Here is a 1,153,433-nt window from a genome sequence, read left to right on the forward strand (position 1 = left end):
TCTTCTATTCTCTGAAAGAGATTGTACAAAATTGGTGCTAATTCTTCTCAAAATGTTTCTAGCATTCTCCAGAAATCATTTGGATCTGGAGATTTCTTTTTTCAGAGTATTTCAATCACAAGTTTAATTTCTTTGGTGGTTATAGGACTATTCCATTTCATCTTGTTTGAGCATAGTATTTTGTGGTTTTCAAGAATTGGTCCATTTCTTTTAAAGTTGTTGAATTTATAAGTGCAAATGTGTCCATGTTATTCCCTTAGTATACTGTTAATGGCTGTGAGAACTGTAACAATACCCTGTTTTATAACTGATACTGGTAATTTCTGTCTTCTCTCTTTTTATTTGGTCAGGCTTGTTAGAGGTTTATCAACCAGCTTTTTATTCCATTGTTTTTCCCTATTGTTTTCCTTTTTAATTTCATTGAGTTCTGCTTTTATCTTTATGATTTACTTCCTTCTGCTTGTTTTGAGTTTATTTTGCTCTTCATTTTTCTAGTTTCTTGAGGTAGAAACTTAGATTACTAACTTGAGAACTCCTCTAAGGTAATGTTTTCCTCTTTTCTAGCATATCCATTTAGTGTTGCAAATTCCACTCTCAGCACTGCTTTAGCCTTGTCCCACAAATTTTGATATATTGTATTTACATTTTTATTCAGTACTGTGTATTTTTAAAAAATTTCTTTTGAGACTTCCTCTTTGACCAGGTATTAATTAGAAGTGTGTTGTTTAATTTTCAAGTGTTTAGAGATTTTCCTGTTGCCTTTCTGTCATTGATTGCTAATTCAATTCCATTATATTCAGAGAACATATTCTGCATGGTTTGTTTTCTGGCCCAGGATGTGGTCTATCATAAGTGCTTGAGAAAAAAAGCTTGAGAAAGAAAACAGCATTCTACTGTTTGGAGTGCTCTATTACTGTCAATTAGATCCTATTGGTTGATTGTGTTCTTCAGGTCTTCTACATCTCTGCTGATTTTCTAACTAGTAGTTCTATTAATTACTAAGAGAAGAAAGCTGAAATACCCAAATGTAATTGCAGAGATTTTTGTTTTATAAGACATTAAATTTATAATCCCTGATTAAGAAAAAAAATACAAAATTTTAATACAAATTTAGGTAAGAAAGTGAATATTTCTTTAGAATAAGAAAATAAATCACAACAAATTATAAATTTTAGAATGTTGACACAAGATCCACAAGCATCACAAAATCTAGAAAAATGACATAATACCTGCATTATTTTACTGCCTGACACACTTCTGTACTTTTGTCCTACACTTTTTTGTCTGGGTGCTCTTTCTATGGCTCTTCATATGACAGTGACTTTGTTTTATCATATTTTAATAGATTGAGTAGAAAAATAATTCAGTCTTTCTTCTAACAGGGTTGATCAAAAATATTTATATTATTGATAGTTTAGATTTTTTTTTTCCAGCTTGACAACTTATTAGTAATGGCTTGTGATTGTTTGAAGATTGTAGTCTCATTTAGGGAAACTTCTACCAGGTTTCTTTCTGTATGAGCTAGAAAATTTGGAATATTTTTCTACAAACCACCTTCTGGCTCTGTCCATACTTCTGGTTCAGGTGCCATAGGACACGTTCCTATTACAACACAACCTTTTGCTCTGCACCTTTGTGTTAATAGTAGGAGAGTCAAATAATGGGCTGTTGGAGTCTTCCTGGAAGTGTTACTCCACCAGGATGATTAGCAATAAGATACTATATACAGAAGTGACTGTGAATAACATAAATACCCTCCAACTAAATTCAAACAAATTGTATGCTAAACTCAACTCTTGCTTAGCTGGATCCCCAAATCACTGCAACCACTCTAATACCACCTGACACAAAGAGAACTGTGACAAAGGGTAAGTCAGAGTAGAAAGACAGAATGCCCTTAACCATCTGTGGTTGAGATATACTACTTTTGCAGATGTTACAAAAACTGAGGAACATGTGCACATATCACTAAGACATCTTCTAGGACCTTAGAAAGGGCCTATGCAGGTAAGGATCCTTAAAGCTTAACATTCATTAGTTCACCTGCTACTGACATTTTAGTGGGATATACAGAGAGAAGGGAAGTAAACACTTGTACTTAGTCCATCATCTTAAAGCTGGAGTTTCTTAGTCATCTTTTTTTTTAACTTTTTATTATGAAAAATTTCAAGCATACACAAAAGTCATAAGAATATTATAATGAATACTCAATTACTCATCATCTAAAATTATCAAATTTTGCTAATCTTGTTTGTTTGGATGCTTTCAGCTCAAGACATTTTGGGAGATAGATACAAAGATAAATAAGACATGGTCTCTGCCCTCGGGTATGTATCTAGTGAAGAAGACAAGGCATGAGCCCAACAAACAACAATGTCATCCTGCCCAAAGAACAACTATAGGATGTGAGAGGAGAAATGACCTCTAGCCAGGGATGACATGTAAGAGCTTCAGAGAAGAAATGGGCTTAGGAAACAAGTACACATTTTAATTTGTCCAAGCTAAGGCAGAATTGAGATATCTGAAGTACATATTTTCTGGGTTTTTACCCTAGATTTCCTCTTGGCTTTTGGGACATAGTCTGACCTCCTTGCTGTTTATCTAGACCTCTAGCCAAATATTCAGATTTAAGTAACATTTAGTGAATGCTTGCCAAGTGTGATGGTTAATTTTGTGGTGAACTTGACTAGGCTAAGAGATGCTCAGATAACTGGTAAAACATTATTTCTGGGTGTTTCTGTGAGGGTGTCTTCAGAAAAGATTAGCATTTGAATTGGCAGACTAAGAAGATCACTCTCACCACTGCGGATGGGCATCTTCTCCTACTCTTGGACATCAGCACTCCTGGTTTTTCAGGCTTTCAGACTCAGACCAGACCATCAGCCCCCGGATTCTCAGTCCTTTGAACTTGGACTGAATTACACCACCAACTCCCCTGGCTCTCCAGCTTATAGACAGCAGATCATGAGACTTCTCAGCCTCCATAACTACATAAGCCACTTCCTATACTAAATGTCTTCTTATATAAGAAGACATTTTATATATATATATACACACATTTATATATACATACATATTTGTGTGTGTGTGTGTGTCCTATTGGTTCTGTTTCTCTGGAGAACCCTAACTAATACACCAGGTGCTAAGCACTTTCACATGCACTATTTCATTTAATTCTTATAACAAGCCTGAAATAGATATGATCACCCCCATTACTGAAGATGAGAAGAGGAATCCAAAGAGGTAACTTGCACAGATAGAAAACATAACTAAAGTCCAAGACTTCTAATTCCAGTTCAAGTATTCTTAAAATCAGCAGTGGCTAGTGGTGGCTTCTTGAGATCTGTTCTAGGCATAATGTTGAGTGTTGCTCCTGAAGATCCTGTAGGTATCCAATACCCCTCTAAAAATTCCTTTTCTGCTAAGGCTGTTAATGAAGTCTCCCTCTCCATCCCAGTCCTCCTTTCAGCACCAATAATGAACAAGATCCAAAACATACACTTAGCACTTGGCCTGTGCTAGTTATCTTATCATAGGAAAATGCCCTTCCTTCTCAGCCATGCTGTAAAATTCCCAGTGTCAGTAACTCTATCTTTTACATAATTGTTTCTTAGTATATGTCAGACCCTCTTGCTCCAGCATCACTGGAAGAATACTTGTTAGTTATCACTGCAGATCTCTGAGGTTGGCAGGGCACCTATCATTACCCCTGTTTGTACAGATGAGTAAACTATTACTCAGTGACCAGCCTGAGGTTTTGCAGGTGATTTGCTACCAAGTTGGAACAGCAGCCCAGCCTTCCTTGCTGCCTGCTCTCATCTCTTTCCTCTCTTTCAGGCTCTGCCATATACATAAAATGGTATATTAATTTCAAATGGCTGCTGTAACAAAGAGCCACAGATTAGATAGGCTGAAAACAATGGAAATCTATTGACTCACAGTTCTGAAGGCTGTAAGTCTGAAATCAAGGTGTTGGCAGGGCCATGTTCCCTTTGAAACATGTAAAGAAATCTTGCTTGCCTCTTGTTAGCTTCTGATGGTCTGCCAGCAATCTTCGGCATTCCTTGGCTTGTAGCTGCATAACTCCAGTCTCTGCCTTTGTCCTCACATGGCTTTCTCTCTTTCTGTCTCTGTCTTCTCGTGGTCATCTTCTTATAAGGACAACAATCACAGTGGGTTACATTACCCTACTGAGTATGACCTCATTTTAAACTTAATTTTATCTGCAATGACTCTATTTCCAAGTAAAGTCACATTCTTTAGTACTGGAGGTTATAACTTCAACATGTCTTTTTTGGGGTAAAACAATTCAACCCATTAAGGAAGGTAATCGTAACAGAAGAGAAAACCATAGAAACCAAAGACATTGTCCTATTTCCAGGATTTATTCCAAAGATTGCATTATAGTGGGTTAGAAGGTTAGGGAGTCTTTTCAGGTCTGTATTCCCATGTACTATTTGGTTTGCATATGGATGATTGGATTTCGCAGATGAGCAGGTGTCATCATGAGTTTAGTATATCTCTTCCCTTATATAAGGACTTAATGGCCCCCACAAATAAGATAGCTGCTCCATCCTTTCTAGCAGGTCTCCCTCTGCCATTTTGAGGCAGCTATCCTGTTTACAGGGAAATAATGGTGTGTAATTCTACGTCCATGAAAGAAGTGATTGTTGCCAAACTCTTTGCCAGAGGACTGTCATTGGGGTCTAAGGTATCAACTTGGAGCAAGATGGGAGAACTAGTCATATAGCAAAGAAGCCTAACCAAGGGATGCAGCTAGCATTTAGGAGACGGATCTTTGCTGGAATTTCTTATTTTACTTTAATGAAAAGTTAGTAATAGAATTATAAAACTGAAAAAATTAAAAGAAAATGGTAAAATGAGCTGTGTTCCAGTCCAAAACAAAAGAACGGCAGCAGTTTCCAATCAGGCCCCTTGTTGAGGTCCTATACAAGAATAGCAATATGATTGGGATTCTTAAATGGCAGTGGCTGAAACCGCTAATGAAAGTCTGCTGACAGAGCCAGCTCAACAGATAAGCCTGTCTCCAAATCCAAATTCTCTAGATGAGAAGGGCTTGAACTTTAGGGTCAGCACTATCCCTTACTGTGTGATCTCAGGTAAGTGACTTAATCTCTCTGAATTTGCCCATGTATAAGAACTACCTAGCAGAACTGTGGTAAGGATTAAGTAGCTAGCATAGTGCACACATAGTACATAGGTGATCCATTAACTTAAAGCCTTCCTTCTCCCAGTCCTGCAAATATGTGCAATACAATCTCTGCCCACTGACCCACCATCACCCACCCTTCTCCATCCCATTTCCCCCATCTGTCATGGTTCCTGTGTATAATCTAGGTTAGGAGACATATAAATAGGAAGTAACTTGCATTTAATTTTAAAAACCAAGAAGTAAAAACCAATGTAATGCACCACTAACTACTTAGATGCTGACAAACCTCCACGTTCATTAATTCAACAGACATTTATTGAGTGACCAACCATACCAGGTATCGTGCTAGCCATTGGGTATTCATTGGTGAACAAAACACCTTCCCTTTCTAACAGAGTTCACTGTTCAGTGGGGAGACAGTGAAGAAACAATGAATAGATAATTTAACAATATATTGTGTGCCATGGAAGAAATGGTAAGGTGCAATAATGGAGAATAATGGGGAGGGAAGGAGCGAGATTTACTTAAAAAGGATGGCCTTTCTGAGGTGACATTTAAACAGAAACCTGAAAGACAACAAGAAGTTAGACACGTAAAGAACAAGAAGGGTTTTCCAGGTAGTCAGATCAGCAGCATGTACAAAGCAGTGAGGCAGTCAGGAGCTAGAAGTATTTGAAGAAGAGTAGTTGGGGGCACTTGTCAGAAAGTGAGAGGGGCCACTTGGAATAAAATCCAACTTATGGTGGCCTCGAGACCCCTACCTGATTTGGCCCCTGACTCCCCCTGACCACATCTCTTCACATGTCCATGCCGCCTATTCTTTCTGTCACTCTTACAAGCCAGACTCATTCCTACCTCAGGCCTCGGTTTTGCTGTTCCCTCTTTGAAAGGCCCTACCCCCAGATCTTCCCATTGCTCCTGGCCCCCTGTGGTCAGTCAGGCCTCAGATCAAACGTCAGCTTTGGAGAGAGATCGCTCATCACTGCCACTCAGTCTCCATCTTTCTGTGGTTTGCTCTCTTCCTATCCCTTATCACCATCAAACATTATTTTATTGATTTATTTCAGTCTTTCATTGTCTATTCTTTCACACCAGAATGTAAGTTCCATGAGTTTATATTCCTTATTGCTGTAAACCTAGAGCCTGGAACAGTATCTAGTACATAACAGAAACCCAAGTGGTATTGTTTGTTGAATTAATGTTGAATCAAATTAAGTTGGAGAGGTAATGCAAGGTAAAGAACTGATCAAACTGTGTAAGACAATCACGGAGGACTTCCTGGAAAAGATGTTTTGAATTAAAATTCGAGTGGGATGGGGCGGAGGGACCGTCACTACAAAATAAGAACTCGTTGGTCTCCGTCTTCTCCACTAGATTATGAGCTCCGTTAAGGCTGGAGCCAAGTTTTAATTCATCTATCATCAGCGCCTAGCCCGGGGCCTGGCACGGAGTGGGCGCTCGATAGATATTTGCAGAATAAGAAACTGTAGTGTGTGCAGAAGGGTCTAGTAATAATTCGGATGCAGTATAGTACACGAAAGGAGAGGAGGCTTGGCTTCCCACGTAGCAATGGCGCACAGGTCACGGCCGCGAGGAAGGACCCAGCAGCCAGAGCGCAGGAGCCAATGCGCCTGCGCACTACAGTCCTCTTGTCCTCTGGTAGTGGGACGCCAGCACCTCCACTCACGCGTGCGCACTGTATTCTTTCCGCCTCCAACAAGATGGCGGAAGCCAAGTAGTGAGGAGGCGGAGTGTGGCCGCCGGAAACCCGGCTGCTGCTGGGGGGGAGCTGCGGGCCAAGGCCCGGGAGCAGCGGGCCGGGGTTGGCGCGATGCTGTTCCCGGGAAGGGTTGTTGACTACTGGTGAGGAAGGTGAAGCACGGAGTTGCCTTTCTGGGCCCCCGGCGCTCCCTATGTACACCTCCCTGGGCTCAGGTCCGGTCGCCGCTTTGCCTGCTTTTCAGTACTACCCTCAACCTCTCGGGTCCTGGGGCTCCGGCAGCGGCAGGGGCTGTGTCCGGCAGGAGAGGAAGCGCACAGGCGGCGCCCGTGCTTCTGGCCGCGGGGCGAGGATCTAGCAGGTGAGTGAGGCTGCGAGTACTGGCGTCTCCTCCCCCGGCAAAAGCTCGTCTTTGCCCCGCCGCTGCTCGGGACCCTTTGAAGCCCGTCCAGACTCTCTGGCTCTCTTGTCTCCACGTCCCACCCCCTCCCCGCCCCGCGCCCCCTTTCAGGCCTCTAGTTGGCCCCCAGCTCTGCAGGTCTTCCATTCTCACACAGTGGTGGGGGGTCGCGACGCCCGCCTCCCTCCGCACCTCCCCGGGCTCCTGTTGAAGCTTCACCCCTGCAAGCGGTGCCCCTATTCGCGTTAGGTGGGTGGGTCTTCCGTCCCTTCTATTTTAGTCGCTTCCTCATCTTCCTCGTTTCGACCCTCTTGCTTCCTTTAAAAGTTTTTAACTCTGGGAAGATTACCCTATAGCCTGGCATGTGGAATTACAAAGAAAATGCTTGTTATCCAGAGGCCAGTGAATTTTGTTCACGTCGGTGAGGGAATCAAGTTCCTAGGGCATTGCTGGGATGGTGCTGGAGAGTCTGACTCCTTGACCCATTGAACTCAGAGTAGAGGAATGGTGTTTGGAATGGCAAATGATTATTCATCTAAATCATTAATCTCTTCGGACTGCAGTAAATCTTTGGTCTCTGAACTTTTGAGGCAGGGGCGTGAGTATTCTAGATCTAGTAAAAACATTGGAAAGTGTTATTTCGTTTTAAAAAGACTTTATATGTAAGATATCATGTAATGTCGTAAGAAAGGATAAGTGATTTATTCTTTTACTCAGTGTTAGCTTAAGTTGCCCACTGAAGCTTTAGAATCCTGATTGTACAAGCGCTGTGTTTTATTTAGAAAGGACTAAAATGGAGAAAAGCTTTTTAAACTTAGAACTTTTCAAATTTCTTGTATTCTCGATTGTTGCTGCTGCTTAACAATTTTTGTAGTACTTGATATTTTCTATAAAAGTTAGGTTTGTGCCAGTCTCAGCTCTCCCTCCTTTGTTACTGAGACAAAGGTAGTCAGAATTATTAGTATAAGAAAATTTCCTAAATAACATGGTACCTTGCCAGAGTTCATAAGTGCAAACTGCAGGATCAAAGTGATAGCGGAGGAAGTGGCCAAGGCTGATTCTTCCATTTTCCATGTAGTTGGATAATGTGTCAAGAGCCCCTAAATTGTAGAAGTGGGATTAAAAATATAAATAACTTGCCCTTTGAGACCTAAAATGGGTGAGTCTTTTTTAATTAACATTAAGTTGAGCAATATCATCTTCTTGAAGCTATGGTAGGTGCTCTCTAAAGTTATTAAGCAGAAATTACTCTTGCTCTGTTAGAATTATGTACTAAAGATCTTAATATGTGGGTTATAATTGGCCCGACAGATTTGTTTACTTTTCATCTTACCTCATGACACATAATCTGTTTTTCCCTTTGCTGTAGACTTCTGACCTCTTAATGAATTTTTAAATTTTAGTGATAGAATTGTTTGGTTTAAAAGAAGGAGGAATGTTTTCATGTTTGATTCTTGAATGAGCTAGTTCATTTGTTTGTCGCTAGTCTACTTTTCTACAACCAAAGGCTGCATGTTTTTAGAGCTGGTTGTCTCTCAACTTTGTGCTTTATGTTTGAAGAGACAGTAGGAATGTAGGGGCTGCTGAGCCCCAATCAGTGACTCATTGCTTTTGGCAAAATGATTTGAAGCTCTGTGTCAAAAAAAAATCTCTGACCACAATCTCTTCTTAAAACTTGTCACTCTTCCACTGTTACAGACCTTGTTCTCTCTCTATGTATGTCACTCTCTGTGAACCTTCCTTATCTCTCTAGTCATCCAGCTCTTTAGCCTACTACTTATTTCATTTGCTTCCCTAAATAACCAGGATGCCATGGTCATCCATTTTTAATAAGCTCTTATTGATGGCCTAGAATGCTTCACTTTCTGTGGATTTTATCCCCAATCCTAAATAAGACTCATCACTAGCTTTGTCATTTTGACTCCTGCAATCCTGAGGGATTCCAGAGACTGTTATGTAAGGGTATTGGTTTGTTTTCATACCAATTAGTGCTCTCTGCAGGGTCTTTAGTGTTGTGTTTCTTTTTGTCTCATTTCCCAGAGGTTTTTATAGCAAATAACTTGATTTTGTCCTTTACTGAGAAAAATCTCAACTATTTGAGATATACTCTACCTCCCTCTCTTCAGGTCAGTATTATCTCCTTATTTACTCATATCTCAGAGGAAGAAATGTCCTTCCTTCTTTTCAAGAGTAACCCCCTCCAGTTATGTCCACGATCATCCCTTACCATCTCTCTTTCTCCAGAACTGTCTATTATCACTTGCCTTCAGTTTTCAATCTCTGCCTCTCTAGCCTACATACATGCTGCCAAATACAAGTGCTGTGTGCTGCTCAGCCCTAGGAGGCCATTCTGAATCCTGAGTCTACTGCGCTATAGTATTTTTATTCTTTTCCTTAAAGACTCATTCTTTCAACCCAGGTGACTGGTATAGAACATTGGCTTTTGAGCAGGTACATTTTTTGATATTGGGTTTGAAGTCTTAGTAGTTATGTGGCTGTGGGCATGTTACTACTCAGGATTTATTCTGTATTTATAATGTAGGATATTATACTTCACAGGGTGGTAATTAAAGGAATTAGTTATCACATGTGCCCATCCAAGTGTTCAGTGCATTGTGGAATTCTTAATAAATTTTTCTGTCCTTTGCACTGTGACTTCCTTTACCATTTCACCACTGAAATTGCTGTTTTAGAGTCACCTGTGACCTCCTAATCACCAAATCCAATGGCCTTTCCTCTGTCATCCTTGGTTTCCTTAGACCATTTGTGAAATGTACATTACTCTATTTTGTAGTAATAAAATGATTTAATTTCTTGGTTCTCTTGCATTGTACTTCCTGATTTCCTATTTCTCTTAAAGTTTCTTCACATTTTCTAGTCTTGACTTTGTTCTTGCCCCTAAACATAGCTGTTCCCTGCATCAGTTAGGATCTGCAAATGAGATTCAAAAACAAAAAGAATATATTGGCTCAATTAATTGGCAAGTGCATAGATAGAATTGGCTTGAAGAGTGGTTTGTTCAGAGGTCATCAGGGCAGAGGTCCCATTTCTTGGCTATTCTTTGAGCATTGTCCTCCTGTTTGGGCTTTATGCTCAGGCTGGCTTCCCTCTTAATAAAAAGATACCAGCAATGCTCATGGTACAGCCTCCTTTATTTACTTCCAGAGGGAGAGAGAAGACTTCTCTTCTCCTAGATTTTTCCCAAAAGTTCTATGCTCTACTCTGATTGAATAAACGTAGAAGATTGTGCCTCCAACTCTATAACAATATTTAACAATATTAATTATAACAATTAATTTAACAAAATTAATTCATCCAGAGGTATCAAATTATTCTAATTGGCCTAGCCAGTAGAGTAAATCCCATCTAAAGATAGGGACTGCAGCATAATGTAGAGGAGGTGGAATGGATCCTGGGGAGGTAACCAGTGTCCTCGGAGTTCTGTATGCTTTTCACTTTGTTCTCTTGGTGATCGTATCTTTTTTTTTATGATATAAATCAGTATTTCTGTGTGGACGTTTCTCAGTTGTGTAACTCCAGTTCCACTTTAACCGCTTGCTAATTATCTCTGCCTTAGATGTACTGGCATAAGTTTAACTCATACCAAACTAAATCTCTCTTTTCACCTCCTCTCACCTAGTGTGTTTATACATGGATGTGTATATTTGTATTCCTCTTCCTCCTGATTTCTCTTTTCTAACCACCTTTCTCTCGGCCCTCCAGTCTTAAAACCTTGCCATCATATTGGTTCTTCTCTCACTGTCAGTTGTCAGATCTTGAAGTCATCTTGTATTAGTTAGGCCCCAGGTTACATAATACCCACCCAACAGTGATTTAAACAGTGTCTCACATAAAATGAAATCCATAGTTGGAGGATTTCATGTTAGTCACCTTAGCTGTACAACCATCAAGGATCCAGGTGCTTTCTATCTTATGCTTGGCTATCCTTGGTGTGCTGACCTTTGGGCTCAGACTTGTCCTATCATGGTTGCAAATGGCTTTTTCTGCTCCAGGCATCACATTCTCACACAGCTACCAAAGACAGTGGAAATTTACCCTCTTATCTCTTGATTAGTCAAGTAAACCTTTCACAGAAGTCCTGTATCAGATGTTCATCCTGGCATGCTCATGCCCTAATTGCCAGGAAGCCGGGAAAACCAATATGTGGCATTTCAGTCTAGGAAGAGGATAGGCAAATGGCTGAAGAGAAGGTAACTGACAGTGTCAGTGACATACCTATGTAGTATTGTATGGAGAAGTAAGTTTAAATATATAAGAATTTTCAGACAGTAGTAGCAGACTTAAAGCACTGTTGATGCCAAGAGTTGTTGTAAGCTATTCATAGGATTTTAGCCAAACATGTAGATAGTCATAGATGACTGGTTAAAAATGGATTAGTATGTAAAATTAGAATATTTGAGTGGTATATCTCAGTTCTTTTAAGATTGCTGTTAAATACATTTAAGCATCCGTGTTAGAGCCATGTGAGAAACAGGTCTCTATAACAACTATTATGAGATGGAATTGTGGTTCCCGGGGACGGGGGGACATTTGGAAATAAATGGGGACATTTTGGTTGTCATAGTGACTGTGAGGTCCTACTGACAATTAATGGGTAGAGGCAAGATATGCTAAGCATCCTGTGATGTTTGGGGTGGTCCCACAAAACAAAGAATTGTCCCTTCAAAAATGCCAACAGTGCCCCTACACACCCACACAGTGAAATAGGTGAATGGTTCACCTTTTGCAAGAATTTACTGAGATTTGTCTGTATTCTGTATATAGCAAGTGACAGAAAACCAAAATTCAAGCTGGCTTAAACAAAAAAGGAATGATTAGATCTTACAGTTAAACTTCAGCTGAGGCTTCACTTAGTAGCTGACATGAAATCATCAAGGACTTGGCTCAATTTCTCTGATTCGTCTGCTGTCCTTTTCCTTGTTTTGGTTTCATTCTTGGGCTAGTTTATCTCATGGTAGCAAATTACTGAAGCACTTTCAGACTTTATACCCTCATTTCACAATAAAGTAAAATGAAGAATATCATTGATAATTGATTTTGCAATTTTTTGAAAATCATCACTGCTGATGCCCTAAACACCCACCCCTAAAAAGTTTATCAGCTCCTCTATCATACTACAACTTTACAATCTATACACCTCTATTATAAAGACAATTATCATTCATTCAACAAATAATTTTGAGGGCCTGCTGTGTGCAAATAGTGTGGTAACAATAGTGAACGACAGAGCTTGTGTGCTCTCTTTGAGCTTAAATTTTAGTGGAGTACATAGTCACTAAACATAGAAGTATACTCAAACACAATTAGTATCAGGTGGTATACAGACTTTGAAATAAAATAGGTTCAGGGGATAAAGAGTAACAAGAGATGAATGCTATTTTATAGATAGGTTGTTGAGGGAAGGGCATTTTGAGCTGAGAGACCTAAATGAAGGAAGTGATGCAGTAGGCCGTGATATTGTTCATGAGTGAGATGGCCAGTACAGTCTTTGTCAGGATTTGAAATCAATTTTATACTAGCCTTATAAAATGAGCTGACCTTCATTTTTTGTTCCGGAAGAGTTTGTGTATGGTTGGAATGATTTCTTCCTTAAGTGTTTGTTATAATCCAACAGAGAAACCATTTGGGCTGGGAGTTTTCTTTGTGGAAAAGTTTTTAATTACTAATTCGATTTCTCGTTTTTAAGATAAATCAGGTTTTCTGTCTTGTGATTATTTTGATAATTTTTCTCCTAAGAATTTGTCTTTTTATCTTAACTTTTTCATTTACTGGCATGAAGTTGTTTATAATAAACATTCTATTATTCTTTTAATGGCTGCAGGAAGGGATTCCCTTTCATGTCCAACATGAGTTATTTGTACTTTCTCTTTTTGCTTTACCTTAGACTCACCAGAGATTTAGTAGTCTTTCTAAAGGACCAAATTTTGAATTTTGCTGATCGCTTCTATTGTATGTTTGTTTTCTGTTGCATTTATTTTTGCTCTTTATTTCCTTCCTTCTACTTTTGTGAGGTTCACTTTGTTGTTCTTTTGCTAGTTTCTTGTAGTTCTACCTTTCTGCATTTTTTCACTTTAAATGTATTCGGTTTTGGCTAAGCATTTCCCTCTGAGCACCAGTTTAGCTAGTTTTGGTATGTAGTATTTTTGTATGCAGTATTTTTTGGTATGTAGTGTTTTTGTAATTCACTTATAATGTTTCCTAATTTTCATTATGATTTCTACTTTGAATTTTGGATTATTAGGAAGTATTATATTCTCAATTTCTAAACATGGAGACTCTCTAGTTATTTTTTAATTTGTTTTTAATTTCTAACATTATTATAGTGTAATCCAAAACACACTGTGTGTTTCAAAAGCGAGTTATTTCAGACATTTAAAATCTGAGATCTGGGGCTGGCCAGTTAGCTTCCCACACTGGCCAGCCGCCAAAAATTAAAAAAATAAAATAAAATAAATAAGTAAGATTTGAAATCTGCATTATGGCCTAGTATATCATATTTTTTTCCTCTGCAGTTATTGAGTGCGGTGTTCTATATTTTTTCATTGGTTCATGTTTATTAACCTTGTATTTCAAATCTTAAGTGTCATTAGTGATCATTTGTTTACTTGTATCAGTTCCTGAAAAGGGTGTGTAAGATATTCCATTATGAATGTAGCTTTGATTGTTTCCCCTTGTAGTTCTCCCAACTTTTCCTTTATATATTTAAGGCTATGCTATTAGATGCATAGAAATAAATAATAGTTATATCTTCTCAGTAACTTAACATTGTGAAGTGTACCCCTTTTATTCTGGTATTACTTTTTTTTCTTTTTTCTTTTTTCTTTTCTTTTTTTTTTTTTTTTGGCAGCTGGCTGATATGGGGATCCAAATCCTAACTGGCCAAGCCCCTCTGGTAGTACTTTTTGTATTAGGGTCTAGTTTGGGATTAATACAATAACATCAGCCTTCTTTTTTATTATTGTTTGCATGGTATATCTTTTTCCATTCTTTTTCCTCCAACCTTTCTATTTTCTTGTTTTAAATGTGTCTCTTATATAACATGGTTGGATTTAAATCTCCCATCTTACTACATACTTTACTTTTCCACTCTGTTATTTATTCTGTTTTCTTTCTCACCATTTAGATTAATTGGCTATTTTACCATTCAGATTTTTGCTGTCATTATTTGGAGGTTATGGCCTCTTTTCTTTTGGGAGTCTCCATGAGTGTGTTAAGACCTCCTTATTCTATCTCTTACCCACTTTTCTGGTTTTTTCTTTCTTTTTGTCCACGAGGCTACATTCTAAATCGTTTCTTCTGACCCATCTTCAAAGTTCACATTTTTTTCACCTATGTCTAATCTGTTGTTAACTCATTCAGTAAGTACTTAATTTAGGCTATTTTATTTTTAAGTACTAGAATTTTGATTCTTTTTCAAATCTGTGTCACTCCTTAAAGTTTTCAGTTCCTGGCAAAAATATTTAAGTTTGACTTTATCACCTTGAATGTAATAAGCATAGTTATTTTCAGTCTGTGTTTGGAAATTCCAATGTTGCCAAGTCTCTCTGGATCTGATTCAGATGTCTTTTGTAGAAATAATTTGATGTATAAAATGAAGTTAATTTTTCTCTAAAGAAGATTTTCGTTCGCTATTGCCAAGTGCCTGGGGGTATGAGACCATCTTAAACAAATTTCAAATCTTTAACTTTTCTGGGCCACCTAGATGACTTGAAATTGGTCGTAGTCCATGGTCTCCTTTTGGTTCCTTCTTACTCCTAGGGAATAGCCCTTTAGAGTCTCAACCCAAAGCCAAGGGTATTTTCACTACAGTCCTCACCCTTGGTGGGTTCTAGACTCTTGCTTTGATCCCCCAGTCCTGCAGTGAAGACAACAAACAACAAAGCACAGCCAAGCTAAGATCACCTTTCTGGGCTCTTGATTTCTAGTGGATTTGAGCTGGTTATTCATTGCTTACTATGTTGGTAGTTATTTGATCCTTTTAGGAAGATTTTAATATCTAGCTTTTAAAATTATCTTCAGAAGGATAATTGGTCTGAATTGTCTGGTCTCCTGTTTCTACAAGTGGAAATCTAAATATTTCTTTGACTAACTTGTCCAAGGAAGACTTGACATTTCTACATGAGTCATTCCTCTGTGTTAAGGCCCCTTTTATGGTATAAATGAGATACCTGGGGAAGATAAACATTAAGCTGTGGTTGCCTTTTAATTCTTCAACATGTGTTATTTATCAGATTAGTTCCTATTACTTTGCAATAGTCCCAAGGAGAGGAGGTAGAGGATATTTTATTTGACTGAAGACATCAGAAACACATGTAGCATGTGGGTAGTACATTGTGGTAGGAATTGTACTTCATGAAAGCAAGCAGAACTTAATGGGAACATTTTTGAAATGGGGTTGTGTGGGGAGGGAGAGAGAATGCACTGGGCTGATAAGGTATTGCAAACAGATTTGTCCTTTAGTATTCTCATTGGAAGTCAGTGTTTATTTTCAGTAATTAACATGGCAACTCTCTATAGGCCATGTAGATGTGATTTTTATTTATTTTATTTTTTTTACATCTCAGGGAAAAAATATTTTTCAGTCTTACCCACATCTATTTAAAATACTTTACATTTGCATTTGGATTCTGAGATTAAATTTATTAAATGTGGAGGTCAAACACACAGCTTAGAAATTCTGCTAGGCAAACTATGTTATAGTAGTCTTTGTATAAATTGACATTCTTCTCTGGTGGGGGATGTTGAAAATTTAGTATAACATACTAATATATTTTTATTTTATAGGTATTTAACTTGATGTTAGTTACAGCTGTTAGCATGAAATGTCTTCCATCTTTTTATGGTTAAATTGATGCATGAACAAAATACAAAGCCAGCTCTCTTATAAGGAAACCTAGAATTCTTATACAGTCATGTCCTATGTAATGACGTTTTGGTCAAACAACAGACTGCATATATGATGGTGGTCCCATAAGATTATAATGGCTATACCGTATAGCCTAGGTGTGTAGTAGGCTATACCATCTAAGTACACTCTCTGATGTTTGCATAATGACTAAATCGCCTAACATATTTCTCAGACTGTATCCCTGTCATTAAGCAACACATGACTGTATTTGTTTACTTGATTCCTTCTCTTTTCTCTATGCTAGAAGAAAATACCAAGTTGAAGATTCATGTTAATTGTAGTTCTTTCACTTCCCCACTATGTTAGATTTAAGTAGCTCTTTGTATTAGATTTGCTCACTTGCCTTCAAAAAAACTGAAGGATGAAATGAGATGGACAAAATTTTAGAACTGGAAGAGACTCTACATATGATTAAGTCTCTCATGTGCCCTTCCATCTTATCCATCTTCTGTTTTAAACATGTGAAAACAGAAGTCCCAGGGAAGATATTTGACTTGGCTTACCTAAAGTTATACGGGACTCAAATTCAGATCTTTTTCTCTTCACAGTCTCTTGAGGTTTTTTTCAGCCCTGTGATACCATGAACTATACCAGGCATAGCTAAGATGATGATTTATCAATAACTAATAAGTTCTGATAAATTATTACAGCATCTTGATTATTCATAACAAATACAGTTAGTTTTATACAGTATTCCCCCCCCGTATTTGCAGTAAATATGTGCTAGGACCCCCAGTAGATGCCCGAAACCGTGGATAGTACTGAACCTGATTGCTGTCAGTTGGAACATGTTTCTGTTCATGTCTTCCACCCACAAATTTAGTGCCTTTTCCATCTTAACTAAGCACTTATCGCAAACCATGGCCATAACTTTTGCAGTTTGAGGTGCGACAGCAAAACTAGCATGAATTTCTTTTTCACTCTTCACAATTTCATGGATAGAAGACTCATTCTTACTGTAGGTCTTAGCAACCGCAGTATACGATCTTATTAAGTAGTGAATTTTCAGCTTTTCACTGAAAGGAGGCACTTTACGGCTTCTCTTTGGCATTTTTGAATTGCCAGCTCTTGGGCCATCGTTCAGTAAAATAAAGGATACTTGAAACACAAGCTCTGCATACCACAACCATCAAACTGATAACTGAGAGGGCTGCTAAGGGACTAACAAGCAGAGAGCTTCTACAGCGTGGGTACACTGGACAAAGATATTTCACATCCTGGGTGGGACAGAGTGGGATGGGGAGATTTCATCACGCTATTCAGAATGGTGCACAATTGGAAACTTACAAATTGTTGATTTCTGGAACTTTCCATTTAATTTTTTCTGACCACAGTTGGCCATGGATAACTGAAACCATGGAAAGTAAAACTGTGGATAAGGGAGGACTCCTATACTCCCTAAATTCAATTTGAGAGTCTGATATTTTATTTCTTAAAGTTTACTGTCTGTAAATAAATTCAGATGTGAATCAATCTCAGCATTCATCTCAGCACTTGTTAAAGTCTACGCTGTTGCTGCATTGGACTCATATATTTTCTGAAGATTTTTAATTCACTAATTTCCCCTGTAAAGCAGCAATTATGTTAGATTAAGTACCTTAGATAGTAGATGAATGATACTATTCTACTGTAATAACATTTAATATATTAGTCAGTGTTCTAACTCTTGTTTCCAAAATCTTGTCATGCTTGCCTCACAACTGTAACACATTTTCCCTATTGTATTCTTCCATGTTCATAGGAGCTTAATTTTAGTACCCTTATTTATTTAGTCCTGTGGCATTGTACCTGTCTCATTCTGGTCATTCTTTTCATTTCTTCTGTCATCTTTGTCTTTGCTGTAGTTTCATTTCAGAGACTCTGATATCTTTTCTAATATTCAATAGCATTTCTTCAATGGTTTCTTATTTTCAACACACGAGTTTTTCCTTTGCCTTTTCTAACAAACATTAATTTACACATTAACAGAATTTAAAGATATGTTAGCTGTCAGTTAAAGCAAACCTGCGGGTTGGAAAAAGTCACACTGGACAAGTCTGTTTTCATTATTTTCTCATTTGGTTGAATACTCACTGATATCACATATTCTAACCAACTATTGAATTGGGTCTCAGTTGAAATTAAGTTACGAATTTTCATAGAAATTTAATGCTTACTCAAAAACCAAATCATATGGGAGAAAAATTATTACTGTTGTACCAATATAAATTATGTCAGTATTAAAATTCAGTTATTTCACTTTTATAGAAGAATTTACACACTTTTTTAAAAAATTACATATTAGTAGAATCTTTTCCCACAACTTAATGATATTTATGATGAGTTACCATGTTATGATTTCATTTTAGTTTATATTGGGTTAATGAAATTATTGATTTAGCGTAGAATTAGGTCTTTGACAAAAGGTCTGCATCTCAATTCAAATGACAGCCTGCTAATTAAATATTATTGTTAGGACCTTGATGACTCAACTTGAACCATGAAAATTGTGCAGTCAGAATGTTAAATGTGAGGAATTGAATAGCTGAATGGGAAAAGGAGTCCTTTTTACCTTTTGTAACCAGTGTTTGGTGTACTGTTTTATATGCCTGAAAAAGCAGATTTTGTATGTGATTTTTTGTTGTTGTTGTTCTTTTCCTAGTCTATCTCAGTTTTACTGACTTGCAAATTAAAATCTTTTATTTGGCTGTTAATTGGTTCTTAATGAAATTGTTGAAGGCGCTCTGTAAGTCTAGTAGTGGAGGCATCTGGTTTATTACTTAACATTACCTATTGTTATCATTTACTTTAATTAGGGTATTTTATATGATTTCCTTCATACTTAGTACACATATCCTTATTATATTTGTCCAGGATAGATAGTTTTTATTGAAATTAAGGACCAACCACAGGTATAGGAAGAAATCTCTCTGGTAACAGTAAATATATTCAGATTACTATATCAGAAATAGTTGACTTTGGCTCAGTAGAAATAGACACCTGGATTCAAGTACTTGGCTCTGCCTTTAACTAGATCAGGACAAATCACTTAACCTTCTTGTGATATAGCTTTTATGTCTACAAAATGAGGATATACTGTGTATTAATTATGCTTTTTTCCCAAATGTTTTCTGAAGTGATAGAAGAGCCACTTATTGCTGATAACTTTTCTAGAACTAGTCTATACACAAAATTTTAAAAATCGTATTTCACTTTTATATTACCAAAGCCAGCAGGTTGTTTCTTGTCATAACATCTTGGTTGTTTCCAGAGTTGCAACACTTAAATTGCTTCTTGGCCTTAAACTTAAGTGTAGGCACTAGGATGATACCAAGATTATCTCTTATTATTTGGTAGGCTAAAAAAAGTAAGGAGCATGGTTTCAGATATGCACTAAAGTTGTTTTACATCACTCCTATTTTAAGCATAAAAAATGCAGCTTTGTCAGGAAAACAGACTTAAAAATGTTTTATCTTTAAGCAGATATTACCTGCATGTAGTACACATTTCAAAAAGTACTAGAGAATATGTGTGAAGTGAAAATAAACCTACTACACCTGTCCCTCAGTCACCCACAGAGGCAATCACTGTTACCAGTTTCTTGTTTATCCTTTCAAACTGCAGTTCGCAGAAACCCAAAATTTCACAGACATAGCTGTAAATATTTATACTACTATGGTAGAGTCTAATTTCTGTTTTCATCAAATATTAGCATTCTGGAACATGACACACTTAAGGATTTTAAATCATAATGATAACCCCCATTCAAGCTCCAGAACAGCTTGTCCTTTCAAAAACTAAAAAGCAGATAGGAGAAGAGGATAAACAACTTTCTGTTTAAGTCTGATCATCTAATATTTCAGTGTGGAAATCTTACTGGTTGGAGTTTAACAAAAGTGGTCCCATGAATCAAACGTAATTTGGAAAAATCTAGCTAAAATAGCTCATTTGCTAACCACACAAGCATATGTCTATGAGGAATTTCCATTGTGGATTGAATGGCGCCCCAACATCACTGAAGCTTAATCCCCACTGTAACAGTTGAGGGTGGGAAATCCTATTATGGTAATTGAAAGGTGGTGCCTTGAAGAGGTGATTAAATTGTAGGACCATGCTGTAGTAAATGGATTAAAAATGGTGGTCATTGGTGTGGTTTGGAGGGCTTTAAAAGGAGAATGAATGAGGAAGTTGCTCTCTTGCTCTCTCTCTGCTCCATTTTCACAATGTGATATCCTGATATCACTGCAGTCACTGCCAGAGAAAGCCTTCACCAGATGTTTCCCCTGGACTTTGGGCTTCCTAGTCTCTGAAACTGTAAGCAATAAATTTCGTTTTCTGGGCCGGCCTGCGGCTCACTTGGGAACAGTGTGGAGCTGATAACACCAAGACCATGGGTTTGGATCCCTATATAGGGATGGCCGGTTGCTCACTTTGGAGAGCGTGGTACTGACAACACCAAGTCAAGGGTTAAGATCCCCTTACCAGTCATCTTTTAAAAAAAAATATCATTTTCTGTATAAAATTCTCAGTTCCATGTATTTTGTTATAAGCACAGAAATGGACTATACAGGAGGCATGATTCAAATACTAGAAATTTGGTTATTGAGATTTTGGGGTAAAATTTGGAGTTGGTGTAGTTATTGACGATGTCAAAGCCCTAAATGGATCACAGAAGATGGTATTTGGAGGTGAAGAAATTAAGAAACTAAAGAGCTGGGATAGTATATGGGTAATCTACCTAGACTTTGAAGTCACTGAGAGTGATGATGGGAGTAAGAGTGGAGAAGTATGTTGGGGGCAATAGAGGATACATAGCTGAGTAGCATGTCAAAAACTCTTGGGTGTTAAGCAAGTAGGAGAAATGGTTTAGACGTGGTAATTGGGTGAAAGGAGCACATCTTTTGCTTCTCTTGACTCCTTCACACCCCATCATTCTTATCTCCTGGCCTTAAAGGACATGGGATGCGAGAAGAAAAAAAGTCTCCTTGAGAAAGCTGCAAAGATAGTGGTGTCATCAGGGTTCAACTAAAGTAAATGGGTGAAGAGGATATTCACTGAAGAATTTGAAGTTATAGAGGAGTTGAGTAATTTATTGGTAGTCTGTTTTTAGTACAGTAGTATTAAAGTATACTGTTTGATTTTGTGAGTTACATAAATTTCTATGCTATTGTAGTAAAATATATTAAACACTATGTCATATCTATTGTGGTGAAATTCAGATTTTCTTATGTGAGAGGGGAAAACGTAAAGAAAGTAATGATAGTTAAGAAGTCCAAACATCTGATGGTCACATAGGAATAATGTTGACTAATGATTATGTCCTCAGACCTGCCCACAAAGACCATCAAATTCATATGCAGTATGAAGTGCCATAACTGCAGTGAATAACACCATTTCTAGAAGCAATGAATAACACTATTTCTAGAGGAAAATGTGTTCAGCTTTTGAATTTGGAATGTCAGAAACATTTCATCTCTTCTTGTTGCTCTGGAGTAAGAGTTTCCCTCTTTACCTTATCATTACTGCCCCTACCCTGTTCTTCGCCAGGGAATTAAAGTGGTACTTCCCTGCTTCTAGCTACTGGGAAGGCTCTAGTTTTGTGGTGGTCAAAGGTTTAATGGTTAGAAATAAGAATAGAATTTAGATGAAAAAGAGCAGGGTTTCAGGAAGTCAGGGGATAAGGAACTGTCTGGGGAATAGTTTGATCTTTTAATGGCTCCCTATCCCTAATCCTAAAGCAAGCACAAAATGTTTTTAGAGCTTTATGGTCTCTTATTATTAGTAAAGATGGAAAAATAAATAAGAAATGAGCTTGCTATCCTATGCTTGTTCTTTTTTCACTTTTATTTTTTAAGGGATAATCTTCATTCACTCAGATATTTAATTTCTACTAGATAACCAGAACAGTATTTGCATACTTATGAAGATGAAGACAGGCTCCTTGTTCAGAAGCTCACAGTCTAATGGGTGTGAGGGAATAGATATTAGTTGAGTTGATAATTGATGTAAGTATTATGAGAGCATAGAAGGGAAAGCACCTGACTGCTTGGGATAGTTAGAGACAGCTTCACAAAATTGGGTCTTGACATATGAGAGGTAGTTTATTCATAATCCACGAATATTTGAGTACCTGCTTTCGACCAGGCAAAATACAAGAATACTGTTGAGAATACAATGATGACTTACCAAGACAAGAGTCTTGTCCTCAAACAGCTTAGTGAGAAAGACCAATAGATAGGTAAATCCCAAGTATGTGGTAAATGAGATGGCTGGTGAACACAGGGACTTCTGGAAGTATAGTGGGGTAGGGGTAGGGGAAGAGCTAACGCTGGCCAGGGGAGTTAGGGAAGGCTTTTGGGAGATGCCATCTAAACTGGGTCCTAAAAAATGGGTCAGCATTAGCTAGGTGGAAAAGCAGGGCTAAGAACCTTCCAGTAGACGAAATAGTAAGTATAGTAGTTGGTGAGTGCACAGCAATCCAAGTGATTGGAGTGTAGCTGGAGTAGTTGGGTGGCCATGGGCAGAGATGAAGAGGCAGGCGTGAAGGGCCCAGATCATAAAGGACCTTAGATATAGTGCTAATGAGCTTGGAAATTTATTTTGTCACCATGTGAATGCTATAAAAGGTAGAAAATACTAATCTTGAAGGGTCTTTCTAGCAGCTGGCAATTATGGGTTATTTTTTGATATGTATAACTTTGAGCTGTTTTTTTGTTAATTTAAAACTAGTATAGGCAACTGTTAAAAACTTAAAAAGCAAAAAGTGCCACTCAATTCTACTCCCCAGAGGAAACCACTGTTAAGTTTCTTGAGAATTTTAAAAAACATTTCGAGTAGCATATTGTTCTTAATACCAGAATAGTGTTAGAAAAAATTATTTCAATAGAAGGAGGAAAAATGAGCCCTCCTAGCTTCAAGGCCAATAAGATTTTATATAGACTGTTCCTGTAAGATAAATGGTTGACAAATCCAGTCAAGTTGTCTTATTGCTGTATAGGAGACTTTTTTTTTTTCTTTTAAGGAACTTTGTGTTCTCTTTTATAAAAGGACATGTATCAAAAGCATCCCTTTTCTATGGAAGTCCCAAGTGTTTTATTGGGCAAATCTAACTATTTATTGGTTAAATAACAGATCTTCTTTGGGAGAACATTGGGGAAAAGCTTTTATCATATTGTATGAGGTACAATCTGGTGTGGGATGAGGATACTTAATGGTAGCTGGTATCTGTTGAGGAAGATGAAATTTACTCCAATTCTTAAAGCTTACTTTTTGCTTCTACAAAAGCCGTATGTCACTTCAACCTTGGAATACAAGGGCACTTCAAAAAGTTAGTGGAAAAATAGAATTATAAGATAATACAAATATTTCCATGAACTTTTTGCAGATTCCTCATACTGGCAAACTAAGTTTAAAAAGACTTATAAAGTAAATATGAAATTTTAACAGTACTAATCTATATTGAAAGAAGGAATTACATTTATTAGGTTGATTTGATTTACCTTTCTCACTTCCCTCTTACGGTGTAGTATTAAATACTCATTATGAACTCTTATTAGTCAGTTAGTCTGCTAATCCTTAAAATGAATCTATATATTAGGTACTATTAGGGGTGGTCCAAATGACCCAGAGGTTTCTGATTTGATTGACACAGTTCAGTAATAGTGGGTAGATTTTTTTTTTAAATTAATAGTAAGTTTGGACTATTTAGCCTATAATATCTTCAGACATTCGAAAGTGAAATAATTTTACAGTCTACACTTTGCCTCATATGTTTAAAATTCAGCATAAAGCTGAATAAGAAGGGAAGAGTTAAAAATAAAAAGAAAAACTAAAAAGGAAAAGAAAATATTATAGTATTAGGTAATGCTATCTGCAGTTGGTATATAGGGTGTTGAAAAAGTGTTTATATATTTTCATTTAAGGTAGGAATTCAGGGATATTAGCATGAGAATAAAAGTCTTTTGACCCAAAAATTTGGTTTAAAGTTCTAATAAATAAACACCATTATAAGGCTCTATATTTATTCTTTTATGTGCACCAAATTTTTTTAATATCAATTAAAATTGGTGTTTTCCTTATCAATTCTGACTTATTTCAAGGGCTAATCCATGTTTTATAAACTGATGAATGACTCATCAAGTAATCTCGGCATTATATGATATTTTAAATATTAAACTAATGATCATTTTTAATCCTGTTTTCATGGGAGAAAGGTTTTTTCAAAGACTCATTCTATGTGCTCCTCTTTGAATTGACAGTGATATCATAAACATTTGGTGCTGTCTTAATGGCCTTAAGTCACTGAGCTCTTCAGTGTTAAAATGATATCTTTATAAATGCAGTTTATAAGTTTGGATGTAAAACTATATGTTTAGGAGCAATCTTGTAACTGTTTTAGATTTTAAGTAAATATCAAAATTAAAAAATATTCTACGAGACTTTTTAAAAAAAAACAGGCAAGCATAAAATCTTGTTTTAAACATTTCATTAAAAAGAATCAGAATTATTATTATTATTTTGCAAAGGGAAGGTTAGTTTAAAACATTGCATGCCCAGAAACTGGAGGTTTACTAGATTAGAATGTGTTAAGAATTTAGGAAAAAATTTTCCTTACTTATTCACAAATATTTGAATATTTTATTTAATTGTGTAAAATGGTTGCCAAAGGTGGTTTGTTTTTTGTTTTATTAACAACATAGAACTAATAAATAACTGTGTTGTCAAAATTTCCAGAATGACACCAAATAAAATAAAATTCCTTGTAGAGTATATAATTTATTGTTTTTTTTCTACAAGCATATTTTCCAGTTGAAAAAGTTTGGGGCCATTAAATTTAGCCATAAATGAGTAATAGTATGCAAGTAATTCTGTTAATTTTTGTGGATCTTGCTGTAATTATGTGTTCCTTCTTATTTGAAACACTTCTCTTTTTTCATTGCCTATGGGTTGAAGTCTAAATTTTTTAACCTAACAGGTAAGGTTGGAATCTCCTCTCTGAAAAATTGCTAAATATCCTTCAAAGGTAGTTCTGTTGCTGCTTTCTCTCTGAAGTATTTCTTGATTACCTAGCCAGAAACAATCCAATCTGCCATCTAACAGTGCATTACCTTGTATTAAAACTTGTCATAAATGTCTTAGTCTCTTACCAGATTATAAATCGATGTCTTATTCATTGTTATATCATCTACATTCACACATTGAACAGAAAGCACCAAGCAGTATTCTAGATGACAGGGAAACAGCAGTGCAGGAGAATCTAGGTTCCTGTCCTCATGGAATTTATATTTCAATTTGGGAAGCAGAAAATTAAATAAATACAGGCATACCTCATTTTAAAGATCCTTGCTTTATTGTGTTTTGCAGTTATTGTATTTTTTACAAATTGAAGGTTTATGGGAACCCTTCCTTGAGCAAGTCTGTAAGCACTGTTTTTTCAACAGCATGTGTTCACTTCATGTCTCTGTGTAACATTTTGGTAATCTTTCAGTATTTTAAACTTTTTCATTATTAGTATCTCATGGTGATCTGTGATGAGTGATCTTTGATGTTACTAGTGTTAATTGTTTTGGGACAGCATGAACTGCATCCATATAAGATGGTGAACTTAAACAATAAATGTTATGTGTGTTCTGACTGCTCCACAGACTGGCCATTCCCCCATCACTCTTCCTCTCCTCATGCCTCCTTATTCCCTGAGACACAACAATATTGAAATTAGATCAATTAACCCTACAGTGGCCTCTAAGTGGTCAAATGAAAGGAAGTCACATGTCTGTCACTTTAAATCAAAGCTAGAAATGATTAAGCTTAGTAAGAAAGGCATGTCAAAAGCTGAAATAGGCTGAAAGCTAGGCCTCTTGCACCAAGCAGTTAGCCAGCTTGTGAATGAGAAGAAAAAGTTCTTGAAGGAAATTAAAAGTGCTATTCCAATGAACAGGCGATTGATAAGAATGTAAAACAGCTTTATTGCTGATACGGAGAAAGTTTTAGTGGTCTTAATAGAAGAGCAAACCAGCCAGGACAGACATTCCCTTAGGCCAAAGCGTAATCCATACAGAGCAAGGCCATAACTCTCTTGAATTCTATGAAGGCTGAGCGAAGTGAGGAAGCTCCAGAAGAAAAGTTTGAAGCTAGAGGGGGTGGTTCATGAGGTTTAAGGAAAGAAGCCATCTCCATAACATACAGATGCAAGGTGTAGCATCAAGTGCTGGTGTAGAAGCTGTAGCACGTTATACAGAAAGAAGATCTATCAGATCGTTGATGAATAAGCCTACCACTAAACCACAGATTTTCTTTCTTTTCTTTCTTTCTTTTTCTTTTTTTTTTTTTTTTCCTTCATGGCTGGCCAGTACAGGGATCTGAACTCATGACCTTGGTATTATAAGCAGATTTTCAGTGTAGATGAAACAGCCTCTATTGGAAGATGCTGTCTAGGACTTTCAGAGCTAGAGAGAATTTAATGCGTGGCATCAAAGCTTCAAAGGGCAGGCTGATTCTTTTGTTAGGGGCTAGTGTAGCTGGTGATTTTAAGTTGAAACCAATGCTAATTTACCATTTTGAAAATCCAGGGCCCTTAAGAATTATGCTAAATCTACTCTGCTGGTGCTCTGTAAATGGAACAACAAAGCCTGGATGACAGCACATTTGTTTAAAGCATGGTTTTCTAAATATTTTGAGCCCACTGCTGAGACCTGCTCCTCAGGAAGAAAAGATTCCTTCAATATATTACTGCTCATTGACAGTGTACTTGGTCATCCAAGAGCTCTGATGGAGATGAACAGGGAGATGAATGATGTTTTCATGCCTGCTACCACAACACACATTCTGCATCCCATGGATCAAGGAGTCATTTTCAACTTTCAAGTCTTATTATTTGAGAAATACATTTTGTAAGGTTACAGCTGCTGTAGATAGTGATTCCTCTGTTAGATGTGGGCAGAGTAAATTGAAAACCTTCTGGAAAGGATTCACCATTCTAGATTCTATTAAGAATGTTTGTGATTCATGAGAGGAGGTCAAAATATCAACATTAACAATAGTTTGGAAGAAGTTTGATTCCAACCCTCATGGATGACTTTGAGAGGTTCAAGACTAGTAGAAGAAGTAACTGCAGATGTGGCAGAAATAGCAAGAGAACTAGAATTAGAAGTGGAGCCTGAAAATGTGACTGAATTGCTGCACTCTCATGATAAAACTTTAATGGATGAAGAGTTGCTTCTTATGGTTAAGCAAAGAAAGTGATTTCTTGAGATAGAATCTACTCCTGGTGAAGATGCTGTGAGCATTGTTGAAATGACAACAAAGGACTTGGAGTATTACATAAACTAGTTGATAAAGCAGTGGCAGGGTTTGAGAGGATTGACTCCAATTTTGAAAGCATTTTACCCACAGTAGAACTTATTTCAAACAGCAGCACATGCTACAAAGAAATCTTTTGCAAATGGAAGAGTCAATCGATGCAGCAAAACTTCATTGTTGTCTTATTTTAAGAAAGTGCCACAGCCACTCCAACCTTCAGGAACCACCATCCTGATCAGTCAGCAGCAGTCAACATCGAGGTAAAACCCTCCACCAGCAAAAAGGTTACAGCTCACTGAAGGCTCAGATGTTCATTAGGTTTTTTTTAGCAATAAAGTATTTTTTAAATTAAGGTATGTACTTTTTTTATATAGACATAATGCTGTTGCGCACTTAATACACTACAGTGTAGTGTAAACATGACTTTTATATGCACTGGGAAACCAAAAAAATTCTTGTGACTTGTTTTATTCCAGTGGTCTGGAACCAAACCCGCAAATATCTCTGAGGTATGCCTGTTACGTAGATGCACAGAACTTTTCAGACCTCAGATGCTTTGAATACTACACATCATAATGTGTTAGAAAGTTTGAGGATGGTACCAGCATTGATAAGGTGATAGTCAAAGGTCTCTTTGAAGATGTGACATTTATTCTGAGACCTGAAGGAACAGGTCTTCATTTGAAGATTTGGGAACAGAGTTTTTGAGACTGAAGGAAAGGCAGTGATAAGCCATAAAAGATAGGGGAGGGGAAGGGGAACGGGGAGGTGGTGAGAGCGGGAGCTAGATTATGCAGAGTTGTAAACCAAGGTAAGGAATTTGAAAGTTATTCTGATTTCATTGGGAAGCCAGTGAATGGTTTTAAGTTTTTAAGGGTTCATGTAGGTTCCCCCCAGGATAATCTCTCTGTTTTAAGGTTGGCTAATTAATAATTTTAGTTACCTCTGCCAAGTTCCTTTTACCATGTAATGCAGTATATTTACTAGAGTAACACCAGTGAGCAAGTCATGGGGGGCCAAAATACTGCCTAATTTTGCATAAATTGCTTTTATTTAACCTAATACCTAGTTAAATACTCTACAAGGGCAGTGAAGCAGAATTAACTCAGACAAGGTGGCCATTGTTGAGTCATCACAGTTTTTCTGATTTCTTTTGCCTTTACTGATGTGCTATCTACCGGATATTACCTTGTATTTTCCACACCGCCATAATATAACTCCAAACTCTGTTTCTCTTTAGTCATTTAACTAAACTAACACAAAGGTGTCTCTTGCATTTAAAGAAATTTTGTTCTAGATATCTTCCTAGAGAGCTCTGTGATTACTCACCAATAAAAATATGTGGGTAAAGGGGATTCATTGTGCATTCCAATGGATATTTTCAAAGCTGCTTCAGATTTGTCATTTTCCCTTACTCTGATTATTTTTAAAAAATGAATTCAATAAATATTTATTGAGTACCTACTACTACAGAGCCAGGTAGTGCAGTGAGCATCAGGATGATAACTGAACAAGTAACTTTTTATGAAGGATTAAATTATGAAAGAGAAGTACAGGCTACTCTAGGTGGTAACTATAGGTGAATCTAATTTTGTGTAGGGAAGTGCTCACAAGGCCTGGAGAGACAGGCAATATAATCATCATTGGCATGGGAGTCTGACTGCCACTTCATTGTGTGTAGACTTGGATAAGTTTTTAAATTTCTTTGAGCCTCAGTTCTCTATGTGTGTGAATAGTGATATTTTTATCTCTGCAGAAGTTTTGTTAGAATTAGATGAGATTGTATATATAAGAACGCCAAACATAATGTCTGCCTCTGATTTCAAAGCAGATTTATCATGAAACTAATGAAGCCTAGTGAACCTAATTGCATAGCCCTTTCCAATGCCTTTGCAACAGCCTTAGCAATTTTTAATTAATTTGTATTTTTCTTAAGGAATCTCCCCCACCACCCTCATTTGTATATGCTCCTGGCCTCCACAAAATCTGAATCTACCTTTGGCCTCAGGTTAAGTGAGAAATATATGTTAATTTATCTCTCCTTCAAATGCCATGACTTCAGTTCCAACCTAGAAGTACTGAACTTTTGGGGGGGTGGGGGGGAACTATAGAAATTATGTCTATTAGGTTGTGGGAATTTTATAAAATTCAGAAAAACTAAAATTCTCTTAATTCCGTGCCCAGAGATGAACACTTGATATTTGGTTATCTCTTTCTGGCCTTCTCTGTTACATATATAATTTGTTTTAAAAAAAAAAAAAAAAAAAAAAAAACTAGTTGGTATCATATTAGTATCATATTGGACATACAATATTCTGCATTTTCACCTAATATCACATGAGTTATGTAATATAGTTGTATATTATATAGTTATCATCTACAACATAATTTTAATTATCTTGCAAATGTGCCAAAAGTAATTAAAAGCTGCTGTTAGCAATCATTGAGGTCCTTTCTAACATTTCAGTAGTGTAAGTAATGCTCCATATCTTTGAATTATAAGTCTTTGTGCATGTATCTGATTGTACATTGGGTGATTTCTTTTAACTGAGCTTGCTTGGGTATAAGCATTTTAAACATTTTAAAGATTTTTGAAAGATAGTACCTATTTTCATGTATTCTCACTGACCCTACAATTTTATTTTAGCGTATCATTTCCTATTTAATAGGTGAAAATGGTACTCTTATTTCGATATCTATTTCTTTGATTCCTTAATGTGGTAAAACATTTTTTCTGTGTATTTATTAGTCGAACATATTTTTTCTCCTGTCACTGCCAATACACCTAGAAGATGCCTACAAAGCTTTTTGACAGGAAGAAGTTTTTTCCTCCTGTAAGCAGGGTCTGAGGCTGTATAGCCCTCTAAATTAAAAGGCATTTCAAAATGTTCTCCCTATTGTAGTGTACTGGGAGCTTTGACAGCAGAATCTAGAACATTGCTTGGTCCTTCTTGTCCCTGGCAGAACATACTGATGTTAAAGAGCCACAAAAAAAGATTACATTGTGTGATGATAAATATAGTAATTATCCTGATTTGAGGATCAGGTATTGCACACAGGTATTGATATTCAACACTGTACCCCATAGATATGTATAATCAATTATGTTTCAATTAAAAATAAATGAGTAAGTCTCCCCCAAAATAGTCATTTTAAAAATTAAAAAGAAAAAAAAAAAAGATTCTCCCTTAGAATCTCCAGAAAGGAGTGCAGCCCTGCAGAAACTTGATGCTTAGCCCAGTGAGACCCATTTTGGACTTTTGAACTACAGAACTATAAGATATTAAATTTGTGTTGTTTTAAGCCACTAAATTTGTGATGATTTGTTGTGGCAGCCGTAGGAAACTTAATATACCTAGGAAGCGTTTTAGTTTAGTAAGACTAATTAACATGCCCTTCAGTGTACTCCATGACTAAAGTCCAAACTATCTCAGTTCCACTGTCAGCAATAGAAAGCTGTAGAATCTTCTTGAGCAGAAGCATAAATAACTATTTTGATGTTTACTGATTAGAGAGGAGAGAAATTGGAGGGAGAAAAATGAATTAAGATTCTGTTATTGGTGCTAGGAATAGCACCACTTCTTTTGAGACTTTAGCCTCTTAAGGTAACACAGGACACACAGATATGTGTGGCTTGTAGAAGACTGTGATTGTATCTTCCACTTAATTTCACTAAAACTATCACTAAAAGTATCATTGCCATTGCAACATTTCACCTCCTTCCCATATCTCATGAAAAATATGGAAAAGTCTTCACAACCAGTTTGACCTTGGAAAACTAACATTTTATTATCTTCTTAAGCTTTCCCATTATACCATAACCAAGTATAAATCCAAAGATTAGAAAGGTTCCTAAATTAATTTGAGCTTTACTTGATGACTTAGCACCTGTAGAAGTTAAATTTACGCTAGCAACTGCTTTTTCAGTGCATAATTATTATTTTTAAAGAAGAAAAACTTGTTGAACTCTTTATGGAAATAAATCTGTGTCTGAGGTCTTCAGTAAAGAGAAAGAGTTAAGTTTATTTATAAAGCACAAAAGTCAATTAAGGCAACTGAAAGCACTATTTTTAACTCATTTTACAGTAGTTAATATTGTTGCCAATGTTCTTATTTTTTTAAACCACAAGTCTAAAATTAGGCCAAATGTGTCTATGTAAAAATGGAACACAAGATTTAACACATTAAGAATCCTTTTCCAATTTGGTTATTCTTTTTTTTCTTCTTTAGCTGCAGAAGGTTCAGAAGGGTTTTTGTTTTTGTTTTTGTTTTAAAGGTGAATTATGTGTTCACGTATATAACATTCACTTATGAAACCATTTACTAGAAACAGTGAAGCTGGTCATAATGGACACTGATATTTGAAATCAGGGTTATGTTTGTCAGTGCAGTCTTCAGACAGCCTTATACAATTTATTTCTGTATTTCATTTTGATCAGAAAATATATTTAGTGCATATATATGTGCGTGTTGTAAATGATAACATATTTGATTAAATAAGGATGGCACAAGCTTTATTCTGAGATATGTTCAAATCTGGTTACAAGTTAATGCTTCAGTGATCTCCATGGTTTCAAATTTGGCCCAATATATTCTGATCATATATATTTTTAATTATAGCTTTTAAAGTAGATAAATATATTTTAAAAATAAAATTCACATCAAATTTTTATAGAATCCCTGAGGAAACTGCTTTGAAACATCTTACTGAATTTAATTGGCAACATGGTACATAAAATGTAAACCTTTCAGATTGGCTTGCTGTTAGATTTGAAGCATAGTGATTTTGAATATGTTCGTAGCTTTCTTTAAAATCTTGTCATTTGAGTCTGACTAATTTCTACAATACGTGTAGTAAAAATTTAGACAAATACTTTGGCTACAAACTGGTTTACTAAATAATGGCTTGAATCACAGTCTGAGTCAAGAGTGTAGACTGACAATTGTTTCTTAGAGTACTAAGAAGTTATTTTGAGAAGCTTTTAAAATGTATTCTTTGTTTTGAAAGATACTTTTTCTGGAAGTTCTAGGCCTTATGAGAAATTATTCTGAATTTGACACAATCAGTGACTATATAAATAATTAAGTCCTGTGCAATGAATCATGCACTTTTCAGTAAGATGATCTTGAAAGATTGGTTCATGTGTTTCCTTTACTTCAAATATGAGGAGAAGTTGTTTCTAGATATATTTAAACTTTATATATATATTTTTTTTTTTTTTTTAATTACAGTAATATGTGATCAGTGTGGAAGTCATTCATTTGTTCATTCAAGAGATATTTAGGGCATATTTGCTGTATATCAGGCATTATAACACAGAGGCTAATAAAGCGGGAAAAAATCCAAAAGCACAAAAAGAAAAAAGGAGAAATCACCCCATAGTCTCACCTTCCAAGGATAACCTCTATGAACATTTGGTGTGTCTATTATTTTTCTAATATATACAATTTTTAGTAGTATGGAATTACCTCCAATATGCTATTTATTAGTTTGCTTCTTTTCATATTATTAATTTGAAATATTAAGAAAAGATTACAGTTAATATACTCTATTTAAAAAACTGAATCTCAGTGTCCTTTTAAATAGGTAATGGAAACTGTTTTCCCCCATGTAAACCAGAGCTTAAATCTAACTTTAAATTCTTGGCAATTTGGATTTTTGTGCTTCTAACCCATAAAAGTGGTTATTTAAGCTTCACTTAGTTATATTTAAATGGAACATAGAATTTGCGTTAAAATATGACATTCAAGCCTCAGATTAGTAGTAGCTAGCAGTACGTAGTATGTGTCAGGGACTGCTGTAAATACTTCTTGTATATTCACATCTCTATTCTAAACTTCTGTTCCCATATCATAGAGGAGGAAATTGAAGTACTGAGAGATTAAACGCCTGGAGATACACAGCTAGAGTGGCCAGAAGCAAAGATTCTACCCAGGCCATGAAACTCCAGGGCTCTGATCTCAACCACTATGTTGTGCTGCCATCATAGCTTTTCTGATAACTGAATTTTTAATTCAGACGTAATTCGAGTGTTTTACCTAACAAGTCAGTGATTTGTAGTGTAAAATTATTTGTTGTAATACATTTAATAGAATTGTTTCTCTTTGCTGCAAACGTGTAAATCATAGCGAATGATATATAATTTATTACTACTCTTCCTACTTCCAGCATCTCATGCTAATCTCTCCACCCTGTGGACCTCCCCCACTCCAGCCTATCATGCAGGTCAGCTACCATCAGCTTCCATGCGTGCCTTATAGGGGCAGTGAGGTCGTACCCTTGAGGCTCGGTGCGGGGCTAGGTCTCAGTCAGTCTGTGTGGCGGGGCGGGGTGGGGCTCTGTGCCCTGCTGCAGAGTGCGGGTCAGGAAGCAGAGCGGGAAGCAGCTGTGTAATCCGCTGGATGCGGACCAGGGCGCTCCCGGTTCCCGTCGGTAACCAGCCCATTGGCTGGGCGCAGGCACACGTGACCGACATGTGGCTGTATTGGCGCAGCCTGCCGGGGTGTCACTGGAGACGGAATGGAGCTGCTGCTGGGCTCGGAAATGGGGTAGGTGTCGGAGCCACTGTAGCCAGGCTTGCTGCGGGGGAAGGGGGAGACGATTTTTTCCTCACACTGTCTGAAACCAGTGGCCTTTCCTTGGCATGGGGTCCACTGCCACTGCCACATGCCAAGCGAGGCAGGGGCGTCGACCCCCCTCCCCCCACCACTGCAGCTCAGGAGATGGATTTCCTGTGCTTCTGATCCATGGTTTTTGACAGAAGAGGAAGAAGGGGGAGGGGTAGAAGTGTTAAGGGGAGACTGCTGAGAAAGAGCTGTTTTCGAAGCTGGAAGGGGGTTTCGTTTTTATAATGCCTATTGTCAGAGTAGAGTGGAATAACAGTATCTAAGGAAACGGGTAGAGGACAACAAAGAATGGAGCATATTCATGTCGGGGAGAAAAAGCTTTAGCCCATTGAAAGGCTTCTTTTCTCTTGGCCACAAGGACACATGCAGTGGTAGCCAAGAGAGAGAGGATACAAAGCTGCTGATGATGGCTGATGTGAATCTAGTGCAAAGGAGGAAGAGGAGGAGGCAGGTACTGCAGAGCTTGAGCCCTGTTTTTGGTTGACTGTGAGTATTGGTCACCAGTAGTGTGCCTGCTTTTGTAAAACACCCAGATGAAGTCCCGGTGAATAGGGTGGCAAAAGGATACCAGTGTCTTTGTTACAAAACGCAGTGGTAGTGGCTTTTTGTGGATGACTGCAGCAGTGCTTTTCTCCCTGTTAGGCTGAAAAGACAACTGCAGAGGAATAAGAAATCTTGCAGCAAATGCTGTGGGTAAGAAGTCCATTTATAAAAAGCCATAATATGTAATTGCAGCCTGAAGAGGAGAAAAAAAATTCTTTTTTAAAGTAGGAAAAATATCAGGCTATGAATGTTTTGACAGTGGAATGTATCAGACACTTGGATTCTGCATCACAAAAGAGATGTTCACATTCTTTGATTTAACATATACCCTGTAGGAAATCTTTTTTTTCCCCTCCAAAAACTCACATCTTTAACTTTTATTTTTTATTATTACAATATTTGTTATTACAAATCGTGATTTTCTTTATGCCCTTTACCTGACATATCACTCCCCAAACCCCCTCGCTTACTCCCCCTCATCTCTATATCCTTAGGTTTGTTCTCTTCTTCTGAAAGTTCAGTATATTGTTGTGGTCTTTTCCCTATAAGAAATCATAATAACTTATGTATGAAACAGTTGATCTTTTCCTTTGTTAGTGTAACTTTTATGCTATGCTAACATTAATTAGGTCATTCAAGAGCAAATCACTTTGTATTGTAAATTACTTCATGCAAAATTGTGATAAAATTTTCATAAGCCTAATATTTAAGATCTATATTAAGTAATTTGATATTCTTCTTTGATCAATTTTAGATATCATTGAATAAAGTCTATAGACAAATATTTTAAATTAAAGCACGTTGGCTTTTATTTTAGATGTATTTCTGTTTAGTGAATGAATACTCATGAGATGTGCACTTCATATAATATGTTTTACATTGCACTTATTTTTTTCTTTTACTTAAATGTCTAAAAATGTATGTTTTCAGATTGAATATAGTTTTAAATGACTTATCTTTGTGCATATTTATGGTACTAGCCTGCCACACCTCTCCACTCTCTGAATGATGATTGTAGTGGCTTTGTAAAGACCTCCAAGATCAGTGACAGTGCCTCTTAAAATAGTGTTAATGTAACAGAAAGTCTTAAGAGAACTTATCATTTTGTTTCAGTAATTTTATCAAGATTATAAGGAATTGGACTTGAATAAATAAGACTATATAAATTGTTCATTGACAAGTTAAAACAATTTTATTCTTTAAAAATTACTTCTGTTTTAAAAATTACTTGATCATGGATAGCTGGGTTAGTAGTACTTAGGGTCTGGTTTTTAAATCCGATGAAAACTGTAGCTAGAGTTAAAGATGCTACATTAAAATTCCAAAGGAAATTTAATAGCTAATATTATTCAATTCTTTGAATCCCAGGTAGTATATAGTCCCTGAGAGTTTATAAATTTTTTATTTTTACATAAATTATTTCATTTTGCTGTTTAAACAGCTAAGTGTAGCATTATTTTCATTGTAAAGTTTAAAGTACTCCTAATGTTGTGACTTTATCCAAGGTCATGTATTGTGTAAGGATGTAAGGAACTTAGATCTTCTATTTTGTTCTAATACTATAAAACTATTTTATAGTGTCTTTTATTACATAACATATAACATAATATATAAGAAATGATCTGAAAAGCAATATAAGTTACCGACATAGCATTCATCAAATGAAAAAAATCCTACATTGTTTTGGGTTTCTAACTACAATATAAGAATGCTTTTTAAATATCTGGTAGCTAAGAAATGGAGAGGCAGCAGCTTTCATAATGATATTCATAAGCATACGTTTTCTAGATCATCTTATTAATCATATGAACACTTCTAAATAGAACAGTGTTAGATTTGAGATATTCTTCCAAATTAAATAAGAAATAAAAAACTAAGTTAAGAAAAGTTGATTTCATTCCTCTTATAGTATAAAATATCTAATATTTGACTGAACTATTGGCTGTAGCAGTCTTTGAAATTTTTCATTGTTAATTAATATGCCCAGAATTGTGCTATTAAGGAATTCAAAAATTAAATATTCATAAGTATGCTGTATGAACTGAGTCAAAGCTATTGATGTTTTTATTTGCATTAATTGCTCTGTAGATTTATATTTAGCCATTTTTCTCTGTTTTGTACTAATTTCACATAATTTAACCAGTCTCCTATACTTTTATAAGCTTAAGTGTGCTCTTCAATTTTGATCCTCCCCCCACCTTTTTTGTGTTAGAATCTGAGTGAAACCTATCTACACAGCTTATAAGATGGGATAGAGCATTATGATTCAGAAAAGACAAGTAATACTGGAGGACATACATTTACTACATATTTATTAGAGTACCTACTAAATGCCAGACCAATGAAACATGCTAAAGAGTCAAATAAGACATGGAAGCTAACCTCTAAGAAACTCATAATAGAACTATGTGAAATCTTATTGTAAATTAAACACTGATTGCTTTGGCTACTTCTAGGATCTTTAAAGGTTTATGTAATCTAAAATATCTTCCAATTTAGATGAATGTGGTGGGTTGCTCTTTGAAACACTGCTTTTTCATAAAATTTGCTTGGAGTCACAGATAATTTTGAAAAGTAAATTATGTTTGAAGTACTAAGCATCTTGAATGCACCATGAGAAGGTACGGTGAAGTTATTTCTAGATCTTTTAGTTCCAGTAGTCAATAACATGTGGTTCTTGATCTCTGTAGGATTAACTGTTAAAAGGAAAGGTATACCAAACTCTTGTTTTGGTACAGGTAATATCATGTTATGTAATACATATGTTCTCAAAAATCGTTTTTGTAAATCAAATCAAGACATCATCAATCCATGCAAAGCATGCTTTCTCCCTTTATTCCCACACTCTACTCCCCCTCCTTTTGTAGGTGCTCATTCACATGTGTTCTTAAATATGAATGGATTCTTGTGAAATATTTGGCATCATTTTGTGTCTTTTTTTTTATAGTTAATGAAGCTTAAATTTTTATTGTGATAAAATACACAACATAAAATGTATCATCTTAACCATTTTTAAATATACAGTTTTGTGGGATTAAGTACTTTCACCTTGTTGTGCAGCCATCACCACCATCCATCTCCCGAACTTTTTAATCTTCACCAATTGAAACTCTGTATGCACTAAGTACTAACTCCTATTTCTCCCTCCTCCCAGCCCCAGGCAACCACCATTTCACTTTCTGTCTCTATCAATTTGACTACTCTAGGAATCTCATATAAGAAGAATTATATAATATTTGTCCTTTTGTGACTGACCTATTTCACTTATTATCAGGTCTTCAAGGTTCATCCATGTTATATCATGTGTCAGAATTTCCTTCCCATTTAAGGCTGAATAATATTTCGTTTCATGTGTCTGCCACATTTTGTTCATCCACTCATCTGTCGATGGACACTTAGGTTGCTTCTACCTTTTGCCTACTGTGAATAATGCTGCTATGAAAATGGTATAATGGGTATAAAAATATCTGCTTGAGTCCCTGCTTTCACTTCTTTTGTGTATATACCCAAATCAGTGTTTTTAATTTACATAATTTTTGAACCCTTTTAACTAAATTACTGTTCTTAAGATCTATTCATTTTTCTTTATATCCATCTAGTTTGTGATGCTATCTCTGCTGTATAGCGTTCTATAGTATCTGTCACTCTTCCTCCTGTGAAGGCTCTAAGTTTTTTCCAAGTCTATTTTACCACAAACAGTGCTATAGTGTACATCCTTGTACATGATTCCTTATAGACTATGTTAGGTACTTGTCACTATATAACAAATTACTCCAAAACTTACTGGCTTAAACAACAAACATTTATTATTTCAGAGTTTCTAGGGGCAGAGATTCAGGAGTATCTTAGTAGTGAGGTCTGATTCAGGATCTCTCATGAAGTTGTAGTCAAGATATCAGTCAGGGCTGTAGTCATCTGAAGGGCTTGACTAGACCCCTTCCAAGATAGCTCACTCACAGTCTCAGTTTCTCACTGGCTGTTGGCAAGAGACCTCAGTTCCTTGTCATGTAGACCTCTCTTTATGACATGGCAGCTGGCTCCCCCCAGTGATCCCAGCAAGAAACAGCAAGAAGGAAATCATTTATGACCTAGTCTCAGAAGCCACACACCATCACTTCTACCATATTCTTTTTATTATAAGTGAGTCACTAAGTCCAGCCCACATAAGGGAGGAATTAGGCTTTACCTCTCAAAGGAGTATGGTCAAAGAATTTCTGGACACTGCATATTTTAAGATCAAAACATGGACCAGAGAGGAAATTTCACTGGAATTAATCTGTAGGAGAGAGATCACTGGATCATAGGGCATTGTTTCCTATTGCTCTTGTAACAAATTACCTCAAACTTAGTGGTTTAAAACAACACAAATTTATTATCTTACAGTCCTGGAGGTCAGAAGTCCTAAATGGTTTTCACTAGATCGAAATGAAGATGTCAGCAGCACTGCATTTTTTCCTGAGGCTCTAAGGAAGACTACATTTCATTGCTTTTTTTTTTTTTCATCTTCTGGAAGCCACCTGCATTCCTTGGCTCATGGCCCCTTTCTCCATCTTCAGGGCCACCAGCATACTAAATCTGCATCTCTGAGTCTGACCTCTGCTTCTGTTGTCACATATCCTTCTCTGGCTGACCCTTCTGTCTCCTCTTTATAAGAACCCTTGTGATTACATTGGGTCCAGTCAGATAATCCAGGAAAGTCTGCCTCAAGATACTTAACTTAAGTCCCTGTAGCCATGTAAGCTAGAATGTGGACATCTTTGTGGGGCCATTATTCTGTCTACAATAGACATACAGTTCTTTATTTTTTTAAGCTGAAGCACTTTTTTAAAAATTTTATTTATAATTTCATGAGTGAATGTTGGGCTTTTTTGGTTGGTTTGTTTGGGGGTTTTTTGGTAAATTCAGATTTTTATTTACCAGATTTGTTTAAAGTGTAGTATGAGGGAGGGGTCTTCAAAAAGTTAATGGGAAGATTCATAGTATTTTTTAATTCCATTTTTTCCACAAACTTTTTGAAGTACTCTCACATAATATGTAATGATCACTAAGATGGTAAGCAGGTATTCATTGAACAGTATTGAAATATATTTTTCACTAGCTATCTTTAATTTGGGAGTTTTACCACCTAATTTATGTCAGTGTATGAGCTGCTTCTGATATAGTCTATAATAGAAACTGAGAAACAAACGTTATGTTTCCCTTTGTACAACATTGTTTCTGTGAATGCTGTATTCCAACGTCAGCTTCCTTACACTGTGAAGATACCTAGCCACAAGGTTGTTCCAGTCCATATTTATGCTCCTACCTTCCTCTTTTCCCTGATTTTTCCACACTGTATTTCAGCTAAATGCGACAACTATCTATTCCCCCAAATATAGATCATTTTTCCAACCTCTGAACTTTGGGCATGTTGTACCTTCTCCTGGAATACTTTCCTCTCACATTTATGTTTGTGACAATCATGCCATCTCTCATATCCCTCCTAAAATGGCTTTTACATTCTGAACACTTTCCTCCATTTTCTTAGCAAGGTGTGACTCCCATAGCACTGTTTTAATGCTTTTGAACCCAAAATTGCCCTTGAATTCTAGGCAATTTGTATCTTAGCCTGGGTCCCCTGTCAAGGTCCTGAGACAAAGCCTTGTGTGAAATACTTCACTTTGGGAAGTGATACAGGGAATAGAAATATAGTCCTACAAAGAGTGAAACAGGAAAAGAGACAGCTTGTATAAACATGTATTCTTAAGTTGGTCACCACTTTGGACTACTGTGGCTTGATCTGCTGGGACTTTCTTAGAAACCATTATGGAATATGCCTCGGAATTGTCCACCTAAAGTGAAGAATTATATAGTAGCTCCCTTTCCCCTTTGGTCAATGATTGTCCCATCAAGTGTTTACTGTCTTATAGATTGTACATGCATGAGTGTTGGGAACCCACACTGGAGTGTAGAGATGCCCTAAAAAAGCAAAAGATACCTCGTGCAGCTGATGCGTCTTCAGTTTACATCTACAATGAGCTGATTGATGCAAAGATGAGTAGAGTTAACTGAGCCAAGAGAATACGATATTTTGTATACTGATCCTGTTTACTCTTTTTTTAAAAAATTTTATTTTGTCGATATACATTGTGGCTGATTATTGTTGCCCATCACCAAAACCTCCCTCCCTCCTCCCTCCCCCGCTCCCCGCCACCAATGTCCCCTCTGTTTGCTTGTCATATCAACTTCAAGTAATTGTGGTTGTTATATCTTCTTCCCCCCTCAGCCCGGTTTTTTTTTTTTTTTGTGTGTGTGTGTGTGTGTGTGTGTGTGAATTTATATATTAATTTTTATCTCCCACCAGTAAGTGAGAACATGTGGTATTTCTCTTTCTGTGCCTGACTTGTTTCACTTAATATAATTCTCTCAAGGTCCATCCATGTTGTTGCAAATGGCAGTATTTCATTTGTTTTTATAGCTGAGTAGTATTCCATTGTGTAGATATACCACATTTTCCGTATCCACTCATCTGATGATGGACATTTGGGCTGGTTCCAACTCTTGGCTATTGTAAAGAGTGCTGCGATGAACATTGGGGAACAGGTATACCTTCGACTTGATGATTTCCATTCCTCTGGGTATATTCCCAGCAGTGGGATAGCTGGGTCGTATGGTAGATCTATCTGCAATTGTTTGAGGAACCTCCATACCATTTTCCATAGAGGCTGCACCATTTTGCAGTCCCACCAATAATGTCTGAGAGTTCCTTTTTCTCTGCAACCTCGCCAGCATTTATCGTTCAGAGTCTTTTGGATTTTAGCCATCCTAACTGGGGTTAGATGGTATCTCAGTGTGGTTTTGATTCGCATTTCCCGGATGCTGAGTGATGTTGAGCATTTTTTCATATGTCTGTTGGCCATTTGGATATCTTCCTTAGAGAAATGCCTACTTAGCTCTTTTCCCCATTTTTTAATTGGGTTGCTTGTTTTTTTCTTGTAAAGTTGTTTGAGTTCCTTATATATTCTGGATATTAATCCTTTGTCAGATGTATATTTTGCAAATATTTTCTCCTACTCTGTTGGTTGTCTTTTAACTCTGTTAATTGTTTCTTTTGCTGTGCAGAAGCTTTTTAGTTTGATATAATCCCATTTGTTTATTTTTCCTTTGGTTGCCCGTGCTTTTGGGGTCATATTCATGAAGTCTGTGCCCAGTCCTATTTCCTGAAGTGTTTCTCCTATGTTTTCTTTAAGAAGTTTTATTGTTTCAGGGTGTATATTTAAATCCTTAATCCATTTTGAGTTGATTTTAGTATATGGTGAGAGGTATGGGTCTAGTTTCATTCTCCTGCATATGGATATCCAGTTATCCCAGCACCATTTGCTGAAGAGGCAGTCCCTTCTCCAGTGAATAGGCTTGGTGCCTTTGTCAAAGATCAGATGGCAGTAAGTGTGTGGGTTGATTTCTGGATTCTCTATTCTATTCCATTGGTCAGTGTGTCTGTTTTTATGCCAGTACCATACTGTTTTGGTTATTATAGCTTTGTAGTATAGCTTAAAGTCAGGTAGTGTTATGCCTCCAGCTTTATTTTTTTTGCTCAGCATTGCTTTGGCTATGCGTGGTCTTTTATTATTCCATATAAATGTCTGGATAGTTCTTTCCATTTCTGAGAAAAATGTCTTTGGAATTTTGATGGGGATTGCATTGAATTTGTATATCACTTTGGGTAGTATGGACATTTTCACTATGTTGATTCTTCCAATCCAAGAGCATGGGATATCTTTCCATCTTCTTGTATCCTCTCTAATTTCTCTCAGCAGTGGTTTGTAGTTCTCATTATAGAGATTTTTCACCTCCTTGGTTAACTCAATTCCTAAGTATTTAATTTTTTTGGTGGCTATTGTAAATGGGCAGGCTTTCTTGATTTCTCCTTCTGCATGTTCACTATTGGAGAAAAGAAATGCTACTGATTTTTGTGTGTTGATTTTTGTATCCTGCTACTGTGCTGAAATCATTTATCAATTCCAAGAGTTTTTTTGTAGAGGTTTTAGGCTGTTCCATATATAGGATCATGTCATCTGCAAACAGGGACAGTTTGACTTCATCTTTTCCAATCTGGATGCCCTTTATTTCCTTCTCTTCTCTGATTGCTCTGTCTAGTACTTCCAACACTATGTTGAATAGGAGTGGTGAGAGTGGGTATCCTTGTCTAGTTCCTGTTCTTAAAGGAAAGGCTTTCAGCTTTTCCCCATTCAGGATGATATTGGCAGTGGGTTTGTCATATATGGCTTTAATTATGTTGAGATACTTTCCCTCTATACCTAACTTATAGAGGGTCTTTGTCATGAATGAGTGCTGAACTTTATCAAATGCTTTTTCAGCATCTATAGAGATGATCATATGGTCCTTGTGTTTGACTCTATTAATATGGTGTATCACATTTATTGATTTGCATATGTTGAACCAACCTTGCATCCCTGGGATGAATCCCACTTGATCGTGGTGAATAATTTTACGTATGTGTTGCTGTATTCTGTTTGCTAGTATTTTAGTGAGGATTTTTGCATCTATATTCATCAAGGATATCGGCCTGTAGTTTTCTTTTTTGATTATATCTTTACTTGGTTTTGGTATCAGGATGATGTTTGCTTCATAGAATGAGTTTGGGAGATTTGCGTCCGTTTCAATCTTTTGGAATAGTTTGTAAAGAATCGGTGTCAATTCCTCTTTGAATGTTTGGTAAAATTCTGCTGTGAATCCATCTGGTCCTTGGCTTTTCTTTGTTGGGAGCCTTCTGATAACAGCTTTAATCTCCTTTATTGTTATTGGTCTGTTCAAATTTTCTACATCTTCATGGTTCAGTTTTGGGAGCTTGTGTGTGTCTAGAAATTTATCCATTTCCTCCAGATTTTCAAATTTGTTGGCGTATAGTTGTTTATAGTAGTCTCGAATGATTCCTTGTATTTCAGATGAATCAGTTGTAATATTGCCTTTTTCATTTCTAATTTTTGTTATTTGAGTCTTCTCTCTTCTTTTTTTTGTTAGCTATGCTAATGGTTTGTCAATTTTATTTATCTTTTCAAAAAACCAACTTTTTGATTCATTGATCTTTCGTATTGTTTTTTTGGTTTCAATTTCATTCAGTTCCGCTCTGATCTTAATGATTTCTTTTCGTCTGCTAACTTTAGATTTGGATTGTTCTCGTTTTTCTAGTTCTTTAAGGTGAAGTGTTAGGTTGTTCACTTGCCATCTTTCCATTCTTCTGAGGTGAGCATTTAATGCAATAAATTTTCCCCTTAATACTGCTTTTGCAGTATCCCACAGGTTTTGGTATGATGTATCATTTTCATTAGTTTCAATAAATTTTTTGATTTTCTGCTTGATTTCTTCTTGGACCCATATGTCATTAAGTAGAATGCTGTTTAATTTCCATGTGTTGTATAGTTTCCAGAGTTTCGTTTGTTATTAATTTCTAGTTTTAATCCATTGTGGTCTGAGAAAATACATGGGATAATTCCAATTTTTTTGAATTTATTGAGACTTGATTTGTGACCTAGTATGTGATCTATCCTGGAGAATGATCTATGTGCTGATGAGAAGAATGAATATTCTGAGGTTGTTGGATGGAATGTTCTGTAGATATCTGCCAATTCCAATTGGTCTAGAGTCTTGTTTAGATCTTGTGTTTCTCTACTGATTCTTTGCCTAGATGATCTGTCTAATATTGACAGTGGGGTGTTCAGGTCCCCTGCTATTATGGTATAGTGTCTATTTCCTTCTTTAGGTCTAATAGAGTTTGTTTTATAAATCTGGCTGCTCCGACACTGGATGCGTACATATTTATGATTGTTATGTCTTCTGGATGGATCAGTCCTTTTATCGTTAAGTAGTGTCCCTCATTGTCTCTTTTTATGGTTTTTAGTTTAAAGTCTATTTTGTCAGCTATAAGAATAGCTACTCCAGCTCGTTTTTCTTTTCTGTTTGCATGGTAAATCTTTTTCCATCCTTTCACTCTTAGGCTGTGTGAATCTTTATGGGTGAGGTGGGTCTCTTGTAGGCAGCATATAGTTGGGTCCTCCTTTTTGATCCAGTCAGCCAGTCTGTGTCTTTTGATTGGGGAATTTAAGCCTTTTACATGAAGAGTTGTTATTGAAAGGTGTTGATTTATTCCTAGCATTTTATTGGTTGTTTGGTTGTCTTAGGTGTCTTTTGTTCCTTGCTTTCTGATTTACTGTTTGGTTTCTGTGTTTGTTGGTTCCTTAGGTTGTAGATAGTGTTTTTGTTAGCTTGTTTTCTCTTCATGAATGCCATTTTTATTATACTAGCGGGTTTAGATTTTTCTTGGGTTTTTATGGCAGTGGTAGCTATTTTTCAGGAAGCAAACCCAGTACTCCCTTGAGGATTTCTTGTAAGGGTGGTCGTGTGGTAGTGAACTCCCGCAGTTTTTGTTTGTCTGAGAAATATACTATTTGCCCTTTATTTCGGAAGGATAGCCTTGCAGGGTAGAGTATTCTTGGCTGGCAATCTTTGTCTTTTAGTATTTTGAATATATCATCCCATTCCTTTCTAGCTTTTAGGGTTTGTGATGAAAAGTCTGTTGTTAGCCTGATTGGGGCTCTCTTATAGGTGATTTGACGCTTCTCTCTTGCAGCTTTTAAGATTCTCTCTTTGTCTCTGAGTTTTGCCAATTTGACTATGACATGTCTTGGAGAAGGCCTTTTTGAGTTGAATACATTTGGAGATCGTTGAGCTTCCTGGATCTGAAGATCTGTGATTTTTCCTATACCTGGGAAGTTTTCTGCCACTATTTTGTTGAATATGTTTTGAATGCAATCTCCGTTTTCCTCCCCTTCTGGAATACCCATGACTCGGATATTTGAGTGCTTAAGGTTGTCTGATATCTCTCTCAGATTTTCTTCAATGTCTTTGATTCTTTTTTCTTTCTTTTTGTCTGCTTGTGTTATTTCAAACAGCCCATCTTCAAGTTCAGAGGTTCTCTCTTCAACTTCGACAAGCCTGCTGGTTAAACTCTCCGTTGTGTTTTTTATTTCGCTGAATAACTTCTTCAGTTCAGCAAGTTCTGCTACATTTTTTTTCAGGACATCGATTTCCTTGTACATTTCCTCTTTCGGGTCCTGTATACTTTTCCTCATTTCATCATGATGTCTAGCTGAGTTTTCTTGTATCTCATTCAGTTTCCTTAGAATTATCACTCGAAATTCCTTGTCAGTCATTTCAAGGGCTTCTTGTTCTATAGGATCTAGAGTTTGAGATTTATTAACTTTTGGTGGTGTACTTTCTTGATTTTTTGTATTACTGGTATCTTTTTTTTGATGTTTATTCATTGTGGCAGGGGGTTTCACAGTCCACCGGTTTGAGACGATTGACTGACTAAGATGTTGCTGTGGTTGCCAATTTGGTATGGCTCCCTCCGTGACTGCTCAGTTGGCCTCTAGTGCCTTGTGTGTATGGTTGCCTCGGGTCTTGAGCCCTCTCCGAGGAGTCACCTCTCTGGTCAGCTTGAACTCTGCTGGGCTGCTGGATCACGGGGCGGTAATATAATTAATCATTTTTAAAGAAGATTCCTTCTTCCCTGCTGGCAAAAAAACTTGTGTTCATTCCAACATTCCTGGTTTGCAGTTAGGTGTAAGTGCAGCTCTGTGGGCGTGGGAGAAAGTTAGGGACTCTGCGGCCATCCAGTATCTCACGCGAACTTTGCTTGCTCCAGAAATGCCTATTTACTCTTTCTATTGGAATAATTTCCCTTTGCCAGGTTAATTAGTTACTTGAGAACAAGGAATATGTCAACTTATCTTTTCCCCCTGTATTATTTTCCCAGAGCTACTATAACAGATTACCACAGACTGGTGGCTTAAAACAATAGAAATTTATTCTCTTATGGTTCTGGAGGCTAGCAGCCTGAAATCAATATGTTGGCAAGGTTAGTTCCTTCTGGAGAGTCAGAGGGACAATCTGTTCCACACATCTTTCCTAGCTTTTGATGGTTGCTGGCAATCCTTGGCATTCCTTGGCTTACAGCTGCCTCTCTCCAATTTCTGCCTCCATTGTCACATGGTTTTCCCCCATGTGTCTCTGTGTCCCTCTTTCTTCACATGGCCTTCTGAGAAGCATGCTAGTCATTGAATTTAGGGCCCACTCCAATCCAGTATGACTTCGTCTTAACTTGATTACTTCTGCAAAGACCCTGTCTCCAAATAAGGTACCCAGGACTCAACGTATCTTTGGGGGAACACAATTCAATCCATAACACTCACTCATAATATTTGCATGGTGTCTTGTGGATAAGTTCTCAAATATTTGTTGATTTGAATTGTATAGCCACAGAGAGGAATCTGTTGTCTTATCCTTTTAATGGAAAAGTCATCTTGGACGTTCATAGAATTTGTACTCTCTTTTCCTGTTGTTTGCCCTTTGTGGGTGATAATGCATTGTTTCTGTTTATTCCATTCTTGCATGTATTTGTCTTTTATGTTGCTGTCACTGAGTAAAGCATTTTGGGAATTACAAAAGCTAAGTATTAGATATAGACTTTGTCTTAAAGATGTTTATGTTCTAGCTGGGGAGACAAAACACCCCCAAGAGCTTTTTTTTTTTTTGGACCAGTAAGGGGATTGCAATCCTTGGCAGGGTGTGGTCTGCACCACTCTCAGCCAGTGAGCACACCGGTCATCCCTATATAGGATTCGACCCTGCGGCCTCAGCACTACCAGCACCGCACTCTCCCGAGTGAGCCATGGGGCCGGCCCCCCAAGAGCTTTTATCTGTACTAACAGTGTTTGGTATGAGGTGGTAGTGTTTCATCCACAGCAACTCACACAGCAAAAAACCCAGGAATAAATTTGATATAAAAGGTATATAACTTTTTCTTGGAAAAAAGAAAACTGGAAAATTTGATTGAAAGACCTGAATTACCCATGAGACAGAGTAAAATTTAGTGTCATAGAAATATGAATCTGTCTTAATATAAATGTAAAGCAGTTACAGTTCTAATATATATGAGAATTTAGGCTTTGATAAGAGATACATGTCTGTTCGTAGAAAAGAAATGGTTTGTTTAGTGAATAGTGCTGATGTAATTGACAGTAAAGTTAGACCACTACACTCATACCATATACAAAAATAAAAGTTCTGTATGAATTAAGGATTTTAATGTAAAAACAGAATTTAATTCAATCTAGTGAATTAATCATCCACATTTATCACCTCTTTCTCCTGAGACTCTGTTAAAGTGATAGTAAACAAATAAAAATGTGTGAGTTTACAATGCCTTAAAGAGTAAGAGGCAGCCAAATTGAGATTGTAACAAATTTCTGGATGAAGATGAAGAAATTTTGGGAATTTAAAATGATTACTGAAAAAATTTAAGAACCTTATGGATTCCTAGTTCTTGTTCTTTTCAACATAGCAGTACCTTCATTTATTTAAAAGTAAAATAGTGATATTTTAGGAATTTCTCAATAGCCTTTGAAATTTGGTGGCTACCTTGGAGCATTTGAAAACCAGAATTGGGAATCTATGCTGTAGGTCAGGGTTTGGCAAATTGCCACCTGTTCTTTTAAATTAATTTTTATTAGAACACAGTCATGCTCATCCACTTATGTATTGTCTGGGGCTGCTTTTGTGCTACAGCTACAAAGTCAAGCAGTTGCAACAGAAATCATATGGCCCACCAGCCTTATAATATTTATTATTTGGCCTTTATAGAAAATTTTTGCCAACCACTGCTTCTGGTAACTGTGATGGCCATCTTGGAGCTTGCCCACACCTAGGTTTGGATGGGCCTAGTTAATGTATGTAGCCATTTACAGAATGTAAGGAAAAGAAGAGGTGGGGAAATGTACTGTACTAATTCGGACTACCAGAATTGTGTTGAATAAAAGTGGTAATAGTAGACATCTCATCCTGTTCCTGATTTTAAAGAGAATGCTTCTGACATTTCACTACTAAGAATGATGTTTACTATAGATTTTGGCAGCTTTCCTCCTATTTCCAGTTTATTAAGAATTTTATCATGAACAGATACTGACCTTTATCAAATGTTTTTTCTTCATTTATTTAAATGAACACATGGTTTTACTTCTTTAATATTTTAATGTAGTGAGCAATTTAATATTAAACTATCCTTGCAATCCTGGAATAAACTCAGCTTGATTCTGCTGTAGTTTCTTCACAGTGTACTACTATATTCTGTTTTCTGATATTTTGCTTAGGACTTTTGAATCAATATTTGTGAATGATATTAGCCTATGATTATTCTTTTCCCACAGTCTTTGACTTTTATATCATGGTTAGATTGGCCTCACAGAATGCATTGTAGAATATTTTCTGTTTTTCTATTCTTGAAAGAGTTTGTATAAGATTGAAATGATTTGTTTCCTAAAAGTTTGGTGGAAGGTGTCTGTAAAACCATTTGAATCTAGTATTTGAGGTGGTTGGGAGGAAGAGGGAGAAATGTTTAACTACTGCTTCAATTTTTTAATAGTTATAGAACTATTAAGGTTTTCTATTTCTTCTTGAATCAGTTTCCCCTACCTAGAATTTTATTAATTTTGTATGTTTAGGCTCTTTTCTCCCTCTAATCGTAATTAATCTTTTCAAAGAATGAACTTTTTGATTTGCTCTTCAAACTCTATAAAAGGGTATGCAGTAAAAAAGAAGGCTTGTCACCAGAGCTCAGACCTTCTTTCTGGAGATCTTCTTTCTTTATTTTTGTATATTCTTCCAGTGATGTCTTTTATTCTTATACTATTGTTTAATCTTTACTACAGCAGGATGGACCATATAAGACATTAGTGATTGGCAGCCTCTTTTTTTGTTGTTGCTTCCTTTTTTTTTTTTTTTTTTTTTTAACATCAACCTCATTCTTTTTAATGCCAATGAAGTGTTCCATTTTCTGGGTGCTTCTTATTTTTTTTAAAGTAGTTGTACTTCTACACCATTTGTTTAAAGTACCCTAATAACCTGAGTCTAGTAACAGACATCATGACCTCAGAGAACTCCAATTGGCCCTCTACCTGCCTTACACCTGTTAACTAATTAAAATTAAAGTATTCCATGCCACCATAACACCCTCCTTGGAAGAGGGTATATGCCATTTAAATATGTTTAGTCATAAAACAAAACTCTGTTTTAAAATGCCATGAAATGTTTTTAAAACATTGAAATCTCTGTTCCTTTTGCAATTTATGAGGAATAGATGCAATTTTTTTTTCCCCTTCATGGCTGTTGTATTTCCCAGCACCACTTATTTAAAGTCCATCTTTTCACAAGTATTTGAGATGCTACCTTTATCGTACACTAAATTTATACTCATAAATTTACTTCTAAATTTTAAAAATTGTTTTAGTGGTTGATGTATTCATATGCCAATATTACAGCTTTTGTTAAAAAACTTTGTATTTTCAAACAACTTTGGACTTACAGAAGAGTTGGAAACATAGTACAGAGAGTTCCCATATACCCTTCTCCCTGCTTTGCCTGATGTTAACATGTTACATATCTTTACTATAATGATCAAAACTCATAAATTAACCTATTGGTACAATACAGGTAACTACGTACTGTTTTAATTATAAAGGCTTTGTACAATATTTTAGTATGTGGTAGATCTACTCCATGCTCTTCTTTTTTCATATTTTTCTATTTTTGTTTGCTTGTTTTTTTCAAATGCTTGGCTGCAGAAAACAAAACAAAAACTAACCTTATATATTATTTTTACTGAGACCATAAAATCTATAAATTAGGGAGAAGTAGCATCTTTATGATGCTAAATCTTTGTATACAAGATTAAGATACATTCTTTACATTTGCTCAAGTCTACTTTTCTTTCTTTCAGAAGTGATTTATAGTTTTCCTCGTATATGTTTTGGACACTTTTTGTTCAGTTTATGCCTAGATACTTCATTTTTTTGTTGTAAATGGGATCTTCCATTTCATCTTCTATTTGCTTTCTCTTTGCACATTATTATAAAGGAAAGATTTCTGTATATTTTGTACTACATTATATTACTAAATTATCTCATAATAATATTTAGTTGATTGTTTTGGATATTCCAGGTATGTAATTATATCATCTGCCAGTAGTATTCCTTTCTGATTTTTTCATTCTAATTCCATTTGTTAATTTCATTGTGTTGATTAATATTATGAGTAATAGAATGTAAAAATGGACCATCTCTGACTTTGCGACTATCTCTTGTTTCTGCCTTAAGTATGCTGCTGGCTTTGGGGCTGATATATATTATGTTAAAGAAGTGTTCTTTTTTATTCAGTATTTTCAACAAGAATGGGTATTGAATTGGTAAAATGTCTTATCTTTGGCATGATTATATGATTTTTTTTCTGTGTAGCTCTGTTAATATGTTTAATGAGGGCCAAGCCCGTGGCGCACTCGGGAGAGTGCGGCGCTGGGAGCGTGGCGACGCTCCTGCCGCGGGTTCGGATCCTATATAGGAATGGCCGGTGCCCTCACTGGCTGAGTGCCGGTCGCGAAAAAGACAAAAATATATATATATATGTTTAATGATATTATAGTTGATTTTCTAATACTAGCAGCTTTTTAATTGTAACTTTCATTAGATTTTCTGTGTTTTGGGGGTTAGCTTTGAAAAATTGTATATTTTCTAGTAAGTTATTTCATTCACGTTTTTAAATTTGCATAGAATTGAGCAAAGTGGTGTTTTATGATTTTGGTTCCTGACTTCCTATTGATATTTTCCTCTTATTTCATTACCCTCTGAAAGTGTTGACAGATATATATTTGTTTTTTCATTAAAGCAAAACAAGAAAAGTTGCTCCATTAATTTAAAAAAATGATCCCAAACTTTTTAAATTGGTAATAATGAATCCTCCACATTTAATTATAATTGAGTATCTTTCGCCTGTCTGAAACTTTTCTGTCTCCTTGCATTTTTTTTTTTTTTTAAGAGATGACTGGTAAGGGGATCTTAACCCTTGACTTAGTGTTGTCAGCACCATGCTCTCCCAATTGAGTCAACTGGCCATCCCTATATAGGGATCTGAACCAGTGGCCTTGGTGCTATCAGCACTACACTCCCGAGTCAGCCACGGGCCAGCCCTCTTGCATTAATTTTTAATGATACTTGTAAATTTGCTTTTCAGTGAACATTTGGACAAAAGTCTAGATAATGGTTCTTTTCCTTTCTTCTCCCCTAACCCACACTTATAGGGTGGAGGATCTCTTTAGTGGGCCTCTTAACAACAGAAAACCAAATTGGGATGTTTTCATGTTCTCAGTAAAGTGAAAGATTCAGAAGTTTTCCCCATTGCACAAGACATGGCAGCCACAATGTGATCACACAAGTTTCAAATTTTTAAAAAACTGTTGAGTGACTTTTGCAGTTAGGATATACTTGATAGGAAATTCTTGTGATTGCATAAAAGGCATTCTGAAATAAATTTAGGATTTCACAAATTTTGCATAAAAGCAATTTTGGATTAGGGAAGGGTGGCTACAACATCCTAAAAGAATATAAGGTATGGTATTCCTCCATGAAACATCTTATTTTTTTTGATAAAATTAGATGAAACACCTGTGAGAGCAGAAAGGACTTTGATGATTGAGATTCTGAAGGACTGGATTTTTTTTTTCCCTCTAATAAAGATCACTTTTAGTAGTCTCTGCTCATCTTGCCCGTCTGGCTCTTTGTGATTGTATAAGGTTATAACCTCTATGTCTCAACATGTCCGTGTGTGCCTGTTTTTTCCTCTGTATTACCTTTTATTTTGTTTTATTATTTTAGTGTAAAATTACCTGTTAATTTTATTTGAAATAATTTTAAGGTTTATATTATCAGAATTCTGTCAGATACTCACCTTTGTCATATGGTTTTTAATTTGCTTTGTATTTCCAGACTTGCTTATTAATGGTATGATGCAGAACAGAAAAATGACCACTCCTATGAATTTCTCTCTTATTTTTGAGATGTCTCCTCTGCCATTTTTCATGAGGCTGAATCACTTTTTTATCTCTTGTCCATTGGTCAGGGGAGGTGGGTTTTAACCGTAGATCAACATTAAGTCTTAGTTATGTTTCATGTGTACTTTCATAATATAAAATATTTAGATAGCACCTTTATTTTTCAGCCTATCTTTTCTTACTTAATCCTAACAGTATCCCTATAAGTTATGTTAAAGTAGGTAGTAAATGTCCATTTACAAATTGTGAAATGAATTAAAAACAAGAGGCAAAGGTTAAACCATGACTAAGCCTGAAATTAAGTCCCAAGTCTCCAAATACAAGTCCAGTTCTCATTCTTTTCGACCATAGACTTTTGTCGGTGATCCCTACAGCCAGGACTCCCCTTCCTCCTCAGGTGTCATTGTATTGTACCAGGTTTATCCTCGACTCTAGCAACTGTAGAATTGGCTTGATCTGAGTCTCTTGATTTCTCTCGTTATGGCCCTCCAGTTGCTGAACTCCAATATTGTCGTGACTGGCCTGTTTATCAGCTGTCTGCCTTATTCTATATAGAGTAGATTTCATGTTACAGAAGCATTTTTTATGTCAAGATCTTTAAGTATTGCTTAAGTACAATCTATGTAATACTTCTTAGCTATTAAATAATTAAGATAGGCAGAATTTTACTTATTCCAAAGTAAGTTTGGCATTAAACTGAAAAGAGAATCTGGGTCTCCTAAGTCTTACTTAGTTACTACGTCTCCAAGCATTCTATAATTCTTCATACCGAGGACTTCTTACTACCTGGCTATCTTCTGAATCTTCCTTGTGCCCTGTCTTCTTTCACAGTCATGTAATTAACTGTCTTACTGTGCTTCACTTCTTTTTGATAGTCGGTACTCCTAGGATCATTCATTTTTTTTAAGCGTCTTTTGGCCTCAACTTGAACTCAGTGGGTCCCAAGGTCACATATGCCATGGGATGGCCTATTATATTGATCTTTTTGAATAAATGTAACAAAACTTTATATTAGTAATTCTTATAATCTTCCAGTCAAAAAGATTTAAAGCCTCAATCTAATGCTCTCCCTTGCGTTTATTTTGTTAAATGACTACCTTTTAATGAGATCTTCTTAGAACTTCAGAACACTTCACCATGGATGATATTTAAGACTAGCTTTTTATCAAATGAAAAGTGATGGATTGGAATATGTAATCTCATTAATTCATTCTGCCTCTAAAATTCTGTGACTATCAGACAAAATCCAGAAATGAATTAATTTTACTAATATAAATGAACTTTTTATCAATGATTACATTCCCTAAGTTTTGTAAGACAGGGTAAAATATTAAACCTTGAAAAAATTCTTACCCAATAGAAATATTATCCAGTAATGAAGTTCTCTCTTCTGTTTTGTCTTCAACCAAGATCCCAATGTGTCATCCTCTTAGAAAGATAATGCTATTCGAACAAATGTTGTTTTGAGACCAAAACTAGCATACTGACAATTCTTTTTATAAAATGTCTCAAAAGTTTTATTTCCTTTATCCCTTTCTTTTAAGACAAGCAGCCACTATATTTTTTAGTAGTGAATTTCAAAATCCTTTTTAACTTTATAGGTCCAAGGGTAGCCAAGGATGGCTGCAGCTTCATATGATCAGTTGTTAAAGCAAGTTGAGGCACTGAAGATGGAGAACTCAAATCTTCGACAAGAGCTAGAAGATAATTCCAATCATCTTACAAAACTGGAAACTGAGGCATCTAATATGAAGGTATCAAGACTGTGACTTTTAACTGTAGTTTATCCACTTTTATTCAGTATTTCTTCTTCTAAACTTGGGGTAAGACACTTTACTTACTTAGAAGTATATTTTAAATTAAGCACTAATATGTAAATTTTTTCTTGCAAAAGTTAGCATTTATATTTTTAAATAAGATGTACTGAATCCAGCCAGTGAGTCATATAAAAAAAAAAAAAAATGTAAAAGCCCAGTGACTAGTCATTTCTTGTTTTTAAGTTGAAAAATAAGAGACCAACTTTAGCATCACTGTACTGAGACAAGGTTTTCTGTGTAGTTTGTAGAAACCAGCCTCACAATTTTAGACTATATCTCAAATATTAAATAAAGCCTTTCTCCCCAATTCCTTCAGATCTTAAGTGCTGCAATGATAGGTGATCAAGAAAATCAGGATGCCCTAAGTGAGCCAAGCACTTAACTGAAAGTCAGTATCTGGCCTATTCCCGGCTTTTCCACAAACTGAGCTACATGACCTCTGGTTACCCTTCAGGACTTCTTGTCTTACTGGAAAATATGGGCATCCACTAGCCTAGATGATTTCCATGGCACTGTCAAGCCCTAACATCGATTTGCCAAATAGCATTGAAAAACTGTGATAACCTCCAAGAAAAATTATAAAATATTTCGTCTGTAGTGGGAAAATATGTTCTAGTTTCAAAATAATCAGGGTTAAAACTAGCTGTTTTAATTCCCAGTTACTTAGGCAGATTCTCTTCTCACTGAATTTAATCAGTTTATAGAATTGGAGATCATCAACAAAAAGGTTACTTCTTTCCCTTTTAAAAACTTCTTCCTGCTTTGCATTCTTTCTGCCCCTTGGCTATTTTAACATGTCAGTTCCTGATTCTGTTCTTTCTGTCCACTCACTACTCTTATTCCTTAATCATTTCCTGTTCTGTCCTAGATCTTCTTTTCTATGCATTTCAAGGCCAGGCTTTTGTGTATCACTGAAGTAAATATTTTTGCTCTTTGTATTATATTATATTATATTATAACTCTTCTGCCCTTTATATTCAGTATCATAACAGTTCAAACTTTTGCTCATGTGTACCATTCTTTCTATCTTTCTATCAATCTTTTCTACTCTGATTGCCTATTTCTATGGTAAAACTGTACCCAGCAATAACGGATCTCCAAGATACTTCAAATCCTTTTGGAAATAAGGTAGACTATAAATATAAACATACATTTTTTTTCTTGCCATAAACTATGAGTGACTTTAAAAACACCTGAATCAGTTACCAAATAGGTTAAAAAAGAGTAGTTTGGTATTTTAACACTTATCAGCACAATACATCTCAAATTGTTATACGTGGCATGTGTTTTTAAAAGTTTAAAGATACAGAGTTAAAATATTCTTTTATCTGCTACTTTGGTGTGTTGTATTTTACAGAGAACTGCTCCTGGCAGGCCTATCTGAGAACTCTGTAGTTTCTTTAAGTTTTTGTTTAACTACATAAGCAAATTCAAAATTAATTTTGGGGAGACATTTTAACCTACCCTTAGATCCGACTCCATGCTGAAGTGGAATGTCCCTCAGGTAACAATACAAGTCACACCCTAAAAATTTCTGCAATGGAATGTCAGGTTGACCATTTATCTGTGTGGTGTTATATATGTCAGGAATATTGGCACTTCAGATATTCAGAGTTCAAGTGAATTCAACGGTGTATTGACTGATACTCAGCACATTCTTCTGCAGACATCCATGTATTTCTTTAGGATTGGGCATATGGTATCATAGCAATTACAGCCTTATAATGCAATTATTTATGTTTCTCTTCCTTAATAGGTTTTATGCAGTTAAAGAGCATGAACTGTGACCTGTTCATTTTGTCTTTGAATATTGACTTATGAAAAGTAACTTTTGGAACCATCAGCACTTGCTACATTAAAGTTAACTTAACATAATGGTCGTTCCCCCCAGAATCACTTATTAGACTTTGGAATGCATTATATAATCATGAGTCATGTTTCCTGATTTTTAACCTATTTACCCCAAAGAAAGGCAAGGGATATCTCCTCTTACCAGATTATTTAAACTATGGAAGTCTAAAATGTATGCAGTAGTACCATCTAGTGGCAAAAGAGGATACAGCTTTGCTGTTGCTTATGTGGCATTGATACAAAATGTAAAAATATTTTGTGTGAGTGTGAGCCAGGGAAATACATGTACAAGAGTTAGGGAAATGTGAACACTATATATTTGAGGACATTAAGGAAATATTTATTTTTTAGGTATAATGATGGCATTTTGGTTGTGTTTAGAAAGATTCCCTGTTTAAGTATACATATTGAAATATTTACAGAAGAAATGATATATCTGAGATTTGTTTTCAAAACAAATCTAGAGTAGAGGAGTGGAAATGGCAGAAGTGGGTATGGGTGTAGACGAAACAAAGTTGACCATGAATTGGTAATTACTGAAGCGAGTGTGAATATACATGGGGATTTGTCATAGTATTCTTCATACTTATGTATATGTTTGAAATTTTCTGTAATAAAAATACAATAAAATAAAGTAGTGATTGCATGGGATTTAGATGACCAGGAATCAGATAAATGCAAAATTATAGCTAAGCTTTAAAAAAAAATGTACTATATTTTTCACTCCATGGCTAGAACTCAGCCTGATTGGCTTTTAAACAAGGTAAACATGATCACATAGAGATGTGAAGCATTTAAACTGAGAGTTGTCGTGGTGCAGGAAGAATATTTGTAGGCATATTAGTAATGAAGCACATATCTTTGTTGTATTTTGACAAAATGAAATATTTATAAATTATTCTATAAACTGTAAAACCTTATACGTGTATTTTTTCAGAGTGTAATAAAAAATAAAAATTGAGATTGACACATTTCATAATTTATTTCAAAGATTTAATTATAAAGTGTACTTGTATCTGGTAACGAAAAGAATTTATAACTATGATGAACTAAAAAAAACAAGTAGGAACTCCCCTGAAATGATACAGCTGTTCATTAATAAATATTACTGAGGGGACCACAGCATATTTTATCTCCAGTGAATAATTCTCTAATGTTTCTAATATCTTAAAATGTTTTTTAAAATGCATGAATATATAATGTGATTAACTACTTTTTTTAACCAAGCTTCCAAAACTAATAAAGAATATTTTTGTCCTTCAAAATTACATGTGTATTTTAAAAGCTGCCATTTATCAAAGTACTTTTTGAAGCATTTTATTTGTGTTGCATTTTTCTTTTAAAAGCTTTTTGAAATTGAGGACCTCTTCTAGGTTGTATACAGTTTGTAGCCCAAGGCAACCAGTACCACTCTACAATAAGAAGAAACTGGATAAAATACAAAAATCATACTTTTAAAGACACTGGAGAACTGTATTAACTATAACTCCAAAGAGGAAAAGAGCCCTTTCTTGATGACCTGAGATTACTGTTGATTTTCTTCCCTGGAGATGTTGATCCTGAGTACAGACTAAGGTTCATCATTGGCACAGGTAGAAGGATTCCACTGGGGGAAAGAAACTGTTGGAGGTCATGACAAAAGTGGGGGCAGATGTGATGTAGTAGCATTCAGAGGAGCTCCAAATGCATGGCTAATTTTTACCATGGGACATTGGCTGAGTCTTGTGGTGAAGGGAACTGGGGATGTACTGGAAAGGCAGAATGTTAAGAGAAAAAGTCATGCTAGAGGGAGAAACACATTACTTTTACACAGCACATCTGTCAAAGACATTTGCCAGGTTTTGAACTTTGTGGAGCAAGATGTTAAAGACCTAAGCTCACAATCTCCAAGGGACAGAATTTTTAGGGCTAAAGAGGTAAGTGCCACCTGAGAATAAGACAGAGCTAGAAAGGTAGAGTGAAATATACCATATTCTTGCATTGCTTTAGAGACATGCTAGAGGAAGACCGACCTACTGTATCAAACAAGGCTGGTTTTATGTTCAAGACAAATGTCAGATTTTGAGCCCATGTAGGGTAGGAAGTTAAGGGTTGAGGTGATAGAGATCTGTCATATTTCCAATCTAAATATAGAGGGATCCACTCAAAGAACTGGGAAAACCAAACCAGATGTGAATTTAACTTAAAACTGCAACTAGGTCTCAACCCATTTTCAGTTCCTGATTGGAGTCCATTCCTGATTGGATTGAGAAAAATCAGGCCCCAACAGTGGAAAGGGCAAACTCTGAGAGAAAACACTATCATCTTATGTCTCTCTTGTTCTTGTATAGGTGATGGGCATATAATCAAAAGTTATAAGAAATGCAAAGAAACAGGAAAATGATAGCCAGGACAACAAATAGGTAATAGAAGTAAACCCAGAGATGACCTAGATGTTGAAGTTCCTTCCAATAGTCCCCCCTTATCCACGGTTTCATTTTCCAAGGTTTCAGTTACTTAAGGTCAATATTTCATGGTCCGAAAATATTACAAGGAAACTTTCAGAAATAAACAATTTGTATGTTTTAAATTGCACACTATTCTGAGTAGCATGATAATATCTCGCGCCGTACTGCTCTGTCCAGCCTGGGAGGTGAATCATCCCTTTGTCAGGCATATCCACCCATTAGTTAATTAGCCATCTCAGTTATCAGATTGACTCTCATGGTATCACAGTACTTGTGTTCAAGTCACCCTTATTTTGCTGAATAATGGCCCCAAAGCAGAAGAGTAGTGATGCTGACAATTCAGATAAGCCAAAGATAAGCCATAAAGTGCTTCCTTTAAATGAAAAGGTGAAAGTTCTCTATTTAATGAGGAAAGAAAAAGATCATATGCTGAGGTTGCTAAGATTTATAGTAAGAATGAATCTTCTATCCATGAAATTGTGAAGAAGGAAAAAGAAATTCATGCTAGTTTTGTTGTCGCACCTCAAACTGCAAAAATTATGGCCACAGAGCATGTAGGGTTTGGTACTGTCTGTGGTTTCAGGCATCCACTGGGATCTTGGAACATATCCCCAGAGCAGAAGGGGAGAATTACTGTAGTAGTCAAGGATTTTAACATAAGTATTACAAATGTCTTAGAAAAAGAAAAATGGATAAAATCGAGGAAAAGATGAAAAATTTTGACAGCATTGAAATCTATAATAAAAAAGAATCAAATAGATATTCTAGAACTGAAAAACACATTTGATATTAACTTATTGGATGGGCTTGACAGCAGGTTGAACACAGAATTAGTGAACTAGTGAGAAGACAGAATTAGTGAACTTGAAAAAAGGTTAATAGAAAATATCCAAACAGAAGCACAGAGAAAAAATGGAAACAAAAAACAGTATGTGAGAGTTATGAGGAATACAGGCAAATAGATGCAGGAAGATGTAATTTAAGTCTCGGGGGAGAGAGATGGTGGCTGAGAATTAATGTAAGTTGATGCCAGATTATTAAGACAATGTGGTAATTAGATTAGACTAACAGAGAAATAGAGTTCAGAAAAATATTGACATATATTTGGTCACCTGATTTATGACCAAGGCATCCTTGCACATCAGTGGGGAAAGGTGGTCTTTACAATAAATGGCTCAGGGGCAATTGGATATCTGGATGGAAGAAAAGAACCCACAGCCCTATCTCATGTCATATGCAAAAATCAATTTAAGATGGATTAAAAACCTAAATGTTACAGACAAAACAGTGCCTTCTAGAAGAAAACATAGGAATAGCTTCATGTCCTTGAAGTAGGCAAAGATTTCTTAAACAGAATGCCAAAGCACTAACTAACCATAAAAGGGAACAAAAATTGATAAATTGGACTTTATTAAAACTAAGAACTTTTGTTCATCAAGAGACTCCATTATATTTCTAGAAGAAGACATAGAGTAATGTCTTTGTGGCCTTGGGGTAGGCAAGATTTCTTAGGACACAAAGCACTAAACATAAAAGAAAAAATTTATAAAATGCACTTCATCAAAATCAAAAACCTATGTTTTTCAAAAGATTTAATTAACAAAGTGAAAAGGCAAACCATAGACTAGGAAAAAATATTTGCAATACATATATTTTACAAAGGACTTAGTTCAGAATATATAAAGAATTCCTATAAACTCGTAATAAAAAGACAATCCAGTTTTTAAAATATAGCCAAAGACTTGAAAAGACAATTCAAAAAGGAATATAAATGGCCAGTAAGCACATGAAAAGGGATTCAACATCATCTGTCATCAGGGAAATGCAAAAACCATTTCACTCCTACTCAAATGACTAAAGATTGAAAGAGTCATCATGCCAAATGTGGCGCTTTGGGAATGCTCAGACATTGCTGGTAGGAGTGTAAAAACCATTTCAGCAGTTTCTTTTAAAGTTAAACCCTGTGACTCAGCATTTGAACTCCCAGAAATGTGCTCAAGTTAGTGCATATGTCCACTCAAAGATATATGTAAGAATGTTCACAGTAGCATTCTACATAATAGCCTCCAAACTGGAACAACCCAAATGCCCCATGAAGAGGAGAAAGGATAAATAAATTGGGGTATATTCATTTAGTGTTCTACTACACAGCATTAAAAAATAATTGATACATGTAACAGCATTGATGAATCTTACCAATACTATGTTGCACGAAAAACATAAGACACACAACAGACTGTATACTGTATGGTTCCATTTATATGAAGTTCAAGAGCATGCCAAACTTCTCTGATAAAGAAGTCAGAATATAGCTACCTCCACTATTTTGGGAATGAAGACTGATTGGTAAGGAGCTCAAAGGGAACCCTCCCAGATGCTGAAAATGTTCTGTATCTTCACCTGGGCAGTGATTACATGGGCGTAAAAATTCATTGGATACTTAAGGTTAGTGTACTTTACATATGTATTTATGTAATAAAACAAAAAATAACAGAAAAAAATTACTTGAGGTTAATTTTCATTATGGAATAGCCATAAACTATTAGCAGCAGACTAATGAGTAATGTAGGTCATACTGGATAATATCCTCTTACCTAAGGCAAAGTAACTGGATATGACTGTAAATTAACATGTCCAGTTTTTGTTGGTGAGCTTCATAACTCAGAGCACTTACAAAAATAATTTAAGGGACACATCACTGGAATAAGTTAGTAGCTTTCCAAGGCGGCTACTTTGAAAATCTTTTTAAACATTTTTTTAACCTTGATTTTGAGTAATTTTATTTGCTTCTATGCTTATAGCTTTTATCAATAGATTTCTAACAATATGTGTGGAAACTTTTTTAAAAATAAATCACACATTTAAAAAAAAAATTTATAATTCCATCACCTGAGGTAGAAGTTTGATATTGTGTATATTTTTCTCTCTTTGTACCTACCATGCAAACATGCATTTGATGGGAACATATTTTACAGCATACTTTATCCCTACATAATATGTTGTCATCTTTCCATGTTGTTAAACATTTTATATTTTTTGTAGTTCCATAAGTATTCCATTGTATCGCTAATGCCATCGTTTATTTAATCCTTATTGTTGCCCATCCAAGCTTTCAAGGCCTTTTAATTTCTTTTTTGAATGTTACTTAATTTTTTTTATTTACTTTTCTTTTTTTAAACATGTTTTTGGGGGGGTTTTGGGTCTTTTTGTGTGTGTGTGAATGGCCATTACAGGTATCGAACCCTGGACCTGGGTGTTATCAATGCCATGCTCTAGCCAACTGACTAAAGAGCCAGCCCTAAACATGTTTTTTTAAAGACCATTAATATGCCACTCGTTTTGAACAATTAGGTATATGTCCAATGACATGTCAGGAAATTTTTTATTGTAGTTTTAAAATTTTTAAGTCATTGTACCTTTTCTAAGAACAATTAACATTTTTTGCAATACGTATTTAAAATTTAGAAAACAACAAGCAACAAAAGAAATTGCTTATGATCTCAGCCTCCATAGAGTAATGCTGTTAACATCTCAGTGATTCTGTTTTCAGCATCAGCATCACCTAGGAATTTGTTCAAAGTGCAGATTCTCAGCCTCTAGAGACTTACTGAATCAGCTTTTTTAAGCTTTTCAGGTGATTCTGGTCCATGCTGAAGCTTGAGAACCACCACTGTAGGCTTTGCAGAAAAATTTTGCAAAGAGAGATTTAATTAGATCTGTGCTTTGAAAGGGTTACTCTGACAGCTCTGTGTTGGACTATTTATGGCATTCTTTTAATAGTTTAGGTAGGGTTAATGCCAGGATAATGACAGTAAGAATGCAAAAGAGATGACTAAGAGAGATAATAGAGGTGGAATCAACAGATTTTGATAACTGATTGGGGGTGTAAAGGAGGAGGTGCTAAGGATTTGAGCTGGAGTAGAAAGAGAAGTCTTAATGCCATTTAACTGAGAGAATACAAGGCAAAGAACATGTTTTGGTGGTACAAAATTTCAACTCAGTTCTGGACAAATAGATGTGAGGTACAGATGTAAGGCATCTGTCAGTCAGTTGGGAAGGTGAGTCTGAAGTTTGCAAGTGAGATCAGGATTAGAGACATATACTGTAATTGGAAGTCACCTGCACAAAAGTAGTAGTTGAATTGTGAGACTGGGGAGCATAAGAAGTAGGCGCAAGATTAAAGGATCATTAAAGGACTATAAGCAGTAGCAGTGTATGGAAGGAGAATTGGGATCCTTGAAAATCACAGGTAGCCTACAGTGATCAAACTTTATGGAAGAGAAGGTGTCCTGAAATTTATAGTAGGCATTTTGGGTGTATTTCACATTCATTGGAGGGAGGTATCCCTGTGCAAATTTCTTTTCTATCCCACAGATGTGATATACTCTTGACATAATATTTTGAACATGAATTCCAGTCACGTTCATGTTCCCACATCTACTTACCCAGGCCTTTCAGACTTCAACATGGTCTGTTATTTCAAGGTCAGATCCTAAGGTCACAGGCTATTTTTTATTAACATAGGGATTCTATTTTTAATGCTTACAATGTCACTGTCAAGGTAAACTAGTGAAGTTGTCTTTGCTGCATTCACTCACTTTTTGACAAGATCTTTTCAATGCATTTGTGGATCACTTTTCATATAGGGGAACACTGTCCTTATTTACAAGGTTGTAAAAGTTCAAATACATTGTCTTGCACTTGGTAAACCTAATTAGCCAAACAGCTGACTGTGCTAGGACCTAGAATGGAATACCTCCGTATATGAAAAATATAAATATAAATTATTATTAACAAATATGTACTAAAAGCCACTGTTCACAAATATAAGGGCAGAAAAACTGGTAGAAAATGAGTTTCCAATATTCTTTGAAAAAAATTTATCAAGAAAGGATTTACATGGGGAAGGAAATAATGGCATCAGAAGTTGGGAGGCAGTGAGCATACAGTAATTTGAATACCTGCTACATGTAAGTCATTGTACTACTAGTAGTATATACTTAAATGTGGAATATACTTAAATATGAATATTAAGTTGTTAAACAGCAGAGTATAAAGTGTTAATTTGTCTGGTGTTTTTCGTGGTCATGTTAGTGCAAATTTAAGAAACATAGAATATAAATGCATAACTAGTTTTTATGGCTTGGGCAAGTCTCTGGGTCTCAGTTCGTTTATCTGAAAAATGGAAATAATTTACCCTGTTGTATTATTTAAAAATTAGAGATAATAAATGTGTCTTAAGTATGCCATATAGTATCTTGCATGGAGACTCCCCATACCACCATTATTCACAAAATATCACTATTATTGTTGTTAGGGTATGATTTATTATTTGTAACGAATAATAAGTGATATGTCTAAAGTGCTCAACAACTTATAACATGTTTTCAGAGTGATCTGAAAGAGCTTTTTTCCTCAGCATGCATAAATGCCAAGTGACACAGAATCATGTCTTCAAGAAGTTACTTAGGAGTTCATTTTAATATATTGTGGGTTTTCTTTTTTTTTTTTTTATAGGAAGTACTTAAACAACTACAAGGAAGTATTGAAGATGAAGCTATGGCTTCTTCTGGACAAATTGATTTATTAGAGCGTCTTAAAGGTAGATTTTAAAAAGATGTTTTAAATTAATTCTTTAAGCTGAAATTATCAACTTTAGGTGTGTAGATCCAAATACAGCCTCTCTTGGTTTGGATGTTCATATCTGTTTTTTTTACACATTAGGATGTAGTTGTTAAAGTACACATATATAAAAAATCTATTTTTTTTTTCAATTTCTTCAGTTAAACATTTAACTGCCTTTGAATAAACTATTGTAGATCTCTTCCTTGATAATTTTCAGTTCTTTTTAACGCTCATTTCTCTTCTGCTGATCACTAAATAGGACTTCATATGCTGTATACCACATACTGAGCCCACTGTCTTCTCTGAAGAAGTATTGTCTTTTTCTCTTCCATCCAGCATAGAAATGCTTTATTTTCTCATGTATATAAGCTGATTATAAGCCATTTTAGCAAAATTTTAAAAGAATGTCTTTCTCATTTTCATGCTTGAAAATTCCAATGTCAAAACAGGGAAAGTCCTTAATAATACTTGAAGTGAGGTAGAGAAATTGCTTTCAGGTTCTAAAATATTATCTAGAAGGAATCTAAAGAAGGACATTTTATCTAATTTTCCTTTAACACACCCCTTATTTTCCCCCTGACCTAAACTGACTTTGAAGGGAAAGTTTAGCTCTTCTGGTTCTAAAACAATTATTTATTCAGTCATGTATATTTGTGGCTAAAATGTGAACATAAGATTTCACTTTTAAAATAATATATAGCATCAGGAGTATTTTAGACCACTTAAAGCAATTGTTACATAAAAATTTATCTCTGTTTTATTTAGAACTTAACTTAGATAGTAATTTCCCTGGAGTGAAACTACGATCAAAAATGTCCCTCCGTTCTTATGGAAGCCGAGAAGGATCTGTATCAAGTCGTTCAGGAGAGTGCAGTCCTGTTCCTATGGGCTCATTTCCGAGAAGAGGGTTTGCAAATGGAAGCAGAGAAAGTAGTGGATATTTAGAAGAACTTGAGAAAGAGAGGTAACTTTTGTTCATTATATAATAAACATTGACTTGTACACTCCAGTTTATTGCTGTTTTGTAATATAAGATATAAAGTATGAAATTATGGTAGATGAATAACACTTATAGAACATTTTGCATTTTTTAACTTAAAGATAGCATGTTACTGACTGTACTTATCTTAAATCTAAAAAATGTAAAGAAGATAGTTTCTTGGGATTCTAAGATTTCTTTCTACTTTGTCACTTAAATACTTCAAATGCTCTGAGTATTGAGTAATACATATGATCACAATATTTATATCTGGTTAAAATATGTAACTGAATTTTAACTGAATTTCTAGTTATCTTTTGAACTAAATCCAATAACTACTAGATCAAGTATAAGATTACTTCCATTATGGAATGCCTATTACAAATGGCCACAAATGAAACATTTCTTAATTTGTCAGTTTCAGTGTCTAAAAAACATTGTTTGACATATGAAATGAGTTCTGGTTCCTCATAGCTAATGTACTAATTCTTTTCTTCCTGGAGTTAAAATGATTTCACTACAAATATCAGAATATTGATTATTTTCAAGAATTTTATCAAGTATTATATGTCCCCTAAAAGATTCCTTAATGCATGAATTGTACCTTACCTTCATATTTTTGAAAGTTCTATTAGACAGTCAAGAAGTGGTAAAGTATATAAATGTTACATATTAGTTCTGTGACTTTGGTCAAGTCATTAAATTTTGTGTGTTGTCTTCTTTTGTAAACTAGGGATATAGTTCTACTTTGGAGTTATGAAAATTGGATACTAATGTATGGAAAATACTCAGCATATCTCACTGAGAGACAAAAGGCCTTTTATTTCTTTCTCTCTGGTTTTAGGTGTGCCCATTTATAAAAATAGGGGTAATCATCTAGATCAGAAGTGATGTTAAGCTTTTTTCCATCTATTAAGATTACATGAGTCTCTATTTCATACCTTGAACCTAGACTAATGAAACACTACCCTGAAAAACTAGGAGTGAACCAGGGTCCATAATCTTCCATTTCTTTGTCTCCTTTGAGCTTTATTAAGAGGCAAAGGACATGTGAACATACCAACTTTCCTAGGAACTTACTTTGTTTCAGGAAGGTTAAGTCCTGATTTTATTAGCAGAGAGAGTTTTGGAGAAAGAGATTAATTTTTTAAATAGGCTTTGAAATAGTTTTATTGCAAGTACTAGTTAACCTAACAAATGCAGCAACAAGTACTAAGGAATACTTAAAATAAAAATGTTCTTGTTTTCTGTCTTGACATTTATTTCTTGCCAGTCTTCCAGAGTTCTTTAAATTTAAATCCATGAGAAGCTTATTTCTCTTTTCAAAGCAGTGATCTTGATATGTTTTATTTATTATAAAATAGCACTCTAAATAATTTTAAGCTAGTATTCTGACTATTAACTTCAAGTGGAGAATGCATTTCTTTCTAAAATATTTAAAGATGCTTTATCTCTTTCTAATGTTGTTATAGAAAGGATTTCTTCTTTTTTGTTTTTCTCCCAGAATATTGCCCAACTTCTAATTCAGGCATTATTGCACACTATAAAAAGTTGCTTTATCTGGAAAGAAGGAGGTATCGGCATGGGTTGTTCAAATGTTCTCAGCCTTCTCTAATGATTAGCATCACGGGGTTAGCCTTAAAAAGCATCATAATAAAAATCATCAGTATCCCACTCCACACTTTCCTATCCCCAGTCTTGCATCTCATGAGATAGTTACTTTCATAACTCTAATATGTTTATATTACTACTTTTTGATTTACTAACTTTGAACATGACTTATTGACTCACCACTTTGAAAGATGAAGACTTGTTAAACACACTGTTAACCTACCCAATTTTCAATTCTCTACCAATTTTTTGTATACATATACACATAAGTGAATATACTTACATATAGTATTTGTTCTTACATTTGTTACTTTTGAAAACTTAGGTAACATTCTTCTTTGTTTCTTGTTCTATCCTGTTGCCAACTGTGTCTGCTGAAGCCCCAGTATATATGATGATGCAATATATATTTACTTTCATTTTGTTGAGACTGATAATGGTTACATTATGCAGTATATATTTGAGTCTTTATGTTTTTTCTCTAAGTTAATTATAGACCTTGAAATCAAATAAGTGTTTTTGTTATGGCTCTGTTGTTGTTTGTCACTGTGGAGTCAAGTAGTATGCTAGGATTAATTTTTCCTCCCTGTTGGTAGAATATCACACCCTCTGTGTTGCTTGAAGGAAGATGGTCCTATTTGGACATTGTCTTTCTCATGTAGTTCTTTGTTTTTTTCTAGAGTTTCTAATTTCCTTTCTTTTATGTTGTTGGGAACATAAACTTGTGCCTTTACCATAATACTAGGATCTTCTGGTTTTGTTTTCTTCTTAAAATAAATTTTTATTGGAGCCCATTAACTTTTCTATTCTGATTTGGACCATTTGCTTCCTAAGCCTTGGATGGTCTAGGTTGAAACTCATTTTTTTCTTCATTATTAAGGTTGCTGATACATTTCATACCCATCTGATTCTCATTCCTTTGTAAGTGACCATTTTTTCTCTTTTGAAGCTTTTTGAATGCCTTGTTATGCATGTTTTCTTCATTCATCATGTTAGATATTTACTATGCCCTTTTTGATCTGGAAATTTGTTTTCCTCAGCTTTTGAAAATTCTGTGTTACTTTGATTTTCTCCCCTCTGTTTTTTGTTTGTTTGTTTGTTTGTTTGTTTTGTCTTGTTTTGTTTCTGTTCTTTTCCTTCCTTAAGTCATAGATTAACTCTGTCTCTTTTTTCTCACTTTCTGTATTGCCCAAGATAAGTGCTAGAGGTGTAAGCCAGCCATAAATCCAGATCATAGTTTTATAGCTTTTTTGAACCTTGGCTTTCCAGTCCATAGAGTGAGCCTAAGAATACCTCAAAGGATGTTGCGAGGATTAAATTAGGTTTTTTTAAAAAGCCCTTAGAGGGCCGAGCCCATGGCGCACTCGGGAGAGTGCGGCGCTGGGAGCGCAGCGATGCTCCTGCCGCGGGTTCGGATATCACTGGCTGAGTGCCGGTCACGAAAAAGACCCAAAAAATAAATAAATAAATAAAATAAAAAATAAAAAGCCCTTAGCCCTGTGCCTGGTACATAGAGCATTCAATAAATGCTAGCTATTGGCATTGTCATGTTCATTATTAATCAATTGCACAAATATTTATTGAATGCCTAATACATATGTGCCATGCTCTTCTAGGTGACCCTGAGTTAGCTAGAGAACTAAGAAGACGTGAGATTAACATGCAGAAACATTTTTAATACTTGTTGGCAATCACAAAACAGGCCTTTACTACCCTAAACCCTAAAGACCTTACCTGCTCTGGGTCTAGCCCTAATTTCAGTTCTGAGCCTTAAGAACCGTTGTGTGAGTCACTAGGTCAACTACTATCATTTACCCACTTGTTATGATTTTGGCTGAAGATGCTGTAACATTGGCTTCCCCAGAGCATTTTGTCACAATTTAATCTTAAATTTGATAATAACAGCTTTTCCTTAGTATCCCTAATCTCCCCCTCACTCCACCACCACCACTGCCATTGGCTGTCAATTTAAGTAACATGTTTAACACCCAGCTCTTATTTCATAAAGCCACTTACTGGAGAACAATCAGAGGAAATAGTAGCATCACCGTCTATCCCACTCTCCCTCACCTCAGAACTGATAGGTCCTGCAGGTCACTAGGGAAAGCTGAAAAATAAAATCAGATCTCATCTTTATGCTAGTTGTGGTACCCACCTGTAAAAGGGGTTCAGGCATTTAACAGTGCTTTATCCTGTTCTTGTCAGAAATGGGAGAGAAGGGGCAGCTTCTCATTGGTCTGCACTTCTCTGAGGTTGCTACATTTTAAGCAGGGGCTAACTTCCTTCCCGTGTGTTCCCTCACTAGCGAGGTTGCCACATCAAGAATGAAGGCTTATTTCTTGTTTTTATAATTGCTTCTCAGGAAAGGAAAGGAAATTTTAGCAAGAACAGAACCTTCCACATACTCATATTTATACTCACTACTAAGTTCCATTAAATAGAACTTTTAAAGTAACAATAATATCAGAGTGGGGAACATCTCTCTGTATGACCAAACTTCAGAAGGCATAGTAGAAAATATCCACAAATCTGACTACATGCAAACCAAAATTTTCTACATATCAAAAACATAATAAACAAAATTAAAAGACAAGTGATAAACTGAGAAATTATGTATGTAACACAGTAACTGATAAAGGGCTACCATTTTAATATAGAAGACATTTTATTAATGAGTAAGAAAAAGTCACAGAAAAGGGAATACAAAATTTTTTAAAGATATAAATTAATTTATTAAAAAGGATATTACGTTTTTTAAGAGGGATAATTAACGGGTGGAGGGAAAGGTCAAGACAATTCAGTTAAGAATGTAATTGGCACAATCATTTAAGTGTGCATTCCTATAGATTAAGAGATCTGCTAGCCCACAGATTCTGGTTCTCTGGTTCCTAGTTCAGTCTACCATTGGGCAAGTACAAGAATGGTGTGTATTCATTGTTGAAAGCAACCCTCCCTCCCCTTCTTTCAGAATCTGAGCCCTTTCAAATGTAAGTCACAGTGGCTGAGCCTGTTGCCAGCTTCAGCACATTTCTATTGTCATCTTTGGTAGCTCAATGGTAACCACTGGAATAACATGAAAGTTTAAGAGTTAAGAATATATTGGGAATATGGCAGTATCCCTATAGGGTGGGAGAACTCTAGGCTATACTCTTGCCTAAATCAGCCGCATGTTAGTCAGAAGGGCTCCAATATAATTCCCTCTAATGAAAACAGTCAGTACTCCCCTTACACCCCAAACGTTTCCTGTCCTGTCAGTTGTGGGCAGACTAGGTCTCACTCATCATGCCCCGGATCTCCTCCCTTCCTCTTCCTCCCTCAAATCTCACTGCAGAATTTTCTTAAATATAAATTAAAGAATCAGTTTACATACATGGTAGGGACTGGCTGCCTGGAAGTTTTTGTAGGACTGGCAGGCAGGGTGGAAATCCAGGAAATCTAATCGATGTTGCAGAGTCCAGAATCCACAGGGTGAGCCGCAGGCTGTCTTGAGGCAGGATGGCTAGAAATTCCTCAGTTCATCAGAGAATGGAAACAGGTTCCTGGGATGCCTTCCTCAAATAGTGACAAATGGTTTTTAAACTTGAAAAATGCTTAACCTCACTCATATTAAGAAATCAAATTAAAACCGTTATGATAAAGAAAACCCTAGATATGCAAAAATTAAAAAGTTGGATTAAACATGTTGGTGAAGGTAGTAGTAGGAGCATAAATTGGTACATATAACAAGGACAATAAGTTAAAAATTTGTATACCCTAAGAGTTTATCTTGTATACAGGCTTGCACATCTGTGAATTGAGGATTAAATAAGGCTATTCAGCAACATTAGAAAGATTAGAAAGGGCCCAAGTGCCCACCAGTGAAGAACTGATTATAGTGTACCTTTTCATGGATGCTTGAGTACTGTGGAATACATGGAATATTATGCAACTAGCAAAAAATATGTAATAACTCCTTATGTTCTGATATGGAATGATCTCCAAGATAGATTTTTAAGTGGAAACAAAGTTATAGGACAACATATACAATGCTACTATTTATGTTCAAAATGTACATGTAAGTATGTACATATATCCTTGCATTTATAGAGAAATATACACAAGAAAGCTGTAAGTGGTTGCTTTGGGAAAGAGCCACATGAAAGGAGATAGACCATATACTTTGTGTACCTACTATGTTTTCTTATATTGTGCATTTATATTTATAATGATCAGGTATATAGTATCTTAATATAGATTGCTAATGAGGACATCATCAGTTGTATTGTTCAGGAATTACATAACAGATTCATATCCAAATAAGTTTCTCTCTCTCAGAGTAACTTTTTCTTATTACAAAGTGACAATATATTTTTTATTATTTTGGCTACTGAGAAACTGAAAGCCATCCTTGTGTCTGTCTATACTCTAGGTTTGTTTTTTCTGACATAATTTTTGCTTTACTTAACTCCTTTATTATTCTTTTTATTCTTGTACTAATTTTAGATTTTGTTATATCTGTACCTGTTACCTGTCATTATATTCTTAGACTAAAATAAATGTGAAGAAAGTCTTTCGTTATATTTATTTTTTGTAACTTACACATTGTAATTATACATACTTAAAGGGTACAATCTAATGTTTTGATACATACATATGTTGTATAATAATTGGGTCATGGTAGTTAATGTATCAGTCACCTCATGCATTTATCATTTCTTTGTGGCAAAATATTCAAAAGCCTCTCCTCTAGCTATTATGTAATATACAAAACTTAAGTGTTAACCATAATCACCCTACTGTGCTATAGAACATCAGAACTTATTCCTGCTTTCTAATTGTAATTTTGTACCTGTTGGCCCGCCTCTCCCTGTTTTCCCTCCACTTCCCTCCCCAGTCTCTGATAACCACTGTTCTATTCTCTGCCTCTGTAATATCTTTTTTTTTTCTTAGATTCCACGTATGAGTGAAGTCATGTGTTATTTGTCTTTCTGTACCTGGCTTACTTCACTTAACATCATGTTCTCCAGGTTCATCCATGTTGCCACAAATGACAGGATTTCATTTCTTTTTTATGGCTGAGTAGTATGCCAATGTGTATGTATAACATGCTTTTTTAATTCATTCATCTGTTGTTAGATACTTAGGTTAATTCCATATCTTGGCTCTTGCAAATTGTGCTGCAGTAAACATGGGAGTGCAGCTATCTCTTCAACATACTGACTTTATTTCCTTTGGGTATGTACCCAGTAGTGGGATTGCTGGATCAAATGGTAGTTGTATTTTTAACTTTTTGAGGAATCTCCATTACTGTTTTCCATAATGGCTATACAAATTTACACTGCCACCAACAGTGTTCAAGTATTGCCTTTTCTCCACATCCTCACCAACACTTTTTTTCTTTTGTCTTTTTGATAATAGTTATTCAAACAGGAATGAGGTGGAATCTCACTGTTGTTTTGATTTGCATTTCCCTGATGATTAGTGATGTTGAGCATTTTCTCATATGCCTTTTGGCCATTTGTATGTCTTCTTCTGAAAAGTGTCTATTATTACCCTTTGCCCGTTTCTCAGTTGGGTTTTTTGTTTTGTTGCTGTTGGGTAGTTTAAGTTCCTTACATATTCTTGATCTTAATACCTTGTCAAATGTATAGTTTGCAAATTTTTTCTCCCATTCTGTAGGTTGTCTCTTCACTCTGTTAAACAGTTTCCTTTGATGTGCAAAAGCTTTTTAGTTTGATGTAATCCCATTTATTTATTTTTCTGGGCTTTTGAAGTCTTATTTGAAGTCTTATTACTAGCCCCATGTTGTAGATTGTTTCCCCCTTGTTTTTTTCTAATAGTTTCATAGTTTCAAGTTCCACATTTAAATCTTTAATCTGTTTGGAGTTGTTTTTGTATATGGTGACGGGTACGGGGCTAGTCTCATTCTTCTGCACGTGGATATTCAGTTTTCCCAGTACCATTTACTGAAATTGTCTTTCCCACAATATGTATTCTTTGTACCTTCATTAAAGATCAGTTGCTGTAGGTTTGGTTGAGTATTCTAAATAAGTATTGTAGTAAGAATGATTCTAGTAAGTATTCTAGTAACGACGATTACCAACTTACTTAGGAAAAAAAGTAAAAACTTTTTAGTATTCAAATTTTAATGATTATAATGTTCTAAATTCTACCTTCAAAAATCCAAATCAATAAGTTTTTCATTTATTTATTATTAATACTTTAGTTTAAATAGAGAACTTTACAATGACAGCTGGTAAGGATTCTTTCTTACTTGTGGTCTGTATTAGCATTGTGTAAACTTACCTTTTTTTAAAAAATAGATCATTACTTCTTGCTGATCTTGACAAAGAAGAAAAGGAAAAAGACTGGTATTATGCTCAACTTCAGAATCTCACTAAAAGAATAGACAGTCTGCCTTTAACTGAAAATGTAAGTAACTTGGCAATACAACTTATTTTAGACTTTAATAACTTGATCTTTAAAAATACCTAGGCTATCCATTGAAAATTCAGGATAACTGAATTTATAGTTATTTGTAAACTGTAATGTTTTATCCAACTTTAAATCTGAATGTATAATAGTTAATGGATTTTTGTTTATAAAGATGAGAAAACTTCATTGTACTCAAACAAATATTTATTGTAAACCTCTAGTTGAGAAAATCTATTGTTTGAATCCTAAAGGACTCAAGAGTTAAACTAGGCAACTGGTTTTTTATTCCATGTATTGAATTGCCAAACAAATTGTCTAGAAATATTTATCAGCATCTGCCTATTTTTTGTACTGTATTACAGGAAACATGCCAGATAGTTTTTGCAATAAAAATACCTTTGAAGATAATTCGAATCCTATTCCAGGCATAAATGATAATAGCTATAGGTGTGGTTGTTAGTATTTTTACAAGTACTAACGTCTGTTTGTTTTTCAAATATGTAAAAAAAGTTGTAATCCTATCAGCCTGTCCTTCTCCACTCAACCTCTCCTTGTCAACTATTTTATTCATGGAATGTCACATATAAGAATATTTTTAAAATACATTAATTTTCTCAGACAAGACTGTATATTGCAGATGTTGTCCATAAATATTTTATATATTTTTTAAAAAGAGAAAGTAGGCTAATTAAAATATAAATTATTCTCTTAGCTTAGATTTTTTATTTTCTAGTGGCACTTTTGAGAGAACATAATAGACAAAAAAATAAAAATAGAAAGAAGGAAAATTTTTTTCAAAACATGTAGTTAGCCAGATTTCCCGTGTGGGCGTTGGCTGGCAGTAGCTAGAACCGTAGCTGAGGTGCTCACTCTCCTAGAACAATCATCCTGAGTTTTCAGAGGGAGAGAAAGTATCTCTGACAGTGTCCTTAAAAATCTTCCTGGGAATTAAGGAGACATAAGTAGTGAAGGAATGGTTATTGGAAAGTTGTTAACAGATGAGGATTAGGGAACTCAGAAGGGTTTGGCAGCATTTTGACTTTTATAAACTAAAATGACAAAGCATAGTTTTGGTCCCCATTCACTTTGGTAATTAGAAAACATACAAAATCCATAGTTTCATTGTCTGCATGCAGTTAGGTTCAGGAAAGGATTTAGGTGTATATGAACAACTCAAGGACAGTTATTTAAGATTTGAAACAAAAATGAGTTGTCAAACAAGTTAATTATTCCATGTTAATTTATTAAATAATCAATCATGTTTATTTAATAGTATATATAAGACATTATTATGAACCATCGGCAATGTTAACAAATTTATACAGCTTGTACTTTATACCTTAATTTTAAATTTCACAAATTTTGTTTTTATATTAGGAAGCCAAGTTAATGAACACTTTCATATGGGAATATTTATCTGCTTGTCAAGATATTAGACATTACTTAGAACATCAATTCTAAACCACATTATTACAACATACTGTGTCATGTTTAACATTCTTTTGCAAGGGGGTTTGGGAAGTGGAAGACAAAAGAGTGGAGTACATCTGGCTCAGTGGGAGTAAGAAATAACATGCAGACTTTTTAATCTATATTGCAACCCATAATTTGGGTATGCCTATAGGAATACATTTTGCATATGAATGTCATCTGTATATTGCAAGGGAAAAGGGTGAGAACTACTCTAACCTAATCTGACAATGTAATTTGGAGTTCTTGGACCAGAGTACTATTCCAAGTCAGATGTGTCAGATGTAGTTTTCTTTGTGTACATAGAACATGAAAAAATCTATAACATTTCCTTATTCCCTTCATGGCCCATTGTAACTCTGTTAACTATCATTTTATCTAATCATATTTGTAGCCTTTATTACCTCTTAGGGCATGTGTTTATAAGTTTAATTACCTTGTCCTTTTCATCCTTCTGTATACCTGGCAGTTATCAGAGGGCCTGGAATTTTAATTAGAGGGTTAATACATTTTTGAATGCGTTAACACCCACTCTGTGAAGAAGTACTTCTTTTTATTCATTTCAACCCTGACTCACTTTTGGATTTTTACCAAAGCCTGTGTTGACTTTGTCTGCTTTATATATGATTATCTATCTATCTATCTATTACATAAAGGCTTTTTCTTATCCCATTTTCTTCATTTTACAAATGAAAAAGTTCCGGCCGAGCCCGTGGCGCACTTGGTAGAGTGCGGTGCTGGGAGCGCTGCGACGCTCCCGCCGCGGGTTCGGATCCTATATAGAACTGGCCGATGCACTCACTGGCTGAGTGCCGGTCATGAAAAGGACAAAAAAAAAAAAAAAAAAAAAGTTCTCTCTGTTTAGTCTATATGTGTATGGTAATCCTTACCTTAAATTGAAGGATAAACATAAGGATGATGGACCTATTTCTTGGTTTTTCTATGCTGTCCACATTAATATGCTAGTTTTTAATAATTAAAAGTAGTGCCTCTTCAGTGAAGAAGAAGCATAAGGGAACTGAAGTTAGTCTTATCCTAACTGAACCAAGTATATTTTAAATGAAGTAGTCCAGTTTACTTAAAGCCATTTGGGACTTTGGGACAATAAGTGTTTCAATTCTGTTATCACATTCAGTGACCCAGACTGAGCCTAGCACCTGTAATCAAATTTTAGGACTCCTTGGAATAAAACATAACTCTCATGCACCATGAACATTTGCTTATTAATTTTCTTTATTGGTATTTGTGTGCTTTTTTGCTTTTATTGATAAACACACAAACACAATGAGATATTAATATTTTTATATTATTTGTGGTTTTAGTTTTCCTTACAAACAGATATGACCAGAAGGCAACTGGAATATGAAGCAAGGCAAATCAGAGTTGCAATGGAAGAACAACTAGGTACTTGCCAAGATATGGAAAAACGAGCACAGGTAATTTCTTTGTTTTTAAACTGTAAAACAGTATCAGCCAGAGAAGAGCTATTAGGAATGTAGTGAATTACAGCTGTTAACACTGATTAAATTTTGTTGTTAAAGATATTTGTCTGTCTTTACTTTGGCACTATTTCAAAGTAAGAATAATTTATTGTGGCTGTTGGGCAGCATACCCAATATTCACATAATTCTGCCTCCACCATATTCATTTCCCCTGGTACTGTTTTGTTGTGCCTTGAAATTCTAAGGGGGAGAAAGTTAGTTGCTGGTCTTCTGGTAGCTGATAGCTAGCTTCAGTTCTCTTTTGAGATTTTTACTTCTTCTACCTAAGTGTGTATAATAACGTTCAGAATTTGTCACTGCTATTCAAGTTGTGCACTTAAAAAGGAAGCCTTCATTCAAGGATAGTAGGAAGGAAACAGAACATTAGGAAAGATTAAATAAGTTGAGTAGAAAACATTCCCATATTTCTACCCTCAACTAATGTCAATAAAGAATATTAACTGACTTTGCTATTCATCAAGGATTTTTATATATTATTGAATATAATTTTATATTGACACAAGTGTATGACTGACTAATGTTTTTAGACCCTGAATAGGCTTTGCCAATTGTGTTGGCTGTTTCAAAACAAGCATGCACAATTAAAAAAAAAAAAAAAAAAAATTGGGGGACAAATTGTAAGGAAAACATTTGAAAATTTTTTTTAGGTAAATAGGAAAGAAAAAGAAGGACCTACATTTGTATGTATGGTATAAATACATTTTTTTGGTAAAGTTTTTTCATAGTTTTAAAATCACTAATATAGGACATTTTACATTTCCCAAAGTACAGTCTTTATCTTTTATGGGGTAGCTTGCTAAAAGAATATATTCATATATTCTGTTTATGTAGGAATACAGTGGTAGACTAAGATGATACTTAAACGCCAGTGCCATGGTGCATTTCATAGTTCATACCTGTTAGTTTTACGATGAGGCTTGGGGCTTAACGTTTGTGTGTATGTGTGCACATGGGTGCATATGTGTGTGTTAGTTATCATATTATAATATCTGTGTATAATGTATTCTTTCTTATTCTACTTTTGCCCCCATCCCATTTGGGTAGATTAATGACTTAAATGTCAAAAGTAAAACTTTAAGCCTTGCAGTAGAAAATATACATAAATATGTTTCTGATATTGTAATAGAGGATTTCTTAAGACATAAAATACTAATTCTAAAATAAAAGACTGATAAACTTTGCTGTATTAAAATTAAGACTTTATTTTCATCCTGTACCTTAAAGAAATTGAAAAGATAAGTTAAAAATTGGGAGAAGATATTTATCACCATATAACTAAGAATTAAAATCAAGAATATATAAACAACTTCCAAAAATATAGTCCATTTTAGAGTTAAATTTGAGATTTTCATGGATTTTTTTAAATGTCAAACATGTTTGTTTCTGGAAAAACTGTGAGAATTATTAGTTTGGTTTATATGAATTTGCATTTTTAGAATGTGAGTATTTGGAATACCGTATACAGTATTCTGTATCTGTTAATGTGTTTGTTTTTAGAGATCCTCGAAGAATAAGGTGAGATGGTAGATGTGAAAATTCTTCTACTATACAAATTTAAATAGGTGTATTACAGACAATTTAATCTATATGCTGGAAGAGAAATTAACTTGAGTTCTTGTCCATTTTGTTCAGATATGTGTTGATACAGTCATTTTTATTTTATTTTGGAATAGTGTTTTCATTTTGGTAGTTAATATCCTGAGGAAATTTTATCGCATGTTTTCAGAAACACAAGAATTCATTTTATTCTGTAAATAACCATATGAAGTTTAGGGTTAAAGAAATATTGTAAACAAGGTAAAAAAGGCAAATAATGGAAATGTAGGTAGCACATGTAAGAGAATTAATATCCGTACTATACAAGGAGTACCTACAAATCAGTTGAAAACAAGATAACCATACAGCAAGATAGTCAAAAGATACAAATAGTCCCTTCACAAAATAAGTTAAAGTGGCTAATAAAGAATTGTGAAAAGATACCTAAACATCATATTAAACATAGATAGTCATCAGGGAGGTGTAACACAAAATAAGGTACCATTTTTTTTTGCTTATCAAGCTGGCAAAACGTTACAATTTTATGGCATGCAATATTTTTAAGGGTGTGGGAGTGAGAAGCACTGTCTACCCTGTTGTAAGAATAACTTGATACGTTTGTAGAGTACAGTTTGGCATTATCTGTCAAAACTAAAATGCCTATGCCCTCTATATTTAGTTAGATAAATATTTTATGCTATTCCTTGTAGCACTATATGTAAGAGATTTTAAAATGAGAACTTAAATGTCCATTATTTGGGGAATTATTAAATGAATTATTACATCAGTAGTGTGCACTGTTCAAAAATAATAAGACAGTGGGAATAGTGGAAATACAGTAGCCAGAGCAGTCCTTTCCATCCTAACTCCCTGCTTGTGTGACTCAGCAAGTGAAAGAATGGCCCTGGAAAGAGATCTCAGGAGGGCCAAAGGCTGTGAGAAAAAAATGTGGGATGTCATTTGTAAGATGGAGTGGATAGGAATTCCAAATAAAATAACAACAGAGTGAAAGTTTTCAAACCTAAGTATTTACCAGAAACCAGAAGCAAACCTTATATTAATTTAAGAAAACAGAGAACTAATGAGGTTATCATCATTACAGTCCTTAGGGTGCTTGCTGTCATCACTATTATTTCACTTTGTTTTGGAGGCTCCACTAATAAAAGGAGAAAAATACATATGTGGTATAATACTACACTTATTTTCCAACTAGAAAGGAAGAGACAAAATAATTATTTGTAAATGATATGGTTGTTTGCCTAGAAAAGCCATGGAGAATGAACAACAACAACAACAAAATTTAAACTAATAAGAGAATTTAGTAAGGTGGTTGGAGTTAAGAAACATACAGAAATCAGTAGCTTTTCTCTAGAAGCCATAAATACCAGTTAAAAATGGAAATGGGGGTAGGAGGACCTGTTCACAATAACAGGAAACTTTAAAATACCTAGGAAAGACCACATGAAGAAAAATGTAAAATTGCTGAAGGACATAAATACTGCCTTTAAGGAAGGAAGTGAGGGGGAGAAAAAAAAAATACTACTTTTAAAATGGAGAAGCCTGGATGAGAAGACTTTAATATCCTTAAAATGTCTATATTTCTTAAATTAATATATAAATGTATAACTGTAAGCATAATCTTAATATTTTTTGGAACTTGGAAAAATGATTCTAGAGTTTATAATGTAAAAATTTTCAAACATTTAGGGAAGAAAGCATAATGAATGAAGATTTACCTTAACATTTAAAACTTACTGTAAGGATGTTGGAATAATTGCAGTATAATGATAGCACAGAAATAGACATGGGCAAATGGTGCAGAATAGAGACTAGAAAAAGATGCAGGAGTCTTTGGAATCTTTAAATAACAAAAGTTACATTATAAGTTTAAAGAGGAAGGGTAAATTAATAAATGATATAGGTACAACTAGGGACCTATTTGAAAGATGAGAAAGTAAATCAGACCCCTACTTCACATCTTAAATAAGAAAAATTACAGATGGACTAAATATCTAAATGTGAAAAATAAGCCTAAAATTAATAGATGGAAATATAAGACAAAGCCTTTCTTAAATGAGAAAGGAAACTCAAAAGCAAAAAAAGAGGGAAAGAGTTGGGAATTATTACATAAAATTTTAACGCATTCATCCCACAAAAGATAAGCTAAGGGAAAATATTTATAACACATAAAGGGAAAAATGTTAATATCCCTAAAGTATAAAAATTCCCACAAATTATGAAAAAGACAAGCCTGTGTTTTTAAATGGGCTGAGAATCAGGCAATTCATTAAAAAATAAAATAAAAAATAACCAGTAAAGCACCTACAAATGGTAAATAATTTGGGGAAACTCAAAACAAAATTCACTCTTGCTCATGCCTATGTGAGATTATTAGTCTCTAGCTACCTTTGTTAACAGTTTGGTTATTTATTTACTCTTTTATTTGTTCAATACATATTTGGTCACCTAGTATGGTGGTGCCTACTTCTACAGGCATGTAAGCAAAGGTTGGAAAAACGTACATCAAGTTGTATTCTGGAGTGTGGGGATTGATGAGGTGAAGGTTACTTACACTTTGGTATTGCCATAATTTTTTACAATTATGTGGATAATAGTTTAATATAGTTTATCTGTTTTCCCTAGTTGATGGGCATGTAGGTTGTTTATGATTTTTCAATTAAAAACAATTCTGATAAACATATTTAAGTCTTATAAACAAGCATGTGCAAGAGTTTCTTTAGGTTGGGAGTCAGCGATCTTAAAGGGCCACACGGTAAATATTTTGGGCTTTGTGGACCACATGGTCTCTTGTAGCTACTCAACTCTGCCTTTGTAACAGGAAAGCACCCACAGACAAGATATGAACAAATGGGCATGGCTGTGTTTTAATAAAATTTAATTTACAAAAACAGTTGTCTATCAGGCCCGAGTTTGCAGACCTCTGCTCTAGGCTGTATACCTAAAAGCATAATTGCTAGTCATAAAGTATGAGTGTTTTGAACTAGTGTTAGCCAAATTGCTCTCAAAGTGATCTTATCAGTTTACATTTCTGCTAGTAGTATGCAAGAATTCCTGTCTCTGCATGTTTTCTCCAGAACTTGTGAGTCAGATTTTATGATCAACAACCCAGCAATGAAACATTTTGTCATTTTAGTTTACATTTCCCTAAATACTACTGAAATTGAATATCTAATATACATATTTATTAGACTTTGGGTTTTCTTTCTGTTAAGTTACTTGTTCATATCCTTTACCTATTTTCTATTGTATTAATCATGATAACAAAAATAAGCTTTTTTATAAAGCTAAATTAATCATATTGCCAGGTGCTTTCTGTGACCTATTTGTACATCTTTCCTATTCTGAAGGAAAACTGGGTGATTTGTAAGAAAATGAAATTTATTGCTTACAGTTTCAGAGGCTGGGAAGTCTAAAGCCCAGGGCACACATCTGGTGAGAGTCTTCTTTGGTGTGACACAGGGTATCACATTGCAAGAAAGGCAGGAGCAGAGAGAGACTCACATGCCCTCCTTTTAAAGCCCTCAGAACCACACCATAACCACCTTCATTAATCCATTAGCTGGGACATGGTCCTCACGATCTAATCACCTCTTCAAGGTCCCACCTTTCAATTATCATAATAGGATTTCCCATCCTCAACAGTTACAGTGGGTATTAAGCTTCAGTGACATTGGGGGGCCATTCAATCCACTGCAAATAGTTTTACAGTTTTATTTTTACAATTAGGTCTTTAATTCATCTTGAATTTGCTATTGTGTATGTTGTGGAGGTAAGGATCTAACTTTTTATACACACACATTTGATTTTATAAGTGTGTGTATGTATACAGTTATGTATACACATACATATGCACACATATATTTATGTTTTTAACTAAATTTCTTTTTATCACTTATTGGATACTGTAATATTTCCCCATTGATTAGTAATGCCATCTCTGTCTTATACTAAGTTTATATATGCTGTATATTTCTGGACTCTATTCCATTTGTCTATTTTAGTTTCTCTGTGCCTGCACTGATTCCATATTTATTTGCTGTAGTTTTTTTAAATCTTGGTACCTGGTGGGGTGAGTCCTTCTTATTTTTGTTTTTAAAAATGTAGCTGTATTCTGCCTCATTACTCTTCCATTTGAAATTTAGTATCACCTTGTCTAATTAAAAAAAAAGCATTATGGACTTTTGATTAGAATTACATTGAATTTATAGATTAAGGAGAAGGCATATTTGTACAGTATTGAGCCTTCTTGGTTTGTTTACAATACTGAGCCACCTTAGTTGAAAGGATGGACTCTGGAGCCAGATCTCCTAGGTTCAAATCCCAGACCTGCCACTTAACAGCACTGTGGTCTTGAGCAAACTCTTTGCCTCAGTTTTCTCATCAGTAGAATACAGATAATGGTAAACTGTAAAATGTGAAGATTAAATGAGTTAGCACATATGAAAGCATTTAGAACCTGGCATATAATAAGAACTAATATTTACTATCAGTACTGATATTAATTTCATATCTCTCTATTCATTTAGGTCTTATTTTATGTTCTTCAGTAAAGTTTTGTAATACTTTCCATAAAGGTCTTACACATTTTTTAAAGGTTTAGTCCCAGATAAGTTATAGTTTGGTTGTTATTGTAAATGGGATTTTCTTTAATAACATTACTAATTTACATTTAAGTAATAAGTATCCAGCAATCTTCCTTAACTCTTTTTATTGATTATCTCGGTAGTTTAAGATTCTCTTGAATTTCCTGTATATACTGTCATATTGTTTGTAAATAAGGACAATTTTTATTTATCCTTTCCAGTTATTATAGCTTTTTGTTGCTGTTGTATTGTTAGGAATTCTAATACATCTTTAAATGGAAACAATAATGGTGGTCTTTTGTCTTGCCTTGACTTTAAAGGGAATATTTCTAAAATTTTACAATTAAGTATGTTGTTTACTCAAGGTTTTTCACAGAAAACTTTATCAAGTTAAGGAATTTTCCTTCTATTCTAATTTGTTGAGAGTTATCTTGAATCTGTATATCTGTTACAGTTTTTTAAAATCACTTTTTCTAAAGTCATACCAACTCCACACTTTTGAACAATTTAGTATTTGTTATTAAACATAATTTCATAAATATTCAAGATTGTCATATAGTAAAAGGAAAGAAACAGTTTACCACTGGCTTCTTCCATTTTCATATTGAGAAACAGAAGCACAAGGTTGTCATGTCAGAAATCACCCACCTCAGTGGACATCAAGACATAGACATGACTTCAGGATTTAGTGAGATGTTGACAATAAAGTAATGTAATGTCATTGAGAGGAATATTAGATATAATTTCCTATTTTCATCCTCCAAACATTAAAATTTTTGATTTAGGACTTTATGGGTGGAGGAGTGTTGATTATATACAGAAAGGGAGTAGACAATAAAATTTAGAAAGCCAGTAATTGTGTGTAGATTGGTGGTTTTTCCAAAGCCAGGAAATATGGGGGTACTTCAGAAATTTCACGGAAAAATAGAATTAAAAGATAGCGAATCTTTCCGTGAACTTTTTGTTGAAGTACTCTTGTATTTACCATCTGGTTGTAAGTGATCCCTCGTCTTTGCAGTATCCTTAGAAAGCTGCCAAAAGTACAGGCATTTCTTCTTCAGCCTGTTTTTGTGATGTGAATTGGACATGGTATGATTTCAGAATCATGATAAGAGAATCTACATTTTGTACTGTTACAAAGGAAGGAAGGAAGATAGATTGATTGGGGGGACAGTGAGCACAACTTCTTTGAGTTTTTCTGTGCTTTGTTATAACATTGGATAGCAGCATTAAGCATTTTTAATGTGGTTGTAACAAAAGCATGAAGACATTGTATTTAAGCAAATTGAGATGTGATCAAAGAGTAAGTTTTGTATATATAGAAGGGGTCTTCAGAAAGTTCATGGAAAGATTGGTATTATCTTTTAATTCTGTTTTTCCACAAATTTTTTGAAGTACTCTCATACTTAAAGCTAATTGTTATATAACTTTTATTATTTATCTGTTAGGGGTTGTATGCTCAGAAATCTTTTATTAATGGAGTGTGTGACCAGTATAGTTTGGAACTACTCCATCTAGCTTCTAACACTTTTTCCTCCCATTAAAACAATTATTTTTATAATACAATTTTTGATATGTCAGTATTATAGAATGTCAACTATAGAATTATTGCAGAAAGTGGTACAACATTGTCAGTACTTGTTTTTAAAACTAATTTTTAAAAATAATTTCAATTTGCAAGGAGTTTATAATAAAGATAAGTAGTTTGGTTTGTTTCTCTTCCACTAGCATTTATAAAAATTAAAACAAAATCTCATTCCTTTGAAAAAACACTTTTTCCACATTGTTTTAATTTCATGTAGTTCGATCTATAGTTACTACTTTGTGGCCATTTAACGGTCTCAGTATAGTAGGAAAGCAAAAGCTCTTCCATCTTTGTGATTCTAGTGCTGGAATTAAAAATAATGCTTAGCTGCTGTAGGTATTTGGAAAGGCTGAAAAATACTACTGACTTGTAACAGTAGTAACTTTGAGCAGGGTTGGTCCTATTGTTTAAACCCTGATGCTTATTAAAACAAATTGGGTATTCTTTCCCTTTACAGGTATACTATGCTTTATGTAAATCCATTATATTAATGTCTGGATTAATATAAAAGATTAAATTCAGGTGTAATTTTATCTTTGTTGAAATAGTTTTTTGAGAATAACTTGGGGAGGGGGGAGGGACACTGCTGGCTGGTACAGAGATTGAACCCTGGACCTTGGTTTTATCTGCACCACGTTGTAACCAGCTGAGCTAACTGGCCAGCCTTAGAGTAACTTTAAAACATCAATTTTCACAATATGTGCAACATACAATTTGATATATGATTAGCATTTGTACAATTTTACTAAACAGATGTAGAGATCTGTTGCATAAGATTAGATATATAAAAAGATTGAACAGACTCTAATTTGTCATTAATGTGTGAATGCATATACATATATGTATATATGTGAGTATGTATGTATATATATATAACGTCTTAAGAATGGTTTGGCTTAACTCTGAGCTTTTAAGTGGTAGTCATAGTATGATTATTTACACTAATATTTTAATAAAAACATATTTAAATTTTATTTTATTTTAGCGAAGAATAGCCAGAATTCAACAAATAGAGAAGGACATACTTCGTATACGACAGCTTTTACAGTCCCAAGCAACAGAAGCTGAGGTTAGTAAATTACTTTTCTTGTTTGCGGGTATAAATATAGGTAGTTATTCTAAGGAAAGTAAATATGTATAGTAAATGTGGCATTGTTGAAATATAGATGTTCTAGAGAATTGAGATGCTTTATAACTTTTTCTTGAAATTATCAAAAACCTTGACTATTCTGATTTCTTTATAACATTTAGGCAGTTAAAATTTAAAGAGCCATAAGATACCTTACTTCAGCAGTCAGTTTACATATAATTAGGCAAATAACTTAATTTGGCTGTTGTCAAGCAGTAAGTAAGCTTTTTCCTTATATGTAATCTATAGTTAGAATTCATCATACACATTTGCCTGTACTTAATCCACAAACTCCATTAAAATTATGGCAAAAGGATAAAATGAAGAAGGCACAAAGACCAGGGTAGGTAATAACAATAAAATTTGGGGAGCTGTGAAGCAAGTAAACAAATGGTAACTATTCCAGCATATTATAGACTCCTCAGTCAGCAACAGGAAAAGTCATGAAGCAACCCAGTGTACACTATGGAGTCTCAGAAGGTCCCAGAACTGGCTACATTAGGTACCTTTGGGTATGAGGATAAAAAAAGGATAAAAGGGGCTGGCTAGTTGCTCATTTGGTTAGAGTGTGGTGTTATAAAGGGTTTGGATCCCCATACTGGCTAGCTGCCAAAAAAGAGGTGGGTGGAAAAAGCAGGAGAATGATTGAAAATCTAAGAAGCAGGTGGAGACTCTAGAACCTCTCTGCACCTCTGCACAGCTAGGTGACTGCTCCTTTTCAATCGCAGCAAAAGATGAGAGATATTTTCCTCTGGAAAGGGTAAAACTAAGGGTCTTTGGATAGGGGTAAGCTTAGTGTAATTGAAGATGAGGATACTATACTAAAAAATGAATTAAGTGAAAATTTACTTACTGAATGCTGAAACCTCCACTGGCATCCAGGCTTATAATCTCCAGGCAAGTTTCTAAAGGAACTTCTATAAGAAATGTGACTAACCCAAGAGAAGAGACCTAAAGATACTTAAATTGGAAGATTCACCAACAAAACAGCCCAGCTAGACCACCAAGTTTCTAAGAAGAAAGATTATGGAAATATATAATTTCTTCTTGCAGGAAGAAGAAAACTTCAGAAAATAAAACTAACATTAATATTCTCAGTAAGAAAAGATTAGGTATCCATAAAGCAAGAAAAGGATGGTATACAAAAGGACATTTAGAGAATTTTAAAAAGAGTTCTTAGGAATTAATTTTGTGACAGCAGAAATGAAAAATTCAATAGAAAGTTTAGGAGATAAGTTTCTCAGAAAATAGAACAAAAAGACAGTGAGATGGAAAATAGAAAGGAGAATCATTCTAGGAGGGTTTGGTATCTAAATGAAAGGAGTTCCAGAAAGAGAATGGAGAAACTAGAGAGAAGAAATTATCATAGAAATCATCATAGAAATAAATTAAAATTTCCCAGAACCAAGGGGCATAGTTTTCCAAATAAAATGATCTCTCTAGTATCCAAGACCACAGTTGAAAACATTTATTTTTATGTTATTAATATTTATTTCATATTATTATTTATTTTCATAATAATAAAAGTTATGAAAATAATCCCTCACTAAGGCACATTTTGATGAAATTTCAGATCACTGATGATAAGAAAATTCTAAAACCTAGAGAAGGAAGGGAAAACAAATTTCACACAAAAGAACAGGAATACAAATGCCTTTAGATTTATATACAGAAACACTGGCAGCTGGAAAGTAGGATAGCAGTTTCTTAAAACTTTTGAAAGAAAATTACTTCCAGCTATGTTTTGACACCACTGAGTGTCCTTCAGTTCAGTTCAATTCTGATCCTAAATGCCCGGGGTTAGTATAGACATCACAAGTAAAGGACAGAGTCATTCGCAAGACTGTTCCCACTACAATTGCCAACCACAAATTTCATGTGTCTCCAAGCGACCCATGCTGCTGCCTTGCTGACTATAAATTCCACCCCAAGTGGGTATACTACAGTACAATTCTATTCTGACACTACTACGCAAAGTTAGCAGAGACTCCTGTAGGTTAAGGGCAAGGTCTTTCACAAGACTGCCCCTACCTCAGATGCCAGCCACAAATTTTGAGTGTCCCCAAGCCACCCACACTTCCACTGAGTGGGTTATAAATTTGGGGCTTCCCACAATGCCCTCAGGTTCAGTAATTAACTGCAGTGATTCACAGAACTCACTGAAAGCTCTATATTACAATTACAGTTTTATTGTAAGGATACAGATCAAGAACAGACAAATGAGGAGTTACATGGGGCAAGGTCATGGGAAGGGGGTGGAGTGGGGGTGCAGAGATTCCATACACTCTTTTCGTGGAATCTGGGCATGTCACTTTCCCAGCAAATCAGTGTATTCACCAACCAGGAAGCTCCATTGAGCTTCAGTATCCAGAGTTTTTATTGCAGTTGTATGATTGATTAAATAATTGGCCACATAACTGAACTCAATTTCCATTCCTCTTCCCTCTCTGGAGGTCAGTCTGGCCCAAAGTTCCAACTCTAATCACGTGGTGGTGGTGAGCTCCCATCCCTATCACTCAAGAGTTTTTGAAGCTCTGTGACAGGTACAAAGGGACAAACCAGATATATTTTTTATTATACCACACTAGCCTATAGATTTATCTCTAGTCAAACTGTCTATTAAATATGAGAGTAGAATAAAAATATTTTCAGATAGGCAAAGTCTCAGAAATGTGTTTTTCTCATGCACTGTTTTCTGGAAGCCATTAAAGGATATACTCAAACAAAATGAAATGTGAAGCAAGAAAAATGAAGATTTGGGATCCATGACACAGGGGATACAATACAATACAAGAGAAAGAAAGAGATAAAAGAATCACCAGAATGAAGATGAAGGGAGATCCTGAGGTAAATGGTAGAGAATGCAACCAGTCCATATTAGAACTATTGAGAAAATTTCAGGAGAGATAAGCCCAAGAAGATGAAATCAGAATACTTGCTGTTTCTAAGTGTATTGAAAGGAAAGGAAATCACTCAGTGGTGGAGAAACTGAGGATAAGTTGTAAGTACACAGAAAACCAAATAAACAAAACCAAAAAGATGACCTTTAACTCTATGTACAACAAGACGTTGTAAAGGAAAATAATCATAGTATACCACCTGCCAGCCATGATTAGAATGTAATAGTCAAAGTGACATAAATAGTAAAAATTTTATCTAGCAATAAAGTGATATTAGAATGATAGAGAAACGGTGTGAATGTGGTGTTGAGGTTGGGGGAATAGTAAAAGAGAACTCAGTCTTCTTACATAATAGGAAATCAATAATGATGCATTAAACTGAAAAATGCAGAACTGGCAATACAAACAGATTTGAGATAGGGAAGTAAGTACTTCCCCCCCCCCAAAAAAAAAATCATCTGAAAGAGATTAAAAAGAAAGAGTTCATTTTAAGAATGTTTTCATCCATGCCTGGCTTTTTAAATATCATAGAAACTTTGGTTTTAGCACATCTCAATCTAAAATATGTTGAAATACGTATTTGCTAAGCAGGCGATTAAAGTACAGCATGGTAGCATAATCCTAAAAGCTTTTAACATGGCTGTCTTAAGACAACATAAATGAATTATTTGTAATATAAGAAATAGATTTCCATATTATAATCTTGACTTAATATTAAGGACTGAAAAAGAACAGTATCTTCTTGCTTCTTTTTTAGTTTTGTTGGCATTGTTGTATGCAGCACTCCACTTGTTATGTCCCCTTGGACTTTCTAGTGTAGTTTATCTGTATGGTATTTTTTCCTTGACCAGACTTGCTATAATTTATTTTAAAAATTAATTTCAAATAGGCTACATTTTGTTTTTTATTGAGCAGTACTACATTTTATATTTTCCTTTTTGATATTTTCTGCTTTGTGTTTCACTGCTATTGTATTTCTAGCTTCTCTAGTTATAATCTTTTTTCCCTGTCTTTCTTATATTTTGATTATTACTGTTTTGCTGCATCTTACAAATTTTAATATTTGTAAATCAATATTCACATTTATGTTTTCTAGTTGATTGAATCTATTATTTGTGTGAAATATCCTTCTATTCCATTTAATGTTTTCATCTTGAACTTCATTTTCTTCACTATTAATATTGCTACACTGGCTTTTTGTTGCCATTTGCCCAGGGCATCATTTTTTCTGCCTTTGTTTTCGAATTTTTCCAACTTTCTGGCCTGTGGAAATTACTAAAAAATTATCACTTGTTAATAGTAATCCTCATTTTCCAGCACTGTTACAAGTTTATTTCAGGTTGGGAACTTGTTTGTGTTTTTTGTATTTGTTCAAATCTTTTTATTCATATCACTGGATTTAGAGCAGACTGCTTATCTCTTCTTGCTTCCTTTTGTTATGAAAATAGTTCCATCAGTCATACCCTAAAATGGTTATATTTAGTCTGATAGTTTAGTAAATGTAAACCAAAGGAAGGTGCAATGTCACATTTAAGAATGAAGCAAAATGCTTTTTTTATTTTGCTGTTTGGAGTTTCTTAACTTCATTATTGTCATTCTTCTAAATAGAATAGAGGGAGAAGCTAGAAGATGGAGAAAACTGGGGAGTGGACACTCATAAGTTAGTTCAAAAGTAGTAGAGACAAGAATAGAAAAGGTTTCTGCCAAATAATTTCTCCATCATGAAGCATATTGCTTATAGTGTTTGTCCTACCTGCTAACAATTCTGATTTAGGTCTAGATGTTGGACATGATTCAAGTGTTGTAATTATGGCACATAAGTCAAAACTCAGAAGTTAAAGAAGGGTATGTGAGGCAACTAGTGCTACTCCTTTCTTGTGTATCCTTCCAGACATAGTTCGTTTATTGACAAGTAAATACATTGGGGTGGGGAGATAGGAGCTGTGAGGCCAATGTAGCATGGCTTACAAATATCCAGAAAATAGGTGGTGAGAAATTCTTATTAGTGTCCTATGCACAGTACTCTTACAACTCATTAATAAGGAGACAAACACCCCAATTAAAACATGGGCAAAGGATTCGAATAGGCTTTTCACCAGAGAAGATATAGGAATGGCCAATAAGCACATGAAAATATATTCAAAATCCTTAGTCATTAGGGAAACGCAAATCAAAACCACAGTGAGATCCTGTTTCGTACACATTATGATGACTATAATCGTAAAAACAGTAATAAGCACTGATGAAGATGTAGAAGCAGGAGCCCTCACATGTTGCTGGCGTGAATGTAAAACGGTGCAGCCACTTGAAAAACAGTTTGGCACTTCCTCAGAATGTTAAACATATAGTTACCATGTGACCCAGCAATTCCACTCCTATATATCTATTCAAGAGAAATGAAAACATCTGTCCACACAAAGACTTTAACTTTTATGTTCATCACAGTGTATTCATAATAGCCCAAAAGTAGAAACGGTGCAAATGTGTAGTAGCTGGTGAATGAAGAAACAAGATGTGGTATATCCTTACAGTGGAATACTATTGAGCAATAAAAAGTAGCAAATTACTGATAATACTATAACATGGATGAACCTCAAAAACATGCTAAGTAAAACAAACCAGATAATAAGTCCGTTTATATGAAGTGTTCAGAAAAAGCAAATTTATGAAAACAAAAAGCAGATTAGTAGTTTCCTGGGGCTGTTAGTAGGAATGAGGATTAACTGTAAATGGGCAAGAGGGATCTTATTAGAATAATGGAAATTTTTTAAAGTGGATTATGGTGATGCTTGGTAAATATACTAAAAATCATTGTATACTTTAAGTGGGTAGATTTTGTTGCATGTAAATACTTAAACAAAAAAAAATTGTTTTCAGTTCTGTTGCCTCGGGTAGAAAACCTGGAGGAAGTTGTTCAGCAGCTATGGAAATGAGCAAAATAGGATAATTCTTTTACAGGAATCAGCAATAGCCTCTTTTGTCTTCAACATTAGTAGTAATATTGAACAGTGGTCAAAAGGGTCAATGAAAGAATAAAGAGAAGTAATTAAGGAAAGAGGAAGGAGGAAAGAAAATTAAGGTAGTGTTAAATAGTAGTTTGGGCTCTGGAGTCAGATTTCCTGGGTTGTAATTCCCACTCTAGCTCTGTGAAAGCTGGCTGCTTTTATGTTCTCTGTGCCTCAGTTTCTTTATATGTAAAATGGGGACAATAATAGTACTTACTTCATAGGGTTAGTATGAGGATTAAATAAATCAATAGGTGCCCAGTGATTAGTACATAGTAAACATTAATTTTTTTTTTTTAACTTTTTTATACTCATCACCATCACCGTCATCATTCTTGGTTTCTTCCCACCTCTGTGGCCTTTATAGTCTCATCTTCCCTTATCTGGGCATTAATTGTAGATAATCCATAAAGCTTATTTCTCTTTTTTCTGTATTCTCTCTCCATAAGACCATCTCATTTATGCTTAGGGCTTCAGTTACTATTTATATGCTATTGGCTCTCAAATTTATTGTTATAACCCTGAGCTCCAGACTCCTAAATCTGTGTGCCCACTCTACATCCCCACTTAGATGTGTCAAAAGCACTTTAAATCCAACATACCTAAAACATAGTTAATGATCTACTCCTTCTAAGCCCTCCTTACCACCCTACCTCCCTCTAAAAAAATTCTCATCCTCTTTCAGTATTAACTATCTCTGTGAATAGCACCATCATTACTGAGTTGTGTGAACCAAGGAACATGGGAGTAATACTTGACACCAGACTTCTTCCTCCACTCACCATATCCAGTCTATCGCCAAACCCTGTCAGATTTACCGATGTGTCTTCACTTCTTTTTCTCAATCACTGCTTCACTAGTGCAAAGTACTATCATCTCACATTTATGTTAATACATTAGCCTCTTAACTGGTCTCCTCTATGTTTTCTGCATGCTTAAAGCGTTTAAAATTTGACTTAAAAAATTAATTTACATACATCTTTTCCCATTAATATATTAGTATTATGTGGGGGAATAGTAATGTGGCCTCACTATAACTTAGAAATGGCAAGAGTGCCATCTAAAAATCACACTAAAATTCAATAAAATCAAGTAAGATTTTTTTTTACCACCTTCTTTTTGTTCTACTTTCCCCCTTGTTTTTGGTGTTTCAGCCATACCATGATTTGTTGACATACTGGAACAAGCCACACTCCCTACCACCCCAGGTCCTTTGTATGTGAGCTGTTTACCTAGACCGCTCATTCTCTAATTAGCCTCCTGGTTTTCCTAGTTAACTCCTATTTATTCTTCAAGTCTGCATTGAAACAGGACTTTCTAGGAGAGCTCTTCTCTAAACCCCAGACCATATCACATCTCTCTTATAAATTCTCATCGTACCTTGTATCCTTCTTTCATAGCACTTGTCAAAGTTTTAACTTTATTGTTATTTCTTTCATTATTTGATAGTGTCCCTGACTAGACTGTAAGCTCTGAGACTGCATAGAACATTGATTGGTTTTGCTAACACTGTATCCCCCAGCACTTAGTATAAGTAACTAACGTAGCAGATGTGCAGTAATTTTTTTTTCTTTAAATATATTGACATCTTATGTTTCAAATCTTCGTGGTCTTTAGTGGTCTTTGATTCATTTTGTCTCTAGGTTGACTGTAGATTTCTAGTCTTGTTGATTTTGTTGAATTTTATAGTGTAATTGTCAGGTGGTACTATTTTTTCTTCTATTTCTGAATTATTGGGTGCTACCTCACTTTTGCCTACATATAACTAATACTAGTTTATTGATGGAAATGTCACATGTAAATTAATTTTTTAAGTCACATTTTAAAATGGTTTAGGAAAGCTTGATATTTAAAGAAATTCCAGTGGGAGCCATTTTAGAATATAATTTTTATTTTAGTATATCATTTTCCTAGATCAAGCATATAGCTGTTCCTATAAAAGATAGTGAGAAATTATTTTATTTCTCTGATTCTGCTATGATATTTTTACAAAGGACTGCTTTGAACTGTATATAATCTATCCTGAAATGACTGCTTTTAATGGATTAATCTGTCATTTTTATTTTGTAAAACAGATGGTGGTTGCATTAGAAAAGGTTTTAGGTTTTATTCATATCAGAATCTAAGAGCTTATCGTTTGGTTTTACATGACTTGTATTAGCAGAAGATGTATATATATTCTTTGTATAAATACACCTACACAGCTATTTGTAAGCTTAGATGATAGTTTAACTGTTGTATTTGCAGCTCCATTAAATGCCAGAATCATGTGACCTTGGGGAAAAAGCAGTTATTTGTTCTAGTTGGGTTATATTCCTGATAGTGATGTGAGCACAGCTGGTGGAGGATGGTGTTTCTGTGCGTCTCAGAAAATCCTTTGTCTTGTGCAGCCCTAATGCTTAAGGGATGCACTTCACTTTCCTCTTAAATATAGTCAATTGCTAACTGTGCTGAAGGTTATGGAGTGTAATCTTCACTTCTGTGTTTTTGTCAGCCTGTATAACTGATGCATTCAAAGCTTTAAAACAAAAAAGACAAAAAGCTGTGGGCTAAGAAAGCATACACCATTTTTGCATGTAATAATATTAACTCCATATTAGCAGAGGTCATCTCAGAGCAAGCATGAAGCCGGCTCACATGAAGCGGAGCGGCAGAATGAAGGTCAAGGAGTGGCAGAAATCAACATGGCAACTTCTGGTAGTGGTCAGGTAAATAACTTATTTTATCATATTTTTTTTAATGAACTATATATAAATATTCAGAAAGGAATATGGATTGTGTTGGTTCTCAGAATGGTCTGTAAATCTTATCTATTTCCTTAGTCCTGAACAGATATTTAGAAGCATTCAGTACCAAAATGCTGTCATTTTTCTTTATCACATCTAAAAATAATGCTGTCTTTAAAATTTCTAAATGTCTTTTTAGAGCTCTAGATTGTTTCTATATTAGACTAAAATGATTAGTATGAGGTTTTTTTAAAAAAAACAAATTTAAGCTGCATTTTGGTTATATTTGTGATTTGACCTAGTTATTATTTGCTTGCAATGAATAGGTCTGGTCTGTTCTTTCTCTAAGGCATTCTGTGCAGAGACATTTTTATGGTTTTTTAAATTATCATAAGGACTTTGTTATAGTTTTTTATTTTCTGTTGTACTTCAAGATTACATAAGTCTGGAAATCCAAATCTTATTTGAAAAAGATGATTCTGAGATGATGCTTATAAAAAATAAAGAGACATAGCCTAATCATGTTTAAATACTGCCACATTATTTTGGAAGACGATTTGATTTTTTTTAAATGTAGAACCATTATCTTTTTATGCTGTCATCAGTTTTCTATTAGATTTTTTTGAAATGCAGCCTAGTATGACAAAATTTTTCTTTGGGGTGTTCAGTATTCTCCAAATTTTCTTCAGTGAATATTTTTATGTTGTAAATGGGTGATTTTTTAAAAGTAGAATTTCACTAAGTTGACCTTAAGATAATTTTCCTACTATTGATAATAGGCTGATTTTGATAGTACTGTTTATAAAAAAGAGTATGCTTCTACTGGGTTATTAAAATTTAAAGCTTAAAATGTCTCACACTTAAGTATTTAAATTTATTTTACTGAGTTAAAACAGAGATACTTCGTCAGTATCACTAGGTAGCATTACACTGGAAAACTCTTAAATGGTAAATTAGAACAAAAACAATTATATTTAAATAGCACATTTGAGTTATTTCTCTGTTATTTAGGGAATTATTCGGAAAGTTTACATGTTCCAGCACAAATGTAGAAGGAAGAAATGTTCAGTCTAATTTGACAGAAAAAAAAGTTATTTGCTTAGGATTAGACCTACTCTTAGTGCTTTAAGTCAGGTGCCAATAATTACATACTTTGAAAACTACCTATTCAGTAAACTGGCTATGATAATTGAATCCATATCACACATAATACATCAAAATAAATTCTGAGTATATTAGATTTAATGTAAAAAATGAAAACTATTTAAAATATTTGAAAAGTAGAAGAAAATGTGGGTAGAATTTTTATAATCATGAGTTGGATGGGAAAATAATAAAGAAAGCATCAGTAAGTTTCACACAAAAATGTAAAACTTTAGTATGCCAGAAAATCATAACAAGATTACAAGACAAACAGAAGGCAAGATCACATTATATACTAATATTGATGGCAAGCAAAAAGTTAAAATTCAAAACATATCAGTTATTTAAAGACTATTTTGAAATGGGCAAAGGACATGAACAGGAAATAAAAGGAAGAATTAAAATGACTTGTAAACATAAGGAAAGATGATCAAATTTATTAATAATTGTATATAAATATAAATTTCAACCAAAATGAGATTTTGGTGGAGGAATTGGGTTAACAGAGATCATCAACACTCAGTACTAGTAATGGTAAGTAAACATGTATTCTCATGTTTTGCTTTTAGCTGTATGAAATGGAAAAGTCTTTCTGGAGAGCAATTTTGTAAAATGTACCTAAGTTTGTGATGTACCTGCTGTCTGGTTCCATCATTGCAACATCTGAATATCACTTCTTTAAAAATAAATAAATTTTATGCTTATGAGGTAATCAATGCAGAATGGTCAGGCATGTTTGAAGAGATTCATAATATTATTTTTAATAGCAAAAAAATTAGAAATAACCAAAATGCACATTATCAATAAGTAATCTGTTAAATTAACAGTCAGCTGTGGATAAGTGGTTATTTAAGTGGCTTTGGAGTCAGCAAACATGGGAATTCCCACTCCCCCCACTAACTAGCTTAGACCTTGTAACTAACTATCTGAGCTTTAGTGTTTCCTCAGTAGTAAAATTAGATGATAATAACATCTACCTCATAGAATAGTTGTGAGAATTAAATGCAGTATGCACTTAACACAGTCCCTGGCATATAGTAAGTGCTCAATAAGAGGTAACAGCTATTATCATTGTTAACTACTATTAATAATTACTTAAAAATTAACAAATATTTATTATGTGCCAGATACTGTGTTGGACTCTGGAGATTGAGAATTGAAGAGGACAGACAGTCCCTGGCCTCATGGAACCTACATGGTACATCCATGCAAATGTTTAAAATGATAAGTTATGTCTCTGTTTATGTAGATATCTAACTTTTGTTTCAGCCTTCGGCCTTGCTTTTGTTATATATCCTCCACATTGTAATCAGATAACTCTGATACCACTTCCTTGTTTAAACCTTTCAGTGGCTACCCACTGCCCATAGAATACAATCCAGATTCTTTATATTGCTTGCTCTTCCAGCAGTCTCTCTCACTATTTGCCCCATTTCTCACTACTCCTCAACTTCAGCTTCTTCAGTTCCTTGAGTATATCCAGGCCTTTCACGTGATGTTCTCTTTGCCTAAAAACCTCTTCTCCTTCAGTTCACTTGTATTTGTTTTACTCATCCTTCACCTCAGTTTAAATATTGCTTCTTTAAAAATAAATAGATAAATAAATATCACTTCTTCTTGAACTTTTTTTCTTGTCCCTGCCTTCCTGGAACAGTGTGCTCTCAGATACTCTATACTTGTGCTCTCATGGCACTTGGCACAATTTATTGTTGGTTTAAACTATATTGCTCTTGCTCACCATTATACCCAACTAGTATGGTACCTGGCAGAGCAAGTGTTTAACAAATGCTTGTTGAATATTAATAAATATTATTAACTTAGAAAAATAATTATAACTTTTTTAGTTTTAAAAAAAGCATGTATGTATGATCTCTCATTATATACATCTATATATGTATATGCATAGAGAAATGTCTGGGAGAATGTTCTTTAAATGATACCAGTAGTTATCTCTAAGTGTTGAGAATTTTGTGGCTTTTACTCTCTTGTTTATGCTTTTATGTATTGCTTTAATTTTTTTTTATAATAAGCATGTGTTATTTTTATAATTTATAATAACTATAAAACTATTTTCATTTTGGGAAATTAGAAGTATGGCCTTAATTTTTATTGCTTGATAGTGTAGGTTATCCCTCTCCAGAGTCCTATCATGATATATCATGTTATTTATTTAAATCTAAGGATGACAGAGGAGATCTGTTGAAAATAGTAAATGGGGGTCCAATATTAATTCATCCTTCAAACGATGAATAAAATGATGATAGTGCTATGGATTTCAGTAGTAAACATAATAAGCATGTTTGTTTGGCACTATCAATCACAGAGTTGCCCACCAAATCAGTGTTTATATGGCACTAACACTGCTAATACTGTTTATTTGGTTACTTTCAATCACTGTTTTAAAAACAACACTACAGTCACTCCCAGATCCTAATGTAGATGAGTGATCTATATGTATGGGACTGTGATTTGTTATGCCAGCAAGATTCCTTTAACCTATCTTAGTAAGGTCTGTATACATGACAACCTCTTGGGGTTTATTAGTTTGTTTAGTCTTATTATTTGCTCCAGAGACAAAAGCCATTGACACTAATTGAGAATGAAAATCAATCTCTTTGGCTTTTTCAGGATCACACTAGCATGCTCCACAGAACAGAACTGAGGTTACCAGAGGTGGGGAAGCGGGGGAGGGTGAGAGGGAGTAAGGGAGGAGTTGGTAAAGGGCCACAAAAAATGATTACATTGCATAATGTTGAATATACTAAGTATTCTGATTTGAGCATGTATATCGCACACAGGTAAGGATATTCAACTCTATACCCTTGTGCAAATATGTACAATCAACTATGTTACAATTAAAAAAAAAAAGTAGCATGCTGCACCAAAGCTTCTGTCCTGGTGCACGTATCTCTTTCACCATGTGGAATTTCATTCTGTCCCCTCTCTTATCTGGTTTCCTGCCCATATCCACTCTGACTTATGAAGAGTAAATCACCCTCCTTATAAAATCCTTTATTGGCTTCCCTTGATTCTTATAATAAGGATGACTTTTTATTGTGACCTATATAATCTGGCTTCTACCTATCTTGTCAGCTTTATGTTACATCTTGCTCCCACCACTTCAGCCACACTGGCCTTATTTCAGTACCTCATTTTTACTGGGCTTCCTCCCTCTACACATCTGTATTTGCTCATTTAAAGGGGTAGAGAAAACAGATCACTGGAATCATCTGTGGTTGCCGTATTTCCAGGCAGGTAGGATGGAATAACTGTGGGGCAAAGTTACTGAAAATTAGCAGGAGCTAGCTGTGATTCATCCCTTCCAAGCTGGAGTATGTAGAAAGATCCATGCACTATATATTCTAGCTATTTTAAAGAAGCAATGTCTTAGGGAAAGTTGAAGTCCAGGAAGTAAAAGGAGTATTAACTGAAAAGTTGAGGATTTATGGGTATTAATGAAGTATGGAATGTGGATTCCCCAAGGAAGGTTGCATAGGAAGAACAGTGGGAAATAGGGTCTCACACAGTTTAAAGCTGAGAGTTGGGAATGATACAGCAAGTACTTACGTTTTAGTGAGCAAGGCTGATTTAAGGGATGTACAGCATGACTGATTTAGCAGATCTTGAGGTTGTGAGAAAGTTAATCATACTCACATTTCTTCAGAATTCAGTCATGAGTTGGGTGGGAAATAGTTCTTAGGAAGTTACCATTTCTTGTGGCTAGAGATTCTAGTGCCTCTGGAAGAAGTTAGCTCAGGTCTAACCTTCTTAATAAAAGGCCCAAGAAAGATTCTTAAGGCTTAAGTTCTAAGCTCACAGGGAGTGTGAGTATGGAAAAGTCCTCTTGGTATCACATGATAGTAAATGCATCCAGGTTTCTAGCTAGATAGATCAGGGGAGTAGGGAGTGTCTCATAATCAAAGAGCTATATGGGAAGATACTAAGAATGAAACTTAAGGATTTGGTGTCTACACTGAAATGAATGTCAGGAACATGTTTTATTGTAGAAATAGGTTTTCCTTTGTTTCATAATTTAACCCCCTGTTTTTCTTTTGTTTCAAATAATGCATTAATTACCTATTGCTGCATAACAGATTACCCCGAAACTTATCTTCATTCGGCACTTATTATTGTTTCTATGGATGAGAAATTCTAGTGCAGCTGAACTGAGTGTCTCTGGTACAGGATCTCTCATGAGGCTGCTGTCAAAGTATTGGCTGGGGTTGCACTCATCTCAGGGCTTATCCAGGGGAGGATCTGCTTCTAAGCTCACTCATATGGTTATTGGCAGGCCTCAGGTTCTCACTGGCTGTTGGCCAGAGACATCAGTTCTTGCCACATGGGCCTCTCCACTGGACAATTCACAATGTAGTAGCTGGCTTCCCTCGGAGCAAGAGAGAGTGCTCAAAATGGAAGCTACAATCTTTGTAACATCTTAGAAGTGCTTCCCTACCACCTCTATAGTGTTCTGTTCATGAGAAGCATGTCACTAATTCTAGCCCAGACTCAAGGGGAGAGGATTACATAAGGGTGTGAATACCAGGCAGCAGGGATCACTGGGAGCTATCTTAGAGGCCACCTACAAACAATAAAAATATTTAAATATCCTCAAAGATGGTATGTTTGCTTCAGGATAAGGAGTAATTCCCCTTCTACAGTAGACCATGAAAGGCCCCTTACCTAGATTTTTTTAAAAAACCCTGTGAGGTAGGCTGACTTCAGAACCCATTTTTGATTGCTGTATGATCAACTCTGGAAACTTACTTTTATATTACTGTTATGTAGGGATGACAGGACACCTCTGGATTAAGCTTCAGTTCTTTTAAAAAGGTCTATCTTAAAGATAAGTATTGACTCAAGTTTTAGAGGAACTAAGGTGACCTTGATGGACAGTGGAAGGAATCACAACATGTGAAATTTGCTGAATAAAAATTTATTGACTTTTAGATAATTTTCCCTAATGTTACAGACATACACACCCTTTACACTCCAAAAAAAAAAAAAAAAAAAAAAGCTCCTGACTATTCTCTTTACCCTGAGTCTTGGTCTCTCAAATATGTCCTCCTTATTAAGAGAGTTTGCTTATTATACCTCTGCCTCTGTCTAGGCTACCCTGTGGCTAATCTCTCTCATTCTTTTTGTTAGTTAAATGCCTCCTCATAATTCAAGTCCAAAATCAGATGCCACTTTTTCCAGGAAGCCTTTCCTGTACTCCAAAGACTGAGTTATGTACTTTCCTGGGTGTTCACACAGCCTCTGTCAAAGCACTTAAGTACTGTATATTTACATGTTAGGCTCCCCATATAGATTCTATGTGTATTGAGGGTGGGAATGTCTTATTCAGTTATTCCCTAGTGATTAGAATACTACCTAGAAAGTAGCAGGAGTTCAGGCAATGTTTGTTGTTTGGTTGCATGTGGGTTGAACGACCATGCTGGAAGAAATGACCATTCTAGAAGCTCTCAGTAGCTGGTGACAGTGGAAAGAGATGCCAAATGAGTCGTTCCTTGCTGCCTCTTCTCCCTTCCCTGAGGGGTGCTAACTAGCTATTCAAATTGAGAGGTATTCCTGAAGGACTAATCAGCATGAGGAATCCAGACCCACAAAGGGAATAGAGACAAGAAAGGGGAGCCACTCTGGACTCTTTACTAGTATGCTTAATCCAACCCTGGATTTCCCTATATGGGTGTGAATAAGTGGATTTTTTAAATGCTTTTATAAAGGGAGATATTTTTAAAACCTCTCAAGTTAGGATTTTTAAAAATCAACACTATTGAGGAAAGATTAGCATGCAGTAAAATGCACCCATTTTAAGTGGACAGTTGAATGAGTTTGACAAATTTAATTTTCTCTTAAAAACACTTGTAAATGATCTAAAATATGCTCTTGTGGACTAGTCAGGAAAACTTAACGTTGGCCTATCATGTGACTTCTATGGAAGGTCCAAGTAGGCCTCTTATAAATGAGTACTACCCATTTAAGGACTTTTTATAACAAATTCAGAAATTTCTGTGTGAGCATTTAATAATTACCTATTAGAATTTGGACTAATCACTGAGGAATGCATTGTTAATATTTTTCTTTGTTGTCCACCTAAGTGGAGGTTAGCTTGCAAACAGTTATGGTTGTTAGCTAACAGGGAAGTTTCTAATATGTCACCAAAAGTGAACTTTATGCACAAAAGGAAATGATAAGTCTTTTGATTCCAAAATTAAGGGATATGTGGTAAATTCAGAGATATTGATTCATTCTACCCCTTGAACACTCCAGAGTAGGAGATACCAGGTCACAGTCTTCAAAACTATTTCTCCCATGGTGTTTTTCTCTTTGCCACATCCCCTTCTCCAATTAGCGAGAGCATATATATCTGAAAGATAATTAGAACCGGAAATGGTGTCTTCTGTCCTTACTTATTCATAATTCAACAAATATTTTGTGGATACCTATTAGGCCTAAGACTCCCCTCGGAGAATACAGCAGGGAACAGAATAAAGTTTCTGTTATATTCTAGCTTTTCAAAGAAGTTATATTCTAGCTTTTCATCTTGAAAGATTGAGAACTACAAGAGAGTGCCTGTGAATATTGCTTTCTGATTGAATGCTATTCTTATCATTATTCTTAATTATTAATGAATGGCTTTAGCTATGGCATATATCTTGATAGGTCCCAGATATTTATCTGCACTCTCCACTCCTGTGCAGGGTTGCATCCTATGTTTTCAGATGCCCATTGAATATTCTTACTGGATATCAGTATGTTCAAAGGTGAGCTCACTACCCACAATGAAAGCCATCATCTATGAGATCACATAGTCTTGACAAAGAACAGGGAGTGCACAAAGGGCAAAAGTCCTAAATACACTTATGCAGAACCTAAGTGCTGAAAACAGCCAATAGTTTCTGCTAGATTAGATAATTAAGGTTATTTCTTATCCAGCTTCACTCCCGTTCCCTTTTTTCTCAAGGTGTTTTCCAGCGATTGCCCCATATCCAATTTCTTTTCATTCCTTTGATAAATGAGTAAGTTGTTTTTTCTCTTGTATTTCCTTGTCTTTATAATAAAAGCTGAAGCAAATACCGACTCAGTGCTGCACCTTGTTTTTCCCTTCTTGAGGGAGTTTTCTTGGTGCAGTCCCTTTGGGCTTCTCATTGCTCTTAATATTTGGGCTCTGAGTTATCTTTGCAATTCTGTCACACAGTGAGAGAAGTGACAATCGTATCTTTCTGGGTTTCCTGAGTCCATCAGTGGCACCATTATTTACTCATTTATTCAAGCTCAGCACCTCCAAGTTGTCATTGACTCCTAACCTCTGTTTACTCACATCCAATCAGTTACCATGCCAGTTGATTTTATCCACTAAATACCCTCCAAGGACATCTCTACTTCCCTATTCTCACTGCCTTAGTTTGTGCCCTCAGAGTGGCTCAACTATTGAAAATACCCTCTCCCTAATTTCCCACCTGTGATTTCTCCATCCTGCTGTCCATACTTTTAAGACAATTCTGGTTGTGCCATTCTCCTGCCTAAAGTTCAGTGACTCCACAGCATCCATAGCTTGAGAGAAGCATCTTTAAAATGACACATGAAATACTTAATGATTTAACCCAACCTTTATCTCCCATCATACACCTTGTGTTCTATCTACATTAAACTGGAACACTCCATGCTCTCCATATTTATACTTTTGCACAGACTGTTCCATCAGTCTCCTACCCCCAAAATTCAAGGCCTACCTTAAATGTTACTTATTTTATGCTGTCTTTAATAGTTCCTACACAGGTAGTTGCTTCTTCCTGTTTTCCCTCAGTATTTTATACATTCTTCTGCTTGTGGTGCTTATATCACACTGCAATTATTTATTTTTTTCATGTCTTTCTCCAGTAGAAATTTCAAACAGCCCTCTTTTAACTGTGAGATCTTGGGGAACTTGGACTATACTGAATTCATATTTAATTTTCTGACTATTTGGAGCATTTCAGAATTTTAACATTTCTTCATTGCTTTCCATCAGCCAGCTTATATTTAACTGTGGTTTTATTCCTTTCAATCTGTGAAAATATATTACTATAGAATTTCTTCAGTGTTTGGTTATTTTCACTTGTAGTTTAACTCTCTTGCAAGAAATCTCCTTTTCAGTTTGTCTGTAAAATATTCTTAGTAAGTTTATGGGTAAAAATATTCAGTTTGAGCAGTAAAGGTCATACTTTTAATGGTATATTTAGTTGTTTACCCTAAAGAGTTCAATTGGTGTACCTTAATATGAAGTTATCTATATTTATCTCAAAATTATACTATCTATAATTTGCTTAATTTTTAGGGTTCATCTACACGAATGGACCATGAAACGGCCAGTGTTTTGAGTTCTAGTAGCACACACTCTGCTCCTCGAAGGCTGACAAGTCATCTGGGAACCAAGGTAACAGAAGATTACAAATCCTGACTACTAATACTATGAATGCTTTGCTAAGATATTCTTCATGTGCATTTTCTAGAGGAGAATTCAGATGAACAGACTCTTAAGAAGTGACATCTTTTTATACAAAGAAGCATAAACAAAGAGAAAATGAGGATTATAAAAAGTGCCAAATTAGCTAGTTTTTAATTCTTTTTCAGCCTTATCATCCACTTCTCTGCCAGTATCCTTAACTCTAGCCAAACTGTCTTACTTGCTCTTCCTGAGCACTCCCTGTGACTTTCTGCCTCCATGCCTTGCCTGCAGTGGTACATACCACTTTTTACCCCACCACAAATGGCTGTCAGAGTCCTAGCCAGCCTTCAAAACTCTTCTTGGCTTTGCTTCTTTTGAAAACGTTTTCTGATTCCCAAGGTCCTCTTACCTCCTTTTGCTATCCAACTTCCTCCTTTGAATCACTAACAATTTCCATGAAACACTTTTTTGGAAAACAGGGACTTGTTTTTATGTATCTTTTGCAGCATCAGGCACAGTGCCTGCACATAATGAGTATTTAATAAACACTTATTGAAATGGATGGAAAAATTACTGAAGATAAATATTATCCAGTGCTGATAACTGAGCTTTAATAAGGTATCTCAGATGTTAACAAATATTTTAGGATTGGGTATAATGTTTGCAAGGAAAGTATTTTATTACTGTTTTAAAGCTAGAGGCTTTAATATTATATTAACTAAGATGAAATTCTAATACTACGAAAAGTATATTTTCAGTTAAGTCTAAATAATTTCAGTAATTGTTTTCACAGTAAAATATATATACTCTTTCTTTACTCTAAATAATCTGATGTCTCTTAGGAAATGCATTACTGAAATAACTAATGTAAGGAAAGAATTTTAGAGTAATAAATGATATTGTCAGTGTGAGACTTAATCCTTTTTATAGTTCACAATAGTTAACTATTTAGGGCCCCTTGTATGCCAGTAACTGTGCTAGGAGTTGTATATAGTACATTATCTCTAATCCTCTCAAAAAGATAAGTATTCAAATACACTTATCCCTCAAAATGAGAAAACTGAAGCAAAAAAAAAAGGTTCATGTATCTCTTATGTAATTAAACTCAAATTCAAGTCCAGTTCTTTCTAACAGCAACATGTAGTTTCTATATAAAGAAAATCTCTAATATTCAACAGTACTGTTGTGTGAAAACCAGCAGTTAGAATTCCTTTTGAAGCAATTTTTGCATGATAAGACCTTACCACATATTCTGAATGGTAGCTACTATCCTATACATGTATTATTTCATTTAATCTTCACAAAGAAAACTCTGTTAGTTAGGTCAGTTCCTCCATTTTGCAACTCAAAGAACTGAGGCTCAGAAAAATCAAATAACCTAACTAGCATCACACAGCTTGCTTATAAGTGGTAGAGCCAAAATTTGAACCTAAGTCTGATGAAAGCCCATTTATCCACAGTCCTTACTGCCTTTCTGAAACTTTTATATCTAAAAGTGTGAGTTTACACATTTAGAATAGCATTTATCAACCTTGTCACTATTGGCTGGATAATTCTTTTTTGCTTTGTAGGATGTTTAGCAGCATTCCTGGTCTCTACCCAGTAGATGCTCCTAACATTCCTGTCCCACAATTGTGACAACCGAAAATGTCTCTGAGATGTTGCCAAATGTGTCCTGATGGGGGCAAAATCAACCCCCTACCCCCACTGAGAACCACTGATTTATAGAGATGATGCATTCTTTATATAATATTCTCTACTTTTATATAATAGCTTCTAACTTTGAAATGAGACTGATTATGGTTCAGGATAACTGGGTGTTGTTTTCCTTTTTCTAATCTGCTTCTGAGTAAACCCTTAGAATTTTTTGTCAGAGAGTAATTAATGCTTACCAGTTATTTTTAAAAAGTATTGTTACAGATTCTGGCTTTATTACTCCTTATATGATCATGACATTTTCCTTTTCATGACAGACTTATTTTTACGTGTGTAAGGGAGAAACCGTATAATTTCAAGAATGTTATAATCTGATGAGAATTAATGATTGCTGAGAATTAATACTTAGTAAATTATAATAGTTGAAAAAATGTTTATTTATTGATTGTAGTTGTGGATTAAAAGAAATAAAATAAAACTTGAGTAAATAATTTAGATAAACCACATTCCTCATTGTGTGTGTGAGAGAGAAGTCAGTTGGTTTTCACTCATTATAATCAATGGATTACTACCAACTGATCCGTACAAACAGCAATTTAAATATACCAAGAACCTACTTTTTCTTTCAGCACTGTATACTACCACTCCTATTATTTATTCACATAAACAAATTATGGATTTTTGAAATAACACTCATTACTTCATCCTGGAAAGGTTTTTTTTAAAAGAGTTATAAAAGAGTTATAATAAATATCCCATTCATCACTTCATTGATTTTGGCTTTTGGATATTAAAGTCATAATTTTGTTTCTAAACTCATTTGGCCCACAGGTGGAAATGGTGTATTCATTGTTGTCAATGCTTGGTACTCATGATAAGGATGATATGTCACGAACTTTGCTAGCTATGTCTAGCTCCCAAGACAGCTGTATATCCATGCGACAGTCTGGATGTCTTCCTCTCCTCATCCAGCTTTTACATGGCAATGACAAAGACTCTGTATTGTTGGGAAATTCCCGGGGCAGTAAAGAGGCTCGGGCCAGGGCCAGTGCAGCACTCCACAACATCATTCACTCACAGCCTGATGACAAGAGAGGCAGGCGTGAAATCCGAGTCCTTCATCTTTTGGAACAGATACGAGCTTACTGTGAAACCTGTTGGGAGTGGCAGGAAGCCCATGAACAAGGCATGGACCAGGACAAAAATCCAAGTATGTTCTGTATCTTGTACAGCATAGTGCATGTTTTAAAGCAAATGTAAAAGTTTCAGAATAGAAACTTTTTAAATTTGTTGTCTTTATGAATAGGAGGGGGAAATTCTATTAGCCGTTTGTGCTACTAACGTATTTTAAAACTTAAGTCTATATTTCTCTAGAAAAATTTAGCAAAGGCAAATGTTATATGCAGTAAAATGCAACCACAAAAGAACAGCAAATCAAGAGAGATTTATAAAGTCATAGCATAGAAGAACTAGAAAGAACCTGAGCACTTATATTGCCCATCTCTTTCATTTCATAGATAAGCTCAGGAAGGTGACTTTACTAAGTTATTTCAGCTATTAGTGACCAAGCCGTAGTCTTTTACATTTGCATTTCAGTTTATTCAGTGGACACAGAGCTGTGTTATATCTGTTGTCATCTGATCCTCACAACAACCTTGTGAAATAGGAAGGGAAGGTATTATCATTTTCATTTTACAGATGAAGAAACTGAGTGGCCTCACAGCTAGTAAGTGGTAGAGTAAAGAAAAGAGACCAGTTGTCCTGTCTCTCAGCTCAGTGCTCTTCCTATTTTACCATCCTGCTCCAGGCAATGGGCCCCAGTTGCTGGGGGAGATAAGCCACCTAGCTCTTTGCTCAGGGAGAGACCCTTGGCCACCAGCCCCTCTCCCTCAAGATAGATAATATGGGAGTTGTGACCCTTGGGGACATAGTTTACTTTGTTTCTGTTGCCAAGAACCAAAAGCAGTAAGTATATCAGGTAAGGCCTTCCTTTCACCTAAGAAGGTTCTGTTCTCTTTCTCTCTCTCTCAGACACAGACACACACACACACACACACACACACACACACACACACACACACACAGGATAAGTAGACAGTTCTATTTTATCAAACTGTTCATTTGGGGAGCAGGAGGAGTGATGGCAAGAATGTGACTTATGAAGCTATAGCAGATTTTTACTTAAAATTAAACATTTTTCAAGAATAAAAAAGCAGAGATGGTACGTTATATCTGTTTGTTCTAGGGATGAAGAGAACTAATAAGATACTTTATTGGGAGAACATTACCTATCTGGATTGTCACAATTATATAATGACCTACATTTTGTACTTTTGATACATGTTCTCAAAAACTTAGAGTAAATTAATATTACTTCTGAAAAATTAATTTTTTTAAATTATTTATGTCAAATAATGAGTTTTAAAGCCTTATAGACAGTATTAAATGTGAAGGTACATTTTCTTGAACATCTGTTTTATATAGTAAACTTTCTCTACTAGGTATCACATTTGTACACAGCCATGTGCTTTTAAGCTGCGCTCATGACAATAGTTTAAATAGAAATTATAAACAAAATTAAAGTTTTATACCAAAATGTTTTTATTCTTTCATGTAGTCAACATAATTTTGAATTATTAGTTATCTGACTTATATGAGCCTACAAATGACTTGTTCTAACAGACTTGGTCAAGGGCAGATGAGTAGTAAAAATTTTTATGGAACCAAGAAAAGCCCTTTACTCATATTTTCTGTCCCACATTTATAGTATTTATTCATCATTTAGCAAATATTTGTTAATCCACTAAACTTCTATGTGTAGGGAATATATTAGTGATCCCCATGTATTTTTAAAGTATAATAAACATCATTGCTTTTGAAATGACAAAGGATTATGATTTATGTCAATTTTATTTTTCAGTGCCAGCTCCTGTTGAACATCAAATCTGTCCTGCTGTGTGTGTTCTGATGAAACTTTCATTTGACGAAGAGCATAGACATGCAATGAATGAACTTGGTAAGACAAAAATGTTTCTTAAAGCCATAAACAAATACTAGTGGGTTTTTGAATCATGATGAAATTCAGTATAGTAAATGAAGATTTTTAATCATTGATGAGTTGGGGTACAAGGCCACTGACTTCTATTACCAGCTGCTTTCTCCTTATAGCAAAAAAATTGTACTATGATTTCAGGGGAGAAAGGTTGCTGAATCACAGAAACTGCTACCCAGTTATAAACTAACTTGGATGTTCAGAATGTTAGCCAAAGATTTAAAAAATTACTCCAAGGGTTACTCCTTGTCTCTATTGCCAAGATAGACCCTGTGTGACAGTTGATAGATAGGGTAATTTGAATTATTTTGAAATGTAAAGCTACTTCATTGTTCTTGAACTCTGTCAGTCACTTTTGATATGCACCAGGAGGAATTTATTATTAAGATTGTCATTTATCTTCATGGTTATTAGTAGTTCACTGAATTTTCATCATAAGCAACACAGTATCTTTGAAACTGGCTAATATAGAAAAACATTACACCCTAATTTAAGTTAGAAACATTTCATTAGATTTGGAACAATTATTCCTTTACGTACGCTCTAAAACTGACATAACCTGCATTTATGCACCCCATTTTTCATGTAACGGTTTTTCTTTGATTTCTAGGTTCATTTTGCACATGTGGTATTTATAAATTGCATCATGCTGAGCCATCTCAGGTGAACTGGATCTCTCTAGGTGTACCACAAGCAAGAACCATACACTGAGTTCCCATGTTAGTGTAGCCATGCCCTTGCTTTTTGTGCTGTTTGTTACATTACATTCCAGCCCCTGCTTTGTATTCCGCCACCCTCATCATTGTCATTCATCATTTATCTTAGAAGTGATAAAATCATGAGACTCTTAAACACAGAGAAACTGAACAGCCAAAAATGAGTGCTGTCTCCTTCAGAGTCATCAATTTGGGAGGCTCTGTACTTTGAGATTTCAGGCCTGCACTCCAGCTGTGCTTTTCTTCCCACAGGCCCTAGCAATTGGTCCACCTGATTCTCTTTTCTCTCCCCCTCCCTACCCCCACCTTCAGCTTCCTGTGGAATCTCAGTTCTCAGTACAATCTCAGCATTTGTGAAAATTTTAAGTTTTTTTTATGCTAATAATAATGGGAAGGGGATAAAAATAATGAATATATAGGAAAATTAATCCAATTTTAATATACTGCAAAGGTTGTCTATATATGTTCCTATGTTCCAATGGACTATAGACTAGGACTGACACATTAATCATCTGAATTTCAAAATAAAACCTAGACTCAGTATTTGTTCCTCTTCCTTCTTCAGGTAGGAAGGCTACCCGGGGCATTTCATCACAGGAGCTAGGTCAGGGGCTTTCAGGTGAGGAGCAGGATGGGGCCTCTGGGGGTGTGACTGCTGGGGACATAGCCACAGGGGATTTCCTTCTTACTCCTAGCCTCCAAATTTGCACTGGGGCAAAAGGAGGATCAAGGTTTATGGACTGAGGGGAGATAGTATAAGACAGCACAGGTATCTTGCAGTAAGGAATAAGGAGGAAAGAAGTCCCAAGAAGATGAAGGGCAATTCACAAACCCAGTCAGCTGCAATTGTTGTTTGTATATATACAAAGAGTCTACAGCTCTCAGGATCATTTAAGTTTACACGTATTAGAGTTGGAAGTTTTAGATTATATCAGTGATGTATGTTTATTATTAATTCCCGAATCTATCCCAGAAACTGTGGTAGGCACTAGACTTTTACATTGATTAAGACATGGTCCTGGCTTTCAAGGAACTCATGGTTTATTTGCATTAGTATTGCACAGAATTTCTAGATCATAACGATTACCAGAGGCACATGTCAAATCATATAGATTCTCTGGCCCTGTAGCAAGCAAAATCTCCAGGGGAGAGGCTGAAGAATCATAGTCAATAAGTGGCCCGGGTGATTCTTATGATCGGGAAACTTTGTGAAACTCTGAAGTATAGAGTATTGATGTTGGGCCTCTAATATTTATTTTAGAATGAGGCATTTCATGCTAATGGTGACTATTTAAATCAACTAAAACAAAAATACTTTTAAAAATTAAGTGTCATTTCTCTATCATCTTTTTTAAATAAGAATCCTATTAAGGATTCTGTTGAATGTCACCTAAGACAGTTGGTTGTCCACTGTCTGTAAGGTTATGAAGATAATTTGGTTCGTCTAGACCACTGTTTTCTAACACAAACACCAAGAAAAATGTGAAAGGACATGCTCATCATCTTTGCATTACCTCAAGACATCCTAATTTTTCTTAGGGCGACCAATTTTTGTATCAGTCATGAATTTGTATGGTATTTTAGTGAATTCATTTACAGTTTTAATGTCTGAATTATATTCTTTGCTTCAAAATTTACTGGAATCTTTTATTTGCCTGAAGTCATAAAGGGCTCTCTCTTTTATCTGATATTCCAAATTTTATTGAATGTTCTTTTTTCATTAGTCATGCTCTTCATGGTTTTGTTGACATCCACCATATCCTATTTTAATCTTTGTTCTCAGAATCAGGTTCTAAAATTTTTAGTTTTTCTATACAAGAGTACTTAACTCTTTGATCATTTAGTGCCTCCTTAGGACCTTCTTTAGATGCTTTTATTTTTCTTAAGACAGTATGCCTTTTTAAGGCATATTGCTACACCAGCCAGGATTATATGTGGACAGAAAACATAGTTTGTTTTGTTTTGGTATTTATACTCTGCTTTATAATACTGACATTTTGGGGATCTCATCAGTATACTGGGCCACAGTCTTCAGGTCTACAGTGACTCCTATGTCAATTTCCTGGGTCAACATTCAGTTCTTTTACTGGCTCCCTCTCCTTTATTCAAGCATAGAATGGTGGAATTCCTTGAAGCTCTTCCCTAGGTTCTCTTCCTCTCTTGCCACACAGTATGATCCACTCCTACAGCCTCAGTTATTATATTAGCGTTAGTGTTCAGCTAGTGTTTTTTGAATTTACATTTCAATCCAACTTCTTTCTCCTGAGTTTCAGACACATTATCGAACTGCTTATCTGACAGTCTCTTCCTTTTTCTCAGAAATTGGCATCCTGATCAACCCAGTTGCTCAAGCCAAGATATTGGAAGTCTTTCATGGCTTCATTCTTATCCTGTACATGTTGTAACTGAGTTCTTTAATTCTGCTTTTTAAATATATCTCAAATCACTGCTCCTTTTCATCCCTAGTTCAAGCACCATTGTCTCCCTTGCTCTGCAATACTTTGTTTTACTTATCTCACCACTTCCAATCATAGTCCATTCTGCACACTGCAACCACAATAGTTTATTTAGAATGTACATCTAATTATTCCTTCCTCTGCCTAAAATCTTTAATGTGGCAAATAAAGTCCTACATCTCTACATCTGCCATCTCTACCCATTTTTGTAGCCTTATCTTTTGGTTCTCTCCTTGTTGCTATGTATTTCAGGCCCAGGGACCCTTGCAAATGCTGTTTCCTGTACATAGAATGCTTCTCTCCAGTTCCTGCTCTACCCTTGTTAGATACTCTTTCATCCTTTAAATCTCAACTTAAACATTATTTCCTTAGCCTTTTTCTTGGGACCACCCCCCTCTACTCCCACCGCCCATGTTAAGTCCACCTGTTGTCTTACCCTGTGCTTCTAACAATCCATCACACTTAAATTAATTGTTCAATGTCTATCTTTGCTGTAAGCTGTGAGCTCCATAAATACAGTGACTGTTTTTTGTTCACTGACTATTTTTCCACTGTCATAGGTGGGTGGAGGAAAATCTTCCTAAATACAGTTTGAGTTTTCTTTACACAAATTAATTTGTACCTATCTACATTCAAGTTCATCTGTCATTTCTTCTAGTTATAAAGATTTGCATGAATCTTCCTACAGTTAAATCTTTTGCCCTGGAATTCCTGACCCAAGATAGAACTTTGTTTTGTGAACTTGCAGATTCTTCTGTATGCTGATCCTTCCAGATCATTTGTAAAAGTATTTATGTACTGGTTCTCTTTCAGATTTATGACTTATAGTATTCAAGAATTGCCTGTTCATATTCATCTTTATTTTTTCTGCCTGAGCTATTCCTCTGTGACAAAACAATATCCCAAGTCCCATGATGATTAATATTTGATGATGAGTAATATTTTGAATAGCCTCCATATGCATTTTATCTTTCTTTTGTTCACTCCGTCACCATTTTGCTTTGCCCCTTTTTTTTTTTAACTCCTTCCCTTATGTCTTTCCCTTTCCTTTCCCTTTGTTTTCCTCCTTACCTTCCTAACGCTGACCACTGTGGGCATCATTGAGCATACCCAGTGGTGAGAATCATGGGGAAAGAAAATACTAAATCCTAGTATAGTTGGTACTTGGTAATATTAAAGAAAAGTATAATATTTTTTTAAAAACAAATAAGTAGTTTTATAGAATTTAGTAATAAGTTGAACAGATGATTACTTTTCACAAAAAAATAAGCTTTGCTTCATGCACAGTTTATTTTAAAAGGTTTAGTATTCCTAAAAGAAATTATTTTGCAGATAAAAAAAAATATTAATTAGGCCACAGTATGTGACACTGAAGAATGTTTATAAAGTCCTAATAATAAATATGTTATCTTTTTCTTCTTGTGTTCGGGAAGACCTAGTAGTGTTAGTAAATAGCCTTCTTCATAGTTGGCAGAGAGTAGTGTATATGCAGTAAATAGAAAATGATACTCATTTCACTCAATAAGGCAAGGGGCTGGAGGGTGGAGAAAATGGCAGAAAATAGAATAGTTGTCAGTTGTACTTTATAAATATATTACACAAAAGTCCTTTATAACAGTTTTGTGGCTTGTAATTCTAAGGGCAAATTTAAACGATGCTTTCTCAATCTTTGAGGGTTTTCTTTTTAATATTTAAGTTACCGACTTGGTACCAATTTGTTTTATTTTAGATTATTGTCTTTTTCCTCTTGCCCTTTTTAAATTAGGGGGACTACAGGCCATTGCAGAATTATTGCAAGTGGACTGTGAAATGTATGGGCTTACTAATGATCACTACAGTATTACATTAAGACGATATGCTGGAATGGCTTTGACAAACTTGACTTTCGGAGATGTAGCCAACAAGGTATGTTTTTATAAGATCTGTTTCTTAAGATAGCTCAGGTATGATTTAATTTACTTTCATACAAACTACTTTTCACTGATTTTCTTTTTTGTCAGTCTTCTTATTAAGCAATGACTAATAAAAACCTGTACTTCACACCTACTGCATATCCTTACTCATTTGGTTACTTTATGCCTCAACAAGGGCAAAAGCACATTTACAGATGGAACACAGTAGTGGATTTATGTAATTGTATTAAAATCACTGTTTCTAAGAACGAGAACAAAAATCTGAAAATCCTGCTGACCAAGGCAAGTGTTACACACATACTAACTATCCAAATAAGAGACCTTACTTTAAAACCTTAGCTTATCATTTCTTATCATTTATTCACTTTAACAGTTTGGCAAGGGAAAAACAAAGAGCAAAGAATTAAGAGGATATCTGTCTTTCACTTAGGTAATCTTGTTCTAGATCTTTTATGGGTAAAATATCAGTTGTGATTAAAATGAGATAACTGGGTTTGAAGTTTAATAGCCAGAAATAAAGCACAGTTTCAGGTTGCCTCATTGATGACCCTCTGTTCCTTATTTAATTTCACAGGCTACACTATGCTCTATGAAAGGCTGCATGAGAGCACTTGTGGCCCAACTAAAATCTGAAAGTGAAGACTTACAGCAGGTATACTTAGAATTTCAAATGTTTTTTCTTGGATATTAGCAGGAGCAGGTTAATGTCCTGATTTAGATTAAGCTATGGTTCAGTATTTAGTATCTCATGTTTAAGGTATGGTTTCATTAACCTAGAATAAAGGAAAATGATTTCATTGTAGGAATTCCTATTCGCACCCTAGTAGTACTTAGGAGGAATTTTTAATAACCTCTAGCATTTTATTTATTTATTTGTTTGTTTATTTATTTATTTATTACCTTACCTCTAGCATTAAAAACAAAAAGCAACTAGTATAAATCACTTTATATACAAATTACAGTAAAATTGATTCTTTTGCAGGTTATTGCAAGTGTTTTAAGGAATTTGTCTTGGCGAGCTGATGTAAATAGTAAAAAGACATTACGGGAAGTTGGAAGTGTGAAAGCGTTGATGGAATGTGCTTTGGAAGTTAAAAAGGTACCTTTAAAAACATTCATTACTGTAATATGAATTCCATGTTTGCCTACTTCTTTTGTTGCCTTTTCCTGCCAACGAGATTCCCTAATTTCTGAACCTGTTTATCTTAACAGTCCATAGTTTTAGAGTACTCCAGATTCCTAAAGTATCAATGTGAAAAATATTATACAAGATGGCTTAGTATTAAGTCAAGGTTTCTCAGCCTCAATGCTATAGACATTTTGGACCAAGTAATTCTTCGTTGTTGGAGTTGACCTGTGCATTGTAGGGGCCTTTGCCCACTAGCTGCCAGTACACCTTCCCCCCCAGTTGTGACAATCAAAAATGTCTCCAAGTATTACCAGATGTGCCCCAGGAGAGAAGAAGGACAAAATCACCGTGGATTAAGAATCACTGGTATAAATGTTACCTCTGTGCTTTCTAAATCTCAGTCCACCAAAGTCCTCAATTTTTTTTTTTTTTTTTTTTTTGACCGGTAAGGGGATCGCAACCCTTGGCTTGGTGTTGTCCGCACCACGCTCAGCCAGTGAGTGCACTGGCCATCCCTATATAGGCTCCGAACCCATGGCGTCAGTGCTATCAGCACCGCACCCTCCCTAGTGAGCCATGGGGCCAGCCCAAAGTCCTCAAATTTTGATGGTTAGCTTATCAAGAGGTGATCAGACCCAAGGGAGAGGAATCCCCAAATGATAATTGGTTTGCAGAAGGAAATAAATATCTCCAGGTAGGATATCTGCCTCAGAAACTAAGCTAATTTTTTTTTTTTTTAAGGAAACTTGAAATCTGAAAGGAACCAAGCAAATTGTCTTAGCTAATCTGGGCTTTCTTTCACCCAACCAGTTCTGTACCCACAGCCTACATTTTCTTCTTTAAAACTTTCCTCTTCAGGGAGGGAGGTTGCAGTAATGGGCCACAATAATCAACCATATTGTATATTGACAAAATAAAATAAAATTTAAAAAAAAAAAAAAAAAACTTTCATTTTCAGAGAAGCCAAAGAGTTTTGTTTTTTATTGTTTGTTCTGTTATATATTTTTGGTAAAGTATATTATTTTATAACCCTTGAAAATGTATTAGAAGAAAAGAATTCAACTAAATTATGTTATAAAGATAATAATTAAATGTACTTAGGGTCTGTATGAAGATACCTTTAAAATACTGAATGGGCAGAAGACTTGTACTGACACTTCAGAAAAGAAGGTATATGCATAGCCAATAAGTACTTGAAAAGATACTCAACATCATTAGTCATCAAGGAAATGCAAATTAAAACTGCATTACACATATCATGGTGGTTAAAATTTAAAAGACTGATCAAGTATCAAGGTGGTTGAGCAGCTGGAAATCTTATGCACTGCTGGTGAGAATGTAAAATGGTATATAACCACTTTGGAGAACATTTGGCAGTGTTTTCAAGGTAAACATACACCTATCCTACAACCCAGTCATTCCATTCCTAAGTTTCCAAAAGGAACAAAAACTTATGTTCGCACAAAGACTTACACACAGATATTCACAGCAATTTATTTGTGATAGCCAAAAACTAAAAATAGCTCTAATGTCTTTCAGCAAGTGAATGGTAAACAAATTGTGGATATCTGTTTAATGGAATACCACTTGGCTATAAAAAAGAATGAACTCTTGATACATTTGTAGTGACAGAAAACAGATCAGTGATTTCCTGGGGTTAGGGTTATAAGGGGAGGGGTTGGATTATGAGGAGGTACTAGGAAACTTTTGGGGTGATATGTTTCTCACCTTGATCATGGTGATGGTTTCGTGGGTGTATAGATACATCAAAAGTGATCAAACTGTATACATTAAATATGTACAGTTTATTGTTCTTAATTACACCTTAATAAAGTACAAAAAAATTAGTATCACGCACACTTCAAAATTCTTAATCTAGTTAGCCCTGTATATTTTCAGAAAGGTTTATTGTGTTTGTGTGTATTATGAGAACATGTACTGCTGTTGACTAGTTCATGACTTTATTCTCTGTTAAGGACCTAAAAGATCTACATAGAAACTAATTGCTACAAACTGGGAAGGCTAGTTTAAAAGACTCATCCTACCAAGAAACACAAAAGAAGACCACGATAAATAGACATGCCCTGTTCTTGAAAAACAGAAATAGTATTTTAAAAACAATTTCTCCCGGGCCGGCCCGTGGCTCACTCGGGAGAGTGCGGTGCTGATAACACCAAGGCCCCAGGTTCGGATCCCATATACGGATGGCCGGTTCGCTCACTGGCTGAGCGTGGTGCTGCCAACACCAAGTCAAGGGTTAAGATCCCCTTACCGGTCATCTTTTAAAAAAAAAAAAAAAAACAATTTCTCCTTAAATTCATCTATAAGTTTTTAATGCAAGGCCAGTCTTGGAAAAACTAGCCTACCAGGAATTTATAATACCCAATTCTGATCTGGGCCTGCTTCTGGTTAGCAGTTTGTTATTTGTTCCCTCTTTTCCTACATTCAGCACAGCAGTCATTATGAACATTCTTTCTCTTTTTAATTCGTCATCTATTCCCTCTCAACTTCATTTACTACTTAATGACCTAGAGTGTCAGAGTTACCTCCATCTCCCCCATTTGCACCGCCTCACTTTAACTCCATTCGGCTACTTCTTAACTCTTCCATACAGTAGAGTCCATCCTTCAGCCACGCTCTGTGCCCCAGACTTTGCTGTTTTCTCAAGCTGTTAAGTCCCTTTCTCCTGTCCTCTGTATCTTCTCTAATGAATTCTTCTTTTTTGTTTACTTTCATTTTCAAATGAAAGTAAAAAGTCTCTGTGGCTCCTTCTAACTGTTGCAGTGTTTCTCTTTTTCTAGAATAACAAAAGCCCTGAAAACGTCATTTGCTTCATTTAACTAGCCATACCATCTTCAGTCTCTCCCCATTTTGCTTCTAACACAAACCTCTCCTATGTCATAAAATCTAGATTCATAGATTTACTTAGGTTTTTCTTTTCTACCTTCACCTGTATTTTTTACTTTTTGATCACTCACCTTATTGAAACCCCTCCCTTTGCCTTTGCTGTCTGTATTTTCAACCTATAATCATTTCCTGTTTCCTCTCATTTGAACTATGAAACTTCTTTGAAACAAAAGCCTTCATCCTTGAAGTGTACTCACCAACAGTAACTTGTATTTCTCTATCTTCAGTTCTCACCTTTGGGCCAGTTGCAGTTTAAAGATCATTCCTCTGAATTCTTGCTGTTTTTCTTGTTTTCAGGATACTTGGAATCCCCACCTTTACCTCAACCCAATATAGTAAAAATTGAGCTCTTATTCTTCTCGCATATTGATTGTTGAAAGCACTTTCTCCCTTCCTCCTACCATTTCTCTGACAAATAGTGTCTAAACCAGCTCCTAGATTGTTTCATTCATTTAATTTCTTGGTGAAGAGAATAAAGTGGCTAGCATTTATTGGTTAGGCCAAAATGTCTGCTGTGGCAATAAGGCCTGCCTTCTGCCTCTGAACTTACTTTCCACTGTTCCCTGCATGGACTTTGATCTCCTTGTGTCATCTTCCTGTTCATCCGTCCTCCCTTACTGACTCCCACTTCCATGCCTTTCCTCATTCTGCTTCGTCTGCCAGGAACAACTGTCTTCTCTTCTCTCTGAAAGTACAGGTCATATCTTCCTGCAGAGCTGTTCTCCTCCATGAAATAGTTTATTTATTTGATTAAATTCAGGCTGCAGTAGTCTTTCCTTTACAGCACTTTGTTTCATGTATGTTTTGTGCCTTTTTTTCCCCAAAGTAAGTTGTTAGCACCTTCAAAGCAGGTACCAGTTTGCTCTGTTTGTATCCTCTGGAGTACCACCAAGTATGATAGGCAAAGAGTAGATTTCTAATGAATTGTAGTAAGAAAAAGACTGACATCAGGATCATGGCAATTTTTGACCAAATATCTTTAATAGTATGTCAGAGTGTTTCTATGGCAATTACAATTTGGCAGTTTTTTATGATATTGTATGTTAGAGAGTTCTGGTTTTTTATAATTACTTTGTTTCTTTGGGAATCAACTACATATAGATAAATGTGTATGTTTTTGTTTTTTTTTAAGAAAAGTGCAGTTTTCCAATACTCTTTCTTTTTGTTACATTGTTACTTTTGAATCAACCACACATAGATAGATGTGTATGTTTTTTATACAAACAAAATATTGTACATACTGCTCTGAACTTGCTCTTGTCATTTAATGATACTTCTTAGATATCTTTCAATATCTATATATGGTATGTAGAGGTTTTTAAAATTCAGTTTCAATTATCCTGAAAATGTTATCTTTTCATAATGCGTATCAGTTCTGTTTAATATTCTAATATAGGTTCTTTTAATATATGTGTGTACCAGGTAAACACTTAGAATGAAGTTCATAAAGGTCATTAGTTTAATATTGTATTGTGCTTATTGTATAGGGCTGTCATTGACTTAAATTCCATTAGGAATTTTATGAGTTTTTCTAAATGGAAAATTCCTAATAACTTACTAGTGAGGGGTGTGCAGTACGGGAAATTTTTTTAAAATAACTTTTATTCAATAGAAGTAAACTTAGAAGTTATGAGAGACAAATTTCAACTCTAATTAGATGACACATGTTCCATTTCTTAACAGGAATCAACCCTCAAAAGCGTATTGAGTGCCTTATGGAATTTGTCAGCGCATTGCACTGAGAATAAAGCTGATATATGTGCCGTAGATGGAGCACTCGCATTTTTGGTTGGCACTCTCACTTATCGGAGCCAGACAAATACTTTAGCCATTATTGAAAGTGGAGGTGGGATATTACGAAATGTGTCCAGCTTGATAGCTACAAATGAGGACCACAGGTATATGTAGAGTTTTATATTACTTTTAACTGAATTAGTGTAGAATTTGTACCCTCAAAAAGGGTACAAATTGTAAGCAACGTTTTGAGTAATTATGAAAATTTTAAGCCAAAATACTGTATAATTATTACAGTGAGAAGATACCTGTTAACTCCCAAGATTAACTCAGTGTATTTATTCTAATAAAAGTTCACAGTATCATAAAGGAGTCTAGAAGGAAACAAATGATACTTGAGACATAGCCCATATGTGAAGGAAAAAAATAAAAGTCGCAAATATTAGGACAAACTCCTTCCTGTGTATTAGTATGGCATAAAGGAATATGACACTTATTTTTAAAAACAAAACAAAAACTATGATCATAATCCAGAGAGTAAAGAGGTTCACATTTTTCTAGTAGTGTGTTTTTGTTTTTATAACAAAACACACCACTGGCCAGTACAGGGATCCAAACCCTTGACCTTGGTGTTATCAACACCTTCTAACGGCATTTTAGCATCAATAATCATAATATTTGTTAGCCACCACCAGCCATTCATCCCATCTACTAGAGCTGTGAAACCTAAGAGAACACCTCAGATACAGGGTACACATTTTCAGAACTTGGGCTCTGTATTATGTCAACAAAAATATAGGTATCTTTCACAGCTTATTCATTTTTTTTTTTATTTATTCAGTATTTTCCTTTGTCATTTTCAAAAAGATTATGAGGTTCTTTTAGTAAAGAACTTAAAGAAAAGATGTTTATATTAGTAAAAGAAACTGTAAGAGTATAAATAAATATAAAAGATATAAATACCTTTTCTTTAAGTTTTTGATGCACAAACTACAAGCCTTATATCCCTTTCTGCTATGCAAAGAGGATTCCTTAAAGTAAGTAATTAGTTCACTATTGGAATTGCTGAGAGAAGACCACCATGGTAAAGTTCCTTGTGCACACTTGCTGGTCAATTTTCAAGTAAAGCTGAATATGCTGTCATTAAACTTCAGTTTGCTATGCATCAAACAAGCTGTAGCTCTTTCAAGTCCCGGAGTTTATTATGCTGATTCTCAGCCCTTGTTTTCATATGCTGTAAATGTTTGGGAAACCTTTAATTCACCTTATTTCTTAAAATAATGGCTACGCACACATTCTGCCAGAGAGCACTTATAAGTGGGGTGGCAGTATCACAAAATCAAGCAGAGACATAAGATTACTGTAAAGAGTAAGTTTGCTGATTTCGGAGTTACAGTGTGTTCCCTGACTGCATAAAGATCTTTCATCATTTCTATCTACCTCTTCCAGGATGTCTCAGTAGTCAACATTGTGGTACCCATCCACAGATTCAGTTACCACACAGTCCCAGTTCAGCATAAGATTTCATGATATATTTATAGTCCTTAAATTGGGAAACTGTTACCATGTGAATACAGTAAATGTATCTGCTCCAAGAAAAATTTTTTAAGCTCTTGGGGTCAGAATAGGAAATGTAGAAGAGATTAAAAAAATAACACTTTTACTTCCTTTGGTCTGACAGATGAGTACTATAAAACAAAAAACATTAAATGAAGAAAGAAAGAATAAGAGGAGATGTGGAATGTTTAGAATTTATAGGATACTTGGTATAACCTTATTATACCTATTGTTAATAAGTTTTAGTAGTTATCTTTTGACTTAAATTTGTTTTCTGTTTTATTTGTTGTTAGTACACACAGATTTTGACCTTAGTTTTGTGATTTCTTGTTTTTATTTTAGGCAAATCCTAAGAGAAAACAACTGTCTACAAACCTTATTACAACACTTGAAATCTCACAGTTTAACAATAGTCAGTAATGCATGCGGAACATTATGGAATCTCTCAGCAAGAAATCCTAAAGACCAGGAAGCATTATGGGACATGGGGGCAGTAAGCATGCTCAAAAACCTCATTCATTCAAAGCACAAAATGATTGCTATGGGAAGTGCTGCAGCTTTAAGGAATCTCATGGCAAATAGACCTGCAAAGTATAAGGATGCCAATATTATGTCTCCTGGTTCAAGCTTGCCATCTCTTCATGTTAGGAAACAAAAAGCCCTAGAAGCAGAATTAGATGCTCAGCATTTATCAGAAACTTTCGACAATATTGACAATTTAAGTCCCAAGGCATCTCATCGTAGTAAGCAGAGACACAAGCAAAATCTCTATGGTGACTATGTTTTTGACACCAATCGTCATGATGATAATAGGTCAGATAATTTTAATACTGGAAACATGACTGTCCTTTCACCATATTTGAATACTACAGTATTGCCCAGCTCCTCTTCATCAAGGGGAAGTTTAGATAGTTCTCGTTCTGAAAAAGATAGAAGTTTGGAGAGAGAACGAGGAATTGGCCTAGGCAACTACCATTCAGCAACAGAAAATCCAGGAACCTCTTCAAAGCGAGTTTTACAGATTTCCGGCACTGCAGCCCAGATTGCCAAAGTCATGGAAGAAGTATCAGCCATTCATACCTCCCAGGAAGACAGAAGTTCTGGGTCTACCACCGAATTGCATTGTGTGACAGATGACAGGAATGCACTAAGAAGAAGCTCTGCTTCCCACACACATTCGAACACTTACAATTTCACTAAGTCGGAAAATTCAAATAGAACATGTTCTATGCCTTATGCCAAACTGGAATATAAGAGATCTTCAAATGATAGTTTAAATAGTGTCAGTAGTAGTGATGGTTATGGTAAAAGAGGTCAAATGAAACCCTCAATTGAATCCTATTCTGAAGATGATGAAAGTAAATTTTGCAGTTATGGTCAATATCCAGCTGACCTAGCCCATAAAATACATAGTGCAAATCATATGGATGATAATGATGGAGAACTAGATACACCAATAAATTATAGTCTTAAGTATTCAGATGAGCAGTTGAACTCTGGAAGGCAAAGTCCTTCACAGAATGAAAGATGGGCAAGACCCAAACACATAATAGAAGATGAAATAAAACAGAATGAGCAAAGACAATCAAGGAGCCAAAACACAACTTATCCCATATATACTGAGAACACTGATGATAAACACCACAAGTTCCAACCACATTTTGGGCAGCAGGAATGTGTTTCCCCATATCGGTCAAGGGGGGCCAGTGGTTCAGAAACAAATCGAGTGGTTTCTAATCATGGAATTAATCAGAATGTAAACCAGTCTTTATGTCAGGAAGATGACTATGAAGATGATAAGCCAACCAACTATAGTGAACGTTACTCTGAGGAAGAACAACATGAAGAAGAAGAAAGACCAACAAATTATAGCATAAAATATAATGAAGAAAAACATCATGTGGACCAGCCTATTGATTATAGTTTAAAATATGCCACAGACATTTCATCCTCACAGAAACCGTCATTTTCATTCTCAAAGAGTTCATCTGGACAAAGCACTAAAACTGAACACATCTCTTCAAGCAGTGAGAATACATCTACGCCTTCATCTAATGCCAAAAGGCAGAGTCAGCTCCATCCAAATTCAGCACAAAGTAGAAGTGGTCAGACTCAAAAAGCTACCTCTTGCAAAGTTCCCTCTATCAACCAAGAAACAATACAGACTTACTGTGTAGAAGATACCCCAATATGCTTTTCAAGGTGTAGTTCATTGTCATCTCTGTCATCAGCTGAAGATGAAATAGGATGCGATCAGACAACACAGGAAGCAGACTCTGCTAATACTCTGCAAATAGCAGAAATAAAAGAGAACAGTGGAACTAGATCAACTGAAGACCCTGTGAGTGAAGTTCCAACAGTGTCACAGCACATTAGAACCAAATCCAGCAGGCTGCAGTCTTCTGGCTTATCTTCAGAATCAACCAGGCACAAAGCTGTTGAATTTTCTTCAGGGGCCAAATCTCCCTCCAAAAGTGGTGCTCAGACACCCAAAAGTCCACCAGAGCACTATGTTCAGGAGACTCCACTCATGTTTAGCAGATGTACTTCTGTCAGCTCACTTGATAGTTTTGAGAGTCGTTCGATTGCCAGCTCTGTTCAGAGTGAACCATGCAGTGGAATGGTAAGTGGTATTATAAGCCCCAGTGACCTTCCAGATAGCCCTGGACAAACCATGCCACCAAGCAGAAGTAAAACTCCTCCACCTCCTCCTCAAACAGTTCAGACCAAGCGAGAGGTACCTAAAAGTAAAGGACCTACTGCTGAAAAGAGAGAGAGTGTACCTAAGCAAGCTGCTGTAAATGCTGCAGTTCAGAGGGTTCAAGTTCATCCAGATGCTGATACTTTATTACATTTCGCCACAGAAAGTACTCCAGATGGATTTTCTTGTTCATCTAGCCTGAGTGCTCTGAGCCTTGATGAGCCATTTATACAGAAAGATGTGGAATTAAGAATAATGCCTGCAGTTCAGGAAAATGACAATGGTAATGAAACAGAATCTGAGCAGCCTGAGGAATCAAATGAAAACCAGGAAAAAGAGGCAGAAAAACCTATTGATTCTGAAAAAGATCTTCTAGATGATTCAGATGATGATGATATTGAAATACTAGAAGAATGTATTATTTCTGCCATGCCAACAAAGTCATCACGTAAGGCCAAAAAGCCAGCTCAGACTGCTTCGAAATTACCTCCACCTGTGGCAAGGAAACCAAGTCAGCTGCCTGTGTACAAACTTCTGCCATCACAGAACAGGTTACAAGCACAAAAGCATGTTAGTTTTACACCAGGAGATGATATACCACGGGTTTATTGTGTGGAAGGGACACCTATAAACTTTTCCACGGCTACATCTCTAAGTGATCTAACAATAGAATCCCCTCCGAATGAGTTAGCTGCTGGAGAAGGGGTTAGAGCAGGGGCACAGTCAGGTGAATTTGAAAAGCGAGATACCATTCCTACAGAAGGCAGAAGTACAGATGAGGCTCCAAGAGGAAAAACCTCATCTGTAACTATACCTGAATTGGATGACAATAAAACAGAGGAAGGTGATATTCTTGCAGAATGCATTAATTCCGCTATGCCCAAAGGGAAAAGTCACAAGCCTTTCCGTGTGAAAAAAATAATGGACCAGGTCCAACAAGCATCTGTGTCTTCATCTGGAACTGACAAAAATCAATTAGATGGTAAGAAAAAGAAACCGACTTCACCAGTAAAACCTATGCCACAAAGTACTGAATATAGGACCCGTGTAAGAAAAAATACAGACTCAAAAAATAATTTAAATGCTGAAAGAACTTTCTCAGACAACAAAGATTCAAAGAAACAGAATTTGAAAAATAATTCCAAGGATTTCAGTGATAAGCTACCAAATAATGAAGATCGAGTCAGAGGAAGTTTTACTTTTGATTCACCTCATCATTACACGCCTATTGAAGGAACTCCGTACTGTTTTTCACGAAATGATTCTTTGAGTTCTCTAGATTTTGATGATGATGATGTTGACCTTTCCAGGGAAAAGGCTGAATTAAGAAAGGGGAAAGAAAATAAGGAATCAGAAACTAAAGTTACCAGCCACACAGAACTAACCTCAAACCAACAATTGGCTAATAAGACTCAAGCTATTATAAAGCATCCAGTAAATCGAGGTCATTCTAAAGCTGTACTGCAGAAGCAATCCACTTTTCCCCAGTCATCCAAAGACACACCAGACAGAGGGGCAGCAACTGATGAAAAATTACAGAATTTTGCTATTGAAAATACTCCTGTCTGCTTTTCTCGCAATTCCTCTCTGAGTTCTCTCAGTGACATTGACCAAGAAAACAATAACAACAAAGAAAATGAACCTATCAAAGAGACCGAGCCCTCTGATTCACAGGGAGAACCAAGTAAACCTCAGGTGTCGGGATACGCTCCTAAATCATTTCATGTTGAAGATACCCCCGTTTGTTTCTCAAGAAACAGTTCTCTCAGTTCTCTCAGTATTGATTCTGAAGATGACCTGTTGCAGGAGTGTATAAGTTCTGCAATGCCAAAGAAGAAAAAGCCCTCACGACTCAAGGGCGATAATGAAAAGCATAGTCCCAGAAGTATGGGTGGCATATTAGCTGAAGATTTGACACTTGATTTGAAAGATATACAGAGACCAGATTCAGAACATGGTCTGTCCCCTGATTCGGAAAATTTTGATTGGAAAGCTATTCAGGAAGGTGCAAATTCCATAGTGAGTAGTTTACATCAAGCTGCTGCTGCTGCATGTTTATCTAGACAAGCTTCATCTGATTCAGATTCCATCCTTTCCCTGAAATCAGGAATCTCTCTGGGATCACCATTTCATCTTACACCTGATCAAGAGGAAAAACCCTTTACAAGTAATAAAGGCCCACGAATTCTAAAACCTGGAGAGAAAAGTACATTGGAAACTAAAAAGATAGACTCTGAAAATAAAGGAATCAAAGGAGGAAAAAAAGTTTATAAAAGTTTGATTACTGGAAAAGTTCGATCTAATTCAGAAGTTTCAAGCCAAATGAAACATCCCCTTCAAACAAACATGCCTTCAATATCTCGAGGTAGGACAATGATCCATATTCCAGGAGTTCGAAATAGCTCTTCAAGTACAAGTCCCGTTTCTAAAAAAGGCCCTCCCCTTAAGACCCCAGCCTCCAAAAGCCCTAGTGAAGGTCAGACAGCCACCACTTCTCCTAGAGGATCCAAGCCATCAGTGAAATCAGAACTAAGCCCTGTTACCAGGCAGACATCCCAAACAGGTGGGTCAAATAAAGGGCCTTCTAGATCAGGATCTAGAGATTCCACTCCTTCAAGACCTGTCCAGCAACCATTAAGTAGACCTATGCAGTCTCCAGGGCGAAACTCAATTTCTCCTGGTAGAAATGGAATAAGTCCACCTAACAAATTATCTCAACTGCCAAGGACATCATCCCCTAGTACTGCTTCAACTAAGTCCTCAGGTTCAGGAAAAATGTCATATACATCCCCAGGCAGACAGATAAGCCAACAGAACCTTACCAAACAAACAGGTTTATCCAAGAATGCAAGTAGTATCCCAAGAAGTGAGTCTGCCTCCAAAGGACTAAATCAGATGACTAATAGCAGTGGATCTAATAAAAAGGTAGAGCTTTCTAGAATGTCTTCAACTAAGTCAAGTGGAAGTGAATCTGATAGATCAGAGAGACCCGTATTGGTACGCCAGTCAACTTTCATTAAAGAAGCTCCAAGCCCAACCCTAAGGAGAAAATTGGAGGAATCTGCTTCATTTGAATCTCTTTCTCCATCTTCTAGACCAGATTCTCCCACTAGGTCCCAGGCACAAACTCCAGTTTTAAGTCCTTCTCTTCCTGATATGTCTCTATCCACACATTCGTCTGTTCAAGCTGGTGGATGGCGAAAACTCCCACCTAATCTTAGTCCCACATTGGAGTATAATGATGGAAGGCCAGCAAAGCGTCATGATATAGCACGCTCCCATTCTGAAAGTCCTTCCAGACTTCCAATCAATAGATCAGGAACCTGGAAACGTGAGCACAGCAAACATTCATCATCCCTTCCTCGAGTAAGCACTTGGAGAAGAACTGGAAGTTCATCTTCAATTCTCTCTGCTTCATCAGAATCCAGTGAAAAAGCAAAAAGTGAGGATGAAAAACATGTGAACTCCATTTCAGGAACCAAACAAACTAAAGAAAACCAAGTGTCCACAAAAGGAACATGGAGAAAAATAAAAGAAAGTGAAATTTCTCCCACGAATAGTATGTCTCAGACTACTTCCTCAGGTGCTACAAATGGTGCTGAATCAAAGACTCTAATTTATCAAATGGCACCTGCTGTTTCTAAAACAGAAGATGTTTGGGTGAGAATTGAGGACTGTCCCATTAATAACCCTAGATCTGGAAGATCTCCGACAGGTAATACTCCCCCCGTGATTGACAGTGTTTCAGAAAAGGGAAATCCAAATGTTAAAGATCCAAAAGATAATCAGGGAAAACAAAATGTAGCTAATGGCAGTGCTCCCATGCGCACCATGGGTTTGGAAAACCACCTGAACTCCTTTATTCACGTAGATGTCCCAGAACAAAAAGGAACTGAGACAAAACCGGGACAATGTAATCCCATCCCTGCATCAGAGACCAATGAAAGTTCTATAGCAGAGCGTACCCCATTCACTTCTAGCAGCTCAAGCAAACACAGTTCACCTAGTGGGACTGTTGCTGCCAGAGTGACTCCTTTTAATTACAACCCAAGCCCTAGGAAAAGCAGTGCAGATAGCACTTCAGCCCGGCCGTCTCAGATCCCAACACCAGTGAATAACAACACAAAGAAACGAGATTCAAAAACTGACAACACAGAATCCAGTGGAAGTCAAAGTCCTAAGCGCCATTCTGGGTCTTACCTTGTGACATCTGTTTAAAAGAGCTGAAACGAGGACACTAAGAAAATTATGTGTTAATTACAACTGCTATATAGAAATTTTGTTTCAAATGAACTTTAAAAGACTAAATTTGTAAATAGGTTTGATTCTTGTTAGAGGGTTTTTGTTCTGGAAGCCATATCTGATAGTGTACTTTGTCTTCACTGGTCATATTTTGGGAGGCACTCTTCATAGTTAGGAAGAAAGTGGTAAAGCCAAGTATATTTGTACAGTATGTTTTACATGTATTTAAGTAGCATCCCATCCCATCATCCTTTAATTATTGCTCGTCTTAAAATAATGAACACTACAGATAGAAAATATATATTGCTATTATCAATCATTTCTAGATTATAAACTGACTAAACTTACATCAGGGAGAAATTGGTATTTATGCAAAAAACATGTTTTAGTTCTTGTGAGTCCATCTAATGTCATAATTAATCATGTGGCTGTGAAATTCACAGTAATATGGTTGCCGATGAACAAGTTTACCCAGCCTGCTTTGCTTTACTGCATGAATGAAACTGATGGTTCAATTTCAGAAGTAATGATTAACAGTTCTGTGGTCACATGCTGTGCATAGAGATAGCTACAGTGTAACAATTTACACTATTTTGTGCTCAAGACAAAAAAAATGTGTAACTGTAAAACATTGAATGAAACTATTTTACCTGAACTAGATTTTATCTGAGAGTAGGTAGAATTTTTGCTATGCTGTAACTTGTTGTATATTCTGGTATTTGAGGTGAGATGGCTGCTCTTTTATTAATGAGACATGAATCGTGTCTCGACAGAAACTAAATGAACATTTCAGAATAAATTATTGCTGTCTGTAAACTTATTGAAATTGGTATTTGTTTGAAGGGTCTTATTTCACATTTGTATTAACAATTGCCAAAAGGGCCTCTTTTAAAAACTTATGTAAAAATTTTCCTTCAGCTTCTATGCATTGAGTAAAATTCCTCTTACTATAATAAAAACAATTGAAGAAAACTTTTGGCACTTAACCATTCCATGCATTGGAACTTAACCATTCCTGAAATTTATTTTTTTTATGTGATTAACACTTCCTGATGTTAATATTTTTTCACTTATGTCTTCTTACTCCGGTGGAATTCGGTTCAAACAAATTCATAGTAGCAGTGTAAACTGCCTAGCACAGAACTAGGCATTGAACATAATAGGCCCACGTAGAATGTTTTATTTTTCTTAATAGAATTCTATACTTGAAAATTAGTTGATTATTCTTAGATACAAGTAGTATCTTCCAAGCTTTACAATGTAACTGTCTTGTCCCTTTCATTCTCCCTGTTGCTGTTGGGTCCAAAATGAACATCTTTTATCACCCTATATGTTAGGGCAAAGTTTCAGCAGCCAGGTAGAATCAGCACTTTGCCAAGCTCACAAAATACAAATCACATGGAACTTCAAAGGTAGATTTAATACCACTAAGATATTCAAAAGAACATTTAAAAATCCCTGTATGTTAAGGAAAACTTTGTTTTTGATGGTACAGTTGTGGGATATGTTGTGTTCCTTTGCTTATTTGGGGGAGGGGAATCCTTCATGAAGGAAAATAAACTGATCAACTTGCTAACAAAGATAATTTACTTAATATAATTTCCCTGAATTTGTTCTAAAAGATCAGAGGCTGACTGTGATGATAAATGCTCACGTATTTGTTGAATAAATGAAAATTTATTTTTAATGATAAAATTCATACATTGTATTTGGGGAAGGGAAAAGATTTTTAGGCATGGTGGGGCACTGGTAAGAGGAGGTGAGGGAAGAGTCAGCACACCTACATGGTGCCCTTGTAGTTAATTATCCACCCCTTACCTGTGTTTATAACTTGGAGGTAATGAGGCTGATTTTTTTAAAGCTGAAAGGCCAGTAAATAAAGTGCTGTGATTTGAACTAAGGCATTTGACTCCAAAGCCCATATCTCCCCACTGCACCACTTTGTAAACACTTCAATGTACTTATCTTTGGGAAATATCTACGTTTAAAGTTTTGTCAAATTTTCAATGAATATGCTAATATACAACAAATTTTAAAAAAACATGAACAATAAAAAAACTAATTTAAAAAATTAAAGTTTTGTCAAATTTTATCTGAAATTATGAATAATATGAATTCTGTTTATACTCTTCTCCAAGGCTGCCATAAACAACAGGGATACATGCCTATGGGTCATATTTGTTTCCTTTTAGTCCTGATTTTCTATTTTTCTGAATTATTGCGTGCCAATTTTTATAACCACTACATGTGGTTTTACGGAAAGAGAAGGGATGTTAGCCCATTAAAATTAAATTGCCTTTTAATTCAAGTAAGGGGGAGGAAACATGAATGCTGGAAATGAAAGAAGACTTCATTTCACATGCCAGAAAACTCTGGAATTCCTGTAGGCAACACTACTGGGAGGCAGGGCCAATTGGTCTATACGCCTGTTGAGGAAAAGGTTGCTGCATGAGACCCTCTAGTTAGAGATAATAATAGCTCTGAATTAGTAAAGGGGCAAATCTCAATTCTACTTTCGGAAGTTCACAGAGTGCTGCTGTAACTGATAGCAGACCAAATATTCCCAGTTTATGCTTGTTACAAATGGCATACTAAGCCTAGTGTTGGGGATTAGTTAAGAGTTGTGATGCCTGTTTGCGGGGAGAGGAGGAAGAGCGGTACCATATCTAGCTTTGGACTGCAGCAAACTAAGAAATCTTAAGGCAGTGGTTTTCAAACTAGAGTGCATTTGAATCACCAGAAGTACTTATTAGGACACAGCCAGGCCACACACCCCCACAGTTTCTAAGTCAGTAGGTTTGGAGAGGGGTCCAAGAATTTGGGTTTCTAACAAGTTTGAAGATGATGACACTTTGAGAATTAGTCCCCTAAGTTATTGCGCTTAACAATTGGACATTTAATCTGACAAAGTATACCAATAAATAAACTCTCCTTCCTCTGGGCATTAGACTTGAATATTAAGCTATCCAATCTGATATAGCCCATCTCAACTCCCAATAGCAGGCAAACTTACCAGACATAAATGAATGAGTAATTCTAAAGGCAATGACTGTATCTGAAGGATCAGCTAATGCTCCCTTTGAAACAGTTATTGTAAAAGGCAATAACTTCAGCAAATATCTAATTTGGATTTGCAATAAAATTAGAAGAAAATATGAAAAGGGAACTTGTAATAAAGAAATTTTACTAGCATAAGTCCAGCTGTTTGTCTTTCCTTTTTTTTCCATAACCCTGTTTTTTAATAATGAATCTTTTCAATCTTGAATTTTCAGCTCAGCAAATGTTCTTATGTTATCTCTTTTATTATTGCTGCCTCCTCCTCCACATCCTTTCTCTCACTTTGCAGTATTGGAAATCAAGCCATAATACAGAGTATAGAGTGGATGCTGAGTTCAAATCCACCATATCCACCAAAGTGGTCTTCTCCATCAGACACCAGCCAGAATCTTGGTAGTGCCTAAGTGGAGACGGTATTGTCAGGAGTTCTTAATGTCCAGAAATTGTACTCTGTTCCTCTAGAAATGGAAAGAACACCTGTCCTCCACTTTGGTATTAACTGGTGCCAATCATAATCTTGAAAGACACAGTCCCAAACCCCATAATCCCAAATGTTGAAATCCTGAAAGATCCAAATCCCTAAAGTCTAAAATCCCCAAAATCACGATTCCCAAAAATCAATATCCCTAAAATAAGATTCTAGAAAAAAAAATAATAAATTATTTAAAAGACATTTACTTACATTTTTAAAAGAGGATTTAAGAGATGTATAAAAACATGACAGAATACTTCCTAGGCCATTTTACACAATAAAATAGGCAAGAATAACATACATGTTTTTGTAAGCATAAACAGGCATACTAATGACAGTCAAATGGGTATAACATTTATGAGCAGACAAACTGTATTCATAAAGAAATAGGCCCAAAAGCAAAATGTATAAATGCATATCACTATGGTTGATAAGTGTGTACACCCAGCTTTATAACTGCAGTCAACTTAAATACATGAGGGACAGCTTAAGTCTTTTGATGAGATCAATCAAAAACCATGATGGTGAGTTGGCCGGTTAGCTCAGTTGGTTAGAGTGCCGTGTCGTAACACCAAACTTCTGGTGGAAAACATGGTCAGATCCCCATACCGGCCAGCCACCAAAAACAAAACAAACCAACCAACAAAAAAATATGATGGGCCATCACAACATATGCAGTCGCCCAGAGAGCTGAGGTCTCAAGAGATTTTATCTTTCACAAGTGCAGATGTACAAAAAAGACATCTCTTCATTTACTGAGGAAGTTTCAACATTTTTACTTACATGCACAATGCTTACACACAGTCAACGTTACAATAATGCACTTTTGTGGAGTCAAGTTTACAAAAAAAAATGCATAAAACAAATGAGAACTCTCTAAAAGTCTTTACACAATTTATACATCCAGTGTTGGAAATGATGCAAAAATGAAATACAGAGCACAGTAAATTGTAAAAAATAATGCTGACAATTTGAAATAGTAGGACAAAAACTAATATAATAAAAAAATTTTAATTTAAAAGACTAAAAAGAAAATTCGACATATGAAAAAGTGTATTACCAGGATAGATTATGAGCAATTGCACGAAGGTAGTCCATAAGAGCTAACCAGCTTTCATGATCATTATATTTTGAAGCCTTGTATCACGATGAATAGCTGCTTTTTTTCTGTTAGGACGTAGCTCTCTTTGGAGAATATATTCACATTTCATTTTTCAATATTAGGGATTTTTAATTTTCAGGATTTTAGACATTAGGAATATTAGACTTTAGGATTTTGATCTTAAGGGATTTCAACATTTCAGGTTAGGCATTTGGGATTGCCTCTTTGGGCATTATAGCCCAAAACCAGTATTAACATTTTTCCCATGACAGCACCAAAGCAGTACTGCTTATGTTCAAATGCCTTAAAGGATTTTTTAATGAAACAGTTTCATTAAAACAGGTTTTACTAATGGTATATGCTTGCACCTCACGATATAGATATGAATCCCACAGGGGCTGAATATGGGACAAATAGACAAATCTTAGACAAATCTTAGCGAAAAACACTGTGCTATGCTCTGAATTTTCCCCCTGACAGGGAAAGCTTTCTCATTAGGTCAAGTTGCTCTACCTAACTCTTCCTTATTCTAGGATAAATTCTCAGTGTTCTGTAGAATTTGGCTTCTGACAAACTGGTAGATCATATTTCCAAAGATGGCACAATATCTCCCATCCCACATGCTTTGTTGCAATGTGAGTCTGTTGCCCCTCCTTTGAATCTGAGCTGGTCCTGTGACTACTTTTACCAATAGTGTGTGGAAGAAGTGCTGTTCTGGGATTTCCAAAACCAAGCATTAAGAAGGCCTAGGAATTTCTACTTTGTCATCTTCAGGAAACTTATTAAAATGTTAAGGAATACTTTATTCAAGACTTGCAATAGGGGTAGTGCAGTAAGGGAGAGAGATTGGGCTCAACTCTGAATGTGTCAAAGACAGTGGGGGATTTATAGCTAAAAAGAAGAGTGAGGGGAGTCAGTGGATAGAATATTACTAAAAAGGAACATCAATGATAAGGAGATTCTTGCTAACCTGACTTAACAGGATTCTTGCTGTAGACAGGCCAAGGGCTTACCCATCAAATGTGGGGGATCAGGAATTTGATCTGATATCAGGGTGGGAAAACTCTCACTAAGCTTAGCAGGATTCTTGCTAAAACTGGGTTAGACAGGCCAAAGACAGGACTGGGGTCAAGGTTGAGGCCTAGTTGAGAAGAGGGCTTACAGAAACTTGTCTAAAGTTTGGTCAAGGGTAGAGTCTTTGTCAAAGCCCAACCTAGCCATATGGAGATGCCACACCACGTGGAAACAGAGATGCTCAGCCAGCCTTTAGCTCTTCTAGCCACCCACCTGAGGCAGAGACATAGGAGTAAAGTCATTTTGGACTTTCTAGCTCCAAAAGATGCTGCATAGAACACAGAGAAGCTGTTCCTGCTTATCTACCCTATCCAAACTGCAGTTTCATGATCAAATAAATTATTGTTTTAAAGCTCTAAGTTTTAGAGTGTTTTATTATCTAGCAATAGACAAGTGAAACAGGCAGCCAATCCCATTAGCTAGCCAACTATGCCCAGGCACACCTGAATTCCATGATGGACTCAGCTCAGGCTGAGGCTGGGATGGTTTTGGTTAGTTTTGTTTTGTTAATTTTTATTTTCATCTGTAAAAAAGAATGCCTGTCTTATCTTGCTTGGTTTTTGAAAAATGCCTTTGTAGGTTTGGGATAAACAACCAGTATTAAAAATAGGTATGAAGTTGTGTTTAATTGAGGGAAAATGCTGAAATAGTACTTCGCAATCAACTCAAGGCATGTAAAAATGTGAATTTTAGAATAGAAGGTGTCCTTCAGAAGTTTAAAAAGTACAGTCAGGTTTCTAACATTTATACAGTACATTTGAAACACAGTGTCAATAATTTCTGCTAGTTCCACCACTATAAAAATCCGCTTTTGCCAGGTTGAAAGCAAGATGCAGAGCCCAAAGGCGGATAAAAATTAAACACAAAGGGCATTTCTTTGCCTGCTCTCACATGTATTTGGCTTCAAACTACACAGATTCCCCCGATGCACAGCCCTCGCCCATGGGAGAGCGTGCTTAGCACCACCCAAACTCGGTGTAAAATTAGAAATGAGGCAGCGTAAAAAATTATGCCGTTTTTCGCCTAAAGCGCCCTAGTGGGCGAGATCTGGGAAGGAATGGAAACAGCAGCTTTCGGGATCCTCTCGCGAGAGAAGAGGCCTACAACGTCACGTCAGAGTCTACGGACCGGCCGCCGAGCGACGGGTGCTGGAACAAACAGGCGGCAGGAAGCTGCGAAGCGGAGCCGTTTCGGGGGGCAGGACTTCCGCCGGAAAAGCGGGCGGCCTCGGACTTCTCAGATCCGTACTCCGGCTGATTTTCTCCCTGAGAGTCCTGGGCTGGCGCTGTGTGGACCTTCGGCAAGATGGCTTGTGCTGCCGCGCGGTCCCCTGCTGACCAGGACAGGTGGGTCCTGGGGAAGAAAGGGGCTTGCTGCGAAGCCACCCTCCAGCCTTGAGAACGGCCTCGCCGATTGAGCCCGGCCGAGCCGCGGGCTCTGCGCGCCTGCTTGGGCCGCTCGTCCCTCCGGGAATCCTGCAGCGCCAGCTCCTCGGGGCTCCCGAAGTTCCCCCCTTAGGGACCTCAGGGTCTACTTATTGTATGGAGGCAAAAGACTTTGGGTGCTACGAGGACATGATATTAAGTAACAGAATCACAAAGTGAGAGAGGTGTTCTTTTAATGATCGGTACGTTCAGAAAGGCTCATGTAGGCTCTTTAAAGATTTTAATACCCCCGACACCTTACTTTTTATAGAAGGGCGGGCCCCACCCTCCCGACCTTTTGCTAGGCAGCTGGGTCCTACTTGACAGTTACCGCATTGTTTTGTTGCTGTTGTTTTTTCACCGTGTCTTCCGTGCCAAGGTAGTGAATAAAGTTTCCTTTTTAAGTAAGGAGGTAATTTAAAGAAAAACTATTAAATAATAGTATAGGTGTACCAGCGATGATGATAACTGAAGGAATGTATTTTTGGAAATAACTGCTGTAGTGATACCAGATGTGCTTTTTCTGTGGCAGGTTTATTTGTATCTATCCTGCTTATTTAAATAATAAGAAGACCATCGCGGAGGGGAGGCGGATCCCCATAAGTAAGGTGAGCGGGTTGCTGGCACCTCGGCCCTTGAGGGGTTTGGGGAGGTTGTCCTTTTAGGGCCACAAGGGCTTCTTTTACTTCACTGCGTTTCTTTAGGGCCTGAGGAGAAACAGCAGCTAAGGATTGGGGTGCTTTCCTTAATATTGTTGAAACAGAAAGGTATTAATGTGTAGCCGATGGGATTTTTAAAAATGGTTCTTAATGAGCCTGTGTTTGTAAGGAAGTGAGTGGAGACGGGGATGTGTAGCGTTTACACTTTTTTTAAACCAAGGTTATGACAATCTTTCCCTTAATAGAGGAGATCAGAATTACGACATTGTACAATATAATGTTCATAATGTAGTTGTGTTTTTTAAAAAATATATGTGAGGGCTGGCCAGTTGGCTCTTTTGTAACACTAACGTCAAGGGATCGATCTCGGTACCGGCCAGCCACCAAAAAAAAAAAAAAAAGTGCAAAAGACTTGAGTTTTATCTTCATTATCTTTTTTTTTTTTTTTTTTTTTGAGAGGGATAAAGTTACTTTAAAATTAATACTGTTTCAAAGTAGGATGTTACAGTTTTTAAAGATACAAGGGTACTTCAGAAAGTTCATGGATGGAAAGATTCATATGATCTTTTAATTCTGTTTTTCCACTGACTTTTTGAAATATCCGCAAATGATTTCTCCCTTGGGCTTTTTCGGTAGGAAAACCCTAAGTTTTTAGTTGGTCTGATGGCTTAAGTTTGGAAAATACCTAATGCCAAGTGAAGACTTTCATAGAAGCTTTTTATTTTTAAAATGTATGTCATGCTTTATTTTTAAAAGAGTCATTTACATTGTGTAATATAATGATAGATTTAAAGCACCTTGATCTGAAGCAATGAATTAGCTATTCTTATATTATTAAATATCTCTCATTTTGCTGCTTATATGTGTAAAGTCTACTTTGCTGCCTCGGGGGAAAAGAAAGATGCCAACGCACTTGTTCGAATAATGCCTGACATTAAGCCACTGTGACAGAGGCCTCTGGTAACAAGACTTCAGATTAATTTGGTGAACAATTGAATTTTTAAAAAATTTTATTGGTGTGTAGCATACATACAGAAACATACATAAATCTTGAATGTATAGCTTAATTTTCAAAAAGTGACTATACCAGGTATCCAGCACCCAAATTAAAAAAGAAAACGTTACCAGCATCCAGGAAGATTGTTTTATGTCCTTTGCCAGTCACTGTCCCCTCCACATGTAAGAATAACTACTGTTCTAACTTCCAACACCATATATTACTTTTGCTTGTTTTTGAATTTTATATAAATGGAATTATACACTAATGTACTTTGGTGTCTTCTTTTTTCCCCCAGAAGTTTAAGCTTATGAGATTTATCCACGTTTTTAGTGTAGTTTAATTCTATTGCTCTGTAGCAGGGTTTCTCAACAGCAGCACCATTGACATTTTGAGCCAGATAATTCTTTGTGGTAGGGAGCTGTCCTGTGCTTTTTAAAATGTTTAGCATTATCCCTGTCTTCTACCCACTAGATCACAGGTCATCCCCTTCTTACCCCTTCTCCCCAAGTTGAGACAATCAAAAACCTCTCCATGTATTACCAAATGTCCCTGGGAAGGGGGTGGGGGGTAAAATTCTCCTGCTGAAAACACTGCTCTGTAGTATTGCTTTGTGTGAAAGTGGTTGTACGTGTAATTGTGTGACCAGTCAGTATTTACTGAGCACCTACTATATTCAGAGTACCATGCAGTAGGGGCTAGCTGATTAGCTCAGTTGGTTAGAGTTTGGTGTTATAAATCAAGGTCAAGGGTTTGGGTCCCCTTACCAGCTGGCTGCCAAAAACAAAATACCATGCGAGGTGCTGGGTAATATGCTGGTGAACAAAAGAAAGTGGTTGCCCTCATGAAAATTATGATCTGTTGGAAGGGAGGCAGACGCACAGTTATGCATCAGTGTTATTCCCAAGAATTCTTAAAATTATAATTGGAACAACTGTACCTAGTAAAGAAACCTAGTGTTTTGGTACGTGCTTTGATCATAGTATTTGAAATGGTTTACACAACACTACAGCAGTATCCACTTAAAACTAAGCTGTTTAGTGTTTTTGTTTTTAACTGTTCAGGCTGTTGAAAATCCTACAGCTACAGAGATTCAAGATGTATGTGCAGCAGTTGGACTTAATGTATTTCTGGAGGTATGATGTAGTTCTTTCTTCACTGTCTTCCATACTCATCCCATTTATGTAATAACTTTCTTAAAGCTATTTTTTTTCCCCCTAATGTTAGAAAAATAAAATGTACTCTAGAGAATGGAATCGTGATGTTCAATACAGAGGCAGAGTCCGGGTCCAGCTCAAACAGGAAGATGGCAGCCTTTGTCTTGTGCAATTCCCATCACGTAAGCTTTTTTTAATGAATTCAAGGGATATTCCTCCATAAAACAAAAAAGGTTCTAAAACTGATCTTTTGAAAGGTAAAGATCAGAATTTGCATTCTACATATTAGTTCAGAGAAAGGACTCCTGCTGATGCAGACAGGTAAACGGTGGTTCTAACTTCTTTTAGGTTAAGCTCTTTTTTGAGAATGTGATGAAACCTACTAATCATTTTTCAAAAATAGTCTTGTGAACATTTTATAAACTTCTGGAAGTATATCATTGCTCCCAGTTTGAGTATAAAATTATTAAGTGGTTGGATATTAATTGCCATTTCAGATCCTAGAGACCTTGAGGTCTGTTAATAATAATTTCTGTCATTAATAAACCTAAAAGCAATGTTGAGTGAAGAAAGCAAGAGATATGCATGCATAGTATGGACCACTTTGGTAAATTTAAATAAGAAATATTACTGCTTATTGATAGATGTATATGTAATGTTTATTGATGTGAATGCTTTTGAAATGGATTGGAAGGAAAAAACACTCACTCTTAAGACCTAATGGTGAGCAGGGAGCGGGGAGTGGAGATAAGGGGGCTGATGTTCAGAAAAGAGTATATCATCATCTGTAATATATTATTGAAAAATAAACAAAACTAGACATCAATATAACAAAATGTTAGTTCTGAGTATTGGGAAGATAAGAGTTTGTGTACGTTTAGTTTTCTGAACTCTTTGTTTCTAAAAAATGTATTTTAATTTTTAAAAAATGGAGCTCTTAATTTTTTTCCTTTGGTTTAATTAAACTTCCATTTAATTCAACTAAAAGCCATTAAAATGTCATACAAACTGCCAACCTAATTGTTTTTAGTCAAATTAAAATGGATTGGTTTTTATATACCCGAATCTGTCAGGATTCATAGGTATTGCTAGAAACTTATGATTCTGTTAGAAGTTGTCATTCCTTTCCCCGCCAACTTGTTATATTTAGGTATATTCTCCTTTGATCTTTAAGACAATTACAAGGATCAAGACCAGAATTTTTGTTTCAAACTTAGTGTCTTACATTTTGATTTTGTTAATTTAAATATTTTCAGCATTGTTCTCACTCTCAGTACATTCTCTCCTGCTCTTGAGCAACTCGCTGTCTTCAGTTATTTGATTTTTTTTTTAATTCCATTTTCTTGATTTAATAGTTTCTTGGACTTTATGATAGTCAAGTTAATGACCTTTTATGTCTTATTTCTCAGATTATACACTAAGCCTAACTTCTGGTTCCTAGGTAAGTCAGTCATGTTGTATGCAGCAGAAATGATACCTAAACTAAAAACAAGGACACAAAAACCTGGAGTTGGTGACCCAAGTCTTCAGCAAGGAGAGGGAAGTAAAAAAGGGAAAGGAAAGAAGAAGAAGTGACCTGGTATGAGCATCAAGTGTGTGGTATAAATAGAGGCTTCTAATTTGTATCTGAGGGAAACAGAAGCTTTTTGTTTGCATCATGTAACTGAACTATGAACATTTGTGCCTCTCATCTTCATCACTGGAGTTGACAATGAAATAAATTTACATCAGAAGTTTGCACATAGCTTTTATGCAGTATTAAGGAAAGAATTTTTTTTGTCTTTCAATACAGAGTTTTTGTGGAAAAAAAATATTTTTAAATGGACAGTGTAGTGTACCATAAATTGCTTGAAATCCTATATCTGTTTGTCCTCTGTAAACAAATGTTTCAGTTAAGTAAGTTTAAGATTTGAAATACACATTTTGTTCACCTTTTAAGTCAATGAAATAAAATTTGAAACTGACTTATAGCTTTTACTTTTAAACTAATTAATGACAGTAGAGGAGCTAATTAAAGAGAATGAAATAGGTAGTGGAAGATTGGACAGTGTGAGCCTAAAACTAGAAGAAAGTGGTAAGTCCTCTGTGGCATCTATGAACAGCCAGTCTGTAGATCATAGTCTTTTAGTCTGTTATCAAATTGCTCAATTGCTAGTTTTTTGCCGTATGGAAAGTCCTGAATTTTAAGCTTTAAATTTGCTTGCTTTATAGGTTTAAGACCATTATTTTCATTGGAGTTCTAAAATTACCTATGTGGGGCTGGCCAGTTAGCTCAGTTGGTTAGAGCATGGCCTTATAACACCAAGGTCAAGGGTTCAGTTTCCCAGAGGGCCAGCCGCCCAAAAAAAAAAAAAAATTACCTATGCTTTAGCACCACAAGGTACACTTTCTTTCAAGAAACTAAATTGGATTGGTGCATATGAATTTATTACTTTAAAGCACTATTTCTGAAAATGGTGATTTTGAGCTATCCTGATTGCTGTTGTTCCTGAGGCCTGGTATTGGTGTTTCTTCACGTTGTTGAAATCATTGCAGAATTGAGCTTTTGCTAATCAGTAAGTGAAAAATAGGATCTTTTCTAGTAAGCAAATTTGAGCATTTATTTATATGTTGAAAGACTATTTATATTCACTTCAGTGAACCATGTTCACATCCTTTGTCCACTCTTAAGGACTTTGTTGTTACCAAAATTATACTTGTATATAATTTAAAGAGCCAGTTAGTTTTAATAAGAGTTTGTTTCAGCTTTAGGCATTAACTTCCATCTGTAGAAGAGAATTTAGTTTTCCTTCCTCCCTTCTGCCCCACTGTACGCTTGCATGCTTCCAATCTTCCCATCCTACCAATATCTTTCATAATTTTAATTACTGTTCAGAGTTTACACTATTATCATACATTGCATTCATAGCTACTCAAAAGCGTGATCTAGGGACCAGCAGCTCCCCTGTGAGCTTGTGAAAAATGCAATATCTCTGCATTAGTATCACAGCCCCAAACTTAAATGCATTTAAAAAGATCTTCAGGTGATACTTATGCACATTAAAGTTTGAGGAACACTGAAGTATGCTGTGGTTATTTTAGTTTTCTGGAGTTCTTGTTTTCTATGGAACTAATTATTCTGTTCTTTCATTTGCTTAGTTTTCCAAATATATATCACTAATTCAACCACAAATTATCAGTTGTTAACATATCCTTTAAGAAAGTTTGTTTACATCAGGTAGTTTATTTATTTCACCTTTTTTAAGAAGTCTTTTCTGGAGACTTTTGCCTGACTTTAATCTCTTACTCTTTAGGCCCAGTGCACAGCTTCAGTCTGGATTCTTTCTCCACCAGTGTCTAGAGTGTGACTCATTTCACTGCCTTGCTGTTTTGGAGATCCTGTATTACTGTATCCCATGTATTCCTCTTTCTTGTGTTACTCCTCTGTTTTGTGTATCTCATCTTCAGGATCTTCCTGAAAAAAGTGTGAGGGAAGTACATGTTCTCAGAGCTTGTACATCTGAAAATGTCATTCTACCCTTACTCTGTTTGCACATAGAATTGGAAGTCAGCTTATTTTAGAAGTTCAAGGGAACTGCTTCATGGTCTTCTGACATATGTTGCAGCTGAAGGGAAGTTCAAGCCATTCTAATTCATAATCTTTTGTGACTCACATTTTTTTTATTGAAACTCACAACTTCTGGTTCTCAATATTCTGAAATACCACAATAGTGTGCTTTCTGTGGATCTTTTTTTGCCCATTGTACTGGGTACTTAGTGGGCTTTCAATCTAGAAACTTGTGTTCTTTAGTTCTGGGAAATTTTCTTGAAAATTTCTTTGATGATTTTTCTTCCCTTTCTGACCTTTCTTGGAACTCCTTATTTATTAGTCCTGCTGGACTGGTCCTCACTTTTCTCATCTTTTCTTCTTATTATTTCCATTTCTTTGCCTTTATATTCTACTTCCTAGATTTCCTCAGCTTTACCTTCCAACCTTTCTATTGAATTTTTCATTTATTTTTTCAGCTTCTCTAAGCTGTCTTGTCATCTGCATGTTTCCTTTTTCCAGTATCTTCTTATTTCATGTATGTAATTTCTTCTCAGAAGGTATGATTTATAGACTTGTTTCCAATTTCATTTTCTTCTATTTTTATTTCTGTCATGTTAAGTGGCTTTCCTATTATTGTTTTTCTAAGAGTGAAAGACCAAAAAGCTGATTGGAAGTTCTGAGCACATAAGAAGGGGTTTGTAGCCAATGAGCTTCACTAAAGGGATATATGGCTGGGACACCTTTGGGAGAATTTCCAACATCAGAGGTGATTACCTTCCCCAGGAGGAGTCTAACTATTGTAGGGGGATAAAAGTCTGCTTGTCAGCGTTCTGGGAGCCTAGTGGGAGAAGGCTAGGTGGGTGAAGTCAGTCTCAGCATTTAGTCACTCAGTCTTGTTTTTAATACAATATCCCTCTCTTGACTCTGTGTCTCCCATTCCAGAGATCCTCTTACTATCTCCAGAGGATAAACTCAGTCTTTTACCTGGATAGGGTAGTGTTTTCTCCAGTCCCCCTTTAGCTCCCTTCCAATATTAAGATTGCTCTTTGCAGTTATTTTCTGACAACTCTGTGTACCCAAAGAGAGACCAGGTGTAGTAGGCAAAATAATCCCCCCCACAAACAGATGTCCACATCCTAATCCCCAGAACCTATGAATGTTACCTTACAGGGCAAAAGGGCTTTGCAGGTGTGATTAGTAATTTTGAGTTGAAGGGATTGTCCAGATGGGCCCAGTGTAATCATGAGGGGCCTTATAAGAGGAAGGCAAGTCAGACTTAGGAGCTGTGATGAAAGAAGCAGAGGTCAGAGTAACAAGGCCACAAGTCAAGGAATGCAGGCAGCCTCTAGAAGTGGAAAACGCAAGGAAATGCATCCTCCTCCAGCAACCCATTTTGGATGTTCGACCTTCAGAACTGTAGGAATATATTTATGGTAATTTGTTACAGCAGCAATAGGAAGCTGACACACCAGATGAACTAGCTAGCTAAGACAAATTCTCCAGACCTTGGGATTCCTGGCATCATTACTGGTCTCTACCAGTGGTTCTCAGCCCTGGCTACATCAGAATCACCTGAAGAGTTTAAAGTATACTGGCATCTGGGTACCACGGTAAACAAATCAAAATTCTTTTGTGGAGGCAGATATCAGTATTTTTGGAAAGGTCCTCTAGTGATTCTGTATGCAGCCAAGTCTGAAAACCTGTGTACTAAGTGTAGAAATAGCATTTACCTAACCCAGTGATTTTACCTCAAAGTGCAGGTTCTAGACCATCATCACCTGCGATTTGAAAATGCAAAATTTTCAGCCCACACCAGAACTACTGTATCAGAAACTTTGAGCATAAGACCCGGCAATCTGTTTTAATAACAGCCCCCATGGCCCAGAAATTCTGATGTGTGCTGAAGTTTGAAAACCACTGATCTAACCAAAGACACTCCTTATTGCTCTTAGTTCTTTGAGATATGTTATAAAAGATTTGAATAGTTAATATTAAAGAGCCAGAAAAACTTTTAATATCATTCTCAAATATATTTACTTTCCTGCCACACTATATAGAAGTATAATATTTGATGGCTAAGGATCTAAATTGTACCTGTGTTATTCTAAATACCATGATTCTAGAATAATGTAATATGCACGTTTTAAAAAGCAGTGCCTTTGGTTTCCTTTAAATCTGATACTACTTGGTAGAAACTTTTTTTGGTTGCTATATTTAGGGAATGTCTTTTCCTCTGGCACACAGTAACTACGAAGGGAAAACTACAAGCCACATGAAGAATGGAATTTAATAAAGTGTTTTAGGTTCGTTTTTATGTGTTTACTAAAAATTGTGTTTAAATAGTTCTGGGTTAGGGAAAAAAAGCCCAACAATATAAAATGAAATGTAACAGTTAAATGAGAACCAAATTTTATTTACATCCATTTCCATTCAATATATCACATCTTCAGGATAGGTGATAACTTATTTAAAGGCTATGCTCATTCTCTTCAGGCTGTGGGTAGAAGACCTCCCCAGAGCAGTAGTAACTTTGTTGATCTGAATGATTGAAGTTTTCATGTAAGGTAAACAAATCAATTTTGAAGACTTTAACATGTGTAGTAGGAATTCTGTAACTTTACATACCCTTAAAATGTCATTCACATAAAAATAATACTTGCCTTCTAGCGAGGCACAGGCTCAACTGGCTTTCAAATATTCTAGCCATGGCAGTATTTTATTTGGGAAATCTAAACTGAGACAGAAGGGCTCAAGTCTAACTTCTGCTGATAACATGTACACTTTGCCTGCCCAAAACAGTAACTTAAATTTCTTGCAGAATGCACTTGTAGGAGAAAGCTATGATATCAAGAGGATAAAAAAATTTGCATTCAGAATATATTTTACTATGGTAGTTTTTAAACTTATATTAGCTTCTAAGTAATTATTAGCAATAGTAACTCATGCCTCCCCATCTTGTTGGATAATATATTCTGTATACTATCTGATTAGATATCCTATATGCTAAAAGTTGCTAATGTTCATTCTTCTGTCAATCACCAAGAAAAGTGTCATTTATATATTATGGGAAAAGGATTTAAATACTCCTAGAGATACCTTTTTTTTTTTTTTAAGCTAAGGCTTGATTTTTCTCTGAATAATAATTGTTTGCTTTCCAGTTTTCTTTTTTTAAGTTTAACTAGTAAGATACCTAATAGTCACTTTTCCCAGAAACACTATCTGCTCTGATCCATATTATTATAATATTTGGGTGACACTGTCCCTTATTTTTGAAATTTTTACTATTTTTTTTACATCATGATACATCATTGTGATCTTGCCTGATTGTTATCTAAAAGACACTAATCATCTTTATTTGCCTTCAAAATATTTTACTGGCTGGATATTTAACGTTGTTAGTTTTGTATATACTTGTTTTAGTCCAGTTTAATATAAATCAAAAGGATCCTAACAGTATGATGTAAAGCTCAGATTTTCTAATCCAAGCAAGTTATCAAGATCTCAATAAGCTATTGGTTGATCAGGGTGGAGGTATTTTTACTTTTTTGTCTGTTCTCAGACCATGTAGTCATATGCAGTTTATCAAAACAAAGGATAAAGATGAAGGCATTTCAGTAGACTACAAATGATTCTGACTTGTAAATGAGGGAGGACTTTTGTGTTTGACCTTAAAGTACAGAGGAAAAAAAAGGTGAAGGCAGTTTGACTTAACCACTGCAAATCAGATTATAGGTTATATCACACTTGCTTTCATTCTCCCAGAATTGCCTTTCCAGCTTGGTGTCATCATTAGCACGTTGTTGCTAATGATACAAAGAAGAACATTTATGTAATCAGAGATGGGAAGTCTTTGGAGCTTCCTTAAACTGGCTTTAAAAAGACCAGGAAAGAAATAAGACTAAACGAACGTGTTACTCAGCTTTGAAGGAAAAACCAGGAATGGTTTCGATTTTAGCATCTTAAAAACGGGCAAATCTAAAGCTTATAAGCAGATAAGACACAATTAGTAGTTCTACAGAGAACTAACAGGTATGTTACTGGTGCGTGGAAATTTCGCCATTTATCACTAGAGTGACTAACTGCTTTACAAAGCTCTAATGGTATTCAGGTGCTATGATATTAGGAAAACAACGAGGCCCACCTCCATTCAACCTCACTTCTCACTTTGTTCATTTGAATATTACCATTTGTATTTTCTTAAGGATTATTTAGTACATCACAGTAGCACAATGGTACCTTCCAGATTTTGGCAGGTGGTTATAAATGGCATATACAGCTTTTTCCTGCCCCCTTCCCTGTGAGCATTATGCATGTTATAGTCAGACAGTAACCTTTCCCTATATAGATGCACAAATACATTAAAAACATTTAAGAATTATATAAAATTGTACATTGCATGAAGTAGAACCACAAAGGTTATCCTAAATTTAAGTACAGAGAAAATGCATGCAAAGTGAGCCAGTGAAGTACAGAGCCTGTGGGATATATAATTTTAAGTTTACATTTCCCGCAGGATAGTAACATAATATTTCCTACCCAGAGGCAAAATATATTTTCCAAAATTTTGGACAGTACCCACTGCATTAAGTTTAAATTAAAATGCTCCCTCTATGTATACAGACAGCAAAAGTAAGCAAAAAAACTTACAACACATTCCATTTTTTAATATATCAAAAATGTTTTCAAGGCAACATTATTAAGATGATACCACAGTCCCTAATATAACATCAAGCTCTAATAGGAAGGTACAGAGAGGGCAGAAAGGTTTCATCCAGTCAATGATTTAGGTGCTCTTCTTTTCTTCACCCAGTAAATTCACGGTAGCTTTCTTGGCTGTTAGGAGGGAAAAAAAATTATATCAAAGCTCTTTGTAATACAAGCTCTGTGCCTAATGTAGCAATTAGATAACAAAACCTTGATGACTCATGTTCAGATAACAGCATACTGAGGTTTGTAGTCAGGGCTGAGAGTTTCCAGGAAATGGACAAAGTACCTTTTCAGAGCAAAAATCCCGAATACTTGAGCAAAATTTTTGAAAGTCACCTAAGCCTAGCCTCTTGGCGTGACAGTATCACCTAAACTATCTGCACTCTGTCCTCCTTTAAGCATCAAAAGCAATAGAGATTCATTAGGAATAGTGTTCCTTTGTACAATCAAATTCTTGTTTGTATCTGGATGTTTGTAAGGTTTTGCTACATACCAATCTGATGACAACTAGGTTATCATATCTATCCCATGCTGACAAAATCATGAAGTCCTCATTCCCAGCACTAGAAATACTTTATCTCACTGTATTTGAACTCTCACATTCCCTTCTATGATAGGAAGAGTCTGCTGCAAGTCTTCAAGTTCCTGTCAAGATACTACGTTCATCAAGAAGATATCTGTGGGAGACTAAGATATTTCCTTTTCTAATTACCAAGTGGCTTGCACTGTGCTATAAGAACCAGAGTGATACGTGAGATGGAAGGGGGGAAAGGGTTGTCTGGAAGCCTTTAGAGCCTCCTGTGAGAGTCTACAAACTGCAGCTGTTTTTGATGGAGCCTGTAGTCCCTTGTCCACCAGCTGCCCAACAGCTGCTCTCTCTTAATTCAATTCAAATTGTTGAACAAAGTTAACAAAGAAGAAATCATAGCCTCTCTCTTAACTAGCCCTTTGTAAAAATTCCTAGAGAATCCAGAAGCTTTGAGAAAAGTCTAAAATGTGTCAGCATGTAAGTTCCTCCTAACTTATTTTAATTCTAACACCCCTGTTTAGGAATGTTATCACATCAAAGTAAAATTGCTCTTTAGAGTATTGATATCTAAGAGGACCAGGAAGCTAATAAATGTGGGTGAACTGAAATGACATCACCAGAGGCTGTGGCTAGGCTAGGGCAGAGAACAGAAAAGCAAGCTCTTAAAAAGAAATGGGAGGACCACAAGTTAGAAAACACTTAAAGTTGTAGAAAAACATATTGAAGTACACTAGAATTGTATGCCCAAAGAGTCCAAAGGAGAGAGAGGTCTGTGAGGGAGAAATGAGGGAACGCATCAACTCTAAGGCATCATGCTGTCGGAGAGCTATCTTGGAGGGATTTTACTTCCCCAGTGGTCAGGCCACCTCTTATCTCCACACTGTAACTACCACAGAACTCTGAAAGAATTCCCTTCTTCCATGTCTGTTGCCTACCTTTCTCCAATTCCTAAAATTCTTGAGTCCCTCTGAAACTCAAGACCCATCATCAGCAAAACCTCTATCCTCACCCACTCCTCCAAATGTTTCCTTTACCTTATTTCTTAGAGAAATCTGTCCCTTGAGGACCCTGCTTTCTCAAGTGATAGCTGGTATTTTTCTCCCATGACCCAAGTACCACTGGGACTGGAGGTGTGGTAAGTGTTGTCTTTGTTTTCATTGCCACTTTCAGAATCTCATGTCATCAGATTATATCACCAATTATATCTCAGTCATCTCTGACTTGGGCTATTCTGCCTCATTTCTTGAAGTTTAACTTCTAATTTAATATCCCTTTCCAACACTATTCCTATTTTAATTACTGGTAATTTTAATATCCATATAGATATACATGATCCTCCTGATAACCTGACCTCTTAGTTCCTCCTCTCCAATAACCTTTATGTTCCATCCTACCTACGGCACTCAACACCTGTGTCACTACGAATAACTGCGATCCCTCCATAACCTTGTGTCAGGCATCCCACTCTCCCACCATCACCTCTTATCTTTGTAGCTCACTCCCTCTGTTATACTGAGTCGGAGTCCTTCCCCCACCACTTCCCTCCTTATCCAGCTTAGACGGCATGGTCAAAGAGTAACTACTCCATAGTTCTGCTCTCACTTCATAATTCTCAAAATCACAACCTTAATACAACTCTCGACCTACTCTTCAGCTGTACCCATGTTAATGTGGCTGGAGAAAAACAAACATGAACTGGTCTCACTTTAAATTCATGAACACAGATTTCAAGTGCGCCTTTAATGGTATCTGGCAATCACATGACACTGTCCCAGTCCATTAACTCTCCCACTTTCCTAGAGGTGTCAGCAAAGTATAGCCATGCTCATTTACATAGTGTCTGTGGCTGCTTCGCTCTACAATGACAGAGTTGAGTAGCTGATTGATACACAACCCTGACGGCCCACAAAACCTAAAATATTTATCATCTGTCACTTTACAGAAAAAGTTTGCCATTCCCTGTCTTAGATAACTATCCCATACTTTCTGCTCTTTCCATCATCTTCCCCATCCTCTCTGTTGGCCTTCTTTCTCCCTACTTTACTGAGATATCTGGAACAATCAATTACTTCTCTAAGTTTCCACAGTTGCATATACTCAACTAACAGCATCTCTACACATAAACCTTGATTTCTCTCCTGTTATAAACTGTTCGAGCTCCTCTGAGCAATCCGTCTATTTGTACACTAGATAACTATCTCTGGCCTACTCAAGGACAAAGCTCCAGCAAATCACCCTCTCACTCTTATTTTTTGTTCACTTGGATCATTCCCATTAATGTCCAAACATGCTTTGTTTCACCTACCTTAAGAAAAAGTTTTAAAATTCTCAGTACCCTAGTTCCTTCTTCCAGTTATAGCCTCATTCTTCTGCTCCCCTTTGCAGGAAATTTCTCAAAAGAGTTGTCTATATTCTTTCATGCCTTTTCTCCCATCAAATCCACTCCAGTCAGGAGTTCTATCCCACCACTCCACAAAATCTGTTTTGTCAAGATCACTAGTGCCTTGCTATTGCTAAATCCAATGGTCAATTCTCAGTCCTTATCTTACTTGACCTGTCTACACCATGTGACACAATGGATCACTTCCTCCTCTTTCACACACTTTCATGAAAGGGCCCACATCCGCATGGTTTTCTTGCTACCTCAATTGGCCACTCCTGATCAGTCTACTTTGCTGGTTGTTTCTCATCTCCCTGGTCTCTAAACATTAGAGGCCTGAGGACTCAGTCATCACACCTCCTTTTTCCTAACTACACTTCACTCCCTTGGTGATCTCACTAGTGTCATGCTTAATATTCTATTTATAAGCTGATGACCCCCAAATTTATATCTGCAGTCCAGACCTGTTTCCTGAACTCTTGATGTTTGTATCCAACTGGCTGTTTGACTACTCCATGTAGGTATCTAATATGCACCTCAAACTTATGTCCAAAATTGAATTCCATATCCTGCCCCACCACCCCAACCACCAACCTGTTCTATCCAGCTTTTCCCAACACAGTGGCACTTCTGTCCTTCCATTTGTTCAAGCTAAAAAGCTTGATCTCGTCCTTGAATCTCCTCTCAGACTCCATGCTTGAACCACAAGGAAATCCTACTGAGTCTACCTTTGAAATACATCAAGAATCCAATACTACTTAATCCCTACTGCTACTACTGCAAACCAAGCCACCATCATTACCTCCAGCCAGATCACTGCAGTAACCTTTTAACTGGTCTCCCAATTTCCTCTCGTCCGCCTTCAGTCTATTCTTAATACAGGGAATGTAGCCATCTTGTCAAAATACAGGACAGATCATGTTGCTCCTCTGCTCAAAATTCTCCAATAGCAGCACTTCATCTCACACAGAGAAAAGCCAAAGCCTTTACAATGGCCTATAAGGCATTATGTGATCTGTCTTCCAGCCTCCACCCCAACTTCTCTGACCTTGTCTCCTCCTGCTATCTCTCTTGATCACTTCCTGTATTACTCCCACCTCAGTGCTTTTGCATCTGCAGATCCTTTTGGAGCATTCTTCCCCATGGTTCCTTTACTACTTTCAAGTCTGATTCAGTACAGCGTTCTTGGTGAAGACTTCCTAACTTTCTCTATTTTAATTGTAACCATCCTTCCAGTCCCTGGCACTCCCTATCTTTCTACCTGCTTTATTTTTCTCTATGTCATCTGCTAAATATATCACTTTAAAATTTTATTGTCTATCTCCAACTAGACTGTAAGCTTCATGAGTTCAAGAAGTATGGTCTCTTTGGTCCACTGGCACATATTAAACACCTCAATAAATAAAGATTTGTTAAATGAATGAATTAGGGGAGCTGAGAGAGAGGGCATTCTTTTGGACCTGTAACAGAAACAGTTTGAACAGCATATTAAACTGGTCAACCTGAACTCTGAAGTAAAGAGATTATACTTGTATATAGAGATAATTCTCTAAAATCTCTGCCTACCACAGGGAAATCATTTTTTTCCTAATATGCTGACTGAATGCTGCATTAAAGGTGGCATGGAGAAAGAATCTTGGGAAAAGTAAAGGGCAACAGGCAAAGCCTTTGTACAGAAAATTCCAGAGTAGCCTTGGCATTTGGCAGAGGAAAGCTAAGACAAGGCCAGGAAGCCTGGTATTTAAGCCAGTGTATCCCATCTCCTTCACATGGTGAATCAAGCTGTCCCTGCATCTTACCTTCTTTAGTGATGGCATCTGCAGTTTCTTTGGCTTTGTCTTTCAGGTCCTTCACCACACTGTCTACCTGGGACTCATGCTTCAGGAAGAAAGGACGGATGATGCGCTTATAGAGCAGTTCAGCCCCATTAGAAGGGCTTGGGGCCATGCACCACAACAGGAAGCCACACTGCACAGAATAAAAGCCAGCATTGGTAACAGGGTAGTGGGGGGCATCCTGAGAATACATACTGCCCAGCTCTACTCTGGGGATGCGTACTATCTCTGAAATCTCCAGTGGTATTTCTAGTGTTATCTACAGGCAAAAGGTGGGCTTTTCTTAGATGGAAAAAACATAGCAAATAATGAGCTGATAAGGAAAGCTTAGACTGAAAAAGAAGGTTAAAACATACCAGGTCCAGCAGCTTAACTACCTTCCTACTTGAACTATTTTTTAGTTTATAGCTGTAAGAGGCTTTTATTAATTATAACTCTTAAAAATCAATTTAAGAAAATATAGAACTTATTGCATGTGTAAAGCCCTATACAGATAAGCTTGTTCTCAGTAGGCTTGCCTGGTAAGTTTGTCACATTTATTCATCCTATTATAGAAAAATTCCCTGCACATTCTTGAATTCTTCCCTTTGTGGTACCTCAATTTTTGGTAGATCTTTAGCCTTCAATGAATCTTTATAGTCAGCTGCTCATCATCTTTTATCTTGCATGTAGATATTATTCCTAACATTTTTTTCTTTATGGCTCTACTTTGCCATTGAGATTAAAAAAAAAAAAAAAATGACAAGAATTCTGTCCTAATAACTTAAAAAATAAAATGGTCACATTCTTTATGGCAAAAAAATTTATTCTGTATTCAAATAATAAATACCGACTCAGATCTTCAAGTCACCCAAGCAATTTATTCCTCCATAAGATAAAGAGCAAAAAAGGGAATATTCAGAGTGATTTGCTTATTCCCCTAGAAAGTTTAATAAACAACATATTGGGTTATGCTGTTCTGGAATTTGGGATTCCAAATCTGTATTTTTTTACAACTTCTCCTTAAAGTAAAACCTCTTAACTTCTTATGCTTTAAATTTAACTCTACAGCTTAGCCCTTGTTATTCTAAATTTAGGAATATATTCAAATAATCAAAAAGCTACAATGTCTTTCTAAAACTGTCTTACATTTGCTCTAGAGATACAAAGCTGATAAGGGGCTAGCACTAATGACAGAGTTTAAGCTTAAAATGCACAAATAGCTCACTCCATCAGCACAACATTGGCTCTGAGAAATTTGTGTTACATTTTGGACTTAAAATACACTCAAAATACAAAGCAAAACTCAGTTTCTCAACAGATTAATCTCTGGATTATCTCAACTTCAGGATTCTGGAAAAGTAACATTCATGAATTAAAATATGTTACAGATGCATAAGAGCTTTTAAAAACAGACTCAGATTTAATTTTAAAAAACAAAACTTTTAACTATATGCTTCTCCTAAGAAACACACCTAAAACAAAATCAATTAGGAGCACTGAAAACAAAGGTATGAAAAAGATGTGCCAGACACACACTAACTCCCCAAATAGCTCATATGGTAATATTAATACATAAAGATTACTTAAGGCAAAATAAGGAAATGGACTGATAAAGGAGGAAAACAATTCACCAAGAAAATTAAAATTCCTGAATCTGTATATTATCTTTGAAATATGGAAATTACATAAAATTTTGTATACATATTTGTAATTTGAGTTATATTTTTATAATTATATATAGCTATATTAGCTTTCAAATATAGCTTTAAAATATGTAAATTTAGAAGCCAGAATTATTTAGATAAATGGATAGAATCCACAATCATAGATTTTTAAACACTTCCATCAAAAATTGCCATATGAAATTAGTAAGAACACAGAAGAACACACAATTAAAAATCTTGATCTAAAGATATATACACATCTCTCCACCCAACAAACAGGGATTCTAAGAGGACAGTATGTGGAGGGTAAGTGGAGGGGCTCGCAGAATGAGTTGTAATCCTGGTACTGCCACTTACTATCCGGGCAAACCTTATACAAGTTACTTAATGGATTAAGTCTGTTTTTTCCTCTACAAAATAGGAATTAACTAAAATTTCAGAAAATCTACCTCTTACAGTTTTATAAGAAAATAAAAAGCATTTGGAGTACTTAGCATAGTAGGGGCTTTGTATCTGTCCCAAGAATACTGTGTCTTCTACCAATATCTATAAAACAGTAACTGGCTAATTTATTAGCTTTCAGCAGTAAAAGAGAATCCCAGAACCAACAATATTTAAACAACTGTTGTGACTCCTTTTACTACCTGAAATGAAATTTAGAGAAGTGATATACTTAACACAGTTAAAAAAAAAGAAAAACAAAAAACATAGTACTAACTGCAATATAAAGGAGAAATAAAATGAAAGTAATTTGTAATAAAATATATGTATTTCAGTACGTAAAATGTGCAAACAAAACTATGCTAGAAAACACCAGAAAATACTCATAAGTAGAATCAGTCACTGTAACAGCTACAGACAAAATCCTCCATATATTCCCAGAAGGTTGAGAATCTCTAGACTAGAGGAACTACATCGTCTGCTTCCATACCAGAGCACTCAACTGGATAGTTCACTGCCGTACTCTCCAAGTTATGATTGTAACCCAGCCTTCTCTTCACCTTTCCCACCCGTCATGTCCGACAGACTCCACAGCTCATTTACTGAGCACAGATCCCAAAAACAGGATGTTCAGAGTTAGGAAAACACAGCCATAAGAGAGGGAAAGGTAAAGACTCTCGCTAGCCATCTAGTCATCTTAGTATACGTGCACAATAATGCTATGTATGCGAATGTGCAACCACCCAAAACTCCAACCAGCCCTCACACACACACACCGGCAGACTAAGATCTGCACTCCACTCAGGCCAGTGCTGTGAGACACCCTCAATATGAGGCTACTTCAAAAGGTTCATGGAAAAACAGAATTAATTAAACAATAATACCATTCTTTCTATGAACTTTTTGAAGTACCCTTGTATGTGTAGGTAGTTCATGTTTACTGTGAGTTTTCCCAGTGACTGCTGTAGCATCCCCTGGGCTTGGCCAGCAGCAGACCTCAGTGAATTATAAGAAGACATTGCCAGAGAGAACCTTGGTTTTCTGAGCTACACATATGTATTAATCCAAAACGGAGAACTAAGTGACTATTTTTCATTGGCTTTAGCTTTCATTTCCTCTGCTTAGTGCCACTTAATTGCAGGCAGACCCTACAGACCATCTCTCTACAGTTAACATTTCCCTGTGGAATTCTTTTGGTTTTTAATATCCCAACTTCATAGAGTATGTTTCCCCAAGGTTGCTTATATAGGAAAGGCTAATACATACATACCCCAAACTCAGTACAATATTTTAAACAAAATGATGTGCAAGAAAAGTCTTGAGTTAACATTTTTTGGCAACATCAAAATTCCTTGTGGACACTTTACAGAGTAGGCAGAGTGTCAAAGGGGACGTGCCATGTAGTACTGCACACAGTTTCTACCACCTATGTTAAGTTTTTGGACAGCATGAAGTGTTTTTGTCATTTAACATCCTGATATATCTGTTACTTATATATAGGTATTTTGCTGTGTTTTATTGATATTTAGGAAACTGGTTGGGAGTTTTAGATTGGCATGTAATACATTTTAATTTTTTTCGATTTTAAAATATTGGAAAACAGGATCCTGGCTGGTATTCATACAAAGAATGTCTGAATTTCAGGAATGGATTATTGATGGAGAAACAGATGCCCGTATTATAACCATAGGCATCAAGGTGAAGTAGAAATGACTCACTGGCTTAAGAATCAGGACAGGTAGGGTCTGTTTTACAGCTTTAGGAAAGTCAATCTCTCTAAGACTCAATTTTCTCTTCTGTAGGATTTTAGGAAAGTCACAAATAATGTACTTGAAGAAAGTATACAAGATAGTAGTAGTATTACCAAGTCCTAAAATTCTTACTGTTGTTGAAAATCTCTGAAATATCTGCCTTTGTAGATAACAACTCTTCAGCAATCCAGAAAAGGTGATTTTCTTTTCTGAATGAATTTAGGCAAGATATGATACAGGACCAGAGTCAAGTGTCTACATTTTTGTACCTCTTCAATGTGATTACTTTGTAGGCTACACTGCAGACTGTTAATTTAATACTTTCCAGTACCCGCTAGCTATTGTCTTGAGACAGTAAAATAATTACTTCTCCCTACCTACATCCTTAGCATTTTCCAGTTCTCAAACGAAATCATTTTCTTGTCTTAAAAATAAAGTTAATTACTGTTCAACTCTCAAGGTGATATTCAGCTGCCAGCTTTTATGACTCCCTCTTCTTATCTATGTTACTATTCTACAGCCCAGGAATATTCTGAATTTATTAAAGTTACCCACACAGATCTGGCCATCCTTTTAATCAAGCTGCCCTCAAAGTGCCAGCTGATGACACTCCCAAAGGCAACCACAAGCCCAGTCTTACCTGTAATTTAGATAAAGTATCCACGCTATTTTAACTAGACTCGGCACTATTAGCACTGATACATTGAACCCTTAAATTGCAAATTATAACAGGCCAGATAATTCTGTCTGTGACACCAATTTTCTGTCACCATCCAATCTTCCCCCAGAAGAGCTATTTCCAAGATAGGGATATGCTTAACGTGCAGTTAGAGAACTAGTCTGGGTAGAAGTGAGAGTTAATGTCAGAAAAAATTTATTTCAACACTGACTTCCTGATATGTTGCAATGAGCTGATCAGAAACATAAGTCTTACAAAGCCTTTGCAATGTAGCCACAAGAATAGTCATGGATTAAACTTAAAACAGATTGCTCAGCATGCACAAATAAAAGCAAAAAAAAAAAAAGAGGCTGGCCAGTTAACTCAGTTAGAGCATGGTGCTGATAACACCAAGGTCCAGTGTTCGATCCCTGCACTGGCCAGCTGCCCTCTGCCCACCAAAAAAAATTTTCAAAAGAACACGTTAAAGGAAAGATTTCCCTATCTTTTCGGACCCCTACAAAGATTGAGAAATGTTATAGTCTCTGTCAATGGGTGAAACAGCACATGTGAGCATCTGGATCAGGACTTAAACCTGCCAGAATTTACTCAACTTTGTTCTAAAAATAAATCTAGGAAATAATTTAAATGAGAGTAAACATGAGGTACAAAGATATTCATTGCAGCATTATTTATAGTAGCAAGACAAATGTCTTAATGTCTCTCAATTGGGAAATGAGTAAATTACTATCTATAATAAGAGAATATTGAATAACATGAAAAAATACTCATTGTGTTAAATGAAGAAAAGATACAGAATCACGTATGTGTTCTCAACCATACATATATGATTAAGACTGTAATACACACACACACACACACACACAGTTCTGTGTGTATTCATATGCATAGACCAATATGTTTGCACGTTAAAAAAAAGAGGAAGACTACCCCAAGATGTTAACAGTGGTAGGATTACAAATGTTATTTTTCCCCTATCTAAAACACACCCCAATGCACAAACACACATACACACAAATGTAAACAGTATGATAGCAAGGACTTTGTTTTATTCACCAAAATATCCCACAAATTTAGAACAGAATCTGGCACATAGGGATTCTAAATAAATATCTGTTGAATAAAAAACTGAGCATACACAAATTTCATGATCAGAAAAAAAAGACTTTTACATTTATTTTTAAACCCTCCTGCTCAAGGACAGACCTCAGAGTAAAGCTAGGAACATGCGTAATCCAGTTTTTAGCTAAATACATTGTATATTACCGTCTCAACTAACTGTCGATGCCTACCAAATTCCTCTTACTTCCCCCCAATTTTATAGGCTGTTTTAGAAAAATGAAAAAAAAAAAAAAAAATGCCAACAATATTAATTCTGCAAAAGATAAAGTACTAAACATGGCCTTATTTGCAGGTCTCTTTTTCATACTCCCATACAGTCACCACATGATTGTTGTAATGGCATAGATAAGATCTATGCTAGTCCTTAAAAACTTCTACAGACTCTGAAATTCAGAGGCTTTTTCTCAGTCTGTTCACTGAAACCACTCAGAATATGCCACTAATACAGGAAGAAAGCACTTTGACAGCATCATCAATTTTTAATCATCTCAAGCACATTATCTATTTGGAACATATGCAGTAAATTCACTGTCATCGACACCATGATGTCACACAGCAGGAAACTACTTATGGATGCACATTCATTTTACTATTAGGGAAGAAAATTTGCTACAAAGCAATTTTTAAAATGTACTCCTAAAAAACAAATATAAATGATTCAGTGATTATCTCTTATTTTGGTTTCTCTCTGTACTCTGGCCTCCATTAGCAGAGGTGACCAGGAGCAGGCTGGAAGTCAGACTTGCTCATGTTCCGGAAGTTTGAGGTCACATATTGGTGCAAGTGGTTCTGCTGACAAGATACTATTCAATGCAGCAAGCAAGAAGGCCCAAGGCAAAAGCCAAGTTTCTTTCCATTAGAGACTGCATTGTGAGGTCACTATCATTAGCTGGATCATGTCACATCCAAATTAAAGATTATATAAAGATATTTTTATAAATGCTAAGTGTCTTTGAATAACAAAAACATACAAAAATCTTAAATTTTCCTACAAACTAATTTTCTTCTGTTTTGAAAGGAAAATTCTTCAATTGTCTTACAAGGTATTCTGTGGTGATGTCATTCAAAATTAAAAGAATCTATACTAAGCATGTTCTCATTTAAATTTTTTAAATTTATCTTTTTTTTTTTTTTAACCATAAATGATGTCATACTGTATGTAATGTTCTATAACTTTTTTTTTTGGTGGCTGGCCAGTAAAGGGATCCAAACCCTTGACCCTGGTGTTATAACACCACACTAACCAACTGAGCTAATGGCTGGTTCCTATAACTTTTTATAATTAATGAATTATGCAGAAATTTTTATATCTATACATATGGATCTTTTTCATTGCATTTAACCGTATGGATGTACTATTAATTCATTTAATCACTTACCGATTGATGAATTCTTCAGTTTTTAATTTTTAGTTATAACAAAAATGCCACAATGAATATATTTATTACACACAGTGAATATTTCCTTAGGGTAGATATTTAGAAATAGAATTGCCAGGGCATCATTTTTTAATTCAACAAGAAACTGTCAAAGTGTCCCTTAAAAAGGCTGTTGCGGGCTGGCCCCGTGGCTCACTCAGGAGAGTGCGGCGCTGGTAGTGCCGAGGCCGCGGGTTCAGATCCTATATAGGGATGGCCGGTGCGCTCACTGGCTGAGCGTGGTGTGAACAACACCAAGCCTAGGGTTGCCATCCCCTTACGGGTCAGGAAAAAAAAAAAAAAAAAGGCTGTTGCAATTTATATCACTACCTGTTACCACTACCACTACTACCTCACATCTGTTTCTCTATACTTTCACCAATACCAGATATTTTCATTCTTTAAAATATCTGCCAATTTAGTGAACAAAATATGAGATTTCACTATTTTAACTTACATTTCCCAGATCACTACTGAGAGGTTTACCGGCCACTCATATTTCTTCTCTTCTGTGAAATATCTATTTCGAACCTTTGCCCATCTTCCTCTTTCTTTTTACTTGTGGAAATTTTTATATATTCTGAATTTTTTTTTTTTTTTTTGGTGGCTGGCTGGTACGGGGATCCAAACCCTTGATCTTGGTGTTACCAGCAAGCACCATGCTCTCTCAAGTGGCCAACCCTATTCTGGATATTAATTCCTTATTTGGTGTAAACGTTGTAAATATATCCTCCTAGTCTATTAGTATTTTAACTTTGCTTATGCTGTCCATTGTCATACAGAAATGTAATTTTTAAGAATTTTATTTAGTTGAACTTATCACATCTTTTTCTTTGTGACTTTTGTATTTTGTCTTGTTTCCACACCTCCAAGTTAAAAAACATTCTCCTCTACTTTTTTCTAAAATAGAGATTTTGGCATAAAAGTTCGGTGCTTGTGAGGCACTGAAGAAAACAGATTGAGACTAACTAGCCAAAGACAGTTACTTCCCTCCCCTCCTACTTTAACCCCTAAAACTGTGAATCACAACCTAGGAGCACCTCTTTCTAATGATGCTTCCGGGAAGGTGGAGGAGGTAAAGCCTCGACCTGAGGAGCTATTTTGTGGTGAATAGGGATTAACTTTGGTTCCTTTGCTGCCTGGGGCTCCCACCCTAAGACTCATCCACTCCCTACCCAGAGCTTACTAGGACTGGCCTGGACTGGTGTGTGGCCTTCCTCCATTTCAGTGCCTGACAAAGTAGCTGATACCCCAGAAGAAAATTAATTCACAGGCCAAAATAATGTTACTTAGGGGTACAACCATTCCAAAAGGAAAACAACAAAATCAACTACAAATTCTGTGGTTACACTAGATTGCTAACTAGATTGCATACTAAAATAAACAAGAGAAAATATTAGCAATATGAAACAAAAACAAGAAAACATAGAAAAGAGTCAAGCAAAAACATTAGGTACAAAAAGTAAAATAGCTGAAATAAACAATACAATATATGGCATTAATAGGAGAATGGATATAATATAACCATGGAACAAACTCAAATTATAAGGTTGGCTTGAAAAGTCTCCCAGGAAGAAGAAGAAAAGTACAAATAAGTAGACTTTTTAAAAATGCCTAACACCAAGGTTAAGGGTTCAGATCCTAGTACCGGTCAGCTGCCAAAAAATAAAAAAATTAAAATAAAAACCAAAGACTGAAGAAAAAGAAGTATCCATAGTTATCCATAATTAAAAATCAAGACATATCAATGTAATGGTGGTTAGGGTGAGGGAGACTAAAGAATGAGAGATTTCCCTTACCTAATTTCCCATATTTAAATTTCTTTAGATAAAAATTTTAAAAAGAAAATACACAGAAATATAGGATAAGTAGAACAAACTGAAATAAACACTTCATGTACACTATATGGTCCAAATGAATAGCATTTTCAGTCAAATATTGTAAGTGGTGAGTGTTTAACCCAACGTATGATGTACAGTCATCAGGATGGGGACATGGGAAGGCTGTATGTATATGGCAAGGATGAGGGAGTAAAGAGAGCCAAGTCCTTACCTCCAGTGGGAATCAAGAACTTAAATAGAAAAATTAAAAGGTGACTAAATAAGCATATTATTTAGAGACATATAGGTAAACAACAAAATAAACTGCCATAAATGAAATGATAGTGGTTGCTTTTAAGGAAGGCAATATGGGGGGCAAGGTGCAGAACTGCTGTTTTTCTTCAAAAATCTTATAGAACTATTTGAACCATTAAACTTTGACATGGGTAGCTTTTATTATAATGAATACTAATAAGAAGTAAGAAGGGAAAGAAGAGAGTGCACAATTCCTAGGGACGGACACACCGCTCTCTGCAGCTTGTCCAGCTCGCAAGTCTGGCTCTGTGAACTGTAGGCATAAATTACATCATATCAGCTAACTGGAAGCAGGGCCTCTTCCGTGGATGACACTTGAGGAATCAACAGAAGACAGCCTGTCCTATTTTAATAAAAAAGAACCACTTTGAAAAAGTTGTGAACTAGGGCTGGCCCGTGGCTCACTAGGGAGAGTGTGGTGCTGATAACACCCAGGCCACGGGTTCAGATCCCTATATAGGGATGGCTGGTTAGCTCACTGGTTGAGCGTGGTGCAGACAACACCAAGCCAAGGGTTAAGATCCCTTTACTGGTCATCTTTAAAATAAAAAAAATATATATGAAAAAGTTGTGAACTTTTTCATTGTCACTCACCTCTAGTGCAAGTCAGGAGTTCACAGAGGTCCCATTAGGAAGGAGTTTCAACTTCCTATTCCTTTTCCTCACATTTTGGCAACTAAGACTAGTCCTCTGCCAGACACAAAGTTTGGCATGGCTGAACATTGACTACTGCACCTGCCAAAGTCATTAAAGTGACTTCCTCAGAGAGCCCACTGCACATCTTCTTTCTCCAGACCTATATAAAAAACAAGTATTTTTTCTTCCAGAAACAATGACTCCTGCTCACCACCATGGATAATCAATGACCTGCTGAAATGTGCAATGCTTCCACATCAAATATAGACAACACTGAATGAAGAAAGGATTTTAGCAAACTAAAAGCAATGCTTGTGCTAGGTCATAGTACTTCGTCCTTTATTGTTATCACACACAATTGCTTTGGCTATTTCCAAGACAGTGTACGAAGTTACACATGTCGAATCCTGCCTCCTTTATAATGAGACAGAGCTTCAGATGCACAACCTTGAAGCATTTGTTCCTATTCCTTGTATACCGGTCCTGAGATGGAGTTTTAGTGTTAGAGAGCAAAACAAATACACATGTGGAAGGAAATGGAGCAGTTCAGAAGCCCACGTACCTTCAGCATGTAGTAGAAGGGGAACCATGACAGGAAGAGATCAGAGAAGAACTCGGCAATGCTGAACACACCGTACACTACCCAGTAGGTCAGCCACTGGGTATCATCTTCTTTGTTAGGACTCTCAATGGCTTTAATTCTAAAAGGTAGTACAAAAGAAAGCATTTCATTTAGTATGATCCCAAACATTTTAAAACATTATACTTTCCCAGCCTATCCTCCAACACCACTGAGAAATTTAGGCAAAGGTAAGCACTGTGTAACTAGATGCGAGAAAACAACATAAAGACAGGAAGCAATGTGGAGATGTCAGGACAAGCTGTTAAAACCACTTGTTCCCAGTCCTCTGGTCACCAGAGAAACCAGCACCAGCTGTCACTACTCCTGGATCTCCACCCCAGGCCTTAGGAGGTACCACCAGTGACTGGGAACTAGAGCAATCCCTACTCCCAAGCGGGGTCCTGCCATCAGGGATATATCAGTAAGAATTTTCTCATGATAACTAGGTTTTTTCGCACTTTTAAATCATTGAGGAGCATCATGGGCGAGTGGGAATTTCCCATAAAGGACTTCTGAAACATATAGTCAGGCACTGCTCAAAGTACATAATATACTTTATAACAAAGAAGGGAAAATAAATATTATGGTGTCCATTTAGTTCAGACTATCATTATGTGATCCTCAGGCTGTGGACTTTCCTCCTCTCATCAGTTAATAATGTGACTTTCCCAACCCTAAGTGCTGCTTAAACAAAATTCACTCTGCAAATGGATGGAAATACATTTTAAATAATCTCCTCTTACTTCCGAATCACAGAAGTTTCCTCTAGTCCTGATTCAGTTCTAAACCTGAAGCTCCACAGTTTCTTACCCTATTTAACAAATATCTGGATATTCCTCATAACTGAGCTGGATTGAAACAGAAAACTGGAAATCTGAATTTAACTACTGAAAAATTACTGAAGATGCAACTACTGAAAATGCATTGGTTACTCTGTAAAATCAGCTCCCCAAAGAGACAGGCTGCTGAATCAGGCTGAGTCATTTACTTAGAAAGCCCTTGTAAAGTTAATTATAAGCAGCTATTTATGTGCGTGTGCTTGTGTGTGCATGCATGTTTTAAGAAAATAACAACAGGGAGAAAGTTACAGCTAAATGAGATGATTGCTAACAATGTATGGGAAAGATAGGCAGAAGGGATGAAGTAAATGCTGCTTTGAACTTCAAGACTGGGCAAGAATTTTTCACTTTTAAGAACAAGAATCATAAATAATTTAAGAGAACACATTATAAAATAATGGCTCGTAACATGTGGACAAAGTCTGTTTTAGCTTTCCTCAGAAAGAAACTAGCTAATAGTATAGAAAGCCAAAGAAAAACTGTAGGCAAGCACGTTAACCAAAGAACTAACACAGTACCCCCTTTATACCTAAGATTCTTTTCCCTCTGTGCTTTACTCAGTCTATCTGTTTATATTTAAGTTGAGTTTTTTAGTTATTAGCATAATAAAAATTTGTCTCTTCTACATTTGTCCTGGGCAGAGGGGATACATAGTTACATTTCACTTAAGGTCTTTGCTTTGTGGACCAAAGCAGTTCATGACTAAACTACCTACTATGTACTTCCAAAGAAGGAACTCTGAGAACATGCCTAGGAAATTGAAAAGTCTTCTTAGACTATGATGTGAAAACCTCAAAAAGTGATGAGACTGTCATTATTACTTAATCCAAGGACTTTTAAATTCTTTTGACCACAACTCTTAGTGAACATACTTTTTACATCTTGACCCCAGTAAACATACATATCCATATATAAATATAAACTGAAATAAATGTTTCATGAAACCATTCTGATATTTTTAATTCCATTCTATTTGGTTATTTTTAAAATGTTAGTCAAGATCCACAGATTCAAAAACAGAAAAACTACCTTAGCAGCTCTTTGAGGAAGAAAGAATTGTTAGTTCTTTGTTTTATCAATGATATGAATTGAAAAGTTTCCATGTTAATACATTGGAACGCTACATAGTAACATTAAAAGTAAAAATAAAACACACACATTGATCACAGCTTTGTAGAAAATCAAGGCACATGAAAGACAGGAAAAGACCACAGAGTCTTATTTCGCTAGCGATTTTTTATAGAACTTCTTGTATTACTGAAGCATTTAACTATTATTTTAATTTCAAATAGCACAATGTTCATTTTTTAAAAATGTGTCTACATGTCATAACATCATAAGCTACTGAAAACAAGAAAGAACATAAGAAATAGTTTAGCCTATCAAGGAACCTGAGACTCAAAAAGTAAAGAGCTCCAATTTTGTCATGGTGAGAGAACAAAAGAGCTTAACACTAAGGTTTCCTAAATGCTATTTAATTATATAGCTTCTGAATAGACTTCCTTGTCCAAGTGAGTGGATACAGGTGACTCTTCAGAAATACACTCTACTGCCTTATACATAAACTGAATCAAATTCTAACTAAGGAGGTTTCGGTCAAGATGGCAGAATAGACAGTCCCCAGCATCACTCTCTCCCACAAATCAACCAATTTACAACTATAAAAAAGTAAGGACAGCCAAGCTGGGGCCACTACAGCTCAGGGGAAGAGGAGGAGAGACCATGGAGTCCATGAAAGTGGGAGAAGCCACGATGAGAGAAAGAACGAACCGCTCCGATCAATCAATCGTTTCAAATCTCAGCCACTTCCAAGGCAGGAGCTGGCAAAAGCACTGCTGTGCCCTTCGGATGAAGCTGCTTGGAGGCAGTGGGGGAAAACAGAGCCTTGGTGGCCCCTAGGCCAGTAAGACCACTAATAGGGTTCCCATGGACCTACATAGGAGTGAGGAGCCACAACAACTGAAAAAAAAGGAGCCACTCAGAGGCCAGTGAGTCATTGCAAGGAACTGGAGCATGACCCATCCTGTGGGAAGTGTCTGGAGCATGGGTGGTGGCTGGGGGAAAACTGAGGCACAGCAAGGACAGCCAATTTGCCCCCTAATCAGCGTAAGACCACTCAGAGGAGACTGGTCAGGAACATAGAATTGCATGGGGTGCCGATTGATAAAAAGACTCAGGCCCACACCAGAGTTTCTACACAACCCAGGTGTACTTGATCTCACTAGACCTGGAATTTCCTATAAAGTCAACCATGAAAACCCAAGCTCCACAAAAAGCCTTCCCTAGGGAATCAGCATCAAAACAGCAAGTTAGCTCAACCACAGGGCTCAAATACTGGTCCCCACAGGAAGTTCCCCCATTTTAGAAGTAAGCAAAGAACAACAAATTAGTTCCAGCACAGAGTTTAATTTGTGGGTACAACAAATAATCCAACACAGAACTGGAGGAAAAACCAAAGTACCCACAACCAGAGACAAAGTTTGATATTAACTAGTAAAGGTGTCTTTCACCAAAGAACACCTATAACACCTAGAACCAGAAGTCCCCTGGGCTACCAAGCCAGAAAGGTGGGAAGGCTGGGTGCCTCAGCCATGCACCCCCAACACCTGCAACCAGTCCCGAGGGTGGGGGCCAAGGCCCTCAGCCATACCCCCCAACATGCACAACCACCACAGTGATGACCACCAAGCTGCCACAGGAAGCACCCCAGGCTCTCCCAAGCCACAGTGGTGGGGGGCCTCGGGCCTTGTCCACACCCTCCTAACAGGTACAACCAGCCCAGCAACAACCACCAAGCTGCAGCAAGAAGGGCCCTGGGTTCCCGAGATGGGGAGGTGGGAGGCGAAGGCTTTTGCCACATCATCCTGACATCTGCACCCAGCCTGGCAATGACCAAGCCACCACTGGAAGCCCCCCAGTCTCCCCTGTGGGAATGAGGGGGGTGCCGCAGGCCTCAGTCCTGCCCCTCCTCCATCTTGTTTCTTCCATCCCATTTCCTTCCCTTGTCTCCTCTCCCCCTCCCTCCCAACTGCTCCATAACAATATCACAGAATGTAAAAAAGATAATAATATTAATAAAAAATAAAAGTAAGCTACTAGAATGAAATGGGAAAAAAAACAAATTCTAACTCTGTGTACAGAATGAGGATGTAGCAACATAGGGGATTCAAGATATCATACGATACAGTCTATGCCCTTAGGTTATTTACAGTCAAGCCAAAATGGCAAAGTTAAAAAGTAGGAGGGGTGGAAACCTAATAATTATGTAATTTAACCTTCTTAATAGCCCAATGAAATAGGTATTATTGTTCCTATTTTTGAAATGAAGAAACTGAGGCTTAAAGAAGAGAAATAACATGCAGGGCACCCAGCTACAAGCAACAGAGAGAGGATTTATGCCTAAGATCACCTCCAAAGCCTGTGCTTGTTACACTATCCCGTGCTGTTTTCCTAATTAGGAGAACAAATCAGCACCAGGCTGGGCAGCACTTAGCAAAATGTCTGGTACATAGTGGACATTTAATATATATTGAATTAATATAAATACAACGGGAGTTTACAACCTTACTTTTGCAAGGGACCCCAGAGATCTAGTCCTATGCTGGAGGAAACCAAAGCTCAGAAAGGTTAAATTGGTCACAGAGCAGAAAAATAGAAGGAAAGGTCACAGTCTCAAGGTCCAGATCCCTGCAGGACCATTCCACCCCCCACCTACTTGGGTGCAGAGGGGGGACCATTTGAAGTGAACAGGACGTGCCCTGAGTTGGTGCCGAGCCCCCTGGTTCTCAAATGAAGATGATCATCCACATCCACCTAGGGACCTTATTAAAAATACATAGGCCTGGGCCTTCTCCAGAACTAGTTATTCAAAACGTGACAGATAGAGCAAAGTTGTATGTTCTTACAAAGCTGTGCAGGTGACTGTAATGCAGAACCAAGTTTAAGAACCACCAGCTCAAAGTTCGTCTTAGCAGCACCTCCCCTACTTGTTTCTAGGAAAGAAAATCCAAATGACCAATTTGGGTCCAATCAGCTATCATCAGAGGGCAGGCTATCCCTTTCCAATGAGTGAGAAGCCAAGAGAGAAGAACAGTTGGACACAGAAGGCAAATTGAACAATGTCTCTACTACAATTAGAGTAAGTCAACCCTAATATGATCTAGAACTCTCACCGGAACATTCTCAAATTTGTAGAAAAATTCAAGATAAAAACATCTAAACAAAACTGTTCACTAAGACTTCAGGAACTGTATCTAAAAGCCCTGTATTTGTTTAGCTGAAACATCAACCTCCCCAGGTCCTTTCAATCCCTCACACACCAGTGGAGTTCTGGAACTGTCCCATTCACAGATGGCAACACTGCCAATCACTGTCTCCACAGCCTGGGCCACTGTCTTGCAGGCTCCTCTTTCTCTAGTGCCACCTCATCCTCAAGTGGTAGATGCTGATCCTGGGCTCAGAACTCCCAGGGGAATACATCCACATATTGCTTCCATGGACAGACACCATGGTCTTAAAAGTTCATTGCTCTCTGCAGACCCTTACTGCCATATCTCCCACTGACCCAAAGCCTGGACACCTAGGCTCAGCACTGTGGCTTCCTCTTCTCTCTCCTGAGCCACTTACCATGTTCTAGGGGCAGGGCTCTGCTTCCCCCAAGCAGACAAGAGAGAAGGTACGGCTGGGTGAGCAGCAGAGACAGGACCAGGGTGCAGGAGATGGATAACAGCACTGTGGGAGCAGCTACCAGTTCTCTTAAGTAATTGAGCAGTATGAAGAATCATAGAATGTTGAGTTAGAAGACATCTCAGAGATGAACAGTTCAAATTATACATTTTATAGACAAAGAAAATGAGGTTCAAAGAGGAATGATATTTAAATGAATTTTAACTCATTAAGCTAAATGATTATAGAAGTATGTGTTTACACATTTTTTAAAGGGCAATGGATTGTTTAAATACATTTTGATGTATCGATATGATGAAATATTCTGAAGCCTTTAAAAAGGACATTAACAGGTAAAGATGTCCAAAATACAGCATTGAGTATAAAAAGAATATCCTAATTTTGTGCTAAACAACAATGAAAAAAGTCACACATGCATCTTTGCGTGTTTACGGACCGAGAATGGTATCCAGGAATATATATTTCAAATTGTGTAATGTTAATCTTGCATACTGAGATGACAGAATTTTACTTTTTTAAGGTCTTTGCAATGAGCACATACATTTTTTTATAATTAAAGGGAGGCGGGGGGATTCTGTTTGAAAAAAAATGGGCACCAGACTTTCTATAACTACTTCCTCCTATGAGACTAGTTCTCTCTTTAGGACTTAGTTCAAAACAAACATTAGAATAAACATCAGACACATTCATTTAATTTCTCTCTTAAGAAAACAGATAATGATTTTCTTGCAAACAAACTTCTCTAATGATGGTCAGACACAAAATTCATTTTGTTTTAGAACATTAAAAGGCCTTCAATACATACACATACAGATAAGAGACATGGAGCCGGCCCGTGGCTCACTCGGGAGAGTGTGGTGCTGATTAACACCAAGGCCATGGGTTCGGATCCCGTATAGGGATGGCTGGTTAGCTCATTGGGTGAGCGTGGTGCTGACAACACCAAGTCAAGGGTTCAGATCCCCTTACCAGTCATCTTTAAAAAAAAAAAAAAATACAGATAAGAGACAGCGAGAGAAAAGGGCCATATAGCCCAGCAAGTGAAACTGACTCAATTGAACTTTCTATTTAAACAAAATAAACTACCCCCAAAATTACTAATTACACTGAACTATGGTACAGGCAGGCCTTTCCCTTCATTTCTTCTTAATGCTTGCCTGGCTCTGCATCATTTCACCACCCTTAGCTTATAGCCTTGTATCCTGCCTCTACCACTAACTAGGAATATAACCCTGGGCAAGTTATTCAGTCCCTCTGAGCCTTAGATTGCTCATCTGTCAAGTAGGGATGAAAAGCCTTATTGTGTTTTTGTGAAGATTAACGTAGTTAATACATGTAAAGTACTTAGAAACAACTAATGGCACAAAGTAAGCACTCAGTAAATATTCCTTTAATAGGTAATAATTATAGTATGGTAATAATTTATTATTATCATAGGTAGGTAAGAGATTAAAAAGAAAAGAGAGATAAGAAGACTCCAGCTCCTCTGGCTAAGCAGAGCTGAGGGTTTATATTAGTTAAAAAAGGCTAAAAGTAGATTAGAGAATTACCCAGCTGTACCCCACTTTCCAAATCCCAGGTGCTACAGACACCAAAGAATTAAAATCCCCAAAATCCTGTTTGCAGGTCAGTGGGAAGAAATTCAGACGCTGCTGAAAACATTTTTCAGACCCACCCTGCAAAGGCAGACTAGCAAAAATTATTCACATTGGTATTGGACTGGCACTGATATCAACATAACTCACTGGCCAGCCCACGGGTCCCAATAATTGGTACCGGCTATGTCCATCCTTGTTGGCACATCTACTTGATCATACCTTGGCTGCTGTTTTCTGAAAGCAAGGACAAGAAGCAAGGATGGCCAAAGGACAGCATTAAACACCTGGCAGGAAAACAAAGGTTAAGCAGAGATGGTCCTGGGCTACCAATATTCTCTCCCTCCCAAATTAAGAGTCATTATTCAGAGAACCTAAGATATTCCTTGACCCACAGACACAACTAAGCTGCTGCAAATCCTCTAGACTTTGGGTGATAATTATGTGTCAATGTAGGTTCATCAGTTATAACAAATGTACCACTCTGGTGGGGGATGTTGATAGTAGGGGATGCTATGATAGCAGGGGGGCAGGAAGTATATGGGAAATCTCTGTACCTTCTGCTTAATTTTAGTGTGAACCTAAAATTGCTCTAAAAAATAAAGTCTATTTAAAACAAAAAGCAAAAAAGAGGGGGAAAAAACCTTCACATACCAACTATGCATTCTATAATACCAGACTGTTTTATTCTTATATTACTATCATGCCATTTTGATCAAGAGGGGGTTTATCTGTTCCCATAAATCTAGATATGTGTATACCATTAACGTCCAAATTTGTATCTGCAGTTCAGATCTCTCCTTTGCACACTGCCTGGCACATAGGAGCTCAGTCAAGTATTCACTACTGAATGATGATCACCACCGTCATCAGATTTCCATAACACTGCTGCTTCAGAAATCCTAATATAGCAACAGGTCACTATCATTGCCCAGTGAAGACTCACCCCGTAGGAGTAGCAGACACTGTTCATTGCCTATCACCTAGCCATTCCTTCTTCTTACTTCTCAGCCACAGAACCCTAATTTAGTGTACATGTACCTGGCAGAGATGCCTTGACTGAGGGAAGGTAGGCTCTTGCCCCAGATGAATCAAGGTCAGTCTAAACCCATCAAGGTAATGCCATTGCCTTTTGCTAGATACTAACTTTCTTAGCCCCCTTGTAGTTAGGGGTGTCAATGTGACAAAGTTGTGACCAGTGAAATAAAGGAAATGTACTGGAAGTTTTGGGGACAAATTTTTTCCCTGTTGATAAAATAAGAGAGCCTAACAAGTAAAAGATCTTTTTGGGGCTGGGCCTTCCACCTTCTGGCTCTTGAAAACCTTGGAGCTATAGAGCAGCAATCTTGCTATATGTTGAGGAAACAGACATAGAGAGTTGATATGGATCGAATTGTGTCCCCAAAGTTTAATGTATTAGAAGCTTGATCCCCACTGTGACTGTTAAGAGTATGGGAAATCCTATTACGGTAATTGAAAGGTGGGGCCTTGAAGAGGTGATTAGATTGTGAGGACCATGCCATAGTGAATGGATGAATAATGGCAGTCATGGGCGTGGTTCTGAGGGCTTTAAAAGGAAAGCACGTGAGAGTGTCTCTCTCTCTCTCTCTGCTCTGCCATTTTCTGCCATGGGAAACTCCTGAATTGCTGTAAAGCCACCACCAAAGAAGACCCTCAGCAGTTGTGTTCCCTAGACTTTTGACTTCCCACCCTCCAAAACTGTAAGCAATACATTTCATTTTCTTACAAATTACCCAGTTCCAGGTATTTTGTTATAAGCAACAGAAACAGACATATACAGCAGGAAAGCCTGCATTCCAAGGTCACTGGAAAAGAGCCTGGATCTCTGGTGCACCAGCCCTCAAATATCAACCTACAGACTTCTTACATTAGATAATTCAATTCTTTATTCCTTAGGTCACTGTTAATGGCTGCAGCTTACTGAATCCTGATATAAAAGGTGTGTAGCATCACTGAAAACTTTCTAAACTAAGCTTAACTTAGATATCTAGATTTCAGCCAGAAAACAAAATGTTTACAGCTAATGCTCACTTGGGGGTCAGAAAAGAGACAATCCTCCATACTATTTTAAAAATTATTTCAGACACAATACATCCATTTGGGAAAACAGCCACTTTTACATGCTCTTAAGTTAGATCTATTTTTTTCCCTAGTAAGCAAAATAGATAAAAATGCTTTTTTATATGTGAACAGTACAACCTATTTATATTTCTGTTTTGGGTTCTTATCTTTTTTAGGACACAGTCCATGTTTCTTATGAGTAACAAAACACCATTCAAAAGTTTAAGTAATTTACAAATAAATAATATGTCAAATAATAGACTACTAACTTTTACCTAATACTTTCGACTAAATATTCTATTTACATCATTAAGAAATTAAAACTAGCAAATAGGAAAAGCATACATGGGAAGAAAAAGCCATATTTTCTGTTTTTTAGATATTTCTGTCATAGTTTGAATTACTGAGATTTCCTTTTTCCATCAATGACAATTTCAGTTAAGTTGTATTACTGGGATGGGTGTTACATTCTCTTACCTAAATGTAGCTATAAATTAAGTACTTCTGAAACTGCATTTACTTTCACTCAAAGGCTATTCCTGTTTAATGAGCATTTCACACCAAGGTCAAGGGTCCGGATGCCTGTACCAGCCAGCCACCAAAAAAAAGGTATCTCAACCCCTTCCCTCATGTCATTAAATTGGAAAATGTCAATTTCCTACATTAGAATGGAGTGTATATGTGTGTATATATATTATATTGATGTATTACACACATTGATAAAAGGTAAGCATAATATAGATGACAAATCAAAAAACTTCATTTAAGTTTTGCAAGTATGTATTCATTCCTACATCCTATATTCCAAATATAAGATTCCAAAAACTTTAAAGATAGTTCCTAACAGGAAATAAGACTACCTGGCTTAATCTTCTTTACTTTGTTATAATTTTTCTTAAGATAAAAAGGAAACGAGGGCTGGCTGGTTAGCTTAGCTGGTTAGAGTGTGGTGCTGATAACACCAATGTCCAGGATTCAATCTCTGAACCATCTAGATGTCAAAAAAATCCCCCAAAACCAAAAAACAGAAACTGAATTACAAAAAGGAAATGAAAAAAGTGAATACTGTCAGCTCAAACAAAAAAGCTGAGTGACTTTACTTTTCTCTAAATTCTTAGTGATGGGGATATCACGAAATGGTTTAGCGGTAGTCTCCTAGACAGTAACCCAGCACAGAATATCAATGATAGTATATATCCAACACTTACAATGCACCTGACACTGTACTTAAGCCCTAAGGTTAAAACAATGATTCTAAAGTACCTAAAGTCAACAATCAAAAAATAGTTCCTTTCCTAATTAACCAGCAATGTGCGTTGGTGATGGGGGTCCTGTGAAAGAGAGTCATGGAAGTGGAGATATGGAAAACTAGAAATCTCAATGGAAACAAAACTAAGTAAAAATGTATTTAATATTTAAAAATTGTTAGTTCAAATTATTTCCAGTGCCTACGAACAGGTATGCCACCGAACCAAACAGAAGAAAACCACTATCCATACCACATATTTACAACTTGGAAGAACAAAACTTTATTGTGTTTTACTATATTTCTTTGAATAATGATGGCCTTCAAGGGTTCAGATCCCCATACTGGCCAGCCACCAAAAAAAATAATAATAATGCCTTAAGCTGATGATTTAAGTACAGGGAAAAAATGATAAGACAAGGAACAGAAAAACAAGACTAAATGAAAAAATAAATGAAAGAAAATTCTATGTGGGAGGTTTTTCCTTAATCATTTAAAAGCTCAATGACATTAAGTTAGAGAACCATGACTATGATTGTCAGTTTCCTTTTAGTATATTAATAAAAGTAACCACCCTTAATTAAGCACTTAGAGAATGCTTGATTCTGTGCTTAGTGTTTGACATACATTATCCTCCCCCTTTTTTACATATGAGAAAATTTTTATAAAAGTTAAGCTGTTTGCCCAAGGACTAATACAGCTAGTAATTAGCTCCATATACATATGCTTCTGATTATTCATGCCCAACATACAAGTATATATTACATGTATTGTTCACGGTTCGAAAGTAACTCAGTCACTACAAACCAGCCAAATGACATAAAATTAAGTAACGATATGTCTTCAAAGTGTTGGCTTTACTATTAAACCAGTTGTGCCCATTGCTATTGTCTGAATGTTTGTCCCCTCCAAAGCTCACGTGGAAGCTTAATACCCAATGTGGCAATATTGAAAGGTGGGGCCTTTGGGAGGTGATTGGACTGGGAGGGTTATGCCACATTAACAGATTAACCGATTCACGGATTAATGGATTAATGGGTGAGTAGGTTATCATGGGAGTGGCTCTGGTGGCTTTATAAAGAGAGTAAGTGAGCCATTATCATGCTCTCACTCTTACCACTCTTGCCATGTGATACCCTGTACTACCTCAGGACTCTGTAGAGTTCCCACCAAGAAGGCAGCCCTCACCAGATGTGCCCCTGGATCTTGGACTTCCCAGCCTCCAAAACTGTAAAAGAATAAATGTTATTTCTTTATAAATTACCCAGTTTCAGGTATTCTGTTATAAGCAAGAAAAAACTAACATACCCATCAATGAGGATTTTAATTTTAACAAGTCGATTATATTACCAGAGACTGACAATGTATCCAAAAAAGCAGTTCATTTAAAAAAAAAAAAAAAGAATAAAAAGCTTTAAGATGTGCTATGGGTAAAGAACAGAAAGGAATATGCTTTTGGTCCATCTGCTTTATGTTTTATTTCTAATGTAATAAGTTGTTTAATAGCGAATATTTCAGAGTTCAAGGTAGATTCTTTGAAGCTTCAATATGAAGAATATGAGCCATAGTGTTTATAATCCTTTTTGTTACAGCAGACATTTAACACGACCATCTACCATGCCCACCACGCACAGGATTGCTTTTGGCTATAGTTATCAGAGAATATGATACAGGAATTCCTGATCTCAAAATGGTTTTCCTATTATCAGGAAAAAAAATCACATATTTTAAGACATAAACACTATCTATGTTTGTTTCCATGCCAATAAGGAAAAGATTTTTCTTCTTCATAAAAAGAAAGAAGGTAGGAAACTATGGGTGATCAGAGTACATGTGTTTTCAAAGCAAAAGAGATGGCCAACAGAAAAAGAAAGACTAATGAAATAACACAAAACGTAGGGTAAAACTAATTTGCTTATTTACTGTTTATGCTACGCCCCCTCACCAAAAAAAATATATGAGACAGCTAGCTGTAAATATGCTTCTTAAGGATGTAGAAACTATCTTCTAAGATAACTATACAGAAACAATAAAAAAAAAATACCATGCTCCTTTACTCTTTAATGTAGTGTTCTCCTACAGTGTAAAATGACCAACTTAATGAAACGCATACTACACAACAAGCTAAATTCACAGGTGAGTCTATAAAACACCTCTAATGGAGATCGAAGCATAAAGAAAAAAAAGCCTTCAGTGTTCAAACCTTTTGGTTTTTAATTACCATAGTCTTATTTACCACTGCTCATCACTTTGTTTTTTTAATGCAAAATGGAAGAGTTAGTCACAGTCAAATATACTGATGTGGAATATTGACAGTGAACAGGTCAGGGCAATCAGGCACCCCTATACCTAGGCCTGGCTTTGTCCCGACAGACTTATGAGCCAAGTCAATTAACTTCAGTTTGTGGCCTTGGTTTCCAAATCTGTTAAAGGTGATTATAAACCCAGCAGCTTGACCTTTAAGACCCCTTCTAGCTAACATTTTATAACTCAAAACTGAACACATAAAACTATTTGATTAAAAAAAAAAAAAAAAAAAAACTATTGGACATATAGATTAGAAAAAAAGAGATTATTGCCCAAAGCAATAGAAGGGCAGATGCAAATCCTACTAGGACAACCATTAGTCAATAAAATTGATGGTTCTATAAATAAAATGTCTATGTCAAGTGTGAGATCATAAAGGTTAACTTGAGCTCAGGTACCCTCACAGCTTTGATGGGGAAAAACCTAAACTGACCTTTCCTAGATAAAAGAGGGCCACATCAAGATGCAGACAGCAGTCTAGAGTTACCTCTGACATGTAAGTGATCCCTTAACTAGATCACTGGGCCTAACTATCAGAAGTTGCAGGATATATATATAGTGGCCACATGACTGAGAGGGGCTGATGATAAGCTCTACCCCCAGGAATTGGAAGAGTGAGCAAGTGATAAAATGAAGTCAGGCTTGGTTTCTACAGCCCCCACTTATACGGTCATAACTGCTACAAAAAGTAATTTCACTAGCAATTTTGAAATTGATTTTAAACTTATGCTATATAATTCATTATTCCTCAAAATTAATTGTTAATGATACTGATAGCCACTAATACCTTAAAATGTTACATTTGTATTTATACTTGTCTAAACACTGTATGAAGAGATTAAGTTGAAAACTGAGTTTTCATTCAAAGTCAGTCCTGAAAAAGGGAAGAACTCCAGGGCAGAGGGGAGATGAGGGCAGCTATGACAGAAAGGACAAATGGACCAAACCTCTAGGTCCCTCATAAAGAGGAAAAAAAGTTCATAAATGTAGGGAACATTCCAGAACAGAATATTTCTTTTCTTTATGACACAGGCAAGGGGGAATTTAAAAAACTTAACCAAAATGCTGGCTGTAATTAATCTACAAAAACGATCACAAGTTATTATAAGGATATTTTATTACTTTTTAGTTTTTCCACAACATCTTCATCTTAAAATTGTTCAGCAACATTAGCAGTAATACTATGTGGAAATAGAGACAGTAAAAAACTGACAAAAAAAACCATTTAAGAGTGCAGTGTTGCTTCAGGCACAATTTGCAGAACGCCAGTTATATTTCTGATCCAAGTACACAGTCGACCAGAAGGCCACATTTGCTTGTGCTTTGTACTACTGAGAGGAGGGAAAGTGCAGGCATGCATTACTCTGCTCTTAAGCACTTTAACAAAGAACATACAGATGCAAAGAGAAAAGTTAGTGTAATGGGAATATAAGCAGTTTATTAGAAAATATATCTGCTCCCAAGTTCTCATGAGTAAAAAAACAAGAAAACGTAAAATAATTACAAGTTCTCAAAAAACCACAAGAAAACAAACACACCTCTTACTAATGAGTACAAGAAGAGAGCTACAGATACAATCCTCTAGTACTGTGAAGGAAGCTTAGCTCTGCTTCAGATGACTGGCTGCAAAACAGGAAACATTTGGTTCACAACTGTCGGTCACCTCATGGCAACTGTCTCAAACTCTCCTCTGGGTAAGGAACCTCTCTAGTAGTCTGTGATGGCAAACCTTAAACAAGCAGATCGCTACTCTTTTTAACCTGTGTTCCCTAAAATGCATTCTCACTTTACCTATTAGGCATCATTAGCTTTTACTTATAGTTAACTGTCTTATAAGTCTTGCAGATATTCTGACAGTGTTTCACTCAAACTTACCCCCTCACAACCCCTTTGTGATCTGACCTCAAAGGGGTCAAACACTGCCCCTTGAGGTTTGTTGTTCATGTCTGAGATCCAGACACAGAACTCAAGGCAAGGCTGCATTCCCTCAGGAAATGCAATTCAGTCTGCCATCTTCCAATGGGCTTGCCCCTGTAAAACACAGCAAGTCTCTGCAAATAATTACATATATTGCCATTGTCATAAATCAAAGGTATTTAACAGATAACAAGAGAAAGGCATTGTTGGTAATATATTCACAGAACACAGCAAATGCCTATGTGTGTAGACATATGACTTGAGATGGCAGGCAGTACCTTATTTGAGAGAAGAAAAATACACCACATGAACGTAATGTATTAACAAGGTCAAGTTGATAAAAGAAAAAGTTAACATCAGCAGCTCAATTTTCTTCCCTATGTAAGGTTATAGCATGTAACTGTGAGACACTCAAAGAGCCACACAGGAAGCAATATAACGTAAAAATTAAAAACATGGACTTTGGAGCCAGACTCCTTGGGTTCAAATGTCAGTTTCACCACCTATTTGTTGTGAAACCTTGATTAATTTACTTACTCTCTGTTTTAGACCATTTTGTGTTGCTATAACAGAATACCTGAGACTGGGTAATTTATAAAGGAAAGAGGTTTATTTGGCTTATGATTCTGGGACAGCTGCATCTGGCACGGGCCTCAGGCTTCTTCTACTCATGGTGGAAAGTGGCAGGCAGTTGGCAGGTACAAGCAGGTCACATGGCGAGAGGAAGCAAGAGAGAGGCAGAGAGGAGATGCGAGGGTCCTATAAACAACAAGCTCTGGTGGGAACTAATAGAGCGAGAACTCACTCACTACCCCTCCTCCCCCAGGGAGAGCATTAATCCTTTCATGAGGGATCCACCCCCATGACTCAATCAGTTTCCAACACTGCCACATTGGAGATCAAATTTCCACATGAGTTTTTTTTTTGGTTTGTTTGTTTGTTTTGTTTGTTTGTTTTTAAAAAGATGACCGGTAAGGGGGATCTTAACCCTTGACTTGGTGTTGTCAGCACCATGCTCACCCAGTGAGCTAACCAGCCATCCCTACATGGGACCCGAACTCGTGGCCTTGGTGTTATCAGCACCACACTCTCCCAAGTGAGCCACGGGCCAGCCCCTCCACATGAGTTTTGGAGGGGACAACACATCCAAACTCCATCACCCTCTCCTCCATTTCCTCATCTGTAAAAATGGGAATAATCATAGCATTTACATTATAGAGTTGTTATGAGGATTAAATGAGCTATATTTGTAGAGCACTTACAAGGGTCTATTAAATAAAATGGTGCACAGGTGTTCAGCAGCCATGCAAAAAGTTAAAAGCAATAAAACTCTTGCTCTGGTGGCAAAAGTTTAAAATGGGCTGGTGAGGACACACAGAAAATAAAGTGACACATCACTGAAGTGGATGTGAAATTTCAAAAGTCTTGTCAAACATTAAATTAAATACAGACACCAAAGTGCTGGACTCTAAAACATATTTAATCTTTCCAAGATTAGTACTAAAATATGCCTCAATGTGCTTTCACATTCCTGTGTCGCAACTGAGGATTCGTGACCGAGTCTGGCCTGTGTGACCTTGGGAAACATTCTCCCTCTGCCTGTCCCTGAATTGTCATTTCAAAACTAATGGACTATATGTTTGATCTCTAAGGCCGAATTCTGACAGTCCCTAGAAGATAGCAGCCTGATTCATTAAGAAAAATATGAAATAAAAAGAGGAAAAGTAATTGACATTTTTATAGAGTTTTATACAAAAAGATTGTTGGGTAGGACAGAAAGCAAACCCTCCCCCTTTCCTCTCTGCAGAACAAATGTGAAAACAGAAAATAAAGTCATTAGACTTTGCCTCATTTGTACAAAGAAGCAGGGACAGGACCAGTGCCCCTGGCTCATAGCACCCCACTTGAGGACCACTGGGAGCGGGGTACATTAGTCTCAGGCAATGGACTTTGCAAATGAAGGTGCAGCACAGAGCACATTCTCCAGAGGTCTCACACAAGGACTCTTATTTGTACAATGCCATTAAAAGCAGGGCTGCACCAGACACAAACTGTATGATTCCATTTATATGAATGTCCAGAATAAGCAAATCTACAAAGACAGAAAGTATATTAGTGGATGCCAGGAGCTGGGGTAGGAGAAATGGGGAGTGACTGCTAATGGTTTCCTTTAGAGTCATGAAAATGTTTTGAAATTACATAGCGGTGATGTTTGCACAACTTTGTGAACATATTAGCCACTGAAGTGTACGCTTTTAAAGGGTGGTATGCAAATTATAACTCAGCAAAGTTGGGGGGAGGGTAGGTCTACCTTTATAGTAGAAGTTTCTATTCTTATCCAGTAGTCTGCCTTCTCCTATCAGTAACAGAGGGAAGTAAGGAGATTAAGGTAATTCTGTCAACAGTTCTTGATAAAAAGCAGGCTGGAATTAGATTTCAAGTTGCCTATACAGGGTGGCTGAAAGTCTGAAAACACAGAGGTCAGGGATTAAAGGTGCTATTCTCAAAGAGCTCAAAGGGAAATTATGTACATAGAAAATAAGAATAACCAGTAGAAAGGGAACGTGATATGGTACTGGTTCCCCTTCACTGAGCACTGGCCAAACCTTCAGCTATCTACATGCTCCAACACATGGTAAGGCCTGACCTGGAGCCAGGTGCACCTGAGCCTCACCCACAGATTTCCCAAGGGGGTGAGTCATAAGAAAAACTGGGACACCAAATGAGCTTTTCCCATTTCATTCCTGCACCCTGCAGTCTCTATGCCCAACACTGACCATCACACACAGTCTGTGTCCTTCCCTGTGATGGCTAGAGGAGAGGAAATAGCAAGAGCAAAAGCAGAAGAGCGAGAAAGGAAGGAAATAAATTTCTGGCAATAGTTTGGCAGGATCTCCAATTCCTTCCAGAGGCCGCAGCAGCCAGAGTAACCTTAAAATGAAAATTGTTTCATGTCACCCTCTACTTAAAACCCATCTGAGGCAATCAGAAAAAATGCAAACTCCCTCCAACCATCTGGAATGAAATGTACACTCTGTTCATTGGTCATTGGCCCTGCTTGAGGGCACCTGACCTCTGCAGTCCCTCCCTCACCACTCTTCCCTCTCACAGAGCTAAGCTGCCTGGCGCACTCTCCTCCCTCTGCTTGGCTCTGCCCCTTCTCGTTCCTCAGGTCTTAATTCAAATAGTGTCTCAGATAAATATCTAAGGAGGATCTTCCCTGTTATTCTCTACCACAGCTCCCTGTTTATTTTCTTTAGAGGGCTTACCACACTCTGTCACTACTTTACCTATTTCTTGCCTGCTTACCTGTGCAGACTGTTCATTCAAAGAGGATAGAGAGCATGTCTACCTTCTTCCCTGTTATATCTAAAATGCTACCACCGTGCCGGCTGGCATTTGATTTTTGCTAAATAGAGAAACCTGTGTTTTTTAAAATAACTCTGGCTGGGGAGCATAGGGAGAATTACGAGAGGTATAGAGAATAATTAAAGTGAAGGTGATTGCTATGGTCTGAATGTTGGTGTCTCCCACAATTCATATGTTGGAACCTAATATACAATGTGATAGTATTAACAGGTGGGGCCTTTGGGAGGTGATGAGGTCATGAGGGTTCTGCCCTCATGAATGGGTAGTGCCCTTATAAAAGAGGCTTGAGGGAGCTTTTTTGCCCCTCCCACCATGTGAGGACGCAGTAAGAAGGTGCCATCTTTTTTTTAAATTAATTCATTTATTTATTTATTTAAAAAAATTTTTTTAAAGCAGTTGTGCTGACAATGAGCCCTGCATGGTTGGTACACACGGAAATGCACTGCCTGCATAACCAGATCGTCTTTGAAGCAGAGAGCAAGCCCTCACCAGATACCAGATTTGCTGCCACATTGATCTTGGACTTCTCAGCCTCTAGAACTGTGAGCAATTAATTTCTGTTGTTTATTAATTATCCAGCCTAAGGCATTTTGTTATAGCAGCCCAAATGGACTAAGACAGTGATCACAGATCTGTGTGCTACTAACAACCACCATTTTCAAGGACTTTCTTTTAGACAAGTATACAATCCCACTGATTAAGCAATGAACAGACTTGATTAGACTAATGGAACACCAATTGCCTAAATGTTTACTAACTGGGGTCTGTATAATTTATACTGTGTACGCAATCCCATTTTTTCTTGAACCTCATCCACAAAGCAGAGCCCAGGTAGGCCTCTGGACTATCCCAGGGTCACAGGCCATTTTTCCCTCCCTTTTGCCCCATCTTCAAGTGCAAAAAACACAGGTTATTGCTGCCCCTCTACACCAGGGACTGTCAACACTGACTGCACATCAGAATCCTTTAAAGTTTACAAAGGATTGAGGAGGCTTTAAAAATACCAAAACACAAGCCACACCACAGACTATTAACATCAGAATCTCCAGGTGTGGGACCAAAGCAGGCATCAGTATTTTTTAAAGCTCTTCAAATAATTCCAATGGACAGACAAGACTGAGAACCACTGTTTAAGGGAAACGTCAAAGTACCTACAGAGACTAATCTTCACTTAATTCCCCTATGTTTATAGAATCCTGTACTGATTTTTAGAGATAAAAAGAGTTGATCCTACTAAAAGGAAGCATCCTATGAATAAATACCAATCTAGAGATACTCATTAAATTACTATTATTTTTTTTGGTGGCTGGCTGGTACAGGGATCCAAACCCTTGACCTTGATGTTATCAACACCATGCTCTGACCAACTTAGCTAACTGTCCAGCCCTATCATTAAATGTTATTTCCTGAATTTTTATTTAAATCATTAAATTCCCTTTATTAGATCTTCAATATTTTTCTAATTCTTATGGTGTACTACAAATGTCACTTTGCCTCAGAATATTCAAATTGAAAAGAAAATAGAATGCATAAACTTTATAAATAGAATAATTCTAAAGTACGTAAAACCCACCTACCTGCACTACTCAGAAATATGAACATCTCTACCATTTCACAGAATTTCTAACAAGAGACAAAAATATTTAGTTTCTTGTAGCCAATAATATTCAATTCATTACGTAGAAAATGAATGTAAGTATGACTACAGATGAAATTGGTGGGCTTAAAACCATTTAAAAATATGACTAAAAAATGACCCTTGCTAGAATTAATTCACTTGAGGTCAAGGAGAAACACACTCTAGTTCTATCCCCATCTCCAGTCACAAGCACTTCCACACATACATGGACCTACATATACAACTAGAAACAGATTTTTAACTTTTCTAAAGCTCACACAGATAATCTAATCACACTAACAGAGAAGCCTGTGTCTCTCACATGATTATGTACCAAATGGCACTGATGTACAAAAAAAGGTTTTTATGCTGATATTTTTAAAAATCCATATTCCTTGCTGGTTCAATATCAAGCAGCTAGGCAGTTACTAAACTATCACCCAAGATTTATCTTAATGTGATCAATAAAATCTAAAGCACAAACCTGAAAAATGCCTCAAAATATTTCTTTTTAAAATAACTGCAAATAAAATACACAAAGAAGAAAAGTAAAGGTGTGTACTGCTGGGTTATTTTGTTATCACAGATACAGTGATGTGCAAGAAATTTTGAATCAAGGTTGCCTACAAATTTTCTATACAGCATCTATCAGTACATTAAATTTAATGGAAAACTGCTATTCTTATACTTTTCTCATTTGTCTGAAAGCCAAACCAGTTTTCCTACTCTGTCTTTGGGATCTTTTGGTATACACATAAAACCTGGATGGTGCTTTAGCAGGGGATGCTGGAGAGGGGAAAAGCTCTTCTCAACTTGAAGACTGAGGATCTCCAATTTCATAAGCAAGCAGTGTCCTATATGTAGATAGACTTTCTGGAGTATGACTAAGTGTCTGTACCAGACTAACACAGTAACGACTACTTGTGTAATTGCAATTTAATTGTTCAAATCAGAACTTTCCCTAAAACGAGTTTCCTCCCTTCTAGTCATATATTAAATTCTAGCCTGACCAGTGATACCTGAGGTGTAATAATGTGGTATCCGTGTTATTAGCCGACCAGCTGAAAACTTTTCCTTCTTTTATTTTTATCCCTATAGTTGAGGAAAGTTGCAGAGACCAACAGAATGAAAGCAAAACCCATTGCCTTTCTAGGGAAGAGCTGTAGAGTGAAACAAAATTCATTTGTGAAGAGGAATAATGCCTATTTGAACAAACAGAAAAATAAAATTATAGAATATTTTAAAAATAAGCACACTAGAATAAAAACCTCAACTAGTAATAAATTCGGATTCTAATCTTATAAGATTCATTTTAAATGTAGTTTAATTATATAAATGAATCATTTACATAACCAACGAGCTATATTACCGATGCATTTTATAAGGCTTGTTTTTGTTTCTATACCAGGGTAAGCATTTCCCAAGTTTTCCTGTAATAATTGGCCTTTTTGAAAATCAAGACAAAATTCTCCCATGTCTGAATTAACATAATTCTGAATTAAAGAAGTCCTAATAAATGGGGTTTCACTGCCTACATACATAAACATATGGTGAAATACCCATTAAAATAATTACTAGGGAGACAATCAGCTCCCTGTACATGTTGAGATTTCCCCACTCATAAAGGAGTGGTCACTTTCCCATTTGTGCATCCATGAAAAATACCTTTCCACCAGTCGTCAGGAGATCAGGGATCACGTTAAGGCTCCAAAATGAGTAATCCTAAGCAGTCAGTACTACGTCTGGTGCTTACTTCTCTCCCAGGAAGTGGGGATACACTGTAGCATACTACAGCAGCCCTGGATGGGAAGAGGGGAACGAAGGGCAAGGGACCGTTGCAGGTTGAGCCACTTACGAGACGTAGGCTGGGTAGCCAAATCCTATCAGGTTGCAGAGGAGAGACGCTCCATAACCGAACACCAGGTACAAGGCCACCAGCCCGATGACACCTGCAGACACGAGAGGTGGGTCGGGTGATCCCAGAGGCGCTCAAGCGGGACAGCCCCCGCCCACACCGCGAGGCCGGGCCTGTTCTCGGCTTTTTCCTCCCGACTCGATTAAAGGAGCGAGAAAAACGAACCACACGAAGGTTGGGCCTGGGCCTGCGCCTCCGCGGGGCTCTGCCTCGGGCCTGGGGTTAACGCGTAGCCCCCACCTTTGGGCCTTTCCTCGCTCCCGCTGGGGTCCCGCCAGGTCGCGCGCCAGCCGGGGAAGGGGCTGGAGGGGCCCGGATTCCCGCACCTGTCCTTTCTCCGAGGCCCACCAAGGGTCTCGGTAGAACCGGGTACCTCCGCCACCGCGCCCACACCCCCTCCGGCAGGGTCCCCCGCCGCTCCGCGCCAACCCTGCGCCGCCCACCGGGACACGGCGCCCGGTCCCGGGGCAGACACGTCGGCGCTGGCAGTCCGCCCCCCGCGCCCGGGCGCAGCCGCCGCCGCCCCGAGATCCCCCAGCCCGAGCCGCCCCGGCGGGGTCTCCGATCCCCGGACTTTCCGGGCGGCCGGCTCAGTCTCGGAGGATGCTGCTCGCCAGTCTGTCACCGACACCGCCTTCCTCGAGCCCCCTCCCCCCGTCCTTCCCCAGCAGCTGGTGCAGCGGCGGCGACTCCCAGTGGGCCGCGGCCACCCACCGAGCGCGATGAAGCTCCGGTTCACGCCGGTCTTGGCCTCGAGCTTGGCCAGGAGGTCGGTCATGCAGTTCTTCTCGTGCAGGAACCGGTCGAACTTCTCCCTCATGGCCGCAGACATGGCGGGGACCGTCGCGCCAGCGCCCGGGGCTGCTCCGAGTGCCGGCGGACGCAGAGCGGGGCTGGCTGGGGCGGGGGCGCTGCGGCGGGCGGGGACCGCGGCACGTCTACGCGTCCCTGCGGCGCAGGCCCTCAGCCCGCCCCGCCCGGCCTGCCCGGCGCCCGCCCTTCCCCCGCGCGGGGCCGGCGAGCGCCACACCCGGGCGCCTCGTGCTGTTAACCGCCTGGTCCGCTGGGCCTACGAAGGGGCTGGCGGGGGACGCGTGTGCTGTGTCTCCTGCGGGCTCCTCTCTCTAAAGGGACCAGTGCCGCAAGCCGGCGGAAAGGAGGAGGCAGGCGTCCCTGTTGCTCCTGCCAGCAATTTAGTGGGACTCGTTTGGGTACCTACACTGCTGTGCTAAACCTGCTAAATTATTTTTAAATCAAAAATTGGAATGTATGAGCATCCTGAAAGAACTCCTGGATGCAGGCCTACTCTCTCCCTTATTTGACAGAATTCGGCATAGTTTTTTTCATCTGCAGATGATACACCTTGAAGAAACCTAACACACCCTTCTCTGGGGTGCTCCTTTTCCGAGAGTGTACTACACTTTTCAACCTTTTCCCGGTGGGCTTGTGTGGGCTTGATGTTTGATACCGTGGAAACGTTTCCACACCCCCCACCCCCAGTGGAGACAAGTCTGCACTGCCCTACAAACAAAATTGCTCCAAGAAGGCCCAAGCCTTAGTGCAGGACCTCACGGTTCTTCATTGAGAATGTCGTGCCCATGCCCTACGCCCGCCACCAACCTAGGCTCTTGTTCTCTCACCCATATTATTTCAGCACACTCCTTTAGAAATTGCTCTTCCTGACTTCTATTCTGCACCCTGCTGCCGAACTTGTCATTGCTTAAGCTTAAACGCTCCCTGTTCCTCAGAGCTCCGATTCCTTAGTAGAGGGGGAGGCCCTGCACACAAATTGGCCACGACATTTTCTTTTCGGCCTGCACACCCCCCTGCGCTTTCCAATGAACTTAATTGCCGTACTGCCTTCCACTTCTCCAAAAAGTATCTTGCCCACTGCTAGCTTTTTCCTTTTATGCTAATTCTCCTTCCTCTTTTTTTCCCCAGAGCCTCTTAGCTCAACTTTCTCAGTTGCCCATCCCCCCACAATCCAGCTGATTTAGTGAATGATTTAAACCAAATAAAAAATTAATGGTATTATTATGACAGCTTCCAAACCCAGCTGTCCACTTCTGTATTTTTACCTATAGTTAATTCTCAATGTGACAGCCAGTGAAATCTTTTTAAAATGTGCCAAGTTGTGCTATGTTTTTGCTCTTAACCATTCAGTGACTTCCCATCTGCCCAAAGAATGGCCTCAAGGTTATAGGTGATGTGATTCATCCCTCTCCTTTTTTATCCCTGTCTGCCTCCTTGCTGTGCCCAGAATCAGCTAAGCCCACTCCTGCCTCTGGACTTCCACTTTTCTTCTTTCTCAGTGGTTCTCAATCAAGAGCAATTTGCCCTTGCCTTGGATTGAATGTCCCCCCAAAACTTAATCCCCACTGTGACTGTTGAGGGTGGGAAATCCTATTGTGGTAATTGAAAGGTGGGGCCTTGAAGAGGTGATTAAGTTGACAGTTTAATGGTGGTCCTGGGCTGGTTTTGAGGGACTTAAAAGAGCATGTGGAGCTCTCCCTCTCCCTTTCCCATCTCCCATCTCCATCTTCATCTGGCAATGTGATACCTTGTGTTGCTGAAGCCACCACCAAGGAAGACCTTCACGTGTTCCCTGGACTTTGGACTGCTCGACCTTAGAAACTGTAAGCAATAAATTTCGTTTTCTTACAAATTACCCAGTTCCCTGTATTTTGTTATAAGCTGACTAATAGAGCCCTCCAGGGGATATATAGCAATGTCTAGAGATATTTTGGTTGTCAGATAGATTGTCACAGCTGGGGGGTAAGGAGGGGAGAGCTCCTAGCATCTAGTGGATAGAGTTCAGGGATGCTACTAAATATCCTGTAATGCACAGGACAGCACCCCACAACAAAGAATCATCCTGCCCTAAATGTCAGTAGTGCTGAGGTACAGAAACCCCCCTCTGTCTAAAAATCTTTCCCCAGATAGCCACTTAATTGTCTCCTCCCATTGTTCAGGTCTTTACTCAAATGGCACCCTTACTCCCAAATTGCAATCCCAAATGGTCTCTAGCCTCTGTCTTGCTTGATTTTTCTTCATGACATTTATTACTATCTGACATTCTATATGTTCTACATTTTTAATTGTTTCACTTTCCCCACTAGATTATGAGCTCCATGAAGGTAGGGATTTTTGCCTATGTTGTTTGCTTCTGTATTTAAGGCACCCCAAACAATGCTTGGCACTTATAATGTCTGTATCCCAGGAGCTCCAAACCTGAAAGGGCACTCACATAGTGTTTGCCTATTCCAAAAAAACTCATCCAGTTCAATAGGTAAAGACATTAGTTTTTAGACTTATGGGAGTCACTGATGGTGACTGGTCAGCAGGAAATCCGCCCTGCCACAGGGTACATAAAACAGTTATTGTAGTGAACAGATCAAAGTAGAGGTGTAAATCATTTGCGTGCTTATGTGTAGACTTTCACCCAGCTCACATAACTCAGAGCACACGGGAGATCTGGCTGAATAGATAAATTAATCTACTCGCTACTCTCCTGGTGCCAGAGTACTTTAGCACCAGATAATTTACTTAGGGTCCCTGCTTCCTCCAGTCTTCTGTTTGTCTTAAAGGGAACATGACTTTCCTTTGGGCAACTACCTTGGCCAGGAGTAGTTTCCCAGGGGGGAAGGGGAGTAAGTCTATGTCTAGCATTTACCCTACAATGTCAATGACTATTTGTTGAATGAATGAATATCTAACATGTATTGTACCACCCAGTATTCTACGTGTTACATGGACTAATGAATTAAATTTTCACACCAGCATGAGAAAGATACTACCTGTCTTATCCTCATTTAAGGGAAGGAAATGAGGTACAGTGAGGTCTTACAATTAATAACTGGCAGAGCTAGAATTCATACCCAGGCTCTTACCCCTATATTACACTACCAATATGGGTTGAATTGTATCCCCCCCCAAAAAGAAGATATTTTGGAGTCCTAGCCCCCAGTACCTTAGAATGTGATCTTATTGGAGATAAGGTCTTCGCAGAGATAATATAAATTAAAATGAGGTCATTAGGATGGGCCTCAATCCAATATGACTGGTGTCCTCATCAAAAGGGGAGATTTGGACGCAGAGACAGACACACATAGAGGGAAGGTGATATGAAGAGACACAGGGAGACGTGGTCATATACAAGACAAGGCAAAGGCCTGGGACAGATCCTTCCCTCACAGCCCTCAAAAGGAAGCAATGCTGCTCATACCTTGGTCTTGGACTTCCAGCCTCCAGAACTGTGAGACAATAAATTTCTGCTTTTTAAGCCACCCAGTTTGAGGTACTTTGTTACACCTGCCCTAGCGAACTAATACAATTGCCTAACGAAATAACTTTTACTCAGTTGTGAGTTTGTATAATTTCCTCCGAAGTGAATACAGTACGTATTTACATCTGGAAGGTGGGGGTTGTTTCCAAGTACTTAAAGTGATTCACAACGTGATAGTTTTATTTTATTTTATTTTTTAGCCAAGGAGCAAAATCCTTTTAAGTTAGGTATTCAGATCAGCCTTGGTTTTTATCACTACATTTTATACAGTGGCAACATTGGTCCTGCATCAACTATTCATGGAGTATCTGGAAACATAGTATTCATTTGGATTTCTTTTGTATAAATATTGCTCCCTTCTCAATTTTCTCTTGACTTAGATTCCAAATTTCTTCTTTCCTCCATCATTCAACCAAACACTGATAAGGGGAGGCAGCCTAGTGTGTGGAGCACTGTCTCTGCATCCAGTCTGTATGGGCTAAATCCCAGCTCCACCATTTAGCTGTGTGACTTTGTGCAAATTACATAAGCTCCCTGTGCCTCTGTTCCCTCATCTATAAAACAAGGATAACAATAGTTCATATTTCCTAGGGTTGTCACAATGATTAAATGAGTTTCTTTTTGTAAAGGTTTTAGAAGAGTGCCTGACACAAAATAAGTATTTGTTATATAATGTAAGAAAGAAAAGAAAAAAAAAAAAAAAAAAAAGACCACAGTTCGGTGCTAAAATTGAGATAGAGAAATATTATTTAACTTTTGTCTATCAGATTGGGGAAGTGTAGGACCATAATTTATCCAGTTGTCACTAGAAACCTTAGACTCCTTCGTAGGTGAGAAAAGAGATGCAGAAGATAAGAACCCTGCCTTAGGTCTCCAACTATTCACTCACTCATATTTATTGAGTATATCCTATGTGCCAGATGTTGTTAGACCTGGGAACCAGACAGACCTGTATCTGCGGCCATGGAGAATGCTGGTGTGGAGAAGGTTGACTTTGGCAGTTGCTAAGAAGGAAGTTGAACCAACTTGGGATGATGCAAATACTATTACTATACCTTCCATCAGCTAGAGAAGAAAATTCTGCCGGAGACCTGGGATCAGGTCACTTTTGTTCTGCTCAAGCTCTTTCTTCAGGGTAAGATAATTTTTCAACATCTTGAAATCATAACACACTTTTGTTTGAACTCTCATATGTTAGAAAGAAGAGGTACAGTATAATTTGACAGGTAAGTAAACAAAACCTGAGACACAGACTTGCCAGACGATGGGAGAAAAATGTAGAGGCTGAATGTAATTTAAGACAGAGTATTAAAAGTGTATCTACATAATGGAATACTACTGTGCTATAAAAAAAAAAAATGAAATACTACCATTCACAGCAACATGGATGGACTTAGAGAAAATTATATTAAGTGAAATAAGCCAGGCACAGAAAGAGAAATACCGCATGTTCTCACTTATTTGTGGGAACTAATAAAAATAAATAAATATACAAACAAATAAGCAGGGGGACAGAAAGAAGACACAGCAATAACAACAACCTTGAACTTCTTAAGACAAGTGGACAGATATGATGTTGATTGGGGGGTAGGGAGAAGGAGAGGGGAAAAGGAGGAACTGGTAAAGGAACAGGAAAATCAACTGCAGTGTATATTGATAAATTTTTTTTAAAAAGAAAGAAAACATGAAAATCACCATGCTTCATTAAATACATTTAAATTATATTTTGTTTGCCTCACTTGTTTTAAACATTTTCTACTTAAAATATGGAAAAAGCATTATATTTCTATATTTATCAAAGAGGAAGTTGAATTTTAGAAAATTACTGCTCACATTAGCTCAGTGGGTTAGAGTACAGTGTTATAACACCAGGTTCAAGGATTCTGATCCCTGTACAGGCCAGCCACAACTCCCCCCCCCCAAAAAAAGGAAAATGACTGCTCACTATCGAAAATCAATCCATCTAGGATTATCCATTAGTTTAGCAAAGTATTTTTATTCTGAAATTAAATATAATGTGTCATTGCTATTACACATTAATGTAGAGGTTTTCACCAGGTATAACAGTGCCCTGTATTTCACCCTTTCATTTCTCTAATAGCACCTGCACAGGCGACAAATAGTAGAAAATAAGTCACTAACAGGTTGTCTATGTTAAGACCAGTTAGGACTAACCCTGGGGTTTAGATTCCATACTGGAGTGTTTCTGTGTTCACTGTCCCTGGGGTATGGGTCCAACCACAGAGAACAATCCAGATTTGCCTCGTAGCCCATAGGGGGCTGCAGTTTTGCTTCTCTTCCCATGTGAGAGGAGGGCCAGAGCACTTCCCTCTATGACTAGCCATCAGGAAAATTCAGTTATCTTGAATAAAGAGATGGTATTTGTTATAAAGGAACCAGTTGTATTTGTTTTCTATTGCTACTATGACAAATTACCACAAACTTGATGGCTTAAAATGCACAAACTTATTATCTTACAGTTTTCTGTGTCAGAAGTCTGACTCAAGTCTCACTGGGCTAAAATTAAGGTGTTGTCAAGGCTTCTTTCATTCCTTGTTGGAGGCTCAAGGAAAGACCCTTCTTTTTTTTTTTCTCATTTGGGTTGTTGGCAGAATTTGGTTCCTTGTGGTTTTAAGACTAAGGTGCCCATTTCCTTCCTCTTCTTCAAAGCCAGCAGTGGCTGGTTGAATCCCTCTCATACTTCAACCCTCTCTTCCTTTGTCTTCCTTCTACTCGCTCTGACTCATCTACCTTCCACTTCCACTTTTAAAGATCCATGTGATTAGATCGGGCCTGCCTAGCTAATCCAGGATAATCTCCCCAGTCTTAAAATCTGTAGCCTTAATCACATCAGCAAAGTCCCTTTTGTCATGTCGAGTAACATATTCACGGGTTCTGGATGTTAGGGCTTGGACATCTTTGGGTGTGGGTGAGGAGGTCATTATTGTGCCTACCACACCAGCCTTACAAGGGGGACCCATAACCAGCCTCAGGGGCCCTAGAAAGAACAAGCATATTGACATCAGACAGCTGGTATAGCCCTTTTGCTCACACCAAGGGCCAACCCAGGACACAGCACAGGGGTAAGGTACAGGCCCCGAAGCAGATGCCCTGGCTCTGTTACTTACTAGCTATGTGCTCTTGGGAAAGTTCTCAACCTCCAAAATCCCCACTTTCCTCCCCCTATAAAACAAGGATAATATTAGTATCTACCTCATTTGGTTGTTGGAATAGATGAGATATTCTTTGTAAACACTTGGTGGAATGCCTAGCTTCGTGGAGTGCTGAAGATGTTCTCGCTAATCCAAAAAACTCATACACAAATAAAGTGGACAGTCACAAGAGTGGAAGCCTAAAATTCCACTATCTTTTCTCATTCCTTGATTCTAAGATTTGGTATCTGTGAAAATCAAAATACTCTAGGAGAAATAAGAGCACATTTTCACCAGTAATCTGACTACAGGAAAGAGGGAGAAAAATGAAAATGTATGCTGAACACCTGTTTTGTTAAGCAATTTGTGGGTATGAAGGATCTGAGAGCGTATTTTGATGGGCTGGAGGACTGGGGGCACCAGGTTCCTGAGGATTAAAGGAATAGGCTTTCCCAAGGTACAAAGTGGTGACACAAAATTGCTTATATCCTAGTTTTTTCAAGGACCCTTGGACTTACCTGTGGCCAAAAGAAATGGACCCTCCAGGCCTGCACAGATATGGACGAGGGACTGACCTAAAAACACAAGTCAGGTCAAAGTCAAGCTGTTCTCTGGCATGCAGCAAGCTGATTTATGCAGCTCTTTATCACTTAGTGGTTTTTAAATGCTTCCTGTCTCTCCTCAGTCTCTGACTTTCAGCCTTTTTTAGATGAGTTTTGGCCCATGCTCCTCCACTTTCTGGACATCAATCACACCATGACCATATTGGTTGACTCAAGGACATGCTCTTCCTTTGAATACATAAAGAACTTTTGCTTATGCTGAGTTCTGCCATGGAGTAGGATACAATGATTTGACCTCATAGCCTCTTGGTTTTTACCCAGGATAGTCTCTCTAAAATCAATGCTGATAGAGACTTATAACTAGCTCATTTGGGGGCATTGGGAATAAGGTTTAGGGGGATAAGCTTGATTTTTTTTTTCCACTCCTTTGTTTCTAACAGCTCTTTATCTGCCCACCACCATAACAAAAACACCCTGCTAAAAGTGAGAATTCATTGGTCTAAAAATATGATGTATGCTGTCCCCAAACAGCATCAATTGTGTGTGTATCACTGTAACCAGCTTTATCAAATTTACTGAATGTCACACTCGGTGTTGTCAGCACCATGCTCTCCCAAGTGAGCTAACCAACCATCCCTATATAGGGATCTGAACCCATGGCCTTGGATATTATCAGCACCACACTCTCCCAAGTGAGCCACTGGTTGGCCCTAATTTGATACTTTAGATGATCATTCTTATACAAAGAGTTTAGACTTGGAAACATCAATATTTATAACTGTAACTTTTAATTTTATACAATAGTAGCTAATTGACGTTTAACACAACATATGCAATTTATATTGTATATTTGGTATGTTTATAATCCAACACACTGGCATGTGAAATGTATTTAAAAAGGAGTCTCCATTTCCAGATTCTGTGGGAATATGATTACTTATAACTTGTGTCTTTAACATGAAGGAAGACCTTTATACTTAGATTATTTGATATCCAGTTCCTAAGTTTTATTTAATATTAAGCAATGCCAGGATTTGGACTAAATGCAAATATCCTAAATAAGTTATGAAAAGCTTAAGTGCAAAAATCTGTGGTGGGTAGGCAATTATCTTGATAAATTTAAACAGAAAACAACATTGGCTCAATTTCAGAGTAATCTTTTTGAAAGAAATCATTTTTTATAGTTACCTCAAATCACTTTTCCAGTTTGTATTTATTAAGAGGAAAGTTTTTAAAAAGTCACCTTGGACTAAAGTTTATACAGTGTGATTTCTTTTTATTTGCCTTTGATTACATCTACACTGGAAAAGGAAAAGTGAAAGAGTTAAGCAATTATCTTAGGATTTTACTAGTAAAAATTATATTGATAATTACTTGGTATAGACAGCCCAGGCTATGTCCTCTAACAAAGGACAACTGGACTTGGGTAGTTTTTTCAGGGTGACTTAGTTTGACACCAGGGAATAGGTAGTGCTGTTTTTGTCAAGTATAAAACAGATTGCAGAATGCACTCTTTTATCCTTGAAGTGCTTTCTCATTAAAATTGGACCTAATTATTTAGATTTAATTTGTTAAAGGTTTTACACTTATTTAAAGAAGGCTAATGAATTACCAATGTTTAAAATTCATTCATTCATTCATTTGACAGCTATTTACTATCTGCTAGGCACTGAAGATACACCAGGAAACAAGACAGATCAGGTCTATCCTTTATGGTTCTCACAGTAGATAATAAGCATAGCAACATTTGATACCTATCATTGAGAGTTTGAAACAAACTTTAGTGTTTTTTTTTTCAGCTCAAAAGTCCAAAGTTCCAAGTCCCATCTGTGAAATCAATACAAGTTATCTACTCTCAAGATACAATGGCGGGACAAACTTAGGGTATATGTTCCTGTTCCAAAAGGGAGAAATAGGCCAAAAGAAAGGAGAAACAGGTCCCAAACAAATCCAGAACTCAGCAGGGCAGGCATTAAGTCTCAAAGCTGGTGAATCTTGTAACTTGACTCCATGTTCAATGTCCTCTCGTTGTTGGTGTAGGGGTCGGGTCCCCAAGTCTTCTGGCAGCTTCGCGTATGGCTTTCCTGGTCTCAGGTGATGCTTTAGCTCTCTCAGGCTGGTGTTCCACTCTGGTAGCTCCACAATTCTGGGGCCTCCATGGTGGTCCCACTCTCACAGCTCCACTAGGCATGGCACTGATGGGGTTTCTCTGCTGCAACTCTGACCCCATGTTTCCACTCTGCATTGCTCTAGCGAAGGTTGTCTGCAGTGACTCTGCCCCTGTGACAGATCTCTTCCTGGGCCCCCAGACTTTTCCATACATCCTCTGAAATCGGGGTGGAGGTTCCCAAGTCTTCACAGCTCCAGCATTCTGTGAGTCTGCAGACCTTAACACCATGTGGACACCACCAATGCTTCTGGCTTGTATTTTCCAAAGCTACACATCCAGCCACACCTAGGGCCAATTTAGCCACAGCTGGGGTACTGGTGCTGGAGGCAATGTCCCAAGGTGGCCCTGGGCAGCAAGCCTGTGGAGAGCACCTCGGACCTCTTCCCCAAGGCCATTCTATCTCCCTAGGCCTTTGTGCCTGAAATGGAAGGGTTGGATCCAGAGGTTTCTGCAATGCCTTCAGGGCCTATTCCCCCTTCTCTTGATAATCCGTTTCCTTTGTACTAATCTTAGATAAGGATCACTGGGTGGCACCACTGCATGCTCTCTGCTTCTCTACCACATGGCCATGCTGCAAATTTTCCAAATCTTTCCGCTCTGCTTCCCTTTTAAATTCTGGCTTTATGTCATGCCTTTGCCACCATAACTCAGCATAGTCTGTTACAAGAAGCCATGCAGCTTCCTTAACATTTTGCTGCTTAGAAATTTCTTCTGCCAGATACTCTGGTTCACAACTCTTAAGTTCCAACTTCCACAAAGTCCCAGGGCATGGGCACAATGAAGCCAAGTTCTTTGCCAGTCCCCAGTTTCTAGTAAGTCCCTTCTCATTTACATCTGAGACCTCATTAGAAGGGTCTTTACAGTCCCTATTTCTATCAGCATTCTGCTCGCCACCACATAACCAGTCTCTAAAACATTCCAAACTTTCCCTCATCTCTTCATCTTCTTCTGAGTCCTCCAAAGTCATCCAACCTTTGCCCAACACCCAGTTCCAAAGCTGCTTCCACATTTTCAAGTATTTGTTATAAGCAACACTCCACTTCTCTGGTACCAGTTTTCTGTATTAGTCCATTTTTGTTGCTTATAACAAAATACCTGGAACTGGGTAATTTATAAAGAAAAATGAAATTTATTTGCTTACAGTTTCTGAGGCTGGGAAGTCCAAAGTCCATCTGGTGGTGGAAACAGTAACCCAGAGGTCTCACATTGCAAGCTGGTGGAAGCAGAGAGAGCAGAGAGAGAGAGAGAGAGAGAGAGACAGTCTCCTCTTCTTTTAAAGCCCTCAGAACTGCGCCCCTGACCACCATTTTTAATCCATTCACTAGAGCATGGTCCTACAATCCAATCACCTCTTCAAGGCTCCACCTTTCAATTACCATAATAGGATTTCCCACCCTCTTAACAGTGACAGTGGGGCTAAGTTTTTAATACATAAAACTTGGGGGATACAATTCAAGCTTCAATAAGATTTGGGGGGACATAATTCAATCCACTACACAAGTCATCCTTTACTCTGTTAGCAGCAAATCCTTTTCAGCTCCATGAGCTTTTCTCTCTCCTTTTCCCCATATCCAGTAGGAGTTGGGGGAGCAGTGGCTTCATGGTTGTGTCCTTATTTTGCTACGTTATGTAACATACTCATCAATACTAACAGTGGAAAAATTAAATAATAGGGAAAAAATTCACTGTTTATCCCTCATCTTCTAATCCCCCAGTACTTCCCAGTGGCGTCAATTGTGAAATGGTCAGACCCATGAGGAGTGGAAGAGAGCTAATCGATGACCTGACCAAGCAGCTGATGATGATAATCTTTTTTTGTTCTATAGGGAGATACTTAAAACTGTATAAACATTTTGTTGTTTTACTTTCATGCAAAATGTGTTAGTAGTTAGCAATTGTCTGTTATAACAGTGGTTTAACATCTGTTAACAATGAGATTCTGGCATACCATTGCTCATGAGTAATTCTGAGGAAGGGAGCCAGAGTAGCAGGATAGGTGGTCACCCCCAAATAACCCTGGGACTGCAGCTTTGGGCAGAGCAACCCCTAGTCAAAGCCATGAAGTGAGCAGGGCTGTTTATCTATTAACTCAGCTGTTTTGCACACATTTTTATAGGTGTCTGTGATGTGCCAAGTGTTATGCTTGAACATAAACAAGGTGGACTTCCTACCCCAAAAATGTATACACTTTAGCTTCCTTCTCCTGAAATTTTTTACTTCTACACACCCCATATGTCTAGTATCCTAGGACTCCTTGTTCTTTACTCTCTTGCTCTTCTCTTATCAAAAACTCTTCTTAATTAGCTACAAGTTGGGGAAAAAGTGACAGTTAATCCATAGTAAGCTATAAAACACTATTATGGCTTCATTCATAGTATTCTACTATCTTTCTCAGGGGTGTTTGCATTTTTAGAGAAAGAAATCCCTTGATCTGAAGCAATGAAACTAATGGTAGAACTCCAGGTATTAGTGAAACAATAGCAGAGATTTTTTCCTCTCAGTATATATGTGTATATAATTTCCCAAGATCTACCATGCATGGATTAGGCAGGCCTGATTTTGAGTCCTGAATGTTCAGTTTACTTTTAGATATGAGCTCTAGAAAACTAAGCTGACTATATATTTTTTTTCCTTTAGTATAATTAGACCCAAATCTTTTAAGCATTAGGGCACATTTCTTTTATAGTCTATAAAAATTAAAGAACTTCCCAGCCTCCAGAACTGTGAGAAAATAATTTCTGTTCCTTATAAATTACCCAGTCTCAGGTATCTTGTTATAGCAGCACAAATGAACTAAGATAGCATGTGGGAAAAATGGAGGAGAATGGCAAAAAATAAAGCAAACCAAACAAATCAAATCTAAAGGTCATTAGAGTGCAACCTTATAACTCCCAGGCCATGGGTTTGGATCCCTGTACTAGCCAGGTGCCAAAAAAAAAAAAAGAAAAAGAAAAAAATCTAAAAGTCAAAAAGCCAACCTGGAAAAATACTTCATACATATATCAGGCAGCAATAATAATTTTATATATCAGCAGATATCTAATAAAAATGTGAATATTCCAAGAAAAGTGGACAAAGTACATGAACAGAATAACTCACAAAATAGGAAAAACAAATAGACAAGCAGGGCAAACATGTTCAGTCTCACTGACATGTTCAAAAACTGCTGACTAAAACAATGAATACTATTTTTGACTGGTGGGTGAAAAAATAGTAAAATTGATAATACTCAGGGTTAATGAGAGATGCAGAAAACATATGCAAGGATATCCCATAAACACTGTTTAAAATTCCAAAAGATTGGAAACAGCCTAAAAGCCTTACACAATTTAATCAATTGTCTAAAAGTAGACAATTAGTTAAATGCTACAATATAGTCAAGTGGGATAGTATAGAACAATTAAAAATGATGACAATAATATTAATTGATACAAAAAGCTGTTTGTTATATCTACTTTTATTAATTTCTAAAGCAGTACATGCATTTTTTAGAATAGATAATGCAGATACATATAAAGTAAAAATTTAAAGTTTCCTTTACTTAAACCCCCCACCCAGCCTTCCATCTCATTCTCTGTTGTTAGAAATTTGGTTTGTATCCTGCCAGATCATTTTCTGCACAAATAAAATCATAAAGCTATGTTTCTAGATATGGATTTTTATTGTTATTTACATATAAACATAGAATTTTTAAACAAAACATGGGTCACACTATGTACCTATGTATTACTCACTAACTTCCTTTTTCATTCTACAACATATCAAAAATATCTATGATATATTAAGTAAAAAAGTAAGGAAATAAGGTTATTAAAACAACATGTTAGAGTGATCCCTTGTGTGCGTGTTTGTGTGTGTGTGTGTGTGTGTGTGTGTGTGTGTGTGTGTGTGTGTGTGTGTGTGTGTGTGTAGACAAAGAAAAGTCTGGCAAATAGATTCCTTAGTGGAGGGAGTACAGATGATTCTTATTTTTTTATGTGCATATTCTTGTTGTTCAACTTTTTAAATAATGAACGTTTATTACTTTTTAATAGTGTGTTATTATTAAATGTATTTAATACATATTTAATGTATTACTTTTACAACCAGAATAAAATCTGTTTTCATTTACAAAGAGAAAAAAAAAAGTGGTATTACTGGAAAACATGTAAGGTAGCATCTGGCTGAGGTCTTACTGACAAATAGTGTATTATTGCTCCTAAGACTTCCTTTCTCCTCCTAGTCTGCAAGTTAATATTAATATCATATATTTTTGTAAGTCAAAATATGAGCTATATAAACTATGATTTAAAGTGAATTGTGTGAGAAATGTTTTTTTAAAAAGTGAATTGTGACTACATTTAAGATTTCTAGATGACATGGTGCTTAAATTTTTGTGGTTTTACCGACTTGGATAGTTGTTTCTAATACATCCAACAGTAACAGGACAAACTGAAGCTGCCATAAGGGGAAGAAATTAAAAACCAGTTTTCAATGTTTTGCCATTTTCATTTTTGCTATAGGTGGTAATCTTGATTTTCTTTGTGCATCCAGAGAAGTAAGCTATAAAAGAGCCTTCCAAGGTGAACAGTGGAAGAGCGCCTCTCATGTGACCTCGGCCTTCTCTGGCATCTGTTTTGTTAGCTGTGGGGCAGCAAGGAAAAGGGACTGCTTGGCATGTAGATCCAGTCCTGGATAAATTGGGGCATTTGCTTAGATACCGCCACAGCTCCTCCATGCCCTATTCCCTGATGGACAGGAGTACTCTTCTACTCTCACCCTTATTTTCTTTATAAGATCTGCTTTCAGAAAAGGGTCTGAAATGTACTAATAAAGTGTCATCTCGGCCCGGGGTGTTTGTATCTAACTAGAGAACACACCTTAAGGCAAAGTTGGGGCTGGAATGACAAAGTCTGAGATAGTCTCCGGACCTCGACTAAATATCTGAAGAGGAAAGCTCAAAGAGAATAACCCCTATATCTACTTCATCTCTATAGAGTCATGAATTTGTAGCTCTTGTGAAAGTGGACTGTGCAAATTGGGTCATTCTCAGCATACCCAAACTAAAATTAGAGTCAAAGGGTCAGGAGGAAAAAGTACTTGGGTATATAGCACTTACTCCAAGAAGCATTTTCTACACACCCAGCTGTTGGAACAGCCTGCTGTAGCCCTAAGACTGATTTTATCTAGTACACACCCAGCTGCTGACAACAACCTGCCATGACTCTAAGACTAATTTTTACTTGCTGCTATCACTCACTAATCAGAGCCTACCAACTCCCCAAACCTTTGCTAGTGCCAATGAGGATTCTTTCAAAACAATATGTAGCATTCCTCTCTCAAATACAACTCCCAGACTTTTCTTTGTTCTTCAGACATACTGGAGACCACCTCGGTATGTGGATGTATCCCAGATTGCAATCCTGTTTTCTCAAACAAAACATTCTCTTAGAGACTCATCTCTGTTTTTTTTTTTTTTTAAACTTTAACACTGTAATAAAAGTTTTTTTCTCCATAAAATTCTGGCCCTGTGGCTGCAGGTGTTCTTTTTTGCCTTTGTAGGTGTCTCCTCTAAGTATGGCCTTCCTTTTGTGCCTCTATTTCTTTTCCTCTCTTGATTTCTTTCCTTTTCTCTTTATTTTTTCTCTTAATTGGTCATAATATATATTTTTAAATGTGTTACTTATTGACTTTAAGTAATTATGCTTTCTGTATATTTTATCTTGCGTGAAACTTAGCTGTCATTTATTTTGAGATTTGTGATGAATTATATTTTATATTTCTTGGTAGCACTTATCACTAACTGACATTGTATTATTCATTTATTGGTTGATGTATCCAACTCCCCAAGGGCTGGGTCTTGGTCTCATTCTCTGCTGTATCCCAATTGAGTCCACTCTCCACCCATCCCAGTGGTCCTTCATTTACCCTATCCCAATCTTAATCTTTTTGAGAGAGAAGACCCAAATAACAAAAATTAGAAATGAAAAGGGAGACATTTCAACTGATACCACAGAAATACAAAGAATCATTAGAGACCATTATAAACAACTGTATGACCACAAATTTGAAAATTTGGATGATATGGATAAGTTTCTAGACACATATAAATTACCAAGACTGAACCAAGAAGAGATAGAAAACCTGAACAGACCAATAACAAGCAAGGAGATTGAAGTGGTAATTAGCAATCTTCCAACAAAAAAAAAAGTCTGGGTCTGAATGGCTTTACAGCTGAATTCTACCAAACTTTTAAAGGGGAGTTAATACCAATTCTCCTCAAACTATTCCAAACAATTGAAAGACTCTACTCTCCCAAACTCATTCCATGAGGCCAACATAACCCTGATACAAAAACCAGATAAAGACACACACAAAAAAGAAAATTATAGGCCAATATCCCTGATGAACCTAGATGTAAAACTCCTCAACAAAATATTAGCAATCAGAATACAGCAACATATTAAAAAAATTATGCACTATGATCAAGTGGATTCACCCCAGGGATGCAAGGATGGTTCAACATACAAAAGTCAATAAATGTGATACATCACATCAACAAGCTCAAGGACAAAGACCATATGGTTATCTCAATAGATGCAGAAAAAGCATTTGACAAAATTTAACATTTCTTCATGATAAAGACTCTCAACAAATTAGGTATAGAAGGAAAATATCTTAACACAATAAAAGCCATTTATGACAAGCCCACTGCCAGTATCATTTCGAATGGGGAAAAATTGAGGGCCTTCCCCTTAAGGACAGGAACAAGATGAGGATGCCCACTCTCACCACTTCTATTCAACATAGTACTGGAGGTACTAGCTAGAGCAATCAGGCAAGAGAAGGAAATAAAGGGAATCCAGATTGGAAAAGATGAAGTCAAACTTTCCCTGTTTGCAGATGACATGATACTATATATATAGAAAAACCTAAAGACTCTATCAAAAAACTCCTAGAGCTGTTTAATAACTTCAGTAACGTTGCAGGATACAAAATAAATGCCCCCAAATCAGTAGCATTTATATACTCAAATAATGAATTAACAGAAAGAGATATAGAGAAAGTAAGCCCATTTACCATTGTCACCAAAATCATATGACAGCTAGGGATCAATTTAACCAAGAGTGAAAGACCTGTACGGTGAGAATTACAAACCACTTCTGAAAGAAATTAAGACACAAAAAGATGGAAAGATATTCCATGCTCTTGGATTGGAAGAATTAACATTGTGAAAATGTCTATACTACCCAAAGTGATCTACAGATTCAATGCAATCTCCATCAAAATACCAATGACATTCTTCACAGAAATGGAATAAACAATTTCACCTTTCATATGGAAAAACAAAAGACCCCGAATAGCCAAAGCAATCCTGAGCAAAAAAAAAAAAAACAAAACAAAACCAGAGGCATAACTCTGCCTGACTTCAAATTATACTACAAAGCTGTTGTAACCAAAACAGCACAGTACTGGTATAAAAATAGACTTCAGACCAGTGGAGTAGAATAGAGAACTCAGAAATCACTTCTCAGGTTTATAGCCATCTGATATTAGACAAAGGCAACAAAAATCTACTTTGGGGAAAAGATTGCCTCCTCAATAAGTGGTGCTGGGAAAACTGGATATCCATATGCAGAAGAATGAAACTAGGTATGCATCTCTTACCATACCCTAAAATCAACTCAAAATGGATTAAAGACATAGGTATAAGACCCAAAACTGTAAAATTACTAAGGGAAAATATAGGTGAAACACTTCAGCAGTTAGGTCAGGGCACAGGCTTTATGAACATGAGCCCGAAAGCACAAGCAGCAAAAGAAAAAATAAACAAATGGGACTATATCAAACTAAAAAGTTTTTTCACAGCAAAAGAAACAATCAACAGAGTGAAAAGACAACCTACAGAGTGGGAGAAAATTTTTGCCAACTATGCATCCAACAAGGGACTAATATCCAGAATATACATAGAACTCAAGCAGTTATACAGTAAAAAAAAATGACCTAATTTAAATAATGGGCAAAGGAGCTGAATAGACATTTTTCAAAGGAAGACATACAAATGGCCAACAGATACATGAAAAAATGCTCAACATCACTAGTTATCAGGGAAATGCAAATTAAAACCACCTTGAGATACCACCTCACTCCAGTTAGACTGGCTATAATCAAATGGACGGTGAATAACAAATGCTGGCGAGGGTGTGGAGAGAAGAGAACACTACTGCACTGTTGGTGGGAATGTAAATTAATAGAACAACTCTGGAAAACAATTTGGAGGTTTCTCAAACAATGACAGATGATCCAGCAATCCCTATTCTGGGTATATATCCAGAGGAATGGAAATCATCATGTCAAAGAGATACCTGCACTCCCATGTTTATTGATATCTGTTTACAATAGCCAAGATATGGAACTAACCTAAATGTCCATCAATATCATTGGATAAGGAAACTGTGGTATATATACACCATGGAATACTACTGTGCCATAAAAAAGAATGAAATACTCCCATTTGCAACAACATGGATGAACCTGGAGAAAGTTATGTTGAGTGAAACAAGCAAAGCACAGAGGGATAAATACTACATGTGCTCACTCATATGTGGGAGCTAAGAGAGAAAGGAAAGAAGGAAAGAAAGACCACTGTAGTACTGTGATCCAACAGAGGGAGGGAACATTCCTAGGGCTACAAAATTGGAGTGGAGGGGAGAGGGGGAGGGAGATAATTGGAAGGGGACAAAAGGTACAAAAGTAATTTCTGGCAATGGGTATGCCCCCAGTATGAATCTGGCCCTCACATCATGGGCAGGAGGGAGGACAATTAGCTTTGCATCTCATGAATATTCTTAATAATAAAAAAAAAATCTTAATCCTTTCCTTTTCCCCTAAAGTAACCACATCTTGACTTTTATGGTCTTCACTTCCTTGCTTTCTTTATAGTTCTGTCACCCATGACACATCTCTAAACGCTGAAGCTTAATTTGCATTTTTTAAAAAATTTTTTAAAAATTAAACTTATTTTTTCGTAACTGACAGATTAAAATTGCATACATTTAGGGGGTACAATGTGTTACTTGTGTACATGCATACAATGTTCAATGATCAAATCAGGATAATGAGCATATCCATCACCTCAAACATTTGTAATTTCTTTGTGTCAGGAACATTCAAAATCCTCTCTACTAGCTATAGTTAACAACAATATATTATATAATTTCTTATAACTTATAGTTTATTGTTATAATTGTTCTATTTTATTTTTAGTTATTGTTAGTCTCTTAAGGTGCTTAATTTATAAATTAAGCTTCCTCAAAGGTATGTACGTATAGGAAAAAACATAGTATATATATATGGTTCAGTACTATCCATGGTTTCAGACATCTGCTGGGGGTCATGGAACACAGAACTGTTATATTCACTCTTAGAGTTCTTTCAGTTAACATAAGAGACAACGTGGTCTCTCCGCATAATGATGGTAAATAAAGGGGAAATAAAGCTAAAAGAAAGGCAAGAACCAAATTATGAAGGATACTGAAGGTGACTGTAAGGAGTTTGGATTCATAGGAATATATGTTTTAAGTCTCTTCTAATGTACCCTTTTATTTTCCCCTTGTCCCACCTTTTTCTGCATGACTTAGTTCTGGAAGAAACTGGATGGTCTGATTTGACTTATAGAGTTTCCCACATCTGTATTTTGCTGATCACATTCTCATGTAATTTACCCTGTTCTTCTGTCTTCTGTATTTTCTACAACTTGGTGGGGGAATTGTGGGCTTGCTCAGATTCAGGTACAATTTTAGGGCAAAACTCCTTTGTAGGTAGTATGCAGGAGACATGTAATATCTGATTATCTTTCTCTGTGTGGTGCTCACAGCTATTGATATGCTAATTCGTTAGGAGTTGCCATTTGATTAAAAAGCAAGCAAACAAAACTATATGTAGTTCAAGAGGCACACTTAAAACCATCCAGAAATTTGAAAATAAAAGTAAAGAAAAATATTACAATCCAAAAACAAATGAAAAGAAAGGGTATGCATAAATGTTAATAGCATTTAATGAAATTAATAGCAAATAAGTGGAATTTAAGAACAAAAGCATCATTTATGATTAAAAAGTAAAACTCTTTAATGATAAAAAGAATAATTTACCATAAGAGATATCAATGAAGAGCCATAGTTCCAAAATAAATAAAGGAATTAGGGTGATGAACCAAATCTTAATCAAGGGGGAAAATCTTAACACTCCTTTGACTAATAGATCAAGCTGGCCAAAAGAAATAAAATTAATAAGCTTGATTGAATTGATACAAAACAAATAGAGCAGAGCTTCCCACCTGGTGGGCCACAAGATATTGATCCCCATAAGTCATACAGTGGGCAGGGCAGGGTCTGGGTTGCTGAAGACTCTACACTGTGACAGATTATATTAACAATCAAGCAAGGACGTGGGAGAAAGAGGAACTCTTGTGTGTTACTGGTAGGAGTCTAAATTATTACAACCATTTTGGAGAGCTATTTGGTGTTATCAAAGTTGAAGATATGCATTGCAGTGGATTGAATTGTGTCCCCCCAAAGTTTAATGTATTGGGCTCTTGGTCTCCATTGTGACAGTGTTAAGAGGGTGGGAAATCCTATTATGGTAGTTGAAAGATGGGTTGATGAAGAGTTGATTAAGTTGATGGTTTAATAGTGGTCATGGCCATGGCTCTGAGGGCTTTCCAAGGAGAGGGCATGAGGAGCTATCTCTCTCTCTCTGCTCTGCCATTTTCTGCCACATGAGACCCTTGCATTGCTGTAAAGCCACTGCCAAGAAGACCCTCACCAGATGTGTTTCCTGGACTTTGGACTTCTTGGTCTCTGAAACTGTAAGCAATAAATTTCATTTTCTTACAAATTACCCAGATCCCTGTATTTTGTTATAATTAACAAAAAAAGAATAATACACGCATACCTAGCAATTCCACTTGTATGTAGATACTGAAGAGAAACTCTTGTGTGTATGTATAAACAGATATGAATGAGAACATTCCTTGCAGCATTTTTTTTGAACTTGGGAAAAGCTGGAAGTAACTTAAATGTGCATCAATAGGAAATGAATTTGCTAAAATGAAATTATAGATATATATGAGTAGCAGTTAAAATAAATGACCTAGAGTACAGTAAAAATACAGTACAGTATAAATCACAAATACATACTGTGAAGAGAAAAAAGGGAGATTGCCTAAGTAGAATATGTTAACATTTAACATTTTAAAAACTGTACAACAATAGTATATATTATTTATGGATACATACTAATATGGTAAAAATATGAAAAAATGCATGGGAATGATATACAATAATGTTTATAAGATGATTAACCAAGAAAGGGAGAGGCTTCCAAATGCTTTAAAATAAATATACTTTTAGAGTGAGTACTTATAGAATGAGTATTATATTCTATAAATAAAGGATGTGAGTAGGTTTACTAAGGCCAAATTTATACAAGTGTAAGAAAATAGTTTTTAGTCACTGGAATGGCACATATAGGTGTCTGCTATCAGTTTTCAATATTGCTGCAGTTATATCAACAAGGCAGTAATCTGGATTCCTTGGTAAATCTGGTAAATGGGAACCACATGCTGGTTTTAGCTGAGTCTTCCTTCTATTTTGTCATTTATAAATACACTCAAGTTAAGTTGGCTTGCATGACTTAGGTAGAATTAATCAGCTAACAACAGTTGCACCTTTATTGAATGTCATCTCTGCAAGGTACTGCAGGAAATTAAAAATAAGTATTAAATATTTTACCTACTCTCAAAGAACTTAAAATCTAGGTCTAGAGATAAGACCAACAGAGAGCAATAAAACCAAGTATGGACTAACTTGTATGACACATGTTATAATAATTAGAAAAGCTAGAGATCAGGGTGGGCTCTGGTAGCAGTTGGTGAAGCTTCATGAAATAAGTGGAATCTGAGCTGGATTTTTTTAATGAGAAGAATTTACTCTGATGCAGAGATGGAATTTAAAAGCAAGACTTTCCTGTGTTCTAGATCCAGATCTAAGAAAGATGCATTTCCATCAACCATTGGCACTGGATTTAAAAGCAGATCAACTCATAAAACAATGGTGCAGTGGGGAAACGTGGGGTTGGATAGCTCAGTGCTCAGCTCTTTCCCTGACCCAACTCTTTACTAGTTTGCAAACCAAAATGAGAGTAAGGATCATGCCATCCCTCTTTCTGCCCCTCAGAGTCTGGTATAACTTATGACAAGGAGCAGAAACCCACTCAAATGTGCAAAAGTAAAAATAAGAGCTTACCTGAGGTTCAGAAGATATAAACAGTCAGGATTCAAAGGGCCTGTGAGTTAGAAAGTCAGGCTTGAAATCTACTCTTTGCCTTTCCCATCTTTTTCTTCCCTTTGTTTTTCTGAATCTGTCTCAGGTCTTTGTTGTCTGGCTTCTGTTCACACATCCTGCACATAACGAAAATATCAGCCTTGATCTCTCAAAACTTTAAATGCACATTCCGTTTGCTTTTTCAAATCCATTTCTCAGAATTTATACTGTAGATGTACTCACACAAATGTGCAAAAAATTAATTTATAAAGACCTTTGGGGAAAAAAGCAGAAGCAACATAAATGTTCATCATAAGAGACTGCTTAAATTATGGTATACTAATTCAATTGATATATGTGGAAGACATTACTAGTGCTCACCAATAGCTTCTCCTTGATAGCTTCTCCTTTTGAGTACATGGGAGGAATACACATTCCTCAAAGGAATGCCCCTTTGAGTTTTGGCATGCTGATGTCATTTGCTTTGGCGCCTGTAACTTGAGAAGTGTTTTAAGAGCCCACTGAGATTCTCCATGCTTTTTCTGCTACATCAATTGTAGAAACACATATTGAGATGGAGGGTGATGGAGTTTGGATGTGTTGTCCCCTCCAAAACTCATGTGGAAATCTGATTCCCAATGTGGCAGTGTTGGAAACTGATTGAGTCATGGGGGCAGATCCCTCATGAATGGATTAATGCTCTCCCTGGGAGAGTGGGGGTTAATGAGTGAGTTCTTGCTCTATTAGCTCCCACGAGAACTGGTTGTTTAATAGACCATGGCACTTCCTCTCTCTCTCTTGCTTCCTCTCACCATGTGATCTGCTTGTATCTGCCGCTTTCTGCCATGAGTAGAAGTAGCCTGAGGCCCGTGCCAGATGCAGCTGTCCCAGAATCTTAAGCCAAATACACCTCTGTTCTTTACAAATTACCCAGTCTCAGGTAATTCTGTTATAGCAACACGAAAAGGACTAATACAGAGGGTCATGAGATGGAAGCAGCCCAGACCTCTGAGTTGTCACAGAGAAGACAGCAGACTTCACATGCACAAGAAATAAACTTCTGGTAAGCCACTGAGATTTTGGTGGTGTTTGTTATTATAGCATAACCTAGATCTTCCTGACTGATACAGTATACTGTGCAGCCAGTAAAACAAATTAGATATATATATATATATACTGACAAGGAAAATTCCAAGCTATATTAAGTAAAAAAAAAAAAAAAGGAACATAACTATTTGTAGAATTATTCTATTTGTGATTTTTAAAAAAGGTATCTATAGACAAAGAATAAGGAACTCTTCCAGATTAAAGGAAACCAAAGAGGCATGACAGGCTGGCCAGATAGCTCAGTTGGTCAGAGCACAGCCTTGTAACAAAGTTGCAGATTCAGATCCCTGCCAAAAAAACCCCCCCAAAACAAAACAAAACAACAAAAAAACAACAACAGAGGCATGACAACAAAATGTACTATAGATCATGGATTATATTCTGGACCAGAAAAAAATCCTTTGTCTTTTGCTCTAAAAGACATCAGTGGGGTAATTAGTGAAATTTGAATAAGGTTTATAGATTAGATTATAATATTCCATTGGTATCAATTTCTTGATTTTTATAATTGTACTATGGTTATAAGGGAAAATGTCTTTATATTTTGGAAACACACACTGATGTATTTTGTGGTAAAGTGACATCATATTTGCAGTCTAATCTCAAATTGTTCAGAAAAAAATAGAGGATAAAGCAAATATGGTAAAATATTAATATTTGAGTAGTCTAGGTGAAGGGTACATGTTTTTGTGCTATTTTTGTGATTTTTCTGTAAGTCTGAAGTTATTTCCAAACAATAGGCCAAAAATATCTCTACATAAGTATATATGCTTGTAGATGCTTAGAAAAAATTTTAAACTATAGAATACAGTTATCTCTCAGTAGGTGGATAGGTAGACAGAATTCGAATTCTGGGGTAAAAGGGAAACTTTTACTTTTCTTTGAATACCCTTTTATTTCATTTGAATTCACCAAAGATAATAAATATTTCTTGTTTTCAGACACAAAGTTTTGAGGTAATTTGTTTTGCATGGATAGATAACTAACTCACCAGGTGACTCCCACTGAAATCGAAACTGCTGTAGGAGAAAGATGACAATCTGAACCATAACCAGAAAAAGTAAGAAATTATCAAGATTCAATTACAAAATGAAAGAGGATTTCTGGAAACATTAGGCATAATTTTCTAATTTTAAAATTTAGTAGATAAATTTAAATAAAGGGTGATATAGGTGAAACTGAATTAGTGGCCTGGAAAATTGGGTGGGAGAAAGATTTCAAAATACAAAGGGGACTAAAGCAATAGAAATGGTGAAAAAATATAAAAGACTCAGAGGACAGATGCTGGAGATGCAATATGTAAATGAGATTATCAAAAGGAAAGAGAACAAATGGAGAAGAGGCAATAATTGAGCAAAAAATAGAAGAAAGTGTATCTGAGCTAAAGAACAATTTGAATTTGAAGATTAAAGGTCTGAGTTGCAGTCAGATTGATTAGAAAATAACAATAAACAATGACAAAAAAGAAACGTACTTACACACAGTCATATTCTGTGTGTAAAATTCTGGATCTCCACAAATCAAAAGTAATAATATTAGAATCTGTTGGATATAAAGAAAAAGTTATTTAAAAAGGGAAAATATCAGCCTAGTAACACATTTCTCACTAAAAACCTGAAGCTAGACAGTGCAAAATAAATCCACAGAATACTGAGAGAGGAAAAAACCCCAAACAACTCTCCCCAAGAATCTTCACCCAGTTGAGATATTGTTCATCTGTAAGGGTGAAATAAAGTTCTGTGTGTATCTACAAAGATTTAGAGAACATGTGAGAGAAGATGATGATACAGTCAACTGAATCAGAGCTGGGGTAAAAAAGGCCAGCACACTTACTTACTGTTAGGTAAAAAAAATCTGACTCTGATACCACAGTCAAGGGTTTGGATCCCCTTACCAGCCAGCTGCAGGGGGGGAAAAAAAAGAAACCCGACTTCTGACTTTGATCCAGAACTCCTCATGTGCTCATTCTAGATAAAATTAGTAAAGATTAATATAGAGAAAATGAATTAATAAAGACAAATAAAATTAATTGATAAAGATGAATTAAAAAGATAAAAACCCAACAATCACTTTTACCAAGATGCAATAATTGAAAAGTTAGTAACTCCTATGCCTAGTGGCAATAGGGGTGACTGCAGAAGTGGGCACACTCATACATTACGTTTGGATCTATGAATTCAATACAGTCCATTGGGAACACAATCTGGCAGTACCTATTAAAATTAAAAATGTGTATACCTTTGCCTCAGCAATATCACTCCTGCTAGTTCTTAGAAAGAAAAGCACCGGTTCATAAGAACATGCATATAAGGACTTTTATTATGGCATTTTTTGTAAGGACAATAGACTGGAAATAAAGTGGATGTCCATAAATAAGGAATGGTTGACTAAATTGTGGTATATCTACCTCATAGAATATAAAGCAACACAGAATATTAGATACTTAAAAGAATGAGTGAACTCTATCAATTGACTTGGAGAGATTTTCACCATGTATTTTTACTAAGAAAAGGAAATGCAGAGAAATATATAGCCATTTGTTTCATAAAACAGTGGCAAGACAGCTGAAAGAGTAGAGAGAAGGTATGCCAGGATGCACCTTAGGTTGTTCATGTTTCTAGGAATAGGTGAGCAGAGTTAGAAGGGTAGGGGAAGAGAGGAGAGGTAAGCAAGACTGGGGACATATGTAGGATGGAGAAGGGAGCTGTAATTCAGTATTCATTATCAGCGTAGCACCTGTATAGAGTGGGCTGATGCTTTGCAAATAAAATCTTAAATCTGAGAAAACTACCATATGTTTTTATATATCTCTTATGATTGTTTCCTAATTATAGAGCTCTGGCAGAGTGGATGTTTTACTTAAATTAGGAATGCATGTTGTATTATCCAAGTTTAGCAATGCAAATTCCCTTCCATAGAAAATTAAATGAACAGAAGATTTTAACGTATGTACTAAAACAAGGCGAAACCAGCAGTTCTTTTGAAACCTGGCAGTCTGTCTGTTGGTCATTTTACCATTCTTTCCCAAACAATTATCTCTTAAGAAATGGCATTCAGAAACCAGAGGTAGATAATCTTTAAGATTTATATAATTTTGGAAACTGTAAATTTATGATTCACATAACCCCACTGTCATGAAAACAATGGTATATATGGGCAAATGTATGGAAATGAACAGTCCACTTTTGCATATTGATGATATAATGGTTTGGACCTTTTGAGCACAAAAATTGCCTACATTATTTATTCCCGGAGTAAGTCCATTCATTGATTTGTATTAATCTTTCATATTGAAAGTTAGGAAAATTAACATTTAAAAAGTCACTTAGTACTAAAAACAACAAAGCTCTTTTAAGTAGTAAAAAAGGAATTTCTTCATAAGAATGCCTACATGAGTGATGAAGTTTAATGTCTTAACTCTTTTTATGACGTTTGCATTTTTAGAGGGAAAAAAATCTTTAGGACAAAGGGATAATTCTAAAATGCTATTTCTGACATTAATGAAAATAAGCATTTGGTCCCTAAAAAGCAGGGAGCCTTCTACCAGGGAAATAACTAGAAGTGGGCTCTGTTCCTATCCACGTGGCTCCCTGCCCTTAAACCAAGTTCATCCCTCAGAGCCCACTAGCCAACAGAGGCCAGATGCAGACCCTCCCAGTTTTATTAGAACAGTTACCAAAATCTCACTCATTTTCAACCTGATTTTTTATTACTCTGACTCTGATGTGGAAAGTATAGTCTCTTCACCCAACATCCCTGTACCAATTCAATACTCCTTCCTCAAATTCCAGTTCTACTTAGGACAATCTAGACCTGGTGTTTGAACTTGGCCTCCTGGGTGGTTTGGTTTTCCACTCTCTCAAATGGTTTTGAGCTGGACTTTTGCCTCTCCTTTTCAGGGCCCTTAATAGTGCTGACAGAAAGCAAAATTGGATGTAGAATTGTACTCTCAGGGTTGCTTGAAGAGTGCTGAATTGAAATGGAGCCTAAGTTGAGTGATTTTAAAGTTTAAAGACTCTATTAGAGGCATTACCTCAAAATACTGTGAAGCAGATGGTCAAGTTGGCTACTCAGTGTGTCTCCAGTCTATGGGAATTGGAAAGGCAGTGCCAAGTCCTGCATCTGAGATCTTTCATGCTTTCCCTCTGGGCCTCGTTGACTCATTGTTTTTTTAGACATGTGAATAATGTTAGCCAGCTGTCCAGTTCAGCTCTTCTCACTTAAGCCTATGAGACAGTTTTCTGCAGATATCAAATTTCATTCATGATATTGATTTTATTATTGTTAGAGGGTAAATAAAATCAACGTCAATTTGTGCTCAGCCCACCATGTTGATTCCTGCTTAACTTTATTCATTTGTTTCACTGACCAGTTATACATCAACCTTAAGCTGTAAAAGGAACATAGATTTCAGGGAGTGAATGATTTATTACAGCAGGTGGCATCAGTGGTTTGAGCACTAACATCACAAGACCCCCTGCCTCATGAATCACAAGACACTTGGTGAATGATGTTATCAACTTACTTTTCATAACATGTTTCCTTGAAGTTATTATTAGTAACAGGGGCTTGTGCTATATAAACATTGTCTAACCTCAGAGAGCTGGAGCTCCCATCTGCTGTAGATGTCCAATTCTTCATTGCATGTGACTGTCCTGTATGTAAGTCACCCCCATTAATAAATATCTCTGATTACTCTATGGACCTGCCCACTTCCTTCTTTGGTCTCAAAGGATGTTCTCAGTTTGGAGAGCATTGTACTTTAATCCCCTCTTCACACAATTATCGTAATCAGAGTGTTCCCAAGTTCTCCAAGTTTTGGCAGACATTCTTGTGTAGTGCCAAATTAAGGGGATCTAAGCTCCTATCTCCATTTCCAAGGTTGCCCTCTTGTTTTGGACTGCTGCTCTACTCCTGCCAATCATCTCTTGCTCTCATCACTTTTTAAATGCTGTTTTGCTTTCCTAATAACCATATATCCCAAGTATAGATAAAGAGCTCTCCTTTAATTCCCCCAAACACAGTAAGACCAGACTTAGTGTGTTAGGACTCAGACAGAGATTCTATTCAAACTGGTTTTAAAGAGCAACAATAACAAAGACAGAAAAGGGACTGTGTTGGCTAGTTATTGAAAAATCCAGGGAATACATGTCATTCAAGGTTCAGTTGGGTTCCAGGCCTCAAACAATATGATCAGAAATTGTGTTTTCTTCATCTCTTTCCCCTGCTTTCCTCTGTTTTGGCTTCATTCTCATGCAGGCTCTCCTGAATGGTAGCAGAGAAGGCACCAGAATCTCAGGCTTATGTTCCTAACACTTTAGCAATCCCAGCAGAAAGAAGAAGTTTTTCTGTCCCATCAGTCCAGAGAGCATCCCAGTATTGGGTCTTTGGCAGCCTGGCTTGGGTTTCTTGCTTACCCTTAAATAATCACTGTGACAAATGGTCTTGGAGATTGAGAATAGTGGAGGGGTTGGAGGTGAGGAATCAAACCTACTCAAAATACATGAATAAAGGGGGAGGACTTTCTTCTGAAGGAAAACAGTTTCATGTTACCAGAGGGAAAATGAATGCTGAGAAGTTAAAAGAAAAATGGCAGATGCTCATTATACTTGCACACTAGCATGGAAAATTACTGTGCAGAAAAGAAAAAAATCCACCTGAAAATTATGCATATTAATGTCCTGGCTTCTATATCCTTTTCCACAGAAGACTATTCCTCTGGCTGTCACTCTCCATTGGCACCTGGTGACAGGAACATCTTTGAAATAATAGATGATAAATGGGGGAATTCCTGACTTTGAACCCTACCCAGGGTGCAGGCCAGCTATATGTGACTAGATGTGGCTTGATCCCATTTTGCTTCAACCCCTGGAGTTCCAGGATGCCTCTTATTACTCTGGGTACTACTTTCAATCTCTTATTTGAGACGATTTTTGCTTGTGTATCCTAGCATTTAGTGGCTTCTAAAATGCAGTCAGGGGGCTGGCTGGTTAGCTCAGTTGATTAGAGCATAGAGCATCAACACCAAGGTCCAGGGTTTGATCCCTGTACTGGCCAGCTGCCCAGAAAAAAAAAAAATGTGGTTAATACGATTTTAGGATTGTATCAGACAGTGTATTCAGGTAGTATGTTTGACAGCTCTGAAAAATACGTGTTGGTAATTTCAAATAGTTGCTAATAGTTCCTAACCAAAGCTAAGAGGAAGACCCTAAAAAGTCATAAAAAAGTCTTCATCTGGAATATATCATAAAGTTTTGACACCCAGACAGAAAATGTTGGCTATAAAAGGGCATCATGAAGGATCTTTGTGGTGATGAAAATGTTCTGTGTCTTATCATTATCAATATCCTTGTTGTGATATTGCAAGGTGTTATCATTGTGGGAAACTGGGTAAAGGGTATACCAGGTCTGTCTTTCTACAACTGGATGAATCTTAAAATTCTCTTCAAATAGAAAGTTTAATTTTATAGTCAACAGCATTTTATTGTATGTGAATTATATCTTAATAAAAAGTTTTTTAAAGTCGATTGCATTTTGATTTGGTGTATTTAATAATGACATCTTGGTATGTGGTTTCAGCTATTTTTATCAGTTATTTTCCTCGCAAATACTAAAGAAATTAGTGTTGGGTCTTACTGAATTCTCAATAAAAAGGACTGATTTTTTAAAAAAGTTTTTATTATGAGCATTTGAAAATGTATACAAAAGAAAAGAGTGTAATAAGAAACACTTACCACCCTTTTGCCCACCTTATTCTATCTATTTGCCCTGAAATTCCCACCCCCTGCCCCCACTGCCCAATGGATTATTTTAAAGCAAATCCCAGACATGCTATTATTTTACCCATAAATAAGGACTATTTTTATTTATTTATTTATTTATTATTTTTTTTGGTCTTTTTCGTGACCAGTACTCAGCCAGTGAGTGCACCGGCCATTCCTATATAGGATCCGAACCCGCGGCGGGAGCGTCGCCACGCTCCCAGTGCTGCACTCTCCCGAGTGCGCCACAGGGTCGGCCCAGGACTATTTTTAAACTGGGTGATTTCATGCAAGATGAACAAAAAAGGAAAAAACTTCATAATATCGACTTAATAAAACTGGCAATTTTCAAACACCGTAAAAATATATATGTCACTGATTCCTGGAAACAAGGAAGTGAGGAGATAGGTAGACATCGAGAAGGGCTATGAAGCAAGGATATAGAGAGAGTGGGATAGGCAGAATAATGCCCTCCAAAGATGTCCTTGTCCCAATCCCTGGAATCTCTGAATATCTTATGTTATTACCAAAGGGGAATTAAAGTTACAGATGGAATGAAAGTTGCTAATCAGCTGGTTTAAAATACAGAGATTATACTGAATTATCCAGGTGGGTGCAATGTAATCACAAGGGTCCTTAAAAGTGGAAGAGGAAAGAAAGGAGTGAGTCAGAGGGAGGTGGAACAATGAAAGAAGGTTAGAGTGATTGGATGTAAGAAGGAATCACCTGTCAGTCATAATCATGAATCAAGGAATGGAGATGGCCTCTAGAAGCTGGACAAGGCAAGGACACTGATTTTCTCCTAGAGCTGCGAATAGGCAGCACAGCTTTGCCGGCCCCTTGATTTTAGCCCGGTGAGATCTGTGTTGGGCTTCTAACCTACAGAACTGTAAGATAATAAATTCATATTGTTTAAGCCACTAAGTCTGTAGCAATCTGTTATAGTGGTAATAGCAAACTGATATGTAGTGTGAGATTGTATCACCATTTGGTGGTGCTGCCATTGAGACAGAATAGGGCTAGGCCTGTGAATGAAACTGATTCCATTTTCCCTGCAGAAGACACTTTGTTTTCTACTCTTGGGCGCTTGATTGCCCTGTGCCCTGCCCTGATAAAATAAACTGAGATAAGCAGGGAACAGATATTCACTGAGTTGCGTAAACCTCTTCCCCAAGGCTTGTTAAAATATAACTGTTGGCTTTATTTAAAACTTATTATCTACCCATATTAGTCTGTTTTTGGTGCTCATAACAAAACACTTGAAACTGGGTGATCTATAAAGAAAACAAAATTCATTGCTTACAGTTTCTTAGTTTATTGCTTAAAGTTCATCTGGTGGTGACAGTGACCCAGGGGTCTCACATTGCAAGATGGTGGGAGCAGAGAGAGACAGCCTCTCCTTTCTCTTCTTTAAAAGCCCTGAGAACCATGCCTCTGACCACCATTTTAATACATTCAGTCTGGCATGGTCCTGCAATCTAATCACCTCTTCAAGACTCCACCTTTCAATTACCATAATAGGATTTCCCACCCTCTTAACAGTTACCATGAGGACCAAGATTCTAATACGTAAAACTTGGGGGACACAACTTAAGCTTCAGTGAGTTTGGGGCGTACATAATTCAATCCACTACACTCCCATTCTTTCTTTTCCTATAATTGTAAAAATTGCGTTACAGATCACCCTTAAGACCCGTTTGGGAGTTGCACGCAGGATGTTCCTGGAACTGATCCCTGCCTCCCACAACCACTGTAAAGATATCAGAAATCATCAAGGAAAGATGCTGACAACAACTGAGGAACTGCTTGCCTTTAAAAACCTTTCCCCAACTTCTCTCAGGGAGACAGCTTTTCTATTGACTTCCTTATGCATAATCTCTTTTTAATAAAGCGTTGCTTGCCTTAAATTTCGCTGGGTACCTTGTTCATTTCAATGACATTGAGACCCAAGAGCCTAATTCGGTAACACAATGCCTACCTGAGTCATTCAACTAGCAAATAATGTAATTTCCCTAACTCCTTAGAGGTAAAGTCCTATGTATGTGTAGGGGCCAAAGGAAAACTTCACCCCTAAAGGTTCATTAATAAAAATCACTGACAAATTTAGGTCAATAGGAAGAAAAGGCATAACAAATTTTATTATTTAACGTGCTGGTAGAAGGAAAAGCACAGGGGAATCACAAGAGAGTAATGTCCCATTCCAACGGGAGTAACAAAGCATATATAGCAGTGCTCAAGAGAGACAGAAGGTGGGGGGGAGGTAGAGGCCCCAGAACAATGGCCTGAGACCAGGTTTCTCTGAAGTTGTTGGGGGAGGTGTTGTCACAGGTAAAAGAAGGAAGTCAGAAATTAAAGTTAGGGCTGGCTGGTTAGCTCAGTTGGTTAGAGCTCAGCATTATAACATCAAGGTCACAGGTTTGGATCTGTGCAAAACAAACAAAAAAGTTAAGTAGAGACACCTACTATGCAAATGAAAATACTAAAGGTAGACTCACAGCTGCCCTCAAAGAATAGAGGGAAGACTAGCTGTTTGCATTTACAGATGTAAATTTATTTTCACGAAGAAATAGTCTTCTAATCTTGTTTGTCAGTCTCTCTGAATTAGCCACCTTGAAATATGTCAAAGAAATATACTTTGTGGCTGAAATATTTTGCTTTCCCACATATGGCAAATTCCTCATTTTTAAAGTCCTGCTCTTGTTCTGAAAACGTGAGTCAGCAGTATGATGTAAAACTTAGAAGTGGAAGAAAGAAATGGGCACCCTCTGCCGGTAGCAGATAAAACAGACTTTTGGTGTTTCAGATTCTGGTTTCCTCAAATATTCCGGAAATGGTTAGGTCTACCCGGGTGGAACTTTTTCCCTGGGCATCACTTAATAGTGAGATGATCCCCAATCCCCACATCTGCGCTAATTCACCTGACGCTAGACTGGTGCGCAGTTTCACGGGGAAAACGGAACAGGGGCGGTCAGCACTTTCTCTCGTTTTAGACTCTTGATCATATCGTCACAGTGAGTGATTAAACTCTCTCATTTTTGGTTTGTTGCTCTAATTGGCTATTCTGACACCTGACAACTCAGTGCTGTTTCTCCTAGCTCAGGTGAGCTCCTGACAGTTCAGGCTCCGTTTCCCTACACGTCTTTCAGCTTTGCCACGTGTTGGCTTTATCGTCAAGACGATAGGGAGATGGCCATAGTAGTTCCAGACATCATATCTTAACCTGATGACATCCAATAAGAGACTTTTTCATATTAAGGTTTTTAGCAAGAGTTCTAAGATTCTACACTGATTGGACTGTGTAGGTTATTCCAGAGAATGGGTACCTGTCCAGGGAATGCAACCAGGGAATGGAATGAGGTTATTGACTTACCAACCAGATCCCACCCCTGGAACCAGGAGTGTGCCTAGCTTCCCCAGAGTCACATATGCTGCATGGGGAAAGACAAGGATACATGTGTGAATCAGGGTTCTGTTAGGAAAGAGTAAGGGGTGAATTCAGGGCCTGCTAAATAATTTGCCGAGCCCAGTGCCCCTTTTGAAAATATGAAGCTCCTCATTAAAAAGTGTTGGGAAAATAGAATAATCAGGCCCCCTTGCCTCGGGTCTGGTTGGGTGTGGTGCAGCACATTCTTTGTAAACAAATTGTGCGTGTGGGTGGAGTTGGTGCACGAGCACGCCAATGTATCTTTTTAGTTTTGTTGCTATTGTGTGTTCTGGAGAGTGTGTAGAGCAGTGGCCCTGAACTGCTGGTCAGCAGAGAACTTGCGTCTAAAAAGAGAGCATGTTTACTTTGCTGGCAGCTGCTCAGTTTTTCTTTGGACTTTGCCGGTAGCAGTTGAGTTTTGGAGATTCTCTTTGAACTGCCTAGCTCTGAGATGTGTGTGTGCAGAAATAAGTACTACTCTTTCTTCGACCAAGGCTCCAAGGACCTTTCATCTGGTTAACCTAGCTTGTAGACCTGTGTGTGAAGGGTTTGTGACCCAGTCTGGGTAACCGGCTTGAAGAGTCTGTGAGCTCCAGCCCTAGCCTTAGCTTGACAATTGGCATAGTCGTTGTAGGATTACGGGCAGGTAAAAGAGCTGTACAAAAAGGTAGGAAAAAAATGTCATTAAAGGTACTAAAATATAAAGCCTTTTCCTTTCTTCCCCAGTCTCTGTCTTGACTTGTGGTGTTTTTGATATTAAATGTCATTCTAAGTGAAGAAAAATTAAACTTTTAAATTATTACAATGAGTTTTACCATTCATCTTTATATCATGCAATGTCAATTTTATTTAATTAATTTATTTTTGGTGGCTGGCTGGTTCGGGGATCTGAAACAATGCTAGTTTTAAATGCAAATATAAGAACATTTAACTTGTGTATGGAATCACCGAAATTACACAATTCATATCTCACACTTTGTACATGCATTATTAATTTCATTCTTACCAGAATGATGGAAATGTTGCACAAAACTAAGTCAACTGTTTTTAATGTCACTTCTTCATATGCACATATCTACCACACTCTACCTTTGACTCACTGATGAGTGAGGGAAGACTGAAATGGAAAGGAATTATGGGTTGCCCTATCTTTCCCTTTCCTTCTATGTCATCATTTTCAGCATAAATGGTTGGCTAATACAGGAAAGGATATGATAGAGTTCCTTGGTTCTCTGTGTTTTTTAGACTGCCTTTGTCTTGTTTTTGCATTTGAAGCAAGTTCTGATTCACAGGAAGCTTGGCTTCTCAGGGCTGACAGTGACCCCACTTAGTTGCAACAAGTTTATCTTGTTCACCCTTTGAGTCTTGCTGAAATTCCACGCACTGTGAGTTCACTGAAACTTTATTTTCACAGGACATTGCAAATGCTATATAAAAATGGTGTGGTAAGGAGTGAGTTGAGTGATATTGCATGTATTACTTTTGTTCATATGCATGCTCCATTGTCCCATCTAATTTCACTTACAAAACACAAGTTCAAAAATAAAATTATTGCTGGCTGGTTAGCTCAGTTGGTTAGAGCATGGTGCTGATAACACCAAGATCTGGGGTTTGATCCCTGTATCAGCCAGTAAAAAATAAAATAAAAAAATAAAAATTATGAATTTCATGACAGTGATAGAGCATTAAGCCAAACACAAGGCCTTTCTGAGTAAAGGGCCCTGTGCAACTGCGTGCCTCACATTCGTAAATGGGTGGCCCTGGGTGAATGGGTGCTAGGTAGGCAAATAAGAATGTCCACTACAAGATGCATTTACTGAAACGGGGAAATATGGTTATGGAGAACAGTATGTGTGTAAAAGATCAAGATGCTTCATGTAGCAAAAGTTTATTTCTTGCTCACGCAGAATTTGGAGTAAATGCTCTAGGGTAGCTCTCCTCCAAGCACTAAACTCAGGGATCTGTACTCTTTTACACAGTGTGGCTCCACCATCTCAAGAGTCCTTTGCTTCTAGCTGGGAAGAGAAGGAAAGAAAGAACATAAGAATTACACGGGGCAGGAGGACTTCCGGTCAAGATGGCGGTATGAATGGTCCCTGGCATCACTCTCTCCCACAGATCAACCAATTTACAACTATAAAAAAGCAACAACAGCCAAGCTGGGGCCTCTAGAGCTCAAGGGAAGAGGAGAGACCTGCAGAGTGCATGAAGGTGGGAGAAGCCATGGTGAGAGAAAGGAAAAACCACTCCAACCATTTTGAATCCTGGCCACTTCCAGGCCAGAGCTGCTAAGAGCATGGAGCAGGAGCTGGAAAAAGCCACATCTATGCCCTTCAGATGAAATTGCTTGGAGGTGGCAGGGGAGAAGAGGGCTTTGGTGGCCCCCAGGCCAGCAAGACCACTAATAGGGTTCCTGTGGACCCACATAGGAGCAAGGGGCCACAACAACTGAAAATTAGGAGCCACTCAGAGGACAGTGAGTCATCACAAGGGACTGCAGCATGGCCTGTCCAATGGGAAGTTTGGAGCATGGGTGGTAGGGGAGATGGGCCCACTGGGGGAACACTGGGGCACAGCAAGGACAGCTGCTCTGCCCCCCAATCAGTGTAGGACCACTCAGAGGAGACTAGTAAGGAATATAGAACTCCAGGGGATGCAGTTTGATGAAAAGACTCAGGCCCAGACCAGTGTTTCTACACAACCCAAGTGCACCGGATCTCCTGAGAGCTGGAAGCACCTATAAAGTGAACCATTAAAATGTGAGCTGCACAAAAAAGCCTTTCCTAGAGAATCAGCAGCATAGCAGCAATTTAGCTCAACCACAGAGCTCAAGTACTGGTCCCCACAGGAAGATCCCCCATCTCAGAATTAAGCAAAGGACAACAAATTAGTTCCAGCACAGAGTTTAAGTTGTGAGAACAGCAAATAATCCAAAACAGAACTGAAAGAGAAAACAAAGTACCCACCTACCGGAGACAAAGTTTGATATTAACTAGTAAAGGTCTCATTTCACCAAAGAACACCTATAACACCTAGAAGGACTAGAAGTCTTCCAGGCTACCAAGCCAGAAAAGGGGGAAGGCTGGAGCCTCAGCCATGCCCCCCAACACCTGCAACCAGCACAACCAGCCCAGTGACAATCAGCCCAGTGAGAACCACTGAGCTGCTGCAGAAATCACCCCGGATTCTCCCGTGCCGGAGTGGTGGGAGGCTGAGAGCCTCGGCCACTCCCCGCTGATGCCTGCAACCAGCCCAGCGATAACCACTGAGCAACAGCAAGAAGCGCCCTGGGTTCCCTAGCTGGGGTGGTGGGGGGCAAGGGCCTTTGCCACACCACCCTGACATCTGCACCCAGCCCAGCAATGACCAAGCTACCACTGGAAGCCCCCTGGTCTCCCCTGTGGGAATGAGGGGGGTGCCACAAGCCTAAATCCTGCCCTTCCTCCTTCTTCCTTCTTCCATCCCATTTCTTTCCCCTTTCCCATCTCCCCCTCCATCCCAACTGCTCTGTAACAACTTCATAGAATGTAAAGAAATAATTAAAAAAAAAAAAGGAATTATATGGGTCATTTCAGGAGCCATGCTGGGAACCAGGGAATATCACTTAAATCCTCATTCCATTGGCAAGAACTCAATTCCTGGTTTCTATCTAAATGCAAGGGGGCCTGTGAATCCAGCAAGAGGATATGGGACCGGTCAGCATTTAGTAAGTGACAGAGATCAAGGGAGGTTTTTGTTTTTTGGTAGATGTCACTAAAGCATTTTATATGGTATGGGAGATGATCTTGTAGAAAGAGAGAATGGGGCTAACAGAAGGGGAAAACATGTGTTGCTCTAAAAGCTTTGAGATGAACCATAAGAACTTTGCAGGGGTGTGAAAAAACTTAAGCAGATTTAATTTGATCTTGCCCAGTTTAAAAGGAGGCCAATAAAGAAGTTAATTTTTCTTTTTTAGGATTTGGTGACAGCTTGTTTTGTTGTGAGGATTATCATATTTGAAAATAATTTTATACCATATTATGCTGTACAGGCATTAATTACTATGTCATTCTCCCTAAAGCAGTACTCCTGCTGTGGGTTTAGAAGAAATGAATTCAGGCCGAGCCCGTGGCGCACTTGGGAGAGTGCGGCGCTGGGAGCGCGGCGACGCTCCCGCCGTGGGTTCGGATCCTATATAGGAATAGCCGGTGCACTCACTGGCTGAGTGCCGGTCACGAAAAAGACAAAAAAAAAAAAAAAAATAGAAGAAATGAATTCTAGTCCTGGCTCCATTACATACTGTCATTTAATCTTTATAAGTAATTTATTATTTATTAGCTTCGTTAACTTCGATGCCTCATGCCTATCCTATGTAGTGATAAAAACTAAATGAGGTAGCATATTTTAAAACTATAAATGTATTGATCAACACAATTATTTAAAAATTGAATCAGTATTACAATTTAAGAACCTTAGCATCTTCCTTTCCCTTAACTCCAAACTCCAATTTATTTGCCCTTCTCAAGCTAAAGGCTGCTGGGGCCTGTGGACGGTTAGATGGGAATGAGACCTTGGGTTCTTTGGAAGTCATGGCTCAGAGGAATGCTATAAGGGTTGCTCTAATATGCACTAGTCCAGCTCCTGGAGATCTGTGTGTGTGGTGGGCTAGGGAAGTAATGGGGAGTGGGCAGGAAAGTAGGTTGGAAGATGCTTGACTAGAGACACCTCTTGAACTCTTAATGGGGAAGATTGGTTTAGCACTGTATGAGAGTTGGGGGACTTCCTGACCCCTAAGAGCCAAAAAGGAGGTATATAGCTGCCCCTGACCTGGGGGACTATAAAGGTGGTAGGAAGACACCCTCTAGGTGATGTAGCAGATAAGCTGCTCATTTCTATACCATTGGCCCATGGGGGTAAGCACCACTTGGCCTTGTTCCATTGTTTCACTGCCATCGTTTAGAGTACTCTAAAAATTAGACTTGAACTCTAAGTGGGGCAACTGAGAATAACCCCCAGAGAAAAGACATTCAGTCAGAACAGATAGAACATACACCCAGCAAAACAGTACTGAAAGGGCTCACCCTTACCCTTACCAATCCATACGCTATACTGATTAGACTTTCAGCTGCTAACACCTGCATTTCTTTGCTTGAAGGCTTTTTCTAGCCACTAGAGCCTGTTTTGCTGCCCATGTGGTAGGCTAGGGTGCAGACCCCAGGAGCAGCCTCAACCAATGATTGATGACGGATGTTGGTATATAAATCCCTATCTCCTTCACCCCTTGAGTGGGATAACTCTGAGATACGTGCTTCACACTGGCCTCCAGTGTTCTCCAGTGGGATTAATCTCCAGTTACCCACAGTGCTAACTTCCTTGATATAAATACTTTATTGGCTTTCTTCCCTTCCTTGACTCACTTCTCTGCTCTGCTACCAGTGTTTCCTAGGATCACTTCTCTCAAAGACTACTTGCACTCAAATCCTTGCCTCTTAGGAAATCTAAACTAGACCTGACTATGTCAGAGGGGGTTGAATAAAGCAATAAAGCACTCCAGCCTGTGCTTCCCTACTTGAATCCCAGAATACTTCCAGCTGGGCCTGGAAGCATTTTCTCTTCAGGGAGTTTGACCAGCCAGAAAGAACAACCTACAGATACTGATGCCATGTGTTTCCAACCAACAACAACCCAACAAGATCATCCTACAGTGAAGCTCCCAGGAAACAAGTCCCACCCACCTGTTGAGAGCTTACAATCAGCTTTTATGGCATTTGACTCCAGGTTTTTCAGGCCTTACTCTTAAGTGCGAATAAATAGTCAAGGATCACATAAAATTTCCATTAAAATAGATGGGGACCAATTTTACAGCAAAAAGCAGCTGAGAGGAATAAGACTACTCGGGGAGAAGAAAACTTCAAAAATGTGTTATTAATATTCTCATAGGGATAAGAGAAAATATATCTATGAAGCAAGTATATGACGCCACAAGAGAGGGACATTTGAAGAACAAAAGAGAACACTAGAAAAGTGAAAACTCTAGATGGCTGGAAGATAAATTTGAAGAATTCACCAAGAAAGAGCACAAAGACAAAGATGGAAAATAGGAAAGTAAAACAGATGGTGATAAGCCTCTCATATCGTACTAATGGAGTTTGGACTTGATCATACATCAGAAGCTGATAGGGGGCTATTAGAAGCTGAAAAGATAGTAACCTGTTCACATATGAATGAAACGTAAGAAGTTGCACAGGCCAAGAATGGAGACAGAGGCACTGGTTAGACCACTCTCGCGGTGGTGTCGAGAAATTACGTAAACCTCAAGTAAAAAGAGTGACATTTGGACAGAAATTAAGAGAAAAGACGAGAGATTAGAAGGTAGAACTGACCAAACTCGTTGATGGAGCAGGTGTGTGTGTGTGTGTGCGCGCGCGCGTGTGTATGTATGCCTGTGGGTCTGATGTAAGAGGAACAAGGAGAACAAATGGACCCGGTTTCTCGAAGGATCCCGAATGGATTGGACTCCATGAAGCAAGATGAGGAATGAATGAGGACAACCAGGTTGGAGTGCTGTGAATGCGTGTAGGGGGTGTAATGGGTTCAGGTTAAATCAGTATTTTCTGAGATCTCACTAGGTGCCACATAGTAAGTCCTTGTCTTCATAGACTTAGGTGTCGAGGAGGGATGGAGGTGAGCCACCTCAAAAGTGGCATACCCTCATGGGGTTTGTAATGAAAGGAGGCACAACCGATGGCCTGGAGGTGGTGGGAACGGCGGTGACTGTGTGTGCAGAATGTCTGGTGACAGGAATGGTGAGTATACGCTTGTGCTTAAGGGGTCCTCAGGGTCTGCCCCCTGCAGATGTACGAGCGCCCGTTCAGTCACCCAGGGACCATGCCAAAGTCCCGATGTTGGTCTCAGGGTTTGCAGGGAAGGAAGCGCTGACTGAGCACGTTAAACTTCCTAGTAGTACTAAGACGACGTGGTGCGCACGCGCACACCCACCCCAGCGCTCAAATGCGGCGGGAAGTTGGTTTTTTGAGCAGCAACTGAGCAGCTTGAAGACGGATTGGAGACGACAGACCAATAAACAAATGTCTCATTGGCTTGGCCTGCTTACGCTCCCAATTCGCCCGCTTCCCATTGGGCCTTTCAAGCAGAGCAAGGGCTTGGCTCCTGGGGCTCCGCCCCGCGCCTTGGCCCAGTCTCGGGGTCCAGGGCTGAGGAAGTGGGAAGGAAGTGAGCGGGTCCCACCCCTTCCCCTTCTCCGCTGGGTTGGAGTCGCCGCGTCCGTCGCTGCCTTGGCTGCCCGCTCTTCGGCAAGCCGGAGTCTCCGTGCAGTACCCTCGGTCCCCGGCCGCGCGGAGCCGGGATGCACTGCTTCTGCTGTGGGTCCTCATCATGGAGACCAAACGGGTGGAGATTCCCGGCAGCGTCCTGGACGATCTCTGCAGGTACGACGCTGCCCCGCGCTGCCCGACCCCCTTCCGCCGCCTCCCGGTTTCCTCTGACTCGCCGACCCCCTGAGGCCTCCGGTCTCCTTCCCCCGCCCACAGCCAGGTCCTGGCTTTCAGCTCCCGCCGCCGCTCGCTTTCCACCGACGACCGTTCCCTCCTACGACACCGCCCCTCTTTCCGCCGCAGTCCCCGGTGTCACACGGCCCTCCATCCTTCCCCGCAGGGCACCCGCTATTTCCGCATTTCCTTAGTTCCCCAACTATTTCGCTTTCGCGCCGGCGGAGCCGCTTCGACCGAGCCTGGGTGACCCGCGGTTTTCCGCCGCCCCCTCCCCCTCCTATTGTTTTTTTCTGCCGCTCTGACTTTCACACGCCGTTGCCCCTTCCTCCCTCTGCCCCGGTTCCGTAGGACGACCCGGTGTGTTAGTTTTCAGTCTTAGGATCCCAGGTGCCCGGACCCACGCAAGTTTCACACTTGCCCTTTCTCCTGCGTATTCTTATACGTCCGTGGAATTCCTAAGAGAAATACTCTATTTTCGATCCCAAGATTTATCTTTGGGAATGGGAAAAAGCCAAGAGCTGCTTTTCTTTTTTTTTCTTTCTTTCTTTTTTTTTTAAATGACCGGTAAGGGGATCTTAACCCTTGACTTGGTGTTGTGAGCACCACGCTCAGCCAGTGAGCGAACCGGCCATCCCTATATGGGATCCGAACCCGGGGCCTTGGTGTTATCAGCACCGTACTCTCCCGAGTGAGCCACGGGCCGACCCAAGAGCTGCTTTTCTTTCCATTTCATAATTATCCTACTTGAAAGGAAATTCTCATCCGCAGGGTTTTAATTCGTGGTGTGCTTTCACAAGAGAAATTTTCTGCATTCTTCCCTCTTGTCAGCTATGATTTCAGGTAGCCAAACACCGGTAAAGTGCTCTAAATATTTCTTCTCCAGAAGTAAAATTTTCGGTGGAGTGATGCCCTGAGTTTGTCGCCGAGTGTATGTGGGTTGTGAAATAATTTAGATTACAAGTGAGTAAAAGCTCCGATTAAAATAATGCCTTTTCACTTAGTTACTGTATTTGTTTAAAAGTCAGACTTTAGTAGTTGTGTCGTATTCACGCCTTTTTTTTTTTAATGGAAAGTAAAGAACTAATATCTGTATACTTTCTACTCTGTGCCAGACATTGGGTGCTCCCTTTACATATTTCATTTTATTTAATCCTTGAAACAATCTTATTTGGTAGGTGTAGTTATTTCCCTTTTCATCTGAGCAAACAAATTCAGTGATTTTTAATATTACGCAAGTTCACTTTCATCCTAATTTAGAAAATCAGGATTTGAAACCTAGGCCTTTTCTTTTTCCTTTTTCAAAATTAGTACCTGTGCTTTTTTTCTTACACCAGGTGGATGTAATAGAATGTCAGGTCTAACATTTTAAACCTCACAAAAGAAATGTGTGAAGAAGTAAAATAGACTAATTTTGCAACTAATAAGAATTAATGTCATTTTACTTCTTTGGTGATGGTAGAATTAAAATTTTTGTAATATGAGGGATGGAAATGAACCACTTAAGTGTTAAAAGGCACTTATTTTCTATGATCCCAAGTTTGGTAAGAAAGAAAAGAGAATTTGATATGTGTATGTCTGTGGATAAATGACTTAAGTGGGATTATGGGATTGTGACCCTTCTTTTCTTCATGTTTCCAAGATTTTTAGAAGGATGTGCATTTCATAGTTAGAAAAAAATTAGAGGTGGATGTTTGGAAAGGTGAGCAATAATTATGTATGGGTTAATAGGGTAGGAGTTGATTCAGTAAAAGATCAGGTAATCTTCCACATTTTACAAGCATCTAAAGTAGTCTTCTGCTATTGTTGGGGTTAATTTGTATATTACAGGAGTACATTATTTAAAGAACTGGTATCAGTCATAGTGATTTTATGTGTGCAACTTGTTTATTCACAAAATAATGTGTTTTGTAAACAATATGTTGAGCATCTGTTGTGTTAAAGATACTTGGTTTTCCAGTGAATGATTTAAGCTATTTTCTTATACAAATCTTTTGGAACAGAGTAAGTTTTTTTTTTTCCTTTAAGCCCCCCCCCCCTTTCAGTTACTGTGTTTGTGTAAGGATGTGAAACATTTAGAAGTTAGGGCTAGCTACTTGATAAGCTAATAATTAAACCAAATAACCATTTCTTAAAACTCCAAGTTTTAAAAGTAATGCCATCTTCAAGTTAATATTTATAATATCTGTGGTTAATTTAGAGATTTTTAATGTTAAGCTTTTGATTGTGGGTTTAAAAATTTTTATACATAGAATTTGTTTAATTTCTATAAAAATAAATCTTAAATTGAAGTTAATTAAATTGAGGTTAATTTTTCTGGACTTTTTTGCTCTCTTCAGTGTCTCTTGATTTATGAATTTGGTCTAGACTCTTGTTTTTACTCCCTTTATTTTCCCCCCCAATTCTATTGCTTATTATTAGTATATTTAGGAGTTTTTTTGTTCTGTGTTTTTTTTTTTTGTTTGTTTGTTTTTTGTTTTTTAAAAGATTACTGGTTAGGGGATCTTAACGCTTGACTTGGTGGTGTCAGCACCATGCTCTCCCAAGTGAGCTAACCAGCCCTCCCTATAAAGGGATCTGAACCCGTGGCCTTGGTTACTTTGTTTTTTTTTTTTTTTTTTTTTTGGTTACTTTGTTTTTTTGATAAACCACATATTCCTGCAAATCTTGCCTGCTTCAGTCTTTACCATATATTAATAAGTTTTGGAGAAATGTAAAACTTTGAAGCTGATTTCGTTGTGAAAAATTAGAGCAGGCAATTTAAATTTTCAAAATGTGGCTTTGTAATCATTAGACTGCGTATAATCTAAGACATGGGAAGTTATTTTTCAGATGCTTTAACATGTAACATTTGATTCACTGGAAACTGTACAACCATTAGAAAATTTTAAGCCAATTAGCAAATGGTAAACTGAAGGAAATTTTTTTTGTAGAAAAGATGTATACAATATACTACTGAGTATAATACTTAATCACCTGATACCTTTTATTAAAACAAGTTTCAGTGCATGTGTATATATTTGTGTATGCACGAGAAAAAGTCAGAAAGAATATACTCAAACTGATAACACTGGCTACTTTCTGAGTGGAGTAGAATTAGAAGAGAGGAAGACTCTTAAAATGTTACAGTGAACAAAAATTGTGTTTCAATTTAAAATGTATGTATCTGAAAAAGTAAGTCAGCAGCATTTTATGGTGATACTTACCTTTGCACCATGATTTTTTGACTTTAAAGTCAAATACAGTTTTTCAATAGTATTAAATAGCTTATTAGAGAATTGAAATGCATGTTCTTAAAATAGAAACTGAAAAATTCAGTTTGGTGAGTTGTTTCTTTTTCAAAGTAATGTGTGGAATTTTTAAAAAGTCCCCTTAAGAATTAGATGTTAAGGCCATTCTAGTGTTAAAAGGAGAAAAGTATTTTCTGACAACTAATGTTGCTATTTTGGTGATAGCATAGGTTAAGTAATTGTGCCCATCTTCAGCAGGCCATTTTAGTGTTGAATTCTGCTGAAACATTTTTGTACTGATTGCAATCTTTGTGCTAATGTTCTATAGGTAGGAACATTGAAAAGATAACGTTTTGTGAGGTAGAGAGGTTTTCCCATAACAAATTATTGTGGAAGGCCTTTTATTTCAGTTACTACTATACACATATTATGTATCCACACACACACTTTTGAATCTTTTGAATCACACACATTTTTGTTTTGGTGGCGGGCCTGTACAGGAATCCAAACCCTTGATCTTGTTATCAGGACTGCACTCTAACCAAGTGAGCTAACTGGCCAGTTGTTAAATGTTTAAAACAGATCAGAAGCATTCGCAGAATGAATGCATTAAATCTGTGTAATTTTCATGTATCCAAATTTCCTTTTTCCTGTAGACTTTCTTAAAGTTAGCTTTCAGCTATTGAAAAGATGTAATCATGTGTATGGTTTTAAAAAATCAGAGTGCAGATGCATTTATAAATGAAAAGCGACCCTCTATTGCCCTACCCCTTTCTGTTCCTGTTCTGATTTCCAGGGACATTGACTTTTCCTTATTTTGTGTTGAATTCTTCTGGTGGATACTTCAGTATTTTAAAATATACTTGCACCAATTTCTTGTTTTATCAACTTTAGATAATAAGTTGGAGATTTAGTTTAACTTGGTAGATATTAGGTGAGAGTTTAGTTTACCACACCCACTGTTGCCCTCGTCCTACTTCCAGTGTATTTATATAGCTATTTTAAATTATTTTTTTTACCTTTGTGACTTTAATAGACATAAAATTATGTTTGTTTTATGAACTTACAGACAGTATCTCTTGAGTCTCTATTTGATAAGGTGAGGCAATAAGTGCCCCATCTTTTCTTCCATTTCTTTTTATTTTTTACTTGTTTTCAGTGGCCGTACAGGGATACAAACCCTTCACCTTGATGTTACAAGGTGGTATTCTACCCACCTGAGATAACTGGCTGGCTCTTTTTCTTCCATTTTATTCTTACCTCTTCTGTATGCTTCTATCCAGATGAACTTTAAAAAAAAATTAGGATTGATAATATTTACATTCCATTTTGTAATCTTATGAAGTCTTTTATACTTTTTACTACTTGTTGATTGTAAAAGCTGAAAAATAATAATAGCATTTGTTATACAGTATAACAAGGTAGTTACATTTTTACAAAAGTGGCTAGGATTTTTTTTTTCCCTTTGTAAAGGTCTTGAAGGAGAATGTCCAACCGAATTCTTTTTTTCATCTCTATTCCCTGATTCCTTCTAGTTATTCTTGAAATTCATTTTTTTTGGAGTAGCTTTCTGTTCTTATTTTGGTTTTTTGTGTGTCATGTTTGTACTGATTCTCTTGTACATCTATTCCTTCCCTTAATACATCCAAAGTCTCTAACTGCCTTTTTTCCTCCTCATCTGCTTCTTTATTATATACTCAGTCATACCCTCATTCATGCTATCTACTCTACAGAATTTTTTTCCCAGTAGAATGCTCTCTACCCTCCTAGTCCAATTCAGACTGGTTGCTCTTTAGACTTGCCAAACTACTGGCATACTGGAATTTGCTTTCACAGCTCTCCCAGGCTGTACTCTTGAATCTCATGTTTTATTCTTTCCTACTTTTCATTCATGTTTTGTTGGTGTACATTTTATAGGGATTTATTGTGAGTGGGTCATTAGGAAGTAAACTTTGAGTCATTATTTGACTAAATGTCTGTTTTTCTTCTCACATTTTTGCTCCCAGGGGGTCCAGAGTTCACACTTTGAATAGCAAGGTTCTAGGAGATATCCTCAACACTGTCTTCTGATGCTTATGTTGAATTTGTTATTGAAATGGTAGTTTTCACTTCTAAGGGTTTATTCAGTGATTATGCATTAAAAAAAGAAAAAGAAAAGATACAGTTATTCTGAAAAGGAAAAGTATCTTTTAAAATCTCGTTGAGGACAATTATTCCACCTTTCAACCATCACCCCTGTTTTCTTCTGGTTCCTGAATTATATTTCTTCAGGATCAATTTTTTAGTTTATTTAATTTTTTCTTTGTCATGCTCCAGATTTTCCTTACGTGTCGGGTGATTCTTGATTGCCTTTTAATATTCAAGTTGAGACACTAGAGAGGCATGTTTATTTATTTAAAAAATCTTTTAAAAGCCACAGCACCTAGTATTTTCAGGCAGTTTCCTATCCAAGTACTAAGGAGGCCTGACCCTGCTTAGCTTCCAAGATCAGAGGAGGTTGTGCTTGTTCAGGGTTGTATGGCCGTAGACAGGGGCTTATTTATTTATAGGCTTCTCTTTTTTGTGAGTAGATAAGGAGCTGGCTTTTACACTTGGAGGCCCTTCAAAAATGAATGTATGGGAGCTTTGCCCTGGGGTGCCAACACTCAAACCTAACTGGTAAGATTATAGAAGAGCCCTCAGGTGTTGTTGCCCTTCTCCCCCACTCTTTTGTAGGGGAAATTCCTGACTGTCAAAGGAGTGAAACATTCTTCTGTTGCATAAACAGGCTGTTTTCATCCTTTTTTGTGTTGCTATAGCAGAATACCTGAAACTGGGTTAATTAATTAATTAATTAATTTATTTAGCCAGTGGCTGGCCTGTATGGGAATCCAAACCCATAACCTGTTATAACACCACACTCTAACCAACTGAGCTAACCAGCCAGCCCCAAACTGGGTAATTTATAAAGAAAAGGGGGTTATTTGGCTCATGATTCTGGGACTGCTGCATCAGTGTGGGCCTCATGCTGTTTCCACTCATGGTGGGCAGCCAGTGGGTTCAGGGAGATCACAAGGTGAGAGGAAGCAAGAGAGCAAGAAGGGGGTGGTGCCACGGTCCTTTAAAACAATGAGCTCTCATGGGAACTAATAGGATGAGAATTTACTACCCCCTGCCCCCTCAGGGAGGGCATTAATCTATTCATAAGGTATCTGTCCCCCATGACAACAGCTCCCAACACTGCCACATTGGGGATCAGATTTCATCATGAGCTTTGCAGGGGACAGACATATCCAAACTGTGTCATAGGCCTTGCTATTTCCCTTGTTTTTAGCCCTATTTCTTATTCCTATCCTCCAGTTTACCTTTCTTCACTTGGGGCTTTTCTGGTTGGGTTGGGGTATAATTGGCTTTCTCCTTGTCCTAGGCATTTTTCTTATGACATTGTAGGTTGTCGCAAGTGTCTTCTAGAAATTTGTTTAAATGGGAATTTCTAGTTAAAGATGGTAGATTGAATACAACACATTCTCCTCTAAAAGCAAAGTTTTTTTTTTTTTGCATAAACCTACAAGGAAGGGAATAATTGGTGAAGAGGTAGGCAACAAAATTTAGAAATTATACAGCAGAATAAAAAGTGGTATGTAACTGTGAGGATATAGGAAAAATAAACTGTTTCTCCTGCTGTATTCTTACAACACAACACTTCTGTGACCAGATATGTGGGAATTTTGCCCACACATGAATCAGTTCTGCAGTGGACACCAGCTGGGTGTTCTGTAATTCAGTTCAGTTCTGACACTATCTACCTGGAGGTAGCATCAGATCCCACAGGTTGAGAGGTCAGTCCCATACAACTGCCCCCCACTTCAGATTCCAGTCACGATTCTGGGCCCTTGGAATGTCTGACTGACCAGCTCTAAATCAGGGTTCCCATGACCTCCTCCCCAAGATTTGATTAATTTGCTAGAGTGGCTCACAGAACTCGGGAAACATCTACTTATATTTACTGGTTTATTATAAAGGATATTACAAAGGATATAGCCGAAGAGACGTATAGGGTGAAGTTATGTAGGAAGGGGTGCAAAGCTTCCATTCCCTCCCTGGATGTGCCACCCTCCAGGAATCTCTATGTGTTCAGTTATCTGGAAGTTTCTCCTTCCTTCCAACCAGTCCTTTTGGGTTTTTATAGAGTCTTCCTTACTTAGGCATGATTGATTACATCATTGGCCACTGGTGATGGACTCAATCTTCAGCCCCTCTTCCCTCCCTGGAGGTTGTTCCAACACTCTAATCATTTCGTTAGTTCCCCTGGCAACCAGCCTCCATCTAGATGGTATCCAGGAACCCCCTGCCATCAGTCAACTCATTAGCACACAAAGACACATAACACCTTTTCCCAAGGATTTAAGGAGTTCTATGCCAGGAAACTGGATCAAGATCAAATGTATACAGGTATTTCACAATATCACAGTGACTTAGCAGACCTGAAAGACCAGAATGAGAAACTACTGTAGTAGTGTCAATTTACTCTAGAATAAGAAAATACTGAAAAATTGGAAAAGTGAGTTTATGCTTCCTGTATGCTGAAAACCCACAGCCCTCTATCCTACTCAGCTTCCAGAATATGGCAGCCTGGCCTTTACCCTCCAGGTAGGAGATTGGGAGATTCTTCTCTAGCCAATCTGACTACCCCAAGAGGAGAGACCTAAAGATACTGACACTGGAGGTTCCCCAATTAAATGGCTTAGCCTGATCACCTTAAATTGTGCCTCATAATTTGGCAACCCTCTTAAATAACTTTGTGGTCTGTCACACTTAAATAAAAACGTCTAAAAATAGGCCTCTTAACATGAAAAGTAGAGTTTAAAACAAACAGAAAAAAAGCTGTTGGGAAGAATCAGACTATGCAGATAGAAGAAAACTTAAACAAAACTTCATTGATCTCCTTACAGAGGTGGACTTTTACAACCATGAAATAAGAACAGGATACTCTAGGGCTGGCCTGTGGCTCACTTGGGAAAGTGCGGTGCTGATAACACCAAGGCCACAGGTTCGGATCCTATATAGGGATGGCTGGTTCTCTCACTGGCTGAACGTGGTGCTGACAACACCAAGACAAGGGTTAAGATCCCCTTACCGGTCATCCTTTAAAAAAAACAAACAAACAAAAAAAACAGGATACTCTATAAAACCATACTTTCAAGAACCAAAAAGAGCTTTTGGAAATAAAAAATAGAGCAGAGACAAAAATTTCAATAAATGGCTTGCAAGATAAAGTTAAGGTAGTTTCCCAGAAGAACAAGGGGGTAGTAAATAGCAGAGAAAAGGAAAGAATCATGAGGATTGGTCCATGAAGTCTTTCAGCACAGAAGGATATGAGTTTCCAAATAGATAAGGTCCATTGAATGACAGTACAGTGAATTAAAAAAAAGACACTGGAAAATTTTAGAACACTGGGGACAGAAAGAAGCTCATAGAAGCATCCAGACTGGGGAAAAAAAGGTCATATGCAAAAGATTAAGAATCTGAATGGCTTGGGCCAAGCGGGTGCGGCGCTGGGAGCGCAGCGACGCTCCCGCCGCAGGTTCGGATCCTATATAGGAATGGCCAGTGCACTCACTGGCTGAGTGCCGGTCACGAAAAAAGATGAAAACAAAACAAAAACAAAAAGAATCTGAATGGCTTTGGTATTTTCGACATCAGAATTGGAAGTTGGAAGGAAAGAACACTGTCTTCAAAATTCTGAAATAAGGGCCGGCCTGTGGCTCACTCGGTAGAGTGCGGTGCTGATAACACCAAGGCCACGGGTTCGGATCCTTTGGAAAAAAAAAAAAAATTCTGAAATAAAATGATTTTCAACCTAGAATTCTTAACCCAAATTATCAAGTATGAGCATAAAGATATTTTCATATGTACAGTGTCTCAAAATTTACCTCCCCTGCATCTTTCCTCCAGGAGCTGTGGGAGAGTGTACTTCATGAAAACAAGGAAGTAAGTTGAGGAAGACAGGATAAAAGAAACATGAGCTTTAATACAGGATAAAGGCATAGGGAACCATAGAAAGCTAATGAAAGGACAGCATAGGATGATGATGTGTACCAGGTGTAGAGAACAGGTGCAGATTGGAATGGATCAGAATACTCAAGGACAGTCTTCAAAGTGAAACTGATACATCTGAATTAACATCTTGGGAAAATTTAGGAAACTAGTGGAAGGGTGAATTAGTGACAAGCACAGAGAAAATGAAGTAAGGACAATGATAATGATTAATTATAGAGAGAACAAAGGATTGTTCAGGAAACAAAAAAATCACAGTTTACCACATAGCTTAGTTGGGAATTGCATTTATGAAGTCATAATACTGTAAAGGATGAATACTCATCTAACCCAGTAATTTATCAACTGGGAGTGATTTTCCTCCCCTCAGGCAACATTTGACAGTATCTGGAGGTATTTTTGGTTGTCACAGCTTGGCAGCTAGTGCTGTTGACATCTAATGGTTAGAGGCTAGGGGTGCTTCTGAAAATCCTACAGTGCATGGGACAACATCTCTTAACATAGAATTATCTGCTCCAAAATGTCAATAGTGCCAACATTGAGAAACCAACCAAAACTATGATATAATTTTGCTGGGAGAATGGAAAGATGAGAAAGATATGTATAATGGGAGTGGAAGAGTTAATTCTTCATCTGCCATAGTAGAAGTCTATAGAAAATTAGGGGCCGGCCTGTGGCTCACTCGGGAGAGTGTGGTGCTGATAACATAAAGGCCACGGGTTCGGATCCCATATAGGGATGGCCGGCTAGCTCACTGGGTGAGTGTGGTGCTGACAACACCAAGTCAAGGGTTAAGATCCCCTTACCGGTCATCTTTAAAAAAAAAAAGAAAAAAGAAAATGCCCCAGACTGAGAAAATAAATAGTAGACTGGGTTTTTTTGAGACGCGGAGGGAAGTTATATAAAATTAGACAAAAGAAGACTAGTTTTTGCAGTGCTATTTGTGCTGTGTGCGCCACCCAGTGGCCAATCTGGGACTTGGGCTGTAGTCTATTTTGTAGTTCTTAAAGACTAATATGCTGTTTGTAGTCTAATGCAAGAATTTGCAGCTCAGGGTTGAGCTCCAGAGTTCATAAACAGTTTTATTGGGCCATTTTCCTGAGCTGTATTCCCTGTTATCTCCCCTTTACTTGCTAGTCCCCTGGGGCTCCCCTTTTTGGTCCTACAGCCAGAAAATCACTCTTCACACACTTCATGGAATGTTACATTAATTTTATCATTTGAGAGTTTTTTTGAGATTTGATTTGAAACTTGGGAACAGCCAAGAATCATGTAGCACTGTAGCTTGTGAATAATGTGTGTGATGAAACTGAGTGATACTATTTTTAATTTCAAAAATCGCTCTAAAAACCAGCCAACTTGGTTTATGTAGTTGAATCTGTCTTTAACGGTTGCTGGAAATAAGGATTACTAGAAATGCTTAGCAGTGGAAGAAGTATGATGGTACTTCAGGAAGTTCTTGGAAAGATTTGTATTATCTTTTAGTTCTATTTTTCCACGGACTTTTTGAAGTATTGGTAGTTGCTTAATGACTGCTGTAAAGCATATTCATTTAGATTTATAAATTATAACTTGTATATTTCACAGAAAAAGGAGATTTATTAATCTTGATCGTGTACATATGTCCATATAATATAGTATATATTTATATTATATAGTCATCCCTCGGTATCCTCGGGATTGGTTCCAGGATCCCCCCCTTCCCCATGGATACCAAAACCTGTGGATGCTCAAGTCCGTGATATAAAATGGTATATAGTATTTGCTTGTAACCTACATACATTCTCCTGTATGCTTTAAATCATACCTAGTTTACTTATAATACCTAATACAATGTAAATGCTGTGTAAATATAGTCATCCTTTGGTATCCGAGGAGGATTGGTTCAAGGATATCCCCTGGATACCCATATCAGCGGATGCTCAAGTCCAGTGGCCAGTCATGTATAACTTGCAGATACAGAATGTTGGCCCTCAGTCTTTATTTTTCGATTCTGCATCTTGTGAATACTGTACTTTCTATCCATGGATGTGGAACCCCTGAATACGGAGGGCCAACTATGTTTATTGAAAAAAATCCCCTCGCATAGTTCAAACCCATGTTGTTTGAGTCAACTATAGTTGTTATACTATATTGTTTTTCTATTTGTATTATTTTTATTGCTGTATTTTTTTTCCCTTTAATATTTCTGTTCTATCAGTGGTTGAATCTGCAGATCCTACTATATGTATATAATGAATGTCTTTCCTGCCTTTCCCCAATGTACTTGGAAAAGACAATTTAGGATTTAAAAAAATGATTACAATTGGCCCTCCATATCCATAGGTTTAGCATCCATAGATCAAAAAATATTTTTAAAAAAATAGCAATAATACAACAATAAAAATACAAATTAAAAAACAATACTGTGTAACAGCTATTTATGTAGCATTTACACTGTATTAGGAATTATAAGTAATATAGAAATGATTTAAAGCATACAGGAAGATGTGCATAGATTATATACAAATATGGCACCATTTTTTATAAGGAACTCAAGCATCCACAGAATTTGGTATCCATGGGGTGGGGAAGTCCTGGAACCAGTCCCTCCCAGGATACCTAATGATGACTATATATTCGAAAGTTTGAACTGAGGCTCTGCAGATAAGGCTTTTTAGAAAATCTAGTGAATTAGTGAGCAACAGAGTATTCATTTCTTTCTTTTACAATATTCCTTTAATATTTTACATGTAGAGATTAAGCTGATATCAAACATTTTTTATTTGATTGTATGAATATATTTGCAATATTGAAGATGTTACTAGACATGGGAGGAAATCCTAGTGAAGATTGTTTTCTTGCTCACTTTTGATTTATTGTTAGTGAGCTCTTAAGTTTATCTCTGTACTTGTGAGCAGAGGGTACACACTCTTTAAAAAATTCTTAGTGAGTTACATGTGATATCGTCTCTCTCTCTCTTTTTTTAAATAGACTTGTCTTCCCTATAGTAATTTCCCCCAAATGTTGATTGCTTCCTTGATCAGGACTGCTCTTGGTCCTTTTTTTAAGTTGGTGGGTCAGGGGTAAAGCAATTAAATAGGTTAAAATAAATCTTCATAGTATGTAAATCTAATTTTTGTATGTGTTTTGTTTTTGACAGCCGATTTATTTTGCATATTCCCAGCGAGGAAAGAGACAATGCAATCCGAGTGTGTTTTCAGATTGAACTTGCCCATTGGTTTTACTTGGATTTCTACATACAGAACACACCAGGATTACCTCAGTGTGGGATAAGAGACTTTGCTAAAGCCGATATCCTTTTTGTTACCATAACAAATGTCTTTCATTCTTGTTAATAAACTATTTTAGCACAAATTTCCTGTTGCTTGTCTCTGAGGTTTTTAAGCTATTAGGTAGAACATACTTGGTTTCTAAAAATTGTTAATATTAATAGTAGATACAGTTTAATAGTATTCTTATTTTTAAGAAATGTGCACTGATGATTAGAATTAAATTTGATTTTCTTTTTTTGGAAATAGCCTGTTTCTAGAACCGATCTGTTTTTTCCTTTACTCTTGCTGCTCCATATAACCAGATGATCTTTAATCCGGTTACTACCTTTCTAATTTATTTAGAAATTTCTTAAATAATTATTGGATATTTACTGTGTTCAAAGCAGTGTTTCTAGTCCTGCGGCAAATACAAAAAGTCCTTGCCTTCAAAGAAGCTTTTTTTATGGAAGCTTGTCATAATTTATTAGTTATAAAAGATTCACATGAATATTTAAGATTATAAAAGAAGCTGTCACAAGTCAAAAAATTGAGGAATTGCTAATGGTCTTGATATTAAATGTTTTTAGAATTCAGAAAAAGGATGAAAAGATTTTACGCAAAGATATATTTTTAAAGGAGTATAGGATTTTCTAAATAGAAGTGGGGAATATGTTCAGGTAAAGAAGAGGGATTGAGTGAAATTGGAGAGTTGGAAAAGTTTTAAGGGATATCTCAGGAAATAAATTAGTTTGTATTGAGCAGAGGGTTCTTATGGGGCCATAGTAGGAGATGTAGAGGTCTTCAGCTATAGCAGCAGGACTACGAAGAAAACGCTGATGGGGGACAGATTTCGAAGGAAGAAATGAATCCCATGAAATACAGAAACCCCTAGGGCTGTAGAAAATGGATGAAACACTTTGTTGTTAACTTAAGCATAGCAAGTTTTAAACCAGGGTAAAGAATATTACTCAGATCATTTAAAAATGGTATTCAAGAAGATTTATTTGGCAGGATAGATTGAATCATAATTGGGTCTGTTACATCACTTGAGACATGGAGCGATAAGGTGTTTAGCCACAGTAGAGGGACTACAAAGAAAACACTGATATGTGACAGATTTCAGAGGGGAAAATGATCAAACCATTTGCCTGATTAAATGTGTAGCAGCCAATGAGGATTTAAAGGGGAATAGAAGTATATTGAGCACCATCTTTGTTAGAGGCTCGTGATAGTTTCTATGGAGAAATTATAGAAGACTTTAGTTTTAAGGAGTTATAATCTAGTTATAAAAACAGGATTAAAACAACCAAATCCTTTTTTTTGTTTAGGTTTTTTTATAGACTTATGGTTCTACCAGAGCAGCTTTACATACTTTGGGGTTCTGAATAAGAGTTTGTATGTCCACATGAGTTTGATACTTTCCTTGCTATTAAAAAATAAGCAACAAAAACCTCTGTTTTAGTTATGTTTCTTTTAATTTAGTTATATGGACAAGAAACCTTTTATTGCTAATGTGGTAGACTTCATTAAATAACTGAGTGGCTACTTCATGCCAGGTATTATGCTGTGAACAAGGTAGACTCAGGATCTTCAAGAAGATGAGTGAGAGAAACAGGAAGGGAAATTATTATAGTGCAGTATAGTAAGATATATATAATAGGGTAGTACAGGGTTCAGTGGGAACAGAGAAAGATATCCAATCAAGATTTGGGAGCTATTAGTTTGACTCCCAACTTGTCCACTGAAAGATCTTGGGAAAGTTATTTAATTTCTCTTGATCCCAGTTTCTTTATCTAAAACATAAGGTTAATAACAGTGCCTAATTCAAAGGGTAAGTTTGAGAATCAGGCTGATTCTTACGTGTAAATTGTTTACAACAGTGCCTGCCATAATTAGTAATAAATGTTAACTATTACTCCTCCAAAAAGAAAAAAAAAAGATTTGAGGGCTTGATACAAGCCTTTAGAGAAAGTGGTCTATGTGAGAAAGATCTGTATGAGGAAGTAAAAAAAGGTAAATATGATTATATCTTAAAATAAGTGGGGAGGGACAAGAGATGATGCCAGAGAGTAATTCAGGAACTAAAACATGTAAGGGTCTTGTAGGCCATACTTGTTTGAAAAAGAATAATAGATTATAGGAGATTCTTTTAAAAAATTAGACTTTTTGTATTGGGGAAAAAGCTTCAACTTACAGGGAAAGTAAAGGACTATTACAGTGAACTGCCATCATACCCTTCATCTGTATTGATCCATTGTTAATGTTTTGCCACAATGGCTTTATTTGTCCCTATATTTGAAAGACCGCTCTGGAATAGTATGGACAGTGGATTGGAGGAAGGCAAGACTGGAGACTGAACCTAGTTGAGATGCTGTTTCATTAATTTATGAATGAGATAATGAAAACCAGTGATTGTAGAAATGAATAGAAGAGGTCAAATTTGAAACATGTTTAGGAGGTAAATAAGTCATAACTTGGATATCTTAGGAAAGGTAGAAGAAAGGATGGTACCCAGATTTCTGATTTGAGCAATTGAGTGGATGAATGTGTCATTCCATTCATAGGAAAATAAGGAGAAATTTTATGGGATGGGCTCAGTTATGAATAAGTTGAGTTTGTGGTACCCATGCAATATTGGAGTGGAGAGACTGGGTACTATAGAAGTTCTGGAAGCCACATTCTTTGGGTTAGCATCCTAACTCTGCCATTTACTAGCTGTGCATTCTTGGGTAAATTGTGGGAGCTTTCTATGCCTCTGTTTTCTCTTTTGTAAATTGTGCAGTTTTGTGATTTTTAGTATGTGGCAATGTGGATACAGACATGCGTATCTTGGATTTGCTAGTGGGCAATGGAACTGCATTTCAGAGACTAGTGGGGCAAAGAAATTGATATTATTAAGAGATTGAAAGTGGTAGACCATATCGTTTAGAGAAAAATATAAAAGCAGGAGGGTGTTAATAGGGAGAGAGGAAAACAAAGACTGATAGAGAATAATGATGTGGTGGGAGTAATTAAAAGAAAGTCTAGTGGGTTATGGTCACGGTGTTTTATTTTAATAACTACAGTAGTAGTTTTAGTGAAGGCAAGGTCCAGAATGTTGCTGTGGGAATGGATATGAAGGACAAGGAAATCAAAGAACTGAAGCTAGAACTTGAGATGAATTGTCCATGGAGGAAATTGATTTCATTTAAGATAATGGTGGGATTTTGGATGGAGATTACTGTCCGATTGTTTATACCTAGAGCAGGTTTTTTCATGTTTTTGCAAAAATGTTAGAATAAAAAGAGAATCTGTGTAATGTAAGTGGACATGTGCTTAGAATTCTTAAGGAACTGAGACAGTCATGAAGTCAGAATCTAAAAGAACTTAGAAATGATAGTTAACAATTATTCAGTGCATGGCGTAGGCTTTTTCAAATTAAATGTATTATCTCATTAAATAAAAATGGTATTTAAAAAAATTTCCACTTCCACAGTTGAGTTGAATTACTTTTATGTACTATCAAGCATGAAGGAGGATAGAAGAGTTGTCAGTGGGGAGATTGATATTTTGTCACTAGCAAATTGTGTGGACTTGGGCACTTCAAAGACTATAGGCTTTTCTCAATGTTAATTGCAAGTGTGTTTTGAACAGTGGTTGATTGGTTTAGTCAACTTGTTCAGGTTAGATTGTGGTGATTTTGGGATAGAAAAAAATGGATAAATGAAGCATGTAGTTTCCAGACAAGTCAGTTGGTTTGATTTCTCTCACTGAACCTTTTCTTTTTTACAGGTTTCTCTGTGGTTGGTTTTTTAATGGGAAAAACAAATCCATTTAAAAAAAAATGTATACTTTGCTTAGATTAAAAAAAAATTTGTGGTGACTTTACAACAAAAGGGATTTTACTAAACATGTAAAACTATACTTTTATTGGTAAATAAATACCTTTCAGAATCTTAGGAAGTCTCTATAGAACCATAGGACTTCATGAAATGGTTAATATTGTATCTAAACTTTTTTCCCTCCCTCCCCAAATGAAGGCGTGGAATAATTACACTGATATTAACCTCCTGCTTGTTTTTTAATTATGATGTCATAGGTGGTTGACTTCTTTGGACTCTGAGGGCCTTTTTAGTTCTTACTACAACTATAAAACCAAAACAGATTTTAAAATACAAAATTGTAGAACTCATAAAATTCACATTAATAAAATGAATTTAATCTAATGTTCTTGTTTAAACCAAGCTTCTCATCACAACGTGAATATAGTGCTGACTTCCTTTAGGACATTTTGAGCTTAACGTACTTGTACTACCCGTTCTACCACCATCTTCTTTTGTTCCATCTGCTGTGAAACCTTCCTTTCTATACTCATATTTTGAATTTTGAGGGGTATGCCCTGTTTCTTTTGAAACTGGCTATACTTTCCTTAATACCCGGATTTACCTCTCTCTACAATCCTTAGTAAATCCTGATCTTAAAAATGTTTTTCATTATAAAAGCAATACATCTACATGGTGAAGAAAGTCAACAGTATGGAATGATATGCCTCATCCCTAGTCCTACTTCCCAGAGTTAACCACTTTAACTTTTTTGTTCTTCTGATGGTTTCTTCCTCTTAGTGATGTATATGTATGTACTTCCGTTTCTTGCTGTCGGTTTCTGTATCAGTTGATTCCCTGATATGATGAATTTGACTTCCTTAATGAGAAGTGTTTAAGGTGTTTATATGGTTCTGAAGTCATTTTTGTTAACTCAGTGCTCCAGGACCATGAGTACCCAAAACTTATTGATTTGTGTCTAGACTAAATGCAGAAGTTAACAGTGACTCGTGCAAGAGAAAACAAATGTGGAAGAAACCAAAAATTTTAAACTTAGGTGAGGTGAAAATTTGAGTAATTTCATATAAAATACACAGTTGATTTAAGTAGGTCTCTTTATGTATATAATTTCTCAAGATGTATTAAGGGAGAAATGAGCCTCCTTGACACTATTTATACTCTTCAGTCATTGTCCATTTTTGCTGCCTCAAGGTGAAGATGTGGAAAAAGTTTTGGATGAATGGAAGGAATATAAAATGGGAGTACCAACATATGGTGCAATTATTCTTGATGAGACACTTGAAAATGTGAGTGTAATAAAAGATTTTTAGTGAAATGGTGATCTGTTGATTTTTAGCATATTAACAAAATTTGTTATTTATGTAGTGTTCTGAATCGAGGTTTTAAAATATTCTTAGATATATAGTGCTAACAGGCCAAGTTCTGCATGTTTTGTCTGCATTTTGGGTCTTACGATTTTATACTTGTTGCAGTTATGGCTTAGTTCAAAAAGAGTCACTTCATTGTTAAAGAAATATTTTTTAGGTGGGGAGAATGCCTTTGTTCACACTAATAGAAGTGTATTCAGACACGTGGAAGATATTTAGACCAATTGCTGTATAAAATTATTGTTGATAACATTTACCTGAAGGAGAAAAACACATTTGATTTTAGAAAGGAGCACGGGAAAGGAGGGCAAGTTTGATTTTTATCTCTGCTTGTTTTGTAGGTACTACTGGTTCAGGGGTACCTAGCAAAATCAGGCTGGGGATTTCCAAAAGGAAAAGTAAATAAAGAAGAAGCTCCTCATGATTGTGCTGCTAGGGAGGTAAGTTGTTGGAGTTCGAAGCATAGTAAACTTGCCTGTTAGGCTTCAAGTATGGTTTTTTAGTTGTATACACTTGTTTGGACAATCTAATTCTCTTTCCAGAATTTGAGTGCATGAAATAACTTAAATTTTATAACATAACTGTTGGTTCTTTTGTCCACATCTCTCATTTATTCTTCTGTTCCCATTTTCATTTGTTATTCATTTTTTATTTCTTTTGCTCCTTTCTCTATGATGGTATCTTTTCCACCTTTTCTTTTAGAATTGGATTTGTAATTAGTGAAACGTTTTGGCTATTATAATCCTTGTTTTACATTTATATAGTCTTGACTTCTCAACAACTGCACAATTCGGGTTTTTCTAAGAAACTAACGTTTGTTGCTGAAAACACATTCCAGCCTCTCAGTGCCTATAGGATAAAGTTTAATTCTTTAAGTGCAGTAAACAACGGACTGCATATACAGTGATATCCCATAAGATTATAATGGAGTTGAAAAATTCCTGTAACGGTGCATTACTCATAGGAACAATAGCCTAAACCATATATTGTAGGTATGTAGTAGGCTATGTCATTTAGGTTTGTGTAAGTTCGTACAATGACAAAATCGTCTAAGAGACATGTCCCCATCATTAAGTGACCCATGACTGTGTTTAAACTTGGTTGTCTCCCTCCAACACAAACTTAGCCATTTCTGAATTTATTATATTAAAAGTCAAAAAGATTTATTCTCTGTTTTTTGACTCATTTGTTTCAGCCTGTAAAAAAAACTTCGCTAATATTTTCTTACCTGGAATGTCCTCTTTTCTTCCTGCCTCTCTAGGTATGTTTCTAAACCCAGCTCAAATAATCCTTTTTCCTGCAGGTTGCCACCAAATAGCTCTATACTAGAGCTAGTTTCTTATGTATAGAGCCTGAGTTTCTTATCTGTAAAATGAAGTTTAGAATGGATAATTTCTGAAGTTCTTTTTTTTTTTTTTTTTTTTTTTTGGTGGCTGGCTGGTGCAGGGATCTGAACCCTTGACTTTGGTGTTACAAGGTGGTATTCTAACTAATTGAGCTAACCGGCCAGCTTGTGAAGTTTACTCTTACAGTTCTGATTTAAAATCTTACCAATCAACTCTAGCTCATAGTAAGTCTCTGAACATTAATAATAATTATTGTCTTTATTATTCACTTGGCATTAATTAAATGGTAACTTGTGATGGATTGTGTACTGTATTCTTATTTATTTCTTATCCTTTATTGCATTATGCTTTATTTTTGAGATGTGAAAAGTAGAGCTCTATAGGAAGGATAAATGGAAAGAAGACTGGCCTAGGAAATGAAAGATATTTGTTTTGGTGTAGCCTCTGTGACTCAGTAGCCTAGAGACTTTGGACAAGTCACTTAATCTCTATAAGTTATAAATTTGTTAAGGAGAGTCACTCAAAGGCTTCATAATAGTTAGAAGTAATATCCTTAAGGAAAAAAATCTAGGTGGTAGTGATTCGAATTTACAATTTTTTTTGAGATGGTAATATGGATTTTGTGGCATATTATATTAGAATCCATTGTCTAAAGTGTTATTTGATGCATTGTTTTCCTGTAGCAGTGTTTACTGCCTAGTTTATTTGTAACTGTTAGTGAGGGATAATAGTTAAAATTCTTATAAGTCACTAGTGGTTATTTGCCATAGAAAAATCATTAGTGGTTATTTATTTTTGAGTGGGACTGAAAATGCTGTATTTTAAATTCAGTATGGAACAGGTTATCCAAGACAGTATTTGCAACAACTTATAGACAAAGCCGTTGTAAACAAGTAAATGAAGGTTTATGTACATCCCTTAAAATTGAAAACTGTTTGGGGAGAAGGTGAGGAATTGCCACATCCCTAAGACCTGTTCCTTTTCTTTCTATAGATGGCAGAAGATAAGATGGAGCAGTAGTAAAAGTCTTCACTTTTATGTTCTCAAACTTCATAGTTCTCTTGCTCTTTAGGAAGGACAGAATAGGAACCATAGTATCCTTCTTAGAGGAATTGATCTGTAGTCCTGTACATGGAGTTAGACGAGTCTTAACAGCAACAAGGTAATTGTCCAGGTCCAGAAAGGCCATTAAGTTAACTGGAATAACAGAAATTTAGTTTAAATTGGGTGGGATCAGCTTTGTCTATAATTGGATCTTCAGGGGGTAAATCAAATGCCTGTACTTGCAAGACTGAAGTACCTCAGACTCATGGGATCTACCTGCATCTACCACTAGAAGCCTCCATCTGAGGAGTTCTATATACTGTATTTCAAAGAGTCAGAATGATGCAGAAATAGAATATTTATAGAAGGAGGCAGTTAACCTGTGAACTGAGGCACCTAGTTTTTGGTTTTTATCTTATTTATTTTCTGCTCTATGATACTGAGATAAAAGGTGCTAATTTTAGTAATGACTATAACTCACCATAAATTATAGCCAAGTAAATAACATGTATTCTTAGGGCATGGGAAATGGGAGAATGGAGTGTAGATGACAGAATCTAAAGGAAGTCTTTTGGGGAGGGATTCCACTATTATGGGAGGGGTTGTCTCCACTTTATAGGTGAGAGAACTGAAACAGCAGTTTAGTAGCAAGCGTTAAATCTGACATCAGAGTAAGCAGCAGAACAGGGATGTAAACCCTGGTAGTCTGGCTCTGGAGTCCATGTAATAGACTATTGCAATTTAGGCACTCAAGCAATATTTGTACATAAATAGATGAGTGATTCTAAACGCACCCACAAAAATCAGAAGGAATTTACGATTTTTAAGTATATCTTAATTTTTATTAACATTTACCTTTCTGAATTGGATCAATATGGTTTGTTTGTTTCTTTTCTCCCTGTTTTAGAGTTTTGTCTTGTTCTGAGGGAAGTATGGACATTCTGAGGAACCATAGTTCCTTAATTTCAGGGAAAACATTTTCCCTTTGATAATAGGATTTAACTTCTAAACCGTCTTTTTCATCTTGGTGTTACAGCTGTCAAGGAACTTGGCAGAAAATACTTGGCTTTAATTTTTATAGTTTTTGTATTAGAAATTTTAAAAGCAAATCCTGACTTTTTTTTTTTTTTTTGACCGGTAAGGGGATCGCAACTCTTGGCGCAGTGTGGTCTGCACCACGCTCAGCCAGTGAGTGCATCGGCTATCCCTATATAGGATCCAAACCTGTGGCCTTGGCGCTATCAGCACTGCACTATCCCGAGTGAGCCACGGGGCCGGCCCAGCAAATTCTTTTATTCCTGATTTTTAAATGACTACCTTTGACATAAAGAAGTTTGGAGATTAAGGTTGAGTGTTGCTCTTTTAGTTACCTTGGGCTTCCATAAGAAAATATCAGATTGAGTGGCTTAAACAACAGAAATTTATTTTCCAACAGTTCTGGAGGCTGGGAAGTCCAAGATCAAGGTATTAGCTGCTTCAGTTTTTGGTGAAGGCTCTCTTCTTGGCTTGTAGACAATTGCCTTCTTGCCGGGTGCTCACATGACTTTTCTTGGGTATATGCAGAGAGAGCTCTGGAGTCTCTTCCTTTCCTTATAAAAGGTACCAGCCCTATCTCCAAATATGGTCACTTAGGATAGGCTTACCAGCCCTATCTCCAAATATAGTCACTTAGGTTAGGCTAGGGCTTCAACATATGAATTTGGAGAGGTGGAGGACACAATTCAGTTCATATCAGTTGCCACTTTTGAATGATGAAGATGAAAATATTCAACTAGCAGTCCTAGAATTGCAGTATGTCCTTCTGCCACTTGGTGGTACTGCAGTATAATAGAAGCAGCACTGTTTGAAAGCAGTTAAAAACCATGTCATTATTAACCCTTATTTTAAGTTGCTAATAACATTATTATTTGGTTTATTATAGCATTCCTACAGCTATATATACATATTTTTTGACCGACACATAATTATACATATTTATGGGGTGCAGGGTGATATTTTCATACAGGTATACATTACAGTTATTATATTAATGTTATTATTTCATTATATATGGCAGTCCATAAGTGTTTTGTCAGGCTGTAGCAGAATTTGACATGTCCCGTAACAGGGCTGTGTTTGTGAGCTGAGCCTAAAGAAGCAGTGGCAAACACACTTCTCAGGGAGAAGATATGAATAATTGTGAATAATTGTCAATAGAAAGCTAAGGACAATCGTAATTAGTGATTTCCAATCTTCTATTTGACCTTTTGGTTCACCTTTGCTAATTGGATTATTTCTGAACAATTTTATTCAGTGATGTAGACATAGAACAAAGATGTGAAAAAAGTTTTCTAGATATTGTTGAAGGAGGCATAATAAATAATCTCAGTGTATTTTTGTCATTTGTGGTGAAACCAACTGTTCTTGAGAACAAGCAAATGATACTTGGCAGTTCACTTGTGGTTTCAAGATTACATATTGTTGCTTATTATTTGGCAAAACAATATGTTTTATTCTAATAAAGCTGACTTTAATATGCATTCATATGGTTTAATTGATAGAATTTGTACAGAGGAACTCTTGGTTGGTTTATTCTACCTCTTCCTGTAGACTTTTAGGACAAAGAGGATTTCATTGTCTTTCTGTACTGGTGTTCTTTGGGCAAAACTTTTTTTTTTTTTAGTCTTACATGGGGATTTTTTTTTTTTTTTTTTGTGGCTTGTACAGGAATCTGAACTTCACCTTGGTGTATAATACATGCTCTAACCAACTAAGCTAACAGGACAGCCCTATTACGTGAGGATTTTTATCAGATAGCATTGGAGAAGTTAATGCTGTTCCATGTGCCAAGAAAATTAACTCAGTATTGTAATACAGGAATGAATTTAATTCACAGAAAGTGTAATATTAAAATTTTTGTCTTTAGTGTCTGTACACATGAGACAGCTATTAAAACATTTTCCTAGTAAATATTTGATAAAAATGAATGCCTAGTTTTAGAGGCAAATCTATCTTTATCACTTTCAGAATTGAGAGGTTATGTCTGTTGTTTTTATTGTGTTCTCAGTTTGGTTGTACAGGATTTGAAGCTGCCTATGTTAGTGCTAAATGGCCCTTTTCATTTTGCCTCATATTGTATCACTTTCTTCCATGTAATTCTTTACCTATAGCCCTTCCCAGGTATCTGGATGGAACGCCTTTTTCTTCTTATTTATCTGGCAAACTCCTATTCATCTTTATGTTCTAGCTCCTGTGTATCAAACAGAATAGCATGCTGTTCATGACAGCCTTCCAGGATTCTCAAACACATCTATCCAAGGCTGAGTTAGGCACCTTCCTCCTACCTTTTAGGACTTAAATCATGTTAAAATTAATTTCTTTTTTAGACCGAACTCCTTAAAGGGGAGAGTGCTTGCTTTATTCATTTCTGAATTCAGTACCTAAGACAGTAACTGTCACTTATTAAGCACACAGTACATATTAGAATAGATGCAGTGAAAATAACTACATATTTTGGTTACAATGTGACTCCATAAAAATTGTATCAATAGTAAGATAATTTTAAATATAGAAAAAATTTTAAGAGTAATATAAAGAACAGACCCCAGTTAATGTTTTGCCATATTTGCTTTATTGGTTTTATATATATGTGTGTATATATGGTTCTTATTATTGCTGAATTATTTGAGTAAATTGCAGACATAATGCCTCTTTACTCCTAACTACTTCTGCATGTATCTTTTAAGAACAAGGAATTCTATTAGGGTAATCACAGTGTAATTATCAAATTCAGGAATATAACATTGATGTGGTGCTATGATGTAATGGACAGTTTATATTTAAATTCACTAATTATCCATTATGATTTTTTAAGCAGTTCCACCCTTTCATCCATCCTGGATCCTATCCAGGCTCATTTATTGTATTTGCACATAATCGGCATGTCTTTTCAGTTTCTTTTAACCTGAAACAGTTCCTCAGTCCTTCTCCAATATTATTTTATTAAGCATGTATTCAGTTAGATACTATTTGTAACACAAAGATAACAGGCTCTGCTCCCAAGGAATTTAGATTATACAATTTACTTTTAGCGTAATTTCTCATTATTATACAGATTTACTTAACTAGCTATGTATACTTACTTGTGATAATGAGATATTATTCAAAAAAGGGAGCTAAGGAGAGTGACTGTAAAACATAGAATTAAGAACCATATATAAGCTATTTTTTATTTATTTTATTTTTTATTTTTATTTTTATTTATTTATTTATTTTTTTTTAAAGATGACCGGTAAGGGGATCTTAACCCTTGACTTGGTGTTGTCAGCACCACGCTCACCCAATGAGCCAACCGGTCATCCCTATATGGAATCTGAACCCGTGGCCTTGGTGTTATCAGCACCGCACTCTCCCGAGTGAGCCACAGGCGGGCCCCTATAAGTTATTTTTTAAACTTTTTATGTTGAAGCTAAAATACATAAGGTACCTTAATCTTAACAGCTTATTCACTTTTATGTGTATATACCCTGAAACCACTACCCATATCAAGATTCTAGGGCCGGCCCGTGGCTCAGAGTGCAGTGCTGATAACACCAAGGCCATGGGTTTGGATCCTCTATGGGGATGGCTGGTTTGCTTAGTGGCTGAGCGTGGTTTTGACAACACCAAGCCAAGGGTTAAGAGCCCCTTACCGTCATCTTTAAAAAAAAAAAAGAAGATTCTATTCAACATTTTTAGCACCTTAGAAGAGTCATTCCTGCTCCTTCCCAAACAGCACTCACTTTTTTCTACACTTTACTGAAAAGACTCACTGTTTTGAATTCTATCAACTATTGATTAATTGGCTTGTTCTTAAACTCCATGTAAATAGAATTTTGCAGTAGATAACTCTTTTCGTTTGGCTTCATTGGCACATTATAATGTCTGTCAGATTCATCTATGTTGTTGCATGTATCAGTAGTTTGTTCTTCTTGTTATTCTATGTAGTATTCCAATGTATAAATATGCCACAATTCTTTGTCCATTCTCTTACACTTTGGATTGTATCCAATTTTTCCTATTAGAGTAAATCTGCTGTGAATATTCTTGTACATGTTCCTTGAGGGAAATAGGCCCTTGTTTCTCCAAAAGTATACTTGCTGAGTTGTAGGGAGGGTACGACCAATAGTTTTCCAAGTGGTTGAACCAATTTACGTTCCTAACAGCAGTGTATGAGAATTCTAGTTGTGCTGCATCTAGCTTACACATCAAATTATCAAATTAAAAATTGTTTAACTTCTGGTGGGAATGTTATGGATATCATTGTGGTTTTAATTTGCATTTTCCTGAAATTTAATGATCTTGATTACCTTGTCATGTTCTTATTGGCCATTTGAATATTCCCTTTTATTAAGTACCTATTTACATGTTTCTCATTTTTTAAAAGTCAGGTTACTTATTGACACACACACACATACACAGACACATGAGTTTTAAATATATTCTGGATATAAATGTATTGAGTGTCTTCAGATTTATATTTCTTCCCTTTTGACTTAATTGTTTCTTTGATGAAGATAAACAATTTCACATATCATTGATATGTAAACTTTCAGGTAAACTAGTCTTCATTGTTATAAATCTCATCTGTTAAGATTGATTTATTATTAATCAGAAACATTTTAAAGCTCTGTCTCAAGCAGTAGATAAGACCTGAGTTTCAAAGAAAATGAAAAGCAAAGAATCTGGACTTTTGCTCTAATGGGAATGCTCAGACACCATGCATGGGTCTTGAAATAAATCCACAGGATTGATGGTTTAATTACATTGTCTTCTGTATATAAATGTTAAGATTTGGGGAAGTGGTAAACTGGGACAGCTCTATCACTAAGCCTTCAGAAATTTATCCTGGGAAAGGTATATAGTTGGTAAGTTTGAATGTTATTGATCAGCTCTACAGTGGGCTGTTCCTGTGGATATAGAGAAACATAGGACATAAGAACTTTGTGTTTTTTTTCAATATCACACATGTACTCCTTTATCTAGTCTATCCATTTCCAGAAGTAGTAAATACAAATAAAGCCTCCCCTTTTCTGAATTTTTGTCTTTGAAGTAAACACATTTTAATGAACTGGAAGTCTAACAGCTAAAAGTGAAAATTTCATCCAAATTTATTTCCAGGTCTTTGAAGAAACTGGTTTTGATATCAAAGACTATATTTGTAAGGATGATTACATTGAACTTCGAATCAATGACCAGCTTGCTCGTTTGTACATCATTCCAGGAATTCCAAAAGACACAAAATTTAACCCGAAAACCAGAAGAGAAATTCGGGTATGTAATAAGTGAAGAGTATTTTCAGGTTGCTGGACAGTATCCCAAATGAATGAAGTGGGAATTCCTTTTAGAAAGCCCTTGATAATAATTAACCAAATGAATTATTTTCTTTCATGTTTCAGAACATTGAGTGGTTCTCCATTGAGAAATTGCCCTGTCATAGAAATGATATGACTCCAAAATCCAAACTTGGTTTGGCACCTAACAAGTTTTTTATGGCCATTCCCTTTATCAGGTATGTTCGTATTTCTTGAAATATAAAACTAACCTTCATGATTCTGATAGTTTCTTTCTGTAGCCAGATTTTAAAAGTGTATTCTTACTCTTTCCATAGACCATTAAGGGACTGGCTTTCTCGAAGATTTGGAGATTCTTCAGACAGTGACAATGGATTTTCCTCGGTTGGTAGCACACCAGCTAAACCCACTGTGGAAAAATTGAGGTAAAGAAATATATTCATTGAATTCTGATTTTCTGATGGTTTTTAATAACAGTAGCAGTTCGCTTCCAAACTTTGCAGAGGTGTAAGATTCCTTCTTATAGGTACCATTTTGTTATTGGTCTCACAGATGATACACTTTTTTTAAAAGGGTTTTTGACGAGATGAAAACGGTTAATTGGAGTTGGAAAGAAACTTCAGGCACATTTTAAAATATGCACTCAAGAGGATACTAACTTTTTAGATGGATAGATAAGACACTAGGAAAAGAAATAATGTGTGTGTGTTCATAGTGTTACTTGTCTGTTCTCATATCTTACTTTATAGGTAACTGAGTTTCTGAAGGTGTTTGGAGGGGATATATTGAGGTCTGTTTTTGCGTAAGGAAGATGAGGGATGCTGATGTATAATTTGTTAAAGTCAGAGACAAAACTGTGAAGACTTGGGCTTGCTTTTTTCCTTTATTTCTCCTAGCATAGACTGTATTTTATAAAGAGTGACTGTATCATGGACATGAATCATACAGAACATTTTGTTCTTTGGAACATAATTGCATACAAATCACACTTATAGAGTAGGCTGGGTCAGTAACTTTGCTAAATAAACGTATATTTTTGTAATCAGCTTGCTAGAACTTTGCTTATGTTAGGTTTAGAGAGAGTTGATTTACATTTTCTCTAATTTGGATGTTCTGTTTTTATTGTAGAACTTCAAAAATTAATAGAAGTAAACTATCACATCTATAGTCAATATCTTTTAAACAGGTAGCATTCCATTTTAGTTGAGTTTTATGAGGACAGGAGCTTGGACTAAATGCCTTGAAAGTCATTTCTGCTTTTCAGAATCTATGGTTATAATCACCAAGTTATGTACTACTCGACATAAGTGAAACAGTGTAGTAGAAAAAGTAAGGTAGACAGAAATGCAGCCAAGATGAAAAAAGAAATAAGGACACTACCAAAAAGTTATGAAATAGTGACAGTGTTTGAAAAACAATATGTATGAACCTGTTTGTAAGAATCTATCTACCATAGTGTGTGGTATGATTCCTCTACGTTTTAGTCTAGTCTAGTTTGTGCTCTTGTTGAGTGAATAAGGAGATGATAAAGCAATCTCTCTAACCAAATTTCAGGTTTCTTATAGAGGATCGTGTGTATTTTTAGTATATAGACTAACGTGTGATGATGTATTGGAGGAGAAATGTCTGAATTTTGTTGAAAGAAAGGGTAGAAAGAGTGAAATTTTATTACAGTTCTTAAATGGGAAAGGAGAAGAATTCTGAAGTATTCTGAAACAATCTTACTATAATGTGGTTCTTGGGAGCATTGACTCTGGACTTATATATGTAAGTGCTATTGTATAATGAGATTACTTACATTACAAACTACTGCATGAGTATCACCTTTTAGAATCAGATTCTTTTGCATAAGAATTTGAGACTGGATCTTTAATTTGCTCATCCATTGTCTTGTGTCCCTTAAGTTTTTGATTTAGAATATAGCTTAATTTCTTATATTCTTTTCCAGCATGGATGGTGTCCATAAGTGATCTGTGTAGGATCAGATTCCATACTTTCAACATCCTAGTAAGAATATGAGTTGTCTGTCTTATTAAGAAGGAAAATTCACTTACATTCGTTTTAACTAAATTTAGAAAGAATTATTCCCCTTAGATTTTTAAGAGTATAATCACTTATAGGAAGAAGATGGTATGGATAATTTTTTAAAGTATGTGATGACAATATAGGGTATTTATTCATTCAAGAAATACTTATTGAATGCACTTTGCTAGGCGCTGGGTATAAAGCAGTAGACAAAGTAGAGAAGAATCTGCCCTCATGGAACTTACATTCCAGTTGGGGGAGATAGACAATAAAGGAGAAAGTAAGGTATGTAGTTTGTAAGTTAAGCTATCAAGTGTGACAATTTTCTGATCTGATTTTTCTTTTTGTGATTTTTGTTTTTTTAATCTTGGTATAGTCGAACCAAATTTCGCCACAGTCAGCAGTTATTTCCTGAAGGTTCTCCTGGTGACCAGTGGGTAAAGCACAGGCAAACACTACAGCAAAAGCCATATAATAATCATTCTGAAATGTCCGACCTTTTAAAAACAAAGGTGAGTGAGATGCATTTGAAATTTTCAGAAATTTACGTCATTTGGCTTTGAAATCATTCTCACTTGAGGAATTGCATCTTAATAGTAATAAAGCTCTGAATTGTTAATCAAAGTCTCCTGTGTTCCTGACTTGTGATTTGAAGCAGGGCTAAGTCTCCTTAACCTTGGGCGGACCCCGTGGCTCACTCAGGAGAGTGCGGCGCTGGGGGTGCCGAGGCCACGGGTTTGGATCCTATATAGGGATGGCCTGTACGCTCACTGGTTGAGCGTGGTGCGGACAATACCATGCTGAGGGTTGCGATCACCTTACTGGTTAAAAAAAAAAAAAAAAAAAAAAAATCCTTAACCTTTACAGCTTTGGTTTAAGTCTAGTGTAGTAAGGTGGGTACTTCAAAAAGTTGTGGAAAATCGAATTAAAAGGTAATACAAATCTTTCCATGAACTTTCTGAAGTACTCTTGTAAGTAATAGGAATTAACATTTGACTTTGGCAGCGAAAGGTTCGTTTTTTTTTTTTCTTTTTTCTTTTTTAAAAGATGACCGGTAAGGGGATCTTAACCCTTGGCTTGGTGTTTTCAGCACCACGCTCACCCAGTGAGCGAACCGGCCATCCCTATATAGGATCCAAACCCATGGCCTTGGTGTTATCAGCACCACACTCTCCCGAGTGAGCCACAGGCTGGCCCTGAAAGGTTCATTTAAAAATGAAAGTCATAAGATATGCTCCAAATTAAGATAAATTGGGTGTATTGGCTTTTGTTCAGGAAAAGTAGGGTATTGTAAAATTTTATTTTTGTTAATTTAGGGTATGATTATACCACAATTTATTCATTACACTCTTAAAGGACATTTTGGTTGTTTTTGTTTGGGGGCTTTTGTAACACAGTGCTGCTATGAACATTGTTATACATGTCTTTTGATGAACATTTATGAGTACAGTTCTTTTGGGTATATGACTAAAAGTAGAATTTGACAAAGAGGATTGATGGATCACTGGATATGCCTGTGTTCTTGAGTACATACTTGGAAGCAATTTTCTCAAGTAATTTATATCCCCAGAAAAATATATGAGAGTTCTAGTTGTTCTACATTCTTACTGATACTTGGTATTATCTTTTTTATTTCAGCCATCCATTTGGGTGCCATTCTTATTTTTATTTTCATTTTTCTTCTTAAAAATATGCCCAGTGCTATGGGTCAAATGTGTCCCCCAAAAGTTCATGTGTTGGAAACTTGATCTTTGTTGTAATACTGTTAAAAGGGTAGGAAATCCTATTATAGTATTTGAAAGGGTGGGACCTTTGAGAGCTGACTAGATTATGAGGACTCTACCCTCATGAATGGATTAATTCATTCATGGAGTAATAGGTGTGGTTCTGATGGCTTTATAAGGATAGCAAGTGAGAAAGTTAGCTTACTCTTGCTCAGGCTGTTCGCCATGTGATACCCTGCATTGCTGTAGAGAGTCACCATCACAAGAAGGCCCTCATCAAATGTATTCCCTGGACTTTGGACTTTCCAAGTCTCCAAAACTGTAAGAAATAAGTTTTGTTTCTTTATAAATTACCCAGTTTCAGTTATTCTGTTATAAGCAACAGAAACGGACCAGTATACTAGGTTTGTCAAAATGAAAAACTTTTGTGCTTCAGAGAATGCTGTCAAAAATGTGAAAAGACAACCCACAAAATGGGAGAAAATATTTGCAAATCATATATATGATAAGGGATTAATGACCTGAATATATGAAGAACACCTACAACTCAGCAACAGCAAAAAACCCAATTAAAAAATGGGCAAATGGTGGAATAAACATTTCTCCAAAGAAAATATACAAATGGCCAATAAGTACACAAAGAGATGCTCAACATTATTAGTCTTTAGGGAAATACAAATGAAAACCACAATGTGATACCACTTCTTATCCATTAGGATGGCTATAACCACCACCACCACCAACAACATGGAAAATAACAAGGTTTAGTGAGATGTGGAGAACTTGGAGCCTTTATGTATTGCTGGTGGGAATGTCAAATGGTGCAGCCATCATGAAAAACAGTCTGGTGGTTCCTCAAAAAGATAAAAGAGGAGTAACATAGGATCCAGCAATTCTCCTAGGTATATATTCAAAAGGATTGAAAGCAGGGACTTGAACAGATAACTTGTGTAATAATGTTCACAGCAGCATTATTTACAGTAGCCAAAAAAAAGTGGAATCAGTGCACAACAAATGGATGGATAAACAATGTATTTATATACAATGGAATATTATTCAGCTTTAAAGGAATAAAATTAAGGATTGAAGTTCTGATACATGCTATGGTATGGATGAACCTTAAGGATATGCTAAATGAAATAAGTCAGACACAAAGGACAAGTATTATGTGATTTCAATTATAGGAGGTACCCAGAATGGGCAAACTCATGGAGATACAAAGCAGACTGGAGATTATCAGGAGCTGGAGGGAGGGGAGAATAGGGAGTTATTGTTTATTGGGTACAAAGTTTCTGTTTGGGATGATGAAAAAATGTGGGAAGTGGATAGTGGTGGTGGTTGCACAGCACTGTGGCTATACTTAAGGCCAATGAACTATACACTTAAAGTGGCTGAAGTGGTAAATTTTATGAAGATGAACCATGATTTAAAAAACAAAACAAAACTGGGAAGAGCAGAATGAAGTTGAATTAATAGTGTGTGGTAATATGAGTTTCTTTTTTTTAAAAAAAGATGACCAATAAGGGGATCCTAACCCTTGATTTGGTGTTGTCAGCACCACACTCTCCCAAGTGAGCTACAGGCCAGCCTGATATGAGTTTCTGATAGCCATATTTCCCTGCTATCATTTATTTAAGTTAGGTTATTGTTTTCCAGCTATTTTAGCAACTGCTTAATTTTTTCTGTAGGTAGATGAAATATAAATGTCTATTTATATATTTAAATATTATATAAAGTTATTTTATTCACAGCATTTTAGCCAGTTTTCTTAAATAGCTATCCTTTCAAGCTCTCTTAAGACAAATTAACATTTAAAAAGTTTGTCTAAGTTAAAATTAGAATTTTTTTGTGGGAAAATTAACTCATGTTAAAGCAGTATAATATAGATTTAAACTACTACACGTTCAGATTTTATGTCTAAATTTAATAACGACCCCAATTTTTTTTTTTTTTTTTTGGTGGCTGGCCAGTACAGGGATTAGAACCCTTGACCTTGATATTATCTGCACCATACTCTAACCAAATGAGCTAACCAGCCATCCCTGACCCTGACCTTAAAAACACCAATCTTCACTATCATTTTGTAAGAAGAGATTATTCATTTAATAATAATTACTTGTTTATTAACAATTTAAAGCCGGTTTCCAAGGTAACAGTTGATCATACATGCTGCCTAGTTCCTGCTCTAACAACTGCGGCCAGTGTGCCTCCACATTCCCTCACAGAAAGGCTCCTTTTAACAGTCATGTAAGGTTTTCAAAACTTGTTTCTCTTCCTCTTCCCCCTAGTTTATTTTCTTCATTTTTTTCTTTTTAACATCATGCACATTTGTTCCATTTATGCATTATAAACAAAATCTGTAAGCAGAAATGGGATAAGGCAGGAGGTATGGAAAAATTCCTCGGGACCATGGTATTTGCTATTTTATACCTTTAGAGGAATCTTGCTTTGTGAAGCACTGTCTTCTATAAGAAAATATATTGATATGATTTATGAAAATTTTGGGGGTTTTTACTGAACTCTTGATTCAACCAGCTAAGCATATTCATAGGGGCATGTTCTTTTATACTATTACATTGTACTATAGGTTTACATTTTATTTCTTCTTATTGGAAAAATAGAATCAAAGTATGAGGGGAAATGGCAGAAAACAGTATCAAGACTCACCTAATCAAAAGAAAAGAACAAACGGGGTCCACAGTCAGCCAGTAAAGCAGCAAAATCCCTTGATGGTAAGAATTAACAGCTTTCATGCTAAGTAGGCAGTTTACCCTTTTTGAGAGTGGAGTGAGGGCATTGTCAAGGCACATTAATGTTATTTATTTTGTTCAAATTTTAATTGATATATTCATAGGATTTTTATGGAGCTAAATTGTACAGTTACATTTCACACTAAAAATTAAAAATCTCTCTTTGGCCACTCTTAATTACAAGTTTTTAACATTGATTCATTTGTACATCGAATCTTTGCTTTTTATGTGGTTATTTACATTTATTTTAATGCCATGAAAACAATGTGTAGTCAAACCTGTTCTCTAGAGCATTTCCTTAGCTATTATTCTGTCTATATTTTTCTAAATTGTATTATTTTAGTAAAGTTTAAAATTGGATAATTTCACAAAATATTTTTTTTCCTGCAAGTTGATAGAGTTTAGAAAATTAAAAATAAAACGGTCATAGCTATTGCCATTGTCATTAGACTAGGCCTGAAGACAAATAATTGTAAACATTTTAAGGCATCTTCTTGCATTCTTTTATTCAGTCTGTGCTCCTGAAGGTAATTCATAACTAATGGTCTTCTTGCTTATCTTTTCTGTAAATCCTGATATTTGATGTTGGATTTTCTTATTGTAGCTTCACCTATTTTTTATTTCTTTAACAGTGGATGGTAAAAGTAATTTCATATATTTAGTAAAAATATTTTACCTGAATTCCCTGGGTGCTGTTTACTTAACTTGGGGTGTAATGACTGCACCAGTACATATATGTTAAAGATTGATTTGCTGTCAGACTACTTGCCCTTTACTATTATTTCACTTTTACTCTGATAGAAGTAGTGACAAAACAAAGGAGGCAATCTTAACAGATGATCAGAAGGCTTTTAATAAACTTCAGCATCTGTTTAACAAAATTTGGACAGATACTTAATGATAATACTGTACAAATGTTAATATTCCTTAAAATAATGTATAAATTTAACTCGGTACCAGGCAAATCCTTGTGGAATTTTTGAGGGAACTTCACAGATGACTCTCAAATCTGTCTAAAATGTCTAAAAGAACTTGACTAGATTAAAAAAAGGTTTTTGAAAAAGAAAGTTAATGATGGAGAGCAAGTATACTAGGGTACTTCAAAAAGTTCATGGAAAAATAAAATTAAAAGATAATGCGAATCTTTCTATGAACTTTTTGAAGTACCCTCATGTGGATAGTTTATAAGAGAAGAAATAAAAGTGACTGAACATATAAAAATTGTTAGATCAAATGTATGGTGAAAGAGTGTAAATTAAAATGAGATATGACATTTGTCCATCAGATTGGCAAAGATGAAAAGATTGATAGTACCCAGTTGTGTATTATTGAGTGTACTGGCAACTCATAAAAATTACTAATTGGTAGAGCCTTGTAGAGAGGAAAACTCCAGCCATGTCAAAAGCCGGAAAAAGTGCTTGCTTCGTTTCCCTAAAAGGGGAATTTAAAGAGTATTCACCCCTTTACTCTTCATAATGATGAAACATTGAAACAAACTAAATATCCAAGAAGATGATATTAAATGCATATTGTAGATCTATGTAGTAGACTACTGTGAAGTCAGTAAAAATGATGTAGATTTGTATTTATTGAAAAGGGAATTTGTTCACAATATATTACATTTAAAAAGGTTATAGAACAGTAATATGTATCATAATCCTTTTTAAAAGTTACACAATTATATGAAAATATATGCACACATATCTTCATAGAGAAAAAGCTGGAAAGATATACACTGCAATCTGAATAGTAATTAGCTCTGGGTTGAGAGATGTAATGAATAATTTTTTTCTTTTTTCTGGTGTCTCTACGATGTACATGTAATCCAAAACTGAAAAAAAGTTTTAGGCTTAAAAAATAATACAAAGAACAGGAAATAAAAATTCCATTGAGAGAATGGGATTATGTTTATGGTTTAATTGTCTACCTGAGAAATTTGATAATATATCTTCTGACTTTTAATAAACAAAATAACTGGAGACTGCTGTGTTATATGTACTTTTTTTTTTTTTTAAATAGAAATGTGAAAAGAAACTTCATCCACGAAAACTTCAGGATAATTTTGAAACAGGCAAGACATTTTCTGTCTTTTTAAAAAATCTCTGCATTATGGGATTTGGTTTGGTTTTACCTAACTTTGATTCTAGTAGAGTTTGTGATAGTTAAGCCAGAAGAGTTGCATTATGTTCTGTAGAGAGAGTTCATATATGTGGAGTTCTCTAAATGTGAAACTGGCTAAAACAAATTTATTTAAACAATCAAGGTGAAATTTGCCCTTTGTGCTATTTCTTTTGTGAATGTCAAGCTTTGGTGCTGAGTGTGAATATTGTAAATAAATAATTGCTTCGTGGTTAGAGAGTAGAAAGAATCAAGTATTGATAGTTTTTATTAGAATGATGCTGGCAATTTCTTCATCCTCAGTTATGAAAAGTAGGTGTGTTGTATGATTTGGAAAGTAATCCTAATGAATGCAGAGGCTCTTTGGTAATACTGATTTAATAGATATCATTTGGAAGTGCAGTAAATATTTTTTTCTTAGGTGCTATTTTGAATTGCATGAAATTCCCTGTGCAGTAGATACCCATTTATTCATCATATAAGTTTAAGGCTTTTGAGTTGGACATTTAGCTCAGCCGCTTAGAGCATGTTGCTGATAACACTAAGGTCCAGAGTTTGATCTCTGTGCCAGCCAGCAAAAGAAAAAAAGAAAAGAAAAGAAAAAAAAAAGCATTTAAGGCTTTCATATAGAGATGTCTAAGAAATGAAAAGGATTATAATATTTCTTATCTGCAATACTGTCTATGATATAAGCACGATAAAAGCTATTTTATTTTAAACCCTATTGTGGAAATTTAAGGTTAACTGTGAAGAAGTAGGAACTATCATTAGAGTTTATTTTGATGTAGTCCCACTTGTTTATTATTTTTGCTTTTGTTACCTGTGCTTTTGGTGTTCTAGCCAAAAAAATTATTGCCAAAACCAGTGTCAGGGAGCTTTTCCCTCTATATCTTCCTTTAGGACTGCTGCAGTTTCAGGTTTTAAACATTTAAGTCTTTAATCCACTCTGAGTTCATTTTTGTGGATGTTTTAAGGTAAGGGTCCATTTTCTTTTGCATGTGGATATCCACTTTTCCCAGCATCATTTATTGAAGTGTCTATCCTTTTCCTTTATTGGAGTTTAGTATGAAGAAATTATGGGAGTAGCAGTCCTCTTAATAGGACTTTTTCTGGCCACCTTGGGTGGTGGGGACATGATAGGCTGATAGTTAAATGTAGTCAACTTACATTCAGAAATTGGTTATCTCACAGAATCTTTTAAAAGCTATATATATGTTCAGGAACATTAAAGAAGGCACACTATAACAGTATAGCCAGCTTAGTTGAGTATTATATGGATATGTAAAACTTTGAGTTGTCTTGAGAAAGAAGTGTAAAAGGATTCTTGTCCTTAGAAACCTCACTTCACACTTTCTTTCTGCCTTAGCCTCTTGATGTTTGTTTCAAACCTACTTTTCTGGTCAGGTCCCTACCTATTTAAAAAAACCAAAAAACAAAAAACAAAAAACCCCCAGGTAAATTGGAATTTTGTTCTACTCTGATTTTGAAAATTGGATTTTTCTTTAGGTTGATAGATCCTTGGAAGACTTGATAAACTCCAGCTTTGTTTTTCTAGAATTGTAATTTTTACAGTTCTTACAGGGTAACTGTAATTTTTACATTGTTTTCCTTTTGATCTTTGTCAAGAAGCTCTTAATATGTTGGCACAAAATACAAATATAGGAGGTAGACAAAGTTTTGCCCATTTTGAAAACAAGGGAATGAATGTCAAGTGTCTTAAAATAAAGGCTGAGAATAAGATTTTGAATGTTTGTGTGGAAATAAGTAATAATAGGTTAGAAATTCAATTGAATACCAGTTTAGGAAAAGGAAAATATCTTGGTGGTTCTACTTAAATTTAGAATGGAAGATAAACATGTACTCTACATGAATTTCTGTATAGCAAAAGGTAAAGGGCAGTATTTGATTTCTTACTAAGGTTACTGAACTTATTTTGTTTTTTAAACAGATGCTGTGTGTGATTTACCTTGCTCCGGTGAAGACCAGTTACTAGAACATGCCGAGGGACAGTCTGTGGCATGTAATGGACATTGCAAGTTTCCGTTTTCATCCAGAGCCTTTTTGAGTTTCAAGTTTGATCATAATGCTATAATGAAAATCTTGGACCTTTGATAATAGCAGATGTGTTGTAGAAGTCCCAAGATCAGAGACTTGTTGCATTTGAGTGGGTGTCTCCTCAAGCCTTACCTTTCTCAGGAGTTTTAAAGAAATGCAGGGAGGCAATGTTTCTGAAGAGATTTTCTGTGCAAAAGAGACAGTAGAAGGAAACATGAGTTTGCACTGAAAATGCAGTTACAACCTTTTATCAGATTTACCTTTTCAGTGTTTGGTACGAGTTTAAGTTGCTTTTTTTGAGGGCATTTATTCTGTGTGACTGGGTTTTATTTTGTATTTTGGTCAAGAAAATAGTGTTTTGAGTTATCATCAAGTAGCCAAGTTAATGATAATGCTCCCATCTACCCGTTACTGTGATTGTAATAATAGTTTACTTATAAAAAAGAAACTTTAAAAATACTCAATTATTAAGTGAACATAAGAGCTGAACTGTCACAGACATGAAGATTACAGGTCATCTGCTTTGGTGGCATTTTGCTCATTTCTCTGCTTCTAACCACTGAGACTCTCTAATCCTTCTCTGTGTAGAGTTTGAGAACGTTAATTTAGAGCCAGCATCTGCAATGTAATGTTCATGTTCAAAATGAACTCTTAGCACTTCATAAGGACAAAGTCTACAGCCTGGAGAGGGATTGAATTGGTGGGAAGTTGATGCTGTTATTTTGAGTTGTGCTGCATGCAGTCAGTAAACCTGTGAAAATGCTGGAGAGAGGGTAGCAGAGAACATGAAGGCCGGGACCTGGCAATTACTTTGGGCCATGTCTTTACCATCCTGCCTCCAACCCTTTAGTATTGTACAATGGTTTTGTTCTTCTGGAAATTTCCTCTATATTCCAGTTGGTGTAAATATGTAGGAAACTGACATTATTAGGTTTTACATTGCATCTCAGTGTTGACCTATGGAAACTGATGTTGTATTAGGTTCCAATTTGCAGTAATAGCAGAGACTGACTTGCTTTTATTGGCATGCTGAAGCCCCTGGATGATGGAGTGAGAAGGGAAGGGTATGCCGTTTGCCCAGGTACAAGTAAAGCATTTCACTAGGGGAGGATCAGAACATGAAAGTAACATTACATAACTCACTCTTAGGAATGTATTTTGCTCTTTTAGGATTCTTAAATCCACATAAGGATGGCAGGGCCCATTTTAAGAAGGATTTCAGCTATAATTGAGGACAATCACCAGGGCTTTTAGGGGGCTTAGTGTATTGGCTGCATCTGACCTCATTGAAGGTATTTCGGGGGTGGGGAGGGATGTCTGAGTGTATGTTTTGTGTGCGTGTGTATCTGTCATGTGGGTTTTTAAAATCTTTTTTTACAAGTGGTATCCACAAAATATATTTTAGCTTGTAAATATTATTGTAGAGATTTTTATTCTTTGCAGGTAGCCTATTTAATAGGGGCTCTGCTTAACCCTGTGGGACTTTTAAAAGGGCTATTGTAAGGAATTCACTTGGTATGCTTTGCTTTAGCTTTTAAATGGCTTGATTTTAAGGGAGAAATTCTATTTATTAATGAAAGTGTCACCCTCTTGGTGCTAAGCAGGAGAATCACAATTATAGAGTATGTTCAGATTTATGTTATCCAGAATCCTGCATCTTTTAAAGTGACAAATTTGTGAATCCTTCTGTGATCTTTACTTTTTAATGCTTATATGATTGCATTTGGAAGCTCTTACTGTTCTTTTCAGTAATACAGCTGCTTTGCTTGGGTCTCCTTGAGCCATATTTATAGTTAGTTGGTCCCAGTATTCCAGATTTCTGTTAAATTGTTAAGGGAGTGAAAACTTAGTTTGCCTGGCAGATGAATAATTTTCACTCATTTACAATAATCTGGAAACCATTTGATTTTTAGTTTTTTTTGCATGCATGTTTTTTTCTTTTTAAGTGAGTACTTTGGTCGGTTTTTCTGGTGCCTATAGAGTTAGATTTTTCAGCTCTCAATACTAAAGCAAAAGAATTTGAGTTAGTTACCAGAAGTATGGTCTCTAATAGCGTTGAGCCTTTTCAAGAAACAACAAATTGTCCTTTTGATTATAGTAGTTTAACTATGGTTAAATGTTATTACTGTTGTGCTGCTTCATTTAATGCACTGTGGAACAAAATAAAGGTCTTGTTGGGAGGCGATTATGATAACTTGAGGCTTTTGCTCTCAACGGTTTTAGGTTTTAAAAAAGTTAAAAGATGTGAGTTAAAGTTTATGTGTGATATGACTTAACTATGCAGAAAATGTTTAAGTTGGATGTACCTGTTTTATGTACATCTGCTGTATTTATTCCTTGAACCTGTGTTTTACTTTCTCAGTGTTCACCATGAGAAAGGCCATGCTTAGCACAGAACTGATTTCTCCTTTGAGAAATTTTAGCATGGCTTGAGGAAAGCAAGTGATAAAGGAGTATGCTGAATATGCAATAATTTACTTCTCCTGAGTGCTGCATTTTAAGAAGCTAGATGAGAGGACTAGTTGTTTTGGCTTCATTATATTTTGTGTGTTTGAGAGAGATACTAGGTATTTGAATTTACTTTTTTTTTTAAAAAAGATGACCGGTAAGGGGATCTTAACCCTTGACTTGGTGTTGTCAGCACCACGCTCACCCAGTGAGCAACCGGCCATCCCTATATGGGATCTGAACCCGTGGCCTTGGTGTTATCAGCACCACACTCTCCCGAGTGAGCCACGGGCCAGCCCCTTGAATTTACTTTTTAAATGTTCTTATGTTCCAACCTTATATGTTCCAAGGTGCAGTGCACTGTGAATCTTTTATTTTTAAAAAATTATAGGTGCTTTTATGTCCATCTTTAATGATTTACAAGATGTTCAATGAATTGTTTTTTGTACTTAACCATTGTAATCCAAAAGATAAGGGTATGGTTTACATGCTTTTCATAAGTTGTTTTTAAAGAAATAACAAATGAATGGTTATAGGATTTAAAGTAGCGATGCCCTCCTGAGACATGAGCATTTGGAGAGGTCTAACTGAACTCTTTTAGCATGGGTGAAATTTGATTAAAAATATTGGAAAATTGGGCTGGCCGGTTAGCTCATTTGGTTAGAGTGTACCTTATAATCTCAAGGTCCAGGGCTCAGATCCCCTTACCTGCCAGCCGCCAAACAAACAACAACAACAAAAAGTTGGAAAATTAAATTGGATTTTTGTATTAATATATAGAGAAGTTTCCTGATGCTGTCAAAAGAATTGTGGTCACTACTTGCTATTTTAAGCTTTGAATATCCTTATTTTTCTATTAAATATCAATTACTAAATGCATATAATGAAGACATATAGCAAAATTAATTTTATGCTGTAAGATTGGGTTAGTACGTTTTTTTTTTTGAAGGATTTACTAATTTGTGTGTAATGTCAAATAAAAAGAACTCAAATCTAAATGAATAACATCCTTCCACTGTAGGAATTAAATTCTTCTATAAAACTCAACATATTTGTGTTCTCTAGAAAAGTTAAGGTCTGAGTGCATGTGTGCATTGAAAACATTTCATTACCTGTTCCCTTCAGTTACCTATTTTGTTTTCCTTTTTCTTTTTTTGGTCTCTAGCAGTTACTTAAACAGTAAGGAAAGCAAAGTTGATTATAAAAATACAACTTTTTGCCAAGTTATTTTTCTTACTCTGATACCCTCTCTTGGCCTTTTATCTTTATTTTGTACCAGAGGACCTCCCTACTCAGATTTCGTTTTGATTGGCATCTATTATGTCTCTGTTTTCTGAGGCAGTATTTCCTTTGTATATTAATCATAGTTATAATAAAGTCCGATTCATTAACATTTTTCTTCCTGGTAATTTTGACTTGTATTATTTTCTAGCCTGAGGAAGGGACTCATGTATTGTTGTAACTTTAGATTAATGATAAGCAAGACAAACCATTGTTTTGTCTGAAGGTATCTTTTACCTTTATGAACAGTCTCTAGGTAAATAAGTGTTAGTAAAACAACAATTTATTCCTGACAGCTTGGTAAAGCGTAGCTAGAGTTTCTCACTTTGTATTATGTCCTGAGATTTTAAAGTACATCTATATAGTTGCCAAAAATTCTAAAAATGAGATTATGATGGGCTTTTTCAGCATCTTTTTTCTTCCTAGAGTTGAGTTGCTCTTGAAGTCTGTACTCCTGTGTTGAAAAGGTGGCAGACTGCAAATGGGTATTACAGGTTTTGTCCCATATTTTCAAAGTAGAGTTCTGGATTACAATTTCAGAAAATGTCATAGATTATTATTATAGAACAAAAGTGCCCTGAAGGGAGAAGATAGCTATAAGTGCTGGGCAAAAAGACTATAAGGAAATTTTAGAAGGTATATATCATTATTTGAGTGCTATATGATGCACTGTGCTGGAAATGTGATCATTGACTGGCCTAAGCATAGTCTAATATATACAGGGCCATTATCAAGTGTTTTCTAGCCCTGGATAAAGTTAATTTTTTTTTTTTTTTTTTTCTCAGTATGATTGCCAAGCAATCCAGTAAATCTAAAGTAATTCTTCTCACTTTAAAGACCAGTGTTTGGGAGCCTGGTCCTTCCTGTGCTGATACCTTAGAATTCCAGCCACTCTGAAGTGCACTGCTTTCTTATAGGAAGGCAACCCAGAGCGCACAGAGCCATAATCAACCGTGTGTGTCACAGTCACTTTACGGTGGTTTCTATACATTTGTCCTGAATAGTGATTTGTTCCTTTCCATCCAGTTTCCATGTGACAAATAGCATTTACTATTGAAATAGTAATCTATAGCTAGGGAAAAGAGTGAAGCTAACTTTTGTGCTTTGGGAGTGGACTTGAAGGATTGGTTTCCAGCAGCTGAGTTGCTCAGACTTTAACATAAAGTACAAAGAAGTATAAAGAAAAAAAAAAAACAAACTATGATTAAGTATGAAAGTATTGGTTGAAAAATGTTCAAAATGGAATCTTTAATCTGGCTCCCCAGATTAAGGAAATCACCAGTAAAGATATTCCATTTTTCTTGGGTCTTCTGTGGTTAGCAGAGGGTATGGTCTAGCTGTATTAGCAGCTTGAAAGCACAATCTAAAAGGAATTAACCTTCACAAGGTGCTTGCATTTGCTGTGTAGTGTTGGTCAAGTGTACTCTGGGGAGAGATTGAATGCAGAAATCAATTGCCTGTGTTTGTGACTTGGTTCAACATGAACTCTCCTTTTAGTAGACTTCAGTCCTTTAGTTCAGTAGAAGAGTAAAGCCTTGAATATGTATTTTCTTCCTTTTGGTGGAAGGGTTCTTACAGGTAGTGGTTGGGTGTTTTGAGTTTTTTTGGCTACTGTCTGTTGAGTGCCATTTGAAGACCTGTTGTTTCTTCCTTCTTGCTATGACTCGCCAGGAAGAAGCCATTGAGTTCCTTTTTTTTTTTTTTTTTTTTGTTTCCCCTCCCTCTTGGTGTCTTGCCCTGACTGTACAATAATCTTGTGCTACAAGAAAATCTTTTTTGTGCTACATACCTATGGTGAATCTGTCACTGAGAGTTTACAAGCAGTGATTATATGTTGCCTTCCAGAGATCTCACTTTGATCCTTGGGCCACAAGCTATGGACACTTATGCTCTTTTGAGACTCAGTGCATGAGGCTGTCAAATTGGTTTGGGAACAAAGAAAACTTCTGTGTGGTTCTAGGGTGAAATGGGCAGTGTTCTGTTGGTCCTCAGACTTTGAGAGATCTTAGTTAACATTTTTAGGGTAGTGGATTTTGTGAGGTAGAATGTACCAATTTAATCTACTTTTAATTCGTTGAATCTGAAGTTCTAAAACAATCTATAGCTATAAACTGGTGTGAAGCATTTTGGGCACAAGTCTGCATTGTCATTTCTTAAGCTTTAAGAAATTAGCATATGCTTTTGTGATACTTAGGAATAGACTGTGGATGGCAGCAGATGAAAGCAAAGTAAAGGTTCTCAACTGTGAAATTGAGAAAGGAGATAACTATTCCTCAGTTTGGTTGGTTAGATGTGTTAATGCTTTTGGAACATGAGTAGCAGTGGACTTGCACTCTTCATGCACTATATATATGATAAATGCACTGATAGAAAAGCACGAAAGACATACCTACAAGAGTTTTTTGTGCATTTCACTACTGTTCTAGGGCACACTGCTGTCTCTGGTTCTTCTTAGGTTTGGGTGTTGCACAAATAACCATTTAATTTCAAATGCAAGTGTCCAAAGAAATGAGTTTTTAAATTTACTTCTTTGTTCATATTTCATTTCGAAGTTAGGACACGAGACAGCTAACGTGACTTGGATTTTGTAAATATAACAAATTCCTTTTCTTCAGTAACAAATACAGAAGAAAAATAAAACCATGAGCTATTTTGCCTTATATGTTTCCTCCTTATAATTGTCCTTGACATTGCTTATTAGCTTAGTATCTCATAGAGCTTTTTAAAAATCATCTTGGGTAAGTATTGACTCATCTGAGATCCATGTACAATTCAGACTTTTAATTTTATTTGTTGGCTTTAATGAAAATTTAAAACAATCTTATTTCAGAATAAAGTGATTAATCCAATAAAATTACAGTTCATGCATTAGCTTACTTAAGTGAAATTCTTTTAAGTAAGATAGTCTTTCCTCTAACCAAAATAGGTTATACCGTTTAGTTTCAGTGGGAAAGGTAATAAAAATTGATTTCTTTTTATACCGTGCCTATTTCCAAAACAAAATTTGAAGTGGCTTTTCACATTATGCTATGAAGGTAATGTTCCTGGAAGATATATATACAAGGGTACTTCAAAAAGTTCATGGAAAAACAGAATTAAAATATGAATCTTTCCATGAACTTTTTGAAGACCCCTCGTATAGTCTTTAAACAATTTGCTTGGGAGTAAGTTTTAGTCTGAAAAAGGTGAAGATATTTATGCTGAGTTCATGTTAATCAAATTATTTGGGACCCACAAAAGCTGGTAGGCAAAAATTGATGAAATGGTTTCATTAAATGATCAATGAAAAACTGGACTTTAGTGTCAATGTGTTAACTAAATCAGTCTGTGAACTTTATTTCTTTAGTAATTTTTGTCTTATGTGACATGATTTAACATTTAATTTTTGCCTAAATTATAGCAGTGTTTTATTAACTTTACCTTATAGGGCATTTTAATGTTTAGAGAAAGACTGTGTATGTAAACTCTTTAAGTGATTCTGTCAATGGTAGTGTAAAGTTATTTTATAAAGTGTTTTTGGTTAATTGTCAAACAGTTAGTGAGAGCAGAAAAGAAACCCAAAAATACCTGTGTTGAGTTCACCTTTTAAAGAACTGAAACATTTAGAGCAGATTTATTATGTCTCTGGATTTATTACACTGTGATCAAACAGTATCTTTGTCGTTGTCTTCCCCTCAGTGTTAAAGGATAAGGACTGATTTTCACTTATACTGGGTGTGACTATCATAAATAAAGGATTTCCAGTGACTCATGTTTGTGAATTGGAGTTGAAATGTTTGCAAGATAACTAGAATGTCAATTGTCCTCTCCACTGAGAAAATGAACAGTCCTATGTCTTAACAGTTACTATGCTCTAACTTTTTGAAGTAATTAACACGTGTTTAGAAGTTTGAAAAGCCTTTTATCTTACAAAATGCAATTTGAGTGATAGAAGGTTGTTCAAATATTGGCTTTCTGTAAAAATATTGAATGTAGACTGTTTATAATGAAATATCAATAAAATTGGCTGCTTGGGCAGTTTTCATTACTACCTTAACATGGTTTCTGCTGCTGTTACTTGTTATTGTAGTTTCCAAGTTATTCGTCTTTTGGTTGCCATCTCTTTGGACCAATAAAAAATGGCAAGTATGAGATACACAAATATAAGATAAAGTTATGTTTACGTAAGAGGAAGAAATATTAAAAGGTAGTGTATGCTTGCAAAAATGGAAATAACATATATATTCTTTAAACAATTAAGTTTGATTGTTGCTTTAAAACAAGATTATAGTGGAGGGCTTGAGATGTGAAGTAATTACATTTGTAAAATTTAGCAGTTCTTAAATTTGTGCTATAACCAGGCTTTACAATAGAATGCTTCACTGTCCTTGGATCTCAGGGAAGAAAGAAGTGCATTCTTCTCCACTAGAGACCTCAGCTATATGACAGACAGTAATTTTTATTTAAAAAATTTAAAAAGGGGGATGGCCAAGGTGTTTTGTATTCTTGTTGTCAAAGGTACTTTGCTTCCATAGTGAAAACTTGACTGACAACATTGTAATATTTCTCTAACAGACATGTTGCAAAACTGCTTGCCATCTTTTCTTGTAATAATTTATGAATTTATTGTTTCAGTAATGTTTAAAAGGGGGAAAAGATCTTTCAATAGATAACTTCCCATTTATGCCAAATTTGAAAAAGTAGCCAAATAAAAATTGGCAATAAGTGAGATTTCTTTGGCTGTTTTGATCTGTCTTGCTTCTAGACCCCTGCTTTGACTAGGGCTCCACATTTAACGTAAGCATCACAGGTTTGGTATTTATGTATGACAAATTGTTTTACAGAAGGATAGCCTTACTATTTAATGAATGGTTAAAATACACCATGGAATTAGAAATATTTATTCAGAATATAAGAATGTTTGTAAAATATTATAAATGTCTCTGTATAAATAAATGGAGTTCTTTTTAAACAATTCTATATCAAATAACACAAAGTAGCCATTTTACAGCAGCTAAAACTAAAGGCATCCGGAAACATTGAAAGCATACAAGAATCTAGAAAATTACAAGATATAGTACAGTGTTAAGTAGCAACTTTAAAATGAGATTTTTCAATACAAACAGTAGAACAATACTGACAGATGCAAACTTAGTCACATGTGCTTTACTAACTGACAGTACATTCAAGCAGGTTTTTCTAATATTCAAGTGGTATAAAAGTAGCACATTTTCAAATAGGAAACTTAAATCTCATGCAAAGTAAATAAATTTTGACAAGATGTCTAAAAACTGATTAGAAATAGAAAAGAAGTGAACAAGTTCCATTATCTTTGCATTAGGTTCAAACAAAAGCGGATTATCAGGGGCTCTCACTCACTTGGCAGTCCTGACATGAGCACTATAAGTGAATACTATGAGTTCTACAAACAGAACATTTTCCACATGAACTTGATTTGCAAAAAGTGCAAAAGTGAATGGTAGAGAAAAACTAAGCAGGGTGTCAGTGTGAATGTTACATATAACTTGCTGTGTTTTGCTGAGCTATTTCATATTTCCTATGGAAAGATAAAAGTACTACTAGTCATGGATATGGTTATCCAGAAGCAGTTGCTGTTAGTGAATGATTTTTGGCTTGGTCACATGCAAAAATCTCACTCAAATGCAAAGTGATAGAGAATTTATCCAGCATAACTGAGCCAAAAATGTAATGGTTGTCTACATTTACTATCTTCCTCTACACAGGTATTAGCAAAACAAGAATACATGAACAGCTGCTATTCAACTTTTGTACTCTTTTCACTTGTTTAACAGCCACTGAGTGCTCACTGATACTCTGGTGACAGCAGCCAGTGCTACATTAATTGATAATTCTGGTTCCAATTCTAAAGTTAGTCCTTGCCAACAAACACCTCTCTCTCTCTCTCTCTAACATTTGTATTCAGTAACTTCAAGTGTGTGAAACAGGAGGTACCTCAGAAGGCCACAGGTTCAGAGCTGACTTTAACCTGACATATAAATACAAGGTTTCAAAAATGTCAGGAACTGTCCGTCTTTGTAGCAAAGGCATACTTTTTGTTTGCAACAAGTTACACTTTTCCACAAACTAGAGTTTGCAAACCTTAGTCAAAAGTGGTGATTGTATCATTCTTTGTCAAATAGGCCATTCCACTGGATAAGTAAAAATATAAAGGCTGGCTGGTTAGCTCAGTTGGTTAGAGCAGTCTTGTAACACCAAGATCATGGATCCCAGTGCCAGCCACCCCCTAAAAATTGCTATGATTTTTTTCCCCAAGTTTTTAATATTCTACAAAGCTGTCACCTACTGTAGAAGAAACAAATGTTATTTGTGCTCCCTCCCCATCTCTTTTTCCAAAAATTTCAACCATTAAGAGAATTCTCTTCCTGTTTGGGCTCTAAAAACTTTCTAACTATAGTTTGTTGTATCTAGAAGTAGGTGAAGTTGAAAATTGTTCATAGAATAAATGGGGCATACTCCCAGTTATACATTTGCAAGTGGCTTAAAGCTTCATGGAAGACAGGAGGGACACTTTCAGAAGTCATTAATAAATGTTTGGGTGTTTTTCTGTATGGATTTTTTTCTCTTCATTTAAAACATAAGTATGACACCCCAGACTCTTGAGAACTTTCAGTTAAGGTCATTGATAGAATTTAGAAACAGGCTGGCCAGTTAGCTCAGTTGGTTAGAGTACAGTTGTTACAACACCAAGGTCAAGGGTTTGGACCCCTACACTAGCCAACTGCTGCAAAAACATAATTGCAGGATAATTTCTGTGGGCCATAGAAACACCTATGGAAGGGAGCAAGCAGCTATGGAGGTTCTTAATTCATGGCAGTAACAGGCAGTCCAGCCTTGATCAGGTAACGGGCATTTTTTTCATTTAGAATATGTAATCTGTATGCAGCTAGGAACTAGAAGACTTCCAAATTTTCCTTAGGATGAGGGTAGTAAGAATTTTACCACTCTAATAGTTTTTAAGAAAAAGCCTAAAGGCTCTTAGACTGCCTTTTCTGGAGTAGGATGTCAAGGCCCTAATTTAGAGTTCTCTGAGGTCCCTGTAAAATACTTCTGCAGGCTCAGAAGAAGACTTAGAACTGCATGCATCTGAGAGGAGAATTAAGCAATTTTGTTTAACTGGCACTTAATTTTTATTAACCTAACATTCCAGTTTCAGGCAGGATGGATGTTAATTTCAGAAACCTGATGTGCTAGCAGATGAGGGTGAATATGAAAGTTAATTACCTCCACTGGCAATGATGAAATGTCTAGTGTACATCTGGGGCTAGAGCATGAGAGGCAGGGACAGTGTGAGGTATCTCAACTATCTGCTCCCATAATAATATTTAATCATAAATAGCTTTTGATGTAAGTCTCAAAAAGGAATCTTCCTGCCTGCAATCCATGGAGGTTTTGGTAGCTGGCACACATGGGGTTTGGCAGAACATCACAACCAGCTGGTAGGCTCACATGGATGGCACTCCAGCTATGGAGAGAAGTTTCTCTTGTGATTTCTACCCTAGTGGGTTTTGTTTGCCTGAATTTAGTAACGGAACATATATTCCAAGAGAACTGAAATGGGTCCTCTTGTTCCAAGCCTGTTTCTCCAAAAGCCAAAGACTGAACTCTGAACAGAGAGAAGTTGACAATCTACAAGGGGTAACCACTGAGGAAACTGGAGAAAACAATTAAAAATATGAACATTCTGATGGTTTTTAACCTCATACAAGTTAAAATCAGGATCATTGTTTACCCCCGTTGGACATATTAATGTACACCAGCTCCTATGTAGAGAAAAATTCAGGTAGAGCCAGGTTATACAAAAAGGAAAATCACCTGTAATCGTTGTTTAATAAGTGCAGTTCAGTGGTTCCCACAGTCAGCATAACCAAGTGCCTGCTAGTTCACCTTCAACAAGGATTCTTAGGATGTGAAAAATACAAGGAAAGGAAATCCACTATTTTGTAGCTTTTTTTATTCTACATATTTATAAAAGTAACACTTTTGCCTGGGAAATAGTTTTCACCCAATCACCACATATTTACTCAAACTAAGGTCTGGTATTATGAGTAATACTGGGGCCCGTAATGGAGGAGCAGAAGCCTCTTCTGTCTAGAGAAATTACAGGACCTGAAAGGGTGGGTTCTCTGATTTTACCTGGAGCAACAATGAAGGCAGAGGTCAGTAGGCAGGATTTATTCCTGCTTCAGCCACGTTATTCACTGTTAAGGAAACTGTCCATTTTGATGCTTGTTCAGTTACAAAAGAGAAAGCCATGCATATCAGTTTGCTCAGGGGAGGACATTTTCCTAGGCAAGCCAGAAAAATGGTGAAAACCATGATTTCATTTACTACACATTTTTTTTTTTTTTTTTTTGCATATACTTTTCAGCCAAAACATTTCCTTATGACAAAATGCAACTGAAAGTTAATTTTTTAAAAAATCACTTACAGGAACTAGCTTTGACCAAATGATAAATAGAAATAGAAGCCAGTGGGCATTTTCACAGTGATCAAATTACCTAAATGCTGGTTCTTCCAGACTGATGGTAGGTTTTTTTGTTTTTGTCTTTTGGGAGATAGGCAGCCTCACTGCTGGCCTGAGAAAGAAGGGTGGTTGCCTTTAGGACAGAACTGTCTGCCCTCCCAGGTGGTGGCTGGAGTAACCTTCCCCATTGCACAATAAGCTGAAGAACTTGTATGTGATCTGTTCTCTAAAAATAGACCCACCCATAACTCATGGACACAAGGACTCCACTGCGGTGACCTGGTCAAAGCAAAAAACTTTAAATTTGTAGTTAACTGTGGCATTGGAACATATTTCCCATAGGGAACTTTGGGTGGATTCTTGGGTGCTACAGAAAAAATGGCAAGTGGTCCTTCAGGTGTATCAGTAAAGAACTCAAAGAGAAGGGGTAAAACAGTGAAGGTTACAGTAGAAGAGGAATAATGAATTTAAGATGGTACAACTTCCTAAAAGAATTCAGATACTTTGGTCCTGTCTAGCCATGTCAGCATTTTGCTTGAAATTTAACCTTTTAAGCACCATATGCTAATCATCACCTTGTATCTGGTTGGGGTGGAGGCCTTAACAACTCTTCCCTCAGCCCCTGGGACTTCATGACAGCAGGAGCTAAGTCTTGAACCTGGGGGGATTCCATAGCACTCAAATGGATGGGATCAGTTTTGCAAAACGTTCCTTCCTATCTGACGATACAGCCTTTTGCCATTAGAGAAAAAGAGACAGTTCCAGAGCCACAAATGTACTAATGTGAATGAGTTTTGATTCAGAAGAGCAATTATGTAGTGCCCTGGGGCAGGGAGGGGTGGGAGGAGGGGTGGGAAGAAAGTGCTAATGCTTCTCTGCTCTTGAAGAAACCCCCTGACAAAATTTTAGTTCCACACAATATGTGTCAACAGGATTATCAGCTCTTAAGTTCTGGCTATTAATAAGGCTCCACTATGAGAGAAAAATCCCAAAATCAAAATGAAGAGGTGAAGGAAGTTTTTATTCCCGGAGTACAAAATTTTTCAGGCATAATCTGTTGTTGCTCTACTTGTGACTTCAGTGTACCTGGGACTGTAAGTAACACCTGCGTTCCATCTTCCTGTGGTCTGTAACTCCCAGAGAGGACCTCAGTGACAGCCTGTATCTTAAGAATTGATACGTGAGAATTGAAAACCAAAGGCTTGGAGCAGTAAGCAAATCAGTGGTCCTTCTAGATTCTGGTGACACACACAGAACCCTGTGTGCATCAGGGTTTTTCCCTGGAGAAGGAAGAAACAGGAGAAACTGGGGATGCCAGAAGATAAGCCTACTGTCTACCAAAAGAGAAGGCTAGAATGGAAAATCTTATAAAAACAGATGCCCTGGGATCCCGCTGATGCCTAGCCTTCAGGACAGAAAAGGTGGGAGAGCGGAGAGCCAGCACTGAAAGCAGAGGCAAGTGCTGCTGAGCAGAGCACGTAGCATGTGTTCAAATGCTGTTCGGGCCTGGAGGGGAGGAGCAGGATCCTCTGGATAGAGTCTGCACAGTGTCACCAGCGCCACTCACCCCAAGGGCTGAGTCCGTGGCACTCCGTTGTCCAGTGCTGACCTACCTGCCAACCTTCCCTTTCCTCATTCTCTCAACAGGTAGTCTCTCCCCTGGGGCCCTTCTCTCCTCAGTGGCCTGCTGTAGCGTAGCTCACGGTAGAACTGTGGCGCCTGAGTGCCCATTAGAGTGACGTTTCATTGGTGTGTGGCCTGGAGTTCTCCTCCTCCAGCAGCGCTATTCTTTGCTTGAGCATTCTCACTTGGGTCTCGTGTCGCTCTACCATGGCCATCATCTGAGACTCCAATTTCTTCAGCTTGTTTTGATGCTTCTTCTTTGCTTTCTCATAGGCAGCCACCAGGTTGCTATGTGGGAATGGAGGGAAATAAGAATGAAGCTTCATCCTAAGTAGCACTAAGACCCACACTGCCCCGTCCAGTGGGTAACCAGGTCTCGTGAGCACTGCTCTGAAGAGAGATCATTCAGCATCATCAGTAAGAATCTGAAATCAAGTGGTTAAAAGAGGTGTAGAACCAGGATTTCAACACTCATAGCCAGTTGTCTACTGGCACCACTTCGATTAATCCAGCCTGTCTGCTGGAAACTTGTCACTCTATCATGTTAGGAGGGGTTCTAAGAGTCAAACCAACAATCCAAACTGGCCAAGTCCAAAACAGATAAGTAGAAAAGGAGCTGAGTTCCTGGGTCCTGGTCTATCTGTTGCTCCACGGTTACTTGAAACAGATGGTCAAGTTTACGTTACAGGAAAGTGTTCCTGCAGCAATACAATCTAAGTGACCTCCCCTAGGATGAGGGCAGAGAGGCTCCTCTTCCTCCCAGTTCCCTTTACGCTTTGGGCTGGTGGGATTCAGAGCACTCAGGCCTAAGCTAATGCTGACAGCCAAATGCAGAAGACAGGCCTCTGTGAACTGTCCCCCCAGAGCTTGATGGGGCGAGAGCAAGGAGTGAGCCCAGGTAAGTCCAGATACCCTGTCTGGTCCAAAACAGCACCCCAAATCCCTTCCATGTAGTCACTACCCCTACAGCTGCAGTTCTCAAAGTATGGTCTGAGAATGGACCCCTGGGGATTCCTAAAACCTGTTCAAGGGGTCTGTGAGGTCTTGATCTTTTATTTCCAATCACAGAGCTGCATGAAACCAGGTGTTCTTGATATAATTCCAAATAATATGTTGACTGCAGAAGCAGTTGTGAGAATCCAGCTGTCTTCTATTAAGCCAGATATTAAGGGGATTTGCAAAATGGTAAAAATAGCACCACTCTTCTAATTATTTTCTGGAAAATACTTATTTTCTTCAGAAAAATACCATTTCTATTTTATCTAGTGAATTTGTCTTTTGTAAATGAATAACTTTAAAAAGTTTGTCTCAGTTTTAGTTTCTAATATGAGAAATATCAATACATTTATAGAAACAAAAGCTCTTTGAAGTTTTTTTTTTTTTTTTTTAACAAATATAACAGGATCCTGAGCCCCAAAACGACTTGAGACTGCTGTCTTAGAACAGTGTTTCTTAAAGTGTTCCGTTGGATCTTAAGTGTTGCTCAAGTAAAGCATGCACAGCCAGTTTTGTCTGGAAAACATTGGCTTGAACACAAGTAATAGATTTTGTACTGCAAGCCTTCTCAGAAACTTTACTATGTGAAACATCAAGAAGAGACCACATGCTGCGTTTCCCAAATACCTTTGGTGAAAGGCGCCATCTGCATTTCTTCGGTTTCTATGGAACACCTTGGGAGATGCTGCTGTAAGGATGACCAGGCTCTAAGAGGGGTAGGTGAGGACTTGCCACTGTCTAGAGTTGGTTCCCAGGGGCTAGGGAAATGTGCTCCCTGATGCTGTGTCTACATTGTGCCTACACATACCGTGGGGGCTGTTCAGGGAGATCTTTACCTGTTGGCCCGCTTTAGGTCATTCACAAACTCTGCTGATTGCTGGTGTCGGATTTCACTGCTTTTGGTGAGTCTTTCCAAGGCACTCACAAGCTCTTGAACTCTGGTCTTCAACTTCTTTTCTCTACATCAAGGAGAGATGAAACATGCCATGAATTCCTTGAGATGATAGTAGAGGTGGCTGCTACCTTGGAAGTGGAGGCAGAAAGGGGGAGGAAGGTTTAGCTTGCCAAATCAAAAGGCAAGGGTACAAAAAGGAAGATACTAAAGGGCTCAAGGGTGAGCCGGAATGAATACCTCCTCCCCACTCCATTCTCAAAGACTGATTTGATCCTATTTATTTAAGATAAGGGCCTTTTAGAGAACTTATGTGTCACAAAGGAACAATCAGGAATTTCTGGTTTTAGTCTTCCAGATAGAGAAACTAAGCCAATCTGAATTTCCTACTGTCAGCATACCAGATCCTTCCAACCACAAACCTCATTCTCCACACCTTCTTTTTCCAAGTGTCCTAAGCATCTCCCAAACCACTCAGGGATTCATGAACAGAAATCCCTGTCTGGCCTGGGCTGCCTACCTTCAACAAATCCTTACTCACTGAAACCAATATGATCCTACCTTGCAAAAAACAAAAATGGTGGTTGTGGTACAGGGAATATTATTGATCATTCTTTTCATTCTAAAGGTCCTTGTTTCCCATTAAATACTTAAATTATACATGCACTTTAATTTGACTACTCCCATTCCACAGCTGAAGAAGCTTCAAGTTCTTCGAGCCCTTCACAAGTTTAGTAACTCTAATTGACTTAGAGGAGTCAGGGGAAGTTTCTAGTGCCCAGTCAGCTTACTGCCTTCCTCTGATTCCCACAAGAGCACCAGACCCAAGCAGGAAAACATCAATCAGTGCCTCCCTTCCGACGTACCTCTGTCACATGCACAGTGCTACTCTGCCTGGTACCATGCTTAGCACAGTCTGTCGTGGTCTGCATTATGCGTTGGGGCTCATCAGGCCCCCTACTAGCACGTAGGCTCTAGGGTGGCAAGGACCTTACTTGGTTTGGTTTCCCAATGTATCCCCAGTGCCCAACACCATGCCTGGGTGACAGCTTGTAGTGATTGATATAACAGCTTCAGAACACACTTTAGGTATTTGAGTCCTTGGAACATATTGAGACACGAGGATTTAGGGAAGGAGTTCCTCTAAAAAGGATTCACTGTTGAGCACGAGGAATGTAAATTAGCATGCTTAGTTCATAAAGCACCTGGCAGTATCTAGCAAAATAAAAAATGAACACATCCCTTGTCTAAGCAACTTAAGTTCTAGGAATTTACCTCAGAGATAGTATGAGCACAGGTTCCTAAAGATACATCAGTTATAGCTGGGTTCACTTCAGCATGGGTTACTGTAATTAAGAACAGGAAACAACCAGGTATATCCATGCTATTGAAATGCTCTGCTTAAAAAGCCTTTAAAAACATGCAGATGGATGTGCACTGGCATGGAAGGGTTTCTGATAGTTTAAGTGGGACGGGTGAGTTCTGTGGGATATCATTTTTGTAAAAAACTAAAAATCTGAGTGTGAATATCTGATACACCATAATAGACTAGAAGGCTAAACGCCAAACCCAACAATGGTTAACTCACTGGAGGTTACTCACATACTTGGCAAAAAACACAAAACTAAAAATTTCAAGCAATGTAAAAGTGAGGAAAGTAGAAAATGAAAGCTACTTTTCTCACTTTTGCATTGCTTGAAATTTTTAGTTTTGTGTTTTTTGCAAAGTATGTGAGTGAGGGTCTCAGTTGTTATGCTCCCTGGAGGAGGGGCATGGGAAGGTGACCTCAGGGTGGAAAATTCCTTTCAGGTGCCCATATGGTCAGACCCTGGTTCTCCCTCCCTGGCCTTTCAAATAACTAATCTGTTATATTTCTGTCTCTAGCTACCATGACAGCAAGGCAGGCTCTCCAAACCTATTAATGAAGAAGGGTACTGCAACACGATAATCCAGGCCCGCTTTGGTGAAAGAGGATGGAAGGGGAAAGATCTTTAAAGGAGGCTGGCAAGCAGCCTGCAGTCCGATGACTCATTCTTCAGAGTCCTCCCACCCGCCTCCACTAGGCAGGAAGGCCTGAGGGCAAGCAAGATCCTTCCAGCAAATCTCCTGCTTGCTGAGGGAACGTGTGTTTCTCCTGGGCCCCAGCAGCCGCCAGGAAATCTCCTCAGGTCTGGTTGCATTTCCTCCTGGAATCAGAGAGTGGCAGCATTTCCTACCAGAAGGGAGGATGGTGTCGCGGGTGGATGTCCCCCTCTGTCCCCAGCAGCCCTGCGCCAGCCAAGGGGAGGTTCGCAGAGCCCCAGGGATGCTCACCCCCGCTAAAAAGATTAGGGAAGGGCTATCCGTCCTATGTTTTGTTACTATTTTGATTCCTTTATCTTTCATTCTAGGTTGATAAATAGTGCAAAGAAAAAAAGAAAACTGTTGAGAGAATTACAAATATAACCATGAACTCAATAAGAAATTCAAGACAAAAAATTTTACCCAGAGCAATACCATCCCCTACCTCTCCCAATCACATCCACACTAGGCAGGCAGAATATGGAAATCCAAGCCCTACCACAAAGCAAAGGGCTTCCTTCTCCAGCACCCAGGCCCTTATGGGGCTGGAGGGAACTTTCCAGACCTGGCAGGCTCCAGAGGAGGACAGGAGCCCAGGAAGGGAGGAGAGGCTGTCACAGACCCTGCCCAACCTCGGTTCGGGGGATGGGAGTAGCCATTACAGGGGGCTTAGAACTGCCCAAGCCTCAGAAAGTGGGAGGGGAGGGAACTGCTGGTACAAACTCCAGGAAAGAACTGTGGTGCTGATTTATGTAAAGATAAAAAGAGGAGACCAAACCGCAAACTTAAACCTAAAATTCAGATTACTTTACCTGTTTTCATTTGAGTGAGGCAGATGTCTGCAATAAAAGCACTCATCTGGACCTAAACAAACGCTAACTCATGGCAAAGGCAAAGTGACAGCTCCTCTAGACCTGTGTCCAATACAGCAGCCACTAGCCATGGGTGGCTATTTGAGCACTTGAAATGTGGCTGGTCTGCACTGAGATGTGCTGCAAGTGGAAAATGCACAGTGGAATCTGAAGCCTCATGCACGTGTGGGAGGATACTTCAAAAAGTTCATGGAAAGATTTATATTATCTTCTAATTCCATTTTTGAAGTACTCCCGTATATTTGATTAACAATTTTTAAAATATTGATTACACGTGCAGATATTCTGGCTATATTGAGTTAATTTCATGTTTTTACATTTTTTAATGTGGCTACTAGAAAATTTTAAATTACAAATGTGACTTGCATTTGTGGATTGTATTACATTAGGCAGTGGTAGCACTGCTCTGGAGAGCAGTTGTTTAGAGTAATATTACCAGGTTATTTTCCTGGATTCTGATTCAGTAAATCTGGGTTGAGTCCCAGGAATTGTAGTTTAAGAAGTGCTCCAGCTGATCCTTATTATCAGGCAAACTTGTGAAACTGGTTTCTCACCTGGGCCTGAGAATGAGCTTCATGTGCTCCTGGAAGTCCCTGAATTTATTTGCAAAATTACATACATGGGCCTACTTCCCTAAAGTGTACAGCTTTCCTCAGATTCTCAAAGGATGACTCGGAAATGCTAAGAACCATAGCCTGTTAATCTAAGTCACTTTAAAACCTCAACCATTCATGTCCTGTTTCTTCTCGTTTCCAATTCAAATTTCCTTGGCCTTCAGTTAAGAAAGAATTTATATGCTTTATGTACCTAAGCTAGTAAAGCCAAAATGAACCCTTTCACAGGCTTCACGCAGATGAGAAGGTAAAAATTAACACTACACGTTCCATTTGCCCCCTGAACAGTAATGCATCTGGACAATGTTTTCTGGGATGCCCAGAACTGCTAGTCCCTTGTTTGTTCTTTTATTCCTAGTATGGGCACTTATGAATACATGCCTATGTCATCAAGTAAGAACAACACTGGATTATAATATGATTGCGAAAACCCAAATCACCCAGTACACACAGGGATTTCAGTTACCTGTCTTCCCACTCAAGTATTTGTGCTCTCACCAAAAATGAGGATTATTTCTGGTCATGAAAGGTCCTGTAATCTTACTCCAACCAGTCAGGGAGGTGTTTTTTCCCCTTTTTTCTTTTTCCTTTTTTTGTGACTGGCTGGTAAGGGGATGTGGACCCTTGACCCTGGTGTTATAACACCATGCTCTAACCAACTGAGAATGCCAGCCATCCCCCCGCCGCTCCTTTTTAATTGAAACATAATTTTAAGCAGTGAAATGCGCACAGGGAATCTGACAGGCAGACTCACGGTGGGACTTTTTCGAGGTAGTAAGAAAAGCCACGGTGGCTTGCCAGTAGGCTGTCAGGAGACGGTGCTAAGCAAGCCTCTGCAGTAGTCCTTGTTAGTGCACCCACACAGCCTGGAAGCATGTCTTGTGAACAATCAGGAAAGAGGCTGGATTCTCCCTAAAATAAAAGGCCAGCAGCAGTGCTTTGCCATCAGACAAAGTTCAGATGAGGAGCTGCGGGAGTCACGAGGTGAGAGCCCAGCCCTGCCAAGGTGGTGAGTGGCTTTGCAGCCAGCCAGGAAACCTTTCAGAGGAGCTGTAATCAGCCCAGACCGCAGGGAGGCACAGCCATGCAGCCACAGGCCTGGAATTTCTTAGTAATCACTAATTACATGGGATCAGTCATAGAGAATTGTCTGCATCTGTGGTTCCTTGTTCCTCCCCTTCCACTTACTCTTTAACACCAAGCAGACTCTGCCTCCACCGAATCGGCTCACTAAGGTCACCGTGATCTACGTATTGCTACATCTAGTGGTCACTCTGTCCCTTTCTTACCAGCACTGCCTGCACGGCTGGCCACTCCGTCTCCTGTGGCCATCTCTTTACCTGTGTCGCTGGCTGTCCCCCAGTCTTCTTCATCGACTCCTCTCTCTACTCCCATATTTTATATCTTACCCTTTCTCTTATTGATTCTCTCCATTCCCATTTATTTTCCTAAAAACTATCTATATGCCAAAAACGTCCAGATCTTTATCTCCAGGCCTTTCCTCCGATCTCTGGACATGTCTATTTGACATCTCCCTTTAACAGGCATCCTCAATTTAACATGCCCAGAGCATAACTTTTGAAATTACCTCCCAAGTTCCGCTTCTTCCCATGTCAGCAGATGGCAGCACCGCTCACCTGGTTATTTACTGCTGATCTGGAGTCATCCTTAACCCTCTCTTCCTCTCATCCTCTACATCCGTTCAACAGCAAACCCCATCTACCAAATCCCACCTTTTTGCCATTTCTGCCACCACCAGCCAGGTCTGAGCCGCCTCATTTCTCATCTGGGTAACCACAACGGCCTGGTTTCTCTGCTTCTGCCTCTGCGCCTGTCTGATCTAGTTTTCACACAGCAGCTGGGGTAATTTCTTAACTTGACAGATCAGATCTGTCACTGCCCTTCGGTGCCTTCCACCTGCACTTGGGAAAAGCTTGTGGTCTTACCTCAACCTGTAAGGCCCTCTCACCAGGCCTGTGGCCTCCCTTCCCCCTTGCTTTTTTAGCCTTCCATTGTGCTGAATCCTGTCAGTCCCTTAGCATAGCCCTGTGCAGCTGGGTCCCTCTGCCGGGGATGTACTTCTGCCACTCTCCTCCGCCTCCTCCTCCTGGCCTAAATGTCACCTCTTCAGAGAGGCCCACCCTGACCACCCATCTACACAAATGTCCGAGAGTTATGGCATTACAGCACCTTGTCATTTCCTTCATGTTATTCATTGCAAACTATATATATTTACTTTATTGAAAAAAAAAAATCTCCACATTGACTATATCACATCACCCTATTTCCTTCATGGTAATCATCACCACTTCTAACTACTTATCTTTTAGAGTATCCAGGCAGCAGATACAGCTATCTCTAAGTGCTTTACAAGAATAAAGTCACTTAATTTTCACAGCCACCTTTGAGGTCAGTAGTACTGTTATTCTAATTTTATGGATGAGGAATGTGAGGCACAGTTAAGAGATCTGCCCACAGCTAGTCACCGGCAGAGTTGGGATTCACACCCAGGAGTCTGTCTGCAGAGCCTGTGTTCTTAAGCATCAGGTATCTTGTGATTCACAAAAGGAATACAGTAGAGCCCGAGATCAACTAGATCTCTGGTTAAGAGCGCAGGCCTGTGGAACTAAGGATTAAGTGTCCCCAGACAATGATGTTCTATAGAGGTTATGTCTGAGTGAGTAGCAGCAAGAGGATGATAGCAGTCTAACTTTTTTTCGACAGGCTTTCCTATGAACAGGTTTCTTGTCTAGGGCATGCATCTGGAGTTTTCTTTTTCTTTTTTTTTAAGATTAGTCAGCTGCAGTAGTGAGAAGGGGGGAGTAGAATAAGGAGTTCGATCTGTAATTGACTGTGAACAATCGATTGAGATAACTCACTGCCTCTGGACCAGCCTCGTCTGCAGTTTTCACATGCACGCCTCTGCCTGCAGCTGCGGGATGCTCTTGCAAGGTGCTCTGCCACTCCCCACCACTCCGTCTTTAGGAGACCCCCAGTGCCACCTTCTGAGCTTTTGGAACATGGAGGGAGATGACAGAAAGTCAAAGAAATTTCAGCTACTCAAGCAACACCCACCTCAATCCCTTGGGTGAGCATCAGTCTTTACCTATGCCCTTCTAGGCACCCTGGCTCTGGAACTCAGCAATTTATTTAGGTGCTAATGAACCCACAGGTGCCCTCTGTATTCCGTTAACATCTTGCAGACCTATGTGCATTTATGGAATTCCAAGTACAACTTCCCTTGCTTGGCTGCTATTATAAATCAGCCAAATATGAAAAACCAGCAAGCGCAAGCTTAATAAAATAGCATCTTTTAAAATAATGGTCCACGTAATAAAACAGTGAAGGTTCTTCTGCTTTTTTGCTCAGTAGGGGCTCCCTTTTTAAAGGCATCCCACCCAGTTCCTTTTACATTTCATCTGTTTGCATGGCTCAGGAACAGTATTCATCAACAGCTGCTGGAGACAGATCAATGGGTATCATCTTTTTACCCTTCAAGGGCAAATGTTGGTTCCTACAAGTCTGGAAGGTTTCTAGAGCTGGACAGATGTTTCTGGAACTTGGACATGGATTTTAACTCTGAGGAGTCTTGCTGGTTTTGTTCTATGGCACTGCTAACAGCCAAGTGCTCCATGGGCCACTGATAGGTGGAGTAGTCAGGACCTTGGGGGGCTCAGAAAAGAGCAGGAAGACACATGGTGGAGGTGACCGATGGAAGCTTCCGGAAGGTGGGCATGCTGATGGAGGAGGGGCCAGCAGGTGAGAGAGGGATAAAGTGAAGGGCATGCTCTCAGAAAGATGAATTGTCCAGAGTGGCCAGACTACAGACTATGTATGGGGAAACATTTGAAATATGAGCTAGGAAGGTAAGTTAGAGACCTGTGGACAATCTTGAATGCAAAGCCACCAAAGGTGTTTATGCAAAGTGACCTGAGTAGAAGTGTGCTTTGAGGTATTTTGGTGGCAGAACCATTTGGCCAAATGCCAGAACGATCCATTAGGATACTGCTCTGGGAGTTCTGAGGAGATGAGGGCCAAACTCAGGATAAGGCAATGCAAATGGAAAGGAATGGATGGGATTTTACAGGAAGAAACTATATGATCTGCTAAGAGGTAGAGAGGGGAGACTTCCAAGGTGTAATCCTGGATCATTAGGAGTATAGAATTCTTAATCTAAATAGGAATTCTTCAAAGGGCCAGAGGGATCAGATTAGAATTCTGTTTAGGACATGCTGTGTTTTGAGGCTGTAGCATAATATTTGGGTGGAGACATCCAGTGGGCATGAGGCTGAGCGAATTTAGGGAGAATTTAGAAGGAACGGTCAGGGCCGGCCCATGGCTCACTCGGGAGAGTGTGGTTCTGATAACACCAAGGCCATGGGTTCGGATCCCATATAGGGAAGGCTGGTTCGCTCACTTCAGAGAGAATGGTGCTGACAACACCAAGTCAAGGGTTAAGATCCCCTTACCAGTCAGCATTAAAAAAAAAAAAAAAAAAAAAAAGGAGCGGTCAAAGTCATCAGAGTTGAAGTCACGTACTAGGGGGAGGCGGAGAGATGGGGATAGAAACAGACACATTAAGAAAAAAGAGCAATGAGATGTTCTATGATAGAAGGGAATTCAGGGCACACAGAAACCAAAAAAGGAAGGGGTGGTGGAGGAAAGGACTATCTGGATACATTTTGCAGACAGGCTGAACTCACACTGATGCGAGTGCTTAGGGCATGGGGTTGGCTGGGGCGAGGGCAGAAGCAGCTGCAGGAGTAAAGGCACAAAAGGGCACAGGCGGTCTGCTGTGGCTCAGGGTGCCAGCGTGTGATAGGAGGGGAAGGTGGAGATGCAGGCAGGGCAGATCACACACTTGCTAAGGAGTTTGGACACACACTTGAGAGCCACTAGAAGGTTTTAAGAAATGGGTAAACGGTAGGCAGAGATTTTCTGCCCCGTAGTGAACACATACATTCTCCTAGTTACTGAATCAAACTCTAATCTAGGTGCTGCTTGAAGGAGTTTTGCAGATGTCAAGTGCCCAAACAGCTGACCTTAAGATTACTCTGGGTTGACCTGACCCAATTAGGTGAGCCCTTACAAGGGACTGGGCTCCTCCTGGAAAGGGATTGGAAGCCTGAGAGGGATGGGATGCCAGGGAGATTCTCACTGCTGGCTTTCAGGATGGAAGGGGCCATGCACTAGAGGCCTCCAGGAGCTGAGTTACCCCCAGCAGACAACCAGCCCTATAGCCACACGGAACTGAGTCCCGCCAACGAGGAGGATGAGCTTGGAGGCAGGTTCTTCCCCAGAGCCCTTAGGTGAGAATGCAACCCTGGCTGACAACCTGATTGCAGCCTTTCAAGACCCCAAGCGAGAAGCCAGGCATGCTGTGCCCAGACTTCTGATGCATGGCACCTGTGAGCTAACACATGGGTGTTATTTTAATCCACAGTTGTGATAATTTGTTACACTGCAGTAGAAAACTATTACAGGGATAACCATCAGATTTGCACCTTATAAGGTTACTCCTTGAAAGATTCCCCCCTTTTATTGGATCATTCTTAGGAGCACACAAATGTGCTCTAGTGTCTCCCTTCTTAAAAACAAGTTCGTTGATAGTGCTGCTGCCTGCACAGCAAAGCTTCTCAAACCAGCTGCCTTCAGTTCTTGCCTCTCCCCTTCTTAACCCACTCCAATTTGAGGTGACTGGCCTCCCTACTTCAAAGCACTTCCTTTCTTTGGCTCTTGTGCCTCCCCTGCTGGCAGATGCCTCAAGGTCTGCCATCTGGAGTTCCTGCCATTATGAGCAACTAGCACAGTGGGGGGCCAGGGAGGACTTGGGGGAATTCCCACTCTGTGTCTTTGAACTCAGAGACTCTGCCTCCTATGCCTGTCCCTTCCTTTGTGGCCACCCCCCATCCTCTCCTGATCAGGGTCACGTCCAAGCCCTCCAGATCTGGTCTCTTATGACCACGCTGATCAAACAGTGCCCACCTGCCTCTGGAGGCCTCCTCACAGGAATCTGACATGCAGGCCTCTCTCCAAGCAGCGGTGGCTTGCCTGCCTGCTACTCAGAGAGAAAAAAGGAGGTGTATGTGCCCCCCCGCTCTGGTGGATGAGTCAGGCACATCCTGTCCCTGGACAGAGTGGCCACTGCAATTTGTTGATTGCTTTAACTTAGCATTTTACAGACCCATCTGGCACACATGCAGACACAGGTGGCACACTCCAGTTCCCTGAAGGGCTTAGGAGAGCCCCTGGTGGGTCTGTGACTAAATGATTGCAGCCTCCCACGGGAGCATGTGGAGCTGGGACCGGGTCCTGTTCTCCCACGAGCCAGGCACGTCCCTGCTCCAGGGCCAAGTGAAAGGGTAATTTGTGTGTGGCAGCACTGCATGCCACAAGCCCCTTTCCTGTCTGCTCCCTGTTGTGCAGCACTGAGGAAGCACAGCTTCCTTCCTTGGGTTGGCATATGGCATTGCTTCACAACTCTGTGCATTTGGGCAAAGCTGCCACCCTCCCCACCCTGCCAGCACTGGGGACAGACACATGGTTGGGGACAGACCAAGAGCACAGTGGTTCCCATCTGCCCAGGCCAGTGCACACTGCAGTGGGTAGAGCCTTTGGATGAGCCCGTGGGAGTGGGCTTGGCTCATACTCATCTGCAAGCAAACCTGATTCTGCCAGCATGTATGGGTGGCATGGGGGTCCTGCAGAGAAGGCAGAAGCATGTGATTGCCCCACTGCCTCACTGTGTGACCTTGGGAAATCACTCAGTCTTACTGTGCCAGCCCCCTGGCCACATGGAGAACAGCACCTGCTCCCAGCTGCCTCCCAAGACCATGATGGAGATGAAATGGGCTGCTCCTCTCAGCTGTGCTCAGGTCCCGAGGGCAGGCTGCATAAACACCATCTAAGTACAAAGAACAGTCACCCCTAAAAATTCCCTTTATTTAACTGCCTTTTTATAGTTTATGTCTTTGGTGGAAAGAACTTTTCAGTTAGATTTTACTAGGACCAAAGGCCAGAGAGGGATCTGAGACAGAGAAGGGTTTTGTAACACACAGCCTGTGCAGACAAGAGCAAAACCAAGAAACCAAGATCCCCTGACAGGAGAACACCTCATGTGCGAGACTGAAAACCTGGTCATCCAGATGGGGTTTTATGGCAATACCAGAGCCAATAAACCACAATAAATGTTCACGGAAGTGGAGGAAAAGAAATCCGACCAGACAGGAGTTACAGAGTCAGTGTAGGATAGTATGGAGCCCTGGTTTTGTTCCAAACAGAAGAAAGTTAGTAGAAGACACACCAGAGAGCCAGGGTAGGATGACAAAGGCCCAACGGAGACTGAAGCCAGGACAGGCAAGGGAGGCTGGGTTGGGATGGGGCAGTAACCAAGAGCCAGTGACTCAAGTGCCACAGGCACCTTCCAGGGGTGGCTGGTTCTGCTCAAAGAATGGCCATTCCTTGGTCTCACCCCTGCCCATCCCTGCTCTTTCAGTCTGGTGCCTGCGCCCACAGTTCCGCTGTCTGGAACCATCCTTTTTCAAGAGAGTAATACTTCTGAGAATGCTGGTAAGATTCCCCCAGCTGACCTCAGCCACTAGCTTGGCAGTCATTTAATACCTTCAAAAAAGGTGTTAGCTTCCATTTGATTTTTAAAAATAAATACATCCTCAAGCCTTAGCTCTCAGGTGTCTGTATTATATACCTTCATGAAATGATTATTCCAGTTGATATGCTATATTTACAGTGTAACTATGTTATTTTCCTTTTTCCATTAGCCCTGTGGGTTCATTCTTGGTTGCACACATCTGGGTCTTGATTAGAAATCCATGCTAACCAACTTAAGGCTGCTTATTGAAAATCCATTGCGACTGACGGAACAAATGAAATCTGTTTAGTCAGCACAACCTGCATCCTACTTGTGCCAGCAAAAGCCTCTGAGGTTTGGGGAATTTGAAGAATTTAGGGGCTTAGCTTACAGATACAATATCCAAATGGCTCCCAGTTGGAACCAGGGAGGGGATTTTCATCCTGTGTTTCTGGCACAATCAAGTCATCAGGATTTTTTGAGGGCATTTTTCTGTGCTGCTTTTCTCTTCCAGCCCCAAGCAGAGCAGTTACAATTTAACCACATGGCCAAAGACACTGGCCAAGTGAAAACAGAGCTATTACAACTTGGAAGGAAAGACAAAAAGTAACAGTAAGTAAATCAGGAAGGCAGTGAAGTTCCCCACAAGGCAGTCTTCAAGCCACACTATCAAATAAACAGCCCGGGCTGGATCAAGTTAGCAACTAGGAGTACACTGTAGCCTTCCCCTTCTGCCCCAATTACCCAGAAATGATGGGAAAGATATTTTTAAAAAATTCCCGAACGTCTTAGAAAGCAAGGAGTACTCTTTGTATACCAGGGACCATGACGATAGTGGCTACATTTTCTGGGGTAGGCAGTTACAGTATTCACAAGCAGTTACAGTATTCACAAACAGGCTCTCTAGAGATCTACAATGCAAAGATGACACACAAACAAGAAGCACAAAATATTTAAGGGAAGCCAACACCGAGAAAGAGTTACAAAACTCAAGTATAAAAAAGAATTTACACGTGAGGAAACAGAGTTAACACAGCAGACAAAACAGATTTAAGAATTTAAGTGTAATAAATATCCTTAAGGAGATGCAAGAGGATACCATATCACTAAAAGAGAGATGATAGGGCTGGCCGGTTCGCTCAGTTGGTCAGAGTGCGGTGTCATAACCCCAAGGTCAAGGGTTTGGATCCCTGTACTGGCCAGCTGCCAAAAAATTAAAATAAAAAGAAGATGATAGATTTCATCACCAAAATAAAAAACCCAACAAGTATGACAAGTACCACAATGGGTATAAGTAAACAATAAATTAGTGAGCTAGAAAACTGAGCAGAAGAATCGATCTCTGTAGAAAGCAACTATCTGATAGGGTAGCCACTAGCCACACGTGGCTACTGAGCACTTGAAATGCTAACTGGTCCAAATCTGAGATGTGATGTAGGAGTAAAATATATACCAGGTTTTGAAAACTTAGACAATAAATGAACAAATAAATAAAATACCTCATAAATAGTTTTTAAAAAATGATGATATGTTGAAATATTTTGGTATACTGGGTTAAGTAAAATATGTTGTTAAAATTACTTTCATCTGTTTCTTTTTACTTTTTCCATATGGCTACTAGAAATTTTAAAATTACATATGTGCTTCACATTATGTTTCTACCGGACAGTGTTGCTCTAGGACCCAGAGCAGAAGGAGTGATAGAAAGTATGAAAAGTTAAGATATAGAGGATAGATCTAGATGAACCAGTATGTTTCTCCTTGAAGAAGAGAGAGAAAATGGGGGGGGGGGAACACACTAAAATAGCAGAGGAATAAATACACGAGGACTTCTTGTTGAGAAGGGCCACCAGTGCTGAAGGAATGCATTGCCACTGACATTGGAAACAAGGTAAGGGTGCCTGTTTTCACCATCACCATTTAACATCATCCTGAAGGTTCCAGCCAGTGCAACAACATACCAAAAAAGGAACGGAAGAGACATTTTCTTATTTGCAGATGAAATGCCTACCTATATGCTTTCCCCTCACTTTCCTTTCGAAAGGCCTGGCACAAACAGGCCTTGCCAATTTCTGGCCCCCAAGGCATGGCCAAAAGCAGAACACAGCAGCACCTTCTCCTTCCCAGACAGGCCTGCAGTGATCCATGAAGAGCTGATGTGAGCGGCCCTGAGAACTCAGAGCAAAGACCTCGTGCCCGGAGAAGCCACAGGTTGGGCGTGGGCAGGGTGCTTACCGACGGATGGCGTTGGCGAACTCCACGGCCAGCTCACTCTCGCTGCACGTCGTCCTTAGCTCGGCTAGTGACAGAGCTGGAGAGGCAGCATCAGCACACTCCTGAGAACAGCAAACACGTTCTTGTTAGACCCGAAGCTAAGCCTGCGAGCACCCTGGAGACTCACATCCACTTTGCAGCAGAGCATGTCAGGTGAACAGCACAGTGACAGGGCCGGGCAGTGCCCTCAGATCATGCTCAGGGGAAAGCCTGGCAGCAAACCAAACACAGCCCCTCTGCTCTCTGTGATTTTGCAGGCTGGCGGGTGATGCCGACACCCAGTGTGCTCTGAGCACTCACTGGGTGCTGGGCACTAGTCCAAGTGCACCATAGGTGTTCATGCATTCAGTCATCAGGAGGTCCCTCTGAAGCAGGTACTATCATGATCCCCATTTTAACAAGGAGGACACCGGGGTACAAAGAAGTACACTGCCCAGCCACCAGCTAGAAAATGGTAGAACCAGGATGCAGACCCAGGCCTCCAGTTCAGTCTTTTCACCACTAGGTTAAGCCTCTGGTATCATAAAAGTCAAGGGAGAAATGCACGTGAATATCCTTGTTGCCCCATCCCATCTCTCCTTGGGATAAAACCAATCTTCTCTAGATTTAGGAGCTTTCCTGGGTTTGGTGTAACCATGGAGGAATCCTTGGAAAGAAGGAGGAAAACAGAGGTGCATCTCCTGCCCCACGTGTTAGCATCACACAGGGACCTCGACATCGAAAGCAAATCCTCCCATTCTACAGATGAGAAGTGTGACAGCCAGAGCTCCTAAGTCCTAAACAGAGTTAAGATTCAATGCACAAAGCAGCGATGGTACCTGTGTGAGTGCCCTGCTTTCTCTGCATGTAGACAGCAGCAGTGATACTACACGATGAAGTGGCCAGGGGGTCGGAACCCATCGATGATTTGCTCAATAGACACAAGGGCCTACCCTGCACCAGACCAGAGAATTAAAAGCTTGCGATCTGTTGCTGATGGAGGTAAACAGAAAATGACATCCTGATGGGAGGAAAGCTACAGAGAAGTGTGACTCCGGTGCTAGAGGTCTGGACGACAGGAGGCTCATGCCTCCCTCAGCCCACTCTGATCAAGAAACACTGCTCTACCCAGGGAGTACCTCGACAGCAGCACTGCCAGCACCTGAACACCGATCCTCTGCCGTACCCTCCGCCTGGACTGCTCCCCCCATCTACCTGTCCTCATAGACGCAAGTCCCCATCTAGCAGCCATGGCATCTGCCAAGTCCCACAACCCCCTCACTTTTGGTATATCCACTCTCATTTTATAACACTTCACGAGGCTCCTTAAAGACAGGGCCTGCCTTGCCTCACTCCCAGTGCCTCTCACTGAGCGTACCTGGTAATATCGGCTGCATACAGACAACAACTGCAAAAGCCTAATGCTGCTTGCACAAGATTTGGGAGCCAGCTGCGTTGGCTTTTTAAATAAGAACAAAAACCCACCCAGTGGAGCAAGAATAGATGTTCTAAACCTGGATTTGGCCTATTTGTTTTTGTACGTTCCACAGGCTAAGGCATGACCACTAGGCTAAGAATAGTTTTACTATTTTTAAAAAAAGTCAAAAGAAGAATATTTTGTGAGAGATAGAAATGACATGAAATTCAAATTTCAGTGTCCTTAAAGTGTTGTTAGAACACTCCAATGCCCACTGGCCTCCCCATGGTCTCTGCTTTCACACTGTATTCCTACTACAGCAAAGTTCAGTAGTTTCAGCAGAGTCCGTGTGTCCCACAAACCCCTAAAATATACACTATACAGACCTTTACAGAAAAATTTGCTGACCTCTGCTCTAGGCCATCTACCAACAAATAAGACCAAATAAATAACCCAGAGGGGAGATGTAATATTTGAAATAGGATCCAGTTTTTGAAAGACAAGATAATCAGGTCACTCTAATGCAATGACCTGAACACACAGGGTACTCTTCTAAAGCTCCTTACTGTAGTGTCAAAAAAAAAATATCTGGCCTTTTCCATCAGAAAAAATTATGTACTTTGAACCCATTCCACAAACACAGTGCCTCCCCAGTCAAAATAAATACCAAGAACTAGGGGAAAATGTGCAGTTCATGGGCCTTCTGGCAAGAACTGGGCAGTCCATTTCCACCACGTCCTCAGATCACACACACAAACACTAGTGCTCTGTCTCTCAGGCCCTGACCCAAACTGACTGCTAACCAAATCAAAAGGCTCTAAAAAGATTTTGAGGGTGTTTTATGGAACAGAAAACACTATCTCCTGGGCCCCAGAGACCACCATAGGAGATAGTACCGTGTGGGCTGCTGCCTACCCCATGCCCCACTCAACCCACCAAGCACCGGGCAGATAGTTTTACAGTGCAATTGCCATCGTGACTTGCCTAAAACCTGAAGCCTGTCACATTGTGCCCTGCTAAAGACCCTTCCACAATTCCTGTCTTCAGGATAACATGGCTGGGGGATGTCTCCAGCTAGTGCATCAATTCCTCTTTTCTCTGGGTCTCTGCATGTGCTCTCCCTTCACCTAGAGTGTGCCTTCTTCTGTCCCTGGTCCTCTGTCCCACCCCTCTTAAGCAGACTAGCTCCCACTCTCCACTGGGTCTCAGTTCATAAAGTCATTTCTCCCAGAAAACCTGTCCTGAATCTCCAAATCTGGATTCTGTGCCCGTCTCGTGGCCTCCCATGGACTAGGAATTGATGCTCACACTTGGGACATTCTGTCACTTCACTGTGATCATCTAATTGACCATCAGTCTCCTCCCATAATGTAAATTCCTGTAGGAAAGACTTTGTGCCAGATCACATTTATCAACAAAATGGATGAATGAAAGGCAGCCAGGGACTTGGGAGAGCTGGCCCAGCTGGGTGCCATGGCTGTGTCCTCCCTGGGCTCCTCAGTGGGTGGGAGGTTGGGAAGGCTGTTGCTGCGGCCATTTGTGAAGCATGCTTTAGAGTTCTTAGCTATTTGGGGAGTGACAATTCACTGCCACACAGCATCAGCACTGTTCTTTCCTTCTCAGGTACACGACTCTCCTGGAGATACCCCTGCACTTGTGCTATGAGAAGCCACCTATTAGACCAGCAAGTCAGCGTATGCCCACACGTCCTGGGTGTGAAACAGACTGGGGTCAGCAGCTTGCATTCATCAGAAACAGAAGGCACAGTGCACAGAATATACAGTGCCCTGGGATGAAGGATATAATTCTTTACAGTCCAGAGCTTTTTCTTCCAGTACAGTATTGGGAATAATTCTGAGACACAGGAAGACAGAATGAGCTTGAATTCTAGAAAAAAGACCTGGGGGCTGATGGAAATGTGAGTTTACAAAATTTTATCACCAGACAACCCACTCTGTGACAACAGACACCTCGTAATCCCAGCTCATCCGTCTCCTCTGCCTTTAGGCTGCTTCCCACATACACCTCACTGTGGCAGAAAAGCCGACAGAGGTCGACAGCAACGCAGATGAGAGGAAGAGACCCGTTAGCCAAATCTGGGTTAAATCCTGACTCTGCCATTTACTAGCTACGAGACCCCTCAGTGCTTTTGAGCCCCATTTCCTCAAGTACATGGGGGTAACTATTCTTTACTCAGGGATGTGAGACTGGGGCAGGGGGATAATAAATGCAGTGATTGCTGTGGAAGTCCCAACAAATCAGTAAATGATGGCCACAGTGTGAAGGGGGATTAGACCCCCAGAGAGATGCATGGATCACTGCTCTGATAAGACCATGACATTATGAAAATGCTTTAACCATTACAAAAAGTAAGATTTGGGCTATTTTTTAAAGGTAAATTTGATGTCTTTATACTCAAGATATCACCTTTTTCTTAGATATCTAGGAATGCAAATAAAGGACAGAGGCAGCGGGGCGTGCCGGTGGTGGCTGGGCGGGAAGGCCAGAGCTGCTTCTGCGCTACCTTGCCGGCCTTGTCCTTGCCACCGCTGCTGCTGGAGCTGAGGGACCGCATGCGCTGCTCCTTCTGCTCCTCCACCTCGGACTTCAGGTGCTCAATGTGCACCAGGTAGGCCTGCTCCTGGGCCTCCCGCGTGCTCAGCTTCAGCTCCAGGGCCTTCTTCTCTTTCTCCAGGAGGTAGAGCTGGGCCTTCAGCTCGGCCATCTCCTCCTACAGAGCAGAGAGCAAAGAGCACGTGAGGCGCCCGGATCTGAGAGCAGGGTGGGCCAGCGCCCGGCGGCCAACTGAGAGGGGGGCCCTGGCTATAACCCAAGGACCTATGGTAGAGTTAACGCTTTGAAGCTGGAAATAAACTGAATGGGAGGAGATATGATATCTGTGTCCACTGACATGTGGACACAGCCATGTGCTGTCTTTCTATGGATTAGAACCGAGATAGATGGGTAGAAGTTACGGGCAAGCAGATTTTGGTTTGATATAAGGAAAATCTTTGTGACAATTAGACTGCCTCCCCCTGCCCCCCCAACAGACACACTTGCCTTGCTGGAAACCAGTTCTCTGGCATGTGGAGGCTGAGCTACATCAGCCAGAGGTTGCAAAGGAGTCAGCCATGCATGGAAGGCTGGGTCTGATAGTTCCCTTCCAATTCCTATTTCAGTTTCCATGGCACAACCACACACTTACCCACCCCTCATGGCACCCTTGCCACCCTGCAGCTGGGCCAGGCAGGTGGGAATGCCCACAGCAATATCATTCTCTACTTCTGAGGTCCCAAATGATGTCAACAGAAACAGAGTCCTTCACAGGTGACTACTCATGAGATAACTTCTAGGAGTAGCATGAAGTACTCAAATGAGAGTTTTCCGTGGAGAATAAGAAGTGAATCCAAAATGGGACAGTGCTATCCTGGGATGAGCCAGATAACAGTGACAACCACCAGCCTCTACTGAGCATGCAACTGCTCTAATCTTCCCAATCTGAGGTATGTACTATAGGTATTTCCATTTGTAGATGGGAAACTGAGGCTTACAGAGGGAAAGCCACCTGCCCATGGCCACTGGGTAAGTTGTGGAGCCAGACTTTGAGCCCAGGCTGTCTGGCTCAGAGCCCAGGCCCATAACCACTAAGCATATTGCCTCCCTCCCTTTCAAGGTGAGCCCACGCATGACTCTTGTCCCCTCACTTCTGCTGGAGGGCAAGTCATGGGCCACATGACCACCAGGTCCCGCCTCCCCAGTGATTGCTATAGTCCCTTACATAAAAGGATTCTTCATAACGCTGAATCACTACCTGAGATGGACTCATCAGGGTCACTGGTTCTGACCACCCCTGAGGTGGCCCTTCTCTGGGGTAATAAGCACAGGCCTGGTTTGTTCTCCTGGGTAAGGCAGACCCAGGGATAGATGTTTTCACTCTCCAATGTGGGAAATAGCTAGAGGGCACCCACCAAGGCTAGACAGCATTAGTCAATGTGCTCAGTGACTGTTCAGAAGAACATTCCAAACCTTTTTTTCTCTTAAACACCAGACATCAAAACCAGAATGAAGGTTTTTCCATACCCAGAAGCCTTTTCTTCTTTTGCCAGTAGAAGCAGGATTCTGCAGCTTCTGGCAACACTGCATACTGAGCTAATGTGGATGGATACTCCCAGAACAAGCACATAAATGCAAGCTTGAAAAAAGGAAAAATAAATCCATGGGTACCAGAAATAAAGAGGAAATGCCTCCAGAGGGGGATGGCAAGGCAGACAGAGTGCTGGCCAGCAAAGGTATCAGACCAGTCTGCAGGCCCTGCGACCTGGGATCTGACTGTCTACCCAGGGCAGGGCCTTGGTCTCTGTGAGGCAGAGCCAGAACTGAGACCCCTGCGTGAGCTGAGACTCTCAATGTACTACCTAGAATGAGAGACTAGAAAGCTTTATTTCTGGAGATGTGGCAAGGAAACCTGTCATCTCTCAGGCTCTGGGTGGGAAAAGGAAGAAAAATCTCTTTTGAGGAATCAAACCTCAAACTTGTGTCTTGTGTGGGTATGGTACAGGACTCCTATGCCAAGAACATAACAAACACTAGTCCTAAACCTCTGCAACCCACAGGTTCCAACAGAGCTACACACGGAACCACTCTGTAGGGACATCTGTACCCACGGACAACACCGTCTCCAATGAAGATGTGCTGGGATGTGCGTTCCCTCCCCCACCCAGAGGGAATGAAAGTGAACAGCGTGGAGCAGATGCGGAAGTGAGAATCAGCACTCGTCAGAAGCAGAAATAACAATGTGAAAAACCGGAAAATAAATCTTCAAAATAGTTAAAGAGATAAAGGAAGAGGAGTCATAATGAAAGGATAGGACATCCAAGAAAGAAGAGTGGATCTGCAAAGGAACCAAGTAGATCATCTAGAAATGAAAAGGTATTTACTAAAGATCAGGTATGAGAAGTAAAAAAACCCCGAGAAACGTGAGTTTCTCAGCAGTTATATCCTAGAACAAAATAGTGAAATCCAACATAATCTGCTGGATAATGGATTTGGCGTGGGTGAGCACAAGTCCCTGAACACACTGGGAGGGACTCGGGAAAAGGAGATGACTCTGATGTTTAGCCTGAGAAATTCACAGGAAGGGAACAGGTCAGAATGCTAGCAGTGGCTGTCCCTGGATCATGATATTATGTTTATTTCCCTCCCAGCTTTTTCTAATTTTTACTCCTTTAGAAAATTTCTAAGATGAGTCCATATTCTATTTTCAAGTAGCAAAGGGACTATTAGGAGCTTTTATTCCAACATAAATGTCTTCCTTGGCTGAATACCACTAAATTTATCACACAATATATTGGCCAGAATATAAAGAGAAATTCCTTAGTCTTTAGTCAAAGAAAACACAATGTTTGGAATAAATATTGGAAGAGCAGCCTCATGGCTTATGTCACACAGGGTGCAAGGGTCCACAAAGAGGGTTCCCTATTGGAGAAAAAGTGACTGTGATTACAGACACAAGGCTGGCTTGTGGGCACTGAGAGGAGAGATCAGCCACGGTGGAGTAAGGACTGTCCAGAGAGAGGAGCAGTCAGGATCCTGAGCCCAGTGGGTGAACAGAGATAAGCACATTTGCAAACAAAGGGTTGGGGTCCTACATCTGTCACCACTGCTTGGAGTCTCCCCAGGCTTCACCCAGACTCCAGTTTGAGCAGCCACTGAGGCAGAAATGTGCTGAGCAGGTTACCGGGATGACTGTTGCTGATGGCTCCTCTCCCCTGTCCAGTGGTGGTGTAACCAGAGGGTTTTTTTCTGAGGCCAGCACTGATCCCAATAGGAGACAGTGGTTATGAGCTGTTTACTCAGCACTGCTGCAACCCACTCCAGCCTGCTGCACTTGCCTCCGGTTCCTGATTGTGACCTGGCTTTTCTCCTAGAGTGCCCCCTCAAGTCTCGACTCCTGGGAGCCAGGAACACGGCAGAATCCAAGGCTGTATACATCAGGGCTCTGCTCACAGGAGAGTGGAGCTTGGATGTGGGTCCCAGCCCTGACTCTCTCACGTCACCAGTGCCTGGCAGCGGAGTCCTGCGCTGGCCCAGCACCTGCAGAGCAGCCCCTGCAAGACCTCACCTCTGCTGTGGGTCTGCCCAAGATGCAGGTTGCAGTGACACGAGATCACATTCCTGGGGGGCTGTTATTCTGTCCCACCCCAAATGTGTGTGCTGTAGTACAACTCTCACACTAACTATTAGATTTAGCATCAACCCCACAGGTTCAGGGCAAAGTCTTCCACAAACTGACCTCGCTTCAGATGCCAGCCACAAATCTCAAGGGGGGGACTCCAGGCCGCCTGTACTTCTGATTGCCTACAAGTTTGGGGTTTCCCATGACCCTTGCAAGATCAATAACTTGTTGGAACGACTTGTAGAACCAAGGAAAGCACTATACTTGTAGTTTTATTACAATGGGTACACATGGGGTAAAGGCTGAGAGTCCTGAGCACAGATCTCCTGTGCCCTTTCCCACTGAGCCAGGGTGTGTCACCTGCTGGCACATCAATGTGCTCACCAACTAGGAAGTTTCCCTGAGCTTCAGTGTCCAGTTTTTATTAGTGTTTCATTACACAGGCATGACTGATTACATCACTGGCCACATGATGGAACTCAATCTCAGCTCACTTCCTTGCCCTGAGGCCAGGTGGCTAAAGTCCCACGTCCTCCTCAGGACCAGCTTCCATCTGTCTAAGGGCCCACCCTGAGTCACACTGTTAGCATAACAAAGACACTCCTATCATGCAGGAAATTCCAAATGTTTTTGAAGCTCTGTGCTGGAAGCAGGGACAAACATCAGATATATTCTTGATCATACCACAGGGACCTTCTGAGAACTGGCAGCAAGTGAAGGGCCAGCCACAAGCACGCAGAGTGTGTCCTGCTGAAGGCACGGTAGTTTGACCACTTCCAGTGAGGGGTACTGGCTTTCTAAGAAAGCTCCCCCTGCTTGAGAAAGGTCAGCAGATAACTCCACCAATGGGTGAACAGCCCAAGATTTCATCAGGAAACACCTGAACAGCACTACAATGTGTAGTGTACTAACATTAATAAAGCAAATGTATTTCACAGAGCCTAGCTTCCAAGGCCCTGTAGTTTCAGGTATAACCCAACTTTTAAAAATTACATATAGAAATGTTAAGCCTGTAAAAGACAGGAAACTTTCCCCAGGCTAAAGTCTCTGTTGTAGATAAAGAATCATAACACAGCAAAATTGCTGGCTCAAGGTGAGATGCCCTCGGTGCAGGTTAACCTACTGGTTGATATGTTAAGAAGATTGCTTTACTATTGTGCAAAAATACTAAGGAAATTGCTGTACGAAAAGACAGTGTTTGCTAAGAACAAGCTTTTGTTGGTGGATTGACTTAACCTTTTACAAATTGCATTATGGAATGTCACTTTGTTTATTTTACTGATGTTACTAGTTTACATTTGTTAAAACTATGCTTAGCCATAATCTTGCCCATATCCTTGTGTTCTTGTAATGATTAAATCGACTGAATTTTCTTGTGAAATTTCCCTGTCTTTACAATAAAAGGGAGAGGCTAACTTTGAATCAGTGCTGTCATATTCAGTTTTCTCCTCCTAATGGGGAAATTACTGAAGTGCAGTCCTTCTGGGCCTCTCAATGCATACACAGTACTTCGAATAATCGTGTAATTCTTTTTTTTTTGTCTCTGTTACACAGGGGGAAGTATAACACTACAACCCTTCGCTGGAGGGCACTATGGTCTAAGCAGGCTCAACACTGTACCAGAGGGGCCAGGGAGTCAGGGAACCAGGGCTTACCCCACCCTGCAGAGGTCCGATCTACACCTGGAGGCATCCTCTAGAGTTCAACTCACCCCTCCAGGAACATCCAGCCCAAATGGCCCCCAGACATACTGAAACCATCCCCTACAAATGAGGGTCTACAAATGAGGCTCTGGCTGTCCTCCAAGCAGATGAGACTGAGCACTGATGGGGTTGACTTCTCAGCACTGCCTGGATCTGCTTTCAGGGGCCTTTTAGATTTCCTTCTGATGACAGTCTCACGAACAGGACCCATCCCCAACTATACCTTCATGGCCATCAACTCCTGCATCAGCACGGCATTTTCGAGATCCAGCCTCTGGCTGTCTCCCCGGGGCTTGACGTCGTAGCTGAGCGGGTCGATGTGGATGCTTTCCAGCTCTAGCATGGTCAGCTTGACTGCGGCCCTGTCATTCTTGAGCTGCTGGATGTAATCCTTCAGCCTCTGCTCATCTTCCTTCGTGAACTCGGTATCACAGCTACTGGCCGTGGAACTGGTTGTGCTGAGAAGACAAAAAGCCCACCACACCCCGTTTCCAAGTCATCACTAACAGTCTTTTCTCCTCACCCTTCCCCACACACCCGCTCCCCACCATTACTTAGATGTTAGTCCACACTCATGGAACAGGAATTAACTATAAAGAATACTAGAGATATTTACACTCTTTGACACAATGTTGTGGACCCTAGATATGAATTTCTAGGGAAATAATTCCACAGAAGCAAAAAGATACACACTTACAAAGATGTTTCATGAAATCAAATCTAATCTAAATATAATTTAAAATAGTTTACTGAGGGCCGGCCCGTGGCTCACTCAGAGTGTGGTGCTGACAACACCAAGTCAAGTGTTAAGATCCCCTTACCGGTCATCTTTAAAACAAAAAAAATAATAAAAATAAATAAATAAAAGTTTACTGTATTATTATACGTATCAAAAGGACAGAAGTCATGTGTATATTATAGGGATAATTACAACAGTGGTGGAGACAGTTTAAGTGAGGAAATAGAATGAAATATAACATGTAATAAAAATAGGTGCACTTGTGGACAGGACTTAAAAAAGGGATATATTAAGGGAGTAAAGAAGTTGCAGAACAAAATACCTATGGCACGATTTATGCACATGTGTGCATGTGTCCCAGACGGTGGCAGCAGTCCCCTCGGGGGCGGGGGACGGAAGGAGTGGCAATGAAGGGGGCTGTTCTGCTGGGATTACCTGTGGTGCTTGCATATCGCAGTGAGAAAAACACAGGTGTGTGTAATATGGCAACAACAATTTTGAAAGTGGGATGTCCCAAGCCTCCACAGCACATTCTGAGTGTAGTGTCCACTACAGGGACTCAGGCCGATGCCAGGGCCCTTGGTGGCCCATGCTTAGTGGCGACCAGGCAGCGGCTGCCAGACATGAGGAGCACTCGTTGAAGCCTGGGCCTGTGGTGGCCCGGGAAAGTTTGAAGGGACCAAACCACTACGAAAAAGGAAGTACCCCAGGAAAACTGAGGCCACATGTCTTGAGAGGGTCTGGCCTTTTCCAGCGGTGGGCAGGCTGCCCCCAGCGAGAGCCCCCCGGCTGGTCAGTCCTCGCAGACACTGAGGCCAGTGTGGACGTGCAGCAGTTTCTTGGCACTTGTGCTGGGCCAACCTATGCTCGGCTCACTCCTCACGGGGCTGGTTTTGGAAAGAAGGCAGCAGAACAAGCAGGAGCCCACTGAACTCTCACAAAAGCAGGCCAGGTGGGCATTATCATTTCTGTCGTTACAGATTTGGAAGCCAAAGTCAGGGATGTTAAGTGGCTTTCCAAATCACATGCCTGGAAAGTGGCGCAACTACACGTGGACTGCAGCCTTGTTACTCTTCCCAAAGCTCCTGTAGCCAGAGCTATGCCAGGAATGAGGATAGTTACCATGAGCTGTGGGCCACCACCAATCCAGGCCTGCCCCGCTCTCCTCGGCAGATACATCGTCCCCTCCCCACAGCCGAGGTGTGATCAAGGGCAATTCCACTCTTGGACATGACACATTGGTAAGAAGAGAGATGGTGGGCTGGAGCTCTGCTGCTTTGCTGGCCTCCACCTGAGGAAGAGACCGCCCTGGTGCTTGGGGTGCTCTTCAACTTAGAGAACTCTTTCTAGGATGGGAAACTCCTGAGCACCAGAAGCCCTTTGGGGATGCCCCTCACTCCCTTTGTCCCATGAGGATGGGGAGGAAAAGTGAGCAAAATCAGCCTGACCATCAAATGCTACCACTTCAGAGGTTGTGATGGTTAATTTATGTGTCAGGCAGCGTGGCCATCAATAGATGGTAAGTAAATGCCATTAGTCTCCAGTGTGTGTGAGCCTTATCCCATCAGTTGAAGGCCTTAAAAGACTGAGCTCCCTCAATAAGGAAGAAATTCTGCCTCCAGATAGCCTGCAGACTCAAGACTGCATTATATTTACATCTAAATATAAATACAGATCCCTCTATATAGAGATATCTCCTATTGCTTTTCTGCAGAACCCTGACTGATACCAAAGTGCTACCTTTACTAGTGACCCAAGCATCTTACACACTTTGTAGATCCCCTATTTCCTCATCTGTAAAATGAAGGTATTAACAGTACATGCTTCATAAAGTAACAGTAAGAATGAAATGAGGTAAAACGTAAAGTGTTTAGAATAGTGCCCAGCACGTGGTAAGCACTCAGTAAATGTAGCTATCATTTTTTTATTCAAGAAATATTGGAGTGCCTACTGTGGGGCATGCTTCCGGGCCCCGCAAAACTCCCTGCCCTCATGGAACTCATATTCTAATAGGGGAGATGAGCAAGTGAAACATACGGTACATCAGACAGTAAAGACCCATGGACAATGATGAAGCAGGAAAGAGGCATGGGGAGTGCACAGTGGGGACTGGGTTTTATTTGACATAGAGCTGCAGGAAAGGCCTGCATGATAAAAGTCACATTTGAGTAGACCTAAAGGAGGTGAGAAAGGGAGCTACGTGGATATTTGGAGACAGAGTGATCCAGACAGAGGATGCAGCAAGTGCAAAGGCCCTGAGGCAGCGAGCTTGGCCAACAAGAATGGGGCTGAGGCAGAGTTGGGGGAGAGGAAATAGGAGAACTGGTCAGACAGGGTGTGTGTGGGAGGGGCAGGGTGCCAGGTCATGCAGGACTTTATAAGCATTGTGTCTTTTTCTCTAGACTTAGAATGGAAGGCCTTGCAGGGTTTGTAACAGAGGAGTGACATGACTGTTCTGCCTTACATTTGAATGGAATCCTTCCGGCTGCTATGCTAGAGATGTGGGGAGGCCAGGGCAGAGGTGGGGAGAGCCCTTAGGTGGCTAATGCAACAATTCTGGGGAGAGATGGTGGAAGCCTGGAGCAGGGTGGGGGCAGGGAGAAGGATAAACACTGTTAATCATCATTATGTTTTCTCAAGCTGAATTTTTAAAAGGATGAGAAGGGAGCAGCAGTACCCCCCAGCTGAAGCATGTCAGGTACTACTCCAGAAGGAAATGAAGTTGACCAAAGAAAGCACGACAGAGCAAACTGCACCCACAGCAAGGGCACGGGGGAGCTGGCGGTGCGTTTGAGGACGAGAGCTGCTGAAATGGAGCGACATATCCCAGCAAGAAAACAAGAGCACCTCAGTAAAGGCCTGTCAGCTCTGAGGTAGGCACGCCATGTACAAAACCCTTCGAGGAGGACTCAGGGGCTCACCTTCACTGACTGCCAGCAATGACGTGGAGGGACAGACCTGTCACAAGTGCACGGACAACACAACTAAAGCAAGCTCAAGGGGGGTGCCCGGCGCGCGTTCCTCAGGGCTGAGCGTGGCGCTGTGCTCAGCGCGTGGCAGGTTCGCAGCAGCGTGGCGCTGGGGAACAGCACCGCTGCTCTTCCAGCGAGATGGCGGCAGCTTCAGGAATGAAACCCTTCCCCCTGAAGCCGGGATCAGGGCCTGAGGCTAACTGACAACTCTCGTCTTTGCTTTCATTCAAAACTATTTCGAAAAATTCCGAACATATAGAAAAACACAGAATAACCAACAGTCATGTGCCCACTACCCACAACATTTTGTTATACTTTCTTTAGACTACTTTTTTAGAAATATAACATTTATACTTGAAATACCCTTTGTTGACTTTCATTTAAAATAGAAATTGCGAAATTCAAACAGCATGAAATGTATTCTGCAGGAACTTAATGATAATATTTTGGCAGATTTTCCATTCAGCAGCAATGGTCAAACCCAGCAGGTCTCAAAGACGGGGGCCTGGGCTGGCCTCCTGGGCATCACCCAAGAACTTGTTAGACGTGTACACCCCAATTCCCAGTCCCAGAGCCTACAGTCAGGAACCCTGGGAGTGGGGTCCAGCGATCTGGGTTTTAATTTGCCCTCCAGGTGATCCTGATGTGTGCTCAGGGTTGAGAACCACTGGTCTATCCCACAGGATAAGTGGCTTTTGGCTTAGCAAAATAATTCTGCCGTAGTACCTGTGAGGTACTACTGGATGCTCCCAGATTTTGTAGGTAGAGACCACTCTGATGCTCCCGGGCTGCTCTGGTGGATGCCAGCGATTATGAGCAGGTCTCTGACCAGATCAGTTAGACCTGAGTAAACATTCTTCCTCTGCCACTTCCTAGCTTTATGGCCCAGAGTAAGTTACCCAAACTTTCTGGGCCATGGTAAATAGGAATACTAATGGTTCCTAGCCCAGCGGGCTGTGGAAGGGATACGTCGGGTCCTGAGGCAGGCAGGACTAGCTAGTGCTGCCACACAGCGCTTGCTTTGGGGGAGGAGGAGGGATGGGCAGCCACGTTCCTGACAGCTGTACCAACAGCTCTGCAACACCCAACACCAGACTCAGGGATACCCCAGGGTGTCAGCCGTCTGCAGGTCATCCAGAAAACCTCCACCCCAGGAAGAAGAAAAGAAGACAGTGATTGGACAGACTTGAGAAACTGCCTAGAACCATCCAGAAGAACATGTACATCAGTGGGCAGAGACTGACAAGCTCTGCCACCCTCTAGGGCCCGGAGCCTGATCCCTAGCCGGGCAGGGAAGGCTTTTGTTACATCCTCTTTGTTATGAGTGCAGTTTACAGAAAGAAAGAAAAAAAAAGAAAAGATCTTAGTCCACTGATCCTACCCTGTTGGAAGCTCAGAGCTTTGAAATGCTTTTACCAGAAAAAAAGTTTCATTTCAAGATAAGCACTACAGCCCCACACCCGCTCTGGCTTCCCTCTCCCGCTTCCAGGACACCAGCCGGGAACAGATCAGATGAGGTTAATTACGATTCTGCTTTATGCTCTTAACGTTCCACTGTGGAATATGATTATGGCAATGGTAAAAGGAGGGGAAGCCTTGGCCTTTTCCCTGGCTTCCCGCAGACAAAGGCGCTGGCGGTCTCCCGAGGCCTGGCTGTCGGCTGCTGGGCGAGGGTTAAGTCATCCATTAACCCTCCCAGCTTGGAATGCCGGATGATCTCAGTCGTCAGGGGGAATAAATCACTTTCTGCAGGCTGGATGGCTCCTCCTCTCCAGGATGTGTTTGGAGAGGGTCTGGGAGAGAGGATGACTGCAGATGAAGAAAACCCCAGTCCACCCCAGCTGCATGTTTAAGTGGCTTGGACAGGACACCTGGGTTTCTCCCTTGGGTGATGCTCTGATGGAGCTCCCATCACGTGGCTGTGTTCTGTGCGCATCGACGGCCAGCGATCTTCGGGCACACCACATGGGTGGCAGCCTGCAGCCCGGTGCAAACGCACGGCTGGTGGCTCTGCCCACCCTGTCCACTGTAGGACGGGCTGTTCAAACCGGCCATGTGTGTCAAATATCTTCTTCTGTCCCTCTCCACCACATCCCACCCTGTCCTCAAGATAACTCTCATCCTGCTCATGAGAAGAAAAAGTCACTTTTCTTCAGTTTCTCAGCTTGCCTTGGCAGAAAGTTAGAGAGCATTTTGTTTCTTTGCCTCAAAAATCGTTAATGAAGTTTTCCTGAAGTCTTTAACACCATCTTACCCGGCTCTGGTGAGATGTGATTTCCATCAAGGAGCAGCTCATTTTTAGAAGGAAAGTGTCACGGGGCTGGGTGTCTGTTTTGTTGATTATTTGGCATTTATTTGGAGGAGGGGGATGGTTCAGGTGATGTGTGGCACTCAAGTCACTCCTAAGTGGCCCCATTCCTCCAAGCAGAAGGTTGGGCCTTGTCAACGGCCTATCTTTTCGTGCTGTGCTTTGGGTATCCCTCCATCCCCTCTTTTTTGGACAAAGAAAGGGATTCGAAGCAAAGGACTAAAAACACTAAAAAACTCCAAATCTCTCAGATTTGTACATTTTTGAATAATTATCAGAATTCTCTTGGAGGAGAAATTGAGGTTAAATGAGGGTAAATTATCTAACAAACTGTCTAACAAAATATGGGTGTGGGAAAATCTGCTGTCAGATAACAAAAGTCCTCAAAAACTCTCCGAGTCCAGAAAGTTCCTAACAACTAAGCTGACAGCGGAAGTCAAAATAAGAAACAGATGTTTAGGTGATAAATTCTATTTATGAAGCCATTTTTAAAGGTGTCATCATAACGATATTGGAAACCAGCATTTCTAAGACAAATATTAACCCATTCCTGTCTGGTCACCAATAACAAAGACAGACACCATCTAGGCCCGACAGCCACAGGTAGCCAAACTGAAAAAATGTGATTACCCAGTTTTGCAAGGGTGTGGAGAGGCGGCCCTCTCATACACTGGCTGTAGGAGAATAATTGGATTACATACAGAGGGCTATTTGACATGGTTTTTAACCAGCAAATTCTACTTCTCAGACTTGGTCCCACAGAAATTGCACAAGAGGGACAGGTCTAAGGACAAGGATGGTGGCTGCACCAATGTTACCATAGTGGAAAACTGAATGCAAACATCCAACATGAGGAAACTGTTTGAATACATGATAGTATTGCCATCCTATGGAAAACGACGCAACTGGTGAAAAGAATAACACGTGTGAAGATGTGTAAGAATACAATGCCAAGGGGAAAAAGGACATTCGAAGAGAGTCCACATAATAGGACCCTCATTAGTCAGAATTAGATGTACTCACATTTTTATAGATATCCTGTTTTGAAAGATGCCATGTCTTGGTGTGCTGAGTACTTGCCTTCTAAGCTCTTCTGCTGTAACTTACCCTTCTTTTCTCCATCCACATGGCTCCTGTGGGAACTGCCATGGCCCTACTCTGCCATGGTCACAGATGACCAGCGTAGGCACCTGAGCCCAGCTGGTCCTTTACCCAGGATTTTCTTACTGGGCACCACCCTGAAACCAGTCAGCCCTGTGTACAAGTGTAGGTGGTACACTGGTTCTCTGTCATAGAGGAAAGGCTGCTTGCAGCAGAAGCCACTCAGGCTTGACATGGGCCTAGCCTGACTATGCTCAGGTGCCCATTTCCATGCTGCTCAGGCTTACTGTAGGCCTCTGCCCCCTGCCTTCAGCCTGGGCATGCAGCTCATGCATGCAAGACCTGACAGGCTTCCAATAAGAACCCCTTTTGTTTAAGCTATTTGAGCATGTTTGAGTCCTTTGCAGCCAAGGGTCTTAACTAATAAAAACTGCAGTTAAATCTGTGGGAATATACCTCAAACTGTTCCCAGTGTCCTTTCCAGTGAGGGTCCTAGCATAAAGAAATTTTTACCTTGTGTACTACGCATCTTGTAATACTCAGATTTTAATTACTTCTACAATGAGCATACAGGTCTTTTGGAATCAGGAAGTTAGGTCTTAAATGGGAAAAAAAAAAAAAAAGCATAAGAAGCATTTCATGTCTCCACCTTGTTCTCATGGATCCTAAATGAGAAGTGAAAAGGACATAAGCAGGAGGGCTGATCACCAGGCTGTCCTGTTGAGTGGTGTGTCTGAGCTGTACCTTAGAGCTAACTTAACACTAATAAGTGTTAATTCCAAGGACTTTGGATGGACTTTCTTGAAACTTGGATGACAAAGCACTTCTCTTTTTCATGAAAGATTACTATTAGAACAGCCAGATCTAGTCCAACTGCATTCCCTGAAGCTTGCCGATGCTGGTGGCACGGGCCTGTCCCTACTGGATGGCAGTTTCAATCCAGTCACCCTTTCAATAAACATGATTCCACTGTCCTCAACCTTTTGCCCCAATGAAACTTTATGGTCATCCAGACTGGCTTAGAGGGTGAGGGCCAGCATGTCTGGAGCTCTGCTGCCTTCCATTCCAATTTGGGGATCAAGCCCAGTGTGAGTGGCCAGCCGGGCAGTATTCTGGCTACCTGGAGGCACGCGGAGGCTCGCGGCAAGGATGCAGTCACCTTTCTCACACGGCTAACCCTGACCCTCTTCTGATGTTGAGACAAAAGGGACTCGATCCAGTCTCCGAGAGAGAAAACATGCTGTGGTTTATTCTGTCTTGGCCACACGTGCTTTCGTGGATTTAGATGGATGACTGCACTTCCACACAATGAGCTGGAATTGTGATGCTTGACACACAGGGTGGGTTTGGTGAAGAATTCCCATTTCCTCTTCCCAAAGATTTAGTCCATTTGCCTCTTTGTTGTGATATGCTGATAAAGTGATCCGGGCAGTCAACATTACCTAGTTGCTCCATCCATTAATATGATTACACTTTCTGATGATCTTGTGGCTATATGTTTCAAAAGTGAAATAGCAACGTCCCTGGGCTCCTGCCAGCAGAATCAGCTGAAGGTTGGCTATCATTTTTATTCTCCTTACTGGTTTACTTCTCCTCTGCTGCTACTTTCTAAAACCATTATCCCTCCTGTCAACAGGCGCTGCTCATGTGCTGCCAGAAATGCCTCCAGAGGCCTGATACTCAGCATTCCTTTCCCGAGACCTTGAGGAACAGTTATCTGATGCTCTGATTGGAATCCTCCATGCCAGGGGGTTACAGTGGAGGAAAGGGATTTACTGGGCCGCATAAAGTTCCAACTCAGAAAGTGCCTTTTCTTTTCTTTTTTTTTTTTTTTTTTAATAAACTTGACATGTGGGAATGTCTGAGCCAGGATGGCCAATTTACAAACAAAATTACTGTAATTATTATAATTATGAAGGACCTGATGGTATGGGACTTTAGTCTGAACCCGCGTTTCACATAAAGTAGTCTAATTGTATCAGCTTCTAAGAACATGGAGCGTCACAGGCATGCCCGTGTGTGGTTCTTCTGTACCCGCTCTGAGCTGCTTTGATTTGGGCAGGAGGGTGAAAGTGAATTTTTAAGGAGAACTGACTATAGTCAGAGCTAAAGGCCTCTGTACTTTGAAGGGAAGACCAATTTGAGACTGAAATTAGTTCAAGGGCCATTCTTTAATGAGGCCATCCTTGAAAATAGGAACTCTGTATTCTCAATTTATCTCAACCTGCAGAAATACAATAGAAAAAATTAGGTTTTTCTAAGAAACTGGTTTCAAAATCAAGGCTCACCTATATGTTAAAGCATTTTAAACAAATATTCAAAAGCAGGATCTCCACTAAATAGATGGTGAGAATATTATTCTCACTCCTGACAGACTCCAAATTTGTCTGATTGAGATAAAAACGACAAAATTATTTTTTGGAGTGGAGAGGTATGAGCAAATGATCTGTGACACAGACTTCATAAGTTACTGAAACAGCACATGCTTCCTGTCAACCCGATTCTTGCATTCGCTAATTCAACAGAACATTTTCTGACAACATGAGAACTTCATTTCTACACTAAATGAATGAGGAAATTATAGATTACACACATCTGGAAAAGTCATTAAAAGGAGCATCTGCTTTCTGTATTTAAACAGAAGAATCTGGTTTTAAGGAAAAAAATTATAATCTGTGCTTCACTGAATAAGGTAATTGTTTCTGGAGTCAAGAAGAAATAGGTCCCTTTGTCTGTGGGCACCTGGCCAAGTGTGGCACTGGGAATGTCCCTTCTCCTGGGACACTATTTTGGTAAATGGATGTGCTGAGCCAGCTGGCTGGATCCTGCCAGTGGCAAAAAGAGGTGGGAACATTAAATTGCTTTCAGGCACCAAAAAAATCAGGATTTCTCTGCTGGCTCTTGAAAGTCAATCTACCCTTATGAGGTTCTGGTCACTTAATCTGCAAGTTGACACTGTTTTGTAATGTCATGAGATCCCATGTGGTGTAGTGGGAAGGAAGATATCTCTGAGCCAAGGTTTTCTCACCTGTGAAAATGGGTAAGTTACCCTTCCCTGTCTTTCATGATTGGGTAATCTCATAAGTATCTCTAACAAAGTAACTTCTAGACTGAGAACTGGTACATAAAGGGAAGTCATTCATGTTTTTAGGGCTTCAGTGGCAAGAAATGAGAATGCTAGAAGAAGCTTCATTCTGGCTCCCTATCCCCATCCAAAAGAATCAAAGGCTGCAGCAGGTTATGCTCAGCAAGATCTTCATTGCTCTCCTCCTAATCTTTTTCAAGTACTCACTTTAGTTTTCTACATTCACAGCCCATGAACTTGACCTCAGGTCATGATTAAGTGCCTGCTAAGCACAGCTATGAATGTAGCACTACTCCATGAGGCAAGAGAGGTGGGAGAAGAGGCTCTGGCCTGGAGGAGCTCACCGAGGACAGAGGCCCAGGAGGATGGGGGCGTGTCACCTGGAACTAGGACCTGTGGACTGGACCTTGGGTGCTGAGGGACTGTTTGCAGCAAATGGGGTCTTAGCTACCCCATATGCTTCCTGGAAATCAGGAATCATAAAGAAACGGAGAACAATAATATAGGAGAAAGAGCACAAGACAGAAAAGTAGGTTCACGTTCCATCTCTACAACTTTCTAGACTGCAGTTTTCATGTTGGAAAAATGAGATGGCCACTTTCTAGCTCTGACTCCTTCTTGGGTAAAGCAGGCTGCAAGCCTGAAGCAAATTCTGGCCTTACCCAGGCCACACAGTCCCCAAGAGCTGGGTTACTGCATGCCACGCCCACTGAGCAGATGACACATGGACACACGTCCATGTCAGGGCAGAAAGGCTGGGCATTACCTGGTGTGGCTGTTGGAGGAGAGGCTCTCCCAGGGCTGCACGCTGCAGCCGGCCACGGCAAAGGCTCCCCCACAGCTGCCGTCCAGTTTCATGAGCAGGGCTTTGGCGGCATTCTCGGCCGTCTTCCGGCAGTCGTGAGCTCGCTTGAGCATCTGAGTGATGTTTTCATCCCCTGACTGGTCTCCTACATTGCAGAGAAGCCAATGGATTAATCAACACAGGTCTGGAGAAGGCAAGCCTGGGAATGAGTTTGCATAATCAATTCTCAGTTACTCAGGACAAAGGTGGCATGGGGGAGAGGAACCAGCAGTGGCCTGTCAGCGAAGAGATCAGCATCCTAAGAATGGCTCGTCACAGGGCAGTTCTATGTGAGAAGGCATCTCTCTGCTCTGAGCGCCACTGTCCTCATGGACAAATGGAGGGGTTGGCAAATGTGACCTCCAAGGTCTGTTTCCAGCTCTAAGATTTTATGATTTTCTAACGTTCAGCCTCCTGGCTTCTCCTCCCACTCAGTAACAAGTCTATTGTTTGGCCACTCTTCTGTGCACTGGCACTTCTTTAAGAATAAAGGCAGGGAGAAACTGAGGCAAAATTGTGCCACATCTCCACATGTCTACGGCTTTGGTTAGAGCTTTGTGTGAGGGCCAAGAGAGACAAAACTAGTGGTTCGGATAAGGTTGGCTCTGTATTTTCTGCACTGATGCTATCCCTGACCCTTCTCTCAGCTTGGTAATGGTGGCCAATTCAAATGCCTCCAGGAGCCAGGAAACTGGGCCGGAGCAGAACATTAGGGCATGGTAGGCGCCAGCACAGAGCCAGGCAGTGAAGTCCCTGCCCAAGATATTCCACTTCTTGTTGTATTTTAAAAACTGTACTGGAAAAGGCAAAACTATGGAGTAAAAAGATCAGTGGTTGCCAGGGGTTTGGCAGGGTGATGAGGGAGAAATGAATACTGGAGCACAGAGGATTTTCAGAGCAGTGATACTACAATGGTAGATACACGTCATTATATATATATCCAAACCCACAGAACATACAACACTAAGAGTGAACTGTAATATAAACTATGGACTTTGGGTAATAGTGATGTGTCAATGCAGGTTCATCAGTTGTAACAAATGTACCATTCTGGTGTGAGATGTGGACAATGGGGGAGGCCGTGCATGTGCATGGGCAGGAGGTATATGGGAAATCTTTATACCTTCCTTTCAATTTTGCTATTGCTCCCAAAACATAAAGTCTTGAAAAAATAAAACAAAACAAAAACTGTGCTAGCCAGACAAGTCACTAGTTTGCTATCTGTACAGATCCATGCTCTTTCAAATATTTTCAAGTGAAATCTTATGCTGAAGGACACAAAATGGTAATGCTAACATACAAAAAATGGTAAATGCAGGACTGGATGAAGTAGGCAGGGGTGTATGTGGGGAGATACGCTCAGCTTCCCCATCCTCCACTGTTGAGGCCCAAAGATATTCCTCCAGCTTCCCAGGTCACAGTTTGAAAACCACTGGCCTAAATCATCTAGAATGAACATAATGAATGCCTGGGATATCAACAAGAAATGAAGGAAAAATCACAGTAATTGATACATACCATGGGTAGATTTCACAAACTAGTTCTTGCTTTGCTGTGCAACAAATATGTGGCACGCTGGGACAGAGTGACAGGTCTTCTGCTGTTGTCAGCAGAATAGAAGAGTGAGATTTAATGGGGGCTGCTAAAAATTAAGCCAATCCTCAGCCCTATGGAGTGGGCAGGAAATTGGAGTGGGCATGTCCTGCAAGCTAAGACCCCCTGGACCTCCCTTTGGCCATTTCTCTGACAACCTTTGTGCCTTTCTTCTTTCTACAAATAAAATATTTTACATACAACTCACCACCCGATTGCTATTTGAATTCTGTTCTGAAGCGAGCATGATATTATTGACTGGCTCATCTTATAAATATATACATGAACTACCCAGTATTAGGTAAATATAAAGCATTTCATTATTGATTTTAAACATTTTAAATGCAAGTTTGTTTAAGCCTTTTCAGCTCCTACCAAGTTAACTGCACTGAGTAGGTACAAGCCTAATAAAAGGTACCTTTTGAGGATGGAACAGGTTAAGACATTCTTATGATACAAACTGAAAATAAGATGATTGATTGTTTTCTTTTAATTAGTCATTTTTCTTAATATATGTATATATTTAAGGACAAAAAACCTGACAGTAAGCCAAGATCATTTTAGGATCTGTTTCATATGAGGAATAAAGTTTTATGATTCAGTTAAAAGACTCTGAAAAATGAAGTTTCTAATGGAAATGCTGGCAGACCTTCTAATTCTGGGCTGGGATGGTAATACTATTTAAAAAAAAAAAAAGCCCAGGAGGAGGAGTAGAGGATGGCCACCCATACTAATGAAGGCTTGTTTCCTTGTTGGATAGCTTGGATATGAAGCAGGAAATTAATACCCAGGTTACTTCCCTTCCTTTAGATTTGCTTCATATTCCTGTGCATGTCAAAACTGAAAAAGGAAAAACGCATGAGTGTTCAGAATTTAGTGCAAAAGAAAACCCCAGGCAAGGAGAGAGGTGCTGGCGGGGACAGGAGGAAGCATTTAGATGACGACCTTCTTTGTAAGGGGTACCCTGGAAGGACAAGCCCTAACAGAAGCTCACAGCTCAAAGCCAGTCCATGACAAATGACTGGTCACCCTGGATGGGGACACCTGGCCTGCCCATGCCACCCACCTTCAGCTCTGGAGTGATCTGGTCACTTCAACTTTCTGTTTACTTGCCTTTGCTTCTCCAGTGCAGCCACTGTGATAACGCACAGCCTAAGGCAGCGTCTGGGGCTCAGTGCTGCATGCAGAGATGGTAGCCTTTTCCCCTGGCTCTGTCTTCTCAAGCACTATTTCTATTGCAGTCTTCCTCATGTCACTGCAGGGCTCAGAGCCGCAACCACTGGCCGCATTTTAGGACTTATACCATTTTCAATAAAGTACCCCTTCCACTGACTCAGAACTGAAGGATAGAGTAGGGAGTGGGGGAGGGCAGTGTGATCTCAATGTGCAAATCAGGCCAACAGGGGCTGGCTGGTTAGCTCAGCTGGTTAGAGCACGGCATTATAACACCAAGGTCAAGAGTTTGCATCCCTGTGTCAGCCAGGTGCAGAAAAAAAGAAAAAAAGAAAAATCAGGCCATGACCCCACGGATGGGGGAAAGGGAAGGTGGCAGAGGTCAGCAGATAACCTGCTTCACCGGAGCTGACCAGGTCGGGGTGTGAAACTCCTCCTTCTTTATTCGTAAGACACCTGGAGATGAGGAGCTTCAAAATGACTCACAGGAACAAACCTGGAGAACAGGCACAGCCAATGAAGCAACGAGACAAGGCAAAGGCCACGTGGCAGCAGAGGGACCCTCAGCAGCCAGCACCACAGGGAGAGGCTGTGGAAAAGTTGGCCCCTTAGTCGCCAGCGTGGGCCTCCCGTTCCATCTGGTCCTACTGTCAGCCCAGGAGAATATGTTTCCTAAGAGGCCCTGTTTGTTTTAACTTGTCTGTTTCCACTCCAGTTCTTACTGCATTCAACATAAACAATTTACCCACTCAGTCATGAGGAAAAACAAAAAACACACTTGACAGGCAAATTGCACATTGTTGGGAGATGATTCAATGCCAGCAGCTGAGACGGGGGTAGTGGAGCAAGAGGCAGGGAGAGGAGACAAGGAAGCTGGACGCAGGGACTCAGGAGACACTTACCAGGGGAGGATCCCACGCCCGCCGCTCGGAACTGCCCCAGGATGAGGCTCTGCTCGCTCTCGGCCAGCGCCAGGAGGAGCTCGTAGGCTTCGATGCACTGCTCGCTGAAACACAAGCACACGCGTCCTCAGTTCTGGCATCTTCCATGCAGCACCACACCTCCTGGGGAGAAGGCAGTGCGGGATCTGCCTCAGCCTCCCTATCCACATAAGCAAGGAACCACACAGCCAGTGGCTTGCTCTCTTCTCCTACATTGGTCTTTTTTTTTTTTTTTTTAAAAACTTTAAACTAGAGTCTAGAAAAATACAAGGGAAGCAATAATAGTGGGAGAGGTAAGTTTGTTGTCTCTCTGATGAGCAGCTAAAAAGGAAATGGGATACACCTAAGCTAGCTGGCCTCCAAGGTGGCCCCACGGAGCCCCACATCCTGGTACCCAAACCCTAGTGCCGCCCCCTTGCACATTGTGCCAGGGTTGGTCTGTGCGACTAATACAATATGGCAGAAGTGATGGTAAGTCACTTCCAAGATCAGGTTATTAAAAAACACTGTGACTGTAATCTTGGTCAGTCTCTGTCACTTCACTTTCTCTCTGATCATTCTCTCTAGAGACCAGTTAGTACGTCTTGAAGACTCTCAAGCAGCCCTTGAGAGAGGCACATGTGGTAAGAACTAAAGCTTCCAGCCAATAGCCAGGGAAGAACTGAGGTCTCCAGCCAATGGCCACATGAGTGAACCTTCTCAGAAGCAGATTCTCCAGCCCCAGTTAAGGTTTCAATGACATAGCCCTAGCTGAGAGCTTGACAAGAGCCTCATAAGACACGGTGAGCCAGAACCACCGAGGTAAACCACTCCCAGATTCCTCACCCATGAATCTGTGACACAATAAATAGTAATATAGTAGGTAACTAATACCCATAAGGAGATGATTTTGACCTAGACTTGCACTATTCATTCAATACCATAGCTACTAGCTACATGTAGCTATTTAAATTAAATATTTTTAAGTCAAATAAAATGAAAAGTTCAGTTCCTCCACTGCGGGAGCCATAGTTCATAAGTTCAATAGCTACACATGGCTAGTGGTTACCAAACTGGACAGCACAGACAGACAACAGTTCCATCATCACAGAAAATTCTGCAGGAAGCTTGTAAAACTGTCTCATGAAACACTCTTAGGCCATCACAAAATGTCTGGCAAGAGTTTGAGTTTTGATTTCTAAGAAGATGAAAAATAGTCACTCTTTGTGCCCGTCATCTATCGAGCAAACAAGGTGAAAGATCAGAGGATGGTCCTTTTCCTACAGCCTGAGACCCACATGGACACTTGTGCATATGGGAGGAAGAGCGTGTGTGTGGCACCTGTGTGCTCCCAGACAGGACACTGAGGTAGCAAAACGTCCTCCTCAAGCCAACAGCCAAAGAGCCTCTCCATGCCAAGCAGGGGATATGTTGCTTTAGCCAACATTTAGTCAGGAGACCATCTGTTTCTGATTGTCTTTACTTTCATCATCCTTTGCTAAGAGCTATAGAAAGGGGCCACATCACCAGCTCTAGGTGCTGGCAGCTCTTTTCAAGGGCACCCACGTTGCAGGTTAGAGATGCGAGGTCATTTCTTCATCCATGAGATGTGCTCATGTGAAGAAAGACCTTTCTGATCAAAGACAGACTATGGACAGAGAAGAGCCTGCTTCGAGAGCTATCTGGGCTGGATCACCTGCTTGCTTTGGTGCATCTGTAAACTAGGATGCTTGTTCTCTAGCTTTGAACTCACGTATTTTGGTTTCTGTTTTTTGAAGAAATAAAGTTTCTTAAAACAATATTGAACTTTTTAGAAAATGCTAACCGTAAGATACAGTCAACCACTCTGAGATCTTGGCAAATAAGTTTAAGTGGTGACACTAGTGAAATAAATCTTTTAAGACAACAATAAAGCATAGTTTTGTAGCTTTAAACAAGAAGCAGTTTAAAAACAGATAAATATCAAAGCTGATGAGGCAGAATAAAAGTGGTACTTTCATATATCACTTGCTTATCAATGAATGAACAGTAGTCATTTGAACTAGCTTGTTTTTATGGAAAAAAAAATTGGCAGCATGTCTGAAGAGCCACGAAAATATTCTTTTCTTTTGACCTATAACTTCTGCTTCAGAGATTTTATCCCAAGGAAAATATTCAAGAATGAAGATCTTACCTGCACTAAATTATTCACCATAGAATTATTTTCAATATCAAAAGTCTAAATGTCTTTTAGATAAATGAATAAATGAAATAATAATATATAAATGATGCAGGGGATATAGCCATTCAAAATAAATGGAGACTATTAAGCAATATTGAAAGAATGCACTACAGATTTACAATAACGTAAAATATATATGAATATGAAAAAGACCAGAGAGAAAAAATGAATATGTATTACAAAAACTGATATCTTGACTGATATTACAGTAAAATAATACTTAAGTTGAATATGCTAGTAGAAACATACCTGTTTACTAATACCATATTCATTACCCTTATTTTCTTAATTGCTCCAAGGGCACTAATTGATTTTTTATATTGTATCACTAATATTTGCTGGTCTAACCCCCTAGTAATGCCTTCTGAAAGCCTGTTTTCTACTTTCACGCAGGTTACTCTGATGCATTTCTAAATCAAAGTGGCTACAGACATCCGACTGTGTGTCCCCCATCCCACTGCTGGTTCCCACCTGTATTGCAAGGCCAGCCTCAGTGCCGTGGCGTTGGACTCGTATTTCCCCACCAGCATGCTCATCCTCTCAGCGTTGCTTTTACATTCCTCTAAGGTTATGGTCAGGAGGTCATTTTGGGATTTGAGGTGTTCAATACGGCTACAAAGGAAAAATAAATCAGTTTCACACTAGGGTTATAATTAATTTGTCAATATTTCAGTTGTCTCATTTATATTCAGTTCAGAAATGCATGTTAGGATGAGGGCTTGTCAGATGTTTTAACAAATGTAACTGGCACAAAATAATCAAGGAGGCAACTCTAAATAAAACAATCATCAAATTCTGTGTGAATTAGAAATAAAAAATAAGCCCCCTGGTTACTTGCTACCCATCCATGGACATACTCATTCCACATCTGCATGTGCCAGGTCCCTTGTTAGGCCCTGGGGATGTGTCAAGGAAAGGAGACAGCCGTGTGACCTCAAGGCCCTGTGTGCTTCAGTAATTTGCCCTCCACAAGGACAAGTGAAAAGCAGCATCGTAGTAATAGCTATTGCTCAATAGTCCCCCAGTAGCCCTCTGAACTAAGTGTTATTATCCCCATTTCTCAGATGAAAAAATGGAGGCACAGAAAGATTAAGTACCTTGCTCTGGGACATGAACCAGGCAGTTTAACCCCAGGTCCTCGACTCTTAACCAACTGCTACAGAGCAGAAGCAAAAGATGAATCAGCGAGTAAACAGGAAACTGCCCCTAAGGGTCTCTAAGTGGGAAATGGACCAGGAATGGAGGAGCACGTTCAAAGCTCCTTCCAGGTTATACAGCCTAGCAGCTCTAATTACCAGTAAGATAAGCAGTGGGAACTTTAACTTTTATAGGATTCAGAACTGTATATTCACGGCAAATGAGTCTGTGGCAAAGTCAGAACACAAATCAGAAACATAAATCTTCAGCTTCTCCATTTTCTCCTAAGACCTGGATGCTCTAGAGGAGATGATGCATTTTACATGGGACACGCCCAGGTGTAGGACTCTGAGCACCAAGTATTAAAAAGACATAGAGTTTTACATGCATAACGCAAGCGACTCTTGAAATGAAATGGCTTGGAAGCCATCCACCCCAAGGATAAATCACAGAATCACATATCTTAGAGCAGAATATGGAGACACTCGCCAACATGTGAGCTGTAGTACCGTGGGTGTAGACCAAGACCCCTGCTAGGTTCTGGCAACTCCAAGGTCAATTTGAGGTAAAGTGTTACCAGAGTACGTTCCTGCCCCTGTTGTCTCTCATTTACTTCTCGGCTTGCTCCAGTATACTTTTGGTCCCCACTAATCAGATGAAGCTTTTACCCAACTCACAGTCCTCCATGTGGCCAAACCCATCTTATGGCCCTTCCCAGGCAACACCCCACTGATTAGCTCCTCCTTCCTTCTTAAAATGCTCCCTGGACATAGGTCATGATGGGTCTTTCTGGATTTCTTCCTGCCTTAAGGGCCATTTCTTCTCAGTCTCACTTGCTGGCTCCTCATTCTCTGCACAATCTGTAAGGGTCGGCATTCCCTAGGGTGCAGCCTTGGGTCCCCTCCTCTATTACCACTCTCACCTTCGTGGCGATTTTGTCCAGGGCCATGACTTTATAAGGCTTTTATGTTCCCATAGTTCCCAGATTTCTCCAGCCCAGACCTCTCTTCTGATGGCCAGCCCCACACATCCAGCTGCCTTCCTGGCATTTCCATTCAGGTGTCCCACTGCCGTCTCCAAGTGAACATTCCGGAACGGGACTTTTGATTTTCCCCAAGCCTTGTCCTCCCACATCTTCTCCATCTCAGTAAATGCTAGCACCATCCACCTCACCGTATGAGTGAGACAGCTGAGAATCTTCTTGGAGACCATCCCTTTCTCCTACATCTACATCTAACCCCGCTGCAGTTTCCATTGATTTTACCACTGCACACGTCCTGAAGGCAGCCCCAGCCGTGGTCCCACTGCAGCGCCTGGTCCACTGCACTCATCGCTCTGCTTCCTCTCTTGTTCCAGCCTTTCCCTTCCTCACACCTGAGTGATCTTTCAAAATGTAAATCAGATCTTGTTCTTCCCCTGTTCAAAGCCCTGCAACAACTTCCAACTATACTTAATAATGAGCAAAATTTGTTCATGGCCTCAAAACCCACACCCAAGCCAGCTCCTCCCTCTTGGCCACAGCGTCTTGACCAACTCCTCCTTCTGCCTGCCCTGTTTCAGTTCCACTGGCCTTTGGACACTTCCTGCTTTCTAGCTCGAGGCTGGTAAGCTGGCCCACATGGCTCTTCTTAGTTTGTCACATGGCTGCTCCTCTTTTCCTTAAAATCTCAGCCGTAAGCATCCCCTCTTCAGAGACATCTTCCCTGATGACCTACTGGAAATCAGTCCTCCCTGGAATTCTGACAGTGTCTTATATATCCCCCTCTTGGAGCTTTCTTATACGCTTACTTGTTTGAGTTTTGTCTATCTCCTCTAACAGAATATAAAGCTCCATGACAGCAGTGCCTTCTCTGTTTCACTTTGTTTTGCCAAATAGCCCAGGACACAGTAGGTGCTTAACACAGATGTGTCAAATGAGGAAACACACTTTTGAGTAGGTATGACACCCCCTACCTTGCCTCTGGCAACCACAAAGTTAAAGATTAAAGTTTTTTGAGAGTAGCAGGTCTCCAACTTTGAGATAAGCAGTTAAACAACAGATAGAAGGACATACTGGTAGATTATTTCTAAGAACCAACCCCCCAGGTTCCAGCCGCAGCTATGATCATGGGAGGATGATGGAAGTGAGGTCAAAGGGTAGGGGCTGGAATTCTGCCTCAGCTATTTAACAGCTCTGGACTTAAGTCACTCAACTTCCAACCTCAAAGCCTGTTTTCTCATTTGCAAGGTGGGACTACTCTACCCTCACAAGTTGAGGATTAAATGGTTGTCTGTGACAGCCTTTGTAAGCTGTTAAACAGCATAGTAATGTGATCTACAAGCACCAAATATTTTCCCCTTTTCTGGTCTCTCTTGGGTGCATATAACTAAGCAGAAAGAAACTTCCCCCAAGTTCAGCCACAAGCAGGCTTGTTAAATCCCAGAATCGATCGAGAGAAGATCCTCACCAAACTGAGGGTCCCTAAAGGTATCTAACCTTGTTAAATTGCAAAGGACATATCTGATTCAATTTTTTAAGCACTCCCAGGCCAGTGACACTGAGAAGACTGCTGCTTCTTTACTGCTATGAGGTAATCATCAGGATTGTCACTCTTAAGTATTTTGGATTTAATAAGGAAACCATTAAATTTCAAGATTTAAAATGACCTAGATTGCCTCATTTCCTTAGTTCTTAAGAGCTATATTAAACAGCTTCAAAGCAGGGAGAACTAACATGATAATTCAATTTATTCAGGTTTGCCATACACAAGAGGAATGGAATTAAGCAATGGTGGATGGGGAATGACATCCACATTTCTTCTTGGTTAGCTCATCAGACTTTCAAATTCTTACTATGCTCTCCCACTAAAGACTGGTAGGTCAAGGCAGCCACACCACACTTGGATGTGATTCGATGGTCCATTCTGCCACTGTGGGACCAATTCTGAGGCAGAGTGGTTACCAAGGTTTGGCCCCACTCCTTCTCCTTTGCTTTTTTTAGCAATTCCCTCAACACTGGGATGACACAGAAGCCAGTCTCTGCCAACAGGCAGGACTGTAAACCCAAACTACCACTGTCAGGAGACTTGGGAAGAATCCATAAAACTGGGTATATGGTAAAATTATTCTAAGTAGGACAGTTAGGACAGGATGTAGGGACTCAGGATTGTGCACAAGTGCAAGGAGCATAAATAAAGTTAGGCAACCGTCAGGGAGAGCAGGGAGGTTAGAGCAGCATGCCTGGTCGGTGCCAGGAACGTCTGGACCAGATTGCTTTTGCTGGTTCCTGGGGCTCCAGGCGCCCCTGGGATGCTGACTCAACATTCCAGAACGATCCCTCCGTGGTTCTCTGCAGCACAGGCCTGCGTGCTTGGCAGCCAACTGTGACCTACTTGCCATTCCATATGGACTGCTCCCAGGACTTGCTTTGCAACTTGCAGGGTCCAGTACAAAACAAAAAAGCAGGGACTCTTGTTTAAAAATTATTAAGACTTTAAAGCAGTGACAGCAGAGCAGCAAAGCAAGTGTGGAATCCAAGTGGGAGACTCCATGAGAACGCACTTCCCAAGCTCATGAAGCTGCTCTGACTGCTGCAAACACTCCTACTATAGCCAAGATGCTGGAGGCTCCCAACCCCACCAGCCTGACACATCACTTCATGTCACAATACACTAGCCAACTAGCATTGAGCTTTGGAAAGGGAAGGGAGGAGCAGCTCCTCTCTGCCCTCCGATCAAATATATAGCATTTCTCCTTACCTATTCAAACGTTCTGTTTCCACCTCAAATTCTCTAATCTTGCTTTCAGAGATGGCAGATCCGTGTGAGTAGAGTGTTTGGAAAATCTCTTGGATGTTGGAGCAATCCTGAAGTGAATGGGCCAGGTGTTCCGCCACACTGCTGGACACCTATAAAGATGAGCATTAATTCCCCTCTGGTCAGTGTCACTTCAGGGACATGCTTTGCATACAAAACAATTTAAAGCTGATATTGCTTGAGAATAAGCACCAGGAGATGGTTACCCTGATGGTTCTCAGTTTGTATAATCCTCCTATCAAAAGCTAACTATTATGAAAGCAGTATGTAAAACAGAATCAAGATTCAGCTGCATCCCCCAAGCACCTGCTGCTGGTCTGCAAGGATGGGAGTGGGGGTGGGGGGGTCATGCCTCTTTAGAGTCCCTGAAATGTTGGATGTTAAACAGAGTCAGCGCTTCCTTACCACGTTCTGAAACCCCGCCACTCCAGGCCATTATCTCTAGTTACTGTAGCCAGGAGAGGGGTTGGCTCTTTTATTGCCACAATTTGGCTTTAGCATGGAATCTGAATGCATACAATTTTTGCTCAGTGCAAAATTCGAAACTAAGGCCTTAAAAGTGCTATTTGGGCTCTCTCCACCCTTGAGGATCAAGTAGCTGGCTCTCCCAGCCTCATCCCCAATCCTAGAATATATCCCTTAAGGAACTGAAACTGCTCCCTTTTCACCATCCTTCAGCTCTTACAGCCCCAGGGTGTTCGCAGACTCTACAAATGAAAACTCTGGTACTAAACTGGAAGGTTCCAGTTCTTCGGTCTTTCATAGCATTGGGCTACACTTCAAAGGCCACATTCATCCTCACTGAAAAGCACATTCCCTTTCAAGAGGACTGTGCAAAAGGCAGGGTTCTTTTAGAGCTCCATGACTCCTCTGGTCTCTGGGGTAGCAGAGTGATATAAAACAGATACTTAAAGACTTTCATCTACATCACCAGAAAGCAGACCTAAATCATTTCTTTCTGAATGGTTTCAAGTAGAGGGGGAAAAAAAAAAAAAAATCTCCCTTAAAATTGAAAAAGTAATTTACATGTGGAAGGAAATCACAATACATTTTAATTTGATCCTTTGGAAAGAAATCGGGTATGATTTATTATTACAATTAACTGGTTTATTGGAGGTGAACTTTGGAAATTCCACCATCTCTAAGCTATTGTCTGTGCAGCTCTACTGGGTTCTTTCTTGCCTCACCTCTCATGGACACTTACCCCTATGCTACTGATTTCTGAGCCCAGGACTGGCCGATCAGACGATGAGGATTCAGACCTTGTCTTTGATAGCTTCACCCTCTCAGCAATCTTAAAAAACAGAACAAAAACTGTTGAGGCTATGTTTATGTAGGGCTACTGGTTAGCCATGTCAACTAAATTGATTAATTTCTTATGAACAACTCATTTGCCTAATTTTTCTACCATCAGCCTAACTCAGGGTCTCTTGACCTCAGCACACACTGTTGACATTTGGGCTGGGTAACTCTGTTGTGGGAGCTGTTCTGTGCACACAGACTATTTAGCAGCATCGCTGGCCTCTAGCCACAAGATGCCAGTAGCACTCCAATTGTGACCATCAAAAATGTCTCCAGACATTGCCAAATGTCCCCTGGGGGACAAAATCACTTCTGGTTGAGAAACACTGGTTTAACCTAACTTGCTAAACTTCACCATTGAGAACCAACTGTATTGTGGAGACTAGCAGGGGGTACCAGAAAGGAAGACACATATCATTTTAACGGTCTCTCTGTGTGGGACCCCGCACATGAGCTGGGGGGCTGTGGCAGACAATGGGTGGGGCTACTTCTCACAACTGCTGTAGTCTGCCCATCAGAATCTATTGTTCTGCTGGCAGAACCGTCGGTCTTGTGAGTGGGGAGATCATTGGTTCATTACTCAGGGTCCCCCATTGGGCTGAACCTCAGTCCTTGAGAGCAACTCTCTGTCCACCATGAAGCATTATAGCTTCTCACTCTTCACAATGACTTGTCAGCTGTGACATTCTCCAGCTGGATGATTAATGACTGTTGGCGTCCAGGTTGCTGCCGAGAGAGACTTAAAACTATGAGCAGGTTATCTCTCCCTGCAGCTCCAGTGTAGGAGGCCTGCACAAGGTCCTTAGGGAAGCCCCTCAGGCCTTCTGAGCTAAGGGCATGCCTGCACAGTTGAGTGCTAGGCAGCGGCTGGTGCTTCCAGATAACAGGAGGTATTCCCGCCCATCCTTCCCACCCCCAGGAGCTCACCTTGGCAATGGGAATGTCATTGCTGCTGCTGCTCGTGCTCAGTTCTCCAGTGCTGGGGTTAATTGGGCGATTGGTGGAAGTGAGGCGGCCAGGGCTGGAGGGACCTGTGGCCTGCACGCTCTGTAGTCGGGTTTGAAGTTCTCGAACCTGAAACCATAATGCCTTTAGATACAGTTGGAGGTTTCCCAGACCAAAGAGCAAAAGAGCCAGCTGGGCAGATGGTGGGGCTTTCATTTACATTAAGAGATCAGCCCCTCTGGAAAGCTAAATCAGTTCAGTCCACATACAAGTCACTGTATTCTTAACTGGACCTGCCAGTGACTGTCATCTGTTCTTCACGAGCACAAGGTGAACATGTTATCTAAGGTACTAGAAGCTTCTAGCAGGGGAGGGATCACCACCTTAAAGGAATGTTTATTCACTCAGTCCCAAGTGCCTGACTCTGTGCTGAGAGAAGACCCAGAGTGAAATTTCTACTATCATGGAACCCAGAGCCTAGAGGAAGAGTGATGAATGATTTCACAACCATTTATCATTTACAGCAACACAAGTGCACTTGAGTGCTGTAAATATCTATCTCGAGTGATATAGGAAGCAGAAAAGGGGAAAAATGTAACTCCACCTGAAGTCATCCAGAGAAAGCTTAACGAGGGCAGCGGCACTTCAGCAGAGTCGAAGGTGAGGAAGTGGGGGGCCAGCTCTGATGATGGTATGGGGGGTGGGGAGTGGGAGAGAACCGCTTGCACAAGCGCACTGGCATTGGGATGACACGCTGTGTGTGAAGTCGCAAGTCATTCAACGTGCATGGTTTGGAAGAGAGTCTGCATTGTGAGGGGTTAGGCTAAGATGACAAGATAGTGACAACAGCAGCAGCTTTCCCCCAAGTGACTTCAAGAGAGGACTATCCCTGGGGCAGCAGGAAGGACTATCCACACAGACCTCCTGTATAAGAAACACACACAGGGGCCTCTGAATGACATTTAAAACACACATTTCCCTGCCCAGAATTTAAATGTCCACATCATGCTTCTCTGTGGTTATGGCTCTGACTTCCAAAGAGAGAAGTGCTCCAAGTAAGTGAAGATGGTTGCTGGAAACTGGTCTTTCTGATAACCTTGTTCACAGTTTTATCATCAAGGTACAATGTCTATCTTAAAGGGCAAAGTGACTACAGCACCCACGGGGCCTTATGAATGGGTACCCCACCCCCAGGAACTCTGATGTAGTAGGTCTGGATGAAGCCCAGGAATCTGCCAACTGACAAGCTCCCAGGAGATGCTGATGCTGCCAGTCCGGGCATCACACCTGCAGCAGCACTGCCCTAAGAGACTCTCAAGGCCATGGAGCACTTTAGTCCCACAGACAGAGTGAAACCGTAACCCTGTGCCAGCCCTGCTGCCAAAACCCTTCTAGGCAAGGATGGAGAACAGGCACATGGCCTCTTCTCTAAAAGCCACTGGAAAGCTTTGCATATTAAATATCTACCATGTCTCCATCTTGCTAATTTGGGAACCAAAAGTACTTGAAATTTCAATGATTCATCCACATATTAAAAACCAAAATACGAAAATTCCCTTGGAGCACATTGCATTCCGTAGTGAAATAGCTCAAAGGCGCCTTATGCTCTGCTGTGGCTTCCAGGAGCTGTGGGCTGATGGAAATGGGTGCCGTCTCATAACAGGCCAGATGCAGGCTGACCTGGAAACAGCTTAAAGACTAGAAAAACACATGCCTGTTGAAGCCAAATGGTATTGCTGGTGAGAGATTACAGGGCTCATTCTGGAATGGTCCCCAACAGACTGAGAGCAGGTGTCAGTGTAGCTGCCTCACTTTGCCACAAGGCTAAGGGAGAGGGCCTGTTTTCCATCAGGCATGGGGGAAACCTCCCTAGCAGACACCATGGGTTTCAGTTTCTACTGCAACGAAAGTCTGACCATTTCCTGAATAATTAACAATGTTAACACCACTCCAAAACCTAAATAGTGTCTGAACTGTACACAAACAATCAGTGGTCTGTTCCTAAGAATCCCAAGTGGCCTACTATCTTGCCTTTTAAATGATACAAACGGTCCTAGGCAAATTATAAAAACTTCATTAAAACTATCCACATTTAAAAAATGTTTCTTCTATTCACAAAAGTAAAACACGTTCATCATGGAAAATTTAGATGGCACTGATAAATAAAAACAGGAAAAGTACTTATGTTTTTTCTTACTATACACAGACAATTATTTCTGGTCATTTTCCATGTTGTGTGTATGCATACATGCACTTAAAATAATTTCTAAATCTAAATACCCATTTTCATTTAAAAATAATTTCTAAATCTAAATATCCATTTTCATTTTAAAAGCTCTGGACAAGAGAATGTCTCTGAAAACTAAAGGATGATAAATGTGTTTATTTTGGGCTATGCTTTATTATTTAATGATAATTGCTAGCCAGGGGGAAAAAAATCCAGCTCAAGGGAGTGTAGTGAGCCTGTCATGGAAAGAAAGACAGCTGGTTGAGTTAAATGGCCTACTCCCCACTCTTGATTTGGAGGTGGGGCTCTTAATTAATTTAAATGAATACATGCACAGAAATGAAGGCTACAACCAATCTGCTGGTTCAGCTCAGGCAAGGCTTGGGAGAGGGGCAGAGACATAGCTATCAGTGTCCTCACTTCTATTCTCACCCACTGTCGTGGGTTGGATTGTGTCCCTGCAAAAGATATGTCCAAATTCTATCCCCCAGTACCTGTGAATGTAACCTAATTTCAAAACTGGGTTTTTACGGATATAATAAGTTAAGGATCTTGAGATAAGATCATCTTGGATTTAGGATGGGCTCTATATCCAATGACTGGTGTCCTTATAAGAGAAAAAAGAGGGAGATTCAAGCCACAGATGCAGAGACACAGGGAAGCAGGTCCTGTGAAGACGGCCGGCTATGAGTCGAAGAACACCAGGAGCTACCAAAAGTGGAAAGAGGCAAGGAAGGATTCTCCTCTAGAGCCTTTGGAGAGAGTGTGGCCCTGGCAACACCTTGATTTCGGACTCCTGGACTCTGGAACTGTGAGAGAATAAGTTTCTGTTATTTTAAGCCACCAAGTTTGTGGTAATTAATACGCCCATCTTTCACTGAAGATATTTTTATTAAAGGAAATATGTTTCTCTCTGAAAAATGTGTTTGGGGCCGACCCTGTGGCGCACTCGGGAGAGTGCGGCGCTTGGGAGCGCAGTGACGCTTCCGCCGTGGGTTCGGATCCTATGTAGGAATGGCCGGTGCACTCACTGGCTGAGTGCGGTGCGGACGACAAAAAAAAAAAAAAAAAATGTGTTTGGGAGTCAAGATAGCTGAGAATCAAGGCTGACTGAGGTGGGATTAGCACTTGAGGGAAGGTCGTTCGTCACCCTTTGTAGCCTTTCTCAATCAGGGCTCCTCAACAACAGAACATGATCTGGGTGGCCATTTTCTCATTTACTGTAAAGTTTCCACATAGCTAGCACCCACCCAGATGTACAAAAGAGAAGTTGGTCTGTTACGTACGTGGGAACCCTGGTAGACTGGGAAGGCATGATTCCTGTCTCCCAGTGGCTCAGAGTCTAGTGAAACATTACTGGGAAATGTGCTCTGAAAAAGAGGTACCAAAAAGAAGTGTCCAAGTACAGAGGAAGAAACATTGCCTCTGCCATGCCAGAGTAGGCAACCCTGGAGTTCATTCTTGAAGGCTGAGAAGTCATTCAACAAGCACAGAAAGAAGAAAAGATAGGGGGACATCCGAAGCATTCAGGTAGGGAAATGACATTAAAAGGCCAGACCTCTGCTTCTCTATATTTCTTTAAGGGTTTCATAGAGATCATTTGATGAGTGAAGAAAATGGACTGGGGTGAGGAAGAAGATGCTGGTGAGTCAGAGCTACACTGATGGCCCAGGTGAGAAATGGTGAGGGCTCAGATGGTCAGTGAAGCGGGAACAAAGGGCAAAAAACGCCCCAGACCAGCAGGTCTGACGGAACTTCCTGCACGGGCGGAAGCGTCCTGTGGCACTAGCCACACGTGGCCACTGAGCACTTGCAGTGTGCCCAGCGTACCCGAGCAACTGCATTATTAATTGTATTTGATTTTAATTAATTTAAATTAAAATTTAAATAGTTGTACGTGGCTAGTGGCTACTGTATTATCAGTACAGTCCTAGATATATTCAAGGAGATTAAAAAAAAAAAAAAAGAACCACATCCAAGCTTGCGGCTAGGGTGACTTAGCAGATAATGGTGCTACTCAGCACAACGGGAGAGACATAAGGAGCTGATTTTTTCAGAGAGAAATAAAGACGTCAGTGTTGGCCATGTTGAATTTGAGGAAACCATTGAGCACAGTAGTGAAGATTCTCAGTCAACAATTAGAAACATGAGTCTGAAGGAAGGAAATCAGAACTGCATATACAGATTTAGGGATATTGGGTGTGGATAAGGTCCAGGGGTATGGCAGTGGGGTGGGGGCAGAGAGCCTGTGCACAGCCAGCAGGAGCAGGGGGCAACGAGGACAGGCAGAGGGGGCACCTTTTTCTCTGGGAAGTGATGAAAAGAGGTGAGATAGGCAATGAGAAGGGGCAGTCTGCAGTCTGAAGAGGAAGGATGAGAAACAGAGGGATCCCCATCTGATGGCTTCTATTTTCTCTGCTGCGCAGGAGGGAGGAATTAGCAGACATCACAAATGAGACAAGAGGCTGACCTAGCACCAAAAAAGAAAAGGCAAGCTTACACAGCAACACTGAGCTCAGCGGAGCTTTCATTCAAGAGGGTAGACTGAGTAAATGCACTTTTCTCTTTAAACTCTGGAGACCTTGTTAAAATAGGAAATACAAAAGGATTAAAACCATACCAGGGAAAAGAATGCTTGGGGCAAGATTTGGGTGAAGTGGAAGGAGGAGTACTGATGAAAGAAACGGAATAAAAACTATAATGTATACAAAGGCAGGTGGCCAACCTACCCAGAAGGAGGATGGCAGGGTTTGGATTCAGCTTTGGCAGACACCACAAAGGACAGGAACGAGAAGAGGGCTGAAAACAGGTTTTCAGAGGTTAACAGAGGTTGCATTTCTGTAACTGTATACAGAACTGAAAATTTCCAGCATATGACAGCCTCAGCTAAAGTCAACAGGCACTCCTATTAAAAATGCATAGAAATGCTGCTTTAAAAAGGAACAATGAGAAAGAAACTCATTGTCAAGGTTAAAAGAAAGACAGTAAAATCTCTAGGTGCCAGAAAAAAAAGTGCAGCTAGAGACGTGGGGTAGGGGGTGGGGGCTGCTGCCTCAAGCCATGGGGATTGAGAGGGGCAGGGAATGTTAATGCGGGAGGGGCAGGACAGGGGGCATGGGCCAGCAAGTCAGGCAGGGAGCTGATCCTTCAATCCTTTGCCTGAAGACTGCAGCCTTCTTGCCACACCCACTTGTGAAAAACTGACAGACAGTGCTGCCCAGGAAGCCAGAAGGAAGCTCTGGGCTGTGGAGAGGGGTCAACCCTAAGATATCAAACCCCCTGACCTGTGGCACATAAGGGTTGGAGTCCAAATTTATACTATCTGCATATTGCAGGACCCCAAACTTATACAGTAACACTGAAAACTGGTCTGAATTTTGCCAGGCCACCCACTGCCTCAGAAACCTAATTTAAGTCACCCAATGTCAGTAGGGGACAGGAGACTTAAGCTTCGTTGACTGACTGGGAACCCAGGACTGTGAAGCTGCCAGCCAGACATGGTTGGGGGCCACGTGCGGAAAGAAGATAAAACAAGAGAGCCAGAAATCTAAATTGGGAAATGAGTTCACCCTAGAAAAGAAGAAAATAAAGCAAACAGTAAAGTATATCATAATAGGTACGTTTAGGACCCTTAAAGAGATAAAAGGAAAGATTTCCATGCAGAATAAGAAATGATGAAACAAAAACAGGCAGATATTAGATCTTAAAAGCTGTCTGGTGGTGGGAGAGAGACACCTGAGGCTTTGAGGGCAGGGGTATTGGTCTGTTTCATTCACTACTGCACTGCCAGCACCTTCAACAGTGACCATCACAGTTAGTCTCAATAAAATCTGTTGAATGTTGCTAAAAAACTGTCACCCTAAAATCTAACACCTCGCTAGACTACTGTGGTAGGCTGAATAATGGTCCTCAGAGATGCCCACATCCTAATACCCAAGACCTGTGAATATGTTATCATATATGGCAAAAGGGAATTGAGATGGGACAATTATTCTGCCTTACCTGGGTGGACTCAGTAGCCACAAGGACCCTTGTACGGGGGAAGTGGGAGTGTCAGAAAGAGTTCTGAAGATGCTGTGCTGCTGGCTTGGAAGACGAAGAAGGGGCAGAATCAAAGGATGCAGGTGGCCTCTAGATACTGGAAAAGGCGAGGAAACAGATTCTGCCCCGAAGCCTCCAGAAGGAATGCTGCCTGCCAACACTTTGATTTTAGTGAATGAGACGTATTTTGGACTTCTGACCTCCAGAACTGGAAAACGATAAATCTGTGTTCTAAGCCACTAAAGTTTGTGTGTGATAAATTGTTAAAGCAGCCATAGGAAACTATACAACTATTATCAAGAGCGTAGGCATAAATAAAGACACTCTCAAAGATTAAGAATTTATCACCCATAGATCTCAGCTGAAAGAACCTCCTAAGGATCGTGCTTCTCAGCGACAAGAAAATTAAACCCAGAAAAACAATGGGATGAAAGAAACAATGGTACGTACAGGAACTGGCAGGAGAAACGCTCTTGTACTGTGGCTCAGTGGATGGGCTGGCAAGCCATTCCAGAAAGCCACCCTGCGGTTCTTGGTCAGAGCAAGAACACACACACTCTAGGACTCAGCAATCTTACTCCTGGATGTGTAGTTCAGAGAAATTCCCACAGGACCCAAAGGGACAAGGGACTATGCCCTGGAGTGTTGTTTGTGGTTCTGGGAAGTAGGAAACAATCTGGTTAATGGTCACAGTAAATGTGATGGGTGGTCACTACAGAACACTAGATGACCCTAGACACATCAGACTAGATGTATACACAGCAATATGGACAGACTGAGGACAAAAAATAGCCTATAGTGCAATTACATTTATGTAAACTAAAAACACACAAAATGCTGGTATCTTACAAGGACACACACAAAATGTGGGAAAGTGAATGGGATATAAAAGGAAAAATAAATTAAAAAGGGACCTTGCACTGAGTGTGCCTTTAACTGGAGAATACAATTAGCTTACCTCTCTGCCCCCGAGGGCCAAATTAAAACAAATAAACAAAAGAAACTAAATACAAAGATGAGAGCCAGGAGCACAAGAGGTTAGGCAGAGCTGGAAAGTGAGATGTGGGGGATTAGGAATTGGGGGCTGGAGCTGTCAAAGATAAACATCCGGTGGGGTGTAGACAGAAGTGGGTTTCTGAAATGGAGGCAAGTCCCCTGAAAATGACAGGCTAGGCATGTGTAAGACAGGTCAGCTCTGCGGTTGCTTCAATCTCCCAGCGTGACTATAGGAGCCCAGGCAAGATGACAGTCAGGTGATGAAGTCATCTGTGAATGTGGCTCGCAGACGAGTGACAGGCAGAAATGAGAGGTGGCACCGGAGTCCTCAGTAGGGTTAGACACGTTATTAACAGCCATGAAAGAACAAGCCTGTTCTGCTGATGATCTGCAGCAGTGCTCACTGGGTAGTTGTAATTTCATGATTTCCTTGTGTAATGGAGCTGGTTGAGAGGAGGTGATGTCTACACCACAGAAGGGTGAGAAGCAGTAGGCTGGCAAAGCCCCGATTAATGTGCTGAGGCAGTTAGTCCCTGTGTGGTTCTCGGAAAGCTGCCTCCTGGAAGTCCAGGTGTGTGGGTGTTTTGCAGAGAACCACTCTCCTCTTGGAGATTTTATAAGACTTTTCTTAGAGCCCCCAAATAAATGAGAAATCAGAAAAAAAAAAAAGATATATTTACTCCTATAAATCTAATTTACATGGTGTTTTAGGAAAGCAGTATTTTACAGTGACTGGCAATCCTGGCTGAGACAGAGAGAGGTCACCAAAAAGGAAAAGAAATGCAACAGCTCTGCCATCTCTGCAGGTCTGAGAGGTGTGCAGATTCCTCTTTTCTTCTGTAGCTCACTCACTAAAGCACCCAGATCTGATTAGCAAAATGATTGCATCAGGGAAAGGTCCACATTCTGGCTGTCTTCCTAATTTCTTACAAGCTTTCCAACAACGGAGTCAGCTACTTTCTTTACAGCCAAGAGTGAGCCTTTAAGCAGCCTGACCTCCTCACGGGTGCAGTGGGGTTGGGGATGGGTAAGGAAACGCTGGTGTGGACAACTGAAAAAGCTGCCTTATGATTTTCAAGGTGCAAGTGTGTGGACAGCCCTCTTAGAGTAACTGTGCCCAAAGAAGAGGTAAAAGAACCACAGCTCTAAGGGTTCTCTGCCTTGGATCCCATTTAAAACCTCCTCAACCTACAGAGAGGGAGGGGATACTCTGTTGGACTCAGATCAAGAAGGATACATGAGCAGCTTCTCTCTGAAACAAGCTCATTTTGCTTTCACTTAGTATGGTCTTGGAATGCCAGGAAAGTGGATCTGTGCAACTCTAAGGCACTTGGCAACCATGTTACTGGAACAGAGGATGTTTTACTCCCTGCTGGTCTGTGTGTTAAGTAGGGGATAGAAAAGCCATCCAAACAATGGGACAAGAACTGCATCCCATAACAATGCTACGAGAGCCTAAATTTTGGTACAAAGAGTTAACATCAGTGTAGACTTATATCAGATTGTTAAAGTTTCTGTGGGCCTCAGTTTTCCCATCTCTAAAAAGTTCATAATAGGACTAACAGGTAGGATTCTGGTGCAGATTACATAAAATGTGCACAAATCATTGCCCATCACAAGTAAGCACTCGAAATATGTTTGGTGTTATTATTATAATTTAGGCTTTGAGTAAGTCCTGCTTTGCCCTTAGAGATGTCTGATTTTAGTTTGAGAAGTGTATGTTCAAGTCTGAAAATGTTCAAAGAATGTTAATGCTATCAGTATTATTAACAGAGCCTTAACACAGCGCCTACAGAGCTTGTGTTGCTGAGAGGCTCCCTGTGGAGTTGCTTTTCTTCGCTGTGCGTGCATGGGGGGGTCTGCAGCTGCCAGGCAATGCCCCCCTGCCTTCGGAGTCCCAAGGTGCCTGTGCCCCGCCGGGCTCCCCCTCCTCTAGCTCAGGTGACCCTGGTGAATGGAGAGTGCAAGGAAGGCTCTACACCACAGGCAGTTTCCCTCTCAGACATGGGGCTCATCACTGCCACACTGCGGGCTCCAGGAGTGGGCCAGGCGTGACTAGAAAGCCACAGAAGGGCTGTGGACTGTGGTTCTCTTTCAGCACACCCATGGAGGGAGCGGTGGAGGATGCCTGGAGAGGCTCTTGGCCCACATCCAGTGGGTGACCGAAGGACACTGCCTCTCCCTTCCGTCTCCAAGTGCTCTCTCGGATCACAGTGGGGGAGTGTGCTGGGGCCCTACAACTTTTGAAAGTGCTTCTTGATGATTCTGACACACGTGTAGAGTCATCAAAAGATGGATGAGTGAAACTGCTAGTTTTTGTCACTCTGATTCATGTCCAAGCCTATCTGGTATCACAATTGTAGTGGATTGAATTATGTTCCCCCCAAAACTCCTTGAAGCTTGAATTGTGTCCCTCAAGTTTTATGTATTAGAAACTTAGTCCCCACTGTGACTGTTAAGAGGGTGGGAAATCCTATTACGATAATTGAAAGGTGGAGCCTTAGAGAGGTGATTGGATTGTAGGACTGTGCAGTAGTGAATGGATTAAAAATGGTGGTCAGGGGTGTGGTTCTGAGAGCTTTAAAAGAAGAGGAGAGTCTCTCTGCTTCCACCACCTTGCAATGTGAGACCCCTGGGTCACTGTCGCCACCACCAGATGGACTTTGGACTTCCCAGCCTGAAACTGTAAGCAATAAATTTCATTTTCTTTATAAATCAGCCCATTCCATGTATTTTGTTACAAGCAGCAAAAATGGACTAATACAACAATCAAATCAAATAAGTCAGTGTGTCAGAAGCATTTACTGCTCACAGTACCCATATGCCCCTCCTTGTTTCTCAGCCCCTTTACAGGTAGGTGCAGCCACCTGTCCAGTTCTGGCCAAAGGGTGATGAGCAGAAACATTGAAGTGCCGGGATGAGACCTTCCGAGTGAGGTTTCAGGTGGCGGGTGGCCAACAGCCTGGGTTTCTGAGTAAATGTGTGGAGCAGAGGCGTGCACCTGTCACCAGACCTGCACTGGACATAAGGTACGAGCAAGAAATGATGTGCCATGCCACTGAGATTTGGGGGATTAATCTGTTAGTGCAAAATAACCTAGCCTTATCCTGCCTAACATACAAGCTATTCAAAGAAGAGCCCCCTGACTCTCCCAGGCTGGAGCTGGAAGGGGAGGAGGGAGCCAGGTTCCAACTCCTCACAGCTCCCTCCCACATCGCTAGACTAGGGCTGGGAGGGACAGTGTCGAGACAGGGCTTGTTCTTACAAATCTTTTATGAACTTGACTTTAGCTAATATTGACAAGCTCTTCCTTATCCTATGAAGAAATTCCTAAGAAGAAACGGAACCATTAAGAAGTGAACAAGGTTCCATACGGACAAAAGAGAAGACTCTACTTGTACATGGACATCAGACTTAAAGGTGGAAGATACAGATTATTCACCATGACTCATACTTTATTTCTTCTTTGCCTCATTTGAAAATTAAAGGAGCACAAAGAAGAGAAAAAGCAATCAAATATCTCACTGCCTAGATTTAGCCTCTGTTAACATTTTGGCACGTCAGTGTCCTCTCTATGTATATACTTCTGCATATTAAAAATTATGCTATATATAATATTTTCATATTTTATATAAAAAGTATATAAGTATATGAATACAGTCATTTTAAAAGCAAATCAGCACATTATAGAAAAGTTCAACTTCCCTGTGACCTATACCCCTAGGTATGCCCCCCCCCACATTACTATTATTATAATATTGGTTTTTGTTGTCCTGGTCTACTTTAAATATTTTTACACACACATATAAGTATATAGTAAATATAAATTCATACATACATAAATTCATACTAAATGTAAAGCACTGTTTTGCAGTCCTGCATTCTCTGTATAGAGCTGTGGTCAAGAACAGCATCCTGGAGGGAGCACAGTGGGGAGAGCACAGATGGGGCCCAGGGCCAGTTAAGGCTAAAAGAGATGTGAAGGCAAAACACAGAGGAATCTTTATGTATCCTACATAAGGTCACACCCGTTTCACTTCCAGAAATATCTCCACTGTGACTGATTTTTAGTTAAAAATATCACAGAGATACTGACTCAGCATATAACAGGAGACAAACTGGACAAAGTGAACACACCACACTTGGGTCACGTCAGTATGACACTGTGATATTCCCAGTCAGGGTGGGCTATATACGTTATAAATGACTAGGAGGAAAAAGCACATAATAAAGTCTACAACCAACCTTTTAGGTGATTACTCTAAGCAGGTCCTTGGGTTTAATTTGGAGTCCCTTTTGCCAATTCCTTTAAGCATGACCACTAAATACTGAAGATGCATTAGATGTGCTGTTTAGATCCAGTTAAGTATTTAGAAACTGGCACCGATGGGTTCAGAACCAGTGGCTCTGGGAGGACCCTGGCATACATGAGGATACTCTGTGACCAGCCTCAGTGGGTGAAGTCATGGGACAAAGGCTTGGCTATTATGCTGCACAGCTGGCTCAGCAGAGCAGTGTGGACACCCCTCCCTGCCCCCACATCTCTGCTGCATGAGAATGACTGTGGGCAGATGCAGGGCAGCTCCACCTTGCTGGTCACAATCACACACTTAAAAGTGGCCCAGTGGAAGATAGGACAGGGTGGTTACTTTGTAAAGCCTGTGGAGTAAATGGGTCCTCAGAGACTGACAACGCATGAAGGAAAATTCTCCCTTCTCGCAGGCATCCTTCTTTTCATGCCTCCTTTCCCAGCCCATGCCCCAGAAAGAGGCCATTACCAAGAATTTGGTGCTACTTTCTGTTAGGCAGGACGAGGTGAGAGGGAAGGAAAAGGGCTCTGAAGCACTATGGAATTTTACATGCCCCTTTCTTGGCCATGGAGCCAAATGGCAGCCATTTAAAAAGGTGGAGTTTAGAGTCCTTTTTTATACTTTAAAAGACTTTGGCTGGACCAGGTGATTCCACCCTTACAATGTGGGTCCCATGAACACAGAACAATGAAATCTTTCATAAATGTAACGTTGCTTTTAGGAATCGAGAGTAACTGGCTTGGGAAAGGCAGACACATGCATCTTCTTATCTCTGGTGGAAGCACTGGCCTCCCCACTCCCAACCAAGATCTTTGGAGAGCCAAGTTAATGTAACTAACATGAAGGTTTTTAAAGAGATTTTGAGGGGAAGTGGGGAAAATAGGAGGAAACTTCAGATTCGGGTGACATTTATTTGGTTCAAAAAGGCGCATCTACCAGTTTCTTGAATTTACTGTGGTGATGACCAGAGACTCAGAGCAGAAGCCAGACCCCAAGGATGAAAGAAGCCCAGGAGACGCAGATGGAAACTCATTTTCAGACATGATGAAAATACCCCGGTAGGGCACAGAGTATAAGGAAGAACCAGTTACCACCTTATGCTGTGAACACATAGCACTTCTCAGGAGGAACTTGTGTAGCCTATTTATCCAAGTCCATAGACTTGGGGACTCAGACTCCTGTGCCTGTGTGGTTGCATCGAGTTTGCTTTGGCAAACAAATTGGAGAAAGTCTTGATCATTTTTGCAACACGGTGGTTGACCCAAACAACTTAGGTAAAAAACGCCATGTGGAGAGGCTGGACCCCGCCACTATAACTCTCCTCTGAGCCTCCAGGGCACCCTCTGTGTTCACCCGCCCCTACCACTTGACATACACCATTGCAATGACCTGTTTGCCTGTCTCCCCAACATCCTTGAAGCAAGGGACTGTGTCCTGTTCATCAGTGTAACCCCTGTGCCTGGCACAGAGATGACCAATCATGTTTATGAAGTGAATGAATGAATGAATGAAGAACAAAGTGCCTCCTCTCTAGAGTAATTAATTCTACCTTGCCTAGACTAAGCCTACTTTTTTAAATGTAAGATAATTAGTGGTTACATTACAGAGCACACAGAAATAAATGATTATCTCATTTAATAATGAACTGTTACCAATAATAAAATTTGTCTGCCTGTTGTTCCTTAGTTACTGCTCTGTCAAGTAGCCCAATTTGTTGTTAACTGACTACATTAAAGATCTAATTTAATTAAATCTTGAACAAGGCTCAGAAGACCTACAGAGAGCACTTTGTTTAATTACAGGCAGGGGGCAAGCACCAATCCTATTGATCTGGTCAGTTAAAATTCTATACAATGAAAATGAACAGAGAAAAAAAAGTGGCCCCAATTGCTTTTCAGGCAATTTTGGCGAACTGTGGATTCAGAGCTGCTCTAATGTCAGCAAAGGCAAACCAGCCAAGCATCATGGGGATGAAAATGAAATTGTACCTGTCGCTTTGCAGAGCTACACATTGTGAAAAGCAGAGATGCCAATCACAAAAAGCAAATCCCTTTGTGGGGAAATGAAATATATTGGGTGGGTGGAAGTCTTCCAGCATTCAAAGTCTAGTGCACTAGTGTCTATGATATCTAGTAAATGCTTTGAGATCCACAATTATCTTGAAATGAAAAGAAATATATCCAATGTGGGTATGTATACAGATTCCTGAGGACATTTCCAGTTGAGGAAGAGATACAAGTTCCTCAACATTTTATTACTTGGAGGTAATTAAAATACAAATTATATAAATTCACATAAAGCCATATTAACAACACAAAAAGGTAATAAATGTAATCAGAAGAAGAGTTTTGATTAAAATGTGTGTGTACAGTCATCACCCCAAGAAGAAATCTCATACCTACTAGCAGTCATTAAACAAAAGTATTTTAAAATCAATTTCCTACGTAATCTCTTAGCTGTGGTATAAGAATTCCTTGCAGAAAGCTTTCTTTTGAAGATTTGAAGGAGATTCTTTGACAAGCCCAAGCTGCAGGGTAAAGGGAAAGCTACTCTGCCTGATAAGGAGGGATTCTCTAGAGCCTGCAGGCTGAGAGCAGTAGGTGAAGTCACGCAAAAGGCAGGGGAGAGGACCATTCTGGGATACAAATTTGGTATTGTTCACTGATGTATCCCAAATGTCTAGAACAGTGCCTAACAGATAGCATGTGATCATTAAATATTTGCTGAATGATTTAGTTCTATATTTGTTGCACACAGGATTCTATTTATATCAGTAACTATTAGATTGGGTTCTGTTGCGTCTCTTTGGACATTAAAGAAAACATATTTATATTACGGAATGGAATCCAATGTTTGCATGAAATCCTTAGTTAATATCTCCAACACGGCCAAAATTCCAGGTATAGGAAAGGCCTCTCTGCATTGTTGCTGCTCCTCCACTTATTTTGTTGTGGTTGCCACATGTTTATGGTGTACAATTTGTTGTTTCAGTACATGCATATATTGTACAATGATCTAACCAGTATAGTTAACATATCTATCACCTAAATATTTATCATTTCCTCTTGAATGTTAACCAACTCATTATTACTCTTAAATTTGTATATAAATTAGAAGTGTGACGGGTGTTGATTCTTTATACTGGCAACAAGATGAACATTGAACATTAGAATTACAAAAAGTTTTATTTACATAAATCATTTAAAACATTTCATTAAAGTTTCAAAAAATTAAAAATAAATAAATAAATAAATAAAATGTGTGTGTGTATGTATAACTATACAATGTCCATGTCAGAGTTCTTCAAACATCTAAGGATTCTTAAGAAAAAAATGATGGTATGGTGCTAAACTTTCCACACCACTCAATAAGTAACTTTGGATTTTACCCCAAACACCTCTTACTAATGTTTTGAGCATTTACTATGTGCCAGGCATTGCCTAACTACTTTATGAGCATTACCTTATTTTCCTGCATTGGGTACTATTATCACCCCCACTTCATAGCAGAGTAAACTGAGGCAGAGAGAGGTTAGGTAACATGTCAAAGCCTCACTGTGACTTGGCAGGTAACACTATGAGCTCAGGCAGCCTGATGAAATTTACTTACCAGAGCCCTGGTATGTAGCATAGAACCGCCACACTATGCAGTTAATATTGTCCTCCGGGCCGGCCCCGTGGCTCACTCGGGAGAGTGCGGTGCTGGGAGCACCGAGGCCACGGGTTCGGATCCTATATAGGGATGGCTGGTGCACTCACTGGCTGAGCGTGGTGCGGACCACACTGTGCCGTGGGTTGCGATCCCCTTACCAGTCAAAAAATAAATAAATAAATAAATAATGTACTCCAGAGTTGGAGGAATCAATGAAAGAAGGAGGGCCGGTGGTTGGCTGTTTATTTTTTGCTCTTGTGCTTTAGTAACTCAAGTTAGAGGAGGAAATTTATACTAAACCACAATATGTAATTATACCTAAGACCAACATTTCCTTTGCAAAACATGCGCTATCAGGATGCACACGCTAACAGCAAGCAGATACCTAATTAGGGCATTAGTCATAACAATCAGGGAGTGTAACCTAGGAAATTATAGGTGGTGCGGGCCTTAATGCTAAGTAAATTTCATCAGGTTGCCCAGATAAAGCCTTTGCTGACTAGGATAATTTACACCTGTTGATTCAAGGATGGAGAATGGTATCCGATATGGCTGGGGACTGAAAACATTGCTTATGGGAGTTAAGACAAGATGATATTCAGATAAGAGAGGTAGTAGTGCTGGTCTTTTAATTATGACATTAGCCACAAGTGAGGAAGAGAGTTTACAACGTTCAAAAACAGTAATTTCTTCCATATTCATACATAATTCTTAGTTAAGAATACTTGAATGTGGATTAAAACCTGAATGATTTATACATGCTGACCTTATTGGGACAGTTACTTACAGGTAATGGAGAAAGAGCAATGATGGATGATGAGATCTACGAGATATATTTTTTCCCCTGTAATCCAATTTACTGTGTAAAATTACCAGAGTACCACCAGAAAGCAAGCTTGTAATATTGCCAAGATTGAGAAAGAAAGCAAAGGAGGTCTAGTGATTCAAAGTGGAGTTCAGAGAGAACTGTTTTTGTTGAAGAATCCATTGCTTCACCCCTAATCCAATCGCAGATCAAATTCACAGCCAAACAATGAAGTACTTGTGGGTTCCTGGTGAAAAACTTTATCTTTGGAAAACTGAGTGCTATAATAATTCTACCAAACATTTCTATCCTGAAACGCCAGCTCCTTCAGTAATGGACATACAAGTATGTCTTAAACAAAATGGCTCTCACACGAGTTTAGGCCCTGGGGTGAATACCGGGAATCACACACACACAGACTCACGCACACACATGTACACATATAGATACAAACATGCATGATTACAGCCACACATATACATATGCACACACACTGACATATGAGGGGTCTTTAAAAAGTCCTCTCATATTATCTTTTAATTCCATTTTTCCACAAACTTTTTGAAGTACATGTATGATTTACTTTAATAAGTCTGCACTAGAAGAGATGACATTTCACATCAGATTCTGTATAGATAAGTGACAACTGATACTATAAAGTTAAAAACATTTACAGAACAAAAGATTATTAGTTTATCTTAAAGAACATTTTAATTGAGCTTGGGGAAGAGGTGCATGCCCTGGAGAGTAATTTGAGGATCACTCTGCCCGGATATAATTTTACCATTCACTTAGATTTGAGATTCCGGAGAAGAGTGTTTTTATAAATCTTACCTCCACAGCTCCGAACTTTCAAGATACTTTCCCTTCAAGAACGACAGCGGGAAAGTGACTGGCAAGACTCTAAAGAGCACGAAATTCTTGGGGCTGCACCTGACACCACATGCCAGCTTCTCTGAGCCCCCACCTTCCCGGGAACAGCTTGGCCACCCTAGACGGCAAGCTCACCCTCCTCCGGAGCCGGTCCCGCTCCTCGCGGACGGCGTTCATGGTGGCCTTGGTCCGGTTCAGCTCCTCCTCTTTGCTGCACAGCATGGCAGTCAGGCTCTCGTTCTCTTCCCTCAGCCCAGCCAGCTCCTTCTCCCATCGAGACCGTTCTTCAGCCAGGTTGGGGTATAGGTCCCGGCCAAGCACCCCCTCGATCTCCTCGACTGTCTGCAATACAGAGCCATAAGGAAAAGCCAAGTAAACTACCTTGGGGAAAGGTGGTGGAAAGAAAACAGGCTGGACAGGAGCAGGTGCACACAGAGGAGAGGGTTCTAGAGCCACTTCACTGCAAACAGCAATCCTGACTAGCGAAACGCCCAACATCACCCTCTCCCCAATTTCAGATTGGGGAGACTCTGTCAGTTGCCTGGGTTACAGTATGTTACCCAGTGGTCTCCAGAGCAAGAAAAACTCAGGCCCTTCGTGGTGTTTGAGTCTATCTGTGCTGTTAACTGCCATGTTCACACAAATGTTTATGTTATTCACTCGAGTTCCAGACTGGGTGAATACACAAAACCAGGCAGCAGGCCAGTTAGTGATCCTGATAATGCAATGACAAACTTGACATTGCAAACTGCAAACAAAACCTAACTCGAAGTTTCCTAAATTATAGGCCTCCCACGTGCCAACTCAGCAATAAGATAGGTGACATCACCATTTCCAGCTTTTACTGTCACATCAGAACTTAGAAGGTGTGAATGAGGTTCAGTCCCAAGATGTGAAGGACAAAAATAGACCTGAGTGACACAGAAAAAAGGAAGCTCATTGTGGAGGTTTCTAAGACAACAGGGATTTAATTAATTAATAAGACTGCTATGAGCTAAAATGAAAAGAATCTTAATAGTACTTAGAGAGTTTGAAAAATTCATTTGAAACAGTATTAATGCATAAAATTTTTTTAAAAAGGAAAAACACATTCTGCTTGCTCTCAGAAACTGTTCATTCACATTTACTGTCGTTTGGAAAAGGAAGCGTAAGCTGATATTGAAACAGGAGGGAGAATTGCCATGCAGGGACAGAAAGCAGTGAAGAGATGTGACGAGAAACAGGAGTTTGTCACCCTCAGATGCTCGCATTGGTTCTCAAATCCTCTGCCACTCTCCCCATGTTGTGCTTTGCCCCTTGCTGGCTGGCAGGAGTCCTTGGCCTCCTCCTTCCCTCTCAATGCTCGGCTAGTACCCAAGTTGGCCTTACGATCAACTATAGGGCCTGGGAGACTCCAGAGAAAGAAACACCAACAGCTGCTTCTCCCCATCCCACACCACATCGACTATATGTTTGCAAATGGGAAGCATAAAGATGGAAAACCAGCTGTGTTATAAACATGTATCATGGTTTACCCTGAGACAATTTACCACAGTTCTTTTGTGAAATTCAGGATTCCTACAGATAGAAACTTGGGTGTAGATTTTCCCTTCGCATAGGCTTCTCCCAGATTTCTGAGTTCGAATTGCTGTGCCTAGGTCACTACTACCATTGCTCTGGTGAAGAAGTAATACACAGATACCAGAGACCCATTATCAATAGGACCTGACTGTCCCATTGTGCACGCAGATGTAGCATATTCCTCTCACCTGGTCCTCCTTAAGCAGTAAGATGAAAGTATGTAAGAGGCTTGGCTGAGACCCAGCTCCAGTGTGCTGGGGACAGAGGACTCACCCGGATCCTGAACCTTCCCCCTGGTTAGCTCCATGAATTGATAACTCCTGAAACAATCCTCTAGAGGTCTTATAGCTTCCAAGTCGAACTTACAATTTAAGAGTGCTATACGATGAACCACACTAAAATGATGTGGTTCAATACTAGTAGTCCGATAGTTTCCAAGTAAATTGTCCTTTTTGCTGCAAAGCCAGTGATTCTAACTGTTGATACAATGATTTTTTTCTATAATTCACCCCAACAAAAATTTATAGGGCTCTTGCTTATACCTGGTGGTCCAATCTACAGTATGGCTTTCATAGAAGCATTCATCCCTCAAGAGAGGGATCTGATCATTTCCCTCATATAATCTAAAGGAGCCAGCTGGAGGGGGAGGGGTACCTTAATAGCCAAGTCGCAGTGCTCGCTGGCGGTGGTGAGCTGCTCGATGTGCCTGTCCACCTCGGCCACAGAGAGGCTACAGCTGCTCTTCTTCCTGCCGCAGACGACATTCTCCAGCCCCGTGAGCACCCTCTGCAGTTCTGAGTTCAGGTCACTGCAGTTATCTGTGAGTGAATGAGGAGAAGGTGTGTTAAGCAGACAGGTGGGCAATGAACGCTCTCAGTTTTGCTTGCCATGGGGGACCCACTCAGGCAAAATGGAATAGCAATGGAGCTTGGCATTTCAAAGTTCAACATCATCCAGCCTAATCTCACAGGCACTGCCTCCGACGCCTGGAGCCAATGTAAGCTCTTTATTAAGGAGTTGCAGACCACGGTCATTTTCTAGACAGCTGAGCCATCCTGAATTCCCTTGTTTTTTACTCGAAAGCAGCCACATCTTGAGCTTTGTTAGTAAGAATGAAGAAGTGCTCCAGAAAGGACTGTTGGCACTTTGGAAGCCTTCTGATCAACCTTTCTGCTCCGCCATCAGACAAGCACTGACTCCAAAAGAGTTTCAGCTAAGAAGATCCCGTAACTTTACTAAACAAACATAACAAAAAGCCTCAGGATGACCAGAGATACTAGACATTTTAAAAAATAGAAACTGTGTAAGATACACAGTCCTTACCCTCAATGAGCTTAAAATTAGGACTTTTTCCTAATATAACCATTCAATATGCTCCACCCTTGCAATTTAACCCATGTTCTTCCATCAGGGGAAAACAAAAACTATTCTAACAAATTCCATACTGTTCTCCATGTAACTGTCTTTATCCAGTTCTAATAATTTGATTTTGACTTAAATCTGGGTTACTTTTAACTGCTGGACAGATTATAAGTTAATTATAATCATAAAGTCAGCTAGATATACCTTAGAAGATAACATTGTTGGAAAAAAAATCCCCTTAAGGCCCAAGGCATGGAGAAGGGGTCCGAACCTCCCTCCCACAACCAAGCACACCTCACCAGTGCCTCAGGTCCTGCTCAGGGACCTGGGGAATGGAGAAGGGGACTGGACCCACCTCCCACAACCAGGCACCCCACGCCAGCACCTCAGGGCCCATCCAGGGTACGGAGCCAGGGACTGGACCCCCTCCCACAACCAGGCACACCATGCCAGCACCTCAGGGCCCATGCTGGGAACTGGGGTATGGAGAAGGGGACCGGATCCCCCTCCCAAAACCAGGCACACTGTGCCAGCAGCTCGGGGCCTGCCCTAGGACCCGGGGTATGGAGAAGGGGACCGGATCCCCCTCCTACCACCAGGCACACCACACCAGTGCCTTGGGGCCTGCTGTGGACCAGAGGCATGGAGAAGGGGACCGAAACCCCCTCTCACGATCAGGCACACTGCACCAGTGCCTCGGGGCATGCCTAGGGTCCTACTCAGGGACCCGGGGCATGGAACCGGGGATTGGACACTCTCCACAACCAGGCACACTGCCAGCACCATGGAGCAGGCCAAAAACGTCTCCTCCATGTGGGTGGCCCACCACAGCTACCACAATAACCATGGCTGCCATGAAGGCGGCTAGGTGCCACAACCACCACGCAGATGGTCCACCAGCCACTGGAGTGAGTTGACACAAGGAGAGTCACCAGCAGAGATAAAGGAGGACAACGTCTGTCTTCACAGAGCCCATTTCATAGTGACGGAAGAGACATCTGCTCTATGATTGTATTGGGGGACCTGATCATGCCTCTTAGCATTGGAAAGATCATTTGGGCAGCAAATCAACAGAGTGACCATTATTCTTTCAGAAGGAGAGAAGAAATCTAGGGTGATTAGAGGGGGGAGGGGGAGACGAAGGGAGATGGGTTGGGACTGGACAAGGAGCATAAAAAATAATTACAATTTGTAACAATATATATGCTAGTAATACTGATTTGATCAACATATCTCAATGTTGAACCCCCAAAATATGTATAATCAATTTTGACTCAATAAAAATTAAAAAAAAAAAATTAAAATTGGAAGAATGAAGGGGAAAAAAAAAAAAACCCTTAAAGTCAAGTACAAATTTCTTTTTCTTTTGCACTTAGCCCATAAGGGGATCTGAACTTGTGACCTTGATGTTGTAAAGCTGTGCTCTAACCAACTGAGCTAACCAGCCAGCCCCAATACTAACTTCTTAACTTGCTATTTTGGATTGTGTACACCACCATGCCATTCAATTAATACAGCAAGACAGATGCTAACCATAAGCAATCTCTCAAAGTACATCTTTCCCCTACATCCAACCTTATTCCTGCATAAAAGCTGCTCCATGTCTTCGGCCTTCTTCTCTCCTCCTCCCTTCTCATCACTGGTTCCATGCATGAAAACGGCCAACTGAGTCTGGAGCTTTCCTTTGCAAGACTTCAAGAAAACTCTTAGCACCATAGAAACAATATTTCTCAGAATATTTCAGTCAACCTCATTGAACTGCCACTATCTGTAAGTTTACTAAATCTAGAGAGAACAGTCTGAGGCTTTTACTCCAACCAGTGCACACAATTATTCCACCTACTTCTCAAACCTGTTCCTCCTTGATCTATCCCATCTCAGTGAACGGCACCACTATACACCCAGTTACTGAGGTCAACACTGAAGCAACCTTGATTTCCTTTTGCCTCATGTGCTAAATCCAGTCCATCTTGGGACCAAAACTTATTCCAAAACTGACTTATTCTTACCATCTCCACCAACCACCCTGGTCCAAGCCACCATAATTTCTCAACTGGACCACTGTAACAACCTCATACCTTCACTCCCCACATGGAAGCCAAAGTGAGCCTCATAAAGATGTAAATCAGATCATGTCACTTTCCCAGCCCAAACTGTCTAGTGGCCTCCCACCACCATTCAGCTAAAGTTGAACCAAACTTCTTACCAGAGTCTGTAAAACTCTGCATCATCAAGACTGATGTTCTCAATCCAGGCTGCAATGTGGAATAAACTCCCTGGAAATTTATAAAATACCAACGTTCAGGCCCCACCCCAGACCAATTAAATCATAATCTCTGGAGGTGGGGCCTGGACACTGGAAACTTTATGTTCTTCATATAATTCTAACATGCAGTCAGGGTGAGAACTACTCCTGGGGACCTTGCCTCCCTTGTCCACCCTCTCCTCTGTGCACTAAACTCTGTTCATACTCCTAGACTTGTCTCATCCCTGGAACGTGCCAAACTCCTGCCTGCCCCAGGGGTCCCTTTTCCTCTGCTGATTGCTCTGCCTTGACTGATTTCCATCCAAATTTCCATTTGTCATCCAGCTCTCAGCTCACATGCCACCTCCTCACTAAGATCTTCCCCGTCTAAAGCATGGGGTTCCATCTTCTCCCCCTGCCCAGTCCTTATCCCATTATTCTATTTTTTTCATGGCAATTGTCACTATCTGATCTGACTTATGTGCTTGTTATCTCTCCCCTACTAACAGGTAAGCTCCATGAAAGAGACTTTGATCTTTCTCACCACTGTATCTCCAACACAGAATAGTGTAGGCGATAAAATATTATTTTTAAATGAGCAAATATAAGCACCACATCACCATTTATTTAAGAGACAGCAAGACTAGAAACACAAACTGTCAATAAGCAGCGTGTTTTACGTTGACCTTATGCTTTTTCTTTCTCATTATGAATCATGTCTGAGCTGCGGAGAAGTGGGGACACTCATCCCTGCAGAAGGCCTTCTGGAGATGGGGGGCAGGTGCACAGCACCAATGTGAGGCAAGGGGGTCTGGCAGACACACACACCGATCTTGGAATGACCCTTCACCCTCAGATGTGGGTTTCCTGGTACCCAAATTTAGAGTGAACACACATTCTTGAATTATTTGCATTCTTGAGTGCTTATGAGCAGGATGAGGAAGAAAGTTCCTTCTATGTATCATCCAGTACTGATTTCCCTAGCACAGCCCCACCTGATGCAATAATCACATTGGACATGTGTGCTGAGGGGCTCTGATCTCAGCAGGACTGGAGGTGGCAACCAGGCTGCTTCCTGAGGATCTTGGGTTGCAGGGAACAGGAAGAGGGGCTAGGGAACTGACCAGCATTACTTTCTCATTCTTTAATCAAACAGCTGCTGAGCCCTGGCCTCCGGTTAGAAGCAGAGTACAAAGATGAGCAAGAGACTGTCCTCAACTCTGAAAGGCTCACAGATGTACAAGGTGAATACCATCCCCACTTCCCTGGGGAAAGGAGCTGCAGAGAACATGGTGCAAGCACAGGATGGAGAGTCAGGAGGACGTGAGGAGACTGTAGTGAGGACACACAGACTGTAAAGAGCTAAGGAGCATCTACTCTTCAAACCAAAGAGGACTACGAATGCTTTCTTTGGTCTTAGGACATCGAATGTTTAAAAACATGGTGGGTGATGAACCTACATGCTGCAGTCTGTTATCCGCAGAGCTCTGCACTGTGGCTTCACACAAGCCCCACTGATGGCCTGCTGACACTTGGCTGTCTTTTGCCATCGTTCCCCATTTTCAGCCTTACATGAGGACAAGGTAGCTGGCTGGTAGGAGCTGATACTCTGGGTCCTCTGTCAGAGTTCATAGGTACCAGTTACTCACCATCTTTCATTCCCAGCATCAACACTGCTCCATACAAGGTGGAATTGTTTTTCAGAGTCTGTGGCATATCTTCTAAATATGCATTCAGAATAAACTCCAAACTCTTTCCCTTGGCCTACAGTATCCTCCACAATCTGGCCCCTGCCAGAGACTGGACCTTCAATATCAAAGGCTAAGGCAGTTGGAGTCTCTACGAAAGAGATGTAACATTAAGGGACCAGAGGGAACAAGATAAGCCAAGACAAGGGACCAAATGCTCCAGATGGTGCAAAAAGTGCCTCAGTAAGGTGGCATTCACAGTGACTTAGGATCCTGAGAAAGGATAATAGTTCCTTTGGTTTGAAAAGCACCCTGGACGGTTTAGAAAGGGCTCACATGCACATCAGCACATTCTATCCCATTATGCAGGCACGTAAGCCTGGCTCCACACAGGAGATATCCAAGGCTTAGAGATATCTGGTTACCCATCCAAGGCTGCACGGTGGGTGGGCAGCAGACCTGGAACTACATGTAGCGCGGCTTTCTATAATCAGGGCTATTTTCAGCACACCACTCCAACCCAGAATAAGGAGCTCTGGGAATACGAGCCCAGCCAGCTTACCCAAGCATATGCGCATACCTATGCACAGCCGCTGTTTCTCCAAAGAGCCAACAGAGGGAAAGAAATCAAAATTAAATGAGGAATATTAACTCTGAGCTGACTCTAAAAAGGTAAGAATATATATTTATATTATAATTCCTAGAATAACCACTAAAAAAGGCTAAGAGTAGTTAAAAGCCAATAGATAAATTAAAATTCTAAAAAAAAAAATTTTAGTTAACTCAAAAGAAGGAAGAAAACAGGAACAGAAGAACAAAAAAATCAGGAAGAACAAGTAGAAAACAAATAGTAATTTTGAAGACCCACACTCAACCATATTATTAATTACATTAAATGTTAATGAACTAAATAACTCCCCCCAAAAGAGATATTATCAAAATGAATTTTAAAAGATCCATGCAACAATTAGGACGTCTATTACAAAAAATACCACAACACAGAAAACAACATAAGTATTGGCGAGGCTGTGGAGAAATTGGAACCCTTCTGCATTGCTGATGAGAATGTAAAATGGTGTAGTCATGTGGAAAACAGTTTGACATTCCTGAAAAAGTTAAAAATAGAATTACCATATGATCAAGCAATTCTATTCCTAGTCATATACCCAAAAATTGAAAGCAGGGACTCCAATAGCTACTTTTACACCAGTATTCATAGCTGCATTATTCTTATTAGCCAAAAGGTGGAAAAAACCCAAATGTTCACTGACAAATGAATGGGTAAACAAAAGGTGGTATATACATACAATGAAATATTAGTCTTTAAAAAGAATGAAATTCTATTACACGCTGCAATATGAATGAACCTTGAAAACATTATGCAAATGAAATAAGTCAGACATAGAAGGACGAATATTGTATAATTCTACTTACATGAGGTATATGGAACAGGCAAATGCATAGAAACAGAAAATAGAACAGAGGTCACCGGGGTGGGGGGCGGAGAACGGGGAGTTATTGTTTAATGGGTACAGAGTTTATGTTAGGGAGGATGAAGAAGTTCTGCAAGTGAAGAACAGTGACAGTCACAAAACTCTGTGAATGTACTTAAATGCCACCGAACACTTAAAAATGGTTAGCATGGTAAATTTTGTTATGTGTATTTTACCTCAATAAAAATAAAACAATAGATGTATTTCAGTGAGCCAAATGGGAAGATTAACACAAACAGGCACAAAACAAACAGCAAACAGCAGCCTTCAAGAATGGCAGTACAGTCAGAAAGAATTTGAGGTACTGTAGTTTAATTATTTTATTTTATCACGGATGAGAGTGCAGGAGAAAGAAGAGATGTGGGAAATCTCAAGGACTAGTGGGAGTAACAGATGCTTTAAAGCTCTGGCCTTCCTGTGGCAGATGCCAGGAGAGGGCGGCACCAAGGCAGACGCGCCTGCTCCACCTCAGGCTATGCTGAAAGGCACAGGCTCTGCATCCACGAGACAGAGAGGGGACTTTTGTACCAAATACACATTCCTCTGACAGAGCTTTTTTATATTGTGCCTCTTTCCAAAGAAGTACTTGAGACAGCTCATCATGAACAACCACAAATAAGGGGAAAACACAGTGACTGGGACCAGGGAAAGGCTGCAGAAGGCAAAGGAGGCCAACACAGCTGCCAGGGCTGACTCTCCTGACTAGCCCTGAGCTTCCTGGCAGACAGAGCAAAAGCGAGTTATCTTGTGTCAGAAAGGAGGAAGCATTCCAGTTTGACAAGGGAGACAATGTGTTTTTGGCAATAGACATTGCAAGAATTTAGGTACACAGTACTTCATATGTGGTGTGAAGTGACGTGACTGCCACAGTTTCACACATATATATGGATTTCACATGGTTTTTTCTTACACTAACCTTCAATTAAAATTAAAGCTATAGACCGTTAAATTGCAATATAAAGGGAATTCTTGGCATTCAGCCTTCTAGTTGCCTAGTTTGTTGTAAAGACAGAAAAAGATACAGAAGAACGGAATGAAGCTCTCCCTCTGACCAGAGGATGCAGAGCGGCCACCTGCAGCCAAAGACCTGTCTGCACATCTGGCAGGGTTGTGGTGTCTGGCATGGCCTTTCTTATTTTTATTTTTTAAAAATGTCTTTGAATTAATTGTCAACCTTTAAAAATCATTAGGATTTATGGATATCTTCGTAAAATTAGAAGGTTGCTGGTGATGCTGGGCCCGGCTTCTCACACCACAGAAATCCACTAGTGGTCCACGGCTCTGCCCACCTCTGTCAGAGTCTGCAGCTCTTCCTGCCTTTCACTGTAACTTTTCTCAACGTAACTTTTCTCAGACTTCTGATAGGAGCTGGAGAATAGACAGCTTAGGGTATATTTTTCTAATGAATACTCAGGTCCATAGGTTTTATGTTGCTGTTTGAGGGCAGACTTGTGTACTTCAAAAATCTGGAAAGGAGGTAAGAGGATGTTCACAGCTATGAAAATTAAAAAACCTAACCAGCATTCTTGCCTAAACACATACTAGTAGGCAAAGCTGGTTTTCTTCTTTCTCCCTCAGGATCAACTATGTCTATGCCCAGAGCCGACACTATAAACTATACCAGGGTTGGTTGATTTTGAATTAGGTGTTAATGGTTGCTTTTTTTTTTTAAAGCCCCTATAAATATCCTAACCCAAATAAAAATCCAGCTAAATGAGCCAGATGTTAGAAACACTCCACTGGTCCACCTGATTCTGAGCAGTCCAGTCTTTACCAAAATGAATCTGCTCCAAAATACTTATATGATCTCAGCTTCACAAAGTATATACTCCTGGGAATTGGTATTTGCTTCACAGTTAGTGGCTGATATTTGTCTAATTGGGAAGCCCCTCATTCTGCTCCTCATATGGGTCTTTTCAAAGCTTTGCCTTGAAATCTCATTTTCCAGGAAGCCTTCCCAGATTACCTATAGTCTCTTACTCACTTCTTTCTTTGAGGCATCACACTCCCCACAATCACCTATTACTTTGACACTTTGACCCTGGGAGCAATGACTTCATTCACTTCAGAGACTCACAATGCTGGGCACAGAGCAGGCACTCGCTAAACACTAGGTGAGTTGAAAGAGTAAAAGAAATGAAAGACTTTTTATAGGCCAACTTTTAAAAGTACCAAGTTTTTGTTAGCCTACTTGTTAATCAAGTATCACCAAATTTAAGACATTTAAAATGACATATCACACCCTGTTAAAAAGGCAGAAAGCTTTCAATTAAGATCCCCAAGGTAGAAAGCTTCCTGTGAAGTTAGAGATATGAGCCACAGTGAATTTTAGCCAGGCTCATAAACAGAAGCAGTTGTAGGCTTGCTCCGACGTGGGTTGTGCTGGACAGGCCAATAACCATACTCCGGTGTCTACCAAGGGCTGACACACGTCACCCACCTCTGTTCTGACAGGGCACATGTCATGCCTGGGAAAGCAATTCCAAGTGGAGGAAGGAGCTACAGAGTCTTTTAGCATCAACACAGCATTCCTGCAGAGAGGCAAGATGTTATTTTCTAGCGATACAACAGTCCAGATCCTGTTGTAGCTCTGAGGCTGGAACCAGGAGGGCGGTTGCTTTCTTTTTGGCAGTCCTCTGTGCTCGGTATGCAGCAAGGTCCTTTCTCATTCCATTGAGGAATAAGCGGAAAACAGAACAAAATAACTTAGAAAATGATAGAATAGTTAACCAACAGGTCTGAGTGCCAAGGTGAAGACTGAAGGGCTGAGAGGAAAGGAGAAAGAGGGTTTCCGTAGAGGCTACCCCCTGCTTAATATCCCACAAGATTTATAAGAATGATGTCACTATAGTTTAAAATACCTCAATATCACCAATGACGGACAAGCTGACATTAGGAAGCTCTTTACTGCATCATGGTAATGGGGACACTGTATCACCCATGTATGTTCTTGCAAAAAAAGTGCTAATTTCAAATCTAATAAGAAAACAATCAGAACATTCAGATTGAGGGGCTATGATACGACTAACCTGGCCTTCCCCAAAATGTCAGTATCACGAAACACAAAATGGGCAGGGGGGAACCTCTTCTAGATTAAAGGAGAGTAAAGAGACACGATAACTAAAGATAATGTGTGAGCCTTGATTGCATCTTAGATCAAACAAAAATAAAAAAGACATGAATGCAACAATTGGGGAAATTTGAATATGGACTTGTATTAATGTTCCATCAGTGTTAAAATTCTCAGGTGTGTAGGAGAAGGGTCTTGTTCTTTAGAGGTTTATGCTGATATATTTAGGGGTGAAGCATCATGATCTCTGCAACTAACTTCCGAATGGCTCAAAAAAAAAAAAATTATACAGAAATGCATTATGAGAGAGAGAGGAGAAAAATCAATGTGACAAACTGTTAACCATTGGTTAATCTAGACAAATGGTTTAGGGGTTCATTTTACCTTTTCCGTAAATTTGAAGTTTTTCAAAAATAAAAGTTGGTGGGGGGGACAAATACCTCAACATTGTAGACAAGAAGGTCTGACATGTATGGACATGCTTAAATCTAGATTTAACGTGCTGACCATTACAGTGATGGATTTCCCAGTGCAGCTCCCAGAACAGGAACGCTGTCCTGCAAGTGTGTCTACCACGTGAAAATGATCACCCGGGAACATAGGCACGCAGGCCTGAGTCAGGGCGAGGGTCCCAAGAAGAGCAGACTGCCATCCCCCCCTGTTCTGACTTCACAGACTTCAGTGTTTCTTTTCTCAAAGAAAATAAGGCTGCATTTTCAGGACTCCTATTTTAGCAAAATCTTACCAGCCTGAGATTTGTTTTCATTTTTGCTGTTGTCACTTTGGATTTTTGACAGTTTGTTTCCGTGAAACAGCAAACTTGGTCATAAATATGAAGGCATAAGGAAGATAAGCTAACATCAACTGCCATAAAGCTGTCCTCCAGGGACTGCAGCCCCCAGCCGCCTGTGGCACCCCTGCTAGGACACCTCCCTCTGACCTGCTGAGGCGCTTCACATATTCCTAGCTATTTACCCAGCCTCTGTGGTATAAAAGTTCTCACTCCGATAACATGTACGTGAAATAACATCCATATTCACACAGAATCATTTTATTTATTTGACTACTGATCACCTGAATTGGCACAGCTTAAAGTAAGACAGTACCCAGCGCTGCAGAGGATGGGAGGAAAGCTTTGGGGTGGAGAGGGGGTGGTAGTTTGGCAATATGCAAGAAAAGCCTTATACATCATTCTGTACCTCTGAGAGGTGATCCTGGAAAAATAGAGGTGTATTTAGAGGATAAATTTCAACCCCTCACTGTGTCCAGTGTCCTTTGTCAGTCATTGGCACCTGCTCAGCTCTCATGCTTCACCTCTGACCACTCTGCCCCAAGCTCACAAACCTCCAGTCCCAATGGCCCTTTCTATGTGCAGCTCAAAAGCCCCTGCGCACACAGGCTGTCCTCTAGCCCTCGAGAGCACAGTGCCAGCACATGGTGGGTCACTGTCAGCGCTTATCCCGGACCCTGTGGCTCTCGCTGTAACAGGAGTGGGGGAATTTCCAGGGCCAGGAGAAGGGGGAAGATGTGCTTCTGGCATCCAAGTGTGATCTACTAAATGTCTTTTCATAGCAACAATGTTCACAGTGATGGCTGGAGTTGAAATAACCCTAGCAGGTCCCACGCTTTATTTCCATTTCCATTACAGATTAAATAGGCTTTCCAAGGCTTTTCTCAGAAGCGAACACTCCTTTATAATGCTGGTTTTAAGGAAAAATATGTCATGAGTTCCAAACAACCAAAAAGCAAATCAACCATAGGAGACATAGTCTGTTTACAAAGTAAACTGTTCGTATTAGAGGAGTTCATGAATCCCAACAATTATGGGAGCTCATTTTGAGTAAATGTGGTAGATCAATGGCTTTCATTTCCACTGTAGACCCCAAATCTCTTTTGGGGGCTGAAAATTATTGAACAGTAGAATTTGAGGGAAATATTCCGAAGTCACAAACTGAAGTAGAGCAATAACCTCGCCTGCTCTCAACCACAGTTAATCTGAGGAAAGCTCTGGAATGACTTTTGGTGGCCACCTCAGTCACTCTGCCCTAACATTCACTAACTGATCTTGTTTGACCAGGCTCAGGTCTCTGGGAGAAAATACACAGGCCCCTCAGAGAGCACCCCAGTGAATTAATGTTCAAAATGTCTATGTCTTGCCCTGGGCTCGGTTCCCAGGGATGAGCCACACCGTGAACCTCTTGGGAGAAATTAAGTTGCCCAAATAAATTAAGGAAGGGAAAAAAAAAAAAAAAAAGCCACAAAGGGCTCAGCTTGTTGCGTCAACTAGTCAGGGTGCAATTTTCAGTCTGGTCTAACTTTTCCAACCTTGGACTGGTTCCCCGCAGTTTCCAAATCAGGTTATAAATATGATTCTCTTTTTAAAACTCTTTGCTGGAGGATAACTGACTATCTAGCCACCTCATTCCTAGCAAAAAGCGAGTATTCTCTAGACAGACTGCTTCTCCTTTGTAAACACTTCTCTATAAGTCTGCAGAAATTGTTTTTGGAAGAGGCAGAGCTGACTTTCCCTGGCCCAACCTCCTCTCCCCTCTTTAAGTGGCTGCTTGACACTTTTAAACATTTTTCCTCAGGCCATTAAGCCTCATCAGCCACTAAGCCAGGACAATCTGGCTTTAACGTTAAACATACTTCATATCCACAGCTGTGCCAAACAGCCAGGTTTCATGTGTAAATTCTTCCTTGGTTGTTCTCCAAAAACTACTCATACCTAGGAAAAATCTATCTAAATGATCACACCAGCAAGCAAGGTAGCCTATGCTTCCTTTCAATCCCGAGGGTATAGGGTATAACAGTTTAACAGTGCTAAATTCTAGAAGAAAAATTTCTCACCAAAAATCAGATAAGATCTCAAAATACCAGAGCAGAACCCCTCATTGGCTGTGCAAATGTCCATCTGATCAAGGACTTTGTTTTACAAACAATTGCTCCAGAAAAGCTTTGCTTTTACATTTTTTGTTTTTGTCTTTGTTTTTTTTGGTCGGGCTAGTACAGGGATCCCATTCTGGACCTTGGTGTTATCTGTACCATGCTCTAACCACCTGAGCTAACTGGCCAGCCCTGCTTTTTAACATTAACAGAGTTGAGAAAACAGCCTGCTAGAGAGGACATGAAACACACTCTAGCATGCATGATGCAATGAGCCTGTGTACACCCATCTGTGCTCTGCTCTGTTACGACACCAGAATCATTTGGTCTACGAGAGTTGCTTCTAATAGAGAGATCTGCAAAATCTCATTTAATTACAAACACTCCTCTATTAAGCCAGGTGCTTGTGATCACAATAAATTCGCCCATTAGCACTAGAGACCTCAACGGATTGCAGTCAGCGTACCACATCAACCACAGGCATGTTTTACTGTTTAAACGGAGAAGTGTAAAGGCAAAAGCATCTGTAGAAACCTGGGCGGCAACAACAAAGACAACTTCTTAGCTGGGCAGCCTTGGGCAAGTGACTTACCCTCTCTGAACCTTGCTATCCTAATTTCACAGGTGAGGAGACTTCCAGAGCCTCCTTCAAGGTTGGGGATTAAACGTAAGGGACACATGGAAATGCCTGACACAGAGTAAAGAGCAAGGCATGTAAGCTGTTATATCCAGTCTCTCTTTTATCTGCAACTCTTTGACAGATTGAGGAAATAAAAATTCTAAGACATGATTCCCATCTTGGCTTTGTCCATTTAATTACCTTTATTTTTCAAACAATTGTGTGACAAGGTTTGAAAGAAGGTAATATAATTTATTTTAAGATGCAATGTGACAGAGACTGGGGACCTTTCTTCTTTACTCGACTGCTTAAGTAAGTCAAAGCACTTTCTAAATTGCTGGTTTACTCCTCCAGGCCCAGAGGAGTGTCCAGGAGCCAGCTTAGTAAAGGGGCAGACAGGCTGACGGGTGGGATTTGAAAACAGGAGATAAATGCCTTTTGATTAAGTGAACAGGTGGACTTCCTCCTGGTATCTTTGAAGGTCAGCAAATATACTGCAGCAAACTGTGCATAAAATCCAGCTCAAGAAAACCTCTGGGTTGCTAATGCAGGTTTGCAAATACAGCAACCATAATGAAACGGCTGCTTTTTAATGATTTCCTATAACAGTGTTTATATATGGAAGCTTTTCTCCCCACTGAAACGATTTAACTGGTAAATGGCAAAGGAGTAAGAAGAGGCAGGCCGTCAGCTCTAATTAACAAGCACACCATACTCTGTGCTGCAGCCTTAATGAACTCTCCTTGTGGTCCCCAAGTGCCTGTCCTCTTGGGGACCTGGCAGATTTGCCTCTGCCCAGACCACCACCCTCCTGGCCCCACCTTTCCTCACTGTATTGCTCCCACTTAGCCCTTCGACTTCTGCTCAGCTGTGACTTCTGTGTCCCACCTGACGTTATCATTAGGGGCTCCCCCTAAGCCTCTTGCACGGTCCTGACCCCACTGTGGGTCTTTCCTATTGACATCTCCATATCCTCGAAAGAACTGTGAGCTCCAAGTATCTGAGTGCCTCCTATGCACGGCACTGTTAGGCTGGTACACAAGGTAGCCAAAGCCCCTGCCTGCATGCAGCCTGCATTCTAGCGTGGGAGAGATACCAGTAACACATTAGGAAATAAATACAAACCCAATGTATCCTCAGGTTGTGCTAAGAACTATGAAGGAAAATAAAGCAGGGAAAGGGGAGAGAGGACTGTGAGAGAGTGAGAGATGCTGCATGACTCTGGCGAGGGGGTCGGCGGCCTTCCATGACTTATGTCCCCAGTACCTAGAACACAGCACTGGGTACGTTTGTTGAATTAATGAATAAAGGCTTCTATGTGTGGGCAGAGAACATCTGGGCAAAGGAGGTCACTCCCATCCAGGAGCTCAGTCTTGTCAGGAAAGATACTACCACTGGTTACAATCAATACATATTTATTTTAAATGAGGGACAAGATGGAAAGAAATGATTTGAGATGAATGATTCAGGAAAGCAAAGATACCCTGTATTGTGGACAGGCAGATACTGGCTCCTTTGGGGGAAGCTGCCGCTAACCACGCTGTCTCATGTCAGGAGCTCCGAGAAGTCCCCCAGGAAAAATGCCCTTGTCAGTGGGTTTATCTCTGCATTTCCCAAACTTACTTAATTATGAAACTTTGTTGGGAGTATGGGTCACTTATCACTTGCATAAAATACAATTTTGAGAGAAACAATTAGAGGGATGAGTGTAGGGCTGAGGGCTGATCCTTTGCAGTGGTTGGGAACTTCTTGGCTGCCACTTGCCATGTAGGACTCTGGCCCAAGTCGCAGTGGATTGTATATGTTGTAACATAAAGCCGGGGGTCTGGGTTTAGGTTAGTTTAACGGAGGCAGTTTTGGCCTGAAGCCAAACTAACTTGAACCCAGACCATGGGCTTTATGTTACAACTACTGGAGCCTGAGGAGGTGTCTTCCTCCTCAACACATTTCCATCTGGCTTACGCTGGTATCAGCATACTGCTCTCAGCGACTTAGATGCAGCTACACCATCTTATCTGGCTCAGCAGCACTCCACACTGCTGACCGCTTTTCCTTACCGGAGCCTTCTCCGCCCCACTGGCTTTCAGGACAGCACTGTCCTCATTTTCTTCTTATATCTCTGGCCGATTGGTTGATTGCTTCATTCATGCATTCCAACAAGTATCTTTGTTTTTTTTTTTAAAAAGATGACCAGTAAGAGGATCTTAACCCTTGACTTGGTGTTGTCAGCACCACGCTCAGCCAGTGAGCGAACCGGCCATCCCTATACGGGATCTGAACCCGGGGCCTTGGTGTTATCAGCACCGCACTCTCCCGAGTGAGCAACGGGCCGGCCCCCAACCAACAAGTATCTTTGAACACCTGCCATGTGCCAGGCCTGGTGACAGGCTCTGGAGATACACTAAGAGATGAAACAAGTATGCTCTCCCTAATGGAGTTTTAGTGGGAGAGTTGGTCAAGCAAATAAATACAAATACATAATTTAAAATTTAAATGTGATATAAGAAGGAAACAAATGGGGCATTTACAGAGACTGGAGCTCCTGAGAAAGCTTTCTGAGGAGGCACATCCCTGTCTCAAGCTCTGGGGGCCCCCAAGGCTTAGTCGCAGGCTCTCTCCACGGCTCACTGTCTGTGCATCACTTCCACTGCTTCAGTTACCATCTGTGAACAACCTGGCATCTCCCACTGCTGTTCTTCAGCCCAGACCTCTCTCCTCTTGGCTTCTCATCTGAATACCCACTGCCTTCTGAAGCATCTCCACTTAGCTATCTCAAGACACCTCAAACTCATGTCCAAACAAAACACACGATCTCCATGTTCTTCCCAACCCAAGCAAAACAAAATTCAAAGCAAAACCACCTGGCCCTTATTTCTGTGCTCCCATACTGGTAAGCGGCCCCACAGTTCATCTACTGTGCAAACCACACCCTTATGGGATTCACACACACACACGCATACACACACACACACATGCATACACACACACGCATACACACACATGCATACACACACACGCATACACACACACACATACACACACACGCATACACACACACACGCACACACACACGCACACACACCTACACTCTTCGCCTTCACCCTCTGTGTCCAACCCTTCAGCAAATCTTGCCAGTTTTATATACCTTTTCTACACCCACCTTCTTTTCTATATCTCATTGCCACCACCCTAATCCTACCAACAATTTTGCCTAGATAAACTTTTGCAATGGTTTTCTAGCTAGCCTATCCACACTGCAGAGTGATGGATTCAAATGCAACTCTGATCATCTTGTGCCCCCTCCTCCACTATTAAAATATTTCAGTAGCTCCTAGTGGGTCACTCTCTAACATGATCTACAAGACTGTGTGATCTGCCCGGCTTACCTCTCCAGCCTCCCTTTCAACCTCTGTGCCCCCCATTCACCATGATCTTCCACCTCTTCAAATGCATTCCCCACCTCACTGGATGCCAGCCATCTCCTCCTTTACCTACTCAAATGTCACTTCTTAGAGGAAGCCTTCCCGGAACCCTAGACTGAATTAAATTACCCTGGCACACTATCATGGTGCTATGTTCCATAATGTTACAGCATTTATATAGGTTTATAATTAAACATAAATGTGTAATATTTGATTAAAATCTCTGTCCCCAATTAAATTTAAGTTCTGTGAAACCTCACTATACTTACTCTTCAGTCTTCTGGTTCTTTTCCCATCTCTCCCCCTAATGGGAACATTTTGTAAGATATAGAGCTCCTCCTTCTTTTGATTCTATACCTTTCAACCACAGGGATCACCTTAGCTCATATAACTTCAAAGCCTCTATCCACAACCTCAGTCTCTCTCCAAACATCCAGGCAGGCATTTCCAAGTAGACCAGTGGTTTTGCAACATTTTGACTGCAACCTACAGTTAGAACATTTCATTTGGCAATTTACTACCCACACACATGCAACAAACAAGCTTCAAAAAACAATACTGTCACTCTATTGTTTCCCTATTCGCTTTCATTTTTAAAATACTTTATTTTTCATACAATTGCAAGACCCAATAGTAAGTTCAATACATTGTACCTGATATTTCCACATGGATATTTCTCTACAACCTCAAACATCATATGACTATTTCCCAAGTCATTTCTCAACCAAACTTCTTCACTAAAGAATATGATCAGTCTTTTAGTCACTTAGGATCAACATGTTGGAGTAATTTTGGATTCCTCCTTCTTATCCAATAGTTGTTAAACCTATTGGGTTCTTCCACTGCAATGTGTTACCACCGTTTCAACCCTTCCACTCCCACCATCGTAGTTCAGATATCACTACAACTTGGAACACAGCAATAGCCTTTTTAACTGGTTCCCAGCTTCCAGAATTTTTAAGCAGAGTGACATATGTTTGAATCGCAATCATGTCAGGGCAGAAAGCTAATTCAGCACTTCAGTTCCATTTCAACCAACAAAGTAGTGTGTAAGGGACTGAAATAGATGCCCCTTCATCCACTCAAACTCCTTGAATAATTAATTAGATTATAATTCAGGCTGTCTCATGTTTCTAAAATTCCTTTTACAATCCAGACACCAAACTCTGAGCAAGGGCAGGCAGACTCACCCATGTCGGCAGTGACCATGGTAGACTGGTTTTCGGGGATAGAGACAGAGGTCTGGTCCTGGTCCATGCTTCGAGAGTCCTCGTTGACCTCCTGTTGACTCTGGCTGAGTTCTGATCGCAGCTCAGAGTACTCATCTTCCTCCCTGAGAAAAAAGGAGAGTCAACCACCACTGACAGAAGATGTCGGGCAGATCCCTAGAGAATGTCTTTTAAGGACAAGAAAAAGACATTCAGAGAAAAAAAAGACATCTCTGTCCCAGGCCACACAAATCAAGATTCCTTTCTGGCCAAATAGTGCGTGAAACTGAAAGGCTGCTTCTGTGCCCACACACATACCCATGTACTGAACAAGATCACCTAGCAGCCTATAAAAACTTTTCCCCTCCGAAGATTTCCTGAAGAAATCACATTTCTTCATTCCCTCAAATTCTGAGGTGAAGAAGGACTAAGACTAACACCGAGGCGACAGTAAGAGTCTGAACAGCAATAGCACCCCCATCACCTGGACGGTCCCACTGGGGGGCTTTCTTCTTAGAAAAGGATGCAGGGAGGTGCTGGGGTTGGAGCTGCTAGGAAACCAGCATCTCATGTGTGCAGATCAAACTGGACCCTGTGAGAGGTACGTGGATCAGCGCGGCTAGAGAAGACCAGGCTTACTTTCCCCAGAGAAAGCAGAGTCAGGGGGTGGGAAAGAGGATGGGGTGAGGAGAAGAATGGAAACAGTGGCTAAGAATGCCAGTCAAAGGTCCACTTCCTTCAGTTTGCATTTGCTAACAGGAAGATGACATTTAAACACAGCCATGTGTCATCTGCTCACGCACTCCCACCTCTTCTCAGTCCTTCATGGATCCCTCGACCTTTGGTCTCTGAACTATACTATTAGCAAGCTAAGAAAACCTAGAGTTGTAGTATATATTTCAAAGCACATGTACTGCCCTTCCCCACACCTCCACCATCACCACATGCACGCTGGACACAGGCATGCAGAATGCCAAATTAACCCTCACAAAGGCCTCTATTTTGCAAGTGAGCCAGAAGAGAAAATCTTAGGGAGTGGGAAGTTCAGCCTCAGGGGGAGGGTGTCTGTGAAGAAGGTAGGAAGAAATCTTCCCAGCATTCATTCTAATCATTCATTTTAAGTTGTTGACAACCAGGGGGCAGGAGGTCTACAGTCTTGGGTTTGGAGTAGACCAAGATGGTGAGTGGTGATCACCGGGGTTTGGGGAAGAGGCAACCGGAAAGAGGCATCTATAAGGGAAATGTGACAACCTCTCCACAGTGCTTGGCACTCTCAAGAAATCAACATTTTCCCCAGGGAGGGATTCAGCTGAGCCTCTGCTTTATAAGGCTTTTTTTAAAAATAAAAAAGCCACCCAGAAAACTGGGAAGACTTTAAACAGATATAAAGCCCCTATCCACTCAAAATACGAATTAGTATGGAAGTGGTGAAGGCAAAAAATATAGGTTAATGTTCTGTGAATAAGTTAATTATTAGACATCTGCAAAAGTCACTAATAATTAGGTTTAGGAAAGAAAACAATTAAAAAATACTCTCAAGAGTGGCCTTTTTGGTCTAGAGGGTAATTGTGCACTGACACATTGGCTCTCCTTTCAGTCAAGACTTAAAATTCTGATTTTAGTTAATGGGAGACTTTGTGTATGATGAATAAATTACCTTTGTTGCATGGCCAATGTAATTAGCTTCAGCGTGGCTGAGACTGTTTCACAGCCAAGAAACTGAGTGATGCTGCTGCTGCTGCTTCTCTGCTATAAATGGCATTTGCAAATCTTTAATAACCACCTTAAACCCTCCTGGCTTGGCAGGTTCCAAAACCTACAGTTCTGCCAAATCTCCTGCTTTGTACTGAATTACTTCTAGGGATTACTAGGATGAACTTTATAAAGGAGAGAGTAGGGAAGGTGTGTAGAAATATTCCCTACTGAGGTCAGAACACAGTCTGAAGGAGAATGATACCGCAGTAGCAATGTCATCTATGGCACAAGGTTTCTGGTGTCATGAAAAACAAAGGATTCAACATATCTGAGCACCGAAACAAGGAAAGGAAAGCGAAGACTGGATGGATTCTGTCTTCCAAGAGTCGAGTATGTTCACGACAAATTCCAACCTAAGAAGGAGGCTGTGTGTGGACACAGGAGGATCATATGGGGCTGCTGGTGGGTAGTGACCAGGGAAGACTTCCTGCATGGAGCAGCCTGAAGAGGAGCAAGTGTTTCAGGGGAGCTAAGACCGCAGGATGGGGCACAGGATGGAGATGGGAGGCTGGAGAGGCATGCAGGCTACTTGTTGACTGGGCAGTTTTGATCAAAAGGAGAACAGTACTGGAAGGAGCAAATAATCAGGGTTAGATGTAGAAATAAAAAATACAACATGGTAAGTCCAGGAATTCAGGGGAAGGAGTAAATGTTACCAAGATGTTGTGTGGAAAGACATAAAATGAGGAGGAAGAAAGTGCAGCATGTGTGTGTCCTTGGCCCTGCAGGAGTTACACACACCTGATCCCGGGTTAAAGTTCCATCCAAGGTAATCATAAGGTGTATTCTAGAACAAAAATGACACATGCAAATAAAGTCAATAGTAATTAGAGGTGGAAAGCTACACTGGGAGTAGATCAGGGAAGGTTTTGTACCACAAAGAAAAGGTATAAAAAGGTTAAGCTGAGCGTAAATATTAGAAAGCCTGTGTAGTCCTGTTGTTTCTCCCACTGACTTTAGTAAAAATTCATGGAGTTGCATATCCTTATCATCTCCCATCAGCATCATTCCTGAAAGGATGTTGGAACCTGGGCCTGGGAAATGTCAAAAGCGAACTCTCTCAGGGCCCTTTGCAAATCAACAGTCAATCCGTGATTGCAGTCTACATAGCGGACCGCTGACTGGGGGTCTTCTCCATCATTCAGGAGCACTGGCCCATCAACAGCGAAGGAATAAGTCGAAAACACTCTCCTGGGCCATGGCAACTCTACAGAGACAACATTGTGAGTTGTGCCTTCAAGGCTGCTCTGCACAACCCTGAGTCACCCACCTAGCGAAGGTGTCTAGCTAGCGACACAGCGTCATCACCTCAAAATGACTTTATGGTCCACTTCCTTTTGGTGCACATAGAGTATCTACTGTCAAGTGATAACTTATTACCTCAGGAAAAGAAATGCCTCCCAAAAGAACACCAACTGCTAATGCTGGTGATGAAAGAGAGGAAAATGTTACGTCCAAATAATGACTATCTTAAACCAGAAAAACAGAAGCTTTGATAAACTGATAAATTTTGATAATTATACTTTGTAGTAGTAGTCTCATAAATAATAAAGTTACAAAGTTCTCAGGTGTTTGTCTTTGGAACACAAAGGATCACCTCACAGGATCCTAAATGTACATTATTTCATTCACTTAGAAGCATTGTGAAGCGCTGCCAAGTTGCTTTATTTTGCGTAGCAATGATTAATGCTTGCTACTAGCCTAAACAACAAAACAGAACAAATGCCCCCTTTAGGGCATTTGGATTGTACATTCGGTTGTACACAGGCCTATGCAATGACCAGCAGTGGCAGAAAAGTCACAAATTGGCAGACTGGAAAGGACCTTAAAGACCATCTAAGCTGGGATCAATACCTGTATTTTATAAATAAGGTGAAGTAATTTACCCAAGATTATGCAAATAGTAGCACAGCCTAATTCTGAAATTTAGTACCAATGAAACACCACTATATGTCATGGCCTAAGGGAAAGATTTGTTTTTGCTTTTTAATTTTAAAGATTCTTTGTTATTATTGGCTAAGGTAAAACAGTCTAATCAGAAAAGGGAAGTCAATGAAAGTATAATTTTTCATGCTTTCCAGACTTCAAGCTGGAGCACTGTGGAGTCAGCAGCATTTGATAAAATATTGCATCATCCACTATCCCCATATCCATTTGATTCAGTGGTGAACATTCATGCTTTGTCACTGGATTGGAAAGATTTGTGAAGAAGACCCAGATGGTCATCCTCCTGCCTTCGCAGCTGTCAGTCAATTGTGGCCAGCTATCCCAGCCTACCTGACCTTGTGTTTTTTTGTTGAACCACATTCTTTTTTTTTTTTACAGTTAAAGGTAGACTTGCCCTGAGATGGCTGGCAATCTTTTAAAAAACAAAGATTTTTAAATGTAGGGAGGAAATGTATTCCTTTCAGTTTTCTTAAAGAATCTACTGCAGGAAATAAATAATGAGTAAGTCCTGCTTCTTCCTTCAATTCTACTTCCTCTTACTTTTCCATATTGCACAGAGGAAGGTCAGACTCATCTACGAATCTTTCAGCGAATAACTGAACAAACGGGATTTTGAATGGATATAATAACCCATCCTTATCTTAACAAGATCAGATGTAAGATTCATATATAAAACTTTCCAAATATTGAACAAAGGCTTGATACATACCACATAGGAAGATAGGGAGAGAGCGATATATCTCATCTTTCTTGATTTTATTTTTATTTCATTTATTTTACTTTTTAGGCAATAACTTATCAGAACTACATGTTTTGCTGGGAAATAGAGGTTTTGAGATGCAGCACACAGGTGGAAGTGAGGGCACAAAGATCGGGAGAAAGATCAAGCTCATGGTTTAGGCCTGAAATCCTAGGAGTCAGATTATGTTACAGTGGACAGAGACTTTGGATATCACCTCTGGCCCCAAATGATGGGGATTTTGCAGATGAGGAAGCAGAAAGGTTAAGTGCCAATGCTGAGATCACAGACAGGAGGGGTTGGTGCCTTGGGGCTGCTGCCATGCAGGTGAAAGGTGTGGGGGAGAGAGCCCAATTAAGAGCCTAGGCTGAGGATGGATCCCAGGGAAAGAAAAGAAGATCCAGGATCTGCCATGTCCTAGAGTTTTAAGAACAGCATATCAGGAAGGACTAACTTAGAAAAGGTAGAAAGGTTCGTTACTAGTAGAAAAGAACCAGTAACAAGAAAAAAAAAAATCACTGGATTTTTGGTTAAGAAATCATTGGTGATTTTCAATAAAGGTGTGTTAGCTCAGGATACTATAATAAATACCTTAGACTTGAGTGGATCAAACAACAGAAATTTGTTTTCTCACAGCACCGGAGGTTAGGTTCTCTATTATGAGGGTACCAGCATGGCTGGTTTCTGGTGAGGGCTCTCTTCCTGGCTGGCAGATGGCTGCCTTCTCCCTGTGTCCTCGCATGGTGGGGGGGGTGGGGGGATGGAGAGAGAGAGGAGAGAATATATGGGCAGAAAAAGAACGTGTCTCTTCTTAGAAGGGCAGTATCTCATGGTGAGGGCCTCACCTTGATAGCCTCACCTAACCCTAATCACCTCCCAAAGGCCTCATCTCCAAATACCCTCAACATTGGCAATTAGGGCTTCAACATATGAATTTGGCAGGGGGCGGGGTGGACACGATTCAGTCCATAGCAAAAGGAGTTTTAGTAAACTGTTGGGGTCAGAAGCCAGATTACAGTATACTAACAAGCAAATGGGAAATCAAGCACAGTACACGGACTACTCATGAGAGTTGGCAGTGAAAGGTTGACGTTAAGAAAGTAGCTTACGAGAAACGAAAATAACCTCCTTGGGAAATGCAATATCTCACATTTAATTTGCTTAGACATCATTTTTTTTCCTTTTCAGATCCAAAGTGAGCTACTGATGTATTTTTCCATTTTATATAATCTACTCAAGATGAACATGAAAAAAAAGCCACTCATAACACAGTTAAGTGAAAAAGCACAAATTACAAAACAATGTATGTTGTATGATCCAATTTGTTTAAACTATTCATGAATACAATTTTTTAGAAGGCCATATTATAAAATGTTCAGTGTTTATTGCTAGGACATGGGATTTATGATGCATTAGGTAAGGTTTAGTTCGGAAAACAAACTGCACTGGATGTTTCGAGTAGAAAGGATTTAATGTAGGCAGTTCTGTGTTTGCAAAACGATTGGAAGGGCGGGAGAAGAGTAGGGTGAGTGAAGGCCGCCAGGAACTGTCAGATTTGCCATCACAGCTGTGGTCCCCTCAGAGATCAGGAAACCACTGCTGCCTTTACACCTGCTCACAGCTCCAGGGTCTGGCCAGTCAAGGCAGGACTTCGTTCCCACCAAAGCATGTACATCAGCTGCCACCGCGGCCTGAGGGAGAATGGCTCCCACATCCCTTCTGCCTTCTAAGCCCATGTGAGTGCATCTTTCTGGCAGAGCCAAAATCTATCCAGAACCCAGTTGGTAAAAGGGTCCGGGAAGTAGTCCTCAGGGTACAGGCCCCCTTTGATTCTGGGGAGAACACAGAGAGGGGTGGGAATGGTACCAAGTGCCAGACAATATCCATTGCAGCCTACCCTCTTTGGTTACTCAGTGACTGACCATACACACCTTCTCAAATTCAGTAGTAATAACAGCAACCTTCTCTAAACATCCTTTAAATCAATTTAAATGAGCTCACCTTCTTCTCACAATGAGAGACCCAGAGTACCTTGAGTTACTGTATATGTAAGGTGACCTTCACCCCTCTTCTAGTTCAATGCCAAACCCACTTAAATATCAAGGAACCTAAGTACTAAATTATAAGTTTCACCAATACTAACTCACCCTATGTAAAATAATAGTGGAAAATAGGAAATGCATATATTCATAAATAAGAAAGAAAATATGCATAGCCTAGCCATCTTTTCTGCAACTGGTCATGAGGCTATAGTTGTTATTTACAACTTCCTTCTACTAAGAAATTCATTTTTCCTTTGTGTTTGTCCAGCATCTGAGCTGGTTAGAATTAGTTCTTTTCCTAGTGAAGTGATTCAAAATCTTTATTCCTGAACGGCCTAGCCCTTAGTGGTCTGACCTGTAGTGGGTTGCTCTAATCTACTATGACCACTGGGCAATTTCTAAGAGGTATCCTGAAGAATCCTATGTGTTTCGGAAATAGTCCTCACTACCCCACAGTAGGGCAACAACCCAATTTCCCCTTGGTACTCACCCCAGCTAGTACAGTAACCCCCTTGTTTGCTTGTTGGTTCAGTGTCATGAGGTGCCCCAAAGGGCCAGATGACAGTCAATGGAACCATTTTTACATTCTCTGGTGGAAGCATTGTCCCCTTGAGAAGTAAGACTTATGAAGTATCAGAGGTCAAAGTTGCAAGAATGAGTAACAGTACTGAAAGTGGGGTTTAGATGTATGAGTAAGGAGAGATGCTCCTACTTCCCCTCGTGGTCTCTGGATCCAAGAAGAGCAGCACCACATACTGTTGCTAGTTAGGAGCATTTACCACGTCTCCAGGGCACTGAAAAAGGTTACTCAGATGGTGCCCTAACTAGGTCCACTGTGAGATGGATTCAGGCCATAGTGACCCTTGACACCTGACTTCCTGTTATGGACTGAATTGTGTCCTCCTCGAATTCCTAAGTTGAAGCCTAACCCCTAATGTGACGGAATTTGGAGATGGGCCCTTGGAGGTAATTAGGTGAGGTCAAAAGGGTGGGGTCCTCGTAATTAGTGCAGTCACCAGATAGCTTGCTTCCTCATTCTCTCTTCTCCCATGTGAGGACACAGTGAGAAGGAGGCCATCTGCAAAGTCAGTAAGACACCCTCACTGTAGAACTGAATTAGCTGGAATCTTGATTGTGGACTTATCAGACTCCAGAACTGTGAGAAATAAACTTCTGCTGTTTAAGCCACCTAGTCTATGATATTTTGTTAAGGGAGCCCGAGAGGACTAAAATACCTTCTGAAGTCCCCACTCTGACTGGTAGACTACTGGCATTTTGGATGTCCAGGCACTATCATTAGCTCAGAGCCAGTGTCCAGTAACTACTCAAGAATACTTTTCTCTTTTCCCCACTGTGCAGCCCCCCTTAAAAGTGTTTAGAGTTATGTTTGGAAGGGGTAGAAGGAAGATTTACTGTACCTACTAGTGGAAGGATTGTATATATCTTCACCTTCATTCAAGAGGCTCTGGCTCTGTGAACTGGATCAGGTAAGGGAATTGGACAACAGGCCATGATTCTCCACTGTGAATGTAAGTCAAATCTCTGTTCACCAGATCATAGTTTTTTTTGATTACAAAGACCAAGTAAAACTTTTGTAGGCTGTCCATTTATATCAGTTTTAGAGAAACCATGATCAATTCAGCAACTATCAAAGATCCATACAGGTCAAATCCTTTTTTTTTTTTTTTTTTTTTTTTTTCCGGTGACCGGCGCTCAGCCAGGGAGTGCACTGATCATCCTTATATAGGATCTGAACCCGCGGCGGCGGGAGCGTCGCCGCGCTGCTAGCGCAGCACGCTACCGAGTGCACCACGGGCTCAGCCCTGGGTCAAATCCTTTTGATTAATACTACAGTGCTGTTGACCAATGACCAAGCCCACAGTGACTCCAGTAGTCCAGTGGCACCAAAGACTGCATGTTAAATATGTCATTTTCCACCCAACATTTCTGACTCCCTAGGCTCTGGACTCCTTTTACATTATGCTAGGGAAGTTCTGGCAGTTCCATGTCACTTGATATAATCCTCCATTGAGCCTAGTTTTCAGTTAATCAAACTTAATCCAAAATCTCTGGCAAGAACAGTCATATCAACAAAGTCATCATCAATCCAACACTACATTCCTCCCTCCCTGGTTACAACTCTTTGGTCCTAATCCCACGTATATCCCCCCAATATTCTGTGAATATAAATTAACATAATCTTACAAATCTTCTGGTGTTTTAGCTATATACTCCCAGGATGGATTTTCTATTTAGCTCCCTGAGGCATGACGGAACTTGACTACTTTTAGGCCTAAAGATAAAGAGAAATGGAATAAGAATGGGACATGAATGTATTTGCCATCCCATACCTGGGATGAGCTCATTAGAGTCTCCAAGCAAGGTAGGACTAGTTTTATCAGATGGGGAAGGAAAGGAAAGGAAGCTCATTTACAGTTTCTGCAGGAAGGGAAGCTCAGTGGGGTTTACAGTCTCAAGGTATTTGGATTCCTTTGAATCTACTTAAATGCCCCCATTTGAACTCTCACCATCTCATGTTTTCCTATTAATGCTTAATTTTCACCTATGAGATCTGATGTGGCTGCAAATTTGACTTACATTGGAATTCAGCAACCTGAGGTATCTGATTCCTGGCTACATTAGCCCCGTGGCTATAAGAGATAGGAGAATCTTGTAGGGCAGTCACAGAAGGTCCCTGGTTCTCTGATTGTGATGTGACACAAAAATTTTAAACTATGAGATTGTTATTTTATTTCTTTAAGCAACTCAGTGTTGCTTAAGTGTGGATATTCCATAGCTTACTTAAACTATTCCATTATTAATAGTTTTTCAGATTATTTAATAAATTCCTAATTCAGGCCCTGACTGAAGTGACAACAAAGTGTAGATGGTACTAGCCTTGTACCTGACTAATTATGATGATCATTTCTCTAGAGCCTGGGTATGCTGGGGCAGTTAGAATTCATCCAAGGTGCCTGGTTCCTATAGCACTGGGCCTATCACAGCATTTTGGGAGCTGAGACCAAACCAATTTCCTGGAGTGCTCAGGGCTAGGGAGATGCCTTAGCCTCAGGAGCTCAGAGGACAAGAAGAGCCTTGTTTCACTGGCCCATATGTTACATGTCTTCCAGTCTTGCAGAGAGTCTCCTTAAGGAGGGGCCAGCTCATTTACATAATGAGAACAGGCAGAATTTAATATGATCTCTGCACAGATGCAATCTTCTTTTAAATAAAAGGCACTGATAAAGCTTATGGTCAAGAAGCTCACTGTATTTTAACATGAAGCAGTTCGGCCATTATATTCAATTTTAACATCCTGAAATTGAGTTTTCCAGGTGATGTGTGGTATACTTTTTTCACAACTCACTGAGCCCATTTGCTTTCACCTTTTCAAGTGTTTAAAAGTGCAACATGTTTTAATGGAAATTACAAATTAGTCAATGTCCTCTGACAGGCTCCTTTAAATCTGCTATAATCATTTCTTTGGACCGAAGGTTCTTCTCTGCTCATGCATGGCTAACCTACAATCACTGTGATGACCAGGATACAATTTAAAAGCCTTGAGGTTTTAAACTGGAATATGAAATTTATTGTGTGGCTCTAGCTCAGTGCAAATTTTCCACAATTTGACCCAGAAAACAGATGCCCATCAGTACCCTCATCAAGAAGCCCCATCATTGCTGTAACTCTCAGAGTTGGAACAAAATGCATCCAAAGTTTCCTTTAACCCAGGACTTCTAGAGGGAGAGTTTAAAGGAGCTGCCTCTAAAATGGCTTTAATTGTAGTTTGTATAAGTACTCAGCAAACAAAGCTCACTTTCTCCAAAAAGGTAGGGGCCGACCATTTGCTTTTCTCCAGGCTGTTCCCTGAGCACCTCCAGGAAGATAAAAGTTCTCATCCTTGGCTCAGTAAGTCACTTACAGCAAGCCCCTCCTCTGAACAGCAGAGCAGACACAACCAACCTGTGTAGGAGACTTAGGGGCCAACTGATTGGTGAGCAAAGGAAAGCAGAATCGTTGACAGTCACTTTTATGGAAAGAAAATTAAGGGAGAAATATTCTAGGTGTTAATTCCACCTCTCCCTGTGCTAAGTGTAACTTCAAGGCAATTACTACATTTAAGCCTCAGCTTTTTTACCAGTAAAATGATGGTTCAAATCTTGCCATGGCCCCAATTAGGAGTCTGGCAAGAGGATAAGTCAGAGTTGATAAAGCAACTTGAAGTAAGCTTAAAACATTATTAGATCATCTAGAAGCCTACCTAACGCTTAGTCAAAAGCCACATTCATGAATTTCTCAGAATCTCCAAAGGAGGCACACAATTTACACACCTAGAGCAGACTCGGTGAGTAAAAGGGGTGGAAGGGATGCTGGTGTCTAAGACAGAAGGTCTCCATTTAGAACTTGTTAATAAAGTATTTCATTCAACTTCTGATTCTATACCCTTATCAATAAACAGGATCACAACTCCCACCCTGTCTAACTTGCAGGGTTATTGTGAAGATCAAAATCAAAACAGAATAACAGAAGTGAAAAAGCACATGGCTAATAAAGCAAAGAGAAAGTACTTTATAGACTTAGTTACAAAGAAAACACTTGTAATTCATAGGTGCTACTTCAACTCCAAGACCCAGGTTACAGCACAGAGGGGCAGAGAAAAAGCACAGGCTAGAGCCCACGTACCTGATGGTGGTGCCTTGCAAACGGTCTATCTTCTTATTGAGCTCAGCAATGATGCTGTGGAGTTCCGTGATACGCTCCTCATACCGAAGGGTCGTCCGCTCCTGGACATCCTCATGCTCTCTCATGAGGTGGGACTGCTCACACTAGAATCAAGAGAAAGGGACAGAGGGACAGGTGAGTTGATATACCTGGAGATGAGTGATTCTAAGTATTATGGCCTCAAACCATCACAACCTCAACACTGAATATGCCCAAAATACGTAAAACATACGACCAGTCACTGGCTGGCCACGGCCCTGAGGGACACCTGAGTCTTTGCCTTTCTAGCACTCATTCTCTCTTTGGGAATGTTCCCTCAGCCACCGCACAGAGTCCACAGTCTTCGTTTGACTACACAAGTACCCTGCTTTCCTCTAGCCAAGGAAGCAAGTGGCCCAAGCTGGATCCATCAGACACCTTCTTCTGGGGATCTGAATCTTGAGTGAGTGCACCATAGGTTGCATGGAGTCAATGCACTGACTAACCTGAAGAGATTGTCTCTTAATTCCTGCTTCTTATATCTCCAGAGTTTCCCTCCCAAGTTCCTTTCTGGCTGTTTGGTTTTTCCTTTTACCAACTCCCTCCGTTTTCGCTGAAGTTTGCCAGGGTACTGGTTTCAGTTATTTTTCAACCAAATAATTCTAAACAGTATAACACAATGTCTTCTCTGGCTGGATTATCTGGGAATTTGGTGCTTCCCAATATCCTTTCCTCCTGGACTGTAGTCCTAGAAGGCAGAGACCAGGTGTTTTTATTATTTAGCCTGGCACCAGCATACGGCCTGGTACATTGTGGGTGATCTAGAAGTGTTAAGGAATGAATAGATCAGCATTGTCACACTTTCATGAAGGCTACTTTGCAGAAATAACGACAAAGGAAGCTGAGGAGTTTCCCTTGCTCAGTGTTTCATGGACTAAGAGGCAGCAGATGTTATAGAAACGTTTTTGTAGGCAGAGTTAAAATTCTAAGGAATCTGTTCATCTCCTTCACTTTCCACCCTCCTCAACCCCCACTAGTCACTGAGCACCTAATCTCATTTGCATAACAATAAAACACTCGTCAGTGATAGAACAAGTGGTCTAGTTTGTGTCCCTGTCTACTACATTCAGCCTTGATTAATTTCCTGTCAGCAGAAGAATTTTAATTTCATTTTCAACAAGGTTTTCTTAATGCCAAGAGCCTTATGTACTTGCCAGCTTTGCAGGTTTGCACTGTCAGGCCTGGAGGCAGGTGGGGAAAGGGTAAGACTTCTCACCCACTACCTCCAATGTCCTCCCCTCCCCCCTACATCTGCTACGTTTCCAATGGTGTAAACCAGGGCAGAAACAAAAGCTTTCAAAGACAAGCAGAAAGAATACTACACTAGCCTAACTTAGTCCTGAAACAGAAGTCTGACACACATTGATATAAATCATGGCAGAGACCAAATCTCAACAACAGCTTGATCAGTATTAACGCACTTTCAGAGCTCCAGAAACCAGCTTGGAGGCAACAAGGTTGTTGAATGCTGTTATTGTAGACCTTCGTGGGATAATTGCTTTCAGAAAAATACTGGTATTTTTCTGTAAACTATTGTTCTTACTGACAACCTGAAACATCAAATCACCTCCACTCAAGGTCAAGCACACAGGAAATAAATGGGAACAGAGGCAAAGATTAAAGCCAAGTGAAAGCCACATCTACACGGAAGCTTTCCTAAACATAGTGATACTGTAACAGGCCACAAATACTCTTTCCATGAATTTAGGCCTTTTTTATCCACGAGCCATCACACTTTAAAAGGAACAAGAGAAGTCCACAAAAAGATAGTACCTGAAAGAGAACTTCTGTCAATAAATGAAAAAGCTTCTTATTTCTCTGGAACAAAGCAACAGCAGAATATTGTTCCTCTCCATACCTGTAGACTATGAGCGCTTGCTATTGGTCTTTATTCCCATCCTCAGATTGTGTGTGTGTGTTTGTGTACAAGTGCATATATAGTGGACAGTCTCATAAAAGTCACCAGTTCTAGATCTTAAAATGACTATAGAAAAATGCCCAGTCTCTGACCTGGATCTTGTCTATGCCACGACTGCTTCTACATTGCCATGCTGCTGGCTCCTCCTTTTTAGTTTTCCATATTCACTTCTCTAGGGCTACAAATTACTGTGAAATGCTCTCACTTATAACTCAGTGAGCTCTCCCTCTCCCTTAATGTCTCACTCACTCTTCCTTCTTTGCAGTCTTTACAGGTCCACAGGCCCCTACCACCAAGTACCCCATGCTTGTTCTACCACTATATTTTGGAGGTAGACAACTTGTTTTGATTTCACAGATGACACTTTGGACTTTTAAATTGGTGCTGGAACAAGTTAAGACTTTGGGACTATGGGGATGGATTGAATGTATTCATATGTGAGAATGACAGGAGCTTTGCGGAGCCAAAGGCAGAATGCTATAGTCTGAATGTTTGTTTCCTCCAAAACTCATGGGAAGCTTCATCCTCTATTTGAGTGTTAAGAGGTAGGTGATTGGATTGTGAGGGTTACACCCTCATGAATGGATTAATCCATTCATGGATTAATGGGTTATCATGGGAGTCTCACTCATGGTTTTATAAGGAAAGAAGCATGTTAGTTTGCTCTTGCTCAGCTCATACCATGTGATGCCCTGCATTGCCAAGGGACTCTGTGGAGAGTCCCCACCAAGAAGAAGGCCCTCACCAGATGCTCTTCCTTGACCAGGGACATCCCAGCCACCAAAATTGTAAGAAATAAAATCCGTTTCTTCATAAATTACCCAGTTTCAGGTATTCTTTCATAAGCAACAGAAAACAGACTGCTACATATTACTTAGGCTGACAAGAAACTGGAAAATCCAATGAACAACGAACATGTGCTAGTGTTTATATAAGAAAAAGGTACATGATCAATTCACAACCACAAAAAGACCACCTTTGGGTATCTCTGTTGACTGTTATGAGAGATAATTAAAAGGTAAGATGCTGTGGGGTTGCCCAGATTGCAGAGATATCAGATGGAGAACAAGAATATGAGGTCTGGTATTGCACCATCTTTGCCCCTGCCTCTAACTGGACATCTGTCTGAAGGGTATGTGTAGGAACAAGAGAAAACAGGAAGCCTGATGATTCAGTCAGATTGAACAGCGCTTGTAGCTAAAAAGAGAAAAAAAGACTTATAATGTATATTTGGAATTCCAGGGTTCATTCGAGAGAAGTGACAAAAATATATTGAGGGAAAAAAATTCTCTTAGCTGAGAGCAAAGCTGTTTGGTTTACGTTTCTATATTTCTCCATAACTATGTTTTTTAAAATAGCCGGAAGCCTCTATAACTGAATACTTCCTCTATAAATATCAGACATTTATTGATTTCTCATAGTGCATAAGAGACTGTGCTGGGTGCCATGGAGGAGGTGATTATGACATAGACTTTAAAGGGAACTGTGGTTGTCGCTTCCAGGTGGACTGAAAGAATCCCAGACTTTCTTCTGGAGAATAAGAAACATGGATAGAAATAGGGTATGTGGAGAAGAAGAGATGGTGGAATGGTACTCTGGGGATTCTTTTCCCAGTGAAAATACTGTAAAATAATGATCAGAACAAACTCCTAGCCCCTAGATGTATGAATGGCTGATAAGACATTGCTCTAATTTCATCTGTACAAATCAACATCCTCTTATTAAACACACCTCACTCATTGTGCACTCTCATTGTACCCTCTCATTGTACCCAGCCAACAAAAAGCTGAAGCACTGATCTCAAGACTTAATGAAAATCCTGAGTGTTTCCAAGCTGTGGTGCAGGGAGAAGTGGAGTGATTCCCTCAAGGGTGACAGTGTAGAAGGAAACAAGCCATCACCTGCAGGAGCCTAAAGAACCCAATCAAACGACTTGTTAAACAGTTCCCGTTAAACTGCACAAGAGTCACCCCCAGGAATGTGACACTTTAGTGCCAGAAAAGTGGAAGGTGAGTGGCCTTTCCTGTCCTGGTGGCCTGTTAAAGTGAGGCCTGATGGTGTATCAGTACTGACCCAGTACCTCTCACCACCCTGAGTTTCCACAAACTGGAAGAGCATTTGTTAACCTGAAAGGGTGTATAATTTGGGGTGTTCTGTTCCAAAAGGACACAGGCAAAGCAGCTCAGTACTGCACCTGCATTGAAGAGTCATCTATGAGCATGTAATAGCTCATGTGTCCCAGTAAAGCCTCATTCAGGAAGGTAATACAATGATGACAACCAAACTGGAAAAAGGGGCATTATTTCTATGATTACTACTAAACATTTGCATACATTTTTCAATTTTTAAGTTACAAATTTAAGTACATTATAAATATTTTTTTTAAATGATAAGACATCATTTTTTCCATAAGTACCACTTTTTCAAGTGGTGTTCATTTCTCTCTGGTATTTTCTTATGTAGATGGGGCTCCACCAGGACCACCACCTGGGGTGTGCATCACATGAGCATCAGCACCCCCAGCAGGGGCCTTCACTGAGACTCTGGTTTGCCTCTCTCCATGCACATGGTGGGAGTATACTTCTCCTCCTGCATGATACTAAATATGGCCATGTGACTTATTTTGGCCAGTGAGATATGGGTGAACATACATCATTTTGTTTGGAAGCCTTTAAGAGCTCCTGTGGGATTTGCCACACTCCCTTGCCCAGGCCATGGCTGCTGCAACATTGCAGATGGTAGAGGCTCATCAGCTTGGGAGCCTGGGTGAGGACAACATAGCAGAGTCCCTCGCTGACCCCAGTGCGCTCCTAGTAAGAAACAAGAAATAAACCTTTGAGGGCTGACCCCGTGGTGCACTTGGGAGAGTACGGCGCTGGGAGCACAGCGATGCTCCCGCTGCGGGTTTGGATCCTATATAGGACTGGCCGGTGCGCTCACTGGCTGAGTACTGGTCACGAAAAGGACAAAAAAAAAAAAAAAAAAGAAAAAGAAATAAACCTTTGATATTTTACACCACTGAAAATTTGGGGTTATTTGTTATCACTGCATATCCTGACTGATACAATCATTTTGTAGATGAGAAAAAAGACTAAATACGAAGTCACCAGTTTATTTATTGTAACCCTCTGAGAAATCCGCTGATTGCTCTTTATGTCATCAAGTAGTTGCAGTTGCAGCTGCTGTGGCCACAGCCTTCCCCTCTACTACTACCTCTCCCAGCTCCCTGATCTGTGGGCTCATCTCCCCCTTACCATTACCCAAGGATCTTGAGTGGCACCTTGGTCTGTCTCCTGAAACACCTCCTACGAACTCCTGGAAACATGAATACTATGCCATACAACACCAAAGACAGCTGGGAAAACCCAAACAGCTCTCTCCTCAATCCTCTGGGAGGATGGAAACAAAAAAAGAGACACAAGGGGGTGTAGAACTGGGGAATTCAAAGTCTCTCCAGCTTTCACTAAGCCAGCTTTAGCTGCCAAAGTCAATTATTCACCAACACCTTACTTAGCAGCCTCCGGGACCAAAGGCGGCAGCTTCTAGCAAAACTTACACGTTAGGGATTATCTTCTCTCTACTGTACAGAAACACCCCATACAATTTCAGCTGAACAAAATAAGAAATGGTCTCAAGCAACATGCTACAGCTTTTTTTCTATTATTACAGATAATTGCATCCAGGGTTCTCCCTCCTTCCACCCTATATTGAATTTTTGACTGATCCTACAGTGCAACAAAGCCAGAAAGCCTGTGGTTGCAGTGTCTGGCCTGCCATGAATTTCTGGAGGTCATTATCATTAGGAGTCTACATTTCTCCCACAACTACAGACTTTCAGTTTGAAACAAAAAAAAGGTTGAGGTTGAATATGATGAAATTTTGTTTTTCCTGGATTTCATCTGGCCCTTAATATACACCCTGAGCTTTTTCTCAAGATCTTAGTTTTCCTGTCATGATGATGAAGCAATTAAAAATCCACATAGATACTTGCATGTAGCCACATAAATAGGTGAAATTGCCTATATGCATAAATGTTTAATAAAAGCAAGCAACATCATCATGTCAGCCACTGAGAATAAAACCCTTTAGGCTGCTATTGGTGCAATTCGGGGATAAAGCCATGAGTCAGCCTTGAGACAGACTGGCCTGAGAATGTGAGCCCTTGTTGGAAAAACCCTGTGCAATGTGGCGGTGCTAAGGAGCTTTATGGTTTTGTTAATGTACTTCATGGGGTTTTATCTTACTCCACAGAGGCCGCTGGTCTTTAACCATTGCATTCGTTTCAGCTGTCAAACCTAAGAGCATTATGAACAGGATTCTTGAAAACTGCAATGCCACCATTAATTTGTTAGCCCTCTCAACCATCCTGTGAAGGGATCAGTACCACTCCCTTTAAAGTATGCTAAGAAGAGATGTTACTTCCTCAGGGTGATGGTGGATTGGTCACAACTAACACCACTCAGGGTATTTCCATCCTCACTCTAAGCTCTTGCCCAGGTTCCCCTAAGGGGACAATGGGGGAAACGAAGCCAGCAAAACAAAGATACCAGCACAAATGGAAATGCCATTAAGGAGCAAAGCAGATAGAGTTACCAAAGAAGAGTCTAAACAAATAGGAAAGGATTGGGGAGGGTGGAGGGAGACCCTAACAATGAAAATACAAGCAAACTACATCTTTAAGTATCTCAGAAAACAAGAGAAAGATAAAAGAAAACTCTCTCCAGTTTATTTAATAAAAATGGTGTATGTTCTCTTCCTGAACGCCAAGAGGTAGAAAATTCAGGAGACTTGCTTCCTAAAGATAGAGAGCTAAGAAATAGAAAGGGTGCTGTGTTACTACTGACCGATTTCAAAGGGGATCATAAGCTTCGTTAATGTTTCTCTTTCTGCAGTACTTAAAAAAAGTAGTAATTTAATTTAATTGCTGGTGCTAAATAAATAGCAAATATTCTGAAGGCATCAAATCAGAACTATATATGATCTTAGCTTCCCACGAGGCCAGTCTTGCGGGGGCTGTTGAACGTTGGTGCAAATGCATGTCTGTGCACCCATTCAGTTTGGGAGGGTGGGGACATGTTTTCAGCCAGTAAGTTTGTGGCAATTTGTTACACAGCAATAGAAAACTAATACGAATAAGCACTTTGTCTTCCCCGTCACATTGATATCAGACTCCCTTATCCAGCTCTTCCCTTCCTATCACTGTTCTCAAAACTCTACCTACATGTTGATTTCGTGACCATATATAATGAAATTTCTTTTATTCAACCAGTTCCAGAGTCACTATTAATAATTACTCAACAGATGCTGAAGATCTTTTGATGATGTCTGATGAACATAACAACCACTTACATTTTACATTTTAGATTAATCATGGCACTATAATATTTAGAGAGCTGGTAAGACTTAGTACAGCCACAGAGCATAAATTTACACATAAATTTGCTCTTCCACAATCTAGCAAAGCCTCAAACATGAATCATCTACCAAGGCATATAACATAGAAAGCATGGCACAGTCATTTCATTGTTCTTTTTTTCTTGCATAAATCTCATCTGCATAAAAGGTGTAGGATGGCAAATCTGACATTTTTTTATGATCTCTTTCCTGTGTCCCAGTATCTGTACTGGGAAGCTATTTCCAGTGAAAGGAGCAGAGAGTAATTTTTAAGTCTATTTAGTGGAAGAATGCAATAGAGAGTCAATTAATGGTGCTATGATGTGACCATTGTCATCAGGGATAAAATCAGTCATCAAGAGCTATTACATGAGAATGGTTGGCCACAAGTAAGTCAAAAAGGAGCTGAATCAATCCTTGACATAGCAGAGAAAAGGTTTTCCATTATCCCCTTATCATCTGCACAAACTGCTCTGTTTTTGTGGGCTTAAATTTTAATAAATAACTTCCTGGTTACCTTTTAAAATCCAACACTGTGGTACATGCCAGCTTTCAGTTCAAAGCATTCATAATTTTCCTTCTTTTAAAAAAAATCTTCACCAACAAGAACTATTAACTAACAATGGTTGGCTTTGGATGGGTGTAAATTAGAAAACACAGTCACTTCATACCATTTTTTAAATTTTTTTTCACACAAAAATAACTACTTTCTCTTTAAAAAACTTATAAAACAAAGAAAAGCATTTCAAGAGTTTTTTAGTTCACCAGTGATCACCACTGAAACATTCTAATGTTGTTTTCCCTATTTTTTTCTATCACTATTTTATTACTTTTATAATCAGAAGGAAAATATTTTAAGTAAAAATTCACCTAAGTAAAATCTGGTAATTTTGTCCTGTGTAACATCCTGTAGTGAGAAAAGAGCACCTGTGGCCAAGCTATTCATTTGACCTTGGGTAAGCAAGATAATCTCCCTCTGTTGCCTGTCAAATATGGAAGTAGATGATCTTCAATACAAAGGGTATTTCCCCTCCCCACTCAAATAGTCTATGAGTATGAGACATGAGAGTTTTCAAAAATTTTCCATAGGTCATTCTGGAAAGATGTCTGTAGCAGTCTGGTTTTTAAAATCATTCTGAATTCCCACATAAAATTAAACGGAACACCTATACTGTGAAACCAAAAGTTTGGAGACAAGGTATGCCACTGCACACCAAAATGCAAGCTGGTAAAGACATACCAGCACTATCCATAAGATCTGAGGGGCATCTTTGTGGGCAGAATCAGAGGGAAATAACAAGGTAATGAATCTAAGAACTGGAAACCCCCCCAAAACCCAATAGGTATTCACAGGAAAGTGGGGATGGCCAATTAGAGGACAGCAGATAAAACTAGGAGGGGTTTTGCCTGATCCAAGAGTGAGTGTGTTCAGTAAGATCTGAGGAGGCGGAAGCAGTCTAGTTCCTGCAAACATTCAAGACTGGCCTCCAAGCTCCTTTCCAGGAGGAGGAATGGCTGGGAATAGGATCAAAATTGAACAGGACTGGGATAATAAAGACAAAGGAAATAAAAGATGCAGCTAAAAGTAGGTGGAAGGTGCAGAGCCAGGAAGTGTCAGAAAGCAGATTGCCATACTTTTGACTGTGAAGAAAAACAACAGAAAGCTAGGCTCTATGAACTTAAAAAAAGCCATATTAAAATTCTGCCTCCTAAAAGTTCAAGGTAACTATTTTTTTCATGAGAAAATGAAAAACAGAAAAATACTGAGGTGAAATCCCAAGCAATACCATAAGAAAAAAATTAAATAGAATAACATCCATATAAATGATGAAAGGATGCCACAAAATAGACAACAACAAAAATCCCAAACAATAGCCCACTATTTCAGAATAAATGAAAAGACTTTAGGAAAATGACATGAGACATAAAAAAACAATTCAGAATTAGAAAAATTCAGAAGGTAACAGTACACAGAAAAAAATTAGAAATAAAATAAAAATGTATTTCAGAAATGAAGACTACACTAGAAGGCACAAAAGAAGGAATAGTAACAACATATATTACCCCAAGAGAAACAAAAGATAGAAAACAGAAAAAAATTTAAAAAGAGAAAAATATAAAGGATTTGAGATAGCAACAGATATTAAAGACAGGCAAAGATGATCTAACATACAAATAATGGGAGTCCTAGAAAATCAAAGCAAGGGAACAAAGCTAATATTAAACCATGTGATTTTTTAAAAAACTTCCCTGAAATAAAAAAAAAGATTTCAAAATATAATCAGAAGAATGCACAGCAAACCTGAGAAAATCAAGCTAGAATGATTAAGATGAGGACTGACTCTAGTAAAATTACTAGACAGATGGATGGATGGACGGAAGGAAGGAAGGAAAGAATGAAGGAACGAAGGAAGGAATCCATCCTTTGGATATCTAGAGTAAGCAAGTGTCTTTTTTCTTTTTTCCCCTTTTTTTGTGACCGGGAAAGGAATCGAAACCCTTGGCTTGGTGTTGCCCGCACTGCGCTCAGCCAGTGAGCGCACTGGCCATCCCTATATAGGATCCGAACCCACAGCGAGAGCGCCGCTGCACTTCCAGCCCCACACTCTCCCAAGTGAGCCACGGGGTCAGCCCACAAGTGTCTTTTAATGGAAAGAGAGATTATCATCAGACTTTGACAGCAAAGAAAATAAAGCAGTATATTCAAGGAAAGAAAAGATGAGCCAACCATTTTATATACAGCAAAATGCCTTTCAAATATGAGGGCAGAAATACACTGTTGTCAACATGCAAGAACTTTGGGGAAATTATTCTCATAAGTCCACACTGAGGAATCTACTAGATAATAAGCTTCAGAAAAAGTAATTAATTAAAAACAAAGGGATACTGACATAAGAACTATGGTGGAAATTAAACATATTAAACATATAGCTACTTGTAGAAGACTAAAACAATGACTGAAAGGGAGAGTATAAGATGCCATGGCCATAGGGTCAGGCAGCATTGATATAGAACAAATGCAAAAATCTGCAGAAATTAGGAGAGCATAATGGGGAAAAAAATTTAAACTCTTTTCAGTAACTATATTGGTTACAGTAGCATTAATACTATTTCTCTGAGACTGGTTGTATATAATGTGGGATAAAGCAAATGAGTAATTATGGAATATTCTAATTCTATGATTCCCTGCAACCTTAAGAACTGGGATATTTAGTGTGAAAGAAAGAAAATACAGATAAAAATACAGAAGTTAAGTAAAAATACCCTGTAGTAAGAATTTGAATTGGAGGCATCAATATAAATTTCTAAGGTATTTTATCTAAAATTTTATACATACATACATACATATGTATATAAGTAAATAAATAATTTCCTGGTTCTGTCCGCAAAAGATGCCTAAAAACAATGAACCTGGAAGCATACTAAAATCCAAATATGTTTAAATTCATAATAACATTTCTGAAAAATAAGTGGGTACATTCAGAGGATCATAGGGAATCAATTCATCATCTTGAAAAATGTTAAATAAATGGAAAAAAATCAAGTGTTTTTTTCTGATTTTCTCCTTTGAAATATACCATTGTTTCAACAAATAGCAGATCATGGAAAATGTCTCTAAAAAGCATTCCAATTAATAGCTGAGAAATGATAGAACTATAACATCATGATTTTATAAGTCCTAAAGAAATAACGAACCTAGGCACTGAATATCAACAGTTATTAACATCACAGTAAGAAATAACCAGGCATTATGTACCTCCTGGTGGAAAAACAAACACCGTTTATGGTCTTGCCCAAGGGACAGGACAAGAATCTGACGGAACCTCTGGATGCAGCTGTCAATTTGCAGGAAATACAGGGAACAGAGGAACATGTTTAACTGTACCATAGTGTGCAATCGGCAACATCTAGACAGTGGGAAACTACAGGTCAAATAGCCAAGTTTAGCAGATAAAAAGCAAACAAAGAATGAAGGAAAACCTGTAGATTAAGAAATTTAATGGAAACATTTTTAAAACGGGCAAGACTAAAACTGTATTGCCTAGGGATGCGAATGAGTAATAAAACAAGCAGGAAACACTACTATAAAAGTCTTGGTAGTGGTTACCTTTGTGGGAGGAGAAAGTGTAGAGATTGGGAACAGACACAAGTGGGGGCTTCTGGCATGACGGAGCAAATTCTATTTCTTGACTTGACCAGTGATTATAAGAGTGTGCTATGGACTGCATATTTGTGTCCCTCCCTCCCCCAAATTCATAGGTTGAAGGCTAAATCCCCACCCAATGTGATGGTATTTGGGGGTGGGGTCTTTAGGAGGTAATTAGGTCATAAAGGTAATTAGGCCATAAATCCCAATCATGAATGGGATTAAAGCCCTAAGAAGAGAGAGGAGAGATGATCCTGCTCTCTTTGCCACTTGAAGACACAATGAGAAGGGCCATTTGCAAACCAGGAAGAGAGCCCTCAACAGGAACCAAATCAGCATGCACCTTAATCTTGGACTTCCAGCCTCCAAAACTAATGTTTGCTGTTTAAGCCACCCAGTCTATGATATCTGTTAGAGTAGCCAGAGCAGACCAAGACAGAATGTTTGCTCATTAAGTTGTAATTTGTTTTGTGGGAATTTCTATATCTGTTTTATCTTAAAACAAAAAAGTTAAGAAAAACAAAACCTTTCTGGATCCCTTACCTGTGCCTTGGCCAATTTCTTTTCCAGGAGGTCACGTTCACGTTCTGTTTGCTGCAGACGTTTATTAAGCTCGACTATATCTCCCTTCAGCGAAGCCAGGGCTGCTAAATGAAGCTGTGGCGACAGAAGGGAGCACAAGGTTAAACTGCTTCAGCAGAAACTCATTTCCTTCCCTTCATTCCCTGTAATTAGTATAACTACATAAAAATGTATCATCCAAAAAGGGACACTTTTAAGAATGAAAGTCAGTGCTATTAATCTCAGGGGACAAGGAACATTAATCAGGTGTGTTACAGGCAAGCTGGGTTATACGGTCGCCCTAAATATAACAGGCAGAAAACTGTCAAGTGTGGGCAGTGGGACCTAATTTTGGAACGGTTCAATCAGGCTAGAGAGGCAAAACTCCTCATTCCCTGAGTTACTCAGTAAGGATGATGTTAAGAGCTGGTGGCAGCTGCCTGACTCCCAACATAAGAGGCAAGGAAATGTCAGAACCAAATTAACTTTTACTTTTGGAAAATATGAAAGTTGAATGGGGCAATTCAGTTTTCTGCAAGTCAATCACCCAAATTGTTGCATATACAACAGATATGTCATATACAACAGACATTGGCTGAGAATTAAGAAAAAAAGTGGGGAGAGCTCATTTTTTCAGATGGTCTCCTCTTAAAGTTGGCTTATATATTTTCTTGCCAGTTCCTCTTCTTCACTGCCCCCCCCAGACAGACTGCACTGATCAGACCGACACTTCTTCTGTACCAGCAGGCCCTCTCTCAGGACCAGAACCAGAACTCTGATAAATTACGCTGTGAGAAGACACATCAAGAATCTATCCAGTATCTTTCCCCCAGCCAATATCCTCAGGTTAATCAGAGGGAGAAAGAATGTTCTTCAACAGATTAACAAGGGCACCATGCACTTTCAGGACCTCAAGCTGTTCAGTTTTCAAGTTCTGAAGACCAAGCTGTAGCTGCATACGCACCTACCACACACGTGCCTTCTGTGGCTTTTCATGGGACTAGTTTTAAGACGAGTTCAACACACCGATCCCAGAGCAACACCGTGAAACCTCCCTTGCCCTCCCCTCCCCTCTCATCTGCCTTCACTGCCCATTCTAGACGGAGCTCAGACATTCCCTCGCTGAATTCCATATTACATTTGGGTGAGCGACTAGAATCAAAACACACCCTCCCCCTTTATGGGGTTTGTGTAGCTTTTGCCAAGAAGGATTTAATTAAAGTAAGAAGTGAGCAAATAAGTTTGATCTTTAAAGATGGACACCGTATACTGGTACACAATTTGACTCTGATGATTTTCATTTTGTGTTTAGAAAATTCCTCTTTCCTGCAACCTGCCCCTCCACACTGCGTGTCGGCTGACATGCTGGGTGGGGGTGGGGGTGGAGCGATGAGTAGGGGAGAAGGAGATACAGGGCAGGGAGTGGGGTTTCATAGCAGTTGTTGTTAGACTCTTAGACTCAACAGTAGTGAATGTGACTTCACTTAATTGCATCAGGGCTGCAAAGCAACAGATCAATAGCCGATCTGAAATCAGGAATGCTTGAAATTTATAAAAGGAAATGTCAGGCTATCTGGCAGTGTTTGCCTTCTCATGTGGGGCTAGGGCTGCTCAGAAAACGTCATTTCGGGTTTCAAATACAAGGTTTTGTGTGATGATTTCTCAGCACAAATGCCACAGTGTTCCTGCTGTACAATCCTTTTGAGACTGCTTTGTTTCAAGCATGGTGGAGAGGGACACAACTTCACTCCCTTCAACAGCTGGGTTGCCTCCTCAGCCTCTGAACTGTCAATCTGAGGATTTTCCTTCAGCATCAGACACTGGGACATATTACACTATTATATCAAGTCTTGGGAGAAAATTCACCACGTCACCTCTGGCAAGAAGGATAAAATACACTGAGAGCTAAAATGTTCTTTAAGAAATACAGGAGTGGGCTCTTCTGGGAATGGTATCTAGAGGCACTCAGAGTGGTTCAGCATCTGACACACCGTTGTAGGCTTTCCTACAATCCAGCCTCTAACAAAACTAGGCTGTCCCAAACCCCTGGTAATAAAATCCTTTACCTTTGTACCTAGAAGGTTGGGAAAGCACCAAAATCTGCATGAGGCGTGTGCCGTGGCACACTTTGAGGGGTTCGTGCTGTGAGACCTAAAGTTCTCATGTCAGCAGGGACTATGGTGGTTCCACGTGTGTTCAATGTGTCTGTGATGGTATCAAGTGTGCTTTCCTTATTGAGGAGCAGAAAGTCATTGTGAGAGTGTTGAAGGCACAAGCACAGAGTCAGAGAGCTAAATGAAAAAGGAACCTTTGAGTACTAAAAAAAAAAATCAAAAGGAGATAAAAGAAAAACATACACCAACTATGTAACCCTAGACTAGCTTCCTTCCTCGTAACATCTCCCTTCCTACTTTTGGGAGAAAAGGCTGCTGAAGGGGCTGGGTAGGATTAGGGGGAAAAGTGGATAGAGAACGCTGCATACTCCCCTGCTGACTTCATGGCCTGGGCCAGATGGGGAGACACACTGAGTAGTTATTTCCATCATAGACATGGCAGAGGGGTTTGTGATAGGTCACCACCATGGGCTTGGTGCTGATCTTACCATCTGGTCCACCAGCTCTCCAGATCACCAGGGACAGCCACAGGACGTGCCCTGGGAACAGGTCCCTTCACTTCCCTGGGTGGAAGATGTCTATCAACAATATCAGAATAGACCAGTTCTTACCCTCTTCGGGTCACAGATTCCTTAAGAACCTCATGAATGCAATGGACCCTTCTTTTCCCAGAGAAGAGTATGAATTTAAGGTAGATGCACATTTCCATCCAATTATGCTAATGACACACTCTGAAATCTACCTATGAGCCATCAAATTAAGAAACATCTGGGTTAGATGTCAGCTCTGTGACCACCTGTAAGTTCTGCAGACTGTCTCATGTGTCAGTCATAAATGTCTGGATGGAGAAAGGGCCCTTGGTGACTGATGTTCCCACTTGTACCCTTGCAGGGAGGCATCCGAAGCCCAGAGACTGACTCTCCTACTCAAGGTCCCATGGACAGCGCAGCCACCACAACCAAGGCCACAGCACCCTTTTCTGACTGTTGCGATGTTGTACATGACAGTAATTTTCAGTTTTTCACATGGATGAAAACTTTACTTAAAATTTTTTGTCTGATTATAAAAGTAGTGAAAATGTGACAAGAAAAATAACCTGGAAAGAGCATTCTAATGTTTTAGTGGTGGGATCTGAGTGGTTTTAAACTTTTGGGGGGATACTTTTTGTTTAATACATTTTTCCGTAAGAGAAAGAGGAGGTTATTTTTATATTAAAGAAACAACAAAATAGAGTTAAGTGACTGTGTTTTCCGCACACGTAGGCTGTAGCATAAAAGTTGTAAAGGGTTATTTTCCTTCCTTGCTACGTTGTCTTTCTCTGTCCAACAGCTCTTCTGATAGAAGGTAAAACTTGAAAAATGAGGCAGAGTAAAATATGTTCCTTAATGTCACTGACAACTCCTCAGCAGAGGCTACAACTATAGAGGAGGGAGACGGAGCGGAGGTAGAAGTTGCCAACAAGCTGTAGGCCCTGCTGCTGAGAATCTGGTTGGCAGACCACTCCCTGACTCCTGAGGACTGCACAGGAGATGAGTTGAGATCCCACCATGAGACTGAGTGCTGGACATAATCCCTGTGAATTTGAATTCAGCAGCTCTTCTGGTCTCACCTTATCTCTTACTCAGTAATCAAAAGCTAACTTGACCTCCCTTGTTTTGGGGTTTCACCCCCCTCACTCTGGCAGAGCTGGCAGTATCCCTGCAAATTCAACATCTAGTGCATTCACAAGTGATGCCCCGTGTAGTGTGAAGGAGCATGAAAAAATACGATGTATAGAGGTTATTTTGGGTAATTTTTTAAGGGACTGACAGTATTTTTAAATTCTGAAAAGATAAATTTACCAAAGCAACCAAAACTCAAATATCTATAAATAGGAAATTACATTTATACCAATTTGGGAGATCCCTTTGATCATATTCTGGTTTCTGAAATGGCCTCTAACTTGGATCAGAGCTTCAGAACGTATGAAGTATGAAGTGTGATTATAAGAAGATGTTTTATGAACCGAAGAGAAAAAAAAATATATGATGTTTGGAGTCTGTGCTAGTATCTTCCTCAACACATATTTCCCTTCACACCCAGGAGTAAAATCCTGATTTTTAGCTGGTCATATTGCTGCTCAGCTAAAATTTCCCAGGTCCCAGGCTCCCATGCAGTTGAAGCCAGGTGCACATGTGATGATGTTCGGGCCAATGATACGTAAGCAGAAATATTGCATGGGAGGTATGGGAACATCTTTTTGAGAGATGTCATACCCTTTTTCTCTTTCTCCATCCTTGTTGTTTGGTACCTTATGTGACAGATGGAGCTTGTAAAGTAAGGCAAATCATAACTAAAGCCAAAATGTTTCATTATTTTAGTTATACTAAGTTTTCATTTATGTTGTCAGGGCTAGGGCTCAGACCCTCCAAACCCATTGTACAGATTGGGTCACCAGATTCCTCACATGCCAAGCTGGGTCCCTAGACCCCTCATATGCAGGTCCATGCTAGGTAATTGGGAAAGATTCCAGGAGCTGTTGGCAGATAACATGAGCTCAGTCCTCCGCTTCCTCAGCGGCAGCAGTTTACAGGTCCAGCAGTGGCAGTTGCCTTGCAGAGGGCCCTGGGGCACTAGCAGCAGCAGCCTCCAGCAGCAGTAGTGTCCTCCCCATGTCCCCCCATGGGGGGGGGCATCCTAGGACTAGGATGCGCTGTGGATCAGAGCCACTCATCCTTATACTTAAGTCCATAACCCAGGACACCTGGGTGCACATGCACAATTACACTAGACGATAACCAAGAACACCTGAGCGCACATGCCTGTTTACATCAAATGCTCCGCAAGATTCTGAACATCTGAGGGGCCCTGACCATTTTTCCTGTATTTTCCCAACAAAGCTCTAGAAGCCATCTTGCACCATAAAGATGGGATCCACACCCCAGGGAGCTGAAAAATGCCCGAGTCCTTAACAACTGTGTGGAGCCACCCCACCAGCTTTGGACTGCCGAGCCCCACACTTCAGTTATAGAATAGCAAGAAACAGACCTCTATTGTATAAAGCACTCTATATTCGGATCTTTTGGCAAATCAAGCTCATCTAATCCTAATTCACACAGAATCAGATAAACCTGCGTTCAAATCTCATTTATGACACCTGTTGGTGGATTGTCTTTGGACAATTTATTTAATCCCTTTGTTATAGGGTTATTGTAAAGATAAAATGAGATAGCATCCATAAATTGACCAGGATGGTGTCTGGAACCAGGTAAGCCTCAAAAATGTGCATTTGCTCTTTAGCAGCCAAGTTTTAAGTCAGGAATAACTGACCCCCTTCTCAGACTAAGCCCCATCACAGGTGCTGAGAGGGACACTCAGAAGAGCACAACAGTCCTGTCCTGGAGAACCTTCTTGCCTGGATATCAGCACAGGACTAAGATGCCAGTATGTGATTTGCCTGATTCTGCTGAAGTTCTAAGGCTTATCTTAAGGGGCTGACTGCCAAGGCTCTTAATTCTCTGTGAAATTCTAACATGAGGCCTAAGCAAGGTTGGAATGCGACCTTAACACATCCTATACAAATTTGGGTCTAGTGCATGAAGGATATAAATCCCCACATACTTCACATTTCTGGAGATACAAAAAAAACCCCCAACAAACCCTAAGCAGTTTTGAGCCCTGCTTCAAGTTCATTTTACAGTGTGTATCCATATGAAACAAAACCACCTGGACATTTGGCTGCAAGCTAACTGTCAAAATGGTTATTTTTGGATGCAACATTACTTGAGTAAAATTTCACTGTTCAACTGGCATTAAGGACAGGCCCGCTTAGCCTCTGAAAGATAAAGTGTCCAGCCCTCAAGGCCCAGGTGACAAGTGAGCAGTGCCCTCGTGAGAGCCTCTCCCAGTGGTTTCTCCGGTGCTAAGTGGATAGATGTCTATCCTGTTACCTATCTGCCATGAGACAAAAGGCTTCACACTTCATAAGATGCCCTTGGAACCCAGCAGCCCAACAACTCTGATGAGAGCTGCTCAGCAGCATCACTGTGTATTTACAGTTATAAGGTACCTCTCCATTTGCTACTACTGGCAATAAAACTAGCAAGCACATGTGGACTACCTGCTGGACACAGCATTCTCCTGTGCATCATCTCATTTGATCATCACCATCACACCCTAGCACTGTGGACTAAAGGGAAGCTATGATTCCTGAGAGAATCATCCCCAGAGTCTCTACCCAGACCCAGGTACTAGCGGGCATCTCATGGTACCCACGGCCGAGCCAGTCTTCCCTGCTTTGCTGGGAGGTGAGCTTATCCAGGATAAACTGTGCTCGTTCTCTTTCTTTCTTCTCACTTGATCTGGCTATCTGAAGGGCTAGTGTACGTGGGGCCATTCATTGCCAGGGTACCTGTATTTCCCTCCCACTAAGTGATGATAGGGATTACTATTCTGCCCTTCTAGCGGAGCTACTTGCCCTCCACATAAAATGAACTCACAATTTCTGCTTATGTGATGACAACATGTACTGGCAGCTTCTCTCACCCAGTGACCTCTTTGTTGAGGGAGAAGAAGCGCAGTTAAACTTCACTGAATGCGCACTCTTAGCAGGTTCTACACCCTGTGTTCCACATGCTTTACCTAATTCCATCAGCTGCAGAGTCTTGCAGAGGAAAGGCAAGGTCAAATCCCAGTGCCAACCTCTGGGAATAGTCTGAGAATTCCAGGCAAGTGGATAGTAACAACAGAAGTAATAATACTAACAGTTACCATTTGCTGAATGCTTATGGGTAGCAGGTGTTTGGGCTAAGCACATACATGCAGTATCAGTTAATCCTCCTTCACCACAATGCTGAGAGATGGATACTATTACCTCCTTCTGACAAACGAGGAAGCCAAGGCACAGAGGAGAGGAAGGAAATCAGCCCAAGGGTAGGAAACAAATTAATAGTAGAAGAGATATTAACACACAGGCACTCCATGTGTGAACCTTCTCTGCCACGTGCCTTGCTAGAACTTCCAACTCAACAGCCACTGCTCGCCCTTGCCTGTGGGATGCGGAAGCACCAGTGTGTTCGTGTACGTGTACAGTAGTCCCCCTGGAGGACATGTCCCAAGACCCCCTTGTGGATGCCTGAAACTGTGGATAATACCAAAGGCTACATACACTATGTTTTTTTCTATACATACATATCTATTACAAAGTTTAATCTATAAAAAAGGCAAGTAAGAGATTAAAACTAACTAAAAATAAAATAGAATAATCATAACAACACACTTCACATTTTCACAGATAGAAGATTCATTCTTAGCGTAGAGCTTAGCAACAACATACAATTTTTTTCCCTTTCCTGTTAAGTCGAGAACTTTTACCTTCTTACTTATAAGAAGCACTTTATGGCTCTTCTTTTGGCATGTCTGAATTGCCAGCATCCCTGCTCTTGCGCTTTGGGGCCATGATGAAGTAAAATAAGAGTGACTTGGACACAAGCACAGGTACACCGTGACAGTTGATCTGATAACCAAGATGGCTACTAAGTGAGTAACAGGCGAGAAGTGTCTACCTCATGGATACACTGGACAAAGGGATGATTCATGTCCTCGGAGGGACAGAGCGGAAAGGTAAGATTTCACCAAGCTACTCAGAACAGCATGCAATCTAAAACTTACGAACTGTTTATTTCTGGGACTTCCCATTTAGTACTCTCAGACTGCAGGTAACTGAAACCACAGAAAGTGAGTACACAAATAGGGGGGGACTACTATATGTGGGCGGATGGGAGAGTGTGGGGTGGAAGCAAGGGGTGTGAGCTGGCAGGGGTGGGATGTGTGGAGAAGCGGGGTCAGGATCCTGGAGGGCAGCACGCATGTGATCTCAGGTGGGAGCAGGGGAGGTGGCAGGACAAGCCCCCCAGTAGCAGGGATGAAGCTTCAGGCTTGCTTGGTGTGAATTTGGGTGACTCTTTACTTAACTGTGCTATTTTCATCCTTTGTAGAAGGCTTTGTGCCAGATTGTCTCTAAGACTCCTCCAATTCTAAACCTGTAAGTGTGTACACCTGGCATGCTCAACTACCCGGGCCCCACCCTGGGTTCTGCATACTTTATTTTACCCACTGGTCCCAGAAAAGATTGCTGAAGCTCATCCATTCAAGGAAGCTTCACTATATATAGAACTGATCAGCAAAGATCTCTCTAGAAATGGAAAGAACACTTGGAATCATACATAATCTTAGCATTGACAAGGGAATTTGAGAATAGAGGCTGGTTAATGAACGCAAGATTACAGCTAGATAGAAAAAATAAGTTCTACTGGTGTACATTCGACCCAAGAATCTATAATTAACAATGATTTACTACATGTTACCAAACGACTAGAAGAGAGATCAAATGTTCACATCACAAAGAAATGATTAAGTTTTGCAATGATGAATACGCTAATTACCCTGATCAGATCATCACACATTGTATACATGTATTGAAATATAACTCTGAACCCTAAATATATGTAGAATGTTTCAATAAAAAGTTAATTTTTAAAAAAGTCATGAAACTGAGACCCAGTGAAAAAAGGCTCATCAAATTCAGATTTCCTGGTTTCCTGTCCAGAGGCTTCCTACTCTCCCAAATGGCAATCCAAGAGCTGTGGGCAGTGAATGAATGCATAAGTCCCAGCTGTACTTGGAGACAGCGGGAGACATCTGCACACGAGAGCAGCTTCATTCAGCTTTCCCTCCAAGACTCTCCATACCCGGGTGCTCTAATTCAGATACATAAAGAACAAAATCCCTGGCAAAAGGGTAAAGTTTCCTGCCAGATGGACACAATCAGGCCTGTTCAGTGGTTTCCAGGACTGGAACGTTCCTGTTTACTGCTAGAATTCCAGCCAGGGGCACCTGCTGTGTCATATTTCAAGAAATGCTACTTATAGTCTTGAAACTTAAAACTCATTAAATATTATCTACAAGATTTCTCACTGCATGCAAATCACTTTTTTGCTGCCCTAGATCAACTTAGAAAGCAGAAGCTTTTTGTCTTTCATTCTACCTGATAATTTATTTGTGAGGTCAGTGGCCTGACTTATTTTTTAAACCTCAGCTGAGGGCTGGCCAGTTAGTTCAGTTGGTTAGAGTGCAGCCTTCTAACACCAAGGTCATGGGTTCGGAGCCTCAAATCAGCCAGAGAGAGAGAGAGAGAGAGAGAGAGAGAGAGAGAGAGAGAGAGAGAGACACACACACACACACACACACGAATGAATTGAAGATTGATTCAGTTGGTTAACAGTATTCTAAGGCACCATCTACCCAAGAAAAATTAACCCCATCTAAGAGTGCCTGACATAGGTGATGGTGCCAAATCACAAAGCAGGGCCCAGGTACTGTGACAGCAGCCACACCACCATCCCCATGGCCTACCCAAAGCCACTCTGCCCTTGCCTCAAGTAAATGGTTGGAGAGATGGCTCTCAAGGAGGGGAGGTGTCCAAAACTGACCATCTATCAGCTTTGAAGATGACCCTCAATCCCACTCCATCTGCAAACATGCTCCTCTAAAAATAAGTGCCATCATAATTTTTACTAGCAATAATATTAGCTATCATGTGAGTGCTTACCATGTGCTGTAACATGCAGTTTCTCAGTTATTCTTCCATAGCCTTATGAGATGGGTACTGTTGTTATCCCCAAATTAAAAGGTAGGAATTGAGGCTTAGAGCTTTATTTGTCAAACTAAGTGTCAGACCTAACTAGGATGAAAGCCCAGGTCTATCTAACTCCAGGGTCTGGTTCATAACGCCCCCCCCCCCCCCGCCCTGCCCTCTGCAACAGAATATCACAGTACAGCTGTTCCTTGGAATCCATGAGGGAATGACTCCAGGACCTCCGTAGGATACCAAAATATGTGGATGCTCAAGTTCCTGCTATAAAATGATGCAGTATTTGTATATAGCCTATGCATATCCTCCCCTATACTTTAAATCATCTTTAGATTACTTACTGTATCAGTCCATGTTTGTGTTGCTACAACAGAATACCTGAGACTGGGTAATTTATAAAGAAAAGACGTTTATTTGGCTCACAGTTCTGGGACAGCTGAGTATGGTGTGGGCCTCAGGCTGCTTCTACTCAAGAAGGAAAGCAGCAGGCAGCTGCAGGGTGCAATGAGATCATGAGATCATGAGATCACGTGGTGAGAGGAAGCAAGAGAGGGAGAGAGGGAGGCAGGTGCCAGGCTCTTTTTAAAACAATCAGCTCTCCTGGAAACAGAGTGAGAACTCACTCGTGACCCTCCCCCAACCCCCAGGGAGGGTATTAATCTATTCATGAGGGATCTGACCCCATGACCCAAACACCTCTCACTAGGTCCCATCTCCTGACACTACCACATTAGGGATCAGATTTCAACATGAGCTTTGGGGGGCCAATCGTATTCAAATTATATCACTTATCATATCTAATACAATGTAAATGATATGTAAATAGTCGTTATACTGTATTGTTTAGAGAATAATGACGAGAAAAAAAGTCTGTACACGTTTAGTGTAGACAGTTCTTTTCCAAATATTTTTGATCCACGACTGGTGGAACACACGGATACTGAGAGCCAACTGTACTTCTGAGATTCCTGCAAAAACCCATGAAACTCTTGAGAAGATAAGCTCTCACAGAGGGTTATTTTTATAAAAGGAGAAATCAGAATTGCAAAATTAGCAAGGGGAAAAAAGCAATTAATTCTTTACAACTTGCAATATTTTGAGAAATAGAAGATGATTCAGCTGGTATCAGATCTGAGGGAGAACCAGAAAAATTAATTGCCAGCTATTTCCATACTCTGTGAGGGAATGTTAAAGAAGAAAATATTGTAGTATGGGCAAAAAAGCCCTTAAAAAATCTTACTTCTGTTACTGAAACAGTGCATGGAAGAAAGGTTACTTTAACTGTCAGATTTTTAAAAATTAAAAATTAAAACAGTACAATATTTTATATACATTTAAAAAGATTCACTGTACAAATATTATAGTACAATAGTAGCTATTAAGAACAAGTCACTTCATATTTTTCACTAAAAAATAAAATTTTACTTGTGGTGTTACTTTATTTTCTCCTTGAAAATAAAGTAACCAAAATTACATGGTTATACAAGGGCTTTTTGAAAGAAACAGACAAAATAAAAGATGCTGCAATAAACTGGCTGAACCTACTTAAACTTCAAGGTGGGCTGCAGCCCAATGACACATCATGAAGGAGATGAAGATGTAACAATTAAATCCAGCTAATCAGAGGACATGGATATTTCAGCGCACACTAAATACTGATGTGATCCCTGAGGCAGAAACTCCCACAGAGAATTATATGAACATGAGTAAGAGTCCCTGACAAGGCCTGCACTGTTCATAAATTTTTATATTGATCCAATTTAGCAGGTATTGAATTCCCCATTCTAGAGAAACCAAGTACCTTTAATGGTGAAACAGTCAATAAACTCCACACATCAGGAAAGGCCAAAGCATTTTTACAGCAATGCTTGAAGTACTTTGAAGGACCCTAATTTTTACTGGATTGAGGACAATGTTTTTTCTTTGGGATAAGCAACTAAAAATTTAGATTTGAGTGTGTATGTGTAACACATATATACATATATTAACATACAGATACACATATGGACTTTATATAAAACTCAAGGCATGTGCTTTCAGGCTTTTAATTAAAGCACAGGAGGCAGCCAAGATGTTGACTATTCAGATATTCAATACAATCACTTTTAAATGCATCCTCAACTTTTTAAAGATACTTTAACATGCATTATTTCATTTAAAGAAAATCACTTTTAAAAAGCTTGGTACCATGACTGCTCCCACTTCAGTGAAGGCACAACAAGCAGGCCCTGGCGTGTCTTGCCTCGCCACAGGGTGCTGACTGATGGGCCATTTTGGCGCTCACTGGTACATTTAATCCAAAACACCAGGAAAGAGTAGAGACATTTCAAATCTGCTCAGTGTTCTTTCCCTGATGGGACCCTGCTGACTGTTTCAGAGAACAGCATGTTTACATAGAAAGAAGAAAAGGTTAGGTCTGAATCATCTCTCCTTTCCAAATCACCCTAACCCAGCCAATACTAGTCCCAAGCTTGATCACCTTATCCCCAGAAAAAGAAAAAAGAAAAAAAAAAAATGGGAGGGAGAGATAGAGGGAGAAAAAATAATGGGGAAAAGCAGTTTAATGGTTAAGGACATAGGCTTTGTCAAAAGGCAAAAACGAACAAAAAAACCCTTTGACCTGAGTACCAGTTCAGCCTTGGGTAACCAACCTGTTTAACTTTTCCAAGCCTCAGCCTACTCATCTGTAAAATGGGAACAATATTCACCCATTCAGAGTTGTGAGCAGTAAATGAAATACTTCAGGTAAATCACTTAACCCCAATGCCAGCTGGCAGAGTGTGAGCCACAATGACCATTACCACCTTAATTATCATGATCATCATGCCACCTTTGCTGCCTGCTAAAAAAGTATCACAATAAAATTGGGCTTTAAAAGCAGTGGTGGGTTACTATCCTGTCTCCTTGTTTACACAAGCCCCGATTAAGCAATCGGAATGATACATCGCACCGGAGCCTAGGTCACATTAATCATAGTAATCTACACTTTGCCTTCAACGTGTGTAATTGAATCAGCTGCTCTCTGCTCTCCAGATGGGCCAGCAGGTAAGCAGGCAAACATTAATCCTAAACAGCCTGGAAACTGGAGTGGCTCACACCCAGGCTGAACCCCCCACCTCCTGGCCTCCTTATATCATTCAGGTGAGAAATGATCAAGAACTAAGTGACCCCAAAATGAATTTTTATAAAAATATATCTCGATGGTAAAAAAAGAGAAAACAAAAGAATTTACTGTAAGCAAGCATGTGCACAAAGATCTGTTCACGATAGTAAAAAAACTCAAACTGAATAGTTGAATAAATTATATGACAGGCATGGAACACTAAGTTGTCAACAAAATAGAGAAATATATGATAATTAATTTGGTAAGCACTATTTCCCGTATGTATGGCTCATTCCCTAAATTCTTACAGGTTGATTTCCACCTGTCCCCCACCAACCACCCAGAACAAGTTTTCCTTCTCCCCCACCTGCTTTCTATCCCTTTATTCCTGTTTATCTTTCATAACACCACCATCTGACACTATATCATATAGTTTTTTTGTTGACTCACTGTCCCCATGAGACTGAGTTCCAAGAAGGCAGGGATGTCAAGAAGCTGGGATAGAGCTAACAAACAAGATGAGCTGTGTCTGGCACATGGTAGAACTTCAGACAATATTTGTTGAATGGATAAATTTAGAAAACTAGAAAATACAGATACTGGAATTGACATTATCCTTACCCCCACTGCCCAGAGATCATATCACTTCCATATATCTGTTGTTCATTTTTCTATGTACAAATATACTTAAAATAGCTTATGTGGAACAATATGTTTAATATAGTACTATTTTTGGCTAAAATATCTACTTAGCAGTCTGGAAAAATATGTACAAAATATTAACAGCATTCCCAGTTTATCTCTGGGTAGTGTGTTACAGACAACTTTTTTCTTTTATATACTTATTGTATATTTTTTCTATAATGACCATGTATTAGCATTATACAATTTATAAAATGTTTTCTTGACCCCATTTACAAAGTATTATGGGAAATACAAATAAGTATATAATATGTAGTCCTTGCCCTCAACAAACTCCTGGCTTCCTCAGGGAGATAAAACAAGGATTTTCAGAATCTGGGAGGTGGAAAACTCATTAGCTGTCTCTTATCCAACAGTTCAGCCAGTGACAGGATCTTGTCTGCAGTCCGTGTGCAGGTGGTCACTATGTCCATGTGATAAAAAGCTGAGCAACAACTCAGACAGCCCAGCCTGTTCGCTGTTGGACAGCTACAACTGTTTGCAGATTTTATCTCATACAATGACTTGGAAATTGCCTCCTTGTAACTTCTTCCATTGGTCTGGTTCCAGAAGTAGGACAAAATTAACTCTCTTCCATACTTCAAACTCTACAAATAATTCATGGTATCAATAACATCCTAAGATATCAAATCCTTCAACCCCCAGGGCCTTAGGATCAAATGTTGCTTTTTGGTAAATTGTACCCAGGACCAAGCACAGCACTCCAGATGAATTCTGCCTAACACACGCCCTATGTACCAACGAGATAGGCACTATGATGACTTCATTTTGCAGATATGGAAACTGAGGCACTGTTTTTCTACTACTGGAAACCACAAACTTCCAAGCAGACCTATCACATCTACTGTTATCACATATCATTTACCTTGGGTATCCAGGGTCACACATTCTGAGATCGCATGTCTGGTGTGTGCCAAGGGGGAGTCTGAGGAGTCAGGACTGCAGACCTGGATGGCGCCCAGCACCAGATGGCTTGTGGCAGTGCTGCCCAAACTGGAAAGGCCACTGGGTAGCAGAAGGGAGTTTCAGTGAGATCCCCTATACTTGTTTTGACATTGCCTAGCGCTAGAGGGAAGAAGCTACCATGTCGGTGAAGGGCAGCCCAAACTCAGTGGCCAAACAAGGGCTGTTCTACCTATAAAGACCCTCTTCCTGCATGTGAGTCATGCACCCAGCAAAGCTGTTGCACCCCCCATCTGCCAGCACTGGCCTGGCCAGGGCCTGCGAGTGTTTAACAATCCTTGCCAAATCACAGCAATGTCAGAATTGCAGATAAAGCTGCAACACAATGCAAGTGATCCACAGACCAGGATGAAACTGTGGTTTGAGTCCAGCTTGACAGCATTCCAGCTCCTTTCCTGTAAGGAGCTGCTTCTCCCTCAAAGGCAGCCTATCCTTACACTTTGTTTCTAGAAACCACAACATAAGTCATTCAGACAGGTATGTAACAGCTCAGCATTATTTTAATACACAAAACCTCCCTTTCTTTCCTCTAACCAACAAGGAACACAAACATTTTATCACTGACTTGCCAGTTCTCTCTCTTACAAACTGACACAGTCCCTTTTTCTTGCTCCCTCCATTTCACAGGCTAACTCCGAAATTAATAAAGTACAGAGGGGTAGTGGCAGAACTCACTGACTGCAGATGGGACAGCTAAGGACAATGTGAGGTCTCCTACATGGGTGCTTGTTGGGAAAATAGAATAGTTTGGTCAGGGCCCTTGCCTCGGGTTCAGCTGGGTGTGGTTCAGCATTCTTTGTAAGCAAATTTGTGTGTGTGTGTGTGTGTGTGTGTAGTTACTGCACATGCGCACCAACGTATCTTTTTAGTTTTGTTGCTATTCTTGTGTTCTTTAGAGAGAGAGAGAGAGAGAGAGAAGTAGTTTGAATGAAGCAGGCGGACAGACGTCAGCCTCGGGCGTCCACCGGTGCAGCTATGCTTTCCAACCTATGGCTCCAAGGACCTTTTGGCTGGTTACCTAGCTCATAGACCTGCATGAAGGGGTCTGGTGACCCAGTCTGGCATATGAAGGGTTTGTGACCCAGTCTGTGAATGGGCTTGAGGGGTCTGTGAGCTAGAGACCCAGCCCCAGCTAGGCAATTGGCCCAGTCAGTACAGGATTACCGGCAGGTAAAAGAGCCTAACAACTAGCATGGTTGCCTAGCTTTACAACTGGCGTCACGAACAGGATTAAGAGCTAGACAATTGGTGACGTGGGGTGAATTCTGACATTATCCGTGGCTCCACAGTGCTCATCTCCACCGTTCTACTGTTTTGGGGACTCTGTAACACACTTGAAGAGAAGCAGCAGAGAGAATAAAGAGGCCACGCTGGCCAGCTGATGAAAGCAACATTCCTTTGGGCATATTTATCAGTTGTTTCTGACTTCTCTAAATAGTAAGAGCCCCCATGGGGAGGCACCATCTTCCAGCCTGTAACGTGTGGCACCCAACAAACCCATGCATGGTTCCAGACCTAACTCAGTGATGGTAACAGAGAAAATTGGTTGCTCAGGGAGGTGGGCAGCTCTTGGGTAATCACAAATAGCACATGGCCTCCTAGAAGTAAGGCATTCTTCCATTACACATTTTTGATCATGGCATTTCTTTTCTTTCCATCACATAGGTTCTCTGCAAACTAAATTTCTCCTGTGCTCATAGGGTGGTGGTGGTAGGGTGCTGCATATTTCCCCAAGTTCATGAACTAATTATTACTTAAAACATGCCACAGCAGAAGAGGTGACATCTAATCCTTGATTTTCTTGCCATGTCTCCTACCTCCCTTTACCTCCTTGTACACACAGCACTAGAATGCAAACAGAAAAATTCCTTAAAGCTGCCTTATTTTATTTCCTGAAAGCAGAAAGGCAGTGAGAAGAAAAAGAAGAAGAAGAAAAAAAAAAACTATTAAAGAATCCTAGGGTGTTTAGGAAACATTTTCATCCTAGATAAAAATGTCAAAAAAAAAAAAAAAGCTTAAGTCTAGCAGTGACTAGAAACACTGCAGCTTCAGCAATACAAAAACCAAAATTTTTGTAAAATTACCCAAACTATTAAAGCTAAGCCTCACTGCAAAAGACGTTTACGCTGTCAATCATCAAGCACAGGACTAAACATAGGGGTGGAAAAAACGTTCAGCAAACTTTTGCCTGATATTCAGACTTAATCTCCCTATAGCCCCAAATGAGTTACCCTGTGAAGTAACAATTCTGCAGTGTTAATTATGGAGGAGCATCAGTGATGTAGTTCAAATGCAAACATCATTCTGAGCTGGATAAACAGGATTATAAGATGTGAAGACTCTGTGAGAACATTTTCCCATCAATCTCAATCCAGCGCAGCATTTGTGAAAAATATCAAACGTAGTTCTGGTTTACCAGAAAAATACCACAAATCAGAGATGGGATTATTTAGCTCAGAGGTGAGGAGGATAAAGGCAAATTAGCACTAGCTGACAAGCATATTATGGACTCTTACACTGAGGGGACTCACCAGCGTTTACAGGCAGAGATAATGGCTTTACATTTCAGCATGAGGGATTTGGGCTTGCTCCAAACGTTTTTCCTGACAGGGAAGCTTGTTATGTCTTAGAAGGTACAGCAATGGCTGTAGAATTACTCTCCCGGAAAACCTTTCCAGACAGGGGCGAGTCTCATCTCTCTGGGACAATGTGGGTGCAGTCCTGCCCGGGAGTTTAGTCTGCAGCCTCTCGAATTCATTCTAGTCTGATGATTCTCTCATTTTACACCAACAGATGTACCAGGGCAAAAAAAGGTGAGTCAACACACAGAGCATTTCTTTTCATGTGGCAAAGAAAAACAGAGGTTATTCTAAGGGTAGCACAGGCACTCAAAACTAGCTTTGTAAAAAGAATCCTGGCAATTGTGACTCCTAACAGAGCAACATTTACAGGAATGCAGAATTCGCATGCTTCATTCCCTGATGCGCTGCAGCCCTAGGGCATTTATATACCTGCAGGGCCAAGGGCTACCCAAAAAACGAGTGTGATAGAACCTGGTATTTATTGAAAGTGACTGATACACAAAGGAACAACCTCCACCCTCAATATAACAGACTAGAATGAAAAAGGTAAAGAGAATCACCACCTTAAAATTGAAATTGAACACATCTCAACTCTTTAGACTTTTGAAACAATTTTTTCTGGGGCAGAGAAAACTGACCCACAACTACCACCTTCCCCTTTCAAAGATCATCTTAAAAAAAACTGAAATTACTCAACAATTGCCTATGGCTTCAAGATTTTCAAAATTAACAGTTGAACCTACCTCATTCCAGATATTATATTCTTTTGGGCAATAGTGTTATGTTTATGAAGAACAAAGTACGAATGTGAAATCATTTCCTGGGTAAATGGCCTTTGAATATCCTTATATGGCAACAAGGCTATGTTGAATTTCCTTTAGTCATTTTACATACCTAGTGCAATAGTGCAAAATTAAACCAAGGGCGTGCCACACAAGCCTATCTGGAACTTACGGACACTGTGCATGCTTGCATCAACATGGCAACTAGAGAGCCATAAGGAATTCATAACTTATATGTATTATTAAAATTGTGCTGAAAATGTGCCCTTTTCCAGCTAGATTCCAGATGTTAAGAGTATCTTCATATCCATTTAAACCAGTGCTATATATGATCTGTTCTTTGAGACCTTCTGAAAAAAATATACTTGCAACTTTCCCCCATCTCATTTTATGGACAAAGATGCAGATATTCATATACTTTTAAAAAACACTTGGTTAATAAAAGATTAGCTGTGCCCCATAAATTACATGATTCCCACAGAAATATGTTATTAGAGTATACAGAACAATCAATCTGTGCTATGAAAGATAATACAAAGCAGACCTTGTCTATGGCGAGTTCAAATTCCAGAATATGCCATATGCACAAAACCTTTGTGGTTTATGGAATTCTGAATCTCTAAATTTGAATAGTGCATGCAGGCCACAGCAACCCATGCTTTTCTACTGCCTGTGATTTTTTTTTATTAAGCCTTCCTAGTGGGTGGGTGGAGGGGGAGAAAGAGCAGGCAGATCTGATGTGGAGAGGGAAGAGCACGCGAGGAGCAACAGACTTTTCTACAAGGCTAATTCCATTTTACCCCTTAAGGTCTATAAAGCAATGACCCCTGAATTTAGGCTAGATCAGTAGTAAGCACCAGCTTAGGCAGGCTTTCACTCCCATAATATACACCAACTCTCCTGCAGGCATCCAATAGGTGCCTTCAATCGATGTACGGTGTGTGTTGGCTAAACAGAGCTGTAAGGCAAGCCCCTGGTGCCTCCGCCTCCCGTTGCCCCAGCTCCCAAGCATCTTGAGTGCCTCCTCCATAGAAATTTTGTAACTGCCACTGTCCCAGACTCTCTGCTCTCTGCCGGGGAAAAGAGGAGACACCGATTTGCATTGGGTTACAATGGGAGGAGGGGAAAGAACTGAATCCGAAGGGGAAGGAAGAAATAGAATGGATAAGCTGTATACATGGAGACAGCCATTAATTCCGAAGGAAGCCAAGAAACCCAAAAGTAGAAAGGAAAATAAAGAGAAGATAATTCAAACAATTAGCATTATAGGTTAAAAAAAAACCACACACAAAACTTGTCCCTTTCAGAGACTTGCCCTTGCAAAACTATTATTGCACCAAAAGTATCAAAGCCTCTACCCTGCATAGTCTCCTATAATGCCCTTCCCACACCCTCTGACCAGCACGGCCAAGCACACGGAGGAGCATTCATGTTTAGATAATTGGGTGGAGTTGAGTTGTAGACTGAGAAACAGCTAGAGGTTGTTCTTAAAAAAGAATTCTTTCATTCAGATCTGGTTAGACTGCTCAGGTGCAGAGCCAAGGAAGTTAAAGTACAAGTTCAGAGACTCCATGTGGGTCACATTCTGGCCGTGAAGGGACACAAGGGTGAGTTTCTTAAAATGCATGGAATTGCCCTCTTTCCCATGAGCAGTCACCTTTGGAACTACTGTGGTATGACCTGTGAGAAAAACAGAAAGCTTTGCACCGGGCACGCCCGTGTGAGTGTTTGTAGGGAACAATCAGAGGGCTGTCTAGAAAACAAAATGCCTCATTTCTTTAATAGTAGCTATTCAGGCTGAAAGAGGCAATTTAGAGACCAGCCAGCAAAGTGCACTGCTCAGGAGATCGGCATAAATGATAACACTTCTCTTCTACTGCAGCTTTTATGCACTGCCAACTTCATTTTGGTTAAATAAAGTACTTTCTTCTGGGGGTGACAAGTACATGATACCTCAGCTACAGCTACTACGATAGAATTAGATGGACACACCACACAAATCTAAACTCCAATGCAAAATTCTTAGGATTTTTGGTAAGATGCACAAATGGTTATATATATATTTTTAAGGACGGGAATATTAGCAGGTCTGGTCTTCATGGAAAGAAGTAATTAATGTGGTGTCTTAATTAAAAATTTTTTTTCTTTCTTTACAGCACCTACTTCTTTTAAACAAAGACAATTGGAAAGATATAACTGGTTCCTTTATTCCTTTCATTTTTTCTCCTTCTCTTCAATGGACTTTACTTCTACCCCATAGAAGAATCATCCTTTTCTTAGAGAATTGAGCAACATACCATCCTCCCATTTCTCAGGTAAGAAGTTATATTTCTGAAAGTGTCTTATAAACCACAACGGCATGAATGGTGAGAAGGTTGGCTGCTTTTTGTTTTGTGCCTGTCACTAAAGTACCTCAGGGCTCAGCCTCTGTCTCTGCACATCCACCTGTTTCCTTATCTGTTCTATGAAAGCTAACACCTACTCTGCCCACTTCCTAGGGACATGGGTGAGAGGGGAATGTTCGTGTAAGTGTTGTATGTTATAAGCACTATAAAAATGTTAGTTACATGAATACAGTAACTAATGTAATACAGTTTGGTCTTATATGTAACTTCCCTTAATTGGATTCTTAAAATTCATCTCTAACATACTTTACTATGTTTGTCTTTGTTTCTAAAGTTTGATGAGACGTCATGTTAGGGACTGTAGCTTCTTCGTGAATGGGGTCAGCAGTTACAGTATGGGCGAGCAACTCTGATACGTGTTTTGCTCCCACAAAGAAGCCATAAGGAATGCTGATCTTTAAGAAGAAGACTTGAAATCTGAGGGTTAGATCCAGATATTGCCAGATTGCTTGGCAATATCTTTAAGCTAATGGAGTCTCCGAAAAGTAAAGAGTAGGTGTTTGGCTTCCCATACTGGGTTTTCTGCTTCCTAAACTGGGACTCCACTGGAAGTGCTGGATATGTGTCCCCAGAACTCTGGCTCTAATATGCTGGGTGCTCTTCTGAACCATTTCTGTTTTGCAGGAGCATTTTGCCATGTCCTGGAAGTTCACTCAGATATCTGCCCTGAGCACAAAATATCTAATCACAACTGCCTACATCCGCAAGGAAGTTCCTGAGACAAGTTTTACAGAGCATAATCACAGCATGGTACGAGATAATTTCCCATCAGACAGGGAGCCATTCTCTTGAATGTAAAGAGAGGAGGCATAGAAAATAGAGTTGCTTCATCACTCTGGTCTGATTAGCTTGCATCTCTGCCCTAAAATGTATTAAGCTTCAGTCTCGCAATTAGCTGACAAGGGCAAAAATGCACAGACAAGGAGAAGGTGGAAAACTCTTTAACCCAGAAAATGTAATTGGTGGCTCTGTGTCCCATATCATTTCACAGGTGGTTACTAGGCAGTCTGCAAGAACAAAAGCAACTGTGGCAATGGAATTTTTCCAAAATTGTGAGGTTTCTGGGCACAGAGAGCTTCAGAGATACCTTCTTTTCACACCGGGAAGGCCTAGAACTCATCATGATTGGCCCTGTTGCAGGAACCCCTGCATAAAAAAGACTTTCCCTTCCCTGCCCTCACAATCAATTTCTCACGGTTTTGACCAACCATCAGCTCAACATTTTGACTTAGAAAAAGTAAAATGGAAAGCCACCCAAATGTTGGCTGACTGACTTCAGGCACTGCGGGAGCTTTGGGAAAGAACAGAATTATTATTTAGGGAAAGGATTCTATATGAGAACAGGTTGATCCTTTTCCCCAACTTCAGGAGTGGAAGAATAGAGACACATACCACTGAGTAGTTCATGCCAAATGAACATAATTCAGCTCCAATAGTGCCTGACTTAATGTTTGATCAAGTCTCACTTGATCACTTGAGATAGGATTCAGAGCTGTACTGGCAAAGTTTATCTCCATGGGACCACAGAATAATGCAAGAAAGTATCTCAGGCATCAAACTTATGTCTTTAAAGTTACTTAACAGCCTCGGCAAGGTTTTGGAGATTATTATAGCTGTTTATTTTCTTCAGCAACTCATTTGAATACAGAATATGCTTCATTTTCCCTCCACACCATATGAGGTCAACCTCAAGTTGCTATTACTTATTTATAGCTTTATACCTGAGAAATCTTTGCCATGCACATTTCTTCCTCTTCTAAGTAACCTCGCTTGATTAAAAAGGCATTAGGTGGAAATGTGAGATTTTGTTCTTTTCCCAACTCTTAAACTTTGACAACCCAGAACAAATCAGGCTACTAGAAAGAAGATAAACCTATGACCATCTGTCCATCTTAACACAATCACCTACATGCTAGAGGTAGCATAATTTAGTCAACAACCACAATTATTGGATGTATAACCAATTTTCTTTGTTGTACACTGCTATAGTGGAAAAACCTTAGGACAAATTCCTGGAAACTGAATTATCTGGTCAAAGCTTCTGACTGTGAAAATGCCCCCTGCAAAAGCTATTGTAATATATACTTCTGTCAACTATATCTAATTAAGTAATTGTTAAGTAATTTTTTTTTGCCAATATGACATTCCAAAATGAGGTTTGTTTTCATTTCCTTGATTATTTGAGGTTGAACTTTTTTCCATAAACTTATTGGATATGTGGATTTATTTTTTAATTGCCTGTTCATGTTCTCTGCACATTTTGACAGGATGTTGATTTTTTAGTTTGATGTATATTACAGACATTAACCTTTCTCTGTATATATTGCAAATATTCTTTCCCAGTTGGCTGTTCATCTTTTCATTTATATAGCACTTTATGACATCTATGTTTTATATTTTTATGTTGTCTCTATAAACCTTTTCCTTAACAAATTTTCCATCTGCTTTTTGTTTAGAAGTCCTTTCTCCACACCTCTGAGATCAGATAGTTATTTATGTTTTCTTCAGTGTGATTTTCTTTCTTTTTTTTTTTGTCCTTTTTTGTGACCGCGCTCAGCCAGTGAGCAAACTGGCCATCCCCATACAGGATCAGAACCCGCGGCGGGAGTGCCGCCATGCTCCCAGCGCTGCACTCTCCCGAGTGAGCCACGGGGTCGGCCCAGTGTGATTTTCTTTAATGTGGTCATTTTTAAAAACTTTAATTCACCTGGAATTTCATGGTGTCCATAATTTACAAATCTAACTTTGTTCATTTAGTGTTTCTCTTAGTATGTACTACTGAATAATTGAGTCATGTGCAACATTTCCATCAACAACAGACTACAGATATAATGATGGTCCCATAAGATAATAATACCACATTTTTATCATATACCTTTTCTACATTCAGATGTTTAGATAGACAAATACTTACCATTGTGTTACAATTGCCTACAGTATTCAGTACAGAAACATGCTATGCTGGTTTGTAGCCTACGAGCCATAGGCTATACCATACAGCCTAGGCTGTACCATCTAGGTCTAAGTACACTCTGATATTCACACGATGAAATTGCATAACAATGTATTTCTCAGAATGTATTTCCCTGTCATTAAGTGATGCATGACCAGATAGCTAAATACTTCTTTATATTACTTTAAATGATGGTATTATAACATTTAATGTTGCATAGTGTAAAATATCCCTTTGTTTTCCAAAAACAATATTTTAGATATTTGTTTATTCTTCCAGATAAACAAAGTCACCATGAAGATTTTTTTTAAATCCTGTAAGGCTTTGGATCAGAACACTTTTTTTTTTTTTTTGGATCAGAACTTCCACTCTTCCCCCAATCAGTGTAGTCATGTATAAGACTGAATCCCATCTAATAACGTAGACATTCCATTTATCAATTGCAATTTTCCTTGTAGAGACTCTCCTTAATCTAGACACAAATTCCTTGAGGACAATCATTATGTCTGTTTTGCTCCTCAGTATATTCTACTCCTAGAAGCTAATACAGTGTACTATTTACTGAATGAATGAAATCAAAGTGACCTAGAACATTTGTCTTGAACATCTTATAAGTATCTCTAATACAAAATAGCTAAGATGGCACCATAACTCCAAATGCATCTAGTGTGTGTAAACTGAGCAAAGGAGTAGGCACAGGGAATTATGGCCCACTGCACCCAACTCTGATGGCGCAACCAACTCCAACTTCCTAAATTATTTCAAAAGCAATACAAAAGGCAAAAGAATGTGGGAAGCTAACACTGGGTTAGATTAAAATGAACTAAAATCAACAAAGCAGAAACTACAGAAACTTGTCTAGAGTGAGGTATACCATTGCCATGAAGGAGTAGAGAGGTCAGCAAGTTGCTTAAAAAGTCCTGAACTCAATGGTAAGAAAGATTTAGGACATTTAAAGAGCAATGGCCTCAGGCAAGGTTGGGTAGAGAGAGAAACAACCGACATCAAAGAGATGGTCAGAATCAGTGTTTGTGACCTGTCTTCTTCCCAGCTCTTTGCTGAGGGGACTCAACTAATAAAAATCAACCTGCAGCTGGAGCCTGAAAGGAATAATGGTGAACTGTGCCCAGATTGCTGGTATGGATCACTTGTACTGTTTGACACCTAAGGAGCATTAAATCTTTTGATTTAACAATTACTAGTTTTAGGATATATTTACAAAGATATTTATTGTAGTACTGTAATATTGACAAAAACTAAATAAAAAATTAAACACATTAATGCCCATCTACAGGGGAGTGAATGAATAAGACAGTATATCCACATTTTGCACCTGTGAAAAAGAATGGACTATTAGAGACCTTGAAGAGAAAACCATGATATATCATTAGGTTTAAAAAAAAGTTATGGGGCTGGCCGGTTAAGACAGTTGGATAGAGAGTGGTGCTGATAACACCAAGGTCCAGGGTTTGATCCTTGTACTGGCCAACTGCCAAAAAAAAAAGTTATGAATAGGATATGCATAGTCTGATCCCATTTTTATAAAATGTTCACTGCATTTATAAATATTTGTATATATGAGCTTAGATTGGTATTGAAGAATAAACACCAAGTTGTTAACACTGTTAAGGAGGGAGACAGAAATTTAGGAGGGAAAGGGACTGAGCTGGCTTTTTCATGGTTTACTTCTATATTATCTGTCTTGTTATAATGGGCATGTATAGCTTTTGTATATTGAAAGGAAAGTCTAATATGTTATTCCTGAAAATAAAATAGACGTGTCAACACATTTCGGAAAATGGAAATTAACAATGCAAATGTAAAATTATCTCAGAATTATCAAATGTAGAACAAACAAAATAATGAACCCCATTAGAACATACTTGAGACAGTCAAGCTTTGATGAGTCAAAGCTGAAAGAGGTACTACAATTAGCTTTCCTTTGATTTCAGAGATTTATTTATCCTGCTTATCTCAAGACAGCGCTAATAGACCAAATGGTTTTGAAAGGTCCTAAATGGTTTTCGACATCTTGGGTATATTCCAGGAAGACTAAGTTAATTTAGCTATTCACAAAGTGGCACATTTGACAAGGAAAATGCAAATTAAATCACTGTAGTTAGTGTTCGATTAGCCACTCAAAAACTGGAGGGGAAGTAGTGACAGATAAATAGAGATGATGTTACAAGCGCCACAATATATTTGACTTTTGAAAGCCTTGTTCAGTTCAGGAACTTATTTAGGAGGTTGTATGAGATTTGTATGAGATTGCAAATCCGCTGTGGAAGACCCCAGGGGATTAATTAAAGATTATGCACATGATATTCCTTATGATATACCCTAAAATATTCAAATTTAAGGAAGAGATAAAGTCCTCTCCAACTATCTCTAGAGTGCTTTCAGTGAATGTTTTTCAACCTGTGGGCCATTAATTTAGTGTGTTGTAATCAGCATGGGTCTAGACTTAAAAACAAGTAAAAGAAAAAGAAAGTTTGAAAACCACTTTCTTTCCCGTCCCTACCTCCTACTTCAACCAGCAGGAAAAAAAACAAAAAAACAAAAAACACTTTCTCTCAAGTACGGATAGCCACATCCTTCACTGATTTTCAAAGAGCTGATTATGCCATTTTTTGAAAAAAAGTCACGTTTAAGTATCCATTAGAAATTTCAAGAGATAATTCTATTTTTTCTTTTTTCTCAGCAAGGTGTTTGTTATAATGGGTAAGTGGCTTTTTCTTTGCATTTCTTCCTGAGAAATAGTTCCTAAATGTCCTTGTCTTATATATTGAAGCACCACATAAGAACAAAAAGGATTACAACCATGAAGTCATACTGCTGAGATCAGGCTAGGCTCCTAAGAGCTGCATTAACAGCCCTGCACTAGCAGATGACACACAGAGAGGAACTGTGCCCTGAATAAACCCTCAAATTTGAGAAGTTACTTCCTGCAGCTGTGCTGCCAGCACTTGGGAATCCAAAGTCAACTGTTGCCAGCAGAATTCTCAGGGGAAAAGACGTTTACTATTGAAGATCTAGCATGTTCTCCAACACACAGGAGTATAGCACTGATTTCAAAGTCCAGCAGCCATGGGTGACAGCTCCCTTGTGCTCCTGACCTGTATGACCAGCAGTCTATCAGACAGCTGCAGCCAGAGGGACACACTCAACATGCCCCAAACTCAACTGGCCTTCTTCCCTTGCCAGCCAACCCCCACACATCCACCTTGCTCTCCTGTCACCCAGTTCAATTACAGGAAAAAATAAGGACCAAGAGCCAGGTTCTGCAGGCCCATTTTCCTAAGCCAAAGACTCAGGTATCATTTTTGAATTCTTCCTCCACACCTCTCACTTTTACCAATTTCTGTTTATCTTACCTCATAAATCTTTCTGGAAACTGTCCGCTCTTCCCCTTGCCCACCATCACCATTCTAGTTCAGGGCCGACTGCTCACCTGGATCCCGGCAATGGTTTTTTAACTGGTTTCCTGCCTCCAGCCTTCTCCCTAAACTATTCTCCAAAGCAGAGTGAACACTCTACAGTACAATTTTGATTATATCACCTCTCTTGCTAACAGAGAAATATAAACAAACAACAACCCTTCAGTGGCAGCCCTTCACACTCAGGTAGGGTCCAAACTCCTCAGGGTGGCATAAGAACCTCCGCCCCAATCTCCCCTATCTTCAGGTGGCCTCTGGAAAGCCTTCCTGAACCCTCATGGGCACCACTCCCATGCGCCCTCCTCATTCCCATCAAGCCTCTGTCACACTACCTTGGTGGTTCTATTTCTGTTTCCTCCACTAGGTCTGTAAACTCCTTGAGGACTGGGATCGTGTCTGACTAGTTTCTAATATCCACCACTGTGCCTGGCACAGTTATATGTTATATATGTTAAAGATTAACACTGAACAGTTCCTCTGCAGTAGAAACTATGGAAAAAGCTAAAGGCATCAGAAGTCATCATATGATTTGCACAATGACACAATGTGGACTTTTAGCAATAGTCAGAAAACCATCCCACTGAATCTCTGACGTGCACAAGGAAGGAAAACCTAGACGGTCATGCAAGCTAGGGCTAGATCACACGATCTGAAACAAAAAGGAGCATTGAAATCAGTGATATAATTTTGCTTATGATTATAAACAATATTAAATTAAGTATATTTTACCATTAAAATACTTTTAAAGGAATTACACTCCCCCAAATCACAATTATAATGGCTATTAGATTTCTCCCACGTTTTTATCCGTGTTTGTATTTTTATTTTAAAACCTGTAATCACAGCATACATGGACACTTCAAAAAGCTCATGGAAAGATCCCTATTATCTTTTAATTCTAATTTTTCATGAACTTTTTGAAATGCCCTGTACATATATTGTTACTTTGTACAGGTTTTCCCAAGTGCGTACACAGTCTTCATATTTGTCAAGTTTTAAAGTCTGGGTAAATACCATCAAGTTAATACAGTATGCTTTTCTTAATTATATTTAGGTAGTTTCTAATTTTTACTACCTTAAACAATGCTGTAGCAGATATACAGAATGATATCCTTTTTTTAAAAAAAAAACTAGGACAGAATTTTTTCTCTCCTTATTTAGAAGATTATATCACTATATAAAAGAGCCAGAAGGAACACATACTTTGGAACACTGTCCATGTGAACAATACTCCAAACAGTGGCTAGTGTAAGAATGGACCAAAAAAATCAAAACACATGCCTGGGAGACAAGGAGGAATGAGCAAAAGAGGAGGCTGTGTGTGGCAATGAGATCTGAGAAGGGAAGAGAGGCTGCTGAAATGGAATTTGGACAGGCAAGATCCAAGTGGAAGACACTCCCGAAAGACACAGGAAAAGCAATTCTGGAGTTACCCATGTTCTCAGGCCGTTAACTAAGACTCTATCTACCCTTCAGCTGTCCCTGCTCAGAAAAAGGACACGAATGTGGTGAGTAGACCATCTCAGTATCTCTGGGAGTGCAGCAGCTTTTCCAGACAGGTGGCGAGGTGTCAAGTTTAAACAGAAAAGCCACGATGGGTGGCGGAGGATTCTGACTAGTTGGGGAAATAGAAGGCAAGAAGAGGAAGAGTAAACAAGGAGAGAAGGGCCTACTGGGGCAGAAAATTTATTTTTGAGGGACATTTTGAGGAGCATATCAGAAGGAATCTCGACCCTCTCTGCCATGACAAGAGGTCATTCAATAAATACTCCTCCTCACCACCAAGTCTGACCCTTGCAGTGACAGCTAAACTTTGGCCAAAAGCAAGACTCCTTTCTCAATAAACTTCCTATAATTAAAATTTGACTCAGCACTCATGTAAATATTATTTTTTACCCCACTGTCTTCTATCATTGTTGTACTAACCTCAACAATTTTCCCATTCCACTTCTTCTGTCAGAGAATAATAAAATCCTCCTAGATAGCTCATTCTTAATTAATATGTTGTTTCCTTTTCCTCCTACCCTAACAGCACAGATCCAGTCCTAATGGAACGCAAAGGGGATCTAAAGTCTTCCTGCGAAGTCTCAAGTGATTAAAGTCCCATTTCTATCTATTCCATTTATTTTACAAAAAAAAAACTCTTATGACAATATTTATACATCCTCTAAGAAGCCAGGTTACTGTTCGGCCTTGAATTCAACACAGCTTAAACATAAGAAGAAAAAATGGTCAGCAACACACTTTACTGTTAAAAAGGCTGTACATATCACGTACCATCCCCCACACCCACACTTCCTCCAGGCCACATTCAATATCCTACAGAGACCCTTTAAGAACAGTCTGTGCTTTCAGCAATAACTGACATCCCTGTAAATCCACGTAATGTTCAGAAAATAAATCCAGTGCTCTCTGCTGCCCATATAGCAACATTAATCTTACCAGCAGTACCACAGAACACGCTGCCCCCTCCTCCCTGCTCCCCTCCTCCCCTTCTTCCATCTGCTTTAAGTAGGGCAAGTGTTTTACTCATGTTAATTGTTCTGACAGATGAGGATCAACACTGCTTTAATCCATTTGCAGCCAGGCATGGGTAACATTTGTCTTCTCCAATGCTGTTAGAGGCAAGCGCCCTGGCTGTTAGTAACACGAGAGCTACTTCGGGGCAGTGCTCGGTACTCTTAAGTGACTGGCTCTACTTCCCTTATAGAGGGAATTCGAGGGAAATTCTTCCTGAAACTGGCTTGAGGACTTTTGGTTGCCACTGTGGTTGTGTTTTGATCCTTTAAAAACCGTAGATAGCAGAATTTTATTAAATTAAGATACATTGAGTCGATTTCTATTGATTTTTTTCTAAAATGTTAGTGTATCCCCTCATTCACCAATTAATCATATGGAAGTTCTCTAAAAGACAAATGGATGCAGTCAAATTCAGGAGGATCTTACTATAAAATTCAATAACCCAATAAGAAATCATACGCATTTTGCAAGAATATACCTACTACCTATTTATAGCTCACCCTGGGGAGTGTCAGAGCCAAGGCCTGCCAGTGTTAACAAGAGCATGGGCCTTAGATATAGGCATATCCCAGCTCCACCATTTTTTACCTCCAGGCATAGCTGCTGTGGGTATTTCGAGTATCAAGTGACTTAGCACATTGAACGCCCAGCCCAAGCCTGTCCCTAGTCAAGTGCTTTGGGGATGTTCACTTAAACTACTAGGTATCAGGAATGTCATACATACTTAAATCTTGGTTCTGAATTACCTGAAAAATTAGCTTCATATAATGTGTTAAAGATCGCGGAGAGACTTCTACTCTCACCTGATAAGTGTCCTCCAGGCAGAGCTCTATATAGAATTAATACAATGGCCTAACAGCCTCCTCCCCCAATTTTAGGAGAAATTCAGCTCTTCACCTCGTTCTCCCTGAGCAGTATTTTTTAACATCTGGACTCCACTGGCCCATTTCTACTACTTATCCCCCATGTGGTTCAGAATTTGCCATCTTCTCTCTCCTAATCCCTCTGTCTTCTTTCTATTTCCTCTTCAATTCCATCCTCTGTCTCCTGTGTTTCAATTTAATAAACTTATACATTTCAAGTTTTCAGTATAGTGCTTCCAGCTCAGAAATCTAATGAAGAAAAATAAATACAGTATGACTCAGGTTTATGGAATATATTGCATAGAGAACCCACTTGCAAAACTCACTGTTTACTCCTCAGAGGCAGGACTACTGATTTCCTTCTCCTCCCCTCACCCCTCTGCTTTCAACCCTGCTCAGGCTACACTGATGAGATGAGAGTAGATGAACAGCGGAATATTCTCATGTTCAGGCTCGTTTTTCTTCAATTTCCAGGTAAGGGGGTGGCGCATAATCAGCTACTTAAAAATTCCTGTTACTGACATGAGAAATGCTTATGCTATAATGCCAGCCTTTCTTGTCCCAAAAGAATATAAATTTGCATATATGTTAGGATCTCAACAGTATAAAAAAGATTAACTGTTTTTTTCTCTATCCAATAGAAAACATTAAAACATCAATGGTAAGTATATGTAGATGTGGGATTTAAGGTAATTTTTACTTTAGTATTTTTCTGACTTTCTAAATTTTACATGATGGTTACAAATTGCATTTTAATAAAAAACCAAAATAATGATAATTATCTAAAGATATTTATGTCCTTCCTGTCTCCATTAAGCATCCTACTTTGCAAGTCATCGTTTACTCTGTTTATAACTTAATCTAAAATCATCTAGAAGAGCCATAGCTTTGATTTGCTAAATTGATTAGATTAGTGCAGCAGTGCCCTAAAAACCTACATTCTTATATTGAGACCAATAAATCTCTACATGAAACAATGACACTCATTGAAGACAACTCAGTTTAAACCCCCAGAAACAGACAATTTAGACAATTCCTAAAGATGGATTTTAATGGGAAGCTTTGATTCTCAAGAAGCAGTTTTCCTGGTTCTGCTGTTAACAGACTATGCCTGGATGCACAGAGGCCTCTTTACCACCAGATCGCAAATTTTAGACCAGCACTACTTGTCAGAACACCATGACCAGCCTTGAAATGTCCCGATTAGGATTTAGAAATGGATTCTGGGGAGCTACACTTTTTACTAGAGCTCAAAGGAGTTTGGCTAGACTGTTCTGTTGTTTATAATCACTGAGATCAATATTTAATAAAAAAAAATAACACGTATGAACTTAATAACATGTATGAATGCTATCTAAACTGATAGCATTCAATGAAAATATCTTGCATCTATGAAGGTACTTTGAGAAGTTTGTGGAAAGATTCATATTATCTTTTAATTCTACTTTTCCAAGAATTCTTTGAAGTACTTTTGCATAGCTATGAAGTGGAACACAAATGAGAGAGAACACATAATCGCCTTAGCCATATTCTGACTGTGCACCTGCTGTCAAAAGAGTGGGGTCAAAGCTGACTCTACTTCTCTGGGACTCCATTTTCTTAGTTACAAGATGAGATAACGACTGAAGTGACAGGACATGTATGAATGAATGGAAATAGTAATACAGTCACCAATGTGAGGGGCTGGGCTTATGGTATTAACCTAACAAAAGCCAAACCTCAAACCAAAATGAAGATCATCTGCCTGGGTAGTTCCCTTCTCCACATGTAGAAGTCACAGTTCCAAATCCCAAATTGTGTAAAACTGAAAAAAGGGAAGACAATAAAACCAAATCCCAGATGCTGAGCTGAAGGTCGAGTGAGTCTCTTTACCTGTGACTGCAGCTGCTCCGTAAATTCTGAGTTCCTGTCCTGTAGTCAGGTCTGGTGCTCTCGGTGGCCACCTTCCATCAGCTGCATCCTCTGCCCATCAGAACCATCTATTTCTTCCTAACAATTCGGCCCCCGGCCCTGGCGTACTACCAGGGTGGAGATGCCCTGTGACCTGCATCAGCTTCACGATCTGAGCTGGAAGCACATGTGTGTGCGTGTGCGTGTGTGCATGCGCGTGCATGTGTAAGGTAAAGTCACGCTCTCTTCTCCACTAGGGTTATTCCTTACCTGTCAGTTTAGTTCCTACATTAGGGGATCTCACCTCCCACTGAAACGCTTTTAAGGAGGTTTTTATAGTAGAGGAGGGCCTGGACTGCATTATACATGTTATACAGAATCTCTTCATTCTGTTAGTATTACCGATGGGCTCCACAGCTTGGTGTTGGTTCTCCTGTTATTATAGCTCTCCAGCCAGGCCCAGTGTTATAGTGTGATTAGACACTTGGTGATGGAGTTTGGATGTGTTGTCCCCTCCAAAACTCATGTGGAAATCTGATCCCCAATGTGGCAGTGTTGGAAACTGATTGAGTCATGGGGGCAGATCCCTCATGAATGGATTAATGCTCTCCCTAGGTGGGGGAGTAATGAGTGAGTTCTTGCTCTATTAGTTCCCGTGAGAGCTGGTCGTTTAAAAGACCCTGGCACCTCCTCTCTCTCTTTCTCTCTTGCTTCCTCTTGCCATGTGATCTGCTCATACCTGCCAGCTGCCTGCCACTTTTCCGCCATGAGTAGAAGCAGCCTGAGGCCCGTGCCAGATGCAGCTATCCCAGAATCGTAAGCCAAATAAACCTCTTTTCCTTATAACTTACCCAGTCTCAGGTATTTCTGTTATAGCAACACAAAATGGACTAAAACACTTGGCACACATCCCTCTTGCTAACTAGATGGTAAGTGATTCATTCAAAACATACATACTGGGTACCTATTGTGAGCCAGGCATTCTGATAGGTATGGAAGTAAAAGATTGGGTAGGACACTTTCCACCCTTCAAAAGACAAGACCTCAAAAGCTACATACAGACACTCACATGAAAATATTAAAGCACTTGAAACCTCCTTTTGTTACACACGGCCACGACACAGTGAGTCTTGTGTTTACATGCCAATTTCCACACCTGATGGTGAGCTCCCAGATTTACCTGTTTCTAGTTCCTAGCACAAGGCGTGGCACACAGTCAGCACTCAATACACGTTTATCCAATGAGCTGACCATCTAGATAGCAGAAAAGTGTACACCCAGTAACCGTGCTATCCTATAAGGCCTGTGATAAAGGCCATAGTGAAGGTCTCAATGATGTGCCATAGATAGCACAGGAGAGCTCAATGCAATTCCCACTTGAGGTGATTTAGGGAGGTTTTCTTGGAGAGTGGCATTTGAGCTAAGCTTGGAAGTAGGATTTCAACAGGTAATAAGAATGAGAGATAGGTGAGGGAGTCCAGGTGGGCAGCACAGCTTACATGGAAGCGTTATATGATTTATACTGGGTACATGACTGCCAGATGACAGGCCTTGTGCAGCTGGGGCTCTGGATCTCTCGGCGGCCCCATCTGCTCCTCACTGATATTAATTTAAACGGTTAGAGGGATGCTCTAGTAGCCCTAGCACAGGTCCCTCACACTCCTGAGAGCAGGGCTCTGAGAGGTTTGAAAAATTTAAGTGTGTGTGTGTGAGAGAGAGAGAGAGGGTGGGGGAGGGAGGGAGGGAGAGAGACAGGGTGTGGGGCAGAGAGAGAGAAAGAGGCAGGCAGAGAAATTTTTCCTCTTAATAAGCATCTCTAAATTTCAATTTTTTCAATATATATGACTTATTTCAAATCTATCTTTTCTTCCTTTAGGTAACAGGTCAGAGAAAATCTTTCAGACTACTCTTAGAAACATTCTTTCCTATCTCAGAAGAAGGTAGTGTAGAATTGGTGTTGTGGCTCCTGGCTGAAACATTATGGTCATATGGTCAGCAACCTCCCTCCCTCTAAACATCTCTCTCCTTAGGAGGGGCCCGGCTTCCCCCAGGGGTGATACTCGTTAGCTGCCTCAAATGACAATCTAACCTCAGCTGCATTAGTGGAAACACTGTATCCAGCACAGAGAAGGGCCAGAGTCTGAGCATATACAGATATCTGGAGAAGTGTGCACCTCCCAAAACCCCATCTAAGAGCACCATGGGGAAACTGGCTCAGTCCAGAGGGAGGTGAACTATCTGAAAACCATGACTACTGAGGAACGATGGTCACAATTCTCTATGTTGTCTGAAAAAAGACTTGGGGGAGGGGATGGTAAGCAGGTAAGGAGAGTAAAGGACTGACATTTGTTTCGTCCCTTTTACATGCTTGACTCTGTACTCCCTCCTTTGTCCCCACCCTTCCAACATCCTCACAATTCCCAATTCTATTTTTCAGTTCTGCAAACTGGAGCTCATAGAGGTTAGAATAACTATCCAAAATCACAAAGCTGGTAAGCAGAATAAATGTCTGGAGCCAAAATCCATCTCTACCCCCTTCCAAAGCTCATTAGTGGAGACAGTTGGCATCTAATTTTTACAGTGATCTTCAAAAGAACTGTAATCTCCTAATGTTAGAATTTGCTCTTATAAAATTGTTTTCCCACTTACTAGCACCATGTATTTGTTGAGATGGATTTGGATCATATCAATACTCTGGCAGAACATAATGGAATAATTCAAGTCCTTAACCTGAAGTTCTGTGTTTCTATTTAAGACAGTCTGAAAAAGCTACAATATCAGTTTTTTTTTATTTAAAGATGACTGGTATGGGGATCTTAACCCTTGACTTGGTGTTGTCAGCACCACGCTCTCCCAAGTGAGCTAACCAGCCAACCCTATATAGGGATCCAAACCCGTGGCCTTGGTGTTATCAGCACCACACTCTCCCAAGTGAGCCACGGGCTGGCCCTACAATATCAGCTTCTAATTCTTTGCCACCCACAGTCCCCCCAACTCAATTGGTTTTCCTTAACTGCTAGGCATAACTTAATTTTTTTTTGTTTGGACTGGTTAGAATGATGTTGGAAGAAAAATTAAACCAACTTGTAAAAACTTTATTTTGCTTATTTGTGGGATTAACACCCAGTTTTCCTCTACAGCAGTTCACTTTTTATAATCCTATAGAAACAGAGGTCAATAAGGCTTATCTTTATTAAAATTATCAAAAGAAGAGATGGACAGGTCTAAGTCAAGCGATTAAGTCAGAAACTAGAACACACAGCTTCTGCGTAAAATCTGCAGATTCCACTGACAGATTGAGGTGCACTAGATGGCCGACAGCTTTAACTTCACATCTCTGATTCTAGAATTATACACTCAGACAAGAAGACAATCCTCACTCTATATAAAGGACTCAATGACATACATGGTAGTGAGAGAAGGAAAGAAAGAACAAGTTACTCTGAGAAACTCTACTTGTCTACAAACCCAAATCTCACTTCCTCCACCTTTTAACAGAAAGGGACAAGACAGACGAACTGCAGAGGCCCCGGGGGAGCCCAAGGGAAAGATGTACCCATGATGCCCAACCATGCCCACTACATTGACTGGCCCATAAAAACACGGAATCACTTTAGGCCACACAGGGCTGTTAGCCAGTCCTCATGTAAATAGCATCTCCACAGTGGTCAAAAAATTGCCTTTATGAGTAGAAAGTGGGCAGAAGGGGTTGAATCCCTCCAAGTCTGGGTGCTGACCATCTGAGCTATCTCCAAGATGAGGTCGCAGCTCTCCAGGTGATCAAGGGAGTTGAGAGGGTGAGGAAGGGTGGCTATAGGATGGGAACAGACTTACACCACACAGTCAAATCTCACTTAACAAAAGTCCTAGTAGGAATAACTCTACAGACCTGAAGACAGTTAAGAAAATGGCTCTGACAAGCAAAGGGGACAGTGATGGCCCTGTGTTCATGTACCTGACTCCTGAGAAAGATCCACATGCAGAGATCACCTATCTTGTTTAAAATTCTAGAAATCCTGGTTGTGCAATTCTAAAATTCCTGGACACATGATTTCCCAACCCAGAGGGATTAGAGGCAGCTAATTAAAAGGCCAGAGACAGCTACACAGACATCATCATCAAGCACTGCCAGCTGACAGGTATAATATTTTCAAAAGCAAACGTATTTAAAAACTCAGCATCACTCTAGGAGCACTGAGAGTGACTAATAGCTTTACAAACTTCAATTGAGTTTGAGTCATTGCCATCCCCAGGCATGCTAACATAATTTATTACAAGTGTAGGAGAGAAATATGGCTTGGTAGCAGAACACGTAAAAGAGATTTAGGAATTCTAGTTCACACTAAGTTCACGTGACGAAGCATGCCGTGGCTGTCAAGGCTTAGGATATAGTACCAGAGACCATACGAGGAGTGTCAAGGAGGAGGCCATCCTTCCTTACTCTGCAATGGTCAGATTAATTTATTTCTGAACTTCTTATTTTGAGAAGGAAGAGCAAACATGCGTGCATTCAGATGAGAGCCACCAGGACCCTAAGGAGAATGGAAAATGGGAGTATGAGAGTTTCTTTTTAAGTGAAGGGACAGTGGGGGGTGGGTAACACTGCATGAACCCAATACGTAGGATCGATTTGGAGCTGTTGCTGAAGCAGGGCAGGGGGCTCTGGGCTCCCGGGGTATCACACACACCTGCGCTGCCATGGATCCTTGCAAATGTTCATGATGACCTGACAACATCTACACAGTATCCCCAGCCCAGTCTTTATAGCTTTGCTTCTTCTTCAGAGTAGGAATGACAGGGTATATGCCAGTAGGTACTTGAAGCCACAGTAAACGTGACTGGGGGAGGGAGGGAGGCTACAGACACATTTTGTTTGGTTTGCACCATCTCCTTTCCCATCCCCTCACTTGATCCTGTTTTAAATATGAATGAATTCCACCCAAAAACATGTTTCTGGATTTCTTTAAACAACCTGAACTCTGGCAGCCCAAGGCCTGCATCAGGCACAGTGACAACGGACTACACATGAGGACAGCTTCCCCCTTTTGGCCACTGCCCTCCACGGTGAACACATCTTTTTAAACAGAAACAAACAAAACCTCCTAGCCCACCTCATCTATTTAACCTGCCCTGCCTGGCATCTGAGTGTGTAAACCCTGCTCTAGAGCAACAGGCTTACTTGAGGTAAATGTCCCTTAAAGTATTTTTATTTTTAAGATCAATACAGACAGATGAGAGAATGAAGCAGAACACATGCATACTTTTTACAGAAAACACGTATTAGCCCTGGGATGCTGAAGAAGCTTCAAGCTTATGCACCCTTCGGTTTAAGGACAGTGGTTCTCAACCAAGGGTAATTTCGTTCCCAGGAGATATTTGGTAATGTCTGGAGACATCTTTGGTTTTCGCAACAGGAGGAAGTGGGAGGTGCTACTGGCATCTGGTGGGCAGAGACCAGGGATGCTGAGAGACACGCTGCAATGCACAAGACAGCCCCCACGACAAAGAATTATCTGGCAGAAATCCTGCTTTAGGGGATCTTTGAGAGTTGCTGACCTATAAGATGTAGGATGCTTTGAAGCTCCTCCACCCATCATCTGCCCTGTCATTACCAGTCTTTCTTCTACCTGTCTCTCATGCCATGTGGCCACATCCTCTTGTCCCTACTTATCTTTCAAGGTCACCCTCAATATTACCTCCTCTTAAAAGCTGACTCCAAGGTCTCCTTGCCAAAATTAGATCACTTCCTTCTGTGTTCTCATTTTAAAACTTACAAAAAACCCCCCACCTTTATAATACCATGGATAGGACAACTTTGCTGTGTGTTGTTCAGTCTGTCGTTATTTACACCATCTCATTAAGTCTCATAACAAGACTTGATAGGCAACAAGAGAAATATATTCAGGGGGTGGTTAAAAGCATGGGCTCTGGAATCAGACACACCAGGACTCAGGTTTCTGTGCTACCTCTTCTTAGCTCTGTGATCAGAAAAACCAAACCAAACAGACTCTTTCCCAAAGAGGTAAATTACCACAAATGTGAGCCTTACCGTGCTAGACAGAATCCACGTTACACATCAGGTTCCTCGCAGTTCTACTGCATACTCAGAACAAATTGAGGGACAAAGCCTAAGAACAGGAGCATAAACAAATCCAGTGTGTGGCCCTGCTCGAGTGTGATCTCATTACCATTCTAGAGATGGGAAAGGGGCAGCAAGTAAACCAAGCCATAAGTGAGGCTTTCTCACTCCCGGGGCTTTGAAAAGGGACGTAAAAGAGGCCATGCATTATTTAGAGCTAAGGAGGTGGGGACCTCAGATGGAAACTGAAATAACAGATATAGCCTACATCAGTGCCTGCCTGTTCACATTACACATAAGCCTTGCGGTTGTCTCTGGATGCATCTTCCACTATAAATTCACTGCAGTCATGACTGGATATTTTCAAGCTTCATGAAAAGATAAGAACCGGCTGGCAAACTAAATTCTTCTCACTATTTACCAAAAGAAGGTGAAAAAAATTCTAATTATCTGAGCACTACCATGAAACAGGTAAACAAGAAAACCAGAATCATGTGTTCTGCCCCAGAATATCATGAAGTCTGTTTATTCTGTTTCAAAGGACAGCCACAGTGACTACAGGGGTGTGGCTGCAAAGTTGATATTGTTTGATAAGGAAATTTGATCAAGAGGGTGAAGGCTTTGGGCTTTCGTATTCATGAAGTAAAGATGTATTACAAACACCACCATAGCAGAGAAGAGGAGGGGAAATCACGACGGAAGGCACACACACTTCAGAGGGACTGCTAGGAAGAGGCCACTGACATTTTGACCCGCATGCCATGTGGGAGGCACTGTACAAACATCACCTCACTGGATCTTCCCTGTAGCCTTTCCAGTGATTATTCTCATCCCCCACGTGGCAGATAACTGAGTCTCACAGGCTAAATAACACTTCCAGGGCCACACCACTTGTCGGTGGCAGAGCCAGGAACCAAAATGTCTGCCTGACACCAAAGCCTATTTCTCAGGTAATCCCTGAGCTCAGCTAACTACGAACACAGCAAAGAATATTAGAAACCAGTATTAGAGCATGTGAACGAGAAATGTATATTAAACAAGGAAAAGTAAACATGAGAAGGCTAACCCTTGTTCTTCCATGGGATAAAGTCGAACTCTGTGACAGACTTTCTGAACGCAAAGCCCAGAGACAGCTGAGCCTCCAAGGAGTCAGGCTGTCTGCCGAGCCCTGTGGAAAGCAATCATGGTGCAAAGCGCTGCAGAAACAGCCAGCTGGCCACAAGAAACACTTCGACGAATCCACATCACCCAGACTTGCCCATTGCTTCAAGAGGCTTCAAATTCCTGTTCACAAAACAATCCAGTTAGTGCACCCTGGGCCCGGTGACAGCCACTGCCCTCTCTCCACACATCCTCTGTGGAGGAGACTGATGTCTCATACTGCGGCCTGACTGCCACCTGTTCCCCAAGAGAGAGGATCTCAGCTATGGCTCTGGTGGAGGGATTCACTGTAGAACATCTTCCTGATTTCATAGGGCAGGAAAAAGTAGCTTTGAAGTGGTAGCCTAGTTTACATTTAAATAGAAGAGAATGGTGCTTGAAGAACCAGGTGATTAAAGCAGAGATGGATCACGCTGGTCTGTAAATGCCTGCTGTTCAGGTGTGAGCCCACGTCACAGGGGGTGAAACTGAGTCTGAGGAGGTAACTTGATGGACCATCCGGGATCACTGATTTGCTTAAAGGCAGAGTCAGGACTCAGGTGACTCTATGCTCCACCACCTATCATTATGTTGCACTGCTTTAGGTGTCCCTGTAGAGTCATGCCACTTAATAGACAGAGATTAAACAAAAGTGAGTACACTGAGCAGATCAAAGTAAAAATAAAAGTGAATCAACTGAGCAAACAAGAGGCTGGCTTCACATGCGGAGGGAGTGGTCAGAGTCTGGGGGGGTGGTCACTGGTTAAGGTTTGAAAAAAGAAGCATGTGTGTTTGGTAATACACATGGGTATGACCAAATTTAATTTTAAAAAGCTAGTCACTTTTTATTAGCCACAATCTTAATTAAATGGCCACCCATAAAGAGCCACCACCACCACCACAGCTGAGTAACATTCCTACAGGAGTTGACCCAGGCCCCGTTCCTCGATGCAGGTTACCTAGAGAGCCTTACGAACCTACTGAGATCCTGGCCTAAAGTGCCCTTCAGAGGCCTGTGACAGTCTGCTGTAGCCAGCCTCAATCCCAGCCTGGCCATCTTAGCATCCTAGCAGACCATCATTCCTCAACCTGAGGTCTTGTTAGCATCCGATCAGGTGTTAAGGTGCCTATAAGGTCCCAACATCTTCTGCCTAGACAGCTGCTGTAACATCTTGGCCAAATTGTAGCTGTAAAGAGAACTGATCCACAGCTTACAGGTCAGGTGGTAAAATGTGAGAGAACTAGCTGTGTTTTGCTTGTGTTTGTGAGGCTGCTCTAAGTCAGGAAGGCTTTGACAAGCCACTTGGTCTCTTTCCAGATGGAGCTAAACGGTCTACAGGGAAGGATGATAACAAGTAGGTAACTGTGTTTCCCTAGGTCCAGGCTCTTTGGCCTACACCACAAGGGTAAAACCACATAAAAATGGAGGGGCTATGAGAATCTCATGTTAGAAAACTTTAAATGATGCATTCCACAGAAGGAGCTTGGAACACCAGAGAAATGGGCTCTAGATTAAGACAAAGAAAAGCCCTAAATCCGTAGGGGGAACCTTGCTCCTGAATCACAACTAAGGAGCGGGGGGTTATTCAGTATTAGCTCTCCCTTCTGCTGATAAAACCAACCAGAGAGGCAAAACAACCACAGAACTTAGAGTGGGGTGGGGTGAACAGCAGGAGCAGGTTCAATAATACAGAAATATCTGAATAGTTTGTGAATCACAGTTTTAGAGAAGCAAAGGTTGTGCCAAGGAACCCAGCACAGTGGGGAGAGGAAGTGGGTGAAAGCCTCTGAGCTGATTCCTCGGGGAGGGGGGGGCCTGCCTCAGTGTCCCTCAAAATTCAGAATGGAAACGTCTCCTGAGCAGAACCCCATCACTCCATGCACAACCATCTTCAGGACCAAGCAAAAGTTCTCTGAAGTGGGCAAGGAGATGGAGTGGGGCGGAGCATGTGCCTGGCACACAGCTGACATGGCACGTCAGCTGGATCTCGGCATGTGCTTGGAGGACCCGTCCTCTCCAGATTATGAGTTGCTTTAAATGAGCAGAAATCACCCAAGGCAACGATGACAATCACCACCTTTTTGGCATTAGCCACCACACTGTATTTAAATTCCCAAATGTCACCGAGCAGAAGATGGGAGGCTGTTTACCTGTGTTTGCTTCTGATTTCTTCCTATCCAGCCATGACAAAAGGCCGATCTGCCCCCATCAGCCTCCCTGACAGTGCTCCACGTTCTTCTGACCCTCATTCTCCTGGCACCTCGGATCTCGTCAGCCCAGGCTTTGCTTCTGCTGTTCTCCTCTGCTATCCCTTCCGAGGAATAACAGGGCATTCCCTCACTTTTTTTTTTTTTTTTTTAAAATCTCTCCCTCTGGGCACTGTGGGGAAACAGGGCCTGGAGGCCCATCCGAAGCATGACAGCTCCTAAGCTGGAGGGCACCCAGAAGGCCTTCCTGCTGGGTGTGCTCCTCCACAGCCAGGCTGCAGCCCTCCAGTGAGCAAAGGACAGATGGGCAGGGGAGGCAAAGGGGAAGGGGGAAGTGAAGATGATAGTCAGGGGGGCTCCCTGACCGCACAGCGACGCAGGCAGAGATTCCTGAGACAGAGATTTCCTCCTTATCATTGGCAGCATTTGTTTGTGAGCCACATCTCTGTGCACATCAGGGAGAACAGAAAGCAAGCAAGGTCACAGGGCTGAGGATGCACAAATCTATTTAACTTATTTATTTTAACAGAGGAGGGTACAACAGTTTCTTCTTTCTGGGACAGTCAAAGCAACACAAATTGATTCCAGAACAGCAATTAGAAAAGAGATAGCCACTGGGGGGCCATCACTCCCCATGAAGGTCAAGGGCCATTACAGCACACATTCTCTATTATGTTGGGCTCAGAGCCACAGCCCCTGCCTCCACCACAGCACCCACCCGGCCCTAAAGAGAGCCCACACCCAAGAGGAACCCAAGACAATACCTGAAGATGTTTTGATAAGGCCAAACTATCAGATCAAGGTTGCCCTTTGAAAACACCTCTGAAAGGTGCAGTCTAGAAGGTTTCCCTTTCAGAAAAGAACATTCTCTGGACAATTGTGTTGTCAGTCACGATAAAGGAGAGGCAAGGTACCAGACTTTCACCCCAATTTTTCCCCCTTCTCCTAAACGTAAGATTATATACTCTTTGTAGATGTTTTATGAATTAATGAAAAACATAAGCAGAAAACATCACTTATAATCTCAACCACTATTTATTATTTAGGATATGTCCTTTGTGTATACTCGTACGTGTGGGTTAAAGAATGGGCTCTGGGATCATTTGGGCCGGTAGAATCACAGCTTGGAAACTAATGTGTGACATGCAGTTAACAATTTAAGCCTTACACTTTGCTTATCTGTAAAACTCGGAGTTATACCACCTTCCCTATTGGTTTGTGACAACTAAGAGAGATGACACATACAAAGAACATAACAGCCCAAGCGAGGGAGCACTTGCTAAGTGGTAGCAAACATCAGTGTGAAAGTTTCTCAATCATTTGGGCTCTGAGTTAGTTTCCTATTGCTGCTGCAACAAACGACCACAAACTTAGTGGCTTAAAACAACACACTTCTATTATCTCATAGTTCTGGAGGTCAGAAGTCTGAAATGGTTTCACCAGGCCTACATCAAAGTGTTGGCAGGGCCAGGCTCCCCAAGGAGGCCCTAGGTGAGAATTTGTTTCCTCCCCTCTTCCGGCTTCTGGTGGCCACCGGCATTGCTAGGCTCATGGCCCCTTCTTCCATTTTCAAGGCCATCAGCTCAGCATCTCTGAATCTCTTCTGGACTCTGATCCTCTACTTCCGTCTCTTTCTTCTGACTCTCATCGTCCTGCCTCCCTCCTGTGAGGACCCATTTATTATATTGTACCCACCTAGATAACTGAAAATAATCTCCCTGTTTCAAGATTCTTAACTTAAGCACATATGCAAAGTCCCTTTATAGTCATAAATTCTGGGGATTAGGACATGAACACCTTTGGTGGGGGGCCATTATTAAGCCTACCAGATGTTCTTATTACTATTGAGGTATTTGAGGATGGTAACATGGATTTGTTTCTCCAGTCTTGAACTCCCTCATCAGTAGTCATTTCTCGAGGACCCGCAGTGAAAATGAATCTGGATACAGTGTAAAAAGCAAACTAAATAAACCAAGTCTGAAATAGCCATAACATCACCATGGGAATGAGCATCCCCCAACCTCCAGGGCAGGCCTCACTTCTTTGCTTTTGTGGCAACCTCACGGCCAGGCTGGAGGTTCCATCATTGGAGGCAGTGATGTTTAACTCTGAGTAAACCAGGTCAACCCAGCTAAGCAGCAGCCACACTCGTTTCAGCTTGAGACTGTGCCATAGGCTTTCTTAGTGTGCAGAGTGGATGAAATATATCAAAGGGTTTGCTGAAGGGAACAACAAAGGAAGCCAGCACTTAAGATCACACGTGGACGACACTCATAAGATGCAGATCTTATGAGGCACTGATCAATACAGGGCTGCAGCAGCATTCTCAGCAGAGTGTGTTCGGAAGGGTGAGCAGTGTTTCTCACCAGCACCAAACACCAGCAAGGTGGAATCTCCGCCAGTAGTCATGGACAGGCAGCAAATTCCAACAGTCAGAACCCAGTGAGCCTCGCTCACAGAATTAGACTTACAATCTTGTCCCAACCAGGTACAATGGCCCGCTTAGGTCCAACATAATATAGAGCAGCCTCAACCCATTTCCCATCTCTTCATATGACAGGCAGGTTAGACGCCTTTCTAGGTTCCGCCATACCCTTTTAATGCACTTCAGATTGCGCGTAAAATTCATCACCCGTCTATGGGCTCCGAGCCCGAGACCACTGGGATTCTGCCAACCAGACAGAGCCACAGGCCTGAGAAAGAAAAGGGATCTTCCTGACACCATCAGAGCAGCCTTGGAAGAAAGGGGCTGCAAGAAAAAGCAGGATGGAGGGTGCAGGGACATCCAAGCAAACATGTCAACAAGCCATTTCTGCCTTTGGGATGTGTGCTGGCAGTTGAAGAAACTTTCATTTCTAAAACTCCTTTCATCACAATATTCCCCTTCTCAAAAATCTTTGGCAGCAGCTCCCTGCTGCCTGTATTCCAAATGCTACCATCTGGTCTTAAAGGCCCCTTGTCTGGACCCTCCTCTCTCTGCAGCTCCCTCTGCTCCTCCATGTGTGGGTCAAACTGGTCAAGTCACCTTGGCTGCCTTTTCTTGCATATATCTCTTCCTCCAGGGAGAAGGCCACTTTCTCCTCCAGCTATTGAAATCCTATTATCCTTAAAGAGCTAGGGCTGGTGACCTCATTCATGAGAAACCCATAATCAGCTCAGGCAGCAGCAAACTCCCCTCCTTTCAATTCTTTTGGTGTCATTCATGTGGTACATACTGTCTACCACTGCAGTTCTTGTGTAAGTGAATCACCTCTTGTACTAATGATACACCTACTGGTGAGATCTGGGAAAAGGTCAGATGCTCCACTTCCACCTCCCTGGCCCTCCCCCTGTCTCCTAGTGCCAGGTCTTAGAAGAAGCACTGAATGAATGAATTACCCTCCTTTCTGGTATTGGGCTCTCATAACACACTGGGAGGGGTCATAACTCCAGTCCAGGAGGTCAGGCAGGTGATACATGAGGGAAGCAGGCCAGGTGAACAGTAGGGCGCAGTGAAGTCTGTTGCAAACTGGAGAGTGCATGCCCTGTTTACCACTAGGCATTGGCTTCTCAGCTCCAGCGTTCACTGCCAGGTGAGAGTGTGGGCCCCATCTTGCTAAATGTTATCATTTTGTAGGAAAATCCAGAAATTTGAATTTTTAAGTGAAATATTTTGAAGTGTAAAGGCTACTCACCAATGCTAATTTAAAAAAAACAAACAAACCCAAAAACCATGTGGGCAAATAGAAGCATGACTGAGTTGTGAGTTTATGACCTGTGATCTAGATCCCGCACTGATTTTCTTTGAAACTATTTATTAAGAGTGCAGTCCTGCATGTAATGTTTAATATAAAAGATGCCATCTCTGCTCTCATGGGGCTTGAAATCTAGTTCTGGACACAAAACATATGTGTGGAAATATGAGCAAGAAATGGCAGCACATGGTGATACTGTGGAAATAGTACTTCAGACTTTTTTGGAGGGAGAGGGATTGCGGTGGGCAGGGGGTCATTGCAACGAGCTTCTTTCTTATTAAAATAAACTCTCATTATGCCCCCTCTAGCATGTCAGAAGTCTGATGACAGCCAATCGCCTTTCCTTTCACCTTCCACTATTTCTTGGGCCATCATGGCTGGCCAAAACAACTAACGATGGCATCAAACATTGAGAACTATCACGTAGGAGCACTATGTATTAAGCACTTTATTTCATTCAACCTCACAGGTCAGGAAAGTGGAGGGAGGGCATGAAGTAATCTGCTCAAGGTCACAGAGCAACTGTGAAGCCTAGACTTGAACTCAAGGCTGCTGACTTGAGCGCACTGGTGCTCTTTCACTGCTACACTGCATTTCCCAAACCCAGGCTGTGTGTTACAAGAGTGAGGCGTGTCTGACAGGTCCGGGTGTGAGCTGTGGAACAGTGCGGCTCAGAGAGGGTAAAAGCGTGGGTGCCCGTGCCACTGGCTGATGCAAACTCAGATGAAAGGGAAGCAGTTGCTGCAGGCTTTCTTCCTCATAATACTTACACGTCTGGCATAGAACAGTCGCATACTGTGGGTAGAAATGGTATCACCATATAAGGCAGTTCAGCTTGTTCATGTCTTTGCCGGTGTCATTATTTGACTTTAAAGGGTTTTTCCATCTTCTTCCTGAGCTGCTTGACAGCAGGGGCTATGGTTTTATTTCTCCCCCTGCTAGGTGTTCAAATATTTTAAAAGAAATGAACCTCGGAGAATGTATATATTTCTAGAGAAGTCAGGAACTAAACTGTATTCCAGCTAATTTTTTAGAAGTGCGTAGATGAGACAGACTGTTTCTGAAGAAAGCAAGGAAACACTTGGAAGGTTCAGGAGAGAGGCTATGGTGGGTCGGGAGGTGGGACCACACAGGCTGGGGTACAAGGGTTAGTTGTTCTGCTGAAATAAAATTCATTGAAGAGGGTCCTGTGTGGGCCGCTGACATGTGTGACATGAACCAAGGACCATGATTAACCAACCCAGTTCTACATACCTGAGGTCCAAAAGTAAGTAATAAATGAAACCACAAGACATACAGAGCAGGAGTAAGGCTCTTCTCATACAATCAATAATGCATATCATAGTAAAATAAACTGCCAAATCTGAAAACGACATGTGTGGTCTAGGTAAGGAGTCCTTAATCTAGACTCTATGCACCTCGAATAGACAAGAGTGCTGAATCCCCTGAAACTAGACTCAAAATTGTATACGCGTGTATTTTTTTCTGGGAAATAGGTTTTCAGTTTCCACATTCTCAAAAGGAATGGTTTTGTGAAAAGAGTTAACACTAGAGTTGGAAAGTGCGTGAGTTTGGAGCAGCAGCATTGCAGCAGGCCCTGCGTGGGCCACACAACAATGTCCCGGGATGGCTCCAGGGGAAGGGCGGGTGGTGGTAAACCTGCTGGGGCCCCACGTGGATGAGATTATTACTCCCCAGTGACTGCCGACTGCCAAGGTTAACCCCACTTTTCTCCTCTCCACGTCTGATTTCCACAGGAACAAGAACAGCACGAGAAAGAATCTGGACTATCTGAAGACAGTCCTGAAACGCAAGGGGGACCATTCTTCTGGCTTATTCCAGGTGAAGGTGATTGATTTTGGAAGATCAAAGTGGACAAGGATGACAGCAACACACATGGAGCTACAAAACAGGACTTTTACTTTTAGGTACCAGGTATATAAGACACTAGAATGATGTATCCTAACTGGAGAGAAAGGGCATCTCATGAGCACTGGTGGAAAGAGCAATGGACAACTTGCAAAGTAAACAAGTTTTAAAGTGAGATTTATAAGCAGAGAAAGACACTTAGGTAAAACTTAAAACCTAACTACAGTGGAAGACAGTAAATATGATAGGTTACCCCAGAAGGAAGAAGGGTTTTCAAATTTAATAGGAAAAAATAAAAGAGAGCAGGAATATCATTATAAAAGCAGTTTGTTGGTACTGAATATCATGAAATTGAAATTATAAAGGAAAGGTAATCTCATACAAATAGAGCCTGGGGGAAGGTATACAGTAATAGGAAGGTATATCTTGAAGAGGGGACAAATGCTGCCTGCCACTCCCACAGATCCCCTTCCTGCTGGCATCCAGAAGACTATACACAAAGGAGCGTGGTGGCAGGGTTCCTTTCAACACCAAGACTGTCTGGTTTACCTTAAAGAAATGCTTAACTTCCCCACTGCATTTAGTTACACTAGATCTTGGGTCTGTATAGCAGACCGAGCTGCTATAGGAAGCCCCTTACTGATTTCAAACATACAGAAATATTAGATAAAACTTATGAAATTAGAAAGCAAGCACACAAAAACAGAGCCAACTTTATAAGCAAAAGGGTCAATCCTCAGAAACACAGAGGAATTTCACAGATATATAGCAAAGAGGGGATATGAAGCTAGATGGTGCCTCTGGGGCTCTCTAGGTGAGGCCAGGAGTGAGGCCTAAAGACCCCTTAGCTGCTGGGGAAACTGGCCCTGTGCTCCATAAAGCCAGGAGAGGGAGAGGGCTTTTGTCAGGCTAAATCTTTAAATTCATTTGCATTTCTTGCACACAAACTAACTTGGCCTTGCTGTGGACCAAGGGCTAACATTCTGCCATAAATAATCGGTAGGTTATTTGGAGTAGGGTGGTTTATTTGAGATAAATATTTAGTTTAGTTCTTACGTTGAACCCCTTACACATGGAGAAAACAAGCTTCCAGCATGTCCCTCTCTAGGCTTGGATTTGGAATTAGAAATTACTGGCCCACTGCAATCCGGTATCCCACTCCTCCATAAATCTAGAGTCCTAAATTATATGGAAGTCCTAAAACATGGCTCCTTACTTGTGGCTTAAAAAAATCCAAGAACCAACTAGTTTTTGTTTTTTTCCCCAATTATGAGTTTTGCTAAACAAATTTCTTGCATTTGGGTCAATGCTTTTGACATTCTCATTTTTCAAACTTTTATTGAAACTTGAAGGAAATATTAAAAACATGTTGTGGATCATACGTCTAGCCTTTTTTTAGGTGCTCCTACACTTCAAAGTAAGTAATTTAACTATACAGGAAGGTTGGTTTAGTAAAGGTTCATTAATGTCCAAGACACACATTCCTTTCTCTTTAAAAGGGAAAAGTCTTATTCTGCTAGAGGGACAGATTAAAACCAAGCAAGTTTTTACACTCAAGCTAACCGAGACCAAGAGAGACAGGAATGAAGTGGTTTCCTGACGGGCCATCCAAGTAACACGCTGTTGGACAGACTATACTCACTCCCACCAGGAAAGGGGCGACAGCCACACAGGGTGACCCCACCACCTCGTTCTCTTCATCTTTCCTCCTTCCCTCCCAGTCCTTCCTGGCTGCCAACACAACCAAGTAAACAGAAAACTTTTCTTGCACCATAACAGGCTTTCCTTCTTCCCTGACCCTACTCAACCTCTTATCCTCCATTACTAATTTTCCACTTTTAACCAAAGCCTCCAAACATCTGCTGTCTGCCTTTCTTGCCTTAGACCCCTCTGAATAAATTGTGATTAACTGGATTCAGTGTTCAGTTTGGCAAAAGGAAAAAAAGGGGGGGAATGAGAGAGGAAGCTCAAAAAAAAAAAAAGCAACCCCAGTGTTTTTCTTGAGTGCACAAGGAGCTTCAACGGGAAGACGGGGAGACTTTTTAGTAGTTTTAAAAACAAAACAAACAAAAAAACCCACCCAGTCCAAGCAGCTACCTCCTAATCTAGATTCACCAAAATCAGTACTCTAGGACTAATAACCTACACTGGGCACTGGGGTAGCTCCAACATTCATAGTTTACTTTGAAAGGTTTTCTCCAGCTACTACCAATTTTCAGTCCTTTTTGACAATACGTACATTGTGAGTCCAAAGGCTCATCTTCGTAATTCCTTTTTGGACATGTTCATTTGTTAACAGTCATTCAGACATGCCTACAGTGTATGTGGAGGGGACACAAAACCACACGCTCCGTCTCCACTCAGCATTAGCACAGATTTGTGCACACACGGTATATTAGATGTCTAAGGCTGGGGCAAAACTTGAAGCAAGGAACACATAATTACCCTCTCTACTTTCAGAGGTGAGACACAGTTTATGCCTTTATGACTTCTGCCCTGATTCTCAGTCCCCCCAAATGCCTTCTTCTTTCCCCCCAGTCCCAATGCAGACAAAAGTTTGCCATTTTTGTAGTTTTTCTCATGATATAGAAGCTTCAGACTTTTGAACTATATGGCGCCTATGAAAAAACAGTGACATGACATATTCTCAACCCTGTTTTTCTTACCACATCAACAATGCCTGCTTGCTGACAAGTTTAAATGTGACTTTAAATTGTACTCAATCTGGTAAAATAGTATTTGACTGCTTAAAATGCATACAATTTTCCCTTTCAGAACTTCTGGGCCACCAAGCCAGGAGATCTTTTGGTGACCACCCCTCTTCCCATTTGTACAGAGGAGCCAACACTCAGGACCAGGCGCTGGGCTAGGGGACACACGAGTTCCCACATTTCAGTCCCACCCAGGATCCACCCAGGGGATCTGATCTGCAAGAGGTAGATGAGATTGTGAGCTAGACAATCTCCTCCGAGTTGCGCGTGACGGCTCATGCCCCTACCTCGTCCAGTGCTCTTGTCCTCCCTGGCCGGCATGGAGTGAGTGGGGTGTTACCGCACCCACGGAGGCACAGTGCAGGGGTTGGTCTTCGCCTGCTGAGCGCCCCGGTAGCCTTTTAATGAACTCAGTGACTCAGCGCTGTCCCCTTCCCCCACTGGCCTCCAATCTCACTCCTCTCAATCACACTGATACCCATGTGACAGCGCGTTGTCTCCACCGAGACTAATCCTGTATCAATAAGAGCTTTCAGCACGACCCAGACCAGATTACTTCGTCTCACAACCACTTTGCTGACCTGCCCAGGGGGCCACAGAATACTCCCCAAGCGCATGCTATTTACAGAAGAGTCCACATAAGCCAGATCGCTTGGTGTGATGATTTCCCTTCCAAAGTTTGTGGCTTTAACAAAGCAACGCTGCAAACCAACATTCAACCACTCAACCAGGCACTGTGCAAGCCACCAGGGTGAGAAAACAAGGCTCAATTTTATAAAGATGCAGTTATAAACACAGCTCCTACAGTAGGGTGTTGTTATTGTAGCACCACCCCACCACCAAATCAAAGGATTACAAATAAAGGCTGCATGTTAAAGGCCAGGTTAAGATGAGCTCCTAAACACCAGATTTATGGGTTTTGCTGCTAGATTTCTTTGCCAGAGATCCAGGGCAAGGCAATGTGGCATTTTATTCTCAGATTAATGTGGACTGAGCACAATATATTTTACCAGAAGGCTAAAAAAATTACTAAGGTTGGTTCTTAACTTTGCCCATCCAGCCTAAACTGATTCTTAAGAGGTAAACAAAACTTGAGAAGAAATGCCAGGTGACCCAATTCTGAGCACAGACCCAATCGCTCCCACTTTCCCATCTTTCCTTTTCCTGCAAAATTTTTATACTGCTCCTCAAGTGCAAGAGAACAACTGGTCTCTATCCACAGCCTTTCTGAGCAGATGAAATAAATAAGAGGAATGAGCAGGAAGCCTACAAACACCACTGAGGAGGTACCTGGGTGCTCCCAGACAACAGCCATGTATATGCCTGGAGAAACGGTCTGGCGGTTTTGTGAGAACAGTTTGATCAGCATTACCAGTAGGAACAAGAAGGCCAGGCCACATATAACATCATCACAAAGCATCTTTCCAGCACTATAAAGTTATGAAACCATCCCAACAGATGAAGCCCTTCACACACAAAACTGTCTTCCTCAGAAGAGCTCTATGCATTGATCTTGAAATAGAGGTCGTTTAGTTCTAAAACTGTGATGATAGCTACTCAAAATTCAACCTCTTTCCCTTAGAAATGCATTGAACATTTTAAAATGCACCAAATAAAATTTACTGTCAGTATTAAGAAACCTGATGCTCTCTTTATGTCTCTGTTCAAACTCATTGGGCAGATCTGAGGGCGGCGTGGACAACATCTCAGAGGAGAGATGCCAAGGAAAAAAGTGAGCAGGCTGCAGAGACAGTGCTTCCAGGTGGAACGCATGGCTTCCAAGAAACTGGGAGGAATTATGGCAGGAAAGATCCATTCCAAAGATGTTCTCTGTCCTGCGATTATTTCTGAGGGGAAAGTAATTCCAACTACTTTCTGATCATAATATACCTTTTACTGTTTGTCAGATAGTAGACCTCAAATTCAAAGTAGACTAATTTGGAAAACTAAATTGAATCCATTTTGAAATCTTACTTTTACATGCAACAACTGATGGATGCAAACATGCAATAATAGAGAAAATACCCAGATACCTAGAACAAAAAGTGGAACCATCCAGTAACTCTCACCTGCGTTCAGCACCTGACAGGGCTGCATCAGGGAATTTAGGGCTACAGACTGGTTTTTACAGCCAAAGCCACAAAGACTTCATCACCAAAGGTTGCTTCCCACCTTGGTTAAGGAGGCAAGCCATTCAAATGCCAGGCAGTCTTTTCCTCCTTCTCTCTATCCCTGCCTTACTGGCATTTGTTCCTCAATGTGTTCCTAAGACTTGAAGTATTTTTATGTTGGAGGACACAGCCTGCAGCTTTTACAGGAATTGCTGAAATGAAAGTCAACTGGTATAGTGAAAAGAGCAGGATCCAAGAATCAGGTGAGTTTGAGATCTAGAAAATCTAACAGCTACGGGCCCCTGGCAAGAAGTTCAACTTCTGAGCCTCAGTTTCCTCAGCCATAATGAGGGCATCACCTGCCCTGCTTGCTTACAGGACCAACCTGGTGCCTATGTGGTCAGGGATGTGAACATGGCTTTGTATCGTAGAGAAGGGGGACTAAACATGATGGAGAAAACAAAGCCTGAGCCCCAGTTCTGCCATGTCCCTTGCGGGGCTTCCCTTCTCCTTCAACTTTAAAATGTGGATAGTCATAACTGCTCTGTGTACCTGCCCGTGTCAACATGAAGCTTAAGCAATGCACTAGAAAACAAATATTGCGAAACTTATGATGCTATCAGGGGGCACATTCTTATCAGTCCATCCAAAAACTATGTTTTGAAATATAATATAAATAATAACATATTTGTAATATATATAGTTCTAAGATTGAAAGACAGTCTTAAAGAATATTTTTATATTACACCGTAGGAAAATACTGTTTTAAACAAGGGGAATCTAACAGTTTCAAATCAATAGATTAGTGGGGAGATGGTAGAGAAACAACAGGAGCTAGCATGGGGGAAAATGGAGAATAATCTTATTCTCCCAAGTAAGATTACTGGAACCAGAGCTAAAGGTGTTAATAAGGAAGCTCAGTTCATGCAGGGCACAGCCCAGCTTTGGAATCCAGGACAGTTCTACAAGACACACTACAGGGTTGGATCCTTTCCTGCTGCTTCATTTCCCAGTCCCCTTGCTAGCATGGTGAGAGGCCTAAGGCTGACAGCAAACACTGTGTGCTGGCATCTGGAGCGAGCAGTGACTGCTATACAACTGGACAACTCAATCCTGTAGTACTGCCCCCAAACCCCAGTTTAGAATGACAGGTCACTGGAGCTTGGAGTCATTCAGTCCAGACACCTCCTTTTACAGATAGGGGAACTGGGACCTGGCAGCACGCTGAAGGCACTTCCCCAAGAAAGGTAGCATCCAAGCTCTGCTGAGCATCTGGTCCTGGACTCCTCACCTGGTGTAAACTCTACTAGTATAGGGTGCTTTTTTCTACCTAACTGGAATCCATATTGTCTGCCTATTTGCCAATATATGTATATATACCATAAGACCTTGACATTATCTTCAAGCATTTTCTCTTCCTGGCTTGACAAAAACCCAACCCTTCCTTAGACAAATTATTTTCTAAATATTTAAATATTCCAGGTGCTTTGAGGAACTTTAGTCTTGAACAATTTTGAAATTACAAAATAGGTAAATTAGGTAATGCGTTTATGAATCCTTCTAAACATGTATATATTGCCTTACAGTTTCCATAAACTCTCCCTCATTTGATCTGCAACAACCACTCTGTGATGTCAGCAAGGCAGGGATTATTGCCCCCGATTTATGTGGTGTTTAGGTTATATGATTTACCTGGTACCAGAACTGAGAGTAGAACCCAGGTCTTCCAACCACAATCTGGGGCCTTCCTTCTCACTTCATTCATTCAAATTAAGAGCCTGTTATGCACCAGGCACTATAGTTGAAACCCAGGGGACAAAAATGTACAAAACAGAGTTCAGATCTTCAGGGTTCTGGCATCTAGCAGACACAAATACACATAAAGTGGTTACAAAGACATGAACTCAGGAGTTAGAAACTTTGGAATCACAGACTCTACTGCTTACTAGTTATGTGACTGTGGGCAAGACATTTTGCCTCTTTAAACCAATTTCCTCACTTCACATGATTTCCTTCAGGATTAAAAGAGAACAGATGAAAGATGTTTAGCACAGAACTTGGTTCATGATAAGCATCTAATAAGTATTAGCTGTTTACATTAATACAATGCCATGATAGAGACATATGAAGGCTATTATTGAGCAGAATCTGGTGACATCTATCCTAGGTCTGGGGATAGTGGATCTGGAGGAACTCCATCTTAGGGAATGGCTCTAATGAAAGGGTTGTTCTTATGAAACAACCCTTCTCTTTTGTCCTTTTGTTCCTCCTTTCATCTGTCCATCCATGTAGTTCTCCAGTGCCTACTGTGAGCACAGCACTTTACAAAATGATTCTCAGCAGGGCTCCCTTAAATAAAAGGTTTTTCCTAGGGCCTTAAAATATGAGCTCATTTACAGAAGTTTTACTCACATAACTCTTCAGTTATACCTACTGGGTGAAATGAGGCATATCAGTGGTCCATTCTGATCCTAGCTAGAGGTAACAGCTTAAGGGAAGCACAGCTATAAAAAGAGTCTCAACAAAATGGCCTTTGGTAACAAAGTCAAAAGTCCTTTCCCCAGAGGCCACATTAGCGTGACCCTACTGTCAACAGCAGAGGCAGAGCCTGAGATACTTGAGATTTTATTCGTGTTTGACTTCATTTCATTTGGAGGAAAGAATTTACTTGGCTAAATGCTTACTCAGCAAATATTTGCTTGCCAGAGGAAGCATAGATAATAATACTACCCATTCCACTTGATACTATTTCATAACTCTCAACTGACCTGTTCCTAGTGGCCATATGAGCTAATCTGGATGTAGCAGAGAGATGGCCAAAGCGGGCTAGCCTGGGAACTTTCTTTTGAAAAAAGAAAAGATAAAGGTTCTGCTGCTAAAGACATGTCACATTAATAGATAGCACAGTGCCCTATCATAGTCGCCGTGTATGATCATTTGTAAGCTAGATAATTAGTTCAAATCAATCCCTTGTATGGCAAACTCTGAGAAGTTGACATCTCCTCTTACTGTACATTCTCCTGATGGCCAAGACTGACTCCTTTCTACAAAGTTCCTTAACCTTTTACACAGAAGGAAAACTATCATCCTTCAAGAACTTCCAGAAGCTATTTGTAGCTGGCCTCCTGGACAGCACCCCCTGCCTCAGGTTGCTGCCCCGTATAAAAAACTGAGGATCAAGTCCACTGGGGAATGATGTTTGCAGCTTTCTTCAACTGGGTTCTTTGAGATTGTTAAGACTCATCATTTTCATCTGAAATGTCAGGTGAAGACGCTGAAAAAGGAAGCTTTCAACCACAAGAGACAATACAGTTGCTTTGAGGCCAGAACTTAACACTAAGCTTTGAAGTTTACCAGAAACTGAGGCAAAGAGGAAGTCACGGACAACTCACCTAGCCTAGAGTGTCATGCAAAAAATAAACACCTGTTTCTTAAAAAAAAAAAGTCAGGTCTTTAAAGAGACACCTCTTACCTGAGGAATTACAGAGGTCCCCACTATACTACCCAAAGGCAATGTCCCCAAGAACATGGCCACAGAAATGCAGACATAGATTCCTTAACGCTCCTATATATTGTAACTCACTATATAAAATTTAGAGGCCTAACACTGAGGTCAGATCCTGAAGTCATTCTGTGAGGGGTTAAGGGATATGGTTTACATGTATCGATATCATATACTGGTCCAATTTCATCTTAGACTGATCCTAAAATACTTTAAGAAGTGGATGGCACAGATTGCCTCTTAAATCATCTTCCCTAAATAACGTCTCTCACAACCAGAGTTTTAACAGAAGCTGTATATCCAACAGAGCAAGATTATATTCTGTATCAAGGGTCTGGGTTCCCCTGACAACAATTCATTAATTCATGCATATAAAACTCACTCTGATTTTAGGGAATACTTGACATGTTTACCTAAAGTCATAAAAAACAGACTTATTAAAATGCCTTAGAAGTAGAGGAAGTAAAGCTTCCAAAATTATTTTCATTCCCAAAATATTATTGCTCTCAATTGTCATATATCAATGGTTCCCCCCCTCGTCAGTTGTGCTCTGCCTGACAACACACCAAAACATCAGACTGTGCCTGTGGCAATTCCACAGGGCTTCTCCAAACAGAGCCCATAAAGACTACAAAAGTAAATAGAAAGATGGCAGCATGTATACACTTTATTTTAGATCTATCCTGATTTCCTTTAGGCTTTGGGCACATGACCACCTTTACAGCAGCAATAATTTTGTTGTAAAGACCCAGTATAGAAATTTCTTCTGAGAAGGTGTTTTATATTATTAACTTGTCAAGCAAAAAGCAAGGTATTTTTTTTCTCATTCAAGACACCACTGAACTCAGAACAGGAAAGTAGCTGTTTTCAAACATTAGACTATATATACCTCCTGGTGTTGGCTGACCTACTGACATTCTCCATTCATGGCATTCCTACAGGGAATCGTCCACTTCCTGGGATATCACATTTTGGGTCAGGTTCTCATCACATTCATCTTATCTACTCTTCAAAAAAAGAAACACCAAGTGTTTAAAAAAAGTGGGAAGAGGATGGGTAACTCTTTTGTTAAATTTATAAATAGATGTGTCTAGAGTGTTATTTCATTTTTGCTTATAAAAATGGCATCCATGTTATAGTCATTTCTGTCAGAGTGATAAGATTTGTGAGATATAGTCTCCACCTGACTTAAAGGACATATGGTTAAGTGTTGTTTTTATATTATAACCACAACTTGATCTACCCTATTACATTCATTAGGCTCTTCTAGAACATATTTTGGCATTAACAGAGGGATAAATTAGAGCAGGGAATGTGCTGACAAAGCTGTAACTGGACAGAGTAAAGCTTTAAACCCTGAACAGGACAACAAGACTTTTTCAGACAAGTGACCCTGACCAGGAATTAGAAGACATCTAAATATAGCTTCCCATAATTTGCCCATATTCTTTCTCTTAAATATTTATTCAGTGTTTAATATGAGTTTGGTGCTCTGCTAAACTGGGGAGTAGTTTAGAAAATGTATCTGAGTTTCTTATCTTAAACCTCATATTTTAGTCTGGAATATAAGTAATATAATAAGACTAACACACACATAAAACCAATATTCAGTATGAGCCAGCCAGTGTATCTGATGAATATATATTGTGCATATATATATATACACACACACACACACATATATTCAGAAAGGGGTTAGGAATTTATAAAGTAGAAGTACGGTGAGGAATCTGAAGGTGAAATTTGTTGGGAGAAAGAAAAGAGGATGTCTGGGGGAAACATGAGCCCAAGCACACAGGCAAACAGAAGGTCCTGACATGAATAAACACAGGAAGGGGAAACCAAGGTTGATGGTCCCAGGGAAGCTCCTCAAAGGTGGGGATTAATATCCAGTAAAGGAAGAGTTAAATGAACTACAATTTACTTTAAAATAGTGTAGCAGTGACAATGGGACAGGGATCCTTTTAACCTGAGATCTACCTTAACCAGACCCCACACTCACTCCAGAAGTGTACCGCTAGCATTTGAAAGACGCCCATCAAAAGGCAGCACTCCGGAAGCAGCTACTTCAAGCTCTTCACCTCTCTCAACACTGAAGCCTTTGTAAATGAGCTCAATGAAGGTTAGAAAAGATTTCACATTGGTGAAATTGGTGATGTTTAAGATATGTGGATTGACGAGAATTATGAGTATGGTGCTATAGACATAGGAACTTTGGGGAAACACAAACACCTGAGTTGAAATCTTAACCCCCACTGTGATGGTTCTAGGAGGTGGGGCCATAGGCTGGTGATTAGATTATGAGGGTTAATCCCTCATGAATGGGATTAGTGCCTTTGTAAGATGTGAGGACAGAGTGAGAAGATCACCTATGAACCAGGAAGCAAATGTTGAAATCTGCTCCTGCCTTGATCTTGAACTTCCCAGCCTCCAGAACCGTGAGAAATAAATTTCTGTTGTTTATAAGCCATCCAGTCTATGTATTTTGTTATAGCAGCCCAAACAAAGAAGACATGTGGCATCGCACTCTACCTGTGAACGAACCAGATATGAGAATCTGATGGGTCTGATCTTACCCTGTGCAGTGGTGCCCAGAACCTGATTCTGAAACAATCTTGTATGCAGCCACCAGTTTGGACAGTTCTTGCCATCTAATCCTAACAAGGTTAAAGGAATCCTGTGCACAGAAATATAGCATTTGCTTCATGTTAACTTTTCATGTAAGGTATGGTAGCACACCTAAAAGTTCAGAAAACAGGCTCAGTGACTGTTTTCTGCCTACTTATGGAATTTAATGTTTGTATATACAGCAGGATTTTGTAGAAGCTGCTTTCATGTGTGGGAACACAATTGAGGGAGGAAACCAGTAACCCTTATCTACCTCAATTACTAGAGGTCACCCTCAAACCCCACTTATTTAAAAATGACCAAGTGGCTTAGAGTTAGTCTGTAGCACACATGAAAGGAGATATTTTATTACAAACAAACATATCATAAAACCTCTAACATTTTTAGAAGCATGAAAAATGGGAGTAGTATGACACATGTATGAGAAACAGAAACTGCAAGCTACAATATATGTTCATTAAATCAGAACCTAAACATACACACACACACACCCCCAGAATCAAGTACCTACAATTTAAAAATTCATACAATACATGGCTCCCCTAAGAGAATGTCTGTAAGATGCTGTAAGATCCCAGATGATTATAGAAAGATTACCTATTTGCAGCTTAGTTAATGAAGTCCACTTTGCTAAGGTCTGGCATTTAAAAACTAATGGGTATTTGATAACTAACACTCTATTAGATTTCTCAACAACGTGTCAGTAAATAAAATTATGTTGGTATATAAGTTACATATATAACCAATATTTATCAATTCATATTTAGACAAAACACACCTATCCAATGCGAAAAAGCCATTGTCCTTTTCTCTGCCAGGCAGCATGATCCACCTTTCTTTCTCACTAGTCTTGAATCCCTAGATATTTTGAACATGGACGTTTGCTGCTGACAGCCACCTTCAGGCAAAGCTCTATGACCTGGCTCCACTCCAGGCAAGGCCACAGAGAGGGCTTCATACCATTCTTGGAAAGCATTCAATTATCACAGGCAGCCTGATCTCTTAAAACCAAAAAAATCCCACATTGCAGACAGCTTCACTATAATGCTAATGTTCTTGGTTGTTACATACACACAACAAAAGTAAGCTTCTAGATAAAATAAGCCACCTTTTATCTTACAATGCCAATATTCAAACACAAAGTTCTCTACCATTTCAGGTAACATTTATCACCATCTACAATTTCATTCTCTCAACTCCCAATTCCTTACTCCAAAGAAATGAAAAACTAATCTTCCTACTATTCACTCGCCGGCACTTACTACATGCCTGACATTGTGCTAGGCACAAAGAACACAAAACTGGACAAGACCCAGTTCGTGCCTGCAAGGAGCTCAGAGGGAGACATTTCTGTACTTTCTACACTGCACAGTTTCTAAGGTGTCGGTCCCCCTCTCACTATTGCTAAAAAGAAAAAAAAAAGGTAAAAACAAAACCACCTCGTTCCCACTCTTTAACCTACCTGCCTTCCTACTGTTTCCTTGTCCCATTCAATTCTGATGTCTCTGTACATCTTGTTTACTTTAATCCCTCCCAAACACATCTTCTCTGTGTTTGTAGGGCTTTCTCATTTCTGAAGTGTACTTGTTGTTCTTGTGTTTTAAAATTCTATTCCGCGAGGCTTGCTTTCCCATGAAAATGGTCTTTGATCTGTATTTGAGAATAACCTACCCAAGACTGCTTCTTACAGGATTATGGTAGGTAAAATCAGTGCTATCGTGTGCTATGCAATTGCTACTGCAGTTTGCCACTCTTTCCTAGGGTCTCTAACTTACAGCTGACCCTATATCTCCCTAACCTTCCACTGGAAAAGAACACTTACGTAACACAGAATACACATGAAAACAATCAGGAGCCTCAAGGAGCTATGTTTAGCAGGCTAATAAGATATACCACGAGGTGTTAAAATATTAACCAGGATGTGAACACTGCCTTGCAGGCCTGGAAGGGGAAGATAATGAACTGATTTTTAGAAGCCCTGTGAAATGTGAAGCATAATGGCCTCACAATATGCATGGCTTTCTGTAACTGCTCATAACCACCAGGACCCTTCAGACAGTTCATAGCAAGCTGTGGTCCTATAAAAATACTTATTCATGAAAAGAGAACAATAATGCAACCTGAAGAATGCCGGGCCCCTTGATGGAGGGCAGGCGAGTTATGCCAACAAGCTGCCTGGGGCTTTAACAACCCCATGTTAGAGCATGTCCAATACGAGAGACACAGCAAATTCAAGGTTCTTTTCAGTACAGAGGGAGTAGTAGGAACAATAACTCTGCTTCTGTGTTCTGAAGCTGCCTGCCGAAAAAGTAAGGTCAGTTTCCAATTCCTGACTCGCGCTCTCTCATGCACATTCACAGTAGACTTCCCCGTATTACCCTGTCACTCACAATTCTATAACTCACTTTCCAAAACCTACTTTGTCCAGAAGAGGACACATCAGCTAATCCTTAAACCCTTTTGAGTGCTAAAGAATTTCCCTGCAGGGTGTATCATTTATTTTTTTCTCCACTTCCTAAGCTCTCCTCATTCCTGAGGCATAAAACAGCACAAAGGACCCAATCAGCCAAGTCAGAATTTGTAGGACTGGTGTTTTCTGCAATGGTATTCTCTCCTGTCTCCCTCCTTGCAACCCCATCCCAGTATTCCTGACTTAAAAAACAAGGCCGTGCACGATGGCCTGAATGTACAAATGCTCAAAGCCACACACCAAGCGGCTCCAACTTCAGCCCTGAAAAGCATGTTGGGTCGTGGCCAAGGCCCGACGTGCCCTCTGCTCATTCCCTTTGGCCTGCTTTCAAAAGCCCACAAAAAGCAACAGAGTTGAGGAACAGCCCACTCAGCATCAGGCCGCCTTCCAAGAGGGAGACACCACCACATGCACTCCCTCTGTTTATAGGTCCTTCCTTGTCCACCACATCCACAGAACTGTCTGTTCAATCAAATGCCACAAACTGATTTGCCCTCAGTGCTCATTTGCTGCACCCCCCTACTGGGTGCTGTGGATACAATGGTGAATCCTAGTAGCTTATGCCCAAACTTGAAAATCTAAGAGGTAAACACTTAAAATAAAAGATGATGTCTGCTAGATCAAAGGTGGGCATGAGATTCGATGGAAGCTAGGTTTGTTCCTTGACTCTTCCAGCTTACTGAATATCTATAATGTTTGTAGGAGCTGGAATGACCACACTCTGATCTCTCAAATCAGCTGCCAGTTGCTTGTTGTTCAATCAAAACTTGCTTCTCAGTCATAACTTGTTTGATAGCAAACCCCTCTCCCCTATTCCAGAGGTCAGGAAACTATGGCCTTTGAACCAAATCTGGCCTGCTGCCTGTTTTTGTAAATAAAGTTTTATTGGAACACAGCTATGCCCATTCATTTTAATGTCCGTGGTTGCTTTTGTTGACTTAACGGCAGAGTTAAGTAGTAGCAATAGTGACCATATAGCCCACAGTGCCTGTAATATTCTCTATCTGGACCTTTACAGAAAAGGTTTGCCAACCCTTGCCCTACCTGTTATAACTTATTTCATGTGTTTCCTTCCCACCTCTGTGAGTGCCTGCACAGGCTTTTGGTATTCTGAGGCCGATGAAGGTATAAGTTGATGTTCCCCAGGATTCCATCAGTCATCTTCTTACCCTGACACACTTTCCCTCTCTCCAAGATGGATCTCAGGGCCCTGAAAATGCTGCCATCAGAGACCTACAGTGTAAGTATCTATAAGCTCTTCCATCTTCCCCAGCAGACTGGGCTCCTTGAGGAAAGGGCCCACATCTTACAGCTATAACCCAGCACAGTGCTGGGCACACGGTAGCCATTCAGAAAATATCAACTAGGTGGATGAGTGTTTACAAGGTATTTTAAAAAATATATGTTTAAAGGCTCTGGAAAAAGTTCAGCCATGATCCCCTGGTGAAAAAATAATCATTCAATTCATGAAGTTTCTATTGTTTTGTGTTAGTTTTGACCTGTCTATAGGCAGCACAGATGAAAAAGTGGGAGCCCTGAGTAGGAAATTTCATCCAGATAATGAGAGTCTGACTTTGCCATCTACTAGTGTTGGGAAAACAGAATAATTTAATCAGGCTCCTTGCCTTGGGGCAGGTTGGGGGTGGTGCAGCGCATTCTTTATGGGCAGGTTGTGTGTGGGTGGAGTTAGTGCGCCTGCGTGGTGCCATCACCTTGGCTGACTAGTGCCTCTGGTGGCTGCCACCGCAAGCAGCCATCCTTTCCAACCTACAGCTTCCAAGGACCTGTTTGCCAGTTATCTAGCTCACAGACTTGCGTGTAAGGGGTCTGGTGACCCAGCCTGCCATGCGAAGGGCTTGTGACCCAGTCTGGACAATGGGCTTGAGGGGTCTGTGAGCTCCAGACTCAGACCTAGCTCAACAATTGGCCCAGTTGGTGCAGGATTACGGGCAGGTAAAAGAGCCCCACAACTGGCGTCGGCAGGATGTCAACATTAGCCCAAGCCAGAGTGCCAGACAACTGGTGATGTGGGCAGGATGCCAACATTTGCCGTACTGCAACAACTAGCTATAGGGTCTGAGTTGTCAGGGTGCTCATTCTCGGAGCTTCCATTGCCTCCTTTGTAAAATGGAGGTAATGGGATAATATCTGTATCTCATGGGGTATTTGTGAAACCAAGAATATGTATAAAATGTCTACCATCTTGCCAAGCATTTTTGGTGCTCAATAAATAGGAGAGATTATTATAATTATTATTATTATGGACAAGTTCTGCTTTAAAGCTCCATGTACCTTGGTAATAAACGTGGTTGAGATGATCATATGTACGGTGTAGCATTCCACTTCAGCTTTTCATAGCAGGAGCCCAGGTTCAGGTGGTAGTTCATGGTTTAAATTATAAAAACAAGCTGCTTATATTAGTAATTATCCTTCAAAGTAAAAGATCAAATTCTAGAAGAGGAGCCTATCCCTCTCTCCAATAAAGCTTCGCCAGTTAAAAAGCATTAGTGCTGACACTAAATTGAAGCATCAATAAACTGTTCTGTAAATAGTCTTTTCCTAATAGAATTTACCATAATATTTTTTATAGCTATAATACATACCTTAGACTATAAGCTACACATTTTTAAGAGTAGACATTTTGGTAATCAACAGGACAATATTGAGTAAGTCCATTTTTAAGGGCTCGTTATTGCAAAGTGTTGGGAAAATGGAACAATTTGGTCAGGCTCCCCTCGCCTCAGGGCCGGATATGGGTGGTTCTGTAAACATTGTGTGTGGGGGGGTGGAGTGAGTGCGCCCACACAGCGCCACTTTGGCTGGTGTTTACTGCCTCGGGTGCCTGCCCTGCACAGCCATGTTTTTTCCAGACCTGCAGCTTCCAAGGACCATGTGGCCGGTTACCTAGCTCAGAGAACTGCATGAAGGGGTCTGGTGATCCACCCTGGTGTGTGAAGGGTTTGTGACCCAGTCTGTGAATTGGCTGGAGGGGTCTGGGAGCTCCAGACCCAGCCCTATCTCAACCATCAGCCCAGTCAGTGCAGGATTACTGGCAGGTTAAAGAGCCATGACAACTAGCATGGTCACCTAGCTTTACAATTGGCATCACGAACAGGATTAAGAGCTAGACAATTGGCGCTGTGAGGATTCCAAGGCCTTAGCCGTAGCCTCACAGTAGCCAGACACAAAGATATGTTTTCCTAAGCTAAAGGTTATTAAATGGGGCTGCAACAGAGATACCTGAGTTTTGCATGTGTCAAAACAAACTAAAAAAAGGGAGAAATACCAATAAATTCACCAAAAAGGAAATACAAAGATATCCTATCAGTATATTGACACTTGGAGGGGCTGGGTATTAAGGGGGGAAAGTGAGGTTTCAAGCTAAGAAGGGGGAAAACTGGGCCTTCCACTTACGTCCCTAAATTGATGCTCTGGTGGCATGATGTGACTGTGATAGATGGCCAGAGCTCTGTCATTTATCTTTTGTTGTGAAACCAGAGAATTCAGGCAGAGCCCACTGAGCACTGCTCATGGAAGTGCTATCCTATCTACTCCCAGGAGAGAAGAGAAACACTGAGGTCAGAAAGGACATGTGCACTTGGGTGTGCATGCACACATCATGCCACATACTCCTCTCCTCTTCCAACTCAACACATTTTTAGGGACTGGGAAGGGTGAAGTATGAAAAACTGAGTTTTCCAGTATTTTCTGCAGCTGGATCTGCCTCACTTTGACCAGACACTGCAAATAGTTTAGCTTAGAAAGGAGCCATAACAACTAACAGAGCATCTGGTTTCTAAGAAGCCAGAAGGGTGATTGGGAGGGGGTTAGAGGAGATGGGGGTGGGGTAGAATCCTCTACCCAGCTTCTCTTACTCACCAACATAAGTGATACTGGCTTATAAACCCCTCATCCATGATAAATAACTCTAAATGTGGGATATTTTATTCATACCCTGGCTTTTATTAATTTTATTCTTTCCTATCTCCGACACTTGCATCTTAGATTAGCTGGTATTTTTGTCACTGGGCTGACAGATTGGGGGATGGGTGGAGCAGAGTTGAATGTCAGACAAGGGCAAAGGGCACCGTGTGATCTGCTGAGTGCCTCTGCTTTCTCCTTCTTATTGCTGACATTACCATCCACTCAACAAGGAGGGTAGAAGGTGGGTCAGAATAATCGGTTAAGTGCATTAGGGGTTTCCCCCTTCTTCCCTACAAATCCCACTTGTACAACTAACGAGACAAAGCCTGAGGTAGATCCTCATAACACCAAAGAGCAGGTGCATTTCAATTTACGTGAGTCAAAAAAAGTAAAAAATATGTGCCCCCAAATAAGTCAGGGAGCTATTTTTTCCACAACACAAATAAACTCACTATAGAATTCTTTTAGAATATAAATGTCCTTTCAGGCATTTAAAATAATTGTTCACAAGCCTTTGATTTGCACACAATGTTGGCAATATCTTTTGTGCAAGTCAAGATATACTCAGACATGAAAATAACCTGTTTTTTAGAATTTTATCTACTTTAAAAAATAAAAATTGTAAACTGATAACTGTCCTTCAAAATAGAGGGGAAACATAAGTGATTTTTGAAATAATCTAGAACTAAGATTATCTACAGAAATTCTCAATGTATTATGGATAATACATAATCTGCATTTTGTTTTGATTTTTGATAGGAGTCGGGTGGAGATTCTAAAAATAGACGTTAAAAAAATTCCTGTAAAAAAAAAAAAAAAAAAAAAAAAAAAAAAAAAAAAATTCCTGTATAAGAGACAAATGCCATTAAACAGCTGTCCTCTCCCTCCTGAAAATGTTTCCAGGTTTCTGCAAACAATGAAGTATTTGCAGTCAAACCCAGAATAAAATGCCTAAGGAGGTAACCAGTTCATTGCTTTTATCTTTTTGGTTTGAAGATTTCATTTGAACAAAGAGTTCTATTGCCAAGTAAGTTTGGAACTATTGTTTGGGAGGTGCCGGGCAGTCTCTGTACACAGGAAGGTTGGAGGAAACGGCCCTTGGCACTGCAGTCGGAAGACTTTCCTTGGGGCCTTTAACTCTTGCTGTGACTCCCAACAGTAAGTCACTAGCATTAAGAATCAGCAATTAACAAGCAATGATCAACTGCTATGTTTAACTACAAATTTATCCAGAAATGGTTTTAACATGATGTTTTTATTTTCAAAAAAGTTTATTTGAAGAAATGTCAGGTTAAGGCAGTATCATAGATCATTTCACATTACATTAGTAATAACAAATTATTGATAGTCATATAATCATTGTTTTAAAATTTTAATAACAAGCCTCAGTTGGAGGACAGTATAATAAATCCCCTTATACTCATTTTCTCAACTTTTGTTTACGGCTGAAAACTTCCATTAAAAAGCAGGTTTTTGTTTCTTTTTTAAAGTTCCAGCAGGCCAGAAACTACGGTAAAGGCTAAACTTCGAGTCCTTCAACCATAGTCCAGAAGATTTGGGGCCACTATAATGAGGGTATTGATCCCTCTTTCATCCAGTCCAACCTGGCCTTCAGAATAGCTCCCACTTCTGTTTTTCCTACACCACATTCTGCTGCGCACACGCTGTGGTGCTGGACCTGACCAACCAGCTACAAATAGATGTGGCTCCATCACATCCTCCTGGGCGGTGATTAGAAAAAAGCTAATCCACTTTATCAAAAATGCTTCTCCCCATTTCATTTCACTTGGAGGCTCTAAAAAGAACAATGTAAGAATTCAAAGACAAAGATTCCCAGCAGAAATACAGAAGTACACTGTTAAGCAGAATCAAACTCAATATAAATAATAAGTACTCTGTGTTTAGTTGGGTTTCCTTAAAATAAGAATAATCATTCTCCTCTCTTTGAATCAGGCAAGAAAAACTAGAATGGCAATGAGACTTAGAGAAAGAATTTGCAAAATGAATTAATTAATAGGAAAGCTAATAAAAGCAAAACCGTTTTATATAAAGGCCAGCACTACAGTATCAGTATGGGTTCTAGAACTCTTATGGTCCCAGCTTATTCACCTATGACAAGTGAAATTGGCTTCCATATGATCTAAGGCCCCTCCTGGGCATAAAGTTGTACAAGTCTGAGGCTCTAACTATCTGAGCTAAAAAAAGACCCAGCTCATATTTTTAGCCTTTTCTTCCAGAAACAAGTTTATTAAAAACAGAAAAATAGGGCTGGCCCCGTGGCTCACTCAGGAGGCCACGGGTTCGGATCCTATATAGGGATGGCCGGTGTGCTCACTGGTTGAGTGTGGTGCAGACAACACTGTGCCGAGGGTTGCGATCCCCTTACCGGTCCAAAAAAACAAAACAAAAAAATAAACATTGGAATATTTTAAAAGGGAAGATGGTTCTTGCCTACCTAAATGAAGCTTAGACTATAGAATTTATAGTGGTTCCTCACATTTTCCCAGCCCACCCTGTCCTCCCCACCCACTTTATTTTAAAAAGAAATTCACTACAGGAAGTAATTACCAAGCACTTATTACAAACAAGTATATATTCTAGACAATAGACAAGATCAAAGAAATATAGATCCTTTTTTGCCTTCAGTTTTGAGGTACAATATTCTTAAAAACTTTAAATATGTCTAGTTTATTATAACGAGAAATTTTTTAACACACATATATACACCCATGACACCATCGCCACAATCTAGATAGTGAACATCCCATATCCATCACCCTAACAAGTTCGCCATACCCCTTCTAACCTGCCTGTCTCTTCCCCTCAGCCACAGGCAATCACTGATCTGTTTTCTGCCACTATAGGTCAATAGTTTGCATTTTTTAGAGTTTTATATAAATGGAACCATGAATTCTGTACTCTTTTTTTGTCTGGCTTGTTTTACTCAGCATAATTATTTTGATATTCATCCATGTTTTTGCATGTATCAATAGTTCATTCGTCTTTATTACTAAGTAGTATTTATTATATGGATATACCACAGTTTGCTTACACATTCAGTTGCTAATGGACATTTAGATTATTTCCAGTTTTTAGTTACTGTAAATAAAGTTGCTATGAACATTCATGTACAGGTGTTTGGAACAAGTGGGTGATAGAGTAGGTGTATCTTTAATTTTTTAAGAAACTACCGAACTGTTTTCTAAAGTGATCACACCAGCACTATGTAGAGTTCCAGTTGCTCCTCGTTTACACTAATCCTTGTTATATTTAATCTTTTTCATTTTACCCATTCTAGTGGGTTTGCAGTGGTATCTCATGGTTTTACCTATATTTAGCCAATATCTAAGATGCTAAGCAGCTTTTTATCTAGTTGCCATCTGTCTTCACAGGTCAAGTGTTTGTTCAAATCTTTTGCATATTCTTTAAATGGATTGTTTTGTCTTTATTACTGAGTTGTAAGAGTTCTTTTAGCATTCTAGACACAAGTACTTGTCAGGTATGTTCTACAAATATTTTTTCCCAGTGTCTTTTGAAAAGCAAAAGTTTTTATTTTAATGAAGTCCAATGTATTGACTTCATGCCTTTTGTGTTGCACTTAAGAAACCTTAAACCAAACCAAGGTAAAATATTTTCTGTTTTCTTCTAGAAGTTTTAGCTCTTACATTTATATGCATGACCCATTTCATTTCAAGTGAACACCTTTGTATACATGTGAGGTGAGGATGAGGTACTTTTTGTTTGTATTTGCAATTGTTCTGGCACTGTTTGTTGAAAAGATTATTGTTTCTCTATTGAACTCCCTTGGCATCTTTGTCAAAAATTAATTGTGTTGGTCTATTTCTAGACTCTCTGTTATGTTTCATTGATCTGTTCACCTCCCTTAATGCTAATACCACACTGCCTTGACTGTTGTAATTTTATAATGTCTTGAAGTTAGGTATTATATGCCCTCAAGGTTCATTCTTCCTTTTTCAAATTATTTTTGGCTAGTGAAGTCCTTTGCACTTCCGTGAGTTTTGGAATCAGCTTGTCATTTCTATAAAAATGCCTGTTGAGACTTTCATTGTATCTACAGATCAGTTGGGAGAATTCGTATCACAACAATATTGAGCATGCCGATGTCCATTTATTTAGATCTCTCACTTCTTTTAGCAATGTTTGTATTTTTTAGTGCACTGATCTTATACATCTGTTGTCAAATTTACCTCTAAATACCCCATATTTGTGATACACTTATAAGAGGTACTGTTTTTAAATTTCAATTTCTGATTGCCATTGCTAGGATACAGAAATACAATTGATTTTTCTTTATTCCTTTTGTATCCTGTAAGCTTGTTAAATTCACTTATTAGTGCTGATAGTTTTTTTTTCTTTTTTGTAGATTCTGTAGGATTCTCTACATAGATAGTTATGTTGTCGGTGAATGAAGACAATTTAACTTTTTCCTTTTAGATCTGAATATCTTTTATTTCTTTTCCTTGCCTTAATGTACCGGCTAGAACATCTAGTCCAATGCTGAACAGAAGTGGTGAGCATAGACAGGCTTGCCTTTTTCCCAGTCTTGGGGGATGGGGGTACATTCAATCTTTGTTATGTATGTTAGATATGATGTTAGCTGTAGATTTTTTGTAGCTTCCTGTTAGCAGGTTGAAGAAGTTCCCTCTATTCTTAATCTTAATTTGTTGAGGGTTTTTTTTTTTTTTAAATCATGAGTGCGTGTTAGATTTTGTCAAATTCTTTTTCTACATATATTAAGATTCTTGTATGAATTACACTGATTGATTTTTGAATGTTGAATCAGCCTTGCATTCCTAGGATAAACCCCACTTGGTCATGATATATTATCATTTTTATATACTGTTGGGTTTGACTTGCTAAAATTTTCTCTTAAATTTTTACATCTATGGTCAAAAGGATATTGGTCTGTAGTTTTCTTTTATTGCAATATCTTTTCTGATTTTGGTATTAGGGTAATCCTACCATCACAGAATAAGTTGGGAAGTATTCTTTCCACTTCAATTTTTTGGAAGAATTTGTGTAGAGGTGGTATTACTTCTTTCTAAAATGAAGTCACCAGTGAAGCTAGGTCCTATCCTTAGTTTAATAACACCCATAGTCACAGAGCCAAACAGAGCCAACTATAACATATTTGTCAGATGTTACATATATAGCAGGATAAAAATATATTGGTATAGGAAGAAGAGATTAATTCTTTCTGGGGGAGAAAAGAAAGGAATATTCAAACCACATTTCAAAACGGCACATAATTCTGTTGGTTGAGTTATGTGGCACTGATACAGCATCAGATACTCTGCTAGGAGCTAGGAATGCAAAGCTGACCAAAATATAACCTCTTCCCTCAAGGGGACCACATCTAGCACAGTGTTGGGGGAAGAGGTGTGTATGGTAAAGAAGAACGCCTAACCCTGGGGTAGGCCGTAGAGGGTATGCCACCCGAGCCAATCAGAGATTGCAAAGGCACTGAAAACAAGGATTGTCCAATCCATCATTGCAACTCAGTGCCTAGGGCTCAGATATTTTTCTGCAAATAAAAGGCTAAGTGGGCTTTGCCAGGCCAAGTGGGAGGTCAAAACATGCATTCCAGGCAGTCAGGACTTCACTCACAGGGGCAGTGACACAGGTGTAACAATGGGATGCAAAAGAAGAACTACCAGCTGTTGGGGCAGATGCAAGTGTGATACAATGAGTGTAAGAACAGGCTGGGAGGCAGGCAGGAGACATCATGGAGGGTCTCATGTGCCTATACTCAGGCACTGAGAGCAGAAATTGCAAACTAGTGGCTGGTGGACCTATGGGGCCCATAAACATGTTCCATTTGTTAAACTTTTGATTTAATTACCAAAGTTTAAAACTCTGGGGCTTCACATACAAATCTGGATTTTTGGCTTCTCTTAAGAAGATCTGGCCAATACAGAATTCAGGATCCCACAGTTGAAAAGCATCTGTCCCGCTTGGAGCCCTTCTAGTTCACCAAGATCCCAACACACCCTGGGCTCTGGGGAGGCAGTTGGAGTTTGTGGAACTAAGCGTTGTTAGATAAAGTCACTCTAGTGATGGTGCCAAGCCTGTAACAGGACTACTGGTTCCAGGGACAGGGTAGGAGACAAAGCAAACCTACATTTTAGTGGACATAAGAATTGGAGAGGAGGAGGTCGAGAATTGGAGGTTATTTAAGATTTTATTTATTTATTTTAACAAGGATTAAATGGTGATTCAACAAAGGGTGAGGGAAAGGGAGGAGACAAGGTTCCTAGCCTAGGTCACGGAATGGCAGAGCCACCAAGAAGGGAAGAATTTCATAAATTGGTTGGGGCGGAAGGGGTACAAAGGCAGAGAAAGTGATGCATCATTCTTTTGTAGATTTGTTTGCATTGGCAGGCTATAGACTTGACATTTCACCAACCAGTAAGTATTTCATTTTCAGTACATCTAGCCTGAAAACGGGGACTCCTCCCAAGCCTCCTGTCTCATGGACTAGCATTTTCTCCATGCCTCCAGGCCAAGGACTCTGGAGGCCTTCCTCAAGTGAACCCCAGACTCCTTGCTCTGCTGCTGTGCCAACCAGCAACACTTACTAAGACTTACTATATAACTCAACACAATAACAATAACTCAAGTAAAATACTCATAGCAATTCTTCTTGGAACAAGTATTGTTATATAGTTTATATAGAGAATGCATGCAAACCATGTTTCCTTATTCCACGTCTAAATTGGTGGGGCCCCAAACTGAAAATGCCTATTTTCCTCAGAGGAACTACCCTCTTTCTTAAGCATTTTCTTTTTTTTTTTGATCGGTAAGGGGATCGCAACCCTCGGCACGGTGTGGTCTGCACCACGCTAAGCCAGTGAGCACACCGGCCATCCCTATATAGGATCCGAACCCTCGGCACTACCAGTGCTACACTCTCCTGAGTGAGCCAAGGGGCTGGCCCTGTAAACATTTTCTAATGGTGGCATAACCGCTGAATCTTTCAACATCACTATGGTAAGATCAGAAGCCTTTAAAGGCTTCCAGACTCAGTAAACAGTATGTTTTCTTCTGTGTAAATTCCAAAGTACCAGCACTAATCCAAACAACAGCTCTTCAAATGGGAGTAAATAGAGGAAAAACCTCAACTGAAAGGTCACTAAAAGGACTTTTCCAAAGTACAAATAATGGCCATGTGCTGTTGCTACTTCAAATCTTTTACAGATGCAATGAGATAAGTCTAAGTTCACACTGCCTTTTACAGAGACAAATTCGACCAGGGAATATAGAAGTGACTCCTTAGGAAAACTTTTCATCAAAGAATCAACTGCAGGGTAAGTGTGCTGAAAACTGAACAAAAGGTTTAGACCATGGCTTGAGGTACTCAGACGGGTGCAAGAGATGTGGATGAGTATTGACCCTATTCCCAGTTCATACTCAGCTTGTAGAAATAAAAGGAAGAGGCTGCAAAATGAGGCTGTGGCCACAAGGGTCAAATAACAACTGATATATCTGTGTAACACTTCATTGATTCCTTAAAGCCTTTAATAGATTGCCTTATTTGGTGATAACTTCTGAGATGGGTATTTCCAGATTTGTAAACAGAGTCAAAGATGTCCACATCACAATACTGGTTACTACCTGAGTTCTGCTCTGAACCAAGGTGTGACACCAAATCTTATGTTTTCCCCCATATTCCAATGCAGTAAGGTTATCAGTAAATTTCCTTCTAAAACTCTGCTGTGGAGGTGTTCTGACTGCCACCAATCTAAAGATCTCAGTTCTAATCCACCCCAGGCAGTCCCCATTTAGGTCCTGCCATCATTCAGAACTGCTCTAAGCACTCAATGTCAAGATTCCCTTCTTCAACCCAAACTTCTTGACCACTCTTCTACTTCTCCCATGCCTCTCCTAGCGAACTTTCTCTGGGACTGATGACTTACCTCCCAGCGTTCACCGAACATTGGTGGAATGTGGTGAAATTCTCCCAGCCATTCCCTCAGAATACCCTCACCCTCATTCATTCTGAACTCCAAAGAGCACTTCATGACTACAAGCCCCACGGAGTCCTTTACCTCATTCTTCTAACACAACTACAATGGAAGATGGGAATCAGAGCCTGGGCAACCTGTACCATGCACCTTTCAGTTCCTGGTTCACTGATGTGTGCTGGAGAGTCACAGGCATATGCTCACTGGCATCCCAGGAAGTAGTGAGAATCATGGAATGCCAGAGCTAAAAAGAATATTAGATAATCGCATCTAATGCCTTAACTTTAGACAGGCAGAAACCAAAGTTAAAGTGAGAGAGCTGGCAGGTCGTAGAGTCTGCTAGTACAAAAAACTTTCCTGAAAAAAAAGTTTTATTGTGATACTTAATGGGGTGGAAGGGCTAGGATAAGACCAAAAGCAATGACTCTGAGTCCCTCACAAGTGACCAATGCAACTGGAAGGCAAGAGCCTTGATGGAGAAAAATGAATTTTAGTTTGTAGGCAACAGGAAATCCATGAACATATCTGCTCAGGGAGGCAACATGATGAAAAGGTTGGAGAACATTGTTCTGGCACCCACACGTAGAACAAAATCAGGCTTTCAAATGATAGCTTTCATTTCAAAATTAAATTATGTGTGTGTCTAAATGCTGCACCATTTCCAAGTAACTAATGATTTAGTATGAGGGACTAGTGTTATTAAACTACCATTTTAGAAGAAAAGATGTTACAGTTTAAATTATTCCCATATGCTTTTCATGAGCTTTAAATTAAGCTAATTGAACACTTTCTTAAACCAATAATGAACAATATCCCCTAAAATGTTTAAAGTGTTTGTCTCTGTGATGTGAAAGTACGGGTAATTTTAATTTTTTAAATTCTAACTTTACAATGTTTTTATTTGCAGTATTATTTGCCATTGGGGGAAAGCCTTACAAGATTGTCTTGGCTTCAGTCAGACCTAAGTTCAAAGTCCATCTCTGCTATTAGCAGTTGAGTGACTTAACTCGGTTACTTAACTCGGTTTTTACATCTGATAATGGGGATAATTGTACCTGATTTGTGTATTGTAAAATTAAGTGAAAACGTATATTTTGTTATTTGCTGATGATAAGGTAATGCAGATATTTAACAGGAGCAGCAACACCCAGTCTCTCAGTTTTCCTTTAATTTTTTTTTAACCAAAGTGATGACAACCTATTTCTTTTTTTTTTTAAAAAAATTGACATCTAATAATTGTACATATTTATGGGTACAATGTGATATTTGGATAGATAGAAAATGTAATGATCAAATCAGTGTAATCAGCATATCTATAGTTTCAAACATTTGTCATTTCTGTTGGGAACATTCAGAATCAATCCTCTCTTCTAGCTATTTAAAATTAATATTATACAATAAAATTAATTTTATACAATAAATTACTGTTAACATAGTCACCCTAAGTGGTATAGTAGAACTTATTCCTCCTATCTAGCTGTAATTTTGATAACCTATTTCTAAAAAGGACTAATAAAGTAACTTCGCATTACAGCATTATGAAACTTTTAATGATTAACAAAAATTTTCTCTAATATTTCTCTAGACACATTTTAGCTTCCTGTAATTGTCTCTGCCTGTTATCTTATCTCTAGGTAACCATCAATGGCATCCCAATACCATCTTCAAAGAATAAATTTCACTCTATCTACAACACGCCAGAAAATATAAGCATGTTCAATTCTGTCAAATAATCTGGTGTTATGTACTAAAAGAGACACCAAAACATTAGAGAAATTATGAAACTCCACCAAAAGACAGCATATATTATATAGTATATGGTACAGTTATCCATACCTTGGATAACTCAGACATCCACTTTCCAAATATTTCCAAATATTTCCTGAAGTGAGCCCTACTTTACAGCGACTCAAGTTATATATATATGGTGCCTTCCAGCTAGGGACTATAGTTCCCAAATTTGACTTCAGCTACTGTCCTAGAGCTGTGGTGCTTATTCACTCATGTAACTAATTTTTGTACTGTAAGTAAAAGTGGTTTATAGAATAGTATCCCTCCATATATATATTTTTTTATCTTTAAACAAAGGCCAAATTACATGCTTCTGTAGATAGTATAATTTAAGCAAGTCTAGAGGAAATGATACTGGGTTGGCTTATACATTTCTCAAGTGCAGGATCTAAGTCTAATACTACTTCTGTATAACTATCATGGCTATAAAGTAGAAGGTAGATGTGAAACATTCTGTTCCTATCATAAACATCACCAAGTCAAAGGCAGTTCTTTTTCCCCTACAAGATCTATTATTTTCCATTACTCCCCATTTTTTAGCACCTGTCATGAAAATCCTATAGTAAAGAGAATATATAAAGAGACTGCTCAATAACTATGAGTCTGATCTTTCACTCTTGGTTGGTTTAATCCTTGTGGTTAAAGGCTAGTCTGGTCTAACCAAAACCAGGTATTAAGCACAACAGAGCTGATGCCTGATGCCAGGCCATTTACAATCAAACCGCAAGTTATAGACCATTTAGCTCTTGTGAGCTTGGGCTCCATAAGCCCAACAGAAATGAGAATTTTTCTACTCAAGTACTTGTTGAATGAACAAGCTTGTTTCCAAACCTAAAACATTAAGATTACAATGAAAAAACTTTCCAAAATTCTCAAAAGATGTCAGGCCCAATCCAAAAAGTCTGATTATATAGATATGGAATGGAGGCTTACTAAAAAAAAAAAAAAAAGAAAAGAAAAAGACAAAAAACAAGATAAAAAAAAAAAAAAAAAAAAAACTCTCCTGATGATCATTTGCATTTGGAAACCACTGCTCAAGTGGCAAACCTGAGTCTTCCTAGACTTTGTCAAATTGTCCCACTCAGGAGAGGAATGATCTGAGGACAGAAGGGAACCAATTCTAGGTGTGCCTCAGCCAGAATAGCATGTATTGAATGGTTGGCTGGAAGCCGGCCAAACAATGCTGTTCACTCTGGGACACCTGAGGCCTCTTCATTTTCTCCACAAAGAATTCTATTACACTATCTGCTCCTGTCAATGTCATACAATTATTAGGAGGCTCCTTAATCTCCTCAAATGCCTAATTATATCAAAGAAAAGATACCTCAGTTATTTTCCCCAACAAAACTGGGATATAGAATTCCCCTTAGACAAATTTTGGACAATTTGAGTATCAAAATGAATGACAGTAATGGATTATAACACAGAGAACATAAAAAAATTAATAAATTTATACTGACACTAAAAAAGATTTTAAAACACAGGAGACAGAGGGAAAGCTTTTTATAGAAGAATGTCAACTAATAAATATATTAGGAATAATAGAAAAAAGAAAACTGCCATTTTTACAACCACCATACTAATTGATTCAGGCAAGAATCATTAATAGATATTGTAACCACCGGGTGAAAGGTTGCTGGGAAACAGGATGACCATACAGTCTCAAAGTACCACTTCAGAGATCTTTTACTACAAAAGGAAAAAAGATGATCTTTATAATAGGGCAATTTGGTTGACACCATCCTACCCCAGTGATCCAAACTGTCATCACCAGTCATGACACAAAATGACACCACGTGCCTACTGATGTGCAACACATCACCTCTGCTATATTCCTGCCAAAATTACTTCGCAGAAAAACCTAAATTTAAGGACAAACGTGTAGCCTAGATTCTTCAAAATGTTAAGTCATGAAAAACCAATACAATCTGGGGAACTGGCTGCCTGGTTAGCTCAGTAGCCAACACCAAGGTCAAGAGTTCGGATCCCTATTACCAGCCAGCTGCAAAAAGAAAAAAAAAAAAAAAAGAAAGAAAGAAAAAGAAAAAGAAAAAAAGAAAAAAAATCTGGGGAACTATGATAAATGTTTGCAGTGATGGATGTGCTAATTACCCTGATTTGATCATTACACATTATATACATTTATCAAAATATCACTCTGTACCCCATAAATGTGTAGTTATTACATGTCAATTAAAAAGCAATAAAAAAGCTGGCGATCTAGGTTCTAGATTAAAGGAGACTAAAGAGATATGACAAATAAATGCAATTATGAGATAATGAGATTCTAGATTTTAAAAAAGTTATAAAGGACTTTGTTGTAACAATTTGAGAAATCTGAATATGGACTCTATATTAGGCAGTAGTACAGTAACAATGTTATATTTTCTCAAAATAATACTTGTATCATGGATATGTGGGAGAATGTTCTTGTTCTTAGAAGATATACTCTATAAAGTATTCAAGGCATTAAGGGTAATGATGTCTATAAACATAGATTATGACAGTGAGATAAAGGTGGCAAAATGTTAGAATTGGTGAAGGGTACATAGCTGTTCACTAGACTATACCTGAAACCTTTCTGAAGGTTTGACATTTTTTGAAAAAAATGTAATATGTACAGCTAAGGCTTTTAAATGGAGAGCCATTAAAATGAAACTATCTAGGAGGATAAAGAAAATTACTAAGGACCAACATAACTGCAAAAAGCAGTATAAAGGGGAAATGTAGTCTTTAAGACACAGAGAGGGGTGTCACTGGACACACACCCTGGAAGAGTTTAAAGCAGACCGCAGCAGCATATGGTTTCATCTATAAAAATTTTAGAGTACTGCGGAGACCATTCACCCTGTGGCACCAGCACGCGACCAAGCAAGTGTGCCTTGCCACTGCCGGACCCCATCCCCAGGCTGGCCGAGTGCACACTGACCAAAAAGGAGCCCCCCAGAGAGGTCCAAGACCCACAGTGACCATGTGCCTGAGGTGCCAGCGGGCGACCGAGGAGGCACTGAGGTAGCTGTGCCAAATTGGCAGTCCCGGGAGGATCCTAGCCAGACAATAGTGTTGAACCAGTGGACCATAAAATCCCTTGCCACAATGACTAAACATCAAAGGAAAGATACCAGAAATATGAAAATTCAAGAAAGGACACCACCAAAGGGTAATAACTCTCAAGCTCTATATCCTATAGAACAAGAAGCCCTTGAAATGTCTGACAAGGAATTTCAAGTGATAATTCTAAGGAAACTGAATGAGATAGAAGAAAACTCAGCTAGACAACACAACGAGGAAACGTACACAGGACCTGAAAGAAGAAATCTACGAGGAAATCAATGTCCTGAAAAAGAATGTAACAGAGCTTGCGGAGCTGAAGAATTCATTCAACAAAATAAAAAACACAACAGAGAGTTTAACCAGCAGGCTAGCAGAAGAGAGAACTTCTGACCTTGAAGATGGGCTGTTTGAAATAACACAGGCAGTCAAAAAAGAAAAAAAAAAAGAAAGAAAAAAAAATTAAAAACACTGAAGAAAATCTAAGAGAGATAGATATCAGACAACCTTAAGAGCTCAAATATCCGAGTCATAGGTATTCCAGAAGGGGAGGAAAAAGGAGATTGCATTGAAAACATATTCAACAAAATAGAGGCAGAAAACTTCCCAGGTATAGGAAAAGACACAGATCTTCAGATTCAGGAAGCTCAAAGATCCCCAAATTTATTCAACCCAAAAAGGTCTTCTTCAAAATATGTTATAGTCAAATTGGCAAAACTCAAAGGCAAAGAGAGAATCTTAAAAGCTGCAAGAGAGAAGCGTCAAATCACCTATAAGGGAGCCCCAATCAGACTAACATCAGACTTTTCATCACAAACCCTAAAAGTCAGAAAGGAATGGGATGATATATTCAAAATACTAAAAGACAGAGATTGCCAGCCAAGAATACTCTACCCTGCAAGGCTATCCTGAAATGAAGGGCAAATAGTATATTTCACAGACAAACAAAAACTGTGGGAGTTCACTACCACATGACCACCCTTACAAGAAATGCTCAGAGGCCAGCCCCGTGGCTCACTCAGGAGAGTGCGGCGCTGGTAGCGCCAAGGCTGCAGGTTCGGATCCTATATAGGGATGGCCGGTGTGCTTGCTGGCTGAGTGTGGTGCGGAAAAACACCGTGCCAAGGGTCGCAATCCCATTACCAGTCAAAAAAAAAAAAAAAAAAAGAAAAGAAATGCTCAGGAGAGTACTGGGTTTGGTACCTGAAAAATAACTACCACTGCCATAAAAACTCAAGTAAAATCAAAACCTGCTAGTAAAATAAAAATGCCAACAATGAAGAGAAAAAAAACAGTGTTTATCTACAATCCAAGAAACCAACAAATATAGAAGACAAACAGTAAATCAAAAAGAAAGGAACAAAAGACACTTAAGACATTCAAACAAAAATCAATAAAATGTTAGGAGTAAATCAACATTTTTCAGTAACAACTCTTAATGTAAAAGGATTAAATTCCCAGTCAAAACACACAGCTATATGCTGCCTTCAAGAGACCTACCCCACCTATGAAGACTCATATAGACTAAGAGTGAAAGGAAAGAAAAAGATTTACCATGCAAACATAAAAGAAAAACGAGCTAGAGTAGCTATTCTTATATCTGATAAAACAGACTTTAAACTAAAAACTATAAAAAGAGATAATGAGGGACACTACATAGTGATAAAAGGATTGATCCATCTAGAAGACATAACAATCATAAATATATATGCACCCAATGTTGGAGTAGCCAGATTTATAAAGCAAACTCTATTAGACCTAAAGAAGGAAATAGACATTAAGACCATAGTAGCAGGGGACGTGAATGCCCTACTGTCAATATTGGACAGATCATCTAGGCAAAGAATCAGCAGAGAAACACAAGATCTAAAAAACACTCTAGACCAATTGGACTTGGCAGATATCTACAGAACATTCCATCCAACCTCAGAATATTCATTCTTCACATCAGCACATGGATCATTCTCCAGGATAGATCACATATTAGGTCACAAATCAAGTATCAACAAATTCAAAAAAATTGGAATTATACCATGTATTTTTTCAGACCACAATGGATTAAAATTAGAAATCAATAACAAACGAAATTCTGAAAACTATACAAACACATGGAAATTAAACAGCATTCTACTTAATGACATATGGGTCCAAGAAGAAATCAAGCAGGAAATCAAAAAATTTATTGAAACTAATGAAAATAATGATACATCATACCAAAACCTGTGGGATACTGCAAGAGCAGTACTTAAGGTGGAAATTTATTGCATTAAATGCTCTCCTCAGAAGAATGGAAAGATGGCAAGTGAACAACTTAACACTTCACCTTAAAGAACTAGAAAAACGAGAACAATCCAAACCCAAAGTTAGCAGATGGAAAGAAATCATTAAGCTCAGAGCAGAACTTAATGAAATTGAAACCTAAAAAATGATAGAAAAGATCAATGAATCAAAAAGATCGTTTTTTGAAAAGATAAATAAAATTGACAAACCATTAGCATGGCTAACTAAAAAAAGAAGAGAAAACCGAAATAACAAAAATTAGAAATGAAAAAGGTGATATTATAACTGATACCTCTGAAATACAAGGAATCATTAGAAACTACTATAAATAACTATTTGCCAACAAATATGAAAATCTGGAGGAAATGGATAAATTTCTGGACACACACAAACTACTAAAACTGAGCCAAGATGATGTAGAAAATCTGAACAGACCAATAACAATAAAAGAAACTGAAGCTGTTATAAGAAGGCTCTGAACCAAGAAAAGCCCAGGACCAGATGGGTTCACAGCAGAATTCTACCAAACATTCAAAGAGGAATTGACACCAATTCTCTACAAACTATTCCAAAAGATTGAAACACAGGCAATTCTCCCAAACTCACTCTATGAAGCAAACATCACCCTGATAGCAAAACCAGGTAAAGATACAACAAAAAAAGAAAACTACAGGCCAATATCCTTGATGAATATAGATGCAAAAATGCTCAATGAAGTACTAGCTAACAGAATACAGCAACACATATGCAAAATTATACACCATGATCAAGTGGGATTCATCCCAAGGATGCAAGGTTGGTTCAACATACGCAAATCAATAAATGTGGTACACCATATCAATAAAATCGAACACAAGGACCATATGATCATCTCTATAGATACTGAAAATGCATTTGATAAAATTCAACACTTGTTCATAATAAAGACTCTCTAGATGGAAAGTATCTCAACATAATTAAAGTCATATGTGATAAACCCACTGCCAATATCATCCTGAATGGGGAAAAGCTGAAAGCTTTTCCTTTAAGAGCAGGAACTAGACAAGGATGCCCACTCTCACCATTCCTATTCAACATAGTGTTGGAAGTACTAGCCAGAGCAATCAGAGAAGAGAAAGAAAGAAAGGGCATCCAGATTGGAAAAGATGAAGTCAAACTGTCCCTGTCTGCAGATGACATGATCCTATATATCGAACAGCCTAAAGCCTCTACAAAAAAACGCTTGGAGTTGATAAATGATTTCAGCAAAGTTGCAGGATACAAAATCAACACACAAAAATCAGTGGCATTTCTATTCTCCAATAGTGAACATGCAGAAAGAGAAATCAAGAAAGCTAGCCCATTTACAATAGCCACCAAGAAAATAAAATACTTAGGAATAGAGTTAACCAAGGATGTGAAAATCTCTACAATGAAAACTACAAACCACTGTTGAGAGAAATTAGAGGACACAAGAAGATCGAAAGATATCCCATGCTCTTGGATTGGAAGAATCAACATTGTGAAAATGTCCATACTACCCAAAGTGATATACAAATTCAATGCAATCCCCATCAAAATTCCAATGACATTTTTCTCAGAAATGGAAAGAACTATCCAGACATTTATATGGAATAACAAAAGACCATGCATAGCCAAAGCAATTCTGAGCAAAAAAAAAATAAAGCTGGAGGCATAACAGTACCTGACTTTAAACTGTACTACAAAGCTATAATAACCAAAACAATATGGTCCTGGCATAAAAACAGACACACTGATCAATGGAATAGAATAGAGAATCCAGAAATCAACCCACACACCTACAGCTATCTGATCTTTGACAAAGGAACCAAGCCTATATACACTGGGGAAGAGACTGCCTCTTCAGTAAATGGTGCTGGGATAACTGGATATTGATATGCAGGAGAATGAAACTAGACTCATACCTCTCACCATATACTAAAATCAACTCAAAATGGATTAAAGAATTAAATACACACCCTGAAACAATAAAACTTCTTAAAGAAAACAGGAGAAACACTTCAGGAAGTAGGACTGGGCACAGACTTCATAAATACGACCCCAAAAGCATGGACAACCAAAGAAAAGTAAATAAATGGGATTATATCAAACTAAAAAGCTTCTGCACAGCAAAAGAAACAATTAACAGAGTTAAAAGACAACCAATAGAGTGGGAGAAAATATTTGCAAAATATACATCTGACAAAGGATTAATATCCAGAATATATAAGGAACTCAAACAACTTTACAAGAAAAAAACAAGTAACCCAATTAAAAAATGGGAAAAGAGCTAAACAGGCATTTCTCAAAGGAAGATATACAAATGGCCAACAGACACATGAAAAAATGCTCAACATCACTCAGCATCCGGGAAATGCAAATCAAAACCACACTGAGATACCATCTCACCCCAGTTAGGATGGCTAATATTCAAAAGACTGTGAATGATAAATGCTGGCGAGGTTGCGGAGAAAAAGGAACTCTCATACACTGTTGGTGGGACTGCAAAATGGTGCAGCCTCTATGGAAAATGGTATGGAGGTTCCTCAAACAATTGCAGATAGATCTACCATATGACCCAGCTATCCCACTGCTGGGAATATACCCAGAGGAATGGAAATCATCAAGTCGAAGGTATACCTGTTCTCCAGTGTTCACTGCAGCACTCTTTACAATAGCTAAGAGTTGGAACCAGCCCAAATGTCCATCATCAGATGAGTGGATACGGAAAATGTGGTATATCTACACAATGGAATACTACTCTGCTATAAAAAAGAATGAAATACTGCCATGTGCAACAACATGGATTGACCTAGAGAGAATTATATTAAGTGAAACGAGTCAGGCACAGAAAGAGAAATATCACATGTTCTCACTTATTTGTGGGAGCTAAAAATAAATAAATAAATACACAAACAACCGGGGGACGGGGGAGGGAAGAAGACACAACAATTACAATTCCTTGAAGTTGATACAATAAGCAAACAGATATGAGGTTATTGTGGCGGGGAGAGGCAGAAGGGAGGGAGGTTTTGGTAATTGGCCACAATAATCAACCACATTGTATATTGACAAAATAAAATAAAATAAATTTTAAAAAAATACAAATAAAATTTCAAAAAAACCAAAAGCAGTATAAAAATGTATTTTTGTAACTTTTGCAGAAAAAAAAGGGCCACAGTGTGGAATATGTACTGCACAGGGCCTGGTTTTCCAAAGTCTTGCAGTTTCAAATATTGACCTTGCAAGGACAGGAAATTTTCCTCAGGCCATAAGTCTCTGGTATAAGATAAAGATTTGTGGCACAGCAAGGTTGCTGGCTCAAGGACAGACTAGTTACTGATAGTTATGTAAGATACTGAGAAATTGCTGTTAAGAAGGAATGTCTGCTAAGATCAAGCTTGTGTTGACAGGACCACTTAATTGTCTACTGGAATGTCATCTGGCTTGTTTCACTGAAAGTTACCAGCCTATACAGTTAAACTATAACCCCACCTATGTCTCTTCCTGTAATTTCCTGGTTTGGAAAATAAATGCAGGAAGAGAACCCCAATTTGGTGTTAATTTCCCAAGGAAGGGTTGCCTCTTGCTGGAGGGTCCCAGGGAAGTTAACCACTTCAGGGCTTCTCACTGCTCAGAAGAGATGGGCTTTGAGTAATCCTTTGCATCTCCGTCACCCAGGGGAAATGGGGTGACAAATCCGTGGGGGGCAAAGCAACACAAAGCAACACCACAGTCTATTTGTTCAGTTAATATTCATTGAGAACCTACCATGTACTCAGCACTATTCTGGTTGCCAAAAGAAAACAAGTTCCTGCCCTAATACAATTTCTATTTTAGTCAGGGCACAATAAAGAAACATTTTATACACATGTACATAAGTATGTGCACACGCATGTGTGTATGTATCCCTCCCAACCCCCCAGATGGTGTTAGGGAATGCAGAGAGTGGAGAAAGAGATAAGAAGAGTGTTGCCATATTTATAGGATGGTCCAAAAGGCCTCACTGATAAGATGACATTTGAGCAGGGACCTGTAGGAAGTGAGGAACAAGCCATCTGGGTATCTGGGCGAAAGTGTGACTCTGCGAAAGTCATTGTTGGCATTCTAGAGGAACAGCAGGGCAACCAACATGTCTGGGGCAGCAAGAACAAGGGGAAAGCTGCAGGTAGCAGGGAGGGGAGCAGATGGGGGTAGGTGTAGGGTTCTGATCATGCAGGGCTGTGTGGCTCACTTTTAGGACTTTGAGGCTTTTATAGTGAGTGAGATGAAAAGAGGGTTTCAAGCAGAAGAGTAACATGAACTGACTCACATTTTAAAGGGATCATTCAACGGAATGTAGAGGGATAAGGCTGGATAGAGAGAGACCAGCTATAAAAATCAAAAACACAAAATAAGCAAACAAAAACGGGTGACAGTGGTGACAGTGACTTGGCTTCGGTTGTGGTGACTAGTGGCCAGATTCTGGATCACTTTTGAAAGTAAAGACGGTATGATTTAGTGACAGACTGGGTGTGGGATATTGGGAAGCAGAGTCAAGAATACTCCTATATTTCAGTCTGAGCAAACGGAAGGATGGAGTTGCCATTCATACACATGGGAAAGACTGTGCGTTCACAGTTTGGCTTTGGAAAGTTTTGAGATACCTATTAGACACTCAAGAAAAGATGATAAGAGGATGAATATGAGTCTGGAATTAGAAGAGAGGCTTGGGCTGGCACTATGGACTTAGAAGTCGGTGTTAAGATGGTTTTTACAGCCATGACAACGGAGGAGGACAGAGCTTTAGGACTCCCCAATAGGTGGTGGCTAGGGAAAGATGGAAAAGCCGGCCAAGGAGACCAAGGAGTGGTAGCCGGTGAGGTGGGAGAAGGGCCAAAAGATAGCAGCATCCTGGCCACATTATTACATTTAAACTAAATGCCTATTCAGAATGTTCAGAAACAAACAAACAAAAATATTGTTTATTCTTTTAGGGAGTGTGAAGATAAATACCCTGTAAGTAAATACTTAATAATGATTAACAGCAACCGGAAACTGCAATTAGATATTTTCCAATCTCCCAATATTGTAAAATACTCATTAGTGATTTCAATCAACATGCCAATGGAGAGATTGGCTTTCAAAAAAGAGAGGTAAAGTTCTCAGGTCAGCAAATATGATCCTCGTGAGGTTTACAGGCCCAACTCAACCTTTTCTAACATCCTTTGTGCAGGTTTGAACACAATACCTCGGGCAGATCTGAGTAGCAACCTAGAGAACTATTTTGCAATTACTGTATATGCCACATTTCTGCTTCACTGGAATTCTCACCCTCTAATGTGTAGTCAAAAGATAAAAAAAGCAAATTGAAATCTTCCTATCACCTCAATAATTCTCAGTCCCCAATCAAGAAAATGTTAAATAGTGGATTCTAAAAATGGCCACTGTATAGCTGAACTGTCTAATCCTTTATCCTACTAAATTAGGGCAGCAATAGGATTTTTTTAAAAAAAACTGTTACTGGATGTTAAAACTTGCTTTCATCTTTTAAAAATATCTTCATTAAAAATTCAATTTGAAGACTCTCTTAAAAGAGCTAACACATCAGTGTCCTTGAAATACGACTCTAAGGTAGTGCAATTTTAGACAGCATGTTGGGGAGAACCTCACATCTCATACATAAACACAAACACCACTGTATTTTCAGAAACTAATCAATGTGATATCACAAATGTTAATAAAAGGGCTCTAATCAAATTCTTATATGCAACACTGTCCATCTCACCATTCTTCTAGCGCAATGAGGGGAAAGCTACAGTACCTTGACACTTCTTCCTTTGAGAGAGAATATTTTATATCGACTTTCCAATTCATCAAAGTTGTACTCCTGATCCAACAAAAATTAAAGATCTGGTCCATCCAAAGCAGGAAGAACATGTTAATACAGCCTGATTTGGAAAGAAGTTTCACTCTTCCTCTTCCTTGGAAGCTACAGGTTAGTGTACCAATTTGCAGATACAAATATGAGTATTTGATGCAGTGAGGAAAGAACCCTGGTGTCCATTTTTGCCTCGGTTGTGTGAACCTGACTGCGTGACTGCATCTCCACATGTTATAATTTCTCAGTTCCATCGACCTTCTCTTCAAACAGTTCAGCTATATTACTACAGAGGACAGCATTATCTCAATTCTTGTTAGCATGCTCCTAGGTACTCCTCACACCATAAAGAAATTTTCTGATTCTAAAGAGATGAGCCAGAGTGGGCCAGTCTCTTGGGAGAGTGTGGTGCTGATAACACCAAGGTCAAGGGTTTTGAACCCCATACTAGCCAGCCACCCCCAAAAATAAAAATTAAAAAAAAAAATAAAGAGATGAGCCCAACAAACCCTTCCCCAGTCACAGGAATTCTCTGGACTGCAGAATTTATTTATTTATTTATTTATTTTATTTTATTATTATTTTCTTAAATTTTATTTTGTCGATATACATTGTGGCTGATTATTGCTCCCCATCACCAAAACCTCCCTCCCTTCTCCCTCCCCCCTCCCCCCCAACAATGTCCTTTCTGTTTGCCTGTCGTATCAACTTCAAGTAATTGTGGTTGTTATATCTTCTCCCCCCCCCCCCCCCGGTTTTGTGTGTGTGTGTGTGTGTGTGTGTGTGTGTGTGAATTTATATATTAATTTTTAGCTCCCACCAATAAGTGAGAATATGTGGTATTTCTCTTTCTGTGCCTGACTTGTTTCACTTAATATAATTCTCTCTAGGTCAATCCATGTTGTTGCAAATGGCAGTATTTCATTCGTTTTTATAGCTGAGTAGTATTCCATTGTGTAGATGTACCACATTTTCCGTATCCACTCATCTGATGATGGACATTTGGGCTGGTTCCAACTCTTGGCTATTGTAAAGAGTGCTGCGATGAACATTGGGGAACAGGTATACCTTCGACTTGATGATTTCCATTCCTCTGGGTATATTCCCAACAGTGGGATAGCTGGGTCATATGGGTTAATTGGGTTGCTTGTTTTCTTCTTGTAAAGTTGTTTGAGTTCCTTGTATATTCTGGATATTAATCCTTTGTCAGATGTATATTTTGCAAATATTTTCTCCCACTCTGTTGGTTGTCTTTTAACTCTGTTAATTGTTTCTTTTGCTGTGCAGAAGCTTTTTAGTTTGATATAATTCCATTTGTTTATTTTTCCTTTGGTTGCCCGTGCTTTTGGGGTCGTGTTCATGAAGTCTGTGTCCAGTCCTACTTCCTGAAGTGTTTCTCCTATGGTTTCTTTAAGAAGTTTTATTGTTTCAGGGTGTATATTTAATTCTTTAATCCATTTTGAGTTGATTTTAGTATATGGTGAGAGGTATGAGTCTAGTTTCATTCTCCTGCATATCAATATCCAGTTATCCCAGCACAGTGTGTCTGTTTTTATGCCAGTACCATACTGTTTTGGTTATTATAGCTTTGTAGTATAGCTTAAAGTCAGGTAGTGTTATGCTTCCAGCTTTATTTTTTTTGCTCAGCATTGCTTTGGCTATGCGTGGTCTTTTATTGTTCCATATAAATGACTGGATAGTTTTTTCCATTTCTGAGAAAAATGTCTTTGGAATTTTGATGGGGATTGCATTGAATTTGTATATCACTTTGGGTAGTATGGACATTTTCACTATGTTGATTCTTCCAATCCAAGAGCATGGAATATCTTTCCATCTTCTTGTATCCTCTCTAATTTCTCTCAGCAGTGGTTTGTAGTTCTCATTATAGAGATTTTTCACCTCCTTGGTTAACTCAATTCCTAAGTATTTAATTTTTTTGGTGGCTATTGTAAATGGGCAGGCTTTCTTGATTTCTCTTTCTGCATGTTCACTATTGGAGAAAAGAAATGCTACTGATTTTTGTGTGTTGATTTTGTATCCTGCTACTGTGCTGAAATCATTTATCAATTCCAGCAGTTTTTTTGTAGAGGTTTTAGGCTGTTCGATATAGAGGATCATGTCATCTTGGACTGCAGAATTTATATATTGCAGTCAAGTTTTCTAAAGTTCTCTTTCAGAAAAGCAAATCCTGTTCTCCAGAAATGCTTCCTCAGAGGGGACAAATCTACAGAGCATGACCTTCAGTCACTGGTGAGAATTGCACAGAACCAGACCTTTTTCTCTTCTTTTTTTTAAATATTGAATATTAAGGCACTGCAACATTTCCGTATTTTAATGCTTCTCACTCCCTGCCAGTCCCTCCTGTTCCCCATAAGAAGGTTCCCAGTTTTAGAAATTCCCTGCCACACTTCCAACTCTAATTTAATTTAGGAGCTCAGTTTGTATTGCATTCTCACACATCTCTAGTAAATATGCTCCCACCTAAAAATTGTCTTAGGATGCAAATCCTTAAAAAAAAAGCAGCCTACTGTTTCGCTTTATAAATTAGATATTCTTAACAAGTTTGCTTAAACTGAAGGAGACCTGTTATTTAGCCAGATCATAAATCAGAACATTCGTATGACCATAGGACAGCGGTGATGTTTCACCCATCAGATATGGCCGTCTTCCATGTTTGCTTTGTTCCTGCAGCCAAATATGTGAATGAGCTTTCTCATTAATCCTTCCCCCTCGCCATGCCATCTCTAAACTGGAATTTCCTCCTAGAAGAGGAATGCTGACAAATTTTCTTGGCAGCTATGAAGGTTACATGTAACGTCTGTAAAATCATCATGACTACCAATTTGCCAACATGTGTGAGAGAAATATAGAAAATACGTATTTTTGAGATGATAAAGAATATCATGGTTTTGTTGATGCTCAGTGAGTTCTGTGAGCTGTCATATTTATTTCAAGGCTATTTCACATAGTCAGTGTTTCCTATAAACATCCAAATCATTGTTCTGTCTTAATATACTTCGATTCTATTTATTGAAGATAATCTACAGAACCCACATAATTTTGAATTTAAACTACCCTCTGGTTTATATTCATTGTAGGGTGGACTCATGAACTATGAAATACAATTACCTTGATAGTTTATCACCACTGCAAGCACAAAGTTTCACCTTAAAGAAAACCTTAACACAAAAGCAAAAATAAAATGTATCACTCCTAACACTGAATTTTCTAACTCCAGGGAAAATAGAACCAATAAGCATGAAAGCCACATCCATATGCACTGAAGTAGGGAAACAACATACCTAAAATCTTTTTTGGATTTGCATTAATATTTTCTGCCTAGTCCATTTAATATAGCACGACTGTATCCTCCCTTCTCAATACTGGGATACTTAGTTTCAGAGGGTAGATGAGGGGTCCTGTTAATTGACTTTTGTGATCAATCTTCCAGAATTAGATGCCTCAACATGAGCACATAGTAGCAATAGGCCATGTGAGATAACATGTCCATATCCTTGCCCAAGTCCACCAACTTTTAGGTATCTCCAAATGTTCCCATTGCTTCCCTGTCTGGATCCATATGCTCAAAAAGCTACAAACAGATGAGATTGAAGAATTTATCAGTTTACTTGGTAGGTTTTTCATATTAACATTCAAATTCTGATCAATGCACAATTATACACACATATATTCAATGTACCAACACTTCAAAAAACCTTTAACTCTAATGAAAGATACTTTGAAAATTTCTTAAAGCAAGAGAGGACCTATTTGAACACTAAGAAGAATACAGAATTGCAAATTAAGTATAACTAATATAACACATATGACGCAGAACTTTCATAGGATCTTCAGAAAAACCCAGACTCTTAACTGTGTGCAGAGTTCTTTCAGGGGGGCTTGGAGACAGATGGCCTGAGCTTAAAGCCAGGTCTACCACGTGACCTGGAGAAGGTTTCTTAACTTCTGTCTTTTCAACTATAAAACGGAGATCATCAAATGTATCTACCCAGAAGCAGAATCAGGATTTGAAAAGACTGAAGCTTATAGAGTGGGTAGTTATTTACAAAGAACCCACACCTAGGCCCTTCTAAAACTTTGGAAGTAGACATGCAAGTGAAGAATCTTGAAGGTGAGCTAAGTCCTTGGCAACACGGCAAATCCACCTCTGTACCTTGTTATGGGGATAAATGGGACAATACATGTGAAGCACTCAGCAAAGCATTCAGTACACAGTAGGTGCTCTATAAAGCTGACTATCACTAATATTAGTGAAACAAAATTAGGCAAGACAGCAAAGGGCGTTATAGGCCCATCCACTTGTATTTGAGGCCATTACAGCAGAGAAACAGGCTTCTTTGAAATTGTTCTGGGGTAGATAGAATATTTCTTTACATGGCAAGATACATTGATAAAATGTATGTAACACCGTATGAGTTGTAAAAGCAGAAAATACCCATATTCGGGGGGCGGTGGGAATTACCAAAAGGATGTTTCCTATAAATATCTTAGAAAACTAAACTTGTATCCCAAATGCCTCTCAACATTTCAGACTAGGATGTCCCTTAAATTGTGAATTTAAGAAAAGGGGGACCAATGTGATCATACAACCTGCTGCAAACACAAATATGAATGCACTGAAGTCTTTTTTTTTTTTTTTTTTCTTTTTGCAGCTGACCGGTAAAGGGATCTAACCCTGGACTTTGGTGTCATCAGCACCTGAAGTCTTCTTAACTTGCCAGATTCTCTGAAACCATGGGCATTTTAAGTCCTGTATCATTCCAAGAGACAATCTAGTGACTGAGAAAAGGAATACAACGGCCATTTCTCTGTGATTTACAGCCCTGAGTGAGACTAACCAGCGTGTGTGTGCTTCCTCTCTCTCTCTCTCTCTCTCTGTCTCGCCCATCCCCACTCCAGCCAGATGTCCACAGCATGCCTGCCACTTTGGGACAGAAAGATTAAAACATTTATTACTAAATCGGCATTTCCTTGAGAATTAGATCCAAATGTATCCCAAGTCACCTCAGATATGTTTGGCTGTCCCAAATCCCTAGATTACAAATAATATTTAGTCCTGACTACTATGCAATTCTATCAGCCTAGCAGATGGTCTAGGATGACTTTGACTGTCAGAACCAATCCTGCTCATCTGATCCTCCTCCGCTCTCAAACAGAATTCACAGGATGCGAAGACACTGGAGAACAAAGAATAGGGAGACACAAGTGTATGTGCAGGAGAATAAGGTCTAACACTCCCTGCCACTAAGAGTGGAGGGAAATATTCTGAGCCACTTGTCCTTACCACCACAGAGTTAAGACTTGAAGATCTGTCTGACTAGCACCTAAAGGACTCACAGGCACTCAGTGTTTGTTGGCTAACTGAATGTAGTGGTGCTTGCTTACTTTCAGGATCACTGTGATAGTTTATGGAAATGAGATTGCCTAATCATCGCTTTGATGATAAAAGGCACTTATATGCATCTAGAAACCTATTATGCAATACCCTGCCATAATATCGAAAATTACCTTTAAATAAAGCTGTTACTTTGATTCATAGTCACTTTCAACATTCCGCATACACGAGATGAATTCTTCATGTTGACTTGCATTACTAGAAGTCTGAAATCTCATATAAATAAATATATGTTTGAATAAAATCAAGTGTTATGATCCTGTCAAGACGAGGAAGGCTGTGAGAGCAACACTTCAATGATGAAATGCAATTACACTTACCAATTTCCTCCTGAAATGTGACTAGAAGCAGCGACTCTGCATTGGCTCAGATCAGAGGAACACACTGCAGGACTGCAGTATGCTTCCGGATGCCAGGGCAAGTTCCCCCAGACTGGCTTTCTACCAAACCAAAATTCCTCAAGAAAAGGTCTCTATCTCTACCCATAGTTTTTAATTTTCCTTCGAACAATAGAAAAACAGAGAGTTACACTGAGCACAGGTATTATATATAGAACGCAGCCAGAGTTAAAATGGGACTCTTCTTCCTGCCCATTTCCTCTAGGAAACTCAGTGCCCCACCCAGCCCTGTAGATAATACTACACTACTTCATGAATCCCGGATATGCAGACTACGAATAAAGCAGAAGCTGCTATAAAGCAGCTGCAGATTCCTCACAGAATGATGAACTCTTGAGTTCTAGCAAGTCAGCCCAAAGATACACGAAAGAGATATAAACACCTTATGAAAGGAGATAAAACCAAGCCTTGATCCAGTTATTCAGGATTCTTGAGCCTGTTGCCAGAGATTTAGGTGCTAACCTGTCTTCTGGCTAGCTTGTGAGTGCATGCCGCTACCAATGACACTCCTAAAATGCTCCCTGTAAGATCTGCTTCTCCCAGGCTATGCCCAATAGATGTTCTGAAATTTTTTATGGGTGAGATAACTCTGCTCCTAAAGTTAACCCAAGGTGAAAGGTGCCATATAAACTTTAAATCGTTTCACAATAAAAATGGGCTCTATTTTAAAAAAGCATGTACCCAAATATCACATTGTACTCTGTAAATACATACAGTTGTTACGGGTCAATTAAAAAAATTTAAAAAGAAAAAAAAAAATGGAATAGAGGGTAGAATACCAGTTATAAAAGGCAGAGAAGGGGGGGGGAGGGGGAGAAGTTGGAACAAAGTTATAGTTAGATAGGAAGAATAAGTTCTGGTGCTCTAGGATGGTGACAGCTAATAATATTGTATTGTATATTTCAAGATGGCCAGAAAAGATGATCTTGACTGCTACAACCACAAAGAAATGATAAATGTTTAGGTGATAGATATGCTAACTGTTCTGATTGGATCATTATACAATATATACATGCATTGAAACAACAAACTGTACCCCATAAAAATGTGCAATTAAATTTTAAAAAGATCAATTCAGGAAATAAAACAAAACTTTCTTCATCCTTCTTTTCACTTCTCATTCTGGGTCTTCAAAAGGTATGATTTCAGTACACACAAGAAATGAAACAAAGAGGAATTTTTCTCTACATAAACATACACATACATAGTTTTCTGTGTCTGCACTAACTCATCTGAAAAATGGAATAATTATGTCTAGGGTTGTTAAGGTAGTTGAGAATTCCTTAAGTTCATGAATTATAAATCGTGAGCTTATTATAAATCATAAATTATTATCATTAGAATGATGCCAGGCAGATAATTGAGCTCTACATAGTGTTTATCTTCATTGTTAGTGTCAACAACTATAAATATTACAATTTCCAAGTGAGGCACTCTGAGGACCAAAATAAAATGTTAAGCTAAACACCAAGTTTAGGGCAAAGCAGATGAAAAGTCGGATTAGCACTCAGAGAAGAGAACCAAGGCCCCTCATCAAGTTGATGGATGTTTGCTCAGAGGGACAGTGTGGGTGGCTGTGCTGGGAGGCTGGGTCCGGAGTGTGTTCCCGCAAATCAATGCCCAGAGACTTCCCCTCCTGGTGGTGCCCAATCCTTTCCTCCTCAACTGAATTTATAACGAAGTTTAAAAAATAAGAAGCTGCAATGTGTCTATTAAGAGAAAAGAAATTAGGCTCTGAATGTTGGTTGTATTCACTCTGACAAATTAAAAAAAAAATTGGGAAGGAAAGTGGTGAAGGAGCTCCTGATGTACTGAAAGCCCTTCGGGTATTCATTAAATACTTGCTAATTGACTGAACTTGCCTGTTCAAAGAAAACTTGGAAATGTATATGCCTTCAGGGAATAAATCTTGGAGTATACAGTTCACTAAGTATCTTGCTTCCAAATAGTAACCACAGAATACAGTTTATATTTAAATTAAATATTTAATTAGTATAAATATACTACTGAGATCACTGGGATGAAAATGTGAACATTTTATTTCTACTTTTTAATGAGTGCATTTTTGGCCACTGTGCTTAAAGCTAACAGCATAGAAATTTCTGAGTTTCATAGTTCAAAGATATTTTAATACGATTTAGGTATTTTCATTGACATCATGTACCACATGCTGGGGGGAAAAACAGGTATGTTCCATGAAAGGCAACTACTAACTGCTTCTACTGCTCATTTATCTTAATGTTCAAAAACATTTTTATGGAAAAGCCTAAGAACAAAATGGCAAGCCAGGAAAACTGGTGCCTCCGGGATTAGGAGGTCATAAAATTACCTCATCTTGTTTCTGCCAAGAAGGGCTACTTACATTAAAATGATAGCAGTCAGCCAAGGAGTTGGGGGGACGGGGGGAGTGTAACAAAAAACAAGTAAGAAAATAAGAACAAATTGTATTTCAGAGAAAAGACAGGTAAGCACATGGGCTATGAGAGAGTGTGTTTGAAAGATGGGGCTTCCTTATTGATCACTCTCAGCTCTATCAAAATTTCTGACTGATTCAGAAACTTCCAAGGCTCTTGCAGAACCAAGACAGACAAGAGTTTTGATGTGTGTTGGCTAGATGCAAAATATTGCTGTTGATTTAAAAACAATCAAGGTCATCTCATGCCTGAAGTATCAGAATTGAATTATTCTCCAGCAACAGCAGAAAAATAACTTTCATGAATTAGCAGTTTGGAGGACTGGAGAGGGAAAAACTGAAGTAGAGATAGAGGAGTGAGGGAAAGAAGAGTGCTTTGTGGATTTCCCTCCACCAACAATAACGGAGAGTTCACATATTTCTGGCTGTTAGACTGATATCAGACAGAAGGCAAGAATGCAGCTATGTTTGGCTTCCCACATGGCACAAGCTGCAGTTCCAGCAATACAAACTCAACCTCACGAGAGGGGATGCAAGAATTATGAAGCTTTGTGGGTGGGGGCACTGAGTAGTTTAGAACAGAAAAGATAGTAAAACACCAACTTATGTTGCAATGCTTCTCACTGCCTATTGTCACAGACATTCTTAAATGAGGCTGAGTATGATGAACTAGCACTTTTAAAAAACAGCAGTAAAATTTAGGAAAATTTGTTTTCTGTTTTGTAAATAAAGCAATTAAATCACTGAAAATCGTGAGGTGAAGAGAATAGAGCCACCTATGAAATCGCTATCCACAACCGATCGTTAGCATTTTGTATATTTCATTCCAGTCTTTTTTCTTATTTCATTTTTGGCAATTAAATATGACACATTGGAAACCAAGTCCTGCATTTTATTCTCTCTTCTCAAAAAACTGTTCATTAAAGCTGTTAAACAAACAAACCCCAGTAGTTTAAGGTAAACCAAATTTTGCTTATAGATTTCCCCCAATTTTAAAGTTTTGTTTGTTTTAAATTCAGAAACAAAGGCTGTTAATGCTAAGAGTTCAAAGTACAGACAAACAGCCAGGAGATTAGGGGAAAAAAAAAAATCTCAACACACTCAGGACCTCAGGGGATTACAGATTTTTGTTTTTCCACACCTCAGTGGGTGTGGGGTTCGGTAAGACTACAATTCCGTTCTTACCACGGTTTGCCGCAGGGTATCAAGATGAGGCAACATGGCAGGAGGAAAAGACTAAAGGTTTTAATTTATAACAAAGTTGAATTTCCAACTTTTATAAAATGGTTGTTTAGAACTTAAAACATATTTTCCAAGGAAATAGTACAAAAAGTGGGGGGAGGGGAGAGTACAAATTTCCAATGTACTCTGCAAAATCCATTTTGCATGTATTTTCAACAAAAGGTCTCAAAGATAAGGTAATTGTGACAATTAAGGTGTGAAATGAATATTTGTCTATTTATTTTTCATCTTTATGCCGAGTTTGTTTCTGTTTTATAGGACACATTCCATTAATATAGTAGTAAAAGTATTTAATTTGTACCTATACATAAATCGGAGATAGAAGCTGTAAAAGCTCAAATCTCTTTTTATTTTTTAAAAGAGAAGTTTGGAGACCATTAGTTTAAAGAATAACACCAGCATTACTTTTATTTGCAACCCTATTGATCACAAGATCTCTAAAAACATGTTCTACATTTCAACTGGGACAGTCCCAGGAATGAATCTGTCCTGGGAACATCCTATTAAAGTGTGGGTCTCTTTCAGAAATAAACTGGATAATGGGAGTCTGGAATCCCAGAATAGGAGCTGTGAGGGCTACTTCCTTTCTCCAGAGGGGGACTCTCATGCAGCAGATTCTGTCCCCTTTAGTTTAGCCCTCTCTTCATCTGACAAGTGGATTGGACCTTTTCCTCATACATTTTCAAGGGAATTAATTCACACACCCTCTGAAATCCATTCATAAATTTCTGGGACCATTATCCCAGAAGGTAGAATGTGGGCTCAGCCACAACCAGGAAGGACCTCAGTAGTAAAGTCCAGATGGAGACTCAAGGTCCAGAGATCCTTCAAAGTGCAGGAAAGTGGCAAATACTTCAGTGGGAACAGGCTTGTATGGATGGAGCCTAAGTCTAGGGTGCTCATTAGTCAATCATGGTATATACACTGATTTGTCATTCACACAGTTCTCATTTGTCAGATTTTCCAAGGAGAACTGGCAACTCATCTCTGGGTGGAATCCAAGCATGGCAGAAGACAGAGTCCTGGTTCCATGCCAGGTCCTGTCAGTTTCTGATCATTACCTGGTCTCCTATTTCCAACTCAATTGAGGAGATTGATTCTCCACATAGAGCTCAGGTTGAGCTTTAGATACAAATCTGACCTGGTCACTCATTATACAATTTGTATCCTCCAATGACTCCTTTCTGCCTACATTTTTTTTTTTTTTTTTTTTTTTTTTTTTTGGTTGCTGGCCAGTACAGGGATCCAAACACTTACCTTGATGTTATCACACCATGCTCTAACCAAGTGAGCTAACCAGCCAGCTTCTGCCTACTTTTAAAAGTCCAAATTCCTGCTCCTTTCTGGTCTCCTGTTCCATATGTGAAGCAGAGAGTGGTGGAAAGATACTATTACTGTCTACTCCCTTCCTTCTGAGAATGCTCCTCTCCCTTCTGTGCCACTGCCACAGGGCTACTGCCTCAGGAGGGACAGTCATAATACTCCTCTCTCCCCAGCACAGTGACTAGTTTGGGGTTGAGAACTTGACCCAATTAACAGATTGGGAGAGAATGAGGCCTGAGTATAATACCTGGGTCTCAGAATCTAGTGTCACTCCTGGACATATATGTTGTCACTTGCTTTTTAAAACTAATTTGAAATAGGTTTCTAAACCCTGAAATAAAATAAACCTAGAACTCAGATCATATTGAACCTACCTGCCTATGATAGTGTAATCTGTTTATGAGGTTATGGACTAAATATGTCCAAATGTTCCAACTCAAAGAGTCATAAAGTTTTCTGCATGATCCATGATGTCCACTCCCTAGTTCATGTAGCTTCACTTCACGGAACCCACTCTCTGTCCTCTACTAGGGCTTGTCTAATAATACATCAGTGATACTAATTTCCGTGAGGTTGGTTTCAATGGAGATTGCTTGGACATCACATTTTCCTTCCTCAGACAGTCTAATGCCAACAACTGTAACAGGGTTTCTAGCCTTCTAGCCTGTACTCAGCGAGCAAAGTAGGCAATTTAATTCACTTAGTCAACACACGAGTTGCTGTGGAGGAGCAGAAGGGAGTCTGTTTTCCAGGAGCGAAAGCATCAGGACCAGAAGAGCTGAGACAGGAGTATGTGCCATTCTCCACTTTACAGATGAGGTAATGACACTGCACAGGGATTTCAGTTTCTATGGGCTTGAAAGTTTCCAGGTCCAGATTAAAGAACCTGAGGTGAAAGGTACATGGTTTTTACACAAGGGGTCCTCCCTCCTGAGCAATTAGCACTGAGAATCACAGAATGTTAACCCTAGAAGGGACCTCAGAGAGCAGACCTTTATTATATATTATTATATATATCCTAGAGAGGGGAGTAATTTGACTTGGAGCACCACAGAGTTAGGTGAAAGGACACCCTTGTCTACCCATAACACTGCTCTCTACAACAACATGCAGCCTCTTCCACACAAGCACCAACTGCCATATTCTTTGGGTGCCCTATAAATTATTTGAATCAGAAACTGAGTAACATCAGTATGTCATTTATAAGTCATTTAGAAATAGCTTTAATTTCATAGTAATAATAGGGTCTGAGCCATGTGACATATTGATATAACTGTACAAAAACTCAGCTAACTTCCAGTCTTCTCTGGAGTATGATAACACAGATCTCTGGTTAAATAAAGCAGATTGACCACACTGATGCCTGATTTAACTTCCCCAACTCTGTAACGGCCTAAAGAACCTGCAGAGGAGGTATCAAGAAAAATAATTTGCTCTCATAGAAACCTAAAGAGGCTCAGGTTTGAAGAGACTGTGTACTGAAGAGGACAGGAATGAGACATGAGACTGGGAACTGGGAAACTAGTGGAAAGTTTATTTAGAAGAAGGTTGGACCCTCTAGGTCTCTGCCTTAACCCTTCACAGGTATGGGACTAGTGTCTCTCACCTTGACCACCTTCCCTAAACAGCAGAGAACTCTGGACAAGGTAGGTATGGAGACCACAGACCATAAGCACTACAGGCTTGGATTAAAGGGGAAAAAAGTATTAAATAAAAATATGCGTTCTGAACCATGGGACTTCCATTACTCCTCTCCTTCTCCAATGTTTTGTTCCCCCAAATGTTGGAAGCCAGGAAGATACCTCCAAAGTAGGATAGTAGAGGTCATCTCTGGAAAAATTGAGAAAAGACCTCCAGTTATTATTGTACAGACATTTAAACTGGCAAAACAGTTGGCTCCAAAGCCCACCTGTTGACTAGTCCAGCTACTCCCATAGAGCATTAAATGAGATTTTTCACATTCTTTCAGGTAGGAACATATTGCCAAGAACACCATATATTTAAGGAACTACTCCAATGAACAGGAGAAAAACCAAATCAAATAACAGTATAAAATGAAAACTCTCCCTCTCATAAACCACTCTCAACTTTTATTCATTGCCTCTAATCCCATATGTGTGCATCCTAAAAATAATTATGTCCTCTGCATACCACATCTGTAATCAATATATCCCAGAAGCCCAGGTCTAGAAATGGCTGTCTATAATCATGTTTCTTTCTCTCTCTCTCTCTTTTTCTTTCTTTCTTTCAGGGGATGGTATCAGGCACTGGTGCCTGGCTCAATCTAGAAATTTACTGTAGCCACACCAGCCTTTTTCTGGTAATGAATCATTGGCACATATAAATGGAAGGTAAAGAAAAGACTATTTTATTAAAATAAACAATTATTTACTCAAAAAGCAACAAAGCTTCAGCAGCTATAGAATACTTATAAGAGCCAAACCTTGATTTCTGGAAAACTATTGAAAGGTGTTGGCCATACCTGTTTTTACCCTTCTCTCTGTTTAAACACTGTCATTGGCTCCCTCTGCCTCCTGAACCAAGTTATCCACTCCCAACCTGGCACTCAGGCCTTGGCAATTGGGCTCATGGCTCTCAGAGCTGCCCTCTGTTCAGCCCATGTTCCAGCCAAGCGGCACTATGGTATTTCTCACCACATCCGGCATTTCCCCATCTCCTTCCTAACTCCGGGCTCTACTACAACCTTCCTTTGCCTCTCCTACCCATCCAACACTCAACTTGAATCAGATTAGAATTCTGTTCAAGGTGCTATGCAATGGATTGGAACAGCATTACAGCTAAATACCAGCAACAGTGAACAGGTAACAGGATCTACTTCTACAGTACAGGTGAAGCAAACATACAAAAATCTGGTTAGGATGATTCTTTGGAAAGTATATATGGAAATATCAAAATTATCTAAATATAAATAATTGAGTCTAATAGATATGGCTTATCTAAGAAAATTTCTAAATGGGAACATGCCTCTCTCATCCCCAAATAATGGAAGTAATGTGAATAAATTGTTGGCCTCAATTACTGATATACTTTTAATAATACATGAAATGATCATCTATATTTCAGTGAAATATAGATACACAAAACAAATATCTACAGTTAAGTAATGTATAAGTAGACTTACATATTAAAGCATATAGGAACAAATACCATATATTTTGATCTTCCAATAGTTATACTTTGACCAAATAGAGGAAATACTTCAAATTATATAATACTGAAAATAATCTCTGGAATTAGAGTGAGAATGTGTTTAACATGTGTTCTTTTTTTTTTTTTTTTTTTTTTTTTTTTTTGCCGTTTTTTCGTGACCAGCACTCAGCCAGTGAGTGCACCGGTCACTCCTATATAGGATCCGAACCCGCGGCGGGAGCGTCGCCGCGCTGCCAGCGCAGCACTCTACCGAGTGCGCCACGGGCTCGGCCTTAACATGTGTTCTTACGTTTAGCCTGTACATTATAAAACTTTAGAAGTCTCAGATTTAAAAAAAAATAAAAAGCCTTATATAAATTTTCTAAATACAACATTTGGTTACTAGGAGTATCTCTTAAGATTGAAAATTTACTTAGCTTAAAAGACAAAATGTCAGACCTAAGTTTCAAGATGGCGGCGGCTGCGCGGCTGGCGCGGAGTAGCTGAGGTGGAAAAGGTGGCCACTGGGCCTCAGGCAGCCGGGAAACTTGTGGACCTTCCTCTGGCCATCTCTTAAGGGAGGAGTGCTGCTGCTGGCTGGTCGTGGGGGCTCAACACCACTTTGCCCCCGGCAGGAGAGGCTGCCTCATTTACAGGCAACAGCTTTGAAGTGTGGAGCAGGAAAAGAACTGATTCTTAGCTGCAAAAGTGAGTCTTGAAACAGGGAACACGGCGCCAGGGCTGCTGTGGATGCAGCCAGGATCCCGGAGGCTGGGGCCGCACTGAAGGCGGCCAGCTGCCCTATCCAGGATTCGAGGTTTCAGGCCGGCATTAAAGAAGACTCCTGGGAGCGCCCGAGCGGCGCCGCGACTGAACAGCCCGAGGCGGCAGCGCCGAGAACACGGAAGGCAACAAACCAGAGACAGAGCGAGCGCCCGACCTGGCACAGCACTGTGAGTGATCCCTGGCACAGCTCTGTTCGGGGGGTGGATGCCCACGCGGCTCCCGCCTGTACCACCAGGCCACTCACTGCCCCGGTGCTGCCTCCATTTTCCCAGGTGCGGGCAGCTCCGCCCTGCTCGGCCATCACTGAGCCGATTTGCTTGGCCTGGCGCCGGGCTTTCCGGACCCTGCGGGCCGGCCTCCTCTCCCACTCCCTCCACGGTTCTCTGGCAGGGCTGGGGGTGTGGGGCGTCCCGACCAGTTTTGGGAGGGCTAGGAAGTACGGGCGGGCCGACTGTCACTCCACCACACCCTGGACTCCTGCCCCGGTAAACTTCCTGTTACTGGGAGGCAGATACCATCTCTGCGACCACCAGTTTGGAAAAAAGCCTAACGAATTTCTGGTTGGGAATAGTGTGGTAGGAGAGTTCCCAGGTCCGCTTGAACCTGCCGGAGAGCAGGCTGCAGGCGGGCACTAGACTCGGTTTATACCGGGGGGATACAAAGGTGAACAAGACCCGAGAAAGATCTACACAGTGTTACAAAGGCACCCAGAGAGACCGGTCGTCTGTGCCTAGCAGAAACCTGGTAGACTTCCTGGGCGAGGCGGTGCTGAGCAGGGTCTTGAAGGCCCAGCTGATAGACAAGGGGTGCGGAAGACACGCCCCAACCCAGCACAGTGTGCACAGAGGGGGGAGACGTGCGGCCAGGGAGGCGGAGACTCGACAGAAACCACACACCCGGTGGGGTCGCCACTGCACAATCTAACAGCCTGGGCCAGAGCACACGGAATGGGGAGAAGTCCTGTACAGAAAGTGAAAGCTCAACAGAGATCACACACCCTGTGGTACGTGATCCACCAGCCCAGCAGAGTACAAGCTGACCAGAAAGGTGGATCCCCGGAGAAGCCCAAGACCCGAGGCAACCACACACACAAGACACTAGAGGCCAACTGAGCAGTCACGGCGGGAGCCATACCAAATTGGCAACCACAGCAACATCCTAGTTAGTCATTAGTCTCAAACCGGTGGACTGTGAAACCCCCTGCCACAATGAATAAACACCAAAAAAAAGACACCAGAAATACAAAAAATCAAGAAAGTACACCACCAAAAGTTAATAAATCTCATACTCTAGATCCTATAGAACAAGAAGCCCTTGAAATAACTGACAAGGAATTTCGAGTGATAATTCTAAAGAAACTGAATGAGATACAAGAAAACTCAGCTAGACATCATGATGAAACGAGGAAAAGTATACAGGATCTGAAAGAGGAAATATACAAGGAAATCAATGTCCTGAAAAAAAATGTAGCAGAACTTGCTGAACTGAAGAAGTTATTCAGCGAAATAAAAAACACAACGGAGAGTTTAACCAGCAGGCTTGTCGAAGTTGAAGAGAGAACCTCTGAACTTGAAGATGGGCTGTTTGAAATAACACAAGCAGACAAAAAGAAAGAAAAAAGAATCAAGGACATGGAAGAAAATCTGAGAGAGATATCAGACAACCTCAGGCGCTCAAATATCCGAGTCATGGGTATTCCAGAAGGGGAGGAAAATGGAGATTCCATTGAAAACATATTCAACAAAATAGTGGCAGAAAACTTCCCAGGTATAGGAAAAATCACAGATCTTCAGATCCAGGAAGCTCAACGATCTCCAAACGTATTCAACCCAAAAAGGCCTTCTCCAAGACATGTCATAGTCAAATTGGCAAAACTCAGAGACAAAGAGAGAATCTTAAAAGCTGCAAGAGAGAAGCGTCAAATCACCTATAAGGGAGCCCCAATCAGGTTAACATCAGACTTTTCATCACAAACCCTAAAAGCTAGAAAGGAATGGGATGATATTTTCAAAATACTAAAAGACAAAGATTGCCAGCCAAGAATACTCTACCCTGCAAGGCTATCCTTCCGAAATGAGGGGCAAATAGTATATTTCTCAGACAAACAAAAACTGCGGGAGTTCACTACCACAAGACCACCCTTACAAGAAATCCTCAAGGGAGTACTGGGTTTGGTTCCTGAAAAATAACTACCACTGCCATAAAAACCTAAGAAAAATCTAAACCCGCTAGTACAATAAAAATGGCATTCATGAAGAGAAAACAAGCTAACAAAAACACTATCTACAACCTAAGGAACCAACAAACAAAGAAACCAAAGAGTAAATCAGAAAGCAAGGAACAAAAGACACCTAAGACAACCAAACAACCAATAAAATGCTAGGAATAAATCAACACCTTTCAATAACAACTCTTAATGTTAAAGGCTTAAATTCCCCAATTAAAAGACACAGACTGGCTGACTGGATCAAAAAGCAGGACCCAACTATATGCTGCCTACAAGAGACCCACCTCACCCATAAAGATTCACACAGACTAAGAGTGAAAGGATGGAAAAAGATTTACCATGCAAACAGAAAAGAAAAACGAGCTGGAGTGGCTATTCTTATATCTGACAAAATAGACTTTAAACTAAAAACCATAAAAAGAGACAATGAGGGACACTACTTAATGATAAAAGGACTGATCCATCAAGAAGACATAACAATCATAAATATGTACGCACCCAATGTTGGAGCAGCCAGATTTATAAAACAAACTCTGTTAGACCTAAAGAAGGAAATAGACACTAATACCATAATAGCAGGCGACCTGAACACTCCACTGTCAATATTAGACAGATCATCTAGGCAAAGAATCAGTAGAGAAACACAAGATCTAAACAAGACTCCAGACCAATTGGAATTGGCAGATATCTACAGAACATTCCACCCAACAACCTCAGAATATTCATTCTTCTCATCAGCACATGGATCATTCTCCAAGATAGATCACATATTAGGTCACAAATCAAGTCTCAATAAATTCAAAAAAATTGGAATTATCCCATGTATCTTCTCAGACCACAATGGATTAAAACTAGAAATTAATAACAAACAAAACTCTGGAAACTATACAAACACATGGAAATTAAACAGCATTCTACTTAATGACATATGGGTCCAAGAAGAAATCAAGCAGGAAATCAAAAAGTTTATTGAAACTAATGAAAACAATGATACATCATACCAAAACCTGTGGGATACTGCAAAAGCAGTATTGAGGGGAAAATTTATTGCATTAAATGCTCACTTCAGAAGAATGGAAAGATGGCAAGTGAACAACCTAACACTTCACCTTAAAGAACTAGAAAAACAAGAACAATCCAATCCTAAAGTTAGCAGACGGAAAGAAATCATTAAGATCAGAGCAGAACTGAATGAAATTGAAAACCAAAAAACAATTCAAAAGATCAACGAATCAAAAAGTTGGTTTTTTGAAAAGATAAATAAAATTGACAAACCATTAGCATGGCTAACAAAAAAAAGAAGAGAGAAGACTCAAATAACAAAAATTAGAAATGAAAAAGGCGATATTACAACTGATTCATCTGAAATACAAGGAATCATTCGAGACTACTATAAACAACTAGACGCCAACAAATTTGAAAATCTGGAGGAAATGGATAAATTTCTGGACACACACAAGCTCCCAAAACTGAACCGTGAAGACGTAGAAAATTTGAACAGACCAATAACAATAAAGGAGATTGAAGCTGTTATCAGAAGGCTCCCAACAAAGAAAAGCCCAGGACCAGATGGATTCACAGCAGAATTTTACCAAACATTCAAAGAGGAATTGACACCGATTCTTTACAAACTATTCCAAAAGATTGAAACGGATGCAAATCTCCCAAACTCATTCTATGAAGCAAACATCATCCTGATACCAAAACCAGGTAAAGATATAACCAAAAAAGAAAACTACAGGCCGATATCCTTGATGAATATAGATGCAAAAATCCTCACTAAAATACTAGCAAACAGAATACAGCAACACATATGAAAAATTATTCATCACGATCAAGTGGGATTCATCCCAGGGATGCAAGGTTGGTTCAACATACACAAATCAATAAATGTGATACACCATATTAATAAACTCAAACACAAGGACCATATGATCATCTCTATAGATGCTGAAAAAGCATTTGATAAAGTTCAGCACTCATTCACGACAAAGACCCTCTATAAGTTAGGTATAGAGGGAAAGTATCTCAACATAATTAAAGCCATATATGAGAAACCCACTGCCAATATCATCCTGAATGGGGAAAAGCTGAAAGCTTTTCCTTTAAGAACAGGCACTAGACAAGGATGCCCACTCTCACCACTCCTATTCAACATAGTGTTGGAAGTACTAGCCAGAGCAATCAGAGAAGAGAAGGAAATAAAGGGCATCCAGATTGGAAAAGATGAAGTCAAACTGTCCCTGTTTGCAGATGACATGATCCTATATATCGAACAGCCTAAAACCTCTACAAAAAAACTGTTGGAATTGATAAATGATTTCGGCACAGTAGCAGGATACAAAATCAACACACAAAAATCAGTAGCATTTCTTTTCTCCAATAGTGAACATGCAGAAGGAGAAATCAAGAAAGCCTGCCCATTTACAATAGCCACCAAAAAAATAAAATACTTAGGAATTGAGTTAACCAAGGAGGTGAAAAATCTCTATAATGAGAACTACAAACCACTGCTGAGAGAAATTAGAGAAGATACAAGAAGATGGAAAGATATTCCATGCTCTTGGATTGGAAGAATCAACATAGTGAAAATGTCCATACTACCGAAAGTGATATACAAATTCAATGCAATCCCCATCAAAATTCCAAAGACATTTTTCTCAGAAATGGAAAAAACTATTCAGACATTTATATGGAACAATAAAAGACCACGCATAGCCAAAGCAATGCTCAGCAAAAAAAATAAAGCTGGAGGCATAACACTACCTGACTTTAAGCTATACTACAAAGCTATAATAACCAAAACAGTATGGTACTGGCATAAAAACAGACACACTGACCAATGGAACAGAATAGAGAATCCAGAAATCAACCCACACACTTACTGCCATCTGATCTTTGACAAAGGCACCAAGCCTATTCACTGGGGAAGGGACTGCCTCTTCAGCAAGTGGTGCTGGGATAACTGGATATCCATATGCAGGAGAATGAAACTAGATCCATACCTCTCACCGTATACTAAAATCAACTCAAAATGGATTAAGGATTTAAATATACACCCTGAGACAATAAAACTTCTTAAAGAAAACATAGGGGAAACACTTCAGGAAATAGGACTGGGCACAGACTTCATGAATACGACCCCAAAAGCACGGGCAACCAAAGGAAAAATAAACAAATGGGATTATATCAAACTAAAAAGCTTCTGCACAGCAAAAGAAACAATTAAAAGAGTTAAAAGACAACCAACAGAGTGGGAGAAAATATTTGCAAAATATACATCTGACAAAGGATTAATATCCAGAATATATAAGGAACTCAAACAACTTTACAAGAAGAAAACAAGCAACCCAATTAAAAAATGGGCAAAAGAGCTAAGTAGGCATTTCTCTAAGGAAGATATACAAATGGCCAACAGACATATGAAAAAATGCTCAACATCACTCAGCATCCGGGAAATGCAAATCAAAACCACATTGAGATACCATCTAACCCCAGTTAGGATGGCTAAAATCCAAAAGACTATGAACGATAAATGCTGGCGAGGCTGCGGAGAAAAAGGAACTCTCATACATTGTTGGTGGGACTGCAAAATGGTGCAGCCTCTATGGAAAATGGTATGGAGGTTCCTTAAACAATTGCAAATAGATCTACCATACGACCCAGCCATCCCACTGTTGGGAATATACCCACAGGAATGGAAATCATCAAGTCGAAGGTATACCTGTTCCCCAATGTTCATCGCAGCACTCTTTACAATAGCCAAGAGTTGGAACCAGCCCAAATGCCCATCATCAGATGAGTGGATACGGAAAATGTGGTACATCTACACAATGGAATACTACTCAGCTATAAAAACGAATGAAATACTGCCATTTGCAACAACATGGATGGACCTCGAGAGAACTATATTAAGTGAAACAAGTCAGGCACAGAAAGAGAAATACCACATGTTCTCACTTATTGGTGGGAGCTAAAAATTAATATATAAATTCACACACACACATACACACACAAACGGGGGGGGGAAGAAGATATAACAACCACAATTATTTGAAGTTGATACAACAAACAAACAGAAAGGACATGGTTGGGGGGGAGGGGGGGAGGGAGAAGGGAGGGAGGTTTTGGTGATGGGGAGCAATAATCAGCTACAATGTATATCGACAAAATAAAATTAAAAAAAAAAAAAAAAAAAAAAGACAAAATGTCAGACTCCAAAAGGAAGGAAACAAAATTAGTGCAGATCCATATCCATTCTCCCAGTAGAGAAACAGTTTCACTGAGTGAGTTTACTTATATCTCTGCTCTGGGAGGCTGGTAGTGAAGATAGCTAAATAGGAAGAGAGGCCTCCCCAAAGAAGTAGGAAGACAATGTTTCACTTTACCACTAAGCCCCCAAACACCAGATCTATATGTCCTTACATGTACAGCACTGTCCAAACATATATGAAATGAAAAGCCACTAGGACACATTTATCAAATAAAATCTGAGTTTCTCCATTGTTGTTCAACCAGCAATGCTGCCTGCAAGTATGCAAAAATTAACGTTGATTAGTCAATACGGGTTAGACACAAACCTGTTAGATGAAATCATCTGGGTAGTTCTTGCTTCTGGAAAGCACCTAACAAGTAATACTTATTTTTTTTCATAGAGGTTCAACCCAACCTTGAGGAGCAAATTAAAGAAATCTCTTCCGTCCTTTCTCTTCTGTTCTCCAAGTCATCTGTTTTTTAACCCAATTGAACATTTTAAATTAATCTCCACAAGCCATCAGCAATCCAACTAGTCAAAAAGAAGGATGAGCAGAGACTTCAGCTCTTGCCACAATATCTTTGGAGCAACCAAGGACATAAGGCCAACAAGAAGTGTACCAGCAGGATAATAGCAAGTTTGGCATTCAGTGTAAGAAACAAAACTCCTGGTGATTAATTGTAAAACTGTGCTATCACCTCACAACCTTCCTAGGGGGGATGCACGGCATCTCAATTTCGCTTCAGTAAGGAATGTCTGACAGAGTCTCATACTTCTATTTCCTCTGTTATTCATCCCCGCCCCCCAAATGATGGAAAATCCAAAGGGATCCAAGCCATAAAAAACTCCTGAGACAATTTAAAACCCATTCAATCACAGCAACTGCCACTTTGCAAGGAAAAAAGTCACCAGGAGTAAGGGCCAACAATGTAATCAACAGCTAATGGGATCAGAAAATGTCTAGAAGTCTGGGCTTCACATGACACTGAGGCCAAGGAGAACAGTGTTACTTCAGAGGTTTTAGAAAAGATCCTGTTGTAAAGGCTTTGAGATAAGGTCCTAGCCAAAAATATTTCCCAAGGGAAAGTTGGGGAACAAAAAAGAATGAAGTCTTGGTAGAAAAGAGAGACATTTAGATTCAATTCTAAAAGATGATATACTAGCAGAGAATTTGATAAACAGTGGAAGGAAAAGAGCATTCAGCCAGAATTTCCAGACTCTCCCCAACAATTCAGATTCTAGAAGTTCTAGGGTTCCAAGGACAGTTAAGACATGTTTCCACCTGCTTGTCCCTAATTAGAGATTTTGTGCAATGAGATCCCTATCCACTGAAATATTTTTTAAATTGATAATTTAAAAAATTCATTCTTCCAAAAGGAATTTCTCGTGAAAAGTTAAGTCTCATCATGACTTAGAGGAAGAGGAATGTAAAGGGGCGAAGCTTATCCCAGCAGGGAGAGGAGCACTGATGTTATTATTGTGGAACTTAAGGGAATTCAGCTACGTCTTCCAGATTTGGAGGAGGGGTGGAAGGAGAGGGGGGGTGGATTTAATTTTCAGGAGAACGGGAAGGCCGGATGACTGTTGGTAAGTGCCTGCTATCTGCCAGTTCAAGCAGGAATTCAGAGGAATGAAAAGAGGAGGCAGCTAATCATATTTTGGATATAGACAGAGGCTGAGAGCCAAGTAAATGAATCCTAACAGGAGATATTGGTTTTTGTCTCCAGTTGTCAGCTTTCTATTATTTTCAATTTTTCTTTGAAAGTTATCTCATCACTTTCTGTGACTGCGGTTAAGGAAAAATGCTCCTACTTGATATGTGAACTCTCTCCATATTGTCTTCATTAAGTTACATATTGCTTCTATAAAGCACTCTACTCTCCTGCTTAATCATCCTAACAGAAGGAGGGAGGGAGGCTGCAGTGCAAAGTGTTGCCAAATCCAGTTGTGGGAGTCACTCATATAACTTTAGGTTTAGGTCCTGAAAAATGGCCTCAAGCAGTCACAGACCAGACACCTTCACAGTTAGGTATGCAAAAACCGAAGCCCAGGCAGATCAAGAGACGTGGCAAGTTTCTCTGAAACTTTTAGAAGTTTTCTTTACTCGATCCACCATTCGGTGTGGTGCAGAGCCTATTCTTTCTACCTTCGCCCTCAAATAGTTAGTGGCAAAAGAAGGTGCTGGACACTGGAGATGAAGTCTTAGGACGTGACCCCTGCCTCAGAGCAGTTTACAACTACAGGGGAAGATAGGGCTTCGATGTGAAAGCACAGGTGATTAATATGATTAGAAAAAAATCTTAGAGGAATCCAGAAGAGGGAACCTTTGCCAACAGCAGGAGATTTGAGAAAGTTGGGGGCACTGAGAGGAAAGAGTAGATCATAGGTGAAGATCATTCTAAGTGGAGGAGGGTGATGAGAGTAAGACATTGGAATGGCTCATGACATATTTAAGTAAGGAGAAAACAAGGTGAGCAGGGACGAGAAGGAAGTAGAGCTGCAGAATGCTTTCAATGCCAAGCTAAGGAATTTGGATTTTATTTTCCAGACACCTACTAAAGACTTCTGCTGGTAGAAACTTTTTCACATAGAAGTTTTAGTAGAAATAAAAGTGATATATAAAAGGCAGCTTCTTAAGGAGGATAGCTCTGGAAATGCAGTACAAGGTGGACTGAGGAAAGACTGGAGTCAGGGAAACTGAGAGAGCAGCCTCAGCAGTTCAGGTGTGAGATGACGGGGACTGGTAGACAGAGGAAGGAAGAATGGATGTAATAAAGAATGTTCTAAAGGGAAGGTTAATGGATTTGGCCATCAACTGGATGTGGGGGAATCAAGCCTCCAAATCTTCCAGCATAGGGCTGGCCAGTTAGCTCAGCTGGTTAATAACACCAAGGTCCAGGGTTCTGATCCCTGAACTGGCCTGCCATCAAAAACAACAACAACAACAACAACAAATCTTCAGGTATAGATGGGAGAATGGTGTTGCCATGACTAGACAGAGGAATGTCAGGAACACCCTGACAGGTGACAGCAGGGGAAGGGAAGATATATCCAACAGGCAGTTAGAGATCAGCTGCTGCACTGAAGTTCTGGGAAGACACCAGGAAGCATGATGTTGGGAGTCACATCTCCCCACTGGCCAAGTCATACACGCTCTTTTCTTTCATAGCTTTCTGTGGAGACAAGATTTCCTTTCATGTCTATCAAATCTATACCCTCTACCTATATTCCGATCCCATTTTTGTTAGCCTCTGCCCAGCTGCTTTTCATCTAGTTATTTTCTCTCCTTTGCATCCTCTCTCCCCACCGTGCTCAGGTGGATCTGGCTATCTCTGTATGTCTGTGTTGGGGTGTTTACAACCCAGCTGCCACCACTGGGTTTCAGTGCACAGAGCAGAGCTATGCAGAGCAGCATGCTTCATCTCACCTTCAGCCTGCTCTGCCATGACCAGAGCGGACAAGTTATCAGATGATGGAGCTGGCCTTCAGGCCCTCTTAGCTCTGTTCCTTATTCCGGTGTCACCCTCTACCTCCAAGCCTTTGGTTTTACCATCTGCTAAATTAATCTGCTATGATTCTAAGACTTGCTGTGTTACCAGCCTTTCCAGACTCCAGTGTACAGGCTTCAAGAAGCAAAAAATAAAGAATAAAAAAAATATATTGCAGAATTTCAGAAGTCACCACCAAATAAGAAACTTTTGAAAAGAAGAGAACTTCCCTGGCTTACTGAAACCCAGACAAGACCCAGACAGAAAAGACTGTCTCCCCATAAAGCCAGTCCTGCTTCCCTTAGTGTCTCAGAAATGTATTACATACAGCAGGAGTTGAAGATGGTCAGTGAAGACTCACCAGTGTCCTAAGTTACACAGGACATTCTGTGATTACCCCAGGGGAGAGGGGACCATTATCCCTAGTGAGCAAGCCACTGGGGAGTGACTTCCCAGGATTCTCAATCTCTCAAGCAAAAATGATGAGAGTAAGTGATGGCTCGAATGTCATAGATGGGAAAACTACCTGGAAGATCATCTAGTCCAACCTCCTCAGTTTGCAGAAAAGAAAAAGGAGACGTAAGAAAAACTTGCTCAAAGGACACACAGCATGATAGAGACAGAGCTGGGATGAGAATCCATGTTTCTTGAGCCAGCATCCCAATGCATCCTGCTGCCACAGCACACTGCCTCCCTGCATCTGTTATACATGCTGAGACACATGCATAAAAAAACAAACAAAAAAAATTAAATAATTCATTTTTTAAAGTTACTTAAGTTACCACACCTTCTCTGCGATCCTGTGTTCTTGCTACTGGAATCTTAACATCAATCACAAAGTTATGCCACACGCTTCCTGAGAAGTGCATGGAACTGTTTATGTGAGCAGTGTGGGGAATTCAGATCAAATACTGAGTGACTCAGAACTAAAGACAAAGACGGCCAACACTGGAAAACACATGTGGCTTTTTTTAATGGGCTGGGTTCCAAGCATGTGTAATACTACTCCCTCCATTTCCTATGTTCTGATGACTGGGAATCTTGGGGTCAGTCCAAGGTCACCCTTCACACACAAAGGGAACTCCCCAGGATTCTCTTAGAAAAACACTTCCCCCCAAACAGGTAAATTTAGGGCACGTCCTTCCAATAAGCTGTCTCAACTGACAATGTTTTCTCCAACTGTTAGGTTGTGCAAAGGATTTATACCTTTTCCTTACTGACTCAAGAGGCAGAGATATTAGCCAGAAGAGTTTCTTATGGTACTGCTTCAACAATACAATCAAAACTGCTTTATGCAGCTCCATTTTCCTACATGTTGACACATTACTACTGCCAGAGGAAAATAAACTTCTCCAGTCTCTTGGCTTATGAACCTCAGAAGGAGTATTCCAGTCGTCATACCACTGCCTTTGTGAATAGTGGATGTGCTAACCACATCATCAGGAATATTTACATCAGTCTGCCAAGCCAAAAGGTATTCTCTTTCATAACTTTTAATCAGTACTGACTGCTTCTTTCTTTTTAAACAAAAAGTTTGTATTGCCTAGGTTGGATTTCAACTATTAGAATTAAAGTTTCCATTTTATCCCACTTGTTTGTGCTTGGCAAAGGAATTCCACCATAAAGTGTACTGATAGAAATTTCAAGACAGAGACAATTTCTCTGTATAGTCAGGGTGACAAACACAGGACTGCAGCAGCCTAGCAGGTAACTCCGTAAGTCAAGAGGGCAGGGTAAGCTCACAGGTAGGTCTGGGCTGAGAGGGAGGGGCTCTGGCCGCATGGAGAAGGCATGGCTCTTCTACAGGGGTGGAGCTGCTCAGGCTTAGCTGATTACTAGGGTGAGTTCCAGGGTTGCCACATCTTCTGACTTCTCAGGAGAAGCCATAAATCCTGGGATTGGGGGAAGTCTCAGTTTTTAAAAATGTTAACTCAAGTTGAAAACAAAACAAGAAAACATGGGCTGTGCCCAACCAAATCCACCCATGGGCTAGACGTGGCTGCTGAGTTTCCACTTTTCTGCCTCTCCTCCTCTGCAGGAAGTGGGAATAACACACATTTCATAACTACTATAAAAACCACTTCATATCGTTAATCTCAGAAACTCTCTGGGCTTGAGGGGATGTGTACAAGGAAGAGGAACATGAGCAGAGATAGCAAATTATTAAGGTTTCTTGGACCTAAGAGACAATACGAGCATTCAGATTCTCTATTAAGTGGGGTTAATTCAAATAAAGCCCCACCCTGTGTTCACTAAAAATCAACAGGGAGCCCTGCTCTCTTCTTACCACAGCCCTACTCCCCCATTTGCCCGTGACATCACGTCACACCAACACCTAAGGCCAGCAGCTATGTCCTGTTTATTTCTTTCTGGAATTACCTCGGACAATCACCCTGGCTCTCATTCCCATCCCATGACCTGAGTGCACATTCTCACCCATTGGCGAGAGACCCCTGCAGTCACCATGGCAGACTCAGACTGCAGTCGCTCTCTCCTCCCACCCCACTCTAAGCCTAGTCCACATTACACACAACTACCAAAACGATTTTTCTTCAATGTGCATATTGTACATTCTCTGGAAGTATTCAGGAAATTGCTAGTAGTGATTGCCTCTTGGAGGGAAGCTGGAAGACCTAGAGAATGGGTTCAAGGAAGGCAAATTTCCCCTTGCATGTCCTGCTGTACTTTTTGAATTCCTTTTTCGTCATATTATTTTCTCAAAAATATAATAATTTTTTAAAAATGTAATACCCCAGGGCTTCTAGATTAAGAAGCAAGACATCTCCCCATCCCAACATACTGGGACACATAAATGGACAAAAGATTTTTACAAGTGAGATGAGAGCACATGAAAAAAAATCACAGCAGAGCTTGGGACATACATGGGTGAAGAGAAGAGTGGAGGTAGAAGTTGGCAGGATCTGAGCTAAGCAGCAGTGTAGAAACTGAAAGGAGGCCATATCTGCAGAACTGCCTGCAGAACGGTGGTACAGCTTGGGCTCCCTTTCCTTAGCCTATGAGGGCAGCAGCAGGGTTTGCCCCTGGTCTGAAGTCATATCTATTCTCTAAAGGGAGCAAGTGATCTGCAGGAGGGACCAGTACCCATGGTGGGAGCTCCTCTTGGCAGTGAGGGAACCTCAACCTGTCCTGCTTGCTTCACCTTGACACATCCTAAGGTGAAACCTGCTCTTTGACATATTAAATCCTCAGTTTCAAAGCTCACCACCAGTCCTCCCAGTGAAGAAAAGGCCCGGAGGGGCAGCAGATGAGCATAAGAGGAGAGACGCTAAGTCAGCCACCTGTCTCCTACATTTGTGAATAAAGAGCTGTCCAGAGATCACAAGACACAAGGAAAGCTACAGGAAAAATGAAAAAGACGAATATGAAGAAAAAAGAACCGATCCCAGAGAAAAGAAAAAGAGTAATTCATGAAGCTAAAGCAGAAGAGAATTTTAGGGGGAAAAAAATCTGAGTATAGTCAAACACATTAGAAAACACTTAATACATACACTAAACAAAAATATTATTATGAAAAGGAAAAGAGCATATTGAAATTGAAACTTGAATTTTGAAGTTAAAAATTCAATAGAAAGGACAAAATAAAAGGTTAATTAAATTCCCAAAAAACTGAGGGGGAAGGAGAAAAGACAGTTTGATAAAACAGTTTCAGAATTAATCCAGGAGGCCTAACATCAAAAAAATAGGGCAAGAGAAGATGGTAGAAGAAAGTAATAAAAGAGAATTTCCAAGAGCTGAAGAACACAAGTCTTCAGATTGGAAGAGCCCCCAGATGCTAAGCAGAATAAGAGAAAAAAAATGGATTCTCACGAAACATCACAACATCAAGGAGCAAGAAAACATCCTGAGCTTCCAAAGAAAGGTCTATCCTAAGGCACAAGACTTAGTAACACTGACCGCTATAAAATAATTCCTTTCAAATGTGGAAGGGAGATTATTTTGAGCTTAGAATTTCAACCAAATTACCAATTGAGTCTGCGGTCAGATAAACATGGGCTCAAAGTACATTTGCCATGCACCTTTACGAAAACTTACTTCAAAGTATATTCCAGCAAAGTTAAAAATACATCTAAGAAAAGGGGAGATACAGAGTCCAAGAAAAAGTGGAATTAATCCAAGAATACAAGGAAAAGGAATTTCAGGATGACAGATGTGCAGCAGGTCCTGAAAGCAGTTCATAATAAAACCTTCAAAAAAGTTGATTAATTAACAGAATAAGTCATACTGTTGAGAGAAAGAAGACAAATGTTACTTCTGCTAATGAGAAAATAGGCAATTAGAAAGTCCAGGAAGGCTGTCCAAGAACGTCATGGCCCACATGGGATGCAAACGATAGTGTGCCATGATCCTAAGCAACCCACCAAATGCAGAGGGAGAAACAGACCAAGATGCCCAGAACACCTCCCTTAAGTGGCCTATGCTTAGTTCATAACCTAGGATTCCATCTTTATGGTCCATTCATATTTTTGGGTACCACTTTGAAAGAGTCATCTGAACCTCTGAATCCAACCAAGAACAAAAGCATGCCATCTGTTTGGATTTTCCCAATATAAGAGCGTGAAAGACACTGTTAGTTGCCTAAATAAACCTCCATTTCCAACCCCTTTCTCCCCTACTTGCCTTTACCTGCCTCTAATATATACCTTAAAAAACAAAAGAGCTCACCTGGATTTCCCAGCCTCCTTTGCAACTTGATCACAGTTAGAGCCAAAGAGTTGTAAGCCAAAGTCCTTCCAGGAGGTTTCCTTTATGAATAAAAAGGCTAAATTTTGCTAAGAAGAAAGCCTTGCCCTTTTCCCTTCCCTGTTTTTCCTGCTATTTTATGACTGAGGATGAAAGTCCCATATTAAGAATGATGGGACAGGAGGGTTAAAGGTCCAAAATGATTTCCATGAGTGCCTGTAGCAGCCTTGGATGGCCTTCCTTTGGGAATCAGAAAACTAACCCCCATCCATTTAAGACTTCAGCAGCATGTTTTTGTTGCTGTTGGGGAACCTGTTCCGAAATGAAATAAGGAATCAGTTTCCTACTGAGTTGGGCTTCTATCATCAGCAAGGGAGAAAGATCTAAATAACACGTATCTCTTTCTTTGCACTCTGCTCCTGAAGAAAAAAGTCAAAGACCAGATCCTTTACCTTCAGCTTCAGGAGGACTATGATGTTGCGTAGGGTCTCACAGAGTTTTCACTTAAATATGAGGGCACTTCAGAAAGTTCATGGAAAGGTTCCTATCATCTTTTAATTCTATTTTTCCATGAACTTTTTGAAGTACTCTTGTACTTACTTGGCGCCAACCACAGGCTAATCCCTGAGGTGAACAGGGGACAGCAGGCGAACAGGACACCACATCTGTTCTCCTGGGCCCTTGTAAAATGGAGACAGAGAATTTACAAACACATAAAATGCTGTCAGAGTGTGGGACTGTGTTATGCAAGCACAGCGAAGGGAGTAATTTAGATCAATCTGGTAATATTTCAAAACCTAGCAAATTCTAAATTTAAAAAGTGCTTATTTGATCTGATTCATCCACATCAACATTTTACCCACCAGTAAACTCTTAATTATTCACTGAACAATGGCACAGATGAGCCAAAATATTTGCCTTGAATGAATTTATATTTTAAACTGGGTATGTGTGTGTTTTTCTGGGAATTCACCACACCCCAAATAAATTAAATCCAAATGGAATCCAAATTCAAAAGAAACCAGTATGTTGTTTAGCTGCACCAACCCTGTCTCCTCTATAGAGTGATTCTTGACTCTCCCCAATTTCTACACAAGAGAACAGGTAGATAACCCCACTACTCTAGTGAATCAGACTCTCCTCATCTCAGCACTGCTTATCTCACTTATTGAACAATATTAACTGGGTACCTACTATATTAGATGCTGTGCCAGGTGTTGTGGATATGCTAGAACATAAGAGAATACCTGCTCTCAAAGGGCTTATGTCTATGAGGCCCATGCATGGGCTGGAGGCTCAGACAGGAAAGAGTCATCAAGCTATTACAACATATTATGCTGGGTCCTAGGAAGCGGAAATTAGAGTATGGTGGAAATACAGAGCAGGGGCTTAGAGGGTAGTCAAGGAAAGTCCTAGAAAGAAAAGGTGTAGTTAGGATGGGTTCTCCAGATAGAGGAAACAGTATATGCAAAGGTCTAGAGGTAAGACATAACATGGCCTATTCACGGTTCAGGTTATTCCCTGTTAAAAAAAAATATTGATTTCAAGACCCCTTGTGCCATGCTCACTGAAAAACGCTGCCTTGGAAAACTCTCTTTCATTCACCACAATGGTAGACAGTTGGATCACTTACTGAAATTTCATATCTGATGAGGAATATGATGAGTCCATTTCTGGGCATGTTGAGTTTGGTATGCCTGTGAGATATCCAAACAGGGTTCCAGCAGGCAGGCACATAAGTTAAGAGCGGTGTGGTCACTGCAGACACCGTCACCCACTCTCTCAACCTGACGCAGACACTTGGTGTAACCGCAAATCTGAGAAAAGAGTCATCGTGGCCTTCAAAGTTGGGTTAATGCCAATTTTTGCTTTATTTCTACACCATATTGGTTTTTTGCTTACTTTCCAGAAAATGCTAGCAAAGCAAAACCCAGTAACCATTTTGAGAGCTGGTTGCAACCTTCCTTGAGTTCTCCAAGGTGACTAACTTCCATTCATATCTTTTATGAGAGGAGGTAACCTGGCAGGAGGTCTGGGTGGTTAGCAATTGCTTATCATGCTCCATTTCCCTCTTCTGGTTGCACCAAGTGGCTGTTACAAATTCACCTCATTTTGCCTTTTCCTCACTCTCTTGTCAGTGATTAGTGGAAATTTGAGGTATGGAGATACACAGGCTTTGTGGGGCTGAGCATGTTCAATTTTAAGGTTTTCACGGTACCACTTCCAGTCGTCCTGACCTAGTATGGCATGTGGACCAGAGTGCAGGCTGGTGACAGATTTGGGCAGGCTGTGATGAGCAAAGCTACAGAGAGTACATGGAGTCGGAAAAAGAGGTCAAAAGTAGAATTCCAAGGACCTCAGCAATAATGGGGCAGGCAGAGGAAGAGGAGACAGAAGAAGGAAAGACTAAGCAGGCAATGAAAACTGAGGTCAAGAAGAGGGAAGAGGCATTCAATAGAATCTGACCAGGGGCATAGAGTTCCAGTGACAAAGGGAGTGAGAAGTAGATTTAATAAGAAGGGATCCTGATGACCTTGGCAAGAAAAATGGGTTGAGAAGTAAAAGAAAACTGAGGTCTCTGACAGGAGGTACAGACAATCCTTCAGAAAGGGTGGCAGTAATGAAATGCTGGAGAAGAGGGACAGAGCAGTAGTTAGGGGTGTGTGTGTGCAAAAGCAGAGAGTTTTAAATACACTTAAAGACTGTTGGGAAGGAGTCATTAAAGAGGGAAAGCCTGGAGATGACGGGGGGAAGTGATAACCAATACAACACAGTACCCAAAGGAGCAGAAAGGGTTCTATCTAGAGCCTCTTCCATTATAGGAGGTAGGGTGACAGATGGATGGTTGGTACTGGTGCAGAAACTTGCAGGTTTCTGGTGACAAGCTGTGGAAGTCACAACTCAGTGGCTCTCTCCATAAAGCAGGAGGCCAGAGCATCTGCTGAGATTGAGAGAAGAACAGACTAGGCATGAATTTTAATGAGAGTAGATATCAAATAACCATTGTGGTGAATGAAAGAGAGTTTTCCAAGGCAGCGTTTTTCAATGAGCATGGCACAAGGGGTCTTGAAATCAATATTTTTTTAAAAAGGGAATAAAAAATAAAAACCAAAGTGCATTGCATATAGTAAAGGCAAATGTATATAACAAAATTAATATAACATGTTTATGTGTATACTGCATCACTATATAAAAATGTTCTCTCTGTGGATGGCAGTCAAAATATCTGAAAGCCAACAGACTAGGACAAATAAAAGAATCTCTTAGGAGCACTGAGGACTCAGGTGAGGTTGGAGACTATACTAGTTTGCAGCAGCACTAATCTACATTGTTATGATTTCTGCCTCACATCTGCTAGGTTAGAGGAGGTAATTAAGTTTAAAGGCTCCTGTTAAATGCTGTGACTCAAGAATATAAAACACATAAAATAATATATCTTATCACTTACTCTACTTAATTATGCTAATTAAAACTTTTAAAGTAATTTTACAGTAAATTAAGAAGCTGTACAAGAAGAACAAGATTTGTACTACTCTGTTTGACCACATAATTATGCTTTTTGCTATCCATTAAAATTCTTACACCAAAAGATCTTTAGTGATCTCTTTAACTTGTAGATATATCCTGTGTAGAAAGGTTTAAAGATGTCTTATTTTAAAACCACCCACATTTTTATGATTTATAATAGCAAAAAGCAAGACAAAAAAGCACATAACTCCATTATCGCTAATACTCTCTAATAACTAAGGGCAAACCAATTCTCTCTCAGGAAGGTGTGCTCCTCCACCTTCAAAGGAACCAAAAAGTGACTCCATGATAGAGAAATACATTTACTTTCCATTCTCGGTCATCTGTGAGATACCCCATTGTTACAGATGAATCCCATATGAAACAGTCAAAAAATGAACATTATTGTCTATCTCATTTAGCCAAATACCAAATATTCAGAGATCAAGATTGTCCTTCAAAATCATTCAGCCCTGACTTCCAATCCCCTAAATCTACTTCATGGGTTAGAAGTCAGCCTTTGAAAATACAGGAAGTCAGGGAATAGACTCCACCCCGACCCCTGTCATTTAGTAGACCTATTATCATATACTAAAGGAAAACAAAATTAACTGGAAAGCAGTTTGCTCTTAATATGCTTCAAAAGTCATTTGCAAAGATAGCTGTGAAGACACTTTGTTTCTTTATGTCCAGTAATCAGCTTAAACTTGGTGATGGCAGGATGGGGCGAGAAGCACATGGCTATTATTTTACCTTCAGGATGATTCCAACTCCCTAGAACACGTTAATTTTCATCATAATAAAACTAAAGCTATTTTGTGTGACACTGTAGGTACCATAAGAATACAATATTTTCTTCAGATAAATATTTATTTGTAGGTAATCAAGCCTCAGCTTAAAAAAAAGTATAAATAAGCTCTAACTACAAAATAACTCTAGAAGACAAAAAACATGAATAACTTTATTAACAAATATTTTTCCATGTGGCCTGAATTAATTACAAATTCAAGAGTAGAAACAGGAATGAATGATATCCAACTCTGAAGAAAGCACTTTAATCAAAAACGTTCATCTACACCAGTGGTTTTCAAACTTTTTGGTCTCAGGACCCCTTTACACTCTTAAATTACTGAGAACCTTAAAGAGCTTTCGTTATGGGGCTTTAGCTATTGCTATTTACGATGTTCAAAATGAACTAAGAAATTTTAAAAATACTTGTTTATTCATTAAAAATAATTTTAAAAATTACATAGTAACCTAAATACTTTTTATGAAAAATAACTGTATTTCCCAAAAGAAAAAATAAGAATGGCACTGTTGTGCATTTTTTGCAAATCTCTTCTATGTCTGGCTTAATAGAAAACAGGAAAGTCTCATGACTGCTTCTGCAAGTCATTTGTTGTAATATGCTGTTTAGGTTAAAATATATGAAGAAAATCTGGCCTCACACAGATATATAGTTAGAAAACAGAAGGGTATTTTAATGGTCTTTTCGGATAATTGTGGATATTCTTCTTTGGTAGTTCTCCCAAATTTAACAAGTGGTAAAAGTTAACTGCAATCCAACAATCCCACATCTGGGTATTTACCCAAAAGATCTGAAATCAGTATGTCAAATAGGTATCTGTAGTCTCATGTTCATTGCAGCACTATTCACAATAGCCAAGTTATGGAATCAACCTAACTGTCCATCAACAGATGAACGGATAAAGAAAACGTGCTATATATATATATATATATATATATATATATATATATATATATACACACACACACACACACACACACACACACAAAATGGGACATTATTCGACCTTTTAAAAAAAGAAGGAAATTCTGTCATTTGCAACAACATGGATGGAACTGGAGAACAGTACTCAGGCACAAAAAGACAAATACCGCATGTTCTCACTTTTATGTGAAATCTAAAACAATAGAACTCATAAAAGCAGAGAGTAGAATGGTAATTACCAGAGGCTGGGGGTAGGGGAAATAGGGACATGATGGTCAAAGGGTACAAAATCTCACTTAGCAGGAATAAGTTTTTTTTTTTGAGATCTATTGTACAGCATAGTGAATATGGTTAATAATAATGTATTGTACATTTCAAAATTTCTAAGAAAGCAAATTTCAGATGTTCTTATGACAAAAAAAGTATTTGAGGTGACAGTTAATTAGCTTGATATAATTATTCCATATTGTATTAATAAATCATAACATCACTTTGTACTCCCTAAATATATAAAATTATAAATTGTCAATTTATAAAATTAAAAAGATAAAAAACCAAAAAAGCTAATTGCAACATGGAATCTGAAATCTTAGACCAACTTTCTGTACTCTTTACATTAAAATCCAATAGTCCATCTTGCAATTTGAAAGGATTTTTTACCCATGCATAATTTTGGAAAATCCTGGTTCATTAAGTTATATAGATATTCCAAATGTTGACATATTTCTTTATAAAATGTCCTAAAAAATCATTCACTAATATTACCATCAATTTTAGCACAAAGTCTTTAAGTATTGGGAAGTTTTAAACACAGAGTTACAAACACACATTTTCCAAAATGCCAACTTTCACTTTTCCCTTGACAGATCAAATTTTATCACTAGCAGCAAATACTTTTAGGTATTTTTCCTGAAGTGATAGTCTTCACTTACTTCTGAGAAAATGTCAAATGGGGGAAGTGCTCAGAAAGTGACTAGTTAAATTAGGATACCTCCTTATGATGAATCATGTTTACAAATAATGTAACAGTACATGAAAATGCTCATGATAGAAAGCTAAGTGGAAAACAGGAACAAAAATTGTTTACATATTATGGTATCTACTACAGTTTCAAAAGTTTGGACATCTTTTCCTGTATTAGGCAAAATAGCAACAAAAATCAAACCCACAACTTTTTCTTATGTAGAGGGCAGGTATCTAATTCTTTAAGAGAAGAATTTACAAACAGAGATTCATTAATACCAATTACTAAAAATGATGGGAAAACCCTGACAAATATTATCATCTTTAAGTTATATTTGTTTCAGTTAGATTTAAAAAAAATAAACTTGCATTCAATTTAACTGACACAAACTAAAATGAATTAAATACAAATCCTATTCCATTACCCCCAACATGCAAGAAATGAGGCCCTGTCTTCTGGCATAAGGAAAAGAAGCATGTATTTACATGTTCTTCCCAAAAGCACTGACTGTCCTTTTGAGATTTTGACAGATACATGGGTTTTGTACAAAATTTGAGACATTTCTTTTATTACCAAATGTCCACATGATGCTGTATAACTCCTAAAAGCTATTTACATTAAAATTACTGAAGTACACACAAAACCACCTGGCTGTTAAAAAAGTTCAAAGGTCCATGCATCCATCTACCCGTAAGTTAATAAAGAATTGGAAAGACTGATTAACCGATCCCTCACCAACACAAAGGCACTAACTTTTGCATGTGCATCTCAGGAGCTTTTGAAGTACAAGGTCCGTGGCAAAACAAAAGGCCTATTCTCCTAAGGTTCCCTGAAACGAACACACCCTCTAGGATGACATGTACTTTCAGGCTCCTTAAATCTCTTTAGCACATGACTACGAATATAAGCTCAACAGATTGTTAGCAAAAGTAAAGTCAATCTCATGACTCTAAGCATGTTACTACTACTACTTTCTTCAACTATCACACTTCTCTGTCAGGTAGAAAGGAAAAAAAGTAAAACTTTACAAAAGTAAAACTTTTATAGTAACTTTATGAGAAAAGTTACTATATTTCTGGTCTGATAATTACTTATATGTAAGTCACCTTTTCTTGATTACAAACCTATACAGCTGAGCTCATCTTTTATGCCTTTATCTTCACTGTCTACCACCATACTTTTTAAAAGACAGTATCACACACCAGCAGTTATTATTTACCACACAGTTATATGCAAATATTTATACACATCACCTCACGATCCTGAAACATAGAGTTATCCTCTTAACTAGCCCCCTGTTAGCTTTTAAGTAACACAGCTTGGATCCAAACACAGGTTTGGCACTAAACTCAAGCTTGAGTTTAAATTAAAGCTTGAGTGAAAACAAATTCCTGGGCCCCACTCCCTGATTTCCTGACTCAGTAGGACTGGTGTGTGGCCCAATAATTTGCATTTCCAACAAGTTCCCAGGTGATGCTGATACTGCTGGCCCAGGGTCCGTACTTTGAGACTACTGCTCTAACTACATTAGCTGACACAGCCTTGAAGAGGGTTCAATGCGTGTGCAGAAAGCAAAGGAAGGATAACACAGCCACTGAACTCATAAGGAGTGAAAAGTTTAGAATTCTGATACATTTTTCAAAATTCAGTTTCAGAAATGATTTTTCCTACTTGCATATTTTTCTACTCCCAATCTATGACCTTCAAGAAATTCTACTTCAAGCTTCTGTTTGACTCATGGCACTGTAGGGAAAGTGAAGGAAAATGGTCAGGGCCCCTCTGATGTTCAGAATCTTGCTGAACATTTGATGTAAATATGCACGTGTGCCCACATGCTCCTTGGTTATTGTCTAATGTAATTGCGCATGTGCGCCCAGGTGTCCTGGGTTAGGGACTTAAGTATAAAGGACAGCTGCTCTGATCCACAGGGCCCCTCCACCCCCGGGGGGGAGGGGGGATGGCTGTTACTGCTGCTGGAGGCTGTTGCTGCCAGTGCCCCCGCGATGCCCCAAGAGGCCACTGCTACTGCTGCTATTGCTGAGGACTGAGCTCATGTTTTCTGCCAGTGGCTCCCGGGATCTTTCCCAACTACCTGGCATGGACCTGTGTGTGAGGGGTCTGGTAACCCAGCCTGGCATGTGAGGGGTCTGCGACCGGGTCTGTACAATGGGTTTGAAGGGTCTAACCCCTAGCCCTGACAATACAGATGAAAAACTTAGTGTAAGTAAAATAATGAAACGTTTTGGCTTTAATTATGATTTACCCCAACCAATTAGTGTAGCTATGGCCCTAACTAGACAGGCACCATCAGTGAGTCTGTAGAGTAACAATCACTACCCCTACCATGCCAGCAGAGAAAGGCTGATAAGAAACCAAAAGTCTTCAGTTCTTTACCTCTGCGGGGAGAGGGTGTTCAAGACTGGCCCTAACAAAAGAGTGTCAGTGTCTCTTCTAAGCCAATCACCAGTTTAGCAGCATCTGCTGGAATTAGAGAAGGCAGGCAGCTTTCCAGCCTAACTAGCTGGGTAGGGGACATTGCAGCTAAATCTAAGTGGCTATGATGGAGGGGACCCTTAAGGGAAATGAAAGCTGAAGGCAAAAGACAAGGAAATGGAATGTACAAGAGGAACCATCTTCTCAGAACATTAACTCTGGACAGATATTGGCTACCATACCCAAGAATCATAGCTGTGTTACTATTGATTAATCAATAGTGGCCCTGATTCACTTGGACAGCTGAAGAGCTACGGGTTCAATGTAACAAACCACCCAGGAAGCTGCAAAATTGGCACTGTTAAAACATGGCTCTTTCAAATTGTTAAAACCCTCCTACTGAGATGCACATATTTTCAGCAACATTTCATTTCTCAGAGTAACATAATTTTCAAGGACAGGGCAAAAAATTGCAAGAATTTTATTGCAGGGAATCCACTCTGAAAAGTAAAAGCTGTAATATGGCTATTACCTAAGGGGGTTATCTCCAGGAGCATCTTAATTTTCCCGAGACATTTATGGTGTGGCAGAAAACAGACTCTTACGTACCACTTCTACACAGATCAAGACAAAACCTCACACCTCATCACAGCAAAAGCAGAGTAACTGAAGGGAATTTAAAAAGGAAAGAAAACCAGTGGGCTTATGTTTGAAGGGAAGAAAAAAACAAAAATAAAAAACAACCCTAGTCAGACTGGAAGACAACCTGACTTTGCCTAAGTCGTACATCTTATTTGGTCTTTTAATTCCTCATTTTACAGCAATGTTCTGAGAATGAAGAGGCACTAGATATTAATGCTCTTTAGAACAAATATTGATTCTCAAGGATGTGATTTTTCAGCATTTGAGAGTTCATAAGGTAAATGCACACTAAAACTGCTTCCTAAAACCAGCACACTTAGTTTGGCATGGATGTGGAGGAACTGGAACCCTCCTAGACTGCTAGGGGGAATTAAAATAGTACAACCACACTGGGAAATAGTTTGGGAGTTTCTTAAAAAGTTAAATATACACTTTCCATATGATCATATTTCCATATGACCTACTTCTAGGTAATTACCCAAGAAAAATGAAAACATATGTCCATAAAAAGGCCTGTACATAATGTTGACAGCAGCTTTCACTTGTAATGTTCAAAAACTGGAAACAATTCAAATGTCCACCAACAGATGAATGAACAAATTGTGGTCCATCTATATAATGAACACTGCTCAACAACAGGAAGGAATGAATCACTGGTACATGCAGCTGCATGGATGAATCTTAAAATTATTATACTAAGTAAAAGAAGCTAGACCAAAAAAAGTACATATTGTAAGTTCCATTAAAACAAAATTCAACAGAATGTAAACTAACCTATATTGACAGAGAGCAGATCAGTGATTGCCTAGGAATGAGAAGAGGAATGAGGACAGATGAGATGAAATTTGTGTGTGGGGGGGGGGATGCACACATTCATTATCTTGATCATGGTAATGGTTTCATGTGCATATAACAAAACTTCTCAAATTGGACATCTTAAATATGTGCAGTTCACTATATGTCAGTTACACTTCAAAAAGGCAGTTAACTTTCAGCTACTGAAGAGGGATAGGTGTGTGTGAATTTCAGTGGATAAACTAAAAATTAGAAAATTAAACTCTGTAATTCTAAATCTGTGCTTTACACAAAGCATTAGACGATATTCCAGGAGACTTGGTTTCTCTATTTAAAATGTGGAAACAGCATGTGGCCTCCTCCCACTTGACAACAATGAGCAGAGGGCCTTCATCATGGGTAAAACATCTCAAGACTGCCTGGTAATTATTAGCTCTCAGCTCAAAAACTATCACTGAACTTCACATCTTTCCTTTATCTCAAGGCTTAGTTAGAACATTAGCCAAGTGTCTTATAGAGGTCCTGTGGAGTTAATGAAAATATTAAAATATTCAGGACTAACACTCAATGAAAGCTGTTCTCACCTACCTCAGCTATTATAAAAGCAAACAATCCCTTACTCCCATGTGATACTATAGGGGATCTGCAAACTGCAGCCCATGGGCCAAAGCCACCTGCCACATGCTTTTCCACAGCCTACAAGCTAAGAAGGGTTTTTGCATTTTTTTAATCTTAAAAAAAAAAAAATCAAAATATCTCATGACATATAAAAATTATATGATACTCAAATTTCAGTGTATGCAAATAAGTTGTGTTGAAACACAACTACACCCATTTGTTTACATGTTGTCTATGGCTGCTTTTACCCTACAATGACAGAGTTGAGTAGTTGTGACTACTCAACATATGACTTGACCCACCAACCTTAAAATATTTACTATGTGTCCCCCTTACAGAAGTTTGCCTACACCTGCTCTGGGCCCAAGTCTTGTAACCCTGGAGACAGACAGTAGTAGTGAAAAGCAGCACAGTGGTTGTTTTATACCTCTCTAACCTGGTTTCTTTAACTATCTTTCTAGTTCAGAGCAAGGCTATGGTGTCACAGAATGCACCACAACCTCAGTGTCTGCACTCAGGGTGGGATATAGCAGCTTTCTCTATGGGGCCACATTTTCAGTAACTCAGCCCCCTACTTACATCCCATACTCTGCCTCCTAATAGGTCCTCATAGCAGCTCTAAAAATCTCAGGCTCCTTTTCATTACTCTATTAGGGCACCTTTGGTTGCAGGTTCCCCAAACCACTTGAGAGAGTTTAAGCAAAAAAGTAAACACACTCATATGCCACCAGGGTTTACATCTCTCCTGTTTCAGAGACGGACTAGGAGTGAAATCTCATACTCCATTTCCAAATGTCCAGGAGAAAGGTCAAGTTCACATGTCCAAGTGTAACAGTATGAATGGAGCCCAAGGCAATTCCCAAAAACTGAGGAAGGAGAGATGTGCATAAACAACAGTTTAAGTACCTACTTTGCAGTAATATCAGTAAGGAGAACAAGCTATATAAATTTAGGAAGAGAGACAGTAAGTCTCTTTCCAAAGACAAGTCTAATAAGACCCTCACAGTACGGGGCAGGCTGAGGAGTTTGATTTCAACTTTTATTAAAATCCTAGGTCCCATGCCAAACTCCAGGAAAAACTCTTTTTTATGGTCCCCCAAAATATCTACACTTTTTGGTCCTAGCTCAGGTCAACCTCTAACTTCAGTCTACATTTCTTTTTCTTCTTTCCTTTTTCCCTTCTCAACACACACACACTCTCTCTCTCTCTCTCTCTCTCTCTCTCTCTCTCTCTCTACCACCACCACCAAAGAGTCACCACCACTTATGAAAAAACCTACACAAGAAAAAAAATTCAGACTAGATATTCACTCTCCCAAAGTGGGACTCTCCCTTGTTTACCCAGCAACAAATAATTAAACCATTCACAAATATGTTATACAACATAGCAGGGCTTCTTATAAATTTTGCAGCCAGTCAGTCCTTGGGAAATTTCAAATATCTTACATCTTACATTTATTTGTATTTATTTGGTAAGAGATGAGCAGCAGATGAGATAGCACTCCCTTGCATTTAAAGGCACTTTAGCACTTAACAATGCCTTTTTGCACACCTTTTTGCATACAAAGTGATCTTCTACATCCCAGCCAGGGAACTAACTACCTTGTATAGACAAAAAACCTACAGCATGAAGAGATTAGGCATCCAGCTCAAGCCAACACATTAGGTCATGGAATCAGGCCTGGGATCCAGGTCGCATTTCAAGCCCAGGGCACTTTATTGCTCTGTTTCATTTTGTTTTTTAAATAAGGGCCTAAGTTACTGACCAGTTAGCATGTGGCCTTGGGCCAATAATAAATTGGGTCAGAGAATCCTGCACAGACATGACTCGGCCAACAGTTGACTAATTAAAAGAACTTAGCAATGATTGCATTATTAAACCATTTCAGCAGAACAGGTTTAACACTCCCCTGTATCCTAAGGGCATTCTCTCACTCTCTCTCCCTCTCTTTCTCTGCAGCCCTTGTCTGCCTAACTTCCTGGAGCAGGCCTTCTCCAGAGCTCAGCCCTATGTGGTCCTTTTTAAAAACGCTGCCCAGGAGAATCTCATCAGGCTCTTGGGGCTGGCAACTGACTCGTGTGCTACCATCAACCCAAATGTAATTGTGCCTAAATTTTATCTCCTCACCCCTAGAACTCATCTTCTCATCACTGAAATGTTATACAACCTCCAAGTTTTTATAAAACAAATAAATCATTCAGTGCTCATATACATTATCTGATCTTCATGATGACTGGAAGGTAAAGAGGATGGCACTATCACTCCCACCTCATAGCTGAGACTCACCACTCGACTTCTGAGCTTATTTCTGTTGGGGACACCATTTCCCAGCCACCTGATAGACAAATCAAAAGCCAGCTACACACTGAGACATGCTACTACATGGATGAACTTTGAAAACATGCTAAGTGAAGGAAGCCAGTCACAAAAGACCACATATTGCACGATTTTCAGAATAGGCGAATCCATAGTGACAGAAGTAGGTAAGTGGGTACCTAGAGGGGGGGAGGCAGGGAATGACTGCTACCGCGGTTTCTTTGGAGTGTGATGAAAATGTTCTAAAAACTAAAAACCATTGAATTGTACCCTCTGAATGGACAAATTACATGATATTTCAATTATATCTCAGTAAAGCTATTAAACAATGTCTATATTTATATGTAACGTCTCATAAGAAAGACATGTCAAGTGAAAGAGAATTAGTCTTAAAGTAGAATGAAAGAAAGTGGAATGGATAAGAAAAAAAGCAAAAACCCAGCTACATCTTCAACTCCTTTCTGCTCCCTTCCCTCACACTGTCTCTCACCCACCGAGTTCTGTCACTCTTTTAGCTAACGCTTCTTCCATCTTGATCCAGGCCTAATCTCTACAAACCTGGGTTACAGAAACAACTCCTCAACTCCTTTTCCTCATTGCCACATCCCCAGTCTCTTCCCTATCCGAACAATCCCACCCAAAGAAGTCCAGAGCTCCTCTTCCACACAGCACCGTTTTCCTACACCACTTCCCTGCTAAAACTCTGCGATGGTTTCTCCTAGAGTAACCTAACCCAGCACGGAATACACAGAGGTCCCCCAGAGTCTGGCTGAAACATGCCTTCTCCCACTTCATCTGGCGGTCTCTCCTTGCTGAGCGTGGGCAACTCTCAAACATGCTCTCCCTGGGTCTCTCTCTCACACACAGACACAGCTCCACCATCAGAAATCATTTCTTCTTGCTTATGAGAAGTCTTTCAGGAGGTAGCACCTTCATTGATTTCCCTTGACCATTCCAGACCATCATGCTGTTTCTCTGAACCCCTACCATAGTAGTCTGCCTCACTTAGTATTTAAATAACAAGAGAAGATAATTTTGAGTCCTGTCTCCCAGTGAGGGTCAAAATGCAGCTAAGGTGGCTACACAGTGCTATGTCTTGTGTCCTCTCTCCCTCCACTCAGCCTAGAATACTGTTAGACACAAAATGTCACTCAATTTATTGACCATTAAAGACCAGGAACTCCTAGAATAATGGCTCATCCATTCACTATCTCATATAACACCCCAGAAGGTGTGGGCAGAACAGAAATGTTTTAGTTTGGGAAGTGGATTTTTTAAATCACCCATTAGTAAATCTTTGGTTATAACTACTTCTAGAATGTTCAAATACTGAGTTTAAGTGGGAAAAAAAAAAATCAGCTAAAATATACCACCTCAGAGGAGACAACGGTATCCTGATTGGTTAATGCAGGACACAAGGACAGGAATATTAACAGTGACTGATCTTATCAATAAAGGCCAGACTTTTTTTTCCCCTCAAAGGTAAGAATGCAGGGGAGAAGCAAAAGAGACAATAAGAACCCAAGAAGAAAGGCAGCAAAAATGAGAAACAGGGAAGGTAGCAGTGGAAACAGCAGGGTGGGTGAGCATTTGGCGGAGAAAACAGGGATGAGGAAACAGAAGTCAGACTAGCTTTGCAACCTGGAGAGAGGCGAGGCATAGTAATTCCCTGCACGCAACACCCGTGGAAGACCAGCAGGCAAGTTCCTTTCCTGGTGTCAGGGCCCTGCAATATCTCTCCAGGTGGAGACTGGGCCTTTTGACTCCAACAGGCTCTACTGCAGGGATCCAGAGGCCAATAAACAATTTACCATAAGCTTTTTCAAAGAAACCCTCAATGATAAAGAATGCTTACTTGGTTAGACTCCTGTCTCTTGCATTTAGCTACTGCAATGGTAACACATCAAAAAAAACATGTCCTTCACATCTCTAGGATAATATGTGTTTTTTTCAGTGACATTGAAACAAATGATTAAATTGTGGTAGCTTTCTAAATCTGATGAATGTTATTCAGGGACTCCCACAAACTGTTTGCCATTTATTACACTTGCTAATTAGGAGCTGTAAGGTCTTTATCTTCCCCAACCTACAGTCACATGCTCAGGATGGAGCTTTGCTAAAAGCAGGACTCCTGGCTAATACTGTTAATGAGTTTAGCACTGCCAAAATGTCAACGGTTTCTTATTTGGTCAGAAAGGGTCTAATTTATCTAGTTCAGCTGCCCTCAGTAATTTTCATGGAAATGTCAGAGCAGCAATCAGGAGACACGGCCATAAAGATGATTACTAGAAGTGTAGCAAAGAATACCCCACTGACAGAATGCTTTTATTTCCCTTTCACCACTGCAAGATTTCGTTTGGAGATAACAGAACACACAGAGTTCAGTACCAAGGCGTAACCACATATTTTGTCTAAAGGACAACTACATTTTTGAAATTTTGAAACATACATAAGAAGCTTAACTATAAGTCTCCCAAAAGAAGGAAGAGAGCTTAAGAAAATGTTTCAGGGGAAGAGGTAGGAGAAGCGGAACTGTTTAACATGATTCACTTTCATGTGCAGCAGATTTTAGGATGCTAAATAAGAAAAGGGTACCTGAAGGAGCTAGAATGCTTTTACCACTTGTGCACTAGAAAAAATTTTAACCACTTATTCAAGGCAAAATAAAAATAATGATTCCTTTGTTAGCAATTTCAATTTATTCTTTCTTAAATAAGCCTAGGTAGGTAGAAATGTAAGAGTTCTAAGAGTCAATAATGTATAATAATACAGCGTTCATTTTCAGGTCATCAGTGCCAAGATGTTCGAACATGGGTGGTATTCAATAAAGCCTGCAGCAGAATGTGAGGAAAAGCCCATGCACGTGTGCTGATTTGAGTGGCTAGATTCAGCCTTTCACTGATAGTAATTCCAAAATTTACCATGGTCACACACAGAATTCACTCAAGTTTTTTGAAAAAGAAGAATCATACAAAATAAAGGATAAAGAAAATAAAGCAATCAGTCTAGTCCCCAAGAGCTGACTTCATATGGAATAAAAATTCCAGGCTTCCAAGATATCACTATATCATCCTTTTTACGCTCACCCCATTCCCTCCCTGACTCCTTTTATCTCACATATAGAAATGCTTCAAGTTTTCTGACGCAAACTTTCCATTTTAACTTTTCAGCTTACTAATTGAAGCAGAGAATATGGTAACAAGGCCTGTGTTCAGAAAGTTGAAAACTGGAAATTCCAATACCAAATTCCATGGGACCTGAGCTACACCCTCAGCTTCCATGCATGTTACCTCCCAAGTAACCCAGTATGTCTTTGCTCTTTAAATGAAAAGGCCCACCACTACCAAAGGCATTATTTCACTTGACATCTTAAATTTCCTTGCAAAAAATAAAATATGCAAATAAAAAGTTGGCATACATGGTCTTAATTCAATCTCTCTTTGAGGAAAATTAACATTTTGCTGGCACAAGGATAAAAATATTTGCTCATTTAATTTTCTCTCAATTCATCTAGTTTTAACGAGTTAACTAAGTCACTGATTACAGCAGTCCACTCAAAATAGGACCCTTAAATGATCAAGTATGTTTACTTTAAGATAATTGTAGGAAATGCTTTTATCTAAGAGGTTTTTGTTTAAATTTCTAAGCACAGAATCACAGAAATATAATGCTTCTGACTAGGCTACCAGTAGATTCCTATGGCCATAAGAAATGTCTTGCTTTTCCTTGACTCAGTTTCCCCATCATTAACAATGGCTTAGTTGCTACCACCTACCCAGAACTCTGGCTTCACAAATCAGTGGGTAAGGTTTAAGCACTGTGTACACAGTGATGGCCCCCAGGCTTAAGTCTGGAACCAGAAGACAGACAAAACCCACAGACAAGACGCCTAACTTACAAAGAAGAAAAAGGTTTCTTAGGATCAGTCATCATTGCTTTAGTGAAGAATTTCCTAGTGTGAAATTAGAAAACTTGGTATCAACATCAGAAATAAAGTGACCAACCATCCCACTTTGCTCAGGACTATCGTGATTTTTGAACTGAAATTCCTGGGCAAACAGAGATGACTCTCACCTTAACAGAAAGTCAAATGAGTAAGAATATTTTCATAATCAAAGATGACTGATTAACTTAACAAATACTCTGCTGTAAAAAAGAAATACTACCATTTGCAGCAACATAGATGGGCTTAGAGAAAATTATATTAAGTGAAACAAGTCAGGCACAGAAAGAGAAATACTACATGTTCTCACATGTGGGAGCTAATAAAAATAAATAAATATACAAACAAATGGGGGGGAAGACAACAATCACAATAATTCCTTGAACTTGTTAAGATAAGTGAATAGATATAACATTGATGGGGGAGGGGAGAAGAAGGGGAAAAAAGGAGGAACTGGTAATAGGACATGAAAATTAACTACATTGTATATTGATAAATTAAAAAATAAATTCTTTTTAAAAACTGGAGCTTATTTAGCTTTAGCTTGTCTATATTTTCTTTTTTTCTTTTTTTTGGTTGCACCAAAAGGGAAATAGGTATGGGTTCATCTGAGGTTTTCCCATTTACTGTGTGACTTTAAGCAAGTTATTCAACCTCTCTGTCTCAAGTTCCTCATCACACCAGGAACTTAGTAAGCACTCAAATATGAGCCAGCATTATCATCTCTAATAGTATAAGCCTAGTGGTATGGCCATATTTGTTCTGCTGGCGATTTTTAATACGACCCATCATCTGCATAAATACCATGGAGTTTTTTTTTTTTTTTTTATCTCAGTACAAGTACAATCAGGTTGATATGCTCTCCCTGAATTCTTCCCCTTTTCCCTGATAGGTCTACATGAAAAATAAAAAAGCAATTTAATTTCCTTCTTCAATTTAAAATTGAGTTCTACCATGCTCATTTTAGCATAACCAAGTGCTAGAAAGCTCTTTTAATGATAAAATATCATTTCTTTCTCAGTAATTTCTAATTACCAGGATACATTTACCCATGTTAGGATATGTTCCTTTTTCCAACAGCTAATCTTGAAATAGGAATAAGATCATAGAATTCTAGCAACACCAATAACAAAACATAATTAGTTTCTTGGAATTTATGAGCCTATTCTTTCAACAAAATACAATAATTATTCTTTTAAAAATGAATATGATAATGCTCAGATTGCAAGGAAACACTTCAGTGAATGAATTATGGGATATTACTCTCCTATCATACCAGGTGAGGGTCCTTTTACTTTGCTGTCCTTCGCTCATTTGAATTTTCAATCTTAAGCTAATAAAACCACTATCGTGTGGGTAGGCAGCACAAAATCACAAAAATGTAATGATGTTGACTAGGTGGCTGCTGATTCGTGGGGCTGTCAGCAACAGAGAATATAGAAATGGGGCAAGGAATAGTTTAGAGAAGTTACTATTACTTATTATTTCTATTTCACCAATGTGAAAATATTCAGGAGCTAAGGAGATAGAACTATTAGTCAGTCACATGATAACAAAAAGGAAAATAAAAGAAACTCTTAATCTACTGTATTTAACAGAACAGTACCTGAGGGGCTGTAAGTGACACTAGACAAACTTTTGGAGTGGAAAGAGAAAAGCAGTATTTCTTCCAAAGCAGGAAATTGATTCATTACCAATTACTGAATCAATGCATAATTCTTAGCAACCTAGGAATGCCATGAAAATGTGTCCTTTTCCCCTTCTAGCAAAGTCCCACTATCAGCTACAGCATATTAAATAAGGAGATCTGAGGTTTCCCACTCGCTCAGGGTTTTCTAAAAGCAGCCTCCAGGAAAAATGCCGTACATGAGCAATGAGATCTTAGGGAAGTTTATATAAAGCTGGGAGTCAGGGATGCTTTATTTTGAGTCATGCCTTGAGCATGTAGGGTCTTTCTCAATTTGGTGTTCTTTGATTTTCTGGCATTGTATTAGATTTAACAGAGGGACAGCCGAAGAGTACACAGAATACCAGACACGCCCAACCACTGAAGACACAAGCTTGTAGGGGAGGCAAAACTCAAACATGAGAAACAGGATGAGGCCACATTTTAAAGCACTTACGTGTGCATGTAGAGACCAAATGCAATAGGATTTTTTTTAGGAAAGGGGTGAAAGTAGGCATGTGGTGGTGCCAGAGTCAGGGATACCAAGTAAGGGTATTTTCATGACTGAATTGTATTAAGCAAAGAAATGCAAATAACACTACGCAAACAGTCACATTAATGAAGATCAAGAACCTCCTCATCCATAATAATAAACTGGAAGATGAAAGAAACAGTGCATAATATCAAGGCCGGATAGGTTAAGAAGCCCTTCTGCTATGAACTATGCTGTTACCAGTCTCCTTTCTTCATCCTCCCAGGCCTGTCCACGTGTCACCCTCCTAATTCCACTCCTAACTAAGGGCTGTTCTTAGGGTTTATGTGTATGACTAACATCCAGAGGAAGAGAGGTTTCACCTCTGCACAGAGAAATGCTGGCTTCTCCAGCACACAAACTGCTGAACTTCATACACCCAACATCCATATGAAGCAGGGTGGAGGACCTCCAGAAGGACACTGAACAGTGCCACACAGGGGATTTACTTTGGTCATTTCAACAGTCAACACCTACTTACTGTGATAGCTTCAATGCTTGTCACAATGTGTAGTAGCAATTGTAGTAGAAGAGTGGAGCACAAATCCGATTCTGGGCATTAGAAACTACTTAGCTCTTCCACTACTTTGCTACTGATGGTCTAATTCTTAGCAAACTAACTTCCTCCTAGGAAAGGAGGAAACCAATAGGGAAGTATCTGTACTAAGCTGGGATAATTTAGTTTTGACTAAAGATACTTTGAAGGCTAACCAAGTTGAGGCCAGACTAGCACTCTGGAAGCCCTTTCCCATCATTCAAACAGTCAAGTTTCTACTACAATCTTTTGATGGGCCTAGTACTGGAATACTGGAGTCACCAATTATAAATGCTTTTACCATCCAAATTGCCACAATCGATTCTTTCTATTTTCATAAATACTCATTTCTGAATGAATTTTATACCTTATGCTTGAGAAAATATGTTTCACCGAATGACATTTCTGGCTAGGAAGCCAGGCTCTAACACCTCCTGCACCATGCCTAGATTCCCAGCTTGGCTCTCAGCATGCCAGAGATGTGGGTGCAGAGGAAAGCAAGGCCAGCTTGCAGACGGCTTCGCTCACACAGCTTGCAGCCCTCCTCAGTTTCTGAAAGCAGCAAAGACCTAAGACCATCCCGGCAACCAAAGCCTCCAGCTAGTAGGTCATCAGGGTGGGCCACTGGATTAAGGAGCTCCTTACAGGAAAAAACAAAAACACCCTGAAGCCACAAGCAGGCCCTCCTCCATTCTACCTGAAAAATAGTTACTCTGATTCCAAGAGCTAAATTGATTACATGGCACAGTTTGCCAAACCAGTGAGTTAAAAGTTGCTTGAGATTAGCATTTTGGTCATATCCACTTTAAACGAAAATTAAATAAAGCCTTTAACTGTACACTAGTCCTTAGCAATATAGTTCAATTTAGGAATCTCCAAGTAATAATTTTGTTATTTATAGGAAGTGACCATTAAAACAGAGAAAGAGTAGCAATTCATAACGGTAACTTTTGGCCAGAAAATAAAATTTAGCAGCCCCTATGATTAAAAAGAACTCCACTAGGCCCTGGAGATTAAGCTACCTACATTAGGTTGGTTTTCAGACAAACTTTGCAAAAATAGATTAATACCAGATCATGAACAGATAGGTATATGTAAGTAGAAAGTCATATGTATTAGATGTTCAAGTGAAATGTTTTTTAAAACATCATTCTAAAATTGGCTTCACTTGGTGGTTAAAAAAAAAGGCAGGCCAATTCTCCCCGCATCCCATACCCGCATAGATCAGCATGTCCAGGCCACAGTGGCCACAGTTATGCTGGCCTCAAAGGGTAACCAGTACAGAATTATGCAGCAGCCCATGCTGGCTCCCTAACTTGCCGCCTAGCTGTCCTGGTCTCTCTGCACTCCGTCCTGGCTGCCTGACACCCTGGCAGCACTCCTTCACGTTGTAAAGGCAGTCTTAAATAAGCAACAGGCAGAAGACTAAGTAAGTAGGCCTGGGTAGAACAACAGATGGTCCCAATTTATTACAGCCTGTGTGTTTGGTTTTTTAAAACTGACCTTTTTAGTCTTTGGATTATTTTCCAAAGATCACCCCAGGGCCTTCAAGGTACCCTTGCTTTTTTCTTCTTTAACATCGGACACCAACTCTGCACAATACACTGCTCAGTTTCTTCATTTACACACATGTTCTATCTTCCTCACCCCCTTTCCTCCCCTGCTTTCTCTGCTTTCCTCTGATCTGCCCTAAAGATAAAAGAAAAGTTATGCAGGTGCATTATTTATATGAACCAAGATTGAAAACCTAAATATTTATTCAATAGTTAATTTTATATTATAGTATATAAGATGGACTATTAGAGTTATTAAAAATCAAGTTTTTAAAAAATATGTCAAGGAAAACTTAAGAAAATGCAGGGTATACTACTGTAAAACTTGAATATGATCCCTTCAAAGAAATATTAATGACAGAACATAACAAAATGTTATCTGAGAGTAAAACTACAAGATTTCTTGGTTGCTCATTTATTTCCCAAATTTTGTGTGAACATGCATTACTTTTACAATCATACCTTCATACCCCTTACTCCTTACCTTGCCCTTTAAGTAGGAGTGAAAGGTGAAATGTTCATGTGATGTGATGAACTAGTCAGAATTTTCTTTAAAAAAATTAAAGAATCATGACTTAAAAAGCACAACCTGTTTCAATCATAATGGCAGATTCTGAACCATAAACACATGTGTGTCATATATACACAAAATGCTAGAAGTCAGAGACTGCGGTCCTTTGACCTGCATTTGAGTACATGTACTACCATACGGTTATATCATACTACTCATTTATGTGGTACAGGAGACAGAGGCATCTACTGTGAAGAGACTGGAATAGACTACAGGACAGCATCAGCCACATCACAATGTGCATCTACATTGTGAATGAATAGCCATGAAGACCAAAGATTCCCAAATCCTAACCTCTCCCTGAGCCTTATTATCCAACAGTCTACTGCACATTTCCACTTAGATAACCAACAGGCATCGCAAACTCAGCATGCCCAAATCTGGACTCATCATTCCCCACAAATTGGATTTTACTATGAGATCTCCAATCTCACCTATCAGCATAATCCTACCAGAAACCTAAACACCACCCCCAGTGCCTCTTCTTCCCTGTAACCTACCAACCAAACCATCAACCCACAGGTGTTATAGATGCCAGCTCTAAAGGACATATTACGTGGTCTGAAAAGGTAGTAAGCATTATACAAACAGCAGGGACATCTGGAATCGGACCCCAGTTTAAACCTTGCCCTGCCACCTACTAGATGTTTGACCTTGGGCAAGATCCTTAACCTGTCTGAGCTTCCATTCTCTCACTGCCAAATGCCCCTAAAGATAGGACCTGCCTCATGGGACTGTGGCAAGGTTTAAATTAAAGTCACTCACTCACAAGTGAAACTTTGAAGGCCAGGCACTATGCAAGTGCTAGGATCAATGGTGAATAACAGCCAGTCTGGTAGGAAATACCAAGTCCACAGACAGGCCTGTACAGTTTATAAACTGCAGCAACACCCAATGCTATGGCAGCACAGGAGAGGGGATGGAACCTAAAACAGCATGGCTACGTCAGTGAAGGTTTTCCAGAGAAACTAGCACTTAAACTGAGTCCTACAGAATGAGCAGCGAGGTAGATAAGCAAAAGTTGAGGATATGGCTAGTGTAGCAATAGAGAAATGGCAAATGCGGAGCTGTAAGGTCCAGAGATAACCACGAAAGCATTGAAGCTAGTTGAGCTGGCTGGAGGTCAGAATGTGAGGGTGAGAAGTGGCCAGAGATGTGTCTGGAGAGGTCAACAGGGGCTAAGGGGTGGGTACCCTGAAATCAAAGGTGTAAAGCAGGAAAATAACAAAAAGCACACAGTGTTTAGCACATTTGAATTCTAGTCTTGAAGAATACTGTAACTGCCTTCGTTTTTACCACTACAAGTATATAGTCTGGTTTATGCTGTCCAGAAATTTACAATCGAATGTCTTTTTTCTTAAGCTGACCTTTTCCTATTAATTATTAACATTTTACTTAAGATTATTTTTAAGAAGCAATTAAAAAATTTCTCCTCAATTTATTTGGTGAATCAAAGGCAGGAATATAAAGGAAAAAGCCCTTTTGTCTTTAGCTGTGCTCTTAGAACAAACGAAAGGTTAATTTCTTATCTAAGTCATAAACCTCAGGACTCTCCACATAACTGATCACACTAACTTTCTAATTCCAATTGCTATGCTAAGTAGCATTTATAAGACACCATATCAGCATTTTCATTTCCTGACATAATAAGCACCAATCTTCCCCTTCCTAACCAGTATACATAAGCATCAGTGGTTCAGAGTGCCCAGAGTCACCTGAAGCATTACAGGCTGAGTGCTTTGATGAAAACTTAATTCCACCACTGAGGAATATTACAGTGTCATATTGTGAGTGAAATCCACCCAGCAACCCAGACCTCACTGGAATGCCTCATTAGTTCCATACAGTAACCTATGAACACTGATATTTTAAGACCCCAAATTAGTGAAATGAATTTAAAACTCTATCATTCCTCCTGGATTAAGAGTCGTTCACCCAAGAAAAGCAATTAACATATTTCTGTCACTTGCAAATGAATACTAAAGCTTAACCATGTAGACTTCCCTACCTTTGTAACAAAGGATGTCTTTTTGCAAATAGGGCACAATTATAGAATTATTGTCCATGCCCTCATCCTTAAATACCGTATATTCACCTCTAATTTGGAAAAAAACCTTGATAAGGCTAGAGGCATAGGTTACCCATTCTCATGAGTTCTGACAGTTTTACATTCAATTAATCAGAGTATCAATGGACAATAAACATTTAACAATACTAATTTCTAACGGGATGTTTTTGAATGGAGGAATTACTGTGCCTCACTAAACAGAGTTTTGTTGTATTGAAGATAATATGTTTTAAAAAGCAGACTTAGCTTTTGATATATATCAAGGAAGGGTATACTTGCAAGATGAAACCGAAGTAATTTTGTACCATATTGCTTCACTTGAAGTATTTCAACAAAATATTAGTATGGCCATTCTTCACATTTAGCATTTCTAACACAGTCTGCAAGAATTCCAACTCCTGGAGCTACTCCCACCATCCCAGGACTAGGACCTGCTTCCAGACAGCCTCCACTCTCTCTTCTCTTCGTAAGAGAGGACACCCAGAGCCAGGCTCAGATAGTACCATGTAATCGGCTGGAAGCAAAGCTCTATGACCCCAGTCTCACTGGGCAGGCCCCTGGGGTTCAGTGTTGGCCTGCAGGCGCAGATGGAGGGGGTGTAGCCAGATCCTTCCTCAGGGAGTGGGAACCTGGGGGTGATGGGTGGGGTTCACACCACTGGTGGATGTAAAAATAGTTGCCCCATGTGTGCTTTCTCTATCTCTTAGTTCTATTTTTTTTAACTTCTTTTTATCATTCTAAACAATCATGTATCCTGTCAACCTGCAAGAATGTGCTCAGAGAGAAAATATTTCTCCAGCCTTGGCCACCCCACCAGGTGAGCTTCTGAGACAGAGAAATAGGTGAACAGATTTCATTACAAAACTCTAAGTGGCAAGTGACTGCTGGACCCCACGGGGCACTTGGCACTAACGGGGAGTTGAGAAAGGCCATACAGTGAAGGTGACGTGCTGTTGGGTCTAGAAGATAAGCTGGTGTCACCAGATGAAGGAAGGTCATTGCAGGAAGAGGGACTGGCATGAGTTTTGGTTTGAGAGGGGAGGAGGAGGAAGAATATTGACTACAGAAGGTTTTGTATTACACAAGAACTGTGCTTCTCCTTTTACCAGCTGGATATTCAAATCAATCTGGGTTGGAGATATCTTCTGAGGCAACACCTTAGAGATGGTAGCTTAAGCCATGGAAATGGAAACCATCACTGCAGAAGAGTTCGTGGAGATAAACAAGAGTCCAAGGAGTCCAAAAGTCCACAATCAGAAAGTGAGAGGCTTAGACTTAGGACTCCAGTCAGCTTCCCTCCCATTGTCCTCAGGTATCTGCTGTCAGCAAATGACCTAACTGCTTAACAACTTCAAAACACCAGAGGAAATATTGCACCACTTTCTCCTTTCTGACCATTTGACAAAACCTTGATAAAGTATCAGAGGCTTTAAAAAAAAAAAGAAAGAAAGAAAGAAAAACTCCTTTCAAATGAAAAAGTACGCTATGAACAGAAACTGAGATAGCCTTCATTGCTGTGGGCCACATCCCAAGTCCTCTCAAACCCATTACCAAGGCTCTCCTCTCACCCAGCAGATGTGCCTCCTCCAGTAATCACTGCTACTCCAAAGCAAAGCTCCCCCCAGTGCTGCTGTAACTTTCTTCCAGTTAACAGATTGCAACTTGTAAGGGAATTCACAAGGTATGCATCACTGACAAAACCGTATCTCCATGAAAGAAATCGTCACGCAGCACATGAATACATCTGTTGCTCTGCAATGCATCCTTATTCTGGACATGGGTAGTGGCCTACAGTGTCTTCCCTCTCCCATTATATGCTTTCAATCATCATGGTTGTCCTAAGGTTAGTTCCTAGGCACAAGAGGGATTGAAAACACCATAGCTGGGACAAAATCAGAACAAAATTAATAAAAGTTTAAGAGCAATTAATATTGCCACTTAATTAATATTAACATTCTGGCTCTGTGAATCCAAAAAAGAAAATACCCACCTTTGTTTTCTAAGACTTGCCAATATCATACATTTTTCCAAGTAGTGAGCTTTCAGCTTAAGGTTGAGAGAGAAAAATATCAGCAGGCTGTGAAACACTCAGGATTCCTGTATATTGTTTTCATGACATATTGGTCTACACTTAAGAACTTCTTTTAAATAACTTCAGGGCTGGCTGGTTAGCTCAAATGGTTAGAGCATGGTGTTATAACACCAAGGTCAAGGGTTTGGATCCCTGGACCTCACAGCCACCAAAAACAAAACAAAACAAAAATTTCAGCCCTCACAACTACAGCTACTAATGCTTCTGTTTATAAAGTACTTCTCTTCTACTTGGCACTTTTGCTGTAGCAAATAAGCACTGTAGTAGCATAAGCTAACAACTTCTGTGTATTTGACAGGCACTGTGATAAGCACTACATGGTTTATGTCACTGGTCTTTGCAGCACTTGTATGGATTAGATACTCTTATTATCACTACTCTATAATAGGGAATGTGCAGCCCAGAAAAGTAACCTGCTTCAGATCACTAACTAGGAAATGGCAAAACTATGACTTCAGAGTCTACAACCTTGAAAACACAGTTTTACAGACAAAGACAGCAAGGTGACCTACCCAGTGGAAAAGTTAGTAAAGAAGGTGGCCAAAAACAGAGGCCTTTCCTAGTCATTCAATAAATTATCCTGACTCCAATATGTCATCGTTGCCAGCTAGGGACGTCTTGAATGACAAATAAGAAAGTGCCCCACTTTGACACTCGGGGAATTAAAGGGTTTGAAGGCAGCTTTATCAGCATCAGACACTTTTTTCGGCAGTAATTACATGTGTGGCTAGACAGCATTTTCATAAGAGGCTCAGCTGCCCAAGATGAGAAAGTTTTGGAAGTCACTCTATCAATTCTACCCGGAGGTATATTGTTTTCTGTCCCAAGCTTACATCAGGGCATAGCAAAAAAAGAAGAATCCCAAATTTGAGTTTAAACCTACCCATTCTAAGTTGGATGTAAAAAGTCCTCCTGTTCTGGGGTCCAAGTCATCTATTTTTCCCCCTCATCACCTTAACATGGCATTAATAATCAGCCCAGGCACAGCAGCCGCTGGATTAACGTGTTGCGACAGTACTCCTATATGATGCTTACTCTCATCCAAACACATAATCAAAAGTGCTCCAAATCAAGCATGAAAATAAATTAGATTTTGGTTTAACCAGGATTAGACTCACAGCACCAAGAAATAAAGTAACAGTTATCTAATCTAACAGGCCAGCCTCAGACTTCCCGGCTACTCTCCCCAGGCCCCTCTTACTCAAGCCCTTTCCTAAAATTCTTCTTTAAAGACTGTGAAATCACAGCATGTCGGTGGAAAAATGTAAACTCTTCAAATGTCCTGGACGTAATTCTTAACTCTATGAATGCCTAACATTGCTAGAGATCATCTAGTCTTCCACAAGTAGAGTCGCTGAGATTCTGCCTATGAAAAGTACCCTGGCCTCACGGCACGTCAGAACGTTCTTTGTTCCTGGGCACCAGGGAGGAGCTGCCCATGCTCCGGGATAGCCATTTGTTTTCGTGGAGAAGCTGTTCACACTGAGGCTACATTTTATACTCACTGTCGCTCCATCTGGAAATAACAAGGAACTAGCGTTGTACAAACCCCCAACATGGACAAAAATCAGACATGGACAAAGAAAAAGAGAGATAGGCATTGATGTCCAGAACATTCAAAGAACTTCCATAACTCAACAACCACAAAACAAACTTGATTAAAAATGACTTGAATAGGTATTTCTCCAAAAAAGATAAACATGGCCGATAAGCACATGAAAAGATGCTCAATATCACTAACCATTAGGGAAATGCAAATCAAAACCACAATGAAGTACCACCTCACACCCATTAGGATGGCTACTACCAAAACATAAAAATTAAAAATCAAGACAGATATACATCTGACAAAGGATTAATATCCAGAATATATAAGGAACTCAAACAACTTTACAACAAAAAACAAAGAACCCAATTAAAAAATGGGCAAAGGAGCTGAACAGGCATTTCTCAAAGGGGGATATGCAAATGGCCAACAGACACATGAAAAAATGCTCAATATCACTCAACATCTGGGAAATGCAAATCAAAACCACACTGAGATACCACCTTACTCCAGTTAGGATAGCTAACATCCTAAAGACTGAGAACGATAAGTGCTGGAAAGGTTGTGGAGAAAAAGGAACTCTCATCCACTGTTGGTGGGGTTGCAAAATGGTGCAGCCTTTATGGAAAATGATATGGAGGTTTCTCAAACAATTACAGGTAGATCTACCATATGACCCAGCTATCCCACTGCTGGGAATATACTCAGAGGACTAGAAATCATCATGCTGAGGGGATACTTGTACTCCAATGTTTACTGCAGCTCTATATACAATAGCCAAGAGCTGGAACCAGCCCAAATGTCCATCATCTGATGAATGGATAAGGATGATGTACCTTATCCATCTACACAATGGAGTACTAATCTGTTATAAAAAAGAACAAAATACTACCATTCGCAACAACATGGATGGACTTAGAGAAAATTATATTAACTGAAACAAGTCAGGCACAGAAAGAAAAATACCACATGTTCTCACTTATTTGTGGGAGCTAAAAATTAATAAACACAAACAAATAAAGGGTGGGAGGAGGAAGACAAAATAACCACAAAAATTCCTTGCACTGTTTAAGCCAAGTGCACAGATATCATGGGGGGGGCGGGAGGCGGTGGAAAGGAATGGGCAAAGGGGCATGAAAATCAAGTACAATGTATTTTGAGAAGTAAAATAAAATTAAATTAATTAAAAAAAAGACAGAAAAGAATTAGTGTTGGCAAGGATGTAGAGAAATTGGAACCCTTGTGCACTGCTGGTGAGAATGATGGAAAAAGGGGAGGCCACTACGGAAAATGGTATGGCAATTCCTCAAAAAGTTATAGAATTACCATATGATCTAGCAATTCCACTTCTGGGTATATACCCAAAAAAGTGAAAGCAGGGACCTCAGCAGATATTTGTACACCATGTTCATAGCAGCATTATTTACAGTAGCCAAAAGGTGGAAACAACCCAAGTGTCCATTGATTGATGAGTGAATAAACTGAATGAACAAATAAAGCATGTGTCAGATACACACACACACACACACACACACACACACCACATGCTACAACATTAATGAGACTTTATGCTAAGTGAGACAAGTCAGACACAAAAGGACAAATATTGTATCATTCCTCTTACTTGAGGAACCTAGAGCAGTCAAAATCACAGAGGCAGGTTGCCGTGACTGGAGGGAAGGGGGAATGGGAAGCTATTATCTGATGAGTACAGAGCTTCAGTTGGAGAAGATGAAACAGTTCTAAAGATAGATGGGGGTGATGGTTATACCACAATGTGAATATACTTAATGTCACAATCTGTACGCTTAAAAATGGTTAAAATGGTAAACTTTACGTTATGCATATTTTACCATTAAAAAAAATGATAAAAGGCTTGACCAAGTCATGCACTGTCAACACCTGGCAGCTAGCAAACCAGCCAAACAGTAAGCCTATCTCATTATTCCCCCAAACAGAATAGATTTTATACCTGTGAGGCCCCAACAACCTTTGACAGTAAAAACTGTTGAGAGCAGACAACTACAACACACCCAAAAACCATAGAGCTAAAAATAAATTATTCTAATTTTTTTTATTGTTGTTGACTAGCTAGTTTGAACCCTTGACTTTACTTCTAAATATTTTAATAGTGTGATCCTTAATAATGTTGTATGTAGACAAGATTTACTGAAAAATTAGACTTTTTCCTTTTAAAGTAATCACAGAATATTACAAAACACATACTTGAATGCATATAGAAACAGGAAGTTAAAGTGGAAGAGGAAGAAAATATCCCTGGGAGTTAAAAAAAAAAAAAAAAATCTGGGTTCTACATTTCCCCCTCTGCCACTAGCCAGCCTTCTTCAGGTCTCAGTGTCCTCATCAGTCATGCAAAAGGTATGGACAAAATAAAGCTCCAGTCAAAGATAAGCTTAATAGAATCATCCAGTAAAAGCATCCTTTGTCTGATTCCACACTTACCAGGCAACTTTCTGGTCATAATCTGACTGCCAAGTAGCTTTTCAACTGGAAAAAAGCGTCAGCATTCTAGTCTCCTTGGAGCTATATTTGTTATAAATCAATAAACTGATATTAAGGTTCATAAAAATAGTCCGTGATTGTAAATAGTTGAAAGAAATTGTCCTAAATGACAGTGGAAAGTAGAGCCCAGCTTTTAAAATTCAGAACCCTCCTACATTCCACATCAACAGCATCTATCAATACTGAACCATCAATCAAGCAAAGGCAATTTTCAAATCATTCTTGGCCAGTATCCATGCCACTCAATTCTTTAAACCATTTCTTTTAAGGGTAAAATGAATTCAAATACTCTGAAGTTGCCCCAAAATAATGAGTTTGTTTTTATGGCATATAACAACTATGTCTCTTTACAGAAAATGATAGATTTGACAGTTTGGGAATATACACAGGCTTTCAAGGAGTAAAGCAAAAGGGACAGTATTTGAGGACAGATAACGCTACCTCCTTCTAAAAATACTTTCTTTAATTGACTTTTGGGACACAGCCTTCCTGGCCTTTTCCTTGCTAATTCCTTCTCTTTCCCACATCTCCCACAGCCTGCGCTATAATAATTAAAAAAAAACAAAACAAAACATGAAAAGAATAAAAAATAAATAAATTCAAGTCTATGTTCAAAACTCCCCAGAGAGATCCAAATTCTGTTCCACGGCTTACGAAGAAAGCCCTACGTGTTCTAGCTGGAACTGTTTTCTCAGATCTCATCTCATTCCACTCTCCACCGCTCACTGCCTTCCCAGCCACATCACCTCCTTCCTACTCCTTAGTCACATCCAGCGTGCTCTTCCCTCCACTTGAAATGATTGTTTTCCGTCTTCACATGGCACCATCCTCATTTCTTCCAGGTCTCAGTTCACAAACTCCAGAGAGAGTCTTCCTGAGCACTGTAGCAGCACCCCTCTCTCCCTCATTGCCTGCATACTTTTTCTTTACAGCCCATATCATCACAGGTCACACACCTGCCTGAGTGTACTGTCTATTGTCCACTGGAATGTAAGGTCCATCAGAATATAGACTACATCAGTTTTGTTTGTTGCTGCATCCCCAGACCTAAAATAGCATCTGGCATGTAGAAGGCACACAGTACTTGTTGAATGAATAAACAAACAAGGAAGAGACAATAAGTTATACTCATAATGACCAAAGAAAATTCCATCAAATGTGTACTTTAACCAAAACAGAAAAGTAGTCAATCCAATGCATCTGCCTAAAATGGTAACTGAGATTTGGTCCAAACAAGCAACTTTGAAGTCTGTTGATGTCCTACTCTGTCACATATCGATCGACTAGGTGCTGGCAATATAATGATTATCAGTTTTACTCTGCCCCTGCTTGAAAGATCTCACTGTCACCCCAAAGAGGGAGATTTATACATGGATAATTACAAATAAGTGTTCTGAACACAGATGAGGGAAGAAACAACTAACCTAGAGAGGCTGGGAGAAGTTGGGGCAGAGAGCAAGGAGGAGTTCAAGTGTGTCATGTATCCTATAGACAAGTTCACACAACCCATAGGAAAATAGAGACAAGAAATTATTCCCACTTTCACCATGCAACCAGTCAGAGAACTCCACTGCTTTTCTAACTGCAAGGCAATCTTTTTCCACACTGGCATTTCTTCCCTTGACAACTGCTTCAGTATTTCTCACAAATCCAGCTGCAGTTAACTGACACAGGCACACAAACTGAGGTTTCCTGAAACTTTCTGTTCTCAAGTAATCAAACACTACAACCTTTGGTTTAAGATGCATTTCTATTTCTGGCCCCATATGTCCTATCATGCATTCCGAGCACTATTCAAATCTCATGACAAGGGATGTTACAAAATTTCCCACCAACCAAAACATCAAGTAGCTTTCAACACACAAAGCTCCCAGCCCAAAGGCTTTTACTGCTTATTTACAAAGTTCACAAACCCAGCCTACAGCTTTCAGTATGGCAGGTAGAATCAATAGCTGCTAATTCTGTTCTGTTTTTTTTTTTTTTTTTTCCCCTAAAGAACTTTCCCAGGGTTTAACCTCTTTGCTGAATTTAGGTAATATCTTGAAAGATTTGCATATATGAAGTGCTTTACAACCTCAGTCACTCCTTATGGTAATGCAAACCTTCCAAAAGTTGTCCTTTTTCCCCTATGTACTAATTTTGGCTATTTCTAGTCAGCAAAAGAAAAAGGACATTCACTAGAAAGACAGGGTAGCTCTGTGGTCCCAGTAAATATTTACTCTAGAAATCGAACTTCTGTTTATCTGTATAATCCAGGTTACTTGTCTTTTTATAAGAGTGAAAATTACCACTGCTAGAAATCTGGGGGAGAGGGGATGTCAAGAAAATAACTGCATATAATTTATCTCTGTTATGACATCCCCTCACTGATGTAAATAATCTGTGTGCTAACTAATATCAATTCTCTGAGTCTTTTTCAGCTTATATGATTCTGTGATCTTGCCAACACAAACTTCTCTCCCAGAATCTAGGGATTACTTAAAACATAATCTTAGTTTTTGGGAATTTGATTCTTTGGATCAAAAACTAAATTTGAAATCTTCATTCATCAACAACTTCTTAATATTGCTCTAAGTGCAAGTTTGATCTTCCTTGTGCAGTCTCACTTGGAAGGAAGCCTTCCTTGTGACTTGCACTGGGTAAATCAGCTTTAGGCAGCTATTAAGATAGCACACTCAACTTTATTTCCTGACTATCACCAGGATACTCCCTACTCTAGATAAGCATGCCCACTTCCACAAGGTTCTGGCACCTCAGATCTGGTAGCAACAGTGATAGAAGGTGCTTCCTCAAGATGGAAAGTTGTGGGATTTTAAAGCTTCCCAATTGGACAAAGCACTTCCTCAGAATCAAGGTTCTCTCTCTGCCTTCAGGTCTGTGACCATCTCAGTTCCCAATCTTTGGTCTTTGATGAACCTCCTTTCTCATATCCCATTTTCTCCTTTTTGTTGTTTCTTTGACTCCCACCTGTTTCCAGCCATATGAACCACCTCTGTGGCCTGATCTACTTCCCTGTGTCCTCTGGGCTCGACTCCTGGCCTCAATACCACAGTCAGCACGTGCTTCTTTGAGACCAGATGCCAGTGCTGCCTTGCCATGCAGCCTTAGCCGCCGACTTCATTGGGTTCCCTGGCTTTCTTGACCAAACTAGCACTCTGCAGCTCCACAATCTAGCCAACTGTAATAGGGACCCTAGAGCCCTGCCTGCAAGGGTGGGAGAACCCTAATCCTTGTTGTAAAGGAAGCTTTATTCTTCCCTTGCTGGCACCTCAAATATTGTAACACCAATCTCTCAGATGCCTCTGAATGCACAGGCAATGATACAGCAGTTGTGGTACCTCTATCTCCCTGGCAATAAAAGGGAATAGAAAGCACTATTCCTTATCGACAACTCTGCTTTTAGGGCTCTGGAAAGTCAATGCCTAGAATTCCTCAGCCACTTTATGATGATGGCAGTGACTATATCCCTTTACTCTAATCATATCCATTTCATTTTTATCAAAAACACTTATCTGGGTATTGCATAGGGATTACAATACAAATCAAGTTAAACAGGCTTATTAAAGAGAATACTCCCTCCTAGGAACAGGTGATCAAAAGCTAAGAGCAGTAACAGAAGCTAATGAAAGGAAATAGAGTACAAATGGTGGAGCTCTGGAGAAAGACTACCTGGGCATGAATCATGACTCCACCTTCTACAGTCTGTGCAGTCTTGGTAAGTTTTTTCACCTCTTTATGCCTCAATTTCTGTATGTGTAGCATGGGCATAACAGACTGTATCTCACAGGGTTTTTGATAATTAAGCATTCAATATTTGGGAAGTGCTTAGAAAATGTTAGCTATTACAAAACACTGAATGAACAGCTAAAGAACAAAACAAAACAAAAAACTGTTACCAGGCATTGGGAATTAAGAGATCAGAGTTTCAGTCAAGGCTCTCTCATTTTGCAGCCTCTGGAGTGAATTAAAAATGGTTGCAAATTCTTTGTTACACCCCTCTTGGGCAGGTGGAATCTATTTATTTACCCCTTTGAATCTGGGCTGGACATACAGCTGGTTTGACCAACAGAACACACAGAAGTGACCCTGTGCCGGTTTCAGTCCTACATTTTAAGAGAACTGGCGGCTTGTACCTCCTCCTTGGAACCCAGTTGCCATGTTGAGAGGAAGCCCAGGCAGTCACACTGGGGGTCAGGGAGGGGGCATTTGGAAGAGAACTGAACTGAATTCTCAGTTCACAGGGCACACCAGTTTGCCAGCCATGTGATTAAGCCATCTTGGAAGTGGATCCTCTTGCTTCAGTCTCGGATACAAGTCTTCCCCTCTGAACTCTGCCCAAATTGCAAAACCATGATCAAATGAGATTGCTATTTTAGAGCCTCTAAATCTTAGAGCAGTTTGTTACACAACCACAGACAACCAAAAACAGCCCTCGAACCAAGTACTTAACATCAGTTCCTCAAACTTTGTATTTATAAAAAAGAAAAAGGGAAAGAAGTGGCGAAGTGTTCATTCATTCAAATAACTGTAGAACACCTACTACAGGACAGATTCTGTGCCGGGTCTTGACTTTGCTCTTCTGGTGCTTATGGTATGTGGCTAATACAGATATTAAAAAACGCATTACAATGAAGTGTGATTCTATAACACAGGAGTGTAAAGAAGTATAAAGGGGAGTGGGAATACTAGCAAGCCCTTTCCAACTCTGCTATTTTATAATTATTTGATGATGAAGAATATGTGTGAGATGGCCACTTAGGGACAGTCACACAAGATAATCTATGTAGAAAACAACTTTCTCCTATACGATTCTACTTTTTAATTAGAGTATCAGTGAACAGGAGGGGGTTTTGGAAGTTACCCAACAAGTAAATGGTGAAAGCATGGAAAGTTGCCTCTATAGCCTAATTCAAGAGTAGAATGATCTGATGAAAGAGGTTTTGAATGAAGAGATAAGGAAACAGTATAGGAAATAGGATTTCCAGGGGCAGTGTTTCAGAGTAAATAGTGATGGAGAATTTTGCCTGTTCATTGTGTAAATAATGTTTAAAAGACAAAGAATATAAGTTGATTGTTTCAGACAAATTTGTTGAGTAAGAAAAGAATATTTTTTCATCCCCAGTGGTTTTAATGATTGCCAGGAAAGGGCAAATTTTTATGATCAATTTTTATTTTCCTACATAAATAGGTAGCTGTTGACCAGACAAGCAGATCAAGTAGACAGCTCTTCTGCAAGGATGAGCACATTCAAGTTTCACCCTGATATTGAGGCACCTTAAGGCAACTTCCTTCCAAAATCTAAATTATCCTAAAAGCCAAGAGATGTGACTGAGATAAAACAGGGTTAAACTATGTACTGGACCCACAAGTTTTATGCAAATAAAGCTATGCTGATCTAAAACTCACGAGGAGGAGAAGATACCAGAACCTTCCCCTTGACAGGCTTTGGGAGAATTTAATGCCACTGAAAGTGTGGCCATTCAGCTTCTTTGTTGTGGGGGAGGGAGGCTAAAAGTCAAACATTTAATTTTCTAAGTACTTTTGATTTGGCTGATGCTGAAATCCTTTCCTAACCTCACATTAAAAAATAAAAAATCCTTTGAGTCTTTGATAGGGACTGCTCCAAGAAAAAAGAACAAACTGCAAATTCATGCTTCTCAAATTCTCCTTTTGCATTTATGTTGTTACGGCTGAGGATTTGTTTGCTTTCCTTAAAGAGTTCAGACTTGATATAAGCCACTGTGGTCACTGATAGACAAAAACATGTTTGAGTTTTCACAGATGGAGCTAATTTTACTATCTGCTGTTATCAACTCACAGGATCTCAAGCTTGGCTATTGTTCAAACTAAAGGTACAAAAGAAACACATTCATGAATTTCCTGTTTTCCATCTTAAAGTTTTCAGACATGCAAAACACATCAGGCCCAGCACCCAGCTCTAGGTCTCCTAATCCTATATCCCTCACACCCAAAGCCCTCCTGCCTTCCATATCCAAGCATTCCTGGAGCACTATAGGCAAAGGCCAACACCTCAATTGTTGACCAAAGCTGGCTGCTCTCACTAATAGGACCAGCAGATTACAACCAGAAGTTGATTAAAGTCCCTCCCTCTTGCTCAGGATGTTAAAGAGTCAGTGTCAACATTACTGTCAAAGAGTCAATGATTCCTGTGGCTAGAGGATCCTTGTAGAAGGGGTAAGCTCACAAGTCAACACCAATGAGAGGCCTCTTGTTTATGATACCCAGGGTAGTGGTGAGTCCTGTCAGGGTTCTTCCTGCCCCTGAAATGCCTGGTGAACATCAGGCTGAATCTGACCCCACAGTGACCTCCAGACAGTATTAAGGCTGCTGGGCAATAAGAGATATGGCATTAAAGAGGCCCCTCAGGGTTTTATTAGCTCTGCTTCCAGGTGAGGAGGAGGAGCCAACCATCAAAAGAGGATGGAAACTTTGCCCCACAAGATGTTAAAGGAAAACCAGTGTTTAAGAGAAAAAATACAGTGAAAAGAAGAAACTACACCAAAGACCTAATGTGAGAAAATATAAATGAATTGTATTTGGATCTATGGATCCTGATATACGGATATTATAGAAATGGTAAATGCTAAAGTTACTGCTCATGATAAATTGAACTAAGATTTAGGGTCCACAAGGTATAAACCACATACACCCTCTTGCCACATAAAAACCTCTTTACACATACCTTAATTTAATATATATACAGAAAGAAAAAATAACTACCCTTACAGACTATTGCAAGTACTCAACCTGCAAGAAAATTAAGACTGGGGAGACAGAAGGGCAACTAAATCACGGAACTTAGAACTGGCTCGAAAGAAGGCAAAACATGAATGAGCATACACAGGACAAGAAAAGAAAATCTGGTAAAGGATATGGTTGAAGACAAGACTATGTCCTATAATGCTCAAATATTTTTCTAACCAATACAGGTGCCAAAAATCACCCTCAACTCTTTCATTTGGCCACAAGCTTATAAGGATTACTCAAGTAGTGGATACAACTAGGAAAGAATGGAGAGTTTGACCTTGCATCTGGGTGTCATCTCATGATACTCTCATCTAATGTGCTCATGGATGGTGCCAATACAATGAAAGTCAGTCAACCTCCTCTTCCTCCACTCATTCTAGCCACCCTCATCCTAGATGTGCGATTCACTTTTAAACAAAGGTTACTGAGCAGCACACTTCAGGTGACAGAGAGTTACAGCTGCTGCACGGAGAGAAGTAATGTGAAGAGCTTGGCAAAGACTCTCCACAAGAGACAAGCTTTTAGTTTTTGATTTAAAAGGGACCTTAGAAGATACGTCCATGTCTTCCCTTTAAACACTGTTAGTTAGGGAGCAGGGCCCTTGGGTCCAGCTCAGATTTGAGACCTTTCCCTGAATACAAAACTGGCAAAAATCACTTAAGTCCTCATGCCTCCTTCCTCACCTCCCATTTTAAAATTTTCACTGTCAGCATTTCTCAAGACGTCTACATCACAGGGGGAAATCACAGAGATTAGGAAAGGCTTCTACCTCACTCCCACAGCCCTCCTAAATGCTATTCCAAGCCAGAGCTGGAACAGCACAGCAGCATGACATCTAGAGCCCGAGGCAGGGGCCAACAGCACTCACTGCTGGATACCAAGCGCAGACCTGCTCGGCCCTCCCCCACCCCATCTTCTCCCCCGTCTTCCCCATCATTAGCCCCTTCCCCCAGTGAAGGCTCCATCCTTTCATTTTCGCTATATGGTTGGTATTCTGCCATCACCACTATCCGCCTTCCGGCCGTTTTTACACTGGTCTCCCTTTCTTCCCCTTTCCTCTCTGCAGCCTTACTCAAGAAGCACAGACTATTTATGCGACTTTTACCCCCATCAATGGCTCAGGGATGGTGCTAAGAGGAAAACCCACAGCCACCAAGCCCCTACGGTAGACACCGATCACACAGACTTCCTCTTCTCTTTAGAGCATCCAGTTCTGTAGGTTTCCCATCACCAGTTTTCAGGTATTCAAGCTTTGGGGGGTATGTGCCCCAGGCATTCCTAAAGTCATCAAAAAAGGTGGCTTTGAGCATCTTACCGCTCACATATTTGCATGCTGTTTGATGTAGCTTTAATCTCAAAGCTGGTCTCAAACACTCAAGTGGGAATGTTACAGTGGGAGCCCAGGAATTGCAAATGCGCTTGCCTCAAAGTCTCAGGAGTCCAGACGCGGGCAGGAAATAAAGTTCTAAGCGGCTTTGATGTGCTTCCTCCCCAGGCCCCTCCCCAGCACGGGGCATTCATCTCCGCTGAGGTACAGACCACCTTGCCCGAACTTAACCAAAAACGTCACACGTGGGAGCCCAGTGGGATATATAATGTCCAATACGTCTCCCCCCTCCCCCACCCCCAGCCCCACCAAATCAGTTACCGTCGGTTTAAGCTCAGCTGAGACCTCCGCGTATCTTACCGACCACGAAGTGGAATGTTGCATATAAATTGGGAAAGGAGGGTGGGAAGGGACAGGGAATCCAGACTGCCGAGAGGAAAACGCCTTGGCGGCTCTGTGAGAGCCTGTTTCTTTTTTAAGCCACTCATTTCAGACCGAAATATCAAGCCAGTTCAGGTCATTTCCTGAGTAACACTACAAGTTAAAACAAGATCCAGAAAATCTATGAATCTTCAAATTGCGCCGCCTCCAGACCGGGAGCACGAGGGGGGTGGGGTATAGGACTGGGGGAGATGGGGGGCGGGGGTGTCGAAAAGCAAATGCACCCAAAACCCTAGCTCCCGACCTCAGCTGTTTCTTACCTCACTCAGCTCGGCCGAGGAGTCGTTTCCGTATTTCATGGCAACTCCAGAATTCATGACTGCACTTTTCAGAGCCGGGCTCTTCCTCCTCCAGGTCTCGGAGCTTACGAGTCGGGCTTAGCAGGCTCGATATCCACTGCGTGGCCCCTTCTGGCACATTTTAGCCTAGACAGCCATCTTCGCCCAGGACAGTAGGGAAGCCCAAACGAAGGATGCAAGCACTCCGAAGAGGAGCAGACCCGGCTCGCGTTTCACGGCCGAGCCATTGCCGCAGGAGGCTCGGTGGCGTGGCGCGCCCGCAGCTGCTGCAGCGGCGGAGCTGGCGCGGGGACCCGCCCGCGCGCGCCCACCGCCCGGTCCCGGGGCAATGCCACCCTCGGCGCCGCCTAGCCACTCCTACGGTGCCTCGCCGCCCCCCATGCCCTGGCTGGAGGGCACCACCCAGCGCGAGCCGACACCGTAAAGGGCTCCGGCGAGCTCCCGAAGCAACTAGGGCGGCGGGGCGAGGAAGATCCGCGCCTCCGGTTCGGGGGAAGGAAAGAAAGCTGGAGAGAGCCGGAGCGGAGCTGCACTTCACGCCGAAGTTTCCCCTTTGAATAGCCTGGAGTTGTAAGTGTTTCTGATTGAACACAGCTGTCTAGCTGCTGGCTACGGGGTGCGCGGAGGAGGCGGGGCCAGAGGGAGAAAAGGGTGGGGGCGAGGTGGGAGGAGGCCGAGCAGAGGAGACCGAGCTGGGAGAACCGGCATCCTTCCAGTTCTCTGCAATAGTAATTAAGGACCCAAGTCCAGGAGAAAGAGAAGAGACAGGAAAAGCCACCTGAGTAATCGCGCAGGAAATTTAAAAAAAAAAAAAAAAAAAGCAAAAAAACCTTCTCTCATAGGAGCCACTTTCCATGATTTAATAAGGTCAAGACAAAGCTAAACCCGGTACATCAGGCAGCGCTGTGAGCTTCGCACGGTACGTTAAGATTTTACAAGAGTGTGGGGCGGTCATTTTCCCTGATCCGTCTAAAGTCAACACTGAGGGTGTAAATTCATTGTCAAACTCCCTCTTTCCGTCACGGGGGCGGAGTATATTCTCTGCACGTCCATAATGAAGATAAAGATGCCCCATCCCTGATAAGCTCACGTTTCCCACCCTCTCCTCTCGCAGATCTTCCTTACGTGTCTCACTGCGCATTTGAGTAGAGCTAGATTTGTATTTCTGGAGTTTGGAGTATGAATCAGAAAAGATACAAGGGGTTTTTATATCCGGTCATCCCTGGGATCAGAGATCCCCTTCAGCTTTGAGTTTCCCTGAGGTAAAGCGTCCGTCCCCGTCTGTTGGGGGGGCGGGGAGGGAGGAAGGCGAGTGAAACTGGGATTTTTCTCCCCATAAAGTTCCGCTGAATTTGAGATGCATTTGAAAAATATTGTGATCCTTTAAAACAGTGTCTGCGGGATTGCTTAAAGAGGCCTCAGCAGTCTCTTTCTACGCGTAGGGACAAAATGTTTCGAGCTCCTTCTATGAACATATTGTTAACTTACAAGTTTTTTTTTTTTTTTTTTTTAAATCAAACAGGATGTTTATTTTGCTCTTTAAGAAGGAGCAAAGAGAGATATATCTTCTTATCCATCCCCCTTCCTGTTGCATTCATTCATTGCCTGATGGAGACACTGCTGGGATGAGGAAGAGTTTTCTGCTTTTCCTGGAGCACTGGGTCCCAAGTTCTGGGGCACTGCCAGACTACTGCCAGACTAGAGCACATTCTGCATGGGGAGGGATTGGAAAGCCACATTATTTAATTTATTTATTCATTAAAACCTGATGAGAATTGACTGTGTGTGCTTGAAGCTTGAGGTGGTGTACGTAAAAAATATAAAGCCTCAAACACTGTCTCTGCCCTTAAGGTATTTAAAGTCTCATAAAACATGAACAGAAATGACAATTCTAAGTAGAAAATGATACTTGCCATGAAAATGGTACAAAAAAAGATGTATTGCAGTTCAGAGGAGGGAAAATATGATTTTCTGTGGGCAGGATTGGGAGAGAAGACTCTTTGAAGGAATCTTAGAAGAGGCAGCTCCTGAGATGATCTTTAAAGAAAGGCTAAACCCAGTATAGATGGGGAGTAGGGAGAAGGTAATCCAGGCATTGGTATCATTGTGAGACAAAGGATGGGTGGAGACCAGAACGTGCAAAGTATGTGTGGGGGATTGCAGGTGTTTTATTCTGGAATAAAAGCTGGTTGAGAAAGGAGGGTTGAAAACAGATTTTGGACAGTTTCGAGTGTCAGGCTCAAAAAATGGGACCTCTCTATAGGCAATGGAGAGCCACGAAATGTTTTTGAGCACAGAAATAATGGAGATTAGTGCTGTGCTGTTAGACATTCCAGTAGATCTGTATAACACTCCTGAGAAAGTAACATGAATTTAAATAGACTAGTGTTGAGTGTGATTCTGGTATTTAAAGATACATATTTTTCATACTACCTGGCCCCTGAAACCAAGCAAATGACTTCATCTGGTGTTCAACCAAAGGCAAATTGATCTGTTCCAAAAGTGGAGGAAAAACTAGCAGTGTTGAACTCACTAAGAAGCAGTATGTCTGTAGACTCTACTTTTGGACAATATAAGGCATTTTCAAGAATAACATTGACTGCATGAAGTTTTCTTCATAAACAATAACTTCAAAACTTAACCCCCACATAAGATGCAACTCCACCACAATCTGGAGGCAACAGATGTGGTAAGTTGAAAGTGGGAAATAGACATGCCAGTTGGACTACCACAACAGTCCAGCAAGAGGTTAAAGGGGCCTGAATTGAGTAGGGGCAATGGAAATGGACAGAAAGGGGCAGATGTAAGAGAGTCTATAGAAAGAAAGCAGACAGAAACTGTGATGCAAAGAGGAGAACTTAAAAAACAACTTGAAGATCTAGAACTCGGCTGATTGTGGTTAAGGTAATGTCCTCAACAAAAATAGGTATTTCAGAAGAAATAGGTTTAGAAGGAAATAAAGCTGAAGATATCATGAGTTTGAGGTGGCATCTGGACATTCAAGTGGATATGTTCAGCAGAAAGCTTGAAATGGAACTATAGAGATGAGTCAGGGTTAAGATGGAGGTGGAGGTTTGGGATTATCCCAGTTAGAATGATAAGTAAAACCATGAAATCAGGTAAAGATGCCAAAGAAGAGAGGACAGAGAAAAGAGAAGTGGTCTAAGAATACCATCTTAAGGAAGGTTGTATTTTTTGTTTTGGGTTTTTGTTTGTGTTTGTTGTTGTCATTGTTGTTTATGGAGGCAAAAGAATAAAAAGAGGACATGGTGGGGAAGGCCAGTTAGGGAAAGAGAAAGGTATCCAAGAGAACTCTGCATCTGGGAGTCTAAGGAAGATGTCAAGACAGAAGGAGCACTGTCAATATTATATGCTTCAGAGGGGAGGGAAGCCTGAAGACTAATAGAAGAAGATCACTTCACAGACATTAATGTCCTTCAAAGATAAATTTCTATAAGGCTGAGGAGACAGAGGGCACATTAACACAGGGACTGAGGAGGAACTGAGGGCAGTGATCTGTAAATGTGATGATGACAGGAAATCAGGAGATGGGATGATCTCTTGGAGTAGGTAAGCAATACTGAGTAGAGAGTAGAATGGGCATATTTGTAGGCTGGGGCTAAGGGAAACCCTGGAGATAGAGAGAAAGAAGGCAGATGGAGCAAAGTTCCTGAAAAGAGAGAAAAGGAAGGGACCAAGAAAAAACAACCTGAGTTTAGCTTTGGAGTGGGATTGGGGAAAAGGGGATTCTGATATTCCTTCTAGGAGACTAGAACACTTGGGAGAACTGGAGAATTTATAGATTAGGGAAGAGAAGACCTCAGGGACACATGATAACTAATAACATTTATTTGAAAAGTCAGTCAACTGCCTGTTTGTGATTGTGGAGGGGAAACAAACACTAATGATAATTTATAATCAGATTCTGACTCAAGGAAAGGAAGACCATAGAGATGTCTGTCAATGCAAGGGAATAAAGTAGTTGTGGTTCCCACCCTTGAAATTGTTCAAGCATAGATTAAAGGATGCTGGGACACACCAAAGCCAAAGTGGTATGTAAAGAGTAGGGCTTCTTGCACTGAACAGGAGTCTAAATTGGTTTTCTTACAATCTAAGATTCCATGAAATGAAAATATGTTTGCTATAATTTAAATATCTTGTAATTTTTTTCACCTCTTAGCCTGGTCAAGAATCAGACTGGTAATCTCTACTATCAAGAAAGCTTTATTTATTGCTGTAGACAAGAATGCAACTGGGTCAATATCCTCAGAACATTAGAAATGCAAGGAACACTGCAGCATGTCATCTGAGCACACTAAAGGAAAATAAAGCCCGATATGCATTTCTAGTATAATAAGAAAAGGGTTTCAAGATTAGAGTTCAATGTAGGTTACAAAGTATGTAACTATACATGCCAACAAATCCTTTTACACTGTGGCTGCCTCAACATGATTTCGCCAGGAAATCTTCTCCAAGTTCTCCTGCTTCAGCAAGGATTAAGTTCCTATTGAGAGGTGTGGGCAGGAGGTGGCAGGGGAATTTTTCAAGATCAGGGAGCAGGTCTTAGAGAAGGAGGAAAACCTGCTTTCCAACTAGGCAATAGACTGGTGCTTGGGTTCCTCTCCTTCCTGGGCCTTGTCTTCTTTAGAGGCTAATCTCTTCTCATCTGGTCTTGGGAGAAGAACAGGAGGCAGTGGTAGTCCTGGGAGTTTCCAGGTAAGCAGAAGCTGCCATTTATATGAGTGGGTAAGTCTGTGCACCAAATCCATGCTGCCCCAAAGGTACAGTGGTGCTGTATTTCTGCTGTCAGGGGCAGTCTGGCCCCTCTATGTGTGGCTGCTGACCTCAGTGAATTTCTGAACAGTAGAGATTCTATTCCTGGTCTGATCTGTACCCTCTACTGGTAATGAACATCAGGTTAATCAAAGCAATCTTGGGTAAAAGTCTCAAACCTCCAGCATTATGGAAATTGACTAAAACCATGGGACTAGGTCCTTCTGTCTCTACCCCTGTAGTGTGCAAGCCACAGTCCACTGTGCTAAGGAAGGCCTGTCCTCTAGCCCACACAAGGACTCAAACTCCAAAATTGCCCCCTTCCCCCTTGACTCTCTTAAGCTAGACAAAGCGTTGACATGCCAGATTTTAGGAAGAAAGCAATCTGGTTAATGCAATTCACACAAAAGTGAAAAATACTCATAATTTTCTCAACTATGCTCAAGGTATTTACATTGTAAAATGAGAATGCTTTGAAATAATTCTTAATTGGTGAGATTTCCTGAAGAAGAAAGTGAATTTTGAGGGGAAAGGGTGATTTCAGAACCCTGTGGAGACTCAGGAAGTCCCAGTCCTCCTAAGTCCTTGAAGGCCATAAAAGTCAGGGAGCCTTCAAAGTATACACTCAAAAGAATTTCCTGCCCTCAGTCTAGAAGTCCACTCTACTCTCACACCCCCATGACTCCAGAAATGCTCTCCTTGTCCCACCTCCTGTGTCTCTGTGTTTAATCACCAGGCCAGCTCTTCTCTCAGGCCCTGGGCCAGGCCTGACTCCTTGGTTGGGAGCCTCTGGCCAGCCTCAGTGGCCTGCTCCATCACCGACATCATTTGTTCCAGGAAGTAGGACACTGGATGATCTACATCCTTGTCTGTGTGTCCTGGAAGGACAACATTAAAACCTAGAAGGTATCCTACAATCACCTAGCACATCCCTGTATCCTGCTCATATAGGTGAGGATATGCAGGGTCAGCAAGTCTGTGGTGTTCATTCAAAAAAAGAAAAGCATCCACTGTGTGCTAGACCTTGGTTTGTGTGTACCCTGGGATTCATTGGTGCACAAGACAGAAAAGATCCCTGATTTCACAGAGCTAGTATGCCTGGTGGAAAATGATTAATCAATACATAAGGAAGAGAGTTACAGCTTGTGATAGATGCTGTAAAGGAACTAAACGGGAGCTATGATGGGGGAGAGAAGGTCCCTTAAGTGAAGGGGTCGTAGAAAGCCTGTATGAGGAGATGACATTCAGCATGAAGGTCAAGAAGGAGCTAACTCAGCAGAAAGCGGGGGAAGTGTGGCCAGCCAGCGGGAACAGCAAGTGCACAAACCCTACTGCAGCAAAGGGTTTGACCTTCTCAATAAATTTAAGTAAACTTCAAATGTTTATTTAAATTTAAATTTCAATAAAAAGGTAGACAGCGTAATGGAACATGATGAAAAAACTGATGGAGGAGCCAGTTCACACAGGGTATGTGTAGACCACAGGAGACTTTTCTGTGTGCATGGAGATGCCACAGGAGGACTGTCAGCAGGGCAGAGACATGATCCAATTTACATTTTTAAAAGGTAAGCCTATTCCTTTACCAACTTTGCCACTATGTAACCCAAAAAGTAAACCAAGGAAAGTTCCTCCTTTATAGAAGTATTGCTACTAATAAATGAAGAAGATAGAATTAGAATATCCCTATTTTGCAACCCCTAAGGCATTAATAAATTTAGGTATTGAGCACATGGCTACTAACATCACAGAAAGACTTACAACCATACACATGACTTCTGATGGAAGAAGATTCTTTCTCTATGTTCTTGTGGGAAGCCATCTTCGCAGTTTTAACAGGAACATGTTACATTCACTACAGAGATACAATCAGCAACATCCAGACAAAAACTACAGAACCCAAAATCTGGTTTCTTCAACAAATAAATTGCAAGGAGAAAAAAAAGCAAGTGAGCAAGTGAGAGATTAATGAAGGGAACCCTATTGATTAAAAGAGACTCAGACACATCACCTAATTGCAATATGTAGACCTTATTGGGATCTTGATTCAAACTGACTATAAAAAGTTATGAATTATGACATTTACACACAGAAATATACTTTTTGGATACTTGATGATGTTAAGAAATTATTGGTAATTTATTTTAGATGTGATATTGGTCCTATGGCTACATTAAAAGAAAAAGAGACCTTTAACTTTTAGAGATACATATTGAAATATTTAGGGGTGAAGTGATACGAGCTCTGGGAATCATGTCAAAATGCTAGAGGAAGCAAGGAAGTTGATGAGGTTATCAATGAAACAGACTGGAACGAATGAATTGATAGCTGTGAAAGCTGGGTAGCACGTATATAGGAGTTCATGCTACTTCATGCTCACTTGTACTTCAAAAATTTCATGGACAGATTCATATTATCTTTTAATTCCATTTCCATGAACTTTTTGAAGTACCCTCGTATCCTCATAATAAGCGAGTTGAAACAGGATAACTATGCCTTCTGTGGAAAGGATGGGTTGTAGTGCCATGAAAGTCGAGCCAGGAAACCAGTTAAAAGCTATTGTGGTGGTCTAGGTTAAGAGGATGCTAGTGGCTTAAAACGCAGTGAAATCAATGAAGATGGTGAGAAATAGATGGATTTGAGATATATTTTTTAGGTAAAACTGACCAGAACTTGGTGAATGGTTGGATGCCGGTAACGTGACCAAGGAAGGAATATTTTGGGCTTGAACAATTGGGTGTGGGGGTAGGACTGGGTTTGGGGGCATCAAGAGTTCCATTTTGGACACATTAAATTTAAGATTCTTATTTGACATCTAAGGGGATGTCAATAGCAGCTGGATATATGAGTCCTGGGTTCAGGAGCAAGTCAGGTGATGATTTGGAAGTCATTAACCTATAGATTATAGTTGATGTTAAAAGCCACAAGAACATATGAGGTCACCTAGGGAGAGAGGGAGTACACACAAAAAATGCAGTCCCAGGACTTGTCACTGAGATGCTCAGTATTTCCAGGTTGGGTAGAGAAAGAATCTGGCAAGAAAGATCAAGAAAGACCATCCAGAGAGGAACAGAAAAACTGAAGATTGTGATGTCACAGATGCCAAAAGATGTTTTCAAAAAGGAAAGTGGCAACCTGTGTGGAATGCTGCTGAGGGTTCAAGAAAGTTGACAATGAAGAGGTGTCATTTGGTTTTTGAGATTACTGGTGACCTTGAGAGGAGAGATTTCACTAAGTGGTGGAGATGGATAGAAGCTAGATGGGTAGGGACTAAATAATGCCTGGGAAGTGAAAACGTTGAGAGAGCATATGGAGATTACTGAGAAGTATATTGCCCAAAGCCTCACTACTACTAAACTATAAGAACGAGATCTTGAACCAAAGTCCTAACTTCTACTTCTGAGCTTTTCTCCCTTTCCTGATTCTCTTCAGTCAAGTTATCTTGGAGTTCCTTGACTGGAATTAGAGAATCTGAGTTGCTAGCATAGTTGATCCCTCCCAAACTAATGGCTGAAGTCTGTTCCATCACAGTTGGGTCTTCCTCTTATTGTCTATTAAGTCGGCTACACAGCATTAGACCCGATGACTTAAACGGCTGTGAAATAGTTGGAATGCAATAGATAATTTGGTTAGTCTATGTTTAAAATTGGCTAAGAAGAAATACTTGAAAACGGTTTCCAGACTAAATCTCACACATAAAACTAACAAAAATCCAACCTTCTTTAACGGTATATATAACTCAAGCAAAGAAAGTCCCCAGTGGTGTTTGTCTCATTAATTACATTCATGGACTGCCTCACATCCAGCCTAGGCATCCTAGCAACCTAGAATCACTTGGCATCAACATCCTTGACATTATCAGCGGGGAATTCCAATTTGAAATTCACTATCACGTGATGCTATGAAAACCCCTTCATTGTGTGATGAGATGTTTTGGAGCCCAAACTGAGTATCTATCATCATCAATATTCAGAGTATCTTTCAAAAGTCTTTACTCACTTGTTTTCAAAATTTCTTTAAACTATATCAGATTCTTTATGGAAAAGAAAAATGATCAGTGGAGATTAGGGACTCGGAAATCCAAGAAAGTTTTTAAAAAAGGTTTTAAGTCCTCCCAGTAGTACCTGCATATGGCCAATTTCCTGGAGAGGAAAACAAACAAACAAACAAATTTATTAAATAGATGCATAAAAACAGATCTAATAAAATTTGGAGAACATGCTTAAATTAAATGAATTCCAAATGCCTGCCACTGTTATTTCTGGAGCTCTTTGGGCTATAACAGCATCATCCCATTATTCTCTTTTAGCTAGAATACATTATAGCAGCTGCCAAAAAGAGCAGAGAAATAATTGGTAAAATATAATGCCTCATATACCTAATGACAAAGGAGGCAGACAAAACCTGGCATTTTACCAAGCTGAGGGGTGAAGAAGGAAGGTCTGAGGCACAGGCTGGGGAAAGATCAAGGACTGCCCATGGATGGACTGCTACGGTAGGGATTTCCTACAGGTGCACGCTGAAACATGTCTTGATAAGCCTATCTTGATAAGTCACCTTCCCTCTCCCAGCCATCCCAGTTGTTTTGCATGATTGTCACATGAGCTCAAACTTTCCCTTCTAAGCACATGCTCTTAAATTGGCATCTCCAGCTATGACCCTACTTATGCTCCAGCTAATGTTATTTTATGTGACTACTAGACATTTTTAAGTCTTGCCATCACCATAAAATCATGTCTAAAATGGATTTAGCCACTTTCCACCAAAGCCCAACTTAAATTGTAGCATACAAATTTCTGTAAATGGAATCATAGTTTCTAGTCTAATAACTGGAGTCATTTTCTATTCCCCCTCCTTCCAGTCATTTAGCCCATTCTTCTCCACTGCTCTCTACTTTTACTGCTAGCAGCATCTTCTGGGCCTTGTCCCCTTGCATTTTGGTAATTACGACTTAATATGACTCAACTCCAAATCATTCTGCCTACTCTAGCCCAATTATTTTTCTCCAAAGTACAGCTTTCTATCATGTCATTTTACAAGTTATATTTTTATAAGCTTTATTGAGATGTAATTCACCTATCATAAAATTTACCTTTTAACATACACAATTCAGTGGTTTTTAGTATATTCACAAGTTGTGCAAACATCATCATTATCTTACTTAGAACATTTTCATCACCCCCAAAAGAAACTCATACTTGTTAGCAGTCACTCCGCATTCAGCCCCCACACCAAGCCTGGGCAACCACTAATCTACTTTGTGTCTCTATGGATGACTATTCTAGATGCTTCATATAAATAGAATAAAACAATATGTGGCACTTTGTATACGGAGTCTTTCACTTAGCATGTTTTCAAGGTTCCATGTTGTAGTATGTACCAGGACTTCTTTCCTTTTTATTGCCAAATAATATTCCATTGTGTGGGTATACCACATTTTGTTTATCAATTCATCAGTTGATGGACATTTGGGTTGTTCCCACTTTTTGACTATTATGAACAGAGTTGCTATGAACATTTGTGAGCAAGTTTTTATATGCACATATGTTTTCAGTTCTCTTGGGTGTACACCTAGGAATGGAATTGCTTGGTAAGAGGATAACTCTATGTTTAACATTTTTGAGGAAATACCAAATTGTTTTCTAATATGGCTTTACCATTTCATATTCCCACTAGCAATGTATGAGGGTTTCAATTTCTCCACATCCTTGCCAACACTTTTGTCTGTCCTTTTGAGTATAGCTTGTAGTTTTGATTTTCATTACCCTGAAGATTGATAATGTTGAATATCTTTTCATGTGCTTATTGGCCATTTGTGTATCTTCTCTGGGGAAATGTCTATTCAAATCCTTTGCCCATTTTTAAATTTGGTTGCCTTTTTATCATTGAATTTTAAGAGTTCTTTATATATTCGGGGAACTAGACCCTTATAACATATAAATTTACATATATTTTTCTCCCATTCCATGGGTTGTCTTTTCCCTTTTTTGATAGAGTCCTTTGAAGCACAAAATATTTTAATTTTGATAAAGTCCAATTTATCTACTTTTTCTTTTGTCACCTATGCTTTGGGTGTCATATTTAATAAACAATTGCCTAATACTAGGTCACAAAGATTTGCTCCTATGTTTTCTTCTAATAGCTTATGGTTTTAGCTGTTATATTGAGGTCAATGATCCATTTTGAGTTAATTTTTTTACGTAGTATGAGGTAAGCATCCAACTTCAGTCTTAGATATCCACTTGTCCCAGAACTATTTATTGAAAAGATTATTCTTTCCCCTCATTGAATTGTCTTGGCACCCTTGTCAAAAACCAGTTTGCCATAAATATAAGGGTTCACTTCTGGACTTTCAGTTCTACTCCATTTATCTGTATATCTATCCTTATGCCAATACTACACAGTCTTGATTACTGTAGTTTTGTACTAAGTTTTGAAACCAGAAAGTATGAGTCCTCCAACTTTGTTCTTTTTCAAGGCTGCTGTAGCTATTCTGAATCCCTTGCATTTCAATATGAATTTTAGGGTAAGCAAAAAATTGTCAGTGTACGAAGAAGCCAGTTGGGATTTTAATAGAGATGCACTGGATCTGTACATCAATTTGGGGATGTTGACATCTTAACAATATTAAATATTCTAATCCATGAATGGGGGATGTCTTCCCATTTATTTAGGTCTTTAAGAAATTTCTTTCAATGGTGTTTTGTAGTTTTCAGTATATAAATCTTGCACTTCTTTTGTTAAACTTATTCCAAAAATATTTTATTCTTTTTAAATCTATTGTACATTGAATTGATTTCTTAGTTTCATTTTTGGATTGTTCATTGCTAATGTATAAAAATGCAATTGATTTTTGTATATTGATCTTGTATACTGCAATCTTGCTGAACTCATTTATTAGTTCTATTCTAATTTTTTTGTGGATTTCTTGGGATTTTCTATATACAAGATAATGTCATCTGCAAATAGAGATAGTTTTACTTCCTCCTTTCAAATCTGGATGTCTTTTATTTATTTATTTATTTTCTTACCTACTTGTCCTGGCTAGCACCTCCAGTATAATGTTGAGTAGAGGTGGAATGAGCAGACGTCTTTGTCTTGTTGCTGATCTTGGGGGGGGCGGGGACATTTATTCTTTTACCATTCAGAATGATGTTAGCTGTAGGTTTTTCATAGATGCCCTTTTTCTCCAACTGATTTCATCTCTCACTACTTGAATGGTATATCTTTCTCTAAGCAAGGTGGTCTCCTTACTATCCTTACAATTGTCAAGCTCGTTCCCACATTAATGTCTTTTCCTCTTGCTCCTTCCCCTGCCTGGAGTGTTTGCCCCATTTGCCTGCCTAAATCTTAACAACTCTTTAACTGTTGTCTCTGAAGTCTTTCAGCACTTCTGGCCTTGATATCTCCATTAAAGGGTAAGCTGTATGATGCTTAACTCAATTACATAAAGAGAAAAGCAGGGCTGGTATGGTTGTTAGTATTAGAAAATGGAAACACTTCTTATCCAGCTGGTGTCTAACTAGCTCCAAACTAAAGAGTACCAACCCCTTCCCAGTCACTGCCCAGGCACCCCCATCCCTATACCTAGAAACCTCCAGACCTTTCCACAGTTTAGCAGCCATGGGACTAACATTTTGCATAATCAAGGTCTCTAGAATCTTTCTCCATTGCTATGGCTAGTCCCCATTGTCAAATAGTTTGAATATTGTACCTGAAGAAAAGAGGTCATTTTTCTTCAATGAAGACCGAATCAAAGAATAAATTTCTTTACCAAAGATAGCCAGTAACATTGTCCAATTAAATTATCATCATAATCTACCAGCATTTGAATCAGCATCCGTCAACTCCTCTACCACTCTCTGAATATGAAATCCATTTACTGTTCCATTCTTGACAATGCCTTTCTTTCTTTTTCTCCATTCCTCCCTCCCTTCCTTCTTTCCTTCGTTCTTTTCTTCATTCCTCCCTTCATCCCTCCCTTCCTGTGTTTGTTTCATACCCTTATTGATCTTTTAGGATTTCATGTTCCAGAACTAACCAGGCTCCAAAATATTTGGCTTATTTTCCCAGTTGTGAAGAACACAGGTATTTGAAAACACCATCAGCCTCCTCTTGGCCCTTTAAAGCCAGTTATGTGGAAGTCTGCTATGTTTTGAATGATGGTGTTCCTTCCAAAATTCATGTTGAAACTTAACCTCCAATGCACCAGTATTAAGAGGTGTGGCCTTTGGGAAGGCTTCACTCTCATGAACAGGATTAGCACCCTTATAAAAGGGCCCCAGGTTGAAGGGAGTGCTCTCTTGTTCTTCTGCTCTTCCACCATGTGAAGACACAGTGTTCCCCCACTCCAGAGGATGTAGCAACAAGGTGCTATCTTGGAAGGAGAGAGCAGCCTGACCCCAATCCTGCTGACCCCTTGATCTTGGACTTCCCAGCCTCCAGAACAGTGAGCAATGGATTTCTATTTTTATAAATTACCCAGTCTGTGGTATTCTGTTATAGCAGCACAAACAGGCTAATATAAAGCCTTGGCACATGAGAAATCTTGCACAGACCTTTGTCCAAACTAATGAAAACTATCCTTATTTTTCCCTCATATCGAAAATATAAAGTTTTTGCCCCCTTTATTCCCACAGCTCATGTTTAACCCTTTTCATTTGAAATTATTTTTCAAACACCTTCCACTAGTGACACCTGTAATAAAGAGAGAAATGTACACATGGGGAATAAAAGCTAACCCTGAGTTGCAAACAGCTGTTATTTGGAGGAATTTGGGGATTTGAAAAACAGGAAATGGAAAACAATTTTAGACTAATGTTTTTTATCTTAAGGTAGGAACCTCCTTTAAAGGTGAACATTTCTCTAGATTCTTGAGACAACAGCATCAAATTAATGCTTTTTCATATTCAGTCCTTCCTTCATTCAAGAAATATTTACTACCCACTATGTGTCAAGGAACTTACTAGGTACTGAAGATATAATGACAATTAAAAAGAGGCACACCATTGTTGCCTTCAGTTGAGCTTAGAGTCACACTGTGGCAGGATTCAAAGATGGCCTTGATCTTTGTAAACATGTCCTTTGTCTGTAACTTTGCAGTGCCCTCCCACTCTGATACTGGGCTTGTCCACGTGACTTACTTTGGCCAATAGAATAAGCCAGAAGTAATGTACCTGTGCCTCCTCCAAGGTCCATTCATGTTTCCTCTGGCACATCTGCCACTAACATGAGAGTATGCCTGAGGTAGCCTTCCGGAGGGTGAGAGACATGTGGAGCAGTCGCCCTCATCACCCAAACCAGCTTCTACCCAGACACATGAGTGAATCCAGCCTTTACAGCCAAGAACAGCAGTTGCCCTGTGAACCTGAGTAATAAGCACTTGTTGAATGTCACTGAGATTTGGGGCTGTTTTATTACACAGAATTTTTGTGGCAACAGATAACTGATCCATCACTTAATCATAAAAAAATAAACACAAAATTACAAATTGTGTCCTCTGAAGGACAGAAATACAGAAATATGAAAGCATATAAGGGATGGAGTTGACCTAGACTGGATGGGAAGAGGAGGTCAAGGAACACCATAAGGAAGAGATGCGTGAGCTAAGACTGAAAAGATGTGCAGAAGATAACTAGGTGAAGAACAGGGGAAAGAGCTATTCAGGCCACAGTAACAAGACGTGTATTCTTTCCTGTAGGGAAGGCATACAGGTTTGAGTTACCTATAAGGCCAGCATGCCTGGACCATGAAGATGAAGGGAAGAATGCAAAGAAAAGAGGCAGGATGATAGGCAGTAACTGGAACAAGTAGAAAGCCTTGTAGACCATGTGAAGGGTTTGAGACTTGATCCAAAGAACTGTGGGAACTACTGTATGGTTTCAAGATAGTAATAACAGTTTTCTGCTCACATGCTTACCTTGCTGTGAAGTGGGTAAGGAGTTTCTCATACATACATTTTGAAATTTGCCCATGAGTTTCACAATCTAGCTCTAAAACAAGGATAGTCATTCATTTATTATATTTATAAATTAATAAATTATATTCATATATTAATAAATACCCATTTATTTAATAAACATTTACTGTGAGGCTTTAATTCAGAATAAATAAATGATTCAGAGACGAAGTGGATAAATGAGGCTGTGACAAGCAATCTGACAGGCACTGGAGAGACACAAAGACAAGACTCCTGCCCTTGATATGCTCACAGTCTAGTAGGAGAGATAGATGTAAAAAAGAGACCTCATTGTTAACCCAGAGAGATATGAATGCTGTGATTTAAAAGTGTAGGGAAATATCAAATGTTCAGATCCCCCCACTGGCCAACTGCCAGAAAAGAAAAAAAACAAAAGTGCAGAGAAGGAACATCTAATTCTGTGAAGGCCAAATCACACTCAATGGAGGAAAAGTGGGCCGGAGGAAATTACAGCTCCTATTCTGGCCTGAGAGTCCCTGTCATATGTGACACTGGTGATTGAGTGTGCAGATGGGTTGCAGACATGCTGGAAATGGCAGGCAAATAAGGGGGAGAGATCAGGGCACTTTCCAATAGGAAAGTCCATCTCCTAATCCAGAAGTCACAGATCAGTATTGGCACCCAGCTATTTTCTTGAATCCGTGTTTTCTTGAGATGTTTTTTGTGCATCACATAGTGGAAACCACAGAGTCTGAAAATATAATTCTAAATAGAAATTCCAGATTCTCTCAAAGCTTCCATGGAGACCTGTTATAAGATCTGCCATTTTCTAGGCAAAATGAGGGAATAAAATCAAAAGATCATTTTGCCTTTAATTGGCCTTTTAAAATGATAGAATAGGCAAACAAGAGCCCATTTTCCCAATTACAATATGGACAGACTTGGCAGTGAAGACTGGATAACTAACTTTCAGTTTTAGAGATTTTTATGGAGATTCCATTTTCCCTACAGGTCCTGAGTACTTCAAAATTAGGAAGGGGACATGGAAATGCTATTAGTGCCAGCAATCTCACCTGAGAGACCTGTTTTGCTCCACTCCACACAGCATGCAGCCAGATGTTCTAAGCCTTGTTGAGTGCACATGGTGACATGGACCAAGAACGAGCTTCAGTGGGACTCTGAACTCTCCACCTTTGGCCCACCTGGGTCATAGTGTTCACTTTGGGAAGTCAGTTCAAAGGTTCAGTAAGACTGATCTTAGTGCTCTTCTAAAAGTTCTGCTCATTATCCTGGATTCTGGCCTTTGATTCTCCTATCCTGTTGGTTTATAGAGTTAATCTGGCCATGAGGTTTGTTTTCCATTAGTAAATAAGAGACTGTTTTATAATAAAATACTTTATAAACTCTATTCAATATTCTCTTTTTTTTTTTTTTTTGCAAATAACATTTGTGATCCTTATTATTGGTTGAGGTGCTTCAAAGGTGAAGATGAGAAGTTAAATATAAATCGCAAATTCATCTCTGGTGCTCAGTTCTCTTTATCCCCTCATCCCTGCTAGGATCCCCAAATTTCTAACAATATCCATGCTAGTGAGCTTTTCTTTGACTGCAGTTCCCAAAGGTACTGGCTCTTTTATTGTTAGAGCTTCAATATTCTTCATGTACTGAATACAGTTATATATCTAGTGGGCACTCAACAAATTACAGGTATTAGATTAAACCATATGAAATTGCTGCTATTAACAGAACAAAAATAGAAAATATTGACAATTTTAAATAGTTCAATTTAATATTAGGTTTGGCTGCATACAGCCAATTTAGAATGTCAAATTTGAATTATGTTATATAAGTAATCTCAGTAGCATCCAGACGTGTCAAATGTTCTTCTGTCACTCTTTTTTTTTTTTTTTTTAATGACAGCTGAAGATTGGGATGATTGCATCACCTCATCTTGTGAAATGCCTAGGAAACCACTGGGCACAAAGTAGACACTCAAGGGATATTAAAAGTAAGAGATTTTACTTATCATTAGTCATATTCACAATTGAAAGACTACAAACATAACTTGATAATTTGCTTAAAATCTTTTGCATTGCTAACTGAATTAAAATACCAGTAACAACTAACAAGAAAAAGGGGAAAAATAAGTTTGCAAGCCTCATCTGCTAGCAAAGCCAACTACCTATGTCTTGATGGAAATGAATTCTTGTGAGGGTTGAATATTCTCCTAGAGCTCATTTATATTTCTGTCATGATCCAATAAGTTCCAAGAGCAACAGAAACTAGATTTTGCATAGCCCACATGAGCCTTGGCACATCTAATCTGCAATCTCCACTTTTAATTTATATCTGAAAAATGAATGAATGAGCAACTACAGGGATATAAAAGCCAGGGTCATATAAACACAACACATAATTCTATTACACCTGATGCCCAGCTCCAAACAAGTAAACTCTATTACACATGCTGGCGTTGTATCAAAGAGGGAAAACCAAACTGCTCTCCCCCAGCAGATGAGCAAAATCTGTCAAATCACACAGCATTCAGCCTGACCCACTGACTTGATCATATTTAAATTTGTTTCTAAAGCCAAGTTTTCATTTTAATAGCATTCCTTTTTAATTTAAGCAAAGCAAAATGGAAATAACATTGGAACAGATGCAAAAGTATGGTAAAAAATGTCTTCTTGGACAAAGCTATTTTAATGAAACCAACACTCTGTGCGGGCTCCCTGATTCCTCCTTAGTATTCAACCTCCCAAATTAGATTCACTTCACTGGCTATCTTCATCGGATTTCACAAAACTGGGGACTATCCAAAAGAAATAAAAGGTGAGGGTTTTCCTTAAAGCAGGGTGCTAGGTTTTGAACACAAACATTCAGATTAAGTGAAGGAACTTGATTAAACCCACAGTTCAACATAATGATGAACTGAATGCTGGAACTCAGCTGCCCGACACACTTTAGCATATGAATTAAATTTTCTGTTAACTAACCCACTTAAAAAAAGTATATATTCAGACATCTCCCTTCAGGGAATTGGCCATATGTGGAATGAACAGACTCTTGGGGCCACATGGGGCTTGGCTTGCAATTTCTGAGTTTGCCGGAAAAATGAGTTTATTGCATTATATTAAAATGGACGTTGGTAGATTTATTTGGGCATATGACACTCTAATGGGCGTGTCTATTCAATCACATGTGCCATCACTCAAATATGTACAGGTGTACCAGCAGTTGTTTTTATGAGTAATAACACCAAAAAGGGATGTTTATGGCCAGAAGCTAAAGAAGGCACTTCAAACAAGGAGGCAACTGCATGTGGCAATGAAAGAGAAAGAGCTGTCATGATGTACAACATGGGTCTTCCTGAGCACTTTCACAACTCTGTAGCAAAATGTTTTCCATACAAGCTTCATTCCACACATAGAATTAAAATGGGATGGTAGCATATGGCCATGCAAATTGTAAATGCAATCCACATGTCTCCGACAATGCCAATGTGGATGGTCTAATGAAGATGCAAATGGGGAAAGGTATACTATTAACTTGGCTACCTCAGAACACCCAGATGGCCCAGAAATTCCAGAGCCATTTTGTCAATATCAAAGGGGAAAATGGGCTCAGGATATAATTATAGCTTTCATACTTACAGTCTTACAGACTTATGATTTTACATAGCTTAAATATTGCAAGATGCACAGGGAGACCTAAGTGCTTTATGAATCATATGAGAAGGAAAAAAGGAAACAAATCACTTATAAACAGGTGGAGGTCAGATGATTTCCAATTGCCGATACTGCACTGTAAGGATTGAATTTTGTGAATAAGTCTTGAAGAGTTTAGTTAGCTGGGAGGAGCTATAGTTCGAGTACATTCATTTTTTTAAAGCACTCAACTATGTGGTACAGACTTTACATACATGATATCACTGTTATTGCCATTTTGAGATAAAGACAACTAAAGCTCAGAGAGATAAAATAGTTTCCCCAAAGTCACAAAACTAGTTAAGTGGCTAAACAGAGATGCAAATTCTGACTCCAAAGCCGGTTCTTTTTTTACAGAAGATTTTACCAAGGCAACTTTTGACAGCTGTATAACTTCTGTGTTATAATCTATTTAATACTTTTCCCTAAGTTAATAAATTTATACTTCAAAATATTTATTTAAAATGAAAATTTTATAATACTATTATTAATGGAAAATAATTGTCAGTTACCACAAGCAGAAGACAACTGTAAAAATAAATTCTAGCTAAATACTATTGCCTACTCAAAACTCCAATCCTGGGGACTTCCTTTTCCTTTTAAAGAAGGCTCTGAGAGTTAGGGAGGCATTATGTACCTTCTTGCACCAAAATGAGGCTTTTCTCTTGATGTAAATAGAAAGACTGAAAGAGAACTAAAAAGGGAATTCTATTCCTTTTGTGTGATACAGTCTTATTTGAAGCCATGTGGGTATGCCACCTGTAATCACTGTGCCTTCCACCTGTGGCATGGCACGCTGGCCATGCTTTGGGAAAGCAGGTGCCATTGGCTGAGCATTTTTGTGAGTTGGAACAAGGGAAAATAACAGGGAATTGATCTGATCTGATCATTTTTTTTCAAATCAAAATTCAACTTGAAGGAAAGCTCTAGATGTCTGCTTCCATGTATGGCTCAATTAAATTTAATATGTAACAAATCTGGGGCCAAGTTCAAAAAGCAGAGAGCTAAATACAAGATACTCATGTCCAACAGCCTTCAAGCATGTTGGCTCTAAGAACTATTGAGTGTTTCTTGTCATGCTCCCTGGTTAAACTACAGTAAGACATCATCATGCAAGCATCACTAGGTGCCTTCCTACAAAACTTTGCCTTGAAGACAGCTGGAAGCTCCTAGTGCTTTGCCTCTTCCTGGGCAAACCTGACTCAAGTGTCTACTTGAGGCTCAAAAGTTATTTCTCAGCATAATTTTGTCCTGGGCTTCTCCTTTTTTGATATAAAGTACAGAATGACAGCATGGCCATTAGAGAACCAAGATCATCACCATAAAATACTAAAAAACCAACTCCATGTGTCAAACAAAATGACCAAAAGATATTTCTTCATCCTTATTTCAAAGGTATTTTGTTTTCTAATCTATCATTTGACTCACTAGCACGTTTAACAGTGTACATAAATTTCTGTAAAAATTGAAAAAGTATCTTGGCTCTTTATTTTTATATGCATGTGCTATGTCTTCCCAGAAAAACCCACTCCATGCATTCAAACCTACTATGTAGTATACACACATACACACACATGTTGTTTGTCTTAAAAATCTGAATTTCAGTAGCACAGAGGGCAGTGGATTCTAAGTGGGAAATACATAGAAATGAAAGAGGCTAACTGGCCAGTTAGCTCAGTTGGTTAGAGTGTTTGGATCCCCGAAATGACCAGCTACCAAAAAAAAAAAAAAAAAAAAGAAAAGAAAAGAAATGCAAATTCACAATCAAGTCAGGAAACAGATTTTCAAATGGTGAAGCAGCCTGATAACCTATAAGGCCTCTACTTATTCCAAATATTTATATTTCTGAGGAAATACATGTTTATTTTAGAATAAGGAAAGCATACTGCTTACATCTTAAAATGTTTAGGAGCCAACAACGAGTTGAATTATTAGCAGAGTTCCCTGGCCAAACAACTGCCTCAAATAAAGGTAGTACCCTCACATGCTACAACCTTCTCTTTGCAATTCCAGGACGTGGCCTACTCACTGGCACATAAACATTGGTGAATGAAAACCAGGGTGTGTAAATTAGTATATAAGTGAGAACTTGCTATTAAATATAATATAATTTGGCTAGATTTTGGAAAGGTGGAGAGACAGTTGATTTGAATGCCAATCATTTCACCTCTAGCAGAATGTCAATAAAATGCTAATGATACTTTCTCAGGTATTTTAAATATAATATCCTGCACTTTTTTAGTTGACATAATTACACAAATAGCTTTAGAAAATTCAACTGCTCTAATTTTCTAAAGCTAAATTTTCATTTAAAAGTATGAAACAATATTTCATCATACACTCATAGTTCAGGAATCATTTTGCTGTTTTAGTAAAATATCCTCAGAACAACTGAAACTGCTAAATATAAAGGGATGAAAACAGAAACAAGAATGATAAGCAATTTCCATTTCTACTGAAATCTGAAACTATAAAATTTCTATTCTTAATTTGAAGTCTAGAAACAAAACTAAAATATATCTTTTATTTTTTTCCATAGCTGAGTTTAAAAACCAAAATTTCTTTGTACAATAAACAAAATTTTCAAATCTTGGTTTTTGGAACCTGAAGCAACTGCTTCTTTACTGTTTCCTAATGACTGGGAAAAGCTGTCAGGAAGGAGGTAAAACCTAAATCAGAGCTCGGCCTTCTGGATTTGAGAGGAATTGCACCAGACAAGGGCTAGGTCGCTAACACTTAAAAGGTATGAAAACACCTCAATTAGAAACATCTCAGTTATAAGATGCTGCCTTTTATTCCTGAACTTGATTCCAAAAAAGCAAATGCTCCTTTTTTTCTTAAGTTCAAAAGACTTTCTAAAATGCAAAGTCCTGGGTTAAGTACTAAAGAGCAATGTTTCTCAAATTTTAATGTGCATATGAATCACCATGTTCAAATACAGGTTTTGATTCACTAGGTCTGGGGTAACGCCCAAGAGTTATAGTTCTAACGCACTCCCAAGTGATGTGGATGCTAATGATTTGTGGACCACACTTAGTACAGGGATATAGAGAATATACATCTGTGGGTTCCCTGACTTCACCATCCAGTGGGGAAAACCTGTAAGTAAACCCTTCAAATGCAGTCTGACTTCAAATTGTTCCTACCTACTAAATATCTAATATGGCTGTAATAAATTTTCACTTGATTATTTCTGCATTAAACTTCTTTTCATGAATATACTGAAACACATAATTGTAAAACATTATCCTACAGAAAAAGATACAAAGGACAAATCTGTTAGGAACAACATCACTTTAAAAAGAATCAAGGAAATAAATTACGAGAAGACAAAAATTGTACATTACTATTTCCTGAATGAAATAAATAAAAGTGTTTCAGTAAATAAAAAAGAAATCAACTCCCCCTGTCCCCATCCAATTATTCCTTTAAAGTTTGTTTAATGAAAAAATAATAATAAAAATAGCAGAATAGAGTTCAACATGAAAAAACAAGTTTCTTGGATGAAGTCAATATTAACAAGCAATGTTCATTTTATGCCAATTTCTACCTCCTGTTTTAAATAACTGGCTGACTAAGAAGATAAGGGTTTCCTATTTGTTTATAAATATTTATTGAGCATCAGTAATGTGGTAGGCACTGGGCTGGGTGTGCAGAACAGAGAGAAAATGAATGGGGGCAGACAGACAATAAACAAGTGAACAGTTAATTGGTAATAGTTTTCTAGCCATTTCCAATTAATTGTTCACTTACATGTGATAGAAAATGTGGAACCAGCCTCCAAGATAACCCACCGTGATCCTCACCTCCTAGTACTCATGTCCTTGTATAGACCCATCCCAAGCTAAATAGGGCTGACCTGTGTAACCAATAGGATACTGGATAAATGACAGTGCATGACTTCTGACGCTAGGTCATAAAAGACATTGTAGCTCTGCCTTGCTCTCTGGGATCTCTTGCTCTGAAGGAAGCTGGTTACTATGTTGTGACAATACTCGTGCAGCCCCCATGATGAGGAACTGTGGCCGGCCAACATCCAGCACTAACTTTCCAGGCCCCAGTAAGCCTTTAGATGACTGCAGGCCTGGCTGACAGCTTGATTGCAACCTGCTGAGAGACCTTGAGCCAGAACCACCTAGCCAGGCTGCTACTGGATTCCTGATCTACAGAAACGGTGTGAGACAATAAATGTTGTTTTAAGCCACTAGGTTTTGGGGGAAATTTGTTGTGCAGCAACAGGTAACTAATATAAAAGAGAGTTGGGTGAGAAGGTAAGAACACACGTAACTTAAACAGGGTGGTTGGGAAAAGCTTCTTTGAGAAGGAGACATGTAAGCTGAGGCTGGATAAAATGGAGTCAGCTCTGAAGTCGAGGGTGGTAGCAGCGGTGGTAGGATGAAGAACTGCATTCTCGAATAAGGCAACTAAATGGCAGAGTGCAGGTCCTGATTTGTGTGCGGGGTAGTGTGTCTAGAGCATATTCTCACAGGGAAGGGGGAAAGATCAGGTCACAGAGGTGGTCTTGGCCATATCATGGAGGGCCTCTTGTAAAGAGTTTAAATTATATTCTTAATGCATTGAGAATCTTTTGATGTGTCTTTAGAGGAAGGCCAGTGTGATCCTCTCTGTTTTAAAAATCTCACTTGGGGGGCCGAGCCCGTGGCGCACTTGGGAGAGTGCAGCGCTGGGAGCGCGGCGACGCTCCCGCCGCGGGTTCGGATCCTATATGGGAATGGCCGGTGCACTCACTGGCTGAGTGCCGGTCACGAAAAAGACAAAAAAAAAAAAAAAAAAAATCTCACTTGGGCTGCAGTCAGGGAAGGAACACCGATGTGGCCTGTTGTCTACTCTTCAGTTATTCAGAGGCTCAGAGAGGAATGACCAGGAGAGGTTTGAAAGTATTAGGAATTACACAAATATAGAATTAGTATTACTGTTGCTATCATTCCAGATTCAGGCCTGGTGTGACTTCTGCAGTGTTGCAGGAGAAGAAACAAATGGAGAGGAGAGACCAACAAGAGTTTCTGCAGGACTCCAAAGCCCTTTCTGAGGCAGCCTCTGCACCTCACCAAACCCAATTCCAAAGGTGGGAAGGAGTTATCTACTTGCTAAACCTAAAATGTTGATGTGGAACAAGTACAAATTTATAGTACAAATATTTACTTTTGGTGTGATGTGATTTTTTAAAATATAAACTTCCGTTTTTTATTATGCAGTAATGCTCATTGTAGAAAAAATGTTCATTTATTATACACACAATGTGCATTACAGAAAAATTAAGTGCAAATGTGCAAAAAGAGAAGAAACCAAAAATTACCAATCACCTCAATTACTCCAAGATAAACGCTGTTTTCATGTTGATGAATATCCATCCTTCAAGTATCCCTATGCCTATATGTAATATATACTGGTTAAAACTATGATTTTTAGAAGTTTTTTTTCTTCTTTATTATAAAAGCCATAAGTGCTAATTTTAGTAATTTGGAAGATATAGAATATATGAGGAAGAGAATAAATGATGCCAGTAATACTACCTCTATTTCCTCCTGAGAATCTGAAGGCAGCTGGCAACCCATTCAAGCCTGCAGCTGTCACTCTGAGCTGCCTTCTTACACATATTGGTTTCCTTAACTTCAGCCTACCTCCTTACCTCATTAGAAAAGGAAAATAAAAGTTGAGGACCGTTCACTATGTATAGGGTTCTGGCACCATTTTTATACCTCACAATGAGATAAATAAGTTAGAGGGGCAGGAAAGAATTCCCAGTGCTTCCTTCTTGCAACAAACCCTAACCAACAACTCCCCTTTGGAAAATATTATTGGGTCAGTGCTTGAAGACATAGGTAAAATTTTAGTATTCATGCATTAAGAATGCTTAAACTGAATTTTCAATCTCAAAACAAAATGTGTCTGGAGATGTGTATTAAATTCTGGTCATTTTAATTACCTAGGTTTCTCTCAATATATTTCCATTGACCTAATCTAACTTTGAAATAACAATTCTTCTCTTCATAAACATTAGCCATTCATATGTTCATATGTCTTCCTAGACTTCCCTGCAAAGTCTTTTGCTGCTCTTAGGCAATCGCTCAGAATCATCAGTGCTGTGGGCCCAGAGAAATTTCAATCTCAGTGATAATCTTGAATATTTTATCGAACAACTGAAAGTCATTTACTTAATGGAAAGTATTACAGTGCATGGTGCCATTCCAATCAAGGTTTATCCATTTGAAGGCAGACTTTCAGGAATGTAAACCTGTACTTTGCTTACAAAAGGAGTCACTCCACAGTTGAATTACACAGGAATTTTAAACCATTGATCCACAGCCAGCATTGATATGGTTTTACCCCTCTGATACTACAGTTACCTTGTTGAATTCATTGGGAACACTTTTAGCCAACAAGGTCTAACAGAGACATGATCTTAATGCACCTGAACCCTGGAAAACTGAAAGCTAGGAATTTAGACCACATTGTAAAAAGGTAACTTAAGATGCCCTGGGTTAAGATGCTGGGTGGGGGGGTCGGGTAGGGAAAATGAGCAAATACGTGAATTAGGGTTTCATTTATACCTTTGGTGGTAAATTAGATGTTTCATCTAGATTAAAGTCATTAGTGGGCACAAGTAGAAAATGTGTTTGAATGTGATATAGTTTGAATTTCTCACATGTAAGTATGAAGCAAGACAAGACAAAGATAACATGGGGCCTTCTGGTTAAAAGTTACTTCTGGATCTATAGTAAAGGGAACATTAGAACACATAATAGAAATCACTATATATTCTTTATGTTTAGTTTTGGTGCTGTCTTAGTCCATTGGTACTGCTATAAAAAAATATCTGAGACTGGGTAATTAGTTAAAAAAAACAGAAATTTATTTCTTGCAGTTCTGGAAGCTGGGATGTTCAAGATCAAGGAGCCAAGATCTTCCAAGATGGAACCTTGTTGCTGTATCCTCCCGAGAGGACAAATGCTGTGTCCTCTCACATGGAGACGAGGTGGAAAGGCAAGAGCGTCTAAACTAGTTTCCTCCAGCCCTTTTATAAGGGGCCCTTACAACTTAATTACTTCCCAAATGGCCCCATCTCTTAATATCACCACAATGGGGATTAAGTTTCAACATGAATTTTGCAGGGAACACATTTAAACCACAGCAAGCGCTACATTAAGTTTATAATAAACTTTCTATAGTTCTCATTGCAGCATATGGATTCAGATACTGTTTTTGTTATCTTTATAATTTATCATGCTAATGAATCCCTCCAAGTATTATGTTAAACTTAAGTTATATTAAACATAAGATGCCTGAGTTAGGGTAGATTATTATCAGACAATTTGGAGTCAAGATTCTGGAATGGTCCCTCATTTCAGAATTCTGTCAGTAAGGCCTATTTCTATAATGAAATGAAAATTTTATTCCCCCAGAATCTCTCTTAAGCAGAGTGCTGTGTTTCTTTGAAAGGAATACTTTGATAAACCACATAGGGTAGAAGTGTAAGATGCTAAGGTCATGTTTAGTAACAAAAGATGGTTCCTAAATTACAACATATGATACTAGTAGAGGAATTTGCATCCTTCCTAAGAAGGAGAAGGAAATAGAAGAGAGTAAGTGAGAAAGGGCATTCTTTGGGAGGAGGGTATAAAGACAGAGAGAAAAACCTCAGATCTGGAGTGGAGGAAGGTCTCTAGAAGACAGAGTGTCTAATATGGACTCTTAAGCTCCTTGCTTAAAAACAGAGGTATGTGTGCGGGGTGGGGGGTGGGGAGTTACATGTGATATAAACCTTCTCTATGTCCTCATCCCTTACTAAAATTTATATTGCTCACCAATTATTTTGTGATCATAGATTCCTTGCTGAGTTCCAAATCCAAGTTGCAATAAGGCAAAAACAGAGATGGAACAAACAGAAACGGAAACTGAAGGACAAAGGAGCAATTGACATTGGGGTTATTAAAGTAATAATAATTACTCCTCAGTATGAAACATATTATACTCACATGTATAAACGTAGAATAACATTTAACAAATGATTATTCTCCTCAATACAAGTATAATTGACACCATAATTCATAAATCTGCCATTGTACTTGGCAATGCTCATGTGAATATCAGTCTTACAAAAAAGCAGTGCCCTACCCCTTCCCTGAGAGAAACAAATGGCACAGGAAGTAACAGCTGGGGAGGGTGGAGAGGGTCAGGCTTGAAGAGGGGCTGGTCCTCTGAGAATTAAATGAGATGATATTGGCAAGGCCCTTCCACCAATACCCTACACACAATAAACACAACAGATGTGATAACTTAACAGTTATTAGTAGGAATAATAGTAGAGACACGTAAGTCCTTCTACCTGATTCTGTCTCTAGGGAAAGGATTTGCCCTGATTCATGGTACAAGACTATTACACCAAAGACACAAGGGAGTGGTGTTGTTAACACCAAGGTCCAGGGTTGAATCCTATACCAGCCAGCTACCAAAAAGAATGAAAAAAAAAAAAAAAAGGCACTGGGAGACAGAACTGGGGAAGGGATTACACCCCCGACCTGGAAGAATCTACTGGGACATTAAGGTGGGGTTCACCTTTCTCGCTACTAACTCTTTTCCTATCCACTTTAAAGTCTAGCTGGAGAAAGCCTCCAGCATTCCTAGCAATTAGATTGAGGTCTCTGGGTTCCAAATGCATCTTTGATAGATGCCTCTAACTGCATCAAAGTGGCAGGTGCATTTCTCTCACATTTAATGCTAATGCTTCCTGTCCTCTAGAATAAATGACTACAGAACCATGTCAGGAAGCCCCAACATAAATTCGCCAGGGTCTTAATTACCCTCCAGTGACAATGTCTTATACAAAATTAGAGAAATGAAAATCCAGTCAGTGAGAGAGAAACAGAGAGAGAGAGAGAGAGAGAGAGAGAGAGAGAGAGTGTGTGTAGGTGTGTGTGTGTGTGTGTGTGTGTGTGGTAGTACGAGCATCCCCAGGACAGTAAGGGCATCTTTTCTGTCCCTATGGAGGGGTAAGACCAGGAGCCCATATCCAGTTCAGGGTGTGAGATTGCACTGCACCCCCGCAGGGAGTTCAGGAAAAGGGACAATTTCCCAATAGCACTGCCTACAGTGTCCCTCCTTCTTTTGGGGGCACATAACTGAGTGGCTACAAGCTCAAGCTGTGGAGTCAGACAAATCTGGGTTCACATCTCAGCCTACTACATTGTCACTGTTTCATCCCAGGCAACCTCTCTAATACTCAAATTTCTCATCTGTAAACAGGGATCATAACTATATGTACAGCATAAGGTTGTTGTGAGAATTAAGCAAGATAATGTATGCAAGCAGTTAACACAATATGTAGTACACAGTGAACGCTCAATAAATATTAGCAACACCAAGAGAAATGCAGAGGGAGTCCTTATCCCTGTGTTATAGAACACAGGCTGTTATAAGGGTCCAGGGGTCCTTTCTCCCACCCAGGCCTCTGTTAGGATAATCTGAAGAATCTTATCTCCCTCTTATGCCTAAGAGTAAAAGTAGTGAAAACACACACACACACACACACACACATCTTCATATATAAACACAACTGCTGTAGATCTTACGAATTCAAAATATATGGGCTGGCTGGCTAGCTTAGTCGGTTAGAGCATGGTGTGATAACACCAAGGTCAAGGATTTGGATCCCTTTACTGGCCATCTGCCAAAAACAAAACAAAACAAAACAAAACGAATTCAAAATGTAAATCCCTGAAAATTCATTTTATATGTAACTTTTACAAATCCAGGGACCCACATAATCTAGTTTCAGAGGGTTATCCCTTTCAAAGAAACAGTCCAACAACCAAAAGAAATGAATAACAAATCAAATCCTTTACGTAGTTTCTTCTATTTCATCAAATCAGGCTCATAAATAATCCACTGACGTACTCTCTAATGTCCCTTTGCCTTCCTCTTGAAATCCATTATAGTAGTCAACTGCACTGGAACTTCTCTCTTCCCTACCCCGTCCACTCACCCCCGCCCATCCTTTATTATACAGATGAGCTTAGCCTCTGTTCCAGCAAGCAGGGCTCCATCTACTAGAAAGAGATAAAATGGAATAAGCTGAAATACAATTCTCTTTAGCGATCATGGGGAAGGAGGTAGCTCTGCAGACTCATGTAAGTGGTTTTTGCCTGTTAAATTAAGCTAAATTTGACCTGAGGATGCCTCCATATTCTGAGTCTTTATGTCACAAACTGCAACCTAACTTAGTATGTAAACTAATCAGAAGCTTAATTTAGCTGTATACTTACGTAATAAATAGCTTCGTCTCAGCCAATCACAGAAGCCAAACTTCAGTCAATCACAGGCTGCCAATTGATCAGAACATGTTGAAATAAGGCAAACAACAAGGTGTAACCAATCAAGCTATTTCTGTACCTCCCTTCCTACATTCTGTCCATAAATGCTGTCTGCCCACGTTGTGGAGTAGAGCTCTCTGAACCTCTTCTGGTTTTGAGGGCTGCTCAATTTGCGAATCATTCATTGCTCAATTAAACTCTGTTACATCTAATTTGTCTAAAGTTTTTCTTGACATCCGATCAAGATGGTGGAACAGATGGTCCCCAGTGTCACCCTCTCCCACAATCAACCACTATTTACAACTATTAAAAATCAATGACTGCCAAGCTGGGGCTGCTAGAGCTCAGAACCTATGGAGTTCATGAAGGCAGGAGAAGCCACGATGAGACAAAGGACTGCTCTGACCATTCTGAGCCCCGACCACTTCAAGACTGGCCCTGGTGAGACATGGAGCAAGAGCTGGCAAAAGCCACTGCTATGCCCTGTGTATGAAGTTGCTTGGAGGCTATAGGGGAGAAGAGGGCCTTGGTGGCTCCCAGGCCAGCAAGACAACTAATAGGGTTCCTGTGGACCCACATAAGGGCAACGGACCACAAACAACTGAAAAAAGGAGCCACTCAGAGGCCAGTGAGTCATTGCAAGGGACCACGCATGGCCTGTCCCATGGGAAGTGTTTGGAGTATGGGGGATAGGGGAGGTGGGCCCATCGTGGGAACACTGGGGTACTGCATGGACAGGTGATCAGTACTCCAGTCAGCACAGGCCCACTCCGTGGAGACTGGTCAGGAATATAGAACTGCAGGGGATGAAGTTTGCTAAAAAGACTCAGGCCCAGACCAGAGTTTCCACACAACCCAGGTGTATCAGACCTCACAAGACCCGGAAGTGCTTTCAAGTCAACAATTAAAACCTGAGCTGCATAAAAAGCCTTCCCCAGAGAATCAGCAGCAAAGCAGCAATTTAGCTCAACCACAGAGCCCAAGTGCTGGTTCCCACAGGAAGTTCCCCTACTTTAGAAGTAAGCAAAGGACAACAAATTAGTTCCAGTGCAGAGTTTAAGTGGTGGGAATAGTGAATAATCCAACACAGAACTGAAAGAAAAAACAAAATACCCCAGATCAGAGACAAAGTTCTGAATTAACCAGTAAAGAGCTAATACCAACAAAAAACAACTGTAAAGCCTAGAAGGACCAGAAGCCCCCCGGGCTCCCAAGCCATGTCCCCGACTCACATCTGCATCCAGCCCAGCCATGAGCCAGACGCCCCTTCTCCTTCCTCCTCCTCCCACCCTAACCTTCTCCTCTTTCTCCTCTCCCCCTTCCCCCAACTGCTCCTCAACAACATCTTGGAATGTAGAAAAATAATAATAATTAATTAATTAATTTAAAAAATAAAGTTTTTTTTCTAACATATGCCACATTTGCTTTATTATTGTTATTACTATTAATTTTAATTTACTTGTAATTGTACATATTTATGAGGTACATTCTGATATTTTGATATATATATGTTGTGTAAAAGTCGGGTCGGGGTAGTTAATATATCAATCACCTCATGCATTTATCATTTCTTTGTGGTAAAAACATTCAAAAGCCTCTCCTCTAGCTAGTATGTAATATTCAAAACCTAATTGGCCAATGGGCACAAAATTATAAATAGATAAGAGGAATAAGTTCTGATGTTCTATTGCACAGTACAGTGACTGTGGCTAACAGTAGTTTTTCTTTTAACACCTCTGCACATACAAAATACATGAATTCATCGCTATACCTTTCTTCTCCCTCAGTCCTAATTCATGTCTTTATTCTCAGATACAAAGATGCAAATGTAAAAAAACTTACTACCCCAAATTAGGAATGTGTGTTTCCTATTTCTTCTTTGCCTTTTCTTTAAAAAAGAAAAAAAATTAATAAGTTAATTAACTATTTAGTTACTAAGTTAATAACTCTACTATTAAAGCTCCACTGAGATAAGTCATTGGAAGAAAGATGGAAATGAAACTACAAGGAATGATAGACAGGGTGCTTCCAAGCAGCTGATCTGTTTTTATAAAACATTTCAGATGTAAATGGCATTTGTATCATGTGGAGGAGGCTCCTCTTCCCCTCCCCTATACAAGAGGAAAGGCAGAGAAATGCAAAGAAAGTGGTAATTGTTAGGTGTCTAGAAATGGGACCACTGCCCTCTAGTGTACTAAAAATTTTTCAGAGTCCCTTTATTAGAGAGATCTGTACCCTAAAGATAGTAGAAAACAGAACCTCTGTTGAACTATCCAATAGAATCATTTAAAAAATAATGTAAATTATTGAGAGTGATATTTGATGGCTTCCCACCATCTCACTATCTGTTGGCCCTAAAAGTGGATTACTTGTTTCAGTCCAAATGGCAGAAGAAATATTAAAAGTTTTTCCCAACCAGTGTGGCATAGGAACTGGCCAACCAGAACAGATGCTCAAAAGATGCCAGCTGGCAGCAATACCACCTCCCCACTTTGTAGGGCCAATATTAACTCCTTAGATGCTAAATTGTGGGGAGGTTGTGGGTTCCTGGAAGAGAGCCCAGGTAGCCTAGAGAGTAGGGGGCCTGGTACAGAAGTAGGTCAATATTTTAACAACTGGTCATCTGCATTAGGGTGTTCTGGCTGAACATTAGCTCTGCAAAGGGGATTGGAGGACATAAGAACAATAACCCAGTAACACCCAGCAGAGCAGAAGGGTGACACACAGTCCAATAGCAAAGATCATAAGAAGAGGATCCAGGGGTCCCAAACTTCTTCCCAGCAGCTGTTCCTTCTTTTGCCAACAATCAGGGACATCAACAACCTAGTCCAGGGTAGGGACTTGGTGGTATCAGCAGTGGGAGTCAGAAAACTCGCCTCCAGTCTCAGCTCTCCTACTTCTTCCTCTGTGACCTTAGGCAGATTTTTGATCTGGACCTCCTATCCCTGTTTTTAAAATGCAGGGGTTAGGTTTTGCAAGGAATCTTTTATCTGTAGCCTTTTCTCGTGATCTGGTATTCCTAAATGAATTCTACATACATGATTATTCCATATAATTTTTAATGACAATACCACCTTGACACAGCTCCTAGCCCATAAAAATGTGTTCAGGAAATATCTTGAAATCTCTATGAGAGATCTTATTTCTTCAGAATGATTTTTAGTTTCTATTTCCAAATAATACCCCAAATTTATCCACTTGTAAATAACTTTCAAGATTTGTTTCTGATAATTAGATGGGAAAACAGCAATAATAACCACTACCATTTATTGAGCACCTACTTCACTAGGCATTGTTTTAAGCACTTTAAATGCATTATCTCATTTAATTCCCAGGACAACCATATGAAGGAGAAATTATTATTCCTATTTTATGAGAATGCCATGGCTCAAAGAGGTTAGATGACTTGTGCAAAGTTCAACAGAAGAGCAGTGTGTTGCTAAAGTCCACATCCTTAGTTACTCGGCTAGAGAACCTCATCCATGCCAAAGTTCCCACCAGTGAATGGGAAAATGTAAAAAACAAGACTAACTAAGTTCTTCCGTGGAGTTAAATTTATTTTTTCATTTATTTACTTCTTAGAGATACTTACCTACCTTTGGTATTAAAATATCCTTTCTTCTACGAGATGATGGTGATATTTGATAGCAGGTATTTCGGCTTTTGATTTTTGGCAGCATAAATAGTTGGCAAGTCTCAATCTTTTGAAATGTTACTGTTCCGTGAAATTTCAACATCTGGGAGCCATTGCTCTCTGGTCATGTGAACATCTGTTGTGCAGGTACTTCTGTTCATTACCAAGGTTAAAATCTTGTGAAGAGTGGGATGCCTACCTTCTGTACATCTCGTTAATGATAACTCATGGGTAAGGAGAGCCATGTTCTCTCCTCACAGTCTGGCACAGGAGAGAAAGAAGGGGATTTCCCCGGCCACTGTAAAAGCTATTTGATCTTTCCATTTGTGTCACAGACATGGAGCAAACAGAGGCTAAGCTAAGAAACAGTAAGAGTAAGCTCAGACTCTGCTAAACAAGAACAGAGAAACTCTCCAGAAAAACAAACAAAAACTTAAGCTGCCGATCCTGCATTGCTGGTTTATACTGACAATACCAATAATAGTAACAGCAACAATCCTTTCAGTACACCCTCAATTTCACAAATAACAGAGACCTTTGTCAAATCTAAAGTTCTTCCCAAAAAGAGTATCGTTATTTCAACAGGACATTAGAACTTAATCTCAAATTTATGACCACAGAGTAGCTTAGAGATTTAAAAATACTTGTGTACAACTATTACGTGTCAATTAAAAATAAAAGTTAAAAAAGTACTTGTGAAGACTTTAAGAATTCAATCTTTATGAAGAATTAGAATACACCATAATAAATCATTTCTGTACAATTATGGAAATCTCCCAAATGGCAAATAAATATCCAAAGAAATGTCTTCCTTTTTCATGCCTTTTTTTTTTTTTTTTTTGGCAACTGCTGTGTTTCAATGCCATGTACTTTACAAAAATGTGAGTTAAAATGATAGTTTTATGTTTATATCCATATTCTTCTTTATATTGACCAAGGATTGAACTAAGGTGGCTTTTTTTTTGTGAAAACTGGCAGAGCTTGAGACTGCCAGTTCCAAATTTCCCGAAGATATATGAATGTCTTTGGAGACAAGGAATTTATAACACTCTGTATTTCTTTCTATTTCCTTGCAGGAAGTACCAGCTTCAGAACCTAAGTAAGAGACATGGGGGATAGTGCCATGTCAGGGGATTTTTCTTGTAGAAGGGAGGTGAGGGTAATGGGGGGGGGGATGTAGAGATGGAAGACAAAGGAGAATGAAAAGATTCAAAGTCCTATATGAGAAATAAGAAAGGTAAAGAGTCAGTAAAAGAGGGACTGGAGAATTATATTAAGTGAAACAAGTCAGGCACAGAAAGAGAAATACCACATGTTCTCACTTACTGGTGGGAGCTAAAAATAAATAAATAAATTCACACACACACACACACACACACACACACACACACACAAACGGGGGGGGGGGGGCAGGGGAAGAAGACATAACAACTACAAGACCTTGAAGTTGATACGACAAGCAAACAGAAAGGACATTGTTGGGTGGGAGGGGGGAGAGGGAGGAGGGAGGGAGGTTTTGGTAATGGGCCACAATAATCAACCACATTGTATATCGACAAAATAAAAATAAGAAAAAAAAAATTAAAAATTAAAAATAAAAATTTAAAAATTAAAAAAAAAAAAGAGGGACTGGATCTAGCCTAATCTAAATGTAACAACTATGGGTAATTTACACTGAAACTAGTAAACGCTTCCTTTGTTAACTCCTGTCTAGTTCTCTATTTTCACTAGCAGTAAACCAAAAAAGAGAACGGAGTGTCAAAGTATAATTTGCGAGAAATTGAAAATCATGACTTTCATATAAATATCGATTAGACATTTTTCTAAGATTTATTTAATTCATTGAGGAACCCAGCAGGATGATAAAGCTGATTCAAAAAAGAATGCTGGAATAAGATCGCAAAGTTAGCGCAGCCTTGTAACACCAAGGTCACGGGTTCGGATCCACATGCCGGCCAGCCACCAAAAAAAAAAAAAAAAAAATTACCAGGACAAATAAAATATTTAATTAACATATAATTAATATATTTAAATAGAATATTTAACTTAATATATTATTTAATTTAATATTTAATACAAGTTGGGATTATCTCTCCTGCTGATCAAAAGTAGATTACATCTCTGCCAAACAGAAATCATTGATAACTTATCAGTCTTCTGCAAATTAACATCCAGATTTAGAATCTGGACCCTAATTCATAGTAAATAGTAAGCCAAAAAAGCTACATCTCCTGAAGCAGCAGATGACTCTTAGGGGCTCTAATATAATTTTGAAGGATCACCCAGTATTCTTTTTGCTTTCCTTCCAAATTTTTGATAATTCTTCCTAAGATTCTGCAGATCCCTTGATTTGAAAGTATCAAGGTAGCAGATCTAGACAAGATGGAGATTAACAAGAATAGCAGCAGGTGAAAAGTGTAGAAAACCCCTCAGTATCCTATAGTTGGAGTGAAGAAACGGGAAACAAACCAAAAACTAATGTGAAACCTAAGAAGTTCATCTAGTGGTTAAACCAAAAAGAGGATCCCTGTCTGTCTCACCACTACTACACAAATTCTTTATTTATTCACACATATTTTAAAGATGTTGCTGTATTATCTGAAATGTGTGGATTTAAAGTGTTCTCCAAAGTAATATAACTACGATGATTGGCTAAAATTCAGTTAATAATTAACTGTATTAAAATTATGATCATATAGCAGATTAGCAAGATAACAGTTTTAATTCAACTTCCAATTTCCAGATGTTATACCAGCCTAAAGAAAAAAAGCTGCTTGGAGTTTCTGACTGTTGGATATCACAGCAAAACTTACTATGTTAGTTTTAAAATTCACATAATTTTATTTGCACAAATCATGACTATCTTTTTCTTCTCCTTTAAAAATGTAAATTACTTTTGCAAAAAAACATTAAGCACAAAATTAAATCTTAAAGTGGGCAAAGTTGAAGCCAAATCATCCAAATGAAAAAAAGACAGCCTTGAGCAGCAGCAGGGTGCAGAGTACAGACATTACCATCTTCATCTGCATAGAAATGAGGCTGACTGTGCTTATAAAGTCATTACTGGAAATGTTAGGAAAAAACCTCACAGAACAGTGCACTTCCCCACAGATAGCTGGTATGTTAGATAATTCAGCACAAAGCCAAATGTATTTGTCTTTATACACCCAAGTTCTATTAAAAAAAAAAAAAAAAAACCAACTAGTCTCAATCATTTCGAAGTGACAATTCACAGTTCTGAAAATTGTTTAAAAATCAACTCCGTATTCTAGACTGTCCCTTAGGCTTTTCTCAAAAATTCAATATTTTATTTGTATTGTCCCAATTCCCTGAAAATCTGCAGCATAAGTATGGCCTCTGCTGAGGAATTCTTGTTCTTTGAACGATGCCCAGAAGAGGGTGCTCACAGGACAGTCAGCCTTGCTCTGACCACAAAGCCAGGACACATCCTCTAGACCAAAGTTTTCAACATGGTAACCTCAAATTTGGCAAGCATTGTAATCACAGCATCTTAAAATTATAGGAGAAATGAAAAGTTCCCTACATTAAAAGCAACTCAGGAATTCATTAAAAAAAAAAAAAATTTGTAAAGACCTTCTAAATGAGGGCAGATGGGGAGACAAATGGTGACTTTTACTTTTCATCAACTTTCTGTATTGGTTCAGATACTTTATATGGTGTGCATGGCTTCTTCAATCGTATAGTATAATTAATCTTAATTAACATCAATTAATACTTTTATTAATAAAAATAATAAAGCTAATAATACTTTAAAAAACAAGTGGTATGGCTGAAAGAATCTATCTAGAAATTGATATTTTGTTCAGGAATTTATCAGTGCTGTATCTAGAAAATAAAACTTCAGTTATGTTTTATGTTTTAGAATACTCCAATATGTCACTACTCAGCATACATAACATTACAATTTATATTTGCACTCTTCCCTGGCAATACAAATCTTTGGAGAGAAAATCCATCAGAGAACAGGCAGTACATCTTCCCACTGCATCCCCCCCTTACCAAACTCCTACAATATCTCACATTGCTTTGTTGATAGTTTTATAAATAGAACTCAGATTGTACTGGCAGTTTTGCTTCTGCTCTATGGTGGTACTAAGTCAATTCAGCTAAGCTGAAACCATGTTTCCCAGGGTTCTCTTTCTGAATGGTTGTGTATGGCCATTAGGAACATTCTGTGTAAAATCTGGAAGGTAGAAGTGAAGAAATCATATTTTGCTCTGAAAATTGCTGTTGAGGACTGTCTTAGTTCATTTTGTGTTGCTATAACAGAACTGAGACCAGGTAATTTATAAAAAACAGAAATTTATTGGCTCACAGTTCTGGAGGTTGGGAAGTTCAATACCAAGGTGCCAGCATCTTGTGAGGACCTTCTTGCTGCATCACTGAATGGCAGAAGAGTAGAAGGGCACAGAGAAGGCAAAGGAATAAGCCAGAGGGGGCTGAACTTGACCTTTTATAATGGCACTCATGGGTGGAGCCCTCATGGCCTAATCACCTCTTAAAGGTCCCACCTTTTAATACTGTTTGAACAGCAATTAAATTTCAATATGAGTTTTGGAGGGGACTGTTGGGAAAATAGAATAATTTAATCAGGCCCCCTCGCCTTGGGTCCAGTTGGGGGTGGTGCAGTGCATTCTTTGTAAATAAGTTGTGTGTGAGTGGAGTCAGTGTGCATGTGCAGCACCACTGTTTTGGCTGGCATTGAGTGCCTCAGGCATCTGCCCTGCACGGCCATGCTCTCAAACCTACAGCTCCAAGGACCTTTTGGGAGGTTACTTAGCTCATAGACCTGTGTGTGACCCACTCTGGACAATGGGCTTGAGGGATCTGTAAGCTCCAGACCCAGCCCTAGCCTGACAGGAACAAACATTCAAATCATTGCAGCTACCTCGCAAGCACTGTCGCAGCTTGCACACATTGTTAATCTGCTGCTTAACTACTTGGTGTACTAGGCTTGTAGCCATTTCAATTCCCACCAGATTTCTTCCTTCAGCTTCTCTGAGACCTGGACTAGGTAGGTGTGAAGCTCTGTGATAAAAGGTGCCAGCTTCTCCTGCAGGTCACCCACAGCGTTGAGGCTGGATAAGACAGAAGTAGATTTCGGTTTGTCCTCATGGGTCTCATTGGTCCTCATGCATTCTAGTTTGTCTTTGCTCTCCTATACGTCCAGCTTCCCTTCTTAAATGCTGATATGACAGACCTATAGTAATTTCAGACTCAACACCAGATGCAGAATCAATAGCTTGCATCACTAGCTCCCATATTTGTGTGAGGTCTATCTCTTATAATAAATCCCTTATTCTATATCATATGTGGCCATTCTGCTTTTCAGATAAAACTATGGCTGCTATAATCATCAATGTACAACATCATCCTGCTACCTTTGCATTTTGAACAGTATGTGAAGTCTCAAAGTCATGGCATCCACTGTCTTAGGTAGAAGGAGAAGACAGGTGTTTGGTGGTAGGAGAAAAGGAAGGGATGCTTAGAAAGGTAAAGCCTGGTGTAGGAAGCTCCCAGGAGCTTCTCAATGCTAAAAATGCCTGTGCTAGTTATCAATGTGTTGCCTCTCATCTCCAAATTCACCTTTCTTTGTCCTGTAAATATTTCTCCTTTGTCAACAGAGGATGCTGGAGGAAGAAGGGAATTCTCTTGACTGTTGTGCTCTTCTCTACTTGCTCTTGTGGGGGGTAAAGATCAGCCATGCAGGACATCCAGTAGGCATTCACCCCTCATAAGATTCAGTAGTACCATTTGGGGACTTCTCAGTGAGTTCTGCCATCACTCCAGCAGGCAGCTTTCCAGTGAATTCTTCTGGCACCTCCGTGAACGCTTTCTTAGTGATGCTCAATGAGTCTCACAGATGACCCAATGGGTGGCATCCCAGCATGTTGAGCTGATTTCCTGCTTGCCAGCTCTGGCCTGCAGATTCTCAGGGAACTTCTCTGCCATCCAATGAGCCACAGACTCCTTTTCAATGGAATCTGAATCAGTCTGGGTGAGGGAGGGTCCTCTTCCAAATTTGTTCCTTCCTTGGGTAATCAGCCTCAGTCTCAGAGGTAGTAGCTGATCTTTATACCTGCTATTCCTGTATTCATTAGAGTTTTCTTTACCCCTTGGTAGGTAATCCTCTGATACTAGTCAATAATTCTGCATATAGAACTCTCCCTGTGTGAATTACTTACTATGTGCTTTCTGTCTCCTAACTGGACACTGATAAAAATGCCTTTTGCTCTTAATAGCTGTTTAAAAAACAACAACAACAACACATAACTTACTATTATTAGTCAGAACTTTGTCTTAGAAGGAACATAAATTACATTTAAAGTGATTACATAAACATAGGGATTGCCCAAGTGTGCAGTTTAGAAAGACTATTTGCTTTCTTTGTCCACCTATGAGAGATATTTGTCAAACGGGCTCCATAACCCCTATTAGGTGACCCTGAGTCGATTATGGCTATGAAACAAACCACCCCAAACCCAAGGGTTAAAACAATGATCATGTATTATTTTTCACATCTGACAGGAGAACTCTAAATTCCTATGACCAAGGTTGAAGGTACAGGAAGGGTTGAAGAACTGTGGCCCAAAATGTGCTCTACCATGGGGTCCAAGGACATTGTTAAAGATCTATGAGTTCAAATGGTATTAAAAAAATTTTTATTTTCCATTCAATGAGAAAGTAGATAATGTAATCACTGTCATAGGACTTCAGTGCTTGCATTTGCATTTACATTTCAGTTCTCACCAAGAGATCATGGTAAGTGAGTGTGCACAACTTCATTTATTTATTTGTTTTTTTGTGGTGACAATTGTTTATTTGTTGAGTTTCAGCTCTTTTAAAAAAACTTCTTCAATATATTCTGATGAATAGTCACCATCCCTGATTACGTGTTTTTCATAGGCTTTTATAGACATGAACAAACAGAAAAATATACAAACTTTAAGTGCACGGTTCATGAATTTCCATAAAGTGGACACTCCCGTGTAAGCTGGATGCTCGACATTTCAGGGAATGTTTCTCAAGCTGGCCTCTGCAGAAGCAACCTCAGGCAGAGTTCCATCAGTTCTAAAGCTTAACAAATAATACACAAAGAAGGTGTCTGGGTGTGGGGTATGTCTCTGTGCCTTGATTCCCTGAACAGCTAACTCAGAGAGCCTGGCTGTGGGAAGCCGAGGGGCTGAGCTGGCATCTGACTAGCAGAGACAGGAGAAATGAAATCAATCCAGGAGGTGATCAGAGAGGCTAAGAACCAAAAAGTAACACAGAAGTAGGAAACAGCCAACTTCCACAGTTTTTAACAGTAGGTTTGCTGCAGAAAACTGGTGGGCCATGAACCCTCGACCCTTCAGAACGGGTGCCACCAAATTTTGATCAACGTGTAATGCTGATTTTTGCTATGACTCATATGGCTATGGCAGTGTCTGTCTTGAAAAAAGGTTCAACTGATGTAGTACAGAGGAAGGTTTGACTCACTGCTATTTATTGGTAACAGGAGTAGCCTAAATCCAGGCCCATGCCAGAGAAAGATGACATATTTTCTGATAATTGCCCAGTCTCCTGAGGACACAGGAGGGCAAGATTAGGACAGTTATAGCTCTACTCAAACTGTGCAAGAAAGTCCTTGAAGGGTGGCTCAGTGACAAACACTGCAATAACTATGGATGTTTTTATAGACTCTGTGAGACATATTCTCACCCTAGTAGTAATTGTGTGAGTATGTACGAGGGGTCTTTGAAAAGTTCATGGAAAGATTTGTATTATCTTATTTATTTATTTATTCATTGTACATGCTTATGGGGTACAGTTTATTGTTTCAATACATGTATATACTGTATAATGATCCAATCAGAATAGTTAGCATTTCTATCACCTAAACATTTATCATTTCTTTGTGGTTGTAACAGTCAAAATCCTCTTTTCTGGATCTCTTGAAATATACAATACAATACTATTAGCTATTGTCACCCTGGAGTACCAGGACTTATTCTTTCTATCTAACTCACTTTGTAACCTTGTACTAGTCTACCAACCTTTCCCCATCCTCTTTACCCCGACCTTTCCCTGCCTTTGGAAACCATTATTCTACTTTCTATTTCTCTCTTTTTCTTTTAGATTCATATTTCAATTCTATTTTTCCACGAACTTTTTGAAGTATCCTCATATGTGTTTTTAATAATTAAAACATTTTATAATAGTTTTAGATTTACAGAAAATTTGCAGATAGGACAGAGAGTTCCTATATTTCCCACAACCAGTTTTCTTTATTTATTAACATCTTACATTTGTCACAACTAATGAACCAATATCAATAAATTATTAACTAAAGCCCATACTTCGTTCAGGTTTCCCTAGTTTTTTACCTAATGTCCTTTTTCTCATCCAGGATCCTGTCGAGGGTACCACAATACATTTGGTTGTCATATCTTCTAATGTTCCTCTTAGCTGGCCAGTTCATCTTTCATGGACTTTCCTTGTTTTTGATAACCCTGACAGTTTTGAAGAATACTAGTTGGGTATTTTGTAGTGTCACTAAATTGGGATTTGTCTAATGACTGTGTTTTAATCACTGCAATCATTGCTGGCATATTTAGGATTGTTAGTTCCTTCAAGCATCTCACCAAAAATGTCAGAATTAAAAATTATGCCTCAAACACAGAATCTGAAAACCACTGGTCTACATCGAAGCAGACTGTAAATATACATAAGTCAAGGTTCTCGAGAAGCTTATTTCACCCTTTGAACTACAGTTTCAAAAAGCCATGTAGGTTTTCGATCTTTCCCACAGTGATTGGACAGCAGTCTTAATTTATAAACTGTGTGTATGTCACCCCAAATGGCCCCAGTCACCAGCCACCCACCCTTGTTCTCAGCTCTTCCTTAAAAGGGAAGACATAGCTCTTTACCCAAAGGTCACCACGGTGATGACTCATCTTAAGATAAAAGGGAAGGTTAAACTTAACATAATGAAATTCTAAGTTGTCCTATAGTTTTCAACAGAAAATATTTTAAAAGTATAGGCAGAAACAATAATCAAATATCCAGTGAAATATTTTCCTCTTTGTTTTTCAAATGAGTGAAGTCCAAATTAGGGAACAGAAGTATATCCTATTAATTTGTAATGCCTGGTACCATAGAAGAATTCTAGTTGTGGAAAATCTGCTGTAGATATTCTAGTAATTAAATGTGTACATGTTGCAGACTTAATCAAAACGCCTTTTAGGAGTCTACTCTGGTCTTAACGAGGAGAGTGAAATTCCTAAGTACCTAAGTGCTAGCAACTTTGGAGCACTTAACATTACTGGCAATTCTGGAAATGGTACGATGCTTTTAGCTCAATAAAAAAGACAATATGGGATATGTCCCCTGGAGCTCAAAATTAAAATATTTGTATTGGCATACAGACAGGCCTAAAGATGTGTTCTATGAACCAAAAAGTACTCACCGTGTTGGCTAGCTCTAGATAGCTTCCTCCTACAGAGTTGCCAAAATGAGGGGACTGTATGAGCAGTTTGTGCAGAGCAGCCTGATGGTGCAAAGAGCTTCCGCCACACTCGAGCAGCTTCTGTAGGGCTGACTGACTATGCAAGTCTGGGCTCTGGAGGTCTCTGGCACCAGAGTCATATTCCCAGCTCTCCCTGGCCGCTGATAAGGCACCTAGTCCAGGAGAAACAGGGAAAATAAAAAGACATTTCCTTCATTAGCCTGTGGGTGGCCAATAGGCAATGATTTGGAACCCCCTAACCCTTCCATGTGCCAGAGTCTCAGAACACATGTGACACCCGGGCTGCATGCTAAGCACTTTCCCTTTCAAATGGACACATGGGGAGCCTGGAGATAAAAGCAATTTAAGCAAAGCATTCTGAAATAACTATCCAATGATTATGTGCCCCCCCAAATGGAAATGCTTAGCAAAAAAGCACTGGAAAGCCAAATAAAGGGAAGCCAGATCAGAGCCACATCTGTCTGTGATTTACATAGGGTTACCGTATTAACTTTAGTATGGGTAATTCTTTTTCCCAACTGAGAAAGAAGGAAGCAAGTGAGAGGACAGAAAGTTGAGATACGGCACTTCATCATGACTTTCTAATGTGCATGTACTCTTCTTACCTGGAGGAAGCTAGATTGTGTTTTCCAGATAGGTATAACCATGAGGCTGAGCTGGGCAAGAGAATATGAACAGAAGTGATAGGCATCACTTCTGGGCCTTGCTCATGAAGCCCCCTGTGTGTGATTCTCCATGCCCTTTGCCTTCTGGCCTGGTTCAGATGGGAATGGCACTCTTGTAAACCATGTGCTACAGGTGGTAGAGCCACAAGATGGAAGATGCCTGGATCCCTGAGTCATCTCTTGCAGGAGAGCTGTCTGCTCACCCTTGGTACCCTGTTTTGACTTTACATGATTAGGAAAGAAACTTCATTGCATTTGATTCACCATATTTTGGGGGGTTGTTGGTTAGAACAGCTAGTATTACCTTAACTGTTACAGAAGATTAGAACCTAATAAAAGGTGCTAATAATTATAATACAATGGGAAAGTACAATGAAAAAGTAGATCCAGAGGAGGGCTATCTAACCCAGCCTACCTGGAGACGGGTAGAGAATGTTCAGGGAAAGCGTCCTGGAGGAGAAAACCTGATGCTTCAGTTGTCGCCCTTGCTAGAAAAATTAGCTTTGGGGCAAAGCCTATTTCCTTGTGTTCAGTTCTGAGCAGAAATCTCTGTGGGCGCATCTGGTTGGTGGAGCCTGGGTTACCTCCTCTGCCTTAGCTGCAAGGGAGGCTGGGAAAGTTTGTTTTCTGGTTTCTACTTTGGGTAGGCAGGATTTGTAAGGTGAGACATTTCCTAAACAGAGGAAGGTTGTTCAAAAGGACCAGGCAGTCAGAGAATATGACAAAAGTTTACACACAGGCACTGTACTAGGTATTGGGGATATAGCAGTAAGCATGATAAATTGTAGTCCTTACCTGTGGAGGTTTCATTCTGGTGGGTCTTTAATACAATGACAAAAAAGGGACTCAAAATGATTCAATTTGTACTATGACATGAGAACATATACAGATTACTCTACAATTTACTTGCATATAATTACATATATCAAACTACAAATTGTGTTCAGTGGGTTCTGTTATGAATGTCCAGTCTCCCCTTGTTAGGGATTGGTGAATTTAATCAATGTGATTAGGAAAACTTTCTTCAGATGGTTTCCCCCTCCTGTTTATGCTCTGATGATCCTCTCCAGTTAATGTCACCCAACACTCATTATATAGTGCTGTATAGCTGGGATGTATCAGGTGCTGTATCAAAGCAGACCACTCTGTCACTACGTTTGCAACTGCTCCAAGTTTGTTTTAAGGTTAAAGTCTATTAATAATATTGCAAAGGAGGTTTTGCTTTCCTTTATCATAACTGCAAAATGCCTGCCCTCCCTCCTTCTGCTCCTCTGGGCGCTCTCTGTTATCTGCATAATTGCCTCAGTTTCTCTGTCCTGGCCTCAGCAACAGCAGCAAGAAGACTGACTGAGGTCAGAGTTGAAGAGTGGATTTCCTGCACTGGACTGAATCATGGAGGGACTTATATCTCATATGTAAGCAAAAAGATGCAGGGTTTGGCCTTGCCTCTTATGTTTACCACAGTATCCCCAGCACCATGCACATGGCCTGTGTCATATCAGGCATTTAATAAACATTTATTGAATGGATTGTTGAATTATTCACTATTCATGGTTGTAGTACCCCAGGGTTTCACTTTTTTTTTTTTTTTTGGCAGCTGGCTGGCATGGGTATCTGAACCCTTGACATTGGTGTTACAATGTTGCACTCTAAACAACTGAGCTAACCAGCCAGCCACTTAGTTTCACTTTTTAACCTGGAAAAGCAAGACAGAAATTAATTTTTAAAATCAAAATAAGTTATACACTTAAACTTTTTTTTATGCAAATAGGAGGCCTCATTTTCAAATAATGAAATACAACAGTTCTAGGATAAGACCGTCAAAGGAAGCTTCGTTTGAAACTTATTATGGATACTAATACACCCAAATCCAGTTTCTGGTAGAATCATATAAGCAGGTCGGCCAAGCTCCATATTAATCAGCAAGATCAAAAGGTCTTCATATTATTACCATACAATTTTTGCTGATGTGATGCTGAGGAACTCAGATTCTCTGCTAAGGGGCTTAGTCAATCATAACAGCATTCACATTAATGGACCATAAAAAAAAAATGTAACACCAAGATCCAGGGCACTGTAAAAATATAGTAGACTATTCCTACTACCCTCTTTTAATCTGTTTTCACATCATATTTTTCTGGATGAAACCAACATTCCTGAGATAAAAAACAGTCATTTAGCTGGAAATGATTTCACTGAAAAACTTTGGAAGTGTAGGTCTGGTAACCACCTTCCTTCTGTCCTTGGAAACATGATGGTACCTGGTGGTTCTAGACTCAGCCTCTTGCCAGCTTCCATCCACCCACTTGCTAACCTCAGATTGGTTCCTGTGCTTCAGGAAAGAAAAAGTTGAAGGTCCTCCTTCTTTTTCCTTCCTTCCCCTCCTTTTCTCTCTTCTTCTCACCCTTTCTGCTTGCCTGACTTCCAACAGATTTTGAGAACTTACTAAGTAACAGATACTATAAAAGATTCTAGAAATATTAATTCAAACCTAAGATAAAAATCTTTGCTTTAAAGTGCTCACCATCTGGTGGAAAGGTAGAACTGGTTCTATGACTTTTCTGAAGCCTTTGAAATATTTCCTATTTTTTCCCTGCAATAGCATTGGAGGTGGTGGAGGAGAGGGTCCACGAATTCACGCTTTCAAATCTCACTTCTGTGAAATCTGTGGTGAGAGATGAGGAAGGGGGTCCTTTATCCTCTCCAGAATCTGTATTTGTTTATTAACATGATGCTCTTTCCCTAATATTCAAGTTATTCTCCATCAGAAGAAACTTTGTAAATACACCATCAGGTTACAATTCCCCAACTTCTGCTTAATATTTCACTCTTTCTTTTTAGTTAAAGGACTCAATTGGCTTTATTGCAATTCTAGAATCAGGCAACATGCTATTCGATAAAATAGAATAATTGTTCCCAATATTTCTCTTTTAAGAGTATTATAAGCAGAAGTAATGTTAAGAACTCAATTTTAATATGATTTGGGTTTTGACTGATATCTGAGCATTAAGTCAATGGTCGCATGAACTCTCTTGTAACACATCTCTTCATATAAAAGCCTATTCACCTCAGGAAGACGACTGTGCTTTCTTTTCCTTGACATGGACATCTTTACTGTTTACTATCCCCCTTGCTCATGAGGTTCCAGCTAGCTGGCCTTTTTTCAGCTCCTCTAACATGACACATACTTTCAAGGTTCAGGCCTTTCACATGCTATTTGTGTGCTCAAAGTGCTATTCCCCGCATTCTTTGCCTGGCTCAGGTCTCAGATTTCTGTGTTCCCAAACAAACGACAAAACCATTGTTATGAGGGCTCCCGGCACTCTGTTCACTCTCAAACCAGAAGCAGGAGGGCCTGGGGTCATGCGCACTACTAGTCTGGCTTCAGGCTTTCCGAGTCTGGTGGCAGCTGTGTCTTTAGCAATGGTGTGATCTCTGGTAAGCTGGCAATGACAAAGATAACAGTATTTACCATAAAGGGTAGTTGTGAAAAATGAAAAACTAAGGATCCCAAAAAAGTTTAAACATCTCTCTCTATGGTCTCTCAGTACTACTTGGAGTGAAGTTCTCTTTTTTTTCCCCACAGGCTTACAAAATTATATTGCCTAATAGTAACCAAACATAAGTGGTCCCACAGATATCCACGGGCATTGAAACCAATGCAGAATTGATATCCTGTTTAAGGTCCTTAAATATTCCATCTGGCCTAGGGAATCATTAACACTGAATAGTCTACACATGGTTAGGGTCACTATACTTGTCTATACTGGTTATCTAGTCAACTTCATGAGGCACTTCAGCCACGGTGTGATTTTTTTTACTGACCATATGAAGTTCACATCTGACATACCCACATGCACAGGACTGTTTTCTCCAATAAATAAGTGGAGAAGTGAAGAATTCTTTAGTCATTTTTCCCCTCGGGAATGGTATGAAAACAACTGACAAAGGCCACATTTAGGCACTAATTCCTTTATAGATATACCATTGTTCCATTGTCCACTGGGACTTAGTATCTGCAGTTTGTGAATATAATTCTATTGATTAGGACAAGCTAGATTATGCTGCTGTAACAAAAAGACACCCCGCCACTCAATCTCAGTGGCTTAAAAAGAAAAGGCTTATTTCCCCTGCACACTGCTATCTGAGGGTCAGCGAGATTTCTGTTCATGGAAGTCATTCAGTATCATCAGTTGCTGTCCAGCAGGAAGAGAGTGTTCTGAGGATCTCAAACTGTCAGTTAAATGCTCTGGCACAGAAGTGACTCACAACTCACTGGCCAGTTAAAGTCATATGGCCTGACCCAACTGTGAGGGGATCCAGGTCGTGCAGCCTTACCACTGATCCAAAAGGGGAAAAACCAAAAATATTCGGTGAACACAATTTTAATATTGGTTGGATTTTCATATTCTCTCAAATATGATAACATCTGAGGGTTTCTTTTCCTTTCTTCTTAACTCTTTATTGTACTATGACTGACCACATGCCCTGTATGTTACTACTGTTCAAAATCCAGAATTAACTGCCAGACATTTTTCATAGAAAAATATTTAGGAAAAACAAGAGTCATCTTTTCTATCTGAATACAATTTTCTTATTGAGATATACTCTATATGTACATATGTGTGTGTGTGTGTGTATATCTATATATTCCAGCTTTTACATTAACGAGGGAAGAAGGAAATACTATGTAAAAAGAATAGTGAAGGTGTAAAAAAAAGTCTTGATTGCATTTTGCCTGTTTGGCAATCAGAAGAAGCTAGAAAAAGTACATGCTGACCAGCTTCACCTTAGCTAATGCCTCCAGAAAAGGATCGGGCAGGTTAGTCAAAGACAGTGCAGCTGAAGCGCTAAGGGTCAGGGGGCACCAACGGGGACCCTTCACCAAAGGCTAGAGGATCTTCGTGTGGGTTTGGGAGTTTTCCTTCTTTCACTGTTATTTCTATTACCTCTTGAGACTAGTTTAACCTCTCTCCTACCTTGCTATCTCATATATTATCTCCTATCAGAGGAGTAATAGGCAGGCAGGGCTCGCTTGGGCCAGCACTCTCTTCTTTTGCTGGTTTTTCTTAAGGGCTCCCCAATAAGGAGAGGATCACTGTCTTGCAGCTCCACTGCCATAACAAAATACCATAGACTGGGTGGCTTAAAGAACAGAAATGTATTTTCTCACAGTTCTGGAGACTGAAGTCTGAGTTCAGGGTACCAGCAGGGTTGGGTTCTGGTGAGGGCTCTCTTCTTGGCTTGAAGATGCTGCCTTCTTGTTATGTCCTCACTGGCAGGGTGAGAGGGCACTAATCCCATCATGAGGGCCCCCTCCCTATGACTTCATCTAAATTTGATTACCTCCCAAAAGCCCCATCTCCAGATACCATCACATTGGGGGTCAAAGATTCAATATATGAATTTAGGGGTGGGACACAAACATCCAGTGCCTAATAACTACTGAGCAGTTGCTCTCCAGGCCACTAATGAAAATGACTGGACAGCATCTCTTTAGGCTCTAAAGTCCAAAGCACTCCTGGGACTATGGGTCTCTGAACACACAGAATCAAAGGAGGCCATCAGACCTGCCATTACAACTCCCACAGGGTACTCAGAAGTTGGAGGTAAGCATATTCTTTATTTTTAATATTTTTAACTGGAATATTTAGTGTTTAAAGGTGGCAGAATACAGATTCTAAATGTTTTACTTATTAGAAAACCACAGGAAACAAGTGGCAATTTGATGCATTTATAAAATACATCAGGAGAAAACCCTGCTCTCAGAGAGAATGCTGGAACAGAAAACCTACCAAATAATGAGATCTTTGCCCTGCTGGGTACTTGGCAGCTACAGGCCAATACCTTAATCCCATCTTCAAAGTGCCACCCAGTTTCGGCTTCAAGGCCTGCAATTACTGTGTTTATTCACCAAAAGCACTAGCCATCTTCCAGCAGGCCAGGACTCCTGTGAGAATAAGGCGAGCCAAGTGTTTGGAACACTGAAAATTCTCCTTAAAGATAGTCACAACAATCAAGATAGCTAAAATCTATTCAAAGCCCTCTCTGCTAGGGGCCAGGCTAAGAATTGCTAAGAATTTTACTGTTTTAAGACTTTTACATATATTATTTTATTTGGCCCTATCAACAGCCTATGAGCAGCTACAATTATTTTTCCAATTTTTAGAAGACATTTTCTCTCTTTCAGCTTAATTTTGTAGACATTGCTTGTTTGCACAGAATAGTGGTTAAGAGGTGGGGTTTTGTAGTCATACTGCTTGGAGTCAAATCAAAGTCACTATGAACAACTATGTGACTTCAAGTAAATTATTTAACCTATGTCCTCATCTTTAAAATGGGGGAAATAATATGCACTTTTTAGGTTTGTTGTGAGAAATAAAATTAAAATATGTAGATTACTTAAGACAATCCTTGATGAACAAATGCAATCATCTGGTTACATTTCACAATTTCGTCTATTTGGAATTTATTTTAGACAACTTAACAGGAAGCAAATACACGGGGCAAAATGTGCACCCTCTCCCAGCTTCATGACATACCACGTACCTGTTCTGATTACTAATTGTTAAAAAAACAAAACCTTTGGCACCTAACCAGTGCCTAAAATTTCATACAATAGTTTTGTACTTCATATTACCATTATTGTAAAGAAAGTGAACAGGGCCAAACTCATGTTTCTCTGAGTACAGAATATTCTATTACTAAGTCAGAGTTTGGTTACTGGGTCTGATAGCCTTTGCTTCCCTATTCTACTTGCCCAACTCATCACGAGAGGACAATCCACCTTCCCAAACCTGTGCTGACAGTTCGGCAGCAGCGGCGGCAGCTTAAATGCAGAGCGGGTGTGATTTATTCATCAGGTCTGTGCGGCAGCAACCCCTGCTTTCCAGCTCTAGCTCCTTCTTTTCCTTTCTCCATTTGAGTGCAGGGGCCTCTCATCACAACAAGGGCAAATGACAATGCAGAGTGTTTAGGGGATCCTGAGACCTGTATTAATAGTATCTTATGATATTGTCTATGTTTAGCGGCCATGTATCTTTCAGTTATGTGGATTGTTTAGAGAACATTGCCTAATTTATTACCGTCACTGGCAAGAGGAAAAAACACTCCTTTCAAAATCCCAGATGGAGCTAGCTCCCTTTCTGAATTGAGAACTACCACACCAACAGAAAGAAGTATGGGAGAATTTGAACAAATTGGCTGCCAGGTAGGTGTCGGCTTTCCCTGTCACAGCACATTTACTATGTGTAGATAATACCGACATCAACAGAAGCAGCAATACATCGTTTATTTAGTCCACAACAAAATCACCATATGAGGTTTTAGTCATTTATTAATGTCAATATTTGGTATGAAATTCAGTAGCCTGATCCCCATGAGGGCCACTAGCTTCCTCCGGCAAAAATTACATTGCAAACACAGGCCAATTGTCTCACAATCTGTGTTCTGGTCACAAGAACTGGATAGGAAAGGATAGATAAATAGAGCCCATCTAGCTTTCTCCTGGGAAAAAAACCAAAAAACAAAAAGCAATTCAAAGCACATGTCCTACTAAGGGAGGGTAAATAATATTACCTCTCAGGTGATAAGTCAGTTTTTTGCCCTTTGGGTATCTTCAGGAAATGAGCCTATTAGTGTCCTTTTTTGAATACATGTGTGTCACATGTATCTTATTTAGGGACAATGTGCTGGATTATGAATTACAATATAATATTGGAAATAGAGTGAAAGATGTATTTTGAAATGCAACTCCCACTCCCTCCAACCCAAGACTGTTGTTAGGAGACAAGAAAGAAAAAAAAAAAATGAAATGCATTCTTATTACTAAAGTGCTATCAGCAACATCACCATTAGTGGATATTTTTTAACATCTCACTGTGCCCACAAATAAGTTCAACAATCCTTGATGTGAGCACAGGATTGAGAACATTTAATGGGAGATATTTTAGAGACAACTAAAGGAGAAGCTGAAACAAGTAGACTTTAAAATTCTCCAGCTCTAGCTTCGATTATTCTGTCCTTCACCAAATTTAATGTAAAAGGCAAAGTGTCTGCCCTTTGGCAGTTAATAATTTAGTTATGAAAGCACAGCTGAGGCAAGCATCTTTAACCTTTAAAAAAAAACAATTAGAAATAGTATTTGGCAGCTTACTACCTTGGTTTGTCTAAACTAGATATATGAAGGAGATAAGCAAGAGGGTTGATTCAGGGCTAAAGAATTCAAAAAAGAGTTTAGGGAGAGTGTTTGAATGAAGAGGCATTAGAACGAAGAAGTGCTTGGTAATTGAGATTCACCTGAGCCAGATTGAAGGCTTGGCCATTTAGATCCCTGAAGATGGCTTGGGAGTGGGGAATAACATCTATGGCTCATATGAGTTTACATTTTAATTTTTTAAAATTTGTCTCTCTTGATTAGATGGCAGAGACTTCTAACTTTGGACCAATTTCTCTTTCTATTTGCAAGGCATATTAATGGGCCATGTATTCAGTAAGCCCTTGGTAGTCACTAATTTTTTTTTTTTTTTTTTTTTGCTTGCCAGTACAGGGATCGAACCCCAGACCCTGGTCTTATCAGCAGTGCACTCTAAGCAACCGAGCTAACAAGTCAGCGGTAGTCACTCATTTTTAGGTGCCATAAATAGCAGCTGTGAATGGGAACAATGCTAACCTGAGCCTGCTCTCTGTGATGAGAAGCATCACACACAACCACTGGGTAGCATGCCCATAGGGCTTGTCATACTTCTTGGCTGAAAATTAGCCTAATCAAAATTGAAAATGCCAGAGGGAGAATACACAAACTGGAATATAAAAAATGATTCAGATTCCAGCTTCTTAGCAAAAAATAGACTTTTATTATCGTTTGTTCCTGGAAAGTTGGTATTTTTCATTTATTTTTTTAATGTGGAGGATCACAATGGTTTTCTAATGTTAAACCAAGCTTGCATTCCAAAGACAAACCCAGCATTGTTGAAATATATGATATCTTGTTCATACATTACTGATTTTGGTTTGCTAGTATTTTGTTTAGGAATTTTGCATCTCTGTTCAAAAGTAAAATTGGCTTATAATTTTTCTTTCTTATACTGTTCTTGTCATGTTTTAGTATTAAGGTTATGTGTGAGTCTCTATGAGACTGGAATTATTATTTTTTTAAGGATATGCACATTTATTTGTTCAAATAACAAATACATAAACTGAATAACAGATGAATAACAAAATAGTCTGTAGAATGTAGGGCTTCAATTTATTCACAAAAACTGGAGATATAAAACATTAAAATTTACATGTCATTTTATAATCTCTAAAATTATTTTAAATAGCTCTCTAAAGTCTTCCAAAAGCATGCAAATATCAAATTAATATCAGAGGAGGATGAACAAACTTTTCAAGGGCAAACTTTTTTTTAGGCGTATCAACAAGTCCGCTTAAAAAAAGAAATCAAGAATGGAAGAATCTAATTTTAGCAAGATAAATTTCATTAAAAAATCATTAAAACAGAATATAGACACAAGGGCACTTCAAAAAGTTCATGGAAAAACAGAATTGAAAACTAATGGAAATCTTTCCATGACCTTTTCTTGTTTTATTTTGTTTAAATTTTTCTTTCTTTCTTTCTTTTTTTTTTTTAAAGACTATGATCATAGAAAATATGTTCTTTGACCACAATAACAGAAGGAAATTTAGAAAACTCACAGATGTGTGGAAATTAAACAACACTCTCCTGTATAAACAATGGGTAAAAGAAAAATCACAGAGAAATTAGAGAGCACTTTGTGATAAAAATAAAAGTACAAAATATCAAAATTTATCGGATGTAGGGCTCATGCAGTACTTTGAGGAAAATTATACTTGTAAACATCTATATTAAAAATAAGGAATATCTCAAATCGGTAACGTAAACTACCTTAAGAAAATAGAAAAGTAGAGCAAACTAAACTAAAATTAAATAGAAGTAGAAAATAACAAAGATTACAACAGAAATATATACAATAGGGAATTTTTAAAATGATAGAGAAAATCAACAAAACCAAAAATTGATTCTTTAAGAAGATCAACAAAATTTGCAAACCTTTATCTAGACTGACCAAGAAAAAAGAGAGAAGACCAAAATTACTAAAATCAGAAATAAAGTAGGGGCATTATTACATTGTCACTATGGTTTTTTTGTGGTGATAAGATTTAGTTTCTTTCTCTTTCTCATTTGCATTTTTGTTCTACCAGTGGGTTTTGTTCTTTCTTGTGTATTCATGTGATTATCATTTTTTGGATTCCAGATGCAGGACTTTCTTGAGGATTTCTTTTAGGGCTGGTTGTGTGGTGGTGAACTCCCACAGCCCTTGTCTGAAAAATACACTATTTTCCCTTCATTTCTGAAGGATAGCCTTGCTGGGTATAGTATTTTTAGGTGGCAGGTTTTTTTCTTATAGTATTTTGATTATATTACCCCATTTTCTTCCAGCCTATAGAGTTTCTGTCAAGAAGTCTGCTGTTAGTCTGATAGGGGCTCCCTTATAGGTGAATTGATGCTTTTCTTTTGCTTTTTTTAAGATTCTCTCTTTGTCTTTGAGCTTTGCCAGTGTATTAATCTGTTTCTGTTGCTTATAAAAAAATACATAGAAAACAAAATTTATTGCTTACAGTTTCAGAGGCTAGGAAGTCCAAAGTCCAGAGAACACATCTGGAGAGATGTGGTGGTGATGACAGTGACCTCGGGTCCTCACATTGCAAGATGGTGGAAGCAGAGCAGAGAGAGCAAGAGAGAGAGACAGACTCTCCTCTCTCTCCTTTTAAAGCCCCCAGAACCACACCCCTGACCACTATTTTTAATCCATTCATTATGGCATGGTCCTACAATCTAATCACCTCTTTGAGGCTTTACCTTCAATTACCATAATAGGATTCCTTCACTCTTAACAGGTAACAGTAGGGATTAAGCCTCAGTGAGGTTGGGTGGGCATCCAGTCTACAACAGCCAGTTTGACTATAATGTGTCTCGGAGAGGATCTTTTTGGGTTGAATCTGTTTGGGGATCTTTGAGCCACCTGGATCTGAAGGTCCATGCCTCTCCCTGTACCTGGAAAATTTTCCATTATTATTTTGTTGAATAGGTTTTCAATGCCTTTTCCTTCCTCCTCCCCTTCTGGAACACCCATGATACAAATGTTTGTGTGCTTAAGGTTGTCTGCTAGCTCTCTTAGATTTTCTTCATTTTTTAAAATTCTTTTTTCCTTTTTTTTTGTCCACCTGGTTTATTTCAAACAGACTATCTTCATGCTCGTTCTAGCCTGCTGCTTAAGCTATCAGTTGTGCTTTTTATTTCATGAAGTGAATGTTTCAGTTCCATGAGTTCTGCTACATTCTTTTTTAAGGTATTAATCTTTTTAAATTTCCTCCTTCATATCCTGGATTTTTTCCTCATTTTATTATGTTGTCTAACTGAATCTTCTTGTATCTCAGTAAGTTTCCTTAAGATTGTTGCTTGGAGTTCCTTTTCAGTCATTTCCAGGGTTTCCTACTCTATAGGGTCTGATATTTGAGAATTACTGTACTTTTTTGGTGGTGTCATATTTTCTTGGGTTTTTGTATTTCTAGTATTTTTTATATAGATGTCTGGTCATCTGGTAGAACAGTTGCTCTTCCCATTACTCTGAAGTGGGCTTTGAGGAGAGAGACATCTTCTTCTTTTTCCAGTCTCCACTGGTGACTGCCCTTGTGTCAATGCAATTGAGTGTCCAGCAGGCTGCCGGCATGGTGGTTGTGGCTGCTGCTGTGGTGTTCAAGCCACTTTTTCAGCAGCCATGGCTGTGGTGGTGGCTGTGGTGGGCCACCCATACAGAAATGATGTGTTTGGCATGCTCGCTTGCCTGCTTTTGGGTGGGGGGTACTGTCCTTGGCTCCTTGTCTAGGACCCTGGCCATGCTATTTTGCCTGATTACAGGTGGAGGGGGCTGTGGCCCTTGGCTCCTTGCCTAGGATTGCAGGCATGCTCTCTTGCCTGCTTCTGGGTGGAGGGAGCTGCAGCTCATGGCTCCTTGCCTAGGACCCTGGGCATGTTCTCTTGTCTATTTCCAGGGGGAAGGGGCTGCAGCCCTCGGTTCCTTGCCTAGAACCCTAGGTGGGCTCTCTTGCCTGCTACCGGGCAGAGGAGGCTGTGGCCCATGGCTCCTTGCCTAGGACCCTGGGCATGCTCTTTTGCTTGTTCTAATTATTTGTTCTTTGAATGTTAAGCAGATCTCACCAATGAAGCTGTCTGGGCATGGAGTTTTCTTTGTGGGAAGATTTTTTAAATTACTGTTTTAATTTCATTCATAGTTATAGAACTCTTCAGATTTCATATTCCTTAATGAATCCATTTTAGTAAGTTATATTTTTCTGGAAATTTGCCTATTTCTTCTAAGTTTTTAAATATATTAGCAGAAAGCTGTTCATAATATTTTCTATTTGTTCATGTCTGCAGCTTCTGTAGCAATGTTTCCTTTACACTCCTCATATTGATAATAATAAATTCTGATTTGGCCCCCTACCCTGTCAACAACACCATAGACTTGGCCTGATGACAAACTCTTGACTCAGTTGCTACATGTGTAAAGCAGAGGCAAAGAGGGGATGTCCTTCTCCTACTAGGTATGTACCATACATACACAGCATGTGACCTTCAGCTAGTTCAGTGTGTATCCATCCAGCAAGTCCAGATATTGCCAGACAATCAACAGTGCCCAGAGGCTTTGCATTCCTAATAAGACACAGAGACAATTTGTGGTCCTTTCTTTTCTCCCCCAAACCTCAATCTGAAGAGCCTTCCTAGACTCCATGCTTTATCTGGTTGCCTGCTTGGCAATAAAACTCTTCCAGTCAGCAATCAATCCTGGCTCTCTAATGGTCATTTTTTTTTTTTTTTTTTAATTTAACAGTTACTTGTGCCTTCTCTTTTTTTTTTTTTTTTTTTACTACATTAGCATTCTTGTCAAGAAGTTATCAATTTCATAAATCTTTTCAAAGAACCACCTTTAGCCTTTTTAGTGCCTCTATATTTTGTGTTTGTTTTCTATTATATTAATTTTTGTTTTGATCTTTATTGTTTCCTTTCTTCTATTTTGTTTGTGTTTATTTTGCTGTTCTGTTTCTAAATTCTTGGAATAGATGCTCAACTCAGCCCTTTTTTCTTTTCTTTTCTAATATATTCATAAAAGCTACTGAATTTCCTCTAAGTACTGCTTGTGTTGCATTTTCAATTGATATTTTCATAGTCTTTCAATTCAAATTGTTTTGAATTTTCACAATCTTTGACTCCTGAGCTATTTAAGAGTATGTTTGTGATGCTTAATTTTAGGTGTTAACTTGACTGGGTTAAGGGATACCCAGATAACTAGTAAGGCATTATTTCTGGGTATGTCTGTGAGGGTATTTACAAAAGAGATTGGCATTTGAATCAGTGGATTGAGTAAAGAAGATCTGCCTGCACCCAGTGTGGGTGGGTATCACCCAATCAGTTGAAGGCCTGGATAGAATGAAGTCAGAGGAAAGGCAAATTCATTCTTTCTTCTAGAGCTGTGATACCCATCTTCTTCTTCCCTTGGACATCAGAATCCCAGGTTCTCTGGCTTTTGGACTCCAGGACTTGCACCAGCAGCCTCCACTGGTTCTCAAGCCTTGGGTCTCAGACTGAGCCATGCCACTATATTAACCCATACTCCAGCTTGCTGATGGCACATCATGGGACTTCTCAGCCTCCATAATCATGTGAGACAATTCCCATAATAAATCCCCTCTCATATATCTATATCTATATATCCTATTTGTTCTGTTTCACTGAAGAATCCTGACTAGTACAAAGTTCCTTAATTTCCTATCATATGGAGTTTGGGTAATGTTATTGATTTATAGATTCCTTGCATTGTATTCAGAAAATATGATCTGTGTTATTTGAATCCTTTTAAATTTGTTGAGACTTGTTTTATGGCCTGTACATAATAAAATTTCATAAATGTTCCATGTATATTTGAAAATACATACCTTACAGCTGTTGAGTGGAATGGGCTTTATGTGTCTATTATTAGTATGTCAAACTAGTTAATTAGGTTGCTCAGATGTCAATTTTTGCTTGATGTATTTTGAGGCTATATAATTATATTTAGATATTTTTAATTGTTACATTTTCTGGTGTATTTAATTCTTCACCATTTTAAAATTAGCCTCTTTCTAATTATGTTTTTGTGGTATAATAAAAAGTACATATATTTGGTCTTTGTTCCTTATTCCTGGCACAGAGCTCCTAAAATCTTTGGAATTTCCTGAGTGATAAGAATGCCTTTTGTATGCTAATGAGAAGACTCGAAGAGGGAGGGGGGAGGAGGAACTTCTGCTCCATTCTTCCTTTCCTCTCCCTCTGGAAATCTAATTTTATGTTATGTTAAACTTTCCCAACTAGTTTCTCTTTCACATTTTCCATCTCTTTCTTCCTTTGTGATTTCTAAACAATGTTCTCTAACCTCTCTCCCAGTTCACTAATTCTCTCTTCATCTCTAATTTGTTATTAATTTAAGTTGGATTTTTTATTTCATTTATAACATTTCTCATTCCTAGATGTTCATTTAACTCTTTTTTCAATCCTCTTGGTCTTTTGGGTTTTCTTTTTCTAGCTTAGATTTTCTTTCTGAAAATAGTAAATGTAATTACTTTATGAGACCAATGATTCTGATAAATGAGACCTTGGTAGGTTTGCTTTTTATGTAAATTCTTGCTCATGGTTTGTAGTCCCATATATACTTAGTAACTATAGATACCAAATTGGTCATAGTCCCTGAAAAATTATTTGTGGATATTCTCTTAGGACTGCCTTACTGATCTCCAAAGGAATTTCCCTTGGAATACTCTGAGGGTAATATATGGGATGGTATACTTCTATTCAACTTTACACAGTGTATAGCCCTCTAGGATTCTAGCTTTTGAAGAAAGAGTTTATCTTATTAGATTCCCCACCTGAGAAATCCCTGGAATTTATCTTCTATTCCAAGGGTCCATAAGGTCATGTAATCCAAAATTCAGTTTTACCAGGTTCAGACAATAATCTTAAGGTAAAAGTGGTTTGATGCTCCAGGTTTCCTCATTCACTTGGATTTTAGACTCAGAAGTCTTTATTATTTTGCTAGATATTCAGTGTGTTAAAGGAGGAATTAAAAAATATAGTTACTTCAGTTTTTAAGTTGTTTCCAGTTGGCTGATATGCCTGATATCTAGTCATGTTACTTGGTATGGAAATCATTATTTCTTATTTAAATTTTGGCTATGTAAACTATTATGATGAAACTACATATTCACAGATGGGCCAAAAATTATTTTTCCTTTTCTGAAACAATTTTTTGTTTTCCTTGGGATTAATAATTTTTTATGTATTTTCATTTGTTTAGTTTTCTTTGCATAATGAGCTCAGCCTCAAATTCTTAGCCAATTATCTAAGTCTTCTCTCCATAATTTAAGATGCATAGGTATTCCATCAAATTCAATTTGAAGAATTTCTCCTGGAGCTTTTGACCTGATCCAGTCTGGACTTGTTCCAATGACCATTATGCATCACCTCTCATCTGTTTTCATTCTTTCATTCCAAGTATTTCTCTTTCTATGTTAACTTTTTTTTGGAAGCCAAATAACTTTTTAAAATTAAAAATTGTGAGATTCCACATACATGAGAACATTTATATATATCTATCCTTACATTTCATTAATAATTTGATTGGAAAGGAATTGAAAGTTGGAAACAATTTTTCTTCTAAATTCTGAAGACATTGCTCATTTAATATTTATCATTTCTGAGAAGTCAGAAGCCATAGAAGCCATTCTGATTCTAAATCTTTTGTATCTGTCCTGTTTTGTTTTCCTCTGTGAAAGTTTGAAGAATCTTTTCTTTGTCCCCAGTGCTATAAAATTTACAATGATGTGTTCCTTAATGTTGGTCAACTTTCATCTTTTATGCTAAGATACTCAGCAGAAACTTTCTATCAAGAAACATATTCTTCAGTTTGGAGAAAAATTTCACAAACCATTTTGTTGATGATTTCTTTCCCTCTGTTTTCTTTGTTTGCTCTTTCTGTGAAGCCTATTATTTAAATGGTGGACATCCTGTATCAGCCTTCTAATTTTCTTTTCTTTTCTTCCTTATGCTCTATTTCTTTGTGTTTTTACTCTTCTTTCTGGAAGATACTCTAATCCTTATTTGTCATTCTTTCTACTGAATTTATCATTTGTGACTTTTTTTTCAGTTTTAGAATATGTTATTATCCTGTTCTTTTTTCATGGACTCAATATCTTCTTATGTTTTTCAGAGTATATTAATGAGAGAGTTTTTGAGTGTTCTCCCTGCAGAGTCTCTGTTCCCTTTAAAGTTGCCTTTTCTATTTGTTGTGGTCTCAATCTTTCATTTTAGAGAAATTCTTCAGCTGTCTGTGCTCTTCAATTGTTTCCCCCTTTGGGCCACAGAACCTATTCCAGCTGAGATGTTAGCTCACCACTCTTAAAACTATGGTTACATGACTGGGTCCGGTTTAGGAAATACTGATTCATCTCATACTAGATGAATGGGAACTTTATCAGAGAAGGCCTGAACAAAAGTGAAATAGACAAAATGTGTTTTTCATAAGCCCTACCTCTCTTCCTCGGGATTCTTCCGCAAGTCTAACTCTCCCTCATTCTATCTTTGTTCTTCAGGATCCCTTTGTCTCTTTTCTTCATTAGAGTCAAGTAAGTAAAAAAATCTGAACATTTTATTAGTATACATTATGAATGACTAATAAGGCTGGATATTTTCTCTGGAATTTGGCTTTTAAAATGAGGACAAAAGCATTTATAAACCAAAGAAAGAAACTCTAAGGGTGTAACTTAGTCAACATCAAAGTGAATCGGCAGAAAGGTGTAAGAAAATAGACAGCTCCCTTCATAAAAACAATCCCCATATTACAAGGTTGGCAATCTCCACAATGGATGATGTAGCAGAACCTCATAATCCCAACTGTTGACCTCTACAATTTACCTTTCCCTTCAGTATCCTCCTCTAATTATCCCTGCAACCATTCCCAGGCTGTGAAGAGACAGACCCATTTCTCCCTTGACATTGTGGTCCAAGAATGGAGGCCTGTTTTTCCCTAATACCCCAAACAGAGCAAAGTGACAGCCTTCATAAGAAATTTTATTCACATCTAAAGAGAAATTAACATAGAAATGTCATGAAAGTAGATAATCAGGCATATCAGAAGTGATTATCGTTTGTGGGTAAGATAGGAGTTGCTCAGCCCCCTGGGATCTGGTTTCAGGCCTCTCTTCTGAGTTTCAGGTCACTCCCCTGGGTCTAAAACCACTCTCAAAGGACTCCAGCCCCTGAGTCCTGAGCTACTGTCACTTGTAGCACCTACTTTTAGTACCAGCACATGGAGATTGAGACCACAGGAGGCAGACTTATGTAATCTTGATGGCTGAGCATGCTCAGTAAAAAGGAGTTTACCCCTTGAATGACCTCCCATTGGAGGTGCTAGAAAGCACCTAGAATATTCTAAGTGTATTCGGTGCATGTGATGGAATTTGACCAATGAGGATGCTCCAAAGAGACCAACTGAGCATGTACAAGGCTGTGTTACACAACTGGTAACCACCCCCTTAGTTGATATTCATTATATACCATGAAGATGTATAGTTAGCCAAGCTGTAAAAGTTGAATCCAGGAAGAAGGCAGGGCTGTTGCTCACTCTCTTTGGAGCCAGCCCACACTTTGCCTATGAGATATGTACATCTTACTTTTTGTGTTAAACTTGCCTTTAGCCAGCTGCTGTTCACTCTGGAACCAGTCTGCACTTTGTAAATTGTGTATTAAACTTGCTGCGGGCGCCATTCACTCTCTGGAGCTAGGACACACTTTCCCTGTGAAATCTGTATTTCTTTTTCCTTACATTAAACCTGTTTTCATTTCCTGCTGTGACTGTGCTCTTGAATTCTTTCCTGTGGCAGAGTTAAGAACTTGGTAGAGGAGGGGGTGGGATGAGGTTGGCTGTGGGATTTCCCCAGATCCTCTCCTCCAATATCATGGTTACTAGCCCTGTCCCATCCTCAATCCTAGTTCCCAGCATTCGGGAATATAAGACTAGATAGTCTGAGTCCTCTTACTCTAAAAGCAAGAGATAAAGGCTCAGACGGAAACCATCTCCTACTCTGCTGACTTAAGGTCTTTCTTCTGGTAGAAGCTGCAGACTGATGGATTATAAACTCCATCTGATATATAGGTATATTTTGTTAGTTCTTCTCTACTTAAAAATTATTTTCTTTAAATTTAGTCACATCAGCTGCCCCTTTGCAATTCCTTTGCAATTAGACACGTGCCCTCCAGTTTTCTGCAACCTCCATCTGGTCAACTTTACACATTTATGTTGTCTACCTGCCCTCAGTAAGTATTTGTATCTGGCTTCTGAGCTGCAGTTCTGAGTCTGAGGACCTATTCTTCCCCATGTGATAGACTGGGAAGAACCATCAGCGATCAACTGCCCCTTAAGGGAAGACCCCACTTATTTGAGGGCTGTGGGCTTATAGACCTAAGCATATATCATACCATAGCCCCAGTATTCATACAAGAGGATAGTTTTCTTATAAGGAGGGCTTTTACCCAAGAGCCAGTACCATCCACCAGCATGTTTGAAGATGGATGACATCTAACTAGGTACTCTGCTGACATATATAATGCAAGGTGAAAATTTAGTGTTTATATCTCTGAGATTCTGGGTCTAGTTACTATTACAGATGAGATACATTATATAAAAAATCCTTTGAAGTATGCTGTGCTTTGAATGTTTGTCTCTCTCAAAATTCTTATGTTGAAATCCTAAGCCCCCACAGTGATAATGTCAGAAAGAAGGGCCTTTGGGAAGTGATTAGGTCATGAATGCAAAGCCCTCATGATAGGGATTAGTGCCCTTATAAAAGAGACCAAAGACAGCTAGCTAGTCCCTTCTACCACGTGAGGACACAGCAAGAAGGTGGCATATATGAGCCAGGAAATGGCCCTCACCAGACACTGACTCTGCAAGCACACTGATCTTCCCAGTCTCCAGATCTGTGAAAATAAATTTCTGTTGTTTATAAGCTACCCAGTCTATGGCATTTCATTACAGCAGCCCAAACAGACTAAGACACAATATAATATAAACTAAGTAAAAAGAAAAAAAGGAAATGTAAAGTACTAGAAAAATATAAGCATTTTTAGTGGTCCAGGGTAACATTTTCACACCTAAATATCTACATAGAAATGCCTAACAAGAAAAACAAACCATCTTAGAGGCTCACATTCTAAGGTGTTTGTTAATATAGCAAACGAAGAAGGGGGAAAGAACATAGCAGCGTGAATTAGTAGACAGAATTAAGTCAGGAGCAAGGAGAGTTCCATTCTAGTCCCAGCCATGCCACCAAAGCCATGGCTCTGTGACTTGAGAAACATTATTTAACTCTCTGGGTCTCTATTTCCTCATTTATACTATACAGGGGGTGAAATGAAATGATATTTAATAGACCCTCTGGGCTGTAATCCTGTAATTCAAGAGCAAAATTTTTACCAAAGTACTCTAAATCTTAAGTCAGATAAATCAAAGGAAACACTGCAAATACCAAGAAAAAAAATCTGACATGGTAATTTTTTTTTGTGTTAAAATTTATCTAGAACTGATAGATATGCATCCATAAAATAAAGAGCTAAATAAATACACATGGTACCAGACAAAATCCTGCTTCTACTAGAAGCAAAAATGTTTTCTTGTAGATAGCAAACAAATGGATCAACTGGAAACCATACGAAATTCTTCCAAAACCATCATATAAATCTAACTGATTAAAACAGTCATTTACTAATGCCCTTTCATTTATGCTGTCCAATGCATTTGCAGTAGTCTTACAAGAGATAAAACAGGAAGCAAAATAAGCCTTCCTGAGACTTCTATGATTATAATGTTGAGTGACAGATTCTCTAGAATGAACAATGGACAACAGAACAGTGTGGCCAAAGTAAACACTTTGTGTGAGCAAACGGAGTGTTTATCTCAGCCAACTAATCATTTTTATTCCATGAAAAATATCTAAAATCATGCCAAGTTGTATCACTGCCACTGAAATTGGAAAGGCTGCAACATCCCATAAAAAGAGTGACACTTAATGAATTGCTTCAGTTAAATCATGCTGGAGAGAGAAAATAGATGAACAATTTTACTACGCTATGTGTGGCTCAAAAGATATGATCAACTCAGGTAATCACTGCCCTTCATGCCAGGATTACTACCTGAGGTAAGCACACCTTGATTCCCATGAACTTTTTGGTTTATCCTGACTAAAATGAAGTGATTAATGCCACTGGGAAGCAGGCTAAAATAACAGATTTAAAAGGACCAGCACCAAATACTGTGAAACACACTGAAACAAGACATAATCAGCAAGTAATCCAGAACCAGTCTGCACTACTTGAGACATCATTTTAAAAGAATTTAGAACAACACAGAATAACTTATTGAATTACATGATGTACTAATCTATAAAAGAAATCTAAAATATTTTAATATCTCAAGAAGAACTTGAGAATCCCGTGATCCTATACATCCTTGCTCAGAAGTTTAAAGAAGAAATATATATTTTTTCTTCTTATATTGTCCTTTAGTTTTTCCTTCTGTCTGCAGTGAATGCAAAATGGACAGATGATATCCAATGCACCAGAAATAGAATGTGATATCAAAAGCACAAGATTTAAAGTTCATACTATGAACTGCCAATTAAAACAAAGAAGTGAAGTTCAAATATACCCAATACAGAAATATTTTCTTTCTTTCTTTCTTTTTATTATTATTATTATTATTATTATTTTGGTGGCTGGCTGGTATAGGAATCAAACCCTGGACTTTGGACAGAAACACTGTCATTCTGATAGATAAATAACATATATTTGACTCTTGATTATTTTCACCATCTTAGATGATTTAAATCAAGGTTGTTTATTATCTTTGGTTTCATTAGCTTGAGAAGATACACCATGTTTGTCTTGGGGCTTTTAGTACTCCTCACACCCAACCACAGCAATGTATTCCTCAGATGTGCATATAACTCTGTGGAGTATACTAACATTTATAAAGCAAATGTATTTCACAGGACCCAGCCTCCAAAGCCCTGTAGTTTCAGGTTTAGCCTAACTTTTAAAATTACACATAGAAACGTTAACTTTGCAAAAACCAGGAAACTTTCCCCAGGCTAAAGTCTCTGTTGTAGATATAGAACTGTAACACAACAAGATTGCTGGCTCAAAGGGTAGATGTCCTTGGAGCAGGTTAACCTATTGATTGATATGTTAAGTTGCTTTACTGTTGTGTAAACATATTAAGGAAATTACTGTAGGGAAAGAAAATGTTTGCTAAGAACAAGCTTTTGTTGGCAGATCAACTTAACCTTTTGCAAATTGTATTATGTCACTTTGTTATTTCACTGATGTTTCCAGCTTCTATTGTTAAACTATACTTAGCCATAACTCCACTTATGTTCCTTTTCTGTAACTTTCTGGCCTGTGGAATAAATACTGAGACAGAACCCCAGTTCAGGGTTAATTTTCCAAGGAGGAATGCCTCTCTCTTGAGGGTTCCAGGAAGTTAACCCCTTTGGGGTGTCTCACTGCTCAGAAGAAATGGGCTTTGAGTAGTCCTTTTTTGCATCTCTGTCACCCCATGTGAGGCAAAGCAACATAACTCAGTTATGTGATATAACTCCCTGTGTCAGAGGGACATTCAGTTTTATTACAGGTTAAATACTTTCTAATTAAATCTTCTCCAACTCATCACTACCTGAGTATGTTTCCTTCTTTCTATATCCTTCCAAATTTTTCCAGTTCCCCATGATCAGCTTGAGCTTTATTCCTTCCAAGAGTCTTCTCTGGTTTCTCTGTTTGACAATGATTCTTTCTCATCTCCTTTAGCACATCTTGTTGAACTTTAAACATTTTTTACTCGATCATATATAATCCTGTCCTAGTTCTATTTTTATCTTTTGTCTCAATTTGTATGAGTTTCACACACTTCTTAGGGGTTATTCCCTATGTGTATCACATTCACTGCTACAGATCCAAACACATGTTATTTCAAAGCAACCGCTGTACCTCGAAGAAGTTCTTTGAAGGTTGACAATAAATCAACAAATAGTTGCTGTACCATGGACTAGGTTCTATGTGAATCAAAAAGTTTTATTCACATATTTATTGATCAAACAATCATCCAGTGCTTTCCATGTGTCAGGCTCTGTGCTATTTGCCCAGGTTGCAACCTGGTCAAATAGAAGAGATGGACATATAAATGGATAATTATAACATAACATGTTTCATAATTACAATGATAAATACTCATATATGCACAGGACATAATGGAAACTCATAAAAAACATAAAATAAAATGTCTATCAATTCATTAAAGAAAAGTTACAATTTGGTTGTGTGACAAGACACAGACGAACCTCCTAGTTGCTAAGTATATATATATATGTACATATCAGTATTATGTAGCATTATTAAGGCCTTTTGAGGATTGTGAGAGTACACACACACAAAAAAAGAAAGGAGGCGAGATTCACATTATAGGACCATGTGGTGGACGTGTGTCACTTTTGCCTGCCCAACACCCATTCGCCCTTCTTGTAGTGACCATACCTTGATTCCCTGCCCCTTTCCTCAACTCTCAGTCCATATGATGTAGATAGAGACAAAGTCACTCCAAATTTATAGGATGAGCATGTGATAGACCTGCCCAATCAGGTCACTACAGTCTTCTGGCCAAAGTGGCTTTTTCAGGGATAGGTATATGGCTCAAAAAGAGCTAGTGAGACCAATTTCCAGGACTTTTGTGGAGCTGCTGTGAAGAGGAAAATCATCACTCTTTTCCCTAGGTACTCAACAGAATGGGTGTAAGCCTGGTGCTGCTGGAAGTCACAACAAGGAACCTGAGAATAAAGCCAATGCTGAAGGAAAGGGCTGAGACATGGTAAGTAGAAGATTGATGTGACATCTGAACCACCCATGCTGTACCTGATTGCCTGGATTTCTCCCGTACAGTCACGTTCTCATTCTCTCTCTCTCCCTCTTTCTCTCTTTCTTCCTTCAAAGTATTAGATTTGAGTGTTTGCCGTTTATCACCAAAACCTCTAACTAATATAGTACAGAAGGAACAAAACTCAAGCAATAGCTTGGGTAGCTCTGTGTGGGGTCAATGAGAAGGCCGGCATTACTGAAGCTTAGGTCCATGTTGGGGGGGGGTATTGGGAAACAAACTGGGATATGGGATGAGCCCACTGGATGGAAAGGAGTCTGGCAGCATCAACTGAAATCTGCAGCTTGCAGGCAGAAAGAACAGCTAGGAGGAAACTCCAGTAATTAAGAGGACAAAGGAGAACAGAGATCAGGACCATGGTAGTGCCAATCTGAGAAGTATGAACAGAAGAATCAGTGAGGATTTGGGACTGCTCAAGGACAGGAAAAATAATGATTAATAAAAGGAGATACAAATGCACTAAGTTAATCACACAACTGACCGAGTCTACCCAAACTAAATCTAAAGAAAAGTTAATCTACAGACAGTTGCTTGACAGCATTCTCAGTATGCAACTAAAGAATGTAAAATGGTACCTGTTAACTTAAAGATGTTAGAAGCCTATTCTAACTCCCAATTAAGGAATAGAATAAATTAAATAAACATATTGATCACCCTATGCCATAGGGCTTAGAGTATGTAAAACAAAACAATACACATTCAAAAAACCAAAAAACCCTCAAAACTTCCCCCAAATCTACAATTAGGGCTGAAAATTATTGTGACTTCAGTCTGGTTTTATGCTAGCTGGGCAGTATTTTTTAACAATGAATCACTTTCATGAGTGATTTTATTTAAAAGGCTCTGGGTTAATTACTAATTGCTCACTCAGAGCCCACTGAGGACTCAAACTACTTTTGATTTTCTTAATTCACCAGCCAGAACCCTACATATTAGGACTAATGCAAATGGATTGAAAAATGCCTTCTTGTCTCACTTAACCTGTTTTGAGGGTTTAGAAAAATATTTACATACACAGAAAATACCCCAACAATATTTGAGTAACACTTATTCTGAAAAATTGGGATGTGTCAGGTCTGGATGTGTTTTTCATATATTAAGTAATTGTGGTTTTAATTTTTTCTAAAACAAGACACCAAACCAAAATTCAGGAAGCTGCTTATTTGTTTCCTGCCAAGGAATCAGGGTATCTCCTTAAATTTCCTTCCTCTGGCTTGAGGGGTTTGGAGTCCTTCTTATCTAAACTGTATATTCTTTGATCTAACTTTTTACTTCAAGTATCTATCAAGGAAGACTGTTTTTTGCTGCTAGTTTTTTTGTGAAACTTCAGTGCTTTATATGTTCCTTAAGGACCACCGGGGCACTATCAGAGCAGTAACAAAGGTTGACACATCAGGAGGGAATCTACCTCAAAGAAAAGTCAATAAAGAGCCTTTGAAGATACAGGTTATTGTAAAGTGTTCTAATCTTAGTATAAATTAAATTTAGTTGTACTAATTAGCAGTTTTTAATGTCTGCTGTCTTAAACAATGTTTTAAAACCATGGGGATTTGATTCAAATAAGTTCTTGGGCTCTCTGAGACCTGACCAAAGGAAGAAAAACAAGTGCCCCCAAACTTGAAAGCACAGACATGTGACAAGCTCACTTGGCAAGCTTACAGGGCTGCGTTAGCTCTTTTCAGTGCTTCTTCAGTGGCCTGAAGCACTACCTCTTGCACATAATTCACACATTTGACACATGTATGTGGGAACCATGTAAAAGGTTTACAGCTTGGTTGAAGTAAAGAATGATCTGTTTAGAAGGGCATGTTTAATAAAGGCCCTGTTGGAGTTGCTAAATATGTAAATATTTAATGCTAGGGTTTTTTGTTTTGTTTTGTTTTTTAACTCCAGAGTCTTTCTTAATCACAAAGAGAAACACAATTTTTAAAATGAATTTACAGATAATTCTAATGAATCTAAATTATTTGTTTTCTATTGGGCAGCATACAGAAAGCCTCACAACTGGTTTGGTGTAATGCACGTGTCACTTTGCTGCCAAAACGATGGGCTTTATCTAACAGGAATTGCCCTTGGATCCCACCTCAAGACCCTGGGGACCATGTGTCTGTAGTCTCTGGGAATGGCCCCTGGATGGCTGTGTTCTTTTTAGTTTCCATCTTGGTCATCAAGACAAAGCTTTCTAAGTTAAAGCTGCAGGGGACTTGAAGGAAGCATTTCCCTCAATGGGTGACTTCTTAATGTTATCTGCCGCTTACTAGCTCTAGAGCCTCAGTTTCCTCCTTTAAGTAAGGAGGATTCTGTTCTAAACGTGGAAGGTAGTTGTGAGGATTAGAGATGATGATAAGTATAATAATAATACTATTATTTATTGAAAGCCTACTGTGAATAGGCAGTGTGTAGAAGTTTTAAGTGTGACATCTCACTAAATCCTTCCAACTACTACAAAATGCATGTATTACTACTCTATCATAAGAGATAAGAAAACTGAAACTCAGAATAATCAAGAACCTAGCCCAAGTCTCAAGGCAACTCAGTGGTGAACCTGGGATCTATCTTTCTAGCAGATAACACAAATAGTACTTATTCATACATCAGCTATGTAATTTAATAGTTATAGCAATAACAATAGTGAATATTAGTAATTTTTAACCATTTTACTATTGTTATTGCTATAACTATTAAATTACATAGCTGATGTATGAAATACATATAAAATTTAAAATATGATATCTAAGATGACTTAAAATGGATATAAAAATCTATTATATGGTTGTTCAGGTACCTTCATATTTCCCAAAGTATTTTTGAGCAGATAATGCAAGACCTAAGAGAAACTTTGAGAAAAAGTCTATGGTCAATTAAATTTGGGAAATGCTATATATTTTATTCTTCTAGAGATGCACAAGAAACATTAGCATATTAAAGGTCTGAGATGTCTTGCAGTAAAGAAAACTATTAATCTAGTTTAATCCAGAGTTTTCAAATGTATTGGACAAAGGAATTCTTTCTTCACATAATATTTATGACCATCCCTTGAAATCCCTGTTCTGTGGAAAACACTTGGAAAAAATGAATCTATCAAAATTCCTCTTTGAATTTTGAGCCTGTAATGTTTTGAAAAGCCTTCTTTTTCATCCAATTCTACTTCCTGCTGTGGATGTGCTGTGAAATGTCAGCATTGACAATAAAGGTTTTCTGACACTTGACTGTTAAACCTAAATTTTCCTTAGGATTTTCTCACAACAGTACAGCATTCTTTCTACTTTTCTCCATGTTGCAGTCACAGGTAAAATCCTGACCCTTTCCTGACACTCCTGTTCACAGCATAGTCATGTGTTGCTTAACAATGGGAATACATTCTGAGAAAAGTGTCATCAGGTGATTTTATTGCTGTGCAAACATCACAGAGTGCACTTACACAAACCTAGATGGTATAGCCCACTACACACCTACTCTCTATATAGCCTGTTGCTCCTGTTGCAGTCTGTCTGAAATATCCGTATGCTGCATATGACTGCATTTCTCAGCTCTCCTTATAGACCACATCTTCTGCACCATTTAATGACATCTGAGGTTCTGTTAACTCTAATTTAAACCTTATTACTATTTAATTTGTCATGTGCTTATGTCTCCACAATTAAATTGCAATTCCTTGGTGTCTAGAACTCAGCATTGCAATTCCACGTATCCCTAAAAGACCATGAACACAGTGCATTGCTCATTCATTCATTCAACAAATAAGCACTGAGCATTTCCCATGTTCCAGGCACTATTCCAAGGTCATCAGTACTTTAGTGGAACTTTTACTGCACTGGGGGAGATAGATAAATGTTCAAATAGGTACAAATAATGTCAGATAACTGTAAGTGGTATGCAGCCATAAGGGCATTGAAAGAAAGTGAGCAGAGATGCCGGGTACTGTTCAAGCTTTATTAAAGGAAAAGAATCTACTGGGGCTGCCCTGAAAATGGGGGACAGCACCAGGTGTGGGGGTGGTAGAGCTTATATAGTGTGCCAAGGGCTGGCTGATACCATCAAGGAGGGTCATTATGCTAATGTGGATCGGGGTGGAGAACTGCATCCTTGTGGAAGCAAAAGGGGTTTCTGTTTAAGTCAGGAGCCTTCTCGTAAAGGGAAGAGGGGAGAGGAGGAGGTGGGCGGTGCCATTTTGTACTTGGGCTTGTCTAAAGTGGTGCTGGTTATGTTTAAGATCTATTAGGTATGTGAAAGAGTGAAAGAAGGAGGTGACTTTAGCTTGGGAAGGACTCTCTAAAGAGAAAATATTTAAGCTGAAATCTGAATAACAGGAAAGAGCCAGCTATGAAATGAGAAAGTTGCAAAGAATATGGGTCTAGGCCAGAGGAAAGAGCTTTGGCAAAAGCTAGGAGGCTGGCTGAATTTGCTAAATTAGAGGAACAGCAGAAAAACCAGTGTGGCTGGAACACATGTAGAAAGTCAGGGGAATCAATATGAGATCAACTTAGAGTGGTGGGTACAAGCCAGACTATGGTAAGGAATTTGGACTTTATTTTAAGGTGGTACGGAAGCCACAGAGCATTTTGACATGGGGATGACCTAAGCATGTTTTTATATCTTTTGAAGATCACTCTGCCTGCAGGGTAGAGAATGAAATGTAGAGAGTCAAGGGAAGGAAGGGAGGCCAGTTACAGGAATTTTAGTAAGCAAGGCAAGAAATGATGTTGATTTGTACAACGGTGATGGCACGAAAACAAAGGAAATGGACAGATTCTGGATGAGCTTGGAAAAAAAGATAATGAGACTTGCTGGCTTGAGCAAATAGGAGGATAGTGAAATTTCCTAGAGGGGACTGTTTCCTAGATGGGGATAGCCGGGAGAGGAGTGAGCCAGGAGAAAGGGTAGAAAAGGGAATGAAAAGTTCCTTTTGACTGTGTTAAGGCTGAGAGCACTATAAGATATCTAGAAATATGTGTCAATTTTACTTGATTCTGGAGCTCATGGGAAAGGGCAGGGCTAGATATGTATATTTGGGAATCACTGGTCCAAAAATAGATTTTAAAATTATGGGGCCACATGAAATCACAGAGGGAGAAAATGTAACCCCAAGGTCCCTCAAAATTTGGAAAGTGCAATAGGGGAAGAGGAGAAAAAAAAAAAAGAAAAGGCTGGGAAAGGGAAGCTAAAGTGGTAGGCAGACAGAAACCCAGGAGAATGTGGTGTCAAGAAATCAGAGAGAATAAAGAACTGCTAGGGAGTGGTCAGCCTGGTCAAATGCTGAAGATGTAGATGGGGACAGAAAAGGAACCAGTGGATTGGCCAACATTGAGGCAACAAGAGCAGGGTCAGCGTGGTGGTGAGGACTGAAGATGGTGAGAGTAGGCTGAAGGAGGAATGAGAGGTGAAGACCGGTAAGCATTCAGTGTAGACAAACTCTTCAAAAAGTTTTGCTGTGAAGAGGAGCAGAGAAGCTGGGCAGTAGTAGTTAGAAAGACCTGGAGCCAGAGAGGGATTCCTCCAACCCCAAAATGGGAGATACTGGAGTTTACCTAAATAGAGTCAGAAGGAAAGACTAATGATATAGAAAAGAGAGGGACTAATTGAACACATAAATCTTGGTTTAATTAATGTCAATTTTTAAATGTATTTGACTTACATTAGACTGAACAGGAGGTTGTTTTCCAACACGTGAGTTGAACTGTGACAATCTCCAGGACTTAAAACTGGGTGGTAGTAATAATAACAATATTAGCTTAAAACTTATTTAGTGCTTATTATGTGCCAGGCATTGCTTAATGTGCTTTACATATATATTAGTTCCTTTGTTCCTCCAGTAATAGTAATTGCCCCATTTTATACTTGAGGAAACTGAGACACAAACAGGTTAAGTAACTTGTCTAATGTCATGCAGGTGGCAAGTGGCAGAACCCGGATTCACACTCAATTTGACACTGAAGCCTTAGCTACCAGGATAAACTGGTAAGAGGTTTCATAGCCGCTGGCTCTTCCTCAGTTCACAACGTGTTTTATGATTCACCTCCTCTCATTTACCTTTTCTTTTCCCGAGGCTATAAGGTTATTTAAAAGGATGAAAGGGAATTGTTTGTCAACCCTTTCTTTGGGTGGGGCAAACCAGATGGGCAAACCAATTAGAGGTGGGCAGCAATTCTTCCAAACTTGATCCTTTTAAACATTTATAAACATTTACTATACATTAAAACATTTTTTGACAGTTAAACAGGTTGTTTTTTTTCCAAAGTATTATTTCTATATTCACATTTAATATACATTTATACAATATTTTAATTACTATATGGTATTCACTTGTTGGGATGTTCCACAGTTCACTAAACCCTTCGAATATGTATGTGTGTGCGCTTATGTATTTACATAAGAAAACAATGTCCTTGGCAGAAAAATTAGAAAACACAGTATAGCAAAAAGAATTCCACTTATTCCTTCATGTAATAAATATTTACTGGGTATCCATTTTGTTATGCAAACATTACAAATCATGCTTTTAAGTACTATTTAAAAGCATGAAGAAAATGCAAAGGAAAAACTGCAAGATACAAAACTATATAGAAAGTATGTGAAGAGATTACTAAAAAACAAAAAAAATCACACACACACACACACACACGCAACCATACAACAGGGAGGAGGGGAGGAGGGGAGGGAGGGAGACACCTCAGAAGTAAACATACAAAATTTAAGCAGTAGATATTATTTCCGGGTGGTGAGGGATTAAGGGTGATTTTCATTTTCTTCTGCTTGCCTTTTTTCCCCTTATTTTTCTATAATGAGCATATATTACTTTAATACTCAGAAAAATATTATTTCAAAATTAAATATTTCTACATATTATGCCGAGAGCACATGCATTACCAGAATCTGATTTGCAGCTAAAGTGGAATTCATTAAGGTAGTAAGGCATAGGGTATATGTAGACATTTCTATTGTTTCAATTACTCAACAAAAATTGCTCCAAATGATTCCACTGCCAGGGGCATTGTTTGTGTGTGTGTGTGTGTGTGTGTGTGTGTGTGTGTGTGTGTGTGTGTGTGTGTGTGTGTGTGTGTGTGTGTGTGTGTGTGTGTGTGTGTGTTATGGGGCACTACGTAATTATGCATGGGCATTGTTCGGGTGTGTGTGTGTGTGTGTGTGTGTGTGTGTGTGTGTGTGTGTGTGTTATGGGGCACTACGTAATTATGCATGGGCATTGTTCGGGGGTGTGTGTGTGTGTGTGTGTGTGTTATGGGGCACTACGTAATTATGCATGGTAATTAGCAAATACAAAACAAATGAAGGACAATTAACATGGAGCTTTACTCCTTGCCACTAGATCTACCTAGCAGAGAAAGAAACAGAAAAAGAGATCTAGGAAACATTTTCAAGGAAAAAAAAAATCCTTGAAATAGAGGTAGAAAATTCAGATACTTTCTTCCATCCCATTGTTCAGGCTACACTTTAAGATGCCTCTTTTCTTTTTAACTTTTTATTATGTAAAGTTTCAAACATATTAAAAAATATGTATAGGTGACTACTCAAAAATATGTACAAGAAACCCCATGTTCCTGTCACCTACTTTGAATAACTATCAACATTAAAAACTTTCTTTCCAACTGTTTATCTTACACCAGTAACAAACAGTAATCCTTGCGAACAGCAAAACTATCTTTATAGAAAAAAATTTTAACATTAAGTAAAAAAAGAAGTACCTTTAAACACCTCTTCACTAAGCTTTGGAGAAATCTCCAAATAGCTTCTAAGGCCTGCTGATGCAGCTACCACCTTTTTTATCCATTTGCCTTTCCTCTCTAGTAGCTATTTGAATGCATTATTATGCTTGGAGGATGGAAGAACCAAAATAAAGAAAGCCAGAAGCCAGGAAGTGTGAAGCCATCAGGAAATAGGGGAAATAACAAGCACTCAGCCAGGCAGCCCCGGAGCAAGCTGGCCGTGAGCTGGGAGGCCACTCTTCATTTACAGAGATCAGGAGGCAGGGCTAGCAGAGCACTATTAAACTGCCACCTGGTTGTACCTACCCAAACTGTTGTCACTGCTTGTGGGCCAGGAAGCAATTCTATCCCTCAGCTTCTTCTTTTTACAGGAGTTGTCTGACTTCACAGAAAGGTCTACTTCCTCCTTCCTAATTTCTCGAACGAGCTGCATGCGGCACCTTGTAAAATCCTGAAAGGAAATCTTCCCATTTTCATCTGCGCCCAATTGGCTCATGATCTCAGCCACAGATTCTTCCATATTCAATTGGCGACAGACCATCAACAAGTCATTTCTAAAGAAAGGGTTGAACAGAAAAAAAACATGTTAGGAGAGATATTTGATATAGAAACAGTGGTTAACGGGGAAAAAAAAGGGGGTATTTCCTAAATATAACCATACATAGTAGACCTACTTTCATCTTTCTCATTGCTTCTACAATAGTGGTAAGACTACCAAAAACTTCTGTTTCATCTGTTTATTCTAGACAAAAACTCTATTATTACTTGCAAAGAGGAGGTAACTTTTAATCCTTTGTTCTCTTTTTCTTCCTGTCTCCACTCCCTTCTCTCCCTTTCCTTTTTTTTTTTGAAATTGAAGAGTGGAAAGTTCTTTCTTTACACCTGGAGAATATAGCACTGTAATCTCATTGTAAGATAAAGTTTCAGAACATAGAAAAGACATTGTTTCTACTCTTGGCAGAGTTCAAAATCTAGTCAAGTTGTAAAAGGACAACAAAAGTTTTAACAAGCTTGATTTTCAGCTTTCTGGACCAATCAGCCAATTTTACTACTTCTTTAAAATGTAATTTAATCTTGACTTCCACGATTTAGTGCTTAACGACCTCTGGTTTTTCCTGATTTTCTTTGTGTATTTTCTACCTTCCCATCAGCATTTAGTAAGCCCTAAGACTTACAGCAGGGATCAAAATCCCAAGCGTCTTCTGGGACTAGATGTAATTAATGTGAATGTGTACAGTGGGTAGATCTAAGACAACGGGGTTTGGTGTTTCTTTGTCTGGACTAAAGAAGTGTATCTAGCCTATAGGGATTCAAATTAAAAAAAGAAAAAGGAAAACAATAAAAAAAAGGAATATCAAGAAAAACAACATTATGCTGGCCAAGAAAATTTATCTGGAGGACATCAGTTTGAACCCTGACATAGAAGCCTTGCTCTTTTCTCTCTACCTAAATTCCTTTGGGAAACATTTTGTTCATATTCCTCCAACTATAAGTCTCAATAAAGGTCATAGGATTACAGAATTTAAGAGCTGAAAGAGACACTAGAATTTAGTCCACAATCAAAAACAAAACTAATTTGTGCTCCTGTCTCAACATACCTCCAAAGTTCAATCATCTTGAGAACATGCCCAATTTGATCTTTGCTGATAGCTGAGGACTAACCATGAAAAAGTAAGACCAACTCTTCTCTTCTAGTCACCCTTTAGAAATTCCATCTCCTGGTTAATGCTACTACGATCTCTCCAAATTCCCTAGGCTCACATAATTGTGATATCTTCTCATTCATTCCACTTCACCCCTAATTCTCATCCCTCTGTCCCCATCCCATTCCCCAAGTTTCCAGTGTCCTATTATCAAATTTCTATTGGCCTGAAATGCTTTCATACATACTCTTCATTTTGTTTTTCAATAAGCATAAACAGTCTCCAAGACCTTCTTAATTTATGACACTAGCCTTTTTAGGTGATCACCCTGCTTTCACAAGCTATCCCATTTTCATGTTTCATGAAGAATTTTTACACATAGCCACATTTTATTTTTTCTTGTGTGTATGTATGTGTCTGTGTGCCTATGCATATTATATATATGCCTCTCTGTGTACACACACACACATTTGTAAGATAGACGGATAGGTGGATGAATAAATAAATATATTCATGGAAGTGGGTAAATTTAAATTTAGTCCTAACTTTTTCTTCCCCCTGTCGTAGTGGTATACATCTAAACCCTTGTCTTGGCCTCAGGGCCAAGGACACTCATGGTAGATGTGTCCTTCCCCATCCCTTAACTTCAGGCTTAACATCTAACTTGCTTTAGCCCCTGGAATATTAATGGATGTTTGTTTATATAGTTGGGTTTGTTCCCTTTGGCCTGGGCCCCAAAATAAGCTACCCCAGCTGAGCTGCAGATTCATAGTCTAAGAAGAGCCATTCCAGCTGATTCCAAAATGTGTGATCAAGAATAAGTTCTTATTGTTTATGACAATTAAAGCTAATTGTTAGGCTGAGATTTTGTGATTTTTCCCCCCAGCAATAGCTGATTGATACACTGGAATAATGTTTGTTTATTTGTTTGTTTCAAATGCTTTCATATGCTTCTCTTTTTTGCCCTTCCTTGCATACAACCTGCCTGATATTTAGCTGGATTCATTCAAGAGTTAGGGATTATTAGGATTGCTAAAGCAGAAATGCAAACGAAAGAAAGGGACCAGATTTTTCTCTGGGTCCAGGGTTCAGATTATACTTCTAAAATAAGAATTTCTTTTTTAGAATTTTAGACAATAGTCTGAAAAATTAGTCTTGGTGAGAAATAAAGAGGATTTCTAAATCCCAGAAGTTCAGATAATTTGATGTTAACATTAATATTCTCTAAATGGTAACAATACGGTGTTTTCATTCTAACTTTCTGCAATGTATTACACTACTTTCACAACTTGATATGTAATTTTAGGTCTTAAAAGTGGGAATAATAATAGTACCTATCTCATAGGTTTGTTTTGTGAGATAACGGATGTAATGCACTTAACATATCTCCCGGTACATATTAAGTACTCAGTAAATAGTAGCTGTTATTATGATTATAATTATTGATCACAGATCTTTCACAATGCCCCAGTTTCATGATTAAGGCTTTAGTAATGAAGCACAAACTGCTCAGGGGAAAAAAAAAGCGTATTGAACTGAACTGAGTGCCTCACTAAGTGGAACACTCTGTCCACAGAGGCCCACCCTTCCTCGCCACCTGTGGCCCACTTATGTACACCGGGTACCCTGATGAGAAACTCAGCTCTGTCCAGGCTTCAGAAGCTCCTGTCTACAAAAAGCAGCTGAAAGAAAGGATTTGTGTCCTAGAAATGCCAATTCAGAGTAGAATGTGTAATATTGAATTTTCACTTTAAAAGTGTGGGCCATTGAGAGGCTGACGTAAAAGATCAAAACCAGAATATATTGCACTCTACTAAATTAAGTCAGACTGTAATGTTTAAATACAAGTGCTAGTTTTTAAAGACTAAATTAAAACTAAATTCTTTCAGTATAGAGATATAAAACTAACAATAACAACTAACAACCCTGCAGGGGAACTATTATCCCCACTGTATAGATTAAGATATGAAGGCTGAAAGAATCACAGAGACAAAATGTGGCAAAGCCAGGAATCTAATCCAAATTTAAGTCTGATTCTGAAGCTCTGTTCTTTCTATTCTATTATCGAGCATCTTGGATGTCAGTAATACCTAAATTTTGGCATGAGAACACAATTAGGGACAGTACTCATACGAGCAGCTTGTTTATCAAAGGTCATGAACTAACAATACTTTTATATTAAACCAGAAAGATTATATTCACTTGTTTATGTGTTTTCTTTCTACGTTAAATACAGCTGAAAACACTAAGTTGCTTTTTATTATCAACATGATGAGAAAACAAAGTTACAGGAGAGAAAAAAAATTCCAAAAGCTCTCCTTCATATCAAGAGCAAAATCGAGAGAACTTGATTCACAGGGTTTATCTATAAGCCACTGTGATAGGTTATTAAAAATGGCCCTCAGTGAATTACAGCCCCCTGTAACCATGCCCCTTTTCAATGTATCTTTGACATTTCTCTCATCAATAGGTGGAGCTATTTTCCTGCCCTTGAATCCAGGCTGGCCCTGAGACTTGCTTTGACCAACGGAATGTGGCAGAAATAATATTCTAGGACTCTGAACACATAGGCTTCAAGACACCTAATACCTTCTACTTTCAGCTCAAATCCTCCCAACTCCATGCAGTCCCGGTAGCCCAGTGAAGCACACAGTGGTCTCTTCCTTTTCATAACATTTAGAACCTTCACCATTCATTCAGTGATTAGGTATAGTTTTGTGATAACTTGTGGATGTGGATTGTACTAAACTTTCATTTCTCTTTTTAAAAAAATTGTTTTCACATATTCAAGCCTTATCTTCCCGATCTGACTATAAGCTCCTTGGAAGCCAGTTCTGGTCCTTCATCAACCTCCTTTAAGATATGTGCAGCACCCAGCGAATCACCTTGTACACAGCAGACTTCTATCACATTTGTTCTGATGGACTGATTCACAAACTCTCAGAAGTTAAAAATGATCACACTTTAGAAGGAAGTCCCCACTTCATTTGATGTTTTCCCACATATACCTCTGTCTATATTTTCCCACAAAATGCAGCATATGTGATGCTCAGTAAGCATGAATGACCAATGGACCCCAGAGAAAAACTAAGAACCCTGTAGCCTTAATGACAGAGCAGTATGGCAGTATCTTTGTCCTAGGCAAGAAAAGTTTCCCAGAGGAAGAGATACTATGTTGGAATTGTCCTAAACTGAGGTAGTACAGTGAAGAACTATTTGCATACTTATAATATCATCACATAAAGCACCTGCCTTTAAAAAAAGAAAGCCAAAAAACTTTTGTATATTATTTCAGAAAATACACATTCACTATAGAAAATGTAGGCAATCAAAAAGAAAATACAAATTACATGAAATCTCTATCCAGCAATAACCACAGTGAATATTTTGATAAATTTCACAAAGTTTTGGTGAAATTTTTTCCTCTAAATCATCATTGCTACAAGTCCTCTAAAAGGTGTTTCATACTTACTCATATTCATACATATGTCTTATCTTCAGAGGATATCAGCACGACATGAGAAAGGAACAGACTCCAGTTTATAGCAGAGAAACTGGCTAAGTCAGCTAATATTTAGTTCTGTTTAAGTCACACAAAAATGTGTTTTAGAAGACCCTAACTTCAGTTCCACAAATATTCAAAGTGTGAAAAATCATAAGTAAACAGGTTATACAAAAAACAGTTTTCTGGGCTACAGCTGGTAATTTCTCAGTACAGCTCTTGGATGGAGCAACACATTTGCCTTTCATTGCTTCTTAGTATGACAACTAAAGTGAAGTACAAAACAAGTAAATAGGCAGGGGAGCTGCTGAGGCAGTAGCTAAATGCTAAAGGTTCTGGGTTTAGAGTCAGCCAGTATGATGAATAGTGAGAATAAGAGTGGGGCTGAAGACAGTGGGGTTATCCTTCCTTTTCACAAAATAGAATAAAGAGATATTGTTCAAAGCTGGTAAATCCAGATACAGAGGTATAAGTATGTTATTTAGTGTTATGACAGATATGATCAGGAGAACTAGTAGCACCAATGGTAAAAAGCACTCCCTTTGTGGAGTGGGCAGAATTGAGCTTTGTCACCAACTCTTCTGTATTATTTCATTTTGTTTTTTATCAGGTGCATGAATTGCTTTGATAAAAATGTTTTCAAATAAAAAAACACAAAGAGGTCATTATTGTAATCTGAGACATGACAGACAAAAGACCAGTATTTAGATATATAAGGATTCCTACAATGCAATAAAGAAAAGATAACAACCCAATAGAAAAATGGGCAAACAATGTGAACGTTAACAGAACAGAAAATCTGAATGGCCAATAACATGAAAAGATTCTCAACCTCACTACACACAAGGAAAATGCAAATTAAAACAAAATCGGTTACCATTTCTATAAGATTGCCAAAAATGTTAGTCTTAAAATACCTAGTGCTGAAATACCAAGGAAGCAGAAACTTTCATAGGGTGTTGGTGAAAGAAAAACTGCTACCATTCTGTATAGAAGACTTTAGCAACATCTAAAAAAAGTCAAGTACACCCTTCAACAAGAAACCTGACTTTTTGTTCCATGTGCTCAAGAAACTTATGTATAGACAGAGGAGACATGTATGGTACCTGTAATAGCAAAGAACTGGAAACAGCTTAATAATGATATTAAGTAGTCATATGATAATAACAGCTAACATATATTGAATGTTTATTGTATGCCAGGGCCTGATCTAGTGCTTTATATTCATATATGTCCATTAATTTAATCCTCACAACCATCCTATGGGGTTGGTACTATTATTTACAAGTAAGAAAATTGAGAACAGAGGTGTTAAGTAACTAGTCCAGATGTCTATCAACAGAGAATATACATATATAGATCAAGGTGGCATCAGGTAATGAAATATGATGGAAGAGAGTTTTTGAAAAAAATACATCTATAATGTATCATCATTAATCTCAAAAACAGTAGTAAGCAAAAACATAAAGTTGAAGAATTACATGAACAATATGACAGCATTTATCAAAAGTTTAATAATATACAAAGAAACACTATAAATTGTATATGGATTTACACTTAGGTAATAAAAACAAGGTAAGGAAACATAAATATCAACTGTAAAGTGGTGATAAAGGGAGGGGAAGAGGATTGGGGAAAGGTACAAGGGGACTTTAACACACACCTGTATGTGTATGGTTGAATCCCAAATGTTCCCTTTCAGTTAAGTAGTAATTCATTTTCTACTGGGTCGTGCCATGTGTTTATCTTGAACTCAAAGTCCTACATTGAATTCATCATCTTGTACCCCTCCCTGAATTTACTCCTCCTGTCTTTACATCTATTACACCATCCAGTCACCCATGCTAGAAATCTAGAAGTCATCTAGCATGTTTCCTTGTCAGTTGTCCCCACATCCAATCACTTACTAAGAACTAGAGCTTTTCTTGTTCCATCCTGATTATCCTTACCACTCTCGTCACTTTCAACCTGGTTTATCACAATGATCTACTAATGGGTCTCCCTCTTTCCAAGTGGCCCCAACAGATTCTATCTGCTTTAAATCCTTTACCTGCTCCCCCCAAGACTTTTAGCTTCACACCCAAGTTTCTTGCTTCATGGTCAAGGCCCATCAGAATGCAGCTGCCCTACATCTCTAGCTTCCCCTTCCTGCTGAATGAAGCAGGCAACCTTCATTCTAGTCCCACTGAATTTCTTTTAGTTTCCACAAGAGGCATTGTAGTTTTACATGCTCATGCTTTGCACGTTTGTCCCTCTGCTTAGAACATTCTTCTCTTTTCCTTTCACCAAACTCCAACCCATGCTTCATAACACACTCAAACAGCATTGCCTTCAGAAATCTTCCCTAAGTATCTCACATAACTCCAGTCTAATTCTACCCTTTCTTTACCTTAGCAAGGCACTTGTGCTAGCTTCGGTCACTTACCCCACCCTACAGTAATTATTGATTTATTTTCTCTCTCTTCTACTAGACCACAGGTTGGCACCTAAGGCATGCAGTCAAATCCAGATCCCTGCTAGTTTTTGTAAATCTAGTGTTTTGGAACACAGCATGCGCATTCATCTATGCCTTGTCTATGGCTACTTTCTTGCTAAAGCAGTACAGCTGAGTAGTTATGAGAGACCATATAGCCCACAAAACCAAAAATATTTACTATATGACCCTTAACAGAAAGAGTTTACAAACTGGTACTAGACTATAAATTCCTAAAGGACAGGGTTCATTCTTTGTTCATCTTTGAATCTCTCAAACTAGGTATATGGTAGGTGCTAAATAAATACATAATAAGGAAGTGAATGAGTGAGTAAATAAAATGTTAGACTTGAAGTAACAAGAGGTGGGGAGAGAACTTAAACAATAAGAAACTTTAATTTCATTTCTCCTTTACTTATTGCACACCCCAACTTGTAATCACAAATTAAAACAAAATGAGTTGACATCATTAGGTTGTTTGTTTTTCTTTTGGTGGCTGGTCTGTATGGGGATCCCAACCCTTGACCTTGGTGTTGCAACACAGTGCCCTAACCAGCTGAGCTAACAGCCCAGGCCTGATATCATTAGGTTTTTAAATATCCTCTAGTGTGTATACTGGGCTCCATACTCTTTAAGCTAGTAATTTAAACTTTCTATACTCAACTCACATCATAATCACCTGAGGTGATTAAAACATACTAATAAAACACATTGATGCTCATTCCCCATGGCTGACAAATGAAATCAGAATGGGGGAAAGGTGACAGCATCAGCATGTGTTCAGTAAAAGGCTTCTGAAGTGTTTCAGAGAAGACCTTCTGTTCTATACCAATAGACCTAAGAAATGAGGGCTTTGAGGCAAATTAAGAATCTCAGTGATCAAAAACCAGCCAACCAACCAATAAACACACTAATTGCAGTAATGTATGTACTTGCAAAATAAAATGAAATAGATATTTTGCAAAAATCCTCAACAGAAGTAGAAACAATTCCTCTAGAACTTAAGCTCCATGAGGATGAAGAATTTTGTCTACTTTGTTCACTGTTGTATTCCAAATACCAAGAATGGTACCTGGAGTATAACAGATGATCTGTAAATAAATGATGAATGTATGAGTAATTTCTTTGTTTGCTTTTGATCAATCAGAAGCCCTTGATTCCAAATATTCTAATTAGTTGAAATTTTACACAAGAAGGCGGCGAGCTGGCAAATATAGGCTTCAGTTAATCAACAGACAACTTCTTTAGAGGCATGAACATTATGTTCTATGATTTAAAATGGTGTTTTGGTCAAAAAGTGAAAGCAAAGAGTCACTGCTATGGATAATTGTACCTAAGCTCCTTTTAAAAATTCACTCTTCATAAATAAGGTCAGCTGTAGTCTGCAAATAGAAAATGAAAGCCATGAAGGAAAAGGAAAATTAATTGGTAGCATTACCTAAACAAACAAACAAAATGACATGCATCCTAAGGAATCAACTGAAATCATCTTGACCGTTTCCACTATGGTCTTAAAGGACTTGGGCCGGCCCGTTGGGCTCACTCGGGAGAGTGAGGCACTGGTAGCGCTGGATCCTATATGAGCGCGGTGCGGACCACACTGTGCCGAGGGTTGTGATCCCTCACCAGTCAAAAAAAAAGGACTTGACAAGTCTACCAAAGTAATTAATGTCTGAGATTGGCTCAAAATTGAGCCTATGCTTTCATTCTCTCTCTGTTTCCCTCTCTCTGTCTCGTAAAACATACTGCTAGAAATGATGAAACTATTGGTCTAATTCTTATACCTGAAAAAAATGCTTTTGGTTGTGGTTATCAACTTGGAAAAAATACAGAAAAATAGAAAAGACAAAACAAAAAGTCAAGATTGAGAGGAAGAACACTTTAAGTCATCTAATTTATATTATAAAACTTTTTGAAACTTCAAACGTAATGGAATATTGACATATAAGCTTTTTGCAAATTAAATTAAATTAAATTTCCACTTACCAACTTCCTCAATATTGTCTGTTTCGAAACCTATTTCAATTTATTTCGAAACCTATTTTAACTCTTGTGAATTAATATTTGGAGTCTTAGACTGCACTGTTCAACATGGTAGCCACTAGTCTCAGATGGCTATTTAAATTTACATTTAAACTGATTAAAATTAAGTACAATTAAAAATTCACTTCCTCAGTTGCACTAGCTCAATAGCCACATTTCAAATGCTCAATAACTACATTGGACAGCACAGGTATAGAACATTTTGATCATCACAGAAGTTCTACTGGCTAGCAGTGGGAAAATAAAATAGAGCACAATATCTTCAAATAGCTTCAAGCAAATGTATCAGTCAAGCAACAAAATTGTTTAAAATGTCAGTTACTATTTTAGGTAACAAAGGAATTATAAAACTGGAGGCATTTTTTCCCAGAATATAGAAAAGCCATTATGTCATAAATCTGTTAGTTTTCTTCACAGCTAACTTTCCAATTTTGGATTCACTCCTATGCATAGGGCATATAAAAAAAATCCACTTTTTGATTAAGGAAATCTAGTCATATCCAAATCACTATCCACTTATGAAAAAACTTTGATTGAAAGATTTATCAAACTTAGGGGGCAGGTGGGGGCATATGTTATGTTTCCTAGAGGAAGCTCCAGCTTTGTCTTCTTACATTTGAGTTATTGCAATATTAATTCCTTCTGATGTTAGCCTGAACTTCCTAAGAGTTCACTGAAATAATGAATAGCTTAGATCAGTCACTGACATGATAGTTTACCCCTCTCCAGGTGAAATGTCAAGAGTGACAGAAAGCCAACATTCAAGAAGACAGCATTTGCAAACAAGTATTATGTGTATATATTTTTAAAAAACTCTTTTATTCTGTAATTCTTTTACACGTGACTGTTTCCTAATACTCTTATTCTTCATTCTTTTGGCAATCTCTTAATTTGACATTTCCTATTGATGCTCCTGTGGAAGAAAATATTTTAATGTGTTTCCCCCTTGGATTACTTCTTTAAATCAGTAAGTTAATATTGTACATTAAGCAAGACTCAGCCTCTCTTCAAAATGATTTGTAGAAACTTCTCAAAAGCAGTCTCTGCCATTCCTTGGGAAAAATGCTCATTCAGAGCACTTATGTTTTAGAGGCTGTGCTAGGTGTTTTAGATATATTGTTTCATTTAGTCCTCACAATAACTTAGTCATTATCTCCATTTTACAGGGTCTATCAGTGCCTTGTAAAAGGAAACGTGTCCTGAGTTCCTGGTGCTATACTTGGTACACAGCAGGTACTTAAAACAGGGTGGTGGGTGAATGAATGAACAAAGGCACCTTTCTAGTAATCTCAATGACAGACACAGAACCTTGTAGGGAGCACTTAGTAAATCCTCATTAATTGAATACACTAACAATAGTGGTAAGTATGGAAAGTGGATAAGTGGTTCTTAATATATCAATGTCCCTCCAAAAATCCCACTAAGGCTAAGCAATTGACCCCAAATCCAAAAGCTATGAAAGTCACCTCTGAAAGATATAGAAAGAGAGGATACTTGGAAAAGGCGCAATAGATATGTTTTCGGGTGATAAAAGAATTTGAGAAGTGTACCACTTTCAAAAAATTTATTTCTAAGTGTTATTTTAATAACACTTCCAAAATGGTTATCCCTTTACATTATTTTAGGTCATACTTTTATGGAAAAATTACATAAATAACACCATTATTATAAAAAGACAATTGCACCCAAATACTTTCATTAGGGCAAGAAGATTCATATTACAACATGTATTTAACATATAACAGACTCACAACCCACTGTGAATGATAAACTTTTAATTATGTTTATTTTTTTTCCATTGGAGGAGTAGCTAACCATGGTAATAGGTGACAAAGCAAAATTTTTCATTAAGTGCTATTCAGTTGAGTTAACAAAGTTAAGATTTTTTTTTATGTTAGGCTTCAAATGTGTACTGGATCCCTGGCCCACTTAACAGAGCCTGCCACCAGGAGCCTCAAGGCGGTCTGTGCTCGCCCCCCGACTCTTTTCAATCCTCTGTTCCTTGCTCTCATTCTGTTTAGCCACTAAGTCACTTGGACCTATATGTACCACCTCCTAACTTCCCTCAACTCTGCTCATACAGTTCGGACTGCTGCATTCACACTCAGAACAGATGTTCCCCGATGTTTGTTTTGGTTTTATTATGGGTCTTACCTTGGCCTAGACACAAACTCAAACTTCTCCCCAAGGCTGACACTGTGACACTTGCAAATTTCCCCAGAATTTATTGTTTATATAATCTCCACTAGCATTTAAAAACTTTAAAAAACATTCAGCACACAGGATTTTTTCTGAGTACAAAGTCCTAACGCTCTCCTAAATATCTTTTAAGTACTTTAGTTTTAGAAAATGGCATTAAAGCAAAAATAATACGGGGGGAAAATCTACTTACACTTTTCTTTGAAGGGGAAAAAATGCAATGTTCTTTTCATGCATAATTTTCTCATTCTACTCACTGTCTCAGATTCTAATTAAAATATCATGACACGAAAAGCAGATGGGGCCTCGTTATCTGATCACAGAAATGAGAAGAGGAAGATTTAATCCCAGTATATGCAGCAGCCTCAGGCAAGAAATTTTGTCACTGTGTCTCATTTCCTCAAGTATTACATGGGGATATCACACTTGTCATACTATGGAAACAAGCCAAGATAATGCCTTTTATAGCAATGTATCTTCCTTACAAGCTAGAGTCCCTGAAATTTGAGGAATTTTCTAGATTATTAAAAAAAAAATCTAATCTATGATGAATTGATATTTTGCAAAATAAAATAAAATGAGTTAGAACAATAGATTTTAAAAAGGAATAGAAAATAAAAGATACATTTTTAATATTAGATTTAAAGCTGTCAAATTGAAATACAAGTTTTTAAACACATACTTTCAGTTCTTATACTTACCTTGTTGCAGAGGGGCAAGCAATGCTCTGGTCTGTGGACCACTCTTTGAGTAGCACTGTTCTGGATGTCATGAACATACCTAAGACAATTCCTTATTCCTTAGATTAAAGACCAATGTGGGAAGGAACGGTACCAAATGGCAACAATGCCAGTATCTTAGGTAGCTTGCTGTCTTTGTCTATCTCGACATATCATTCCAAGGAACATTAAATATATACTGTAATAACATTTAAGTCTATGTTCATTATTAGTAAATACTGTATTGGGGAAACAATCCACAGAAATGCTAGCAAAGATTTCTATTTATAAATATATTTAAATTTAGTTAAAGCAAAATCCTTAAAAAAAAAATCCATCAACTAACCACAGTGTCATATATTTAAGTGAGCAATGTGAGCTAGGTGTTCCACATAATTGAACAAAAGGGGCTCTTTACATTTTAGAAGTTAGAATACAAACTGTATCACAGATTGTAAAAGAGTAAGCATGGGGGCGGGGGACGGGAGGATCGATACATACAAAAATCAAATGAGGCTAGCCCTGCTTTGTACCTGGACCTGTAGTGTTATGACAGTGGCTGAGGGAGAGGCAGTAAACTTCCAACAGGAGTAATCAAAGCTGTTTGGATAAGAAAGAGGAGAGGAAATGAAGGCGAGGAACAAGAGGAGGGAAGAAGCAGCAGAGGGGGAGGGCTGCGAGCCCCCAGTGGGATGGCAGTCAGGGAGCCAGACCTGGGGAGAAAATGGGCTTCCGGTGAGTAGAGTGGTTCGGAGGTGCAGCGATGGCCACAGATGCCACCAACACTTCAGCTTTAAAGGTCAAAACTTCAGTTTGTTTTTTATGTGAGGGTAGGAAGATCCCTTCCCATAATTTTCAAATCAAGGAAAATAAACTAACCTCAAATGCCTCTCTCCATTGCCAAAATTTGGGATTCTGAAACATCAGCACCTCCCTAATTCCCCTCGTCTATAAGGAAACAGGTGTAGAAATAAATCTATTTCCATAAGCAATGCCCTCGAATAGCTGTGAAAGAATACAGTGGCCAAGTGTGTTGGAAAATGAGTCCTGATATCACAGACAGAGAGGAACCAACGTAACACAAGTGAGCCCAAGGGCTCTGGACTGTGGCCAGGTTCAGAAAAAACACCTGTCAGTGACAAAGGCCAGGTGTAGGATTTAAAAGCACATGCTACTCTCATAGCCTGCTTGCTGGTAGGAGTATAAAACATTTACTGCAGTTTGTTAGTATTTGTTAAATTAAAAAATGCAAGTGCATTTCTAGAAATGTATCCTATAGACATGCTGATGTATGCAAAATGATGAATGAACATAGTTATTTAATGCAGCATATCTGTATTAGTAAAAGATTGGATATTACCTAAATATCCACCAGTGGGGTGGTCTGGTAAATAAATTATGGTCCATCCATACAATGCAATAAATAGCCCTTAAAAAGAATGAGGCAGCTCTATTTAATGGTTTCACAACCTCCAAAATAGGTCAAGTTGAAAAGAGGCAGGTGCATAGCAGTTCATATGGCATATGACCGTGTATATAAAAGTATTAGTAGAATATGTGTCTTTATGACTTGATGTGCACAACTTGTCTCTGGAAGGGAACCTAAAAAATCATCACCATAGGCTGCCTGTGGAGAGGGGAATATGTCTGGAGGACAGGGATGAGACAAAAACTTATTCTGCCATCTGCCTTTTCGGGCACATTTTGAATTTTGATTCATGTACATATATAAAGCATTTTAAAAAAATCTACATGCCAGCTCTATAGAAGCAGTTAGAATCCTGGTATCTGAAGAGCAGTGTTACAGAAAATGAGCCAAGCACTTAGCTCTGGCATCCAGTTCCCTGCCAAGAGGAAAATTAGATGCCTCCTTACAGTGGATCAGCTTACAGGTCATTCCAGTTATTATCCTGTCAAGATTTTTTAGTAGCTTGCAATTTACACTTGGCCTTGACAATAGTTCACTTCACTTGTCTAAAATTCATCAGTTAATCTTCTGCAGGTGATTTATGTAATAAGGGCATCAGTATATAAGATATTTAAACAGGATTTAATTACCTGGTAGTTGGAGAGAATTTGTATTCTTTTCGGTCTCAAAACTTTGTAAAGATAAAAAAAAAAGTGTTCAAAATCCACTGGACAAGATGATTTGGGGGAAAAAAGAGTCACGCAAAATATGTTGTGGTTTTTTAAAACAAAAATATCTATTAATATTATTTGTGGTATCTAGCATGTGTCTATATGACCATGTTATGTTTTCCTTTTGAGTCTCACTCTGTTTCACTTGAGAACACTATTTTTCTCCTGGTGATTCAGAAAATCATGATGCTCTCCATGCTCCATCCCTCTTCTAAATACGAGTAGTCTCAAAAGCTATACAACTTCAAGGGCAAATTACTTCAAAAGTTCACAGGTTCATCTTAGAAATAACAACCAGGAAAAAACATTTACACCTGTTAAAAAGCCTTACTTCTGAGGGAGAAGGGAGGGAGGTTTTGGTGATGGGGAGCAATAATCAGCCACAATGTATATCGACAAAATAAAATTTAAAAAAAATAAAAATAAAAATAAAAAAATAAATGGAAAAAAAAAGTAAAAAAAAAAAAAAAAAAAAAGCCTTACTTCTTGCCTGCATTATCTAATGTGCAATTTGATCATCCTGAAAAATTACGGTGAAGTTAAACACAAACAGTACTTTCTAAGTTAATCACAAACAAATCTTCTCCCTGCAATTTACATCTTTGAATCTAGCTCTATGCTGTTTTATTTCCTTCCAGCTGAAGGAAAGGAGTTGCTAGCTTAAGATTGTCTTGCATGTAAATATCTGACTTTAATAGAAAAGTCAAAGCAATCACAAATTCACTTATGCCATGAAATAACAATTCTAGTACCACTGAAGAGTTTTCTAAAATGACCCAAAGCACACACATTCTGTTGGGATATAATCAACTCTTGCCCGTGTAAATGTAATACAGATTCTTCTCCAGCTGAAACTCTGTCCTGGTCCTCTGCCCTCTCTTCTGAACCAGAAATAAAAATAGTTCTCTATAATCCTATTTGTAGTCTACATCTGTATCCACTAGTAAAAGCATAATTAAACCACATTTTTTCAAATCAACCTAAATAGAACTGGCTATTCACTCAGAATAACGTTTGAAAAATAATTTTCACTCACAGAAAAGCAAATAAGAAAAAATTAAAAAGTAAAGATTAAGTTTAAGTTTGAGGTTTATGCATCTTCCAAAGAGAAATGAGAGTCACTGATATCCCATCAGCAGGTTCAAGTAGAAGACCTGAATGCAGAGAATTTCAGTGAGATTTGCACAGATGCACAGAATAGGTGCCAACAACAGGAGCACGTGCCATCTCTAGATCTACCTTAAAGGCTCCACACCTTGTGCCTTGCTCACTTGGTGAAGAAGTGAAAGGACTAGCATATCTTGACAACGTATGATGTGCCTGGCAAAGTGTTAGGAAGTTTACAGCTGTTGTTTATCTTATTTAATCCTCAGAACAACCCTGCAAAGTAAGTATTATTACTTCCAGGAAATTTAAGCAACTAATCCAAAACCAAATAGCAGTAGAGTTAGAAATTTTAACTCAAAGATGCGTGGCTCCTCAAATCTATGTTCTTTCCACTGCAATAAAATAAGCAATAAGATCTAAATATTAATCATAGCAGAATAGATGAATAAATAACTATTTATACACTTAGTGAAAATAGATACAGCCTGATCTGGGGCAACAAGAATTGCTTATCATAAACTGTTTAAGAGAAAAAGGCAATATTAAAAAAAACTATCTACAATGATTATAACTCCAGAATAAGTTGGTATAATTATTATTTATTGAGCACATACTTTGTGCTCAGCACTTGACATAATCCTCTTAATAAATGTTCAAAGAGCTATTATTATCACCTTTTTGCAGATAAGGAGACTAAGGATCTTGCAGGTTGAGTCACTTGTCATCTATAAAGCAGCCAAGCTGAGCTTTAGCTCAAAATCTACCTGGTATCAACAGACCAACAGGAAACGTTAAAAAACGAAACAGTTGAAAGAGAAGCTGGGTGGTAAATACATTATAGCAGTGGGTAGAGTGGAAAGCGTTCTTTCTACTCAGACAGGTTGAAACCCTACTTTTGCTATTTTCTAGATGTCTGACTTTGATGGTTACTTAACCTCTCTCGGTCTCTACAGCTTTGTCTGCAAAACCTGGGACCCTTTTCTACTCAGGATAATGTCTGAGGAGGTGGTGAGCCCAGTGCCTCCCCTACAGCAGGCTCCGCACCTTCAGTATCGGCTTCGTTGCTTTACTCCACCAAAGCATCACCTGCAGGCTAACCAATTTTAGAGTCGCAAGTGATCTCTGCATTCATCTAATTAAACCCCCTCATTTTTGAAATTAGGAACCTGAGGCCCAGAGACTAAGTGAGCAGCTAGTTAGTTGCAGAGCTAGGACTGCAGTTTATGTCTCCTAACTTCTAGTCCAGTGCTCGTGCCACCTGATCAAGAGGCCTAGTTTGAAGAGGGGAGAAGAGGAAAAGCAAAAGTAGATGTATTAACACATATCCTTTTGTAACCCCAGCAAACAACATTGTATGAGTCCATTTCTGTTGCTTATCACAAAATACATGGGACTGGGTATTTTATCAAGGAAACGAAATATATTGCTTACAGTTTCAGAGGTTGGGAAGTCCAAAGTCCAGGGAATACATCTGGTGAAGGTCTTGGTGGTAGCAACAGTGACCCAGAGGTCTCACATGACAAAAAATGGCAAGCAGAGAGAAAGACACTCTCACATGCTCTCCTTTTAAAGCCCTCAGAATCACACCCATGACCACCATTATTAATTCATTCACTAGGGCATGGTCCTCAGAATCTAATCACTTTCCAAGGCCCCACTTTTCAGTTACCATAATAGGATTTCTCACCCTCTTTACACTGTCACAGTGAGGACTAAGTTTTGGGGGGACTTTAATCCACTGCAAATGTCAAGTCCATCTGAAAGACATAACATCTTTCATATGCCCTGGACAGATTAAGTTCCTCATCTAATGCTCACTCCAAACACTTGCCTTATGACAGATTAGTTCATTTCTCAAAGTAAAAGTTGTATCTCAGGCCTAAGACAGAGGAAAGTACATTTGGGGGCAACAAGAATAAACTTAACATGCATAGTTTTGCCCTGTGTCTAAGTTTTTCTGAATTCTTTCTCTGGCATACACATGATACTATTTTTCATATTTGTTCTATTTTCAAAAGAAAAAAAGAGGGAAGTAAAGGATGTTCTGGGGTCAAATACTAGATTCTTCCCTTAAAGATACAAAATTTACTATAACATATTAAATACGGCTAACTTTAGAAGAAACCTGTTTAATTCTTCATAATCCAGAATTTTTCAATCTTTATCTGACAATGAAATTCTCTTCTCTATACTTAGGACTGAGGTTCTCAAAATGTGGTCCTCAGACCAGCAGCATCAGTATCACCTGGGAACTGATTAGAAATGTGAATTCTCAGGTCCAAACCCCGACCTACTGAATTAGAAATGCTTTGGGCGTTTTACCAAGTCCTCCAGGGTTTTGATCTCGAGAGGTCAAGGTTGATAACCACTAATGTCAAACTGTGAAGGTAGTTTTATCATAAATATTGGTAGTTTTGGGGGTTCTCTGAGGGGCAGTGCTTTCACACTGCTCATGGGGACTGAAAGGAGCAAAGGAGGAGAAGACTGATGAATGTGTCCCAGGCTTCAGGGCAGATCTCCTACCCCATTCCCGTCCCACTTGTCTGTTTTACATATTAGGCGACAGATCAAGACTTTATTTGAATGACATTTTCCCAGCTTAAACAAATTCAAAACTCACTGTAAGAGATTTTTAAGGAGTTGAGGACCTAGTTCAATTTTAATGCCTGCTAATAAGTAATACAACCTAATTTATCTCTCAGAGGGTCCTTTGATGGCTTCAGCCTGGAATAGAAGCACAGGGTGGCCCCAAAGCTATAAAGAGATTGAATTTCCACTGCATAATACTGTATTTATCCTTCTCCTTTGCACTTGAGAATCTAAAATGCATATTTGCACTTGCCTGGAATGTGGGTAACTAGAAAAGACATTTATAGACCTGTGCTCTGATCTTCCTTTCCAAACCCTCTTAAGATAAGTCAAAGTCTTATCACAAAAGCCCCAGTCTCAGGGATAATGAATACGCACCATCCAGATTCTATTAATAACACTGTTAAATGCTTGAGTGTTGCATCTAAATCCATAGGATAATTCTTACTAATTGAGATTTGGTGATTTTAAAGAAAAATAATAATCATGTGCTCTTCTCTCACTCCCACCCCACTCCAATACTTGTGACAATTTATATATCGGATTGTGAGAACAGGGATATTTAGTTGGTCTCTGTACCTTCCCCAGCACCTAGACTAGAGGCTCACACATGGCAGGTACTTAATAGATGTCACCTGAGTAAATGAATAAATGGCTTTCTTTTTGTCTTTTTCGTGACCGGCACTCAGCCAGTGAGTGCACCGGCCAATTCCTATATAGGACCCGAACCCCCGGCAGGAGCGTCGCCGTGCTCCCAGCGCCGCACTCTCCTGAGTGCACCACGGGCTCGGCCCGAATAGATGGCTTTTAACATATTTAACAGTTCTATTTGGTGCTATGAAGTTCACATAAAATTTTCTTTTCATTCTATCATTTATATTTTGATCAAAAATAAAACATATGCTCATTATAAAATTTTGTTTTAATGTAGGAAATAATAAAAGCAAAGAAAAATGATCTGTAATCATACTTCCCATTAAAAACTTGTATATTTTTACAGACATTGTTCCAGGGAAATATCTATGTATTTATATAGATATATATATCTACATTTTTGTGTGTGTATCTATCTATGTAATAGCATTTATTTCTCAAATGGTATATCTACGTATCTATCTCTGCATATCTTCCTCCTAACTGGGATCACGCTGAACATACTGTTTTACATCCTCTGTATTCCATGCAGCAAAAAGTCATAAAAATCTTTCCATAAATATGGTTCTGCATATTTAAAAAACGTCTGCAAGGTATCCATTGTGTAGATATAGCATAATATGATTTTACAATCTATTTAATTTGTTATTTCCATCGTTTTCTCTATAAAAATGCTGTGGTAAACATCATTGAGCATTTGTTGGATTACTTCCTTAGGTTAAACTCCTAGAGGTGGAATTGATGGGTGAAAAAAGTATACTTAGGACTTTCACACATGTTAAGCAGCTTTTTAGAAAGGCTGAGTCAATCTTACTTTTACCAGTTATGTATGAGTCCTTTTTTCTCACACCTACATCAACACTGGATATTGTTTTACTTAAAAATATTTTCCAAACCAATAGGAAAAAATGCTGTCTTGGTTTTTTATCTTTTAAAAATAAAAATTAAAAATTTAATAGAACTTTTGGTGAGAATGTGGAGTAACAGCCAGTCTCATACATTGTCAGTGTAAGTTGCTACAATCTGTATGGAGGAAATTTAGCAATATCTATAAAATTAAAAATATACATACCTTTGACCTAGCAATTTGACATTTAGGGAATTACCCTACTTATAAACTCTCATATTTGCCAAATGACCTATGTACAAGGATTTTATGACAGCATTGTTTTGTAAAGGCAAATGATAGGAAACAATTTTAATATTTGTCGACAGGGGATATTAAAATGAATTGTGGAACATCTGCATAATGATGTACTAGGCAATTGTTAAAAAAATAACGTCAACTTTTCCATATGCTTGAAATTTTTCATTTAAAAATGTTAGGAGGATAAAGAACAAGGCAGCTATATACGTATCAATATGGAAAAGTTTCTAAGAATAAGTATAATATTTAAAGAGACAAGGTATAGAGGAGTATGTATAGTATTACATCTGCATGTATTGCATATATATATATGTGTATATGTATACATATACCTATGTTCATGGACAACCATTAAAGGAGTCCATAAAAGACCAGTAAAGGTAGGAATTGGAGAGAAAGATGGAAAGATGGGTTGAATGGAGAATAAAATATGGGAAGAGTTTGGAACAAAAACTAAGAATCAGTATGATAGTAGGCCCAGAGGTGTGTTTTCCACTACACACCAATGTGCTTGTGAATAGGAGGAGAAATTATTCTATTTAAAAAATATCAGCCACACACTAGTCTATTTTTCCAAGGGTGTCTTAAGTCAGGCATGTCATTAGCCTGTGAGCTTTATCACAACAATGACAGCAGCCAGGGAGGACAGCAACACAACTATTTTCTATCTTTACTTCCTACATTGACTTTTTTTCCCCCTTAACTGCTTTTTCAGGGATATATCAGCCAATTAACACTTTTTTCTTTGGAATTAACTAACTCTAAACACTAAAGTTAAATCTAACATGTTTAAATCTTCTAAAAATACTCACTAACTTTACATTATAAATCAGTAATTTGAACCTCCAAAGATCTACAACTAGTAGAAATTCTTCAAAAGAATTTAAAATGTGATTCCCTGTCCCTCTCCATTACCACCAGATTTTCCTGGAATAACTGCTCCAACAAACCTACCTAGAGCTATTGCTCATCGAAAACACAACTCTTTACTCTAATTGTACAACTATATTAACTGATCAGAGAATAACATATTATGTGGGTCAATCTTCTCTTATTCACACATATTAATAGTTTCCTGGGAAGTATGATTCTAACTAGGTATCAATAAGTTTTTATCCCCATCTGATGGTTATAGATGCTTCAGCTTTTCCAAGCTCACGTTTACAAGATCCTTTAGCTTGTCTGGGTCAGACTCTGTGCAACATACTGTAGAAAGGACCCAGATTCTTTTTCTGTGATTCTTCTACCAGTCTTCACTTCATTTTCTTCATTATTTCTGCTTAATAAACACCCAATAGCTAATGCATATCCTTGGATCTAGCTACTGTCTCCTTCTCCACTGCCGTTGTCAATTTTGTCAATTAATTTCTATTTTTACTGAATTCCATACTCCGTGAGGCTCTGAAGTCCTTTAGATAGTCAGTTTCTCAGGCTATCAGGGTGATTTACTGTTTTCTGTACCACTTCTCCAAGTCTCCTGGGCTACCTCCCATTGGTAATGCTAGTGACAGTATAAATAAGAATGAGATTGTAAGATTGCTTCATAGATGTTTTTGCCACTTTCTCAGCTTTTAGTTAGGTGTCTGAAGACTAGAGAAGAAAGAATATAAATTAGTGAAGTCTCAATGAGAGCAATAAAATTATAATTAATTTCAGTCAGTGGTGTATTGGTGAATGTTTAACAAAAGGCTCTCTGGGAAGAAAAAGCCCTGATTTGGAACATTTGCTGATTTCCATGATATAAACACTTCTTCTGTGGTTGATTTTACATTATCACCATCATGTCACTAAATGTGACAGTGAAGAGATTGAGAAGAAATGTGGAGTAGAACACCATGATATAGTGTTTCTACCATACAGATATAAGACACATAAATAACCCCAAGAGCATAGATAATAGTAATATATAGTAAAATAATTAGGAAGTGATAATTTTTGAGCATTTATTATCTTTGTAATTGATATAATTTAATTGTAAGCTCTTATGTTTAATTTTTAATTTTAAACTTAATTGTTTTTTAATTTTAAAAATTAACAAATAATATGATTTAATTTTTAACAATGGTTATGTTTAACAATGGCTCACAACATTCCTGGAAATTTAGCAGTTGGCTTTTGCAAGCCATTATGAACTAGCTCCAGCACACCAATGATTACAGGATATATGAAAGACCTATACATTGCCATAAGTATTCTGTGGCATGGTCAGGCATGGCCCAGCATATTGCAGAGAGTCTGGGTGACTTGAAGAGCCTTGGGATCTGGACCTGGATGACCCCAATCAGAGTGACTAAGGATGAAAGAGTCAGAGTGAGCTGGAGGAACTAGAAGACATCTGACATGTCATTGTAGACAAGTAAGTATCAGTGGGTCCTATACAGAGTGACTGGGATGACAGAGACTTTTAGTTAAATGTGGTGGGTTTAATACGCTTATTTACTTTCCTTGTTTCCTTTCAATCCCTCCTGAAACCACCTAAAAAGATAACAGAATTAAAAAAAAGAAAACTACAGCTGATCCTCATTATTCACAGATTCTGTGTTTGCAAACTTGCCTACTCACTAAAACTTATTTGTAGCCCCCAAATTAATAATCGTGCTGCTTTCACAATCACTTGTGTATATGCTCAGAGTGGCAAAAAGTTTGAGTCTCAACACATGTTACTAGTAGAGGTTGAACGAGGTGACACTCTACCTTGTTTCAGTTTTCATACTGTAAAGTATCCTTTTCACAGTCTATTTAGTGCCATATTTTTCACATTTTTGTGCTTTTTGTTGGTGATTTTGCTATTTAAAATGGCTCCCAAGCATAGTGCTGAAGTACTGTCTAGATTCCTAAGTGCCTTACAAAGAAAATATGTGCTTATATAAGCTTCATTCAGACGTGAGTTATAGTGCTGTTGGCAGTGAGTTCAATGTTAATGAATCAAAAATATGTATAAATAAAGTGTATTTACACATAACACAAGGTTATGTATTGATCAGAGGCTCACAGGAACCTAACCCTGTATTTCTCTGTGGAGCAATGGTTTAGTCAGTATTTGCTGCAATTTCTTAGGAGATAATTACTGTGAATAATAAGAATCAACTATATAATGACAAGGAAAACAGAAGAGAAGATCAGAACAACTAAATTTCATTGCAAGGCAGATAAATAAGTTGACTCCACTCACCAGAGAAAGCCAGAGTGAAGCAGGACCTTGGACAGGCTCAGAAACAATAGAGCCAAGGAAAGCTGGTGAAGCTTAAAACAGGAGGATCAATTAAAGGTGGTGTGTAAAAAGCCATTAGATCCCTGTTTCCCATTCCCAACCAAACACAGTCAAGCCTTCCCAACCCAGGCAAAATCTAGAGGTTTATCTTCTACACCAGTTGATCCCAAATTGATTCTGGGTTCAGGGCTACCACTCATAGGATAAAGGTACCATACTGAAATTGGGGGATCAAGTAAAAATCCACATGGTGAATGTTAAGACCACTGAACCCTTCCCCCCACTCAGCTCTGACAACTCTGGCTACTGGCTTTATACCACCCAGACGGGAGACTGAAGGATGTCCATCAGGGGATACTGACTGGGCTGAAAGGAAATCCTGTGTATATTGGGCAGGGGAGGAAGGGCTCTCCCAAAGAAATAGCCCTCTCAGATCACCTTATAGTGAATCCACCTTATAGTGGGCTAGCCAAAAAGTCCTCCCCCCCCACTCACAGCTTCTAGTTATTTTCTGAGTGATCTTTTTAAAGCTTCTTTTTGTCCTGTGAAAATGAAATTATCGTTTAACCCTATATGGATCTCCATGATAGTTTTTTGGAAGTTTTCTTAAGTTTTAGCATTATTTCTCTCTCTCCTCTAAGTCTTTTTTTTTCTCCTTATTGTGCCTCACTCTTAACTATGAGGAGACAACCAAGGATTACTGGGTATTTGAAGACAGCATTTAACATAAAAGAGACAAAAACAAACAAAAAATAAATTAAAAAGACCTGCACCCATACCAAGCATATCAACAAGAAATTTCAGAACATCGGGCAAAGAGAAGATTGTAAAAGCTTTCAGAAGAGAAAAAGAGAAACAGCAACAACAGGTCTCATACAAAGGATTAGGAATCATAATGGCATCTACTTTTAATAGCACTACTGGGTGTTAGAAGATACTGGAACAATCACTTCAAAATTCCAAGAGAAAATAATTTTCAACCTCAAAGTTTATGCCCAAACTATCAATCAAATGAAAGGGCAGAATTAAGACATTTCTTAAAACACTTAGCTGTCACACATGCTTTCTCAGGGTGCTCCTAGGGCAGGAGCTCCACCGAAAGGAGGTGTTCACAAGAAAGACAGAAACATGGTACATTGAGATTGGCTGCATATAGCCAATGACCAAGTAAATGTGGCATGAACAAGAAAGGAGTCTTTTTTCTCTTATGTAACAAGAAGTCTGAATATTGATGTAACCAAAAATTATGATTAGGAGAATGCATAAAGGGGTAGTGGGTGCATATTACGGGGAAGGGGGGCATTCAATCCACATATACCTTGGTAGAAAGTCAATGCGTATCTACAAAGCAAGAATATTTGAAGAAATAGTAATATAAGCAAGTTATTATAAATTATAGAGACAAACATGAGAAGAAAACCAAAAGTATGATTACTGTTACAGAGAAAATAATTGGAAATAGGGAAGGTGGACAGAAGAGTGCTGTTTTTCATTATGAATTTTGAGTATCTGGTTTTATAAACCATGTATAACTTAGATCAAACGTGTGTATGTGTGTGTGTGTGTGTGTGTGTGTGATTGGGGGAAGACAAGTAGGTGGAGGCCAGGGATCTTGTGTCATGGGAGCTGGCAATGCTCTGCAGCCCAGGCAACCAGGCATCATTAAGTGAGTGTGTCAGAAAATGGCAGAATCCCAGCCACCAGGCAGAAGCTCAAAGAGGATTTCCCTCCCTGGAGGGGGCAAACAAGAACTAGGCAGGCCGGCTCCTCAAGGGACGGAGGGCTGATAGGTTTCCAAGGCAGGGAGTAAGGCCCAGGAAACAAGGCAGTGTGGGGATTTGGGTATCAGAACTGAGAAACTCGGTCAGAGCCTGTTTAGCAACCAATGTGAGCATATGCTGAGGCCCAGGGTGCTGGAGACTTGCTCTTTACCTGCCCCTTGCCTGAGCTAAAGATCAGGATCAGGCTGAGCCTGGAAAATGAGGGCCACAAAGGAAGCAAAACTAAAAAACCTGGGAGGCTTGACAAACACTAAGTCAGCACTGACTACTAGATCTGAGAGCTGCAGGTCATTTTCCTCTTTCAAAACGTCTGTTAGTCCCTGACTGGGTGCCACACATAGCCCCTCAAAATCTATCCCCAGGACTAGTTAAATTGTGCTGTTTCCACACAATACAATAATATGCAGACAATGAAACAAACATTGAAGGTTCCTGGGAAAGCTTTTCTTTTTTGATGTAAATACCATTATTTCCCACTTCCTCTTTCTATCTTCTTCACACCTGGAGCATGGTACCTGGACATGCAAAAACTCCTGCAAGGGCAGAGCCGTCTTGTGACCCTGAGGCAGCGAGCATGAGGACAAGCCCTATCTTCTGAGGATGGCAGAACATTAAGATGAAAAAAAAAAAAAAATGTTCCTTGCAGGCATCATTGAGCCACCTACCCCAGAATTCTTGATGTCTCAAATAAAATAACTAAACACATTCCTAACTGATGGGCCTTCCCCGTATGAAGGGAATGAGTTTGATGGGAAACTACAACTTCTAGTCTTTTTAATATTTCAGAAACTCAAAATTCACTCCTCTATATCCAACGGGGGTGCAAAATGAGTTCAATATTCTCCCTTAGGACTCCTGTTTGGAGTAATTACCTCTCTACAAACAAAATCCACAAAATCATCCTCAAATAAAATTGCCTTTGAGGACTTTGGAGAACTCAAAGTGTGTATACTTAATCATATGTTGCCTTATCCCATCCTAATAGCATTATTTCTACCCCTATTGTATAGATGGGAAAACCGAGGGACACATATTTCCCAGGTCCAAATAATTCATTAGAATAATTAATAACAAAACACATTTATCATCCTTAAATGTTTGCTAAAAATAATTTTGAATATATCACATAAAGGACATTTACAGCCAGCTTAAAAAATCCTTCCCAATTTAAATGAGTTGCTTATTTTGAAAAAGCTATAATGTTTGCATCATTTTACTAATATGCAATTAAAGCGATTAAAAATATTTCCCAAATGTTTCTGTGGACTGCTGCTGATACAAGCTGTTGCTCTTCAGGAGTTGATTAGAAAGTTCCCACTGATTTCTCTACATTTTAGAAACATATTGTTGACATCTTGTAAGAAAATCAAGTTATTCAACTTAATGGATCAGTACGAGAAACAAAACTGTTTGCCAAGCAGAATATTTTGCTGTGTTTGTGTTTCCTTTGATCTAAATTTGCTAGCTTAGAACACTGATTTTAAATTAACACACACACACATGGCATTTGATATGGTCTACTTTATTCACTAAAACAAAGCGAAATTATCATGAAGTCACTTTGAAAGGTAGTTTGGGCTTTCTTATTTAATTAATCCATTACATTTAACCTAGTATTTTACTCTCTGAAAGTCCTGCAACTATTATTAACACTATACAAACACATTTTGCATTATTAAATTTAAGAATTTAGTACTCAATAAAATTCTCAGCAGGAATATTGTTTTTAAATGAGTTCATTAAACCTAACCACACTAATTAACAGTCAAGTGTTGAGGAACACTTATACAGCGGTGGACCATATTCTATCTTCATAACCCCTCCGCTAATTCTAGCAAATGAACATAAACATTCTCAGGAAAAGAAATCCAGGAAGGTTATAGAAACCACACATACCTCTGTGGAAATCAGCTCCTCCAAAATAAATGTCCAGGCTTGTCTCAAACTTGCTCCTCATCACATCACCTATCAGTAATTTTCAATTAAGTGTACAACTGGTTCTAGCTCTTCCCTCCCTTATGCCTGTAATGACATGACTGGAAATATAATGCATTTTAGTTCTACAGCTAATAACTAGTCTCAGTTGGCCATAACCCAGCATTTTCAGAGGGCTCCTACATACAAAATCTTCAGCCTCCAGCACAAGGATGATCTTTTAACCACAAGAAAAAAACGATTCCCATGTAGAGGAATGTCAACAGATTTTAACACATTACTAATATCTCTTGTCCCTCACCCTTATTGCTTGTAGTAGAAGCTGTGATGCAGCACCAGACCCCTCTTCATGGACTGAAGCATGCGTTCTCTCAGGTGCCAGGAGTGTTGGTTGCTGAAGGCTCATGACAGTCACCTTCTGGGAATTGCTCTCTGTGTAACCATTGCCTAAAGTTATGCACCTTCCACAGGGGCAGCCCATATCCAATGACTGCTTAATATGAGGCCTGGCCCTCTTGCCTCAACTCTTGGCTATGCTGAAGGGCCCTCTTACTTCTAGAGCTTCCCATGAGATCAGCTGAGGCATTTCTTATAAATGCGTCACAGTTCAACTTTTCCATGTGCCTAATCCTGCTTCCATCAATCCCTCACAGGTATTGATCCCAAGAGAGCTCCCCAGCAAACCTTCCGCACCCAAATCTCCATGTGTCTGATTCCTGGGGAATGTGACTTAAGACATACCCACCCAAACAACTCAACCTCAAGGAAGGATTAAGGGGAATCCCTATGTATATCCTTCGGCTTTCTGTAAAGAAGTAAGTTAATTCCAACCAAATACAGTTGAAATTTGTAGATTAAGTGTTCAATTCTTCATGGTCTAAAAGATATTAAATAAAATTTAGGCCCCCCTATAGAAGAACTGTTTTTGACCCCCCTGGGTTCACTTATCTTAAATAACAAGATGGTATCAGGCCGAATCACTTCCCATTCTTGCTAATAGCCTAGACCTATTAAGGTAATTATGCTGGGTCAGAACTTATTGTTTCACTAATTACGTTATAAGTATACCACTATTCATCAGCTCCCCTTTGCTGAAGCAATGGGGGAAAAACTTTTATGTATACTTTTTTGGGGGGAGGGGGGTTTCTATGGACTGAATTGTACCCCTACCAAATCATATGGTATTGAAGCCCTAACTCTCAACGTGACTATATCTGGAGATGGGATCTTTAAGAGGAGGTCATAAGAGTGGGGCCCTAATTTAATAGACTGTGGCCTTATAAGAAGAGGAAGAGAGAGAGAGAGAGAGAGAGAATCTTTCTCTGTCTACCATGTGAGGGCATAGGGAGAAGGTGGTTGTATGCAAGCCAAGAAGAGAGCCTTCACCAGAAACTGAATCAGCCAACACCTAATCTTGGGCTTCCCAGACTCCAGAACTGTGAAAAGATAAATTTCTATTGTTTAAACCACCCAGTCTATGGTACTTTGTTATGGCAGTCTGAGCTGACTCATACACGTGGTGAGGGGATGTATAATTTAAGTAAACGAAAGCACTGTTTTATTCCTCACAAATGCATCACTTGTTTTCCTCCTTGTGTTTTTCTCATTCCTTTTTCTCATCTTCTTCTCTTCAGCTCCTTTTTTTTTCTCATTCAGTGTCAGTGCCCTTGAGAGATGTATATACTTATTTTCAGGCCTTGCAGGACCAGCTGATGTTGTATTGCTCAGGGTTTCAGAGGCTGCTGGTTGGTGGCCCAAAGTCTACCTAGAGAGATTTTGAGGGAGCTCTATAGTCCAAGAATTTGGAGATAAGGTAGCTGAAAGCTAAGTTAGCAAATACATACACAAATGAATGATCAAAGAAACCAGCACAGTGAACGAGATTAGCAACCTATAGATGTAATATATCCTGTGAGATAATCTTGCAGGTAGGGAAACACTAAAACTCAATCAAACAACATTTTTGTATATTGGGGCCTGAAATGCAATCATAACAGACCCTGTGATCTAAGTAATCACCAGGCAATCATAATAGACCCTGTGATCTAAGCAATCACCAGGAGAGCTCATGTGTTCACAGATGAAGGGAGCCACTAGGATTATCTCACAGATTCCAAGCAGCCTTCTGATCGGAACTTGGCTGCCTGTGTCTATTCCCCACTTGAACATGAGAGAATGTGTGATTCTGTCAATACACGTGTCCCATTGCTCTTGGCAGTTATTTTTATAACACTAAATTGGAAAAATGGCAGTCTAAAAGGTATATCTGTCTTTCATGAATTTTGCTAACATGAATTAGCTCCACTGAGCCAGGCCATGCTGACGGAATGATAAAATCTAGTTTTGGATCATGAAGTGCCCCTTAAGGCACGGTACTGAGTAAAGCTTATACTGTGTGGACTGGCCTCCCTTAGTTATTTTAAGTGAGCTGAGGCTGTATTAAAGGGAAGCCTTGAATGCCAAATTTAAGAAAGGCCTTTATTCTCTATGCAACAAGGATCCAGCCCTGCGAGAGTAGTGATATGAGCATAATTCTATATTGAGAAGATCTGGCAGCCTACGAAAGACAGGCTGGAAGCTGGAGAGAGTAGACAGGAAGGACAGTAAAAAGGCTACCGCAGATGCAAAGGGCTGAAATGGTCTAGTGGAATTAGAAAGTATGTATGTGAGAGGCACTGCAAAGAAAGGATCAATAGGTCTTGTGACCCTGTTTATAGGAGGGCACTAAAAAGAAAGTTTTGGGGTCTGGTTGACTATGGAAAACAGAGACAAGAGAAGAAGCTGGTACAGAAGTCAGACGATGTGCTATTTAGAAGATGGTTGGGATTGATCATAAAGTACTTGTAAATGAGGGGCTTGTGCTCTGAAGAGAAGTTGGGATACAGGAATAAGCTTCAGAGTTAATAGTGCAGGGTAAAATGATGGAAATGCATATGAACACTGAGAGGAACACATGGAGAGAGGAAAGAAGGAGAGGGACCAAGCCTTGTGAAAAGCTAATATGTGTAAGGTAGGGAGAGCAATATTCTGAAGAGGAAAGGAGCCACTGGCAGCAGAGAAGAGTGAGGGAAACTGAGAAGCCTGATAAGAGGTAGTTACAGTCTCAGTAGAGTAGAAAGTGAGATCATCTGCTGAGGGAGGTTGTAACGGGAGGTGTTGAAAGGGTTGGCCAAAGCTGTCCAGGGGATTATGATAGACAGTTGTGAAGAAGTGAAGGCTAACTGAACAGTGGTAAGGGCCTAGCCAGGTTAGCTGCATATGATGGGTGTATTAGTTTGCTAGGGCTGCTGTAAAAAAGTATCACAAACTGAGTGCTTTAGACAACAGAAATGTATTGACTTAGAGTTATGGAGGCTAGAAGTCCAAGATCAAGACACTGGCAGGGCCGTGCTCCCTCTGTAGGCACTAGGGAAGGATCTTTTCCAGGTCTCTCTCCTGGACGCTAGTCATAGTGATTAGAGGCCCCCCCAAGTCCAGTACAATCTCATCTTAACTAATTACATCTGCAGTGACTCTATTTTTGAATAAGGTCACTTCTTGAGGTACTGGAGGTTAGGACTTCATCTATGAAGATGAGGCACAATTCAACCTGTGACAGGGATGAAGAGCTTCTGGGGCATGAGGACGCTAGAGGCAGAGGTGCTGACTCTCAGTTCCTCTCCCCCACCTGCAACCTGCCAAGAGGCTGCAGTTTTAAAGGGTTATCCTTAAGGCAATAGTTCAGTAGTTAACAATGTGGGCCCTGGAGCTGCAGTGCCTGGGCTTTAAGCTCCACCTGCCACTCATTTATCATGAGACCAGAGACAAGTTACCTAAACTGACTTTTCCTCAATTTCTTTCCTACAATAAGACCTATCCCAGAGGTTATGAGAACTAGACACACTAATAAACAACCCACCTAATGAGGTTGGTAATATTATTCTTTTCATAGATGAAGAAACTAATATTCATACAGGTTAACCAACTTGCCCAAGATCATGCATCTAGTGAGTCAAAACCAGTCAAAACCAGTCCATAGCAATCAAAAGTTCATGCTCTCGACCATTATATTGCTCCCAGTATTAGCTGATTAATTTGCCCATTAATTTGATATTAGCATTTAAACAAAAAGTCTATGAGGCGAGAAGAAAAACAAAATCCTTTCCTTAGTTTGTCAAGTTTTCTTTTGGGGGTTGCTGAGGAGTAGTTAGCTATATATCAAACATAAGGGAAAGAATCAAACATACAGAAGAGTTCAAAGCAGAAATAAAATATCCAAGTGCTCTTTTTCAAATACCACCAGTACAGAGTTTGAACAGGAGAGAGAGAGTAGAGATAAGAAAATCAAAATTGAATAAACTAGGGGTTAAGTCAACTTCTATTTCTTCTTGTCTTTCCTCCCATTTTCTCCAGTCACAGTGCTGCTCCTGAGGATCTAAGATAACATTTGAAAGAAGAACATATGTGGTAAAAGATTTCCAGCTCTTCTGTCAGCTTAATGCTTTAAAAATATTTTTTGAGGCTTCTTTAAAAGTTTATCTATATTGCTGTCTACCATGACAAATATCCAATGTTATGTTTGCCCTCAGGAATAAAACAGCTAAAAAATTTTTAATTTGTTCCTAAAGCTATTTTCTGAGTTATCTTATAGAAGAAATAGGGAAAGACAAGCAGAGGCAGATGCAAGAGAGTCAGGGAGGACAGCTACTTACAAACCGGGCTTTCTCTCTGTGTCCCCTGGCTGCCCTCGGCACAGAGCCTCGCACACAGTCACACACAGAATAAACACCAGCTGAAGCGACTGACTCTCCAGGAGGGGAGAAAGAGAATTTTTTTCCCCTTTATTGCTCCCTTATCCCTTTTGTGTTCTGTGTCATCCGAGGGTAAAGACAGTGAGGTATGAGGTATTCACTCAGAATGATAAATAATTACCTTGAGATTATGTAGGAACATCACACCCTAAATTAAGAGTCATTGAATATTTGCATTTCACAAAAAACAACAGATGATACACATGTACTCACACATACATATATACATGCAAAACACTTGGAGATAAAGCAGAAATCATATTGCACTCAAATGATATCTGTTTTTACTCAAAATTCCCTAAGCCATACTTTTAAAAGCAGCTCTCCAGTCTCCCTTTCCCGCTTTTTGTCCTTTCATTCTTTGGGTGATTTAAATTCAAAAGGCTCCTTATCTACATTCCAGGTAATAAAGCTATTTTAGAGCCCTGACCAAAGTATTTTATTCTTGATTTGGTTGCTCTTGGGTGTAGTGAGTGGGCAAACATTTTTTTGTGCAGTGGATTTTGGTGGGAGGCAGAGAGAGGCAGGAGGCCCCCAGTTCTTGCTGCTTCCCACCTCATGTCTGCTTCTTCAGTGCTCCATGGATTCTCTTAGGAAACCATCCTGTGCATTAGTGAAGGTGTCCTAGGATCAATGCTGAAGCTGTTAGTATCACCAGTCTACAGACCTAGTGGCCAAGCAAGCAAAACTGAGGGTCTGGGAAGGAAAACAGTTTTCCTATGTGGAATGCTCAGGAGACCTGACCCCTGTTCCTACAGCTCTGATGACTTATTTTGTGACCATAAGCAAGGGACTTATGCCTCTTGCCCCTTAATTTCCTTATTTACAGGGGAAAAAAGGGCTTTAAGTAAAAATTCTTAAGGTCCTTTCCACACCTAACAATTTGTGATTCTGTATCTGAAAAGATGCGTTCTCAAGGGCTCTGTCCGCCATACACTGAGGCATAGGAGCTGAGGTAGGTTTAAGAATGCCAGATATGGAGCAGGTAAATCTGGTTTTAAATCCCAGTGGCCACCTCTTCTTAGCAGTGTGACTTTTGGCAAGTAACAACTTCTCTGAATATCATCTGCAAAATAGGGATTCACTTCACACAGTTATTGTGAGGATTAAATGTGGTAATTCCTGGCATATTACCTCTTATTATTCTGGGGTTGCATTACATCACAGTGGTTTAATGTGGAGCCATTCTACTTCGTGAGACCCAAATTATGTACAAAATGATGTTCAGTATAATATAGATCTCCCATAAAACATTCTAGAAGGAACCCTGTAAACAAATAATTTTCAAGTATCTATTGAACACTTTTCTCAACATCACTAGGCCCTGTGGGGAAGTTGGAAAATTATGAAATAGCCCCATCTTTCAAGAAATTTTTATAGATGAGGAAATCACTAGAATGTACATGAATTTTATATTACAGTACTAAAATATTAAGCTTAAGTAGATGAAGAACTGCTAATTTTGAGGCAAATTTCCTAGATCTTGCAGGAGAGAAGAAAGAAATCAGAGGTTGTCCAGGAAGGTGGTAGCATGGAGGTGGGGGAGTAGGGGACAGTATCTTCAAAGACTACAGTTCCTGAAACCATGAACAGACACCAGGAACATAATCTTTAGGGGCCAAGGACTGCATTCCACAATGCAAAACCAAGGTTGTAGCTAAGAAAAGAAACAAACAAAAACCAGGTTGAAAACCTCAAGAGATCAGATGGAAAAGCTTCCCAAGATTTAATTTGGAAAAGGCATGAAGAGCCTAGGTTACTGAACAGTTAGGCAGGCCAAACCTGGGGGTGGGGGAGCAAGGTTGGTGGTGAATAGCAAGCTCAGAGTAAAGTTTCAGTTGAGTCCTAGACCTGATAATGAAGGCTGAGTGCATTCCAAGTGGCTCACAAGTGACAGCTGTAGGGCTTCATGGAGGTGATGGGACACAGAGGGCCTTGAAACAAGGTAGGAGTTATAAAGGTAGATATAGACAAGTAAGGTAGGAAAGGAGATAGCATTTGAACAAAATACAGAGGAATGAATATGACAAAGAACAAAACTTTACGAGATGAAAAATGCCATGGGAGAGATAGAGATGAATGTAACAGCGCAGGTGTCCTCAGAACATCTCTCAGTGTCTTGATCTACCTCACAGACTAACTAGGAAGCAAAATTCAGGGGTCAGTCACAAATTTTCTGCTAGAGACCTACACCACTGATGATGGATGAGGAGGCAAGATCCTAGGCTGGGATCATGGTTAATCAACTGACTTAATGTCTTTGAGCCTCAGTATCTATATTTGTAAAATAGGGACAATAAGAGTGTCTACCTTGTAGTGTTGTTGCAAGTAGCCAATGAGATAATGATGGACAGGGCTTAGTAAAGGCTAGCACACGTAGCTGCTTAACAAGTGTTAGTTCTTATTATTATTTATGGTCACTGTTACATCTGGGCCATCGTTGCTGCTGCTGCCGCCTTAGCCCCCTTACTGGTCTATTTCCAGTCTGCTGTTACTTCTCATCTCAACCTCAGTGCTCTTTATTAAAGACCTATCTGGATACTTTATTCCTTTGCTTCGAATTTCTAAATAGATCCCCAGTGCCCTTAGGAAAAAGTACAGGCTCCTTCAGAATCTGAGGCCCTTTGGCACGTGTTTCCTGCTACTCTCTCAGATCCTCTAACTCTCTCAGACACTGTAACTATGCTGTCCAGGCTGCTCACCTCTGAGCCTCTGCATATGTCGCCAACCCTGCCCACACCACCTTGTCCCCTCTTTTTTTGCCTGGCCTGTCTTCATTTCGACCTTCCCTGACTTCCCTCTTCACTCCATCCCTGGTCAGGCCCCAAACACTTTGATGTCCATTTTATCATGGGGGCTGGCCAGTTAGCTCAGTTGGTCAGAGAGTGGTGTTTTAACACGAAGGCCAAGGGTTCAGATCCCCCATGGGCACTTAACTCTCTGTCGTGTAGTTGTTCATTTACTCATCTGACTCCCAAATAAGTGTTTCCATGGTAAATATCCCTTCTTACGTGTCCCTGGATTCTAAATGTACAATGCTTCATAGGACCTCAATAGATATTTGCTTAAAGGAAAGAAGGAAAAAAATAAGGAAGAAATAGAAGGAAGGAGAAAGAGAAAGGGAGGGGGCAGAGTGAGGGAACAGAAGAAGGGAGAAAGGAAAGAGAGAGACAAAATAAAACGAAGGTATAAAGAAAATGTCTGTATCCTCTAAGGGAGCAGGTAAGAAATTCATTTCAGTAAATGTGTTGGCAAAAAAAAAAAAAGAAAAAAAAGAGGAGAACAGGAAAGAGAGAAGGAGAAGAAGAAATAGATTATATCAAAAGTTTAACAGTGCATATAATTGCTATGGTTGATAATGAGAGACACCACCTGAGTTTTTATATTACTGCTGGGATCAGTATGACAGGAACAAAAATTGTCCACGTGTAAGTGTTCACAGCTTTTTCTCCTCTCTACCCCTTGTCCCCACTGTGTGTTTGCAGATTAGGCTCACAGGGCAGACGAATAACCAAGAAAGACAGATATAAATTTATTTTAAAAAACCCAACAAGTCCTACTTGCAGCAGAGAAAAGAGAATGGTGTAGAAAAGGAGTTGGAAAACACTTTTTGTGAAGAGCCAAGTAGTAGATGTTTTAGGCTTTGAGGGCCACAAATAGTCTCTGCCACATATTCTCTCTTATTTTTTTGTACACTTTCAAAATATAAAAAAAACTTCTTAACTTGGGATCTGTACAAAAATAGGTTACAGGCCAAATTTGGCTAGAAATGGGAGAAAGAAAGAGCCAAAGAACCTGAAGGCCTGTGAAGAGTTTTAGTTGAGAGTTAAAAGTGAAGAACGGGGAAGAGAGAGATATCGGAGTAGCTATGGGCTGAAAGACAGGGAGAGATTTGGGATTACTAAAACTATAGCTGTAGGTTCTGAATTAGATCTCCTTTGATGTCCTTCAAGAGTTACTGGATTGAGTTTCTTTGAAGAAAAAAAGAAGAAAGCAAGACTGGGTCATGTGGACCCCAGTTTATTTGGGTATCAACTGTATAGTCTATACCTAGACCATACAACCTTGAGGACAATTAGGGAAGGGTGGGTGACCATTTGCATGGTATTTGGCCCGCAAGTCAATGCCTGGTTTCATGATTGGGACTCAAAGACCATCTGTTTCCTTCTTTTCTTATTGTTGCTACTGATTCCTGGCTCCGTTATTTGTGCTAATGGAAAAGGTTTCTATTGTTCATCAATTATTATAGCTCTTTTAGGTTAATGGTTCACTTAGTATTACAATTCTCTATATTGAAGGCTTCTGATCAGTTTCTAGGCTAATGACCTGATGCCAATTACAACAATAACAATAATAATAATTTAAAAGTGGCCTTTGTGCTGTTTTATGTCATTTATCCCCCCCCCAATAACCTTTATAGGGAGGAAGCTATACCCTATAAAGGAAGTATTCCTGTAGATGAGGAAACCTAGGTTTAATGCATTTAAATAACTTATCCAAGGCCAGAGGTAGTCAAGGTCAGATTTGTACACTTAAGTATGACACAATATAGTCCCTTAAAGACAATCTCCCTAATGACTAGAAACCAGTAGCTTAGATGCAGCCCAGACCCTTTAGCTGTCTCCGCTTGGAGTATGGTCCTGGTCTCACTTTCCATCCGTTTCCAGGAAGGCTGGGGCAGCCTTTATTGTTTGAGTCCTGAATCAAATTTCAGGCACCAGGTCTAGGGAGGCTTGGGAAGATGATCTGCTTACAATTTCTAGTAACTGGGCCAGTCCTCCCCTCACCCTCTTTTCCTCACCTCTGATTGAACCTCTCTCCTTGAGGCTTTGTAGGTATCTGTGTACACAGTGATCCCACTATGATGTTTCTACAGCTGAATTTAGAGATGGAAGACATCTTAGAAATCATCTAGTCCAACCACCTCCTTTGACAGATGAGGAAGACCACATGTTCAATATGAATACATTTTGGCATTCTCTTATAGTTGGCTCATTCCCCAAGGACTTTTTAAAAAGATATATCTTCTTTTCAAAAACTTGAGATACTATTAAATTGGCTAGAATTCAAATGATCACATCCTGCCCACAATCTCTCTCTCTCTCTCTCTCTCTCTCTCTCTCTCTCCACGTCTGCTCTGACTCTCAGAGATGGAAGACGCTACTCTGAGACTGTTCGGCACAAGGGGCTTCTGTGCTCCAAAAGTCTAGCAGTGCCTGAAACTGCCACAGGATGGCCCACCAAGGAGAGCATTTTGAGACAGTGGTTCCTGGGTAGTTGCTGGAAGACAGCCAGCAAATAGCTGTGGCTTTGCCGACCACCTTCAGGAGTCCCATGGACTTGAATCTGGCCATTGCTTGGGGAGAGATGAAGAGAGGCTGAAAAAAGGGAATGTGAGTAGAAAGTGGAGGAAAATGAGAACTATCTTGGAAACAATAATATTGAAATGTGTATTAACCACCACTGTAAATAAAATACAGAACACATGTTATATCTCACAATAGGATTTTTCTGTCTTGTGCCTATTCTCAGATTCCAAAAGTTTTTAATTAGGATGAGACTCAGAGCCCTTTTTCAACAGATGGAGCACCCCGGGGGTGGGCGGGTGCTGCACTGTGCTGGGGTCAGTTGGTCTTTGCCTCTCCTTTCTTCTCCTTTCTGGTGCATAACCTTTGAAGGAAGAACATATGTGGAAGAGCTATGAGTCTGGTTAGGATACATAAATTGTGAAAACGTCATGGTTCCAGACACAACTGGCTTCACATCAGAAAAATCTTTCCAGGGTAAACATTTTGTTTAAATATTAAATTTAAGTAAAGCCAGACACAAGAACACAGTCTAAACAGCAAAGAAAGGCAGCAATGTCCTCAAATGAGAGGGAATTGATAAATGCTTCCCCAGGCCAACAGACCCTCCTGACACAGAATGATGGCTACAGATACAACGACCCCTGAAGTCTTTCATTTTTCACATTTGATGCACTGCCTTCTGCTGTGAAATATACACACCCGAGTTTTTTTAAACCTTAGCCTTTGTATTGATAGTAGAAATGAGTACCCTGTTTTTACACATTAAGATTTTCTTCTCTAATATATTTGTTTCTGGCATTACAAAATTGTCACCTTAAAAAAATCAGTACTGTAAAGTCCTTAGATTTTGCTAATGGGGAAGGAGAAAGAGTCTAAAAACAAGGAAGGATGATTTTTCAAGACGTCTCCAAAGCAACTCCACAAATGAAGGCATAATGTTTGATTCTGACCTTGTCAATCTTGTATTTGATTTATTCCTCTCCACGAAGAAGGCTTGAAATATAGATTCAATTTTTCATTAATCAATTTCGTGTAAAATATATTGCATGTAACCAGTAAAAGTTAATACTGTTTGTCATGTACTTTGATTTACTATTAACCTTCAAGCAGTCATCAGTGTCTGCCCAATCCCTAATGGTCACCAGGAAAATCCTACTGAGGGCAAGCTTGCTTCATTACAGGGAATAAAATAACACAAATGGCTCATGAACTAATTAGTTGTGTAAATACTAGCACTCTCAGGTCAGGACAGATCTGTATTGAAACCAATTTGATATTCTTCAGCACCAGGGATTTAAGTGAGAGAAAACCAGCTAATTTTAAAAGTTGGAGAATAGGATCTACTAGGAAAGCTAAAAGAAACAAATCACTTACCCTGGAGAAGATAACACCAAAGAATATTCTAATCAAGGTCTTCCTGTATATATGACAAGCAGAAGACGTGGTTGGGGCAAGGAAGAAAGATCAAGAATAAAATGAGACCAATATAGTGATGCAGGGGTTCAACACTATAATTGGGAACTGAGAAAGGGTCCTTTCACTCATTCACTCATTCAACAGTATATCCAAGGTGTGCACTCTCAGTGAGACACTGGCTGGATGCTGCATCATTGCAGGCCAGGTACCCACCTTCCTGTGATGATTTCTGTGAGGTCTTATCTAAAGACAAAGGGATAAAATGAGAGACAGCCTATTTGACATTCCTTTCTTCTTTTTTGAGGGAAGTAGAGCAGGTAGAGTGCAACAGGAAAAGAGCAGTATTCAAACTCGGAGCAGTTGTGGAGTAGGTTCTGAGCTAAGACTGCCCATGAGTTACAGCTGTTAACCCCTCAGACAGAGCACATGTGCGTTTAGGACGTGGTGGGAGACAAAATACAGGCATGAGTTTATCTCTTCAGTCACATTTGTCTAAACTGATCCTAGCAGTATCTTCAAATCACAGCAAATAAATAATGATTTAAAAAGTATGTGTATTGCCAGATCAGAATGTTTCCAAATTTATAGTCCTGCTTGGGACAAAGAAAAGAACACCTTTTCTTGGGTGGGGAGGACTGGGTGGTCTCACATGTTGGTGGAGTACACGGCTGCATTTGGAGTATGACTTTTTCAATTTTTAAAAGTTTACTTTTCCCTTATAAAAGGAACACATGTTCATTATGTACAATTTGAAAAATACAGTGCCAATATTTTAGTGAGTTTTTAAAAGATATGATTTTATGGACATTGGAAGGTTCTCTCCTTATATACACCTACCCCAAAGTCTCTGAGAATGAAATTCCTTCATTACACTCTTTCCTGGAATTAGAGAAGTTCACAGTCAAAATCAAATAGTGGGTTGGTGAGAAATAACATTAAAAGTTAACTTGTTATTAGTACCTTAGCTTGAGTGAGTTTATTAATTTAAGCCTAGAGAATTGCCTCTAGTAACTTGAGAAGCCACAGAAAGGCTCAGGCTGCCAAAGGCTCTGGGAGGAGGACAAGGTGAGCTCTACCAGCTGTTGTGAAGTTAGCTGAGGGCCCGGCTCTAGTGGGGACCTGGCAGCCTGAGATAGTTCTTTTGGCAATTATAGATATCTTTGACTGATATGGTGTCCCAAAACCTGGCAGCATCATGAATGGAAATGTGTATGAACCCCAGGAGGGAAAGCATTTTGGCTAGGACCATTTGCTTATCATGACCCTTATGGGACCCAGGACGCTTTTAAAGCTATTTAACAGATGTTCTCACAGCATATGCTATATCAAGAAATGCTTGTAAGGTAGTTCAGAATTTCCACTTCCCTCTCTAGAGTTGATTTTGGATTTCTTTTCATAAGCATTTTAAAACATGTTCCTCTTAAACCGCCTCTTCCTTAATACACATGTACACACATGCAGAGAAGCGTCAGTCTCCAGGGGGAGCAATTCTGTACTGCTCCACCAGCATCTTTGTAAAGTCTACAGAAAGCAAATTCTTAAATTCTTGAAATGCTTTTACAAAGACTTACCTTTGTATTCTGGAAGAGGACACTTGGTCTTCATTTTATTATCAAAATGCATTAACAGAAGGGCCTTGTAGATTGTAAGTCATCCTTTCTGAAGACAGCCACTACTCTCCTTTTCTTTTTTCCCCCCATTCTCTCTGTGAACCACACTCTCTGCTTCTTTTATTCTTACGCATCTTTCTTTTTCCACAGTTGTATATTTTTCTTTCCTACCCGTGACCATGGCCAGCACACACAACCACACAGTTTGGTCTCCTTAAGTAAAATTCAGGAAGTAAAACAAGAATCCCTATCTGGAGGCATATCCCTAGCCACACCTGATAAGAGGTTTTACCCCAGCACCCTTTCACCTCTTCTCCAGACCTCTGTGATGAAACCTACCATACTAGGAAGCCTGGGGACTTGCAGGTGGTTCCTGATCCGGACCATCTGTGGAGGGCTTGGAGAGGACCATGAGGGTAGCAATGGTTGAGAGAGTACAGAAAGGGGAGATGCTTTTATTATAATAATAGCTAATACTTATTAAGCACTTGCTATATTCCAAACACTGTTCTACATGCTTTACATTAATGTAGCTTTCATACTTAAAAGCAGAGAAGGCACTCCATGTCCAAACCCTTTTATTTATATGACTGGCATGAACTACTTTAGAGGAAACCCTCTCTCAACCAAATGTTGAAATGTTTCTATATTTGTAAAAAAATAAACACATATGTGTGTGTGTGTGTGTGTGTGTGTGTGTGTGCATCAAACTGTCCAAAGAAAAGAGGCTAAGAGCAGAGAAAAAATAGCACCAAGAAAAATGCTTTACATACCCTGACTGAGGTTGTATTTCTTTACATGTACACCCTCCATGGGGCCTTCCTTCCTTCTGTACTATAACAAAAGGTCCTAAGGTAAAGTAAGGAATTCTTTAAGAGGAGATGAAGCAAGAAAAACAATTTAGTAACTAGCATTTTAAATTCAATTTACAGTTTACTCAGAACATTTACTTACATTATCTTACTGATCATCATGACAACCCTGAAAAGCAGTTGTCATTTGTATCACAACCATTTTACAGATTAAGAATACTAAGGCTTGGAGCAGTCCTATAACTTGCTCAAGCCACACACCAAGTGTTTCAGTTATCTACTGCTGTATAACAAGTCACCTAAAATTTAGTGACCTAAAAAATCAATTTGTAATTACTCATGATTCTGTGGGCTGGCTGGGTTAGCTGGGAAGCTCTGATCCACACTGTGTCCACTGTGAGCTTGCTGAGGCTGGACCAACCAAGATGGCTTCACTCTCATGTTTGTAGGTGCTGGCTGTTGACTGGGGCACCTCAGTTCTCCTCTGCATGTCTTCTCATCCTCCAAGTCCTCTCTCCTCATGGTCTCTCCAGCAGGATAGCCAAACTTTTTTTATATGATGGGCTTCCAAGAGGACACACAGGGAAACTGCCAGGCCACTTAAGGGCTAAGCCTGGAAGTTATACAGCATCACTTTTGTTGCATTCAATTGGTCAAATCAGGCCATGGGGCCAACCAGACTCCAGGGAGAGAAAGAAACTCTTTTCAAAGAAGCCACATGTGGTTATAGGAATAGCAAGAAGTGTGAGCAGCTGTATGCTTTGGTCTGAATGCTTATGTTCCCACAAAACTCGTAGGTTAATACGCAATTACTGATGTGATGGTATTAGGAGGTGGGGCCTTTGGGAAGTGATTATGTCATGAGGGTGGATCCCTCATGACTGAGATTCACGCCCTTATAAAAGAGGCCCTAGAGAGCTGCCTTGCCTCTTCCACCTTTTGAGGACACAGTGAAAGACAGACAGTTACCTGTGAGCCAGGAAGTGGGCCCTTACCAGAGACCAAATCTGTCTGCACTTTGATCATGGGTTTCTCAGCCTCCAGAACTGTGAGAAATAAATTTTTGTTGTTTGTAAGCTACCCAGTTTATGGTATTTTGTTATAGCAGCCGGAATGGACTAAGACACTATTTTTTCAGACTATCTACCACACCAAGAAAGGCATAGTTGGAACTCTGGAAGATTAATAACAATGCCATTATTCCTCTAATTATTTAATGTTTAAATCTAGGGTTATTGTTTCATTACAGACACATACATGGGTACAGAAAATTAGTTCCCTACTTGGTCTCAGGTGATGTTGGCATCATTGCAACTCTGCCTCTATGTGTCCTTTATTTGGAAAGCAGAGATGAACCTAGGCCTGATATATAATTGTTAATTTGACATACTAATCTGCCTACTGCTAATGTTATAAGGACTTCAAGAGCAGGGCATGAGAAGACAAAGTATACCCCAAGAGGTTCTGATACCCCACCAATTGGCTGAAGAATGGATACTTGCTGACAAAAGTTAATTGCAAAGAGCCATGTGGTGGCAAAAATCACTGGAAGAAGGTCGTTTATGTGACTGACCCACAGCCTTATTGCATTTTTCAGCTTGAAGGCACCTGTAGTGGTCATCCAGTTAAACCCTCTCTTTAGACAGGCACATTGTTACATCTGAGATTTTGTTAGGTTATGAAACTCCTCCGATGCCTAACTCAGCTAACACATCCACTTGTCCGGAGAAGGAGCAGCTTGCATGTGCATGTGCACACATGCATGTACACACGCACAGTCCTACCACTAAACAATGTTGTAGAACAGCTATTTTAAATAAGTAAAAAATTAAGTTCGAGACTTTTTTTTCCTTCAAATTTTCACAAATCTCTTGAAGTAACTGGAGCCCTCATGGACTGTCACAGCCTGAGCTATTGTCACTAGGGCTTCACAAGCAGTCCCCAGGCAGCAGTGGCTGTGATTTTTCCACCTCCCTCTGCAAAGGCAGGTATGCTGATTCCCTTTCTGGCTTTGAACCGTCATAAAAAGTATTTCATTCCTCTGTGAAGGCAGGCCTGGTTTATAAGGGACTTTACAGCTGCCTTCCAGTTGTTTTATGTGTCTTCCCTGTTAAACTGGATGGGATAACAAGAAGAAAGTCACAGAAGAGAAGATCCCTGGGTGAGGATACAGGGACTAAGTTTAGGGAGGGGACACCAGAAATCCAGTTTGACATTTAATAATTAAGGGTCAGTTTAGTTTGCTGTTTAAAAAAATTATTTATAATAACTTAAAATTTATTAAAATGATAAATGTATATTAAAGAATATTTTTATAAGAACCCCCTGAAATCATTCATATTCCTCCCTAATAAAAAAGGAATGGCTTTGTTTTTGTTTTCATATAATTTAGTAAGTTTTGTAGTGGAATCAAGGGTCCAAAGCAGGTGGGTAGTTTCCTTGACAGAGTGTCACTCTTCTTGCTAAATATCAGTCATAATAAAACCTTAAGTAAGACTAATTGGGCTAACAATTTTAAATATTTTAACCATGTCAACTGACTTTAAAGGGAGAATCAACAACAAAAATTATAAGAAGAGTGTGTAAATTCAAAAGATGTTCCTACATCATCAGCATTAACTGGAAGTACTTAACACTTGCTCTATAAGAGAGACAGATACAAAAAATTCTATTAACTATAAAATTTATTAGTTGAAAAGTCAAGTGTAAATGGAGAGGGAAATCAATGAACATATATTATGCATTTTGGGAGTTATTTAAATATTTTGCCTATTCTGTTAAACAGACTGTACTAGAAAATATTCATCTGGGAGAGGAAATAATGTCTACATACACATAGAGTCATATACTGAATAATGTTAAACAAATAAATAGTAACTAACAGATATAAATAATTACATCTCACAGGTTCACACACATACACACAGACACATCACTCTCATCCTTCACTATCTGTCCGTAGCCTCCAGGGTAAAATCCAAGCTCTTTCACCAGACACACCACACATTTCATGTCGCACTTCCTTCCCACCTGTTTGCCTCATTGTCTCGCCCTGCAGAATCCAGAACTACATGACTTCTTGTAGTCTTTAAAAGCACTGAGATCCCACTCTCTGGTATCCCTTATCCTCAGGTTGGAAGACCCATCTTCACGCCCATCACTTGGCTCAGCTGATGCCCATGCTGGCAGACATCAGGTCCCTTCCTGGCCAGCCAATACTGAAAGGGGCCCTCTAGCCCAGTTTCCTCACCTGCATGTCTGCCCTTCACTAGACTAGGGCTTCTGGAGGACAGAGGTGGCATCTTTCATCCTGCCTTCTCTCCACCACCATCTCACCCACACTTGGCACATGGTAGGTATCCAATAAATAGTTATTCAATGAATAAGGTCATATCTCAGGGGTCTGTAAGAACTAACAGTTTATCTGACAGGAACTTGCAATAGATTTTCATGTTTAATCCTCACAACAGCCCTCTAAGGTGGGAAGTACAAGTCCAAAGGCCCTTTTCCAAATCTCTTGGGGTTAGATATGTTTAGGATTTCAGAAATTGCTGTGTTTTAGAAAAGTTGTATTAACAGTACATGATATAATACCCCCAGAGGGATTTGGGGCAACACCAATAATCAAACACACATAATCACTGCTAATCAAACTTAATTAGCCACACATATGAATAATCATACTAACTGGAATAAATAAAGACAATAAGTAGACCCTAGTCAGTTCACGTCAAGTGTTGCTACCTACTAACTTTGCAGCAAACTTATGAAAAAGCTATCAGTTTTAGAGCTTTTTGGATTTCAAATAAGGGAGTATGAACTTGCACAATTATCCCTACATATTTCAGAAATGAAGAGAAGGGGGACAGAAAGGTTAGGTAACTTGAGCAAGCTCATATAGCTAATAAATTAGGATTTGATGCCTGACTCCAGAATTCTACTAGTTAAAAAAAAGTTGTCATGTAATATTTGATATACAAAAAAGAATATATGTGACATATAAGTTAATGCATAATAATTAAAGTAATAAAATAAAAATGAACTTACCATCTAACTTAGAGATACAAATTCCTAATCATAACTCCCAGGGACACTACCTCAGGGCAGGCTAAGGCTATGTTATTTATGACTGTGTTATATAGGCTAAGTTTTAATGGCTTTGAATGTCAGCTTTTTGCTTGGGGCCTAGGAGACTACACAGCTGTGACACTGGTCAGTCTTAACCAGGGGAAATTAATTCCTTTTATGCATCAAGGGACATATGAGGGGGAGAGAGGATGAAATCATATTGCTTCCCAGATGTAAAAATGATGCAATTTGAGGTATACATGAATGAGGGCTCTTTTACAAGGCACCATGGGTAAAAATATAACAGTGTGTAAAATCAGAACAGACTGGTGGGTGCTGTTGTTATAGGCCAGCATAACAAGAGTACAAAGCTATTGATCTGAACTGCTGGGCCAATTAGAAGGAATTAGAAAGGAAGGTTTGAGGGGTTACACACAGACTCAGTGCCTGGGGCCCTGACCAGCAACTGTACGCTGTTGTTATCTGCAGATAAGGACGAAACCCAAAATGGCTTGCCTTGTTTAACAAGATCTCACTTTCAGAGGTCTTCAACTGACCTAAGGAATCATCAACTCACCTGGATTAAAGATTCAGAAGATGAAAGCGTTTTCACCTCAGCAAAGCGGAACTGATTTTGTGAGAAAGTTATTGATTAATGGACCCTCATCCTGAGATCAAACATCCCCAACCCTACCAGTTACCAGCCTGTCCCAGACAGCTTGCTCTAGAAGATATGGGCAAGCTGAGAGGTCCAACCAAGACCAGGGCTAGATTAGGCAATGGAAACTAAGAGGTCTCTTGGGAGGAGTGAGTGTGTGTGTATGTGTGAATATGAATGAAGACTCCAGAAAAATAAATCTTTTGAAAAAGAATCCTGTGTTCACAGAATCTTATTTGGCCTATGAACACTCTGTTATTCTCTGACTGGTGGGGGAAGAGCAATCCTGATTTGAAGGACCGATTTGACCAGAAGTAGCCAGTAATCATGTACTATCTCAGAAAGCCATATTGCTGCTGACCCATTCTACCTTTAGCTACTCCAAGGTCATCGCTGATTTAAAGGTGAAAGGGCAGACACATGCTTTGAACAAAACTAGATGACTTGAGACATCTACTCCCCAAAAGAATCCTAGCATCACTATGGAAAACACCCACACAAACATGCACTCACACATATGTGCACACCTTAGTTGTATTCTGTGGGTATAGACATTTAAAGAAAGGAGAACTATACACCCTAGAGCAGAGTAGCTGAGTTGGTGACTTGTTCCATTCACATAATATTCAGAGAAAGCTGAGAAAAAGAGAAAGTAACTGAAGCAACAGTGTAAGTAGTTGCCTAAGAGTCACTTGCACGAAAACAGATATTTAAATCTAAACATATAAACAGTGTTTATACCTAAATCATAAAAAAGTTAAAGGGAAAAAACCCAAAACCTTCCAAGTGCTTGTAGCTGAATTTATTTCCAACTTTTCATTACTGTCACGGGTGAGTTTTGGGAATATCTCGTATGAAGGGAATCCTCTTTCTATTGGAAATCCTGACAGTCCTTGGAAGCAGGAAAGGGGGTCAAGCTTGAAGTATCTGACACATCCTCTGTGGCACTTTGTCAGTGAGGATCCCTCCAAGGAACTCTGTTTGGAAGTAACCATTTGTTCTTTTATTCAACTAACATTTGGATTACTACCTCTTTTCTTGTGAATTTGCTCAGCAGCATTTCTTCCTCTTTCCCTTCCTTTTCTCCCCAATCACATACAACGCACAAACTGCATCAGTGTCTCATCCCTAGATGATCAGAGAACTAGCTCCCAGCAGTCACTTCTCCCTACTGAAAGCTTTGGGAGGACTGTGTGAGCCTGCAGATTGCTCAGGGCTCCCCTAACAGCGCCGAACTGCCCATTGTGTGCACTGCACCCAGAGAGATGCAAAAGAGAGGATGATATTGAAGTTCTGGCTCCTTATAAATGCAGCCTGTCGTGTCTGAGCACAATTTCTGAGACAGATGTAGCTTGCTGATGCATATTTGGCTGCTGCTAAAGTGTGGTCTGTGGACCTGCAATGTCTGTAACACCTGGGAGCTTGTTAGAAATGATGAATCTTAGGTCCCATGCCAGAAATGCAGAATCAGAATCTTCAATTTGACAATATCTTCAAATGATTTCTATACACAACAAAATTTCAGAAGTGTTGGTTTATGGTATTTTATCACATTTATTTTATTTTAGAAATATTTATCCAATTACTATAAGCCAAGCACTCTTAAAAACACGTTTTTCAAATAACTCATTTACTTCTCAAAACAACCCCACTCATAATTTCATGCTAAATGGATACTGTTATACCTCCATTTTACAGATGAGAAATCCAAGGCATGAAAGTGCTAAAGACTTGCTAAGGTCATACAGCTAGAATGGAATGCAGTGGGGATAATTGCATATAACACTGTATATAATGCTATGCAGCCTTCCTCCTGAAGACATACAAGAAATAAATGGAATAGATTTTAAGGATGGAAATTTTGTCCCCCCCCCCCCAAAAAAAAACCCCACCAACACGTGCTTAAAACAACAACTATTCTGGAAGCTATAGATTATAGTAGAGATCCTCTGCTCCAAAAGGACTGTTAATTCAGGAAGGGGTGCAAAAGTGAAAGCTTTTCCCATCGAATGAGCAGGCATCCAAGATAAGCAAGAGCACAGCTTACTAAGTAAAGGGCACTCTACTAAATAAACAAAAATCATTACACTTTAGTGATGCATTTAAAAGCATTTAGAACATTTTGAAGGTCCGTCTGAATGGAAAAGTAAAAAGATTTAACCCGTATACCTGAGAACCTTAGCTTGTTAATGCCCACACTACATATTATAAAACTGGGGAAAAAACCAGGAGATTTAAAAAATGTTACTTGTCTTGTCAAAGTCAGGTCAAAATACTTTAAAACTAATTGCAGACCACCTGCAGAGCTGGGCCTCTGGCCTTATGGAACTGTTCATGTGGTGATGTGACTTTGGCCGACCCAACCATTCACCTACTTTCTTTTCTAGGCCTGGCCTCCTTTTGAAACACTTCACAGCTCTGGTCTTCAATTTGCCCACAGACTTGCATTTTCTGGGATGCCTGTTTCATAGTCCCTGTGGTGCTCAACAGAAACAATGGGGAATAGCATCTCAGGCTGCAATATTTTCCTGAAGCCTCCAGAAAGTAGATTTCACCCCAGTCAAAACAACATATTTAACACATTTGTAAATGTCATTAACAATACTGTATAGCTATCACCCTAGAATCTGTACACTTACTCAGTCCTGAGTCCAGGTGTCATACACAAAGGACAGAGGGCAGCTATATCAGATCTCCACAAAGTGAGAAAAACTGCAACAGCAATTTCCTCTCTTGGGACTCCAGAAAAACCTAGAAACCTAACCCCAAAAGGTACTTCTTATGTTTAGGAAATAAACTGCTTATGCAAATTAAAAGAAATGTACTAGTGTGCCAATTATGCAAAAATGCAACTATTTGGTTTAATTCTAAGAAGCAAAAGAGACTTTATTGATTCTTTCCATATACTTACTGAGCACTTACAATGTGCCAGGACACTATGCTAGGCATGAGGACTAAATGGACAAAAACAGACATAGCCTCTGCTCTCATGGAGCTCATGGTTGGGTGGGCCAGAAAGACATTAATCAAGAATTTCCATAAATCAACATCATTACAAACTGAGATAAATGCTGTGAAGGCAAGTGCTGTGGATTGATGTCCCCCCAATACTCATTGAGGCTTTACCTCCATTGTAACAGTGTTAAGAGGATGGAACATCTGATTATGGTATTTGAAAGGTGAGGCCTTTAAGAGGTGACTGGATCATGAGGACTATGCCCCAGTGAATTATTCCATTTATGGTTTAATGGGTTGTCAGGGCATGGTTCTGATGGTTTTATAAGGAGAGGAAGTGAGCATGTTAACTTTCTTGATCATGCCATTCTTGCCATGTGATATCTTGAATTGCCACAGGACTCTGTAGGGTGTCCCCACCAAGGAGAAGGCCCTCACCAGATGTGGCCCTGGACCTTGGGCTTCTCGGCCTCCAAAACTGTAAGAAAGAAATTTCACTTTTTTTATAAAAGAAATATAAATGTTCTTATAAAGAAACTTCATTTTCCTATAAATTACCTAGTTTCGGGTATTCTGTTTTCTGCAACAGAAAATGGACTAATACAGCAAGGAAGATGGGAAGGCCATGGAAGGCTGAAAAAGTGACCATTGAGCTGTGTTCAGAAGTTTGAGAATAGCTGGATGTATCCAGCTGTATGGGAGCTAGATGGGGACTGAGAGCAGAACACACTGGAGAAACTGAAATTCAGAGAAGATTAGAGTGGTTGGTGTGCAGAGAGCCAGGAGGAGAAAGAGCAAGATATGGAAGCAGACGTGGAACCCAGCAGGGCCTTTGCTGACTCACTTGAAGGGCTTTAATAAGCAGGGGTGAGGTGAGCAGATTAGCCCTTAAAAAAGATCTGACTACAGTGTGAAGGCCTGGATTAGAGGCGAGGGGCCAAAGGAGATACAGGAAGGCCAGTTAGGAGTTTGAAGTAACTCCAAGTGAGAGAAGCAGGGTGGTAGTGACGGAGATGGAAAGAAGTAGGCAGATTTGAGAGAGACCTAGAAGATAAACTAATAGGACTTGAGAGTTTATGGGAAAGAGGATGTCAAGGACGGTGCCAAGTTTTCTTCTGCCTTACGTATAAGTGGGTGTACAGTGGTCATATTTCCTGAGACTGCAAGCCTGGAAGACTAGATTTTGTGGGAGATCATGAGTCTCCAATACTGGACTAGTGGAGTTCAAGATGCTTTAGAAACACCTAATGTGAGATGAATTATAGGCAATTGAGTTCATTGGTTATTCAGATCTGAGATGCAGAAAAGAGGTCTGAGCTGGACATTTACCATGAGAGTCATAGGCATATACAAAGATAACTGAAGCTGACACGTAAATAAGAGAGATGAAACGTAAATGCCTAGAGAGAATGTATGGGGTTGAGGAGTGGGCAAAAGGTGACGCCTTAAGGAATTCTAACACTCGATAGCTGGGTAGAAGAGACTGAGTCTGCAAGGGAGATAGAAAAGGAGCCAGAGAGGGAGAACAGCAAGAAGATGTGGGGTCATGGGAGCCAAGAAAAAGGAGGGGCATCAAGAGGCAGGCCACTGTCAACACAATCGATTGCTGAAAGGGAAAGCAAGGCAAGGACTGAACATGCCCATTTTATTTACTGACAGGAAGATTACTGGTGACCTCATCACTGATTCACTGGAGTGATAAGAGGGAGCAATGAAAGTGACAGATGCCAGAATTGAGTGGATTGAGGAACTTATGAGAAGTGAGAAAATGGAGAGAGTAAGTATAGACAATCCAACAGCATCAAGCAAACTCTCTCACTCAGACTAAAAGCCAAAGACCTTGCAATAATCAACAAGACCATAAGATCTGCCCCCTCCTGACTTCATCTTCTACACACCTCCCTTTCTCGCTGCAGCCACACTGGCCTCCTTATCCTTTGAATGCACCAGTTTCCACCTCATGGCTTCTGCCTTCCTGTTCCTTTAATCAGAAACTGTTTAAAGCTGTTCTCTAACCCTTCACGTCTTTAATTATTTTCTCAGTGAAGTCTCTCCTAAGTACTCCATTTAACATTAAAATTAACTTCTCATACCTGACTACATTCCTTTCACTGCTTTATTTGGTACTTTTTACCATCTGACAGATCATACTTTGTTTTTGTGTTTATTATCTACCTCTTCCCCCACCCCAAAGAATGTAAGTTTCTTGAGGGCAGAGACTTTTGTCTATTTTGGTCACTGCTAAGTTGACAGTGCTTAGAAGAGTGTCTAGTACATAATAGCAAGCACTCGATAAGTATTGTTGAACAAATAAAATATTTGAACAAATAAACAGCTTTAATACATACCATCAATTATGAACTAGAAAAAAAAGAAGTTAAATAAAACCCCATTCATAATAGCAACAAATTTATGGGGAAAGACAGAGAAACAAAACAAAACAAAAAAATAAAGCACAAGTGAACTATACGAGAAAAACCACTGAGTGACATAAAATGTTTAAATAAATGTAGAGAGATATAATGCCTCATGTAAAAAAATTGGCATGCAGAGATATCTATTTTTTCTAAATTAATTTAGAAATGCATCACAATTCCAATTAAAATTCACTGAAATTTCCAATGTTTTTTAGGGAAAAATAATGCCTGAAAATAGCCAAGATGGGTTTTTTGGGGAGCAGCAGGAGACAATAAGGAAGGCAATCCATATGAAATATTAAACCATGTTATAAAGCAACAGTGTTGATAAAAGAACAGATAGAGCAATAAAAAAAAGTAGGAGCCAGAATCAGATGCAAATATATATATTTTAAAGTTAGTACATGATAAAATAAAATACTTTGAAGTCAGTATGAAAAGGATGGATTCATCAAATGACTTAACCATTTGAGAAAAAAATTAAATTTTATAATATATACTAAATAAATCATATACACATAAATTCCTGAGAGAGTAGATATTTAATTACAAAATGAACCATAAGATAGCAATGAGCAAACAATGTCAATATTTACCTCCTGAGCTTGTTAGAAAGAGCCTTAACATGTGCAAGAGTAAAAGAAGAAAGTAAAGAAAATGACCGATTCCACCACATAAAAATTTAAAGCTTATGTTTTGCAAAAGATATCACAACAAATTTTAAAAGACAAAAAACTTGGGAAAATATTTGCAACCTGACAAAATATTAATGTCCCTAACATGTGAAGACTTCTTACAAATTAAAAATAAAAACACAATTTAGATTTAGACGTGGGTGTAGGTGTAGGTATAGGTATAGATGGCTGTCTTGTCCATGTGTCTTCACATAGTCTACCCTGTGTGTGTGTGTGTGTCTGTGTCCTAATCCTCTCTTCTTATAGGGACACTGGTTATACTGGATTAGGACCCACACCAATAACTTTATTTAACTTTAATTACCTCTTTAAAGACCCTTAGCTCCAAATACAGTCAAATCCTGAGATACTGGGGGTTAGGACATCAACATAAGAATTTTGGGGTGACACAATTCAGCCCATAACAAAAGGGGTTTTCAAAAATGCACATATAAGAATATTTACCATGGCACTATCTATAAAAGTAAGAAAGTGTGATAGGCAGTCATCTCAAACAGCTCCCAAAGATCCCTTCCTCCTGGGAGTCATGCCCTGGTGTAATTCCCTCCACTTGAGTGTGGGCTGGACCTAGTGACCTGCTTCTAAAGAACATAATACAGCAAAAGTGATGGGATGTCACTTTTCAGATTAGGTTACAAAAGACTGTGACTTTGCCTTACTGGTGCTCTTTCTCTAGCTCCCCTTATGTGTCTGCTCTGATGAAGAGGAACACTTTACTTGGTAAAGAACTGAGGGTGGCCTCCAGCCAATAGTGAGCAAAGAACTGAGGCCCTCATTCCAACAGCCATGAGAAACTGAATCCTGCCAACAATCACTGAATGAGCTTGGAAATGAATCCTGTCCCAGCTGAACCTCGAGATAACTGTGGCTCCAGCTGATACCTTGTTTACAGCCTCATGAGAGAGCCTGAAACAAAGAATCCAGCTAAGCCATGCTTAGATTTAAGACCCATGAAACTGTGAGACAATCAATCTGTGTTGTTTCAAGCCACTAAATTTTGTGGCAAGCAACAAATAACTAAGTAAAATAAAATTTCCATAGAGAGATAACTAGTATAGCTAGTTTCATACATGTATATGTGCATATACACACACACAATCCCCATACACATGTATACATATACCATGGAACACTATATTTAAAATAGTGATATGATGGTTAGAGTGCAGCCTTATAATAGCAAGGTCATGGGTTCAGGTCCCCTTACTGGCCAGTTGCCTACCCGCCCCCCACCCCGCAACAATAGTGATATGAGATCTACATGTACATGATAAATTTACATGACACAGTATGTGGAAAAAAAAGGTTACAAAGTTGTACGCATAGTAAAATCCCATATATGTAAATACATGAGTGTTCTAGGATGCTTTGTGGTATACGTAAGGACAACATAGCTCAAGAAGTATTAAATAATAAAGAAATGTATTAGCTGGTGGGTTTCAGTGGCTCAGTTGATATCATCAAGGCTCTAGCTTTTTCCATGATGTTTCTCTTCCTTCAAAATGTGGTCTTCATCATAAAATTAATTTGTGTTTGGATCCATAGGGGGCTGCTACAGGCAATCAGGGGTACACATATCTTCTTTGTGTCTGTATCCCATCTAGGAGGGGTAGAGAGGAGTTGCTTCCAGAAACTCTGCCAAAAGAATGTGGAAAACTTTTCCAGAAATCTCTAGCAAACTTTTTCTGGGGGCTAATTAGTCCAGGTTGCATCGTATGCCCATTTCTAACCCAACTGTAGCTAAGAGTCTGGGATTACCCTTAGATCAATCAGGCCTACCCTTACATTTGGAGGTGGAATCCTGCAGCACATGGGTTTCATGTAGGAGTAGAGGCTGCCTGAATAAAATTAGAGATCTGTTGAAGAAGTAAGAATAGACAGAATGTGGGCAACTAGCAATGTGCAAACATCACATTTGTGTGTGTGTCTGTGTATGAGTTTACCATTACTATCTCTGGGCACATGAGATTAAGATGAAATTATGAATGTAAATTCATTTTCTTTATACACATTTTTCCTTATTGAATGAACTTTTTGTAAATAAAGTGCAGGGCCTATAATAAGCTCAATGTATTAAACAATAATCTTTTTGTGATCTATTTATATGGGTTCTATTTTAAGTTTACATGCTTATACTTTATTGGGGGTGCAATCTCAGGGAAGCAAGAGTGAGGGGGTAAAGGAGGAAACAAATGGGGGAGAAACAATACAAAGATGTGCATAACCAAGCTGGCCACAGCTTTGCAATATAGACAGCTGGTTATTTTCCAACAGAATGTCTCCAGAGAGGCCATGGGAAACTACCCCATTCAGAATAGTTTGTCAGGGGGAAGGAAGGAGGAGTGACTTATCAGCTGGTTCTTCCCTATCTCCTGTCTCTCACTGTTTGCTGCCCCACAGGGTGTTACTTCCACAGCATCTCAGGTTTGTGTTCCTGACTCCCCAGGCAGCCGCTGAGGAAGCCAAAGCCTCTACAGCGCAGTCTCTCCTTGTCATCAGTGCTGCATGGGGCAGGCAGCTCCTCAGTCTGTGGAAGGGAGCAGTGGCAGGAGGGACAGAGTAAGCCATTGCTAGAGCCACTCTGGCTAGAAGCAAAAAACGAGGCCGATCTTGGAGAGGAGGTGAAGCTGACTGGCCAGCCTGGGCCTGGGACATAATCAGTGCAACAGATTTAGCCCTGATGAGAACAATTTCTCAAATAAAGCTCAGTTGATTGTTTATCCTCCTTTCCCTGATCCTTCCTAAGCACTCTGCTCTTTTCTTTGTTTAGGCATGTGAGTACTTATAAGTACCCACAGAAGACCAAATACTCCTTAAAGGCAGAATTTATGTGCTCCCCTTTGTATTCTCCTGTATATATAGTGTGCATTTAATAAGTGTTTAAAAATAAAAATTAATATTCTTAAATTTGCTCTGGTATGACAGTCATCAGATGCTACAGAAAATTTAGGAGGAAATCTATAGAGTGACAATCCATTGTGAATAGCAAATTATTCCTTTAAGGGAACCTGCATTTTATTATCAGCAAAATAAGGGGCTTTACTAAAGTAAAGTACAAGATCAAAAGGCAATATTCTTTGTGATTTCCTCATTCCATGTGGATTTCACAGATTCTGAGAGCACATAAGCATACAGTTAGAGACAGGTTAACAAGGTACAGGAGTTTCCCTCTATTTTAGGAATGAGAAAAATCAAAATACTGTCTTGGGAGTATGGAAGCAGGACCTTGTTTTATCTTAAGGTAGTATAAATCCATCAGTTGGTTCATTCAATGTTGATTTAGCATCTATGTACAAGGGATGGTGTCAGATGTTGCGAGATATACAAAGACACTGTTGTTGCATTCATGAAGATTATACTCTATAAGGCAAAAGAAACTAAATAGAAATTACTATAATACAAGTTGGTATTAAGTTCCTTTATTTTTATTCCATTATTACATTAAAATGTTAGTTTACTGTGAACACCAGTAACCCTAGACAGAGAGATTATGAAAAGTGTACTATAAAATATTAATCTGAGAATCTTCTCTTTCCAAACATTAATATACTCTGAAGAAGTCAAGATAGAACTGTGTGGCCAACTATCAAGTTTTCAATAACAACCAGAATGAAAAATTAAGAGTAGTTTTTAAGTTTACTTCATCTCATAACTTTTATTCAGGTGCTAACTCCTAGCCAACAGTTCAATGCTTTTGAAAGCACTATTTGTTGGATGAAATCGAAGGCTATTGGATAATAACTATTAATACAGAGAAATGATGGATTCAGCAGGGTTAGTTCATTAACAAACCCAGACACTTGCCCAATAGAGACTAATTTAAACAGCATGTCTTTCCATAAGAATATGCTACCACTAAAATCCTAAGCAAGTTCCTACAACCCATAAAAACCAAAGTATTTCAGTCCTGAAAAAGATGACAGAAAAGCTCTAGAAGAAGATACTGACAACAAAGTTTTGTGTGACTTGTCTAAAGTTGCATGACTAGTTAAAGACAGGGGCATTGAATTCCTGTCACAGTGGTATTTTAGATTAGGTAAAACGCACACAATGTGTATTTTCAAATATAAGTTTCTCAGCTGCTTCTAAATTAGACATAAACCAGGTAAAGTCTTTTTTTAAAATTCTCAAGCATTTGAAATGACCATTAGACAATGAACAATTTTATGTGTTTGATTGCTACTTAGTAAGTTTCTATTAAGGATTGGGCATTGAGGTCACAAAGACAAAAGACAAGAAGTTGGTCTGAGAGTTGTGGGTTATTCTTAAGCTAATTAACATTGTTTACCCCCACAACTCTACCTGACTTGCTTTAAAAACAACAAAACAAAGACAAAAGACAACAAAAGCATAGCCTCTACCTTAAGTATGGGGAGAGGAAATGAAAAGGAGACTATCAAATGTGAGCAGTGTTGGTATCACAGTGGGTGCAAGGTGCTGGGGCAGCAGGATAGTGTCCAGAGAGGAAGAGCTGCATGGCAACTGAGTCTGGAAAAAAATGAGAAGGTGCTCACCAGGTAGACAAGGGGCGGGGGGAGAAGGGAACTTAAAGAGGAGCTGCTTGTACAGAGCACAGATGCTTGAGTAGCCTGGCACACTGGAGGTGTGAGAGGAATGTAGCAAGAGATAATGCTGGAGAGGGGGGACAGTCACTGCACCAGATAAGTAAGGGACTTAAATTAAATGTCTCCAGAAGCAGTCTGAACTTATCTGCAAGGAACAGGCAACTGCCGAAGGATTTTAAGAAGAGCTGCCTGCTTGGTTTTATGTTACAGAAAATGACTTCGGTGTCAGTGTAGAGTGGGCTGGCGGGGGCAAGCCTGCAGGCTAGCACACTAGGACAATAATTCTGGTTAGAAATGAAATAGCTCAGGAAACTAAAGGAGATGGGGATGAGCAGCATTGATTTCACCCATCACCTATAATAAGTATAAAACTGCCAACAGGGCAGACTGGTTAGCTCACTTTGTCAGAGCACAGTATCAGTAACACCAAGGTCAAGGGTTCAGATCCCCTTACCAGCCAGCTACCAAAAAATAAAAAGCCCAAACCAAACAAACACACAAAACACTACCAACACCTTTTTTTTTAGAAGCATAAATACTTCCCCAACAATATTCTCATAGTGATTTTCACCCTGTATATTATTGTGAAATAAACTCAGGTTAAAACTCTATAGTACATAAGATTGCAAAAGTAAAATCCTTTCCTAAAGGCATGTAGGATATTCTGTTAAGCTCATTTCACAGAAAAAAGTTCTGAATTTTTGTAAATAAATGCAAAATTCTGACATTTAAAGGAAATGCAGGCACATCTTTATGAAAACGCTTCCCTTTACACTCCATCTACTTTCTCACTTTCTTCATCTATACTACACGTTTGGGCATGTCGACCTCTTAAACAACAGACAACAGGTGTCCTAACCAATGGCACTTGCCATAATGTTGTATAGATGCCCAATTAATACCAGCATCACATCTAAAATGCTTTTTCAAGTATCTTCTACATCACTGATGTGAATGCTTTAAAAAATTAAATTTAAAGCTCATCTACCTAGAATTTTCCAGGCAATGGTTTTACAACTAAATATTCAACTGAGAGCTACACTTAAACTCAACTAATAATTGTCACATCAGACAGACACATTTAATGCTTATTGGTTAATCTAGAAATGCATTCAATTCATATTTTCACTTCGTCAGGTAACAGAGATCCAATGTTTGAAAAGTGAATAGGTCCAGAAAATCTTTCTGCCTACACACCTTTCATTTCTTCATCAGAGTCGTCAATAATCAATGCCATAAATTTAGTAATGACTCATTTACATATTTAAACTGACATTTTGAAATGACAATGAGAAGCTGACAAGTAACTATTCTCTAAGGAAATGCCCTTTCTCTCCATATGGCTTCCACTCTTGGCTGAGACTTAAAGAGATTTTCAATTTGCTGAACAACAGAGTGTCCCCAGCTGAGACCCCCATGTAACTTCATTTAGAATGCAAATGTCTCTACCAAGATTTTAAATGCCATTCCTACTGATGCTAAGAAGCCAGTTATAAAACAGAAAGTCATCCTCACCATAGAGTTTTGGTAAATTAAAAAGTAAAGAACTTTAAGCCTTTAGGAGAAAATAACTTTTCTTATGTTAGCTGGGCAGCATGTATGGTGGAAAAAGCCCTCAGGAAACTATGCTATCCTGGCTCCTCACCTTAAAACGGAGATATTAATTTCTGTTGCAAGGATTACATGAAATAATGTATGGGCTAACTGACTTATAAAAGCATCTATAAACATGCCATTATTACTTTAGACCTTCACTAGTATGCTGACTCACAATAAAAAGACAGTAAAATAAAGAAGTAGGTTAGAAGAAAAAACAAAAATATGCCAAAAAAAAAAAAAGTTACTAAAAACACATGTGAAGAAATTGATCTACAGATTCAATACAATCCTTATAAAACTCTCAGGTGCCTTTTTTGAAGAGACTGACAAGCTAATGCTTAAATTCATATGAATACTCAAAAGACAGAATAGCCTAACAATCTTGATAAAGAAGAACAACACTGGATAATTCACACTACCCAGTTTTAAAACTTACAACAAAGCAATAGTAATCACGACAGTGTGGTGCTGTATAAGGATAGCCATACAGATCAATGGAAGAGAATTGAGAGTGCAGAAATAAACCCTTACATTTATGGCCGATTGATTTTTTGGCAAGGGTGTCAACCAAATGAGAAAAGAATAGTCTTTCAACAAATGTTTGCTGACAACTAGATATCCATATTCAAAAGAATTAAGTTGGATCCCTTCTTCACACCCTACACAAAAATTAACTCAAAACGGATTGCAGAGTTAAATTTAAGAGCTAAAACTACAAAACTCTTGGAAGAAAACATACAAGTAATTCTTTGTGACCTGAACAAAAGGCCACATCATGTAAGACTACATTTATATGAAATGTCCACAGTAGGCAAATCTATGGAGACAGTAGATTAGTAGTTGTCTACCCCTGGGGAGGTTGAGGGGAAATGGGGGATAACTTGTAATGGGTACAGGGTTTCTTTTTGAGGTGATGAAACTATTTTACACTTGATTGTGATGATCATTGCACAACTCTGTGAAAATACTAAAAACCATTGAATTGTATGCTTTAAATGGGTGAATTGTATAGTATGTGAATTATATCTCAATAAAGCTATTAAAAATAACTTAAAGAAATGCATGTGAAAAACAGTACCAAGTAGTGGTCAAGACCTCATTTGAGAACAAAAGACATGAGTTCAAGTTCAGGTCTTAATAACTAGAATCTTGAGCAAATAATATCTCTATGCCTGTTTTTTAATATTTAAATTGTGTATAACAATAATTCTTTTCTTGAAGGAGCTATTGTAAGTATTAAAATGAGATCATGTATATAAAGTACTTGCTCACACAGACCCTAGCACACAGTGAGCACTCAATAATATTACCTGTTAAAAGAAAAGACATGTGGATGAGACTGTAGGCAGTAGCTAAAAAACAGGTTGGTTGAGGTATTGCTGTAAATGTTATTTTAAAAATTATATGTAATTAATACACAGGGTGCTTCCAAATAGGCAGGCTCACTTTAGAACACTCAGTAAAAAGAGAAAGCGGGACTCCACTGTAGGTCATGATAGACTCACAGAGGCCAGATTACCTTCCTACCTAAAACAACTAGAAAACAAGACAAAATACATGAAACAATTATTTTCAGACATTAAATAGCAGACAGCACAAGACTATGATCTGTGAGTAAAGGGAAACTAGCAAGGTGAGCCTATAATTATACCAACTTACTGGCTGGAAGCAATCTGTAGACTGAAGAATGGAAGGGGGATCTAAACTGCACCTAATAGTCTCTCTGAGTTGAGGAGATAGAGAATAAAGTTCAGGGAAGCTAAAGCAGATAGAATTTGTGGTGCAGAGAAAAGAGGAAGGAATGCCTTAGAAGGAGAGAGAGTTCCATAGATCTGCAGAGGCTAAATTGGCCCTAGACTAAAGACTGTTGTGGTCCTGCCAAACAAAGCTTGAAGGAAAGCTTCCAAAAGATCCAAACTTAATTGCATGCCAGAACAAAATAAAGGAATACAACATAAAAACCAGCACTCAGCCAGTTAAAATATGTCATCCAGTCAAAAATTACCAGGCATTCAAAGAAGCAGGAATATGTCTCATAATCAGGAGAAAAATCAATCAATAGAAATGGACCCAGATACTATGGAGATGACGGAATTAGAAGACAAGAATTTTAAACAATTATAAATATGCTCTACATGTTCAAATGGAATTTCTAGAGGTGAAAAAACCATATGAATACAATATGTAAAATACAATATCACTCCACTTTCCACTATGCTTCAGAGGAATAACACAATTGCACAAATACTTTAATAGGTTACGTGGCTGATGTATGCATAGGCCTGAGTGTGTGGAATGTAGAGGGGCAAGGGTAGAAGTAGGAGCCTATTATAGTAACCTTGATGAGAAATGGGTGATGGTGTGGACCTCAGTGGTAAGAAGGGAAGGTGGAAAGAAAAGATTGGATACTAGCTATATTTTAAAGAATTGGCAGGATTGCTGATGGATTGGATGTAGTATTTAAAAAGAGAATATAGAATGACTTCATGTTTTTGGCTTGAGCCTCTAGCAAGAAAGTAGCCATTTACTGTAATGGGATCAACTGAGGGAGAACCAGCTTGGAGAGGGGAGTCAGGAATTTGGTTCTATATACGGTAAATTGGAGATGCCATCAGACATGCAAGTTAAGTGTACAGTTACTGCATATAACTATCTGAAATTCAAGAAAGAGATTAGGATCAGAGATATGGGTAGATCATAAAGATGATCTTAAGTTAGGAAACTCTAGGATTTAAAGGTGTTTAGATAAGAGGAACTTGTGATTCCTCAGGCTGAGCAGTCTCTTACCAGTCTCATGGAGGGTCCTTCCTATCACATGGTTTCTCTCACACCTTGTGCTTTGCCAGGAATATCCATTTTTTTCCCCTTTGCTTCTGCAGTATCTGTCTTGCATGGCTACTGTGAGTGTTATAAAAGCTATTATAAATACCTGGTGAGCACTTAATAAATGTTAGCTTTCTTTTATCTTAAATAGAAAATCTTGTTTCTCAAAAGTAAAGTAGTTTCACTGTACATGAATGTTCACAGTGCCTTTGTTCATAATAGCCTCAAACTAGATACAACCCCAATGTCCATCAACAAATGAACAGATAAGCAAACTGTGGTACATTCAGAGGCTGGACAGTTAGCTCGCTTGCTATATAGTACGGTGCTCATAATACCACACTATAATGTCCAGGGTTCAATCCCCATACAGGCCAGCCACTAAAAAAAGAAAAGTTTGGGCTGGCTGGTTAGCTCATTTGGTTAAGTACCAAGGTTAAGGGTTTGGATCCCCATACCAGCCACCAAAAAAAAAAAAATAGTGGTACATTTATACAATGGAATGTTAGTAATAACCACTGATATATATAACAGTATGCATGAATCTCACAAGCATGAAGTTGCTCCAAAAAAGCAAAACACAAGATAATACATGCTGTATAACTTCATCTACATGAAATACTAGAAGACAAATATAATCTATAGTGACAGAAAGCAGATCAATAGTTACAGGGGACCAGGATCAGGGTAGAGGTTGACCAGGAAGTGGCACAGGGAACTTTTCTGTGTTATGAAAATAAATCTTGATTATGGTCTTAGTTGCAGGGTATATGTCAAAAGTATACATTTAAAATGGGTCATTTTATTGTCTGTCAATCAGGAAATATTGCTTATCAGAGTTAGTTCTAATGAGTGATTGGATGTCAAATTGTCTCCTATATTCCTTCTCCCATGTTACTTTATAGTCCTCAGTATTGGATAATAAAGTGTAAAACCAGGGCTACGGCTCGCAGACCACTCAAACCAGTTGTACAGACTGGGTCACAAACCCTTCACATGCAGGTCTACAAGCTAGGTAATAGGAAAAGGACCTGGTAGCTGTGCGTAAAAAATTATCAGGCTTTATTAAGAGTTAGGAGCAGCCACCCTAGTGGCCTCCTGGAGAGTCCCGAGAAGCAGTGTATCTGAGCCATTAGTCCTTTATACTTAAGTCATAACTCCGGACACCTGGGTGCACATGCGCAATTACATTAGACAATAACCAAGGAACACCTGGGCGCAAGATTCTGAACATCTGAGAGGCCTGACCATTTTCCTGTATTTTCCCAACATAAAGTAACTGTACTTTTTATCTTGAGCTACCTCCAGAGGAGCCGTGTGGGATTTCTAAAAAACCTAATTAAAAAACAAAATAGGGTCATGTTTTCCTTTGACATTTTGGCAGGCTAATTGTTTTATGGCTGGTTTTATTAGGATTTTAGTGGTTTTTCTTTTTCTTCTTTTTTCTCCTGCTTAGGTTCAGATTATACTTTTCTGAGTGACACTATGGTTTGACTGTTGCTTTGAGGCTTTCAGTATTATTCAGTTTCTTCGAAGTTTGGCTTTAGTTATGTTGCTCTTTGAATCTCACCAAAGGCTCTCTTTTAAAAATTATCCAGAGTTATTGCTTCCAAGAAGAATAAATATTTTTCATGTTTTATCCTTATGTCATGGGAATCTATTTTTTCATGAGGTAAGGAATCTAGAGGACATAGTCTTTCCATTCCATTTACCTTTTGTTCAAGTGGCTCCTCCAATTCTTTATTTTTTTATCAATATTATTTTTTTACATTCTAAGACATTGTTGCAGAGCAGGGAGAGAGGGGGAGAGAGGAAAGGGGAAGGAAATGGGATGGAAGGGGGAGGAGGAGGGGCAGGATTGAGGCCTGTGGCACCCCCTCATTCCCACAAGGGAATGGCTTGGTCATTGCTGAGCTGGGTGCAAATGTCAGGGGGGTGTGGCCGCTCGGGAACCCGGGGCCCTTCTTGCTGTGGCTTGGTGGTCGTCACTGGGCAGCTCCCCACTGCCCCAGCTCAGGACAGCCCAGGGCGCTTCCTGCAGCGGTTTGATGGTCACAGCTGCGCTGGTTGCACGTGTTGGGGGGCGTGGCCGAGGCCTTTGTCCCCCCCCCCCCAGGACTGGTTGTGGGTGTCAGGGGGCATTGCTGAGGCCCCCAGCCCTCCCCACTTTCTGGCTTTGTAGCCCAGGGGACTTCCGGCCCTTCTGGGTGCTGTAGGTGTTCTTTGGTGAAATGAGACCTTTACTTGTTAATATCAAACTTTGTCTCTGGTTGCGGGTACTTTGGTTTTTCTTCCAGTTCTGTGTTGGATTATTTGTTATTCCCCCCACTTAAACTCTGTGTTGGAACTAATTTGTTGTCCTTTGCTTACTTCTAAAATGGGGGAACTTTCTGTGAGGACCAGCACTTGAACTCTGTGGCTGAGCTAAACTGCTGCTGATTCCCTAGGGAAGGCTTTTTGTGCAGCTTAGGTTTTAATGGTGGACTTTATAGGTACTTCTAGGTCTAGTGAAATCTGGTGCCCCTGAGTTGTATAGAAACTCTGGTCTGGGCCTGAATCTCTTCATCAAACTGCACCCCATGCAATTCTATATTCCTGACTTGTCTCCTCTGAGTGGTCCTACTCTGATTGGGGGTGCAGATCAGCTGTCCTTGCTGTGCCCCAGTGTTCTCCTGGTGGGCTTGTCTCCCCCACCGCCCTGTGCTGCAAACACTTCCCATGGGACAGGCCATGCTTCAGTCCTTTGAGATGACTCACTGGCCTCTGAGTGGCTCCTTTTTTTCAGTTGTTGTGGCTCCTCATTCCTATGTGGGTCCATGGGAACCCTATTAGTGGTCTAGCTGGTCGGGGAGCCACCAAGGCCCTCTTCTCCCCTGCCTCCTCCAAGCAACTTCATCCAAAGGGCACAGCTGCGGTTTTTGCCAGCTCCTGCTCTGTGCACTCAGCAGCACCAGCCTGCAAGCCGCCAGGGGTCGAAATGGGTCTTATCGGTTTTTTCTTTCTCTCATCGTGGCTTCTCCTGCTTTCATGCACTCCGTAGGTCTCTTCTCTCCTTCCCTTGAGCTCTAGCGACCACAGCTTGGCTGTTGTTGCATTTTTATAGTTGTAAATTGGTTGATTTGTGGAAGAGAGTGACACTGGGGACATCTATTCTGCCATCTTCCTCCTCCAATTCTTTAAAAGCTAGATGAATTTTCTCTCTTGCCTCCCAAGTCAGATTCTGCTATCACTGAACAGGCGGAGAACAGTAGAGCACAGTAGTCCCCCCTTACCACAGGGAATGTTCCAAGACTCCCAGTGGATGCCTGTAACTGTGGATAGTACCAAACCCTATGACAAAGTTTAACTTATAAATTAGGCACAGTAAGAGATTAACAACAATAATTAATAATAGAACAATTATAACAATATACTGTAATAAAAGTTATGTGAAAGTGGTTTCTCTCTAAAAACATCTTATTCTACTGTACTCACCCATTTTCTTGTGTTGATGTGAGATGATAAAATGCCTATGCAATGAGATGAAGTGAGGTGAATGACATAGGCATTGCGACATAGCGTTAGGCTAATATTGACCTTCTATAATACGTCAGAAGGAGAATCATCTGCTTTGCGTGATTCTGGATCATCGAGCCATGACAATCTCAATGGTTGGATGTTAAGAGCAGATGATGCTGATGACTAATAGCTTGGATACACTGGACAAAGAAATGATTCATGTCCTGGGCAGGACAGAGCAAGATGGCTCAAGATTCATCACACTACTCAGAATGGCACTCAACTTAAAACTTATGAATTGTTCATTTCTGGAATTTTCTACGTAATATTTTTGCACAGTGGGTAAATGGAAAGTGAAACCCTGGGTAAAGGGGGACTACAGTGTGTTTAATATGTACATCTGTAGTTCTTTACTTAAGCACACTACCATAATCTCCATTAAACCTGAAGATCTTTTGTTGTAGTTGTTGTTGCTGTTGTTTAAAGACTGAGCAAAGTATTTGCAATAAGTTCTAGTTCATACATTTCACTAATTCCAGTTTTGATGAATTCTTTAATAATACAGTACACGGAACAACAAAGGTGCTTATTCTAGCCTTATATAAAATACCATATTTCAAAACTTCTAAGATGCACAGTTTAACTTTGGGAAATCTGAATGTTTTCTTCTGTTGGCCAGGTGCCAACAGGTACCACTGCTTGATCAGTGTGAATCAGGTTATTGCTGGTAACATGGCTATATAACTGCAACTCTCATTGCTTCCTTAAGAATACAAGTCTTGGTTATTGTCTGAGAACCTTCCATTGATACTTTCTGGTAATCAGGAGTACCAACATCAATACTTGCCGAAAGAATGTCAACATCTTAGGAGAAAATCCCATAGAAAACAGTGGAGTCCCCTCTAAGGAAATGCTGCATCGCTGAATATTTTGATGCCACAGAGATTGATATTGGGTAGTAAAATACAACACCAAGGGGCCGGCCCGTGGCTCACTCGGGAGAGTGCAGTGCTGATAACACCAAGGCCACGGGTTCGGATCCCATACAGGGATGGCCAGTTAGCTCAATGGGTGAGCGTGGTACTGACAACACCAAGTCAAGGGTTAAGATCCCCTTACCGGTCATCTTTAATAAACAAACAACCCCCCCCCCCAAAAAAACCCACAACACCAATACTCTGAATCAAAAAGTGATTTAGAAGAGACTGGCTGGTTAGCTCAGCTGGTTAGAGCATGGTGTTGTAACACCAAGGTCAAGGGTTCTAATCCCCATACCAGCCAGTTGCCAAAAAAAAAAAAAAGTGATTTAGAAGACTTGGACTTAAAATGTGAAGTTTTAGGATTATTTTAAACAATCTAATTAGACTGTTTTCCTTTTTTATGTGTATACAAGAGTGAAATGATAAAAATACATAAGTAAAGAATTTTAAGAGAGTCCTTTCAATAGGAATAAAATAAAAATTCTAAGTGCTAAGAGGTATTTTACCATAGTTTAATTGATACATAAAATAACGATGTGTCCTAGTCTTTGAAACTTAGGTTTAACGAAATTTCAAAGAAAATAATTGGAAACGATGTAAATATCCAATAATAGGAGAATTAAATAGATGAATAAATAATAGGACATTACAACAATCATTAGTTACATTTTCCAATCGTTTTTTTGTAGCAGTTTTGTTGAACTACAATTCACATATCATAAAATTCATACATTTAAAGTATATAATTCAATATTTTTGTAGTATATTCACAGAGTCGTGCAATTATCACAATTTTAGAACATTTTTATCACTTCAAAAAAGAAACCCTATACTCTTTAGTTCTTATTCCCCAATCTCTCATTATCCCCAAACCTAAACAACCACTAATCTAGTTTCTGTCTCTATAAATTTGTCTATTCTGGACATTGCATATAAATTGAATCATATAATATATGGTCTTTTGTGACTGGCTTCTTTCACTTGGCATAATGTTTTCAAGGTTCGTGCGTGTTGTAGCATGTAGCAGTACTTCATTACTTTCTGTGGTTAAATAATATTCCATTGTATGGATACAGCACATCTTGTTTATTCACTCCCTCAGTGATGAACATTTCGGTTGTTTACACCTTTTGACTATTAGGAATAATGTTGCTATGAACATTCATGTATAAGGTTTTGGGTGGATATATATTTTTAGTTCTCTTAGGTATATATCTATGAGTAGAATTGCTGGGTCGTATGGCAATTCTATGCTTAAGTTTTTGAGGAACTGCTAGACTGTTTTCCAAAGTAGCTGTGCCATTTCACATTCCTACCAACAGTGTATGAAGGTTCTGATTTCTCCACATCTTTGTCAACATACGTAATTATCTGGCTTTTTGATTATAGCCACCCTACTGGGTATAAAAGATCCCTCTTTTATCTAGACCTGGGGACTAGATAAAAATGTAAGTGTTGGTTTTAGATATTTGTCAAAGACATGTTCAAGATAAGCAGTATCTTACACTGAAGGGTAAAAACAAAAAGCTTTAAAATTCCAAAGAAAAATAATGTTAACAAATAGAGTAACCTCCACCACCTTCTATAACATAATATTCAGGGTTCAAAAAATTTAATACCATAAAATATGGGGTAAGTCATTGTAAGGTTAATGAAATACACTGAAGAGTATGCTGTGGTCCCACTGTGCAGCCCGAATCCTGCCCTGTTCCAGCTGCAGTTTGGCACTACCTGATGGTTGTTTTCTGTTCCACCTTAACTATTGATGGGAATGATTCTGGATCCCTTTGACAGGCTTGAAATCCCTTAGCAGAAGCAGCAACTCCAGGAATCTCCAGTTAGCAGATGTCTTTTTTGTGAGCATGATGGGGAAGATTGGCCCAAGAGGATACTGAAAGCACAAAGTTCCACTCTTTACCTCCCTGACATTTCCTTGCATGGCCTCAGTCTCTCTTCCACTTATCTTTTCTTCAAACATAAATAAGTTTTCCAGCCCACCCTGCTTAGAATGAGGGCTAGGCAGAGGACTAGAGCCAATACAATTGAATGTGGGTTGTCATGGCGGTTTTATTATATTTATTGATTGCTGCTTGCGCACTCAATATTTATTCCCTGCTTTTAGTAACAGAACTCAGATTTTGTTTAGGAGGCAATGTGCCTAGAAGAATTATGTGCTTCCTGAGACTATTGCAAGTAGGCATGGTTAGGTGATGCAATTTGACCAATAAGATGTCAAAGAATTTGGGAAAGTTCTGCTTTAATGATATAGGCACCATTCATTTCAACTTTCTTTTACATTTTCATCCCTAAAACTTGGGGATAAGGCTGAACATAGAGCAATCATCTTTGGACTATGAGATAGCCATGAGGATGAATGCTATATGTAAAAAACAGCAATGGAGAAAGGCAGAAGGAAGCTGGTCATTGATACCACTGTGGAGCTGCTGCCCCAGCCTGAATAGCCCACCTTCAGATTTTCTCTAGGAAGCCCCTTATTTGACTGTGGTTGATATACATGGTATATAGTAAACTGAAATCCTAATGGATACAGCTATCTACCATGAACATAAACTTAACATCTTTTGAAAAATCTGACAGTTTTATGATTTTAATGAAGAAAGTCCAACTCTCATGTTTAATAAAAGAAAATTCACAGGACTTCAAATTCACAAGACTCCTATCACCCACTACAGACTGGGAAGTAACGGTCATTAAACAGAAGCAGCACAGTGGAGTGGCTTCAGAGAGGGAGTCATTTAATGTCCCTTATCTTCATCAATCCCATGCCCCAAGCCTGGGCTTGCCATGTAAACACACTTCCAGACAAGTTCCTTGGTGCCCCCTTTCAATAAGATTGCCATCCCTAAACTTCTCCTAGATGGAGATTTTGCCACAGCCCAATTTCCAGGCAACGTCATCTACAGTTAATGTCATGGTTTAGGGCCCATCACTGCATATACCTTTGGACTTTCAAGTAGACATATTAAAGGGATGTGGCTCAAGGAATGTTAACTACTTTTTCCACTTTTGCCCCAGCCAATTTCTTTTCTAATCCAAAACTCCTTCATCACTACCCTCTTACACACAATGCCTCACCCTCCAAAATAAAGTCCTCAAATTAAGCTTACAGAATTCATTGTCCTGCAGCTTAGATACAGCCATCACTAAGCATAGTATAAGCATTTGCACTGAAAGTGAAGTTGAGATAAAGCAACATATTAATAGGCCAGATTTGAGGAAGAGAAGAACAGAATGCTGCTAGTTTTCTATACCCATTCTTGCCTGTGTGAAATTAAATTCTTTTTGCATCCAAACTTGCATGCATATTGTTTTTTTTTTTTATTGCATATGAGATAATGGCCTTTCAAGTAGGAAAACAACAAAAAAGTAAACCATATAATGAAAATTTTTATTATCCCAGAGTCAAAATAGGAAAAGAATTCCAGATAAAAATTTATGTGGGGTCAATCAGAATTACATATTATCTTCATTTCAAAATAGAATTACTCTATAAAGTTTTCAGGTATTTTCCTAATGTTTCTCAATGAAACTTTAGAAAAATAATAAAATTCACCTAAGAATGGTCATAATTGAGTCAAAGGTCCCAAATAAACGATTATTTTTTGTAATTGTCAAATTCTTACGTGTTAAATTACCTGTTTCAAAGAGCTGTTTTTAAAAAAGTAGGGGAAAAATTCTCCACTCTTTTTTTTCTTTAGGTAGGCAAGGACAATCAGCAGGAGGCAGCCCCAGATTTTCAGAAAGGATCTTTAGCATCATGAAGACAAAGGCTAAAGAAACATGTAATACACAATTTAGGCTGCCTCCTTCAAATTTCGGCCGTGCTAAGACTTTAGCGCCCGGTGTCAACCTTTAAAGAAGCATAACTGTAAAACATTACAATTGCCTTCTTCACCATCAGTGTCTGATAAGTGATACAAATTTGGGCAGAAGTAATTATTTGACCAAGCCTCGCGGCATGAAGCTGCAACACAGCCCCTGTAGGGGTTGGAGGGGATCTGGAAGCAAACACCGCAAGGGTTATGAGTGGAGGCGCAGAGGTGCCCAAAGACACCTCCTGAGGCTCACCTGGCCAATGCATAGAGCCGGGCAGAAAGTAGGACCTATATTCCGGACTCACCTCCAAACCCTCAGTTTGCTCCTGAGGCTAGTGTGTTTAAATCAATACTGGGTGGCATTCTTTGGGCTCTGAAGTTTGGAATTCAGTCTCTCTGCGGCACACGAACGTTCTTACAGGTTATTTTCACGTTCGACTCTGTCGCTGAGAGCTCATCTCTCTCCCGGCGCGGCCCCGGGGCTGTCCACCGAGCAGCCGGACAGATGGCTGCCCGCTGTCACAGCATCTTGACACCCCGGAGCCCGAGGATGCAGGACAGCCCCTCCTACCTGGGACAAGCGGCCGGAACTCGCTTCCCCACAGGGAAGAGCGCTCCGAGCCCCCGGGCAGGGCTCGCATCCAAGAGAGATGTCTCCCGATGCCTAGACAAAGACAACGCTGGGAAAAGTTGGACCAACTGGCACCTCCAGAAGGTGAACAGAGCAGCGCTCGGCCCCATGGCCGAGTCGGCGACGTGCTCTCGAAGTCGCGGCCAACTTTTCCCGCGAGCTTCTGAGCAACTTGCTGGAAGTTGGGGCGAGGGGGCAGAAGAGGGGTCAAGGGCAGCGCGGAGGGGCTGGTCTCGCCCCAGCCGGTTTTTCGTACCTCCCCCGTACCTGCTGATGTACCCGTCCCCGTCGCCGTCGCACGTCTGGAAGAGGCGCCGCATCCTCTCCTCCTCGCCGGTGCTGGACGTGTCGCTGCTGCCGCCGCCGCCGCCGCTGCTGCCGCCGCCGCTGGCGCTCCCCGCCGCCGCTGCCGCCATCATGCGCCCGCTCCCTGCTCGGGAGGAGCAGGACGCGCGGCGGCCGCGGGAATCCGCCAGGCGCAAAAGCGGCTCGCAGCCCCGAACCTGCCTGACGACGGAGCATGCCCAGTGGCCGCCGGGGCGCCCGGGAGGGGGATTCCACCTCTCCGGATTTTGCCCCGGCTGGGAAGATGGGCGCTCTGGAGTCGCCCGAGTAGACACCTTGGGGGAGAGAGAGGAGGGGAAAGTGACTCTTGGAGTCGGAGAACCGAGGGTGGCGACGGGGACGCGAGAGGAGGCAGAATACACAGGAAGCCCCCGGGAAGGGTGTCAGCACCGTGCATCCGGCCACGACGCGGGCCCGTGACACTCGGGGAAGCTCCAGGCGGAGGGCGGGCGTTCTCCCGGCAGAACCCCGACCGCCCGGAGTCGTGTATTCCTTTTCCAGGGAAAAGATAATCACTCTCTTTTTGCAAACTCAAAACGGTGCTTGTGATCCCACTCTCCAGCACTGCGCTCTATTGTATACCCATAGCCCCAAATGAGACCAGGAATGGCTGGCTTTTTTATGAATTTGTGGCGCCTGTCAAGAAGTCTGACCTCTCATTCCCGACTTGGCTTCTGCTCTATACTGGGAACAATCTGTGCTCCTATGTGGCACCGTGCACGTTGCGTCCATTTCTGGAAACGGCTAACTCTCCTGCCCAGGAGTCGCTAGAATTTGCCCCAACCACTTTTATAACATCAAGAGCAAACATAACAGATGGTCTCATTTGATTCACAGTACAGAACTATGAGATCCCTCTTTTATCAACCCTATGACTAAGACTTATGAGGTAAATAAGTACCTGATAGGGCTTTCTTGAGGATAAAAGGACATGTACATAGTGTGGTTAGGACAATGCCTGACACCTACTAAGTGCTCAATAAATGTTGGCTCTCATTATCCCCAATTTACAGAAGAAAACTGAGGTACCGAGACCTGCTCAAAGTTCCAGGCCTAGTAAGTGCCAGGACAGAGGCAAGCCTAGGCAATCTAACTCCGGAATAGGAGCCCTCAAACACTACAGAAGGTGAACCAATTCGTGATTTAGTGGATGACTCATTTTTTCTGTCTCAGGCTTTCTGCCAGAGGTCTGTGAAGTACTGCGGTGGTTTTAAAACAAGTCCCCAGATTCTTTGGTGCACTTCTCATCAAGAGGTGGAGTCTGTTACCTTCCCTTGAACTTGGGTGGGACCTTGTGACTGCCTTGACTTCTGAGGCTAGGTTAGAAAAGGCAGTGCAGGGGCCGGTCAACCCCGTGGCTCACTCGGGAGAGTGCGGTGCTGGTAGTGCCCACGCTGTGGGTTCGGATCCTATATAGGGATGGCTGGTGCACTCACTGGCTGAGCGTGGTCCGGACAACACTAAGCCCAAGGGTTACGCGATCCCCTTACCGGTAAAACACCACGCGCGCGCGCACACACACACACACACACACAAAGGAAAAGAAAAAAGAAAAGGCAATGCAGATTGCAGATTCCACCTGGCTCTCTCACTTGGGACACGCGCACATTTGAAGCCCTGAGCTGCCTTAAAAGAAGTTTGGTTATCCTGAAGTTGCCATGCTGGAGAAACCATAAGGAGAAACCATGTAAAAACAAAAAGAGACACCCAAAGAGCCCCAGCTGTTCCAGTGCCCAGCTGTTCGAGCCTTCCCAGACCAGGTGCCAGACATGAGTGAGCGATGATGCTAGCTAGCCCTGGATGCTGCAACTGCATGAGAGATCCTGAACAAAACTTGTATAGCTGAGCGCAGCCAATCCCCAGAGTTGTGATAACAATAAAAGGATTGTTGTTTTAAGCCACTAAGTTCTGAGGTGATTTGTTATGCAGCAATCGATAACTGGAACAAGTCCTTGTGTCTTGGGGCTGTCTGCCAGGTCAGAAGGAAGGGGCCTCTGCCCTGCCCTCTTTACTCCGTCCACCTATTCCTACTTTAGTTCTTTTTAATTCTGTAAATTCCCAGTATGTCGGGGCACTTATAGTCATACCATGGATAGGATATCGTCTTAATAAAATTCTGTATATTCACCCAATGATGTTTGCTTAAAACATGCTACCAGCAGCATAAATATTCCTATCTACAGCAGGACAAAAACCAAAGCCCAAGTGCGTGTGTGTGTGTGTGTACATAAATATAAAAATACGCTAATTTTAAAATCTTTATTTCCTAATTTTCATAGAATAAAAGTTTTACTGTTTTCTGATAATACAGCCAGACAGGGGTTGTTACCCTCCAATCCCCTAGAGAATTGATGGTTTGGTTAGTGATAAAAAAAAAGAAAGAAATAGCATTTTTTTAAAGGATAACATAAAAAAAAACCATAAAAAAAAAAATGACAAATTGGTAAGTTTGTTACAAAATACCTATAAGCTAAAGTGAATGTGAATGCTAAATTACTCACTATGTTTATGCTATAATTAATAAAGCCATAAAATTTTAGTTGTTAAAAAAAAATAAAGGATAACATGTATGAAGGATCTAGAAACCCAAAGGATTTTCCAGGATTTGAGTATATCTCTCTGTAACCACACTCCATATATACAGAAAGTGGAAGGCAAACCTCAACCAATTACATTTCAAAGCAAAGAACTTTTGTTTTTGTTTTTCTCTTACAGAATGTGCACAACAGCTCTGGAGGTTTAAATTTAAACCATTTTGAATTAAATCTGAATGCACAAAAAGCGGATCTTGACAAATTTCCTAAAGAACATTTTCTCATGCTTGGGTAACTCAAAAATGACTGAACAGATAAGTTCAAGCTTCCAGAAAAAAAATTTGCTTCTGAGCTGACATGAAGCATGTAAAGTGTTAGCTGAAAAGGTTATAGGAGAGGGGGGAATTTGTAAGACATTGAAAATAGAGATGTCATATGAATACAAAGATGATAAATATAAAGCTGGAGCTTGGAATGAGAGCCATCCTCATGGCCATAAATCTAACAGTACTGATTATGTCATAATTTCAAAGATTTTATGTATTTATCTGAGATTAGAATATAGCTCAACTTCTTGTCCTTATCCAGTTTTTTCCTTCTCAGATTCCTTTTGGTTATAATTATACTTCGTATTTATGTAGTATTTCAAAATACACTATACATATAATAAGATATACTGGCCCAAATGTCTAAAGTTACCGGTTAAAATAAATAAAACTACAGCGATTTGCAAACTTGATTATCTGGCACTTGTCCTTCCAAATTCCATTTACGTGAACTAGAACTACATGCAAGAGTTGGAGTGAGGACCCCATGGTGGCCTCTGTCCACCTTTCTCTCCAGGGTGTTTTTATGAACCCTGCTAAATTCCCATATCCCTCAAGAATTCATCATTCCAGGCCACACTGATCTTCCAGATCTTTCTTAGCTTGAAGCACACATTTTGAGAGAAGAATCATATAGTTTAATGGTGATTTGCCTTTCCCCCCTACCCCAGCCCATAATATCAATTATTTAATATTAAATGAAGTTGCAAATTCCTAAGACAAAATAGTGAGATAGAATGAAAGGAGCTTAACTAACTTTTACTGAGTCCTTATCACAAATCAGTAACGGTGTTTAAAACTTTACCTTATGTAATGCTGTCCATTGGGGGTAGGTATTTATTATCTCTAATTATAGGGTGACAAGTGAGAGTATTTAAATCTAAAAAGTTTTTTTTTTTTTTTTTAAAAGATGACCGGTAAGGGGATCTTAACCCTTGACTTGGTGTTGTGAGCACCACGCTCAGCCAGTGAGCGAACCGGCCATCCGTATATGGGATCCGAACCCGGGGCCTTGGTGTTCTCAGCACCACACTCTCCCGAGTGAGCCACGGGCCGGCCCTAAATCTAAAAAGTTTAAGTAACGTGCCTGTCTTAGTCTGTTTTGTGTTGCTATAACAGAATACCACAGACGGCATAATTTAGAGAGGAAAAAACATATTTCTCACAGTTTTGGACACTGAAAAATCCAATATCAATGTGCCAGCGTCTGACAAGGGCATTCTTGCTGTGTCATCCCATGGCAGAAGGCAAGGGCAGGAAAGCATGAGAGAGAGGGCAGGAGTGGGCAAGAGGACTGAACTCGTCCTTTTATCAGGAAACTGCTTCTGATGATGACTAACCCACGCCTGTGATAACAGCATTAATCCATTCATAAGGGCACAGCCTTCATGACTTAATCACCTCTTAAAAGTCTCACCTCTCAACATTATTGCATTGTGGATTAAGTTTCCAACTAGCGAACTTTGAGGGACACATTTAAACCATAGCATTCCGCCCCAGCCTCTAAATTCATGTCCTTCTCACATACAAAATACATTAATTCCATCCAATAGTCAAGTCTTAAACTTGTTCCAGTATCAACTCAAAAGTCCGAAGTCCAGGGTCTCATCTAAATCATATATAGGTGAGACTCAAGGCAGGATTCATCCTGAAGCAAAAAAGTCTCTCCATCTGTGAGCCTGTAAAATTAAATGAGTTATCTACTTCTAAAATATAATGGTGGGGCAGGCATAGGGTAGACATTCCCATTCCAAAAAGGAAAAATAGTCAAGAAGAAAGGGGTTAATGGACTATTAGTCTATAAAGTGGTCCCAAGTAAACCCAAAACCTCACAAGGCAAATAACACTGAGTTTTGAAGCTGGAGAATAATCTCCTTTGACTCCATGACCCACATCTTGGGTGCTCGGGGATGGGGGTGTGTCGAGCTTTTACCTGCCTGTAATCCTGCCAACTGGGCCAATTGTTGAGCTAAGGCTGGGTCTAGAGCTCACAGCCCCCTCAAGCCCGTTGTCCAGATTGGGTCACAAACCCTTCACATGCCAAGCTGGGTTCCCAGATCCCTCGCACGCAGGTCTATGAGCTAGGTAACTGGCCAAAGGGTGCTTGGAGCCATAGGTTGGAAAGCATGGTTGCACAGGGCGGACGCCTGAGGCAGACACCCACACACCTGCTTCACTAAGACACACTCTCTCTCTCTCTCTCTCTCTAAAGAACACAAGAATAGCAACAAAGCTAAAAAGATACATTGGCACACATGCGCACTAACTCCACAACACACACAATTTGCTTACAAAGAATGTGCTAAAACCATACCCAACTGGACCTGAGGTGAGGGTCCTGACCAAACTATTCTATTTTCCCAACAAACAGCATTAATCCATTCTTGAAGAGGAGACCTAATCACCTCTTAAAGGTCTCACTTCTCAACACTGTTGCATTGGGGATTAAGTTTCCAGCATATAAACTTTGGGGGACACATTCAAACCATAGCAGTGCCCAAGTAAAGGAGATGGAACTGAACTTGTGTTTACCTGCCAAACCCTTGTTTTTCACATTTAGTTCATATTGTGTTAATATCAGGGCCATTGCTCTTCATGTTTATATTTATATTATATAGACATTATACTTTTTGGGTAACACTGAAAAGGGACTAACAATTACAAACTTTATATCTCTATATTTATTATTTATATATTTATAAGTATAAGAAGTCATCATGAGCTTTTATAATCTGTCCCAAATTGGGTTCTCTGGGAAGCAGACTCTAAGACTGAGTTTCATATACAGGATGCTTACTAAAGAGTCCCCTTAATACCCCACCCTGTGTGGAAGGGAGGCAAAAGAAGCAGGATGGGAAAAAGGGAGAATCCATACTGTGATGGAGGTTTGAGAGCAGCTTCGTCTGACCTCACAGAGAGCTCTCAAATGGCCTGTGTACATTTCCTATTGCTGCTGTAACAAATTACCATGACACAAATTTATTATCTTAAAATGATACAAATTTATGGCTTCTGGTCAAGATGGTGGAATAGATGGTCCCCAGCATCACTCTTTCCCACAAATCAACCAATTTACAACTATAAAAAAGCAACAACAGCCAAGCTGGGGCCTCTAGAGCTCAGGGGAAGAGGAGGAGAGACCTATGGAGTGAATGAAGGCAGGAGAAGCCACGATGACAGAAAGGCAAAACTGCTCCAACCATTTCATGCCACGGCTGCCTTAAGATTGGAGCTGCTGAGTACACCGAGCAGGAGCCAGCAAAAGCCGCAGCTGTGCCCTTCGGATGAAGTTGCTTGGAGGAGGCAGGGGAGAAGAGGGCCTTGGTGGCCCCCAGACCAGCAAGACCACTAATAGGATTCCCATGGACCACATAGGAACGAGGAGCCACAATAACTGAAAAAAAGGAGTCACTCAGAGGCTGATGAGTCATTTCAAGGGACCGGTGTATGGCCCATTCGGTGGGAAGTGTTTGCAGCATGGGCAGTGGGGGAGACAGGCCTACTGGGGAACACTGGGGCACAGCAAGGACAGCTGATCTGCCCCACCTATCAACAGAGGACCACTCAGAGGAGACTGGTCAGGAATATAGAATTGCATGGGGTATAGTTTAATGAAAAGACTCAGGCCCAGATCAGCGTTTCTACACTATCCAGGTGCAGCGGGTGTCTGGAGAGCCAAAAGTACCCGTGAAGTCAACCATTAAAACCTGAGCTGCACAAAAAGCCTTCCCTAGGGAAGCAGCAGCAAAGTAGCAATTTAGCTAAACCACGCAGCTCAAGTACTGGTCCTCACGGGAAGTTTCCTCATTTTAGAAGTAAGCAAAGGACAAAAAATTAGTTCCAACCCCAGGCTCACCGCCAGTATCTCGGTCCTGAGGCTTGGATCTGGGGATTGGATTCCCCTCCCACAACAAGGTGCACTGCCAGTGCCAAGGAATATGCCAAAAACATCACCTCCATGTGGGTGGCCCACCACAGCCACCACAATAACCATGGCTGCTGTGAAAGTGGCTAAATGCCACAATCACCACGCAGATGGTCTGCCAACCACTGAAGAGCATTGATACAAGGAGAGTCACCAGCAGAGACCAAAGAAAAGATGTCTCTCTCCACAAAGCCCATTCCAGAGTGACAGAAGAAGCATCTGCTCTATGATATTGGCGGATCTGAACACACCTTTTAGCATTGGACAGATCATCTAGGCAACAAATCAACAGAGTAACCATTACTCTTTCAGAAGGAGAGAAGAAATCTAGGCCAGGTTAAAAAGTTACAAGAAACTGGTGTTCCTGCCTCCAAGACATAACTGATCACCTTTTGAATCCTGTGAGGATCCGTCTCATCTCTCTAAGTGCAGTCTCACACAACCATATTCATCGTGATAGCACTGGGCTTTCATGAAGGGTCATGCACCTGTCCATGACCTGTAATGCTCTTATAACCAGGAATTGACAGAATCTGCTCCAGAATCAGACTACCTGTTTTTGAATCCTAGCTCTGCTCTCATTAGCAGTGTGACCTTGGGCAAGTTAGTTACTCTTGCTGTGGACTCAGTTTGCTCAGTTGTATAATTTGGATATTAATGGTACTGACTTCATAGGGTTGTGAGGATTAAATCAATTAATTAGTGTAAGGCACTCAGAACAATGTCAAACTCAGAGTATAAACGCTCAATAAAAGTTAGTTTTTATTATTAGATTACATTTTAATTGTGATTTCTGATGGGTTAAATTGTGTCCCTTCAAAAAGATATGTTGGAGTCCCAATTCTCAGCACCTCAGAATGTGACTGTATTTGGAGATAGGGCCTTTACAGAGTCATCAAGTTAAAATGAAGTTCTGAGGTTGGGCCCTAATCCAATTTGACTAGAGTCTTTATAAAAAGGGGAAATTTGGACACAGAGACAGACACACATAGAGGGAAGGTGATATGAAGAGATGCAGGGAGAAGACGGCCATCTGCAAGACAGTGAAAAGGAACAGATCCTTCCCTCACAGCCATCAAAAGAAACAACCTGCCAACACCTTGATCTTGGGCTGTAAGACAATACATTTCTATTGTTTAAACCAAAAAAGAAATAAGATACAAATTTATGATCTTACAATTCTGGAGGTCATAAATCAACACCTTGATCTTGGGCTGTAAGACAATACATTTCTATTGTTTAAACCAAAAAAGAAATAAGATACAAATTTATGATCTTACAATTCTGGAGGTCATAAATCCAGGATGGGTCTCACTGAACTAATGTTGAGGTGTCATCAGAACCATGTTCCTTCTGGAGGCTATAGCAGAGAATTGTTTTCTTGTCTTTTCCAGTTGCTGGAGGCTGTCTCCATTCCTTGACTAGCAGCCTCTTCCTCCATCTTCAGAGCCAGCTGAATAGCATTTTCAAATCTCTCTCTGACTTTATTCCCTTTTCTACCTCCCTCCTGAACTTTAAAGGACCCTTGTGATTATACTGGACCCTCCCAGATAATCTAGGATAATGTCTTTATCTTAAATCCAACTGGTTAGCAACCCTAATTCTATCTCTAACCTGAATTCCCACTTGCCATGTAACATAACATATTTACAGGTTCTAGAGGATGTGGATATCTTTGGTGGGGGGCATTTTTCTGCCTAACACACTATACCGTTCTTTACTGAAATGACATGGCTGGGCCTTAAATCTCTGCATCAATCAGTCATTGGATGTAGATCCCACCCATTGGACCCATAACCCAGGAAGGTTGTGACCTTGGGTGGGTGACTCTCTGTAGCAGAGTCAATTCCTGATGGTCTGACAGCTAAAGGTTGTCTTCTGACAGCACTCTTAGTAGCTGGGGCAACAAGTCCTTTCTTGAAAGGAGAACTGGGTTGTACATCTCCATGTTCATTACAATCCACCCCTTGAGCCATTTGGATCCACTTCTTCATATATGTTTGAGGAAGCAGCTGATCTTGCATTCTGGTGGGCCTCTCTTTTGGGGAGAATATTAGAATAGAAAGTTTATTAGAAAAATTACAATCTCCATCACTGCTGCAGGTCTTGGGGCCCCAATTGATACTCATTGTCTCCCTCCTCCACTAACAAGTCTAGCCTCCCTTCACTGTAAGATAGCTGGCCTCGGTTACTTATCTGGTGGCACAACCCAGATTCTGATCTCTGATGAGGCTGGAGTTGCTGCACTTGTTCATTTACTATTACAACTGGACAAGGGAGTACCAAGACATGTCCAAATGAATCACCTGTATGCTAAATGTATTCCTCCTTGCCCCTATTGTGTAACTGTAGCCCTGCCTCCTCTTGATGGTCAGGATCAATTACCTGCCAAGACAGTGATTCTTCTTGCCTGCTGACATCTGGACATAAGGAATTTGAAATGCCCAGTCAGCATCTTTAGCTTATAGTTCAATGAAACTCTTGCTGTGTCACTTGATGAAAGTGTTCTTTCTTTAGAGACTGACGGAGTTTGGATCTGTTGTCCCCTCCAAAACTCATGTGGAAATTTGATCAACAATGTGGTAGTGTTGGAAACTGATTGAGAGTCATGGGGGCAGATCTCTCATGAATGGATTAGGGCTCTCCCTAGGTGGGGGGAGTAATGAGTGTGTTCTAGCTCTATTAGTTCCCATGAGAGCTGGTTGTTTATAGGAACCTGGCACCTCCTATCTCTCTTTCTCTCTTGCTTCCTCTTGCCATGTGATTTGCTTGTACCCACCAGCTGCCTGTCACTTTCCACCATGAGTAAGATCAGCCTGAGGCCCATGTCAGATGCAGCTGTCCCAGAAACGTAAGCCAAATAAACCTCTGTTCTTTATAAATTACCCAGTCTCAGGTATTCTTATTATAGCCACACAAAACTGGCTAATACAGAGACCAAGACATTTAACCCCACAGAGGCCAGAGTTCTGGGCACAGGAGGCACAAATTCCCCAAATGAGTCATGGGATTCAGGTAAGTGTGGTCCATCCTGCTTCCAACCTTTGATTCCTAGATCCATGTAATCTTCATACTGGGGACACAGCGCTATATGAAGTTCTTTGATTCAAGGTATATTCTGTTCCTGGAAGATGGTTCACCACCCTGCTAAAGTATCACCTTCAGGATGGCACTTCATCTGTGCTTCCAGGATGCTGCTCTACCAGTTTTTCCAGCAGCTTCTTTGTGGTGGAGTATATAATATAATCAGTAAATCCCATGGTCAAGAGCCCACTTCTGCACTTCCTATATGATGAGTTCTCTAATTTGACATGATAGTATGTGGGATTCCATGTTGCTGTGGTTTGAATGTTCCCCCAAACTCACGTTGGAACTTAAACCTCAATATGGTGGTGGAAGGTGGGGCCTTTAAGAGATGTTGGACTGTGAGGACTGTGCCCTCATGAATGGACTGATCCATTCATAGAGTAATGGATGGTTTAATGTGTTGTCATGTGAGTGGTTCTGATGGTTTTATAAGGAGAGTAAGTGAGAAGGTTAGCCCTCTCTTGCTCTTGCTTTTATCACCATGTGTTACCCTCCCTGCATTGCCATTGGACCGTGTACTGAGCCCCTACTAAGAAGAAGGCCCTCACCAGATGTGTTACCTGGATCTTGGATTTCCCAGCCTCCAAAACTGTAAGAAAAAAATTTCATTTATTTATAAGTCACCTAGTTCCAGGTATATAAGCTACAGAAACAAACTAACACACAGATTAATAGAGCAAATACTCTGTAAGCCCTTGGGTAGTAACACTGGCTGAAGCCCTGCAGGTAGGAAAGGCAAATCTATACTAGAAATATGTGTTTATTCCTGTGAGCTTTCAGAGTAGAAGTGGCCCAATAAAGTTAACTTGCCATCAAGTGGTCGATTGGACTTCTCAAGGAATGGTACCTTATTAGGAGCTCATCATTAATCTCTGTTAATGGCAGGTTGGACATTTGGCAGCAATAACAGCTACATAAGCCTTGTTAAGTGAGTGCTCATGTTGTTAGGCCCATGCATAGCCTCCATTTCTGTCAGCAAGGTTACTTCATTTATATGCGCATTGTGCTGGCACTGGAGTGGCTGATGACAGGGGCTGGCTGGCATCATCTGGCTGTATAATTTTATCTGTTTGGTTGTTTGATGCCTCTTCTGTGGTGGATGCTCTTTGGTGAACTTTAATGTGATGGAAAGGTCTTCACATTTTGTAAACTTTTTCATTTATGCATGTATTTTTTTTCCTGGGATACAGTATAAAAAGTGTATATCTGATTGTGTATCTGGCTGATATACACTGCCTTAGGGGGAAGATACTTACAGCATAAACAATTACCTTGACACTCTTAGCCCAGAAGCTTTTCTTTTCTTTCCTTTCTTTTGATGAGGAGTGGCTTGAGGCATTGCTCTTATTTGGTCCAAGTGGTGCCTAGGGTGGGCCAAGAAGGCTAACCTGCTTCATTTATCTCCTCTATCAGACAAAGCAGTCAACAAAGAGTTAGTCTGCTGGTTTAGGGGGTGGGGGTGATGGGGGTGGGGGTGGTTGGACCAGGCTTTTTAATCTGAGATGGGTGGAGTCAATGAAGAAATTACTGGAAATCTCATTTGGATCCTCAAATCTAAGAAGCTAGACAGAAATGTAGAGCCAATGTGCAGCGGCAAAGAGTGTCAGAAACAAAGGTGGGAGAAGAAGGGTTGATCTTGCAGTGAGGAATGAAAGGGGAGGAGTGGAGGCATGAGGGAGGAATTCCCAGCGTAAGGAACACCCACAGCAATGCCTCATGATCTGAAATTGAGAAAAGTCAAAACCCTAGAAGCTATTTCCTTATCTACCAATTTACATATTTTAAATGTGCCCCAAAGGAAAAGATAGCAGTGTGGGTAACACAGGTGTATACATTTTCAAATTATATAGCTAAAAATTGTGCATTTCAAAGTATATACATTTTACTTTAAAAATGATAATAATTGAGTAAGGGTGTGTGGAGGTACAAACGGATTAAGAATGGCAGATTATTGAGCCTGGGTGATGAGATGAGTACATGGTAATTCATTATACTATTATGTTTAATTTGGCTTTGAAATTTTCTACAATACAAATTTGAAGAAATGTCTCAAAATGGCTTTAACACTCTTCATTATTAATCCAACCATGGGCTGATATCACCTTTTTCTCCATAACCTCAAACCAACATGGAGGCAAGGAACAGGCTACACTTTGTCTACGTTCTTGGCTGCACCCACAAGCCAAATCCTGAAGTCATAATAACCACAGTCTGTAGGAGAGGCATATCCACCACAGTCACACAATCAGAAGGGATCCAAGAGACGGAGACTTTGTGTCTGAAATATTTATTAAATCTAGCATTTCTCCATTGACTACACATGTCTCTCTAATGTTAGACCTTTTCACAAGTCTGTGAAGGTAAGAGACTTGGGCTTGTTATTTCAGTTGTGCATTGATAATTAAAAAAGGCAGTAAGACTTTACCTACCTAAAGATTGCCCAAAGTTGTGAATTATGAATGGAGAAGGTAGAGTGGTAACAGCTCGCAATTCAGCAAGTATGGTTTGCTTTAACAGGAAGCCACAAACTAATCTTTGAGGCTCAACACAGCATGAAATATGCTTGCTCAGGGCTTAGAAATTAAAGGCTTGCTGGTAAGAAAGTGGCCCACTTCACTACCTCCTTGCTAACATATCCAGACCAAGGGTGTGCTAGCAGAGACTGATCTTGATCTCTAATGATATGAGGCAGAACTGGAGCAAAGATGTGAAATGGTGTAGTAGAAAGGTATTCTAGTCCTGAGTCTTCAAGTAGCTATCCAGTATTGGGAAATCCACCCAGCCAAGCTATACTTTCATTTTCTCATTTGTAAAATGATCAGTTGAATTTCAGAGGTTGCTTCTATTTCCAAAATTCCATGATTTGCCATAGTTAAAATTTGACTTACCCATTACATTGGAGAAATACCAGTAAAGCATAACTATCCTCTGCTCATGTGTTACCTACTTCTTGACAAGGGTCAGTCTCACAAACAAAGAGAGTCATGACTACTTCCACTGGTGATTCAGGGCATAATGAGATGGAATCTCAATTTTGCAAACTCCTCACTAACTATAAGGTTTCCTGAAATTACACTAGAAGAGATTTATTTTTTTTGCATTTTGGAGGTTCCTCTTTAAGACTCCCTTATTAAAATGGAAATGCCCCTGGAAGACTAATGCTAAATTAATTAATTAATTCTTTGCACTAATTTAAAACTTTGTGGAAAGAGTCCACTAGATAGTTCTTGTGGGTCAGAGGAGGGTAAGGGGCTGAAGCAGAGTGTGAAGGCAATGATGTAAATCCAACACACTTCTTCAGCCCCACTACCCTGAGTGATGGACCAATCATTACAAGAAAGGAAAGATGAAGGAATTAGGGCTAGGGGATAGTTTAGGGAGACCTGAGTCAGTTGGTGCTCACATGAATTTTAGCACGTAACTGAAATCCCTCACATCTGTTATGGAATGAATGTTTGGATCCTCCCCACCCCAATTCATATGTTAAATCCCTAACACTCAATGTGATGGTATTTGAAGATGGGGCCTTTGGGAGGTAATCAGGGTTAGAAGAGGTTATGAGGGTGGGGCTCTCAATATGGGATTAATGCCCTTTTAAGAGGAGACATGAGAGAGCAAGTTCTCCGAGTACATGCACCATGAAAGGGCCATGTGAGCACATAGCGAGTAGGTAGACATCTGTAAGTCAGGAAGAGAGCCCTCTCTAGAAACTGACCTCTGCTAGACCTTGATCTTAGACTCTTCAGCCTCCAGAACTGCAGAAAATAAATTTCTGTTGTTTAAGCCATCCAGTCAATAGTATTTTGTTATGGAAGCCCTGACCTGACTAACATAATCTCCTTTTAGGCACACGATCCCCTTCTCTTTTAGTGTTAGTCATGAGTCAATTTGCCAAATTAAGCATGAAAGAAATATCCCCAGAACATTTGGCCAGTAGGTATTCTTAAACATCATTCCTCCCCCAGAGCATGCCAAGCTGGTACTGTTGCTGAAGTTGACTACTTTTGTACGATCCATTCAAACAAGGTGGTTGCATTTCCTGAAGGAACACTTCTCTCAATTTATGTATGCCACATGTGTAAGTAGATTTACTAACTTGATATGCACTGGAGCTGGAAAGAATCTTAATGATTTTTTAAAAAATTGTCAACATTTTCAATCATGCTCCAAAGTAAAAAGAATAGTACAAAGAACACCCATATACCATTTCCCAGATGCAGTGATTACCAGGATTTTGCTTGTGAATTTTTTGAAGAAAAAGTATCAGTGACAGATAAAGTATTACAATTACAAATTACTAAGCATGCCATGGGGAAAATAAAATCATTTTTTGTGGGATGTAGATATACATCCAAGCTATAGAAAAATGTATCTAATCCTTCTTCAACTACCTGGAAGGGTAAATTTTGCCTATGCTTTATTAATGGAATTCTTTGATAAAATGGAAACACTAAATATTTGGTAATGAATGAGTGCCATGGGATTCCCCCTCACTGGAGGAATCCCTGACCTGTGTGGGTCAGAGTACTCACTGCTATAGGATCATCAATCACATCCACCAGACAGAACCTAAAGGAAAGCCGTTTTATTCTGGAAGATGTCAACTAGGAGACAGAGGATAGAGTACCAACTGCTTCCCTGATGGACTGAGGGCTGGGGTTTATATAGGTAAAGGTATCAGGGAGACAGGATGTCCTCAAGTGTGATGGATAGCTGCTTCCTGCTTTGAGAGAAGTACAGGATGAGACAGGATGTCTGCTTTTGATACAATCTTAGTTAAACATTAAAGGGCAGCTATAAAGAGAAAACAAAGTTAGTTCAGTAGTGTGTACACAAGTGTGTGGGGTTTTCTACGTTTACAAATTTCCCCCTTCTGTTAGTAACTTCCGCAATCTTGGGGAAGGAATGAGGTCACAGACAGTTTGTCTAGCTACTTCCTGCTGGACAGGGTTGTCAAATTCTAAGGAATCCCCATGCAGAATTTCTGAGCCTGCAAATGAATTTCTTCAAGGATTACTGTATATCCCAATAAACATCGTCCTGCCCCCACACTGCTTCCTATGCACTCATAGGTCCAGGGCTATGTTTCTTGGCTACAAACACAAAACCTGAAGACATGATGGTCCAGAACTGACCGTGGTTTTGGATGACATATCCAGCAGTGGGAGAGATCACCAGAGGTAGCCAGGGTCTGAGATATTCATACTGAAGAATTGTCTTTCCAGGTCTAGCTAATCTGCAGGAAAAGAAATACAATAATATTAATCATTTTTGTATAAATTTCAACTTTGAATCTGTAATGTGCTGGGCTTCTCAGCCACCTGGATTGTATCTCTTCACTTGAATATGATGCACCCAGGTTTTGAGTTCTTTCAGCTTTACTGCTGAATGGGTGACAAGTAACACATCATAAGCATCATAAGGTCTGACCCATCTTGGTCGCAGCTGTGAATCAGGATGTTTTTCTCTTTAGGTCTTGAGCAAGACTTGGTCACCAGGTTTTATAGCATATAGAAGGATATCTATCTGGTAAGCCAAACTGTTAGAAGCAAACTCATGTAACATAGTTAAAGTAGCTCCACTTTGTTTTACATACTGTTCTATAAGCAATTCTCCTTTTAGGGAGAAAGAGTTGGTAAGCCCCTGTGCCCGATGAGTCAATGGTCTCCCATACAAAATTTCATAAGGACTCAAACCAACCTTGCTCTTGGGTGCTGCCTGTATCCCTGATTGGGCCATAGGTAGACTGTGGCCTCCAAGGAGTATGTAGTTTTCCATAGGTCAAAAGACCTCTCTCTTTCCAGACAGCCCCATAAGCATGAGCTATCATGAAAGACTTTGATTCCTCTAGCCAGGATTAGAGCTTGAGTCAAAGCAATCAAGCAATTATTTCGGCTTTCTGGGCTCATGTCTTTATCACATACTGTATAAAATAAAATATCGCATATCCTCTTCACTTTTCCCCATCCATCCCCAACCACCAAACCTTCCACATCCAGTAGTGCTCATCCTGGTGTCAGTGAGGCTGAAGTTAGACCAAAAGAGATCTGGCACTCAGAATATGGTAGAGCAAAAGATTCCTGGTGCTCAGAATATGGTAGAGAGACTCAGCAAGCTTGTCCACAGAAAATCCAAAGCGAAAACGCACTGTTCACTTATTATTGATCAGGGACTAGGTCCAGCACAACCTGCTTCAGGTAGGCAGCATGTGTACAGGCAGCTGGGACACTGAATAAAGTATAAAATTTTCCAAAATAAAAATCCTCAGAAATACTATTTTATGTGTTTATGTGCAAGAAACAATTCTCTTCAACTATCTTGTTTCTTACTTAGAAAAAGTTCCATTCACAGCTCTTAAAAGAAAGCTTTCAATATAGAAAAGGTTAACTTTCTCTCTTGGAAAATGATTTCCAAGATGCCTCATTTGCTCACAGATAGATTACATTTTTGTAGTTGTGCGGCAACATCTACTCTGTTTTCTTCCGTGGAAGTTCTAAGAGCAAGGATAAGATGACACTCCCCCACCCCATGGGAGTCCTTGAGTCAACAAGCCTGTTAGAGAGATTGTCTCTTTTTCAGAGTAAATTTAAAGATCTATAAAAATTCCATCAGCACCAACATCTTAACAACCATTGGCCACAGCTTCTAAAATGTCAATACTGTACAAAGCTGTTGAAACCCCACAACTTTAGAGAAGAGGTTGTGTTTCCCATGTCTTCAGGATGTACTACTCTGTGCTTTTAGTATTACAAACCACAGGAATGAGGCAGCATGTGATGATGTACTCACGATCTTGGTGATTTGTTAATCATAGAACGCATTATTTAAAAGAATTGGAATTAAAAATTAACCATGGGAAAATTTCACTTTACAAAATTGTAACTGATATTTTTGCATCAACCTCTCTGTGATGTTAGAATTTAGAGTCTTTTCAGTAAAATCAGGTCAGCTAGAAAAAATATGGCCAATTATTTGTACATAATCATGATGGTGGGGGGTGGTCCAGAGAGGCAGGTATAAATATTAGGAAACAACTTTCCTTTTTTTTGTGTGTGTGTCGTTTTTTGTGACTGGCCGCCCAGTGAGCGCACCGGCCATCCCCATATAGGATCCGAACCCGCAGCGGGAGCGCTGCTGCGCTCCCAGTGCCGCACTCTCCCGAGTGCGCCACGGAGTCGGCCCAACAACTTTCCTTTTAAAGTCAAATGACAGGAAACTCAAGTCCTGCACACTGTTTTGAGATGGAACTATGGAAGGAAAACATGTACATTTCAGATGTCTCCCATTTTACAAAAAGTTATCAACTTGTCAAGGCCATTTCCTATGTGAATGAAAATAAGCTAGCATAAACCAGTTTCGCCAGTAGAGGAGGTCACAGTGACATTTACATTATAACACCTTATACTTCTACTTTTCCAAGAACAGAAGCAATTGTTTAACAATTCCCCTTACCCCAGATCCTTAAACTCAATACTATAGGCAAGAGTATAAGCAAATCTGGGATATTCTGCAACAGATAAGCAATAGTACAGTTATGTTATTCTCAAAAATACTGTTCTATGTAATCAAATGCTCATGGCCACACTTTTAGTAGTCTGCATTAATTTACCTTAAATGCACTTCTTGTGGCACACGTCCATCTAAGCTTTCTTTTAGGAATTTTTGTGTATGTCCAAGAGAAAACACCTGCTTCAGATTTATTTAGGGGTATTGACCTATAAGGACATCACCTCCATTTTTAAGGTTAGACTGAAAAAATTAAATCACAACACCCTTTTTAGGTCAGTCAAAGGTCATATCTCTAGGTGGGATATTAAAAAAAAATTAATCTTGTCAGTCTACAGTCTAAAAGTTAATGCCACTAGTAACAATCAACAGCAGGAAAAATAAATCTGCTAATAACCAGCCTACTCATTAACAAAAAGCAGTTAAACTCAAGTACTTAGACCAAAGTATACTACCTACAAAACTTTCCCATCCACAAAGAAGAAGAGCTTAAAAACCCAGGATATACAAAGAAACAAAAAACAAAACACAAACAAACAAAAACCCCATAATAACAATGGTCCACCTCCTAAGAGAGTGCTCAGAAGATCTAAAGGTGTATCACATTTATTGACTTATGTACATTGAACCATCCTTGCATCCCTGGGATGAATCCCACTTGATCATGGTATATTATTTTTTTGATGTGTTGCTGTATTCTTATCTCTAATATTTTATTGAGGATTTTTGTATCTATGTTCATCAGGGATATTGGCCTATAGTTTTCTTTTTTTGTTATATCTTTGGTTTGGTATCAGGGTGATGCTGGACTCATAGAATGAGTTTGGGAAAATGGCCTCTTTTAATTTTTTGGAATAGTTTGAAGAGAATTGGTATTAATTCCTCTTTAAATGTCTGGTAGAATTCAGCAGTAAAGATGTAGTGTTATGTCTGGTAGAATTCGGCAGTAAAGATGTAGATGTAGCTTCTGAAGCTTGAATTGTGTCCCCTAAGTTTTATGTATTAGAAACTTGGCCTCCACTCTGACTATTAAGAGGGTAGGGAACCCTATTAAGGTAATTGAAAGGTGGGGCCTTGAAGAGGAGATTAGATTGCAAGACTATGCAGTAGTGAATGAATTAAAAATGGTGGTCAGGGTGTGGTTCTGAGGGCTTTAAAAGAAGAGAAAGGAGAGTCTGTCTCTCTCTGCTCTCTCTGCTTCCACCATCTTGCAATGTGAGTCCCCTGAATGGACTCTGTACTTCCCAGCCTTACAGTTTCTACTGTAAGCAATAAATTTTGTTTTCTTATAAATCACCCAGTTCCAACTATTTTGTTATAAGCAACAGAAATGGACTAATATAAAAGATATCCAGTCTTGGGCTTTTCTTTGTTGGGAGACTGCTAATTACTGCTTCAATCTCATTGCTTGTTATTGGTCTGTTCAGGTTTTCTATTTCTTTTTGGTTCAGTCCTGGTAGTCTGTATGTATCCAGAAATTTATCCATTTCCTCCAGGTTTTCAAATTTGTTGCCATATAGAATGAAGGACAAAAACCATATTATTTCAATAGATGTTGAAAAAGCATTTGACACAATTCAACATTGCTTTATGATAAAGACTCTCAGCAAATTAGGTATAGAAGGAAAGTATCTGAACACAATAAAAGCCATATATAACAAACCCACTGCCAATATCACCCTGAATGAAAAAGAACAGGATAAGGATGCTTACTCTCACCACTCCTATTTAACATAGTATTGGAAGTACTAGCCAGAGCAATCAAGCAAGAGAAAGAAATAATGGGCATCCAGAGTGGAAAAGACAAAGTCAAACTGTCCCTGTTTGTAGATGACATGATCCTATATATAGAAAAACCTAGACTCTATAAAAAAACTCTTAGAGCTTATAAACAATTTTAGTAAAGATGCAGGAAACAAAATCAACACGTGACAATCAGTAGCTTTTTTATACTCCAATAATGAACTAGCAGAAAAAGAAATTGAGAAAGCAAGCCCACTTACAATAGTCACCAAACAAACAAAAAAACAACCCCCCAAAACAGCAACAAAGAAACCTAGGAATCAATTTAACCAGGGAGATAAAAGATCTCTACAATGAGAGCTACAAATCACTGCTGAAAGGAATTAAAGAGGATACAAAAAGATGAAAAGATACTCCATGCTTTTGGATTGGAAGAATCAACATTGTGAAAATGACCACACTACCCAAAGTGATCTACAGATTCATTGCAATCCCCATCAAAATACCAATGACATTCTCACAGAAATAGATTCATATGGAACAAAAAAAGACTCCAAATAGCCAAAGCTACTGTGGCCAGTCCCACAGCTTTGGAAAATACAAGCTGGAAGCTTTGGTGATGTCCACGTGGTGTTAAGTCTGCAGGCTCACAGAATGCCAGAGTTGTGGAGGCTTGTGAGTCTCCACCCTGATTTCAGTGGATGTATGGAAAAGCCTGGGGCCCTGGGAAGAGATCTGTCCCAGGGCCAAGTTACTGCGTACCTAGAACCTTCACTAGAGCAATGTTGAGTGGAAACATGGGGTTGGAGTTGCAGCAGAGAAACCCCAACAGCACCTCGTCTAGTGCAGCCAGCAGAGTGAGACAGCCACGGAGACCCCAGAATTGTGGAGCTACCGGTGTGCAATGCCAGCCTGTGAGAGCTGAAGCATGGCTTCAGATCAGGAAAGCCATAGAAGTGGAGTTGCCCAAGGACTTGGGGACCCTGACCCCACAGCAGCATACAGAGGATGTCAAGCGTGGAATCAAGGTACACGATTTGCCAGCTTTGAGATTTAATGCCTGCCCTGCTGGGGTTTTGGGGTTTTGGACTTGCTCAGGACCTGTTACCCCTTTCTTTTGGCATATTTCTCCATTTTTGAATGGGAATACATAACCTATGCTCATCCCACCTTTGTATCTTGGCAGTAGATAACTTGTGTTGATTTCACAGATGGGACTTTGAACTTTTCACCTTTGTGTTGAAATAAGTTAAGACTTTGGGTATGGACTGAATGTATTTACCTGTGAGAAGGACATAAACTTTGGGGGCTAGGGGCAGAATGATATGGATTGAACTGTGTCCCCCAAGTTTTATGTATTAGAAATTGAATACCCTTCGTAACTGTTGAGGGTGGGAAATCTTATTATGGTAATTGTAAGGTGAGGCCTTGAAGAGGTGATTAGATTCTTAGGACCAGGCCCTAATGAATGGGTTCATGATGGTGGTCATGGGCATGGTTCTGAGGGCTTTAAAAGGAGAGCATGTGAGAGTCTCTCTGTCTGCTGTGAGACCCTTGGGTCACTGTCGCCACCACCAAGACCTTCACCAGATGTGTTCCCTGGGCTCTAGATTTCCCAGCCTCTAAAACCATAAGCAATAAATTTCATTTTCTTACAATTCCAGGTATTTTGTTACAAGCAACAGAAATGTACAAATACACATTCATTCTGCCAACCCTACTGCATCCTCCTACATTCTCATCTGATTCTTTTTACTACCACAGTTAAATCTTTTAAAGTGTCTTCATCTCTACATTTGATTTTTATAGCTTCTCTTGATTGGCATCCTAACAGCATCATTCCCTTACATTCTGTTAGGACATATGACAGCTGACAAATTTACATCACTCCTATCTTCAAAACCACACAGTGGCTCCACTTCCCAGTAAGGTAAATTCCCTCTGCTACCAGAACATAGACTAGACCCACATCAATCACCTAGTGTCACTGCTTTCTTCCTTGGTCTCTTCAACCTGCCTTTCCATACTCCCAATGAGGAGCTTTCAGGGCTGTGACACAGGACCTTCTCTTATATACAACACTTTTGCTTACAAACTTCTCCCTTGTGAGCTTTTCCAAACCTCTTCTTGCCCTTTTACTGTGCATCTCTTTAAAATTACACCTCCTTAAAACAAAAGCAAAAACAAACTAGCAAGACTACCTGAAAGGGATGGTTTTCCTCCTCTTCAGTCATCCCCAGCGCATGAGACAGCAAGTGCTCATTAAGTTACACAATGTATTTGCTGACCTACTGTGTTCATATTTTGGGGCTGAGCTTTTGGTATTTGGGAGATGGTTTAAGGGTGTTCCAGATGTTTCTGAGGCACATTTTGTAAAAATGCCCACTATTAAACTCTATGTACTGGCCAGCCACCAAAAAAAGACATAAAATGTAAACTGTAGCACCTAAGAGATTATGTCTATTTAAATTTTTTATCTATGGGTGGTGAATATTTTGATGTCTTGCTTATCGATTAGGTTATTTTACCATGTGATAGTGGGTAAGAAAAAGAGAAAGAACACAAATTAATTGATAGCATCTTCCAGGTAGAGTCTATTTTCTATGATATTAAAACATGAGCATTGCCTTACAAGCCAGTTGCTGTCATCTGAACTTTTACTATAAATACTGCTGTTCGTTACAAAATTTTACAGAAGTCGTATGCTGAAATCAACGGCATTCAAGACCTAGGACCTTAAGAAAAAGATAGCTTTATAGTACCATCTTGTGGCTAACTTGTTAATATACATCTTAAACTGATTACTAGGTAGATAAGATAGGTAGGTATACATATACAGAGTATAGCAAAATATTCATTTTTTGATGTATGTATCGTTACATATATCAAATGATAGAGCTGGAAGTAATTTTACAATTACTTAAACCTCAGGTAGTGGGACAAATTTCATTCCATAGATTTAAACATGGCAGGACTTAATATCTCTGTCACTAACTTAATCTCAGTTAATTCAGGGGACCCATAGTTCTTCCCTAGGCTTGTTTCTAAGTTCTGGAGGACTTATGGGGTGTCAAGGCATCAGGAAATGTGCGAAGAATTTTCTGATCCTTGGTTGTCAAAAATTGTAGCTTACTGCTAAGTCATTCATTGCTTATTCCCAACTTCAAGACTCCTTCAGGTCTTGTATATCTCTCCACCAATTCTGCACCCCTCTGGGGCATCAGGAATCCTCTGCTGCTGTACACCACATTGAGCCCCACTTACACACCATCCCACTCTTCCTTCCTGGGCTGTGTCTCTGGGGCTCCCCTTGGGAAAGAAGCACAGGCCATTCTGTTCTAGGATCTCTTGGACCATCCAGGGTTTTTGTTTTGTTCTCCCTTATGGGAGCAGGGCTCAGTATACTTTTTTAATAACTCACAGGCATATTAGTATGTGACTTATTCCTCCCCCAAGTTCTAAAGAACTGAAATCAACCTAAGACAGTATTCCTTCCCTGAAACAACAGATTCCAAATGAGCTAGCTGAACAAGAGAGAAAGGGGTGGAAGAGTGGTAAGGTGGGTGGTAAGGGGGCAAAGGGTGGAAGGAGGTATTAGTAACAGCAATACTAAAAGCATATTGGTTATATTTTAAGAGTATACTACTCTACTAGGCCAATTTTATAGATGAGAGCTACCTAGAGCAGTTTCCACACCACTGTGCTGCAGCCTGCTAGTACACACAAGTAGTTTACAGGCATATGAAGATGTTATGTCCTTAGTTTTTGTGCAGCTGGGTAGAAACTGGAACTGTTGAAGCCCGTTCTCTCAGCCCAGTAACTTTTGGCCAAGATCAACCTTATTTTTATCCTAATATATTAGTCAGATTAAGCTAACTCTTTGTGTTAGTTATCTATTTTTGTGTACTAAGCAAAAACTTAGTAGCTTAAAACAATATCCATTTTATTTGCTCATGTATTCTGTAGACCAACAATTTGAGCTGTGTTCAGGCAGGAGATTCTTCTGCTGATCTTGCCTTGGGTCACTCATGTAGCTGGAGTCATCTGGCAGCTTATCTGGGGCTAGACTTTCCAATATGTCCTCTTTCACATGTCTGGCCATTGGTACTGACTGATGACTGGGCCATATGTCTCCAGCAGGCTAGCCTAAGCTTCTTTACTTGGTGGAAAAGAAGTCCCCAGCAGCAAGAAAGGGCAAGCCCTAATGCACAAATACCTTTCAAGCCTCTGCGTGCATCATATTTGCTGATGTCCCAAAGGCCAAAGCAAGTTACATGGCCAAGGACAGAGTCAGTGTGGGAGGGAAGTATACAAGGGTATGAATATAGGAAAGTGTGATTCATCAAAGGCCATTAAAGTAACATTCTACCATATTGATATCGAAAATACCTCCCAAAATCTTGATGGCTTACCACAACCAAGGATTACTTCTTACCTTTGTCATAATCCAATTGGTGTGGGAACTCTTTACCTCACTCATTCGGGGAACCAAGATCCATCTATCTATGGGCTCTACCATTGCCTAAGAATTTCCAGCAGATTGGTCTGAGCAGAGAATGGAGGACTCAAGTTAGATTTTAGAGACCAAGCCTGGAAGAGGTATTTATCAGTTCGAGCCACATTCCCAGGATAAGAACTCAGCCACGTGGTCCCCAGCAAACTGCAAGGGGGTTGGGAAATATCATAATGACCAGAAAGAAGAGGAGAAATACATTTATTTGTGAAAATTAGTATTCTATGGTACAGTTCATACTTCTGGTCACCAAATATCATTTTGCGCCCTCTTACCACATATAGAATGCACATACACCCTCCCTGAGACACCCAGAGTTCTACCTAGTCACCGCATCCAGGATCTGTTGTTCATACACAGACTTTTTTATTAGGTCCAGATGTTGTCTTACCTCATGGTCAGGTAACCTTGTACCATGTAAATATGTACTATGTATCCGCCCTCACTCATCTACCCTGTGTAAAGTGGTAGCGTATGGCTAGCACACTGGCATTACAATCTCCCATTTAGAAAAAGAAGGAATGCAAGACCCGTAGAAGTCACTCACCGGTCTATGGTGATTATGGAACACCCCTGAACAGACATTGTGAAGGCCCCTAACTGGTGACAGAAGAGCTTCCTTTTTCAGGTCTTAATTCTGCTCTCTGTGTGAAACATGCATGTCTATTTTCCTTTATGTTCTACTGCTCCACCCTCTACAGGTTCTACTATGTCCATCATCCTCCTTAACCATACTTAGAGTGAGAATTGGGAAGGATGTCCTCCCTGGGGGTTGTACAACTTTTGAGGTCTGTCTCTTGTTGGAGCAAACTTGGAGAGGTGGTAGCAAAGGTTGGTTTCACTGCTCAAACAATCAGTCAAAAGCCTTTTTTCAGTCTGACTTTGCTTCTTTGGAAATACAAATTCCTCAAAAACTGTACAGGTTCTGACTTATTTACTTCCACACAGTTTTATTCACAAAAGCCACACAGAGTTCACTGCTAAATATAATTCTCTAGCTTGATTTATGTCTTCGCTTCTTCAATCCTGTGCCTCTTTCCCCCTATGTCATGTCGGCTAACTTTTGGTTATCTGAAATAAACAAGAAGACACAGCTTCCGTCAATCTTCTCCATAGGGTTGAGTCATTTGCTTATTGAAAAGTCTCATTGAAGCTCCTTGAAGCTTTTAAAATCCTATTATGTACTGTTTAAAGTCTAGCAGCAGTTGGCTTTCAAACTGGCAAATCTCTGAATTTCTAGGCTCTCTAATTGTTTTCATTTCTGCTTGCAAGCAGCCAAATTCTTTTCTTTTTTTCTTTTTATTTATTTTTTATTATTTTAATTTATCAATATATAACATAGTTGATTTTCGTGTCCCTTTACCAATTCCTCCTTTTTCTCTCTCCCTCAGCCAAATTCTTTTCTGAGCTCATTTCTTTCATGTAATCATCTACCAAATACAACCAATAACAGCCAACATGCACCTTTTTTTTAAAAGAATTAATTTTATACTTACAAAAGTTGCAAAAATAATATAGTTTTCATATATCTTTCATTCAGTATCCCTAATGCATCCACCTTACATAACCATAGTGCAATTATTGAAACCAGAAAATTAGTACACCTTACTTGAATTTTATCAGTTTTCCCACTAGTGTCTTTTTTCTGGTCAGGCCCCAGTCCAGGAATCCTTGTTGTATTAGTTTTTGTGTCCTCGTAATCTCCTCCAATCTGTGAAAAGTATGTTTTTCGTGATCTTGACAATTATGAACATTACTGGCTAACGTTATTTTATAGAATATTTCCCAATTTGGGTTTGTCTGATGTTTTCTTGTGGTTAAATTTTGATTTTGTATCTTTGGTTAAAAATACCACAAAAATGACAGTGTGCATCATACCAGGAGGTATGCCGATGTATCTTATTACCAGCAATGTTAACTTGATCACCTGGTTATAGTGAAATCTGCCAATTTCTCCACTGTGAAGTTTATAATGTTCCTTTTGGAATCAATGAGTATTTTGCAGAGAAATATTCTCAGACTATGCAAATATTCTGTTTCTTATTTTATGAGTCCATTTTCTGTTGCTTATAACAGAATATCTGAAACTGGGTAATTTATAAGGAAATGAAATTTATTTCTTACAGTCTTAGCTGGGAAGTCTAAAGTCCAGGGAACCATCTGGTGAGGAGTTTCTCTTTGGTGAGAACTCTACAGGGTCCCATGGTGATCAGGATGTCACCTGGTGAGAATGGGCTGAGCAAAAGAGACTAACTTTCTCAATTGCTCTCCTCATAAAGCTCTCAGAACCACACCATTACTCCATGAATGGATGAATTCATTCACAAGGGCACAGTCCTCACAATCTAATTACCTCTTAAAGCCACTACTTTTCAAATACCATAATTGGAATCTCCACAATCTTAGCACTGTTACAATGGGGGGGGGGAGGGTCAAGCTTCAGTGAGTTCTGGGAGGACATTCAATCCACAGCTCTTATCATACCTTTGCCTCCTAATCATCCATCAGAGATTTTTGCCTGCAATAATTATGACTATGTTGTTTCCTAACAGTGATTTTCTGTTTTCATCATTCCTTCTACGCTTATTAATTAGAATTCTTATGTGAGGAAGAGCTGTTCTTTCCCTAATTTATGTATTCATTCAGTTATTTATTAATATCATTGTGGGCTTATGGATTTTATTCTCTGAGTTATAATCCTATGTTATCATTGTTTTTTTACTCAAATTGTGCCTGCTTTGGCCCTTAGGAACAACTTGAGGTTGCCTCCTGTGTTCTTTTGACAAGCCTGTATCCTGTTTTAGGCAATTCCTTACTTTCTGACACTTCAAGGTGTTCCAGACTCATCTTGTCTTTGTCCTGTCCCAATCCTGAAATCAACCTTTTCTCTAGGGAGCTCTGGTTCCTTTTATTAGAGAATGGTTTTTGGAAACTAATATTTGAGCACTAGGGATATTCCTTGATTTTGGCGTGTCACTGCTTCTAAGCTCTCTCAGTATTTATACTCACACATACATACTTACACATCTATTTTTATTTCTTTATTATCTATTCATCTGTACGTGTGTGTATGTATGTATATGTGTGTGTGTGTGTATTCATAAGTTTATATTGATATTGCTAATTCCAACCCAATACTACAGAGCTCATTCTAGCCTTCCCCCTTCCCTTATTTGTAATTCCTTTATCCAATATCTGGCTGCAGACCAGAGAAGAGGGAAAATTACAGTTTGCATCACTTCTGTCCACATTCCATTGACCAGAACTTACCATATGGTCTCACAATTTTGACTGGATAATAGGGGCAGAAATGTGGGGGAATATGGGAGAAATGTGATCTAGTGTTGTGCTTAGGATGAAAAGGTGAAATAAGGAAATTTACAAACACTGGCATTTTTTGCGTACCCAGGGTGCTATGCAAATATTTTCTACGTGTGTTGTGATGTGAAAAAGTTTGGGAAATACTAACGTAGAGAGACTAAATAACTTGTTCAAATCAAGCAGCAGGTAGATTTCTTCCAATTAAATAATGTTGTCTAATTTAGGGCTGGACACAATTTTATTATTATTTTATTTGGAAATATTTTTGATATGTAAATAACAAAGGCACTGAGAAAACACCAAAACTTAAATGTAGTAACTAGATTTAATGTTTCAATTTTAAACACATTGTTTTTTTAATCTCAATTCCAAGACAAAATAAAAATCTGAGTATTTATGTATGTATGCCTGTTTGTTGTGCTGTTTTTTTGTTTTTTAGTTTGCAACTTGTCATTACTTGTAACCCTATGACATCCTGTTAAACACTGTAAGAAAGTGACTACTTAACATGGTGGGGATACTCTTTAACTGATGCTGAGTTGCCAATTCATATTCTAAACAGATGCAGGAGTTGTATGGTATTTTCTATGTCTGCGTCAGTGAAAAAGACAATTGTTCTGTGTGGCTTATTTTCTGATTTCTAATATAGTCTGTAATGCACCTTCTGGAAATTAGGATATTCTACCCTCAATGTTAGTTATTCTTCCTGTTTTAGCCAGGTCCAGAATATAGTACCTATTTCTGCTTGTCTAGAATTCTTTCTAGTAGTCAACCAAAGATATTATGACCCCAAGGATTATGATGAAAGTTTTCTGAGAACAGAGATGACTAATCCTAATTCAAGATTCTAAAATATTTGTGTGCCTACACAGTTGTAGGAACTGATGAAACAGTGACAAACAAGAAAAGCAAGATTCCTGCTTTCAAGGAGTTTATATCTTAGTGGAAAGAGCAAATAATAAATAAAATAATTTCAAACGGTGATAAATGATAACAGATTGATGTGAGAGAGCCTGTCTAGGTAAGGAATGAAATCCTGCTTTAGATGAGGAGAAAGAGGCATCTATGTGAAGTTCTGGTAGGAAGATTGCCTTGTGCAGGAGGAAACTATCCAAGTGGAAAGTTCAGTATATGGTAAGGAGCTTGGTGTGTTCAATGGACAGAAAGAAATTAGTCCTTTTGTGCATTGTGAGGGTCAGCATGGTGGGAGGTGTAATCATAGAGTAAGGCAGAGGTGAGATCATGCAGGGTGTTTAAGGTCATGGTAAGAAATTCAAGGTTTGTTTTAGTTGCAGTGGAGAGCAATTGAAGGCCTTTATGTTGGGGTGTGATCCTATCTAGCTTATATATTTTTAAAAAGATCACTATGGTTGCTCTCTGGATAATGATTGTAGGAAGAGCAGAGTGGAAGCAATTAGGGTGGTTGAAATTGGATTTAGGTTAGTGGGATTGTATATAAGCAAGTGGAAGTCTCATAACATTCCCTTACCTCTCATATTAAAACGTCCCATCTCCCTATTCCAATATATCATATAGCACATATAACCATCATTTAATTATTTACTTCTTTATTGTCTGTCACCCCTATTTAGGGTTGCCAGATAAAATACAGATGCTCAGTTAAATCTGAATTTCAGGTGAACAATATTTTTTTAATGATATGTTCCCAAATATTTATGTACACAAATATACTACACTTAAAAATGATTCGTTGTTTATTTGAAATGCAAATTAATTTGGCATCCTGTAATTTTATTCGCTAAATCTGGCAACTCTACTCCTACTAGAATATAAACTCCATGAAGGCAGGGACCTTGTCTGTCTGGTTCCCCAATAGCATATCGAGGGTGTAGCATAATGCCAGGCACATAGAAGCCCATACATGCTTACTGAAGGAATTAACAAGGGATTAAACGAACTAATGAGTAACTGCATAAAGAGGTGAACTAGACGGCCTTGCAGTGGATGGAGAGGACAAAAGCAACAACCCCATAGGGAGCCTCTTCTTGGCCCGAAGCCGTCGCTTAGCGAGGGGCGCCCTCAGCGCTGAGGTCACGGGCGCCGGAGGCCCTGGTGACGTCATCACGCCCGCGCTCTCGGCCTCGCCGGCGCTTTAGTGGAGCCGGCGCCTCCTCGGCTGTTGTGGTGACTGGAGGCTTTCGGGTGATCGCGGCCCAGCGCAGGCTGCCTGCGGAGCCGTCTGGTCGCGTATTGGCCCCCGAGGCCTACCGTCACTGTCATTGGTTGTCAGCTGGCACGTCTGGCAGTTCCCGCGCGGAGAGAACATCTCCTCAAGGGCTATGTCCAGGCCGAGCAGCGTCTCCCCGCGACCGCCGGCTCCCGGCGGCGGCGGCCGAGGTGGCGGCTCCGCGCCGTGTGGCCCTGGGGGCGGTTGCCGGGCCAAGGGCCTGAAAGACATTCGTATTGATGAGGAGGTGAAGATCGCAGTCAATATCGCTCTGGAGCGCTTCCGATACGGGGACCAGAGAGGTGAGGTTCCTGACAGGGACCCACTGGCCGGCGCCTCTCCCGCCCCCAACCCCGCACCCCAAGTCCGGTCCCACCGAGTGAAGGGCTGCATTGGATGAGGGAGGGAAGACCTGGGCCGCCCTCACTGGTGGGACCCGGGGCTGGACCGCGGTTGTTGGCCCTCCCGTGGGATGTGAAGAACCGGAAGCTGTCCTGCGGCTCAGCGGGCTTACGGGGCACTTGCCTGACATCAAGAGGTGCTGAGGTCACGTTGGCCCCAAGCGAGAACTTTTTCTTTTCCCAGGTCTGTCAGCAGCCTTGGGCGGCTAAGCCACCGTTTTTTTAGGTATTGGTAAGCCTCTGCCCTTAAAACAAAAATTTTTAAGGAGATGTATCCTTTACAGTAGAAGAGCAGAAGGAAATCAAACAGATAAATAAATGCACTGGCAATATGTAGTGTTTTGTTTAAATCCTAGAAGCATCACTCTAAACAAACAAATTAAACTTTTTTGGCGTACAATGCGTCATCCACACCTCTTAAGGTTAGAAAGCTACTGCTTCTCTTGGGCCACATAATGTCAAAGCAGCAGCTGACCCGTGGTGATCTGTACAGTGTATTGAGAGCTCGTTCCAATTTGCCGGCTTAGGTAGGGGACCCCTTACTCTGGATGCTTGTAGATCAAAACAGGGAATGACCTGGACAAAGTATTCTGAACTTACATTAAACAAAGGTAAAGCTTCAGCAATATATAACAACAAATCCAGTCTGAAATAGTGAAATATGAATTCTGTATAGTTTCAAATGTAAAGACAATGGAGTTTCGTGATGAGAATTCATAATGATTGAGCATACCTCGTCATTGAATGAAATAAACTTTTTGTTGATTAAACAAGTGAGGACTAAGTTAAAGTAGTGAAATATGTTCATCAGCAATTATACCACCTCAAGGTTCCAGCAGAAATAAGAGGAGTAATCTTTGACTGACATCAGAGTCCTTTATCACATTTAGGTTTAATATACTGTAGATGTCTTTCTATTAATATCAGAATTCTGGCAGACATTCAGTAGTTATTGAATTAATATTTACTTTTCACATAAAATACAGTAATTTTGATTGTATGAATTTTTCCCCATATTTTATATCTTTGTATTGAAAGAAAATTGCCTATCCATAAATGGCACTACTTTTTTTTTTCCCCTTGTAGAAATGGAATTTCCTTCTTCTTTGACCAGTACTGAAAGAGCCTTTATTCATCGATTGAGTCAGTCTCTTGGTTTGGTCTCTAAAAGTAAAGGGTAAGCTGATAGCATTTCTTATTTAAAAATAATTTACCAAAAAGAAAAAGGAAATATTTTTGAGTCCATTTAAATGGTTAATTACTGTTTTAGCTTTACATTCTTAATTACATGTAGATAAATGGATTCAGGTTTGTACCAATTTAGCTCTTTCCTTTTCCTCTATCCCCTCCTTTTTTTGCTTTTTGTTTTTTTCCTCTAGGGGTGGGGGAATAAAAAGGTGAGTATAAGAAAAACCTTTTTCCTCTATCCATCTTAGGTTCATTGGCTAGGCCCCTGCAAATTAGACTGATAAAAGACAGGTGAACAAGAGAAAATCTTGGCTGGCCAGTTATCTCAAGTTGGTTAGAGTGTGGCCTTGTAACACCAACATCAAGGGTTTGGTTCCCCATGCCCACCAGCTGCCAAAAAACCCAAAAAACAACCCCCCCCCCAAAAAAAAAAGTTAGAGAAAAAACAAACAAGTTTATTAAAACATGAGTCACACATACACAAGGGAGAATTCAGTGATGAGTAACTCAAACTTGGGGCTTATATAACATCTTAATAATAAAGAACAAAAAATTTGTAAAGAGACAAGATAAAGGAAAGGGACTTTGAGTTGCTAGGTGCTGCAAATTGTGGTAAGGTAAATACTGTATATGGGGAAACTAATAGAAGATAGGGAATGTTTTAGCAAGGTTTGTTATGTAGGCTTGTCTCTGAGTTGATTAGAGTCTAGCATGGTCTCTGTGATTAAGAATCATCCTGCCCTTCCTAGTAAAGAAGGGGAGGGCAGAGTGTATGCTTTTTCTCAATTGCCTTTAGGTCAAAATCATTCTTACGCCAGAGTGACATTTTGGGGTGGCATACTCCGAACTCCTTCAAAGGTAAATTTTAAGATAGAAGAAAAAAATAGTTTAAAAGTTGAAGTTAATTGATAGAGAAAAATATTTTCATTTTTGATAGAAACTAAATATCTCTCCTTTTTTTGAATAATGGATGTGTAAAAGATAATTAGTACAATTATTCATAGAACTTACCTCTTTTAAATGTTACTGTAATGTGATGGTAAGCTTTAGAATACACGTTCATTGTTTTCCTTCCTACGAAGTCAAGAATCTGATGATTAGAAATGACTAAATAAAGTGGAACAGGAAGAAATAGTATTTTTTTGGAGGGTTACTGATTCATAGGGGGAAAAGTCATCTGGGCTATCCAAATTGAAAAATTCTAAAATTTGTGGAGCTATTTCATTTTGGTAATAAGGACGTTGGGATTGATATAGAGCAGGGTTTCTCAGTATAGCTGCTGTTGACATTTTGGGCTGGATGATTCTTTATTCTGCTTTGTGCATTGTAGGATGTTTAGCAGCGTACTTAGCCTTTACCCCCTAGATGCCACTAATACAACCCCAGTTGTGAGGCCCAAAATGCCTCTACACATTGCCAGAAGTTCCCTGGAAAGCAAAATTGCCGTGATTGAGAACCACTGATAAAGAGGGAAAGAAAGATAAAATTTTAGCTTACCTGTTTTTAGGTTAATAAGAGGGAAAACAGAACTTTATTAAGTTAATATATTAATTAATAAATAGTAGGAAGGTCATAAGATGAAAGTAGCTGATGTGGGAATGTCTCACATATGAATGTTTACCACATTGACACATTACTGACTGAGACAGGGTATTCAGGTGAATGTGAATTTTGAACATCAGTAAGGCCAGTGCTGGAACAATGGTTAGGTTCTTGAGCATGCCCATATATGTCCATGAATTAGGTAAAATGCTGCACTTGCAAATAAAAATATAATACAGAGCCATAATCCTTTACCCAAAACCACCTAGGCCAAATATGTTTTGAGACTCAGATTTTTTTAGAGTTTAGAAAGGCATTAGGGTATATTTGCAGTATGTTAGTAATACCCCTAATAAGGTATGGATATCACCTTTTGTCACATGAATATTTCGGCTGGAAAATGTATCAGTGTTCACACCAGTATAGAGGCTATTAATAACCTCATGTCAATTTAATCAGGCTTTCCTGCCAAATGAGGCTGCTGCAAACTTACAAAAAACTCCCAGTTTTCAGAGCTGTTTGGGTTTAAGAGTTGCAGATAAGAGTTTTTGGGCCTGTACTGGAAAACGCCTATTATAAATGCACAGTTCTGTAGCTACATTGTTTAAATGGGTCTTGAATTCTAAACAGCTGACTTAGAAAATGATTGTTAGAAATTACTCTTAGGAAAGCAGTCCATTAGAATAAATTACCTCTACTTCTGTTCAGTAGTATGATCACTTAAGGGATGATCCAGAATGGAGAAACTCTAGGGAAAGAGATCAATACAGAAGTTATTGGGATGAAAAAGGGGGATGAGGAAACATTGAAGAACCAGGGAGAGAGAGAGGAAAAAGGAAAGAGATGCTGAGGGAAGCAAGGCAATCCTGCTTCCTTATCCAGTCCCTGATACCTATAACCTTAATACTCCCAAACCCTCTTCTTATTGTGTATTCTAGCTCCTTCCCTCCCCTTTTCATCTTTGAGCAAACTTTGTACAATGTTTATCTAGTGGACCTTGTGATTTTCAATTGCTTTTTCTTCTTTCCACATAAGGAACTAAATCACTTTGAATGTACTTTTCAAATCCTTCTTTTCATTTAAATGAGAATTTTTACCTGACTTACCATTCATTGGTTTTCTGTTCACTTGTTAACAAAAATTCTTTTCTGATAATCTCCAAGCATTAACTTCATTGACTTTGCAAGTTCGTTTTTCTGTGTGTCTGTTGGGGGGTGTGTGTGTGTGCGCGCACAGTGTGCATGCATGCTTGGAATAATGGTTACTTAATACCTATTTCAGAAGCAACCGGTGTGCAGTAAAGGGCGGAAAACCTGGGTTCTATTCCCTGTCTCTCATTGCCTCATTCTGGAGCTTTGGTCAAGTCCCTTCACTTTGAAGGCTTGTTTTCTTAAGTGTATAAAGGGACTAGTCTCTTAGCTAAGATTCCATAGTTTATTTTGGGCTTCTTGTAAGGTTTTAAAATATAGGTTTTAGGCTTTCTGTGTGATAATTTACACACAGGATAATTTTCTGATTAATTTTTCCTTTTTGATATCCTTCCACAATGAAGTCATGTGTGATGGCTTTTGTTTTTAATCTTTTCCTAAACAGTTGAATTTACTTTGGTTTTGGTTATTTTTTTATAATTGCTTATCTTTTAGTGAAAACATTCTTTTTGGAGTAACACCCTTATTTAGTGATCTTTAGTATATTCTAAAAGTCATGTGTGATGGATTTTGTTTTTTTTATCTCCTCCTAAACAGTTGAATTTACTTTGGTTTTGGTTATTTTTTATAATTGCTCATCTTTTAGTGAAAACATTCTTATTAGAGTAACACCACTATTTAGTGATCTTTAGTATATTCTACAATTTTCTTTGAAATTCTAGTTAAATTTCATGTATCAAAAATTTCACCTTATAATTTACTTTTTTCCTTCAACTGAGGTCACTGCGTTTTGGTCCTAAGAGCACACTTTTCTGAGTCTTTGTCTTGTTCATAATCAAAACAAAATCCTTTTCATATTTTTCTTAGTCCAAGTTAGACAAAATGAGATTTACAGAATACACTTTTAAAAAAACTTGTGGAATAAGAAAATACAAAGTATATGAAAATGGACTTTTCAAGTATAAGTTTCTTATCCTGTGACTGCCAAAGTCACTGTTTAAAAGATATCGAAGTACTCTACTTACCCTGACCAGAAGGCTCTATTGTACAAGGATGACCCCTTTTTCAGATTTAGGTTATTGCCTCCCTTGACTCCTGTCTTGGAAGGCTGCATGCTGCATTCCCCCTCACTTACCCCAGCTAAAATATGAAACATGGATTTAAATTAATGAACTCTTTCGGTGAATTTTTAGACATCCATTGAAAAAGAGATCCTGCTGTGTCCAATAATAACAGCAGTTAATATTTATTAAGTGTTCTTCTGCAACAGGCATTCTGCTAGTTGCTTTAAATGGATTATCATTTAATCCTAACAACAGTTTTATAAGGTAGGTTCTTGTATTATTAACATCTGGTACCTGAATAACAGATGAGACAATGAAAACTTAGAGTATTAAGTACTTTTCCCGAGACCATGCAGGAGCAAGTGGCAGAGGCAGGATTTGAAACGGTTAATGTTTAGCTAATTATTTTTTGATGTTTGCAGTGAGTTCATGGCAATGTACTGAGTGCTGTGAGGAGTTACAACAGAAATATTAGGTTTCTCTCCAAGTTGCTTTTAGTCCATTAAGACCACAAAAAGAACAAATTTATCATAAACAAAGTGACCATGACATGAAAGCAACTGTGTTCAATTTAGTGACAACATAAAGTTAACTGGTTTGTTTATTAGTTTCTAGGCAATCATAAAAAAATACAAATAAGTAGGATGCAGACTTTAATAAATTTGTAATTCTGTATTACATTATTGGGGAGAAAGTAGTTCAGAGCTAGATCTTTTCATCTGTCTGCCTGATGGAAGTGTAAGTCAATGGGACATGAAATTAAGTATTTAGTAGGCACCAAACAAATGCCTGTAATGTTTTTAGAGACTTTAGCTTCTTGGTGGCTGTGAGCTTTTTAAGTAGTCATTTCAGATTTTGGCTCTTTAGCTGATCTTTTAAACTGTCCTCAAATATGGAAAGTAAGGAATATTGAGGCACATGGTTATATTTTAGTTAAACATTCAGGAACAGTGCTTTGTAAATTGATAAATCGATTAATATTAAAATTGAATCAAATTTGATTAGTTATACCATCATTTTTTTTTAAAAGGAAGAAACCATTGAAATGCTAAAACTTCATTGTAGTGTGCATGGGTTACTGTTACCCTTTGAAAGTTAGAAGTTATGATTTCTTATCTGTAATTTTATTACATTTACTTTTATACTTAAAAATTAAATTTATGATTTGCATTTTATTATTTTAAAAAATTCTTGTGAAGTTCTCTTTTCCACATGTACAGCTAGTTTCTGGTTAATTTTGCTTTGTAAAAAGGACTCATGTTTTTCATCGAAGCATGGTGTCAGTTACCTTGGAATGAAAGCATGTTGGGGAGATCTTGATGTGTTAGTTTACATGGTAGGACAAATCTCTACTGTACTGAATGTTTCCCTTATCACAACAATGAGGTGAATATTTTACTAAAATTTTCATTATTCCTTTTGTATCAGTGTCACTGTGGTGTGGAATGTGGTAGGAACGAGCACTAATAGCCACAAGTAAAATCTTACACTAAAACATAAAAACTATCAACTTGATGTTCTCTTTCTGCCTACCATTTGTGTTCAAACTGAATTCAGTAAAGTTTAAATGGTAATGATTAAGTCCTTGCATCTGCTTATTATGAGTTATTTTTATACATAAATGCCATATTCAGCAACCTATGTTAGGAAGGTTTCAATATGACGCATTATTTTAGTTGTGAGCTTTTTGAGGAAAGAGAGTATATTTTACTTAATTTTGTAATCCCAGCCTCTACCGTAGTGCCTGGCATATAATAGGTGCTCAATTAATATATGATGAATAATTGAATGAATGAATAAAAGAGAATTAAAGGTGAAATATAAAAAAAACTTCTTGAGATGATTTTTTAAAAAATTAAAACATCCTGGGGCTGATAGAAATATTAAGGTTTTGTTTTTTTTTTTAAATTAACCAGTACACAGTGTTAGAGAAGTAAAATGATTTATTTTTGGTCATATAAGTAGTTAGATGAAAGGTTTTTACTAGCTGAGCATTGGCCCCCTGCCTTTTGCATCAGTGCACATTTCAGCATGCTTCCTGCCTTCTGTAGTTAAAATTTTATGAAGTGAATGGTGCAGAAGGGGAATGAATGATTGAGCCTATAACTACTGTTCAGAAGTTTCAGAAAGATCATGGGAAAAGAACCTGCTGCAGAGAACATCTCTAAAATTGAATAATTCTGATTTATCATGGAAATAACTAAAATTTCTAGATCAGGTTAAATATTAAACTATTTCATCTTTATAGCATCATTTTAAGTATCACTAAGCACTTGTTAAGGCGTAGATGACAACATAGAAAGCTTATAATTCATTAAAGTGTACAATAAGGAGTTTCCAGAAATTAAAAATCTTGGTAAATTGAAAGCCTCACTTAGGAGACTTATATAACTAAAACTGTATAGGTTAATCCTCAGTTTAATATCATTCTCATGGTGAAGATATTGTTGACAAAATTTAAATCTGATGAAAATTAGGAAAATTAAAAAGTTATACATGTAATTTTCATTGTATTTGTGGCTATGTTGCTCATTTCTATTATATGATAGTGACATTAACAACTGGGAAAACATTTTTGAAATAGTTTGGGTAACTTTTTTTAAATTTAAGAAATGATATTTTTTGCTGTCATAATTATAATAATAGTTTCATTTATGTAGAGCCTTTCTGACAGATACTGTACTTTACATGTATTATGTTACTTAATCATAATAATAGTCCTTTGAGGTAGATATTATTATTATCTTAGGCTCAGAGCCATAAATAATTTGCCTGTGGCTGAGATTCAAACTCAGATCTGTGTGCCTTTGGATCTTGAGCTCTTAACCAGTATTACACTGCTAGATTATAGACATATATTATTAAATAATTCAAAACACATCTGGGGACTTTCTGTATGTATAACATTATACCTAGCACTCTTGGAGCTACCAGAGCCATAAGAGGCATGGTCAGTCCTGGACCAGTTGAAGAGCAAGTATACCTGCAGCAAGTAACTTGAACAGTTATAAATCATCATTACCTTGTAGTTGAAGGGTAGAGCTAGAAGCTTTGAAAAATTTCTTTCACTTAAAAAAAAAAAAATGCATCTGAAAATATAAGTAATGCTGATTTTTGCTTTTTTTGGTCCAACCTCTAAACTTGGCTTAACAGGTTTTCATGGGAGTGTGACATTACCAACATACCATGGAAACATTCAGTAGGACATATTAGTCTGAACAGTGAACCACAACTTTTTAATAATCATTTTTCAGTTCTGTTCAGATTTCTTTTTTCCCACTGAATACTTCCCAGCATATAATAACTGGCGATGTCTCATCTACCATGAAGTCTGCTAAAGATAAGCTTTAACGCTTATGGGTAAGTAAGCCTTTTTTGGCTGATTTAAAATTGGATTTGCAGAATTTTGAAATTTTAATTGAATAAAGTCTTGTGGCTTTAGCCCAGACCTCTCTTTACTGAACTTTTTGGGACTTTCAGCATTTTATCCCAAAGCATTTTGATTTTTTTTTTTTTTCAGTGTTTTGCTTGAGTCGTATCTTCTAAGTAGGCATACAACATATGTGAACAACTTGACTATATATAGTAAATAAATGATTTTTATTAATGTTCAGAAAGGGAGCAAATAGATACCTAACTGTGAAGAAGAAAGATGGATCAGAAACAGCTCATGCAGTGATGACCTGTAATTTGACTCATAATACAAAACATGCTATTAGGAGCCTAATTCAGAGATTTCCTGTGACCAATAAAGAGCGTACTGAACTTCTGCCTAAAACAGAAAGAGGAAATGTGTTTGCAGTTGAAGCTGGTATGTATTTTCTGGGGAGCTTCCTTTTTTACCCTATTATTTGATGATTGTTCTTTTTACATTTTAGATTTAATTTTAAAGACTAAGATGAAATAAGATTTCTCAATTTGAATAGTTTGTTAGAAGTGATTGAGTTGTTAAAATTTTGGAACAAAATGCAATGTTAAGGCATGTCATGGAGTTGAGCCAAGTTTTTTTCTAAGTGTTATAATAATAGCTACCATTTATTGAGCACTTACTGTGTGCTAGGCAGTATACTAAACCCATCATATAGGGCTTCATAACAACCCTTGCAAGGTAAGAATTTCCCCTATTTCACAGGTGAAGAAACTGGGGGTCAGAAGAGTTAAATAATTTGTTCAAGGCAACTCAACCAGCCAGTAAACTGCAGAGCTAGGATTTGACTTCAAAGTCTGCTCCCTCCTATATTATATACTGCCATGACATATTAATGAGTTAGATTTTGAATTAAGGCTTTAGCTTCTGATAAGAGGTGGGGCCGAGTCTTCAGTACATTAAATTGCTCAAAGGTAGATAAATAATATATTCAGGTTATAAAATGAAGTTCTAATTTTACTGTTTGGAGAAATCACTTCCCTGGTGAGGAAATTATTTATTTTATTGCCTATAGTGACAGAATTTGCATAATTATCATTTTCTATTGGAGTAGATCTGTGGAATATAGAAAATACATGGTCCTAGATATCAAAGAATGTAAGTTTTAAGTATAGGCACATAAAAATATTTTGAACTATGTGAAGAATATAAAACATATTATACCTCTTCTTTATTGCTTAGTTAAATGTGAATGTTGGCCAAAGTGCTCATTAAGAAATTTGTTAAGCTTTAAGACCTCATATTTACATATATTATTCTGTTTGATCACTTGATCATACATGTATAACTTCAACCGTATATAGGGTATTTTTCTTTTTTGTATTGTGTTTTCATATTGTATGTAACAGATCTTATAAGTATAATGTACATTTTTTTCTACTATAAAATATTAATTTTTTATGACATTATTGATAGAAACTTACAGCAAGCCTGAAAATCATTTATATTATCAAAATTGTGTTTTGTTTTTAGTGGTTATTGAATGGTTTTCATTCATTTTTGAACATTATGCACCAGAAGTACTTTTGAGAGATTTGCTTTCTAATTGATACTGGAATTTGTAACATGTTCTATAAGAATAGTATGTGTAGGAGTAGAATAGTTGAAACATTGCTTGCCAGCTTTATGTAGACTGAATAGAGAAAAAACACTTGAAAGAAATTACAGTAGAAATTACTTATTCTTATCTTTAACACTTCTTTTCCTGAATTGATCATATTTTTTTTGTTCTTTTATTCATTTTCAAAGAAAACCGGGAAATGAGCAAGACAAGTGGGAGACTCAACAATGGCATACCTCAGATTCCAGTGAAAAGAGGAGAATCTGAATTTGATTCTTTTAGGCAATCTTTACCAGTGTTTGAGAAACAAGAAGAAATTGTTAAAATAATTAAGGAAAATAAAGTAGTTTTGATTGTAGGAGAAACTGGGTCTGGAAAGACCACACAGGTTTGTTTCTTTTTTGTTGTTCACAGAAGCAAGAAATATATATTTTATCCCATGTTGTTTTATATAAAACTTACACTACATGTGTTTAAAAAAAAGGAAACTTCTGGCTATTCCCCTAATGGTTATTTCAGAAATAAATTAGTACTGGGAATGCATTTTAAGAATTTGTAGAAAGGAAATATTTTAAATTATTTATTTGTAAACTAGAACATTTGGCCTTTATTTAAATGGAGGTGAGGTTGTGATTTGGTATAATGGAAAGAACATGGGGTTTGGCCATGAGTTCAAATTTGAGTTTCCTCACTTATTGGTTGTGAAGTTTTAGGCTAGTTTTGTAACCTCTGTGAGCCAGAGTCCTCATTTATAAAATGGGACTAATAATTGCTACCTTTCAGGGTGAGGTTTAGAGATAATCTCTGTAAAGTGCCTGGCATATTGTTTTGCACATCGGAACCAAAATAAAAGCAATAACAACAACAAATATTAATATAAAGTTGACTGTAGAATGGAATTAATCTGGCAGATTTGACTTGGATGCTTAGAGTCAAAATACCTCATTATCAGGAAGTTTCACTCGTAGGAGAACAGATTGGAAGTAGGTATGGCATGATATGACCTTTTCTTGTTTATGTTCTTTAACTTTCAGCATTTCAGCATCAGTACTAAAGTCATTTTGCTTTTGATAGAAGTTCAGATAAAACAGTCAACATATTTGTACATTTTCTTTTCTTTTATGGACAAAATTTGCTTTTGACAATTGCTTAAGATTTCCCGTGGTTATATTGGTTGGTTTAATAAACTTAGTCGATAGGTAAGGCAAGGGAGTAAGAGAGGTTAACTATAAAGTTTAGCAGTTATTTACTTGTAGGACTTAACCATTTTAACAGAAGTATAACTCTTTATCATTAAAATTGAGCCTGTAAAACTGAATAACTAAAAACATGATGAAATTTTTATGTGAAAACCATATATTAGATTTTGCTTTGGCATGAGTCCTTTTATGATTAAGTGAAATTCCATGGAGTCACTCCAAAGAATCTGTTCAGATGTCTTAGATTGTTATAATTGTTTTAGAATAAGAGTGGATTTTTCCGTTGTGTTGATTGTAGAAACTTTAATTATTGAATAGAGATTATGGAAGTTTTGATAAAATATAATGAATATGTTTTTATTTAAATTATTTGAATATCCTTGCTAGTGATATTTGTGTATTGGGATGGATGTGTATTTTCACAATTACGTGTATCATTTTACTAGGTATAAGAAGATATTTGAAAGTTTAATTAGTAGTTAAATACAATACTCTGCTTTTCAAGAAGAAGCTATCAATCTATTGGGTTTAAAACAGAATTTAAAGTAGTATCATTAGCCAGTTTCATCTTGCCTTTAGTGGTATTAGGAAGTTAAATGCTTTTTGACTATTTTACTTATTCACATTCATTATGTAAAACTTAAACATTATGGAAAATATTACATAGAAAGTGAAAAATTTCTAATTCTCCTGCCAACCTCTCGTCCTGCATTATTGTCAGAAACTTGGAATATATGTTCTTGGTTTTTTGTTGTTGTTGTTTGGGGGGAGTATTTGTGTTTTGTTTTTGCTCTCTTTGCAGTATTGATATATATTTTAAAAACAAACATGGGATAATAACATACATACATTTTGTATCTTGCTTTTTTCACTTAATAGCTACTGGATGTTTTCCCATGTCAGTACCTAGAGATATACCTCATTTTTTAAACAACTGCATAGTAGTATTCCTGAACTTTTTTGTAATGATAAAAAACAATGATAAAAAAATGACAGTTTACTGTGTGTTGAGTTTTTACAAGGGTTGTCTTATTACAACTTCTCAGTAACCCCAAGACATGTAAGTTTTATTATCTCTTTTTACAGATAAGGAATGAAAACTAAAATTTACAGATGTTAATCTACCCTTGTTAACATAGCTAGGAAGAGACAGAGCAGGAATCTTACTCTTACATTGTACTTACTTTCGTATATTGTATCTTAATTTTTCTTTGCTTGTTTGTGGAAGTGTTTCAATAGGATAAATTCCTAGAAGTGGAAATGCTAGATCAAGGATATGGCATTTAAAATTTTAATAGCTAGATTAACTTGTTATTGTGTAATAACTCTAAAAAGAGTTAATGTATTGAAACAGTATTGAAAGTATTGAAAGTTCATGTTTGTCTAAAGTTTGGGCAAGAATGGATATAATTTTTCTTACTTTTATCAATCTGATAAGCAAAAAATATTTAAATTTTTATTTCCTTGATTCTTAGAGAGTTGAGTGTCTTTTCATTTGCTTATTATCTGTTTATCTTCTGTAAGTTATTTATATCCCATTTTTATTTTGGTGTAATCATTCTGAATTTATTTTTTAGAGCACTTTGTATATTATGGATGCATACCTGTTGTCTGTTAAGTATCTTAAATATAATTTCTCCCAATTTATTTTTGCTTTTTAGCTTTGCTTATGGTATCTTGTTTAGTAGTTTTACATTTTTAGTTAAATCTGTCAATCTTTTTTTAGGGCTTTGGGCCATGCTAAGAAAGGCATTTTCTACCCAAGATTAAAAAACATTTTCCTGTAAATATTTTACTCTAATACTTTTGTATTTCTAGCTTTAAAAATCCATCTCAAATTTATTTTATTGTTTCATGTCAGGTAGATATCTTACTTTTTTCTTCATGTTGATGTCTAGTTCAAATATAACTTTTATTTAATAATTTATCCTTTACCCACTAATTTAAGATTCCCTTTTGGTCAAATACTAAGTTCCTATGTACTTGGGTCTATTTCTGGAATTTTTGTTATGTATCTTTAATCTCATAATCTATTCCTGCATCAGGATCCTGCTTTTTGAAGTTTACAATATGTAATATAATATTCCTCTTCATTATCTTTTACTCTTTTTAGTGGTTGCCCTAGAATTTGCAATAAACATTTACAACTAACCCAAGTCTGCTTTCAAATAACATGAAACCATTTTACAGGTAATATGAGTACCTTAAATAGCAAAATAATTCTAATTTCTCCCTCCTGCCTCTTGTATCATTGCTGTCATTCATACATATAAGCAAACGTGTATATGGATGCACACAAGATATATACATAAATATGCATAATCAAATACATTGTGGCTAGTATTATTTTGAGCAAACTTATCTGTTAGATGAATTAAGAAAAATAAAATTTTTTTTTACCTTCACTTATTCCTTACTTGATGTTCTTCCTTTCTTTATGAAGATCTGAGCCTATATTATTTACTTTCTTTCTGAAGAACTTCTATTTTCAACACATTTCTTTTTCTTTCTTTTTTTTTTTTTTGGTGGCTGGCTGGTATAGAGATTTGAACCCTTGACCTTTGATGTTATAACACCATGCTCTAACCAACTGAGCTAACCAGCCAGCCCCTTTTTAGCATTTCTTGCAAGGCAGGTCTACTGGCAACAAATTTCCTCAATTTTGTTGGTTTGAGAAAATTTTTATTTCTCCTTCACTTATGAAGGATAATTTTGCAAGGTACACAATTCTAATTTGGTGGGTTTTTTCTCTTAGCACTTTATTTCACGCCACTCTTGTTTGCATGGTTTCTGAGAAGTCAGATGTAGTTCTTATCTTGTTCCTCTATAGGTGAGGTGTTTATTCCCTCTGACTTCTTTTTTTTTAATTTAATTTTTTTCTTTATTATTAGCGTATTCATTCTTACAAATCATATTTCTTTTTGCCCTTTACCCGACCTATCACTTCCCAAGTCACCTCCTTCCCTCTCCCCATCTCTAGTATCCTTAGGTTTGTTCTCCCCTTCTGAAATTTCAACATATTGTTGTGGTCTTTTCTTTCTTTCTTTCCTTCATTCCTCCCTCCCTCCCTTCCCTCCTTCCTAGCAGCCAGTTATGAGTAAGAACATGTGGTACTTCTCTCAGGATTTTTTTTTATCTTTGATTTTCTATAGCTTGAAAAGGATATGCCTGTCTTTTCTTTTTAAATATTTCTTGGTAGTTCTTGTGCCTTTATACATCTGGATGAACTAGTCAAGTTAAAAAAAAAAATCCTAGGGGCTAAGACATGTATCAAAGGATGTGCTCTTTCACTCATAGTTAAAGAAATGGAACGCAAAACAAAAATTTTATTTGTTTACTATCAGATTGGCAGAAATTAAAAAAATTGACGATATTCAGTATTTGTATGGATGTTAGAAAATAGCCCTTTTGCTTTATTGGTAGGAGTATAAATTACTTTGGAGGGCAATTTGATAATTTTTCTATATAAATTAAAAATTTATATACTCTTTGACTTAGCATTTTCACTGCTAGTGATTTATAAACATATCTTGCAAAAGTATGCAAAAATAGATGTTCACTGAAGCATTGTTTATAATAGCAAGCAACATCAACAACAAACCTAAAAAACTGGAAATTACTTAAATGTGTAGTCATATTTGTTAAATTGTATTATATCCATAAGATGGAATATTTGGCTGTTAAAAGTGGATTAGATAGATCTGATGTGTGAAGTGAAAACTGCAAATTACGAACGTTAAGTGCGACAGTTACTTTGTGTGAATAAAAAACATGTTTGTATACACAAATATTCCGAATCATGTAAACATTTTTTTTTCTTGAAAGACTTCAAAAGGAACTTAACAGTAGTTACTCTTATGGACAGGACTGTGGGTAGTTCTAGTAGTGGTGGGGTGGGTAAGAATTTTATTTTTTATTTTAAATCTTTTCAATCTGTTTGTGTTTTATTTATAGAGAAGTATATGCCTGAAGTAACTGATGTGAACTGGTCTATTTTCTGTTGTTCTGTCTTCCTGTCCCCACCTTACAAGGAAAGTAACTTTTAAATGACCAGTCACATTTTTGTTCTTTGTTTCTGCTTTCTTCAGGCTTTTTCTGTCTATAAAAATCAATCTCCTCTTCTGAGCTCTCTGGAACACTTATTCAATTTTATGGAATAATGTGTTGCCTGATTCTAGAATTGCAATAAAGCCAAATGAAATCTTTAAAAAAAAAAAGGAGGAAAAGTATCTGCAATCCTGGAAAAGTATAGGCTGTTTTTGTTTTCCTCATTCTTTTCACTACCTAAAAAAATTCCAGTGGAATTTTGATTGTCATTTAATTGACTTTATAGAATAATTTGGGGAGAATTAACATTTTTACAATATTGATTATTCCTGTCCAGGAATATGGTGTATTTCTTCTTATATCTAGGTCTTTTATGTTTTTCAACAGTATTTTATAGTCTTCTTCATGTAAGCCTTAGATATTTCTGGATAAATCTGATTTTAGGTATTTTAGTTTTAATTTATATTGTTAGCATGATCTTTTAAAATTTGTTATTCATTTTTACTAGTTACAGAAAATTTGGTGATTTTATGATTATATTTGGACATGTTCAGAAGTTTTTTTAATTCTAATGGTTTTTCAGGTGATTTACTTAGATATTTCTGGGTATGTAGTCATGTCATCTTTTAGTATTTTGAAACTTTTGTTTCAGATTCCTCAGTTCCTTTTAGATGATTGCTTTAAAAATGGTATCCCCTGCCGTATATTTTGTACTCAACCAAGACGATTAGCAGCTATTGCTGTAGCTGAAAGAGTTGCTGCAGAGAGAAGGGAAAGGATTGGTCAAACAGTTGGTTATCAGATCCGATTAGAAAGCAGGTAAAGACAATCCTCATGTGTCCTATCTTTTATCATGCTTAGAAAAGACTGAATGTTTATGTTTCATTAAAAATAAAGGATTTGTAAGTTGAATAGTTAGAGATCATTTTGCTCCAAGTTGGTCTGTATCAGGATGTTGGAGGCATGACTAAACTTAGTGAGATTTTGAATAAATAAATAGTTTGAAAAAGAGTTTTGACCATAGATACAAATTCTACTTCATAGTTTCATGACCAAGTGCAAGCTATTTCACCTCTTGAGCCTCAGATTTCTTGTCTATAAAATGAGGCTAATAACATCTAGAGCACAGGTTTGATGTGAAGTTTATAATAAGCACCCAATAAATGTTAGTGACTGAATTTATTATCAGTAATAGTAGTACTAGTAAAACCTTGTGGACAAGTAGTACTAGTTCTTTGTTTTCAATAGTGATTCAAAAGTGCTGATTTTATTGGTGGTGTATTTTTTCCCCCAAACAAAAGTATTGAAAGTCTTCTTAATACATCTATTTAGGTTCTTTAACAAAATGCATCAATAATAAAAAGGCTCTTAGTAGTAGTAAATTTGTAAGATTACGAGGCCTAAAATACATGTTTCACATAACTTTGCTAATAAGTCATACATACCAGAACACTATTATATCAGTAATGTTTATTAAGGTATGTACAAGACCAATATTTAATGTGATCATGTATTAATTGCATAAAAGATTTGTAATTTTACACTTATTTTGATTTTTGAAAAGGGTTTCTCCAAAGACACTTCTGACATTTTGCACTAATGGAGTATTGCTTCGTACATTGATGGCAGGAGATAGTACATTGTCAACTGTGACACATGTTATTGTGGTAAGAATATTGCTGAATTTGCCATATATAACTTAGATTGCTTAAAATTTAAGTACATAGTTGTATTTTTAGAATAGGGTAAAATGTGAACCAATTTATTCTTTTTAACAGGCTACTATGATCAAGTTATTTTTTGTCTGTAATTATTAGAAATAAATATTTTGTTTTAAGTAAAGATACAATAAAACCACTAGGTTTTGTGAGGGAAATAAAATAAGTGGTAGATTTTAAAAATATACTTGTCATATATGAAAATGATTCTCCAGAAATGGTGAAAGTTTTCTTTTATTAGTCATCTGATCCCTCCTTTAGTATATATTTCACAGTCAAAGAGATATACTTTATAGTCATTTAACTTCATGGTTAAATGCTAAGTTAACTAGCTGCTGATGAACTAAGTAAATGAATTACTCCCTTATGAAAGAATTAAAAGCTTTTATCCTGTTTGTCAGAAACAAATTAGATTTATAATCTTGTAATAAGCCGCGTGTGGAAACTCACCCAAACCAAAGAACGTACCTAAGCCCTGATGCTAACAGAGACATATTTAAATAGATTTTGTAAATATGAAAAATACATTACAGTGGACTCCACTAATTTAGAATTTCATAGTTTGTGTGGTTTTATATTCTGTGGGAAAAAAAGGGCACTACTTTGTCATCCACAGTAGATTGTTAATGTCTGACTATTTCTGAATTATTCATAATACAAAATTTTCCCTAATTTTGGTTGGCCTTGTCCACATTTAATTTGAATTAGTATGAAACCTTGCAGACCCATTATTTTAAAGTCTTAGTCATCCATAATACTTTAACTGTTCCATGGTTTTATTTCTGTTTACTGCAGGATGAAGTGCATGAAAGGGATCGATTTAGTGATTTTTTACTTACAAAGTTAAGAGATTTGTTGCAAAAGCACCCAACTTTGAAACTAATTCTTTCTAGTGCTGCCTTGGATGTAAATCTCTTTATAAAATATTTTGGAAGTTGCCCAGTGATATATAGTAAGTTAAATGATCAAATTTCTTCTATAATTTTTTTGAAAAAACACTTTTGAGTCTGATTATTCTAATAGGAATTGGGGAATGTTCTGAATTAGAGTGCATCTGGTTCTGTTTCCTCTGAGATAAGCTTCGTAGTTCTTTCTCTCTGTTTTCAACCTCTCTTTTTCCATCTACAGCTCTTTCATATTGTGTAGTAAGCCCAATTCTCTAATCTTAAAAGGAAATATGCTTTATTTTGACACTGTGTTCCTAAATTCTGTCTTATAGCTTCTTCCCTTTATTGGTAAATTTCTTGAAAAAGTAATCTTTACTTCCCATTCACTTCTGAATATGCTGACACTTAACTTTTGTCCTTGTCCTTTAATAAAAACTGATTTTGCCACCAATCTTTAAAAAAAATTATAAATTTCTCTTCAAAAGTTATGTTTACTTTTTGAAATAATACAAAGACATATACAGAAAAAGTTCACAGTTGCCCCTATCCTTTTTGATCTATGTCATATTTTCCTGATATTGGGAATGTTAAAAGTGTTGTATATATCCTTTTTTACCTTGTCCATGCTCATACAAACATATACATACATATAAATATGTAAAACCACATATATATGTTAACCATGTATATATAGTTCACAAAAATTGGTTTTACAAAAATGGGCACATATCTAATACATTATTTGCAGTTTGCTTTGTTCATATGACAGTGCATCATGAACAGTTCTCCAGTTCAGTAACTTTGGATCTAGTTCATTATGTTCTGCAGCTTCTTTAGTATTTCATCGTATGGATGTACTGTGATTTATTTAACCATTCCTTTATTTTTGGACATTCAGGTTGGTTCAAGAGTCCCTCTCACCCCCACTATAAACAATGTTATCATGAACATCCTTGTATGTATATCCTTATATATTGGTGTTCTTATTTCTGGGGATAGATTCCTGAAAGATAAATTGCTGAAGGAGAGTATATCTATTTTTACTTTTAACAGCTTTTGCTATTTTACTTTTCAAAAGGCTGAAATGATTTACATTTCTGAAGCGTAAGGGGCTGTTCACTTGCAAATTCCTACTAGGATTATTTTGACACTGATTTAATTGCCAAGTCTAATAATTAAATTTTAGGCAAAAGTCTCACTTAAATTTTCTTTGGTATTTCTCATGGTTGGCTGTCAGTTTTTTCTGAAATGCCCACGTCCCATAATTTATTTGGCAATATTGCCTCCTGAGTCTCATTCTACATTACAGCCTGCACTTTGTTAGTCTCCTCTGTGGGCTTGCTTCTCTTTTTTTGCGTGGGGCTTAAGTATTGATGTTTTCTAGGATTATTCCCTTGATCCATTTTTTTCTCTTGCCTATTTAATTTTCTTTTTCTTCCTTCCCCTCTCCCCCCTACACCCCCCTACCTTCCCTGTTCTTTCCTGCTGCAACGTACTAGGTTCTGGAAATGTGCAGTTAGTTTCCCTGGAAGCTCTTATTCATGCCTTTGGCTTCTACTCTCTCTTTTATACTAATGACTCCTGAATTTTTATTTTCAATTCATATTGTTCTTCAGAGCTTTGGATTTACATACCTTATAAGCAGCTCACTTCTAATATGCCCCCAGCTGAATACTTCATCTTCTGTACAGAACCTGCTTCTTTTCTAGTACTATTGACCTAATTACCTAAGTCACAAATCTGTAAGTTCTTCTTAACTTCTCATAATATTCTTGGGTGATCAGGCACGTAAGGGCTATATATCTACTAATTGAGAGCTCATTTTGGCACCTTGTGTTTGACATGCCTGAAACCAAACCTCAACTCCCACCAGCCAACCTGTTCCTCTTTTCAGCTTTCCTCGTTACCTCAGAGAATATAATCATCCATCCAGTTTTGCAAGCCAGATATCCCAGAACTATAGTGACACTTTCTTCTTTATCATTCCTTCATATCTAATGTAATGCTGAGTTCTGTGGATTTTACCTCCTGACTGTCTCTAGGATCTGTCTGCTTCTCTTTCCATTTCCACTATCACCAATCTTATTTAAGTTATTATCCTCTTTTATGTGAACTATTGAAATATTTTCTACTGGGTCTGACACTTTAATTCTGCTGTCTTTTAAATCTGTTCTCCACATTGCAGCCAGAGTGGTCTTTTCTGAAGTGGAATTCTGATGATATAGGGCACTGTCCTGAGCTTAAATTTTTTTTTTTATTACAAAGTTTTATTTATTTATTTTATTTTTAATTTTTAAAATTTAATTTTATTTTGTCAATATACAATGTGGTTGATTATTGTGGCCCATTACTGAAACCTCCCTCCCTCCTCCTGTTCCCCCCTTCCTCCCAACAACCTCATATCTGTTTGCTTGTTGTATCAACTTCAAGGAATTGTAATTGTTGTGTCTTCTTCCCCCCCTCCCAGCTTATTTGTGTATTTTTTTTTTATTTTTAGTTCCCACAAATAAGTGAGAGCATGTGATATTTCTCTTTCTGTGCCTGACTTGTTTCACTTGATATAATTCTCTCTAGGTCCATCCATGTTGTTGCAAATGGCAGTATTTCATTCTTTTTTATAGCAGAGTAGTATTCCATGGTGTAGATATACCACGTTTTCCATATCCACTCATCTGATGATGGACATTTGGGCTGGTTCCAGCTCTTAGCTATTGTAAATAGTGCTGCAGTGAACATTGGAGAACAGGTATACCTTCGACTTGATGATTTCCATTCCTCTGGGTATATTCCCAGCAGTGGGATAGCTGGGTCATATGGTAGATCTATCTGCAATTGTTTGAGGAACCTCCATAGCATTTTCCATAGAGGCTGCACCATTCTGCAGTCCCACCAACAGTGTATGAGAGTTCCTTTTTCTCCGCAACCTCGCCAGCATTTATCATTCACAGTCTTTTGGATATTAGCCATCCTAACTGGGGTGAGATGGTATCTCAGTGTGGTTTTGATTTGCATTTCCTGAATCCTGAGTGATGTTGAGCATTTTTTCACGTGTCTGTTGGCCATTTGTATATCTTCCTTTGAGAAATGCCTATTTAGCTCTTTTTCCCATTTTTTAATTGGGCTACTTGTTATTTTGTTGTAAAGTTGTTTGAGTTCCTTATATATTCTGGATATTAATCCTTTGTCAGATGTGTATTTTGCAAATATTTTCTCCCACTCTGTTGGATGTCTTTTAACTCTGTTAATTGTTTCTTTTGCTGCGCAGAAGCTTTTTAGTTTGATATAATCACATTTATTTACTTTTCCTTTGGTTGTCCATGCTTTTGGGGTCGTATTTATGAAGTCTGTGCTCAGTCCTACTTCCTGAAGTGTTTCTCCTATGTTTTCTTTAAGAAGTTTTATTGTTTCAGGGTGTATATTTAATTCTTTAATCCATTTTGCATTGATTTTAGTATATGGTGAAATGTTTGGGTCTAGATTCATTCTCCTGCATATGGATATCCAGTTATCCCAGCTCCATTTGCTGAAGAGGCAGTCTCTTCCCCAGTATATATAGGCTTGGTTCCTTTGTCAAGTTTCAGATGGTTGTAGTTGTGTGGGTTGATTTGTGGATTCTCTATTCTATTCCATTGATCAGTGTGTCTGTTTTTATGTCAGTACCATCCTGTTTTAGTTATTATAGCTTTGTAGTATAGTTTAAAGTCAGGTAGTGTTATGCCTCCAGCTTTATTTTTTTTGCTCAGAATTGCTTTGGCTATACCTGGTCTTTTGCTATTCCATATAAATGTCTGGATAGTTTTTTCCATTTCTGAGGAAAATGTCATTGGAATTTTGTTGGGGATTGCATTGAGTTTGTATATCAGTTTGGGTAGTATGGACATTTTCACAACGTTGGTTCTTCCAATCCAAGAGCATGGGATATCTTTCCATCTTCTTGTGTCCTCTTTAATTTCTGTCAGCAGTGGTTTGCAGTTCTCATTATACAGATTTTTCACATCCTTGGTTAACTAAATTCCTAAGCATTTCTTTCTTTTCTTTTTTTTTCTTTTTTGGTGGCTATTGTAAATGAGCAAGCTTTCTTGATTTCTCTTTCTGCATGTTCACTACCGGAGACTAGAAATGCTATTGATTTTTGTGTGTTGATTTTATATCCTGCAACTTTGCTGAAATCATTTATCAACTCCAAGAGTTTTTTTGTAGAGGCTTTAGGCTGTTCGATATATAGGATCATGTCATCTGCAAACAGGGACAGTTTGACTTCATCTTTTCCAATCTGGATGCCCTTTATTTCCTTCTCTTCTCTGATTGCTCTGGCTAGTGCTTCCAACACTATGCTGAGCTTAAATATTTGAATGACCTTTATCTAGGCTAAAAACCTAAATCCTTAATAAGACTTATTTATTACTCTTGTGTCATCATGAACTACAGTCGCCACACCATTCCCCCCTCCCACCATTTTCCAAGTAGGTTGACCTTGTTTCTTGAAAACATCATCACAGGGACTTTGCTTAGGTTGTTTTTTCATCATTATCTACTCTTTCTGGACAGCTTAGTTATATTGTTTATCCCTTCTCTTGTTCCTCATTTTCTCAGTGAGGATGCTTCTCTTGATGTTGTCAAATCAATTACATACTGTCATAGTGTCTTGTACTTCTTTCTCTTAGGACTTTCTTATAGGACTTTCCACAATTCTGTTTTTACATTTATATTCTGGATTATTGGATTAATATCTTTCTCCCCTCCTAGCTTGCTTCAAGGGAGCAAGATGTAGCTCTGTTTCTGCTTACCATTTGTATTCCTGGGGCCTAGCATGATGCCAGACACATGATAAGTAGATAGTAAACACTGGGAAAAAAAATAGCAAATGAACGGTTGTCTAAAATAAAAAGACAGTTATCTATTATAGACAGTTGTATATAAACCAAAATTATATTTAAAGGATAATATCATGAGGATCACTTGAACAATGGAATTGATTTTGGATGTTACATTCAGGTTCATTAGCTTGGGATTCTAATGTTTTTATGTGAATTGTGTCTAAGATGCAAATTGACAATTTTTTAAAAATGCCTATTATTTAGTACAGGGAAGACCATTTGAAGTAAAAGAAATGTTTCTGGAAGATATTTTAAGAACTACTGGATATACAAACAAAGAAATGTTAAAGTACAAAAAGGAAAAACAGCGAGGTAAGCTTTTTATTAAAGAAATATTAATAGAAATTACTATTGCTAATAACTTTTTGTAGTACTCCAGCTTTATAGATGTACAAGGACACTTGAAAATGTTTTTCTCTTGTGTATATGAGGGTATTTCAAAAAGTTCATGGAAAGATTTTTATTGTCTTTTAATTCTGTTTTTCCACAAATTTTTTGACGTACCCTCATAATTGTGTGACATTATATTAGAATATTGTCGCAAATGTATCTTTGCATTCTGGTTTAGTTCAGAAGTTATAATCTATAGAGAAGAACTGAAAGTGGATGCCAGAGTTGAGGAAGTTGAGTATGTCTGTATCCAAAGATTCAAACACCATTTTAAGGAGGCAGAAGAGTAGCTCATAGGGCCAGAGTGGGAAGTGCACAGGAGGGAGTGAAAAGAGTAGCATGTTAGTAATAACAGGCTTATCTTTGATAAAAATGTCACCCTTTTTGAGTCTTGATATTGTTATGGGATTCTGTCTGTACTTTGAATTTAGCATTATTTGCCTATTAATACATCTCTTATAATGACTTATACTATACCTCAGCCTTTGAATTAGGGTTTAGATTCCTTTTTCTTACTTTTAACTGTATTATTCATCACAGAAGACATGGCTTCAAGCTTTGATTCCTTTGTTTACTCTGTTGACTTTGAACAAATATCTTAACTCTTTCAGATTCTCCACTTGAAAAATATAATTAGCAGTGCCTATTTCACTCAGCAATGCTAAATCACTGATACGTAAATTGTAAAACTTCTATATCTTGAAATATTTGAAGGTGAAAATTGTATATAACTGTTTTATTTCAAACAACTAGCATGGTTGTAGTAGTTCAATAAATGGTTTTCTACAAAGTGCTATATGAATATTATTAGTCATTGATTTAAACAGTATTTACAATATGGCTAAAGATACTCTTCTTTTAAATCTGGACATACTTAGAAGTAAACTTCTTATTAGTAGATGAATAGGTGAAGTTTTTAAGTGGTTTCACATGTCCTTATGGTTCAGCATAACACGTTTTTTTGGATGTTGTTAATATATTTTTAAAAAGTAACTGTAGTATAAGGCCATCTTTTAAGTGATATCAGATTTGCTTAATTTGTTTAAAGAAAGGAATGAATTTCAAAAAGGAAAAAAAATTATCTACTTGCTCTTTGGTAATTAATTTAGAAGAGAAACAACAAACCACACTTACAGAATGGTATTCAGCTCAAGAGAATATTTTCAAGCCTGAATCTCAGAGGCAGAGAACTGTTCCTAATGTGACTGAAGAGTATGACTTATTGGATGATGGCGGTGATGCTGTCTTCAGTCAGTTGGTAAGACTTCCCTGGTTTCACACTGATGTTTTGAGTGAAAATTGTGTAGGTTAAAGAATATTTTGTGAAATTATAATTTTTACTGCATAGTTGAAAGGTAATTCTCTTAGTTTATCTTAGACTACAACAGAACAACTGTCTATTCTTTAGAAAAAGAATTTAACTGTTTTTGAGCATGAGAAGGTATATAATGCAGATGTGCTTGCAGTTTTCTACCGGTGTTAAGGTCCTAATGCATCCACGTGAACTACAGTCAGCCTTTTGTATTTGTGAGCCCCACATCTGTGGATTCAACCAATCACAGATCAAAAGAAAATATTCCAAAGAAAAATGTTGTGTCTGTACTGAACATGTACGGAAACTTTTTTTTTGTCGTTATTCCCTAAGTAATAAAGTGTAGCAACTATTTACATAGCATTTACATTGTATTAGGTATTATAAGTAATCTAGAGATGTTTTAAAGTATATGGGAGGATGTGCATAAGTTATAAGAAGATATATCAGGGACTTGAGAATCCATGGATTTTGGTATCTGCAGGAGATCTTGGAACCAATTACCCATGAATACTGAGGGATAACTGTATACATGAGTTTTTAAAAATACTTTTAATGAATGTTTAAAATTTGTTGGTTAGTACAGGAAAAACCCATTTGGGTCAATGAACAGTATTTTGACTATGTAAATTAGTATTTCTTAAGCCTGGCTACATATTACATTACTTGAGGAGCTTTTAAAGCCCTATGGAACCCCCACCACCAGAGATTTTGATGTACTTACTTTGGGGTGGGACCTGGCTGGCAGCAGTGTTAAGAAGTTCCAGGTGATGCTTCTTTTGTGCAGTTGGGAGAGAGAACCACCCCAGGATATGAGGATACTTCAAAGTTGGTGGATAAATTTAATTAAAAGATGATATGAACCTTTCCATAAACTTTTTGAAGTACCCTCCTTTTTAGCAGCATTCTGTCAGAAGCACAATCAGTTAATATCGTGACTGGATCATAGTCTTTTGTTAACAAGCTCATTCTCAGATTACAGATGAATGTAAGAAGAAGATATAGTATTGTCAGTGATAAATGTTTGTGAAGAAATAAGAAATTTTTATGTCAGAGCCTTTGCTATAATATCACATGGTTAGTAGTCCTTTTGGCCATTGTGGCCATCTTTCATTCTTTGCAAACAAATGTTAAACTAAGTGACTTATAATCTTTGCTTTTTTTTAGACAGAAAAAGATGTGAATTGCCTTGAACCATGGTTAATTAAGGAAATGGATGCTTGTCTTTCTGACATATGGCTACATAAAGACACTGATGCCTTTGCTCAGGTCTTTCACCTTATTTTAACTGAAAATGTTAGTGGTAAGTTTATTTAAAAATTTTTCTTACTTTTGCAGTTATTTATGGTAGAAATGTAGTTTAATTCAAAATGTATGTACTACGGTTTTTGTTCACAACCCATAAATTGTTCTTTTGGATCACTTCAAATGTACAAATCAGGATCTTTTTATTAGTATAGCATAGTAGAATAAGTAACTATTGTGTTAAATCAGGGATTCTTAACCTAGTGTCTCTAGAACAGTTTCATGAGGTCTGTGGATGTGTGATAATTTGCAAAAATGCTTTTATGTATATGTGTTGTGCACATACTATGGTTCACCCCCACCCCTGCAAAAGAATCTTTTAGATTCTGAAACAGATTTATGATTTCAAAAAAAGGAAGAAGAAATGGTTAATAACTTTTGCTCTAGCTTATTTATTTGGTAAATGAAAAATGAGTTATCCTGATTTTGTTAGTTGATTGTAGTGGATTTTGGCAACTAGAGGTGAGTTTCAGAATCTGGTGGGCTTCTAGGCAAAAGGCAGAATGAAAGATCATAGATCAGTCACTACTAGATGAAATATCCTGATTTTGTTTGTTGATTATGGTGAATACTGGCAACTAGAGGTAAGTTTCAGAACCCTGTAGGCTTCTTGGCAAAAGGCAGAATGAAAGATCATAGAAGGTCGGTTGCATTAGTCTGTTTTTGTGTTGTTGTAACAGTATTCCCGAGACAACGGTAATTTGTAAAGAAAAAAGGTTTATTTGGCTCACAATTCTGGGACAGGCATGGGCCTCAGGTTGCTTTTGCTCATGGCAGAAACCAATGGGGCAGCCAGCAGATATAAGCAGATCACATGGTGAGAGGAAGCAAGAGAGAGAGGGAGGGGAGGTGCCAGGATCCTTTAAACAACCAGCTCTCTTGGGAGCTGATAAAGTGAGAAGTCATTCACTACCCACTCCCCAGGTAGGGCATTAATCTATTCATGAGGAATCTACCCCCATGACCCAAACACATTCCAACACTGCCACATTAGGGATCAGACTTCAACATGAGTTTTTTGTGTGGGGGAGCGGCAACATACCCAAACTATATCATTAGTACTGGAAAGGATTTAGATGTCAAGTAGTTTATCCCTTCACCTAAATGAGATTGTTATTATTATGTTTGTTATTGATCACTCCCTTCCTAAAACATTTTTTTCAGTCACCTTCTGATATTACATAGTTGGCTTATTTTCTTCTCATTTTCCTGGCTCTAACTTCTTGGTTTCCTTGGTAGGATCTTTCTCTTTTTTTCTGAACTCTAAATATGAAATGCCTAAATCTTTAAACCTTACTTCTGTTTATACTTACTCCCTAGGTAGATCTTTTCTAGTCATGGCTTTAAGTATCTATTTTAAATGACCCCTAATTTTACATTTCCATTCTTGACCTCCCCCTGACTTCAACACGCCTGATCACTTGATATCTCATTGGATATCCATTAGGTGAATAAAACTGGATATGTTCCAAACAACCTTTGATTTCCTCCCCACCTACCTTCCTCTCAACCTGCTCTTTCTTTAGTGTTTCTTCTTTGAGTAAATGGGCACTAACATATACCTAGTTGGTAAGGCAACAAAGCATACGTAAAGTCATCCTTGACTTTGCTCTCACATTTCACATGCCATCCATTAGCAAATCCTGTTTAGGTACACTTGTCTCCTTCCTGTTCTTCATAAATGCTAACACATTTCTGTCTTATGGCCTTTGTTTTGTTGTTTTCTATGCCTAAAATGCTGTCCGCACAGATACTCACATGGCCCAGTGTCTACTTCATTTAGGTCTCTGCTTATGCATTGCCTTCTCAGAGAGAACTTTTCTGATCACCTTACTAAAATTGTACCCTTTTCTCACTATTTCTCCTTACTGTACTTTCATTATCTGACATCATATATATATATATATTTTACTACCTATCTCATTCACTAAAATGTAAACCTCATGGAAGCAGAAACATTGTCTGTTCACCGTAAGTGCTGAAAAATATTTGTTGAATAATATTACTTTTAAGCATCTCTCCCAAATGAGAGTCGAACGTGTTTAGTGACATGAAGCTCACTACCTCTCTTGAGGACAGTCTTTCAAATTTGGATTGTTTTACTTGCTAATTTTTAAATACATTGACATGAAATCTAACTATATAGCTTCTACCTTTTTCTGGGGTGATAATGAAGATATTTAGTATGTATTTATGCCTGAAAGACTTTCAGGTGTATGAAGATAGTTATTTTTCCTTTAAATTTTTTGTTTTCTGGGCTGACTATATATACCTGTTACTTCAACTATTCTTTAATACGAGGGGGTCTTCAAAAAGTTCATGAAGGATTCGTATTATCTTTTAATTCCATTTTTCTACGAATCTTTTGAGTATCCTCATATAACATGGAATCTAGTCCCTTCCTGTCCTGGTCCACTTTCTCTAGATATGTTCTAGTTTATCTTTTTTAAAAAGCATGATGTCCAGTTCTGAGTGTTAATCTTTTAGTGACCATCTTAGGATAGGATAGGCCTATATTAATTAAGTCTATGGTTAGTATAGCTCTTTGCCAACTACATTTGTCTGACTGGTTTATATTGTGTTTGAAAGTCCTAGTTCTTTTTTTTTTTTTATCTCCCTATCATGTACTTGTTATTTTTTGAATTTTTTTGAGCTTAAGACATTCTGTTTTTTAAAATTTCATCTTATAGTTAGATTTGGCCCATTGTTTCTGCTTAACAACTTTTTAAGAAAGTTCTCATTGTTATCCATTACATTAATAATCCTTCTCAGTTTATTAATTTGAGGGGCCTGTGTCAGTGACCAAGCATTGTGGTATGCTACAGAGGTCAATATTTGGGTGTGACTGTTTAAGTAGTTATAATCCTACACATCTACTACTCAAATCTCTTAAGAAATAGATGAAGATATTTTAACATTTCATATTCTTTGTAAATGTATTTTGGCTGCTGTTGATCTACTCTTTTTAAAGCTCATCATTTATTTTTAAAAAATAATTGATCAGTATTTGTAATTTTTTGTATTTGAAAGCATGGACATTTGTTCATCTCCAGTTTTCTAACATTCTTTTTTTTCTCTTATTTTAAAAAAGTATTTACTTGGAAGAGTTTAGCAATCTTTTGAAAGTTAAGAGATTTAAACTCTGAGACATGTTGCTTTAAAATATTTATGAAGCATTTTAAGTATTTAAGTATCATCCTTGGCTTTCTTCCTGATATTTATTTAGTGAATACTAGACTATTACTTTGATAATGGTCATATGGACCCATGTCTTTCCTCTTCTCTCCTGTATAGTTTTACACATTTCCCTGAGTCCACTATTACAATATCTTAGGCTATGTGAAGAAGACTAAAATGTTGTGGTAGTGCTATGAACAGTTATTGTTTTAGTCCGTTTTGTGTTGCTATAACAGAAATACCTGAGACTGGGTAATTTATAAACAAGAGAGATTTATTTAGCTTACAATTCTGGGACAGCTGCATCTGGCACGGGCCTCAGGCTGCTTCTACTCATGGCAGAAAGTGGCAGGCAGCCGGTGGGTACAAGCAGATCACGTGGCGAGAGGAAGCAAGAGAGAGAAGCAAGAGAGAGAGAGAGGAGGTTCCAGGGTCTTTTTAACAACAAGCTCTCGTGGGAACTAATATAGCAAGAACTCACTCATTAGTCCCTCCTCCCCCAGGGAGAGTATTAATCCATTCATGAGGAATCCGCCCCCATGACTCAATCAGTTTCCAACACTGCCACATTGGGAATCAGATTTCCACATAAGTTTTGGAGGGGACAACACATCCAAACTCCATCATTCCACCCCCTGGCCCCCCAAAACTCATGTTCCTATCATATACAAAATACAATCATTCTATTCCAACAGTTCCAAAAGTCTTAGCCTGGCCGAGCCCGTGGCGCACTCGGGAGAGTGCGGTGCTGGGAGCACAGCAGCCAAAAGTCTTAGCTTGCTCCAGCACCAACTTAAAAGTCCAAAGTCCAAAGTCTCATCTGAGACCAAAAGGAAAAGTCCTTCCAGCTGTGAACCTGAAAAACAAAACCAAATTTATCTATTGCCAAGATACAATGGTGGAACAGGCATTGGATACACATTCCCATTCCAAAAGGGAGGAAAAGGCCAGAAGAAAGGAGAAACAGGTCCCAAACAAGTCTGAACCCCAGCAGGGCAGACATTATGTCTTAAAGCTCCAAAATAATCTTTGACTCCAACTTCTGCATCCTGGGCACAATTGGGCATCTGGGCCCCCAAAGCATCAGGCAGCCTTGTTCCCACAGCTCTGCCAGGCACAGCCCAGTGGTCCGCGCTAGTGCCTGTGGCTTTTCCAGGCCCGCATTGCATGTTACCAGTGGGTTTGCAGTTCTGGGGTCCTGGGGGCAGCCCTGCTGCATTGGCTCTACTAGATATTTCCCTGGTGGGGGCTGTCTGTGGGGGCCCCGACCCCACTTTTCTGCTCAGCATTGCTCTAGTAGATGACCTCTGTGGTGGCTCTGCCCCTGTGGCAGGTCTCTACCTGGACTTCCAGGCTTTTCCATACATCCTCTGGAATCTGGGTGGAGGCTGCCACGCTTCCACTGCTCTCACATCCTGCTGGCCTGCAGACTTAACACAACGTGGACACCACTGAGGTTTCAGGTCTCTTCTCTCCAGGGCTGCTGCATGAACCACACTTGGGGCTGCTCCAGCCGGAGCAGCTGGGATGCAGGGAGCAGGATCCCGAGGGCAGCTGTGCCCCAGGTCTGTCCTCCAGGACAACTCAGTCCTTCTAGGCCTCAGGGCCTGTGATGGGTGGGGCACCCTTCCAGACTTCTGAAATGCCTTCAGGGCTTTTTTCTCATTGTCTTGGCTCTTAGCATCTGGCTGCTTCACTGCCAAGATAATGTCTTTAGCAACCAGTTTATCTGCTTCACCCTTGCATTTTTCTCTGGCTCTCCGTTTCTCTACCACATGGCCAGGCTGCAAATATTCCAAATCTTTACGCTCTGCTTCCATTTTAAATTCTGGCTTTACATCATGCCTTTGCCGCCATAACTCAGAGTAGGATTTTAGTAAAAGGCGAAAGATTTATACGATCTGAAGAGAAACCAGAGTGTAGAGTAGGATTTTAGAAGTAGCCATGCAGTGTCCTTAATGCTTTGCTGCTTGGAAATTTTCAGCCAAATGCTCTGGTTCACAACTCTTAAGTCCCACCTTCCACAAAGTCCAAGGGCACAGACACAATGTGGCCAAGTTCCTTGCTATGGTGTAGCAAGGGTTATCTTTTGTCTATTTCCCAATAAGTTCCTCATTTCTATCTGAGACCTCATCATCTGCCTGGACTTTACTGTTTACGTTTCTATCAACATTCTGGTCACAACTATTTAACCAGTCTCTAAAATCTTCCAAATATTCTCTCATCTTTTTGTCTTTTTCTAAGTCCTCCATACTCCTCCAACCTTTGCCCATTACCCAGTTCTAAAGTTGCATCCACATTTTCAGGTATCTGTATAGCAACACCCCACTCCTCGGTACCAATTTTCTGTTTTAGTCCGTTTTGTGTTGCTATGACAGAAATACCTGAGACTGGGTAATTTATAAAGAAGAGAGGTTTATTTGGCTTATGATTCTGGGACAGCTGCATCTGGCATGGGCCTCAGACTGCTTCTACTCATGGCGGAAAGCGGCAGGCAGCCGGCAGGTACAAGTAGATCACATGGCGACAGGAAGCAAGAGAGAGAGAGAAGGTGCAAGGGTCTTTATTTTTTTAAATTTTTTTGTCTTTTTGTGACTGGTAAGGGGATCACAACCCTTGGCTTGGTGTCATCTGCACCGCGCTCAGCCAGTGAGCGCACCGGCCATTCCGATATAGGATCCGAACCCGTGGTGGGAGTGCCGCTGTGCTCCCAAGCGCCGCACTCTCCCGAGTGTGCCACAGGGCCAGCCCTGCCAGGGTCTTTTTAAGCAACAAACTCTCGCAGGAACTGATGGAGCGAGAACTCACTCATTAATCCCCACTCCCCCGAGGAGAGCATTAATCCATTCATGAGGGATCCACCCCCATGACTCAATCAGTTTCCAACACTGCCACATTGGAGATCAAATTTCCACATGAGTTTTGGAGGGGACAACACATTCAAACTCTATCAGTTATTTACTTCCCATCTTTTTATTTCTTTTCTAAAATCTCCATCCTTAATTGGCACCAGAGTTGATAATACTTCATATGATCCAGGAAACCATGGGCTTCATAGATTTCTTTTTGGTACCATTATTTCCCCCATTTGATCCTGTAGAAGCAGCTAGCAATTAGTAAGAGTAGGCATTCTCTGTCATGCCTATTGTACTAGTCATCTATTGCTGCATAATAAATGATTCCAAAAATTAGCAGCCTAAAACATTTATTATCTCACATAGTTTCTGAGAGTCAAGAATCTGGAATAGTTTAGCTGAGTGGTCTGGCTCATGGTCTCTCATGAGGTTGCATTTAAACTACTGGTAGGAGCTGCAGTCATCTGAAGGTTTATTGGGGCTGGAGGATCTGCTAAGAAGGTTCACTCACATGACTGTTGGCAGGAAGCCTCAGTTTCTTCTTGGCTGTTGGCAGTAGGTCTCAGTTCCTTGCCATGTGAGTCTCTCTTAAGGGCTGCCCTGTTCTCCTCATGATGTGGCATCTGGCTTTTCTGAGAGTGAGTGATTCAATAAAGAAGGAGAAAGAGCAAGCAGGAAGCTATAGTTACTTTTTATGATCTAGTCTTTGAAGTTGCACACCACTACTTCCATTTTATTCCATTCATTAGAGTGAGTCACTTATTCTACTTCATACTCAAGGAGAAGGGAATTAGGCTTCACCTCTTGAAGAGAAGGGTATTAAAGAATTTTTGGATGTTTTAAAATTCCCACATTTATTCATACGCCTGTGCTCAAAATACACACAATTTGGTACTATTTTCCAAGTCCATGAATTGAATATTTAATTGAAGCAGTAATTCTCATATAGTGAGTATATAGATCATAATCAATTGTAAACCTCTTTAAAAATACCTGGCCATCCCAGACCGACTGCATTTAAATCTAGAGTAAGGCATGGCTATCTCTGCTTTCAAAAATATGAAGTTGGGCTGGCCAGTTGGCTCAGTTGATTAGAATGCAGTGTTGATAACACCAGGATCAAGGGTTCGGATTCCCATACCGACCAGCCGCCTAAAACTAAAAACCCAAAAACCAAAATACAAAGCAACATAAAAAATAAAAATACATGTCATTTTACATTCGTCTAAACCTGTAGAATATACAAAACGAAGAGTGAACCCTAACTGTAGACTTTGGGTGATGATGTGTCTGTGTAGATTACTCATTTGTAACAAATGTACTGCTCTGATGGGGGATGTTGATAATGGGGGAGGCTGTGCATGTGTAGGGCAGAGGGGATGTGGGATATCTCTGTACTTTCCTCTCAAGTTTGCTGTGAACCTAAGACCTGGTCTAAAAAAGTTGTCTTAAAAAAAAGCCTGAGGTAATTCTCTTGTAGTCTCCTCCCCACTTTAAAAGCCACTAATCTGTACTGATAATGGATACCAGGTTTTAGAGTGTGATAATATAATATAATATATATATATATAATATAATATAATGAGGATAATTGGGTATATATGAGGAGTTAAATTTTTACTTTTATAATTATGTTAATTTTTACCACTGAGTTTCCCACCGCCCCCCCAGTGGTGAATTCTTTCTGAAATTACCAATTTTGTAGTTTAAGCAAATTAGTGCTAAGGAATTGTACTGAATTTCTTAAGAAATATGAGGGTACTTCAGAAAGTTTGTGGAAAAATAGAATTTAAAGATAGTATGAATTTTTCCATTAACTTTTCAAAGTACTCTCGTATATTCTAAGAAGATACTTTCAATAGAGCTTTAATTATTTTTTTTGATGGAGGATTTTATGGGAAGTAAACTTTCTGCCAATGTTATTCCCATTAAACATCTTGGAAAATAATAGCCTGGAATGATGGGGGATTAAAAGCAAAACAAAACAACAAAAAATTGTCTTGCACTTTGCATTTGAAGCTCTTAAGCATTTGTTACTAGTGAATTAACTTTTTAAAATTAGTAGCTTTCCTTTTCTGTTTTAATTATATAGGTCAGCTTAAAACATTTTAACAACTGTCTTTGCTTCTCTTGCCTTCCAACTGACAGTCTATTCCATCCTGTTTATACTAAGGGCATATCAATAACAGAGTTCCTTGGATGATCTGAGTTAAGGGTTATATAATGCTGTTATCATATAGTTAAAGGGGAGGAACATGTCCCAGGTTACTTCTCCTGACACTCTACTCTGCTATTAATTTTTTAAAAAAATTAAAACGGTTTTAAATAATTTGGAAATTTAACAGTTTTATTTATCTTTTTCTTCTTTTAGTTGATTACAGACATAGTGAAACCAGTGCAACAGCTCTGATGGTTGCTGCAGGACGAGGTTTTGCAAGTCAAGTAGAGCAGTTAATTAGTATGGGAGCCAATGTCCATAATAAAGCATCAAATGGCTGGTAATTTTAAACTGCATCCATTCCTTGTTTATCTTTGTATAGTTACACATATCTTTTTTGATTTCTTATGTTTGTCTTTATATTAAAAACTATAGTGTAATAATTGCTGGTACATATTTAATGAGTGAATAAATAACTTTGAGTGACTAGTTTTATAATTTTGAGAACATTATTTCTCTGTCTTAATTTGATGTCTCTGAATTTTGGTAGGATGGCTTTAGATTGGGCTAAACACTTTGGGCAGACTGAAATTGTGGATCTTCTAGAATCTTACAGGTAAAACTTTATACTATGTTGTTAACTAATTCTACTTTCTTTAAAAAAGCTTAGCCATGTAAATCATGGAATATACAAATGTAGTCTATTTATAATCTGTTATCTGGAGTTTTTCTGTAATCCTAAGGAATTTTGGTCTGACTTTTTTTTTTTAAGATTTTTTTTTTTTTTTTTTTGTCTTTTTGTGACTGGCCGTACCGTGCTCAGCCAGTGAGTGCTCCGGCCATCCTTATATAGGATCCGAACCCACGGCGGGAGCACTGCTGCGCTCCCAGCGCCGCACTCTCCCGAGTGCGCCACGGGGTTGGCCCTTTTTTTAAGATTTTTAATAAATCTACCATATAACATCGATCTTACCATATAATATTGATCTTATTTATTTTATTTGGAAATCTCAGAAGAGGGACTTCTAGTTAGACATGCTAGATACAACACATGTATTTATCTGTGCATTTCCCTAAAACCTTGTTAAAATGACAAAGAAGGAATGTAAAACATGTAAACTTGACAAAGTCAAAGAGAGTGGAAGAGGACAGGGCAACTGATAAAGGTGTTAGTAAATTTTTGGATGATAGATAGCAAATTGATCAGTGGTAATTGATTTAGCAGCACTGAGAAAACTCACAATGACAATGAGAAACAAACTCATTTTAGCTTTGAAACACCTTAGAGTCTCATTCAACTACTGTTTCATGAAGCAATGAAAGAAAGGGCTAAAAAAATAGCAGAATTGGTTGAATTTCTCTGTGGTGAATATTTAGATCTTCAGCTGCTATTCTCCCGTGCCATAAGATGATATCCCTCCCCCACCTTTCAGGAAATGGGAGGTTTATTAAAAAATTAAGCCATAGAGCCTTTGGCCATAGAGGCTTTGGTCTGGGGGTTACCAGGCACAATAGGAGAGTGGAGGTGAGTATTGAACAGCAAAGGGAATTAAGTGAAAGTGTACAGAATGAAAGTTGAGATACCATCCACTCCCTTTTCCTGCTTTCCACTGTCTCCTTTTTCTGTTTGAAGTTTATGTTCATTGGTAGAAAACTTGAGAATTCTTTCCCAGCGTAGAGAAAAGATTTAGAAATGATCCAACAACCCCCACCTGTGCACCCAGCTGATCCAACAATCCCCACCTGTGCACATGGAGATTTTCAGTGATTTACTCTTTAAAAATGAACAAACTGCCAAGGATATGGGGAAAAAGCACCCATAAATCAAACAAACAAAACAAATAACAGTAGCAACAAAAACCCCTAGAACTTGGATGAAACTAAGCATCAGTGGCCAGAAGAAAACTTATAAAGAAAATTGTAATAGAAAAGATATTGCATTCATGAAGCTAGAATTTAGTAAGCTTCTTGTTTCCTTTGTTCAAGAACAGTGTGCTGATATAGCAGATGTTCTGTGAATTTTGTTGAATAAACAAGAAAGAGCTCTTATAAATTAAAAATGTAGCTGAAAAAAATTCAGAAGGGTTGCAAGATAAAGTTGAGAAAATTGCTTACAAAGCAAAAAATATCCAAGAGATGGAAAATTGTAGGAAAAAAAAGATAAGAAAATTTATATCCCATGTACCCTTTATCAAGAAACTGTTAGAGAAGTGCTCCACAAAAAAGAAAGTTAAAAAAAAAAAAAAAAAGAAAACACATAGAAAAGCATTGTAGATTTAGCAGTGGACAGATGAAAGGAATGCTCATGTTATTGGTGCAGAGGAGTGTTATCATGACAGCTATCCAGCAGACCTGGTCCCGTAGGAACAGGAGATGGCAAGATCCAGAATGGAGGATCCTGAGGGGAAAATTTTTTTACCTGACTGTGTTAAAAAGCTTTATGAATTTGTTGGAGAAGTTGGGAAGGATTATTGATCAATTCACAGCAAACTAAGCAAATAAAAATTAGATAGTAATGACTCTGGGAAAAGCAAAAATTTATAGAGTAAAAGAGATGTAATCATAGTTCACTATTTGGCTAAGCAGTAAATAATGTTTACATAGTCATAGTAAAGTAAAGGCTGATAGAAGATTTAATGAAAATGGTAGGAATTTGTGTGGGTGGAAAGTGTAGGGAAGTGGAGGTGGTGGCCTCATTTTTCATTAGTTGGAGGTTCACGGATAATGACTAACTTGTTAAATCAGTAAATATCAGAAGATGCATATTGCTTAGAAATATGGCATTAAATCCTAAAAGAAATGGGTAAAACAATTGAAAAAGGTCCCAGGCAGTGTGACTAGAGATTTCTGTTATAACTTCTATAAAACTGTTTATTAACACTATGTACTGTTTTGATTAAAAAAAAAAGAAAGAAAAGTCAGAAGGGCAATACTTTAAAAATCCTATGAAAACAATCTAATTATCTTTTAGATTTTAGATAAATTTAGATATTAAGATAAATTATATAGAATTTAGATTAGATATTTAAAGAAACCTTTAAATATCTAATGTATTTTATAATACATTGATAGCTTCTACCTGTTTTCAACCGATAAGAGTCTAAAAAGGGAAAAATGGAGTTTGAAGTTAAAATATACTCATCTTAAAACATCTATTATTGAAGAACATATAAAATGTTTCATTGACTAGTGTTTTTGTATTTAATTCTTTAGTTATAGTTTCAGACATTAGAAGAAATAAAATGTGTGAAGTATGAAATTAATTGTGTCATTTTAATTGCATTAAATGATAATGTAGGTTACAGATTCTCAAAATTCTTTATAGATTTAAATGCTGATTCTGATAATAGTAGGTTTTGTTGTCATTTCAATAATAGCACCCAGGACTTGTAATCCTTTTAGTGTGAACACTGATTGTTCCAGACATTCTTAAGGTGTTAAGTATGGCTCATTAGACATTATAGATTACCAAGTAAACAGTTATCTGGATAATATTTTAATTATCCTGGCTAACTGGGCTTTCTTTTTATTCCCTAGATCATTGCATTATCAATTATAAATTTCAAATATTTAAATTAAGTGTATTATTATGTTTACTAGATTATCAATAATTGGTATCTAAAGTTTATAGTTTTAACAGAGAATATAATATTTTCTTATACCTGTTAAAAAGTAAGAAACAATAAACAGAATGTTTTGACGTGGATCTTGAAATTCAAAATAAAAAATTATAAAGTTGTATAAGTTTAATATTTTCCCTATTGAAAACAGCCTTATGTTATTTTTCTGCTAAGCATTTTAAGAGAGATTGAGCTGAACTGAATTTTCTACACATCCTATTGATAATTACTAGTAATGGCAATAGTTAATATTTTTACATACAGGATTAAGAAACAAGGCATTTATTTCAGTAATTTATGATGATTCTGGCTTTTGGAAAACAACATAGCTACCTGCTTTTAGTGTAGAATTACCTGATTAACAGTTATGTTAAACTGGTACTTATAGAGTTTTTTTTTAACGTTCATCAGAATATTGTTTATTATAATGAACAATTAGAAACAACCTCTTAAGAAAATATAAATGATGACCAAAAGTTTATGGCTTCTGACAGTTTTATTGAGATATAATTCACATACCACATAATTCCCCCATTTATGTGCACAAACTAATGATTTTTTGTATGTTCACAGACTAATGAAATCCTCACCATAATCAATTTTAGAACATTTTTATAACTGAGAAAAGAAACCTGTAGCTGTCATTCCCTATTTCCCCTCAAACGTCTCAGCCGTAGGCCAACTACTAATCTACTTCCTGTTTCAATAGATTTTTCTATTCTGTACATTTCATATAAATGGAATCATATGATATGTAGTCTTTTGTGATTAGCTTTTTTCATTTAGCATAATGTTTTCAAGGTTCACCCATTTTGTGCCATTCTTTTTATGACAATAATATTCCATTCTATGGCTATACCACAGTTTTACACATTCATCAATTGATGGACATTTGGGTTGTTTCCACTTTTTTGACTATTATAATACCTGTATGATCAATTGTACACACATTTCTATGTGGATATATATATTTTTTCATTTTTCTTATATATACAGCTCGGAGTGGAATTGCCAGGGCATTTGATAACCCTATACTATTCTTTTGAAGAACTGTCATGTTGTTTTCCAAAGTGGGTACACCATTTTATATTCCCATCAGCAATGTATGAGGGACTTAGTCTCTCCACACCTTCTGCAACACTTGTTATTATCTTTCTTTTTTGTTGTAGTCATCCTAGTGGGTGTGAAGTGGTATTTTATTGTAGTTTCAGTTTGCATTCTCTGATGACTAATGATGTTGAACATTTTTTCATGTGTTTGTAGGTCATTTGTATATTTACTTTGGAGAAATGTCTTCAGATTGTGTTTTTCTAAAAGAACTTAGTGCCAAATTTTACACTGAATAATGTGCTTGAAACCAAAACATGTATTAGATTATAGTTATCACATTAAGGATCACTTACCTTCTATAGGATATATTGGAAATTTGAAGAAGGACAAAATGGGAATCATTGGCATTTAAGGGTTACTCTTTTTAATGAAAATTGACTTGGTTTTTTTTTTAGTGCTTCATTGGAATTTGGAAATCTAGATGAATGTTCTCTGGTTCAAACAAATGGAACTGACCTCAGCGCAGAAGACAGAGAGCTCCTGAAAGCTTATCATCATAGTTTTGATGATGAAAAAGTAGATTTGGATTTGATCATGCATCTTCTATACAATATCTGCCATAGTTGTGATGCTGGTAAATAAGTATTATCTAAAATAAATGGAACAAAATGTATACTTTGATCTAACAGTTTTTTGAGTGTACAAATTTTTGTATAATTGCATTGATGGTAATGCATGAATAGTCTCATAAGTATTATCTTGTAAGTATGATAGTTTTCCAGTATTTGAAAACATGTGATATAGTTCCTCATAATTTGTCTGTTGATTGCCTCTGATTTCATGAGATTTAATGTGAAAAAATTATTCTTCCTCAAGGTGCAGTATTAATTTTTCTGCCTGGATATGATGAAATTGTTGGACTGAGGGATCGCATCCTGTTTGATGACAAGCGGTTTGCTGACAATACACATAGGTAAAAGTTTAAGCTTTATGTTTGTTGCTTAAAATAATAGTCAAGTGCTTTCGTATTACAGTTCCTTTTTCACTTGTCAACAGGTATCAAGTTTTTATGCTACATTCAAATATCCAAACATCCGATCAAAAGAAGGTATTAAAAAACCCACCTGCAGGTGTTCGAAAAATAGTAAGTTTCATAAAATCTCCTTTTTTCAGTTTTTATTAGTTATTGATCCTGATTTCATATAAACTGTAAAATAATATTCTATTGCAGATCCTTTCCACTAATATTGCTGAAACCAGCATCACAGTCAATGATGTTGTCTTTGTTATTGATTCTGGTAAGGTGAAGGAGGTATGTTTGGATAAGTTATATTTTTACTTAAGTGAAGAAGGTTAAGTTCCATTCCAACAAATGCTTTTATAAGCAGAATTCACTTTAATGGAAAAATTTCTGGTTCTATATTAATTTAACATAGTAAATGTTGATTTCACAAAAGTAAATATTCTACCTTAAATAATTTAGTATACAGAATCTATTTTGTTTAAATAGTACTAAGAAAGTAAAGAGCTTGGCTAGTTTTAGTGAAAATTTTGTCACACAGTATGGGAATTCAGTTACATATTTTCTAAGTTTTCCTCTTACCTGTGGGAATGGACTGTGTCCCTCTTGTTCATTGTTATATCTCCAGTACCTCACATATAGCAGATGTTCAAAAGATGTTTATTTTAAGAGAAACATGCTGAAAGAAAGCAAACAAATATATAAACCAGGGGTCAACAAACTATAGCCAGCAGCCAAATCAGACTAACACCTGCTTTTGTAAAAAAAAGTTTCATTGGAACACAGGTACATCTACTTTTTTATCTATTGTCTATGGCTGCTTTCACAGTACGATGACAGATTTGAGTAGTTGCAACAGAGACCCTTTCAAAGTCTAAAATATATTTGGCCTTTTACAAAAGTTTGCCAACACCTGATGTAATAAAAGGCAGCATTTATTTTTTTTTAAGTATTGGAATGCCCAGCAATTCTCGATGCTCCTAACTTTTGGTAGATTCATTCGCTGAAAGAATGAAAATGATAGAGATAGTTGATTTTTTCAAGGAGAGAGAGATTATTCATGTAGTGGAAGACAAATTATTGTATTTAGTGGATGTAAATGATCACTTTTTAGTGTGAAAAAAATTAATTGCTTTATAGTGTTTTCAAGGTAGCTCTTAGAAATATCTCATAGAAAATAAAATTTTATTATAAAATTTGGCTATATGCATTATCATTAGATGCTGTAAAGGAGGGATAAATTTTATTTTTTTTATAGTAGGTCAATAATGAATATTATCATTAAAAGTCTGAATGGCGAACCAATGAAAATACAGATTTTATTGCCCTAAAATGATCTAAATGTGATGAAGGGGGTTTTGAATATTTTAGAAGTTGATACCTTTAGGAGTTATTTATTTTTCAGGTGAACCACAGTTTTAACATGGTGGTAGTGTCAAAAGCTATTTTACATACAAAACTGACAAATGTATCATTTTATAAAAAAACCAAATAAACAGAATATTTTCTAAAAATTCTATGATTGAATTATTATGAGAATACATTTTTATTTGCTCTATGTATTTTATGGGAGGGAAAGTTAAGTCACTGAATGAAGTATGTATTCTTTTTTTTTTTTCTTAATTTTATTTTATCGATATACAATGTGGTTGATTATTGTGGCCCATTACCGATACCTCCCTCCCTCCTCCCTCTCCCCCCTCCCTCCCGACAATGTCCTTTCTGTTTGCTTGTTGTATCAATGAAGTATGTATTCTAGTTAGAAATACATTCTTTTAAAATTATTTTTATATTTATTTATTTATTTATTTTGACCAGTAAGGGGATCGCAACCCCCGGCTCAGTGTCGTCAGGATCATGCTCAATCAGTGAGCGCACCGGCCATTCCTATATAGGATCTGAACCCCTGGCCTCGGTGCTATCAGCACCGCACTCTCCCGAGTGAGCCACGGGGCCGGCCCTAAAATTTTTTTTATAGTAAATTTTCACTGTAGTTCCTTTGAGGAAGTATGAGGGTAGTAATAGTTCTTTTTTTTCTTTCTCCTTTATATTTATTTTTTTTATGTGTGTGCATACATGTGCATATTTTTGAAAAAAGTGATATAAAACCATGGTAAAAAAAAAAAACCCTTTAAATTTAGAGGCAGTCGCTATTTACTGGTTTTTTTACAAATCCTTCCAGTGATATCTACTAATATAAACATTTTTATACCAATGGGTCTTTCTGGGTGCAGTGTTCTATTGCTTTTGTCAGTGAAGAGTATATTGGAGGTGGCTCCAGAGCAGTATACAAAGCCCCATTTTGTGGATTTTATTAGTTCCATGGAATCAGGTGTATGTTTTTAAAGAAAGCTCGACTGAGCCCTTGGACCTACCTCTTCCATTTCAGTCTACTCCCGGGGCCAGGCACTTCCTCCCACCATGAAGACCAGGGGCCTCTTCTGCCTTGCTGCCCACAGGGGTCTGTCCTGGGAGGTGCCTCCCTGGGTCCTCTCGCCTCTCCTGAGCTTCTGGTGTGTTCTGACCTTTAGCTTGTCATGTTGGGGTTCTGGTGCCCACATCCCATTCAGGATAGGCCAACTTCCTTAGTAACTCAGCAGGAGGTAAAGAGGGAGAAATTAAAAATTCTTCACTTGATAAGATTAGTTTAGTGATTGTAGTTACTCTTATTCCTCCAGATCAGTTCCCTGGAAAGTATTTGAGAAAATATCTTACCTTTGATTATGCTTATTGCCCACAATGATGTAAATCTTATAGAAAAATGACCTCAAGAGAATAAATCAGTTCTTTCCAATCTTAATGTCTTATGAGAACTGGCTGCCATTATCCAACTGTAACAGAGCAACAGATAGCTCAGCAAAACACAGAATGGGGAAATTTTACAGCTCTTCTAAGTTTTAGTTTTGTTTTCATTCTTTTTTCCTTAGATAGTTTGTAACCAGAAGATCTGAATTTTTTTAAATCGGTACTTTGTTCTAGTTATTTAATCAAGAAGGTACTTTGAATTAAACTTGGCATGTTAAAATATGTTGGTACTGTTTCTTGCTATTTCCTCTTAAATACTTTTTATGTTTTAATATAAAGGTGATTTAAATATTACAGAAATCCTTTGATGCACTGAATTTTGTTACAATGTTAAAAATGGTATGGATTTCCAAAGCTAGTGCCATACAGCGAAAAGGCAGGTAATGTATATTTAATGTACGTCCATTCAATTGCCTGTAAAATGGAAACATTTTCATATATTTACATGGAAACATGTATTTATTATATGTTCTACTTTCTATGTTAGTCTTAATTTTTATATTATTTTTGCAAAGCAAACCATTTTAATATTTTTTAAAAAGTTGAATTTAGGTTATGTTAAAATTAAAAATATTTGCCTAGTATAATCCACAGATGTAAGAAGCTTAAAAAACAAAAACAAAAGTAAAAATTCTATATATTTGCAATCTGTCAGGACAAAGGGCTAATTTCCTTATTATATATATATATATATATATATATAAACTCTTTAAAATCAAATAAAGACCAGCAATACAATTAAAATGGATAAAGGACATAAATAGTAATCTCACTAAAATAAAGAATATACATGTCCTATTAATGCATTAACCTCATATATACCACCTCATAAATGCCAAAATAAATGCAAATTAATGAGATACTTTTTTTTAAAATATGAGATACTATTTTTTGCTTATCAGTTTGGCATTGATGAATATGTTTGACAGTACACATAACACAGTGGCAAAAACATGTGTCAGTAGGCTTTTATATTTTGCTGATGGGAATATAGATTGGTGTGACTTTTTCAGGGGTAATTTGAAACTCTTTATCCAAATCTACCCTTTGATTATGTATTCTGCTTCTTATAATTTATCCTGAATATGCCTGCACACGTGTGCAAAGAAATGTGTTTAAGAATGTTCTTTGCAGCATTGTTTGTAATGGTGAAAAGTCTGGGAACAGCGTAGTGTCCATCAATAGCAAAGTGATTAAATAAATTGTTATAGACACACAATGGTATTCTACGTAGCTGTTAAAAGGAAAATGTAGATTTTATGTGGAATGAGTTTTCAGGATATATTATTAATTGAAAAAGTAAGGTATAGAGAACATGTGTCTAATAATTTGTATTAAAAAAGTGGTATATGTTTGTATATGTAGTTAGACACAAATGAATTGGAAAGTTTGGGAGAAATGTTAAACAATGGTTGCTGACTGTGAGGGGGTTTGTGGGGCTCTTGGAGGAAGGAAATGTAAATTAAATGTACTTAATTTACATTTTATATATTTTTGTAGTTTGGTTATGTGCTGTAGTTACATTTTCACTTTTAAAAAGGCAAGATTAAAAATTATAATTTTCAGTAATTATTTAACTAATTTCTTTTGTATTTTAACTAGCAAGAAAACATCAAATTCTGACTTTAAAAGAATATCTCATATGCTGAAGACTAATATGCATTGTTTTTGTACTTTGTAACTTCAAAGAATGCCATGAAAGCTTTGTTGTTATTGTGTCAGTCATACTCTTATGACAAAGTGTGACTTGGTACACTGACTGGATTTATATGCTATTAATAATGTATTATTGAACAGAAAGATTCGAAATTGTAGAACTTTTCATTGTCATTGTTGCAACAAATATTTATTGAAAACCTTCACTGTGCAAGTGTTATAGATACAGTGATGAATAAACTATAGTCTGATGGGTAAAGTTTGAGGTGGAGCAAATGCAGCCCATGTTGGATTCCAATAAATTAAGCCATTTCAATGCTGTGTGATCTGTGCTACAACTGGATGATGCTTCCAGAGGAGTTAAGATTGAGTTCGGGACTAATGTGAATTAAGAGGAATGGTGGAAAGACATTTCTAAAAGGCAGAGGGGAAGTATAACAAAAGCCGAAAGGCAAGAGTGAGCAGGAAAGTTGTTTGGATGGAGTTTAGTTTAGAGGAGAATAGTGAAAAATGTGCTGAAAGTTGGTGACAGGTCTTAAGGACCATGTTGAGTTATCTCTCTCTCCGTTAAAAAAAATAAATAAGAGGATGATAAGATTGTAGTATTCTTTCAGCTCTATGGAGAATGGATTGGCAGAGACAAAAATGATGGTAGTAGGACCCGGTAGGAGGCTCTTTCCTTAGTACTTTCATTTACAAAAAGGGAGAGATGAGAGTAGTCTGGATTGTTGTAGTGGTGGTAGAAATAAGGAGAAGTAGATAATTAATTCAAGAGATATTAAAGTGAGTAATAATGATGATTGATTATATGTCTGGAGAGTGAGGGGTAAGGAATAGAGTGGAGTCAAGAATGTCATCCAGGTTTCTGTCTTAGAAAATTGGATGGTGGTGCCATTGTCAGAAAGGGAAAATGGGAAGAGTATTTATGTTGTAGAGAAGAATTAACTTTTGATTGTATTGAGTTTGAGTTGACTGTGGCAAATCCCAGTGAAGCTTCTGAAGTATGTAAAGACCTAGAATTAGTATAAGGAGATGCAGGATGGATAGAAGTTGAAGTTAGGAGGATAATTAAAATCACCTCTGGAGAGTGGGTAGTTTAAGGAAAGCAGAGGGCTGAGGTCCTCCTCAGAGGAACCTCAACATTTAAGGACTGGAGAAAGATAAAAATCTCAGAGCGCCTGGATAGGTGGGAAAGCTGAAGGGTATAGTGTAGGGAAGTATTTGGTGAAGGAAGGATTGGTCCAACAATGTGAGATTTTGTACTTCTTATCATACTGTGCTATAATTATGTTTGCTTCTCTGGACTGTGACCTCCATGAGGACAGGGATATTGCTGTAATCTCTATCACTTAATATGTTCAGCCCTGCCATTAGCTGACTTTGGGTGAATATAAGAGATTGTGACTTTGGGTGAACGTATAGTGACTCTGGGTGAATTTAAGAGATTGCTTTTCTTTAAGATATTTTTCTGCTACTTCCCAGAAAATTTTATAGGTCTCTATGATGATGGGATAAATGGCACTCCCTTGGAGTTGTGTAATGCACAATTCGCACAACTTTAATCACTGGGCCTGAACACAATGCTTGATAACAGTTCATTAAAATTGACTGTATTTAAATAACCAAATATTTACTTATGCTTTGTGTTTTACTCTCTTTCATATGTATGTTATTCCTTTTGATTTTTACCATAACCCTGGAAGGTATGTCAGGTAGATGTCATTCATGAATCTTACTTTATAAATGAAATAATTGAGTCCCAGACAAGTGAAGTGCCTTCCAAAAGGATTCCGAGAATATAAGTAACAGAGTAAAGATTCAAACTCAGATGTCCTCATCCTGGTTCGTTTGTCAGTCTCCTAAATCACATTGCTTTTATAGTTCCTTTATTATAGCCTTTATTCCTTGTTTGAGTCTTAATCTTACATATTTATTTTTAAGGGCAGGGAGATGTAGACCTGGAATTTGTTTCCGTCTGTTCAGTAGACTCCGATTCCAGAATATGTTGGAATTTCAGACTCCAGAACTTTTGAGAATGCCATTACAGGTAGAAATTTATTTAATTCTATAAGGCTTTTTTTGTGTGTGTGTAAGGGAGGACAGGAGCCATTTCAACTTCTACCACTGGACTCTAAAATATATATTATGGAGGGTGGTTTGTAACAGATTTTTTTTTAATACAAGAAAATTTAATTCGTAAATCCTCAAAATTTTAAAGAATTATTTGAGGGCATTTAAATTATATATATTTTTTATTGCAACATATTAGGAGTGTCAACTTTATAGGGTTCACTTTTTCATTTCTCTATAGGAGCAGAAAACAAGTTATTGAAGGTCCAAAAGATAATATCAAAATCTCAGCATAAAATGCTGAGTGATTACTTTGGTAGTTTTGGAACTGAGCTCTCTAAGATTTCCTGACCTTTATTAATTATTTTTCTTTGAGTTTTTTAACTTAATGGAACATTCAGACACTGCATCTTCTAGGGAAAACTATCAGAAATGAATTAACTTGATTCTTCGGTGTGTTGGAGTAGACACTGGCTTCCAAACCTTTAAAGAGACGCAGGATCATATTTTTGGCATCCTTATACCTAGGAAGATTTCCTTCTTCCCAGTGCCTATGTGTGATTTTCTGTTTCTCCCAGGATAAAATCCAAAATTCTTAATAAGAGCCTAAATTACTTGTTCCTACCTGTGTCTCCAGTTTTATTTCTTGCCGTTCCTCCTCTTTCTACTCACACCAGTAATTTATTTTTCAAGCACGTCTTGTTTCCTTTTTCATAGGGCTTTCACATGTGACCTGATCTCTCCTTAGACTCCTCCGCCTTATTCCAATTAACTCCTACTCAAACTTTACATCTTAGTTTATGTCTTTTCCTCAGGGAAACTATCTTTGACTTCCCAAGGCCTCCCTCTCCTGCCTTTTTGGAACTTGGTTTAAATCTTGTTTCTCTTTAGCTCCTTGTATCCTTTGTAGCACTTATCACAATTGTAATTAAATAATTAATTATATAATTAGTTGTTTAAAGTCTGTTTTTTATACTATAATGTAAACTCCATGAAAGTAGACACTGTTCTTTTTCTCCAACTGCGTGGTGCCTTGCACCTAGAAGACTCTTAAATATTTATTGAATGGATAAAAGATTCTAGAATGTAGTAAGTACAAAGGGAAAAAAAGATTATTTTTTGGACAATGACTGATTGTTAGAGAGTTTATTAGGATTCTGGTACCTAGGGCAAAGTATGAGCCCATCTTTCATAGAAAGACCTTGTACCATCTACAGTTCATTCCAATCAGAGACTCTACTAGTCTGTGTTTGGGAACTGTAGGAACTACATGATTTCTTTAAAAAGATATTACACTCTTTAATTTTTCAAAATGATTTACTGTTTTGATTTACAGGAACTTTGTTTACATACCAAGCTGTTAGCTCCAGTTAATTGTTCCATTGCTGATTTCCTTACAAAAGCTCCTGAACCTCCACCAGCTTTAATTGTAAGAAATGCTGTACAAATGCTTAAGGTTTGTGTCTTAATAGTGTTATTTTACCTGACCTTTTTTACTTGAAATTTAAACCAAATGAGACTATGTCTAAACTAATTTTGTAGTTTTAAAAAATTATCTTAAATGATCATGTACTTTGAATACAATTCTTGTGGTAATTAGAGTAATACACTAGGTAGACTTCTTTTATATAAGATATTTAAGGCAAAATATGTTTTTGCTACTTTTTTTTTTGGTGGTTGGCCAGTATGGGGATCCAAACCCTTGATTTTGGTGTTATAACACTGCACTCTAACCAACCAAGCTAACTAATTAGCCCCTCAAAATATATTTTTTATGAGATGTGAGGGCAAAAGAAAATTTATATTCTTATTTCTTACTTATGGTTTTTTAAGAATGTGGTAAACATAGTTTTTGGTTATGTCAAACTCTGTTCTGTATCTTTTTATTTAGACAATAGATGCAATGGATGCATGGGAAGATCTGACTGAACTTGGATATCATTTGGCTGACTTGCCAGTAGAACCACATCTTGGTAAAATGGTCCTGTGTGCTGTTGTTTTAAAGTGTCTGGACCCTATCCTTACAATTGCCTGCACACTAGCTTATCGAGATCCTTTCGTACTGCCTACCCAGGCCTCTCAAAAACGTGCAGCTATGCTTTGTAGGAAACGTTTTACTGCAGGAACTTTCAGTGACCATATGGCACTTCTCAGAGCATTCCAGGTACTATTACTGCCATTTTTTTTCTGAAAATGCTGCTGGTTAAACACATTTCTGGGTCAAATGTAGCAATTTAAAAAAATAACAAAAATAATGAAAAATTTCATTAATTTTCTTTCATTATGAAGTCACATTTTATTAATAGCTCAGAAAAATATCTTTCTGCAGTTAATCTATTGAAATTATTACAGTTTTTCTCTACTTTGTTTTTTTCCCCCATTTTCTCCATGTAGGATATATGTGTGAATGTGTGTATATATTTATTTATGTTTATACTTGTATTTATTTTTTTAAATATCAAGATCCTTATCTTTAAATCATGTCTTGGGCGTGATTTAAGATTTTAAAATTTTGTTTAAGAAACATTGTATATTTTTTAAAGTATATAGAACAAAGCTTGGAAGAAAATTATCTCGATTTAATATTTATTGATTGATTTTTTAGAGTACATCTTTTTCTTGTGTGTTCAAGACACTGTGCTAGAACTTAATTATATAAAGCAAAATCTAAAAATCACTTAAAACCTTTTAACATCATAGTAGTTAGAAATTAAGGGAAGAGATAAATGGTAAAGAAAAGTTGAGGAAAGTGGGACTGTGAAGAAGAGAAATAAAATGTAATTTAGAAATTCAGATATGTGGGGCAGAATATGTTATTTCTTGAAAAGGTAGTACTTTATCTTTAAGTTCTCTTGAATGTAGCCTGCGCCTATAAATTTTTGTAAAATTTCAGTTTATTTATGTGGAAAGTACTCTTTTTCAGGCATAACAGGATTTTTGCAACACATACATAATTAAAAAAATAATCATGAGCTCTTTTGTGAGTATTATTGCATAGCGGATGACTCGTTATTAATTGGGTGTATAGATACCATATAGTATAGTAGATCTGTTGAATGTTAAAAAGAAGGAGATTTGAAGTAGAGGTCCTCTGTGTTCTTTGCTTTTTCCCCAGCTCCTTCAAAGGCAGAGAGGATAAATTACTGCTGTGGTCTTTCAGTTAAATTGCAAAGCGAGAGAACTCATTTTCAAGGGGGAACCTTTTAATATTGCATATAGATGATATCTAGAAAGTCTGCTTTCCATTCTCAGCTAGATTATGGGGTTGATATAGAGGTTACTTTTGGTGGACCAGAGTGGCAGTATTCTTAGATATACATGTGTTTGATGGCTTAGCTGAAAACCCTCCATACTTTTGTGGAATAAAATTAGCAGACACATCTGAGATGAGAAGGTAAATATTTTTTTCATAGCTGGTTATTTAAGTTACTTGATACTTAGTTCTCATTGGGACTTTATAAACTCAAGACTTTCATAGAATTTGAGTATAAATTAACTAAAGCTAAATTTTATTTGATCATAAGGTCTTAGTTTATAGAATAATTAGAATAAGGAGAATTTGACCTTGAGTGATTAGTGTAGTTGTTTTGTTACTTTGTTGCCTCACTTAGAAGTGATTTGTAAATGTGTCTTCTGTAATTATTCTGTTTTTATAGGCATGGCAGAAAGCACGAAGTGATGGGTGGGAGCGAGCTTTTTGTGAAAAGAATTTTCTTTCACAAGCTACCATGGAAATAATCATAGGCATGAGAACTCAGTTGCTTGGTCAACTTAGAGCATCAGGTAAAGTTTTCCCTTGAAGAACCTATTTAAACCACTTAGAGTACCCTGCTCATACCTCATAGTACTTCTAGTGTTAGCTGATGCTATCTCTTGATTTTTTAATGACATTTATCATGTATATTTTATATTCATGAACTGATTTGTAGACTTCCACATGACCTTAACATTTGCTTGTTGATGGAAAAAAATGATATTGCAGAAGATATAGTTGAGAAATATATGAATAGAATCTATACCTTTTTGATACTATCAGCAATGAACAATTTATAATATATTGTCAAAGATTAATTTTGATCTTATAGTTATTATATTTTCTATCACTATTATTGAATAACTATTTATGAAATATAAATTATGTAAATTTAAGTAGATTGCTATGAATGCTGGTCTTTATATTTTTGGAACACTAAAACAGCTGGTAATCTCTTGAGGGCACTTGATTTTTTTTTTTCCCCAAGAGGATACAGGTGTTGCTATTTCCTTTTAGGGCTGTTTCTTTGAATTCTTTTCTTGAGTAGTATAGTACATTAAAGTGATGGTCAGAAGAAAAGTACCAAAGCCTGGATTCATGGATTAGCTGAAGTACGAAAGTAACGTAAGGAATGAAATAGAGGATTTAGAATTGTTTCAAATATGAAGGACTTTTTAAATTTAAGCAAGAATCATATATTTATTTTCCTTCACCTCCAGAATTTTGTCTAGCATAACCAAAATGTTGTTAATGCCAGTCAGAAGAATGGCTTGAATTTCCAGCTATGAATTTAGCATGTTTTTAACAGCAGCTTATGAAGAACTTTATTATAAGAATGTTCATTTAAAAAAAAATTCCTTAAATCCCCAGTAAATCATGTACTTACTCTAGCCTAAGCAGATCTAAACGTTCTTAGAACTTTAGTTCTATAGTTTGAACAACTTTCTAAAGGAGATTCTATTAATTATTGTGGAATTTTAATATCATTAAACTTATATAAGTTGTACTTTTTTTTGGTAAAACATACACAAATTTAAAAGTATCTTTTACACAATAGAAGTTGGTGTGGTTTTTTATCCCCCCATCTCTAGGTTTTGTTAGAGCACGAGGTGGTGGTGACATTCGAGATGTTAACACAAACTCCGAGAACTGGGCTGTCGTCAAAGCTGCATTGGTGGCAGGCATGTATCCTAATTTAGTCCACGTGGACAGAGAGAATGTAGTATTGACAGGGCCAAAGGAGAAAAAAGTACGATTTCATCCCACTTCAGTTCTCAGTCAGCCTCAATATAAAAAGGTAAAACATTTTTAATACTGTTAGGCCTTGAGGTGAAACTAATTTAGGGAGTTGAAGATGAATGAAAAATGCTCCAAATACCTGCTTGCTTTAAGAAATTAATTAGTTATATATGTATAATTAAACATGGGAAAAAATTTTGATTGAATCTTAAGAGTTGGAAAAGGAACTCTTATACAAACTACATGAGCAATGATTTGCTTTAATTTTGGCTTGGGTGCTAATATACATCATCAGTTTCATTGGGGGACTTCTTACATTTTAAAAATATTCCCAGTAAATTAGGTGATAAATACAGTTAACAATTTTTAAATTTATTTTCCTAATAGATTCCTCCAGCCAATGGACAAGCTGCAGCAATTCAGGCACTACCCACAGATTGGCTTATTTATGATGAAATGACCAGAGCCCATAGAATAGCTAATATTAGATGTTGTTCAGCAGTGACACCTGTCACTGTATTGGTATTCTGCGGACCAGCTAGGTTGGCAAGTAATGCTCTTCAGGAACCTTCATCCTTTAGAGGTAAGTGTATTGTGAAGGAAATAAACTCTTTGAAATGAATTTTTTTTTACTAAGCCAAAGAAATTGTGAAATTACAAAAATTTATGTGATAGTAGCTCCCTTTTGATATAGTAGAGGAAATACTAAGGTATACCACTGTTCTTCAAGATGATTTCTAAGGTAACTGGACATCGATTTGTGCATTTTTAAAAAATTTTGCTGATGGGAAGTTTTTTCCACTTGAATTTAAGTGATAGTTTAATATAAATGTAATTATTTAAAAGAAATATTAATAGTAACCCATAATCCCATACAGTTATGCAAGTACATTTTAGTATTATATATTTTTCTACATGTTTATTTATTCTTAATTGTTTCATCCATACTATTATTATATTATGCTATTTTCATTATAAAGAATATTAAAAAATTTTAAAATATTTTATATGAATAGCTACAAAATATTCTATCACATTAAAGTGGTGTAATGTATTTAAAATGTTCCTTTATAGTTGGACATATGATCAGCGTTTGTTCAGCCTGTTGATATGGTGTATAGGTTTTCTTACAGAACTATTATCTTGTTCGGAGAGTAAACCTTCCTTAGACTAAGTAGGATTTATTATACTGCTGAATATTTTCTAGCATTTTTTAAAAACTGTTATGTTCATTAGGGATAGGCTCACCTATAGGGTTTGTGTGGTATGTGCTTGTGCACATTCAGGCATCTTTATGTTTTAGATGTTATTAGGTTTTAGAGTTAGGTTCAGATTTGTCTCATTAAAGGAATTGGTCATTATTTGATTCCTTGAAAGTTTGAGAGACTTAGTGTTCTAGATTTCTTTACTGATGTTCTTTAAGGATGTCTTTAATTTCTTCCTTAAATATGTTTGGGCTTTTCTATTTCTTGTTCTTGCAGTTTTAGTAAATTTTTTGTAGAAAATAAATTTCTTTGAAGATTTCCCAATCTATTATTCTATAATTATACATACTATATCTTTTTAGCTTGTATTCATTTTGCAATACATCTTTTTATTAATTTTTATAATCTTATTCTCACTTCTGATTTTGTAGATAGATTTGTGCTTTCATCTTCCTTTATTAAATTAACAGAGTTGTCTAACAGGCTTTTCAAAGAACTGGATTATAGTTTTAAGTATTATTACCATTTTGTCTTTCTAACTTACTGTTTTTTTATTTTCATTTTCTTTTATTTTTCTTTGGATTCTATGCTATTTTTCTAAGATATATTTAGCTGTATAGTTTTTCTTCTTAAAAATTGAAACCTGTGAATTTACATGAGTATTGTCATGAGCATCTTCCGTAGTTCTTGATACATGGTGTTTTCATGTCTTTCTTTAATAATGTTCTTTGTTTCTTCTTCATACAGTTATTATTTAAAGATTGTGCTTTAGTTTTTAACTTCTTGTCTTTTTTGTTTTGTTTTGTGGCGTTGTGATTAGAAATTGTAGTCATTAAGATTTCCTTTCTTTCTCCTTTTAAACACTGATATTTAATTTATAATCTTTTGGATTTGGAGATCTTCCCACACAAATTGTTAGTGTCAGAAGGATTTGTATATATGAAATGTATCTATTCTGCTTACATTTTTGCTATGATGTAAGATGGTAAAAGTGATTTTTTTCTTTAATTATGTGTTTGGACAGCAGATGGCATTCCCAATGATAGCAGTGATAGCGAAATGGAGGACAGAACTACTGCTAATCTGGCAGCTTTGAAACTTGATGAGTGGCTCAATTTCAAACTAGAGCCAGAGGTAAGTTACTTTTTAGTAGTGTAATAAATTTCTTTCATTCAGTCAATGTAAATTGATATACAGTATGATAAAAACTTTATCTTCAATGTTAAGCCCATAGTATTAGAGAATATAGCTTGTTTTTCAGTTTTCATAGAGTCTTGTACATTCTCTGCTGTATTGGAGTTTATTCCAACAGAGAACTTGAAAAACCTAGATGTGGCTCAGTAGTTAAACATGATAATTCTATTAGTCTATTTATGCTGCTATAACAGAACACCACAGACTGGATAACTTATAAAGAACAGAAATTGATTTCTCATAGTTCTGGAGGCTGGGAAGTCCAAGATCATGAGCCTAGCATCTGGTGAGGTCTGCTGTTTGCTTCCAGGATGGTGCCTCGAACCCTGCTTCCTCCAGAGGGGAGGAGTACTGTGTCCTTACATGGCAGAAGGTGGAAGGGCAAGAAGGGGACAAACTCCCTCCATCAAGCTCTTTAATAAGGGCACCTAATCCCATTCATGAGGGCTGAGGTTTCATGACTCAGTCACCTCCCGTATTAGTCCATTTCTGTTGCTCATAAAAGAATACATGAAACTGTGTAATATATAAAGAAATGAGACTTATTTCTTATAATTTTGGAAGCTGGGAAGTCCACAGTCCAGGGGGTACATCTGGTGAGGGCCTTCTTCTGGTGGTGACTCTCCACAGCAATGCAAGGTGTCATATGGCAAATGAATTGAGCAGGAGAAAGCTAACCTGCTTACTTGCTCTTCTTGTAAAGCCATCAGGACCATGCCCATTACTACCCATTAAACCATCAACTTATTACTCCATAAATGGATCAATCCATTCACTAGGGCATGGTCCTCACTATCTAATCACTTCTTAAAGGCTCCATCTTTCAATAATCATAATAGGATTTTCCACCATGAATATTGTTAAAGTGAGGATTAATATACAAACCTTTGGGGGACATAATTCAACCCATAGCACCTTCAAAAGGCCAAATTGGGATTAATTTTCAACATGAATTTTTAGAGGAGACAAAAACATTCAAACCATATCAGTAATATTTAAATATTTCTGGATATACAGGTTGAGAATTCCTAATGTGAAAATTCGAAATCTGAAATGCTTCAAAATCTGAACAAAAACCTTTTGAGTGCTGACATGATACTCTAAGGACATACTCATTGGAGCATTTTGGATTTCATATTTTTGGATTAGGGGTGCTGAATCAACAATGCAAGTATTCCAAAATCCAAAAAAAATCTGAAATTCAAATTCTTAAGCATTTCAGATAAGAGATATTCAACATGTATAAGAAAATATTGGGTATTGGGTATATGAGAACTCTATCTTGTTTAACTCTGTTTCTGAGAAAAAGATAGAAATTTATTCTATTTTCTTTTTTCATATACCACTGAATTGGGAGAGGTGAATGTTTCTTTTCAAATTAAAAATTTTCTTGACAAAGCCTTGCCTTAATTCCCTCTCTACTTTGAAAGATCATTCTATATCCATTTTTTGGGAAGCAGCCAAGCTGTCAGTAGTTGATACTGACTAGGTTTACTTTTTTTTACCCTTCATTCATTCATTACCTCAACCTACGGCAGTCTCACTTCCATTCCACCAACCCTTCGATTCCCTGAAACTGTACTTTCCAATGTCAATTGTGCCCTCCATGTTGTCAAAGCTAGTTAGCGTTTCTTGATAAATGTGACCTCTGTTTAATACTTGGCACTATTGTTCACAGCCTCCTTTTTGTAATCCTGCCCTTCCCTATTTTTCCTCCTCACTTCTGCCCCAACTTCGTCACTAATTACTGTGACATTACTCCAAGTTTTTCTTCTTCCTCTGTAGTCATTCCTTCTTAGGTTGTTTCACTGACTCTTCTGCATGTGTTTATGCCTTAAATTTTAGATGCTCTTGTGTCTTAAGTTTTAAATTCTCCAGCACTCTGTGCCTTACTGTGTACCTCTCACTCTTTCTGCACAAGCCCTGGGAACCTTACCTCTAGTGTAACTATTGATACACCGATGACTCACAAGTTTATATCTCTATCTAGATTAGGCCTTTCTACGAATTCAGCTGCCTTCTGGATATTATCATTTGGATGGTCTGCAGGCACTAAAATATAGTATGGATAGAACTAAATGTACTTTATTTACCTTGCTGCTAGTTTTCCAGTATTAATCACATTCTACCACACCTATTGTTTACTGTCTCTCTTATTAGATTGTTTGATTTGATTTTATGTCTCTAGTGCCTAAAATATGGTAAATGAGAAATTTTATTTCATTCATGCAATAAAAAGACTGAAATTAGTAGTAAATTATGAAATATGAAATGTAAAGTATGTTCTTTGATAATAATTACAGACCTTAACTAATAAACAAATAGGTGTCTTGCATATGTGATATACATTTTGCTTGTATCTATTTGAACTGAGGAAACTATTTTATTACAGGCAGCTGGTTTATTGCTGCAGCTCAGACAGAAGTGGCATAGCTTATTTTTACGCCGAATGAGAGCTCCATCTAAACTTTGGTCTCAAGTTGATGAAGCTACCATAAGAACAATTATAGCTGTTTTAAGTACTGAAGAACAGTCTGCAGGTTTACAACAACCATCTGGGATTGGCCAAAGGCCAAGGCCTATGTCTTCAGAAGAACTTCCTTTGGCATCATCTTGGAAGTCAAATAATAGTAGGAAAAGTTCAGCAGATACTGAATTTTCTGATGAGTCTTCTACTACTGCAGAAAGGTAAATTTATACCATTTTACCAAAATGGGAAATATTTTCTTCAGGAAAAGGAATTATACACCATAGAATCACATGCTTTTATAATATTTAAAAATTACTTTCTTATAATCTAAGATACATAAAAAGGTTATAATTAAGTGGAGAGTTTTACTTATAAAATGTAATTTTTCTATGTATTAAGATAATATGAAGGATTTTAAGGTGGTAGTATCTATGAGTTATTTAATAAGGCAGTTTTTTTGTCAGGAAAAACTCAAAATATTTAATTTCCAGAATTCACAAATTTAGGGTCACTTAGAAAGATAGCAACATTTTAAAATTATATATTTTAGTTGATATATAGCAAGTGAGATTTTTCCTAGATACCCTGCAATGAGAAGTGCTGGTTATGGCCATTTAAAGAACAACTCCCCCACAAGTCTTATCTAGATATCAATACCTCTGATTAGCATTCCTACAGAAAAGTACTTCATTCATTCAGTGACACATTGAATGTCTGTTGTTCTTGATGTGAAGGATATAGTAGTGTACATAGTTAAAGATCTCTTCAAAGAGTTAACATTTTATTGAAGAGAGGCATGTAATAAACAAATTTACTGTCATGTGACAAAATTTCTTGTTAAAGTTAAGCCAGATTCTTTCATTCTTTCTAGTATTTTGCAATTAGATGTGCTGATATTTTTGTTTATTATGTGATTGTTAATAAGAGAGCTCATATTAAATTATTTATGTAAAAAATATATTTTAGTAATATTGTAATGGTTATAATGAATCATTGGCCATAATTCAGAAATATTTCTGGTTATAACAAATTTGTAAGAATCAAATTTAAGTTTCTTTATATCAATTAAAATTTTTTTTTCACCCTGTTAGAATTGATAACAGAGAAACATCCTTGCCTGTGAGGCTAGTTTTGGCAATATTGGTAGGAAGTGTCTGTAGTAAGAAAATGATTTCATAGTTTAAAAACTGAAAGAAAAATAATAGAAACATTAAAGACGTTATATTAGGCTTACTGTTTTTCAAGTATTTTCCTTTGATCAGATTTTGCCTATTTGAATGAAGCATAAAGGCCTGATATCACTTAAGACTTCAGTTAAAGAGGATTAAAACATACTGGTTCCCAAGTTCTTCAGATATTTCATTTTAGGAATAATTCAGCCAGTTTCCAAGAAAAGCCTATAACATATGTGCCTGAACCTTTCTCTCTGGTCTGCATCCTGTAACTGAGAGAAAGAAGATGATTAAAAAGTACAGTCTCTACTCAGACACTCCCTACTTTTTGAAAATATTGTTCTAAAGTTTTCTTGAGCATAGGTTGTTTAGAATGTGGGAATACATTTCCGTAGAAATTATATGGTAGTATTATTCCTAGACTAGCTAATACAAAACCTGTTAGATCTGTAATAATGCTATATGTAGCTGTGTATAAATGCATATGTGTATACAAGGTGTCTTCGAAAAGTTCATGGAAAGGTTTGTTCATGGAAAGATTACCTTTTAATTCTACTTTTCCATGAACATTTTGAAGTGCCCTCATATGTACACATATACATATACCTACATTTAGAAATAAAGCTTGCTTTTTTTTATTAAAGTTATATATGCTCATTTAAATAAAATTGGGAAATACAGAAGAAAAACAAAACTATGAAATATAACATTAATTACACTTTAGAAACTGACTTAACTTATAAATTAATTTTTTAAATGTAATACCAGGATCAACCTTTTTCATTTCCTTACAAATCGCAGCCTGGCACTCTTCATTGCCTGTTGAGTAGTAGGACATAGAATTTCATTCATTTTCAGACTTTAGGTGATATTAATAGTTAAGACCTGGAATTCATGTAGCTTGGTGAAGGATAGAATGAGGACTCTTAGGAAGATTTATTTTTAGAGGGAGAAATTATAATCTGTAGAATTACTTCTTGGTGAAAAGGTATTTAAAGTTAGAGTTTCACTTTAGGATGGCAATATATAGATTAAATTATAATTTCTTTTAATAAAGGCATAATTTACTTGACCGCAGAAACTATTAAAATAATAGAAATTGCCTGCTTCCCATCCTAAAATTAAACCAATGTTTTATGTCATTTTCTAAATAATAACTTGATGGTAGACAACAAACATATCTATAAGGAAAGTGAGATAGATTTGCCACTTTATATCAGAACTCTTTGTTCCTCTTAAATGAAAATTTAGGTAGAAGTGTTTATGGAACCTTTGTTTCTACCTGAATGAAATTTTTAGAGGAAGCCCAATCTGAGAGAGAGAAAAGCTAGGTTAGATCACAGAGCAAAAGACCAATTTGAAAACTATTCAACTAGACATTTAGTTCTGTTAACAACATCATTTTTATTTTAATAAGATTTTATCCTTAAGTTCTGTCACCTAACTTTCAGGTCAATTAAGTAGCAAGGCAAGAATGATGGAATTTTAGCAATTGTGACTAGTAATTCATTGGATCTAATTCACTGGAGAGAAATTCCTGAGAAGTTGTTTTTACCCTTCTTACCAATTTTTTGTTACTGCTTCAGATGGACATTCATTATATATTTTAACGTTAATATCTTTAGGTTTTATCAATTTTATTTCACTTGTGAAAGAATCCTGGATCAAAGATACTTATTGAAATTAGAAGAAAATTGTGGGGATAAGCTACTTTAACTTGTCTTGAAGACAGAATAATTATAATGGCAAGACTGTATGGAAGCTTATGAATTATTGAAGACCTATCCTTTTTTGTTTTAAATTTATTTATTATGAGTATTATTAAACACAAAAAAGTTAATGATATATGTGGGTACTTCAAAAAGTTAATGGAAAAATAGAATTAGAGAACATGTGTCTTTCCATGAACTTTTTGAAGCACCCTTGTGCAATAATGAACCCCATAACCCAGATTCAGCAGTTACCAAGATTTTCACCTACTTGATTTATCTGCCAAAATTTTCTTTTTTTTTTTCTTGTTTCCTTTTTGTTTTTGCTTACATATTTCAAAGTAAATCCCACACATATCATTTTCCCTTCCATATTTAAAAATGCATCTCTTAATAATAGGGGCATTTTTTCTACATAACCAAAATGCAGTTACCAATCCCAATAAAATTATCATTTCTCCAATTGTCTCCATAAATCTCCATTGTTGATTTATTTGAATTAGCATCCAGGAAAGACTCATGCATTGTATTAGGGTTTCATGTTTCTTGAGTCTCTTGTGATCTAGAGTAGTTCCTCTCTTGACTTTTTTTAAAGAAACTAGGTCAGTGGTGTAAGATCTCCCACATTCTGGATTTGTTTCTTTGTTTACTCCTGGCATCATTTATTCCTATACCCTGTGTATTTCATGTAAACTGGTAGTTAACTCTCAAGGCTTGATTAGATCCAGTGTTTTGGCAATAATATTTTATAGGTGTTGTTGTGAACTTTATTTGGAACACACTAGGAAGTACTTAATGTCTGGTTGTCCCACGAAGACCTATACTTGTAAAAATTGTGAAGTTTCTGTCTACATGTTTGTGGAATTTATTAATAGAATTTTAGAATAGAAGAATCTTGGAGTTTATTTAGTATAATCTGTTTATTTAACAGATAAGGAAATTAAAAGTCAAATAAGAGACTTACTCAGGATCACATACCTAGTTGGTTATAAATCTAGTACTGTCCTAGAAATCTGTATTTACTGATTCTAGTCCAATATTCTTTCCACTTTACTGTAATTTTTAGTATGCTTTTATATCTATTTTACTTGAATTAAAATCCTTTTTGATTTTTGGAGATTTTCAAAAACATATTTTTGCCTATTGTTTTTTAAGTGTACCCTTATCATCCAAGTATTTCTTAGCTTCTAAATGTAATAGAAAAATGAAATTCCCTTTTTAAATACTATTCTATAAATCATAATGTCATCAGGACTGTGGATTGAAATGGCATCTACTTTGCGTTACAAACTTTTAAATAACTGATCTTTGCTTCCTCCTTCTTGCTCAAGTGTATTGGTGAAATCTCCATCTCCAGCATTGCACCCACCTCAGAAGTACAAAGACAGAGGAATTCTACATCCTAAACGAAGCACCGATGACCGATTAGATCAATCTTCTGTAAAATCTGCAGACGGCAGTAGTTACCCAAGTCCTTGTGCTAGTCCTTCTCCTCCATCCTCAGGAAAGGTAAAGTAATCTGAAAGTAAATGTAGTAAGGAACAGATTTGTAGCACATCTGATGTTACATATGTAAACAAAATTATAAAACAATTCTACGTTCCTAATTGTGGCCTCTGTCCCAGATATAAATTGAATCTGGCAAACTTGAGACAATTTTCAGTTTTTCCTGCTTGCTGTATATTTTTAGTTATTACCATTTTTGGAGTGTTTTAAGACTAACATTATTCACTAATGGCATGCAGCTAGGCAGTTCATTATTTTCTTTCTATTTCTTTTTTGTTAAAATTATGTTAATTTAAATTAATTTTGGTTTATAATTTCAGAATTGAAAACAATGGTTTCTTTAAATTGTTAATTGATTCTGCAATTCATTGGTTATATTAAAAACACAGGACAGGATGAGGTTAAGAAGGTAGGAAAGGTTGATATGTAATTGAAGACTATGTATCTTTAAAAAAATTTGTAATACGAATGAATTCAAATATTTTGAATGTGATTCCTTTTACTTTCCTGAGTTTTTAGTAGCTGAGTAAGTATTTGATTAGGGGTTATGTAGGTATATATTGTGTTTTGGTGAAAATGTCTGCTGAAATACTCTTGTTAAATAAGAGGAAAAGAAATCTTTTTGTGAACTGCTTCCTTAGGTTTTGAGGTTTTTGGTTTATTTTTAAATACCTTTGTTAAGGTATAATTTGTACACAAAATTCACCAATTTAAACTGTACAATTCAGTAAATTTTGAATTGTAAATGTATGCAGTCGTGTAACTGTACCACAGTCACATCCAGAATATTTTCATCACCCCTAACCTCTGGTAACCACTGATCTGCTCTCTATCCCTAGAGTTTTGGCTTTTTTAGAATTTCCTGTAAATGGAATCATATGTATGTAGTTTTTGTGTCTGGCTTAATTCACTTAAAATAATGCTTTTGAAATTCATCCATATTGTTGAATCTATTATTAGTTTTATTACTTTTATTGCTGAGTGGTATTCCATTGTATGGATATACTACAGTTTATCCATTCACCAGTTGATGGATGTTTGGGTTGTTTCCACTTTTTGGTTATTATGAATAAAGTTGCTATAACATTCAAGTACAATTCTTTGTGTATAAACATGTTTTCTATTCTTGGGTAAATACCTAGGAGTAGGATTGTTGGGTTGTAGGGTAAACTTTACAAGAAACTACCCAGCTGTTTTCCGGAATGGCTGTACTGTTTTGCATTTCCTTCAACAATCTATAAGAATTACATTTGCTCCATATTCTTGACAATACTTGGCATTATTGGTCTTTGCAATTTTAGCTGTTCTGCTGGATATATAGTGATAGCCCATTGTAGTTTTAATCTGCATTTCCCTGATGACTAGTGATGTTGAACATCTTTTCATGTGCTTATTTGCCATTTGTGTATAGTCTATGGTGAAATATCTGCTCAAATTTTCTTCACTTTTTTTTTTGTTGTTTATTGGTTATTTGTCTTTTTAAAAAATTAAGTTATGAATTTCCTATATATTCTGGGTATAAGGCTTAATTGTATATATTTTGCAAATTTTTTCTAACAATCTGTGGCTTTTTCATTTTCTTAATAGTGTTTTTCTAAGAACAAATGTTTTTAATTTTGATGGAGTCCATTTCATCAGTTTTTTTCTGTTATGGTTCATGTTTTTTGTGTCCTAAGAAATTTTTGTCTAACCCATGATCACAAAGATTTTCTTCTAGAAGTTTTATCTATTTCAAGTTAATTTTGCTTATAATATGGGTGGGTCAAGGATCATTTTTTGGCTTTTGCCTATAAAATTGTTCTAGTACCATTTGTTGAAAAGATTATCTTTTATGTATTGAATTACTTTGGCATCTTTGTCAAAAATCAATTGACCATAAATAGCTTGTCTGTTTATTGAGTTCTATTCAGTCCTGTTGATCTGTATATTTCTCCTTTTGCCAATGACAGACTGATTTGATTATAGTAGTTTTATAGTAGGTCTTGAAATTAGTAATGTTTGTCTTCTAAACTTGTTCATCTTTTTCAAAATTGTTTTGGCTATTCTAGGTCCTTTGTGCTTTCATGTAAACCTTAGAGTCACTTACTCAATTTCTACAAGTTTTTTTTTTTTAATATTTTGAGTGGGATTGCATTGAATATATAGATCAATTTGAAGAAAATTGGCAATTAATAATTTTTAGTCTTCTAATCCATAAGTATAGTATATCTGTCCATTTACTTAGCTGTTTTTAAATGTTTCTCAAGAATGTTTTGTAGATCTCAGAGTATAGGTCTTATATATTTTTTGTTAAATTTATCCCTATGTATTTTATATTTTTGATACTATTGTTTTTTAAAGTTTCAATTTCCAGTTGTTCATTACTGGTATATAGAAATACATTTGATTTGTGTGTATTTGCCCCATACCCCATGACCTTACTTACTTCATTAATTAATTCTATTAGTTTTTTTGTAGATGTCTTAGGATTTTCTACAAGGATAATCATGCCATCTATTAATATAGTTTTACTTTTTCCTTTCCAATCTGATTGATATTTATTTCTTTTTTGCCTTATCTCTCCAGCTAGAGCCTCCAGTAAAATATTGAATGAAAGTGCTGAGAGCAGACATATTTATGTTGATCTTAGGAAGGAAGCACTGTCTTTCACCATTTAGCATGATGCAACTGTAGGATGTTTCCTTTTCGATCTAGTTTGCCAAGAGTTTTTATTATGAATAAGTGTTGAATTATGTTCAATGTTTTTTTCTTTTCTTTTTCGGTGGCTGGCCAGTATGGGGATCCAAACCTGTGACTTTTGTGTTACAAGGCTGTGCCCTAACAACTGAACTAACCAGCCAGCCCCTTGCAACATTTGTTGAAATGATAACACAATTCTCCTTTTTTGGATCTATCAATATGGTAGATTTCATTGATTGATTTTTTAATGTGTATGCCTCACTTGGTCATGAAGTTATTATTCTTTTTATATATTGTTGGATCTGATTTTGTTAAATCAAATTTTTTTAAAATGAGGTCTCTTTATTGATGAGGGATATTATTCTGTAGTTCTCTTTTCTTGTGTTATCTTTGTATGGTTTTGGTATCAGGGTAATACTGGCCTCATAAAATTAGTTGGGAAGTGTTCCTTCCACTTCAATATTTTGGAAGAGATGGGTAGAATTGGTATTGTTTTTTCTTAAATCTTTGATAGAATTCACTAGTGAAGCCATTTTTAACTTACTTTGTGCATCTTGAGTCGATGTTATGCCATTTCAGGTATAGTTTGAAACCTTGCAACAGTATTCTTTTATTTTACACTTCAGTCCTTTGTATTATTGTTTTTATACATTTTTTCTTGATGTTATAAATGCTACAATGTATTACTTTTACTTTACATAGTCAATTATTTTTATCACAATTTAAAAGTCAGAAAAATGTCTTTCATATTTATGCACATATTTACCAATCCTCTGCTTTTTATTCTTTTGTATTAATACGAATTTCCATCTTATATCATTTACTTCTGCCTGAAGACAGTAGTTTAGCATTTCTTCTAATGCAGATCTGCTGGAAATTAATTCTTTCAGCTTTTATCTGAAAAGTTTTTTTCACCCTTTTTTTTTTTTTAAGACATTTTTACAGTGTATAGAATTTTAGGATGACAGTAGTTTTCTTTTATTACTGTAGAGAAGTCACTCCATTGTCTTCTGGTTTACATAGTTTCTGATGGGAAGTTTGCTGTCATTTTTATCTTTGTTTCTCTGTGTACAATATCTTTTCTACTCTAGGTGCTTTTAAGATTTTCTTTTTGCCACTGATTTTCAGCAAATTGATTTTGATATGACTTGGTCTTGTTCTCTTTATGTTTCTTCAATCTGTCTATTTATAGTTTCCATCAATTTTAGAAAATTTAAGGCTATTATTTCTTCACATATTTTTTATATCTCTTTTTTCTTTACTCCTTTCTGGGACTCTGTATACAATGTAAGACCATTTGATATTGTTCCACAGGTCACTGATACTCCCTTCATTTTTTTCAGTTGTTTTTCTGTTTCATTTTGAATAGTTTCTATTGCTACATGTTTATGTTCACTAATATTTTTATTTTTAGTGTCTAATCTGTTCATTTTTTCAAATGTGTTTTCAAATATTATATTTTCATCTCTAAAAGTTCCCTTTGGGTCTTTAAAAAATATCTTCCATTTTTCCTCTCATTTTGTTCATGTTTTCCTCTACTTTCTTGGACATAGTGAAGTATTTTAATAGCTGCTTTAATATTCCTGTTTCCTATTTCCATCATCTCTGTCATGTCTGAATCTGTTTCTATTGATCATAATCTCCTCCTTTTTTGTCTCTCTTGTAATATTGTTTGGCTGCTAGATTTTTTTTGCATTCCTTTAAATACTGTTAGACTTTGTTCTGATACACAGTTTAGTTGCAATCAGTTTAATCCTTTTGAGGTTTTCTTTTAAGCAGTCATTTTTTTTCACTTGTGTTCAGGTCAGTACTCTAAAAACTGTGGGGGCCCTCTGCAGTTCCTCTGGACCTCTCTTTTTATGCAACTCCCTTCTGTCTAGTGCTTTTCCATGCAAATATCAGCCACCTTGGCCTCCAAACTCCGATCTCTGTCTGTGCAATTCAGTAAGACCACTGGACTCTTTCCCTTGGTCACCTAGAAACTGTCTCCAGGCAGTAAGCTGGAGCAATTTTTGTTTTGTTTTCAAATTTTGCAAGTTTATTAAAACATTTTCTGAAAGTACAAATTAAAGTTGGTAATCCAGGAGTCTTTCTTGATAAGGGATTTTGAATGCTCTGAAAATGAGTACTTGTTTTGGTTCTTTAACTTCATTTTATTTGAGCCTTATATAGGTTTTCAGGCATGTTAAAGCTATTTGCATTTGTTGAATACTTGGCAAAATATTTTGGTTTATGTGCATATGAAGATGTTATTTTATGGCGCCTATTGGTTTTGAAAGGTCAAATTAACTTTCAAGAATTATTCATTCTTTTTTAGGGCTCAAAATCTCCTTCACCAAGACCAAACATGCCTATTCGATACTTCATAATGAAGAGTAGCAATTTGAGGAACCTTGAAATTTCTCAACAGAAGGGAATCTGGTCTACAACCCCTAGTAATGAGCGGAAGCTAAATCGAGCCTTTTGGGAAAGCAGCATGGTTTACTTGGTATTTTCTGTTCAAGGATCTGGACATTTCCAGGTGAGCCATCCTGAAACAGTAAAATGGGGTTGTTCTGGTGTAAGTTAGATGATAGAGATTAAAGAAAACAAAAACCAAAAAACAAACCTGGCTTTTTATTTCATCAGAATGCAAGAATGCCTTTTTTGCTTGATTGAGAATGAGGAATATATTGCATCTCTTCAAGGGAATGATACAACTGGGATCCCTTTGTTTTTGCCTTGTCTTACCAGAGCCTTTCCAGATAAACAGTTTTCCTTCTGAAGACAACTTTAGATTTTACTAATTCTCAGGTGGATTAAAAGTAATGAGAAGCTTGACCTTTTGGTAAAAAACTTATTTAAATAGGTGGAAGAAGTTAGTATTGACAATCAAGAAACTTAAGTATGTTTCTTAACTCATCTTGACTTAATATATATATGAATTTGCAAACCAATGAATTTATTATTTAATATTATAATTTTTGGAATAAAAGCTTAGAGGTTAGATCTTATTCACTTATTGTGGAATAATATGGACTTAGATCTGTTGATACATTGTTTAGAAACCATCTGTTAGTATTTGAGATTATGTTAGAAGGCTAGAATTGGTCTTTCCTCTAAATTTGATAATAAATATTTTTGTAAAAAAACTTAGTAAGTAGCTTATTTGTTGTTTTGTTAGGTGTCTATTATTTTTATATTCTTTACCTTAAATTGAAAAAGCTCAGTCTTATCAGATAAGTTGAATTTAGACATTTTAATATCATCCTTGCCTAATCCTTCCTCCTATTTTTATCTATAGGGATTTTCTAAGATGTCTTCTGAGATAGGAAGGGAGAAGAGCCAGGACTGGGGCTCAGCTGGACTTGGAGGAGTATTTAAGGTGGAATGGATACGAAAAGAAAGTCTTCCCTTTCAGTTTGCCCACCATTTACTCAATCCTTGGAATGACAACAAGAAGGTCCAGATAAGCAGAGATGGGCAGGTATACAATGGCCTTTAAAATTTTGTCTTTTACTTTTGTTTCTGTTTTGTTTTGCTGTTATTCAGTGCTTTGTTTGAGGGGGAAAAATGTAAGAATAAAAATTGTATACTCCATATGCATATGGGAAAGTGGTTGAGATTTGTAAAAGAGCTAGTAAAAACCTACTTGTAAATGTGTATGACAGCTCATTGCTTTTTTAGCATTTTGTAAATTTGGCTGTTCTCTGTCATTGCATATATAAAATATTTTATAAATCATTTCATGTTATTTTACTAAACATGATCAAAACTGAATGCAATTCTGAGGTAATTTGACTAAAGTTTCAAGATGCCAACAGTATTCAGCTCCTTTATGGCTTTAACTAATACGTAAAGTAGATAACTTTTTTATATGCTAGTGGCTTGCTTTGTTTCTATAATGTTTTGCTTTGCCTTCATGATACTGTTTATACAAATTTTAAAGTATTAAGGTAATGGGAATTAAATATATATTGACCAAATACTGTGCTAGCTGCTTTATATGATATAATTTAGTTTGTATGAATAAAATATGTTATTAATCCACTATATGTAGGAAAAAATGGATTCAGAGATTACTTTTGCTTAAGGTCACACAGCTAATAATTTATTCGAACCAGTGTGCCTCACTTCAAATCACTACGTGAAAATTGGGTTCTTTTTTTTTTTTTTGTGACGGGTAAGGGGATCTCAACCCTCCTGCGCTCAGCCAGTGAGCGCACCGGCCACCCCTACATAAGATCCGAACCCGCGGCCAGAGTGCTGCTGCGCTCCCAGCACCGCACTCTCCCGAGCGAGCCACGGGGTCGGCCTGGGTTCTTTTTAAATACTCATCAGACGTATAATACCACAGGAGGACTATAAAGTGTCATTCTTTTCAATTTTATATGAATATTTTCATATTTATTCTATAATAATGATTTTGAAATAAATTTAATTTAAATATTTTCTAAGATAAGATTGTATAATCACCTATTTCTTGAAAAAAAACTCCAAAACATCTAATAGGCTAGGTTTCACAGTAAATCTTTGGAAGCTGAAGCTGAGTGATTTTGCTAAATCTCCATTAAAAACAAAATCCATTATTTTTTATTTATTTATTTTTCTTCGTGACCGGCGCTCAGCCAGGGAGTGCACCGGTCATTCTTATATAGGATCCGAACCCGCGGCGGGAGCGTCGCCGCGCTGCTAGCGCAGCACGCTACCGAGTGCGCCACGGGCTCAGCCCAAAATCCATTATTTTTGGATAGAAAAAGTTCCAGAAGGACTTCATGTTGCCATTTTGTCACAAAAACTGAGATATTTTCGGATTAGGTACAACCTTAAGTCTGGAAGTAAACTCCATAAATCTTAAAGAATTAGAACAATGCATACCATATGATTTTAGCATGTTCTGGTAGAAATGAAATTTAAAGTGATTTTCTTATATTTTATCATTATAAGTTTAGGTGATTAAAAAAAAATTCAATACAGTTCTTTTTATGTTTATTTTGACTTTCGATTTATCTAGGAACTAGAACCTCAGGTTGGTGAACAGTTGCTCCAGTTATGGGAACGCCTTCCACTGGGAGAAAAAAACACAACTGATTGACACTCAGGTTATACCATACTTGACTTTGAGTACTGGCAATATTTGTGATTATTAGGATACTTTTCATATTATTTATCTTTTAATTCTTCGTTTTTTTTTTTTTAAACCTTTCCAGAACTCTTAGCTGCAGAAGAACATCATGCCTATTTATGACCACTAAATGCACTGACTTCTAAAAACTGAGATGGGGTTGTGTATTGTGAATGGACTTTTCTGATTTAGAGTGTTGCTTCAGAACCACCATCTTCATTTATAAGGGAAAAAGATCATTTAAATTTTTATAGTGATTATAAGGAATGATTATGTAATGTTTATAATGAGTAAAATAATAGTAGTTTCATTATTTGACACAATAGAAGTTATTTTAAACAAACTTAATTTGAAATTAAATCTTTCTTTAAAACACTGAATTACACCTGTTATTGATGACTTTTTAATGCAAAGTAAATTATTTACTTTTAAGAAAGGCCTGAATATATTAGTACATCTAAGCACCATTTTAGGAGTCAACTCTTAAGATTTATTATTAAAAAACAACCAATGAACCAAATTCTAAAAATATCCCTTTTAAAAATAGTATGTACTGATTAAGGGCTATTCATTCTGCCACTTTTGCTCTGAGACACATTAAGAAAAGAGGAGGGGATGTTCTTTTTATGTGACTATGAAATGCAATAAAATCTGAAGAAAGGCAAAGAGTTCCAATGTTTACCATACCTCATCCTTTCCTCCCATGTTACATCCTTTACACATCTCTTATATGAGCACAGTAATTATGACCTCTTTGTTTTGACCACAGAAACTTGATTCAGGCAAGTTAAACATTTAAACAAGTTTATACAAGTTTAAAAAAATGCTCGATAGTTATTGGTAGCTTGGTTGCTGTATGTCTTCAAAACTAAAGTCAGCAAGTACCACAAGAATTCTAAATGCCTTCTTAAATTTTGTTTTTAGTACTTTTTCTCCAACTTGGATTTTCAGATATGCTTTTCCTTTCTTTGCATTTACAGTTTAATAAATGGATGATGGGTTTTTTTTTGTAAACCTGTGTTAGTGCCAAGTCTCATTTCTTTGCCATCTCAGAATTATTTGGTTTGATCTCTAAAAGTAGCCTTAGAAACTTTTTGAAGGGAAAATGGAGGTACAGGGAGAAATGAAAAAAAATTATTGGTTACTGAGCTCTAAATAGAACAGGATTGATAGCCCTTCTCCTGATACATTTGAGTCATTGTTATGAGAAAAAAAACCCAAAAGACAAAAAACAAGAATCTAATGTCAGCTGTGATTTTTGCCTGTATTTGTAGTTATTAGTTTTTTTGTTTTGCACTTTGAGACATACCTGTAAATTGAGCCTATGTGAATTATGTTCCACTGTATGTTTATTACAGGTTTTTCCCTATTAGAGCAACTTGTGTTTTCCTCATAATGTATAAATTTTTTAGGTATATATTTAGCAATTCAGAGCATTCTAAATTTGGAAGGACTTTTAAGAAATAAACTTGTTTTAATTTTTATCTGTTTTCTAATATTTATCCCTGTATGTAAATGATGGGTTTGTTGGTATTTAAAATGAATACAATTTGAATGTAATTAACATGCTGTTTTTGGAAGAGATGAACTTTATGTCTACTTATTAAATGAAATTCTGTTAAATTATTCAGATCTTGTTATTTCTGATACTGCCTAGTGGGACTAAGGTAACAATGATCAACAATATCCCTTGAGATATTAATGAATTTTGAACACCTTGAAGAATACTGAATTGATATAGAAGATGATGGTTTCATATCAGTCCTGCTCCCCTCTCCCCAACCACCATTGCCTTATTTCAGTAGTGGGATGGCAAAACCCTGAAGAAGTGTTTAGTATAAAAATCTTTTAAATATTAATAAAATATGCAGAAATAGGAAACTGAGACTAATTGAAACATTTTTATATATTATGAAGAATATATTATACTTAAATGTTAGTGTTTTTCCAACTTTATACATTAAGTTTTTGTCTAAACACCCAGGAAAAAGTTATTTATAGTACAATATCTTGGTAGCTAACACTGCATTTTTATGAAGAATTTAATTCTATTCTGCCAGCTAGTTCATGTTTTATTTCTTTCAGTCAATGAAGCCATCCACTCAGAAAACGTGGAGTATCTGCCATTTGCCAAATACTGCCAGGTGTTTCTTTGTAGAAAGTGGTAGTATGTTAGACAGTTGGTTTCCATCAGTACTTTCATCTCCCAGAGAAATTTAATATTCATTTTCAATAAGTCACTGGGAACAGTTCATTGTCCTTTATTTATAAATAAATATTTACTTAACATCATTTACAGTGGCATACTAAGATATATCAGGTGCAGTTCTTGTTGTCCAGAAAAGCTCATATTCTTGTGGGTAACAATTTTATTTGGTATAGTATAGCACAATTAAATTCAGGTAGACCAAGTGGAGTTGATGCCTTTAAGTGGAGGGCAGTCATTAAAGTCTTGATGGTGGAGTTCCATTTGAGCATGCCTTTAAGAATGGATAGAGGGTGGCCAGTTAGCTCATTTGCCTAGAGCACAGTGTTTATAACACTATGGTTAGGGGTTGGAACCTCCTTCTGGCCAGCTGCCCCCCCCCCCCAAAAAAAAAGACGGATAGTATTTGTAAAAGGATTGGGACAGAAAGTTAAAACCATAGTGAAGAGCTGGAAAAGGACAAGGTACATTTGGGAATATATAGTTCACCATAACTACCTGGCAAGCTTTTGTGTAAGAGTTTTTACAATGTGAAATAGTGAATCTTGAACTTCTGTGTGCAAATGGGGTGGCTGTTAAAAATACTTCCTTGACCCACACGTGGGGTCTGATCAGTAGGGCAGTTTTATAATAGGGATTCAGAATCTGCATGCTTAGCAGACACATCAAGTACTGTTGATTCAAATGGATGGATCATACAGAAAGAGATAGATAAAATCAAAGGTTTCTTTAGTTATGTGATTTAAAATTCATGTGGTTTCGACATGATATATTCCTATTACGTACCTTGTACAGTAAAACAGTAGTGATTGGAATATTAAAAGTAGAGGTATTTAATGAAGCACTGAACTTGTTGTAAGATGTGCCATCTTATATCAAGAAAGTTCTGAACTTAGAGTTACAATACTTGCATTTGAGGCCAAGCTCCAACACCAGTTATCAAAACAGCGAATCACTTTACCATTTTGACTGCTAATTTTCACGTTTGAAAGTGAACATAGTATCATTGGAAAGATCAAATGAGAATGCTTGGAAAACTATGAACACTACACAAATATAAATACTTAGTATTATCTGGCTAATAATGTCCAACACACAGTGGGCACTCAAATTTGTAGATCCCTAACATATGAGGGTACTTCAAAAGATGTGAAAGATAATACAAATCTTTCATTGAACTTTTAAAAGTATCCTTGTATATTTATTCAATAAGTAGATGTTCAATGCCTGAACATTGTTATACCACATACTCTATTGCAGGCACTAGAAAATGGCAATAAACAAATCCTTCCCTTCATGGAGTTTCTATTATAGTGGAATATGTCCCAAGTCTACCTTGAATCCCCTCATAATATACAGGAAAGTATACTATACATGCAATAATGAGAAGATTGTCAGTCTCATTGGAATAACGATAGGAAGATGAAGAGGCCCAAGCTGGTATATTTGGTAGTCATCAACACAGAGTTGATAATTAAAAACATAATTTTCATGGTTTAGGGGCAATATTCACATCTTTTTTCTCTACTAAGTTCAAAGCCAACTGATAAAGTAGGAGGAAATAAAAATATTAGCTTTATTGCTAATAAAGTTGAAGTGGAGATCATATGACTCAAATTCATGGCCACACAGACTTTCTAAATGCAAACATTCCCTCCTCTATTGAACTTAATGCTATGGACATAGGCTTCACCTACAGGGACAGGCCACATATCCAGTTGTTGAGGAAGGGAACATGTGCATCTTGTGGTGAAGGGCAAAGCTGAGCATGCTTAGTCCCTTCAGAAAACAAGAGTATGTCACCTCTCCCGGAGGAAAGGAAACGAAGGCAGAAGTACTTTTCTCATTACTTCTGCATGGGCAGATGTTACTTTATGGCCCAAGCAGGAACTCTGCAGGGAAAGAGAATGTATTTCTCCTCAGGAGAGATAAGACAAAGGCAGAAAGAACTGTTCATGAAATAGAAGAAAACCAGAATAACCAATCTTGAGGATAAGGGACTAGAGATTATATAAGTGACTGGATGAATAAACTGATGGAGCTGATTCTGTTATACTGCAGCACTGAATTTGTGAAGATATTCCACTTGAGAAGACATGTCTGTAGATTTAGTTATCTTGTATGTTAGACTAGAGGGTCTTCTCATGATGAACTGTGCTAAGACTGCCTATGAAGGAGCCTGGCTTAACCTGGGTTACCTGTTTGATTAGTCCGTTTCCTGTTGCTTATAACAGAACACCTGAAACTGGGTATTTTATAAAGAAACAGTTTTGGAGGCTGGGATGTCCAAGGCCCAGGAGGTGTATCTGGTGAGGCTCTTCTAGGTGGGAACTCTCTGCAGACTCCCAAGATGACACAGGTTATCACGTGGCGAGAATGGCAAGAGTGCACTAGCATGCTTCCTCCTTTCCTTATAAAGCTACAAGTGCCGCTCTTATGATAACCCATTTATTATTAACCCATTAATCCATGAATGAATTAATCCATTAATTCAGAGTTATCACAATCTAATCACCTCCCAAAAGCCCCATTCAAATACCATAGTTGGATTTCCCACCTTCTTAACACTGTTACATTGGGGATCAAGCAAAAATCATACCTGTTCCTTCAGTTTCTAAGAAAGGCAGGAAGAATGACTTAGTGGGTTTTTTAATTTGGGAGAAGGAACTGAGTTTAAACTCAGTGTAATGCTTCCTGGATTCTCCATCTATGTACTTTGTCTTTAGGCGACTGACAATTTTTCTGAGAAAAATGTGTATTCTAAATGAAAGGAATTAATTTATATTCTAATATCCTCATCACAGCTTTTTGTATGAATCATAAAGTAAAATCAAGTCTTAGTACACTAATGGAGATAAGCTCTTTCAGATATTTTTCTTTATTTTTTCTCCATCTTAATAGATTTCCTTACACATATACTTATTTATTTATATAAAATTAAGTCAAGGCAACCCTCTTACATGCACATTGAAATTCAATGAATTAATGTTTCATACATAAATATTTTCAAGTCTTCTGATATTAATTTGAAAGTCAATAACGGTTTTAAGATTACTTTCTCAATATATTTGACACACAGCTAAATTTAGAAAGTCCTCATTTAGCCAATTGGAAAAAATCCTTTTAATTTATTAATTAAAAAGAGATCAAGGCTAGAATAATATAAATATGTACACACATACCTATGCAAATACTGGGTGCACACGTGGTGGGAACAGGTCTTTGAGTCTATGCCCATAGCAACAAGAAAGAGCAAATGCCATATACTGCAGTCTGTCATGGTCAGTCATTATTAGAAATAGGCTTCCAATTTAGTATACTGTAAACATTTTTGTAAGTTACCTGTGCAGAATATTCTGGTTAGTAAGAGGGTACTTCAAAAAGTTTGTGGAAAAACAGAATTAAAAGATAATACAAAATCTTTCCATGAACATTTTGAAGAATAAATAATCACAAGAATCTACTCTTCATGTATAACAAAACACTGATATTTAAGAAATAAAAATGACTTCTCTTAGAGATTATATAAGTGAATGGATGAATAAAGAAAATATTTGATCTAGAGTGTTTTTCTGAGATAGATCATTTTAAACTAGGCCTGTTTTGACTGGGCAGTTTAACACTTGACTATCTAATGGTAAAATTGAAACCATAAAATGGTACAAAAATTGCTGTTCTAAGCAATTGCTCAAGGCAACATTTCCTAACTTCCTATCATTCTGAAAGAATACTTAAGGGCAAAAACAATTGCTCTTTGATTAAATAACAAGGAGATTGCAGAGGCTTGAAAAAAAGCATAGGGTTCCTCATGCCCCACTCCCCGAACTCTCAATCCAAGGCCAAATTGCTGTTTGAATGATGGTACATATTATTTAAATGATCTCTATGGCTACTGCACATGGTTTATGGATCTAAGATTTGCTTTAATTATCGTTTATAATTTGCGATTTCTAACATCAGTTAAATATTAATGCACAAAAAGGAAAAGTAGTCAAATCCCATTTTTATGAATAATAGCATTTTTGTCATAATTTTCCAAATACTATATAATTTTTAACATATTGAATATCTTTCTCATAGATGCTATGAATTAAATACAAGGTTACTCAGAAAACGAAGATGAATGTAAATAGAAGGGGATATAGGAAGCTTCGGTTCTAGATATTTCCTTGTTTACTTATCCTGGGGCCTAAGGATGCATTATGAGAAATTTATTCACTTGGATGTGTGATTGAATCATTGTATTTTGGTCTCTTGAGAAGAGCAGTATATGAATTTATTAGCTAACAACTTAATTGGAGGTTTCTTAGGTTTGGGGGTTGAGATGAGAGTAGCCTGTAGAACAATGCTAGATATATGTGTATTTACATATAAACTTGGAACGCAAAATAGTACTATTGATGATGATTTCTATTTGGGGGAATGTGAAGGTCCAGAAGGAAGCATCTCATGATTGAGAATATCTGTTTTTGTTTCATAATATGCCCATAAAGACCATACTTTTTGCAGCTGAGCTCATGTCAGATTTCATTGCTATTTCTACTCTTTGCTATCTTAAATCAAGGACTCCCTTCATATATTCACAGATTAGTTTGTCAGTTGCCATTATTTTTCAAATGATCTGGTACTTGCTTTAAAACTATTCTCCACTGAGTTTGTGTATCTCCCATCCCCTACTTACAATTCATATTTGTTCCTTCTGATTCTCTGAGCAGCTTAGAGTTCCAACAGCCACCTTTGCCTTCTGTTCTCAGTCAGGACAGTGCATTATGGTAACATGCCGGTATCCACTGAACATCCCAGCCTCACTCTAACAATTACAGCAAAGATAGACAATAAGATATGAATAATCTTGAATGAGTACTTCAAGAAAAGACAGATGCATTTAAGAATTTGACCTCAGAGACTCATTCTTTACTATTTGGATTAGTCTGTTTCTGTTGTTTATAACAGAAATACCTGAAACTGGGTAATTTGTAAAGAAACAATGTTTGCTGCTTACAGTTTGGAGGCTGGAAAGTCCAAAGTCCAGAAAACACTTATGGTGAGGGCTCTCTTTGGTGATGACTTCAGTGACGCAGAGTATTACGTTGTGAGAAAGGCAGAAGCAAGCAAGAGAGCTAACTCCTCCCTCCTCTTTTTAAAGCCCTCAAAACCACACCCATGACCACAATTAAACCATCAATGGATGATCCATTTACTTGGGCATGGTCCTCACAATCTAATCACCTCTTCAAAGCCCCCCCTTTCAATTACCATAATAGGGTTTTCCACCCACTTAACACTGTCACAGTGGGGGTTAAGTTTCTAATACATGGACTTTACAGGACACAATTCAATCCACAGCACTATTTAAATCTTGTAGCCTGAAAGTCTTGACAAATAAATCAAACAAGCTTCACCCCTGAATGAAAACCAAGACAAAAAGAATGCAACTGAACAGATAACTAAAAAGTGACCCCACCTTCTGGTTTGAGTGAGTTTACCAGAGAACAGATCCCTAATTCCCCAGAACTCTCCACAGTTCCTCTCTACCCAGAGGACCGCAGAGTGCAGTCAATATGCCTATGGCCAGTGGATACACCTTGGTCTTTCCAGTGAAATCTCCACTTGGCTGTCTAATAAAATCTCAAACTCAGAACTCAGAATATTCAAAATTGAATTACATTCTTTCCTGTCACGCAGGAATCTCAGATCTTTCTCCCCTTTCCCGTGCAGGTCATGAATCAGGTAATTAAAAGAAGACCATGGCAGCTTTATGCAAGATAGACATACTTTGTTCTTCAGATGTGAGCTTCACAGACATGTTTTATTCCTCCAAGATAAGCTCAGGCTCTACTCCACTGACCCTCCATGCTGTGCTGACCTTCCAGGCTCTGCTAACCAGCAGTTCAGAGCAGTTACCTTTATACTCTCCATACACAAAAGCAGCCACAAGCCAAGCATCACATATTTACAACAATCATGCTGAATCAGTAAATGGGCACACATGTGCAGTTACACTATTATAACTTGTTTCTAGTGAATGTGCTGAATCTTGCCCATTTGTAACAGATGCGACGTGAGAGATCTTGCCTAAACTTTTCTTCTTTCCTTACATTTCCCCAATTGATTCTTCCTAAAACTGTCCTCTTTTCAGTTGATGCTGGTTCAATGCTTTTTGTTACTCAGGCCAGAAAACTTGAAGCCATCTCGACTCTTTTATTTAATTCATTATTCAATTCAATCCATCAGAAAATTCTTTTGGGTTTACCTTCAAAATATATCTAGACTCCAGCTGTTTCTCACCATATCTGTCACAACCACTCTGGACTGAGCTACCATTATTCTTACCCAGGTTATTGAAACAGCTTTCTAAGACGTCTTCCCTCTTCTGCCTACCCCCAATTCCCCTATGCGAATCTATTTCAAACACAGAAGTCGGAATTATCCTTTTAAAAAATTAAATTGGCTCATATTACTTTTTAAAAATTTATTTAATTGATGCATTGTAATTGTACATACTTATGGGATACAGTCTGATTTTGAGCTATATATATTGGATCAGGGTAGTTAATGTACCCATTCTCTCATGCATTTATCATTTCTTTGTGTGAAAAACATTCAAAAGTCTCTCCTCTACCTATTATGTAATATATATAACTTAACTGTTAACCATAGTTAATCCACTGTGCAATAGAAAGCCAGGACTTATTCCTACCCTTTAATTGTAATTTTACACCTGTTGGCCAACCTCTTCTTGCTTTCCCTTTCCCCCTCCCCTCCCCAGTCTCTGGTAACTTCTATTCTACTCTGTCCTTATAATATCAAAAAAAAAATTTTTTTTTTTGAGATTCCACATGTGAGTGAGACTATGTGGTATTTGTCTTTCTGCGCCTGGCTTACTGCACTTAAGATAATGTCCTCCAAGTCCATCTATGTTGCTGATTTCATTAGTTTTTTTATTGGCTGAATAATATTCTATTGTGTATATATACCACACTTTTTAAAAATCCATTCATCCATTGTTGGACACAGGTTGATTCCATATCTTGGCTGTTATAAATTATGCTGTAATAAACATGGCAGTGCAGATATCTCTTTGGCATACTGACTTGACTTCCTTTGGGTATATACCCAGTAGTAAAATTGCTGGATCATATCGTAGTTGTACTTTTAATTTTTGGAGGAACCTCCATACTGTTTTCCATAATGACTATATTAGTTTACACTTCCACTAACAGTATTCAAGTGTTCCCTTTGCTCCACATCCTTGCCAACCCTTGTTTTCTTTTGTCTTTTTGATAATAGTCATTCTTACTGGAGTGAGGTGGTATATCATTGTTTTGGTTTGCACTTCACCATGATTAGCGATGTCGAGCATTTTTCAGATCCCTGTTAACCATTTGCATGTCTTCTTTTGAGAAATGTTTATTAAGATCCCTTGTCTATTTCTTAGTTGGATTATTTGTATTTTTGCTATTAAGTTGCTTAAGTTCCTTATGTATTCTTGATTTAACCCCCTGACAGATGTAGAGTTTGCAAATACTGTCTCCGTTCTGCAGGTTGTCCCTTCATTCTGTTAATAGTTTCCTTTGATGTGCAAAAGCTTTTTAGTTTAGTGTAATCCCACTTATCTATTTTTGCTTTTATTGTTTGTGCTTTTGAAGTCTTATTTAAAAAAAAATCCTCACCCAGCCCCACGTTGGGAGTTTTTCCCCCTGTTTTCTTCTAGTAGTTTAACAGTTTCAGGTTTTACATTAAAATTTTTAATCTATTTTGAATTGATTATTCTACATGATGAGTTGTAGGGGTCTAATATCATTCTTCTGCATATGGATATCCAGTGTTCCCAGCCCCATTTACTGAAGAGCCTGTCTTTTCCACAGTACATATTCTTGACACTGCTGGAGTGAGCAGGACTGAAGCCATGTTGGGACCTAAAACCACCTGGGTTGTAAGAAAATTTAAAAGACACAGTTCTTTTTTTCTTAGCATACATTTCTCTGAGTTCCCTTTTTTTCCCATGGGTTTTTGATATTTCAAACCTTAATTACAGGGCAAGATTACATTATTTACATAAATGTAAACTTGTTCTCCAGTCTGCCTGGAGCTGCAGACTTGCCACAAAAAACATACTATCCAGACCCTGAGAAACCGAGGAAGACATCAGTACAGCTATGCTGATTCCACCCTGAAGCAGGACCCTAAGATAGCATCAAGGATGGGAACAGAAACCAGATGGAGCCTTGGTGAGACCTTGTACCTGGTCCCTTGCACAGAGTCCCCATAGCTTACAATCCTCTCCCCTCTTGCTTTTCACTTTCCACATTCCATTCCCTAAGACCCTTCTTTAAAAACCCCTGAGTAAAACTGAGTCTTTGAAATGGTTTTAGTCTAACCATTCTCCTTCAGGTTTACTGGAGAGATGAGTTAGCCTAATATTTATCCTCAGGTCACTGGTCTTCCTGAGTAAAAGCTGACTTCCCTTTTCACCAACATTTGACTTTTGAGTTGTTTGTTTCTGTTCGGGGACAGGCAACCAGACTTGCATTCAGAAAAATATTTTGGTGAGCCTGAGCCAGGACCTGAATACCTTGACCTAACAAGATTTTAGCAAACCTCAGCCAGGAGTTGAATGCCTTGGGTTCAGTAACACATTTTTGTGAGCCAAGACAGTGTTCTTGTTTGGGGCAGGCAGCTGCACCTGGTTCAGTAACAGCACCTTTGTCAAAGATCATTAGGCTGTCAGTGTGTGAATTTATTTCTGGGCTCTCTATTCTGTTCCATTGGTCTATGTGTCCATTTTTATGCTAGTACCACACAGTTTTGATTACTATAACTTTGTAGTATAATTTGAAGTCAAGTAGTCCAGCTTAGTTCATTTTTCTCAGGATTTCTTTGGCTATTTGGGATCTCTTTTGGTTCCATATGAATTTTAGGATTTTTTTTTCAGTGAAGAATGTCATTGGTATTTTGATAGGGATTGTATTAAATCTATAGATTGCTTTACATAGAATTGCCATTTTAATAATATTAATTCTTCTGATCCAGGAACATGGGTTATCTTTCCATTTATTTATGTCCTCTTCAATTTATTTCTTCATAGTTTTATAGTTTTCATTGTAGAGGTCTTTCACCTCCTTGGTTAAGTTTATTCCTAGGTATCTTTTTTTTTTTTTTTTTGTAGTTATTGTAAAAGAAATAATTTTCTTGATTTTTTTCATGTAGTTATTAGTATATAGAAATGCTGCTGATTTTTGTATGTTAATTTTGTGTACTGCAACTTTACTAAATTCATTTATTAGTTCTAACAGTTTTTAGTGGAGTCTTTAGGGTTTTCCATCTAGAAGATCATGTCTGTAGACAGGGACAGTTTGACTTCCTCCTTTCCAACTTGGATGCCTTTTATTTCTCTCTCTCATCTAATTCCTCTAGCTGGGACTTCCAGTACTATGGTGAATAGAAGTGGTGAAAGCAAGCATCCTTGTCTTGTTCCTGATCTAAGAGAGAAAGCTTTCAGCTTTTCCCCATTCAGTATGATGTTAGCTGTGGTTTTGTCATATATGGCCTTTCTTGTATTGAGGTACATATCTTCAATACCTAGTTTGTTAAGAGTTTTTATCATGAAGGAATGTTGAATTTTGTCAAGTGCTTTTTCTACGTCAATTGAAATGATCATATGGTTTTTGTCTTTCTTTCTGTTAATATGGTATATCACATTTAAATCTCATTTATTGATTTGTTTATATTAAACCATCTTTGCATCCCTGGGATAAATCCAACTTGATCACAATGAATGATCTTTTTGAAGTGCTGTTGAATTTGGCTGGCTAGTATCTTGTTGAGAATTTTTACATCTATGTTTATCAGGGATATTGACCTATAATTGTTGTTGTGTCCTTTTCTGTTTTGGGGATTAGAGTAATGCTGGCTTCATAAAATGAGTTGGGAAGTATTCTCTTCTCAATTTTTTGAAATAATCTGAAGAGAATTTTTATTAGTTCTTTAAGTGTTTGGTAGAATTTAGCAGTGAAGCCAGCAGGTCCTGAGCTTTACTTTAACGAAAAACTTTATATTATTGATTCTATTTCTTAACTTGTTATTTGTCTGTTCAGATTTTCTATTTCTTCATAATTTAAGCTTAAGAGATTTGTATTTGTCCAGAATTTATCAATTTCTTCTATGTTATCAAATTTGTTGGCATATAGTTATTCATAATAGTTTCTTATGATCATTTGGTTTTCTGTGGTATCAGTTGTAATGTCTCCTTTTTCATTTCTGTTTTTATTTATTTGAGTCTTCTCTCTCCTTTTCTTGGTTAGTCTAGCAAAGGTTTGTCACTTTTGTTTATATTTTGAGAAAACCAGCTCTTCAGTTTGCAGATCTTTTTAATTGTTTTTTATAGTTTCTATTTCATTTGTTTTTGCTCAGAGCTTTATTATTTCTTTCCTTCTGTGCATTTTAGGTTTAGTTTGTTTTTATTTTTCTAGTTCCTTAGGTACATCATTAGGTTGTTAATTACAAATCTGTCTTCTTTTGATACAGGTGTTTATTGCTATAATCTTTTCTCTTAGAACAGTTTTTGCTGTGTCCCATAGGTTTTCTTATGATGTGTTTCCTTTCTCATTTGTCTCAAGTAATTTTTAAATTTCCCTTTTAATTTCTTCATTAACCCATTGATCGCTTAGGAGCATATTGTTTAATTTCCATGTATTTGTAAGGTTCCTAAAGTTTTTGTTTTGTTGATTTCTAGTTTTATGCCACTGTGGTCAAAATAGAGGATTTGATCTTTATCTTTTTAAATTGTGTAGATGTGTTTTGTAGCCTAAGATATGATCTATCCTGGAGAATGTTACATGTGCAGTTGAAAAGAATGTGTATTCTGCAGCTGTTGGATGGAATGTTCTGTAAAGCTCTGTAAGGACCATTTGGTCTATGGTGCTCTCTAAGCCAATGTTTATTTGTTTATTTTCTGTCTAGATGATCTGTGCATTGTTAAAAGTGGGGTGTTAAAGTCACCTACTATTATTGAATTGCAATGTATCTTTTCCCTTAGGTCTAATAATGTTTGCTTTATATATCTGGCTGCTCTGGTGTTGGGTGCATATATATTAACAATTGTTATATCCTCTTGTTGAATTGATCCCTTTATCATTATATAAAGAAATTCTTTTTCTCTTTTTGCAGTTTTTCACTTAAAGTACATTTTATCTGATATAAGTATGTCTATACCACTTGCTTTTAGGTTCCGTTTGCATGGAATATCTTTTACCAGCTCTGGACTTTTAGTCTATATTTGTCTTTAATAATTAGGTGAGTCTCTTGTAGGAAGCATATCATTGGGTCTTGTTTATTTTTAATCCATTCTGCCTCTCTATGTCTTTTAATTGGAGAGTTTAATGCATTTACATTCAAGGTTGTTACTGATGTGTGAGAACTTATTCCTGCCATTTTGTTAATTGGTTTTGGATTATTTTGTAGATCCATAGTTCTTTTCTTTTTCTCTTGTTATTTACTTCTGTGGATTGGTGGTTTTCTGTGGTGCTAAGTTTTGTCATTTTTCTCTTTCTTATTTGTGTATCTGCTGTAATTTCTTTTTTGGTGGTTTCCTTGGGGACAACATAAAGAGTCTTGTAGTTATAATAAACTATTTTAAGCTGAAAGCAATTTAACTTTGGTAACATGAGAATACTCTACACTGCTCCCCTTCCCCAATTTATGCTTTTTTGCCTTAATTTATGTTTGTATCTGTTGTATGTTCCTTAGTCACTAATTGTAGCTTTTTTTTTTTAAACCATTTTAACTTTCATACTAGAGGATTGAAGGATTTACATAGCATCATTACTTCACTGGGGTATTCTGAATTTGAATTATGAATTTACTTCTACTGGTGAGTTTCGTACCTTTTTGTGTTTTTGTAATAGTATATATTGCCTTTTTGTTTCCAGTTATGGCACTCCCTAGTAGGGATGAATTAGTTCAGTTTTTGCTTGTCTGGGAAGATCTTTATTTCTCCCTTATTTCTGAAGGATAGCTTTGCTGGATAAAGTATTCTTGACTGACAGTTTTTTCTTTCAGCACCTTGAATATATCATCCCATTCTCTTCTGGCAAGGTTTCTGCTGAGAAATCTGCTGATAGTCTAATAGAGATTCCCTTATATGTGACTTGATGCTTTTCTCCTGCAGCTCTTAGAATTCTTTCACTGTCTTTGACTTTTGATAGTTTGGTTATGATGTGCCTTGGAGAGGATTTTTTAAAAGTTGAATCTCATTGAGGTCTTTTGAGCTTCCTGAATCTGAATGTTCATATCTCTCCCAATACTTGGGAAGTTTTTGGCTATTATTTCATTAAATAGTTCTGGACCTTTCTTCATCTCTTCATCCTCTGAAACACCTATCATTCAAACATTGTTCACTTATTGGTGTCCCATAAGTCTCATAGGCTTTCTTTATTATTTTTTATTCTTATATCTGTTTCCCACCTCTGACTGGGCTATTTCTAAAGATCTGTCTTCAACTTCAGGACTTCTCTCTTCTGATTGATATTGTCTGTTGGTGAAGCTCTCAGCTGTATTTTTTAATTCATTAGTTGTATTCTTCAGCTCCAAGATTTCTGTTTGGTTCTTTTTTATTTTATTTTATTTATTTATTTTTTAAAAAGATGACTGGTAAGGGGATCATAACCCTTGACTTGGTGTTATCAGCACCACACTCACCCAAGTGAGCCATGGGGTGGCCCTTGTTTGATTCTTTTAAATGATATCTATCTCTTTGTTAAATTTCTCATTCAGATCATAAATTGTTTTCTGATTTCATTGAATTGTTTATCTGTGTTTTCTTTTATCTCATTGAGTTTCCTTAAGATTATTTTTGAAATTCTTTTTTAGACATTTTGTAGCTGTTCTTTTTCTTTGGTGTCTGAGACTTATTGTGTTCCTGTGGGGGCACCATGTTTCTATGCTTTTTCATGTTTCTTGTGTTCCTATGTTGATATCTTCATATCCAACAGAGTAGTTGCTTTTCCCAGTTTTATGGAGTAGGTTACATAGAAATGACATTTCCCTGTATCTGGGTCCTAGGATGTCTGTTGAATACATTCTGTTGGCTTCAGTTTTTGGTGGGCTCAGTAGCATAGTCCCTGTGCAGCCTCTTTGGTTGTAATCCTCTTTGGCAATGTCTGCAAATGCCTCAGTGGCCTAGACTCCTGGAGTTTGTCCCTACACTGGCATAGTTTTCCTGGCTGGTTGATGGGCCAGGCATATGGAGGTGCAGAAGACCAACTAGCCATTGGTGATCTTTCTGAGGAGCAGACCTACTGTCCAACCAGTTATCAGGCCAGGTATAGGCATGCAGCTCTGAGGTTGTCCCTCCCAGGGGGTGGAGTCCTACCTGACCACATTTTGGCATGGAAACATGTGAGCCTGGGTATAGAGTGGGGGTTGAGAACAAGTGACTCTGGGAAGGCCTGTCAAAGAAGTGGATGCCACTGCCTGTCCAGGAACTGGAATATGTGGGTACAGCAAAGCCAGGTGGCTCTATAGAGGCCTGCTGGAGAAGGTGAGGTCTCTGCCTGATTTGCTGTTAAGCAGGGAGCAAGCATGCATAGGTGCAACAGGACCTGAAAGCTATGTGGAGGGCCACCAGGTGGAGGCAGAGCTGCCACCCAATCTGCTGTCCAACATGGAGCAAGTGTGCACTGGTGCAGCAGGGTTCGGCAGCTCTGTGGAGGGCTTCTGTGTCAGCTCTTCAGCCTGGAGCATGCCTGTAAGGGTGCATCAAGGCCCAGCAGTTCTGTGGAGGGCCAACAGATCAGCTGTTGAGCCTGAAGCAAGCTTACAAGGGTGCTGCAGGGCCTGGCAGCTCTGTAGTGTCCTGCCTTGGTGAAGCAAAGCCTTTGGCTAATCATTGTCAGTCAGGGAGCAGGCATACACTAGTGCAGCAAGGCCTAGTAACTCTGTGGTGGGCCACTGGATCAGCTATTGAGCCTGGAGTAGGCCTGCAAGCGTGTTACAACCCTGGCAACTACTTGGAAGGTCTGCATGGGGGAGTTGGAGCTACTGTCAGACAGGCTGTTGGGCTTGCATGGACACCAGTTGGCTCAGCAGGCCAGTGGCTTGTGCAGGGTGGGTGTATGTGAATGTGGTGGACTCAGTGAATGTAGTTGCTTATTGGTGCCTTCCTTGCTCAGCAGTCCTGCCACTTCTCCTGGTGGGGAGAGGGTGCCACATGGATTCAGATGCTGGGGGCTGGGTTTTTCTGTCTAACCGAGGCTCCAGGCAGCCAAGGTTGTGGTCCTGCAGGTACCCATGTGGATGTCCTAGGTTGAAGGTAGGGCCTTAGGATGGAGAGAGTGAATTTCCAATGGCCCTCAAGACAGGATGCTCTTCAGCAGTGGGTTCAGTTTCAAGATGGTGCAAGAGAAAGAAATAAAGGGCATTGAAATTGGAAAAGACAAAGTCAAATTGTCACTGTTAACAGATGAAATGATTCTATATACAGAAAAACCCATAACCTCTACTAAAAAACTCCTAGAGCTCATAAAAAAATTCAGTACAGTTGCAGGATACAATATCAATACACAAAAATCAGTAGCATTCTTATGCACCAACAACAAACAAGCAGAAAAAGAAGTCAAGAAAGCAAGCCCATTTAGAATAGCTACCCAAAGAATAGAATACCGAGGAATAAATTTAACCAAAGAAGTGAAAGATCTCTACAATGAGAGCTACAAAACTCTGCTGAAAGAAATTAAAGAGGACACCAAAATATGGAAAGACATTCCTTGTCTTCCTGGCTTGGAAGAATTAAGTTGTGAAAATATCCATACTACCTAAAGCAATCTACAGATTCAATGCAATCACTATCAAAATACCAATGTTTGTCCTTTTGGTCTCTTTTTGATCGGGAAAACAAGTGCCAGCCAACTCTAGTCAGCTATCTTATTGTCTTTCTCCTCTTATTACTTTTCTGAGAAAAATCCTGCATTAGTGGCTCCCTATTTACTCAAAAGCCAAAGTCCTTATATTGGCCTAAACGTCTCACATGATCTGGTCCCCCTTTCTTCCCCCATTATATCTCTGATCTTCTGTCCTCTATTCTTCTTCTCTGCTTGCTCCCCTTTAACCACATTGACCTCCTCACTGTTCCTTGAATGTACTAGGCTTGTTTCAGACTCAGAGACTTGCTTTAGCTCTTCACTTTGCCCGTAATGCTCTTCTCAGAATATCTGTTTGGAAAACTAGTTGTTATCATTTAGTGTTAGGTTTACTATAGAGTTTCCTTTAAACTTTACTTAACTTTTAAAATTAACAGACGGTAAAAATGACTTTAAATATGTACACTTCTATGGATTTTAACACATGTACAGATTTATGTAAGCTTCACCACAATCAGTACACAGTTCCATTATCCTAAAAAATTCCCTGGTCCTATCCCTTTGTAGTTACACCATCTCCCCACCCCTTAGCCCTGCCAACCAATGATCTGTTCCTGACATTCTAGTTTTGTCTTTTTGAGAATGTTGTATAAATAGAATCATACAGTATGTAACTTTTTGAAACTGGCTTTTTTCACTCAACATAATGCCTTTGAGGTTCACCCAAGTTACTGCGTATATCAGAAGTTCATTTTTTTTTTAATTGCTGAGTAGTATTCACTATTTTCCAGAGTGGCTATACCATTTTGCATTCCTGCTAGCAGTGTCTGAGAATTTTAGTTGCTCCACAGCCTTCAATACTGACTTACTATTGTCAGTGTTGTTTATTTTCACCATTCTATTAGGTGTGCAGTAGTATCTGATGGTGGGTGTAAGTGGTATCTCTATAATGGCTGTTAATGCTGATGATCTTTCCATGTGCTTATTTGTCACCCATATGTCCTATTTGGGTAAGTGTCTGTCCAGGTCTTTTGATGATTTTAAAATTAAGTTTGTTTTATTATTGTTGAGTTTCAAGGGTTAATTATATATTCTGAATACAGGTACTTTGTCACATGCATGATCTGAAATATTTTCTCTTTATCTGTAGTTTGTCTTTTCATTCCCCTAATAATATTTTTGGTAGTTTTTAATTTTGACGAACTATAATTTATTACTTTTTTTCTTTTATGGAGAGTGATTTTGGTATCATGTCTAAAAACTCTTTGCCTAACCCCCAGCCATGAAGATTTTCTCTTATGTTTCCTTCTAAAAGTTGCATAGTTTTATGTTTTATATTTAGAGCCATCATCCACTTTGAGTTATTCTTGTATAATGTATGTAATTTAGGTTCAGATTCATTTTTACGCATATGGATGTCCAATTATTAGAACACAATTATTGAAAAGACTACCATTCTCTATTGAATTACCTTTGCTTTTTTAAAAAAATTTTATTTTGTCGATATACAATGTGGTTGATTATTGTGGCCCATTACTGAAACCTCCCTCCCCCCTCCCTCTCCACACACCCACCCAGCAATGTCCTTTCTGTATGCTTGTTGTGTCAACTTCAAGGAATTGTAATTGTTGTGTCTTCTCTCCCCGTTTTTTTTTTTTTTTTTTTTTTTGTGTGTGTGTGTGAGAATTTATTTATTTATTTTTATCTCTCACCAGTAAGTGAGAACATGTGGTATTTCTCTTTCTGTGCTTGACTTGTTTCACTTAATATAATTCTCTCAAGGTCCATCCATGTTGTTGCAAATGGCAGTATTTCATTCGTTTTTATAGCTGAGTAGTATTCCATTGTGTAGATGTACCACATTTTCAGTATCCACTCATCTGATGATGGACATTTGGGCTGGTTCCAACTCTTGGCTATTGTAAAGAGTGCTGCAGTGAATATTGGAGAACAGGTATACCTTCGACTTGATGATTTCCATTCCTCTGGGTATATTCCCAGCAGTTGGATAGCTGGGTCATATGGTAGATCTATCTGCAATTGTTTGAGGAGCCTCCATACCATTTTCCGTAGAGGCTGCACCATTTTGCAGTCCCACCAACAATGTATGAGAGTTCCTTTTTCTCCGCAACCTCGCCAGCATTTATCGTTCAGAGTCTTTTGGATTTTAGCCATCCTAACTGGAGGGAGATGGTATCTCAGTGTAGTTTTGATTTGCATTTCCTGGATGCTGAGTGATGTTGAGCATTATTTCACGTGTCTGTTGGCCATTTGTATATCTTCCTTAGAGAAATGCCTACTTAGCTCTTTTGCCCATTTTTTAATTGGGTTGCTTGTTTTTTTCTTGTAAAGTTGTTTGAGTTCCTTATATATTCTGGATATTAATCCTTTGTCAGATGTATATTTTGCAAATATTTTCTCACACTCTGTTGGTTGTCTTTTCACTCTGTTAATTGTTTCTTTTGCTGTGCAGAAGCTCTTTAGTTTGATATAATCCCATTTTTTTTTTTTTTCCCCCTTCGGTTGCCCGTGCTTTTGGGGTTGTATTCATGAAGTCTGTGTCCAGTCCTACTTCCTGAAGTGTCTCTCCTATGTTTTCTTTAAGAAGTTTTATTGTTTCAGGGTGTATATTTAATTCTTTAATCCATTTTGAGTTGACTTTAGTGTATGGTGAAAGGCATGGGTCTAGTTTCATTCTCCTGCATATTGATATCCAGTTCTCCCAGCACCATTTGCTAATGAGGCAGTCTCTTCGCCAGTGTATAGGCTTGGTGTCTTTGTCAAAGATCAGATGGCTGTAGGTGTGTGGGTTGATTTCTGGATTCTCTATTCTATTCCATTGATCAGTGTGTCTGTTCTTATGCCAGTACCATACTGTTTTGGTTATTATAGCTTTGTAGTATAGCTTAAAGTCAGGTAGTGTTATGCCTCCAGCTTTATTTTTTTTGCTCAGCATTGCTTTGGCTATGCGTGGTCTTTTGTTATTCCATATAAATGTCTGGGAATGGAGCCGGGTGGTGGCGCTGAAGCCTATCTGCTGGATCGTGTGACAACAGCCCCGCAGGGCATGTGGTCTCCGTGGAGTTTCTGCCTCCCCCGCTGGCTTTCTCCCCATTCTGTATGCACTTGATGTTATGTTTTTATAATTTAAATTGGTTGATTTGTGGGAGAGAGTAACGCTAGGGCCCGTCTATTCTGCCATCTTGACCAGAAGTCCCCAAATTACCTTTGCACCTTTGTTAAAAATCAATTGACCATATTTGTTTGGCTCTATTTTTGGACTCTCTATTCTGTTCCATTTACTTATGTATCTATCACTTCATAATTACCACAGTCTTGATTATTGATGCTTTAGATTTAAAATTGGGTAATGAGGACTTGTACTTCCAACCAAGATAGAGTAACATGGACCAGATTCACTCTCTTGCCAGAAACATAAAAAAAGACAAAATACTGGATATCAGAGAATGAAGATGGTAATCTCTGAGAGATGGGAAACAAATAAGGTGAGTCCTACATTTGCCCAAGCTTACTGCCTTGAGAGAGTTTCCAGGCCATGGCATAGGGAGGGGGAAGCAAAACTTTGCATAGAGTTCCTGATTTCAGGAGACAAATTTGAGAGTGTGAAAACCAAAGCAGCTAGAATTCCTAGAACTGAAAACCAGAAATGAGAGAACTGCATAGAAAGAGAACCCCAAAGATCTGCAGAGGGTCTTTGTGGATTAGTGCATGCATGTGCAGAAACTACCTGAGGTCAGGTAAAGAACCATCTGGAAGGATTAAAAGGAACAGTGCCTGGTGCTTATAAATGGCCAGAAATAAAGGGTGTTCTCACCAGGCAGACTTGAAAAATCCAAAAGGAGGCAGAAAAGAGGGAAAATGGTACAAATAACAAATGGAAATAACAAACAAAAACAAAAACAACAAACAACAAAGCCAGAAAACAAATAGTGAGCTAGGTACAAATCTAACAAAATTAATAATCATATTAAATGTAATGGTATAACCCCAATTAAAAGAGAGAGCATGTGAGATTGAATAAAAAGCCAAGACCCAACTACATGATGCCTATGAGAAATGTATTTTATATATAAAGACATAAACAGGTTAAAAGTTAAAAAAGTGGAAGAAGTTATACAATGCTAAAATTAATTTTAAAAAAGCAAAAATGGCTGTGTGTGTGTGTGTGTATATAAAATTTATTTTCTTATTGAGATACAATGGACCATACATATCTGTGGAGCATAGCGCTGAACATCAACACCTGTGTGAAACAAGTGATGACAAAATCAGGACAATCAGTACACAACACAATCATCCCCTGTGGTCCTCCACCAATCGCCTGCTAGCCCCTTCTCCCCCTTTCCCATCTCTAGTAGCCTCGGTTGTATTCTTTCCTTTTGAAAGCTCAAAAAATTATTATGACTGTTGTTTCTTTCTTTCTTTCTTTCTTTTTATTTTATTGGTTTTTGTTTTGCTTTTTGCTCCCACTTATGAGTGAGGACATGTAGTATTTCTCTTTCTGTGCCTGGCTGATTTCATTTAACATAATTTTCTTTAAGTTTATGCATGTTGCTGTGAATGGCAGAGTTTCATTCTTTTTTATGACCGAGTAGTATTCCATTGTGTATATATACCACATTTTCCTTATTGAGTCATTTGTAGATGGACATTTAGGCTCGTTCCAGCTCTTGGCTATTGTAAATAGAGCTGCGATAAACATGCCAGTGCAGGTATACCTTCAACATGATAATTTCCATTCCTTTGAGTATATACGCAGCACTGGGTTTGCTGCATCATATAATCTATCTGTAGTTGTTTGAGAAACGTTCATGCTGTTTTCCATAATGGCTATACTAATTTAAAGTCCCAACAACAGTGTAGGAAGGCTTTCCTTTCTCTACATTCTCACCAGCGGTTGTTATACTCTGTCTTTTTGATAATAGCCAGTCTAACTGGAGTAAGATGATATCTCAGTGTCGTTTTGATTTGCAATTCCCTGATGCTGAGTGATGTTGAGCATTTTTTCATGTGTCTGTTGGCCATTTGTATATCTTCCTTTGGGAAATGCCTATTCAGCTCCTTTGCCCATTTTTAAATTGGTTGCTTGTTTTTTTACTGCTAAGTGGTTTGAGTTTCTTGTAAATTCAGGATATTAATCCTTTGTTGCATGCGTAGTTTGCAAATATTTTCCCTAGCTGCACCAGACCACCTGTTCCCAGGGTGCAGGAGTTGCGTGGTCACAGGTGAGAGCAACTCAGCATGATAATGTGGCCTCAGGGGAGTGAGACTTCTGCAGGGGACAGAGTGATATGGTCTTGGGTGTTGAGGCCCATCTCAAATCTATGACCACTGCAGAAGTCTGAGGCCTGAGAGTTGAGGGTGGTTTAGTTTGTGGCCCTCTCTGGATCAGTTCAGACATGTATGACACCAGGATTTCCCTGCACCAGGTGTCTGGCCACAGAGGCCACACCCAAGATAAGCATGTGGGTTCTCCTTCCCCACATCATGGCTGTAAGAATTTATTGTGTGTCCCACCACTGTAGGCCGGGGACACTGGCTCCAGCACTGGGCTTGAATAAGGGGCCTTCTGGGTTTGCAGGGAGCATGCATCAACTCCCTTGTTCCACAGATGTAAACTCAGTGCACTAAACCATCTCACAAGGCCGATACCAAGGGCTGATACGGTCCCAAGCTTGCAGCAGCAATCTGGGACCCAGGGGTTGGGGGTGTGTGTCCCTCTCCCAGCCAACACAGCCACTCATGCCTGCAGCAGTTCCCGGCACAAAATTCATGGCTACAGGGGTGGCACAGACTTCCCCATGTGTTGGGTCGCAGGTCTGCTCACCTTCCTATTGTCAGAAACTTCTCCTGAGTCCCCACCACTCTAGAGTGGGGGATGGGGCAGTGTTGGCTGAGGAAAATCTTCCCATTCTCTTTTGTGACTATCCTGAATGCCTGCACTCACCAAAGTCTCTGCATTCCCTTGATGTATTTCTTCTCCCTTCTTTTGTTTTTTTCATCCAGGTTTATCTGTGCATTCAATGTATTCTTTGTCTATGTGGGAGAGATGAATGATGTCTCCTACTATTCAGCCATTTTGCCCCTAATTTATTCTAGAATGCCTATAATAATATCAGACAAAGGAGAGTTCAGAGCAAAAAAATATAAGCAGGGATAAAGACAGTATGCAGTAATGATAAAAGGGTCAATGGATATAATCTCAATGCTTATATGCCTAATAAAAGAATTTCAAAATACCTTAAATAAAAATGGATAGAACTGCATGGAAAAACATGTAAGTTGCCAAATATAGCCATAGATTTCAACATCCCTCTCTCAACAATTAATAGAAAAAATAGGCATAAAATCAGCCAAGATTTAGTAAGCTTGAAGAACTCTATAGTCAATTTGACCTAATTAACATTTATGGCCTATACTACCCAATAGCAGCAGAATACACGTTCTTTTCAAGTGCACATGGAACATTTGTCATGCTTGACCATATTGTGGGGTATAAAACAAATCCCAATAAATTTGAAAGGAGTCAAGTCATGTAAAGTGTGTTCTCTCACCACAATGGACTTAAATTAGAAATAAATAACATTCTATTTCAAACTATCTAGAAAAAGCTATGTTTTCCCTCTAGTTTCTTTATAAGTTCCAGGATTGACTCTCATTGGGTTATTTGTTCCTGTGCTTGTCTCTGCACCAATCGTTGTGCTAATTAGCAAAGTCTATGTCCAATGCCCTCCTCAAACACATGGACCAAGAGTAGGAGAGAAATGGTTCTCCAAAGGAATATCAAAGTTATGTTATCACAACACAGATTTGGGGGCAGACAAAATTATTAGCTATCCACTACCAAAAGCTACTAGAACTCATCAGTGAGTTTAAAAAGGTAGAACACAAAATCAATATACAAAAAAAAAAAAAAAAATAAAATAAAATCCACAACTGTATTTCTACATACCAGCATCAAACAACTAGAAATTAAAATAAGAAACAATGCCATTTACAACAGCATCAAAATAGATCAACTACTTGGGAATAACTGACAAAATATGTGAAAGATCTGTATACTGAAAAGCATAAAATATTGCTGAGAGAAATTAAAGATGGCCTAAACAACAAATAAATATATACCTTGTTCATGGTTTGGAAGACTCAATATTGGTAAGAGGTCAATTCCCTGTAAAATCTATAGATTCATCAGAATCCTTCTAATCAAAAGCAGGCTTTTCTAAAGACATTGATAAGCTGATTCCAACATTTATATGAAAATGAAAAGGACAGAATGGCCAAGACAACTCCAAGAAAGAATAACTTTAGAAGGCTCACCTACCTGATTCCAAAATTTGTAAATCTTTAATAGACAAAACAACTTGTTATTTACGTAAAGGTAAATAAATCGATCCATGGGACAAAATGGAGAGTCCAGAAATAAACCCAACATCTATGGACAATTGATTTTTTTCTTTTTACAAGGACACAAAGGAAATGAGGTGGAGAAAGTACAGCACTTTAAATAAATGCTGCTAGAACAATTGACTATACACATGCAAAATAATGAACTTAGATCCATATCTCACATGAACAAATTAACTCCTAGTGGATCACATCCCTAAATATAAGAGGTAAAACTATAGAACTTATAGTGTTTTAGCTCATTCAGGCTGCTATAACAAAATCCCATAGACTGGGTAAATTATAAACAACAGAAATTTGTTTCTCACAGTTTTGGAGCCTGGGAAGTTCAAGATCAAGGCACCAGCAGATTTAGTGTCTGGTGACAGCCCACTTCCTGATTCACAAATGTCTGTCTTTTTGCTGTGTCCACACATGGTAGAAGAGGTGAGGGAGCTCTCTGGGACCTCTTCTATAAAGGTTCTAATCCCATTCATGAGGGCTCTGCCTTCATGACCTAATCACCTCCCAAAGACCCCACCTCCAAATACCATCACACTGAGAATTAGTTTTCAACATATAAATGGGGGGGGGGAGGGGAGGAGGACATAAACATTCAGTCTATTTAGTCTATAGTACTTAGTTTAAACAGATTTCTTAGACACTAAAAACATTATCTCTAAAAGAACAAAAGGATGTATTTGACTGCATCAAAACTTAAAACTTCTGCTCCTCAAAGGTACTGTTAAGAGAATATAAACAGGAAGTCAAAGACTGGGAAAAAATATTTGGAAGACATATATATAGTAAAAGACTTGTATTTGGAAACTTAAATAATTCTTAAAACTCAACAATAAGAAAACAAACAATCCAATAAAAAAACTGGGCAATTTGAATAAATATTTCACTGAAGAAGATACACAGAAGACAAGTACATGAAAAGTTGCTCAACACCGTTAGGGAAATGCAAATTGAAACCACAGTGAGATATCACTATACGTCTATTAGAATGGCTACAGTGAAAAAAAGAAAAATGAACATACCAAGAGGTGACAAAGACATGTTGGAACTGGATTTCTTGCACAGTGTTGATGGGAATGTAAAATGATACGGCTACTTTAAGAAATAGCCTGGTACTTTCTTAAAAAATTAAACACACATATACTACCACTTCTAGGTACTGATCTAGTATTTTCCTCACTGCTCTTGCATGTCTCCATTATAATAATTATCACATTGTTTGTAACTGTCTGTTTTCATGTCTGTCTCGTTCTGCCTTGTTTCCAGACTAAAAATTCTCTGGAGGTGGAGACTCTTTCAATTTTATATGCTGAGATTCCTGCACAGTGCCTAATAGGCATTTAATAAATATTTGTTAAAGAAATTACGAAGAGCAATAAAGAAAATAACAACAGGAAAATTCATTATTAAGTCCTACCTTCCTAACTCATGAACACTATTATTATTCAGGTTTTCATTTTATTTCCATATTTAAACATGAATTTTACCTGGTCTCTTCTAGTATACTGCAATATTTTATTCTATTTTTCAATTAAAATTATATGATAACATTTCCCCCATGTTACTGTAGACTTCTGATTCATCGATAGCAATGGCTATATAATATTCAATTAATTTTATTAATTATAATAAAATTAATTATTTAGTTATTTTGCCTATTGCAAATAATATTGCAAACATTTTTATTTTATTTTAAGTGATTTCATTATGACAGATATTCAGGAGTGATATTACTAGATGAAAGGGTATGAACAATTATACCACATTATTTTAAAGTGTACTTGGCTACAGGTGGTACACATCATTCCTTAAATAGAATGATCTGGGTATGCAAATAGTCTTAGCTATACACAGGTATTTTTTTAAAAATTTATTTTTTAAATCAATGAAATCATTAAAAAAAATAGGTTCTATTCTGTTTGGGTTCAGGAGAAAAAGCTGTTTGTAATATTGGTGTTTCTTTCTCTTTTTTCTTTAATTAAAAATATTTTAAAAAATTTTTGGCAGCTGGCTGGTATGGGAATCTGAACCTTTTTGACCTTGGTGTTATCAGCAACACACACTGCCAAGTGTGCTAACTGGCCACGCCCTCTTTATCTTTCATATTGTAATAATTTTTTATAAAAAACAATTTTACAGTTAGAATTTATTTTTTTTAAGAACATATTTTGTGGACTTGATTCATCTCACCTAATCATCAGACACCATTATGTGGGTATGTAAATACACAAAATACTGTCTTGTTCCAAAAAGGACTTGAAATCGTATCACACAAATTCTGGTGTAAAATACAGGGGGAAAACAAAAAGGGAAATGATTTCCTGGAGGACTGTATAAACAGCAAATTGTAGTGTTCGTGAGAGAAGGGCACTGATAAGATTAGACTATGCTGCTGTATTGTACTGTCAGTGCCTTGAACATCTTTAGAGAGGACGTGGCTTCTGCAAATTGTAATTATTTTTGGTCTTTTGCTTTAATGTGCTGTTATGTAAATGACAAAATAAGTTGCATTCAATGAGAGTTACCTTTCTGATCACCCTTAAGAATTTGGTGTGTGTATCAATCAAAAAGTTCGCTGTTACTTAATTGAATAGATTTTGAGTTAAGCAGTAAAAGGATGTATTGGAAGGATGTCAAGTAGTTCATAGAGTTAATGGGATTGAAGAACCAGATATCATAATGGGTAGGGGAGTGGGTAGATGGAATTTTAGCCAAAGATAGTTAAGGCTAAAACCTCACTCCTGGCTTTGCTGCCACTGGACACTACTGATGCTAGATTCTCTCTTTTTAAAATAATTTTCTTGCCTCCCTTATACATGTGTTTATAGTGTTACCTCCCTTTGCCACAACCTCTCAAGAATCAAAGTCTGATGGGAGAAGATGACCAGCCAAGTGCGTGCCCTTCCTGCCAAGGAGGAGGAAGCAGAAAAATCTGCCCTCTTCTGCTGTGGTAGGTAGGACCCCACCTTCCAACAACCCTGATACAATGAAGTATCCCCCCAAACAGGAAGGGGGTTTGGATTACGGTTAGATTTTTAAAAAAGACAATAGATGTTATGCAACATCTATTGATTCCTAATTTATAGGATCATTTTTCATTGGTCCAGTGATTGAAATAATGTATACAGTGGAGGTTCTTAAACTGTGACACATACATATGATTGGGGAGGGCTGTAGAGGGTCATATAGTCTCTAAAATTGTATGCAGAAATTTGGTGTATGTGCCTTTTGCATTTCTGAAGCTGAGAGGGTCCATAAAATTTATTAGATTCTTCAGAGGTCCACAAACTACAAAAAGTTGAGAGATACTACCTGGAAAGTTCTACATAACTATTTTCTCCTTGTGAAAATTCACTCATTTGTCTATATAAATTGTCACTAGTATCATTATCCTTGTCCACTAGAGGGTGTTATTGTATGCATTTTCAAACACCAATCATAAACTATTGGTATGAATTGAAAAAGTCCAGTGGTTTAAATAGCACATTCTCAACATCATTTTAGGGATGGAAGAAATTTTAGAAACAGCATAGTTCCTTCTCTCTGTTTTACAGATGAGGAACTTGGTTCCCGATAGTTTAAGGGAGAGATTTGATTGGAAAAGGGCCTTTCGAAAAATGAAAAGGATGCCCCAAGGGGAAGGAACACCTGGAGCCTGGGCTTTCCTCTTCAACCCTAACACACTTTAGGATTGCACCTCAGGCTGACTGAGGGACTGGGGGTAGTACTGGTTGTGGACTTTAGATTCTTTGGCCTCTGAGACACACATATCTTGGTTATGATCACAGTTTAAAATCTGGTCTTTTTCCCCTGGGGCAGTAGGGATCCTGGTAATGCTGAAGAGGGCTTTAGTTAAGGAGAAGCTTACACAAAAAGCCTTTCCCTGTGACATAAGCCCTCCTGTCCCATTTCCTGGTCATTTCTTACAATTATGTGCAATATGTTATTTTCAGAGCCAACAGTAACCCTGTAAATGTATGTATAAGGAATTTTGATGACATGTAAGAGACATGCTATAAATATTGGTGTTTGGATTCCCCAGACCTGAAGAGAGGCCTCTCTGGAACAGTGGCTGGACAGATTCTCACAAGCTACGGGTCTTTCTCACTGAAGACAAGTTGTGTAGTATCCCTCATGTTCAGACCACTAAACCAAGGCACCTAAAGGAGCCATGGCATGTGCTCAGGACCCATCCCTCTGGAGGATAATTCTTCCAAATTTCTCCCCAGAATGAGTCTTGAAGTGCTTTAAGTCTTCAAAAGATATGCTATACCTTGTTTCCTCCACTTCCCTGTTCTTTTTGTTCCACAGTCCTCAGCCACACCCTAGCTGAGATGGGAACCAAAGTATCCATCATTTCCATCAAAGGTAACAATATTGAATTAATAAAGCCAACCTCTAAAAGCCAACCTTTGCATTTTAACTGATACACATACCTGGCTAAATCTGTAATCAAGTTTGTATCTGTTAAATTTCAGTAAGCCATTGTAAAGGTCACTATGATGGATAGTCTCTGCTGTCTCTACAGGTCCACTCTCCTTGTGTCCCAGGCTGCTGACCTTTATGTCCTCTGAATTCCTGTTAGGTTTGGCCAATGGGAAGCACCAGCAAGAGATGGGAAGGTGAAAAGAGAGAGAAATGGAGAATTTATTTTCCTGCATCTCTGTCTGTTGCTCATTGGGCAGATTGGCTGTCCTTGAAGGCCACCACAGCTGTCAGACCATCCTCACCTACAGCTACAGGACTCTCTGGTTTCTAGTAACTTCTTGTTCCTTCCTTTTGCCCCCAAGGGGTGGTAGCATCTTCTTGCTATTGCTAGTCACGGGCACTTCATTCTCCTTGATTTTCCTTGACCTTGCCTGCTCCTAAGGTCTGGCCAGTTCGCTCACTTGGTTAAAGAGCATGCTGCTGGTAGCACCAAGGTCAAGAGTTCAGATCCCCGTATGGGCCTGTTCCCCCTAATGAATGAATGAATGAATGAATGAATGAATGAATGAATAAATAAATAAATAAATAATCTCTTCACTCTCTCCTTCTCTATCCAGCCAGAACTCTGATCTGTTAAGCCAGAAACTTCACTGAACTTCTATAATATGAAATTTCTTATAAACATTTATTTACAATGTTGGATTTATGTGTGTATTTCAAACTGAAACATTAATGGTCTAGTTTTATTAGATTTAGTTTGAAAAGATTACTGAATGCCAGGTGTGACAGTAGGCACTTCAAGTCTCTCTTCATCGAATCCTCGTCTCAACCCTCTAGGCTAAATTGAAGGTTTTATAGTTTAAGTTTTTAGGCACTTACATAATAAGTAATTACAAATTTTAAGTAATAAAATTGACATTTTATTGTGTATTTATAGGTACATTTTAAAACAGTATCACAAAGATCCATTATTCACTGCCAGTCATAGTTTCTATGGCAAAACTGTGATATGTCACCCAGATATCCCTTTGAGAAGACCTTATTTAACCAGCACTGGGTGGGCACCAGCAGAAACCATTCAGATGTTAGAGGCCTGCAGGTATTGCCTCAGAGAATTGCCTTACCCTAGTCATGCCGTATTCCCAGGGTGGTCCATAGCCAATGACTGATTGACGTATGAGCTATAAAGGCTCAGCCTTCTTGCCCCAACTTGAGACAACGCTGAAGTCTTAAATCCAGCTTTAAGACTTCTTGTAGAGATGACTGAGACCACCATTGAGATTGTATTTTGGTTCCTCTTTTCCTTCTGCCTAACTATGCTTCTCTTGGGTCCGTCCCTTTTTCAGGTATTCATCACACGGACACTTCTGCATGCTAATTTTCTGAGTCAGACCCAAACTGTGACATGTGGTGCTAGGAGTGATATAAGCATACAGATGTGGGGATAGGATTTTTTCAACTTTATTGAGCTTTAATTGACAAATAAAAATTGTATATATTTAAGGTGGACAACAATGTCTTGAACTGATTGCCACATTCAAGCTAATTAACCTAACATGTCTAAACTGCTATTCAAGTTAATAATCAAGCTAATATCCTCACATATTTTTGTGATGAGAATACTTAAGATATACTCTGAGCAAATTTCAAGTATATAATACTTTATTGTTAACTATGGCCACCATGCCATACATTAGGTCTCCCAAACTTATTCACCTTATAATTGCAAATTTTTACCGTTTGACTGACCTCTCCCTACTCCCCTACTCGCTGACGTCTGTTAACCATCCTTCTACATTCAGTTTCTATGAGTTTGACTTTTTCACATTCCACATATAAGTCAGATCATGCGATATTTATCTTTCTGTGTCTGGCCTATTTTACTTAGCATAATGTCCTACGGTTTCATCTATGTTGTTGTAAATGGCAGGATTTCCTTCTTTTAAAAGTTGTATATATTTGAGGTGTACAACATGATGTTTTGATATACATATACCTAGTGAAATGGTTACCATAGCAAAGTAAATTAATATATCCATTTCATCTCACAGTTACTCTTTGTGTGTGTATGTGTGTGTGACAAGAGCGCCTAAAATTACTCTCAGTAAAAATCTCTAATACAATACAGTACAATATTATTAACTATAGTCCTCATGTTATACATTAGATCTCTAGACTTGTTCATCCTACATATTCTATAACTTTGTATCCTATGATCTACATCTCCCCATTTCTTTACTCCATCTCCCCCCCACCCCCCACCTCTGGTAACCACCATTTTATTCTTCATATCAGTGTATTAGACTTTTTGTTTTCTTTGAGATTCCACATATAAGTGAGATAATGCAGTATTTTTCTTCCTGTGTGTGGAGTTTTACAGTTCCAGGTCTTACATTTAAGTCCTTAATCTATTCTGAGTTGATTTTTCTGTATGGTGCAAGATTAAAGAGTCAATCTCATTTTTTTGCACATGGATACCCAGTTCTCTCAACACCATTTATTAAAGAGACTAGTCTTTTCCCATTGTGTATTCTTGGTGTCTTTGTCTGAGACTAGTTGACTGTATATGTGTGGGTTCCTTTCTGGTCTTTCTATTCTGCTCCGTTGGTGTATGTGTCTGTTTTTATGCCAGTATGATACTGTTGTGATTACTACAGCTTTGTAATATAATTTAAAATCAGAAAGCATGTTGTTTCTAGCTTTGTTTTTCTTGCTCAAGATTTAGCTGTTCTGGGTCTTTTGTGGTTCCACCAAACTTTTGAAATTGCTTTTTTCTACTTCCATGAAAAATGCTATTGGAACTTTGATAGAGGTTGTATTAAATCTGTAGATTGCTTTGGGTAGTATGGAATTTTGACAAAGTTGATTCTTCAGATCCATGAACACCAGGTATCTTTCTATTTATTTGTGTCTTCAATTTCTTTCATTAATGTTTTATAGTTTTCATATACAGATGTTTCTCCTCCTTGGTTAAATTTATTTCTAAATATTTTATTCTGTTCAATATTATTGAAAATGGGATTGTTTTCTTAATTTCTTTTTCAATAGCTCATTATTGGCGTATAGAAAAACAACTGATTTTGATATGTTTTGTTTTCTGTAATGTCACTGAATTCATTTATTATTTTTAACAATATTTTGGTGGAGTCTTTAGGGTTTTTATATATATGATTGTGGTGTCTGCAAGCAGAGATGCTTTCTTCTTTCTATCTGATTTGGGTGCCTTTAATTTCTTTTTACCAAACATTTAAGGAGGAATTAATGCCAGTCCTTCTCAGACTCTTCCAAAAAACTTAAACTCTTCTCAAATTCATCTCAAACTCTTGCCTAGATGACCTATCTAGAACTTCCATTACTATGTTGAATATAAGTGGTGAAAGTGGACATTCTTGTCTTGTTCCTGATCTTAGAGGAAAAGCTTTCAGCTTTTCACCATTGAATGTGATGTTAGCTGTGAGCTTATCATATATAGCCTTTGTTGTGTTGAGGTACATTTTTTCTATGTTTTTGAGAGTTGTTATTAGGAAAGGGTGTTGACTTTTGTGAAATGCTTTTTCTGTGTATAAAGAGATGATCATATAAATTTATCCTTCATTCTGTTTATGTGGTGTATCACGTTTATTGATTTGTGGATGTTGAATCATTTCTGCATCCCAGGGTAAATCCCATTTGATCATGTAAGATCCCTTTATTGCATTGTTGACTTCTGTTTGTTAATATTTTTTCAAGGATCTTTGAATCTATGTTTATCAGGGATATTTGCCTATAATTTTCTTTTCTTGTAGTGTTCTTGTCTGGCTTTAGTATCAGTGTAATTCTAGCCTCATAAAGTGAGTTTCCCTCCTCTTCAATTTTTGGAAGAGTTTGAGAAGGATTGGCATTCGTTCTTCCTTAAATGCTTGGTAGAATTCACAATTGAAATCATCAGGTCTTGAGCTTTTCTTTGATAGGAGATTTTAAATTACTCCTTTTTCTGTTCAGCTTTTCCATTTCTTCATGATTTAGTCTTGGTAGGTGTATGGTTCTAGGAATTTATCCATTTCTTCTAGGTTATTCAATTTGTTGGTGTGTAGTTGTTCATAGTCTCTTATGACCCTTTGTATTTCTGTGGTATCAGGTGTAATGTCTCCTCTGTCATTTCTGATTTTATCTTAATATTCCTCTTTTTTTTAGTCTAGCTAGATTTGTCAATTTTGTTTATCTTTCCAAAAAAAAGCAACTCTTAGTTTCATCAATCTTCTCTTTTTTTTTCTAGTCTCTATTTTACTTCTGCTGTGATCTTTATTATTCCTTTCCTTCTACCAACTTTGGGTTTAATTTGTTCTTTTTCTGGTTCCTTGAGGTGTACAGTTATGCTGTTCATGATCTTTCTTTTTAAAATTAATTAATTAATTACTTTTAAAAATTGACAAATAAAAATTATATATACCTATGCTGTACAACATAATGCCTTGATATACGTGTACATTGTGGAATAGCTAAGTCAAGCTATTTAACATTTGTGTTACCTCACATACTTACTATTTTTGTGAGTCTGATAAGAACACTTGTAATCCACTCTTTAAGCCCTTTTAAAGCATATAATGTATTGTTATGAACTATAGTCACTATGATATACAATAAGTCTCTTGAACTTATTTCTCCCATATAACTGAACTTTTGTGTCCTTTGACCAATATCTTCCTAACCTCCCCATTCCCAGCCTCTGGTAATGAGTATTTTCCTCTCTGTTACTATGAATTTGACTTTTTAAGATTCCATATATAGTGAGATCATGTGGTGTTTGTCTTTCTGTGACTAGCTTATTTCACTTGATGTAATATCCTCCAGCTTCAAACATGTTGTTGCAGATGACAGGATTTCGTTCATTTTTATTGTTGAATAGTATTCCATTGTGTATGTATACACCATATTTTCTTTACTCATTCACCTGTTGCTGGATACTTGGGTTGATTCAATATCTTGGCTTCTATGAACAGTGATGCAATGAACATGGGAGTGCAGATATCTCTTTGAGATTGTGATTTTTATTTCCTTTGGATATATAGCCAGAAGTGGGATGGCTGGATCATATGGTACTTCTATTATTAACTTCTTGAGGACTCTCCATACTGTTTTTCATAATGGCTATACTAATTTACATTCCCACCAACACTGTACATATGTTCCCTTTCTCCACATCCTCACCAACACTTGTTATCTTTTTGATAACAGCCATTTTAACAGGTACATATCTCATCATGGTTTTAATTTACATTTCCCTGATTGTTAGTGATGTTGAGCATTTTTCAAATGTCAGCATTTGTTTGTCTTCTTTTGAGAAATGTTGATTCAGGTCCTTTTCCCATTTTTAAATTGGATTATTTGTTTTGTTACTATTAAGTTACTTGAGTTCCTTATGTATTTTGGGCATTAAACCCTTGTCAGATATATGGTTTTCAAATGTATTCTCACATTCTGTAGGTTGTCTCTTTACTGTTTATTATTTCCTTTGATGTGCAGAAAACTTTTAGTTTGTTATAATCCCATTTGTCTATTTCTATTTTTGTTGCCTTTACTCCCCAGGTTGGGAGAGGTGACGTCTTTGTTCTTTAAGAGCCTCAACAGCAGTTGCTTCTAGGTGAGAGAAGGGGTGTGCAGCTGTGTCTTTCTCTCTGGCTGTTGATTACTTCAGTGGGAAAAGATGCCAGCCTCCTCTGAGAAGCAGGCTACTGGGAACCACAGTGTTTTCCATTGTGTTGGCTGATACCAATAGCACCCATCTTTCATCTTTGTTTTTAGCCATCTTCTGGAGTCTCAGGTATGCTGATCTCACCATCAATCCATTCTATGTGGATATTCTCATTGTTTTTGCTCTACTGTGATGCTGTTGATTCTTTAATGTGATTTTGAGCCCTCTCAGGGCTATTTGGGTTTGCAGATAATTGTCTAAACTTTTTTTTTTGTGGAGGAGATGAAAGCTGGTAACTTCTATTCCACCATCTCCAAACTACTTTTCTATTTTCTTAATATAGGTGTTCCTCATTACAAACTTCTTTTTTAGCATGGCTTTTGCTTCATTTTATAAGTTTTGATATCTTGCATTTCTGTTTCTGTTTGACCTGTTGATAGTTCAGGAGTGTGTTATTTAATTTCCATATATTTGTGGAATTTCTAGTTTTCCTTCTGTAGTTGATTTCCAGTTTCATACCACTGTGATTGGGAAAGATACTTGATACGATTTCTATCTTTTAAAATTTGTTGATACTTGTCTTGTGTCCTAATGTATAATTTATCCTGGGAGAATGTTTCATGTGCACTTGAGAAGGAGGTGTATTCTGTTGCTATTGGATGGAATGTTTTGTATGGATGGAATGTTTTGCATATGTCTGTTAGGTCCATTTGGTCTGTAGTGTGCTTCAATCCAATGTTTCCTTATTGATTTTCTGTCTGGATGATCTATTAATTTTGAAAATGGGATATTGAATTTCCCTACTATTATTGTATCCCTGTCTATTTCTTCCTTCGGATGTGTTAATAGTTGCTTTAACATATTTAGGTACTCTGATGCTGCGTGCATATATTTTTATAATTGTTATATGCTCTTAATGAATTGACCTCTTATCACTACCTAATGACCTTTTCTTTTTTTCTTTTTACAGTTTTTGACTAAAAGTATATTTTATCTAATATGAGTATGGTTATCCTGCTCTGTTTTGGTTTTCATTTATATAGATTATCTTTTTCCATCCCTTCACTTTTTGTCTATGTGTGTCCTTAAAGGTGTAGTTGGTCTCTTGTAAGCAGCATATAGTTAGGTCTTTTCTTAAAACAAATACATTTAATCACTCCATGTCTTTTGATTGAAGAATTTAATCAATTTACATTCAAGGTAATTACTGATAGGTAAGGACTTACTATTGCCATTTTGTTAGTTTTTTTTCTGGACATTTTGTAAATCTTTCTTCCATTCTCCTTCTCTAATTGTCTTCTTTTTGTGATTTGATGGTTTTCTGGAATGATATACTTTGATTCTTTTGTGCTCTTTTTACTTTGTGGTTACCATTAGGCTAACATAAAACATATTATAGTTATAATAGTCTATTTTTAGCTGATAACAACTCAACCTCGATCACATACAAATCCTCTGCACTTTTACTTTCCTGCCAACATTTTGTTCTTGATGTCATAATTAACATTTTCTTACACTATTTATCCATTAAATATTATTATAACTATAGTAACTTTTAATATTTCATCTTTTAACTTTTCTACTTGAAATAGAAGTTGCTATGGGTTGAATTGTGTCTCCCAAAGATCCATCTTAATTGCTACTGCAATAGTGTTAAGAGGGTGGGAACTCCTATTATGGTGAGGGGCCTCAAAGAGTTGATCAGATTGTGAAAACTGTGTTCTCATGAATTGTTTGATTCATTCATGGAATAATGGATATGGTTCTGATGGCTTTAAAAGGAGAGCAAGTGAGATGTTTAGCTCTCTCTTGCTTCTGCCATTCTCACCATGTGATACCCTGCAGCGCTGATTGAACCACCACCAAGAATTCCCTCACCAGAGGTGCCCTCTGGACTGTGGACTTCCCAGCCCCTGCAACTGTAAGAAATAAATTCTATTTATTTATAAATTAGCCAGTTTCATTCTGTTATAAGTAACAGAAATGGAATAATACAGAAGTAATTTACACACCACCCTCACAGTTTTAGAGTATTCTAATTTGACTCTATACTTATTTTACCAGTAAGTTTTACACGTTTGAATGTTTTCATGTTAACATTTCTTGTAAGGCATGTCTCGTGGTGATGAATTGCTTCTGCTTGTTTGTGTGGGAGAGTCTTTATCTCCTCTTCATTTCTTAAGGACAACTTTGCTGGGTAAAGTATTTTTGGTTAGCAGTACTTTCAGCATGCTCTGACATATCATCTCTCTCTCTCCTGGCCTGCAAAGTTTCTGCTGAGAAATCCACCTGTAGTCTGATGGAAGGTCTATTGTCTATGAGTAGCCCCTTTTATGTTGCTAGTTTCAAGATTCTCACTTCGTTTTTGATTTTTTGACAGTTTGATTATAATATGTCTTGGTGAAATCTTCTTTGGATTGAACCTGATTGGACATTTAAGTGTCATGTACTTGGATGCCTGTATCCCTCCCCAGATTTGGGGAGTTTTCAGCCATTATTCCTTTAAGCATTTTCTGCCCCTTTCTCCCTCTTCTTTTTCTGAAATTGCTATCATGTGAATTCAGCTCTCTTAATGGTGTCCCATAAATCCTGTAGGCTTTTTTCATTCTTTTTAAATTGTTATTTCTTTTTTCTCTTCAGGCTGGATGTTTTCAAATGACCTGTCTTTGAATTTATAGGTTCTTTTTTTCTGCTTGATCAAGTCTGCTGTTGATGCTATCTATTGCATTTTTAATTTCATCCATTGCATTCCTCAGCTGCAGAATTTCTGTTAGGTTCTAATTTTGTTCTTGTATTGTTTTTTTCTGAATTCATTGAGTTGTCTATCTGAGCTTGTTGAGCTTCCTTAAAGTAATTATTTTGAATTCTTTCTCAGGTAATTCATTAGGCCTCCATTTCTTTATTATTATTATTATTTTGGTGGTTGGCTGGTATGGGGATTCAAACTCTTGGCTTTGGTGTTATAACAGCGCACTCTAGCCAATTGAGTTAACTGAAAAGCCCCTAGATATCCATTTTGGGGGGGTTGGTTACTGGAATATTGTTGTGTTCCTTTGGTGGTGTCATGTTTCACTGATTTTTCATATTCCTTGAAGTTTTGCATTGCTCTTTTCACATTTGAAGAACCAGTTATCTCCTCCAGTCTTTACTGTCTTCAGGAGAGAAACACCTTCACAAAACACCTGGCTAAGGATTCTGAGGTTCTCTGATGCCTGCTCCATGCCTTGTTCCCTCTGTGTATAGGTGGACTTCTTAAAATTATATGTCTTCTCTTGATACTGCAAAGCCAGTCTGAGAGGCTCCCATTTGCTTTAGCTGGGGTGGTGCCCTGAAATTCTCAAGTTTGTGTACCTTTTCCCAATCTCACAAAGTCAAAATTGCTTTCAGCATAAAACGCTTGCACATGCTGTCCATGGGGGTGCATTTGAGGAGCCAGCTGGGAGTGTCTGAGGTGCATGGAATGTTTGAAATGCCCATGGACCAGTTGGGGAGGGCCAGTCCACAGGCACATCTTCCCAAGTAGCTTGTGGGTGTGCTTCTTGATAGAATCTGTGTAGTGGTCAGTAGATTCGGCAGCCCTTCTTTCCAGCTCCTAGCCTCTCCCAACCACTCAACCATGTTGATTATCTCACTATTCTGAGTGAGGCAAGAATGAAGAGGGCCTCTTGGACAGAATCCTGCATGACTGGGGTAGCTGGGTGGATATTGGTTGTGCTCTGACTTTACTCCATGGGACAAATTGTTGGCCAAGGGGGCCTCTCTCAGCTCTGAATTGTGCTGCCTTGGGAGAAGGGTGATTTGGGTAAAATAAAATTATTCTTACACTCTTCAGTGCATCTAGTCTCAGATTTTATGACCAAACTGTATACTAGAACTCCACTAGATTCCCTGACTCCCACAAAGTTACTCTCCTCTGTAGATAGTTGTTTAAAATGGTGCTTCTGTAGCGTGGGATGATGTTGGAAATCTCCTATTCCATCATTTTGATAACATCACTCCCCTGGGATAGGATTTTGGATCAGGATTATCACCACCTTGCTGGCAATGAGAACTTCCATTACCAGTGGCAAATGGATAAACTCAGGCAAAAAGTAGCAATACAATAGTTAAAACTTTTGACCCTGTTTGAAGTGCATGATCACCTACTAACTGTGGACTGGATGATGGGGTCAATGCTTGAGCTAGTCTGGGCCATATATCTTGTAGCCAGGTAATAGGCAGGACACTGTGATGGAGATTCAATAGAACCACATGGAGAGGGTGAGAATTCACCAAAGAAAGGGATGATGTGGTGTCCAGTGCAGTTGGAGATGTAGTTCTAATTTCAAATGTCCTTAACATGGCCTATAGGGCTCAGCTTGACCTGGCCCCTGTCTTCCTAAATTCATCTCCCTCCACTTTTCTTGCAAGTATTCTAGGCAATAATATAGTCTTCTTGCTATTTTTTAAATATGCCAAGCATTTAATTCCAGCCTCAGGACCTTTGCACCTGTTCTTCTGTCTGCTTGAGAGGCTCTCCCCACCATGTCACCATGATCACTCCCTCACTACCTTTGACTGTCCATGCAAATGTCACTTTTTCAGACAGTTCTTCCCTGACCCCTTTCAGGGTCAGTCTATTCATCTTCTCAGCATTCACCTAGCTTAATTTTTCTTTATAGTGTCAAATTGCACTTGAAACTAAATTATTTTTGCTTGTATCTTTCTATCATCCATTTCAGTGTGTGCTCCATAAAGCAAGAATTGTGTCTTTTTCAGTACTATATCCATTGTTCTTAGAATAGTGCTTGACATATAGTAGGAGCAATTATTGAATGAATGGGGTATAAGGCAGATGGTAAAATAGAGATGCAAAGTAAGAAAGGTTAATTTTGACTGGAGAAAACAATAATATAGGCTTTGTGGAGGAGAAAGCATTTGAATTGGACATCGAAGGATGGGTAAAATGGATAGGCAGCAACTGGAAAGTTCAGGTAGAGGGACTTTTGTGGGGAAAGGCACTTTGTGGTGCATAAATAGGAGTGAGTAATCCATTATGACAAGAATTATGAGGTAGTTTGGCGACCCAGGCCAAGTCATCTTGGTTCAGTTGATAAGTAGTATCTAGACAGGATTTATACTCTGAAAAGGTAGTGCTGCTACTTTAAGTTATTCCTTACCAGATGGTTTGCAAACCACTAATTTGTGGTTTATAAAGTGTCTTTCCCTATAATAGTGTTCATATGATGAATATCAGCAGAGGTTTTTGATGTTTGCATTTGGTATTTTGTTTTTGACATTTAATAGTGTATAGCTCTGCCTGTTAATATATAGAATATTTAGTCAACATTTCGATAAATAGTTAACATTTAACAAATACCAAATCAAGAATTTAAATATTCAAATTAGAAAAGTTTCTGGAAAGGTGATAGAATGAAAGTAGATTTCCCTTGCTCCTCTCCCTGATACCTACAGAAATGAACAAAAACCAAGGATAGACAAAAATATATATCAACAAGGAAACCAGAATCCAGCTAAATTCCATATCACAGACTACAGAATATGTCCTGAAAGCAATATTACTTAAACCCAATTCATTTAAGAAGGATGTTTAAAACTGACTCCTATACCTTCTGATATTGAGAAAGGGGCAGATTTCAAAATGTAAATTAGTTTATTAAAAAGAGTCCTACTAGTAACCTTAACTTGATATAGCAAGAATTAAGCCTCCGGGTGGATCAGGGAGAAATAGGTGGAACATTGAGTGGTGCACATTTCTGTTCCAAAGAGTGGCAAGGGCGATGATGTTGAAAGGAGGACATGTACCCACATAGTCTTTATTGTTTATGACCTGGTTCCAAACTAGGGTAACTTTCAGAATGGCCAATGTCCTAAGAGAGTACCTCACAGAACCAATACATTTACACAACAGAGGATTACTTAGTTTTGTAAGAAAACAATTTATATTAAGAATGCTTCCTGGCTATTTTCCTACACCTGAAAGGTATAGAAACCAAAGTACAAATACTGATGTAAAAATCCTGTATAAAATATCAGAAAAAAGAATCCTTGCAGGACATTAAAAAATAATGCCTTAAGAGAATTAAAAAAAGAAGAGAAAAGAAAAAAAAAAAAAAAAGGAATACCTTATGTCCAAATGGAGTTTATCCCAAAATGCAAAGATGATTCAACATTAGGAAATAAAGAAAAGAGCAGAAGAAGTTAAATGACACCACAAGAAACGTAGACATTATATAAGAATACTGGCTTCTTCAAAAGTCAGTTCCATGGGAGAAAAAGTGAGACTGTTCTAGATAAAAGAAACTGAAGAGACATAGAAATGAAACACAATGCAGAACACTGGATTAAATACTAGTTTGCGAAAAACAAGTAAAAAATAGATGTTTTTCAGGTGATTGCAAAAAAGTGACTATAAATGGACCTTACATAATAATAGGAAATTATTGTTTATTTTAAGATATGGTAATGGTCATGTGGTTATATAAGAGAAGGTCTTTATTCCTAGAGGTTACATGTTGAAGGGGTAAAACATTATGATGTCTGCATCTTATTTTCAAATAGTTCACACATACATAAAACAGAAAGACAGGTAAAAGAAATATGGAAAAATGTTAACGATTTTTGAATCTAGGTAGTGGGTATAGGCTTTTATTGTACTATTCTTTCAAATTATGATGTTTCAACTTTATCCATAATTTTAAAAACTGGGGGAAAAAGAACACATTTAAAGAAATAAAACACTTGAAGAAGAAGATGCAAGAAATCAAATGAGACATTCAGACAACAGAAAAAAAAATGAAAAGGGAACAGAGCTAATGCAAGAAAATGACGGACAAATAAATGAAAACTGCATTAGCAGTAGCACAAAAGATTAAAACTGACACAGTGGAAAACAGGGACTGTGATGTAGGATAGACAAAAAAAATTATAGAGGCTGAAGTATAAAAGAGATGAGAGTAATTAAAGAGAAGATGATAGATATGGCTACAAAGATTCAATATATGAATAATTGGTATTCCCGAAGAGGGTAAAATATATTCTGGGGCTTTCTTCCTCACTGAATTCTTTCAGGGTTCACCATATTTAAATCTACATTTAATATCTCAAGTTATTCAAATTTATGTAATAGATAGGGGAGCCTAGATTTCTATGGAAAAGCCCCAAATTTGAAAAACCAAAAACTTTTGGTGAGGAAAATGGAGGTTGTGGCAGAGATATTCTAAAGCAAGTAGTTTTGACAATAAGATGATCAAAAAAGAAACTAATTATGAAAATTTGGTACTGTTCAATGCTATGATGCCTTGAGGAAATGTCTGATCCCTGGTTAGGACATTGAGAAAGAGGAAGAAGGGAAAATTCTGAAGTTATTTGCTCATATGCATAGTTTACTCCAACTCTGTATGATTATTATTTTCCTATAGTTAATGTTAGATCTTCATGGCATTAGTTCTTTGCAACCTGCTGTAGATTGATATCCTCCCAAAACTTAGTCCCCACTGTAGTAAAGAGGATGGGAAATCCTATTATGATAATTGGAAGGTGGGGCCTTGAAGAGGTGGTTACATTGTAGGAACACACCTAGTGAATGGATTAATAATAGTGGTCAGGGGCATGGTTCTGAGGGCTTTAAAAGGAGAACAAATGACAGTCTCTCTCTGCTATGCCGTTTTTCTGCCATGTGAGATCCCTGCATTGCTGTAAAGCCACCACCAAAGAAGACCCTTATCAGATGTGTTCTCTGGACTTTGGACTCCCCAGCCTCCAAAACAGTAAGCAATAAGTTTCATTTTCTTTATAAAATACCCAGTTCCAGGTATTTTGTTATAAGCAACAGAAACGGACTAAGATACAACTTAAACACTTTTTTACCTTAAATAAGAAAAGGAATTGGTGAAGCAAACTTGGAGCTTTTCCCAAGATTTCCATGGTTTAGGTAATTTCTGTTTTCTGTATCCTGAGATGATCAGGAGTTGACTGGAGATGAAAACCTCTTTGAAAATCTTTGTCAGTGCGTGATTTCTCTTTCTACTTCTGGGATTTGTAATGTACGCAGGTTATCAGCTGTTCTTCACCATTATTTCCTATGCAGATTCTGTAGTCCAAACACAAGGTATTAATTTATGGCTCTGCTGTTTATTTATCTGTGTGATTTGTGGTGGCTTTTAAAATATGTTCTGGATTTGCCTTTGTAAAATGCTGATAATATGCACCTCATAAGATTGTTGTAAGGATTAAACAAGATATCATGGAAAACATCTGGTTCAGAGTCTGGGGCACAGAAGTTCCTCCAGTAATATCCTACTGTTTCTTATTCAATGATAAGGGCTCATAAGTAATGAAATATAATAATGCCAAAAAGAATACTTCCTTCAATGATGGATTTTATCCCTCCTATGTAGTAGCTCACCCATGACATCTGTTACATTACTCTATATTCTTAAAACTAGCATAGCATAGCAATCTGCTGGACATTTTATGGATGAGAATAATTAGAAAATTTCTTTCTGGTTCAAATAATGGTCCCTGAGCATATGGAAGTCTCCTAGTTCATTGGAAACAAGTTCATAAACTCTGTTGGATTTAGAGCTGTGAATGTAAAGTACATAGCCTCTGGGCATTTAAAACATATTTTAACTTGGTGATAGTGATAATTAATAAATTAATAATTGGTGCTAAGAGAATTTAATGTGTTGTGAAAGGAGAAACAGAATCAGCAAGCAAGAAGTGTATGTGTCTATAAGGGACACGCTGTTATGTAGAACAAAAGAAAAGCTTGAAGGATATCTTGACACTGGCTAACATACTAGCACATTAGATTGATTATCCCTCACTCCCTGTGAATGTCCTTCATTTAAACACTGATCACTGACGCTATGGAAGTTATCATGCTCTATTAGTGTACTGATATGATGAAAACTCTTGAATCATTAACGAGCAGTTTTTAAGCATCACATTCACACAGAATTACATTTGGAGTCTTTTAAGGAAAAGTGATGCACATATTGTCTTTGAAAAACTTGCTGTAGAAAGTCATATTCTCCTCCCAGTTACTCTCTTTTAGTAAGGCAGATTTCTGTTTACTATGTCTTTAAGGTACTGAATATTCTATACAATTCTAGGCACCCAGTAATGAGAGTTAAGAACTCATGCAATGATTTTTAAAGGGCTCTCACAAGTTGTTTTGCATTAAATCTTTTATTATTGTTATCATTTAATATTCAGGGATTGAGAATCCTTATTTATCAGAGATTAAAGGTTGTTGTGTCCTTCAGACTACAGTCATAGCCTGAGAATGAGGTTGTCCTAGTAAGTATAGTGCCTTTGGCTGGCATCATTACTTTCCTTGGAAAATGGGGACGGGAGTAAGAAAGGTGTACATGAAGAGAATTTCTGTGTGTGTGTGTGTGTGTGTGTGTGCCTTTTCTGTCCCTTTTTAAAAAATAATTAACTCCTAAGTGTGATCAGAGGCCATATGAGAGGTTTAAAGTCCACAGTTCCTACTCAACATCCCCACTGGATGTCTCAAAGGAAATTTAAATCACCATGTCTAAAACAGAATGGAGTTCATTACTTGAACCGCCTGGCCCCCATGTGTTCTGGGGATCCCAACTCAGCAAATGACACCACTATTCACTCAGATGTATAAGCCAGGAACCAGTTAGTCTTGATCTGCTCACATCCTTCTACTCCCAACTCCCACAACCACACTGACTATTTACGTCTTAATATATTTCATATTGATCTGTTTCTCTTTACTGCCACTGCCTGGACAAGCCATTAGCATATATCATCTGGACTACTGCAGTAGCCATTCAATTGGTCTCTCCATTTTCACTTTTCCCTTCTAATGCACTCTCTGCTACTCAAATGATCATTTAAAACCAAGTTGGACAACATCACACATCAACTAACCTACTTAAAATCATTGCTGTTGGGATAAAGCCTGTTTGATTTGGCCCTTGCTTATCTCTCCAGGTTTATCTGACATGTCCTCATCACATGCTGCATATTATCTCCTTAGAATTCTTCAACTGTGACGTGCTCTGCCCCCAGCAGGGCTCACTTCAGTTAACTCCTATTCATCTTTCAGAACTCAAAACAAAAGTTACTCCTGCGAAGCCTTCTCAACACTTCGGGCTTGGTTAAATCCTCATTATGTGCTTTTATCTCCCCACGTACTTTTTCCTTGAACATTCGTCACATATATACATTTTGTGATCGTTTGTTCAATGCCTGTCTGTGCAGGAACCCTGTCTATCATGTGCACCATTGTAGCTTGGTGACTGTCACATTGTAGATTTCCCCCTTGTTTTTACATTAATTCTCTAGCTCCATTCAAGTGTTCTTTTTTTTTCTATGTTTTATCATTAGGATTGAGTTGGGGGAGAAATCAGAGCCTATGATAATTAGACATTTTGTCAGGAACAGAGAATTCCTTATTTCCATTCACTATCACAATGATCATAATTAGAATTTTAATGGTTTTGGTATATTCTACCTTATTGATATGCCACAATGTGAGATATCCTCCTAAGGTAGGGAAAACTAAACTATAGCATTTAGGATCATACACAGGTCTTAAAATTATATCTTTTTAGGGAGGGAAGAGATTGTAATTGGTAAGGGACATGTCGGGGGCTTCTGAAGGGTGGCAAATTTTCTGTTTCTTGACATATGTGGTGATCAGGACCAGCTACATAATTTGAGGGGCAGTGAAAAATGAAAATGTGGGGCTTCTAAGAGAGGAAAAAATAAGCAAAGAATTGTAAATACTTTATGAAATAATAATGGAGAATTTTCTGGAATGAAAGGAAGTAGAAAGAATCTATCGATTATAAGACAAGATAGATAAGAAGAAACTTGCACCTAGATATACTATAATAAAATTTAAAAACAACTAAGATCCAGAGAAAATTCTAAAAGCTTTTGGAAAGAAAGAACTGGAAAGCCATAAATAAGTAAGAATAAAATTAAGCCGAACTTTTCTTTAAGGACATGAGATGCAAGAACACAATGAAGTAGCATCTTCAAAGTGTTAAGAAAAAAATCCTTTGAACTTAGAATTTTTTTTTTATTGGAGCATAATTGATTATACATATTTGTGGGGTACAGAGTTGAATATCAATACCTATGTACAATATGTGATGATCAAATCAGGATTACTAGTATATCCATCATTCCAAAACATTATCATTCTTTGTGACTCTTTACCAATTTCTCACTATTCACCCTTCCCACTCCCCCTTGCCCACCTCTAGTAACCACAGTTCTTGAACTTAGAATTCTATATTCAGCTAAAACAGTAGTTCTCAAACTTTTTCATCTCAGAACTCCTCTACAGTCTTAAAAATCATTAAGGACCCTAAAGAGGCTTTGTTTATGTGTATTATGTCTATCAATATTCAATGCATTAAATATTAAAATTAGGAAAAATTAAAAATAATTTTTCTACTACATTTAAACATTGCTTATTACATTTTAACACAAATAACTTACTTTTATGAAAAGTAACTATATATTTAAAAACACAATTTAACTAGTGAGAGAAATGGTGTTGTCATTACTTGATTTGACCCAGAACTTGATCTTTGGGGAAAAGCTCTATCCCCAAGGCATTTGTCAAAAACAATCAGCACAACTACAGATAGAACTGCCATATGATACAGCAATCCTGCTGTGGGGTATATGTCCAAAGAAGTGGAAAGCTAAAGAAAAAAGAAACAAATAAAATAAAAGGAAAGAAAGAAGGATACAACAATCCCAAAAATACATTGAACTTTCCAATGAGAGAACAAAACTGACGTTACCAGAGGTGGGAAAGAGGGAAGGAGAGAGAGGTTTAGCGAAAAATTGGTAAAGGGCCACCAAAAATGCTTATGTTGTATAATGTTGAATATACCAATTATCCTGATTAGAGCATCACATATTGCACACAGGCATTGATATTCAACATGGTACCCCACAAATATGTACAATCAATTACATTTCAATTAAAAAAAACAATCAGCAGAAATTGTTTAATATCTCAGCTGCCTGAAGCTGGGATACCAGTTGGGGCCAACGAGCCTGTGCAGAAACTTAAAAGGAAAATCTGGGAAACAAGATGTACATAGGGGGCTTTGAAAAGCTCTGATATATTTCTTGGAATCTAGAAGGTCATGTGCATGTGCAGAGCTGTGTGAATATCCAGGAAATGCCAGAGAGGGCCTCAATCTTTCACCTCTAGCTGACCTTAAGGCCCTGTACAAGCAGGAAGTAAAGGTTAACTTTATGCAATAAAAATGCTATAAACCATCTAATCAGTTTTAAAGCATAAAAATGGGCTCCAGGGTGGAGAAAAATCTAGGGCAACTGTATTTTAGAAAATAAGTTTAAGAAGAATAAATAAACTTTCAGGTAGTTCAGGGAATACAAGAAGCATGCCATTAATCTGAATGAGGTGTGAATAAGAAGGAACCCAACCGCTGCATGGGAAGCCTTTTTCATTTAGGACTCATAGAACTAAGTCCAGCCATTTAAGGGTTAATCCTTTGAAAAAATAAGCCTTTCTCATTGCAGCTGTCTTGCTCTGCCAATTCTCTTTCACAGGGTGGCACTGAGAGTGCAAATGATGTGAAAAGAGGTCACAGCTCTCTCTCTAAATTAGAAATGTAAGTTGGTTGTGTTTTCATGGGGCCTGGGGTACTTTTTAGCATTTTTAATCCTATTATGAATAGGACTGGGGGAGGAGCCAGAGTGGATTCATATTATTATTTTTTTGTCCTGTTGCCCAATTTTAGACCTGTTCTATTTCTGAAACATTTCCACTTCTGGAGTAGGAGAGAGTTGAGCCGAATCCCCTGACTTTACTTCCTGCTGGTCAGGTGAAGGAGCCTTGTGTATGCCTTCCTTCCCTCACCTGGGTGTTAAGTCTATTGGGGACTGATCCACTCTTATGGGCTGGGTATCTAGAAGCAGATGAGACAACAGACAGGAAGCAAACCAATTAACATCCTCAGGCAATACTGTTATCAAGTACAGAAAAATGCTTTATAACTTGTTTAATAAAAGAAGTTATCACTATTTTTCAAAATCAACCAGGCACAGACATTGTACCAGGCACTGAGGTAGGTGGATGCACATGTATTATTTCATTTCATTCCTAACATTGTTATCTCCCCCAAAGTTCCAGTGAGAAATTAAGTGATACTGTATTTGCAGGTGAAATTGCTGCCAAATGCTTAGAGAAAATGTAGAGCTTTAATGAGTGGCTTATTTCAAGATTGAGCTGAACCAATCCCAGATGCTTTCTTATTTCAGTTCAGATTGTGTTGTGTTGTCTCTTTCCTTGAATGGTAAACAAAAGATCTCAGGTCTGAGAACTTGTCACCTTGAGCACTGGAACAATGCAGGCACATTTGAAATATACAAACTCTGCAAAGACAACAGGACTGACCTATCCTTGTCAAAAAGTTCTTTTAACACATTGTTTCAGCTAATAAGCTTGCATGTGATAACTCCTTTTGAAATATACAAGCTACTTTAAAACCCCTAAGAAAGAATAGTGGAATGTGTGTGTTTTAGTCCGTTTTGTGTTGCTATAACAGAATACCTGAGACTGGGTAATTTATAAGAAAAAGAGGTTTATTTGGCTTACTATTCAGCTGCATCTGGCATGGGCCTCAGGCTGCTTCTACTCATGGTGGAAAGTGGCAGGCAGCCGGCGGGTACAAGCAGATCACATGGTGAGAAGAAGCAAGAGAGAGGAAGCAAGAGAGAGAGAGAGAAGGTGACAGGGTCTTTTTAAACAACGAGCTCTCGTGGGAACTAATAGAGCGAGAACTCACTCATTAATTCCCCCTCCCCCAGGGAGAGCATTAATCCATTCATGAGGGATCCACCCCCATGACTCAATCAGTTTCCAATACTGCCACATTGGAGAACAAATTTCCCCATGAGTTTTGGAGGGGACAACACATCCAAACTCCATCAGCATGGATGCATACGGTGAGATTTTATGACATCACTGGAGCCAATTTCTGAGTCTGCCATCCAGATGAGATGTGGACAGAGCTGTCATATCAGGTATGTGGGATGTGGGGCTGTCCAGATGACTGGACCTCAACATATATTTCTAGACCCATTCCAATTCCAGGTAGAAGTGCCTTCTAAAGGTCATAGATGAGAAGTTGTACTGTATCACTTTTTAACCCTTTCTTGAGCTCATTATAAGGAAAGGCATTTGGGCTTAGAGGTAATATGATACTTCAAAGATAGGGTCAGGGTCAAAGCCTAAGGACATTCATGCAGTCTAGTGCAAGGACAGGAGAAAAAGGGAGAACAGGAGATTCTCTACTTTCAACACTAGGACCCTTTCTCCTCTCCACTTCACAATGTCAAGTTTCAGCTTGTTCTGAGTCTTTGAAGAATGTTCCAAGTGATACCATCTGACTGTCAGGATGTTTTCTCAGGGACCAAGGAGCCCTTTGAATTCAGCTGACACCAATAGTGGTAGCTGTCAGCTGAGGGGAAATAGGAAGCACACCCTCCAGAAACTGATGGGCAGCAGTGCAGGCACAGAGAGGTGTTTTGGCAGCACAGGATGACGGCCTCCGTCTCCTCTCCAGGATAAAGATGCTGCTGCCCAGCATATGTGACTGAGAAGCAATATCCCAAGGCAGAGGAAGGGGGTTTACACTTGTTGGAAGTGTGCTTCATAGAATTGGTGGTTTAAAATTTAAAATTTTACTTTAAAATTATATCTTCAGCAGTACTTAAGCAAGTACATGAATGTGGCTGAGAAACTTTATTTTTAGAGCAGGGACACAACCTTGGAGGTGTGTGTGTGTGTTATTTTGGTAAAATATTGTGGAGCTCTGCTAAGCTGTGGCTAATGTCTAGAATCCTGCTCACAGCACCAATTGTCTAGCTCTTAATCCTGTTCATGATGCCAATTGTAAGACTACTCAACCACGCTAGTTGTCGGGCTCTTTTACCTGCTGGTAATCCTGCCGACTAGGCCAATTGTTGAGCTAGGGCTGGGTCTGGAGCTCACAGACCCCTCAAGCCCATTCACAGACTGGGGCACAAACCCTTCATACTCCAGGCTGGGTCACCAGACCCCACACACACCAGACTGGGTCACCAGACCCCTTCCTGCCTATGAGCTAGGTAACCGGACAAACAGATCCTTGGAAGCCATAGGTTGAAAAGCATGGCTGCACTGGGTGGAGGCCAGAGGCAGATGCCTGCCCACCTGCTTCACTAAAAACCACTCTCTTCTCTCTCTCTCTCTCTCCCTCCCTCTCTGAAGAATGCAAGAATAGCAACAAAACTAAAAAGATACATTGGCACATATGCGCACTAACTCCACACACACACACAATTGGCTTACAAAGGAGGTGCTAAAACCACACCCAACTGGACCCGAGGTGAGGGCCCTGACCAAACTATTCTATTTTCCTGACAATCCACCCCTTCAGGGTCCTCGCCGTACAATCTACGTGTTCAGAATCTTCCATGATGTTCCCTTAGCGAGGATAAATGACCCTTACATTTACATACTACACATTCCATCCCAGTCCCAAAAGTCTTTAGCTTGTTGCAGCACCAACTCAAAAGTCCAAAGTCCAAAGTCTCCTCTGAGACCAAAAGCAAAGCTTCTTTCAGCCGTGAACCTGTAAAGAGTCAAAAACAAGTTTATCTACTTCCAAGATACAGTGGGACAGACATTGGGTACACCTTCCCATTCCAAAAGGGAGTAATAGAAAGAAAAACAGACCCCAAACAAATCCAAAACCCAAACAGGGCAAATATTAAGCACACTGCGGCATCTGGATCCCTAAAGCGTTGGGCAACCTCGCTCCTACAGATCCACCAAGTTCAGATCATTGAGCTGCCTGGTGCCTGCAGTTTCACTAGACATTTCCTCAGTGGGGGTTCTCTGTGGGGGCTCTGACCCCACTTTTCTGCTCCACATTGCTCCATAGATGACCTCTGCAGCAGCTCCACCCCTGCAGCAGGTCTCCGCCTGAATCCCCCACCTTTTTCATACATCTTCCGAAATCTAGGTGGAGGCTGCCACGCTGCCACTGCTCTCACATACTGCTGGCCTGCAAACTTAATACAACAAGAACACCACCAAGGTTTTCAGCTTTTTTTTCTTCAGAGGTGCTGAGGCAAGATTGCTCCAGCCAGAGCAGCTGGGATGCAGGGAGCAGTTTGCCGAGGGCAATGACACCTCATGTCTGTCCTTCGGGACAACTCAGTTCTCCTAGGATGGGAGGGGCACTCTCCCAAGCTTCTCAAACGCCCTCAGGGCCTGTGATGGGTGGGACACCCATCCAGACTTCTCAAATGCATTTTGGACTTTTTCCCCCATTGTCTTGGCTCTTAGCATCTGGCTGCCTCACCTCCAAGACAATGTCTTTAGCAAACAGTTTATCTACTTGACCCTTGCATTGTTCTCCCACTCTCCACATTTTTACCTCATGGCCAGGCAGCAAATTTTCCAAATTTTTATGCTCTGCTTCCCTTTTGCATTCTGGCTTTTGAATTAATCAGCTCAGCTTACACCAGCTATTCACTCAGTCTCAGGCAGTTCTCTGCAGCATTCTCCCACAGTTCAAACAGCTGCATTTTCCCAGTCCATCAAAGAGTGGCTGCCCTGCCCCTGTGCATATCTGTGGCTCTCCTGTAACTGCTGCCACCAAGACAGACTCATAGTTACAGAGACTAACTTTTCCACCTTTTCACCAGGTGAAAACATACTTGAAATTCTGCAGGGGCGCCTGTCCTTGGGTCATCTGCCCATCTGCATGTGGCACGCTTTTCTCGGGTTTTACGGCACCCGGCCGGCCATTGGGTTTAAGTGGCACCCTTCAAGCCATTTGCCTTCAGACAAACACAACATGCATTTACTACATAGTTTCTAGAGCACGTTACACCATCCACCCCTAGGTCTCATAGCTGGAGCTGCCAGGGGCTCTCCCTGTTTCTGCTACTTTACTGTCTCAATTTCTCGTGCACAGCAGGTCATGCCTGGAGATGCACGGTTTCCCCAACTCACGACTGGGTTGGGTGTCTTCCCTGGTGTGAGAGGCAGGAGTGGCCAGTGGCTGTACATCATCCTCCAGGACATTCATCCATGCTTCCAAGGACTCTGCTTTCTGCCACAAATCTCGATCAGTTTGCAGCTTAGTGATCAGCAGCCAGGCTCCGGTCAGCAGAAAAGTGGCCACCAGGCAGCACAAGCTCAAGGACAGCCACATTTCCTCCCCTTCCCAAGGGGTTTTGTGCTGTAGCACTTAGTCTGTGCTGCCTTGTAGTACAGTGTGCAGCAAACAGATCCCAGTCAATAGGAAGATGGCCATAGGGCAGAGCATATTCAAAAGTAGCCACATTGCCTCCTTCTCCCAAGGACTTTTGGCTCCTGTACCTGCTCAGGATCCTGTCGCAGACTATGCCAATGTGGAGCTACAGCTAGGTGAATGTCTGGAATCCTGCTCACAGTGCCAATTGTCTAGTTCTTAATCCTGTTCATGATGCCAATTTTAAAGCTACTCAACCACACTAGTTGTCAAGCTCTTTTACCTGCCTGTAATCCTGCCAGCTGGGCTGATTGTTGAGCTAGGGCTGGGTCTGGAGCTCCCAGAGCCCTCAAGCCCATTCACAGACTGGGTCACAAACCCTTCATATGCCAGGCTGAGTCACCAGACCCCACACACGCCAGGCTGGGTCACCAGACCCCTTCATGCAGGTCTATGACCTAGGTAACCAGCCAGAAAGATCCTTGGAAGCCTATAGGTTGAAAAGCATGGCTGTACCGGGCAGATGCCCAAGGCAGATGGCCACCTGTCTGCTTCACTAAAAACTGCTTTCTTCTCTCTCTCTCTTTCTCTCTCTCTCCCTCTCCGAAGAACACAAGAATAGCAACAAAACTAAAAAGAAACATTGGTGTACATGCACACTAACTTCACACACACACACACACACACACACACACAATTTGCTTACAAAGGATGTGCTAAAAGCACACCTGACTGACCTGAGGTAAGGGTTCTGACCAAACTATTCTATTTTCCCAACAAAAACTTTTGTTTTATTATTTTTTTTGAACTGTGAAAATATTTATTGGTGTTTTCTGTCTGTCACATACTATATTAAGCATTATATTGACATCATTTCAATTAATTCTCATAACAGTCTTATGAGGTAAGTTCTATTTTTAAAAATTATTTGAAATATAATTGGTTGTACATATCTGTGGGGTACAGTGTTGAATATCAATACCTGTGTGCAATATGTGATGCTCAAATCAGGATAGTTAGTATATTCAACATTGTACAATATAATCATTTTTGGTGGCCCTTTACCAATTTCTCACTCATCCCCTTCTCCTCCTCTGGGGGCCTCAGTTCCATTTTCTTTTTCGAAAATTCAATGGATTATTGTGATTGCTGTATCTTTCTTTTTTCATTTATTTGTTTATTTTTTTTAGCTCTCATTTATGAGTGAAGATATGTGGTATTTCTCTTTCTGAGCCTGACTTATTTCACTAAACATAATTTTCTCTGAGTTCATCCATGTTGCTGTGGATGGCAGAATTTCATTCTTTTTTATGGTAGAGTAGTATTTCATTGGTATATATACTACATTTTCCTTATCCAGTCATCTGTTGATGGACATCTAGGTTGGTTTCAACTCTTGGCTGTTGTAAATACAGCTGTAATAAACATGCTAGTGCAGATATCTCATTGACATGATTATTTTCATTTCTTGGGTATATACCCAGCAGTAGGATTGCTGTATCTTATGGCAGTTCTATCCATATTTGTTTGAGGAACCTCCATGCTGTTTTTTATAAACAAGTATGGTTGCACTAACTTACAGTCCCACAAACAGTGCAGGAGGGTTCCTCTTTCTCCACATCCTGGCCAGCATTTTTTATTCTGTGTCTTTTTTTAAATAGCCAGTCTAACTGGGGTAAGATGATATCTCAACATGATTTTGACTTGCATTTCCCTGATGCTTAGTGATGTTGAGCATTTTTTTCATGTGTCTGTTGGCCATTTCTATATATTCCTTTGAGAAATGCCTATTCATCTCATTTGCCCATTTTTTATTGGGTTACTTGTTTATTTACTATTAAGTTGTTTGAGTTCCCTGTATATTCTGGTATTAGTCCTTTGTTGGATGCATATTGTGCAAATATTTTCTCCCATTCTATAGGTTGTCGTTTTGCTCTGCTAATTGTTTCATTTGCTCTGCAGAAGCTTTTAGTTTGATATAATCACAGTTGTTTGTTTGTTTATTTATTTATTTCTTTATTTAGTTGCCTGTGCTTTTGGGGTCTTATTCATAAACTCATTGCCCAGTCTTACTTATTGAAGTGTTTTCCCTGTGTTTTCTTTTAGGAGTTTTGCAGTTTCAGGTCTTGTATTTAAGAACTTAATCTATTTTGAGTTGATATTGGTATATGGTGAAAGGTATTGGTCTATTTTCATTTTTCTACATATGGATGTCCAGTTTTCCCAGCACCATTTACTGAAGAGATAGTTTCTTCCCCAGTGTATGTTCTTGTTGCCCTTGCCAAGGATTAGTTGGCTGTCAAGGATTAGTTGGCTGTAAGTATGTGGGTTGATTTCTGGGTTCACTATTCTGTTCCATTGGTCTGACTATCTGTTTTTATGCCTGCACCATGCTGTTTTGATTATTAAAGCTTTGTAGTATAATTTGAAGTCAGGTAGTGTAATGCCTCTGGTTTTATTTTCATATTTTTACTCAGAATTGCTTTGTCTATTTGGGGTCTTTTGCTGTTCCTTATGAATGTTAGGATTGTTTTCTCTATTTCCACGAAGAATGCCATTGGTATTTTGATGGTGATTGGGTTGAATATGTAGATCACTTTGGGTAGTATAAACAATTACACAAAGTTAACAGTTTGAAGAGTGTTGGTATTAATTTCTCTTTAAAGATTTGGTAGAATTCATCAGAAAAGCCATCTGGTCCTGGGCTTTTCTTTGTTGGGAGGCTGCTGATTACTGCTTCAATATTTTTGTTTGTTATTGGTCTGCTCAGGTTTCCTGTTTCTTCTTTGTTCAGTCTTGATAGTTTGTATGTGTCCAGAAATTTATCCATTTCCTCCAAGTTTTCAAATTTGTTGGTGTATAGTTGCTTATGATAGTCTCTAAAGATTCTTTTTACTTCTGTGGTGCTGGTTGTAATGTCTCCTCTTTCATTTTGATTTTTGTTATTTGGGTCTTCTTTCTTTTCTCAGTTAGCCTAGCTAATTTGTGCTTTTTGTTTATTTTCTGAAAAATCCAACTTTTTGTTTCACTGATCTTTTGTGTCATTTTTTGGGGGTCTGTATTTCATTTAGTTCTGCTCTCATCTTAATTATTTCTTTCTGCCTACTGATTTTGGGACTGGATTATTCCTGTTTTTCTAGTTCTTTGGGGTGTAGTGCTATGTTGTTTATTTGAAATATTCGTATTCTTTTGATGTAAATGTTTATTGCAATAAACTTCCCTATTAGCAGTGTTTTCACAGTGTCCCACATGTTTTAGTATGATGTGCCTTTATTTTCATTAGTTTCAACAAATTCTTTGATTTTCTATTTATTTCTTCTTTGACACATATGTCTTTTAGGAGCACATTGTTTAATTTCCATGTATTTGTATAGTTTCCAGAGGTTGCTTTGATTACTAGTTTTAATCTGTTGTGGTCTGAAAATGTACTTGAAATGATTTCAATTTTAAAAAATTTGTTGATACTTGATTTTTGACATAACACGTGGTCTATCCTGGAGAATGTTCCATGTGCTGATGAGAAGAATGTATATTCTGTAGTTGGATGATGTTCTATAGCTGTCTGCTGGGTTCAATTGGTCTAAAGTATAGTTTAAGTCCTGTGCTTCTCTGTTGATCTGTTGCCTAGATGATCTATCCAATGATGAGAGAGGGGTATTAAGAGCCCCAATGATTATTGGTTTGGGGTTTATCTCTTTTTTAGGTCTAATAGTGTTTGCTTTATATATCTGGATGCTCAAATGTTGGGTGCATATATATTTATTATTATTATATCTTCTGGCTGGATAGATACCTTTATCAAGGATAATGGCCTTGTCTCTTTTTATGGTTTTTTTGTTTAAAGTCTATTTTATCCAATATATGAATAGCTAGTCCTGCTCATTTTTGATTTCCATTTACATGGTTTATCTTTTTCCATCCGTTCACTATTAGTCTGTGTGTGTCTTTGCAAGTGAGGTGAGTCTTTTGAAGACAGCATATAGTTGGATCTAGTTTTTTAATCCAATCAGTCAGTCTGTGTCTTTTGAGTGGGGAATTTAATCTGTTTACATTTAAGGCTATTATTGAAACATATTGTCTTACTCTGGGCATTTTATAGATTCTCATTTGAATGTTTTAAATATGCTTAAATTCCTTTCTTCTCCTTTTATTGTGCTCATTCTTTGCTGTTTTTTTGAGGTGGTAAGATATAGTTGCTTTCTCTTTCTTATTTGCATTTTTGTTCTACCAGTGGGTTTTATTCTTTCTTGTGTATTTGTGGAAGTGATTATCATTTTTTGGATTCCAGATGAAGGACTCCCTTGAGGATTTCTTGTAGGGCTTGTCATGTTGTTGTGAACTCTCACAATTTTTGTTTGTTTGGGAAATACAATATTCATCTCTCACTTCATAAAAATAGCCTTGCTGGATATAGTGTTCTTGGATGGCAGTTTTTTTCTTTTAGTATTTTGAATATATCTTCCCTTTTTCTTCTGGTCTGTAGAGTTTCTGTTGAGAAGACTGCCGTTAGTCTGATAGGGACTTCCTTTTAAGTGACTTGATGCTTTTCTCTTTCTGTTTTTAAGATTCTCTCTTTGTCTTTGAGCTTTGCCAGTTTAACTATAATGTGTCTCATAGAGGACCTTTTTGGACTGATTCTGTTTGGGGATCTTTGAGCCTCCTGGATCTGAAAGTCCATGTCTCCTCCCTATACCTGGGAAGTTTCCTGCTATTTTTTTGGTGAATAGGTTTTCAATGCCTTTCCTTTCTCCTTCCTTTCTGAAGCACCCATGATTTGGATGTTTGTACAGTTAAGGTTGTCTGCTAGCTCTCAGATCTTCTTCATTTTAAAATTATTTTTCTTTCATTTTTTTGGTCCACTTTGATTATTTCTAAAAGACTGTCTTCAAGATCAGAAATTCTTCTGCTTACTCTAATCTGCTGCTTAAGCTCTCAGTTGTGTTTTTATTTCATTGAATTGAATCCTTTGGTTCCAGGAATTCTGCTACATTCTTTTTTTAAGGTATTAATCTCTTTGTAAATTTTCTTTTTCATATCCTGGATAGTTTTTATCATTTGTTGTGTCATCTCATTGAGTTTCCTTAAGATTGCTGTTTGGAATTCTTTTCAGCCACTTCAAGAGTTTTCTGCCCTATGGGGTCTGATACTTGGGAAGTATTGTATTCCTTTGGTGGTGTCATCTTTTCTCTTTCTTTCTTTCTTTTTTTCTTTTCTTCTCCTCCTCCTCCCCCCCCCGCCCCCTCCCCCTCCTCCTCCCCCCTCTCCCCCTCCTCCTCCTCCTCATGTTTCTAGTATCTCTATGTTGATGTCTGGTCAACTGGTAGAGCAGCTGCTTCTTCTATTACTCTGGAGTGGGCTTTGAGGAGAGAGACTTCCTCCTGTAGATGTATTTTATATTGACCATTGAGTAAGTTGTTTTAGTACTGGTTTTGGGTAGATGCAGTAGTGTCATCTCTGTGTGGTTACTCTGGCTGTATTCAGTGTTGGAGGTGCATGTGAGTGCCTCTGTGGCACAGGCACTGAACCACTTAGTGATTCCTTGTTGAGGTTGGTGACATTGTGTTGGTTCATCAAGGATGTGAGTGAGCTCTCACGTTCTTGGGAGAAGTGCCTGGGTGTCCTGTTGCTCTTTGGCTGGGCTGGGTGACCATGGGCATGTTGTTGGCACCCCTTGCATGTATTCTGGAACTCTTCAGTTTGAATTTATGACCCTGTGTGGGGTTTCTATTTCCTTTTTCCTACAGGCAGAGGCTCCTCCTGTGTCCTTTCTTCTCCTGGTTGTGGGATGGGTTCATGGTGGTTGGGAATTTTTTCTTTTATTTGGGTTTCTTGGGTTTCTGCACTCTCAGGGGGTTCCAAGTGTATCACTCCCCAGATCAAGGCAGTTGTGTGGGCTGTGCACATACCTCCCACCCTCAGGTGCACTTCTGCACTTGTTAGTGTAATTCACCCTGTGTGTTGGGCCACTGGGTCACATGTTTGCACTCACTCACTTCTTTCCTTGGGCTTTGCTGGTGACTCTCCTTCTGTCAATGCAGTCCAGTGGTCAGTGGGCCACCTATATGGTGGCTGTGGCTGCTGCTGTGGCAGCAGTGTCTGTGGCAGTGATAGACACTGCCATAGCTATGGTGGATGACCCACATGGCAGCAATGTCTGTGGCATCAGCAGGGGCTGCCCTCAGACAGGTCCTCATGTGCTCCTGCTATCTGTTCAGCAGGGACTGTCTGTGGCTGCTGAGGTCCCTGGGCATGCTCCTGGTGTCTGTCAGGCCCATTGATTCAATTTTTAAGTGTACAGTTCAGTGACATTAAGTATATTTACATTCCTGTGGAGCCATTACCATCTTCCATCTGTAGAGCTTTTTCATCATCTCAAACCAAAACTCCATACCCATGCTGAACTGGAAATAAATCCTGAGGCAGTGATCAAGCATCAGAGACTGTATTTGAACAAAATATGTGTAACTGCAGCCCAGGAAAGCACCGCCAAGTTTCCTTGGGAAGTGCTTTGTGAAGGGCCAGAAGATTTTTAGCATTTTTTATAATCACCAAAAAGTGAAGAGTGAAGGGGGGAAATGGGGACAGCCCCTTAATCAGCACATCAGTTTTTCTATTGGTTACATAGCATTATGCAGGTTAGCGATTGGTCTTTGATTATATCTTAAGTACATAAATATGAGTAAAGTCACAAGATACATTTTCAGCATTCTTAAGTTAATGCATAGCTTCTTAAGCATGTCTTGTTTAACAGTTCCAGCATGTGACTATTGCCCCATTTCAGATTCAGGACTGTAGGAATTTAGCTGACTTCAGTCAGAGCAGATTTCTAGATTATCACCCATTAAATAATAACTCCCCTATTATTCCTTCACCCTAGCCCTCAGTAACCATTAATTTTTTCTGTCTCTATGAATTTGATTATTATAATTACCTGATATAAGTGGAATCATATAATATTTGTCCTTCTGTGACTGGCTTATTTCACTTAACATAATGTCCTCAGGGTTCATCCATGTTGTCACATGTACCAGAATTTCATTCCTTTTAAAGCTGAATAGTATTCCATTGTATGTATATACCACATTTTGTTTATCCATTTGTTTGTTGATACAAATTTGGGTTGTTTCCACCTTTTGTCTATTGTGAAAAGTACTGCTATAAACATGGGTGTACAAACATCTATTTGAGAGCTTTAGGTTTTTATCTTAAAAAATTACATGGTCTCTGCAGTTTGTTTAGGGTTATAACATTATTTATTCTTGTTTTGGTTAATGTTTTCATCCTTAAACAGTGTCCCAGCACAGGAGAAAGGGAATCTTTTCAAATGTTTTACTAGAAACAAATGAACACAGCCTGGTAGTCAGACGCATACCACCTGTAAATTAGTACTAGTTCAAAAAAATCTTCTCATGAGAAAATCTTTCTTAGATTCGTGTGCTGCCAATCAAACTTTAGAAAGTGTTGATTGGTTTGACTTTCCAAATTCTGACTGATTTGACTTTAGTTTCCAGTGTTTCAGGAGGAGGCTTGGGTCTCTGTGTTCAAGTTTAAGTGGCCAGCAGTTCCTGACGTCGGCCTGCCTCCTGCATTGGTTTGGAAGTGAGACGCCCATTCATTTTACTCACCCACACTTCACAGAAAGGAGAACCGAGGTGGCAGTGATGAAAGGAAACAGCTATAGTGACTTTTGTATGCAGTCAGAAGAGTGAAGCTGAAATTTGGGAAAATGCTAATTCTGAGTGAAAGCCCAACAGGGAAGGGGAAATGAGAAGGCCACACCAAGCAGTCCACCTCCCTAAGGAGACTTTTCTATGGGCTGCAAAGCTAACATGTGATAGGGACCTCTGTGTGAATTTAGGGATTTCTGTACATTTTCTAACTGTATTTATAGTAACACATTCATTTCTGTGGTGCTTTGTTTTATTTCACTATCTTCAGAGCAGGTAAGGTTTTAGGATTTGCTTCTGGCTTGCTATTGTTGTTGATATTAGGAGATACTGGGGAAACTGTTGAGATAGTTCCTTGTCCATGAAAATCCACACCAACTGAATATAGTGTAAAAGAGGCCATCAGAATCACAGTAACCATGGTAAAAATGTCTCAGAAATGAAATCTACCTAGAGCAAACCGGTGCTCAATGATGAAAAGTAGATGAAGTGCATGCTACTTTTCTGGCATCAATCTAATTATTCTTTGTAGTTTTATCTCAATAATAAAGGCTTATATTTAACAGCTCATAAGTGGCATAAGTGATAAAAGAAAGTCTTCAAAGTTGAAATTCTAAAGAAAAAATGTAGAAGAAATAATGTACACACTTATAGCTGTTGAGTAAGAGTACAACTGAGGTACTATTTGTAAAAGAAAGAGCCAAAGAGCCATGCTTTTCTTTTTTGCCTTTCCATGTATTTTTCTTCTACAGCCTGAGGGATTCATATGGCTGGGGATAGGAGTGAGGTTAAAGGATTGTTACAGTAGTAACATAAAGAGAAAGAAAATTAATGTTCAGTTTCTGCCATTTCAAACAGGATTTTGCATTAAGACAATAGGCTTTGCAAGACAGACTTTATTGAGGAAGAGACAATTTTCTCAATTTCTTCAAATTTTAAGCATAGCAAGAACCAAACAGGGAAGACTTGGATCAGTGCTTCTTCCATGAGGGCAAAAAAAGATACCCCCAGTGATATTGTTAAATATATATTTGGTGTCTATCCAGTTTCCTGGCAGGCAGGTAGTAAAATCCTTAGACTCTCCAAAATAAGTGTCTTTTTTATGTCAATGAGTTGACTGATGGCTGGGGGGATGGGGGGACTGGATAGCCTCAGGATGGGGTCTGGTTGCTAGGGAAACCAACCAGGAGATTAGAGGGCTGGAACTTTCAGTCCCATCCCCCCCAATATTTGGGGAGAAGGGATGGGTTGAAGATTTAGTTAATCACCAATGGCCAATGGTTTAATCAATCATGGCTATGTAATGAAGCCTCCATAAAAAGCCAAAAGGGACTGGGTTCCGAGAGCTTCCAGAGGGCTGAACACCTGAAGGTTCCTGGAGAGTGTTGCCCCAGAGAGGGTGTGAAAGCTCCTTGCTCCTTTCCACACACCTCACCCTATGCATCTTTTCCATCTGGCTGTTCATTTGTATCCTTTGTAATAGTCTTTATAACAATGAGTAACGTAAGTAAAGTGTTTTCCTGAGTTCTGAGTCTCTAGCAAGTTAATCAAACCTAAGGAAGGGGTCATGGGAATCCTGATTTATAGCTGGTTAATTAGAAGCTCAGGCCACAACCTATGCTTGTGACTGGCATCTGAAGTGGGGGCAGTCTTGTGGGACTGAGCCCTCAACCTGTGGCATCTGACGCTATCTCCAGGTGGATAGTGTCAGAATTAAATTGGAGGACACCCAGCTGGTGTTCACTGCAGAACTGATTTCTTGCTTGGTTGGTGTGTGAGGAAAAATCCCCACACATCTGGTCACAGACACATTCTGTGTTGTGAGTGTAGAGAGTGTAATAAGAAAAAAAAAATTGTTTTCTTACACATTGCCATAATCAAGGAGTAGATGAAATGAAATCCTCTTGCCCTGAGGGACTGTGGGATAGGGAAGGAAGAAAGAGGCAGAGTAGACAGGGAGTGAGAAACATCCCACCTTCTCCTTTCCAGGCTAAAATATATTAGATCCTCTTAGGGGAATGCCAAAGTCAAGGAGCTCTGTCCCAGAATGGCATTTTGATGTCAGGGGTAGCAGCTTATTTGTGAAGTGCCCCTGATCTGTGGCAGAGTCTGCATCAAATTAAACTCGTTGGTTCAGTGGTTTTAGGCACAAAAGAGTTGCCTAAATTTAGTTTTCTTACTCTCCTTTGGTTAATAGGTGGCCTAGACAAGATCCAGAAGTTTCCAACGTCCTCAAGGAAGGACATGGAATTTTGCTAAGGGTCTAGTTGAGGAGGTGGAGAGGGGGGTCATTGCAGTGTAGCCACAGGCTGCAGAGAAAGGCCCCTGGGCTATCAGCTGGTGGGTACTTGTGCGCACGATCAAAAGAGTTGTAGGCAAGATTTAAAAAATGCTCATTTTCTCTGCCTGTCTGAGTGAAGGGTGAGAAATTTACAGCCATGTGAGGATGCAGCAAGAAGGCAGCCACCAGCAAGCCAGGAAGAGAGCCCTCACCAGAAGCTGACCATGCTGGTACCCTGTTCTTGGACTTCTAGCCTCCAGAACTGTGAGAAATAAATGTGTTGTTTAAACCACCCAGTCTGTTGTGTTTTGTTATGGCAGCCTGAGCTGACTATAACACATTTCTTACTAATGAATTTGTCTAAATCTTTGAAAATACCCACTGGGATGATCTCTTACAGGTAATGGGTTTCCTCAGTTTGTTGTCCACGTTGTTAAGTAGAAATTTCTTTTATTTGTAATAAGTTCACCTCTCTCAAACACAAGTGTATCCCTTTGTTATTTTATCAGACAAAAGTAATAAGGAAAAAGATGTTTTTATATTTACAATGCATACTCATTTTCAAAATGAGATGGTTTGTGCTGTAGATTGGGTGTTCCCTCTCCCCCCCAACCTCACTGAGGCTAAATCCCCACTGTAACTCTTGAAGGTGGGAAATCCTGTTATGGTAATTGAGAGGTGAGGCCTTGAAGAGATGATTAGATTGTAGGACTGTGCCATAGTGAATGGATTAATAATGGTGGTCAGGAGTGTGATTCTGGGGGCTTTAAAAAGAAAGCACACAAAAAGTTTTTCTCTCTCTGCTCCATCATTTCTGCCATGTGAGACCCCTGGGTCACTGTTGCCACCACCAAGGCTCTCACATTTCAGCACCCCCCCAGCCTCAGAAACTGTAAGCAATAAATTTTGTTTTCTTAAAAATTACACAGTTCTAAGTATTTTGTTATAAGCAACAGAAACAGACTAATACAGTTTGAAAATGACCTGGCAAAAGAAATAAATGATTTATAAAAAGGCAGAAGACACTGTTCTTTCTACCCTGGTAAAGAACAGATGATTTCTGAAAATGGCTGCAACCTCTGTTTCTCTGTGGAATCTTGAGAGTAAAACTTTAGAAATTATCTTGGACACATTCCTTGGCAAAGTTTTTATGCTTTTCTGAGGCATGGTTAAGTAGAACACCTAATGTAGATATTCTGGTCCTTACTTTTCATTGGGGACGTAAAGTAACAAGCTCCTTGCCATTTCATGTATGCCAGATGACTAATAGTTTTCAATCGAGTGGTTGCATATTCAGTGTACTTGGGGAAGAACGAAAAGAAAAACAAAAATATACATATTGGCAGACAACTCTCTACGTGTCTCTTGCATTTCTGCACATCTTGTGAGCAGAAGCACTGAGTGACTTTGTTTTGGGCTATATTTTCAATGGTGTTTGTATAGCAAACAGCCTTGGAAGATAGAGGTAGTATCTCCCTCTAGAACAAAGGCAGCCATGCTACTGTTCACTGTAAAATGCTGGGTTCCTGTAACTCATCCCACTGTCTGTGCAGGTGTCACATGGCTTTTTGGGAACCGGGGCTTGGAACAGACACAGTAAAATGTGAATATTCTGGCAACTGCTATTTCTATGAGTAACCAAGTGTTTTGACTCTGATCCAGGAACTTCATGTCTTCTCTCAGTATCAATAAACAGTGGCAAGCTGAGAATAAAATATGAGTAGATTGTCAAAGAAAAGTTGGGGTGCAATTATCAGAAAAGGAAGTAATGTATACTCAGCAAACAATTGCCAGATATCTGTCACCATGGCATATACTTTTGTATGTGGGCTCCTTTCCTCCTACTGATTTTGTTGGTTAGCAGTTCTCCTTGCCAATGTTCTGGTCTTGACTGAAGTCCCAGCGAATTGCTCCAGCCCATGAGTGGCATGGAGCCTCTTGGTATGTCATTCCTGGAAAAATGCATTGCCTGAAATAAGTATTCAATAAATATTTGTTGTTGATAATTTTGATCGGCATCAGGCCTCCTGTGTCCTGGGATACAGTGTGATATCTGGAACTTATTAAAATGCTTAGCAAATATTAAAGTATAATGTAAAAAGTCATATTAGCCTAGCAGAGTATGTACTAATGTGAGCTATGTTTATAAATAGCTCATTACTGGTGTCAAACTTACATTGGGGGAAAATCACTCTAAGTAATATAAAATAAATATCAAATCCTTTAGGTAAATATGTGTTATATTCTAATATTTTCTGGGTTTTTGGTATGCAGTAACTTTTGGCTGCAGTAACTTTTGGCTGCATCTGAGAACTTATAAGAGTCAGTGTGAGGAGAGATGCATGCTGGGCAATATTTTTGCCTAAAATATTTGACTAGAATGATGGTAAGTTTGATAAATATTAATAAGGAGAATGGTAAGATACCTAGAGCTAGTTTAACTATATGTGGGGCTCAAGCTGAGCTTCCCTTTGGACAAGAAAAACGAGGCATCTTCTTGACTCATAGGACCAATGCTATACTCTAAGATTCTCTCTGAAGTCTTTGACCTCATATGGGAACATTTCAAGCCCCCTCTCTTAAACTGTAGGAAATGTGAACATCTCTTTTCCATACCCGTATCAAGGATCCTTCAAAACTCCATCTCTTCCTTTTATTCTCTGGGGTAAATATTTTATAGACTTTAAAGCTTTAAATGTTTAATTGTTCCTTTTAGAGTAATTCTTTAAAAGTGACATGCAATCTGATGGGTACAAAGATTTACTCAAAACTTTTTAAATCCAAGGCATCTTTGCCTTTGGCAGAGATATACATACTGGAGAAGGACTGGCAAATTTGTGGATTTCTGGGTTGAGAACACCTCCCAAGTTCTCATAAGCATGATCAAAGGGAAAACATAAGCAAATATTCAATAAGTTATTACTTTGTTTTCTTTTCATAAAATGACTTTATTTTAATAAAGGAACCATAAAGGAAAGGCTTAAGTAAAAAAAAAAGTAAACCGAAGGGTTTTGAACTGTTATAGGTGTTGGGAGAAATCACCTTTGGAGACTGATATGGAAAAAAATAAAACTTTATTGCCAGTAGCTGGGACCACACTAGCCAATTCAGAGTGTGGCCCAAGCCTTTTTTGCTTTCAGTTTTTAAAGTTGCAAGCGTGGCAACTTGGTCACCTGATCACTGCACTAGGAGTTATTAGCCAATGCAAGCAAGCCGACAGTACATAAGCTAATTTTGTAGTTAGCATGGCTCCTCCCAGCCCCTCCCACATTTTCCCACCTGGGTTTTTCCTGCCTGAGTTTTTACAAAATGAAGGGGTTTTCTTAAAATGGCGCCAGTCCCATCAACAGCAGAAACATCATTTCAGAACTTAAAGATAAGTGAATAATACAGACACAACTGCTATGAAAGCTGTGATTCCCAAAGTTTGTTGGAATCACCTGGGGAATCTTTAGAACCTGCTGATGGCTGGTCCTCACTCTTAGACATTGCAATTTAGTTGGCATTGGGTGCCACCTGCACAATGGGAGTTTCCTAGGTGATTCTAGTTTGTAAGCAGTTTGGGGACCACCATGTCAAAAAATATTTCCTCAAGAAGCTGTTTCATGCTCTGTGATGGGTTTTTAAGGACATTAATTACCTGTACTGGGTTGAATGGTGCAAAAAGATATATCCGTGTCCTTTGTTACCTTATTTGGAAGAAGAACCTCTGCAGATTGAATTAAATTAAGGATCTTGAGATGAGGGGATCATCCTGGATTGTCTGGGTGGGTCTGAAATTCAATGGCAAGTGTTCTTATAAGACAGAGGCATCATTCATCCCATCTAGATTATAAGAACAAAAAAGAGAGAGGCAGAGGGGAATTAGACAGAAGAAGAGAAGGCCATATGACCATGGAGGCAGAGATTGGAATGATGTACCCACAAGACAGGGAATGACAATAGCCACCAGAAGCTGAAGAAGGCAAGGAATAGAATCTCTCCTAGAGAATCTGGAGGGAGTGCAGCCCTGCCAACACCTTGATTGTGGACTTCTGGCCTCCAGAATTGTGAGAGAATAAAGGTCTACTGTTTTTAAGCCACTCAGTTTGTGGTGATTTGTTATGGTAGCCCTAGGAAACTAATACATTACTGCTGAGGATTGAATGTCCCCCCAAACTCATTGAAGTTTAATCTCCACTGTGGCAATGTTAAGAGGGTGGGAAATCCTACTATGGTAATTGAAAGTTGGGGCCTTTAAGAGGTGATTAGACTATGAGGACCATGCCCTAGTGAATGGATTGATCCATTGATGGTTTCATGGTGGTCATGGGTGTGGTTATGGTGGCTTTTAAAGGAAAGCATGTGAGAAACTCCCTCTCTCTGCTCAGTTATCCACCGTGTGACAGCCTGCATCACTGTCACCAGCCACCAGCAAGGCCCTCACCAGATGTGTTCCCTGGATTTGGAACCCCCAGCTTCCAAAACTGTAAGAAATAAATTCTATTTCTTTATACATTCCCCAGTTTCAGGTACTGTGTTAAGCAAAAGAAACGGACTAGTATAATGCTGCTGTAGCAGTCAGGCAGATGCTGATGTGAGGAATGACGCTGATGAATGCTAGCTTCCTGCCACAAATGTGTCACAGCCACAGGGAGCTTTGTGATTCAGGTTCATATGTCCCCCTCATAGCTGTGCTGGGGTAACAGCTTGGCAATCCATTGTTTGCTAAAGTGACACCACCTCTGCCTGATGTATCCTTTATCTTTGTATCATTTAACACTTTTTTGGTTGTGACAAAAAAAGTCCAAGGGGCTTATCTCAAACTGGTAAATAGATAATTGACTGGGAGGTACTAAAAGAATGCTGAATGACTTAATTAGGGGATCAAACAATGGAAATGGGATAGAGTTTCTTTCTACCTGTTGGTTCTGCTCCCCTCTACTTGGGCTCCATTCTCTGGCAAACTCAATCTTTTGGGGGCAAGATAGCAGCAGCTCCAGATCTTAATGTCCTCACAACTTCAACTGCTTCTGTTCCAGAAACATCAGCAAACATCTTCTGGCACTTCATTGCCAGTGATAGGGTCAAGTGCTAGTCCCCGAACCCATGGATATAGTTAGGGGAATACCATGTGTTGACTGAATTAGGCTGGTGTAAAGGGTGCGTGTATCTGGACATGTGCTGATGTCTCTGAAAGTTTGATTCTGTCTCAAGGCTAACTTTAATGATTAGGGCTTCTGATTCATTGTAATTTATTCTTATAGATAGCATACTTGTATTTTAGTCTTGCTGGTCTTGATCAGTTAGTATTCAAAAGCTGTCGTTCGGGCATTTTTCCTTTTTGTTGTGGAATTTTTCCTTGGCTGCAGGCCCTGCATGGAATTAAATCTGTTCCTATGTGATAATTAGTTAAATGACAGGCTCTGCCTGGTGACTTGACAAAGCAGAATGGATGCATCTGAACGACCGTACTGGAGACCACATGGTTTGGCTTCTAAGTACACATATGTGGGCATTTCCTGTAGAAGTTGCTCTTCCTGAATAATGAACTATCTGAAACTAAAATATGTTAATCTCTTGTCATCATTGAGATGTTGACATATGGTTATCTTTGGTTTCAGGTGTTACACTGAAGTAAACCCTCTCTTGGGTATTTGGTTTGGGAGCCCAGTTTAACAGTCTGCTACAGACTGGAGATACATAAGGTATTTCTAAGTTGCTTTTATCCTCTCCGGTTCTCCACCCCTGCTTTTTTCAGTTAAAGAAACTGGATTGCATGTTGTGTTGAGTTTCAGAGTCTGGATTTTGCTGATTATATTTCTGTGGTGGTGTTTAACATCTTCTGTATTTCCTATAAATTGGTAATGGGATCTAGAATCTTGATAGATTCAAATTCAGATTTGATTTGGGGCTGGGAGCAGAACTGTTTCATAGGTGGTAATATACTCTTTCGTTGTCTCTGTTTTTGGTAACATTAGCAGTCTTTGATGATTAATTTATTGTTGGCTGCAAAGTGGTGATGTTCCAATTTTATCATAACCTTAGATTTTTAATCTATTAATGTAATACATGTACATAGTCTAAAAAGACAAATAGTACAATAATATTTAACAAAAAAGAGCATTCCTCTGACCCACCTCAAATATTTTTGAAAACAAACCATTTGATGAAAAGAGTAGCACTGTTTTACAGTTTTGCAAATCTTTTTAATGTCTAGCTTAATAGAAGACAGCTTGATTCTCATACCTTCTCTGCGTGTACCCTCTAGAAAACTCCTCTACACTAATAAGAGTGAAAAAAAAAGCAAATAATATTCTGGTATTATTATACAGATAATCATGAGAGTAAAAAAAGCAAATAATATTCTGGTATTATTAAAAAAATAGTTTTGACCTTGTAAACTGCCTGAAAATTCCTTAGGGACTCTATACTTTAATAACCATTGCTCCAAAGAGCAAACTTCCCTCCTCTGGCTGGGATGGGAATGGGTTGGTGGTCTGTCTGTGCAAGCTGGGAAAGGATTTGGGGGGGGGGGGGTCTAAGTGCCTTTTATACAGAGGTTCACCCAGTTCTTCTGTTCCACATTTCACCCTTCATCTCTGCCTTCCGTCCTCTCACCGTGCATATTAGTCAGTTTTCTGTTGCTTATAGCAGAGCACCTGAAACTGGGTAATTTGTAAAGAAACAAAATTTATTTCTTATACTTTTGGAGGCTGAGAAGTCCAAGAATGAATGGCACATCTGGTGAGGAACTTCTTCTTTGTAGGGACTCTCTGCAGAGTCCCAAGGTGGTGCAGGTGATCACATGGCGAGAGGTCTGAGCTTGTTAATGTGCTCACTTGCTCTCCTTATAGGTCACTAGTGCCAGTCCTGTGATAACCCATTTATCCACTAACCCATTAATCCATGAATGGATTAATTCATTTATGAGGGCAGAGCCCTCATGGTCCAATCACTTCTTATAGACCCCACCTTTCAAATACCAAACTGGGGATTAAGCTTCAACATGAGCTTTGGAGGGACACAAATATTCAACCCATAGAAACTTGCTACCTGATATACTTAATTCTTGAGAATTACTGTAGTTCTACAGCATAGATTACCTTGCTTTCATTTGCAAACTCTAAAGTTCCAGCTTTTCCCACTCTGCTTAAGTCAATGTAGAGGTTCTAAATCATGTCTGCAGATGCTATGACACTCCTCTCAATGAAAGGTGGGGTCCGTGTTTTCTACTCTTGAATGTTGGCCAACCTCTGTAGCTCATTGACCAACAGACTCAGTGAAACATTAAGTGGCTTCCAAGGCTAGATCAGAAAAGAGAGTGCACCTTCTGTCTTGTTTGGGACACTCATCTTTGGATCCCCAAGTTGCTACGTAGAAGTCCTAGGCTGCCATGCTTTGAGGCAGCCTAGACCACATAGAAAGGTCACAGGCAGGTGTTCCAGCTGACAGCCCAAGCTGAGGGTCCAGTCACCACCAACATTAACTGCCAGACATATGAGTGACAAACCCCCCAGATAGTTCCAATCCCCAGTTGTTGAATCACCCCAGTTTTGGGGTCTTCTCAGTCAAGGCTCCCAACATTGTGATGTGACAAGTTATCTTTTTTCAAATTCCTGACTTACAGAACATGTGAGAATAAAAAAAATAGTTGTTTTAAATCACTAAGTTTTGGGGTAGTTTGTTACAAAACCACATCTAACCAGAGCAGTCAATGACTATTGATTCCTCTGCTCTCCACCTTCTAGAATGTTCTTGTCATCGTTCATCCATTGTCTTCTGTTTCCTTTTCCTTTTGTTTTTAAAATCTGTTTAGCCCCTTTATTCCTTTACTGTTATTTTAAGGATTTTGGCAGATAGCAGAGAGAAATACATGTCCACTTCACAAGGTTTCAAAGGATGACTTTTCCAAGTATTTTATATCCCACTGAAATGCATTTCAAGATTGTCTTCATTTTAAATGTACGATGGCTTTAAATTAGCATCTCTGTAAGTGGGTATGCCTGGGAACACAGGAAACGTATTTCTTTGAGCTTTCTGGAAGAAAGTCAGAAGAATGACTACTCCATAGAAACAGTATGCTGTTGTCAGCCATGCTCATGGTAGTCCTCTAAAGCTGAGGTGCTCTAGATAAGGACACATGTTTTTCCACACCCTTGGTACTTGGGGTTGGTATATTCTTGAGTTATTGTATGAACAGGTACAGAAGTGCTCAAAATCTCCAACTGGAAGTAACTACTCAATAATGTCAAGTATTTCTGCTTTCTCCATAGGTCCTCACACCTGTCAGATAACAAATAAAGGATCAAACCAAATCAAATAAAATCTAATTCAGAAAGTCTTTTGAGCTCTTCAGAAAGGGTGATACGTGAGACACTTCCAAATAATGGCTGAAGGAAATTGTCTGGAACTCTCTGCTGCCCATCCAGGAAAAACTGGGCTAACGGGGCAAGTGCATTTTGTTCGATCATGTTTCTTTTTCCAAGGTAAGGAAGAAGTAACACCCAAATGGATTCTACAAACAGAAGTATTTAACTTGTTCTCGCCAGTATCCAAGGCACTTCCTTTTTTCATTCCATCAAGTTTTTGCTTTTCTCTAGAACCACTGAGTATACTACTGAGGAACTAGCACTTCTGTGTTAAAATAATAACAATGCAATACAAACCAACCCGAAGTGCGAATAGAGAAAACTCACAGAAGGAGAAGGGTGAGAATTATCTAGGCAGACCAGATCCTTTCTCTCAGAGGGCTCTTTCTTTCACTTTCGAGATGCCACCACTTCTATGCACAAGGGCCCTCTGCCAAGAATGTCTTCCTGTGACCCCCACCTTGTCAACAGAATAAATTCTTAGTTCTCATAACTCAGATCTCATACCACTTGGCGAAGCCTTCTCAGCTCGCATCATCACCTTTCTTGGAAGAATTGGTCAATTACTTTCATCATTGATGATATGGGTATGGCTTTAAAAGATCTTAGGTGTGCAAAATTGTAACTTTATTATTTTGAAAATGAATTTAATATTTAACTTTAACACCATTTGGTTAATTCTGAGTTGTCCCACTTCTTTTTACAGGGAGGTTGCATCTAAATTCTGGGAAATCTCCCAGCACTCATAGAAAAGGGGTATCTAATCTTTGATTGCCACTGGTCCCTATTGCCATGTGCTTTTCTCAGTCATACTGGCTCATTCATGCCTGTCTCAGTCATTGTCTTTAATCCTTGTGGCATCTATGAAACATGGGCTTTCCCAAATGGATTCAAATGTGAGTTCTACAACAATATTCTCTGTTCTTGATTTGATTGACACTGAGACTTCTTCAAGTCCTTGGGCTTTCTCTACTATATTGAGCCTCAATAGGGCCAGCCCAAAGGAAACTTTTGATGCTCTTCTAAGCCACGTTGGGGTCATGAGAATTCAGTGGGGCTGACTTACGCTCCTTCTGTCTGGTTGCCATTTGTGCTCTCCCACTGCAGGGTGTGAGTGAATTCTAGTACCTTCTGTAGGAAGCAAGGTTCACATTTCCTCTGCACTTACATCCCAAACTTACAGTGAGTTCTTTTAGCTGAGAGGGAGCAAAGACAGTTATTGGGTACTCTCGCCAGTCCCTGGTTCTCTTGCTCTCCCTCTCACTGCTCATGTAGCCAAAACAGTTTCCTTTGTGGGTGGAAAATTCTTGCTGCAAATAGTCTTTTAATTGTTTTGAATCTGGACTTAGAAGTATCAGATCCATTAATTTGAATTTTTTGTTCTCTGGGCTGCCTGTGACAGTTCCCCTTGTGTGCCTTTGCCCCCTGAAACAATGGGCATAATTTATACGACTTCTCTTTCTGCCGGGTATATTTTGAGTGTGTGTGTGTGTGTGTGTGTGTGTGTGTGTGTGTTTGTGTTTGTGTGGCTTATTTTCCTTTTCCTTTTTGAAGGTTTTATTTTTGGAGATATAGGTATGCTCTTTGATCTTTCTCCTATTTTCTTTTTCTTGCTGCCTATAATTCATATATGACAACTGGAGCAGTTTCAAGGTGTCCTTGCAGATGTAAGTCAGATTCTGAGAATGGCAAGGTAGGAAACAAAGGAGAGCCTGAGTCCCTGATAACTTCATGGAGCAAACATCACTGCTCTGGATTGTTTGACCCTAGACAAACAACCTTATACTAGGATTGCCCTATTTTTTTCAGAGAATACACCCTTTGTGTTTAAGTTACTTTTATTTTCTTTACACGTAGCTAAACCTACTTCTAAACTGTTACCCTAATCATTTCAAACTTGAGTCTTTAAGTGTTGAGGAGTCACAAAGGTAAACAAGCTATTATCCTTAGTCTCGAGGTGAAAACCTGCACAGCTCACTCTGGCACAAAGTAAAGCAGAAGTAGAGGGATGTGCAAATGCTGTAACAGTTCGGAGGAGGAAGAGATACATCGAGCAAATGTGGTGAGTGACTCAGCAGAAGATGGATTTTGAAGGAAATGAATAGATTTTTTTGATGGATGGAGCTAGGGAGGGACAGCCTTGCCAGGCATAATGAATAGCATGAACAGAGGGGGCTGCATGGTATCTGTTCGGAGAACGCTGAGTTGTCTAGGTTGGCAACGTTCCTGTGTGGAGAGAGGAGGGAGAGATGAGGTTGGAGACCTAGGTCGAGGCTACTTCTTAGAGGGCACTGAATGCCATGCACCAGGGCCAGTGTATTGAAAAATAGTAACAGACTTTTCTCTTTTTTATTTCCATGTACTTGACCTTCTCCATCATCAGCCAAGGCGTACAACTTCCTTGGGAGCAGAGACATCAGAATTCTTGAAGTTAGAATGCAAATGAAAAGCAAGTGTTAATATTTAGCTTGTGAAATTCAAAATAGGATTTAGCAGCAAGACAAGAGGCTTGGAAGCCAAGTTTTGTCTTAAAAGGATGAGAACATCCTGAGTTACTTTAATGGGCTGAGAATAGAGTGCAGAGGCCTTGGATCATAGGATTCTACTACCATGTTTAAAAGATTCCCCTCTCCTTTTTGGTGTCTAGGCCTGGAGTCTTGATGCCCAAGTAGGAATCAAGAATAAGACAGTACAGAGCCTCCCAAGTTGTGTGCAGCCGGTGGGTTAGAGGCATCTCCCAACCCTTGGTTTTCAGGAAACCTCAGCATGACCTGAAGTAGCTGTGCCTTTAGCCTGGTAGATGTGGCCCCTGGCTGGGAGCCCCCTGGACATGAACAATTTTGTCTGGGCTTGAGCAGAACGGAATCAGGCAGCCTTCCTGTGCATGGCCTAGGAGACACTCTACACCTGGCACTTACTTCAGAAGCCATCTGGGGCTGGCCTGTGGCTCACTTGGGAGAGTGTGGTGCTGACAACACAAGTCAAGCGTTAAGATCCCCTTACTGGTCATCTTCAAAAAAAAAAAAAAAAATACACCGTTTGGTGGGCAGAGTGTATTGTTACCCACTGTGGACACTTGGCCTCTGATGTTGCTGGGAGTGGGGGAAGGTTTCATCTTCCAGGTGCTCAGGAGCGTGGGGTGTAGCCTGATGGCCTATGGTCAGGGTTCAGAAGTGGGAGGCATGGTGGAGGTTCTTGATGAACTCCATTGGGGTGTTTCCTCATATATCAGATATATCAGGCACTTTAGTCCATGTGCAGCAGTTGTGCCCTTTTCTGGTGGCCAAGCTAGTAGTGGAGTGACTGCTCTAATAATGCATGTAGTTCTTCAAATTTAACTTCACCACCAGTTTGGATACTTGATGTAGGAGAAAGTTTGGTTGGATTTGAAGAGCCTTTGTGTTATCATCAAAAGAGATTTTTTTTTTTGGTGGCTGGCCAGTCTGAACTTGTGACCTTGGTGTTATCAGCATCATGCTCTCCCAAGTGATATCGCCAAAACTTTTAACATTCTATTTGTCAGTGAAAGGAAAGAAAGAACTAGTGGATTCTTTACATGTAAATTTAACTGTTGTAAATTTTTGAATTTTTGTAAAATTCCAAAGTTTTGAATGATTGGAAAATATTTGGTATAAAAAATAATCTTATAACATGTAGTTAATTGTTACAAGTGCCTAGCTTGATTATACATCAATAGTACCTATTCTATTTTTTCCTAACTAGCTGTTCTGTGTCCATTAACCCATTTGTTGGTATCCCTTCTTCCCGTCCCCCTTTCCTGGCTCTAGAAACTACAGTTTTGTTCTCTCCTTCTGAAAATTCAACATATTATTATAGTTGTTACTTCTTTTTTTCTTTCTCTTTCCTTTCTTTCTTTCTGTCTGTTTTCTTTCTACCTTCCTTCCTTTCTTTCCACCTTTCTTTCTTTTTCTCTTTCTTTCTCTGTTTCCTTCCTTCCTTTCCATCTTTCTTTCCTTTTCTCTATCTTTCTGTCTTCTTTCTTTCTCCTTTCTTTCTTTCTTTTTCATTCATTCATTCATTCATTCATTCATTCCTCCCACTTATGAGCGTTATCCAGTGACTAGAAGAGAGGAGATTGAATGTCCTCAACACAAGGAAATGATTACATTTTGTTAATTGTACTGATTTGATCATTGCACATTGTATACAGGTATTGGTACTCCACTCTGTACCCCACAAATATGTATAATCAATTATGTTTCAATATAAAAAAACCAAAAACCAAAAAAAAAAAACAAAAAAGAAAAAAGATATTGAAGATTACTGCTTTACACCCCCTTAGAGATGTATTTGATTTGCATTTTAATTGTTAGAGCTAAAAAAGTGTAGGCATGAACTATTGATAATATGAACTCTGAAACTTTACTAATCTGCATTGTTTCTGCTCGCATTCTGTGTAACGTGTCACTTAGGAATTGTATTAGTCTGTTTCTGTTGCTTATAACACAGTACCTGGAACTGGGTGATTTGTAAGAAAACAAAATTTATTGCTCACAGTTTCAGAGGCTAGGAAGTCCAAAGTCCAGGAAACACTTCTGATGAGAGTCTGCTTTGGTGGTAGCTTTACAGCAATGCAGAGGTCCTGCATGGCAGAATATGGCAGAGCAGAGAGAGAGACTCTCATGTGCTCTTTTTTTTTTTTTTTTTTTGTCTTTTTTTGTGACCGGCCACACTGCGCTCAGCCAGTGAGCGCACCGGCCATCCTTATATAGGATCCGAACCCGCGGGGGCAGCGCTACTGCGCTCCCAGCGCCACACTCTCCCGAGTGCGCCACGGGGTCGGCCCTCACGTGCTCTTTTTATAAAGCAATCAGGGGCTGGCCCCCTGGCGCACTCGGGAGAGTGCAGTGCTTGGGAGCGCAGCGGCGCTCCCGCCGCGGGTTCGGATCCTATATAGGAATGGCCGGTGAGCTCACTGGCTGAGCAGGTGCGGGCGACACCAAACCAAGGGTTGCGATCCCCTTACCGGTTACAAAAAGACAAAAAAAAAAAAAAAAAAAAAAGCAATCAGAACGATGCACATGACCACCATTATTAATCCATTCCTGAGGGCATGGTCCTTAGACTCTAACTACCTCTTCAAGGCCCCCCTTTCAATGACCATAATAGGATTTCCCACTCTCAACAGTCAAAGTGGGGACCCAGCCTCTAACACGTTAAACTTTGGGGGGACACAATTCAATCTACTACAGGAATATATCAAATTAAATTAGGTAGATATTTTTGGTTATAAAAATAATAATTTTAAATTTACCACTCCCTTGTGAGAATAAAGTTTTTCATCAACGTCAACTGTCTAGAATTTGAAGTACTTGTCATTAAAAACTTGTGCCTATCTTAGGGATAAAAGTTGTTATAAAATTTATGTACATAGAATCAAGGTCAAGTTTCTCTTTAAAGACTGGAAAATACATTATTTGCATATTTTATACAAATCTAAAATTTAGTTACTTCCTAACACTTGGCTTGTTATTTATTATAATTAAATGTTATAGAAACAATGTAATGATTTTTTTTCAGCAAATCCCCTCAAGTTTACCTGGTATATGGTACAAATACTATCCAATTTTATATTTGTTATAAAAAAGGATGGGAAGCATTGATAAAGAGAAAGAAAAGTTCACTCCCTTTACATGGCTTAAGGAAGAAGGGAGACCAAATAATCAGGCATCAAGGATTACAGAATTATCCAGAGAGGTACATGAGAGCTTGAGATGACTAGGGCAAACAGTAAATTTTCTCAGTTATGCTATGAGACACTACAAGATTTAAGAAACAGCCTTGTATGTGGCCGTTCCTAACATGGAAAATGCAGATGGTGGCCCAGCAGTAGTGGTGGGAAGAGCTGTACAGGCAGGCCTGTAGCAGTCCCTCTGGCTCTCCATGGACTTAGAGTGGTGAGCAAGGGACAGGCGTTCCTGTTTGCCCCAGGGAGGGGGCATGGAGTTGCCAACTGCGATGGGGCCTGACAGAGGCCTGGGGTGAGAACACATGGATTGCCATGTTGGGGCTGTCTAGACTGGGGACAAATGACTGGGACCAGAGATGGATGCTCTCACTTCTCCCTCAAAACAACTCGACATGGCCAGTTGTGCCTCACGGGTTGGTCAACTCAGCTGCTCTGCAGCACAGTGGCCAGAGGATGCCGTGACAGTTTGAGGACCCTCCCACTGCTGTCAGGGGGTACACGTCCCTTTTACATAAACGGTGGCTGAATCGGAGAAGATGGAAGTGAGGGAGCAAAATCTGAAAGACTGAACTTTTGGCAAAAGGGTTTGATTTATCCAAAAGAGGTCATGGGAATTAGCCATGATATGAGTCTTTGAGCAGCTGAGTATTTAAACTTCATCATTTAAACTGACTGTTTAAAATAGAAGAGATTAAAATATTACTAATTGTAAATCTAAATTACCCATGATATTCAGGTAGGTGGGAGTTGGATGAGGAAGATCAGTTCAGTCTCACAAAAAGAAGAAACTAAGCTTTCTGGACACATCAGAATGCAACATGAAGAAATGAGTGTCTGTCCTGTGCTAGCCGAGGGGTGCAGACATTATTTTATGGGCAATGGATGCCTTTAAACGTTCGTTGGCATCAGTGGCTCTCTATTCATTACAGACCACAAATACACCTACCTTTCCCTCATTGTTGCCAAAACTTCCCAGCTCTTCCAAGATGGACACACAGTGCCCTTTGAACGAGAACCCCACCTCCACTGCCCCGCAACAAGAACTTTTTTTTCATTATTTTATTTTTTAAAAATTTTAACTTCTCAATATACATTGTAGTTGATTTTTGTGACCCTTTACCCATTCCTCTTTCCCAACTCCCTTTCTCCCCTCCCCTCCCTCCATATCATATCTGTTCACTTAACAACTTCAAGGAATTGTTATGATTGTTGTTTCTTCTTCCCCCCACACTTTGTTTGTTTGTGTGTTTATTTATTCATTCATTTTTAGCTTGCAAAAAAAGCAAGAACATGTGGTATTTCTCTTTCTGTGCCTTACTTGTTTCACTTAATATAATTTTCTCTAAGTCCATCCATGTTGTTGTGAATGGTAGTATTTCATTCCTTTTTATAGCAGAGTAGTATTCCATTGTGTAGATATACCACATTTTCCATATCTACTCATCTGATGATGGACATATGGGCTGGTTCCAACTCTTGGCTATTGTAAATAGTGCTGCAATAAACATTGGAGTACAGGTATCCCTTTGGCATGATGATTGCCATTCCTCTGGGTATATTCTCAGCAGAGGAATAGCTGGGTCATATGGTAGATCTGTCTGTAATTGTTTGAGGAACCTCCATACCATTTTCATAAAGACTGCACCATTTTGCAGCCCCGCCAACAATGTATGAGAGTTCCTATGGCTATAACCACCCTGACTGCGCCTGATCTCGTCTGATCTCGGAAACAAAAACTCTTTTTAATGGAAATTATAAGGTTTCCTGTTAGGGAATGATTGGAAAATTTCTCTTCAGCCCTAAAATAATCTGGCTTAATGAATATGCTCATTTGAGTTTTTATTTCAGTTCACACTATCTGCTTTTTCTAGATCCTAAAATATATAAAAATACATTAGGTAACAGAATGGTGATTGAATCCCCTACATAAACTAGCTATAACTAGAGATTGTCTTTAAAAAGCTGGCATTGAGACATCACCAAAAACATCCTTCCAGCTCTGTCGAAAGGATTTTGGAAATGGCATGTGATACATTAATTCTAACTTACTGCTTCCTACATACCATGAATATATATATATATTTTAAAGCTGAAAATATTGGATGATTATTTCCAATGTGAAATGTTTTTCAGTCATTATGAAATATCTGTGGGTTATATATGGGTCTTGGGGTGGTAATCTCTGGGATGAAGGCAAGTCAACAGGAAAGAAGAAAAAGGAATATTTAGGAAGGAGCCAGGCCCCTCATTGGCTACCCATCATGGACATTATGCTTTTCTTAGGATCTCATCTCTTAACTCCTCTGTCTTGCTCTGTTCTCTTTCTCCCCAGGATGCATCTTAATGTCAAAATTTTTTCTTGAAATACTCATGTTTTTTCACTTAGCGTATGGGAGTCACATAGTAAGCACAGTTTGTGATTTAAAAACGTTTTCTTTTTAAAAAGGAAAGAGCTCACTTATGATGTTCAAACTTGAAGTATAAACAGAAACTTTACATTTTTTGTCCTAGATTACACCACTAGCCCCCATATTGTAAGGATTAGCTGGTTTCTAAAAGGTGATTAAGTTAGGAGTGATGGATGCTTAGCTTTTAAATAAAAAACTTCAGCTCCTTAATATATCACAGAGTCCTAACTTATAAAGTTGTCCTCTTTTAGCAGTTTGCCCATCTCATTTGTCTCCTGCTTTTCTTTATTCTGAGGACACAACAATGCAATTATTTCAGAGGAGAGTTCTTTGGTGTGGTAGCGCTGGTGAGAGAATAGGAGCGAGTCTCATATTGATGATGCAATGCTTTCCTTTATTCTGAGATTTTCTCTGAATAGGAAAGGGATAATATGTTCACTACATAAATTAATTATGAGGTTTTTTTTTTCTCTGTGAAAAAGGGAAACATTAAGTTTTAGATGCAGTTGTTCTTAGATTCCGGACATGAGTCTTTGGGGAAATTCTCTTTGGTAAATGCAGTTCACGCACATGCAGTGGAAACAGCCATCGAAAGCTTTCGTGAAGAAGCTAATAGTATAGAGTAATAAGTACTTTGCAAGGGTGTTGGGGGAATTAGTCAGAGAGGTTCTGTTAAGTGGTTTGGAGATGAAAAGTGCAATATAAATGCTAAGTAGCTCCGTATTTTTCTGGGAAGAGGTGCAGTAAATGTAATCAGGGCTCTGTGCAAGCTGAGAAGCCTGATGGCTACATCCACGCTCATATTTAATGTTGATGAAATCACTGGCAAAACTTTCAACAGAGCATCTTTCTTCTCTCCCACTACAATGTAAATAATTTCCACAAAAGTCAGAGAAATTCCTGCTTGTGAAAGCTTTACACAAGTCCCAGAATTGTAAAGAAAAAACCCAGGTATATGGTATTTATGTAGTTGGTACTCAAATATTTGTTGATTTTATTTTATTTTACCATTGCTTTTTAGGTCCACTTTACTGATGTGCTTTGGAATTCTCCTAAGGCAATGTCAGCACTAGATGGCGCTATGTCACCGTGAAGTCTGCAGGGTAGTGGTCGTGGCTGTGTGAATCTCTAATTTTCTAATTAGCTAACAATGTACATAAGCAGGGGTTTAGCTTGTCATTTTCCTCTGATTATACATTATAAGAAATCATGACTTTTTTATTTTGGAGGTGGGACAGGGAGCTACTGTATTATTTTATCTCTGCATAAAGCAAGTTCAATTTGTTTTAATTCTCTCTTTGAAGGAGAGAATGCCAAGCTGCGGCCAGCTCTGTTTCACAGTGTGTGGTGTTGGTGATGGGCTATGACAGCATTCCCCCTGCCGCTAACTCTGTGTCACATGAGCAGTCGGAAGGTGACTTGAGATTTGGAGAAATGAAGGTGTATGATTGATTCTCACAAACTTACTGGTCTTTCCTTCTCTGAAAGCTAATAACTAATTTTCATTAGGAGAAAAGTACTGATTTTCTCATAGTCTTAGGAAATTCCCATAATGAGCTAAAATGTTCCTTTGCCCTTTCAAAACAATTTGCAATGATTCAAACTGTTAATAATTTTGAAAATAATTGAACAGTTAATCTTTGAAGTAATGTAGGAGCATAAGAGCAAATTCCAGCAGAAGAGACTACTGGCTTCCACTTTAAATACGATTATCTTTGTGGGGACAGGAAACAGTCACCCCAGCCTCCCATCATTTATAGGTGTGAGGTGATGTGGTGTTTTAATTTATTAATCTATGTTTCAATCCGTTTGGTGTTTAAAATATTCAAAAGGGGTTAACTTCTTTAAAGAATCGGAGAGGGAAGGAAATGAGTCTGAATGATTGCATGATTGTAATGAGACGCACAGTTGTACGAGGGGTCTTCAAAGATTTCATGGAAAGATTCATATTATCTTTTAAATTCCATTTCCACAATCATTTTGCACATATATATATATCTCATATATATCAATATATCTATCTCTACATACTCATACCTTATTAAGACAGGCTGTGGCTTCTCAAAAAAAATTGGGAAGGAGAAATTTTCGAAAGGAAGCCGGAGAAGATACTCAGGAGAATAGGAGTAGCCTGATCCAAGAGAAGGAAAAAGGCTCAGGTATAAGCCAACTCTGCAGTTTCTAAACTATGTGCCAGGACACCTCAGGGTGCTGCAGCAAACTCACAGGGATGCCCCAGGATATTTTAAGTTTTTGAGGGAAACAGAGCAACATCTATCAGAGACCAAGCAACCTAGCTTAGAGTTGCAATATTGGATTGCACTACATTCCTTTAGATGATGTCATATTTTTGCAAAGCTGGGTTTTTGGAGACTGACAGGAGGATAAAAAGCAAGTGCTGTGTAAAAACCCATATGGAATAGTTAATGAGGATGCAGCACCCAATCTGATTCCAACCTTTGAGGGTTGTGCAGTGCTGAAGGGGCACGCACGCCCCATACCCCACTTGTAAGTAATTGTGGATATTTCAGAATTAAATGAAACATTTTTCTTCAATTTATTTGTATTATTTTTTCAATGGCTACTACATTGTTAGGACATAAATACTAGACTTTTTAGATCAAACCACTTAATAAAAGGAATGGCTAGGTATTTATTTTGGCCCAGGCGTGCCCTGAAAAAATTACTGAGACACCGAGGGTGCCATGAACTTAGAAAGTTTGGGAACTTCTGAGCTAACACGGCAAGTGGCTCCTTGATGTTCCCTGAGGAGTGGCAGGCACGCTCCTGCCTTAGAGCCTCTGCTCTCACCTGCCCTTTGTGTAGAAAGCGCTTCCCGCAGGTGACTGGCAGGCTGCATTCATCACTTGCAGTGAGTCTTCTCTCAAATCCCGCCTACTTGTGGAGGTCCACACGCACCACCCTCCCCAGGGCGCAGCTACCCTTTCTTAACTGAGTTTTCCTTTTGTCCATCAAGCATATCACCTTTTAATGCACTATATAATTTATTGTTTATTTTATTTTTGTGTTTGTTCCTCTCACTAAATTATAGGTGTCACATGGGCAAGGTTCTTTGCTATTTTTTCTTTTTTTCTGGTGGCTGGCCGGTATGGGGATCAGAACCTGTGACCTTGGTGTTAGTGTAAAGCTGCGCACTAACCAACTGATTTTTTTTGTGTGTGTGTGCTGACTGGTATATTTATTTATTTACTTATTGAAACGTAATTGATTATACACATTCGTGGGGTACAGAGTTGACTCTCAATAGTTGTGTACAATGTGTGATGATCAAATCGGGAAAATTACAATTTTCATTATGTTTTGTAACATAATTTTTCTTGTGTCTGTTAACCAATTTCTTACTTACCCCCCCTTCCCTTTTTCCCACCTCTAGTAATCACAGTACTGTTCTCTCCTTCTGAAAGCTCAGTGTATTACTGCGATTGTTGTTTGTTTGTTTCTTTCTTTTTGAGCTCCCACTTATGAGTAAGGACATGTGGTATTGCTCTTTCTGTGCCCAGCTTACTTTGCTTAACATAATTTTCTCCAAGCTCATCCATGTTGCTGTGAGTGGCCTGACTAATAAGTTTAAAGAAAGTATTTAGAACAGTGCCAGACACATGGCATTATTAGTAAATATTTGCTGAATGAGTAAAAAATTGTGAGTGGCATCCCAAGCCTGGTAAATATATGTTTTTGTATACATTTATTATACAAAAAAGTATACAAAAATTATACACAAAAAACACCTTAGGAACTCTCTCTTGATCTGAGGTGTTTTCTGAATTATATATTGAAGAAATATATAATTCACAAATATATAACTGAGTTATTTTTGTTGTTGTTATTGTTGCTTAAATAAATCCTTGTTTTTGCTTCATAGAATGAACAAACGGGTTCCTAGTTCTCTGTTCTTTAAGATCAGCCTAACATGTACCAAGAGCTATATTTGCTAAATTCCTTTGATTGTGTTTCAGTACAGGCCAGCCTTAACTTTGTAAAAGAATTAAAAAGTATCTCTAAGCATTAACTTAAAACTTCAGTCTTCTATGAAGTGAAAAAAACCTCACACAGATAAGTACCATGTATCTTATCATGAGAGTTGCAATCGTTATAAATAAATGAGGGAGGGAGGTTCCTAAAGATTGGTTAATTCAAAGTAAAAAGGATTTCATGTTCACTCAGAGTATCAGTTTTCTAGGTTGAGTGACAAATTACCACAACTTAGTGACTTAAAACAGCACATTTACTATCTCACAGTTATCGTGGGTGAGGAGACTGGGCACGGGTTAGCTGGCTAGGCCCTCACATGGCTGCCATCAGGTGTTTGGCAGGTTGCATTCTCAGCTGGAGGCTTGAGTGGGCTTTCCCATCCAAGCTCATTTAGGTTGGTGGCAGAATTCACTTCCTTGTGGCTGAGTGATTGAGGACCCTACTTCTTACTGGTTGTCAGGTGGAGGCTGTTCTTGGGTTCTAGAGACCACCCACAGTTCCCTGCCATGTGGCCCTCTCCATAGCCAGTTCTAGCTTCCTGAAGGCCAGCAAGATTCTCTCTTTCATCTGCTGAGATGGAGTCTTAAATAGTGTAACATAATCGTGGGAGTGACATCCCTTCACAGGTCTCACCCACACTCAAAGGAATTTCACAAACGTGTTAACATCAAGAAGTGGGTATTATTGGGGGTCATCCTAGGGTCTGTCTGCTACACTCAGGCGGCCGAAAATGGAGCATGCTTTATTTTCTGTAATTGTCCTAGTCTCCTATTTTCCACCTAAGTTATATTTTAGAATAGCCTTTTCCCAGCCTATATACTCGGTCAAGAGCAATGGAGTTTACTGAAAGGCACTCGGGCTTCTGGCATAAACTCAGAGTGATGAAGTTCTTCAGGCTGAGCTGATCTCTGCAACTCGCCAAGACTTCCCGGCCACCTCAGCACCGAGAGGCACAATGCTGCAGCCCCCAGCCCCCTGGTCTGACTGAGGTTGTTCCGTTTTAGGTTCTTTGTTTGTTAAAAAATAAAGGTTTGAGAATATATTATCCATAGTGGTTCCTCTCCGTGAGTATTTGGCTAAATTATTTTAAGTTTATTTTTTGGAAGTTTAGTTGTTACATTTGTGATCTAATGAATTATTACCTTTGAGTCAAGTACAACATTTTATGTCTGGCAACGTATGTTTAGATATATCTAACTTATAGGACATAACACAATATATACATTTTCTTATCATAATTATAAAAAAAAAACCCATAAGAAACCCTCTACTGTAACTCAGTTCTTATCTAATTGGAATTGCTAGTCTATTTTTTGCTAACAAAGGGAGTGGGATGATGTTATCTTAGTACCAAAGATAAATCGTAGTAATAGAAGTGGTGAACGTCAAGGTGGAACTATCATGTAGCTAGGATCACTGACGAATAAACACTAAAGCTTCTGCTCTCCTTCACCGCTCTTAGGTTTTTCTCATGGGTAACATCCATACAACACTTACTTCCATTCAGTTCTCAGGAAAGTGGGAGGGAGTTTTGCACTCACTTCAGAAAAATTTGGAAAAAAATGTGACTCCATTTATTATGTAGGGTGATATTAAATACACCCTGTTGAAACAATGTTAAACATTAAAAACAATTAAAAACAATGTATTATTTAATTTGGTCATGAACTTTCATTGAAATACAGTGTGCATGGTATCGTTGTGGGAAAATTCCTGGTCCCCCTGGCTATATCCGGATTCTTGGTGTCTCGAACAAAGAATTGGATGAGACATGCCAGAAACGAAAAGTAAAAGTTTTATTTAGCAAAGAAAGAGTACACTCTGGAGAAAATGGAGCAGGCTTGAGCAAGAGAGGAGCGTGCTCAAGGGCGCCAACAGTGACATTCTTGGGGTTTTAAGTCCTCTTAGCTGGATTCTTGCTTGCCATTTGGTCATTGGTTGAGCCCGGAATGTAAGCTCTGCCATATTGGTTAAAGAGATTGGCACCCTAGCTGGTGGGAACTCATTGTTCTAACTGAATGGCTCCCAAGGTGGGGAGCTCCCTGTCTGGAATTTTCTTTGTCTCTTGTGGTCGCTTCTGCACATGTGACTGTCTACGTTCTCAGGGAGCCAGCTTTCCCACTTGCGAATAACCAGATTTCCTGCTTGTACTCTTATCTCTATCTAACTTCCTGCCTCAGTATTAAATATTGGTAATCAATATCTTTTGAAAACAAGGATGGAAACCACCATTTGGGCATTAGAGAATGAAGATCCAAAATTGTTTTCTCCCATACATCTCTACAAAATCTTTACGTTCTCCCAATAAATACTATTAATTAGAAGATCAAGTTATAAAAATAATGACAAATACAAAATACTAATTTAAGAAAATTAATTTTTCATTTTAACAGTAAATATATAGTTTATATATATAAGAAAAATATAATAAGAAAATAAGAAAAATTTAAATGTTATTAGTAAAGAAATTAACCTATAAAAAGACATATGGGAGCTATTCAGGGAGAAGAAGTAGAAAAAAAAGTCTTATTATGGAGTAAAATTTCAGTGGAGAAAAATACTAGAATGTTTTTCTGAAGAGCCATGAGAATCATAAATCCATGGAAACTGAGGAGTCTCATTTTGCTTTGGTAAAAAAGAACCGCGTGTAGCTTTATCCAGGGGTATGAATTTGCATTTATAAAAAGCTATAAAAGTTTTAGTAAAACCTGTTTTTAATCATCTCACCATTCCATGGATTTTACTGTACTATGGGTCATCTCAGTACCCATGGAGAGTCTATGCTAGGTAGTTTCCCAACAATATACTCAGGGTTCAACTATTGTAATAAGTAGGTAAGCATTTAAAACTTACTTGTTAACACTCCCAATGTCTTCAGTGCCATATAGAAAATACATGGTTTTTCTCCATGGCCTCATAATTCAAGGTATCATGGTACCTATCCTTCCTTTGGTTGTTAAAATATAATGCTGTACATATGTGCAGTTTGCTTTCATAGGGATGTTTATTTCAATCTCTTAAGGTTTTGTAGGCTTGGTGTGGACTTCATAGGTAAGGACAAATTCCGAAAGGCCTTTTAAAGCAGAGATTTCCTGTGCCCAGGCTAAGAAAGCTTCATGAAGGAGGTCAGCAGACTGTTCATGAGATATGAGAGGGGTTTGATGAGAGGCAGGAAGATGGCTGTTCCCGGTGTCTGGAACCACGTTGAGAAGGCACAGCATCCAAAACAGCTGTATGACCTACAGCAGTGCTTCTCAAGCTTACGCCTCCACCAGAACCACCTGGGAGGCTTGTTAAAACCAAGATTGCTGCATCCACTCCCAGTTTCTGACTGAGTAGACCTGGCTGTGGGGTCTGAGATTTTGCATTTCTAACAAGTTTCTGGATGATGCTAATACAGCTGTTTGAGGGTCACATTTTGAGAAACAGTGATCTAGAGGGCCAGACCGCCACCTGACTTGATTGGGAAGTGGCTGTTTGCAGAGAAGACAGGAGATGAGAAAAGCTGGAAGGAGCACCTAAAGTGAGAGTGAAGATCACGAGAGTTCACGTGAAATGCTTTTCAAGGAGCCTGTGGTTGACAATGACCTTGGGGACAATCATTCCCCTCCCTCCACATACACTGGCAAGAAAACAAGTAATCACTCACTGGTGAAGCGGTTTTCTTTGTGATGAGGGCCACAGGCTTTGGAGTCAGCTGAATCTGAGTTCCTGCTCCACCTCGCGTTGCCATAGCAAACCATTTCACCTCTTAGTCACAATCACTTTCCAGCAGGCTAATGCGACAACACAGGTTCTCAAAAACAGCAGTGTGGTGGCCATTCGTCCTTTCCGATTTGGGGGGAACCCCCAATGAGTGTAACTGCAACCCGTTCTCCCTCTGCCCACCTCCGGCAGCCAGGCAGGGGATAGAGCCCTGGCGTGGACACATGGATGTTCTCTCTGGAGTGCGAGTGTGGAGTCAGTGAAAGGACGGTTAGAATTTGGTGGTAGTTGTGGCCCATCTGTGTCCATCTGCAGTGGCAGCAGCTTCCAGTAGTGGTGACATTATATCTACTGCCAGAATCGCTCAGTGCCGTCAACTCCTTTGAGACTTTGCCCAAATGTTAACTTCATGTGATGTCTTCCCTGATGATTTTAATTTTAAAGAGCAACACCCACCTCCCCCATGCAGAACTCCCACTCCCCATCCCTGCTGTAGTTCCTCTTTTAGCATCATCTACTATGCTGTATATTTTTCTTATTTGATTTTGTTTAACTTTTTCATTATAAGTTGAGCTTCATGAAGGAAGAGATTTTGTCTCTAGTTCACTGTTGTATCCTGCTTTGGGTTGAATATCCCCCAAAACTTTACCCCCACTGTAACCAATGAGGGTGGGATATCCTATTCTGGTGATTGAAGTGTGGGGCCTTGAAGAGGTGATTAGATTGTAGGACTGTGCAGTAGTGAATGGATTAAAAATGGTGGTCAGGGGCGTGGTTCTGAGGGCTTTAAAGGAGAGTGAATGAGGAGAGAAGGTTAGTCTCTCTCTGCTCTACCATTTTTGCAATGTGATACCCTGCCATTACTGAAGTCACCAAAGAAAGCCTTCACCAGATGTGTTCCCTGGACTTTGGACTTCCAACCTCTGAAACTGTACGCAAATAAATTTCATTTTCTTACAAATTACCCAGTTCCAAGTATTTTGTTATAAGCAACATAAATTGACTAATACATATCCCAATGCCTAGAACAATACCTAACATGTAATAGTACTTGGTAAGTATTTATTTATCGAATGAATGAACACAGTGAGCCTGTTATAGTGTCCAGTAAATCCACTATTTGCCTAAAAGAGCCAAAATCTACTTGTTCCTTGAAATTATTCATCCTGGAGATAGCTATCATTATAAAGTGTTTTCAGTAGTTTTAGTTACTTTTTAAAGTGTTGCCATTCACGTATTGACATTGCCTTTTATAATTTCATGTAGAAAGGTTATCAACTGAGAATGTTTCTTATTAACCAAGATTTGGTGACATACAAATATGAAACAACTGTTTATCTTTTGTCTAATTTTTTTTTCTTTTTTTCCATCAACCTTGTGCTGTCAAATATTTTCCATTTTAACAATATCTCGGACAGATCCTGTTGCTTTGTGGACACTTTTGGGCATAACATTCCAGTCCAGCTTAATTTAATCAGGTTAAAATGACAGCCTCATATCTGATAGAGAAAGAATTTTTCTCCTCACCAGTTTGAGAACCATTGCTAGGCCAACAACACAGTAACACATGGGAATTCTGGAATTTCTAATCTATTACTTATACAGGCTGGTGGGAGTAGTGGGTGATAGCTGCATAACTGATAAGTTCTGCAGAGATATGTCTGGCAGTTCTCTTTAGAACGTGGGGGTTCTTAGCACCTAATTTCTTCAGCTTTGGGCTTTAGTTGAAATTCTGAGATGAGAGAAAGAGTCAACATTCTTTTACAGGCTGAAAACAACATGTCTCTAAATCACAGTGTAAGATGTTATTATGTCTGAGGATTCTTTTATACAGCTAAGTCCTCTCCTGGTAAGTAGGTTCACATCAGCCTCAATCAGAAAAGCTGTCCCGTGCCTATCTCCTTCCTCCAAGTTCTTATGGAGGATTCCCATTCTTTGGAACAGCATAGCTCTTATTCATCTTCTATAAATACAAATCTTATCAGACTCATAGCTAATTTTTATGAAAGCTTCAATTTTGCAGTATCATAAAAGTAAAGCTAGTGCTTGTATTTGGTTGAATCATGAAATGACCATTTTTGTAGGTTAACATGGTTGAATGTTGGCAATTTTGTGTAATTCAATCCAATTAAATCAGTTTACTCCATACCAAATTTAAATTCAAGCATAAAGCTATAGCATAAAGCAGTTTTAGCGCCTGTGATAGTGATTGAGACATATTATTTATGAGAGAGAGAGACTCAGATTTTATCCCCGTTCACTTTAAGTCAATCTTATCTGTGGAACATGGGGGATAGAAAGGGAGCTAATCTCTTAGGTTCGCATCACGTTCTACCATTTACAGGATGCTTCCACATGCATCGTCTCATTTGCTCTTCATGCCACCCTAAAACCCATTTCACAGAACAATATTGTGCTCCTTTGGGAGTACAACTAAAAATGGACAAAGTTTTCACACATGTATAAACATCTAATCTCTTAGTGGAATCTTCAGTTTTAGAAAAGCCATTTTATTAATATTCAGGACATTTTATTAAATTTATTCCCTAGTTAGTTTAAATATTTAAAATGTTCAAGTAATTAAGAAATACCTTGCAGTAATAGTAACATCATACCAATTACACATAATAATCGTATTATGGGTTTTGATTAGTGATTTCTACATGTCCTAGAATGTGTTTTAAATGAAAGGTCTTTTCTGACTGTCTTCAATCCACAGATCCAGTGGAGATTTGATGTCAGTTTCCTTATGAAAGCATGCTTGAAACAGCAAGGGTGAAGAGCATATTGGTCTGGATGAAGGAAGTATAGTTTAGAAATATCACCATACATTTCTTGGGCTTTGCAATTTTGGGGGGAGGTTATAATGGTGGAGTTGAGGTTTTAGCACTGGCTTGAAGATAAAAGAGAATATCTTTTGTTGCTGAGAATAAAAAAGAGAAAACAGTTAACAAACAGACCTCCTATTTGTCAGTACGTACAAACAAGGTTTACCTCCTTATTCATGCCAACCCATGCAATTCCATTGATGTGGATTTTTCAAGAAAGGAAGCTCTTTCATAAGGTGAATTTAACCTTTGTGTCCATCAGTGTGGATTTGGAAAATCCTAGTGAGTAGTAGTAGCCCTTATAATTTGCATGTTATTTAATATGTTCACTGTAACTGTTTTAGCTACCTCTTTCTTCTCCCAGAGAAGGCACGAGAAGCCTGATGCTGTGTCTTGTATTCGCCTCATCCTGAAGAAGTCCTGACGTCATGTTGATTGCTTTACTGTGAATCCCTTCTATTTGCCGTCAGTAATCTCTTTTGCTGTCCCTCCTTATTGACTCCCCAAGAGGAACAGTTCCAAATTTCTGCAACTCTCAATTCTGTCCTAGTCTCTCAACAGCTGACTCCTAAAAGTCCTGGAAAATGCTGAGGAAAAAGAGGTTAAGGGATGTTGGATTAGTCCCAGACAGACATTTACATTTATAACAACTTACAAGAAAGAAAAGCATTTCATCCAATCATACACCCGTTGGGGTACATCTGTCTTTTAGATATGACATAGGATAATTAATGTGTAAATAACAATGAGAGTACTTGGCACACAGTAAGCAGTTCATAACTGCTGGTTTCTGTCTGTGTTTCTTTAATTAATAATGTTTTGACCAGCAAAGCTGGTTTGGAAAATATTAGGCAACTCATTTTCAGTAGTTTTGATGATCTAATGAGTTATGATGACCTGGTTCCTTGCTTCATTTGGTGGTTCAGGTAGTATAGCCAAAATGTGAGTGTGAGATGGCTCTAAACCAGAGATGGTACCTCAAACGACACCTGTTGTCAAGCCACTTGGATGGGGACACTGTTTGCAGCTATGCCCCAACTCAGATTAATTTTTTATAATATAGGCCACATGATCTCAATTTTAGTGGCAGGAACACATCTTGATGAAGCTCCTTAGAAACTAGCAAATGTTTGCAGCTTCTCAAAGGTATTGTCTCAGCTTTGCTGCTGCTGTGGTTGCCACTTGCTTACTTTGACTGACTGGTGACCAACGCAGACCTCAACCTTCTGAATTCCAAGAAATAATTCATGATCGCCTTCCAACTTGGCTTGATTACAATGTGTGTCCTGTTGTGCATGCCAGGACCATTTTCAGTGACAGCATTATAGTGACATTGACTTAGCAAAGACTGATTTTTTTGTGTTAAAATGAGCTAATATTTGTTTAGTGCTTTGCAGGTTAGAGATTACTTTTCATATATTGTCTCATTTTATCCTTACATTAACCCCAGGAGGTAGATCCAGTAAATGCTTTTATCCATCTTTTATCCCCACAGTTGAAGAATATTGTTTAAGAATATTCTTCCACATTTAATTTTTTTTCCCTCTCAGGCGAAATGTCCAGCTTTTAAGTGATTGGTGTGGTGGCTAGTTCCCCTTGAAATGGCTAAGCTTCATCACTTTAATCATGCAACTCCTCAGGCAATACTTTGGGAGGTACAATTGCATGTACTTGGGACGTTGCAATGGCATGAATGTTTTATATACTGATGCTTTGTGCTTGGAACCAGTTTCTTCCAACAAGCTGTTGTGTTGTCCCCTTGGAATGATAAAACTTCCTCATGAAGAAGTCACATTAGACATGCACAGCATTTATTTTAGCAGCATAAACTGTGATGTAATTGTAATCTTAAAGCAGATATGGTGATTTCTGATCAACAACTCTGGCAAAGGGCCTTGTGAAAAATTATTGCCAGTCATCTGTTCACTATTTTCTTTTAAATCCTCTTAAGTCCCTGCCAAAAAGAGTGGGCACCCAGTAAATGTTTGTTGAATGAATGAGTGAATGAATTGTGGAAGGCATCATTATAGATTGATTGATACACATCATTTGAAATTGACAGCCATGTATCTTGTGTATGGATCAAATTGGACCACTGACCAGTTTCTGAATGTTTCCAGCACCTTCTTGCTTCATGCTTTTAGTCACTCCATTTCTTCCATCTTGAATGCCCATTCCCTCTCTGTCAAAATTCTACCCATCCATTGGTCTGGATCAAATGCTGTTTTCTTCCTGAAGCCTTCGTGGCTTCTTCCATTGTCAGAGCTAGAAATGACAGTATCTCAAAAGGTCCTCATAGCACATTGCTTATGTCTCTTTTGGTACTTAATGTATTTTCCTTGTACTACAGTAAAGCATATACATCTTTTTCTTTCTCTTTAGAATTTAAGTTCTCAGAGAACAGGAACTGTGCTGAGTTCATCTTTGTACCTCAGACACATTTTTGAAAAGTGTCACATATGCTAGTTTCTCAATTTTGTTGAATGAATGAAGTTTATGGGGAATTAACTAATCTTTCTATATTGTACATAATACCTATAGCTAAAATTTCTATCCTCATAAATCTTTTCAACAAAGATGTTGACAAGTAGGAAAAATATTCAGATTTGACTTTCACTGAAAATTTAAAGCCCAGATACAAATAAACAATAAATAGAAGGCTCTAGGAGAACTAAAATTTTAAAAGACACAGAGCAGATAAACCAGTTTTGATTAGTCGGAGATTAACAGAATCACTGTAAGAATCATTGATATTTAGTCTAAAAACCTAGCAGGACAATATAGCATTGTTCTTCTGAGGAGAGCAAAATGCTAATTTTTACAAGTTTTCTGGTTTGGAATTCAGCATGTGGCTCTCGAATAGTCCTCATATTATTTCCTAAAGTCACAGAATCAAAACAGAAACAACAAAAACAGGCCTAGAATATTATTTCTAGTTCCAGTAATTGGAGGAACTGAAAAGAACTGACAGAGGCTTGACCTGGGGTGGGGATGGGCCGGAGACTTAAGAAGCTGGAGCGAGGGTATGGAATACCTTGTTTTTCTGTTACTGTTATTCCAGGCAGTTGCCAATTTGGGCTGATTGTTTATAGATGAATCTGCAGTGTGACAGGCAAATCTCGAGTGAAGCCTCAGGCAGTGAGGTTCTGAAGAAATAGGCATGACACTGCAGATTTCCTAGAGCACCAGGGAAGGAGCCGCAGGGCAGCCATGAGCGACACTCCCCCACTCCCCCTCCTTGCTTTTTCCTTTTAACACTCATTTTCCCAGGGGGGGTTTACAAAACACTGATTCATTTAAAAAGGTGTTATAGTAAATCCCCTGGCGGGAGCTTCCTTCCCTGCAGAGACAAGCATTAGAGCCCACAGAACTCTGGGTTACTGACTTGGAAACCAAATAATTGGAGACGAATGGATGGATGACAGCAAAGAGGCTCCACATAAAAGGAATTCCTTCTGACTGCATCCTTCATGCTGGGGGACATCAGGATGAACAGACACAGCCCATGGGGTTGGGTTGCCAGGTAACCAGAGTACCGCAGATTTCCATTTTTACTCTATTTCAGTTTCAGGAAAGCCAGTTGTTTTATATAGAGATTAAAAAAACAAACAAACAAAAAAAAACCCTAAACACTCCCCCTCACTTCTCCTCATTTAGGTCTAACTAATCACATTCACCTGTTGGTGGCTAAAATGTTTCAAAGGACACATTGGTTTTAAACATTTGAGCTGTTGGACAACAGGAAACATCAAGATGAAAATTGGAGGGTGGTAAGTGAAGGGCGCCAGGCCCTCTGCTTGGTATTCAGGCAGCCACTGGAAAACCCCCTCGGGGCTGGAGGGGGGCTTCTCTGTTGGCTTGAGCAGATTAACACTGCAGCGTCCACAGCTCAGCCTCTTCTGCCCCCTTGCTGTGAATTTCCCTGTCCCTAGAAAACATCCACGGCTTACTAGGGAGATTCCCCCCAATTGTTTGATTTTATTTCTTTAAAAGCTAATTCGCACCTACTCTTTTCTAATAGAAAAATCAGCTTTTAAAAGGGTAATTTAGCTATACAATAAAACCAGACAGGACAGTCTTTACCTCTCTCTCTCACACACACACTCATAAGGAAAGAATATGGGGATTTAAAGCTTAAACTCTTTGATTAAGCAGCCCCCCCCCCGCGCTTTATTTGATGGAAAAATAGCCAAACTGAATGGCTTTTAAAATCCTATGGAGCAAAGGCTAAATAAGTCTGCAGCCCAACATGTGATTACACATGAGCTCTTTGGATAGTGTTCATGCCTCTGGAATGTGTATAGCTGGGTGAGGGTGAGGGTTGGGGGGGGGGAGAGACAGAGACAGAGAGAGAGAGAGAGAGAGAGAGATTATCTGTCCATCAGGACACCTGACAGGAAGCTTGCTACAATGATTTGCCCTTTAGTGCGGCAATCAGTATGAAGCTGAAGTGTTCAAGGCTTATCAACTATGACTCGGGTACTCTTCCTCTAAGACAGACAACCGTTTAGGAAACCTCACAGAAGTTTCTACAGTTCGGGTTGTTGAGTATGAGTGGGGCTGGAAAGATGGGTTTTCAATGTAGTCTTCTTACACTGCCTGCCTAGGAAGTTTGCATCTTTAAAATCTGTCATTTTTCAAAGCTCTGATGGGATGAACACCAAAGCAAAACAAACCTTGGTCTGGCTGACAACTGCCCTTAGCACTTTGGACAATTAACCCTTGACAGATCGATGAAATGATTTTGTATCAGAAAAATCTGGACATTTAAAAGATTCAACTGAAATGAGCAGAGTGCAATATTTTGGTGTTTTGTGGAATTCTTAAAGTTGCTAATAACCTTCTGTAAAAGTAATCTTGGTTGAATTAGCAAAACTTGCTAGCAGTCAACAAGCCACACTAATGGCTGGATGTTTTCAGATGCCTTTAGCCTTTGGTTCTCCAACGTTAGAGGTGCTTCTTGGGTTAGTTATAAATTACTCACGGGAAACAGTGCATATTGTCATTGTGGGACAAATTATAGTACATTACAAAATGTTATTTCTTCCTCAATATTTCTATACAGATGAAATCTGGATAAGATGAGCATCAAGAGTAATGTAGAAAAAGATGCCACAAAAAAGCAAAAAATTTCCTGAAATCGTACTTGGCTGGGGCTGGCTGCATTCCACAGTCTTCTAGGTGAAGGAGGTGATAAGAAATATTCTGGTTATTTCTATTGTTTATGCTTATTGTGTACATATACACATTTGTTTATAAGCACAAATATGAATATATAAGCACATATACAAACCTCATTTTTAGCATGGATGAATTCCAGTACATTCTCCTCGTATTCTCTTCCAGAGCTTGGATTCCACTGAAACTAGGAAGCTGGAATCATCCCAGTTGCTCCTACTGTTTGAATGTCCGTCTGTGGAGGGGTCAGGAAGGCTAGAATATTTACTTTTCAGCATATAGTATGTCCTTGGTAAAGGTATGGTTTGTTGAATTGTGAAGAGGTAGTCGGGGTGGGGAGAAGAGAATCGGGAGAGTCAAAAGATGAGCTACTCTTCTGCTAGGAAGTGGAAATGTTGGCCCACAGGGAGTTAAAATGCTGGAACCAGGATTTGCAGATCTGGAGACTACAATGTGGCTTTCACACATACTGACAGTGCCCACCGCTTGGATGGTGGGGACACCACAGGAAAGACTTTTTCGATAAATGAAGAGGTATTGTTCTTGTCAATGTTTCTCCAGCATCCCACAGTCATCTTGATGGCTGCTCTCTGCTTTTCTCTACTGCCTGCCACTCTTTTTCCTCTCTGAGAGACAAAAAAAAAGGGTGAATAACTTTCATTCTAAGGTGAGTACATTGTCAGTTCTATTCAAAACCCCTCTCCTCCATTTGGGCTCAAATCAGCAGAGCAATGGTTTTATTTAGAGTTTATTCATAATTCTTTAAAAAGCTGGACGTACAATTTCACAGCATGTAAATGTTGAGTGCAGACTGTCAGAGCTAGTTACGCTGCAGCTCCCAAGGATGCTCTCAAGGTTGGGTCCAGTAATAGGAATTATATCGCAGAATGTTTTTGTCTTATTTATATGCATTACATTGTTTGTGCTGCTAAGTTGCAAAAATGGTATTTATTCTGCCGTGATTTATAATATCATACCACTTTTTTATTTATTTACTTGGCATCTGGCCATTACAGGGATTGAACCCTGGACCTTGTTGTATCAGCACCATGCTCTAACCAATTGAGCTAACCCGTCAGCATCATACCTCCTTTTAGAGCAATCTTTGGCTAATTATCCTGATTGGATCATCACACTTTGTACACAGGTATTGATTTTCAGCCTGGTACCCCACGAATATGTATCATCAATTATGTTTCAATAAAAAATAAAGCAATCTCTGCTTTTGATGTAATGTGAGATTTTTGTTTAGAAGAAACAAAGATAGTTACAGTATTTCTATTTGGTTCACCTTCATGTCTGGTTTCCTTAGCAGGCTCTTGGTCAAATTATGCATGGGGTAGAGGATGGAAACTGAAGAAAAATGATAATACGATGCAATTTGCCCTTGTTCTCTCCAAGGACTTAGGTGAATGTCAGAGAGTTCTTTCCTAGTAGGGGGAAAAAAAAAAAAGGCTAAATCATAAAGCTTTCAAGAGCGCTTTAAACCATGATCTATCCTTCCTAAGAAATTATATCGCACAGGTGCCTAGAAATGGAGATGGAAAGTCGGGCAAATGAAACGCTTATCTCCTCTGTTCACATGCGCATAAGACGTGTTGTTTGAGAATTGGCTCTGTATGTGCTCTTTCACAGATGGGGTTGGGTCGTATCCCTCAAGAACGTTCAGAAGGGAATTAGGGAAGAGTTTGAGAACCTATGTCCTAGGGAGCCTAACATTTTTCAAAAATCACAAAATTGTTGCATCAGAAGCTACTACCTTGAAAACCCTCTGTGAGGTAGGGGGGAAGTGTATGTTGAGCTGCCCTGTTTAGAGGCATATGAAACTGTGGAAACAAACATAGATGGCTCTGAGCTTTAAAGAATACAGCTGTCGTCAGTTCCAGTCAAGACGGCAGCATAGATGGTTCCCAGCGTCACTCTCTCCCACAAATCAACCAATTTACAACTATAAAAATGTAACATCAGCCAAGCTGGGGCTGCTAGAGCTCAGGGGAAGAGGAAGAGAGACCTACAGAGTTCATGAAGGTGGGAGAAACCACGATGAAAGAAAGAAAAAACTATGCTGAGCGTTTCAGGCCGCAAGTGCTTTAAGGCTGGACCTGCTGAGCACATGGAGCAGGAGCTGGCAGAAGCTGCAGCTGTGCCCTTCAGATGGAGTTACTTGGAGGTGGCAGGGGAGAAGAAGGCCTTGATGGCCCCCAGGAGAGCAAGACCACTAATAGAGTTCCCATGGACCCATGCAGGAGTGAGGAGCCAGGACAACTGAAAAAAGGAGCCATTCAGAAGCCAGTGAGTCATCACAAGGGACCGGCGCAGGGCCCATCCCATGAGCAGTGTTTGGAGTACAGGCGATGGGGGAGACAGGCCCACCTGTAGAACACTGGGACACAGCAAGGACAGCCAATCCTCCCCCCAATCAGCATAGGACCACTCAGAGGAGACTGGTTGGGAATGCAGAATTGCATGGGGTACAGTTTGATGAAAAAACTCAGAGAGTTTTTTACACAACCCAGGTGCACCCGGTCTCTGGAGAGCCAGAAGTAACTATAATGTCAACCATTAAACCCTGAGCTGCACAGAAAGCCTTCCCTAGGGAAACAGCAGCAAAGCAGCATTTGAACTCAACCACACAGCTCAAGTACTGGTTCCCACAGGAAATTCCCCCATTTTAGAAGTAAGCAAAGGATAAAAAAATTAGTTCTAGCCCAGGCACACCACCAGCACCTTGGGGCCTGCCTGGGAACTGGAGGGCATGGAGTGGGGACGAGACCTCACTCCTACATCCAGGCATACCATGCCAGTGCCTCGGGGCCCACCTGGGGACCCAGGTCATGGAGAAGGGAACTGGACCCCCCTTCCACAACGAGGCACATTATGCCAGTACCTCGGGGCCTGCCTGGGGACCAGAGGCATGGAGAAGGGAACCAGACACACCCCACAACCAGGCACACTGCCAGCACCAAGAAGCATGCCAAAAACATCACCTCCGTGTGGGTGGCCCATCACAGCCATGACAATAACCATGGCTGTCATGAAAGCGGCTAGACACTACAACCACCACGCAGATGGCCCGCCAACCACTAGAGTGCATTGACACAAGGAGAGTCACCAGCAGAGATAAAGAAAAAAAGAGGATAGGTTTTCTCCACACAGCCTATTTCAGAGTGACAGAAGAAGCACCTGCTCTATGATAATACTGGGGGGGACCTGAATATACCTCTCAGCATTGGACAGATCATCTAGGCAACAAATTAACAGAGTAATCATTATTCTTTCAGAAGGAGAGAAGAAATCTAGGGTAATTAGAGGGGGGAGAGGGAGGGAGTGGGGGATTGGAAGAGATTGGACAAGGGGCATAAAGAATAATTGCGATTTATAACAGTATTTATGCTAGTAATATTGATTTGATCAACATATCTCAATGTTGACCCCCCAAAATATGTATAATCAATTTTGATTCAATAAATAAAATAAGTTTAAATAAAGAATACAGCTGTCATTAAGTGCCATATGTTTTAGTTATAAAATCCTAAAATTTTTGGAAGTGGAAGGGTCATTAAGTGCCATATGTCTTAGTTATAAAATCCTAAAATTTTTGGAAGTGGAAGGGACCTTTGGAATCATTTAACCTAGCTCTTTCATTCTACAGTTGAGGAAACAAAGCTCATGCCAACTGGGGTAAAAAAAAAACTTTCCCACTTTATATAAATCTGGTTTAATAATAAGAAATGATAGCACGTACTTCAGGATCTTCAGCATCTGAGTGTTGCTTCTTAGATTATTGAAAGTAGAAAGAAATATGAAGCATCTCTTTCTAGAAACTCAATGCACAAAATATTTGTTTGCAAGAGCAATTGGTCAATGGTAAACACATTAACATGCTTTTTGTTAATATTTCTTCCTCCACTTCACTTCCCTCATAAGAAATGACATTAAATGATGGGGAAGGAATATATGAGATGGTACTTCAAAAAGTTTGTGGAAAAATAGAATTAAAAGATAATATGAATCTTTCCATGAACTTTTAAAATTACCCTCATATTTGAGTAGGATCCTTATTATTATTATTTGTTATGCTTAGGGAAAGAAGGCATCAATTTTTGATAAAAATCATATTTTATTTAGCCAAAAATTTTTTTTTTTTTTGCAGCCTCATGACTGCTATCTAGATAAATTTAAAAGTCTTTACTTGAGTACAGGTAGTAATTAGGAGGTATTACTAGGTTAATTAGAAGCTGTGCCTCTTAATGATTCAAAATTGTTCAGGGGAGAAAATTGGAAGAGAAGAGAGAGTTCGGGGAGAGGATTTGTCTTTAAAAGCTACTCTCCCGTGAAGGTCATATTGTTGTTATAGCAAGATTTGCTTGTGTTCTTGTTAGAAATGTTCATGATGCCTGAATAGTATCAGGTGTATTAAGTAAACAGTGGCATGTATATTTATCAAAGTAATGTTTGTTCGTTGGCTAAAATACTAAACCAACATTGACACTGACATTATTAATTAATTAGTCTTCTTGAAATCCAATCCTCCTCAGTACTCTTTCTACCTCTTGGTCCTATTTTCTGGATACTCTTCTTCTGCCTCCTCTTGCTGTGTTGCTAGACCTGGGAACTGTTTGCACGATTTAACAACACCCATGTCCTAATGTCTAGAAGCCACTTTCCCAATCTAGACCTTTCTCATGAGCCCCTGACCCACACATGTGACTGATGCCCCACCAACTTCTCAGACTCAGTATATCCAAATTGAATTCATATTTCTCCCTGCCGTCACCCACATCTGTTTCTCATTTGAGTAAATGGCCACCAAGTCCTCTGAGCTAGATATGTGGCATCAGCCTTGACTCCTTCCTCTTCTTCATACTGTGAATCTATTTAATTATCAAATCCTGTAGGTTCTGTGTCCTTAACTCTTTCAAATCTATCTCCTTTTTATTTCTGCTGGTGCTACTGTTGATCCCTTGTTCTATTTCTCACTAGGCTGCTTAGATTACTTCAGTCCCTGGCTAACACACTCAGGGCATCAGAAAGAGCAATGTTCCTCTTTCCTTGTCTTTAGTTTCTTCCATGCAGTGAAACTGACCAGTAAACTAAGCCTGGCATTGTCTATATGGCTTATTATCTACACTGACTGGATTGTAATCTTTTGGAGAAGCAACAGACCTACAGTGCCCAAGAACTTCTCAAACATATTGGGAGTTCCCATGTGGGGCTCCCTCTGGACAGTCCTACAGAGTTAACTACTTGTATATGAGGATGTAGGACTGGGCAAAGACTTTATTAATAAGACCATAAAAGCTCAGACAACAAAAGAAAAAATAAACAAATAGGATTACATCAAACTAAAAAGCTTCTGTATAGCAAAAAAATCATCAACAGAGTGAAAAAAAATAACCTACAGAATGGGAGAAAATATTTGCAAACCATGCATCTGACAAGGGGTTGATTTCCAGAATGTACAAGGAGCTCAAACAATTACACAGTGGAAAAACCCAAATAATCCAATTTTAAAAATGGGCAAAGGAGCTGAAAAGACATTTCTCAAAGGAGGCCATACAAATGGCCAACAGGTATAGTGAAGAACTGTTCCCCTTTCTCTGCATCCTTGCCAGCATTTGTTATTCTCTGTCTTTTGATAATAGCCAGTCTAACTGGGGTGAGATGATATCTCAGAGTAGATACAAAATCAATAAACAAAAATCAGTAGTGTTTTTATACTCCAACAACAAACTGGAAGCAAAAGAGATAAAGAAAGCAAACCCATTTACAATAGTCACCAAGAAAAAAAAAAAATTAAAAATACCTAGGAATAAATCTAACCAAAGTGGTGAAAGATCTCTTCAGTGAGAACTACAAATCACTACTGAAAGAAATTAAAGAAGATGCTAAAGGATGGAAAGACATTCCTTGTTCTTAGATTGGAAGAATCAATGTAGTAAAAATGTCCATACTATCCAAAGCCATCTACAGATTTAGTGTGATCCCCAACAAAATAGCAATGACACTCTTAGCAGAAATAGAAAAAGCAATCCTAACATTCATGTGGAACAATAAAAGACCCCAAATAGCCAGAGCAATCCTGAGCAAAAAAAGTAAAGCCAGAGGCATCATACTTCCTGACTGCAAACTATATTATGAATCTATAGTAACAAAAACAGCATGGTACTGGCATAAAAACAGACATGTGGACCAATAGAACAGAACAGAGAACCCAGAAATCAACCCACGTATTTACAGCCAACTGATCTTTGACAAGGGCACCAAGAAATTGGAGAAAAGACTGCCTGGGAAAACTGGATATTTATTTGTAGAAGAATGAAACTTGATCCGTACCTCTCACAATATACCAAAATCAACTCAAAACAGATTAGAGACTTAAATATAAGACCTGAAACTTTAAATCTCCTAGGAGAAAACAGGGGAAATGCTCAGGATTTAGGATTGGGCAAAGACTTTATGAATAATACTCCAAAAGCACAGGCAACAAGAGAAAAAAAATAAACAAATGGGATTATATCAAACTAAAAAGCTTCTGCACAGCAAAGGAAACAATCAATCATGTGAAAAGACAACCTACAGAATGGGAGAAAATATTTGCCAACTATGCATCTGACAAGGGATTAATATTCAGAATATACAAAGAGCTCAAACAACTTTACAGCAAAAAACCAAATAATCCAGTTAAAAAATGGGCAAAGGAACTGAATAGACATTTCTCAAAGGAAGACATACAAATGGCCAACAGGTGTATGAAAAAATGCTCTACATCATTAATCATCAGGGAAATGCAAATGAAAACCACACTGAGATATCATCTCACCCCAATCAGACTGACTATTATAAAAAAGACAGAGAATAACAAATGCTGGCGAGGATGTGGAGAAAGGAACCCTTCTGCACTGTTGGTGGGACTGTAAATTCGTACAGCCATTATGGAGAACAGTATGGAGTTTCCTTAAACAACTGCAGATAGAACTTCCATATGATCCAGCAATCCCACTACTTGGGATATATCCAGAGGATTGGAAAACATCAGGTCGAAGGGATACCTGCACTCCCATGTTTATTGCAGCTCTATTTACAATAGCCAGGTGATGGAACCAACCTCAATGTATATCAGCGGATGACTGGATATGGAAATTGTGGCATCTGTGCACAGTGGAGTACTACTCAGCCATAAAAAAGAATGAAATTCTACCATTTGCAACAACGTGGATAAACCTGGAGAAAATTATTCTAAGCAAAACAACCGAGGTACAGAAAAGAAAATATTGTATGTTCTCACTCATAACCATTAACTGAATCCATAATAAATAACAATAAAGAGAGACAGAGAGAAAGAAAGAAACAAAAATCACAGCAATGCATTGAACTTTTAGAAAACTAAAGGTGGAAAAAGGGAGGGGAGCAGGGAGGAGGGAGGGATAATGTGGAATTGGTCAATGGACACAAACGATGATTGCATATTGTAATGATGAATAAGCTAACTATCCTGATCTAGCCATTACACATTGTACACAATTATTGAAAATCAACATTGTACCCCATGTGTATGTATATTAAATTATCTAAAGAAATAAAAAAATAAAATAAATGCAAGTGTATTATGGAGCAAAGTGTAAAATTTGTATTATCTTTTATGATAAAACATGAGAATTCAAAAAGAAAAAAAACATTCCATATACAAGAAAAAAATAAAAAAAGTAAAAACTGGAAAAAAATCCCTATCAGACTATATCAAAAAACTCTTAAAGCTGATAAGCAAATTAAGTAAAGTTGCAGGATACAAAATCAATATACAAATATCAGTAGTGTTTTTATATTCCAACAACAAGCTAGCAGAAAAAGAAATCAAGAAAACAAGCTCACTTACAATAGACACCAAAAAAATAAAATACCTAGGAATAAACTTAAGCAAGGAGGTGAAAGATCTCTACAATGAGAACTACGGATCACTGCTGAAAGAAATTAAAGAGGACACCAAAGATGGGAGGACATTCCTTGTTCATGCACTGGAAGGATCAATGTAGGGAAAACATCCATACTATCCAAAGCATTTACAGATTCAAAGCAATCCCCATCAAGGCATTTTCATATTTAATAAATGGTGTGACTTGGTGCTCCAGGCATCCTTATTTGGCACTTACTTAGCTATTCCTTGGTCATATCCTTTAATAACCCAAAGTTTATTGCTTTCCAAATGATTTTCTTTTGTGACCAAAACTTTGTAAAAAGTAGATGCTCCTTTCTCATTATATCTAAGTTTGACTGTAAGTGCTGACACATCTTTTTTCTTTTTCTTTCCCTTTCCTTTCTTTCTTTTTACTATTTCTTATTTGCTCTCTTCTCCTCTTTCTTCTTTCTCTTCTCTCTATACGCTATTATTATTATTTTTTTTTTGGTAGAGGTCTTTTTTGGAGAAGCTTATATTTACTTATTTGTAATTACTTTTAGTTTTTCTTTTATATTTCATTTTACTGCTCATCATTCTCTCACTTATTTACCTCTGTTTAACATAGTGCACTCCATATTTTTCTGTTTGTCTCCATTTTTATCTTCTATTACAGCTCCTCCTCTTCCTATCATGTTAATAATTGGTCTTCCTGCCTCCAGTTTTACAGCCTCCATTTTAGAGCCCAAATAATCTTTCTGAAATGCATGTCTGATTAGGGGCTCTTTGCACAGAGTACAAGGTGCTTTATCCCTGGGCCTACCCATCTCTCCACACCTCTTCCTTGCATTGTTCCTCCTTGAAACCTATGTTTCAGATTTTAGAGTTATCTGTAGATCTTTAATAGCCGGTTTGATTCTTCTGAGCCCTGATGCTCACATTTCTTCTCTCTCAGTCATGCTCTCTGCCACCCTCCACCCCATCTAATTGACTTAATTCCACCTACTCGTTTTTCAAAGGGTGTTCTAAGTGTTAACTCAAGACTTTGTTAACTTTGTCATTTGGAAACTTTTGAGGCCTCCCTGCTCCTGCTTCTCCCACAGTAGGATTGACCACTCTCTCTGTCTCCACTAAACTCTACACGTTTCTCAACAGCATTAGGCAATACTCTTGAGCTTGATAGAAGCTCACCTTACAAAGTCCCTATGTTCCAGGTGCCATTTTAAGAACTTTGCATAAACTACTTGCTTGGTTACATACCTATCTTTTTCTACCTATACTCCAAGCCCTCTAACAGCAGGAAAAGTCTCAATAATATTTTTAAGTTATTTATTTTTAATTATACAAGTAGTAGATATAATTAGAGGAGAAATACCTATTCCCACAACAAATTCTAACTTCCTGTGTCTGTATCTATGTACTCTGTTTTCTATCTGTTTTTGTTTCTAAAACCAATCCCTCTGCTTGTGACTTGGAGCCTACTCTCTCTTACCTTTTTAGGGATTATTTTTCTACAATTATTTGCTTTCTTTCTGCACCTTTTAGTTCAGTGGTATCATGGCTCTGTAATTTACTAACAGTGTGACTTTGGGCAAATTAATTGACTTCTCTGTGCCTCAGTAACTTCATCTCTGAAATGGTGATACTTTTAATAATTAGACGAGCAACCCAAGAAAGTATGTGGGCCAGTGCCTGGCACAGTGTAAATGTTGAATAAATGTTAATTAGCAGATTATTAAAAATCACTTGCAACAGCATATAAAATGTCTTATTATTATGCATTAACAAACATCCCTTGGGCTGTTATCCCCCTCTGGCTACTCCCCTATTTTCATCTCTGCTTCATAGCAAAATTACTTGAAAGAGTTGCCTATACTTGCTGTATCATTCTCATCTTTTTTTTCTCCACATAGCTCATTGGAATGGGGCTTTTATCCAAACCCCTTTACTGAAGCAGCTCTTTTCATACTTACCAAGGTCATCAATGATTTAGATCATGCCAGAGTCAATTGTCAATTCTCTCTACCTGTCCCAGTTGACCTTTCAACAGCGGTTGACACGGTTGATGAAATGCTTTCTTCTTTAGGCTCCAGTGACACTGTAAGCTTGTTTTTCCCCCACCTTTAGGGCCCCTGCTTCTCAGTCCTATTGTGGCTTTTCTCCTCTCCTCTACCAGACCTCTGAAAGTAGTAGTCCGCCAGGGCTCAGTCTTTGGTCCTGTTCTTTTCTTTCTATTCTTATCCTACCTGATCTGACTTAGTCCCATAGCTTCAGAAAACATTTATATGCTGGTGAATCCCCAAATTTATAGTTCTAGCTCAAATTTCTTTGATATCAAACTTCAAGATATTGAGCTGATTACTGGGCATTACTACAGGGATGTATATATAATAGGCAACTTGGATGTAACATGTCCAAAATAGAACTATTAACTCCTCTCCTCTAAAATTGCGCTTTCCCCAAGTAAATGGCGCCACCATTTATACTAGCCTCAGGATTAGAAATCATGCTGCATTGCTTTCTTTCCTTCATGCCCTGTTAGTTAAAGTCCACATCATCTCTCTTTGCATTACAGTCCCTGATTCTGCTTTTGTACTCCTCCTGTTAATCTTCCTGAGTAATCTTTCTAAAGCATAAATCTGACCATGTCACCCTTGCTTAAAACACTCTAACACTTCCGTTACACATAGAATAAAATCCAGTCTCCCTGGCATAGCATAGAAGGCCTCACATGATCTTGTTCTTTCCTAGTTCTGGGTTTCATCTTCTAATGCTTTCTTTCTTGCTCTCTTCACTGCAGCCGTATTGAATTTTGTTGACCTTGAACATGCAAACTCATTCCAGTATCAGTGCCTTTGTACTGATTATTCCTTCTGCAGGGATGTTCTTTCCCTAGATCTTTACATGGGTACTTCCTTCCCCTCACACAGGTATCAAGTGAAATATAGTAATAGGTATTCCAGAATTGTCTAGATTTATTTAGAATTCTTAATGTAAAAATTTAGCTGTTTTATTGATCTGTATTTTATTTTTGTAACTGTTATGAAGGAGAGGTCTAACTTAATTTTATCCCAAAATTTAGACGTTTGTTCCCACATCATTCGTTTATAGACAACTATTTTGTCCACTGATTTGAAATGCCAACAGCTGACACCTAGACTGCTTATACTAACATTTCTTGTGAAACAATTGGTGAACATACTTAATAACCCAGATCTGGATTTTACAGGATAGCCAGCAATTCCTGTGGATTGTGGTCAAAGTTTATATTTAGTTGAAAATTACTCTGTACCCAAGAAATTTTTATTTTATGCCTGCATCTGCTATCCAAAGAAATTTGTTAGTGAACAGCTATGACTATCTTGTGAACATTACCTTTTTATAAGAAATATCCAAGTTAAACACATGTGCATTTAAAGTTGCTTCCAAGCTCAAATTACTTTGATGCCAATTTTGAGTCTTTGCATCTGTAAAACAACTTTTTTGCCCCTTTGGCTCTAAATCCTGAAATTCTAGACTTGGGCTTCTTACAAGCTTTGCTTTATATTTCTGAATGAACTCTGCTCATGTACACTGATATCCAAGATATTCTCTAGTTTCCATACTACATTCTTTGATTTAGAGATTAGAGTATCGAAATTCAACTATCTCTAGGTATTTTTTTTTTCTTTCTGGAAAAGCATTTGTCGACATCAAAGACTTGTGTTTGTTGTTAGCCTTTTGAGGTTCTAAACGTTCCTTCACATCCATTTTGTTCCTTTTTTATCTCAGCTGCTATGTTTCTTTTTAAATGTGTGACCAGACAAATTGTTGATAATAGTGGGTACTCTGGGAATATGTTGGAGTTGTGCAAAATTCACTCTTTTTCTCCCTATTAATGCTTGAAATTTCTGATCTTTGGAACTGAAATGCAGAAATGTCAATGTTTGCCCAAGGTCATTTTTTTTTTTTTTTTCAAATAGCTGTGCTGAATTTGTGCCTTATTTAGACAATTTCCATATCCAAAGGCTCAGAATGCTGTACTACAGTGACTCCTCTTTTGCCCTCTAAGAAAAAGGTCTAAACATTTAAAATGGAAATAGGGAGCTATTATGTAGGAAGCGTGGTTGTAAAGCAGAATGTCATTTTGATAACAGAAAGCAAGAAAACTCCTGAGCAGAGCCTGGCTTCCCTATTCTCAGTGTTAGATAAATAATGCATTTTTCCAAGCTTGTATCTTTGGATGTAAACTTACTTTTTGGTAAAGAAGAAAGGCATTTCAACTCTATTATTGGCCTTTGGATTGTTTCTGTTTTCCACCAATTCTGAAATTGCAGTCAATTAGGTACTTTTTTCTCATGACAGATTGGAAAGCAGAAGGGAGCTTTTGAATTCAAACACAAAAATTTGAGCTAAAAATGTCTTTAAAATATTTCTTTGCATATTTTCTCTTTAGAATTTACAGAGTTCATTAATTTTCTGATATAATTAATTATGAGATGTTTTAGGCTTAGCTTTATGTAAAGTTAATAGTAGGCATGCTTTATTTTAAATTCTTACTTATTTTTAAATTTATATATTTTAATCATTTGCATTCTGTTACACAATCGGTAGACTGGTTGGAAAGGGACTTTTTATAACTGGATTTCTACACCTTCTCCCTAACAATCAGTTTCTGGTTTCTTAGACTTGATTACTTGCTGATAATCTATGATAGTTAACTTTTTTGAGTTTGTAGCACCATCTGGATTCATTCTAAGTCCATGGTTTGAAAGGATACATTCCTTTTTACAGATGGGAATAATTTTGGGGGGTTTCTGGTGGGCAAAACTCCCATTTCAATATCTTCATATTGCAATAGATATATTAAACCCAGTAAGTATCAATCTTGGAAAGCAGTTCTCATGTTTGAAACATTTAATGGATGGGAAATTTGATAGATGCTGTTTTGATGCCCTGCCAGATCCCTTTCCCTATGAATTTAAATGCCCGGTTTAGACTCTGCTTATAGAAAACTTGAGCTGTGATGGTTGGTACCAGAAGAGGGGTCTTGGGAAACCAACTGTAAGGGATTCTGAAGTTGGATCACTACTCAAGTGGCTGGTAGAGTTTCTCTCACTGGTTGTAGGTGAAGTACTGATAGTCCCTGGAATATAGCAGCAGTGCAGTTGCTAAGCCTTTCACTTGCGGTGAACTGGCGTGGAATACAAGTGGAGGAGCTGCACTGGCTTGTGCAATAATTTTGAGAGGTTCAGAAGCAGTAGTATTATAAGGACTTAATTGGGTGCCTGTTTTTGCATGTTCTTCGTTCTCATGGCAATGAATCACCAATTCAAAGTGCAAGAATCAGAGGACATCACTGACAGCATCTAAAGAGTCCCTTATGTCCTACTGCTTGAGGAATGACAAAGTTAAAGACCAGTCACAGAACTCAATTTTAAGAGTGATCAAACTTTGGAAAAGGCTGAATTCTTGGCCTTGGCAAGGCTTCTATGACAAAGTCAGGTGCCTGTTAGGGAGGGAATGGGACTGTGATATTTGGGATGGAGATGGCAGACTGCACCAGTCCCCTTTGTTGGAAAACAGAGCCCTCCCACTTGCTTGAATTCTATGGAGAAGCTGCATATGATAGAATTTCCTTCAGGACAATAATAGTCCTCCCAGGATCTGTTCCCATCTTTCTTTCTAGCCACCAGACTGATAACTAAGGTCAAATCTCAGCATAACTCAACTAGGGAAAGGCTAAACTTGCTGATAAAAGAGAGGAATTATGTGCAAAAGGAGCTGCAGGGCCTGTCAAAAACTAGGAGAATGTGCCCAGGAGTGAATTCTGACAGTGCTAGATTAAGGGGGGTGGAATTTAAGGCTGCATAAAGGATATATATTTTTTAAAAATACAAGATTTAACATCCTGGCAAGGATACTGGAAAGATAGTTCTAATATTCTTCTAGGAAAGAGATGCTAGAACTGCCATGGCCAACTCTGGAGGAGTTGCAATTAAGCCCTTCCCACAGCTTGCACCTATGACTTCATGGTATATTCCCTACAGTCAGCTGAGGAACATGGGAAAACCTGAACTTGGTTTATTGATGGGTAGCTTGGTATCTTGGCGCAAGTAAAAATTAACTGCTGATGCACCTCATCCCCATTCGAGGATGATTTTAAAAGACAATGGTGAGGAGAAATACTACCTATGGGCAGAGCTTTGGGCAATGTGCATGGTCATCCACTGTTTAGAAGGGGAATCGGCCTAAGGTAAGGATATGTGTGGAGTCATGAGCAATGGCAAATGGCTTAGCCAATTGGTTGGCATCTGGAATAAGCAAGATTGAAAGGTAGGTGTAGTGGGTTGAATTATGTTCCCCCCAAACTCATTGAAACTTGAATTGTGTTCCCCGAGTTTTATGTATTAGAAACTTAGCCCCCACTGGGACTGTTAAGAGGGTGGGAAATCCTATTATGGTAATTGAAGGTGGAGCCTTGAAGAGGTGATTGGATTATAGGACCATGCAGTAGTGAATGGATTCAAGATGGTGGTCAAGGGCACAGTTCTGAAGGTTTTAAAAGAAGAAGAGAGGCTGTCTTTCTCTCTCTCTGCTCTCTCTGCATCCAGCATCTTGCCGTGTGAGACCCCTGGGTCACTGTTGCCACCACCAGATGGACTTTGGACTTCCCAGCCTCAGAAACTATAAGCAATAAATGTCATTTTTTTTTTTTTTTTTTTTTTTTTACCAATCACCCAGTTTCAGGTGTTTTGTTATAAGCAACACAAACGGACTAATACAGTAGGAGATGAGGAGTTTTTGTGTAGAGGCATATGGATGGACATATAGAAGTAGGCATGAAGTGTGAATATCTTTGCATCACAGGCTAGTATACAACAGAAAGCATCTTCTGGGGAGGAGCCATTAACCAACCAAGTGGGCAGAATAACTCAGCCAGTCCATAGCAGCCAACCTCTGTCCTTGGCCACCCCAGTGTTTTATACCATGAGCTTATTAATGAAGTAACTATGGTGGGGGACATGGAGTCTATGTATGGGCCCATTAGCATAAGGTCTCTCACATTAAGATTGATCTGGCTGCTGCTGCTGAACAGTTGACCTATCAACAAGAGTCTGATGCTGAATTTCTAAGATGACAATATTCCTCAAAGTGAGCAACCAGGTACTTGGTGACAAATTGACTAGTCTGATGCTGAATTTCTAAGATGACGACATTCCTCAAAGTGAGCAACCAGGTACTTGGTGACATACTGACTACATTGAATCCCTTCTACTGTGGAAAGGGCAATAATTCATTTTGACTGGAATAGACACATACTCTGGTTATGGGTTTTGTCTTTTCCACTTGCAGGGCCTCAATCAGAACCACTATCCAAGGACTTACAGATCGCTTGATTCTCCAACATGGGAGCCAGCCTAACATCATGTAGGACCAAGGGACATACTTTACAGAAAAAAAGGAATGACAGGCAGCATGTGACTATGGGATCCACTGGTTATACTTTATTCATATCATTCAGAAAATGCTGGACTGAAGGTATTAATTGAGACCTCTAGGAAACAGATGCTGAGGTGGAGCAGGAGTGCAGGAGGGTATTGGAAGACAATAACACTTTTGAAAAATTGAAGGAGAATGAAGCAGGATTTGGGCAGGGAAAGCTATTAGACGATGATGCGATTTGACGTCTGTGGAAAAAGAGTGGAGGAAACAAGATTGAGCAGGGCAAGACTCAGTCCACAGTGCAGATCTTACACAGTCAAGGGGGAGCCCCAGAGCAATGGTTTCCCTTTAGAGTCCTGCAATGGGCAGATATACATAGTCACTGGCTGAGGGCTGCCTGGGAAAAGTATGGCCTTGAATCAAAAGCTAAGGCAGATCTTGAAGACACTAAGCTGGAGGCTGTCACCTAAATGCGCTCCTTGCAGCTGAAGAGTGAGTTATTCTCAGGAGGAGATTTGAGCTGCGTGCTTCTATTACTGGCATAGAGTACACCTTGGGCCAGGAGGACCCATGTGTGGAAGGAGCAGCTCCTCCAGGATTCCAGTAGCCTCTATTAATGAGGGGAAACTTAGAAAGGGTAAGTTAGTGGGATGACTTGTTGCTCTCATAGCTGCGGTTGGTCTTGGGGCTGCATCTGGTACTTATTGTTTTCCTTCAACACTATTCATTCTAAATTCTCTTGGTTTCAGCTATCATCTCTGTCGGCCTTGTCAGCTTATCTGTTGGTGTTACACAAACTCTCTTTCCTGAGGGGTCTGAGCCCCTGCTAATTCTACCCTTCTCAGGATAGGGCTGATGCACTTGTCCATTTATAATCAAAATTGGTCAAGGGAATACCAGGAGATTCCCTAGTGGATCACCCAATTTCCACACACATCTCTCCTTTTCCTCATCTCCACCTGATAGTTAGGGTCTATTACCCATGCCATGATGGTGACCTCTCTTTTTGTCTGTTATTTCCTGGACACAAGGAATTCAAAGTTCCCAGGTGGCAGTCATAGTTTGTAGTTCAATGAAGTGTTGTTGTGTTCCCTGGCAAGAGTGTGCCCCCATTTATGGATCAGGACTTTGAACCCTGCAGAGCCCAGAGCTGTAGGAAGAGGAAGCACAGAATGCTCCAGTGGGATGCTGAGAGTGATAGTAGGTGGATGTATTAGTCAGGGTTCTCCAGAGAGATAGAACCAATAGCATATGTACATACACATATGAAAGGGGATTATTAGGGGAATTGGCTCACATGATTATGAAGGCTGAGAAGTCCCACAATAGGCGGTCTGCAAACTGAATGCTGGCAGCATGGCTCAGTCCAAGTCTGAAAATCTCAGAACCAGGGAAGCCGATGGTGTAATAATTCTCAGTCCAAGGCCAAGGCCTGAGAGCCCAGAGCTGCCACTGGTGTATGTCCTGGAACCAAGTTTCCAGTTCTGATGTTCACAGACAGGAGAAAAAAATGTATCCCAGTTCCAGCAGAGAGATTCGTCTTTTCCTGTTCTTGTTCTCTCTGGGCCTGGCAGCTTGGATTGTGTGCACCCATATTGAGGTCAGATCTTTCCCACCCAGTCCACTCAGGCTTGCATGCTAATTTCCTCTGTAAACACCCTCACAGACACATCCAGGTTTCTAGGTATTCCTTAATATAGTCAAGTTGACACCTAAAATTAACCATCACAATGGGGCTATTTCTGTTTCTATGCCTTGGTGTTTGGATCTATTTATTTTTCTTACTGGGGCATAGAGGTCTCTGATTCAGCGTGTATATTGATTCTAAAGGATGATACCCCATTCTCACAGAGTATTAGCTCTGAGATCGTACTCCATCTTAAGGGGTGCTTACAAAGTGGAGGGCAAGAGTGGAACTCATAGGCAAATATAACAGGTTTAAAGAAAAGACTGCATACCAAGATTGGAGCTCCCAGTTTCTCTTCTCAGGACAGGCTGATTCTCAGGACACCTGTAGCCAGGGAGAAAATGGGAAGTTTCTCGTTTGGGTAAAGTGGTCCATATATTGATATTTGGGACTATCTCAATGAATGTACAGCTCTCTGCTGGTGAAGAGTTCTCTTTGAAACCAGATTATCTGATATATTTGATGATTTAAAAAATAATACTGGTAGGCATTTGACAGATATGATGGAGCATGTGGGGAAAATTAGGCATAGTACATAGAAAGCTAAAGAAATAGATTTTTAAAAATACCACTTACCATCTTCTAAATTTAATTATTTATTGTGTTTGTTGTCTCATACCAGAATATTAGGGCCAAGGAGCCAGGGATCTTTTCCTATTTGTTCATATATGTATCCCATGTACTTAGAATAGAGCCTGGTACATAGGGGAGTTCAAGAAATACCAGTTGAAGAGACCAACAGAAGAAGCAAGCATAAACAAAAATACGAGCAATTTTAACTCTGGGAGAATTTATGTAATAAAGGAAATTAAACCCTATTATATAATTTAATAGTCATAATGTAATGTCATATATTATTTTCATATTTATATTATAACAATATCATATAAAATGTAGTTTAACAGAATAGAAATATAATTATAATAAATACATATTTATATTTATTTATAATATAAATACATAATTATAATATCAAATATAAACATAAAATAAATAAAGTAATAATGTAATTTTAATGTTTATATTATAATTATAATAAATTCTTTAGATTTTAAAACATGATTTTATTATTATACATAATTAGCATATTATATTGTACATTTTAACATGTTATAGTATAATTATAACATAATACATTTGTAATTATAAAAAATTATACAATATTTATAAAACATAGGAAATAAAATAACACCTTGCAGTAAAATATTTTTACATAATTCTTTTTTGAAATTTATTTTTTAAGTTGACAGATAAAATTTTATGTATTTATCCTGTACAATATGATGTTTTGAAGTATATATACATTGTGGAATGGTAACTAATTAACAAAAGCATTGCCTCACCTAATTATTTTTTTTATTTTTTGTGGTGAGAACACATAACATCCACTCTCTTAGCATTTTTCAAGAATACAATATATCTTCATTAACTACAGTCACCATACTGTACAATAGATCTCTTGAATTTATTCTTCCTATTTAACTGTAATTTTGTAGCCTTTGATAAACATCTTCCCCCATCTCCACCAACCCTACTTCCCCAATCACCCAAGCCTTTAGTAACCACCGTTCTACTCTCTATTTCTATGAGATCATGCAGTCTTTGTCTTTCTGTGCCTGGCTTATTTCACTTAACATAATATCCTTCAGGTTCATCCATGTTGACACAAATGGCAGGAGTTCCTTCTTTTTTATGGAGGCAAAGTAGGTCATTGGGTATATGCGCCAGATTTTCTTTATCTATTCATCTGTTTGATGGAGGCTTGGGTTGATTCTATATCTTGGTTATTGCTGCAATAAATGTGGGACTGTACATATCTCTTTACATACTGATTTCATTTCCTTTGATATATGCTTAGTAGTGAAACTGTTGGATCTATATAATTCTAATAATGTGAATATGCACCTTAGATCTAAATATAAATTGTCATGTTACTATATTTGGAGGTTTGTGGAAATATGGTCAGAATTTAAGAGAGCTAAATCATCATTTACCATATTTGAAAGACAATAGATAATATTTAAAATTTCTAAGTTAGTAAATGGCAGAATAAACATATTATTTAAAATACAAGGGTACTTCAAAAAGTTTTATTATCATTTAGTTCTAATTTTCCACTTTTTGAAGTAACTTCATATTGAGGGAAATACCAGAAGAAACAATTTAAACAGTTGAGAATGTTTGATCCTGTAGAATGTATATCCACCACGACATCTGTGTACTAAAGCTATTTTTCATGTTCATGACTCTCAAGATGCCTTGGAATATAGTAAGCATCAACAGATATTTGTTGAATGGTGTTGAATGATTTGATAAATGCTGAGGAATAAAATCTGTCTTGTACTTTGAATTTCAGATTTTGGCTTTTCAAATTAGGAATGCTCAACCTGCACTCAAACTCCCTTGCTCCTGATGAGATGGTGGCCTCCAAATCTCCAGTGGTCCCTTGCGGGATTGAGCTAAAGCTACATTTTCCAAGACATGGCTCAGAATCTCACCCTTGTGTGGCTTGTTTCCCTATCATGTCTCCTTTCCCCATTTCCCTATTGTCTGCTCCTTGGAATACTTCCTAATAAATCAGTTTCACATGAATGGGCATCTCAGAGTCTGCCTGTGGGGAACCCAACCTGAAACACTTACCATATGGGATTGGAATTGTTGTATTGTAGTTCTGAATGAGTTTTCATTCTGACTTTTCTCTTATCAACGTTCCTGTTTCTTTTTCCTACAAAAATTGTTTGAGGGTCTTCTATAGGGTTTTAAGATAGGCATGCTTTTAAAAAAATTCATAGCATATTAAGTAAACCTCCAATTTTGCCTATTCAGCGGGCTATTAACTAATAAATAAGAGATGAGTTATTTTTATACTTTGAAAGAGAATTCCTCTTTCTCCATGGCATTCAGATTTGTGAGTCTGCTTTGTAAAAAAATTACATCCTATAGCATAATTTACTTTAGAGGGTTGTAAACAGCACTAAAATATATCTGGTATCTGCATAACTCTATAAATACAAGAAAGAAAGGGAAAAATGAGAGATGAGGAAGGCTGTTAATATTTATTGAGAGTCTACCATGTACCAGACACTGTATATGTAATTTGAAGGAGAGGTTAAGGAACTTGCTCCAAGGTCACATAATTAGTGAAGAGTGAGCTGGGAATTTAAACCAGAACAGAACAGAACAGGACAGAAATGAGTGAAATTAAGCTCTTTTGTAGTTTTAGGGAAACCTGTACTCTTACTTGTTTTGATAATACTACTTTTATTATCTTCATGCAAACATATCAGTCTTTTGGTTTAATTGCTACTGGGCCATTTTCTATAATATTTCTATAGGATTTCTTTGGCCTATCTAGTTTTCTCCATTCTCATAGCCAAGAGCGCTATATCAAGTTTCAGTGGACTGCTACCTCCCCCTCTGCACAATCTCTTTTGTATGGGAGGACCAGCATTCGCTCTTTTTAGCGTGGTGCAGTGTGTCTCTGTCACTGGAACACAGCTGTGGTTTTCCAGTTACTTTTTCCATTAAATTAAATTGTTTTATTCCAGTCTTACAGGCCCTCTACTAGAGGGTAGAAAGTCCCCCTTGCGAGTTGTTGTCATCACCCACTTGCTTTGGCACATGCTTTTGGCTTAGGAGGATAGACCAATTTGCCTTTGATTCATGCACAAGCCAGACTTGGGCCTTGGATGTCTTTTCAGTTCTTCTTTTGCTCCTGACACTGCTGGAGGAGGATGGGTTGAGCTATGTGCCCTTTCCATGTAACATCTTCTAGGCCTCTGTATTTGAATCCTTACCAGTAGAGAGAAGACCATGGTCTTCATCTATGCAGTGCTCGCTTAGACACTCAACTGTGTCTCTGAATATCTATAGAAGGCCCTATGCTATATGTTTTCCTTTTGTGAATATTTGTGTGTTAATTATTCTCCTCAAACCCTCTATTACTTGGGCAAACCTCCGATTTCCTTGTAGCTTTCTGCTGTTTTGATAATTTTGTTTATTTTAAATGAAATGTCAGAGTTCAGAGTTTAGAACTGGAAGCAGCTTCACAGGTTATCTAATTCAACCCTCTCTAATTTGAGTTGCCCAATTCATAATGTAAATAATTTCATAATTGCAAGTCATATATTTTTAGTTAAGGAAAATTTGAAAACAGAAGGGAGAAAACAAAACAAAGATCATATGTGAATGTATTTTGCATGCGAGAAGGACATGAATTTGGGGGGGCCAGAGGTAGAATGCTATATTTGAATGTGTCCCCTCCAAAATTCAGGTACTGAAAGTTAATGGTGTGAGAAATGCCCTCACCCATCCAATGCCAAAGAATGGACCCAGAGACATGAGGTATGGGAAAGTGAGACTTTAATGGCATTCTTGCAAGATCAGGTGTCTGATGGGCAGGCACACCTGAAACAGTTACAGCAAGCAATTTATTCCCTAGTGTGCAAGTCCCTCCCCCAGTTCCTCATTGGCTGAGTACTATGGGGTGTACAATCTTCCTAGACATAGCCTAAGTTTTATTATTTCTTTATAAGGCATTTTCTTGACTGGTGGAAAGATGTAGGCTCAGGACAAGCCCACAAAAAAGGCCCGCTACATGTCCTGAGGAGGGAGAAGAACAAGGAAACAAAAGAATAAAGGCCTGGTGACCAGCCGCCGTCTTGAGAAGTCATTTTCAGGAGAGTGTACTTTCTGATATTGCCACATCTGCATGCTAGTTAAGCAACTTTTGTTAAGCTATTCTTGAAAATGAATCACTTAGGCTATTTTTCTTACAATGGCCAATGTGATGATATTAAGAGGTGGGGTCTTTAGGAGATGATTAGGCCGTGAGGGCTTCTTGCTCATGAATGGGTTTAATGCTCTTATTAAAGAGGCTTCACATAACATTAGGCTGTCTTGTACTTCCACCCTGTGCCATGTGAGAATACCACAAGAAAGCTCTCATCAGATAAAATGCTGGCTCTTTGATCTTGGACTTGCCAGCCTCCAGAACTGTGAGAAAATAAATTTCTGTATAAATTATCCAGTCTCAGGTATTCTGTTATGGCAGCACAAAACAGATAAAGACAACATGTAATATTAATGTCTGGTGATGATTGCTGTTATTATTTTGATGTACATTTTTAAAAAATACTGTTTTATGCCTGTAATTTAAAAAATATAGTATGGACATGTAATTTTCTTAGTTTTTTTCTTTTAAGGTATTTTAATTAAGCTTGTTACACAAAAATGCATTCTTGTTAAAAATTCTAACAATATAGGAACATCGAAATTTCCCTTTACTTCCTCTTCCCTGCCCACCTCCCCATTCTGTTTTCTCCTAGACATAATACTATGATCAATTTAGTGTGCATCTCATCATATCTATTTCTCTGTATTTATATACACATATGTATATAGTTTTGTTTTATGTAAATATAACATTAATTATGTCATGATCTGTGCATTTGTCTGAAACTTATGTTCTTCACTTAATTAAATGCTTTAGACGTCTTTCCATATCGATCTATCACATCAGTCAGGGTCCAGGCAAAAAAACAAATGACTGAATTCAAATTAAGTAATTCGAGGGGATTCTGATCAACTAAATTGTATGGCCTGGGTGTAGGAAAACCGTAGGGGACAATGTAATACCCTGAGATTGGTAATAATGAAGGCACTGTTACCACTTCTAGACCAGGTACAGGGAAGGGTGGGGAGGAGTTATTGGGGTAGGGAGGGAGAGGTTGAGAGACGAGAGAGAGAGAGAGAGAGAGAGAGAGAGAGAGAGAGAGGCAGAGAGAGTTGTATGGAATGAGCCACTTGGTCCCAGATTTTCAGTGGAGGGAGGTAGTCAATCTTGATCAATTCCACAGGGAAAGAGCCAGGGAAATAAAAAGCCCTACCTTCCTCCATTCCTCCTTCCCTCTCTGTTGTGGATTGAATAATTGTGTCCCCCCAAAATTCATATGTTGACGCTTAACTCCCAGTGCGATGGTATTTGGAGGTGAGGCCTTTTGGAGATAATTGGGGTTAGATGAGGTTATGAGGGTAGGCCCTCATGATGGAATTAGTGGCCTTATAAGTAGAGAGAAAGAGAAAATTTGATCTCTTTCCATGTGCATGCAACAAAAAAAGGCCCTGGGAGCACACAGTGACAAGGTGACATTGTAAACCAGGAAGAGAGCCCTCAGCAGAAACTAAACTGTAACCATGTGACCAATTGAAACCAGGTCTATTGTTTAACCACGACTTACACTTTCTTGCAGATAGAGCCAAAGTTTGCAACTCATGCATACTGGGCATGCACAAAACAAAAAGCCTTGACCCCCAAATAACACCCAAAAGCAAAGATCCTCCACACTGAACCAAGTAGGCCAGGATGTGACCAAAACCTGAAATGCTGGAGCTCCTTCAGTAGCTTTTGGTTCATTGTCCAGACTGTTCTGGTCCTGAACCTGCCCCACCAGTGCTTCCACATACCAACGTTTTCCCCTAACCCAGAAAAGTTTAACTCAACCCCAATCAGTCAGACAGATTTGAGTTTGCCTCCTGTCTCTTTGCTGATCAGCCATGCAATAAAGCTCTCTTTTCTTACAAAAGCCAGTGTCGTGGAGTTTTGCTTTCTGTACACGTTAGGCAGAGAGTTTATTACTCCGTAACAAAATCCTGTTCGATCTTGATCTTGGACTTTTCAGCCTCTGAAACTATGAGAAAATAAATTTCTGTTGTTTAAGTCACCCAGTCTATGGTATTTTGTTATGGCAGCCTGAGCAGACCAAGATACTCTCTGATGTTGGAGGGAGATCCTCATTGGCCGAACCCCACGGGAAGCTGTAGAACAAGGGAGTGTGTTGATGGCAACCATAGATGTCAGCTTCTCAAGTTACAGTGCTTCATGTTCCTAACGATGTGTTAATTCTTTCAATTCTCGGTGCTTCTATATGGCAGGCATTGTTCTAGGGGCAAGGGAATAAGGTTAAAAAAAAAGAGTCATTGTCCTTCAGGAGTTCTTAGTCTCTTGGAATTAGTGTCCTATAGAATTCAAAGTATTTCTCAGCTTGCATATTCTAGAGTTTGTTAATTTATTACTGATGAGAATTTATGATGCTTTAATTTTTCCTTATTTGAATGGTGCTGCATGAATATTCTTGTGCACTCTCTGCACATATAAAAATATTTCTTTCAGGTAGATATTAAGAAGTAGAATTGTTGGATTAAAGGAAATATGCATACTTAATGCTGAATAGGCTGATTTAAATTACACTTTTGCTAACACTTATTTCCCTTCCCTCAACAGCAGTTATTATCATTCTCTCAAACATTGGCCAGTCTGATGTGGGGAGTGGGTGAAGCAGGGATAGCAGGTAATCATTGGTTGAGTTTAAACTTCCTGATTACTGGTGAGAATTAGAACTTTTTAATGTGTTTATAGCTGTTGTATTTCCTCTTTTGTGAATTGCCTTGCCCGTCCATATCCTTTGGCTATTTTCTTTCTTTTTGAGATTCACTGTCTTTTTAATTTATTTCGAAGAGTTTTTTTAAAATGTGTTTTATGTAATTCTTATTCTGAAGTCCTGTTGTGTTTGCTTTAGTAACACAGTTTACTCAGGCATTAGGTTGTGCTTGTGTTTGGTGCCACTCAGAGTATCATGTGCTGGTATTCCTCAAATGTTAGGCAGTGCGTGGTTGATCTCATCTTGTAACTGTGAATCCCTCTTCACTCCCCTTAAATGTTTTATCTCTGAAGGGCTATGTCAGTGGGTAGAATATACCAGTAGCTATGCTCTTAGGAATGCAGTCCCCCCATTTTTCCTGGGTGTTGCCAGTCACATGGGGCTCATACCTATTCTAGTACCCTGGCTTATGGGCCCCCCCCAATTGCTCCAGTCTGGTGGCAGTTGCCTTTGTTGCCAAGGCTGGCTGTGGAGAGGCTGGTGAGGGGCAGCCTACCTGGTTGCTCCTGCTGGGGGGTCCAGCTGCCCAGGGAATCGTCTGCTCTCTGTACTTGCTTTTCTGAGCTAGGAGTTTCCTGGAGTCACTCCTACCTTCCATAGCTCGCCCTTTCTTGGATGTACTGTGGTTCATAGCTTCCCATTTTTCTCTAATCCCATTTGTCTTGTGTTTTTCAGGAGTTCCTCATAAATTTATGTGCCCAAGAACACCCCTCTTTGTTTTTTCAGGGCTAATACAGAATTCAAATATATTTTTATATTCTGTCATTAATAGAGACATGTGGCCAGAGGGAGAAAGCTAGAGTATGATCTAGCCAAGGGGCTGCCAAATTTTTTTCTGTAAAGGACCAAACCGTAAATTTAGGCTTTGCAGTCCAGATGGTTTCTGTCACAGCTACTCAACTCTGCCTTGACTGGATGTGGCTGTGTCCAATCAACCTGATTTATAAAGCAAGACAAGTTTTGGCCTGCAAGTCCTAGTTTGCAGACACCTGACCCAGACCCCTTTCCCCTTATATAATAGGTGAAGAATCTGAGTTTAGAGGATGTCGAGAGATTTGCCCAAAGCCATTCACCTAGTGAGCAGGACTGGGTCCATCACCTCCTCTGCTTACTCATCTGTGATCTTCTCTCCACTTTAGTTTTTGCTGCATTAAAGAGACTCCTAAATGTATCTCAGTTCTCCCAGAGCCTTGGAAAAAGGGAAGTTACTTTCAACTTCTTTATTTCTTGTTCTTTGACTTGAAGGCAAATAAAGTCCAGGCTAAGTAACCTAACTGTGGAGCTCGCTGGGACATCGCAGAGCTGATGGAGGTTGGTTGGATCGCTGGCATTAGGACTAGGCGGGGGACTGGTGCTCATTTCAGCTTTTCCTTTTGTGAGCTGTAGAGAGACATAGTTAGACTAATGGAGCCTAAAGTATTTGAGTTCTTCAGAGACTAGGTTCTAGCTTAAGCACAAATATTATTACTCAATTTTGGTCAATAAAGCCCACAAGGTATTGAATTTGATATCATAGTAAGAGCCATTTCTCTTTTCATTTAGCTTTGGGGCAATAGGAAAGGGATTAAGCTGGGAGTTTGGAATGAGGTTTGAGTCTGTATTCTGCTACTTACAAGATCTGTGACCTTGAAAAAAATACTTAAGTTTCCTGTTTGTCATCTGATTCATTTTAAAATGAGAATACTAATGCTCATTTCATAGGGTTGTTTGAAGATTAAGTGAGATAATGTATTAGACATTGTAAAAATAGAAGTTATTAGTATATGGATTGAGAATAGAAGACCTGAAACAGATAAATTAGTACCACCAATTGCTGTGATTTATTATTTGAAATGCAGGGAATGGGGGAATATAACTAAAACAGTACACAAAGAACATGTTAACTAGCAATCCTCCATTACATTTAGTAGGAAACTAAATGTTAATTTATGTCTGTTTACATTTTATTGTTCCCAGGAGCTTTATTTCAAGTTAATGCAACTACTTTTAATCTTCTTACAATTATCTAGGAGAATAATTTAAACCTTCCTTTCATTGGAGGTGTTTAAATAAAGTATTCCATTTAAAAACACACGTGTATGGGCCGAGCCCGTGGCGCACTCGGGAGAGTGCGGCGCTGGGAGCGCAGGGACGCTCCCGCCGCGGGTTCGGATCCTATAGAGGAATGGCCGGTGCACTCACTGGCTGAGTGCCGGTCACGAAAAAAGCCAAAAAAAAAAAAAAAAAAAAACACACGTGTATGAAACAGAATTACTTGCTTTAGATCTGAGGAATGAGATAGTGAAGTGAATTTCACCTATTCGTTTAATAAAGTAATTCTTCAGGCTCTTTCATTAAAAAAGAGGCAGTACAGCATTGTGGTGAGAGTGTGGTCTCTGGATCTAGGTTACCTGGGCTAGAATTCCAGCTCTGCTAGGTACCAGCTGTGTCACTTTGGATAACTTACTTAACCTCTCTGTGTCTCACTTTCATCATCTATAGAACTAGGACAATAGCAGCCCATACATTACAAATTATTTTAAGAATTAGTGATGTTGTGCCACCAAGGTCAAGGGTTCAGTCCCCCTACTAGCCAGCTGTCAAAATAAATAAATAAATAAATAAATAAATAAATAAATAAATAAATTTTAAAAAAAACTACAACAGTCTTATTTAAAAAAAAAAAAAAACCAGTTTAAGGTGTCAGTGCATGTAAAGTACTTAGAGCAGTGCCTGGCGCATAGTAAGGACCTCCACACATTCAGTAATCAGGATGTCTCCCGGAACTCAGTCCTTTTGGGTTTTTATGGAGGCTTCATTACATAGGCATGATGATTACATCATGGGCCACTGGTGATCAATTCAACCTTCAGTGTCTCTCCCCTCCCTGGAGGTTGGGAGGTGCGGCTGAAAGTCACAACCCTGTCATCATGCCTTGGTCTTTCTGATGACAGCCTCCATCCTGAAGCTACCTAGGGACCTTCAGCCCCCAGTCATCTCATGAGCATACAGAAGACGCTCTCATCACTCCAGAGATTCCAAGGGTTTTAGGAGCTTTTTTTGCCAGAAAAAAGACATATATTTTACAACACCATAATGGCAAAGTGCTTAAGAAATGAAGCTGCTGTTTAATTTTAAGAAAAACTCAACAAGCCTTCAAGAGCTGCATTATGCTTTGCGTTTTCTTTTATGGCTAAGGAAACCCGAACTGCAAGAGTGATGAGTGGTGAAGTCTGATTTTGACCTCAAATCTGTCTCGCTCTGTGGTAAGCCATCATAAGGCCTGTTTCATAGAAATATCTGGCAGCCCAGTGGCATAGCAAAGACTGAAATATGGCAATAGGTACATTATGTAAAGTGCTTTGTCAGTGCTAATAGCTGTGTTACATTACTGTCATGCATTGATACATTTTAAACCTGAACTTGGATATTAGCTCACTTGGCCCATAGTAGTAAGTTATCCTCCTGAGTGCTGTTGCTGATGCTGGATCGGCAACAGGCTTGGCTTGCCCTCTCACACTAAACAAATGACCCCAAAGTCCAAAAGTTGGTTCAAAGATTGGAAGCTTTATTCAGATAACCAGCATCTGGGGGATGACCAGGCTAAAATCATCCCACCTTCTGATGTCTGTTCTGCGGTTTATAAAGGGGAAGGGGAGGGAAGGTGAGGTAAGAATTTTGTCCCACATGCAAAGGAGGAGGCTGGTCATGGGATCAGCAGAGGGTCTGAGTCAGATGTTAGAGTCCCATGATGGACTGGGTTCTTTGGCATCATGGAGTCTGCACTTGATGCGCTGGTCATTTTCAAACCCTTGATGTAATTTCGATTGGAGTCCTTATCTCCTAGGAGCCCAAAGACAATAACCTCGGTTAAGCATCACCGGAACATAGAAATACCTGACTCATACCTCTAACTAATGTGGATGCAGTTTTCCTTTAAGCAAGAAGGTGAGTTAATAATCAGCTAGGATGCTTTGCCTTTCTCTTGGAATTCCTTTTTTTGCAGTTGATTAGGAAAGGTAAGAAAAAAAAGAAAACTTAGCTTCAATTCTTATTTTTAGGTGTACAACATCTAAAGTAAATCAGCATAAGAGTGTGTAATGGGAGATAAACAGAAATAAACTTTTGAGAAGGATCCTTTTGGGGCATGATTTCATCCCTGGGCAGTTCGGTCATATGGTTTCAGTATTTCAATTTCTCTGCTAACCTCAAGGAATTGATGATTATCAGTTGCCAAGTTAATGGCTAACTGAAATTTTCTGCTTGGTCTTGGTTACCCTAAAGGCTGTTTTCTGGCAAAGGTCCTTTTCAACGCATTCTGCCCACCTCCAGTGCAAGCTCCTAGGTCTAAAATGAGATAAAAGATGGAGAAGCTGCAGTACTTGGCTCCTCTGGATTCCAGAAAAGGATCCCTTGCTCTGTGCAGGTTGCTGTCAACACTAAAACTCAGATGCACCTTCTTGAGGAACAAGGGAGGTGCAGGGGAGTTGCATCCATGTACAACATCATAAATCCTTGGTCTTGCATGTACTCTTGCATTATTATTATTTTTTTTGCTTGTTAAGTGGTAAAGCAAAATGAAAGTAATGATGCTCAAGTCCTAGTTGTCGTTCTCACTAATCCTTGCACCCTGAACCATCTTTGTGTTGGCCTTTCTCAGGCTTCAGTGCTTAGCAATGCACTGTCACTGAGCTCAGACCATCCCAAGACTTTCCATGATGGCGGAGAATTCACTATGACAAAGTTACAATTTTCACCACTAGCAAAGAGTCCAGAAGGACCGCTTCCCTGTGGGAAAGTGGAATTGACTGTGCAAGAAACCCTGACACTCCACAATCAGCTTTCTCTCTACAGATCTCTCTGTGGACCATTCTCAATGATCTGAAAATGCTGTTCTTAAACGTGGGTCTAAACATAAAGAGAACTGACACTTTTGTTTTCTTTTATTCTCTTAGCACAGCTGAGATTAATTAAATTTGTCTAAGACTATTTATGTTTATAAATTAAGAGAGGTCAGTTTCCAATTATGGCAGAATGAAAGTGATGGTGTTCCTCTCTACAAAACAAGTACTAAACTAGGTAAAATTGTCAAAAACAATCATTTAAGGGCACTGGATGTTGACCAAAAGCAGACAACAAATTGAAAAGAGTTTATTCTGGGATCAGAAAATTTTAGGTAAGAATAGCAGGCTTAGGTGGCCTGAGGCTCCTCTCATACCGCAAGGTTGCCAGATAAAATACCAGAAGCTCAGTTTAATTTGAATTTTAGACAAATGACAAGTACTTTTTTAGTGTAAATATGTCCAAAATATTGCAAGGGACATACTTATACTAAAAAAGTACTTATTGTTTATCTGAATTTCTAATTTAACTGAGTATAACATGGGAGCCCCAAATCTGAGAGGGCACTCATGTAGTGTTTACATATTCTGAGGAAATCACATGGAAGTCCATCAGGTCTAGAGACATTGATTTATCAGACTTATGAGAGACACCAATGGCAGCTGGTCAGCAAGAAGTCTGTGCTGCTATGAAGTATATAACAGTTATATAGTCAACAGATCAAAGTAGGGTGTAAATCATTTTCAGGCTTACATGCAGATGCTCACACCATTCACATAGCTCAGAGCATGCCCAAGATCTGGCTGCACAGACAAGTTAATCTACCTGCTACTCTCCTGGTGCCAGTGTGTTTGTTCATTTACTTAGGGTCCCCGCTCTCTCCAGCATTCTATTTGTCTTAAAGGGGACGTGCCTTTCCTCGGGTAACTACTTTAGGCAGGGGTGATCTCCCAGGGGGGAGGGGTTATGCATGGGAGGGGGGAATAGGGTTATGTCCAGCATTTGCTCTACATTCCACCCCTACATATGACTCTTCCACCCTCACAGTCTTCGTGTCACATTAATCTCCTGCATGTCCCCTAGGGTGGAGTAGCGAGCTGTGCATTGCATCCAGATACCACAAATGCAGTACAACCTACAAGTACTGAACAACAGCACTCCTCACTACCACCACTCCTATTATGATTTTTTTCCAGAACAAGCTGAGTGACGAAAACCAACCTGAGAAAGGGTCATGGCAATATTGTCAATAGCCTTAATTTTGGTATGCATAGTTTTCAGAGCAAGGGAGACATAAGAGAAATGAGGAATATACACACAACATTCTGCCTTAATAATGGCACAGGTGCCCCCTTGGGCAGTGATAAGCATGTCTAGAGCCATCCTGTTTTGTAACAGTACTTTTCTAATTTGGGAGACTTCTTTATTCAACAAATGGACGGCATGGGAACTAGCATTCAGGGCATTGGCAGTGTGGTTGGCTAGTGCTTCCACCTTTTCAGTCTCTATATTACCTATTTACAGAGAAAAAAATTACAAGGGGATAAAACCACCAGGGAGTGTGTCTAACTTGATGCCTTGCAGAAAAGGCTTCCCAATTGCAAGGCAGAGGAGAAAGGGTCGTGAGCACTGTCCCAAGAATATAGGACCACCCCATGTACATCTTTCTGTCTAATTGTATGGGAGGTATGGCCATCCATATGTTCCACAAGCCCAGAGGGTACCCCAAGGCACAGGATGTGCTCCTGCTTGTATGGAGAGATTTTGCCATCCCCATTGCTGAGCATTTGTAAGGGTGGTAGTATTCACATGTAATTGTTTTGGGAGTACATCCCACTTCTTACATGGTTTCATTATCTGTCCCATCCAACCTTTCTACACAGAACAGGGCTGGTGCTACTTTGTAGGTCCCTTCTACTCATCTAAAAATACCTTTTATATCTAGTGTTAAAGTTCACGTCCTCTGGGAAGCCTTTCCTGAGCCACCAGATGAAGTCAGATATTCTGGGTAGGTGCCTCCATGGCACCAGCACTAGTTCATTGTCCTCATTAGATTGATGCTCTGTGAGGTCAGGGATTGTGTCTTTTTCACTACTGTATCCTAAGCACCTAGCAGAGCGTCTGACATCAGTAAATATCTATGAATGAATTAAAGAAAGAAGCAACTGATTTGATTTAGATTCAAGTAATAAGAATGTTTAGGATTCATGGAATGCTTTCTAACTTCACTACCCTGTAGATAGCCCATCTAAAACTGATATTCCCTTAGCCACTAGTAGGGATTAAATCCATCCCATGTATGCACTGTGTAAACTAAATTTGTATTGAGAATTTCCTCGCAGAAGACAAGCTTCCTGCTTAGACACATGACATATTCTGGGCTCAGAGGGAAGAACAGCATGATAAGAGAATTTCCAGACCCACGTGCCCCTCATATTGTTGAGTGAATGAATCCCCAGCTCCAGCTACCCTTCTAAATGAAGCTTTGAGTCAGTGTTTGTTCTCAGATACAATACCATGATGTAAACTTTCTCTTGGAGGATTTTTAGAATTTGGTTGTTCTTCCCGGGGATTAGACTTTGCCTCAATGTGCCTCAGCTTTAATACTGCTCATGATTCTATTCTAATAGAATGCAGTGACTATAATGAGGCAATTTATTGAGAATTTATTGTGGCATAATAATAATAATAATAATAATAATAATAATAATAATAATAATAATAATAATAATAATAAAATCTAGGATTTATTTAATGAATATTATGTTCCAGGAACTGTTCAAATCACACTGAATTTATTAACTCATTTAATTCTTACCAAATCGTTTATACAATAGGTACCATAATTAATCCCATTTTCACATGAGGAAACTGAGGTTAAATAACATGCTTTGGGTCATATGACTATTACATGGAGGAGCCTGGGTTTAAATAATCTGTTGGGAAATACCTTATTTTCTTGACAGTAGGCTTACACTATAGAACGATGAAAGATCTACCAGCCTCTTTCCCACATGTCACCCTGGTCCACCTCCCCATCCCAGGCTAGTCCAGTCTTTCCTTGTCCTCTGAGCACCTCATCTTTGTCCCATCCCTCCTCTCAACAATGCCCCACATCTTGCATTTTACAGTCTGTGCATTTCAGAAATTAGTGAAATTAGAAAGCTGTGGCTCTGAGGTAGGCCAGGTGGTCTAAGCATAAATTTGTTTTTGAAGGCTTTTAGCCTATTTAGAAGATTAAGATGAATTTGTTGAAATGGGAGGGGATTGGAGGCTTAGCACTTTGCGGGTTAAAGGGAGAAGAGTCTATCCAGGAGAGTTGCGAGGATTCTCCCAACCGGGAGTGGGGAGAAGTTGGGGGTCTTTGAGTGCTTAGTGCCTCTGAGGTGGGAGGTGTAATGCATGCAGGGTGAGCCCACCGAGAGCCCGTGGCCTTTGGATTGGAGACTCCAGGAGGGAGTAGAGCCGTTGAAAGAGCCATCCACATTTAAATGGATCCTGGTTTGGGCCAGAAACAGGACACTGGTGACCACACAGGCTGAGGAACCGGCCCTTCCTTGAGGCCCAGAATCCCTTGTAAACCTGGGTTACTGGATGGTATAAGGTGTGCGAAAGAAGACCTGAAAATTAGCTGATGTATTTGCATGCCTGCCCATCTTGGTGACTTGGACAATTTAGTTGTAGCTACACATTCACAATAAAGAAATGTGATATTATTTGCATCTTGAGTGTTCTGGATCAACCCGCACTTGTTTCAGTGGGCCTTGGCTGTTTCTCATCTTGCAGCTTAGCCCAGATGGAAGTCTTACCCTTTATGGAAAAGGTGGCTAGCTGGCAATTGCTGAATACGCTCACACAATCAGAGAAGGAGACCTTGTAAAATCATCCTGGGAGAGCATTCTCTGGAGGATATGACTTTTTGTAGCAGTTATATGTCTAGACTCTACAGTTACTGCTGAAGGTAACATTTTTTCAAAGGCAGTAGTTACCAAATTTAGTTCAAAATACTTTATGTCAGTTAGGAATAAAGTGAGAAAATACAACCTGCGAGTTTACCGTTAATAAAACACAGTGTGATATGAACAACTGCGAAATCTTATTTTTATTTGGCTTTATCCAGCCCACATGTATATTCCATCAGACAGAGAATGCTCTCAATGTAATTTCCTGGTGTTGAGTTATCTTAGGTCAATAATAACCGTACCTTCTAAAAGATATCTAAGGACAGTCAAGCATTCTTCAGTTTAGCACTTTAAAAAAGACATAGTTTTCCCACAAGGGAAAGTTAAATAGATTGATTTTTTTTAAGATTACCTGAGGTCTTTACCAGTTGAATGTGAATGTGAAGTCTTTAACATATTTGTGAAGTATAATTTTCAAAGAAGTAAAATTATGATACCCAGGCAAAAATAAAATGAACATCTATCATTGATATTATTTATCTCATTAATTAATGGAGGTGCCAGCGAAATACTGATTCAAAGAACATTTAAGAAGTTAGGGCCTTTATAGGCAATTTAATAAAGAAATATTAGGATAACATTGCCGAATTAGATGAAAAAGTGCTTACTGTACAGCAGGCCATAAATCTTTGGGGTTATCTGTTCTATTGAATAGAAATCTATAAATTAAGTAAATTCACTAAGTCTAGGACATTTAATTAGTAGTAAATAGTACACTTTCCTAGACAATTCTTGGGTGACTTACTGGCTCCATATGCTTCTGAAAGTATGTGCCATGAAACTTTTTTGCCTTATTTCCAACATTCAGATAAATTTTCTGACATATTGTTTCAAAAGGACTGTTGAATCAATTCATTTCTGTGACTCAGGATCCTTCCTGTGACGTGTAGAAGGGATCCACCTGTGCATACTTTCCTTACATGGTCCTGGCCTGACAGCTTGGTTTGTGGCTACACAGTGTCGGGGGACAGGGATGCTTCCTCAGCCACAAGACAGGGCAAAGTTGACGGCAAACATCCCCATTAGCAGAACACCTTCACAAATATATATATATATATTTTTTTTACATAAATAAAATTTTACTAGAAAGCTTATATAATCACAGCTATAGATACATTAACAAGTTCTGTGCTATTACCTTTTTTTTTTTTTTCTCTTCTGTCTTTTTTTTTTTTTTTAATTTTATTTTGTCGATATACATTGTAGCTGATTATTGCTCCCCATCACCAAAACCTCCCTCCCTTCTCCCTCCCCCCCTCCCCCCCAACAATGTCCTTTCTGTTTGCTTGTTGTATCAACTTCAAATAATTGTGGTTGTTAATCTTCTCCCCCCCCCCCCGGTTTGTGTGTGTGTGTGTGTGAATTTATATATTAATTTTTAGCTCCCTCCAATAAGTGAGAACATGTGGTATTTCTCTTTCTGTGCCTGACTTGTTTCACTTAATATAATTCTCTCAAGGTCCATCCATGTTGTTGCAAATGGCAGTATTTCATTCGTTTTTATAGCTGAGTAGTATTCCATTGTGTAGATGTACCACATTTTCCGTATCCACTCATCTGATGATGGGCATTTGGGCTGGTTCCAACTCTTGGCTATCGTAAAGAGTGCTGCGATGAACATTGGGGAACAGGTATACCTTCGACTTGATGATTTCCATTCCTCTGGGTATATTCCCAACAGTGGGATGGCTGGGTCGTATGGTAGATCTATTTGCAATTGTTTAAGGAACCTCCATACCATTTTCCATAGAGGCTGCACCATTTTGCAGTCCCACCAACAATGTATGAGAGTTCCTTTTTCTCCGCAGCCTCGCCAGCCTTTATCGTTCATAGTCTTTTGGATTTTAGCCATCCTAACTGGGGTTAGATGGTATCTCAATGTGGTTTTGATTTGCATTTCCCGGATGCTGAGTGATGTTGAGCATTTTTTCATATGTCTGTTGGCCATTTGGATATCTTCCTTAGAGAAATGCCTACTTAGCTCTTTTGCCCATTTTTTAATTGGGTTGCTTGTTTTCTTCTTGTAAAGTTGTTTGAGTTCCTTATATATTCTGGATATTAATCCTTTGTCAGATGTATATTTTGCAAATATTTTCTCCCACTCTGTTGGTTGTCTTTTAACTCTTTTAATTGTTTCTTTTGCTGTGCAGAAGCTTTTTAGTTTGATATAATCCCATTTGTTTATTTTTCCTTTGGTTGCCCGTGCTTTTGGGGTCGTATTCATGAAGTCTGTGCCCAGTCCTATTTCCTGAAGTGTTTCTCCTATGTTTTCTTTAAGAAGTTTTATTGTATCAGGGTGTATATTTAAATCCTTAATCCATTTTGAGTTGATTTTAGTATACGGTGAGAGGTATGGATCTAGTTTCATTCTCCTGCATATCGATATCCAGTTATCCCAGCACCACTTGCTGAAGAGGCAGTCCCTTCCCCAGTGAATAGGCTTGGTGCCTTTGTCAAAGATCAGATGGCAGTAAGTGTGTGGGTTGATTTCTGGATTCTCTATTCTATTCCATTGGTCAGTGTGTCTGTTTTTATGCCAGTACCATACTGTTTTGGTTATTATAGCTTTGTAGTATAGCTTAAAGTCAGGTAGTGTTATGCCTCCAGCTATATTTTTTTTGCTGAGCATTGCTTTGGCTATTCGTGGTCTTTTATTGTTCCATATAAATGTCTGAATAGTTTTTTCCATTTCTGAGAAAAATGTCTTTGGAATTTTGATGGGGATTGCATTGAATTTGTATATCACTTTGGGTAGTATGGACATTTTCACTATGTTGATTCTTCCAATCCAAGAGCATGGAATATCTTTCCATCTTCTTGTATCCTCTCTAATTTCTCTCAGCAGTGGTTTGTAGTTCTCATTATAGAGATTTTTCACCTCCTTGGTTAACTCAATTCCTAAGTATTTTATTTTTTGGTGGATATTGTAAATGGGCAGGCTTTCTTGATTTCTCCTTCTGCATGTTCACTATTGGAGAAAAGAAATGCTACTGATTTTTGTGTGTTGATTTTGTATCCTGCTACTGTGCTGAAATCATTTATCAATTCCAACAGTTTTTTTGTAGAGGTTTTAGGCTGTTCGATATATAGGATCATGTCATCTGCAAACAGGGACAGTTTGACTTCATCTTTTCCAATCTGGATGCCCTTTATTTCCTTCTCTTCTCTGATTGCTCTGGCTAGTACTTCCAACACTATGTTGAATAGGAGTGGTGAGAGTGGGCATCCTTGTCTAGTGCCTGTTCTTAAAGGAAAAGCTTTCAGCTTTTCCCCATTCAGGATGATATTGGCAGTGGGTTTGTCATATATGGCTTTAATTATGTTGAGATACTTTCCCTCTATACCTAACTTATAGAGGGTCTTTGTCATGAATGAGTGCTGAACTTTATCAAATGCTTTTTCAGCGTCTATAGAGATGATCATATGGTCCTTGTGTTTGAGTTTATTAATATGGTGTATCACATTTATTGATTTGCGTATGTTGAACCAACCTTGCATCCCTGGGATGAATCCCACTTGATCGTGATGAATAATTTTTCGTATGTGTTGCTGTATTCTGTTTGCTAGTATTTTAGTGAGGATTTTTGCATCGACATTCATCAAGGATATCGGCCTGTAGTTTTCTTTTTTGGTTATATCTTTACCTGGTTTTGGTATCAGGATGATGTTTGCTTCATAGAATGAGTTTGGGAGATTTGTGTCCGTTTCAATCTTTTGGAATAGTTTGTAAAGAATCGGTGTCAATTCCTCTTTGAATGTTTGGTAAAATTCTGCTGTGAATCCATCTGGTCCTGGGCTTTTCTTTGTTGGGAGCCTTCTAATAACAACTTCAATCTCCTTTATTGTTATTGGTCTGTTCAAATTTTCTACGTCTTCACGGTTCAGTTTTGGGAGCTTGTGTGTGTCCAGAAATTTATCCATTTCCTCCAGATTTTCAAATTTGTTGGCGTCTAGTTGTTTATAGTAGTCTCGAATGATTCCTTGTATTTCAGATGAATCAGTTGTAATATCGCCTTTTTCATTTCTAATTTTTGTTATTTGAGTCTTCTCTCTTCTTTTTTTTGTTAGCCATGCTAATGGTTTGTCAATTTTATTTATCTTTTCAAAAAACCAACTTTTTGATTCGTTGATCTTTTGAATTGTTTTTTGGTTTTCAATTTCATTCAGTTCTGCTCTGATCTTAATGATTTCTTTCTGTCTGCTAACTTTAGGATTGGATTGTTCTTGTTTTTCTAGTTCTTTAAGGTGAAGTGTTAGATTGTTCACTTGCCATCTTTCCATTCTTCTGAAGTGAGCATTTAATGCAATAAATTTTCCCCTCAATACTGCTTTTGCAGTATCCCACAGGTTTTGGTATGATGTATCATTGTTTTCATTAGTTTCAATAAACTTTTTGATTTCCTGCTTGATTTCTTCTTGTACCCATATGTCATTAAGTAGAATGCTGTTTAATTTCCATGTGTTTGTATAGTTTCCAGAGTTTTGTTTGTTATTAATTTCTAGTTTTAATCCATTGTGGTCTGAGAAGATACATGGGATAATTCTAATTTTTTTGAATTTATTGAGACTTGATTTGTGACCTAATATGTGATCTATCCTGGAGAATGATCCATGTGCTGATGAGAAGAATGAATATTCTGAGGTTGTTGGGTGGAATGTTCTGTAGATATCTGCCAATTCCAATTGGTCTAGAGTCTTGTTTAGATCTTGTGTTTCTCTACTGATTCTTTGCCTAGATGATCTGTCTAATATTGACAGTGGAGTGTTCAGGTCCCCTACTATTATGGTATTAGTGTCTATTTCCTTCTTTAGGTCTAATAGAGTTTGTTTTATAAATCTGGCTGCTCCAACATTGGGTGCGTACATATTTATGATTGTTATGTCTTCTTGGTGGATCAGTCCTTTTATCATTAAGTAGTGTCCCTCATTGTCTCTTTTTATGGTTTTTAGTTTAAAGTCTATTTTGTCAGATATAAGAATAGCCACTCCAGCTCGTTTTTCTTTTCTGTTTGCATGGTAAATCTTTTTCCATCCTTTCACTCTTAGTCTGTGTGAATCTTTATGGGTGAGGTGGGTCTCTTGTAGGCAGCATATAGTTGGGTCCTGCTTTTTGATTCAGTCAGCCAGTCTGTGTCTTTTAATTGGGGAATTTAAGCCTTTAACATTAAGAGTTGTTATTGAAAGGTGTTGATTTATTCCTAGCATTTTATTGGTTGTTTGGTTGTCTTAGGTGTCTTTTGTTCCTTGCTTTCTGATTTACTGTTTGGTTTCTTTGTTTGTTGGTTCCTTAGGTTGTAAATAGTGTTTTTGTTAGCTTGTTTTCTCTTCATGAATGCCATTTTTATTGTACTAGCGGGTTTAGATTTTTCTTAGGTTTTTATGGCAGTGGTAGTTATTTTTCAGGAACCAAACCCAGTACTCCCTTGAGGATTTCTTGTAAGGGTGGTCTTGTGGTAGTGAACTCCCGCAGTTTTTGTTTGTCTGAGTAATATACTATTTGCCCCTCATTTCGGAAGGATAGCCTTGCAGGGTAGAGTATTCTTGGCTGGCAATCTTTGTCTTTTAGTATTTTGAAAATATCATCAAATTCCTTTCTAGCTTTTAGGGTTTGTGATGAAAAGTCTGATGTTAACCTGATTGGGGCTCCCTTATAGGTGATTTGACGCTTCTCTCTTGCAGCTTTTAAGATTCTCTCTTTGTCTCTGAGTTTTGCTAATTTGACTATGACATGTCTTGGAGAAGGCCTTTTTGGGTTGAATACGTTGGGAGATCGTTGAGTTTCCTGGATCTGAAGATCTGTGATTTTTCCTATACCTGGGAAGTTTTCTGCCACTATTTTGTTGAATATGTTTTCAATGGAATCTCCATTTTCCTCCCCTTCTGGAATACCCATGACTCGGATATTTGAGCGCTTGAGGTTGTCTGATATCTCTCTCAGATTTTCTTCCATGTCCTTGATTCTTTTTTCTTTCTTTTTGTCTGCTTGTGTTATTTCAAACAGCCCATCTTCAAGTTCAGAGGTTCTCTCTTCAACTTCGACAAGCCTGCTGGTTAAACTCTCCGTTGTGTTTTTTATTTCGCTGAATAACTTCTTCAGTTCAGCAAGTTCTGCTACATTTTTTTTCAGGACATTGATTTCCTTGTATATTTCCTCTTTCAGATCCTGTATACTTTTCCTCATTTCATCATGATGTCTAGCTGAGTTTTCTTGTATCTCATTCAGTTTCCTTAGAATTATCACTCGAAATTCCTTGTCAGTTATTTCAAGGGCTTCTTGTTCTATAGGATCTAGAGTATGAGATTTATTAACTTTTGGTGGTGTACTTTCTTGATGTTTTGTATTTCTGGTGTCTTTTTTTTGGTGTTTATTCATTGTGGCAGGGGGTTTCACAGTCCACCGGTTTGAGACTAATGACTAACTAGGATGTTGCTGTGGTTGCCAATTTGGTATGGCTCCCGCCGTGACTGCTCAGTTGGCCTCTAGTGTCTTGTGTGTGTGGTTGCCTCGGGTCTTGGGCTTCTCCGGGGATCCACCTTTCTGGTCAGCTTGGACTCTGCTGGGCTGGTGGATCACGTACCACAGGGTGTGTGATCTCTGTTGAGCTTTCACTTTCTGTACAGGACTTCTCCCCGTTCCGTGTGCTCTGGCCCAGGCTGTTAGATCGTGCAGTGGCGACCCCACCGGGTGTGTGGTTTCTGTCGAGTCTCCGCCTCCCTGACTGCACGTCTCCCCCCTCTGTGCACACTGTGCTGGGCTGGGGTGTGTCTTCTGCACCCCTCGTCTATGAGCTGGGCCTTCAAGACCCTGCTCAGCACCGCCTCGCCCACGAAGTCTACCAGGTTTCTGCTAGGCACAGACGACCGGTCTCTCTGGGTGCCTTTGTAGCACTGTGTAGATCTTTCTCGGGTCTTGTTCACCTTTGTATCCCCCCAGTATAAACCGAGTCTAGTGCCCGCCTGCAGCCTGCTCTCCGGCAGGTTCAAGCGGACCTGGGAACTCTCCTACCACACTATTCCCAACCAGAAATTCGTTAGGCTTTTTTCCAAACTGGTGGTCGCAGAGATGGTATCTGCCTCCCAGTAACAGGAAGTTTACCGGGCCGGAGTCCAGGGTGTGGTGGAGTGACAGTCGGCCCGCCCGTACTTCCTAGCCCTCCCAAAACTGGTCGGGACTCCCCACACCCCCAGCCCCGCCAGAGAACCGCGGAGGGAGTGGGAGAGGAGGCCGTCCCGCAGGGTCCGGAAAGCCCCGTGCCAGGCCAAGCAAATGGGCTCAGTGATGGCCGAGCAGGGCGGAGCTGCCCGCACCTGGGAAAATGGAGGCAGCACCGGGGCAGTGAGTGGCCTGGTGGTGCAGGCGGGAGCCGCGTGGGCATCCACCCCCCGAACAGAGCTGTGCCAGGGATCACTCACAGTGCTGTGCCAGGTCGGGCGCTCGCTCTGTCTCTGGTTTGTCGCCTTCCGTGTTCTCGGCGCTGCCGCCTTGGGCTGTTCAGTCGCGGCGCCGCTCGGGCGCTCCCAGGAATCTTCTTTAATGCCGGCCTGAAACCTCGAATCCTGAATAGGGCAGCTGGCCACCTTCAGTGCGGCCCCAGCCTCCGGGATCCTGGCTGCATCCACAGCAGCCCTGGCGCCGTGTTCCCTGTTTCAAGACTCGCTTTTGCAGCTAAGAATCAGTTCTTTTCCTGCTCCACACTTCAAAGCTGTTGCCTGTAAATGAGGCAGCCTCTCCTGCCGGGGGCAAAGTGGCGTTGATTCCCCACGACCGGCCAGCAGCAGCAGTCCTCCCTTAAGAGATGGCCAGAGGAAGGTCCACAAGCTTCCCGGCTGCCTGAGGCCCAGTGGCCACCTTTTCCACCTCAGCTACTCCGCGCCAGCCGCCGCAGCCGCCGCCATCTTGAAACTTCTGTCCACCTTCACAAATATTGTATCTTCCCAAGGAGTTCTGGATTCTCACTTTAATAAACAGATGAGTGACATAAACGCAGAGCCTAGATCTTCTTTTTGAGTGAGTTTCCAACATTTTAGAGTGAGAAGCTAATGGGGTCTTTACTAGAAGGGTTATGAAATAAATATTTTTATAGCTTAGAGGTGAGGAGCCCAGGCATTGTGTTCAGAAAAATCAGAGTCCTACCCTTGATATACCCCTTATTACCTGTGTCATCTTGGTCAGTTACTTCACCTCTCGGGGCCTCAGTCCTTTAGCGTGGGCTATTGTGAAGGTTATATGAAAGAACAAATGGAAGTGCTCACTACAGAGTCTTGAACATAGTTGTCATTCAGTAATAAAAAATAAATAGTAAATTATTGTTACTGATTCTAGGTCAGACACTGTACTAGGTAGGTCTTGGGTATTTAAGAGTGACATGGTCCTACACCTAAAGATCAGTGCTCTCCTTCAGGGACAGAGAGGGATCTGTAATTGAGGTGGGAGTAAGGATGGGGCTGGCAGGAGAGACTCATTTTGTTGTCTGCACCAAGAACCCAGCCGTGGTCTACGTGCTGGAAATGCAGCAGGGACCCCAGGGGCAGCAGACCATGTCCTGTTCCAGGGAACACCAGGGAGGGCATGGGTTAAAGAGCCTAAAGACACTGGTATATCCCCTTCCCACAAACATGTTGTTACCCAGGGTTGCCTAACCCCCTTCTGTAAGCACTCCTTTACAGGCCTCAAGAGAGCAATGAGGCTGAAAATAGAGTGCCTTGTGACCAACTGATGAAGACCCCAGTGGTGAGACTGGAGACCTCACTTTCTTTCCCAAGCCACTTAACGCAGCTCTTTTGCCTTTAAAAACCCTTCACGCCGAACACACAGAGAGCAACACTTCCCTTACATCTTGACTCCCTCGTGCACAAACTTTCTCTAAACGAACCTCACCTGCTCAACTGTATACTGGGTTCAGTGTTCATTTCTATGACATTGACTCCCAAAGAACCTGGCATTCTGGTCTGGTAACATAATCAATAATTATGATACAAGTGTTTTCTACTATCATAGAGGGTCTGTAAAGGGCTGTGGATGTAATGGTGACAAAATCCCAAATTCTGCTTAGCAGGGAGGTGGTATACAGGAGAATGTACCAGGAGATGACTTTTCAGTATGAACTCTGACGGAGTGGAAACAAGGGCCTAAATCAGGGGTTAGTAAACTTTTTCTATAAAAGGTCAGATAGTAAATAGTTTAGGCTTCGTGGGCCAAATGGTCTTTGACATAACCATTTACCTCCACCATTGCAGCACAAAAGGAGAAATAGACAATAGTAAATGGATGGGTGTGGCGGTGTTCCAATGACACTTTATTTATAGTATCAGGCAGTGGCTGGATTTGGCCTGTGGCAGTTGTTTGCTGACTCCTGGCCTGGAGGTTGAACTAAAAGATAAAGTACATTTTCTGGAGGTTGGCAGGGAGTGCAGGTGGGCTGAAGTTGTTCTGTGATTTGATGGTGAAACTGTCACAGAGGAAATTGACAGAGAGAGGGAGTAGTAGTTTTCCTTACTTTGAATTTCAAGTGGGACCTTTTCTGGCAACTCTCTTCCTGCCTCAGATGTTCTTGGTTTATCAGGAGTGGAGCCCACGTAGGGCCACGCCAAGCTTGTCCATAGATATGAATGAGCAGTATGTGGGAAGAAGCATCCTGGGGAGGGGGTCTGCTGGAGGAAGGGCTCATTACTCATGGGTCTGCTGGAGGGGCTGAATATTATTCAAGAGTTGAAAAGTGGCTGAAAGGCCAGGAACTGGGAGCAATTAAGCAAGCATCAGAGTTGGCACGGCCATTAGAAGGCAAAACTCACAGAAGTGTGTTGAAAGCAGCAGCTGGGGTAGGAGTTGGGGTGGGGCAAACAGTGGCATGGCCTGCAGAGGCAGGTGCAGGTGTAAGATGGTGAATGTTGAGCTGAGTGCCTGATAAGGCTGTTCTTTAGGTGGAGATGATGCATTTTGCCTGGGGAAAGGGTAGGAATATGACAATTACTATGGTTCTACAGTTTACCAATTTGGGATCCATAATTTATGTCTTGGAGGGACAGGATCAACAATTTGTTTTATAAAACCATATAAGCAATAAGTAATATTTGTTAAGCAAGGGTTATGTATGTTAGAAGTCTGGTGAGTTCCAATATTAATTAAGGTATATTAGAACAAGGGAATGCATAGTTGGAAGAAAACACAAAAGAAGAACAATTTTGTGTGACAGGAAGAGAAAGTTGAGCATTTGGAAAAATATTACATTTATAAAAGGAGTGGACTAAGTAAAAGAGACTTTGAGGGTTTCAGTTGCTTAACATAAAGCCAACAGTATGATGTGGATACTAATGCGGTCTTTGTTTATCCCATGTGTAGTGAGTGTCAAGATTATTCTTCATAATTCTTCTGTAGCCTGCACTACTCAAGCCACATGTGGGGAATTAAAAAATTTTTTTAAATTTTAAATTCTGGATGCCATATCTTAAGAGAGAATCATGGATAAAAATATCATTTTAAGAGCAGGGTGGCCAGGAAGGTGAAGAATATGTAAATGGTGTGCTATGAGTTTGGGAGCCATGTAATTTATTGCTGAAACTGGGATTTGAGAGTGAAAGGGAGCTGTTAAGAAAAATTATCCAAAACTTGGAAATAAAGCAAGAGAATGACCATATGTTCTTTCAGCATCATATCAGGATATTATTTATCCGGCCTGCCCAAATATTTGATTCCCTAGAAGGATGTACCTTTGTTTGACTTTGCTCTTTGCTGTTCGAATAGAGCCCAAACACTGTGAAATCTACTTTGTAGACTTCTGTCTAGTAGAAAAGATCTTAGGATGTTAAACGGTTTATATCTAAACTTGCAAACTTATTCTAACATTCTTTCTTTCTCGAAATACCTATAAAGAGCCAGTTTGCCCATCTTATTTGTTTTCTCATTAATTAATAAGTTGAATAAAATATTTGATGCACAGTATTCTATAGTTGTATGAATGTCATATTTTAACTTTTTAAACTTTGTACTTTGAGAAGGTGTTATTGTTATTCTGGTAAAACAAGGATAAATCAGGTCTATCCCAGGAAAACCAGACTGTACGGTCACCCTAGGTATAAGAAATGTTTGAAGGAATTCAGAGTATTTATCCAAGAGAAGATAGGATGTAGGATGTTTGACAGGGGATTTGAGTGACAAAATGTCATATTTTACATGTACTTTGAAAACCTTAAGAGATAAAGGTACAGCTTGTCGCTAGGTACCAGAAGAGGAAGGAAGGCAGCTGGCAGCAGCATTGTAGTTCTTTTTGTGTTGAAGCAGACCAAGAATGAGGCCCCACTGCAGTCCTTTAGTGAGTAGGTCTATGGAAGCCCTGTCCTGCTGTGACTCAGCCATGGTCACCTGCAGAAGCTGGGATCTGGAGGACAGAATAGCTGAGGAAACTGACTTTGTCAAAGAGGCTTAGAGGAGTTAAGTGTTTTATCCATAGCTGCACAAATTGGAATTCAGACCTTCGTTTGTAGGTTTCCAGGCTGGAGCTCACCCACCACATCCCAGCTGAATTCCTCCCATTTTAACTTTACATAGTTGAGTTTTGCTAAGAATGTACATACTATTAAACAAAATTATGGGAGGCCATTGTTTTGGACTGAGCTCTTGTACTAGGCCCCAACAGATCACACCAAACCAAAATGGTCACTCGGGCTAAATGCCACATAATCAAACTGAAAATTTAAGGAAGCAAATAGATCCCCAAACAGACTGGATTTTCCTCCCTGAAAATAGAAGATTTAAATCTCCTTGAGTCAGAATAATAAGGAAGTCCCCTCTGCTTTATCCCCTTACAAAAAAGTAACTTGAATTTAGCCAATCAGTTTTTTCTATTGTTCTATTTCCTCATTCCCACCTTACAAAACCCACTGTTCTGCCGTTGCCCAGTGGCAGCTCTCCTTCTTTTTTGTAGAATGGATGCTGTTCCGGGTCATGAATAGCAAATAAAAGCCAATTAGATCTTTAAGTTTGTTGTAATTTTGTCTTTTGACAGTTCTGTTATGTATTGCTTTTTACACTCATCAAATTTGTAGATATATTTCCAAGCACTGATAGAGTCTATATAGTTAACATTAATAATGACTAAATTCAATTAATCATGTTGAGGCATCATAATGTCCATAGCCATCATAAGTAAGGAACATTTTTAGCTTTGTCAAAGAAATTGCTTATAAGAATATGAAATATTATTATTATTACTATAATACTTGAGTATCTTCCAGCGTATTCACATATTTATATATACCTATACATGTACCTATATGTGTGTAGGAGTGTATAGATATATTTAATTGCAGAAGCTTTAGAACTATAAGCACAGATTTTAAGTAAATGAGAGAACAAAAAGAGTCTTTTAGCTGCAGGTGTGGTATCTTGGTCTAAACCACTTAAACATGCCCAGGGAGATATATCATTCCTTCTTGTAACAGTCTTCAGTTTGGCTTTAAAGGAAAACAATTAAAAATGGCCCAGTATACTCTAAACGGACTCCATTTTATGGATAACTACACCACTAAATAAGAAACTGTTACCTGTGAAACAGTCTAATTGAATTCCTGATGACATGGGTTAGCTTTATTGTTTTTCAAAAGAAAGCCACATTTAAGATAAATTGGAGCTTCAAAATGGTTATTCAGCTCCTAAATATTTTTGCGTTTCTGTACAGCAGATGTAAAACATTTAGAAAGCTAATAAAGCGTTTGTGTACTCAGACTAATAACAAAGTACATTAAAATCTTTGAAAAGATAGACTAGCATAGTCTTTATTCACTTGCTCTATAACCAACCAGAAATTGTATCCTTAATCCTTTTCAATATGTTCAATACCATCCTGCTTTTTAAATTGTTCCTGGTTCACCTCAACAGCCTTAGTGCTTCAGATTAGATCGTTCGTTACCGAGAGACATAAAGGACATGAATTCCTTAGGGTATCAGTTCTCAAACGTTTTAAAAACTGTCCTACACCTTTAACACCTTCCCGTGGAAAGCGTACTCATTGATCACAGACAATTGGCGAGGAACAAAATAATGAAAATGGTAAAAAGTTCATGCACAATGGATTTATTAAAGTGTTTGTTCTTTGATTGGATTAATGGTGTATAACTAAAAGTATCTGGAATTACAGATGATTCTTCCATAAAGATAATGAAAGGACTTGCATTTTTGGGTCGGTTCTCTGTCCCTAGGGAAGACCCTTACCTACCACTGGTGAACTGAATACTGTGCTTTTTGAATCACTAGTTTAAAACAACAGAAATGATCTGAGTGTCAGATTGTTCAGAAAAGAAGAGAAATGACTGAAGTGAGACAGGAGGAGGCAATTTCCTATCCCAGAGGGACAGTGGCAATTTTGGGAACACTGATGCAAAGCCAACACAGACTACAAATGAAAACAGTGTTAGAGATTTGGCTTTTTTTTTTTTTTAATTTTATTTTGTCGATATACATTGTGGCTGATTATTGCTCCCCATCACCAAAACCTCCCTCCCTTCTCCCTCCCCCCTCCCCCCCAACAATGTCCTTTCTGTTTGCTTGTCGTATCAACTTCGAGTAATTGTGGTTGTTATATCTTCTCTCCTCCCACCCCCGGTTTTGTGTGTGTGAATTTATTTATTAATTTTAAGCTCCCACCAATAAGTAAGAGCATGTAGTATTTCTCTTTCTGTGCCTGACTTGTTTCACTTAATATAATTCTCTCGAGGTCCATCCATGTTGTTGCAAATGGCAGTATTTCATTCGTTTTTTATAGCTGAGTAGTATTCCATTGTGTAGATGTACCACATTTTCCGTATCCACTCATCTGATGATGGACATTTGGGCTGGTTCCAACTCTTGGCTATTGTAAAGAGTGCTGCGATGAACATTGGGGAACAGGTATACCTTCGACTTGATGATTTCCATTCCTCTGGGTATATTCCCAACAGTGGAATAGCTGGGTCGTATGGTAGATCTCTCTGCAATTGTTTGAGGAACCTCCATACCATTTTCCATAGAGGCTGCACCATTTTACAGTCCCACCAACAGTGTATGAGAGTTCCTTTTTTTCCTCAACCTCGCCAGCATTTATCGTTCAGAGTCTTTTGGATTTTAGCCATCCTAACTGGGGTTAGATGGTATCTCAATGTGGTTTTGATTTGCATTTCCCGGATGCTGAGTGATGTTGAGCATTTTTTCATATGTCTGTTGGCCATTTGTATATCTTCCTTAGAGAAATGCCTACTTAGCTCTTTTGCCCATTTTTTAATTGGGTTGCTTGTTTTCTTCTTGTAAAGTTGTTTGAGTTCCTTATATATTCTGGATATTAATCCTTTGTCAGATGTATATTTTGCAAATATTTTCTCCCACTCTGTTGGTTGTCTTTTAACTCTGTTAATTGTTTCTTTTGCTGTGCAGAAGCTTTTTAGTTTGATATAATCCCATTTGTTTATTTTTCCTTTGGTTGCCCGTGCTTTTGGGGTCGTATTCATGAAGTCTGTGCCCAGTCCTATTTCCTGAAGTGTTTCTCCTATGTTTTCTTTAAGAAGTTTTATTGTTTCAGGGTGTATATTTAAATCCTTAATCCATTTTGAGTTGATTTTAGTATACGGTGAGAGGTATGGATCTAGTTTCATTCTCCTGCATATGGATATCCAGTTATCCCAGCACCATTTGCTGAAGAGGCAGTCCCTTCCCCAGTGAATAGGCTTGGTGCCTTTGTGGAAGATCAGATGGCAGTAAGTGTGTGGGTTGATTTCTGGATTCTCTATTCTATTCCATTGGTCAGTGTGTCTGTTTTTATGCCAGTACCATACTGTTTTGGTTATTATAGCTTTGTAGTATAGCTTAAAGTCAGGTAGTGTTATGCCTCCAGCTTTATTTTTTTTGCTCAGCATTGCTTTGGCTATGCGTGGTCTTTTATTGTTCCATATAAATGTCTGGATAGTTTTTTCCATTTCTGAGAAAAACGTCTTTGGAATTTTGATGGGGATTGCATTGAATTTGTATATCACTTTGGGTAGTATGGACATTTTCACTATGTTGATTCTTCCAATCCAAGAGCATGGGATATCTTTCCATCTTCTTGTATCCTCTCTAATTTCTCTCAGCAGTGGTTTGTAGTTCTCATTATAGAGATTTTTCACCTCCTTGGTTAACTCAATTCCTAAGTATTTTATTTTTTTGGTGGCTGTTGTAAATGGGCAGGCTTTCTTGATTTCTCCTTCTGCATGTTCACTATTGGAGAAAAGAAATGCTACTGATTTCTGTGTGTTGATTTTGTATCCTGCTACTGTGCTGAAATCATTTATCAATTCCAAGAGTTTTTTTGTAGAGGTTTTAGGCTGTTCGATATATAGGATCATGTCATCTGCAAACAGGGACAGTTTGACTTCATCTTTTCCAATCTGGATGCCCTTTATTTCCTTCTCTTCTCTGATTGCTCTGGCTAGTACTTCCAACACTATGTTGAATAGGAGTGGTGAGAGTGGGCATCCTTGTCTAGTTCCTGTTCTTAAAGGAAAAGCTTTCAGCTTTTCCCCATTCAGGATGATATTGGCAGTGGGTTTGGCATATATGGCTTTAATTATGTTGAGATACTTTCCCTCTATACCTAACTTATAGAGGGTCTTTGTCAGGAATGAGTGCTGAACTTTATCAAATGCTTTTTCAGCATCTATAGAGATGATCATATGGTCCTTGTGTTTGAGTTTATTAATATGGTGTATCACATTTATTGATTTGCGTATGTTGAACCAACCTTGCATCCCTGGGATGAATCCCACTTGATCGTGATGAATAATTTTTCGTATGTGTTGCTGTATTCTGTTTGCTAGTATTTTAGTGAGGATTTTTGCATCTATATTCATCAAGGATATCGGCCTGTAGTTTTCTTTTTTGGTTATATCTTTACCTGGTTTTGGTATCAGGATGATGTTTGCTTCATAGAATGAGTTTGGGAGATTTGTGTCCATTTCAATCTTTTGGAATAGTTTGTAAAGAATCGGTGTCAATTCCTGTTTGAATGTTTGGTAAAATTCTGCTGTGAATCCATCTGGTCCTGGGCTTTTCTTTGTTGGGAGCCTTCTGATAACAGCTTCAATCTCCTTTATTGTTATTGGTCTGTTCAAATTTTCTACGTCTTCATGGCTCAGTTTTGGGAGCTTGTGTGTGTCCAGAAATTTATCCATTTCCTCCAGATTTTCAAATTTGTTGGTGTATAGTTGTTTATAGTAGTCTCGAATGATTCCTTGTATTTCAGATGAATCAGTTGTAATATCACCTTTTTCATTTCTAATTTTTGTTATTTGAGCCTTCTCTCTTCTTTTTTTTGTTAGCCATGCTAATGGTTTGTCAATTTTATTTATCTTTTCAAAAAACCAACTTTTTGATTCGTTGATCTTTTGAATTGTTTTTTGGTTTTCAATTTCATTCAGTTCTGCTCTGATCTTAATGATTTCTTTCTGTCTGCTAACTTTAGGTTTGGATTGTTCTTGTTTTTCTAGTTCTTTAAGGTGAAGTGTTACGTTGTTCACTTGCCATCTTTCCATTCTTCTGAAGTGAGCATTTAATGCATTAAATTTCCCCCTCAATACTGCTTTTGCAGTATCCCACAGGTTTTGGTATGATGTATCATTGTTTTCATTAGTTTCAAGAAATTTTTTGATTTCCTGCTTGATTTCTTCTTGGACCCATATGTCATTAAGTAGAATGCTGTTTAATTTCCATGTGTTTGTATAGTTTCCAGAGTTTCGTTTGTTATTAATTTCTAGTTTTAATCCATTGTGGTCTGAGAAGATACATGGGATAATTCCAATTTTTTTGAATTTATTGAGACTTGATTTGTGACCTAATATGTGATCTATCCTGGAGAATGATCCATGTGCTGCTGAGAAGAATGAATATTCTGAGGTTGTTGGGTGGAATGTTCTGTAGATATCTGCCAATTCCAATTGGTCTAGAGTCTTGTTTAGATCTTGTGTTTCTCTACTGATTCTTTGCCTAGATGATCTGTCTAATATTGACAGTGGGGTGTTCAGGTCCCCTGCTATTATGGTATTAGTGTCTATTTCCTTCTTTAGGTCTAATAGAGTTTGTTTTATAAATCTGGCTGCTCCATCATTGGGTGCGTACATATTTATGATTGTTATGTCTTCTTGATGGATCAGTCTTTTTATCATTAAGTAGTGTCCCTCATTGTCTCTTTTTATGGTTTTTAGTTTAAAGTCTATTTTGTCAGATATAAGAATGGCTACTCCAGCTTGTTTTTCATTTCTGTTTGCATGGTAAATCTTTTTCCATCCTTTCACTCTTAGTCTGTGTGAATCTTTATGGGTGAGGTGGGTCTCTTGTAGGCAGCATATAGTTGGGTCCTCCTTTTTGATCCAGCCAGCCAGTCTGTGTCTTTTGATTGGGGAATTTAAGCCTTTTAGATTAAGAGTTGTTATTGAAAGGTGTTGATTTATTCCTAGCATTTTATTGATTGTTGTTTGTTTGTCTTAGGTGTCTTTTGTTCCTTGCTTTCTGATTTACTGTTTGGTTTCTTTGTTTGTTGGTTCCTTAGGTTGTAGATAGCATTTTTGTTTGCTTGTTTTCTCTTCATGAATGCCATTTTTATTATAGTAGTGGGTATTGATTTTTCTTGGGTTTTTATGGCAGTGGTAGTTATTTTTCAGGAACCAAACCCAGTACTCCCTTGAGGATTTCTTGTAAGGGTGGTCGTGTGGTAGTGAACTCCTGCCGTTTTTGTTTGTCTGAGAAATATACTATTTGCCCTTCATTTCGGAAGGATAGCCTTGCAGGGTAGAGTATTCTTGGCTGGCAATCTTTGTCTTTTAGTATTTTGAAAATATCATCCCATTCCTTTCTAGCTTTTAGGGTTCGTGATGAAAAGTCTGATGTTAGCCTGATTGGGGCTCCCTTATAGGTGATTTGGTGCTTCTCTCTTGCAGCTTTTAATATTCTCTCTTTGTCTAGAGATCTGGCTTTTAAGTATCAATGGGCCTGAATGGTTTTCTTTCTGTCCTGTGATGGCTTATCTGTGTGCCTGTATTTGGTGGTGTGGTGGGGTGGGGCGCACATGCACTGAGAGAATATAGAATAGATGATAGGGGGTGAAGGAATCTCCAGGGAGACAATCAGACCATTTGCCAATAGTAATTATTTCATCATCTCTTTTTAAATATGTATTTATGCCTTTCATTTTTTTCCTTATCTTATTTCAGAGGTAAATAACTGTAGAGTGAGCAATTTTTTCCTAATCCCTGATAAGGAAATGCTCCTGAGATGACACCATTCAGTGCAAAAAAACTTGCTTTTGGTTTCTTTATCAAGCGAAAGAGTTACTGTTTATGCAATCTTTTGATAATTATTTACTGAATGTTTCCAACATTGTGGCATTCTGCTAGGTGCTAGAAGTATGAGGGTACATCAAAAAGTTTATGGAAAAATAGAATTAAAAGATGATATGAATCTTTCCATGAACTTTTTGAAGTACTCTTGCATCCTTCTGGGTCTAATTTACTAAAAAGTTTTAAAAAAAACTTTTTTTTAAACAGAAACTGAATGCTGGGATTTATCAAGTATTGTTTCTGTACTTGTTTAGAAGGACTTAAAATTTTTCTTTTTTAAGTTCCAGTATGTGATGAATTACATTAACATATCTCCTCATGTTAAGTCACTCACATTCTTGTAATAAAACTGATTTGGTCATTGTTTTATAAACATTGTCCTGGATTTGACTTGGTATATTTTACTTGGTATATTTACATTTAATAATTTTTTTTTTTTTTTTTTTTTTTTAAATTTTATTTTGTCGATATACATTGTAGCTGATTAATGCTCCCCATCACCAAAACCTCCCTCCCTTCTCCCTCCCCCCTCCCCCCCAACAATGTCCTTTCTGTTTGCTTGTTGTATCAACTTCAAATAAATGTTGTTGTTATATCTTCTTCCCCCCCCCCCCCCGGTTTGTGTGTGTGTGTGTGTATGTGTGTGTGTGTGAATTTATATATTAATTTTTAGCTCCCTCCAATAAGTGAGAACATGTGGTATTTCTCTTTCTGTGCCTGACTTGTTTCACTTAATATAATTCTCTCAAGGTCCATCCATGTTGTTGCAAATGGCAGTATTTCATTCGTTTTTATAGCTGAGTAGTATTCCATTGTGTAGATGTACCACATTTTCCGTATCCACTCATCTGATGATGGGCATTTGGGCTGGTTCCAACTCTTGGCTATTGTAAAGAGTGCTGCAATGAACATTGGGGAACAGGTATACCTTCGACTTGATGATTTCCATTCCTCTGGGTATATTCCCAGCAGTGGGATGGCTGGGTCGTATGGTAGATCTATTTGCAATTGTTTAAGGAACCTCCATACCATTTTCCATAGAGGCTGCACCATTTTGCAGTCCCACCAACAATGTATGAGAGTTCCTTTTTCTCCGCAGCCTCGCCAGCATTTATCGTTCATAGTCTTTTGGATTTTAGCCATCCTAACTGGGGTTAGATGGTATCTCAATGTGGTTTTTATTTGCATTTCCCGGATGCTGAGTGATGTTGAGCATCTTTTCATATGTCTGTTGGCCATTTGGATATCTTCCTTAGAGAAATGCCTACTTAGCTCTTTTGCCCATTTTTTAATTGGGTTGCTTGTTTTCTTCTTGTAAAGTTGTTTGAGTTCCTTATATATTCTGGATATTAATCCTTTGTCAGATGTATATTTTGCAAATATTTTCTCCCACTCTGTTGGTTGTCTTTTAACTCTTTTAATTGTTTCTTTTGCTGTGTAGAAGCTTTTTAGTTTGATATAATCCCATTTGTTTATTTTTCCTTTGGTTGCCCGTGCTTTTGGGGTCGTATTCATGAAGTCTGTGCCCAGTCCTATTTCCTGAAGTGTTTCCCCTATGTTTTCTTTAAGAAGTTTTATTGTCTCAGGGTGTATATTTAAATCCTTAATCCATTTTGAGTTGATTTTAGTATACGGTGAGAGGTATGGATCTAGTTTCATTCTCCTGCATATCGATATCCAGTTTTCCCAGCACCACTTGCTGAAGAGGCAGTCCCTTCCCCAGTGAATAGGCTTGGTGCCTTTGTCAAAGATCAGATGGCAGTAAGTGTGTGGGTTGATTTCTGGATTCTCTATTCTATTCCATTGGTCAGTGTGTCTGTTTTTATGCCAGTACCATACTGTTTTGGTTATTATAGCTTTGTAGTATAGCTTAAAGTCAGGTAGTGTTATGCCTCCAGCTTTATTTTTTTTGCTGAGCATTGCTTTGGCTATTCGTGGTCTTTTATTGTTCCATATAAATGTCTGAATAGTTTTTTCCATTTCTGAGAAAAATGTCTTTGGAATTTTGATGGGGATTGCATTGAATTTGTATATCACTTTGGGTAGTATGGACATTTTCACTATGTTGATTCTTCCAATCCAAGAGCATGGAATATCTTTCCATCTTCTTGTATCCTCTCTAATTTCTCTCAGCAGTGGTTTGTAGTTCTCATTATAGAGATTTTTCACCTCCTTGGTTAACTCAATTCCTAAGTATTTTATTTTTTTGGTGGCTATTGTAAATGGGCAGGCTTTCTTGATTTCTCCTTCTGCATGTTCACTATTGGAGAAAATAAATGCTACTGATTTTTGTGTGTTGATTTTGTATCCTGCTACTGTGCTGAAATCATTTATCAATTCCAAGAGTTTTTTTGTAGAGGTTTTAGGCTGTTCGATATATAGGATCATGTCATCTGCAAACAGGGACAGTTTGACTTCATCTTTTCCAATCTGGATGCCCTTTATTTCCTTCTCTTCTCTGATTGCTCTGGCTAGTACTTCCAACACTATGTTGAATAGGAGTGGTGAGAGTGGGCATCCTTGTCTAGTGCCTGTTCTTAAAGGAAAAGCTTTCAGCTTTTCCCCATTCAGGATGATATTGGCAGTGGGTTTGGCATATATGGCTTTAATTATGTTGAGATACTTTCCCTCTATACCTAACTTATAGAGGGTCTTTGTCATGAATGAGTGCTGAACTTTATCAAATGCTTTTTCAGCGTCTATAGAGATGATCATATGGTCCTTGTGTTTGAGTTTATTAATATGGTGTATCACATTTATTGATTTGCGTATGTTGAACCAACCTTGCATCCCTGGGATGAATCCCACTTGATCGTGATGAATAATTTTTCGTATGTGTTGCTGTATTCTGTTTGCTAGTATTTTAGTGAGGATTTTTGCATCTATATTCATCAAGGATATCGGCCTGTAGTTTTCTTTTTTGGTTATATCTTTACCTGGTTTTGGTATCAGGATGATGTTTGCTTCATAGAATGAGTTTGGGAGATTTGCGTCCGTTTCAATCTTTTGGAATAGTTTGTAAAGAATCGGTGTCAATTCCTCTTTGAATGTTTGGTAAAATTCTGCTGTGAATCCATCTGGTCCTGGGCTTTTCTTTGTTGGGAGCCTTCTGATAACAGCTTCAATCTCCTTTATTGTTATTGGTCTGTTCAAATTTTCTACGTCTTCATGGCTCAGTTTTGGGAGCTTGTGTGTGTCCAGAAATTTATCCATTTCCTCCAGATTTTCAAATTTGTTGGTGTATAGTTGTTTATAGTAGTCTCGAATGATTCCTTGTATTTCAGATGAATCAGTTGTAATATCACCTTTTTCATTTCTAATTTTTGTTATTTGAGCCTTCTCTCTTCTTTTTTTTGTTAGCCATGCTAATGGTTTGTCAATTTTATTTATCTTTTCAAAAAACCAACTTTTTGATTCGTTGATCTTTTGAATTGTTTTTTGGTTTTCAATTTCATTCAGTTCTGCTCTGATCTTAATGATTTCTTTCTGTCTGCTAACTTTAGGTTTGGATTGTTCTTGTTTTTCTAGTTCTTTAAGGTGAAGTGTTACGTTGTTCACTTGCCATCTTTCCATTCTTCTGAAGTGAGCATTTAATGCATTAAATTTCCCCCTCAATACTGCTTTTGCAGTATCCCACAGGTTTTGGTATGATGTATCATTGTTTTCATTAGTTTCAAGAAATTTTTTGATTTCCTGCTTGATTTCTTCTTGGACCCATATGTCATTAAGTAGAATGCTGTTTAATTTCCATGTGTTTGTATAGTTTCCAGAGTTTCGTTTGTTATTAATTTCTAGTTTTAATCCATTGTGGTCTGAGAAGATACATGGGATAATTCCAATTTTTTTGAATTTATTGAGACTTGATTTGTGACCTAATATGTGATCTATCCTGGAGAATGATCCATGTGCTGCTGAGAAGAATGAATATTCTGAGGTTGTTGGGTGGAATGTTCTGTAGATATCTGCCAATTCCAATTGGTCTAGAGTCTTGTTTAGATCTTGTGTTTCTCTACTGATTCTTTGCCTAGATGATCTGTCTAATATTGACAGTGGGGTGTTCAGGTCCCCTGCTATTATGGTATTAGTGTCTATTTCCTTCTTTAGGTCTAATAGAGTTTGTTTTATAAATCTGGCTGCTCCATCATTGGGTGCGTACATATTTATGATTGTTATGTCTTCTTGATGGATCAGTCTTTTTATCATTAAGTAGTGTCCCTCATTGTCTCTTTTTATGGTTTTTAGTTTAAAGTCTATTTTGTCAGATATAAGAATGGCTACTCCAGCTTGTTTTTCATTTCTGTTTGCATGGTAAATCTTTTTCCATCCTTTCACTCTTAGTCTGTGTGAATCTTTATGGGTGAGGTGGGTCTCTTGTAGGCAGCATATAGTTGGGTCCTCCTTTTTGATCCAGCCAGCCAGTCTGTGTCTTTTGATTGGGGAATTTAAGCCTTTTAGATTAAGAGTTGTTATTGAAAGGTGTTGATTTATTCCTAGCATTTTATTGATTGTTGTTTGTTTGTCTTAGGTGTCTTTTGTTCCTTGCTTTCTGATTTACTGTTTGGTTTCTTTGTTTGTTGGTTCCTTAGGTTGTAGATAGCATTTTTGTTTGCTTGTTTTCTCTTCATGAATGCCATTTTTATTATAGTAGTGGGTATTGATTTTTCTTGGGTTTTTATGGCAGTGGTAGTTATTTTTCAGGAACCAAACCCAGTACTCCCTTGAGGATTTCTTGTAAGGGTGGTCGTGTGGTAGTGAACTCCTGCCGTTTTTGTTTGTCTGAGAAATATACTATTTGCCCTTCATTTCGGAAGGATAGCCTTGCAGGGTAGAGTATTCTTGGCTGGCAATCTTTGTCTTTTAGTATTTTGAAAATATCATCCCATTCCTTTCTAGCTTTTAGGGTTCGTGATGAAAAGTCTGATGTTAGCCTGATTGGGGCTCCCTTATAGGTGATTTGGTGCTTCTCTCTTGCAGCTTTTAATATTCTCTCTTTGTCTAGAGATCTGGCTTTTAAGTATCAATGGGCCTGAATGGTTTTCTTTCTGTCCTGTGATGGCTTATCTGTGTGCCTGTATTTGGTGGTGTGGTGGGGTGGGGCGCACATGCACTGAGAGAATATAGAATAGATGATAGGGGGTGAAGGAATCTCCAGGGAGACAATCAGACCATTTGCCAATAGTAATTATTTCATCATCTCTTTTTAAATATGTATTTATGCCTTTCATTTTTTTCCTTATCTTATTTCAGAGGTAAATAACTGTAGAGTGAGCAATTTTTTCCTAATCCCTGATAAGGAAATGCTCCTGAGATGACACCATTCAGTGCAAAAAAACTTGCTTTTGGTTTCTTTATCAAGCGAAAGAGTTACTGTTTATGCAATCTTTTGATAATTATTTACTGAATGTTTCCAACATTGTGGCATTCTGCTAGGTGCTAGAAGTATGAGGGTACATCAAAAAGTTTATGGAAAAATAGAATTAAAAGATGATATGAATCTTTCCATGAACTTTTTGAAGTACTCTTGCATCCTTCTGGGTCTAATTTACTAAAAAGTTTTAAAAAAAACTTTTTTTTAAACAGAAACTGAATGCTGGGATTTATCAAGTATTGTTTCTGTACTTGTTTAGAAGGACTTAAAATTTTTCTTTTTTAAGTTCCAGTATGTGATGAATTACATTAACATATCTCCTCATGTTAAGTCACTCACATTCTTGTAATAAAACTGATTTGGTCATTGTTTTATAAACATTGTCCTGGATTTGACTTGGTATATTTTACTTGGTATATTTACATTTAATAATTTTTTTGAATTATTGAATTATAATTATACAAACTATTTAAAATTATTTATGAGAGGCTAACATAATTTTCTTTTTCATACTAGTTTGCCAGCTTTTGTATCAGGAATTTGCTACACTTGTATGATTTATTGGGGAGTTTTTCACTTTTTCTATGATCTGGAATAATTTATATAGCAAGAACATTATCTACTCTTTGAAGGAGTAAAGAGCTTACTCTGAAAAATTGAGTTCAGTGTCTTTTATGGAGATAATTTTAGAACACTTTTTAAATATTTCTGTATTGTTATTGATATATCTTCTTTTTTTTCTTTCATTGATTTCTTTCTTTTTTATTTATTTATTTTAAATTTTTAAAAATTTACTTTTTATTGGAACCCAGTTGATTGTATATATCTGTGGGGTACAGCATTGACTATCAATAGCTGTGTGCAATTTGTGATGTTCAAGTAAGGGTAATTAGTATGTTTGACATTATACAATGTAATTGATTTTCATGGCCCTTTACCAATTTCAGCAACTTCTGTTTTTCTAGAATTTTATTAAGTTCAGAGAAAATTTTCAAATTTACCTTCTGCATCTGGCCAAGAAACAGGTAAGAGAAAGAGATTTCAGAGTCATATAGGAGGCCAGGCCTAGACATGAAGGGTATTTCTTTTACCAGTTGGGTTAAAAATTCTATTAGATTTTATTTTGAGCTTAATGCTCAATGTATTAATTCTTATTACTACTGCTATTACAGAATATTTGCAAATATTGAGATCATAGTATACATGTTGTTCTGCGATTTGGCTTTCCCCCACTTCATATATCATGGCAGGGGGGATCTTTCTTTGTTAGTTTTTGTAGAGCATTGAGGCCAGATTGTCTTTGTATTCTAGGCTGTTTTATCAGTATCCCTGGCCGGCCCTGCTCATGAGATGTCAACAGCACATTCTCTCCCCAGTTGTGACACTCAAAAGTGTCTTCAGATATTGCTGAATGTCTCCTGGAGAGAGGGGCAAAATCGCCCCAAGTTGAGAACCGTGAATGTGGAACTACACGTTCTTTTTAACACAGCTGCATAGAACCTTATAAATACACTGTAATTATTGAGTAATGTACTGATGAATCTTTAGTTTTTTCTAATTTTCTACTCTTACAAAATGCTGAAATCAATATTCTTTCACTCTGTTATGTTTTTATGGGGTAAATTCTAGTACTAAAATTGCTGGATAGAATGTGTGCACAATTATCACTTTAATATTTCCAGAAGCCTCTGAAGAGGTTATTCTAATAAGCACTCTCATTACCCAAGTATCACAGTGGTTGTTTCATCACACATTCTCCAAAATAAATGATTGGTCTTTTCAATTTTAGTTAATCTTATTGTTTTGGCTTGCATTTCTCTTCTTAATATATGTTGATCAAACTTGTATGTTTTCCTGTGAAATAGCTGTTATATACTTTGCCCTTTTAAATATTGAGTTATTAATCTTTCTATTTTGATTTGCAGGAATTCTTTATGTGAGTATTAATACTCTGTTTGATATGTTAATTTTTTCCCCAGCTTTACTGAACTTGTTTTTCCATAGATAATTTTAATTTTTACATAGTCAAATTGATGTCATTTCTAAAGTAATTCTCTGCCATACTCAGAAAGAGTACTCATACCCTGACATGAGTAAAACATTTACTCATTTTATTCTAGTACTTTTCTGTTTTTATAAGCTACATTTAAATCTTCAGTCCCTATGGAATTTACGCTACAAATTGTTACGTGAAAGTCAACTTAATTTTTCCTCTTATGGTTATCGTATTGTCCTATAAATTTTATTCAATCGTTTCTTTTCTTTCTATTCAAAATGTTACCTTGTCATGTACTAAATCTCCAACTACCTATCCTCTTCCATTTGTTTATTTATTCATTTCTGACAATTGCTCTATTGTCTTAATTATGGAATTTTTATAGTAAATTTTAATATTTTATAGGAAAGTTCTCTTTTGTTCTTTTGAAAAATTGACAAAAGTATTCTTGCTTTTCACTGTTCATCCATGAATTTTAGAATCCCTTTCTGTGTTTCATGAAAAACCTTGTTGGGTTTTTATTGGTATTGCACTGGTCTTATATATTATTTGGGGGAGAATTAAAAGATTTGCAAGATTGAATCTTCTTTCCAGTAACATAGTTTATCTCTCTATTTATTCAGTTCTTCTTTTAAGGCTTCTAGTAAGATTTTTCTTCAGTAGTTTTGTTCAATTGATTGTATCTCTCTCAGGCTACTGATTTTCTTCAAATGCCTGTTTATTCTTAGTTGGACATTTGTTTTTATGTAGGAAAGATTTGTTGATTAGTACAGGGAACTGATGTGGGTATGTTTACCCCAAATACCCATCCCTTGCATGGGCTGGTGGACTCTAGGCTTTGTGGTAGTGGGTAGGTCCTATTTCATAAGTGGACTTTCCTTTGTTGTGTGTGGAAGGCCCCCCATGATCGCTAAGTGAGGATGAATTTGCAGGTGGGGTGTGGGAGAGATGGGTACTTAGGTGTGTTTCACTCCTGGGAAGAGCTGGTTCAGGCTCTAACACCCATAAAAGACACCTAGTCAAGAACACCTTTTCCTTTGTTTAGATTTGGGAAGGAGTTCTCAGAGTTTTGGCTGAGGGCAGGTGCTGCAGCCAGCTGTTCCGGCAGAAGATGGAGTGCTGGCCTAACAGTCAAAGGCAATCCTGTAGTTAGTTACCCTAAATGCTGCCTCACGTCCCCTCTGACTTCTGTTCCTGCCAATTTTAAGCTTAAAGCTTTCCTGGTAGGAATGACCCCCACCTCTACTAAAACCTTATTCTATGCTTATTTTGAGTTTTGGTTTTCTGTGCTCTAGTTTATCCATCATTATGATTGTTCCAGTTCTCATCTTCCAGAAAGCCGTCATTTCCGATCAAAACATCTCTGATTTTCACTACTTCCATGATCTATCTTTACTAGTATGAATTTCCTGTTATTTTTAATAAATCTTTTATGTGTATGTGGGTACGTATGATTGGGAAGAAAGCATTTAAATCAGAAATATGGAATTTAAAAAGATTATATATTCTAACATGCTGCCTTTCCTGTACCAGAAGGTAACTGAGTTTTGTATATTATATTTATAAGTGGCCACCTTTCTGAACTTTCTTTTTATTTCTAATTACTTTATCAGTTCATTTCTTTGTGGTTTGGGAGTTGCTTTCCATTAATTTAGTCATCTGGACCTTCAGGTTCAAGACTTTCTTCTCTTCTGGACAATTTTCTTCTGTAATTGCTTCTGTGTCATCTATTCTTTTGCCCCTTTCTGAAAAAAATATACATACAAATACATACTTACACTTTTGTAGAGCTAGGGCTGGGTCTGGAGCTCACAGACCCCTCAAGCCTGTTGTCCAGACTAGGTCACAAACCCTTCACACGCAGGTCTGCGAGCTAGGTAACCAGAAAAAAGGTCCTTAGAGCCTTGGTTGAAAGAATAGTAAACTTTATTCAGCACACACACATCTAAGAGCTAGGCAGTCCAAAGAGAAACTCAGCTGCTGCTGGCAAAGTCCAAAGAAAAACTGAGCAGCTGCCAGCAAAATAAACATGCTCTGTTTTTAGACATGAGCTCTCTGCCATCCAGCAGCTGCTTCACAAACTTAAGAACACATAATAGCAACAAACTAAAAAGATGCATTGGCATGCATGTGTACTAACTCCACCCACACACAACTTGTTTACAAAGAATGTGCTGCACCACCCCTAACTGGACCTGAGGCAAGGGGGCCTGACTAAACTATTCTATTTTCTTCACAATTCACCCCTTCAGGGTCCCTTGCTGCACAATTTATGTGTTCAGAATCTTCCATGATGTTCCCTTAGTGAGGATAAGTGACCCTTACATTCATATAACCTGTTCAATATGCCTTAAGTCTTGTCCTGTAGTTCTGTCCTTTAGCTGCACATGTCTGGTTAGTAGTCGTCATTGGTGTGATTTTCCATGAGAATCCTGTAGTCATACTGATGGGCAATTCAATGCATATTCAGTAGGCCGACACACTGATCACACGACTGGTGTGTCGCTTGCAGCCAGAACACTATGGGTGAAAAGACAGAAGGGTTATTGGTACCAATAGGGGAAGTTCTCACCCCTCTGGTAAGATACATGCCAGTTTGCCATCCTGAGAAAGGATGGTTGCAGGAATAGGTATCTTACCTAGTTTATGATACCATATGTTATCTGCTAGCACTGTTGGATCTGTAGGTTCTACATGTAACAGTATAGGGGATCTCATAATTGGCCATAATGATCATACAAATGTGCCCTTTGGAATAGAGTGCTTATCTGTTCCAGGCCAAGTTACCTTTACTCAAGGAGGCCAGGCACTTGTCATCCAAGGTGAACTTGCAAGCCTTCATCTAATCCTTTTCCCCAAGGCCCTATTAAACCTACCTAGTGTATATGGGGGGCTTTTATTCTCCAAGGCCATTCCCATTGTACTGTCTGTCCCTGTTGCAAACAGGTTGGGGCCGGTAAGAAACTATTTCCATTCTTGCCACATCCCGGCTTCAAAAGCTTATCTTTAGTAGTGGCTTGCAGTTGTAAAGGTGCTGCAGCCCTATGCAACAGAGCTTCCACTGGAGAGGGCCCACCCTTGCAGGATCTCTCATTTAGAATCCTGACTGTCCGCCATAACCTCCATGTCCACCACTTCAGGGATGGGGATTGGGCAGATAGCCTTAGTCTCATTTTTAAAAGACCATCGTACCGTTCAATCATTTCTGCTGTCTGGGGATGATATGGCACATGTAACTTTCACTGAATGGACAACTGGGAGGCCCACCTCTGAACCCCATGTCCAGTAAAGTGGGTTCTGTTATCACTCTCTATGACTGCAGGCTGGCCATACAGAGCTGTAAGGCTATTCAGTGCTTTCACAATGTTTACCTGGTCTGGGGCCTTGCAAGGCCATACAAACAGAAGACCAGCAGCCATATCAACAGCAGTGAAGATGTATCTGAAATTCTCTGACATTGGCAGTGGTCTGACAAAGTCCACTTGCCATCGAGTCAGGGGCACCCTTCCTCTAGTTCTTTGCCCATTTGTATGGGGCACCTGTTGGGGGTGTGGACTCTCTTGCGCACATACTGGACAAACACAACAGGCATTCACTACACCTTCCCATTTTATAGGCAAGGCCCATCTTTGAGCCACCATTCACATGGTTTTGCTGCCAGCATGCTGCGTTCATTGATGTAACCACTGGGCTACATCAGTAGCTGGGGTTCTCTCCAGCCATCTTACCTTAGCCAAGATATCAGCTTCATCATTTCCTGGACTGGCTAAGGGGAAGTGTCCTGTGACATGGAAAAGAGTTACTTCTTTCTCATATCCCAGTTCTCATAACTCTTGCCACATGGCTTGTCCCCATAGGGGTTGGTGGCCTACCATCCACCATCGATACTTCCAAGTAGAAATCGAAAGGGTTAAACCTTTGTACACAGTCCAGCTGTCAGTACAGATGGTTAATGGCCTAGGCTCATTTTTTATTACCGTCCATACTGCTCTCAATTCAGTCCATTGCCTGCTTTGCCCTGTACCATTTTCATACCACATGGTATCTGTTAAGGGCTGGACAGCAATAGTAATCCACAATGCTGAAGGTCCCATGCTAGAGCCATCTGTATTCCAAGCTTGCTCTGTGATAGGTCCTTGTCCCTCATGGAAAGGTGTGGCCTCCACCTCCAGGGGTCACGGTTGTATCAAAGTTTTCTCCACAACCTCTACTGGGCCTAGCATGGTTTGCAACTCTTTGGACAGAGTACTCGTTGACACAGTGGTTCTTTGTTCTATATATGCTCCCCATTTAGACAAAGTGGGAATCTGAGCTACACCCATTTTAGGGTGGGTTGCCCACGTGCACAGCCAACCTGTTATGGGGTATGTTGTCCTTACTAGGATTTTGGCAGTTCCTGTGATAGCTTCAGTGGCTATCAAGGCAGAATACACAGCTGCTAACTGCTTTTGTATTAGGGCATAATGCACTTCAGTGCCCTTCTAGAGCTGAGATCAGAATCCTACAGGTGTTCGAAATCAGTCTTGTCTCTGCCACAAACCCTATCCTAACCCCTTTTGGGTTATATGTACTTCCAATTCAAAAGGCTTAGTGGGATCAACCACTTGTAAAGCCTGTACTTGCTGTATTGCCCTTTTTGTAGCTCAGTAAGTCTGTTCTACTTCCTCAGTCCAATCCCAGAGGGCTCCTTTCTTTGTTAACGCATACAGTGGGCATGCCATTCGGGCCATATGGGGTACAAAAGCTCTCCAATACCTCCAAAGTCCCAAATATGTCTGTAGCTGAGCTATAGTTGTGGGTCAAGGGTTTGCCTGTATCTTATCTATAATAGCTTCTGGGATGACTCTTGTTTTATCTGACCAGACCACTCCTAGGAATTTGACTGATAGCCCAGGTCCTTGCACCTTGACCGTGCGGCCCACCCACATTGTTCCAAATGACTTAGCAGCACTGGAGCTCCTTGGGTTAAATCTGCAAGAGAATCAGGTTAGTAAAACATCATCAATGTAGTGAAGCATTGTAAAGGTGCTGGGCCTAGTCCACTTGGCTAGGTCCCCATCCACCAGACCATGACAGATGTTTGGGCTATGCAGATAATCTTGGGGCAATACTTGAAAGGTCCACTGTCTTCCTTCCCACATGAAGGTGAACTGATCTTGGCTATCAGTCAAGATTGGAATAGAGAAAAAAGCATCTGCAAGGTCCAATACATAACAATAAGTCCCCAGCTGAGTCATCAGCTGATCTATCAAGTCATGAAATGAAGGCACAGCTGCATGCATACTTTGTTCAGTTCTTGATAATCTACAGTCATTCTCCAGGTACCATCAGGCTTTTTCACTGGCCATACCAGAGTATTAAATGGGCTATGAGCTGGATGAAAAATGCCAACTTTCTATAACTCCAGTATAGTGGCACTTATCTCTGCATGTCCTTGCAATATTGCTTTACATTAACTACATGTTTTGGCTTGGGTAACACCTGTGGGTCATGTTTAGCATATTCTCATAACACAGGCTTTACTGTCCATATTCACAGCCAAAACTCTCCAACTGTTGTTTGCAGGTACAAACCATAAAGTACATCCATACCCAAGATGTATTCAGCTACTGGGGATATATATACAGTATATACATGATGAGGTAATCTTCCTACGCCCAATGGCAATGACACGGCTTTGACCTCAGTAGTATGTCCTCCATAGCCATCTATATGAACTGTGGCCCCTGGAAACTTATCTGGATTGCCATATATTAGGCTACAATTTGAGCCTGTATCCACCAATGCCAAAACACGCTGCACATTTGCCCTGGACAAATATATTGCCAATTCAACGTGAGGCCTCTGGTCCTTGCCTGCCCCCAAAAGACGAGTACCTTGGCCTGTTCCCCAGTCAAAATGGAACAGTTCATCCACCTCCTCAGGAGCAACCAAAAAATCCCTTTAATCCACTGAGCATGCCTTGCTACCTGTTTCCTGACGTTTGGTGAAATGCTGTTCAGGGTGCAATTGCTGCCACAAGGCAAACAGAACTGCATTTGGCTGCCAGTCAGTTTTCTTGCTATCACCCCCTGCTGCAAGCAAGTCAAGTCACATCTGCTTAAGGCTGGTCTTGCTTGGTCCCTTTGGGATAAAATCCCGAGCATTTCTCAGGGATTTGGTCTTAGCCACCTTTCAGACCCCTTTTGCTTGTCTCCTCTCCTCTACTTCACCCAAGCCGGCTATCATGGTTGTTACTTCATGTATAGGATAACCAATGTATGGGGTCAGTATGGCCATCAGTGACCCAAAGGACGTTGATGGGGCATTTCACAGCACTATGTCTCTCATGCTGCCTGTAAAATTTTCATCGTCCGGGCCATGGGTGTTCACGTTAAACATGGACTGCTGCATTCCCAGCTCTTGAATGATTTGGACCAACTCAGCATATGCTTGCCATTTACTAACAATCTTGGGCAGTTCTCCAGCATTTGCCCACATGGTTCAGGCAGCTGCACTCACCCAGTCCATCAAAGAGTGATTGCCTGGCTCTTGTGCATATCTGCGGCTATTCTGTAGCCACTGCCTCAGGGATGGGTGCATGGCGATGGAGGCCAATTTCTTCATCTCCTCACCAGAGCACATCCCACTATCCACCCCTAGGTCCCATAACCGTAACAGCCAAGCAGACAGGGGCTCCCCCTGTTTCTTCCAAAACTGTCTCCCCAAGTCAACTAATTCAACCTGGGTATATGGGACATAGGCAATAAATTGGGTCACCTGTGGATTGCCCACTGGTTGTCTGCCTGGTCCCATTGGCTGCTCATGCTTCATTTTCTGATGCATGACAGGTCATGCCTGGGGATGCACAGTCTCCCCTAACTCACCACTGGGTTTGTCTTCTTCCCTGGTGTGAGAAGCTGGAGTGGCTAGTCACTGCATGTCATCCTCCAGGACATTCATCTGTGCTTCCAACAACTCTGCTTTCTTCTTCAGATCTTGATCAGTTTGCAGCAGAGTGAGCAGCAGCCAGGCTCTGGTCAGCAGAAAAGTGGCCACTGGGCACCACACGCTCAAGGACAGCCACATTTCCTCCCCCTCCCAAGGGGTTTTCTGCTGTAGTGCCTGGTCTATGCTGACTTGCAGTGCAGTGAGCAGCAACCAGATCCCGGTCAAGAGGAAAGTGGCCACAAGGCACATGTTCAAAAGTAGCCACATTTCCTCATTCTCCAAGGGCTTCTTGGCTCCTGTACCTGCTCAGAATCCTGCCGACTACACAAATTGTAGAGCTAGGGCTGTATCCGGAGCTCACAGACCCCTCAAGCCCGTTGTCCAGACTGCGTCACAAACCCTTCACACGCAGATCTATGAGGTAGGTAGCCAGAAAAAAGGTCCTTGGAGCGTTGGTTGAAAGAATAGTAAACTTTATTCAGCACACACACATCTAAGAGCTAGGCAGTCCAAAGAGAAACTCAGCTGCTGCTGTCAAAGTCCAGAGAAAAAGTGAGAAGCTGCCAGCAAAGTAAACATGCTCTATTTTTAGATGCAAGCTCTCTGCCATCCAGCAGCTGCTTCACAAACTTAAGAACACACAGTAGCAACAAACTAAAAAGATAGATTGGCGTGCATGTGCACTCACTCCACCCACAAACAACTTGTTTACAAAGAATGTGCTGTACCACCCCCAACTGGACCTGAGGTGAGGGGGCCTGATTAAACTATTCTATTTTCCTCACCACTTTGTATCTTTTGTTCACTCCTTTTTATCTCTTTTCCTATCTCAATTCTGGACATATAGCAGACATTTATTGAAAGCCTCATTTATGTAGTAGTTACCGTTTCAACTCTTCCAAAAGCAGCAATTCATGGAAAGTTCTTGACAAATTTTTTGTAATGAATAAAATCCTAAACATGTAGGATTAGTCAATTGCTAGGTAATTTGAAAATTAGAAAGTACTACTGTTTTTTTTATTGTTCTTTTATTTCACCTCTCCATCATATTTATTTATAAATAATTTATTGCTTCAATTATTCAGTCTTCTCAGTTTTCCTAAAAGGAAACCAGAAGGATATTTACTTATTAAAGTCACTCCTAAGGTTTTACAGAAGAGAAAATGGGGCAAAGTAGAACCATCTCTCTTCCAGTCCTACCAGTAAATGAGTCTCCGTCAGACCAAAGTCTATGTATGTGAAGTATTTTGCTGAAGGATTAGACATTCCAAAATGGCATTTGCATGGTAGGAGGGACAGTGGTTGAAGTGTTAATGAGTCTAGATGTTTCTTGTTATTGCACAAGGGAGGATATTCCAGGCTTTTGGCTTTCATGTGCTCAGCATTCCCTTGACTGTTCCCTCCATGACTGATCTGCTTGTCTTGCATGTGATCCCCACATCCCCCAAACACATATATTTCTCTGTTAAGGAACTTCAGTGTCCCTCAGGAAACTCTATCCTTTTCCAAAGAAGCTTTTATGCCTTGAAGTTTTCTGGTGTTGCATTTAAAGGGATGGGCATAAGATGAGCATAGGTGTTCATCTCTGGGCAGTCGTACCCAATCCACAGGGTGACAAGCTCCAGTTCCAGGAGGGAAAGTGAGCGTGTTCTCCAATTCTATTTCATCCCTTCTGTTAGTGACTGAATTAGTCAAGGCCATGAAAAGGGAGAGCTGCCTGGCTGATGGTAGTATCTCTGAGGGAGTGCATTGAGGCTGGCTCTGGCATTATACAAACAAAGCTGAAAGTGGAACCAACTGCTGCTTAACTCAACTGCTAGCTGCTGCTTTAAAGAACCATGGCTGGGGCAACGCTGATGGGAGCAATAAGCAAACAGGAAGGAGAAAGTCCTTTGTCCCTGCTCCAGCTTCACATTCTCCCTCTAGTGACTGCTATCAGCAGAACATAACATGGAGCTGCTGGCGAGTCAGCCTTGGCATCACAAGACTGAGTGGAGAAGGGAGGGTTTGGAGTGAGATGACAGTCAATATTCTGCATAGTGAAAGTCAATGAGGGTTAGATGTGAGGTGGGCATTTGGGCAAAGGTAAATATTTACATTCATCAGAGACACAGATGCTAATCCCACCTCATGGAAATAATATTTTGGTGCAGGGGTGGACAAATAGACCAGTGGAACAGATAGAGTCCAGAAATAGACATGCACTATGTGGTTACTTGATTTGCAGTAATGGTGCCATTGTGATTCAGTGGAGAAAAGATCACATTCAATAAATGGTGCTGAAGAAATTAGTATCCATTTGGAAAAAAAAATCTTGAACTTGAACTTACACCACACATAAAAATTAATTCAAGGTAGATGAATAGATCTGAATGTGAAAGCCAAAACAATAAGGCTTCTAGAATATAACAAAGGACAATAACGATTTCCCAGCGAGTGAGCAAGCCACAGATTGGAGGGAAGGTACTCTTAATACATATACCTGACAAAGGACTCACATTCAGTGTATATAGATATATAGATATTAAACACATATACTTAAATAAGGATAAGACATATAACCTGAATTAAAACCACAACAAGGGAATAGTGCAAACCCAGGAGAATGGCTAAAATTAAAAGATTCAACATATGGGGACAGCCCGTGGCTCATTTGGGAGACTGTGGCACTGATAACACCAAGGACACAGGTTTGAATCCCTATATAGGGATGGCCAGTTGGCTCACTTGGGAGAGTGTGGTGTGACAATACCAAGTCAAGGGTTAAGATCCCCTTACTGGTCATCTTTAAAAAAAAAAAAAAGATTCAACATAAAGTCCTGCTGAGACTGCAGAACAGCTGGAGCCCTCATATATCGCTGTTGAAAGTGTAAATTGGCTCAACCACTTTGCAAAACGATTTGTTGGTATCTATTGAAGCTAAATGTACTCCTATCTTCTGTCTTATGACCCAGCAATTCTACTTCTAGGTATATGTCCAAGAGAAACAAGTGCATACATCTACCAAAAGTCATATACAAAATTGTTCTTTGCAGCTTTAGTCATAATAGCCAAAAGCTGGAAACACTACAAATGTCCAACAACAGAGGAATATAAAAGCAAATTGCAGTATATTCATAAAGTGGAATGTTGTCCAGCAATAAAAAGAAAGGAACGATATAAACAGTAGCATGTATAGATCTCAAAAACATTTGGTTGAGCAAGAGAAGCTAGACATAAACATGTAAATACTGTGCGATTCCACATACGTGAATTTAAAGGCAGGCAAATATAACCAATGACGATAAAAGTCAGAGTAGTGGTTATGGACGGGAGGGCTCCTGGACTGGGAAGAGGCCGAGGGACTAATCTGAAATGATGGAAATGTGCTATGTCTCGGTCTGGGTGGTAGTTACTTAGGTTGCATACATAAGTAAAAATTTATCTAACTGTACAGTTAAGGATGTACACTTTACAGTATAAAAATTGTACCTCAAAAAAGAAAAAATAAACCTAGAAGGAGGAAAGAATATTTCTTTTGTTAGCATGTTTCTGGCCTAGCCCTTTAGGAGCAATAGATTCCCATGATTGTGCTGAGTATTTGGCTCTTTTTCAGTCCTGCTGAATGCCTAGCATCACCGGAAACAAAACAAAACAAAACAGAAATTATGGCTAGTAGATTCACTTTTTGTATTCCGTGAGGAATGGCATCAATTTCAAATTGAATTCTTTTTATTTAGGGCTCTTTCCAAAAGAGGGCAGGGGATGGGAAGTTTGTTCATCACACGTTGGCATGGAACGATGGAAAGACCTTATCTACAAAGATCTCACAATAGGTAGAGGTGAAGTGGCCAGAGCACTTTGGGAACATACAGGGAGTCAATATAGCAGTACATAGAGCAGTGCTAAAGGACACAGGTGTGCAGTCAGATAACCTGCACAGAGAAAGCACTTGATAAGCATTAGTTACTCTAATTCAAGTCTTTGTTCTAAAGCCAACAGCATCACTGAACAACTGGTGAAGCTCTTTATTTTGGGGCAAACGTGTGTGTGTATGTGTGTGCACTACAAGGAGAAGAGAACTATCTGTATATTAACCTGATGATCTTTTTCTGTGAGAATTTCTTCTGCTGGACTTTTGGGGGTGATAAATAATAGCCTGTTTGCATCTCTAATACTTGTCAGCAAGGCACTCAGAGGAGTCAAGCCCTTTTGTTGGAAAAGTCATGGGCGTTCTCCCAGAGAAAGTCTGCTATTCTAGGAAAAAGGTGATTCTAACTTAAAGATAATTAAAGAATCAAGACGACTAAGATGGCCATTATTTCTAAGTCAGGAGGAAAGACCAAGGAAAGTGAATGAAGACTAATGGTATAATGCTATCCCAAAGCTGAGTTTCTAGCATTGCCTGAATAATACATAAACCTGTAATTAAGATTTAAGATGATGCTTGTGAGAAATGTTCCTTTGGGCCAGAAGAATTCAATATTTCTCGTGGTCATTAAAGGCAAGATGATCAATCATCTTTTACTCTCTGTTGGAAATAGGAGAGTGGTAACTGAAACCACAAGGAAAGAGCTGAGGTATTTAGAAGGAAGAATGGAGGTTTCTGGAGGTGGTGCTAGGAGGATAGAATTCCAGACTCATAGAGAGTCTTGGTTAGTCTCATCAACTGTAATCTGTGGCAAACCCCAAAGAGATGCAACTTTTTTGGTGTGTGGGTGGGGTGGGGGAGCAGAGGGTAGGGAGAGAACTGACTTGAAGTTTTGAACTTTGAAGAGTTTTTCTTATGAAAAGCTGGCCTACATTTTCTGGCCTACCCACCTATATTTGCTGGGCATAGATTTTAGGTTTGAGATCTTTGCAATGAAAGATGAGACTGTTCAAGCTATTTTGACTGAGTTCTGTGAAATAACTTTGTGCGTGGACCCTGGGTGGATGCCAATTCACAATGGTCAGGAAGGTGCAGGGAGAACTGCAGAGTAATGGAGATTGGAGTCGTAAAAATCAACTAGCTCACCTACTTCTTTTTATTCACTAGTAACCAGAATAAGTTGTCCAAAGTCACACAGCTGGTTAGTGGTAGAGTTAGAACTTGAATTCAGGTTTCCTGACTCAGCACTTAGGGTCCTGTTTGTCTTGCACAAGGTAGCACAAAGGGATGATTTCCACTGGAGATTCTGTTCAGCATAGGAATCATGATCTCCATCAACAAAAGGCATTTGCTGGTGCCTTATTGGCTTCTCATAAATGGTGATACTGTTCAGGGATGGAGAAAATCAGAGATGTCAGAGACACCTTTTTTTTTCTTTTAAAGGCTACAGGTTTAGGGGATAAAATTTTATTGATTTTTACAAGCTATGAGATATAGTTATATGTTTTGTCAATAAGGAGGAACATGGAGAACTTTCTTCAGTTATGTTTGTCTGAAAATGTCTTTATATTACACTCATTCTTTAAATATGATTTGGCTGCTTTTAAAATTTTGGAATGACAGCTCTTTTCACTCAGCACTTTGAAGATGTTATTGAATGATTTTCTTCTGTTCTTACTATTAAGTCTATTATCAGTCTAGTTAGTGTTCCTTTACAAATTAATTGTTTTACTCTGGTCTTTTCACTTTCTGCCTTTGATTTCTTGTAGTTTCACCATGAGGTTTTATGTATAGATCTGGCTGTGTTAATTTTGCTTGGGACTCATTGTGATTCCTGAAACTAAGGTTTCATCTTTCACCAACTGAAAAATCACAGCTGTTACCTCTTTCAACGTTGCCTCTCTCCCATTTCTTCCATTCTTTCCTCACATCTCTTATTACATACACGTTGGACTTTCTCACTCTCTCCATTCTGCTAAACCTCGCTTTTGTGGTTTGCATCTCTTTATCTATCCCGGTTTCATCCTCGGTCATTCTTCAGATCCATCCTCCACTTACTGATTTTCTCTTGACATTTCGAATCTGCTGCTCTACCTGTGCATTGCGGTTTTCACTTCCCGAAGTTCTGTTTCCCTGCTTTGTCTTCCACAGCTTTCTCCTATTGGCTGCCAGCTAACAGCCAGCCCAGATGAGGCAGGGAAGAAATGATGTGTTAAATCAAGTTCATAATATTGATTAATGTGGTGGGCCAGATGGTCTCCTTTCGCAAGTATGACAGTATACGTGATTTAAAGTGTCCTCAAGACCGTCTGTTATTTAAAAGGGAGAAAAGTCATGGGTTTGCCTAAATCTTTATTCAGGGGCCAGAGAAAAACTTTTCCCGTGGAATAAATTTTCAAGGGACAGTGACAGATTAAACAAAGTTGTGTTTTGATTACTTCCGAGTAGTCTGTGTCCAAAGTACTGGCTACCTCTGAGGAATGGTGCTACTTTCAAGGGCAAACACTAGAGAGGTTTCCCAGAGACTCTGGAGGGAGAGGAGGAAGTGGGAAAGGCATTTATGGCCTTACAAAGATTGGGGCTTTTGAGTGCTGCTTATTGGGTTACATATTTCCATCACTACCTTCTGCTTCATAACAATTTTTAAAAACCACTAAGTGATAACTGGGCACTAGATATCTGGTGGCTCATGGTGAGTGGCATGTAGCTGACATTTCTATGTGCCAAGCACTGACACTGATGCCATGCAGCACTACAGCAGAAGGTGGTGGTTCTCAAACCAGGCCCAGGGCCCGCAGCATCAGCAACACCTGGAATGTGTGAACAAGGCAAGTTATCGAGCACCTCCCCAGATGAACTGAATCAGAAACTCAGGAGCTGGGCTCATTAAGCAGTGCTTTAACAGGATCTCCTGATGATTCTGATGCACGCTAAAGTTTAATTACCACTGCCATAGAGGTTAAGCTTCTGGGCTTTGGTGTTACAACTTAGCTCTGCCATTACAACTGTGTAACTTTGGACAAATTCCTGAATTTAAACATTTTTTGCTAATCCTGAAAATGAAGATAATAATTTTCCATTCTGCATTACTAGTATCAATAGTAAATGAGACTTAAAATAATTGAAAACTCCTTTAGTACAGTCTCTAGAGCATAGACTTATATTATTGAATCCTCACCTAAATGCTAGGAGTAAGGATTATTATTCCATCACAGAGTTGCCAGATATAACAAAAGTACAGGATGCCCAGTTAAATTTGAATTTCAGATAAAAAATTGTGTGATGTTGCATTTTTCTACGTGCTTTGCTAGTACAGCATGTGACATATTTAATACTAAAAAAATTATTCGTTATTTAAGTAAAATTCAAATTTAACTGGATATACTATATTTTGTCTGGTAACTCTATTCCTAGGTTTCAGATGAAAATTAAGCTCAGATAGGTTGGGTAATTTGTCTAAAGGTTAGCCAGTGATGTAGTTGGGGTTAGAGCCCCATTGTGTCCAATTTCAGCATCAGATTCTCTCTACTCATGTACGATCCCTCATCCTTGGCAACATGAGGTAACAATGAATCCTCTGGAGGGACTAATTTCCTTTTCTTTTTAAAACTGAAATTGGAGTTGTGGGAGCATATTTAGGCAGAGAAAGTTGTGTGGTGCTGCATTTTCCTGTATTCTGTCCTAATGTCTAGAAGTCTAACAAAATCATTTTACCTCCCTAAGGTGAACATGGGGGCAAATTTATAGATTACTTTACGGAGCTTATAGCAGTGGTATTTATTAAACATTATTCTCTCTCTTTGTCTCTTTCTTTTGGAGTCATCCTTAGTTGTTTCTGAAGTTTTTAAAGAAAACTTTTCAAATCATTCAAATGGACCAAACATTGATTTGTTGGTAAGTTGAAAAAATATCAATAAATGAAAACAAATTTTCTGTGGTTATGTGAACAGGATGACTTGCATTGAATGTGATTTATCTTTCTTAGTCACAGAAATAAAATGCTTTTATTTTGATTTTAAAACATACTTGGATCTTTTTCTGTATCTCACAATTAGAAAACCAAAAACTTATTGAGTCGCCATGGAAAATATTCACTTCTTTTCTCCTTTTGGCCTCTGTATTAGTCCATTTTGTGTTGCTATAACAGAATACCTGAAACTGGGTGATTTATAAAGAAAAATGACATTTATTGCTTACAGTTCTGAAGCTGGGAAGTCCAAATTCATCTGGTGGTGGTGACAGGACAGGGGTCTCACATTGAAAGATGGTGGAAGCAGAGGAGTAGAGCAGAGAGACAGACTCTCCTCTTCTTTTAAAGCCCCCAGAACCATCCCCCTGACCACCATTTTAATCCATTCACTACTGCATGGTCGTACAATCCAATCACTTCTTCAAGGCTCCACCTTTCAGTTACCGTAATAGGATTCCCCACCCTCTTAACAGTCACAGTGGGGGCTAAGTTTCTAATACATAAAACTTGGGGGACACAATTCAAACTTCAGGGAGTTTTGGGGGACACAATTTAAGGTTGGGGGTACATAATTCAATCCACTACAGCCTCTTTTAAAGAAAACTTACTCAGGGGTGAATATTTGACACGAATGAAATTTCTTAAGATAAGTGTGAGATGAGAAGGGCAAAGAGAAGGATAATAAGGATAATAAAAACATGTGCCACTTTGGCATTTTTAAATTACTGGGCAATCAATTTGACTACCTGTTGAGAAATTCATTCATTATCCAAAATGACTGAGGCTGCGTGGATTGCTGCTTTTGCTGAATTGTCAGTAGCAACCATTGCAGACAAGTCAGAAATATTAATAGAACGGAGCTTGCCCTACACCCAGGACAGCCCTCTTAGGGCTGCTGGGGTAAAAAGATCATTGAACTGAATAAAACCTGACTGCTTCCCATGTGTTTACAATGATTTGGGGGAGGAAGGACCTGGCAATCTGAAGTGAAGCAGGGACCAATAGTTCAAGACGGTGGATAGTCCATACTAGGTTGTGTGGTTCTGAATATAAGCTCATAAGCTCATCTTTTAATTTCACTTTCTCCAGGTGAATTTAAGCAGATGCTAGCATGCTTAAATACATATTGCTGCTACCTTAAATCAATTTTTTAGAAGTGTCTTTTGTAATATCTTTTATTCATTTAATAAACCATGTAAACAAGTTCAAGGTAATTATCTTTTATTTTATGAGAAGAGTTTTAAAAAGTTTTTAAGGACAGCTTCAATTTATGAACTTTAGGAATATTGATAAAATAGTCAACTATAAACTTATGATAATTAACTTTCTTTATAAATTTAAAAATACATGAAATGAGATTAATTTAGAAATGTTGCTTTTTCTAGGCTCATATTTTTCTAGAGCATAACACTTTTCCTTCTGCCTTATTTATTGAAGATGTTTTTCTGAATTCATATATGATGCTGTCAATGAACACTTTGTCTCAGGTTAAAAGTACCCATCTGTATAACTTTAAGAAAGTTATTTTTAAATTTATCCTCAGTGTATAGTTGAAATCTGTATGATGTAATAATTGGTATTGCTTTTTAAATGATCTTTATAAAATGTTTGTTTACAAAAACATCTAACTAAATTTGTGTAAAATTTATTATTTCCCTTTTTAAAAATCAATTCTGTCAGCTGGTCACTATTACCCGTTACAAATCAATGTTGACTGAGGTGATGTCATGCTAATGTGTTGTGGCAGAGACTATAATGCTCACCAAATATTAGATTTCTTTTCCTACACTTCCCAGCTCCCTTGCAATTAGATGGGGTTCGGTGAGGAGTTCTGGCCAATGAAACTTGAGAGGCAATGATTGTATCTCTTCATAGCCAAGGTAGGAAAAAGTCCACGTGAAAGTTTCTTGTATCATTGTGACAAGTCACACATTCCACTTGGTGCAGTGACAAGATGGTGGGATCTCTATTGTCCTGGATTCCTGAGTGCACATGTGGAACTGAGGTCTGCCAACCCATGAGGGATTGAATGAGAAATAAACAAGTTGTGATAAGCCACAGGGACTTTGGGGTTAATTTATTATTGAGATAGGAGGTGCTCAGTTTCCCTGGGTTCAAGTTTCAGGACATATCTCTGGGTTTCAAGCCACTTCCCGAGGGTTCAGGACCCTCCTCTGAGCTCTCCCCTAGAGGAGAGTCACTGCTGCTTGTTGGACTCATTTTTGGCACCAACACAGGGAAGGTGAGATCACAGGGGGCTGGCTTATGCAAATTCAGTGGCTGGGCATGCTCAGTAGAAATGAGTTATATAACCCGAATAGCCAAGCATGCTTAGTAAAGTAGAATTTATATTCATTAGATAACATAAATATGTTTTAGACAGTGAAACTATAAAAGTTGAATCCTGGCAGAAGGTGGGTTTCTCGCTCACTTTCCTGGGGCCAACCCACACTTGGCCACCTGAGGTGTGTATGCTTTCTTTTGTATTAAACTTACTTTCAGCAAGTGACTGCTCACTCTCTTGAGCCAGCCTGCACGCTGTGATAAACGTTAAATGTATATTTCTTACTTTTGTATTAAACTTGGAGTGGGCCCTGCTCAGTCTCTGGAGCTAGGCTGCGCTGTCTCCATGGAATCTGTATCTCTTCTTCATTACATGAAACCTGTTCTCACTTTCTACTGTGACTGACCTTGAATTCTTCCCTGCGGTGGAGTCAAGAACCTGGTAAGAGGATGGGGAGGTTTGAAGTTTGTTGTTGGGCCTCCCCAGAGCCACTCTTCTGGCATCATTATCACACATAACCTTGCCTACCCTCACTAATTATATGTCTTCTCTAAACAAATAAAATAAAACAACAGGGAGAATGTCTTATCACATGAGCTATTGTCCAGACCTGAATATAAAGTCACTCCTCTCTTAGTAAGGGGTAGTTTGAGAATATGCTCCACCTTATATTTTCCATATATGTCTCTTGCTGAAACAGGTTGCTTGTTTCTTTAAGATCCCGATGGGGTTTGGGTCACGCTACCCTAAAATATAGTATCTTGGCATTTGAGAAAATAGCAGAAGGAAGCAGCTCTATGATTCTCTTGCTCTTCTCCCTTGAAGCAGGCTGTAAAGCCTAGAAGGAGGTCATAAGACCCTTATATGAGTGCCCACCCTCTATCTGCAGGAAAAGAAATCCTTATCCTTGAGACACAGACAGGAGGAATCTGAACAAATGAACTTTGATAAGTTCACCCCCCTCCCGCCAGTTTACTGCCATTAGATCATCCACTTTGTCCAATAATACTTCCCCACACCTGCCCACTCTTCCTCACACTTACTGTAGAAATATACAGTTTACCTGTTTCTGTGGGCCATCAATTCTGAAGGCTTCTGTGTCGCATAAAACTTATATTAAATAAATTCATATGCTTGTCTTTGTTCATCTGTCTTTTGTTATAGGGGCCTCAGCCGTGAACCTAGCAGTGGGTGAAGAAAACAAATCTTTCCCCCCTAATATTAATTTCTTTGTAGAGCCCCAACTTACCATCTTTTAAATTTGTAAGTTATTATTCACCATACTCTAATAAATTATATTGACACTGATACCATTTCTAGCATGTCCTGTGTCACTATTTTTGAGGTGAAAAATAACATCAACAGCTGGTCACTGTATTGTCATTTGGAGCTGTGATATTGTGAAATATATATTTGGTCTTCTCCCTGTTTCCTGACATATGGCTCTTAAAACCCTTGGAATCTCCACAGTGATGAAAGTGTCTTCTGTATGCTAATGAGATGACAGGGGAAAGAGGGCTCCTAGGTAGCTTCAGGTTGGGGACTAGTAACCAGAAAGGCCAGGGCATGATTACAGGGTTGTGACTTTTAATGCTACCCCCCAAACTCTGAGGAGGGCAGAGGGGCTCAAGGTTAAATTGATCACAAATGGCTAATGATGTAATCATCCTGCCTACATGATGAAGCCTTTATAGAAATTGCAATGGACAGGGTTTGGTGAGAATGGCTGAACCTGTGGAGGTTCCTGGAAAGCGATGCCCCCTGAGAGAGCATGCAAGGTCCAATCCACTTCCCACATGCCTTGCTCTAGGCTTCTCTTGCATCTGGCTTTCATCTATATTTTTCACAATATCCTTTATAATAAACAAATAATAAATGGGTAAATGTAAGTAAGTGTTTCCTTGAGTTTTGTGAGCTGCTCTAGCAAGTTAATTAAACCCGATTTATAGCCAGTTGGTCAGAAGCACAGGCTACAGCCTGGGGTTGGTGACTGGCATCTGAGGTGGGGGCAGTCTTGTGGGACTGAGCCCTTAATCTGTGGGATCTGATAGTATCAGAATTGAATTACAGGATAGATCGTGTCAGAAATATAGGCACCTGGCTGGAGAATTGATTGGTGGGTGGAGAAATATCCCCTGACATCTGGTGGCAGAGATGTTGAATGAGTGAGAGGAGAAAAAAGCATCTTTGGATTTTGCCCATATCCTGTAAGAGCAGAATTAGTATTGGGCTCTGAGAAATAATCGTGTTTATATTGCTGGCACAGGGACCAAAGAATTTTCTCAGAAGATCTCTATAAACATTTTCCAAGATTCACATGGGCTCAGCATTGGATGATTAAATGCCAGAATTGTGATTAAACTAGACCAAGAGGTAGTTCTATTTGTACTAGAGATATTGTGATTTCAGATAATAGTCCCCACCACATGATAGCAGAACCTCATTTCTCCCCAAACAATGCCTTAGGTGTGTCCACACAGCAGGGTGTCACCGTAGGCACCATGCCACATCTGCCCTACTCTAGCTCTCTTCAGCCCACAAAGCTGCTAGGAGAAGGCCACCCTGCCCTTGTCCATCAGTACAATAGCTCTGTCTGTCCTTGGGGATTGTCTCCAGTGTCTCCAAAATCCTTAAAGCTAGATTTTTCAGAGGCAAGAAGGCCATCCCAACTCTGAGGCACACTGTGACATTTGAGCCTTGAAGCAACTCACTAGTCTTGAAAATCTCACAGAAAATCTCGAAGCAAAATTTTACATTGCAATCTTCAATCTCTTAATAATGGGGGGGGGAGGTGTCAAACTCAGGAGGCTCAAAGAGAAATAGCACACCATCCTCTTTAGTCTCCTCTGCAGCTTTTTCTGGTGTAATACAGCTATGAAAAAAACTTTCCTTCTTCAGTTATTAAACAAAGCTTGACATGCCTTTCTGGATGTCAGTATATTGTGTGTGTGTGTGTGTGTGTGTGTGTGTGTGTGTGTGTGTGTGTGTGTGTGTGTGTGTTGAAGGTGGAATTGTCAGCACCAGCAGAAGTCATGCCCTTTAAAACTGAAACCTACCCTGTGTGTGGTTTTACTCCTTGATGACTTGTTTTCATTCTATAGAGCATTGTCATCATATCAGAGAGACTGAGGACACTTGAAAAAGACTGATCTGGTCTTTCAAACCAAGCCAGATATAGAGTTTGTGGAAATCTGAAAAAGAAACAAAGTTACTTAATTAAAAAAGAAATCTCCCGTCAAAAGGTGGAAACAGGGCCGAACCCGTGGCTCACTCGGTAGAGTGCGGCGCTGGGAGCGCAGCGGTGCTGGGAGAGCTGAGGCCGCAGGTTCGGATCCTATGTAGGGATGTATGGTGCGCTCACTGTCTGAGTGTGGTGCGGATGACACCAAGCCAAGGGTTACGATCCCCTTACCGGTCACACACACACACACACACACACACACACACACACACACAAAAAGGTGGAAACAACCTGAGTGTTCATCAGTAGAGTAACGAGTGAGTGAAATATGGATTCATATTCAACAGAATATTATTTGACCTTAAAACAAGATGAGATTCTGACACACACTACAACATGAATAGACCTTGAAAACATTACGCTAAATGAAAGAAGCCAGACACAAAATGACGAATATCATATAATTCTACTTATATGAGGTACCTAAAATCAGAAAATTTATAGAGAAGAAAGTAGAAAGGGGGTTATTGGGAGCTGAGTGGGGGTTGTGAATGGGATGTCATTGTTTAATGGGTACCGAGTTTCTGTTTGGGATGATGAAAAAGTTCTGGGAATGCAGAGGTTATGGTTGCATAGCATTGTGAGTGTACTTAATGCCACTGAACTGTGCACTTAAAAATGATTAAAATGATAAAATTTATGTTATGTATGTTTTTACCATAAAATGATAAATTTTATGTTAGGTATGTATGTATGAAAAAACCTCCAAAGATTCTAAGAGCAAATACATTCTAGAAGAGGCTAAGTCAGGGGATTGAAGGATGCTTGTTTGGTTTTCAAGATTGTAAACCGCTTGAGGACAAGAATTTCATTTTGTCATCGTAAATGCCATAGTGTCTCCTATAGTGTCTTGAACACTGTAAGACTCAATGAATTCTAGCTGAATTGAACTAAATGATGGCCTGCAGGACTTTTCAATTTAATTCATCCTTACAGGAGAGGACTAAGTGGATTTTCTGATCACATTCAGGGGAATGCTTTTAAAGGCTTGTTTTCTTGGAACAGTTTGTGTAGATTTGCTAATGTTTGACTGCAGGCTGGCTGCTTGAAAAGCTTGGAAAACAGCCAGGCAAAGCAATAAGAGAGGAGTGATAGGCTGAGGGTGAGTGATCAGAATTCAATCTGATGTGAGGCTCTGGCAAGGGGATGTTCAAAGGTTAATAGCACAAAGATATTGGCTTTGAAAAAGAACATTCTTTGAAAGAATCCAAAAGGACACAGGAGCAAACTTGATTGGAATTGATAGTACAGGATCTCTGCTGTGTGAAAGGAGGAGACAAGTGGAAAAAACTAATGATGGATAACATTCCTCTTTCACTGTAGGAAAATAAAAGTGACGGAAACAGCCAATGTTTATAGCAGCTAAACTTTTCCAAAAATTTATTCAAAGAGACTCTTTTCTTGAAGTGTTTCCTTTAACACAAATGATATGTCTACATGCAAAAAGAAAAATAAGAGTTTTTTTCTGGGAGGTTTCAGCCTTAGGGGAGGATAATGCAGCATAGCATCTAGACTTTGCAGTGTCAACTGAAACATTATTAAATAATTGGAATTTAATCAAATAATGAGTTTTGTTTTGAATCATTTCTTATAAGTAGTACATAAATATTCTCACTCTTAATTCAAACAATGGCTAAAGTGCATAGAGTTAAAATGGAAAGTACCTTTCCCTCCCAATTGTCCCATTTCTTTTAACAGAGGGGGTCCATTGGTAAGGTTTGGATTGTATTCCTGTATGTGATTCTCTTATACTTGCACACATATATGTAAATATATAAGTAGCTTTTATTTTTATTAAATTTTTTTTACATAAACTGGATCAAACTCTGTTTTTCTTTTCTTTTTTTTTTTTTTGGTGAATTCCACTTTTTGTTGGAGCTTTTAAAAGCTAAGTGAAATGATTGAAAGGAAGAAGAATAAGAACAGAAACCTTATGTAATCTACACATCTAAAAACCAGTGTTTTTAGAATGAGGAATTGCCTGCATTACTTGGATATTTAAAGGAACAGAACTCTACAAGATGATTTCAAGCTCTTCATGTGAAAGGTGTGGAAGTTTATGTGACTGTAAAATAACAGGAAAAATTCTACACACCGCACATAAAAAAGTCTCACCACTTGCGAGTTACATCTTATGCTTAAATACAAAAAGTACAGGCAACTTGTTTTTCTTTGTCTGGTTGATACCTTTAGAAATTAACACCTTTTGTATAAGTGTAACTTTTTGCATTTTCCTTCATCCTCTGTTTATTGAAGTGAGGAATCACAATTAGTTGAATTAATTATCCAAACTAGAGCATGCATAATATTAAATCCAAATATTTTGGAGATCTAAAACCTGGAGAAAATTGAATTAGCTACAGAATTCTCATTTGAAGTCATAACCCTTAAATTAGAGTTTGGCTATACATATGATGCAGAGGGTAAGGAAGAGAGAAAGGGCATTTCCTTCTGTATTATCTTCTAATTACTATGTTACAGATTAAGAAACCATTCTCATAGTTTTATCGATATTTGCTTCACTTGCAAAAACCAGGTGCTTTAGGTTGTTGCTTGTTGTTTTGCTTGCACAAGGTGATCTCTTTGAACATCTGATCATAGACATAGACTGCTGCTACTTTTCCACCCTCTGCCATGGGATGTCCCCACACCTCAAAACATGGAGACTCTCCCCAGTTTCTATGCCTTCCCAGATTTCAACCTTCCTCAGAGTTCAAAAGGGCTGAATGGGGGTGGGAAAATGAGGCTCGGATGGATCTGGGGCCTCAACTCCTACTGGTACCACATCAGCTGCATTTTCAGGTTAAAGAATCTCTGAGTCTGGCAAAATATAAACACGTCAACAGTCAATGAATACCAATTCTCTTGCTTTCCTTTTTCCTACTTCCTATGATTCCTGTACAGGTGGTTACCAACTTATAGTGCTACAGTTTTATTTATTTATTTTTATTTTTAATTTTTTAAAGTTTGTTTATTTATTTATTATTATTATTTTTATATTCTAAGATGTTGCGGAGCAGTTGGGGGGAGAAGGGGAGGGAAAGGGGAAATGCAATAGGCTGGGAGGAAGAGGAAGAGAGGCGTGGTTGAGGCCTGTGGAACCCCTCTCATTCCTTCAGGGGAGACAAGGGGGCTTCCAGTGGTGGTTCAGTGGAAGTTGCTGGGCTAGTTGCTGATGTTGAGGGTGTGTGGCTGAAGCCCTCGGCCCCCCATCGCCCTGGCTCGGGAGCTCAGAGTGCTTCCTGCAGCAGCTCAGTGGTCATCACTGGGCTGGTTGTGGGTGTTGGGGGGTATAGCTGGGGTCCCTGGCCCTCTGCACTCCCCGGCTTGGGATCCTAGGGGGCTTCGGGTCCTGCTAAGTTTAATAGGTGTTTTTTGGTGATGTGAGACCTTTACTAGTTAATATCAAACTTTGTCTCTGGTATGTGGGTATTTTGTTTTTTCTTTCAGTTCTGTGTTGAATTATTTGCTGTTCCCACCACTTAAACTCTGCACTGGAACTAATTTGTTATCCTTTGCTTACTTCTAAAATGGGGGGATTTCCTGTGGGAACCAGCACTTGAGCCTTGTCATTGAGCTAAATTGCTGCTTTGCTGCTGATTCCTGGGGGAAGGCTTTTTGTGCAGCTCAGGTTTTAATGGTGACTTTGTAGGTACTTCCAGGTCTCATGAGGTCTGGTACATCTGTGTTGTATAGAAACTCTGGTCTGGGCCTAAGTCTTTTCAGCAAACTGCTCCCCTTGCAGTTCTATATTCCTGACCAGTCTACACAGAGTGGGCCTGTGCCGATTTGGGGGGGGGGCAGATCAGCTGTCCATGCTGTGCCCCAATGTTCCCTCGGTGGGCCAGTTTCCCCCATCCCCTGCACTCCAAACACTTCTCATGGGGCAGGCCATGTGCCAGTCCCTTTTGATGACTCATCAGCCTCTGAGTGGCTCCTTTATTCAGTTGTCTGCAGCTCCTCACTTCTGTGTGGGTCCACAGGAACCCTGTTAGTGGTCTTGCTGGCCTGAAGGCCACCAAGGCCCTTTTTTCCCCTGCTGCATCCAGGCAACTTCATAGGAAGGTCACAGCCATGGCTTTTGCCAGCTCTTGCTCCATGCACTCACCAGCTCCAGCCTTGAAGCAGTTGGAATTCAAATGGTGGGAGTGGTCCTTTTTTTCTCTCATCCTGGCTTCTCCTGCCTTCATGCAGTCTGTAGGTCTCTCTTCCTCTTCCCCTGAGCTCTGAGGGCTCCAGCTTGGCTGTTGTTGCTTTTTAATAGTTGTAAATTGGTTGATTTGTGGGAGAGAGTGATGCTGGGTACTGTCTATTCTGCCATCTTGACTGGAAGTCAGTGCTCCAGTTTTAAAAAACAAATATTAATTGCTAATAATGATGTATATGGTTATTTTTAATTGCTCTATAGGTAGACCTTATGAACCAGCATTTACTAAATACCTTCTTTGTATAAACAACTCAGCATTTATTTCCAACTCTTTTTGTCCAGAGAGATGTATACCCTATACCCTTAGTCTTGAACTTCAGCAGACGAAATAAGCAATGAGATTTTGATGTGGCAGGAGATTGGGTGTTTTGTGGCTTTTTTTTTCTTTGTGCTTTAGCTAAACTACCTGTCATTGAGGGACCTGATCCTTGATGAGTTGATTTAAAGCCAACAATGTTTAGGAGGCCAGACTGAAAGGCAGGTAAGCAACACAAGTAAGCCTTTTAATGATCTATACATATGGAGTTTTATAGCTTCCAAAATGTACTAATGACTTTAGTTTTTGTGAGTTACAGTCTAATGAATGACAGCAAAACTAACTTGGATGGCAAAAGATGGAGACTGTATTAAGCCAAGTAAGTTTGGAAATGTCTGAAAATGCAAATTACTACTGCCTGTGTTAATGAGGTTGCTATTTTTAAAGAGACACACTAATACAACCAATCTGTTTTATAGCACAAGGTGACTTCTTTGCTATTGCTTCTTCTATCCTTTATTTTTTCCTTTTTATCACTTTCTTCCACTCACACATTTCTTTTTTTCCTCTTTTTCTTCTGGTAGGATCCACTCAGATATTGCGATAGGGCTAGGAAGCACAGATTAGAAATTGTGCTTGATTTTCCTGAGCTTGTTATTTATAGAGGTTTCAGGGATCTTCCAGCTGGGTTCCTGCAGGTCAGCAGTGATCAACTCGTATTTGGAAAGGCTCAGGTAACTCCCTCAACACTGCCATGGGATTTAGGAGACTTAGGTGTTAGAGCCAAACATTCTACGAACCGGTTGGGTAAACTAAATAAATGATTTTATTTTTCTGGCCTGCAGTATGCTTATTCTGTAAAATGGTTAGAGGTGGGAGGGTGGGGTTGGTAGAATAGTAAACTGGCACAATCCCTACAAAGGCCAGTTTGCAATATCTGTCAAAATTACAAATGCATGTACCTTTAGACCTAGAAGTCCCTTTTAGATTGTGAAATTATATACATAAAACGATATTCATTGCTACATTGTTTGTATTATTAAAAGATTGGAGCAGCTCAATGGGGGTTGGTTAAATAGATTTTGGTACATCTACATAATAGAATATTATACAGCTGTATAAAAGAAAGAGGGAACTCTCCAATACTGATATGAGAAGATATACAAAATATATTGTTAAATGAGAAAAGCAAGGTTCCTAAGAGTGTGCATAATATGCAGTCTTGCTTAAAATAAGGATACAAAGAAGAACAAGGATATATATTTTGTAATGCACACAAAAACAAAATCTAAATTAACTTTTTTTTTTTGGTGGCTGGCTGGTAGGGGGATCTGAACCCTTGCCTCTGGTGTTATCACACAGCTCTCTAACCAACTGAGCTAACCAGCCAGCCCAACAAAATCTAATTGAGAACTAAAACCATCTATTCCTATTCTCAGCCTGGACACTAAGAACAGAAACCACACCTTACTATCTAAGCTACCGTGACTTTGCTTTTCCACTATACTTATTACCACTTCATTTCTTTTCTGGGACTGTCCTGCCCAAGCAAGTGGTTTGATTGTTCATTACAGAGACTTCCCAAAAGACTCACTGATTCTTCATTGAAAAAGATTAACAGTTTGTGCACTAATATTCTTTAAATCCCTTGTTCTCAAAGTCCTCACGTTGATGATTCTACCAATCCTGGACTGCTGTGTTGTGGTTCTTAACTTGGTCCTAATCAAGTCCATACATTGAAAGACCCACCTTAAACCACACTTCTAATTCTCAATACATTTTTACCACACATTATGTCCACTGAGGAGCTATAAAGCATTGTGCTGTGGTATTCTCTCTTACTACAGTAAGCAATTAACTTAGCTCTTTGTCTTATCAACAGGTTGTACTGGTGATATTTGGGGAAGTAGCTTTTGATACAATAAAAAGTGGTTACCTGTTGGAAGGGAGGGGGTTGTGTGTAAGGGTACCAGACAGATGATGGAAGGGGGGCGAGAAAGGTATAGTTTGTTTTATGTTATTTTTCTTCACTAAAATTTTTTATACTGTTCAACCTATTAAAAATAAAATAAAATAAAAGTAAATATTATTTTGAATGAATACAAGTATAAAATAAAATTGGGGGTTGATTCTTAAATCACTAAATTTCCTTTCAATACTGTGATTCTATTACAATTTCATATTGTCCACTGAGAAAATGATTTCCAAAATTGGTGCCGTATTGAAGATAGACTCTCAGTTTATATGACTCTTATAATGGGATAGCTTTCAAACTCCCAGTTCATTGATCCACAGGTATTTCTTTTTCTTTTTCTTTTTTTTTTGACCTGTTGGGTTATTTATTTCTTAATAAAGTAGGAGCTTCAAAACATGGGAGTGGTTTCATGCAGAGAGAACAGCATGTGCCAAGTCTTGACAAAGAAAGGGCAGGTGTCGGTAGGCTACTGTGCCAAGTACTGAAGAGACAATGGGGAGGAGGGGCAGAGGCCAATGAGAGGGCTCAGATGCCAGAGCTCAGATGCCAGGCTCAGATCATGCAGGGCTCAGATGCCAGGCCTAAGAGCTTGAACCGTGTCCTGGGATGGGGAGCGTTTGGAAAGATTTGATGGGATCGGTGGCATGTCCTAGAAAGATCCTCAACAACAATGAGATTCAGTTTCATACGCACTGAATAGGTAAAAACGTAAGAGTTTGACATTACCAAGTCAAGGAAGTGGAGCAATTGGATTCCCATACTCTGCTGGTGGGAATATGAATTGGAATAATCAATTTGGAAAATTCTTTGGCCTTATCTTATAGATGCAAGTGTATGAGGTCCCTTGTCTCAGTAATTCCACTAATAAACTTATGCCCCCAGAGGAACTCTCACACATAGGTGTAGGGACAAGAATACTCGTTGCTGCTCTGTTTATAGTAATAAACGGGAGGGAGCAACTGAAATGTCCACTCTAAGGAAAATGAGCAAACACATTGTGTTATATTCACACAGCAGACCATAATACTGCAGCAAAAAATGAATGAAGCGTATTAGTGCAGGTGAATATCACAGATACAGTGAGCAGTGAATGTAAATGTAGAAAAATGTCTATCATTATGACACTATTTGTATAAAATGTACAAACATGCAGATTAATGTGACCTGTGGCTTAAGGATTTACATGTATGTAGTCAAAGCATAAACAGGTATTTCTAATGTTGATTTTCATTAAACATTTGTCAGAACTAAAAATAAAACTTTTGTGTAGAGCCCAGACCTATTTTGACAATATCATTTTTGACACTGTGACTTTTTAGCATAGACTTGTGGTATTAATTGGCAAACCAATTACTTTATAAACTATTCTGCTCCTGCCCTTTAACATAATTTCTATTAAATGAGTCTCATATTTTTGGAGGATTATAATGATTATTATGATTGATGACTATCAGAAGAATCGAGGGTATCTCAGAGAGAACTGTGGGCATCTTGCAAGGATTCAGGATATTTTCAGAGCTTCAGCTGACTAAAGTTTAAAGGTTAGTTGTTCGAGTTAAAGAGTTGGAATAACAAAAAAATAATGAAAGTAACAAAAAGAAAAACAAATTTGTAAAAGCAACGAGAACAAATAGCACAATTGACTTCGGCAGATTTTTGTGGTATTATAATTTGTTTTATCTTTTTATTTTTCTTTAAATAACGTTTGGAGGGAAAGGGCTAGATATAAAAAGAAAGAAGTGATACCCTGTGAGGATATGCTATGGTTAAGCAGGACGGGAAAGTAAACTCTAGTTTCTTTTTGTAATCTAAGGGCTAAAAGGAGTGATTAGGCACAGATAATTGAAAACAAACCCCAGATCATTTACATTTTATTCTTAAGTATTCACATTCTGTAGGAACATCTTTTTACTTTATTAAATCTGAGTATAGAAAGAAATGATTGATTTTCAAAATATTGTAGCAAAAATTTACATTTTCATAATAACACCATTTGTTTGAATGGCATTTACAATTTATCAGGGGATCTTAAATACATTCTTATTCCTGATATTCACTGTTCTCTATATGGCACATTGAACAAAGAATATATTCTTTCATTCCTCAATTTTTTTCTTTCATTTAATTAATGTTATTTGACATTTACTTACATCTTTCAAACGCAAGTAGTTATATTTCTTATCACTCAACATTAAACCCAATTATATATTCAAGAGAGTTTTTTGAAACTGGTGTCCATCTGTTAAATATACCCTCAGTTGGATGCATCATTTAATTCTTTGCTTATGGACATTTCTCTTTACTCATAATCATTTTGTTTTTTTCTCTGCAAATTGACAAAGGTTGACATTTTTATATTGACATATGGGATTGAAATTTCTAAAACAAGGGTATGAAATTTTCCTGTGAGCTTGGAGAAGAAATTGGATTGAAATTCTATTTATCCTGCCACTGATTCTGATGAAAACTTGGAACACAAAGGTACCCATTTTAGATAAAAGAATGCCCATCACTAGTGGGTCTGAGCTTGCCTGGAAACCAGGTGAGGCAACCTGCCAGGAGGGCATATGCAGGTAGAACTGAGGTGACTTCTGGGAGAAATGGGGTACAATATAGAAAATAATGCCCAACTCATAGAGTTGGTGGATTTATTAAATGAGACAAAATAAATACCAGTATTTAGTAATGTGTCTACCACATAGAAAGCTCAATAAATGATGGCAGATATTTGTACTAGTATTATCTCATTTCTAACTCTTTTGAACCAAAAATAGTCGATAAGACAATAACATCATGGGCAAATTTCAAGACAAATTATTCCTTATTATTATTTTTTAATTGACACATTATAATTTTATCTATTTATGGGATACAATGTAATATTTTGATATATATGTATGCAATGTGAAATGATTAAATCAAGCTAATGAACACATCAATCACCTCATTTATCATTTTTTGTGGTGAGACAGTTGAAATTTACTCTCAGCAATTTTTAAATATACAACACATTATGATTAACTATAGACACTGCTATGGGTCAAATCTGCCCCCCAAAGCTCATGTATTAGAAACTTAATCTTTATTGTAACCGGGTTAAGAGGGTGGGAAATTCAATTATGGTATTTGAAAGGTGGGGCCTTTAAGAGGTGATTAGATTGTGAGGACTGTGCCCTTGTGAATAGTCTGAGATTCAGAGTAATGGGTGTGGTTGTGATGGCTTTAAAAGGAGGGCAAGTGAGGATGTTAGCTCTCTCTTGCTCAGTCCATTCTTACCATGTGACACTCTGCATTGCTGTAGAGTCACCACTGAAAAGAAGGCCCTCACCAGATGTGTTTCTTGGACTGTGGACTTCCCAGCCTTCCAAAATGTAAGAAATAAATTTCATTTCTTTATAAACCACGCAGTTTCAGTATTCTGTTATAAGCAACAGAAACGGACTAACACCGCCACTGTGCTGTGTGCAATAGATCTCAGAAACTTATTCCTCTTGTCAAACTGAAGCTTTGTATCCTTCGAACAGCGTCTCTCCATTCTCCCCTCACCCCAGCCTCTGGCATTCATCATTCTACTACTATGAGTTTGACTTTTTTAGATTCTACATGTAAGTGAGATCACGTGGAATTTGAAAACAAATACTCTTGAAATATTTCTAAAGCAGCCTTATTCTCCAACCTTCCTCCTGCAGAAGATTGCCCCTTTGTGTTTGCTGAAGAGCTGTTGTGATGAGGGAGTGCAAATGACTACATCAAGCCTTCTATTCTACTTCCCTTCTTCAGTGACTGCTGTCTCCCTCCCAGGGCTGAGGACTGGAGTTTTCTGCTCATCCTAGGGGAGGTCCGGCTCCTCCAGGATAGCCAGTAGCCTGAGCTGACTCACCCAGTTCAGCAGCTGCCCATGGTTCTCTCCAGAGCCACTTGCTGGGCAAAACCCACCTGTGTACCATGGCATCAGGGTCCAGAAATATTTCCCTATTACGGTGCCATGGGGGGTAGAACATGGCAGAATTCAAACAGAGCCAGTGGGAAACTCACAGTCTTGTAAAATAATTTGAGGTATTAAAATATGCATCTGACCATTTCCTCTGACTTTTCACTCCTTCTTCACTCATATACCTTAAAAATCATGGGATACAAGAGAAAACAAGTACACTCTGAATTCAAGGAACTGGAAATCTGTTTGGGGATCAGGAAATAGAATGCATATATGGTATCCATACAAAGTGAGAGAGCTAAAAGCATTTAAACATTTTTTTATTGAAACATAATTGATTATACACATTTGTTGGGTATGGGGTTGACTCAATACTTGTATATAATATGTGATGATTAAATCAAGATAATTAGCATATTCATCATTACAAAATATAATCATTCCTTGTGTTTATTAACCAATTTCTCACTAACCCCTGTCCCCCTCCCCCATTCCCACCTCTGGTAACCACAGTTCTGTTCTCGCCTTATGAAAGTTCAATGAATTATTGCGATGATAACTTTCTCTCTCTCTCTTTCTCTCCTTCCTTCCTTCCTTGCACTTATGAGTGAGGACATGCACTATTTCTCTTTCTGTACCTGGCTTATTTCACTTCATATAATTTTCATCAAGCTCATCCATGTTGCTCTGAATGCCAGAATTTCATTCTTTTTTTATGGCTGAGTAGTATTCCACTGTGTAAATATACCACATTTTTCTTATCAGTCATCCATCAATGGACATTTAGGTTGGTTCCAACTCTTGGCTATCATAAACAGAGCTGTGATAAACATGTGAGTGCAGGTATCATTTGACATGATGATTTCCATTCCTTTTGGTATACACCCAGCACTGGGATTGATGGATTGTATGGCAGTTCTATCTGTATTTGTTTGAGAAACCTTCATATGGTTTTCTATAATGGCTGCACTAGTTTGCAGTCCTACCAACAATGTCGGGGGGTTCCCCTTTCTCCAACATCCTCACCAGCATTTCTCATTCACTGACTTTTTGATAATAGCCAGTCCAACTCAAGAGAGACGATATCTCAATGTAGTTTTGATTTACATTTCCCTGATGACTAGTGATTTTGAGCATTTTTTCATGTACCTGCTGGTCTTTGTTCTGTCTTCCTTAGAGGAATGCCTATTCACCTTGTTTGCCTATGTTTTTAATTGCATTATTATTTTTTTTTACTGTTAAGTTGTTTGAGTTCCATATATTTTCTCGATATTAATCCCTTTTTGGATGTATGTGGTGCAAATATTTTCTACCATTCTGTAGGTTGTCTTTTCACTCTGTTGATTATTTCCTTTGCTGTGCAGAAGCTTTTTAGTTTGATATAACCCCATTTGTTTATTTTTTCTTTTGTTGCCTGTGCATTTGAGGTCTTATTCATAAAGTCTTTGCCCAGTCCTACATCTTGAAGTGTTTCCCTTATGTTTTCTTCTAGGAGTTTTATAGTTTCAGGTCTTATATTTATAAGTCTTTATCCATTTTGAGTTGATTTTGGTATATGGCAAGATATATGGGTCTAGTTTCATTCTTCTACACATGGATGTCCAGTTTTCCCTGCTCTATTTATTGAAGAGGCTGTCCTTTCTCCAGTGTTGTGCTTGGTGCCTTTGTCAAAGATCAACTGGCTATAAGTACATGGATTGATTTCTGTGTTCTCTATTCTGTTCCATTGGTCTGTGTCTGTTTTTATGCCGGCACCATGCTGTTTTGGTTACTATAGCTTTGTAGTATAATTTGAAGTCAGGTAGTATTATGCCTCCAGCGTTATCATTATTATTGTTATTTTGCTTAGAATTGCATTGCTGTTCAGCGTCTTTTGTTGTTCTGTTTAAAAGTTAGGATTGTTTTCTCTATTCCTTGAAGAATGTCATTGGTATTCTGATGGGGATTGCATTGACCCTGTAGATCACTTTGGGAAGTATGGACATTCTCACAATGTTAATTCTTCCAATCAATGAATATGGGATATCTTTTCATCCTTTTGTGTCATCTTTAATTTCTTTCCGCACTGATTTATAGTTCTTAGTATAGAGATCTTTCACCTTCTTGGTTATATTTATTCCTAGATATTTTATTTTTGGGTTAGCTATTGTAAATGGGATAGCCTTCTTGATTTCTTTTTCTGCTAGTTTACTGTTGAAGTATAAAAATGTTACAGATTTTCGCATGTTGATTTTATATCTTGCAACTTTACTGAATTCATTTATCAGCTCTAAGAGTTTTTTGTAGAGTTTTTAGGTTTTTCTTCATAAAGGATCATGTCATCTGCAAACAGGGACAACTTGTATTCATCTTTTCCAATCTGAATGCCCTTATTTATTTCTCTTGTCTGAATGCTCTGGCTAGTACTTCCAATGCTATGTTAAATAGGAATGGTGACAGTGTGCATACTCATCTTGTTCCTGTTCGTAAAGGAAAAGCTTTCATCTTTTCCCCATTCAGGACTGTATTGGTGGTGGATTTGTCATAAATGGCTTTTATGGTATTGAGGTACTTTCCTTCTATACCTAATTTGTTGAGGTCTTTATCATGCAGGGATGTTGACTTTTGTCAAATGCTTTTCTGCATCTATTGACATGATCATATTATTTTTGTTCTTGATTTTGTTGATGTGGTATATCACATTTATTAATTTTCATATGTTGAACCATCTTTGATGATGGATCCCACTTGATCCTGATGTGTAATCTTTTTGATGTGCTGCTGTATTCTGTTTGTTAACAGTTTGTTGAGAATTTTTGCATATATGTTCATCAAGGATATTGGCCTGTAGTTTTCTTTTATCTTTGTCTGGGTTTGGTATCAGAGTGATGCTGGCCTCATACAATGAGTTTGAGAGAATGCCCTCTGTTTCAATTTTGTGGAATAGTTTGAAAAGGATTGGTATTAATTCTTCAAAGGTTTGGTAGAATTCAGCAGTTAAGCCATCCAGTGCCAGGCCTTTCTTTCTTGGGAGACTGCTGATTGCTGCTTCAATCTCATTGCTTGTTATTGGTCTGTTTAGGCTGGTTGTCTATTTGTTCTTGATTCACTCTTAGTAGTTTGTATGTGTCCACACATTTATCCATTACATCCAGATTTCCAAATTTGAAGGTGTACAGTTGTTTATAATAATCTCTAGCTATTTTTTGTATTTCTGTGGTATTGGTTATAATGTCTCCTTTTTCCTTTTTGATTTTTATTATTTGCATTTTCTCTATTTTTTATTAGTCTAGCTAATGATTGGTCTATTTTATTTATCTTCTCAAAAAACCAACTTTTTATTTTGTTGATATTTTGTTTTGTTTTGGTCTCTATTTCATTTAGTTTTGCTCTGGTCTTAATTATTTCTTTCCATCCACTAATTTTAGGACTGTATTTTTCTTGTTTTTCTAGTTCTTTGTGGTGTACAATTAGTTTGTTTATCTGAAGTCTTTCCATTCTTTTGATGTAAGCATTTATTGCAATAAAGCTATCTTTTAGTACTACTTGTGTAGTATCCCACAAGTTTTGGTATGCTGTATCTTTATTTTCATTAGTTTTGATTAATTTTTTGATTTCCTGTTTAATTTCTTCTTGGACCCATACATGGCTCAGGAGCATGTTGTTTAATTTCCATGTATTTGTACAGTTGCCAAAGTTTTGCTTGTAATTGATTTCTAGTTTTAATTTGTGTGGTGTGAAAAGATCCTTGAAATGATTTCAATTTTTCAAATGTTGAGACTTGATTTATGACCTAACATGTGGTCTATCCTGGAGATATTCCATGTTCTGATGAGAAGAATTTATATTCTGTAGTCATTGGATGAAATGTTCCATCCAAAGTATAGTTTAAATCCTGTTTTTCACTTTGATTTCTTGCCCAGATGATCTGTCCAATGTTAGAGAGGGGTGTGTTGAGGTCCCCAACCTTTATTATATTGGGATCTATCTCTCTGTTTACGTCTAATAGTGTTTGATTTATTTGGGTGTGTATGTATTGTATTTGCTCTGATGTTGGGTGTGTATGTATTTATGAGTGTTTATATCCTCTTACTGGATAGATCCTTTTATCATTATGTAGTGCCCTTTTTTGTCTCTTTTTATAGTTTTTGGTTTAAAGTCTATTTTATTTGATATAAGAATAGCTACTCCTGCTCATTTTTGGTTTCCACACATGTGGTATATCTTTTTCTATCCCTTCACTATTATTCCATGTGAGTCTTTACGGGTGAGGTGAGTTTCTTGTAGGCAGCATATAGTAGGGTCTAGTTTTTAAATCCATTTAGCCAGTCTATGTTTTTGAGTGAGGAATTCAATCCATTTACATTTAGGTTTGTTATTGAAAGGTATTGTTTTACTCCTGGCATTTTATTGATTTTTGTATGGTTTAAAATATCTTTTGTCCCTTTCTTTTCCTTTTATTGTTTGTCTTCAGTGTTGGTTGATTTTTTAGGTGGTAAGATACAGTTTCTTTTTTTCTCATTGTTTATCTCTCTGCCAGTGGGTTTATTCTTTTTTTTTTATATCTTCTTGGTGGTGATTATCATTTTTCAGATTCCAGATGCAGGACTCCCTTGAGGATTTCTTGTTGGGCTGGTCATGTGGTGGTGAACTCCTGCAGTTTTTGTTTGTCTGGGAAATATACTACTTCTCCTTCATTTCTGAAGGATAGCCTTGCTGGATATACTATTCTTGGCTGTCAGTTTTTTTTTCTTTCAGTGCTTTGAATATATCATCGCATTCTCTTCTGGCCTGTAAGGTTTTTGCTGAGTAATCTGATGTTAGTCTGATGGGGACTCCCTTATAGGTGACTTGATGCTTTTCTTTTTTTGTTTTTAGGATTCTCTCTTTGTCTTTGACTTTTGAAAGTTTGACTACAATGTGTCTTGGAGAGGAGCTTTTGGGATTGAATTTGATTGGGGATCTTTGAGCCTCTTGGGCCTGATTGTTTGTATCTCTCCTAAAACCTTGAAAATTTCTCACTATTATTTCATTGAATATGTTTTCAATACCTTTTCCTTTCTCCTCCCCTTCCTGAATACCCATATTTTGGATGTTTTGTGTGCCTCAGTTTGTCTGATAGCTCTCATTGGTTTCCTTCATTTTAAAAAATTATTTATTTCTTTTTCTGTCTGCCTGAGTTACTTTAAAAAGACTGTCTTTGAGATCAGAAATTCTTTCTTCTGCTTATTCTTACCTGCTTAAGCTTTCAGTTTTTTTTTTTTTTTTTTTTTTTTTTTACTTCATTGAGTTAATTCTTCAGTTCTAGGAGTTCTGCTGCATTCTTTTTAAAGGTATCTATCTCTTTGTAGATTTCCTCCTTCATATCCTGGATAGTTTTTCTCATTTCATTGTGGCATTTATCTGAGTCTTCTTCTATCTCATTGAATTTCCTTAAGATTGTGGCTTGAAATTCTTTTTCATTCATTTCAAAGATTTCTTGCTTTTAGGGTCTGTTACTTGAGAATTATTGTATTCCTTTGGTGGTGTCTTATTTTCTTTTTCTGTTTTTTGTATTTCTATTATCCTTTTATTGATGTCTGGTCATCTGGTGGATCAGTTGCTTCTTCTAGTGCTCTGCAGTGGCTTTTGAGGAGACAGACTTTCTCCTGTATGTGGGTTTTATATTGACCATTGGATAGGGTGTTTTAGTTTTGGTTCTGGGTAGATACAGCAGTGTAGTCTCCATGTGGTTACTTTGACTGTATTGAATGTTGGAGTTGTCTGTGACTGCCTCCTTGGCTTTGGTGTTGGTGCATTCAATGGTTCCTTGCTGAACTGAGTGACACATGTTGCATCATTGAGGACATAGGTGTGATCTTGAGGTTTGGGGAGAAGTGCCTAGGTGCCCTGTCACTCCTTGCCTGCACTGGGTGGCCCTTGGTGGACTTGCTAGCACTCTGGTTCATGTCCTGTGACCCTGCTAGGTGCATTGGAATGTATTGAAGCTCCTCAGCCTGAATGGATGATGCTGGGTAGGGTTTTTCTTTCCTCTTTCCTGTAGGGAGAGGCTTCTCCTTGGTTGTTGCTTCTCTCTCTTTCTTCTTTCTTGTAAAATGCAGGAACTGCTGGATCTGAGTGGTCTAGAAGCAGGATGGACTACTGTGAGAGGAGAAGGGCACTGTGTTGGCAGTGCTCTGGGGCTGCTGGCAACTGTGAGGTCATGCTTTTCTCTGTGGTTTGGGAGCTGGACTGCCTAGGGTGGAGCTGCTGGCCATTTATCAGGAAGTGGTCAATGTCACTAATGAGGCTGTTGTGAGGGGGCTCGTCTAACCACTTCTTATGTGGTGGAGGGGCCACTATGCGGGCCTTCAGTGAAGTGACCTGTCCAGGCTCTTCTGGACAGAGGGAAGGGCTGGTAAGTAGGCTTGCAGTGAAGTGACCCATCCAGCTTCTTCTGGGCAGTAGGAGGGGCCACTAGACAGGCCTGTGGTGAAGTGACCTGTCCATTTGCTTCTGGGTGGTGGGCAGGACTGCTAGGCAAGACTGTAGTGAAGTGGTTTGTCCAGCCTCCTCTGGGCACTGAGCCTGACATTTAGGCAGTCCTGCAGTGAAGGGACCAGTGCAGCCACTTCTGGAATTGTTGGCAAGGCTGCTAGGTAAGACTGTTCATTATGGAACTGCCTGGCTGCTTCTCTGGGAGGCGTGGACACACGTTATTTCCACTGGCCTGAGGGCATAATTGTTAGGGTAGAGACCCATGTTTTTCAGGTTTGGGGGCTCAGGTGCACACAACTCAGTCAGTTGGCAGAGCTGGGGGTAGGGGGAGGAAAGGGATGTGGTCTGCCTGAGGAGGGTCTGTCTGTTTGATCTCTGGCTGGGGATTTGGGGATGCATCAGTTCAGCAGGACTAGGGTGGCTTCCCAAGCTGCAGAACAGAGTCACAGCCCCTGTGAGCCTGGGCTTCATGCTGCCAGGGTCAGGGTGTTATAGACTCTCCTGTGAGTGTTCTGGGTGGAAGGCAGAGACTTAGGGCAAGAGTGCTCCCATAACAGCTCCAGTTTCAAGATGGTGCCATCCTGCATCGGCTTGGGTCCCAAGGGTGGGGGATAGGGAGTGCACAGTTCATGCCAGTGCTCTAGAGCAATGCAATGGGTGTTTTCTAGGGCGTTCTCCATACTTGGCTCTGGGCTTGTCCTGCCACAGCACCTGTGGGCCTTTGTGGTGAAGATGAGGGTTGGCATGGGTCTTGAGCCTACCTTTTTGCTGCAAGGGAAAATTCCTCCTGTGTCGATTTCAGTGTCAGAGATATGGAGGCTGAGGCCATATGCATCTCTCTCTTCTCTATGCCACCATCCTGGGTTTTTGTGCTCCACAGTGATCTCACCAGTCTCCTCCTGTACTCCCACACTCTCTGACTGATACTCCTGCCAATATTTAGCTGTCTGGTAGTGGTTCTGTGGGAGGAATGTGCCCCGGGCCCCTCTAGTCCACCATCTTTCCCTGCCTCTCTATAAACAAGCCTTCAATAACAATATAGTCTGTTTACTTAAGTATTGATGATTGGGCACTGTATTAGGTACTAGGATGTACAGATAAAAACATTTTCTGCTCTCAAGGAACTTACAGTCTAGGGGGGAGGACAGGAAGAAAGCAAGAGTTAAAATAGCTGAGCTAAGTCTTATGGTAGCAATTATGTTGGTATTTAGCTGATGGCAATGTCACAGGATAGTACAGAAAAGAGCTAAACATGAAAGGGAACAATAATAACTAATACTTCAGGAGAGAAGAGAATGCAGTAGGCATAATAGGAAGGGAGGGCTTGAGGTCAGCTTTGAAGGGTAAACAGTTTAAGCAGATAAAAGAGAGGACAGCTCCCTGCCCCTCTACTGCTCCCTTCAGCCCGAGTGAGGCAGAGCAGGCATTGGTAGAAGGAGGTGAGATGCTTTTCAGAGGAAGCCTGAATGGAACTGAGGGAGCTGTCGGTAGAGCCCTGTGCTGGGTCGGGAGACTTGGGTTCCAGCCTCTGGCTTATATCAATTGCTCTGATGATTTGTGTTAAGTCCTCTCACTTCTCTGGGTCTTCCTTTCTTATTTTTTAAAATGAGTGGGTTGGTAAGTGATCTGCAAATCCCTTCTTGTGTTCTCATCTATGATTGTCTAATTCCTCACTTGGAACATACAGATAATTTGAAAGAGGAGAATTTGAATGAGGCTTGTCAAAATTTGAAAAACACTATTTTTGTGTGTGTGTTTGTGTGTGTGCTAGAGCAAGGAATGTGGGACAATATGCATTATCCTCTTAATTTTATCATATTAGGTTTTTCCTTGCACTGGGAAATTTCTTTTTAATCTCTTGCAAATGTTTCACTGGCATTTCCTCCTACTCATGTATTTCAGAAGAGACATTTCTTCCCGACATGTGACTTGCTCTTGTTGCTTTTGTTTCCAGGGGAGCCAGTCATCAATTATGCTTCTGCATAGACATGAATACCTCTGACTCATGGTTTTATGGATTTGCCACTTGGGTGAAACTTTCTTCATCCGGTCCACACTGCGACGGAAACACTGTTCTTTAGGCTTCTGAATTTAAAGACTTTTTCAGTTTTGAAAAGGTAATATGTCATATAGCAAAGACTACTATGGGCTGGGGTACTAGCTTAGCTACTCATACAAAAATCTATTGTGCTTGCAGTGGTGGAACTGAAATGATAATTTTTGTATAAGAGCAAATGTAGGAAAAAATTCTGTCCTTTTATCAGAGCACGTTCCTTCAGTAGCATAAAAGGTTGTATTTATACAGAATCAAATAAAGTGAAGATCTGTCCATTATACAATTATTCTGATCTTTGTAGATAACTGAAATGCTGAAAACTAAAAGGCTGAAAATCATTCTTGAAGCTTTATTACTGGAATACTCAGATTGGTTGCTTGCATTAATTAGATTCAATGGTTGATGAGTAAAATTGCACTTCTTGCTTTGTGTGACAGTTATAAAGTGCCATGAATTTTCCTTCCGCAGTTCTGATGGAAGTGGGAAAAGTTCTCATTTAAGTATAAGTGAGAAAACTATCTTTCCTTCACCAGGTTTTTGTTCCCTTTCTCTCCTGCAGTTCTGCAGGCTTGAGAATGGTGGTGCTGCTGCCCTATTCTTGTTTCCCTGTTAAAAAATTGAAAGCTGAGGGCTTTCACCTCTGTATCGCAGCTAGGTAAAGGGAGAAGAAAGCACCATTTGACACCATGACTCAGGACAGAAGCTGATGACTTCTAAATGCCAGGGAAGGACCTGGCAGCATCTTCCCAGCTCCTGTGCGCAGGCATCCCACGAGGTTCGCAGGTGTACTGGCTGGGTTGTTGTCACTTTTACAGGGGAATGTCAGATTCGGCCTCAGCCGAGGAGGCAGAAGCTGATTGTAACAGATTGATCTGTAGAGGCAAACCTGGGGCTTATCTAATTCATTTCAGAAAGCTCTCCAATATTCCAAAAAGCACTAACCAGCTCGTGGGAAAACATGAATTGCCTCTTGAAGAAAAGCACAAAGAAAGTAGAGCTTTACAAGTGGGTGGGCTACTCCCCAAAGCTTAGGAGTAGAGAAGCTCATGGGTGTCTTGTACGCATGAGTGTAGAAGTCTTTCAAAGAAAGACTAGGGGTGCCTAATTCTGCCTCCAGGTGAAGACTAAATGTGCCTTGGGGGCCCCTACCAGAGAGCAAAGTTACCCATTTCTCCCCGCTCAAGTATGGCCACTGCATGGCAGGTAGGGTCTGGTTCTCTTATGTCCTCTTTTCTGGGGCTTGCGGGAGAGGAAAGTCCTTTCTGTCTGGGTTGCCCACAGCTGTCACTTTGGCTCTAGTTCAGGGAAACCTGGCCATCAGCAGGACTGGTGGCTGTGGCAGCAGCCTGTCCATCTGCCGTAGGGGCCCTGTTTCTATTCAGATCACATTTTGCAGTGATCTTTGGAAGGTCTCTGCTTAAGCACGGGAACAGACAGCTTTGGCTAGCTTCTACTTCCCATTAGGTTATCTACAAGATGCCATTCTCAGTTGTGTGTGTATTTGAATTGAGGCAGTCAGTGCTGTTCTAAGGCTAAAATAACAATAATAGTAATAATAAAAATTCTGACAGCTTTGAAGGCAGACCTTCCTGCTAGTTTTAAATCACAGGCACTGTACTCTGCCTAGCTCTATGGAGCAATAAAAAGGAAAAGTACAAAAAGGCAGGCTGGGAAGAAGTGTTTCTCCTGTGCGTGGGCGGGATCGTCTGGGGAGAGTTTCCAGGGAACTCTGGCAGGAGGGCTCTTGCTCATGAAGGATTTCCCTGGCACTGCGCCATGGCAGGATGACAGATGGGCTTCTCTGTATTGCAGAAGGGAAAATACCGTTTTTCTTCGCCAGTGCCCTTCACTGCAGGCAAGCAAATAGCAGGGGCTTGCAGGCACCCCTTCTTCTCCTGGCTGCAGTCTCTGTCATGAGGCATCAGGTTTTTCTCTGGAAGAATAGAAATAGTCTTTTCACAATATTCTCCTCCTGAAAGCTGTCAGCTATGAAGAGTGCCACATCCTTGTTTAGAGGTGCAGCTTCTGGAACGCTTGAGTGGAAAGCCAAAGGCATTCATTTCTGAGAGATATTCACAGGCTTCCTGCTTATGCCTTTTCCTCCCCCAGATTGCTGACCTCATTCTTTCTGTCTTCAGGCTTGTACCATATGTGGAGACCAGGAACCCCAGGACATAGGATTACTATGTCTTCCTTGTTAGATCCGACTCAGCACGCTTATAATGGAGGTTAAGAAAAACTCAGCCACAGCTGAATTTTACAAAATAATCTGCACCTTTGCTTACAATTTCATAATTATCTTGACTTGTTTTATTTGTGGCCTTATACACAATTTACTAGAAAGATTCAGCAAAACAGAACGAAACCAGAATTCTTCATTGCCTTCTCGCTACAACTTAGTGAGGTAGGTAATTATTAGTTTTCCAATTTTAGAGATGAGAAACTGAGACTCAGAAAGGCTGAAGTCCTCTGAAAAGGCCAAACCAAAGAGCAATCGCTGAGCCTGTTTTCAGAAAGTGCAGACGTGTGTCGTGTTCTTTCACATTATGAACTTGGGGAGGTGTTGGTTCTGCCTTCCTCTTCAGTTCCAGCTCATCTCCAGCTTGGCCTCTGGGAGGTCATTCTTTCCAGAGTTGGTGGTTCTTGATGCATTGATGCTTCTGAGTAGACTCTAAGGAGGAATTACCTGAAACTTGTTATTTTTAGTACAGAATTTAGGTTTGTATTATATATACACCCTACATTGTAACTGCTATGTCTTGTGAGTTAATGATTCTTTTTTACCTGTCCACTTTCCCGCTCCTTTTCTTCCTCCTCTTCCTGTTGGTTTGCTTTCTCTACCTCCACCTCCTTCTCTTCCTGTCCCTTTGTGAGAACAGGGGACTATTTACAATCCACCTATGGGTTTAAGAACTAATGAATGACCCAGTTTTGCTGTTATTTCTGAGACAGATGTTTTGGAGAACCTGACCCCCCAAAATCTAGGCTCGATTCTCAAACTACCCGACCCTAAGAGTTTTCTAGCCCATGTGAAAAGCAGCTTAGTCCTGAAACAGGTGATAAAACGTTTCCCAGCGTAATCATTTGTTACCCGTGATTTTATGTGCTTGTACTTTTTTCAACAGTGGGTAAACTGCCAAATTATCTGTACTCTCCTATCTTCTTGGTGGCAAGAATGGTCTCACTCATTTTTGTATCCTCTATGGTGTCTGGTAGACATATTGCTATTTCAACTAATTTAATTTAATTCTTATAAAAAGTGTGTAGGTGTCAGAGAGCTGAGGAAAATGATTCACGTACACTCGAGAAAGGTGAAACCTTTTCATTTATGGATTTCTAGCTACTAAACTGTTGATTTGATACATTAATCTTCCAGATACTTATAAACTAGATGTAGAATTGCATCCAGGGAATAAGTCCAAGATTCTGTTATTTCCACAAAGCTGCCAGGCGTATTTGGAGAACTTTTAAAAACTCTTGGGAACCTATTAGCTTATAAAAGAAAATGTCCAGAAAAAATGTTTTAAGCATTTTGTTTAAATTTTCTTGACTCTCATAAAGACTGACTAGAAAAAAAGTGTTACTACACGAATGTTTCCTAGGGACTGTGATAAAATAATAGTAAAGCTAGTTTTTTGAGAAGAACAGAAATAAGAATTAGTTTTTGTAAATTTTGTCATTTGTACGGAGTCTTTTGATGAAATGGGGGAGTTCTTTCTCAACCTCTCCAGTAGGCAAGATATTGAAGACTATGAAGAGAGGTGCCAAAGAAGATTCATTAGTTGTCATAATTGTATTAAAATTTGTATTTTACTTAGCAATAGATTCCTTTCTGGGAATATCTATGTTGGTTGAATGAATAAACTGATAAACTACTGGGGCTGGAGGGTAAGACATCAAAAGGCAGGCTCAAGGACTAACAGCTTTTTGTCAAATTAATGTTCGGGAGATGGTAGGGTCAGGTAACTGTAGGGATTTTGTTTAGCCGACTGGAATTTGCAAGCTTGGTGCCAGGATTGAGCTGCTTATGACAATAGAGAGGATTTTAGAATAAAGGAGAAATGGGTGATGAAGGGTTTAGTGAGTAGAGTAGAACTAAAGGAGGAGAAAAGCATTGTCTCAGGAGGAATTTTTAGAAATTTTGTTGTGTGTCGGAAATTCTCTTTCTTGCCACCCCTCCTCTCCCTCTCTCCCTCAGTGTTCAGTACAGTTTGTATTACTCATTAATGAAATTGGTCCTATTTGGTTGCAGGTGTGGAAAAGGTCAGTGTGGCTTTATGGTGGGCATATGAGACAAGACTGCTCTTGGAAGATGAGACATATCTGTATATTCAAGGAAATCAGTCCCTTCAATCCCCTGACATGTTGGAGATGAGGAGAAAACACAACTTTGATCTATTTAATGAACATATTGTTAGCTACTGTTGGATTCTAGTAAGCATTCATTACTTGAACCCTCCAGAATATTCTTAATTTATCTAAACTTTTTGCAGAGAAGATTGGTAGGCTGAATAATGTTCCTCAATGATATCAGTTCCTAACCCCTGGAACCAGTCAATGTTACTTTATGTAGAAAAACTGTCTTCACAGAGGTGGTTAAGGATCTTGAGGTGGAGAGATTTTCCTGGATTATCCAGGTGGGTCCTAAAACCCATCACATATATTTTTGTAAGAAGGAGTCAGAGAGAGAGAGATTACACAGACACAGAAGAGAATGTGATATGAAGATAAGGCAGAGAGAGATTTGAAGATGCTGGCCTTGAAGACTGGAGTGATATAACTGTAAACCAAGGAATTCCAGTAGCTCCCGCAGTCTGGAAGAGGCAAGGAACAGATTCTCCCGCAGAGCTTCCAGAAGGTACACAGACCTGCTGGCACTTTAATTTTGCCCAGTGGTCCTGATTTCAGACTTCTGGCCTCCACATCTGTGAGATAATACCTTTCCATTATTTTAAGCCATTAAATTTGTGGTAATTGGTCACTGCAGCCAGATCTTGGTATTTTGATGATTGGCCTGAGTTCAGTGATTTTTGCCAATTTTATTAAACATCTTACTGTTACACAACTCAGAATGGTGTCAATAATATTAATCATAAAGATTCAAAAATGTACTATTTCACCAGGTTGGGATCTTGTCTAATTTCAGATGGCTCTGTTCAGTTTGAATTTTTAGAAGAATATTTTAGTTGGAAGTAGCTCCCTTGGGGAATCTAAAATATATGAAGAAAGTAGCAGGTGAAAAAGAATAAGGACTAATTGAAGGAAAACTTGAAGCTATACTCCCTAGCTTTTTAATACTTAAAAAGGGTAGTAGCAACCTAATAACTCTATTGAAAATTAATTAATAAATATCTCATTTTGGGCAAAGATTTCTTGGAATTCTTGGTGGGAAGAGGCATAATTAACAACCATGACCTGTACTAGAATTAATGTTTAGCCTGCAGTTATATTCAGCTCAGCTCAATATCACACTCACTTGTCAATCACCTATAATGTATCAGACATTCTGCCAGGCATGGAGGACAAAAGATGGGTAACACATGGTTACATTTTTTAGAAAATTAAAAACAATCTCATATTATGTCGATATTAAATTCTAAAGTCAGTTGTTAAGGTGAAATAACACATGAGGTCAAAATTACCCTTGAGCATTCCTTAGGGAGGCCCGTGTTTGAAATCAACATATCATCTCTCAGTCTAACACCACAAATTTTTTCTTCCAGCATTGGATCAGGCAAATATTACTTTAGTTAAGCCCTTGAAGAAATATTTTGCTTATATTTAAGGGCTACATAATAAAAGGATGCTTTTAAACATTTGGGTCATGCCTGGTGAGGTTTGCAGGAATGGAGATAGACTGGAAAAATAGCACAACCATGTGTCTCATATTCATTTCTAGAATATGCTCATTGTGTGAACGATGGGTGGAATCTCTGCCATATGTCAGTTGTGGTCTGTCTCTCCACTTTTTGTGTGTCTAGTGAATTTGAGTTAAGTTCTCTGTGATAAGACCACAATTTTTCCTATTTTAGTTGTTCATTCATTCAACATTTTCTAACAGCTAGTGAGGCAGAGCAGTAGGTATTGCTGAGGAAGCAAATATGGGTAGGGTGTGAATTCTGCTCTTCAGGAGATTGCTGTTTAGTGGGAAGATAAAACTTGTATGTATTTTAGTATGACACGTTAGAAGGTGAACATTGTCAACAGAGTTCAGAAAAGGGAGATTATTTCTGGTGGGGGATGCAGGAAAGACTCCATGGGGAGGAGGTATTTTAAGCTGGTCTTTATGTGAAGGGTAAATGTTAAAGATCTAAGTGGTTGTGGGAAATAACTTTCTAGACAGAGGTAAAAGTGAATAAGATACAAAACACAGGCAAGCTTTAGGCTTGCTTGGGAAATAGCAATTTTAAGACAGAATGAAAAATACCCACTTCCAGTCAAGGTAGATATCTTAGTTCATTTGGGTTGCTATAACAAAATACCATAGACTAGGTGGCTTATAAACAACAGAAAGTTATTTCTCACTGTTCTGGATGCTGGGGAAGTCCAAGATCAAGGCACCAGCAGATCAAGGCCCTCACAGATTTGGTGTCTAGTGAGGGTTGACATCCTGGTTCATAGACTGTGCCTTCTCACTGTGTTCTCACATTGTGGAAGGGACAAGAGATCTCTCTGGGGTCTCTGTTATAAGGGCACAAATTCCATTCTGAAGGCTTCACCCTTATGACTTAACCACTTCCCAAAGGCCCCGCTTCCTAATACTATCACATTGGGGGTTAAGACTTCAATGTATGAGTTTTGGGAGGACAAAAATATTCAGTCTATAGCAGTTAAAGACAAGATTAAAAGTTAAAGACAAGATTTCCACCTGAAACAACTAGCCAACGGGACAAAATGTATAAAACAGTGGTTCTCAGGATACTGAACATCAGGCAAGGAAGGAGAGTGATACTTGAGAGAAAGGAAGCAAATGAGGTGGTCCCTGCAATTGTCTCAGCTCACTGCCTGGACAGTGCTTCCAGGCAGTAGTGCAAAGAGAGGTACCCATACTGAGCCTTGCTGTCTCCATAAGTTGAGGAGATGGAGCTGTGAATTCCAGGAGATTAAGAGGGTTAGAGTTTCCCAGGGAAGAGTACTGGAAAGGAGAGAGCTGCACAGAGCTAACTCTGGAGTTTTGTAGAGATTACCCTTGTGTACACAGCAGAATGCAGATCAGCACACATATCTGAGGGAACTGCTATGGTCAGGGAAAGAACCACCTGAAAGGATCAGAAGGAACAATACTAAGAGCCCACACTTGGCAGGGAATTGCACCTGTTTCTAACAGCCATACTGGAAGACCTCATTAATCATTGTGCTTTTGGTCAAATATTTAGAAGGATTTTGTCCCCATTATAGGGCAAAATTAACTTTAGAGCACATGTTGCTTTGGTTTTTTCCAAACAAAGCTTAAGTCAAAAATTCAAAAGGATCAAAATGCTGCCAGTAAACTTAACTGCATTCAGAATAAAGCTCAAGAGTATTTGTAGAAAAACAAAAATATTCAGCCCTTGACCAGGTAAAGTTGACTTCTTGTCTCCTGTACTATCTGGTGGGCCTTCTCCTTCCCTGTCTGCTGTCCATCTCAAAATGGTTCTATATTTAAGGACGTGTGAGCACCTGCCCTGTTGAAGCCCTAGACTGATGTAAATGGCTTACTTTTAGAAATGGTGGCGCAGACTATTTCTGTTGTAGACACATTTCCTGGTTAATGAAATGGACAAATGTTCTTTTCATTTGTTTTTGGCTTCTGCTGCCCTTCAAAGTTCTATAAGAATTTGGCTTATGGAGGTGGTATACTCTGACAATGATCCAGAAAAGCAACATTTAATTTAGTAATTTATTGGTAATGAGGATGTCAGATGCTCTGGTATAACATTCTCATTTCCTTTTATTATTCCAATTTTACAAGCATGCAGACCATCTGTCTTGACAAGAAAAACTTAATGTAGAAGGCTGAACACTTATGAAGTAATGAAGATCTTGTAAAACAGCTATCAGTAAAACACAGGAGAGGCAGCACTTGTAAAACTGGAATGAATATGAATCAGCAAAGCCTGCAGATGTATGCTCTTTAATCATAAAAATGCTACTTAGCTAATTTACAGACTTGTTGGCAATTTATTTCAAAAATATTATGGAATATAGAGCAGTTTGAGATATTTTTAAGTGGAATAGTTCTTGGCAGGTATGCTCAAATAAATCTTACTCTTTTGACTATGAAACAACATGAACAGATGTTGAGATAAAAAAAGGGAAGAAGTACAGAACAGTGGTTAGAGCACAGATGACAGGTGAGTGTGACCTGGCTTCAAGTCCTTGCATGGTCATTTATTTGCTGTTTGATCTAGGCCAATTTATTTAATCTTGCTGAGCCTCAGTTTCTTCATCTGTAAAATGAAGACAATAGTATCTGCATCAGAATATTGTTGTTGTGAAGATTCAATGAGAAATAAGCACTTAGCCTGAGCCCTTTAATAAATGTTATCTAAGAATAACTATTAAAGGAGAAATCATACAAGTGCATATTAATTGATGTTTTTAGAGAGAATTGCAGTAGTAAAAAATAAAATACTTCAACAGTGTCTTATAATTTAACTGACACTACAAAATTCAAATTTTATTGGAAACTGACTCTGTTAAATGCACCATTATAAAAACCAGGAGTAAAACTGGTAGAAATGCTTTTCTTACATCTTTGTTGTTTTGCTGTAAAAATTTTGTCTTAAAAGATATCCTATTATTGAGAAGAGCATGTGTGTAGCCCATGCTGGTAGCCTAGCAGGGGTCTAGGACCTCTGAGGTGCTTCTTTGGGCTTGTCATTCAGGAGAAATGCTGGCAATATGTTATGATGATGCTTTATCATGGATTCTGGATTGACTTTGCTACAGCAATTCCAGCCCAGATTGAAGCTATGACAAAGTGAGATTAACATGAGATTTCATCTGAACAGACAAACCTGGAGTAGTGCCCCTGCAAAGATTCAGAATCTTTGAGTGATAACTGAACAAAAACAACAGGCCAGGGGACTTGACATAAGAGTGGCAGTTACAACATCAGTTTTAAATGTTATGAGGCATGGAATAGGTAAGTTTGGTCTGATTGGATTTTAATATGGTTTTTGGAAGCCGGTGTAAAAACTCCTAAATATTAGGCCAGTTAAGTACTTGATGTGCCTGGTTATACTTTCTTTCCTGTTTTATATGAAACAACATATCTGGAAGTTGAAGGAAGGTGATCCTTTTAACTTTTTGTATTTGTGATTTAAAAAGGTCCCAGTGGGCTTGCTTTAGAATTGACTCAAAAGTTACTACTTGGCACTTTGCATTCAAAACTTTGCCTTGGCCAAAAAAATTCTTCTGAGAAAAGAAATGAGACTGTCTGGGAAATTAGAAAGGTTGGCTTGAGAGAACACATGAAAAGTATGATATATTTATAAGTTGCTAGCAAAAGATTTAGCACTTCTCAAAGTGAGGGGAGATACAATTTATTGTGTTAAGAACACAGAGTGTAAGTATTCAGGAGGGAGTATGGGTCATAGAGCTGCAGCTGAGGACAAGAGCCACGAGAATACATGAATTACAGTAAGATGTGGACTTTTTGGAAACAGCTTAGGCAGTAACAGCACAGGTTTGGCCAGATGGGGTTTGTCAGCTATTTAGTGATCCAGAGAAATTAGTTTTGTCAGAGAGAAGAAGGCAAAATAGTAAGTCTAGGGGATTTAGGTCCAGAGACTGGGGTGAGAGAAATTTTAGGAGAGCAGTGCTGGGCAGCAGGTGACATTAAGACAAAGTGCTGCTCTGAAAGCAGAGGCTGTTCATTCTCTCGGCCCTGTTTATTACTTCCTGTTGGTCGTGGATGCTCTGGGCCCACAGGTTTTAACAGTTTTATTTTTAATAAACAACCTGATAAGCAATCTGATACACTTTAAGATCATGCAAATATCCTGCTCCTCATCAACATTTACTACCCAAATGCAAATTAAAACTACCATGAAATGTACTATTATACACCCATCAGAATGGCTACAAGTAAAAAGACTAACAATACCAAGGATATGGAGGAACTGTGATTTTTCTCGTACATTACTATGGGAATGTAAAATGACACAACTTCTTTGGAAAATATCTGGTAGTTTCTTATAAAGTTAAACATGCGGTTCTTACTTTACCTGGGAATTTCACTCTAAGTTCTTTACCCAAGAGAAATGGTACTATACGTCCACACAAAGCCTTGTGTACAAATGTACATGGCAGCTTTACTTACAATAGTCTCTAGCTGGAAACAACCCAAATATCCATCAACAGGTGACAAATTATGTCATATCCCTACCATGCAATACTACTCAGTAATAAAAAGGAACAACATTTGATACATGTGACAGAATGGATGACTCAAAAACATTCTGCTCTGTGAAAGAAGTCAGACACCAAAGAATACATAGTTTATCATTCCCTTTATATAAATTCTAGAAAAAGTATAGCTAATATCTAGTGACAGAAAGCAAATCATGATTGCCCAAGGCCAAGGTGGAGGTGGGGGTGCGGGAGTTGTTGACTGCAAAGGGGAATATGAGAATTTTTAAGATAATGGAAAAGTTTTTAACCTTGATTTTAGTGATGGCTGCACAGGTGTATAAGTTTATCAAAACTCATAACTGTACAAATAATAGGTGCATTTTATTATGTGTAAATTTTGCACCTATAAAGTTGGTAATTTCCCCTCTAGATTGAGAATCCTTTATGATTCTTCCCTGAATGTATAATTTCAAAAGCTTCTTAATAGGGTTAGCAAGGTAGCTTGATTAAGGGCATTTGAATACTACAGGTGGTCCTCAAAGATTTTCTTCTTGTTATTAAATATAAACATCCATGAGTCCAGTCAGAAGGTCTTCAGGTAAGAAGAGCCTATTAGAAGTTAATAATGAGACACAGATTATCTTTCTTCATATTTTAGTGCATTTGTCACCCTATGCTTGCAAGTGACTGGCTGGTTTCGCTAACAGCAAAGAAGAAGTTAATAATGAGACACAGATTATCTTTCTTCATATTTTAGTGCATTTGTCACCCTATGCTTGCAAGTGACTGGCTGGTTTCGCTAACAGCAAAGAAGATGAAACTCCACCACTTGGGGAATAATTTAATACTGAGCTAAGAGAACCCAGGAGAATATACCACAGGAATCATTGCTGGGAGATGGGGAGGCTTCTCCAATTCCAATTTCTATTATTGAATAAGAGGAAGGCAGGGATGCCCATTAAGTGTTATTGGAATGGCTGCCTCAGCTCATGTTTCCTGTTGTAAAATCACATTTACAGAATGGAAACTTCATTATGGTTATTTTCTTTGACTCATCAAACAGGCACATTGAGCATATTGTAATGGAAACTCATCATGGTAATACTAATTTTTTTCTCTTTTTCTTCACATTTTCTCCCTAATTCTTATTTTTCATCTTGCAAGACAACGAATTTTATTCGTTTAGTAAAAAGGATATAAACTTTATAAGAAATTCAACTAATAAAGAAAAGAAATGGAATCACTCAAAAGCTCATCCAGTTATAAATAATCTTAATATTTGGTGAACCTTATATTAGAGGTGTTTTAGCACATATATTGGGACAGGATAAATAGAAGTAATTTAGTGAGATCATAGGATACAGGCTAGTTTAAACAAAATAAATAAAGCTTTCCTTGACTTTCATTTTGCAAAAGAAACACTAAAACTAAACTAAAGGAATTGCTGAAATCCAGTATTTTTTTCTATATTCTAAGAGATTTTTTTCCCCTAAGACATCACTCTACAGTTAAAAAGGAAAAAATAATATGTGAATGTATATGCATGCCTGTACATATATGGGTACATGCATGTGGTGTGTATGATGTTTGCATGTGTTCCTGTTTTGCACTTGCATGTGTGTGCCGGTGTGCATGTGTTTTTCTTTGTGTACATGTGTCAGGAAAAATACTAACATATATTTGACATGTCAATATTGACTTTGGCAGGTAGTATTTTTTATATTTCAGGAGTTTCCTTCCATTTCTATTTGACTTGGAATTTTTACTTGAAATGACTATTGGATTTTATAATTTCTTTTCCCTGTAATTTGATGATGTCTTATATTGATAGGTTTCCTAAAGGAACTATCTTTGCATTTCTCTAATAAAATACTTCTTGGTTATGATGTGTTATTATTTTGATATACTGCTGGATTTAACTTGCTAATACTTTATTTCAAATTTTGTATGTATATTCATGAGTGGAATTTGCATACATTAACCAATATTAGTATTATGGTAATATTAACTTTATAAATAACTGTCCTGTTTTGCCATGATCTGAAACTATTGTATTAAAAGTTTAATGATTTGTTAATGATTTGGAATGATTTGTTTTATAAAATTTTATTTTAATATGCTTACAAAGTCCACTCATAAAAATACTTGGGACAAGGGTCTTTTAAAAATGGAAGGTTTTAAAAATTGCTTTTTAAATACCTACTATGTTTATTGGTCCCTTCAGATTTTCTGCCTTTTCTTGGACCTATTTTGGCACCTTCTATTTTGCTAGAAAATTTTCTGTTTTCTCTAGGTTTTCAAAAATATTGATATGGAATTGCAGATGATATTCTCTAAGTTTTCTGATCTCCTCTATACTTTATATCATCCTTTTCATACCTAATATTGTTAATTTTTTTTCCATTTTTATTAATCAGGGCTCCAAGAGTTGATGTATTTCACTTTTTTTTGAAGTAATTTTTGTTTTATTTATTTATCCTTTCTATTATTTATATATTCTCTTTCATTAAATTCAGTTTTTAATTTAATTTCCTCCAATTTGCTTTCTTTTTGCTTATTTTTTTGCTCTAATTTTAATTTATTATTTTGCATATTAAATTATATCGATTATTTCTTTTTTTCCTTTTCTTATCTATTCTAGTCTCTGGCTTGAGTAATCAACACAAGTTATATTTATGTTAGATATGGCTTATGTGTGGCTTTGTGATATTTTTACTTCTATCTTTCATTTCTTTCTCTATATCTTCATGCTTGGTTTTCATCCATTCATAATTCATAATTTCTTCTTTGATTCATTGAATGTCTTTTTTGAGCTCTTTTAAAAGAATAAGTAAGCTTTCTGCAATTTCTTTGAAGCCATAAATGACTATTATTCTGAACTTTTTGATTTTATTTTTAGAAATTCCCCTCTTAATTCCTTTTCTTCACCCAGGTTTACCTGCAGAAGCTCCCTTAGATAGGATGCTATATTGTAGGTAGCAGCAGTGGCCTGGCCACATGGCTGCTCCTTCAGTACCACCTCCCATGTTTTTCTGTGGTGTCACAATAGGTTGCTACAGGAACATTCCTAGTTTCTTCAGGATATTGTTCATGTCTGTAAATCTTAGAAATCAATCACATGATCAATAGCAGTACATTTGATGGCTGTAAACTTACTTTTGAGGCAATTTGTATTTTGCCCCAGGTGTGGGTGAGGGGCTCTGCATATTTTCTTGTCTGACTCCAGAGTGCACAGGATTTTGCTGGTGGACCTCAGAGTTTCTAGTTAGTGGTTCTGTGTTCTTTACCACTGAAACTTCAGAGAATGGTGGAGAATGCAGCTGACAGGGCTTTCGCTGTCTGCTGCATTTCTGTGCTACTGGAAGTGCTAAAGAGAAAGATAGCAGAGGGGAGAAGGGAAAGAAGCTTGGAGAGTTTACTAGCTGTTTCATTAGTCCTTGAATTACTGAGAAATCTGGATTCACTTTAGAACAGAGAAGAGAGGCAGACCATTTATACTGGAAGAAAATAACTTATTGGGATTGATTTTGTTATTCTCTGAAATCTCAGAAAGCTATGGCCCAATTTATATTTATAATATTTTCAGTTAAAATGTTTCATATGACTAAGTACTGTTTATTCATCTCTGGCATCTGGCTCATGGCTTCTGTTAGTGGAGATTAGTGGATGAATTGTGTGATCTGTTTCAACATTAATAGCCAAGAGTCCATATCTGTTTCCAGAAGTAAGCAAATTTAATTCTTCAACTGAACAGCATCAAGTAGTTGCCAAGCTGCAGGCAGAGTGAACACGTAGCTGAGCCCTGAGACCAAGAGGGAGGGTGGTGTGGTATTGTTGCTCAGCTCCAAATTCATTTGTCTGTGCTCTTATTAGTCATGCTGGGACTGGGATTCTGCAATACGTATTTCTTTTGGCTGCTGGTTTTCTGTTGAGTCTGCCCATAGAAGGCAGTAGAGAGGAGACTAGAAGGCCAGAGGACGGAGAAAGGGCACACTGTCCAGTTTGCTTCCTGTTCCTACTAGCATGCTCCTAGCAATGCTGCTTCATCCTGGCAGTGCAGTTGGTTCAAGTCTCCAGCTTTTGCTGAAGGGCAGTCACTTCAGGCCTCTTATGGCATTCATGGTGCTTTGAGTAATTCTTTCTTTTTTCATCTCCATTTCACAGAGGGAAGTGTAACAAAATGGTGTCCCATGTGCGGAATTCCATGGATCAAAGACCGACCTGCCAAGCCTTCGAAAGGAAAAGGACATCCGATGTTTATATTTGCGTATCCTGGTAAGGGAATACTCATCCTGGTAAGGAAATCACAGATGGCTCTTGATTAGCAGTCCATGCCTGAGGCAGGTCAAGCTAGCTTTCAACCCAAAGGTTTTTCTCTTTTCCTTTCACTTTTAAAATATAGAAAATTCTTTAATAAAAAGGGAGACTCTGCTGAGTGACCCCAGCATGCTGGAAATAAACTCCTCTTGCTCAACTCAACATAAATTCCAACTCCAATGTCTCCTTAAAGCAGCCAGCTATAAAGTAACTAAATGGCAGCTTGTGAAACTGTTAGTGGCTATTAAACAACAATGTCCTTGGTATCCCAAGGAAAAAGCTTTTACATAAAAATTTGGAAACGAATTGGTCACTGGTTAATTTATACAATGGGTTTCATCAAGGTGTCCCATCTAACAGTTTGGAATCTATGTCAAGTCAATCTGAGACCTATTCTAGACCCTAAGAAAAAACAAAGACATGTCTATGTCACCAAAAAAGGAAAAAAATTAATCTTTGCCATTAATTAAAAGAATTTAAATTGGACAAACTAAACTAAAAGAAGTTAATATAGGGCTGAGCCCGTGGCGCACTTGGGAGAGTGCAGCGCTGGGAGCCCGGAGGCGCTCCCGCCGCGGGTTCGGATCCTATATAGGAATGGCTGGTGCACTCACTGGCTGAGCACCGGTCACGAAAAAGACAAAAAAATAAAATAAAATAAAATAAATAAATAAAAGAAGTTAATATATCTTTGAAATGTTGGTTTTGTTTGAGCATGTTTTCTTTTCTTAACTGCATGTGCTTCTCTTCTTCACCAAAGACTCTGAGGCTTTATGAGAAATGCAGCCCTGGTGCCAACCAGACCTCCTTTTGAGTCTGCTGCTTTTCTCTTGAAACCCCAAAAGTCAAATGGCTTCATCTATCTCTGTTTGATAGCTCAGCCCTTAAGCTCAGTCACCCATTTGAGAAACAAAAACTAGACTAAAATCTACCTGTTTAACTAGATGGTCTCAAATTTTCTGGCATCCAGCTGGTTATTTTGTATAGACTTCTAAATTTTCTTCCAGGCTCATCTATTTATTTCTTCACAAAATCCTATGGTAGAGTTCTTTGCCATTTTTTTTAAAAGAAAACTTTCTCTGCATCTCCTTGAAAAGTCTCCCATACTTTGCTTTGCAATGTAAATTTGTTATCTTGCTTTCTCTAAAAAAGGGTGAAGCCTCACAGATAAGCTTTAACATTCTTTAGAAACACAATTTAAACCTGACTGTCTTTTTATATTAGTGAATTTTCTATTTTATCTGTCTCCTTATTATATTTTAAACAAAACCTATAAAATCCTTATTGTTTCTGTCTACATATATATGTATGTAAATGTATGTTATGTCTACATGTTCATGTCTATATGTGTTTGTATTGTCTGCATGGTACCAAATTGGCTTATAATAAATGTGTGCTCATTAAATAAATAAGTGTAATTTTGAAGTTCACATGACTTTACTTTTCTAAGTTTTGATAAATAAATATATTTTCAAAATTTGATTTAAACCTTTTGCCTAAATTTGTCTTTAGGTCAATACATCTCCTCCTTATCTTAGCTCTGCCTCCTGGCCATGTCGGGAGAAACAATATCTCTTAGACATTATCTCTGGGAATGCTGCCCTCTGCCTTAAGCTCCACATGGCCTCTCTAGATTCCACATGGACTTAAAATGCCACATGGGTACTTGGGACCCAGGATGGCTAGTGAAAGGGAACCTATGCCCCATATCTCACAGGCCCTAGTTAACATTATCTGATAAGGGTATAGATTTAATACACCGGTTTTTGGCAGGGAAACCATAAATATGTATTTGGTAAAAATAGCTGAGGCTCAAACTGGGCTTTGTGTAATCTGCTCTGACAAATGGACCCCTTTTATTAACCTGAATGTATAAAAATGTTCTTGTCAGCACACATCTTTGCCTGGGTTTATTACTCAAACAGGATTACATTTGTCTTTGCTACAGGCTTTTGAGTTGTAAGCCCCACTGAAACCAGAAAAACCTTTCTCTATATAATTTTTAGACAAATTAGGCCAATTTAACATTGGTATAAAAAAATCAAGAATGTAAAAAGAGGTGATTTAAAGAAAGCTATGGATATGAAAATGTGGTTGTGGTTAGAAAGGCTAAAAAGAAGAGAAAATAATTTTTATGTGAGAAAGCATCTTGTATAGTGTATTCTTGTCCTAGAGTAGAGTAAAATAACTGGCTATTTAAAAAGTAGGAAGTAGAGGACAAAATAAAAGGCCTAAAACATGTCATCAGATGTCTGAGTAAGTCATGATAATGGTTTGTGTGGATAAGTTTGTTAAAAAGGTTTTACAGTAAAAAGATTGACTGTATTTGAAAGCAAATTATGTGTGAATTTTTCTTAAAATTAATATCAAAAATATTCTATACAGAGTTAAAGTTTACTCTCCTACATTGGGACAACCAGATTTCCTAAAAGCACTTAACTGTTCTTAATAGAAAATTGTAAGAGGTTTTCTTTATCTTTTAAGATAACTGGCCTAGGAAACTTATTTCGTGTTTTATCATAATTTCTTTAAAATCCTTTGTCACTTTGGTTTTATTTTTGTAATGATTTGTGAGTGTTTTAAGCCTTTGTTATTTGACTAACTTTCCAAAACCAAATTCTAAAAATTCAGTCTTGAACTAACTTTGGGAGGTTCCAAGGGCCCTGGAGCTTCTCAAAAGATATATATATATATAAAATGTATCAAAACCAATTGGCTTATTTGATAAATTAGACTGTATGAAAAACATTGTCAAAATAAGAAATAATGTTTGACCTTCTTTGGTTATACTAAGATGTTATTAATATGTGTTCCAAAATCTTGTAAGGTTCTTGGAAATCTGTGTCTTGATATAAGTGCTACCAGTCATAGTCTTGGTTCAATTATAGTGTAAAAACGTTATGTCTTCAAATATTTCATGAAAAAACTCTGACAGTACAGTTTCCTGACAAAGTTTGAGTTCATACCTTTGAACTGAATTTCCAAAATTCTAATGAAGAAACTGATGGGTTTGTGAAATTACTCATCAAGGTCAAAACAACACAAGTTAATTACATAAAACTAATGAACTGATTAAAAAAATTATAGGTTTTTGCAATTTTTATTTTGAAACATTGCTCATTAATGTCTTGTTTTCCAGTTTTAAGAAAACTCTCTCTCTTAAGCTATCTATAACTAATAGCAGTTTGGTAAAAAATCATTTAAAACAGAGATAAAAGCATTTGTTTTCTCCCTATTTGACCCTCCCCCCAAATTTAAAAACTTTGAGTACCTTTATGATTATTATGGCAATGTGGCTATTTTCATAAGTTCAATAAAGATTGACTCTCTCATTATAACAGTATATAATTTAAAACTTTGCTTATAAAATAGCATGTCTCTTCTAAGTTCCTAACCTCTCTTCACATTGCCTTAATTTGGCCTAACTGCTGTTTCATCTTTCCCCCCAACGTGGGGCATGACAACCTGGGAATGAGCCTTCCCAGCACTGAAGGATCTATACAAAGAAAAGTAAAACCTTTTCAATCAGAAAATTGATCATCAATGCTTTTATGAGGAATGCTTTGACCATAAAAGGGGGAAATAATATCTTGTCTACAAAAGCAGTTCTCTAAAGTTTCACAGCTGTAAAGGGGGTGCTCTTGACTTGGATGTGACATCCTATTCCTAAACAAAAGATTTATAATTGATCGAGAAAATTTACAAAAATCAGATGCTTTAGAAGCAGTGATGTCCTGGATGGGTGAATACCAACAAACTCTCTGGACTCAAAATCAACTATTACATGGAACAGAACCCCATTCTAGAGTTTCAACAACTAGCAATAACACCCCAATTCACGCCACCAAAAATGATGCTGATGCAACAACCCTGAGGGACAATGACATCTTCAGTCCTCACCTGGGATAAATTAAAAGGACTTGCCATGCTAAAATGATACAAACTTTGCTTGAACAAAATGTTTTTGTCTTAACTATGAAACACTGACCTATAGCTTTTACTTTTTCTTTTAAAAATAAAATAAAATAGGGGGATATGTGGAGAGTACTAATATTAATAAAGCAAATGTATTTCACAGGGCCTAACTTTTTAGAAAAGACAGGAAACATTCCCTGGGCTAAAGTCTCTGTTGTGGATAAAGAATTGTAACACAGCAAAATTGCTGGCTCTAAGGGCAGATGTCCCTGGTGCAGCTTAACGTACTGATTGTTGTTAAGATATGTTGAGGAAGCTTCTGCACAGCAAAAGAAACAATTCACAGAGTTAAAAGACAACCAACAGAGTGGGAGAAAATATTTGCAAAATATACATCTGACAAAGGATTAATATCCAGAATATATAAGGAACTCAAACAACTTTACAAGAAGAAAACAAGCAACCCAATTAAAAAATGGGCAAAAGAGCTAAGCAGGCATTTCTCTAAGGAAGATATCCAAATGGCCAACAGACATATGAAAAAATGCTCAACATCACTCAGCATCCGGGAAATGCAAATCAAAACCACATTGAGATACCATCTAACCCCAGTTAGGATGGCTAAAATCCAAAAGACTCTGAACGATAAATGCTGGCGAGGTTGCGGAGAAAAAGGAACTCTCATACATTGTTGGTGGGACTGCAAAATGGTGCAGCCTCTATGGAAAATGGTATGGAGGTTCCTCAAACAATTGCAGATAGATCTACCATACGACCCAGCTATCCCACTGTTGGGAATATACCCAGAGGAATGGAAATCATCAAGTCGAAGGTATACCTGTTCCCCAATGTTCATCGCAGCACTCTTTACAATAGCCAAGAGTTGGAACCAACCCAAATGTCCATCATCGGATGAGTGGATACGGAAAATGTGGTACATCTACACAATGGAATACTACTCAGCTATAAAAACGAATGAAATACTGCCATTTGCAACAACATGGATGGACCTTGAGAGAATTATATTAAGTGAAACAAGTCAGGCACAGAAAGAGAAATACCACATGTTCTCACTTATTGGAGGGAGCTAAAAATTAATATATAAATTCACACACACACACACACACACACACACAAACCGGGGGGGGGGGAAGAAGATATAACAACCACAACTACTTGAAGTTGATACGACAAGCAAACAGAAAGGACATTATTGTGGGGGGGGGGGAGGGAGGAGGGAGGGAGGTTTTGGTGATGGGGAGCAATAATCAGCCACGATGTATATCGATAAAATAAAAATTAAAAAAAAAAAAAAAGATATGTTGAGGAAGCTGCTTGATTATTGTTTAAATATCCTGAGGAAATTTCTGTAGGGAAAGAAAATGTTTGTTAAGGGCAAGTTATTTGTTGGTCGATCAACTAAGCTTTTTACAAATTGCATTCTGGAATGTCACATTGTTAATTTTACTGCTGTTACTAGTTTTACACTGCCTTTGTTTTTATGTCTTTCTTTGATGATTGAATCAACTGATTTTTCTTGTGAAACTTCCTAGTCTTTACAATAAAAAAGAGAAGCTAACTTTGAATCAGGTCTTTCACATTCAGCTTTCTCCTCCTAACAGGGGAATTGCTGAAGGGCAATCACTTCGGTCCTCTCATGGCATTCATGGTACTTTGGGTAATTCTTTCTTTTTTCATCTCTGTTTCACAGAGGGAAGTGTAACAAGCTTTTATTTCTACATTCCAAGAACCAGCCTCATCATATCCCCTTGGATGTGATAGCACCAGCCAGGCAGCACCCCCTTCTCAAAGGTCTGAGTTACAAGAAGCAAACTTTCTAGGGTGATATTTGATTATACTATGAAACAAATGCAACATTGCTGCTAAAGGTGAGTGCAACCTGTGCAGTGAGAGGAAGAGAGGGATCTAGATTTAGAAACAAAATTCTCATGCAAACTAAAAACATGAACAGCATCAGTAATTTCACAAGCCAACAGCTATATGTGAAATCCTTGACTATGACTCCAGGGTCCTAGATCAGAGACTGCAAATCCTTTCCAGAAAGCATCAAGGTAGCAGGCTCACTATTTGGAGGTTGAGCACCGGGGATACTATAATCCACATCTATGATGCCAGGGAGAGTTCTTGCAAGGCACTTAAGCCCCAGGGTTTATGTGGCTGGATGTTTGACATTATTATTGTTACTTTTGTTACCAACCCCCCCCCCAAAACATATTTTAAGCAATATTCTTTAAAAGTCAATTCTTTTTTTCATCTTTCAATATATGTGAATTCTGCAGTTTCACAAATCTGAACTTTGCCTAGTGATTTTCCCTGATGACAGGTATATGTATAGCTTTTTAATCACAGTGAATTTAGTAAAATTTGCTAGATGGCAATTTAAGGCTTTCACATAATTGGTGAAACTTGTTCTTCACTATCTAGACTACTGTTGTATTGAAGTGTTGAAACTTGGGAATTTTTTAGTCTTATCCATAAACAGACATAAATATACATATGTGTTTGTTTAATGACCATTGGGTGACTTTCCCAATCACCTTCCTTTCTTAATACATTGCTATAATTTAACTTTCCTATAGGACATGGTATTTGCAGGATTCTTTAGAATAATTTCAATTTTATTTCTTTGTAAATTCGACTTGGTGAAGGTAAGAAGAGGCACACTTGAGCAGAGACCAGAGAATAAGAAAGAATCAGTAATGCTTTAATACCAGAAGTAAGACTGCTATAGTGTAGGCTGCAGAAAGAGCACATATCAAGGCACTGGACAGTGAGAAAGAGCTGGGATATTTAAATAACAGAAAGGAATTAGGGAGGTGGAGCATAGGGAGTAAGTAGGAGCACGGTAAATAAGAACCATCATGTGGGGACTTCCGGAAGTTTCTCCATCAACCCCTTCCCTTATACCCAGTAAATTTGGGAATTATGAAACATGTCTGCAGAAGTACCTGTAATCATTCCAATTACTCCCTATTTGGTTTATTTTAAATGTTCAAAGTCCTGAATTTGCTCTGATTATCAGCTAGGAGAACTTAGAAAAGATTGTTTAGAAAGATAGTGAGTGTTATCTGTGGTAAACGTGAGGTGAGAGCACAGATACCGTTAAGAGAATGAGGCAGGGAAGAATCCTTTTTATCTTATCATATAGGGCTAACTTTTGGTCATATAATCCTCAACATGAATAGAATAAAAAAATTTTTTTAAAGACTTCAAGTCCTGTTAAATGAGAGGAGGATAAAACAACTTGAAATGTGATATTTCAAGGTTCTAAAATGATGTCGATAAAACCTACCGTAGCTTCTTAATTTCATAACAACAAAATTCTCCTATGAATATGTTTAGAAATTGATGGCATTCAACAGATGACGTTGAATGTGTTATTTGGAGATATTCTGGAATGTTGAAATGAGCAAAACTTGATCCTGGCACTTAGCTTGGTGACCTTGGACTTTCATTTTTCAAGTTAGGCAAAATTTGTCATTCATTATATATAAATATGCATAATACCTTCTATTTGGATAACAATTCTTTAAAGGCCTTTAGTAGAGGTCACATTTGTGATCTCATTTCATAACTCATGAATATATAATATTGATATATATAGAAATAGCCTCGCTCTGTATTTCAGGAGGAGAAATTCAAGGATTTAGTGTCTCATTGACTTAACCAAAGTCAAAGCAGTATTGTAGACACAAGTCTTATTGAATCAACTCAATTAGATCAAACTTTAGTTTTGTAACTGCATTTCAACTTACTCAATTATCTTATTAGATGAATAGATTTAACTGATCAGCAATACAAGCGAGAAATTTAAATTTTTGCTAGTTTAAACCTTGATAACACAGCTTAAGTAATGCCACTAGATGGTTGCAATTCCTGACTTAATTCATTCAAAGATTTAATCTTTCCTTTCTTTACAAGATAATTACATTTGTAGATATGAATATGAGGTATCCTTTAGTCTACTCAAGTCTGTGTCTCTGTGTTTCTAGTTGCTATCTTATTGGGGAATTTGGTTTTTCCAAAGTGGTGACACTTTGTAAAGTTAGTGAAATCAAATGGGGAACTTGACCTCTTGTTGGCTTGTCAATTCTGTTGTTGTCCTTTAAGAAAAATCCCCAACTGGTACTGCATGGCCATCGAGTCCCTGAACCTTGCCTTCCCCTGAGTTTATCTCACTCTACTTATGCTATTCCCTCTTAACTCCTTTGGCTTCTCAACCATGGATTGTTTTATAAATGCGTTCATAATTATTCCAGTGCCCTATTATCTCAACAGATGCTTTAGCCTGGCACGTGCCTGTGACTTGTGCTGTCCTTCTACCACACTCTTACCACCTCCCCCAGTTCCCCTCTTTCTCTTTCCTCAGCTATTATGGTACTTTTCATCTCATGACCTGTTCCAGTGATTGGGTGAGAGAGCAGAAATTCTTAGCACAGTAGCTAAGCTAGCCATTCATTAATTAAATACTTATGGGTTCTTATATTTCAAGTGCCATGGGTTATTTAGTGATGCATAAAACAGAGATAGTCTCTGCCCTTCTGGAGCCTGTACATAGTGGGGAAAGCAGAAATCAAACACACAAATAACATAAACTCATATAATTACAAAGTATATGAGTGTGTTGAGGAGAAGTTTACCCTGGAAGAAATAACACGTATAATGGCCCTATGGTGGGGCAGAGTAGGAGTTGACCCAGGATAAGGACAGAGGGCAACATGGGTGTGCTGTAATGAGCAAGGGAGAAAGAGCCATGTTCTACTGTAGACTGTCCCCCTTACCCACTCTACCATGCTGTCAATAAAGCAAATCCAGATTCCATGAGCAAGCAGGTGCTGAGAAGGGACAGGTATCCTGGGGGGTGTGTCACCTGTGGGGAGCCCTTGTGGCCCTATCATGGCTGGTTTTTTTTTTTTTTTTTTGGTGAGGCTTAACACAATCTTAGCCAAATCTCCTAAATGGGTATATCTTGTCTGTTTTGTACCTCCTTCCATCTCTCTACTGCCTTGTTCTTCAACCTGACTGCACATTCTGCAGGTGTTGCTTGCTCAACTCAACCCACTTTCTAGGCTTTCCTTGTTGTGACCTTGCTTTTATGGACTCCTCCCACATATTTGTCTTTCTTCTCTAGCTTGGTATCCTCATGAACTGCCCTCAGGAGAGCACCACTCTCCTCCTGGGCTGTTCCAAGGTGGCATCTTTATATAGTCAGGAGAACCCTGATGGTAACCTGACTCCAACTTTTCTGGAATGTTACAAAGACAAATTCTCTATCTGTCTGTCTGTCTGTCTGTCTGTCTGTCTGTCTGTCTGTCTATCTATCTATCTGTCTGTCTGTCTGTCTGTCTATCTTCTATCTATCTATTGTGAAAGTTATCAGAATTAAAATGGAGTCACTCATGTCAAACCTAAACCAAAAAAATAAAGGTGGGAGGTTAAGAAGGGAGAGGCCTCGCACACAGATACCTATGATAAGAACTACTACAAAGTCTCTCTGAAGAGCTCTTATGCACATTTGCTTGTAACAAAAACTTTTGCTAAGGACTTTCTAAACTGCAGCTTGCTACATGCATCACAAAGACAGCTAGCTAGATGCACAGAACACTTGCCAGACACAATCTCCACTAATGAACTGGTGTCAACACCTACAATAAGCCCCTGTAACTAATGCTCTCTTCATTACAAAACTGAATTCTTGTCCTTTTCTCTTTTGTCCTCAAAAGCTTCTCCTTGTCTCAGCCTCTTTGGATATGCCTATGGTTACCCTTGCCTGCATATTCTGAATTTGCAAATCCCCTGTACACTCCCAAATAAACTTAATATATTTGGAGACTCTCTGTTTGTTTGTTATTTAGGTTGACTCTGTTTATCTGTCTGTCTATCTATCTATCTATCTATCTATCTATCTATCTATCTATCTATCTATCTATTACCTAGTGAGGACTTTGGGAGGTTACTCAACCTTTATGAGCCTCAGTTCTCTTATCTGTAAAACAGGGATAATTATAGCACCTCATAAAGTTTTTAAGAGGATTACACCAGGGAAAAAAAACCTGTTATAAGTTAAATAAAATAAAAAACAACCCCCCCAAAAAAGACCTGTTATATATTTAGTATATTGCCTAGTGTATAATAAGCATTCATTAAATATTAACTTTTTCTATTATTGAAAAAAATAAAAATAAATCTAAGAATAAACATAATCTATTTTTCCATCAGAAATAATTACTGTTAATATTTTTTATATATCCTTTTTTTCTAGGCAAATAGCAATGTACTTTTTTTTAAATTGGTCATTTATAGCACATTTTGATTCCTGTTTTCTTTTCCTCAACCAGGAATTTTTAAAAACATATTTCCTTACTGTAATTTGTATGACTGCCTTACACATTCCTTCCTGTAGTCTGTTTGTATATAGACAATAATTTGTATTGCCTTTTCTTCTAAAAGAGTAGTTTATATATTATTTTTTTAAAGACTAGTTCTTTTAAAAGACTTGCTTAAATACTATTAAAAGACTAATTTAAAAGACTTTTAGAAGAATAATTTTAAAAGACTAGTTTATATGCTATTGACTTAGACCTATCCTAGAGAGTATCTTCTGATTGTTAGCAAAATGGAGTTCACTAAGAACTCCACCATTAATATTGAACTATTGTGTTCTGTATTAGTCCATTTTCTGTTGCTTATAACAGAATACTTGAAACTCAGTAATTTATAAGAAAATAAAATTTATTTCTTACAATTTGGAAGCCGGAAAGTCCAAGGTCCAGGGGGTGCATCTAGTGAGGGCCTTCTTCTTGGGGTAAACTCTCTACAGAGTCCTTTGATGATGTAGGCAGTCACATGGCAAGAATGGTAAGAGTGCTTTCATGTGCTCTTCTCATAAAGCCACCAGTCTATGCCCATGACAACCCATTAAACCATTAACTCATTACTCCATAAATGGATTAATCCATTCATGAGGGCATAATCTTCACAATCCAATCAAATTTCAAAGGCCCCATCTTTTTTTTTTTTTTTTTTTTTTTTTTGAGGCTGGCAGGTACAAGGGATCTGAACCCCTGACCTTGATGTTATAAGGCTGGGCTCTAGCCAACTAAGCCAACTGGCCTTCCCCTTGCCCCATCTTTCAAATATCATAATTGGATTTCCCAACCTCTCAACATTGCTACAATGGGGATCAAGTTTCCATTTATATTGTTTTTGGGGAACACATTCAACCCATAGTATGCTCTACAGTATGATCTAGAAGAATTAAAGCATTTGGTTTAAAATAACTAGTTTAAACAAAATATGGTGATTTACATTGTATTTAGATATAATTGGGGACTTCCAGTTTCTCCTCTGATATGTAAGGAGCTTGCAAGTTGGCACTCCTGCCCTCACAACAAGAAAAAAGCTAGACAGACTGAGAATCAAAGATTTCCTCAGAGAATTGAGGTCCCAGGACAAATGACTGTGTAAACTGAAGAGACAGTGAGTAAAGGAACTGCAGATTAGTTTACCTGAAGCAGAAGCCGCTGGGACCAGTAACTGCTAGGAACACTTAAACAGTAGTTTCAAGGAATTGCTGAAGGCTGAATGTAGAATGGCTTGAGAGTTAAAAACTTCAGCTTTTGTGGGTTTTTACCTCCAGGATCTCCAGCAGGTTCTCATGGTGAAGATCAGAAACAAAATCCCTTTGTGTTTGGATGGGGGCAATGGGTGTGGGGGTTGGGGGGTTGGAGGGGAGGGTAATAATCATTTGGAAACAAGCCCAGAATGTTCTCCATAATAAAGGCCTATCTAGAGAGGAAAAAACTTCACCAGAGTCTTAACTGATTTAGGGCACTCTAGCTTTCCTGTTTTAGCTAAGGCAGAAAAAACCCCGAGAAGCCTCTTATAAAAGTCACAGCCCAGGGACAGGCTCACCAAACCTAATCATAGGACTATAGAACACTTTCTCTACCCTGACACCTACTACCACATCAGCAGGGCTCCTGTATAATAACAGAATTACAACTGAATGAACTGGAAAGCTCAGGCTGTATTTAGAATAAATTTCTAGGGAAACCCAAAGACAACAGGGGTTATGTGTGTGTAAGGATACTAGAGGAAATTTTAGCCTCTGACACCACAGCTGTGGCAAACATTAAACACATCCTAACTCCTAGCCAGACAAACATAATACCTTACACTAAAGGCCTACCTACTTTAGCTCCTATTACCTGCTACATCACATACAACATTCAGCAAAAAATTGCATGTCATGCTAAATGGCAAGGAAAAACACAATCTGAAGAGAAAAAGCAAACATTAGAACTAGACTCAAATATGGCAGAACTTTGGAATCATTGGACTGGAAAATTTAAGTAACCATGATTAACATGCTAAAGAATCTAAGGAAAAAAGTAGATAATATGCAAGAATAGATGGACAATAAATTCAGAAAGAATCAAAAGGAAATACTAGAATAGAAAACACTGTGACAAAGATGAAGAATGCTATTTTTGGGCTCATCAGGAGACTGGACACGGCTGAGGAAAGAATCAGAGAGATTGAAAATAATTCACTAGAAACTTCCCAAACTGAAAAACAAAGAAAAAAGGAATTAAAAATGAACAGAATATCCAAGAACTATGGGACAATTGCAAGGTGTAATATTTGCATAATGGGAACACCAGAGAAGAACAAATAGAGAAAAGGATCAGAAAAAATATTTGAAGTACTAATGGCTGAGAATTTTCTAAAATTAATGACAGAAACCAAACCACAAATTCAGGAAGCTCAGAGAACAAGAAGCATAAATACCAAAAAAACTATACCTGCAGAAAACCAAAGACAAAGAGAAAATCTTGAACAGAACTTGGAGGGGGAGGGGAACCTTATCTATAGAGGAGCAAGGATAAGAATTACATCAGACCCTCATCAGAAACCATGCGAGGAAGAGCCTGGAGTGAAGTATTTAGTGTCAAAAGAAAAAACTACTAATCCAGAATTTTGTACTCAGTGAAATTATCCTTCAAAAGTCATGGAGAGAGAGAAGCTTTCTCAGACAAAGAAAAATATGGAATTTGTCATGAGCATACCTGCCTTGCAAGAAATGTTAAAAAATGTTCTTCCAAGAGAAAGAAAATGATAATAGGTTGGAAACTTGGATCTCCGTAAAGAAAGGAAGAGCATCAGAGAAGGAATAAGTGAAGGTAAAATCTTTATTTTTTTCTTAATCCAATCTGGTTTAATAGATAACTGTTGAAAGTAATTATAGCAATAATATATTGGGTGGATAAACTTAGGAATAAGAGAAGGAATGACAGCAATGGTACAGGAAATTGGAAATAGGAATTGTGAATATCCTGTTATTTGAAAGTGAACTTAGAGGAGTTGTAATTGTATAATGCAAACTCTTGGGTAACAACAACAACAACAACAACAACAACAACAACAAAAGAAAGATAAAGCAGTAGATATAATTCAGGCAATCTTATTTTATCTATTGCTTACACATGAAAAACACCTTTATTCATGTGTGAGCTTTCATAAGAGCAAGCCCATGTTGGGGAGTGGGAAGATGGTTCAGTGGGGTTCTGGCTTTGGAGGGCCAGAGCTCCTGACTACAAGTTCATCCCAGTGTCCTGAGGTGGTGTCACCCCACCTGGCTGGGCCGTTTCCTCATTTGCCAATATGGACATAGCATTACCTGCTTCACAGTACTGTTGTCCAGCTTAAATGAAGTAACAGATATTTAAGGCTATTGGAATCCTAGGATTCATTTTAATTCCCTTTTTTATTTTATAACCTTTTTTGTTTTTAAAGAAAGTTACTTTTTCAGGCAATGAGAAATCCTTAATAAATAAGCACCAGATTTTACATCTTTAATGGTGGTAAACAAATGTTAGTTATTACCTGTAGAATGATAAATATGGAAGCAATTTTAATGAAAGAAATGCAATACTTTGTCTGAGGGTTTTTGCTGTCCCTAACTCCCTCAGCTTTAGACTATAAATACCAAGGGTCCTGGGGTCTAATATTCTAGTTCTTGACTTTACTGCAAAAGCTTTACTCCTCATTTCCTTATGAAATATGTGATGAGAGTTCAAATGGGATCTAAAATATCTTGTTTCCAATGAGATTTCAAGGATAAGTTCTTCACTCTTCAAAGTGAACCAACAGAAACAACCCTAGTTGTTTTGTTTGGTTTGGTTTGAACTATTATTGGAAATAGACTCTTTTAGGAAATACATATTAGTCATCAACATTCTGCCACTCAATCCCATTAGAAACATACTTTGTTTCTCAATAGTGGTGGCAATATCACAGAGACATTTAGGTTCTTGTAGAGGATTCAAATTTGTGTTTCCAAGGGCTGGCTATAAGCAGATGGAACCATTCATTGGGAAGTTCACAGACTCTGCACCTACAAGGCAGTACACTGAGAGGGTAAAGGAGGACATGGTGGGGTAGATAGGGCAAACTTTTTGTTTAAGGAAAAAAGTTTTTAAAGTTTTAAAGTTTGAAGTTTTAAATGCAGCTTTAATGTCAGAGCTCGCTTTGCCTACACTACTAAATTATTCTCACATCTATATCTCTGGTGAAGAAAATTAAGTAGGGAACGACCTGGAGTAGGGCTAAGCTGCTCTGTGGTTACCAACAAATTCGGGCACACAGAGAACTGCCAAAGGGGGGAATTCTAGAGATACCTAGGGATGCCAAGTACTTTAGGTCATGGTCTTGATGAAGAAGTGATATTGTGCAAAGGAAATGTAGATACAAAACTGGTCCCACTCATAAGCAGGGGATATCAAGGTATCCTGAGAGAAAGATTGTGAAGAATTAGGGAATATCCAAGGCCAATCTCATGAAACAGATCTCAGGTGGGCATAGATATGGAACCTAAGAGAGAAAAAAGAAGGAAGACTTAAAATACTTCTTATTTTGATTTTAAAGCTCATGTGTTAAAAAAAACCCACCACGATTTATGTTTTATTAACTAAATAGACACCTCATTTGATAAAATGCTGGAGTGACTGAAGAAAGTCTGTGGTTTTTAGTGTTCAATGGCTTAAGTTATAGACGGTGATTATAGGAGAAAGTAACAGTCAGAGACTATATTAGTTTGTTTCTGTTGCTTATAAAAAAATACATGAGGCTAGGTGATTTATAAAGAAAATGAAATTTTATTGCTCACCGTTTCAGAGGCTAGGAAGTCCCAAGTCCAGGGAACACATCTGGTAAAGGCCTTCTTTGGTGGTGACTTCAGTGATGGCAGAGAATCACACTGCAAAACTGAAGAGCAGAGAGAGGGACAGACTCTTCACGTTTCCCCTTTAAATCCCTAAGAACCATGCCCCTGACCACCATTTTTAATCCATTCACTAGGGCATGTTTCTACAACCTAATCACCTCTTCAAGGCCCCACCTTTCAATTACCATAATAGGATTTCCCACCCTCAACATTTACTGTGGGGATTAAGTTTTGGGACATTCAACCCAAGGCAGGGACCTAAGAAGTAATTAAAAGCCCTGTCTAGGATATTCCCTAAAATCAGTGATGGAGTTTGGATGTGTTGTCCCCTCCAAAACTCATGTGGAAATTTGATCCCCAATGTGGCAGTGCTGGAAACTGATTGAGTCATGGGGGCGGATCCCTCATGACTGGATTAATGCTCTCCCTGGAGGAGGGGGAATTAATGAGTGAGTTCTTGCTCTATTAGTTCCTGTGAGAGCTCATTGCTTAAAAAGACCCTGGCACCTTTTCTTTCTCTTTTGCTTCCTCTCTCTTGCTTCCTTTTGCCATGTGATCTGCTTATACCCACCAGCTGCCTGCTGCTTTTCTGCCATGAGTAGAAGCAGCCTGAGGCCCATGCCAGATGCAGCTGTCCCAGAATTGTAAGCCAAATAAACCTCTTTCCTTTGTAAATTACCCAGTCTCAGGTATTTCTGTCATAGCAACACAAAACGGACTAAAACAGAAAATTGGTACCAAGGAGTGGGGTGTTGCTAAACTGATACCTGAAAATGTAGATGCAGCTTTGGAACTGTGTAATGGGCAAAGGTTGGAGGAGTTTGGAGGACTTAGAAGAAGAGAAAAAGATGAGGGAAAGTTTGGAATGTCTTAGAGTCTTATGTGGTGACGAGAAGAATGCTGATAGAAACGTGGACAGTAAAGGCCATGTGGATGATGAAGTCTCAGATGGAAATGAGGAACTTATTGGGAATTGGACAGAAGATCACTCTTGCTACATCATAGCAAGGAACTCGGCTGCATTGTGTCCATGACCTCAGACTTTGTGGAAGGTGGAACTTAAGAGTTATGAACCAGAGCATTTGGCCAAAGAAATTTCTAAGCAGCAAAGCATTAAGGATGCTGCATGGTTACTTCTAACACCCTACTCTGAGTTATGGCAGCAAAGGCATAAGGTAAAGCCAGAATTTAAAAGGGAAGCAGAGCATAAAGTTTTGGAAAATTTGCAGCCTGGCCATGCAGTAGAAAAGTGGAGAGCAGGAGAAAAATGCAAGGGTGAAGCTGATAAACTGCCTGCTAAAGACATTATCTTGGCGATGAGGCAGCCAGATGCTAAGAACCAGAACAATGGAAAAAATGCCCTAACGGCATTTGAGAAGTCTGGAAGGGTGCCCCACCCATTACAGGCCCTGAGGCCTAGAAGGACTGAGTTATCCTGGAGGACAGACCTGGGGCGCAGCTGCCCTCGGGATCCTGCTCCCTGCATCCCAGCTGCTCTGGCTGGAGCAGCCCCAAGTGTGGTTTGTGCAGCAGCCCTGGAGAGTAGAGGCCCCAAATCTTGGTGGTGTCCATGTTGTGTTAAGTCTGCAGGCCAGCAGGACATGCGAGAAGTGGAGACATGGCAGCCTCCACCCAGATTCCAGAGGATGTGTGGAAAAGCCTGGGAGCCCAGGCAGAGACCTGCTGCTGGGGTGAAGCCACTGCTGAGGCCATCTACTAGAGCAATGCTGAGCAGGAAAGTGGGGTTGGAGCTCCCACAGGGAGCCCCCACCAGGTAACTGTCTAGTAGAGCCAAAGCAGCAGGACCACCATGGAGAAACCAGACTTATGGAGCTGCCAGAGTGGAACACTGGCCTGGAAAAGTTGCAGGCACCAGCACAGCCCACTGGGCTGCACCTGGCAGAGCTGTGGGAATGAGGCTGCCTGATGCTTTGGGAGCCCAGATGCCCAATTGTGCCCAGGATGCAGGGCTTGGAGTCAAAGAAGATTATTTTGGAGCTTTAAGACATAATGTCTGCCCTGCTGGGTTTCGGACTTGTTTAGGGCCTGTTTTTCCTTTTTCTGTTCTATTCCTCCCTTTTGGAATGGGAATGTATACCCAATGCCTGTTCCACCATTGTATCTTGGCAGTAGATAAATTTGGTTTTGACTTTTACAGGTTCACAGCTGGAAGGACTTTTGCTTTTGGTCTCAGATGAGACTTTGGACTTCGGACTTTAAAGTTGGTGCTGGAGCAAGCTAAGACTTTTGGGACTGTTGGAATAGAATGATTTTATTTTGTATGTGAGAGTGACATGAGTTTTGGGGGGTCAGGGGTAGAATGATGGAGTTTGGATGTACTGTCCCCTCCAAAACTCATGTGGAAATTTGATCTCCAATGTGGCAGTGTTGGAAACTGATTGAGTCGTGGGGGCGGATCCCTCATGAATGGATTAATACTCTCCCTGGGGGAGGGGGAATTAATGAGTGAGTTCTCGCTCTATTAGTTTCTGCGGGAGCTTGTTGCTTAAAAAGACCCTGGCACCGTTTCTCTCTCTCTTGCTTCCTCTCTCTTGCTTCCTTTCACCATGTGATCTGCTTGTACCCACCAGCTGACTGCTGTTTTTCTGCCACGAGTAGAAGCAGCCTAAGGCCCATGCCAGATGCAGCTGTATAAGAATCGTAAGCCAAATAAACCTCTTTCCTTTGTAAATTACCCAGTCTCAGGTATTTCTGTCATAGCAACACAAAACAGACTAAAATAATCAGTGAAAGGAAACATGGTGCTTGTGGGATGCTTTCAATTTCGTAAATGGGGAAATCATCCCTGTCATAAATGAAGATCTAAATGCTGGAGCATGAAATAGCTAAAGCTTTGCCCAAGTGCTGCAGCGACTCCAAGGATCACACAATCCCCAGAAAGCACACAGTGATCCTAAACATTAGATTAGGTTCCTGATAAGGTATTTGCTGCAGTTTTAAAACAGCCTCCCACCTCTAATAACCACAGTCCTGTTCTCTCCTTTTGAAAGTTCAACATATCATTGTGATTGTTCTTTCTTTCTTGGAAAGCGGGGAGGGAGAGGGGAGTTAGTGAGAAATTGGTTAAGGGTCACAAAGAATGATTATGTTTGTAAAGATGAGCTTATTAATGATTCTGATTTTCTCATCACATTTTGCACACAGGTATTGATATTCAACTCTGTATCCCACGAATATGTGTAATCAATTATGTTTCAATGAAAAAAATAAATAAAACAGCTTCCCATACAACTGGAGTACTATTTGGACACAAGGCATAATGAGACTCATGGCATAGTACCCTTTATTGACAGTACTTTAAATTTCAACGTGCAAAGCTGTCCTCTGGGACTCAATTACAAGATTCTCTTCTGGAGGCAAAGAGGTCAGGCAGGGTGAGCTGCTGTGGTTAGTCTCCTGCTTCCTGTTTGCATCTGAATACTTGAAATATAGAACAGGTACAAAGCAGCTGGTGGGGGATAGCTGGGGCCTGCCCTCCTCCATGAGGTTTTCTCAGGTTTTCTCGTCATCACCTGATTCTGTGGGGAGGAGCGGGCAGCTTGCCTGCCGGCTCCTCTGGGGTTTCCCTTCTCATTCTCTCTGGGAGATCGCAACCCTCCTGCAAATTCAAAGTGGTTCAAAATCTTCTTTAAAAGTATTCTGCTTTTTTTTTTCACCAAGACCCAAACAACCTCAAGTTGTCAAGCTGGCCCATGTATTGTCATCCTCTTTTCATAATGTCTTCTTGCTTTCCTGTGTCTTCTTTTATTTTAATCTCCTGCCAAAACTCAGATCTGCCAATTAATTCCTCCCTCACTTATTCTGTCAGCGAGCTTTTCTCTTCTTTGGTCTGGATGAAATCTAATTTGTATCTGAATGCAAATCTTGTAAAATATGCATTTTCAGACCTCCCCTCCTGCTTACATAAACCCGATCTTGAAAAGTCAATTATCTCTACAAACTCAGTTCTCTATTTACAGCCTGAACCAATATGAACCAACAAGCTGTATTATAACTGTTTTCCAAAAAAATGAAATATCAGTAGCTTGGTGGAGTATTTTTTTCCCATTCTGTCAGTTCAGTCTTCTGATGAAGGTTTGATTTTATTTTTCCTGAATTGTTATCTACAGATTTAATTACAAGTGGATTCTGTATCATTTTCTTCTGCCTTGCGTGGTAGAGTGATGTTTGCTATCTGCAGCAATAAAACCACAGGAGAATCTTTTTTCCTGCTTTCAACAGCAGCAAGATTAGGAAAGGAACCCACATACTTCCCGTATCATATCTCAGGGAAAAATGGATGAAGGACATTTTATTAGACCAAGCTTTTATATCAACATTGGTACAGTATTCATTAGAAAGAGGATTTTTTTAGCAGTGTTTTGAAGTTATTGCTTTCTTCATATGATGTTAGGGAATATATCACACGCTTAGGAAGCAGTGCTGTCTTCTCAGCTTTGTGAGCTACTGCTTTGGATGGTGATCCTAACAACATTTCCTAGTATATAAAGTATTAGGCAGTGTGGGAAATTAGCAACAAAGACACTATTGTTGGCTTAACATTTCTGCTTGGTAGAAAGAGCAAAACACTGAGAAGACAGGAAATGGAATCTCTTACCTCTGTCAGTAAAAAATGGGTAGAACTTGGGCAAGATGTTAAACCTTTTGAAGCCATAGGTTCCATATCTGTAAAAGATTCCAGATTCCCAAGAACTCCAAAATTGTTTTGACATCTATTTTAAAGAGTTAAATTTGTTCCTCAGATCATCTACAGAGGATCTCTTGTTTGGTAGAAGACTTCAAAATGGCCTTATCTACCTTCAAATAAAAGTGCCTTTCTAGAGATATATACTGCCTAAATTTGGGGGAAATCCTTTCTCTGTGTCCGCCTGCTTCATTCTTTAACTCTCATTGAGCATGAAATTTATTTTTTATTAAGCGCAGTGTTTAAATAATTCTTAAACATCACCATCTTGCTTTCAGCTTCTGTCTGCAGTGGAATGTTTCAGTGCTCTCAGCCTACAACTGAGCCTTTAGAGGGGATTTTCTGATCATGGATCCTGGTGCTCTCTCATGATTTCTTTTCCTGGCCTGAGAAGGCAGGGTTGATAGTTTAAAGTTGAAGTCTATTTCCCTCCCCTTGTGCTTAAACCCATTAGACAAATACCATCCAAGGCAGTCTTATTTGACAAGCACCTCTCCCTAAATCGAGTAAGGGGAAAAACATTCACTAGAGCAATAGTTCCAAATTTTTTCTTCTCACAAACCCACTAGAAGAATTTTGAAAGCTTACATAACTGCTCCTCCCAACATTTTGAAGCTGATACTCTATTTTTCAATTGAGTGAAAGTAGTTGAGAAGAATTGTAATTTCTTGTGCACTGCAAAAGTTATATTACTCTCTTAAATGATTACAAATAGTCATTGTCACAGTAACTCCATCCAGAAAACAGGTTTTTTTAATCATTTAGAAAGAATATCATTGTAGGAGCAAATTTTTAAAAAACAATATAATTTCAATTTATATAAACTTTTGTTGCAGAGACATATGGTAGAGTGATCAATAAAAGCATAAAATATGTTACATTGGAATAAAATTCTCTGAAGGAAGTGGAATAGAAATACAAGTCCAAGAAAAAATGAAAGGATATAAAATTACTATTAGAGAAAGCTTATTTATCTTGTAAAGAGATGATGAAGGGTATCAAATCTCCAAGGCATTTAGATTCCACTGGAAACATTTAAGAGAGCAATAGAATCAAAATAGAATAAACAATTAAAATTTTTGATGAGTGACTTTGAAACATAAAAGGTAAAATCTTTTTTAGGAAATTTATCTCTTAATAAAATGAATAGGATTTTTTGCACAGTTAGTTTATGAATTCGTAGATAAATACTGCTCATTGCTAGAATAAAATAGGGCTGAGCATCACTCTTATTTTTTCATTTTCTAGAGATAAGTGCCAAAGCTATGTTTCCAGAAATAAACCCATAGGAACGGAGAGAGTTTTCTTATAGCAATGCCACTGAATTTTTGAACTCCTTCCAAGTTATGCATCTAAATCAGATAGTTGTATGAGTATGTTATTAAAAATTATTTTTAATATATCAGCTGATATATTAGGTCCTCTTTCAATTATTCAGCATTGAAAAAGAAGGCAGTCTTGTCATTTCTGACAACATGGATGAACCTAAAAGGACATTATTATGCTCAGTGAAATATGCCAGGCACAAAAAGACAGACAGTGCACAACCTTACTTTCATATGAAATCTATAAAAATTGAACTCAGAAGCAGAGAATAAATTGGTGGTTATCGGGGGTGGGGCAGGGAATGGGGAACTTTTGGTTAAAGGGTATAAAGTTTCAGTTAGACAGGAGGAATAAATTCTGGAGATCTGTTGTACAGCATGGTGACCATAATTAATACTAATGTACAGGTTACTTAAAAATTGCTAAGAGAATAAATTTTAAATGTCCTTATCACAGAAATGATAAGTATGTGAGGAGGTGGATATGTTAATTAGCTTAATTTAATCATTTTAAATGTATGCATATATCAAAATATCATGTTGTCCACCATAAATACATAAAATTTGTCATTTGTCAATTAAAAAAGTAGATTTTTAAAACAAAGAGATGCAGGTTATCTAGCCCGATCCCAGACTTATTAAATCAGAAACTCTGGGTGTGGGATTCAGCAATTTGTGTTTTAACAAGTCCCCCAGGTGATTCTGATGCATTCTTGAGCCTGAGAATCACTGACCTTCAAGTTAAAGTCTAAACTTGGGACCCTGGTATACAAGAATCGTTCCAGTCTCCCATGCAAACGAACCCTTTTCTTTAGTCATAACAATAGAGTAACCTCTCTCTAGTCTTTCTTTAATGGTAGTAAGATTTTTGGTTTGTTATTAAAATATATAAAAACGGATTTTTTTTCATGTCATCACACTTTAATATATCCACCATTCTAGTGGTTTTCAAACTTTATTGAGTGAGATAATGCCTTGGAAAAACTTGTTTTAAATGCAAATTCCTGAAGCCAGCTTCAGAGATTCTGATGTTGTAAGTCTGGGTGGGGACTCGGAAGTGTATTTTAAAAACACCACAGCTGGTTTCTGATTGTAGGCCAAATGACCACTCTGAGGATCACTGCTGAACACGAAGGAAAGGTGGAGCAAATTTAGCTCCTCTTTCCTGATGGCCATGTGGGTAAGTCTGCAAGTTTAATAGAGGACATCTGTGTATATGCTTCACCCTTTCCCTACGTGGGTAAGAAACGAATGCTAAGACATTGTGCTTCAGCATTGTAATAATTTGTGAAAGTACCTGGCTACTCAAGCGTATTGTCTGGACTTCATTTTATTTGCATTTGTTACAAAGCAATGGGGGAGAACATATGTGAAAAATATATTAAATGTCAAGTAAGTACAGCCTTGTTAAAAAACTTAAAAAAAAAAAGCAAGGTTTTTCTGTTTAGACTGTGTGAGAAATAGCTTTGGGTGATTGGAGTTGGTTCTTAAAGTCAAAATTGGTTTGTTTTGGAAACAGATCAATGAGTATAAGTTTATTTGATTTTTTATTTTTATTTTTGGCATATCCACTTGTTCCAGTATATTTTCAACCCTGAATTACCTTGTTATCTTGATCAAAATCAATTGCTTATATATATGTAGGTCTATTTCTGAACTCTGTTTCATTGATTTATATATGCCAAATCTTTCCTGATGCCAAACTGTCTTGATTAAGGTAGATTTTTCATAATTCAGATAGTGTAAGTCCTACAATTTTTTTTATTTTTCCAAAATTGTTTTGGCTGTTCTAAGTCCTTTACATTTTCATTTACATTTTAGAATCAACTTGTCAATGTATATAAAAACATCCTCTTGAGACTTTGATTGGCATGTTGAATCTATAGATCAAATTGTGGGAGAATTGACATCTTAACTATTGAATCTTCTAGTTCATGAGCATAACATATCTCTTCATTTACATAGGTCTTTTAAAATTTCTTACAGAAGTCTATGGTTTTCAGGTACAGATCTTGCACATATTTTGTTAAATTTATTTCAAAGTATTTCCTTTTTTTGATGTTGATTACATTATAAATAGTATTTAAAATTTTTCCATTTTAATCAACTTTTGCTAATATATAGAAATACAATTGATTTTTGTGTATTGATCTAGTATTCCAGTGCCCTTGCTAAACTCACATAATAGATTTAAGAAGTTTTTTGTAGATTCATTAGGATATTCTATATAGACAATATATTGTCTACAAATAAAGACAGTTTTATTTCTTTCTTTCCAATCTATATATCTTTATTTTTTCTCACCTTATTGCACTGAGTGGAGCCTCTAATACAATATTAAATATAAGTGGTGAGAGCAGACATCATTGTCTTCTTCCTGCTGTTTGGAGAAGAATATTCAGCCTTTTACCATTAATTATGATATTAGCTATAGTTTTTAAAGTCGGTCTTTATGAAATTGAGGTAGTTCCCTTGTACTCCTAGTTTGCTGAGAAATTGTTACCACTAATGGACGATAAACTTTGTCACAGGCTTATTCTGCATGGAGTGAGATGATAACATGGTTTTTCACTGTGTCTGTGGTTTATTGTCGGTGTTGATGATCTTGCTGCTTTGCTTTGGTAGGAGCGATCACCTTCTGACATGAGAGAAAATTTTAAAAATTAAACTATCATTTATGACCTAAACAAAGACCTTTGTGTTGTGGAGTATTTCCCTCTGATATGCTCATGGTTTTGAACTATCGTGATGAATAAGGAAATCCTCAATTTTTTCCTTTTATCTATGCTAATGCTTTTCATTAGGAATCAATGAGATTAGATTATGTAAATTTAGTACTGGCATTTTTCTAGGCAAATAATAAAATATAGTCTTAGGAGGAAAGGAAGGGGAATTAATATTGATTAAAAATTCACTATTCTTCGGTAGGCTCTTTGCATGGAGTTTATTGTTTAAACTTGTTCTTACAACAAATCTGGTAGCTAAAAGTTATCTTCGTTTTTCAAATGAGGAGACATACTCAGGTTAATTTAGTTACTTATTTATACAATGAATCAGATTGGTACATTTTTACTTTTAAAAATAATATTAAAACATTACAGAATATTTCAGGAAATGAAGGAGTGAATCCCTCAGCATCCCAGAACCCTTATGCAGTAACTATGTTTAGGAATACATGTTAATTTTTCTGTGTAAATATCTATAGCATCAATATGCAGAGATATTTTATTGTGTTTATGCATAATCTAATACTTATCATTTATCCACTTGTGCATAGGGAAGAAGTACAGGTAAAACACTGGGTACAATATGCACCAACAGGTGATAGCTATTGTTAGCATTGCTATGTCGTGTCTTGACTGTAATATGGTCTCCCCAAGGAGATAAGACAATGTTCTCCACATCTTCTGTAATCCCCAACAGTAGTCATCATGTCCATCATGCTGAAGGGTTTTAAGAAATACTTGCTGGGTCAATGGTTGGTAGGTAAAGTAGCGTAGGACCTTAATTTTGCAGAGCAGGAGTACAATCTGTCCAGGCTGAGCATGGAGGAGTGGGAGGGGCAAGAAAGGCTGAAATATATTGGTGATGGCAAAAAAACAGAATTGTAAAGGATATGACATTGCCTCTTATTCAGAGTATTAAATTTAGGACAAAGGAAATGCTCAGTTACTTGTAGGAGCACAGCATTATAGTGTGTGGTTTACTGCAGAATATTGCAGAATATTGGGTACACAGTATGTTCTAAATGTTTGACTATAGTATTCTTCATTTAAAAAAAATCATTTATAAATAAAAAAGAAAAAGTCTCTGTAAAAATAAAATTGATTATAGAGTGTTGTATTCTTTTCTTACCTTTCCCAATGTATTGATTCTTTTATTAACACTTTTGCAAATACATTTAAAATACATTCAGTTCTTCCATGCTTTTAGTGGCTCTGTAAAATTCACATTAGGATGAGTGATTAAGTACCCATGGAAATGAGGATTAATAAGATAAAAGTGATTATGTTCAGTGTCTGAGTATAGTAACATTATATGTTATGCAAACTCTAACCTTTTTTTTTTTTTTAGAGATGCCGGGTAAGGGGATCTTAACCCTTGACTTGGTGTTGTCAGCACCACGCTCTCCCAAGTAAGCCACGGGCCGGCCCTCAAACTCTAACATTTTAATCCTGATAAAATTATGGTTGATGATAAGTATGGTTAACGATAAACATGATACATGACATATTGCACTGGAGGGAAAATGAGCTCATATGTATGGGGGACCCAGCAGGCTGTGTAATGTATATGGACAGAGTGGAGGAAGTCACTTTATTCTATTTCTTCTAATCAGAAAATACATGACTTTATCGCTTAAGCTTTTTGTATCAGCTTAAAGAGACATTTCTCATCCTTATATCCCCCAATACTATTCTAGTCCAGTGTTACTACCCTATTTCACAGTTTCTCTAGCATTTTGTGAGCTCTGGATTCTTTAAAAATATCTAAATTATTTTCAGCCTAATTTTATACTTAATTTTATGGCTACTTTACAGTGCCTACTAAGTTACTAGGCACATGTAATAATAACTGCTACCATAATTAAGTGAGAGACTATGCCAGGTTTGATGTTTAATGTTTATATTCATCCTAAAATGACCTTCAAGTTAATTTAGTCCAATTTTATAGAGGAGGAAACTGAGGCTGAGAGATTCTAAATAACTTGCTCAGGCTAAGTGGTAGACAAAGGATGTGAATTTGGACTTTAAAGCTTCTGCTCTCATTTGCATATATCTCAGATGAGACCTTGCTGGATCTCTACATCCTTGTATGTTAAATTAAATTTAGACAATATGATGACCAAGATTTTTTCATGCTTGGATAATCTATAAATTCTATAAATTCTAAGATTAACTAATTGAAGTCTTACAAGAAAATGTAATTACTGGCAACCACACTCTTGTTTAAATACACTGTATCGGGTGTATTTTAAAAGAAAAAGGGCTTTACTCACATGTGATTATGTACATAAGTGTAGGTATGAATGTAGATATACTTCTAGTGTTGAATATTTAGAAGCCTAACCAAGATTTTAGAAGTTGTGAGATTTAAAAAAGAAACCCATAAATGTGCCACTAACAATGGCTTTCTTTGAAAATATAGAAAATGTTTTGACTACTGTTTGGCATTACAAATGTTAAGTACCTTTCCCAAGTGATAGGAAAAATAGGTATGCTGTCATTAATGATTATTTCTGTTAATTGAATTGATGGTCTTTCCGAAGGGCCAACACTTAAATGCTCTAATGTAAAAAAAAACCCCAAAAACTAATTTATTTCAACAAATTACTATTAATTGAATCTTAATTTTTCTAGAATTTGTGTTAAATATAATCATGAGCTGCTGTATTTACTTTGGTGGAGGAAGGCAATGTATCCTATTAACCAAAGTCCTTACCTTTCATTTTGAGAAGTAAGTTGGTGAGGAGAACTAAATTTAATCTCAACCAACTTCTGTAGTCGATGAAAAATAAAACACAAATCCTGTTTCTGAGGAAAGTATATTAAGTGACGATTCAGATGACTGCTGGGGCCTGATAAGAGTACTCCTTCAGGTTTTTAATTGAAGTGTGACTACAGGAAGAGGTTGACAGGAATCACCTCTGATTTCCAGATAAATGCACAAATTTAATGTCATTGAAAGCTGATAAGACACATTTCCAGAACAGGGACTTAAAAAGTTCCTCCCATCCTGCTTATTCCAAAATAGGACAACTCCAATGCAACTTCATTTATCTGACAACTGATTTTTTAATGGATATCTGGGTGTCTTTGGCAGTAAAGTAGGATTATTTACATTCCCTCAGACCTTTAAAAGCCCATTTACTCCCTGTAGCCATATAAATGCAAAATAATAAGATAATAATATTAATAGCTAGTATAAGGATTTTTATCTTAGTTATTAGAGCAGAATACTCTCCACTAAGGTTGTTTGCTTTCCCAATGTGCCAAGAAATGTATCTTTCTATGCAAGATAGTAATAATTGTGATCACCTCACCCTCACCCATATGCCTTGGGGAAAATATGGCACAGCATGATATGTACATTGGGAAGAAAGTAGAACGGGTTTCTCCCCTGCATCATTCCCCAGGACTGAAGCTTCTTGTACTAGATGCAAATCAGAACTAAATGTCTGCGTGGTATTCTGTCACCTCCTCTCTTCAGTGTAATTTGAACATGTGCCAATGCGACTATTTCATTTGCAACTGCAGGAGGGAAAATTCTGATTCAGTGGAAGACGCTCATTAACTATGGAAGGGTAGGAAGAGGATACTATTTTGGAAAGAAAGGACCGAAGGCATCAGAGCCTTTCCCTGCTATTACAAATTGAGTTCCCCACCCATTCCCCAGCAGACTCTGAGATGGATATTGGCATGTAGAAGATTTATTAGGGAATACTCTTGGGATCAAAACTTAGGAAAGAGAAGGGAAGGGAGCGGAAGGAAAAAATTGGGCTGTGGGGCAATCTCAAGGACATTCTCAGCTGACCTCATGGGCAGTTTTGAAACTGGGATATTATTCCACATCGCAGCAAGGAATTTCTGTTCCTCTTCTGACCAGTCACTGGATACAATCTGCCCCATGAAGGAGGTATGATCTGGGTTGAGGAGCTGTCTCCTGCTGAAGTAATTTCTGGAGAGAGCTGATGGTTGGGAGCTGTTGCAGCTGCACTTCCCCAGATCATCACATTCTTCAGTCCTGTAGCTTTGAAGACCTCCAGGTTATGGTGAGTCTCCAGAAACATTAGTTTTCAACTGAGCCTCTAGATGGAGCAGTGGGTGAGAAGGATGTATTGTTTTTTCCATGAAATTTTACAAGAAAAATCTGGAGGTGCTCATATATACAAATTACTTTTTAGTCCTTCTATCTTGAGATAAAATGGTAGCACTGCTTTTCCATGTTTTCTGCATGTCTGATTGCATATTGTCCTTTTATGATTTTTTTACCTTTTCAAGTCTAACCTTGATTGTTTTAACCTAACTGTACCTGTATGAAAATATTGAGGAAATTTAGAGGTATGTCCTGGTCGTCTCTCCATTACCCAGGGACATTCTGAGGCCCTTATGAAGACACTTGGAAGATCTTGGAGCAGTTTCTCATAGATTCACCATTAAATCACCTGCAGCAGAAACACTTAAGTAGTTGAAATTCTGATTCCTGGGACCCACTTTAGAACTAAAATATGATAAGGGTAGCTGACACCAATATGTATTTATGTAGTTTCCAGGCCTAGGAATATGCATTTAACTTTTCTAGGTAAATCTTTTTTTTTTTTCCCACCATTTTCCACAACAGGATAGCATTTTATTTTCACTGATGTGGATGAAGTACAGTTTGTTCAGCAAGCTCAGCAAGAATTGTTAAGGAGCAAACACAAACAAACAAACAAACAAACAAACAAACAAAAAAACCCCTCTGAATTAAAAATAAAAAGTAGAAAATGAAAACGCAAAATCCTAAAAAGTAAATAAAGGCTCTGCATCAGCACACCAGTATCTAAACACACATCCACAGCATGTCTTAAACCCTAGGGAAGACAATTCTTGCTTATTGGAGGTGCATATCTAAAAATAGCTTGCCAAATTTCTTCTTGCAAGGATCCAAAAAGAAACAGAAAACCCCATGTTAAAGAAAAAGTTGCTCTTCTCTAAATAACTTTTTCTTGAAGCTGAATTTGAAGGGGCAGAGGGAGTCTACAGCCGGACATAGGACACAGGAGTCTCCACCCTGGAGCCATTCTACCAAGAGACCTGTTGCAGCTGGTGGCTCACATCTGCACTGTTGGTCAAGTTGCTGGCTGATGGAATTTGGATGTGTTGTCCCCTCCAAAACTCATGTGGAAATTTGATCCCCAATGTGGCAGTGCTGGGAACTGATTGAGTCACGGGGGGGGGGGGGGGGGGGGGGGGGCCGGATCCCTCATGAATAGATTAATGCTCTCCCTGGGGGAAGGGGAAGTAATGAGTGAGTTCTCGCTGGATTAGTTCCTGGGAGAGCTCTTGCTTAAAACGACCCTGGCACCTTCTCTCTCTCTCTTGCTTGTGCCCGCTGGCTGCTTGCTGTTTTTCCGCCATGAGTAGAAGCAGCCTGAGGCCCGTACCAGATGCAGCTGTCCCAGAATCATAAACCGAATAAACCTCTGTTCTTTATAAATTACCCAGCCTCAGGTATTTCTGTTATAGCAACACAAAACGGACTGATACACTGGCAGAACGCCTTGTGTCGTTGGACGTGGAACCTGCTGTGGTGACATACACCACTGATGGAACCCTGAGCCATTTCTGTCACATACGGTTCCAGAGCTTTCGGTATCAAACTTCTTGCCATTTTAAGGTCTTCAGTGGAGCAGCTGCCTGATTCCAGCCCTCAAGCCATCCCCATGGATGTGCTTAAGCACTTCTATGTCATCATGGATTTCAAACGTGTTGTCAAGATTAAACAGTTCCTCAAATTTGTCGTTAGAAATGCTGCGGTCGACGACGGGCTCCTTGCTGGCGTTGACGATGAGGAAGGGCACGTGGGCGATGGCGCTGGGCGGGCCTGCTGCTCTGCCTGGAGGTTTCTCTGCACCAGGTTCTTGAGGGCCATCTGCTGTAGAACAAGTTCTCGAAGTCCAGACTTTCTGTTCTATTCTTTCAAGTCTTTGTCTCTCCACCTCTCAATTCTGACACTCCTGAGCCGCGGTGGCGGGCAGACTGGTCCACGTGACCCCCTTCTTCTCCTCGGAGAGGATGTCCACGGCCACAAGCACGTCTGAGGCACCGCACACTCGCCACCTCACGCTCTTCTGGTGGTCCAACGTGGTCGTTGCAGGGCTGAGCTCTGCGACCAGCTCGTCCGCCGCTTGGTTGGAGGCAGCGGTCCTCCCCTCCGCAGCGTCTCCACAGCGTCTCCACAGCTCCGCGGAGGAGGGCGGCAGGCGGTCGCCGTCCTCTGTCACTTCCCGCTGCGTTTCCGGCAGGCCAAGGGGAGGAGTCGGAAGGCGGGTTCTGAGAGACAGAGCGAGAGCCGCAGGGGTGCGGGCTTCCTACCCGACGGTGCTTGACGCTGCAGGTGTCTCTGAGGCGAACCGCGTGCGCCACTCGCTGGGCGACGGTGACACTGGACTGTCGGAAGGTTTTTGGCAAGAGCTGCTTCCCCAGTGTATTCACTGAGAACGGGTGAACGTCCGAGAGGGACACCACACCTTTTCCAGGACTAAGGTTCTGGTCTATGAAGTGTAGTGGGTTAGAAATCGTGATTGTCGTTTGATTTTAGAATAAGGTTTTTAGGTAAATGCATGTATGGGGCAAAAGCCCTCGGACAGGGGGCCACGGCCCATAGATGGTGTGGCCAAAGCCAATCTAATCAGCTCTTAATCACTGGTTAGGTATGGGACTGTATACTTTAATTATTTTAGAGGTGACAGGTAGTTGTCATACCAGTTCTGTTAAGAGATTTTAAGAATTGCTGAAAGAAAAGTTGTGGAAAAAATGTTTGCTAGGGGCAAGCTGTCTGTTGGGGAAACTTTAGAGATCATTGTGTTTAGATTTTATCATAAGAGTGTAACTTTTGTTTAAGGAGAGGTCATACTTTATTTAGATAATGAGCAGGTTTGACCAATTTAGCTCTTTGCTAATAGTACTTTAGAATGTCACTTTAATTTATTGATGTTACTAGTTTCCATTGTTAAGCTACACTTAGCCATAGACAACTTTTGTAACACTGCCCATGTCCTTATGTCCTACTTTGATGATTGAATCCACTGATTTTTCTTGTAAAACTTCCTTGTCTTGTCAATAAAAAGAAAGGTTGATTTTGGATCGGGGCTGCTTCCCTGATGGGTGCCAGTCCCTCCAGGCCTCATTGATTGTATTTTGAGTGAATTCTTTCTTTCTCTTTTCTTCATCTCAGTTACACAGAGGAAAGTGTAAAAATGAAGACCTTTAGTTCTCCATTGGCTGCAGTGAGACCGGTGTCTTTTGCCACGTTACCAGATCCAGTAAATTGATGCTGTAAACGTTCACCCTCCAGAGAACAAAGATGATTTTTCCTGGGCCGAGCTTTGGGCTGGCATGATGTGCCTCTAGGTAAATCTTAAACACAATAAAGTTTGAAAATCACAGTCCTAGAGAGAATATTATGTCCTTTAAACGTTTTTGAAATATGTTCCATTAACATTTATGTCAATTGTTTTAGTCTACCCTTTCCAAGGGCTTAGGCAATTTTACATAGATCATGCAAACTTGGCTTTGTATTACCAACTTATCTTCTCATTTATAGGATTTCTTTTGAGTTTTGTAACTGTAGATTAGTGACATGTATCTAATAAAGCACATGATAGTTTTAAATCTTATTTCTGATGTAAATATGTCAAGTAATAAAATTGCATTTAGACGGCTGATTCCATAAGGCATGGTCTTTAAAGGATGAATATTGGAGACTTCTGCTCTTAGCCTCCTGCGTGATCTATAAGATTTTCTTACCGTTGATGAGCCGTTTTCTTTATTCTACCAATATACAAAGTTCATAGGACCAGAGCCTTTTTTAATAATGCTGACAAATGTATCAGGATGTTGGGTTTGAGCACCAAGATGAAAAAATGTTAGTCCTTTTATCTCCCTAGTGTAAAATGTGTCCAGTTGGAAGATAGAAAGATGGTTTTAACTCAGCATATCCTTTAAAACTGTTCTACAATTGTCACCAAGATTTGCACATATAAAATTATTAATTTTGTTTTGTTGTGACCAGGCCTTCAGGCATGGTATGTCTTCATTAACAGTTAAGGAACACATGTAAGATGAGAGTTTGTCAAAGTTGGATCAGAGAGGACTTTCTTTTCAGGAACTAATATAGTTCTTCTGAATCTTGTTACCATGAATTAGAGAAATCATTCAAATCCACAGTTAAGTGCCTTTCATGCATGTCACTTACTCATTTGCCAGCCTCTTGTCTTTGGTCTCTATTTGCCAACAAAATATCTATCCTTGGAATCAACTGAGTCTTAACTATCCAGCTAGATGATTACATTTTCACTGTATCATTTGGAGGGAGTATGGAATTAAATAGCTCAATTTCTTCTTATGGGGTTTTGTAAACCTATTTTCCTTTTATATTTTGGCCTACTCTGAAGCTGAGTATGAGAAAAATTAAGTAGATTTTTCAGCACTTATTAATGAAGTTATCAAGATTTTCCAAGTTTCGTGGTTCTGGTTTTAGTGCTTGTTGGCATTACCTAGTTAAAAAAAAGATTAAAATGTTGAAATCTAAATCAATTATGAGCTCTGGCAGAAAAATTATGGAAAGCAGTTGTGAGGGAGGATTTAGCATCATCAAATTTTCTGTGTATTTAAACTTTTGTGCTATCTCTGTCATTGATTATTATGCATATAGTGCTGGCTAAAGTTACCATCCAAAATCTTAAATATTGTAGGATCTGTAAGGGATAGCTTTGCAAGTTCAACATTGTTTTTACTTACTCTATGCTCTCTCTCACCTCACAATCAATTATGGGTGGGCCCCTTTGAAATGCATTTTACTGTAATTATTTAATTGTTCATTGACAAATAAAAATTGTATACATTTATGGAATTTAATTCAATGTTTTGATATTTGTATACATCATGGAATAGCTGTATCAAGCCACTTAACATTTCATTACCTCATATACTTTTTTTTGGTGAGAACCTTTAAAATCTATTCTCAGCAATTTTCAAGTATACATTGTTTTTTTAAGACCCATTTTTAAGTATATATTTCAGTGGCATTCAGTATAGTCACATTGTTGTGTAACCATCAACACTACTTCCAGAACTTTTTCTTCAACCCATATTGAAACTTTGGATACATATGACTTACCAAAGTTGAATCATGAAGAACTAGAAAGCCTAAACAAACCAATAGTGAATAATGAGGTTGAAGCAGTAATAAGTCTTCCAACAAAGAAAACCCAGGACCTGATGGTCACTGCTCAATTCTACCAAACATTTAAAGAAGAACTAATACCAATTCTTCTCAAACTCTTCCAAAAAACTGAAGAGAAGGGAAAACTTCCAAACTCATTCTATGAGGTCAGCATTACCCTCATACCCAAACTGGAGAAAGACACAACAAAAAAAGAAAACTACAGACTCATATCCCTAATTAACACAGATGTGAGGATCCTCAACAAAATACTAGCAAACAGAATCCATCAAAACATTAAAGGATCATACACTATGATCAAGTGGGATTCACCCCAGGGATGCAAGGGCGGTTCAACATATGCAAATCAATAAATGTGATACATCACATAAACAGAATGAGGGAAAAAAACTCATACGATCATTTCAACAGATGCAGAAAAAACATTTGATAAAATGTAACAGCCCTTCATGATAAAAACAATCAACAAATTAAGTATAGAAGGAATGTACCTCAACATAATAAAGGCCATATACAACAAACCCATATCTAATATCATACCGAATGACAAAAATTTGAAACTTTTCTTCTAAGATCTGGAACAAGTCAAGGATGTCCACTTTCCCCACTCTTCAACATAGTATAGTACTGGAAGTTCTAGCAATTCAGTAAGGCAAGAGAAAGCAATAAAGGGTATCCAGATTGGGAAGAAGGAAGTCAAACTGTCTTTGCAGGTGACACGATCATATGCATAGAAAACCCTAGAGACTCCACCAAAAAATTACTAGAACTAATAAATGAATTCAGTAATGTGGCATGATACAAAATCAACATGCAAAAATCAATAGCCTTCCTGTACACCAACAATGAAATAGTCAAAGAAGAAATCAAGAAAGTAATCCCATTCACAATAGCTATCAAAAAAATGAAATACCTAGGAGTAAATTTTTTTTTTTTAAAGATTACCGGTTGGGGGATCTCAACCCTTGGCTTGGTGTTTTCCACACCATGCTCAGCCAGTGAGCCCACTGGCCATACCTATATAGGATCCAAACCTGTGGCCTTGGTGTTATCAGCACCGCACTCTCCCGAGTGAGCCATGGGCCAGCCTACCTAGGAGTAAATTTAACAAAGGAGGTGGTAGACCTCTATAATGAAAACTATAAAACATTGGTGAAAAAAATTGAAGAGGACTCAAATAAATAGAAAGATATCCCATGTTCATGGGTTGGAAAAATGAACATCATCAAATGTCCACAAAAGAACCCATATAGCAAAAATTGTCTTAAACAAAAAGAACAAATTTAAAGGCATCACACTACCTGACTTCCAAATGTACCATAAAGCTATAGTAGACAAAATAGCATGGTACTGGCATAAAAACAGACAAATTGACCAATGGAATAGAATAGAGAGCCCTGAAATAAGCCCACACACTTAGAGCTAACTGATTTTTGACAAAGGTGCCAAAAATATACAGTGGGGAAAGAACAGACTCTTCAACAACTGATGCTGGGGAAACTGGATATCCATGTGCAGAAGACTGAAAGTAGATCTCTACCTCTCACCATACATAAAAATAAATTCAAAATGGATCAATGGTGTAAGTTTAAGACCTGAAACTATGAAACTACTAGAAGGAAGCATAGGGGAAACATTACACAAAATGGGAGTGAGCAGTGCTTTTTTGAGCAAGACTGCAAAGGTGCAGGCAATAAGAAAAATTCATAAATGAAACTACATCAAACTAAAAAGCTTCTGCACAGCAGAGGCCACTGTCAACAAAGTGAAAAGACAACCTACAGAATGGGAGAAAGTGTTTGCCAATCACATATCAGACAAGGGGCTAATATCCAGAGTATATAAAGAACTTTAATAACTCAACAGCAAAAAAACAAATAACTGAACTAAAAAATTGGCAAAGGACCTGAACAGACATCTTTCAAAAGAAGACATACAGATGGCAATCAGGCACATGGAAAAATGCTCAACATCACTGATCATTAGGGAAATGCAAATTAAAATCACAATGAGATATGATCTCACTCCAGTTAGAATGGCTATTATCACCAAGACAAAAAATAGCAAATACTGGCAGGCATGTGGAGAAAAGGAACTCTCCTTCATTGCTGGTGGGAGTGTAAATAGGTACATCCACTGTGGAAAACAGTATGGAGGTTCTTCAGAGAACTAAAAATAGATCTACCCTATGGCCCAGCTGTCTCACTACTGGGTATATTCCAAAGGAAATGAAATCAATATATCAAAATGACACTTGCACTCCCAAGTTCATCACAGCACTAGTCACAATAGCCAAAAGATGTAATCAACGTAAATGTCCATCAATTGATAAATGGATCAAAAATACGGTATATATATGCAATGGAATACTACTCAGCTATTAAAAAAATATTTGCAGCAACATGGATGGAATCGGAAACCATCATGTTGAGTGAGGTAAGTCAGGCAGAAAAAGACAAATACCGCATGTTATTACTCATATGTAGAATCTAAAAAAAGTGGTTCTCGTAGAAGTAAAGAGTCTAAGAATGGTTACCAGAGGCTGGGGGTGAAGAAGGGATGGGGATAGGGAGGAGGAAAAGTGGTGGACTAATGGGTACAAAACTATATATCTACCCAAAGTTAATAATCGTGCGGTATATGCATGTATTGACACAACATACTGTACCCCACAACTATGTACAAGTAAATGTTAAATTATTTTGAATAAAATAGAAAAAATCTGTATCCATTAAACAATTACTTCCCATTCCCCTTCACCCCCAGCCACTGGTAACCTCTATTCTACTTCCCATCTCTATGAATTTGACTGTTCTAGGTGCTTCATATAATTGGAATCATACAATATTTGTCCTTTTGCATCTGGCTTGTTTCAACCAGCATAATGCTTTAAAGATTCATCCATATTGTAGCATGTTAAGTATACAATACATGTTATTAGTTATAGTCGCCATGTTGTATAATAGATCTCCTGAACTTGTTCTCCCTGTTTAACTGAAATTTTGTATTATTTGACAAATATATCTCCAATTCTTCTCCTTCACCCAACCAAATAGGAAAAGATGAAGTCAAATTGTCCCTGTTTGCAAATAACATGATCCTATATATAGAAAACCCAAGAGACTCTACCAAAAACCTCTTAGAGCTGATAAATGATTTCAATAATGTTGCAGGATACAAAATCAATACCCCCAAATTAGTAATGTTTTTATTCTCCAAGAACAAACTAGTGGAAAAAGAAATCAAGAAAGTTAGCCCATTTACAATAGTCACCAAAAAAAAAAAAAAAAAAAAAAAAAACCTAGGAATAAATTTAACCAAGAAGGTGAAAGACCTCTACAATGAGAACTACAAATCACTGCTGAAAGAAATTAAAGAGAACATCAAAAGATGGAAAGACATTCCTTGTTCATGGATTGGAAGAATCAATATAGTGAAAATGTCTGGACTACCCAAAGCCATCTACAGATTCAATGTCATCTCCATCAAAATACCAATGACATTCTTCACAGAAATAGAAAAAACAATCCTGACATTCATAGGGATCAACAGAAGACTCCAAAGTAACCAATGCAATCCTGATCAAAATAATAAAGCATTACACTTCCTGGCTTCAAATTATATTATGAAGCTATAGTAACCAAAACAGCATGGTACTGGCATAAAAACAGACACTTAGACTAATGGAACAGAATAGAGAACCCAGAAATCAGCCCATATTACATCCAACTGATCTTCAGCAAGGGCAACAAGAATATACAATGGGGAAAGGAGAGCCTCTTCAATAAACAGTACTGGGAAAACTGGACATTCACATGTAGAAGAATAAAACTTGATCCATGCCTCTCACCATGTACCAAAATCAACTCAAAATGGATTAAAGACTTAAATATAAGACCTGAACTTTAAAACTCCTTGAAGAAAACATTGGGGAAACACTCCAGGATGTAGGGCTGGGCAAAGACTTTGTGAATAAGACACCAAAAGCACAGACAACAAAAGAAAAAACCAGGATTCTATCAAACTCTAAAGCTTCTGCATAGCAAAGGAAACAATCAGCAAAGTACAAAGACACCCACAGAGTAGGAGAAAATATTTGCAAACTATAAATCTGACAAGGGATTAATATCCAGAATATACAAGGAACTCAAACAACTTTATGATAAAAAACACAAATAATCTAATTGACAAATGGGCAATGGAGCTGAACAGACATCTCTCAAAGGACATACAAGTGGCCAACAGGCTTATGAAAAAAATGCTCAGCATCACTAATCATCAGGGAAATGCAAATCAAAACAACGTTGACATAACATCTCACCCCAATTAGACTGGCTATTATCAAAAAGACAGAGAACAACAAATGCTGGCGAAGATTTGGAGAAAAGGGAACCCTTCTGCACTTGGTTGTTGGGACTATAAATCAGTACAGCCATTATATAAATTAGCACAGCCATTATGGAGAACAGTATGAAGCTTCCTTAAACAAATACAGATAGAACTACCATACAATCCACCAATCCAACTACTGGATATATATCCAAAGGGATGAAAATCTTCCTGTCAAAGATTTTCATCGCACTCCCGTGTTTATCACAACTGTATTTACAGTAGCCAGGCTATGGAACCAACCTCAATGTCCGTTGATGGAGGACTGGATAAGGAAAACGTGGTGTATATATATATATCTGGAAAAAAATATATTAAGTGAAACAGCCCAAGTGCAGAAAAAGAAATACTGCATGTCCTTCCTCATAATGGGAGTTGAATTAATAAATAAACAATAGAGAGACAGAGAGAGAGAAAGAAACAGCAATCACAATTACACACTGAAATTTTAGAAGGAGAGAACAGAAATGTGGTTACTAGAAGTAGAAAGAGAGAGGATGGGGGAAGTGAGAGGGGGTTAATGAGAAATTGGTTAATGGACACAAAAAATGATTATGTTTTGTAAAGATAAATAAGCTAACTATCCTGATTTAACACTATTGATAGTCAACTTTGTACTCCACAAATATGTATAATTGATAATGCTTCAATAAAAAAAAATGAAAAAGAATGTTTCAGCATAGACAATATGGAGTTATTTATATTCCTTTTGCCTATCAGTGCCCCAACGAATGATGTATAGTCCAGAGAAGATCTGAAAACATTATATCAGAATGATCTCACTCCAGAGGCATCTAGCATCAGTGCTTCCGCTAACCACAACTTGATCAACACCTGGAACTGTTGTAATTAGCATTATGAATTCAGAAATGGGTTTTCACTGGGGAAGTTAATGGCTAATTAGTCAACATGTTGAAGGTTAGAAATGAGCTTTTGTTGGTGAAATTAAAGATATGCAAGATATGTGGGTTGGTTAAAATATTTTGGAGATACTCTTCATAGTTCTACAGAGTATCAGTCTAGCAAGGCCTGTATTCTCTATCCTTGAGAATAACATCCAAGGATATATCCCTAAATGGTCTGGTATCCGGCAATTGGAGGAGGATTTCTGGTTGCCTTATGCTAACAAAAAGACAAATAGTGTCCTATCTTCTTTGACTAAACTGTCCATGTGTGGTTGAATTACTTAGAAAATGGAACATTGGGATTTCATGTACCCTAAAAGTTGATTGAAATATTTTGTGCCTGCTTGTTGTTCTATATTGGCTTAGTAAATGTTTGTAAGTGTGGCCTGAACCTTACCTTTATTAAAATCTGGTAATGAGATTGTAGGGGAATAACCAATCTTTACTCAGCACAAATATGTGAGATAAATACTGTTATCTATCAAAATAAGCTAAGAATTGTCATGACAAACTTGATTTAGGCCAATGTAAAACGATTTAAAACTATAGAATAAAAATTTATATCATGTTCCAGAAAAAAATTGATCCAGGATAATCAACTTCTGACTGTTTCCTAACGAAGATTATGACCTTCTTGAGAATCTTAGAAAAAAATTAAGGACAACAGAAAGCAAGAGGTGAGGCTGGCAATAGTCATCAGAAGAAAGTAATGTCTACGGAGTTTTAAAAAAGAGACTGTGCTGTAATAATTTTATACACAGCCAAATTGTCATTTATGTAGAAATGATACTGAAAGACATTCTAATATGTGCTAAGAAAAAGGGGAATAGTTACCATGGGATCGGGTGAAAGAAAACTTTATGATTTCCTTGTGATCTAGAGGTATTAAAACAGGAGTTACCCCAGAAAATGAAAAGCCATTGTATGAAAGGACTAGAATTGAACATTGAATTCATTGAAATTTATCTCTAATACTAAGCATGAATTGTAATTATGGTAAAATGACTTAGTTTAAATGTTATAAATATTGAAAGAAAAGTTTCACAGTGGGTTGGGACAAATATCCCTGAAATTTTTAATAAAAATAACATGCAAAAAACAAGAGAGTGCAATACGAAATAGAAGAAAAATTTCTGTGACAAACGCTTCTTACACATGTATAAAATAAATATTACATAAAAATCTGTGAAAAAAGGAGATAGAGGAAATTGAATTATGCTGTTTTACTGCATACTTTATCTTTTATTGCAAGAAGCCAATGGACATTGTTATTTCTCAATTTATTTAGAGAGATGGCTTAACTATATTATTAAAACTATAAATGCAGTTACTAAAATAACTAAAACAGATTTTATGTTTCACTATGTCTGAAAAGAATGAAACAATGGAAAAGGTTTAAAATACAGATTAAAATGAAACAACACAGAAATAATTACATGAGTTTCAGAAGACCAAAGCAGTTTATTGTAATGACTCAAAACAGAAATGGGATATACTCATCAGTTAAAAGACAAGGCTCTCATATTGATTAAACAATAAAACCTCCTGCCTGACTGCTTGAACTGGGACATTGGTTTTTTTCTGGCCTTTGGACTCTAACTGAAATGTCAGCTCTTCTTGGGTCTCAAGACTGCCAGCTTTCAGACTGGGAAGGCCAGCAATACTTCCTTACTGTCCTACTTCAGGGGCACACCACCTATTTAGCCCTATATTACAATTTAGTTCACAGAGATCTTGATCACCTTTCCTTTCCACAAGATATCGCACTGCTCTATTACACTGATGACATTATGCTGATCAGACCCAGAGAGCAAGAAGTAGAAAGTACATAAGACTTTTTGGTAAGACATTTGCATGTCAGAGGATGGGAAACAAATCCAACAAAAGTTTAGGGGCCTTTTATCTCAGTGTAATCTCTAGGAGTTCAGTGGTGGGTTAGTCCGTTTTTGCTGCTTATAACAAAGTACACCAAACTTGGTGATTTATAAATAAAATGAAATTTATTGCTTACAGTTTTTGAGAAGTCCAAAGTCCATCTGATGGTAGTGACAGTGACCCAGGGGTCTCACATTGCAAGATGGTAGAAGCAGAGAGAGCAGAGAGAGCAAAACACAGACTCTCCTCTTCTTTTAAAGCCCTCAGAACCACACCCCTGACCACCATTTTTAATCCATTCACTACAGTATGGTCCTACAATCCAATCACCGCTTCAAGGCTCCACCTTTCACTACCATAATAGGATTTCCCACCCTCTTATCAGTCATAGTGGGGGCCAAGTTTCTAATACATAAGGCTTGGGGGACACAATTCAGGCTTCAGGGAGTTTTGGGGGGACCTAATTCAATCTGCTACTAGTGGTGTGGGGCATGTTGAGATATCCTTTCTAAGAGGAAGGATAAATTGTTGCATCTGGCCTTTCTACAATAAAAAATAGGCACCTTTTGGATTTTGGAGGCAAAACATTCCTTATTTGTGTGTATTACTCTGGACCATTTACCAAGTGGCCTGAAAGGCTGCTAGTTTTGGGTGGGGCCGAGACAGGAGTAGGCTTTGCAACAGGTTGAGCCTGCTGTGTGAGCTGCTTTGCCACCAGGGCCATATGTTCTAGCAGATCCAATGGTGCCTGATATGTCAGTGGCAGATAGGGATGCTGTCTGGAGGCTTTGGCAGGTCCCTATAGGTGAGATCATAGCAAAGGCCCTTAGGATTATGGAGCAAAGCTCTGCCATCCTCTGGGAATAATTACTCCCCTTTTGTGAAACAGCTCTTGCCCTGCTATTGGGCCTTAGTATAGACTGAGTGCTTAACTATGGGCCAGCAACTTACCATGCAACCTGAGCTGCCTTTCATGAACTTCATGAGTATTATTTGATCCAACAAGCTATAAAGTTGGGTGTACACAATAGCACTCCATCAGCAAGTGAAAATGTTATATATGTGATCAGGATGAACAGGCCTTGAAGGCACAAGTTACAAGACTGAGGTTTTGCTGGGCCAAGATGTGAAAAAAGAAGGCCAAGAGAGATGAACCCAAAATTTGTGGCCCTGTTTTCCCTTAACATGAATGTTGATTTCAAAAGTGGCCACTGAGTGGCCAAGAAGTTCAACAGAACTTTTGACAATCAAGTAGGCCTAAGGAAGGAAAATTGGAATGTGGTGATTGTCAAGGAGAAGGGGCCCTGCTAAATACTCCAGGATTTTGCATGGGTTCCTGAAGGGTTCCCATATAGTAAAAGGTGACATGAAAGTAGACCATTTCTCACAAGAATTGAAGCCCAGTTTTGAACCATCTGAACTCCTAGTTGGATTAAGGATTCCCATCCCTGGCCTAGCTTCCTGTCAGAAACAAAATAAATCTTCTCTGGACAAAGAAAATATCATCTAGATCCTCAAATTACAGTTATAGCTTTTAATAAACAATATTCTTTACACAATAAAAATCATTAGTCATGCAAGAAGATAATGCTTAACTTAAATATGAGAGAGAGAGAATAGAAAACCAGTGTTCACTAGAGTTAGTTAACAAAGTCAAAAGTTGTTATTTTCAGGTGATTATTAAAAGTGATAAACCTGTGGCAAGAATTATCAGGAAAAAATCTAAGAAGGTATACATAATCAAAGAAGCTCCCTTAGGCATCTTTCATAAGAGCACTACTCCCATTCATAAGAGCTTTGCCCTCACGATCTAACCACCTTCCATAGGCCTTATATCCCAGTACTATATTACCCTAGGGTTAGGATTTCAATATATGAATTTTTTGCGAATGCATACATGCAGACCATACCACCTTGATACCAAAATATAACAAGGATGTTAGAAGAAAGACACATTACAGGCGGATCTTATTCATGAGCATAGTTTTAAAATTTCTAGATAAAATATATGCAATCTAAATCAGCAATTTTTAAAAAGAATAATAAATCAAAACTGATAAGTTTATTCAGGAACATAAGATTGTTCAACTAATGCAATCAGTGTAATGTCAATACAATTCATTACATAAACAATAAAAAAAGAGATCATGTGATCATCTTAATAAATGTAGAAAAATTATTTCATAAAATGTAGTAACCATTTCTGGTAAACAATCTTAGCAAACTAGGAATAGGAGGGAACTTTCTTCTGTACTTTTATAAAAAAATACCTGCAAAAGACCTTCAACAAACGTAATACTGAATGGTAAAATATAAAATGAAATTCAAAACATGATAGAATTTAAAATGGCATAAAAATAAAATACTCAGGAATAAGTCTAATGGAAAATATACCATACCTTTACACTGAAAAATGTAAAACACTATTGAGAGAAATTAAAGACGACCCAAATAAATGAAAGAATATGCTTGTTTATTGATTGAAAGACTTGATGTTGTAAAGATGTCAGTTCTCCCCAATTTTTCTGTGGTTAAATGCAATCACAATTACAATATCAGAATGTTTTTGTATGTGAAAAATGACAAACTTATTTTAACATTCATATGGAAATGCAAAAGGCCAAGAATACTGAAGAAAATCTTGGGGAAGCCAAACCTACCTGAGGAATCTATGCTACCAAATAGCAAGTCTTATTATAACACTGTAATAATTAAGATAATGTGATATTGCCAAAGGACAGGCAGATACACTAATGGAAAAGAATAGAGACTAAAAATATGGTCACCCAATTTAAGACTAAGATGCCATTAGTGTCAGTCTTGTGCAGTAGGTAATTCAGTAAATGTTGCTGGGTCAAGTAGTCCTCCACAGGGAAGAAATGTGTCTTGAACCCTACATCATGACATACACAAATATCAGTTTCAGGTTTATTGCATATCTAAATGTGAAAGGTAAAGCAATAAAGTTTTGAGAAGAAAATATAGAAGCATATCTTCATGATCTTGGAGTAGAGAAAAATTTATTTTTTGTTTTGTTTTTCTAAAATTTTAATTTGCTTTAATAACTGCTGTCACTTTGCTAAGACTGTTTTAAACAGGACATGCAGAAGTTCTAAGCATGAAGAAAATTGAACTATAATTAAAATTAAGATACTTTTAATTAAAAGACTATGTAAAAACTGCTTTAAATCAGGAAGAAAAGACAACACCCCTATAGAAAATAGGAAAAAGCCTTGAATAGGCAGTTCACAAAAGGAAATATCTTAGTAGGTGATAAACATATAATTTGCTTCATCATTCATACCAGAAATGCAAATTAAAACCTCTATGTATACTACCACACTCTACTAGAATGGCTATAATGAACAAACAAACAAAAAAAAGCAGACAATATCAAGTGTTGGTGAAGACATGGAGCAAGCAGAATTCTTATATACTACTGGTAGTAGTGTAAATTGGTATAAAAACATTGGGAAACTGTTTGGCAATGTTTACTAAAGTTGAACATATACAAATCAGAAACTCCATTTCTAAGTATATATGCAACATAAATGCATACATATGTATACTAAAAGACATACTCATATACTACAATGTTTATAGCAGCACTTTTGGTAATAGCTCAGACTGCAACCTTCCCAAATGCTTGTCAACAGTGGAATTGATGAATAAATTATAGTATATTCAGCAATGAAATACCATACATTAAAAGAATAAAGAAATAATAATCTCAAGTAAAAGTATAATGAATCTCCAACAAATAATGTTGAGTAAAGGGAACCAGATGCAAAACAATAAATACCATAAAATTCCATTTATGTGAAGTTCAAAAAACTGGCAAAATTTATCTGTGGTGTTAGAAGAAGTGAGGATAGTGACTGGAAGGGAGCTTTTGGTATAATGACATTATATTTGTAATTTGGACACTGGTTACGTGGGTTTATTTACTTTGTGAAAATTCACTGAGCTGTATGTATACGTATGGTTTATGCAGTTTTCTGCATATGTGTTATACTTCAATAAAATTTTAATATTAAATCCTGCTGTTAACATTATATTTAATAATGAAACTTAGAAGCTTTCCATTAAAATAGTAAATCCCTATTATCAAAAATGTTATAATATGGACCAGAGGGATACACACTAACTTTAGAATAGTACTTAATTTTGGAGATTAAAAAATGGAATAGGAGAAGGGAGGGTTAATAGACTTCAGCTATAAGTTTTTTTCAGCTGTTTTTAAAAATAGCTTAAGAAAAAAATCCATAGCACTTTTGGCCAACGGTTGGTTTGTTTAAGCTGTGTGGTAGGCGTATAAATGTTTATTTTATTTTTCATTATGATAAAAAAGTTTTTTTTTTTTATCAAAGATATTAAGAGAGATAAAAGAAGAATGGTCTTCCAGATGCTAATATTACACAATAATTACCTGGTGAACCTAGAATCCAAAGCAGTTTCCTCCCCAAATGCATATCAAACTGTCTCACTATTACATGTTTAATAATTAATGTTTTGCTACTGACTTGAAATGCCTTCTATTTTGTATATTTAGTTCCTGTCTCTGTTTTTTTTTTTTTTTTTTAATCTTTTTTTGCTGTGCTAGTATGACGTTTCCATTACTGTAGGTGAATGGTATATTTTGATATTTGGAAGGACAAGTCATACCCTATTCCCATCATTTTTCTTTTAAAAAAAATCTCTTGACTATTCTTGCATATTTGCTTTGCTAGTTGACCTTTTTAAACAACTTGCCTATTTTCTCACCATAGTACATGTACTAGAATGGAGATTTTGATTGAAAATTTCATTGAGATTTTAGATTATAATTTGGGGATTAAAAAATTTTTACAGTAATGAATTTTATCACTTAGCAATCTGGTTCAGGAAAACCCATACATATGCTTATTTAAGTTATGTTAATTCCACTTTATGAGGTATTTTAACATAATAACTAATTTTAGCTTGTGAGATGTTTCTTCACATTTATGAAGAGTAATTTGGATTTTGTGCATATCTGGAGTGCTGAGCTTCCCTAAATGAGTGTTTCCCTCTGGTATTCTTTACATATGCATTATTGGCAACTGTTGTCCTAAGTTTTTCTTTCAAAGTGCTGATGGCTTTCTTTCACCATTTGCATTCTTTTTATTAATCGCTTTTGTTATTTTTCTGTTTGAATGCTTTTGACAGTAAAGTACAGTTATGTAAACATTCGATATCTTATATTTGCTCTGGTAACTATTGAAATAATTTTGTGCAAATAATTTAAGTGTTAATTACATCCGTTGTATTATAAGAATTTGCCTATGACAGATTTTTCAGAAATAAATCGTTCTCCTAAGGTAGAGGAGGACTATTTCTCTGCATTTTTTCAGGTTGTACTGTATGTTATTTATTAAATTTTATGGGTCTTCTTATATAGATACTGTGCTGCATTTATTACTAATTCTTATCTGTTTTCATTGAGAAAATTTTAGGGGCACTGTAACATAGTGGTTATGAATTTGGACTTGAGTGAGATGATTCTGTACTCAAATCCTAGTCTTGCCACTTTCTAACCACTAAGTAACAAGCAAATTATGTAATTTTTCCATGCATTCTTTGACTAATATATAAAAATTGGGCTAATAGTACCAACTTCATAGAATTGTTGGGAGATTCATTGATGAAAATGAATATAAAACAGTACAATGCCCGAAAAATAGAAACTACTTAATATTCATTAGCTGCTATAACAACAATAACAACACCATTATTTTGTTCATATTAAAATTCCAGAGTTAGTGAAAAGGGAGAGATTGAAAATACAACAAAGGGATGGATAGATATTTGATAAAAAAACACAATGTTTTAGACTTTGTCAGGGAGGTGAAGAAAGGATTATTTTTGGGCACATAAATTTCTCATAGAAACTTTGTAAAATGACATGTTCTTTTTGTTTTAATCATGTAGAATTTATCTTTCTGAGAAAGTTGCACCTAGGTCTTGAAGATGAGTTAAGAAAAATAGTTAATCCTTAGAGGATTAGAGGAGAACATCACTGAAGATGTAAGAAGCAGGAAAAGGAAGTCTAAATTTAAAGGTAGTCTTATCAAACGGTGTTGACTTTATAATGGAAGAAACAAAGTTATCCATTGACAGAGATAAATAAAAATCATTAACAGCTGAAAATTTTAGTTTTTATATTTTTCCCAAAAGAGAAGGGAAGTCGTAGAATCAGGGGCATCAGGCCTCTAAAGAGGATTTGACTAAGTGCCTTCTGGAACAGGCAGGTACTATTACCCACATTTAGCAGGTGAATGGAAATATTGCTGATTACTTGTTTTTTTCCACCCTGCCATGTCTCCTTCCTTTAAGAGAAAAAGAATACTTTTGAATCAATTGTTCTTTCCTAAAATGTTATCTCTCTGTAACACCCTCAAAATCCATATTAGGTCTACTTTGCTGTTTTGGCCTTATCCTCAGAGTAACAGCAACACTGCAATGGCAAGAAAGCCAAACTTCCTAAGCACTAATATTAATACTAATTAATGCTAATACTAATACTGTGGGTAGAACTTTGATCAAATAGCCACTGGGTCAACCAGAGGGGGAACTCTGAGTTCTACAAGTGCCTTTAACTGAGGCATAGAGATGTTGTAAAAGGTCACATGGTTACTAATTTGGGTACAGCTATTCTACTCTTGTGACTCTGCTCTTAAGCTCTCTCCTAGACTGCCAAGAGTTAATTTTTAATTAATTCATTCTTTAAAAATTCTGTTTTAACTACAAACCACTGCTGAGAGAAATTAGAGAGGATACAAGAAGATGGAAAGATATTCCATGCTCTTGGATTGGAAGAATCAACATAGTGAAAATGTCCATACTACATACAAATTCAATGCAATCCCCATCAAAATTCCAAAGACATTTTTCTCAGAAATGGAAAAAACTATTCAGACATTTATATGGAACAATAAAAGACCACGAATAGCCAAAGCAATGCTCAGCAAAAAAAATAAAGCTGGAGGCATAACACTACCTGACTTTAAGCTATACTACAAAGCTATAATAACCAAAACAGTATGGTACTGGCATAAAAACAGACACACTGACCAATGGAATAGAATAGAGAATCCAGAAATCAACCCACACACTTACTGCCATCTGATCTTTGACAAAGGCACCAAGCCTATTCAGTGGCGAAGGGACTGCCTCTTCAGCAAGTGGTGCTGGGATAACTGGATATCCATATGCAGGAGAATGAAACTAGATCCATACCTCTCACCGTATACTAAAATCAACTCAAAATGGATTAAGGATTTAAATATACACCCTGAGACAATAAAACTTCTTAAAGAAAACATAGGAGAAACACTTCAGGAAATAGGACTGGGCACAGACTTCATGAATACGACCCCAAAAGCACGGGCAACCAAAGGAAAAATAAACAAATGGGATTATATCAAACTAAAAAGCTTCTGCACAGCAAAAGAAACAATTAAAAGAGTTAAAAGACAACCAACAGAGTGGGAGAAAATATTTGCAAAATATACATCGGACAAAGGATTAATATCCAGAATATATAAGGAACTCAAACAACTTTACAAGAAGAAAACAAGCAACCCAATTAAAAAATGGGCAAAAGAGCTAAGTAGGCATTTCTCTAAGGAAGATATCCAAATGGCCAACAGACATATGAAAAAATGCTCAACATCACTCAGCATCCGGGAAATGCAAATCAAAACCACATTGAGATACCATCTAACCCCAGTTAGGATGGCTAAAATCCAAAAGACTATGAACGATAAATGCTGGCAAGGCTGCGGAGAAAAAGGAACTCTCATACATTGTTGGTGGGACTGCAAAATAGTGCAGCCTCTATGGAAAATGGTATGGAGGTTCCTTAAACAATTGCAAATAGATCTACCATACGACCCAGCCATCCCACTGTTGGGAATATACCCAGAGGAATGGAAATCATCAAGTCGAAGGTATACCTGTTCCCCAATGTTCATCGCAGCACTCTTTACAATAGCCAAGAGTTGGAACCAGCCCAAATGCCCATCATCAGATGAGTGGATACGGAAAATGTGGTACATCTACACAATGGAATACTACTCAGCTATAAAAACGAATGAAATACTGCCATTTGCAGCAACATGGATGGACCTTGAGAGAATTATATTAAGTGAAACAAGTCAGGCACAGAAAGAGAAATACCACATGTTCTCACTTATTGGAGGGAGCTAAAAATTAATATATAAATTCACACACACACATACACACACACACACACAAACCGGGGGGGGGGGGGGAAGAAGATATAACAACCACAATTATTTGAAGTTGATACAACAAACAAACAGAAAGGACATTGTTGGGGGGGAGGGGGGGAGGGAGAAGGGAGGGAGGTTTTGGTGATGGGGAGCATTAATCCGCTACAATGTATATCAACAAAATAAAATTAAAAAAAATAAAAAAATAAAAAAAAATAAAAATAAAAATTCTGTTTTGAGCCCACACTGTGCTAGCTGCTTCAAATAGGAAAGGGAGAAGTAAATAATATTAAAGAGTGTTTAACTTGGGCTAGGGAGTTTTCTAAGTGTGGCAGCTGGGAAGTAGTCAGGTAATCAGCAATAAAACAATGTAAGTGATAGGATACAGGCAGATATAAGATTTATGGGAGTATATTTGTAATGCAGGTTGTTGTTCAGGGTAAGCTTCAGAGAAAAGATGAAACTAAAGAGCACATTGGAAAATTGTTGCTGAGAAGCATTCAAGGCTCTATGAAGTCTGATAACATGAATTGGTGATGGACTGAGTGTTGTAATTCCTTGGCTTACTCTAGCAATAGTCCAAAGCTGCAGAGGGATAGAATAGAGGCTTTAACAGATGTGAGGGTAATTCATGTGGTGGATAGGGCAGGTCTTGGCACCAAAGAGGAAATAGTCTACTTATGAGGCTGCTATTCTTGCACACAAACCTATGGAAATGTAAGCAGGCCAGCTACAAAGCAAGTAGTCTGAGAAACTAACAGAATTAATGGGTATTTTGTCCCAAACTTGCTAAGTCTTCCTGAATTCTTATGACAGCTGGATATCCTTAAGTATTAGACTCCCAAGCGGACCTTTTTGGAAGAGGCTCCTTACCTTTTTCATCTGGGAAAAAAGATGTTCATTGAGTTATCAGTCAGGGTTTCAGCTCGGAAAAGATGCTATGTTCACATTAGCATAATTAAGGAGGGTTTTTAAAAGGGTATATTTTCAAGGTGTGATGGGGGTTAGGAAAACTACAGGGAATAATGCTCTAGAACTAGTGACAATGGAACTGTTTTTATCCCTAGAACTAAAGGAATAAGGGTTGTCACTGGAACCAGAAGAAGAGTGTTGTATTGAGATGATCACCTTAAGAGGAGTTGTGACTTTCAGTTCTACCCCATAGAGAGGAAGAATGTAAATGATTATTCCAAGCTCACTTTTCTCCTTGCATATCGTCTCCTGCTGGGACTTTCTATTTGCCAAACCCCACCAGCAGCAAAGAGTAAGGGAGCCCATTGATATCAGTGTGCTGGTTATATGGGGCTAAAGGAAATGAAACCCTGTCAACCTTGTTGAAGAAAGAACAGTGAGCATCATGGTTATATGAAAAACCTTTGTTCAAATGAAGTCTCATCCTGAAGCTCCAGGTCTTCACATGTGAAGGTGGAGCTCTGGATGACATGGGCATGGAATGAGGGGGAAGAGAAATATAGAGCCCTTCAAGAACCTTTGCAGTAGGGCTCTGAGGGGCAGTTTTTAAAAAGCTGGTCCTTTTAAAGTTTCTCCTTATGTACCCGTGGAAACCTATTTTCTAAGGTCACCGATGGAGCTCATGGCCACTCCACTACCAAAACTAGGTCTCTTCACTCCTAGTCTTACGTTCTTTCCATCTTCCCCTTCTGCCATATCATAGCCTGGACTACTTTTTCCTTTAATTGCAAATGTTCTGTGTGCACAGCTGTTTCCTGTGTAATATGTAAATATATTATGTAGATATAATATGTAAATATATTCTTATGGGCAGGAGAGCTGCCCACACTTGGCTCATAGATGTGATGGGTACATAGATCCCTGCTTCCTTGAAGTCATGGCACTCTGTGTGGGTGATTAACATGAGCCTGCCAGCCTTTGATATGGTGTCTTTTCAGTCTGATGTAGCTTTTAATTGCCACATTTTCTCTCATAGTAATTCTCTTAATTATGTTTTCCAGGTCCTGACTATGACATTAGCTATCATTTTGTCATCTTAATTTTACAGATTTTTGCCTTTCAGGGAGCTGCTCCTGCAATTGCCTAATGCTGCTCCAGAGGGCTGGGTGGAGCCAAGGTAGTATTGGTGCACAGCCAGGCCTCTGCCCACCCTAAGATTTGGTGGGTGGCCTTCTAAAGGCAGTGGAGGCTGTTCCTCTGAATCCTCATACTCAGAAATAATTCCTTTTAAAAATAAAACAACTGAACTTACCCAACTTTAATCAAAACAAGATGATACTTTTAAAGTAACACTTTTGTAGTATATTCTTATAATTTTGTGTTGCATCAGTAACCACTTTGAATATAAGTCGGACTTTTTCATACCAGAAGCAGGGTTTACTACCTCTCTGTCAACACAGTTTCCAGTTCTCCACTTCCTCCCAGTTCCTCAGGATGGTTGATCCAGACATGGTCTTATACAACTGCCACCTGGTGACCATCTCCTTATGGGACAGCTAGATACAACCTTCTTGACTTGCCTCACTGACTCCACCTGATGGAGTTTGGATGTGTGTCCCCTCCAAAACTCATGTGGAAATTTGGTCCCCAATGTGGCAGTGTTGGAAACTGATTGAGTCATGGGGGCAGATCCCTCATGAATGGATTAATGCTCTCCCTGGGGGAGGGGGGATTGATGAGTGAGTTCTCACTCTGTTAGTTCCCGTGAGAGCTCGTTGCTTAAAAAGACCCTGGCACCTTCTCTCTCTCTCTTGCTTCTCTCTTTTGCTTCCTGTTGCCATGTGATCTACTTGTACCCACCGGCTGCTTGCCACTTTCTGCCATGAGTAGAAGCAGCCTGAGGCCCGTGTCAGATGCAGCTGTCTCAGAATCGTAAGCCAAATAAACCTCTTTTCCTTATAAATTACCCAGTCTCAGGTATTTCTGTTATAGCAACATAAAAAGGACTAAAACACCACCCATGCATGGACTGTGCAGATATACTGCAGTGGCCACTTCTCAGTCACAGTGTGATGCCATGGAGGTCATGCCTGCTTGCTCTAAATCCACCAGTTACAACTCCCTGCAGGAAACCTGCTTGGATGATGCCCTGGACCACAATACAGACACAGGTCCCTCACTCTGTCTTTCTTGTGCTCCACTCTCTGGTTGAGTGTGTGCATGTCCCTGACAGCCCTGCGAGGTGTGCTTCCCTCTTCTCTCTGGGGATCTGTAAGTAATGAACTGCTTCTGTGATTTCACGTGTTTTGTTGAGTTGCTTCCTCTGTGTCTTACCTGACTGACACACCTGAACCTAACTTCTTTCCTCGTCAGGACTCTCCTATCTTGGTAGGAATAAACTGGACATGGGTCAGACAAAAGTCACAAGGGTGCCTTCCAGGAGGAACAAGTTTCCTGAAAGAGAAACCTCAAGACCAAATTACAGAAAATAAATACAACAACTTTATAGCAACTAAATACTGTGATACAGTTATTCATAATTTGTGCCATGTTCAATCCTCAAGAATATTTTTATTAATATTTCTATTCTAAATTATTTTAAGATAACACATATGATATTTTATTATTAAGATATATTTTAAAATCAAATTTATTATTATTTTTACATTCTAAGATGTTGCAGAACAATTTGGGGGCAGGGGAGAGGAGGAGGAGGGGGATAGGGTGGAAGAAGAAGGAGGGCGACTGTGGTCAAGGCCCATTGCATCCCTCTCATTCTGGCAGGGGAACCTGGGGCGCTTGTGGCAGGGGCCTGGTGGTCATCACTGGGCTGGATGCTGATGTCGAGGGGTCGTGTCTGAGGCCCTCAGCCCCCACCATCCCAGCTCAGGAGCCCAGGGTGCTTCCAGCAAGCAGCCTGGTGGTGGTTGCTGGGCTGGATTTGGACATCAGGGGAGTATTGCTGAGGCCCTCAGCCCCCCACAGATCTGATTCAGGAGCCCAGGGTGCTTCTGGCAGTGGCCTGGTGGTCATCGCTGGGCTACATACAGACAGGGGGGCATGGCTGAGGCCCTTGTCCCTCCTCCTACTCCAGCTTGGGAGCCTGGGAGGCTTCTGGTCCTTCTAGGTTTTGTAGGTGTTCATTCTTTGGTGGTGTCAGACCTTTACTGGTTAATATCAGAATTTTGGTCTGTGAGTGTTTTGTGTTTTCTTTCTGTTCTGTGTTGGATTATTTGCTGTTCCCACCACTTAAACTCTGTTGCTGTCCTTGATTACTTCTAAAATGGGAGAGCTTCCTGTAGGGACCAGCACTTGAGCCCTGTGGATGAGCTAAATTGCTGCTTTGCTTCTGATTCTCTGGGGAAGGCTTTTTGTGAAGTTTACGTTTTAATTGTTGACCTTGTAAGCACTTCCGGGTCTTGTGAGGTCCTGTATACCTGGGTTGTATGGAAACTCTGGTCTGGGCCTGAGTCTTTACAGCAAACTGAATCCCCTGCAGTTCTGTATTCCTGATCAGTCTCCACTGAGTGGGCCTGTGCTGATTGGAGGGCAGATCAGCTGTCCATGCTGTGCCCCAATGTTCCCCCAGTGGGCCCGTCTGCCCCACCCCTTGTGCTCCAAATACCTCCCACGGGACAGGCCGTGTGCTGGTCCCTTGCAGTGACTCAATGGCCTCTGAATGTCTCCTTCTTTCAGTTGTCTGTGGCCCCTTGCTCTTATGTGGGTCCACAGGAACCCTGTTAGTGGTCTGATTGGCCTGGGGGCCACCAAGGCTCTCTTCTCTCTTGCAGCCTACAAGCTACTTCATACACAGGGCACAGCTGTGGCTTTTGCCAGCTCTTGCTCCCTGTGTTCACCAGGGCCAGTCTTGAATTGGCTGGGGCTCAAAACAGTTGGAATGGTCCTTTCTTTCTCTCATCATGACTTCTGCTGCCTTCATGAGCTCCATAGGTCTCACCTCCTCTTTCCCTGAGCTCTAGTGGTCTCAGCTTGGTAGTCATTGCTTTTTGATAATTGTAAATTGGTTGACTGGGAAGAGGGTGATTCTGGGGACCATCTATTTTGCCATCTTGGTTGAAGTCCATCAATATACCTTAATAAATGAAGAATTTTAGAAAGATAATTTCTTTGATTTTATATTTATGTCTATAGCTGAAAAGAAAAGCTAGTAGGTTTTTTATTTTTCTTATCCATGAAATTTCTCTCATCATTGTGTTCAACTAGCCAGTTCTCTTTGCAAAGCAGGCACAAAAAATCATTCTTGTGAAGCCCTTCATTATCTTCTTGCCACAGGAAATCCCCCAGGGAATTTTAACCTCCTGTGTTTTTATCTTTTATCCTTTCTTCCCCAGAAAGAGAAGTAAAGTGTCCAAGATTGTACTGCAGGTGATGATAAATCTCTTGAGTCTTCTGTAAATCTAGCCAAGGATTTTACTTTGCTGTCTTAAATCTTTTTGATCTCTTTGAAAGGATATCATTGTCAATCTGCACAGTCTGGCATTTTAACCATTTATTTACTTGTTCAACAAATATTTATCGAGTGCTTATTAGATGTCAAACACTGTGGTAGGCACCAGGGATATAACAATACAAGGTGATATGAGATTGAATAAGGCGAATCTGACAGACTGTTAGTCAAGATGGGCTAAACTATGTTCTGGTAGAAAAGATTAATCTCAAAGTTTCAGTGACTCAGTGCAACAAGGGTTTGTTCCTTGCTCATGTTATAGTCTTCCAGCTCCACCATCATGAAGTTCTTTGCTTTCAGCTACATGAATGAGAGAGGACATGGAGAATTCCTACTTAGTTATAACTGCTTCAGGTGACAGTGATGTTATCACTCCAAGCCAGCACAGAAAAGCTAGTCACAAAGCTCTATCCTACAGCAAGAAAGGCTAGAAAAGTTGGGTGGTGGTGGTGGTGGGGAGACTTGGGATATGTGATGGGCACTACTGTCTCTGTCACACCCACGGTAGGCATCAAGGGCTGCTTCTCTGAGGAAGAGACATTTATATAAGCTAAGACACTAAGTAAGAGTGAGAGCAGCCAGGCAAATAATACATGAAAAAGCATTTCAAACAGAGGGAGCTGCATATGTGAAGGCTATGAAATGGGAAAGAACCTGACGCATTTGGGGGACTACAAGATAACTTGTGTGGCTGTAATATATAGAGAAAGAGGAGAGTACTGAGAATTCAGGCTGCAAAATGGGCAGAAGTCAGATCATGCAGGACTAGATCATACAGGCAATGTAAAAGATTTTGGATTTTTATATTAAATATAATGGAATTCATTTAAGAGTTTTAAGCAAGGGAGTGACACTGGGACTTGGGTTTTAAACTATCACTATGACTGCAAGGTGAAGAATTCATTGCAGAGAATATGAATGGGTCTAGGAGACAAGGTAGGAGCCTTTTCAGAAATATAGGAGAGAGGTGATAGTGGAATAAAGGAAGGAGTAATAAAAGTGGAGAGAAATAGATGTATTTGTGAAATCTAGAAAATACAATTAATAGACATGGGTGATTGACTGGATATGAAAGGTGAAGGAGAGAAGGTATCTGTTAACAGTAGGTTTCTTTCAAGAGCATCTCTCAAACTAGGAAATAGGGAGCACAACAGACAGATTTGTTCAGTGGAGGGGTGAGCAGTGGGAAGTGAGTAATCATATATTCAGTCTTAGATGTGTAGATTTGGTGCTTGTTAGTTGTCTAAACGAAGATGTTGGTGAGTGAGTTATATATATTTCATGGAACTTCAAATAGAAGTCTGGACTGGAATTATGCATTGGAAATCCTTGGTTTGTAGATAGTAATTAAAACCATAGAAAGGGCTGGGAGTGCCTCAAGTAAAAGAGAGGATGGTTCAAGACAGACCCTGAGTAATTCTAAGAGTTAAAGGTTAGGAAGAGTAGGAGGAGGAGTAGGCAAAAGAGTGAGAAGAAACAGCTAGAGAGGGAAGAGAAAAACCCAAGGAGTGTAAGGTCATGCAAGGGAAGGGAGGAGCATGTTTCAAAGAAGGATTCCTGGGGGGAAGGCTGCTGAGAGGCCAAGTAGGGTGAGGTCAGAAAATGTCATTAGATCAGGCACATGGAGGTCCTCAGTGATCTGAACAGAACAAGAGGTGCTCTTGTAGACAACAACTCTGTTATCAATTTTGAAGTTAACTTTCAGCTGTGTTTGGCTGAATTCCCTGAGCAACTGTTCTAACAACTGGACTTCTTAAAAAAACTAAATATTTCAGAAAGTTCTCTATGGAACAGAACATTGTTTAATCGGATTGAAATTTTAACTGTTTCAGCACACAGCAGATCCATACAATTGATATAGGTTTCCAAAGTTGAATGCTGGTAAGCAACAACATTTTTAAGAAAGTTTAAAAATTAGTGTCCCAATAGAACAACTCTGATATAAAAGTCAGACCATGTATCTTCTTAGTATGGTTTTTATTGGTACTAAACTTATTGTTTTCAGCTTGCTTTTTATTTAAAATTAGAAACCGCAGAAAATTAGAGAGCCTAGAACAGTAGAAATTATCAAAGGGATGGATTTTAGAGGAATGGTCCTCTTAGGCAAAATTAATGATGCTATCTAGCCTGTGTAAGAGGATGAGAAGGGACACCTAATAATCCTTTAGTTGTGACTGTAAAGAAGTACTGAGAAAATTCTGACTAGCAGCTGTCCATCTCCTTGGAGGGCCAAAGGGAGAAGAATTGGGCTAGAATTTCTGTAAGAAATAATTGGTTTAACAGCAAGAGCTTTTTAACCGTAAGGGATTAAAAAAACTATAGAAAGTTGTGAAGGGAAGTGGGAGATTTCCCATCCTACAACACATTTAGCAAAAGGGTTGATTGTCACTTGGGGTTCTGTCACTCCTTAGCAGAGTCCTCTGGGAATGAGAGGTCATCCTACATCTCTTAGGGACCTCACTGATCAGGGAAATAAGCAGGAGAAGCCCCTCTAAAGGGCTTTCTTCTCACAGCATCCTTCAGCTTTGCTCTTATGATGCCTAAAGATCAGAAGGACTCTCTGATACTTTCTTTAAAACATTCAGGAGGCCTGGGATTTGGGTTCTTTTGACCCTTTGCTTCTGCCCTATTTAGTGAAGTTGGTTCAATACACAGCATATGCACTCTGACCTTCTCTTGCAAACCTACATCATTTCCTTCTTTAAAAACCTTCCTAGTGTACCTATTTCCTCAAGTTCTCTAGCACTTGTGAGTTACCACTTTCCTTTAATATCCATATAATGGTGATCTGAGTGTGCAGCTAAACTGAGTGTAGGAAGTCTACTTCTCCTGCCAGTGATGTCTGAGGATCCCAGAGAATGCTCTTATGTTCTGGCTCTTGGCTGGCCCAACCCCCAGCCCCGCCTTGAACCACTGCGCTGCACTGGACTTCTCTTGCAATTTCATCGTCTGCCTCCAGAAAGCGTTTCCATATTGTTGAGCTGCTTCCCTGCTCCCCTTCACCCTGTGAGTGAATATAGCTCTTCCTTTAAATGTTCTTTACCCAATGGACACAAGATATTTTAAACAGATGTTACTGAGTTTCAGAGTAACAAGGAGGGGTGGGAGAGGTGGATTATACTGCAGGAAAGCAAAACAAACCTGGGGTACATATTGCTTCTAGAGTCTATTCAAGCACCACATATGGGCCTTCTACTGACTCTTTTCTTCTTGGCTCTGTCTGCTACCATGATGCTGGAGGCCACTGATGTTTCAGAATGAGAGTCCCCTTTCTTGTCTTCACTTTCCTGGGTCTCACATCCCCAAACCTTTTTCTATCTGTTTTATGAGGAAGCAATAAACAAGCTACCTCATAATAGTCAATTTTTCACATTATTTTTGCAGATCAATTTAAGTTTAGCTACTTGTTGACTTGACTATGTGGCATTTGCTTCCTTTGCAGAAATCAAAACTCATTCAAGTGTTTTGTTTTGTATTTTTCATCAGTAGAACCCTGGCCCTTAAGGCCCTTAAAATTTGTGATGACAAATTATTCTTAAAGGCTTTGAAGGTCCCAAATCAAATTGTTAAGCAGATGTGTGGTCAAAGTACTTGAACTTTCCTTTCTCTGAGTCAGTTTCTGAGAGTTTCAGCTAGTAGAAAATTTGTTTCTGAGAAAATATATTTGTGGTAGAACTTTCAGAGGTTAAATAAAATTTCTCTCCCTTACGTCAACATTCCGATATTACAGAATCTACCCTACGGTGGTATTTAGCAGAGGAGAATATGCAGATAAAAGCATATTTATACAAAGAATTTCTAGAAAAACTTGGATAGAGGTTAAGGGGAGTGAACTTCACTTCCTGTCTGCTGTGTCCATCAATCCTCCAGTCCCCTTAATGTTTCCTCCTTAATATCTCTCCAATACGTCCCTTCTTTCTGTTCTGCAGTTACCTGCTTGAGGGCAGTTTGTGCTATATTTGTATTCCCAGCTCCTCACCAAGACTGGCGAATATGAAATACTCATTGAAAAATTGCTTTGTGACTAGATAGATGGAAGAATGAATGAGAAGGAACTAGTGATGCTTGAAACTTGAGGGAGAAATCTTGGCAAACAGGATGGGAGAAGCTGCTTTTTTCCTCAGCAGAAAGCTGGAAGAGAGCAAGGAAAATAAATGCAGAGCTCCAAAGAAAAAGGTGAAATTGAAAAAGGTAGAATGTAAAGCCTGCAATGAATTTTTATAGATCAATTAGGCAGAGGAGGGGAAGTGTGGTTTAAGTTCCTTTGTAAGGATAGAAGGTTTTACTTATTTACAAGGTAAATTTGAGCCATTAGCAAGATAAGGAAATAAATAATAATCAGCACCAATGTTTATTAGACACTCACTTGTACTTAATATAATACCAAGTATTCCATGACCTTCTCATTTAATCCTTATATCAAGTCTATGGAGATAGATATAATTATCCTCATTTTTCAGATAGAGAAATTGAGTTTTGGAGAAATTTACTAACTTGCCAGAGTTACATGGGAAGGATGGAGTCAGGATTTGAACTCAGATCTATCTGAATTTTGATATTGTGCTCTTAGCCTCTGTACTATGTTGTGTATAAACACTGCTAATAGATTGTATCTCCCTCATCTTAGTGTGGTTTGATTTTCATGATTGGAAGAAGAAAACCACAGGAATGCAGGAGTGAAAGTTTAAAGAAAAAAAATGCAGGAAGAAGGGCTCTAGGCAATCTTGACTTATTTCACAGCTTTGCCTAGGGTTGCCTTAATGACCATGGGGGAATGAGCTAAGATTTTTAATGATAACAGTACACCTGGTAAACATCTAATTCCTTTTAAAATCCATTTTATAGATCACGGAGCTGAAGCTCCGAGAACTAGTACCACATATACATTCACATAGCTAAGACCTTAAAACTGGATTCAACCCAGACCTGTCAGCATTAAGGCCATGTTCTTGCCCTAACTCCATAGTAACCTTTTGTGTAATAGCAAGCATTCACTATAGGTAGATTCATAACATTTTATAGCAAAAGAATAGCGTAGAAATAATGTAAGTCAGTTCTTTCATTTTGTACTTGAAAAACGGGGTATTAGAGAAGCACATTGACTTGGCAGTAATCATAGAGCTAGTCAATAAAGAGCTGTGGTTTTTGTCCAGGTTTCTTGGCTTTCATAGTCTTCTTTTTGCTACCAAAGTAAAGTATCTTTTTAAGTTTCCGGGGCATTCTTTGACCAAGGCTATCCATATCCTTACGCCAACATAGAACAAGAGTGATTCGTCTGTTGTCTTGGGGCAGCTCTTTTAGGAAAAGTGCATTGCAAAGGGCCCTTCCCTGGGCTCTGATGCATTTTCTTTGGTGGCCCAGGTATGTGGAATTAAATATTATTTGACTTGCTTGCAGGCTTTCTGTTAGAGCTTTTGGAAAAAATCTGCCTGTCAGCTGCATACAAATGAAGGCTAATTGTTCTCCATTCTGCAGTCATAGACATCAAAATGATAGTGTATTTGCATTCAAATACTGCAAATATTTGACATGCTTTATATACGAAATATTTGAATTTACCCAGGCGAAGTGTGTGTCCCTGGGATGCCTAATATCTGCTGAACTGTAGAATTCAGCGGTTTTATGAAGCAAGAGAAACACTGATGAAATTAAACTAACTTGGAAACAAGAGTCAGGCTGCTTTTCAAGGATAATCCTCTGTGTCTAAATTATATATGTATTATTGTCCCTCGTTTGTTCCTCATTTGCATGGCCAATTATAGGGAAGTTCCTTATTGTGAGATGCAATAATTTTATATAATTGCAGCAGCTTCAGCAGTTTTGAAGGAGGTTTCCCTAGCAGAACATAGTCTCAGGGAAAACAAATTATGTTGATTTACTAGCAATTCTGCAAATGGGTTGTCTGGGGGAATCAGGGGGAGTCTTTTTATGGAGCACAAAGAAGCTGCTCATTATTTGACATTTTAAATTGCTTGCTTGGAAAATGCAAAACTGCAGACATCTAATTGCATGTTGTCGCCTCTGAGGAGCCACCATTTTGCACTTGGATTTGGAGACTTCCTGTGTGATGATTAAGGGAGAGAAATGATACTCATTTACCCAAGTTGTAGAGGGCAGGGCAGAGGCTATGAACCTCCAGGAAAAAGCAAAGAAGAGCAAGTCTATTGTAAATTCCTATTTAAGACTGCTCTAATAGCTCCATGGTTTTACTGATATTAGCTTATTTGAATGTCATCACCAAATGGGCAACATGAGAAGGGAAAGCACATAGCAACCTAAAAATTGCCTAGTCTCATACAATCCATGAGTAGGTGGGCCTTAGGGATAATCCAGGCTAACCTGCTGTTCACTTTGCAGGCAGGAAATTTAGAGGTTAAATGCATTGTCTAGGAGGCACACAGCTTTATGGTGGAGGAGCCCAGGCTGAAGCTTGCTGGCAAGTGTTCCAGGTCTCATCAGGGTGGAGGATTCGTGGCAGTTTGATATTGTTGAATAGGATTTTGCAGAATTTTATAAGCTACATATGGTGTTTTATTTATTTCCCATTAGATCCAAGAAATTGACATTGGTGTTTCTCAGTTGGCCAGTTGTGAGGAGTCCCTGAAGCAGACCAATCAGCTGCTTTCTTGACAAAGCACCTGCACATTGTTGATGCTCACAGGGAGATGTGGAGTGGGGAAGAGGTCTTGTGGCTTCCAGTGATAGAGTGCACTTCTTTGTGCTGATGATGTAAGGATTTGGGGCTGCTGCTCTCCCCAAGACTAATTGTTTAAGAAAACTCAATTTTCTTCAGGCAATTTCTGGCCTGTGATTGTGGAGTACTGGTAATAAACTTGCGCTTTATTTCTTTAAATAGACCCATGTCCAGGTTTTTGTTTTGTTTCTCTCTGCTAAATGTTTTTATCTGTATCACTTGTGTGGAACTTATACTCACAATTTTATCATATATTTGTTTTGTACCTATACTAGTCCATTTTTGTTGCTCATCACAAAGTACAGTGGACTGGGTGATTTATAAAGAAAATGAAATTTATTGCTTACAGTTTATGAGGCTTGGAAGTCCAAAGTCCATGTGGTGGTGGTGACAGTGATTCAGTGGTCTCACACTGCAAGATGGTGGAAGCAGAGATTGCAGAGAGAGAGAAGGACAGACTCTCCTCTTCTTTTAAAGCCCTCAGAACCATGCCCCTGACCACAATTTTTAATCCATTCACTACTGCCAGGTCCTACAATCTAACCACCTCTTTAAGGCTTCACCTACCATAATAGGATTTTCCACCCTCTTAACAGTCACAGTGGGGGCTAAGTTTCTAATACATAAAGCTTGGGGGGAAATACTCCCATTTACAACAACATGGATGAACCTGGAGAAACTTATGTTGAGTGAAACAAGCAAAGCACAGAGGGATAAATACCTCATGTACTCACTCATATGTGGGAGCTAAGAGGGAAAGAAAGGAAGGAAAGAAAGACCACAGTTGTAGTGCCATGATCCAACAGAGGGAGGGAACATTCCTAGGGCTACAAATTGGAGTTGAGGGGAGAGGGGGAAGGGGATGGAGGTTGAAGGATAATTGGGAGGGGACAAAGGGTACAAAAGTAATTTCTGGTAATGGGTATGCCCCATTATGAATCTGGCCCCCACATCACAGAAGGGGGGACAATCAGCTTTGTATCTCATGAATATTCATAATAAATAAATAAATAAACAAACAAATAAATAAAAATAAAGCTTGGGGGACACAATTCAAGCTTCAGGGAGTTTTGGGGGGACATAATTCAATCCACTACATTCCATCCCTGGCCCCCCAAACCCATGTCCTTTTCACATGCAAATGCATTCATTTCATCCCCAAAGTCTTAACTTGTTTCAACTCAAGAGTCCAAAGTTCAAAGTCCCGTCTGTGAAATCAATACAGTTATCTACTTCCCAGAGCATTTGGGTAAGAAATTTCTTGGGAAATCCTGTTATGGTAATTGAAAGCTGAAGCCTTAGAGAGGTGATTGGATTGTAGGACCATGCAGAATTGAATAAATTAAAAATGGTGGTCAGGGGTGTGGTTCTGAGAGCTTTCAAAGAAGAGGAGAGTCTGTGTTTTGCTCTCTCTTCTCTCTCTGCTTCCACCTTCTTGCAGTGTGAGACCCCGGGTCACTTTTGCTACGACCAGATGGACTCTGGACTTCCCAGCCTCAGAAACTATAAGCAATAAATGTTGTTTTTCTTTACAAATCACCCAGTTTCAGGTATTTCTGTTATAACAACACAAAAAGGACTAATACAGAAAATCGGTACCAGAGAAATGGGGTGTTGCTTATAATAAATACTTGAAAATGTGGAAGCAGCTTTAGAACTGGGTGTTAGGCAAAGGTTGGAGGAGTTTGGAGAACTCAGAAGACAAAGAGACAAAGGAAAATTTGGAATGTCTTAGAGACTAGTTACCTGGTGGTGAGCACAATGCTGATAGAAATATGAACTGTAAAGACCCTTCTAAGGAGGTCTCAGATAGAAATCAGAAGGAGTTTATCAGAAACTGGGGCAAAGATCAGCCTTGCTGTGAACTGGCAAGGAATTTGGCTGCATTATGTCCATGTCCATTTGTGGAAGTTGGAACCTAGGAGCTGTGAACCAGAGTATCTGGAGGAGTAAATTTCTAAGCAGCAAAGCATTAAGGAAGCTGCACGGCTATGTGTAACAGCCTATGCTGAGTTGTGGTGGCAAAGGCATGACTTAAAGCCAGAATTTAAAAGGGAAGCAGAGCATAAAGGTTTAGAAAATTTGCAGCCTGGCCATGTGGTAGAGAAGCAGAGAGCATTTTAAGAAGGAAAATTCAATGGTACTAAGAAGACTAACACAAAAGTATGGGATTATCAAGAGAAGGGGGAAAAGGCCCTGAAGGCATTGCAGAAGCCTCTGGGTCCAACCCTTCCATTTCAGGCCCAAAGGCCTAGGGAGACAGAATGGTCTTGGGGAATAGGCCTGAGGAGCCCTCCACGGGTTTGCTGCTCAGGTCCACCTCGGGAAGATGCTTGCAGCCCAACACACCAGCTGCTTGGGCTACTCTGTCTGTGGCTAAATTGGCTATAGGTGTGGCTGGATGGCAGCTTTGGAAAATACAAGCCAGAAGACTTGACAGCATCCATGTGGTGTTAGGACTGCAGGCTCACAAAATGCTGGAGCTGGGAAGGCTTGGCAGCCTCCCCCCAGGTTTCAGAGGATGTATGGAAAAGCCTGGGGACCCAGGAAGAGATCTGTCACAGGGGCAGAGTCACTGCAGACAACCTTCACTAAAGCAATGCCAAGTGGAAACGAGGGGTCAGAGTTGCAGCAGAGAAACCCCATCAGTGCCATGTCTAGTGGAGCCATGAGAGTGGGACCACCATGGAGGCCCCAGACCTGTGGAGCTACCAGTGTGCAATGCCACCCTGGGAGAGCTAAAGTATCACCTGAGACCAGGAAAGCCATAGGAGTGGAGCTGCCAGAGGACTTGGGGACCCAACCCCTACAACCAGCATGCAGAGGACATTGAACATGGAGTCAAGTTATAAGATTCACCAGCTTTGAGATTTAATGCCTGCCCTGCTGGGTTTCATACTTGTTTGGGACTTGTTTCTCCTTTCTTTTGGCCTATTCTCCTTTTTGGAATGGGAATATGCACATGTTTGCCCCACCTTTGTATCTTGGAAGTAGACAAATTTGTTTTTGATTTTTACAAGTTCACAGCTGGAAGGACTTTTGCTTTTGGTCTCAGATGAGACTTTGGACTTTGGACTTTTAAGTTGGTGCTGGAGCAAGCTAAGACTTTTGGGACTGTTGGTATAGAAAGATTATATTTTGTATGTGAGAGTGACATGAGTTATGGGGGGTCAGGGGTAGAATGACAGAGTTTGGATGTGTTGTCCCCACCAAAACTCATGTGGAAATCTGATCCCCAATGTGGCAGTGCTGGAAGCTATTTGAGTCATTGGGGCAGATCCCTCATGAATGGATTAATGCTCTCCCTGGGAGAGGAGGGGTAGTGAGTAAATTTTTGCTCTGTTAGTTCCTGCAAGAACTGGTTGTTTAAAAGATCTTGGCACCTCTCCTCTCTCTCTCTTGCTTCCTGTTGCCATGTGATCTGCTTGTACCTGCTGGCTCCCTGCCGCTTTCCACCATGAGCAGAAGCAGCCTGAGGCCTGTGCCAGATGAAGCTGTCCCCAAATCATAAGCCAAATAAACCTTTGTTCTTTGTAAAATTACCCAGTCTCAGGTATTCTGTTATAGTTAAACAAATGGACTAATACAGTACCTAACTAAAAATGATAGAAGGCCGAGTCTCAATCTTAAATATCTTTCATTTCCTACCCTGCCTAGCATGGTGGTGCCTTACATGTAGAACGTTTTCAACAAACATTGCTATCTGATTGAGTAGACACATCCTTGACAATTTCTGGACCTTTTCCTCCCTGGATCTTTCCCAGTACCTATGGGTGTGTGTGTAGGGTGTACACTCACAATTTTCCTTCCTCTAGATTTGCTCTGTGATGGACATGGGGACCTCTGCTTTATTCCTGCTGTCCCCTCATTCATCAGTTTCTTCTTCCAGGTCTTGCATAGTGGAGAGAAATTTCAAGTTCCAGACATGGAACTATGTGCACATACTTTTCTCATTTCTAAGTTCAGAAATTCAGAAAGAAATGCTTTTTTTTTCTCATTTCTCAGACAATACAAACTATACTTATTATATATATCTCTGGTGAGTTTGCTGAATATGGAAAATAACTGCCATCAGTTTCAAAGAATTGGGCCCCTTTTTCATGATCCCTAAATTTTTTTTTCAAGAGAACAAATGTACTGTCTTTAGTTTTTCTGGAGGTAATATTACTTCTTACTCTTAAAATTCAAAATATTGTATGACCATTATTGTTTTGGGGCAATTTCTCTGTGTGGTAGATTTAAGGCTAACACTCTGAAGACCATTTTTCATTAATTTTATTCTTAAGAAAACTTAGTCAGTCTTGCATTCATAAATAAATCTTGTAATGAAATATGCAATCCTCCCCAATTCTACATGTATTCTGTGTCCACTCCTGTTTGAGATCAGAGTCATTTGATCATATCCTTACTTTATAATTCTAAAATAGAATTTTAGGAAGTTATTACAATGATGATGGAGTAGGAAGAATTTGAACAGTAGGCTTTTGAGGGAGAGCTGAAGACCAGGTTGGGTAAACTTGCCATCAAAAAGAGGGCAGTGAAGAGAAGAGCTTAAGATGGGGAATGGAGGATTGAATAGACAACAGAAAGTGGGATCATTATTTGTGGAGACTGATTCAGGCTGTGTGCTTAGGACAAATTAGGAATTTATAACAATTGTAAGGTATGTGATCTGGCAGAGGGGAAGAATAAGCTTGCCTATCTTACATAACTACTGAGATGTGCAGTTTGAATGGAACCTGGTATCGTATCAGGTACCTGAGCATTAAAAATGGTCCAGAACTGTTAAAATCCCTCACTCTACAAGCATAAGCAAGGGCTGAAATCACTCTATCCTTATACTTTTATAAACCAGAGCACATAAGATTCCCAAAGAAGAAATATTCATCCTTGGAGATGAGCTCATGTTTAAAAATTATAAATTACATAAGTGAGATCCAGCAGATGCAGCCAACAGAATAATTACTATTATAAGACCTAAACATTTTTCCTTTTTTATTGTGTTAAAATACACATAACATAAAATTTACATCTTAATCATTTTTAAGTGTGCATTTCCGTCGTGTTAAATACATTTGTAATGTTTGTTGTACAACTATCACCACTATCCATCTCCATAACTCTACATCTTGTAAAACTGAAACTCTATACCCATTAAACAATAACTCTCCATTTCCTCCTCCCCCAGACCCTGGTAACCCTTTTCTACTGTCTGTTGCTTTGATTTTGACTACTCTGAGTACCTCATATAAGTGGAATCATACAGCATTTGTCTTTTGGTGACTGGCTAATTTTACTTAGCATAATGTCCTCAAGATTCATTCATGTTGTAGCATGTGTAAGAATTTCCTTCCTTTTTAAGCTTGCAGAATATTTCACTGTATGTAGTTACCACATTTTGATTATCCATTCATCTGTTGAAGGACTCTTAGATTGCTTTCACGTTTTAGCTATTGTGAGTATTGCTACTTAAACATGGGTTTACAAATATCTTTTCAAGAAACTGTTTTAAATTCTTTTGGGTATATATCTGAAAGTGAAATCACTGGATCATAATTTCTTGAAGAACTGTCATACTGTTTTCCAGGTGTACCACTTTACATTCCTACCAACAGTGCACATAGGTTTTAATTTCTCTACATCCTCACCAATACTTGTCATTTTTTCTTGGATAGCAACCATCCTAAACAGTATAAGGTGGTATCTCATTGTAGTTTTGATTTGAATTTCCTTAATGGTTAGTGATGTTGAGCATCTTTTCATGTACTTATTGTCCATTTGCATACTATCTATGAAGAAATGTCTATTTAAGTCCTTTACCCATTTTTAAGTCAGGTTGTTTGTTTTTTTGTTATTGAGTTGTAGGAGTTCTCTATATATTCTCGATAGTAATCTCTTATTGAATTTCCCATTCATATGAGAGATATGTTTTCTTGCATTCTGTTGGTTGTCTTTTTATTCTGTTGATAGTGTTTTTTGATGCAAAAAATTTTAAATTGTCATGGAACCCAATTTGTTTATTTCTTCTTTGTTACCTGTGCCTTTGGTGTCACATCCAAGAGACAATCGCCAAATCCAATGTTGTGAAGCTTTTAACCTCTGTTTTCTTCTAAGATTTTGAAGTTTTAGGTCTTACGTTTAGGTCTATGATGCATTGTGCATTAATTTTTGTATATGGATTTAGGTTAGGGTCCAACTGTATTCTTTTGCATGTGAATATCCAGTTTTCCTAGCACCATTTGTTGAAAAGACTGTCCTTTCCCCATTGAATGGCCTAGACAACTTTGTCAAAAATCATTTGACCATAGGAGTATATGAGAGGGTTTATTTCTGGGTTCTCTATTCTATTCCATTTGTCTATATCTGTCTTTATGACAGTACCACCCTGGTTTGATTCATGTAGCTTTGTAGTACATTTTGAAGTCAGGAAGTTTGTGTCTTCCAACTTTGTTCTTTTTCAAGTTTGTTTTGGCTATTTGGGGTCTCTTGAGATTTCATATGAATTTTAGGTTGGATTTTTTTATTTCTGCAAAAAACGTCAACAGGATTTTAATTGCATTGAATCTCTACATTGCTTTTGGTAGGATTGACACCTTAACAATTAAGTCTTCCAATCCATGAACATGGAATGTGTTTTCATTTATATATATCTTCTTTAGTTTCTTTCAGCAATATTTTGTAGTTTTCATTGTTTGAATCTCTTCCCTCTTTAGTTAAATGAATTCCTAAGTTTTTTTTCATGCTATTGTAAGTGGAATTGTTTTTGTAATTTCTTTTTCAGGTTGTTCACCTGCAGCTGATTTTAGTGTGTTGACTATGTATACTGCTAATTTGCTGAATTCACTTATTAGTTCTAACTTTTTTTATGGAATCTTTAGGGTTTTCTATGTATAATTTCATATCATCTATGAACAAAGATAATTTTACTTTTTTTCTTTATAATTTAGATGCCTTTTATTTCTTTTTCTTGCCTAATTGCTTGGCTAGATCTTCTAGTACTATGTTGAATAGAAGTGGCAAAAGCAAGCAGCTTTGCCTTTTTCCTGATATTAGAAGAAAAGCTTTTAGTCTTTCATCATTGAGTACGATGTTCACTGTGGGTTTTTCATATATGGCTCTTATTATGTTGAGATAGTTTCCTTCTATTCCTAATTTGTTGAGTGTTTTTTATCATTAAATGGTTTTGAATTTTGTCAATGCCCTTTTTGCATTAATTGAAATGGTCACATGATTTTTGTCTTATTCTATTAATGTGGTATATTACATTGACCAATTTTCATATGTTAAATCATCCCTGCATTCCAGGAATAAGTCCCACTTGGTCACGGTGTATAATCCTTTTAATATGCTGCTTAATTTGGTTAGCTAGAATTTGATTGAGGATTTGTTTTTAATGAATGTTCATAAGAGATATTTTTTTCTGTAGTTTTCTTTTCTTATAAAGCATACTCATCTGGTTTTGGTATCAGGGTAATGTTGGCCTCACAGAAGTAGGTAGGAAATGGTCCTTCCTCTTCAAGTTTTTGGAATGGCTTGAAAAGGATTGGTATTAGTTCTCTTTAAATGTTTGAATGTTCACCAGTGAAGACATCTGATCCAGGGTTTTTCTTTGTTGGAAAATTTTTGATTATTGATTCAGTATTCTTACTTGCTACAGGTCTATTTAGATTTTCTATATTTTGTGATTTACTTTTGGTAGGTTTTGCGTTTCTAGAACTTTTCCCACTTCATCTAGGTGATTCCATTTAATGGTGCATAATTATTCACATTACTCTCTAATTTGTTTGGCATACAATTGTTTATAGTACTTTCTTATAATGCTGTTTATTTCCATTGAATTAGTAGTAATGCTCCCACTTTTCCCCCTGATTTTAGTAGTTTGTGCCTTCTCTCTTTTTTCTTAATCTGACTAGCTAAAGATTTGTTAATTTTGTTGATCTTTTCAAAGAACCAACTTTTAATTGATTTTCTCTATTGCTTTTCTATTCTCAGTTTCATTTATCATTGATCTAATCTTTATTATTTCCTTTCTTCTGCTAGCTTTGGGTTTAGTTTACTCTTCTTTTTCTGGTTTCTTAAGCTGTGAAGTTAGATTGTTGATTTGAGATTTTTCTTATTTTTTAATATAAGTCTCTTCTTTGCACTGTTTTCTCTGTGTCCCATAAGTTTTGGCATGTTGTGTTTTTGTTTTCATTTGTCTCTTAAATATGTTCTAATTTCCCTTTTGATTTCTTCTTTGATCCATTGGTTGTTTAAGAGTATGTTGTTTAATTTTCACAAATTTGTGAATTTTCCAGTTTTTCTTCTGTTATTGATTTTGAACTTCATCCTGTTGTGATCAGAGAAGATACTTTGTATGATATCTATCTTTTTACATCTATCAGGACTTAATTCGTGGCCTAACACATGGTCTATCCTGGAAAATTTTCCATGCACACTTGAGAAGGATGTGTATGCTGTTGTTGGGCAGAGTGTTCTGTATATGTTCGTTAGGTCTAGTGTGTATACTCTGTTGTTTAAGTCCACTATTTCCAAACTCATTTTCTGTCTATTGAGAAATCGTTCTATCTATTGAGAGTGGGGTATCAAACTATCCAACTATTATTGTAGAAATGCCCATTTCTTCATTAAATTCTGTTAGTTTTTGCTTTATGTATTTTGATGATCTGTCATTAGGTGCATAAATGTTGATAATTGTTATATCTTCTTCCTATATTAAGCTTTTTATTAATATATAATGTCTTTCTTTGTCTCTTGTAACTTTTTTTTAATTTAAAGCCTATTTTGTCTCATATTAGTATAGACACGCCACCCCTGCTTTTTTTTTTTTTTTTTTTCTTGGTTATTATTTGCAGGAAATATCTTTTTCCAACCTTTCACTTTAAACCTATTTGTGTCTTTGTATCTAAAGTGTCTCTTGTACATAGCATATAGTTAGATCCTGTATTTTTTTCATTTTGCTAATGTCTGACTTTTGATTGCAGAGTTTAATCCATTTACATTTCATGTTCGATTATGATGTATCTCAGTGTGGATCACTTTGAGTTCATTCCACTTGTAGTTTGTTAAGATTCTCAAGTGTCTATATTCATGTCTTTCATCAAATTTGGTAAGTTATCTGCCATCATTTTTCAAATTTCTCTCTGCCCATTTCTCTCTCTCTTCTCCTTCTAGAACACCTACAATGCATAGTTGATCTGCTTGATGTTTTCTCATATGTCCCTTTGGCTCTTTCTACTTTTATTTAAACTTTTTTCTTTCTACTCCTCAGACTTGATATTTTCCATTGTCCTATCTTTAAGTTTACTATTTCTTTCTCGTGCCTGATCAAATCTGCCTTTGAATCTCCCTAGTGAATTTTTTATTACACTTATTGTACTTTTCATCTCTGGAATTTCTTTTTGGTTTCTTTTTTAGGTTTTCTATCTCTTTATTGATATTTCTACTTTGTTTACATAATTTTCTTGACTTTATCCACATCTATCTTTAGTTCTTTGAGCATCTTTAAGACAGTTGTTTTAAAGTCTTTCTCTAGTGGATCTATCATTGGGTCTTTTTCTGGGCCAGTTTCTGTTGATTTTTTTTTTCCCTGTTAATGTGCAATACTTTTCTGTTTCTTTGTATACATTGTGATTATTTGTTGTTGAAAAGTAAACATTGGAATCTAATAACATGGTAACTTGGGAAATCAGATTCTCCTCCTCCCCCAGGGTTTGCTGTTTTTGTTATTGTTTTGGTTTATTTTTATTTTTTAAATGTTGTAGGCTATCTCTATGCCAAGGATCAGCCTGAGGTATAAAATTGAGGCCCTCTTAGATCTCTTATGAGCCTACACATTTCCCTGGGCATGTACAGTCACTTTTTAATCTTACCTGTATATGCAATTATTTTTGAATGTCCTAAGTTTTAATGTCTAGCTCCCAAAAAAGGGGGAAAAATAAGGGGAGGGAAAAAGGGTACTGGCATTATAAATCCCCTGGAAGTCACTTCAGTGGGGGTGAGGTGGGCTTACAACAATAGAGAGGTAGGGGTGCAGCAACAACGGCTGCCCAACTCTTTCTTTGTACTGTATGACCAGAAGCAAGAATCAGCGATCAGAGCACAGATCCCTGATATCTGTAGGACAGGGTTCTTTTTGCCCACCATGGCTTCTGTATGCTGTGTGCAAACTGCTCCAAGAACATATGCACAGCTGCCCGCCATGGGGCTAGGGGTGGGGGATGGGTATCTCCTACTGTGCAAAAAGCTGTGATTGATCACAACTTTCTGTGATTTCCGTCCAAGCCTTGCCCTGAAAGTTGCAAGCCTTTAATAGACTCGAGAGTTCTAAAATAGTTACATTAGACAGTTTCTGCTAGTGCAATTATTGTTTAGGTGGGGAGACACTTTCTTGGTGCTTCCTATTCTTCCATCTTCCCATAATCTTTCTCAAGATGTAAACATTTTAAATCAGAAAGAATCTGTAATATGGGAATATTTAAAATGATTATAAGGGAATACCTAGAAAACACAATAAAAGAAAAAATAATATAAAAAAGGATGGATTAGAAAAAAAAGAACAAAATGGGCTTCTAGAAGTAAAAATGAATTACTTGAAATTAAAAGTGTGAGAGATGGGTTAAATAGATGATTAGATAGAGAAGAAGGGAGAATTCGTTGAACTAAATTACTGATTTAAGGAAAATTTCTAGGGCATCTGACAAAGATAATATGAAAAGATTAAAGAGCAGTTAGTAGGTAAGTGTGTTAGAATAAGCAGTATAATGTATGCAATAAAGAGAATGAAGAAGAGGTAATATTTGAAGAATCAAGCATTTTTTTTATAACTGAAGAAAGACATGAGTTCTCGAATTAAAGAAGAGTCACAACATGTTCCAAATAGAATAATAATAATAAAAAAAAACTTTCTACTTGTCATCCAATATTATCATTTTCTTCATCACAAACCTCACTTTTTTTTTGTATGCCTGTTGTATTGTACGAAATGTACCATGGACCAAAACAGTCCCTATACTTGGGGAGTCCACAATCAATATTGTCAACATATTTATGATCATTCTCAATGTCATCAGCAATAACATATATCACTGGCTGGAAATTGAGCTAAGCATTTAAAAAATTTTTTATTGAAGCTTATTGATTGCATGTATTTATGGGGTACAGAGTTATATATCAATACATGTAGACAGTATGTGATGATCCACAGCTATACTTAAAATAACCAAGATATGGAACTGACCTAAATGTCCTTGTATGGATGACTGGATAAAGAAAAGTGGTATATATACATAATGGAATAGTACTCTGACATAACAAAGAATGAAATTCTGCTATTCTCAGCAAAATGAATGAGCTTGGGGAAAATTATGTTAAGTGAAATAAGCAGGCACAGAAACAGAAATACTACGTCCTCTCTCATAAATGGGAGCAAAGAAAGAAAGAAAGAAAGAAAGAGAAAGAAAGAAAGAAAGAAAGAAAGAAGGAAAGAAAGAAGGAAAGAAAGAAAGAAAGAAAGAAAGAAAGAAAGAAAGAAAGAAAGAAAGAAAGAAAGAAAGAAAGAAAGAAAGAAGGAAAGAAAGAAGGAAAGAAAGAGGATCAACCCCAATAATACGTTGAACTTTCAGAAGCAGAGAAAAGAACTATGGTTACTAGAGGTGGGAAAGGGGGTGAAAGGGTTAGGGAGAAATTGGGTAAAAGACAAAGAAAAATTATGTTTTGTAATGATGAACATGCTAATAATACTGATTTGATCATTATATATTGTATACAAATACTAATAGTCAACTCTGTACCCCATAAATATGAATAATAAATTACGTTTCAGTAAAAAAAAAGTGATGATTAGATAATCAGGGTAATTAGCATATTTACCATCATGTACCTTAATCATTACTTTGTGATGTGCACACTTGATCTCCTCTCTTCTAGTTGTTTGATAACATGTAGTAAATCATTGTTAATTATAGATTCCTAGGTCAGCTGTATACCAATAGAATTTATTTTTTCTATCTAACTGTAATTTTGTATCTATTAACCAGCTTCTTGTTATCCTCTCTTCTCCCTCCCCTTTCCTACCTTTAGTAACCACAGTTCCTCTCTCTCCTTTTACCAGTTCAATTTACTATCAATTTGTTTTTGTTGTTGCTGTTATTTATTTGTTCATTTTATCTCCTATATATGAGTGAGAACAAGTGGTATTTTGCATGCTGTGAACAGTCACAATTTGACTTCCTCTTTTTTAATTTAAATGCCCTTTTCTCCTTTCTCTTGCCTAATTGCTATGGCTAAAACATCCAGAGTTACATTAAACAGCAATGGTGAGAGTAGGAATTCTTGTCTTGGTCCTGTTCTTAGAGGAAAAGATTTCAACTTTTCCCCATTCAGGATGATGTTAGCTGTGGGTTTGTCATATATGGGTTTTTTATGTTGGGATATTTTCCTTCTATACCTATTTCATTGAGAGTTTTTATCATAAAAAGATATTGGATTTTATCATAAGCCTTTCCTTCATCTGTTGAGATGATCATATGGTATTTGTCTTTCATTTTGTTGATGGGGTATATCATGTTTATTGACTTGTGTATGTTGAACCATCCCTGCATTCCTGGGGTGAATCCCACTTGATAATGGTGTATAATCTTTTTGATATGCTTTTGGATCTGTTTGCTAGTACTTCATTGATAATTTTTTTGCATCTAAGTCCATTAAGTATATTTGCCTTTAGTTTTCTTTTTTTGTTGTGTTTGCTTCTGGTTTTTGTATGTCTGCCTCAGAATGAGTTTGGAAGAATAGCCTCATCTTCAATTTTTTTGGAATAGATTGAGAAGGACTGTTATTAAATTGTCTTTAAAAGTTTGTAGAATTCAGCAGTGAAGCTGTTTGGTCCTGGGCTTGCTTTTCTTTGCTTCCCAACAAAACTTTTTATTACTGATTCAATCTTATTGCCATTATAGATCTGTTCAGACTTTCTGTTTCTTCTTGTTTCAGTCTTGGTAGGATGCAAGTGACCAGAAATTTATCCTTTTCCTCTAGACTTTTAATTATTTTGGTGTATAGTTGTTCATAATAGTCTCTAGTGATTCTTTGTATTTCTGTGGAATCAGTTGTAATATCTCCTTTTTCATTTCTGATTTTTGTTATTTGAGTCTTATCTCTTCTTGGTTAGTCTAGTTAATGGTTTGTCAATTTTGTTTATCTTCTGAAAAAACCAACATTTTGTTTTGCTGATCTTTTATATCTTTTTTTTTTTTTGGTTTCTTTTTCATTTAGTTCTGCTGTAATCTTTATTATTTCTTTCTTTATACTAATTTTGGGGTAGATTTTTCTTGCTTTTCTAGTTCCTTGAGGTGTAACATTAGGTTGTTTATTTGAAATCTTCCAACTTTTTTGATGTAAGGACTTATTGCAATAAGTTTCCCTCTTAGTACTGCTTTTGTGGTATCCCATAGGATTTGGTCCAATGTGCTTCTATTTTCGTTTGTCTCAAGAAATTTTTTTATTTCCTGCTTTATTTCATCTTTGACCCATGGGTCATTCAGGAGCATGTTTGATTTCTATGTATTTGTATAGTTTCCAGACTTTTGCTTGTTGATTTCTAGTATTATTCCATTGTGGTCTGAAAAATACTTGGTATGGTTTCAATTTTTAATATTTGTTGAGACTTAATTTTTGTCCTAATATGTGTTGTATCGTGGAGAATGATCTGTGTCCTGATAAGAAGAAGGTATATTCTACAGTTGTCGGATGAAATGTTCTGTAAATGTCTGTGAAGCCCATTGGTCTAGAGTGCAGTTTAAATTCAAAGTTTCTCTTAAGTTTTTGGGTAAATGATTGTCCAGTGCTGAGAGAGGGGTGTTGAAGTCTCCAACTACTATTGTATTGGGATCCATCTCTCCCTTTACATCTAGTAATAATTGCTTTATATATCTGGATGCTTCAATGTTGGTTGCATGTATATTTATGATTGCTACATTCTCTTGCTGTGAATGTAACACATGATGATACATTTATCATTATATAATGTCTTTCTTTGTCTCTTTTCACAATTTTTGGTTTAAAGTCTATTTTAAGTGATACAAGTATAGCTACTCCTGTTCATTTTTGGTTTCCATTTGTATGAAATATTTTTCTCCATCCCCTCACTATTAGTCTATGTGTATCTTTACTGATGAAGTGAGTATCTTGCAGGCAGCATACAGTTGGGTATAGTTTTTTAATCCATTCAGCCAACCTATATATTTTAAGTGGTGAGTTTAGTCCATTTATGTTGATGGTTGTTACTGAAAGGTATTGCCTTACTCCTGCCCTTTTCTTAGTTTTTTTTAATGGCTGTTTTATGTTTCATTTGTTCTGTTCTTTCCCTTTTTCATCTTTGCTGTTTGGTGTTTTGTTTTTTCTTTTCTTTCTTTTTTCTCTTTTTTTGTGATAAAATACAGTTTCTCTCTCCTTAATTGTGTATCTGCTCTACTAGTGGGATTTATTCTTTCTTATGTATTCATGATGGTAGTCATTACTCTTTTGATTACAGATATGGAACTCCTTTGAGGATTTTTTGTAGAGCCATTCTTGTGTTGGTGAACTCCTACAGTTTTTGTTTTTCTGGAAAAGACACTATTTCTCCTTCATTTCTGAAAGATGGCTTTGCAGTGTATAGTATTCTTGGCTTGCAGCGTTTTTTCCCTTTAGGACTTTGCATATATCATCCCACTCTCTCCAGGCCTTTATGGTTTCTGTAGAGAAATCTGCTGCTAGTCTGATGGGGATTCCCTTACAGAAGACTGCCTTGGGTTGAATGTCCTCATAAAACTTAATCCGCACTGTAATTGTCAAGGGTGGGAAATCCTATTTTGGTAATTGAAAGGTGGGGCCTTGAAGAGGTGATTAGATTGTAGGACCATGCTGTAGTGAATGGATTAATAATAGTGGTCAGAGGCATGGTTCTGAGGGCTTTAAAAGAAAAGCACATGAGATGTTAGTCTCCCTCTGCTCTGTCACATCTGCCATACAGAACCCGTGCATCACTGTTGCCACCACCAAGACCATCACCAGAGTTTTTCCTGGTCTTTGGACTTCCCATCCTCTGAAAGTGTAAGAAATAAATTTTGATTTCTTTATAAATCACCCAGTTCCAGGTTTTATGTTGTGAGTAACATAAATGGACTAATACAGAAAATTGGTATGAAAGAAATGGGGTACTGCTTATAACAATACTTGAAAATGTGGAAGCAACTTTGCAACTGGATACTGAGGAGGGGCTGGAGGAATTTGAAGGAATAGGCTAGAAAAAGCCTAGATGCTGGTGAAAGTTGAGAAGACAAGAAAACCAGGGAAAGTTTGGAGTGTTTTAGAGATTGGTTAAATGTTGGCAAGAAGAATGCTGATAGAAATATGGACAGTAAAGGACATTGTAAAAAGATGTTAGATGTAAATGAGAAGGAACTTCTTGGAAACTGGGACAAAGATCACCCTTGCTATGAACTGGCAAGGAGTTTGGCTGCATTCTGTTCATGCCCCAAAGTTTTATGTAATGTGAAACTTAAAGTTGCTAACCCAGAGTATTTGGCAGAAGAAATTTCTAAGCAGCAAAGCATTAAAGAAGCTGCATGGCTACTTGTAACATCATACACTGAGTTACAATGGCAAGGGTATGACATAAAGCCAGAATGTATAATTAAAAGGAAGGCAGAATGTAAAGATTTGGAAAATTTGCAGCCTGGCCATGTATAGAAGCAGAGAGCATTTTCAGGTGAAAAATCCAGTGGTATAGCAGAGGGACTAGTTGTTAAAGACATTATCATGGCCATGAGGGAGCCAGGGGCTAATATCCAAGACAATGGAAAAAAGTCCCTGAAGGCATTTCAGAGATCTTGGAGGCTGAGTATTCTTTTATAGGCCCAGAGGCCCAGGGAGACAGAATGGCTTTGGGGAACAGGCCTGAGCTGCTCCTGACAGGCTTGCTGCCCAGGGCCACCTTGGGAAACTGCTCCCCACACCAGCACCCCAGCTGCTTTGGCTGCTCAAGCTGTAGCTGAATTGGCCTCAGGTGTGGCTGGACCCACAGCACTGGAAAATGCAAGCCAGAGCACTTGGTGGCATCCACATGGTGTTAGGTCTGCAGGCTTGAAGAATGCCAGAGCTCTGAAGGCTTGGGAGCTTCCATCCCAATTTCAGAGAATGTAAGGAAAAGCCTGTGGACTCAGGAAGAGATCTGTCACAGGTGTGGACTCACCACAGATAGCCTTTGCTAGAGCAATGCCAAGTGGAAACATAGGGTCAGAGTTGCAGCAGAAAAACCCCATCAGTGCCATGTCTAGTGGAGCTGAGAGAGAGCTCTAGAATTGTGGAGCAACAAGAGTGCAATGCTCGACTGCAAGAGCTAAAGCATGGCTGACAACTAGTAAAGCCATAGGAGAATTGTCTGAGGACTTGAAGACCCAACGCCCACACCAGTGTGCAGAGGAAGCTGAACATGGTGTCAGGGTACATTATTTGCAGCTTTAACATTAAGTGCCTGCCCTGCTGGGTTTCAGACTTGTTTAGGATCTGTTACCCCTTTCTTTTGGCCTATTTCTCCCTTTCTGAATGAGAATATGTACCCTATGCTTGTCCCACCACTGTATCCTAGAAGTAGATAACTTGTTTTGATTTTACAGATGAGACTTTGGACTTTTGAATTGATACAAGTTATGGAATAAATGTATTTACCTGTGAGTAGGACATGAATTTTGGGGCCAGGGGAGGAATGCTGTGGATCGATTGAATTGTGTCTTCCAAGGTTCATGTATTGGAAGCTTAATTACCACTATAACTATGGGAAATCCTATTATGGTAATTGAAAAGTGGGACCTTGAAGAGGTGATTAGATTGTAAGACTGTGCAGTAGTAAATGGATTAATAATGGTGGTCAGGGGTGTGGTTTTGACGGCTTTAAAAGGAGAGTGAACGAGGAGGTTGGTCTCTCACTCTCTCTGCTCTGCCATTTTCTGCCATGTGAGACCCCTGTATTGCTGAAAGCCACCACTAAAGAAAACTCTCACCATATGTATTCTGTGGACTTTGGACTTCCTTGCCTTTGAAACTGTAAGCAATAAATTTCATTTCCTTACAAATTACTCAGTTCCAGGTATTTTGTTATAAGCAACAGAAATGGACTAATACAGTGACTTGATGCTTTTCTCTTGCAATTTTTAGAATTCTAAAAATTCTTCTGTCTTTGACTTTTGACAATTTAACTATAACATGTCTCAGGGAGGACTTTTTTGGGTTGAATCTGTTTGGGATCTTTGAGCCTCCTGGATCTGGAAGTTTATATCTTTCCCAGCACTTGGGAAGTTTTCAGTTATTATTTTGTTGAATAGGTTTTTGATACCTTTTCCTTTCTCTTCCCCTTCCAGAACACCCATATTACAGATGTTTGATGCTTAAGGTTTTCCAATATATCTCATAGACTTTTTCATTTTAAAAAAATTCTTTTTCCTTTTTTGTGGCCAACTAAGTTAATTCAAAAAGCCTGTCTTCAAGTCCCAAAATTCTTTATTCCCTTTGTTCTAGCCTGTTGCTTATGCTCTTGGTGGCATTTTTTACTTTCTTGAATGAATTCTTTAGGTCCAAGATTTCTGCTTGGTTCTTTTTTGTGACATCTGTCTCTTTGTTGAATTGCTCCTTCATTTCCTGCTTTTTAAAAAATCTCATTGTAATTTTTGTCTATATTTTCCTGCATCATGTTGAGTCTTTAAGATTATTGTTCAGAATTCCTTTTCAGGTATTTCCTTGATTTCCTGTTGTATGGGGTCTGGTACTGGAGAATTATTGTCTTCGCTTGGGGATGTCATGTTTCCTTGTTTTTTCATGCTTCTCATATCTCTGCACTGATGGCTGGGTATTTGGTGGGGCAGTCACTCCTTCTAATTTTTAGAGTAGTTTTTGAAGGCAGAAACTCCTGCAGAAGCGTTCTAAATGAACAGGTTGAGCATTTTAGGTTTGGTTCTGGGTGAGCATGGTAGTTCAGTCTTTGTGTGACTTCTTCCACTGTATTTAACCTTGGAGTTGTCTGTGGATATTTACATAGTCTGTGTAATGGGGCTCTTGGTAGTTTTTGTTGGTGTGGGTGACACTGGGCAGGGTTTTTGTGGTTCAGGTAGCAAGTATACACTGGTGCAGCAGATCCTGGCAACTTATAGAAGGCTGCTGGATCATTTGTTGAGTCTATAGCAAGCCTGTGAGGATGCCACAGAACCCAGTGGCTCTGTAGAGGCCTGTTGTGAGGGGAAAAAGCTACTCCCCAATTTGCTGTTGGCCTGACAGGAGGTGTACACTGGTGATGCAAGTCCTGGCAGCTCTGAAGAGGACAGCTTGTTCGGGTACTGTGCCCATACCAAGCCTGCAAGGGTGCAGCCATGCTCAGCAGCTCTGTAGAGGCCTGCCTCGAAGATCACAACCTCTGCTTGATCTGAAGTCAGTCAGAGAGCAAATGTACACCTGTGTGGCAGGTCCTGGCAACTCTGTAGAGGGTGGCTGGTTCTGCTGCTGGGCCTGTAGCCAGCCTGTGAGGACACAACTGGTCCCAGTGGCTCTGTACAGTAAAATCTCCTATCTTATCTGACATTTTATGAGAAAATCTACCAGCACAATGAGATTAATTTATTAATTCAATTGACATTTATTGTTTGCCTACGGTGTGCTCTAAGGTATGTGAGTACTCGAGGGTCTAACAGTTGTGCCCATTATAATTTGTTGTGTACCAATTGCTATATGTGAAATGTGTCCCCCAAAAGTTTATGTATTGGAAACTTGATCCCCATTGTAACAGTGTTAAGATGGTGGGAAATCCGATTATGGTATTTAAAAGATGGGGTCTTTGAGAAGTGATTGGATCATGAATACTGTGCCCTCCTAAATAGATGAACCAATTCATGGAGTAATGGGTTCATGGTTTAATTGGTTGTCAGGGGCATGGACTCATGGCTTTATAAAGAGAGCAAATGAGTATTCTTGCTCTTGCCATTCTTGCCTTGTGATATCCTGTGTTGCTATAGAGTCATCAACAAAATGAAGGTCCTCATCAGATGCCTTCCCCGGACCTTGAACTTCCCAGCCTCCAAAACTATAAGAAATAAATTTTGTTTTCTTTATACCTTACGTAGTTTCAGGTATTTTGTATGAGTGACAGAAAACAAACTAATACACCAATACAATCCAAGACTTAGTGGCTCAAACGGTATCTATTTATTTGCTCATAAATGTGTAAGCTGGCAGTATGGGTAGGATCATCTTTGGACAATTCAATTCTGCTCCATATGGTGATGAATGGGCTCACACATGCATTTGGGCCTTGGCTGGGATGTGTGGGGTAGCTGGGATGACTAGAATAGAAGACACCTCACTCTACATGCTCTTATACCCTCCAAAAATCTGTTAGGCTTTTTCACATGGTGGTGGATAAGTTCCCAGCAGCAAGAAAAGTCAAGCCACAATGAGCAAGCATGTTTCAAAACTTTGGTTCCATCATATTTGCTAATGTCCCATTGGCCAAAGCAAGTCACATGGTCAAGCTCAGAGTTAATTTGTGTGTGGGTGTGGTATGGGAGGAGGGCAGTAGCTACCCAGCGGGCATGGAAACAGAAAGATGTGATTCATTGGGGTCATTACTATAATGGTTTACCTCAAGGGTAATTAAATGTTTAACTGGAGTTAATATGTCAATTAACCAAACGTTGTATGATAAATACAATTTGAGTCCTGCTATCCTTTTAAGATTATAAACCTTAGTAGTCACTTCTTAGATCATGATAGTCCATCTGTAGTATTCACCTGGGGGATTTAGTCCAGATGGATAGTCAATCTGAATTCTTCAGGTAAAAGCAGGTTTCTGATAAAACAGCTTCTAAGAATCTATCCATTTCAGCTGAGTGGCTTGTCTCATACAGTCCCTCATATACTGTACAAGAGAACATGTACAACTTTCTAGAACTTGCAGGGAGGCAGTAAATTATTGCTTCTGTGGAAGGATGAAATGACTAACCTTCCGTTCATATCTCACTGCCACAGGAAAAGAATCTCTTGGCCTCTTTAGAAGCTGGAAGAAAGATGATGCCCTCTAGTACTTTGGACAGTTCACCCTGCAAGAATATAATGAATCATTACTTTCTGGGTCAGTTTCTGAAACAGCTCCTTTATCATCATCCATCTTCTAGAAGAGCTCTTTAAATTCTACTTTGCTAAAGAAAGAATAATGTGTCTGCTTTTTGTGGGAATGGGCTAAGAGTTTTGGAGGGCTTTTTTTTTTTTTTTTTGAGTGGGAGACAGATAAATTCCCATAGGTATATTTGTAAAGGTCCTAAGGTTTTTAAGGATACTTATGTCTATAGAAAATTATCACTTGTATAGACTGTAGTGGACATTTGTTGCCAGCAACCATTGCCCCTTTACTTCTTCCCTGCAACTCCAGATTTCCTTGTGGGAATTGGTGTTTTCTGGAAATCTGGCTTTATGCCTAGCCTCAGAGCTAGAACCTGAGACTTCAGTCAATCAGTAAATTTTATCCCACTGGCCTCGATTCAGATATGGGTAGGTAACTAAGCTAGTATAATTGGATTAAATTTGTAGGAATGGAGGGACAATTGCATTTCCTTTCCTGTACGACAGGGAAGGAAAAGCATGTAGCCTATAGAGCTGCTGTTACCTGTCCCTCTCAGGACCACAAAGGGGGCCAGTTCTAGATGAAGGAGACCATGCTGAAGGCAGAGTAGCAAGATGGGATGCAATTAGGCCCAAGGTAACATCAATGAGCTGCTGAATCAAGCTTTACCTGATGCAACTTTTCAGTTATATGAACCAATAAATCTCCTTTCTGTTTAATCTAGTTTGAGTTAGGCTGTATTAGTTATAACCTAAAGTATCCTGACTAATTTACAGCTGACCTCAAAGAGAAGATGACATTCTCATTTTGTAAAATACTTTGAAGGCTACAGGGTAAGGAAGAGGATACTTTCAAAGGATGATGGGGAAGGAGCCTAGAAGAGAAGAACTTTACCTAATACTCTGTTTCCGGACAAACTTTGTATAAGAAGGATCTCAAGAGACAACATCTGACGGTGCAGGAACCATCGATGATGAAAACACACAGAAATGGAACCATGTCCTCTTACTGGAATAAGGACCATTTTTTTTTGTCTGGGACAAATCTGCCTTGGCATTCCTTATATACACAGAGTCATTTGTATAAAAGTTAATAGAACAGACATTTATTGAGCACCTATTATGTACCAGATGCTTAGAGTACAGAGAATAATAATAATAAAAATAATAATGCTCCCTCTACTCAAAAATTAAAAAATCAGTGAGAAGACAGGAGAGAGATCTAGCAAAAAATAATTAAAACTCAGTTTGGTAAACTTATACAAAGTGTTAGAAAACCATTAATGGAACATTCAGTTCCACCTGTCATTTAGGAGAGTGGTTCCTAAATGTAGGCCCAGGGCTATATATTTTTTTCCTGTGGCAAAGTGAGAAAAGTAAGAATAATCCAATTCATGAAATTTTCATAAAACCTGATTCATAAAGTTGAAAAACTGTCATTTATTCTGAGATTGTATTCTTCTTTTTTTGGTTCTAACTTGTTCTGTAATTATGATAGGTGTGTGTGTGTGTGATCTTATTTAGTAAAGCAACAGTAGACAATCCTATATTAGGTCTCCTTCTCTTCTTAATGTCTGTGTTACTAAAGTTTGGTAATCACTTGTCTAGGATGTAGTTGGAGAAAGCTTTGGGGTAAGAGGTTATTCTGAAATGGATCTTGAAGAATAAATAAAATTCAACAGGCATAGTGAAGAAGACAGGGACTCTGCATAAGCAAACACACAGATATAAAACAGTAAGGCTTGTTTGGGGAATAACATGTATTTTGGCATATTTTTAGAAGACCGCACATGCAGGGAATGGCAAGCAGTGAAGTTGAAATAATTGGCTTGATTCAAATATTAAAAGGCCTTGAATGTCATGGTAAAGAATTTAGATTTGATCTAATAGGCAGTTGAAGTCACTGAAACTCTTAAAGTAAGGGAGTAACATGATCAGATATGTGATTTAGAAAGATAATAAAACCGATAGGGAGATGTGTTAGTTTTTTTTGGCAATCACATTTTTTTTAGTGGATCTAGAAGTAGAAGCTACTTTTTAAGTATAAAGAATAAATCTCTTAAGAGGTCTCATTTATCAGCAGAAGGCATTGGTCAGTGATTCATTCAAAAATATGAGTCTCAAACCTGGCTTTGGCTGTTATTTTCAAACACTAAAGAGAGTACCTCTCTGTCTCTCCTTTCTCTCTGTCTCTGTCTTCTCCTCTCTCTCTCTCTCTCACACACACACACCAATTCAGAGCTTAACCCCAATTTCAGCAGTTTCTTTTCTTTCATTTTATCGTGGAGTTAAGAGGGGTTTTCTGCCCAATATCTTGTACTAGAAAAAAATACCTGTTCATCTGTGTAGTAACCAAGCTGTGTTTCCAGAGGAGCACCTTGGGACTCTTTGGAAGGCCAGTTACTATTACGAGGAGCCTGGGAAAAACAAGCTCATGGAGTCTGGGAGTTCATAGAGTTTGGGCTCTCTAAGGAGGCACTGTGTTTAGCCTGGGAGAGTGTTGTTGGTTTCATTTTCTCCATTCTAAATGAAAATAAAACCAAAGAGCAACTAAGCTGCCACTCGTTCTCACATCTTTGCATTGGATTAAGTTGAGGCATAATCTATAGGGTTGAATAGAATTTCCTTGGCATTCCAGATCCTTGCTTATTAGCTATGTGATCTTGAGCAAGCATCTTATCCTCTTTGGTCCTCGGTTTGTTCATACGCCTTCTCAATTTCCTAAAATTGCTAAGAGGATTCAGTAAAATGACATAAGTAAAGTCTGGTTCCTGGCCCATTATGGATGCTCACAGACTGGAAGTTGACTTCTCACAGATGGGAAGAGCAGGCGATTTTCATTTTACTTTTGCGGGGTCCAGGCGAGAGTGCAAATAGAGGCCTATGTACCACATGTCTAAATCCTTAAAAGTTACAAATAAAACTAGCAAACTGTTAAATAAATATGTTATAAGCCTCTAGATATACTCTCACAGTGAAAAGTTTAAAACTATGTGCAAAACAACAGTTCATAACAAATAACTGTGGATATTATAAATTCAAATTAGTTTCATATTTGCCAAAGACCATGATCTTTTCCAGGAAGACTCACTGGTGGTGGCCACTGAGCTGGGATAAGAGGAGAGGAAGGAAAGCGATTTCTTTTTCACTCGTGGGCTAGCCCACACTCACTCCCAGATACTCCCTGACTTTTTCTTCCTCTCTTTGGGGGAAGGAACCCCATTATCCCTCCCAAGACTCATCTGCTTGCTCATCTGTCTACCCTCACCCCACCATCTAACTACCTCATGAAGGTCCCTAGTGTTGCAGCTTCAGGATGTCTTTCACCTAACCAGTCCTATCCAAGTTATCTCTTACTACAGATCGCCATCACCACTGCTGCCCCCAGCAGCATGACCCTTTTAAGTTCCTCAAAGGAACCTAAGGCTGGGAAGCCAGGCTTTCACATTCCCTCCAACCTCGGGTCCATAGTCTGTCCTCCTTATGTCCCCATATCTTCTCTGTACTGATGCAGAGTGTCACATGAAAGTACGTGAGCACTCCAGCCCATCGGTCTAAGCTGTACCCACACATGTCGCAACAGCTGCCATTGCCCGACCCTTGGGCCAAGGGGCATACACAGTGGTGGTCTCTCGGACAGCTGGAACAAGGAAGAGACCCAAGCAGGTCCTGAAATTGGAATTAGAACCATTGGAGCAGGAATTTCAGGGTTCCTGTACTCCAAGCATTATATAGAAGAGGAGGCACAAGCTGTAGGTGGGCATATCCCCTTGGCCCATGTCTCTGTGGGAAGGGGTGTGGATGGAGAAGGGCAAGAGTGGGGCCCTCTAAAGCACAGGGCCAAGCACAGGGGAGCCAATTTCCCAGGTCTTAGGGGAATGCTGATTTTAAGGTTCAATTTTGTGTACTATCCTTTTCCCTGTTACTCCAGTTCCATTTTCAGTGTCTCCAATTGTCTTTACCTTACTAGTGTTTTTTTCCTTTTCCACTTCCCACTTGTCATTATTCTTTCTTCCCCACATTTTTGTACACCCAGACATGCTCCCCCATGCTCTGGACTTGCCAATGTGGAATTTCTATTATTATTATTTTTGTCTTTTTCGTGACCGGCACTCAGCCAGTGAGTGCACCGGCCATTCCTATATAGGATCCGAACCCGCGGCGGGAGCGTCGCTGCGCTCCCAGCGCCGCACTCTCTCGAGTGCGCCACGGGCTCAGCCCTAATGTGGAATTTCTAAAACAATTGATCGCTTTTCCTAGCATGTCCATAATTACTGAAATATTACTTTTCTTTACTCCTCATCTTTAACTGTATTTATTTTATCTTATGACCCAGGAATTCTACTCAATTATAACGCAGAGGGGGATGTATAGCAGTGTTCACTGCTGTGTTGTATGCAGTGGCAGGAGTTGCAGGCAATTGGAAGTCTATTACTGTCAGAGTGGAAGGGCAAAATGTGGTGGGTACACTTCAAGGGGTGCTGTGCATCACATAAAAGTAAAAAAATAGGTATACAATAGCGACATATATGGTTATATAAACATGTTGCATGAAAAGGTAGTAAATAAAGTATGCCATTTATGTAAATAAAATGTAGTATATTAAAAATTATATTTTTATAAGAACAAGAACAATAGAGAAACCTCATGCAGATTTATGATACTGTGCTAAGACTATAGTCATGTTTAACTCAACTCTCAGCACTGGACATTGAAAGCAGAACATACCTTGCTGTGGACAACCCACGTGTCATCACTGAGTTCTTATGGCCTCAGCCGCACCAGTCAGGGCCTCCGAGTGCTGCTTTTTGCTATTACAACTTCCTTGGACTTCATCGTGCCCTTGATCCTCCTCTGCACCCTAGGTAAAGCTGTGAGGGGAAAGTGCCAAAGTACACCCTGCTGGACAATCACCTAGCTCTTCCCTGAGGACCCTGGGAGGTCTTTGCCATCCCTGCCTAAAAAAGAAAGTCAGCTTGTAGATCCAGGTTCTTCAAGTTGTGGGGGTCTCTGGTCCTTGGCCCAGTGGTTTTAAAATGAAAATAAAAGTTGTTTTGGGATTTCCTTCTCCCTCTCTGTCTTTTACTTTAGCCCTTTTCCAACTAAAATGAAATAAAAATGGAATAACCAATGGAACCAAAGTGGGAGACAACTGACTTAGAAGCAGGGCTGGCTTATGGTTTTGGGCAGTAATTTCCAAGGTTGCGTGGGTAAGGGAATCCACTGAGTTGTCAGTACAAGGAAATGTCTATTTACTTCTTATATTTAAGTTTTAAATGTTCTGCATTTGTTGTAATAGCAATAATATATTAAAATATTTAATTAAGGTACAAGCTAAAGGTTGTTAGAGATAATTGTTTTAAGCAGAGGTATGTTTGCCTGAATGCTTAGGATCCTTTACGTAGTGATTCAGCACTGTTCTACCACAGAGGAAAATCTCACTGTTTTCCACAAACTTTTTGGTGTAATTGGCACTTTTTGGGATGTGGGTGGGAAGGAGTCACCTGATGACTTCAAATCATTTAATGGATGTCTTGTTATTTTCTAAATTGTAAACTCTTAGTCTCAGAACATTTCCTCTTGCACCTGTGATGTTTTTCAACTGAGAGGTGCTGTTGGAGTTTTGGGAGAAAAAAATTCTCCCTAGTGTGGGACTTCTTGAGTATTGCAGGAGGTTTGGCATTCCTGACTCCTGCCAGGGATGCTTAACTATTCATGGCAATGACCCAGAATTCCCCCAAGCATTTCCTTAGGACCCTGGGGAAGTCATTACCCTCCCCTCTAAGAACAATTCTACCTGATGCTTTTCCTGTCCTCTCTCTTTCTTGCCTTTTCACAACCACCCTTTTTTCCCACACCTCCACCATGATACCTTCCCTGACTGTCCCAACCCAAAAAGAATACTCCCTCCTGTGAATGAACAATACCATTTCTTTGGTCCTAATATATTATCTTTAGTATATGTTACGTTGTCTTACGTTATTTATGTAGGCTACATATACTTTTTAAACTTTCTTATTTCTATATATTACATTCCCAATTACTTTGTAAGCGAGGATACCCAGGAGATGGGGGAAGGGGAAATAGAAGGCCTCCTCGATGTTCCTGATCAATGAATAGGCTTCTGGGTTAAAAGTTTAGATTCTAGGAAAGCTTGAAATAATTGGCCCCAAGCAATTTAGGAAGGACATTAGAAATTTCACTGTGGATTGAAAACTTTACTTTTCTATTAAGGACTTGAATTTAGCTTTGGACCATTTTGGTAGAGTAAGCTTTGGTTAATTCTTGTTGGACAAATGTATTAAAAGCTGTAGCAACCAACTACTTTTGAGAATTTGGTCTAAACAGCTTCCTCCCCTCGCTATGGTAATGGAAAAATTTCCATTCCTCCATGACAAGCAGAAAGCAATATTCTCTGCTATAATATTTATGTCTGGACTCCAAAAATCACCTAAGACTTTGGTAGCATTTTTGCTGATACCAAAAACTCTTTTTCTTAATTTGATAAGTGAGGGGAAGGGCAATGATATTTTAAAGAAGTGTGGTTTCCAATTACTTGAAGTTGATATGACAAGCAAACAGAAAGGACATTGTCTTCTTCTTTTTTTTTTCCAGGAACATCTGAGAAGAACCTGGCCTTGCTTTGAATGATCTTTCTACCTCTTCAGGCTTATTAGTTGGAATTTAAAAGTCAATTAAATTTGCATGGGAAAAAAGTCTATAGAGAGCTTCTGGTTGAAAGAACCAAATTCTAGGGAACATTTAATAAGTTGTCAGTGTATAAGTCATCATAGATCAGGCCTTGGGATCTTATTAAGCTTAGAGAAAAATCAGCAAGATTTACTGAGTTAAGGGGCCCTCACACTTGTGTCTGAGTTGATCAAGGTATGACAGCAGAGAAGTGTACTGATTCTGATTTTGTCAGCTGTGGGGTTGGGCTGAAGGCCATGGGAAGGAGGAAGTGCCAGGTTTCAGGGAGAAACCAGTGATTTTCTGGGTTATCTCCAGACAGTGAAAATATTTCAAAACTCTCATATTTTAAAATGTTGGGCCTCACCACAGATAGTCCCTTTGTAGTGAACTCCACAGTGCATTCAATTTGTTTTATTAAAAAAGATGCATTACTACTAGAAATCATGCCTGGAAATCAGGGGTAATATGTATAGTTTGTGAGATTCATCATAACAGGCAACTTCCCCAGTGTTTGTTCTTTTAGCTAACCTCATCTGCTTCGATGTAGTTACCAGCAGCAAAAATTCTTTGAAAAGTTATGATGCTGACTTTTTAGACAAAGGTGAGAGAAGAGCTAGGCAGCTTCCATGTTACTTCAGAAAGGCAAGCCTGGTGAGACAAGAGCCCAGGAGATGGATGAGGCCAGGGAAATGTGATGGAGCAATGGGGGCTGAGCTCCAGGCCTGCAGGACAAAAACTGGAGCAGTGGGGAAATGCTCCTGGCCAAGGAGGCCACTCAACTCCTGTGACCAGTATTTATTGCTGAACCTGGTATTTAGTTCCAACATGATTTTCTTATATTCAGATTCTCTTGAATTTTTTACATAGCCAATCATATTGTTTGTAAATGACAATTTAATCTCTTCTTGTTCCATCCTCTTTTCTTTGCCACATATATTTCGGAGGGGCTAAGTTAATCAAACATTCTATAGCACCCCCCACCACACCCTTTTTCTCTTTTTGTTGGTTAGAAAGTAGTTATCTCTTAGTTTTTAACATGCATAGCTCATTATATAATTTCTAATATAATCTCAAGTTTTTCTGCCCCAAACAATAGGCATTCAGAGGCAGTAGCAGAAGGGAGGGCACCTCCATCAAAGACAGGCATTTTAGAGAGAGGTGCCTAGCCAGAGAAGCCAAAGATCCGTGGAGACCACGCACCCTGCAGTGCCAGCACGCAACCCAGCAGGTGGGCCTTGCCGCCACCACCTGACTCCATCCTCAGCCTGGCTGAGTGCTTGCTGACCAGAGAGACGCCTCCCTGGAGAGGCCCAAGACCCGAGGCAACCATGCACCTGAGGCACTAGTGGGCAACCAAGTAGATACTGAGGCAGCCATACCAAATTGGCAGCCCCAGCAACATCCTAGCCAGACAGTAGGGTCAAAACAGTGCACCATGAAATCCCCTGCCACAATGACTAAAAATCAAAGGAAAGATACCAGAAATTTGAAAAGTCAAGAAAGTACAGCACTAAAGGGTAATAACTCTCAAGCTCTAGATTCTATAGAACAAGAAGCCTTTGAAATGCGTGACAAGGAATTTTGAGTGATAATTCCAAGGAAACTAAATGAGATACAAGAAAACTCAGCTAGACAACATGATGAAATGAGGAAAAGTATACAGGACCTGAAAAAAGAAATGTACAAGGAAATCAATACCCTGAAAAAGAATGTAGCAGAGCTTGCTGAGCTGAAGAATTCATTGAATGAAATAAAAAACACAACAGAGAGTTTAACCAGCAGGCTTACAGAAGCAGAAGAGAGAACTTCTGACCTTGAAGATGGGCTGTTTGAAATAACACAGGCAGACCAAAAAAAAAAAAAAAGAAAAAAGAATTAAAAACATTGAAGAAAATCTAAGAGAGATATCAGACAACCTTAAGCACTCAAATACAGAGTCATGTGTATTCCAGAAGGGGAGGAAAAAGGAGATTGCATTGAAAACATATTCAACAAAATAGTGGCAGAAAACTTCCCAGGTATAGGAAAAAACACATATCTTCAGATTCAGGAAGCTCAAAGATCCCCAAACATATTCAACCCAAAAAGGTCTTCTCCAAGACATGTTATAGTCAAATTGGCAAAACTCAAAGACAAAGAGAGAATCTTAAAAGCTGCAAGACAGAAGCATCAAATTACCTATAAGGGAGCCCCAATCAGACTACCATCAGACTTTTCATCACAAACCCTAAAAGCCAAAAAGGAATGGGATGATATATTCAAAATGCTAAAAGACAGAGATTGCCAGCCAAGAATACTCTACCCTGCAAGGCTATCCTTCCAAAATGAAGGGCAAATAGTATATTTCTCAGAAAAACAAAAACTGCGGGAGTTCACTACCACACAACCACCCTTACAAGAAATTCTCAAGGGAGTACTAGGTTTGGTACCTGAAAAATAACTACCACTGCCATAAAAACTCAAGAAAAATCAAAACCCACTAGTATAATAAAAATGGCATCCATGAAGAGAAAACAAACAAACAAAAAGGCTATCTACAACCCAAGGAACCAACAAATACAGAAAACAAACAGTAAATGAGAAAGAAAGGAACAAAAGACACCTAAGACATCCAAACAAAAATCAATAATATGCTAGGATTAAATCAACACTTTTCAATAACAACTCCTAATGTAAAAGGCTTAAAGTCCCCAATCAAAAGACACAGACTGGCTGACTGGATTAAAAAGGAGGACCCAACTATATGCTGCCTTCAAGAGACCTAACTTACCTATAAAGACTCACATAGACTAAGAGTAAAAGAATGGAAAAAGACTTACCATGCAAACAGAAATGAAAAACAAGCTGAAGCAGCTATTCTTATATCTGATAAAATAGACTTTAAACTAAAAACCATAAAAAGAGATAATGAGGGCCACTACATAATGATAAAAGGATTGATCCAGCAAGAAGACCTAACAATCATAAATATATATGCACCCAATGTCAGAGCAGCCAGATTTATAAAGCAAGCTCTATTAGACCTGAAGAAGGAAATAGACAGTAATACCATAAGAGCAGTGGACCTGAACACCCCACTGTCAATATTGGAAAGATCATCTAGGCAAAGAATCAGTGGAGAAACACAAGATCTAAACAACACTCTAGACCAATTGGACTAGGCAGATATCTAAAGAACATTCCATCCAACAACCTCAGAATATTCATTCTTCTCATCAGCACATGGATCATTCTCCAGGATAGATCACATGTTAGGTCACAAATCAAGTCTCAACAAATTAAAAAAAAGCTCGAATTATCCCATGCATTTTTTCAGACCACCATGGATTAAAATTAGAAATCAATAACAAACAAAATTCTGGAAACTATACAAACATATGGAAATTAAACAGCATTCTACTTAATGACATATGGGTCCAAGAAGAAATCAAACAGGAAATCAAAATATTTATTAAAACTAATGAAAACAAAGATATATCATACCAAAACCTATGGGATACTGCAAAAGCAGTACTAAGTGGGAAATTTATCACATTCAGAAGAATGGAAAGATGGCATGTGAACAACCTAAGACTTCACCTTAAGAACTAGAAAAACAAGAACAATCCAAACCCAAAGTTAGCAGATGGAAAGAAATCATTAAAATCAGAGCATAACTTAATGAAATTGAAACCCCAAAAATGATACAAAAGATCAATGAATCAAAAAGTTGGTTTTTTGAAAAGATAAATAAAATTGACAAATCATTAGCACAGCTAACTAAAAAAAGAGAGAAGACCCAAATAACAAAAATTATAAATGAAAAAGGTGATATTATAACTGATACCTCCGAAACACAAGAAATCATTAGAGACTACTTTAAACAACTATATGCGAACAAATTTGAAAATCTGGAGGAAATGGATACATTTCTGGACACACACAAACTACCAAAACTGAGCCAAGATGATGTAGAAAATCTGAACAGACCAATAACAATAAAAGAAATTGAAGCTATTATCAGAAGGCTCCGAACCAAGAAAAACCCAGGACCAGATGGGTTCACAGCAGAATTCTACCAAACATTCAAAGAGGAATTGACACCAATTCTCTACAAACGATTCCAAAAGATTGAAATAGAGGCAATTCTCCCAAACTCACTCCATGAAGCAAGCATTGCCCTGATACCAAAACCAGGTAAAGATACAACAACAAAAGAAAACTACAGGCCAATATCCTTGATGAATATAGATGCAAAAATCCTCAATAAAATACTAGCTAACAGAATACAGCAACACATATGTAAAATTATCCACCACGATCAAGTGGGATTCATCCCAGGGATGCAAGGTTGGTTCAACATATGCAAATCAATAAATGTGATACACCATGTCAATAAAATCAAAAACAGGACCATATGATCATCTCTATAGATGCTGAAAAACCATTTGATAAAATTCAACACTTGTTCATAATAAAGACTCTCTACAAGTTAGGTATAGATGGAAAGTATCTCAACATAATTAAAACCATATATGATAAATGCACTGCCAATATCATCCTGAATGCGGAAAAGCTGAAAGCTTTTCCTTTAAGAACAGGAACTAGACAAGGATGCCCACTCTCACCACTCCTATTCAACATAGTGTTGGAAGTACTAGCCAGAGCAATCAGAGAAGAGAAGGAAATAAACGGCATCCAGATTGGAAAAGGTTAAGTCAAACTGTCCCTCTCTGCAGATGACATGATCCTATATATTGAGCAGCCTAAAGCCTCTACAAAAAAACTCTTGGAGTTGATAAATGATTTCAGTACAGTAGCAGGATACAAAATCAACACAGAAAAATCAGTAGCATTTCTATTCTCCAATAGTGAACATGCAGAAAGAGAAATCAAGAAAGCTTGCCCATTTACAATAGCCACCAAAAAAATAAAATACTTAGGAATGGAGTTAACCAAGGATGTGAAAATCTCTATAATGAGAACTACAAACCACTGTTGAGAGGAATTAAAGAGGATACAAGAAGGTGGAAAGATATCCCATGCTCTTGGATTGGAAGAATCAACATTGTGTAAATGTCCATACTACCCAAAGTGATAAACAAATTCAATGCAATCCCCATCAAAATTCCAATGACATTTTTCTCAGAAGTGGAAAAAACTATCCAGACATTTATATGGAATAACAAAAGACCATGCATAGCCAAAGCAATTCTGAGCAAAAAAAGAAAAATAAAGCTGGAGGCATAACATGACCTGACTTTAAACTATACCACAAAGCTGTAATAACCAAAATGCATGGTACTGACATAAAAACAGACACACTGATCAATGGAATGAATAGAGAATCCAGAAATCAACCCACACAACTACAGCCATCTGATCTTTGACAAAGGCACCAAGCCTATATACACTGGGGAAGGGACTGCCTCTTCAGCAAATGGTGCTGGGATAACTGGATATTCATATGCAGGAGAAAGAAACTAGACTCATACATCTCACCATATACTAAAGTCGACTCAAAATGGATTAAAGAATTAAATATACAACCTGAAACAATAAAACTACTCAAAGAAAACATAGGAGAAACACTTCAGGAAGTAGAACTGGGCACAGACTTCATGAATACGACCCCAAAAGCATGGGCAACCAAAGGAAATACAAACAAATAGGATTATTTCAAACTAAAAAGCTTCTGTGCAGCAAAAGAAACAATCAACACAGTTAAAGACAACCAACAGAGTGGGAGAAAATATTTGCAAAATATACATCTGACAAAGGATTAATATCCAGAATATACAAGGAACTGAAACAACTTTACAAGAAAAAAACAAGTAACCCAATTTAAAAATGGGCAAAAGAACTAAGCAGGCATTTCTCAAAGGAAGATATACGAATGGCCAACAGACATATGAAGAAATGCTCAACATCACTCAGCATTCGGGAAATGCAAATCAAAACCACATTGAGATACCATCTCACCCCAGTTAGGATGGCTAATATCCGAAAGACTGTGAATGATAAATGCTGGCGAGGTTGTGGAGAAAAAGGAACTCTCATACATTGCTGGTGGGACTGCAAAATGGTGCAGCCTCTATGGAAAGTGGTATGGAGGTTCCTCAAACAGTTGCAGATAGATCTACTATATGACCCAGCTATCCCACTGCTGGGAATATACCCAGAGGAATGGAAATCATTAAGTCGAAGGTATACCTGTTCCCCAATGTTCATTGCAGCACTATTTACAATAGCTAAGAGTTGGAACCAGCCCAAATGTCCATCATCAGATGAGTGGATACGGAAATTGTGGTATATCTACACAATGGAATACTACTCAGCTATAAAAACGAATGAAATACTGCCATTTGAAACAACATGGATGGACCTAGAGGGAATTATATTAAGTGAAACAAGTCAGGCACAGAAAAAGAAATATCACATGTTCTCACTTATTTGTGGGAGCTAAAAGTAAATAAATAAATACACAAACAACCTGGGGTTGGGGTGGGGAGGGGAGAAGAGACAACAATTACAATTCTTTGAAGTTCATACAACAAGCAAACAGAAAGGAGTTTGTTGGGAGGGAGGGGGAGAGGGAGGAGGGAGGGAAGTTTTGGTAATGGGCCACAATAATCAACCACACTGCATATTGACAAAATAAAATTAAATTAAAAAAAAATCAAAAATAGATAAATAAAAATAGAAAAAAAGGATAGGTATTTTAAAGATAAAAAGAATTTGGTTTGGCCCGTATTGCAGGTTTTAAACAGTATTTAGGACAGTCAATGCCTCTGTTCTTTGGGGCAGATGTTGCTAAAAAGGGAATCAGTCTCTGAACAAGCTCAACTGGACGTAGAAAGGAAGCCAGGAAATAAAATAAAGCAACTAAGATAAAACTTAGCTTAAATTCTACTTTCTCCAATTCTTCCAGCCACACTGTAATCTCTTATTCCAGTTCCTATTTCACTCAGGGCCCCACAGTTAAACCTTTAATTGACTTCACAGTGTCTTAAATATGAGTTTTTCTCAGGAGCTTCTTGAGATTAGAGAAAGTGTCCTGAACTTCTGTATTGTTGAGCATATAGAATTTGAATCTGTTTAATAAGTAAGTGTATATCTTTCCTTTGAAACGAGAACTGTGGAATGAAATTGTACATAAGTCTCTTCTTATTTAGCCAAGAGTAGAAGCGATTTATTGGTGTTGAGGTTTGCAAAGGAAGTAATCACCTTGAGCTAAAATCACTTTGTGTATTCAGGTACTGTGCTTTAAACTACCTTTATGTGCTCTGATAAGAATGGTGAAGGTTACAGAGTATTTTTGACTTAGTGAGCTAAACTTGGAATTATATTAATTAAATAGGACGAGGAGGTCTTAGATAAGATTAAGTTTATGCCTTATCATAGAGACTTTCTCTGTGGTATTTTCCTGATATTTGGTGCAAAGAACTAAAGACTTCTAAGGTCAAATTGTTTTGTTACAGCAACAGAGTCTGTCTTAACTAGAAACTGTAGCCCCTTGATCTCAAGCCTTAAGTCCAAAAATTGGTTGAAACATATTATAAAGATTTACTTGGAATAATAAAATGTGTTTATTAAAAGGAATAGTGTAATTTCATGAAACACAGATGCCATATTGCACTTAAGCTGTAAATGACCTACCTCACTAGTTTTTTTTTCTCTTTCCTTTCTTTGTTCTCCTAATAAATATAAACAGGTTCTATGAAGATCTGGGAGGAGAGAATTCAGTTCTGTTTTCTCTTCTCTCCTGCAGCTGCTGATATTGGAATAAAGATGCCCCTGGCTGTTTCTGATTCAAATCCAACTCAAAGCTTTGTTTCTTCCAAATCCTCATGTTAGGCACAAGGCAGGTGTTCAATTCATACCAGTTGATTGACTGAATTGAAATTGATTAACTCTTTTTAATAAGGAACCTAGAGACCCTGGCGGTGTTTTCCTCTGGAGTTTTACATAAGTATAGGTCTGCCTCCTGCTTTTGGAGTAATCATCTCTGCTGGACACAGACTCTGAGGCATGTGGTGAAGATACGATTTCTTGCCCTCAAAAGTATACCAGGTAAGGTTCCATGGTTCTAATTAAACTCTCTTTTTCGAGTTTAAATTAAAGTGAATTAAATGCAAGGTAGTAATAAGCATTGAAGACTTACTACCTCACGGGCTTTTTTTAAACCTGAAGTTTTAGCCAATAATCTTATGAAAAAAATGTCACTGAAGTAGAAGCTGCTTCCACCTCTGCTCTCCAGATTTTTGTTTGTTTCCTTCGAAGTGACATTTGGTGTGGCTCAGACTCACTGCTGTCAGCAGGATCCTCCAGGGCAGTAGGGTACTGTCTGGTTTGTTTTGTCCACAGCTATGCTATCCCCCAAGACTGACAGCAAATAGACTTCTAGCTGAATAACAAGTGTGTGCGGGGGTGACAGGCTGACATTCTTCAGAATTTCTACGGTAACCAGTCAAGCTGCTGTGTCTTGGGCCCTGCTTAAGCTGCAGTAAAACATTTAAGAAAACTACAGAAGCCCTGAGCCCTGTCCAAATGTAGCAGAAAAGCTTGATTTCAGGACTGGAAGATAGTTTAAAAATTCTCCCCAGAGAAGTGCTTTTGTGAATTAAGTGTGTATAGAACAGTAGCCAATGCCCATTACTGAAATGGAAATGTGAAAAAATCAATTTGTTTTTGTTTAGAAAACACTTTCTCTTTAGATTTTAAAACTTAAGCTGAGAAATAAAGAGTACTTATTTTTTTCAAGATATAGATTGAGTCAGAGGTTAGGTTGTAAGCCCAAGGAGAGATAATTCATTGATTTGAGTGAAATTAAATTTATTTATCTGAAATTAATGAGATGTAATTTACTTGTAATCATCTATGAAATCATTATATATATGAGTCATATATATATATGAATAATCATACATAGTTGTCCCTCCAAATCCATGGGTTCTGCATCATGGATTCAACCAACTGTGGATCAAAAATATTTGGAAAGAAAAATGCATCTGTACTGAACATGTACAGACTTGTTTCTTTTCACTATTCCTTAAGCAATACAGTGTAACAGCTATTTACATAGCATTTACATTGTGCTATATATTATGAGTAATGTAGAGATGATTTAAGGTATATAGGAGAATGTGAGTAGGTTATATGCAAATACTATGCCATTTTATATCAGGGACTTGAGCAGCCTTGGATTTTGGAGTCAGTGGGAGGTCCTGGAACCAATTCCCCAGATATCAAAGGATGACTGTGTATGGTTTTGATGGAAAAGGTGAAAGAAGGAGGGAAGCTGGTGAAGGGAATGCACCACTGGTTAGGGGAGAAGGAGCAGCTGGTGATGACAGTCACCTGCTTTACACCATGGACCGGGAATAATACCCATCAGAAGGGAAGCGACTAGCTTCTGTCTCTTTCACATTTCCTGATGTTCTTTGTGAATGCTGAATGACAAGACTGTGCAGTAAGAAGATTCTGAGAGGTTCTTGGCTGGCAAATGAAGGAATGGAGGAGCTCCAGAGAATGCCCAGCATGGGAAAGAAAGGGGAAGCCATGGTAATATCATGTATCAAGCAGAACTTCTTTACAATTTGTAATAATGAATATGCTGATAAGATTGATTTGATCATCACATATTGTACACAAATAATGATAGTCAACACTGTACCCCCCAAATATGTATAATCAATTATACTTCAATACAACAAGCAAGAAAAAAGAGATCTTCTTTAGAGGTGATGAGTTTTTTCAAATTTTTTTATTGTAAAAAGGATTCATTTAAACCGTACAGGAGAGAGAAAGAAAAAAGTAAAAAATCTTTTTTATAAGTCTTATCATCCAGATTAAAACACTGTTTGTCATTTTTAAAGATGGGCAATATTTCCAGTATGTTTATGTGCTGGCATTGATCTAGTAGAGAGGGAGAAATTGATGCAAGAGAGAGGGAGCGACCTTTGGAGCTTTGCCTTTGAGTAGGTGAAAGAGGATGGGATCCAGTACATAGCTGGAAGAGCTTGCCTGAGATAGGAGCACGGGCAGTTCATTTGTAGAGACAGGAAGTGTACCAGTCAGGGTAATGCTTATGAGATACTGTAAAATAATCTCTAGTCCATTTCTTGCTCATATCAAAGTCATGCAAGTCAGGCAGCTCTCCCAGGCAGCACCCCTCCACGTGGTGATTTTAGACCCAGGGCTCCTTCCACGGTGTAGATCTCTCATACTGGAATCCTTCACTTCCAGCCATGCAGGTGAGATAGAGAGAGTGAGCCAAGAATCTCAAGGGAGATTTTAGGGGCCAGGTGTAGGAAAAGCTTATATTTCTTTGGCTACTTACTATTAATGCCCTAACCCAATGACAAGGAAGGCTGCAAAATGCTGTCTTCCTGTGTTCTCAGAAAGGAAAGAGCATATAATGAGCTTTCGCCAGTCTCTGTCACAGGAAGGAAGGCGAAACATATGGGTGCCAATGATCTTTTGTTAGTAGACCTAGCTGTGGGAATGTGTGAAAGTTCTCTTCATTTTTCAGTGAAATAGGAAGCAAGGGAGTAGGGAGGCAGGAGAGCTACAGGTCTGAGGAGAGAGGGAATGGTGGACAATGGTCATTTAAGAGGGTGGGGAGTGAATGGCTTGGGGAAATGTAGTCTCATCTCTGAGGGAACTGTGGGTAAGCACTGGGGGGGGGTTGGCTTGTACTACTGCTGGTCAGCAGAGCCAATAGTGGGGAGATGAACTGGAAGTTGAAGTCCCCCATGCACATATACACCTGTCTGTCACTCTGTCCAACAGCCATGATCTTAAGCAGTGGAAAGTACTGTCCACTGCTTAATTTCTGCTTCCTAAATACCACACAAGTTCCTTTTTATGACCTGAAGCTCTATAGGGAAAGGGATTCTGGGAAATGTAGCTCCTGGCCTTAGTGAAGGTAACAATGAAGCACAATCATGTATTTGGCTTTATTTTCCACCAAAGCATCTATCTATCACTGTCTGAAATATTACACATTTACTTTATGTTTTGTTTTCTTGTTATAAAATCTAACTCCATGAAGATAGTGATTTGCTTTGTCCTCTGCTATTATCCCCAGCTAGACCAATATCTGGTGTAAAAAGTATTTACTGGGTGCATGAATGAGTTTTTTGGACATCCTTCCAGATGTCTATGTATATATACATATACAACCACACATAGATATAGGAATAAAATTTTACAAAAGTAGAATCATATACTTAACAGCTCTTTAACTTTTTTTCACTTATTATATAGTCATAGATATCTTTCCATAACAATAACTATTGGCCAATATCACATTTGAAAATTTTTATAAAGGTTTCTTCATGTCTACCTTAACCTAATTAATTGATTTTAATGTAACTAATTACATTAATGTAATGACTTGGTCCCTGATTAGTAGACATCATGCTAGGTTGATAAGGTGGGCTTGATGGAGCTCATAGAAGGGTCTGGATTGGATTCATTGAAATAAAACCAACACAATATGACATTTTCAATATAACCTCAGATTCATTAATCTATGCAAATATAGCGTGGGCTTCTCCCTAGCCATCCAGAGAGAATACTCTTCAAGGGGTTCCTGTGGATTAGGGGCTAGGGTGGGTAGGATATGGAATATGCTCACCAGAAGATCTTTATCAAATGCCAGACTAGACAGAGAATATGGGGTGACTTGTACTTAGTAGTATGGTCTAAAGCCGATGCAGCTTAAAACGTGTGCTCAGACTCACAAAACCTCAGATGTTTATGTGACTTATTCTGGCAAATTTTCTCTACTCCTCCACCAATAGGACATGAGAGGAATGGGACAATAATAGATGAAGCAAATGGTATAAGCATTTTGGAGAAACCATTTGGAGCCCAGCCCTACTGGCAGGAGGCTTAAATTGAAGAATTGCTTACATAAGTGAGCTCGAGGAGGAAATAGGCACAACACTCAATTCAGGGCTGAGAACGTACAGAATCTCTTAATTACTTATCAGTACATTGTAGACATCCCTCAAAATCAAGAATTTATCCTTTACAGTATATCCAAACCACCACTCCTCACCACAGACCAATTAAACCAAGAGTCTAGGAAGGAGCTCAGACATTGGCCTTTGCAAAATCTCAATAGAGTGAGCATGAAAATAACCATAAATGGATGCCTTCAATCAGGGAGTCTGGAGGCTATGACAGCACGAGGCAGGGAAAATACATAGTTAGATGTTGTCAGTGGCAGCTGTGGCAGAAACCTGGCCAGAGTCCAGTCATCAGTTACTAGTCAGGACCTGGTATCATCCGCACCCGGCGAGTGAGAACCTGGTCGGCTGAGCCATGGAGAGCAGAGTCCTGTGGTGTGGTGTGCCCCGGGCTCAGGTTTGTGGCCACCACTCACCTTGGTTTTGGTGATTCAGTCTTGGCTTACATGCTCCTTAGCCTTCTGCTCTCTGCTGTCACAGATCACAGCTGAGTCTTCAATTTGCAAACATTTCTAGCAAATAATACATTATGTGGAGAGTGCTTATTCCCTGGGTAAAAGCCACTGAGAGATCTTGTAATGAATTTACAGAAATATTAATATTTGTATGTTCCTCATTCAATTGCCCTAAGGCTTTGTTTCATTTTGTTTTCCCTAAGTGAGAAAAAATATAGTAAATATATATAGCTTGATCCATTTGTATAAAAACTAAGATTACTAAAGTTAAAAAAAATAATATCTTGGTATATTCAAGGAAAAAAGATGTGAAATGAGACAAACCAATTGTTAACATTTAGTGTCTTGGGGTGGGAAGCAAGGGTTAGATGGACGTGGGGTAATTAATTAAATGTTTTTGAATTGTATTAATAATCATAGGGAACACATTAATTTTATAATTTTATATTTAAAAAATTTAAAACCATAGAGTCTTCAATCCCCTTTTGCTCAATACAAAACATAAGGAGGGCTTCTGAAAGATTATGTAATCTTGCTACTGAAGTCACTACAAAACCAGTGTTCATTCATTCATTCATTCGACATTTTAACTGAGTCACGCCATTCCTACATACTTTCCTGGCATTGTTTTATATAATGGCACAACAGCTCATAGGGCAAAGTCTCCACCTTCTCTTGTGGATGAAACAGCTATTAAGTAAATGATATATAATGGCTGGTAGTGAAAAGTAGGAATGAAGAAAGCTAAAGCAGGGTATGGGGACAGGGGATGGGAATGCTGGTCAGTGCAGACCTCACTGAGAAGAATTTCTTCAGCAGCAATTTAAATCAAGCAAGGAATTAAGCCATGTGATATTGCTGGAATAAAGTTCCAAGCAAAGGGAACAACATACTCAAAGAACAGCAAGAAAGCAAGATGGCTCAGGAAGAGATAAAGAGGGAGAGGAGGTTGGGAGCTAGTTATGGCCCAGATGATACCGATCTTATTGGTCAGTGGTAAGGACTTGGGGTTATATTCTCAAGGTGATGGGGGTCAGTCTTTGAGGGCAGCACCACAATCTGATTTATGTTTAAAAAGGATCACTCTGGATATAGTGTGAATTGGGGGACAGAAGTAGAAGTCAGGAGTCGAGTAGGAGACTTTTATTAGTTCAGACAAAAGAATCTAGGAGAACATTGACTTTCTCTAACTTTTTGGCCACTACTGTTATTTTGGTACCTATTCTTTGTTGCTCTTGAACACGAGGAAGATAAATCCAAGTGGAAGCTCTTCTGAGGCCATAGGTGAGGACAGATTGAAGGTATTGCAACTGAAATAGGTTGCCTTAGACGTTGAGCCACTTGATCATGTATTTTATTTTTGCCTCGTGGGCCTGCTCAAGTCCACTCACAAATGTGTCACTTGTGTTGTACCATGGAATGCTGCTGACCTTATGACAGTGTATCAGATAACAGGAAGCTTATCATGGGCAGCTCAAGTTGTATAGTGTCTAGTGCTCAGGTGCATAGTCTCTACTGGGGTCTATTAGCTCTTTAGGAGCTCTTTTTTGAATGGTGAGTAGATCCCTGTTGTAAGGGCATATCCCTGCTCTAGAATCCCAGGAATTTGTGCTGCAACTGTCCTACTGGGGAATGCCAGAACTTATATAGCAATTTTATCAACCATATGTATCTCTAAGACATTTACATCTATTAACAGCTGCTTGTACCATTGCCTGGATCTGTTGCAGAACTTTCTTTTGAGTTACACTCTACAAGGAACCGGCAGACTTTAGTCACCTAATCAGTAAGTGGGAGCAGTTTTCCAATGTCCAACATATATTGCCTGACAAATCCAAAAAGCCCTACTAAGTGCTGTGCATTTCTCCTAGTGGTAGAGGGTATAAGGTACAATAATTTGTGTTTTACTTTAGAGAGAATTCCCTAGGCCACTGAATGCCTGAAAACTCCACTGATGTTGCAGTTCCCTTATGTAAGGTTTGTTGCCAACCCTCTGGCATGTATCTGTCTTACAAAAGCATCTTGGGTACTTGCCACTTTCTGCTCATCAAGTACAATTAGTATGATGTTGTCAATATAATAAACAGCAACATGTACTGCAGGCTGACAAGGATGATTAAGTTCTTTAGGGATTATATTTGGAGGAGAATGGGAATGTGAATATAGCCTTGAGGTAAGAGAGGGATTGCGGAATGCTTTCCTAGCAAAGTGAAGTTGATTTTCATATGTTGGGGGGGATTAGGTATAGACATTTAGGGGGAGAATGTTATTCTGCCTTTCACAATCCTAATCCGGAGACTTCCTGCTGAGAGCATTCCATAGATAAGAATTCTCCTCCTTCTAGAAAATATTGTTAGATTACTCTGGGCCACTTGTCTTCTTTCTTTTCAGGGACTGGGAAAGAAATAGAAAAATGAGCCAGGTGCTTTAACTCCTTCCTACCCAGATAGATTGGACTTACCTCATAGGAAACTGTGGGACTTAGTTGTCAATTATAGCATCTAACATCTTTCACTTTCATTTCTTCTATTCTCTATTTATCTATTAACCTACCTGTCAGTTCTCCATTATCCATCTATACATCCATCCACTCATCCATACATCCATCTGTCCATCCATACATCTGCATAAATTCACTCCTGTAAATTGTTCTTCTCTGTCAGGACAGAGAGGATAGGGTGCAGAGAATATAAATAGGGAGAAGGAAGAAGTCGAGAACTCCTAGGAGGGACTGTAGAAGCTGGGACTGGTAGGTTACTGGCCATTGCTTTGTAAATCAAAATGTACCTCATGGAGGGGATGAAAGCAAGCCAACCAAGAAGGAGAGATGCTCACCTCCGAATTCTGTGAGGAGCACACCCACACCTCGGCTATGTTCCTGTGGGTGTGGAGAACTCTCGCAATTTGTGAGTCTCCATCTTTCCCTCTAAGAACCAACCAAACTGGGCTTTGCATTCTCCTTTCCTGTCCTTGTCCCTCTTTTATTATTGCTGTTGTCTCCCAGGTAAATATGGATGTGGACAGAATGAAAAAATCAATCTTATAGAAGGCTTTCCTATATATCTTATTCTATTCTTTTGCCATTTTTTCTTTGGGGAAATTGTTTATTAAAAAGGAAATTATCAAGAACATCAATAAGGGATTTTAAATTAAAACATCACATATTGGTCCCAGGCTCCTTTAAAAATTAATTTTAATTGTTGAATATTTCAAACATACTGAAAATTGATGTACATATGATAAGCCCATCACTAAGATTAAATAGATGTCAAAGGTGTTGCTATATTTATTTCGTTTCATTCTTTTTTTTTACTTTTTTGGGAATAAAGTATTACAGATGGATCAAAAATCTAATCCCCACTTCGCTTCCTCCTCCTATCCAGAGGTTTGTTTTTATCTCTCTGCAGCATGTTTTAGTAATTTTATTATACATGTATGTATCCATGAATACTATTCTTTTGCTACTCGCTCACTGCATCTCACATGTCTTTGAGGTCTGTTCATGTTGACTCATGCAGTTGTCTTTTTAATCTTAATAGCCATATATAACTTCAGTGTACCCCTGAATTAGTTTATCTGTTCTCTGATTGATAGATGTTTAGTTTTTTTCCAATTTTTCTATTATAAACATAGTGTAGTAAACCTGAAGAGCCTATTTCTTTGTAAATTTTTGTGAATATTTTTCTAGAATAGCCAATAGAAGTAGAATTTCTGGTTATTGTGGAGATGCAAACACACACACATATACACACATATATTCTGTGAGGAGCACACCCACTCCTCTGCTATGTTCCTATGGGCATGGAGAACTCTCGCCATTTGTAAATCTCCATCTTTCCAGCTAAGAATCAACCAAACTGGGCTTTTCATTCTCCTTTCCTTTCCCCATCCCTGTTTTATTATTGTTGTTGTTTCCCAGGTAAATATAGATGTGGATATATATATTCGTGAGCTTTGCTAGATATTATCCAATTCCTCAATTATTCTTCAAAAGTGTTTAACCAGTTTACACTCCCACCCACAGCATAAAAGAGTTCTTGTTATGAATCTGGTATGTGGTTTGTACCAAACCAGGTACAATGATGAAGTTGGCCAGATGAGTCTACCAACAGACACTCTTTGGAGAATTCTCATTTTCTCAGAATCTCCACTTCTGAAATGCCCAAAACATTCCAGGCACCACCTTATGAAATTATGCTTCTTAAAAAATTTCCTACTTTCCTACATGTCATTCACTGGGTTTATTAGACATTTAATATTTTGCCACTCCAATGGATGTAAATTGTATTTCATTCTGCCACTTATTGCCAGATATTCTCTTTGTGATTTTAAAAATTAGCTTCTCACATTTAGGACATTATGTGGAATTAACTTTTATGCATGAATTGGAGGTCTACTTTTGTCTTTTGCTATGTGGATTGCCAAAAAGTTCAGCACCATTTTTTGAATAGTTTACTTTTTCGCCATTTGGTTTGTAAATACCTACTCTGTCATGTACAAACTCCTATATGTGCGTGCGTTCCCTGAGCCAATATCATGTTGCTTAAATTAGTATTGTCTCATAGTAAGTCGATACCTGTAAAAGGAAGACTCCTTTATTCTTTTTCTTAAAGGCTATCTTGGCCATTCTTTACCTACTGAGTTAAAGGATTAACTTGTCAAACAACTTGACAACTTGTCAGTTTGCCAAATTTTCCAAAAAACTCTATTGGGATTTTGATTGAAATTATACTGAATATATTAATAGATTTTCTAATGTTAGATGGCCCTTAAATTCCTGGGAGAATCTTTGTTTCATCATATTGTTTTATTATTTTTCTGTATGGCTGTATTCAATTTGCTAATATTTAATGTAGGATTTTTACTTCTGTATTAACAGGTAACATTGGCTTTTCTTTTTCTTTCTTGTCCATGCCTGATTTTGGTATTAAGACAATAATAGTTTCATTAAATAAGTTATAGAGATTTTTTTCTTTTCCTATTGGCTATAGCAGGGGTTGGCAAACTATGGCTTGCTCACCAAATTCGGTCCATTGACTGTTTAGTAAATAAAATTTTGTTGGAGCACAGTTTTGCCCATTTGTCTATGGCTGCTTCTGTGTTATAACACAGAGTTGTGTCAGAAATTGTATGGCCTGTATACAAAAACAGAAACCCAAAACAAGTAGAAGATAGGAAATAATAATATTGAAAGCCAAAATTGATGAAATCCAGAAGAAAGAGAAATAGAGAATACTAACAGAGTCAAAAGCTAGTTCTTGGAAACTGTTAGAGAAAAAAATTAACCTGTAGCAAGATTAACCACAAAAAGGGGGGAAAAACAACATTAAGAGTGGAAAAGGGTACATAATGCTGCAGTTCATGGATATAAAAGTCACAATATATAAAAAATGGGTATAAAAAATGGTATTCCAATCAAATTTTAAAACTTAGATGAAACAGACATTTTAATAAGTGAAGATTACTAAAAGTATTAGTAGTGATTTGAAAATGAACAGAACATCTAATAGATATTTAACCATTAATGACATTGAAACTGTAGTTAAAAATCACTCAACGTGCACACACATCCACACATATCCACTAGGACCAGATAATTTTATAACAAGATCTACCAAAGTTTAGGAACTGTCTTATGTAAAGACTAGACTAGAGGTTGTAGACTAGAGGTTGGCAAATCAAGGGTATTTTTGTCCAATTACCCTTCTAAAAATTATTAACTTCTAAGCTCAAAGCTTCTTGGACCATACTGAACATATCAAATTAACCCCAAGCCTGTATGAGGCACAGGCTCATGGTTACAAATTCTTATGGAGCCTTTCCCTTCCCTACTCTACCAAAATCCAGAGTGGTCATCACCCTGTGATGGTTAGTAGATTGTTTCTAGCCCACCGTTTCACTGGTGTTACAGGCCTTTGAAGACCTTGGTTCTAACACCTGGCTTGCTTAGGCTCAGTACCTCATCTCTTGTCTCCCATAAAAGCCAAAGCCCTCTGCTGCTGAGATAGTCACCCCTCAGCCCTACTCAGGACATCTGCTACACCAGCTCAGACACACTAATAATGTTGGTTTCATTCCTTCTTTAATTTCAGGAAGTGGGAAATCACTGTTCTGGGCCAAATGGTGCTCCTCCTTCCTTTATATCCTAATCCCCAATATCTTAGAATAAGATTGTATTTGGAGATAGTGTCTTTGAAGAGGTAACTTAGTTAAAATGAGGTCCTTAAGGTGGGTCCTAATCCACTATGACTGGTGTTCTTATAAGAAGAGGAACTGTGGACACAGACATGTATAGAAGGAAGACACCATGTGAAGACAAGAAGAAGACAGCCATCTACAAGATGAGGAGAGAGACCTCAGAAGAAACCAGCCCTACTGACAACTTGATCTTGGACTTTCAGACTCCAGGACTGTGAGAAAATAAATCTCTGTTGTTCAAACCACCCAGGTGGTGGTGCTTTGTTATGACAGTGCTAGCAAACTCATACAATCGCTTTTATTCTTGTGAGCTCAACTTTGCATTTAAAACAATATTTGTTATAGTCTACTGGGAAGGTTTCTGGTTACTTGGAATACGTGTTGCGGAAACCCAAGACCCAGGTTCATTTTAAAGAGCCAGATTGTGCCTTTGGACTTTGCCCATCTTCATTAACAGTGTCACCTGGAGTCTAACAGTGACCATGAGACCAGAGGTCAAGAGCCCTAGGTTTTCTTCTTGCTTTCCAGTAAGTAGCTGTAGGCCAGTTAATTACTCCTTCTCAGCTTCAGGGCTCTCACCTATGAAAGAAGAATTTCTAAACGGTTCTAAATCTGCACCCGCTCAAAGCCCCCTCAGCGCCCCCTCAGGAGCTGCTGAGGTTGATTGAGGAGGAGGCTGAGTTGGGGCTTCTGTGCCTCAGCCCACTTCAGCCACAGCAGCTCCTCTTCATGTGTGTGTTTTTCCTTTGCATTTGTTGTGAAAAATATCTCACTTGTGGGACTATAAAACAAGCCTAAATACGCTTTTTAGAGATAACTGCTGAAGTCCCTGTAGCATTGTTGGCGCCTGTTATTTTCCAACAGCAGTCTAAGCCTCCACTTTGTGGAGCTATCACACTTAGTGCAGCGAACCATCTCTAGGTAAAACCGTCTCTGAGGTCAGGTGATTCTTCTCGGGTCTCTCCAGGAGTCAGTGGCAGAACGTGACACAGGACAGTGGCCTCCTGATTCCTTGCCCTCTCTCTCAAGCCAGGGCTCTGTTCCAGCACAGAATACACACGTGAGCCAGGGCATTGTCTGCACGGCATTTATGAGTACAACACCCTGGACCTGCTCAGAGTTTTCTTGAAAACTGTAGAGAGAATTATATTGTTTCATTTAAAAGTACTGCCCGCCTTTTTATCCTTCCACTTTCCTCCCATTTTCCTGCACCTGTGTGGGCTGACAGGGCACCTGTCAACCACTTGACAAGTTGCTGCGAGAAAATGGTGTCTGACCACACTCAGGGAAGGAGGCTGCATAATAACACACCATTGATAGTCATTGTCTTTCTGTGAAATGTAGTCCATGCATTTCCAATCACGTCTACAGCCATGACTTCTGAAAAGGACACTCACCACGCCCCAAAGCCTAATAGCCTTTTTGCATCTCTGAGCCCTAGGAGGCCCCTGTGGATCAGTGTCTGGGAGAGATATAGGCTACAGACAGCAGATGCTTATTGCACTGGCAAAGCCTTTTGATATTTATGTACTATGAAAAAAAAAATCTCATGGACTCTGTTGGGAAAATATAGGAAAATGGTCGGGCCCCTTCAGATGTTCAGAATCTTGCTGAGCATTTGATGTAAGTATGCATGCACACCCAGGTGTTCCTTGGTTATTGTCTAATGTAACTGTGCATGTAATTACCTAATGCAATTAGGTGTCCTGGGTTATGGACTTAAGTATAAAGAATGAGTGGCTCTGATCCATGTTCTCCCCCCACCCCCAGGATGCCCCCTACTGCTGCTGGGGGCTGTTGCTGCCTGTGTCTCCAGGACCCTCCGAGAGGCTGCCTCCACCGGCAGACCTGTAAGCTGCTGCTGCCATTGCCAAGGACTGAACTTGTGTTGTCTGCCAACAGCTCCTGGGATCTTTCTCAATTACCTAACATAGACCTGCGTGTGAGGGGTCTGGTGACCCAGCCTGGCATATGCGGGGTCTGGTGACCCAGTCTGTACAACGGGTTTGAAAGGTCTGAGCCCTAGCCCTGACAATATGAATGGAAACTTAGTATAACTAAACTAACAAAACATTTTGGCTTTAGTTATGATTGGCCTTACTTGACAACTGGTGTAGTCATGTAGCTTTACAGACTTCTATTGAGTTTTGAACACATTTTTAAAAAACCAGTCTCTCTCTTTTAATACCAGTCTCAATTCTCCTTTTAATTAACCTAATTTCCTACTTAATAAATAGTCAGCATCTAATCGTCTTTGGCAATTTCCTGCTGGAGAGTTTCACATAATTTTTGCTTTACTGCAATTGCTTCACAATAGTTAGGGAAATGTTCCCTTATATCTTTGTTATGGCCTGGCATTTGTCTCTCTGTGTCATAGTATCTGGACCTGTTTAAGAGTCCTGCCTGTTATGTGCATGTATTTGCTATTGAGTTTGCCTGGAGTCAGACTGCTGGATAGCCATTACTTCATACCTTATCTCTACTTACCATTCACAAGACATCACCTTTAAATACGTTTCCTCTTATTAAGAATCCAAATTAATTTCAATAAGATTCAGGAGTATCAAAAAAAATTCACATTTATTTGTAAATGTCTTGTAAAGAATCTTTTAGAGTTAATAAAAATCCGGAACCAGAAGTAGCATTAGCAATCATAGTCTTTATGGGATATTTCTTACTCTTTCTGGTAAAAGCACTTGAATTTTCATTTTGGGACCCATTTCTTCCCTACTGTCAACTCAGGTGGGTGAGGTGGAGTTGACTCTCTCCCTGGCTCTGGGGGTGGACACAGAGCTCAGAACTGGCCAGTTAGCATGTTCCTTCTCCCTGGCCTCATTGATTGGCTCAAGGATAGGTCCCAGACTTTTTATCCCTGCGTGCGAAGCTGAGAGGACATAGAGCTAGCAGCCATCATGCCACGGGTTGGAGGCTGACAATGAAGCCGACATGGAGTAGAACTGAGCCAAGAAATGCGAAGAGATCAGGTCCTGGTCAGGAACTAAACTGTATCAACAGTCATGTGTACTCCTGGACTGTTTAGTTACATGAGGCAAGAAACAACTCTCCTCTCTTCCTCCCCAACACACATGCAGATGTGTTCTTAAAGCCAGTTTGATTTGGGTTTTCCTCCACCTACAACTGAAAGATTCTAACCTTTTCATTTGATAGTCAAGGAAGTTCAGACTCCGAAAGAGGAAGTGACTTGGTCAAGGTCAGCGAGTGGATGGATGACAGGGCCAGAAACAGGACCCAGGTTCTGACTCTGACATGATTTCTACTGTTGTCTCAGCTGAATGCATGTGTAAATGGTTTTGGAAGACCCAAAAGATTGAAGACCCGGTGCAGGAGTGGTCATAGTGAAGTATATGGTTTGGAAAACATTACGAATAAGTAGTAAATCCAACTATCAAATATATTAGGGTGTTGAATTTGAAATAGTATTTTAAAAATAAGTGAACTACCATCTAGGTAAGTCAGGCTTGCACTAAAAACAGAACCACAAGTACAAAGATGCTGGAAAAATACATTGGTTAGTTAACTCCATCAGGTACAGATATAGAGTAGGTATTTTATTCTTTGCAAAATATGAAACACAGAAAATATAATGTTTGCACACTTGGAAGTAGACAAACTAGCATTATGGTTGTCACCAAAGAAGTACTGCTGAGATGCCAAATTTGATCATAGAATTAGGAATAATATGGAACCATGCCTCCCTAACAATCTCCCCTTCCCTGCCCAACACACATGCACATGTACACACACAGAGCAGAAGAGATTATTCTTACAGAGAAACTCACTGGAACCTGAATAGATTCAAAAGAGAGAACAAATAAAGGAGAGTGGGGTTGATTCTTTTAAACCTGTAAACATAAACCATTTAGAAAGTATAAATTAAGCTAATTGTAAAAGAGTAAAATATATTGTATTGTTCTGTCTTGGTGTGTGGTAAGAGTTAGGTTCAAATTCAGAATTCTCAGGCTCTTAGGTGCTCCTGCCCGAATATGGCCTCAAGAGCCCCTGATCCCTGGGTCCTGGCTCCCAGCCTACAGTGTCCCTCTTCTCACTGTTCTGCCCATGGTGCATGCCCTGTGCTCTCTCATCACCAGCTCCATCTCACATTAGGAGGGTCCTCCTGCACACACATATTGATACCCAGTCTGCATATCTAAGCTCTGTCTTCAAATCCCTCTAGGAAGAGCCAACCTTGCACTGCCACTTGGGCCTAGGGGTGTGTGTCCTGAGGCATCATTTCTTCTTAGGGGGACAGACCTGGGAAGAAGTCTATGCAGTCCCTCAAAGTAGACTGAGGGAGAAGGATTTTTGATCTAGTGTAAGGGGAACATGGTCTTGAGGGAAGGCAGGGCTCAGGCCTTGGGGCACCTCCCCTTGGCCCATGGCCTCTCGGCTCTGAGGAGAAGGACATGGCCAGAGCATGGAGCCCCTCTTGCCTGGGCCTTAGGGTGGTGCTGGCTCTGCCTCCTCTACTCCTCCACTGTCTGTTTTTGTAAGAACTGGTTGACAGGAAGATGGCAGTGCTTAGTGCTTGTCAGCTGAATTGGAATTGTGGCAATGCTGACAGCCTGCTCTTAAAACTAAACCTCTAACCTATTTCTAAGGACCACCAAAGAGGGTATAGTGGGGTGAGAAGGCAGTCTGATGGCTCTGATGCTTTCTGCTGTTTTGTTTTGTTTGCTACAGTCTCTTTTCTTTCTCAAATAGATATTTGTGGATAAACCACTGGACAGCACCCTTCCAGAGTCTCCTTACTTTAATTGTATCTCACTTAACTACCCTGACCACTGACTTCTGTTGCCGCCTCATCTTCACCTTTGAACTCTCCTTTGCCCTTTCTTCAGCCTCACCTTGCAGGTCTGCATTTCCTGAGGCCTTTGACTTTTCATCCACCTTTGGAATCCACCTTTGGATCTCAGCAGTAGCTGTGCTCTCCTTTGGGCTGTGTGCTCTTTCACACTGTTCCCCCAACCTGCACTGCAGCCCTGGACACCCTCACCCAGGTTTACCCATTCAAACCAGCTTTCAGCTGGGTTCACTCTGCTGACTGGAGCATAAAACATGGATTTAATTATATAGACACATAGGTGCCTAGGAAAAGACATTAGGAGTTGCCTCTAGGATTATTTAAGAATTCTTTGCACCAAATATTATATTTTATAAAACATAAATCTGAGCCCCATTGAGATCTTATGAAAGACTATGCAGCTCACGTGTGACACAGCTGAGACCAGCATCCGGGCCTTCTGACCCTTCCTCCATGCCCTTCACATTCTACCATAGTGACTCCCATCATCACACAGAAGATTTTCCCCCTTTGCTGCCAACCTATCATTACTAGAATTAACAGGTGTTAGAAAACCCCTTTCAAGCATTGTATTTCTCTTCTTATTTCCTCTCTATTAGCTCAGGTTTCTCCTTTTCTATATTTATCCTCATAGTATCTTCTGGTCTATGCATACTAAAACAGATCTGTGACTTGGTTCATATTGATTCTCTTTCCTCCCAACCTCAACCCTCCCAGAAGAAAAAAGAGATAACTTTTTTTTTTTTAATTTCAAATTTCAGAAGCCAGTCTGTGAGTCTAGGATGGGGACCCACAGTAAACCATAGAGTTTTCAAGCTGTTCACTTCTCATTGGCCTCAAAAATTGGGAACATGGTGAAAATGGTGATTAGATGTTTATTGGTATAATTCATTCACTAACAAGTTAATTAATGCTAAGGTCATCTAAGACTTTTTGTGTACCCTTACCTGACATTGCAACACACACACACACGTGCACACACACACACACACACACGTGCGCATTCATACATACTGCATAGAAATGCCTTATAATCTTTTTCAGATCAGATAATCTTTTCAAAGAATCATGTGTTCTTTGTACTAAGAGTAAGTCACAGCACATAGATAACAATTTCTAATAAAATTTAGTTCTTTTATGTGTGTGTGCACACATGTCCATGTTGCAATATTGGACAGGGTACACAAGAAACTCCTCAGTCTTCAGTAACTTTAATATGTAATTAATTCAAATCAACCAATTAGAAAGTATTCTCTTCTTTGCCTCCTTCATGGCTCAGTAGCAGTGGGCCACGTTCTGTGAACTTTATTAGATTTTTTTCTGCCCTTATAGGATTTGCAGTTTGGTTCATTCATATTTCAGTCTCTGTTTCAGATATAAGTATTGAATAAGTAAAGTCAGTAGACAAACACATGATAAAGTCAACTAATAAACCTAGTAAATGAATATAATGAAATATTTTTATCCAATATAGTATATCAGTTGCTAAACTCATTAGTAAAGCAGTCAATATAAAGAGAATTAATATAATTTCCAAATTTAGACAAAGTGAGAATGGAAGAATTAAGACAGGCTAATTTTTTCTTTTATTATTTGTATAATTCTGGGAAAATTGGTTAGAAAAATCTTAAACTGGTCATCTATTTCTCATTTCACAGCTTCTTGGTTACATTTGTGCATAATTTATGTCTATAGAATTTGATTAAATATTAGAAAACATGAGTGAGTATGCGATGTATTCTTGATATAGCATCTGTGTGATAACAGTAAACCTTTATGTTCTGCTGCTCTTACCAAAGGGACTCCTGACATTTATTGAGCATCTGTGTTTTACATACGTTATTTTATCAAATCATCACAGTGGCCCTAGTGTGTGTGTGTATGTGGGGGGGGGTGTAATTATTATCTCTATTTTAGAGATGAGGAAACTTTGCTGTGGGTAGTTTAATTAGGTTGTGTTGGGTCACAGAAATAAAAGGTGCTAGAAGTAAGACTTGGAACTTGGTCTATCTGTCAATTACATATTTTATGCATCAACTAACGCTATCTTTCTAAAGGGCTGAAGAGAGTGATTCTTTAGCTAAGAGCCTTATTGCATTCTTAATTCACTTAACTTTTCTGTCAGTACTCATTTAGCTTCATTGTAGAATCCTCTATTGATTTTTCATTGGAAAAAAAGAAAAAAACCTTGGTTATGAATTAGGTGTAATGTTTCCTTTTCATATAGTGTTCAAGCTCCTGGAAATATTCTTTAAACCAAAAAGTTGTCAGTAAACCCCACGTTCTGGAACCCAGAGACTTTCTGAAATGTCCGCAATAGAAAAGAACTGAACTTTTAAATAATACTTTATCCTGCATTATTGGTTAAATGATGACCCTTAAGTGCCCAGCAATAAATTTAGCTAATAATATTAATGATATTGTACCGGGCATTGTATTAGTCATTTTATTTTATAATAGTTATAGCAACATTGTTTGAATATTTGTAAGGTGAAGGATGCTATGTTTTGCATAAATCACCTCACGTTCATTTTTTCAACATTTCTTTCTTTGAGGTAGAAATATTATCTTCGTTTTACATGTGAGGAGACTGACCTTCAGAGAGGTTGAGTTGACTAAGATCGCACAGCTAGTTAGCTGCAGACACTAGAACTGATTTTCTAACTAGCTAGGTGATTTTTCCAAACTTGCATATAACAATGAATAGACTGATTGTCCTCCAAAAGGAAGGTAATAATAGTTTTGTTGAAAGCTCTTAATCGGAGCAAATGCTCATAGAAATCAGTCCTTCTCCCTCTGTGGTTTCTACATGAAAAGCTCTCTGCCTGCAAAGAAATTTGGAGGATACAGTTAGACAGTCACCTTGCATTAAAGGAGTTTACAGCCTGCACGGTAGAAATTGGACGAGTGTACAAGAGCCATTTTTGGATGTAGATGGGATTATGTAGGAGTCTGAGACAGAAAGCAATGAGAGTCCAAAGCAGGGTCTTTACTCAACTTTGGATCTCTCACCAGTATGTAGCAAAAAGAGAATTTAAAATATTTTTTTGATGAGTAAAATCAAATGGCAAAAGCAATAAAAGTTAGTGTAAGATTCTTAAGTGTTTTTCTGAAGGAATAAAAAAAATATCAAAAGCTAAACAAACTCGTTTTCTTAAAAGAAAAGTAGAAAAATATGAGAGATTCTAAAAAAGATGAGGAAAAGGAAAAAGTAAATAGAAAAAAGGAAGGAGAAAAGGAGAGAGATTGCTGGGGAATGGTACTGGAAATAACAACTATTGGCCCCAGTTTTTAAAGCAACAAAGATAATGGAAAACGTAGTAAATGCTTGTTTGCCTTCTGAAGGAAATACCCCAGTTGCTCTCTGAATGGCCGAATTACCTGTGAACTGTAACCAGAAGACTTTATATCTCCTGAAGTAACTAAAGCTTGACTTAGCCTTGGAGAAAGGACCATGTTCTTTGGGAACTGGAAGCCACAGATGTTAACAATTGTCCTATAATAGCCATTGCTACTCTTTTTTCACTCAACTAACAAATCAACTTAAATATATCTAATTTTGTTCTTCATCCTCTATGTTTCAAAGTGAGGATTTTAAGGATGATGATAAAGAGAGAATGAAGTTTTGAGTCTTTAGCTCTCTACCACAGGTTCTGTGAGAGGTGGTAAAAGAGCATGTTGTGTCAGGTAGAGTCATTTGCACACTTGGAATTTGGGTTGACATAATTAAGCCCAGACATATGTGTGTAAGTCTGTACAAAATATATCTAAATTCTCTATATACGTCAAATTATATGTCTACACACTTTATATAACCAGGAGTTCCCAAAGCTTATTGATTCCTAATTTTATAACAGTAGTTACTACTATAAATTGCTTTCTCTAATTTTTTAATGAAAAAGTTCCATTTCAGAAAGTTAGCACTGCACAAAACTGCTTGCTGGTGATGTTCAGAGCCTTTGGAAGACGGACAATCCTTACAATAGCTTCAATGATAGATGATTGTACTTTGACTGTTGGTTTCATTGAATGATTTCACATTGAAAATAATCCTTTTGTTGTTGAGATCTTTGCTGATAGTAGCAGCATAATAATGATGTGGACTTATGTGTGTTGCAAGTTTCCTACATTGTGGTTAGTTTGGATGAGGTATGCGGGTGGATTCTCAAGTTCTTATTGGTTAAAACCTGTTGTACTCTATAAATACAACTAGGGCAGCATCAAGGCAGATCTATAATAGTGTGGGCCCTGGAGCTAATAGAGTTTAGGTGCCATTTGTAGGCAAAAGTGTACACAAATATCTTAATTTTGTAATTTACAAAAGCAAATGATCATATGAACGTATATGAAAAAACTTCTCCCTCAGAAGGGCTTGTGGAAGTGAGAGCTGAAGCTTCCTTTTAGCTGCACAGTAAATTTGCCTCTGGTTAGCACTTCCCATACTACCATCAAAATGCATTTTCATATTTCTGTTGCTCTCACTTAACTCCAAGTCCTCAGGGGTAGAGGCCATGTCTTCTTAATCTGTGTTTACCCAAGGTGCTTTAACAAATACTTGTTAAGCCAAACTGAACTGGAAAGTGCACCAGCAACAGGCAGTCTTGATATTCTCACATCTTGTCCTGCAGAAACTAGGTCAAAGATCCTTAGTAATGTGTAGGAATCCTCACTTGTTAGGCTTATGGCATTTCTTTCCTTGACAATTTGGGTCATGATCTTTCACCGTGAGGCATTGCGGGTAGACATATCACAGTGATTATTATCATAGCAATAGTTAACAATGATGTAGAAGTCAAATTGTAAGGATGCCTGCAGGGTAATTGTTTTACATACATGGAATGTCTTTGGGCTTTTAGTTGACCTGTGCTGATGAAACAATGAGGAGTGGAGAGGAAAGCAAAGAAGGAAAGTAGTCAAGCAGGTTCACTAAGCACTGGTTACCAACTTGTCTGAGTCCAGTGAACAGACCATCCATGCACACAGCAAGTTACATGCAGTGGGTTTATTACTTACAGATAGGCAGCAAACGATAGGGGAAGCCTAGGGTTTACTGCAAGCTGGTCTCTCAAGGCTCAGGAAAGTGGTGTGGGGTGGATGGAGTTTTGACTGCTTGTGGCCCACGTGCATCACAGCTGAGGGAGTTCCCAGAAAGCAGCCTGTCCTGGGTTTTATACTCTGGGGTGATGTGACAGGCTAGGCTAAAGCATTGAAGGACGTCCTTTTCTGGGTGGGCACTGGAACAGAGCATGCATGGGCTGTTCCAACCAGTCCTCACACTCTCAGGATGTTGCATTCTCAGCACATTCTACAGTTATTCTAAAACTTAGTTCTAGAAAGGGGAGAGAAGTGGTTGGGTCCAAGGCCACCCATAGAACCGTCCTGCAGAAGCGATTTACGAAGGGATTGGACTGCTCATGTATAGTCACCTCTAGCTAAAGCCTAAAAACCCAATGGATTGCAGAAGACTAGAGAGCAAGACATCTAGGTCAAAGCAGGTGTACAGATATGGCTGCATATCTTTAACAGGGCTTACTTCCCAATATCTTTGATAAGTTCATCTCGCTTTCTGGGGCTTTCGAATCTTGATACACCAGAGGGTAACCTAGATCAAAACTCTTAAATATAACAGGATTTTTTTACTTCAGAAAAATCAAACTGGCTGTATCCCAAGATTAAAAGTGTCCTAAGCCATACTAGGAGTATACACTTCTGATCATTAATTGATAAAGAAACTGCTGAGGACAGAGGAGGTAAGGCAAATCAAGAATGCTAGTCAAAATTACTGGGCTGTTTAAAAAGACTCCAAGAACAGAATTTCCTGAGAACATTCTGGCAATACCACAGAAGGTGAAGGGGTTTGGAGAGCTTCTGTGTTGGTGAAAAAAAGCACATCCGTGTGCTGGGAGGAAGGCACATCCCAACTCCATGGAGACAGAAGCTCCCGTGCTCAGGACTCTTCTAAATTTTGCCCTATGTATTTCTTCATCTGGCTGTTCATTTGTGCCCTTTAATTTATCTTTTGTAATAAATTGGCAATAGTAAGTATATTGTTTTCCTGGTTCTGTGAGCCACTCTAGCAAATTTTTGAACCTGAGAAGGGGGCTGTGAAAACCCCCAATTTGTAGCCAACTCAGACATAAGTTGTGCGTAATCTGGGTATCTACTATCTATGATTGGCATCGAAAGTGGGGGGCGGTCTTATGGGACTGAGCCTCTAATCTGCAGGGTCTGCACTAACTCTGGTAAGTACCAGAACTGAATTGAATTGGAGGATACACAGCTGATGTTGAAGAATTTCTTGGTGGGTGAAAACACCCTCTCACATCTGGTGTCAGAAGTGAAGTACTGAGGGTTATGTGAGAGCAGAGAAGGGGGAAAACAATTGCTTTTCCTATACAGTTTGGTTGTTTTTTTCTATCTCACAGTGAGGATCTTTTTAAAAAAATTTTTTTTACAGTGAGGATCTTAAATAGGTAACTTCACAACCAGTTAAATGTCTAAAACATACCAGAATATATTTTGTTACTAAGTTGAACTAAAACTCAATTTGCTGAGGAGCTTTTACAGCATTTCAATATTAATACTTAAAGGATAAAGGGATGGATTCCTTACTTAAGAATTCTTCTCTGAAATAAAGTCTTTCTTCCTAAAATGATCATGGATCTTTAGCATACATAGTAAAGCTTTTCAGTATTGACCATAGAGTACTAGAAAGTCATTGTGTCCTCTTCAGAAAAAATGGATTGAATAGGCTGAAGGGGCATAAGATTGATTGTTTCATAGTAACTTTACTGATTCTATTTTAAATTGTTACCAAATAGTCCTCACAAAAGCACATCTGGATTTTAAAAGTCTGCTTAGCTTTCCAATAAAGCATTTATGAGGGAGATAAAAATATATACTAGTTGAAGTGATCTTAATCTATAAACATTCCTGAAAGTACTTATTTAACAACTATGTCTACTAAGTGTACTTCTAGTAGAGAGGGAACACGGTCTCCTCCCAAATATAATTGTTATGTGATTGTGAGGAATGAAATGCTGGGAAGGCTCTATGCAGGAAAGGGCTAACTCAGCAGGTCTGGGTTGCTCAAACCCTGCACCATCCAAAGAAACATCTGTCTTCAGTACTGGCCCTTGTCCTGGCATCTGGGAGATGACCCCCAAGTGCTTGGAATATTCTGCCTAAGGGTGTTTCTGTGTGCTGAGTCCTGGGCCATGTGATACCGGTTTGGTTAGGTAGTTTATGCCAACAATGTGATTAATGATGAACACCAATTTTTGCTCTGAGGGGCTGGAGTCTGAGTATCTGAGGTCAATCATGCACGTACTGCATTCCTGTATGACTGATCCCAAATAAAAACCCTGGTCACCAAGACTTGGATAGGATTCCTTGGCTGGCAGTACTTCAGAGGAAAGACTTTTCCACTATGCTATTAGCTTCTGTGTCTGGCCCTGAGAATTAAACTGATGAAAGACAGATTAATGGGAGAAGCCTAAACATTTTATTTGATGTTAATATTTTTATGTGTACATGAAGGTATTCATATAAAATATGTGAAGATCCAAAGAAGTGGACAGGCCTGGAATCTTCTATACTATTTCAAGAAAGAGCAATAAATTCTGGAGTCATGAAAAGGGAAAGGGGGTTTGGCGTAGAGGTAGGTAATTGTGGGAAAGTGACAAGGAAATATATGGCGGAAAGGGATGGAAGTTAAGGGTTATTTTAGCAGGTTTGTTTGTACAGATTCATCTTGGTGTTACAGGTTTTCCATCTCTGGTGATGAGAGCAGTGTAGGGAGGGCACATTTCTCATGGGAAATTGATTCTCTGCTTTTAGGTAGAAAGGGGAAGGTCAGAGAGTCCTTCCTGCATCTGTTCTTTCTCAATTGCCTTCAACTCAAAATAATCAATATGCAAAAGTGATGTGTTTTGGGGTGGCATGTTCTGATCGCCTTCATATACATTGTTGCTGATACAATTAAGTGTGTCTATGTGACTCCATGGGAGTGTGAGATAATATGTCACACATTGTCGGGGGAAAATTAAGTGTGTCCTCCTGGGCAAGGACATGTGGAAAATTGTTCCTAGTTTCTTTTGTACATTGCCCATGTGCCTTTCCCTTTGCTGATTTTTAATCTGTATCCTTTTGCTGTAATAGTCCATAACCATGAGTAAAACAGCTTTTCTGAGTCTTGTTATCCTCAGAAAAAATCAATGAGCCTGGGGGTAGACTTGGGGACCCCTGACTCGTGCTCTAAAACTTAAAATAGCTTGAGAATTTTGCTCAGATAACGGTTGTGGAAAAAAACTTTAAAAATTTGACCAGAGCTTTTTGAAATGCTTAGGTTTCCCATTTTTCAATGAAACTTGTTTTATCATGACTATTACAATTAACGGAGCAGGGTGTTGTAGAGAAAGGAGTCCTGCCTGGGAGCTAGGTGATGTAGAAGTCACTTCACTTAGGGTATGTGGGGGTTAGACTAGATCATCATTCTCCCAAGTGTTTTCCATGGAACACTAGTACTGTTAAGAACTCCTTCAAAATAATGGTTCCTTGGACAACTTAGCATTTCTTTCTTGGAGATTCACAAAGCACATTAGCACTGAGAATTACCTTAGCAAAACAGTTTGCCTAATATTGTCTAACTCAGCATCGCTAAAGATTATTTGACCACTGAGAAACTATTTTGCTCATTTATTTATTTATATTGGTTATGAATATTCATAGGGTACAAAGCAAATTGTCACCACTCGTGCCTAAGATGTGATGGCCAGATCCATACTGGCAGCATGCCCATTACCACGAATTGTGATTGTACCCCGTGTCCCCCACCCAATTATCCCTCCAATTATTCCCAACCTCACTCCCCTTGGCCCTTTCCCCACTCCACTGTGTATCCCTAGGTATGCTCTCTCCCTCTGCAAGTCCAACACACCACTGTTGTCTTTCTTTTCTTCCTTCTTTCTCTCTTAGCTCCCACTTATGATTGAGTACATGTGGTATTTAATCCCTGTGTGTTTTGCTCATTTCACTTAAAATAAATTTCTCCAAGCTCATCCATTTCATCCTTTTTTATGGCAGAGTAGTATTCCGTAGTGTATATATACCACAGTTTCCTTATCCGGTCATCCATCAATGAACATTTAGGTTGGTTCCATATCTTGGCTATTGTGAACAGAGCTGAGATGAACATGGGAGTGTAGGTATCCCTTCGACATGATGATGATTTCCATTCCTTCGGGTATATACCCAGGAGTGGGATTGCTGGATTGTATGGAAGATCTATCTGTAGTTGTTTGAGAAACCTCCATACTGTTTTCCGTAGTGGTTGTATTAGTTTACAGCCCCACCAACAGTGTAGGAGTGTTTCCTTCTCTCCACACCCTCATCAGCATTTGTTTTTCTCTGTCTTTTTGATTATAGCCAGTCTAACTGGGGTGAGATGATATCTTAATGTGGTTTTAATTTGCATTTCCCTGATGACTAGTGATGTTGAACATTTTTTCATGTACCTGTTGGCTATTTGTATGTCTTCCTTTGAAAAATGTCTATTCATTTCCTTTGCCCATTTTTTAATTGTGTTATTTGTTTTTTTACTGTGTAATAGCTTAAGTTCCTCGTATATTATGGATATTAATTCCTTTTCACATGCATAGTTAGCAAAATTTTCTCCACTCTGTAGGTTGTTGTTTCACTCTGTTGATTGTTTCCTTTGCTGTGCAGAAGCTTTTTAGTTTGATATAGTCCCATTTGTTTAGTTTTTTCTTTTGTTGCCTGTGCTTTTGGGCTTTTTTTTTTTTTTTTTTTTTTTTGCCAAATATTGTCTAACTCAGCATTGCTAAAAATTATGTGACCACTGAGAAACTCTCTATTTTTTTTTAAAAATAACTTCTAACTACTCCTGGAAATATTGTTTCTTAAAAAGAAACTTTGAAAAAATCTGAACTTAATGATCTCTAAGATACCTTACTGATCTTACCCTTTATAATTTTAAAATTAAATTCAATTTAGGAAATAATCCACTTGTACATAGTAATGTGCTGGGCATTACACAGAAGGGGTCAGATAAAAGCACATTTACTTTTTAAAGACTTAAAGATATTAACACTGAAAAATAAATAATATACATAACAGTATATGACACTGAGCTGGTATTATAGGCGGAGAAATTTAACTAATAAGCAAGATATTTGCAATATGTGCATAATTAGTATGCAAAAACTGGTTCTAGGGAAGAAAGAATGAGAGGGTTTTAGTTGAGGTGGGGATGGGATGTTAATAGAAATATTAATATGGGAGAAGCTAACATAAGTGAGGAAAATGTGAGCAGGGAATTAGGGAGTACCTTAAAACAAAAATTTGTCAGTTAGATTCGATATTTAAAAAGATGTTAAGACAGCCTTTGAAGCGGGATGTCATGCACTGGGCAAGAAGCATTTGAATACAACTGAAGATGTGTGGTGCTTAAAGGGGCAGATCAGAAAAGAAAATGTTGGAATATTTCAGCTGGGACTACTATGTCCTGAGCTAGGTATCTAATTGTGGTTATAGAGGCAGAGATGGACACACACGGCAGAGTGGGACAGATAACACATGAGAAATAATGGATCAGGAGAAGTCAGAGATGACCAGGAGTGATCCATTGGGAATGGTCCAAAAGCCAAGTTCCTGATGCCAGCCAAGGGCCAGCCTTGCAGGCAGGCCCTTCTAAAGGAGCACCCTCCAGCCTGCTAGGTTAACTTTCTCCTGCAGAGGGAGGATGCTAGGCTATTCTTAATACAGGCATATGAGGGAGAAAGTACTATAGGATACAACTAGCATGGGTTTTTAAGAAGAGAGAGACAGAAAGCAGTTTGTATTAGTATTTAATAAAATGGCTCATGCTATTTGACTGATTTTTAAAATTAGCACATCTCGGTAGTTATGGATGTTTTTCCTTACACCTTTTTTGGTAAAAGCCATGCACAGAGAGTTAAACGCATTAAGCATACTGAATGTAAGAAACTTTGATTTCCTAGGTGTTTTCTGTTTTTAGAAGTACTTTTTAAGGTGAGAATTTGTCTAGTATAGTGAAATTTAGGATTAGTTGTCTACCAAAATCAACTTTGTAGCTTCTCTACTTTCCCAGCTGCCTTCCCCAGGCAGAAATGATTACCAGTTGCTAATAGTTTCCAGCTTCTTACCTCTCTATTGAACCCTCATGCTCTGTTATTTTTCAGTCTGTTTCCCACTAGACTTAAGATCTCTTAAGGCAAGCATTGTGCCTGTTATTCTCACATTTTCCCCAGCAATTTGTAGCACAGAGCCCAACAATCAAGGAAATATTTAAAAAATGAATTAAATGAAAGGAACACACAGTTACATTGGGTATATTTTATAAAAATTGAAAATTCAATTCTTTATTAAAATAACACGAAAGTTATTCAGTTTTCAATTTTCCCTATAAGCCATTAAGATAGTTAACATCTGACAGAATTTATTTTTTGGTGGTTTTTTTTGAATTGAAGCATAATAGATTGTACATATCTGTGGGGTACAGTGTTGAATATCAATATCTGTGTGCAATATGTGATGCTCAAACCAGGATAATTACTATATTATTCATTATACAATGTATTTCTTTTTTTGGGGGGGGCCCTTTACCAATTTCTTGCTAACCCCCCTCCCCCTCCCACTTTCCCTCCTCTGGTGACCTCAGTTCCATTCTCTTCTTTTGAAAATTCAAGGAATTATCATGATTGTTTTATCTTTCTTTTTTTATTTATTTGTTTATTTTTTAGCTCCCACTTATGAGGACATGCGGTGTTTCTCTTTCTGTGTCTGGCTTATTTCACTTAACATAAATTTCTCTAAGTTCATCCATGTTGCTGCAAGTGACAGAATTTCATTCTTTTTTTATGACTGAGTAGTATTCCATTGTGTGTGTGTGTGTGTGTGTATACACGCACACATATATATACTCACTGCGTATATATATATATGTATATATATGTATATACCACAAATATACCACATTTTGCTTATCCAGTCATCCATCCATGGACATTTAGGATGCTTCCAATTCTTAGCTATTGTAAATAGAGCTGTAATAAAAATGGGAGTGTAGGTATCCGTTTGATATGATGATTTCCATTCCTTTAGGTATATAACCAGCAGTGGGATTGCTGGATCATATAGCAGTTCACTCTGCAGTTGTTTGAGGAACCTCCATATTGTGTTCTATAATGGCTTCACTAATTTATAATCCTGCCAACAGTATGTGTTCCCCTTTCTCTGCATCCTTGCCAGCATTTGAAATTCTCTGTCTTCTTGATACTGGCCAATCTAACTGGCATAAGATGATATCTCAATGTGGTTTCGATTTGCGTTTCCCTGATGTTTAGTGATGTTGAGCATTTTTTCATGTGTGCGTTGGCCATTGTACATCTTCCTTTGAGAAATGCCTATTTAGCTCCTTTGCCCATTTTTAAATTGGGTTACTTGGTTTTTTACTGTTAAGTTGTTTGAGATTCTTGTATATTCTGGATATTAATCCTTTGTTGGATGCAAAGTTTGCAAATATTTTCTGCCATTCTGCAGGTTGTCGTTTCAGTCTGTTAACAGTTTCTTTTGCTGTATGTACAGAAGATTTTTAGTTTGATGTAATCCCATTTGTTTATTTTTTCTTTTGTTGTCTGAGCTTTTGGAGCCTTATTCATAAAATCTTTGCCCAGTCCTACTTTGTAAAGTATTTCCCCTATGTTTTCTTTTATGAGTTTTATAATTTCAAACCTAATATTTATGTCTTTAATCCATTTTGAGATGATTTTGGTATATGGTGAGAGGTACAGGTCTAGTTTCATTATTCTGTGCATGGATGTCCAGTTTTCCCAGCAACATTTACAGACGAGGCTGTCTTTTCCCCAGTGTGTGTTCTTGGTGCCTTTGCCAAAGATCATTTGGCTGTAAGTCTGTGTGTTGATTTCTGGGTTCTCTATTCTGTTCTATTGGTCCAAGTGTTTATTTTTATGCCAGTTCCATGCTGTTTTGGTTACTACAGCTTTGTAGTATAATTTGAATTCAATTGCCTCTGACTTTTTTTGTTTTGTTTTGGTTTGGTTTTTTTTCTCAGGATTGCTTTGGCTATTTGGAGTTTTTTTTTCCCCCTATGAATGTTAGGATTTTTTTTTCTATTTCTGTGAAGAATGTCATTGGTATTTTGATGGGGATGGTATTGAATCTGTAGACAGCTGCTTAGGGTAGAATAGACATTTTCACAATGTTAATTCTTCCAGTAAGAGCATGGACTGTCTTTCTGTCTATTTGTATCTTCTTTAATTTCTTTTGGCAGTGATTTGTAGTTCTTGTCATGGAGGTCTTTTACCTCCTTGGTTAAATTGACTCCTAGGTATTTTATTTTATTTTTTTGGTGACTGTTGTAAATGGGCTAACTTTCTTGATTTCTTTTTCTGCTAGTTCATTATTGGAGCATACAAATGCTACTGATTTTGTGTGTTGATTTTGCATCTTGCAACTTTACCAAAATTGTTTACTTGCTGTAAGAGTTTTTTTGTAGAGTCTTCAGGTTTTTCTTCATATAGGATCATGTCATGTGAAGACAGACAGTTTGACTTTGTCTTCTCCAATCTGGATGCCCTTTATTTCTTTCTTTTGCCTGAATGCTCTGGCCAGTACTTCCATTACTATGTTAAATAGGATTGGTAATAGTGGGTATCCTTGCCTTGTTCCTGTTCTTAAGGGAAAAGCTTTCAACAGCTTTTGGTGGTGGATTTCTCACATGTAGTTTTTATTGTTTTGTGATACTTTCCTTCTATTCCTAATTTGCTGATGGTCTATATCAAGAGTGGTGTTGAATTTTGTCAAATGCTTTTTTTGCATCTATTGAGATAATCATATAGTTTTCATCCATGATTCTGTTGATGTGGTGTATGACATTTGTTGACTTGCATATGTTGAACCATCCTTGCATCCTTGGGGATGAATCCCACTTGATCATGGTGTATATATTTTTTGATGTTTTTGTATTCTGATTGCTAATATTTTGTTGAAGATTTCTGCATCTGTGTTCATCAGAGATATTGGCCTGTAGTTTTCTTTTTTTTGTTGTATCTTTATCTGGTTTCGGTATCAAAGTTATGCTGGCCTCATAGAATGAGTTTGGGAAAATGGCCTATGTTTCAATTTTTGGGGAATAGTTTAAAGAGAATTAGTATTAATTCCTCTTTAAAGGTTTGGTAGAATTCAGCAGCAAAGCCATTCAGTCCTGGACTTTTCTTTTTTGGGAGACTGCTGATTACTATTTCAATATCATTGCTTGTTATTGGTCTTTTCAGGTTTTCTGTGTCTTCTCAGTTCAGTCTTGGTAGTTTGTGTGTGTCCAGAAATTTATCCATTTCCTCCAGATTTTCAAATTTGTTCACATATAGTTGTTTATAATAGTCTCTAATGATTGTTATATTTCTTTGGAATCAGTTGTAATGTCTCCTTTTTCATTTCTGAATGTTTATCATTTGGATCTTCTCTTTTCTTTTTTATTTATTTTTTGTTAACCGAGCTAATCGTTTGTCTATTTTGTTTATCTTCTCAAAAAGCCAACTTTTTGTTTCATTGATCTTTTGTATCATTTTGGGGTTCTCTGTTTCATTTAGTTCTGCTCCAATATTAATTATTTCTTTCCATCTACTAATTTGGGGATTGGATTGTTCTTGCTTTTTAAACTTCTTTGGGGTGTAGAATTAGGTTGTTTATTTGTGATCTTTCTGTTCTTTTGATGTAGGTGCTTATTGCAATAAACATCCCTCTTAGTACTGCTTTTGCAGTATCCCACTGGTTTTGGTGTCATGTGTCTTTATTTTCATTGTTTCAATAAATTTTTTGATTTCCTGTTTAATTTCTTCTTTCACACATAGGTTGTTCACGAGCATGTTGTTTAATTTCCATGTATTTTTATAGCTCTAGAGTTTCACTTGTTATCAATTTCTAGTTTTAATCTGTTATGGTTTGAAAGATACTTGAAATGATTTCAGTTTTTAAAAATTTGTTGAGACTTGATTTGTGGCCTAACATGTGGCCTCTCCTGGAGAATGTTCCATTTGCTGATGAGAAGTATGTATATTTGGTAGTTGTTGGATGAAATGTTCTGTAGTTATCTGTGAGGTTCAATTGTTCTAATGTGGAGTTTAAATCCTGTGTTTCTCTATTGATTTGATGCCTAGATGATCTGTTCAATGCTGAGAGAGGGATGTTCAAGCCCCCAACTATGATCGTATTGAGGTCTATCTCTTTTTATAGGCCTAGTAGTGTTTGCTTTACATATCTCGGTGCTCCAGTGTTGGGTGCATATATATTTGTGATTGTTATGTCCTCTTGCTGGATAGATCCCTTTATCATTAAATTGTGGTCATCTGTGTCTCTTTTTCTGATTTTTGGTTTAAAGTCTATTTTATCTCATACAATAGCTACTCCTGCTCAGTTTTGGTTTCCATTTACATGATATATCTTTTTCCATCACTTCACTATTAGTGTGTGTGTGTCTTTACAGATGAGGTGAATCTCTTGAAGACAGCATATAGTTGTCTAAAAAACTAGTCCAATCAGTCAGGCTGTCTTTGAGGGAGAGTTTAATCTATTTACACTTATGGTTGTTATTGAAAGGTATTATCTTATCCTGGCATTTTATCAATTTTTGTTTGGATGTTTTAAATATCTTTTGCTCTTTTCTTCCCCTTTTATTGTTTGTCTTCAATTTTTGTTGGCTTTTTGAGATTTTAAGGTTTACTTTCCTTCTCTTTCTCATTTGTGTTTTTGTGATACCAATGGGTTTTGTTCTTTCTTTTGTATTCTTGGTAGTGATTATCATCTTTTGGATTCCGGATGCAAGACTCCCTTGAAGATTTCTTGCAGGGCTGGTTTTGTGGTGTTGAACTCTTGCAGTTTTTGTTTGTCTGGGAAATATACTATTTATCTCTCATTTCTAAAGGATAGCCTTGATGGGTACACTATTTTTGGCTATTTTTCTTGTAGTATTTTGAAAACATACTTCCATTCTCTTCTGGCCTGTAGAGTTTCTGCTGAGATGTCTGCTGTCAATCTGATGGCTCGCTTGCATGTGACTTGACACTTTTCTCTTGCTGCTTTTAAAATTCTCTCTTTGTCTTTGAGCTTTGAAAGTTTGCTTATAATGTGTCTCAAAGAGGATCTTTTTGGATTGAATCTGTTTGGGGATCTTATAGTCTCCTGGATCTGAAGGTCTGTGTCTCTCCCTATAGCTGGGAAGTTTTCCATTGTTATTTTGTTGAACAGGTTTTCAATGCCTTTTCCTCTTTCCTCCTCTTATGGGACTCCCATGATTCAAATGCTTTTGTACTTAAGGTTATCTGCTATCTCTCCTAGATTTTCTTGATTTTTAAAAATTCTTTTTTTTTGTCAACCTGGGTTATTTTGAAAAGACTGTCTTTGAGATCAGAAATTCTTTCTTCTGCTTGCTCTAAACTGCTGCTAAAGCTCTCAGTTGTATTTTTTATTTCATTGAATGAATCCTTAAGTTCTAGAAGTTCTGGTACATTCTTTTTTAAGGTATTAATCTTTTTGTAAATTTCCTCCTTCATATCTTGAATTTTTTTTGCATTTCATTATGTTGTCTGACTGAGCCTTCTCATATCTCATTTAGTTTCCCTAAGATTGTTGCTTGTAATTGCTTTTCAATCATTTCAGGAGTTTCCTGCAATGGTGTCTGGTTCTTGAGAATTATTGTATTTCTTTGGTGTTGTCATATTTTCTTTCTTTCTTTCTTTCTTTCTTTTTTTTAAAATAGTTCTAGTATCTCTATGTTGATGTCCGGTCACATGGTAGAGCAGTTGCTTCTTCTATTACTCTGGAGTGGGTTTTGAGGAGGGAGACTTCCTCTTCTTTTTATGGGCTCCACTGGGGACTTTCCTTATGTCAGTGCAGTTGAGTGGGAGTGGGCCACCTGCATGGTGGGTATTGCTGCTACTTTGGCAGCAAGTCACTCTCCAGTGCCTGTGGCTATGGCAATGTTTGTGGTGGACCACATGTGCTAAAGCAGTGTTTGCAGCATCCTCTAGGTCCCCAGGTGTGCTCCTGACTTCTGTGGGTTGGGGAGGGTGCCTGTGGCCAACATCTGACAGAATTTTATTCATAGATAGGAATAGTTGCTATCCTTAAATCCATCAGAGATGGGTTTCTTAATATTTAAATATTATTTAAACTCTAATACATTTACACTCACAGCCTTTATAAATCATATTGCCTTAAACATTGAATACAGATGATAAAATTAGTCAAAAATTTCATAAACATTTCAATAAAATTACAAATCCCAGATGTCGATTTCTTTTTATTCACTTTAAAACACATACAATTAAGGAAATAATCATCAAAGATACAATTAAACCTATTCTTAGAATTGTTTTAAAATCTCAACACTATGGCCCTCTGGGTATAATTAATTTCTTCATTATTTGCGTATCTATTCCTGTGGCTAACATAACTTACAGTTTTCTTAACCTGCCATTAAGGAAAACAATACACTCTACTAGATCTGAAGTTGCACTTTCTGGGTTGATGTTTGGTTGGACACACTACCTGACTGAACCCTTTACAGTCATTTAAACCTGCGCTGGCATTTTTGGGAGTGGGTTCTTGCAATTGTTAAGGTCCGCCTGCCATGTATGAGACTTGTGAAATCATACTTTTCTTTGTAAGCCAGTGCTACCCCCTTTTGCTCCCATGTCCATCATGCCTTAAGTCTGGCATGTTCCTCTTTGATTCAATAATTAATTTGTTATGTATTATCAATATTAGACTTTTCATTTCTCTCTATTTATAGTTGCTGCTAATAATTGCCTATTTCTGCATAACATCATCTTCACCATAAAAGGCTTCCTTTAAAATGGAGAGTTGTCCAGGCTACAGAGTATGCCCCAGATCAGTGGTTACTCTCACCTTGGGAACCATATTTTATTCTTATAACTGTAAGGAGACAGTTATTTCCAGACATTAAGGAATAAAAACTGCGAAAGAATTTCATGAGCTGTTGTATTCCCTATGAAGTATAGTGTGTAACATTACCTACATCACTTTCAGCCTGCCATCTGAAAGTGACACCATCTCTTGTTCACAGGGACTTGTGTTTGTGTTGGCAGAGGGACAATAAGGACACCTGAGATCTGATTGGCTTTTCTCAACAACAACAAGGGCTGTCAAGTTTACTTTTTATAAACTTTCTTGGTGCTGAGAGGCCAATGGTTGTGGCTGAATGATGGACTCTACTCCTTAAGTTTTAATACCATTAGACCACAACAGAGGAGTCTCTTACATTTCAAATAAAGAGATAAGGCAAGGCAGTAGGATCCTTAAAAAAGACTTGGCATTTTCATATGTCATTTCTTTCCTTAATATAAATATACAGAAATATTTACTCATAAGAGTGGTATTACCTTTGGCACATCTTTTTTTTTTTTGAAATAATAGGAAAATCTATTGATTTTCTCTACTACAATAAAAAGGCAATGTGTTATATTGCTGTTATTGGGAATTCCAGACCCCATTAGGGGTTGGGGCATGGGGATTTACTGAGATTTCTCCATAACTTTCTATATTTTACATAATTGTTCCTTGCATTTTAAAGGGATTTATATTAGAGACCTCAAGAGACAACTTCCTATCAAACTCATTAATTTATTCCTTTGTTTTTTCATTTATTCATTTATTTAATCAGTCATTATGTAACCAAAACGTATAGAGTGGAACCCAGGTGCTAGACATAGCACTAATAAAGGAACAAAATGTAATTGAATTTAAAACAAACTTGTCTTACAATGCTTCTTCGGTCAGTAGGGAAAAGGTTTTAAAAAAGCTTGGCCACTATAGAGTATTAATGAGCTTGGGACATGGAAAGAATCCCCTTATAATGGCTTACAGAAGTAGAGGCAGAACAGAGCCTGGGGTACAACAGAGGAACTATTTACCATCAGCCACAGGGCAATATATACATTCAGCCTATGGTTGTTTTAACAAGACTTAATGATCAGAAACATTGAATAGTTTTGACTGCCTTTAGGATAAGAAGAATATAAGTAATTAAAGTTAGAATGCTTTTATAAATTTGTGTATTGTCAGTTTGGCAAATTGTTTTTCTTACTTCCAGACATATACTTTTCACAAATACATAAACAAATAGTTGTCGAAACTCAGAAATGAACTACTGTTACAGAATCAAACTTGAGTCCACTTGCCTGACACACAGCTAAGCCAAAACACTGATACTGGGTTGCAGTGAGGGAAATCAGGTGTTTAATTGCAAGGGCCAAGCAATGGAGGAAAGGCAGCTAATGCTGGAAAAAACCTGAACTCCCTGATAGCTTACAAGCAAGGATTTTTAAAGGAAAAGTTTGTGGTTTGAGGTCTGGGTTGGGTGAGTAGCCTGTGGATGTTTTTGATAGGTTCAATCTCAGGAGACAAAAAGGACATTTCTGGGTCTGTGATCATCAATCTTCTGCCTGCAGTCAGCCTGGAGTCCTTGCAGTTATCTCTGGTCAAACATTTACCATCTCATGGGGTGTTAGTCCTTGTGAAAACATCACAAGGATCCATGTCAAGATATTGTCTTTGATCTTTGAACTCTGGTGACACTGATTTATGTCTCTCCTTGTTGCTTAAGTTGCATCCACCATTTGCTCTGCTGCTTCTTTGTACTCACTTCCTTAATTGCTAGTTGTTGAGCTCAGTTTCAAGATTCTAAATCACTTCACATTTGAGGGACCATGGCCACAGCTCTCTTTTATCCAAATTCTGAGGGCTTTTTTTAAAATCAAGGACAGGGTACCTGCTCGGTTTCACTACCATAGAAAGATCGTAATGTTTCACTGCCTTCTGTAAAGAATATCTGTTGTGTACACTCTCTTCAGTCTTTATAAGCTGACTCTGAGAATGTTTTTGAGCTTTAGTGGAGAACTATCTTGAGTCTGGGGTTAGCTATGTCATTTGAGAGGCAGATTTTCATTTCACACCATGCAAAATGAAAATGTGGTACCACCACCACAACCAGGCAAGCAATGGAGCCAGCCACCAGGTGCCCTGAGATGGGGGTCATGAGACCCCACCCCCCACCCCCACACAACAGCATCTTAGAATGTACTTATTAGCCACATGTGTTTCTTTGGGGTGTGTGACTTATGTGCTCATGTCCTTCACCAGATTTCTGCTTATATTTTTCTAATTCATTTTTAAGAGTTCTTTTTGCATTAAGGATGCAAATCTTTGAGTGTTAAATTTGTTCCTTATCAATTGACTTTAAATTTAATTTGTGACGTTTTCCTTCATTTCTTTGTGAGATAATAATTTTTTATCTAAATAAACATTAAGCAAATAAAAAATATATATATATATAATAGAAAAGGTTAAAAAAAAGTGTGGCACCTGTTTTTCTAAAAACAGGAAAAAAGTGCAGTTAAAGGTGCTAAAATGTAATAAATATGTATAAATAAAATACAATTCTAAGAAAAATTAAATTAAAAATTATTAGCATGTATTTTCTCATTTATTTTTATTTTTATTTTTTTTATTTTTATTTTTTTTTAATTTTATTTTGTCGATATACATTGTGGCTGATTATTGCTCCCCATCACCAAAACCTCCCTCACTTCTCCCTCTCCCCCTCCCCCCCAACAATGTCCTTTCTGTTTGCTTGTCGTATCAACTTCAAATAATTGTAGTTGTTATATCTTCTTCCCCCCCCGTTTGTGTGTGTGTGTGTGTGTGTGTGAATTTATATATTAATTTTTAGCTCCCACCAATAAGTGAGAACATGTGGTATTTCTCTTTCTGTGCCTGACTTGTTTCACTTAATATAATTCTCTCAAGGTCCATCCATGTTGTTGCAAATGGCAGTATTTCATTCGTTTTTATAGCTGAGTAGTATTCCATTGTGTAGATGTACCACATTTTCCGTATCCACTCATCCGATGATGGGCATTTGGGCTGGTTCCAAATCTTGGCTATTGTAACGAGTGCTGCGATAAACATTGGGAAACAGGTATACCTTCGACTTGATGATTTCCATTCCTCTGGGTATATTCCCAACAGTGGGATAGCTGGGTCGTATGGTAGATTTATCTGCAATTGTTTCAGGAACCTCCATACCATTTTCCATAGAGGCTGCACCATTTTGCAGTCCCACAAACAATGTATAAGAGTTCCTTTTTCTCCGCAGCCTCGCCAGCATTTATCGTTCATAGTCTTTTGGATTTTAGCCATCCTAACTGGGGTTAGATGGTATCTCAAAGGGGTTTCGATTTGCATTTCCTGGATGCTGAGTGATGTTGAGCACTTTTTCATATGTCTGTTGGCCATTTGTATATCTTCCTTAGAGAAATGCCTACTTAGCTCTTTTGCCCATTTTTTAATTGGGTTGCTTGTTTTCTTCTTGTACAGTTGTTTGGGTTCCTTATATATTCTGGATATTAATCCTTTGTCAGATGTATATTTTGCAAATATTTTCTCCCACTCTGTTGGTTGTCTTTTAACTCTTTTAATTGTTTCTTTTGCTGTGCAGAAGCTTTTTAGTTTGATATAATCCCATTTGTTTATTTTTCCTTTGATTGCCCGTGCTTTAGGGGTCGTATTCATGAAGTCTGTGCCCAGTCCTATTTCCTGAAGTGTTTCTCCTATGTTTTCTTTAAGAAGTTTTATTGTTTCAGGGTGTATATTTAAATCCTTAATCCATTTTGAGTTGATTTTAGTATACGGCGAGAGGTATGGATCTAGTTTCATTCTCCTGCATATGGATATCCAGTTGTCCCAGCACCATTTGCTGAAGAGGCAGTCCCTTCGCCACTGAATAGGCTTGGTGCCTTTGTCAAAGATCAGCTGACAGTAAGTGTGTGGGTTGATTTCTGGATTCTCTATTCTATTCCATTGGTCAGCGTGTCTGTTTTTATGCCAGTACCATACTGTTTTGGTTATTATAGCTTTGTAGTATAGCTTAAAGTCAGGTAGTGTTATGCCTCCAGCTTTATTTTTTTTGCTCAGCATTGCTTTGGCTATGCGTGGTCTTTTATTGTTCCATATAAATGTCTGGATAGTTTTTTCCATTTCTGAGAAAAATGTCTTTGAAATTTTGATGGGGATTGCATTGAATTTGTATATCACTTTGGGTAGTATGGACATTTTCACTATGTTGATTCTTCCAATCCAAGAGCATGGGATATCTTTCCATCTTCTTGTATCCTCTCTAATTTCTCTCAGCAGTGGTTTGTAGTTCTCATTATAGAGATTTTTCACCTCCTTGGTTAACTCAATTCCTAAGTATTTTATTTTTTTGGTGGCTGTTGTAAATGGGCAGGCTTTCTTGATTTCTCCTTCTGCATGTTCACTATTGGAGAAAAGAAATGCTACTGATTTCTGTGTGTTGATTTTGTATCCTGCTACTGTGCTGAAATCATTTATCAATTCCAAGAGTTTTTTTGTAGAGGTTTTAGGCTGTTCGATATATAGGATCATGTCATCTGCAAACAGGGACAGTTTGACTTCATCTTTTCCAATCTGGATGCCCTTTATTTCCTTCTCTTCTCTGATTGCTCTGGCTAGTCCTTCCAACACTATGTTGAATAGGAGTGGTGAGAGTGGGCATCCTTGTCTAGTTCCTGTTCTTAAAGGAAAAGCTTTCAGCTTTTCCCCATTCAGGATGATATTGGCAGTGGGTTTGGCATATATGGCTTTAATTATGTTGAGATACTTTCCCTCTATACCTAACTTATAGAGGGTCTTTGTCATGAATGAGTGCTGAACTTTATCAAATGCTTTTTCAGCATCTCTAGAGATGATCATATGGTCCTGTGTTTGAGTTTATTAATATGGTGTATCACATTTATTGATTTGCGTATGTTGAACCAACCTTGCATCCCTGGGATGAATCCCACTTGACCGTGATGAATAATTTTACGTATGTGTTGCTGTATTCTGTTTGCTAGTAATTTAGTGAGGATTTTTGCATCGATATTCATCAAGGATATCGGCCTGTAGTTTTCTTTTTTGGTTATATCTTTACCTGGTTTTGGTATCAGGATGATGTTTGCTTCATAGAATGAGTTTGGGAGATTTGCGTCCGTTTCAATCTTTTGGAATAGTTTGTAAAGAATTGGTGTCAATTCCTGTTTGAATGTTTGGTAAAATTCTGCTGTGAATCCATCTGGTCCTGGGCTTTTATTTGTTGGGAGCCTTCTGATAACAGCTTCAATCTCCTTTATTGTTATTGGTCTGTTCAAATTTTCTACGTCTTCACGGTTCAGTTTTGGGAGCTTGTGTGTGTCCAGAAATTTATCCATTTCCTCCAGATTTTCAAATTTGTTGGCATATAGTTGTTTATAGTAGTCTCGAATGATTCCTTGTATTTCAGATGAATCAGTTATAATATCACCTTTTTCATTTCTAATTTTTGTTATTTGAGTCTTCTCTCTTCTTTTTTTTGTTAGCCATGCTAATGGTTTGTCAATTTTATTTATCTTTTCAAAAAACCAACTTTTTGATTCGTTGATCTTTTGAATTGTTTTTTGGTTTTCAATTTCATTCAGTTCTGCTCTGATCTTAATGATTTCTTTCCGTCTGCTAACTTTAGGTTTGGATTGTTCTTGTTTTTCTAGTTCTTTAAGGTGAAGTGTTAGGTTGTTCACTTGTCATCTTTCCATTCTTCTGAAGCGAGCATTTAATGCATTAAATTTCCCCCTCAATACTGATTTTGCAGTATCCCACAGGTTTTGGTATGATGTATCATTGTTTTCATTAGTTTCAAGAAATTTTTTGATTTCCTGCTTGATTTCTTCTTGGACCCATATGTCATTAAGTAGAATGCTGTTTAATTTCCATGTGTTTGTATAGTTTCCAGAGTTTCGTTTGTTATTAATTTCTAGTTTTAATCCATTGTGGTCTGAGAAGATACATGGGATAATTCCAATTTTTTTGAATTTATTGAGACTTGATTTGTGACCTAATATGTGATCTATCCTGGAGAATGATCCATGTGCTGCTGAGAAGAATGAATATTCTGAGGTTGTTGGGTGGAATGTTCTGTAGATATCTGCCAATTCCAATTGGTCTTGTTTAGATCTTGTGTTTCTCTACTGATTCTTTGCCTAGATGATCTGTCTAATATTGACAGTGGGGTGTTCAGGTCCCCTGCTATTATGGTATTAGTGTCTATTTCCTTCTTTAGGTCTAATAGAGTTTGTTTTATAAATCTGGCTGCTCCAACATTGGGTGCATACATATTTATGATTGTTATGTCTTCTTGATGGATCAGTCCTTTTATCATTAAGTAGTGTCCCTCATTGTCTCTTTTTATGGTTTTTAGTTTAAAGTCTATTTTGTCAGATATAAGAATAGCTACTCCAGCTCGTTTTTCTTTTCTGTTTGCATGGTAAATCTTTTTCCATCCTTTCACTCTTAGTCTATGTGAATCTTTATGGGTGAGGTGGGTCTCTTGTAGGCAGCATATAGTTGGGTCCTGCTTTTTGATCCAGTCGGCCAGTCTGTGTCTTTTAATTGGGGAATTTAAGCCTTTTACATTAAGAGTTGTTATTGAAAGGTGTTGATTTATTCCTAGCATTTTATTGGTTGTTTGGTTGTCTTAGGTGTCTTTTGTTCCTTGCTTTCTGATTTACTGTTTGTTTTCTGTGTTTGTTAGTTCCTTAGGTTGTAGATAGTGTTTTTGTTAGCTTGTTTTCTCTTCATGAATGCCATTTTTATTATACTAGCAGGTTTAGATTTTTCTTGGGTTTTTATGGCAGTGGTAGTTATTTTTCAGGAACCAAACACAGTACTCCCTTGAGGATTTCTTGTAAGGGTGGTCTTGTGGTAGTGAACTCCCGCAGTTTTTGTTTGTCTGAGAAATATACTATTTGCCCCTCATTTCGGAAGGATAGCCTTGCAGGGTAGAGTATTCTTGGCTGGCAATCTTTGTCTTTTAGTATTTTGAAAATATCATCCCATTCCTTTCTAGCTTTTAGGGTTTGTGATGAAAAGTCTGATGTTAACCTGATTGGGGCTCCCTTATAGGTGGTTTGATGCTTCTCTCTTGCAGCTTTTAAGATTCTCTCTTTATCTCTGAGTTTTGCCAATTTGACTATGACATGTCTTGGAGAAGGTCTTTTTGGGTTGAATACATTTGGAGATCGTTGAGCTTCCTGGATCTGAAGATCTGTGATTTTTCCTATATCTGGGAAGTTTTCTGCCACTATTTTGTTGAATATGTTTTCAATGGAATCTCCATTTTCCTCCCCTTCTGGAATACCCATGACTCGGATATTTGATCGCTTATGGTTGTCTGATATCTCTCTCAGATTTTCTTCAATGTCCTTGATTCTTTTTTCTTTCTTTTTGTCTGCTTGTGTTATTTCAAACAGCCCATCTTCAAGTTCAGAGGTTCTCTCTTCAACTTCGACAAGCCTGCTGGTTAAACTCTCCGTTGTGTTTTTTATTTTGCTGAATAACTTCTTCAGTTCAGCAAGTTCTGCTACATCTTTTTTCAGGACATTGATTTCCTTGTACATTTCCTCTTTCAGATCCTGTATACTTTTCCTCATTTCATCATGATATCTAGCTGAGTTTTCTTGTATCTCATTCAGTTTCCTTAGAATTATCACTCGAAATTCCTTGTCAGTCATTTCAAGGGCTTCTTGTTCTATAGGATCTAGAGTTTGAGATTTATTAACTTTTGGTGGTGTACTTTCTTGATTTTTTGTATTTCTGGTATCTTTTTTTTGGTGTTTATTCATTGTGGCCGGGGGTTTCACAGTTCACCGGTTTGAGACTAATGACTAACTAGGATGTTGCTGTGGTTGCCAATTTCGTATGGCTCCCTCTGTGACTGCTCAGTTGGCCTCTAGTGCCTTGTGTGTGTGGTTGTCTCGGGTCTTGGGCTTTTCCAGGGAGCCACCTTTCTGGTCAGCTTGGACTCTGCTGGGCTGGTGGATCACGTACCACAGGGTGTGTGATCTCTGTTGAGCTTTCACTTCCTGTGCAGGACTTCTCCCTGTTCCGTGTGCTCTGGCCCAGGCTGTTAGATCGTGCAGTGGCGACCCCACCGGGTGTGTGGTTTCTGTCGAGTCTCCCCCTCCCTGGCCGCACGTCTCCCCACTCTGTGCGCAGTGTGGTAAAATTAAATTAAAAATTATTAGCATGTATTTTCTCATTTATTTTTATATGAGGGTACTTCAAAAAGTTTGTGGAAAAATGGAATTAAAAGAATACAAATTTTTCCATGAACCCTTTGAATACCTTTCATATTATGCAATACAGTTTTAAATATAAATATAAGAGCCTTTATCTGTATGTGAAATCACTGAAATTACACAATTCATATTTTGCAGCTCAAACATGCTTATGTATAAAATAATTACTTATGACATTTATATGCGGTCTTATAGTTTATGGGGAACTTTCATGTATATTACTTTGTATACAAGTTAAGATATTAACTACTATCATCATTTTATAGATGATCAAATAGGGATTCAGATAATATATCACATGCTTACTGAGCCTATCAAGATAGAGAATCTTATCCATGGTATATTTCCACCTGTTCATTTATGCTATATTTCACCTGTTCAATTTTATTGTTATTATAAATACTTTTAAATCTATAAAACTGCAGTCGGTTTTCATATTATTCAGTACTTAATCAGATTATCATTTATTGTGTGGTATCAGAAGGCTTTGAGCTTTCTCTGATAAGGAGCAGTAGTATAGCATGGAAGGATGCTGTGCACCCCAATTTCCAGCTCTGCCTCTTAGTAGCTGCAAGACCTTGGACATGTCACTTAACTTGGGAATAACAGCATGTAACTCACAGGGTTTTCATGAAGATTAAATGAGTCTCTACATGTTAAGCACTTGGAACAGTGCTTGGCTGTAGTATACAATCAGTGGAAACACTATTGTTATTACTCTTTTGGGGGGGTCATTTTGTGTGTCAAAAAGGAAGATTAGAAAAGGGAAACAAATCTAGTATTTGTTAGTTTGTATTCTTTATAGAAATCTGGTGAAAGATTTAATTTTGAGATTTACTGACATAAAAGAATTTAAGACTTTTTTAAATAGTTAAAAACTGCATTTTATTGGTTAAAATTTCACAGGCCAGTCAGTATCATACATTCCAAGGTCTCTAGTTGTACCCCCAGTTCATCTGGTAGCTAGTTCGTCTCTCAGGAACAGAAGGCTTTAGCCTCTTCTGGACCCTGAGTGGTAGAAAGATCAAAAAGAACACATTACTGAAAATCTCTCGTCCCTGGGAAAGAAACAGATCTTTGGTTCCCAGCTTTAAAGTGAGTGGTTAAGCTGCTTCTGTTCAATTTGGGGAATTTAGAAAGAGACATAGGCAAAAAAAAAAAAAAAAAAAAAAAAAAAAAAAAAAATTCACTCTCAGAGACAGATCCTTGTCTCAAAGCCTCTACATTTATAATGCATATACCCTGGGGAGCTATGCCACTTTTAAGTTGCTAATTTATCCTATGATGCAATTAGTTTCTGGTCTGCTTTTCTTTTAAGCTAAAGGACCTCAAGAGTTCAGGGGGAATGGGTTGGAGCAGTGGGTAAGGACCCAAAATAGGAAATGGGCAGTAGAGGAGCAGAAGGCAGAATTTACTCTGAGGGAAGAAACTGATGTGAGCCAAGAATCAATAGACTTGGGTTCTGCTTTTGTGTGCCACCAAATAGGTGAGCAGCCTCAGGAGGTCAAAGGGCCAAATTTGTGAGGACCTGCTCTATTCTGATATTCTGTGATTCCTTGTCACCATTGTTGTTTTTTTTTCTTTCTTTCTTTTTAAATTTTAATTTTTATTGAATCAAAATTGATTATACATTATTTTTGGGTTTCAACATTGAGATATGTTGATCAAATCAATATTACTAGCATATATATTGTTACAAATTGTAACCATTCTTTAAGCCCCTTGTCCAATCCCTCCTCATTCTGCTTTCTCCCTCCCTCCCCCTCCAATCACCCTAGATTTCTTTTCTCCCTCTGAAAGAATAATGGTTACTCTGTTGATTTGCTGCCCAAATGATCTGTCCAATGCTGAGAGGCATGATCAGGTGTCCCAATTCTATCACAGAGCAGATGTCTCTTCCATCACCATGAAATGGACTCTGGGAGACAGACATCCTCCTCCTTTGTTTATCTCTGCTGGTGACTCTCGTTGTGTCAACTCACTCCAGTGGCCGGTGGACAACCTACACGGTGGTTGTGGCATCTAGCCGCCTTTGAGGCAGCCATTGTTATTGTGGTAGCTATGGTGGGCCACCCCCATGGAAGAGATGTTTTTGGCCTGCTCCATAGTGCTGGCAGTGTGCCTGATTGTGGAGAGCATCCGATCCTTCATGCCCTGGGTCACCGAGTGGGTACCAAGGCACTGGAATGGTGTGCCTGGTTGTGGGAGGGGAGTCTGGTCCCCTTCTCCATGCCCCAGATCCTCAGGTGGGCCCCAAGGCGCTGGCACGGGGCACCTGGTTGTGGGAGGGGAGTCCGGTCCCCTTCTCCATGCCCTGGGTCCACAGGCAGACCCAAGGCACTGGTGTGGTGTGCCTGGTGGTAGGAGGGGGATCTGGTCATCACCATTGTTTTTAGCTCAGTAGCTGGTACCTTTCAGTCCTTAAATGAAGACCAAGAAATAGATCGCAAGAGAATGTTTTAGATCTTCCCAAATATTTTGGAAAGTTCACTTTGACATACCTAGTTTCTACTCATCCTAAAGTATGATTCTAAAGTATGATTCTAAAGTATGGCCTTATATTTACAAAACAGCCTGCTACTCCCTATCTCTTGGCTGATACTGGCTAACCTACAATCTCTAGTTTTATAGTACTTCAGGGATCCTTAGTTTTTTTCAGGGGATGTAAATAGTTTTTTCAAATTCTGGAAACAAATATGATAATTTGATGTTTTAAAATTAGTATTAGTGACAACTAACTCCAGCTCCAGTTCTAAGTGTTGAACTTGCTCTTTTAAGTCCCTCAAAAGCAGATATGGGCTATTTTTTTGATGTTCTCTTTGGTCTTATAGCTGTTTGGGGACATTTTAGGATTGTATCCATGGTGTTTAATAGACTAAGGATAGACCTAGGGCTTGTACATGGGTTGGACTTTACTCTCTCTGAGTCGTAAGTTGCTGATGCACTCGTGCAGATGGGTGGAAGTGCAGAGTAGACCATCAATTGTCCTTAGGCCTGCAGAGGTTGTGAGAACATTCTTGTGTGAAGTCTTGGTGGTTGGCTGTTAAGGATTGGATCCAACATGACTTTTGGTACTCACTAGCACTTCCTAGGCTGTGCCACTCTTATTCTCAATACCAGGTAGGGAAGGGTTGGTACAGGTGTAAGAACTTATACCAGTCAGTGTTCTCTGGAGCGACAGAACCAACAGGATATAGACAGATAGACAGACAGATAGATAGATAGAGAAATATACAGATAGATATATGAGAGGAGATTTATTAGGGAAATTGGCATGTTTATGGAAACTGAGAAGTCCCACAATAGGCTGTCTCTAAGCTGATAAACTAGAGAAGCTAGTAGCCTGGCTTGGTCCAAGTCAGAAGGCCCAAGAACCAAGGAAGCCAACTGTGTAACTATCAGTCTGAGGCCAAAGGCCTGAGAGCCTTGAGAGGTCACAGGTGCAAGTCCCAGACTCTAAAGGATGAAGAACCTGGAGTTCTGATGTCCAAGAGCAAGCAGATAAGGGTATCCTGCTCTGGAAGAGATATATACAGAAAGAATTCTCCCTTCCTTTGTCTTTTTGTTCCATTCAGGTGCCGAGCCCACTGGACGGTGCTTGTCCACACTGAGGAAGGATCTTCCCCACTTAGTTCACTGATTCACATGCCAATCTCCTCTGAAAACGCTCTCATAGACACACCCAGAAAGAATACTTCATCAGCCATCTAGGCATCCCTCAATCCAGTTAAGTTGACACAGAATTAACCATCACAGACCTGATAAAACCTTTGCTTGGGCTTATTCCATCCAGTCTTCCCAGGATCATCCCCTCCTTTTGCTTACACAACTACCCTCCCACAAATTTTCTTCACTTTTTTCTCTCAAAAACTCTTTTCTTTTCTTTTAGAGTAGACCTTCACCATCCATTAAAACTGGAGCTGAGATCATTAGTAACCAAAAAACCTATTCCCCTTCCTCCTTTCTTGAAGGCAGAAAGGACATAGTTTTGAATCATTCCAGTGGCAAAGGATGGATACATTATTTACATTTTAGGCCCTGTCTCCATGAATTCAGTGCTTCCAATAAGAAAGGGAAAATTAAATATCCACATTAAAGTGGATAAAATTCAAAATCTTGTCACTTACTACCTTAAGGAGTCCTAAAGCCAAGGAGAACTAATTAGGCTGTCAAAATATTTTAAATGCTGAGAAGTATTGCTCAAAGATCTGCTTTAATCTTTTTGCATTTCTGGTATTTCTCTATATAAGCTAGGGGTGATTTCTGCCTCCTAAGAACTGCTAGAAAAAAAAGAGGCTGCATTTCTCAGCTATCCAGAATATATTACCTATATTTAGTTCCAGAAACATTTATTAAGCAACACTAAAGCTAGACTGAAGAAATGGAAAATTCAGAGATAAATAAGACACAGTTTTTGTCCCAAAGAAGCTTAGTCTTGATGATAAAATAGATTCTAAAAATATGTGCAGCATGGGAAATATGATACAAAGGTTGGAAACATTGTACCTTACTTTGTGAATAAGGAACGGCTCTATGAAAGGAGGTGCCATCTAAAGGACTGAAAGACATGTAAGATGATTTTGACAACTCGAGATACCTATTTCTACTTAGAAGACCTGATGATTGTCTTCCTTCTAGCCATGCCACACATCTGTTGAGTAACAGTAATGGAGTTTGAATAGAATCCATCCTATCCCTGCTCTCTGGATACTCTCTGATTGGTCCAATCTGGTTAGTGTAACCCCATTCTCTTTTCATTTTAACTAATTCAGGTAACCCAGACTTAAAGCTTTTTCTTGAGCCATAGACATCAGTTGAATTTGCATAAATTTCAGGCTTTTTTTTTTTTTTTTAAGAATTCTAGGACATTTATGCTGCATTCCCTTCTAGTTGCTAGTTATTGTAGTATATTGATGTAAAGCAGGAAACTATGGGCACTACCACTAGGAAGCAAGCAAACCTAAGGACAGAGCTGACACAGAGAGTGGGGCACAGAGCAGAGAGACAGGCAGAAAAATGGAACTTTAATACTTTTCTAATCCATACCTAAAACTTAAAATAACTTAGCATCCTAAAATATACAAAACTGATAAATTCACCTATTTAGGCCAGTTCAAGAAGGGATTTCTGTATTTGGAACCAAAAGTACTGTAAATGATATAAGAAAGGGGAGGGATTGGTATTTCAGGGAAGCATAGTTTAGGTTCAAGAAACACCCTACTAAGCAAAGGAGGTGAGATATGCCATAATTTGGGGGCACAAGGGTCATAAATGGTGGGCTAAATTTGAGGATTAGAATTGTATAGCTGAACAAAATGCAGAGATCATTTATTCAGGCTTTCCCTTTGTCATATGAGGAAAGAGATGATTAGAGATCTCCTAATGGTTTTTCTTGCATAGAGCTGGGTAGTTGCAGGGTTGATAATAGAAGCCACCGGTCTGTTCCCTGGGTCCCGTCTGCCACCTCTCTTCTTGCAGGATCAGAGGGCCTGACATCCACACCAGTCTATCTAACTGCCTTCTGGATAGCTCCTCCTCAATATCCCACAATCTTTTCATGCTCAACTAGCACGGGGCAGAGCTCATCACTTTTGCTCAAACACTTGTTCCTCTTCCTGTGTTCTTTATCTTCAGTTGCTTAAGATAGAAATCTGATTTTTTCTTCTCATCTAAACATTCTTCTTACATGACACACTCACATACCTTCTATTCACAACTCTATTCTGGTAACTCCCAAATATACAGCCTTAAACCCATGATATTTAGACTCTTTTATACAACTTCCATTTGTACATTTTCACTGGAAGGTCCCAGAAGTATATAAAACTGAACATGTTCTTAATGCAATAAGTATCTCCCCTCCTTCAAAAAAGCAATTATAGCAGAGAAGTGGATCCACTTGTCAGATATCTGGGATTCACTCTGAATACATTCTTCTCTCTTACCTGGACTGTCCACCCTGGCTATCTAGTTGGTCGATACTGCTTAAGTCTTTAGAATCCTTTCACTTTTCTTCACCCACAAGCTTTGGCCTTATTTAGGTCATCAACATTTCTTCCCTAAATCAGAAATAAAAAGTTAGTTTCCTTGAGTCCAGCCTTGCATTACTTCCAATCTCTCTCTTCCACAACTGTCAATGATGTACCTAAAATAGGTATCTTAGATAACATTGTAGTGGCTCTGGATACTGATTTCCCCTCCCCCCCAAGGTTGTTATTGTTTGATTGGTCACTTGTCTATTTGTTAATGAAGTCTATTTCCCCCACAATACATGGCTTCTGATGTTCTACTCAGATTTTCTCCCTTGTATTTACCTTTTAGCTTGGTTGCCAGGGTGTGGCATGAGACACTTATCTGTCAAAGGTTGTGTTTAAGTTCCCATAGCCAGTCAGATATTTAACCTTTACTGATGCATGTGGCTTGCTGCTTTACAGTTCAGGCAATTTACATTGTTTTGTTTGTATTCCCTCACATTTAGCCTGGAACTGGTAGCTTGGAAGTTCTGTCTCTGATCATTCCTGAGAAGGCATAACTTGGGCATGCATAAAATCTTCCAGACTGCAGGAATGACTATAATATTATTTTTAAGGCTGACTTATAAGAGTCACCCCAGGTCAGATAACTTATTGTTCAGTCACTATTTGGTCAGAGGTTGTACCAGTGAAATTTTTGTACCAGTGTTGATATATCTGTATGGCTTTTAGTTGCTTTCAAATTTCCCCGTCCTGCTGTGATGGCTTCCAAGTCACAGGAGCCTAGCACATGTGCACGGCCTTTCTGAAACCCAGAATTGACCCACAGGAGGGCTCTTTTTGGCTGTCTCTTCCCCTGGTTCTTTCTATTAAACTGGCTACTCTTCCATTTTGCATCATGGAGCCACTATAATTGCTCTTCACCAAGGTCTCTGTTGCTTTTGACAATGCTCTTAAGCACAGAGTCCTCCACTTGCTGTTCCAAATAAGTCAGCCACCTCAGGCAGAGCTGCAAAGCTTTTTATTCTTATGACTTTCTTTTCCCCTGGGTACCCAACATGAGCTGGGAGCAGGGACCTGCTTTCCTGGAGTGACACTACACTCTATGAGTGGTTACTGGGGAGAAGGGGGCAGCCCCTGTTCTTCTCAGCTTGCCCCTCCCTATGTGGAAACTCTGTTTTACAAATAAGTTGGGGTGAGGCTAATCAGGGGCTCAGCATTCCAGATCTGTTGTGCCTGGGGTAAATGGGGCTACATGGGAGAAAAGAGACCCCATCCTCTTGGCCTGGAATAGAGCTTCTGTAACACAGGGCTGTGGCTAAAGAAAACTACCAGCAACCTGCTCCTCCCAGAGTAAAACCACAACCACCTTCTACTGTGAGCTGGGAGACGAGTCCCCCACCCCCACCCCACTGTTTCTCTCATCTTTCTGACTGCACACACTGGGTGTAGGGCTTTTATAAGATGGAACTGGTTGGGGGTGAGAATGGAGTGGGTCTTGGTTCAAATGTCACAGACTCTCTCACTGTTCTTACTGAGATACAGTACCTTTTCCTGAATGAATATTTCTCTACTTGCTATATGCTCTTTGGACAATCTCTAGAACCTCTAAAAGATTGCTTTATATATATTTTTCAGCAGTTACATTGTCTCCCTGGGAGTGGGCCCACCGAGCTCTTCCCTGCATCATTCTGGACCTCCCACTCTTCATTTTTTAACTTCCCCTAATTCTCAAAGAATGAAAGTAACCTAGGCCTCTCTCAACCTCTGAGAGGCCCTGGTTGCTACCCTACAGTCACTCAATGCTTTATTAAATTAATGAACAAGTAAATGGACAGACACTGATGGTGTTGTGTAAGAAGGAACAGAGGATAGAGAAGAAAAAAACTAGGAGACTGTTAAATCAGTTGAGCATATTGCGATCTTTCCTTCTGTTCACTTCTTCCCCTTTTTATTCTTAACCAGAGATTGTAGGAATTTAGGCAGTTTAGGAATACTGAGTTTTCATCATCTTAAATATCTGGTCACTAGAAACAGAGGCTCTTCTTCCTAGGGGGTCCAGGATTAGAAGAATGAGAAGTGTAAATCCATCTCTGCCTCCTGACTTTTACCTGCATCCATTGCTCACATGTCTGTCTCCCCAAGCTCTTCAGGTAAAGCAACGATGACTCATTATCCCTGTGTTCACAGCATCCCAAACCGTCTTCCCCAGAAACCAACACAGCTGGAAATGAAGGTAAGGAAAGTGAACAAAGCATACCCTCCCAAATCTGAAAATTACAATTTTGGGGGGGTACTTTGTGCCTATGGAGGGAGAGAATTAATTTCTGCCCTGGGAGGGATGAAGGGAAGGATGGATGGCAAAAGAATCTCCTCAAAGTTTACAAAACTCCCAGAAAATATACAGTTGGTCTGTACCTCTGTTTAATATGGCTTAGTCCTATACTATGAGTGTCATTGACTGATGCAACAGAAACATGTGTGACTTATAAACCATTGTCACTAACAGGAGTCACCAAAGTAATTAACCATCATATGGCTGTCTATTACAAAGCATAATGAATCACTCATTTCCATTTTATATCAGTTCTATACATTGAGAGACATCCATATAAGATAATAATGAAGTTGCTCTTAGAAAACATTCAATGCTCTTACCATGACCTGTCCCATCTCAGGTAGTTTCCTCTCTTTCATTGTTGCTTGTGAATATTGGAGATGAAGGGTGAGTATGCAAGAGCCAAATGCAAAACTTATCTTTATTTTCAGAATTAAAATGCTCACTTGTTGAAGACTGAGATATTTTACAGTCTGTTTTTCAGTTATTTACCTTGAAACCTGAGCCTGCTAGTTATCCCTTAATATCTATTCTCCTTTTCTTTCTTAGAAATGGCACCCCAGATTTTTAACTGGCCATATGGCCATCTAGAGTAAAGATTCCATGTGGTACCCTCCCTGCAGTAAATGTGGTCCTATGACTCAGTTTGGGCCAATGAGATGTGGGTAAAAGTATCATGTGTGACTTCCGGGAAATGTCCTTAAAGGGAGAAGCATGCTCATCTGTGTCCCCTTTTCTTTTCTGCTGCTGGAATGACTTATATGATGGCTGGTTCTTAAGGAGATATCTTAACCCATGGAGGAGCAAATGTTATAGAATCCTGGGTCCCTGACAATTCTGTGGAACTGCTATACAGCCCTGCACTGCTCATCTTTGGACATTTTAAATGAGGGAATAAAATCATGTTTTTAAGCCAATATTGATTTGTCTTTATTTTCCTGAAGCAATGAATCTAATACAAATTTAATCTAATCAGTGCATCACCAAATCATTTTTAAATTAGGAAGTGATAAGATTGGTGTTAGGCTGTATTTGAAAAAGTACTATGCCTTTCTATGTTGACTGTAGATAATCAAAACTCACTATGATATACTACCTTTTTAAAAAACATATTTGAGATATAATTGGTATACAATTACAACTGCACATATTTAACTTACACAATTTGTTAAAGTTTGACATATGTACACACCTGTGAAACCATCATCTCGATAATAAATACATCCATCATACGCAAAGCTTCCTCCTGTCCTTTGTAATGCCTCCCTCCTGTCTCTTTTTGCTTTCTTGCTCCCATTCCCACACCCTAACTCCAGCCAACAATTTATCTGCTTTCTGTCACTACAGATTATTGCTGAATTATTTTTATTGCATTGTAAAGATACATAATAATTTCTTTATTTACTTGTTGATATAGGTTGTTTTCAGTTTGAAGTATTACAGACAAGGCTAATATAAACACTTGAGTACAAGTCTGTATGTACATATCTGCTTTCACTTCTCTTAAGTAACAAGGAGTGGAATGACTGAGTCATATGGTAAATGTATACTTAACATTTTAAGAAACTGCCAAACAGAGAGAGTGACATCAGCAAGATGGCAGAATAGGAGTTTTCAGCCCTTATCCTCCCACAGAAACATTGATTATGACAACCACCCACAGATGAGATACTTTGTGGGAGCCTGGAAGCCCAGTGGAGAGGATCTATCACCCTCTTGGGGCAAAAAAATCTGAGAATAAATGCATTAAATAGGGTAGAAGAGCAGTTTCACTTTCCCTGAGACACCCCTCCTCCAAGGTGGCACAGCTCAGTGCATAGAAAGAGCCCTTAGCCACAATTTCTCCTGTGAGGGAAAGTGAGAGTACAATAAATGCACAGCATCCATGGCCACAAGGGACACCACCCAAGAGGCCCATTTCTTTCTCTCCCCATTCAGAACATTGAGGAGATTTGCATGGCTGAATAGTCTGGGGGGCAGGTAGAAGCAGGGAAAGTGGGAGGGGGGTACTCTTGCCAGAGTAACTGGAGCAAGAAACTTAACAAAGGCCATGGTTCTGCTAACCACCTCATAAACTCTGCCAAGAGATAAGCCCTCAAACCTAATAGGATGCATCACCAGTAGACTCCCCCAATTAGGCTGTATGTTCCTTCTGCACTCCATGGGCCTCTCCCCAACAGTAGCCAGTGCCTTGCATGCACCTCAACAGATGATTCTTGCAAGCCTCTGCAGATCATTCACAAACCCAAGCAGACAGCTGGCTCAGCTTTTCTGGATTGGGAGAAGGCCATTAACCTTAAACAATTTAGGACACTATCCTAGAAAAAAGAAATTGGAGGCTCTCAGCACCAAGCCTGGCTTTGCAGGATCGAGAAAAGGCATACAGTAATAAGACTCTCCCTACCCCCACCTAGAAGGGATGAGAGGAGTGGGGTAGATGAGATGCACCCATAAAAAAGATCTGAAAGATTCCCAGAATCCCTGACTGTGAAGGTCTTTCTCTCCCAAAGTCTGTCAATAAAGACTGGAGGTAACTACTTTTTTAAATATGAAAATAACAACATGGGATTCCTGTGAGTAGGGCAGGGTGGGTGGTGCGGTGGGGATCCCAGGGTGGCTGGGGGCCATTGACTCTGCTCATGGTGACATGGACTGGATGGCCAGCTCCATGAAACCAGTGCCCACCTGCTGCCAAAGGTGATGAGCTGGCATGGGGTTGGCATGGGGCTGGAGGTGGCAGAGTGTGGGAGCTTTGAGTAGATTCAGGACTCATGGACCAGACCCTCTGCCCACAACCAGGCACACCACCAGTGCCACAGGGCCTGCCTGGGGTCCTGAGGCTTGGATCTGGGGACTGGACCCTCCTCCCACAACAGACATACTGCCAGTGGTACAAGGCACCCCCAGGGTCCTGAGGCTTGGAACCAGGGACTGGAACCCCTCCCACAACCAGGCACACCACCATCACCACCATCAACTAGGTAAGGAGCATGCCAAAAACATCACCTCCATGTGGATGGTCCACCACAGCCACCACAATAACCAGAGCTGCCACAAACGTGGCTAGATGCTAAAACCACCATGCAGATGGTCTGCCAGCCACTGGAATGCATTGACACAAGGAGAGTCACCAGCAGAGACCAAAGAAAAGAAGAGGATGTCTCTCTCCACAAAGCTCATTCCAGAATGAGAGAAGAAGCATCTGTTCTATGATAATATTGGGGGACTTGATCACACCTCTCAGCAATGGAAAAATCATCTAGGCAACAAATCAACAGAGTAACCATTACTCTTTCAGAAGGAGAGAAGAAATCTAGGGTAATTACAGGGGGGAAGGAGGGGGGATATGGGGAGAGATTGGACAAGAGGCATAAAGAATAAGTACAATTTGTGATAATATATATGCTAGTAATATTGATTTGGTTAACATATGTCAACATTGAACCCCCAAAATATATATAATCAATTATGATTCAATAAAAATTAAAAAAATAAAGAAAATAAGAAAATAATAACATGAGAATTCAAAGAACACGAAAAATCAAGGACACATGACCCCATCAAAGACCAAGTAATTTTTCAGTAAAAGCACTTCAAAAGCAGACTCGACCAAGCAAAGAATCTCTGAACCCAAAGACAGGTTATTTTAAATGATCCAGCCAGAGGAAAGAGGGGGAAAATATATATATATTAAAAGAAAAGAAAAAAGAAATAAGAATGAAGAAAGTCTATGAGATTTATAGGGCATCGCCAAGTGAAATGATATATGCATTATGGTAATATTAGAAGGAGAAGAAAGGGGTGGAAAACTTATTTAAATAAATAATGGCTGAGAATTTTCCAAATCTTGAGAGTTATATGAACATGAAGGTTCATAAAGCCTAAAGGTCTTGAGCAGGACGTACCCAAAAAGATTACACTGAGACATACTATAATCAAATTATCAAGTTAAAGACAAAAAATTTTTTAAAGCAGCATGAGAAAAGTGATGTTTACCATACAAGGGAAGCTCTTTAAGGTTATCTGTGGATTTCTTAGCAAAAGCCTTGCACACCAGAAGACAAGGTGATGATATATTTAAACTACAGAAAGAAAACAACAACAACAACAACAAACCAAACAAGTGCCAACCAAAAATACTATACTGGCAAAACTATCCTTCAGAAATGAAGGAGAAATAAAGATTTTCCCATACAAACAAATGCTGAGAGAATTCATCATCACTTGACCTACCTTACAAGAAATGATAAAGGGAGTTCTTCAAGTTGAAATAAAATAATGCTAATTACTAAAATGAAAGCATATGAAGGTATAAAAGTCACTGGTAAAGGTAACTATGTGGTAAAATTCAGGATATTCTAAAACTGTAATGGTGGTATATAAATCACTTTAAACTCTAGTACCAAACAGACATTTCTTAATAGGTACACAATATCTAAAATATGTAATTTGTGACATCAATAACATAAAATGAAGGAAGGAGAAGTTAAAGAGTAGACTTTTGTATGTAGTTGAAGTTAAAATAGACAAAAAATAGACTGTTATAAGTTTAAGCTATTTGTGAATGCCTCATGGTGGCCACAAAGAAAAAAAACAAGAAATAGATAGAAAAAGGAAAAAGAGAAAGATATCAAAGCATACCACTACCAAAAAAAAAAAAAAAAAAAAAAGGCACAAAGGAAGTAAGAAAGGAACAAAGGAAGTATAACACAGTAAGAAAACAATTATCAAAGTGGCAATTGTAAGTAAATCCTTACATAACAACAAATATTCTAAATGTAAGTATATTAAATTCTCTAATCTAAAGACATAGAGTGGCTGAATGCATTAAAAACCATGATATAACTATATAATGCCTACAAAAGGCTCACTTTACCTTTGATGACACATATGGGCTGAAAGTGAAGAGATGATGAAAGACATTCTATGCAAATGGTAACTAAAAGAAAGCAAGGATGGCTATACTTACATCAGACAAAATAGATTTTAAGTCAAGAACTGTCAGAAGAGAAGAAAAGGTCATTATGTAATGATAAAGGGGTCAATTCATCAAGCAGATATAACAGTTGTAAATACATATGCACCCAACATCGAAGCACCTAAATCTATAAAGCAAATATTAACAGAACCGAAGGGAGAAATAGACAGTGATATAATAATAGTTGGGGTCTCCAATACCCCACTTTCAACATTGGTTAGGTCATTCAGATAGAAAATCAATAAGAAAGCAACACACTTGATTAACACTATAGACCAAGTGGAACCAACGGACATATACAAAACATTCCATACAATAGCAGTAGAGTACATATTTTTCTGAAGTGCACATGGAGCATTTTCCAGGACAGATGATATATTGAGCCACAAAGCAGGTATTAACAAATTTCAGATGATGGAAATCATATTATCATTTCCTGCCTAAACTGTCTGAAACTAGAAATCAATGATAGGGGAAAAATCAGAAAATTCACAAATTAGTGGAAATAACACACTCCTGAAACAAAGAATAATACACTCCTGGGTCAAAGAAGAAATCAAAAAGATATCAAAAATATGTTGAGATAAACAAAAATGGTAACACAACATACTAAAACTTATGAGATGCAGCAAAAGCAGTTCTAATAGGAAAGTTTATAGTGATAAACCCTGCATTAAGCGAAAGGTTTCAAAATCCAGTCATCAGATGACGGACATTTGGGCTGGTTCCAACTCTTGGCTATTGAAAATAGAGCTACTATAAACATTGGAGTACAGGTATCCTTTCAGCATGATGATTTCCATTCCTCTGGGTATATTCCCCACAGTGGAGTAGAATAGCTGGGTCATATGGTAGATCTATCTGTAATTGTTTGAGGAACCTCCATACCATTTTCCATAAAGGCTGCAACATTTTGCAGCCCCACCAACAGTGAATGAGAGTTCCTTTTTCTCTGCAACCTCTCCAGCACTTACCATTGTCAGTCTTTTTGATGTTAGCCATCCTAAGTGGAGTGAGATGGCATCTCAGTGTGGTCTTTATTTGTATTTCCTGGATGCTGAGAGAAGTTGAGCATTTTTCATGTGTGTGTTGGCCATTTGTATATCTTCCTTTGAGAAATGCCTGTTCAGTACCTTTGCTTATTTTTCAATTGGGTTATTTGTTTTTTGCTGAAAAATTGTTTGAGTTTCTTATATATTCTGGATATTAATCCTTTGTCAGATGCATAGTTAGCAAAAACTTTCTCCACTCTGTAGGTTGTTGTTTCTCTCTGTTGATAGTTTCCTTTGCTGTGCAGAAGCTTTTTAGTTTGATATAGTCCCATTTGTTTATTTCTCCTTTAGTTGCCTATGCCTTTTGGGTCCTATTCATGTAGTCTGTACTCACTCCTCCTTCCTGGAGTGTTTCCTCTATGTTTTCTTTAAGGAGTTTTATTGTTTCAGGATATATATTTAATTCTTTAATCTGTTTTGAGTTGATTTTGGTATACAGTGATATGTACAGGTCTAGTTCCATTCTCCTACATATAAGTAACCAGTTTTCCCAGTACCACTTGTTGACAAGGCAGTCCCTTCCCCAGCCTGTAGATTTTCTGCCTTTGTCAAATATCAGATTGCTGTAGGTATATGGATTTATTTCTGGGTTCTCTATTCTATTCCATTGATCCATGTGTCTATTTTTATGCCAGTACCATGCTGTTTTGGTTGTTATAGCTTTGTGATATAGTTTAAAGTCAGGTAGTGTTATGCCTCCTGCTTTAATTTTTTTTTTTTTTGCTCAGGATTGCTTTGGCTATTTGTGGTATATCTACACGAAGGAATACTTCTCTGCTATAAAAAAGAATTAAATACTACCATTTGCAACAACATGGATGGACTTAGAGAAAATTATATTAAGTGAAACAAGTCAAGCACACATGTCCTCACTTATCTGTGGTAGCTAAAAATAAGTAAATAAATAAACACAAAAAGAAATCAAGGGGGGGGGGTGGAAGAAGAACCACAAAAATTCCTTGAACTATTTAAGTCAAGTGAACAGATATGATGTAGTATGGGAGGAGAAGGGGTGGAAAGGAACAGGTAAAGGGGCATGAAAATCAACTACAATGTATATTGAGAAGTAAAATTTAAAAAAAAAAAAAAGGTTTCAAATAAAAACCTAACTTTACACAGCAAGAACTAGAAAAAAGAAGAACAGACCAAGCCAAAAGTTGGCAGAAATAAGGAAAGAATAAAGATTAGAGTAGAAATACAAAATAGAGACTAGAAAAATAATAGAAAAGATAAATAAAACTAAGAGTTGTTTTTTGAAAAGATAAACAAAATTGACAAACCTTTAGCTAGACTAAACAAGAAAGAAAATAGAGGACTCAAATACATACAATTATAAACAAAAGAAGATACATAACAACTGATACCATGGAAATGCAAAGGATCACAAAAGACTATTATGAGCAAATCAAAATTGGTTAAACTAGAAGAAAAGAATAAATTCCTAGAAACACACCACCTACAAATACTAATAATGAAGAAGTCAGAAATTTCAAAAGACCAGTAATAAGTAAGGAGACTGAATCTGTAATCAAAAACCTCACAATGAAGAAAAGTACAGAACCAGATGGTGTCACTGGCAAACTCTATCAAATAACTAAAGAAGAATAAATATCAATCCTTCTCAAATTCTTCTGAAAAATAGAAGAGAACACTTTCAAACTCATTTTATGAGGGTAGCATTACCTTGATAACAAAGCCAGACAAGAACACTACAAGAAATGAAAATTACAGGCCAGTATCCCCGATTAACATAGAAGCAAAATCCTCCACAAAATCTGGCAAATCATATTGAACAGTACATTAAAGGAATCGTACACCATGACAGTGTAGAATTTATAGCTGGCATGCAAGGATGATCCAACATATCCCTATCGATAATTGTGATACACCACATTAACAGAATTAAATATAAAAATCATCCTATCATCTTAATAGATGCAGATAAAGCACTTTACAAAATGTAATATTTTTTCATGGAAAAAACTTTCAACAAATTAGATATAGAATGAATCCATTTCAACACAATAAAGGCCATATATGACAAGCCCACAGCTAACATTATATTCAATGATGAAGAGCTGAAAGCTTCTTCTCTGAGATTAGAAACAAGACAAGGATGCTCACTTTCATCACTTCTATTCTGCATAATATGGGAAGACCTAGCCAGAGAAATTAGGCAAGAAAAAAAAAGGCATCCAAATCAGACAGGAACAAATAAAATTATCTCTGCTTGCATTTGACATGATGTATTATACAAAAAACCAAAAAACCCTAAAGACTACACCAATAAATTATTAGGACAAATAAACAAATTCAATGAAATGTAGGTAAAAAAATAACATACAAAAATCAGTTGTATTTCCATACACTAACAATGAACTATTCAAAGTAGAAATCAGAAAAACAACCCCATTTACAGTAGAATAAAAAATACTCAGGAGTAAATTAAACCAAAGTGATCAAATATGTTCACAAATAAACTATGAAACATTGATGAAAGAAAATAAAGAAGAAACAAATAAATGGAAAGATATTTCATGTTAATGGAATAGAAGAATTGATATTGTTAAAATGTCCACCCTAGTCAAAGCAATCTGCAGATTCAATAATTCCTACCAAAATTTCTATGATATTTTTCACAGAAATAGAAAAAACAATTTTAATATTTGTATGGAATCACAGAAGACCCCTAAATAAGTAAAGCAATCCTGAGCAAGAAAAACAAAGCTGGAGACATCACACCTCCTTATTTTAAAATATATTACAAAACTGTAGTAATCAAAACAATATGGCAGTGGCATAAATAAGACAAGTAGACCAATAAAACAGAATAAAGAGCCAGAAATAAATCTGTGTATTTACAGTTAACTGATTTTTGACAAGTGTGTCAAGGACACAATGGGAATAGGATAATCTCTTCGATAAATGGTTTTGGGAAAACTAAATATTCATGAGCAGAAAAATAAAATTAGACCCTTGTCTCACACCTATAAAAAAAATCAATGCAAACAGTTTTTAAAGACTTAAATATAAGACATAAAACTGTAAGACTACTAAATAAAAACAAACAACCAAAAACTTGTTAACATTAGTCTGGGCAATAATTTTTTAGATTTGTCCCCAAAAAGCACAGACAACAAAAACAAAAAATAGATGAGTGGACTCATTAAACTAAAAATCATCTGTACTGCAAATGAAACAATCAAATCAGTAAACAGACAATGTACAGAGTGGGAGAAAATATTCACAAACCATGTATCTGATAAAAAGTTAAAAAACATGATACATAATGAAGTCAAATAAGTCCATGGCAAAACAAACAAATAAGCAAAACAAATAACCCCCCTCCCCACACAAATAAGCAATTAAAAAATGGGTAAGGGACTGTTATAATTTGAATGTTCCATCCAAAACTAATGTTGAAATTTAATTGCCACTGTAACTGTATTAAGAGGTGGGACCTTTAAGAGGTGATTAGGCCATGAGTGCTTCACTCTCATGACTGAGATTGGTGCCATCATTAAAGGGTGAATTTGTCCCCATCTTGCTCTCTCTTGCCCTTATGCTTTCTTCCATTGGATGATGCAGCAAGAAGGCCCTCACCAGATGTTGGCCCCTTGACTTTGAACTTCCCAGCCTCCAGAACTGAGAAATCCATTTCTGTTCATTTATAAATTACCCAGTCTCAGCTATCTATTACAGCAGCAAAACAGACTGAGACCTCAATAGACATTGCTCCAAACAAAACAAAACAAAAAGCATACAAATGTCCAACAGGTATATAAAAACGTGCTCAACATCACTAATCATCAGGAAAATGCAAATCAAAACCACAATGAGATATCACCTCACACCTATTAGAATGGTGGCTATTATCAAAAAGACAAAAGAAAAGTGTTTGCCAGGATGTGGAGGAAAGGGAACACTTGTGCCCTGTGTGAATGGGAGTGTAAATTAGTATGAACATTATGGAAAATAGTATAGAAGTTTTCTCCCAAATTAAAAAGAGAACTATCATAGGACTCAGCAGTTCCAAAGAAAATATAATCACTGTATTGAAGTGATATCTGTACTCCCAGTGTTCATTGTTATTTTGCAATGTCTTTGGTTCAGGTATCAGTATAATTTTTGCATTATAGAATTATAAGAATTATTACTTTTTCTCTTTTCAATATTCTGGAATAGGTTGTGTAGAATCAATACCATTTCTTTCTTAAGTATTTAGTAGAATTTTCCAGTAATGCCATCTAGATGTGGAGGTTTTAGGGTGAGTTGGTGGTGGAATATTTTAAATAAAAAGTCAACTTTCTTAACAGGTGTATTGGGTGAGTTCTGGTAGTTTAAGTCTCTAAAAGATTTTGTTCATTTCATCTAAATTCTCAAATTTATTAACATAAAATCATTCTAATATATCTTTATTTTCATGTCTGTAAAATCTGTAGCAATGTTTCATTTCTGACTTTGGTAATTTCTCTTTTCTATCTTTTTTTACAGATTAATCTGGCTAGATATTTATCACTTTTACTGATCTTCTCAAAGAAGCAGATTATTGTTTCATTGATTTTTTTCTATTTTCTGTTTTCTGTTTCATTGATTTCCATTGGAATCTTTTTTTTCTAGTAATAGACTTTATTTTTATAGCAGTTTACAGAGAAATTAAGCAGAAAGTATGGGCAGTTCCTATGTCCTCTCCACACACATACTTAGTGTCTCTTAGTTTGGTACATGTGTTGTAATTACGAACCAATATTGATATATTATTATTATTCACTTATTTCTGTTCTAATCTTCATTATTTTTATTTTGCTCATTTTGTGTTTAATTTGCTTTTCTTTTTCTAGTTTCTTAAGGTGGAGGCTGTGGGAATAGATTTGATTTTTTTTTTCTAAGGTAGGTCTTTAGTGCAATAAATCTCCATCTAAGTACTGTTTTTGTGACATCAGCTATTTTTTAATGTTGTGTTTTCATTCTCACATAGTTCAAAGTAAATTCTAATGGTTATTTATAAATGTGTTATTTAATTTCTAATTATTTGGGGATTTCCCAAATATCTTTCTGTTTATTTCTGACTTAATTCCATTGTAGTCAGAAAACAAATTGTGTATAAGTTGAATCCTTTTAACTTTACTGAGAGTTGTTTTATTTCACAGACTGTGATCTATCTTTGTAAATGTTCCATGGGCACTTGAAAAGAATGTCTATTTTGATGTCATTGGGTACTATGTTCTGTAAATGTCAATTAGGTCTAATTGATTAATAGTGTTGTTCAAGTTTTCTATCTATTTACAGATTTTCTGTCTACTTGTTGGATCAATTTGCAAAATGGGTGTTGAAATCTCCAACTACAACTGTGTTTTTTTTCTGTTTCTTTATACAGTTTTATACATTTTTTTCTTCATGCATTTTGCAGCTGTTATTAGTTACATAAATGTTTAAGATTACTATGCCCCCTTAATAAATTGACCCATTTATCATTATGAAATAAACTTTTTTTCCTAATAATATTTTTTCATAAGACCTATTTCATCTGATATTAATATAGAAACTCTTGCTTTCTTTTGATGAATATTAGTCTGGTATATCTTTTTTTTCTTGATTTTTCTTTTAACCACTTTATGTCTTGTTCAGTCTTCTAGCTTCATAAACATATGGAATACAGTTAATATTTAATTGTCCTTGTCTATTAATGTATCACCTCTGTAATTTCTGTATCAGTTTTATTTTGGGGGGTCTTTTTTGCTACAAATTATGTTATATTTTTATGCTTCTTTGCATGCTTGATAATTTTTGAATGGATGACAGACATCATGAATTTTATCTTGTTGGGTGCTTGGTACCTCTTGCATTCTTATAAATATCACTGAACTTTGTTCTGTGATGCAGTTTAGTTACTTAGAAACAGTTCCTTTAAAACTTTGTTAGGAGGCATGAGCAGCATTTAGTTTGGGGCAAATTTTACTTTACTGAGGCAAAAAACCCTTGTGGTTCCTCAACCTGATGACCCCTGCGTTATGAGATTTCTCATTCTGGCTGATGGGAACAGGAAGTATTTCTCTTCCTGTTCAAGTATCAGGGATTTTTTTTCTCTTCATCTATTTAGGCCGTTCTTTTCTGGAACTTGAGTTGTTTCCTTACATAGTGCTCAGCTGAATACTCAAGGAGGACTCTGAATTTCTGGAGTTCTCCAGCTCTGCAGCTCTCTCCTCTCTGCTACTCTGCTCAGCAAGCTCCAGCCAGCTCACCTCCCTGAACACTCAACTCCATCTCTCAACTCAGGGAAACCGCTAGGCTCTACCTGGGCTCCTCCTCTCTGTCAGGTGGGTCCTCCAGGAAGAAGATATTGAGACAGAGCTGGGTTAATAAGAGGCTGATTAGGAGACATCAACTGTGAAAGATAAAAATAAAGCAGTTGCAGGACTGTAAAGTTAAGGCTTCAGACTTCATGAAGATACAAAACCTACAAAAGGAAAGGGGAGTAGAAGCAGGATTGAGCAGCAAGAGCTTTAAGCCACAACATAGATGTGATAAAGTCTTAGCCAATTCAATGGGGAGCTCTAAAGCAAAGACTGCTTGTTAGAGGAATCTCACAGTTGGAAGAAGTGGCCAGACTGATTTTTCACTGTGTAGGGCTGCTTGGGAAGAACATGGCCTGACTAAAAAGCTGAGGCAGAACCTGTAGGTACTTAGAAGCGCAGGCCTTGGAGATAAACAGCAAGTTCTCATCTTAAGGGACATCAAACAGCCCACGTCCACAGCAACCACACTTACATTGTGTTGAAGTAATGTATGATAGCTTTCCTTAGTGAAAATTTACCACTAAAAATAAACCTCAACTTTAAGTTATAAGATAGCATACACTCTGTGTTGTTTAAATCCCAAAACACTTATTCAGTTAGGATTTATTGAGTGCCTATGACATGCTCAACTCTGTTCTAGGCACTGGGAATACAGTGTTGAGTAGACATTGTACCTCCTTTTATGGAGCTTATACTCCAGTGGGAATGCATTTAGTTGAGCCATGAAGTTATTGTCTTTAGATATTACACATCTAGCAAAGTACACCTATCAAGCATGAGCTTTCTGGGTACTGTAAGTCATGAAGCCTACCCAGCAGAGGAGGTCTCCAGGCAGACCCCCCATGGACTGCTGACGGTAAACACACTACTTCCTATCTCACACTACCGCTCCCAGCCCCATAACTAAAGACTTACCTCTAAAAAAATATTCAAGCTCACCAGCAATCAACGTCCTACATTTTTGGATAGTGAAGGAAGGCATTCTGGCATTTACTAATAATTTAAGCTTGGCCCCTTCTGAGAATCTGTACATCTGTTCCACAGGCTATGACCTGGCTTCATAATAGAGTTCAAGTGCCAATATGTTCAGAGTTTAACTTGGGCCAAGGCTACTCACGTTCTCTGGTATATACTCATTTTATAAGGTCAAGCTGCCTATGCTTCTAATTCCCTTCCAAAATGTGAAAATTTATCACTTCTTATCCCCCTGGCCCAATCACACACAAAGTCTATGGTTTAACAAAACTGTTCCCATTTGTTAGAAAAAGGAACACTGAAGGACTTACTAGGAATCATAGGCAATAAAAACTTATTAAAATGTACAGCATAAGAAAGGACTTTGTAATTTAATATTGTTATTAATTGTCCAATTCACTTACTATAAAGTAAGGCACAAACAGACATTTGAGAGGATGCAGTTGTTTTAGAATTGAAAGCTATTTTCAGAAGCTAAACATATAAATCATTATAATGAAAATCAGCTTTTGAGGGATAGGGTACTTCGGGACTAATTTCTACTGATGATAACTAATCAGTCTAGCAAGTGTTTTCCTCTCCCTATGCCTTAGGACTTCTCTCGCTCAATTGCTAACCTACCTGGAAAGAGATGTCAGTGGATGGTAAAAACTCTACTAGTGCAATTTTCTACCAAAGTAGTTTCATACCATTTAGGAACAGGCAGAATTTAGTTTAACAGTATTCCAGGACCGAGACAGTCTGGGCTCTGTGGAGAGGCAAGTGCTCTAAGATCCTGATCTGTGGCGAGTTAGGAATGGATGAAGGGCTGAGATATTCAGGTGGAAAGACCACCCTGATGAGGCCGTTCATGTTCCACTCCTCCCCAAGCCCTAATCAACAATGCAGACATTGATTTGCCCATTTTTACATGAGTTTGGAGCAATGCTACTGAGTTTCAGTTTAGTATACAGAAGAAGGCTGAGCTCTCTTGAATCTCAAATATATGGGGACATTTCAGTCCCTATAGAGATTACTGAGACAGGAATACGTTCTCTGCCATCTAGACCTCTCCTTGTAGTTTGACATAATTTGTATTATCTTAGTATATTCATTTATGAGGACAAAAGATTGCAGGTTATTTTTTAGGTCTTCAGCAGGGAGACAACTTTTTATTATATTAATATAATAAAATACAACATATCTTGGCAGTTTTTTGAATTCCATTAGCCAAAGCATATAATAGGGGGACCCAACCTAGTCTGGATGGGTAGGGTGGGTGTGGATGGTTTCAATGAAGAAAAGACATTTTAAATAGGAGTTAGGGCAGTGGTGGTTGATGATGAGGGAAGTTCAGGTGGAGGGAACACTTTGTGGAAGGCCCTCAGGCTACAAATGTGTGACACATTTTAGGAACTAAATGAAGGACAACACAGCTGTGAATGAAGAGTAGTGTAAGGAGAAGCAAGACAGACAAAAGGTAGATCATACAGGCTACAAGGCTTTGTGAGTCAGATGAAGATTTTGGCTTGACTCTCTCTGCACTCCCTACTGCCAAGACTTTTGGGCGAGGGGTGCCAGTCACTGCTCTAAGCACTTAATTTATGTTAACATGTTTCCCATAACAATCTCGTGAGATAGATACTATTATTTTTCCTTACAGATAAGGAAACTTAGGTCTAATGGCTATATAACTTGTTCAAAGTTACATGGCTACTGAGTGGTAGAACAAGATTTCTAATTCAGGTGCTATACTCCCTTCCAAGAACAAGGGGGTTCAGTAAAGGATTTTAAGTAGAGGAGAGATGCCATCAGTTCTGTTTTTAAGAGATTAGCAAAAATGTGGAGATCAGATCTGGTAAGAGCATGTGGGCCAGTCAGAAGTCTATTGTAATATTCCAGATGAGAGACCATGGTACCCAGAAGTATGGGAGTGACAGAGGATACAGACACATGAAATTAATTAAGAGATGCCTAAGACTTCCACTTGACAGGATCTGGTGATTGGACGTGCCAAGGACTATAATATTGGCAAAAACAAGTAGATGAATGGTGGTGTCATTTAATAAATAGGGTACACTGAAAATAAAGACTAGTTAAAAAAGGGTGATGGTCAGCTGTTTTTCATGTGTTGCATTTTTTATATGCTGATGTTTGGAAGTAGAAATGTGGAGAAGGCATTTTAGTGAATGGGCATGAAGCAGATGAAGAAGGTCTGGCCTGGACATATGAACTTGGGATTCATTCTCATATAGATAGTATAGATATTAAGTAAAGCCAAGGGAAGAGATGAAATTGCATAAAGAGCATACAGACTGAGAAGAGAAAAGAGCCAAGGACTCAAGAATTAAATGGAAAACAAAACCAAAATCTACTTATACTTTTGATGAATCCATGGGTTGCCTTATTGTGCAACAATTTGTTTTCTGAATTATGAAATAGTGACTACAGTTTGTGAGAATCAGGTTTATAATTAGAATATTAATTTAAATCTTGGATACATGGCACCTTAAAAAGCAAATAGGTAACAATGATGCTTGCTGTGGTCATGCACTGAATGCCTGGGAAGCTGGTCTTATCCATGATGTTTCTTGTCATTGCAGAATAAGAATTAATTGTGCACTCTACTCTGAAGTAGCCATGGATGATAAAGATAAATCACCACAGATTAATACCCCATATCACAGAGGAAAGAGTTTTTATTTTTCTTATTTGTTTGTTTTCCTTGTTCTTATAGCTAAGGCTGCCTATTTTCTGGAAAATGTCTTTCCATTCAAAATGTGAAATTTTGTATGTCAGGAAACAATATATTTACTACATTTTTTAAGTTTATTGTGTTGAGTACACACATGTCCATGGATAGGAGGTCTGGGAAGCAGAGGGGAACAGATGGAGATATGGTGTAGCATATTAATTAGTATCTATATAGGCACTCAGCAGAGATTCAGTAAATGCTTTCAGATTTGATTAATAAATCAGAAGACATAAATTATGTACATTTATGATCCATTCGTTAACCCATTCAACTTAATTCATTAATCCTTTTAGTGCAAATTTGCCATGTTATAGACATTGTTTTTTGAGCTTGACCAATGCTCAAATATGATACATGTATGACACACCTAAATAGACATAAACCTTGAATATGTTTAAATCTACACCCATCTGAATTGCTAAAATGGCAAAGATAAACAACTGGCAAAGATATGGTGCAAAAACTTTTAAAAACTGTCAATATCTACTATCATTTCTTATGATATATCTGTTCTGTTGGGTATCAACAGAAATGTGTACATATATATGTTCACCAAAAGATATGTACTATAAAGTTCATAGCAGCACTATTCATCATAGCCGTAACCTGGAAACTACCCAAATTTCCACCAATACAATATCAAGGATAAACAAAACATTACATGAGAATGAGAATGAACAATGTACAACTGCATACATATGGACAATTTTTTTTTGACAAAGACACAGCAGGGTATTTCAATGGGGAAAAATAATCTTTTCAACAAATAGAGACATAATAACTAGATATTAAAAATTGGATATTGGAAAAAATCTTACACAATTTGCAAAAAATAATTTGAGATTGATCACAGACCTAAACATAAGAGCCAAAACTACACAGCTTTTAGAGGAAAAAAAAAAAAATAGAAAAATATCTTCATGCCCTTGGTGTAGGAAAATTTTTTTCACTAACCATAAAATAAATGGTTAATTGTATTTAATCAAAATTATAATTTTCTACTATTAAAAAACCACTATTAAGAAAATGAAAAAGTGAATCAGAGAGAAAATATTCTCTCTACATATCTGACAAAGGATTTATATTCAGAATGTATGAAGAACTTCTAAAAATCAATCATTTAAAATGCAAAGAACCCAATTAAAAAACAGGCATGAAGCTTCAATAGACTTTTTACAAAAGAAAACAAGCTCATGAAAAGATGCCCAATACCACTAATTATATTGGAAATGCAAATTAAAATTACAGTGAGGTACTACTTTACACCGCCAGAATGGCCAAATTCATAAAGACTGTTACACTGTGCAGGTGAGGATGTGAAAAACTAGAACTGTCATACATTGTTGGTGGTGCAAAATTGTACGACCACTTTGGAATACAGTTTGGCAGTTTCTAATAAAAATTAAACATACATCTCATTTGTTTCTTTCCCTATAGAATTGGCCGGGGCCTCCACTGTTATGCTAGACCGCAGGTATGACTGTGGTCCTCCTTGTGATGTTCTGAATCTTAAAGCAAATACATCTAAAACTTTTCCATTGAGTATAATTTTGATTGTATATTTTTGAATATAAACTTTACCAATTTAAAGGTGTTCACTTCTAACCTTACTTTGCTGGGATTTTTATCGTTGTCAAGAACTGAATAAATTGTATCTAATACATATTCCAAATCAATCAAAGTGATTACAGGATTTTTTTCTTTTTATCCACCAAAGTGGTGAATACATAAAAAGATTTGCCAGAATTCAACTTTCTTTACATTCTTGGGATAAACCCAACTTGATCATAATATATTACTGTTTTAAATTGAAAGTAGAATTCCATTTAGATAGCTAACATTTTATTTATGATTTTTGCATGTGTATTCTTAAGTGAAATATGAATGAATTTGAAGGAAATTTGAAGGAAAAAGATAAACTGTTAACTCTTTGTAAATAATGTTATTATGTAGCAAGAATAACTGAAAAATTCACATGAATTAAGAAGAGAGTTTGGGGGGCAAAACGGTGGACTAGAGGTGTCTGGTGCTGGTGGAACTAAAGTACATTCCCGCAATCCCTGAGAAGTGGCCAGGGTATCTCGAGTTGCAGACTTGCCTACTACCTGAGAATCAGCAGACCTAGACCCCTCTCTGCAGCCCTGCCTAGTGGCCTCACCCACCATTCAAGAGGTGGCACAGCAGCCTCGCCCTTGGCAGACCCGCTTTCCAACAGGTGTGTATGAGGAAAGCACAGCCTTGTACCTGGCCCTGAGAAGTGGCACAGTGGGCTGGCTCCTGGCAGACTTGCGTCTAGCTATTGAGCCAAAGTGAACTCATGCCCCCAACACAGAGCAACAGCCCCACTGTCATGCCCTTGATGAACCCCCCTCTGAGTCTTTGAGCCACTGCATGCACATGCATCAAAGTGATGCATGTACCCCTGACAGTCCCACACCTGGTCAGATAATCAGTGTGGTGACCCAGCACTGGGGAACCAGCACTGGAATCCCCGGCACATCACATACCCACATCCCCAGCCTGAATATCAATCCAGCAACCCCATTCTCAGTGAAACAGCTCCTGAGATATGTGCAAAGAGGAAAAACACTGTATGGTGGAAGGTGGAAGGCAAATGACAAACACTGCATGAAGCCTCTTTAAAAAGGGTCTTATTGTTTCAGGGTGTATATTTAAATCCTTAATCCATTTTGAGTTGATTTTAGTATATGGTGAGAGGTATGGATCTAGTTTCATTCTCCTGCATATGGATATCCAGTTATCCCAGCACCATTTGCTGAAGAGGCAGTTCCTTCCCCAGTGAATAGGCTTGGTGCCTTTGTCAAAGATCAGATGGCAGTAAGTGTGTGGGTTGATTTCTGGATTCTCTATTCTATTCCATTGGTCAGTGTGTCTGTTTTTATGCCAGTACCATACTGTTTTGGTTATTATAGCTTTGTAGTATAACTTAAAGTCAGGTAGTGTTATGCCTCCAGCTTTATTTTTTTTTGCTGAGCATTGCTTTGGCTATGCGTGGTCTTTTATTGTTCCATATAAATGTCTGAATAGTTTTTTCCATTTCTGAGAAAAATGTCTTTGGAATTTTGATGGGGATTGCATTGAATTTGTATATCACTTTGGGTAGTATGGACATTTTCACTATGTTGATTCTTCCAATCCAAGAGCATGGAATATCTTTCCATCTTCTTGTATCCTCTCTAATTTCTCTCAGCAGTGGTTTGTAGTTCTCATTATAGAGATTTTTCACCTCCTTGGTTAACTTCTTAAAGAAAACATAGGAGAAACACTTCAGGAAATAGGACTGGACACAGACTTCATGAATACGACCCCAAAAGCACGGGCAACCAAAGGAAAAATAAACAAATGGGATTATATCAAACTAAAAAGCTTCTGCACAGCAAAAGAAACAATTAAAAGAGTTAAAAGACAACCAACAGAGTGGGAGAAAATATTTGCAAAATATACATCTGACAAAGGATTAATATCCAGAATATATAAGGAACTCAAACAACTTTACAAGAAGAAAACAAGCAACCCAATTAAAAAATGGGCAAAAGAGCTAAGTAGGCATTTCTCTAAGGAAGATATACAAATGGCCAACAGACATATGAAAAAATGCTCAACATCACTCAGCATCCGGGAAATGCAAATCAAAACCACATTGAGATACCATCTAACCCCAGTTAGGATGGCTAAAATCCAAAAGACTATGAACGATAAATGCTGGCGAGGCTGCGGAGAAAAAGGAACTCTCATACATTGTTGGTGGGACTGCAAAATAGTGCAGCCTCTATGGAAAATGGTATGGAGGTTCCTCAAACAATTGCAGATAGATCTACCATATGACCCAGCTATCCCACTGTTGGGAATATACCCAGAGGAATGGAAATCATCAAGTCGAAGGTATACCTGTTCCCCAATGTTCATCGCAGCACTCTTTACAATAGCCAAGAGTTGGAACCAGCCCAAATGCCCATCATCACATGAGTGGATACGGAAAATGTTGTACATCTACACAATGGAATACTACTCAGCTATAAAAACGAATGAAATACTGCCATTTGCAACAACATGGATGGACCTTGAGAGAATTATATTAAGTGAAACAAGTCAGGCACAGAAAGAGAAATACCACATGTTCTCACTTATTGGTGGGAGCTAAAAATTCATATATAAATTCACACACACACACACACACACACAAACGGGGGGGGGGAAGAAGATATAACAACCACAATTATTTGAAGTTGATACGACAAGCAAACAGAAAGGACATTGTTGGGGGGGAGGGGGGAGGGAGAAGGGAGGGAGGTTTTGGTGATGGGGAGCAATAATCAGCCAAAATGTATATCGACAAAATAAAATTAAAAAAAAAATAAATAAATAAAATAAAAAATAAAAAGGGTCTTAATCTCATTCACTAGGGAGGAGGCCTTATGGTCTAATCATCTCTTAAAGGTCCCACCTCTTAATACTGTTACATTGGTAACACCTCAGTTTTGGAGAGGATACATTCAAACCATTGTGTCATTTATGCTCTTGCAAGTCCTTCCCAGGAATTGGAGTATTACCAGAAATCCCCATTCCTTGACAAGAACATGCTACCTGCTGACAAATCCCCAGATGGTAAACATCTGACTTGTTTGCTAGAATTCTCTATCCTTGTGCTCTGTCACTGTGGGGGCATTAAGGAGGCACAGTTTTGAATGCCTCCTTGTACTATAATTGGACTGTTATTTGTTGTTGTCTGTTGTTCAAATCCTTCTTCCTGAGAGTCTCTGCTCTACATGAATGCACAATGCTAATTACAAACCCTAAGTACTTCCAATTTGTCCCATCCCATGACACTTATTTGGTCATATTCAGTTGTGTCATTACCCTCTAGTGTGTTATGGCTAAGGTGACAAAAAATGTGTGCATCTCTGGAGAAGGGGTATAATTATCTCTGAAACTTGTTGTGGTAGACAAACTCTAAGATGGCCCCAATTATCCCCATCTCCTGGTATTCATGCCCTTGTGTAATCCTCTCCCCTTGAGTGTTGGTAGGACTGGTGACTAGCTTCTAACCAAGAGAGTAAGGCACAATTGATGAGAAGTTACTTCTTGATTATGTTACATAAGATTGTAGCTTCTATCTTGCTAGCAGTCTTGAACCACTGATTCTCTTCATTGCTGGCTTTGATGAAGTAAGCTGCTCTATGGAGAAGTCTATATGACAAAGAACTCAGAGCAGCCTTCAGCCAATAGCCAGCAAGGAGCTGAGACCCTCCATCCAACAACCCACAAATCCTGCTAACTACCTTGGAAGCTTAAAAGCATATCCTCCCCAACTCAAGCATCAAATGAGATCCCAACCCTGGATGACACCTTAATTGAGCCCAGTGACAGGCCCTGAGCTAATCTGTGCCGAGATTCCCTAACCACAGAAACTGTGAGATAATAAATGTGTATTATTTTAAACTACTTAGTTTGTGGTAATATATTATGAAGGAATAAGTAACTAACACACTAGCTATTAAAATTACATTTTACCTGGTGATTTTAAGGCTTAAACTTTTTCCCACTACACAGAAGATAATTAGCACTATCAACTGGGTAAAAGCTTAGGATAATTTTTTAAAAACTGTGCTCTGGAAATCATAAATATGCCTGATTTTTAATTTTCTGTGTAATTTTGAGCAAATTGCGTACCCTACCCTATCTAGGTCTCTGTTTCTCTATTTAATAAAGATTAAGTGATCACAGACTGGTGGCCTATGGAATTCATACAGTCACCAGATTTACTGTGTTTGTCCTCCTGTGCTGGATACACTGTGTTCCCCCCCAACCAATTACCAACATTTAAAAATAAGTATATCTCACATGAAGAGCAAAGCTTTTTTAGCTCTTCTTGAAAAAAATCACAAAATCTGTCCTTGAAGGACCTCCCTTATCTGCAGATGAATGACTACTCCCTATTTCTGGGGGCATGTCCTTTTCAGTTCACTGCAGTTTTTCACAGAAAATTAAAATCAGTATGTATCTTTGATATGATGTGATTATGAAGGCAATTTACCTCTATGATCTTCCTCCCAAAAGCCCATAACCACAGTCTAATCATGAGGGAAAACAGCAGACAAATTCCAATAAAGGAGCATTCTATAAAATACATGACCAATGCTCCTCCTGTCAAAGGCATCAAAATAAGGAAAAGTTTGAGGAAAAAACAGTCACAGCCAAGAGAAGCCTAAGGATACACAACAACTGCATGTAATGTGATATCTTGGATGAGATCTGGATCAGAAAAAGAAAATTAAGTAAAAACTAAGGAAATATGAGTAAAATGCCGATTTTAGTTAATATACTAATATTGGTTCATGAGTTATGACAAATGTACCATACTAATGTAAAATATTAATAATCAGGGAAACTGAGAATGGGGTACATGGGAACTCTGTACTATCTTTGCAGCTTATCTGTAAATCAACATCTACTTTCTAATAATAAAGCTTATTTTTTTTAAAAAAAGGTAAGCCAGAAAGTTGGAGAAAACATTTACAGTATATATGAAGATGATCCAAAAAGTTTGTGAAAAAATAGAATTAAAAGATAACACAAAATTTTCCATGATATTTTCAAAGTATCTTGATATTTGACAAATAACTTATCCAGAATATCTTATGAACTTTTACAATTCAACAATAAGATAAACAATTCAATTTTAAAGATGGGCAAAAAACCTGAACAGATACTACATTCTAAGAGCTGAATATGTGTGACCCCCCAAAAACCATATGCTAAAATTGTAACCCACAAAGTGATGGTATTAGAAGGTGGGGCCTTTGGGAAGTGATTAGGTCATGGAAGTGGAGCACTTATGAATAGGATTAGTGCTCTTATGAAAAGGCTGTCACCCATTTCACCATGTGAGGACTGAGTGAGAAGACGGCTATCTATCAAGAAGCAGACTCTCACTAGACATTGAATTTTCCAGCATCTTAATCTTGGGCTTCTCAGCCTCCAGAACTGTAAGAAATAAATTTCTGTTGTTTATAAGCCACCTGTCTATGGTATTTTGTCATAGCAGCTTAAACAAACTAAGACACTACAAAAAAAGGAAATATGCAAATGGATAAATGAACATTACTGGTATGAGAGAAACACAAATTAAAGCTATGACACTTAGCATTTATAACCCTGACATAGTTAAAATTGAAAAGACTGACAACACTAAATGTTGGTGACAATGTGGAGCAATTGCAACTCTTATAAATTGCTGTTGGGAATTCAAAATAAATACACCACTTTGGAAAACTCTTTGGCACATTCTAATAACTTTAAATGCACACCTGTCTTGTGATCTAATAGTCACACTCCTATTTACCCAAGATAAATGAACACATATGTCCACAAAATGACTTTTATGAAATTGCTTATTTCAGCTTTAACTATAAAAGCCTCCAGCTGAAAACAATCCAACTGTCAATTGATAACAGAATTGATAAATTT

At 38.6% G+C, this 1,153,433-nt stretch overlaps 6 protein-coding genes and 2 pseudogenes across 18 annotated transcripts; 5 read left to right on the forward strand and 3 right to left on the reverse strand.

Moving 5' to 3' along the window:
• The first annotated feature begins 6,917 nt into the window (after window positions 1-6,917).
• Window positions 6,918-128,255, forward strand: APC (APC regulator of WNT signaling pathway). Of its 10 annotated transcripts, none has more exons than XM_063087820.1 (17): window positions 6,918-7,254; window positions 54,206-54,358; window positions 64,237-64,321; window positions 65,110-65,308; window positions 73,237-73,345; window positions 76,141-76,254; window positions 85,031-85,114; window positions 93,680-93,787; window positions 103,266-103,364; window positions 105,864-106,242; window positions 107,953-108,048; window positions 109,366-109,419; window positions 113,022-113,161; window positions 113,744-113,821; window positions 114,152-114,268; window positions 118,889-119,103; window positions 120,839-128,255. In XM_063087820.1, exons 2-17 carry the CDS (start codon window positions 54,224-54,226, stop codon window positions 127,413-127,415), a joined length of 8,589 nt encoding a protein of 2,862 aa, XP_062943890.1. In that variant the 5' UTR covers window positions 6,918-7,254; window positions 54,206-54,223; the 3' UTR covers window positions 127,416-128,255. The 10 variants fall into 10 exon arrangements, with proteins under 10 accessions (XP_062943890.1, XP_062943893.1, XP_062943899.1 ...); XM_063087823.1 differs by having other exon boundaries at window positions 93,683-93,787; XM_063087829.1 differs by having other exon boundaries at window positions 93,683-93,787; window positions 106,167-106,242.
• Window positions 128,256-134,327: 6,072 nt separating this feature from the next.
• SRP19 (signal recognition particle 19) lies at window positions 134,328-151,040 on the forward strand. 2 transcript variants are annotated; one of them, XM_063086324.1, is made up of 6 exons: window positions 134,328-134,490; window positions 135,101-135,176; window positions 137,289-137,360; window positions 137,452-137,563; window positions 138,823-138,960; window positions 150,372-151,040. In XM_063086324.1, the coding sequence occupies exons 1-5, from the start codon at window positions 134,450-134,452 to the stop codon at window positions 138,954-138,956; spliced, it is 435 nt and encodes a 144-aa protein (XP_062942394.1). In that variant the 5' UTR covers window positions 134,328-134,449; the 3' UTR covers window positions 138,957-138,960; window positions 150,372-151,040. The 2 variants fall into 2 exon arrangements, with proteins under 2 accessions (XP_062942394.1, XP_062942393.1); XM_063086323.1 differs by lacking the exon at window positions 150,372-151,040 and having other exon boundaries at window positions 134,331-134,490; window positions 138,823-139,139.
• On the reverse strand, window positions 143,303-183,334 carry REEP5 (receptor accessory protein 5). The gene is made up of 5 exons (XM_063086322.1): window positions 183,100-183,334; window positions 182,326-182,419; window positions 160,752-160,890; window positions 150,326-150,494; window positions 143,303-145,743 (listed from the first exon to the last, which is right to left on the reverse strand). Exons 1-5 carry the CDS (start codon window positions 183,215-183,217, stop codon window positions 145,694-145,696), a joined length of 570 nt encoding a protein of 189 aa, XP_062942392.1. The 5' UTR covers window positions 183,218-183,334; the 3' UTR covers window positions 143,303-145,693.
• Window positions 183,335-223,348: 40,014 nt separating this feature from the next.
• On the forward strand, window positions 223,349-261,947 carry DCP2 (decapping mRNA 2). The gene is made up of 11 exons (XM_063086740.1): window positions 223,349-223,576; window positions 236,045-236,196; window positions 241,136-241,263; window positions 241,686-241,784; window positions 249,873-250,025; window positions 250,151-250,263; window positions 250,363-250,470; window positions 252,447-252,582; window positions 256,416-256,526; window positions 258,564-258,615; window positions 260,611-261,947. The coding sequence occupies exons 1-11, from the start codon at window positions 223,524-223,526 to the stop codon at window positions 260,772-260,774; spliced, it is 1,269 nt and encodes a 422-aa protein (XP_062942810.1). The 5' UTR covers window positions 223,349-223,523; the 3' UTR covers window positions 260,775-261,947.
• Window positions 261,948-274,661: 12,714 nt separating this feature from the next.
• Window positions 274,662-680,129, reverse strand: MCC (MCC regulator of WNT signaling pathway). 2 transcript variants are annotated; one of them, XM_063087360.1, is made up of 19 exons: window positions 679,978-680,129; window positions 610,213-610,460; window positions 578,368-578,579; window positions 382,962-383,075; window positions 370,882-371,024; window positions 359,698-359,840; window positions 342,377-342,540; window positions 340,298-340,504; window positions 323,242-323,388; window positions 322,217-322,306; window positions 320,956-321,104; window positions 316,553-316,693; window positions 313,843-313,946; window positions 310,097-310,280; window positions 299,349-299,583; window positions 293,772-293,978; window positions 289,813-289,913; window positions 276,387-276,509; window positions 274,662-274,842 (listed from the first exon to the last, which is right to left on the reverse strand). In XM_063087360.1, the coding sequence occupies exons 1-19, from the start codon at window positions 680,127-680,129 to the stop codon at window positions 274,662-274,664; spliced, it is 3,045 nt and encodes a 1,014-aa protein (XP_062943430.1). The 2 variants fall into 2 exon arrangements, with proteins under 2 accessions (XP_062943430.1, XP_062943431.1); XM_063087361.1 differs by lacking the exons at window positions 578,368-578,579; window positions 610,213-610,460; window positions 679,978-680,129 and adding an exon at window positions 536,499-536,555.
• On the forward strand, window positions 384,890-385,278 carry LOC134369462 (large ribosomal subunit protein eL34-like; annotated as a pseudogene).
• Window positions 680,130-709,127: 28,998 nt separating the features above from the next.
• YTHDC2 (YTH N6-methyladenosine RNA binding protein C2) lies at window positions 709,128-777,966 on the forward strand. Of its 2 annotated transcripts, none has more exons than XM_063086153.1 (30): window positions 709,128-709,500; window positions 710,686-710,776; window positions 718,156-718,352; window positions 719,718-719,917; window positions 725,428-725,594; window positions 726,340-726,442; window positions 727,289-727,445; window positions 732,462-732,569; window positions 733,757-733,905; window positions 735,127-735,262; window positions 743,668-743,794; window positions 744,005-744,070; window positions 748,580-748,758; window positions 749,001-749,097; window positions 749,181-749,268; window positions 749,356-749,436; window positions 752,248-752,330; window positions 755,548-755,653; window positions 757,013-757,132; window positions 757,568-757,840; window positions 759,333-759,459; window positions 760,522-760,727; window positions 761,057-761,252; window positions 762,899-763,008; window positions 765,461-765,756; window positions 769,751-769,928; window positions 774,922-775,125; window positions 775,888-776,070; window positions 777,598-777,685; window positions 777,794-777,966. In XM_063086153.1, the coding sequence occupies exons 1-29, from the start codon at window positions 709,311-709,313 to the stop codon at window positions 777,676-777,678; spliced, it is 4,299 nt and encodes a 1,432-aa protein (XP_062942223.1). In that variant the 5' UTR covers window positions 709,128-709,310; the 3' UTR covers window positions 777,679-777,685; window positions 777,794-777,966. The 2 variants fall into 2 exon arrangements, with proteins under 2 accessions (XP_062942223.1, XP_062942224.1); XM_063086154.1 differs by having other exon boundaries at window positions 762,902-763,008.
• A 235,896-nt stretch (window positions 777,967-1,013,862) lies between these two features.
• On the reverse strand, window positions 1,013,863-1,025,482 carry LOC134370550 (transcription factor Dp-1-like; annotated as a pseudogene).
• Window positions 1,025,483-1,153,433: the final 127,951 nt, after the last annotated feature.

This window comes from Cynocephalus volans, chromosome 2 (assembly GCF_027409185.1).
Source record: "Cynocephalus volans isolate mCynVol1 chromosome 2, mCynVol1.pri, whole genome shotgun sequence".
NCBI classification, from domain to species: domain Eukaryota; kingdom Metazoa; phylum Chordata; class Mammalia; order Dermoptera; family Cynocephalidae; genus Cynocephalus; species Cynocephalus volans.

What these genes read in the sequence shown, in the direction of transcription:
- MCC (XM_063087360.1), bottom strand. Translation starts at nt 680,129, where the DNA reads ATGATGGCGGCAGCGGCGGCGGGGAGCGCCAGCGGCGGCGGCAGCAGC. An exon ending in GGGACCGGCTCCGGAGGAGG is followed by an intron (nt 323,389 to 340,297) that starts GTGAGCTTGCCG and finishes TTATGGTTTCAG; the next exon opens with GTTCGAGAACTTCAAACCCG. An exon ending in TCCTCCAACAGCCACACCAG is followed by an intron (nt 299,584 to 310,096) that starts GTAATGCCCAGC and finishes TTGTCTTCTCAG; the next exon opens with CACAACCAGTTCCACGGCCA.
- REEP5 (XM_063086322.1), bottom strand. Translation starts at nt 183,217, where the DNA reads ATGTCTGCGGCCATGAGGGAGAAGTTCGACCGGTTCCTGCACGAGAAG. An exon ending in CCGGAGCTTCATCGCGCTCG is followed by an intron (nt 182,420 to 183,099) that starts GTGGGTGGCCGC and finishes TCGTGTCTGCAG; the next exon opens with GTGTCATCGGGCTGGTGGCC. An exon ending in AGATGCCATCACTAAAGAAG is followed by an intron (nt 145,744 to 150,325) that starts GTAAGATGCAGG and finishes CCCTCCTAACAG; the next exon opens with CCAAGAAAGCTACCGTGAAT.
- DCP2 (XM_063086740.1), top strand. Translation starts at nt 223,524, where the DNA reads ATGGAGACCAAACGGGTGGAGATTCCCGGCAGCGTCCTGGACGATCTC. An exon ending in GTCCTGGACGATCTCTGCAG is followed by an intron (nt 223,577 to 236,044) that starts GTACGACGCTGC and finishes TGTTTTTGACAG; the next exon opens with CCGATTTATTTTGCATATTC. An exon ending in AGCAGCAAAATCCCTTGATG is followed by an intron (nt 256,527 to 258,563) that starts GTAAGAATTAAC and finishes TTTTTTAAATAG; the next exon opens with AAATGTGAAAAGAAACTTCA.
- APC (XM_063087820.1), top strand. Translation starts at nt 54,224, where the DNA reads ATGGCTGCAGCTTCATATGATCAGTTGTTAAAGCAAGTTGAGGCACTG. An exon ending in GAAGAACTTGAGAAAGAGAG is followed by an intron (nt 65,309 to 73,236) that starts GTAACTTTTGTT and finishes TTTAAAAAATAG; the next exon opens with ATCATTACTTCTTGCTGATC. An exon ending in ATATGGAAAAACGAGCACAG is followed by an intron (nt 76,255 to 85,030) that starts GTAATTTCTTTG and finishes ATTTTATTTTAG; the next exon opens with CGAAGAATAGCCAGAATTCA.
- YTHDC2 (XM_063086153.1), top strand. Translation starts at nt 709,311, where the DNA reads ATGTCCAGGCCGAGCAGCGTCTCCCCGCGACCGCCGGCTCCCGGCGGC. An exon ending in TTTGCTGACAATACACATAG is followed by an intron (nt 749,098 to 749,180) that starts GTAAAAGTTTAA and finishes ACTTGTCAACAG; the next exon opens with GTATCAAGTTTTTATGCTAC. An exon ending in ATGCTGTACAAATGCTTAAG is followed by an intron (nt 757,133 to 757,567) that starts GTTTGTGTCTTA and finishes CTTTTTATTTAG; the next exon opens with ACAATAGATGCAATGGATGC.
- SRP19 (XM_063086324.1), top strand. Translation starts at nt 134,450, where the DNA reads ATGGCTTGTGCTGCCGCGCGGTCCCCTGCTGACCAGGACAG. An exon ending in TCCCCTGCTGACCAGGACAG is followed by an intron (nt 134,491 to 135,100) that starts GTGGGTCCTGGG and finishes TTTCTGTGGCAG; the next exon opens with GTTTATTTGTATCTATCCTG. An exon ending in GACTTAATGTATTTCTGGAG is followed by an intron (nt 137,361 to 137,451) that starts GTATGATGTAGT and finishes CCCTAATGTTAG; the next exon opens with AAAAATAAAATGTACTCTAG.